At 38.5% G+C, this 1,153,433-nt stretch overlaps 1 protein-coding gene and 1 non-coding gene across 2 annotated transcripts; one reads left to right on the top strand and one right to left on the bottom strand.

Annotated features, from left to right (window-relative positions):
* The first annotated feature begins 275,800 nt into the window (after nt 1-275,800).
* THSD7B (thrombospondin type 1 domain containing 7B) lies at nt 275,801-1,062,043 on the top strand. The gene is made up of 27 exons (XM_068543998.1): nt 275,801-275,939; nt 445,919-446,729; nt 490,747-490,995; nt 503,693-503,862; nt 553,281-553,436; nt 567,930-568,127; nt 642,994-643,185; nt 644,804-645,038; nt 655,113-655,228; nt 683,169-683,298; nt 687,951-688,054; nt 795,444-795,638; nt 808,587-808,850; nt 849,224-849,399; nt 961,645-961,778; nt 968,734-968,884; nt 1,017,848-1,017,989; nt 1,019,396-1,019,511; nt 1,021,625-1,021,742; nt 1,036,901-1,037,046; nt 1,042,242-1,042,401; nt 1,043,515-1,043,688; nt 1,043,789-1,043,884; nt 1,046,202-1,046,284; nt 1,048,896-1,049,088; nt 1,052,395-1,052,482; nt 1,061,102-1,062,043. Exons 1-27 carry the CDS (start codon nt 275,801-275,803, stop codon nt 1,061,181-1,061,183), a joined length of 4,818 nt encoding a protein of 1,605 aa, XP_068400099.1. The 3' UTR covers nt 1,061,184-1,062,043.
* Nucleotides 737,710-737,782, bottom strand: TRNAG-CCC (transfer RNA glycine (anticodon CCC)). Its single transcript has one exon. It is a non-coding gene; the product is annotated as a tRNA-Gly (tRNA).
* Nucleotides 1,062,044-1,153,433: the final 91,390 nt, after the last annotated feature.

The raw sequence follows: 1,153,433 nt of genomic DNA, 5'->3' as shown, positions 1-1,153,433 counted from the left end.
ATTTTAAGTAGTCAGAGCTTTGTGAAAGGGGGAGGCAGTATTCAGCATGTTTGTTTGGGGTGGGGTTTCTGATTCACTCTCTTTTTTTTTTCTTGAAGTATAGTTGATTTACAATGTTGTGTTAATTTCTGCGGTACAGGAAGTGCCTCAGTTATACATATATATACATTCTTTTTCATATTCTTTTCTATTATGGTTTATCCCAGGATATTGAATATAGTTCCTGTGCTATATAGTAGGACCTTGTGGTCCATCCATTCGATACGTAATAGTTTGCATCTATTAACCCCAAACTCCCAGTCCATCCCTCCCCCATGATTTGCTCTCCTATTGCCCCACTGTCCTCAGGCCCCAGGTCTGCATCACATCCTTGGCCTCTGCTCCAGGGTTGGCAGAGCTAGTCTGATGGTGGAGGACAGAGCAGGGTAACACTTAGGTTTGAGTCAGCCAGACCACAGTTCAGGCCTCAGCTCTAATGTCACTGGGAACTTACCCTCTTAACAGTACTTATTATTAATAATATCTTAATAACAATAACATTTTCTGACACGTTTGTGGAGTGCCTAATATGTACTTAGCACTAGGCCAAGCTTTTTATATCTTATGTTTTTCCAAACAACCCTGTAAAATCAATTCTGTTATAAGGAAAGTGAGATTTAAATCCCATGCTCAGGGTCCCATAGATGGTATATCAGTTTCCAAAGCCACACTTTTTTTTACCACTGGGCTAGGTTGCCTTGGTTTACTTCACTGTACAGTGGGAACATGAGTATCTCTGTAGTAGAGTTGTGTGGATTCAAGGAGCCATGTGTGTATAGTAGATGGCATAGTGACCATTTTAGTGGGTTAACAATAAATGCTGATGCCTGGAAGAGCTAATCATTAATGTTTATTGCATACTTAGTATGTCCCAAACATTGTTCTATGCTCTTTTTGTGTGTTCGCATATTTAATCTTATCCTTAAAACCCCATGAAGTAGGCACCACTATTATCCCCACTTTACAAATGAGGAGCTCAGGGCTTAGAATGGTTAAGTAGCTTGTCCAAGGTCACAAAGCTAATCAGTGGTAGGGCTGGGATTTGCATCCATGCCATCTGGCTAAAGAGCCCAAGCTCTGATTAAGCAACACTATCTTTATTATTATCACTGTAAGAGGATGTATTTGTCACATTTCTCCAGAGAAACAACCAACTAACACACACACACACACACACACACACACACATATACATGCATAAATCCCTTAATAAAAAGATTTATTATAAGAAACTTGCTCATGCAATTATGCAAGAGGGCAAATTCCAAGATCTTCAGGGTGAGTTGGCAAGCTTGGAGACCCAGGAGAGCTGCTGATTAGTTCCAGTCTGAATCCAAAGACCTGAGAACCAGGAAAACTGATGATGTAGTTCGGATCTGAAGGCTGGCACACTTGAGATTCAGGAAGAGCCAGTGTCTCCATTTGAGTCCAAAGCCAGGAAAAAAGCCAGTGTCCCAGTTCAGAGACAAGCAGGAAAGAATTCTCTCTTCCTTGAGGGAGAGTCAATCTTTTTGTTCTATTCAGGCCTTCAACTGATTAGATGAGGCCCACCCACATTAGGGAGGGTAATCTTCTTTACTCAGTCTACCAATTTAAATGTTAGGGACTTCCCTGGTGGCCCAGTGGTTAAGACTGTGCTTCTGAGAACTTCCCTGGTGGTGCAGTGGTTAAGAATCCACCTGCCAATGCAGGGGACATGGGTTTGATCCCTGTTCCGGAAGGATCCTACATGCTGTGGCACAGCTAAGCCCGTGTGCCACAACTACTGAAGCCCGCATGCCTAGAGCCCGTGCTCTACAACAAGAGAAGCCACCACAATGAGAAGCCCATGCACCTCAACGAAGAGTAGCCCCCTCTTGCTGCAACTACAGAAAGCCCATGCACAGCAACAAAGACCCAATGCAGCCAAAAAAAAATAAAAGACTCTGCTCTTCCAATGCAGGGGGTGCAGGTTTGATCCCTCATCAGGGAACTAAGATTCCACATGCCGTGTGGTGTGGCCAAAAAATAAAATTAAAAAAAAAAAATAAGGGGGGGGTGGAATTTTTTTTCTTTTTTCCTCTTTTAGATTGGGGTTCTGTTTTACCTTGTTGATTCATTGTTGTTGATTCTTTTATATTTTTATTTTTCCTAATCTTTTATTTTTCTAATTTTGTTTTATTCTTTATACTTTGTTAGTGATCTCTCTGTTTGGCTTGTTCCCCCCCCCCCTTTTTTTTCTTTTTACTTTTGTGGTTTTATTTTACCTTGCTGCAGTTGTTTCAATTATAGTTTTATTTTTCTTAGTATATTTTTTATCTTTCTAATTTTATTTTGCTTTTTATTTGATATTGTACTGCTTGTTTTTTCTTTCTTACTTCCTTTTTTTTTTTCCCCACCATTCCACAAAGCTTGCGGGATCTTGGTTCCCAGGCCGGAGGTTGGGCCCAGGCTCCTGTGGTGGAAGCTCCAAGTCCAAACTTCTGGACTAACAGAGAACCTCAGACCCCAGGGAATATCAGTTGGAGTGAGGCCTCCCAGAGGTCCTCAGCTCAGCACCAAGACCCAGCTCTCTCCAACTGCCTGCAAACTCCAGTACTGGATGTGTTAGGCCAAACAACCAGTAAGACAGGAATACAGCACCACCCATCAAAAAAAAAAAATGAAATGACAAAAAAATTTGTTATAGAAAAAGGAGCAAGGTGAAAACCTACAAGACCAAATAAATGAAGACAAAATAGGCAACCTACCTGCAAAAGAATTCAGAGTAATCATAGTAAAGATGATCCAAAATCTTGGAAACAGAATGGAGAAAATGTAAGAAACATTTAACAAGACTCTAGAAGAACTAAAGAGCAAACAAACAGTGATGAGCAACATAATTACTGAAATTAAAAATACTCTAGAAGGGATCAATAGCAGAATAACTGAGGCAGAAGAATGGATAAGTGAGCTGGAAGATAAAATGGTGGAAATAACTGCCAGGGAGCAGAATAAAGAAAAAAGAATGAAAAGAATTGAGGACAGTCTCAGAGACGTCTGGGACAACATTAAATGCACCAACATTTGAACTATAGGGGTCCCAGAAGAAGAAGAGAAAAAGAAAGGGTCTGAGAAAATATTTGAAGAGATTATAGTTGAAAACTTCCCTAACATGGGAAAGGAAATAGCCACCCAAGTCCAGGAAGCGCACAGAGTCCCATACAGGATAAATCCAAAGAGAAACAAGCTGAGACACATACTAATCAAACTATCAAAAATTAAATAGAAAAAATATTGAAAGCAGCAACGGAAAAGCAACAAATAACATAAAAGGGAATCTCCATAAGGTTAACAGCTGATCGTTCAGCAGAAACTCTGCAAACCAGAAGGGAGTGGCAGGACATTTTTAAAATGCTGAAAGGGAAAAACCTACAACCAAGATTACTCTACCCAGCAAGGATCTCATTCAGATTTGATGGAGAAATCAAAAGCTTTACAGACAAGCAAAAGATAAGAGAACTCAGCACCACCAAACCTGCTTTACAACAAATGCTAAAGGAACTTCTCTAAGCAGGAAACACAAGAGAAGAAAAGACCTACAAAAACAAACACAAAACAATTTAGAAAATGGTAATAGGAACATACACATCGATAATTACCTTAAATGTAAATGGTTTAAATGCTCCAACCGGAAGACATAGACTGGCTAAATGGATATAAAAACAAGACCCATACATATGCTGTCTCCAAGAGACCCACTTCAGACCTAGGGACACATACAGACTGAAAGTGAGGGGATGGAGAAAGATATTCCCTGCAAATGGAAATCACAAGAAAGCTGGAGTAGCAATACTCATATCAGATAAAATAGACTTTAAAATGAAGACTATTACAAGAGACAAAGAAGGGCACTGCATATTGATCAAGGGATCAATCCAAGAAGAAGATGTAACAATTTTATAAATATATATCCATGCAATGTAGGAGCACCTCAATACATAAGGCAGATGCTAACAGCCATAAAAGGGGAAATTGACAGTAACACCATCATAGTAGGGAACTTTAACACCCCAGTTTCACCAATGGACAGATCATCCAGACAGAAAATTAATAAGGAAACACAAGCTTTAAATGACACATTAAAGAATATGGACTTAATTGATATTTATAGGACATTCCATCCAAATACAACAGAATACACTTTCTTCTCAAGTGCTCATGGAATATTCTCCAGGATAGACCATATCTTGGGTCACAAATCAAACCTTGGTAAATTTAAGAAAATTGAAATCGTATCAGGTATCTTTTCTGACCACAACACTATGAGACTAGATATCAATTACAGAAAAAAACTGTAAAAAATACAAACACGTGGAGGCTAAACAATATGCTACTGAATAACCAAGAGATCGCTGAAGAAATCAAAGAGGAAATCAAAAAATACCTAGAAACAAATGACAATGAAAACACAACGACCCCAAACCTATGGGATGCAGCAAAAGTAGTTCTCAGAGGGAAGTTTAAAGCAATACAACCCTACCTTAAGAAACAAGAAAAATCTCAAACAACCTAAATTTACACCTAAAGCAATTAGAGAAAGAAGAGCAAAAAACCCCCAAATTTAGCAGAAGGAAAGAAATCATAAAGATCAGATCGGAAATAAATGAAGAAGAAATGAAAGAAACAAAAGCAAAGATCAATAAAACTAAAAGCTGGTTCTTTGACAAGATAAACAAAATTGATAAACCATTAGCCAGACTCATCAGGACAAAAAAAGGGAGAAGACTCAAATCAACAGAATTAGAAATGAAAAAGGAGAAGTAACAACTGACACTGCAGAAATACAAAGGATCATGAGAGACTACTACAAGCCACTATATGCCAAGAAAATGGACAATCTGGAAGAAATGGACACATTCTTAGAAAAGCACAACCTTCCAAGACTGAACCATGAAGAAATAGAAAATATAAACAGACCAATCACAAGCACTGAAATTGTAACTGTGATTAAAAATCTTCCAAGAGGGCTTCCCTGGTGGCGCAGTGGTTGAGAATCTGCCTGCCAATGCAGGGGACATGGGTTCGAGCCCTGGTCTGGGAAGATCCCACATGCCGTGGAACAACTGGGCCCGTGAGCCACAACTACTGAGCCTGTGCGTCTGGAGCCCATGCTCCGCAACAAGAGAGGCCGCTATAGTGAGAGGCCCGTGCACCGCGATGAAGAGTGGCCCCCGCTCGCTGCCACTAGAGAAAGCCCTGGCACAGAAACGAAGACCCAACACAGCCAAAAATAAATAAATAAATAAATAAAAGCATTAATTAAAAAAAAAAATCTTCCAAGAAACAAACGCCCAGGACCACATGGCTTCAAAGGCGAATTCTACCAAACATTTAGAGAAGAGCTAACACCTATCCTTCTCAAACTCTTCCAAAATATAGCAGAGGGAGGAACACTCCCAAACTCATTCTACGAGGCCACCTTCACCCTGATACCAAGACCAGACAAAGATGTCACAAAAAAAAAATTACAGGCCAATGTCTCTGATGAACATAGATGCAAAAATCCTCAACAAAATACTAGCAAACAGAATCCCACAGCACATTAAAAGGATCATACACCATGATCAAGTGGGATTTATCCCAGGAATGCAAGGATTTTTCACTATATGCAAATCAATCAGTGTGATACACCATATTAACAAACTGAAGGATAAAAACCATATGATCATCTCAATAGATGCAGAAAAAGCTTTTGACAAAATTCAACACCCATTTATGATAAAAAACCCTCCAGAAAGTAGGCATAGAGGGAACCTACCTCAACATAAAGGCCATATATGACAAACCCACAGCCAACATCGTTCTCGGTGGTGAAGAACTGAAACCATTTCCTCTAAGATCAGGAATAAGACAAGGTTGCCCACTCTCACAACTGTTATTCAACATAGTTTTGGAAGTTTTAGCCACAGCAATCAGAGAAGAAAAAGAAATAAAAGGAATCCAAATTGGAAAAGAAGAAGTAAAACTGTCACTGTTTGCATGACATGATACTGTACATAGAGAATCCTAAAGATGCTACCAGAAAACTACTAGAGCTCATCAATGAATCTGGTAGAGTAGCAGGATACAAAATTAATGCCCAGAAATCTCTTGCATTCCTATACACTAATGATGAAAAATCTGAAAGAGAAATTAAGGAAACAATCTCATTTACCATTGCAACAAAAAGAATAAAATACCTAGGAATAAACCTACCTAAGGAGACAAAAGACCTGTATGCAGAAAACTTTAAGACACTGATGAAAGAAATTAAAGATGATACACACAGATGGAGAGATACACTATGTTCTTGGATTGGAAGAATCAACATTGTGAAAATGACTACACTACCCATAGCAATCTACAGATTCAATGCAATCCCTATCAAACTACCAGTGGCATTTTTCACAGAAGTAGAACAAAAAATTTTACAATTTGTATGCAAACACAAAAGACCCTGAACAGTGAAAAAAATCTTGAGAAAGAAAACTGGAGCTAGAGGAATCAGGCTCCTGGACATCACACTATACTACAAAGCTACAGTAAACAAGACAGTATGGTAGTGGCACAAAAACAGAAATATAGACCAGTGGAGCAGGCTAAAAAGTTGAGAGATAAACCCACGCACGTATAGTCACCTTATCTTTGATAAAGGAGGCAAGAGTATACAATGGAGAAAAGAGAGCCTCTTCAGTAAGTGGTGCTGGGAAAACTGGACAGCTGCATGTAAAAGAATGAAATTAGAACACTCCCTAACACCATACACAAAAATAAACTCAAAATGTGTTAAAGACCTAAATGTAAGAGCAGACACTATAAAACTCTTAGAGGAAAACTTAGGCAGAACACTCTATGACGTAAATCACAGCAAGATTGTTTTGGACCCACCTCCTAGTGAAATGGAAATAAAAACAAAAATAAACAAATGGAACCTAATGAAACTTAAAAGCTTTTGTATAGCAAAGGAAACCATAAACAAGATGAAAAGACAACCCACAGAATAGGAGAAAATATTTGCAAATGAAACAACTGACAAAGGATTAATCTCCAAAATATACAAGCAGCTCATGCAGCTCAATATCAAAAGAAAACCCAATCCAAAAAATGGGCAGAAGACCTAAATAGACATTTCTCCAAAGAAGATATACAGATTGCCAACAACCACATGAAAAGGTGCTTAACATCACTAATCATTAGAGAAATGCAAATCAAAACTACAATGAGGTATCACCTCACACTGGTCAGAATGGCCATCATTAAAAAATCTACAAACAGTAAATGCTGGAGAGGGTGTGGAGAGAAAGGGAACCCTCTTGCACTGTTGGTAGGAATGTAAATTGATACAGCCACTGTGGAGAACAGTATGGAGGTTCCTTAAAAAACTGAAAATAGAACTACCATACGACCCAGCAATCCCACTACTGGGCATATACCCTGAGAAAACCATAATTCAAAGAGAGTCATGTAACGCAATGTTCATTGCAGCACTATTTACAATAGGCAGCTCATGGAAGCAACCTAAATGCCCATCAACAGATGAATGGATAAAGAAGATGTGGCACATATATACAATGGAATATTACTCAGCCATAAAAAGAAATGAAATTGAGTTATTTATAGTGAGGTGACTGGAACTAGAGTCTGTCATACAGAGTGAAGTAAGTCAGAAAGAGAAAAACAAATACCATATGCTAACACATATATATGGAATCTAAAAAAAAAAAAAAAAAAGGTTCTGATGAACCCAGGGGCAGGACAGGAATAAAGATGCAGATGTAGAGAATGGACTTGAGGACATGGGGAGCGAGAATGTTAAGCTGGGACAAAGAGATTAGAATTGACATATATACACTACCAAATGTAAAATAGATAGCTAGTGGGAAGCAGCTGCATGGCACAGGGAGATCAGCTCGGTGGTTTGCGAACATCTGGAGGGGTGGGATAAGGAGGTGGGGAGGGAGACCCAAGAGGGAGGGGATATGGGGATATAAGTATACATATAGGTGATTCACTTTGTTATACAGCAGAAACTAACACAACACTGTAAGGCTATTATACTCCAGTAAAGATGTTAAAAAAAATTAAATGTTAATCTCATCCAAAAACACTGCAAAGGAAACACCCAAATTAATGCTTGATCAAATATTTTGACACTCTGGCACAGTCAAATTGCCACATGAAATTAACCATCACAAGTCCACACTTTGTCCACTTGGCACCCATAGGCATCTCCTTAAACCATTTTTAATCTCCAAACAAAGCCAGCGATAAGGTCACAATTCCTCCTAACTGTTCTTTGGTTCATTCACCTTTTTCCTTTAAGAAAGATATATGGACCTCTTGTGATGTAGTTTTATTTATTACGTAATACAATTATTTGTGAATGTGCTTGTTTGCCCTACAGTTCTGCCTCTTCCTCTGCAGCAAAGACTGAGACTTTCTTACCTTTGATTCCTACCACTTCACACTATAAATGCTTGTAAACAGAAGTGAAGCCTGTTTATATGTTGGACACTACACTCATGCTAGAATAAGATGGTTCTTTTTTCTTGTGAATACAAAAAGTGGTTGGAAATGACACCATATAAGAAGTAGTGAGACTGTAACTGGGTGCAGTAATAGAACCATGGTGAGGCAGCCCTTTACCCCACTGAGGTTGGGATGGAATATGGGATGGGGTGGGGTGTCGCGTGCCTGGAGTAGCTTCTGGAGAACGGTTTGGATTTGAAAGATACAGAAAGAGTTTTCCAGGTAGGAAAGACTTAAAGTCTGTGCAAAGAGAGCAGCACGCAGAAGGAAAAATCTAGAAAATTAGCCTGAGGAGAGACAGTGAGGGGCTTTGTATAAGTGCTAAAGAATGAGTACGTAACTTTCTCCCTCATGGGGATCTGCAGAAGGATTCCAAGCAGGACAGAGGTGTGATCTGATTTGTATTTTAGAAAGCTCTCTCTTGCTGCATGGTGGATGATGGATCAATTGGATGGGGTGCGACAGGAGACTGGGAGCACTTAAGGGACCATTACTGTCAAACAGGGCAGTGACGGTAAAAGTCTGAACAGAGCTCATCTTGGGGTTTACTCCTGAGGAGGCTCTGAACTCTGAGAGCGGGTCCTTCCCCTCAGCCTCCTGCCGCAGCCTGGCAGCTCCATCTGAAAGAGGGAAGGATAACTTAGCGTTCTCAGCTGCACATTGGGCTTGGATGTTCAACTCCTCCAACAGGCCTTTGATAAAGAAACAAAATAAAGGAAGGCTGATAGGAGCAAGAACTGAACAAATAGGCTAGTGACTAACAGGTGCATCCTCCCTGTGTTCTGGAGATAAGTTTAATGAAGGAGCCACTATCAGTCACACTCAGGAAAGGATGTGGGGTGATGTTACAAATGCACGCGTGAGGGTTCTACCTTCTGGACTGTTATCTCAGTAAACTCTTGCCATAGGATACAAGAAAATGGTTGCTGGGAAAAACTGAAGGAGGATATAACTCTAGGTGAAATGAGGCTTTGTTCTGTTCCCATTATTTTTCTGCCTGTTTGAGCAGGAATAACCTAGTAAAGTGTAATAGAAACAAGCAAAGTTGTCAGGAGCTTGTAGTCTAAACAATGTGTGTCTTAAAATGACTTGTTCCAGACCATGGGAATATACTTATTGTGTTGTCTAGCTGCTAGAAAGTCCCTTTTTGTTGTGTCAACATTGTGAAAATCTTTCTGGAGAGCGGTAAGACATTTTCCTGTGACCTCTGGGCATGTACAGATGCCCCTACCATCCCCTCCCCCACCCCAGCATCCCCAGTAAAGCTGGAGGGAGATTGCTACTGGGGTAGAATGTCAGGGGTACCATTTGAGGGCTACTTCCAATGTGGAGAGTTACTACTGCAAAGTTCATTCACAGAATGACTAAGCTGTGGGGAAAAGTTGCAAATAGTTATCAGGAAGCCCAGGATGGTGGAGAAACAGCATTTTCGGGAAAATTGCTTTCTCCTCCTGTATTTGCAGGCTTAGTGAGTGGGATTTCCACCTAACTAGGTACCCAAACTTGGAACCTCAGGTAATCCTGGACTCCTGCCTGTATCAGTTAGGATAGGATAGGATAGGCTATGCAGCCATAACAAGCGACTCCAAGGTCTCTGTGGTTTTCAACAACCAACATTTATTGTACTTTTGCATTCATGCTAGATGTCATTTGCAATTATCTGAGCCTCTGCTCCCGATGGTCCTCCTCTGGGACCTAGACTGATGGAGCTGCCTTCCTCTAGAACATTGCTGGTCTTACGGCAGAGGGAAAAGAGAACACCATGATGGCACACTGGACCTAAAACTTCTGCAGGGAAGTGATGCACATTAATTCTGCTCACATCTTTTTGACCAAAGCCTGATGTCAGTGAGATGGGGAAGTATAATTCTTCCAAGGAAGGGCAGCAGTTGTTTCTGTTTGTAAAGGTGTTATATCTGGAGCCACAGAGAACAGAGTTCAAATCCAAGCTCTTCAACTTTCTAGCTATGTAAGGTGTGCTGTTTTTTCTCTATTTCATGTCTTGGATGTCTGGAGTCCCCACATAACTTTTATGCTTAGGACAGACAGGGACTTTTTGAAAATACCACTTTGGTTATCTCTAATCTACAGGGTTAGAGGGTATATGCTCAGGGTATATGCTCAGTATATACTCTGAGTATCAGATCCCTAATCTACAGGTATATGAATTATGAATAAATTCATAATGCAGTACAAGGCAGGACCTCCCTTGTACTAAGACTTGGAGGTGGGTGGGTATCATTCTTGATCCCTTTTCATTGACATTTTCAAGCCATTTTTAGTCCTCCTTCAGTCATTGCTCAGGTTCCACGAAAGCCTGTCATCAGACCCAATAGCCTTTCTTTTAGATTTCACCTATGGACACCTGAGTTGTTGCCTCTTATTCACTGAGGGATATGATGCCAAGCGTCTCCCTTCTTCCCTACTATTCCTGTCATCATTATTGGGAACTTCAGCATCTATGTAGATGATCAGTCCACACTGGTTCTCTTGGTTCCTTTTCTCTGATGGTGACTTCTCCACTTCAGCCTCACTTTCCCCTGGTCTCGTGCTACACTTTGTAATTACCAATAACTGCACCACCTCCCAAATCTCTATTGTAAGATTGGGATTGTGAGCTTACCCTCTGATCACCAACCCTACGTTTCCATCTCACTCTTTGAATATCCCAAATACAGTAATTCTTTAACCACACTGAGACCTTCAATCTGTTGTCCTTACTATTTTCTCACCATCCATGTTTCCACATGTCATCACATCTTTCTGTATCTAGCCTAGCTAGACACCTCCCTGGAGTCAGCCAAATTGTGACATTAAGAGCCTCATGCTCTGGACTGCCAAGTCTGCCCAAAACTTCTGTCACCAACTTGGGGATGTTTCTTAGAGCTGCTGTCACAAAATACCACAGACTGGGTCGCTTAAACAGCATATATTTATTGTCTCACAGTCCTGGAGGCTAGAAGTCCAAGATCAAGGTGTTGGGAGGATTGAATCTTTGTAAGCGCTGTGAGGGAGAATCTGTTCCATGCCTCTATCCTGGAGGCTAGAAGTCCAAGATCAAGGTGTTGGGAGGATTGAATCTTTGTAAGCGCTGTGAGGGAGAATCTGTTCCATGCCTCTATCCTGGGTTCTAGTGTTTTGCTGGCCATCTTTGACATTCCTTGGCTTGCAGAAGCATCACTCCAATCTCTGCCTTTATCTTCATATGACATTCTGCCTGTGTGTGTGTCTGTGTCCAAATTTCTCCTCATTATAAGGACACCAGTCATATTGGATTAGAGGCCTACCCTATTCCAGTATGGTTTTACCTTAAATTCACTAATTACATCTTCAATGACCCAATTTCTAAATAAGGTCACGTTCTGAGGTCCTGAGAGTTAGGATTTCAACATATGAATTTGGGGGGACACAATTCAACCTGTAACAGAGGGGTCTCCAATGCCCCTCAGGTTTGAAAATTTGCTGGACAGACTCACAGAACTCACTGAAAGCTGTTATGCTCATAGTTATGTTTATTACAAGGAAAGGATCATAAAATCAGCTGGAGGAAGAAACTCATTGGGCAGAGTCTGGTAAGGTTCCAAACACAGAGCTCTGGCATTGATATGTGATAATACCCATGGAGTATTGCCAACTCAGTAAGCTCATCAAAGCTTTGGAGTTTAGAGTTTTTGTTGGACCTTTATTATGTAGAAATGATTGACTGATTGACTGCCCAGGTGGTTAAAGTCTGCCTCAAGGTCATCTGATAGCATATGACACAAAGCCCCTGCTTTGTAAACACACAGTTGGTTTTTCTGCAATGGCCAGTCCCCTGTCCAATCTTATCAGGTGTGACCAGTCCCACCCTAAGCTATCTTCTTTCCATAAACTCTTAGGTGTGGTCTGAGGGGCCCACCATGAATAACAAAAGACATTCCTATCATTGAGGAAATTCCGAGGGTTTGGAGTTTAGCTCTCAGAGGTCAGAACAAAGGCTGACCTCTCTTTTGATGGGCCAAATTCCTAATTACACAGCACCCATCCTTCTTTGCCTGCTGCCCCCTTTAAACTAATCTGATTAAACCCTGGCCTAGTGAAATCCATACCCTCCTACTCTGTGCCTGCACCCAAGTGGCTGAGCAGTGCTGGAGAACATCTCCAAACAGGGTAGACTGGTCTCACTTCATAGGCACAAATTTCACATGGGCACCAGGCTCTGCCAGACAGTCTGCCACACTTCCCTGGTGCAGCCCCTTTTCTTAGTGTATGATTTTTACACTCTTCTCTACATACACTTCCTGCCGCATTTCTACAAGCCTCTCTCTCAGATGATAAATATCTTATTCTTCATTGAAAATAATGGTTGCCGTCCTCATATTTCCTTCCCCAAATCCATCAGCCTTTGACCTTTTTTACCCCACATACTCTGTCTACCCTCCTGACACAATACACCCATCCAGTTCCATGGCTTTAAATAATGATTGTATCTCAGTGACTCCCAAACGCATTGACTTCTCTCCTAAGCGCCCAATTCCCATATTCAACTCTCTCCTGGGACAGTAGCTCTTGGATGTCCCTACCCTCTTCACATCTGCCCTGGCCAACATGGACTCTTGACTTTCCTACTCCACTGAAACTGCTTCTCTCCTAGACTTTCCCATCAGAGGAAATTTCACATCTTCTTCTGGGCTCAGACTCAAAAGAGCTGTCCTCGATTTCTTCAAACCCCACATTCAATCTATAAGTAATTTTGTCAGCGGTGCCTTCAAAACATCCTGAGTCTGACCACTTCTCACCATCTCTGAGCTAAAGCCTTCGTGCAGTGCTTTCCCTGGAACCAGTGCAAACACTTAAAGCAAGTATCTTGCTTCCATTATGTACCCCTTTCCGATCTATTCTTTACGCAGCAGCCAGAGTGATTTTTTTCCAAATGGAAATCATATATAGTCAGCACCCTATTGACAATTAGAATAAAATCCCTCCTCTTTTCATGACCTGTGCAAACACCAAGATTACTTCCATCTCAGGGCCTGTGGCAAACACTGGCTAGTTGTTGACTAAATCATTTCCCTCTTATTCCTGGACACACGCATTCCCTTACCTCCTGACAGGTGGGTGTCTTGAGTTGTAGACAGTAGCCCACAGTAGAATGTGGGCTGAACCTTTCTGGTTCTGGGTCATAAAACCATTCACATGCAACTTTGTGTTGTCTTTCTCCATCTACTACTTGAATGCAGAGGAGGATGAGGCCTTAACAGATGGTGAATCCGCACTTGGGAAGGAGTCTGCGCTTCAGTGATTTTGTGGGGCAGTGCACGTCCTCCGTCTCCCTTGAGGCCTGTATTGGACTGTGCTGTAGTCTCAGTGAGAAATACACTTTTATAGTGTTATGTCATTGAGATTTGGGGGCCGTTTGCTATAGCTATAACCACAACCTGACAAATACAAATCTCTTGCACTTTCTCTTCCTCTTTTTTAAAACTCTCTTTCCCAAAGTCTTTGTGTGGCTTCCTCCCTCTCAAGGTTTAAGGTTCAGCCAGAAGTCTCCTCCTCCTCAGAAAGACTTCCTCTGACCCCTGCTCTATCTAAAATAGTTCCCCACTGTCCTCTTATATCCAGTTGTCCTACCTATGTTCTTCACAGCACTAACCACTACCTGAGATTATAAATATGAATAGAAATGTATTTGTTCATTGTACATATGTTCATATGTCCATCTTCCCAGTAGAGTATAAATTCTCTTGGGGTGTAAATCTTGTCCATCTTTGCCATTGCTATATTCTCGGCTCCTGGAACAGTATCTGTCACACAGTAGGTACTTAACAATTACCTTTTTTAAAATTAATTCATTTTAAAAGACCCCAAATAGATGTTAGAATGATTGTATGAATTCCCAATATGATGTTACTTTTCTGTCTGGAAGAAAGACTTGCTTTTAATGTTTTGCCTTACAAATAAGAAGGGATTAAAATGTACTGGGAAAATAAGTGTGTGGTATAATAAAAAAATAAATACTTGGTCTTTGTCACTGGTTCCTGGCACAGAGCTCCTTAAAACCCTTGGAATTTCCTGGATAAGAATGTCTATCATAGGCCAACAAGATAACTCAAGTGAAAGGTGAGCTAAAATAGTTCCAGGATGGGGGCTGGTCACCAGAAAAACCAACCATGTGATTAGAGGGTCAGAATCTTCAGCTCCTACTTTATTCCAAGTCCAGAGATGGGGAGGGGCCTGAGATTGAGTTCCATCACCATTAACCAATATTTTAATAAACTGTACCTACAAAATGAAAGCTCCTAAACAGTGGAGTTTGGGGATCCTCCAAGTTGGTGAACATACTCACTGACCAGGAGGATGGTGCGCCGCAACTCCATGTGGACGGAAGCTCCTGTGTTCAGGACCCTTTTGGACCTCAAACCATGTACGTCTTCATCTAGCTTTCATTTGTAGCCTTTATAATAAACTGTAGTAATAAGGATAGCACCTTATACTATGTGACTTGTGGCTTGTTCTAGCAAATTATGAAGTCTGAGGGAGGAGTGGTGAAAAGCCCTGAATTTGTAGCCAAGTTGGACAGAAGTGCAAGTAGCCTGGAAACCTGAGGCTTGCAAATGGTATCTGGAGAGAGGCAAGTCCTGTGGGACTGAACCCTCAACTTGAGGGGTCTGCACCAACTCTGGGTAGTTACTGTCAGAAATGAACTGTAGGACAACCAGTTGGAGTCAGAGAATTGGAGGACTGTTTGGTGTTGGGATGGTGTATTTGGTGTCAGAAAACTATTACCACATGGAGTGGGAGTTCATTGGCTTAATATATTGACTAGCTGGCTTCTTAACACCAGGTTCACTCTGGAAAAAGGGCACTTGAGATTCAGTTTTGTCCTTCAGGTGATAGCTAAAATAGTATTTGTAGGAGGTCCCTATCCTCCCCTTAGCGCATTTTCCCTACTCAGTGGTACTATTATGGTGTTTGGGACCTGGTCCAACAAAACAGATGAATAGAAGGAAGCAAAGAGCAAATGAAGAAACTCCATCTTTATGTCTACTGTAGTACAAGCTACTCTCATCGCTTCTCTGAGACCATGATTTAGGCTCCAAATGTTCTCCTGTGCCTCTCTGAAATGTTAATTTCACCCAACCCCACATTTTACCCCATCCAACAAGCAGAGTGACCTTTCCAAAGCCCAACTGTGGTTACCACAGTCAGTGGCTTCTTTTTGTTCAAGGCTGTGTTTGGTCCACTCAGGTTTACCTCCTCAACCATGTCTTCTACGCTTCCCCAGGACACTGCTCCAGCCACCCTTATTTGCTTAATTATGCGGTTAATGTCATTTCTTCTCACTAGAATCCACAAGGTCAGGGATTGTGTTTGTTTTTGCTTACTATTTTATCTTCATTGTCAATCACAGTTCCTGGCAAATAACAGATGTTCAATGAATGTCTGTTTGAATGAATGGATGAAAGAACGAATGGCCTTCTGGTCATATCTCACTGATATTAAGAAAAATGTTAAGGTTCACAGAAACGGGAGAGCAAGTCAATGAACTTTATTGCATAAATGGAATGGAGAGAAATACCTGTCATCACATCAGCTGTGGCCAGTCTGTAGCGGCAGAAAGCAGTGACCTAGATAGTCAGGGCTCTGCTGTGAAGGTGGTCAACCTCTTGCTGGCAAACTGCTTGGAATCATCAGCTCCCACAGGCAGTGTGATCGTCTCAGGGCCAAGGAGATGCCTGGAATCCTTAACCTTCAAACTTAATCACCTGCATCACAGCCTCTGGTCAACGTAGTGCAGGCCAATGGAGTGACCTCGACAGATTAACTAAATTCTAAAAAAATCTTTTGTGTCGATTTTTCAGGCCACAGCCTCCTGCTTGTCTGGTTCACACCATTACATTTATGATCTATAGAACCAGTGGGAAAAGCAGAACAAGAAATTCTTACGTTGGGTGTACAGGTGACGTACACGACAGACAATAGGTTGAAGATGCTGATGTATAAGGAGCCCACTGATGAGTAAAACACTGAGATCTTAATAAAAATGTGGACAGCCCATTCATCAGAGAGGAAATCAAAATAATAAGCGCAGAAAACATGGTCAACCTCTTTAAGAATCAAAGATAATAGAAGATACTTTTGACTATAATGGTTAAAGATTTAAAAAATGTCAGGAGGACTGCATGCAGTAGACACTTTGATAGAGTGCTTGTGAGGGTGAATTGCTTAAACTCTTTAAAATGGCAAAGCATATCGACAATATATAACAGGACCGTGGAAAGTATAAATTTTGCAAATCATTTTCTCAAAATCAATCCAAAAGATGTTTGACAAAGTGTTATTTATATTAAAAAAGAAACCCCATGAAAGTCTATCCTAAATATCTAGTAATAGGGAAGTAGTTTAAAACATGTGGTACAGCCACAAACTATTTATGAAGAATTTTAATAACAGAGAAAATGCTCAGAAGGATATTTAGTAAACAAAACATGGTTCAAAGCTGTATGAAGTGTTAGATGTCAACTATGAAAGAATATTTGCATACAGTAAAAAAGAAGAAAATATGAAATGTTTTTATGTGTAGACATAAAGAGGAAAATAAAAACCAGCATAATCTCACAATTCTCATTACAGATTTAAGACAACACAGTATGATTCTTTACATTGATTGTGTATTTCCAAAATTTCTACACTAATCATGTACATTTAGAATATCATGGAAGAAAAGTTACTAAAAACACAGACATTGGTTTTGAGGTCAGTTGGGCCTGGGTTCTGATCTTGGTTCTGCTACTGCTTGTTGTGATAAATCATCAGTATCAGTGGGTTTCAGTTTGCTCATCTGAACAATGGGTATAATAGCACACATAGGGTTGGTAGTAGGATCAAATGAAATAAAATGTGTAAACGACTTAGTAGAGTACATGACCTAGAGTAGGCTTTCATGAGTATTCCCATCTTAGAATCATAGAATCTGAAATTTTCAAATGCTGGAGGATTATCTTATCTAACCTTTAAGTTACACAGGCAGGGCAGCTAATGATGATGAGAGACATCAATGGCTTATCTAAGTTGCAAAGCTCATAAGCAGCAGAGCTTCTGGATTTTGTGTCCGTGTTCTGTGTTCTTTTTGCTAAGCTTCCTTGCTTCCCTGGAGAAACAGAGTTCAGCCTTGAATTGCTCCTATTTTTTGTTTTGTGGTTGGTTTTGATTTTTTTTGTTTGTTTGTTTATGTCATTCATCCAAGCAGGGCAAATTTCTTAGAGTTCTGATCTTGATGCTAAAGCCAAGTAAATTATTTTCTGAGAGAAGAATTTAAATGACAAATACTGCTTAATATCAGTGGAGGATCACTGAGTGCAGGAAAAGTGACAGGCCAAGTCAGAGGAAGTTGGGTTAACCTGTGTGGAAAGTTAAGCTTTACCTCACCGCAAAGCAAAAAGGCCTGGGCAAGGGAGGTGTTAAATTCACCCCCACTAGGCAGCCTACTAACTGGTGTCTTTTCTCTGGCCTTCCTTCTTTCCCATCCAGCTTTTACACTACAGGCAGAGTGAGTTCTATTAAATTAACCTCTGCTTAAATCCTGGCCTTTTATTGCCTGGAAGATAAAGCCTGAACACCTAGTGTGGCCTGAGCCCTTCATGATCTGCCATCTATTTATCTTTTCTGCTCTGTGCATTTCCCTGGATTACCATGCCTCATCCCCTATTAGTCTGTCTGATAAGTTCCTACTCATACCTCAAGACCCAGACCAAATGTCCCTAGACTGTAAGCTCCTTGACTAGACAGTGAGTCTATGATGTCAGGGACAGGGTCTCATTCATCTCTGCACTCTGAGTTTGAATTTTTCAACTACAAGCAACAGGATACTGATAGAGGGAACTTTTCATCTCACTTAACAGGAAGTTTAGAGATGGTGGTTCCAAGATTGGCTCTGCGGTTTGACGATCTTTTGTCCTCATCTTTTCCCTCTGCCAACCTCGGAGGGCTAGTGATGTCTCCTTTTTATGGTTATGTGAGTTGCAGCAGCTATAACCACCAGGTTAGGTTCTGTTAGGAAAGAAAAGATGTATGATGTTTTGTAGACAGGACAACATGCCGATGCAGAAAGACAGAAGTGGTGGATCAAGGGCTTTTTTTTCTTGAGCCCTCTTCTATTTTATGAATCAGGTAGGAATTTTCCCAGAAGCTGCCCAGTAAGTTTCGTCTTATGGCTGATTGTCTAGAAACGGGTCACATGGTTACTCCTAAACAGTCACAGGCAAAGGGAAATGGGATGGCCGTGACTGGTCAGAACAAACTTGACTCGTTCTCTTGGTCTAGAGCTGTCTTCTCAGAAATCTGCTTGATACCTAAACAGAGGAGGGTTCTGTTAGGAAGGGAAGGGCATAATGTTATTAGCTGAATCACTAAAAGCTTTCTCCATAAGATCCTAGTATTGTACCTGATTGAATGTTCTCCGTAAAATCCTTCTGTAAAGTTCTATACTACTCTGTCCTCTGTGCCTCCATAGCCTATTATTCTTACTGTATCATAATTTCTCTGTTTCTATCAAGTTTCTGTTACTGTATCTTAATTGTCCATCTGCCTGTCTGTTTCCTGCATGGGACTGTGAACTCCTTAAGGAGGAAACATTTAATTAACATATTTTATTACTTAAGTGAGAAACATAATTTATTTAGATTTAAGTGTCCAGCATTAAATGTGTATAGGTTCTCAATAAATGCTTATTGATTTTTCTGTACAACTATTATCAAATAATAGGCAAGATTAATGATGAGGACACACAGAAGATTCTTGATAAGTGTAATGAAATAATCAACTGGCTTGATAAGAACCAGACTGCAGAGAAGGAAGAATTTGAACATCAGCAGAAGGAGCTGGAAAAAGTCTGCAACCCCATCATTCCCAAGCTGTACCAGAGCGCAGGAGGCATGCCAGGAGGAGTGACCGGGGGCTTGCCTCGTGGTGGAGCTCCTCCATCTGGTGGTGCCTCCTCTGAGCCCGCCGCTGAAGAGGTTGATTAAGCCATCCTAGCATAGATATAGCATTGTTCCACAAAACATTGAAGGACCCAAATTTGTAGCAAATTCCATGACAGTTTTAAAGTTGAGCTGCTGTAGTAAACTGGGCATTCTTGATACTTGAACATGGAATGTGTGCACAGGGAAAGGAAATAACATTGCACTTTATAAGCACTGTATAGTAAGTGGAAAATGCAATGTCTTAAATAAAACTGTATTTAAAATTGGCAAAAAAAAAAAAAAAAAATCCCTCCCTTCCTTCCTTCCCTTTTTTTTTGATATTCTGTCTTCATTAAGGCCATTAGTGATGTTAGTTGTTCTTGAATTTCCACGTGTTTGAATTTCACATATCTTGGGTCACACCTTGAAATGCAGTTCTGGTATCTGTAATGAAGCCTGGAGCCCTGCTTAAAATGACAATAGCTGTATAAATAGATTTTGACTGAAAAATTTATTAATGATTCTTTTCCTTGGTAGATAAAAGCCTGCATTTAACTTTATCAAAGACAATATAAATTGAAAATTGAAAAGTTCACACCCTTTGCATGAAAAATGGGTTTCATGCCACCAAAAACGAAGCCAAACAAAACAAGTTAATCCAGCTTTCTTGAAAATGACAGCTTCAGTCAGGCTGATTTATAGAGTTTCCGACGGGCTTCTGTGGCTTTTTCTCTCTCTTTCCTCTTCTCCATACCACCCATTTATATTTACGCTGGGAAAATATAACTGTCTACGGTGGGACGAGGAAGGGGCTGTTGCTGTCACTGTCTAAATGACCACGTCTCAGAACCTATGAAGGAAATTCCCTGACATCGTTTGTGCAGCCGGCATCTGTGCATGTGAGTGAGAAAGATCACTGTAACTTAATGTGGCATGTAATAATAATATCCCACATCTTTTTCTTCTTCTGTGAAGCTTTTCCTGACCTTCCCGTCTGGGTTAGGAAACCTTCCTCTCAGTTCCCTTAACACCCTCCTTACTCTATAATCATCTACCATGCTTAGCACAGTGCACGTGCTTAAAAATGTTGAGTAGATAAGATTGTTCTGGTGGAGATAGCTATGCAGTTCTGTATGTACAGACTTGTTTATTTAGCAAAGGCACACATACAGCACTTACTCTATGCAAGACATGTTTCTAAATGCTTCATACATACTCATTCAGAATTTTACAGTTTACCAAAGCACTTTTGGCACGTTGGCTCATTGGTTACTCACTTTAACTTTAGTGAGCAGGTGGATAGAAATTATCCCCATATCACAGATAGGCTAACATACTCAGAGATTCATCTCTTTACCCACAGTTAGACAGTTTGCAAATAACAGAGGTGGGATTTTAACCTACTTGTTCTGACCCTTGGCACAGTGTTTTGCCAGAGGGGCCCTGGCAGAGATCCTTTAACGTTTTGTGATTACCGCACCTAGAGCAATTGAAGACCGAAGGGGAGCTTTGGCTATTTTAAGAAGTTGTTTAAAGAAACAAAGACTTTTTTCCTATGTTTAAAACCAATTTTAGTAGTGTCATAGTTAGCAAATGCTACATTACTGCTGCATAACAAACAACCCCCAAATTCAGTGTCTGAAACAACACTGCAGGTTGGCTAGGAGTTGCCTGATCTAGGCTGGGCTTGGCTGAGTAGCTCTGCATCAAGCACTGAATTTGATGGTGCTTCACTCCTCAAAGATGCCTGGGCCCAGGGCTGTTCCACATGTGTTCATTTTGGGGCCTGAACTGCTCCCTGGCACATGGTAATGGGCGAAGTACAAGAAATCAAGCCCAACTACACAAACCCAGTTCAAGCCTGTGCTTGTGTCACATCTGCTAACATCTCATTCGTCAGGGTAGTTTACATAGCCAAACCCAATTCAAGGTAAGAAGCACACTCTACCCACCATGAAGCCGAAGCAAGTTACATGGTTAAGATAGATAAATTTTGATGGAGTGAGAATTTCAACTCCCACATTGAAGATGAGGCATGAATATCTTTGAACAATAATGTAGTCTGCTACAAGAGGATTCCAAGTAGGATTGCCAAATTTAGCAAGTAAAAATACAGGGTACCCAGTTAAGTTTGAGTTTCAGATAATCAAATATTTTTAAGTATAAATGTACCCCAAATGGGTCTTCTTGTACTAAATATTTGTTTTATCTGAGATTCAAATTTAACTGGGTGTGTGCTGTCTTTTATCTGACAGTCCTAGTTTTAGATGAATCAGTTGCTTGACACAAGGTGAGATTAACAGTAAGAATATGTAATTGACCAGCTTATGAAAAAATATGCTCATGTTGATCTCTCCAGTAACCATCCTTCTGCCAGGATTGGCCTGGCTCCCAGAGGAAAGGCACAGGCTTCCCTGAAAATATCACTAAGTACTTTAAGGGGCAAGACAAGGGGAGTCCTCGAGGCCAGTTAGCCACTGGCCTTCTTGGTAAGCTGTCCATGAAGAAGGCAGTGAAAGGTGCTAGCCATTTTGTAGTTTTAAATGCTATTGGGGAGCAAACCTGGGCAGCTTATCCCTGTAATCAATCCCTGCAGTAGGAGTCCAGGCTTGGTAAGTATATATTTTGAGAGTGTTTGTCTTCATCGTGGTTTGTGCCTCATTCACACTCACTAAGTTGGAAAAATATGGGTGTCCTCCACACCACACGAAGAATGGGAGGCCCACTAACTGGCCATAAAGGCCAAAGAAGATTCATTTTCATTTGGAGGCTACGGATGTCATTGAAGTGGTGTGAAATCTGTATTTGGAATGACCCTTGCTTTATCTCTCCAGTGGCGCTCATCCCTCAAGTAATTACTTATGGCCCCTACACACCTCTGCCGTGGCTATTAAAACGGAGGGACAAAAGGTACGGTTGTGAATTGCTCTAGCTAGTCATTTGAAGGGCTTTGTTGGAGCAAATTACTTTGTTTGGTGTTTTCTATGATGCCAGTAGCTTTCTGAACCAGTACAGAAGGTCTTAAATTGTGTGTGCGCATGTTTTTAAAGGTTGAGGAAGAGGCGTGGAGAGGAATAGCACGTGAGAAGTTTGGGATTCTTCTTTCTAAGCCTTGTTTTTTGTCCAGAAATATTTATATTTGAACGTGAGGCCTGGTTTTTGTAGATGAATGCCAAGCTCATCAACTCAGGATGTTAATTCTCATTTCTGCGGGGATTGGAAATGATTCATGGTTTGCAGGAGGTAGAGACACCAAAGCATTTTCTATTGACACCTGGAGCTGACTGCAGAGGTGAAAGGCAGGTCTCAAAAAAACAAAGACATTTTCTAGGGAAGAAAAATGTCACTTTTGTGGAGGTTTTCTTTCTTTTGTTTGTGTGTGAAGATGAGAATTTTTTTTCCTTGAGAAATAATTTCTATCTTGTTGCAAAATGTCAGTGCAAAAACCTGTTTGAGAAAATAGCGAATCGTCCTTCTGTTTATCCTTTTTGCTGTGTTCATGAAACTATCGCCTTAAGCATGTGGTGAAAATTACAGGAAAATGAGCCATTTCTCCTGGTTTTGTAGATGATCACATTCTTTATATTCCTCAGTTCCATGAGAGTTATAAAGGGAAATTTCCCTTGGCTGGCTGATTAAATAAACATCTATTTCCAGAAGCATTTAAGAGGAGAACAGGAAAAAAGTGGCGAAATAAATAGTCACTTAAGTCTAATCATTTCTCTGGGTAGCAACTGTGGCCTGGCAGCTGGGGGGCTCCTGAGTCAAGAGGGCAGATTTCATTCTTACAGGGACACAGATCTTGGCTTTCTTCCATCTCTTTAGATTGCTAACTCTAATCAGTTTTCAAGAAGTCCTGATAATTCAGTGGGTAATAATGATAATGATAAATGTATTGATAAGGTAATAATACTGGTAATTATTGCTGTCATTAACTAGTCACTAACTATGGGCAAGACACTATACTAAATGCCTTTTATGTTTTATCCCACTTTTAATCCTAGCATGAAGGGGGTATTGTCACGTGTCACGGTTGAGGAAGTAAGGGGTAAGGAGGTTAGTAACTTGCCTATCATACTTTTGCACCTGTTACGTAGTAAGTCATCATTTGAACTCAGACCTTCTGACTCCAAAGCCAAAATTTTTAAACTCAAAATTCTACCATGGCTTTTGGTGTTGGTGTCATGTGAAAGACTCTCAGATCTAACCATGTCTCCCCTATTGGATTATGTGTCTGCTTGATATACTCCTTTTTCTCGGTTATACTGTGAGCCTTACTTTCCAGGCCTTGGCCAATCACATGGGATGTCAGGTGGGGAGTTCATGCTGGGAAAGTTCCTCAGAGCCAGGGATTGAGAAGTAAGGTGGTCACAAAGAGCTAAGAAAATTGGAGGGAGGAAGAACCTATTACATCCAAGAGGGTGTCAAATGTCACAAGTGTGACAGATGTGAGAGATGAGGAGAAAAGGTAGCAGGAAGATCCAGAGTGTTTGCCAAGAAGAGCTGAAATCTCCCTTTTCCTGTGTGTGTGAGGTGTGGTGGGCACTTGGGTCCCCTGTTAGAGGTCAGGTTAAGGCCAAGGTCAACATACTTGACCCTCAGAGAGGGATATTTTAAAATATTTATTTATTTATTTATGTGGCAGTCAATATTTTTATTATGCTACATATTTCATTTTTTTCTTTTTCAGTTTCCATTGAGTTCAAAATTAAAAAATGTTTTTATTGAAGTATAGTTGATTTACAATGCTGTGTTCATTACTGCTATACAGCAGAGTGATTCAGTCATACCTACATATACGTTGTTTTTTTAATATTCTTTTCCATTACAGTTTATCACAGGATATTGAATCTAGTTCTCTGTGCTTGTTGTTTATCCATACAGAGGGCTGTTTTTGACTTCTCTAGTCTCCATGATCATTCTTCGTGCCTGTGTGTATGGTGGGAGGTGGAGGTGGATATAAAATGAGAGGCATTTCTCACGGGGATTGGTTATTTTCAGATCAACAAATAGACTTCCTCTTGGGGAAGTTTGGGGTTAAGGTTTTGCACCTCAAGAATATTTTTGTTAACTTTAGACGTGATGCGGGTGACATTTTTACTCGTATTTCTGTTACCATGGATTACTCAGACACATAGATAAATTCTGATGGTGGGGAAGTCAGGACAGAAAATCAGCAAGTCTGCTAACGTTCTGAGTGAGCACAGAGGTGGGATCCAGGCCCGCATGAGAGCAGTGGGCACCTAGTGGGCTGGCAGTGAAGGGAGGCTCAGAAGGTCAGCTTTCCACTTTAGTTTCCCATGACCCATCTCTACCAGGAACAAAGCTGCCTTCACCTGTCAAGTTTATGGGTGGGTCAGGAGAAGTGTGTGGGCCCCTCAGCACCCCCACTGGAAAATCATTCCAGCCTCCAAGAGTCCAGGAGGGAATAACATCAGGACCTAGTGGACTTTCCACTGTTAAATCCCTTAGGCTGCCAGTAGCTTGCCTGCCATGCTGTGTCTCTCAGGCAGGCTGCAGGTACCTGTGGGCAAGTTGGGAGTTCTATAAGGAGGGTGTGTGGCTCTGTAGTGTGGCTGGACTTGCTTCCTTTTTTCCTAGTGCCCAGTTTCCACTGCTCTCACCAGTGGGAGAGAAGGCATCATTCTATTGCTCAGAGATGTGGTGGCTCCTCTACCAAGGGGGCACATGCTTTGAACTGGCTCCAGGCACTGTGCACCATCAAGATGCACCTGGATGCCCAGTTGGGTGGAAAGCTTCCAGGAGAAAAATTCCTGGATAGCTGACTAATGGTCACAGCTTTAGAGAGTTTGAGACATGACATCCTCCCCACCCTGCCTCATCTTTTGTGGCGATAGGGATGCTGAACAGTGCTGTTCAGTAGACTTATCTGTGATGATGGAAATGTTCTATATCTTGCTATCAAATGCTACAGTAGCCACTGGCCCTATGTGGCTATTGGGCACTTGAGATGTGGCTAGTGTGACTGAGGAATTGAATTTTAAATTCCATTTAATTTTATTTCATGTAAATTTAAATAGCCACATGTGGCTAGTGGCTATGGTATTGTATAAATGTACTTTGGAATAATTATGGTTTGGAGATGGCTTGGTAAAATAAACAACACTCACACTTATATTTACACACACACTTAACATTCTAGCTACCAAGTCTATGCATATCAATCACCTCATTATCACATCCATTGTTTCACAACACTGTAGGAGGGTGATGTTCTTATTTTTCACATTTTATAGATGAGAGAACTGAGACTCTCTTCTCTGAGAGTCACAGAGAAGTTATGTGTTTTATCTAAGATTACTTAGTAAGCCAGCAGTGCACCCAGGGCTCAAGCCCAGGCCTGTTTCTAAATCCTGAGGCTGAAGGTGGTGATCGTGAACCTCAAGAAAGACCCCGCCTCACATCTCTCGGCAGGCTACTGACCACGTGACTGGGACAGCCTTAAGGTGTTTCACCTGCAGAGCAGAGTCTGTGACAATGGCTTGGCTCATGTAATTTACTTTGGGACTTGATCCAGAAGGAACAGAATTGAGAGTCTGGGAAATGAAATAGGCAAGGAGAGAAAACCAGTGCAAAAAGTATATTGCTGAAAGTAGGCAACTGGGGCTCAATCCTGCAGGAACTGACTGACTAGGAACTGTGTAGAATGCTCCTTAAAGTTGCCCAGCAGACACAATTACACACTGCAGAGCCACACACCCTCCTTATTGTTGTATAACAAATTATCCACAGAATTAGCTGAAAACAACAGAAATTTGTTATCTCACAGTGATATGGCTCAGGAGTTGAGGAGATGCTTAGCTGAGAGGTTCTGGATCAGTGTCTCTCAAGGGGACTACTCTCAGGGCACTGTCAAGATACTGCAATCATCGGAACGATTGATTGGGGCTGGAGGATCCTTCCAAGATGGCTCACTCACACAGCTATGACAGGAGGCCTCAGTTCTTTGCCATATGGGCCTCTCTATAGGGCTCTTCAGTGTGGTCACAACATGACAGCTGACTTCCTTGATCTGAGAGAACAAGGCAGAAGGTACATTGTCTTTCGAGGTCTTCCTCAGTGGCTCTCAACCAGGGGTGACTTTTATCTCCCTGTCCTCCCCTGGGACATTTGGCAATGTTTGGAGATATTTTTGGTTGTGACAATTGGTTAGGGGGTGCTATTAGCATTTAATAGGTAGAGGCGAGGGATGCTGCCAAACATCCTGCCATATAAAGGACAGTTCCCCTACTACACACACACACACACACACACACACACACACACACACACACACACACACACACACACACACACACACACACATCTGGCCTACAGTGTCAACAGTGCTGTGGTTGAAAAACCCTGATCTAACCTCAAAAGTCACATATTACTTCTGCCATATGCTACTGTACACAGACAAATGCTGATACAGTATGGAAAGGAATAATCCAAGTGTGTGAATACCAGGAGGCGGGAATCATTGACAGGCATCCCTGGCTACCACCACTCTCCAGGGACTTTGATTTACAATTAGTAATAGAAGCCAAACTCCTTACCACGGTCTTCCAGTTCTGTGTGATTTGGCTTCGGCCTTCCTCTCCCACCTCATCTACCATGCTCTTCCTCTTTCACTATGATCCTGCCACCGTAGCTTTATATCTCTGGAACATGCCAAACTTGATCCTGTTTCAGGCCTTTGTCTCTACCTTGAATTATCTCCCCCTGATCTTTGGATGGCTACTTCCTTCTTTTCAGGTCTAGCTTCTCAGGGAGCCCTACCCTCACCTCCTAAACTAATGTTGAGACCCCTCCCTTAACTGACACCAGTTACTCTCTATCCCATAGTCTTATTGTGCTCATAGCATTTATCACCATTTGAAGTTATTTATATATGTGTTTATATGTTTATTTCTGTCTCCTCCCAGTAGAATGAAAGGTCCATGAGGCAAGGGCCTTGTTCTGTATTCCCAAAGCCTAGGACAGTGCTTGGAACATAGTAGATGATCAGTAAATGTTTGTTGAATGAATGAATGAACGTGCTCTCATTTTTTAATGTGTTACGTACAAGGTTCTGGCAGGTTGTATAGATGAATTTCTTAAACATATGGGGAAGGAGTAAGACAGAAGCAGGGAAGTGACATCCTTTTGAAGTAATGTCAGAGGAGACCTCTGCATATGTTTTGAGTTGTATATGCTGTTATCTCCGATAAATTTACTACTCCAGATTTCCTTCTTTCCCCTTCATGTATCCATCTCCCTTGTGGCCCTGGCATGCATGTGTAGGAAAGTTAAAAGGGACCATCTTTGGATGTGGAATAGGAGAAGAAAATTGATCGCCTGACCTTGGCCTCATTAATCTAGTACTACAGCCATTGTCACTAACTAGCCAAGGCCTCACTGAAATCAAGTCCAGCTACACTAACTGCTTTGCGATTCTTTGACTAAAGAGCTATTTTTACACAGTGGGAGAATGTACTGCAAACAGAGAATCAATCTTTTATGGGAATAATTAAAATCCAAACTCATTGCACCACACTGCAATATTAGAAGAGTCATTCTGCACAGTACTGCCAGTCCCTTGGGTATTTTGAATTTTTAGGTACTCTTTATCCTGAGTTTACTTCTGGACTCATCTGTGTCTGGAGCAGTGATTCATGCAACTCTAGTCCAAGAATCACCTTCAGACAGATCACAGCTGAATCCCTCAGCCCTCAAATCTTCGCTCAACCTGACAGTCCCAGACAGCTCTAAGAAGAGGAAGAAGTCTGCATAGAATAAGTTGTCTCTCACGACAGGAGCTGCTAACTGTGATGATGAAAGAATGCCCTCAGTGTAAAGGGGATTCCTGGGCAGAGGTTACTGGTCAACCTTGTCTAAAAACTATCCCATGTAGACCCAAATCATTCCCCTGGTGGCTTCAAACTTCAAATTTTCAGTTAGGAGCCAGAGAAAATTCCTGTGGAATTCCCATTTATTGGATAAGAACTCCTAGAACTAAACTATTCCATGGGAGGACTTGAGAGAGAAATCAGTGCTGGCATTTGAAACCAGAGTCTGAAAATTCTTAGTTGCTGGGCATCAGTGTGTCACTGAGATGACCCCCATGCCGTGCTGTGGAACAGACAAGCTCTGCTTGAAATAACATAATTACAGCACTTGGCAAAAAGTGGAGGACAACAGAAATGAAGTTCAAGAATTCAAGCACATCAGCCAGACAGAAAGGCAGAAAATCTCAGTCTAGACGTCCTGGGGGAAAATGAGGTGGTGGGGTCTGAAGTGCACACAAGCAGTTGTGCTAAAAATGGCAGCTGCCTCAAGCAGAAATTTTTATTACAGGACTAAAAGAGGGATTCAGTGGTGCATTCATGTAGGTGAATGAGTCAATACAAGTTTTCTTCCAGATTCCTGGGTCACAGGCTCCAGAGAGGCTTTGAATATGGGAAGGCACAAAATTGGAATATCAATTCCTGAGGTTTGGGAGGAAGGTGATTTGAAAGATTTGAAAGTAGAAGTCTGACTTGGGTTTTTTTTTTTTTTTTTTTTTTTAATTAATTAATTTTTGGCTGCCTTGGGTCTTGGTTGCTGCACGCGGGCTTTCTCTGGTTGCGGTGAGCAGGGACTACACTTCGTTGCCCTGCGCAGGTTTCTCGTTGCTGTGGCTTCTCTTGTTGCGGAGCACGGGTTCTAGGCACGTGGGCTTCAGTAGTTGTGGCATGCAGGCTCAGTAGTTGTGACTCACGGGCCCTAGAGAGCAGGCTCAGTAGTTGTGGCGCACGGGCTTCGTTGCTCCGTGGCACATGGGATCTTCCCGGACCAGGGCTTGAGCCCATGTCCCCTGCATTGGCAGGCGGGTTCTTAACCACTGTGCCACCAGGGAAGCCCTGGGTTTGGTTTTGTCTCTGCCACTAACTAGTAGCTGTCTCTACTACTAACTAGTAGTGTTGATGAACCCTTCATGATCCATGGAGAACTTCAAGTCTCTCCAATAGAAAAGCCTCCTGGCCTGGAATTCCTCAGGTCTTTCCCAGCAGAACTGCAGATATCCTCCTTGTTTTGTTGTCTTCTGGGACATTGCCTGAGAGCAATGAGGAGAAACAACACAAATAAGTTGGTGTGATACACCAGTAAAGCTGCAGCTGTCAAGACAGAATGAAGCCACCAAATTCAGGTCACACAGAGTTCACCTCTGTAAGCTTCAGTTTTCTTCTCAACAAATCAAGAGGATGGAACTAGATTACTTTTGTGGTCCCTTATAGTTCTAATTTATGAGAATATCCCAAAGTAAGTGAAAGGTGAAATCATTGAATTGAGGATTTTCATCTACCTCATTTATTCAAAGATGTTTATCAAGCTCCAACTATGAACAAAGGGCAGTATCAAGATATAGGAATTTAGAGATAAACATATGAGGTCTCCCTCAGGAGCTTACCTTCACTTAGAAATAGTCAAGCAAACACACCATCATGTACAATACAGTGATGGCTGTAACGGAGAAAGCACGGTGGAACGCACTTCATTTGAAAACACAGGTTTGAATGAGGGGCCTTGTGTTTACGTAGTTGCCGAAAGAGTTTATTTAGCTGCTACCAGACTCTACTTCTGATATTAAAATCAAAACTTTAAAATGTTAACATTTAAGTGCACTGATCCTGTTGCAGGATAAGTAGAAGATCCATAGATTATGTTCCAGTGAGTAGATGGCCACGTGGCCAGAAGGGTCGCTGAGCAAAGGCAGGCACTTTGCATCAGCCTGAGAAAGGAAGCCATGCCTTCAGCATGCTGTGTGGAGAAACTGAGCAGGCGGGCAGGGCTCGGAGCTGCCAGCGTACTGGCTTATTAATAAGGCTCCCTAATTATTTGTGAACTCATAGAGCCCTGGATGCCTTGCAAGTTCATGGGTCCGAATACTTTCCAAAGCCTCATAGAAACGATCCTTAACTTACCATCACTTTGGAGTCTGCATACTCAGCCCTGCCCTTTATCTGAGCATACAGACAGGAACTGAGCATCCTGAAATCTCTGGCCACGTGACACCAGAAAACCAAAAGGGCACTTTGGTAGGAGGTCAGCTTCCTTCAGGAATCCAAGATTTCTCTATTTCCCATTTATTTTGTCTGTATTCTATCCATCAAGGTATCCATGATTACTGCTTCTCAGCAGTGCCCTTCTGGTATTTTTCCTCCCTCATCTGGAGCTCAGTGAGCCCGACTTGACTTGATCTGTTGCTGGTGTTGGCACAGTGAATTATGGCATCTCTGTGAATTCTTTGCTGAGGAGTAACTCTCATCCTTCAAGATTCATCTGTGTATTTCTGCCCATCTCTGACTAAAATGACAGGAATCAGTCACATGGGCCCGAGCCCAGAGGAAGAAGCTGATAAACACCGCTGATGCAACCTTCGGGCTAATACTGATGAAAAATATCATTAAAAATATTTCTGGCAAAGAGAATTTGTAAAAAAAAAAAAAAAAAAAATCAGTTAACTTTCTACCCATGTGAGTGAAGGGGGCGGGCAGTGGGGTGGATAATCCAAATGTCAGTTGTATTTAATTTTGCTCAGCCTGCCATATGCTCTGGCTGATTGAGGAGGCATAGAGGGTAGTAGGTACAGACTCTGCAGGGGGCTCAGAGGACTGAAGGTCTTACCTATCAGGGACCATTTGTGATGTCTGAGTCCTCTTCCTTAGAAGGTGGAACCGTGTCTCAGTGTTCTGTGTATTTAGTTTAGTTCACACATTTATTAAGAAGCTACCATATGCCAGGCACTGTATTAGGTACTGAGGATTCAGGGTTGTTAAGGTACCATGAGGGTGATGGGATGGGAGTGATGGGATGGGGGCGGGGACACACACACCATCAGTGTGTACCTGTAGTTAGTTCACTCCTGCAGGTGAGCAATAGGGTTGATTGCTGTCAGTGCCCTCTGTGCCCTGATGGACATTCCCTGAGGATGTGGAAAGTCATCTTGGACTTGTTTTTCCCTGAGTTTTTGGGGTTTCTGAATTTTTCTCCTACCTCTATGGCTATTCCTTTTTTTTAAAATATAAATTTATTTATTTATTTATTTATTTTTGGCTGCATTGGGTCTTCGCTGTGCACAGGCTTCCTCTGGTTGCGGCGAGCGGGGGCTACTCTTTGTTGCGGTGCGCGGGCTTCTCATTGCGGTGGCTTCTTGTTGCGGAGCACGGGCTCTAGGCACGCCAACTTCAGTAGTTGAGGTACACAGGCTCAGTAGTTGTGGCTCGCGGACTCTAGAGCACAGGCTCAGTAGTTGTGGCGTACGGGCTTAGTTGCTCCGCGACATGTGAGATCTTCCTGGACCAGGGCTCGAATCCATGTCGCCTGCACTGGCAGGCGGATTCTTAACCACTGCGCCACCAGGGAAGCCCCTATGGCTATTCCTTTTGATCTTCTTGGCAGGAATATTTTCCTCCACCCAGCCATTAAAGATAGAGTTCCTTAGTCCTAGGTTCTCTCCTTATTTTTACTCTGGGTATTAATCTCAGCTTAATCTTAGCTATGCTCATGGCCTCAATATTTTTTTTTGTACCCAACTCATATCTTTAGCCAAGAGTTATCCTCTAGCTTTAGGCCTCTATATTCAACTGCTTACTGGACCTTACGTCTTGGAGGTCCTGAGGTACCCCGTACTCAGCATGTCCAAAATCCAACTCTTCTTCCCCAGGTTTGGTCCTCTGTCAAGACTCCTTCTCTTGGTGAATGGCACCGTCATTCATCCCTCTAGAAACATTGTGTCAGCCTAGATCCCTCCTACTCCCGCAACTCCCCATATCTCATCCATCCCCAGGTCCTATAGGTTTTACCCCATAAATGTTTCTGCAGTGCACTGAGTCATCTCCATTTCCACCACCACTACTGTGTCCAAGTTAGCCTCCCGTCTTGCCTAGACCAGCAAGTTTACCCACATCTACTTTGGATCCTGTCCAGTTCTTTCTTTATAATGCAGCCAGAGTGATTATTTCACCCTAACGTCTGAAAAAAAAAAAGTCCTTATCATTTGGAGATGCATACGGAAGCATTTCTAAGTGAAGTGGTATGATGTTTGAGATTTACTTTAAAATATTCCAGAAAAAATAATGGGCAGGAGAAAGATCAAACAAGACAGGCAACATGTTGATTACCATTGAAGCTGGGTTATGGGCACAAAGGGGATTCATTTTACTATTCCTTCTAATCCTGCTTATGTCTGGAATTTTCCAAACGTCAACACATGCGCGCACGCACACACACACACACACACACACACACAAAATGTAGTAATGCTACCTCCTGGCTTAAAACACTTACTGCTTCCAATGCTGACAGTACTGTATATAGATAAAATTCCTTTATGAGAACTCACATTCCTGTGTAGTGTGGTCTCTACTGATCTTTCCAGACCCCTCTTGCACCATGCACTCTTGCTCTCAGCATTCCGCCTCTACCTCTCATGTGTTCTTCCCTTGTACATACTCCGTCCCCTCCCAGCTGCAACCCAAGCACCCTCTCTCTCTCGCTTTCCCTGACTAGGTCAAATCACTCTAATATAGACTTTCAAAACCCTGGGTACATCCCTTTCGTAACCCATGTCACCACTGTATGATTGTGAGACCCATTCAATTAATGTCTACTTACTCTGCTAGATTCTAAAACCTGGGAGTCACCATTTACTCCCAAGCATGGTGTCTAGCATGTTATCATGATCAATAATTAATGTGTTGGCTGAATGAATGAATGAAAGAATGAGAAGGGGTGAAGAGTATTTGGAAGTGGCATGCAGTTTGCAACTTGACCATAGAAGCTCCAGGATCTAGTGGAGAAGAGATACACTGAGCCTCCTGGGGGCACTGGTTTGTCCACCCACAGTGCCTGTGGGGCAGCGAGGTGCTAGCTCTTGGCCCTGACTTGTCCTTGAGACAGTCAATAGCAGAGCCCACTCAGGCCCATGATCGGAAGAGACATCCAAACCCAGGATCCAGCAGCTGTTTGACTGTTTTTCCTAAGTCTCCTTTCTGCCAACTGGCCCTGGGACTCGGTGCTCCCAGGAATGAGCCTCTGCCCATCATCGGATGGCCCAGGTCTGGGATTTATCCTTGGTCTTTGTCATGGTTCATTTCTAAGAGTTCTGACCCATTACTTGGTCTAATGCTCTAGGGTTCTCTTAGGCAGGCCTGACCTAAACTCCCTCCCAGGGGAGCCTGGTTTGTACGTTCTAGACTGGCTGGCTAGGCACCTCACCTGGCACTCCAGCCTAGTGGCAGATACTGTCCTGGGTGGACAGGTCATGTAGCTAATGGCTGGCTGCCAGCCAGTCTGCCGAACTTTGCCTGTCACCTGAATTCTTCACCACCATCCCCTGCCACTGTCACCTTTTCTCCGTCGTGCAGGTCACAAGTTAAGACACCATTAGGAGGAAATTGAAAGAACCCAGGGTCAGTAGTGAGGACATAGCTCCATTTCTCAGATTTGTCATTATTGAGCTGCATGATTTTAGACAGATCACTCCACCTGTTGGTCTCAGCTCTCTCATTAGGAGAGGGAGAAGGGGGGGGGAAGGAAGGAATTGGAGAGAAGGAAAGAAAAGACTTTTTGCTAGATCCATGTTTCCCAAACAGTTACACCAATAAACATGTTTGGTGGCTAAATAAGTTTGGAGAACATTTAGGTGAAGTAAACTTTAACAGCTTTCTTTACAGCACGACTTCTCAGAGCCTGTAATGTGCTAATATGCATTGTGTCTCTCCATGAGACTTGCGTAGAGTAAAGGGTTTGCCATACTTACTTCAGTACTTTTGGAAATCAGTTTGGGAAATAACAGATCAGATGATTTCTGTCTCTAAAAGTCTTAAAAGTTTGGCCTTCCTATCCATATTTGAAGTGTGATGTCTAAGCGTGATATGGTCTGAGTCTTTGAAGAGAGATGATGATATGCCAATGAAAGGATGTGCCATTGAAAGGAGGCACTAAACTAGTTCTGGGGAGGACTTCTGGGTAGACCAAATGGCTCTTAGAAAGAGAACATCCACTTTCCATTCAGTACCTTCTCATTCAGTACCTTTCCATTCAGTACCTTCTCAATTCCCTCATCACCGGGAAGCACCATGGAAAGTGATTAACCTGAGAAGTCCAAATACTCATTTCAGAAGGCGGGAGGCATGAAATCTTTAGTGGCCCGGATCTGGATCTATTTTGGAGCATGGCAACTACTGAAGTCTCCTGACCTGATGCCAGCCTGTTAGCAGGTTTTCTCCAAGCCCATGAGCGTTGGGCTCATGTGTCCAAACAACACAGATGCTGAGATTCAACAGCAGAGCAATAAATCCTCCTTCAATCTTGTATTACCCTCCTCTGTCAGATCATGAGCTTGATCTTTTGAGCCAAACTTAAGACAGGTCAATAGAAAAATCCATTATTTCAGTAAAACTGAGGGTCTCTCCCAGCTAATTTGGTCTCAAAAGCTCGGTTTTATAGACGTGCGCTGTTTCACCTGCCAGAACATTTCAAGATCTGTCTCTCGGCCAAGACAAGAACACATCACCTGCCACCCAGAGCTCATCACCTCAGGCCTGAACCTTTCAGCTTCACTGAAGCCCTGCTAACTGCTGGGCTTCTCCAGCCTTTTTGTCTGTTTTCCCATCGACTCACATTTTCTGTTGTCCAGTTTAGCAACTCATAGCTCCCAACCCTTCATCTCATCCTCTGACTGAGTTTTCTGATCTGTTTTCCCCTTATTAAAAACTTCCTCACCGGGCTTCCCTGGTGGCACAGTGGTTGAGAACCCACCTGCCAGTACAGGGAACACGGGTTCGAGCCCTGGTCCGGGAAGATCCCACATGCCGCAGAGCAGCTAAGCCCGTGCGCCACAACTACTGAAGTCCACGTGCCTAGAGCCAGTGCTCTGCAACAAGAGAAGCCGCCGCAGTGAGAAGCCTGCATACCGCAACGAAGACACAACACAGCCAAAAATAAATAAATGAATTTATTAAAAAAAACAAAAACAAAAACAAAACTTCCTCACCTGGCAGCCCTGGAACTCTCCATCCCATTCTCTACTGCTGAAGGTACGCCCCTACCTACCCCCAATAGGTTTTTCCCTATATTTTCCTACAGTCTCCAATTCCCCAAATTGGACCCAGACTCCACGGGGTAGAACTCCAGAAAGTCATATCTGACAACATTTTCTTTCTAAATAAAATAAAAAGAGGAGGATAGAAAAGCAGCCCTTATTAATGGACCGTGACAAACACAGGCTACTTCCTAACAATGCTTGGTATTTGTCTTTATTTTTAGAATGGCCTCCCGCTGCTTTCACTATCACTCTCTATTTATTTTTGACAAGGTTCATAGAACAGGGGAGAAGGGAAAGAGGCAGGAGGGAGTGTAAAGAAACAGCTCATTAAAAAAAAAAAGAAGAAAAAAAAAGACAAGCTTCTACCAGGATCACAGCCCCAGTTGATAGGAGCCTGGTGATGCTCGGGTTTCTCCCGTTAGCATCATGAATCACCCATTATGACTTTGGTTCTTCACTCCTCTGTGCTGGTCTGCTGAGTCCTAAGTAGGATGCACCATTGTCCTCTGATAACCAGTGGCTTCTTGAACTGACAGGTGACACAGAAATCCTGGGGTGGTTAAAACAATAGGAAAAGGGGGTAGTGTTGCTCAGTGTTGAGCTTTTATGAAGAAGGTTTTTGTTTTCCTCTCCTCTCGATAATAAAAGCGATTGAGGCTCATTGGACAATTGGGAAAACCAAAGGAAGGTCATAAATGGACCTTGTTGCTTCTCAGAAAGACTTTTCCTAAGTAATGATTACAGGTGCCCCTGGCTCCTGGCACTTCAACAAGAAACCAGCAACTATTTTGGAGTGTGTCTTCTATAAACCATGCTAAGAACTGTTTTGTATCAAATGTCCTGGTAGAGTTTATTATCTATTGTGGATATAAAGTTTATACAAAGGAAAATATTAGAAAATGATGCTAGATGGTGTAAATTGCAAATCTTTGTCCTCCCGTGTAGAGTCATGTTATAATACAAGGTTGAAGGACTCAATATATTTTCCCTCCATTACCTCTCCCCACATGAATCTCAAACCACTTCCCACCCTCTATGGGCAACCACCAACAACACACACACATTAGTCGCCCAGTGATGTGAATATCACTGAGCTCCAGCCAGCTTCTCTGTTATGCCTTTGGATTTTGGCCCCTTAGAAATGCCCACTCAGACCTCTGTGCCCTGCTCTACCCAGTATAGCTGTTTTATTCATAACACCCATGACCCTTTATAGTACCTATTTATCTGTGGGTCTCTTTTCCTCTAGTGGGTTGCCAGGTTCTTGAGGGTGGAGATCTTTCTTATCCACCGTGAGTCCTGGAACTGCTCTAACTTCATGGTGATCTCAAGCAAATAACTTACCCTCTCTGATCCTAGATTCCACATACATATCAATTGGGAGTTAATATTATCCTTAGTGTATTAGGGGGTTGTTGAGGCTTAAATGAGACTATGCAGCTAAGGCATGTGGCCTAGTGCCTGGCAAGAAGCGATAGGTGAAACACAGAAGAGAACATCTGCATTCTCATAGCCAGTGTAGCCTGGGCTCATACATAAAAGGTTCTTAGTAATGTCCAGTGAATGAAGCAAGAATGACTGAAGCAAGTACTTTTTTCAAGGGAGATTTCCTGCAGATGAACCATTTTTAAAGAAATTTTTCTCAAGCTAGAGATAAATAGTGATATCTGAATGTTTATTTCAATTAAGCATGAATCTTCATATCTTTTTCTTATTCCTTATAAGAAAGAAATACAAACTTTGTTAAAAAGTGAACATCGACTCACTGAACCGTTCAGAGGAAAGTGTTGAACAGGCAAAGAAAAGCATCAATGCTGGCTGATCTGAAACGTAGGGCAGTGCACCACTGGGCAAGGTTCAAAGGTGGTCTGACCTTGCTCTGAGCCAGTCCCAGTCTGAATGGGGCCCTGTTCCAGCCCCCTGGGCTGCACTTGGCAGTCATGGAAGACCACTGGCTCTTATTACTTTCTAGTTTTCTGACAGCACGTCTGCCCCACATGAGAGGAGGTGAATTGGGGTCAGGGTCTCCACAGTATACCAATAAGAAATGGGCAGTAAACTGCCTTTCAGGCCCATACCAATCAATTCTGAATGAATAAGAAATTAGAGAGCAAGTAAAGTACAGATGTTAGATCAGCCAGAGGGAAAATGGAAAGGTAGGTGGAATGTGTTGGTTACTACTTTCCAGTGCCACCCTCTTCCCTCTTGGCACCCTCTCCTTCCTGCTAGAGCCCAGTATCTCTCAGTCTTATATGCCCTTGGTCTGGCTCTGCCATCGCTGGATTTCTTGGTGGGGCCAGGAGGTTGTGGTACCCAGAGGAGCAGCCCCAAGAATCCATGACTCCATGTCAACCAAGACAGGCAGGAGAGCTGTATTGGTCTGGACCCCAGGCCGACGAGGATGTGGGCATTCTGCTTGGTCCTTGTCCTCTGGTGCATGCTCTGCGTGCACTGGCCTGGCCTTCTTTTACAAGCTGTGAGGAAACCATGTGATTCCTGACTCCACATGATCAACCATGAGGAGACACCTAATGCTGTGTCTCACGCCATAGGTCATACCCCCATTGATGGGGACACACCTGTAGTTCAAGTCCAAGTTAATCATTCCTTTTAGACAGTGCAATATGAACTGCTAAATCCTCTCTATCTCTCAGGGTAGAGACCCACAGTTGTACTCTTCCCTATTCCATATTCTGCAGATTGTAGAACTCCTTACTTTCCCCATTGCTTACCACTAAAGTTCTAATATGCCTTTAGTGAACAACTGTTATAGACTGAATGTTTGTGTCCTCCCAAAATTCATGTGTTGAAGTCCTAAACCTTAAGGTGGTGGGGGTTTGGGGAGGTAATTAGGGTTAGATGAGGTCATAAGGATTGGACCCTCAAGATAGGATTAGTGCCCTTATAAGGAGAGACATCATGGACTTCCCTGGTGGTCCAGTGGTTAAGACTTTGCCTTCCAGTGCAGGGGGTGGGGGTTCGATCCCTGGTTGGAGAGCCAAGACCCCACATGCCTTGGGGCCAAAAAACCAAAACATAAAACAGAAACAGTATTGTAACAAATTCAATAAAGATTTTAAAAATGGTCCACATCAAAAAAAGAGAAAAAAAAAAAGAGATAGCAGAGAGTGCTCTCTCTCTCTCCATGTGTGGATACAGTGAGAAGGCAGTCATCTGCAAGGCAGGAAGAGAGCTCTCACCAGGAACCAAATTTGAAGGCACCTTGATCTTGGACTTTCCAGCCTCCAAAATTGTGAAAAAGAAATGTCTGCTGTCTAAGTCACCCAATCTATGGTGGTTTGTTATGGCAGCCTGAGCTGACTAATACAGCAACTCATTTCTTCTGGACTTTGCCTAATCTGCTTTCCAATAGAAGGTGAATTAGAAAGGGATAGGTAAATTACATTTCACAAGAGAGACAGAGAGAGGCCTAATCTAAAGTGTTAATGGAATTTTTATGCTCTAATGACTGGTTACTAGGGGGAAGTGGCAGGAGGTAATACAGACCCTCCTGAACACATAAGTGGTTGGCTACTCTGCCAACCAAAACTGACCTGGTAAAAATCTATTTAGTAGATTAACATTTATAAATGCTTTGCTCTGATTTTCCTCCCACATCACAGTGTTTTTGCTAATTTTAAATGACACTGCCTCTTCACTGGAGATTAACAAGATATGAAGCAATCCCAGTATTTTAATCAGTGTTTGGGGATGATTCCTGCTGAATAGCAGGAAATATGGTTCTTCTGGAAATACATTTTTCATTTGTTTTCTCATTTGCATCCTTAGTTTAAAGAAAATTGACTTTTTAAAAGTCAGTGATAATTAATCTTTGAAGATACTGCAGTTGGCTGGCTTTATTGCTATTTAAAAATACTAGTGTATACCCAAGCCAAGCGGAGGTCTGCTGTGGGGAGGGGCTGGAATGACAGGGTGAGGAGCACTGGCAGCGTGCAGATGCATTGGCGTTAGGCAGAGTGCCCGTCCAGCTGGCGGGAGGGGCTGACAGGCGTGAGACCAGCTTTCTGTGGCCCCCTTAAGTGGTCTGGGAAACGCCTCTGCTCCTCAGAGGCACTTCACAGTTTTCTTTTTTGCAAGTGCAGAAACAGTCTGCTCAATTCAGATTAACTGCAAGGCCAGACTGATGGATGGTTCAGAAATGTGTTGTAAAAATTAGATTCTAAAGGAATAGATTTCATCTCTAGCAGTATGATAGTAGGTGAGCGGATAAACCGCTCCAAGTATAGAACAGATAAAAATGCTGGATAATTTCAACATGTATTTATAAAGCAAGGTTGAACGGGAGCAAAGACTGTAAATGATAAGAACAAACTGTCTACAAGGTAAGTAAGCATTAGAGCTGGTGACTGTCCTGAGGGCATGTGATTCTAGAGGGACTTGGTCAAAGGCATCTTCATGTAAACCACACCTGGCCATGCATATTAAATGAGAGCTCAGAGCTCTGGTGTCCTAGAGCCTGGGTTTTCAGACACTGCGAGGGTACATGCTGTATAGTTGCATAGCTTGAGGCCTGAGCAGGATGGGAGATTGAACTAGAAATTCCTGCTCAAAGTTTCAATCCGCAAAGGTCATTTGGTAGGTGAACTAGAACTGCCTACAGAATAATTGTCCGTCTCTGCCTTGTTTCTGTGTAGAGTGAAAAGAGAAAGAAGGCAAGTTCCTCTAAGAAATCCTGCCTCATGTGCCCACTTAACAAGTCTGAGAATAGAATTCATGCCACCTGTGTAATTAAAATGAAAAACAAAACATAACAAACACATCAGATATAATGTGCCCCCAAGTTGACAGTGCCCAGAAGAGCTTGGCAAATGCAAATCCTCTATGGAATTACATTTAAAGCTCAGGTTCCGGATATTTCTGTAGATAAAGTTTCAAGGAACTGAAGATCATAATCAATAATCACCAGATACACAAAGAAAAAAGCCACCCTGTGTGAGAATCAATAGAAACAACAATCTATAGAGTCAGAGCCATGAAGAATGCAACTATTGCAATAACCCGATAAGGAATATAATATATATGCATGTTTCATATGTTTAAAGAAAGACTTAAGAGAAAGGAAAAAAAATGACAAAACAGTACCAGGAAGATTTGGGGAAAACTAAACAAACAGAATACCTAGAAACAAAGAGTAATTTAAATTAAAAAACATAATGTACAGCCTAACTAGCAGATTGAACATAAATGAATAGAAAAATTAATGTTCTAGAAAATAAATCAGAAGAAGTTACCCCAAATGTAGTATAGACACAAAGGATGGAAAGTATGAAAGAAGTTAATAGACACAGAGGACAGTATGAAAAAAGCCCTGCGTCTACCTAATTGAAACTCCAGAAAGAGAGAATTAGAGAATGGTGGAGAGGCAATATTCAAAGTAATAATAGATGAGAATTTTCCAAAATTGGTGGGCAAACTGGACACCTTGACCTAACACCAAACTAAGGAAGTACAAATAGGGAAAATCGTAGGCTAATCTTACTTATGGATGTAAACATAAAAGTCCTCAACAGAGAGCTCCAAAATCAATCCAGCAATGTATAAAGAAGGTAATAGTACATAATGACTGGTCCTAGGCCATCTTTTCTTTCTCTCCTAGGTCACTTTATCACAGCCTGTGAGATTTAAACATCATATTTATGCTGATGCCTTCCAAATTTGTATCTCTAGCCCAGAACCCTTCTTTCAGTTTAGCCTCAAACATGCAACTGTCTAAGTAGTATCACAGACATCCCAGCCACAGTAAATCCAAAGTAGAGCCCTTCATTTTTCCTCCCAAGTCTGTTTCCCTGGCCCTGATTTTCTTCCCCTCTCACATTCAGGTCTTTTCCTTGGCTGTTCCCACTTCCCTTCTATTCTCTTCATCTCTTCTATTCCTACTTGTCCTTCACACCTCAGGTTCCTTCACTAGGAGCTTTTTCTTCATCTACCTCCTCCCTACCCCCCAAATTAGGGTTAGTTATCCATCCTCTGCCATCCCGCAGCTTCCTGCAATTTTTAGAGTAACACTTACCATGTGGTATCACAATGGCTGTGTACTTGCCTGTCTCTCTCACTAGAAGCTTCTTGAGAGAGAGGCTCATTTATTGAGAGAACATGAGCTGTGAGCACAGTTCTGGCCCTTAGTTGTCATTTGCTCATTAAATATCAGTCAACTAACAGAGTGAATAGAGCATGATAAATGCTTTAATAGAGTTATGTACTGGGAAGTAAGTGAGTTCAGGAAAGGGACACAGAGGAATGGCCCTCACCCCAACCTGAGAGATGCAGCCCCGGAAATGACTCTGCTAAGGTAAGTTTGTCTATCTTGAGAGGAAGGATTAGGATGTAGAGAAGAACATTTGAGATGAAGAGAATGCCATGAGCAACAGTTCACAGGGGGAAATGGGAGCAAGATACCTGGAGCACAAAACTGTCTCTGGAGAGGTCAGCTTCTCCACATCTTTGGAGGTTGCGTCTCAAATTTGACCATTCTCCTTGGGGTGGGGATTTAAAAATCTGAAGGATTTTAAAGGGAGATTCGAGTGGCCAGATTTATACCTCTGTAAGATCACTCAGGAAGCAGTGAGGAGAGTGACCCAGGGTGGTGTGGAACTGGACACAGTAAGACAAGTCCTAGGGCCTGCAGCCACCCAGTTGATAAATGACAAGGGCCAGACAAGGACAAGGATGCTTTGTTAGCATGGAGGGGAGCTGATTGTTCTGAGCAGAGTGCTGCGGGAAGGGGCTCGTGGTGAACCTGAGTATTCTGTTAGGACTGTCATTTGGAAGATTATCCAGCTGTCAGCACATTTGCTGGCCAGGCCGGGGCTAAGCTGATCATGTTTGTGTCTCACTGGAACCACTGCTGGAGGTGGGGGGACACCTTCCCCCCCTCCAGGAACCATCTGGAGAAGGTCAGTCTGACCTGAGGGATTTGTTCTCATTAAAAAGTTCACAAAAGCACAAGACATTGCCCAGAAAGGGAGAGAGTCCATCAACTTCGATCCTTTCTGTTGTTCACTGTCTTCTGCTGCTTTTATTATTATTTTGGCATCATTCTTGATTTTGAAGCTGGAAACCAATAGTGGGTACATGTCCAATATTCGTTAAATATGGGAAGATATGTTAATCCTCAGGAATCTTTTCTGATGTTAAAATTAAAACCCATGCAGACTTTTCTTAGCACTTTGAATACCTTTTGTGGAAGCTGGAAACTAATTGTTAAAGAGAGGTTATGCCTTACAGGTTGATGACACTGCATGCCTTTTTATAATCTTCCTTTTTAAAAAAAAAAAATAATGTTTTAGAAAATACAATTTATTAAGCAAACAGTAATCTCCACAGACTGTTATCGAAATATTTCATTTGCATACTGAATCAGACATCTGATAGGGTGGACTAAATGTGATTCAATTCATTAATATAGATGTTCCAAGATGAATGGTTTCCTGGCTACACTATGATGTTTTTCAACTCAGATTTCTATTACAGCCCACTGGCTTTTAATGGCACACATTACTATCTCCGTTGTCTCTAATGGATAATGTTGTTAATGCCGCTAAGCAAACAAGCCCTGGCCAAGGAGCTGTGTGTACCTGCTGGCTCCCAGGAGGAGGCCAAGTGAGTGGCGGGGATTGCTCTAAGAGCATCCAGCAGCCTTACCATAGGCTTCGACACAGCTCCTGTGCTTATCTGCACCCAGCCTTCCTGGCAGGGTTACAGCCCCAACGCATGTTGAGGGACTGGTCGAAAGATAGACTTCAAAGGGAAATAATTCCGTATCTAAGTGAGTGTTAGGGAATCCAGAAGAAAGCTGAGACTAAAGCACCATGTGCTATACAAATACATGGTACTAGATTTTACAGAGAAGCAGCAGTATTCCATAGAGATTAAGGGGTAGACTTTGGACTCAAACTTCCTAGTTTCCAATCTATGCCTCAGTTTCCTCATTGGTAAATGGGGATCTTACTGTTCCCTCTCTCTCCGGGTTGTTGTGAAGGTTAAATGAGTGAATGCATGTTGAGAGCTTAGCAGTTGCTTGTCACAACATAACCAGTCTCTTTCCTTTTCCCATTGGTGTCTGGACAAAATTCAACACACTGACATTCAGTACACACTCACTGAACACCTACTAGGTGCCAGACCCTGGGCCAGGTACTAGGAACGCAGTGGTAAATAAGACACACTCTCTGCCTTAAAGAAACCAAAGTCAGGTAGAGGAGATAGATGTGCAAATGGTAGATTCAATTCTGTGTGATGAAAGGAATAACAGAGGTGGATATAAAGCTCCAGAGGTAGTAGACTGGAGGGAGTCTCTCCTCTGATTTAGGAAGTTTACAAAGAAATGGTTTACATAGGTTCTAACTACTCTGCTGGGTTTTGAGATGTGACTAGGAGTTGGATTGTCAGGAGTGTGAGTGACAAGGGAGCGTGAAAGTGTTAAAGCAGGCATAGAACAAAAAACGTGGGAGGAAAATATGCTATATCTTTCATCCATTTTTTGTTTCTCTAGTTTAGCCATGAGATTCATAGTTTTGGAGTATTACCAGTTCTTAATCTAAATTTGGAAACAGTTCCATGCCTAATGGAAGCATCAAATTGGGAGAATTCCCTCCTATTCTGGGAACTGGCGTGCTGTTGTCCAGCTGCATATAAACTGCCATTTATAGACCACTGGCTTCTCTCCAAAGATGGAGTCTAGACTTGGTCCATTACTGTGCTTCTGAGATGACCTGGCCAAACCAAATCAAGAAACTGTTGGCCTATCAAGTCCAAATTCTTAGCTATTCAGAGTTTCATTCTGCTGGAGAAATGGGATGGCAAAACTTTGAGACAACTTATGGATTTCAAAATATAACCATCTTTTTTGTGGGAGGGAGGCTGAAGGATGGGAGTACTGATTCTCACAATCACCTTCTCTGTTTCTTCTGCCCTTTGTCACTTGCCTGATTTCCAACAAACTATCATAGTGAGAAAGGGATCAGTTTCTTGGAAACCTCAGTTTCCAATTCATTAAAATTAAATGTGCCACATCTTACAAGTGAAAATACAATTTTCAGATGGAAAAATGAAAACAGTTTTTCCCCTCCTATTTTGCTGTTACTGTCCCTGCAGTCTCACAGTTGACAGTCTTAACTGTAAAAGGCTGTTTCACGCAGATATGATGCACAGAATTTATTTTGGGAGCCTTAAGAATTGGGGTGGAGGGAAGTTCACATGGCATTCTTAGGGGAGCCAGGCTATGAAGGGCCTCTGAGCTGACCATGAGAACCACGCTCCCTTTCTTTTTTTAAAATTTACTGTATTGAAGTATAGTTGATTTACAACGTTGTGTGAATTTCTGCTGTACAGCAGAGTGACTGAGTTATGCACATATAAACATTCTTTTTTATATTCTTTTCCATTATGGTTTATTACAGGGTATTGAATATAGTTCCCTGTGCTACACAGTAGGACCTTGTTGTGTATTCGTTCTATATATAATAGTTTGCATCTGCTAACCCCAAACTCCCACTCCATCCCTCCCCCACCCCCCTCCCCCTTGGCAACCACAAGTTTGTTCTCTATGTCTGTGAGTCTGTTTCTGTTTTGTAGATAAGTTCATTTGTGTCATATTTTAGATTCCACATTTAAGTGATATCTTATGATCTTTGTCTTTCTCACTTCACTTAGTATGATAATCTCTGGGTTCCGTTGCTGCAAATGGCATTATTTCCTCCTTTTTTATGGCTGAGTAGTATTCCATTGTATATATAATATGTACCACATCTTCTTTATCCACTTATCTGTCGATGAACATTTAGGTTGTTTCCATGTCTTGGCTATTGTGAATAGTGCTGCTCTGAATATTGGGCACACCCCCTTTCTGATGGTCCTGCCTGGCTGAACTTAACTGGTAATCAAAACGTTCATAAGTCATTTTCCCAGTGCTGTTAAATAGAAAACAACATGTATTGTTTCTAGGTTAGTCGTCTTCTTGTCCCTGCTTCTACCTCCTGGCAGAAGGAGAAACACAGAACTATCCATTTTCTTTCCTACATCTCTTCCTCCTCCTGGATTCCCAGTCTCAGTGATGCTACCATCTTCTCTTGTGAGAAATCTGGGAGTCAGCCCACACTTCTCATTATCTTTAATTTCTTGTCCTAATTGGTGAGTGTTATTTCTATTTCTTTAAATTTTTTTTACATCTCTTCCTTTCTTATTCTCTTTAGTGGTTGTGTGGCTAGATGGAGGCTCTTAATTGAGGAAAAAACCATTTTTACATCATATTTCAAAACATCACTCTTCTGGACTTCTGTAGTAGCCTGTCAATGGATCTTGCTGCCTTTGGTCTCATACTTCCATTATACAGTTATAAAACTGACCCTATTTTATATTTTAGTGGTTCTAAGACCAAGTCTAAACTTCTTAGCATGGCACAGAAGGCCTTCTGTCATTTGGCTCACCCTCCTCACCAACTGTCTTTTTTTCTATTCCCTCACATGTAGCCTATGCATCAGGCATACTTAATAATGAGCAACTTATTAAATATGCCTTGCAGTCTCTCTTCCTGCTTTTGCCTGTGTTCTTCCTGATACTTGATTTCCCTTTCTCCTCTAATCTCCCTGTCAAACCCCTTCAACTCAGCTCTCTATGAATTCTTTCTTGAATCACCTGTCAGTCTACTTTCTGGCAGGAAATGGCTAACTTGAGGAGAGCTTAATAAAGAGAATATTTACAAAGATGTGAGCTGGATGTGGGGAAATCACAAAGGATAGAGTAGTAAGGACCCTGAGGCTAAAACAGGGGGCTACCGTCTGTCCGCTCCCTGCGCAGGGGAGCTGTTACCTGAACCCAGAGACAAAGAGGGCTGTTTGAGGGATGCGGCCAGCCCACAGCCACCTACCTGCCCTCACTGCAGGAAGGGAGTTAAGGGAGCAAATACCCTAACTGTGCTCTTTTCCCTCCCTTCAGTCTCCTGCCAGCACTCAGCACTGGCTGAAATCAGTAGGAGTAGGACAGGAGAGGGCAGGGAGTCTTTGACCTAGATCGTATTGGTCAGCCTTCTGGGACACAGAGCAGGATGAAGAAGATTGAGGCGTGGATCTGAAAGGGCAAACAGAAGATACCTGGCACCTCACCCAAGCTGAAGTGATCACTCTGTAACCCAAAGGGCCTGGTTCACACTTCTCTTATTGCCATTATAATGACACTTTGCAATTACTTGTTGGTGCATTTCTCTCCTCTATCATGTTATAACCTTTTGGATAGCAAGAGACTTGTGATTTGGGGCTTTTTGTGGTTTTAATCTTTGTACTCCTGTTGCTTATCACAGGGCCTGCCATGAAGCAGACACTCAGTAAACTTTTACCTAAATGGAATTGGTTTATTCAGAGAGCCGTGAAGAAAGTGATAACCCTGGCGGGTGAGAGAACTGACTCTTCTCTCCTTCCCTCTCCTTGGAGGGGAAGGAACATGTCACAGGACACCAGCAACCCCTCTTCATGCTCACTGCCTTCTTGTCTGACATTTTCCACTTTTGTCCTCACTTCCGCCCTCCAGTCCCTTGGTCCCCATTCTCAAAGGATACCAGTGTCTGGAATCTCTAAATCTCAAATCATTATCCCGCCACCTTGAAGTACTAAAAAAGACACAAGACAAACCACTTCAGAAAAATAAGAACTCATTTCTTTCCAGTTTCTACACAAAGTCCTAGCTGCACTGTTGCTCTGGTTAGGTGAGCTGAACCACTTAAAAACTTTGAATTTCTTCCTGTTTGATCCTTCTCACCTAAAACCTAGAGCAGAGCCATCCCCTAAGTAACCTCTTAGCTGTTTCCTCTTCTGGATCCTACCCTAGTCTCTACTTGGCCCTTTTAGGCTACGGGTGTCCTGGAAAAGATATCCCCAGCCTAAAATGTATCATCTGAGAACAAATGAAGAGGACCTCCCCCACCCCTGCCCCACATTTCAACCCTCCAACTGGAAGGCCCATGAACTGTATAACCAATATGGTGGCTCTAGTTGGTTTCCTTTGTGCCCCCAGATGCATATCTGAACTCTATCTGGGTTTAGATTGCAGAGGGAGAGGCTGAGGGCTTGGAACCAAGCTTTGATAAATGGAGAAAAGACGATCCTGATGGGAAAGAGCAAAACATTTCCTTGGATAATTTATTTCCAGGTGGAGTTCCTTACTGTTGACTCTAGGGGTGAGTTTGCTTTTTTTGGTGGAGACTACAGCTCACTGAGGATATCATTGGAATTTTGTATGCTTTAGACTCCTCTTTTGTACTACCACCATCTTTAAAGTCAATATACATTAATTGGGCACTAAATATTCAAGAATCTTTTTGCTAGGTACTGTCTTCAGAACACAGAAGGCATATGTTAACAGTGTCATTGGCATGAACCTTAGTCTTTTCCCATGAAACAGAAGATGGGTATAGAGTGGAAAGTTGTGATGTAGTTGAGGATAGAGAGAGGAAGTTTACAGTAAATGTTTGGTGTGGGTATTCTAGCCTGAGATGGGTGTTCTTGCTATGGACTTCCTGTACTTTCCCTGTAAGATTCCTTTATATGCTTTAGTATAATTTCCTTTTAAATGTCTGTGTATTCCATTGGACTATATGCCTACGAGGGCAGGAATTTTGTCTTACTCATAACCCCAGTATTTAGCACAGGGACCCATAGCAGATGCTCAGCAATTACCTGTGTGAAAGAATGGATTCATACTGTTTGAAGAACATCATTGTGCCAGTGGGAGGCCTTCACATTGTTCAATAGGTAGGGCCAGTCTATAGTGTAGTAGTTGTGTGATGTGGGCATGAGAAGAAATATGCTTTTATTTCTTCTGACTTTCCTGGAGGGATAAGTATGCAAGTTATTTTCCTGTAGCTATAAGACCCAGATAGAAGAGATGATTATGATGTCATCTACTTATTCTGACTTGAAGACTCTTGAGGTCTCAAAATATCACCCTTTACCACTTGGGTGACTCACTATCAGCCTGTCAAAATGGAAAGGTGTATCATGCAATAGAAATGTGATGATTCACAATAAGCCATGGACTTGTTGATTCTAATATCAGATCATCTGGAATGAAATGTGGACCTGGGACACAGGATGGCTATGTTTTGATAAAGATGAGGAAGAAAGGACTTTTATATATTGGTCCTTAGTGTAGGGTGAGCATAAAGGAAGGAACCAGATTAGCTGGTCATCTGACCAAGGTGGAGTGGGCTATCATGGAAGAGCAGGTCTGGATAGAAGACCTTCAGGCTGGGTGCCTGGAGACACAGGAGAAAGTAGGATGAGCGGAGGAGGGGTCTGCAAATATTTCAGATCTTACCTGGGATTCTGCTGGGAAATTTATAAGATGGGCTAGGACACCTGGGTCTACTTTTGACATCAGTGGCCCTAAAAACACACATGCAGACCCTGCAAACACCCAGATGGAAAACTGAAGCTAAAGCAAGGCTGTTGGCCAAAACAGATTCAGTACAGTTCAAAGTGATCAGGTGCACCTATTAAATGTCAATGTCTTGTGAGCACTGCAAGACACTGTCTTGGGGCCTACATGTGGCGTGTTAAGACACCATCCTTTCCCCCAGGAATCTCACGCTATAGCTGAAGACTTCATAACAGAATATCAAACCAACCACTTCTTTGCCTTGTATTTAAAATGTATCAATCTTTGCTCAGTCAGTAACATAGGCCATCTGCCTTCCAGACTCTTGTCAGAGAAAATAACCTCAAATTGTCAGCTCTCTAGCCCTTATCAGAATCCAATCTGAGAGAAGAGGCATTTAAGGAAGATAGTCTCAAAGGAATGGTTTTCAAACTTTTTTTTTTTTTGTATCAGGTCTCTTTCTTCCAGTGATATCATACCTGGAAACTCAGTGGGAAATAGAGAAAAATGGGGGTGCTCTGATTGACAAGGACGAGAAGCCCCTGAAAACCCTTGGCCTCCCTGTGGTTCCTGATGTACCTGCATGTGGCCTCCTTGTTCCTAAGGAGTGCAGTTTGGAAGCCACAGGTATAAGGGAAGTGCAAGACCTTCACTCCTCCCTGAGTTCTGCCCTTGTAAACGTGCTGTGGAGAGCTACAACCAGGACTCGTTTAGCTTAGTATTGAGTAAAATTGCCGCCTCGGAGTTATGCCCTTAGCTTACCCTGAGAGCAAAAGCAAGAATGATCGCATGTTTTTTTTTTTTTCTCTTCATACATTCTTGAATTGATAGAAAAAATTATAAAGAGAGGGTATTACTTTTGTAGTTAAAAAAAAAAAAAGGATGGTGTATAAAAAGCAGTACCTTTGGAAGATGGATCTGATAGTGGAGTTAGAGTAAGTTGAAAATATTAGAGACTCCAGGCAGAGAAGAGGTTGGAAGCTGGTGTCATTAGCCAAGAGTGATGCTATAGACACCTGGACCAAGGTGGCAGCAGGTACAAGATGGAAGTCATCATTCGTGAGACCTATTCAGTGTGAGAGTAGATGGGCAGGGGAATATCAGAGATATTAGGAGAACAGAAGGATGGAAGGGTTATGGTAAAAATGGCAGAGGGCATTTTTGGGGGAAATCCTGAGGGATTTGATCTGTAGAGTTTGTGTAAGGAGGGGTGCCCACTGACCTTTAGAAATCAGAATCAGAGAGTTGTTGAGAAGAACATGCTCTGTTGTGTCATGAGGGCCATAGAAGGTGAAGGGAATGAGAATAGATTGTACACTTGAAGTGATAATATCAAACACTCATTGGGGATTCTGTTAACTGATAAACGATGCTTCCTGCCAAAAACTCCTTCCGGAGTTTTGGGTAGTTGCCTACATCCTGAGATCCTTTTCTGAATAATGCAGTTTAACCAGATCCTAGTGATTCACTACAAATAATTATTTACATTTCTATACATTATTTCGTGAAAAGAGATAAGAGGTAGAAAGTTAAGCAATACACTTGTAGGTGATGGTAGAGCCAAGTCCGGGACCCAGGATTTGGCCTGCAGCCCCCCTCAGTCTGCCCCATCATGCGGGCTCACCCATGAGGGCTCTGCAACCCTGTTTGTGAGTACACACCAAGTAGCTGACTCTTAAAATCGTTCTAAGTTTCTGCTCTGTTTGATAGTCTACACATCACCTTTCCACACTTTTCTGAATTGGATATTGAATGTTGGCTACTTGGCTTGAAGGGCTGTGTTTCATTTTTCCAATGTCTCAGTTTTACTCATTTAGCTGATATCTGGTCTCTCCTTATCCATATTTTATCCACATTAGCACCAGCTCGTGTGTCTGAGCTCTCATTTAATATGCATGGCCAGGTGTGGTCTGCATGTTGATGACTTCGAGGATGTCTTCCTGGAAGCTTCCTGTCTTTCCATTCTGGATATTCTTGCTGGTCCTGTGACCTGTCTCTGGTTCTTGTCAGTGCACTTACAGAGATGTCCTATACCTTTTGTGTAAATGTGACCTTTGCAATGTTTTTAAATTAGCCTCTTTTAATAATGAGGAGTGATTCCTCTTGCTTGTGAAATAGTGTGTGATTAGGCATTTAAAAATACACACACATATATATATGTATAGTAGTTAGTATGTAGTAAATAGTATGTGTGTGTGTGTGTGTGTATAGTATGTGTCTGTTTATCCACACATGCACGCACATGTACCTTACATCCAGGACTAGGTCTTGAAGTCTAGGTATGAGAACGTCCCTAAGAATGACCTTGAGTATGAATTGTCTGTGGGAGAAGGTGGTCAGTCTGGCTTGTTTTGCCCTTTGAAAAAGTTAGTTATACAAAGAGGAACATTTAATTAGAAGCACTGAAGCTTGGACATAGGAATCTTCTTAGAGGCTGTTAAGTCCAAACTCTCATTTTGTACTTATGAAGATTTTTTTTTAAATTATGGAATTAGCTTAACATAACCCAACATGCTACAACTCAACTGGGGTTGGAGCCTAGGGATTTCCTGTTTTAACTGCTACCGTATATCCCTTTCTCTCTTCTCTACATGTAAATTTGTTTTGGGGAAATATCATATTTTAGGAGAGAAGTTAAAAATTTGAGTTTAATCAGTATCTCTTAACATTTTATTGTGGGTATTGCTATGAATGATCATACTTGATCCTGAATTTGCCTGGGACTCCATTGTGTCCAGACAGCTAGAAGACATAGGCAGAGAACTGAGAGTCTCATAGGTGAAAAGGAAAGTTTTCAATGTGGTTAATGGAAAACAGGGCCTTGGGGCTTCGTCTCCTCAGAGGTGTCTCTTCCCCGTCCTTCACTGAGGGAAGCCATATGGTCGCCGTCTCCTCTTGCCTTTCTGTCTCCCCATCGCCCCCTGCATATCAGAGCCATGAAGACGCATTACCCTGCCTTGCAAAGAGGATATAATTGCGAAAGGGTCTTCTGTTGCCACTACCTAGAGGTTGTCTTTTTGTAGTCACCCCAGGCCAAGAGGAGATTTTGGCATAGGGTAGTTAATTAGGTCTGTCCGATCCTGAAACAACACAATTTATGCAGTGTGGTCAAACATCTGGTAAAGTCACTGAATAAAAACCAAATTGGCCGAACCTATTAGTGTTTGAGACAACTGGTCATTTGAATCAGAACCCTCAGTCTGGCAGTTTTGTGCTGATATAATGCATGCAGATCACCAAACCTGGCCTTGCTCTTGTCCAGCTTTGATGAAATAATAAAGAATATGTATGTAAACTGGCGTAGAAGTTTTGCAGGGGAATTCTTTCTAAATAATTCTTTCTTGAATTCCCTGGTTGTCCAGTGGTTAGGACTCTGTGCTCTAACCGTCAAGGGTCTGGGTTTAATCCCTGGTTGGGGAATTAAGATCCCACAGGGCGTGCAACCAAAAAAAGAAAGAAAAGAAAAAATAATTCTTTCTTGCTGGTGGGGATTTTCTGCTCTAAAGAGATAACGTTAAGAGGGGAAACCTGTAATGGGGTTGGACCAGCATGAGGCTATGTATGTACCTGGCCAGGGGTGAGGCAGGTAAAGGTCAGACAGCTGATGCTTTCATATGGCCAGTGGTGATTCAGACCATTTAAGCCATTTAGAAATTTTGACTCTATGGCCTGGTTACCAGCTTGTAACTACTTAGTAACTCATCAGTTCAGCTAAATGAGATGGACTAGTGATGAAAATAGGCATAGCCAAGGCCCCCTATTTATGATGTTTTATGGACAAAGGAGGTCTGGGCTTTGTTCCTGCCTTGTGATCTTGGAACCTAAGACACCTAATTATGAGTGGAATTATGTAAATTCAGTCTAGTTGTCTGTATAATCAAGTAGCCGTAAAACCATTACTTTCTCTACTTGTTAATAATATTATCATTAATTCATTTATCTATTCATTTTTATCTTTGATTTTGAAAATTATAAATTTACAGAAGTGTTACATTTTCTCTCTTTCTCCTCCCTTCAAATATTTCAGTGTATATTTCTTAAAAATAAGAACATTCTCTAACATAATCATAGTATATCATATAAATATCCTGTCTCTCATCAAACTTCCATTCATTATTTTTAGCATCCATTCACGATTCTTGCCTTATTCATTTTGAACGACCAATCTAGTGAATATCTACTATGTTTCAGCTATTGGACATACACATAGATCAATATAACTGTCTCTAACCTCAGTCTGTTAGGGGAAAAAAAAACAGGCATGTAAACAAATACATTATAGTCAGAGTGGCAAGTGTAAGGACAGAAAAAGGGTAGTTCAGAAGAGGTCATGACAGACTCTGCCTGGAGAAGCAGGTCAGGGAGGACCTCACAGAAGAGGTAATTCCTGGGGGGAATGTCTCCAGTTAGAGTTTAGGACATATTCTGAGCCCTATACATTATTATAGGGATATGAAGTCCTAGCTGCTCTAAATGTGAGACATCCCTACCACCTGCATTTTTAAAATCCCAATATTTCTCAGTGTTTTCAAACCTTTTGACCTCTATCCACAGTAAGAAATACACATTATGGCATGGACACACACACACACTCTCACTCACTTACAGAAATACAAACTCTTAACTTTACTACTGCATGTGATGCATTCTTATATTTTCTATTCTATTCTGTTCTACTCTTTTAACAAATCCAGAACTAATACATCCAACATGTGAGAATGAGGATGTGGAACCTACATTTCTGACAAGGTCTCTGTATCATTCTGATGCTGACTTAGGTTACTGGCTTAGGGAAGGGTGGAAAGTATTCTAAGATAAAAGGAGTGGCCCCAGGTGGCTTTGTTCAATAGACAAATCAGTGGATCTCAACGTTTACCCATGGAGAAACCCTGCTTTAGTTGATATGTTAGATCTGTGTCATCAGAGGGTTCATTTACTGACTTACAGCTGCTAGCACAGAGAAGGGAATCAATGCCAAGATTTCTTGAAAGCTGAGGTCCATATGTATTTGTGAGTTGATGGCGCAAATTGATGAGAACTCTTCTGAAATGATGGGAGAATTCTCCCATGAGAGAGAGCGAAGGTTGCAGTGGTGAAGTGATTCATTCCATTCTGGTAATGTTTCATCCATGCCCATTACATAATTGTAGATGCTGAAGCTGCTGTGTGGAAAGGCATTTGGAACTTGGAAAAAAAGACTGTGCGATCCTTGGGCTCTGAAAAGGGATTTCTTGTGCCTATGTAAAATGCTTAAAAATGTGAACTTTTGATCAAGTGTTGGCTTACCTCCAATAGGCAGATACTTTCTCTCTCTGTAACACATTTGACTTAGAATAAGGTCTTCCAAGTTCCTGTAAACTAAATTTTTTTTTTTAAATTTTAATGGCACAAGACCCCAAAGGGCCAGGACTACAGAAAAAAGGTTACTGGAAAGTTAATTAACCCAGCAATCAAGGAGGAGGATGAGATATTCCAGAGAGAGAGAGAGCAGCATGTAAAGAAGGCAAGAAGTGGGACACCACATTGTGCTGCCGTTGCAGATTTTGGAAATTGTGGCAGGAAATGTTTCTGGAGATCATGGAGGTGCTTTAAAGACTTGCTAAGAGTACTTTAGACTTTATCTTGTAGTGACAGACAGTCAATTGAGGGTGTTAGATAGGAGACAGATGCAGTCACTCATTGACTCTAAAATGGAAGAGAAGCTTCCACATCTCCTTCAGGGAGGGAGGTACAAAGAAGGAAAGATCAGTTAGGTGGTTATTCCAATGGCCTCAATAGGAGATGCCAAAGAGCTGAAAACCAGGAGTGGCAGTGGGGATAATGGTTCTATCTTCCAAGCATCCTTCTCCCACTCTAGTGACTATCATGTATGCTCTGTGTAAGAAGGGACTTGATTCTTCTCTATTCTCAATTTTCAGTACATAGACAATTGCCTGGTATGTAGCAAGCCAACCATGAAAACGTATTTAATCAATATCTGTGGAATTTTTATCATATCATTCAAACAACCAGTTAATTATATGGGGAAACATACCATCCAGAATAATCATTTGACCTAAATCAGAGGTTCTTAATCCTGGCTGCTTATTAAAAACACTCAAGGGGTTCTCTCAAGATGGAATAGCCCATTCCTTCCAGGTCCTCCGTGTTACAACTAACAAGCACGATAAGTCTCTGAAAGATGGAGGAGCAACAAAGCAGTGAATTCTCTGGGTTTTTTAATTGCCTCCCATATATTCTGAACTGCCAGCAGGCGTGGGTGAAAAAACTCCAAGAAAAGCCAGTTCCCCGGGCCAAAGAACTGATAAAAAGATGGCTTAGCAACAGGAAACCTTGTTTGCAATATCGCCTACTACAACCAAATACCAGTGTTAAAACTATACTTCCTCATCCCCTCTCCATGACGTCACGTGATCCAGCAAGAAGTTGATCTTCCACCCCTCTGAGTAAAAGCATAGATGTACTGGAAACCCTCACTGAGTGGTATCTCCAGGGAACAGAGAACTAATTTCCTTCTCCATCTGGCAGAAATAGTCAGTGCTCTGATGCCCCTGCCAGGATAGTGTTGGCAAGGTAGAGCAGCACCTCCTCCTCCATCCAGCACTAAGGAGGCAGAAGGAGGTGGTGAGAAGTAGGGTAGTTGACCATTTGCTTCACCCCCTCTCTTTGTGTCAAAGAAAACTACTGAGTCTCTACCTCCACCCTGCAGCAACAGTGGTGTGAGTCAGCCCTCTGTTTCCTTCCTCTGCGGTGTCAGCAGGACCAATTGAGGAGATAAGGTGGTTTAAGTCAATGCCCCACTTTTGCTGGGATGGCATCATAGGGGCCCTGTCAGAAGCTGAACAGACACACCCAGCTAGCCCTCAAGCTATGCCTCAACAAGGAACTATCTGCTGAAAAAGAAGATTAAATAGGATCCATAATAACTAAAATTTCCAGAATACAACTGAAAAATCACATGTCATGGGATGAACCAGGAAAATCACAGCAGGAATGGGAAAAGACAAACAACAGGTGCCAACACAGAGATGAATCAGATGTGGGAATTATCTGACAAGGATTCTAAACAACTGTCATAATAATATATCAATAAGCAATTATGAATTCTCTTGAAACAAAATGAAAAATAGAAATCTCAGCAAAGAAATATAAATTATAAAAAAGAATTAAATGGAAATTATAGAATTAAAATACAATAACTGAAATAAAAACATTGCTTAATGGGCTTAATAATAGAGTGGAGATGACAGAGGACAGAATTCATGAACTTGAGGAAACATGGATAGAATTTACCAAATATGAACAATAGAGAGAAAATAGCCTGGAAAAAGACAAAAACCAAAATAGTGTCTTAGGGACCTGTTGGACAATAACAAAAGAGCTAATATTTGTATTTTCAAGGTCACAGAAAGAGAGGGGAAAGAAGATTGAAAAAGTATTTTAAAAAATAATGGTGAAAAACTTCAAATTTGGCAAAATATATAAATCTACAGATTCAAGAAGTCAAGCAAATCCCAAGTAGGATAAACCTAAAGAAATCCCCACTGAGATACATCATGATTAAACTTCTGAAAATTAAAAACAAAAAAGTTTGAAGCAAGTAATACACTATTTATGCTACCAATTTGAATGACTGTGTATTTCTAATATGAAAACCTGGAGGCCAAAAGGAAGTGGCACAACAGTTTTCAGGTATTGAAAGAAAAGAACTGTTGGCCGTGAATTCGATATTCAACAAAAATATCTGTATGGAATGAAAGGGATAAAGACACATTTATAGGAGAAGGAAAACTATGAGAATCTCTTGCTAGCACACCTACCTTTAAAAAATGGCTAAAGGAAGTTCTCTAAACACAAAAGTAATTGTAACAGAAGAAGACTCGAGAACATGAGAGTAGGTAAAAGAAGACTATAAGAGTAGGTTTTGAAAACTATAGATGTAATACTCTATTTCTCATGAGTTCTTTAAATTATATTTGATTGTTGAAGTAAAATTTGTAACACCATCAGATGTGGTGCTCAATATATGTAAAGGAAATATTTTTGATAATTACATATAAAAAGTGGGAAGAAAATAAGCTTTCTATACTTAAAATGATAAAATAGACACAGTAGACTGTGACAAGTTACATATGCATATTTCAATACCTATAGCAGTCATTAAGAACTCTATAAAGCTAAATACTAAAAAATACTATAAATAAATCAAGGTTAAAGTTTTTAAATGTTTAAAAAAATTATAGGAAGATATAGAAAGAGAAAGAGAGGAACTAAACCAGAGGAAACAAATAGAAAACAATTAAATTTAAGACTTGGCCCTAACATATCAATAATTAATTTAAATGTAAATGGTCTAAATATAACAATTAAAAGGCAGAGATTGATAGAATGGATTAAAAATATAGTCCAACAATATGCTGTCTGTAAGAAATTTGCTTCGAATACAGCAACATATTAGGTTGAAAATAGAAGAATGGAAAAAGACATACCATGAAATACTAATAAAAAGAAGGAGTGGCTATGTTAATATCAAATAAGTAGACTTCATGGCAAGGGAAATTGCTGGAGACAAAGAGGGACATTACATAATGATGAAACAACATACCACCAGGAAGACGTAACATTCCTAAATGTCTGTGCCCCAAACAACAGATCCTCAGAAGCTTGAAAAAAAAAAAAAAAAAAAAAAGCTGATGGGGCTCAAAATAGAAATAGTTGGGAGCATAAACACCCAACTCTCAACAATTAATAGAACTACTAGATAGAAGCTCAGTGAAGATGTAGAAGAACTGTAGAACACAATCGAGCTACAGGATCTAAGTGACTTATATAGAACACTCTAAAATATAACAGAACACATATTTTTTCCAAGTGTCCATGTAACATTCACCAAAATAGCCCACATCCTGGGTCATTAAAAAAAAACAGCATAAAAATTGAAATCATACTGAATATATTCTCTGACTATAATGGAATCAACCTAGAAATCAACAACAGAAAGGCAACAGGAATATCTCCATATACTTCGAAATTAAACAGTATTTTAAATAATCCATGGGTCAAAGAGGAAGTTGCAAAAAATAAAAATAAATAACACATAGAACTGAATGAAAATGAAAATACAACATACCAAAATATGTGGGACACAGCTGTAACAGTGCAAAGAAGGAAATTTATTGCACTAAATGCTTATATTTGAAAGAAGAAAGGGTCTCAAATCAATAAGTTAAGTTTTTATCCTAAAAAACTAGAAAAAGAACTGAAAGTAAAAGAAAGGAAATACTAAAGAGCAAAATTAATGAAATCAAAAGAAGAAAACAGGAGAAAAAATCAATAAAACAATTTTTTTGTTAAAAAAATCAACAAAATTGATAAACCTCTAACAAGAATGACAAAGATAAAAATAGGGAAGACACAAATCAACAATATCATGAATAAAAAAAAAAAGAGGATATCACTACAGAACCTATAGCCATCAAAAGGATAATAAAGGAACACTATATAAACTACTTTGCACTCATAAATTTGATAATTTAGAAGAAATGAATCAATTCCTCAAAAATCATAAACTGTTAAAACTCAACCAAGTTAAAATAGACAATGTGAATAGTTCTGTAACGATTAAAAATTTAATTTTTAATATAAAGTCTCCTGAAAAAGAAACCTCTAGGCTCATATTATTTCACTGGTGAATACTACCAAACATTTAAAGAAGAATTAACATCAGTTTTATACAAACTCTTCCAGAAAATATACAAGAAAGGAACACTTCCCAATTCATTCTATGAGACCAGTATTATTCTGATACCAAAACCAATAAAAGACAAAAAAAAAAAAAAAAAAAAAAGAGAGCAGACTGATATTAATCATGAAATTAGGCACAAAAAAAATACTTAACGAAATATTAGCAAATTGAATTCAGTAATGTGTAAGAAGAATTTTACACCACGACTAAGTGGGATTTATTCCAGATACACAAGGCTGTTTCAACATTCAAAAATCAACCAGTAGAATCTACAATATTAACTGTCTAAACAAGAAAAAAATCAATTGATATAATCATTGATTTAACCAATGATTAAATCAATTGATATAATCATATCAATTAGCACAGAAAAAGCACCCCATAACATCCAACACCCATTCATGATAAAAGCTCTCAACAATTAGCAATAGAGGGAAACTTTCTCAACTAAGTAAAGAGCATCTACTAAAAGGTACTGCAAACATCATAGTTAATATTGAAAAACTGATGGATTTCTCTCTAAGGTTGGGAACAAGGAAAATAAATCCACTCTCAACACTCTGGAAGCATCACCACTGGAAGCATGATCCATACAAGGAAAAATCGATAAACTAGACTTCATCAAAATTTAAAACCTTTGCTCTATGAAAAACACAGTTCAGAAGATGAAAAGATAATCTACAACCTGGAAAAAAAATATTTGCAAACCACATGTCCAACAAAGGTCTAGTCACTAGAATATATAAAAACTCTCCACATTCAACATTTGAAAAATAAGCAATCCAAATAGACAATGGGCAGAGGACAGGAGAGTATATACAGATAGGGCATAAACACATGATAGGGCATTCCCACATCATTAGCTACCAGGTAAATCCAAATTTCCACCATAATAAGATATTAATGTACACAGAATAGTTAAAATAGAAAATAGTGACAGTAGCAAATGCTGGGAAGAATGAAGAGAAACTTACTCATACATTTCTGGTGGGATGTAAAATGATACAGCCACTCTGGGAAACAATTTGGCATTTTCTTATAAAATTGAGCATACAGCTACCATATGACCCAGCAAATACACTTTTGGCCATTTGCCCCCAAAACATGAAAATGTATTTTTCCACAAGAATCTATACAAAAATGTTCATAGGCACTTTATTCATGAGAGCCTCAAAATTGAAAAAACCGAGATGTCCTTCAATAGGTAAATAGTTTAAAAAACTGATAGATAGATCCTTACTGTGGAACACTGCTCTGCAATAAAAAGGGACAAAATATTGATAAACACAACAATTTGGATGAATTTCAAGGGAATTATGCTGAATGGAAAAAGCCAATCACAAATGGTCACATACTGTATGTTTTCATTTGTATCACATTCTTGAAAGGATATAAAAATGAAGAACAGATTAATGGTTACCTGGAGATGAGGATGGGGTGGAGGTGGGAGAGAAGTGGGTGTGGCTATAAAAGAGCAACAGGAGAGATCCTTGTGGTGACGAAACTGTTCAGTATCTTGGCTGTATCAAGGTCAGTATCCTGTTGTGATACTGGACTATAGGTTTGCAAGATATTATCAGGGGGAGCTGGGTAAAGGCTACACGAGCACTCTCTGTATTATTTCTTACAACTGCATGTGAATCTATAGTTACCTCAAAATAAAAATTTAACAAGAGAGGACAGACAGCAGAAGCAAGAAGAGCTACAATCCTGCAGCCTGTGGAACGAAAATCACATTCACAGAAAGATAGACAAAATGAAAAGGCAGAGGACTATGTACCAGATAAAACCCCAGAAAAACAATTAAATGAAGTGGAGATAGGCAACCTTCCAGAAAAAGAATTCAGGACAGTGATAGGGAAGAGGATCCAGGACCTTGCAAAAAGAATGGAGACAAAGTTTGAGAAGATGCAAAAAGACCTAGAAGAATAAAAGAACAAAACCTAGAAGAATTAGAAACAGACAAACAGAGATGAGCAATAAAATAACTGAAATGAAAAATACACTACAAGGAATCAATAGCAGAATAACTGAGGCAGAAGAACAGATAAGTGATCTGGAAGACAGAATGGTGGAATTCACTGCCATGGAACAGAATAAAGAAAAAAGAATGAAAAGAAATGAAGACAGCCTAAGAGACCTCTGGGACAACATTAAATGCGCCAACGTTCACATTATAGGGGTCGCAGAAAGAGAAAAGAGAGAGAAAGGACCTGAGAAAATATTTGAAGAGATTTTAGTCGAAAACTTCCCTAACATGGGAAAGGAAATAGCTACCCAAGTCCAGGAAGCACAGAGAGTCCCAGGCAGGATAAACCCAAGGAGAAGCATGCTGAGACACATAGTAAGCAAATTGACAAAAAATTAAAGACAAAGAAAAATTATTAAAAACAACAAGGGAAAAACGACAAGTAAACTTATGGGAGTTCCCTTGTATGTTAACAACTGATTTCTCAACAGAAACTCTACAAGCCAGAAGGGAGTGGCATGATATATTTAAAGTGATGAAAGGGAAGAACGTACAACCAAGATTACTCTACCCAGCAAGGATCTCATTCAGATTTGATGGAGAAATCAAAAGCTTTACAGACAAGCAAAAGCTAAGAGAATTCAGCACCACCAAACCAGTTCTACAACAAATGCTAAAGGAACTTTTCTAAGTGGGAAACACAAGAGAAGAAAAGGACCTACAAGAACAAACCCAAAACAATTAAGAAAAGGGTAATAGGAACATACATATCAATAATTATCTTAAATATAAATGGATTAAATGCTCCAACCAAAAGATACAGGCTTGCTGAATGGATACAAAAACAAGACCCATATATATGCTGTCTACAAGAGACCCACTTCAGACCTAGGGACACATACAGACTGAAAGGGAGGAGATGGAAAAAGATATTCCATGCAAATGGAAATCCAAAGAAAGCTGGAGTAGCAATTCTCATATCAGATAAAATAGACTTTAAAATAAAGAATGTTACAAGAGACAAGGAAGGTCACCACATGATGATCAAGGGATCAATCCAAGAAGAAGATATAACAATTATATATATATATATATATATGCACCCAAGATAGGAGCACCTCAATACATAAGGCAAATGCTAACAGCTATAAAAGAGGAAATCGACAGTAACACAATAATAGTGGGGACTTTAACACCTCACTTACACCAATAGACAGAATCATCCAAACAGAAAATTAATAGGGAAACACAAGCGTTAAATGACACAATAGACCAGATAGATTTAGTTGATATTTATAGGACATTCCATCCAAAAACAGCAGATTACATTTTCTTCTCAAGTGCACACACAACGTTCTCCAGGATAGATTGCCTCTTGGATCACAAATCAAGCTGTGGTAAATTTAAGAAAATTGAAATCATATCAAACATCTTTTCTGACCACAACACTATGAGATTAGAAATAAATTACAGGGAAAAAAACGTAAAAGAACACAAACACATGGAGACTAAACAATACATTACTAAATAACCAAGAGGTCACTGAAGAAATCAAAGAGGAAATCAAAAAAAACCTAGAAAGAAATGACAACAAAAACATGATGATCCAAAACCTATGGGATGCAGCAAAAGCAGTTCTAAGAGGGAAGTTTACAGCAATATAATCCTACCTCAAGAAACAAGAAAAATCTCAAATAAACAATCTAACCTTACACCTAAAGCAACTAGAGAAAGAACAAACAAAACCCAAAGTTAGTAGAAGGAAAGAAATCATAAAAATCAGAGCAGAAATAAATGAAATAGAAACAAAGAAAACAATAGCAAAAATCAGTAAAACTAAAAGCTGGTTCTTTGAGAAGATAAACAAAATTGATAAACCTTTGGCCAGACTCATCAAGAAAAAGAGGGAGAGGACTCAAATCAATAAAATTAGAAATGTAAAAAGGAGAAGTTACAACGGACACTGCAGAAATACAAAGCATCCTAAGAGACTACTAAAGCAACTCTATGCCGATAAAATGGACAACCTGGAAGAAATGGACAAATTCTTAGAAAGGTATAACCTTCCAAGACTGAACCAGGAAGAAATAGAAAATATGAACACACCAATCGCAAGTAATGAAATTGAAACTGTGATTAAAAATCTTCCCAACAAACAAAAGTCCAGGACCAGATGGCTTCACAGGTGAATTCTGTCAAATATTAGAGAAGAGCTAACACCCATCCTTCTCAAACTCTTCCAAAAAATTGCAGAGGAAGGAACACTCCCAAACTCATTCTATGAGGCCGCCATCACCCTGATAACAAGACCAGACAAAGATACTACAAAAAAAGAAAATCACAGACGAATGTCACTGATGAATATAGATGCAAAAATGGTCAACAAAATACTAGCAAACGGAATCCAACAACACATTAAAAGGATCATACACCTTGATCAGGTGACATTTATCCCAGGGATGCAAGGATGCTTCAATATACACAAATCAATCAATGTGATACACCATATTAACAAATTGAAGAATAAAAACCATATGATCATCTCAATAGATGCAGAAAAAGCTTTCGACAACATTCAACACCCATTTATGCTAAAAACTCTCCAGAAAGTAGGCACAGAGGGAACCTACCTCAACATAATAAAGGCTATATACGACAAACTCACAGCAGACATCATTCTCAATGGTGAAAAATTGAAAACATTTTCTCTAAGATCAGGAACAAGACAAGGATTTTCACTCTTGCCACTATTATTCAACATAGTTTTGGAATTCCTAGCCACAGCAATCAGGGAAGAAAAAGAAATAAAAGGAATCCAAATTGGAAAAGAGGAAGTAAAACAGTCACTGTTTGTGGATTACATGATACTATACATAGATAACCCTAAAGATACCACCCAAAAACTACTAGAGCTAATCAATGAATTTGGTAAAGTTGCAGGATATAAAATTAATGCGCAGAAGTCTCTTGCATTCCTATACACTAACAACGAAATATCAGAAAGAGAAATTAAGGAAACAATCCCATTCACCATTGCAACAAAAATTAAAATACCTAGGAATAAACCTACTTAAAGAGGTAAAAGACCTGTACTCAGAAAAGTATAAGACACTGATGAAAGAAATCAAAGATGACACAAATGGATGGAGAGATATACCATGTTTTGGACTGGAAGAATCAATATTGTGAAAATGACTATACTACCCAAAGCAATCTACAGATTCAATGCAATCCTTATCAAATTACCAATGGCATTTTTTTACAGAACTAGAACAAAAAATCTTAAAATTTGTATGGAGACACAAAAGATCCTGAATAGCCAAAGCAGTCTTGAGGGAAAAAAACGGAGCTGGAGGAATGACTCCCTGACTTCAGACTATACTACAAAGCTACAGTAATCAAGACAATATGGTACTGGCACAAAAACAGACACATAGATCAATGGAACAAGATAGAAAGCCCAGAGATCAACCCACGCACCTATGGTCAACTAATCTATGACAGAGGAGGCAAGGATATGCAGTAGAGAAAAGACAGTCTGTTCAATAAGTGGTGCTGGGAAAACTGGACAGCTACATGTAAAAGAATGAAATTAGAATACTCCCTAACACCATACACAAAAATAAACTCAAAATGGATTTGAGACCTAAATGTAAGACTGGACATTATAAAACTCTTAGATGAAAACATAGGAAGAACACTCTTTGACATAATGACAGCAAGATCTTTTTTGACCCACCTCCTAGAGTAATGGAAATAAAACTAAAAATAAACAAATGGGACCTAATGAAACTTAAAAGCTTTTGCACAGCAAAGGAAATCATAAACAGGACGAAAAGACAACCTCAGAATGGGAGAAAATATTTGCTAACGAAGCAACGGACAAAGGATTAATCTCCAAAATATATAAAGAGCTCATGCAGCTCAATATGAAGAAAACAAACAACCCAATCCAAAAATGGGCAGAAGACCTAAATAGACATTTCTCCAAAGAAGAAATACAGATGACCAAGAGGCACATGAAAAGTTGCTTAATATCACTAATTATTAGAGAAATGCAAATCAAAACCACAATGAGGTATTACCTCACACCGGTTAGAATGGGCATCATCAGAAAATGTACAAACAACAAATGCTGGAGAGGGTGTGGAGAAAAGGGAATCCTCTTGCACTGTTGGTGGGAATGTAAATTGATACAGCCACTATGGAGAACAGTATGGAGGTTCCTTAAAAAACTAAAAATAAAACTACCATATGACCCAGCAATCCTACTACTGGACAGATACCCAGAGAGAACCATAATTCTAAAAGACACATGCACCCCAATGTTCATTGCAGCACTATTTACAATAGCCAGGTCATGGAAGCAACCTAAACGCCCATCGACAGATGAATGGATAAAGAAGATGTGGTGTATATATGCAATGGAATATTACTCAGCCATAAAAAGGAATGAAATTGGGTCATTTGCAGAGATGTGAATGGACCTAGGGACTGTCATACAGAGTGAAGTAAGTCAGAAAGAGAAAAACAAATATTGTATATTAACGCATATATGTAGAATCTAGAAAAATGGTCCCGATGAACTGGCTTGCAAGGCAGAAATAGAGACACAGATGTAGAGAACAAACGTATGGACACCAAGGGGGGAAAGTGGGGGTCGGGTGTGGGAATAACTGGGAGATTGGGATTGACATGTATGCACTAATATGTATAAAATAGATAACTAATAAGAACCTGCTGTATAAAAAAAAAAACCAAAATTCAAAAAAAATTAACTATAAAAAAAGTAAAACAAAATTCAAAAAAATTTAACAATAAAAAAATCTAAGAAGCTTTAAAAAAAAAAATACTGATGCTTAGATTCCCCAACACATGCCCCCTTCCAGATTCTGATATAGTTGATTTGGGCTAGGGCCTATCCAACTGTATTTTTTTAAAGTTTCTTACAAGATTTTAATGTGTAGTGAGGGTTGAGGACCTCTGGCCTGAATATGAATTGGTTCAGACAGCACAGTTGGGGAAGCAGCCTCACCTAGCCACAAGTGGATGTCCTTTCTTCCTCCAGTTGTGTCACTTGACCTTGATAAGCTTTCCAAGGGCAAGGATTGTGTGAATCACTGATACAGCATCTTGGTGTTTCAGAGAGGCACTTGTTCTGCTGCTGCTGAGGGTGATGGTGATGCTGGTGGTGGTGAGTAGGGTGATAACAATGAAATCATTGATCTAATCGTACTTCTATTACCTATTCGGGTAAACCTGAAGAAAGGAAATGATACAGTTTCCATGACTATTTTCATATTGGATCTGCAGGGAACCTGAGCATGGGAAAAAGATAAATAGGCTCGCTGCCTTCTGCTCTTGCATAAATCAGAGCTTCTGGCTTATGCATTCTGAACATATGTTTGGTAACAATTATGAGTTGAGCATATGTTGTTTTAGGAGATTAAATCTTACTCTAAATCCAAAGGAATCTTGTCTGAATATAAAGAGGCCGACCAAGCACTGTGAGCAACTAGAGGTAGTGTCATGAATTCTAGCCTATTTTTTCCCCAGTTGCATTGAACCATGTGCAGGTTTTCTGAATGTAATCTTGGCGATCTTTGTCCAGGGCTCTTATGAGATGCTATTTTACTGAAATGGATGGCTATTACTTTTAATTCTTAGTAATTTATTTTTAATTAAGATATTAGTTTCATTATAAATCAAAATTGGTAGCTGTTAGAAATAGATAAATGTTGTCGTAGCGGTATGGGTGGGCCCAGGACTCACACAGCAAACATTTATCATGGGCCAGGGCCCTCTGCTAGGTATAGGGCCCGGGATGCTATGAAGTTCTAATAATTTGGGAAGAAGTATATGTTATAAAAACTAATATCATCCTGGTCGTACTGCATATTTTCTACATGTTGGATTGATTGGTTTTAGCTTCTCTTTAAAAGTTATAACTCTATCATTTTTCTTTTTCTCTTTGAACCCCTCCCCCCTGCCAGAAGTACGCCATGCTGGCTCCGTCTTCAAAACCTCTACCAGTGCTTCCTATACATGCATCAGACCCCTTCCCCTTCCCACCCACTCTCTCCCACCTCCAGACATCATCTCCATCTGTGCACTTCCTTCCCACTATGAGCAGTGGAAGAAGTGGTCTCTTACGTCCTGTCTGTCGGTCATTCTGTCAAGTAAACTTACTCCATCCTGTTCTGTCTTCTCTGATTTTGCTTCATCAGTTTTTGCCTCTCTCTCTTCTATAACTTTACCTTTCTGGACCTTCTGCAAGAAAACATGCTCAGTGCTCTCCTTTTCTAAATGGAATGTTTGGCTCTCTTTAAAGCTTCCTTTAGCTGTTGACCCATTTCTCCTCTTCTTTCCTTTGCATCAAAATTTCTTGAAAGTCTTGTGTTAAATTCACTGTCCTTATTTCCTAATCTCCCCTTCACTTTTCAACCCATTGCAATCTGGCTTCTCTCTGAATCTGCTGCAGCTGACTTCTGTCCATGCTGATGTTTCTGTCCATTGTGTGATTTCCTTGAAGGCCTCCACTGTGAAGCTTTCTCTCAATCTTCCCGCTGGATTTGGTACCCTTCGTCTGACCTCCCTGGGCATACCTCTCTCAGGGAGCTTACTACTCTTTTGTCCTTTCATGAAACTCTAAGGTTCTTGAAAGGCATATTTGTATGTCTAACCCCTAGTCTACTGTCTAATAAGATAGACACTCAGTAAATGTTTGTTTAATGAGTGAATGAGTAAATGAATGAATGCAAACTCCCAAGTCTATATTATTTTCAGTGTGTTCCTGAAACATGCAGCCAACCCTGTACTGAACGTCTAGGTGTATTATCAGAATTTCAAACTGAGTTTATCCAATACTATACTTATGTCCTCCTGAAAACTGACTTAAGTTCTGGATCTTGGTGAATAACACGATCATCAGTTTCATTAGACGAGAAAAAAGAAATCAGTCTTTCTAGACTCTCCCTTTTATCCTAGCTACTTAACTTGAATCAGTCACTAAGACACACAAGTTTGGGAATTCCCTGGTGGTCCAGTGGTTAGGACTTGGCGCTTTCACTGCCAGGGCCCGGGTTTGATCCCTGGTTGGGGAACTAAGATCCCGAAAACCGTGCAGCGCAGCCAAAAATAAAAGACACACCAATTTATCCTTGTAAATATATTTCAAAATCATACTCTCTCCCCTGTTCTCACCGCTATTGCCTTAGCTTAGAAATACATCATCTCACACCTCAACAGTTTTAATAGCATCCTAACAGCAGCCATTATCTTCCCTTCCAATTAATTATCAGAACTCAGATCTGTTTCATTTATTCAATAAATATTTATCGAGTACCTACTAAATACCAGATGCTATTTAAGGCCCTAAGGATATAGTAGTGAACAAAAGAGACAAACTTTTTGCCCTCATGGAGTTAACACCCTACTGAGAATAACCATATTGCTTCCCTTTCACCAGTTATGACCTTTTACCAGTTGCCATTTGTCTGTGTGGTAAAATAAGATAAAGGAATCTTAAAACGATACACAAGGTCTCTTTACCGTCCAACCGAGTATCTCTCAACCTGTTGTGTGTGTTCAAATCACCTGAGTTCTCATTAAAAATGTGTGTTTTGTGGGCCTCTTATTAAGATATTCTGTAGGTCTGGGATGGAAACCCCAAAATGCATTTTTAATTAGACTCCCAGGAGATTTGAATATAGGTAGTTCTTGGGCCACACTTTGAGAAACACTTATTTGTTCTTTGCCTACCTCTCCAGCTTCAACGCCTGCCACTCCTCCCTGTTCATTTTATATTTTAACAGTATAAACTGTTTTAGTTCCTTAACCACATGTGATATTTCTTACCTCTGTGCATTAGGCTGTGCTGGTCGTATTAGTCAGGCCAGTTAACACCAGCAACAACAAAATCACAGTGACTTAATACAGTGGAACTTATTTCTCTTGTTCTCAAAGTCCAATGTAGCTGTTCCTGAATAGATACCTCTTCTAGGTGGCCCTCTTTTAAGTGGTTACTCAGACTCCTTCTAGTAGATCTAGGCTCCTTACATCCTGAGATGCTGCCTCAGGTACCCATATAAAGGGAAAAGAATAAGGGGAAGGAAGACATACTGAATACTTAATGGCCACATACTGGAAGGGACACACATCATTTCTGCTCACATCTCATTGACCAGAAATAGTCATGTGGTCCCACTTAGATGCAGGGGGGGGCTGGGAAATGTAGTCCTGACGGGGAAACTGCTTTCTAGTCAGAGCACCCACAAACTTTTGGTTATCAGAAAGATGCCTCTGCTACCCTCTGGTCACTAAATATCCATGTGCCCCTCATTCCCATACATAGCACATATTCACCACCCTCTCCATAAGGGCTGACCCAAAGTCCCTTATGGTCATTGTATCCTGCTCACAGCCTGTGATTTCTGAGTGATGTGCATTCTTCCCCATCAGGTTTGGATATAGCCTCTCTTGACTCAGCAACCTGTGAACTAAAAGGGCAAGTTATCCTTTCTGACCCCACCGCACGCATCCAATATGCAGTGGGTGAGCAGAGACAGGGTAACCTCAGGACAAACTCTCATTTGGAAAAAGGAAGCATGCAAGACACAGCACAGCCACTGGTCCTTAGCAGCTATGGAACTGCAAGCGTTTGAAGGCCTCCTACCTTGATGGTGGGGAATTGTCTTTTGTAGGCCCCGATACCGCTCTCTGGGGACAGCTGTCTTGTTCATTGTTCTCCTTTGCCTCTGCGTCTGTCTTATGGACCATGTTCTTCTTTCTTTTGCATGTCTTCCTTGCCACATCTGAAGGAGGTGTTGGGGGACTTGCCCTCCTTGGGGGCTGCATAGCTTTTACAGCCTTCTTCCTACTCATGCAAACTAGAGGACATGAAGGTTACTGGACCACTGGAATAGTCAAACACTTTTCTTTGGCAGTAACATTTCTTCAAAACTTTGTCATCTTCTGATCTATTTGCTTCTAGTCAATTCCAGATGCCTGTAAGCATGCTCAAGAATTACTAGATATAATACTTGATACTGATTTATTTCATTGCTTCCTCTCTTCCATGCCCCTTTCTGTTTCAACCTTACGATGGTCACCTGAAGGATATCTAAAACTACGTGTGGGATAGATATTATATAACCTTAATATGATCTTTACATTGGGGCACTTTAATCAATCAAAAGAGGTTTTAAATGTTTGTGATTCAGGACTATTTATATTTTTTTAATTCTCATTTCTTAGTGTTTGGAGTCTTGAAGCAGTAAACTTTTCAGTCATGCAAAGCCTTGCATATTTGCTCTTTGTCCTTTCTCATTTCTGCTTGCAAATCAGCCAGTTCTTTCCAAAGTAACATTTATTACTGACACTCCATTTTTCAGCCTCTTTTCTTCAAGCTATAGACTGAGTAGGCATGTCTGCCTCCTTACTCACCATATAAAAAAAAGTTTGACAAGCGTTTTGCCTTTATATAACATGACTGCCATCCTTCTAGCTTCTGATATCCATTTTCTTGCCACCTGAGAGGCAAGCCAATGTCACATTGCTCTATTTCACTCTTCAATAAATACAGAACTCCAAAAATTGCTCCAGATCTCTCCAGCCTGAAGGTACCAATGGCATCCCATTAATAATATTAATTCTAATGCCATTGGATTGTGTTCACAGTCTCGCATAAAGAATCTGCAGAGCCCTGGAAGCCCTGGATGTGAAGCCCCATCACAGTGGGTTTTCAAACAGGTTGACTTGCATTAGATTGCTTCTGTTCTTCTGCCAGTATCCTCTGGGCACTGCATGTTGGTCCAGCTTCCGTTATTTCCTGCTAGGCACCTGCTGGGCATTTCCATGTCCACTGGGCATCTGCCATCTCCTGCTAAGCATATCAGTTTCTGCTAACTTGCCCTTTCATAATGAACTAAATTTCTCAATGCCAAGGGAGTGCTGTATTTTTCACTGACGTGTCGCCTGTACTTAGTGTCACTCTTTGATGTCATTTATAGTGGCCATGCACCATGTTTCAAAATTCCCTCGTGTACATTTGCTCCTCCAGCCTATTTCTGCAGCACTCTCTATTCATAGAGCTCAGACTACGCCATCAGGACTGCCCTGGGTCCAGAAGGTGCCTCTTAACGCTTACTGACTTTCTCATCTCTGTCCCCAGCCACAGTCATAAAATTTTCTCCTTGTTGGTCTTCTTTTCCTGGATAAATCAACTTATTCAAGGGTTCCCTGAGGATCCCTGGGCTCACACCCTTAGGCATTTAGAAATCTAAAACGAGACTCTCCTATGCTCCCTCCCACAAATACGTTGTGTCATGTGAATGGATAAATAGTCTCTCTTCCTAGGTTATCCCTCTTACTTTGTTTAGCCAGAGAACTCCTGTTCGGGCTTCAAAACCCTAGTTCAAGGATGGCCTTCTTGGTGAACCATCCCAACCATCTCCACCCCTCACCAGAGAATCTCACATCCTGCTCTGTGCTCAGTTTGTGGCTTATTAGACTGATCAGTGAATACTAGCTTGCTTATCTGTCTCCCCTCTGTTCTAGTAAGATCCTTAAATATATTCTGCGTCTGCCATGTAGAGGGTATTTGGTCAACTTTAATTGAGTTTAATTTCACTAAATTCCCTTTCCTAAAGCACATCTCATCCTCACAGGTGGTGAAGGCTTTTCCAAGCTAGTCTCCCTCTATCATACACATGTAGATTAATTGGCTGCCTCCAGCCAGCTTCGAGAGCGTTGGGAAGTGAATGAGGCACCGGGTGAATCTGAGATTCAGGCAGCAGGTTAAGATGTGGCACCCTGCCCCCACCCCCATCCCTGTTATCTGAGTAGTTGGCTACCGTTGATGTGTCAAGGTTTCATCTGCTCCTGGTATTTCAAAAGTTCTGAGCTGATCAGCTCACCGAACTGCATGTGGCCAGAAACAGCATTTTGTCTTACAGCACTCTTCGAGTCGTGACACAAAGCTCCTTGACGGAATTCATGAAAACATGCCATGATTCTGATCTGAAACCTGCTATAGAAAGTAATCGTCCTCTGCAACGCATCTCAGACAATGCGGATACCCACTTAATTTTTCTCCTTCACTACTGTTATTTATGAGGCAGGGGCGAGGAGAAGAGAAATGTTTTTAGATGAAAGGTGAAATATTCTGTTGTGGAATATGTTTTATGAGGAAGAGAAGGAAATACATAATTTCTGACTCTGAGTTTGCATAGGCTCCAGATATCTTTTAAGTTACCATCTCAACACATTATTTAAGGCTCTGTTCTCTGGGCTCTTGAAGTCCTAGTTTATTTTTTGATATAAAGTCATATCATTCATGGGGTAAACTCTCCCCTAACAATCACCAAGCCAAGGATAATTTTTTTTTCCTGTGCCTCCTCAAGGTTAAAGTGTTCTCTTTACTCAGAATTTATTTAATGAATATATCTTATAAAATATGATTTTAATGATTTTTGGCTTATAATACATTATTTTCCACTAGTTTCTTTAGTGGTGGTGCCCTTCTCTGCTGTGGTTTGGACTCTGGAGTAAAGACCATGAGTAGAAGGGGGGATTTAAGAACAAACTTGAGGACTTATATGGGGGAAGCATTTTTGGGAAATTCTTCCAATAAACCTGGTCCCAGAACTGAAGGGTTATGAACACGGGCCCCAGATTCTGCCCCAAGCTCTGACATTGCACAGGTGAAGTGATTGTTATAGGTACGGTCATATAAGCAGGGTTGTTCAAGAACTTGAGAAGTTCTGTGGCTGAGGAAGTTCCCTTTCTTGCTCTCTCTTCCTAAATGAGGCAAGTAATGAACTGAATTTGGGCTGGCACATGCTGAGATGAATGCATTTCAGAAGACAGAGGCAGAGGATGGGCCAGAGAGAGTTTGAAACAGGCTGGTGAGCACAGAATGTAAAAAGGTGGGGTATGGAGGAAGGGAAAGGGGGGGAACTTGGAGTGGCAGAAATGACAGGAGAGGGCTTTAAATGACAAGGCCACATGTTCTTACAGAAACCCTCTGGGAGGTATCAGATGTGAGACATGATCTCAAGATCCCAAGAGTGGTCCTTTAAGAGGCGCTGCCAGACCCCATTCTCAAGGCTGTACCTTAAAGGTACAGGCATGGACTTAAAGCCTCCTCTTACCTCTAACACTCAGACCCCAAACTAAAAGTTGACATCACCTGAAGCATCTAAGAAGCCAGTGACCCTTTTGACATCCAGAGAGCCAACCTGAGGGGCATCTGGGACTGCCTGAGAGCAGGACTGTAAAAGCTTTCTTCCTTCTCAGCCAGGGTTCCTCAACTCAGCGCCATTGACATTTGGGGCTGGATACTTCTTTGATGGGGAGAGGTTTGTTCTTTGCATTGTTGGATGTTTAGCAGCATTCCCGTCCTCTGCCTGCCAGATGACACTAAGCAGCACCCACCTCCTCAACTGTGACAACCAAAAATGTCTCCAGATATTTCCAAATATTCCCTGAGAGGCAGAGTGCCCCTCTGGTGGAGGCCAACGTGCAGGCAAAAATCACACAGCCCCAAGCTCTTGTTTCACTCAGAATATTCTAGACTGTGGTCCTAGATCTCGCTCTCTTGGTCTCTCTGAACAACATACCTTAAGCCTGAATAATGAGTCTCATACAACATGAAGTTGTTATTGCTTGCTGAGCCCGCTGCCTGGACTCCCATTCATAGAATTAAATTTTTCTGTAAATGGAAAACTCTTTTGAGAATTATTCATAGAGCAGGAAGGTGTCAGACATTTGAGAAGAGGTGATATAAGGATTTCCAACAGACCTGATTTTGAATTCTCTTTCTGTCATTTAATAGCTGTGTGAACTTGAACAACTTACTTTGTCTCTTTGGGCCTCTTTTCTTATTGATGAGTCATGGTTTAAAAAATAACTCTCACCCCATCTCAATGAGGCATTTGAGGAGAGTTAATGTATGATCAGTGATTTCCACATAGCAGGTTCTCAAAGAACAAACAACAACAATGACTGTCACATTGCTGAGTAAGAAGATGTATTTAGGACAGTACGTAAGATTGATATGAACATGGCAAGACTTCATAACTGAGGCAGAGAAGAGGGGGCTGTAGCTGTATCACTGGTCCAATTTAGTATTAAAAATATTATCACAGACCCAACATCTTATCAGCAACAGGTACAAGGGCAGTACACAAAGAAACACAAGCCCAGACTGTGCTCTCTAGGAGCATCAGAAAACCAAGTGTCTCTGCCAAGGGAACAGGGTGGATATTATGTATCTTAGGTCTCAGGGAGGTGGAAATGAGTTACACCTTTGAGTCCTTTGGTTAAGCAAGGAAGAGTAGAGAACAGCATTTCAGCTGTCGAGAAGGAAAGTGGCAGGTGTCTCTGGGGAAGGAAGGAGAGGTGAGCAGCTTTGTTGGCTGGGCCAGAGGAAAAGCAGCAGAGGATGTCTGGGTTCTGCCTGCGGTCGGGTGGACTTGTGATGGACAGTAGTTCATGGCCCTCAGTGAGCGAGTCTTCCTGGGAAAGTGAGACACAGTGAGGGTTGTAAGCTCAAGCCCAGGGAAAACCCAGAAACTGACGAGCCAGTTAGAGGCATGACGTCGGTGTGATGCTTATGCGTATTTAATCACTGTTCAAGTTACAAAGGTTTAAAACTCAGTTTTGTCTTGTGACTGAATATTAAGGTACTGGAAGTTTGAATTGCTAAAACATTACTGGATTTCAGCTTGCCCTTTTCTCATTTCATCTTAGCTGATATTTTCTTCTGTGATATTCATTTTCTTCTTAATCGCAGTGTAGGCTTATTGAGAAAATACCATCTTTAGCTCTTTTCATTTTATAGCATAGAAAATGCAACCCCATTTCTTTCATAATATGTTTTTAAATAGAAATAATGAATCTTTTGGAGTTTTTAACTGGCTATCTAATGGTAGAGTTACCTTGAGCTCTAAACTCTTCTAGACAATCAATAATTGTTCTATAAAAATGCAGGACTATTCATTATTGCTGATACTAACTCTCTCATCCTCCCAGCTGCATGATCCTGTTTGTTTAAAACATTACTCATCTTACACATGAGGCTGAGAATGAAGAGGACAAGGAAGTGCTAAATTAATGATCACCTCATTTCAGGACCGTCAGACTCTTCTATTTTCCTGAGTGTATTTTTAAGACTGGATAAGAGCACTGAATGCTGTGTGACTGGAGGGAGGTGAGAGACAAGAAGACAGGCTTTGGGAGCTCAAAGGAAAGCTTGCCCTGCAGGGTCAAGAGAGACTGCATAGTGATGCCTTTATAAAAATCCCAAACACCAGGGTTCAGAGAACTTCTGGTTGGTGAACACATTGAGGTGTTGCCAGGATGGTATGTCTGGAGAGAGCATGGACGCCCCCCCCCCGCCACACACACACACGCGCGCACACACACATACCTTGCCATATGCATCTTCTCCATTTGGCTGTTCCTTTATAATAAACCACTAAATGTAAGTAACATGCTTTGCTGAATTTTGTGAGCCATTCTGGCAAATTATGGAACCTGAGGAGGGGGTTGTGGGAACCCCTGATTTATAGCCAGTCGGTCAGAAGCATGGGAGCCTCAGGACTTGCAATTGGCATCTAGAGTTGGGGAGCAGTCTTGTGGGACTGAGCCCTTAACCTGTGGTGTCTGTGATAGCTCTGGGTAGTTAGTGTCAGAATTGAATTGAAATGCAGGACACGCAGTTGGTGTCTGGAGAGTTGGAAAATTGGTTGATGTAGGGGAAAAAAAACCCCCACACATTTGGTGTCAGAAGTGTCATGAGAGATAAAAGGCAATGGGGCTCCAGTAGATGCGGTGGCCCTGGAGGGTTTCTCAAAGAAGGTGGCCTTGAGCGAAGGCCTGTATGAAAGAGCCACTCACAGTCAGAGAAGAGTGAGCAAGACACCAGCAAGCAAAGGCAAGCTGTTGAGGTAGGATTGAGCTTTGCACAAATAGGAAACAGGGCGACTGGTGGGGAGTGTGAAAAGTGGGAATTGGCATGAGATGAGGTCAGAGAGGTGGGCAGGGGCCATGTCATGTAGGATCTGGTAGACTGTGGCTAGAAATTTGTATTTTATTTGACTTTAATCCAGGAGTTACCAAATCTTCCTTTTCCATGAATGAATTGACATGACTGCTCAGGAGAGACAGGGTAGGCCCCTAGGTGTGGTGGTCACTGCCCCAGCAGGACCAGACTCCTTCCTCTTTCCCTCTCCTATTTCACAACAGGACAGTCTCCTTGAGGGCAAATACATTCTCCCTGTGGGAAGGGCTGCCAAGTAAAACCCTGATCAGCCCCGTTACAGGCAGCCATTGGCAGGAATCCTCCACTGGCCTAACTTCCCTGGCAGCCTGCTTTACCTTTAGCCTCCCACATCCCTGCCTGTGGCCTGATGACCAAGCACTAGCCTGTTCTGCCCTGAGCACAAGCTTGGCTCCCCATGTAAGGGTCTCTGGCCATGGTCCTGCTGCCACCTAAGAGAGCTCCAGCCTGATCCCTTAGCCCCTAGTATTTTGTTTTGGCCCATTTCCTAATAAGGAAGATGCAGATCTACAGTAGAGGGTCTGGTCCTGTTCTGGGCTTTGTCCTTTGGCCCGAGCTGGCTTCTGTGGGCCCCTGGGACAGGGAGGAAAAAGCACGTCTCCAGTCCTGCACCATTCAGGCTGACCTTCAAGCAGCCGCATGTGCTGCCCCATCAGTGCCAAGGCCCCATCAGTGCCTGACTCTTCCTTCCACCCTAAACCTTGCCTCCCCTGCAGTCAGGTAAAACCCCTGGAGACTCCCCTCAGGTATGGCTGTGACAGATGGCAGAGAGACAAATAGATAAACAGATCGAATAAAATAATCATCAGGCTGCTGTCATTTCCGGACTCTATTTTATTGATTGATTTCCATAGAATAGGCCTGCTCTTTAATATAGTGCATTTATCTGAATATCCCAGCTGACAGAGATAATCATGGGCCCCATAAACCAAGAGGAGGAAAATTTATGCTCATAAGAATAGCAGATATTTAGCTATTTGCTCTGGTTTACATTTATTCTTTATGAGCTATGTTTTCCTTTTGTGGTAAGTTAAAGATCACTCTTAAGTATTTATCAGGGTCTCCTCCATCCTCCATAGCTATTATTATTAATAATAACCAGGATCTTAACAATCACCATTCATTGAGCTTCTTCTACATGCCAGCATAATAACATGACACCCCTCACACTCACGCCACCCTGACTCACACAGACACACACACATATACACGCACACATATACACACAGTCCTTACAGCAAGGCTGCAATGCAGAGATTTTCATTCCCATTTTTTAGATTAGGAGAATGATGCTCCTAGATGTTAGGCAATTTGCTCAGAGTTACCCATCAAGAAAGTAGCAGAATTCAAATTTTTGACCTCTCAGAGTGAAGTACCCATGCTGTCTCTGGTGTTCTCAGGCTACAGCTCCTGAGACACTCCACAGGGGTTCATGCAGCTGCGGGAGTTGTCAGTGCTTCATCACGCCAGTGACTGCAACCTTTAAGTCATAAACACCTTTGTTCAGTGTCTACAGTGTAGAAAAATGAATTTATTTTGCAGCAAAGAAACCTATTGGTGGGTTTAACTAGTTATATGAGAACATATCACATCCCACTCCTGCCCCTTTTACCAATAAAATTATTTTGTGTTTTATTTTCTGTATTGGAGTCTCTGAATATTCTGCTGGTCTGAGGACTTTGCTGTGACATTCAGCATCCCTCACCCGTCCCTGGCGAGTGTGGTGCTTGGTGCCGAGGTAGCGATCTGTCAAATGAATGCCTCATCTGCCCTCTTGATCAGGAGCATTCCCTCCATGAGATGTCAACCCTGGATCCACCCCCTGCCCAGTCTCCACCCACGCCGGGACCGGCTGCCTCCTCATCTTCATAGTTAGAGACTTTTAGAAGATCACTTTAAGTCAGCTGGCATCATTTGATTTTTTTATGTTAAATAATACTGATTTGTTTTTAATGGGTCATCACATGCACATAGTGTAAGATTCAAAAGTTTCCAAAGGGTATATGGTTACAAGTAAGTCTACTGCTGTTTCTCATGTATCCTTGTGTTTCTCATGTGTTCTTGCAGAAACAGTCCATGTATATACCAGCAGATATGTGTGTATGTATAATTTAGACCTGTGGTTTAAATTACCCATTCTGAGAATTGCATGTGCAGTATGCTATCATATGTTAAAAATGATTCATTTAGACTGTTTCTAATTCCAAAACATCTGATACCTTTATTAAAAATTACACTGTATTATTTGATACAGTGCCATAAAACTACCATATAATCTCTACTTTGGTTGGACTGGATACAAAATCTTATGCAATAGAATTGCTGAATGGCTTCCTGGTGATCCCAATGGACTGGAGTAGCTTCCAGATCTGCCTTCACAGGCCGAGTCCAAACAGGACTCTTCTGTGATGCTATTCGTACACAGAAATTCAAGTGGCCTCAGGCAGCCCCTGATCCCTGGTTACTAATTCCAGCTTTCCTAATGCCCTTGCTATCCAAAGAGCTACCAAACTCATCTGCAAGACACAAAAAAGCAACAGCAGAATGGTCAACTCCTTTAGCAAGTATCAGGCTTGCTGAAGGCTTTAACTTTCATGAATGGAAAAAAAAAATTATACATATATATATATATAGAGAGAGAGAGAGAGAGAGAGAGAGAGAGCGAGAGAGAGAGAGAGAGAGAAAGTTTTATTTAAGAAGTACACCTGGAAGGTTTAAAAATTTTTTAAACTCATGTTTCTCATGTCCTGGCCTAAAGTGATGCTTGAAAGTGTGAAAATGTTTCTAAAGTAGTTTGTTCTTATATGATGATGGGTCTAAGACGTTTTGTTATTGCAATCCTGGGACCACGTTCACTAATAGAGTCAAATAAAAGGAAACTTGGCCTAGAGAAAGAGGAAACAAAAGTTCAATTTTATTTTCCTCTTGTGGGGCTCTGACTTCGTAAGGGATCTCTCCAAACACTCTCCTCTAACTGTTTGCTTTGGGTTAAAGGGCTGTAACAAGTGCAACTTCTGATCCGGGTGGGTTCTGGCAGGCCCTGCCTTCCAAAGCCCTTTGAAAAGCCCATCGGTCCATCTCCATGGAGTGGTGAAAGGCTGCATCTTGTGTATATTGTAGCTGAATTACCCATATGGTCTGATTTTCTTTTTCCCTTTATGCATAAAAGTTGAACCATTTTTATTTGTAGTTTTCCATTCTACTATAGGAGAACTAACCTTTCAGTGTTAGACAAGAAAACACTCTAGTTCATCAGCCTTTGAGCTGCTTTGTCGCCTGAGACAGTTGCCAAGTACTGCCCTGTCTGCGGGGCTATTTCCATTCTGTGGTTCCTCCCTCAGAGGCAGGTGGAGATTTCCACAGAAAACATCTTGCTGAACCCAAGAGCCTTTGCTTTTCCCTTTTTCCACATAAGCAAAGGGAATTTGATACTTGATGCTAGTGAGACCTGGAGAAGGCAGTTGAACTTTGGTCTGGGAAAAAGGAAGGCAGTAATCTACGGGAGCCAGATTAAGCTTAAACCAGACTGGACTAGGGTGTAGAACTCTTGTCTGAGGACCTCCGGGGTTGTTTATAGCAAGTTTGTGCGTTTGTTTAGACTAAAACTTTCTTTCCGGATTTTCTCTGGGAGGAAGGACTAGAGATACAAGAGGTGCTCAGTACATACTAGTTTTCTTCCTTGCCTTTTCCCTATGTGTCAACTTTCTTCTTGCTACTTCCCTTTCTTTTAGCAATAGCTGCAAATAAATTCAGATGTGTAGATAATTCCCCTAAACAAGATACAGTTTACTTCTGGGGAGAAGCTTAGCATGTGGAGCTCTGTCTGAAGAAGGACTTCCTGGAGGAGATTGGTTGCCCTCTGAGAAAGAGGACCCAGAAGGAAACTGAAGAAGCTGCTTCCACCTAACAAGTGACCTAACCTTGGCGTCCAGGAGACAGAGTGACATGGAGACAGAGAGGGGGCATCCTCCTCATTTCTGCACAGAATGTAGACTGGCCCTGGCCCAGGGATGCCTGCAAGGATTCTGATTCCTTTGGCACCTTGCCACTCACACCTTCCAGAACATGGAAAAGAAGCCCTCTTGGCACAAATGTCACTGTCCTTTGGTGGACACCAACAGTTGTAAAGCTCTGAGCTTTGTACACTGGCAGGAGGTCCGGGGGTGAGGGCCAGAGTACTTTTCAAGAACCTGTGTGAGACTCTCCTGGGGATGCTGGAGGTATTGGAGAATGAGTATTTTGCAACTGGCTATGTTGAGCAGTTGGGAGAAAGAACCAGAGAAAGCAGGGATTTTGCCTTCAGTGTGACCCTATGTACATGTCATGCTGTGTGAGTTGAGGTGAAATCAGTACAGGCTCTCCCAAGCAAATCCTTCAGCTTATTGTTCCATATCTGGCCCCTGTTGCCTAAAGACATAAAATTAAACATCAGTGGGATATTATGTTATACAGAGAGCATGACCATTGGAAGGAAACAGGAAATAAACATGAAACCTCTATTCTTACTCTGATATCTGACATTAACGGAATGAGCATAATGTAATGCCCTGTTCTAAGCATTTCACATAAATTATCTCATTAAATCCTCCCACCAACCCAATGAGGTAGTATCACTATCCTTAGTTTACAGATGAGGAAATTGAGGTTTAGAGATGTTAAATAACTTACCCAAAGCAATATTAATCAAATTAATTCTGTCTTTCTGGTGAATAGGGATAATAGGAGGGTCCACTTCTACAATTTTTTGGATTTCCAGGTTTTCCTCCAGTGAACATAAAGCAACATAAGTGCTAGACCCTGGGCTCTCAGGGAATTTAGAAGTGTTTGAGATACCAATTTCTAACTATTTAATCCTGTAGATTATGTAATTGTAATAATCATAATGCATATGGTGTTTGAATATACATGAATACATATATATTATATGTTGTATATTATGATAGTAATTTAATTCTATAACTCTGTAAACTAGTGGAGGAAAATAAAAGAGAATGGGCTCAGGTACTAAAATGCATGAAGCAGACTAAAAATGCCATTAAAGTTCACAGATGCAAGAGAACCGTAGGGTCCAGAGTAAACAGAGAAGACTCTTAGAGGAGGAAGGACTTGAGCTTGACTTTGGCTGGGTAGAAACTAACTGGTTGGGCTCTGGCAGACTAGCTTGCATCAGATCCACCCTCCCACCAACACCACTGGAAAAGTTGGCTTTAAAAACTGTTGTTTAAAGCCACTGAAAAGCTTCGAAGGCAGCAAAGACTTTTGAAGGTCTTGGAGAAAAGGAAAGTTCAGAGATGCAGGTATAACATTTGGCACTGCCTTATCTCCCAAGATATTTGCAAATTTTAAAGTAGTGGCTGAGGCGTTTTGACGGTCTCATGGGGCTGAAGGAACTATGAAATTAAGCATCTGCCAAGGGAGAAAAGCCCTCATAAACACTTGAGGCATTTAGAGGGAACCCTTCAAGGGCTACATTCTAGGAGTAGGGACCAACTGGAAATAGACCAACCCTCACAAAGACTGAAACTCACCAATCCTCATAGAGACTGAAACTCCATCCAAATTACCTCAATCCCAGGTTAGATGAAGATCCACTTCTACCCTAATTGCCTGCTACAAGCAAAAGTAAGACCTTTCTTGGAGGAAATGTAACATTGGTCAGAGCCTTAAAGTGATCATTGTTATTAAAAACAAAACCCCAAAGCAAAATAAAAAAACCCCAAATTAGGCATGCAGAAATTAAAAAAAAATTAGCCAAAAAATCAAGAGGACTAAAGTCTGTAGAAATTCAGACATAGGAAACCCACATATTCCAGTTAGGAAGTTCACATAACTGTTATCACTGTTTTCAAGAAATTAACAAAATGAAAAATTTCAGCAGAGAATTGAAAATTATAAGATACTATCAAGTGGAAATTCTGAAACTGAAAAATATTATAACTGAATTTAAGAACTTAATATATGGGTTTAATAGCAGATTGGACACCAAAGTAAAAAAAAATCAGAATAAAACATAGGAAGAAAAAATTATACATAAAAGAGCATAAAAGATATGTGGAATGTGGTAAAAAGGCCTAATATTATGTCACTGGAGTCCAAAAAGTTAGGAGAGAGAGAATGGGTGAGAAGCAATATTTGGAGAGCCATTGCTAAGATTTTCCCAAAATTTACAAGACCTCAAGTCAGAAGATCTAAGAATTGCTTCAAATCCCAAGTGGGGTAAATACAAGACACCCATGCCTAAGCACATCATAGTAAAACTGTTAAACACAAAAAGAAGACCTTAAAAGCAGTCAATAGGAAAAATATATATATATTACCTTCAAAGAAATACGTATATTATTCAGAAACAATGGAAGCCAGAAGACTATGATTGACAGCTTCAACATGCTGGGGGGGAAAATCCTGCTAATTCAGAATCCGATACCCAGTAAAAAATATTCTCAAAAAGAAAGCAAGGTAAAGATAACTTCAGACTAATAAAAATGGAGAAATTATTACCAGTAGACCCACAAGAAAAGAAATAATAAAGTCTCTATTTCAAGAACAAGGAAAAGGATCCCAGACAGAAGCATGTAAATATAGGAAGAAATAAAGGATGGAAAGAGTATGCAGGTAAATCTAAATATCCCCTGCATGAAACAAATATAATCATATGTCATTGGGTTTAAAGCCTACTTAAATCATGACAATAAAAGCTCAAAAGGAAGAAGGGGTAGATGGAGTTAAAATGTCTTAAAGCTTCTGAGTTGTCTGAGATGTATATGTCTTAATTTATGTTAGACTTGAATAAGTTAAAGATTAATTTTGTAATCTCTAGGCTAGCCACTTACTCTTGTAAAGAGTAGTGAATAGAGGAGAAAATTGATGTTATACTTTGGGTTCATCCAGAATTAGTTCCTGTGACAAGGGTTTAAATGCAAGTAGTTTATTTGGGAGGTGACCCCAGTAAAAGTTGGGGAGTGAGTGAGCGAGACAGGCATGGAAAGGAAGCCAATAAAGCATGCATTATCAAGAAACTTACCTGTGGGAGCGTCTGGAGCTTTATACTGGGAAATATCGGGAGCCAGGATGAAACTCTAGTTAATCTCGTCCAAGGGGTGATCCCATTATTATTTATCCCAGGGTTAATAATTCTCTAGTACTTCTGGCTTGCTTAGTGTGTAGGCAGAGAGGACTCTGGTGGCCAGAGAGACCCTTCAAGTGTATAGTCACGGTGTGGACAGCTGAAGGTTGGGCCAGAGTACCAGGAAATGATAAACTTCAGAGGATGGGGATGAATTAACAGTAGATGCTGCGATACCCAGAAAAGTGCGTATAGACGTCTATGTACTAAAGACACGTGGAAGAATATATATAGTAGCATTATTGTAATGGCCCCAAACTAGAAACAACCCATATTTCCCAGGAGCATAATGAATAAATGTTAATATATTCATACAATGGCGTATTATACAGCAATGAAAGCAAACTACAGCTATAGACAAGAACATGGCTGTGTCTCACAAACATAATAGTGAGTGAGAGAAGCCAGATGCTACAGAATGCATACTGAAGATTCCATTTATATAAAATTCAAAAATCTGCAAAACTAATCTGTGGTATTGGAGTAACGGATGACTTGGGGGAGGAGGGGCTTTTTAACTGGATGGGGATAAGAGAGGGGCTCCCTTGGGGGTGCTAATGATTTTCTATTTCTTGATCTCAGAGGGGAGAAGCTTGCTCTCTTCATGATAATTCACAGGCCTGTACATGTATGATATGTGTACTTTTCTATATGTATGTTAAACTTCAACTTAAAAAGTTCATTAACACGAGGAACAAATTAGCTATGTGAATGGGCAAAATAAAGTGTGACTGACCCCACCAGTGACTCTGTACTCAAAGCGTCTCTCTGGCCACGAAAGGAGTAGGAACAAAAGGTCAATGGCAGGAAGGTGAGAATGAATAAGATGTGTGGGGAATTGGGAAGAGGTTGGTCTATGGGAACTGGAAAACCCCATGTTAGATATTATCGGGAATATCAGGTTCAGTTAATTAAGACCAGCTGTGGGAAACTGAGAAATTCATCCTTAATAGCACAGGGAATTTAAGTTCAGTGTTGCGTGTGAAACTCCAGGCTCTGTTCCAATAGACATCTCTCACTGTTCACACATAACCCCATACTTGAGGTGGTAGAAATCACTTCTGCTTTACTAACTTGGTAAAACTCACAACACAGGTAGGGGCCTAATGGACAGTGATGAAATTAAAACTAGCAATGATGGGCAACTTTAGTTTACTTAAGCAAAATGTGGACCATATTGCATACCTCATCTGGTAGTTGTGAAAAGTATTCATATGGAAATTTCAGCCTTCCATCTTGAGGGTACTGAAAGAGGTACCAGGAGCACAATGATGGGTTCAGCTATGTGAACCTGTCTGAACCATATCATGTGTGGGATGGAATCCACCATGTGTGATTGAGTATAAGAGAGGGAGTAGAGAGGCAAGTCCAAGGTAACTTAGCCTAATTTTTGGAGAGAAGTGTTTCAAATACAAATATGAACAGATTTAATGATAGATGTTTGGGGGCCATGACAACATATATTTAAGGAGGTGCCATTATTGTGACAGAGCTTTCCTACGAAGAAAGTGTATTCTGATCTATCTGCCACTTTGTCTTTTTTTTTTTTTTTCTTCCAACACAAAAGGCAAGTGAAAATTAAAATGGAAACGTCTGGAGGGGGCAAGTAATGAGTATTCTAATTATTAAATATGTCTTTTAAGCTTTCAAATAGCACATGGAGTTGAAACTGTTTCTCTTCAAATTCCAGTAAGAGTTAGAACAGCAATGACTGAGAATGTTAGGATGGTATTTTCCTACCCAAACCTTCCCTGCTGGCAGCCCAGCCCAAGGAAAGGAGAAAGTGAAGTTCCTCTCTGGTTATATTGTGACGCATCTTTGGAAATTAACTTTCTTACTCTTTAGGTGACGTAGTAGATACCCCCATAGCAATGAACATTTGCCCGTGAGGTTTTGTCTACCAGCTGAAGATCTGAAGGCAGTTGTCTTTCTTTAAATGGAGGGCAGGGCAGATGATGAAATTCATGCCCGCGTTCTGGAGTTGGGACAATGAGAGCTTTCTCCAGTTTCCAAAGGGCATGGAGAGAGTAGGACAGTGGAGGAATTACTATTATTTTCATAATAGAAATCCATATGAATTTAATGGTGATTACTTGTTTACTGACTGTTCTTGTTGCCAGAACACTTCACCTTCTTATGAACAAAATACTGCTTTCAAATTCCAATCACTTCAGCTAACACTGTCAGCAGACAGGACTAGACTTCAATTGACCATCACAACTAGCTCCCTGTTTTAGAAAATTGCTTCAAAAACCAAGGTCAGGTCTGCACGGCGTTTGTTTTTGTAAAAGTCTGTGCACACAGGTGGTCACAGTCAGCAGCTGGAGGGGAGAGGGCAGTGGCCTCCCACTGCCTGGCTTACTGGGCTCACCTGCCCTCCTGGATGGATTCCACATTCAGCCCTCAGGGCTTCTGACAATGTCTGTGCTGACACAGACAAGCTCAGTCAGGGAGCACAACACAAACACATGGGCAGCATGGGGAGGCTGTCTGCTAAATGTGATAAAGGAGCCCTCAACACAGCACTGGCATATGGGAAGCAGGCATGAAATTATCCTGTGCTCAGGCTTCAGAAATTTGCAGGCATTTTCTATTGAGCTCAAAGTGCTGGATGGTTACAAGTACCTCTCTGCTGTGGCTGTGAAAAGGCTGGCTAGGTTGTCTTTGACAAAACATTACTAATGGTGAAAAAAAATTTCCACCTTGCTTCTCACTCTTCTCTTTTGCTTTGACCCTTAAGTTGCAGCTTCCTTTTTGGGTTTCTAGGCAAAATGTTTATGGAAAATAAATGAATATATTAAAAAATTTCTTCATGAACTTCTCTGCATTGGTGAATTGCTTAGCTTTCCTTGAGAGAGCTGCTCTTATATGATCCTGCCATGCAATGCTATTTTTCCAGGAAGAAATCCTAATCCAAGGAAATGTACTTTTAACTTCAGATAATCTTGAGGATCTTCTGTGCTTTAAGGAGATTCAGCAGAGGACCCTCTGCCCAGATACCAATTCCCATAGGATGTGGGAATCAACAGCCGTGTTTCACTCTCAGGGACCCTGGAGATCATAGACGTTGAGTAACTGCACAAGGAGGTCGAAAGAAGCAAGGGTTGAGGGGGGAGGGTAAGTGGAGGTGTCTGTTTGTGTGTGTGTAGAGGGTGGTAGTTGACATGAGCAATAATCTAGTGTTCTTTAATCCTAATTTGTAAGTCACCAGTAGGATCAAATTGAAACCTTCCTGCTATATGTTTAATGTCATAATCAAGAGTTCTGCCCCCAGCAGGCAGAAATGGTAGTTGATAGTCCCACTTAAATAGATAACGGGTGGAACAGTTTTTGGCTGGATCACTTTCACATCAACCACTAACCACCTATCTATACAGAAGTCAAGAAGGCAAGTTAACTCGTGCTTCCTCCTTTTGCAGTGTCTCCCCCAAGTGTTTAAGCCGAAGGCCAAATAAGTACTTGGTGAAGAAAAGTAGCTTGTCCTCTGAAAGCTTTTTCACTTGAATCATCTCGTCAGTTCTGGAGGGTGAGAAGCATAATGTCATGGAAAACTTTGTGCTGATTTTCCAGGAGCAGGACTTGGGGGCAGGTTAAATACAGCATTTGGGTGCTGGTACATTGAGTGGTGCTCAGAGCAACTGACAGCTGCTGGAGGGTCCTCCCTCATGGCTATGCTTTCTCTTTCGAAGCAGACAAGACATGATAGAGGGAAATGAACTCCTCTTTCTCAGCCTCATTTGAGCGTTCATTCTATGGTAGTTATAGAGCTCAGAGGCTGCCAGTAAAAGCTGGGTCGGCACTTCCAGATTTTCACAACTCAATTACAAATACTCACTTACAGGAAGAAATAAAACACAGGATATCTAGCAGGAGGAGGTGTTTTTCCTTTTGAGCTGTCTTTCTGAAGCAAAAGCAGCTGTGTTAGTCCCTGGTATCCTATGAGCTATTCTGATAACAATGACAATGACAGTGATGAATGTGATGAACACTTCTCGACTTAAAACTTTTTGGTAGAACATTCTTGCTTTCTTGAATTTACAATGTTAATATAAATAACTTATAATTTAAATATCTGGGTATTCCTTTCTCTTCCAATTTGTGGCCCAGATGAGATGAAAACCCAACAAACATTCAACAGATTGAAATTGTAAAATTCTTTTATTTCTCTTACCCAGTCATTAATCTATCCACCTAGCAAACATTTATTCAGGTAATACAACCTGAAACATGTCCAGTGGGTCCAATGGATTTAACCCATCTTAGTATTCTAATCCCATCGTCCCCTTCTCCTGGATCCAGTTTACCTTTGCCAAAAATACTAATAAGAGAAACAGGAAACCAGATGCACACAGATGTGTTAGCTATCGTGTTGTCTGCTTCACGCTCGGTGGCTTGCCTGGAGGATCAATTTCCCCCCAAGGGGGCAGTTACTGCTAGTGTGTGCCCTGTGTCTCTGCGTAGTTCTCCACCACATCAGGGTTTGCTGTGTTCTAAGAAGGTGGTGTAGCAATTCTAGTTATTTGGGTGAAAAACATGCCCTAATTAGAAGCTCCACGTAAGTTCATTTTATGGATACTTAAAGATTATTCACATCAAGTTTCCGTAATTCAGGATCATCACTATCACACACACAGAGTTGCTGTGATATGTGGGAATATCTAACCCTACCCCAGAGTACTCCAGGCTACTGCCATTTAAAAATAACCAAGCTTGCTTTCTTGTTTTTTTTTTCTTTTTTTTAACATCTTTATTGGAGTATAATTGCTTTACAATGGTGTGTTAGTTTCTGCTTTATAACAAAGTGAATCAGTTATACATATACATATGTTCCCATATCTCTTCCCTCTTGCATCTCCCTCCCTCCCACCCTCCCTATCCCACCCCTCTAGGTGGTCCCAAAGCACCGAGCTGATCTCCCTGTGCTATGCGGCTGATTCCCACTAGCTACCTATTTTACGTTTGCTAGTGTATATATGTCCATGCCACTCTCTCACTTTGTCACAATTTACCCTTCCCCCTCCCCATATCCTCAAGTCCATTCTCTGGTAGGTCTGTGTCTTTATTCCCGTCTTGCCACTAGGTTCTAAATGACCTTTTTTTTTTTCTTTTTTCCTTAGATTCCATATATATGTGTTAGCATACTGTATCTGTTTTTCTCTTTCTGACTTACTTCACTCTGTATGACAGACTCTAGGTCCATCCACCTCACTACAAATAACTCAATTTCCTTTCTTTTTATGGCTGAGTAATATGCCATTGTATATATGTGCCACATCTTCTTTATCCATTCATCTGTTGATGGACACTTAGGTTGCTTCCATGTCCTGGCTATTGTAAATAGAGCTGCAGTGAACATTTTGGTACATGACTCTTTTTGAATTATGGTTTTCTCAGGGTACATGCCCAGTAGTGGGATTGCTGGGTCGTATGGTAGTTCTATTTTTAGTTTTTTAAGGACCCTCCATACTGTTCTCCATAGTGGCCGTATCAATTTACATTCCCACTAACAGTGCAAGAGGGTTCCCTTTTCTCCACACCTTCTCCAGCATTTATTGTTTCTAGATTTTTTTTGATGATGGCCATTCTGACCGGTGTGAGATGATATCTCATTGTAGTTTTGATTTGCATTTCTCTAATGATTAATGATGTTGAGCATTCTTTCATGTGTTTGTTGGCAATCTGTATATCTTCTTTGGAGAAATGTCTATTTAGGTCTTCTACCCATTTTTGGATTGGGTTGTTTGTTTTTTTGTTATTGAGCTGCATGAGCTGCTTGTAAATTTTGGAGATTAATCCTTTGTCTGTTGCTTCATTTGCAAATATTTTCTCCCATTCTGAGGGTTGCCTTTTGGTCTTGTTTATGGTTTCCTTTGCTGTGCAAAAGCTTTTACATTTCATTAGGTCCCATTTGTTTATTTTTGTTTTTATTTCCATTTCTCTAGGAGCTGGGTCAAAAAGAATCTTGCTGTGGTTTATGTCATAGAGTGTTCTGCCTATGTTTTCCTCTAAGAGTTTGATAGTGTCTGGCCTTACGTTTAAGTCTTTAATCCATTTTGAGTTTATTTTTGTGTATGGTGTTAGGGAGTGTTCTAATTTCATACTTTTACAAGTAGCTGTCCAGTTTTCCCAGCACCACTTATTGAAGAGGCTGTCTTTTCTCCACTGTATATGCTTGCCTCCTTTATCAAAGATAGGGTGACCATATGTGCGTGGGTTTATCTCTGGGCTTTCTATCCTGTTCCATTGATCTATATTTCTGTTTTTGTGCCAGTACCATACTGTCTTGATTACTGTAGCTTTGTAGTATAGTCTGAAGTCAGGCAGCCTGATTCCTCCAGCTCCTTTTTTCGTTCTCAAGATTGCTTTGGCTATTCGGGGTCTTTTGTGTTTCCATACAAATTGTGAAATTTTTTGTTCTAGTTCTGTGAAAAATGCCAGTGGTAGTTTGATAGGGATTGCATTGAATCTGTAGATTGCCTTGGGTAGTAGAGTCATTTTCACAATGTTGATTCTTCCAATCCAAGAACATGGTATGTCTCTCCATCTATTTGTATCATCTTTAATTTCTTTCATCAGTGTCTTATAATTTTCTGCATACAGGTCTTTTGTCTCCTTAGGTAGAAAATTCAACACCCATTTATGATAAAAGCCCTGCAGAAAGTAGGCATAGAGGGAACTTTCCTCAACATAATAAAGGCCATATATGACGAACCCACAGCCAACATTGTCCTCAGTGGTGAAAAACTGAAACCATTTCCATTAAGATCAGGAACAAGACAAGGTTGCCCACTCTCACCACTATTATTCAACATAGTTTTGGAAGTTTTAGCCACAGCAATCAGAGAAGAAAAAGAAATAAAAGGAATCCAAATCGGAAAAGAAGTAGTAAAGCTGTCAGTGTTTGCAGATGACATGATACTATACATAGAGAATCCTAAAGATGCTACCAGAAAGCTACTAGAGCTAATCAATGAATTTGGTATAAAGTAGCAGGACACAAAATTAATGCACAGAAATCTCTTGCATTCCTATACACTAATGATGAAAAATCTGAAAGTGAAATTAAGAAAACACTCCCATTTACCATTGCTTTCTTGTTTTAAATTGTAGTTTTATGATTCCCCTTCACTAATATGGTGGGAGCTGTCCAAGGTCTGTGGCTAACTCCAGTGTTCTCCGGACTTGAGGCTCCACATATGTGGTGGGCGTGAAAGAGACACGGCAGAAGTATTCTTTTTTTCTTTTAATTTATTTATAATTTTTGGCTGTGTTGGGTCTTCGTTGCTGCACGCGGGCTTTTCTCTAGTTGTGGCGAGTGGGGGCTATTCTTCATTGTGGTGCACGGGCTTCTCATTGCAGTGGCTTCTCTTGTTGTGGAGCACGGGCTCTACGCGTGCGGGCTTCAGTAGTTGTGGCTCGTGGGCTCTAGAGCGCAGGCTGAGTAGTTGTGGCGCACAGGCTTAGTTGCTCTGTGACATGTGGGATCTTCCCGGACCAGGGCTCAAACCCATGTGCCCTGCATTGGCAGGTGGATTCTTAACCACTGTGCCACCAGAGAAGTCCCAGAAGTATTCTTTTTAAGTGGCTATTGCTTCAGTTCTGGAAGGCTCTGGCTACCTTTTTGTGGTTTTGTTTGTTATTTGTGGGTGTTTTCCTGGTTTTATTGAGGTATAATTGACATATAATATTGTATAAATATGTGTACAATATGATTTTATATATATAATGATTAGTATATGATTATTACATGATTATTATAATGATTATTTTATACATATAAAACCAAATGATTACCACAGTACGTTTAGTTAACGTCCATCACCTTACATAGTTACAATTTTTTTCTTGTGATCAGAACTTTTAAGATTTACTCTTAGCAACTTTCAAATATGCTATACCATATTGTTAACTATAGTCAACATTGCTGTACATTACATCTGCAGAACTTATCCTATAACTGGAAATTTGTATCTTTTGACCACCTTCACCCAATTACCACCCCACCCTCCAACCACCCCTGGCAACCACCGATCTTTTCTCTTTTTCTATGAATTTGGATTTTTTTTAGATTCTACATATGAGATACAGTATTTGTCTTTCTCTGTCTTTCTTATTTTATTTAGCGTAATGTCCTCAAGGTCCATTCATGTCATCATAGATGGCAGAATTTCTTCCTATTTTATGGCTAATATTTCACTGTGTATATATACCACATTTTCTTTATCCATTCATCTTTTGACAGACACTTCTGTCATTTTCATGTTTTGGATATTGTAAATAATGCTGCAATGAACATGGTGCAGATACCTCTTCAGGATAGTGATTTCATTTCCTTCAGGTATTACCCAGAAATGAAATTTCTGGATGATATGATAGTTCTATTTTTAATTATTTGAGGAAGCTCCATACTGTTTTGCATAGTGGCTGCACCAATTTACATTCCTACCAACAGTGTATGAGAGTTCCCTTTTCTCCACATCCTCACCAACCCTTGTTGTTTCTTGTCTTTTGGTAATACCCATTCTAACAGGTGTGAGGTGATATCTCATTGTAGTTTTGATTTGCATTTCCCTGATGATTAGTGACGTTGAGCAGTGTTTCACGTACCTGTTGGCCAATTTATGTCTTCTTTGGAAAACTGTCTATTCAGGTCCTTTGCCCACTTTTTGATTGAATTGTTTTGTGTTTTTACTGTCGAGTTGTATGAGTTCCTTATATATTGGCCACCTTATTTTGGGAATGACCTTCCAAGACAGAGGTGACCTGAAAAAAACATGCAGTTGCCTAAGTGAGAGACGATTTGCTCATGTATGCAATATTTGGGATCTCTTCCTGTATTCATACATTTTGAGAATGTACGGTTGAGATGGCTCATTTGTGTCACCATATGCCCATCCCTAGTTGCCACTTCTCCACATGGTTTCCACGGCAGACATTGATAATGCATCAGAGATTGATTACTATGCCCCAATTCAGTCTCAGAATCCTTGTCCACAGAGTACTCGTGGTAGCAACTAGCAATTAATCAGGCATCACATGAGATAAAAGCTATTTGCTGGCTGTGGCCTATATATACTACTATATTCTAGTGCTGAATCAGAACTACAGATATTATGAAAAAGTAAGCACATTTATTTCCCAGGTTGTTATAATTAAACTGAAGAAACAAAATATATCTGAGTAATTGAAAGGCAGTAATCAAATGTATCCTCTCTTCAGGGGAAGGAGAATCAGCATCACTGTATTTGGTTCTTTACTCTGATATGCAAGTATTGGCTGGAGAGTTGAGGTAGATGCCACTGAAGGGCTCTTGTAACCTTGGGAGTTATTGTTGTGTTAGGAACTGAGCAGCTCCTAAAGCAGCAGCTATCAACATTGATATGTATATGGATAATACGAAGAACTCATGTAAAATGCAGATTTCCTGAGTCCTACCCCAAGATTCCCATTCAGTAAACATGGACTTAAGTCCAAGAATCCAGATTTTTATAAGAACCCTGTTGATTCTGATATAAATGGTTTGAGGACTCCACTTTGAGAAATACTCTGCTAGAGAAGGGGCCTCCAGAGTAGGGTATGTACATCCCTATTACAGGGGATGTTATGGTGATGGGATAACATTTTAGAACTTTTTCTGAAGTTTATCTTAACGAAGGATAGTTCTTAAGCTTTGCTGCTGATAGGTACTAGTGTCCTCATTGAACCTATATGACAGTCAGCTGGTCATGTCCTGGACAAAGTGTTTAGAATCCTGACGAACTGAGTGGGGGTGGAAATTGACTTGAGTTTTGCTTACTCTGATATAAGGAGATTTATGTTGCCTGGGTAAATGGATTTAAGGGTCAATGATCTTGTTTAATTAAACTACCCCTCACAACATGGTCAACTGGCTTAAACAGATATTCTACAAAGAATCTGTGAATTGATGATAATGCCAAAGGAATATCCACAAGGGAGCAAAAGATAATGGCCATGCTGGCAATTGCCCTGTTCATTCAGAGCTCCTGGTCAGCTCCATCAAGGTGGTAAAAAATAATGAAAATCTAATCAGATATGATTACCAAGAAGACTATTTCAAATACAGATTTATAGCCATGTCATTAATGATGAACTTCTCCCAAAGTGCACATCATGTCTTGAGAGAGTAACTAATGCCATTCTGATCAATGGGGCAGAGTAACAAATAGAGAAGCATTAGAAGAATTAGGAGAGTATAGTGCAGAGGTTAGGATTCAGATGCTAGAGTCAGACTACTGGGTTTGAATTCAGGTTCTGATTCTTACAAGCTGTGTGGCCTTGGATGAATTACTTACATGCCTCATGACTCAGTTTCCACATCTGTAAAATGGGGATTAATTATAGTACCTACGTTGGAGGGCTATTATAAGGATTAAATGAGTTAATATGTGTAACATGCTTAAACAAGTGCCCAACATGTGGTGTATGTGATACAAATGTTAGTTTTAAAATATAGTTAATCCCATTTTATGTCATCTTTCATAGATTTCTATTTCTTACATTTTATATGGGTATGTTTTATAACAATTTGTAAATAAATATGCTGACATTGGGGGTCCATGCTCAAACATTGTGGCTGTAGGAGTGAGCAAGTTAAATACCTACAGTCGACTTTCCAGCAGATACTGGAGCTCCTGAAAGTTTGCCAGGTCTCAGGAGTAGAAATAGTTACTGATATCACCCTTTGCTGGGTCTGGGGGCAGGGCCTCTGCTGTTGAATGAGCAGTAGGTATAAAAGCAAAAACATATCACCTTTTGACAGTTTTCTCTATACATCTCTTCTAGGCATTAAACATTCTGACCTAATTATCGATTTAATCCATTTCCTTTCATACCTTTTCATTCTGGTCCTCACGTCTGTCACGGCAAGATATTACTTGAAAAAGTGTTTGGGAATGTGCTAGTTAGGAAGAATGAACTTCTGAGGACTCACTTGCTCCCTAATCCTTTTTACCCCTGCAGCTGGCACCCAGCCCTCTGTCCCAGGGCTTCTGTTTGTGGGCATAAATGCTCCGCTGAACAGGGTATGCCCAGGCCATGTGGACAAGCAGGTGTATATATACACAGTTCTTCCCTTTCCACTCAATGCAGCTAGGTGACAATGAATTTTTTTCAAAAACAACATTACGGAGAAGGATAAACAGTAATGGGAGAAGCACAAGTAAACAAAAACGTATATGTGTGTATGCATATATGTATACACATATGCTTATATACCAATATATTTATATAGTTGTGTGTATATATGCACATGCATACATATATACATGTCCATATACGTATATCAAATCTCAATATAGCAATATGTATTAAAAAATTCTGGGAAAATAAATTACTGAGAAATAGGTAAGTTTGAAGATGTTTTATATGAAACAAATTGATTTTTTAAAATTGTATGTATGTCTCTAAATGGAGACATTCTGAAACATTATGAATTCAATAATTTGAAAAATAAAAAGGAGTAAACAAAGGTAACACCGAACCATTGAAGTAGGGGGGAATGCCCAGTCTTTCTTTCCAGTAGCCATTTACACGGCCCTCCGTCTTTTTCCTCAGTCTGCTCAAGCAAACTCCTGCCCAAGGTGGCTTCAGGTGGGATCCCCTGCCTCCCCAGTGCCTACTTTCCAGTTGTCATTGCCTAGAGGTCAGAGTCCAGACTCCGTAAACTGTCAGTTTCCTCCATGCTCTGATTCTACGTTATGGGCTCATGTACAGGATTGCACTAGAAGACCCTAAATGGCCCCTCCAACTGTCTCTTCCTACCTCTCCCAGTAGACACTTCTCCAAGATTGTTTTTACCAGTTTCCAAACACACCAAGCTTGTTTGCTCATGGCCTTTCCCTTGAATCGTCCCCCAATACTCTCAGCTGATACAAATTCTATCTGGCTTCCTAAGATCCCTCGTATCCCTCCTTTTCTGAGGGACTCTCATAGAACAGGGAGAGAGGCAGACTTTGCTGCATCTCAAATCACACCCCAGAGCTGGCTGTCTACTTTGTCTGTAGGACTGCATCGTATTTCTCTAAGCAGGATGACTTGATCTGGAGCAGAGCCTTCGGGGGACATTTCTCAGAGGTCTTTCTTTCTAGTACAGCTCAGCAATATCCATAACCATCCTTAAGATGAACATATCTTACACACCACTGAACCGTAGCCCTCAGATTTGGAAAAGAATCTGTTTCCTACCTCCGCCCAATGTGTGAGTCCCCTCTGAGCATCCCAGGGCACCATGTGGTGGTGACCTCATTTCCTCTCTAGTCATCTCATTCCCCAAAGCAGAATATCTTCCATTTATTTTAGAATTGATATTATAGAACACAGTCTGAATTTCAAGACAGCACAGCAAAGAGTCAAAAAAGAAACTGAGGTTGAACTTGTGGTTATTTGGAATAGAATCAGAGTGTTTGGGTGTTCTAGAAACATGTATTGAATATAGCCAGATGACTGAGATTTAACATTTGTTTAATATGCCTGCTTGGCTACTTTCTCCTCAAAGTGAATGTTGAAAAGGTAATGTCCTTTGAAACAGTTGGACTTTTCTTGGGAAAGTTGGAGTGTTCTAAAATGGTAAATGGCCAGAGAGGGCTGAGAACTCTGATTCTTGTCTGAAATCTAAACTACTTTTCTAGGCACTGGCTGACTTAGTAAGCTTAAGCTGTTACAATTTATTGGTGCAGTATTGACAATAGGCTTGTTGCTGTGGAAAATACAACATACATTAGCTTTGCCGTTGGGATGTACATGGTGGATGGGGAATGCTTGTTGACAATGTTGATTAGCTCATTTTATTTTTTTAATTTTTAAAAAATTAATTAGACTGCGTTTGGTCTTTGTTGCTGCACGTGGGCTTTCTCTAGTTGTGACGAGCGGGGGCTACTCTTCGTTGCTCATTGTGGTGGCTTCTCTTGGGCTCTAGGCTTGCAGGCTTCAGTAGTTGTGGTGCGCGGGCTTAGTTGTTCTGCGGCATGTGGGATCTTCCCGGACCAGGGCTTGAATCCACGTCCCCTGCATTGGCAGACGGATTCTTAACCACTGTGCCACCAGGAAAGCCCCAATTAGCTCATTTTAAACACATGGATATTTGTGATTTCTTGACTGGTTTTCAATGCTTTGATAATATTTTCAAGTTTATAGCTTGTCTTAGTCTCAGGGGAATCATATTACTCAGATGATTCTTCAAAGGCCTGTATTCACCATGTTCCTCAGCTTTCACTTGTCTCAGATTCTCATGTTGAGTTTCCACGGTTGGCCTCATCTGCCAGCACTGATTCCTTCACTGATTTATTTTTCTCTGCAGTGGTTGATGATATTGAGAGCACGTTCAAGGCCTTAACCCACTCCTTGGATATAAATAAGCATTTTATTAAATGCTTTCAATGAGCTAAAAATAAAAGACAAAACTAGATAAAGCTGTCTTATATTTTGTTGTCAAATTGCCTTTCATTGGTCAAGCAGTAACAGTGGCAGGAAGGAGAAATTGCCGAATCTCTCTGGGTAGGTAGAATAAAGCTCCCTGCCCCCTCCTCAAAATGCCCATGTCCTAACCCCCTAAAGCTTTTTTTTTTTTTTAATAAATTTATTTATTTTATTTATTTATTTTTGGCTGCGTTGGGTCTTCGTTGCTGCGTGCAGGCTTTTCTCTAGTTGCGTTGAGCGGGGGCTACTCTTCGTTGCGGTGCACGGGCTTCTCATGGCAGTGGCTGCTCTTGTTGCAGAGCACGGGCTCTAGGTGCGCAGGCTTCAGTAGTTGTGGCTCACGGGCTTAGTTGCTCCGCGGCATGTGGGATCTTCCCGGCCCAGGGCTCAAACCCGTGTCCCCTGCATCGGCAGGCGGATTCTTAACCACTGCGCCAGCAGGGAAGCCCGCCCCCAAAGCTTTGAATATATTGATTTACATTGCAGATCTAATTAAAGGTACAGACCTTGAGTTAGAAAGATTAGCTCAGGTTTTCCAGATGGCACAATCTAATCACATGAGCGTCTAAAATGGAGAGCCTTTCCCAGCTGCGGTCAGAGGGCAATGTTACTATGAAACAAAAGTCAGAGAGAGATTCAACTTGCTGGCTTGGAAGACAGAGGAAGGACACCACAAGTCAAGAAATTTGAATGGCCTCTAGAAAAGACGAGGAAACGTATCCTCCTCTACAATTTCCAGAAAGGAATGCAGCCTTGCTGACACCTTGGTTATAGCCTAGGGAGACCCATACTGGACTTCTAACCTACTGTAAAATAATGGGTATGTGTTGTTTAAGCCACTAACATTGTGGTAATTTGTTATAGCAACAATAGAAAGCTGACACACTGTATTTCAAAAAATACAATGAAAGTAAATATATTTATGACAATAAAGATATTTATGACAATAAAGATATTTCATTTTTATTGGGAATGTGGTCATTATGTTCTATACCCAGAAGGACTTGCAGCGAAGTGAATTACCGCCTATCCATATAAAGCTAATGGTCTTTGGAAGGTATGAATGTATAAGTGCTCTGATTGCTGTTTGCTTTGGAATCATCTAGAATTGGAGTGACTGACGTCTCTTCTATGAAGTCTTAGAACCCTTTGGCAATCCAGCAATTAAATATTTGGGGGCATCTACAAATAACCTTTCGAAAATGCTAACTGGATGACACTCCTCAGCTTAAGTTCTTTGGTTGCTCTTTTCCTTCAATAAAATCCAGGCTTCTTAGCATGTTCTATGAGGCTCTTCAGGATAGCTTCTGCCTACTCCTCCAGCCTTCCCTTTCACCACTTCCTCTGTTCCAGCCATACCTTTGCTTGCCCTTCTGAAAGCATCCTGTTCTTTCTCACCTCCAAGCTGCCATTGCCTCCTTCTCCCCACAGTTCGCTCCTGTTCACTGATGGCTCAGCCCAGGCATTAGCTTCCTACAGAGACCTCCTTGCTGCTCTCCAGCCATTCCCACCACTCCCCAATCCTCCTCGCTCCCACGAAACACTCATCTTGACATCCATATTAGCACCATACTGTTTTATGATGCAGTACTTGTCTATATTTTTTACGAGTTCTTTATAGACCAACCGAGCACCTTTCATCTCTAACCTTAGTGATTTCTCCGGCACCTGGCTGACACAGGAGATGTTCAAGAAGTACTTGCTAGATGAACGAATGCATCCTATTCTCATTGTTCGTGCAAGCTATGAAGCCTAGAGTGGGAGTCAAGAATCTGGCTGGGGTAATTGGAAGGTTCATTGCTTTCTTTTTTTTTTATTTTTATAGCTACTTTATTTATTTATTATTTTTTTTTTATTTTTGGCTGTGTTGGGTCTTCGGTTCGTGCGAGGGCTTTCTCTGGTTGCGGCAAGCGGGGGCCGCTCTTCATAGCGGTGCGGGGACCGCTCTTCATCGCGGTGCGCGGGCCTTTCACTATCGCGGCCCCTCCCGTGGCGGGGCACAGGCTCCAGACGCGCAGGCTCAGTAGTTGTGGCTCACGGGCCCAGCTGCTCCGTGGCATGTGGGATCTTCCCAGACCAGGGCTCGAACCCGTGTCCCCTGCATTAACAGGCAGATTCTCAACCACTGCGCCACCAGGGAAGCCCCATTGCTTTCTTTTAATACCTTAGTGCTGGCCCAGAGGTTCCAGATTCTTGTTCTTTCCTTTTTTTTTTTTTTTTTTTTCACAGTATGAGATATTTCCCCTAGTCTGATCAAGGCAAGAAGATACAGAAAAAAAAGCAAAGTTTGGTGTAAGAACATTTAACCTGGAGCACAAGGATCCCCTAGAAATTTCATGAATGGGCTTTAAGGGGCCTTGCAGACCACCTGACAATAGGTACATGACTTGTTTCTATGTATGTTTCTGGGAGAAAGAGCTTTTCTTATATTCTCAAACAAAAGTGGTCCAGGGATTCTGTTAGAAGGGATGATGCAGCTGTGGAGAAATAGACTCCAATAAGCCTTCCTCTGACTTCAGGCTGCTCCTGTTCAATTTTAGCCTTCTCCCTTTTGGATGTTTTTGTCACCACATTTGTACCCAAAGGAAGAGATTATTTCTGTGCTTGCTTAATAGGTAGTTTGAGGAAGAAGCCTCCCTGGAAGGAGGGGTCAGGCTGATATTTCTTCCCTATCGGAAGTGAAGGCTATGATTCTGGCACTCTTCTAGGTAACAAGTGGGGGATCAGGATCAGAGTAGCTTAAACACAACCATTTACGTGGGATTTCACATTCTCTTAGGACTGACAGGAGACTTTGAAGTGTCACTTAGTGTCACCACCTGCTTTGAAGAAACATTTCAGATAAACAGTATGAGTTGGATTAAATTTCATCCCATTCATGAGTACACTTCCCCCACCCTTGAGAAGGTGCTTGCCTAATCCTACCTGGGGCGCTCTGAACTTACAGTGAAAATCATAGATCCGTTGCTTGGAAAATATTCTGCATCTTGCCTTTCCCATCAAGCATAAAGCAGTGGAGAGAGACAAAATGTATCCAAGGATTCAGATCCTTTGGTTAAATAGTGTGCGGTCTTCCAGAGCGGGGGCGCACAATGTGTTCTCTAAACGGGCAGCACGCCTGTGTACAGAAGCTCTTCTGCAAATAAGCCACAAAGTCACTGACTTGGGCACAGCATTTGAATAAGAGCAAGTAGAGAAAGAAAAAAATCCCTCCCTCAAGGTCAACATCTACATCTCTTGTGAATTCATCTGGGGGGCCTGCAGAAACTATCTCAGTAATTAGGGAGTTTTTCCTTGGAGAAGGACAGTTTTCTAACTGCTGTATCCAAAGCTCATCTAACATTGTCAAAACTGTGAGACCAGGGCAGGGAGAAATTGGCCATTCTGCCTTGTTAATGATCTGTCTGTATTGAATGCTGTGTTAGTGATTTGGGGGTGTTCGTAAACCAGGATGAAAGGTTCAATACAGAAATTTGAATCCACGGCGTTCATTCATTCATTAAAAGACCATTTATTTAGAGCATCTACCGTGAGGCAAGCATTATGCTAGGCTCTGAGATTCTTCTAGAGAGATTTGGCTACAAGGGGCCCAGTTATTTTAGCAGGACAAGCGAATGATGGCCTCTTAGCTTTGTTTATTCTGCTGAATATTGATTAATCCACCTGCATTCATTAGACTCATATTAATCCTCTTCTACCATGTGCAGAGTTATGAGGGCAGTGTTGGCAGAGAGATGGAGATGGAGATGGAGATGACAGAGCACCCATCCTTAAGGAGTTTACTGTCTACTGTTGAGTTTTCTTTAAGCCCTCTTTTAGAAACAGCAAGTTATACACTACAGATAAAAGTGCTTCCTCTCCCCTGCTTCTGCTATCCTTCTGGAGGCAGAGCTGTAGTATAAGAGTTGCTTCTTGAGTTTGCTGAAGTGGCAAGGCAAACCCAATTTGGTAGTAAGGGGGAACACCAACTAGGGCTAATTTTGCTTAAACTCAGTCTCACTAAAAGTCTTCAGGCCTCAAAAAAATCATGGAATTAGCAAACAAAATAATCTTAGGGGTTTATTTTTCCTCTTCTCTGCTCTACGTAGAAGACTATCTCAGCTAGCCCCTGCAACAGAATTTAGTTTAGTCCATTATTTTTGCTTAAATTCTCCATACTTTGAATTAGTCATGTATTTCCCAAACCCACCTTCCTTCTACTTCCCAGCATCTTTTACCCTTTGATCTAGGGATTCACACTGACTTTTTTATGTTTTCTTGAGCTGGAAATTTTCTCTTCCCCTGAATTACAACGAAGCCTGCCAAATCTTGGTGCTCCTTCCTTTTGACAATCCTATACAACATTTGCTTTTTTTTTTCCCCTGCCATTGACTAATACTGACTGTAACTTGAAGTCATCCTAACTTTAACATCTATCCATTACTGAAGATAACATAACATACACATGACAGACTGTAAATGTAGAGTCTATCTGTCTGTCTGTCTGTCTGTCTGTCTGTCTGTCTCTCTGTCTGTCTATCTATGTATCTATCTATCTATCTATCTATCTATCTATCTATCTATCTATCTATCTATCTATCATCTATCATCTCTCTATCTATCAGGTTCTTCCCCTTTCCTCATTTTGTGCTACCTCTGTCCTCAACTCCTTTGAGGCTAAAAACAAATTAGGACAGTTTTCAGAGAATATTTATCTAACTCCAGAGGATCTGCGGACCTGAAGATCATTGTTGAACGGGGCATTTTCTACTTAACTAGAAAGTAAAGGATTTTAAGAGACTGTAAATAGTGCTTTTGATGTTGAGTTTCAGGGAGTTTCTCTAGTAAAGAAAGGTCTTATTTAAAATTGCTTATAAATTATAACTTCCTTAATAAGTCAAGAAGATAAAGGAAGAATCTTCTCCGTGGTTTCTGTGCCGTTTTTTAATGCTTATATGCTATGCATTTAGAAGACAATTACATTGGTTTGTTTACTGATTGGTTTGCATGATCATTTCCATTTATAGTAGAGAACAAAGATTAGTTAGAGGGATTAAGGCTAATAAATCCCTACTGATAACCGTTCAGTAGCAGAAGTGTGATAGTTCTAACTCCAGATAAGGAATAAGGTGGCCCTTTTCTGTGCTAGCGTATCATCTTGTGCTTAAGATTTATTATAACATGTATCACACTGCATTATAATTACTAGTATTCTTGTTTGCTTAACTATATATAAGCTTGTTGATTTTTTTCTTTTTTTTTTTTACTTTCTGTCATTGCTTTACTGGTTGGAATATCTTTTGGCTGCAAAAGAAAGGAACCCAACTCAAACCAGCTTAAGCATAAAAGGAAGTTTATTGGCTCAAATATTGAAAAGGTCCAGGCTCCAGTCAGACCTGGGTTCAGGGAGTCAAATGATTATCAGTACTCACTCTTTTGCTCACTGCCTGCCTTTTCTCTCATAGAAGAAGCCTCCCTCCATGTAGCCAGAGAAGATTATATGCAGCCACTGCATACTTGGAATATATAGCTTGTGATGGGAAAGTTAGTATTTTTTAATTTCTCTGAAAGAATACCTCCTGAGAGGACTCCGATCAGTTCACCTTGGGCCCCATGCTTATCCCTTTGTGGCCAAGAGAAGTGAGGACTTAACTGCCCATGTTTGAGTCATGTGTCTACTCCTGAGGCAGGTGGGTACAGTCAGTCCCACTCTATCCACGGGAAATGGGATACAGATGATTCCCAAAAGGATGAAATATTGGGGAAACTACCTCCTTGTTAATTAATATAGTTTTTAGTATCTAAAAGATAATCCATACATGTTGAAGAAAGAGATAAAAAGAACACCTGTTCACTCCATTTGGCTATTAAAACTTGTCTCCCTGCAAAGTCCAGCTTGAATCCCTTTTCCCAGATACCCTCTCAGTTTATTGCAAGCATGACCTGCTTTTACACCATTGGATTTATAGTTGATTGTTTGGTTGTTAATTTGAGGATGGAGCATTGTCCTGAAGCTTTTTCCTATACTGCCTTGCCTCGATATCTGGCTCCAGTATTACTGTGTGACTTTCGGTGTACCTGTTAGACAATCACTAAATACTTACTGATTTGACTTGCTAGAAAAGACTCTATGACGTGGTAACTTTGCCTGTTGTCCTCCTTTAATCTCAACATTTAAGATTTGAGGATGAATGTACTCTATATGTGTAGGCTGTCTTTTCCATGACGTTAGAAGCACTGTGGACTGGTGGCGTGAATTAAGCTTGTGGGTCTCCTTCTTACTGGGTAATAAGGCAAGGACTGATCTTCTTCACCTTATATTTCTCCATGTATAAAATATGGGTAACAGAACCTTCTATTCCAGGCTTTGGTGATAATAAATTAAATCTCATTTAATTACCATCATTATTTTCACTGTGTTTTGTTAATCATGAAAGGTGGCTGATATTCAGAGTACTGAGCAAAGCTCCATTGTTGTAGGCATGGGGAGTGTAGGTCTGGAAAGGGGCTAGGGAATCCTAATTCCTAACAGGCACCCTAGACATTCTGATTCAAAGCTAAATGGAATATAAGAATAAATATAAATATATGCATATATATATAAAATAAGAAAAGTGATCTTTGACTCTTATTTGCCTCATACTTTAAATAATTTCTATCATTTAATAATCCACTCATTTATTCAACAAATGTTTATTTGTTGCTGAGAACAAGTAAGGCAAGGTCCCTGGTTTACCACTTTCCAAGAATGGCTTGAGGATCACAGGCAATGGTTCTGAAACAGCTGTATGTGTAAGATTCACGTGGAGAGCTTGTTAAAATACAAATTTTAGGATCCCATTCCTGGAGAGTCTAATTCGGTAGGGCTGGTGTGAGATCCCTAAACCTCCATTTGCTCATATCCCAGGTGGTTTTTGGAACATACTTTCAAAACCAAAGACCTAATATGTGTGAAAAGTCTCTGAAGTGTAATTATTATTCTGAGGAGGTAATGAGGATATTCTGTTTGAGTTCACTACAGGCATTGATTAGCAGACTTGGGGAAGAAACTTGCCACACAACAATACTTAAGCCACTCCTTGATGGGTTAGAAAATACCCACACATGCCATAGAGGAACTTCATGCCATTGAGAAAAGCTTCCAGACCAAAGCTATGAGACTGGGCTGATATCTGCAGTTACTGCCAAGTGAAGTAGTCAAGAATCCCTGAGTCATTTCTACTGAGTATCCTAACATAGAGTTCAGCCTTATGAAACTTGCAGATGAGTTGAACCTTTATCCCTCCGGTCACTGGGAGATCGAAGGTCTAATGCGAGATTTTTTTGACTCTCGATATCAATTCTGCCAATACTCTTCTTGATTATCAGCTGAAGTTTGAGGGGCCTTTAATTAATGTGTTGCTCTCCAGGGTTCCTACAGGTTATCCCCAAGATCCAACAGTCTTACAAACTATCAGTATGTTTTTGAAAAGAGTGGCTCTTAAATTTAGCCTAAATTTTAAATAGTAAATGACATTACCTACATGTAGATCATACCAACCATTTTCCCAGCTCAGCAGGCCTCTCTCTGCAGGCTCCGCATTGAGAATGTTCCTCTTGAAGTCTGCTTGACTTTTGAGCCCTGAAATGATTGCACAGTATTCTTCCTTCTGTCCATCAGGAGATAGAACAAGCCTTTATCATTGTTCCAGGGTTTCCTCCATTCTAGACATACTTGCCTAAGACAAATCAAAACAAAAAATTAGGACAGCATTTTTCTTTTTGTAAGGCAAAGAACATCAAGTTGCATTTCAGTTGTGGAGATAATTGAATAATGGATATTTGGGGAAGAAAAATCCAAAACACCCTAGAAGCTCATTTCCCCTAAACAGCATTTTCTCTTAAAGAATCTGCATATTTGATTGCTTAAATCCTCCAAACTCAGTAGTTTAGTGGATTCTGCTAAGTGAATGTTTAAATTTTTAGCAATTTGTATGTTTTATTTATCTGTCTACATCAACCTCTTTTAGCATGCCAGCAGGTAATATAAAAGCACATTAGCTGTAAATTAGACTCCAGTCCCAAATATGATTTATCACCTTTATGGACAGTAAAAACACCATTTTCATGTATCCAGGCTCCAATACCATAATAGCCATCAGTTAAACAAACCAACATTTTCATTGGGATGTTGCCTATTGAAATCCCATTTAATGACTTGTCTGTTGCTGAAGACAGCTGAATAATGGACATTTTTTTTATTACTATTAAAAGATATAATATCATGGAATAGATTTTTTCTACTTAAAGAACCTGAGCACAGACACTTTGGAATGCATGAATTTGTTTTGAGGGATCCGAGATCCAGGGAAAACCTTGATTTCTAATAACTCTCTAAATCAGATCATGGCTTCTTCTCTCAAGGGTGCAGCCAGGGTCTGTCTCCCACCTCTCTTTCCTGTGTGTAAATAAACAACGATAACCCCAATAAGGACAGAGGTTACTTATTCAGAGCTTGCTGTAGTAAGGCAGTCAGCCACCATCACTTTGTGTTTGGCATGAAACTCAAAGGCAAGCAGAATGGTAGGAAACCTTTATGGTGCAAAAAGAAGATGGCTTCAGTTATGCTGATTGGAAGTTGTTCAGGAAGCCAGGGGCAGGCTGACTAGAAGTGGAGCATCTTATGTGGTTGGTTTTGAGGAGCGTATTTGGTTTTCTGTGGTTGGTCTTGTGTTGGAAGAGGGGGCAAAAAATATGGAAGCTGGCAGTCAATGACCAAGTCCTGACCATTCTGAGCCAATTGCTGCAGAGGTTGTTTGACTTCCTGGACTGGTTGCTGTAGAGGTTGTGGTTTGGATTCCTAAGCTAGCTGTTACAGAAGTTGTGGGTCAGAGTTCTGTTGTCATATATGGTCTGGCCATTATCTGTTTATATGTTCAGTCTCTTCATTCCTCCTTTTGGTCATTCTCTGGATTGTGAAAGGTTGAATAATTCATGGAAATCTAGAGATTCAGCTCTTCCCCTTTTGAAGGCTTCTAGTTGTCTCCACAGTCACTAGTATCACGAGATTTTTCTTGACCTTTTTGTTATGTCATCATGGCAATCATCTCATGAGCGATCAGCTGTGCAGAGGCATTTAAGGCTGTGGATAGCATGCAGTGGTCCAGCATCATGATCACTCTTACAAAAACAAGAACGGTTAATAATCCCTGTAAGATTCTTTAAAATTTGGAACCCTGTCAACCCTAGAGCAAAAGAACGAATCCCATAGGCCATAAGATATATGGCGTAGAATATGGAACAAGATAGGTTGTTCCATCTGGTCTATTTCCTTGACCCAAATAGAGCTAGCAGTATTAGCAATGGCACAGACACCACCATAGTTAGCCAACAAGAAATCTAGAGCAGTGTAATTGCCCATTAATACTCATGACAATGAATTTACATTGCTCTCTATTCCATCTAGGGCAGAGATGGCACTGTTAACAGCTGCTGCCAGAGTTACTAAGTTCATTACAGTCCTTTCTATTTGTATAATTCCTACCAATGGGACCACTGCTCTGATTTTGCACATAAAGAATGACTTATGTGAACACCTAGGTAAAATGCCTGAATAATGAAGGATGAGCCTCATTTTGAAGCTCTTGTCTGAGTTGGAGTAGCCTTTCAATTGGGTCAGACTTGGAATTGCTTCTTTAGTTGTGAAATATGAACCCAACGATAGACTACCTGGAATCTCATTGCTGCATTTGTTATTAACAATACTTCATAAGGTCCTTTCCAGTGAGCTTAAAAAGCAGTTTTTCTCTGATGTCTCTTTCAATAGACAAAATCTCTTCTGGTCCAAGATCATGACGAATCTGTTTAAGAAGATGTTGTAGGGGAATAAAAAAAAAGATGTTGTAGGAAGGCAGCCTTAAACTGTCAGTGATAGGACTGGCTAAACCATAGGAGTCCTTTGCAGTATTTTGCCATAACTGCATGCATCAGGGCAAGTCTAGTATCACAGGTGAAATCCTAAAATGCATGGACCTTCCAGTTTCCAATTCATAAGGTAACAAGTGATGTGTTCTCAGGGGAGAGGGCCCCATGACTATAACGGCTAGTATCCTTGGCCAAAGGAGTCCAAGGGTTTCTGAACATTTTTATCATTTTTATTTACAGATTATATCGATTCTTTCAACTTTTCCAGAAGATTGTGGTGGTAAGGACAGTATTGTTTTTGAGTGAGGGGTAATACCTTACAGAGTTCTTTTATAGTAGTTCTCATAAAATGTGATCCTCAGTCATTTGGTATAAAAGTTGGTCTGCTCCAGGTTGGAAACATAAAATCAGACAGCATTTTAGCAACTATTAGGCTGGTAGGTTTTTGGCAAGGAAGTGTGTCTCAACCCATCCTAAATATAGACATACAATAACTAAATATATTCAAAGCTCACGGAGAGTAGAAGCTGAGTACCGTCCATCTGAAGGTGTTCCAAAGCCCCCTGAGGTTTTGGTTCCTGGTTGTGTCCCAACTTTATAGTTTTTCCAGGATTACGTTGTTGATAGGTAACATATGACCTGCAGATAACTTCAACTGTCTTTCCAAAGTTTTTCCACCAATGCCAATTTAAGACAGTAACCAATTTGTCTGCACCAGTGTGAGTAGTTACGTAGAGAAGTTTAGCTAATATCCGTTTGAAACCATCTGATGCCATCAAGTGCTTTTCTTGGGAGAACCAGAGATTATCTGAGTGAAAGGTAAAACCAGATTTTCCCCCATTCTTTCTTTTTGAAATTGGAGCCTAACCATTAATATTTTATAACGATTCTCTGAATCATTTCAGAGATTTATTCTTTGAGGATTTGCATAGACTCATAATCTTGGTTAAGGCTACTTGTTTGGCGGAATGATCTGCGAGAGCATTTTCTTTAGCTTCCATATCGTCTCTTTTTGCATGGGCCACAACCATTATGATAGCCACCTCTATAGGAAGTATACGGCATTTAATTTTTTTCTTTTCCATTGTGGTTTATTATAGGATATTGAATATAGTTCCCTGTGCTATACAGTAGGACCTTGTTGTTTATCCATTCTATAGATAACAGTTTGCATCTCCTAGTATCAAACTCCCAGTCCTTCCCCCTTGGCAACCACAAGTCTGTGTCCATGATTCTGTTTCTGTTTCATAGATAGGTTCATTTGTGTCATATTTTAGATTCCACATGTAAGTGATATCATATGACACTTGTCTTTCTTTTTCTGACTGACTTCGCTTAGTATGATCATCTCTAGTTGCATCCATGTTGCTGCAAATGGCATTATTTCGTTCTTTTTTTATGGCTGAGTAGTATTCCATGGTATATATGTACCACATCTTCTTTATCCATTCATCTGTTGATGGACATTTAGGTTGTTTCCATGTCTTGGCTGCTGTAAGTAGTGCTACTGTGAACATAGCTGTGCATGTATCTTTTTGAATTATAGTTTTGTCCAAATATATGCCCAGGAGTGGGATTGCAGGATCATATGGTAGCTCTATTCTTAGTTTTTTGAGGAACCTCCATACTGTTTTGCATAGTGGCTGCACCAATTTACATTCCCACCAACAGTGTAGGAGGGTTCCCTTTTCTCCATACCCTCTCCAGCATTTGTTATTTATAGACTTTTTTAAAAAAATTTCATTTATTTTTGGCTGTGTTGGGTCTTTGTTGCTGCATGCGGGCACTTCTAGTTGTGGCGAGCAGGGGCTACTCTTTGTTGCGGTGCACGGGCTTCTCCTTGCAGTGGCTTCTCTTGTTGCGGAGCATGGGCTCTAGGTGCTCAGGCTTCAGTAGTTGTGGCACATGGGCTCAGTAGTTGTGGCACGTGGGCTCTAGAGCGCAAGTTCAGTAGTTGAGGCACTCGGGCTTAGTTGCTCCGCGGCTTGTGGGACCTTCCTGGACCAGGGCTCAAACTCGTGTCCTCTGCATTGGCAGGCGGATTCTTAACCACTGCACCACCAGGGACGTCCCTAGACTTTTCAATGATGACCATTCTGACCGGTGTGAGGTAGTACCTCATTGTAGTTTGGATTTACATTTCTCTAATAATTAGCGATGTTGAGCGTCTTCTCATGTGCCTGTTGGCCATCTGTATGTGCAAGTACAGTGCATTCAAACGTTCCTTTATGGTGGTTCCAGGAGAAGTAAGAAATACTCTTTGTTTCCAAAGCATCTAAAAGTCATGTATTACTCCAGGAACATACCTGCTATCTGCATCTTTGTTTACTCTCTGGTCTTTGGCAAGTTAATAAGCTCTAGTAAGTGCAATTACTTCTGCCATCCAGGCTGATGTTATCTCAGGTAGGGAATGATATTCTAAAGTAGAGCTTAAATCAATGACATCATATCCTGCTTGATAACCTCTGGTTTCAGTTTTCCATCAGCAAATAATGTTAGGTCAGGATTCTCAATGGGAGTCAACAGATCTGCATGAGGTATAGGAAAGTTCTCTGAGTCAAGGCAGTCAGGAGGTTCCCTTCTTCTGGTGGGGTCAGGTGAGTGGCAGAATTCAGGCTGTGACTGTGGTGAATAGTAATGTGAGGAAAGAATTAGAGTCTCATAAGAGATTAATTGTCTGGGTGTTGTGTGTTCTCAGTCAATAGTAAGATCTGTCCTTCATGAGGAATCATGAGGTTCCATTGCCTTAAGACAAAGGTAGTAAGCCTTTTCAACAGCGTCAAGGATGAGGTTATGGTAAGTGATGGGTTTTTGATGGTTCCCAAGAAGTTGAATTAAAATCCCAAGGGCTTGTCGAGATCTCATGTAAAACCAGACAAAAGGGCTTTTTGTTGTCAGGGATGTCTAGGGAAGGAGGCTGTGGCAAAGCCTTATCCAAGTTACCGGGACCTGTTCATGTTTGGGTTTCCAGAGGAGAGGGTCTCTTACTGAGGACTTAGTCACTTCACACAGAGGTGTCACAATCTCAGAAAAATGCAGCACTCATTATCTGAAGTATCCATTTAAACCTAGAAATCTTCTTAGTTGTTATTTTGTAAGGGATCTAGGATATGTTAGAATACTTTATAATATATCAGGGGGCAGTGATTTTCCCTACTTAGATAGGTCATGCCCTAAATAATGGACTGTGTTTTGGCAAGCAATTCATGTCCCGTTTTTGCTAAGGCTGTGAGTAAGAAAATGGAATCCTCTTGACAGGCTTTCTTGTTTTCTGAACAAAGGTTAACAGAGGTCATCTACATATAGTATTAGAACAGAATCATGAGGGAAATTGAGATCATTTAAGTCTGATTGAAAAACATGGAAAAGTAAAAGGGGGCTTCATGAACCACTGGGCATGCCTGTCAGGTATATTGTTGTCCTTCCCAGGTGAAGGCAGAAAGATAGGAATTGGCCTGGTCTGGAAGCACAATGAAGAAGGCAGAGATCCTCTACAGTAAAGCCAGTGGCCCTTTCTATTAAAAAGCAGGAGTGGTGTCATAGAGTAGGAAGGGGTTTTTCGGCAAAGGCCCCAAGGGTTTCAGTTAAGGACTGGGACATGGAGAAATCTGTGGGTTATTTGAAATACCTACCAGCTGTGTGATATGTCTACTCCACGGAAGAAGCTGAAAAAAAGTGGCAGAGCTTAATGTGGAAAGAGTCACCCTCACATCTACCAGGAATTGATAAGGTTAACCGTCTATACTGATGGTTGATTAACCTTCAGTGTTTAAGGATAAGGTGCAATATTGGGCACTTTTTCCTTCTTTGGAGCACACACATTGGCATGAATTTTCTGATAGTTCATCATCTTGGTTTCCATTTTGCAAGCTAGGACAATCTTTTATGCAGTGTCCTTTCTGTTTACAACATGTACAGGTGTCCTTGTTACCAGGTGATCAGTTGGGAGGTGGGCCCACAGCTGTTCAGTCTGTAGGGCCATATATTTATTTTCGGTCCTGTATGGTTTTTGTTCTTAAGCCCTTTCAAAATGTTATGCCAGGAGCTATAATTCAAGTAAAGGAGCTATTTCTCATTCTAATTTCTGTTCTTTAATTAGGTATCTAATATCAGGTTTAGTTCTAATGAAAAATGAGATAAAAGAGCTGCTGTTACCTCAGCACCTTCTTTATCTCCTGAGTGTCATTTGAAGGTATTTTCTAGTGTATCTTGAAATTATCTTATAGTTTTCTATTTTGTTTATATGATTGAATTATGGTCTGACCAAATTTTATTAGAATGTTCAAATGTAGTTTTTAGGGAACTTTGACTTATGTTTTGGCCTTAAAAAAATTTTTTTTTTTAAATTATGGATCCTTAGGTTTATTGTGGAAAGAAAGATCCTGTAGGTCAGTTTCTGGGTCAGTCCAATCAGGTTTTGCCATTTAAGATTTAACCTCTGAGGTTCTGTCCAAAATGTGTACATTTTAATATGGATCAGGTAACCCTGGGCCCTGTGCACCCAAAAGAATTCTAAGTTTTTCTATGGATAGTTGCTGGTCCTTTCTGAGTATAAGGAAATCCTTAATTATAGCTCTTAATTAAGCTTTGGTCTAAGGGTTAAGTTCTACAGTTGCCTGCATACCTGGCTCATAGGAAGATGGATCTTTTGAAGCAACAAGTATTTTGGAGTCTTAGAACCACTGGGAAAAAGCAGGGAGTCTGGACAAGGGGAAGGAGGAGTGAGGAGATGACAGAAGAGAGAACAGGACAAAGGGGAAGAGGGGACTGGATGTAGGGAGGCAACTGGAGGACAGGAGAGGGAGGATTTACTAGGGAAATGAGTCTAGTTTATTGTTGCTTAAGTTTGTCAAATTTTGCTCATTAGCCTTGGACAAAGAATCTTTTAGTGAAGCAATTTTTGATTCAGAATTCACTTGATAACCTCTGCATACTAATACAAAAATGCTACCAATTGGAACTAAGTAATCTTATGCTCTCTTTTCTATCATGCCTCTCAAATGAACAATTTTGTCCATCTCAAATGTTCCCCAGAGGAGCCACTGAAAGCACAAATCATTCTTGGCAAAATGATGCCATTTAGAAAGATAGATATAAGAATAAGGATGATAACGAGAGTATATTGGAGAAGCAGGAGTTTCTCCTGGAAGCGGAGAAGATTTAGACTTCGAGGACCTCATGAGAGGTGGTAAGAGTTGTGCACTTCATGTCCTGGGTACCCATCCCTGATGTTTGTCCTCTTAATGCAGAGCCAACAACCCACACCCCCACCCCCAGCAAGCAGAAAACCAGAAAGAACACAGTCTCTCTATCAAAGCCAAGCTCTCAGGACCAAAAAAAAAAAAAAAAAAAAAAAAAAGAAGGAGAACCTCATCCAGTTTTATTGGTGACCCAAAGCCAAGTTTGTCCAAACTGACACCAATCTGGTGAGAATCCCACCAGTCTGTGAGGCCAGCTCAAACAACAGCCTAATATAACCTATGCCTGTGTTTTACCCTATGATTCTCTTTCTTATGAAAAACACCGTTTTTAGACATCACAACAGAAAATGGAAGCACAAAAGGGAGCAAAAGGGATGAAAAGGAATACCTTGATTCCATCAAAGATACCAAACAAATAGAAACCAGTAACAAAACCCAGGTACAAAAATGAGAATAAATAGCCAACACTTGAGAGGCAAGTGTTGGTAGAAAGGAAAGTTTGCTTTAATCAGAAGGCTGGTAGTTCTGGGAGAAGGCGGACTTGTGTCCTCTAAACCAACTCCCAAGATTCTGCTCTGCCATAACATTTTTTAAAGGGGAAAGAATGTCAGTGAATCATCAAGGCAGGACGTCAAGCTCTGCATCATTCTCCATTGCATGAAGAATGGTTGGCTCCTTGTTATCTGTCTTCAGATGTTATCTTGCCCGCCCGGTCTGCCTTCAGGATTGCTAAGGGGACTGCTGGGGGTAGAGAGCTAGTCATTCTTTACCTACTTCATTCTTCATTCTTACTTCTTTTAATCTAGGGAAAGAGTCAACAGGTTAGGCAAGGTGTGGTGTGCACTGAGGAGAGTGTAAGTCAGGAATTAAGTTAGATTGCCAGGGATCTCATTTCTATAATTAAGGTTTAAGGGAAACAGAAATAGGCAAGCAGAAAAGGGGCAAAAGAGCTGCTCAAATCCGCATTTGTCAGACATCATTCCATTTCTATGGGATTAGGGGTAAAGGTCCAGCTTCTATAACTTCTTTGTGCTGACACAGGGTGCCATATTCTCAGAGTGGAAGACGTCAGCTTATTTATTTGTCTGTCTCCCACAGCTAGAACGTAAGCTCCATGAAGGCAATGGCTTTGTTTTGTTTCGTGCTTTCTCTCTATGCTCAGGACAGTCCCTGGTACAGACTAGGTATTTGACAGTATTTGTTGAATGCATGAATGAATAAAACCATTAGCTGAATAAAAATACGTAATACATGCCCATGATGTGAGTCTGCTACTATGCTAAGTACTCTGGCAGATCCAAAAGTTGTAGAAGACAGTCAAAAATAGAGACAAGTTTGTCAAAAACAAAAACAAAAACAAGAAAAGCTAGGGAATGACTGAGTGCTAATTTGGCTATAAATGTTATAGAAATTCAGAGGAGGGGCAGATCTTAGGGCTCAGGCAAGGACGACTTTATGGAGGGTGGGGAAAATGGCCTAATGTATCTTGACATTGAGGCAGAGTTTGCCCAGCAGAGAAAAAAGATATCAGTTATGCTCCATCCCTACTTCATATTGTGAAAGTGATTAAGGCCTGAAATTGAATAGGCCGGGATTCAGCCTAGACATGAAGCCACATTTCTTAGCACTCAAAAGCTCTGGCTTTAGAGTTCTCAGGCTAAATTTTAATGGCTTCTTCCCTAATGAGTCATTCTTTGTTCCTGCATTCATTCACTTTTTTTTTTCATTCCTTCAATTATTTATTGAACATTTACTTTTTATTCGATATTGTGCTAGAGGTGAGGGTGATAAAAAAAAAATCTATGACATGATCTCTGAAGGGTTTTAAAAGCCAGTTGAAAAGAAAAAACATCAGACACACACAAAGCAGCCAAGTAGAAGCAGAAGGTAGTATATAATTGCATGCCTAATGACTGGCAGAGTCAATGTGTATCTGTTTTTGGTGTAAGTGTCTTATAGTTCACTGTTCCACAAAGATAACATTGTTTACATCACCGTACTTCTCTGCCTTACCCTAGCTATCGTACAAGTACTTTGTATACTGTAAAGTGCTACTCAAACATTTATTATAGCTCTCTGGCAGCAGGGCGAGGGTAGGTGACTGCAAAACTGATTGCTCCTTACAGTGAGAAATTATAAGACTTGAGAATCATGAATATGAAGATCTTTAGAGCTGACCAACTTAAAACTGTGGAAGGCAAATACAGAATTTGTAAATCTCAGGGCAATGAACTGAACTTTTCCAAACTTCCAACACAAATAAGAACATTTCCAACTCAGGAGCCAGCGAGAGTCCACCCTTGTCTTGAATTATTTTGGGGAAAATGCATTATTTAAAGACCTTTCATGAAATCAGAATGAATAGGTTCCATCATTTGAAAAAGCCTGTTAAGCAAAAATGCTATTGGTGCAGCACTTCTAAGTTATTGTCTCCCTTCTAGGATAGAAGGGAGTTTAGTTGCTGAGGTGCTCTCCTGGCCAAACTTGGACTTCCCCTATGCTGCTACCTCTCAGATGGCACCTTCTGCCAAGATGCATATATTTGCAAGAATTATGCCTCAGGAAATTGTCATTACCAGAGAGAATAAGCCATGGAAACCCATTTTTTCTCCTTTATCAACAAAGTTAGATTGAATAGTTCAGTTTTTTTTTTTCCATTTTCAAGAATTGATGAAATAGGAAGGAAAAAGCACTTAGATTTTAGAAAAAAGAAATCGAAGAAAACTTTTAAAATCTTGAAAAAGTTCAAAGTGCTAAAGGGGTAGGGGCATTTTGACACAGACTCTTAAAATATTAATTTTTTTTTTCTAAATTGATCTGAAGGCATGACAGATGTTTACTCTGACACCCAATACAGTATTAAAAAACCCAAATGTCAGGGTGAAAATCTGATGGGCTGCAACCTTAGTGGAAGGAAGGATAAAATGTCTTCTGTGACCCAGGGTTCCTGAAAATGTCTTATTTTTCTCTTTGTGCCATTTTAGTTTTTCTAATTTTTATTTACTCACTTCAATTGCACTTATCTAGGAAAGAGGAAGGAGAAGCTAATTCTACTACTGATGTTGCCAAAGAAACTTTGTTACTCTCAGATGAAAGGGATTTTTTTCTCATGGGTTTAGTAGGAATGAGTTAACTTGTTAAAACTGTACCTTACTCTTTCAGTAACTGACTCTTTCAGTTTAATCATCAGTAGTCTGCTTAGAAGTAATGAATCAGCACTCTATGGAAACAAAAGGCCCTCATGCCTTGCCTAAATAGTTTTCCTTGCAGACCTCACAAAGGTTCTTGGTGCCCCAGCATGTATTGATTTCATTAGATGTGCTAATTTAGCAATTCTCTGGTTTGAAGACCATAATTACAACGCAATACACAAACCTATGTACATAGGCTTATTGCAAGGAGAAAAAACTTTAGCTCTCAGTTTATTAACAGCAAATGTATACATTTTTTTTTTTCCCTGCAAATGCTAGTTATACAGTAAATCTCCCTTTTGGACCCACAAAGCTTTGTTATTAGAGAATCTTTTATTAGTAAACGGAACCATTTCATACAGTGTTAATGAGTTGGTGCTTATCTCTTACTCTCTTGCATGGTTAAAATGTGCTGAAGAACTGGACAATTTATCTAAGCATGTGGGTGACTAAGGTACATGGCAGTTTTAATAATTAGGTTCCATCTGTCTCTATTTTCACTGATGAAAAAATGTTACACTTGATTTTCTCATTTTCATAGCTGTATCAGAGTTCAGAGAAAACGAATCAGACACAGTAATATTATAATAGAGCTGAATTATAGAGCATTTTCACTATAAGTGGATTTTTACCGCATTCTATGTACACTGTGTTTTTGAAACAATTACTAAGACGTGAGGAATAAATTAGATAGTTCTTTGTTATCTTTTAGAATACTAATTTTATTTAAGGCACGTTTGCCTCTTTTTAAGTGCTTTCTCCCTTGCTACTCTATGTCTTTCCCCCCCCCCCCCCCAAGGATCAGTTGCATACCTACGGTGTGCTGGGTCCTGCGCAAAGAACTTTCACTACTTAGCTAGGTTTATTGGGGGTGTAGGGGTGCCAGTGGAGGTGAGTGTACGTGTGTGTGCTGCCCTCTACTGGACTAACTTCTGAATATGTATTTGGGAGTTTTTTGGTGTGGTTTATTTATTTATTTTTTTCTTTAAGGGAAAAGAGAAAGGAGAAAGAAAATTTAGGGAGGACTGCATTTCTTCTTTACGTTACCTAGACATTCTTTGGGAGTAGGAACTGCATTTTGTATAACTCAGGACTCCCACAGTCTAGTCTTGTACACAGCAGATGCTCAGTAAATGTTTGTTGAGTAAATAAAGAGCTTACCAGAATTTCTTTTTTTCCCTGCTAGATGAAGTCTGTAAGTATTTCACCAAAGAACATTGCCTCAGCTTTGGAATCTATAGATTCAAGGGAAAAAAAAGTCATGAAGCTTGCTAGAGACAGGATAATTTGATATCATATAATTAGGGATCTAGAAGCAGGAAGGAGAATAGACACTTAGATATCTACTAAATATTTTACCCAAGTGGACAAGAACTTCAGACAATGAATTTGGCTGTGAGTAAAGCAAGTATATCAAAGAGAGAGATGACCCTTTCATTAAATATCTTGTACTTCAGCCACAGAAGTACAGTCAAATGGCACCTCTCTGAAACCCTCACCTCTCAACAAACAACAAGAGGAAAAGCCTTTTAAGGGTGTGCTCTAGGACAGTATGAGGGAAAGAAGAAAGAACAGTGTGGGAGAGATGGCTGAATGCCTAGTGGAATTCGTTGGCATTATCCACATGATGGAATTTTAGCTGGAGAATGTTTGCCCAGCCAGGGATTGAATTGCCCAACCCTCCTTGCATCTAGATATGGCCCTCTGGCTATCCCAGGCACACACTGGTTCTCACGAGTGGAATGAGAATGAAAATGATGAGTGGTACTTCCACTCAAGACTTTTATGAAGTTGGTGCCCCCTTCTACCTTCTCTTTACCTTTCCACTGCCTGGAGGTGACAACAGCATGGCACACAATGGAAAGAGCCTGGGAACCTACCTGCTGTATTTATGGATTAGATGGGATACTAGTGAAAAAGGAAAAGTTTTTGTATTAAGCCTCCAGGATTTATTTGTTATGGCAGCTAACATTATTTACCTCATTATTATAGAAATATATATTGGGTTTATGCTTCCAGACTGTACTAACATACTATACTAATACTATGCTATAACATATTTTACTATAATACTGATACGAATGCTAATAATATACTATAATTCTAACATTTTTCTGTATGGCACTTACTATAGTACTAATGCTATACTATAATACTAGTACTAATACTATCCTATATTACAGTATTATACTAAACTATACTATACCAATACAGTTGACTCTTGAACAACACGGGTTTGGACTGGGCAGGTCCACTTATATGCAGATTTTTTTCATCAGTAAATACTGCGGTACTACACGATCCATGATTTGTTGAATCTGTGGATGTAGAACCGTGGATACAGAGGGCCAACTGTAAAGTTACACTCAGATTTTTGACTACACAGGTGGTGGGTGCCCCAAACCCCATGTTGTCCAGGGGACAATTGTATATTATATTAAGGCAGAAACATATCTGTTAGGAAGACATTCAAATAAAATTCTTAAAATTAAAACAACAAGAACAACAGCAACAACTTTGGTTAGTTTTCCAGAGGACACATGTCCCAGGGATTTCCAATAGCCAGTATAGCCTGCAGCCTGTACTGATGGTTAATTTGGTCTGTGTCTCAAGCACGGATGGCTGCAAATAGAAAAGGCAGAGTCTGAAGACACATGACATGTGTCTCCATTATACTCAATATTTTGTAATAACCTATATAGGAAAGGAATCTGAAGAAGAATATATATATGTGTGTGTGTGTGTGTGTGTGTGTGTGTGTGTGTGTATTCAGATATATATATATATATATATCTGAATCACTTTGCTATACCTTGTACACCTGAAACCAACACAACATTGTAAATCAACTGTATACTTCAATTAAAAAATTAAAAATATAATAGACACATGACATATATGGTATTGGATACAGCAGAACCTTTGTCTGAGTAACAGTGAGGCAGCATGGAAAATGCTCATGAGGCCCAGGCATGAAAGGAAATAGGGAAACCAATGCTCTATTCTTACGTTATTTCATCATGGAAAAGCCACTTTCTACTCCCATTAGATAGCTGACTCTGCAGAATGTCAGCATCTTTATCCTTAATGGACAACATAGCAGTCGTTTTAAGACATCTTTCCTTAATTAATAAATTAGCTGATTAATTAAGTTCATTCATTATCTTCATTCATTTGTAGTGAATGAAGATAATTCGACTCTTTTAATAAACCTGATACCGTGAGAAAACCTGATACTGTGCTTTGCTAAGTATAGTTGAGATGTCTCCGAGGGAATGTCTTGACCAAGCTGAATGCAGAAAGCATCTAAAAACAAGTGAGATTATAATGGACTTCCGATGCATGCACTTTAAGCCCCGTTGTTATCATCCTATTTTCATAAATGATCTTTGCATTTTTATAATGGACAAACGTGTACATAAAAATTCACTTGTTGGGTTAGAAGGTGCTCAAAGATATTATCCTTTTCATCTTCTTCTTGTTCACATTTTATTGTACATTTGCCTTAGGGGTCTTGAACAAAACCATGTTTATTAATCCAATAAAGAGGTACATGTAATGATCATTTACTCCTGACCTATAAGAAATAGGTATTTATTTTATTGGTGTAATGAAATTTTTTTAGTTTCAGAATTTCTTTGCTCTTTAATTTCTCCCAGAGTTCAGGATTTGCAGTTTCAAAAATAAAAACACGCTGATGCAAATCCACGCTCGCGGAGTCTTTGGCCTTTATGGAGCTTTTTGAAATTCTCCTCCTGTTTGAGTTTTCATTCTCTGGCCCACTAAAACGTTTCTTGTTGAAATTTGGCCTTATTAAACACTGCTTGAAATAAACTGGCCAGTTGTTGGATCAGAGGGATCTTTGTATCATTTGGAGATCAGAATTATCATGGGTTATAATAAGATTTGAACTGGAGACACAGGCAGAGTTCATGATAGCTTTGTTGTAGTTTTGCCTAGAGACAAGGTTATAAACTAGATAACCTCCTGAGGTTTCCTTATAAATCCATATTCCATGATACTAATCTCCTTGAGTGAATCTACATTTTTATTCCTCCTTTGAAGAGACCACTAACCCGTGCTTTGAAAATATGTTTCTCTTTGTTCTTGAGGCATCAGAATATGTTATCAAAGAACAAAGTGGAGATTTTCAGGAAACTTGTGAGCATGAGGTCCACTTCATTTTTCTGAAAGGAAGCAGGAAGATAGAAAAGATCTCTGGTTTCTAAATTTTATTTCAATTCAGTTTAATCCAATAAGCAAGTACCAAGTGTCTATTTATTTAGCAGGTATTGTGGTACACACATGAGGAAATAGCCTCTGGCTTATTTCACAGGCTTGTCGTAAAGATGAAACGAGATCACAAAGACACACAGAACCTGGCACATAGGAAGCCCTCAATAAATAGTAGTTATTATTGTTAATATCAGGAAGCACCTGGACAGCTTAAAACACTTTGAAATGTTATGTTTGGTTGATGCCTCAATGTCTACAGAGTGTTGTTTTGAGCAGGACCACACGGAAGGCAATGTTGAGAGTCTCCAGCACACCTGGGTTTGAATCCTACTCACCACCCTTACTACATCACTCAGTGCCAATGACCTTAAGACTGTCAGCTTTCTAAGAAAGTTGCTTATGGCAGGCTCGCCTTCAAAGGTAACCACAGTTATGATTACGATGTTCTAGGTCTCTTGGGCTAAGTCTTTTTCAAAGTGGAGCCTGAGTCAGAGTCTTGGATGTAGGTAGATGATTTGGGAAGTTAAGTCCAGGTAGTAGGAGAGAGTGGCTGGGAAATGGAATAGGGAAGGAGGGAAACTCGTATTAAGTGTTTGCGTTGGCTGCCGCTAGAGGTGACGTATTCACTCTAGTTAGGACTTTCCGGAGAGCCTTATGAAAGGTGTCTCAAAATTGTCTGAAAAGGGAAATGTATTAGGGTTCTCTAGAGAAGTAGAACCAATAGGATATAAAAGGAGATTTAATATGAGTGATCGGCTCATGTGATGCCGAGAGGCTGAGAAATCCTATGATCTGCCATCTGCAAGCTGGAGACCCAGGAAAGTCAGCGATGTCATTCCAGTCTAAGTTCCAACACCTGACATCCAGGGGAACTTACGACTGCAAGCCCTAGTCCGAGGGTGGAGAATATGAGATAAGCTGTCCCAGCTCAACAGTGAGGCAGGAAAAAAAGGCGAATCCCTCCTTCCTCCACATTTTCTTGTATTTAGGATAACAATGGATTGGATTATGCCCACCCACACTGGGTAGGGCAGTCTCCATTGAATCCACTGATTCAAATGCTAATCTCATCCGGAGACACCCTCACGGACACACCCAGAAATAATGTTTCCCTGGGCACCCTTTGGCCAGTTGAGTTGACACATGAAATTAACCACCACAAGAAGTATTTATTCCATGGCTCTCTGGCAGTGGTGGGCAGGAGGGGAGGGGTGTGGGGCTCAGGCTTAGGTTTGGGGTGTGCTTCACTGTCAGGTTACTCCCAAGTGAAGCTGATTGCTCAGAAAACAAGTTGTCACAGTGTCTCAGCAAGGGATGGGGTCGAGAGAATATGCAATGGTGCACAGAGACGTCTGATAGGCTGCAGGCTGTCCAAGAGAAACAAGCGAGGAAGTCACACCGCTTGCTGAGTTGGGAAGAGACACACCTGTAAAGTATTAGATGCATTTGAAGGAATTCATAAATTTCAAGTGAGGGTTCAAGGATCTGTCGGTCATACTCAGCCTGTTTCATTTGGTCCTACTGCACATCCTTTGAACTCTGTTCTCAGATCGCATCAGCTGTTGTGGTTTGGGGAAATAAAAACGACACAGAAGGTTCCCCACCTTGGAATGTAATAAAAACTGCTGGATAGATCAGTTTGCTGTCTCTTCCCACTTTCTAATGTTGTGTAAACTGTTCTCTGAAAGCAGGACTCCAAGAACAGAACTTCTTGGATTTAGGTGGGTCAGCAAATCTTGAACTAGAGGGGGAAAATGAAATATAGATATACTGAATTGTAGCCCTATTTAGAAAAGAGCACTCTTTACAAATTTTTTGAACCAAAAGATTGTTTAATCTTTACCGACTAGTGGAAAATGATTTTCAAGAGAGAGAGATCCATACCTCCATGCCTCGCCTACCTCCATAGCTATTAGAGTTCACATTTATAGCAACTTTTTTGTCCTCCGCAGAAGAAAACCTTTATTCACCTGTAAGAATAGTCAGTGTAATACTACCTTCGCAGGTTTCCCGGTAGGTGGCTATAAAGAGCTTCTCTATTTCTATAAAGTCTGCTGGCAGCTTTGGGAATCTGAAGCAGCAGCAGCGTGCGTAGTGAGGGAAAATTTGAGATTGTCATCCAGCTGCCATTAGGCTTTGCTTTGAACACTATATAAAAGGAATAAAGATTCGCTCTAATAAAATAGCTCATCATTTAGAAAACAATTGATTCAAACACGTAATTATAAGGCTCTGAGTAGGTAGCGTATGCAACCTAAACAGTGTCATGGTTTTATATTACTTAGTAAAAAATTTAAAAGTCATAGGCCTTTATTATTGAGTGAGAATTTAAGGGCTAAGGATTGGCTGACAATAGTGAAAACTTTCATCTCTTTTTTTAATGCTGTGTCACAATTTAAAGTTTTTTGTTGTTATGATATAAACAAAAGGAACAGAAATTGCGATTTCAGGATTTCTAATTCTTGGGTTATTTTGTGTCTATCATTGATTTAGAATTACGTTTTTTAATCAAAATATCATATGTATGTGTGTATCAAAGATAACATGCCGTACTTTCTTTCTAAAAAAAGGTTGTGTTCTTTATTTACAACATGCCTTACTTTTAACAGCATTTATTTATGCTCAACTTAAAATTAAGATTTTTACATACTGAATTTTAATCAAAATGTCTATCAGTACTATATCACTATATTAATTATTAAGTTGATTTTCTTTTTAAAAACTGATTATATTTCAAGATTCCAACTTCCCCTAAATGTCTGTAGTTTAAAAAGAAATCTACCATGATGAGCCTGTTTAATATTTTGGAGATTCTCTTCCAAAATATATATAAAAGTTATCAATCATATCACAGGTCTTCTTTGATTTATTGGGGGGATTGATCTACCCAAAAAGATAGTTTTAAATTAACTCTTAATTAGGAAGAAAAATTAAAATTCCATGGTTGTACGAAGGGCAAGCTGGTAGAACATGTTCGACTTTAGCAATTGGGATGGTTCATTTTCCTCTATTCCCATACCTCTTTTGTCTTCCTCCTAATTACTAGGATACCTGTGCAGAACTCAAAAATTCAATTGGAAGATAAAATACTGAAATAAGTGTTTTTTCATTGTTCTGTTGACTTGAGAATGAGAAACAGTTTTCTGATGCTCACAATAATGAGTCAGAGTCCTTACTTTAAGAAGCTAAAGTGAAATATTTGAGAGACTACTGAGTGAATCATGCCATTTCTAGAGTTAATCAGCAGTGCCCATGTCTGCACAGAATTATTAGTTCATCTCTCTTAACTGAAATAATTGGTCACTTCCAACAACAGATTTAAGAGATCTTTAAGGCTGAACGGAAAAAAAGACAGACATTGTTTACATGCATTACATGACCATTGGGACTGAATTTTCTACCGTATTGACTAAGTGACCTAATTAAGAGCTAGGTTTAGCATTCTGTCTACATAGGGTGACCTTCCAAGCGTAGCCTGCACATGGAGAGTGGAAGGCCAGTGCTCCAAGACATTTATTTTTGTGTGAGGACAGGGCTTTATTTTCCTGGAAAGCCAGCTTCTTTCCTTTAATGTTGCTCATTGTGTCTAAGCTGTGTTCTCCTTTTATTACAGAAACATTTCTGCTTGTTATGTATCTCTAGACACCTGGGAAATGACATTTCTAAGAATAAGAATGATACTCTCTTGGGAGCTGTAGGTTGATCCAAAAGCCTTTCATCTCTTATAATTTTGGAGTCCACCCTGAGTAAACTGTCGGCCTCATTTCAAGGGTAGCATCTCTACCAGTCCATCATGTGGGAATGGGAATGACAAGTGAAATATTTAGGTGGTGTTTTTGGAGACTTCCACATATTTGAATATTTCTTTTTTAATCTCCTCTTTCAGACAAAACACCTGAACAAATGAATGCAGATGCTTGCTTAAATTGGGCAAATTTGAACTGGTAGATTAGAAGAAGTACAGTGTTGTGTTTTCCTCTGGCACTACTTGTAGGGGTTTCATCTTCCTTCAGACCCATGTGTACATGTCAGGAATTGGGTATCGGTTCATTGCCATCAACTCTCTTGGAAGGATTCATTAATTTTATAACACAGCATCTCTTTACAATGAATAGTTTCACAAACTGGGAGCTTCATTATTTTATTCATCTTGAACCTGCTCGGCATGCTGCAGGATTCTTTGGGAATAGAGTTTTGTAGGCTGAGACTACTCCCATTTTAAATAACCCACACATCTGTTCATGCAGTGTCATCAGCAAAGCAAATAATAAATCACTCCCAAGAAAACCTATAAAAGATTTTCCTCCCCATCCAAGCTGGAATGTAAATCCTCCCAAAGATCAACTCTTATACAGGCCCAAGAAAATAGTGTGAGTAAATTATCTTGGCTATTAACAGTCAAACCGTGGCAGGAGGATGGAAGAAGATGCCTGAGGGATGGGTTCTGGCAGATCTGAGTTCAAATCCTGGATCTTGGAAATGTTAATCTTTCTGAACTTTAGTTTTCATATCAATATAATAGGGACAACGGTGCCTTCCTCAGAGAACTGACATGATTGCATGAGATAATACGTGTAAAGGGTGAATATACACCCTCAAGTACTGGTTGACCCTTTAGTCAACAGTTCTATCAGTTAGAATACTTTGTGTTTCAGGTAATGAAAATCCAACATTAATAGCTTAATAAGATGATTGATATGTCACATAATAAGAAGTCTGGAAGTAAAGCAGGTCCAAGGTTGGTGAATTCAATGCCTGCAGAGATCCAGATCCTTCCAACTCTCTGCTCAACCATTCTGAATATTCTCCTTGGGCTAGCTGTCTTTGCAAGATGGTTTCTTTAGTTTTAGGGATCATATCTTCATCAGGAAATGTCCAGAGTCATAACGTGGGGTTTTTAAGTCTTCATATCCCTTTGGAATTGTTCAGAAACTTTTCCAGGGAACCATGCCTCCCTCATCGGTAACGTGGCTAGAATTGTGTCCCGTACCCATACTCCCTGCTCCCCAGTCACTGGGAAGAGAAGTAGGACCATAAGATCACCATGATCAGCACAAACCGCAGTTGGGCTTGAGGCTGGAAATGGAGCTGGATCCCACACCCCTAGGACACCCGGACGTGCCTCCCTGATAGAAGCCTAGGTACTGTCAGCAAGACTGAAGATGAGGAATAGCTGTTGCACAGGCAACCAACCGTGTCTGCTACATCAGTATTGCCTTCAGTTCCACCGCAGATTTCTCATGGTACCAAATGCTGAGACAACACAGAAGTTGTTCCCTGGAAGACATAAACATTGAGTTGGAGGAGACAAGAGACTCAAAGCAAACTGTAATGAAGTCTTACATTACACAGAGCAGTGCTTCTCAAACTTGAACGTACATATGAATCCCTTGGGGATCTTACTAAAATGTAGATTCTGATACAGTAGGTCCAGAGCATGGCCAGGATTTGGCGTTTTTAACAAGCTTTCCAGGTGGTGCTGATGTGCTGGTGTGTCGGTCACTCTTTGAGTGGCAGGGTCTTCTACCATATGTGATGCTAGATGGGTATAAAGAATGGAAGCCAGAGTGCTTCCCAGAGGTGGCAGGGAACTGTGTGGGCTCTAAAGCTTGTAGGATTTTGATAGATGGAGGAGACAACATATAATATGCTTTGGGATCTTTTATAAAAACATATTTGTTAACTTGACAATACCAAAGAAGATAACGTGGCTGTTAAGATACCAAAAATGAGCATACGTTTTCTGGACTAAACAGGTACACTGTACAGGAAGGCCATGGCTCTTAGGACTACCTGCTCTTCTTTTCTTTAAATCTTAATGCCTGAAAAAGGAATAGACATAGTGAGTACACTCGTATCCCAGGGCAGAATTGCAAGCTGAGTGAACTCAGCCAGAATTTGGATATGTCAAATGAAGGAAAACACACAACCTGAAAGTTGCGAGTTACGTTTTATTAGGGACCTTACTGAGGACTAGAGCTTGGGAGACAACTCGCAGATGCTCTGAGGAACTGCGCCAGAGAGGAAAGGGAGGAGCCAGGATGTGTAGGAGTTTTTGCTGCAAAGAAAAAACATAGTCGGACATCAAAAGGTTACTGCTAATCCCAAAAAACCAGACATCTCAAGTCAATGATTTCAGTGCTTTTCTATATATGGGAAGATGGAGAAGTCTGGGCTCACTGAAATTATTCCTTAGAAATGCATCTTAATTATCTAGGGCCAGTATCCTGTTTTTCTTCATTCTGAATTCCCCTCAGGGAACACTGTCTGTGGCTACAGTGGCAGATGGCTTGATGGCAGGTAACATTCACCGTTTACTGAAATGGCAGGCAACATTTTTTGTCTGCAGATATATTTTCACAAATAGGAGTGGGCCTTTGCCTAAAAATAAATAATTAATCTTTGTGGTTTTTTTTGGTATTTCTTACCCCTCAAAAAACTCAAACCAAAACAATACCATTATCTTTGTCATTGCACTTTTTCTTTCTTAATGCTATTTGTTTTGTAGCTAAGTTAGACAAGTCACTTCTTAGAAAATCAAGAATGCAGTGAGGGAAATTAAAGAAAACAGTGGATGTGTTCCTTAAGTTAACTTTCTTTTATGTATGTATATATGTAGATAAAAGACAATTACAGTAGTTGAATTTGACCAGTCAATAAGACCACGGAGGCAACATATCCTGAGTTACAGTAATACAATTCTTCTTTTGGGGGTGTAACCAGAAATTCCCTGCAAGCTCAAGAACAATAAAGCTGTAAGAAATTAAAAGGGAGAAAATGTAAGTATGGAATGTCATTGATTACATAGCTAGTTTGCAGACTGTTCATTGAAAAACTTCCGTATCCTCCCCTGTGAAGGCCAGGAAGCTGGCGTTTAGGCATATCTGGGAGGCTGTTTCACTTTTACATGGATTAACATGAGCAGGAATGGGAAGTGGAAGAAAACAGAAGAGAGCCTAGCTCCAAATTCTGGACTCTTCTGCATCTGATGGTTCACATTCTGGAATGCTGTCTTTTCCTTTATGCAGTGTTGTTGATCAAATGAAAAAAGTAATAGGATTAGGTCATCAGAATAAATTAAGCTTGGAGATTAGGATGGTAACAATAAATGAACTGTTCGGTTCTCAGTTTCCTGACTTGTAAAATGGGAGAATTGAACTTGATAGTGTTCCCAGAACCTGCTGAGCATCAGAAGAGTCTCGGGAGATTGTTAAAAGCACAACTTCCTTGGGCCCACTTGGCACCTGTTGGATTAGAATTCCTGAGCATAGGACCCAGGGAATATACATTTTTAGAAGGCTCTGGGCTTTTTCCTCAGTATCCCTCTCTCCCCAGATCAGAGGACCCCACATTTGGAAACTACTGTACTAGAAAATCTTTTAAGATCCAGTTCATCCCCAAATGCTATGATTTTCATGCAGTAGTTAGAGTGGCGATTTAGGAATTGAGAATGATGGAAAGGGAAATTATTTGGATAACCACAACAAAAGTATTCTTAAAGTATTAGTTTATCGTGAAATGGTTTTCACAGTGGTTGGACTCTGAGGATTTTCCCTCAATCTTGCCTTTGCCTTTGGAATGCCCACCCATCACTGCAAAGCTGATTTGGAGGCAGAGAGCAGGAGAGAAACCACTTTATTTGCACTCAACGGATCCTGGTCTGCATTTATTCAAGCACAATTAAAAACAGTAGGGTTTCTCAGGTAACATTTGGTAAAGCTCACAAAAGATTGTTATTTTGCTCATTGCTTTGAGAAACCTGTGGGGGAGGAAACAGGTTTTTTTTTTTTTTTTAACATCTTTATTGGAGTATAATTGCTTTACAATGGTGTGTTAGTTTCTGCTTTATAACAAAGTGAATCAGTTATACATATACATATGTTCCCATATCTCTTCCCTCTTGTATCTCCCTCCCTCCCACCCTCCCTATCCCACCTCTCTAGGTGGTCACAAAATACAGAGCTGATCTCCCTGGGCTATGCGGTTGCTTCCCACTAGCTATCTATTTTACATTTGGTAGTGTATATATGTCCATGCCACTCTCTCGCTTTGTCACATCTTACCCTTCCCCCTCCCCATATCCTCAAGTCCATTCTCTAGTAGGTCTGTGTCTTTTTTTTTTTTTTTTTTTTAATTAATTATTTATTTATTTATTTATTCATTCATTCATTCATTCATTTATGGCTGTGTTGGGTCTTCATTTCTGTGCGAGGGCTTTGTCTAGTTGCGGCAAGTGGGGGCCACTCTTCATCGCGGTGCACGGGCCTCTCACTGTAGCGGCCTCTGTTGTTGCGGAGCACAGGCTTCAGACGCGCAGGCTCAGCAATTGTGGCTCACGGGCCCAGTTGCTCCGCGGCATGTGGGATCCTCCCAGACCAGGGCTCGAACCCGTGTCCCCTGCATTGGCAGGCAGATTCTCAACCACTGCGCCACCAGGGAAGCCCAGGTCTGTGTCTTTATTCCCGTCTTGCCACTAGGTTCTTCATGACCTTTTTAATTTTTTTTTCCTTAGATTCCATATATATTTGTTAGCATACTGTATTTGTTTTTCTCTTTCTGACTTACTTCACTCTGTATGACAGACTCTAACTCCATCCACCTCACTACAAATAACTCCATTTCATTTCTTTTTATGGCTGAGTAATATTCCATTGTATATATGTGCCACATCTTCTTTATCCATTCATCCGATGGTGGACACTTAGGTTGCTTCCATCTTCTTTGGAGAAATGTCTATTTAAGTCTTCTGCCCATTTTTGGATTGGGTTGTTTGTTTTTTGACAAAAGTATTGTCTTAAATCTCCAAATGCAAAATTGTGTAACGGTTTATGCATCAGGGTCGGTTGGTTCTACAGCACTTTGTGGCCAACTCTGAGGGCCACTTAGGAGGAGGAACTCTTTCTGTGTCTCATTAGCCACTGTGCATGTATATCTTAGAAGGAGGGGAGTCTTGTCTTAAAAGAATGACCAGTGATTGTTGGAGTTTTGTATTTTGCTAGTGCTTTTGCCTTATTGACTGTTAAAGAGGTGTTCTAGGAAAGTTGCATTTTGTGGAAATACATATAAATCTCATCAGGTGGGTGGGCCTTCTCTGCACTTGAGCCCTTAAGCCAGGCTGATCCCAGGTCCGCACAGCTGCTACCCAGACGCAAGGAGCTTTGCTGTCCTGGCTGGTCTGTATGTTTGTGACAATTATCCTGCCCTGCCACCCCTCCAGTTGTGTTAGCTCTTTTCACCTCTACTCCATACCTGTATTTACCTGGCTCCTGGCCATCTGCATAGTCCTTAGTCCTGAGGTCAGAGTTGGATTTTGAGGGTCGTTTTAGTCCCTCTTTGGTAGCCCCAGACTGTGTATGCCTCCTGATTGCATCCACTGCTTCAGGTAACCATCTAACTGAAGAAAATTTCAGCCCCCTGATATTCCATCCCTGATGGGTCTGTCCATCCTCCTCCCCTCCTCCCCACCACCTTCCTAACATTGTCTCTCTGCACCTATGCATGGAGACTCAACTGTTGTGAGGGACAAATGGTGTGTTTTTCTTATTCGAGGCCTATCACAGCATGATGTAGCTAATTGTATAACTCACTGCCTCTCAAACTTCAAGGTGCCGATGAATCACCTGGGGAATCTTATTAAAATGCAGATTCTAATTCAATAGATCTGGGGTGGGCTATTCTCACAAGCTCCTAGGTGATGCAGTGCTGCTGACCGGCAGACCACATTTTTCGTAGCAAGGGTATAACTGATCCCAGAGGCAGTATAATACAGAGCAGCGTTCTTCAGCGTCTACCCTAGTGATAGTTTGTGCTGGCTCCTTCTTTGTTTGGTAAGGGGGTGGGGGAGAGGCTGGGGGTGGCTGTCCTGTGCATTATAGGATGTTAAGCAACATCCCTGGCTTCTGCCCACTAGATGCCAGTAGAGTTCTCCCGTTCCAATCATGACAGTCAAAACTATCCTCAGACATTGTCAAATACCCCCAAGGGTAAAATCACCCCCAACTGAGGATATAGAGGGTGATATATAATAACCTCTATACTGGTATAGAGGTTATTATTAAGGGCTCTGGATTAGAAGGCTTGCACTGAAATTCTGGCTCACCAACCTCCTGGGTAAGTGACCACGGGTACTTTACTTAACTTTTCTGTGTCTCAGATTTTTCCTCTATAAAATGGAGATGATAATAGTATCTATGTTAGGTAGTCATAGATTTGCTGGAAGGTTTGAATGATTAAATATCCCTGAAGTGCTTAGAACTATATGATGTGTAGAATGGAAGAATTAATACTATAAAATGCCTATACTATCCAAAGAAATTTACAGATTCATCAAGTCCCTATCCAAATACCAATGGCATTTTCCACAGAACTAGAACAAATATCCTAAAATTGGCATGGAACTGCAAAAGACCCTGAATAGGCAAAGCAATCTTGGGAAAGAACAAAGCTAGAGGTATCATGCTTCCTGATTCCAGAGTATCCTACAAAGTTACAGTAATCAAAACAGTATGGTACTGCCACAAAAACAGACACATAGATCAATAGAACAGCATAGAGAGCCCAGAAATTAACCAACACTTATATGGTCAATTAATCTATTACAAAAGAGGCAAGAATATAGAGTGGAGAAGAGACAGTTTCTTCAATAAATGGTGTTGGGAAAACTGGACAGCTATGTGCAAAAGAATGAAACTAGACCACTTTCTTACACCATATACAAAAATAAACTCAAAATGAATTAAAGACTTAAATGTAAGACTTGAAGCCATAAAACTCCCAGAAGAAAACATAGGCAGTACACTCTTTGACATCAGTCTTAGCAATGTTTTTTTGGTTGTGTCTTCTCAGACAAGGAAAACAAAAGCAAAAATAAACAAACGGGGTCACATCAGACTAAAAAACTTTTGCATAACAAAGGAAACTAACAACAAAATGAAAAGGCAGCCTACTGAATGGGAGAAGATATTTGCAAATGATATCTCCGTTAAGGGGTTAATATCCAAAATATATAAAGAACTCACACAACTCAATATTTTTAAAAAACAAAAAATCCAGTTAAAAAATGGGCAGAAGCACTGAATAGACATTTTTCCAAGGAAGACATGCAGATGGCCAGTAGACACATGAAAAGATGGTCAACATCACTAATCATCAGGTAAATGTAAATTCAAACCACAATGAGATATCACCTCACACCTGTCAGAACGGCTGTCATCAAAAAAACAACAAATAACAAATGTTGGTGAGGATGTGGAGAAAAGGGAATCCTCCTACACCGTTGGTGCGAATGTAAATTTGTGCATACACGGGAAAACAGTATGGAGGTTTCTCAAAAAAGTAAAAATAGGGCTTCCCTGGTGGCGCAGTGGTTGAGAATCTGCCTGCTAATGCAGGGGACACGGGTTCGAGCCCTGGTCTGGGAAGATCCCACATGCCGCGGAGCAACTGGGCCCATGAGCCACAGTTACTGAGCCTGCGCGTCTGGAGCCTGTGCTCCGCAACAAGAGAGGCCATGATAGTGAGAGGCCCGCGCACCACGATGAAGAGTGGCCCCCGCTTTGCCACAACTAGAGAAAGCCCTTGCACAGAAACGAAGACCCAACGCATCCAAAAATAAATAAATAAATAAAATTAAAAAAAAAAAAAAAAGTAAAAAAATAGAGCTACCGTATGATATGGCAACTCCACTTTTGGGTGTTTATCTAAAGGAAACAAAAACACTAATTCAGAAAGATAAATGCACCCCTATGTTCATAGCAGCAGTATTTACAATTGACAAGATATGGAAGAAACCTAAGTTTCTATTAATAGCCAAATGGAGAAAGAAGATGTGGGATATATATGCAATGGAACATTAGCCATAAAAAAGAATGAAATTTCGCCATTTTTACAACACAGATGAACCCAGAGAGTATTGTGCTTAGTGAAATAAGTCAGACAGAGAAAGACAAATACCACGTGATTTTACTTATATGGGGTATCTAAAAAACAAAAACAGAACAGAAACAGACTCATAGATACAGAGAACTGGTGATGCCAGAGGAGAGAGGGGGTGGGGAGGTTGGGAAAAATAGCCGAAGGGGATTGAGGTGGTACAAACTTCCAGTTATAAATTAAATAAGTCACAGGGATCTAATGTATAGCATAGCAAATACAGTCAATAATAGTGCAATAAATTTGTATGGTGATAGATGGTTACTATACTTATCCTGGTGATGAATTTGTAATGTATATAAATGTCAAATCACTATGTTGTACATCTGAAACTAAGATAATATTGTATGCCAATTATATTTCAATAAACAATTTAAAAGAACTATATGCATGTGCACATCTAGAAATTAGTAAATGTTAGCAGATATTATTATCAGCATTTTCTCTGCACTAGCCTTTTCATTAGAGGATGCTAATTTACTGTGAACCACCTTGATCAATCAAAAGAAAATAAATTTGACATATTCTTGTGTTAAGACAGTGTAGTTTATTTACTTATCTAGATTAATACTGGAAAAAAACCAGCTCATTAAACATATATCTTGGCATTTTGTATTGACGTGATTTAGTTAATCATGATGCTGTATTAACCAACTAATGAATGCCCCTTGAACACCGTGTAGCAATGGGGGTGGGGTATAGCATGCCTCTGTATCTGACATCCAGCAGAACGATATCTAATCTAATTACCACTGAATCCACAGAATTCTGAGACTTGGATAGTTGTCCTGAAGTCCCCAACCTTCTCTCAAAACTTGCTGCCTACATGTCTTCTGCTTGTAATAAATATAATAATATTTTCCAGATTGACAGGGATATGACTGGATTCAGGTATCCATGTTCCTGTATGTAGCACCTAATTTAAACCACCTGTCTGCTTGGTGGGGTTTTAGGAAGTCTTTCCTTTCATTATCAACACTTTACTTTGAAGAATATTCTCAGTCACGATACTTGGATTATTTTTTCTTAATCTTTTGCTACTACCTAACCTTGCAGAGGACTTTAGAGAGTAAGATTTCTTTAGTGTTTACAGGTCTCTATGAAGCAGCTAAGTTTATGGAACTAGAAATACAGTGTATCAAAGGAAATATTCACTTAGGGCATTTCTTCATGATGATAGAATGGGTGGTCATTTCGGTAGGAAAAAGCCTACTGGTATTTGATTTTCTATTGATCGAAAACAAATGGATGAATAGATAAAATTTAAAACTGTTGACTGAATTTTTCACTTGGTGTCACTGCATTAGATCTCTAAACAAAAATGAAATGAGATTCACAGCAGTTTTGTTATCCAGCCCTAGTCATGTATGGCCAACAGTTGTTGAGTACTTACTGTGTGCTAGGCTCTGTGTTTGGCACATGATGTGAATTATCTTGACTTGGTCCTCATTCCAAACCGGTTTATGTTCTTATTTCCCCTTCTTCATTTTAGAGTTGAATAAATGAAGGTCTAGGGAGATTAAATATCTTGTTCAAGGTCACAGGGCTAGTTAAGTGATGGGCCAGCATTGGGACTGAGGTATTTTGGACTTCAGGGCTTTTTCTCGTGATGCTACTTAAAAAAAAAACTTCCACAATATTCACACTCTAGATGACAGTAACAACACTCTGAATGTGTTAAATGGAAATTCCCTGATACTTTTGGTTGAAGAATCACTTAATTCACATAAGAAACAAATAAATATATTCTTCTTGGGTATCATTGGCTCACTGCCCAATCTTATTATCTGTTGACATCTTGAAAACATCTCTTAACAAAATCTTGACTTCTTGGGAGTACTTATCTTACTTTAATAGACTACTGTGTTTGCTATCTGTTTTCATTTTCATAGCAAGAGAAGACCAATTTGCTGCTCTATCAACTACCTTCTTTTACTTATTAAAACAACTATAAATTCAGTGCTGGTGAAAAGTGTTAGATTGATAGTGCTGCTCTAGGAAGCCACAGAAAGGCTTTCCCTAACGTCCTGCCAATAATCTCTGACCAAAACCAGGAAGGTGCATTTTTAGAAAGGAGAGACTAATTTGTGGTCTGAAATAGACACTCTAAAATTTCCTTGAAAGCCCCAATTAGGAAGCGAAAGTGTACAGTAACATAAAAGGTGTTTAATCCTTTAGAATTGTAATGATTAAAAGAGAAAACACCTTTGGAAAAAGAGACTTTGTATTTATTAATTACCTTTAAACTGTTAGGAAGGATGAGTTCCTGTTTATCTTGAAGTCTTATGATAAAGTCATGGTTAGTTTCTTAATGGTCCACAGGAGTTAACCATCCTCAAAAAGATATGATTTTGAAATTGACAGTGAGAAGTGGGAATGTTTAGGTTAAAGAAGAGAATAATGAGGGGCCTATCATAATTATCCTAAAACATTTAAGGAGTTGTTATGTTAATAATAATGATATTAATAATAATATATGCACTTTATTGATAGTTTTGTTGTTAGGCACATTGCACACATTTCATGTAATTCCCATGATGATGTACTATTATCATCCCCATTTAACAGATAAAGACATAGGTCGCAATGATGATTCATGGTGGACTCAGGACTTCATCCAGTTCCATCTGCTTTTTGTGCCCATTCTGTCAACCACAATATGTAGTCTCCTCTGTGAATGAGGGCTTAGGCTGATTCTTCTGCCACATTCAGCTCTTGAGAACAGATCCATTACTAATGGGTAAAATTTCCGGATGGAATATTAAGGCTCAGTATATCCAAGTTTAACGTAAGTAAATTTAAAGTCACCTTTTTTTTCATGTTAAAGAATTTGGAATTTATTCTTTAAGTAATAGGGAGCCACAGAAGGGTTTTTAGCAAGAGTGTATTGGATTTGTGCAAGGTGGGGAAAATAAGATTATTATCTTACTAGAAGTTCCCTGTAACAGTCTAGGCAAAAGATGATGGAGTCTGGACTTTGGGCAGATGATGAGAGCATAGAGTATAGGAGATAGAGTCTAGGGATGCCTAAGAGGTAGGCAGGAGAGACTAGTGATGAGCTGGATGTGGTGGGTGAGGTAGAAGATAGAGTCAGGATTGCTTCTGAGGGTTCAGTTTAGGCAACTGAGTGCCTGGTGACACCATTAACCTAGGCAGGTTAGATAGGTTATGAAAGAGATGGATTTGGGGTCATGGGGAAGAAAGTCATGGATTTTGTTTTAGACTTGCTGAGTTTAAGGTGCCCGGTCACATCAAGGTAGAGATACACCTTGGGGCATTAGAAATGGATCTAAAGTTCAAGGGAAAGACCTGGAGATTGAATTGGGGCCTCTCCAGATGGAGACACGGGAGTGAATGGAAGGTCCCGGGGAGAGCGTGGCGACTGAGAAGACCAGAGCGCCAAGGACCGTTAACAGAGTCGTCATGTCTGTTCCGGCCGTTTAGCAGGTGGTTGCTGGTGGAGGAGCACCACAAAGAGAAAATTAGATAATCAAGCCTCAAATCACAAGAGAACATGTTGTTTTTCTGAGATTGTCTGCTAAATAAAGCAATCTGTGTGCAGCTGAACATTTCCAGTTTTCTCTTACAAAAGACTCCCAATAGGAGAGCATCAGGAGCAGTTGGTTCCAAGGACCATGATTTAGGTTGGTTTTCTTAAGACCTCTCCTCCCACTCCTTCCCATGCCCCTTCACCCCAGTGATCTGGGAATTAACCCCTGTTTTCAAAATTATGATTCGCCAACATTCTTATATTCTGAAGGGTTTCTCGATGTTAAGGACATACCATCCTTGAAGCGTGATAAAATACATTGGGATGGCATCAGCCTTTTTTTTAAGACCCTAAAGCCATTTCTCTCCCTTTTTATCTTTCTAAAAACTTTTCTTCAACTACAGGTAGAATGGTAAGAAGGCCATCTCACATGTTTTCTTCCCTTCTATTTCTCGACAAGCTGTGTGACCTCATACAGGACACCTCAGCTATCTGGGTCTCAACTTTCCTTATCTTTTAAATACAGGGATCGGACTATATTTTCTCTGAGGCATCCTTCAGCTCAAAAGGTTTGTGATTTCATAATTCAAACCCTGCACATAAATGCCTTTTAAATGTCATTGGTTAGATCACCAAAAGGCTAATAATTTGTATAATCAGGGATAGATCAAATACCATTGAAATAAGGCTCTGTAAAGACTGAGAAAGTTCTCTTATAGGAATGAAATAAGAAGCATTTTTTTTTCAATGAGGTCAAAATCTCCATTTTGGTATGAGGTCTAATTAAGTCCTGAGAAATTTAGACTAGAAATGGAGAAGAACCCTCCCTCCCCGACTGACTCTAAAGGTTACGAGTTAATAGAACATGTTTCGGGGGAAATGCACAGTCTTTTAAGAGAGGTGGATAACTATTGTCTTAGCTCAAGCTGCTATAACAAAATACAATAGTCTGGGTGGCTTAAAGAACACACATTTATTTCTCAAAGTTCTGGAGGCTAGAAGTCAGAGATCAGGGTGTCAGCATAATCAGGTTCTGGTGGAGCTCTCTTCCTGGCTTGCAGATGGCCACCTTCTTGCTGTGTTCTCACATGGCAGAGAAAGAGAGGGAGAGAGAGAGATACAGAGGGGGAGAAGGAGAGACAGAGAGTGAGACAAAGAGGGGGAGAGGGAGAGAGAGAGAGTGCAAGGAGAGTGAGAGCAAGTGAGCTCTTTTGTTTCTTCTTGTAAGGGCACTAATCCCATCGTGGGAACCCCACTCTTATGACGTCATCTAAACCTAATTACCTCCCAAAGGCTGCACCTCCAAATATCATCACATTGGCATTTAGGGCTTCAACCTATAAATTTTAGGGGGACACAAACATTCCATCCATAACAGCTATCTTGCTGAGAAAGTTGTAGCTCTAATCGATGACCTAAAGTGGGAGTCTTCTTTGACAAATAAGGACACTGAGGTCAGACCAGACTGGGTAGGATGTTGTCCTCAAACAACTGAAGCCATTTACCACTTGAGAGATGGACCAGGTACAGGAAGCCAAATCAAGGAGTTAGTGATGGGGAGGATTGGGAGCAAACTCAGAACCAAGATGTGAGACTATATGCAGGGACAGCAGTGCTGGATGAAGGTTGATAGACTGTGAAGGGCTTCCTTTATATGACCCCCAGCTACCTGTCCTGACCTTTTTGTGAAGCTGGATAGAACCAAACATTGGAAGATAAACTGCCTTTGGTCTCTGGGCACCCTCAGTATAGGGAGAGGAAATTGCTAAGGAACACAGAGGGCTTTCCTTCCTTGAAGGCTTTAGAAATTGGACCAAAGTTATATACTGTCTGGTATCAACATTTGCCTGTGTATTATGGCACCTTCACTTTCTATTTATTCCAGTGGACTTGGAAACAGACCCTCAGATTAGTCCTGTCTCCTGTCCCGTCACTGCCCCAACTCCCCCTCTGCCCATCTTGGGTGAGTCATTTCCTTCCAGAACAGTGACAGCCATCATCAAAACCGAGAACTCAGTGTGACAAAGGGCTATTTTCCCAGTTCTCTGGCAACATAATATAAAAGTTCACCACATCAGGCACATCATCTTAATCACTGGGGTCAAAAGAACCTCTAGATGTGACAAATAGCTGCCTCTTTAGTTAACTTCTTCCTTCTGATTGGCAAGGAGAAGACTGCAAATCACTAACACGTGGATGATCACTTCACTGTTTCATTTCTTTAGATTTGTCTTCATCAGTTGAAAATAAGGATTTCAGTCTGAGTCTTTTGCATTACAAGGATATATGGAAAAGAAACCAAGATGAGATAAAGATGAGAATGAGCAGTGGCACCAAAGTTTTTCTAAGTGAGCGACAAATGCATTTCTTTAGTTCATGTCTATTGAGCATTTACTCTGTGTGCCTGGCACTGTTCCTCTAGGCACTGAGAGGTACAAGAGTGAACAGGCAGACAAAGTGTGGCTATAAGAGAGCTTACATTCCATGGGCAAACAAATACAGAAATGGCAAAATACCAAATAGTGCCAAGTACTATGCAAAGAACCAAGTAGGGGGGATGTGACAGAGAGTAACTGGCAGCTACTTTATGTGGGTGTCCAGAAAGCCCTCTCTGAGGAAATGATATTGACTTTGAGATCTGAATGATGTCAGGGAGGCAGCCACATGCAAATCTGGTGGGGGTGGGGGTTCAGCATTCCAGGCACAGTTGGCCCAAAGGCCCTAAGGCAGCACTGACTGGGCATGCCCAGTAGTTTAGTGGGCATGACACTGTAGTTTAGTGTCGACAGAGGAGAGAAGTAGGAGATGACTTCTCAGAGAAACATAGTGAAGCCAAATCTGGCCTCTGTACCCTGACACCGTATTAATTCTCAGAGACAGAGTTTTGGGTGAAGTAGAAAAGAATAGCTTTACTGCTTTGCCAGGCAATGGGGGACACAGTGGGCTAATGCCCTCAAAACCGTGTGTCCCAACCTGTAGGGAGTAGCAAGAAGTTTTATAGCAATGGTTCAAAGAGGACGTGATCAGTTCATGAACATTCTTCTGATTGGTCAGTGGTGAGTTAATTGGGAGTCAGCATCATCAACCTTTTGGGTCCAGCAGGTCTGGGGTCTAAGTGCTTGTGGGCAGCATACCATTAACTTCTCCCACCTGGTGGGGGTTTCAGTATCTGCAAAACAGCTCAAAGATATTGTTCTGTATATCTCTTGAGGGGCAACCAGGACCCTGCCCCAAGGCTGCACTATTGTTTCTTTTGACTGTTCCTCCCTTTTCTGTTTCCCCTCCCTTCCGTGATTAGCAACTGTTTGAACCTGTTTGTTGGAACTCAGGGAAGGTCATGGAGGCTGAATGAAGCCTATTCCTGTAATCAAGAAACGGGACACACAGAAAGACTTTTGTGCCCAGGAGCCCTACAGGGTCCTGCTCAGTATCAATAGGAGTCAGACACAAGGAATTTGGAATTTATCCTAGGTGTATTGGTAAATCATTGGAAGGTTTTAAGCAGGGAAAAGATTTTATCAATGTACCACTGAACAAGATCACTCTGCTCTGCAGATGATGGATTGTATAAGGATAAAGTGTAAGAAAAGAGGTCAGTTAGGAAGCTGCTACTATCACCAACATGAAAGACTGTAGTGGCTTAGATCAGCATGGGGGCAGTGGAGGTGGAAAGAAGCAGATGCACGTAGAATTTATTTTGGGGATAGAAATAACAGAACTAGTTATTTCCGTGTGAGTAAAGTGAGAGAAAGAAGGAATGAGAGGTGATTCTTAGAGCTTGGGGTTGAACGACGTAATGGTGCTATATACTAAGACAAGGAAGACTGGAAGGCAGGCAGTTTTGGGGAGGAAAATAAATGTTCAATGTGAAGTACCAGGTTTGGAAGGAAAAAGAATCAATGTTCAGTTCAAAGTACACGGGTGATGCCAATAAAGATGGCAAATAAGCATTTGTTTATGGAGTTGGAGGACCAAGGACGCCCACTGTATGTGTGGCAGAGAGGCTTATTGCTCACTGTATATCTGTGTGCTTTTCTATATTTTCAACCACTTTGTATTTTGGTGAGGGTCATGTGATTAGTCTAACCAATGGGCTATGCCACTTTGGACTGAAGCACGGAAGAGGGAATTTGAAGTTCTCTCTGACCACTCCTTCTGCTACTGTACCAACCAGCAATGTTGCAGATGGAGAGCCCTTTTCAGCCTGGGTCCCTGAGTGGGTTATGTGAAGCAGAGTCACTGTTTCCTCTGCTAACCCATGTTGGTCGTACAGGCTGAGAGATAAACCTTTTTGTGTTAAGCTACTGAGGTTTGGGGGTTCATATGTTACTGTAGCACAACTTAGCATATACTGACTACTATAGCCAGAGAAATAGATTTAGGCACTTACAGTAAAAAGATAATTTCCTGAGGGACTTCCCTGGTGGTGCAGTGGTTGAGAATCTGCCTGCCAATGCAGGGGACACGGGTTTGATCCCTGGTCCGGGAAGATCCCACATGCCACATAGCAGCTAAGCCTGTGTGCCACAACTACTGAGCCTGCACTCTAGAGCTGTGTGCTACAACTACTGAAGCTTGCACACCTAGAGCCCATGCTGTGCGACAGGAGAAGCCACCGCAATGAGAAGCCCATGCACCGCAACAAAGAGTAGCCCCCTGCTCGCTGCAACTAGAGAAAAGCCCGCGCGCAGCAACGGAGACCCAAAGCAGCCACAAAAAAAAAAAAAAAAGGGTGGAAAGATAACTACCTGAAATCATGGGAGTGGACATATTCATTTAAGGAGAAAGTGTAGATGGAGAGGAAAAGGGAGCCCAGTCTGGAACTTTAATATGCTCTAACACACAGGAGTTAGGTGAAAGAGGAAAGCCAGGATTTTGTGGTACCTAGGAAGCTAAGAGAAGAAATGAGCTGTAAAAATGGCATCTTTAGAGTTCAAATCCTGAGTATTTGTGCAGAAGGAGGAGTGATTTTGCAGCATGCATGGACATTGCAATGGCAGTTATGTTTTCCCTAGATTGTTGGTTGTGAGAGAGAGCCTGTGCTGTGATTTTAGAATGAAGTCATGAATAGAGCATAGCACACTATAAAAATGCTACAGTCGTAAATTATTTCAAGCCAGCAGGTCACAAAATACGAGGAATTTTTCTTTTCTTTCTCCTGTGGCTCTGATTTTGGGCCAGATAGATCCAACCTGGGAAGCTATTCCTGACTCACCCAACCCTAGGTTACATGCTACCCCTGGAGGTTTCCGCCATATCCATGTGTTGCCTCTAAAGCTTGTTCTATTGCAATTTAGGGGTCTGTTTCCTCAGATAATCATCTCCTCCAAGACTCTTCCCGGCACTTAAAATGGTATCTACCACAAAGCAGATTCTCAGTCACTGTTTGTTCCATGAATGAACAGTCTTGCCTGGCACCTGGCAAGATCAACTCCCACAAACGTAAGGTGATAAGGGTCCTGGTTGTCACAAACATGAGGTGATAAGTATTTCTCTTAACATCACATGACCAAAGGAAGCCTAAGTACTTACTGAGTGCCTGCAGTATACCAGAAGTTCTACATCGAAGAGAAGAAAGGAAGTATCTGTCTGAGCCTCTAGGCTAATGGCTTATGAAAGCATTGGAGAACAGTATGAGATGGTGTACAGTTAATTGAAAAACTGAATGGCACAGACAGTGAGCATTATAAGAGTTTGGTAAAGGGAAGAAATAGATAAATGTGAAATGAAATTAGATCTAGGAACATTTCTTAGGGGAGGTCAGACCTGCAAGGCTGGGGAGGGAGACATGGAGAGGTCTTGAATCAGAGCTTCATAGAGTGTGAAGGGGCAAGTGAGGAGACCCCTGAAACCAGAGGGAAGGGTGTTATTGGACAGTGGCAAGAAATATGGTTGGAAAGGTAGGGTAGAGCCAGAGTGGAAAGGATTTCAGAAGTCAGCAAACGTAGTTTATGGCATTCATTTATTCTTTCATTCATGAAATATTTATTGAGTACCCACCATGTGCCAGGCACTATTGTTAAGTAGGGGGTGTGTGCTTAGTCCCTGACCTTATGGGGCTTACAATCTTGATGAGAGGATAGATAATAAATATTGAAACAACTATGTAGCAAAATTTCAGATTGTGATAAATGCTATGAAGCAAAGTAAGGCAGGATAAGGAGTTACAGAGAAATGGAACGTGCCATTTTCTTTCTATGGTGGAGGGTCAGGGAAGGCTTTTCTGAGGAGCTGACGCTTATTTATTTATTTTTATTTTTATTTACATCTTTATTGGAGTATAATTGCCTTACACTGTTGTGTTCGTTTCTGCTGTACAACAAAGTGAATCAGCTATACATATACGTATATCCCCATATCTCCTCCCTCTTGAGCCTCCCTCCCACCTTCCCTATCCCACCCCTCTAGGTGGTCACAGAGCACTGAGCTGATCTCCCTGTGCTATGCAGCTGCTTCCCACTAGCTAACTATTTGACATCTGCTGGTGTATATGTGTCCATGCCACTCTCTCACTTCATCCCTCGCTGACCCTTGTCAAGTCCATTCTCTACATCTGCGTCTTTATTCCTGCCCTGCCACTAGGTTCATCAGAAGCATTCTTTTACATTCCATATATATGCGTTAGCACATGGTATTTGTTTTTCTCTTTCTGACTTACTTCACTCTGTATTACAGACTCTAGGTCCATCCACCTCATTACAAATAACTCAGTTTCGTTTCTTTTTATGGCTGAGTAATATTCCATTGTCTATATGTGCCACATCTTCTTTATCCATTCCTCTGTCAATGGATATCCAGTTTGGAGCTGATATTTATGAAGGGACTAAGTGACAAGATGAAGAGAATAGTAGGTTCCTGGGGATCAAAGTGATATGACAAAGAGTATTTCAGGAAGATAACACATAATATGGAGAAAGTGGAGAATGAATGAGGTAGCACCAAGGAAAATAGCGTAATTAGAATCTAAGACGAATATGCTAGAAAGTTTTGGTTATGAAGTTTCTGTTGTATACATTTTTTCAACATCATATGTATTGGGGATTTTTTGTTTCCTAGATAATTGGGTATTATAGGTTAAATGAGTAAGAAATGAGAAAAACCTCTTCTCTTTGTTCCACCCCTTATACCACACTTATGAACACGAGCTTGCAATCTGTTGGCTATATTATCATTTTCCAGTGTTTCCTATCCTTTCTACCTGTAAAGGGACCTGCTGCCCATCAGATAGGCTGGCGTCCTTGGAAAACAGCAAAATAGAAGATAGAGGCTCTCTTGCCCATCTCATCAAAGTTAGGCCTGTGAGTATTGTGTGGCTTTGTGCCCAGTAGAAGAGATTAGGGTTGCCAAATCTTTGGATAATAACAAGCTTTAGTCTACATAACACCTGGTCTTTACAAACCAAGTCATTTTGAATGTGATCCAAGTTGTCACTCCAGGAGTTTTATTATTTCCAAATTAATGAGAGTCATTTCTTATATATGTGGAGGTTGCTGCCCATGTTCTCTTGTTTAGTGTGGATTGAGTGACTGCCTCTCTGATATGGCTTTGGCTTGGTGATGTTAGAGAGCTGTGGGGAAGAGGGGATCATCCATCACACCCTAGATCTCTTGGTCAATAAATATTATTGGAGGCTGAGCAGCAAAATAGAGAATTCAGGTGACACTGAGCACAGAGGGAGGCTTCTAGGACAGGGCTCAGAAGCGAAGGCCCCAGAGCTGGCCAAATGTGTGTGTGGGGGGGTCATCGCTATTCATCCCATCCACACTACAAACATGTGACAAGAAAACAGACCCAGGGTCCAATGACTGAGGTAAAGAATTTAGGATTTTGGATCCTGAGGTAAACGATTGGATGCCAGCCTTGGGGAGAGGTGGGAAGGCAGAGCAGAAGTGAAGAGATGGACAGGCCTTTCAAATACCCCTCTGCCTGTGCTGTTCTCTCCATTTCCATTAAACCACCCTCATCTTTTGCCTGGATGACTGTTCCACTCTTGCTGCTTTGTCTCTGCAAAGAATGCATGTGATATTTTAAAGGTCTAAATCAGATCGTATCACTCACAGAGTTAAAACTGTCCACTGGCTTACAGGACCAGCAAGCTTTGTTCTCAGGCTGCCCCTCTGCCCCGTGTCATGAGATTTTCCCCCAAGCTCACTAGTCTGCAGCTCTTTTAGGTCCTAATGAGTTCTTTGTGTGCCAAGCTCTTCAAGCCATAGGATCTTTGGTCATGGTATCTCCCTTTTCTCCCCTCTTGGCTGATATCTACTTACATGAGATGCAGTGTATCTTAGGGGTTCAAAGTGTACACAGTACAGCCTGCCTGGCTGAATCCTAGCTTTTCTACTCATCAGCCACGTGCCTTTGAATATAAATTGCTTAAACTCTCTGTCTCTACTGTAAAACGAACATGATCACAGGGCCTACCTTATGGGCTAGTTATGAGGATTAAATAGTACATGTAAAGGACTTAGCTCATGTCTCACATCTAGAAAAATTTCAATAAATGTTACTTACCTCTTATTATCCCTTGGGTGTCAGACTAAACATCATTTCCTCTGAGAGATCCCACCTGAGCCTCATCCTTCCTTTCTATTCCCCTCTACTGCATCCTTTTTCACAAAACTTGTTTCTTTCATTTCATTTTATTTTATTTTTTGGCCACTCTGTGTGGCATTCGGGATCTTAGTTCACCGACCAGGGGACCAGGGATTGAACCTGTGCCCCCTGCAGTGGAAGCATGGAGACTTATCCACTGGACCAGCAGGGAAGTCCCATTTTATATGTTTATAACCATTTGTATGCCTGTTTGTTTATTGTCTGATGTCCCCATTAGATTGTAAGCTCTATGAGGGGAAGGACTCAGCCCACTGTATCACCAAACAACCAACATGTACAGTGCCAGAGACATAGTAGACACTCAACAAATATCTTGCTGAATGAATGACTGAAGCTCATGTCTCAGGGCTAACTAGGTTTGTGAATGCTCAGTGTCTACTGGGAAGGTGGTGCCTCTGAGGGACCGAGCCGGGCCAGAAGCCAGTGGAGTTCCACTCCATTGCTTTTCAGTGCATTGTCTTTACATTGTATTTTAAGATATTGACACATCAAAATCAAATTACTGGACCCAGCTCAAAACTTACATTTGTATGCCAAGATTAAATGCTTTTTTTTTTGGCAGAAAAAAATGTCCAGATTTGCCATAGAACATCTAACCTGGAATTGGCCTGGATGAATTGTGTAAAGGAGACAATCATGGTTCCTCCCCTTTCCCCTTCTGGTTTTGCCTCCCAAGGTGACTGAACATTTGACACAATTCATTGCTTCCATAGATGGGCTAATGTAGACCTGGGCAGCGACTTCCTGGGCAGTGAGCCCAAGATACTGGCTCAGGCTTGCATTTCTTTCTCCGATTTAAAATTGGGCTGCTTTATCTACGTGTCTTCTTTATCCCTTATTTGTTTAACGCCAATGCTTGTCTATTCTATTTACACAGCACTTTCCCATCCAAGCTTATTAGACTGTACGGAGAAGATAGTGTTCAGAAAAAAGCAATGAGAAATACACACAAACCTGAAAATGAACTCCAGCGATATTTGGATAGGATAGGGTTGCTTTCCTCTGTGGCTCCCCCTTGGTTCTCACCAGGGACTTGGTCCCAAGAGACCTTCTCCTCCTACCTCCTCTCCTCTTCTACTGTTCTCTTGTTTCATTTCATCCTCACTGGAAGCCTGGAGGGCATTGGAGCCTTTGGCATCTGTGTTTGTGGAGCTCTGGGAATGTATAATCTCCAGTTTATTTTCCTTGTTGGAATATTCATCTATTCCTTACACATAATAATGGCGCCTATTTTTCAAGGCTACTTTTTCCAAATCCTTTCTTTGGTCATTCCCTCCAAACCCCACCCCCAATCTTCACTGAAAACATCTTTCCCTCCCTAGATTAACCTTCTAATGTTTCTAACCTAATCTAGATTTTGAGGGATGTGCTTTTGTTAAGGACCAAAAGCTGATTATCTTGGCAAGAAACTCATATTAGTAAAATGTGTATTTAAAATATAAATTGAGAATATGAGCCAGAAATGGTTGCTTTTTCCTTCTACCAGGTTTGTATGCAATTGAATAATGTTAGAGAAAGTTTAGGCACCTTATAGTATTTAACTATACTGAGATACCTGCTGTTGGCATAGTGCCTTAATAAAAAGTGACTATTTTGTAGTCTAAAGGAGTCAGTAAGCTAACAAAAGGTAGCAGTGCTTGAAATTCATCGTTCTTTGTATTTTAGAAATAATTTAGATTTTATTCTTATGAATTGCTTATTTTTGATTAAGAAGCCCAGTGGATAGGACATGATTGCCATACAGGTATTATCTCTTATATTGTGGATTCAAAAACCAGGAGACCAAATGCATATAGTGCAACAGAGGGTGAACATTATGCCTTAAGAATCAAAATATTCTTAGGATTACCATAGTGATCACTGACATAGAGCAAGGGGTTAATGAGAATGGGCTAGCATATTAAATTAAAATGCACATTGAAATCAAATTGCTAGCCTAAAAGAAAAACATACATATCGCTGCCTCTGAAGAGGGAGGAGAATACGTAACTATAAAAACATGCATAAATGACATACTCAGAAGTAGATCCTTGATGGCCTCTTTCCACAAGGATTGCAAACACAGATCTTTCTACCATGTGGATGCGTGCATGGGATGTGGTCTGAAAATGCTGCGTTGACTCTGGAAAGACTGAAATCTGGGAAGCCAGGATGTTACAGTTCAGGAAAATAGAAATGTTTTTCCTTGAGTGTTGTTCCTGAAGTTACTTAAATGAGACTCATTGGCTATTGATTTGTATATATTGAGATTACGATAAAACATAATAGACCTCTTTCCCCAGGCTCACAGGATTGGCATTTTATTTCTGGGGAGTAATAAATCATGGTCTTGGATTTGGGGAAGTATTCTAGGATCTGGATGGCTGCTGATTTAAGACAGTGATGTCAGAAAGAAAGGCACAACTCAGAGTGTGATGCCAGTGTTCACCGGGAGAATAGCAGTTGCTGTTTAAAATATTAAATAAGGCATGTTCCCTTTCCCACTTACAGAGTCCAGTCCCACAGGAAGATGGATCAGAACGTTCATCATCATATTCACGTTTCCCTTTCCAATGGCACTTACATTCTTTTAATTTTATTCCCTTTGACAACCCTAGGTGCTCTGTTTATCTCTTAAATCTAATTTGTGCTATGAGATCAAGCTTTAATTTTCTCAGGATTGTTTTGCTTCTTTTTAAGCACCCATGGTGTGCCAAGCATTGGATAAAATGGAAAAGATACAATCCCTGCTGTTGCTGGGTTCACACATTTAAAGAGATATGACAGGCAAAATATCCTGTAATTGGCAATAAGTAGTCCTCATGTTTTTTCCCTGTTGAAGAAACTTCATCTCTCTACACGAGCCTAAGAAGTTCCCTAGATCAAAGGTGTCAAAAACTAGGAGGGTTTGGAACAGTGTCAGGGAGTAAGCCAAGGACTCTCAGAGCTGTGCCTGCTCCAGCCTGCCCACGTGTTCTCTGCACTCCTGCCTCACCTGGGCGGACTCTCACCTTCTCCCCGGCCACCATAACCCACCTCCCAGTTGCCATAGATGCTCCACCCCATAGGACAGCACACCCCTCTCCCTGCCTCCCGAGCCCCAGGACACAAACCCTTCAAAAAAGAGGCCGGAGCTAGGGGTTTTCCCAGGCTCTGGTCTGGGTGGGCTGAGAGCCTCTGGGAGCCCCTCCTGGGAGGGATGTCCGGGTAGGTAAGGACCCAGCTCGGGGCGCTCCCCCGGAGTCACCCCCAATTTTCCCTTTTTCTCTTCTCCACATGTCCCGCTAGGATCTTCTTTGTCTTTTCCCCTGTAACACTGAAGCCCTCTCGTGCCCGGAACGCCAGGCTATCGGGCCGGGCGGGCGGGATGGCTCTGCCTGTGAGTGTGTGTGTGGGTGTTTGCGCGCGCACCTGTGTGCGCGCGCGTGTGTGAGTGTGTGTGTGTTGGGGAGGTGTTTGGGGTTATAAACGGGGAGTAAATCACCCCCACTTTCTCTGCCTCCTTCTTCCCTATCACTTCTTAGATCCCCGAGGTGCAGAGCGCTCGCCCCTGTCCGCGGCGAGCCGAGGCTTGGGTACCCTGGGCTCAGGCCGGCAGGGGAGCCCCTTCGCCCGGCCCGTACCTGCACCCCGAAGATTCAAAGTTGCGGAAAACACTCTCGGGGAGCGGAGGAGCCGAGCTTGAGGCCAGCGCGCCCGTGACTCTCGTCTGGGGGTGCGGGCTGAGCGGAGGGTCGGGTGGGTGCACCCGCCGGGCGAAAGGGAGGAGGAAGAAGGAAAGGGAGGTGGGGAGCAGCTGCCGCGGGTGGCGAGGCGCAAGGTGGCTCCCGGCGGCCCGCGCCCCGCGGCTCCCGGGGACGCACCAGGCGGCCAATGGCAGCGCTGAGGTGTACAGCAGATGGCGTTCGACTGCGCCGTGCCTTCCTCCTCCTCTTCCTTCTGTGCTGAGGAGCCAGAGTCGCCGCCGGGTTGCCAGACGCTGGAATGGGTGGTCTCCCGACACACACCACCATCTTTCTTGCGCTTGGGAAGCTCGGGGCTCGGCGGCTCCCAGAGGCTGTGCCGGCGAAGGCGGCGGCGGCTTGGGCAAGGCGGGTGAGTGTGGCCGCACTGCGCCCCGAGCTGGGGATGCCAGGCACCCGGTTCGCGAGGTAGCAGCGGCCCGGGCCGGGGAGCGCGCCACGGGCACGGACTTTGCTTTTTCCTCCCCAGGCAGCCTCCTTCTCCCCTTCTCCCGGCCAGACACTGGAACTTGCAATCGGAGCTTCCCGGACGCCTCTGCCTTGCGGCTGCGGGAAGGGCGAGCTGCCAGGGGCGCAGCGTGTGGAGACCCCAGGGTTGGGAAGGCGGAGGTACCCCATGCAGAGACTTGGGCGCAGACCGCAGGCAACAGGACCGAGGCGTGGGACTGGGGCGGCAGGATCTCTGTTCCCTCCACTTCCAGCTTGCTTTGGGGGGGTACTGATGAAGGGAGCCAAGGGCCCCCAGTCCTGCACTGGGAGCCTCGGAGCCCAGGATCGGAGGGCGGGGAGTTCTGCGGGCTTTGCAAACAGGTTGACTGAGGGTTCCCTTTCGCAAGGCTGACTGCGAAATCTGCGCGTGGGCGTTCAGCGCCCCGGGAGGATAGCCGAGCAAGCCAAGAAGTTTTGCAGCTTCCTCTGATTTATCAGCGGAGTGTCAGGAGGCTGCAGCAACAGTTTATACTTCCACTGTCCCTGCAGGGGGCGAGGGGCCAGCTGGGGAGAATGGGTCTTGTGGGTCTGGCGTGACATCACACGGTTTGTCAAGAGAAAACTGGGAACTGGGCTTGAGAGTGAGGGGCAAGGGAGACGACACGCGTAAATTTCTAAAACATCACCCGTATACTCCTGTCACCTTTCCCTTCTAACACCTCCTGTAGTATGAAAGTTATTTGAATATGCAAATGAACCCTCCGCTTTTTGCAGTCCACGTAGTTTGAGTCTTGAAGTTGGAAAGCTTGGGGGGGGGGCGGTGTTTGGGGAGGGGGCGTTAAGCTCTCTCAATCTCTTAAATACAAAGGAGAAAAACTTTATTTCTGGGAAGGGTGGGTGATCTAATGGTACTTTTTCTTGGAATTATTCTGAGCATCCCTTAAGAGCTATTGCAATTCAGTTCCTTTTGGTCGGGGTGGAATTGACTAAGATCATGGTACTTTGGCATGTTCTATGGGAGACGCCAGGGTTATTTGGTGCTCTGTTCCTTGCCAGGGTGGTCTGCTGGTAGTCTGCCGTTTCCCACCTATTACAGTGCATTTGTGCCCTTGTAAATGACAACCTGGCTGGAGGAGCCTTCTTGGTGTTTTTCAGGAGTGCACCTGTGGGTGCTGTGTTATCATGGAAATGGTAAGCCATGCAGGCAGGGTGCATGCCAGCCAGGTTGTGGGGTGTGTGTGTGTGTGTGTGTGTGTGTGTGTGTGTGTGTACACGTGCACTTGTGCATCTGGAGTTTCCTTTTGCCAGGCAATCTTTGGATGTCTCTGAGGACAGTAATGGTTTCTTGGGTAACTGGGAGGTAGTGCTCTCCAGGGAAGGCTTTTTGCATTCTGGACTGTATTACAGCTATTGGTTAAGGCTTCATGAAAGCCACTTAGGATGTTCTTAACCAAATCAAGAAGTCCTATCCAGTGGTAAGGGAAAAGCTCATATATTTGTGGGTTGAAAGCTATATAAAGTACCTGTCGTGAGGCTTCACTTTGATGCACTGCTGTTTTTAACCTTGATGCCATTAATACCAGCAGCCTTCTTTTTAAACTTAATATAGCCAGTTCTCTACTTTCTGTGGGTAGATGAGCCAACTGGGTAGATTGCAAGACTCCTGCCGGGAGTTGGGGACTGGGAACTCTTCTGCATGCAAATTTAAGTGACAAAGAATTATGAAGATAATTCTCTTGACCCTGTAACAACATATGCAGATACAATTGTTGGCTTAAAAAATGTGGGATAGTCTTGTTCATTAGCACAAACAGTTCCAGTGGCTCTGAACACCTAGAAACCATTTAGGGTCCTGAAGGCTTGAGAGTAACCCATGGTGAGGTCTTGGAGATATGTAGTCCACAGAAGGACTGCCTACTGCTGATAGACTTTGATAGTCCATTTTGAGGGTCTATAACAAGTGGGCTTACTTTGTAACTACCTTAATATTTAAATCAATACTTGAAAAATTATCTTTACAGTGTTTCTTAGTCCTCAGCACCCACCCCCTATTATTTTTAATAAAAGTTGTTGCTTGTTAAATAGTTGAAGGGCTAAGAAATAGAAAGACTGTTAGATGGGCAGACAATAATTACTGATGATAAAAGCAGTATAAACACAGCCTCCACTTTTGAGGATTGACATTAATAAATTGGCAGCCAAAGGTACCTTTCTGTTCTGTGCTGAGTGTGCCTTTTGAGAAAAACAAGGTAAAAAATTAGAGAAAAATGGTACTGCTAAAATGTACTCAATGCTTCATCAGAAAGGCTATTAAGGACCTGGTCTACTTGCTGCAGATCCTGTTTCTAAAGGAATAATTCTTTCATTAATATTTGTTTTAAAAGAGTTTGTCCTTAAATAACAGACTGAATAAGCAGAATAAAAAGATAGGAACTAAGTGGGTGGAAGACGAGTGTCCAAACAACAACAGCAAAATTCCAAGGCATGTAACTCATTTTAATTATACTTCACAAACTGAAGCTGCAGCCATTTGATTCCTTCAAAGAAAAAAATCTTGCTCAAACTGCAGTTTTGCTGTTCTGCACACCTTTATAAAGATTAGGCAGGAAAGTAATAACATCGTTTCAAAACTCTGAATAGAATGATGAAGAGGAGTTGACTGGTCCTATTAAGAGCCAAAATGACAAATGATACAATATGTTAAGCACATGATCAAGACAAACAGATTAAAAGATTCTAAGTAGTGACAACTATTCTACTTGGCGGAGAAAAACACAGCACCATTAACAGCACAGCTCCAGAGACACTCTCCAGGTGAAGTATAAAGGCTGGGTTTTTGACTAACTAAAGGGTATTACAGTATCAGAAACTATTGACATGAGCTACTTTGATATCCTTTTGGGTTTTTTGAATATGAATTGCACATAAGTGCTTTATGTTTTTAAAAGAAGATATTTTCCCCCAGGATATGACTATGAAAGAAGCAGCTGCATTCCCTTTAACACCCGGTAGCTTCCCAAATATAACACAGGTCCTTAATTTAGCGCTGTTAACAGGATTAATATCGAAGTGATAATTAACACGTTTAAACTGTGAAAGTAGAGGATTTTTAAACTCCACTTTTAATTCTAGAAATTTTAGAAATTGTGAGTTCGAGGGGGATCAGTGTTCTGCAGATGTGAAGTCTGCGGCAGCCTTGTTCCAAGATGATAAACATTGTATTCACCCTTTAAAGTTTTTCATTAGTTGGGATTATTTTGTTGATGTTTTGACTAGCATTTTCATGGATGGTTATTCATAAGAGCTAACAGTAGCTATTGATGAAAGCAAGCCAGAGGGGATTAGGTGCAGTTCCCTTCAGCTTGTAAGTAGCTTCTGACTGAGGAGGAAATAGGGATCACAGTCCTTGAATCCTAGGATTACACTTTCATCCAGAGCCATGTTGTCTGGAGTGGGCCAGGTAAACAAAATATAGATACTTAGTTATTTCCATCCCTTGTAATCCACCCACGGTTGATTATGAGCATTCTCTAGCTACTAGATCAAGCAATTCATTTGAAGGGGAAAATAGAATATTAGTGAAATCCACTTATTCCATGTCTTTTGGCTGACTTTTGAAACCGATATTGGAGATGCTGTAGAATAGCGTTCCACTGCTGGTCAGGGCTCAGGCTTATTGCAGGGAAGGAGGGTTCAACCCAAGCTCTGTTTATAAGCTGAACAATTAAGTCATCCAGCACATATAAGAACTACTGTATTTCAAGAGTATGTATATGCTCTTGTTATGAAAAAAACACAGTGCATTTGAAAGCTATTCATCCTCACTTTTGGCCATTAGGTAATTTTGCAATTTTCTTTTCCTGTGGTGTAGGAGTCTGTAGACTTCTTGAAATTAAAAAAAAAAAAAAGAAGAGGCCTTTCTATCAGAAAAGGTTGGACATTGACCTAGATGTGAGGATCAGTGAGAATGTGGAAATATGCCCTACGTGGAATAAAGGCTATCACTGTTGAACTTGGGTATTTTGCAGCAAGGGACATGATGCTTGCTTTTGATTTTGCCTTTCTAGGCATATTTTAATTATGAACCTCTTGTAATTAAATATGCTGCAGCTAAAAACAGAATCCTAAGTAACTAATGCACAAATGGTCCTTCCCTGCCTTGACTGGAGAGCAGCTCTTTGCTGCCTTCCACTTGTCTGCATGAGGGTTCACTGCAGATTTGTGCCCTAGTGTTACATTAGTGGAAGAATCACAATGTTGGAAAAAGCTCTCAGCTTCATGACAGTCAGGCACCATTGCCTTGGTCTTAGACTGTAGTTTTGGAGTAATGCAGATTTGAATTTATCTTTTTTCAGGTGGTTATTTTTAAAACCATAGCATGTACTACACATAAATGAAAGATTTTAATTATAGTAAGAGTAAGGCTTGCAGTAATCTCTCCTTGTAGAGTTGGCTCCTGGGCACTCCTCTATTGATTTCTGCCTTTTGTGCTTACTTTAGACATATTCTGGGTGATTTGGCTACTGATACAGCCAAATATTTTACTGGTTGTAAAATATTTAAATACTTCTGTACCAGTAGGTAAACAGGTGCTGGTCTAAGCCCCCTGAAGGCCCTACTACCACCTTGGTCCTATGGCCACTCCCCTGACACCTCTTAGATCATCTATTGTTATAGCCACTAAGACAGTCCCGACTTGTTTTGGCAAGAGGGCCTGGGGACCCGCCCCAGGGGTGTTGCTAGAGCCTGTTCTGATTGGTTGGTGCTTGAGCGCTACCACTTGGTAAATATTTCTGGTATCATCCCTTGATATGTTTACTCATAACATGAACAAATGCAACCATTGGCATTATCAAGTAGTTGAATGTGAAATCTGTTTAAGTGTATATTTTCATTTTTATATGTCTAACATATATATCTGTTAAAAACACTTAACTATTATTATTTGCATATACTTCCATGACCAAAGATCCCAAAGTACCCAGACCCCTTTTAGTTATCAATTCCTATGAAGCCACTCTACCTTCCATTTAATGTGTCCCCCGGGCCTCCACCAAACATAACTAGGCATACTAACTCAGACTCTTGATAAGGGGCAGAGCCAGATTTCTAACCCAGGTCATCTGCTACAGCTGTACGTCCTTCTACCCCACAGCTGTCTCACACCACTTAACTAAAATATATGTATGTGGGAGTAGTTCAACAAGGCTTTTTTCTTTTGGGGGAAAAAGTAATTATTTTTTCCATCTCCATTTCTGGTCTTCAGATTTAATTTATTTTGTATCGACTTCCATTCATTTTTGTGACTGTCTTGTTAATGGGCCTTCATTTCACCAGAATTAACCCATTCCGTGAGCTGGAATATCTTCTGGCCAATCGGGGAGAGGAAAGGGATGGTGACGACCTTGCAGACTCTATAAGGAGAATTCTTTGGTGCTTTCTTCTGGATCTCTTCTAGCTAAAATGAAACAGCGCTAAATGGGCCCTGAAAAACACAACTTAAGTTATGCTTCTTTTGTGAACAGAAAAAATAGTGATCCGGGTCCTACCTCACATAGACTCTTGACAGCCATTAATTTTCTATTACCCACCTTCTGCTCTCAGGCTTGTCTCCCTTAAGTCACCATAAGACCCACCGTGATTTCCAAAGGCCCCAGATGTTGCTTTTTCCACCACCAGCTCCCAGTTATCCAGATTTTACCTATTAGTCAAGACCCAGTTTTAATCATACTTCCACCGAGCTTTCTCTGATTATGCCAATTCACAAAGCCCTCTTTCTGTCCAAACAACTCAGGTGGTAAATTCTAATTTTAATGTTTGATTGAATCTATTTTCTTATTAACATCTACTTGTGCAGTTCTTATAATAAAGGACTTGAAAAAGAAAAGGCACCACTCTCTACTGAGGGTTCTGGAACATGTTGGAGAGGAGAGAGTGATGGAGAGCAGGGTGACAATAGCCCTCTGAGGATCTCTGGGGCAAGGCTTAACAGTATCTGAGAGGGCAACAAGAGTGACTGCTAATTATTGCTTATCTATGACACGCTGCATACCAGGCTAGGTGCATTAGAATCAGCATGCTTAAACTTCATAATAATGTTGCAAAGTGGTGTCTGTTATTTAGCCTCATTTTGCATACTAGGAAAGGGAGGCTGAGGGACCTTTGGCACATGGTGTAAGGCCAGGGCAGCTGGTAAACCACAGGGCCAAGATTCGCATCCCAGTCTTTTGGTCTGCAAGACCCATTTTGCTTCTGATACACTAGACTGCCCTAGAGCCTGAAGTTTGGGTCAGCACGTTTAATCTTAACCTCTACAGGAATGCGAAAGTGCATACACACACACTCACACGCAACCACTCACACTCACCTACTGCCAGAGCCTACACATATGATGGATGGAGATGACTGCCAGGAAGAGTACTGCTGAGTCACCTCTATGTGAAGGTAGACATGTCCTTAGGAAATAGGAAAAGGCTGCAGTTTCATTTGGTGCAGATTCTATGCGTGAAGATTATAGTATCTTAGAATTGTAAAGAGCTTGAAACATTCGTATATAAAAGTGTGGGCTTCCTGAGGAAACATTGGAAGATTCTGAAAATCCAGGCATGCTTAGGAAAGCCACATCATATTCCTTTTCATTAATGGTTTATCATTAAGACGGAATGGTTGTGCCGAATATGCAAATATGCAAAGCATTAACTTTTGAAATTAGCACAAAGAGCAGGAAAAAGGGGAAAACAAGTCTTCAGATGTGAGTGTAGGTAGATTGGCAGTGGCCTTGGTCACTCGTGATTGGGCTGAGCCATCTGGTCAGGTGCGTGTCCTTGTCTGTCCTCTTTTCTCCACTTTCCAACAGCAAAGTGTAATTGGTCAAAAGGGACAACTTTGCTAAGAAGAGAAGGGTGGTTCTTTGGTGAAGCGTGTATGATGAATCACATTTTTGAAGATCTGTTTCTTAAAAGGGTTTTGCTGGGTCAGCATGAGGTCTCTTGACATGAACTTCCATGGGAAGGTACAATATCCCCATTTCCAATACCAAAGTCTTTCAACAATTTCTGTAGAAATATACTGTTGAAATATGACCAGTTTCTCTCTGCCTCTGGCAAAATCTTATATAAAGAAGCTCAGAAGATTCGAAGTTGCAAAGAGAGATTTTTACTCACTCCAGGAATAAACTTTTTCACATTCAGAGAAGTCCAGGAATGCCATAGTCTCAAGAAAATGTGGGTTCCCTATCTTTGGGGGTTTTCAAACAGAGGACTAGCACCTACATGTCACCGTATTCTGCAGAGAGGACGTGTGCATGGGATATTAATAACAATTTATTGAGTATATACTGTCGACTGAAAAAAAAAAACACAACGTGAGAGTTGTGAGTTAAGTTTTATTTGGGGCAAAATGAGGACTATAGCCCAGGAGACAGTGTCTCAGATAGCTCTGAGATAGCAGCTCCGAAGAGGTAGTGGGGGAAGGTCAGTGTTATATATGATTTTACTGAAAGGGGGTACCTGCAGTCAAGCACACGTTTTTTGTTTTTTTTGTTGTTTTTTGTTTTTTTTTTTAATTATTATTTATTTATTTATTATTTATGGCTGTGTTGGGTCTTCGTTTCTGTGCGAGGGCTTTCTCCAGTTGCGGCAAGCGGGGGCCACTCTTCATCGCGGTGCGCGGGCCTCTCACTAGTGGCCCCTCTTGTTGCGGAGCACAGGCTCCAGACGCGCAGGCTCAGTAGCTGTGGCTCACGGGCCTAGTTGCTCCGCGGCATGTGGGATCTCCCCAGACCAGGGCTCGAACCCGTGTCCCCTGCATTGGCAGGCAGATTCTCAACCACTGCGCCACCAGGGAAGCCCCAAGCACACGTTTTGACAGAGGCTTGCTGCTGGTCACGAGAAGCAGATGTCACGGTTAATGATTTTAGTGCTTTTCTAGATATGAGGAGATGCAAGAATTTGGGCTCATAAAATCTTTTTCTGAAAATGTCTAACTATCTGAAGGCCTGTTCTGCCAGTTTTTCCCAGAGCACAGAGTACCTCATTCCTGATCTCTACCCTGAACTCCTTTCAGGGTGTGTTGAAGGTCCATGGCTAGAGTGGCTAGTGACCTAATCCTTGTAGAGGCAGATGGCAAGCGACAGTTTCTGGTTGACGATAGATACTATGTGCCAGATACCGTTCTACATATATTAATTTATGAAATCCTCTCAAAAATCTTGGAGTTGATTGTTTTATCATTGCTCACATCTTATAGATGCAGAAACAGTAAGTGACTTGCTCCAGGTCAGAATCTGCACTCGGGCAGTCTGATTCTAGAGCAGCACTTTTCGATAGAAATGGAACGCAAACCACAAAAACAGTTCCCACATGCAATCATACGTTTTCTAGTAGCCACGTTAAAAAGGAAAAAAAGGATCGAAGTTTAAAAATGTATTTTATTAACTTAATATATTTAGAATATTATTTCAAAATATATCAATTACAAGAAAATTATTAATGAGATGTTTTAGATCTTGGTTGTACCAAGCTTTTGAAATCCAGTCTGTAATTTGCACTTATAAGCACGTCTCAACTAGCCACGTTTCCAGTGCTCAGTAGCCACACTTGGCTGGGGCTGCCATATGAGACATGACTAGAGCTCGTGCTATGAACAGTCCCACTCTACCGCTGTCTGTTGGCTGCCAACTTTCCTTCCAAGGCACACACCACCGGTCTGCATATGTGAGGCCATTCAGCTCGTTATTGATTTTGCCGTTAAATGCCAGCATGAATCATCTCTTCAAAAAAACCAACTTAAAACACTTCCGTGACTTCTCTCAGGAACCTGTTTACTTTTAAAACCTGTAAGGCAGGAAGATTTCTCTGTATTTCATCTGTCAAGAAATAAATCCCACATGCCTTTCGCTCATGACAATGGAGCATAGCCGGGTTGCTTCAACTTTACAACTATTCATATGCATGATTAAGGCACCTCCCCCTTCTTGTGTCCAGGCTAAACAATCCCAGTTTCTTTTGCTGTGTGTTATTAATTTTTTTTTGCTTTCATTGGTTTGCTAGTGTATCTGTGTAGCCTGATGCGTATGAAATGGGCATAGTCAAGGATCTCCTTATCTCTAGTAAGAATGAGAAGGGAGAAAATCACCTTTAACGAAGAAGAGTGAACTTAACCAATTTTTCTCATTTACACTTGATATGTGTTTTTCAGTCCTCTTTTACTACATTCTTATGATTCCTGAAGTCAGAAATGACATGCGGCCCACCAAAGTGATATTTCTGATCAAATCATAGCGATTTCGGGTAGGTTTGATTCATGGCTTGGCAGGTAGCATTCTTCTCAGTGATCTGAAGGGCTTTTCTCAAGTTGAATTTCTGACAGTAACCGACCCTCTGGGCTGTGGCATGCTTCAATTGAAAAATCAGAATGTGACATGCCTTTCATTGCGTGGCACATATAGAAACAAGTCTTATGTTTCCTCTGTTACTGCAACTTCTATTCGGCTGCATGTGAGAGTGTGAAACGTTTTAATAATTCCAAGTCTCTTTTGTGGGGGGAGCATATTTTATGGGTAGCTTAGATCTGACTCAAGTTGCTTATTAAAAGAAAAATATTAAGAACAAGGCTGCAATTGGAAAGAAAGAAAAATTCTAAACTTCATAGGGAGGAATTCCCTTGTGGAAACAGAGTCTAAGGATATGTCATCTAATATTATGTGCATGAATATTAGATATTCCATTTGGATTATAGAGCTGGTGGAATTAAAACATAATGCTTGTGGGCATAATGTATCCCCCGTGCAGCACACCTTTTTTTTTTTAAACTAAGCAGTCTTTACACAGCAAGACAAACCAGTGGAAAATGTAACATGCATTTGTTTGTGAGCTATATGAATAAAGTCAGAGTATTTATTGAGCACCTGCTGTGTCCATGGCACAGAGTGAATAAAAGCAAATAGAGGAGAACAGCCTCGATTTCCAGGAATTTGAAGTCTAACTGGTGAGATGTGACACACACGTCCTTTGCCCTTGGCAAAGCCAAATTACCTTATTTATATACGTCTAGCTCTCTCACTAAGTATGAGCTATATAAATGCGGAGAATGCATCTTACTCATATTTGTATTTTCAGCACCTTGCCGAGAATAACTGCAACAGGTGTATGCTGGATTAAATGAAAGTGGCACGTTAATTTTCTTTATATTGTGAATTAAAGTATAGCTATAATGCCATATTTATATTGGGACCATTTCTATAAAAGTCTCGTTTTAAATAATGAAGACAAATCAAGTCTAATCCCAATTCCTTTGCTAGTCCTCTAGCTGGATCTGCTCTGCTGAATCCAGTTGGTGACTTCTGACAGCTCTGCTGCACTTGAAAAAGATGGTCTTAACCTGATGGAAGTGTGAGGCCTCTTGTCTCAGCATGCCAGGGTCGTATCGTGATTTAACCTCAGTCACAGACTCTTTCAGTATACCAAAAAAGATGCTATTGTGTTCTGAGGGTGAAGAACCTTGACATTCAATCATGTTATGTAATTCTTGGAAGTATGCACACAAGAGGTTGGGTAAAAATGTGTTTACATGTGCCTGCATAGGGTTTTCAATGACTGGTGAAGAATAAAGGGCTAAGCAATACCAGGAGACCTCTTAGTATTTGTGAACAAAAGGAATCAGCTAGAAGTTAGCAAGTCTGTGTAACCTACAGAGGTAGAGCCCCATTTGACTATCCCATCAAGTGCACAGAATATGCTGCTTTGCTAGTGTGGCTATTTAGCCAGTTACAGAAAAGTTGATGTAAACATGAAGACATCAGATCATCAGAAAGACATTTCTTTATCATTTTGCCTGCAAGGGCTTCAGTACACGTTGATAGATTTAAATAATTCTTCTCAACCTACCTGGTTCCTCAAGGAAAATATTAACCCGAAATAGACTCACAGTCATAGAAAACAAACTTATGGTTACCAAAAGGGAAAGGTCGGAGGGGGAGGGATAAATTAGTAGTTTGGGATTAATATATATACACTACTATATATAAAATAGATAATCAAAAAGGATCTAGTCTATAGCACAGGGAACTCTACTCAATATTCTGTAATAACCTATATGGGAAAAGAATCTGAAAAAGAACGGATATATGTATATGCGTAACTGAATCACTTTGCTGTACACCTGAAACTAACACAACATTGTAAATCAACTAAACCCCAATATAAAATAGAAATTAAAAAAAAATAAATTCAATACTTATTTTTAAAAAAAAAGAAAAAAGAAAAGAAAATATTCACCGGTAAGGAACATTGTGTTTCTATGGTATGCAGTGCACTTCCTTGGCCCAGTGGAATGTACAGCCATACCCAAGAATTGGCCATCTGCTTAAGGAATTTTCAAGGAATTCATGTGGAGGTAGGAGAAAAAAAAAGGAAAGTACCTCAAAGATAAAAATTGCATCTGTGGGGTGTTATAGATGAGTAGATTCAGCATGAGAAGGAATAAATTGGGCTCCCTGTCACCCTATTTGTTTTTCTTAGTTTTTCCAACATTGTTTCTGATTCTGGATCATAAATGCTAGTCTTTAAGACTGGATATATATATTCTCTTTAATATGAAGTCTTATTTCACGTAGTATTTTGAAGTCTGTGGCTTAAGAAACCTCTTCAAGATTCATTAAAAACAACAAAAGTAACCATTAGACTCCCCTGCAGCCTGGGAATGGGGGGCAGAATGGCTTATCCCTGGTTTACTGGTCTGCATAGAACTTGATCTCATTCTCAAACTCTGTGTTTTGAAAACTTGTGATGCTCACAGTCTAAATAAAGTGAGACCCAAATCCTTATAATCTAAGGTAAACAGTTTTGTCCTGGCATGTGTTGGGCATGACGGGGAAACGTACACAGGGACAGAATTATCCATTGATTTGGCAACAAGGTTGGCAAGCATAGATGTTTGGTAAATGGCTACAAGATAAAAGGCATTCGAAATAGCAAAGTAGTCAGTCAGTCCCAAGAACTGAAAGCTAAGAGATGCTGAAAATAGTATGAAATCATTTACGCTGTGAAGGTTTAGGAAGTGAACATAGGATGATGGAAATTTGGTAGGGTGCACATGTGACCATGCACACACACACCCTCCCCCCCAAAGAAAACACACACATTTTTAAATGATAGGAAAGTGATAGCAAATCCAAGACGAGAAATGACAGGAAAAGAGGGAAGAGGAGGAAAACAATTGACCTGAAAGGGAATTAACGCTCTTAGCTGTTGGGACTAGACATGTGTTTAGAAATACCATTCCATTGAAACCAACAAAGGAGACTGTTAGAGGGGGTAGAGGAAAAGCCTTGGGAAGGAAAGCATACTGCTGGTTCTAAAGGTTAAGCCAGTTGCAAAGGAGGGAGAAGTCTGTGTAACCCAAACAGATTACGCATTCTCTCAGATTTAGAAAAACAATGAACAAGGAGAAAAACAAATGGGAGCGCTATGAAGCAGTGGTTGACATAGTGAAATTTAATGCTCTGTGTCATATAATACTATGAGACGTTCATATGCCCAAGTCTTTCCCATGTAAAGCAAAATCTACTGTTGACTCCCTTTCCAGTTATCTCCTTATATCTTGCCTTTCCTGCCAGTTCTGTCTTCTGAAGCTAGTAGAATTTGCTTGCTGTCTTCACCATGCATTTACTCCTCAAATCACCCAGCCTGGATTCTGTCCCCACTGTTCCAACTGAAGTAGTTCTTGTCAAAGTTACGAATGGCTTCCTAGCTGTCAAATCCAATGGAGTTTTTCCAGACTCATTTTATTGTGATGATTAAAAGAAGACTCTTAGTGTATTAGAGAAGCCAAGAATGGGCTAGTAACATTCCCATGATCCTACCATTTTGATTCTCTGTTTTAAAGCTGCCAAAATAACTACTGGAGATTTAGAGAAGCAAAATGGATAATTTTGGACTGAATGTAAACTGGAAAAGATTGAAATGTATGACACTTTTCCCAAAAGAATAGCTTCAAAATAAAATTGAGATTGGAATATTAGCCTTTGGAAATTGAGGAAGACATGGGTAAGTAGCAGGAAATTTAAATAGGATTTATTAGTAGAAAATATAACAATCCTTTATGGAAGACACCATATTAACTCTACAGGGGTTGAGGGGAAATATTGCTTAGTACACAGACATGTTTCTCTTGCTGGGTAATTTTAAAGAAGAAATTAAAAGGGTCAAAGTTTTAAGGAATGCATAAAGATGAACATGTACTCAGTCACAGATGCCCTTATGAGCACCAAACTTACTGATCCAGAGTGTAGAGAGAATGCAAGGTCTACTTGTAAAGTACTCTGGTTGACAGCATTACCATTGAAATCATCTTTGAAAGAAAACCTCGGTCCCCTATCTAACAATTGCTGGTGGGTAGGGTTTCCCCACGAAATTCTTAGATACCTGTTTGCAGATGCTAGGTTTATTCCACATTTACCTTTTCCTCATTTTTTTTTTTTTTTTTTTTTTGTTCAGAAACTGTCCCTTTAAGACAATTCAAGAGAGAGAAGAGACTGAAGGGGATAAATGTTAGGTCAGTCCTTTTAAAAGAGAAAAGGATGCACTAATGCCACTATAACCATCAGGGGCAGACATTTATTAAACACCTGCCCTGGTCCTTTAAGTCAGCTCTTAGATCAGTGAGGAAATCTGAGAGCTCAGGTGTATTGCAGGGAAATTTATCTAGAGAAAAAGAAGGCATCAGCTTATTTTTAAAAAAGACTCAGGCCATCAAGCCATCCCCGAAGTAGTCTTTCAAATCCAACAAGTCAAGGAAAACTATAGTTAATGATATGCTTGTGTTTATCAGAGCTGGCATTATGGCATTAAGTAAAATTTATGATACATTAGAGTTTGCATTAGAGGTTTATTTTTGTGCTTTGTGTACACTTGAGTACATTGGATCTCACTGTATAATTTCTACATAATTATTATCCCATTTTGGGGACACATTATGTTAAATGGCTGCCAGTATTTCTTGCCATTTTTGTTTGTTTTGTGACGTGATATTGGGGGGGTGTGTGTGTGTGTGTATACGTACATACATATGTACATTCTTTTAAATGCCACGCCTTTGATCAAACAACTTCTATTATAATTTATACGTTATAATTTATAACGTTTTTACTTTGGGAAATATAATCTGATTTATGACCCAGTTTCTCAGGAACACATTAGAGCAGAAAGAAAAGTGTCTTTGTTAGTGAGTGGCATTAATATAAATACTGTTATATTTGTAGCTTAATTTATGTTCTGACTTTTCATGTGAGTATTATAACTGCTTTAAGGTCCCAAACCTTGTATTACATTTGGATTCCCTCCATTATGCTGAGCCCATTACTATGTGTAGAGTAGGAGCTAATTTAAGCGTTTCTTAAATGAATCATATTAGAATAAGGGGGAAAAAAACCACTTGGAAACTTCATTGAATGTAGGTTAATCTCGCTTTGATGATTTAGAGTTCCTTTAGGAACTTAGAGTACTCCCAGAAAACACTAAGAAAATCAATTACCATTGAATGGCACTATAAATTCTGTTTTTTTACATTTTCTGGGGTTTTAGACATATAGTAGGATTCTGCTATAAACAGGAATAGATATGCGTGCATGAAGATCGATTCAGTCTACAACAATCCAATGGGAGAAAGTAGACAGACTGGTTATGGAGGCAGATAACCAGTCCTCCTCTGGTTATTTGGGGGCCAGAGGGTTAGTTTTGTGGAGGGATTGATGTCAGAGGTGCTGAAGAAGGTTGTGTACTGAGTACAATGGACAGAAATGGTGGGAGAGCCAAGGCGTCTGGTCTGAATCTGGGTGAGATTTAAAGGCCCGAGTTGAAAGAGGTGTAGACTGGAGAAGGCTGCAGACGGACTGTCCGACACAGATATGTTTCTTTGCGGTGTGTGAATGTCTGGCCTTCTCTTATCTCTGCGTGCCCCTCCATCCCACCCCTGCTGAATTTATTTCCTCTCTGCAGGGTGAGCAGATTCCGCTTTGCCCCAAGGCTGACCATTCTCTAGTGTCTACCTTTGACTCGCCTTTCATTTTCATTGTGTGTAAGGGACTCTCCCCTCTCCAAATTATTCCTTTGGAGTAGTGAGAATCACCTATGAAGTCCTTCAGGTAAGGTTCTCTTTCAAACCGTGCATTTTCAAATAAGTATTTAAGCACAGCTTTTAGATTCTTTATCCAAAATCTGATCTCTTTGGACCAGTGTTTAAATCTGCCAGGCATTTAGTACTTTTCAAACTCTTCACTGAACAAACCAGGTGGCAGTTTGTTAGGGCTCCACAAAGTTCCTGAGCCCCGAGAAATGTCAAACAGGTCCGTATTTCCACCTATAATTAAAGACCTAACTAGTTAGAAGGGGGGGAGCCATCGTGAAGGTAAACATTGATGTCACTAGTGCATAAAAAGGATGTGAAGGCGCATACAGTGTATGAGTAAAATGCTTCATGAAATGTGTAAGTGTAAAAAGCTGTCTTTTAAAATCACTGTGTGATTTCATGTCACCTGATTTTTAAATGTGCTTGTGTGATAGTTAATGAGTTAAATTTTTACAAGTAGATGTTTTCAATGTAATATATATATATATATATATATATATATAAATACCAAAAAGTGTGTGGGTGTGTGTGTATGTGTATTTCAAGTTGGCCCCAAACCAGTTTGCATTTTATCATTGAGAAAACGGGGCCTTGCATTATATTTGGTCTACTTACCACTTCCTCTGGAGACTTGTCTGGGTGCCCAGCTCCCTCCTGCTGGTCCATTTTGGCTTCTTGTTGCTGAAATTCAGCCTCTGCACACCGGTGCCAGATTAAATCTCAGAGACAGAGTTTTGGGTGAACTAGAAAGAAGTAGCTTTATTGCTTTGCCAGGCAAAGGGGGCCACAGCGGGCTAATGCCCTCAGAACTGTGTGTCCCACCCTGAAGGGGGTAGTGAGGAGACTTAGAGTGTTCAAGGAGCAGGGCCTGATCAGCTCGTGGACATTCTTCTGATTGGTCGGTGGTGAGGTAATTGGGAGCCAGCATCATCAACCTTCTGCTTCCAGCCGGTCTGGGGTCTGGGTGCTTGTGGGCCGCATACAGTTAACTTCTCCCACCTGCTGGGGGTTTCGGTATCTGCAAAACAGCTCAAAGGTCGTGGCTCAGAACATTATCTATAGCCCTTGAGGAGGAACTAAAGGTCCTTGGCTTTGTTTAATGGCTAAAGTATTATTATTTTGTCTTGCTTGACTGTTTTCCTTTCTTTCTTCATTTTCTCACTTCTCTGATTAAATTTATTCTTTGACTAAAGTTTTTCTACAGACAGAAGGCAGGTGGAGGACACTACGGGTAGGGGTCTATTCTGGGAAGGCCTCCTAGGGTCCTGCTCGGTTACACCCTCACCGCTTCCTACCCTGGCAGGCTCCACGTACCGCCCCTGCTTCCCACTTTAGCTCTCTGGCCTCCTCCCAGTCCACACTGCTCTCTGTTTTCCACTGCTATCTGCCCCAGCCTTTCTCAGTTCCCCGTACTACGCCTTGTTCCCTCTTGCCCATAGGGATAGTAGCCCTGCCCCTGGCCCCCCTTTTTCTTTCTGGTTTATGCTTTCAGAGCACCATCGCCCTTACTTTGAAATATAGTCAGTTCTATTACCATGCAACATATACATTAAAACAAAAAATCACCATGCTGTGCAAAATGGCGCAATAAAAACCACAGGGTTTATGGGAAAATGAAGTAGGGTCACAACAATCAAAAACCTCCCCAGTGGGCTTCCCTCGTGGCGCAGTGGTTAAGAATCCTCCTGCCAATGCAGGGGACACGGGTTTGATCCCTGGTCCAGGAAGATCCCACATGCTGCGGAGCAACTAAGCCCGTGCGCCACAACTACTGAGCCTGCACTCTAGAGCCCACGAGCCACAACTACTGAGCCCGCGTGCCACAACTACTGAAGCCGGCCCGCCTAGAGCCCGTGCTCTGCAACAAGAGAAGCCACCGCAATGAGAAGCCCGCGCATCGCAACAAAGAGTAGACACTGCTCGCCGCAACTAGAGAAAGCCCGTGTGCAGCAACGAAGACCCAACGCAGCCAGAAATAAATAAATAAATAAATAAAAACCCAAAACAAAACACAAACCTCCCCAGTGGCACCTAAGAAAAGACCGGAAACTAATCCAAAATGGTAGTAAGCTTTTGCACATGTAAAATCATTAAGAAATGCACAATGACTTCCATAAATATGGTAACGTACCTTGAAAAAGACCTGGAGTTTACTCGTGGAAGTGGGCTTCAGAAGGCTGCTGCTTGTGAGTTGTGAAGTGGTGGGCGGCGGGTTGTCTGAAATCCTTGGGAAAGTGTGGCTCCTGGTGAACTCAGGTCCCAGGAAGAGGTCTGCTCTTGTGTTCTGTTTGTGTACTCCTGCCTGGTTCTCTTCAGCTGGGTGCAGATTTTTGCATGTTCATCCAGTGTGTCTCACAGATGAAAACCCCTGCATAAGCAAACACAAAAGCCCGTTCTGCTCAAATTGTTCCCTCAGATGTCAATTTCACCTTTTCAAAACAAGTGTCATAGCAGAACTGAGCGTACACTGTTGTCAGTTTACATTTGTTTGTGTGATCTTTCACAAATGCCCATGTTCCGCATTAGACTAGAGACTAGGACGCGGAGCTTTGTTTGCTTTCCCTCATCTTTGTAGCCCCATCATCCAGCACGTTGCCTGGTTAGCGGTAGGCACTTGGCAAAGGGAAGAATCTTTTTGTCTCCTTTTGTTACCGAATGAAAGTGCATGTGCCTGATGCCCAGTGAGGCCAAACAGACCAAAATGGTCGGTGGCTCGTGCTCAAAAAGACCTGAGCTCCCTGAAGGGTTTCAGCAAGGCATTTTTAAAGGCCAGGTGAGGGACGGGTGTCCCAGGGTCTGTGATCAGCTCCTGCACAATTTTCTGATTGGTTGATGGTGAGGTAACAGGGCGGTGTCACAGGGGTTAACATTAGCAATCCTTAAGTGCCAGTAGGTTTGGGGGCTAGGTGCTCATCAAGTAGTTAATTTCTTCCATTTAGTGGTGGCTTTTAGCATCTGAAAATTTTAAGAACTATGCATGAGATATTATTATCTGGGTACTTCCAAGAGGAGCTACAGCAGAGGATATGGGGAACGGGCCTGTCCCAGGAAGGTCCCATAGGGTCCTGCTCAGTTATATTTTCCTCTCATCTTCCTTTTTCAGGACTCTTAATGCCTGCTGTATACCCTCTGAGTGAAGGGTTTATGGCTGACTATGGCTTAGTGTGTTTTTCTTCCTAGAGAGCAAAATCTTGGGATGGTTTCTTTATTAATGTTCCACATGGTTGTTGTATCAGGCAGAATTGAGCTGGCAAAACAGCTCAAGCCAAGTTATTCACTGGAGGGACCTTAAGATGGGTACTTGTTCAAAAGCTGTTTTAGAGGGCTAAAAAATAACATGCCTGTCAATGGATGAATGGGTAAAGAAATTGTGACATACACACACATACAATGGAATATTATTCAGCCTTAAAAGAGGATTCTGCCAACATGGATGAACCTGGAAGATATTATGCTAAGTGAGATAAACCAGACATAGGTAGAAAAAAACCCTGCGTGATCTCACTTATACATGGAATCTAAAAAAGTTAAATACATAGAAGCTGAGAGTAGAATGGTGGTTACAAAGGGCAGGGAGGCGGGGGAAGTGGGGAGATGTTGTTCACAGGGTATAAAGCTACAGTTTTGTTGGATAAATAAGTCTAGAGGTCTAATGTACAGCATGATGACTATAGTTAATAACACTGTACTGAACACTGGAAATTTGCTAGGAGAGTAGATTCCAGGTGTTCTCCTCCCACGTGTATACACACACATCGGTAACTCTGAGGAGGATATGTTAATTAGCCTGACTGTAGTAATCATTTTACTCTGTGTATGTATAACAAATCATTATGCTGTACACCTTAAATACTCACAATTTTTGTTAAAAAAATAAGTAAATGGGGGACTTCCCTGGCAGTCCAGTGGTTAAGACTCTGTACTTCCACTGCAGGGGGCACAGGTTTGATCCCTGGTCAGGGAACTAAGATCCTGCATGCCACGCAGCACGGCCAAAAATAAAAATTAAAAAAAAAGATAAGTAAACAGGATGGTGAGGCAACTCAGAGCTTAGCTATAGCAGGAAACTGCTGCTCAGTGGAGAGACCAGCAGAGGAGGTGGTCTTACCAGAGCCCAGGGGCAGAGCTAACCAGAGGGATATGGCACCACAAAGGAGTCACGGCCATGATGAAAATGCTGCCCTGAGTAGAGAGAGTGAGCGGCTAAAAAACACCCAGTTTCTCCTGTCCTCCCACCCCCAGTCTCCTGCCAGATCCTCCCACTGGAAGAACTTGACCAGAAGCCTGTTGGCAAAGGAGGGTGGGAATGCGGTTTGCAGGAATCAGGTCCCTGCCCCACAGAGCAGAGCAGGGCTAAGGCAAAGAACAACGGGGCAAATGATGAACGTGGCCCACTGTTCATTGCCTCCTTTTCAACAAACAGATTGCTCGGTGGCACCAGTGCTGCCTTATGGATCCCTCCGAGAAAGCCTTCTTCGTTAATTTGGTAAGAGAAATTCATGAGTTAGGACCTCTGTTAGAGTTTTCTTGAGAAAACTTAACTGGTTAATGGATTATTGATATCAAAAGTGTGAGGTGTGGGTCACATAGATCCAGCAAGCCAGAGGGGAACAATGTGTGTCATGAAACTTCTTCCCTAATGAGTCATAATGCAAAATATTTTTTAATAATTGAAATCTCTCTCTGACTTCAAGTCATGGTAGCCAGGCAGCGCTTCTCACCTTTACCCTGTCTTTCTTATTTTCCTTGCAGTTTACAGGCAATATCATCCTCCAGAAATTATATTTCCAGCTGAATATTATTCTCCAGGGCAAAGCAAAAGTAATCAAAATGGAGCTTTTACAAATAATGATTTTGAGCACAGATTCTCCCTTAGACTGAGATCATTCTTTTTGTTTGGGCTGCCTTTTTATTTGGTTCATTCCTTGTATCATTTAGAACAACAATGCTATATATACTGCAGAAATGGCTAGGCGCAGATTTTTTCTTCTTTGGTAAGATATTAAAGGGCTCAGGCCAGTGAAAAGACTATACTATACTTACTCTGTAGGCTCCATTCTTTGTTTTTGTAAAGTATATGAAAGAAATAAAAAATGTGCAAATAAGAGACTTTTAAAGTCATTGACTAACACCTCCTTATGAGGAGGAAGTATTATTGAAATAAAAAATGCAATTTAATTTTAATAAATGTATCTTAAATTTCAAAAAATTATTGAATTTCTATATGTTCTATAGTTCCAGTTCAGAACTAACATTTTGTTCTGCATTTCAAAGGCATTATATGCAGGATTATTTTTATTCTTAGTCTACAAAATTGTCCTAGTGATGAAATATTTGTTAGCCTTTGTTGGTAGCACTGTGGAGTGCAATTTACAAGGCAAGTTATACTGATATCCACTGGCTCTGTAATCGGACATAAATTATTATACTAGTTATAATATTTTAAAGCCACATACTTGAGTGCTTATTTTTCTCTTGCGTGACAATCTCTATTTTCAGAATGCTTTTCAGTCTAGTGGCAGGATTGTGGGTTAACTTCATGACATCTGTTTTTGTGGTTTTTTTTTTTTTTTTTCTTCATTCAATTTCAGGTATTCCCTCGCCTTTCTCCCCTGTATGGCACTTGTTATGGGAGAGGTATCTGGCCCTCGGGGGTCTGGCATGGTCCAAGCTGGCCTCCTCTGAGATGTGAAGCCTTTGCTGGTATTGGGCATTGTCAGGCCTTCCTCATGCTGGCCTCTGCAGAATATCCCAGCTCCCACCTCCTCTCCCTTCGTTAGGTCCATCCTGCCCTCTGCACAGCATCCTCTCTCACTGGGGGAGGCCCTTCAGGCCTGCCGCCTTGCCCTGCCTGTCCCACTCTTGCCCTCTTGCTGGTGAGGGTAATGTTTGCCTGCTGCCCCTGCTCCATCAGGTCACACAGAGGGCTTGCTGAGGCAGTCTCTCTCCTCTGCTTCGCCCCTTTCTCATCACTGCCTGGTCTTCTGGGCCGTGGCAGCACGGGAGCAGTAAGATGTCTGGCTAGGGGGTCACTTCCCATTTCCCAATGTCTCAGAGAAAAGCAGGACCAGACTCTGAGGGGGTCTGATTGTTCCCCTCCACCCCCTTTCTTAGAAACCCGAACTGTATCTAACTCGTTTGTTTCTCTTTAAGGGTTTCTGCTCTTTTTCAAACACATATATAAGGCCAACTTTGAGCCTAAACATCCCAGAGCTTGAGATTTCTGTGTCCTGATTCTCTTTTGACTTCCCCTTTAGGCAGTGAGCCATTCAGTAGAAGTCCTTGGGATTGGAGGAAAGGCCTTAAGGTCCCAGCCAAGAAATGCAATAAAGCTGGGGTGAGGGTGCTTTAGATAATACCCATTATACTTTCTTAAAGTAGGTTGTGTAACTCTTGGGAGCCTGTTTTCTCACTTGTAAAAGAAGAGTTATAATACTCAGCTTGATGGTTATTATGAAGATTAAATGTGATAGCTTAGGTCAAGTGCAAGGCCCAGTGACCAGTCAAAAACTGTTAGTCCTTTCCCCTCCTCTTCCCCCTTCCTCCATAGTTTAGAGACAGAGAAAGGTTTAAGTGAAGTAGATACACAAGGATCAAATAAAATCAGAAAGCCATCTCAAGGCTATAACTCAAAGTGTTAACTCATTTAACTACGGTGAGGCAAAGCCTTAAAAAAGTCTTGTATTATTACAGAAGCAGTACACGTGTGTTGTAGAAAATTAAGCAATGCTTACAAGCAAAAATAAGAAAAAAGTCACTGTATTCCAACACCCAGAAATGACTAGTTTGAACACTTGCGTGTATTTTTACTTTGACTTCTTTCTTTCTCTCTGTATATATACATATTTGCATATGTTAAGTTATGAATTTTCATCTCATCTAGAACCAAAGAGTGTTCCAGTTTACCTTGTTGTTCCCCAGATGTCTTTCACTGCTGATTATCTCAGTCAGCATCCAAAAGGGAACGACATATTACTTCTGTTTGTTATGTCTCTTATGTTTCTTTTAACTAAGAACAGTCCATTTTAAAATGTCACTGGCTTTTGAAGAGCCTGTCCAGTTCCAGTTGTCCTGTGAAATGTCTTACCTTATGGGTTTGCCTGATTGCTTCTTAAGGTGTTGTTTAGCTTGTTCTTCTGTTTTTGTGAACTGGACATTTTGTCTAAAGTGTTTATTTGTTTAACTTTGCTTCATTGGTGATGCTTCAGATTGCATTATATCAGAAGAAATAATCTTAGTGATACTACAGTTAATGGCAAGATTAGGGTGATGACTCTCGGATCCTTCCATTTTGCAGTAATATGTTTCCCCCTCTGTCTAGCAAGTAATGTGTATTTGGTTATTTTGGCATTATTTAAGTGTCTAATTCCTCATCAACCATTCAGCTAATAGTTTCAGCACCAGTTATAATGAACGAAGATATTGTAAATCAAAAGAAATGGCTAGGTATGCTATAGGGATGGAGATTGGTATGGCAGACCTTAAAAACGTGTAGCTACATCAGCTTTTCCCTGTTCAGGTTAGGAAGGAGGCCAGATCTTAGTAGTCTTTGGGTGAGACCTATCTTGGTGGCCAAGACACACAGGATTGCTAGAAATATCAAGAATTACGCCTAAAATTTGGAAGAAAGCATAGGGTGACTTTAACAACGGTTGATTTTGAGTTTATGCCTGGGATCAATGTAAGAAGAGGGTGACAGTTTAGAAAGTGATGAAATCCATAATCTAATGTTATTTAACAAATTTAAGGCACCTAAAAAATGAAATCTAAGATGCTTCTAAAATTGAAGTTGGATGCGTTTTCTTTCAAGAAAGTCTTAAGTTGGAATACTTTTCCCTTTATATCTGTAGAGCATCCTTTTGATTAAGTATGATAATTCTATGAACTCTGACAATTTCTTCATAAGCCCTCTCTTTTCAGCTCTCCAAATGTAAATTATTCTTTTCTGTTTGCCAGGAGTAGGTTACCCTGTGCTCTGGCATACTGACTACTTCTAAGGCAGCTGGGAGGATTAGATAATTGGATTCTTAAAGAGTTTCAAGAGTTAGTTTTTAGGAACAGGCTGCTTTGTAAAAGGTGCCTAGAGTGTAAGTTTAGAAAAGGCACCAACTTGGCTGGTCTGTTTGTCCCCTTGTATGATAAGATCAAAGTGCCTCGGAGAGTTAGAGTAGTATCTGAAGTTTTCCTTGGGAAATATAAAGATTGGTGGTTTTAAGAGATATGGTACATTATATGATTGGATTATTAACTTACTATTGATTGTATTATTAGAAGCATATGGCTGTCCCCTGTTTAGTTGCCTCCTGTCCATAGCTTGGCCAGGTGGTATGCTTTGACCAATGAAATGTGACAATAAGTTATGAGTGCTGTTTCCAAGCAGACGTTGTAGAAACCACTGTGCACTCTCTCCAACGCCCTTTTCTCCCTCTGCCCTGGGACTGGCATGTCCCAGATAGCAGCTGCTCTTCCAAGCTGGCTTTTAGATCTGTGATGAATATGTAGTGTATCCGAGAAATGAACCATGTTTGCAGTTGGAAGCCACTAAAATTTTGGTTTGTTTGTTACTGCAGCATAACTTAGCCTCAACTGACTGCCACAAAGAATGAGATGCATGAATATAATACAGGATTGTGCTGATACCGTCTGGAGGGTATGGATGAGAATTTTAAAGATGGTGAACTGCTTTGCATAGTTGACTTGAAGGTATCTGGATTTTCTTTTCAGCTCTGTGATTCAATGAAGTGAGTTGCCAAGCCAGAATGGGGTTAAGGTGCCCATTGGGAGACACCTTGAGATATTAGAGTCACGCCTAACACCACAAACCTCAATTGATTGCAAGAATGAGAAAGAATCTTTGATTGGAACATTGTTCTATTCTGTGGTTAGCTCTAGTGATCTGTTGGAACAATTCACTGAAAGTGAGCTGGGACTTTTTAATTATTTTTCTTTCAGATACGCTATTTGAGATAGTTATTTGAATTACATTGTCACATTGTGAAATAACACAATCTGTTGCTTTTAGAGTCACACAAATTAATTTTCAACTGAAGTATAAATGTCAGCTGATGTATGTCATACTCAGCTTAGGAAAAAAAATTCCTTTATACTTGACTTTTTTTTTTTCCTTTGGAGAAAACATGCTCAGAAGAAACTGTGAGAGCTATGAATTGAGAGGGAAAACCATTCTCTTTTCAATTCAAATTGATTTCTCCGAACAGGATAAATACTCCTGCTGAAGTGTTGGCCTATATTACAAACCTCAGGGATCTTAAGTTTTATGGCTCCGTTTCAGCATCCAGACTTGTGCAGTGTGCCTTAAGTTAGCTCAGTTGCCTACTAGGTGGTTATAAATGGTTGTGTTGTATAAGGAGAGTTACATAAAAATTAAGAATTAGAGGCACATCACTTTTCACCTCACCTGGCTGAATGAAGTTGATCTTCAAAATGATGTACTTTTCAGCAGATCATTTTGCTACATATTGGAAGTTTCTGGATATAGATAATTTAGGCAATCAAGAAACAGAGATGAGGGTCTCTAATTCATAATTGAAATTTAGCCTTCAGATTAACTCATTAGTATGCAGCTGATTAGGAGGTATGTATTTATTAAATGAAATGACCTCTAGATTTGCATATTCAGTGCAAAATTAGGTTCTTAGAGGTGTAAGGATGTTTAAAATCACTATTTAATGGGATATTATTGCCAAGATTTAATAATTAAAAAGATAACAATTTGGTTTTTAAAGTTTTTAGAGTTTTTGAAATTGCTTGCAGGCCATTTCCTCCTACACTTCAATCCTCAGCAAAAAGTAATCTTTTTAACATAAAAAAGAAGGTGAATACAGATTTCCCATTCCTAAAGAATTGATACTCACTACTTAGTTTTAATTTGAATAAATAATTTCTGTTCAATTCACTGAGTACCTTCTGTGTGCTATGCTAAGTTGCTGATGCAAAGCTTAAGAGATCCCTGCCCTCAAGAGGTTTACAACCTAATAAAGGAGATAGAAACCTTAAAAAATAAGCAAGGAATAGGTTGATAAATGACATAATGGGAATGTTATAGAGGAGAGAGTAGTTCATTCAATTATGGGGAAATAGGGAAAGATGAGTAAAACATTACAAAAACATATTACTTTCAAAATTAGCTTCTGAATCTGAACAGAAACGAAGTTAAGATGGACATTATAAAAGCTTTGTCTAGGGGATAGTTTAGAGAATGAAGAATATATAGCTTTTTTATTCCTAGTTCTTATAGCATGTGACATTATGTAAACACGGGGACCTGCAGTTTCAGTGACAAAAGGAGTGGAGCCTTCTGGAGAGGTATCCTAGGCCGTTTTATTTCCCAAACCTATCTAGAGATTTACCTGGGCCTGGGGAAGGGAAGGGGCTTTGTTCCCCAAGCCTTACCAAATTGTAAGCTCACTGTTGCTTCCTGTCTAACTCTCTGTAGCCTCCCAGTGCCTGGGAACCTTTCCTAGTTTGGTGTGTGTGTGTGTGTGTGTGTGTGTGTGTGTGTGTGTGTGTGTGTGTGTGTGTGTGTGTGTGTGTGTGTGTGTGTGTGTGTGTGTGTGTGTGTGTGTGTGTGTGTGTGTGTGTGTGTGTGTGTGTGCCTGTGTATTGAAATTCAACTCCCTCCACCCCATTTTTTATGAATTATGTTTCCCCATAGGTAATAAACCTCATGGACTGAATGGGGGAAAGAATAGATAATAAAGAAAATGTGGAGGAAAATAAAACCTATTTAATATCTCAAAATACTAAAATAATATCTGGCTACTTGTATTGAAACTAGATATTGTTATCATATCCAGACTTCAATTCTATAACAAATCTTATTTGTTCATTAACGTTAAAATAAAATCCTGCCTTCTTTATGAAGCTTTTATCAATAATTTGTCACAGTTATCTCCACTTTTATTTCAAATTTCTATAACGTGTACAATTTCTGTAGCTAATAGAGCTTTCAATTACATATTGCCTTGTATCTTGTTTCCTGTTGTCTGGGTTAAAACATTTTCTCTCTAAAAAGATGAAAGTCCTTGGAGATTTCCAGGACTGTAATTTACACTATCGACACTATGGTAGCATATCGGTAGTAGTAAAAGTGCTACGTAGGGCTTCTAAGTTCCCATTGGATAATGGGGTCTCTCTAAATCCAGATCTATCCACACATCTTCCCAAGAAAGAATACAGATCAAGAAAGAGAGCAAATAAAACCACAGCATAACTGAGAGACCCAGGACACTACAAACTTCAGTTGACCTCAAATTAGAGAAACGCCCAAGTCCAGTAGAGGAAACTGAGAAAAAAGGAGAAGGGAAACAGGAAGATTGATAATCACATAGAGAATATTCACTTGCAAAAAGGAAAGTACCACCTGGATTGGAGATTTTAAGAGGAGGTCTAAGACTTGGTAGATCAGTGTTGGCCCCTGGGGTATTAAAAGGAAATAACTTAAATGTCTATGGGAATAAACATGACAGTCTCAGTGAGGCATTGCATCTAGTGGAGAAGGGGGTGACTTGGCATGAGGGGGTGTCCATTGGACACTTTGTAGTAATGGGAAAGAAAGAAGTAAGAGAGAAAAACTAAGGGTCTTAGAGAAACAAAATTAGTGAATCAAGATATAGCACTCCTAGGCACCCATCTCCCCCCAAAAAACCTGCATCTCTTTGTGCCAATAGACATTGCTTTTGGACAAAGAAAGCTGTTAAGGTATAGTTATGTAACCATCTCCATAAGCCATTTGTTTTCATAACTGCATCAAAACAGCAGGCTTAGTTTTTTTTTAAAAAATAACAATTTTATTGAAGTGCAATTAACATACCATACAATTCACCCATTTAAAGAGTACAATTCAGTGGTTTTTAGAACATTAACAGAACTGTGTAATCATCACCACCATAAATGTTAGAACATTTTCATCACCCCCAAAGAAACCCCATTTCCATTAACAGTCACTCCTCGGTTTCTTTAACTCCTCCCCTCCCTCCCCCTGCCTGCCCGTTCCAGCCCCTGGCTGTTCTAATCTATGTTCTTTTCGCTATAAATTTTTCTATTCTGGAAATTTCATACAAATAGAATCATACAGTATGTGATCTTTTGTGATGGATTTCTGTCACTTAGCATAATGTTTTCAAGGTTCACCCATGTTCATCAGTATTTATCAGTATTCATTTCTTTCTGTTGTCCCATAATATTCCATTGCATGGATATACCACATTTTATTCATCAGCTAATAGCCCTTTAAGTGTTTCTGCTTTTTAGCTGTTATGAGTAGTGCTATGAACATGCATGTACAAGTCTTTGTGTGAGTCTGTTTTAGTTTCTCTTGGGTATTCCTAGGCGTGGAATTGCTGGATCATAGGATAACTGTATTGTACAACCTTTTGAATGACCAGACTGTTTTTCAGAGCACCATTTTGCATTCCCACCAGAGTATACAAGGTTTTAATTTTTCCGCCTCCTCACCATCCTTTGTTATTGTCTGTCTTTTTGATCCTAGTGGGTGTGAAGTAGTATCTCATATTTTGGGTTTGTATTTTCTTGATGGCTGGTGGTGCTGAGCATCCTTCTGTGTCAACAGTCTAGGGTTAGAACACTTCCATCGTCCCTCAAAAATTCTTCTGTGAGGAACTTTAAATGCCTATTATTGAGTGAGAGAAGCCAAGCTATGAAGGCTGTATGATTCCAACTCTGTGACATTCTGGAAAAGGCAAAACTGTGGAGATGATGAAAAGATAAGTGGTTGCCAGGAGTTAGGGGGGGCAGAGGGATGAATAGATGGAGCACAGAGGATTTTTAAGGCAGTGAAACTATTGTGTATGGTACTATCACGGTGGATCATGTCATCATACATTTGTCAAAAGCCCATAGACTATACAACACCAAGAGCGAACGCTAGTGCAAACTATGGACTTGGGGTGATCATGACTTGTCAACGCAGGCTCACCCATTGGAACAAACGTATCTTTGTGGGGTGGGGTTGCTGCTAGCGGGGGAGGCTGTGCGTGGGGGGGAGGATGGGGGGGCTATATGGGAAATCTCTGTATTTCCTTTAAGATTTGCTTTGAACCCAAAATTTCCTAAAAATAATGTCCTTTTTAAGAATTTCCTCTGTGTTTATTTTCAATAAATCCCCATTCCACACCCAAGCAACCACTGATCTTTCTTCTGTCTCTATAGTTACACTGCCTATCCTTGAAATTTTATATAAGTGGAATCACACAAACATATCTTTTGTGTTAAGCTTCTTTCTCTCACCAGAATGTTTTTGAAATTCTTTCATGTTGTTGCATGTCTCAGTATTTAATGACTTTTTATTGCTGAGTGGTATTCCATTATATTGACATATCACATTGTGATTATTCTTTCATCATGTGAAAGCTGTTGGGTTCTTTTCAGTTTTTGGCTATTATGAATTCTGCTCTTACGAACACTTGGGTACAAGTGTTTTTGTATGAGCATATGTGTTCATTTATTTTAGTTAATAATGTATGAGTGGAATTCTTGTGCTGTTTGGTAGCCTGTGTTTAACTTTTAAGAAACTGCTAAATACTTTACCAAAGCAGCAGTGCCATCTTACATTCTTATCAGTAATGTATGGGATTTCCATTTTCTCTACATCCTTGCCAACACTTGGTAATGTTCCTCATTTTGACTCTAGCCATTCTTGTGGGTTTGTGATGGTATCTCATTTGGCTTTTCTTTACATTTCCTTGATGACTAATGATGTTGAGCATCATTTTATCTGCTTATTTTCCATTTGTATATCATCTCTGTGAAGTATTTGTTCAAATCTTTGGCCCATCAACAAGTAGAGTTGTTTGTATCTTTGTTATTGACTTATAAGGGCTCTTTGTATATCCTGGATAGGAGCCCTTTCATTCATATATGTGTGTGTGTGTGTGTGTGTGTGTGTGTGTATATATATATATATATATATATATATATATATATATATATCACAAAATTTTTCCCAGCCTGTAGTTTATCTTTTCCTTTCCTTAACCATGTCTTTTGAAGAGGAAATTATTTATTTTTGATATAGTACTGTTCAGGAATTTTGTCTTTTATTATTCATGTTCCATTGATTGACTTTTAAATATTAAACCAATCTTGCACTTGTGGAATAAACCTGCTTGATTATGTTGTATCTTCATTTTATATATTGCCGCATTTAATTTGCTAAAATTTTGTTCAGAATATTTGTATCCATGTTCATGAGGGATGACAGTCTCTAATTTCTTTTCTTGTAATATTCTTCTTGAGTTTCAATATCAGGATTATCCTAGTCACATAAAGTAGATTGGAAAGTATTTCCACTTTATTTTTTCCATAAAGGAGTATGTTTAAATTTGGTATTGTTTCTTTCTTAGATGTTTGAAGGCATTCCTCAGTAAAGCCGTCCGAGCTTTTGTGGAAAGGTTTTTAATTATGAATTCAGATATTCATTTATGTTTCCATACATTTTAGTAATTTGTATTTCCCAGTGAATTTGTCCCTTTCTTCTAGGTTGACAGATTTATTGCCATAAATTTGTTCATAATATTCTCTCATTATCTTTTTGTCTGTAGTGATGCCCCTCATTAATTCCTGATAAGTGAACTTTGTATTTTTTCTTTTTTCCTTGTTCTGTCTTGCTAAGTGTATATCAATTTTCAAATCTTTTATGGGAAGCAACTTTTGGACTATATTGAATTCTATATATCTGCTTTCTGTCTCATTAGTTTATGTCTTATCTTTATATTTCCTTGTACTTTGTTCAATTTTAATTTTTTGTTCTTTTTCTTGAGACAGAAGCTTAGATAATTGATTTTCTACCTTTATACTTTTCTAATGTATGCATGTAGCTAAAATTTCCTTACAAGCACTGCTTTAGCTGCATTGCGTACGTTTTTATAAATTACATTTTCATTTTCATTCACTTAAAATATTTTATAATTTCTATTTTTTCCTATTTAGAAGTGTTTTACTCAGTTTTCAAGGTGGATTGTTCTAGTTATCTTCTTTTTATTTCTAAATTAATTCTCTTGGGAATCAGAGCACATTGTCTATATGATTCAGTCCCTTGGGATTTGTCAAGTTTTGCTTTATGACCCAGTGTATGATCTACTTTGGAAGTGTTCTCTGTGCATTTGAAAAGAATGTGTATTCTGCAGCTGATGGGCATTTCTCTGTATACCTTTCATTAGATCAGTTTAGTTAATTGTATTGTTCATATCTTTTACACCCTTACCAATTTTTTGTCTGCTGTTCTTTCAGTTCTTGAGGGAAGGCTGTTAAAATCTCCAATGATGATAGCGGATTTGTCTAGTTCCATTTTTTTCCCCTCGAGTTTAAAAATTTAGGATTGCCATGTCTTCCAGTTTTACTGACAATTTGATATTTATGAAATATCCCCATTTATGTGTAGTAAATCTTATTGTAAAGAGTCTGCTTTGTCTGGTATTCATAGAGGCACACCTGACTTCTTTGGTTAGTATTTGCTTGATGTATCTTTTTCCATTCTTTACTTTTGACTTATCTATATCCTTATATTTGAGATGTTTCTCTTATAACCAATTATATTAGTTTCCTATTGCTGCTGTAACAAGTTACCATATACGTGTTGACCTAACTAGCACAAATTAACTTTTTTACAGTTTTGGTAGTTGCAAATCCAAAATGGGTCTCACTGGGCTAAAATCAAGGTGTCAGTAGGCCTGCGTTCCTGCTGGAATCTCTAGGGGAAAATCCATTTCCCTGCCTTTTCCAGCTTCTAGAGGCTGCCCACATTCCTTGGCTCGTGGCCCCTTTCCATATTTAAGGCCAGCAATTGCATTTCTTACATTGCATCACTCTGATGCTGACTCTCCTGAATCCCCTTTTCACTTATAAAGACAGTTGTGATTACACTGGGCCACCTGGACAATCCAGGATAATCTTCCTATTTTAAGATCCTTAACTTAATCATATTTGCCAAGTCCCTTTTGCCATGTAAGGTAACAGAGAACATGGACATCTTTGCAGGAGCTGTTATCTGCCTAACACACCAGCATATAGTTAGCTATTGCTATTTTTTATATATTCTCACAATTTGTCTTTTGATTATTCGTCTGTTTATGTAATAAATATGTAATATGTAATACAGTTAATGACATAAATGAGTTCACATCTACCATCTTGCTTTTTACTTTCTATTTGTTGCTCTGTTTTTCCTGCCTTCTTGTGGATTAAACAAGAATTTTATTATTCTATTTTTTCTCATCCAATCTTTCTATGCATAGTTGTGTTTTTTTGTGGTTACCTTAGAGATTTCAGTAAGCATCCATGGCATTGTATAGTTCATCTTGAATGATTATTTTTATCACGTACATTTTTTAAAGTTCTTATATGCTAACTCTAATACCTGGATCATTTGTGAATCTGCTTCTGTCGTTTTTTTCCTCTTGATTATCTGTCTCATTTGCTTACTGAATACATACACACAAAATATCTTACCCTCATTTACCGTCTTCTTACCTAGAAAGTGTTCTTCTGGCTCTGTAATTTTAGTTCATCTAGACTTCATTGCTGCCACAGCTTTTTGATGTCTTTGAAAATATGATTTTTGAAATTTATACTTTTTTTTTAGTAGTTTCAGCAGGACCTCAACAGGTAGCCATGACCTTTACAACCATTCTAACAGCACGAGTCAGGAAATATCATTTGTGAGGGAATAAAGTTAAAGGGACTGCAGAGAGCATGGCAGGCAGATGTTAGGGAACCTGATGTAGACCCTGGCTCAGCCTGAGAAGGGGCATGAACTGGTGTTTAAGGACACTTTCACTTTTATTTTCCTGTGATTCTAGTCGGTTCTTCCTGGAAAGGTCTGGAAATTTGGACATAGCATGGATCCCTGCTGGGAACTGTGGAACTTCAACAGTAGACTGGATGGCTGTCTAATTCACACAACTATGAGAGGTTCTCTTTGGAAGCTAGTCTAGGTGTGCAAAAGTCTCATTGCAGTCCTTTAAGAGTGGATTATAAGAGTTGGGTACTACCTGTAGGTGGCAGTAGAGAGTCATTTAGTTATAAAATCTAACTCAAGATCTTCACTGATTAATTACTAAATTATAAAGCTGAAATAGTCCCCAGTATTTTTATATTTGTGCTTCTAATCAATTCTTGGATTTTTGAGTTCCTTTAAAGTTAGTATTTGTTGAGATTTGGAAAGAGACTGTTTATGAAGTTACAGGCATGTCACAATATAAATTCTCCCAAGACTGAAGTCATGTTGTCTTTTTCCTTAAAGGGCTTCCATTTTTAAGATTGGGGTTTTATTTAACAGTAATTGAAAATTGTAAACAGAATTTTCTGTGCTTCTCTCTCTGGGACATTTATGAAGATACCCTACTTAAATTTTGAAAGTGTTTGACAGAATACACCATTGTCAGTTTTACTGGCCAAGATATTAAGATACTGTATTTGATGACCTGCAAAAAAGAGAAGTGAAGATTCATTTGTTTTTGTCAAAAAGAAGAGCAAGAATAATTATTAATAAGTGAAGTGTCTGGGACGTTTTTGGTAGAAATCCAATTTTTGTTCACTTAGGAGCCTTTGAAGAAAAACAGAGTAGTACGCATGTGAATCACTAAGTTCAGATCCTGGAGCAGGGTATTGAGAGAGGGTGAGAAATTTTCTTTCTGGGAAATTATTCCGGTCTCCACGGGTTGGTTTAGACCAACTACTTTCCAACCCCAAGTCAGGGGAAAGACTTAAATGACCACATTTTTCTAGCTCTCTCAAGACCATGAGTCACCAAAACACACACATTAATTATATAACCTCTCTGCATTTTGAATTAATGGACTTAAAAACAATTGGAGAGGACATGAGTCTTTCCATAGGTCACCTCATCAGAATGAACAAACTCAGAGCAGACGTCTGCTCAGAGGAGTCTCACTAGTGCAGATGAAACGTCAGAGTCAAGACCATGGAGCAAGGCTTATTTGAAATGGGCTTGTTCATGTGTTGCAGATAAATAGGCCGTTGATTACACATAATGATTGTTCATGATCTTTTTGAGACTGGTCAGATGGAAAGCAATGCAATTCTGCACACATTATAATCATTTTTATTGAGTGTAGGCACTTCCGTTTTCTGAACGTTTAGGGGGGACATTTTATGGTTTGCATTTTATTCATCCTTCCCTTTCAGTCTTAGCCTTCATATAAGGTGTGTAGCCTGATGGTATCAACTGATGCTGGTTTCAAAGCATGAGCACCTTTTCACAAAATGTTGTCTCCAAGTACTCTCTACAGTATGCGAACACTTACAGTTATTTAAAACTAGAACTTTCACATGGGGTATTTTGTATACCTGGACCAAACAACCTGGCAAGTTTCGTCTTCCTTGGAGGTGATTATACACGAGGCAAGCCACATCCTTGCAAACACTGACAAGTAAGATGATTCTCAGAGAACTTAAAGGGCTATCATTACTACAGTGAGAAGAACCTAGAAAAATTATGCATTCCATTAAGTTTATTTTTTCTCTCTCCTATGCTCTTTTCTCTATTTCCTACTTGGAATATCATTTCTTGAGCCCTTACCTGAGGCTCAAGGATAGCTATTGGTTGATATAGTACATTAAGCTCTAAAATTATACTTTTCAAATCAGTTGCTTCGGTTTGACTGTCTTCCCTCCTTCATTAGAAAAACAAGATTCAGGGGCTGAATTGCTTAAATCTTGCATGTTCACAACCCTTATTTTACACATCAAAGTATGCCTGACCTTCTCTTGATTGTCACCTAGTTTGATTGGCTGCTAACCACTTGGGAACAGCTCCTTGAAAACTGTGCATCCAGTTCTGGGGTCTCTTTGCAAGGTTGCCAGTCTAGGGATTGCTTTAGACACCCCAGAATGCATTTTGAAGGGAGGGGATTTGGTGGGTAGGGAAATATCCCAGTATATTTTCATGGGGTCACTTAACAGCATTTTGGGTGGCATAGTCCTTCCTTATGTAAGACCATTCTGCATATAGAATATATAGCATCCTTGTCCCCTTCCCTATCTTACAAATGCTAGTTTCTACCTTCAGCTAGCCAAAAATGTCTATACACATTTCCAAAAGATCCCATGGAGAGGTGGTACTGTTCCAGGCTGGGAACCACTGACGTGCTATCAACACTGTACCAAAACCAAATCAGTAACAACCAAACTGGCCAGTAAACATTCTTACTCTCTTGCAAAATCAGTACTGACCAAGGCCACACTGTCTATACCACTCTCTGTTGAACTTATGTAAAAAAGTAACTATTTGTTTGCAGTTTACCTAGCCAATTTCCTCTTAAAACTCAAACACCTGTAAACATTGATCAACTAGACAGTAGAAGTAGTTGGTAATGTTTTCCTCTTGGTTTTGTAGTCTTCACTCATTTCCTGACTTCCTTTAGGCCTTACCCAGAAATTCACTTGCAAGTTTTGGACATCTTGCCCTAGTAGACTCTCATATTGCTACTTTCAGTGTGAATCTGTACATTTTGGGGGTTCATCTAAAATTCCCTTTTGCAAACTTAATGCTGTCTTACTTGATGAAGGAATTCCTTTTCCTCCTCTTCTTTACTAAACAAAAGCAATATTTTCCATCTAAACTTGCCATGTAGGATAGTTGTTAACACTTATCTGTTAGCTCAGGAAGAAAAATGATTTATTTTCATATAGCAAGAAAGACATTGGCTGGCCCTGGGATTTTTCTGTAATGTCATTACTAACCTACACTGTAATCATCCAATTTCATAGTGCAAAATACATTTTGGAGGTGTTTTAGGAGATTGAGCAGATAATTTTAACACTTAAGTTCTACAAACGTTAGAAGTGTTTCTTTTTTAAACAGTTGGAACCATTAACTGGAGCCTATTTATTTCATTTCAGTGACAAAAAAAGAATCCCTTACTCGTTTATCAATAGTTCCCATAGATTGCTTTTTTTGCAACCCAATTTCACCTTCAAATTCACTGACCTGTGTTTCAAGCATGTCTATAATTTAATTCAGGTCATTTCTGATATATTGTTAAGTCATTACCTCCTTTTCAGCCAATCAGCATTTGAGTTTTCAGAGTTCAGAGTCACATTTTTGAAGGTCATTTTTTTATTTACAGTGTTGTGTTAATTATTGCTGTACAGCAAAGTGATTCAGTTATACATAATATACATTCTTGTTTTTTAGTATTCTTTTTCCATTATGGTTTATCATAGGGTATTGAATATAGTCCCCTGTGCTATACAGTAGGACCGTGTTGTTTATCCATTCTATGATAAATATAAAAGCTCACATCTGCTAACTCCAACCTCCCGCTCCCTCCCTCCCCCCAACCCCCTCCCCCTTGGCAACCACCAGTCTGTTCTCTGTGTCCATGATTTTGTTTGTTTCATAGATAGGTTCATTTGTGTCATATTTTAGGTTCCACATATAAGTGATATCATATAGTAGTTGTCTTTCTTTTTTTGACTTTACTTCACTTGTTATGATAATCTCTAGGCCCATCCATGCTGCTGCAAATGGCATTATTTCTTTCTTTTTTATGGCTGAGTAGTTTTCCATGGCATACATGTACCGCATCTTCTTTATCCATTCCTCTGTCAGTGGACATTTAGGTTTTTTCCATGTCTTGGCTATTGTGAATAGTGCTGCTATGAACATAGGGGTGCATGTATCTTTTTGAATTATGGTTTGTCCAGATATATGCCCAAGAGTGGGATTGCTGGATCGTATGGTAATTCTATTTTTAGTTTTCTGAGGAGCCTCCATACTGTTTCCCACAGTGGCTGCACCAACTAAGTCACTTGTTAATTGCTAAGAGTGTTTGACTCTACATGCGTGTGCATGCGTGTGCACACACACACGCCCCCCCACAAACACATAGATGCCCAAGCATATCTTTATTTGTATATTATACATAGTCTTTTTGTCACTTTGGAGTACTTCTTTTGGATTAGTGTTACTTTGGCAGAAATACAGAACTTTCAGAGATTAGAATATTGCCTTTTCAATGGGATCAACATAAATTTCTACATCCCCAAGTAAGTTATTCTTAGGAGGCTCATTCTTAATTAATACATGTCTATACGTACAACGGTGGTTCCACTGTTCTGGATCTCAAGATGGGCCACTTTGATTTTACTTCTGCTCTCAATAACATGGACATGATTGAATCATTATGTAAATACAATAACCATGTAACTAATACTTGAAAATGGTAATTTGAAAGGAGGAAGCTTTTTAAAATGTGTAGAGTTTTCTTTGAGGTATGCGTCCACTCTAAAAGATATTCTGATGAGAGTGGTCTATAGAAATTTGGATTCTTTTGTAAAACAGGTTTATATTCTATACTTTAAGGAAATCCTGACCTGTTTGTATCTGAACTCCCACATTATTTCTCAGATTAAGTTAGGTTCTATAATCTTTTATGTAGTATATCCTTAAAAATATTCGTCAACTCACAGACCACCACAATTTTGTCCATCATTATATTTGCATCCGTTTCAACTATTTTTACAATAGATTTTTTTTTGTGACCACCTCCTCCTTTGGGAGGTAGTTAAACATCCTATTAAGGAAGATAAGCTCTTGGGTTAGACTGCCTGAGTTTGAAACCCATGTCCACCATCTCCTGGCTTATTTCACTTCTCTGTGGCATATATTCAGTATCTATCAGTAGGTGATAATTTTGTGATATCTTCCCCGCAAAGTGGATTGTAATATTGTGTGACTCATTGCTTTCAGATTAGAATAGAAAACTTCAAATCTGTAATCAAGGGGAATATGGGTGTGTTCATCTGTTAATCACACAGCTAAGTGAATCTGTTGAGAGTAGTATATTGTTTAACTTGTATCAAACCTGCCAAAGTTGTATGTGGGAAATGTTTACAAGATGAGCTATTTTTCAAGTAGATGCAGATTTGTGAAGGCTTTTGCAATTTTCTCATGTTTTCCGTCTTAACATTTGGGATGATGGGCTAAGACTCTATAGGAGCTGAATGAGAGAACAAGAGAAGAGAGAGGAGGAGGGAGGGAAGGAGGGAAGGACAGACTGAGAGAGAGAAAAAGAGAGAGAGAGATATTGAGAGAGGGATTCTCAGAGAGAGGGAGCAAGAGAGATCAACTCTCCGGATTTTCTTCTCCTGAACTTTCTTGCTTCTAGAGAGCACAGAACTTCTGTAGTGTCCAGAATAACCTAGGATCTTGCAGACTTTAATTTTATGGCCTGTGTGGTTCCCTGGGCTTATCATGTGCTCATCCTGTTTGTCTGCCGTGTAAACTCCTACTCATCCTTTAAAACACATCTAGAGCCACCTCATCCATGAAGCCTTTCCTGACTTTCCCAGGTAGACCTGGAGTGTCTTCTCCTAGTTCTCCCTCATCCTTTGTACATATGTCATCCATTCTAGGAATGGTCCTAAATCCTTATGGTTTACATGTCTCTGCTCCCCAATATAATTTATCCCTTGGAAGGGAGAGACGTTTATTCTGGCAAATGATGCAACTTGCAGTGCAATCTGCCATGACCACTGGAGATACAGGGACACAAATAACTGTATTTTTTTGGGTATTTTTAAAATTAATTTTTATTTGGAGTATAGTTGATTTACAATGTTGTGTTAGTTTTTGTTGTACAGCAAAGTGAATCAGTTATACATATACATATATCCACTCTTTTTTAGACTCTTTTCCCATATAGGTCATTACAGAGTATTGAGTACAGTTCCCTGTGCTATACAGTAGGTTCTTATTAGTTATCTATTTTATATATGGTAGTGTGCATATGTCAATCCCAATTTATCCCTCCCCCACCGCCTTACCTCCTTGGTAACCATAAGTTTGTTTTCTACATTTGTGACTCTATTTCGGTTTTGTAAATAAGTTCATTTGTACCATTTTTTTAGATTCCACATCTAAGTGATATCATATGATACTTGCCTTTCTCTGTCTGACTTACTTCACTCAGTATGACAGTCTCTAGGTCCCCGTCCATGTTGTTGCAAATGGCATTATTTCATTCTTTTTTATGGCTGAGTTATATTCCATTGTATATATGTACTGCATCTTCTTTATCCATTCATCCATTGATGGACACTTAGGTTGCTTCCATGTCCTGGCTATTGTATTTAGTGCTCTAATGAACATTAGGGTGCATGTGTCTTTTCGAATTATGGTTTCTCCAGATATATGCCCAGGAGTGGGATTGCTGGATCATAAGGTAGCTCTATTTTTAGTTTTTCAAGCAACCTCCATACCGTTCTCCATAGTGGCTGTACCAATTTACATTCCCACCAGCAGTGTAGGGGGGTTCCCTTTTCTCCACACCCTCTCCAGCATTTATTGTTTGTAGATTTTTTGATGATGGACATTCTGACAGGTGTGAGGTGATATCTCATTGTAGTTTTGATTTGCATTTCTCTAGTAATTAGTGCTGTTTAGCATCTTCTCTTGTGCTTTTTGCCTATCTGTATGTCTTCTTTGGAGAGGTGTCTATATAGATCTTCCACCCATTTTTTGATTGGGTTGTTTGTTTTTTTGATATTGAGCTGTATGGGCTGATCGTACGTTTTGGAGATTAATCCCTTGTCGGTTGCTAAATTTGCAAATATTTTCTCCCATTCTGTGGGTTGTCTTTTCATTTGTTCATGGTTTCCTTTGCTGTGCAGAAGCTTTTAAGTTTAATTAGGTCCCATTTGTTTATTTTTGTTTTTATTTTCATTATTCTAGGAGGTGGATCAAAAAAGATCTTGCTGTGATTTATGTCAAAGAGTGTTCTGCCTGTGTTTTCCTCTAAGAGTTTTACAGTATCCGGTCTTACATATAGGTCTTTAATCCATTTTGAGTTTATTTTTGTGTATGGTGTTAGAGAATGTTCTAATTTCATTCTTTTACATGTAGCTGTCCAGTTTTCCCAGCGCCACTTATTGAAGAGACTGTCTTTTCTCCATTGTATATTCTTGCCTCCTTTGTCATAGATTTGGTGACCATAGGTGCGTGCGTTTATCTCTGGACTCAACTGAAGGAAATCTTGAAATTTTTTCAGTTCAGATTTCTCATTTTACAGATGAGAAAACCTGAGTTCCCTCAGAGGTCAGTTTCCATTCTGCAGAGTTGGTTGTGTCTGGAATCATTTGAGATAGCATTGGATGAACCCGTTTTAAGAAATAGAGATGGTGGGCCTAGTCTGGTTCATCATCAAGCCTCTTAGAAGGGCTTGTTTTGATCTCAGCCCGAGGTAGTTAAGACTACCTCTTCAAATATACGTCTTCACACAGTTTATTTTTCCCCCTTTCTGTCTCTGTTTCAGTGTTCTCTGGTTAGTCTCTACATTAGGAGAAGTAAAATGGCAGGGAAGCAAAAGAAGGGCCCATTAAAGAGGCTCTAACAAGTATAAGAGAGCATTTGAAACCAAGGAGGATGGTTTGAATGGTATTGTAATGCACTTGGCAAGGCAGTGAGTGGGGTTGTGTCTGAGGGCTGGGGTGTGATTGTGCAGCTTTGAATGGATAAACGAAGGCAGTAATTTTCAGCACATGCTGTGATATGGAGGGCAGGAACTAGGAGGGGACTTCAGAGAAGGAAATGAGAGTATCTTAAACCGGAGCATTATTTCATTCTGCTTGCATAATGTCGACATGTGGTTAAACTGTTATTGTAGAGAAATGGCTTCTGCATATTTAGGGAGCTGCTTGTATGGAAATGAGTGGCTGTTACAATAACACAAATCCATGTGTGGTTTCCGAACAGTTAATAACTGTTTAATAAGCAATTCCGTGTAAACCTCCCCGAGTCCTACTAACTTGGGTAGAGATGGATTTTTCTTCCCCATTATAAGGGACAGAATAAGAGGCAGCTGGTAATGAGGAAAACACTTTAAATACAAGGGGAACATTAATAAGGGTAAATTGCCAGTTACCATCACGAGAGATTTTCAAAGCTGACAGATACGTACAGGGTGGGAAAGGAAGTGAGAACAGCCAGAGGCAACACAATCCCATGGATCCTTGGAGAATTAACTTCCTTTCATTTCCAAGTAGATTTTAGCAATATATGTTCAGTGAAGGCAAAGGGGAAAGCTATGTAGTAGCAAGGGAGCCAGAATATTTTGGCTGAAGTACCGACTTCCTTTGTAACAGGAGCAGGGAACATAGTTTCTCTTGATTTCAGAAATGTACAGAGCAGGAGTGAAATCTACCTGTCCTCAGATTGTTTCTCCTGAGAGGATAACAAAATCTTCCATCAGCAAACTGCTATAATTGCTTTATGATAACCCAGTGTTGTGGTCCTTCAAGCATCCTTTCTTGTGTACTGACTGTAATGCCTTTTAAAACAATTTATCAATTAAATTTAGATATACATGGGGCATTTGATCACTGTTTTTGTACCCAAGGGTGGTTAAAACCCACTATGATTTGTGTACAATGAAATATTAAGCAGCCTGCTAAATATTTAATTCACCTGCTGAACTGCCACAGAGTGGTTTAGAAATGTGAGACCTTCCTCTTCACTTAGAGGGACACTTGCTGTTTAGAGGGACACTTGCTGTATAACCAAATAAATTATTAACACCATTATTATTATTTAGGTCTTTATTATCACCTAATGATGGGCATGCTAGGAAATATTTCTCCTGCAACAAACAGAGCTAATAGCTAACAACAGATTCAATACTATTATTTTTCAGAGAGTAAATCTAAGCTCATAAAAAATTATGAGTCATAGTTCAGATTAAGGAAAAGATGCTCATTTAAAAAAACATTTGATATACTGTATAGGAACATCCTTGATATTAATGGATTCCTACTTCATGAACTTAGATATATCTTGGATCAAATCATATTTCCTGGAACATGCATACATATATATAAAAGACTCGTTGATTTGTGCTGCCTGAATTTTCGTTAAGCATACAGTAAATTAATATCATGAACACTCAAATCCATAAAAAGAAGGAAAAAGCAAATTCTCTACCAAAAACCTAATCAAGCTATTGTGATTGAGTCTTAATTTTGGTGCTTGTTTTCCTGGCAGTCAAGGCTGGGAGGCATATTATGATGGTTGAAAAATTCTTGTTATCAGGAAGGCGGGAACACGTCAATTTTAAAAATCAACACAATATTCTAAAAGAAATATTTTACATCGGACCACATGTAGAAGACTTCTGGTATTATGGAAATTAAAGGTCAGCAGTGGCTTTTTGATAGAAAATACAGATATAATTTTTTACCTGGCTGTTTAATATAGAATAAAAAATGAGATTATATGCTCTCTATAAAGCTTAGAACAGTATGATCTCTGAAGAATGTGGTGCATTGGAAAGAGCTTGCTCTGTGAATACTAGTTTGGCCACTTGTATCTGTGTGGTCTTCAGGAATTTACCTTCTCATGCTCAGTTTCCTCAGCTGCAAAGATTTTCCTTATAGAGTTATAGAAAGGATATAATGAATTAATGTGTATGTAAAGGTTGACGCTCAATGTTAGTTCACCCCTTTGTCCATTAGCACCACCAGTGTTATAAATGGTGTGCCAACGTACACACACACACACACACACACACACACACACATCTTTTTCATTTGAGATTTATCCTTAAATATATCAATGCTGGGGAAAACAGAGCCGATTCTTTATTGAATTTAAGGCCATGAAGATCAGTATGATTATCAAAGTTTAGCTTGGGGTGTTTCAGTAATGTTATGGTGCTTGGTAAGTTAGTCAACCAGGGTGTTAAGATCTTGGGCATTATTCTATGAAAGCTTCAGATTGTATTGAAGAAGAGGCTATGGATCATCCTTTCTGCAGACAACCTGGAGCTAATTAGTTATTTGCATCCCTTTTTCTTGAAGTCGCTTTTTCTGTTTGGGTATTTTAAAAGAATTACCTATAAAGTAGTTTCTGTTTGGGTACTTTCTTTTAAAGAAAACTTGCTTAGGGGCTTCACTGGTGGCGCAGTGGTTGAGAATCTGCCTGCCAATGCAGGGGACACGGGTTCGAGCCCTGGTCTGGGAAGATCCCACATGCCGCGGAGCGGCTGAGCCCGTGAGCCACAATTACTGAGCCTGCGCGTCTGGAGCCTGTGCTCCGCAACAGGAGAGGCCGCGACAGTGAGAGGCCCGCGCACCGTGATGAGGAGTGGCCCCCACTTGCCGCAACTGGAGGAAGCCCAGGCACAGAAACGAAGACCCAACACAGCCAAAAATAAATAAATAAATTAAAAAAAAAAAAAAAAAAAAAAAAAGTTCAAACCTTTAAAAAAAAAAAAAAAAAAAAAAAGAAAACTTGCTTAATTATTAAGACTGAGGGGTCATGCTGCTTCCGGATAGTGATAAGCATGACTTCCTTGGGGTCAGGGCCAGCATTTTTGGACCACTCCAGGTTCACTTTTTGTTCTAGGAAGATGGTGCCCCCTACAGCCATTTGATGGTCCAGGAGTTGGGCCTTTTTGGGCTGGTGGCTAAACAAACTTCAGTTAGAAATGTGTGATGTCCACGTAGCAGACTGGTAAACTGACCTAAAGCTTCAAGAACTCAGGGCATGGCTGTTCTTTCTTTCTTTTCCCTAGAAAAATACTGCAAGTACAAGTGATTCAGTACAGTCCTTATCTTTATTGTTCTTGGGAGAATCGATCAATTAATAATCACTGTTTCTTATCAGTTCCTTTCAACTGCTAGACCTTCTGTTGGAATAGACTCCTATAGAGTGGCAGTTAAACAGTGATCAAACTTCAATCTTTTTACGTTCTCTTGAATTAGAATCAGAGGGGAAAATATAGTACATTAAAACAGCATTTTTGTGTCCTGACCAGGGAGATGGGAAAGGTGATCTGCTTTGGGAGTCTGAATGGATACAGCCTCTAACTAACTCTAAAATGGTGACAGTGAGAACAGACCTCCCTGAGTCAAACACAGTCAGAGTCAGTTGTAGTTGTGTGTAGTTAGAACAGCTAACCAGTTCCCCTTGTGTGTTGAAGAGCTGCTATTTGTCCCTTCAGATCCATTTTCCCCTTCAGTTTATCCTGCTGAGAGCTCCAAGTGGCATGTCTCTTCAAGCTCCATTGACCATTGGCTTTTGATTGCGGTTGGCCAATAGGGGGCACCTAGGGTGGGAGAAAGGTAAGAGTGGAGCTTTTTTATTTATTTTATTGAAGTATAGTTGATATACAACATTGTGTTATTTTCTGCTGTACAGCAAAGTGATTCACATATATATATATATGTATAAATAAACATACACACACATACATTTCTTTTCCATTATGGTTTATCACAGGATATTGAATATATTTCCCTGTGCTATACAGTAGAACCTTGTTGTTTATCTATTCTATGTATAATAGTTTGCATCTGCTAACCCCAGACTCCCAATCCATCCCTCCTCCACCCACCCTCCCCCTTGGCAACCACAATTCTGTTCTCTATGTCTGTGTGTCTGTTTCTGTTTCATAGATAAGTTGATTTGTGTCATATTTTAGATTCCACATATAAGTGGTATCATATGGTATTTGTCTTTCTCTTTCTGACTTAACTTCACTTAGTATGATAATCTCTAGGCCCATCCATGCTGCTGCAAATGGAAGAACTCCATTTTTTAAAAAAATTTTTTTATGGTGGACTAGTAGTCCACTGTATATATGTGCCACATCTTCTTTATCCATTCGTCTGCTGACGGACATTTAGGTTTTTTCCATGTCTTGGCTACTGTGAATAGTGCTGCTATGAACATAGGGGTGCATGTATCTTTTTGAATTATAGTTTTATCAAGATATATGCCCAGGAGTGGGATTGCTGGATCATATGGTAGTTCTACTTTTAGTTTTTTGAGGAACCTCCATACCGTTCTCCATAGTGGCTGCACCAGTTTACATTCCCACCAACGGTGTAGGAGAGTTCCCTTGTCTCCACATCAAGAGTGGAGCCTTTATTCCCCTGACTCCCTCCCTGCAGGGTCTGTAGCTTCTGTCCGGTGGCCTTCCTCACCTGGCTCTTTCTCTCAGGCTGTTAACTGCTCTGTCCTCTGGTCCTCCCAGGTAGGGGGCTGGTAACAGCTTTGCTGTTGCTCGCTCTGGGGCACTGCACTATTCCTTGTGGCTTCTCCACACCCAGCCAAATAATACCTTACTGAACTCTCCTCGTATTACCCAGTTTGGGTGTACCATCTATGTCTTCCAGGGACTGCTGCTGTCATTTAATGCTGATGCCCACTTAGCAGGTGGGAACCCCAGGGAGATTCAGGCAAGGGGTGATGCTGGCTTCTGGTAAATATGACCAAATTTGGCCAGGCCATTGCCAAAGTTGACTCTTTCCCTCTTGGAGGTCATAATGTTGGAGCTACTTCTTCAGGATTGTGGAATTAAACCTCCTTTTTTTTTTTTTTTTTTTTTTTTTTTGCCTTTTCCAGTCCATGGTATTTTAGAAATTTTAGGAATTGTATTATGGGGTCAGAATGGTGTAGTGGACAGAGTGTGGACTCTGGAGTCAGGAAAACATAGGTTTGAATGCCATGTGCCCCACTTCCTAGTTGCATGGCCTAGTTGCACTTTATATCATCTTTATTTTTCCATCTGTAAAATGCTAGAATAATACTTGGCTCCAAGGGCTGTTATGAGACTTTGTAGGATGACGTATGCAAACTACCAAGTACAGTATGGTGTGCGTATCTATAGGAGACTTAATAAATGATAATGAGAGATGGCAGCTTGGCAAGGGGACACATAAATATGTTATATTCAGTCTTGTCTTCATTTTTTTTTTTTGGAATAAATTTAACTTTTAGATTTACAGAAAATATGTAACTATAGTAAGAGAGTCCCTATATCCCCAGCGTCCAATTTCCCCCCTTTGTAACATCTTATATCACTTTGGGACATTTATCACAACTGATGAACAAATACGGATCTATTATTAATGAAATTCTATACCTTATTCTGATTTCATTAGTTGTTCCCTAATTTTCTTTTAGGTTCCAGGATCCCACCCAAGATGTAGTTGTCATGTCCAAGATGTAGTTGTCATCACATGGAGTTGTCATGTCTCCTTAGATTCCTCTGGACTATTACAGTTTCTCAGATTTTCCATGGATTTAATGACCTTGACAGTTTTGAGGAGTTAATGGTCAGGAATTTTGTGGAATGTCCTTTTATTTGGGGTTGCCTGATATTTTTCTCATGATTAAATTGGGGTTATGGATTTGGGAGAGGAAGACCACATAGATGAAGTATTCTTAACATATCAAGGGTATGCACTATCAACATGACTCATCATTGTTGATGTTAACCTTTTAACCTTGATCAGCTGGCTGAGGTCATGTTTGTCGGGTTACTTTTTATTTCCTCCTTTTCTATCCTTTGCTCTTTGGAAGCAGGTCACTTAGTATAACCCAAACTTAAAGCATGCGAAGCTGTGCTCCACCTCCTTGAGGGGAAATATATTTACATAAGTTATTTGGAATTTTTCTGTACAGGAGATTTGTTTCCTACTTCCCTATTTATTTATTTATCCAACAGTTCCTGTCAGCATGGACTCGTGACTGTTTATCATACTTTGGGTTATAATGCACTCCTACCCTATTTATTTTGTTGCTCACATTATTCTAGTTTTGGCTATTGAGTGTTCTTTCAGTTGGTTCCTATATCCCTTTGACATACCCCCAGCATTTTGGGGGTTGTTTTGAGCACATCTTTACTTTCTGGCACTATGATGTTTCCAGCTCATCTTGTATTATTTCCCGTTCCAGTCCTAGAATCAGCCATTTCTCCGAGAAACCTTTGTTTCTTTTATTGGAGAATAGTATTAGAAACTAATACCTGGGGATTTGCCTGTCAGTCCAGTGGTTAAGACTTCGCTTTCTAATGCGAGGAGTGTGGGTTTGATCCCTGGTCAGGGAACTAAGACTCCACCTGCCTCTCGGCCAAAAAACCAAAATATAAAACAGAAGCAATACTGTAACGAATTCAGTAAACTTTAAAAAATGGTCTGCAACAAAAAAATCTTAAAAAAAAAACAACAACAAAACTAAGATCAGGGCACTAGATGTGTTCTTTGCTTCTAGACCCTCTCAGTGGATCGAGCTAGGAAATACATGGATGTATAAAGTGTCTGTATTAAGTTTAACATGACTTCCTACTGATATCACCAATTCTAATTGCCACGTATTTTATTCTAGCCTTCTCCCCTGGGTTGGCCATAATCTCCCACTGCAATAGTGAGAAACTCGGCTTCCACCATCAGTCATTCATTTACTTACTTGTCCAGTTCAGGTACACATGTACAGTGCTTTCCGAATTGTTACCTTGTATCCTCTTGAGAAACAACTTTCTCAACTAAAGTACACAATTTTGGGCAGTTCCTTTTGTCTGTGGTCTTACAGTTTCCAGTCATTTCCAAAGTTACGTAAGTCAGCACCTCTTTTCCCTACTCCTTTCAGTGAGGTTATGTCATACATTTGGAATAGAGTTAGATCCTTTCGTCACAATTTGCATTCCATCTTGGGCTATCTTGCCCTCCTGATTGATATTTTTTCTTATTTTACATGCATTGCGATTCATTCTTTGTATCGTAAAATTATATGAGTTTCGGAAAATGTGTCGTGTCGTGTATTCACTATTACAGTATCATACAGAATAGTTTCACTGCCACCCCAGATCCCCTGACCTGCACTTGTTCAAGTCTCCTGCCTCAGCCCCACAAGACCCCTGGCAATCACCAATCTGTTTTCTGTCTATACTTTTGCCTTCTCCAGAATGTCGTATATATGAAATCATACAATATGTAGCCTTCCCAGACTGGCTTCTTTCATTGAGCAGTGCACATTTAGGGTTTATCCGTGTTGTTGTGTGGATTAATCACTTGTTCCTTTCATCAGGCCATAGTATCATCTATAGTATGGATGTACCACTCTTTGTACATCCCTTCACCTGTTGAAAGACATGTTTGCTTCTAGTTTTGATTATTAAGGCAACCACTATAAACTTTTGTGTGCAGGTTTTTGTATGGACATACGCTTTTAAATCAGGTGGGTAAATACCTAGGTGTGTGACTTCCAGTGACTGTACAATTTTACATTCCCACCAGCAGTAAAGGAGTGTTCCTCTTGCTTCATACCCTCAGTAGTGCTTGGTATTACCAATTCTTTTCATCCCCGGAAATACCTACATTTAAACACATGTATGTTCTATTTTGAATTATTCTGTAGCTTCTGGCCACAGTTAACGCTACCTAGGGCCATCTGGTCTTTTAAAAATCTGTGTCCTTGTGCTGGAGGTTTGACTGTGTTACTTGCCAACTGTAGCTCGTTTTCTCTTAGAAGTCAGAAGTGCCTAAGTTACCTTTTTTAATGTCTATAAAAACAGGTTTGGATACTTGCCTAATCCACTGTTCATTAGCAGCACTAGTTTCATATATTCACTTGTTCATCAAATATTTATTGATTACCTACTGTATGTTGGCCCTTGGGGATAAAGCAGTGAACAGAAACTGACAAGGCCCTTGTAGTTACGGAGCTTACATTTATGGGGGAGAAGAACTTTTCATGTGTAATATAATATAATGCAGTATAAGGTAGTGATAAATGCTACGATCAAAGTAAAGCAGGGTCTAGGGCTTTAGAGAACACTGGAGTGTTCAGGAGAAGGGGAGTGATCAGGGAAAGGCTCACTGAGAAGATGACGGTGAGCAGGGATCTGGAAGTGGTGAGGGAGTGAGCTCGGTGGATGTCCAGATGGATAAGCATTTCAGACAAAGAGAAGAATGGGAGCAGATGCCCGGAAGTGACGGGGCTCTTGCCATTTCTGAGGAGCAGTGATTTTTGTGGCCGGAGTTGAGTGAGCAAGAGTGGGGGGACATAAAGTTGGAGAGAGGGTGGGACTGGGTCGTGTTGGATTTGGTAGACCAGTACTTCATACATTTTAATGGGCCTGGGCATCACCTGGGAATCTCTTGAAATGCAGACTCTGATTCAGTAGTTCTGGAGGAGGACCTGAGATCTTTCATTTCTAATGGGCTTCTGGGTGCTGGTCCATGGATCCTACTATGAAAAGCAAAGTTGCAGAAGCAAAGTTGCAGACTCTGGTCATGGTTTCATTCTGAATGAGAATAGACTTCTGAAGAGGATTCTGAGCATGGGAATGATGTGATGTGATTTAAAAGTTTAAAGTCTCCCTGGCCTGTTGTGTGGAGAATCCTCTGAGGAAGCAAGGGAGACCAGCTTTGAGGCTGCTGCCGGAGTCTGAGTACAGTATTCTGGTGCTTGGTCTTGGGTGGCAGTGATGGCAGTAAGGAGAAAAATGCCAGCCGGCACAGTTGTGTAGTTGGTGCACTGCCCAAGGTACCAGCAGAGTTGGTGGGTTGAGCTGGCAATCCAGCTGCATTCCACTTGTTAAGCCTTTCACTTCATAATTCATCAGCCAAGAGGGGGAGAAGAATACTCTTTCTATAATTCTTCCTCCCCAGAGGGGAAGAGGTGCCTTTTTATAATTCATGCAAAGGCAGGATGTTTGTCACCTATGGTTAGGGCAAGAAGTGGTTGGATTTAGTGTAGGAGATTCTGGGTAGTTAACGTGTAGAGGAGAGGGGTGTGACAAGAGCCTTTCTCTTTTCGTTTTCACTTGTGCTGTCATGTGCTGCTGCCTGAGCTCATGGCCCCTGAAAGCTCTTCCTGGAAAGCAGAGCAGCTACAGAAGAGCTCAGCTGAACTTTGAATTTTCCAGAGAGTAGTCTTTCAAAGCAATTGCTCCTGCCACAGAAGAGGGAAAACAGACCCCAGTCATTTTTTTTTTTTTTTTAAATTTTTTTTTTTTTAAATTTTATTTATTTATTTTTGGCTGTGCTGTATCTTCGTTTCTGTGCAAGGGCTTTCTCTAGTTACGGCAAGCGGGGGCCACTCTTCATCGCGGTGCGCGGGCCTCTCACTATCGCGGCCTCTCTTGTTGCGGAGCACAGGCTCCAGACGCGCAGGCTCAGTAATTGTGGCTCACGGGCCTAGTCGCTCCGCGGCATGTGGGATCTTCCCAGACCAGGGCTCGAACCCGTGTCCCCTGCATTGGCAGGCAGACTCTCAACCACTGCGCCACCAGGGAAGCCCCAGACCCCAGTCATTTATTTCAGGCTTCTCTCTGTGAGCAGACAGAAGTGATATCTTTTTAAAAATGTCTCTGCACTACTATAAAAGTGGTCACCAAGTATAGAAGGAGAGAGCCTTAGATACCTCTGCCGGGTTCCAAGCTGCGTCTGGTAGTTAATCTCACGCTCCCCACTGCGGAAGTGGTCTGAAGATATGTCCTGTCCAAAAATGCAACCAAAGAAGGTACATCATGTGTTCTGTAGCTGCTGAAGTGGTGGGGTTTCCCTGGGAATGTCTTACTCAAGCTGGTTGTTGGGCGGTGCTTACGTTGGGTTTCCTTATGAAAGGGAGCTTCACTCTACGGCTTTTCTGGCAGTGCAGTGGGCACGGCAAGTGGATGTTTAGCTGCGTCCTTCGGCTCTAAATCCTTTAGCTGGTTTGTATGCCATTTTCACTTAGGTCAACATGGTCTGATCCTTGAGCCATGTGCCTTGTGGACCATGCATTGGCACCAAACCTATTTGAAGGATAAAGAAATAAAATGTAAGGACTTCCCTGGTGGCGCAGTGGTTAAGAATTTGCCTGCCAGTGCAGGGGACATGGGTTCGAGCCCTGGTCCGGGAAGATCCCACATGCCGCGGAGCAACTAAGCCCGTGCGCCACAACTACTGAGCCCGCATGCTGCAACTACTGAAGCCTACACACCTAGAGCCCGTGCTCTGCAACAAGATAAGCCACCGCAATGAGAAACCCGCGCACACAACGAAGAGTAGCCCCCGCTCGCTGCAACTAGAGAAAGCCTGCACACAGCAACGAAGACCCAATGCAGACAAAAATAAATAATTAAAATAAATAAATTTTTTTAAAAAATGCAATGATGATGATGTTGTAACCTTTGAGTCGGCAGTGCTCCTGGCATGGAGGGTTTGAGTTTCTTTATGGGGGTATCATGCTTGACTTGTGCCCCTGCACTGAACATGGGGTGATGGGAATCACCTCAATAGACATTGGAGATGCAGGTCCCCCCCCTGTCCCCCACCCCCATGGTAGAGACTTCTGGTGAGTCTCATTTCCTCCTCAGGTTCCCTCTGTCGAGGTGGTTTCTATCCATCAACTTCTTTCTAAAACAACATGCTGAATGCTGGTGAATGTGGCATGCTAGCCTGTCAGCACGATCTATCCATAACTCATTTTATGTTAGGTTAGATAGGAGTTGGGACTAAGCTCTCAGCTGCAAAGCACAGTTTTGGAAGAGTTTATTCTGTAGAGCAGAGGACCCCAAACCCAATACCCACTGAAATTAGGGATGGGCCATCAGTGAACACAGAGGACTGTGGGAACTTGGAGAACACACAGCCTTCAGAAGAGGACAGCCACTACTGAGCTTGTGCCGATGGTCACCACGTGTAAGTGCGGTTGCCATTTGGAGACATTTCAACAGAAGTCAGAAATCAGCAGGTCTTATGTAAAATCTCCTAATTTTTAAATGATGGAAACTAATTCCAAAAGATGCTAAACATTGTTCAGACAAAGTAAACCATGTCTAAAGGCTGGATTCAAAACAACAAGGGCTTACTGTATAGCACAGGGAACTAAATTCAGTATCTTGTAATAACCTATCATGGAAAAGAATCTGAAAAAGAGCATGTATGTACATATATATGAATTTATATATAAAACCGAATCACTTTGCTGTACACCTGAAACTAACACAATGTTGTAAATCAGCTATACTTCAATTAACAAAAAAACCCCAGAATTTCAATGAACAAAACCAAAAAAAAAGTTATTTTTTAAAAGACTGTCTAGAAAACTTGATCTACAAAAGATAGCCAGGCTTTTCTAAATAAATGGCAATATATTTCTCATGTTTTCCTTGGCATATATATACCAGTGCCCAACCTTTTGAGAATATAAACCCCTCAGTAGCAGAGACTGGTTTTGCTCTGCTTGCTTTGGATATAGAATGGCTATCTGAACACACAACAGGAATTTAGAATCCTAGACTTTAAGAATGAAAGGAATCTTGGAGAGCATTGTATTCCAATCCATGCATTAACTCCATGTACTAATATTTTCTTAAAGTTAATATGCCATTTTCTTCCAAAACAGTACCAAAATGTATGCAGCAAAAAGTAAGTCCTTCCCAAATAGAATCTCCAGTGCCTCAGCTTTCCTCTCCTCAAACAGCTACTGATACCAGTTTCTTTTGTAAAAAACACTCTATGTAAATTAAAGTACTTCCTTAAAGTTTTATAAAATACAGACAGTAGCATAAGATAAAAAAATAAATAAAGGCTGGTTTCAGCCACTGAAATGCTCATTCTTAATTAAGCTCCACCCCAGTATATGAATATCCCACCTTTTTCAAATAAAATGCTTTAACAATAACGATAAGCTAATGAGCTAAAAAAGAGCTGAGGAAAAGAAATTTTCATAAAAAATAAATAATTCTTGTGAACTATGGAATTACTACATATATAATCTAAAGAAGTGACCCAATGGTAATTGCTGAGTGTTCTGTAATCTAGATCATGAGCCATCCCAAGAAGGCAGAAGGCAAAGCTCCAGAGTAGGAAAGGTGTGAGTCCTCACCTTCATTTCTCTCCTATTTCACTCGGCAATTTACCTGCTATCTACTGTGCATTTATCCTAAGGCCTGAGGTGTCCCTCCCTGTGCAGAGCTGAGACTGTGCTTTGCAGTTGAGAGTTTAGTTTCAACTCTTATCTAAACGAACATAAAAAGAATTATTAAGTGCAATATAAAGCAAAATACTCGGTTAGAGCAATCTTTTCCAAACCTTTGAGGATCTTGTGAATAATGAGTAAGTGATGAATTCATTCTAAATAACGTATAGCTTGAATTTTTAAATGTCAGTAATTTGAAAGCTCATTCTGGAGCCCTTCAGAATTCGCCGGAGCACACTTTGAGCACATTCAGTTATTTCAGCGTAAAAATGGCGATTTTTTTTCTTGTTTAACTGGCCAACACCTTCCCATGTTATTTGTATATTGATTGTCATGAAAACGTTTGATTGCTTTTTGAAAGCACATCTTGGCATGTGCAGTGAATTATCTGAAAAGAATCTAAAAAAATTACAGCACTAAATTGACCTAAAGCTTGATAGTTTACAATAGTATATTATGTGTGTTTGGCTCTTTGTAAAATAAAAAGTATGTTTCCATGCTGTAGTTCATATGATTCTGATAAAATGTTGAAGTAGCTGTAAGCTGAAACTTAGACGCTGAGCAAAATGATAATGCATTAATAATAAAAATAATAATAATTACTATTTGTGGAGAAGTTTCTATGTGCCAGGCACAGTGCTGAATACTTTACATACATTATCCTATTTACTCATCAGAGCAACTCAAAGAAGTAGGCATCAGTATCTTCCTTTCTTAGATGAAGAGACAAGTTTGGAAACTAAGCAATTTGTCGTCCGTCACACACAAAGAGGCAGGAGAGTGGAATTCAGCGTCGGACCCCTTTCACCTTGATGTCACCATCATGAGCTTTCTAAGTAATCCTGCTAATAAGTGACAGTCCTCAAATCTTCTAATTGAGGATACCAAAGTGTTTTGGACTATAGTAAACTTTGCTTTAAAAGTACATTATTTTTGAAAGTTCATACAAGCAGTCTTTATTGGGTGAATATGAATCTGTTCACACATATCTGATGATGCAAATGAGCTACACCAGTTGGCATTCAGCCAGCAGTAAGTGAAATTCCCCAGCTATTATTAAATCAGTTGATTTACAAGATAAAAAAATAATATGGGTTGGGTAAAAGTATGTCTTATCTACCACCTTTTTCTAATGTTTAATTACTTTTCCTCTCTTTCATTAATATCCTTTCTGAGGTCTCATACTGGCTTCATTTTGATGAATATGCAATGATTTTGTCCCAGTATGCCTACCTCAGTTTTGAAGGAAAAATATTGACCTATGTGTCAAATGATCTTTCTTTTTTATTCTTATCCTTAATTAAAGCCATTTAACCTGCCCTCAGACCTGCTGTGACTTACTGGAGACCGCTGAGCATTAAACCCCTTGGATTAGCCCCACAGTGTGACTACAAAGCTCATGTCGGTTGGCAGGTTAATGATGGATGCTTCTCATTCCCGAAGAGGAGGAAAAATGGAGCCACTGCTCTTTGAAATGACTTAAACACACATGCGGAATTGACAAACGGCTTGACCGTATTTACATTGATATTAGTTTGGAGACAGCTGCAAGTCTTTAACTCCTGATTTCAAGTTTGAACTCACACAACTTTGAACGTCAACTGCAAAATTAAGAATAATATTGATGAAAATGCCGTGATTGAATTCAAGTGATATTCTGTCATGTTTTTTAAGGGAGCTCCACAGAGTGATCTTTTGGTTGTGGGGTGAAATGATGGACATATTCTTCGAAGTGAGATTGCTTGTTACATTTACTTAATGAATCTGAGCAGCTCATTTCTATGCTTCTGACTCTACCAAATTTCTCTTTGAGATTTCATTATTTTAGTATTATCCTCCTCAGTTGACAGAGGGCTTTTCTCCTTTGATTCTCAGAAAAATTTTGTGAGGGAAGTGATCCCCACTTGACAGGTGGAGATCTGTGGCTCAGCGCAGTGACACGGTGACTTGTCCCTTAGCTGGTGTGTGACAGCACAGGGCCTGGTGGCCTCCGGTTTGCTGACTTGGGCTGCTGCAGACTCTCATCATTCTGTGTGTCTCTCAGCGTTCTGTTGCACACACTCTCCAGAACCACAAGTCAGGAGCTTTGACTTCTATTTTTCTTTGATATTTGAACTGGGTCAGAATTTCCTTGGAGTAATTATTGAAGAACAATTACATAAACTGCATACATTGCTCTGTTCCTGGATGAAGATGCCTAAATTCCCAAATAAAATGAAAGCAGGCCTTTAATGGGAAGAAGTAGAAAAGTTAAAGGTCTCTTACTCATTACGTATATAGTAATTATGTACTATATACGTAATGAAATGACACCAGTTGAAGTTTTTCTTAGAAGTGTTTTTTAAAAATATGTTTTTTTGGATAAAATACATGTTGATAAGTAATTTTCTGACTATGCAAAAAGAAATCTTCAGGAAAAATTGTGACAAACACTGGACTTTTGCTTCCATCAGTTTGTATAAGCAGTAAGATTGCCAACCCTGATGGTCTAAAGCAGGGGTTGGCAAGCTCTGACCTGTTGACCAGATCTAGCCTGCTGCCTGCTTTTGTATGGCTCCTGAGCTTAGGAAGTTTTTATACTTCTCGAGGGTTGGGAAGAAATTTAAAAAAAGAATAATACTTCATGACTTGAAATTATATCATATTCAAATTTTAGTGTCTATGAATAAAGTTTTATGGTTACACAACCACACTGAGCTCACTCGTTTACATACCTGTGGCTATTTTGCATGATAATGACAGAGTTGAGTAGTTGTGCTAGACTGTATGGTCTACAAACTCAAAAATATTTACTATATGGCTCTTTATAGAAAACGTTTGCCAACTGTTGATTTCAGGCAAGTTATAGGAAAGTATATCTGTATTGCTTTAAACAGATCTTTTATTTCCTAAATAAATGGTATTGCTTCTTGGATTTTGGAGGGAAGAAGCATAGGATTCATTGATCGAGAGGGAGAATTGATTTGAGTAAGTCAGGCAGAAGGATGTTAAATTTGTGGCCTGTCCTAAAAGATGCTCCCTGGCTAACTTTCCATGATTCTTGACTTGGTGCCCTAAGAGACACTAATTTGGATTAAGACATTGCTTGAACTTGGTTAAACTATACCCAGGTCACCTCTCAGCATCCATGGAGTTGGTGTTTCTCTTATGTTTCCTATTGGAATAGACAGCAGTGATGTAAGTGTATGAGAGAGTTTGTTAGATGTTTTTTTTCCTCTGATCAAGGTATTTATTTTAAGATATATTAGAAAAAATAATTACAATATCAAATCCTTAATTTCATGGCTGATGTGTGACCAAAATATTTACATAAAACACAAGCCAATATAAAGAAGAAATAGAGAGTAACAGGTAATTTGTAAGTTTGATAAATATTGTGAACTTAGGAAGCAAATGACCCAAATTTGGAAAACACTATTTAATAAAAGATGGAAACAAATTAGGTTATGAATTTAGTTGGAAAATCCAGGGCATTTGAACGTGACTTTGTTCTTCTAGTAGGGAGAGAGGATCAGGGAAGGGATGTCAGAATTTGGCCTGGGATTATTTGGAACATGAAGAAAGCATTTCTCTGTACTGGAATCTTTAGAGTTTATTCACATATTGAGTGAAGAGGTCCTTAACATTATTTCATTACAACTGATTGCCTTTTATGGGAAAGATTATCATACTGATGCTTGCAGATATGGGAATTTGAGAAGCTTGGAAGGTATTTTTATAATCTTAAGTGTCTATTACATACAGACATCTTATGAAATGGAGAATATTCTGCCTCTTCATTTTGGCATCCTGCTTTAATAGTATATTATTTAAGTCTAGTTCATATTCTTGAAATAAGATAAAACTATGATTTTAGTAGCTGCCTAGGGTTCCATTGCATGAATGAGACATAGTTTAATCAATTCTCTATTCTTGAAATTTTGGATTTTGTTTTGTTTTGCTATTATAAATAACACCAAGATAAACAACCTTCATCTTTGGTTACATTTCTGATAATTTCCTTAGGATAGATTTTTGCACAGGGTTCCTTGGGTTAAAAGGTATACATATTTGTAAGACTTAATATGTAATGCAAGTTGCCCTCCGGAAAGGCTATACAAATTTACATATTTTACTGAGAATGTAGGTGAATGCCATGTTTGTTTGTTCATTTATTTATTTATTTTTATATCTATAGCCATATGTCTGAGAAAAGTTTTACAATGTTTTAATATAGGACTGGCATATTTCTCATAAATATTATACCCAAAGATCCACTTATCTGTTGGTATGATGAATGAGAATCTTTATTCCATTATTTTCCATAGACTTAACTGTTGGTATTTTAAGAAAACAATGATTTGGGGTATAATTTGTATTTGGTCATATTGCTGAACTGGCCTATTCATTCTAAAAGTGTGTAAGATGAATCTCTCAGTTTGCATTTAGACAACAGAGAGGTTAGAGTAAATCCTAGGAGTGAACATCTTCAACTTTCCGCGCTGTGTGTGAGGCTGCACATAAAAGTCTCTTTTGTTGGTTTGTTCTTATCTGAGCCAAAAAACAGCGCTAGTAAGAAAAATGATAGAACAGTGATCCTATCAGGACCTACTTTGGGTGAATACTCCTGGATTAATCTGCAGTTTTGAATGCTTCCCTTTATAAGTAGAACTTTTCGAAATATTAAGGTCTCGTTTGGTGTTACTTCTCAAATTCATTTTAAAACAAGGCTTTGTTTTTTTTAGAAAAGAATTGAATTGTGTTCAGCCTTATGGAGAACCCAGAATGAGTTAGGAAATGACTACAGTCCCTTGCTTCTTTTAGCTTAAAACAGAATTTATGTTTTAATTTAGTTTTTCAGCCTCTATGTGAAATTGTTTCACATGTGGGTTAAGGCCAATGGTATCAAAAAAAGTCACTGGTTCCTCATTTCTAATTCTTTTTTCATTTAGCAATGTCCACTGGCTTTCGAATAAGTTGATTTTTAGGGGACTGGATTTGGCTGCTTATAGCTCTAATAAAATGATGCTGTTATAAAGGAGAATTGTCATTTTAGGTGCTGTCAGACTTTTATGCTCCTGATATCTTGGCATCTCAGTAGAAAATTAGGTGTTTATGCACGGGTGAAAGCAGATTTAATGAACACGAAAACCACTGAGAAGCTATGTGTTGAATACTGTGTTTTGCTTATTTCTTCTCAATCCTCCAATGTCAACACTGGGAACAGAAGGATCTAAGCTAGTGTCCTTGAAAAAAACATAATGGGCAAAAAGTCTCTGTCAAATTGTCATTTATCAGAGGCTTTGAAAGTCAAGATTATTATTATTTTTTTAAGGAGACAAAGTATAATTATGTAAATGCACTAGTAGTGCACATCTGTTGTTTATCCTGCTCAGTACACCTTCTTCATTTCTTGAGAATTAGGACCTTAATCTTGCTTTGGAGAGAATTGCTACTCTCTCATTCTCTCACTGTGTTCTAGGGTGGGATTGACCTCTTTCTCCGGCTCTGGGGGTGGATCTGGGATGCAGACCTTGTCAATCCTAACACCCTCCCCCTCCTCCTTTCCCTCCGCCCCCATCCCTTAGGGGTTTACTCTGGAATGGAACATGAGGCAAGCAAGGTCAATGGACATTGCTCTCAGGACTTGTCTTCAGTCTGCTGGGGAGGAGGCACTCCCTTCCCCCTGGGATAACTAAATGAGTATGATGAAAGGCTGGATGTGGAATGGCCGTCTGAGCCGCCACCTGGGGAGAAGAAATCAGAGGCAAGACCTGGAGAGAGAGAGCCTCCTGAGGTCCTCACTTAAGCCCCCAGTCCAGCTGTGGCTGAAATGAGCTCTACCATGAATGTCAAAATTATATTGGCTAATACAGTCCCTTTGTTCCCCCTCCTCTTACTTCCATGTGTTTAGGGAGTGTTTTGGTCAGCTGTAATGGAAAGAATCCTGAGAAAACTCTGTTATTGTCCTTATTCAGCTCTTTCTATTCCAGCCTGATTGGCTCTTTGATGTCTTTGAAACATACCAGGTACCTCAGGGCATTTGCATTTTCTGGTCCTTCTGTCTGGAAAGCTCTTATCTTCCCCATGGCTCTGGTCCTTACCCCTTCAGTCCTGTACTTAATTGTCACCTCCCCAAAGAGGCCATCCCTGACTCTATTTAAAATGGAAGCACACACGTCCCTCCATAACCCCCCCCTTCAAATGCCTTCTAGAATATTAAATCCTTAATTATTTGTATATCATCACATTCCCCCACCTCCACTGAAATGGGAGATCCTTGAAGGAAGAGATTTGTGTCTGGATAGGGTGGGTGCTCAATAAATATTTGTGAACTGGTTGTAAAATAGTAGCTAATTTCTTCAGATTTGACTTGTTACTTATAAAGGGAAAATGGTAACTTGTATGGTGGAATCACTATGTTAACCAAGTGATCAAAGTCAGTATCACACACAATCGGATGAATTGACATCATGGGCCTCCTAACGTAATGCACTGAGAAGGACACAGCATCACTTCTGTCATCTTGCCACAGCTGCAAGGAAGCATAGGAAAACATCAGACAAATACAACAGGAGGAACGTTCTGTAAAACACCTGGCTTGTGTTCTCAAAAAAGTGCCATTATTAAAATGATCAAAGAAAGGCTGAGAAACTTTCTGGATTAAAGGAAACTCGAGACATGGCAATCAAATGCAGTGTGTGATTCTGGATTAGAAAACAATGCTATAAAGGTTATTATTGGGACAGTTGGAAGAATTTGAGTATGAACTGTATATTAGGTACCAATAGCATACATATCAACGTCTCATTCTGAATTTGATAATTATACTGTGATTATGTAAGATACAGTTCTTGTTCTTGTGAAACACACTGAAGTACTTAGGGGTAAATCATCATGGAGTCTGCAACTTTCAAAAATTTTAGCACTATCTATCTGTATATATATCTAAATATCTATATAGCTATACACATAGCTATCCATCTAGCAAAAAAACAAATGGAACAAAACGTTAGCAATTTAGAGAATTTAAGTGAAGGGTAAATGAAAATTCACTGTATTAAAAAAACTTACAGAAAAATTACAAGAATACTATTAGGTAAACCTGTATGATATAACCAATATTTGGCCATATTTGATTTATAAAAGTGCCGATTTCATGTGGTTCATCTAATACTCTTGCAACTTTTCTGTAAGTTTGATTTTTTTAAATTAAAAATTTTAAAAAAAGAAAGCAAATGTGGCAGGTATGACTGGACAGTCTTTACTAAGTGATGTATTTACATGGAACATTTTTTCCCAGTAATTTATATCAGCTTGATTTTTTAATCACCCATATTCTGTGTATTTGCTGAGAGAAAGAAAGAAAATGTAGAGTTGCCAATTAGTGGCTTCTCAGTCCCTGTTGATAATTTTGTCGTACTTGATGTTCATTTATAATTAGTTTGAAACTCTAAACTCCATTCCGTGTAATAGTTCACAGCTTCCTGGTTCTGGCTTCCCTAGAATGTGTCTGCTGGGACTGGCTCCCATGGACTGAATTCTCTCCCCTTCCTCCCTCTCTCCTCCAACCCAGACTCCTCAGCAGCTGCTGGCTGGGTGGGTGTAGGAGTGGGAGTGTCCTGTGGGGTCAGGGTTGGGGGTCCTCTTCTGTGACTGACAAGCAGAGCACCTGGACCAGGTGGAGGAGGTCTCTTTTGTTATCACTTGCCTCTGGCTGCTTCTGGAGGTACATGGCCATGACTTCTTTCATGCCTCCTTGCTCTCTTTGACTGTGGTCCCCTATGAGTTTCTCCTGCACTGGTTTTCTCAGCACAGGCAATTGTGTGCTCTGTCCTGGCTCCAAACTCAGTGACCTGTAGGGGAGTCTTCACATCTTTTCTAACGTCTACAGTGATACCTGCTACCGCCCACCTGTGACTATGAATCTGCCTGGTTTCTTGCAGATTTTAGCAGGGCACAGCCTAGCAGTGTGCATGGGCCCTGGTAGGAGATCAATAAACATGTGCTGTCTACAGAGAACACAACACATTATATCAGGACACGAATGACCAGCCGTATCATGTGATGGCTTGGCTCTGGATCACGGACCAAGGCACATCACTTAATTTCAAGACCCTCTGAAGAGGGAGAATGAACCATATTCATGCTAGACAGGACAAAGCAACAAGGGCATCACTGGAAGAAGAGTTGGGAGTTATAAAGAAGAAGTTCAACCCTCTTTCCTCTTGTATTTCTCCAAATGATATAGAGACCAGTGCGTTGCCATCCTTGATGAGGGGATTGGTCAGGGTTCTGAGGACTGTGGCTCTGAGAACCCATCCAGACATGCCTCCACCAAACCCACTTGAGGATGATTTAGTTTCAGCAAAGGATGCCTTAGGCTTTTTGCATAGATATGTGTACTGAAACACAAAAGGGCATCCTGGCCTTCTAGAAGCTGTCATAAGCCTTCCTGGAGACTGACCAGTTGCTGCTACCACCCCGGGGATTACGAATGGTCCTTCACTGCAGGATGGAGGAGCTCCAAACACTCTTTCAAGCATGTTAACATTTGCAGCCATTGGGTCCTCAGACCAACAGGGCAAATTTGAGAAATAGGCTTTATTGCTCCCATTTTACAGATAAAGAAAAAAATGATACAAATGAACTTATTTACAGAACAGAAACAGACTCACAGATTTAGAGGATGAACTTACGGTTACTAGAGGGGAAGGGTGGGAGGGAGGGATAGACTGGGAGTTTGGGATTGACACGTACACACTGCTATATTTAAAATAGAGAACCAACAAGGACCTACTGTATAGCACAGGGAACACTGCTCAGTATTCTGTAATAACCTAAATGGGAGAAGAATATGAAGAAGAATAGATATATGTATAACTGAATCACTTTGCTGAACACCTGAAACTAACACAACATTGTTAATCAACTATGCTCCAATATAAAATAAAAATTAAAAAAAAACAAACCTGAGACTTCAAGAGGTCACTTGGCTATTACTTTCTATAGTGAGGTTTTGACTCTAGCTCTGATTGATTCACAGTGTGTTGCTTCTAGGCCCTGTCTTAAAATATGCATAACTATGCCTAATAAAAGAAGGGAGGAAGTACCCCTTGGAAGGAGCTAGGGGAAGAAGGCCCAGGACACATGCTTTAGTGTGTGCAAACATCACCATGGAGAGGTTTTAAACGGGAGACACCACCTATCTCCAGGCATCATGACTCAGTGGGTGGAGTGGGGACCGTAATATTTTTAAAAGCACCCCGACCTACTAGAGAATGGACTTGAGGATATGGGGAGGAGGAGGGGTGAGATGTGACAGGGTGAGAGAGTGTCATGGACACATGTACACTACCAAATGTAAAATAGATAGCTAGTGGGAAGCAGCCGCATAGCACAGGGAGATCAGCTCGGTGCTTTGTGACCACCTAGAGGGGTGGGATGGGGAGGGTGGGAGGGAGGGAGATGCAAGAGGGAAGAGATCTGGGAACATATGTATATGTATAACTGATTCACTTTGTTATAAAGCAGAAACTAACACACCATTGTAAAGCAATTATACTTCAATAAAGATGTTTAAAAAAAAAAAAAAGCACCCCAGGTGATTCTGATGTCCTAATGGCCCTAGAGAGTTAACTGGATTTAGCCATACATATTAATTAAATTGTTCTAAGTAAACGTGTGAATTCTAATTTATTTTATGGAGTATTGTTAGGGGCCTTTCCTTGAAGAAGTTTGGGCTGTAATTACAAGGCCGAATTATCAATAAGCATCTCCTTTTATGACTTGGGTAGTATTCAGAATGATAGGTACACTGCATGCTTTCCGTTGGTTGCTTATTTAATGTATATCATCTGGAAGAGGTGCATTGCTGTGTAGGATATTTCAGTATGAGAAGGCAGAGATAATGGATAACCAAGGAGAATGGGGCTCTTTGTAATAACATTTGGAAATTCCTCAACTATCCTCCAATGTGGGCCATTAAGGCTCTGCTGATTTGAAGGGAGCCAGCTGCTAAAGTACATTTTAGTACTTTCTTTCTCAAATTTGGTTTCATTTTCTTTTTTCTTGTGTCAGACGGTACTTGCTTTACTTAGCAGAAAGCAGATGATACATCTTTTAGGAAGTTTAGTTGAAAACACCAGACGGTCTACTTAAAATTATCAGTTAACCTTTCCTCCCATGTCTCTGTTTTGCTTTGTAAGGTCTTCTATGTCTTTTGCCAGTAACGTCTTTTTTTTTTTTTTTTTTTTCATTTTCTAAACCTGTGTCTTCACACATTTACGTCTTTCTACGTAAAACCTGGCCTAACTTTTACTTTTTCATGACATTCCCATTTGCCCTTTATTCTCCACAAAGATCTCATCTGAGCCAATTTATTACTTGGGCAAAATTTTCTTTTCTAAAGTTCATTTTTCTTGTCTTCCTGATTTTTCTCCTGCTCTCCTTAAAGTTTAGAATCTACTATTGTGTAGTTGCTTCTAACATTTTATTTCCCAAGGAAATTTCTCTGTGGTTCTTTACCAAATTAACAAAGGGCATCTGGGTAAGTCTCTTCTTTTGAATTATTCCTATTAGCATTAGAAAATTGACCAAGATATAGAAAACATGGATCTGATGACCTGTGGTCTGTTGACTGGATTCTCTAGCAGATTTTGTGGCAAGATGTTCCTACCATGATGATGATGGTCATAATTGGTGAAAATAATTGTTAATATGTGCTGAGTGGGTACTAAGGCTCAGACATTATACTGAACATTTTGTGTCTATTATCTCCTTTAATTTTCACATCAATGTGCGGAGCTCAGTCCTCTTTTTTTCTATTGAGTGAAGGAAAATATGCTCTTTTATTGGGAGCGAGGTGGTAGTGAGGTATGGTTTGAAGACAGAAGCTCCTCAGAGGGAATAGCCAAGTAAAGGTGGTCCCTTGGGGCCCTGTTTAGGCTGAGGATGCCAGAGGGACTGTTTCATGAGGTGCCCTCTACTCATCACCTGTCCACCCCACCCCTGCACCAGGGTACCAGGGAAGATAGGACTATAGGCTTTAATCATTGTGCTGGTGCTGCTATTTACCAGAGTGCAGCTAATCCGGGCTTTGTGGATTTTGATGCCACGATGTAAATGAGAAGGTTTCACGCAGAAATACTCCAGGGTTGTCGAAAGAGCCAGGTCTCTGGTGCAGTGGTGTGACAGGAGAAATGGAGTGAGGAGAGGAGTGGGGAGCAGATCCCCAAATTCAGAGACTATTTTAAATGCTTTTTAAAGAGCTATTAAATGCTATTTAATGCTTTAAAAATACTATTACACATGAGGAAACCAAGGTGAAAAGAGATTAAGAAACTTTCCCAAAGATACAAAGTAGTAGCCAAGACTTGAATAGAGAGGGTTGCTTTTGACATGCTTTGTCCCTTCTTGGCTTTTCTTTTTTAAAAATTATATAAATATTAATTGTGGAATTTGTACTCTTTTGTTATTTATAAGCACCTTCTGATTATTTATTATTATATGAAGCTAAGATCCTTTTTTGGTTCATATCTGCAAAATGATTTTCTGTTAACTTGGAAGCTCATTTTTTGGGACCCATCTAATGTATAAACCCCAAAGTTACTTCTTTCAATCGGCTGTTCCTGGCATGTTGACAAACCATTTTGTGTGGCCTGGCTTTGGTATTTTGAATGTGCCAAATATAATCAATGTTTGACTGACTAAATATGTTACTTGCAAAATATTTTATTAGGTTTGCAAACTCTAATACATGGCCTGCTGTCCTGTTTCTGATAGCTCAGGGTGGAGCTCAGGGTGGATGTAGAAACCTTTAATACATGAAGTGTCTTCTCTTTGCTGATAGATGTTTCTGTAAAAAATGGATAAGCTGATGAGATCAGAATCAACTGTGTTTCTTATGCAGCACCAGTGCTCCAGATGCATGCTAAGTCCCTAGCTATGCATCTCATTAACTTGCCTAGCAGTTGGAGATCTGCATACTGACTTTGAGAATATTTCATTACTGTATTTTTCCAAGGGAGGCTTTATATTTGCCAAAGAACTGATAAGATATGTGTCTCTGTAACTCAACTAGTTTTATACTGTGATCAATATGAAAGATTGCCTCTGATTACCTGGGGATGCCGTGAAACTGTTAAGGTATATTAGGTTTCTGGTTTATTTTCTGATTGACTGGGTCTTGTAAAATTTAGGAAAAGGAGGTGCAGTGAAGAAAATTTTCAATGCTATTTCTTCCTACTCAGGCTCTTTTCTTCAACAATCTTTAATATTTGCTTCTTAACTTTATAACAGTTTAAAAGAAAAGGTAATTGTCCCCATTTTGCATATTTCAAAATATAGAGGAAAACAAGTTAGTTTTCTATTGCTGCTATAACAAATTATCACAAACCTAATGGCTTAAGTTTATTGAACAAATTTATTATCTTACTGATCTTTAGGTCAAAAGTCTGACACGGGTCTCACTGGGCTAAACTCACGGTGTAGGCAGGCCTATGTTCCTTCCTGGAGGCTCCAGGGGAGAATCTTTTTCCTTGCGCCTTCCAGCTTCCAGAGGCTGCCTGCATTCCTTGGCTCATGCCCCTTCCTCTAGCTTCAAATCCAGCAACAACAGTCCAGTCTCTGATGTTTCCAATCTCCCTCCCTCTTCCCTCTCATCTCTTTAACCCATCGGGCGAAGGTTCTTTGCTTTTAAAGACTCCAATGATTAGATTGAGTCCACCTTGATAACCCGGTACTGTCTCCCCATCTCAAAATCCTGACATCTACGGTGTCTTTGCAATGTAAGCTACCATATTGACAGATGCTGGGGATTAAGACGTGGACACGTTGGCAGTGGGGCAGGGGGCATTATTCTGCCTACCATGGGTTCTCCAATGTCGTGCACAGATTGAAGAAGGAGCGTTAGTCTCATCCTTTCACTTATGAAATTATATACTCTGAAGCAGACTTTCTGAAATATAAAGTCATTCATAATTATTTAAATGTACTGCAGTGGAACAGGTTTAAGGAAATGAAATAAGACGTTTTAGACATGAAATAAAGGGGCTCTATTTACTAAATTTCCTCAGGTTAAGAAGCCAAAGCCCCAGCATTAGAATTGAGAGAATATATTGTCTTCTGTCGTTTAAAATTGCTTTGTACATTTCTTGTAGTTCCCAAATAAACTGGAACTCCCAAACGTTCTGAAGGAGGTAAATCTGACGTGTCCTCTCTTTCCCAAAGCATCATGCTCAGTGCCAAGCCCATGGTCTCTTTCACTGTCGATTGCTGTTCAAGAGCTGTTTGATTACTACGTAACTCCTGTAGGTCTGTTCCAACAAACACTGGGCAAGGGTCCGATGGTGCCTTCTGATTTCAGCCTCTTTCTTCCTCTTCCTTTCCAAGTCACACTGTCCCTTCTTACCTCCTGTGGAAGGTAAGAGGAGCCTTTTGTCCTAGCGAAATTGGCTGTTAAATTCTTCACTCATGATGCCTGGATAAATGTGTTTGTTTGCATTATAGTAGTCATGAAAACTACCAGAAAGAGAGGTGATGGAGCTTCAGACGCAACGAGGAAGTGGAAGAGGAATTTCTTGGCAGTGATGCTTTCCTGGTGGTTCCCAAGGCACACTATCCTCCTCCTTATTTTCTCTGCATTGGATGATGTCTCCATCTCTACACGTCCAGTGATAGAACAGGAGTGATCTGATGTATTTTAGCAATAACTTTGAGCACAGTGTCTAACTCTGGGTAGACTTATTGATTACTTGGCTAATTTATGTACTTATATCTGTCTCTTTGACAATAGAGTTTCTGACTTTTCCTATCAAAGGGCATGTGCTGATAAGTAGAATTCTAGTGTTAGAAAACCAGAACAAGTGCAGGAAAAGAAAACATGCTAAGTAGTGATGTAATTAACATAGTTTCTGTGATTAACAAGCAGATTTGACCTTATAGTCAAACCACAGCAAAGAGAATCATAAGTCACCAATCCCTCTGGCAATGTTAGATCAGCTCCAGACCTTTCCAGGATTTCTGACCCAATTTTTCTAGGGGTCTCTCACTGACTTGGACTGCTCAGCATAATAAAGAGTGTTATAATATCCAAGATATTTAGAAAACTCATATGTATGGTATCCTATTGTCCCGACCTATGTGGGTCAACATTCTGGAAAAAAAGATGAATAGGTATTTTTAAAACATGTAGAACAAAGAAAACAAGAAGCACGTATGGCCTTAAGCAACAACGAGAGAGAAACTTTAGTTCCCTAGACCAGGTTAATGATGACAGTTCATCTGTATACCAGAGGATAAAAGCAAAGTCTTATTTGAGGAAAGAATGTCCCTCAGATGGTTAGCCTCTGTTGTTAGCATGTTGCTGCAGTTTCGTGCAGATTGACAGTAGGGGGGTGAGTGCCAGAAAAGGACCTCACAGCCTCAGATGCTGGATGAAAAACCAAGCAGAAGCTCTCCCAGTGCTGAATGTGTCATTGGCCACTTTCTTTAGCAGAAGACACAGGCAACTTTCTTGAGTTGATACTTTGATACTTACAAAGATGTAGCCCACAGTTGTCAGTAGAAAGATATGAGATATTTAGAGACAGTTACACTGAAATGTGTGTGTGTGTGTGTGTGTGTGTGTGTGTGTGTGAGAGAGAGAGAGAGAGAGAGAAGACAAGAGAGAAAGAAAGAGAAAGAGAGGAGGGTAGCTAGGGGATAAAAGAATAAGATCATTTCATGCCTTGTTTTATTTCAGATTACAAGAATTGAACTTAGCCCATTTCTTACCTTTCTAATTATTCAGGGGAGAGAGTACCAATTTCTAAAAAGTATCTGAGATGTGGGTGTACTTTGTTCTTGTGTGTTGTATGAGTGGACATAGGAGCCATGAAGATGCTAACAGATGAGGGAAGACCGGCAGATACTTATGCTCTATTCCCTGTACTTCCTGATCTCCCGCTCCTCAATCCACCTGTCACCTGACCTCTCACTCCACTGAAAATGGCTAAGGTCTTGAATATAGAATATAGTATATGTATATATTCAATATCTTGTAATAACCGATCATGGAAAAGAATATGAAAAACAATGTGTATATAAGAATATATATGGAAAAGAATATCTATCTATAACTGAAATAACCAAATCACTTTTCTGTATACCTGAAATTAACACAGCATTGTAAATTAACTGTACTTCAATAAAAAGCAAAAAAAATAAAAAAAAACATGTTATCTGCAAACAACAAAAAAAACATGGCTAAGTTCTCCAGGACCCCTCAGTTCTCTAAATTCAGAGTCCTCATCTTGTAATAGTTAACCTGTCAATAGCATTTGCCACTTACCATCTTCTCCTCAAAATGGCCTTTTCTGTGTTCCCTTCTCAGTTAATGACACTATCATTTGTTCTGTTAGGCACATCAGAAACCCAGGAGCTGCCCCTGACCACTTCTATTTTTCAAACCCCCATATCCACTTCATCAGCAAATTTGGTTGTCTTTATCTCTTCCATCCCCACGGCCACCAAGCTGGTCCAAAGTGTTATTATCATTTCTCATCTGTTCTGTTGAAGTTGTCTCTTAAACACCTCCCCATATCTACTCTTGTCTTGTTCCATTCCTTTCCCCACACAGCAGCAGCCAGACATGTCCATCTGAAGACGTTCTCATCTCAAAGTGAAACTGCTAACCTGGCCTACGGGACCCAGCATGCCTGGTCTTGACTTCCTCTCGAACATCATTTGTGTTCCATGCTCTCTGTACGCTAGCTCCATGGCCTTTCAGGTCCTCAGACGTGTCAAGCACCTACTTACCACAGGGCCTTTGCCCATGCTGTATCCTCAGTCTGAAATATCCTTGCCTCTCTGCTTCACCTGGTTAATGCCATTTTGTCCTTAGATTTTAACATTAGTGTCACTTCTGGGAAGTGACCTCTGAGTTTCCGTACTAGATTCCTTCCCTCTTTTATCTCACGTTGCAACATGGGCCTTTCTATTGATGACTGTTTCCTACTAGATTATAAGCTCCATGAGAGTAGAAACTATGCCTGTTTTTGCACCTGACACAGAGTGTGCGCTCAGTAAATATTTGTTAAATGAGCAAAATCTTATTTCACATAGACCTCTAGGAAGTCTTTGTTAGCTATTCATACCGTGAATTTCTCCCTTAAGTATTCATCACGTAAGTGTGAGTCTTCCATTGTTCTCTTTTTAAAATGTATGTTACAGTTTTCTTCTAACTAGATAGCAATTTCTAAAGGACAAATTGTCTCTGAGGACAAGGAACATATCTTATGCTTTAAAAAAGGTCCTCCAGAGTGCCCCCAATGATTCTGAGCACAAAGCAGGCTTTGAGCCAAGACTTGGGGATTGGTTTAGCTTTGTTTGATGTATGTGGAAGTTCAACCATAATCTTTTGCACATGGAACCTCTTTTCTTGGCTTTCTCCTCCAGCCACCCTCAGACATGCAGCTTGTGGGGACAGATAAGGGGTGGAAGTAGGGTAACTGATTTGCACCCCCTATCTGTGGGAGCTTTGTGGAACCTGAGAGAGGGCAGGCTTCCACTCTTCACCTTTCAGATCAGGAGACTGAGACTGGAGAGGAGCCACTCTCGCTTTACCGGAGGCAGGTGTGCAGTAAATTGGACCAGCTTGCATAACTAATTAGAGGAAAAGCTGTGGCCATAACTTGGGTCCTGTGACTCCAGGCCAATTGTTCTTTGCTGGGTTGCATCATTTAAATTTCGAGAAGAAAGATTATGCCCTTATTAATAGGATGAGGCACACATGCTGGGAATCTAAATTAATCAGGACCGGGAAAGCCAGGAAGATCCTGGGGGAAAATATTGGTGTGTTGGTGAAGCCAGGTGAAAGAGGGATGGATTACATATTAGGTGAAAACTTTGTCTAGAATTTATTTTTGTTGGAAGCATATACGCTATATCTATTTTCCTTATGCTTTGCCACTTTTTATTTATAGAATAATTATACATTAAAACATTCCTTTAAAAAGTCCTCTTCTCTCTTGCCTCCTTTTATCTTTTTAAAATATATTTATCATACAAGCTTTAAGTTGTGACCCCTCAGGGTGTCATTGTCGGTGACTGTGAGCGTTTGTGTGTGTGGCTTAGTTTATGTTTATGTTCACACACAAATCTCGTTGCTTTTCCTACCAGGCCTTCTGCTTCTTTTCTTTTTCTAGGTACCAGATGCCTTTTTCTTTCTTGTGCACTCATGTGTGAGCGCACACAAACACACACACACCCCCCCCCCCTCCCTTTCCATGTGCGTAAACAAAGATTGAGCTGAAGTGAAATACTGTGACATATGGTACCTGAAAAACCAGAGTCTCAATAGCAGGGCTGTAATCAAGGGTGCAGATGTTTGGCGTTTGACAAATGAAATGTTTTATGTAAAACTGTTTTAGTATATTAAGTTAAAAGATGGAAAATTAGCTGCATACTGTAATGAACTTTTTTTTTTTTTCCATTGTAAATGAATAAAATGGAGAACTTAACCAAACAAATAAGTTCGGCCCTCAGTTATCTTCTGAATATGTTTTTTCAAGTATTCAGATTTCATTTTTACTTCCTCTTGAGGGTACTTTGTGTCTGCCTTTATTATTCAGTTTACATAGACAGTGCATTAAGGTGTTTTGAGTTTCGCTAACCTTCAAGTATTTGGAAATAGAATTCCAGTAAGATACTGCAATGTTTTCTTTCTCCACTGTCAAACTTCACTGTGAGTGCAAATGTTTTTCTTCTCTTTACCCTTTCAGACTTTTCAGTTACTCATTTTCTTCCAGGTTCTAAAACCTCTTTCCCTTCTACATATTTTACTTAGATTACTCAAATGGACAGTGGCTTATTTTTTCCAAATGTATTTCATTGGTTGTATTATTGTTATTGCATTTAGTGCGATATGTGATTTCTTCCTTACTTATACCCTGTCCAGAATTGCTCTGAGTTTAATGCTTGATAATTTTTTACTCTATCTTGATTGTACATCTCTTGAAATTAGCAGTTAGATCTTGTGGCATATGATACATAAATACCCATTGATTCACTTTTAGATTGTTTTTAGAAAAGGAAGGAGTTGCATTACTTAACAGAAGATATGACATATGTGGATCAATTATAAATACACGAAACAATCATCAGCTGGTAATTGCCATCAATAAAACTGTTTGGCTTTTCTTCTCACAATCTTTTGGAACTGTGCCCCCTATTTCCTAGTTTGCCATATTTGGATGGTGCTCTAGGACTGCAGAATAATCCTTTTCAGCTGTGTTCACTTTGCCAATGGATTTTTTTTCTGATCCTCCTTTCATCAGAGGCAACTCAAAATGATATTTCCTAATAGTATCTTTACATTAAGAAGAAATAAGGATCTTAACTAAAGATTAAAAATAATATATGTACATATTTAGTAACTAATATTTTTATAATATTTTTGATGTACAATATTATGTAAGTTTCAGGTGTACAACATAGTGATTTATAATTTTTAAAGGTTATACTCCATTTATGGTTATAAAATATTTGCTATATTCCCTGTGCTGTACAATATATCCTTGTAGCTTATTTATTTTATTACATAGTAGCTTATGTCTCTTAATCGCCTACCCCTACCTTGCCCTTCCCCCCTTAACTTTCCCAACTGGTAACCAATAGTTTGTTCTCTGTATCTGTGAGTCTGTTTCTTTTTTGTTATATTCACTAGTTTATTTTATTTTTTATATTCAACATATAAGTGATATCATGTAGTATTTGTCTATGATATAAGTGATATCATATAGTATTTGTAGTATGTATATTTGTAGTATTTGTCTGTCTGACTTATTTCACTAAGCATAATACCCTACAAGTCCATCCATGTTGTTTCAAGTAGGAAATTCCATTCTTTTTTATGGCTGAGTAGTATTCCATTGTGTATATATACTGCATCTTCTTTATCCATTCATCTGTTGATGGATACTTAGGTTGCTTACGTATCGTGGCAATTTTAAATAATGCTGCTGTGAACATTGGGGGGTGTGTATCTTTTTGAATTAGTGGGGCTTTTTGGATATATACCCAGGAGTGGAATTACTGGGTCATACGGTAGCTCTATTTTTTGCTTTTTGAGAAACCTCCATACTGTTTTCCACAGTGGTTGTCCCAGTTTATATTCCTATGAACAGTGTACAAGGGTTCCCTTTTCTCCACATCCTTGCCAACGTTTGTTATTTGTGTTCTTTTTGCTGATAGCCATTCTGACAGGTGTGAAGTGATAGCTCTTGTGGTTTTAATTTGCATTTCTCTGATGATTAACGATGTTGAGCATTTTTTCATGTACCTCTTGGCCATCTTCTTGGAAAAGTGTATATTCAGGTTTTCTCTCCATTTTTTGATTGATTTTTTTTGATGTTGAATTGTGTGAGCTGTTTGTATATTTTGGATATTAATCCCTTGTCAGTTGCATCCTTAGCAAATATTTTCTCCCATTTGGTATGTTGTCTTTTTGCTTTGTTGGTGGTTTCCTTTGCTGTGCAAAAGCTTTTAAATTTAATTAGATCCCATTTGTTTATTTTTGCTTTTATTTTTATTTTTTGCCTTAGAAGACAGATCCAAAAAAAAATACTGCTATGAGTTATGTCAGAGAGTGTTCTGCCTATATTTTCTTCTAAGAGTTTTATTGTTTGCTGTCTTACATTTAGGTCATTAATCCATTTTGAGTTTATTTTTGTATACGACGTTAGAGAATATTCTAATTTCATTCTTTTACATGTAGCTGTCCAGTTTTCCCAGCACCACTTATTGAAGATACTGTCCTTTCTCCAGTGTATATTCTTGCCTTCTTTGTCATAGATTAATTTACCATAAGTGTGTGGGTTGACTTCAGGGCTCTCAATTCTGTTCCATTGATCTATGTGTCTGTTTCTGTGCCAGTACCATACTGTTTTGATGACTGTGTCTTTGTAGTATAGTCTGAAGTCAGGGAGTGTGATGCCTCCAGCTCTGTTCTGTTTATCAAGATTGTTTTGGCTATTCAGGGTCTTTTGTATTTCCTTACAAATTTTAAAATTATTTCTTCTAGTTCTGTGAAAAATGCCCTTGGTAATTTGAAAGGGATTGCATTGAATCTGTAGATTGCCTTGGGTAGTATGGTCGTTTTAGCATTATTAATCCTTCTACTCTGTGAACAAGGTATATCTTTTCATCTGTGTGTGTCATCTTCAATTTCTTTCATCAGTATCTTATAGTTTTCCTAGTACAGGTCTTTTTACCTCCTTAGGTAGGTTTATTCCTAGATATTTTATTCTTTTTGATGTGATTGTAAATGGGACTGTTTTATTAATTTCTCTTTCTGATAGTTTGTTGTTAGTGTATAGAAATGCAACAGATTTCTGTATATTACTTTTGTATCCTGCAACTTTTCTGAATTCATTGATGAGCACTAGCAGTTTTTTGATGGTGGCTTTAGGATTTTCTATGTATAGTATCATGTCATCTGCAAACAGTGACAGTTTTACTTCTTCCTTCCCAAGTTTTCCTTTTATTTCTTTTTCTTGTGTAATTGCTATATCTAGGACTTCTGATACTATGTTGAACAAAAGTGCAAGAGTAAACATCCTTGTCTTGTTCCTGATCTTAGAGGAAATACTTTCAGCTTTTCACCATTGAGTGTGATGCAGGCTTGTCATAAATGGCCTTTATTGCGTTGAGGTATGTTCCCTCTATACCCACTTTCTGGAGTTTATTTTTTTTTTAATCATAAACGGATGTTGAATTTTGTCAAGAGCTTTTTCTGCATCTATTAAGACAATCATATGATTTTTATTCTTCAATTTGGTAATGTGATATATCACATTGATTGATTTGTGGATATTGAAAAAATCCATACATCCCTGGGATAAATCCCAATTCATCGCAGAGTATGATCTTTTTAATGTCTTGTTGAATTTGGTTTGGTAATATTTTGTTGAGGATCTATGTTCATCATTGATATTGGCCCATAATTTTCATTTTTTACTTATATCTTTGTCTGATTTTGGTATCATGGTGATGCTGGCCTCATAGAATGAGTTAGGAAACATTCCTTCCTCTGCAAATTTTGGAATAGTTTGAGAAGGATAAGTGTTAACGCTTCTCTAAATGTTTGGTAGAATTCACCTGAGATGTTAACTGTTTCTGGACTTCGGTTTTTTGGGAGTTTATTTTATTACTGATTCAGTTTCAGTACTGGTAGTTTATCTGTTCATATTTTCTATTTCTTCCTGGTTCAGTCTTGGAAGATTGTACATTTCTAGGAATTTGTCCATTTCTTCTAGGTTTTCATTCATCTTTTTATTTCACCCTTACAGCAAACTAACCTTATAGATAGGCAGATATTTATACTCTGTTTATTAATGAGGAAACCGAAGTATTCAATCAACAAGCAAAGGCCTTATAGCTCTTAGATAGCCAAGTTTGAGCTCCAACCCAAAGGCTTCAGAGCCTTTGGGCTTTTCCCTACACATTTCCACCATGCCTTTAGTATAACAGTTAGCCCATAAGTGGATACTGATGTGCTTTGAAGTTCCTTATGAAGAGGTGTCCCCCAAAGTAGATGATAAAGGTATTTCTCTGTGGTAAAGATATAATCTATTACAATATTTTGCCTAGTAGTAAAGACTTGATCAGTAATCCATGGACATCAGTTCTTGGTGGACTTGCCAAAAGTCAGTGTACCTAGGAGAAAGGTTCAGTAGTTAGAGGCAAATGGTTTTGGAGGCTTTAGGAGAATTTGAGGCTTTATCAGATATCACCACTTGGGAGTATGCTTCTTTGTCTTGGCAGATGACCGGTATACCATCTCCCTCTTCTGCCCTAATCCACTTAAGGAAAGGCTTATTCTTCTTCAAAGTCCAACACAGCCCTTCTTTGTGGGCCTTCTCCCATGTTGCCCAGAACACTGAGTTCTCGTCTTTTTGGGAGACTCCTACAATAACTGTCTGCTCTGCTCATTTACCACTTAACAAATATTTTGTCTTAGTTTTCTTGTAAATGCTCTGCTTTCTCAAAGGGATCTGAGGTGTTTCGAGGATGGAACCATGCTTAAACTTCTTTGTATTACCAGTTTGACCAAAGTGGATGGATATTGTCCCCGATGGCCCAACCAGTGTGTCACTGGTCATCACAGTCTCCAACCATTCATATAATCTTTTGCAAAGACAGCTATCATTTGTCTTGCACCTAGCCTGTAGCAGGCAGTATGCTAGATCCTTATAGTATTGGTCTCTTCAATTTATAGTTGAGATACTGCAACTCAGGAATTTAAATAACTTGCCCATTAAGTAGAAGACTTGGGATGTACTCTTTCTTCCACCACTGTCTTTTGGGGCCCGCCCAGTGTCCTCTAAATATAACTTGAATCTTGCTTTCGTCTTTGCCATCTGTTGAGAATATTGGTAGCTAGGTAAGAATTTGTGGATTTTCCAGATAAAATCATCACTCTTTGAATAATCTGTTAATGGACTCTGTGATGGATGATTATCATACAGGTAGAAATTAAGCCTCCCAGTTTAAAAGTAAAGGGCACTTAGGTGCATAGATCTTGATTATTTTCTATAGACTTCTCTCTCTCTCTCTCTTTTTTTTTTTAAAGCAGTTAGCTGTTTGGTACTTTAATGACCCATCTTTTTCCTTTTTAGATTTAAGACAATAATTAGAGCTAATCTTGGCTGGATAACTATGAAGGGTCAAGTGTGGGTCTCATAATTTAAAGGACTCTGTAAACAATATTGTTAGAAATATCCTACTTTACGATTTTACGTTTACGTATTCAAAGCCACGTTTCTAAAAAGTGCTGATTAGAACCTGGTTCATAGAAGGGAGTGTTTTTCACTCAGGCAAAGTGCAAAAGGCCAGTGGAATAATTTAGACTATCATTAAACATCCTTTTTTTTTTCCCTCATGTGTCCACTCACTCAGCCAGCCTTTGATAAAGACAAGGGAATGAAAGGGGCTTGGGCTCAGGTGGAAGAAAAGTTTGTTGAGACACGGATAATCACTTGAATTCATAAAAATGATCAAATTCACTAGAATTAATACTAAAAATATTCATTGTAATTGTCAGTGCTTGTCCAAAATGTATGGCATAGCCTCCAAATTCTCCCAAAATATTTTTGAGATTTATTACTGGAATTTCAGAGTTCAATAATGTAACCAGAACTGATATCAGAACTTTTTCCTGCTGAGCAGTTGTTCTCATGACTAACATGTAGCTAGTGCACAGCCCTATGACCACGCTGGTTATCAAAATATTGAAATATTTCCCTAGTGGTTGGTAAAAGTCACTGCCCCTGCCTGCTGAAGTTTCTCATAATCCAAGAGCTAAAGGATTACTATCTAGTACCATAGAGGCCACCAAGGACCCTGCTCCTTGCCAGCTCCTCTTGGTGGCTGTTTTGACTGTCACCCTGGGTTGTTCTTGCTCAGTCTCTCTGCCATGGAACAGGCACAGATGTGTAGCTCAGTGGTTATAGCTTTTTCCTCTTCCTTGCCAAGCTGAGAGCTGGCTTTTGAATGTCGTTTCACAGACATTGTTCCAGTTTAAAATTAGTAGTAGAGTCTTCCAAGTGGTAGTAGACATCATGCCTTTAAAAAGCCCCATATATCTAGGCAAGAGTGAGTGCAGTTATGCTTGTTTTTGCTTTCTTGTTTTGTCATTAGCATTATTTCCCAAAGGAATGCATGTAGATTGACACTGTGAAATATTAGTGGAATTCTCAGAATTTTGTGCTGGAGGTGTTTAGGATTGGGGATTGTAGGTTTGATATCTGTGAGTGTAGATGCAAATGCATTCTATTTGAATTGCTTTGACTCCAAGATTTGCTTTGATTCCAAGATTGATTAAGAGAAGAGGACCTTTGTGGCTTCTGACAAATGTGTTACCTTCTGTATTTTGTGCTGCAATAAAATGTTTTAAATCATTAATGCAACAAGGTTGGATATAAATAGGGAAGAAATTAAACTAATCTCATCAAAGTCATTTAGGAAGTTTCTGACTATACTCTTTAATCTTTGTTTCAGAAAACAGCAGACTGTATTATTAAAAAGGAGCTCATTGCATGTGGGAAGAGCATTCAGCGGGTGTCTGTTTTCAAGTATGAAAATAAAGAATTTGAAGTTAATTTCAGAGCTGAAGAAATTGCTAGTCAAAACAGTGTAGGCCATTGTGGAAATGTTATTACCTTATTTAAAACATATTTATTCAAAAAATGTGTATGTGTGCTGCTATACAAACATCCCATGGGTGTAATCACAAATGAGAATTTCACTGATGCTGAGCTACAGCTACAAATTGGACAAAGATACTAACTTGGTCTCCTTTTTTGAGTTGGTACATACTCAACTTTTGCCAGAGTTGAGAAGAGAGAATTGAGAAACCCTTTTCCATCTTCACTGTCAGGAGGTGTGTGTGTGTGTGTGTGTGTGTGTATATGGTTAGCAGGGTTGAGATTCATTAGTTTATGTACATTAAAATTTTATTTGCATTATGACAATCAGTAAAACCACCTCACAGCCTAATATCCTCCAAAGGAGTTCAGCACTTTGCTGGCTGTTCTTTCCCCATCACTTTTCCTTGATCCCCCTCTGCAACTTCATCCTTTGTTGGCCTCAGAGTGTTGAAGTGCTCCAAGATTCAGCTCTTGGACCACTCCTTTTATGTAACTACTCCTATTCCTTAGGTGGTTTCATCCAATCCTATAGCTTTAAATGCCATCTATATACTAAAGATGTCCATATTTTTATTTCTAGCCCCAGTAGCTTGTGAGTTTCAGACTTTTGTGTCAATTGTCTGCTGTACATCTCCCCTTGGATGTCTAAAATCATCTCAAGTCTAGTGTGTCTGAAATAATAACTATTGATTCCTGCCCATCTTGCTTCTCTTCTGTCTTCCCCATCTCAGTGAATGGCATTACCATTTACCCAGTTCCTCAGGCCACAAAACATAGGGATTAGTCTTGAACTTTCTCTTTCTCATTGTTCATTTCACGTTCAATCTGTTAGCAAGTCCTGTCACTATACTTTCAAGGTATATCCCACATGTATCGCATAATAAATCATAGCATTTCAACTGATATTTTCCTAGATTGGATTGACTTCATCTTCTCAAAAGATTTGTGTCCACTCTTATAGAGGGTGGTGGCCACCCTCTATATTCACAGGGAACCACTGAAAATATAAAATGAATCTGCCACCCTCTGTCTTCCAAAGGCTTCCTGTCCTACTGAGAATGAAATCTTAAGTCCTTATCCTGGCCTGCAAGGTCGGCCATGGTCTGGCCATTGCCTCTGGCTCTTTACTCATTTTCTCCCGCTTCTCTTCTGCCCCACCTCATTCACTCTTCTTTAGCTTTACTGGTCTCCCTTCTGGCCACCAGCTTTCTATCTCAGGGCCTCATTTCTGTCTGCCTGCAACCTGCTTCTCCCAGTTATAGGCATGGCTTACTCCCTGCCCTCATTCAGCCCTCCTTTCTCTTCCCCCAGATGCCTGCAGGGCTTCCTTCCTCATCTCATTCAGAACTCCGTTCTCGACTACTTTAGTTAAAATAGTGATCCTGTTACTCTTTATCATTGCTAAATATTTTATAGCACTTCTCATTGAAGTCACGTTGCCTGTTTCACTTGTTTGCTCATTGTCTGTCTCCTCGGAAAGTATGGATACTCCCTTTGGACATGGCACAGTGTGTCTCTGTCACTGTGTCTCCAGCATGTGATGAATGAATGAATAAATGATATAATTATGTTAATCTTTCTTCCTTGATATCCTTACCCATTCTCTGATTTTCATCTTGTGATGATTTAAACTGTCTCTTTATATCCCAGCCTGTGTTGCTATGAATACTCAACAATGTTCTGGTCCCTTTAGAACAGAGGAGCATCTGATTTAAGAGGCAGTAAAAAAAAAAAAAAAAGCATAATGGGTCCAGGCACAGGACTTGGAAAGAAACAGACCTGAGTTTAGTGCTGGCTGTCTAATTACTGACTTTGCGGGTTTTAGACAATTTAATTCACTTCCCCTGATCTCATTCCTTATTTTAAACTGGGGGTAATGACACCACACTCATTTGTTTGTGGTAAAGAATAAATAAAATCATGTATGTAGAGCTCCTAGTTTATAGTTAATGCTCAGATAGGGTACTTGCTGTTACTGTTAGTTTTGGTATGAAAGTATTGTGTAAACAAGTTTTTTGGTGATCAAATCATTGCTCATCAAGTAATCACATTTGTCAGTCTTTTTTTGTTTGGTGATCTGGTTGTGATTCTGGGTTTTTTTTTTTTTTTTTAAAAAAAGATCCGCTTTCTTGAGTTGTGATTTGGATGTAGAGGGAAGGAGGGGGGCCAGTTTGCTTGATCATTCCTAATTAAGAAGGGTGGTATTTGGGGCTCAGATAGAGGCACAGTGGCCTTTTATCATTTACATATATAGTAGAGTCAGTATTTAAACTAATACAAGTGAAGCTGTGTAATAAATGTAGTTTTTGTATTTTCTATCATTGATCTCATCTTGCTTGTCAGCTTCCCTCCACCAGGTACCAGAATTTGGGGAAACAGAAACTTGTTAATTAAGGGCATACCAGTCTCTTTTCATTAAAAAAAGGTGGAGGGGGTACCCTATTTTGGTCATTTAATTTTTTGCAGGTAAAACTTTTTTTCCTGAGTTTCTCTGCTCTCCTCGTCCTCCTTCCCAGGATCGGGTCCACGTGGCAAGAGAGGCTTGTGAGACTGGCACACTGGTTTCTGGGCCTTTGTTGGAGTCTGATGGGCTGTGGCTATTTGGCCCTGGCCCTGGCCATCTGGCATTGTGCCTTCAGGGGTGTGACAGGCCTGCCCTACATTTGGGGGGTGGGGCACTGCTGCTGAAGTCTGTTGTTTCTTTTTTTGGTTAAAAAAATCTCCATTTCCTGCCTGAGGTCTCCACCAGCCTTGTCTATACATAAGGGTCTCTTCAGGTTCCTTTATTGTCTCAGCTCCTGGGGAGCCCTGAGCTGCAGGGAGGAGGCCAGGACCTCTCCGCTGCTTAGCCTCACCAGGCTGAACGTCCAGAGTCAGCGAGAGAACGCGCTGACCCACTTCCAAGCCTTTGTCATCCATTTCTAAATCACCTTTGAGACACTACTGTGTTTCCCCCATGCCATATTGGACAAAGGAGCTGGCAGATTTTCCTAGACTCTGCTCTGAGGAGCAAAGATCAGGCGGCCCTTACAGTGGAGTTTCCTTCTCAACTTGAGGATTTCTACCCCCTCCCCACTGCCTGAGGGTCACTCCTGGCTGGGAGGATGCTCCTGTCATCTGTTGCTTCTCCCTCTCTTTCCATAGTTGCTCCTAAGGAGAACCAGGGGAAGAATTATTCCTTCTGCTTTTGATCAGGTGCAAGCTTCCCTGGGATCTCATCCTCCATCCCCAGAACTCTATGGCTTATTGTAAAACTCTGTGATCTGAATTCAACAGGTTTACTTTTCTTATATAAATGGGGAGTTACTAATTGTAATAGAGAAAACCTAGGATTTTTAGTTTTGTAGAAAACCTTGACCTTGTAATTATTGTCTCATTATGGACTCATTAACTTAAGCAGGAGACTCGCATCCAGCATTGACCTTCTTCCTCCAGGCAGAACCCTCCCTCCTCTTCTCAGGAGACACTTGACCTTAAAAGTGAGAGGTGCAAAGGGAAAAGATTTTCAAAGAAATGCTCAAAGCCTCTCTTTAATGTATTGATGATATCACTGCATTAAAATGTTTTGTAATCCCTTTTTCCTCCAGGTTCTGTGGCACCTGATGAGCATGTAGATCTCACCTATTTATGTTGTTTTTTGCTAATTTCATGGTAAGCAGTAAAGAAATCAAACGGATCTGGAAAGATGCATATACCTCAGTGGAGTCAGTGGGCTTTAAAATGACATCTTTTACATATATGTCTTATGTACATGTCTTATTTCAAGGACGTGTGTTCAATAACCGTTTTTTAAAAATCACAGTAACATCTTTTAATCTAGAATTTTGAACATTTTTCATTTATCAAGGATTAGTTACAAAGTATTTAAAAGGTATTCAATATTCTGCTTAAATTGAAGCAGCTAAATCTTCAGTAGCTAGTATAGGTTAAACCTTTATTCAGTAAGCATTTATTGAGTGCTGTATGTGTGATATTGTATTATGATTCTTGGGATATTAAATTGAAATGACATGGATTTTAGCTTTAAGGAGAATGCAGTTTAGTAAAGAAAACAGGCAGATAAAAGAATAAGTACAAGCCAGATTGATAGCACAGCTATAAGAAGACATACAGAGTACAGAAAGGGGAAAGGCCACTTCTGTTGGGTAGTTGCAGGGCAGGTCAGGGTAGGCTCTCTGGGGAGTTTACCACTGAGTTGGAGATTGAAGAGAATCTTGGCAGACAGGCAGAAGGGGAACTGTGTAAGCAGAGGCAATGAGGCAAACATGGTCAGTTTCAGGGACTCTAAATAGATTTATATGTTTGGGGCATAGGAATTTTGAGAAACTGGCAAGAAATGAGGTTGTCAAAGTCAGTAGGGTCAGATCACCAATGGCCTCGGATGTCTTGCAAAGGAGTTTGAACTTTATCCTAAAAATGGGGGCCACTGGAGAATTTTAAACATAGGAAGGGTATGGTCTGACTGAGTTCCAGAGAATTTGGGTGTTGCCTGGAGAATTTCCTCTTGGGGAGTGAGTCTGCTGGGAATCCAGGTAGCAAGTGGCAAAAGACTACAGGGGAAAAGGGAAAAAGATAGAGACAAGAGGCATGCAGTATGTAAAGTGACAGGACAGGAGGTTAGGACAGGCTGTGGAAAATGAGAGGGAAAATATGGAATGACTCCAGAGTTTTTGGTGTGTGTGATTAGACAGTTGGTGGTGTTACCGAAGAACAGGGAAAACAGCAAGAAGAGCTTTCTAAACTATCATCCATGCAGCTGGCATTTATTAAGCACATGCTGTGTGCCATGCCCTTGGTGTTCCTTACTCTTAGTTAAGTCTTCTAATAGCCCTATGAGATAAGAACCATCACCATCCCCCATTTTACATACCAGGAACCAGAGCTCCAAAGTGTTCGATGCCTTGGCCAAAGTCACAAACTACAGGTGTCAGAGCCAAGATTTGAACCCAGTCTTACTGACTTCATAATCTGCTTAAAAATATTATGAATTTGTATATTAATAAATATTATAAATTTGTATATTTATTATCTATTTTAAAGGAAATGAGCATTCATTATATAAATGAGAAAATATCTAAAAACAGGAACAGGAAAAATGGTCATTCAGGGTCTTGCTACACAAAAAGCCAAGTCTTGGCTTTATTGTTCTTGGTGAACTTTCAATTGGGGTGAGGGGGAATTTGAGCTGGGGATATCTTCTAGGTGCTTGAATACATGAGTCTAGGTCCCAGACTAGTAATCAGAGCCAGAGAAACATATTTGAAAGTCATCAGTAGATATTGATAGGTTTGGAAACCTGTCAATAAAATAAAAAATGGAGAAAATAAATTTTAAAAAAGCACAATGAAATCTTTCTTAACTCTTGCAACTGTATGGACCCTAACCCTCTACGAAGAAAATGAAGATTTTTAGATTTTGCCTGAAGAAATGACAGGATCAGTTTGTATAAGCACATTTATCTGGAATCTCATGAGACAGTTTTTCTCAACGGTTCTGGGGATTTCTAGTGTTTTCCCATGTTAGTCTATTGCTAATTTGTCAGTGTCTCCTGCTTCACCAATAATGGAACCTAAGTCCTCCTAGCAGGCTAATTGAATTATAAAAATGACACTCTGAGGCAGGGTAGTCTGTGGAAACATGAATTTGTCAAATAAAAGGATTTAAAGACAATTGCTTTTAAAGAATAGCTTGCACTCTTGTGCCTTTTTCATCCAGATGATTTCTGTGTTTTTGGGAAAATATCAGTGTCCATCATTGTTAAGTTGGGGGGAAGAAAAGCTGCACAGGGTTATTTTATGGGTGTCAAAATCTACACAGGAAGTAAAGAATACCATGAGGTACTGTCAGTGTGAAACAGTTTGTATTCCTTGTACCTTGTCCAAAAATAATTGACTCATTAATCTCAACTATATTAATCTGGCCCCATTATGAGGGTCAAAGATAGGTTAATTCTAATAAGTGGATGAATACCAGTTCATAAATAGGCATGCATTTAACAGATATTATCTTAGCAAGAAAGCAATAGTTAGAACAATTATTTAGTGAGGTGATTTCAGGGGAAAAAATGCCATAAATGCAACCCCCAGTTTCTGCCTCTGGATTATCAGGAGAATAAAAGATGAGCTATGTTCCTAAAATTGACATTTGAAAGTGAAGTGCAGAGTAAATTTCTCTTCTCTTTGGGAAAACATTTCTGAGAATAATAAACAAAATGTTTTCACTAAGGGAGCAATAATTTCACCCAAATCCCAGTACAGTGGGGATGGAGAAATATGGGGATTTGACATCAGATTGCTTTGGCTTTGATCCCATCACTTCGCTACTTGACTTTGGCCAAGTAATTTAATCTTTACAGGTCTCTTTCTTTCTCCATGAAGTGGGGTGATATTTCACAGGCTTATTTTAGGGATTGTACAAGAAAATATATGTGAGAGCATCAAACACAATCCTTCATGTACTATAATTGTTCAGTAAGTGTTCTTTTTTCCCCCTGAATAATGAACTCTAATCAGGTACTTGTTGACATGGTCTCCCTTTCCAAAAAAATATTATTGTAATTTTGAATTTGAGCAAAGTAACTGTTCATTCATACCAGTGGTTTCTTTCTTTTTGCTTTTTCCTTTGGTTCCTACTAAGACATTGCTTTCTTTTCTTTCATATATCTGAACAGAGTTAAAGCACTGTTTATACCTCTATTGTCAAGGGTAGTCATTCATCTGAAGTCAGACAATGTCCCATTGTTATAGTTACTGTTGCCTGTTGGGGGAAAGTTAGAATTTTATCAAGTCTGCTTAAATATTATGTTTCTTACATACATTTCCCAAGAGGAATCCTAGATTCATCTAAAGTTATCTCTGATGATACTTATGCTAATATGCTTATTCCTCACAATGGCATCATATTCATGAATGTCCCATTGTCCTTTTCTCTTGCATCGTAACCATCCCACTGCATAGGTAAACCATAAAAATGGAAAAATAAATAAATAAAAAATTTTAACACTCAAGGGAAAATTAAGGAGAATTGACAATATGCCATGTGCTTCCTTATGGGTGACTTTTGATAGATAAGACAGAATTATTGCCGTACTCCAGTAGAAGAGACAGATCTATGAAGAACCAATGGCAAACACAGTGCTATAATGGAGTCATGTATCTGTTATTTTGGACATCTAAAGATGATCCATGTGCAGTAACTTATCCCCTGGTTTGCAGATAAAAGACACATGTGTTAGTAAGCCTGTTTTTCTGTACTGGGCAGGTGAGGAGGTATCCAAAATAGGGCACCCTGACAGTTTTGAGGTGGCTGCTTGTCTGCTGTATTGTCATGTAGTTGGGTGGCTCTGGGACACTCCTTGTTCTCCGAGGAGCACAGGGGTCCCTTTTGAGCTCTAGTTTACTCCACTTGCATGATGGCAATGTGTGAAGTAGTAATTGAGGATCATCCATCGTGGATTGCAGACTGTACTCTGAGAGGCCCAAGGGCTCTCTGGGACAGAGAGCACAGTGCACCCAACACTCTTTGGCCAGAGGTCCATGACTTTTATCTTTTTTTTAGATGTAGGGCTTCTGTATATGGTTTTGTTTCTGAGAAAGTTGTATTAGGGTCCAGTCAGGCAGACAAAAACCATTCTTGATATTTCCAACAGAGAGAATTTAACATAGGGGTTTGGTAACATAGGTGATGGAAGAGCCAAAGAAGCCAAACAGTGGACAATGTGGCAACTAGGAAGTGACTGCCATTCCTGAGTCTGGAGAAACAAGGGGAGGGAGAGGTGTTGCTGAAGCCCAGGAGCTGGGGCCACTTGGTAGAGGCTGGGATTGTGGTTGGCCCGCCTATTGGATGCTGGATCTCCAGAGGGTGGGATTTTTCAGCAGGAGCTGGAACCAGGGAGGAGAGGCCAAACAGAGAGACAGGGCAAGAAGTACCCTGGCTTCTCCTTTCCTCCTGCTCTCTAATCGCCTCCTGTTGGAACCTAGTAAGGGGGTTGGAAACTTGTGAAAGGTAGTTTGTCAGAGAAGGGTCAAGATTGAATCTGAGTGCAAACAGGTGATGAGCGCTGAGACCAGCGTGAAGGTGGGCCCTTCTTTAGGCAACAACTAGCTGCAGGAAGGGTGGTCAGTAGACAGCTTTAAACTGTCAGCTCTTTCAGTTTGTCTCAGCTACAGAGAGCCAGCTGGCCTGCGGTTACAACCAACTTGGGCAGCCCACATCTGCTGCCTGAGTTAGAAAACGTGTAAGGGCACAGTAATCTGAGTTGGAGGTGGCACAACCCTAAGAGCGATATTCTCTCCACAACTCCAACATGGGTTGGAGACTTTGTCAAGTCTGAAGTGCAATTTGACTTCTCCCTGGTCCCAATTCTGCTTCCTCCTTCTTCCTTTCACAGATGTTGATACCTCATAATTGTCTTGTACCCCAAACTCCATTTCAGCATCTGCTTCTAGATAACTTGAACTTGGACACAGACATAGTTAGCAATTCAAACCTCAGACAAGATCCAGGACAGAGGGAGAAAAGAACAGGTTTTAGATCTGGGAGGGGAAACCAGATCGTAGTTCTCTTTACAAATTAGAGAAGTACCAGAAAAGGGCAAGTCCTCTGAGCTTTGCGACCTTGGGCCCATCATCATGGAAGAGGAGAAAGGAGTGTGTGGTTGGATAGGTGGGTGGCTGTGAGGGGGGGATTCTGGAAGACATGAAGAGCTCAGTCAAAGGTGTAATAGTGGGAGTTCTCATGCTTAGTGCAAGAGGTAGTGCAAGAATTTAGGACCTGTCCTGGGTCCTAAATTCTGCTCCAGGGGAGGACTTGGAGCCACGATAAGAGAAAGAGTTTTTTCTTTTACACTTTGCAGCATCTGGGGAAACATATTTCACAGTATGGCAGAAAGAGGCATGCAGATTTTAAATAAGCTTTCTTACAAGATTTTGTATACTGACTCATTTTTTTTCTTGCCCCATAAAAACCTTTAATCACAAAAGCATAATTGAGCCAGGTAGAACGAGTCATTGTTTAAATACAAATTCTTTTTATTTTCTGAGATTTCATATTAGAAAGAAAGAAAATCAGAAAGGCACGATGGTAAGACATTACATAATGGAATTATTATGAACTTTAGTATAGGAAAGGAATTGTGTGGTAGTACACAGAGGCAAGGTGTGCTTTTTCTGTTTCTTCCAGAGTAGATTTAGGTGGTCTGTGAGCATGAATTTATCATGCTAAAGAAGATAACTATGCTAAAAATGCAAGTAATATTTTATAGCTATGTTGAGGAAGAGAGGTATCATCAAAAGTTATTCCTCAACATTTGGGAGCTTAAATGGAAAGTTCCTACTGATTTCTTGGGATATTATAAAACTCTAGGATATGTTGTATACACAGAAGGCATGTTTGGACCATTGCCATTACTGGTCACTGTGGGTGGCCTGAGGAGGGCACTCTGGTGATCGCAGGAGGTGGTCAGATGTCTTCCTGTCACTGACCCTCATCTTGGCCCTGAGAACACTTGTTAGATTCCTGAGATCAACTAGAGATTTTCTGTTTTTATTCACGATGGATGCTTACCACCAGGGGTCGAATCGAGAGTGGAAAGCCTTCCTGATAAAATGAGACCCGTGTTGCCATGGCTAGCCACATCCATAGCAGTCTGGGCTTGGAGAAGTGGCCTTACCAAGGCATTGCCTCTTCTGATAGGCATCTAAATATGGTGACCAAGGAGACACCAGGTACTGAGACAAATGTCTGAAAGCCACTCTTAGGATTCTCTTTTATGCTTAGTGTCGTGTGGGAAAGGAACCATAACTAGGGAAGGCAATCATTTTGTTCGTTACAGAAATGAAAACACTTTCTGCTACGGTGATTTGATAATAAAATTTATGTAATGCAAGAAGCAGGAGCAACACCCCAGTACCTGCCTGATTTTCTTTAGTTATGAAGCTGAGGCTAAATAATCAACATGAGAATTGTTTATAGATGCCCTTGTTTTATTAAAAAGCACTTGGTGATTCCACTTTAACCTTACGTGGTAATTCATCCAGAGTGCAAGCAACAAAGACATCATTATAATTATACATTAAAAATTGCCCTACTAGGATATAACGTTTTTACTGCTATGATGTAGAACTCAGGGAGAATATGACCCGAGCTTGGTATTCGGAAAAGAAAATCACGCGTTGAAGCACTGTATGGGTTTTATATACACAAATTTCCACATTAACTTTAGCACAGCATTAGAATTTACTAGCAACTCTCTTTCCTAGGACTCTATTGATGTGCAGTAAATATCAGTAATAAAAATAATGGCGAAAAGTTGAGATTTCAATTCTGATAGATCCTATTGGATCCGTATGTAAGCACATGGGTTATTTAGAGTTTATGTGAAGCTTAGTTCTGCCCCCAGGAGACACATTGGAAAAGTTTTCATCTGACACAGTTTCCCTCTGTGCTCCACACTCCCCACCCTCCCAGCCACGGAAGACTTTTATTGCTGAATTTAAGGTGGGAATGAAGATGTATCGTGAACATGTTAGTGTGGATAAATGAAATCATTTTGATTTGGAATAAACCTTCTGGCAAGGAAGCCTGCTACCCTATTTAAAAGATACTCTGGGGCTAGCTAAGGTGCCAGTTTGCTAATAAACTCATGGAGAACCAAGAATAAGCCCAGAATAAGAAAGTCAAATTTGGCCAGTAGAATCTGAGTGGATCTTCCATGATGGAAATGAATATATATTGAGGATTGTTTGAGTTTAGTTCCATTTAGAACTCTCTGCAAGGCAGTCTTAGAGTCAAGAAACCTCTTTATGTTGAGTGAGACTATAGGCTGAGAGGGGAAAGAATATTTTGGGCCATCTGGGGTGTTTGTTTCCTAGGCAAAGGGGATGGGTATTCCTGGGAGGGGCACCATGCCTTTCAGAGAAAGTCTTTAGTGGCCGGTTTGGAAAAAGGTAAATTTATATCTGGATTTATTGTTAACTTTGAAATGGTAAACTGTGCGTTATTCATATACAGTGTATTAATGTTCCTTTAAGAGATTTCTCCGTAGTAAGCCTGAGTAAGAGATGTATGTATGTGATTGTCTGCTGATTCTCAAGAGGGGCTCAGAATCCTTGAACTTGATAGTGTCTCTGTCAGTGCCCACATACGGCTCTACCTAAGTTCCACCCTTCAAAACCATGTCCAAGGGCATGCCAGCAGATCTTTGGCTTTTGAGATTCTTGTCTATGGCTTTGATTTTTACTTAAGATACTGGCAGGTTCTTTCTCCACTTCAGGCTTTTATTCAGTTTGAGTGAATACATTAGAAGCAAAACGTGTGGAATCCTAAAACCACAGAGCCCATTTCCACCTGATTCATCTCTTCTTACAGTAAGACATTTGCTAAGATTGCAGTGTGCGTTCGAAAGTTCTTCCCATGCCATCCTGGGTTGTCTATCATGGAATTTTGGGGTGGAAGGGACCTAAAAGTTCATCATGTGGCCTGTCCTCCTCTATGCTTTGAAGAACTTTCTGCAAGCCCAGAGACCATTATTTAAAGCATCAAGGATGTAAGGGATCTCAGAGGTCTTCTAATTCAGGCTGCAGGCCAATGTATGAATTCCTTGCATAGTGTGCCTCTGGCAGGCGTGGTCAGGGCACTGCAACTAACACTGGGCTCTTCTCTAGATCTGGAAACTGGGATCCCCTGTGATGTAACCCAGGGCTTCTCAGCTGGAGCCTGTATCCCCATCACCTGCAGGGCTTGTGAAACACAGATTGCTGGACCCACCTCTGTGGTTTTTGATTCAGCAGGCCTGGGATGAGGCCCTAGAATTAGCATTTCTATCAAGTTTCCTGGTACTCCTAGTGCAGAGACCATACTTTGAGAACCAAGATATATAACCTACAGTTTTGGATGGTTCCTGAGACTTGAAAATGAACAAAAGAACATGTAATAAGAAGACAGATGCTAAATTAGGTGTACAATATAAATTCTAATAACTTTTTCAAGTATGCTTCTCATTTGAAAAATCTTAATTTTAGATTTTATTATGCTCCTCTGAATGTATTTGTTGAGAGCAATGAAGACTTAAGACCTAAGCATTTATTAGATCTTTTTTATTCATTTTTGCCAAGGAGTAAGTCTGCCAATCATTTGGAGAAAGCTGTAGGGGTTTTCGTTATGCAAAGTTTTGTTGAGGATGAAATGTCCTTATTCTCTTGAAAGTTTGTTCAGAGGTACATTAGATTGAACAGGATTTTTAGTGGTTTCAAAATTCATAATTAAATTCTTACTCTGTGATCACAAATTCCCAATTTCTTCTCCTCTTCTCTTTTCCTCTCTCCTCTGGTTTTAGAGAATGATAACATTGACAACAACAGCAAAATTTTTCATGTTTGCTTCAGAAAATTTTCTAATAAACAGTAACTACTGTTTATTGTGTGACTGAGTGCCTTTTTATGCCTAGCACTTTAATGTATGGGGTCTCTGAGTCTCCCAGTACTTTTGTAAGTTAAATTTTTTTTATTTCTATTTCCCAGGTGAGGAGATTGATACTAAGAAATGTCACGTGACTTTATTCAAAGACATATGTAGTTTGATATCTTAGGTTGTAAAGACTTGCATGTTCTTCATTACAGAACACATGTTTTCCACAAATGATACCTCTGGTTTCTGAAGCATTTTGTCTTTGTTAAAATCAGAATTGCTTGAATGAAGCTTAAGATTCTCACATGTTGAGTACCTACTGGATGCTGTATATTGTATATATGTGAGTTCGTTTATTTCTCACTATACCCTGTAGATGAAGTAATGTTAACCTCATTTTGAGAATGAGAATTCTGAAGCCTCAAGAAAGAGTAAGGGACCTACCTAAATAATTTGGGGAACAGTATTTGAACCCAAGTCTTTCTGATCCTAAATCCACAGTGTCTCCCCGAGCCTTGAAATGGTCTTCCCTTAAATGTTTATTCAAGTTGATGACTGTTGTGCTTAGTTCACCTAACTATGGTCAGACCTACCCCTGGGCAGAACAGGGAATCTTCTTGCTGGAGAGATTTGTGGAGGGTAGGGAAGCCCGGTCCCCACCCTGCCTCCCTAGTAAACCATGCTGGGGCTGGAGAGCCTGCTATTTTTCCATTAGTGTTTCATAAGTATAAATGCAGCCTTGTTCTCCAGTCGTATTTTGCAGATGCGTCCTCCCTTGGGAGGGCTAATACACTAAAACACCCTCCCAGATTGCATTTCATTCTCTACTGAAATAAGCTGAATGGTCTTTAGAAAAAAAAAAGTTCAGATATTTTTTGTTACAGAATATTAGAGAAATACAGAAAGGTAAAGCAAATAATATAACATTTGTGTATATACCACCCAGCTTTATCAAATCTTAGTAATTTTCTGTATTTGCGTCAGAAGTTTTTCTAATACTCTTTTTTTTTTTAAATTTTCTTTTATACACTGGAAGCCTCTTATGTTGCTTCAAACCCATTCTTCTTCATGCCTCTGCTGAGTTAAGCACTAACCTTTATTTGGTATTTATAATTCCAATAGGTATTTTGGTACTATTGCTGCGTATATATGCATTTATAGAAATATATTGTACTGTTTGACGTTTTTAAACTTTACATGAATGGTTTCATGCTTTATATATCATTCAGCAACTTGCTTTTTCACTCAACCTTACATATTTGGAGATTTATCTATGTTGATAAATGTAATTTTCGTTCATCAATTTTCACAACTGTTTAATGCTGTATTGTATGAGTACACTAAAGATCATTTATCCATTCTCCTCTGACTGGCCATTTAGGTTGTTTCCATATTTTGCTATGAAAAACAATGATACAGTGAGGATTGTTGTATATTTTTCTCCTTGAGTACCTTTGAAAGGTTTCTCTGATATGCTAAAGAAAGGTAAGGCAAATAATATGCGATAACTAGAGGTGGAATTGCAGGGATAAAGGGATGATGCATCTTTGGATTTCCTGGATAATGCTAGTTTTCCAAAAACATTGTACCAGTGGACACTATCACTAGCAGTATGTGAGTTCTTTATTATAAGACTATAATATCAGATACAATTTCTTCTCAGTCTGGGAAATATAAAATGGTATATTAATATGGTTTTAATTTTCATTTTCCTAATTAGTGATGTTGAACATTTCTTTCATATGTTTGGCAGTGGGTAAAGGATGGTTTTAATGATTTTGAAGCATAAAAAAGAATTATGTTATAGCTAATGTTTAATTATATTTTAAATTTACTAATGCACTCTCATCAATATTTTGTGCTCATTATTGTTTATATCCTACATATCCTCTTTATTTTCACTTTTTTTCTTTCTGAAGTGTATTCTGTAATAGTTTAAAATTTTTTTCTAGTATTTGTATGTCTAAAACTATATTGACTCAGGAGTGATTGTTTGTCTGGTTATAAAGTTAGAGATTTAAATTGATTTTGCCTCAACCATTTAAAGATATTGCTCCTTTTTTAAAAATTGCTGATGAGAAATCTGCTGTTCAGAGTAATTGTTCCGCTATAGATGATCTTTCTTTTCATTCTGAAAAGTTATAGTCTTTTAAAATTTGTTACGTTCTGTTGTTTTTCTATGATATATCCAGATATAAATTTATCTTTAATTTTCTTGCTTGGACGAAGCATATTCTTTTGATCTGAAGATTCATGTCTTTCCTAAGTTATGTAAAATTCTCATTTGTTATCCCTGTAAGTATTCTTGTCCATCATGCCTTTTATTCTTTTTTCTGCAGATATCAGTTGCATGTTAGGTAGGCCTTCATTTTACCCTCCATGTCTCCTAGCTGCCTTGTTGTTGCTATTTTCTTCTTTGTCTTTGTATGGATTCTGGGTGAATTCTTATAATACTTTCAGATTATCATTTTTCTTTGACTCTGTGTAGGCTAGCATTTATCTCATCATATTGTTAGCTATTGTTCCTTCAAATCATCTTCCAATTCAGTGGCTTGAAACAAGGATCTCGTATACTGCTTACACATCTGTGGATCAGTTGGAAATCAGCTCATCTTGGCTGGGTTCAGCTGGGTTGGCTGTTTTGCATGTGCCTGTCATATTCCTTGAACCAGGGGTCCCGAGAGGGATGCTCTTTTCATGATGATTGTAGAGGTACAAGAGGGCAAATGAAAACACTCAAAATTTCTTAAGACTCAGTCTTGCATCATTTCTGCCTCTTTGTAATGGACAAAGTAATCTTTGTTGCCTGGGCCAAAGTCAAAGGAGGTGGAGGTGTATTCTGCTTTTATGGGAGGAATTCCAAAGTCAATGACAGAAGGTATAACCACACGGAAAGATGAAGAATTGAGGCCAAAAATGCAGACTGCAATCACTATATTTTAAAATTTCCGTCGTAGTAGAATAATAGCTTCCAAAAGTTGCTCACACCGTAATCCCTGTGGATACGTTATATGGAACTTTGTAGACTTAATTAATATTACGATCCTTAAAATAGGAAGATGATCCTGAATTATCCAAGAGGTTCAATCTAATCTCATGAACCCTTAAAAGCAGAGAACTTTCTGTGGCTTAAAACAGAGTGCTGTGACAGAAGAGGAAGGCTGAAGAGATGTAACGGAAGGGGTCAGAGAGAGTCCAGGACTGAGAATGGCTCTGCAGTGTAGGGGGACATAGACACAGAAGAGAGAGAAGCCTATAGGAGCTAAGGGAGGACCTGAGGTACCAGATGACAAGGAAACAGGGACCTACAGTCTTACTGCAAAGAACTAACTTCTGTCAACAACCTGAATGAGTTTAAGGTGGATCCTTCCCTGGAGCCTCCAGAAAGGAACTCAGCCGCTGACACCTTGCTTTTGGTCCTGTGAGACCTGGAACCAAGGAACCAGTTGAGCCACACTGTGCCCAGATTTCTGACCCAAAGAAACTGTGAGATGATAACAGTTGTTGTTTTTAAGCTGCTAAAGGTGTGGTCATTTATTATATCAGCCATATAAAATGAATCCAATCTCCATGGTTTCGATTGTATTCTTTCTTATTTGGTATCTTTTAATATAATTTATGCTTGTCTTTGATGATTTATTTCCTCTTTTTTACTAAAAGTTGTTTTTTATTTTATAAATAAAAGAGCATCCAGGATAACTTTATTTTTATAGTTCTACACAAAATTAATTTTATCTAGAGTTAATTCATGTTCTATTTGTTGAGATACTGGCTTGTCTTCTTACCATTAAATTTCTTCATGTTTTTTGGCATTTTGGTTAGAAAATTTTATAGATAATTAAAAATTTTTGGAAATTGTTTCAAATCAACAGAACAGTTAAAAGAACAGTAGAGGAACCCTTGTATCCCCTTAACTCAGTTTCCCTAATTGTTAACATTTTGCTGTATTTCTCCCATCCCCCCACCATCTGTGTGTGTGTGTGTGTGTGTGTGTGTGTGTGTGTGTGTGTGTGTATGGTCTTTTTTCTGACATAATGCCCATCATCCCTAAATACCCTGTGTATGCCTCCCAGAAATGAAGTCATAATCTTATGTGACCACTGTATACCCCTCCTAATCAGGAAATGCACACTGATGTAAATAACACTATTATCCAGCCTCCTGACCTTGCTCAAATTTCACCATCTGTTCCATGAATGTCTCTCTTTTCTATGTGGTCCAGATGCAATCCAGGATCGTGTATTGCATTTGGTTGTCAGATCTCAATAGGCTCCTTCCGTCTAGCACACTTCCTCCATCTTTTCCCATCTTGTATGTCCTCGAGAGTCTTAAAAAGTACATGCCTCAGTTCTGGAGGATGATCCTTAACAGTGTTTTCCCATGATGACACTGAGGCTATGCATTCTTGGCAGGGTACTGTAGAAATGATTCTATGTTCTTCTCAGTGCATAAGATCAGGAGACACACAATGTAAACCCACCAAATCACTGTTTTTTGTTTTTTTTGTTTTTTGTTTTTTTGTTTTTTTGTTTTTTTCACACACACACACACTGTATTTTATTTTTACAAGAGATAAATAGACTGACACCAAGCATTGTACATGGATGACCACAACAAAAGCAACAATGATTGCAATTACCAAACACGGAACACACTCATACTATGTCATAATATTGACATTCAGTCCAGTAATCCTCCACTGTAACAGCTCCTTTACTTTGCAGTGAAAATTGATTTGTATATTCTTTGCCTCTGAGTCCTTGTGGGATTTTTTTTTTTTTAAATTCAGACAGAAAGTCACAAAAATTATACTCATCCTCATCAGTTCACTCAGTCCCATGTAATTAATTTTTTTTTTTTCATCTTGATCTTTTGTTAGCACTTTTATGAGTTCATTAGTTTTTCATTAGAGTTCTGAAAATGCTTATTCATTCAGTTCAGCAGTACAGTCAGTTACCAGAAACCTGTACTTGTCAGAGTCTTTTCCATGAATTTCTTGAAGATGAAACCCTTTTATAGGAACATATTTGCAAAATCATCAGAGTACACCCAGAACTGTCTGTAAATGACAAAAGACTTAAAAATGACCACGGTTAAAGATTTGATGAAAGTTCATAATAATGCAGTTGACAAGAAAATTAGTTATTTCTGAGATATACATTTTAAAGTAATAACTAGGATTATTACTTATAACATTATACCAGAACATATAAGATTTTTAGAAATTTCATGTAATGTCTGAAACATTTATATTAACATATTTCCATACAAATACAAATATAAGATTTTTAGAAATTTCATGTAATGTCTGAAACATTTATATTAACATATTTCCATACAAATAACCCAATAAAAGTTTAGTATTAGTTGTTTTGTTTGTTTTTTTATACTGCAGGTTCTTATTAGGCATCAATTTTATACACATCAGTGTATACATGTCAATCGCAATCGCCCAATTCAGCACACCACCATCCCCACCTCACCGCAGTTTTCCCCCCTTGGTGTCCATATGTCCATTCTCTACATCTGTGTCTCAACTTCTGCCCTGCAAACTGGCTCATCTGTACCATTTTTCTAGGTTCCACATACATGCATTAATATACGATATTTGTTTTTCTCTTTCTGACTTACTTCACTCTGTATGACAGTCTCTAGATCCATCCACGTCTCAACAAATGACTCAATTTTGTTCCTTTTTATGGCTGAGTAATATTCCATTGTGTATATGTACCACATCTTCTTTATCCATTCGTCTGCTGATGGGCATTTAGGTTGCTTCCATGACCTGGCTATTGTAAATAGTGCTGCAGTGAACATTCGGGTGCGTGTGTCTTTTTGAATTACGGTTTTCTCTGGGTATATGCCCACTGGTGGGATTGCTGGGTCATATGGTAATTCTATTTTTAGTTTTTTAAGGAACCTCCATATTGTTCTCCATAGTGGCTGTATCAATTTACATTCCCACCAACAGTGCAAGAGGGTTCCCTTTTCTCCGCACCCTCTCCAGCATTTGTTGTTTGTACATTTTCTGATGATGCCCATTCTAACAGGAGTGAGGTGATACCTCATTGTAGTTTTGATTTGCATTTCTCTAATAATTAGTGATGTTGAGCATCTTTTCATGTGCTTCGTGGCCGTCTGTATGTCTTCTTTGGAGAAATGTCTATTTAGGTCTTCTGCCCATTTTTGGATTGGGGTGTTTGTTTCTTTGATATTGAGCTGAATGAGCTGTTTATATATTTTGGAGATTAATCCTTTGTCCGTTGATTCATTTGCAAATATTTTCTCCCATTCTGAGGGTTGTCTTTTCGTCTTGTTGATGGTTTCCTTTGCTGTGCAAAAGCTTTGAAGTTTCATTAGGTCCCACTTGTTTATTTTTGTTTTTATTTCCATTACTCTAGGAGGTGGATCAAAAAAGATCTTGCTGTGATTTATGTCAAAGAGTGTTCTTCCTATGTTTTCCTCTAAGAGTTTTATAGTGTCCAGTCTTAGATTTAGGTCTCTAATCCATTTTGAGTTTATTTTTGTGTATGGTGTTAGGGAGTATTCTAATTTCATTCTTTTACATGTAGCTGTCCAGTTTTCCCAGCACCACTTATTGAAGAGACTGTCTTTTCTCCATTGTATATCTTTGCCTCCTTTGTCATAGATTAGTTGACCATAGGTGCGTGGGTTAATCTCTGGGCTTTCTATCTTGTTCCATTGATCTATGTTTCTGTTTTTGTGCCAGTACCATATTGTCTTGATTACTGTAGCTTTGTAGTAGAGTCTGAAGTCAGGGAGTCTGATTCCTCCAGCTCCATTTTTTTCCCTCAAGACTGCTTAGGCTATTCGGGGTCTTTTGTGTCTCCATACAAATTTTAAGATGATTTGTTCTAGCTCCGTAAAAAATGCCATTGGTAATTTGATAGGGATTGCATTGAATCTGTAGATTGCTTTGGGTAGTATACTCATTTTCACAATGTTGATTCTTCCAATCCAAGAACATGGTATATCTCTCCATCTGTTGGTATCATCTTTAATTTCTTTCATCAGTGTCTTATAGTTTTCTGCATACAGGTCTTTTGTCTCCCTAGGTAGGTTTATTCCTAAGTATTTTATTCTTTTTGTTGCAATGGTAAATGGGAGTGTTTCCATAATTTCTCTTTCAGATTTTTCATCATTAGTGTATAGGAATGCAAGAGATTTCTGTGCATTAATTTTGTATCCTGCAACTTTACCATATTCATTAATTAGCTCTAGCAGTTTTCTGGTGGCAGTTTTAGGATTCTCTATGTATAGTATCATGTCATCTGCAAACAGTGACAGTTTTACTTCTTCTTTTCCAATTTGTATTCCTTTTATTTCTTTTTCTTCTCTGATTGCCGTGGCTAGGACTTCCAGAACTATGTTGAATAATAGTGGTGAGAGTGGACATCCTTGTCTCGTTCCTGATCTTAGAGGAAATGCTTTCAGTTTTTCACCATTGAGAATGATGTTTGCTGTGGGTTTGTCATATATGGCCTGTATTATGTTGAGGTAGGTTCCCTCTATGCCCACTTTCTGGAGAGTTTTTATCAGAAATGGGTGTTGAATTTTGTCAAAAGCTTTTTCTGCATCTATTGAGATGATCATATGGTTTTTATTCTTCAATTTGTTAATATGGTGTATCACATTGATTGATTTGCGTATATTGAAGAATCCTTGCATCCCTGGGATAAATCCCACTTGATCGTGGTGTATGATCCTTTTAATGTGTTGTTGGATTCTGTTTGCTAGTATTTTGTTGAGGATTTTTGCATCTATATTCATCAGTGACATTGGTCTGTAATTTTCTTTTTTTGTAGTGTCTTTGTCTGGTTTTGGTATCAGGGTGATGGTGGCCTCATAGAATGAGTTTGGGAGTGTTCCTTCCTCTGCAATTTTTTGGAAGAGTTTGAGAAGGATGGGTGTTAGCTCTTCTCTAAATGTTTGATAGAATTCACCTGTGAAGCCATCTGGTCCTGGACTTTTGTTTGTTGGAAGATTTTTAATCACAGTTTCAATTTCATTACTTGTGATTGGCCTGTTCATATGTTCTGTTTCTTCCTGGTTCAGTCTTGGAAGGTTATACCTTTCTAAGAATTTGTCCATTTCTTCCAGGTTGTCCATTTTATTGGCATAAAGTTGCTTGTAGTAGTCTCTTAGGATGCTTTGTATTTCTGCGGTGTCTGTTGTAACTTCTCCTTTTTCATTTCTGATTTTATTGATTTGAGTCCTCTCCCTCTTTTTCTTGATGAGTCTGGCTAATGGCTTATCAATTCTGTTTATCTTCTCAAAGAACCAACTTTTAGTTTTATTGATCTTTGCTATTGTTTTCTTTGTTTCTATTTCATTTATTTCTGCTCTGATCTTTATGATTTCTTTCCTTCTGCTAACTTTGGGTTTTGTTTGTTCTTCTTTCTCTAGTTTCTTTAGGTGTAAGGTTAGATTGTTTACTTGAGATTTTTCTTGTTTCTTTAGGTAGGCTTGTATAGCTATAAACTTCCCTCTTAGAACCGCTTTTGCTGCATCCCATAGGTTTTGGGTCGTCGTGTTTTCCTTGTCATTTGTCTCTAGGTATTTTTTTATTTCCTCTTTGATTTCTTCAGTGATCTCTTGGTTATTTAGTAACGTGTTGTTTAGCCTCCATGTGTTTGTCTTTTTTACGTTTTTTTCCCTGTAATTCATTTCTAATCTCATCGCGTTGTGGTCAGAAAAGATGCTTGATATGATTTCAATTTTCTTAAATTTACTGAGGCTTGATTTGTGACCCAAGATGTGATCTATCCTGGAGAATGTTCCGTGCGCACTTGAGAAGAACGTGTAATCTGCTGTTTTTGGATGGAATGTCCTATATATATCAATTAAATCTATCTGGTCTATTGTGTCATTTAAAGCTTCTGTTTCCTTATTTATTTTCATTTTGGATGATCTGTCCATTGGTGTAAGTGAAGTGTTAAAGTCCCCCACTATTATTGTGTTACTGTCGATTTCCTCTTTTATAGCTGTTAGCAGTTGCCTTGTGTATTGAGGTGCTCCTATGTTGGGTGCATATATATTTATAATTGTTATATCTTCTTCTTGGATTGATCCGTGGATCATTATGTAGTGTCCTTCCTTGTCTCTTGTAACATTCTTTATTTTAAAGTCTATTTTATCTGATATGAGTATAGCTACTCCAGCTTTCTTTTGATTTCCATTTGCATGGAATATCTTTTTCCATCCCCTCACTTTCAGTCTGTATGTGTCCCTAGGTCTAAAGTGGGTCTCTTGTAGACAGCATATATATGGGTCTTGTTTTTGTATCCATTCAGCCAGTCTATGTCTTTTGGTTGGGGCATTTAATCCATTCACGTTTAAGGTAATTATCGATATGTATGTTCCTATGACCATTTTCTTAATTGTTTTGGGTTTGTTTTTGTAGGTCCTTTTCTCCTCTTGTGTTTCCCACTTAGAGAAGTTCCTTTAGCATTTGTTGTAGAGCTGGTTTGGTGGTGCTGAATTCTCTTAGCTTTTGCTTGTCTGTAAAGCTTTTGATTTCTCCATCAAATCTAAATGAGATCCTTGCTGGGTAGAGTAATCTCGGTTGTAGGTTCTTCCCTTTCATCACTTTAAGTATATCATGCCACTCCCTTCTGGCTTGCAGAGTTTCTGCTGAGAAATCAGCCGTTAACCTTATGGGAGTTCCCTTGTATGTTATTTGTCGTTTTTCCCTTGCTGCTTTCAATAATTTTTCTTTGTCTTTAATTTTTGCCACTTTGATTACTATGTGTCTCGGCGTGTTTCTCCTTGGGTTTATTCTGTATGGGACTCTCTGCGCTTCCTGGACTTGGGTGGCTATTTCCTTTCCCATGTTAGGGAAGTTTTCGACTATAATCTCTTCAAATATTTTCTCTGTTCCTTTCTCTCTCTCTTCTCCTTCTGGGACCCCTATAATGCGAATGTTGTTGCGTTTAATGTTGTCCCAGAGGTCTCTTAGGCTGTCTTCATTTCTTTTCATTCTTTTTTCTTTAGTCTGTTCCGCAGCAGTGAATTCCACCATTCTGTCTTCCAGGTCACTTATCCGTTCTTCTGCCTCAGTTATTCTGCTATTGATTCCTTCTAGTGTAGTTTTCATTTCAGTTATTGTATTGGTCATCTCTGTTTGTTTGTTCTTTAATTCTTCTAGGTCTTTGTTAAGTATTTCTTGCATCTTCTCAATCTTTGCCTCCATTCTTATTCCGAGGTCCTGGATCATCTTCACTATCATTATTCTGAATTCTTTTTCTGGAAGGTTGCCTATCTCCACTTCATTTAGTTGTTTTTCTGGGGTTTTTTCTTGTTCCTTCATCTGGTACATAGCCCTCTGCCTTTTCATCTTGTCTATCTTTCTGTAACTGTCCCACCAAATCACTGTTGATGCTAACTTGATTGCAGGGTCAAGATGGTGACTGTCATGTTTATTACTTCTGTAACCACCATTTCCCCTTTTTGTCTGATTAGGGGAGATACTGCTATATTATGCCAGACCTCCACTGATCAGGCTTGACATTCACTGATACTCCTGCTTGAGCTACTACTGTCAGGATTGCCAAATGCTGATTATCGAGTTCTCTCATTCTTTTTACATTTGCAGATTAGCATTTCTGCTGTGAGAAAAGAATTGTCCCTTTTCTGCCATTTATATATTTATTCATTTATTTTAATTATATGAGCAAGGATGGGTTCTTATTTTATTCAACAGGGTATAATCCTGTTCTCTCATTAACTTTTTTTCTTTTTCTTTTTTGCTCAAATTGTCCCAGATTGTCCTATGATAGCTCTTCAAGCTGGTTTATGTCCTTTGGACATATCCCCCTCATTCTTTCAGTACTTCCTTACTTTCTGGCATAACAGGATGTTCTAGGCTCATCTTGTTATTTTGTACTTTTCCTGACCCAGCCTGGAATCAACTCTTCTTTCTGGAGGGTGGTATTTCAAGACAAGATTGGGAAGCTCTCTATACTCACTGTTACTGGAATGTCATTGCTCTTAGGATGAATGGGTGTCATTTGCTCTTAAGAAGTGTGTCATTTCCTCTTAGGAAACAGAGCTAGGGAAAATGGACATAATAAATATATATGTATGTAGACATACAATCAAACATATACCTATGTCTATAATTATATATGTAGTACATACACACACTTTATTTATTTATTTATTATGAATTCTATGAGTTCATACTAATTTCCCAATTCTTTTTCTTCTCACTTTTTTTTTTTTTATTAATTTTTTTGGCTGTGTTGGGTCTTCGTTTCTGTGCGAGGGCTTTCTCCAGTTGCGGCAAGCGGGGGCCACTCTTCATCGCGGTGCGCTGGCCTCTCACTATCGCGGCCTCTCCTGTTGCAGAGCACAGGCTCCAGACACGCAGGCTCGGTAATTGTGGCTCACGGGCCTAGTTGCTCCGCGGCATGTGGGATCTTCCCAGACCAGGGCTCGAACCCATGTCCCCTGCATTGGCAGGCAGACTCTCAACCACTACGCCACCAGGGAAGCCCTTCTCACTTTTTTAAATTGAAGTATAATTGATTTGCAATGTTGTACCAATCTCTGCTGTACAGCAAAGTGACTCAGTTACACACATATATACATTCTTTTTTTATATTCTTTTCCATTATGGTTTATCCCAGGAGATTGGATATAGTTCCCTGTGCTATACAGTAAGACCTTGTTGTTTATCCATTCTAAATGTAACAGTTTGTATCCACCAACCACACATCTTCAGTCCATCCCTCTCCCTCCCACCCTCCCTCCCTCCCTCCCTCTTGCCAACCACAAGTCTGTTCTCTATGTCTGTGAGTCTGTTTCTGTTTCGTAGATAGGTTCATTTGTGTCATATTTTAGGTTCCACATATAAGTGATATCATATGGTATTTGTCTTTCTCTTTCTGACTTACTTCACTTAGTATGATAATCTCTAGTTGTATCCATGTTGCTGTAAATGGCATTATTTCGTTCTTTTTTATGGCTGAGTAGTATTCCGTTGTATATATATATATATATATATATATATATATATATATATATATATATATACCACATCTTTTAATACTCCCAATTCTAATCGAAGACCTCAGGGTTGTTTTTAGTCTTCCCTCTTTCTGTATTTGTAAGTCCTCAGACAGTGAGAAATGGCTCCCATTATCTTTGATATATTTCCTTCTTTGCTCAGTGAACATATTTGCTCAGTTAACCCACTTCCCAACCACCCGACCTGGCTCTGTTGATGCACCTTCTCTGCTTTATCCTGCTTTCTCCATGCACCTCACTATGGGCTCAGCACAGCACTCACCTTCCCTCATTGCCCTGCTTCTACCAAAGCTCTGTTCCCCAAGACTGGAAGGGAAAAAGGAAGGAAAGATGAGAGGGGAACCTGGGAAGTGAGGAAGTGAAAGGAGAGTCAGCTAGAGAGAAGTAGTTCCATAGTTTTTCCTTTCTTTCTTTACTTACCCCTCTCTGCCCAGGGTTTTAAGGTGGCATTTTGTGCTCGTGACTCCTGGTGACATTGGGGATGTGGGAGATCCAACCATGGTGGGTGTGTTGGTTCAGTTCCTGGTTGCTAGAATCTCTAATGATGGTCAGCAAAGATATTTATTCTTTTAGTGAAAGGATTTTTATTCTTTCAATCTCTTTTCCAAATATGAGAACCCCCTTCCAAGGCACTGGCTTCAAGTAATTAGCTTCACCTCTGTCTCCTTTATTATATAAAGCATTTTTAGTTTCCTTTCTGTATCAGAAGATGAGTTTTTGTCTATTTCTGTGACTGACTACCAAACATGGAACGCAGTACACTTATGGTTTTAGTTTACTCACTGCTTGTCTATAGAGATATATCTCTTTGACTTTCTGTATGTTTATGTATGTATTTTTTTCTTATTTGGATGTTATTTCTATGTATAGAGTGAAGAGTGAGTACATCTTGACTAAAATTTGAGCATCTTATTTTCCAATATATTTTTCCATCAGATCATATCACCCCACATCCCCACTGCTTAAAATCTTAAAAGGCCCCCTATTATCTTAGAAAAAAATCCAAACTGTTTACTAGGACTTAAAAAGCCCTAGGTGACCTGGCATCTGCCTATTTCCCCTACTTCCTTTCTTATCACTCTTTCCCTCCTTCATTATAATCCAGCCTCTTTCCCCTCAAATACTCCAGGCTCACTCCCTTTGTGTGGCCTTGCAATAACTCTTCCCTTTGCCTGCATTAACTCCCGCCCCTTCCCAAGATCTTCACATGGCTGATTCCTTCTTACCGTTCAAGTCTCAGCTCAAACAGCACCTTCTCAAGGAAGCTTTTCCTGTATACCACCCAGGTCCATACTCCCGCTTTTTTTTTTTTTTTTTATTAAGATGGTAAATTTATGTTATGTGTATTTTAGCACAATTAAAATAAAAAAGAAACAGAGAAACTAATAAAAGAGATTATTATGTTCCCACCACTGAATATGAACAGATACATATGTTTTGTCATATATCTTTCAGATTTCTCTCTTTTAAAACTGATAAAACATTGAAATACACTTAAAGTGTCCCTTCTCTTTGCCTCAGACCTTCCTCATTTTCTCCCTCTTTATTTTTTTTCTTTAAAAAATTTTTTATTTTATACTGGAGTGTAGTTGATTAACAATGTTGTGTTAGTTTCAGGTGTATAGCAAAGGGAGTCAGTTATACATATACATGTATCTATTCTTTTTCAAATTCTTTTCCCATTTAGGTTATTGCAAAATGCTGAGCAGAGTTCCCTGTGCTATACAGTAGGTCCTTGTTGGTTATCTATTTTTAATATAGTAGTGTGTATATGTCAATCCCAAACTCCCAATTTATCTCTCCCCCCAACCTTTCTCCTTTGGTCACCGTAAGTTTGTTTTCTAAGTCTGTGAGTCTGTTTCTGTTTTGTAAATAAGTTCATATGTATCAATTTTTTTTTAGATTCTGCATATAAGCGATATCATATGATATTTGTTTTTCTCTGTCTGACTTCACTTAGTTTGATAATCTCCAGTTTCATCCACATTGCTGCAAATGGCGTTATTTCATTCTTTTTAATGGCTGAGTAATATTACATTGTATATATGTACCACATCTTCTTTATCCATTTATCTGTCAATGGACATTTAGGTTGCTTCCATATCTTGGCTATTGTAAACAGCGCTGCAATGAACATTGGGGTGCATGTATCTTTTCGAACCATGGTTTACTCCAGATATCTGCCCCGGAGTGGGATTGCTGGATCATATAGTAGCTCTATTTTTAGTTTTTCAAGGAACCTCCATACTGTTCTCCATAGTGGCTGTACCAGTTTACATTCCCACTAACAGTGTAGGAGGGTTCCCTTTTCTCCACACCCTCTCCAGCATGTATTGTTTGTAGAATTTTTGACGATGGCCATTCTGAGTGGCGTGAGGTGATATCTTTTTGTAGTTTTGATTTGCATTTCTCTAATAATTAGTGATGTTGAGCATCTTTTCATGTGCCTCTTGGCCATCTGCATGTTTTCTTTGGAGAAATGTCTATTTAGGTCTTCTGCCCGTTTTTTGATTGGGTTGCATACTCCTGCTTTGTATTATACCGCCCTGTTTTATTTCCTTCATAGCACGCATCACTCTCAGAAAGACGTTTGTATAAGTATTGATTTACTTCTTAATTTCCTCCATGTCACTGGAGGGCAGGCACTCGTGGTCTTAGGACAGTCACTGGCATGTTGTAGACTTTTAATAAATACCTGTTGAATGAAAGAATGAATTGTTCCCACATTACTAAGATGGAATGAGACACATCTGGACATTTAGGGAGTTGGGAAGGTTTAAATATAAGGGGAGGTTAAGGGATCTTTCAAAGCCCACCCCAGTTACCTTTTTTATAGGCTGAGGCCAGCTCTTGCTTGTTACATTTCACCTAAAGGCTCTTATTATTGCATGCTGTGTCATGGTTCTTTTTCAAATTTTCTGTAAAATGACTTTTAATGTCAGTGCTAAGTCCTCCCTTGAACTTAGGTCAATTTACTTATCTCTTGAAGAGATAGATCACTCAATTATTATGAGCTTCAGATTTGAGTAGTGTTCAGAATTCCTGTGAATTGTTTTCCTTAAATCTTCATTTTAATACTTCCTTTCAACAAGAGAGAGAGAGAGAGTGCCCAAGATTTCAGAAACTACATTTTTCACATGCTTAATTTTCATTTTTTTAGAGTAGAGACCAAGATTGGTTTCTTGATGTGATATTACTCTATTTTGAGTGGATTCATTTCATCCATCACCAGAAATGTGGCTCATCCTCTATGAAAAATCATTTGATGTATAAGCATTAAATTAAAATTTAAACTGGCTATATTGATTTTAAATTGCCACCACTTTGGAGATATGAGTTCACACAATTATGTGACCAAGTTTAAATGTTTAACAACAAACAAAACGACAAGTTCTTGAATTGTCAGAGTCGGGCTCTCCCTGAGACCTTTGGCATGTCCTCCCCGGGCTCAGGCTGCAGGGTGGAAGTGCTCTGATCCCACGGGGTTCACGTGCCCACGGCGAGTCCGTGCTTTCATTTCCACTGGATGCAGCAGTGCGTGCCTGAAAGTGGCAGCCACTTGTGCTTCTCTTTCCCTAACCCTGAAAGTGTTAAAGCAGATGTCCCTTTTTCAAGTTCTTCTAGGCATCCTGTGTGTGTTTCTTCCCTGGGGTTAATTTTGCACTTGGATCTCTCCTAGTCAATGTCTGTGAAATGTTCCTACAGCTATGTGAAATTTGTTAGCATAATTATCAGGTGGAGGCAGAATCATATATCTGGAGGAGTGATTTGCAGTCCACCAGATATGGTTGCTAAATTCATATGACTCTGACAAAACCTCACACAATAATCAAACAGTTTTACAATCATTTGAAGGAAAAAAAAATGGAGTTTTATCTTTCATAATAATCGTTCTCCATTGTTGAACATAATGTATCATCTTTCCTCCGTCTAAGCTAAATCCTGTCTCCTGCACCTGCAGTTTAAGCCCATTTCTTGCTGTTCTAGCATCTGTAGAGAATACTGGTTTGCCTCCCTTGTCTATTACCCATTGTATTGCTTGAAGGCAATTATATTTATTCACTGGCTGTCTTCTTTTTTTATTCAGAAATACATGTAGTTTCTGTAACCTTTTTCCCTAAGCCTGGTATCACAGCTTTTTATTCTGGATGGGAGTAGCATTACAAACAGATGTCTTAAAAACATAACTGAGCACAGCATTTGAGGAAAATAATTAACAATTTAAGTGAAAAGAGATTTGTTATTTAGATATGCTAATTAAAAACAATTTAAAAGTGATGATTATTAAATAAATAGCTCTTTAGGCTTGGGCAGCACATTTTTACTATGTTTTTGGAATACTTTCTTTGGGGCATTGAAAATATCTAGTTTGAAGAAATTAACAAATAACGAACATTAAAAAAAGAATCTGTAGGTCTGTCCAATGATAACTAGGTTTAATTTGGGAATTTCAGACGCGCAGACGTGTGTTGCATTCCAGGCTTATCTTAAATTGCTATTGTCATTGTCTATTTATTCCACACAATATAAGGCTAATGGTGCTTCGGTGTTTTGTCCATTTCCAGATCATCCTTGGGCATCCCATGAAATGCTTAGGTAATATGTCAAAAATATGTTCTTTTATACAGTACACACTATTTAGATAGTGATACTTTGTTTGACAGCAGCTTCTGCTAACACTATATTTTATTTATATGACCTAAAACAGTGATGCCATTGTGATCATGTAGCTTTATGAGTCTAATCCATTTGTGTTATTATTTTTATATTCCTTTTCAATATGTGTTGGAATGCTACACTGGGAAATTAACCTAATATTTCCAGGTGACGGAATATCCTTTCCCCTTCCATTATCTGAATTACTCTTGCCACCCAGTGTGAAAATGGAAAAAAAAAAAACTTAGGGTGTCCCATAGTGAGCTCTTATTGAATTATTTCCAGGTGGATGTGACAGATGTTCATCAAGTCGCTCCCGACTTCCGCTGTTAATTGAACCATAATGGGAGTGACAGCAGGGAAGGACAAATTATGGGAGCAGAGATACAATTTGAAGTCTGCATTCTTATGACCTCCCTGGAAACTTGGGTTGGGCTGACAATTCCAGTTTTCTTTCGCATGCATGGGAAGAAATGTGAGATAGTTTCAGCTACATATATCAACAAACTAATGTCCTCTGAAATTAGTAGTGTCTTACTGTTGACACCTGTTATTAATCAACTTGTTATTTCTTTAACCATGATGTGTTAACAGGTTACTAAACTAGGAGCCATCAGTCCTAACTATGAAACACAGCTTTAGACAAGTCACTTCATCTTGATGAACTATGATTTCATCATTTTCAAAAGGAGAAAACATGACCTATTTTAAAGTGTCTGAAAGGAGGCTGTCACATGCTTGTGAATAATTTTTGTCAGGAGATAAGGATTATGCGTGGGCCTATTTTAAAAGCCATTTTAACTAAAATTAAAAATTCTCCATTCACATAATTGGATTTGGTGCAGAAGATGGACTAAAGTCAGCGAAGTTTAACAAACACTGTATAGATATGCTAATAGATGGCCACTACAGCAACCAACAGAGGAGGGTGCGACCACATCCATGGAGAAAAGAATTTGCAAAGTTCCTAGAGGTGAGCTTGAAGGAAGGGTGAGTGGCAGTCACCAAGTAAAATGAGAAAGAAAGGGACTGATTGGAAGGTTGGTATGGTTGTGAATGCAAACCTGCCTATGGGTGGCATCCGAGAGAGAAGACTGAGTGATCAAGTAAGTATATGCAACCACAGGAGGTTTTTAATGTTCCTTGGAAACAGGTTTCTTACAGACTGTTTGGTATTTTTCTTAAGAGGAGTGGTATGACCCCAAAAGAGAAGCCCAGAACTAAAAGTGTCAGGAAAGAAGGGAAGGGAGAATTCCAGCACATTAGTTGAACCGTGGTGGGAATGACGGCAGGGATTGACCATCAGTTCTCCCATTGTTGATCAGTGTATGAAGAGATAAGCGAGAGAAACCAAATCATGCTGGAAACTGGAACTGGAAGAGTTCAGTGTGGAGCCCAGTTTAATATTGGAGTGGATTGGAGAAGATGCATCATGCTTTATTTGAGGAGTGGAGGGCAGGACCTTGGGAGGCCAGGGAAGTAGGATGAGAGAGAACACAGAAGAGTCGGAGATGTGAGTGGAGGGAGTACATTATTGTTGATGGTGGACCTGGTGCCATCCCTGTTCTCCTCTCCGCACCCCTGTTACCTTGGTGACGTCATCCAACCTCACAATTTTTGTAATGCCTTCCAAATATGACTAGCTCAGGGCTCTCCCCTGAACCATAGATTCATGGATATGATTTCCTAATTGTCATTTCTATAATAAGCATTTCAATCTTAACATCTGAAGCTGAACTCCGACATCACTCCTACCTCACATCTGCTCCTCTCCCCTCCCAGCCTCCCATCTCTGTTAGTCACAAGTCATTCTTTCAGTTGCTCATGTCCAAAATCTTGGAGTCATCCTTGATTCTTCTCCACTACTCACATCTAATCCACCAGCAAATCTCGTTGGTACTGCCTTCAGAATATTTCTAGAACTTGGCTAATTCTTACCACCTTTGCTCATAACTGCCTCATATCCAGTTCCCCTGTTTCTCTATTTTTCCCTCCTGCACTCTATTCCCAGCACAACCACTAGAGAGATCCTGCTAAAATGTAAGTCACATTGTGACATTCTTCTGTTCAAAACACTCCAGTGGCTTCCCACTCCACTCATAGTAAAAGCCACATTGATTATAGTATTCTGTTGAGGTCCTGTACTCACTCTGTTGTTTTTCTAGCATCATTTCCTCTATTTCTTCTCTTTCTTACTTCATTCCAACTTCACTGGCTTCCATGCCTCAGGAGTTTGGCACTTACTGTTCCTTTTGCCTAGAACACTGTTTTCCAGATATCCCCATAACTCACCTTATCTGCTTTAAGTTTATTTTGTTTACTGCTGTATCCCTAGCACCAAGAACAATACTTGTATACAGTGGACACTCACTAAATATGTTTTGAGAGAATGAAATTATTTTGAATTAGGAGATGTGCCCAAAGGTTAGTGATTTGGGTAGCATGGGAGGGATTTATTAGAGAAGTGAGATGGACCTGTTCTGACACATGTAGGAGGCAAGACTTGGCATAGAAATGTTTTGTGGGAGACAGAAGTCTAATTTTAGAACCTCATTATTTTGTGGTTCATCTCCTATAATGGTTTTTTCCACTTTTCTCTCAGCCTATTAATCTGGTTTCTCTTTGAATTGTCTTTAGACTTTTATTCAGCTCATTTATTGAGCATCTGTTTTGTGTTAGATCTTATGATGACAGGTGCTCAAGGAATTTTATCTCATTGAAGATAACCCCACAATAAACCTGTTCATTAGGTTTTATTATTCTCATTTTGCAGGACAGGTGGAAAGAGAGGTTCAGAAAGATGAAGGGACTTGACCAGAGTCACAGAGTAAGCCAGTGACAGAATGAGGACTTCTAGTTTTGAGTCAGGTTCACTCTACTTTGCAGTCTTTGGTCCATCAGCAGAATAATAAAGTGTCTCTTCTATAAAAGTCATTGCCGTTGACTTTCCCTTTTCTTCTTTCTTTTGGGGAAGAGATCTAGAAAAATAGAACCTAAATGTATTAATCATTTATTGCTGTGTAACAAATTTCTCCAAAATTTAATAAGTTTAAAACAACTATTAATATTTGTCATCTCACACAGTCTCTGTAAGTCAGGAATCTGGCCCAGGGTCTTTCATGAGGTTGCAGTCAGGACATCAGCTGGGGCTTTAGTCATCTGAAGGCTTGAGGGGGCTGGATGATCTGCTTCCAAGAGGACTTACACACACGCCTGGTACAGTAAGTTCCCTACATATGAACCTTCAAGTTGCGAACTATCAATGATGCGAACGTGCCCTTGTATGCCAGCTGCTGTACTGTACTATTGTACTGTAAGATTAAAAATGTTTTCTTTATTTTTTGTGCTTTTTTATGTATTATTTGTGTGAAAAGTGTTATAAACCTATCACAGTACAGTACTATATAACTGATTGTGTTAGTTGGGTACCTAGGCTAACTCTGTTGGACTTACAACCAAATTGGACTTATGTATGTGCTCTCAGAATGGAACTCATTTGTATGTAGGGGAATTACTGTACATTGGTGCTGATTGTTGGCAGGAGGACTCAGTTCCTTGCCACCTGGACTCTCAGTAGGGTTTCTGGAATGTCCTCATGACATGGCACTTGGTGTTCCCCAGATGAATGATCAAGAAAGCGTAAGGCAAAAGCTGCAATCTCTTTTATGACCTAGCCTAGGAGGTTGCCCTCCTTCACGTTCACAATTTCCTACTTAGTGTGGGAGGGGGACTATTCAAAGTGTGAATACCAGGAGGTGAGAATTGTAGGAGACCATTTTGGAGGCTGGCTTCCATAGTCTTCCCTGTGTCCCCACATGCAGAATGCATTCCCCCTATCTTTGTCCCCCAAAGTCTCATCTTGCAGAATCAGCTCAATGTCCAAAATCCCATCATCTAAATTAGGTCCAGGTATTATTACTATTATTCCACAAAATTTTGCTGCTTCAGGTCTCCTCCTACCTGTCAGGTCATTTTTTCTCAACTTTGCTAGACAGTGAACATTTACTAAGCATTGATTAATTGTCTCTCTTGCTAGGCACTGTGCTAGGAATATAAAACATGATAAGGCAGAATATCATGGTGGAGTTCACAGTCTAATGGATGAAAGAGATGTATAAAGGATTATTGTACAACGTATTTTGGGATCATAAATTAGGGAGCGAGTGATTCTGCCCAGATATGCTGGAGAAGATCCCAGAGATGAGGTGCCATTTGTTCTAGCCCTTTGTGCTGCAGAAAAGTTCATAAAGCTGTCAAGTAGAAAAGAGAATTTAACCCAGAAGAGACAACATGAGTAAAAACTGCTTCTTCTTCCTCCCGAGTATGAGCAGACTACTAGGCTTAGCCCTTAGCTTCCTGCTTTTTCTGTACTGCATTCTCTCACTTAGAGAGCTGGCCTGATTTTCTATTTTCATGGACTTAACTATCAACTTTAATGGGCCTGATTTTCTAAATCATCTGTCTAACTTTGACCCCTCTCAATTCCATTTCTCCAGCTCTCCAATAGATACTGTTACTTGAATGTTACTTCATTATGTTAAACGTGTGACAAAGCAAAGCTTGTCATCACTTTCCTTAACCAACTTCTCCTTCCAACTGTGTTTCTCATCTTGAGACGTCATTGTTGTCTTTGACTATTTCTTTTTCTCTTCTAGTTTGCCCTTTCTTTGTCTCATCTCTTGCTGCCTTTCCATTTTTCTATTTCCACAGTGGTCACTCTATATCTCCAGCAGGTCTTCACGTGTAAGTTACGGCCCTAGTCTTCTACTTGAGTCTGTCTTCTTTAATCTGCCCTATATGTTGCTGTCAGTTATATCCTAAAGTACAGTTTTAAATTGTCTTCTGTTGGAGAAACACTTGATCGCTTCACCATTTCCTATTGAGTAAAATCGGAAGCTTTCACATTTCAGACCATTTACCTTGTGGTCAGTCTTCTAAAACTTTATCCCCAGTACCAGTACTTGACTTCATGCCATTCCCTTGCTTGAAATTCCATGTATTGCCACATGTTTCAACCTTGTTTAATATCTACCTATCTGTCAAATTCTCCTCCTTGAAGTCATTCTAGGAACACTTAGAATGCTCAGGGTCTGTAATGGGAAATTGCTACTTCCGTAAGCTACTTTGTTTAGTTAATTAAATTTTTAGTTATTATATGTCCAGTAATTTCAATTCCTTGGTGAACATCCTAGAAGGAGGGGCCATATACACCCCTTCTTGGTTTCACCTGAGCCCAGCACTCTCCTTTATTTCTGCATTCTGGTATTTATTAAATATTTTATGATGGCAATATTTGCTATGAAATATCATGTTAAAGTAGGAGCAGAATCATGGGATTCTGTTCACTGTGTTGCTGAGACATAACATCACAGAGTTATGTGCGTGTCAGACTTTAACAGTGTTCAAGGGACCCAGATGCTTTTGTGCTAGAATTCATATAATATTAAATGAAATCAGCTGGTAGCTGGCTGGGGGTAGTGACTAACACTGGTAGAATTTGGCCTCAGTTCTCTGAATGGCCAGCCAACTGGAGCAGAGAATGTTGGGAGAAGAGGATATTACAATGGATTTGGGTTGGCTTAGGGGACTAGGAAGGGGGTCCCATGGCCGGCTGCAACTCTGAAGAATGGGAAAGGAAAGCAGAAGAGGTAGACATTTTGATCTCTGTTTGATTTTAAGCTTTCATTATCGAGCCCGGGATCAGCTTCGACACAAATAAATCAAACTGAGATTACCTTCATGAAAGAGGCAAATTGTTTACATTTATTTTAATTTTCATGATAAAGGGTATAAAAGTTATCCTGCAACAAGCCTTGATTATTTTCGTGGGACCATAAAACCCAAGGGTCTGCTTCCTGTCTTGCTCCGGGCATTTCCATTAAAAAGTTGATGGTAACTCCGTGTTTAGATGTTCTTTGTGGAGCACAGAGGAGGGGAGAAGCTAACCCACTCTTTGCTACTTGGAGAAGAATGGCTACGCCGGGAGACAACACTGTTTTAAAAATAGTCATTAACGTTTCTTTTGCAGCAGATTATTTTTCTTCCTGGGAAAACATAGTTTCGCTGACAAATTGCCAAAATCCACACAGTGCAGTAAAATGGCCTGACTGACTTGGCTTCTTCCAACAGGCACCAGATGCTTATTAAGCACTCAATATACGCTCCAAGTTGTGCCGCATTTGGTGCTGGGTACGCACAGAGTATTCTCCAGGTTTTCTTTCAAAAACCTGTAAAATGAAGGTAGTCTGAATTGCATATCCTAATTAAAATTTTTTTTAAGCTTGAGTAAGGAGACAAAGAAGAATAAAATCTTTCCTATTTCTGCCACTTAAATACAACTAACATTCTTCGTATACTTTCTTTTCCAGAAAAAGATGTCATGCATAAATTTTTCCCTCATCATTTTAGTCAAATATAATAAATATTGAAGTTTAAAAAAACTTAACAATGCACATTTTCCATATTTTTGTTCTCTTCGTAACGGTGTGATATGGCTACACAGTACTCCTTTGAATAGATATAGCAAAGTTAATCATTTCTTTAGAGTAGACATTTAGGTTACTGTCTTTCTAATTAACATTAACCATGTTTCTAATTAATGTTAATAATAATCCCTGATATGCATACTTCTGTGCACAAGTTTGTTTTTTTTTTTTTCCTCCCTGTACTCAGGATTGTTTCCGGGCCAGTTGTTGCCCCATCCAAATCCCCTTTACCTGGCCAGCTACTGTGATTCTGAGCACTGATGGCTCACAGCCCTGTCCTTCTCCAGAGAACTGACCTTCACCTTTTGGAGGAATGTCTGGAGAGAGGGGTCATATAGGTGAAGGATGTGGAAACCAAGAATAATGGGGAATAGTTGAAAGAGCTGGACATATTTAGCCTAGAAAAGAGGAAAACTGAAGTTTTGTCTTGTGGAAGACAGAGGAGATATCCTTTAGCTATAACTGCAAAGGGAAGAGTTAAGATCAAAAGCTTTAGATAAAGAAAGGAGAACAACTGTTCTGGGTTGAGACACATGTCCTAGTAATTGGCGCTATCCCAAAATGGAATGGGTTGCTTTGTAGAGCATTGAATTAATTCCCTGTCACCGAAAATATCGAATTACTGCTAAGAATATTTGAGAAACTTTGAGTTATAGAAATCTCTTCTAGCATCCTTTTAATTCGCTGACCCTTTAATTGTTTGTGTCAGTGCTATCAATATTCTTTTACATGTTTCAGCATTGACTTCAACATCCATTTCCGCTTGTGTTTGTGAGCTAGAATATGCAAGAAAAGTTTCTCTAGAGGAAGAGGAGGAGCAGGTGTATAGAAAACCAATGGCATGTATTGGAAATTGTCCAGGGACTACGACATCATCAGTTAAGAATTGATATCATCACTGGAAGATGACATCAACAGTTTGAAGCAGTGTTCTTCTTGTAAGACTATCGATCCTATGTAAATATCAGTCTACTTTTTTAAAACAATGGCAAAGATTTGTTGGAGTGAATCATCTCCCATTGTCTAGGCTTAGTCAGCACCCACACCCTGTGACAGTGGGAAGTTCTAAAGCAGGTGGTGGATTAAAGTACACCTGTGGCCACAGAACAAAGTGATACAAATGACCCACAGGTGACATGTTACTTCTTGTCTCATTAATATACAATTCTACCTGAGTATGATTTGATCAGCTTGGATGATGAACTTTACCTCTGCTTCCCCCAAAATATTATAAATACCTGTGGAGTGTGTGTGATTGTCACGTTTCCAGTGATGGAGCCAACAGGGCAGAATGAGATTTCTTTTTTAGACATTTGTGAGAATGCCTGTTTTAGTTTCATTCTTGTCATTTACCTAGTTTTTCATAAGCTCACCTTGTGTTTGAATTAATGCATTTAGATTGTATCGTTTTCGTTTGAATGATTTTAAGAGGTTTCTCTCTCTCAGACTGTAGCTTTTGTTCCCACAGACATCTCTTCCTGACCTTCAGATTTCTAAGCAGTATTCCTCCTCCCCTAACTGACAAGAGGTCATGTCTGTGTTGCTGTTAATATCTGATGCTCTGATATAGAAAATATAGCAGAAGTGTCGGAAGTTATGTTTTGAATTTTAATAAAAAATACTGTGCTAAAACATATTATATTAAAGATCCAGGTCCTTTGAAGGCTTCCTGAAATTCACTCTTAACTCTGGAAAAGTGAGTCATTATTTCTAGAAATTATAAGGCATCTGACAGTTGAACAAGACTGCTAGTCCGAGAGATATGAATCATTTTAAGAACTTTACCTATTCTTCAATTAATGTTTACTTGTTTTATTAAAATATGTACTTGGCATTTCATTTTCCATGTACTATTACACTCAGAAAAGTTTCCCTCCTTGGGACCATAGAGATCCTCCACCATTGTACCTCATTCCAACTGTGGAATTGGCAGCAGTCTGGAAAGTGTGTGTTAGAAAAGGTGTAATGTTGATAGGGTGAAGAGTAAACATTAGTTATCTAAGAAAGTCTGGAAGAATAGAATTTTGCAATGGTTGGGGGGAAGCATAATTAGAATAATTTTTTTGTCTGTGTTTGAGGTTACTGGCTTTCTGAGCCCAATTTTTTTTGTTCATTATAATTTTATTAGAGTAGAATGCATCCTGTTGTACTTATTCACTTCATTCATCCCTTCATTTATTCAACATTTGCTATATACCTACTGGGTCTAGGTATTGGGCTGCAAGGTAGGAATACAAAATGAAGAAAATATGACCCCTGACCTCGAGGAAAAAACTTTTGGTTGGACACTGCAGAAGCCACAGGAATATTGTTGAGGCTTTCGAAAATGCAGTCTTTAACAACCTAGTACCCCAAGTAAATACTTGAATTCATGCTAAAAATAAAAGTGTGGACAAGTGATGTTATTAACACTGATCTCAGCCATCCTCTTGGTTGTCCCTATTGAACCACTGCTAACATTCATTGGATGCTTTGGTGGTCACTGCTGGCTCATTTGCCTTCTCTTGAAGCCCATGGGTCCCCAAGCAGTGTGGAACCACTTCAGGCTCAATTGACCAAGGACAACATGCAAAGAGACGGTTTTTCATTCTGACATTTTACCAATGGATCTTTTTGCTTCTCCATACCCACAGTTTTCTGCCCTCATAACTGAGAGTGAATGGTTTAAACATACCTTCTAGAGTTGGTTTCAAAAAATATATAGTAAATAGTTTTAATGAACTGCGGGTAACAGAAATATCATTTCACAGAAGAGATCCATCCTATTGCTGTTTAATTAAAGTCTTTCTGCTGATGGAAAGTTCTCTCTCTGGTGTTTTCTTTAATGCATTCATGATGCTTCTGTCTGGGCTCCCTTACTAGAGATATCTTTCATTATAATCCACTTATCTAAGTTTGTAATTAAATTTCTAAATGTAAAATTTCCAGTGGCAAATTGCCAGGTTATCCAGTGAACTTTTCTTTTTTCTCTGAGAGAAATCACTCTTTGAAAAATTTGGTTTTGCGTTTTGATCATTTTACTATTTTAAAATTGTGTGTGTGCGTGTGTGTGTGTGTGTGTACGTACACACACATTAATAGTGTAATATAGTTCGTGGAGTACTTTTTACTTAGTATCATCAATTTCTGCCTGTTTCTGTGAAATTGGGGTAGATAATACTGATTAAATGTATGTACTGCATTTTTTTAATGTATGATAGTGGTAAATGAAATATATTTCAAAACAAGTGCCTTCAGGCTTTGTTGATCTGTTTGAAATGTCTAGAAACAATAGAAAACCTTTGGAGATGCTGGTAGAAAGAATATAGTCTGTTTTCCATTGGTCAAGCATGTTCTTGCAACTTTCCTTTTAGTTTATGCAGTAAACGAAGAATCTAAAAACACCATTTACTTTTCAACTTCGTTTGGAATTTTCTCTTTCAGATATCACTCCATTCTTTTGAGAAGAATGAGATGAGACAGGATGAAAAATAAATTCTGTCAAATCTCCTGAATGTGATGAGCAACTTGTTAATGGTCAGTGCCCAACCATAATAAATGAACGCTTATAAAAGATAATAGAAGAAACTGCTGGAAAATTTTATAGGCGTATAAACATGTTATTATTTTTATGTCAACTGTGGATACATATTTCAGAAAGTTCCTTTGCAACAGTAGATGCATAATTAATCAAGAGAACACAAAGCTATATTTATAGTTTAACTGGAAACTCTCCTGACATTAAATATTTAGGATCTTATACTGCAGAAAATATTAATGAGTAATTAAGTATTTTTTTAATTTCAAAGGTCAATAGCATTTGAAAAGAGAATTTTATCTTGTTCACACATTCAAATTCTCCTGAATTCTTATAAAACTCTTTAGAGTAACTGTTAAATATAAGCCCACATAAAATTACTCTCTGTCTGCACTCCTACATATAAAATATATATACACACACACACACACACACACTTGTTTATCTGTTTGTAAAATGTGGTAAAAAGAGGCTATCAAATTCTTCCCTGCATCTTCAAGAAGGCCGGACTGCTATAGGCTAATACCGTTAGATGCCTGTTTTATTTCCTAAACTATCTACAGAAATGATTCTACTAATTTTATTACTCTTCTAGAATGTAATGCTTTCAAGTTGAATGCATCTTCTTTTTGTTAACCTAAGCTTCTCCAAACAGGAGATGTCATAGATTTTATTTTTTCTTTAGTGACTCCCTTATGATTTTTTTTCATATTATTTCTATCAATCTATTTAACTTTTATTTTTTCCTACTCTGTAAAAAAAAAAAAAAAAGCCCTTCACGAGAATTTTAAAAGTTTAGACAGTATAGAACTTTTTCTATTCTTGATAACTTTTGGGGGTGGTACAGTGGGATGTCTGTAATTTATTTGTGAAGTGGAAAGAATTTTTCAGCTATTTACCATTGCCCACATGATTTTTAGGGTTTCACAAGTTACCTAAATTAACTTTACTGAGCACAGAGAAGATAATTCAGAAATTCAAACCAATGTGGAAATATGGGCTTTTCTCTCCATCTGTCTCTCATTGCATGGAAGAGCCTCTTCATCAGGATTGTGGTCCGAGATCAAGAAAATTTAACTAGGAAAAAATTTACACATGTAGACTCCATAATCCATTCACTTGTTTAGCAAATATTTATTGAACATTTACTGTTTTCCAGGCAGTATACTAGGTGCTGGGTGTATAACAGTGAACAAGATAGACTATTTAGATGATACTAGAGGAGAGGAAAGTAAACAAATAAACTGACATACACTAGATTGTCAAGTTTTGATCTTTTCTAAGTGTTAACAAAGAAACAAACAACAAACAAACCTCAAGGGGATAGAGTGATTGCAACTGTGCTGAACAGATTGGTTTGGGAAGGCCTTTGAGTTTAATGAACTGAGAAAGCAAGTTGTATGGTGGTTACCCGATGAAAAATAGCACAAGGGCCTTGAGAAGGTATATCCTTGAGGAACAAGAAAGGGGCCAGTGTGTCTGGGTTATGGGCTACAGGAATGAATGGAGAATGGTCAGAAGGAGAGGAAGCAAAAGTCCAACCAGCAGAATCTTTAAATTTTATGCTATGATGGAAACCATGAGAGCATTTTAAGGAGGGAAGTATATTTTTCTTTCCTAAAGATTATCCTGGATTTTCTTTGGAGCATGCATAGAAGCAACCAAGAGTGAAGACAGGAAAACCAGGTAGGAGACAGGTACAGTAGCTCAGGTGAAAAATGATGGCAGCTTGGCACTAAGGAAGAGGATGGGAAGTGGCTTGATGCTGGATAGATTAGGAAGGTGTTGCCACCTAGTTTGGCTGATGGATTGGTTTTCAGATGTGAGAAAAAGAAAGGATTTTAGGAGGACTCCTGGGCTTCTTGTCTAGGGCAGTGTGATGCCTTAATGGAGATGGGGACACTGAGGGGAGAATGGGCTGTGGACGACATAGGAGAATCATGAGCTCCGTTATGTGTGTTCTGTGTGAGTTGCTCTCAGGCATCCAAGTGGGGATATTCAGTGGTAAGTTGAGTGTGTAAGTTCAGGAAAGAAGTCAGGACTGGAGGTATGGGAGTAGATATGGAGAAACAAGAATCATTAAGCACAGTATTTAAAGCTGGGGGGAATAAATAAGATCCCTTGAGGAATGATCAAAGTTAGAGAAGAAAAGGAGTTTGAGGACAAAGTTAGAGGTATATCAATTTAGAGGTCAAAATGAGAGGAAATACTAGAAAAGGAGGCCGAGAAGAAGGGGCCAGTGGGAAGTAAAAAAATGAGATTTGGTTTGCTCTGTCCCAAGTGAAAAAAGTCATTAAGGAGGGAGTCGTGGAAGATTTGAGCAACAACCAGGGATTCAATCATGAGGACATGATTCCATGAGCTATCTAGATGCTCTTCCGTCAGATGATGATGAGTTGGTTCTAAAATTACAAGAACATGTCCTAATACCCTCTGAACCAGGGAGGGCTTGGCAACTGCATAGAAGGTAGCGCCAGAAATATGTTCTTATTTTAGACTATGTCTCTATGGGTGGATTTGTTCTTATTGGAGATTCTGAGGCAGCTTGCCACAGTAATTATTATCTTTCTCTCTTACATGTAGTTCATCATAGATGAAGTGCCCCTTTCTTCACTGTGATGACACTTATGAAACATGACAATAGATGTGGCTGCTTTTCTTTGAATAATGCACGTATTACCTAAAGAAGCCAACTTGGGGAATAAACCAACCTCACATGCTTAGAAACAGGGCCATCTTCGTTCAGGTTTCCAGAGAGGTTCATTGTGTTGCTTGAACCATGTGAGAAGTTGTGTTTCAGTCTGTAGAAGTCATAGAGACAGGCACACTCACACAAATAGGTATGTCTGTAAATAGACATTCTGCATCCAGGGACGTGGATACCATAGGCGTTGGAGTTGCTTTCAGCTCGTGTAACAGAAAACACACAAAAAAGTGCCTTAAAACAAAAGAGTTTATTTTTCTCACACGTCAGAAAGTCCAGAAGTTGACAATCTAGGACAGTTGCTGTAGCTCCATGATGACGTCTGAGTCTCAGACTTCATCTGCCTCCCGCTCCATCATTCTTAGTGGGTGGCATTCATCCCGTGGCCTTCAGATGGCTCTGACACCTCCAGGCATTAATATCTGTGTTCCAGGCAGGGATCACGGGAAAAGGGGCCAATGGCAAAGAACCATACTGTCATACTTTTGGGGGGTTTTATATTTTTATTGGAGAAAAATCCCATCCTCTTCTTGACACTTGTATCTGCAAATCATTGGCCAGAACTGTGTCATGTGGCCACTGTGCTACAAGGAAATTTGCAAATATGATTTTTTTTTCTTAAAATAGCCAGTGGACATTCTTTAAAAACTGTAGTTCTAGGTCCACATGCAAACACTGCAGCAAAAGATCCCAGGTCCCAGCCTGTCTGACCAAGACTGAGTATCTTGAAGGAATCTTCACACGGTGGTGCCATTACCGAGATGAACCTTTGCAGGAAACATGAATGCTGACAGTGTGATGCACCACAAGTTACTGCACTCTGTGAGAGCCCAGTTTGTTTGCTTTGTGCCCCTGGAGTGGAATCCAAGTGGAAAGATCAGCATGAGGGTTGAGGTCTATGGATGCTCCTATACTGTGTGGCTGACAGGGTCTGGGTGCTCCAGCTGGGTGTCAGGCCTGAGCCTCTGAGGTGGGAGAGCCAAGTTCAGGACACTGGACCACCAGAGACCTCACAGCCCCAGGAAATATCAATCGGCAAGAGCTCTCCCAGAGATCTCCGTCTCAACGCTAAGACCCAGCTCCACTCAATGACCAGCAAGCTACAGTGCTGGACACCCCATGCCAAACAACTAGCAAGACAGGAATACAACCCCACCCGTTCGCAGAGAGGCTGCCTAAAATCATAATAAGTTCACAGACACCCCAGAACACAACTGGACATGGTCCTGCCCACCAGAAAGACAAGATCCAGCCTCATCCACCAGAACACAGGCACCAGTCCCCTCCACCAGGAAGCCTACACAAGCCACTGAACCAACCTTACTCACTGGGGGCAGACACCAAAAACAATGGGAACTATGAACCTGCAGGCTGTGAAAAGGAGACCCCCAAACACAATAAGTGAAGCAAAATGAGAGGCAGAGAAATATGCAGCAGACGAAGGAGCAAGGTAAAAACCCACAGACCAAACAAATGAGGAGGAAATAGGCAATCTACCAGAAAAAGAATTCAGAGTAATGATAGTAAAGGTGATCCAAAATCTTGGAAATAGAATGGAGAAAATACAAGAAACATTTAACAAGGACCTAGAAGAACTAAAGAGCAAACAGACAATGATGAACAACACAAAAAATGAAATTAAAAATTCTCTAGAAGGAATCAATAGCAGAATAACTGAGGCAGAAGAACAGATAAGTGACCTGGAAGATAAAAGAGTGGAAATAACTACCACAGAGCAGAATAAAGAAAAAAGAATGAAAAGAATTGAGGATAGTCTCAGAGACCTCTGGGATAATATTAAACGCACCAACATTTGAATTATAGGAGTCCCGAAGAAGAAGAGAAAAAGAAAGGGTCTGAGAAAATATTTGAAGACATTATAGTTTAAAACTTCCCTAACATGGGAAAGGAAATAGTCAATCAAGTCCAGGAAGCACAGAGAGTCCCATACATGATAAATCCAAGGAGAAACGCCAAAACACATATTAATCAAACTATCAAAAATTAAATACAAAGAAAAAATATTAAAAGCAGCAAGGGAAAAACAACAAATAACATACAAGGGAATCCCCATAAGGTTAACAGCTGATCTTTCAGCAGAAACTCTGCAAGCCAGAAGGGAGTGGCAGGACATATTTAAAGTGATGAAAGGGAAAAACCTACAACCAAGATTACTCTACCCAGCAAGGATCTGATTCAGATTCAATGGAGAAATTAAAACCTTTACAGACAAGCAAAAGTTAAGAGAATTCAGCACCACCAAACCAGCTTTACAACAAATGCTAAAGGAACTTCTCTAGGCAGGAAACACAAGAGAAGGAAAAGACCTACAAAAACAAACCCAAAACAATTAAGAAAATGGTAATAGGAACATACATATCGATAATTACCTTAAATGTAAATGGATTAAATGCTCCAACCAAAAGACACAGACTGGCTGAATGGATACATAAACAAGACCTGTAGATATGCTGTCTACAAGAGATCCACTTCAGACCTAGGGACACATACAGACTGAAAGTGAGAGGATGGAAAAAGATATTCCATGCAAATGGAAATCAAAAGAAAGCTGGAGGGGCTTCCCTGGTGGCACAGTGTTTGGGAATCTGCCTGCCAATGCAGGGGACATGGGTTCGAGCCCTGGTCTGGGACGATCCCACATGCCACGTAGCAACTAAGCCTGTGCACCACAACTACTGAGCTTGCGCTCTAGAGCCCACGAGCCACAACTGCTGAGCCCTCGTGCCACAACTGCTGAAGCCGGCGCGCCTAGAGCCTGTGCTCCGCAACAAGAGAAGCCACCGCAATGAGAAGCTCATGCACTGCAATGAAGAGTAGCCCCCGCTTGCTGCAACTAGAGAAAGCCTGCGCACAGCAAGAAAGACTCAACGCAGCCAAAAATAAATGAAAATTTAAAAAAATGAATCTATTAAAAAAAAAGCTGGAGCAGCAATTCTCATATCAGACAAAATAGACTTTAAAATAAAGACTTTTACAAGAGACAAAGACGGATACCACATAATGATCAAGGGAAGTTTTAGCCACAGCAATCAGAGAAGAAAAGAAATAAAAGGAATCCAAATTGGGAAAGAAGAAGTAAAACTGTCACTGTTTGCAGATGACATGATACTATACATAGAGAATCCTAAAGACACTACCAGGAAGAGCTAAGAACTCTACTCTACTAGAACTAATCAATGAATTTGGTAAAGTAGCAGGATACAAAATTAATGCACAGAAATCTCTTGCATTCCTATGCATTAATGATGAAAAATTTGAAAGAGAAATTAAGGAACCAGTCCCATTTACCACTGCAACAAAAAGAATAAAATACCCAGGAATAAACCTACCTAAGGAGACAAAAGACCTGTATGCAGAAAACTATAAGACACTGATGAAAGCAATTAAAGATGATACAAACCATGTTCTTGGATTGGAAGAATCAACATTGTGAAAATGACTACACTACCCAAAGCAATATACACATTCAATGCAATCCCTATCAAACTACCAATGGCATTTTTCACAGAACTAGAACAAAAAATTTCACAATTTGTATGGAAACACAAAAGACTCTGAGTAGCCAAAGCAATCTTAAGAAAGAGAAACGGAGCTGGAGGAATCAGGCTCCCTGACCTCAGACTATACTACCAAACTAGAGTAATCCAGACAGTATAGTACTGGTACAAAAACAGAAATATAGATCAATGGAACAGCATAGAAAGCCCAGAGATAAACCCACACACATATGGTCACCTTATCTTTAATAAAGGAGGCAAGAATATATAATGGAAAAAAGACAGCCTCTTCAATAAGTGGTGCTGGGAAAAATGGACAGCTGCATGTAAAACAATGAAATTAGAACACTCCCTAACACCATACACAGAAATAAACTCAAAATGGATTAAAGAGCTAAATGTAAGGCCAGACACTATAAAAGTCTTAGAGGAAAACATAGGCAGAACACTCTATGACATAAATCACAGCAAGATCCTTTTAGACCCACCTCCTAGACAAATGGAAATAAAAACAAAAGTAAACAAATGGGACCTAATGAAACTTAAAAGCTTTTGCACAGCAAAGGAAACCACGAACAAGATGAAAAGACAACCCTCAGAATGGGAGAAAATATTTACAGATGAAGCAACTGACAAAGGATTAATCTCCAAAATATACAAGCAGCCCATGCAGCTCAATATCAAAAAAACAACCCAATGGAAAAATGGGCAGAAGACCTAAATAGACATTTCTCCAAAGAAGATATACAGATTGCCAACAAGCACATGAAAGGATGCTCAACATCACTAACCATTAGAGAAATGCAAATCAAAACTACAATGAGGTGTCACCTCACACTGGTCAGAATGACCATCATCAAAAAATCTACAAACAGTAAATGCTGGAGAGGGTGTGGAGAAAAGGAAACCCTCTTGCGCTGTTGGTGGGAATGTAAATTGATACAGCCACTATGGACAACATAGTATGGAGGTTCCTTAGAAAACTGAAAATAGAACTACCATACGACCCAGCAATCCCACTACTGGGCATATACCCTGAGAAAACCATAATTCAAAAAGAGTCAGGTACCACAATGTTCATTGCAGCTCTATATACAATAGCCAGGACATGGAAGCAACCTAAGTGCCCATCGACAGATGAGTGGATAAAGAAGATGTGGCACATATATACAATGGAATATTACTCAGCCATAAAAAGAAATGAAATTGAGTTATTTGTAGTGAGGTGGATGGACCTAGAGTCTGTCATACAGAGTGAAGTAAGTCAGAAAGAGGAAAACAAATACCGTATGCTAACACATATATATGGAATCTAAAAAAAAAAAAAAAAAAAAAAAGATGAACCTAGGGGCAGGACAGGAATAAAGACACAGACCTAGAGAATGGACTTGAGGACATGGGAGGGGGAAGGGTAAGCTGGGATGAAGTGAGAGAGTGGCATGGACATATATACACTACCAAATGTAAAATAGGTAGCTAGTGGGAAGCAGCTGCATAGCACAGGGAGATCAGCTCGGTGCTTTGTGACCACCTAGAGGGGTGGGATAGGGAGGGTGGGAGGGAGACGCAAGAGGGAGGGGATATGGGGATATATGTATGCATATAGCTGATTCACTTTTTTATACAGCAGAAACTAACACAGCATTGTAAAGCAATTATACTCCAGTGAAGATGTTTAAAAAAAAAAATTGTAGTTCTAGAAGACAGAATATAGTGATGCCCGCCACAGCTACCAAGTTGGTTTAGAAGGTTTGGCAGACTGGTTTCAGGCCCTCTTTCTATCAGTATGTCCTGTGGCAAAAGTTTGTTCAGAGATAGGTAAAATATTTGTGTGGACTTCTTGCACAATTTTCTGTGGCTTTGTTATGTGATACAAATCTATGGCAATTATTAATACCTTAAACCCAAACTCATTGTATATTTTATGGTATGCTTGCAGGCCTCCCATGCTTGTATTTGATGTAGTTTAGGATTCCGCAGTGAGGTACATGGAAGAAGAGGCTGGCAGTTAAAAGGTTTGAGGAAGTTACTAAACGTCTTGTCATTGCAAGGCCAGAGGGTACCCTCTCATAACATAGAGATGATAATACCTGCTTTCTCCTTCACAGGGTCATTGTGAATCCTTAATGGGGTTCTTGCTACAGAGTGCTTTTAGCTCTTCAAAAATATGGCACGAAGTCACAAGATTGGGAGGTTGAAAAAAAATCATCCCTCAGTCCTTTGGCGCAGGGCAGGGTAACATTCAAACCTTCCCTGAAATATTGCTAGAGTCAGGGTTTTTCTGAATTTTGAGAGAATCCTGACAATAGGAACAGTAAAACTTCAGTGAGTGCTCTCTCTCTCTGGCAGGCACTCACCTCAGAACTTTCCCTCCATTATTTGATTGCATCCATACCCCCTAAGGGCTATGGGATGATGGCCCTCCTCGTTTTGTAGGTGGGACCCTGAGGGTCCCAGGCTGGGGGACCAGCCAGGGTCACCACGTGTGATGCTCTAAGCAGATCAGGGCTGTGGGCTCAGGCCATTTTTAATCCAGCTTTGATGTTTTCTAGCTGAGGTGACCTTGGGATAATTATTTAACATCCTCAATGACCAGTTTCTTCTACATCTGAAAAATAAGAATAATTGCTCATAGTATTATGTGAGGATTAAGTGAAATGAGATGTAAATTGCCTTGCACAAGCTGCTGAGAGACCCTACACAGGGTTAGAAGGGATCTACCTTTTCAGGGCTATGCAAAATTACTTGCGTTGGTATTGGGTCACATTATAAGTCTCTCTCCTTTCAGAGGAGGGTCACTGAGATCGATTGCGAACAACTTACTACCTCTGTGACCTTGGGCTTGTCACTTACCTCTCCATGCCTCAGTTTCCTCATCTCTAAAGTAGGGGATAATGTGAATAACTAATTCATAAGGCTGTGGTGAGAGTTCAGTGAAGTGCTCAGGTCAGTATTTTGTATATTGACAGATTATGAGGGATGGAATGCAGTGCACCATATTGCCATCGGAAATTAGGCAAATGGCTGAGAAAAAGCAAATGCTTCTGTGATTTCTCCAGCAGTGTTAGTTAACTTGCATTAGGCAACTGGTTGGAGTCTCCGTCCTGGTCAGTTGAGTCGGTCCTGACAGTGGGCGTCCTCCCCTCCAGCCCCTGTTACTCGGCCATCTTTATTGAACCATTGTCTCTGCACAGTTGCCATGAGATGGCGCTATCGGGATATGCACGTTCAAGTTTGCTTTTCTCCTCCTCACTGCTGTTCCTTCAGGCTGCAAGCAAATTGGAACAGTTTTTATTTTATTTTTAAGTTTTGTACCTTTTTAGATATTCAAGGACTTCAGCAATAAGATTACATTTAAGGGAAAATGAAATGCATATGAAGTGTAAGGCACATTTTTCATAGTTTGAATGGCCTTTAAATGATTAGAAAACTGAGGCTAAAAGGAGAAACTATGTTTTTTTTATTTCTCTTAGTATTCATCAGTTTAGAGCTAACCTTGCAAATACATTTTGGATGCTAAGATATAGAGTAAATAAGTTGATTTGGACACTCAAAGATCTTCCTGAGATAAATTATTCATGCCATCGTGGGTAGCACATGCTTCCTGCATAATATATTTTTTCATCATAGTCACAGCATTTTTCCATTTGTGTTTTACTAACAGAGGAGTGGCAGCTCTAACTGTTTCTTGTTTCCTCTTATTTTGTTTATCGTGAACTCTTGTGTGGCTTATTCAAGTAATAGATACAAGAATGACGCCCGGTGTCTTCCGAGGAATAATTTAGTGAGTTTCAGGTCTTTAGAGGGAAGCGAGGCAGCATAGTTTAGTGCAGTAAGACATACCTCTGTTCAAATTCCATCCTGCACGTTCCATCAACTCAACAGAGATTCTCCATTTACTAGTGGATGTAAAGCTTGCAGCATGGCGAATGGTGGAAGCTTCATCAAATCTGGTTTCCCATCTTCTGTCCTCACGCTTCTTGGGAAAAGAGAGGTAACGAGGTATAGGATTATAGGTAATACAGATACTAAAAACGTGTGGGTGTTTTTAGGAATAAGATTGCTGTGGCATCTTGAACTGAGATGTTTTGGTACATTCTCTAAGAGCTCTATTTCAGATTTTTTTTTTTTTTTTTTTTTTTTTTGGTAAAGATTAGTCTTAGGTTTCTACTGTAACTATCCTTGTTTTTTTAAAAAATCTTATTGCCATATAGTTGATTTATAATGTTGTGTTAATTTCCGCTGTACAGCAAAGTGAGTCAGTTATACATATATATATATATTATTTTTCATATTCTTTTCCATTATGGTTTATCACAGGATATTCAGTAGAGTTCCCTGTGCTATACAGTAGGACCTTGTTGTTTATCCATTCTATATATAATAGTTTGCATCTGCTAATCCCAAACTCCCAATCCTTCCCTCCCCAACCCTCCTCCCCCTTGGCAACCAGAAGTCTGTTCTCTATGTCTGTACTGTCCCTATCCTTGTTAATTGGTGATAGCCAGGAGATAATGGTGACCACAGGTGTCCAGTAGGCACCCCAAGCCACTCTGCTCAGGGATCTTCCACTGGCTTTGGTGAACACAAAAGGACCCTTAAAGCCAGTGGGTCCCTTTGCAGAGTCAGTACAGGGCTCTGTACCAGGCAGGGAGCCTAAAAGAAGACCAGGGCTCACAGCAACCTGTGTTCAGGTCTTGCAATTAAAACCCAAAATTGATGCAAAATTCAAAATATTTATATACAAATTATTGGCTAATCAATCCAGCTCACATACAGTCTCACTGGAACTCCTTTTAAATCTCTTTTTGGGTTCCCACCTGTGGCCATTTAGAGTCTAACAAACATGCTCTGGTCCTCTGTATCTTTGGCTTACATTGTATTGACACGGATATGCTTTGAGATATGCTGAAACCATGTCTCTCACTCATGAGAATGAACAGAGCCATCTTCCATACCCTGGTCATTTCCCATCACAGAAGAAGTGGCCTCAGTAGACAGCTGGTCCTGCTGGTTACCGAATTTATTAATAGTAATAATAATAATAGCTTAAGGTAAACTACCCTATAACGCAAATCATCGTTTTTATCGAACGTTCTCTAACATTACAATGACTTAATCCATCATTATACAGAAGGCCAGTTCACTTGCTTTCCCAGGGGTGTATTTTTCAACTAACTTGATTTGTAGGATTCACTAGGAAGTTATCTTGTTTTATGGGGGCAGTATTTTGATGTTTTTCAGGTGCCTTAATGGAATTCATGGCAATGGTGCCTTCTAAAAAATGTCCATACTAAAGTTTTGTAGCAAATCTATACTATGAAGAATTAATCACCTATTCACGTGTGTGTGTGTGTAGACTTTAAAATATCATGATACAGTTCCCAAACCATTCATTGTTGTGTTGCTTGTTAAGCATGTGGATTTGTCATTAGCAAAGTGAAATACCCATCGTCTAGGGTGTGTGTTTGTGTGTGTGTGTGTGTGTGTGTGTGTATACATAAAGATGTCTCATGTAGGGGGGTACAGTTTGCATCTAGTCCAGAGGTTTATGAATCGGGTCCAGTAGTGCCCCAAAGGTTCCATGGAATAGTCTTAACAGGCCACTCATAGGGACAGTCAAACAGGGGAGCTCTGTTTGATTTCAGCTGGAGCATTCCACTCTTTTCGATATTGGCATGCAATGTAGAAATTTGAAGAAAAGCATTTGGTTGCTTATCCAAATATTATCTTCATCCCTGGACCAAGGCAGGACATCAGAGAGCTGTGTACTTGAACTCTATTGGTTGATTCCTCGTAGAATCATTTTCACTGATTTGTACTTTATCACTGTACCCTTGGAGTGTTCTGGAAGAGCCCAAGACCCCACTGACCACACATTGCTGTTGTCTGTGTTATAGATGAAGAGATGTGTTGAGTGCATTGCTCAGCACAGCATCTGTGTTGATGAGAACTCTTGGGGTAAAATTCCACCAGTGCTTGGAAGCAGGGGAATGGCTTCTCCTAAAACAATAAAAAAAGAATATATACTTTACTCCTACGTATATGAGGGCTATAGTAGCCACTTTTTTTTTTTTTTTTTTTTGGTCACTAGGAAGTTCACAGTCAGGCTTGCTACCCACTTTTAGCAATTCTTTGGTAAATGTTTAGGGGGAAAAGCTTCTACCCTTGACATCCTTTCTTACTGTTCCATCCTTTTATTGCCCTACACTTATCTGTCTTAATGTGTTTTTCTAATACATGTATTGTGGCAGGTTACCCCAGATCTCTTTAATTCCACGTAGAATTTTCTTATTATCTTTTGGGCAACTACCTGGATGTCCTGTAGGCACATCAAACTTAATATTCTATAAAGAAAATTCTCTTTATCTTCCTTTTTAAACCTTCCCCTCTTCCCATTTCTCATTTTTGGTAGAGGGGTCCCATTGGTCTGGAATCTGTCTTTTCTATTCTCTCTCTCTCATACATCTCACCCAGTTGTTAACCAAATCCTTTAAACCCAGCCTCTGCACTACCTTTCAAACTTCTCCTGATTCTCTCATTCATCAGTACTTGCGTGGACTATTTCTCTAGTTTCATAACTGGCCTCAATTTCTCTGTAATCATGTTATGAATATTATGTTCACTGATGTCAGTTATTTAAAAGTCATTTGCTCTCCTGTGATTCTTATTGTTATTATTTACAGAATGAAGCCCAAATCTCTCACATGACACTCAAGGCTTTTTATAATTTGTTTCCCAACCTACATTCTAAATCTCATATCTGTCCATTTCTCCCTCCTGCATGTGTCCTTCACTGTAGCCACTTGCCCGCTCCCCGGTCCCCAAACACAAAATGCATTTCAGCACCTAGTTCTCTTGGCCAGAAATGCCCTTCCTGGCACCTTCAAGCCCTTTTCCCCGGCTCCTCTCAAATATTACCTTGTGGAGATTTCCCTCTGTTTTTTTTTCTCACCACAGAAGAACTGATTGCCTTTTCCTCATTCTTTCTCTGTCACTTTCTTAATACCATTGTTAGAATGTTCATTGCCCTATTTGGACTTTGCTGTATGTACAGATCTTTCTCCAAAAATCGTGGGCTCCTCAAGGAGTTTGGCAGAGTAGAAGGAGGGAATGTACCAGGTATCTGCCAACCCTGCTCTTAAAAGCAAAAGTAAACTGATTGGGGGACTGTAGAATCCCTAGAATTGATAACACCTTTCATGGGTAAGGATTGAAAGCATGGGCTAATTCACATCTGACCTTAAAATGTTAATATTTTGTAAACTTTCTTTATGGTCATGGTACATTTGTAATGTCATTATGCTAAAGGTTCTAGCAGTCCAAGTGAGTTTTTGTAATTTCTTTACAGAAGAAACTTATGCGATGTTCTTTTTTCTTTTAGGAATAGGCAAGTCAAGAGGCTGAAAATCTGAAGAATGTTTCCAAAGGGTAATCTGGCTGTCACTCGCTGGGTATGGAGGAGAATGAGGAAGCTATTTCTATTACTTTCTTTCTTGCTGTCCCATGCAGCTCATTTGGAAGGCAAAAAGGATAATCAGTTCATCTGGAAACCAGGTAGGGATGTCCTGGCTCTTCCTTTGTCCCATTTTCATTAATGAGAAGACTCTTCTTTCCATCCTTGTACTTCTTATGTGTGGAGTAGTGGGAAATCTCCAGAGAGGGAAAAAATAGATTCTTCTTCTTTATAATACATTTGATTCTTATTCCTGCATAATTGTCACCTCCATCCATGATGCTTGTTATCCTTCTGAATTTTCATGTTGTTGTCAATTAAAGTTATGATTTCCATAGTTACATCTGCTTCTCCTTTGTCAAATATATCACCGCTGTGCAGCACATTTGTAGCGAAAATGGCTTCTGAATTTAGCTGATATCCTCAGCTAAAAATGCTTTGGACCAGTAATACATGTCTCTTTCTTTTAGGGTACAAACTAGTTAGCTATTTATTATTGAATGTTTTCTAGCATAGATTCTGTATATCTAAGTTTTGGAGCATGAAATATTATCCTAACAACTTTGCCCATTAGTTATAATTTTACAGTTGCCTTAATGTGTTCTGAGATCCTAAGCTACCTCGTACATAAGTATATGAATAAGTTGAGTTGAGGTTTGGAGACTTGTGTATAACTTATGTTCTTTTCTAGATATTTCCTTAATGTGGCTTTGGAAAAGATCTGTTTAATTTTAAAGGCTAATACTTTATCAGCTTAAATTATGAACCTCAAATATCTTGGCTGTTTGTATCACTGATGTTTTTCTTTGCCCTAGACTTTAATTTTCTTAAAGTTTCACAATCAGATCATTTAAAATACGTTATTACTGTTTCAAGAGTCCATTCTTGCAAATAGAGATAACTTATACACCTGATATCTTAGAACTGGAAAATGTGATGTTTTAGAAGATCTATGGTCCTCAGAGAGTTTTCACTTTAGTCTCATCATCCGTAAATTAAATAGACTGCAAACATATTATGTCACCATGGAAATATGTATAATAGTGATATTTGCAATATTTAAAAGGTTTTGCAAAAACGAAAGTGAATTATGCTGTAAAGTGTATTAAGTAAAACCCCAGCACCATTAGAGATACAGTCTGGAGGAAATTTAATTGCATTAAAGCCCCTATAAATTAATTTAATTGTGGGCTCTAATACTACATTAGTGATTTTCATTTTTTACCTCACTGTAGTTTTAGGAAGTTTGGAAATAGTTCTAAAAGTCAAGATTGCATTTATGTGAATGGGGCTATTTTGTTTCAATCAGAAAAGAGTAAACATTTTATCAGATCTAATTAAGCACATTTATGTGACTGTACTCCTGTCTAAAGTTCTCAAAAAAGTGCAATTAAGATGGAAAGTAGCAAATCTGAAACATGAATGGGATGCATTAAGAAAACGGGCTTCCGCAATGAAGAGTAGCCCCCGCTTGCTGCAACTAGAGAAAGCCCACGTGCAGCAACAAAGACCCAACGCGGCCAAAAGTAAATACATTTTAAAAGTAAATAAATTTAAAAGAAAATGGGCTTATTTTGAAGGAAATTTTAGAAATAGGCCTGCTTTTCTAAAAGTAGGTCAATGGAACAAGCTGGTACAGACCCACTCTACAGTGGATGGACACTTTGGTAGCTGTCACACTTAAGTTTCAGAAGTCAGGATGCTTCCCATCAGATATTTTGCACTGTTCAAAATGAATATCCATGTCATCACTCTCATTTTCTCTGGTATTTATTCTTTCCCTCATTAGTGTGCCATCAAAAAGGTAATAACATATATTTTTTCCCATATGGTTTCATTTCTCAATTATAAATTTATTACTTGTATGTGATCAGACATTTTAAAAGTTGAAAAAATTTCAGAGATATAAAATTAAAAGCCAAAGTCTAGGCCATGTGTTCCACTCTCCCTTTTCTTATATATCCTTCAGAAACATTCCTTGCACATGTAAGTACATCTCTATGCATAGTTGTGTATATAAATCACACAAAATGCACACACGTAAGTTTTACTAAAATTATTAGTTAGGGTTCTGCCAAAAAAAGAAATGGTGCATGCAAAGTAGTTCATTGAGAAGAGTTTAATAAAAGAACTATTTACAGAAGTAGGAAAGTATGAGCAAGGTTTAAGATCAGCTACAAGGAATTGTGGAGTGCCCCTGAGCAGGTATCAGTCTTCATAACACTGGGTCTGCAGGGGCAAAGGAAGGAAGTAGTTTCTGGAATCTGGAGAGAAAACTTTTTTATGGAGAGGGTGCTTGAGAGATGCTGTGGCCTTTAGAGGGATATAAACAAAGTGCAGAGAAAAGTTGGGAAGAGGCTCAAGGTGATGAATGGTCTTTGTCCTCACATCTCCTGCCAGGGATCTCATTGGCTGAATCCAACCAGAAGCCACAAGGCAAGGGAAGGGAACCCATCGATGCCTCCATACAGACCTGCCTCCTGGGCAGGAAGCCAAGTGTGGAATGGTGGAGAATGTGGATCTGAAAATATCTAATTTTTACATACCTGTTTGTACATTCACACAAACACTCTTTCAAACAATCAGAATCATACTTGGCAGAATCATATTCCCCAGGTTGCTTTTATCATATAATGATATCTTGATGAATATTACACTTTAGTGCACATGGGTCAGTTTCATCTTTTAATGGTTGCATAGTTTTCTTTTGTAATTTTGTTTAATAATTTATTTAAACAGTGCCCTATTGGTTTATCTTTTCTTTCCCTATTGCCTGGCATTTCAGTGGCTTTTAGTTTTTTGCTATTATAAATAGTACTGACATGAATGCAACATTATTTTAAAGGCAGTAAATCAATTTGAGGAGTCATATGCCCTAGAGCATTCTGGGTCATCACCTTCAAAGACAACCTCAACATCTTAGAATCTGTACCTACTTATGCATGTTTTATTATTTCTCATTTGGATTTAAAAAAAAAGCTCGATTGCAGTTGAAATTAACTGCATTTTTTTGTAGTATATTATCAAATCCAACAACTCGGGTCCAGTGTAATCTGGAATTTGAACAGATTTCCCTGGAGACCCAGATAAATATACCTTATTTTAGAAACCTGGAAACCATTCTCTGGATTTAGATTGTGGCGCCAATCACTTAAGCTCTTTGCTGGTATCTATTGTTTTTCCCCTGAGCCCATAGGTTAGATGTTACTCAACCTCATCCAAATTAGAAGCATTTCTAAGTGAGTCCTGGCTTTGGAAAAACAATGGATTGATGAATAATAAGTGAGTGATATGTTATGTTGCTAAAGATTTCTCTACTGCGTGAGAGTCTGATGAGATGTAGGCTGTGGGGTCATTGATCTGGCAAGGCTGTTGAATGCCTGTCATCATTGTGATGAGATCTGTTGATCTATATTTAGTGTTGGGCAATTTGACATCCACGCCAAGAAAGAAGGATCATGTCAACAAGAGTATCAGATAAGGAGTGATGCTGCTTGTTGTTTTAAGTAAACACATAGCTATTCATGTCTGCATGCTTTGTAGAGGTGAACAGATCATGGCCTCTGAAGCCACAAGAGACTAGTGGTCTCTTAAAAAATTTCTCAGTATTGGTCCTAAGAGGTTCATTCATTCCTCTGATCCTTGTTGAGACCTTATTGTGTGCGAGGCACTATTACAAATACATGAGATAAGTTGAGAATAAAACTGACAAATCCTTGATCCTCATGAACAGGCTAATAAACACGATCAAGAAGTTAAATAGAGAGTGTGTTGGATGGTGATGAGTGCTTAGGAGGAAAGATAAGGCAAGGAGGAAGGATATGCAGTGATAGGTGAGAGACTAAGAGTTTTTTTCTCATTGTAGTTTTTTAATTTATTTTTTTATTGAAGTATAGTTGATTTATAATGTATTAGTTTCACTGTACAGCAGACTGATTCAGTTATATATATATTCTTTTTCAGATTCTTTTCCCATATAGGTTATTACAAAATATTGAGTATAGTTCCCTGTGCTATACAGTAGGGCCTTGTTTGTCTATTTTATATATAGTAGTGTGTGTATATTACTCCCAAATTCTTAATTTATCCCCCCGCCCACCTTTCCCCTTTGGTAACCATAAGTTTGTTTTCTATCTCGGGAAGTCTGTTTCTGTTTCGTAAATAAGTTCATTTGTATCATTTTTTAAGATTCCATACATAAGTGATATCTGAGAGACTGACATTTGCAGTGGGTGGGCTATGGGCTGCCTCACTGAGGAAGGGGATTTGAGTAAAGACCTGAAGGAAGTGAGGGAGCCAGCCATGGGGATATCAGGGAATATCCCAGATGGGGGGAACCACAAGAGCAAAAGGCCCTGAAGCAGGCGTGGCGGTGGCATGTTTGAGGACCAGAGAAGAGACCACCGTGCTGGAGCAGAGTGAACATGGGGGGCAGTGATAAGAGGTCAGGTCAGAAGGGTAATCAGGCCCAAATCAGGTATGTCTTCATAGGTTGGAATACAAGTTTGGCTTTTACTCTTGGGCGAGATAGAAAGACATGGGGGAGTTTTGAGAGAGTGGTGACATGATTTTTTTTTAAAAATAATATTTTAATAGGATTATCTTGGGTGGTCAGTTGAGCAAGTGGTCACAAGGAAACCAGCTGGGAGGCTACTATAGAAATAAGGACGAGTGATGATAATAGCTTGAACGAAGGTCATGGCAGAGAAGGTGGTGAGAAGGGGTTGGAGGTCGGATATATTTAAGGCCATGGTTTTCTACCAGGGGAGATTGTGCCCAGCAGGGGACATTTGGGAATGTCACAGCTGGTTGTCACAACTGGGTTGTGCTAGCTACATCTGTGAGTAGAAGCCAGGGATGCTGCTAAACACTCTAAAATGTAGAGGACAGCCCGCACAATAAAGAATTATCCTGCCCAAGTGTCAGTACTGCCCAGATTGAGAGACATTGTTGTAAGGTAAAACCATTATGGTGTACTGGTGTGGGGAGAGGGAGGGAGAGAGATACAAGGGTGATACTGAGGATTTGCCCTGAGCAACCAGGAGAGTGGAGTTGCCATCATTTAACCTGGGCTACTGGGAAGGAGCTGGCGTGGAGGGAATATGAGTAACTTGGTATTGGACATGTTCAATTTTTAAGTCTTTTAGAAATTCACATGGAGATGTTGACCAGGAAGTTGGGTCTGAATTCAGGAGTCAGGTCTCTGCTACAGATATAAAAGTTTGGAAGTCCCTAGCAGTGAGGTAGAATTTAAATATATAGCCTTAGAAATGAAGAGGCGACCTTGAAATGTGTGATCCTGTGTATATAAAGGATAAGTTTCTAATTTACTTCCTTTGGGCCAAATGACATTAAAAAAAATTATGATGGTAAAATACACATAACATAAACTTTACCACTTTAACCATTTTAAAGTATACAATTCGGTGACATTTAGTATATGCACAGTGTGTTGGAAACATTACCACTGTCTAGTTCCATAACATTTTCACCGTTCCAAATTACATTTTACAAGTATTTATAAAAAGACTGGAAAACAATTTGCTATGAATAATGAGGTCTGAAAGAAAAAAAATCCATATTTGTCTTTTCGTGAGAGGTTCTTTTAATAGCCTTAAGTCATCCTCAGAGGTCACTCCGTATACTAGAAAAAGTATACTTTGTATACTTTGTACGGAGGCCAACTCACATTCAAGTCCTAAGCATCTAGAAAGGAGAAAGTTATTTAACCTCTCTGAGCCCTGTTTATCTATTGGAAATGAGGGCAGTAAATAACTTAAGAGGACTGTTTTGAAAATCAAAGTAAAACAAATATAGTGAAACACTTAGTGTATTGTAGCTACTCATAAATGTTAGCTATTATTTTTATCATTATTATATAATTATTTGATGTTTGAAATATTCTTGCTTTTATGTTATGCAGTTTTTGCATACTTCTTTCCTTTATACTCACAAAAGAGGTGAGACCAATTTGACAGCTATATATACTTTATTAGTGAATGGTCATAGGTAATTTCGCTGACTTTTTAGCTCTAAAACTTTCTATATGACAGACTCTTGGAAAGTTTTAATTTCAGTAGATCCTTCCCAGTGAATAAAAAGGATGAGAATAATGACCTATGTTCTAAGAACTAAGTAGATAAGTTAAAATTAATCTTTTTGGAAGAAAAAAACGAGACTATGAAAATGATGTTGGGTAAGAAAAAAGGATCTTACTTAGGTTAATATTTAATTATAGCTTAAATAATAACGTTTTCAGAGTTGAAAGAACTTTAAGGAAAAATGATATTTTATATATATATATTTATATGTATATTTAAGTTTAGGAATCTTAGAGACAATACAGTGTTCTTAGGATAAAGCTAATTTTTTGAATATGTGCTAGAAGTTAGTGAAATATTTCTTCTGAGAATGTTATTAAATTGGAATCATTTAAATTACATCTATGGCTATTAATTTATCTTAGAGCTATGTGTATAATAAATTCTCAATGGTGTTATTTCTGTGATATCAAAAAGCATAGAAATATATGGCATGGGATTCACTGCTAAAACTTCTAATCATTTTTCCTTGGAGGCCACAAGTACTAATTTGGTAATGTTCCCAATAAGCCAGAAAAAGTCTATATTACCTAAATAATTTGAAATAAATTACTCTGATTTTTTTCTAAATATTACTATAATGGAGGCTGCCTGAGGAGAGAGAGATGTTGTTGATTTTATTCACTGATATATTCCCAGTACCCAGAACATAAATAAATGTTGCATAAAATATCCCCAGCACATTAAGTACTTGTAGAATGAGGGGCACTGTCTTGTGTGTGTGTGTGTGTGTATTTAGGGGAGTTGAGAAGTGAAGAGTTGAAGAAATAGAGCATATGATACATGTTATTCTAGAACTTGAAATATTGGTTTGGCCAAAAAGTTCGTTCGGATTTCCCCATAAGATGGTATGGAAAAATCCGAATGAACTTTTTGGCAAACCCAATATAAATTGAAGAGAGGATATGAAATGATGAAAACCAAAGTCAGCCTTATAAATCAGTAAATATGAAAATTAATGATCTGTATTTTCTTGTTCCTTGGTTCCAGTACCATTTCTGATCATCTCTGGAAAAGATGTTGAACACAGTTTGTATGAAAAGAAATAGGTACACAGAGTAAGAAATTTAACTATTACTGCAATTCTCATGACGAGATATTACAGTTGCATGTTGTCTTCCATTTAATTTCCTCAGAGGCAGCCAGTTTCAACTCTTTTTACTGTTTATCCTGATGTTTACCTCCATATTTCTAAGTAATATACTCATTATTGATGTTTCTTGATTTGTGTTGAATATTTCTTATTGATTTTCTCCTATGTCAGCTGAAGATTTATCTCTCACCTACCTACCCCTTTCCCTCCTTATTACCTCCCTTGAAAGTAGTTATATCAAAATACTTAGATCAATGAACAGTGATTGTATTATTATTTCTACATAGATTCTGTTCTCTGCTGAGTCAAGCAGTGTACCATACTTCTGCCTCCTTTTTTTTCAGCTTTTTGTTTTATACAGAAATTAAAAATTGCCTCATCTTTTCTTTTGCCTTCTTTGAGTCTACTACTACTTTCCCCCTGATGCTCCAGCTGACATACCCCTATTAATTTTTTTTTTTTTTTTTTTTTAGCGATGTGGAGCATCTTTTTTTTTTTTTTAATATTCATTTATTTAATTTTATTTTTGGCTGCATTGGGTCTTAGTTGCGGCACATGGGACCTTGGCTGTGGCATGCGGGATATTTCGATGCAGGGTGCCGGCTGTTTGTTGTGGTGCATGGGCTTCTCTCTAGTTGTGGCGGCATGGGCTCCAGAGCACGTGGGCTCTGTAGTTGCAGCTCACATGCTTAGTTGCCCTGTGGCATGTGGGATCTTTGTTCCCCGACCAGGGATTGAACTCGTGTCCCCTGCATTGGAAGGCAGATTCTAAACCAATGGACCACCAGGGAAGTCCCCCATATTAATTTTTTGAAACATTTAAGCACTGTTCAAAACACTCTATTATGTTTTTGTGGGGGAGATCTTTCCACAGCCCTCTGCCCTCCTGATTCAGTGTGGACTGCTGCACAGTTTCTCATCTTGAACCCCTTGTTCCCAGTTTTGTGTTTCTCTTCCTTGCCTTTGTTGCTCTGTTTTCTAGAATTGCTAAAATAGGACACATTGGAAGTCATTTTTCATGTCTGAAAGGGTCTCTGCTTGTCATGTACTTGACTGATAGCTTGGGTGTGGAGTTCAAGGTTAAAAAGCACTTTTCCCCTCAGAATTTTGAAGGCTCTGCTCTACGTATTCCAGCCTCCAGTATTGTTGCTAAGAAGTTTTTGTCATTCTGACCTCATCTCTGTATGTTACCTGTTTGTTTCTTTTCCTCTTTCTGAATCTTCTTTTTATCCATGAAGTTCTGAAATTTCATAATTATGTACTTTGGGGTGAGTCCTTTCTCCTTTATTTTACTGGCCATTAGGAGAATATTTTACCAATATGCTCATGCTCTGCAGTTCTGAGATTTATTTTTTATATGATTTTCTACCTCTGTTGTCTCTCTTCCTTCTGAAACTCCTTGGACAGATGTTTTACCTCTCTAATCGATCTTCAAATTTTAGATATTTCCACTGTTTTTTCTTCTGTTTGCATTTTTATTCTAATTTCTAAAATATTTATTATATTTCATCTTTCAACCCTTCCATTGAATATTTTTTATTTCAGCCAGCACATTTTAAATTTCTAAGATATCTTATTCTATAATTTTTAATTTTTTTAATTTTTAATTTTTTTTCACATCTTTATTGGAGTATAAATGCTTTACAATGTTGTGTTAGTTTCTGCTGTACAACAAAGTGAATCAGCTACATGTATACATATATCCCCGTATCCCCTCCCTCTTGGGCTTCCCTCCCACCCTCCCTATCCCATTCCTCTAGGATGTCACAAAGCATAGAGTTGATCTCCTTGTGCTATGCAGCAGTTTCCCACTAGCCATCCATTTTACATTTGGTGGTGTATATATGTCAATGCTACTCTCTCACTTCATCCCAGCTTTCCCTTTCCCCCATGCCCTCAAGTCCGTTCTCTACGTCTGCATCTTTATTCCTGCCCTGCCACTAGGTTCATCAGTACCTCTTTTTTACATTCCATATATGTGCATTAGAAATGGTATTTGTTTTTCTCTTTCTAACTTACTTCACTCTGTATGGCACATTCTCGGTCCATCCACCTCACTACAAATAACTCAGTTTCATCCCTTTTTATGGCTGAGTAATATTCCATTGTATATATGTGCCACATCTTCTTTATTCATTCATCTGTTGCTGGACATTTAGGCTGCTTCCAGGTCCTGGCTTTTGTAAACAGTGCTGCAGTGAACATTGGGGTACATGTATTTTTGAATTATGGTTTTCTCAGGGTATATGCCCAGTAGTGGGATTGCTGGGTCATATGGTAGTTTTTTAAGGAAGCTCCATACTGTTCTCCATAGTAGCTGTGTCAATTTACATTCCCACCAACAATGCAGACGGGTTCCCTTTTCTCCACACCCTCTCCAGCGTTTATTGTTTGTAGATTTTTTTGATGGTGGCCATTCTGACTGGTGTGAGGTGATACCTCATTGTGGTTTTGATTTGTATTTCTCTAATGTTTAGTGATGTTGAGCATCTTTTCATGTATTTGTTGGCCATCTGTATGCCTGCTTTGGAGAAATGTCTATTTAGGTCTTCTGCCCATTTTTGCTTGTTTTTGTGATATTGAGCTGCATGATCTGCTTGTATATTTTGGAGATTAATCATTTTGTCCATTGATTCATTTGCAAATATTTTCTCCCATTCTGAGGATTGTCTTTTCGTCTTGTTTATGGTTTCCTTTGCTGTGCAAAAGCTTTTAAGTTTCATTAGGTCCCATTTGTTTACTTTTGTTTTTATTTCCCTTACTCTAGGAGGTGGGTCAAAAAGGATCTTGCTGTGATTTATGTCATAGAGTGGTCTGCCTATGTTTTCCTCTAAGAGTTTTATAGTGTGGGTCTTACATTTAGGTCTCTAATCTATTTTGAGTTTATTTTTGTGTATGGTGTTAGGGAGTGTTCTAATTTCATTCTTTTACGTGTATCTATCCATTTTTCCAGCATCGCTTACTGAAGAGGCTGTCTTTTCTCTGTTGTATATTCTTGCCTCCTTTGTCAAAGATAAGATGACCATATGTGTGTGGGTTTATCTCTGGGCTTTCTATTCTGTTCCATTGATCTATATTTCTGTTTTTCTGCCAGTACCATATTGTTTTGATTACTGTAGCTTTGTAGTATAGTCTGAAGTCAGGGAGCCTGATTCCTCCAGCTCCGTTTTTCTATCTTAAGATTGCTTTGGCTATTCGGGGTCTTTTGTGTTTCCATACAAACTGTAAAATTTCTTGTTCTAGTTCTGTGAAAAATGCCATTGGTAATTTGATAGGGATTGCACTGAACCTGTAGACTGCTTTGGGTAGTATAGTCATTTTCACAATATTGATTCTTCCAATCCAGGAGCATGGTATATCTCTCTGTTTATATTATTTTTGATTTCTTTCATCAGTGTTTTATAGTTTTCCGAGTACAGATATTTTGCTTCCTTAGGTAGGTTTATTCCTAGGTATTTATTCTTTTTGTTGCTATGGTAAATGGGATTGTTTCCTTGATTTCTCTTTTTGATCTTTCGTTGTTAGTGTATTGGAATGTAAGAGATTTCTGTGCATTAATTTTGTATCCTGCAACCTTACCAAATTCATTGATTAGTTCTGGTAGTTTTCTGGTGGCATCTTTAGGATTCTCTATGTATAGTATCATGTCATCAGCAAACAGTGACAGTTTTACTTCTTTTCCAGTTTGGATTCCGTTCATTTCTTTTTCTTCTCTGATTGCTGTGGCTAGGACTTCCAATACTATGCTGAATAATAGTGGCAAGAGCGAACATCCTTGTCTTATTCCTGATATTAGAGGAAATGCTTTCAGTTTTTCACCATTGAGAATGAGGTTTGCCTTGGGTTTGTTGTATATGGCTTTTATTATGTTGAGGTAGATTTCCTCTGTGCCCACTTTCTGGAGAGTTTTTGTCATAAACTGATGTTGAATTTTGTCAAAAGCTTTTTCTGCATCTATTGAGATGATCATATGGTTTTTATTCTTCAATTTGTTAATATGGTGTATCACATTGATTGATTTGTGTATATTGAAGAATCCTTGCATCCCTGGGATAAATCCCACTTGATCATGCTGTATGATCCTTTTAATGTGTTGTTGGATTCTCTTTGCTAGTAGTTTGTTAAGTATTTTTCTGTCTATGTTCATCAGTGATATTGGTCTATAATTTTCTTTTTTTGTGATATCTTTGTCTGGTTTTGGTATCAGGGTGGCAGTGGCCTCGTAGAATGAGTTTGGGAGTGTTCCTCCCTCTGCAGTTTTTTGGAAGAGTTTGAGATGGATAGGTGTTAACTCTTCTCTAAATGTTTGATAGAATTTGCCTGTGAAGCCATCTGGTCCTGGACTTTTGTTTGTTGGAAGACTTTTAATTACAGTTTCAATTTTATTCCTGTGATTGTTCTGTTTATATTTTCTAAATCTTCCTGGTTCGATCTTGGAAGGTTGTACTTTTCGAAGAATTTGTCCATTTCTTCTAGATTGTCCATGTTATTGGTATAGAGTTGCTTGTAGTAGTCTCTTATGATCTTTTGTATTTCTGCAGTGTCAGTTGTAATCTCTCCTTTTTCACTTCTAATTTTATTGATTTGAGTCCTCTCCCTTTTTTCTTGATGAATCCTGCTAAAGGTTTATCAATTTTGTTTATCTTTTCAAAGAACCAACTTTCACTTTTATTGATCTTTGCTCTTGTTTTCTTCATTTCTATTTCATTTATCTCTGCTCTGATCTTTATGATTTCTTTCCTTCTACTAACTTTGGGTTTTCTTTGTTCTTCTTTTTCTAGTTGCTTTAGGTGTAAGGTTAGATTGTTTATTTGAAATTTTTCTTGTTTCTTGAGGTGAGCTTGAATTGCTATGAACTTCCCTCTTAGAAGTGCTTTTGCTGTGTCCCATAGGTTTTGGATCGTCATGTTTTCATTGTCATTTGTTTCTAGGTATTTTTTAAGTTTTTTGATTTCTTCAGTGATCTCTTGGTTGTTTAGCAGCACACTGTTTAGCCTCCATCTATTTGTGTTGTTTACTGTTTTTTTTTTCCCTGTAATTGTTATTTAATCTCATAGCGTTGTGGTCGGAAAAGATACTTGATAAGAATTCAGTTTTCTTAAACTTTCCAAGGCTTGATTTGTGACCCAAGATGTGATCTATTCTGGAGAACGTTCCGTGTGCACTTGAGGAGAAGGTGTATTCTTCTGCTTTCAGGTGGAATGTCCTAAAAATATCAATTAAGTCTATCTGGTCTATTGTGTCATTTAAAGCTTGTGTTTCCTTATTTATTTTCTGTCTGCATGATCTGTCTATTGGTGTAAGTGGGGTGTTAAAGTCCCCTAGTATTATTGTGTTACTGTCAGTTTCCCCTTTTATGGCTGTTAGCATTTGCCTTATGTATTGAGGTGCTCCTATGTTGGGTGCATAAATGTTTATAATTGTTATGTTTTCTTCTTGGATTGATCCCTTGATCATTATGTAATGTCCTTCTTTATCTCTTGTAACATTCTTTACTTTAAAGTCTATTTTAAATGATATGAGTATTGCTACTCCAGCTTTCTTGTGATTTCTATTTGCATGGAGTATCTTTTTCCATCCCCCTCACTTTCAGTCTGTATGTGTCCCTATGTCTGAAGTAGGTTTCTTGTAGACAGCATATATAAGCGTCTTGTGTTTGTATCCATTCAGCCAGTCTGTGTCTTTTGGTTGGAGCATTTAATCCATTTACATTCAAGGTGATTATCGATATGTATGTTCCTATTACCATTTTCTTAATTGATTTGGGTTTGTTTTTGTGGGTCTTTTTCATCTCTTGTGTTTCCCGCTTAGAGAAGTTCCTTTACCATATGTTGTAAAGCTGGTTGTGTGCTGCTGAATTCTCATAGCTTTTGCTTGTCTGTAAAGCTTTTGATTTCTCCTCGAATCTGAATGAAATCCTTGCTGGGTAGAATAATCTTGCTTGTAGGTTTTCCCTTTCAGCACTTTAAATATGTCCTGCCACTTCCTTCTGGCTTGCGGAGTTTCTGCTGAAAGATCAGCTGTTAAACTTATGGGGATTCCCTTGTATGTTATTTGTTGCTTTCCCCTTGCTGCTTTTAATATTTTTTCTTTGTATTTAATTTTTGATAGTTTGATTAATATGTGTCTCAGCGTGTTTCTCTTTGGGTTTGTCCTTTATGGGACTCTCTGCGCTTCCTGGACTTGATTGACTATTTCCGTTCCCATGTTAGGGAAGTTTTAAGCTATAAGGTCTTCAAATATTTTCTCAGACCCTTTCTTTTTCTCTTCTTCTTCTGGGACCCCTGTAATTCTAATGTTGGTGCATTTAATGTTGTTCCAGAGGTCTCCAACTCTGTCCTCAATTCTTTTCATTCTTTTTTCTTGATTCTGCTCCCTGGCAGTTATTTCCACTATTTTTTCTTCCAGCTCACTTATCCATGTTTCTGCCTCAGTTATTCTGCTATTGATTCCTTCTAGAGTGTTTTTAGTTTCAGTTCTTGTGTTGTTCATCACTGTGTGTTTGCTCTTTGGTTCTTCACGATCATTGTTAAATTTTTCTTGTATTTTCTCCATTCTGTTTCTGAGATTTTGGATTATCTTTACTATCATTACTCTGAATCTTTTTCAGGTAGGTTGCCTATTTCATCTTCATTTATTTGGTCTTGTAGGTTTTTACCTTGCTCCTTTTTCTGTAACATATTTTTTTGTCATTTCATTTTTTTTTTTTTTTCTTGAAGTGGGGGGCTATATTCCTGTCTTACTGGTTGTTTGGCCTGAGGCGTCCAGCTCTGGAGTTTGGAGGCAGTTGGGTATAGCTGGGTCTTGGCGCCGAGATGAGCACCTCTGGAATGCCTCACTCGGATTAATATTCCCTGGGGTCTGACGTTCTCTCTTAGTCCAGCAGTTTTTTCTCAGTGCTCCCACCACTGGAGCTTGGGCTCAACCTCCAGCTGGGAACTGAGATCCTGCAAGCTGTGTGGCATGGCAGAAAAAAAAAAAAGAAAACAAAGGAGCAGTACAATTACAAAGAATAAAAAATAAAATAAAATTAGAAAGATAAAAAATACATTAGGAAAAATAAAAATGTAATTGAAAAAAACTGCAACAATGTAAAACAAAACCACAAGTGAAAAAAGAAAATAAAAGGGAGGGGGGAACAAGCCAAAAGGAGCAGAACAATAACAAAGTAGAAAGAAGAAAATAAAATCAGAAAAAGAAAAGATTTATTAGAAAAAATAAAAATATAAATGAATCAACAACAACAAGGTAAGACAGAACCCCATCCTAAAAGGAGAATAAAGAAAAAAAAAAGAAAGCCTTGGCTATGGGGTGTGGAGTTTCGTTGGGGGTGGAACTTAGGCAGGGGTGAGCTTTAGGGTGGGATGGTGCCTAGGCCTGGGGGGTTGACATTTGAGCATGGGGTGGGGCCTAAGCGCAACCAGAAAAGACCTTGAGGGTGGGGCCTAGGCGGGGCGACGTTTAAGCTGGGGCAGGGCCTCTGCTTAGGACCTGTGCAGAAGGGGAAAAGCATCATGTCCAAAGAGGAGCCTCTGGAGTGTGGAGTTCGGGAGTTTGGTGGTAGGGCCCTGGATGAGGGTGTGTGGGTGGGGTTTAGGCCCAGCGCAGTTGGAGGGGGTCTCAGAGGGGGTCTCCGAGTGTAGAGGTGGGGCCCTGGGTAGGGTTGTAGGGGTGGGGCTTGGGCTCTGCATGGCAGGAAGGAGGCTCTGAGGGCAGAGGATTAGGCCCAGGAGCCCAACAGCCTCCCCAGTGCCTAAGTGGACAGGGAAAGCACTGGCTGCGTTCCCTTCTGTTCCTCCACTCCCACCCAACCCCTGTCTCCCCCAGGGTCTCCCCCGTTGCTGCTGGACCCCTAACAGTGGGTGGGTCCCACTGGATGTAGGAACTGCTCCCCTCCCCCAGCTGCCCCTCAGGCTTGACAGTTCTGTAGGTCTGGCCTTTACTTTGGCTCCCCTTTCCCCCCGCTTCTATTCCCTCAGGAGCCAAATAGCTGGAGTGGGCCTCAGTGGGCAGAGGATCAGGCCTGGGATCTCAGCAGGCTCCCAGGAGCCCAAGTGGGCAGGGGAAACCTGGCCACACTCACTTTTGATCTTCTGCCCTCCCAATGGCCCCCCAATTTCCCCCTTTGGGAGTGGGATCCCTTCCCCTCCCCCAGCCACCCCTCAGGGTCTGGTCCCATCCTGCCTCCACTTCTCCTCCCCCCTCACTCCCCCCCAACACCCCATGTCCTACCTGGTCACTGGGGGTTCCTTCCATCCCCTTAGGTGGACATGGTCCCCCACCGGTGCCTGGTAGGTGCCCTAGTTGTGCAGAGATGCGAATTTCATGTCCTCCTAGTCTGCCATCTTAACTCCACCCTATAATTTTTAAAATTGCATCTTGTTTTACAGATGCAGTGTGTTTTCACTGAGAGGATGTTAACAATAATTTAACCTTTTCCTTTTCATTCTCTGTACCATTTATGTTTCCTCTAAATCTGTTACTCTTTTATTCATTTATTTGTTTGATCATGGCCTGTGATATGGGGAGTTTTCTTCTAATGTCTGTTGATCGTTGACTATTTCTTTAGTGTTTCCGATTATTGAGGGTGAGATCTTAAAAGCTGATTGACATTCTATGTATGTGACTCAGCTGTTTGGGCTTCTCTTTCAGGCTCTACTGAGTGGTGAACTGGCTTTTTTTATTGGAGTATGGGTTTCTCAAAAAAATCTATATCCATCAGTACCTGAAGGTCTTTTATCCAGGGCTTATTATGGATATTATTTAAGGTGAAGGCTAAGCTGCTATAAAAAAGATGTACCCAAGTACATGGTTTAAAAATAATAGTAGCTCCTATCTCACTCATGAGAAGGTCTCATGGTGGTCCAGATTGTCCAGTGGTTCTGCTCCATGTGGTCATTCAGCCACAAAGTTTTCTTCCTTCTTATGGAAGGACATTATCCTTCTTTGCCCACCCAAGCTGGATCACGGGCATTTCCGTATTGTAGTGATGAAAAGAGCACAGAGCTAAAATCTAAAAAAAGATATTTCAACAAGTGACATAGAAGTTCCATATATGTTCCAGTTCTCTGCAGCTGTGTAACAGCCCACTCCAAAAGTGGCTTCAAGCAGTAACAGTCTTCATTTTGGCTCTCACATCTGGGAGTGGGTGGGCCCAGCTGGGTGTTCTTCCTTGGGGTCTCTTATACCATGGTGTTCAGATGGGGGCAGAGGCTGGCTCATCTGGAAGGCTTCTTCATCCACATATCTGGTACCTGGACTGGGAAGAGTCAAACAGCCGAGGTTGGAATGACTGGGACTCTTGAGGTATCTCTTTCTCTCTTTGTATGTGGTTGTGTCCACATGCTCTCTCTATATGGAGACCTCAGCGTGGTGGGAATTCTTACGTGATATCTGAAGACTCTCAGAACAAGCTTCCAAAGAGAAACAGGAAGGAGTTGCATGGCTTTTTCTAACGTAGCCTAGGAGCCATGCGTGGTCACTTCTGCTGCATTCTATTGGTTGCAAGAGTGCCTCTAAGGAGGGGGCCTAGATTTCATCTTTTGATTGGAGGAGTGTTAAAGAATTTGCAGATATATGCTTTAAATTTGCCATGACACATCATTTCTGGTCACATTCCATTGGTGAGAATGTAGTCACATGGTCACTGCTAGCCACAAGGGATGATGGGAAATGTAGTTTGTAGTTGGACAGCCATGTAAGAAGGGAAAATAGGTTCAGTCATGATTAGCAGTCTTCATAACAGGGACTATTCAGTGTTTAGATTAGTCAGGAATTGAGAGAGAGAGAGAGAGAGAGAGAGAGGGAGAGAGAGAGAGAGATTTATTATAAGGAATTGGCTCATGCAATTATGGAGGCTGAGAAGTCTAGAGTCCCAGGAAAGCCATTGGTGTAGTTCCAGTCTAAGCCCAAAGGCCTGAGAACCAGGGAAACTGATAAGGTAAGTCCTAGTCCAAGTACAGGAGAGGAGCAATGTTTCAGTTCAAACAGTCAGGCAGAGAGTGAGTTCTTTCTTCCTCTGTCTTTTTATCCTATTGAGACCCCAAACAGATTGGATGATCCCCATCCACACTGGGGAGGGCCATCTGCTTTACTCGGTCTACTGATTGAAATGCTAATCTCATCTGGAAGGACCCTCACAGATACACCCATAATAATGTTTAGCCAAACGTACAGGCACTCTGCAGTCCAGTCAAATTGACACATGAAATTTACTATCATAGTGTGTCCTGAAATGAACCCTGCCTACACTGGGTTACTGATAAAAGAATAAAGGCAGAATCTTAGCAGAAGTGGCTTAACATTTCGTCCTCAGCATTTCACTTAATTCCTCTCTTTTGAATATGATACCTCATCACTGTCTTTCACTTTGGGTGCTCTCCTCAAAAATATCTTCCTGAGGAGTTGAATTTTGTTGCCTGTTTTCCTGCAAATGTTGAAGAAGGGACAGAGGAAGGGATCTGAGGGGCTAATTAATTCCATTTATAGGCTTTTAATTATCCCCCATTTCAAGCCATAAGCCTTATTACTTTTATCTAGGGCCTTTAGGACACAAACTTTCTCAGAGTTCTGCAAGTATAAATTAGTTTTTTCTGTTGTTGTCACCATATTCTTCTGTACGCAGAATCTTCAGCTTCCTTTACACTTTCAAGTTCCTTACTGCTCCTCTACCTGTTCCCCATGTTCCAAAATTCATTGCTGTCTATTCTCCACCTCTAGTTCTATATTTTTGGCCCTTATTGACTTCTATCTTTTAATACCTTTACTGTCATTTCAAGGAAGTATTAGGAAGGAGTGAAAATACATACAAGTGTCATGTCCCCCAAGTTAATGGGAAGTCTTCTAACCTTTCTGTCACTTCTGTTTTAGGCTATTTATTCTGGAATAGAAAGGATGTTGAATGTTAATTTTTGTGGTGATTGACTCAGTTATTCTCTTTGAGCATGTACTACAAAATCTGTTTTATAGTAAAATTCACTGGCCAACCAAACTTTTCCCAGGTTAAAAATTTGTTTTAATATAATCTAAATGTTCATTGGCTCTGTATGATTGGTGTCAGACTGAGCTGTTGGATTGGTGATTTATAGGGAGATTTCTCCTTGGAGGTCAGATTATCAATGGAACAATTCCTTTATGGCCACCTGGAAATTATCTTCCTTCAACTTTTTCTTTCATGGTGAAATTTTGATGTTTAAGATAAGTTTCATTTTTTCTTAACTAAGAAAACAGAGGATTCTATGCAGAGAAGTATGAAAGTCAAATATGAAAACAAGTCAGACCTATCAAAGTGGGATTGAAATATGAATTAAAGACCAAAAGACAGTATTACAAATTCATAAAGCAACCTTAAAAACTTATTTTATGAACATCTTCATGGCCATCATCTTATTACCATGAATCACAGGCAGTGTTGATTGGAACTAAAAAAGGAGAAGAAGCCTACCTTCTTGTGGGTTGGTTATGGATCTACTCAATTCATGCAGTTATTTTGATATATCAACAAAGTTCCCCCAACTTTACAGCCACAGGTGACATCTGTGCTACAGATATTAGTGCCACAGGTAATATCTGAGACTTACTCAGAGAAATAATTTCAAAAGTGTATGTTTAACACCATTCATATTTACTACTCTCTTTAATACTATGTACTGTTAAAGCTTATTTTCATAGCAAATGTATGAATATGAACTAACCATCTCATCCTTTTGTTTCTTTTATTCTTTGGAATTACTATGGTGGCCAAACTGTGGTTCCTGTAGGCAATCTGTGATATTACTACCCTCTTACCGTGATCATTTTTCCCCCAAACGAGGAAAATAATAAGCTACTGTGGAAAGAAGTAGTTTTATCACCCAACGGTGAATTTCATTCATGTATGCACTTCATGAATGAACCTGGTAAGAATAACATGGATATTTTTTTGTGTGTGGATTTTTCCTCAGGGTTAATAATTTTTTTTAATTGAATGCAGCTGCTCAAAGATTTTTGTTGCTAAGTATACTCACTATGTTGAAAAGGAATGGCTTCCTTTTAAATCTTTTTAGACTACCGTTTTGAGGCTTAATTACTTAGCTGTATTTGTAGAGAACCTGTAAACAATAGAGATGCTGACAGCACACATTAGGTAGGGTGCTGGGGTGGTTCAGATCACAGATACCAAAGTCAGACTGTCTGGGTGCTAAGCCAAAGTGTGTGACCTCAACATTATGCCTTTGCTTTCTCATCACTAAAATGGGAATAAATGAGGAAGTCCATGTAAAGCATAGTTCATATTCTGTATTACATACTCAAAGTACATTTTCTATACTCAAAGTATTACATGATCAAAGTCATATTAAGTACCCAATTAATGCTACCTTTTTATTGCTATTTAATGGATGCTACTGTAAGAGATTATTTCCTGTCCCTCCCACCGCCTGACATGTAGAACACAATTTAGTTTAGATATATAGACATGCAAGTGTAAGGAATATTATTTCTCTCAAGAGGTCATTTGATATTCTTTTACTTCACTTTAAAGTTTATCTTCTAAAATAAGTGTTTTTAAAATTTCCATTTTATTGCTTATTTCTATTGGCCTTCCTCATGCACCGTAGCTGGTTCAAATATTGGATCTCCAATAATATTGTCCCCTGACATTTCCGTTTATAGAATGCTTTTATTGTTTTCAAAGCAAGAGCTGGGGATTCTATCCAATACAATTACCAGGCAGAATGCAGTCTCAAAGCTTACTTAAGAGCCAAGAATGTGTAGCTCGTTTGACCAAACCTGCGATTGAACTTAGATGGGTCCATATGATTGACTTCCTCCATCTTCAGATTTGGAATGAGAAAAATCAAGGATGTGAGCAACACCTTTATATTTGATGATAAGGTCAAAAATTATTATAATACCTTCTCTTTTATTTATCTTACCTGGTCCTGACAATAGCCTGAGATGTTGTGGGAAGGTTAGGGAAGAAACCAGGTTTGAATAGCATAGATATTAAGTGGTGGAACCAACACTAGCCCAGTGCCCTTTCAAATTTTAGTGAAATTTTCATTATGCAAAGGTCTTTGGTTTTCCTTGTTTGAAACTTTGAACTTAGAACTGCTAATGGTGTTGCCATTCTCAACAGAGGGGCTTGTGAGCCAAAAGCAATACCACTTTTTATGTTTCCTTAGATTTCATGTTAATTGGTTATCATTTTGGTGGTTGATGATACAGATAACAAGTGTTTTATGCCAAGTGGAGGCTTCTCTCTACAGCATTCTATGCTGTTATAATACAGTAATTATTACCATGAAAGAATGATTCTTTTTAACAACTTTATTGAAGTATAATTTATATACCCAAATTTACCCATTTAAAGTGTATATTTTAATTATTTTTACTACATTTACCAAGTTATACAACCATCACGACCACCTATTTACAGTTAATCCCCATTCCCACCCCCAGCCCTAGGCAACCACTGATCTAATTTCTGTCTCTATGAATTTGCCTTTTCTGGATATTGCATATAAATGGAATCATATAGGAAGTTGTCTTTTGTGACTGGCTTCTTTCACTTAGGATGATGTTTTTGAACTTCATTGATATATGCTGTATTATAGCATATATCGATATTTCATTCCTTTATATTGCTGAATAGTATCATATTCTATCGTATTGATATAGCATTTTTTTAATCCATTCACAAGTCGATGGACATTTGGCTTGTTTCCATTTTTTTGGCTACGATGGATAATGCTGCTGTGAATATATGTGTGCAAGTCTTGGTGTGGACATTTTCATTTTTCTTGGGAGTGGAATTGCTGGGTTATATAGCAAATAGATGCTTAATTTTTAAAGAAATTGCAAACTGCTTTCCAAAGTGGCCATAGCTTTTATATTCCCACCAGCAATATAAGAGGGTTCCTGTTTTGCCATATTTCTTGCTAACATGTGTTTTGTCTGTGTTTTCGGTTAAATTTGTTTTAGTGAGTATGAAATAGTATCTCATTGTAGTTTTGATTGGCATTTCATTAATGACTAATTATGGTGTCTTTTCATGTATTTATTAGCTATTTGTATATTTTCTTTGGTGAAATGTCTACTCCAATCCTTCTTGCATTTTTAAATTGCATTGGTTATCTTCCTGTTATTGAGTTTCAAGAGTTCTTTTTATGTTCTAGATACAAGCCCTTTATTGGATATGGGGTTTGCAAATATTTTCTTCCAGTCTGTGGCTTGCCTTTTCAGTTTTTAGTGGTGTCTTTGAAGTGCAAACGTTTTGAATTTAAAGTCCAATTTAGCAATATTTTTTTCATTTATGGATTGTACTTTTGGTCTCATAGCTAAGAAATCTTTGCCTTATTCAGGTTGTCAAAGAATTTTCTCCTCTGTCTTCTAAAATTTTTATAGTTTTAACTGTTACATTTAGGTCTGTGATACGTTTTGAAATTCTTTTTTGTATGGTGTGGGTAAGGGTTTAAGTTCATTTTTTTGTTTTGGATATGGATATCCAATTGTATCAGCATTGTTTATTGAGAAGACTATACTTTCCTCATTGAATTGCCTTGGCATCTTTGTGAAAATCAATTGACCATAAATATAAGGGTTTATTTCTGGACTTTGAGCTCTGTTACATTGATCTAAATATCTATCTTCATGCCATTACTACACTGTCTTGCTAACTGTAGCTTATCTTGATAACTTTATAATACATTTTATAACTGGGAAGTTCTCCAACTTTGTTTCATTTAAAAATTCCTTTTGCTATTCTGAGTCTTTTGCATTTCCGTTTCCATTTTAGGATCAGTTTGCCAACTTCTGCATGGAAGCCTGATGGACTTTTGATAGGGATTATGCCAAATCTATAGTTCAGTTTAGAAAGAATTGCTATCTTAGCAATATTGTGTCTTCGGTTTATGAACATGGAATGTCTCTCCATTTCTTTTATTTCCCCTAGTAATATTTTGTAATTTTTAGTGGATAAACCTTATACTTCTATTGTTAAATTTATTCTTAAGCATTTTATTCATCTTGAATGAAGTTCTTTTAATTTCATTTTAAGATTATTCACTGGTAGTACAAAGAAATACAATTTATTTATTTATTTAAAATTTATTTATTTATTTATTTATTTATTTATTTTTGGCTGTGTTGGGTCTTCGTTTCTGTGCGAGGGCTTTCTCTAGTTGCGGCAAGCAGGGGCCACTCTTCATCGGGGTGCGCGGGCCTCTCACTATCGCGGCCTCTCTTGTTGCGGAGCCTAGGCTCCAGACGCGCAGGCTCAGTAGTTGTGGCTCACGGGCCCAGTTGCTCCGCGGCATGTGGGATCTTCCCAGACCAGGGCTCGAACCCGTGTCCCCTGCATTGGCAGGCAGATTCTCAACCACTGCACCACCAGGGAAGCCCTATTTATTTTTTTAAAGAATTTTATTTTATATTGGAGCATAGTTGATTAACAATGTTGTGTTAGTTTCAGGTGTATAGCTAAGTGATTCAGTTGTGCATATACATGTATCTATTCTTTCTCAAATTCTTTTCCCATTTAGGTTATTACAGTATATTGAGCAGAGTTCCCTGTGCTATACAGTATTTTTAATACAGATCTTGTATGTGCCATGATTGGTTGTTAAGCTTATTATTTGATGATTAAGCTACTCCCTGATTTAAAGTTGGTGATACTAGAGAGCTATGTAGAATTTTCTTGACTTTCTGGATGTTAAATGTAGGAGTAAAATTTATTTGCAGTACTTCCTGCCTAACAGAAGCTTGTAGTGTTAGGGTATAATAGGGGGAGCTGAGCCTTTTAATGTTCTCTGCTACCTCTCTTGTCCAGAAGGCCTCTCCTAGCACCTTATCATGGCAAGAGTCTTTTTTCCTGCAAACAAATGAATAGAGAAAACATCCTTTAAAGTACCAATGGACCATATCACAAAAAATACCCTTAGTTAAATGAAGAGACTATTAAGACATAGGAGAACTTGGCCAGTATCTTTTAGCTTATATTTTTGAGAGCACTTGGTTTGAATGGAAAAGATGTATTGTTTTTCTGTTTCCTAAAACTGTTTAAAGATCAGTCCTGCAGTCTATGCGTGGTACTCTATAATTCTAGCCTCTTGAGAGTTAAGTGTCTTGTTTTTGTTTTAATATTTATCTCCATTGTGTATTATTATATGCTTCAAGTAACTACTATTTATCATTTCAACTGTATGGTGCAAAGATGTTTATTGCCTTCTTAAGTGTGATTTTAAAACTGTACTCTGACACTGTAACTTTTCTTCTGGGAACACATGTCCAGTTTTATAAGGTAAATCAGTTGGACAGTGTATTTCAGTTAACATAAGCTGGTTTTGTTCAGAACACACCTATAGTTTCCAGTGAATCACAGCTATATTTAGTATCCTGAAATAGTGGGAGGTTTTAAAAAGTTCAAAAAGTAGCAAGTAGGTGAGAATCTTGTTTGTTGCATTTCATTGGGTTTATGTTAAAGTTGTAGGTGGGGTTCCTAAAATTGCTGGTGGGGAAATTTGAGGATTACAAATAACTAGATATTCATGTGTTTGATGCTTACCAGCATTTATGTTAAGTTCAGAGAATCAGAAGGTTTCTCATATTCCTACTCAGAATAGTACACGTAAAGTGTTGTAAGATATTTAAGATTCAGTTGTGGAATACTTTCAACAAAGTATAAGTTCTGTAATTGTTAACATGTCGATAACATGCTTGTGGATACTTAGCTGGCTGCTCTGGTGGTGCAGTCTCCTGCACATAGCATGTCTGCTATGGCTGGTCATGAAAAATTACTTTTCGAATTAGAACTTAATAAAAACTTTCCCGGTCTGAACACTAAGCTCTACTCCCTGTGCAATTAGTTGTTTCATTTCTTTCTCAGCAGTTGGGTAATGATTATGGCTCCAGATGCAGTGAGAGTGATAAAGAGATTGATTAATTTCACTTGAAAGGGCATATGTTCAAAGAGAATCCAATCGGAAGGCCATGAATGAAGATCTGACTTCTCTGCAGTGGAGAGTTGAACCCTTACATGGTGTCCCACCAGTGCTGAGAATAGGATCTCTAAACCAATGATACTTATCCACTTGGTCTATAAAATATTGAGTCTTGCTCATAACCTAGTGCACACCTATGTGAGTGTATCTGTTCTCGCTACCATTCTCTGTCTTTGTAACAAGCTATTTGTGACAGTTGGAAAGGTTCCTTTGGCTCCTTTACCCTGGGGATGCCTTTGAGTTGCATGTTGTTATCGATCAGTAGCATCAAGGTTGCTTCAGAACCATGGCTTAATTTAGAACACACACAGGCACACACACACCACTGCACAGCAGAACCTTTCTATATTTTAGTGTGGAAAACATCTTCAGTGTGACCACCGAGAAAAACCTTTTATCACATTTTATAAAAAGCAAACAAAAAAAGGGTCTATTTATCTAATACTTTATCAGTTTACATCTATTTGATACTTCATATTTTCAAGGAACACTTTTCATCTTAAATATATCTTTTGCATACCACTCCCTTTCATTTTCATGCATTCTGTAATTTTTAAAATAAATATTTTATGACAATTTAGCAGTGACTGAAAACTTAGTTTTTAAGAGAAATATAAAACATCCATCAAAACTGGTGGGTTCAAATCTTGATGAAATAAAGATAAGGACTGACAGCTGTGATTTTAGCATGGAGCTTAAACTTAATGAGTTTTGTTTCTGAGTCTGTAAATGAGTGGGTGTGCATCCCTGAATAAATAAAATACATGCATACTTCTTTTGGAAAGCGTATCTTATATATAAGTTTCTCTCATAAGGCATGAAGTTGAGAGGACTGTATAAATTCGTGACACTTTGAAGACCATCATAAGAACTTTTACTCAGTGCTTCTGTAAATCAGCAAAGTGTTCTCATTCCTTGGGATTTGCTGATTGTTTTAATAAAGAAGTTTTTATCTGAAATGTCTTAGGTTCTTTTTCCTGCCTTTATGCTTGAATGCTAAGGTTTTATTCATGCAGCAGATAGTTCTTGGGCGTTACTCTATGCCAGGTGCTAGGCTATGAAAGTTAAAGAGTGGAGCAGGACAAGCTCCTGTTTTAAGTAGGAGGGCTGCCATTGACTGATTGCAACATGGAGCGAATAGATAGACCATGGCCCTCGAAGACCCATCCTGAAAGAACACCAAGAATTTCCTTCTAAGTTATATTGATGCAAAACTTTGGATGTTTTAAGAATATATCCCTTACTCGGTGCTTCTCACTTTTTTTTTTTTTTAAGCTCTAGGATGTTTTTTCTGAGAATACACAAGTGCTTCCTCATGACTGCATTCTAAAACAGACAATGAGGTCAGTAAAGGATGGTAACAAGATGACTGGAAAGGGGATGTTTGAGAAGAATTTCACAGGTATTTAAACACTCCTCAGCACTTAGGTTAAATTTTTAAAATTTGTTGAGGAAGTCGCTTTAGCTCTTTAAGTCCTTTTGATATTTTGAAGACATTTCCATTAGGGTGAACTTTGACAAGGAGAGATTCTCCCCAGGGAGTTTCATTTGTAATACTCAAGAAAAATGTACATCCTTAACAGGAGTTTCACAAATCAAGGATACTTTTTAAAAAGTTTTTTTTGAAAATCATTTTGTATTCAATATTAAAACCACGGATGCATTCAAAGGTAGGCTTTGCCATCTCTTATTCATCTTTGTTGGACTCTCTGATTTGTCCTTGATTGATTTTGAAATAAATGAGCCAGCTTTTAGAGCAGGAGAATCGTTTAATTATTACAGAGCCCAAGAACCAAAATCAGATTTGACGGTATGTTGAAACAGTGTTCAGGATGAACTAGTGAACAGATGTGGAGTATATGTCATTGATATCTGATACCCCCATGCTGACCTAAAAGTGGTGCCTTTTCCTTTAGGTCTTCAACTCTAAATATCAAAGAGTTGAATTTATTGGTGCCTCTTAACCTGGGATGAGTTCACTTGTCTCATAATGGAAATTGCGGCACCGATAAAGAATCTAGAGCTTAAAAAATGGAGGAAAGGACAAATGCAGGATATACTTAATTTATTCGATGGTTAGGGACCACATTGTAGGATGATTAAATTAGCAGCCTGCACACCGATGTCAGTACTGACACCAGAGGTCAGCTGATGTACAATTTATTTTTTAGTAGTTTCAAAGGCTACTGTGATTATTTGGATCATTATGAAACATATATTTAAGCAAATACTTTCATAAAATTTTAGAGCTGGAAGGGACCTTGAGATCATCAGACCTGGCCTTCTCAGTAACAGGTGAGCAAGCTGAGGGCCAGGAAGACAGCTTGGAGCAACAGGGACAGAATGGGACATGGGACCTCTCAGTCCATCCTCCGCACCCCATTTCAGGTACAGTTCACTTCCCTCTTCCACATGAGCCAATGATGGAAGGACCAGAGCCTGCCTATAAGGGGGCAGATGGTGGACTTTAGTGGTACCCATGCCACATTCTATAGTCTAAATAATAGGAGGTCATTAAAAGTGGAAGCTAAAAATCAATGAATTCAGCTGGGAGTTCTCAGGAGAAAAGACAGATGAAAAAATATAGCAGAGATGTTCAGAATGGCTTGTCACAAGGTCAGGATTCCTCTCCCATCAATAGACAGAGGAGCAGCACCTGAGAATCTGTACCAGAGTTGGCAGCTCTGGAACTGGGTGAAGAGAGCAGCTACTTTACAATATTTATGTGGGAGAAACTTCATTTTATATTTTTGGTTTCTTTTTTTAAAATTGAAGCATAGTTAATTTATAGTGGCTTTGCTGTACACCTGAAACTAACACAACATTGTAAATCAACTATATTCCAATAAAAATTAAAAAAAAGAAAAAGGAGAAAAAGTTTACAATGTTGTGTTAGTTTCAAGTATACAGCAAAGTGATTCAGTTATATCTATATCTATCTATCTATCTATCTATATGTTCTTTTTCAGATTCTTTTCCATTATAGGTTATTACAAGATATTGAGTATAGCTCCCTGTGCTATACATTAGGTCCTTGTTGTTTATCTATTTTATTTATAGTAGTGTGTTTCTGTTAATCCCAGACTCTAATTTATCTCCCCACCTCTACGCCCCACCCCCTGCACCGCTGTCCCCTTTGGTAACCATAAGTTTATTTTCTGCCTGTGAGTCTATTTCTGTTTTATAAATAAATGGGAACTTCATCTTAAAATCAATGCCAAGAATGGCCGACATTACGGTTTAGGCCAGCACAAAGGCATTTGGAGGTTGGATGAACCTGGTTTGTGTCAGAGCTTTGTTCTTACTAGTGTGTGAGCTTAGCCTACTTGAGCATCCTCCCCCCCCCGGCCTCAGTCTTCTACTTAGCACTGTATTCCTTCCCTCGTTCACTTGATAAACACTTACGTAGCATTTATTATGGCCTCTACTGTATTCTGTCAAATTGGGTTATTCATATGTACCCCAGAAAGCTGTTTTAAAATATGAAATTGGATAATGTACTAAAACATTTAGCACAAATTCGGAGGTAAAACTGAGCTAGAGTTGAACTGTTGGCATGGGAAGACCATGGCGGCACCTGGCTGAGGCTTCCTGCTCTGTGGCCGGGGCCATCTCTGGCCTCCCAGGGGTGGGACAGCTGGTGCTGAGGCAATGATGGTGCATCCCAGTTGGGAAGAAGCAATGAGGGGTCTGGAGACCTCCAGGAACCTTCAATGATTGGCTCTTGGATCTCACTGGGATGTAATTTTGGAACAAATGAAATAATTTGGACAAAGGAATTAGCTCAAGCTGAGAGGAAAGAAAAAAAAATTCTTGCTTCCAGCAAACGTGTGTTTCATTTGGTTTAATTTTTTTGTTTTCATTCATCTGAGAACTTCTTTAGTGTAGTTGGTCTAGGGATTCCTGAGACTCATACAATGCTGGAGCTGGTACCGCCTTCTGTTTTTTTCAACTAAGAAAACTGAATTTGTGGAAGGGGAGGTGACTCTGTGATGGACTCCTTGGCCTTCCTCTTCATATTTATCTAATGTGATCCTCATAGCAACCCTATGGAATGTGTAGGTAAGTCTTTGTCTCCAATTCCATGTGGATTGCTTAGGACATTGCAGGAAGTCATTGGTAGAGATGGAATCAAAATCCAGCTTTTCAGATAAGTGGTTGGGTGCTCTTATTATCATCCTACGTAATTGGTAGTGAACTTTGCAGAACTCTACCTTCATTCCTTCAGTTGGCTGTCAGATATTTATGAGGCAGTTGCCATGGTACTTACCATATTCTAGGCCCTGAGGATACAATGATGATTTCCTTTTCTTCACTCTCAGGGAGTTTACCATCTAGTTGGTGACGTAGCACATAAGCAGACAATTGCAGAAAGAAAAGCCAACAGAGATACGTCAAAAGCATTATGAGAATACAAAGATTGTATGAAAAATATTTCTTTGAACAGTACAAAAGAGCTGTCATTATCTGTATACTAGGCAGTATGCTAAGTGCTTTGCACAAATTATTTTATGTATTAGAAAGACCATTTCATTGACCCTAAATTAATATCTAGGTTTATAGTCATCCTTCCTAATCCTGATAGTACCTATTCTCTTCCCCAAGCTTCCATAGAATGTTCTGGTATGTAATGAAAAAGCGTATATCAGGAATAACGTATCACTTTTTGTTGTAGGTAGATATACCAATGATAACCAATTTGAGACAAATTCCTCATTATACATTGAGACAGATTATTATTATGGATTATCTAAAATTGGGGGAGCATGTAGTCTCTTGCAAAGACAGAAAAACAGTGAGAGTCTGATAGAAGAGGACATTTGGGGCTAGCGTGAAAAACCTCTTTACATCAGGGAGGGTAGGGAGGCATGCAGGCGGCTCTGAATGTTGCATACCAGTGGGAGACACTCCCAGCCACCAGCAGAGTCAAGCTGTGGCGTTTTCCTGTGAGTGTAAACTGAGGTTCTCAGTTGCTGGTGGGAGAACCCGGTCTCAGCATTCTAGCCCATTTAACCTGGTCTCCCCCACTTCCTCTGCTCTGCTTTTTGTGATCCCTTTTCTCATTTCCTCTCCATTTCTTAATGGAGGTCTTTAAAATACTCTTTATTCCCTTGCTTATCCTATTTCCCTTGTTTGGGATGAAGTTTCAGGGGAATCTGAGGTTAGGGATGAACTCTTTGTGTTCAGCTGCAGGCAGATACCCTATGAAAGTCTCCTAACTTAAAAATTTCTACCCTATGAGAGCCTCCTAACTTGAAAATTTCTAGTCTTCCAAAGTGTGTTCTGAATATTGGGTAGAAAGAAAAAGAATGTGTATGTGTATTTATATATATTGTATATATATACTTATACATGTATATATGTGTGTGTATATAGAGAGAGAGAAAGAGAGAGGGGGAGAGGGAAGGGGAGGGAGGGAAAGGGTTGAGGAAGGTGTGTGGGTGGGGAAAGTGCACAACTTGAGTTTCTTGTACTTGCAGGGTGTTTCCTACTAGAAAAGGAGGATTTATTGGAGGCGGGGGTGAAGTCACATAAAAGAAACCTGAAATTTTGGGAGTCATCATACAGCCATTATGGAAAACAGCATGGAGGTTTCACAAAAAATTAAAAATAGAACTACCATATGATCCAGCTATCCTACTTCTGGGTATATATCCAAAGGAAATGAAATCACTGTCCTGAGAGATATCTGAGCACCCATGTTCACTGCAGTATTATACAGTATTATTTACAATAGCCAAGACATAGAAACAACCTAAGTTTCTATTGACAGCTGAATGAATAAGGAAAATGTGTTTTACACACACACGTGTACACACACACACACACACACACACACACACACACAGGAATACTACTCAGCCATAAAAAAGGAAATCCTGCCATTTGAGACAACATGGATGGACGTTGAATTATGCCAAGTGAAATAAGTCAGACAAAGACAAATACTGTGATGATTTCACTTATATGCAGAATTAAACACATGAGGAAATTTTCTAGATAAGAAATGTGAAAAAGATTTCATTATATCTTTGATTAAAAATGGGCGAAAATGGAAGCATTGATGAAGAATTAAGTAGTCTTCAGATTTTATTCCCTGAATCAGTTACAAAGATAGGAAATATTGTTATTAAAATTTTAAATAAAAATTTAAATTTTTTATTTTCAAATCTGTACAAGTTGGTACATTTCAATCCACTTGTTCACCTACATTGTATCAAAGAAAAACATTTTTTTTTTTTTTTTTTGCTGCAAAAAGCTTTATTGTTTCCATTTGGTCCAAGGCTTGGGAGAGGGCTCCGGGGTGGTTAAAAAGCTGCCTAGTGGCTGCATAGCAGGCAGGGCTTCAGGCAGAAGCCCTGACACCAGAGGGGCTCCTCAAAGGCCACTGGGCTCCGAAAGTTCCTAGTGATACTTGAGGGTGAGCCTTTCAAAGAGACACTCGCCCAGGCCAGCCTGGGGACCAACCGGCCTGCGGAGGTTGGTCAGGTGGTCACCCATCTTCTTGACGAGTTTCCCCTGCTCGTCCAGGAAATGGCTCTCCAGGAAGTCGCAGAGGCGGGGGTCTGCGCGGGCAGAACCCAGGGCATGCAGATCCAAAAGGGCCTGGTTCAGGTTCTTCTCCGTGTTAATGGTGGCTTCCACAGTGTCCTGGGTTTTACCCCACTCATCTTGAGATGGCTTCTGCACGTCCTGGAAGAGGGCGCGGCCGCTGCCCTGGTTTTGCATTTTCAAGAGACGCTCGGCGCTCTCGTGCTTCTCTTTGGTCCATTCGCAGAAAAAGTGGCCCACGCCCTCCAGAGCCACATCGTCACGGTCTAAATAGAAGCCCAGAGAGAGGGAGGTGTAGGAGGCCCACAGATGTATGTTGACCAGACGGTTGACAGCAGCCTCCACCTCGGTGGAATAATTCTGACGAATCTGGGAGCTCATGGTTGATAAGGAGTTAAGCTCAAAAAATGGTGTTGGCTGGCCCTGGTGAGCGAGGACAGCTGAGGGTCTGACTCCGAAGGTTGCGACTGGAAGAAAGGTTGGAGGGTGGTCGGAGGCTGGAGCAAAGGGCGTCCCTGGGTCCGTTCCGTCCAAACACTGTTGAAGCGAGAGACAGATCCAGGGGACCGCCGTGCGCACTGCCTGAAAGAAATATCTGCTAACCAAGAGAGAAAATACAAAACAAAACAAGAAAGTGTTAAAATGAAAATATGATAAACAAGGGCCATGGGATAATTTTAATTTTTAATGTTTAAGTAATAAAAGCTGTTATTATCTTAATAATTTGTACATCTAGAAGTAATTGACAATTTACTTTCATGGACTGTTTTGTCAATTTGCTATAGTTGTGAAAATCAGCTCCTTAAAACCTGAGAACTTTTGTTTAGAGAAGCTGAAGTAATAATTATGGTCTCACATAATGAAACATTGTCTTTTTTCGCCTTTTGAAAAGACAACTGCTGTATTTCACTGGCCTACAGATATTTCAGTTTGGAGGTTTTTGTTTTGCCTTCTCAAGCTGAAGAATAAATGTCACCAACATTAAGCAGTGGGACTTCTCCTTTGGTGCAGTATTTTAGGTGATAGGTGTGACACTAATAGTAGAGGAAATTCGACATAGGCAGCTATATCTGATGAAAAAACATTTTTCTGAAGTTTTTATATTTGCCTGAAAATTTTATATCTTAAAGTTCTCAAAAATTGAGTGATTCAGTTTTCATTTAATCTTTTCAGAGAATTTATAAGACAGCTTTGATTTAAAACACTTCATGTTTTTTAATAGTTTTAATTTTTTTTTTGCAGAGAAATGTTGAGTAGAGCTGCCAAAATTTGCTTCCTAGGCTCGTTTAAAAATCTCTAGAGCTACATAAGATACTGTGTCATGCGCAAAATTAATCACATACAAGAAAAATCTTATAAAAATTCCCACAAAATGTGCTAGGAGTAATAGCAGTGATACTATTTATATTGATTGACCAGTTATTACATCCCTGGTTGCTTTTACATGCTTTATCTCATTGAATCCTCACAAATATCCTATGAGATTATTATCTCCGTATGACATCTGAGGAAACAGACGAGTAGCAGAGTTGGAATTTGAACTAGAGTATTCTTTTTTTTTTTTTTTTTAATTTGTATTGGAGTATAGTTGATTTACAATGTGTTAGTTTCAGGTGTACAGGAAAGTGAATCAGTTATACATGTACATATATCCACTCTTCTTTAGATTCTTTTCCCATATAGGCCATTACAGAGTATTGGGTAGAGTTCCCTGTGCTATACAGTAGGTCCTTACTAGTTATCTATTTTAGATATAGTAGTGTGAATATGTCAATCCCAATCTCCCAATTTATCCCTCCCCCCGTCCTTTCCCACTTGGTAACCATAATGGTTTTTTTTCTACTTCTGTGACCCTATTTCTGTTTTGTAAATAAGTTCATTTGCACCAAAAATCTACAACCAGTGACCGATTGTTTTGCTTTGTTTTGGTCTTGGCTATTGCCACTGTTCATCTTCCTGCATGATTTCCTTGTGGGGGGGGGGGGGCGGGGAACACAAATCGCTGGCATACTGGAATGACTTGCTGTGAACCTTGAGAGTAGAATGGCATAGGAAGGAGTTGCTGGCAGGCAGAGAAGACAGTCATGTTCTCAGATTTGTATTGACTGCTAGGGCCCCTCTGGGGTCTGTGGGGAGGTATCTTCCTTGGTTTGAGCTCCTTTCAAGATCAGGGCTGGTTTGGGGACTCCTGGAACAGCCTCCCAGGGAAAGAGAACTCAAACAGTATGTCCTCTGTCTCTGGAGAAATTATGCCAGGAGGGAGAAAACAACTTGACCTATAAACATTTAGAGCTGAGTATAGTTTAGCAGGAGGTGCGGGGCAGGAGAGGAAGCAGGAGAGAATGAGGAGAGAGTTCAGAGAGGAGGGGTGGAGAAAAGTCACCATGCACGTGGTCCTGCAACTAGTCCTTTCTGTGGTGGGGTCATTCTAGAAGGTGGCACACTTTTAGGGATAAGGGGCAGTGTGCTGAGAGGGACTTAGTCATCTCCGTGTGGGATTTGATGGTCCCAGCATATGTTTGAGAATCTAAAGTAGGTGGAACCCCAAGAGCATTTTCTAACATTGCACATGGGTTTTGTGGTTGGTCACAGTGTGCAAATATAGCCTCATTAAGTCTAAAAAAAATTCGTGGTCCTGAAGCATTGATGAATGTTATGAAAAATATTTATTTATTCAGAGGCTTTTTGGTACATGGTAGAGAATCAAAGTACTTTGTGTATACGAACTGTTCCTGGAGTTATGAATGTGGGGTCGGGAAACACACAAACATGAGGTTGAATGCTGGCTCTGCCATTTGGTAATTATAAAATTTGGGGCAAATTTCTTAAATTCTCTGTGCCTTACTTTCTTTGTGTATAATATTGTAGTTTATGGTACCTGAATTATAAGATCAAAGGAGATAATACATAGATCATGCTTTGTTCAGTAACAGGTACATAATAAGGGATGATGCTAAAAGAACGTGGGGAGATATTAATTTTGGTCAGCAAAGTCAACTTGAAGCCCAGCTGTTGGTGAACGAATATATTTGCCCTTTCCTCTAACAGTATCAAATTTATGTTTTGTGCATGGAAATTTTTAATGTTTATACCCACTGAGAACATTCAGAATGATGACTATGTTGATATGACCCAGATTCACATTGAAATTGCTCTTTAAATGCCATTCGTTAGTAATTCTTTGATCATCTTTGTGTTTAACAAAATTGATAGAATTGCTTTCACTGTTTCTTCCTAATACAAACCTTTTGGCATTCCTCTGGAGCTTTTAGTGATCAACTCTCCCTTAAGCGTACATCCAAATTAAATGTGAGAACCTGCAGGTAAAAGAAATTGCTTCAAGGCAGTGATTCAGCAGGATGAAAAATCAATAACAGTTTCATTAAGGAAGGAAAGATAGTTTAGACATACTCCTGACCTAGCTTTTTTCTTACTGAAAGAAAATAATAATTGTTGATTATGTCTTTCCTTTCAGATATGATGTCCATAGCTTAGTAACGTGGCCGCTGTATAGTTATATTGTATGCATCCCTTCAAGTCTTCTGGGTCTCTTGAATAGAGCCAGTCTTTACGTTTTGAAAAATTGACACTCATTTAAAACAGTTTCTTTAATAATGCATGCCATGCTGAGCCTACTGCAAGTGAGCGCTTTACAACCACCAAATCCTACTGATATATTTGAATTAGTTAAATTCCAAATTCCTTTCTAAGCAAATGCTTTAATTCCTTCTTTCCCCTCTACTGATTGGTGGATAGCTGGATGAGGAGATGGGCAGGTAGATAAAAGGGCGGATGGATGGTGCAAGGTAGAAAGGAAGGGAGGAATTCAAGTTTAGTATAGTGGTATGTGTGCTTCTGGCTCTCTGCTTTCTGGCTCTATGATCCTGAGCCACTTACATTCTCTCTGTCTTGAGTTTTATCACCTTTGAAAAGGTCATAATAATAGTTATATGATATTATACAATATATAATACCATACAACTATAATACAATATATTATAGTTAACATTATATAACTATTATTATGACCTTATGACATTATTATTATGCAGATGAAAATGAGTTGTGTGAATTGTTGTGATCAGTGTCTATCCGATGACAGGTACCTTATAGTTATATAATTTGAGCTATATTATTAGTAACATTATTGAAAAAAAAGATAAAGATGTAGATAAGGTAAATACAATGAAATTTTTAAGATGCCATTTTGTGCTAGAACAATTCAAGATAAAAATAATTTCATTTTAGCTAGAAGGAACACAAATATGGCTTCCGGGTTATCTTAGATGGGAGTTGGACTGCTTGTACAATAAAATGCCCCCAACAGAAGAGGGTTTTATCTGTAGGGTGGGATCTCAGAGAGGTGTAGGGAAACCACATCCATGCAATAGGGTGAGGTACCAGTCTTTTTCCAAGACATTTCAGTATTGAGGAAACATTCACATGGGGGTCAAACTGTGCTCCGAACTGAGTTACAAGACTTAAAGAAATCTTTAGTTTTGCACAGTGTAGAAAAAATAATCAGGGCACTCAGTCCTGAGCCAGAGAGACGGCTTTCTCATAAATTGCTGCGTGTCCTGTATCAGGTGTAAACGTGGTGATAGGATGTTGTCTCTCCTGTGGTAGCAGCAGGCAACATGAGTATGGGCGGGTTTTTCATTGACTTTATTATAAAATGCTATTTCAGACTCTCAAGAGTTTAACCAGCCCAACCAGTCTTTATTTGTCACATTTCTCTCAAGGCCTATGAGGTTCACTCAGTAATAACGAAGCATAGTTGCTCACATTTACTACTTTTTCTTAACAGTCAGGCACTCTTCCAATTGCTTTGCATGGATTTTTATATTCTTTTGCCTCACACAGGTTGTGGTTGGTGTAGTAGTATTTTGATTTTGTTGAGCTGGAGACCAAAGTACAGAGAGGTTAACTACTCAGCCCAAGGTCACACAGCAAGTCAGGGGTGGAGCCGGGTTTCAAACCCACTTCGATTCCGGAGCCTGAGTCCTAAACTAATGCCTTATATAATAAGTGCTTAATATTTGTGAATGGTTATAATAATAGCTACAGTTAAATATAGCAAAAAAAAAAAAAAGAAAAGAAATCTCTGCTCAACATGACCCTTCATTTCCAGGTTTGTGTCAAGTGTGTGTACTTGAAGCACATTTTATAATGATTGCAGAAATAACCAACCATCTCTTTCCCTTCTGGTATAAAAAGAGATAAAGAGCCACTCCTACTTTGCCTAATAATTGTTAAATTGCTTTCTTTTTGGTCTAATCTTTGCTAAAGGGAAGAAGGAGACCAGACACGGCAGGCTTTTTATTTTATTTTTTTAAAAATCTGCTAGCTGCCAAAAGAAAAGTGCTGGAGAGCAGATTTCAGTGTGCTTGTTAGATGTAGGGTTGTTTTGATTGTCTGTGGCCTGTAGGGAATTGGATGGGAAGAGCATGTACTAGCCTCTACTCATGATGGGCAAGGAGAATATCAGGTCTGTTGCTTCAAACTGAACTTCTTGGCCTTGAAAGGACTTAGTGGCTGCAAGCGGCAGGCGTGGTAAGAAAGGTGCTATTTATGGAAGACCTACCATGCCAGGTAGACTAGTTAACATGCATTTCCTCTTTTCCTTACAACAATGCCAAGAAGACATGGTTATCCTGTATTACAGGTGAGAAGAGCCAGGCATCAAGGAGTTCAGAAATTTGCTCCAAGTCACACAGCTCGTGAGCAACAGAACTCAGCTTTGAACTTGGATCTCTGCAACTCCTGCCTACTTCCCACCATCCCATAGTGCCTCTTATAGTAGTCCAAGCGTGTGATCTAGAAAATGCTTGGTCCCCATTGCTTCTCACTGGGCCTGAAGTGCAGCTTCCAGCAGATGTGGTTTTTCTGGAGTCTCTCACCTCCCCTTGCCTCCTTTTTGATCCAGAAGAGTTCATCTGTGTGGAGGCTACATCTGGCCATGGCATCTGGCCATGCTGCACACTCATTGGTAGGGATGCAGAAGGCAGATAGCACTTACACTTTGCAGTGGAAAAGGACCTGAATCCTGATGCTGCTGGTCATGAATCAATGGTTTCATTCTCCAGTCACGGCATGGCACTTCTTGGAATTAAACCTCAGGGCTCCTAATGATCAGATGGATAATTAGAGTTATCCAGCCTATGTTAACAGTCAGCATTATTATGAGGGTCTAAAAAGAAAATTTGCAGAAATACCTAGAAAAATAGCACTCAAATTAACACTGGGAGCGGTCTCATACAGGAGGCAATTTGGATAAACCATCAAATTACTTTCATGAGGAACATTTTCAACCGTGCTTTGGTTTTTTCCAAATGATGAAAGTACCCATTCTCAAACTTTGGAGCACAACTTTTGAGTTTATATGAACTCTTCAGTTTGGAATGGCAGTATTACCATTCCCCACTTTATTCCTATTCTCCTAGTTCCCCGTGGTAAATGGAAGTAGATTCACGTTGCCACGGTGTCTGCAGATATTACTTAGCTTATTGAAGTAGCATACCTTATTGGGTTCTTTCATGGGGGAGTGTCCGCGGCTGACGTCTGCCGGGTTTTATCTATGGCCTCCCAAAGCCAGCTCTTGTTTAATTGAGTCAGCCAGTCAGCTTTACTGAGCTCTCAGCTGGGAGTGGGGTGGAACTAGGCATTTTAACCAGAATTGATCATCTGCTCAGTACTTAAGTAGCATGAGCCTCCAGACTCTGGCTAGCCTAATGGACTTTCCACTGTGTCTCTGCTATTGAGCAGCGATTACTATACAGATTGAGGCATATTTGGTTTCAGTTCAGTCTGTGCCCACAGATGAGGCCCAAGTATGATCACATCGTATAAATTATTTAAGGTGCAGCGTCTGTGTAACCTGAGCCATAAGTAAAAGTTGGCCCTCCATCTGTTCTGTCACCTGAGGGCTCTCTATTTTCCGAGGGAAATAGTCCATCTTGTGAACTGACATCATTAGAGTCATAAAAATTCAAATGTGCCTTGAGCGATTACTTTGGCATAAAGACTCAAGCACAATATCCAAAAGCTTAGCATCCTTTCACTGAAATACAATGGTTTAGGCTTGGATGGAAGAAATTTCTGGAACACTAATTGCAGTTCCAAAACGGTATTACTAGTTGTAGTCTGAAGAAACTTGAATCTGTAAACTCCATTCATTTTCATAGACTCTGAAAAGTTCTTTTTTTTTTTTTTTTCCACTTGTAAACTTAGTTTGATTATAAATGTATTTAATCACAGATTGTTTGGAAAATGAAGCAGAGCACAGAGGTTATTCTTCTGTAATTTCTTTAATTTGTAGGTGAAGAACTCTGGGTCTCGGAACAAAATCCACTTGTTGAAGGTCACACCACAACCAAAGTCATCTGATTTCTGGAGTAACCTTTCTGGGACATCATCTTTGTTGCACACATAATCCTACTTCAGCAAAGAATCAAAGCCCAGGTCTCTCTCGTGTTCATTTCCCCACTCTGGTTTCAGCAAGTTGGAAATAGAAAAGTGAAAGGGAACTAAATCCATCTCCCCTTTCCTCTTGTTGAATTACTTGCCAAATATAGTTGCTACCTTCTAGCTATTCTTATCCTTGTCTGCATAAGACCTGTTCCTTGAGCCTGTCCTTATTTTTTCCTGACCGCGTGTAATGAAGACATTGGGGTAGACTGTGGCATGTGACAGCATCCCTGAAGTTACACGTCTCATAGTTGTAGACCCGCCGCTAAAGGGTTTATGACTCACACTCCTTGCAGTGAAGGATAACAGCAGAGCTTTGTTGCTCTCCTCTGTGATGGATTCTGAATTCCAGCGGCTGGGACCAGATGGGGAACCTGGCTTCTGTAGTGAACTTCCAGAAGCGCGGTGTTCACTTGGCTGCCCCATTTAAGAAATTTATCTAGACTCAGCCAATGGAGTTTAAAGGGACGTTAGTTTCTTCAAATTGATCTCTTCCCTTTCTTCGTACATGTACTGTACTGGCCTTCTGGTCTGGGCGAATAAAGTACACAGCTCCTTTTAACACCTGGAGGCCTGGGGAATGAGCACCGTGAGTGTAGTGCTGGCAGGACTTCACTTTCTCCTCACTGAGGCTTTTCTACCTTGGGTCTTCCTCGTTAAGCACTCAATTTAGAACTCCTTTAAAAAGCAGCTTTAGTTCTAGTCCTTCAAAGTAGTGCTTCCTAAGACCCAAAACAAAACAATTTCCCAAATGATGAATTCCTTAAAAATGCATGCGGTTTAGGAAAGCAGTAGTAAATAATTGGCAATTCGATAGCTTTAGTCCTTTTTACTCTCTTGAAACCCTTGACTAAAGATGGCAGTCGCATAAAACCACCACAAAAGGAATAGTTGCTTAAAATAGTAATACCATGGTGTATCTTGTTCCTTCTGCCAAAATGGATTCTTGGTTATTCCCAGATAATTAGGACTAGCCTCCTGAGGACCAAAGGAGGCAATTTCCCTTGCGTGGTTCCCCCTCCCTTTCTTGTCTACACTTCTTTTAACCTTCAGCAGTGTGCTTTTTTTAGGAGCCTGGCTTGCTTCATTCCGATGACCCAGATCAAATTATGTTAATGATTGTTTATCATATCATTTCTTTCTCATAAGAATGCTTCCCTCCCAAGAGGTTTATTCTAAATGTGCATCTTAACTCAGAGGACTCCATCTACACCTGTGGCCGGCAGGCTTGTCCACATTGAAGTTCAGGGAACATTTCATTCTGGAGACCCACAAAGAACACCATATCAGCTGGCATCTTACTCTACTTACGTGCAAGGCTACTTTTGTATATAGCATAAACTGGATTTTATTTCTCTTGTAAGGTCAGACAGTAGGCCAGGTAAGAGTACTAAGCTAAGGAAGGTGGAAAGCACAGTGTGATAACGCAGGTAAAATGCTTGGAATTTGTTCCAGATGTTACTAACTATTGGCAGTACTGTCTTAAGGACTGGATGGCAGTTTCAGTTCAGCATTTCCTTGATTTTCTAGGCTTTTAAGGTTCTTCATGTTTTCTTAATTATAGAATTAATTAGCATGTTAATGGAAAATCATTAGATAATGGAGTTCATAAAGCCTCTGTTTTTGCAAACCATTATTTACAAAACAGAGCACTGTGGTTTTAGTCAATAGAGCCTTTGGGCCAATTTGCACCCTGTCCCTACACTGGGAGAACTCAGATGTCCCTTATCTTTCTGATTGGCTATCACTTTGCAGGGAAATGGCTACTATACTTAGAAGCTTCTCAAGCTGTAAACATAGGTTGCAGAACTTGGAGCCTGTGTTTGCTTTTGTGCTTTTTAGAATTCGTTTCTTTTTAGTTTTTATTACCTAATCTCAGGTATGCTTTCAGACACCTTAGCAAAAGAATAAAAGGCCCCAGTGTGCTCTGCAATATTCTTTTTTTTTTTTTTGATTGAAGTATAGTTGATTTACAATGTTGTGTTAATTTCTGCTGTACAGCAAAGTGATTCAGTTATACATATATACACATTCTTTTTTTTTATATTCTTTTCCATTTTGGTTTATCATAGGATTCTTTTGAAATAAATTTATTTATTTTATTTTATTTTTGGCTGCGTTGGGTCTTCGTTGCTGCGTGTGGGCTTTCTTTACTTGCAGCGAGCAGGGGCTACTCTCCGTTGCGGTGCGCGGGCTTCTCATTGCAGTGGCTTCTCTTGTTGTGGAGCACGGGCTCTAGGCACACGGGCTCAGTAGTTGTGGCTCGAAGCCTCAGTAGTCGTGGCTCGCGGACTCTAGAGAGCAGGCTCAGCACACGGGCTTAATTGCTCTGCAGCGTGTGGGATCTTCCCAGACCACGGCTCGAACCCACGTCCTCTGCACTGGCAGGCGGATTCTCAACCACTGCGCCACCAGGGAATCCCATCATAGGATACTGAATGTAGTTCTCTGTGCTATACAGTAGGACCTGGTTGTTTTCTGCAGTATTCTTTAATTTCTCCTTCACTGCCTGTCCTCTTGGTTCTCAGGTACCTGCCCCCCCCGCCTCTGATGGACCTGAGCAGACAAGTCCAAGGTGACTGTGTCCTGGCATCAACTTTTCCTTAATTCCCACTTGGCTGCCTGGTCGACCCACTGCGTGAACTCAGAGTGGATGGCTACTGCAGCAATTCGCAGACCAGACGGGATAGATGGCATACAGTATTATAATATGTTATATAATTATCTATTGTTAAGTTCCGCCCTTCTTTCCCCACCAGATTCTATGGGGACCATGCCCTTCCTACTCTCTCCTCCCCTTAATCAATTTCTCTAGGCTAAGAATCTTGCCAATTCCAGCTCTCTGAAGGTAGTAGAAAGGAGAAGGGAGGTGTATCTAACAAGCTACATTATCTTGGAGGCGAATATCCACTTTTTTGGCCATGATGTAATTTCCAGTTGATAATCTTTTCAGCCTATCAACCAGAAATTATACCTAAAAAATCTAATAAGCTTCCTTATCTCTATGGTTCCATTTTCAATTTCTCCAGTGAGCTGGAAATATAGAGATGAGATATACATTCTGTTTGCTGTACTTGATTGATGAACTGTTGTTTGCTATATTTAACTTTTAAAGTAGATAACCTTGACAGAATTAGGTATTTTTCTAAAATAAAACCCTGTACTACCCTATTTTCCATGACTAGTTTCTATTTTTATCAAGCTAGCCATGGCCCGCCCACCTTTCCAGTAGAACACCAAAGCCAAACTTTTAACCCCCTTATTTGCACATCAGAGAACGTTGCTGCCCTGTAACCCTTCTTTCACCCTAATTGCCATTCCTCTATACGTTCACATGGACCCATGGTTGTTTTGTTTTCTAATTTTTTTTATTGGGGTAAAAAAACACGTACTATAATATTTACCATCTTAACCAGTTTTAAGTGTACAGTTGAGTGGAGTTGAGTATATTCACGTTGTTGTACAACAGATCTCCAGAGCTTTTTCATTTGCAACACTGAAACTCTATACCCAATAAACAGTAATTCCCCAATCTCTTCCCTTCAGCCCCTGGCAACCTGCCACCTTTCTGTTGTCTGTTTCTATGGTTTTCGCTACTTTAGTTATTTTGTATGAGTGGAATCATACAGTATTTATCTTTTGTGACTGGTTTATTTTGCTTAGTAAAATGTCTGTGAAGTTTATCCATGTTGTAGCATATGACAAGATTTCCTTCTTATATAAGGCTGCATACTATTCCATTGTGTGTATATAGCACATGTTCTTTATCTGTTCATCTGATGATGGACATTTGGGTTGCTTCCAACTCTTAGCTATTGTGAATAATTCTGTGATAAACACAAATATGCAGATATCTCTTCAAGTTCCTGCTTTGAATTCCTTTGGATATATATCAAGGAGTGGGATTGCTGGATCATATGGTAATTCTATTTTTAATTTTTTGAGGAACCCCCATACTCTTTTCCATGATGGCTGCTCCATTTTACATTCACACCAACAGTGCACAAGCGTTCCAATTTCTCCACATCCTAGCCAGCACTTGCTATTTTTTGTTCTTCCAATAGTAGCCATACTGATGGATGTGAGCTGATATCTCATTGTAATTTTGATTTGCATTTCTCTTATGAATAGTGATGTTGAGCATCTTTTCATATGTCTGTTGACCATTCATACATAATTTTTTTTAGAATTATCTATTCAAGTCCTTTGCCCATTTTTAAATCAAATCAAATCAGTTTTTTTTGTTGTTGTTGTTGAGTTGTAGAAGTTCCTTATATATTCTGGATATTAACCTTTTATCATATATATAATTTGTAAATAGTTTCGCTATTCTATAGGTTGGTTGCCGTTTCACTCTATTGTTTCCTTTGATGCACAGAAGCGTTTCAGTTTGACATAGTCCCATTTGTCTACTTTTGCTTTTGTTGCCTGTGCTTTTGATGTCATATCCAAGAAATCATTGTCAAATCTAATGTCCTGAGGCTTTGCTCCTATGTTTTCTTCTAGGAGTTTTACAGTTTTAGTGCTTGCGTTTAGGTCTTCGATCCACTTTGAGTTAAGTTTTGTATATGGTTATAAGGTAAGGGTCCAATTTCAGTTTTTGCATGTGGATATCCAGTTTTCCCAGCACCATTTTTTGAACAGACTGTCCTTTACCCATTGTGTAGTCTTGGCTTGTGGACAGTCATCTGTACATATATGCAGGAGTTTATTTCTAGGCTCTCTATTCTGTTCCATTTGTCCACTTATCTGTCTTTATGGCAGTCTCATACTGTCTTAATTACTTGCTGCTTTGTGTGCTATGTTTTGAAATCAGGAAGTATGGGGCCTCCAACTTTGTTGTTTTTTTAATACTGTTTTGTCTAGTTTGGGTCCCTTGAGATTCCATATGGATTTTAGGTTGTTTTTTATATTTCTATAAAAGAAGTCATTAGGATTTTCATAGGGATTGCATTGAATCTGTAGATTGCTTTGGGTAGTATGGACATTTTAACAATATTAAGTGTTCCAATCCATGGGCATGGGATATCTTTCCATTAATTTGTACCATCCTTGAGTTCTTTGAACAGTGTTTTGTAGTTTTCAGTGTACACATCTTTCACCTCCTTGTTTAGGGGTATTCCTAAGTATTTTATCCTTTATGATGTCCTATAGCAAATAGGATTGTTTTCTTAATTTCCTTTTTCAGATTGGTCATTGTTAGCATATAGAAACACAACTGAATTTTGTGTGTTGATTTGTATCCTATAACTTTGCTGAAATTGTTTATTAGTTGTAACAGCTTAATTTTTCTGGTGGAATCTTTTGAGTTTTCTACATATGGATCATATTGTCTGTCAACAGAGATACTCTCACTGCTTTCTCACTTTGGATGCCTTTTATTTACTTTTTCTTATCTAATTGCTCTGGCTAGAACTGCTAGTATTATGTTGAATAATAGTGGTGACAGTGAGCATCCTTGCCTTGTTCCTGATTTAAGAAGAAAAGTTTTCAGTCTTTCACCATCAAGTATGATGTTAGTTGTGGGCTTTTTATATATGGATTTATTATGTTGAAATAGTTTCCTTCTATTCCTAGTTTGTTGAGTGTTTTTTATAATAAGTGGATGTTGAATTTTATCAAATGCTTTTTCCACATCATTGGAGATAATCATGTGGTTTTTGTGCCTCATTTTGCCAAATGGTGTATTTTACTGATTGATTTTTGTATGTTGAACTCTCCTTGTGTTCCATGTGTAAATCCCACTTGATCATGGTGTGTAGTCCTTTAATTGCTGTTGAGTTAGGTTTGCTAGTATTTTATTGAGGACTTTTGCATTAATATTCATCAAGGATATTGATCTGTTGTTTTCTTTTCCTATTGTGTCTTTGGCTAGTGTTGATATCAGAGTAACTGGCCTCAAAGAATGAGTTTGGAAATGTTCTCTCTTCTTCAATTATTTGGAAGAATTTGAGGAGGATTGGTGTTAATTCTTCTTTAAGTGTTTAGTTCAATTTTCTAGGGAAGCCATCTTATCCTGGGATTTTCCTTTATTGGGAGTTTTTGATTACTATTTCGATCTCTTTACTATTTACACATTTTTAAAAAAATTTGATGACACAATTTTCCTGATTTCTCCTCCCTCCAAAACACACAACACATGTATTTGTTGCCATTCTTAGAGAAGGAAAGGAATATGACATTACTCCTTTAAAAGTATAAAATAGTTTAGGAATGGTAGACAAAATGGTAAGTTTCTTTTAATAGTCTCAGTCACCTTCCCCTCTGCAAATAGCTTCTTCATCTACTTCACTAAGAAAACAAACAAACAAGAGGGAAAAAGTTTAGGCCAAGTATCTGTCCACTTTTACAGTCTTCTTGCCACTGCATTAGCTTATGTGTATGTTGTTCCCTCCTTTCTCCCACATCTGAGTCAGGTAGATCCCTCTACTACTTTGGTTTCATCCCTTCACCTGGATTCTTTATCCTGATGATCTCTTTCCATTAACTTGCACCAATAAGTAGTCCTACTCTATATCAGCTCTGTCTCTCTGTCTGGCTTTCTCTTCATCTCTTAAAAATTGCTCCTCTTAGTTTACCTTAATTTATCTCTATTTACTCCTGGAATTTCTACAGTCAAATTGTGAAAGGCTGTGAAAGGTTGTGAGCTTGGATACAACAAGAACAGTGTGGATTCAAAATTCTCTAACAGTCACTTGTTTTGTGATATTTGACAAGTTACGTAAACCTTTAGGGCCTTTATTTTCTTCATTTAAAGCAAGGATGCCAACAATAATGATAATACCTCCCTTATAAAGTTGGGATTGTAAAGATCATCAAACAGACATGTTGGTCAACCTTCCTTGACATCTCTTAATGCATTTGACACTGTTGGAGTATCTTCTTCCTGGAAATTGTTTCCTCTCTTGAAAACATTTTACTTGTTTTCTTCCTACATCCCTAACCCTTCTTTTTTTCTTCTTGATAGGCTCATTTCCTTTACTTGCCCTTTAGTGTCTTTGTTCCTCAGGGATTTGCCTTCACCTCTCTTCTATCTGTGCTCACTCTACTTGAGCTCTTGCACTCAAAAGCACATCTACATTTTTAATACTCATTTGGGATACAGAGTATATACGTGGGAGATACATACACACACTTCCAAATTTCTTCTGAAATCCAGACATGTTTGTGGCCTGCAGATCTCCCTGGATGCTGCAGTCATCTCATACTCAGCTGGTCCAAACTGTTGTTCATCAGCACCTGTTCTCAGCAGCTCTGAGGACCTCTTCTGTCCATTCCACTTGCCATTTCTGTGAATTTCTGTGAGATCTTCTCAGTCATGATGGCTGTATTAATAGACAATTAGTCATCTCAGCCCACCACTCACTAAGTCCCTTCCCCTTGTCTGTGCCTTAAATATTCCCATTATTTCTCCTTGTTTCTCAAATGCATTGCTATCCTATTGTTCTTAAATGGCCTCCTTGTCTCTAACTTTTGAACTGGTTCAAGGTTATCTTCATAAAATGCAAACCTGTTTCTAACACTTCCCTGTTTAAAATCCTTTAGTAATTCTCTACCAGTTTTAGGATAAAACCTGAATTCTTTTGTACAACAATATGTACAATATTATACTCCTTATAACATGTCTTCTGCCTCAGTTTTATATTCTGTCTTTCATCACATACGATTTTGAGCAGTATGGAACTTCTTGTCCTTCCAGGAAAATACAGTTCTCTTCTTTGTTGTTGTTGTTTTTTTTTTTTTTTTTTTTTGACCCTCCCTCTCGCCCTCTCTTTTCTCTTCCACCTCCTATTCCCTCCCACCCTTCTCCTTCATTCCAATTTCTGACTTCTGTTTTGACTTCATTTTCTGATTGTCTTATCACTACATAATTAACTTGTTTTAATCTTTAAGACCAGCCAAAACATTACCTGCTGTGTGAGCTCCATCCTGACCACCCACCTCACAGGCATTCACACTTGGTGAGAATAGGCCTACCATAGTTGGGCACCCAGGTATGCTGACTTCCAGGGGAGTTGTCTTTTCATTGTTATGTTGCCTAAGATGGTTTGAGTTTCAAGCAAATTGACTTCTGGAATACTAACAAGCAGATTTTCTTCTACTGTCACTGTACTAGAACATACATATTTTGACATTTAGATAATGTTATGGGATCCCTATTAAATAACTGGCTTCAGGGATGGAGCCCTTGTTCAAACTGCAGAACAGATAAAGCCACCTTTATCTGTGTAAGTCTCAAAGGGCTTAAGTTTGTCAAACTGCAGGGCATTTCATTAGCATTTCTGAGGAGTGGGTGTTTCCTGCTGAGAAAGGTTGACTGAATCAAGTAAATTTTGCCTCCAGGGAATGAAATCCACCTTGGTCCAAACAAAGAGACTGTAGGTATTCAAGACTGACTGATGGCAGACATTGATAGGGAACAACCAATGCCTAGGAATGCAAGAATGTTGACAGGAGTGGAGATTTTCCAGATCAGTTTTTGACACCAGTTATTTCAAAACAATTGTTTCTTAATGGGTGGTCACCAAGTTAAAGCCCTTTTGATTGTCTGTCAAGACACACTGGATTATATCCATTCTTATCATGTGCATCCTCTCCAGGTCTGGAGATCAGGCGGGAGGGAGGTGGGAGAGGCATTTTGTATATATGCTTTTTCTTCCGAAAGTCAGCCTCAATCTGATTTTTTATAACTTTGCATATAGTTGTATAGTTTTTAATATTTTGAAAGCATTTGTATAGCACTTTTTTTTTTTTTCCAGTATAACCCACTGCATCCTATGTTTGGCATTATCTTAAACCAATTTCCAATCATCTATAAAAAAGAGTATATGATTATATCTCTGGTATGACTCAAAGAATATATATTTAATGGTTTAGGTTTGAAGAGGCATTCTTGATATGAAAAGGTAATCATTTGTTTATATTAATGATTTAAACAGAAAATAACCATATTTTACATATGAATTTACATCCCCAGAATTCATAATTGAATGGTATGCTTCTTATTTCAATTTGAGTAAGTCTAATATTAAAAGATTCATTCATGAAAAACCCCAAATGTTTTTAAAAAGAAAGTCTTTAATAAAACAAGTTTATTACAGATTTCGAGGCACCCAACTCAAATAAATCTACAGAGTGGGTTGATAGAAGAGTGAGAAAATATAATGCATACCAAAAGAAAAAAGCTGTGGAAAAAATCATGCATCTCTTTTTTTCCTTTTATTTTAATCATAAAAAATAATGGAAATTGTTCTATAAACATGAGTGAGCTAAAAAATATTACCAGAGTATTAGTTACTAGAAAAACAGAAATGAAATTTGGAGATGAGATTTATCATCTTCTCACTTTAATTTGTACTCCTGCTGCACTGTGAATGTAATAACCATCAACATGAAAAATGTAACAGATTGGTAATACCATTGAGTTTTAATTAAACTGCTGAAATGAAGAAGACCCAGATGGATAACTGGGAAATGTAGTTATCCTTTATGAAATGTGCTGGATTGCCTGTTGTTCTGTTTCTTGTAAATGAATGCTCTGCCAAAAATAGTGCCCCATCAGAAGATTTACTAAAAATTAATAATTTCAGTTTTTAAAACAGATGGTTGCTTTAGTTTATTCAATTTAGGTTTGAAATACTTATCACTGTAAATCTGCAGTTGCCCACTTTCCTGATCCCTTCCCGATTTGACTCCCCATTAATGTGGCTTTCTACTTAAATAAATCAGTACATACATCTTGTTTTTCTACAAGGTCGTTGGTCTGATCTCTTTGCTTCAGAATGTCAGGTGTTTGCATCTAATTTCTAGTAAATTTTATGTTCTGTGAATTCATAAGTTTAAAAAAGACAGAAATGGCAGCATAAGAAGCAACTCGGAAAGTTTTCATCACTCCTTCAGAAAATAGCAACCACTGACATCCGTTCAGTTAAGACATGAAGAACTGGTGTTTTTCTTATCAGCTTGATGCAAGGATGAATTGGCTACTTAAGATTCAGGAGATAAACTCTTCAGGTGTATTTATGAGATGGTTGCTGATATCCACGTGGCAGACTGCTGACCTATTTGTGTACCAGAGTACTGGGTCTCCCCTGTGGGAGAGTTGCATGCGACGAAACAGTTGTAAACATGTGCAAATTTCCAGTTTCTCACTTCCCCCGATATCATATGACCTATCTGAAGATGACCTTTATCTAGCAGCAGAATTGGACTTAAATGTTGAATTAGAAACATAGCATTTTCATGACAGCTACAGAGAAATGAGACAGATGAGTTTAATCACAGGGCGATTCTGTTTGTTTTTAATCCTAGGGTTAACTATTTAGGGTATTGAAGTTCTCTTGTTTGCAAAGGGCATGAAAATCAAGTATTTGTTGGTGGTGCCCATTATGCCTGGCACTGTGAGGACAGCGTCTCTAAGGAAGATATCTTAGAGGAAGGTAACTCTGAGATACGTCTGTCCTCTCTCAGCACCTATAACCTAAACGGAGAGATGGCAAAACAAATAGGAAGTAATAAATTGTTATATAATTGAATCCATTTGGATGCTGTAAGAATTCAGGGGCAGGCAGGATCAGTATGAGTTGCATATAAAAACAGGACAAAATTGGAACATTTGTTTGTAATGGATGAGTGGGATTGGGAAATGCAAGAGTAGACGAGTTTAGCTAATGAGATTAGCATAATCACAGGCCTGGGGGAGAATGATTGTGACATGACAGGGAATATAAAGTATTTGAGAAGAACAGTTCCTCTTAATGGAATAAGGATGGCAGATAAGGATGGCTGGATAAGGGACAGCCAGACATTGAAGGGGCTTTAAGGCTATATGGCAGAGGTTTGATCTTTTATGACAGGCCACACAAAACCATTGTTGGTTCTTGAACTTGAAAGTTATCCGAAAAGACAGTGGTGGGAAGATGAATCTAGAAGTGGTACCCAGCTAGAAAGCCACTGCAGTCATTCAGGCGGATAGAATTATTTAAGGAGTGAATAGTGAGTAATTAGTTTAAAAACGAAAGAGTATATTAATACCAGAAAATGAGGAATCCAAGATGCCAACATGGTCTCCGTATAGACCAGCATCTATGTCTGCTCAGGAGGCCCACCCAGCCTCTGTCGGCTGAGACCTCCTGCCCCTTAAGTCCTGCTCAAGCTGGTTCAATATATTAGTGCATTCCCTGGGGTAGGGTAATTTGTCTAGCCATGAATATTTAACCCATTGTGGGCCAATAAGAGTGCTTTCCCAGATTTTTTTTCAGGTTATTCTAGTTAGGAAAAGCCCTATTTCTCTCCGGCCATGAAACCATAAAGATATAAGACCAGATCTGTCTGCCAGTATTGTTACAGCTTCATGGGAGAGCAACTCTGAGAAAGTGAAGCCAATGCAGAAAGATGTAGTGAGAAGATCAATAATTAAGGGGTTGGAGGGAAATACGTGTGTGTGTGTGTTTGCGTGTATGCATGTGTATAAGTATGTGTGCACATGTACATGCAAACATTAGTACAGCCCTAGGAATATAAGCCTTACAAGCCACATTTTAAAAAAAGTTGAAGTATAGTTGATTTACAATGTTGTATTAGTTTCAGGTGCTTACAGCCACATTTTGCAGTTGAGGAAATCATTGTTCAGAAAACCTAGCCGTTTGGTCAAGGTTAAATAGCTACTTACATGATAGATTGAGAATTGAAGCCTAAGTTTAGTTCCAAACCATCGCACCTTTTTCTTTATGAGACTGCCTATCGTCATGGTGGCGGAGAGTCTGTTCGAACTAAATACTAATTAATTGCACTTTCCTGGTCTTTCTTTTATGCTTCTAGGGTGTATTCACAGCAAACACAGTCAGTGTAGTTCTGCTCTGTGCTGTAGGAAGGTGATATTTTCTTCTCCACATCCACGTGACTCTCGGTGGTCTGAAACATGGAAAGCTTTTCTGTCTAGAAAAAGTGTCACAAAGAGTGTTGAGTCAAACACTAGCCAATAAAAATCTATCTTATTCATATCATAGTCTATAAAATATTCCATGTTAATAATAAAAAAAGCAGAGTGTGTTGTTGCCCAAAACAAAAAGCAGAAAAATTAAACTAAGGCTAGCTTTTAATGTGTAACACTTATAGTATATAGGTATTTTTAGTTAAAAGGTTTTATTTACTAGGTGCGGGAAACAGTAGTGGAGTTTTCAAATGACATTTTAGACACTTTTCAAATTATTTAATGACAGTAATAATTCTGATTTTTTTTCAGTTACACTTAATGTAGATTTACTGGTTCTAAGATGTTTAAACATTACATTTGATGTAGAGAGTACTAATTCTGATGTTTATTTCAATTACATTTGTAACTTTTTTCTTGATATAGTTATATCCCATTTATGTCTCTTTGGTATAATTTTCTAAAGTCCTACCACCAGAAGTAATACACTTATTAGTGATGATTTACCTGAACCCTAAACTCATTAATCCATTTTTAGCTCATTATGGAGATCAAAGAGTGAGAGAGAAAGAAGGGTAAGGAGAAAGGTAGAAAGTTATTTTCCTAAAGAATTTACTAAAAGTTGGAAGAGATATAGAAGTTGAAGAAATGGATACTTGGATATGTGAATGAATCTGAACATTGATTCCTTGAGGTGGAATTTCTTGGAAGATATAGAAACAGTGAAGGTACAATGTGAATACTTAGAGTTGGGGGAGAAACAAGGTGGTTAAGTGAGCAGGAGGGGTCAGTAGTTCCCCTTTCTGGCCACCAGGGCGTGGTAATGTCCCAGAGAAGCTTGGAGGACACCACAGGCAGTAGGGCTGACTGGGGTGTAGATAAAGCGTTGGTGGCACTGCGAATGATTAAAAGGGAAAAGTAATATTTGTGAATCTGGTTTCTGTCACTCAGGGAGTATCTTAATAGCAGATTTTATTCAGGGGGTAATTACTTCATTTATAGCTAGCCTATTTTCTTTATTTCTGTTTAGCACTCAACTACTTCATTGTTTCTTTAATACATTTTTTTTTGACCAAGATAGACTTTATTTTTTTTCCCATGCCTTGTTTTTTTTTTAATTGAAGTATAGTTGACATACAACGTTATGTTAGCGCAGTGATTCATATATATATATACATATATATATACACATATATACATATATATATACATATATATATATATATATATATATATATATATATATATATATATATGTATATATATTCTTTTTCAGATTTTTTTCCATTATAGATTACTACAAAATATTGAGTATAGTTCCCTGTGCTCTATGGTAGGTCCTTGTTGGTTATCTATTTTATGTATAGTAGTGTGTATATGTTAATCCCAAACTCCTAATTTATCCCTCCCCCTGTTTTATGCATTCTTAAATAGGTTAGACTCAGAAAACAAAAAAGCTAAATTCAGATCTATTGTGACTGCTACCTAGCAGTTGTCGTAAAAAAAATTCTTAATTTGTGAAGAGACTCCTGGATTTTTTATTATTGATAGGTGTTAATTACATGAGTCTCATTTCTATAATCAATATCTTTCTCTCTGTCTCTCCCCTTTTTTCTCTGCTTCCCGTACCCATCCCCACCCCCAGTCATTTAGCATTATTAGAGAAATGGAGTGTCTACTCTTCTTTCATATTCTAATGCTGAATTGTATTAACCCAATTAGTAGTGGACCTAATTGATCAAATTTTAAACCAATTCCTAATCTTTTCTACTGACCTCAAGTGGCAAGTAAATAAGAAACAGGTATAAAACTACATGGATCTTCCAAATCCATAGCTATTTAGGTTATGCTGTTAACTGAGGTTCCCAAACTAGAGGTGTATTAATTTTCCCCTCTTTGGAGATACATCAGTTCACAAATTCAGACAGTTTGTCAGGTAGCCTTTCTCTACAAGCCAGTCCATGCAAAAGGCATTAGTCTAATTAATTAGGGGCTATTAAATCCACAAATCTGCATACAAAGTTAGAAAAATCAGTATCTTATTAGTTTCAAAACCTTTTATCTAGCTCCTTTGAATTTTTTTTTTTAGTAACTTTTTGTAGTAAAAATTTCAATTTAAAGCTTTCCAAAAATTGGTGATCAATAATTGTTTTCTAGTCACTGAGAAATTCATTAACCTCTATACTTACTGCATTGCCACATATCTGTATTGAACTCTCTTCTGACCACCACATTATTCTTGGCTGAAAACACATTAGCTATAAAATCATAAAATGAGAAACATAACATTTATAAAGACTTTGTTTAGGTATAGTAGTTAATGGATTGTGCAGAACTCTGGAACACTCATTTCCAGTAAAAATAAATTTATATCTTTCATTGTTTTACACTTAAGCATGGATAACTTCACTGCTTTATCTTCGCATAAACAAATTATTGCCAAATGAACTTGTACACCCACAGAATTTTTATTTGTCTGGCAAGATGCAGGAATCTTAGCATCTTCTGTAGATGAAGATAGGCAACAGTTGTATATGTACTGGGGAAAATTCATTTTTAATAAAAAGCGATTATTGGTCAGCATTAACTTTAGAAAATAAATATAGTGTAGCAAAAAGAAGTTAGGCGTACCTGAGCCATTTTAGTATTTTAACATGTAATTTCCCTTTTTCTTTTTCTGGGTGCATGTTAAATTATAATCATTTTAGCCTAGCTCAAAATTTCTACCAGTCCATTCTATAAAAACGCTAAATCATATGTATTTTGACTTTTATTCTTAAAGCACATGATAATTTTAGCTAGTGAATAGACAGGCTAATACTTACAATTCATTATTTCTAGAACTTTCAAGAAACTTAAAATTAAGATGAATGTAAAAGATGTTTATATTCTTTCAAGATAAAATTGCAGTATTTATGCAGACTATGAGAATAGGCTCATATGTCAAGACAATTAGGGGTTCATTTTCAGACTTATATCATCCAAAGATTTTTGAGAAGTGATTCAGATGTAAAACTACCTTCTTGTCTATGTTCTAACTTCAGCTAATGTTTGTACTTATGCACAATTTTACTCTTTCTCCCTTTGGAACTTTTCTTCATAGGCTTTGTGTCAGATGGGCCTTCTTGAACTGCCTCCTAGTGGCTGGGAAAGCTATCATACTTTTCCGAGCCTCAACTTTTTCGTCTACATGATGGGGGTCCTTAAACCTGTATCATGGCATCGTGGTGAGGATCTGATGAGGAGAATCTATAGAAAGTGTTTAGCACATACTAATAACGATGTAGTTAAGGTATTTTTATTGTGTCACTTTTGTTCTTTTTAATGTAGGGGATAGAGCTAGATGGAATATATTGAATATATCCTAGGATCCACCGATCACGAGCCACTTTAAGCTATTTGTATAGCAAAAGAATGAATAAATTTAGGGACACATGTTTGTAACTTGATGGAAACATCCCATGGGCTAAAAGCAAACTATTGAGATACACTGTGAACTCAGTGTCATTTCTCCAATATGAGAAAATCAGATGTAACTAATATAATTTGCTCTTCCCAAAGCTGTGATGAATGCTAGCCAAGTCCATACTTTGGAATAAATAAGACCATGGGGAAGAGAAGGAAGGTTATACTCTGTGAAGATTGCCAGGGCGTAGAGTTAAGGAACACTGATGGTCACACATTTTTTGGTATATGCAGATATATTTGTTAGATTTTGGAATAATTATATAAGAGATAACTTTGAAGATGCTTTAATGACAGTGATTGTCAAGACCATCCTCCCTCCCCTTTTTTAAAACAGCTTTATTGAGATAGCATTCTTGTACCATAATACTTGACCATTTATAATATTTGTTATACAATTGTATTCTAGTTTTAAAGTTTTTGTCACTCCCCAAAAGAAGCTCCATATCTATTAGCAGCCATTCCCTATACTACCCAGCCTGTTATAGGCAACCACTAATCTATTTCCTTTCTTTCCTCAGTTTTGAGCCTTTCCCTTGGCATTTCCTCTGATTAGAATTTCTACTCCAGCCCCTCTGGTTTGTTTACTCCCGTTCGCCAGTAAATGGTTTTTGCTTTGCCGTTTCTGTCTTTTTGTCCCATCATCTTGTTCCCCCACCTTGCTAAACCCTGTCCCTCTCTTTTCTACCTGTGGAGACCCAATTAATCCTAGTTCACATCTCATCTCCTTTGTAAAACCTTTGCTGACATCTCAGGGTGAATTGAATGATGTCCTCTCTGAGCTTGGATTGCTCCAGTTGGCAGGCATATTTTGTACAGTTTTGTGCCAAACCTTCTGCAGTCTTAAACTGAAATCTTATTTAATCGTTTGTATATTGGCATTATTTTCCCAAATTAATTACTGGATGCTTGATCTGTAAGTATCCTACAGAGTATTTAATGGTTCCTTGTATGGAGTTGATATTCAATAAATGTTTGTTGATTTTTATCTCAAAGCACAAATTAATGTTAACTGTCATCTCTATTCACTCATCTGCTTGGCACAGTTGCCCAAATTAGTCTTTGAGTCATCTACATTTTGTTAGGACGAAAGAGATCTGCTTCTTGGACCCATGGTGGATACTTCTTGTCTAGAAAAAGCTATGACCTCACTAGCAATTGAAGAGATCTTGAGTTTAGCTATTAAAGAAATAGTTGAGTCGGGTACTCGCTTGACTTTGTGATTGAGTAAATAAAATACTTGCCATAGTTAAGAGGTGGCCTTAGGTAGGTGCATCCCATATGGGTAGGGTTTGTATCAAGACATTCTCCACTCCTGTCCAACTTGATGCAGTTTGAGTTGGGGTAAAGGAAAAATACAAGGGTATTTCTAGAAGTGAAAGAAGTTCACCCAAAAGTATGAGGTACAGGAAGGGGTGAGAAGTCCAACTCCATTAGACTTGAGCTGTGCTTTGGAATCTGCATTTTGCCTCCACTGAAGGGATGCTGATGAGGATGGATGGTCTGGGGATAACCGGAGAGACAGTGCTAGGAGAGAATGAAGCACCCATCGTTTCTAAACAGCTGCATGTGGGATTTTAAGAGGAGCCGGTCTTGAAAAGAACGAAAATAAGCCTGAGTCACTGAATATCCAAGAATGCTAAGGCAGGATTGGAGAAGGAAGGGAAATATGCTGAACCCAGAACTGAGGAGCTGAAGGAAGATGGAGGCATAGTTCAGTTCAAGTTTATGCTTCAGTGGCGAAAGGCAGTCAGAAATGTCTTCTTTTCGTCCATTTAAAACACTTACCTAAATGAGAAGGAAATCCAAAAAAGAGGGGACATGTGCATACATTCACTTACCTTTGCTGTACAGTAGAAACTAACACAACATTGTAAAGCAACTATACTCCAATAAAAATTAATTAAAAAGAAAACAGTACCTTTTCTTTCTGTTCAACTTGAAACAAACCAAAGAAAAACCCCACTTAAAACCTTAACATTTGTACTGGCTTTACCCCATTTCCCCTCACATACAATATTTTAATTTATTCCATATGTATATTACACCCACACACATACATATTTTTCATGTGTTTGGCTTTTATTCAAGCACTTGTAGTGTGTAGGATCTGAAATAGATGTTCTTTTCCTTTGGTTTGGAGTCACAGATAATGTTCTCTGCTCTTGTTACAGCAGGGATTAGACTGTATTGAAACACATTTTCCCTTTCTGTTCCACGGCGCATCACTGGGAGGGTTGTTATTTGATGCTGCAATGAGTGGACAGAGCTTTTGAAAAGAAAAAATGAAAGGAAGACCCAAACTGATGAAGCCCTCATTGTGTCCGTGTCTGTAATAGAGTAATTTGATGAATAAACCAATCTGACTTTGTGTGGCATAACAGAGGTGGTTGCCAAAATAGAATTTTTGTTCTCACGCAGACTCTAATTACTAGAGAATTAATGGGAGGAGAAGGAAACTAATACAACCCACAGTGCTATAGAAATCAAGATACATCTATGTGCCTTGACCATAACAATGAAAAGGATCTTACATAACTTCTTAGCTATTCCTTGATTCACTACCGGCCACTCGTCCACCTGGCCATGCAAAACTAGATTCCCTGGCATCTTTCCTGAGTTGCTTCCTTTCAGCAGGTTTCAATAAAAATGAATTTCTTATCCCTTTCATTGGCTTCATAATTTGTCTGGTTATCTGAGCTTGCATTCCTGTAGCTGCAAGTTGCCTTGACTCAGTTCCCTCGTTTGTCTCCCGAGTCCAATTCATTTCCATGTTAGTTTAAAAATTTCTTCAGATTACCTTTGCATTCCTATTGCTGCCACCCTAGCAGCAGCCAGCAGATTTTTCTCCATTGTGTGTATATGTTCTTTATCAATCAGTTCTAGCATGGAAAATATTCGATTCATCTTCCCCAGACAGTTACTCATTTGTTATCATGCTACTGGGATTTTTAACTATTCCCCCCCACCCCCATTACCTGTAGTTAAGCATCCCCTTCACTTTCACCTGGCATGCTGGCCTTTACGACTTTATTACCTTTTGCCCTGTGATTTTCTAATACCATTCTTGCCAAGTTGGATCTTTCCTATTACCATGAATGTGGTGTACACTTTCCTTATCACCAGCTATTTCTTGAGCCTTAGCTCATCTCTGTCTCTTCCATGAAGCCTTCCTTTCTCTCTGACCAACAGCAATGATCTTTTTTTCTTTACGGAACCATCATAGCATATTATCTCTCTATTATAACATTAACGTAATGTAGATGCCTCTCACCATCTCACATCTGGACCGTTTGTTCCCCTTCGTTTTGTTTCACAGACACAAATTATACCCCTAACTCTGTTCAGCCCTCTTGTGAAGGGGCAGCATTTATTAAAGGGATCTCCAGACAAGAGAATTTAAATTATATAGTACTACCTCCCCACTACCCCCACTGACTGCCACTGCCATCTCATCCCAGAGTACTCAGTGGTGACCCAGAGCTTTTGTTTTTGTGCAAAAAGGGATTGCATATAGTAATGTGTATAGCTACTATCCTAGCCAGGAAATCCTTCCTTGTGTATAATAAATGGGGTCTGAAAAACTAACCCTCAAATAGGTCTTTTTTATATAATCTTAATATCTGTGATCGTATACAGCTGAGAGAAGGTCTTTCTTCAACCAGGGAAAATATTGGAAGCTTTTTTGTTTTCTGTTTATTGTTGTGTTTTCAGCTATTACCACATTGAAAGGCAAAATTGGAGAGGTGAGAAATGGCACAGATGTGATGGGTAGTTAGAAATATTTGGTTAATTGAGACTGTTGAAGAATTATTGAGATTATTTTTCTTCTCATGATATGTAGTCTCTGATATATCAAATAATTCTTTCACCTTTAAAAAAAATCCCTTAAGCACACGGGTAAGGGAATCATATTTCAGATGACTTTTCAAATTTGTTGGAATGCCTTCATAAACAATGCTACCTTTTATAACAAAGAAAAATACATCAAATGCCCGTCAGGGGTTGTTTCCATTTAAGTGACTCTGTTATAGGTGTGACTTCCTGGAGGAGAGACAGGTTAAATCTAAGGATTTGTGATAACAGCCCACCCTGATCAGACATTATCCAATTTGCAGATTATTTTGGTTTTTCTCTTTCTCTTCTGTTTGTCTTGTCCCTGGTCCATCTCCCATTAGATGAAGGAACAAAAGAAGGGAAATCCTACTTTCATCATTGATTCTGAGATGCATATACATATGTATCAGACTGAACTATCAAACTGAACTTCTGTAATCTGTTAATTTGCATAAATCATGAAGGATTTCTATAGATCACTTTTTATATGATTGTGGCTTTGCATGTAATAATTGATTCATTTTTCTCTGTCATTTTTTCTGTCTTGGAAACTTGGCACCCCAATTTAGACCATTCACAAATGTGTCTCTCCCTGCCATGTTCCAGCTTGCATGGGGATGTCCTGCAGGCACGTCACACTGATGTATCCCAAATGGGCCCTTGTCACCTCTGCCCCACACCTGAGAGTCCTGCCTTTGTGAATGATGACACCATCAGCTCTCTGTTGATATGAACATCTTCCTCTTCCTTGTAAACTAAGTCTTATCAGTATTGTAGTAAAATCTAAGAAAGCACAGGTAGTAACTTCCAGAGCTACATGATAGTGTTTTACTAGAGAGGATGGTTTGATAGTGTTGGTGGGTTTTTGAATTCAAATATTTTAGATAGGGTAGTTGCCAGTATCATCATTGTTCCTTGATGGTCAGAAAAAAGAACTATCACAATTTCAACCTAAATCGTAAATCAGCTTCTCTCTGCCATTGCAATGCGGGTAACTTATCATCAAGATTTAAAAAAAAAAAAAAAAAATCTAATACGTTTTAAATAAAGAGGGGCCAGGAAAAAAATAGCACTTATAATGAACTCATTTAAATCCCATTAACTAAATATATTTCAGTGGATCATGATATGGAAATAATTTTGGGATTTAAATTGTTCTTCTTCAGATTAATTGTTTTAATGAGGTTTTCCTGCACTTGAATATGAGTAATGTACTGTAGCTTCCATTTCTCAGTTTCCATAAAGAAACGTAAATGCACTGAGAGACATAGTCCGGGCAGAAGATTTTCTTATTTGAGAGTATTGTTTCCTTGTTAGTTATTGACTCTCCTTTCCTAGAAATCTCTGAGATGATTTAAATGCAGGCTTGTTCAGTGGCAAAGGATTAATCTTTGGAGGGCTTTGCATCTGAGTAAGACAGTAAATCATCTAAGAGACCCAAATCCGTTTTAATATTTTTCCTCTTTGTGAATTACCGTGTCAAATGCATGATTTACTGGCACCTCTAAAGAGGTTCTCAAAGAATCTAAAATTCTGCATGAATTTTATGTTGAATATAAATAACAAAAAGAGGCTATTCTTTTGTTGTCTTGATCATGTTCTCTCGAATCAAATGCTATGAAGACTTTGAGCCCATTTCACCTTCGACCTTGTACATCCTATGAAGTTTGACTCTCTAGAGATACCCGTGTAGAACATTAAGATAGTGGGTTACCTTCTCCCTTGTGTGTATCTGATATTTGCTATTAGTGGGAATAAAAAATTCATACACCACTTAGAATTACAGTTTCATATGGATTCTTCCAAAGCAAATGTTTATGGTAATTTATAACTTTAACCAAACCACTTTAGACAAATCATGCCATTTGGCTAAAGGTATACATTCCTTAGGAAAAAAAGACCAAGGTAAATAAATTAATATGTGATATTGTGTTGGTAACATGGCAAGAGACTTTATTAATTACTGATCCAATAAGAAGTGGCAGAACATTGCAAAAATAAAGGAGAAGTATATAGAGAAAAAGCAGTAATATAAACATGGTTAAAATCTTTCACTTACAGTTTCTAACTTGTACTTTGAGAAAAAAGGAACGGATAGTCTAAGGCCATTTGTAAGGATGAAAATTTGCTCTTAGATTAATTTTGTAGGAAAGACAAACTTCTTTATTAGACTTAAAGGCTAAATAACTCTTTTAAAACCCTGCTGCTTAATCCGATTACTGGTTTCAAAGAACACATTAAGCTATTTTAAAGAACAACTATTTTCAGTTTTGGCAAATTCTCTCCATATTAGGTTACGGTATTTACTACCCAGGTAATAAGGGACTCAAGCAGAGAAGCAGTAAGAAAGAATTGTATATCCTTATACTTAAGCTTTTCTGGTACATGTAGAGATTATTTCTAGAGTTATTTTGTTATTATGCCACTTACGCACAAATGTACGCAATTCGTTAGTGAGGGATCACATGGGTCAGGTTTAAATGGAGCATCATGGCGGAAGCGAAATGACCCCCGGAGCCACTCCACCATTTTCGTGCATCAGCCAAACATCACTTTCCTCATAAATTAATCTCCTCAATCCTAAAACACAAATAAGCGTCTATTCTGAAAGCACCAATAATTCCTACTCCTTAAATAGCTTTTTTATTCTCCTCTGAGAATTTCATGGACACTACCTTGTTTACTATGCTCACTCTTTACTAAGGGACTGAGAGTTGTCAAAATTGTCCACGTTGCCAGAGCTGGAATGGAAGAGATGTAAGATATTTGCTTAGCGACAAATGTGTCAGAAATACAGCCTCACCCAGTCGTCTAAACAGTGATACATTTCAGGATTTTATTCCAGAATCGTATTGTTGGGAAGGAGAGAGTTAGATGGTTCATTCAGTTATTCACTCAAAAATTGCTTAGTGGATTATTTATTGACACAGCCAAGTAAGTGCTGGGAAAATAAGCATGATCCCCTGCAGTCACTGAGTTTGCAATAGAGTAATCACATATTTTTAAGAAATCGTTACGCCATTCATTATGAAGTCTTGATTGTGAAATGTGCTCCAAAAGAGAAAAATGGGCTACTGAAGGAGTTTAATGGGTGTGGGAGACGAATCTGCGCTGGGAGTCAGGAAAGTTCCCTGAAGAGGTCATATTTCAACTGAGATTTAAAGAAATCCATCAAAATGTAGCCAGGTGAAAAAAGGTAAAGTGTTTTGCAAATCTTCCTTGGTCTTCTCATCTCGTAGTGATTTTCCTCTTCAGTTGAACTATTGACCAGTTAGTGTCTCTGCCTTGTTTTTAAGACATCACGTAAAAGCTTTCCTATTCTTTGTCTTATGTTTCTTTCTCTTGCCTCTTCTACTAGACTGTAAAGGAATGCATTTCTGGGTTCTCAGCCTTTAGCCACAGTATCCAGATTTTTTTGTTTTTCATTGAGCATTTGCATATGGTTGTCTGTAGTAATTTCTTTTTGTGTTTGAACAGGCTCTAGAGTTAAACCATTTTGTTTTTTTATCAATAGATTGTAATCTTGCTTTCTTAGTTGTTATTATCCTTCAAGTCCACATATTCGTATTGATTTTTATCAGAGGGACCCTGGAAGACTATTTTGGAGAGTGAAGGGAGGACCAGTCACCCTAATGGTATGGAAATGAGGATGGCCCACTGGTGAACCTGAGTCCCAAATTGGGTAACTCTGACCTTTGTTGTAACCAAAGACTTAGTGATAGAATTGTGTGCAATTTAAGGTGAATTTCAAATAGCTAGAATAAATTGGGTCACCTTGATAGAGCTGATGTATAAAAGGAAATTTCGAGAACTATTGTTTGCTCTGATCTTTAACTGAGTTAAGTCTTAGCCTATAACAGCCAGCTGTAACTTAATTTAGAAAATCACCTAGCTAAATTAGCCTCACTCCAGAAAGGAATTGGATTTGATATGACTAACATAATCTACTCTGTATAGATTCTTCCTATGTGTTAATAATAGCTTCCCATGCTCCTTAAAAACGAAGCTCTCAGAGAAACAGATATGCCACCTCCGGAAATCCACTCACAGAATCAGTCTCCAGAGTTCCTCTAAAGCTGTAGTTGCCTGACATTTTTTTTTTTTTTTTTTTTTTTTTTTTGGTATCAATTAGTTTTAGGATGTGAGTTTTTTTTTTTTAATCAAATTTTTTTAGATTTTAAATTCTACAGAAATTTCTTAGAGTGTTGTATATGAAGGATGTGAATATAAAAGAAGGACAAAAGTGAGGGCATTTCATCTGTAGAAAAGAAGAATATAAAAACTACATGTTTTCTTGCACATAAAAAAGTTAAGGTTCTTACTCTCAGGCAGTAGAAATTTAATAAAAAAAAAAAAAATCAGGCATGGAGTAAGATTAAATTCACCTACATTTTTTAAATACATAAGGGGGCCAGCTGCGTGAATTCTGAGCTAAACCTTTGATCTCAAAGGTACTTTGCAAAGCAGATATGACTGGTTTTTAACTGCATGTCAGCAAAATCAATCCTTTGGCATCATACACTGCCAGTTTGGCCCTGAGTGAGAATGGAACTTATGCTGGCTAAAATGGAAAATGTGGTTATATGGTTTGCAAATCTGAAAGAGATCTCTCGGCTCTTTGCGCCTGGAAACATTGCAAGTTTGCCTATTGGTCTCACTGATGGCAGTCTGTCTCTGTGTTTTATCTGGCAAAGTGTTCTCCTGTGGTGAGTGTACTGTAAGATTTTAATTAGACTTAACATAGTAGCCATTTGAGGTTTAGGCCCATCCAACATCCATTGCCCCTTCCTCTGGTTACAGTAGCTCAAGTTCCCACTGCCTCCCTCAGGTTGTATTCAGGAAGGGCTTCCCTCCTGAATCCAGAGGGGAGCACGTGAGTTGGTCTGGCCAATCAGTGTCATTTAGTTCCTATGTTGGTTCATTTAGTTATTCCCAGACCTTGGGCTGGTGTTGCCACAAAGAGACATGCTTTTTCAACCAGGAATTGATTCCGAGAGGTCTTGTGAAGCCAGCATGGAGGAGAGCAGAGCTGAGAGACGGAGGGGAACTAGGTTCTTATGGTACCCTATGAACCCAGAATCCTGCTGTGGCTATTATAGACTTTTCAGTTACTTGAGCCAATACAATCTATTTTACCTTGACTGGTTCAGTTATCATTATTATTAATATTTTCTTCCAGAAGCTTTAGCAGAGTCCTGATAAATAGTTTCGTGGGTCTGACTAAAGCATTTCATTTTCTTTATTGTTATATTGCAAAGAGCCTCCTGAGTTTTGTGTTTTGTATTTGGATTAAAACACTCTACATCTGAGTTAATGTGGTCATGTACATTTCAGTATTTCACATGATGCCATAGCTCATCACCTGTGGGTAAAGTGTGAAAAACTTAAGCTGAATGATAGTTCAAAGCTAGAGGGACTCTTGACAAATTGAAAGGCTGTACTCAAATTGTGAGAATTAAAGCTGCCATATTAACCAATACTAGTTGCTAACAGTGTGCCTTAGGGCTGTTAATGGTTTAAATCTGGTCAGTATTTTTCTCAGCATCTTGAAATTAGCCATTAATAGAGATATAATTATGAGTTGGACACAGAGCTGAAAGTGGTGATTAATATTTTGCATACCTAAATCAGGATATGCAAAGGTCTCCAAATAAGTAGAATAATTATTGTATGTAACAAGGTGAAATTTAACAGAGTTCTAATTTTTTACAATGGTACACAGTGGTAAGATTTGTCACGCTTGTTTTTCTTATTAACTACAGCATTTTTAATGCATTTACCAAAACAAATTAATATTTCTTTCCATCTGAATTAATTTACTTTGTGGAAACAAGTTCAAATGCAGAAGTAATGAACGAGGAGATGGAAGAAAGATATTTCCGAGTTTATCAAAATGCAAATAATGGAAGCTCCATTTTTAAAAACTGAAAACAAAAGTAGCTCTAAGAATTTCTTTAGGTAAAGACCTAGAGTTGTGTCCTTCAAATAAGCTGCAGACTGCATGAGCACAGGATTAAAGATGTTTGGTTTATCAGCAGCACTATGAAAATAATTCAGTGGTTTTAGTTGATTGCAAGAACCATATGATTTAACAGTTTGGTGTACTGGCCAAAATAGTTAATTTGGACACCTTGATTCAGATATATATATTGGTTTCACTCAGTAGGGAGGTAATGGTCACCTTTCATTCTGGGATTGTTATCCCACATCTGAGGAATCAGGTGGCTGTTTTTGGCTTTGTGCTTGACAGAGTTTGACGAAAGTGTAGGGCTCAGAGGAAACGGAGAACAAAGGAGAGAGGATCTGTCAGTATTCTGAGGAAATTGGAGATGTTTGCCTTAGAGGAATGAAGACTGAGGTGACGTAATTGTCATTAAATATTCTAATGGCATTTATGTGGGAGAGTGAGTCAGTATATTCTGGGCAAGCATTGGAGAGCAAAGCTGGGCCTAATATCTTAGAGGTAGGTTTCTTAGCAGTCTCCTAGTCAGAACTGCCCCAAAGTGGGCTGAATTTCCTCCAGAGTGGTTTTCAGACAGACAAGCCTCAAGGTGGCGAGGAGGTGGTGGGGAGGGACAGTGCAGCTGACTTTTAGGATTCCCTCCATCCTGGGATTCTGGTACATTCTGTCAGAAGTGGAATTGGTTTCAAGTGGTATCAGGGGCAGAGGTGCAAGGAAACCTAAGAGATTAGACACTATCTCGGCATCCTTAGCACATCTGAGAGTCAGGAGCTACTTTGATAACAAAAGACAGTTTCAACTCATTTGCTTCAGTCATGATGACATCATCATTTCCCGCTGCTTTGTCTGATGGTCCAGCTTTCTTCCCAGACTAATAGTTGAGGTTGCTCAGGAAAGCAGAAACTGAGACAGGTAAGCTCCTACTCTCTCCTTGGAACAGCAGCTCAGCACTTTTCAGTCCAATCCACAGCATTTGTCGAAGTGAATTATTGAACTGCATTGTCGTGTCCTGTCTCTTCTTGTCATGGAACTTCTCATTCTCTGGACTTACTGCATCACTTTGCTCCTAAGCCCAGGTTTTGGAGAAACCCACTACTTCCCGCATCCTCTTGAAATTCCCTGGTTGTCAGAACACTCATTTCATGCACTTTTTCGAATAACACCTTTTATCTGATCAGAGGAATCATCTTGAGTTTCCTTGTTGGTGTTTCAGCAGGGTGGGCTGAACTTCAAGTCACTTAAAGCCATTACTGCTCCTCGGCCAAAGGTTTTTCGACCTGAAATCTGGGTGACCAGAAATAGAACACACATATAAAAAGAGGGAGGTGCTCCTGCTTCTATCAATCCTCCCATATATATATATAGTGCAGAGATCGTCAGGGATGCTTCTGTGCTTGAAATAATTCTGACATTTGTCTCCAACTGGAGTTGAGGACTGACAAGAAAAAGAAACTCTGGAGGGAGACTTCAGAGACAGGAATCAGATATTAAGTTTCTGGAAAGGACTAGGACACTGGACTGGAGTAAACATTACCTGATTCAGAATTTAAATCGCCCAGATTTAGAACTCAGAGCTGAAATGCTCGCCCTTCCGAGCTAGTGAGTTCTAGGTGGTGTTTGCGGTGATACTGCAGCAGATGGATGACCCATGTCTCAGAGGCTCAGAGGAGGGAGTTCAGGGGATTGGGAGCCAGACTGGAATGGCCTCCAAGGTCTCTTTCAAATGTAAGTTTCCATGGATTGTCCATCCTTGCTGGTAACAAAAGGAAGGCTTTGGGATGGGAATGCCTTTAGTCTTTCCATGCGCTTCTTCAGCTTCTCTCCGTTCTTAGAAATGGATATTTCACTGTCCTTTCTGATAAGCGCCTTCAAAGAGCAGCTTTAGTGCACAGCCCCTAACGCCAGGGCTTCCCTAGCCAATACATCGCCGCCTATCTTGTTTGTATGGAGAAATTTTGGAGCTGCCACTGTTACTTACAGCCCAACAAACAGAAGAATGGAGGGTGAAACGTGGGCTTCCTGGGCAGTGGGGGGCAATGACTTGCTTGAAAATATGAGCCCAATAGTTCTGGAAAGTTCCCAGGTACAAATTAAGATTTCTGCTTCTGACGGAAAGCTGTCATATTGACTTATAGGTGTTATTGGTATTTAGGCATATCTTTTTCAATGTTAATAGTTAAACTAAGAGGGAACGCCCAGAATGGATCATTCCTGGCAGGACTTGTACCGTTTACTATGGAGGCCTTCCAGCATATGTATGTCCAACTGAAACCAGGAGGCATTTATTACTGTGGATTTATTGATTCTTTAGCTTTATATTTAAGGAAGACAAATGATCACAGAGGAGGGAAGTCCACGTGGGCTATTCATGGACAGGGCATTGTGGTAAGCTCCATTTTCTATAATAATGGAAGAGCATAGGAGCCTTAGATGACTTCCAGTTACTTACTGTGTCAGCAAGGGAATTGAGAACTAAAGGAAATGAATTTGAGAACTTAAAAAGATTTCTTAGATTTGGTAATCTTTGTATCTGTGGTAGGCAGAATAATGGCCTCTTGGCCCACCTAGAACCTGGCACATGTTATGTTACGTAGCAAATGGACTTAAAGTTGTAGATGGTACTAAGGTTCCTAATCAGTTGAACTTGAGATGGAGAGATTATCCTGGATTTTCTGGATGGGCCTGATGTAATCACCAGGGTCTTTATGTGTGAAAGAGAAGCAGAAGAGTGAGTATCAGAGTGATGCCCCATGAGAAGGGCTGGACTGGCCATTGCTGGCTTTGAAGATGGAAGGAGGCTGCGACCAAAGAACACAGGCAGCCTCTAGAAGTTGCAAAAGGCAAGGACATGGATTCTTCTCTAGAGCCTCCAGAAGGGGCATCGCCCCGAGGACACCTTGATTGTTAGCCCAGTGAGACCCATTTTAGACTTCTGGCCTCCAGAATTGTAAGATAATCAATTTGCGTTATCTTAAGCCACCAAGTTGTGAGAATTTGTTACAGCAGCAATAGGGAACAAATACACCATCTATATTGTTAAAACCTATTGTGTGTTTCTTCACAGCAGATGGCAATCAAAATCCTAAAAGTTGAATAAGCCCTTGCCTTTAGAAGCAGCAGATTTGTGGAGAGTTGGGATGGCTCTACCCTACTCCACAGTGAGTCTTGAATGAAAAGGACAAGGGCAGCACCTCTAAAGTAGTGCCCGTCATGTCAGCCACTGAAGACACAGCAAAGAGGGTCTCTGGGGATGGTTGAATAGAAGAAAGGGAGGAGATAGGGGTTGCTCTGGGCTAGAGAAACTTCCCTAAGACTTCACTATAGAAATACTCACAAGACATTTGAGGAAAAATTCTCAGTAAAATGATGTTACAGGACTGTATATTTTTGCTGAGAAATTTAATAAAGATAAGTGGTCTATTACTTTTCTTATGGAAATAAGTTTGTGGGGGTATTTTTTGCCATTTGTGAAACCTACATACATGAGAAAGAATATAGAGAGAGAACTGAATCACTTTACTGTACAGCAGAAATTAACAAAACATTGTAAATCACCTATACTTCAATCAAACTAAAAAACATACATATAGTTTGAACAAAGGAACTTAAAAACTAATACTTCAATTTTGACCATAAAATGTTTATTTTGAAGCCCAGTTTTTTGTTGTTGTTGTGTTTATTTGTTGTTTGTTTCAACAACGGATCAAAGTAGAAGTTCTGATGGAATGGCAAACAGAGATGATGTTACTGCTTTTGAATATTATATTCCAGAAATGGAGACAAGAGTTCAAAACAATGCTCTTTGGCACAAGAATTACATAATTAAAGCTATGTAGCAGGGATGAATGTATGAATTTTTACCATTGCTTTCCTGTCCCTACGCTTCATAGCAAAGTTTGGATTGGCCTATATGGCCTGCATGCTCTCTTACATCTTTCCCACCCCACCCCTCCATTGATTTTGTCTATCACAATAATTAGTAGGGAAGAATAAGAGAAGGAAAGGTAGACAATTTGTTGGAAAGGCTCAGGATTTGCTCAAGAGAAGTAGAAAGGAACGAAGACAACAGGAAAGGGAAATTAAGATGAAAGAGCAGAGCTGGTGCCAACCGAGTGTCACAGAAGTTTTGGTTGGGAGAGTTGTGAATAAATTGTGGTGGAAAGTTTCAAAGGTATCCCTGGGTGAGACAGTTAGTGAACAGAATTAGGACATGGTGTTTGTATGTTATGAATTGGATCTTCTCAAGTGTTCTTTGAGAGGTCTGAATAAATCATTCCTTTTGATTACTAGACTTTATGTATGTGTGGGTTAATGTACTAAAATGGTGAGACTAGGCCACAGGGAGCTCTGCTCTTTATTTAGGTTACAACTGTATGCATCACTATGTTATCATTTGGTAGAAAACATTGCTAGTCATGGTGGTTAAACCCAACCCTTCATCCACTCTACAGTTATACCTGTGCAACTGAACATAGCTGGGAAAGAATCCACAGTTTTGTTGCTCAGTGTTCTCACTTAAAATTCCATACCCCGAAATTCCCGTTGGCATTCAATAATGCCGAAGAATTCTATACATCTCCTTAGTAGATTCACTTTCTCACGCTCAAGACAGCTGTTTCATATCTTCTTCTTTTTTTTTTTTCATATCTTCTTAAATCTTCAGCAGACTCAATTCTCCTTTTACTAAGAAAGGAATCAGAAGAGAATTGCCTCAGCTTTGGTCAACTTGCATCCAGGCTAGACCTCGCTGCCTTTCCCAGTGGGGTAATTGTTTCTCCTTCTGGCTAGGGTGCCGTTCCCAACTGTGTGCACCAGAATCTGCCCTCTCTTGACTTTGCAAGGGTATCACTTTATTAACTATGTCTCTTCTTTTCCATTATTAAACTTTTTCTTCTTTACTTGAACATTCTCATCCTTATACAAATATTCTATAACATCTCCCGTCTCCAAACAAAACGAAAACAAAGACATCTCTCTAGCCACCATCTCCTTTCTCTTCTCTATATAGCAAACCTCCTTAGGAGGGTTGTTTATACTTCCTGTGTTTACCTCCTCCCTATCCATTAATACTTTTACCCATTCCAGCCTGGTATTTTTTTACACTGCTCATTTGAAATTGCCCTTGTTTAGGTCATCTTCCAAAATCCTAGTGTCCATTCTCTGTCCTTGTGTTACCTGGCCTTTCCTGTAACACAGTTACTACATCTTCGTCTTGATACACTTTCTCAAATTAGTTTTCAGGACATCCTCTGTACAGGCACTGTTCTAGGCCCGGGAGTGATAAACACTGGACATGAATCCCTGCTCTCATGGAGTTGATATCAGATGAGATGGAAATAAACAAATATAAGTAAGTAACATGCATGGTGATAAGTGCTGTGATGAAAACAGAGCATGGGGATGGAAAAGGAGTGCTGAAGGGATACAGTTTCAAATAGGAGGATTAGGGAAGGTCTCACTCAGAAGATGGCATTTGGGCAAAGATCTGAGGGAGATGAAGAAGCGGCCATGAGGGAAGTGCTCTGGGTAGCGGGGACCAGTGCAGAACCCTCCCCTCTCAGTATGGCTTCTATCCACTTCACGTCAATGAAACTGCTTTCCTGAAGTTCACCAATGACTTTCTGATTGTCAGTGGCATTTTAAAGGTCCCTTCTCTGTCCATTTCTCCTTGACATCTCTGTTGTATTTGTCTGTATTAGTCTCCCTCCAATCACTTATTTTCCTGTCCAGTTGAGATAAGCTGTTTTTGGTTTTTTGTTTTTTTGCTTTTGACTTTTGTCTTTTATTTTCTTGGAACATATCTTAAAAAATTTTTTATTGTGATAAGAACACTTAACATGAAATCTGCTCCCTTAATGGGTTTTTTTTTTTTAAGATTTACTTATTATTTATTTTATTTATTTTTGGCTGTGTCAGGTCTTAGTTGTGGCACATGGGATCTTCACTGAGGCATGTGGGATCATTCATTTTGGTGCGCGGGCTTCTCTCTAGTTGTGGCGTGCGGGCTTTCTCTTCTCTAGCTGTGGCGCGCAGGCTCCAGGGCACGTAGGCTCTGTGGTTTGCAGCACGTGGGCTCTACTTGAGACGCATGAGGTCAGTAGTTGTGGAGCGCGGGCTTAGCTGCCCCGTGACATGTGAGATCTTAATTCCCCGACCAGGGATTGATCCCACATCCCCTGCATTGTAAGGTGGTTTCTTTACCACTGGACCACCAGGGAAGTCCCCCTTAATGGGTTTTTAAGTGTAAATATAGTACTGTTAACTATAGGCACAGTGTTGTACAGCAGATTTCTAGAAACTGTTTAGCTTGCATAATTAAAACTTTATACCTGTGGTTGCTGGGGAGTAGGACTGGGGGGGAGTGAGGAGTTGCTAATCATGGTAATTTTTAAATGTTTTTTTCTTCTCACTTATTAAATTTGTGAATTTCTTTTACTTTCTTCTTATAATGCTTTTTCTGCCTTCTTAACTCAAAGTTCCTTTTATGATATACCACATGTGGTTGGTACTCAATACATGATTTTTCAATAAGTTCATTAGAGATCTTTTTACTTCTCTAGATTCAGCTTTCACTTTTCTGTGCATACATCTTGATTCTTCTGCTGAACTAGCTTTTTTTCCTGAGTAGATGCTTTAATTTTCCAAGACCATATTGAGCTCTTTTTGCTTGATTAATCAGCTTCTGTCTCATTATCTTTCCAGTGCTTAAAATTGAGCTCTTGTCCCTCTCCAGAATCTCCGCATCCTGCCTACCTTCTTTTTCACAGTGGTCTCAAGGATCTTGCTGTCTAGACTTCAAACCTCAGAGGTGGCTTTAGCTTTTGTCTCCCCCCACCCCCCCCCCCCCATCAATTGTATATTAATTCTTCCTAAACAACATTTCTTGAGACAGTTCCTTCACTTTCATTTTTAGCTCAGGTCTTTATATCTTTTTGTCTTGACTACTGCAGTACCATGATCTCTGACCTGTGTCCTTTATCTTCTGTTTGTTTTCGTATCTCCTCTTCAGCTAATGAAAAAAATCTGGCTCCATTCTACCATTCTCATGTTGTCTTTGCCGTTCCTCTAACTCTTCCCAGACTGGTCTGTTTAGCATCCTCTGAATATATTACTTAGTGCCATCTCTGTCTAGAAAGACTTTTTTCTTCTTTCTAAGCTCTATTCATCTTCCAAGACACAGATCAAAAAAAGACTAGTTGTAAACGATTTCCTTTCTCTCTCCTATGTATGTATGTATGTATCTATCTATCTGTCTATCTATCTATCTATCCAAACATTCATACTTCCTCCTCCACTACTAAAGTCTCTATCACTCATCATCTCTGTAACTCATTTATCCTTGCCTTTTATTTAGGTGCCATTCCCATTATACATGTCCCATGTCCTTGGCTAATGTATAAGCTTCCTGGGGAAGAAAATGATGCTTATGTTTTATTTGTCCTTTACAGTTCTCAGCATGGTACCTTGTAAGTGGGAGTTACTCAAAAAAACATTTCTTGACTGGCTTGAAAGAAATGATTGCAATATAATTATATTCTAAACGAGTATTTCAAGCGTATTGGGTATCTCTACAGTGTCACAGAGAGGGGGCTAAACTCAAAATGTCTAAGCAGGGACTTCCCTGGTGACACAGTGGTTAAGAATCCGCCTGCCAGTGCAGGGGACACGGGTTCAAGCCCCGGTCTGGGAGGATCCCACATGCCGCGGAGCAGCTAAGCCTGTGTGCCGCAACTGCTGAGCCTGCACTCCAGAGCCCGTGAGCCACAACTATTGAGCCCACGTGCCACAACTACTGAAGCCCACGTGCCTAGAGCCCATGCTCCCCCAACAAGAGAAACCACCACAATGAGAAACCCACGTACCACGAATAAGAGTAGCCCCTGCTTACCACAACTAGAGAAAGCCCGCGCACAGGAACGAAGACCCAATGCAGCCAGAAATAAATGAATGAATGAATGAATGAATGAATGAATTTATTTAAAAAACAAAACTGCCCAAGCAGTTCCTGTCATCTTCACCACCTTTCTCCTGTTGAATGTACTTTCTCACCTTACTTTATTGCCTTTCTGTACTAAATGGTGTATTTATCCTACTAGTCACCTGAATAACATCTTGAAGATCTCTTCATTTCTTCTGTTTCTCCTTGTTATTGTACCTAATCATTCACCAAATCCTATTACTTCTACCTCTATTGTGATAACTCTCAGACCCATTCCTTCCCCCTCTTCTGTCATTGTTCAAGACCTCAGGTCTTCTCCTGAGTTGTTACAATAACCCATCTCTCTACTTTTGATTTTTTCTTTCTCCCAGTCTTTTGCCTTATTCATGTATTCAGAATCTGTATGTATTTATTTTATTTTTTGTTGGTTGATATTCTTAGAGAAAATACATGTAAATGTAAGTTCATAGAATAATTGTGAAATGAGCCATGATACAGCAACCCAGGCCAAGAAGTAGTGTATTTCCTGTACCCCCATGTGCTCATCCTCATCTGCCAGAGGGAAGCATTTTCCCTGATGTTTGTAATAATATGTCCATTTCTTTTCTCTAGAGTTACCACTGATGGATGGATGCTTCCCTAAAGAAAATAACTCAGTATTAAACTTTATGTAAATTAGATTACATTGTATGTGGATCTTCTGTGATTTGCTTCTTTCATTCCTCTCTGAGATTCATCCACATAGTGCCATATCGCTGCATGTTTTTATTGCTATATCATTCTACTGAATGAATATTCTACAATTTGTTTTTTCATTCTATTATTAATGAGCATTTGGGTTGTTTCCATTTTTTGCCATTGCAAATAGTGCTGCTCGGAACATTTCATAAACATATCATAATACGGATGTGCATGAGTTTCTGTGGAGTTTGCATTTGGGGTGGATTTGCTGGGCATGTATATCTTTTTTTGTTTTTCTTTTCCATTATGGCTTATTACAAGATATTGAATATAGTTCCCAGTGTTATATAGTAGGATCTTGTTGTTTATCGATTTTATACATAGTAGTTTACATCTGGTAATCCCAAACTCCTAATACATCCCCCACCCCCTTTCCCCTCTGGTCACCATAAGTTTGTTTTTCATATCTGTGAGTCTGTTTCTGTTTTTTAAATAAGTTCATTTGTATCCTCTTTTAGATTCCACATATAAGTGATATCATATGATATTTGTCTTTCTCTGACTTACTTTACTTAGTATGGTAATCTCTGTGTCCATCCATGTTGCTGCAAATGGCATTATTTCATTCTTTTTTATAGCGGAGGAATATTCCATTGTGTGTGTGTGTGTGTGTGTGTGTGTGTGTGTGTGTGTGTATACTTCTTCTTTTTCCATTCATCTGAGAATGAACATTTAGGTTGCTTCCATGTGTCGGCTATTGTAAATAATGCTGCTCTGAACATTGGGCTGTATGTATCTTTTTGAATTAGAGTTCTCTTTGGATATATAGGCAAGTATATCTTTAATCTACTATTAATGACAAGCTTTTTTACAAAGTAAGGAAACCAGTTCAGTTCACATTTGCTTTAGCATCACGTAGGTATGTGTATTATTCCATACCCTAATGATATGTGGTATAATCAGGCTTTAAAAATTTTTTTATTTTTATTTGTGTGTATGTATGTGTGTGAATGTATATGTGTTTAAAGTCTTCTCTTTGTAGTTTTAATTTACATTTTTGTGATTACTGGTAAAGTTAAGGATCTTTTCATGTTTATTGTCCATTTGGATTTTATTTTTGTTAAATACCTATTCAAGTCTTTTTGCCCACTTATCTATTTTGTTTTCTGTTGATTTCTTACTGATTTGTAAGGGACTCCTTATATGTCCCCGGGTTAAGCCCTCTGTTGGCTATAGATAATGCAAATGTATCTTCCTGCTATACATTTTAATTTCTCTGTGTTGTCTTTTACAAACAGAAGTTCTTAAATTTAATGTAGACAAAGTTATCAGTCATTTATAGTTAACACATTTAGAATCTTGTTTAAGAAATCCTTTCCTATGTTGAGCTTATGCAGATATTTCCCATATTATTTTCTGGAAACTTTTAATATTCAGTTCTTTATTCCATCTTTGGTTCGTGTTTAAGCTGTTAAGTTGAAGGAAATAACCTTTTAACTCTTTTTGGTTTGCCCTCTAGTTTCTTTCTCCTGTCATCTATCTCACATTTTGTAACCAGACTTATGGTTTCTAAAACAATAGCTTGTGTGGTTTAAATATGAAAAGTACATGACATGTTACTCTACACACATGAGAATTACCTTCAAAAGTCTAGCTCATTCTCAAAACCTTTCCAGGTCCTTTGAGTGAGGTATGTCTGCTCTACTCTTCCACTGCTTCATTTTGTCTCTCAGCACTGGTTAGGGAACACCTCTATTGCCGGAATTACCTCTCTGGAATACCACAAAACAGATCTTGTTTTAAAGTTAGTTATACTTCTCAAAGTCTTCCAAAATATAACAGAGGGAGGAACACTCTCAAACTCTTTCTATGAGGCCACCATCACCCTAATACCAAAACCAGACAAAGATGTCACAAAGAAAGAAGACTACAGGCCAGTATCACCGATGAACATAGATGCAAAAATCCTCAACAAAATACTAGCAAACAAAATACAACAGCACATTAAAAGGATCATACACCATCATCAAGTGGAGTTTATCCCAGGAATGCAAGGATTCTTCAATATATGCAAATCAATCAATGTGATTCACCATATTAACAAGTTGAAGGAGAAAAACTGTATGATCATCTCAATAGATGCAGAAAAAGCTTTCAGAAAAATTCAACACCCATTTATGATAAAAACCCTCCAGAAAGTAGGCATAGAGGGAAGTTATCTCAACATAATAAAGTCCATATATGACAAACCCACAGCCAACATCATTCTCAATGGTGAAAAACTGAAACCATTTCCTCTAAGATCAGGAACAAGACAAGGTTGTCCACTATCACCACTATTATTCAACATAGTTCTGGAAGTGTTAGCCACAGCAATCAGAGAAGAAACAGAAATAAAAGGAATCCAAATCGGAAAAGAAGAAGTAAAGCTGTCACTGTTTGCAGATGACATGATACTATACATAGAGAATCCTAAAGACTATACCAGAAAACTCCTAGAGCTAATCAATGAATTTGGTTAAGTAGCAGGATACAAAATTAATGCACAGAAATCTCTGGCATTCCTATACACTAATGATGAAAAATCTGAAAGAGAAATTAAGGAAACACTCCCAATTACCATTGCAACAAAAAGAATAAAATACCTAGGAACAAACCTGCCTAAGGAGACAAAAGACCTGTATGCAGAAAACTATAAGACACTGATGAAAGAAATTAAAGGTGATACAAACAGATGGAGAGATATACCATGTTCTTGGACTGGAAAAATCATCATTGTGAAAATGACTACACTACCCAAAGCAATCTACAGATTCAGGGCAATCCCTATCAAACTACCAATGGCATTTTTCACTGAACTAGAACAAAAAATTTCACAATTTGTATGGAAACACAAAAGACCGCGAATAGCCAAAGCAATCTTGAGAAAGAAAAATGGAGCTGGAGGAATCAGGCTCCCGGACTTCAGACTATACTGCCAAGCTACAGTAATCAAGATAGTATAGTACTGGCACAAAAACAGACATATAGATCAATGGAACAGGATAGAAAGCCCAGAGATAAACCCATGCACATATGGTCACCTTGTCTTTGATAAAGGAGGCAAGAATATACCATGGAGAAAAGACAACCTCTTCAATAAGTGGTGTTGGGAAAACTGGACAGCTACATGTAAAAGAATGAAAGTAGAACTCCCTAACACCATACACAAAAATAAACTCAAAATGGATTAAAGACCTACATGTAAGGCCAGACACTTTAGTTTCCTCTAAAACTCTTAGAGGAAAACATAGGCAGAGCACTCTATGACATAAATCACAGCAAGATCCTTTTTGACTCACCTCCTAGAGAAACGGAAATAAAAACAACACTAAACAAATGGGGCCTAATGAAACTTAAAAGCTTTTGCACAGCAAAGGAAACCATAAACAAGATGAAAAGACAATCCTCAGAATGGGAGAAAATATTTGCAAATGAAGCAGCTGACCAAGGTTTAATCTCCAAAATTTACAAGCAGCTCATGCAGCTCAATATCAATAAAACAAACAACCCAATCCAAAAATGGGCAGAAGACCTAAATAGACGTTTCTCCAAAGAAGACATACAGATTGCCACCAAACACATGAAAGGCTGCTCAACATCACTAATCATTAGAGAAGTGCAAATCAAAAATACAATGAGGTATCACCTCACACCAGTCAGAATGGCCATCATCAAAAAATCTACAAACAATAAATGCTGAAGAGGGTGTGGAGAAAAGGGAACCCTCTCGCACTGTTGGTGGGAATGTAAATTGATACAGCCACTATGGAGGACAGTATGGAGGTTCCTGAAAAAACTAAAAATAGAGCTACCATACGACCCAGCAATCCCACTACTGGGCATATACCCTAAGAAAACCATAATTCAGAAAGAGTCATGTACCACAATGTTCATTGTAGCTCTATTTACAATAGCCAGGACATGGAAGCAACCTAAGTGTCCATCGATAGATGAATGGATAAAGATGATGTGGCACATATATACAATGGACTATTACTCAGCCATAAAAAGAAATGAAATTGAGATATTTATAGTGAGGTGGATAGACCTAGAGTCTGTCATACAGAGTGATGTAAGTCAGAAAGAGAAAAACAAATACCATATGCTAACACATATGTATGGAATCTAAAAAAATAAAATATTGGTCATGAAGAAACTAGGGGAAGGACTGGAATAAAGGTGCAAACCTACTAGAGAATGGATTTGAGGACATGGGGAGGGGGAAGGGTAAGCTGGGACAAATTGAGAGAGTGGCATGGACATATATACACTACCAAATGTAAAATAGATAGCTAGTGGGACGCAGCTGTATAGCCCAGGAAGATCAGCTCGGTGCTTTGTGACCACCTAGAGGGGTGGGATGGGGAGGGTGGGAGGGAGGGAGACGCAAGAGGGAAGAGATATGGGGATATATGTATATGTATAGCTGATGCAGTTATACTCCAATAAAGATGTTAAAATAAATAAATAAATAAATTAATTAATTAGTTAAGTTAGTTAGTTAGTTATGCTAGTGTCTCCCTCCAGTAGATTGCGAACTGTTTTGGAGCAAATGTTTAAATCTTAATAATTTTTTTAATTTTAGAGCACATCAAACATTATGCTTTACATATTGTAGAATCTCAAAAATATTTTTTTGAATTTCTTTCATCAATTCATCCTGTTTCTTTTTCTTTCTTAACATGAGTTTATAAAAATTATGTAGTCATAAGAGTAATTTTTTGCAAAAATATTTTGTGAAAATAGTGAAAGTATAAAGGAAGGAATAAACGGAGACTTCCAAATGACTTCCTCATTTGCTGTGCTGTTGTTCCCAGAACACATCAGGCAGGACATAAAGGATTTTTCTTTATAAAAATCTGGATAAACTTATGGGAAAGTCCTAGAAATACCAACATTTGGGGAACCAAGTCCCCCCTAAGAAAAAGCTACCACCTAATCTCCTTAAGTGAAGCCCACTGGTTGACAAGCTTCCAATCAGCTTTTCAGTATTTCGTGTGCAATATTATTGGATATCCAGGGATCACCATACATGTGAGGGAAACCTGCAATGTGAAAGTCATAAACTAGAACAGGAAGACAATCACACATCCACAGTAGGAACTGGAAGGAAGTAGAGGCAATGCAGGACACAAAATATTTTTTAAAATTAATTACTTGAGAGAAATAGGAGAACATATTGAATCCATGACACAAGATCAGGACACTTTAAAAAAAAAACTCAGAATATCAGTTTGCTTTAGGAAATTAAAAAAGAAAATACAGTAAAGAAAAAAAAAATCAGATAGTGATATCACCAACATGGCGTTCCTGACTTTGTGCCCCTCGTAAGTACAACTAACAGCTATTTAAGAAGAAGATCCCACTGGGAGAATCCTAGTATACGGAGGTAGCATATTCTAGGTGCAACTGTACCACAGGGACCAAGAGAGGCTGCATTAGAAGAGTAAGGGAAGCAGCTACACGTTGACCCATTGCCCCTCCCCCAGGCCAGCACAGCGCCACCTGGAGAGGTCTCCCCTGAGCTTCTGGTTCCTCCAGTGGGAAAGGAGAACCCAAAAAGGACAACCAGAGACTCCCAGCATTGTAGGTTGCTTTGTGGGAGCCCCTACTCTGATCTCGCCCCTCAGGGAAATCTGAGGAAGTCAACTACTGAGAATCTGATGATGATGGAGAAGGAAGGAAGGGCTTGCAACAGTCAGCACATGGATCCTGGCAAATGAGTTTATCCCTGCAGTACCCAAGTAGTCATCCCAACCAGTGGTTTGCTCATCTGCAGAACCAAGTGGGTGGTGCACTCTGACCAGGGATCTTGATGGGGTGTAGATTTGCCTTATTTGGATCCTCAAATGAGTTATTTTGGTGGCCCTAGGCCTGGTTTGTCCATGCCCAGGCAAGGAACAAGGAGCTGAGTCACAGCCCCATCTGCTGTGGGGAATGTCTCCTGACCACATCTAACCAGAGGGCCTGGTGGAAACACCTGAAAGCTGTGTAGCCCACTAATCCTTGAGCCGAGAAGTGAGCAGGTGGAGCTGATTGCCCCCAGAGCAAAGGCAGTACTGGGCAGAGAGTTCCCCTGCTATGCATAAGCAGGGATTGATTCATAGCCACGGCTGAGGGTAGCTCCTGGCCCCTTCCAACAGCAGAACCTGTTGGGAAATTGAGAGTTACCTGGAGTGGCTCATCCCCTTCCCACCCAGGCAGGGGAGCTGAGATATAGCCCCACTCAGTGTGGCTCCTGCCCCCCCTGCCATGTGACCATAAGGGCTGGCAAGAATATCTGGAATCTCTGTGGTCAGTGCTGCTTGAGCTGAGAGAAGGGCAGGCAGGACTGATAGTTTGCAGAGCAAAGCCAATGGTCCTGTTCAGCTAGGGAACTTGGGGTGCAGGTTGGCTTGATTTAAGGCACAAACAAAGGGCTTTACCAGCTTTGGTGCTGCTTCGCTCCCTGTGCCCAGACAAGAAAACTAATCCATAGCCCTGCTCGTTGCTGAATACAGTCTCCAGTCTTCCCGACCAGGGGACCTAATCAGAGCACATGCGAAGCTATGTAGCCCATCTAACAGCCCTGCTTACAGTGACACTTGAACAGAAAGCACAGCTTGTGGCTTTGTGTGTCTGGAGAGGAAAACTGATGGCCTCACCTGACCAGGGAATTCAGTGCACATTTTTGCCTGAATAAGGTCCCCAAACAATGAACCATGTAGGACCTAGGTCCTATCCTGTTGCCCTGACAGGGAGGGAAGCTAATTCATAGCCCCATCTACTGCTGAATATAGTACCCAGTCCTGACCATCTAGTAAGTTTGACCAGAGAATTCTGGCAACTGTGGAGCCCATCCTCACTTTGGTAGGGAACCAGGCCAGCAGTCCTATCCAACTGTTCTTAACCAGTGGCACACCCCCCATCCCTGACCACAGAGCTTGAACAGTTGCCTCACCCCAAAATAGATCACAGTAGTAGGCCCCATCTGCCCATGGACGTTACCAGTAGACACACCCAGAAACCCAACTGAGCTAACTGGTGAAGATCTGTCTTTGCCAAAACAAACCTGCAAAGTTTGGAAGAGGAACCTAATTATACAAATGCACAGATACAAGTGTAAGGAATAAAGGAACACAAAACAAGCAGGTTAATATGATACCACCAAAGGAAACTAATAAAGCCCTAATAACTGTTCTTAAAGAAAAAGCAATCTACCAACATTCATACAAGGGATGCAGAATAATTCTCTTGAAGTGTAGTGAACTACAAGAACACTCAGACAGACAACTAAACAAAATTAGGAAAGTAATGCATGAACAAACAAGTTCAGCAAAGCAATAGAAACCATAAAAAAAGAATGCAGAAGTCCTAGAGTTGAAAATAATGGAACTGAATAATGCAATAAGAGTTTCAAAAGAAGACTTCACCATGCAGTAGAGAGAATCAGTGACCCAGAGGATAGGATATGAGAAATTTTCCAATAAAAGAGCAAAAAGAAAAAAAAGAATGAGAAAGTGAAGAAATCTTATGACACCTATGGGACGCAATGAAAAGAAATAATATTCACATTTTTGGAATTCCAGAAAGAGAAGAGGAAGTGATAGATAGTATATTTAAAGCAATAATGGCTGAGAACTTCCTGAACCTGGGTAGAGAAGTGAACATACAGATCCGTGAGGCCTCAAAGACCTCAAACAGATTGAACTTGAATAGAGCTCCACTGAGAAATATAAAATTAAATTGTCAAAAGTCAAGGACAAAGAAAAAATTTTAAAAGCAGAAAGAGAAAAGAGAGAAGTTACATACAAAGGAACCCCCATGAGACTGTCAGTGAATTTCTCAACAGAAACATTTCAATCTCGGAGAGAAGGGGACGACATACTCAAGATATTGAAAGACAACTACTGTCAACCAAAAGTACTATACCTGACAAAGCTGTCCTTCAGAAATAGGAGGAATAAAGACTCCCAAACAAATAAAAGCTGATGGAGCTCATTACCACTAGCTTTACGAGAAATGCTAAAGGGAGTTATTTGAATGGAAGTAAATGGATACTAATTAACATCATAAAAACATAAAAAGATAGCCTAAAACTCACTGCTAATGGTAAATACATAGTCAAAATTAGATTCTGTAATTTGATAATTGTGGTGCATAATTCACTTACAACTCTAGTTTAAAAGGTAAAAATATATTTACAAATAATATGACCAATAAGGGATTAATATCCAACATATATAAATATCTCATATGACTCAACATCAAAAAAACAAACAACCTGATTAAAAAATGGGTAGGAGAACTGAAGAGACATTTTTCCAAAGAGGAAATGTAGATGGCCAACAGGCAGGTGAAATAACATTCAACATCACTGATCATCAGGGAAATGCAACTCAAAACCACAATGAGATATCACCTCATGACTGTCAGAATGACTATTATGAAAAAGTCTACCATGTAACAAATGTCGGCAGGATGTGAAGAAAAGGGAATCCTCCTACCCTATTCGTGGGAACGTAAATTGGTACAGCCACTGTGAAAAACAGAATAGATGTTTCTCAAAAAACTAAAAATAGAACTACCATGTGACCAAGCAATTCTATTCCTGGGTATATATTAAAAAAAAAAAAAGAAAACCAAAAACACTAATTTGAAAAGATACACATACTTCAGTGTTTATAACAGCATTATTTACAATTGCCAAGATATGGAAGCAACCAATTTACAATTGCCAAGATATGTTCATCAACAGTTGAATGGATAAAGAAGATGTGGTGTGTGTGTGTGTGTGTGTGTGTATATATATATATATATATATACACACACACACACACACACACACACACACACACAATGGAATACTACTCAGCCATAAAAAAGAATAAAATTTTGCCATTTGCAGCAACATGAATGGACTTGGAGGGCATTATGCTAAGTGAAATAAGTCAGAGAAAGAAAAATGCTGTATGATACCGCTTATAGGTGGAATCTAAAAAAAAAATACAACAAACTAGTGAATATAACAAAAAAGCAGATTCAGAGATATAGAGAATGAACTAGTGGTTACCAGTTGGGGGGGAAGGGCAATATAGGGGTTGGAGAGTGGGAGGCACAAACCATTGGGTATAAGATAGGCTATAAGTATGTATTGTAAAACAAGAAGAATGTAGCAAATATTTTGTAATAACTCTAAATGGAGTGTAACCTTTAAAAGTTGTATTTAAAAAGTTAAAGAAAAGAACCGTAGCCACAATAATCTGTTATTAGTTACGCAATATCAAAATATGTAAATTATAATGGCAGTAACCTAAATTGTGACGGGGTGGAGAAGTAAAAGTGTGAAGTTTAGGAATTATGTTGAAATTAAGCTGTTACCAGCTTAAAATAGGGTGTTATAATTTTAACATATTTTATCTAAGCTTGATGGTAACCACAAGGGAAAAACCTGTAGCAATTACACAAAAGAAAATTATAAAGAAGTTAAAGCATGCTGATCCCAAAGCATACAAAAAAGAGAGCAGGATAAGAAACAGGGAACAATAGATCTACCAAACAACCAGAAAACAATTAACAAAAGGGCAAGATTAAGTCTTTACCTATCGATAATTATCAATAGTTTAATTGTAAATGGATTAAATTATCTAATCAGAAGACATAGAATGGCTGACTGGATTATAAAAACTAATATCAAATGATATGCTGCCTACAAGAGACTCACTTCAGCCTTAAAGGCACACATAGACTTAGATTGAAGGGATGGAGAAAGTTATTTCAAGTAAATGGTAACCGCAAATAAGCAGGGGTAGCTATATTTAAATCAGAGAAAATAGATTTTAAACTAAAAATGGTATAAAAGAGAGAATGAAGGTCATTACATAATGACAGATCTATCAAGGAGATAGAACAGTTTTACATATTTATATGCCCAGCATTGGAGTACCTAAATATATAAAGCAAATACCAAGAGATAAAAAGAGAAATAAACAGTAGCACAATGACAGTTGAGGACTTTGATACCCCACTCTCAACAATGGATAGATTATCCAGACTGAGAATTAATAAGGAAACAGCATATTTGAACAATAATATAAACAGGGTGGACCTAACTGACATGTGCAGAACATTCTATTTAATAATAGGGGCATACACACTCTTCTCTAAGTGATCTATCTTAGAAGTGATCTTCTAAGATAGATCGTATGTTAGGCCACAAAACAAGTCTTAGCAAATTCAAGAAGACTGAAATAATTCCAAGTATCTTCTCTGACCACAGTGATTTAAAACTAGAGATTAATAACAGGAGGAAAACTGGAAAACTTCACAAATACATGGAAATTAAACAGCACTCTCCTCAACAATGAATGGATCAAAGAAGAAATTAAATGGAAAATTAAAACGTTTCTTGAGACAAATGAAAATGGAAGCACAAAGAGAACAGAAAAACAAAAGATTAGTCAAACTAAGAGTTGGTTCTTTGATAAGATAAACAAAATTGGAAACACCCTAGCTAGACTAACCAAGACAAAAAGGAGAGTAACCCAATCAACAAAATTATAAACAAAAAAGGAGACGTTATAACTGATACCATAGAAATAACAAAGGATCCCAAGAGGCTACTATGAACAGCTATATGCCAAAAAACTGGACAACCTAGTAGAAATGGAAAAATTCTTAGAAACGTACAACTTAACAACAATGAATCAGGAAGGAAGAAATAGAAAATCTGAATAGACCGATTACTAGTAAGGAGAGTGAATCCGTAATCAAAAATCTCCCAACAAAGAAAAGCCCAGGACTAGATGGCTTAACTAGTGAATTTTACCAAATATTTGAAGAAGAATTAACACTAATCCTTCTCAAACTCTTTCAAAAAATCAAGAGGAGGGAACAATCCCAAACTCATTTTACAAGGTTGACATTATCCTGATACCAAAACCAGAAAATGATACTACTAGAAAAGGAAACTACAAGCCACCTTCCCTGATGAATGTAGAAGCAAAAGTTCTCAGTAAAATACTAGCAAACCAAATTCAGCAGCACATTGAAAGGATTGTTCACCATGATAAAGTGGGATGCAAACAATCGTTCAAACATACCCAAATTAATCAGTGTGATACATCACGCTAATAGAATGAAAGAAAAGAATCATGTTATCTCAACAGACACAGAAAAAGCACTTGACAAAATGTAACATCCATTCATGATAAAAAAAACTCTTAACAAATTAGGCATAGAAGGAACATATCTCAACATAAGAAAGCCCTTATATGACAAGCTGTTAGCTAATGTCATACTCAATGGTGAAAGGTTGAAAGCTTTTCTTCTAAGATCAGGAACAAGACAAAGGTGCCCACTCTGACCACTCCTATTCAACATTGTAGTGGAAGTCCTAGTTAGAGCCATCAGGGATGAAAAAGAAATAAAAGTATCAGAATTTGAAAGGAACAAGTAAGATTGTCTCTATTTGCAGATTACCTGATTTTATATATAGAAAATTCTAAAGACTCAACAAAAAAACTTTTTAAAAAAAATAAATCCCTTGGCTTCAATGTTACATTGTTTTTTTAAAATTTATTTATTTTATTATTTTTGGCTGCGTTGGGTCTTTGCTGCTGTGCATGAGCTTTCTCTAGTTGTGGTGAGTGGGGGCTACTCTTTGTTGTGGCACACGGGCTTCTCATTGCGGTGGCTTCTCTTGTTTTGGAGCATGGGTTCTAGGCACGCAGCCTTCAGTAGTTGTGGCTTGCGGGCTCGGTGGTTGTGGCTCACAGGCTCTAGAACGCAGGCTCTGTAGTTGTGGCACATGGGCTTAGTTGCTCCATGGTACGTGGGATCTTCCTAGACCAGGGCTCGAACCCATGCCCCCTGCATTGGCAGGCAGATTCTTAACCACTGTGCCACTAGGGAAGCCCAACAAAAAAACTTTTAAAATCTATCACCGAATTCAATAAAGTTGAAGGATACAAAATTAACATATAAAATCAGTAGCATTTCTATTTACTCACAACAAATTTTCTGTAAAAGAAATAAAGGAATTAATCCCATTTATAATAGCATCAAGAACAATAAAATACTTAGAGATAAATTGAACCAAGGAGGTGAAAGTTGTCTATTTTAAAAACAATAACACTCTGACGAAAAAAATTGAAGAAGATGCAAATAAATGGAAATGTGTCCCATGTTCATGGATTAAAAGAATTGATATTGTTAAAATGTCAATACTTCCAAAAGCTGTCTGTGGACTTAATGCAATCCTTATCAAGATTCCAATGGCACTTTTTTACAGAAGTAAAAAAAAAAAAAAAAAAGCAGTACTAAAATTTATATGGAACCACAAAAGACCTTGAGTAGCCAAAGAAGTCCTGAGGAAGAACAAAGCAGAAGGCATCACACTTGCTGATTTCAAGCTATACTATAAAGCTATAGTCATTAAAACAGTATGGTTCTACTTAAAAACTGACAGGAAGACCAATGGAACAGAAGCAAGAGCCCAGAAATAAACCTACGTATGTACAGTTAATGAATATTTGACAAGGGAGCCAAGAATACTCAATGGAGAAAAGACAGTCTCTTCAATAAATGGTGCTGGAATAATTGGATATTCACATGTAAAAGAATGAAATTAGACCCATATCTTATTACCACTCACAAAAATTAACTCAAAATGGATTAAAGACTTAATGTAAAACGTGAAAACATAAAACTCCTAGAAGAAAGCATAGGGAAAAACTCCTTGTTGAGTCTTGGTAATGATTTTTTAGATATGATACAAGCAATAAAATAAAAAATAAACAAGTGGGACTACATCAAACTAAAAAGCTTCTGTACGGCAAAAGAAACCATCAACAAAGTGAAAAGACTACCTATGGAATGGGAAAAATATTTGCAAACCTTATACCTGATAAGGGGTTAATATTCAAAAAATAATAAGAACTTATATAACTCAATAGCAATAACAACAGCAAATAACCTGATTTTAAAAATGGGCAAGGACCTGAATAGACATTTTCCCAAAGAAGATATACGAAAGGCCAACAGGTAGATGAAAAGATGCTCAGCATCACTGCTCATTAGGGAAATGCAAATTAAAACCGCAATGAGCTGTCGCCTCACTCTTGTTAGAATGAGCATCGTGAAAAAGACAGGGGATAACGAATGCTGGCATGGTTGTGAGAAGATGGAACCCCTGTACACTCTTGGTGGGATTTCCATAGTGGTACAACCACTATAGAAAAGCAGTATAGAGGATCCTCAATAAATTAAAAATAGAACTATCATATGATCCAGCAATTCTAATTCTGGATATATATCCAAAGGAAATGGAAATGCTACCTCAGATTTATCTGCACCCCCATGTACATAGCAGCATTACTTTAAATAGCCAAGACATGAAAACAGCCAAAGTATCTTTCCATGGATAAATGAATAAAGAAGTCGTGGTGTATGTATATGTACATATATATATGAATATTATTCAGCTATATAAAATGAGGAAATCCTACCATTTGCAACAACATGGAAGGACCTTAAAGGCATTATGCTAACTGAAATTAGACAGAGAAATACAAATACCCTATGATCTCTCTTATATGTGAAATCCAAAAAAAAATACCAAGAACCAAAACACAGAAAAAGAGATCAGACTTGTTGTTACCAGAGGTGGAGGGGAGGGAGGGGAAATTAGAGGAAGGCAGTCAAAAGGCACAAATGTCCAGTTATAAGATAAATAAGTACTAGGGATGTAATGTACAACATGATGATTATAGTTAACACGGCTGAATGATATATTGGAAAATTGTTAAGAGAGTAAATTCCGAGAGTCCTAATCACAAGGAGAAAATTTTTTTCTTTCTTCTTTCTTTTCTTTTTTTTTTTTTTTTTTTTAAATTTATTTATTTATTTATTTATGGCTGTGTTGAGTCTTCGTTTCTGTGCGAGGGCTTTCTCTAGTTGTGGCAAGCTGGGGCCACTCTTCATCGCGGTGCGCGGGCCTCTCACTATCGCGGCCTCTCTTGTTGCGGAGCACAGGCTCCAGACGCGCAGGCTCAGTAATTGTGGCTCACGGGCCCACTTGCTCCGCGGCATGTGGGATCTTCCCAGACCAGGGCTCGAACCCGTGTCCCCTGCATTGGCAGGCAGATTCTCAACCACTGCGCCACCAGGGAAGCCCTTTCTTTTCTTTTTATTGTATACGAGATGATAGATGTTAGCTGAACCTATCGTGGTAATCATTTCACAATATATGTAAAGCAACTCATCATTCTGTATGCCTAACTTATACAGTGATGTATGTCAGTTATTTCTCACTAAAACTGGAAAAAACAAAAACAAACAAAAAAATCAAATAAAATCTTAGAAGATAAAGTTGAAGCATGTTCGGAACCAAATAAAACAACACAAAAAGAAAGAAAAGGAAAAGTGTAAGAAAGAGTTAAAACAAAAGGAAAATATAAAACCATTAGAAATTCAACTTTAGAGGTCTAACACTTGACACATAATACTTTCAGAAATACAGAACTTAAAAAAGAAGTGATAAAATAATGATGTAACACAAGAAATTTCCCAGAATCGAATTATATCAGTAACTAGATCGAAAGGTCCTATCAAGGTCCAGCTCAGTAAGTTAAATGAAGCAAACCTACTCCAAAGTACAAATAATGAAATACCGAATATCAGAAATAAAACATCCTAAAATTTTTTGGAGAAAAAGAATGAAAAAAAGCTTATATACTGAGAACTGAGAATAAAATTACTTTGGGTTTCAGGCTAGTAAGATTGGAAGCTATAATGTAATATATTAAAGCTTTTAAAATTCTAGCCAGATAATTATACTTAAATGTAGAATAAAGAGACTTTCATACTTCCATATTTCAAAAATTAACTTTTTTCAAGAAGCTACTTAATGATGCATTCCAGCAAAACACTGGAGTAATCCACGAAAGCAGAAACTACTGGAATATTCTCTACCTAAATGAAGAGAAAAACACAAGAACCATGTACAGAATATCTAAAACAAGAAGGAGTAAGACAGAGGGAATTTCCAGTAAGTCTGTGATGGGAAGTTACAGAACTATGGCTCGCAGGCCTAAAAAGTAGCTGGTTTAGTTTGTAGCTGGAGAAAGGAGAACACAAGGAGGGAGCTCCTTAATTAAAAATGCATTGATAGATTATTAGGTATATTTATGGAGACTGTCTTGCTTTTCTCAGTGCAATCCTGATTTATACCTATTGCTCTGGCATCATTGTTGATAATTCATACTTTCACCCTCAGAAGTGTCCCAGGGAGGATATTAAAACACATGGTCACACCAGACATGTTCTTTCATGGGAGAAATTATCTTGAATGACTTATGTATGGTGTAACAAGAAAAAGCTATAGGCACAAAACTAAGCAAATGAAAAATGTGGCACATTTTAAATTCCAAGAAAACTATTGCATAGAAAAGCAAATGTAATCATTATTTATCACTGTACACGACAGTCCAGAAACAGAAAGAGGATCATCCCTGCTGAAATCTCTTTCTTAGGATCTAGGAAACCCTTCCCAGTAACTCCCCAGAACCTTCCCATCAAGTCACTATGACAGGATTAGTTATATGTCTGCACCTAAAACCCTATCACTGTCAAGGAGAATGGACCACCATGATGGGCTTAGAGTCTTAGACCAAGGGGAAATGTTGGATAGGTAACCAGCATAATGCTGAACTTGGCTGGGATGGGAAGTGTTCAGAAGTAGTGACAGCTATGTTCTTATCTACTGTGGATGTTAGTACATGATGTCCAATTTGATGAATTAAGATATAGAAGTATAAGTATATTATTTAGAAATCTGGTGATCAGTATCAGCAGTAAAAATAATTTCAAAGCAGTTACTCTGGGAAACAGGCAGAGAGAGTAGCAACAGGGTTTTTTGGGTACTTTTTTAATACTTCATTATGTCTTTCAGTGTTATTTGGTGTTTTAAACAATGCACATGCATTTGATAAAATGCTATTTTAAAAAGTAAAGTAATAAAAGATCTAATACCATAATTTTAAGTAACAGCGTAACCTTCCATTACATAGTTTCCCATAACATTTAATCAATTAGCCCCCTATTGAAAAGTATTTAGGTTGTTGAAAACTTTTGCTATTGCAAATCATGAAGGGATCATGAAGCATGAGACTTAGTTCATTTAAAATACTTTAGACACACTTATAGACATTAAATAAACCTGGGTTTGAGGCAAGTTACTACTAGGGAGGAAGTCCTAAAGGGTTAAAATTGTGGGTCTCAAGTGCCGCAGCACTTTTGAATCACCTGCAGAGATTTTATAATATCTCACTACTTGGGCTGCACCCCAGAACAACTGCATCAGAACTTCTTTTGGGAGTGAGGCAGCTTCATAGACATGGGTTTATTCTGAAAATACTTCCAGTGATATAGTTAATATGCAAGTGTGAAAATCACTGAATTCAGGGAGATCAGTACCCTCCACCTCCAAAAAAATCATGATTTAAAAACATTTAATATGTCATTGGTGTAAATTTAATCAAGATTATAAATTATGTAATTTCTTACACCCATTACTTTCCTCTTCATATCTTCTCTCATCTCCAGTCTTGCCTTCCCTGTCACTCACAGTCTGAACCCCATGCCTCAAGGCAAGGAATCTTAGGAAGTTCAAAAGTTATAACAGGGCGATATGGCTTCTTTCTTCTTTCCTTACTTTGTATTGTAACCAGTCTTCTCATTTTTCTAGAGGAGCAGACCGTGTTCTGTCTGTACTGGCCATTGAGAATTCTGTGTGCTTCCTTAAGCGACCTAACTCTCCTTTCAAATGTGGCATTAATGTCTTGTCCATTTTTATACCCCTCACATTTGGTTTCTTTCAATATGAATGGGCCTTGCATTTCCATGTGGAATACTTAGTTTCTACTTTTACATCCTATTTTGGCAAATAGATTGAATTTAAAGATTAAATAGCTTTGTTTTTATTTTTTCTTCTTCATAAACGCTTCTTTATAATGGCGTTTTTAAAAATCGGTATTTGTCATTGCAGAACAAACACAATTCATCACTTTTAAAAATTATTTGTGAAAACGGATTTCCAAGTCTTCAACATATTCATTCTATTATTGTACCAGTAGAAAAGTGTTTTCAGTTTACTTTTCTGTTCAAAACCAAACTTGACGAATACAGTGTGCACTGCTATACCATCTGTAGCAAGCTGTTGTTAATTGCCCATCTGTTTCAAATTGCTGGTTTTTTTAGCACATTATTGCATCTGGTGTTTTCCGTAATTAGGTTCATTAGAGTAACACCCTTGAGTTTTAATATTTAGGGTAATATTTTTGAACTCTGGCATTCTGGGGGTAAAAGTTAGTATGTGGGGTTTTGATGAAAGCAGATGTTTTATTCCTTAGTGACTTGTACTGGTTAGGGAAACAATATTTTAAAATTAAGGCATTGTGAGATAATGCTCTGTATAGAGACAAATTTCAAAAGGATTTTATCTTTAATGAAAGTGAGACGAAATGGAAGTGCTTAAGTAATGATTCAGATTATGCTCTTTTTCTCATTATGGTTTATGTAAGAGTTTAATGAATGTTCATCTGAACTTATGACATTTATTTTTATCCTGCTATTGAAAATTATTTGCTCCTTGCATTGTGTATTGTAATTTCTGTAATATTTTGGTATTCTTAGGATTCAAAAATACTTTTATATGGTTTGTGTCAAAACATGCCATTTTACTTTTATAAAAAGTTTTATACTTTACATTTTATATCGAAATATATATAAAAGGGTGAATTTAACTTTCTTAGGTAAAATTTAGTGATTAAGGAACTAGAGATACTGAAGTTTATTTCAAATAAAGATTTCATTGTTGATCTTAAAATAAAAGAATTAAGGGAGACCATTCTCCTGTGATGCTTTGTATAAGGGGTGATACAGGATATCTTAGTTTTAGAATTATGATTTTTTAGAAATCAACTTCATGGGTTTTTTTTCTAGGTATGTTTTGAAAATATGCACAATCACCTGGCAACACTGGGTAGAATGTTTCATTTGGTGAATAGTAATAATGATAATAATAATATAAACATCTGTTGGATGTTTTTCACATTGCCAGAAACTGTGAAGGATGAACCTGCCTCATTTCTTTTAACCTCACCAAAACAAATAATAATAATAACCTCTTAAATAGGTATTGCTGTTATATTTCATTTACATGAGTGAACAGAGGCTTAGAGGTTATGGAATTTTTCCAAATCCACACAGGTCTTGTGGCAGACATAAGTTTGAAACAAATTGTGTGCCTCATTTGGTCTTATACATTAAACAGTTGTTCTTTCAAAATACATTATATATAGTATGTCAATCAGGTTCCATTCAAGAAATAGAAAATACTGTAGGCATTTAAAACAGAATGACTTTAGTATAGGTGTTGGGAAACTGAGAGAGTATCAAGCAGACAAAGCTATAACCCAGAAACTGGTAACTGTAACTGTAGAACGTAGCTATCACTCCTTTGTCTGGGATAACAAAGGGACGAGGCAATGCTATGAGAACCTACATAGCTTAAGGAGTGGCCACCATGGAGCCAGGACTGGTAACTCTGAGAAGCACCATCCAGCAGGCTAAGACCTTTGGGAGAGTTCTGCAAGGCTGGTCTTTGTCCTTCAGGTGTGCCGTGGGGCTGCTGCTTAGATGCCAAAGGGAGGGAAAGTTAGAGCTATCCACTGCTGCTGGAAGAGTACTGACAGGAGTTGGAAACAAAACCTTAGCTCTCCTTTTCTCCTTCCCATCTTTCTCATCTTCCATCAGAGTCTCCTAGTGACAGAAGCTAAACAGAAGGCAGCTGTCAAGGGAATCTGAGAAATGTATGTAGTTCTGAGGCTCCCAGCCCCAGGATCACAAAGCAGAGCACAGAAGATGTGGGCTTGGGTAGAGATAATTGGTAAATAAATGGAACTTATATTCTGAGGTTTAAAAGACCATATTTCCAGGTTATCCCTGAGCAGACAGCTTATCACTTTATTTAGTCTTGAGATTAAAAATGTTAACTACTGAGCAGTTGATCAGATTGTGGCACGATGTGTGTGACTTGTCAGGATGGTCAAAATAACGGTATTTATACAGCTTGCTAATCAAGCAAAATGGCACAGACAGTGATCGAATTGCTTAAGAGTTGGCTACTATTGCCAAATGCCTGAATTGTTTGGGAAGTGATCGATTTGTCTGTCATAATTCAATTTTTTAAAAGACTGTTTTGTTTCATATAATTTATCTATATCATTCAGATGAATTTGTTTGCATTGCCCAATATCACTATTTGTTGTATTTATGAATGTGTGTGGGTAGGTGTGCCAAAATAAAAAAATAATGTTACATAGGAATATGAGTGCATAATCTAAAAAGGTCTAATTAGTGTTAACCTACCTTTAAAAAAATACGTTGAAAGAAACAAAAGAATTTTAAATAATTGTGTATGTTTTTAAAATGCTTCCCAAACTTGTCTAAGATGGGTAATTACCTCAGCTAGTATATATGCTCCGTTGTCTTCATAGTTAGTTCCGTGAAAGATAGCTGTGTACTTTTAAACTTGGTATACTCAAAACAAGGAGAGAATGAATAAATGAATTCTAGTCCTATTAGACCTGAAGTGGATGTGATTAAGTATATTTTTCTTTAAATATTATCTTCCTACTGGGAATACATACATACTTAGAATGTTAAAGTATCTATTTAGAGAAAAATCATGGTATATTAGACCTCTTTTTGGATGAAATCATAGAATGAGCTTCCAAAATAATTTTTATATTAAAACTTAAAGTATCAATTTTCTTCTTATAACCCCCAAAGGAGATTTTGTATATGGAAAAAATTAATACTAAACTGAAAAATAAACTTAGCAGATTTTATTTGCCATATCTATTACAACAAAGAAGTCTCTTTAACATAAATCCAAATTGTTGATTTTTAAATGACCTTCTCTGTAGTGCCTCTTATGAAATGACTTCTAGAGACTTGATCAAGGGTCTGGGCAAAATTTCTTCCTGTGGGAGGACTGCCAGGTGTTTTTTAGTGTTGTTCAAAGACACCAGTGCACGCCAGCTCTAAACAGAAATGAGAGCAAGGTGTTTGTCTGCAAACAAGTGCTAAAACCACAGAGGACAGGAAGATGCTCGACTGGTGAACTTAATCTTAAACATGGTGACAGGTGCAGGAGCTGAGGGTTCTAGTTTTACCCACCCAGCACAGGATGCTGAGAAGAAGAGAAAGAGCTGAGTATCGGGCAAGAAGAAGGCAGTGCTTTCTGTCGATATGGGTCCCGCCGTTGTGTACTTACTTAGCGGTGAGGATCCACCTTACACCTTAGATATGGCATTTATAATTTAAATCATCTACATGAGTTTTTTCTTTTTGTGCAATACATTTCCTCTTCTTTGTCAACTTACCTGAAAAATCTTACCTGACTTAATCTTCCTCTGATCTTTGCCCACTCAAGTTTGCAGGCCACCTGAGCCTCACATGGCGTCTTGTGATGATGATTTGTTTACTAACTCTCTTTCTTATTGGCCAGTGAGCTCCATGACATTGAAGACTTTGTCTTACTCATTTGTTGTTGGCGCCTATCACAATGCCTGGCTCTGACGGAGCTCTCAAGAGCTGTTATGCTGGGCGCACTGGGTGAGGTTTTGGGATACCAAGATGAATGTGACTCCATTGTGTTCTCAAGGAGATCACGACCTAGTTAGGGGATAGACACACCAACCACTGAGTGTCACATAGTGTGAACTGTTTGTCTAAAAGATTTCACTTATATGTGGAATCTAAAAAAAAAGATACAAAACTACAATGAGGTATCACCTCACACTGGTCAGAATGGCCATCATCAAAAAATCTACAAACAACAAATGCTGGAGAGCGTTTGGAGAAAAGGGAACCCTCTTGCACTGTCGGTGGGAATGTAAATTGATACAGCCACTATGGAGAACAGTATGGAGGTTCCTTAAAAAACTAAAAATAGAACTACCATATGATCCAGCAATCCCACTGCTGGGCATATACCCTGAGAAAACCATAATTCAAAAAGAGTCATGTACCACAATGTTCATTGCAGCTCTATTTACAATAGCCAGGACATGGAAGCAACCTAAGTGTCCATCGAGAGATGAATGGATAAAGAAGATGTGGCACATATATACAATGGAATATTACTCCGCCATAAAAAGAAACAAAATTGAGTTATTTGTAGTGAGGTGGATGGACCTAGAGTGTGTCATACAGAGCGAAGTAAGTCAGAAAGAGAAAGACAAATACCGTATGCTAACACATATATATGGAATCTAAAAAAGAAAAAAAAAAAATGATCATGGAGAACCTAGGGGCAGGACAGGAATAAAGATGCAGAGGCAGAGAATGGACTTGAGGACACAGGGAGGGGGAAGGGTAAGCTGGGACAAAGTGAGGGAGTGGCATGGACATATATACACTACCAAATGTAAAATAGATAGCTAGTGGGAAGCAGCTGCATAGCACAGGGAGATCAGCTCAGTGCTTTGTGACCACCTAGAGGGGTGGGATAGGGAGGGTGGGAGGGAGACGCAAGAGGGAGAGGGTATGGAGATATATGTATACATACAGCTGATTCACTTTGTTATACAGCTGATTCACTTTGTTATACTGCAGAAACTAACACACCATTGTAAAGCAATTATACTCCAATAAAGATGTTTAAAAAAATGATACAAAGGAACTTATTTACAAAACAGAAATAGACTCACAGACATAGAAAACAAATTTATGGTTACCAAAGGGGGAAGGGGGGAGGGATTAACAGATACACACTACTGTATATAAAATAGATAACCAACAAGGACCTACTGTATAGCACAGGGAGCTGTATTCAGTATCATGTAATAACCTATAATGGAAAAGGATCTGAAAAAAAATATGTATATATATAAATCACTTTGCTGTACACCTGAAACACTGTAAATCAACTATACTTCGATTTTAAAAAACGAAAGCTATGGCAAATATATGTCCTGTGTTAGATGGAAGAAATAGCATGATACACGTGATGTGGTAAATATAACGTGATAAGTCCCTCCTTTCAGGAACCTGCTGTTTGCTAACCTGGACTTCATGAGTGTGCTTAGTACATAGTGCAGCCAAGTCGAATGGAAAGTCTCTGGACAATCCAAACACTTCACATCAATGAAGATTCATTGGGCACTGAGTGTGCAAGCTGATGTATTTTGCAAGATGCAGGGTGTAAGCATAGCTTCTGCCCTTAAGGTAGTTATCCTCAGACAGGAAAATAGGATATGAAAGCCTTGAAAGTAAGCTTTTTTTTTTTTTTAAAGAAAAGACTCCATAAACACTAACAAGAAGGTCTGTGACAAATTATCAGCTGGACAATAAGTATGATGTATGAAGTCCATATTCTTCCACTTCAATAGGTATTATCTGCCCATCGCATCCTACAGAATGATCTAGCTGAAAAAGATGTGGAATGAGCAGGTATGTAGACACAAATAACACAGGCTTCTAAATGTAGAGGTAGTTGGAATGCTTCTCCTGGGTTTCCTAAGGAAATGTCAGCAGCACTGGTGTTGTTCAGAGTCAGTTCAGTGTATGTTATCTGAGAACATGAATCACGGGGTAGGTAACCATTCCTGCCAACGCAACAAGAGTACCTTTGTAAACCGTCATCCCAGAAAGTTTATTTCTGTCACTTTGTCAGCTTTCACTGGTAAGAAAGTATTATTCTAAAGACTGCTTATAATTTTGGAAATAGGTCTAATGCTGTTTTGACAAACTAAAGATTCGTCTAGTGGGTTTGGGGAGTAACTTGGTGCCATCCCAGAGTCCAGAGGTATTGGTGACGGCAAAAGTGTTGACTGTGTTATTTAGCACCCCGCCCCTCACCGAATTCACCGCCTACTTGTGACAGCATCATGGTGTTGTCTTACTACCTGTCATCAATACAGAAAGGTAGTTATCAATACCTCCATTCCTCCAATGAGAACATTTAGATTCACAGTGGTTCAAGTCACATTTCAGTATGAACCGTATCTATAGATCTGTCCCATCTGGCATTCAGAATATATGCTAGAGAGCAATTAAAAGAGAGCCCTTCTTTTGATTTTGCAAAGTCATTTAGCCAGAGCAGGTGGTTATGATTGCTACAGAATCAAAGATTGGTGTGTCCTTTTTGGGACAGTAAGCTGGTGGGAACTACCAGAGCTATTCATTCATTTATTACCCGATGAAAGGGCTACTTTTAAAAATGTAAAAAATATAGAGTGAAAACTGAATCAAAGGGTAGCTGTAAATGGATTGGGAAACAAGAAATGAGCATGTGCGGATGGCTTTAAATGAGAAATGATGACCTCATCTTCACTACATGGAGAGAGGGATGAGGCAGCCGTGGAGATTGGAAACATCAGGTTGGGAAGGGGATACCAAGAAAGGTGTGGAAGCTCATTACTTCCACCAGCCTTTCATCACGCAACGCAGGCTTCTGACTTTAACTCCAGACTGGTGTCATTTTAACTCGGTTTGGATTGTTCCCTGAACATTTCACATAATCTAGTAATTGTGTCCCTTTGGATTGGATCATGAATGTGTGCAAGATTTTACTTTCTGTTTGCCAAAAAGTGTTAAAGTAGAAATAACACATTATTTTTGGAGTGGAAACTACCTCTTCTGGCAATCTGATCAAGTGACTAATCTAAGTGGTCCTTAGATTCAGATGAGAGAAGAAACGAGAAGAAAAATCATTTTTACATGGAGTAGAAATATTGTCCCCCTTGAAACTGAAAGCCAGGGGAACTCAGCTGATTAAGACCAAAGATTTAATTTAAAAACAACAGCAACAAAACTTTATTGAGATCTAATTTACATCCCATAAAATTCACCCATTTTTAAGCATTCAATTTAATAATTCTTGGCAAATGTACTGCATTGCCCAGCTGTCATGAAAATCCAGTTTTAGAACACATCCACCACCCCAATAAGATCCCTGGTGCCCTTTTTTAGTTAATCCCCTTTTCCATTCAGCTATAGGCAACCACTAATGTACTTTAGATTTCTATAGATTTGACACAGGCTTTACTTTAAGGAGAACAAGATAGACCAGGAAGACTTTAGGTTGGATTTTGTTGTCTCTGGCCTCAGAGGTGAGGTAGGGATGCTAGCTATGAGCTCAGGTATTGCAGTCTGAATTTTGTAAGTCTTTTGATTTTTACCTGTTGTACAAGAAATGGCCTTGGGCAGTGGAAGAAACAATACTTAATCTGAATTTGTGAGGAAAAATTCACAAGCCCAAATGTGGAAATCCATGAGAGGTTTCTCAAGGTTATAGACAAGTTTCCCTGGAAAATGGAAATATTTTCAGAGTTCTCTCACCTGTAGCCACACCAAGGACATACTTTGCTGGAAGCTTCCCACACATGGAGCCAGGTTACTCCATGTCAGTGGAGGCAAATCTTCCCCAAAATCACCTGAGGTCACACTCTGGCCAGAGAAAGGACTAAACCGTCTCAAACTACTTTTTAAAGAAGCTTCTCAACTCTCTCTGGCAGATTTGGAAGCAAGGATGCCCTATGCTTTATTTTCCATTCAAAGTCTGTTCCACTCCTGCTATATTCAAAATCAAGCCTGCCAAATCTCCAAGAAGGCTTTAGTACCCCAGTAACTCTCCCTTCTCTTATTCACCCATTGGACAAGAATTTGTCATTGTGAGCATTGTTCTGTTCTGGATGATAGACAGAATAAGAATAAGAAAAAAACTTTTCCCAGAAGTTTCCCAAAAGTTTATGTTTTAGTAAGGGGAGAGAAATAATAAACAAATAAATAAGGTAAATTCAGACAGAGGTCGATGATAGAAAGTAATCAAAGCAGGGTGTTAGAGGAGGTATGATTGGTGATGCAAGATGGCAGGGCTAATATAAATAGGGGATCAGGAGAAAGCTTCTACGAGGAAATGGACATTTTAGGTTAGACTGGAGTCACACAGGGAGCCAGCCAAGAGAAGCTTTGCCAGATGGGCATTCCAAGCAGAGAGCATAGTGATTGCCAGAAGTAGAAGGGCATGAGCGTGGTGTGTTTGAAAGACCAAAGCAAGATTGGTGTGGCTGCAACTTGAGAAGGGAGAGAGTGATCCAAAATGAGATCCAAGAGGCTGGGACCCATGGCATTTGGAATTTATTCTAAGTTAAATAGGAAGCCATGGGGCAGAGGGAAGAGGGGTAGTGATGTGATCTGATTAATAACACTTAATCCAGATTACACTAAGGGCTGGGTGTAAAATGGAATCTATGTCTCATGTGAGGAAGCTGGGAGATCCATTTGGAGGTGTTAATGGCAGTGACTTTTATTAGGATCATAATGCCTTCTGGTAGTTTCACATGTTGATTCTTTACATGATGCTTTCTCTCTTCATTCTTTGTGCATCCGTTAGTGACATATCTTCTGCTTTATTTCCTTTTTTTTTTTTTTTTTAAATAGTCTTCATGGAATTGGCTAACTTACAGTGAGGACGACTTTGAATCATTGAGTCAGAAACGTTCTTAGAGATAATATAGTGCAAGCTCCTTTTTCTGAAATTGAGGCAGCTGAGGTCAAGAGGAAAATCAGTGACTTGTCTGAGTTTATACATCTAAATAATGATGGAGCCAAGAGTAGAACTCAGGACTCCAGGTATGTCATTGATTGCTCCTTCCCCTAAGGTCTAGCCTGGTTTCTATGCTCAAAAAATATACTCATTTTAGTATTCTGTGATGTGAGGGTCAGATGGATGGGTCAGTGGAAAAAAGAGGCCTGAGCTAATAGGACAAGCTGGCAGAGTTGATCATTGTGCCAACCCAAGGTGATCAAAATGCCTGAGCAAGGTTGGCGGAGAGTCAGCAAATCGACAGGACTTTAAAAGGTCAGAGTGATGATGAAGACAGCAGATGGACAGAACGGTCGGGGGCAAACGCCAGGCAGGGAGCAGATAAACCTGAGCCTGTCTGAGGGCATTACAGGACAGTCAGCAGATGGGCTGCATCGGAGCGTGGGGTGCGAGGCACTGTCATTGACACTAATTACTCGTGATGGAGGTGCTTTGCAAAACATGGGGGGAATGGTCTTATTTCATAGGACATTCCCTGTGACCGTGGACCAGTTCGCAACAGCTTTTTACGGTAAATGCACTCGACTGAGGAATCAGGGAGGTATTTGCAGTTTGCCCTTCCCCTTCTCCTTCCCTGTTTGAGATGGAGAGATACCGTTTAAGGCCTGCCACAGTGCCCAGCTGATGGCATTTCTTTTGAGGATTGCGCATTTTCACAAATTAAAATTCCGTTAAAGGTAAAATACTCAGAAGTGAAACAATGCATAACCCGACAGATGAGATGATTTTTGTAACACGAATTGGCAGGTAAAAGAGGAGATTCAGACGTGGAAAAGGCACCAAAACTGTCACAGCGTCTCTGTTGGCACAGTTGGATACCAAAAAAAAATAAAAAAGAAAGATGGTTATCTGTTAAATATAATGAGTCTGAACAATTATGAGATTCAATAGAAAGGCTATACTTTTTACCTCATCAGAAAGTACTAGATATATAATTTAGCATTTTAACTCAAGAGATTTTTTTTTTTTTTTTTTTTTGAGCAGTTCTAATGGGCCAAGTGTGGTGTTGGGTTCTGGTGAGGCAAACAAATTAAAATTTTATCCTCATTGTCTCTCTTGCCCAACACACCAATATATAATTTTATTTCAGACTTAGAAAAAATCATTTAGTTGATTGATACAGCAATAAAAATTCATTTTAGATCAACCGAGATAAAAAGCTTGACTCAAGTGTCTGTTTCACAATAATCTTCCTTCTCAAGTTACCAAGACCTTACTTAAATGACTGAAGTATGGCACATAAAATTTGTTCCCTAGCAAAACTTTCACTGACGGAAGGCTGTAACGGATCTGAAGGCATTTCCATCTTAAAGTGTCATTTTGATTCTGTGGAAGTCATGGGAACCGATTTACTTGTTTCTTGGTGGTCTAGTTATTTCTGATGTACATGTTTTATTATGGGTTCTTCCAGCAGCAGATCCAGAGATCAGGATTGAGGAAATGTAATTTACTTTTGGGAAGTGCAGGAAAAGCCTATGGGGAGTGAGGAAGTGATGCAGGAAAAGGAAGGCAGCCAATAAAGGTGAGCTATTAAACCAACGTTGCAATGGATGTCCGGAAAACGATGCAAAACGTACAATACATCGAGTCTCAAGACATTGATTGAAGACTGCCCTGCCCCGGGGGTATTAACTCCTTGGCACTTCTGGCCTGCCATGCAGTAGCACATCTGGGCAACCCACCTTTCCATCATTCCAGAAACAGAGGTCAGCCACTGGCAATTGGCAGTCAGCCTACTCCCAGCACACAGAATGGTCCCAGGAAAACGCAGGGGCCATTGACAGCCCCTACTACAACTGGTTGGTCCAATTTTAGTTTATCTGAAAAACTGAGGAGTAGAACAAAGTTAAATCCTAAAATATTGGCTCTCTTTTTAAGCCATTACTTCTGTCTTTTCCCCTTATCTATAGTCTAATCAAGAGATTTGAATTCCTTCATCTTTCTATTTATGCTCTCTCCCTGGAAGAAATACTCCGAGACAATCAGGCAGTGGGCAAAATGAGAAGAAACAAAGCTACTTGAATGATTCATAAACTGGAGAAGCAGACCATGCATAATCAAGGGTTGTCAGAATAGGCCTTTGCAACTAAGAGGATGCTTTAGATATTTCAGCTGAATATAAGAACAAATCAACTAGTGCTTGTGTCACTGTCATAATGTCACACATGTAGTAGGTATCTCCATTTGAATATGACACTTTTAGGCAATATAAAAAGCAAGTCAAACCAATGTGCTCCTTTCCCCCTGGAGTCTAAAATCTGAATAAGACACTTATACCCTGAAATGGATATAAAAGCATAGTCCAGGGTGCACAAAAGCAAGCGCCCATAATGGCCGTGAAGGTAAAGTGAGTGAGAAAGCGAGCCAGGCATAATATGACAGATAGTAGGTAACACTTATCCTCATGGTCAAGAATATAATGTGAGTGGTGGCATCTTTTGTAAAATGAAGAACTTGAGCTCTGTCTAAAGCGGACAGGTTGCCATGTGGAGATGTGGTCCCAGTGGTTACGGATCAACTGAACTTTCCATAGTAGGTGTATGGATGCTCATGTGACATTGTTGAAAGTTTTAAATGAGTAGGTAATTCATAAACATTTAAAACACTGTGTAGCTCAAATAAAACACATTTTCTGACCAAATTCAGCATGCAGGCCAAATTTAGCTGGAGGCCTCTGATGCAGAGAGAAGTATGAATACCAGATGACTTCCACTGCTGAATGTGGAAGAGGTGTGTGTGTGTGTGTGTGTGTGTGTGTGTGTGTGTGTGTGTGTGTGTGTGTGTGTTTGTATAAGACAGACAGAGAGAGGGAGGGAGGGCGGGAGGGAAGGGAGAGAGAATCATCTTTGTGCTCGTGATGAATATATATATATATATTTTTTTTTTTCTATATGTGTATAAATATATGCATACATATTATTGAAAACAATGAACTAAGTATATTTTCTGAGAGGATGAGTAGGGAGGATATAAAGATAACTATTTTCCATATACTCCTGCCATTTCAATCATGTTTCCACTTCAAGGCCAACTCTGCCATTGCCACATCACTGACTCCTTGCCTTTATCAGAAAAGATTTTTGCAAGAGTGGTTTCTTGGTGTGCAGGCAGATTTGGAGGGAAATCCATAACTTGATAGGTCTGGCATAAGGTAAGAGGTTTATACTGCTTATCTTGTGAGAGAGAGGAAGGCATGGAGAGGTTTGTAAGGACTTTGGATTGTAGCTTGAGAATAGAAACAGCATATATTGAGAGTTCCTGGGTGCTGAGTCCTGAGATAGATATTTTCCTTTTGTTATCTCATTTGGTTCCAACAGCTATCTCGTATGGTGTTAAGGAACCATTTTGGAAAAGGGAAAATACACCCCTCTGTTTATAGCTGTACACAAAGACCTAGAATTTAAACAACTTGCTCCAGATTATAGAAATAATACACACTAAGCACCAAGGCTCATATACAGATCATACTCCTTAAAGTATGCATGCAGCCCTATACATATGATTTTCTAAGCAGCCAAAATTGTTTACATTTTCCAGAAAGTAGGGAACTAGGCATGAATTTGTATTTATGTGTGATATTCCTGTTTGCAATATAGGTTGATAAACGTTGCTCGATTTGGGGACTTTCGGTAGAGCTTGTACTTTTCATGGTGCCTGACCTAACCTGACTGCATTACTCCCATGACCCATTTGCCTCTTGGAGTCTTTCCAACGGGTTAGGTAGATTTTTCAGAGCAATGTGTTAAGCTGTCAAAAGACATCTCGAGCATTTCAAAACTTGCCCCTGCAGTAGAGGGGGAGGGTCGGTTCTCCCTAACCCGGAACTTCATGGCTGAGGATGGCTGTCTCAGAGCAAACTGTGACCAGAGGTGGGAAATGGATGTTTGCCAGTGGCTGTTGAATGTGACGTGTCACCAAAGCAGCAAAAGCTGGGAGGGAGTTGGAGGTGGAGAAGGGGAGATGGATAGATTGTAAGTAGTAAAGCCAAAATCACAGAGAGAAGCAGGAACCAGCATCCCTGAGAAATGGAGAGAGTAACAATGCTTCCTCATCTCTTGCTCCTCTGAGATCAAGCTCTTCGTCTTGCGTATATTTCTGTTCTGTTTTCCTAATTCTTCCAATAAATACCTGTTTTTTTAAAAGATTGATTGATTGATTGCTATGTTGGGTCTTCGTTTCTGTGCGAGGGCTTTCTCCAGTTGCGGCAAGCGGGGGCCACTCTTCATCGCGGTGCGCGGGCCTCTCACCGTCGCGGCCTCTCTTGTTGCGGAGCACAGGCTCCAGACGCGCAGGCTCAGTAGCTGTGGCTCACGGGCCCAGTTGCTCCGCGGCACGTGGGATCTTCCCAGACCAGGGCTCGAACCCGTGTCCCCCGCATTGGCAGGCAGATTCTCAACCACTGCGCCACCAGGGTAGCCCCAGTAAATACCTATTTTTAATTCATACTAGTCTTGAGTATTTTTCTGTTTCTTGAAATGGAATGACCCCATTTAAGGGGGCATTTTTTGGGGAAGTGTGGTGTGAATCAATATGGAAGCCATCGTTTTCCCCTTACTTGGGAAAAGAAGATGATTGGCAAATAATGACTTGTCCTGACTTCATCATCTTAAGGACCCCAAATTCTCAAGCATCTCACTAAGAAAGGAAGGTGGTTGTTACCTGCTTTTGTATTTCTCATTTTAGTGAGGAAATTGAAGGAAGAAAAAAACTGGTTGAAGGTAAAATTCTACGTGCCATATTGAGTCAATTTTTTTTTTTCAGCCCTCATCTTAGATCTACCAACTGATTTTTCTCCTAAAGGTTTTAAGGAGTCAGCTTTGTTTGTTTTCTCCATTTCTTGTAACATTTTGTATCTTTGAACAGCAACATATAATTTTAAAATGTGATAGTGTTATTTTAAGTTACACTAATTTTTAATGTATTAAAATTTTTAATGTATGAAACACCTCTGCAGGGATGCTGCAGGAGCATCTGTTTTCCCTGATCTGTCTGTGCACAAGGTTAGCAGACAGGAAACAGTTACTTCACAATTCAATAGGTAATTGGAAATGACATTGAGACTATTTTAATTACTAACAAATGAATCAGGCTGTGTTTTTAACATGTGATTTAGAAACACACTAAGACCACAGATTGGTTCTTTTAGTAACGTAATTTCATCATTAATCAGTCAGTATTCTTGGGCCACCTTTGGAAAGAGTGTGTTAGATGCCAAAACAAATACATCTAACAAATGTATAGAAGTGTAAATAAATGATTGAGAGAGCTGTCTTTTAACTTTACTAATGATATACTGTACTCTCTCTGATGTTGGACTGAATTGGAAACGTTTATGATTAAACTTTCACAGACTAGAGTGATAGGGGAGTGGGTTATCTTTGTTGAATGCATTTTCTAAGTAGTAATGGAAATTATTTTTTCTTAAATACTTATTGTTGAAAATCTATAATAGTATTCTATTCTTCATCCTGAGAAAAATAGTCTAGTAATGTGATCGGTAACTCTGGATTCAAAATCTTCTTCCAGTACCACCAATGAGTCATAATAAGCATCAGGGATTATTATAAAGTTGAGGAGTAAAATGGATTGTGCTGAATCTGTAATAAGCTGAGAATATTCCTGGTGTGGGAGTCTGCTTCTCTTTTCTTCCTCCCCATCTCTTCTCTCTTATCTCCTCCTTATCCCACTTTTTCTCCTCTTCTTTAGTAAAAATCCTACTTACAAAATTGTTTTATTGACATTTCCTTTATTCTTGTAAAGCTAGAGTACAAATATAAGACAAAATCCCCATGCTTGAACAATTTGTTTAATTGGGGCTTAAAGGATAAAATATACAAGTTATGGGCTTGATTTTGAGTGCGTGTTGTCATATCCTAGACTCAATGGGGATAATAGTTTGAAAATATAAAACCAATGTAGTTTTTTTATTGCCTCCATCCATTGGTTTTCTGCTCCAGCCACTTTAGAAAATAGGAAGCAGGTGGCAGAGGATGTGATGAAGCCCTTGAATCTATGAGAGTAGAATACCAGAGGAGAAGTAGTAGTAGAAACAAGTGATCTGATACTATGTCCTTGTTTCCCCCCTCCAGTCACAGCAAAATAAAAATGCTTAGTCACAGAGAGGGTCTGAGTTAGTGACTCCTTGCCTAACCTGGTTGCTTTATTTCCCAGAAGTAATTCGGATGTTCCCTGGTGACCTTTTGGGGATGGGGAAGGAGGCTGAGCTCAAAGCCTGGTACGTACCCTCCAGGCTGCAGGATACATAGCTTAAGCCAACAGTTGAGCTGCAGGACATGCTTAGACATAAAGGGTTCCCTTGCAAGAGCAAGGGGTGAAGTGGGTGGAGAAGTGTCCTGGACTGAACTAAGAAAAAAAGCCAGGAATTCAGCAGTCACATCTTAGCAGACAACTTTGCAAGTACTCAGGGTGGAGTAGCCTAGGCGAAGACACTGACCAAAGACCCACGCAAAAATCAAGTACCTCATTTAATCACCATGGCATCACCTAAGCTTCCTGCTTCCCTTAAGATGCCATTTTGGGAAGAGGATGCATTAGAAACCCTAAAGCCCTGTAATTTATCCATAAAAGACAGAGTTCACCACCTAAAATAATCTTATAAACAGAAAGTGACTAAAAGACCTACATGGTCGCCTTTAAAACGTCATATTGGGACTTCCCTGGTGGTCCAGTGGTTAAGACTCCGCTCTTCCACTGCAGGGGGCTGGGGTTCGATCCCTGGTCAGGGAACTAAGATCCCGCATGCCTCGTGGCGCGGCCAAAAACAAAAAAAAAAAAAGTCGTATTTTCCTGCTGCCTTAACATCCCTGCAAACAGACTGGGAGCACCCCAGCCAGGTGATCAGGTGCCCCAGTGTGATAAGGTGGCCCCTTGCCACAAGTTCTTCTTCTTACCCTCCTCTGACTTTGATGTAGTGACATTCAAACACGCCAGCGTGGACCCGCCTGACTCCTGATCAAGCCACTTGCTCACAGGTCCTCACACTCTCTGCTGCCCACCACCTTGGTGCTCCCCCCGGGTGGTCCCCTCATGGCCTGATATGACTGTCTCTGTGGGACCTGTGAATATAGTAGGCTTTGTTTTTCCCTGAGCCTCTTCTCTATCTCCTCTTATGGCCGCACCTGACTGATCATCTCATAAAAAAATATAAAACAAGGCAGAAAAAGGAAAGAAAAGATGAAGACACCTTTATTAGAAAATTTAAGTTGTTTTTTTTTTTCTCCTTGCTTTTTATGGAGTAGGAATATGTTTTCCTGTAACATCTGAGTGTGACATGTATAAATTTCAACCCATAACTCCCAGTGAAATATCTAAGATTCTTTTCTCTGCATCCCATCTGTAGGAGGAAAGGGAGAAGCACTCCTAATGGCAGAGGCTGGAAGATCTTTGGAAAGCTGTGTTGAGGAATTTGACTTTAAACATAAAGCTTTTTTATGTAGCAAGTTATGTGGAGTGTTGGATTACATGAACACCCTTTTGAGAGTGAGACAGTCTTTGCTGGCTAGAGTAGAGAATGGGCTCCTGGCATCCATGTACAAACCTGCTTTCATTTACTACCTAGGAGACTTTGTGGTTCCTTTCAGGAGGATGGGACGTTTGGGTTTCAAGTTCTCAAGTTCTGAGTCTAAAGTTGTTGCGAGAAGCAAAAACACACGTCGTGACAACTTTGAGAAGCTTAAAAGCACACTTGTTGGTGGGTAGAAAAGGAATTAGTGGCATTCCTTCTCATCATCATCTATTTTATGTTCCTTGAAATAATTCCCATTACACAAGCATATGCATGCCTGCTTTCCTTTCGTCCAGAGCTTAAGCGTGGGGGAAGATTTGGTTCAAGACTCTCCTTCCTGTTGAAGTCTTAGCCACACATCCCATCCCTTCCTTCTTTTCAGTATCTGTTTTCTGCATTTTTTTATTTAGGGACTCGTTATATTTTGCCTCAAGAATTGTCAGTAGTATTATGAGAGTTTACTGTTTCCTCAGGAAAGATTATAAGCCCCATAAAGAGAGCACCCATGTCTTACGATGTCAGCCTACCCTTCTGGGCACAAAGGAGATTGACTAGATCTTGGTAACTAAAGCTAAAGCCACACGACTATCCCAAATAAACAGCACAATCTTTTAGAAATTCCTGGTGAACCCTTTTAATCAGCTCTACTAAGTCGTGTTTAATAAAAGGCTGAGCGTGATGAACTTGTGTGTTGAGTAAAAAAAGGAGAACTAGGAAGGTTCTGGCTGAAAGTGTGGAGGATGATAGATGAAGTCAGAGATTTTGTTACCTGTTGAATCGTGGTGGTTTTGATTTATCCTTTGGGCACATCATTATGAACTTGGCTGAACATACCCTAGAAATGCTAACAAATTATGACAGCAGGTAAGGGATCAGTTAATTCTCCAAGTCTAAAATCTGTTCCCCTCTCCTCCTAGCATATGATTTTGGCATCTGCCTCAGCAGCAAGCTGCTATGAATCTGCAGTGTTGTGAGGGGAAACTCACAATATTTAAGAAATATGAGCATACTGTTTAGATTACATATTTCGAATATTGCACATCCCCCTTAATGTCTGACTAAAGCCCAGCTGGGAAGTAATTTTGGTTCAGTGGAAGTTGTATGCCAATTTGTATTTTTCAAGTTTTGCTTCAAGGCTCAGTCAAGAGAATCCATCGTGAGCTAACGTGCTCACTCTGGCACTTTTGGGGAATGGTCGGAGAACAGTTGGAGTTCCAAATCTAATTGTGTGAAATATTCCAGACTTTTTAGGGTGGATTCCAATTCCATTGGAGAAATTTCATTAGAGAGTTCTATGTTAAGACAGATTCTATTGACTGTCTTTTCAGAAATTGCAACAGGAATGTCTCATTGCAGATATTTCTTTCTCTCTGGAGGGCTTTGCAACCATTTCATGAGGCAGAAAAAGGAATCTTACAGAGTTAGGATGTAATGGACAAGAGGAATACAGTTGCCCCTCTTGCTCCCGAAGCTTGCAAAGCAGAAATGTTTACTAAGGTTCCATCTCCTTTACTTTTTCCCCTAAGCTTAACTTTTCAAAACTTATGGAGACTGTAACTGAATTTTGTTACGTGATCTAGAAATTGTGGGACTCCTGTCTCTCAGAATTTAGCTTGGGAGCTGTGTTGACATCATAGAACCTGCAGTGTCTCAGGAAGTCTTTTAATGCTTAATCTCATTGAGAGGTAGCATATTTTAACTTGCTTCACAATTGTAGCTGCTGTCTTTAGTACTTAAGAAGGAGGCTGGATCCTGTGAGGTTTGATTATTAACTCTGTTACTATGTTCCTAGTGTACTCATTAAACTGTTTGGTAATGCACCATAATTTATTTTTATTTTTTATTTTGGAAGCATTGTTATAGGTTAATTGGCTCTATATTTTACAAGTTTGCATCACTAATACCAATAAAAAATCTGTTGATATTGTTCTTCTGGGATTCTGATTGCATTGAGGAATGACTGGTCCTAATTAAGTTTTCTAGTCTGTGCTAATTACAAGACTTTACATAAAAATGTGAAATTGTGTAAAGTAAATGCACTTTTGATCGTTAATTAGAGATCTACCAGGCGTACCTTTGCCGATGTTTTTATTTTATTTTTTAATTTTTAGTTACGAGAAGGAAACCTCAAGCCATTGCATTTTGAGTGGTTCCCGTAGTAGTTACAGAAACGATGTGGTTAATTATAAATGTGAGTGATGTTCCCTTATTTTACTCCTCATGAGAACTAAACTGTCCTCAGCTGTTTCTCATCCACCCTGCTGGTAGTAATATTATGTTTACATTACAGAATAAAAACGGGAGGCTGGAGGGTTTTTTAAAATTTATTTATTTATTTATTTATGGTTGTGTTGGGTCTTCGTTTCTGTGCGAGGGCTTTCTCTAGTTGAGGCAAGTGGGGGCCACTCTTCATCGCGGTGCGCGGGCCTTTCACTGTGGGGGCCTCTCTTGTTGCGGGGCACAGGCTCCAGATGCGCAGGCTCAGTAGTTGTGGCACACGGGCTTAGTTGCTCCGCGGCATGTGGGATCTTCCCAGACCAGGGCTCGAACCCGTGTCCCCTGCATTGGCAGGCAGATTCTCAACCACTGCGCCACCTGGGAAGCCCGAGGTTGGAGGTTTTAAGAGCATGTGTTCTATTAGATTGCCTCATTTAACTTCCATGCACTGCAGTCCTTTTCACGTTTGACATTTCCCTGATTTCTTTTTAATGCCGTGGTTTCATTTGGACTCTCCTGTGTGAGGTGGTAATGATACTGCTACCTGTTCTTCCCTGGTGTGGTGACAACTGATGAAGAGTACAGTTTTGCCCTCAGCACCTGACTTTTTAATAGTCTTGCTTACTAGGAGTGTTGAATTTCATATGTAAATGAGAATAGGGTAAGCAGACTAGAATCACAATTTCTGGCCACGTACATCTTTTTCTCTCCTTCCACAGGAAGCACTGAATGAGATGGTGCCTTTAAAACACAGCATGGTTCCTGGTTCATGGAAGGGTTCAGTAAGTGTTAGCTAAGATAATAATTATTGTTTGGATTGCATTGCAGTTGCTATTTCTGGAAGTCCAATTTTAGACCAATGAATTGCTTTTGAGCTCAGGAGGAAGAAAGTATTTCATCCGAATTCTCCAACAATTTCACTCCCTCTTCCACACTTGTGCTGCCTGGAGATGCTTCGAGTTTGGCAGTTAAAATGTTTGCGGAAGCCAAACTCTCTTGGCTGCTTCAACGACCCTGAAATGCCCATTTTGATGCAGCACTAAAGGCTGCAATTCAGAAATAATGCTCAAATCTTTGACCATTTATCTACCTTCTAACTTGAATCCACTTTTGCTAAACTACCTGCTCATTCATTTTCTCACACCTACTTACTTTTCTCTCCTATTTATCAACCCAACAGCTATTTTTCTACTTTGCTGACTTTTAATTGCACCTCAATTTCTTTCCTCCCTTTGTTCAAACATTTTTTTTTGCCTTTAAAAATATTTTTCTTATTCGTCAGATACTCTCTTCATTATTTTATACCTATGTATTTTCTGAGGTTGCCCTGTCTTCACTCAAGCTTCTGGTCTCTAAGACCCTCCCTTTTTTACCCCATCTCATTACTGTTATTTCTGAGTCCACATGGCAGCCAACCAGGTATGAGTTTTGCCTTTCACGTATGATTCTCATTTCTAGCTTTGGGATTTTGTACATAACTTTTCCTTTGCCTGCAATTTCCTCTTTGGCGCTTTATCAATAATCCAATCCCCACCCCCCCCACAACTGCCTTCTTTAAGTTTCTCCTCAGAATTGCTTTTTTTCAAGAATTTTTTACATCTCGATTATGGGGTATGCCTCCTCAGTGAACTGGAATCATAGACTATTCTAAGTATCTTTGAGATCATGCAGTCAAATCTTCTCATTTTATAGGTGAGAGAACTGTGGTCTAGAGTGGCTTACTTGGGCTGTCCCAGATCATGAGAACCATCCGTGTCAGAACAGGACCTGGGTACCTCTAAATTCCATGCCCTTTCCTTGCACCTGCTCTATCTCAGCACACACAGACCCATCATGCATGTGCCTTTTCCCCCTCTCAGTTATTCTGTAAATTCTTGGAAATCAGGAACTATACCTCTTTGCTTTTTGTCTTCCATCATCCTCCATAATATCTAACCCAAATTGAATTCTCTAGAAGGGTTCACTAAATGTTGGTAAATATTCCTAAATGTTGTCTGGATCACTCTACCAGTTTTATCCTCTGTTTTCTGCCTTAATTTCCATATATTTGATTCCATATCCTTGTTCCCATTTCTTTTCATTTTTTTCCCCTCTTTTTTTTGGCCTTAGTTCCTTCCCCCCTCCCACATTCTCATTACTTTTAAAATTATAGTTATCTGATTCATACTAACTTTCTATTTTGTGCGCAGATATTTTTTTCTTATATTTCTTATATCATAACTAGATTTCAGTTAGAAGATAAAAGGTAGGTAGTTAATGGCTCTTTTTTTAGCAGGTGGGCAGCAAAAACCAATAGCAGAGTGTCGAGTATTGTTGACATCAGTAAGCTTTATTTATTTATATGGAGTATGAATAAATTAACCCTCCGTGTCTAACTCAAGTCTTTTATCTAGCTGACTGCAGTTCCTTCATGAACTTTTGAAGTGTTTGACATTTTTCACTGGGAAGTCTGTTTATTGGTTTGTAAATCAGTTAACAACTATATGGTATTGTGCCTAATGGAAGGAGTTGAACTAGAGGCTGTTTTTCTGTGTTGATGAGCTGGAAGCATCCAGACATTACTTTTTATAAATGCATAACATACAAAACTCAAAGATGTAATTTGATTGTCTTGGAGTCCTGCTCTTTTAAAACAATATTGAAAAAGGAAGGTTGAAAGTTTTGCTAAGGACAGTGGGAAGACCATTCCAGGAATGAGAAAAGGCGTGATTTACTGCTTTGGAGGGGAGAGAGGGAGCAGGTTACTGTGTTTTCCTGCCTTTAACAGAAATCAACGAGTGGATTAAAGAGAAAATAGGGTCTAAGAATAGAAGAGTTGCTCAAATTCTTGAAGCCAGTGACCCAAGATCTCCTATTTGGTATCAAAAGGAAATATAAGGCAAGACATGGCAACTGTTGGGATGCAAACTCATTAAACGAAAGTGTCTTTTCCTTTGAAGGCCTGGAAAGGCTCTGACTTTCACATGAATTTCTTTGAAGTATTGGGTTAGTCAAAAAGTTCGTTCGGGTTTTTCTGTAAGATCTTATGGAAAAACCCAAAAGAACTTTCTGGCCAACCCAGTACCTCCTCTGGACGACCTTCTTCACATAGAAAGACTCCTTATAAGCCCCTGTTTAATCTGTACCTACTCTGTGTTAGGCCTTCCTTTGCGTTTATCAGCTCATCAGTCATCACGGCTAATTCAGGGTGGAGTGTTATCAGTTCCATCTTAACAGACAAGGGAAAAGAGTCACAAAGAGTCAAGCAGTATGTCCATAGTTGACCAATGCATGTGGTAAAACTAAGATTCATCTCTGACATTTCTCTGACTTTACAGCATTAAATTTTTTTTCTAGGCTACATTACTTCTTGATGTTAAACATATCGTATAGATTGTGTGAACTCTAGTCACAAAACCCTACCTGATCTGTTCTTTTCCACTGATGCCTAAAAAAACGCCCTTCCCCTCCCCACCCTCACCAGTGCCTCCTTAATGTAATGGTACATTTGGTGCAGTTACAACTCTGCCTTCATGTTTTGGTTGTGCAAATATGGGAAGTCTCTGAAAAATCAACATTAATTGATAATTATGGAGGGAATTATTTTTCCATCAGTCAAAAGAAAACATGTCATCATGTTGAGGGTTCAAAGATGGCTTTGTGTAAAATTAGAAGTGTGCACGTTTACACGTTCATAGATTGGGCTGCTGACCTTCATCCACCTTTATCCTCCTTCCCCTGATCCGATACACACACACACACACACACACACACACACACCACACATATACTCATCATTGTAGAAGAATCGCTGTAAGGTCATGTGACTATAGCTCTTTATTCTGTAAATCACATTATTCTTAAGGGAACGATTGTTTACTGATGGGTTCGTGGAGGTTACTGAAGTCTTTCAAAGTACCACCTATGATAGATTTAAAAAAAAAAAGACAGTGAAATACAAAGGAACAGGCTTTCCCCATGAAGGGGAAAAATTGCATGTCTGACTCAGATAATTTGTCTTTCTGGAAAATTATGGCTCTGTACCAAACTATAAAGAAATCTGCTTTTAAAATCCCAACAGCCTTCTTTTGGAGAAGTATTGTGATGATGTTGATACAATTTCAAATTCTGTTTAAAATAATCAGCCAACTACATGGCCATTTTATTGAACCCAGCTATTAGAGTAGAATTTCCTATTTCCTTGTGAATACTTACTCTCAAGAGTATACAGTCTTCATTTTGTTAGGTTTTTATAGTGATTTGAAATATATTCATGAATTCACTGAATTTTTTTGTAAAATGTATTCCAACTTTCTTAGATCACTTCTAAATATCTGTAAATAATTAAATCATCATATTCTTTTTTTGAGGTTGGATATAATATAAAAGTACCATTTCCTCATGCATGAGTGCATTTTATAACTCTTCTTAACTTTTATAAAATACTTTTACAAAACAAACAGTCTTATTAAACAAATACATGTTACTGCTCAGAAAATCCTCTGAAATATGTGTATTATATATCAGAAGAAACTCTTGCCAATACCTTAGAGCACTATTTGATACAGACCAGGAGAGCTGGAATGTTTTCAGGCTTTTTAAATGAAAACATGGTTTTAGTACTTGGCCAACTTATTTTACCAGTCATTTTCCTCTTGAGCCAGCAAATGTTTATGAACAAGTCAGCTGGTGGAGTTGAAAGGTTCTGAAGCCTGCCAAAGCATGTTGGTTGTTTTATGTTTGAATTCCCCAAGGGAAAGAAAAGTAGGGTATGAGCCAGAAAATATCATCTGCTCTCTTCTCTCCCCAGGGCAGTAGCTCTGCTTGGCCATCAGTGAAGCTGCCCATCCTTTACTTTGTAGTCACCTTGTGACTTTTCACATCAGTTGAGCTGTGAGACGTTAGAATGCTTGGAGACCAGGCTGCGTGTGCTGGCATGATTGTAGGAAGAAATTGAGATATCTGAGCCGAAGTAATTGTACACCTGTACTGTTGGCAACTCTGTGTCTTAATGACTTCTGCAGTTGCCAAGTTTCATGAATTTCAAGTTAGCCAATTAATTTGGCTTCTAGTGTAGAGAAAAATGAACCCGTAATCTAAGCTTTTCGTTGTACAAAGAGGAAGAAATAGCTTATTTTTCTAGATTCTTTTGTATATGTTTCAAATAGCACCGTTGTATTCTATTGTTAACTGAAGTTTGTTTCACCTTCAAAAGATTTTTTTGGTCTCTGCCTTAGAATTACACTAAATCGAATAAAGTATTGATTACATAATTTTGGGTGTTACCAGAGTGGGGAGAGAACTCATTTGAGATTTTATGTGTGTGTGTGTGTGTGTGTGTGTGTACACATTTACAATAAATCATAGAATTTACATCTTTTTCAAATTGTTAAGAAGAAAGACCTGAGCTAATAACAACATTGAATAGAGAACCATTTTCACACCTTTAAATACAAAAGCAATGAGAACTGTCTCAAAAAATGTGCCATGTGAGTTGTTCTAAGGAATGAATATGGGCTGTTTGTGTGAAGCATATGCATTTGACTGTGACATGGCCTGGAATTTGTGTAATGAAAGTTAAAGAACGCTTCTCGTCGTCTTCATCCTACTGGTTTGTTTGACATGTCCCTGCTATACATCCTGTCTGCCCTCTGCCGCTAATGCTGAAAGAGAAAATGTAATCAACTCTCTCAAGTCCTTTTAGACATCAGCAGGACGTAACTAAATAATTAAATTTTTATCTCAGCCCAGGTTCACCCTGTAGCAAATATGAATTAATTAAATATCATGTGTCTCATTTCATATTTATTGACCATTTTACATTTTTCAAATTCCAAGTCATCTAGTCTTCAGTGTTCTCTATAGTTCTATAGTTATCAGATATTTCTCATCATAGATTTGAATATTTTTGAACCTGCACTCACAGCCGCTATGAAACTGTGATGTCAAAGACTATAATGTAAATAATTTAAAGAGAATTTTCCATGATAAAAATGTAAATTTTACTCAAATCCATATTGTACAAAACATTTTCTTCCTAGCTGTGTAGATGAGAAGCAATTTAATCTTAGTGTCCTCTTAGTTTTGAAGGTATTACATTTAAATCTATTAGGGTAACTTAAAAAATTTTTCTATGTCACATCATTGCATACGACTGATAGTGAAAATTTGCACGCAGACAGACATTCCTGAGTGTGAATGTGTAGGCTGTCTCAGTTCTAAGATGGTAAACATTCCTGTTATAAAAAGGGGCAGTAGTGAAAGAAGCTGTAGTTGTCAGACATATGTCACTTAGAGGGAAAGTCACTTTGTGGGCAGCGTAAATGAGGTTTGAGAAAATTTAGACGACTAAAAGGTATGCTGATTATCACAGGAATGTTTAAATTACACTATGAAGCATTTTAGCAATTAAGTTTCCTGTGGATTTGAATCACAGTAACATCCAAAAAAGACAGATGCCCGCCTAATGGAGAAATGGAAGCAGTGGCTCTCTAGCAAAGATTAGAGGTGCCTCATTTAATATGTTTCTATATCAGAGAATAAACAACTCATGAAAAAAATACAAGCTGATGGAAGATGGCTCGTAAAATTTGCATCAGTGAGAGAGAAAGGAAGTCTGTAACCTGGTCAGACCTTGAATTCTACACTCAGACCATTAATTGCTGCAGAGGTACAACCTAGTTAGATAAGAATTACAAAGACATTCTTGTGCCATTTTGGTGGTAACATAAAAAAGCAGAAATTAAGGCAAACACTGCAGTAATGTTTCTATAGGGATCATATTGCCAATGAAAAAGTTAGACAAAGAACTCTATATGATGAATTCATTAGGCCAGAAGTCTTTTTATTTAACTATGAATCACCTAAATACCACTTTAAATCCAGGTCAATTGATGTTATCACTAGTTCTTTAAATGTCTGTGAATCAGATATCCATTGTAAAATATGGAGTGATATGTGGACTACTTTTCTGAGCATAACTGATGTTAGTTGGCTTGGTTTCAGCAGTAATTACTTAGAGGATTCAGCTATCCAGGTAAGTTGTATATGATGTCAAGTCTATGAGGCTTAATGGTTTCCTCTTTAATCCATTCTATTAGCAAAGGCAGGCATGAATAAGTATTGTATTATCAGAAAAAGACTGTATCCTAGATTGGACTGGATCAGGAAAATACCCTTTGGCCAAAATTTCTATTTGCAACCCAGAGTGGAAAGCCCTTTCTAAATTCTCTACCTTTTGCAGGGCACTGTTAGATGATGTCATGATAGAGGAGTGGGTGGAAACGCGTCTTAATGAGAATGTCCTTTTGACAGTGAGTTGAACGTGTAGAAACACATTATTTTAAGAAGCCCATTTTGGAAAAAAAAAATATTTAAATAAAAAGTAAGATGGAAATGAACTTTAAGGGAAAACTATGGAGCAAATTACTCAGCCCTTAGGGCACATTGCGTCTTTAGATGTCAATTTGTAAAATGTCTCTGTTAGCTGTTAATAAAACTGAATTTATGACCCACTGGAGAATCAAAAGTGCTTGGTGTATTTCTTTAGTTCATCAGATGAAGTATGGTCTCTTGGCATAAGATTAAATTTGAGTGTACTCTTTTGTTTGCTGTGGTTGCTTTCTGTGTGTGTGTGTGTGTGTGTGTGTGTGTGTGTGTGTCTGTCTGTTCAAAGTAAAAAGATAGAACTCAAATGTTCTACAAAAGCTTATCTTATACAATTTGTAGAACATTTTGTTTCACTTAAATGAGGAGCGCCATAGTAAAGATATTGTTGTTTGTGAAGGTAATAGTGATAGTTCATACCTTATACCTGTTTTTAACCACTGGAGCTATAAGTGACCTTAAAGTGGTCTCCTTTCACTCATTCATTTTTGAACTAAGTCCTTTGTTCCATATCATGTGAAAACTACAGTGTAATTTCTGTTATTTGAAACATCAGTGTGGTCTGTTCTTAAAGGTTGACATTAAAATGCTTCTGACAGTCTCTAAACCTGAAATGCCACATGGGGCTTTTTCGTTCTGCAGACAGTGAAGGATCAGAATAAGTTAAAAATCATTGGGAGTAACTTCCTTAAGATTTGATGTGATATCTGGCACCAGAATTTAAGACCCAGATTAATTATGACATAGGAACAATGTTGAGTATCTGAGAGCAAGGGTAGAGAACCATGATTTCCTCTTGTGACTGTCAGGAGTGTGGATATAGGTACTGCTTCTCTAGTGCTTCTAAGGCATCTTAGGTATTGTCTGTTATGGGGCTTAGTGTGTTGGGTTAGCATTATTTGCATGCCTTGAGTCCTTGAGTGTGGGGATTCTTTCTTTTGCTCTTTAAGGTCTACATCAGGGTTTCTCAAGCTTGGTACTGTTGGCACGTTGATCCAGATCATTCTTTGATGCAGGGCTGTTTCATGCATTGTAGATTGTTTAGCACCATATCTGGCCTCTATTGACTAGGTGCCAGCATGCCCCGCCTACCAGTCACGACAATCAAAAATGTCTCCAGATGAGGACCAGCTCATGTGCCATGAGCTGGCACATGGTTGACGTTTAGTAAGTATTTTCTGAAGCAATAAGTGCAATTATTGACACATCATAAAACGATAACATCTCTACCGGTGAATGCAGAAGTGTGTCCTGGGTTTGAATGGCTCTGAAAATATTATTTAGTCATGTCAAGAGTGGAAAGGCAGCTCCAATTTTCCAACCCCAATTCTGTTATCGAACTCTCAGTAAATTTGGGTGACTTTCCCTATTGCTCCCCACTGCCCTCCCATTCCCTCAGGTCTCTGCTTGAGGACTTGTAGCTGTGCAACGCCGGCAGACTGCTGACAGCGGGTCATGTCACTGTGTAGACATCTCCAGCTCATTTTGACTTGAGAAGTAGTGGAATACATTACAGTCAGATACAGAGCCATGCATACACATCCTCACAGCCAGCAGAGGTGGAAGAAACTAGATATTGGCAGAGCAAAGATAGTGCTCCTACTTCAGTTATAGTAACACTGTATGAATCTTCATATCTAAGGGGTCAGTATATAGTTATAAGAATCTCATCTTCACCTTTCAGCCACATGACTTGGGATAATTCTGCTAAGTTCTCTGACCTGCTGTTTTCTCACTGATAAAATTAAAAGCATAGTAGGATCTACCTCCTCTGACCCTGTTTTGGGTCTCTGCTATGCGATTCCCTCTGACTCTCAACATTCCGTATTGGAATACTCATCACTTGGTTATAATTATTTTTTCTTTTGCTTGCACTCTTGCTGGCCTGTAAGGTATGTAAGGGGCGGGCTCAGATCTCTCTCATTCACCAGAGTTTGGGTCACAGTGCCAGTGCGTGTTTTTCCTGAAATAAAGGCATGAAAGTGCTTTGTAATAGCATATGCTGTAAAAATGTTAGTAATTGTCATTTATTCATTCAGTAGATGTTTAATGAGCACCTGCTTTTCAAAGCCAAGTTGGGGCACTCTCTAGATCCGGAAATACATATAGCAGGGCATAGATGAAAGTGCCTGCCTTCGTGGAGCTTGCATTCTAGTGGGTCATGCAGTCAACAAGAACTGAAACCTCTGTTAATCATCTCTCTATTTACCTACCTAACTGCTTACCTATCTCCCTAACTTCTGATAGTTGTAAATGGGTAAGTGCTATGAAAAAAATATAGCAAGATGAGATGAGAGCGATGGAGGGACCTGTTTTACAGAGAATGGCAAGGGAAGGCTTCTCAGGAAGTAATTAACATTGTAATTTTTACCATTATCATAATTAATATTATCATCAAGGTGATGTTATTGGTCTTTCATTAGGAGAACTTGTACTTTGATTCATCTTCCTAATAGTGATGCTGAAATATTCATGTTCTCTGACCTGGTTCCCCTTGAGACCAGCAGTAGGAAATGGGGTTGGGGGTAGATCTTACCACTTTGAAATGGAGATTTTGAGCACAGAGTGAATCCAACTTGTGGCCTTAATCAGCCAGTCTGCCTAGGATGCCCTCTATACAAAGCTTTACCTCTAAATTTAGAAGTAAATTTATATACTATTTCTTTCCTAACCACCGCCCCCCCCCCCATTATTTTTCCCTCTGTTGGTATAAAGAAGGCAACTTCAGTGAGCCACTTCAAATCCTTTTTAATCTCTTCCTCTAGCAAGGTTTCTCAACCTTGGCACTCTTGACGTTTGGAGCCAGATAATTCTTTGCTGTGGGTGGCTGTTGGGTATATTCTAGGATGTTCAGCAGTATCACTTACCTGTACCCACTAGAGCCCTCTCTCTAGTTGTAACAGTCAAAAATGTCTGCGGACATTGCCAAATGTCCCCTGAGGACCAGAGTCAGCCTCAGCTGAAAACTGCTCCCTTTTAGGAACCTTCTCAGTCTTTCCAACTGTTGTATATAGTGCCTCCTATATACAACAGTTGGAGGCACTATATACAAGGGCTTTTGCTGCCCCACTCGTGTTTGCTTGTGCAGCACCACAGGCTCCTTTCTCTTCTCCCATCATCTGAATCCTGCCCATCCTTGTAAGACTCAGCTAGAACTTGACCTCCTGCGTAAAGCCTCCTCTATGCACTGTAGCCTGTTCCCCCTCTTCAACTTCCGAATTCCTATTCTGAAGCTTGTTTATTTGATCATTCCCATCTTCATCCATTAGCTGAGCCCACTGTTGTTTATTGAAAGGTTTACATCTTTTAATCTCAACTAGATTATGAGTTCTTTGGAAGGACCATGGCTTAGTCACCTGTGCATCTTCATGAGCATCTGGAAAAAACCCCCACCAACAACCCCATCTTTAACCTGGAGAAGTGATAGATAACATCACTGGTATTGTCTTTATAACAATCAAGCATTTTGGAAAATTATTTTTTGTAAAACTAACACCTAATGCCAGTGGAGGTTCAGTAACTGATATTGGAGGGACTGAGCTTATAGAACTACTTGTTCTGAGGGAAGATGTTAACCCAGGGTGATCTAGAGTTTGGAGAGTCAGACATTGTAAGTAATGGTCTTCCACCTCAGCGGCAAGGCTCCACCTAATTTAGCTCTCTATGCAAAAGATGGTTACATAACCATTTAGGACCCTGCAGTAGATCGTTATTGGTAACAAGGTAATAAGGTCCTTTGAGGGGAATATATGGAAAGGGTCATCCATTCAGGTAAATCGCACATGTGTCTTTCCAGAAGTTGGTGGTTTGGATTAACTTTTCAAGGGAAGGTGCATAGGTGTCACTGGAAGAAAAGCCTGCACATTCAATTCTTTCTCTGTCTGAACACAGCTTGTTATTCAGAGTGTATCACTTTGTTCAGTAAATTCAGTACTCATGTGGCATTCAGGTAATTATTGAACATTGGCAAACCAAATTCAAGGTCTTTGTAATGACATTTGAGAGGTGTAGGACAACCACGGCTTTCTAACATCACCTGCTAGCACTTCATGTCTCCTGATGTGTTTCTTCCACTTATGTGGTGATTGATAGCCATCCCTCTGCTTTCAGGTGCACATTTCACAGACTGTGTAGGGATTTCTGAAACACAGCCCTATCTCAGACTTCTCATAAATAAATTCTTTTAAATTGTCAAGTGAATCGTATTATTTCCAAATATAACAACTGGATATAAACTGTCTGTGGTCTAGACTTACCTGTGAAATGCCCACATGGTGAAGAAGGCCATACCCACTCAGATTCATTTCAGCCATTCAGGATCCTTCTGTACAAAACAAATATTTACTAAATTCATTATGAGGGTACAGTAAGGGGCTAGGTTATAACATATGGATTATTTTATGTGCTCGCTGATCCACATGGAACAATTAAATAAATCCTAACCACAGCCTTTTGTGAGGTTTCCCTTTAGAGGATCCCCCTTTGGGGTACTTGTCATTTCACAGAACCTTCTTTAAGATCTGTCCCCAGCCCAACTCTCCACCTCCCTCTGAGAGGGCTCTGGGGGCCAGGCTGGTGTGTGTGTGACTTGCTGCCCCTAGCACAGAGCTGGGCACTCAGGTGCTCTCCTGGGAATTAGAAATTACGATTCACAGAAACTAGTCAACCTCTTCTAGTAACTATAAATGTTAACCCGGGGGTCATGGAGAGCCACAGTTCATCAGGTTCCTGTTGGGGAAAGCAGAGGATGTAGAGGAGAAAGTAAAACAGTGGTCAGGAATCAGAGCCTTTGAAAGCATAATTGCTTTCCACCAGCTTTCTGGTTTCTGCTTCCCGTCCCTGGGGAGACCTGACTGCATGTCCTGCCAGCAGGCTCCGTGTCATCATCCTCATTCTGAAAACAGTCATCTTCTTTTGCTTGGGCTGGTTGACTGGGTTTCTGCCAGCCGCAGAGCCTTGAAAGAAATTATTTCCTCTGTTTTCCTAATGAGAAAAGTGAAGCTCAAAGAACCTAGTAACTCGCCCAGAGCCGTGCAGCTCGGATGTGGCTGAGGCAGGATTCAAGCCCTGTGCTCAGTATTCACGTGTCACTGCAACTACTTTCGTGGTCCTGGTTTCCATCAGCACAGGTTAGTGTGGCTGCAAATAATTTTGCAGGATAGATGTGCTGTGAGTGGTCTTGGGATCGGACAGTTGAATGATGGTGGTCCTTACTGTGGTGCTGCTGTGCCTGCGTCCAGCTGGACCCTTTGCTTAGGATATGTCTCCACTCCTGCAGGCCAGGATTGACAGCTCTCTTTGCTGTTTTTCCACAACATTTTAGAGCCATGCCTGCTTACTTAAAGCCATTCATTCCCTCAGCTTGGGGTTTTCAAGGATTTTCAGCCCTGGAGTACTTTTATTTGGTCCATAAAAATGTAAATGCCTGTCTTAGTCTACTCAGGCTGCTATAACAAAATACCCATAGACTGGGTGGCTTAAACAACAGGCGTTTATTCCTTACAGCTCTGGAGGCTGGGAAGTCTGAGATCAAGGAGCCAGTGTGTTTGAGTTCTGGTGAGGGCCGGCTTCCTGGCTGGTGAATGGCTGCCTTCTGGCTATATCCTCACATGGCAGGGGGGATGGGAGGTGTGGGGAAAGGGTGAGAGAGACAGAGCCAGAGAGAGGGAGAGGGAGAGAGAGAATGCTCACGGGTCTCTTCCTTTAAGGGCACTAATCCCATCATGAAGTCCCCATCCTTATGACCTCATCTAACCCTAATTCCCTCCCCAAATCCCTCTTCCTAATATTATCACATTGAGGATTAGGGTTTCAACATAGGAATTTTAGGGAGGTCGCAAACATTCAGTTCATATCAGTACCCTGGACTGGAAATGTTCTCTATCCAGTAAGGGAGAGTATATTCCCTGATTAATTTCCATTTAACGCCCTCATTAATTTACAGGAAAACATACCACACGAATACTTATACACTGCCACCACATCCAGCTCTTTGATGCTTTGCCCAGGCTTCTCTGGTCCGCCTTTACAGCTCTCCATCCAGGCTGCTTAGCATCTGCCTCTCCCTCATCTGCTCCCTCAGGGCTTTACCTGATTTTCATGGTCATGACAACAAGGGCTGCCCTGACCCAACCGGGAACTGCCCTGGTCAGTTCATCACAGTCATTCAGAGACGTTGGCCCCCCATGATCAGACCTCTGCCTCCCTCAGACCTCATCTCAAGCCATTTTCTCCTTGCTTTCTGTGCTGTAGTCTAACTAGATATCTTCTGTTTCCTTACCTACATCATGCTCTTACTTCTTGTCTCTGCAGCTTTGACCACGCCGTTCTCTCAGCCTGGAGCGCTTCACCTGCCTAACTCCTCACATTTCCAGGCTCAGTTTTATCTGCACTCCCTCAGAGAGGCCTTTTCTGACTCCTGGGCTTGATTCTGTTCCCTTGAATCCACTTTTATCTCCTACTTCATCTATCATATCACCACTGCTTATTAAAATTACTTTTAAAGTATCTGTGTCCCTTATTAAACTATGAACTCCCACGGGCAGTGACCATATCTCTTGCTCACTCTTGTATACCCAGCATCTATCACAGATAGGAGTACAGCGTCATAATGATGATAACTGAAGTAGAGGATGTCAGTCTCCTTCGAAGAACCAGGTATCCAAGAAATGTGGCCTTTATTTATTGCTACGAGTCAACATTTTTTTTTTTTTTTAAGTATTTGTTTATTTATTTATTTATGGCTGTGTTGGGTCTTCGTTTCTGTGCGAGGGCTTTCTCTAGTTGTGGCAAACGGGGGCCACTCTTCATCGCAGTGCGCGGGCCTCTCACTATCGCGGCCTTTCTTGTTGCGGAGCACAGGCTCCAGATGCGCAGGCTCAGTAATTGTGGCTCACGGGTCCAGCTGCTCCACGGCACGTGGGATCTTCCCAGACCAGGGCTCGAACCCGTGTTCCCTGCATTGGCAGGCACATTCTCAACCACTGCACCACCAGGGAAGCCCCAAGTCAACATATTTTTTTAACTCTGATTTACTCTGGTGGACTATTAGGAAATTCAACTTGGTTAGACTTGGTTGTGCCATAACACTGGAAATTTTCTAGTTATCCCTTATCTCTAATGTGTCCACAGAGGTTACTGCTGAGACATCCATTGTTTCTGCAGCTTTCTGGTGCTTTAGTGTCATGAATGGCACTGGAAATCATTGGTGAGGTTGGATACCTCAAGGCTTTCCAAGCCCACCTCCCTTGACATACCACATTTCATATGAAATTCCATATGAACTTCGTTCTTCCTTTGTCATGCCATATTTCATTCCTTGAAGGTAATTTTTGCCTCCCTGAGTACAGTCAGTGTCATAATAGCTGAGCCCTTATTATTCTAGAATCCAAGACCTTTCTTGTACCATTACTCGTACTTTAAAGTTTCTTTTTAATTTCAGGAAACCTCTCTTTGCCTCCTGCTTCTCTGACTCTTTATCTCTTCCCTAACACCAGCCACTCTCTTTTTCTTTCCAAAGTAGATTTCGGTGTCCTATAAAGTTCAGAATCTAAACTAGTAGCCCAACAATCAGTTCCCCTTCCCTTGAGATCAGGGAGGGCTTAATCATCAAAACCTCCTGGCAAATGAAGAGAAGTGGAAATATTTGTGTTCCTTTCTTCCAGCACAGCAGTGAATGGTAAAACAAAGGAATTAAATCTGCATAATAAAGGAGCCCAAGTGTTCATATTCTGCTACTGTAGCGTTTGCTGAATGCTTACTATGTGTCAGACACTCTGCTAAATGCTTTACGTAGAAAATCACATGTCATCCTCACAAGAACGCTTTGAGGTAGGTAATAATCTCATATGTGAGGATACAGGCTCAGAAAGGTTAAGTCATGTCCTAAAGTCACTGAAGAGGATTCCTGCTCAGCCAGACATACCTCAGAGACATACCTGCAATATTACCTCTGCTGCTCTTTCCCTTCCAAAGACTGATAAGGATTTGTTGAATGAAGAATTAGATAAAAGAGACCCTTGAGAGCTTTCCTAACCAACTAATAATAAAAATGAATTTTTACCAGCAGCTTTTTGCAAGCAGGTAGCCCTATTTTTATTTTCTAAAGTAAAAGAATAACAACAAATATGAGAGTTTCAGGGTATAGGAGAATATAGTATCCAGTAGACTTTGGGAGACATTTTTGACAAATATCACCTGTCACCATCTCTCTCAAACTACATCTTTTAGAGAGCTTCAATTTTGACCTCTGTTTGGAATGATGGTGCATATACTCTTACTCACCTCCATGCTAAGTTGGACAAACATTGACATCTGAGTGTGAAACGCTGTCACTACTCCACCCACCTTTCTGGGAAAACTGATCTGCAAGGCTCCTGGCAGGGAGAATGGCCATAGCTATTTCTCTCTTTGTATCTGTTGATTCTCATGGGAATCACCAATGTTTATTTCACTAAGACAACTCTCTGTACTTACACAAGGAGACATCCTCTGAGAATATTAAGTGGTATATGAAGAGTGTCTGGACATGTTAACGTACCTTAATGTTGTCCTGCCATGTGAATTAGACCACAGTTCTATAGACAGGCTTCTTAAATTGGAAACCACTGGTGTTTCGTATCAGCCTCTGTATTAATCAAGGACAGAGTGTAAATACTTCTGCAGTTGCTCCTAAATCTTGAGATTGATATGAAAGATAGTGCATGTTTACAACCCTTTCCCCAAGATGCTTGGGGCCAGATGTTTTTCAAAATACAGATGTTTTGAAAATGTAGTAGAGTGCATGTACACTTTATGTTACAACCCCCTCACCCAGTGCACTGTATCAACCAACCAGCATGATGTTTCCACAGCAGAATATGACTATTCACTTCAGGTGGCACTTTCCATCAGATTTTACCGCCAAATTCGAAGATCAGGTGTGGCCCTCAAATGAGTTGCAAAATCATTTATTTTCACAGCTTTCTGTACTGTTAGCATTTGGATGAGAGATTGTGGACTTGTAGTATGTATCCACTGTTATTAACCAGAGAGAAAACCAAAAAAATGTAATAGTAACTTGAGGCAAAACTGGAGTTGAAAGAGAAGGCTCTGTGTGTTTTCTGTCTGTCTGTCTCTTTTTGTAAGAAAAAATTAATTATTAGCGGCGATGGAACCAATTTGGGGAAGAGCTTAGAAGGGAGACACATACCTTTGAGAGAACAGGAGGGCCAGGACGGCCAACTGTTATGCAGAAGGAGGAGAGTGTGGGCAAACGGCTGGCTTGTATGATGTGAACCGAGGCAGGACATGGAGGTCAGCTCTGGTACCCTCGTCCTCCGTTATCACAGGGGCCTGGTGTTACCTCAGTGTTAGAGGGGCAACCTTGGGGCTGGAAGGGGCAGATGCTGATGTGCGAAACAGACTGTCAAGTGGAAGAGCAGAGCAGAGGAGGCAGCTGAAGTGTAGATTCCTGGTTCTTAAACTTTTGACTTCAGGGCATCCCTTATGTTCTGTCAATCGTACAGGCCTTATTAGTCCTTCGGGTGTTGTGGGCCCTTCTCCACTCGATGCGATACGACGTCTTACCCCGTAAGATGCTTATGTGGCTTTTTCACTTCTAGTTTGAAAAGCTGCAGAAAACCATTTTTAACTTCTAAATATCTCATCAGAAAGGTATATCCAATTCCTTTTTCTTTAAATCCTGAGAAGTGGATTAAAAATTAATGCTGCATTTTAGCTTGCACCATTGTAAATATATTTCCAAAGTCTCTGGTGTATGAGACTCAACGAGAGAAATTATTGACATCTATGAGGCCAAAGAGATTCTCTGTCTTATTTTCATCTTAACTTTCTTTGGAGTAGATTCACCCCTTTCTTCAGTCAAGAACTCTGATCTTTTTCAACATCTTTAGACGTAGACCTCTGTTGCTGTGCATTGAGAAAGCGAGTCCTCAGAGTTCTCTCTTTTTTGTAAAAACAGAAATCTGTTCTTAAACTGTAAGGAAAATGCATCATAAATGCATTTTATTTCACTTTAGAATAAACTATTATTAAAATCAAATTATAGGGGGCTTCCCTGGTGGCGCAGCGGTTGAGAATCTGCCTGCCAGTGCAGGGGACGCGGGCTCGGGCCCTGGTCTGGGAGGATCCCACGTGCCGCGGAGCGGCTGGGCCCGTGAGCCACAGCTACTGAGCCTGCGCGTCTGGAGCCTGTGCTCCGCAACAAGGGAGGCCGCGACGGCGAGAGGGCCGCGCAGCGCGATGAAGACTGGCCCCCGCTTGCCGCGACTGGAGAGGGCCCTCGCACAGAAACGAAGACCCAACACAGCCATAAATAAATAAATAAATAAATAAATAAATAAATAAATAAATAAATAAATAAATAAATAAATAAATAAATAAATAAATAAATAAATAAATAAATAAATAAATAAATAAATAAATAAATAAATAAATAAATAAATAAATAAATAAATAAGTAAGTAAGTAAGTAAGTAAGTAAGTAAGTAAGTAAGTAAGTAAGTAAGTAAGTAAGTAAGTAAGTAAGTAAGTAAATAAGTATTAAAAAAAATCAAATTATAGCACACAGATAAAATTTTAAGCTTTGGAAAAATTTCAAAAAATATTTTAAAATACTGTAAAATAAGGCAACACAGTATACTTACCTCTTATTGTGTTTCCATGTAGGCAGAAGAACATTTTTAAGATTTGAAAACAATGATTTATTGGTAGGTAATGAGGTTACAAAGATGATAGCAGGTAGAACCAAAGAAACGTTATAAGAGCACAGTAGTAGTACTGAAAACAAGCTGAGTTCATCTCTGGAAATGCATATAGCTATACTCTAAACACTGAAAAATTTTGGAAACACACAAGGGTGCATAAGCACTCATTTATGCTCTTAGGGTGATGCTGTCATCAAAGAAAATATAGCTTCTAGAAGACTCCATCGTATACTTAAAAGTGCAGGTTACAAAGTTGCAGGGAATTCATGTTGCACTGTGCAAGAGACTTAGCCTATAGAGCAAGAAAGCAAATAAAATAGTATTTATTATTTTAGTAAGCTCAAACATGTACTATTTGGATAAGTGAGATGGCTCAGTATTTACCATTATTGCTAAATAATGCAATAATTAGTATTAAAAATTACCGTAACATAAATTAACATAAGTATGACGTTATTGTTATCTGACTTTCCATTTTTTCTTTCCAATATTTTTTTCTATGCGATTCTCTTTTTGTTTGTCCTGTTTGTGAATGATTGACAGTTTTCTCTTATTGTGTACAATACTGAATGCAGACTCTTTCCTCTGCAAACTTACTGCTTTTTCTGTTCCCAATACTTTGCCTTCCCATAAGCTCAGTGGACTAAAGATTTTAGTCACAAGCTCTATCCTTCTCTCTACTTCTGCCCTGTCCCTGCCCCCCTCCAGCAAGCCGCTAAATATTTTAATAATTTTTATGAAATAACTCTCAAATATATTCTCATTACAGTTTCAATTCCCTCATTGTATCCCCCATCGAACACCTTCCAGTCCATCCTCCAGCCACCCCCAGTGTGACATCTCCTCCGGGGAGCCATTCCCGACACTTGTCACCTCCTGCCATTCTAACCAGTGCCCAATCGTCTGTGCTGCGTGTCATCCTGCCCACACCTCTGTCCAGGAGTTACCCTGTTTTTCTCTAATTGTTGATTTATTTGATTCTTTCCACCACTGAACTGAAAACTCATCTTTATATCTCCAATTTCAGCACAATACTTGGTACTCGATATATACTTGATGAATAAATGAAAGGGATGCCTATGTGTTCTGATCACCTTCTGCTGAAAAATCCTTTTTTGTGGCTCTGTTACCCACAGAATACCTTCCAGCTCCCGTGCGTGACAAAGCAAGCCCTTATAACCTGTCCTTGACAGTGTTTTTCTAGCATGCTGCTGAATTATTTTGTAACCCTCTGTGGACCTTTCTAATTCTTTGCCTTTGCACATGCATTTTCTCGGTGTAGACTATACCGCCCTGCACCTGCCCACCCCCATGCCATGCGTTTGGCCAGGTCCTTTCCACCTGGTTAACTTTCATATATCTTGCAAACCCGCCGTAAATGACATATTTCTGTGAAGCCTTATAATTCTTTGTAGGTTTCTTCACCGAATGCACTTATATGATTGTATTGTGAACATCATTAATTTGTTATTTGCTGTGTCCTTAGAGCCTAGCTCAGGGCCTGGTGTCTATCAGATGCTCTGTAAATATGGTTTGATTAAATGACTGTGTCCTGAGTTAATGGAATAGTACAGGGATAAAAGTATAGGTATTTGGAGACAGAAAAACAGATTTAGTCTGAATACCGGTTCTGATTGTCACCTGCTGTGTGACCTTAGGCTAGCTACTTAATAGCTCACATCCTCAGTTTACCTGTCTGGAAAATGGTAGTAATTCACACCCAGTAAGTGTATGAGGATCAAGTTGGGCAGTATGAAAATGCCAGCCACAGAACTGGGAACAGATAGTTGCCCAATGAAATGCTGCTGTTATTATTAGCAATGGAAATCTTGCAGAAGGCAAGATCATTTACAGTGAGGTTGTAGTTCTAGGAGGTGTGGTTTTACCTGGACTTTAAGGGAGGAATGAGACCCTAATAAAAGTAAATGGGTTAAAAAAAAGTAAATGGGATTTATGTCAAGTCTTACTTGAAAAGATACATGCACTTCAACGTTCATAGCAACACTCTTCACAATGACCAAGACATGGAAGCAACCTAAGTGTCCATCGACGGATGAATGAATAACAATGTGGTATATTTATACAATGGAATATTACTCAGCCATAGAAAAGAATGAAATAATGCCATTTGCAGCAACATGGATGGAACTAGAGATTATGATACTAAGTAAGTCAGACAGAGAAAGGCAAATATCATGTATCACTTACATGTGGAATCTAAAAAAAGATGCAACTGAACTCATTTACAAAATAGCAGTAGACTCACAGACACAAAAAACAAACTTATGGTTACCAAAGGGGAAAGGGCGGGGAGGGATAAAATAGGAGTTTGGGGTTAACATATACACACTACTGTATATAAAATAGATAACCAACAAGGACCTACTGTGTAGCACAGGGAACTCCACTCAATATTTTGTAATAACCTATAAGGGAAAAGCATCTGAAAAAGAATAGATTTATACATATGTGTGTGTATATATATGTGTGTATATATATATATATATATATATATAGGAATTACTTTGCTGTATATCTGAAACTAACACAACATTGTAAATCGGAAATCAACTATACTTCAATTTAAAAAAAATAAAGACAAAAAAAAATTTTTTTTTAAAGTAAAGGGAACTGGTGTAGGCAGAGGGACAGCCTGAGCAAAGTTACAGGGGTCAACCAGGCAGGATTCTGAAGGAAGGAAGCAAGTAAACCAATATGAGTGGAGGGTAGAGGCACATAAAGCCAGCAGGCAGAAAGGTCCACATGGTGGGGGATCTTGCTCAATAGAATGAGGGTCTGTTGACTTCTTTCCGGAACTGATCAGCTGCTGCAATCCCTTTAGACCATCGTTCCTGGTGATTTTCTCGCAGTGTGATCTGTTACTATCCATTTAAAAGGCACGTGCGTCACCCAAGGCCCCACCATTGGGAACACACATAAGCAGAACAGCACATGAAGCTGTGCCAGGCTCCCCATTATTTCCTGGAGAATCTAACCACAGTGGTCGCCAAGGAGAGCAGAGCCCCTGAACCCTGCACATCCCTCTTTAGTGGTCCATTAACAGAGACCATTCCCCCTGTTTCCCATGGCCCTTCTGCGTGGTGGGCAGCCAGTGCTTGGAGGAGTCACAATTTCACTTCATCTTCCAATGTCATCTGTCAGCTTGTCAAAGACAGGGACCTTCTGAGCTGAGTGTCAGCTTCTTGTAAACGTGTGTCATTAGCGCTTATCACGCTAAACTCCATTGTTGATGCAGAAATAGGGGTTGGTGGGGAAAGCTGTAATCTAAAATAATTCACTTTTATTTATCTTATTCATTTTTTTCAAACATGTTGAGTTTAAGGAGGAAAGGCACATCTTGTCTAGGAGACAACATCCTGTTAGCTGGCTGAGGAACTGTCTAGAGAACAATGCCTCTCTATAAGCAGTTTGTCACAACTGGTTAGTTTTTTAATACCATGGAGGTTTCATTACCTCTTTTGGAACTGCAGAGTATTTAGAGCAGAAATGTGTGTTTCTTTGTAGGCAGCGTGCTTTCTGGGAGTAGTATTGTGTGGCCCTTTTCCTCTCTAATGCCTAAAGTTTGGCTCTGTTTTTAGCCATTCTAGCCCAAAAAGAGGATCTAGAGTCACCCTGTGTAATACTTCGGCCACTAGCTACATGTGTGGCTATTGCGTACTTGAAATGTGGCAAGAGTGACTAAAGATTGAATTTTTTTAAGTTTAATTAATTTTTTAAATTTAAAAAATGGTATTTGAGTTATTGAAAGATTTTCAGTTATTGCAGAGCCTCGGTTATGTGAATCTACTTTTATTAAATTTAAACTTTTTATTTTGTAGATTTACATGCAAGTGTAAGAAATAGGACAGAGAAATCCCGTCTCCTTTACCCAGTTCCTCCAATGATAACATCTTGCAAAATTGTAGCTCCAGATCCATAAGCAGGATATTGACAGTGATGTAGATTCAGAGCACTTCCGTCACCACAGGGGGTCCCTCATGTGTCCCTTTATACTTTTCTAGTCACACCCACATCTCTCCACACCTCCTCCAGCCCTGACCCTGGCAACCACTAATCTGGTCTTCATTTCTATAATTTTGTCATTCCAAGGATACTGTAGAAATGGAATCATATACTAAGCATCTTTTCGAGCCTGGGTTCTTTCACTTAATTCCTTTGAGAGTTACCCATATTGTTCCATGTTTCAATAGTTAGCTCCTTTTTATTGATAAGTTCATGGTTTGGTTGCGTCACTGTTTGCGTAACCATTGACCTGCTGAAACACATCTGCAGTTTTTCCAGTTTCAGGCTATTATGACTAAAGCCATCACAAACATTTGCATACTGGTTTTTTGGTGAATATGTTTTTATTTAACTGGGATAAATACCCAGGAGTGCAAGGCCATATCGTGGTGTAGGTGCATGTTAGTTTTATAAGAAATTGCCAAATTGTTTTCAGGGTCACCGTACCATTTTGCATTTCTACCAGCATTGTATGAGTGAGCCAGTTTCTCTGCATCTTGGCCAGCATTTAGTGTGGTCACTATTTTTTGTTTTATCCATTCTGCTAGGGGTGTAGTGTGAATCTACTTTTTCAACTGTAAATTTTATGAAATCTCCATAGAGATCAAGTATTTGTAAGGAAAATTGAGCATCCAAGATGAAATGTGCTTAAGTATACAATCCACCCTGGATTTTGTAGACTCACTACTAAAAATAATGTAAAATATCTCAACAGTTTTTTATATTAATAACATGTTGAAACGATTATAGGATACATTGGCTTAGATAAGGTATATTTTTTTGTAATTGATTTAACCTGTTTCTTTTTTGGAATGTGGCTACTAGAAAATGTAAAATTACGAGGTAGCTTACACCATGTTTTTACTGGACAATGCTGGTCTAGACTAATTGGATCACAGAGCCCACCCGGGCCTCTCGATAGAGGGCCTTGTTTCATTTATTGCAGGAGTCAGCAGACATGTTCTGCAAAAGGCCAGCAGGTAAATATTTTAGACACTGTGTGTCATGAAGTTACATAAGCTTTATGTTCTCAGAGACCACCTGGTGGGAACCAGTGCCGTATTGGGAGCTGCTGTTCAGGGTTGGGACTACAGAGAGAACGGCTGTCCTGTGGGACCAGACTCTGGAAGAAGTCCAGTAGCTGCCAGAGTTTCCCCCTGCCTTCTGCATCTCTAGTCTTCTACAGATGCCTTACAGTGGGTGGTCCTACATCGGGAAGGGACTCTGTGAAATGTGGTACCCCACAATGCACAGCAGAGCCTGGGAAGTGTGGGGAAGGCACCTCAGAGCAATGCCTTTTCAGTCCGCAGATTAAACCTAAATTTAAAGGGAAGTAAGGAGCTTTGAGCTAGCCTGGTGGCCAAGAAGAGCATTTTGTGCAGCATATTTCCTTCCTCTGCGTGCACTGTTTTTTAGTAGTTTTACTCTTTAATCCCTCAGGGAAGATGGTTAGTCAAGAAAGAATAAGATAAAAGGCCCAGGGACAAAGTCTTCAGATGGAATTATCGGTTCTGTCAGTAAATCATCAGGAGCATGGGAGATGTGATGGCAGTGATGGAATGTGAGCTGGCATTTTTTAAGCTGGAGGCAGTTTTTCCCTCTGGGTAGGAGCCACCCATGTAATATGAGATTGGAAAATAGGAAAACAGAATTTCACTCCAAATCCAACTAATGGACAAGACACTTTCTTTTTTTCTCTCTTCCAGTTTTTTTTTTTTTTTTTTCCTTCTTCTTTTACTACCTGAAATAAGGTAAAATCTCAATTTTGCTTCAATCTGTTCCTGAGTTCCAAGAACTGGGTTTGAAAGTGCAAAGGCAAAGGCCATTGAGGACATGTTCATTCATCTTTGAAATGACATCCATCCATTGAAAATTCCCTTCTTTTGTCCCCATTGTATCCTGTATGGATGTTTTCCAGACATCAGTAACATTCACTTATTTGTCTTTGTTTTAAGAGAGAAACTCCTTTCCCTTCTCTCTGTATTTCTGTGTAGGTAGCATTCCTGAACTCCTGATCTATTGCCTCACTCTCTTCTCAGGACAGACTTTACTGACTGGAGGTGGATTTGGGGGGATAATCTAAGTACGTGTGGCTCAGGCCCTTCTGGGCTTGTTTCTCAGAGCGCATGCATTGATGGTGTGTTCCAGGTTCTGAGTTTATGGACTTCCCTCCAGTGTCGGCATGCTTTTGTTCAGAGCTGCCTGTGACAGGGAAGGAAGTGGGGCTTAGAATTAGTAAGGGTACTTAGTTGAGGGTCTAAATTTGTATTCTCTAATCAGCATCATCCTTTATACGAGTGATATTTAGATCTCCATACAGTTGCTCCCTGGATTTTTTTCTCAGTCGATTTCAAATTTAGGAGGAGAAGGGAGATGTGATATATTTATTTAAAACCTCCAAAAGTAAGCAGCCCTCTCTTATTATAATAAGGGTGACCTGAAAGCAAAAAAAAGCATGTATTAGAATACTTGTATTCAAAGTTGATATTTAATACATAACCTGTGTCAGGCACTCTGATAAAAATACACACACAATTTCTAGTTTTCTCATACCTAATCAACTGAATATTCCCTCAGTTTTTCACATCTCAGTAAAGAACACCACCATCCACTCAGCTTTTCAGGTCAAAAATATAAGTATCATTGGCTTTTCATTTTTTCTTCATCCATAATATCCAATCTATAGATATTTTCTTCACCCACAATATCCATAGTCAAGCTATTTTAGCTCTAGCTTCAAGATATAGCCCAACCTGCTACGTCGCACCATCAACACCACCACCCTTTCAGAAGCCACCATCCCCCCAGGCCTAGTCCTGCAGTAGCCTCCTGTCTGATCTCATCCTTCAATCTTGCCTCCCTAAAGCCATTCTCCATGCAGCCAGAAGGGTGAACTACATCATTTATGTCATCCTTTAGCTTAAAACCTTCCAAAAGTTTCCTGTTAGACTTAAAATCTATCTTATCTTCTCACCAAGCCAGTAAGACCCAAATACCAGCTAGCCCTGTCTCACTCCCTTTTCTCTCTATGTGTCTTCCACACTGGCCATTTTGTTCCTCCTTAAAAACCATAAAATTGGTTTTAACCTTAAAAGTTTTATGTGGTATAATTTTTGCCCCAAATGCTTGTCCCGTAGATATTGCCAGACTATTCCTTTTTCAACTAAAAGGTAAATTCTTCAGAGAGACCTTCTCTAATCTTTGTGTTTCAGTAAGTCACCCCAACTAATTGGGATATAGTTCTATCCATCACCCTGTTTTGTTTTGTTTTGTTTTGTTTTGTTTTGTTTTGTTTTTTCCTAGAACATCACTCTTTGGAATCTTATGTGTGGATGGTGAATTATTTAGGGTAGGCTAAGTGGTAGTAACAAAGAGATCCCCCAATAATATCCTAGTTCTAACACTACAGAAGTTAGTTTATTGCTCGTGTAATAGTTGAAGGTAAGTATTCCTGTTTGGCTGACCATTCTCCTTCCTGTGAGGCTTCAGGGACCCAGATGCCTCTCATCTTGTAGCTCTGCTAATTCTCCCGAGCCTGAAGTCAGCAGAAGGAGAAAATGAGTGTGTGGGAAGCATGCTCACTTCCTAAAATGGTTGGCCCAGAACTGGCCCATATCACTTGTGTTCAGATTATTTTGGTGATAACTAGTCCCATGGCCTTACTTGCAAGGCTGTGGAGGTGATAACTAGTCACATGGCCTTACCTACTTGCAAGGCGGTGGAGGTGATGGCATTGAGTTCCTAACTGGCAAGCTGCTCACCACCAAAAAATATACTACAGAAGGAGAGAAGCAGATTTTGTTGGCAGTTTGACATGTCTGCCACATCTGCTCCTCTGAACATAAATTTCTTTGCATGGACTTTTTTTGTTTCCTTCTTTCCACCTAGAGCATAACTCATGTCCTCTCCAAGCCAGACAGCCCAAAGCCCCCTTTCAGATACTATATCCATCTCAACATCCAGAATCTCCGAGTCATGCTCAGTTCTTTCCATCAGGTCCTGATATGGTTCCTCATGTTCTGATGACTTAATTGAAAGATGAGCTATTATTCTCCCACCCCTAAATAAATGGTAGAACAAGGACAATATATGTACACCACAAGTCCCATTCAGTAAAGGGAAGATTGAGAAGCGCACAGAGTCAATAGTCCAGAACAATGACAGAATCTTTGGGACAGGGATTTTGAAGACTCTGCTTTTCCAGTGAAGGAAGTTACCTGGTTAGAACCTAGATTGCATTTAGGAGGAACTCCCTTCTCCATTGTTCTCTGTGGTTCTTTGCTTTGCCTTCTCAGAAGCTCTTCCTTGCTCAGTTTCTTCCCTGGTCACATCTGCAGTGAGCTTTGGGAGTTGGTCTTCCTTAGAGTCGGTGCAATTTTTGCAACTTGCTTCTTGCTCATGGGAGACCTTTGGGAGACCGAGGATTGCTTTAAGGATTTGAGAGTCCAAGGCTTTTTAAAGGCCAGACTCATGGTTTCTTTGGCAATAAAGTTCCCTCAAAACTTATTAGCCTTTAAATCTGTTTGCTTTTGATCAGCGTTGTGTGTCTGTTTCCCTATCCATGGTTTTTTCCTATATATGTTTTTTGAAACTGCTTTGGTTCTTTGCTTCCTCAAACCCATGCCTCTCACCCTTGGCCTTATGGCAGCCTCCTGAAACAATATGTATACGTTGGAAAGCAATACTCATAATCATATTTTTGTTTCTAGTGGAGTCTATTTGTTTAAATTAGAATTTTTAATAAGCATTTGTCCTTGTTTTTTATTTTCATCTCCTCATATTTATGGTCATTGATCATTTGTCTCTCCACCCCAGCAAGTCCCTTAGTTTCGGTTTACTAAGCAGTCACCTTTCCCCTGAGCTTATTAGTTTTTTATAGTACATTGGAAAAAGCAGTAACTATAACCCAATACAAACTAATACTCAGAAGTAGTGCTCCTAGGAGCTGTAGGCCAAGTAGATGCTTGGTCAGCCTTCCCAGCTGTCGTAGGCAACAGTGTTCTCAAGTATTTTGTAACTGTGTATTGTGGATCTTCATATTTCTAGCCTCTGATATCTGTTCCATGCCACTCAGTGCTTGACCGTTATTAAATCAATGCCACACATTTAGGTTATTTTCATGGCAGCACCCAAATCAAAGCACCACGTTCTATATTGTTTAGGATGGTGCTAGCTGCTTTAACAAACAGACCTCGCATTGTAATGCATTAGCCCATAGATGGCTATTATCACTCACAGAGCAGTCCAGGATATGTCTTCCTGGTTGGCAAGCATCTTTCCTCCAAGTAGGGACTTAGAAACTCAGGCAGATTCCCTGTGAAAGCTCCTTTATTTCTCAGGACTTCATTATCATTACTGTCTTCATTCAGATCACAGAACAAAAAAGCGAAGTGGGGATTGCACCCCATACCTGATTCCTTGAAGCCTTTGTTGAAAAGGAACACAAGTCTCTTTAGCTCACATTCAATTGGCAAGAAATAGTCACATGGCCGTATCTATATGCAAGAGGAGCTGAGATTTTAATCCTGGCTGAACAACTGCTTCCCAGTGACAAACCCGTTCTATGAAAGAGGAAATAAATGTTTTGGTGGACTTTCAGCCATCTTTGCCACATACATGCCTATGCTTAAGTTTCTGTCTATCTTGATTAAAGTGTAAGCTCTAGAAGCCCAGGGACTTTCTGTTTGTTTATTGGTATATTCCCAGGATACAGAGCAATGTCTTGATTAGAGTAGGTACTCAATAAATATTTGTAGAAGGAATGACTGTGATTTACAAATTGGGCTCTGGGGTTCATAATCCTGACTCTGGCATTTATTGTAAACTCAAGATAGTTGCTTCAGTTTTCCCATCATCAAAGAGTAAAATCATACTGGCTACCTCATAAAGTGAGGGTCAGACTAGATAAGGTATATATATCACTCAGCATCATTCCCAGCACACAGTAAGCATTTAGTAAGTATTAGGTAATATTATTATTATTCCTGTTATTATGTATACATCTATCCCAAGTACCATATCTTGAAAATTTGAGGATAACTGGACAGCATTTCACTAGAATTAAATAGAATTAAGTATTAAGTAGAATTAAAACAGAGTCCATTATTAAAATGATTGTTTTTGGACCTCAGCAGGAGTTTGATGTTAAAACAGTTCATTGTTTTGGGTTCAAAAATTTCTAGTATTGTATTCTAATCTGAAGCAAATTGAGAGCCTTCAACAGGAGCATATATTAACCGTACGGTACTTAAATTGTCACGCTGATAAAATTATATAACCAGTGGCACCCATGCATGTGTCACTTTATAGTATTTAGGTAGTCATGCTGACAGAATTATAAAACAAATGGCAGGGATCCCCGTTATCCTTTAACAGGGTGTGGAGGAAATGGCTTGTAGATAAAATTTCATGGGAAATTTAAATTATTAAGTTACCCCACAAATCAGCTGCCTTAAGAAAAGATACCGTGTAAAGGGGGAAGTGATCATTTTGGTTCCAGAATACTGATATTATATTATCTTTGCCACCCTTTATGCAACATATTCAGGAAATGAGAAAACATCCAAACTTTCAATTATTCAGTAAGTGTTTAGCACTTAACATCTACATCCAATCACTGTGCTTGACATTGGGCTTACAGTGATGAGCTAAAGTGGTCTATAAACCTAGTCTAGAAGGTCTGTAAAACTTGTCATAATTTGGCAAAATCTACATCTCCTGAGGATAGCTCAAAAAGTAAAATTGAGGAAGAATGAATTTTCCCTAGTTACACGATGGCAAAACAGAATCTTCTGATATTTTTGATCTCTCCATCATCCTTCTAGAGTCATTATCACGTTCTGTTCCTCTGTGTTATGTGAACCAAGAGGTCCATCAAAATGTTACTTAGTATAAAACAGTTTATTGTGGGATTTCTTGGTGCCCTTAATATGCTAACCTGCATTGCTAATCTCCAAGAGAGGCGGTCTGTCACTATGTTGAGATTCCCAAAGATATTTGATCATGGTATCCTGTTTATTTAGAACTCCTCATAGGACTAGTGTGCCATGGAGCACAGACTTGTAGAGACTGATTTATTATAACTTTTAGGCAGCCTGTTGCTGGCTGAAAGATGATATTAGCTAAGGTGGGAAGGGTTGTGCCTTAATTCAACTCATATTGGTCAAATATTTGTGCTCTGTATAAGACTGTGCTACACCCCCGTGGGGCATATGTTAGCATATGAGAAGCAGATCCTGCCCTTAAGGGTTTAGTGTATCAAGATAACTGTGTATGTGTGCATGTACGTGTGTGTGTGTGTGCAGGGTGGCATGAGTGTATGCATGTAGAGAAGGGTTGGTGGTATAAACACAAATACACACATATCTGTATTTCACCTTTTGCAATGGGACATGCAGGATACTTAGAGAAAGGAGATCTCACAGCTTGCTGAAGAGCTTAGGAAAACATATTTTAATGTGCACGTGGGTGTTGGGGTCATTCCTTTGGAACTCTTCATCATTAGTATTAGATTAGATATGAAATATTATATTAGGTTTAACCAGAATATGTCAAGAATATGTCATTCAAGATAGCATGGCCTACTGATTAAGAGTCTGGGCTGTGAATCAGAAAGTTGTGCGTGTAAATCTGATCTCTGCAATTCAGGAGCTGGGTGACCTTGAAGAGATACTTTAACCTTGCTAGGTCCCAGCTTCCCACATGGAGATGATTGGTGTGTTGTGAACATTTAGTGATAACATATTTTAAGCACTTGACACAAAGTAAGTTTTCCATAAACACTAGGTTGTAGTTCTTGTCATTACTATTATTATATTAATTTTAAATATGCATGCCCCTACTACGGGCATACCGTAAAAAACTAGCATGAAATTTTAAAGCAGCAAAAAATATTTACATACCATTACCAATTCTCTATGGACAGTGGTCTCAGAGTAGTCTCTTATTTTTACTGAAACCCTTGCATTTTGTCACACCTTGCCCTAGAGGCAGTATGACAGGGATGACGCTAGACTGTAATCTCCGTGAGGGCAGGGACACGTAAGTTTTGTTCAGCAGCATATTCCCAGTGACTAGCACAACACCTAGCTTGTAGTAGTACCTCATTTAATGTATTCACAAAGGAGAATAATACAATATATTTGTTAAATATATTTGCTTTAAAAGTACCTGTCATCACATCACATTCTCTTACCCGTATATTACATTATTGACCAACCGTTGCATGTTTTTTAATGAGCTGGGATAGGGTCTCAGAAACCTTCTTAACACAGCATTCCAAGAGCACCCTGATGAGTTGAGACATGAGGTTAAAAAAGTATCTTTTGTTGTGTGTTGGTATTTGACTGCAGGTCTTTTGTTTGACACTTAGATCCCTGACTCAGACTTGTTGGTCTCTTTAAAGACATCACATTTCCTCAAGGACAGGAGCTGTCTTAGTCATCCCTGTATAGATGAGTGTCTAACAGTGTACCAGACACGTAAGAGGTGCTCAGGAAGTATTTCTTGAGTCTATAAGTGTTGCCGAGTCCAAACTCATTCTGCTTGCTACATGACAGGCTAATAAATTGGGAGATGAGTTGTTGGGACAAGGAATAATGACTTCGTTCGGAAAGCCAGCAGACCGAGAAGATGGCAGACTAGTGTCCCCCAAAACTGTCTTAACCCAGTCAGAATTCAGGCTTCTTTTGTACTAAAAAAGGGGAGGAGGGTGGTTGGTTCTTGCAAACTTCTTGGTGCAGAAATCCTTTGTTCTTGCAGCTGCCCGTGTAGGTCAGGTCACCATGTTGCTCTAAACCTCCAACAAGACAAATGTTATTCTCTGTTCTGCCATTTTTTTATCTCTGTATGAGTGGACTCTCAAAGGTCAGAGCCCTGAGAAAAGGTTATCTTGTATATTTCAGGCTACAGGCAACATTCTTTTACAAAAGGTGCAGAGCCAGCATGACTAAGCACGGGCCACAGAGCAGAAAGGTTAAAGAAAAAGAAACAGATCCAACATGGAGTCAGATTTGCTCTTCCCTATTACATAAGGGATTGAGTAGTTCCCAGCTGGTGACTTAGCTCATAATATTTTCTGTCTATCCCAGGTCTTCCCCCAAAGGAAAAAGGCATCTCCAGCAGATGCTCACCAATGCCCCACTTCTCTTAGAGTAGCCTCATGACTCCCCTAGAATGTATTAGGATACTTAGTCAAATTAGCTTTTCACAAATTTGGCACAAAAGTTCCTCCAGGCAGGCCCTGGTTGGCATGGAGTCCAGATAATAAAGTGTTCTTTGTATCATATGATGTGTTTCTGAAAATTTGCTTGAAAGGTAGATTTTTCAAAAAGTTAGATTAGAGTTTAAATGCATATTGGAGCCGTATAACAGATCATTTACAAAGCATGAAAATATCATATAATATGTCTAGTACCCTCTAATTTGTCATTTTTATAATTCTGATTTTCATGTCTAGCAAAATTGAGATTATATGGCACCTCATGAATAAACCACACTGGATAATTGGAGTTATTAAGAGGTTTTGGATTTTTTCCCTTTATGTATTTTTCATGGCCATTTCAGATGGAAATATCTCTAAAATGTGTTCATGTGTCTTTGCCTTATTCAACAGAGGATCAGGGTAGAATTTAATATTTTTTCTAGAGGTTCAAGTTCATCATTGTGGAACAGATAATGTTTGCTGAAATTCAGTTAACATTAGTTAGTTATTACTTGGTAACAAACACCCCCAAATCCAGTGGCCTAAACCAATAATTTTATTATTTGTCTCCGCAGCTCAGCTAGGTGGTTCTTCTTATCTGAGTTGGACCTAGCTGATCTGGACTGGGCTTGCTCTTGCCTCTCTAGTCAGTGGGAGGGTCTGCTAGAAGCTGGCTGACCTAAGATAGTCATAACTGGTACAATTCATTTCTGCTCCATGTGGTGTCTCATCCACCAGCAGGCCAGTCCAGGCTTGTTTACGTGGCAGTGGCAGGAGTGCTCAGGAAGCAGGGGTCCACAAGGCCTCTTGAGACCTCTGTCAGAACTGACATAATCACTGCCATTACATTCTTTTGACCAAAGTAAGTCACGAGGTTAGCTCAGTTCCAGGGGGTGAAGAGGTAAATGCCACATCTTGATGGAATTGCTGCAGAGTCATATTGAATAAGGTATAGATATAGGGAGGGTTGAAAATGTGGGGGGCTTTCTTGCAAACAACCTACTATAGCATCATCAAGAAAGCGTGAACTCAGAGACTTCAGCTCCTGATGCTAATTGGCCTCAGAACAGTGTGAACTTTGAGCTCTATTATTGGCTTTTTTTGGGGAGTAGTGGGTCTCTTTTCTTATCATTAGGATATCTGTGTTATCTTTGCTGTTGATGTGCCTGCTTCTCAAAGCCATTTAACTATATTCCTCTCTTTTCTAATTTTACTTTTTTTAAAAATCAAAGCTAGATTTATTTATTTTAAAAAATTTTTATTGCAGTGTAGTTGCTTTACAATCTTGTGTTAGTTTCTACTGTACAGCAAGGTGAATCAGCTGTAAATATTCATATATCCCCTCTTTTTTGGATTTCCTTCCCAATTAGGTCACCAGAGAGCACTGAGTAGAGTTCCCTGTGCTATACAGTAGGTTCTGCTTAGTTATCTATTTTATACATAGTATCAATAGTGTATATATGTCAATCCCAATCTCCCAATTCATCCCCCCCGCCTTGATATCCATACGTTTGTTCTCTACATCTGTTACTCTATTTCTGCTTTGTAAATAAGATCGTCTATACTATTTTTTCAGATTCCACATATGTGTTAATATATGATATTTGCCTGTTTTTACCTAAGAGCTCTTATCTCGTTTTTTTTTTTTAAACATCTTTATTGGAGTATAATTGCGTCACACTGTTGTGTTAGTTTCTGCTGTATAACAAAGTGAATCAGCTATATGCATACATATATCCCCATATCCCCCGCCCTTGCGTCTCCCTACCCCCCTCCATATCCCACCCCTCTAGGTGGTCACAGAGCACCGAGCTGATCTCCCTGTGCTATGCAGCTGCTTCCCACTAGCCATCTATTTTACATTTGGTAGTGTATATATGTCCATGCTACTCTCTCACTTCATCCAAGCTTACACTTCCCCCTCCCTGTGTCCTCAAGTCCATTCTCTAGATCTGTATCTTTATTCCTGTCCTACCACTAGGTTCATCAGAACCATTTTTTTTTTAGGTTCCATATATATGTGTTAGCATACAGTGTTTGTTTTTCTCTTTCTGACTTACAACGCTGTATGACAGACTCTAGGTCCATCCACCTCACTACAAATATCTCAATTTCATTTCTTTTTATGGCTGAGTAATATTCCATTGTATATATGTGCCACATCATCTTTATCCATTCATCTGTCAGTGGACACTTAGGTTGCTTCCAAGTCCTGGCTATTGTAAATAGTGCTGCAATGAACATTGTGGTACATGACTCTTCTTGAATTATGGTTTCCTCAGGGTTTATGCCCAGTAGTGGGATTGCTGGGTCGTATAGTAGTTCTATTTTTAGTTTTTTAAGGAACCTCCATACTGTTCTCCATAGTGGCTGTATCAATTTACATTCCCACCAACAGTGCAGGAGGGTGCCCTTTTCTTCACACCCTTGCCAGCATGCATCGTTTGTAGATTTTTGGATGATGGCCAATCTGACCAGTGTGAGGTGATATCTCATTGTGGTTTTGATTTGCATTTCTCTACTGATTAGTGATGTTGAGCATCCTTTCATGTGTTTGTTGGCAATCTGCATATCTTCTTGGGAGAAATGTCTATTTATGTCTTCTGCGCAACTTGGATTGGGTTGTTTGTTTTTTTGATATTGAGCTGCGTGAGCTACTTGTATATTTTGGAGATTAATTCTTTGTCAGTTGCTTCATTTACAAATATTTTCTCCCATTCTGAGGGTTGTCTTTTCGTCTTGTTTATGGTTTCCTTTGCTGTGCAAAAGCTTTTAAGTTTCATTAGGTCCCAATTGTTTTTTGTTTTTTTTTTTTTTTATTTCCATTTCTCTAGGAGGTGGGTCAAAAAGTATCTTGCTGTGATTTATGTCATAGAGTGGTCTGCCTTGTTTACCTCTAAGAGTTTTATAGTGTCCCGTCTTACATTTAGGTCTCTAATCCACTTTGAGTTTATTTTTCTGTATGGTGTTAGGGAGTGTTCTAATTTCATTCTTTTACATGTAGCTGTACGGTTTTCCCAGCACCACTTATTGAAGAGGCTGTCTTTTCCCCATTGAATATTCTTGCCTCCTTTATCAAAGATAAGGTGACCATATGTGTGTAGGTTTATTTCTGGGCTTTCTATCCTGTTCCATTGATCTATATTTCTGTTTTTGTGCCAGTACCATACTGTCTTGATTACTGTAGCTTTGTAATATAGTCTGAGGTCAGGGAGCCTGATTCCTCCAGCTCCGTTTCTCTTTCTCAAGATTGCTTTGGCTATTCGGGGTCTTTTATGTTTCCATACAAATTGTAAAATTTTTTGTCCTAGTTCTGTGAAAAATGCCATTGGTAGTTTGATAGGGATTGCACTGAATCTGTAGATTGCTTTGCATAGTATAGTCATCTTTATAATGATGATTTTTCCAGTCCAAGAACATGGTATATCTCTGCATCTGTTGGTATCATCTCTAATTTCTTTCATCGGTGTCTTATCGTTTTCTGCATACAGGTCTTTTATCTCCTTAGGTATGTTTGTTCCTAGGTATTTTATTCTTTTTGTTGCAATTGGGAGTGTTGTAAATGGGAGTGTTCCCTTAATTTCTGTTTCAGAATTTTCATCATTACTGTATAGGAATGCAAGAGATTTCTGGGCATTAATTTTGTATCCTGCTACTTTCCCAAATTCATTGATTAGCTCTAGTAGTTTTCTGGGAGCATCTTTAGGATTCTCTATGTATAGTATCATGTCATCTGCAAACAGTGACAGTTTTACTTCTTCTTTTCCAATTTGGATTCCTTTTGTTTCCTTTTCTTCTCTGATTGTTGTGGCTAAAACTTCCAAAACTATGTTGAATAATAGTGGTGAGAGTGAGCAACCTTGTCATGTTCCTGATCTTAGAGGAAATGGTTTCAGTTTTTCACCATTGAGGATGATGTTGGCTGTGGGTTTGTCATATGTGGCCTTTATTATGTTGAGGTAGGCTCCCTCAATTCTTACTTTCTGGAGGGTTTTTATCATAAATGGTTGTTGAATTTTGTTGAAAGCTTTTTCTGCATCTTCTGAGATTATCATATGGTCTTTATCCTTCAGTTTGTTAATATGGTGTATCACATGGATTGATTTGCGTATATTGAAGAATCCTTGCATTCCTGGGATAAACCCCACCTGATCATGGTGTATGATCCTTTTAATGTGCTGTTGGATTCTGTTTGCTAGTATTTTGTTGAGGATTTTTGCATCTATGTTCATCAGAGGTTTTGGGCTATAGTTTTCTTTTTTTGTGAGTTCTTTGTCTGGTTTTAGTATCAGGATGATGGCGGCCTTGTAGAATGAGTTTGGGAGTGTTCCTCCCTCTGCTATATTTTGGAAGAGTTTGAGAAGGATAGGTGTTAGCTCTTCTGTAATTGTTTTATAGAATTCGCCTGTGAAGCCATCTGGTCCTGGGCTCTTGTTTGTTGAAAGATTTTTAATCACAGTTTCAATTTCAGTGCTTGTGATTGGTCTGTTTATATTTTCTATTTCTTCCTTGTTCAGTCTTGGAAGGTTGTACTTTTCTAAGAGTTTGTCCATTTTTCCAGGTGGTCCATTTTCTTGGCATAGAGTTGCTTGTAGTAGTCTCTCATGATCTTTTGTATTTCTGCAGTGTCGGTTGTTACTTCTCCTTTTGCATTTCTAATTCTGTTGATTTGAGTCTTCTCTCCCTTTTTCTTGATGAGTCTGTCTAATGGTTTATCAATTTTGTCTGTCTCCTCAAAGAACCAGCTTTTAGTTTTATTGATCTTTGTTATTGTTTCCTTCATTTCTTTTTCATTTATTTCTGACCTGATCTTTATGATTTCTTTCCTTCTGCTAACTTCGGGGGTTTTTTTGTTCTTCTTTCTCTAATTGCTTTAACTGTAAGGTTAGGTTGTTTATTTGAGTTTTCTTGTTTCTTGAGGTAGGATTGTATTGGTATAAACTTCCCTCTTAGACCTGCTTTTGCTGCATCCCATAGATTTTGGGTCATCATGTTCTCATTGTCATTTGTTTCTAGGTATTTTCTGATTTCCTCTTTGATTTCTTCAGTGATCTCTTGGTTATTTAGTGGCATATTGTTTAGACTCCATGTGTTTGTATTTTTTTACAGTTTTTTTTCCTGTAATCACTATCTAGTCTCATAGCGTTGTGGTCAGAAAAGATACTTGGTATGATTTCAGTTTTCTTAAATTTACTGAGGCTTGATTTGTGACCCAAGATATGATCTATCCTGGAGAATGTTCCATGAGCACTTGAGAAGAAAGTGTATTCTGTTGTTTTTGGATGGAATGTCCTATAAATATCAATTAAGTCCATCTGGTCTAACGTGTCATTTAAAGCTTGTGTTTCCTTATTTATTTTCATTTTGGATGATCTGTCCATTGGTGAAAGTGGGGTGTTAAAGTCCCCTACTATGATTGTGTTACTGTTGATTTACCCTTTTATGGCTGTTAGCATTTGCCTTATGTATTGAGGTGCTCCTATGTTGGGCGCATAAATATTTACAATTGTTATATCTTCTTCTTGGATTGAGCCCTTGATCATCATGTAGTGTCCTCCTTCGTCTGTTGTAATAGTCTTTATTTTAAAGTCTATTTTGTCTGATATGAAAATTGCTACTCCAGCTTTCTTTTGATTTCCATTTGCATGGAATGTCTTTTTCCATCCCCTCACTTTCAGTCTGTATGTGTCCCTAGGTCTGAAGTGGATCTCTTGTAGACAGCATATATACGGGTCTTGTTTTTGTATCCATTCAGCCAGTCTGTGTCTTTTGTTTGGAGCATTTAATTCATTTACATTTAAGGTAATTATTGATATGTATGTTCCTATTACCATTTTCTTAATTGTTTTGGGTTTATTTTTGTAGGTCTTTTCCTTCTCTTCTGTTTCCTGCCTAGAGAAGTTCCTTTAGCATTTGTTGTGAAGCTGGTTTGGTGGTGCTCAATTCTCTTAGCTTTTGCTTGTCTGTAAAGATTTTAATTTCTCCGTCAAATCTGAATGAGCTCCTTGCTGGGTTAGAGTAATCTTGGTTGTAGGTTTTTCCCTTTCATCACTTTAAATATGTCCTGCCACTCCATTCTGGCTTGCAGAGCTTCTGCTGAAAGATCAGCCATTAACCTTATGGGGATTCCCTTGTATGTTATTTGTTGCTTTTCTCTTGCTGCTTTTAATATTTTTTCTTTGTATTTAATTTTTGAAAATTTGATTAATATGTGTCTTAGCATGTTTCTTCTGGGATTTATCCTGTATTGTACTTTCTGTGCTTCCTGGACCTGATTGACTTATTTCCTTTCCCATATTAGGGGAGTTTTCAACTATAATCTCTTCAAATATTTTCTCAGTCACTTTTTTTTTTCTCTTCTTGTTCTGGGACACCTATAATTCGAATGTTGGTGCATTTAATGTTGTCCCAGAGGACTCTGAGACTTTCCTCAGTTGTTTTCATTCTTTTTTCTTTATTCTGCTCTGCAGCAGTTATTTCCATTATTTTATCTTCCATGTCACTTATGCATTCTTTTGCCTCAGTTATTCTGCTATTGATTCCTTCTAGATTATTTTTAATTTATTTTATTGTGTTTTTCATCATTTGTTTGCTCTTTAGTTCTTCTATGTCCTTGTTAAACGTTTCTTGCATATTCTCCATTCTGTTTCCAAGATTTTGGATCATCTTTACTATCATTACGCTGAATTCTTTTTCAGGCAGACTGCATATTTCCTCTTCATTTGTTTGGTCTGGTGGGTTTTTACCTTGCTTCGTCTTCTGTTGCATATTTCTCTGTCTTCTCACTTTGTTTTACTTACTGTGTTTGGGGTCTGCTTTTCTCAGGCTGCAGGTTCATAGTTCCCTTTATTTTTGGTGTCTCACCCGAGTGGGTGAGGTTGGTTCAGTGGCTTGTGTAGGCTTCCTGGTGGAGGGGACTGGTGCCTGTGTTCTGGTTGATGGGGTGGATCTTGTCCTTCTCTTGGGCAGGGCCGCTTCCGGTGGTGTGTTTTGGGGTGTCTGTGAACTTAGTATGACTTTAGACAGCCTCTCTGCATATGGGTGGGGTAGTGTTCCTGTCTTGCTCGTTGTTTGGCATAGGGTTTCCTTCTCTGGGGCTTGCTGGCCGTTGGGTGGTGCTGGGGGTTAGTGTTGAGACAGAGATCTCTCTGATAGCTCTCACTGATTGACATTATGTGGGGCCCAGAGGTTTCTGGATGTCCAATTCCTGGACTCGGCTCTCCCACCTCAGAGGCCCAGGCCCAATACCCAGCCGGAGCACCAAGAGCCTGCCAGCCACACAGCTCTGAAGAAATGGAAGAAAAAAAAAAGAATGAACAGTTAGAACCCCAAACCCAATGGTGAAAGCAAAACTAAACAGACAAAATCACAGAATGAAACATACACATAGAGACTAATAAAAAGGGAAAAAAGAAAACAACAAAAAAAACCGAACAGACTGAACCCTAGGAGAAATGATAAAAGCCAAACTAAACAGACAATATCACATAATGAAACATACACATACAAACACACAAAAAGAGAAAAAAGGAAAAAAATAATAGAATAAAATAAAGGATAACCAAACCAATAAACAAATCCACCAGTGATAACAAGCACTAAAAACTAAACTAACATAAACATAAAACCAAAAACAAATCAGACGCAGAAAGCAAACCCCAAGTTTACAGTTGCTCCCAAAGTCATCTGCCTCAAGTTTGGGAACATTTGTTGTCTATTCAGGTATTCCCAAGATGCAGGGTTTATCAAGTTGATTGTGGGGTTTTAATCTATTGCTCCTGAGGCTGCACGGAGAAATTTCCCTTTCTCTTCTTGGTTTGCACAACTCCTGGTGTTCAGCTTTGGATTTGGCCCTGCCTCTGCATGTAGGCTGCCCTCAGGCATCTGTTCCCCGCCAAGATAGGAGGGGGTTAAAGCAGCAGCTGATTAACGCTCTCTTGCTCACTCGGACCGGGGAGAGGGAGGGGTACGGTCGTCATAATTGGAATGCAGGGCGAGCCTCTGGCAGCAGAGGCTGGCCTGACGTTGCAACATCCTGAGGCATGCCATGTGTTCTCCCAGGGAATTTGTCCTTGGAACACGGGACCCTGGCAGTGGTGTGCTCCACAGGCTCCTGGGGGGGGGTATGGGTAGTGACCTGCACTTGCACACAGGATTCTTGGTGGCAACAATTGCAGCATTAGTGGTTCATGCCTGTTCCTGGGGTCCGACCTGATGGCTGCACCTTGCGCCCATCTCTGGAGCTCTCTTAGGCAGTGCTCTGCCTTCTGTGGGCACATGGAGCAGGAATCCCCTCTCCTCGTGCACCTCAAAGCAACGGTCTCTTGCCTCTCTGTCAAGTCCAGACTTTTTCCTGGGCTCCCTCCTGGCTAGCTGTGGTGCACTAGCCCCCTTCAGACTGTCTTCACTCAGCCAATTCCAGTCCTCTCCCTGGGGTCTGACTTCTGAAGCCCTAGCCTCAGCTCCCAGCCCACACCCGCCCTGGCAGGTGAGCAGACAAGCATCTCAGGTTGGTGGGTGCTGGTCAGCACTGATCCTCTCTGTGGGAATCTCACTGCTTTGCCCTCTGCACGCCTGTTGCTGCACTGTCCTCCATGGTTCTGAAGCTTCCCCCCTACCTACCTCCCATCCCCTCCAGTAAGGGGCTCCCCCCCCCACCTACCTCCTGTCCCCGCCAGTGAAGGGGCTCCCTAGTATATGGAAACTTTTCCTCCTTCACAGCTCCCTTTCAGAGGTTCAGGTCCCATCCCTATTCTTTTGTCTTTGTTTTTTCTTTTGCCCTTCCCAGGTACATTGGGATTTTCTTGCCTTCTGGGAAGTCTGAGGTCTTCTGCCAGCGTTCAGGAGTTGTTCCACATGTAGATGTATTTTTGATGTATTTGTGGGGAGCAAGGTGATCCCCACGTCTTACTCCTCCGCCATCTTGAAGGTCTCTCTTGCTTTTATCTCGTTTACATATACTTTAAAATTTCATCATATTAAGTTATTTTTCATGCTGACAAATTTGCCACAGATATAACAAGATTTCATTTAACTTCTATCAAACTTAGGTACAGTGAAAGTGTTATACTTAATGTTGATGACTCTAAAGACATGTCTATGTTAATTAGATCAACAAACAAATATTAATACCAGATGTTAATTTAATACTGAATATTTCCCAGTTCACGTGAATCTGAAACTCATTTAGCTTAATTTAGCTTTGATTCACTTGCTTATAATCCCATTGACCAATGTGGGTTAGGGATACGTGTAAAGTGAATTCTCAGAAAGATTTGTGGTAGGAGGAGTACTCCTGTTTGTAATACATTTTCACTACTTGGAAGCTCAGTTCTTTGCTGCTAGAAGATATTGCTGAGAGGTGTGTTTTCAGATTGTAAGGGTGAAATCCTAGATAAGAGAAAAGGTACTATGTTGTTTTGTTTCCCATAAATGAAAACACTTCACATATTTCACAGTAAGTTCCAAGAGGGAGCTCAGGGATGGTGTTCCTAGTTTTTCCACACCATTCTATCCACAGGTCCTAGCACATTGTCTAAAGCTCATTGTATTAGAATGAATGAATAAAGGCATGAATGATTAAGAGTATTTCTAAACCTAGGTAGATTTGTGAAAATCCCCAGTGCTCTTTATGTTCTAAAAAAAGGTGGTGCAGGTGTGTACTTCCTTGCCTCTGAGGGTACTGCGAGGATTAACTAATGTCAGGAGAGGCCTTTGATATGCCTAGATGAAGGGTGTCCCATAACTATAATGTTTTATTGTTATAATACCATCAAATGCTTTTTGGGACATATAGCCTACATATTTTCCATAAAATTAGTCCATAAATCACCAACAAAATGTATCAAATCCAAAAGCAATAGCTTTGACCTTAGAATTGCTGCAGCAGTGGTTTGATGATATACTACTTACTACATCAGCAGTACTCTGAAGTACATAAAATGTGCTTCCATATACTCAAAATGTACAAACACTTAAAACAAATGACTAGCTGCCTTCAGAAAAAAAAGTTAAATGATTCAGAGGTTTTTTTCATGTGGAATTTAAGTATTTTTAAGTCTATCCAGAATGCTGCAATTTTTAGTTATTTTCACCAATTCACATGAAATACTCACTATTCACTTAAAAATGTTTGATAGAACTACCTTGTGATTTCTTTTTTTAAAAAGGTGATCTTTATTTCCTGATGTTCCTGCTTAATAGCTGTATACAAATGTCCACAGAGTTTTTAAAGAAGTGTCAGCACACATTATCTTTTGGTTACACCTTTGTTTTATGTCACCAACATGGTAAATACTATATTTGCAATTTTTTTTCAGAGAAATACTCATTTATCCTTCTCAGTTATACTATCCAACTTATGAGGGACTGTGAGTGATGGAAATGTATTATCATTACCAATGTTGCCAAAGAGTGCTTATTCACTTCATTGTACTTGAAGGAACCATTACAACTCTCTGACTATGGTTTTCACAAACATAAGAAGACATACCTGTCATGGTAGACTTTTGCTTAAGTAAGGTTATTTTGAAATACCTCCAACTGCTGAATAGTGTCTGTAGAAGAACATCATTCTGTAAGTATTAAATCAGAATGGTGTGTCCATTCCACTCCCAGAGGGACTTAGCAAAGGACTGGAATATCATTGAAAGGGTATCTCTATCACGGATGCAATACCTTTAACTATTTGTGTAGTGTAATACCAACCAGCAGGTTTAGAGGGACAATTACTCATCCCTGCTGGATTCCTCATCTGTCTCACAGTGGCTGGACGGAACTTTTCTCTCTGCTCCTATCCGTTTGATTGAAAAGATCAAGACCCTTTAGAATGAAGTGCCCACATCATTCCCATTTTCCACATCCATCTTTGAGAAGAAAGTGTAGTTATCACACTCAGCTGTCCACAAGACATCCCGTTTTCTGAGTAAAATAATTTTCTGATTCAAGGTTTCTAAAGTCTTTTGGTACATTGGTTGGAGCTAAGTTTTCTTTCCCTGTGGAATTCTAAGCAATCTTAGGGCAGAAATGACCTCTTACGTACCAATTTTTGATATTTCTGGTATAATTTTGTTACCTATGTTTTCTGCAGAGCATTTTCTTAATACTGAATTGAATTAAGTTTGTGTATGTGAGTACTATGAATAGTACTGTAATACTACAGTAGTGACTAGTATTACAGTGCTATTTATACTACTTAAATACTACCATAATACTATTTATAGCACATAATACTGAATTGAATATTTTATATAGGTGGGTACTGTTTCAACTCTTAAAATATTTTATGCTTATATATTATAATAATCTAAATATAAATGGACACTAGATTCTTTTACTTGGACTATGAAGGGCCATATAAAAATGGAGCTCATGTATTTTGAACTGAATACACACACACACACATATACATACAGTTGGCCCTCTTTATCTGAGGTTCTACATCTGTAGATTCAACCAACCTTGGACTGAAAATATTTGAAAAAAATTCCAGAAAGTTCCAAAAAGCAAAACTTGATTTTGCCACATGCTGGCAACCATTTACATAGCATTTACGTTGTATTAGGTATTATAAATAATCTAGAGGTGATTTAAAGTGTACAGGAGGATGTGCATAGGTTATATGCAAATATTACACCATTTTATATAAGGGACTTGAGCATCCATAGATTCTGGTATCCATAGGGAATCTGGAACCCATCCCCTGTGGATAGCGAGGGACAATTGTATAGATATATTATATATATATGCTATGAACATTGTACTTTTGTGCTAAAGGAATGGACCTTTATGAATCTAGTTTGTTTTTCCATGTAACTATAGTGTGCTGTTTTCATTTTTCACATTCTGTGTCTGAGAGAAAGTCTTGTTTTTACTTCCCAACAAGTCTTGACCTGGGGGGCCTGAAATCACAATTTTGCTTTTTTCCCTCCTCTCTTCATCTCTTAAGAAGATAAATATGGGTTTATCTGGCTGAAGTACTTTCTGCACTAACAAGTTGTATCTAAGGATTGCTTTTTCCTTCATGCTCACATGTTTCCAATTGTGTGACAAGGTAGTATAAGCAGTGCAATTTGTATTAGCTGCATTCTTAAAGTATGGAAAAGGGTATTCAGAGCACATTAAAAATAACTTTAGGGATGTTAAAGAGGACGTTTTAAATCAGGAATAATGTATAAAGCAGAATCCGCATTGGTCATATCACCTATGAGAAGGATAATCGCAAATGTTCTTATTTATGTGTTAAGATTTTCATCTTATTTAATGCTTAAGAAAAATAAAAATGTTTTGTTGGTCTCTTCCTTTGGAGAATCACTCAGGATTTTTTTTTTTAACCTTGTAAAATTTTAACACAAGATGGAACTCTGACCCATAGTTTAGTTTTTCATTTCACTCTACATTTGGGGCTCAAAATGTTTATATAGTTATCACCCAGTTTGGAATTTAAGGGGCTGTGTGTCTTTAAAAATGTCCTTTCTTAAGAATGTTTCATGAGTTTTGAAGTTCTAGGAGTGGAAGATGATTGAAATATTTGACATTTTCTCTATGAGATTTTTAAGCATCATGTTAAAACCTCCTCATTCAAAATCACTACAGGGACGGGGTTGAAAGCTAAAGGGTCAAGTTCAGGCGCACCTGATGAAAAGGAATCATTCCTCTGTGCTGGGCAGCAGGTCTTGACTCGCCGCTCATGGACAGTTCCCACTGCTGATGACCCTGGCCCCTTTCCTTGGAAAAGAGCCACCGCTGCCTTTGGCCTCTAACAGGCACTATTGCCAGGTCCATTTCCACAGTCTCTTTGTCATAGAGTAAATGGGGCAGTTGGGTTACGTTTGACTAGCATTCAATTTGTTGAGGAAGTTGGATTATTTTTAATTTGTGTGTCTCTGGGGAAGATACAATTAATCTTTTAGAGCTTGTGGATAGGCAGGGTACATTTAATGAAGGGGAAAGAATCACACCACCTGTGGCAAGGGCCCTGCAGAAGAGGGTTGAGGGCAGGGTTTCACTCCCCAACTGCAATTTTGTACCTTTTACCTATGCTCTGCATAGCAGGCCGCCCTGGAGAGCTGGCTGTCCACTCAGCTGGGAAGTCTGCAAAAATCTGGTGTGCTTTTTATGTAGGATACAAAGGTGAGATTAAGTTACCTGCCCTCAGTCACATAGCTAGAAAGTGGAGGAGCTGTAGTTCAGATCCAGTCTGTTTGATTCCCAGGTCCGGGTTGTTTTCTAGAGCAGAGAAGGACGAGGGTAAAGTGGACCTTAATAAAGTAGCACTGAAGTATATGGGGAGGGTGGCTCTGAAAATTTGTTTATTGAAAGTTAATAAAAATGGAGGAGAGGTGAAACATGCGATCATATAAACATTCTGGCTTTGGGCAGCCAGAAGTTGAACTTACAGTGCTGAATACAGATCAGTGGCACTTCTATTCTTCGTCTTTAAAAATACCCATTTTATAGATGTGGAACACAGGGGTGGAGTTCAGGCTCTTGGCTCAATCTCCCGGATTGCCCCCTTAGTACTGCCCGGGTCCCGCACAGGTAATGTAGCTTCTTTGTAGAATAGACGAGTCACCCACTTCCCAGGATTTTTATTAGGAATGAATGATATAGTGTAGATCAGCAATTTTCAATCGGGGCAGTTTTGCTCCCAAGGGTACATTTGGCAATGTTTGGGGACATTTGTGACTGTCACAACTGGGGGTGGAGGGGTGCTAGTGCCATTTAATGCGTGGAGGCCAAGGATGCTTCTAACCATCTTACAACGCACAGGACAACCCTCCGCAACAAAGAATTATCTGACCCCAAGTGTCAAATGGCAAACTTGGGATCAACACTTGTGTAGGACAAGCGCCTGGTAACAGACAGCACCTCCCGCAGGGACCTGTTGTTCATTCAGGGCTCACTTTGTGCCAGGCACTGCATTAGTAGCTTTACGTACTTTGTCTCTGTTCTCACGCGCCTACAGGTTGCAATGATTGAAGGTTGAGGCCAAAAGCACTGCTCAAGGTCACAGAGTGCTGAACAGCAAAATCAAGATTTGGACTAAAGTCTGTATAGCTATGAAGCACTTCCCACAAACCTGTTTCTTCCTAGTTTAAAGTAGTTGAGGTCCTTGACTCTTCACTTTAGATTTTTAGAAGAATAAATTAATGTAAGCATTTAAGGCTAGCTTGTTGGGGTGCTGTGAACAGAGCCCCGCCTACTCTACTGTGTTTCTGTCCTTTTAGCAGGTCCAGGTGGTCAGGGAAGGTGCTGATTTCCTGGCCAGGCTTCCAGACCACAGACAAAATGTTCACATCTGCAGTCACCCCGGTAGTAGAGCAAAAGATTTGGCCACATTGTGAGTGATGCTCTACCTTCATTGTTTTTTGTGATTGTCACAAGAAAGAAGCATGTCAAAGAGGAGTCGGGGTGTTTCACTCCCAAAGGGACTGTTCTATGAGAATTCCAAAGGCTGGACAGTGCTGAAAATGTGTTCCAGTAGAAAGGCATACAGGAGCTATGGGGTCACCAGTTTCCCCCCACCCTAGACTATGTATGAAAGCTTATTTTGATTCTTCCCTTCCCCTAAGTGAACAAAGAGGTCGCGTGATCTCTTTTTGGGACCTAGTAGATCCCTTGCCCAACATATCCCATGGTTTATGTTGTCCAGCTGGAAAAAGGTAGAGGACAGGGATTCATGCTGAGACTACATCTGTCTTGAACAGAGTAAGAAGAAAAAAAAGCCGCAGGTAAATCTTAATGTGGATTAGGAAGTGTGGACTTCAATTACTTCCAAGTGGTATAGGCTTTTGATAATGTGTTTCATCAGGACAGGAATTACGAGGTGCTCAGACTAATTCTCTGAAATCACGAGGGGGATAAAGAGTTCTAATAGCATGTTACAGTAAGCCAGTGCCCAGGGAGTAGAATTGAATGGTCCACATTAAATTGCCCCATCTAGACCATGAATTAAGTATTGATTTTTGGAAAACAAGGATATAACAGAGTATAGTTCACTCTAAAATGACAACGAATGTAAATTAATCATTTTGGGCATGATTCAGAAATACCTATGTTTCGTCAGTTTCTGTGTGGTCTCTGTATGGAGAGAGAACTAAAGTTTCTCACATGTTGAATATCAGTACTCTGATGTTTGTATTCATAAGCACAGAATTTTAACTCAGGGGGATAGTTACCCATTTGTTTGTGTAGAGGGAAGAGAAGCAGAAAAAGACTTCTTGAGGTTATTGGTGGTGGGATGGGCTTGGGAGTTATAGATAAGCAGGACTGTCTCTAATTGAGGTGATACATATTAGGGGTGGGTATTGAGATGTACTAATGAAGTATACTAAGAGCTTAACAGATTAAGCGGGCAATATACATGTGTGCATGTGTGTGTATGTATATATATATTTACACATACACACAAACTCATACATACTATATCTATGGTTATGCAACATGTTGTATTTATATATTTTGTATAGTACATAATATATGTAATGAAATATATAAAATATAGCATGCATAAGAAATTGAATTGGCTAAAATGTATATAATGTATTAATATATTAATATCATATGTACTATATAGTTAATATAATAAAATGCTAATATAATTCTATAAAATATGTATAAACCAATCCTGCTTATTGTGTATTATTGCAGAATATTGGATTCACGTAATACTCCTAGCATGGCATACAGAGTCAGTAAGTTGTGTTCTAAACTTGGAATCGATGATTACATTGCTATAATTCACTAATGCATGACCTGTAAAGTACACCTTGTCATATCCTGAAGTAAAACCCAGCATAGCACAAGCTATGTTTGAAATGATATAGAAAATCTAAACCTAGATGATGGATACTGTATGCTAGATCCTTTTATTGGGCTGTAAATTAGTGACATGTTCAATGATTGCTCTGAATTGGTTTGTGCCTTTCCAGCATTAAGCCTTGTCACTATTCCATGTGCTTTGGTCCTGTGTCTTAGACTTTTTAAATCACTCAACTAATGCCTAACAAATCTGCAATCTCTGCTGTGTGATTTACATCTGTCTCCTTCTTTGTAGACAGGTGGCAGATCTTAGACTTCTGATGTGTTCTTTGCTATGTGGTTTTGTGTGTTCATATCCTGGGAGGGATGTAAGTGCTAGTCTTTGAATAGGAAGTTGCATTTCAACCTTTATGTAGGATATGGACCCTGAAATTAAAATTATCAAAGTGTTTTTATTTCATGTTATCTCAACTTGTTAAGGTTATAAAATATGATCAACTACCTCATCTAACAAGAGCAAAACATCACACATACAAAATATTTTCTTTTTGTTTGTCTCGGAAAAGAGTGAGGAAGGCAAAGAAATTTGTGAACATTACACACTAGGGATAAATTCTTGGGGATCCGCCATGTATATTAAAAGCTCTTACATACACTGGAGGAGTCCTACAAAAAAGAAGACCTTAAGTTTGGTTTAACTCTACATTGTTCCCAAATTTATTTAATAACAGAGCCTGTCCCTGCCTACTGATCTCAGAGGATGCCGTCGTTCCACTGAAAACATTTTAGGAATCCCTGAATGAGGGTGTGTGATCTTCGGTGGGAACCTGATGATACAGGAAAGGCAGGGAGGCAGCACAGTACTTACTTGTCCCCAGGAACGGTTAAAATCCAGTGTTTTTTTTTTTTCTTTTTCCTCAATCATCTGTGTAAATACTAATATTAAGTCTATCAAGTGATTATTACCTTATAATAATTATTATTTTCATTATGTGAATGTAAACTACCCCTATATCTCAAATGACATTTCTTCAATTCACTTTTAGAGGAAGTTGAATTCCCACAAAGCACTCTGGGAAATTCCAATCACGCGTGAGTGGAGAGGTGGAGGGGCTAAAAGGCGTTGACACAGGCTGCAGGCCACGGCCCTGTGCTCACCCAGTCAGAAAAGGGTCATGAGGATGGATTTTCTCAGTGCGCTATTGAGCGAAGGGCTTGAATGTCCTGTGGGGCTGTCAGCCCTTGTGCTGGTGGGGGATGTATTTATTATTACTTCTCTGATTCCCTTTAATTATTATATGTGGTGCTGATTATTATACTGGGTACCCATCTCAGCTAAAAACTTTGGGTGCACCACTATGTGGACCGAGTAGATCATGAACCCAGGTAGGCCTTCTTCAGTTCATGCCGATCCATGGCCACTTATAGGAATGTCTGATGCGCCCTAGCTCTTGAAAACTCAGGCTGCCAGTTTCGCCAGCAGCAACCTTCACCTCAAAGGGATGTTTTCTTGAGGTCCCACCTTCTTCCAAGGAGGACAATGTCTGTTCCAGAATTTCTTGTTTAATATTTACGCAGCCAAGTCTTCAAGTTCTTTGTACTGATTTTATACCAGCTCAGAAATGAATCAGCTTTATCTGCTCTTTGGTGATTGATTCTCATTTTGTTCCTCAATCTCATTTTGCCTAGAATTAAGCATTGGCCTCAGAAGGGGTAATGGCGGGGGGTGGGGGGGTCTCCAGTTGGGCACCACCAGTGACCAGTCCTGGTGGGCATTATGCTTTACCTCTCTACCCTCCTGCTTCTGCCTTACTGACTATATGCATTTTTATGACATTATATTTCTACTTTCTTTCAAGATTTCTCTAGAATAAATTAGTGAAACACTCCCCCAAAATTTAGGCGTGCAAGAAATATACTATTTTTCGTTCATCTTTAGCTTAGTTTGATTGTTTTGAACCCTTCTACCAACAGGGTCCTTTCTCTTTTGTCTGGGAGATCAACCTATTCCTCAGCCATCACTGCATACTGGTCACCACTTGGAAGGCCCTTATTCCTGATAGGTGGGCTGGGAAATCTCTCTAGAACTTCTGTGCTGCACCTGGTCCTTTGTGCTGCTTCCCCACTGTGCTGAGCCCTGGATCTCTAGGAGGTGCCCAGTGGCCTTGGCCTGCTCTGCCTGGACACCCACGGGTGCCATTTCCTTTCTGGGGAAGCAAAATACAGGCTCTCTCTATCTCTCTCTCACTAACATCAGTATCTCCATTCTTATCAGTTTTGTTCCAGGCAGGAGACGGGTCAGGGGAAGCTTTTATTTTTGAGCCAGGAGGCACGTGCCAGGGGAAGGGAAACCTTTCTTCAGGAACATCCAAGAGAACCTTAATGGACTGGACTTCTGGCAACACAAAAGCCAGAGGCTAGTTGGGCTACGTTCATTTTCAAAAATATTTTCCTTCTAATAAATCTCTGTGTTTCTGTCAACGAAACACACCCTTTAAACATGGTTCTCCCATCCCTCAACCCCATATGAATGTGGGTACTGGGTCTCTGACCTAAACTTTACCCTTCAGAATAATGGTACCACTCAAAGCCCCACTAGGATGTGAACATGAAGATATTCCCACAGAATCTTCAAGGTTCCAGCTGGGAACCTAATCCTGGCCGGATTCTCAGGTTTCTCTCTGCTTCTGAGGCTTCCTCTTCAGGCTGAGGAGTGGTCCAAGTTAACAGTCTTAACGCGGGCCTTCCAGACCCTTCCCCTCTTAGGTGTTTTCCTGGGCGCATGAGAATGTTATCACGTCAACAAACTCTGAAAAGATCATATTCGCTCTCTTTTTATTCCTTCTGCCGATTTTCCTGAAAATATCCAGGGAACTTAGGGCATCCAGAAGTTCTTCTTAAATTAGCCTATTTTGCAAGGCTGCTTTGACGACTGTGTGACATGATTGTTATAAAGTGTTGGGCATAGCGTCTGCCACACTGCTATTGCTGTTATTTTAACAAGCCTGTGACCACCGTGATAATTCTGCCTCCTGCCGCTTTTTAGGATGTGAGTCGTAGGCTGGGATGACAAGATCTGATATGTAGTTCTTGTTTATTTGAATCCTCTAAGAAAAAAAAGACAGTAGCATCTTGTTCAGTGATGTTCCTGAAGCAATTAGTGTATTCTGATTAGAGCTATGACTAAGATCAAAGGTATTTCTGTAGACATGTGTATTTCAGTACATTTAACATGCTAACCGCCATATGAAGATTGGACACTCCATCCCTGAGTGCATGGCCTTTATGGAGCCTGACAATAAGGAGTCCAGGGAGTTGCAACAAAGAGTAATGGGTATCACAAGTGGAGTTTTGTAAAAACCAGTATTTAAGAATTCCGTTGGGCATTATGTTGGAAGTTTCTTCTTTTAAGCATAAGCTAAGGAAACACAGAGGTGACTGGTTAACTTTTCCCTCATTTGGGTAAAACCATCAACCCATTGGTGTGATGAGTTTTCAGTGGTGACATTACTGCTAATTATATGAAGACATGATTCTGCTTCCTACTCTGCTGTTTGTTCTAGCTTCAATAATGTGTGGTATTGATGGGATGCTTACCATGTGCCAAGCTCTGGGTTAGTGCTGGGAATAGAGTGATGAACAGGTCTGGCACATTTCTGTCATCATGGAGTTTAGAATCAAGTGAGAGAGACAAGTATTAAACAATGAACCATACCGGTGGATTTGCAATTGCAAGAGTGATGAATGCTATGTATAAGAGTAAGGTACAGTCAGAGAATAGGAAAGAGTTCCCTAAGAAAGTGAAGAGTGAGTAGAAATTGAGTTGGGCTGTAGGGAGTGGAGCATGGGATTAGGCTTAAAAGACAGTACATGTGGTTGCCCAGGTTTGGGAGGGAGCTTGGAGCATCGGAGGAATTGGAAGAGGGCCAACATCACGGGAGAGCAGTGAGTGAACGTGGGTGACTCAGGCGATCGGGATACTAAGGGGAAAGGATGGGGCCAGATCAGGCAGGCACTTGTATGCCATATTAAGAATTTGGCTTTATTTATTCCGAGAGGAATAGGGAGCTACCGATGGGCTTTGAGCATGGAAATGATATACAGACAACACACTGCACCAAAAGTGGTACAGATTTGAATTATTAAAAGATATATATCTGTAATAAGGAGAAAGTAATGGCGGCAGGGAGTGGGGTGAGGCAGTGGATTCTGAAGGCCAGACAGGAGGCTACTCCTCTTATTCGTGTAAGAAAAGATGATAACTTTGCCGAGAGTGGTAACAGTAAGGATGAAGAAACATGGACAGATTGGATTGATGTTGAGGAGATAAAGCTGATGAGTAATTGATTGGGTTTGATCTTTGTAAAGCCTTTGTAGAATCTTCAGTATAATTATTAGACTATACAGCATAAAGAGACGTTTCCAGTTGTTTCTAGATAGAAAAAAATACTGTGATTATGCCATGGTGCTGCAGTTTCTGAAATATTTTTTCAAATGCAGTTACTTGGAAATTATTTTCCAGATGACAAGAGTAGAGCTCGAATAGTCTTAAAATTACTGGTTCAAAACAGAAATAGTTATTCCTTTGAAAAAAATTAGATGCACTAGATGTTCTGTCCACCCAAATGCAGCTTACGTTTTGTTCTCTCTCACTCATCAGCCAGATGAAGATCTGCTTCTAGAAAGAGAGATTATGTGTTAAGAAGCAGATAGACTCCATGGAACCATTAGAACATTGAAGTTACTGAGTAAGAATATTATCTCAAGTGTGCTCTGGCGTAATTTTCATCCTAGGCAAAATTAACTCTTGAGTTGCTTAATGGTAAATAAAATGTTTGGATGCCATCCAGCCCTTTTGCTTTATGTATTTTTAAAGCCTGTGTGTATAGTGCCAACATTGCTGCCTTTCCTGTGAACCTCTAATAGACAACAGTAAGCAAGGCCTCCTTTGTCAAGCCCAACACATATTGATTATTCACTGTGAAAATAATGATTCTTGTCTTTTGGGCAGAGACACAGCCTAAAAATTTCAGCATCCCAAGCACCTGCTCCACTTTGCTGTCTTTGTGGTATAAAGCAAACAGATTTCTGGTCCCCCCTGAAGGGTCATCACTGCCTAGTGGTTAACAAGGAAAGGGAGAAAGTCCTTCAGACAAACACTGGGTGGGATTCACTCCGTGTCTGGCTTACTCTTCCCTGCCTTTCCTGCTGAACCAATAAAAAGCAGCTGAATAAATGATTTCCTTCTGCTTCTCCAGGGAATCGAGAGGGCTTAGCTGGAGCGTTTGTTGTAAGTAAAGTCAAAGTTGAGTGGAGCCATATTTATAGGATGAGAACACCCCATCAATATCCCTTGACAGGTATCAGAGCCCCAGGAGTTCTGGGGCCATCAGGGAGCCAGGCCATTGAGCTGGGACTGAGGCAGGGCTGAGGGGCTTTAGGCAGGAGAGGAAGGGCAGGACCCCGAGCTCCTCACACCAGCTGCACTCAGGACAGATCCCCTCCTAAATATATTTTACCCAATGGGCATTGCAAGGCTTCATTTGCTCAAGAGATATGACTTCTAAATTGCAATTATTGTGGGAAAGATTTGGAGTCGATAGAAGTGGAGAGTTCAGTGTCAGGGCACCCGAGCAGTTTACCTTGAGGAAGATATTGACGCCAGGCTTTCATGATTTCATCTAGCAAAGCACAATATCAATAATATGCATATGGTTTTGGGAAGATAGTAGGTATTTCAAAAATGACAGCTGTTACTATTATTGCTATATTTATTCTAGGGACACACCATTCTTATTGGCGCCTGAAGCTTTCTTTGTGCGCTGAACCCCTGAGCCTTGCTGGATGTACTTGAACAGTAGCTTTGTCCATGTTCTCAAGCATGCAGAGGCAGGAAGGATCCCATTTCACATAATCAATTGTGAAGGGCTCCTGGGAACAGCTGTCTGCTCCTAGGTGCTAATCTAGGAGACTAAATTCCCTCAGCATTCACGGGCAGTTCGTTGCTTGTACGATGTGTGTTTTTATGTAATATCCATTTGTTTGTTCTCTTTTTCCTCCCTCCCCTCCCCTCCCCTCCGCCTTGGATTACAACCATTGACGGAGCCCTTTTTCTTCCCTTACATTTGTAGAGTGTTATAATGGAAGCCAGTGTGATATACTGGAAAGATCACTGGATTGGGCCTCTGGAAGGCAATTGTCAGTTCCATTTCTGCTCCAAATGACTGTGTGACCTTGAGCAAGTCCTTGAATTTGTCAGGACTTCATTTTCCTCCTCCAAAAACTGTGGGCTATAATATTTCCTTCCCATTCCCACAATCTAGCTGGTTAGCAGGCTGTAGATTTGAGTAATCTGAAAAGACCCACTTTGTGTCCAGATGCAATGAAGTATATGAGGTTTGAGATGCCCTTTTAGGATTCAGAAGTTTTAGAAACCAGAAATATTGATAATAAATAGTTTTTAAAAGGTGGTTTTCTGTCTCTGTGGTGTTTGCATTAGCTGATTAGCCATTCAGATATATTTCTAATCTGCTCTGCTGTCAGGCTTCTTTTAATGGATGTTCTAGCCACTGGCAACTAATAATTTATAATCATAAATGATAGGTGACAGAGGCATCTGTCCACAATGATGAAATAGACTTAGAACGTGCCGTTAGGTGTCAAACAAAACACAATCATGCAAAAAGAGCTTGGGATGTTAGCAGCAGTATGTATGCTTACTGGAAGTATAAATATTCAGTCCAGATACTCTGTGGTGGTCTTGAACTTGGAATCATGAACTGTCTTCAAAAGTGTATCTTTATAGTTATGAAAATATTGTTTGGTGTCTCTTAACTGTTGCTGTTAAATTTTTCTGAAGATAATTGTTAGAACTCTTCAGCACACTTATTTTTCAGGCCATAAATATGTATCTTGAAAATAGTTTTAGTATTAATAAGGGATTTTTTTTGATTACTGTACAAAGTGCAATGGAATTTTTTAAATGATATTCTTTTTGATGCGATAGTAAATGGGACAGTTTCCTTGATTTCTCTTTCTGATCTTTCACTGTTAGTGTATAGGAATGCAAGAGATTCCTGTTTATTAATTTTGTATTCTGCAACTTTACCGAATTCATTGATGAGCTCTAGTAGTTTTCTGGTAGCGTCTTTAGGGTTTTCTATGTACAGTATTATGTCATCTGCAAACAGTGGCAGTTTTACTTCTTCTTTTCCAATTTTTATTCCTTTTATTTCTTTTCCTTCTCTGATTGCCATGGCTAGGACTTTCACAATTATGTTGAATAATAGTGGCGAGAGCAGACATGCTTGTCTTGTTCCTCATCTTAGAGGAAATGGTTTCAGTTTTTCACCATTGAGAATGATGTTTGCTGTGGGTTTGTCATATATGGCCTTTATTATGTTGAGGTAGGTTCCCTCTATGCCCACTTTCTGGAGAGTTTTCATCATAAATGGGTGTTGAATTTTGTTGAAAGCTTTTTCTGCATCTACTGAGATGATCATATGGTTTTTATTCTTCAATTTGTTAATATGGTGTATCACATTGGTTGATTTGTGGATGTTGAAAAATCCTTGCATCCCTGGGATAAATCACACTTGATCATGGTGTCTGATCCTTTTAATGTGTTGTTGGATTCGGTTTGCTAGCTTTTTGTTGGGGATTTTTGCGTCTATGTTCATCAGTGACTTTGGCCTGTAATTTTCTTTTTTTGTGATATCTTTGTCTGGTTTTGGTATCAGGGTGATGGTGGCCTCATAGAATGAGCTTGGGAGTGTTCCTTCCTCTGCAATTTTTTGGAAGAGTTTCAGAAGGGTAGGTGTTAACTCTTCTCTAAATATTTGATAGAATTCGCCTGTGAAGCCATCTGGTCCTGGACTTTGGTTTGTTGGAAGATTTTTAATCACAGTTTCAATTTCAGTGCTTGTGATTGGTCTGTTCATATTTTCCATTTCTTCCTGGTTCAGTCTTGGAAGGTTGTACCTTTCTAAGAATTTGTCCATTTCTTCTAGGTTGTCCATTTTTTTGGCATATAGTTGCCTGTAGTAGTCTCTTGTGATCCTTTGTATTTCTGTGGTGTACATTGTAACTTCTTTTTCAATTCTAATTTTATTGATTTGAGTCCTCTGCCTTTTTTTCTTGATGAGTCTGGGTACAGGATTATCAATTTTATCTTCTGTAAGAGAACCAGCTTTTAGTTTCATTGATCTTTGCTATTGTTTTCTTTGTCTCCATTTCATTTATTTCTGCTCTTATCTTTATGATTTTCCTTTTACTAACTTTGGGTTTTGTTTGTTCTTAGTTGTCTAGTTGCTTTAGGTATAAGGTTAGGTTGTTTGAGATTTTTTCTTGTTTCTTGAGGTAAGATTGTATTGCTTAAACTTCCCTCTTAGAACTGCTTTTACTGCATCCCACAGGTTTCGGATCGTCGTGTTTTTGTTGTCATTTGTCTCCAGGTATTTTTTGATTTCCTCTTTGATTTCTTCAGTGATCCGTTGGTTATTTAGTAACATATTGTTAAGCCTCCATGTGTTTGTTGTTTTTACAACAGAGGAATTAAAGAAGAGTGGTACATACATACAATGGAATATTACTCAGCCATAAAAAAGAATGAAATAATGCCATTTGCAGCAACATGGATGGACCTAGAGATTGTTATACTGAGTGAAGTATCTCCGACAGATAAAGACAAATATCATATGATATTGCTTATATGTGGAATCTAGAAAAATGGTACAAATGAATTTATCTGCAAAACAGAGATAGACTTACAGATGTAGAAAACAAACTTACCAGGGGGTAAGGGGGGAAGAGGGATAAATTGGAAGATTAGGATTGACATATACACACTGTTACATATAAAATAGATAACTAATAAGGACCTACCATATAGCACAGGGAACTCTGCTCAATACTCTGTAATAGCCTATATGGGAAAAGAATCTAAAAAAGAGTGGATATATGTATTTGTATAACTGATTCACTTTGCTGTACACCTGAAACTAACACAACTTTATAAATCAACCATACTCCAATAAAATATTTTAAAAAATAAAATAAAAAAGAAATAAATGAAATGCATTAGGGTTTAAATTCCTTCCCATTAAATTTTTTTTTCTGGTTCTCCATTTTTTATGTTGTGTGTCTGTTTCTATCAGAGTCATAACTCACAGATGGATATATCTAATAAGCAGGTTTGCTCTGAGAGGTTAGAAAGTGTTGGGTGGTTTTATACATCCCCTGCTAGTGGACGTTATTAATTATCATGATAGATTTTGAAATGTAGACTCAGGAACTATCATCTCTTCTGACTTTCATCAGTGTACCTGCCTCCAGTGGTCCCTCTCAACTTCTGGTTTGCTGCTTTCTATCTAATGAGCTCTGGGAAACCAAATTAAGATTGTTAATAGTGTGAACAAACTAAGTGTAGCTAGGCCTGAGGGAGCGGCCAGATGTCCTCTTCATGAACATGTTGGCATTGTATTTAGTGCACAGTTCTCGTGACACGTGTTTAATGTCTCATTCATTTTTATATTCCCAGAGTCTAACACACTACTTATCAAGTAGCAGGTAAAGAATAATGGTTGTTTCACTGAATGAATGCTCGCTGGCCGCTTTTGTTTTCATCCCTTGGGTTCTTTGATGTATTTTCGAAAGTGTGATTTCCTAGATAATTGTCCACTGTGTAATGGAGATATTACTTTAATTCCTCCATGATCAGTGTGAAAGCTTTTTGAGATGTGAAAATTATGACAGAAATTTCAAGCCATTTCTTGGAGGTGAGTCATCTTACAAGTAGATCAGCGCTGTTTTATGTCACATTTTATAATGCTGAGGCTTCTGAGTGCTTTGGCGTAGTAATTATCCACCAGTAATTTGTTTAGGGCTCTAACGCTCGGGTTTGTCATTCATGTCATTCCTCAGTACTCTCGCCCAAGTTAAATATAAAGCAATGTCAGGGTAATAAAAGCTGTGGTTGAAAAAAAAATGAACAATGAAACAAACATCTCTTCCTATTGCATGAATGGTATTAAATCAGGGTTGCTGCCTCAAACAGTGGCAAGTACTGTGTGAAAGCTCCTGGGAATATGTTTATTCCCCGTTCTCTGGAATACTCTTTTTTCTTTGTGGCAGGCTTCTCACTGATTACTACACCTAAAATTCAGGCATCCAGCGAGCTGCCTTACCTGTGATGATTTAGTTCGGGTGATACATTCATCTAAACTACTCCACTTAAGGATAACTTAATTAAGAGAATACAATTTGCCAGCACTTTTCTGCTTCTAGAGGAATAGTACATTAGCGCATTCACAGATTTGCACTTTCGGCAAAAACACAGGCAAAAAAAAGAGGAATCACACAGTTTTAAAGGTGAATATAACCTGAGAATTCACCGATGCTACCCTTCCGTGTCCAAAATATTTACTAAACCAAAATGTTAACGTGTTAATTAAAACTGATGTGACTTTAAATACTTCACAGTTTATTCCAGAGTAGCTGTGCTTATCTCATAGAAAGGATAGTGAGTTGCAGGTGGATGGTGTTTTTACATAATCTTTGTGCACATAAACAAGTATAAAATTACTATTCCTATTACACCATTGAAATGTTTTCAAGTGTTAATTTAAAGCCCCATTACGTATATAATTAAACTTTTAATCCTTTAATTGTTCTAAATTTTGTTTTTCCTTTTTTTTGTTTTAAATTGTTATTTTATATTGGAGTATAGTTGATTTACAATGTTGTGTTAGTTTCACGTGTACAGCAAAGGGATTCAGTTATACATATACATATATCTATTCTTTTTCAGATTCTTTTCCCATATAGGTTATTACAGAGTATTGAGTAGAGTTCCCTGTGCTATACAGTAGTCCTTGTTGTTTATGTATTTTACATATAGTTGTATATGTTAATCCCAACCTCCTAATTTATTCCTCCCCCTACCCCCCTTACCCCTTTGGTAACCATAAGTTTGCTTTCTAAGTCTGTGAGTCTGTTTCTGTTTTGTAAATAAGTTCATTTGTATCATCTTTTAGATTCCACATATAATTGATATCATATGATATTCCTTTCTCTGTCTGACTTACTTCACTTAGTATGATAATCTCTAGGTCCATCGGTGTTGCTGCAAATGGCATTATTTCATTCTTTCTTATGGCTGAGTAGTATTCCATTGCATATATGTACCACATCTTCTTTATCCATTCATCTGTTGATGGACATTTAGGCTGTTTCCATGTCTTGGCTATTGTAAACAGTGCTGCAATGAACATTGGGGTGCATGTATCTTTTCGAAGTATGGATTTCTCCGTATATATGCCCAGCAATGGGATTGCTGGATCATATATGGTAGCTCTGTTTTTAGTTTTTTAAGGAACCTTCAAACTCAAGATTGATTAAACACCTAAATGTAAGAGTGGATACTATAAAACTCTTAGAGGAAAACATAAGCTGAACACTTTTTAACATAAATCACAGCAATATCTTTTAGGGTCCATCTCCTAGAGTAATGAAAATTTTGTTTTATTGGTATTACTTGAGGCTTATTTCCAATTAAGTATAAAATGATTGCTGTTTACACATAGGTTTCTTATTTGTTTCTTTAGGTTATTTATCTCAGATATATATTCTGAATATAACCATATGTTTTATATATATGTCAAACTTAAAAGTGATATTCTTTTTCTCCATGCAACTGCTCAAAATTTTAATTGGCTCTTCTATTTCTGAACTTGGACAAGGGATTTAAGATTTTTCAAACTGCAGGTCACATTTTATTACTTCAATATGCATGTTTTTTGAAATGGCAAAATCCCTCAGGGCTATGTGATTTTCACTAGTGAGTGTGTGCGTGTGTGTGTGTGTGTGTGTGTGTGTGTGTTTAAAGTTCATATCCAAGCACAACTGAATAAATCCTGGAACACATTTTCTCTCCATGCCTGAGAAATGCAAATTGTTATAGATCAATTGCTGAGAGGTCTTGTCTGTATCTTGGACGTCTTGTTTGCAATTTGTTTTTCATTCATTCCAAGCATACCCAATTCACTTTACGGTTGCCTGTTATTCACATGTTTTTCAGTTGTCTGCAGAGTTCGCTTTAACATGTGGAAAAACTATTCTCCCTTGACTGTGCCTTCCTAAATGCACTGACTAATATTTATAAACACACATGTGTCTTACTATGCAAGAGCAGCTGCCCTAAATTTCTAGGGTCAAGAAGGGGAAATCATGGTGCACACACCACCTTGATGACTTGTTCTACTCATAGCCAAAGGAATATTAACAAACAAAGAGGAGAGATCATAGCTAAGCGAACAAACGGATCTGCCTTGTGATCATAGGATCACACATACCAATGCGCACCCTAGAAAAGACGCTTTTCAAATGCAGGTCAAGAGCCCATGCTTGGGGTCCCCCAGATCTGGAGTCCCATTCTAGCCTAGCATGCACTAGCTGTGTAACCTTGGGTGTGCATTGTAACTTCTGAGTTTCATTTTCCACAGCTGATAAAATGAGCAAACTAGCCCCCACCTCATGGGATTGTTATAAGGAAGGAAGGAAGGAAGGAAGGAAGGGAGGCACCTGTGAAATCACCATTGGTGTACTATAAACCAGCTGGCTCTCTGTTTTAAAAAAAAAAAAAAAGCCTTGATGTGACTTGATTTGTAATGTGGTGTAAATACTCCCACCATGGCTGATTTTAAATCATGAATGATTTAACAACCACCTGGTAAAGTTCCTGAATATTTAACAGTCCCCTGGTAGCAGCCAAGCCCAGCACACCACTGCTAGCCTTTAACAAATGGTAGTAATTATTTCTTAATAGTTATATTTTGTCTTCCATTGATCTAGAAAAAAATTAGGCTGTTTGGTGAAATTCTGTATAGATGGAGATATGAAAGCTGAGGGAAGAATAGTAATTTATACAGTTTAAAATATTAATGATTTCAAATAAAAAAGAGCTACCTTAACAATTTTGAAAGTAGGCGAAAACTTAGAAGAAGAATATTAATAATAAGAAAACGTGCTAATCAGATGTTTTAAAAGTAAGAGTAAGGATCACTTTGTAAGATGTTCTAGATTGATTAAATTTAATGTTAGCTTTTCAAGATTGGTTAGAAGGGGCTCCACGTTCTTGATCTTATATTCTTTAATTTATGTGAACAAATCCTAAGTAGAGAGTTGCGTGTATTTGATACCTAAACAGAGAGAAACTGACAGCCTATATTTTAAAATGCAGTGCTTTACAAAAAAGCTTTGTTTTCATTTTAACCAATAACTGTTTTGTATCATTCAAGACTGATTTTATTTTATTTTTTTTAATTGAAGTATAGTTGATTTACAGTGTGTTAGTTTCAGGTGTACAGCAAAGTGGTTCAGTCATATATATATATATATATATATATATATATATATATATATATATATATATATATATATATATACACATATATATAAACTGAATATATATTCTTTATATACATATTCTTTTTCAGATTCTTTTCCCTTATAGATTATTATAAAATATTGAGCCCAGTGCCCCGTGCTGTACAGTCGGTCCTTATTGGTTATCTATTTTATATATAGTAGTGTGTATATGTTAATCCCAAACTCCTAGATAAGTCAAGACTGATTTTAGATTTTTAAAGTTTGCTGCAGCCATGTATTTTTTGAAATAGTCCTTTACTGAGTAACCTGGTTTTGTTTTTGGTGATAATAAACATTTGCATGCGTGGTCTGAGATTCCGGACAAGGAATGGCATACTGGACCTGAAACCTGCTCCAGAACATCTAGACATGTGGAGCCTGCAAATAGCTGTCATGTAACAATGAACATCTCATTTTGCAGAGTACTAAACTGTGGGTGATTGAAGAGGAAATCATCAGAATTAAGGATGGTTGATTGAATCATCCCGTGCTGAAAGCTGCACTTTCCATGCGCACTTACTGTACCCTGAGCAGGCAGTGCTGGGATAACTCACCTAGGGAAGAGTGTGGGCAAACCCAAGGGCATTTTGGTGACTATAGGCTGACTTAATCCAGTAAAACTCCTCTGTCCATTTCATCAAGAGGAGACTCTAGCGCGTGGGCACTGAAGGGAGACAGAAATCATCGGCACTGTACCTGACATGGTATTGCCTAGAACAGCAGGTTTGCACATCCAGAACAGGGCTGGGAGGAAGAACCAGGAGGACTGTGTGCATTAGAACCCCAAAACTGTTGTCCTGCTGAAGTGAGAGATCCTCATTGCAGCATGTGGCCGCAAGTGCAAATACCTGTTTCTCTGGGGAGGCACGTCTCTTCCTAAATGCACGTGCCTGTGTGCACACTTATTGCTCCTAGAAATGTACTGGATGTCCATGAAAATACATTCCAGGAAGTAATTAAGTGGCATTTGGGGTTTGATCAGATTTGGGGAAGGAAAGAAAGACTGCACCTTCTTTCTCTCGCCTGTGTAAATTAAAATGTTTCTCGGGGTGTGAAATGCCTTTATGATGATCACGAACCTAGTAAAGGGGTAAACGTAACATGGTTAAGCTGGTACACTTTTTTCAGGCTCATATTACATTTTTAAGTAAAGCAAAAGAGAGGAAACTTTTTTTTTTTTTTCCATTGACACAAAATGTGATTACTTGCTCTCCTCGTGGAAAGAGATGATCAGCCTTCTGGATGAGGCCAGCTGGTATGTCTATAGATTAGATGCAAAAAAAAAAAAAAAAAAAAAAAAAATCAGTGGGTAGCTCTTTCATCTGTCCATTTTTTGAACTCTCTCTCACAAAACTAATTCATTAATGAAAAGATTTGGCATATTACAAGCTAACATTGGAAGCTTTACCCAACAGGTATATTTCAAGGATTGTCGGGGCAGAATTTCCAGAGACAATTCAGTACTGCTGCTTCTTTTATTAACTTACCTTCCCCCCACACCCCACCCCTCCCCGTATCAGATTTTTCGTTTTCACGCAATTCACTCTGCAAGCAAAAACCAGAACTGAGGAGAGCTATTTAGAAAATGAAAATATATTTAGGATGCCTAGCAAGCTATTTTTAAAAATGTATTTCTCTTCTGAGCTACTTAAGGTGTGAGCTGAAGGATTGGAAACGTGAAAAATCCTAGTTTATTAAAATCCTGGATTTAGGGCTTTTCTTTTAGATGAAACTCTGCCTAACGAGAAAGTCTTAATATTGAGTTAGGTATATAGGCTTTGGAACATAATAATTATAACGAGACCAATCATTTATTAAATGTGTATTGTCTACTTCCCATCACATTATGTCACTGATCCTCAGAACATCTTTACAAGTCAGTGCTTTTATTATCTTCTCCCTTATGTAGGAAACTAAGGCTTAGAAAGTTGAAGTAATTCATCCAAGTTGATACTGCTGTAAGAGACGGATTGGGATTTCAAGAAGGGCCAACTGATGTAGAATCCACATTTTTAGCCACTCAATTACATTTTCCATCATAATAATTTCACACTGGTTGTGTCAGGAGGTGTGCAGATTGACCTGTTTTTGTGTGGATGGTGGTGTGGAATCTTGGAGTAACTGACACCCTTGTCTTTCTGCCTGCAGGCCCCTGGGGTAGGTGTACAGGAGACTGTGGGCCAGGAGGAATCCAGAGTCGTGCCCTTTGGTGTTTCCATTTTGAAGGGTGGACGAGTCACCTGTCTAACTGTGATGAGAACAATAGGCCTCCGAAGGAAAGAAGCTGCTTCCGAGTCTGTGACTGGCACAGAGACCTCTTCCAGTGGGAGGTTTCTGACTGGCACCACTGTGTGCTTGTTCCTCCCGCCCTGGGGCAAGCCAGACCTCGGGCTACAGAGTGCGTGACAGCCCAGCATGGGCTGCAGCGCCGGACGGTGCGTTGTGTTCAGAAGCTGAACAGAACCGTGGCTGTGAATGAGATATGTGAACACTTTGCCCCTCAGCCCCCCACGGAACAAGCTTGTCTCATCCCTTGCCCGCGGGATTGTGTGGTCTCTGAGTTCTCACAGTGGTCCAGGTGTAGCAAGGGATGTGGGAAGCAGTTACAGCATAGAACTCGCTCAGCCATTGCCCCCCCTCTCTATGGAGGCTTGCAGTGTCCCAACCTGACTGAGTCAAGAGCCTGTGATGCTCCCATTTCCTGTCCTCTTGGGGCAGAGGAATATATGTTTAGCCTTAAAGTTGGACCGTGGAGTAAATGTCGACTGCCTCTTCTCAAAGAACTTAACCTAAGTGGAAGAACCGTTCTGGATTTTAACTCTGATTCGAAGGAGCTGGTCACCTTTAGACATCAAAGTTACAAGACACATCACCATTCCAAGTCCTGCGACATAGAGATAGGTTATCAAACCCGCCAGGTTTGGTGTACAAGAAGTGACGGAAAAAATGCTATGTTAAGGTAGGAGGCCTTCAGTGTTTATATCTTTGATTCACTTAAATATTTTACAGTGTAATTTTATAAGATTCCTTTATGATTTTCTACAACAGGAAAATTGTAATCAGGTTTGCGATCTGAGTTTTTACAAGTTTCATTTGAGAAGTTTTCAGTTTCAAGTGTATTTTAGAGTCTAGGCCAGCAATGCTCTGAACTCTGGTGTAATTAGTGTAGTAGTGCAACCATATAGGATAAGTCATCTATTTTCACATATCTATTTTATCAATATGTCAGTTAAAAAAATAGGTCTTGTGCCCTAACTATCCATCAACAAATGAATTGATAAAGAAGGTGTGGTATGTATATATATAATGGAATATAGCTCAGCCATAAAAAAGAATGAAATTCTGCCATTTGTAGCAACGTGGATGGATTCAGAGGGCATCATGCTAAATGAGATAAGTCAGACAAAAACAAATACCATATGATATCACTTATATGTGGAATCTAAAAAATACAACAAACTAGTGAATAAAGCAAAAAAGAAGCAGACACATACATATGGAAGGTAAACTAGTGGTTACCAGTGGGGGAGAAGGAAGGGGTAGGGGCAATATAGGAGTAGGGGAAAAACAGGGTTATTATGGGATTATATGAAACCACATGTGTAAAATTTTTGAAAATTGTAAAGCACTGTAGAATTTAAAGAATCGTTCATTCCATAAAAAATTGATCTTTTGTTACTACAGTAATAAAAGACTAAACCATTTATTATAATGATAAAAATTCAAGTTCACTCTCAAATTTGGGATATAAATTATGTAAATATTTATTGTTCTTCATGTTTATGTTTTCTAAAATTGTTTTTGGTTTATTTACTTTGTTTCAATGATTAAGCAGGTTCTGTTACATCTGAATTATAGATATTTTATAGTAGTGATAATACCAATAAGTTAATCCAAGAATGTTTTCTTTGGCATTGATTTGATAAAAATATTAACTTGCGCAGCAATGATTAGAATTATAAACCTATAGAGGGAATGGACTAACACTTTTAAAAACAATAGTTTAGGCTTCAAAATTATTTGTAATTGTTTTACTTTACATGGTCGTATCTTGATGTAAATCATAGAAATATGTTAAAAGTAGTATCTGTTTACTTTTCTCCTGGAAGGTCTTAAATGAAATCACTGATATATTACCAGATTTCTTCCAAATTAAGATGCCTTTCAGTAGTACTGGAATTACCAAACAATGAAATACTCATTGCTAGAATTAATCATTAGCATCAGTTACTGTTTTCTTAGGATCCACAGCTGGCTCAAAGGACTACCTCTGCTATTTCAGAACAAAGCAATGTGATGATTGTTTTGTTTTTTTTTTTTTCCCATTCGACTTCACAAATGAGCATATTTTATCTTTGATGCTTCTTTCTGATTTATGCGATGTAACTTGGCAAGTGCATTGAAGAGTGATTTTCTGCCTTTCATTGACTGCCTCTGTGAAGCCCCAAAGATTAGGCAGATGATTTGGGTGATTATTGTTTGACTACGTATGTGTGATTCTGTACAAACATTGTTTCTTAATATCCTATATTGGATATCACACAGAATGTTTTCAGTCTATAGTTTACTTGTTTTTTTTTTTTACCATGTTCTATTTTTTATCAATAAATTAATAGACTTTATTTTTTAGAGTGATTTTAGATTTACAGAAAAATTGAACAGCAGATCTAGAGCGCCCATGTATCTCCTCATCACTCCCTCTCCACACATACACAATTTCATACACACATCTTGCATTAGTACAAGTTGTGTAATACATTTGATACAATGGATGAGCCGATACTGATACATTACTGTAGCCCATAGTTTACATTAGAGTTCATGTTTTGTGTTGTACATTCAGTGGGTTTGGACAAATGTATGATGGCATGTATCCACCTGTACTATATCATACACAATAGTTTCACTGCCCTAAGAATCTCCTGTGCTGCCTCTACTGATCCCACCTTTCCTCTCCCCAAACCCCTGGAAACCAATGATCATTTTACTGTCACTTCCAAGTTTCGGCAATTATAAATAAAGCTGCTGTAAACATTCAGGTGCACATTTTTATGTGAATGTAATTTTCAACTGATTTGCCTAAATACCAGTGGGCACTATTCCTGGATATTATGATAAATTTATGTTCAGTTTTGTAAGAAATTCCAAAGTCTCTTCAAAAGTGGCTTTATCATGAGAATTCCTTCTGCTTCACCCCCTGGCCAACATTTGGTGTTATCAGTGTTTTGCATTTTAGCTATTTTAATAGGTGTGCAGTAGTACCTTGTTCTAGTTTGCAGTTCCTTAATAACATATGATGTTTAGCATCTTTTCATAGGCTTATTTTCCATCTTTCTGTCTTCCTTGGTGAGGTGTCTATTCAGGTCTTTCGTCTATTTTTTTTTTTTTGATTTTTTTTTTTTTATTATTGAATTTAGAGTTCTTTATATATTTTGGATACCAGTCCTTAATCAGATATGTATTTCAAAAATATTTTCTTCTAGTCCTTGACCTGTCTTTTCATTCTCTTAACAGTGTCTTTCACAGAGAAGTAGTTTTTTAACTACTGGAGCTAATCAATGAATTTGGTAAGGTAGCAGGATACAAAATTAATGCACAGAAATCTCTTGCATTCCTATACACTAATGATGAAAAATCTGAAAGTGAAATTAAGAAAACACTCCCATTTACCATTGCAACAAAAAGAATAATATATCTAAGAATATACCTACCTAAGGAGACAAAAGACCTGTATGCAGAAAATTATAAGACACTGATGAAAGAAATTAAAGATGATACAAATAGATGGAGAGATATACCATGTTCTTGGATTGGAAAAATCAACATTGTGAAAATGACTCTACTACCCAAAGCAATCTACAGATTCAATGCAATCCCTATCAAACTACCACTGGCATTTTTCACAGAACTAGAACAAAAAATTTCGCAATTTGTATGGAAACACAAAAGACCCCGAATAGCCAAAACAATCTTGAGAACGAAAAAAGGAGCTGGGGGAATCAGGCTCCCTGACTTCAGACTATACTACAAAGCTACAGTAATCAAGACAGTATGGTACTGGCACAAAAACAGAAATATAGATCAATGGAACAGGATAGAAAGCCCAGAGATAAACCCACGCATGTTCCAGCACCATTTGTTAAAAAGACTGTCTTTTCTTCATCGAATCGCCTTTGCTTCTTTGTTGAAGATCAGTTGACTTTATTTGTGTGGATCTACTTCTGGGCCCTGTATCTTTATTCCATTCTTCTATTTATCTATTCTTTGCCAATAACACACTGTCTTAAATACTGAAGCTTTATAGTCTTGAAGTTGAATAGTGTCAGTCCTCTGAATTTCTTTGTATTTAATATTGTCTTGAGTGGTCTGGAACTTTTGTCTTTCTATATAAACTTTAGAATCAGTTTGTGGATATTCACAGAATAATTTGCCAGGATTTTGACTGGAAATGCTTATAATGTATAAACAATTTGGGAAGAACTAACATCTTGATTATATTGAGTCTTTCTATTCAGGTACATGGAATATTTCTCCATATATTTAAAACTTCTTTGATTTCTTTCATCAGAGTTTTGTACTTTTTCTCGTATAGGTCTTGTATATATTTTGTTAGACTGACACTTAAGGATTTTACATATTATTGGTGCTAATATAAATGTATTGTGTTTTTATTTTCAAATTCTAATTATTCATTGTTGTTATACAAGAAGGCAGTTGAGTTTTGTATATTAACCTTGTATCCTACAACCTTGTTATAATTTCTTATTTGTTCCAGGAGGGTTTTTTTTTTTTTTTTTCTTTTTGGTTATTATTGCTCTTGTTGATTCTTTGGAATTATCTATGTAGACAAGCATATAATTTGCAGAAAAGACAGTTTTATATCTTTCCAGTAAGTACACCTTTTATTTCCTTTTCTTGCCTTATTGCATTATCTAGGACTTCCAGTATGCTGTCCAGTAGGAGTAGTGAGAAGGAACATTCTTGCCTTACTCCTGATCTTAGCAGGACAGCATCTGGTTTCTCACCATTAAGTATGATGCTAACTGTAGGTTTCTGTAGATATTCTTTATCAAGTTGAAGAAGTCCTCCTCTATTCCCAGTTTGCTGAGAATTTTTATCAACATAGGTGTTGGTTTTTGTCAAGTGCTTTTTCTGCATATATAGGTATGATTATATTATTTTTTTTACATAGTCTAATAGGATAGATTACATTAATTGATTGTCAAATATTGAACCCTCTTTGCATACCTGGAATAAATTATACTTGGCTATATGATATGTATAGCCAAGTATACTGTTGGGTATTATTTGCTAATATTTTTTTATACATTGTTGGATATTATTTGCTAATAGTTTCTTGAGAATTTTTGCATACATGTTCCTGAGAGATATTGGACTTAGTCTTCTTTTTTCATAAGGTCTTTGTCTAGGTTTAGTGTTAGGATAATGCTGGCCTCATATACTGAGTTGGGAAATATGTCCTCTGCTTTGATTTTTAGAAATAGACAGTCAAGAATTGATATTATTTTTTCCTTGAATTTTTGGTAGAATTCAACCCATCTGGGCCTGATGTTTTCTGCTTTGGTAGGTTATTAATTATTTTATTATTTTTTTTAAACATCTTTATTGAAGTATAATTGCCTTACAATAGTGTGTTAGCTTCTGCTTTATAACAAAGTGAATCAGTTATACATATACAATATGTTCCCATTTCTCTTCCCTCTTGCATCTCCCTCCCTCCGACCCTCCCCATCCTACCCCTCTAGGTGGTCACAAAGCACCGAGCTGATCTCCCTGTGCTATGCGGCTGCTTCCCACTAGTTATCTATTTTACATTTGGTAGTGTATATATGTCCATGACACTCTCTTACCCTGTCACATCTCACCCCACCCCCTCCCCATATCCTCAAGTCCATTCTCTAGTAGGTCTGTGTCTTTATTCCCGTCTTGCCACTAGGTTCTTCATGGCCTTTTTTTTTTTTTTTTTTTTTCCTTAGATTCCGTATATATGTGTTAGCATACTGTATTTGTTTTTCTCTTTCTGACTTACTTCACTCTGTATGACAGACTCTAACTCCATCCACCTCATTACAAATACCTCCATTTCATTTCTTTTTACGGCTGAGTAATATTCCATTGTATATATGTGCCACATTTTCTTTATCCATTCATCTGTCGATGGACATTTAGGTTGCTTCCATGTCCTGGCTATTGTAAATAGAGCTGCTATGAACATTTTGGTACATGACTCTTTTTGAACTATGGTTTTCTCAGGGTATATGCCCAGTAGCGGGATTGCTGGGTCGTATGGTAGTTCTATTTGTAGTTTTTTCAGGAACCTCCATACTGTTCTCCATAGTGGCTGTATCAATTTACATTCCCACCAACAGTGCAAGAGTGTTCCCTTTCCTCCACACCCTCTCCAGCATTTATTGTTTCTAGATTTTTTGATGATGGCCATTCTGACCGGTGTGAGATGATATCTCCTTGTAGTTTTGATTTGCATTTCTCTAATGATTAATGATGTTGAGCATTCTTTCATGTGTCTGTAGGCCATCTGTATATCTTCTTTGGAGAAATGTCTATTTAGGTCTTCTGCCCATTTTTGGATTGGGTTGTTGGTTTTTTTGTTATTGAGCTGCATGAGCTGCTTGTAAATCTTGGAGATTAATCCTTTGTCAGTTGCTTCATTTGCAAATATTTTCTCCCATTCTGATGGTTGTCTTTTGGTCTTGTTTATGGTTTCCTTTGCTGTGCAAAAGCTTTTAAGTTTCATTAGGTCCCATTTGTTTATTTGTGTTCTTATTTCCATTTCTCTGGGAGCTGGGTCAAAAAGAATCTTGCTGTGATGTATGTCATAGAGTGTTCTGCCTATGTTTTCCTCTAAGAGTTTGATAGTGTCTGCCCTTACACTTAGGTCTTTAATCCATTTTGAGTTTATTTTTGTGCATGGTGTCAGGGAGTGTTCTAATTTCATACTTTTACATGTACCTGTCCAATTTTCCCAGCACCACTTATTGAAGAGGCTGTCTTTTCTCCACTGTATATTCTTGCCTCCTTTATCAAAGATAAGGTGACCATATGTGTGTGGGTTTATCTCTGGGCTTTCTATCCTGTTCCATTGATCTATATTTCTGTTTTTGTGCCAGTACCAAACTGTCTTGATTACTGAAGCTTTGTAATATAGTCTGAAGTCAGGAAGCCTGATTCCCCCAGCTCCATTTTTCGTTCTCAAGATTGCTTTGGCTATTCGGGGTCTTTTGTGTTTCCATACAAATTGTGAAATTTTTTGTTCTAGTTCTGTGAAAAATGCCAGTGGTAGTTTGATAGGGATTGCATTGAATCTGTAGATTGCTTTGGGTAGTAGAGTCATTTTCACAATGTTGATTCTTCCAATCCAGGAACATGGTATATCTCTCCATCTATTTGTATCATCTTTAATTTCTTTCATCAGTGTCTTATAATTTTCTGCATACAGGTCTTTTGTCTCCTTAGGTAGGTTTATTCCTAGATATTTTATTCTTTTTGTTGCAATGGTAAATGGGAGTGTTTTCTTAATTTCACTTTCAGATTTTTCGTCATTAGTGTATAGAAATGCAAGAGATTTCTGTGCATTAATTTTGTATCCTGCTACTTTACCAAATTCATTGATTAGCTCTAGGAGATTTCTGGTAGCATCTTTAGGATTCTCTATGTATAGTATCATGTCATCTGCAAATAGTGACAGCTTTACTTCTTCTTTTCCGATTTGGATTCCTCTTATTTCTCTGTCTTCTCTGATTGCTGTGGCTAACACTTCCAAAACTATGTTGAATAATAGTGGTGAGAGTGGGCAACCTTGTCTTGTTCCTGATCTTAGTGGAAATGGTTTCAGTTTTTCACCATTGAGGACAATGTTGGCTGTGGGTTTGTCATATATGGCCTTTATTATGTTGAGGAAAGTTCCCTCTATGCCTACTTTCTGCAGGGCTTTTATCATAAATGGGTGTTGAATTTTGTCGAAAGCTTTCTCTGCATCTATTGAGATGATCATATGGTTTTTCTCCTTCAATTTGTTAATATGGTGTATCACATTGATTGATTTGCGTATATTGAAGAATCCTTGCATTCCTGGGATAAACCCCACTTGATCATGGTGTATGATCCTTTTAATGTGCTGTTGGATTCTGTTTGCTAGTATTTTCTTGAGGATTTTTGCATCTATGTTCATCAGTGATATTGGCCTGTAGTTTTCTTTCTTTGTGACATCTTTGTCTGCTTTTGGTATCAGGGTGATGGTGGCCTCGTAGAATGAGTTGGGGAGTGTTCCTCCCTCTGCAATATTTTGGAAGAGTTTGAGAAGGATAGGTGTTAGCTCTTCTCTAAATGTTTGATAGAATTCACCTGTGAAGCCATCTGGTCCTGGGCTTTTGTTTGTTGGAAGGTTTTTAATCACAGTTTCAATTTCAGTGCTTGTGATTGGTCTGTTCATATTTTCTATTTCTTCCTGGTTCAGTCTCGGCAGTTTGTGCATTTCTAAGAATCTGTCCATTTCTTCCAGGTTGTCCATTTTCTTGGCATAGAGTTGCTTGTAGTAATCTCTCATGATCTTTTGTATTTCTGCAGTGTCAGTGGTTACTTCTCCTTTTTCATTTCTAATTCTATTGATCTGAGTCTTCTCCCTTTTTCTCTTGATGAGTCTGGCTAATGGTTTATCAATTTTGTTTATCTTCTCAAAGAACCAGCTTTTAGTTTCATTGATTTTTGCTATTGTTTCCTTCATTTCTTTTTCATTTATTTCTGACCTGATCTTTATAATTTCTTTCCTTCTGCTGGCTTTGGGGTTTTTTTGTTCTTCCTTCTCTAATTGCTTCAGGTGCAAGGTTAGGTTGTTTATTCGAGATGTTTCCTGTTTCTTGAGGTAGGCTTGTATTGCTATAAACTTCCCTCTTAGCACTGCTTTTGCTGCGTCCCATAGGTTTTGGGTCGTCGTATCTCCATTGTCATTTGTTTCTAGGTATTTTTTGATTTCCCCTTTGATTTCTTCAGTAATCACTTCGTTATTAAGTAGTGTATTGTGTAGCCTCCATGTGTTTGTATTTTTTACAGATCTTTTCCTGTAATTGATATCTAGTCTCATAGCGTTGTGGTCGGAAAAGATCTTTGATACGATTTCAATTTTCTTAAATTTACCAAGGCTTGATTTATGACCCAAGATATGATCTATCCTGGAGAATGTTCCATGAGCACTTGAGAAAAATGTGTATTCTGTTTTTTTGGGGTAGAATGTCCTATAAATATCAATTAAGTCCATCTTGTTTAATGTATCATTTAAAGCTTGTGTTTCCTTATTTATTTTCATTTTGGATGATCTGTCCATTGGTGACAGTGGGGTGTTAAAGTCCCCTACTATGATTGTGTTGCTGTCGATTTCCCCTTTTATGGCTGTTAGTATTTGCCTTATGTATTGAGGTGCTCCTATGTTGGGTGCATAAATATTTACAATTGTTATAGCTTCCTCTTGGATCGATCCCTTGATCATTATATAGTGTCCTTCTTTGTCTCTTGTAATAGTCTTTATTTTAAAGTCTATTTTGTCTGATATGAGAATTGCTACTCCAGCTTTCTTTTGATTTCCATTTGCATGGAATATCTTTTTCCATCCCCTCACTTTCAGTCTGTATGTGTCTCTAGGTCTGAAGTGGGTCTCTTGTAGACAGCATATATATGGGTCTTGTTTTTGTATCCATTCAGCCAGCCTGTGTCTTTTGGTGGGAGCATTTAATCCATTTACATTCAAGGTAATTATCGATATGTATGTTCCTATTCCCATTTTCTTAAATGTTTTGGGTTTGTTATTGTAGGTGTTTTCCTTCTCTTGTGTTTCTTGCCTAGAGAAGTTCCTTTAGCATTTGTTGTAAAGCTGGTTTGGTGGTGCTGAACTCTCTCAGCTTTTGCTTGTCTGTAAAGGTTTTAATTTCTCCATCGAATCTGAATGAGATCCTTGCTGGGTAGAGTAATCTTGGTTGTAGGTTTTTCTCCTTCATCACTTTAAGTATATCCTGCCACTCCCTTCTGGCTTGCAGAGTTTCTGCGGAAAGATCAGCTGTTAACCTTATGGGGATTCCCTTGTGTGTTATTTGTTTTTTTTCCCTTGCTGCCTTTAATATGTTTTCCTTATATTTAATTTTTGACAGTTTGATTAATATGTGTCTTGGCGTGTTTCTCCTTGGGTTTATCCTGTATGGGACTCTCTGTGCTTCCAGGACTTGATTAACTATTTCCTTTCCCATATTAGGGAAGTTTTCAACTATAATCTCTTCAAATATTTTCTCAGTCCCTTTCTTTTTCTCTTCTTCTTCTGGGACCCCTATAATTCGAATGTTGGTGCGTTTAATGTTGTCCCAGAGGTCTCTGAGACTGTCCTCAGTTCTTTTCATTCTTTTTTCTTTATCCTGCTCTGCAGTAGTTATTTCCACCATTTTATCTTCCAGGTCACTTATCCTTTCTTCTGCCTCAGTTATTCTGCTATTGATCCCATCTAGAGTATTTTTTATTTCATTTATTGTGTTTTTCATCATTGCTTGGTTCCTCTTTAGTTCTTCTACATCCTTGTTAAATGTTTCTTGCATTTTGTCTATTCTATTTCCAAGATTTTGGATCATCCTTACTATCATTATTCTGAATTCTTTTTCAGGTAGACTACCTATTTCCTCTTCATTTGTTAAATCTGGAGTGTTTTGACCCTGCTCCTTCATCTGCTGTGTGTTTTTCTGTCGTCTCATTTTGCTTATCTTACTGTGTTTGGGGTCTCCTTTTCACAGGCTGCAGGTTTGTAGTTCCCGTTGTTTTTGGTATCTGTCCCCAGTGGCTAAGGTTGGTTCAGTGGGTTGTGTAGGCTTCCTGGTGTAGGGAACTAGTGCCTGAGCTCTGGTGGATGAGGCTGGATCTTGTCTTTCTGGTGGGCACATCCACGTCTGGTGGTGTATTTTGGGGTGTCTGTGGCCTTATTATGATTTTAGGCAGCCTCTCTGCTAATGGATGGGGCTGTGTTCCTGTCTTGCTAGTTGTTTGGCATAGGGTGTTCAGCACTGTAGCTTGCTGGTCATTGAGTGATGCTGGGTCTTGATGTTGAGATGGAGATCTCTGAGAGATTTTTACCGTTTGGTATTACGTGGAGCTGGGAGGTCTCTTGTGGACCAGTGTCCTGAAGTTGGCTCTCCCACCTCAGAGGCACGGCCCTGATGCCTGGCTGGAGCACCAAGAGCCTTGCGTCCACACGGCTCAGAGTAAAAGGGAGAAAAAATAGAAAGAAAGAAAGAAAGAAAGAAAGAGGCTATAATATAGTGAAGTAAAATAAAGCTATTGTAAAGCAAAGCTATACAGACAAAGTCTCACCCAGAGGCATATACATATACACTCACAAAAAAAAAGGAACAGGGGAAAAATTAATATATCCTGCTCCCAAAGTCCACCTCCTGAATTTGGGATGATTCGTTGTCTATTCAGGTATTCAACAGATGCAGGCACATCAAGTTGTTTGTGGAGTTTTAATCCGCTGCTTCTGAGGCTGCTGGGAGAGATTTCCCCTTCTCTTCCCTGTTCACACAGCTCCTGGGGTTCAGCTTTGGATTTGGACCCGCCTCTGCGTGTAGGTCGCCTGAGGGCGTCTATTCCCCGCCCAGACAGAACGGGGTTAAAGGAGCAGCTGCTTCGGGGGCGCTGGCTCACTCAGGCCGCGGGGAGGGAGGGGTACGGAGGAGGCGGGGCGAGCCTGCGGCAGCAGAGGCCGGCGTGACGTTCGTTGCACCAGCCTGAGGCACGCAGTGCGTTCTCCCGGGGAATTTGTCCGGGGATCACGGGACCCTGGCAGTGGCGGGCTGCACCGGCTCCCGGGAGGGGCGGTGTGGAGAGTGACCTGTGCTCACACACAGGCTTTTTGGAGGCGGCAGCAGCAGCCCCAGCGTCTCACGCCCGTCTCTGGGGTCCGCGCTGATCGCCGCGGCTCGCGCCCTTCTCTGGAGTTCGTTTAGGCGGCGCTCTGAATCCCCTCTCCTTGCGCGCAGCGAAACAAAGAGGCAAGAAAAAGTCTCTTGCCTCTTCGGCAGCTGCAGACCTTTTCCCGGTCTCCCTCCCAGCCAGCTGTGGTGCGCCAACCCCTTCAGGCTGTGTTCACGCCGCCAGCCCCAGTCCTCTCCCTGCGATCCAACCGAAGCCGAGCCTCAGCTCCCAGCCCCGCCTGCCCCGGCGGGGGAGCAGACAAGCCTCTCGGGCTGGTGAGCGCTGCTCGGCGCCGAGCCTCTGTGCGGGAGTCTCTCCGCTTTTTCCTCTGCGCCCCTGTTGCTGTGGGATCTGCGCTGTTAGCTGCGGCTTGCGCCCGTCTCTGAAGTTCGTTTAGGCGGCGCTCTGAATCCCCTCTCCTCGCGCACCAGGAAACAAAGAGGCAAGAAAAAGTCTCTTGCCTCTTCGGCAGCTGCAGACTTTTTCTCGGACTCCCTCCCGACTAGCCGTGGTGCGCTAACCCCTTCAGGCTGTGTTCACGCCGCCAATCCCTGTCCTCTCCCTGCGATCCGACCGAAGCCCGAGCCTCAGCTCCCAGCCCCGCGCGCCCCGGCGGGGGAGCAGACAAGCCTCTCGGGCTGGTGAGTGCTGGTCGGCACCGCTCCTCCGTGCGGGAGCCTCTCCGCTTTGCCCTCCGCACCCCTGTGGCTGCGCTCTCCTCCGTGGCTCCGAAGCTTCCCCCCTCTGCCACCCACAGTTTCTGCCCGCAAAGGGGCTTCCTAGTGCGTGGAAATCTTTCCTCCTTCACAGCTCCCTCCCACTGGTGCAGGTGCCGTCCCTATTCTTTTGTCTCTGTTATTTCTTTTTTCTTTTGCCCTACCCAAGTACGGGGGGAGTTTCTTGCCTTTTTGGAGGTCGGACGTTTTCTGCCAGCGTTCAGTGGGTGTTCTGTAGGAGCAGTTCCACGTGTAGATGTATTTCTACTGTATCTGTGGGAAGGAAGGTGTTCTCCGCGTCTTACTCTTCCGCCATCTTCTCTCCTCCTATGGTTATTAATTATTGATTAAATTTCTTTAATAGATAATAGATCTATTCAGATTATAGATTTCTTCTTGGGTGAGTTTTAGGAGATTGTGTCTTTTAAGGACTTGGTCCATTCATCTAAGTTAACAAATTTGTGGGTATAGGCTTGTTCATAATACTATTTTATTATCCTTGGGGTCCATGGGGATCATTAGTGGTAGTGATGACCTCTCTTTCATTACTGATATTAGTGCTTTGTGTGTTCTCCCTCTCTCCCTGTCCCTCTCCCTCTCTCTCTCTCTCTCTCTCCCTCCCTCCCTCTCTCTCTATATATCTATATCTATACCTATATCTATATCTATATATATCTTTTTCTCTCTCCCACTCTCTCTCTCTCTCCTCCCTCTCCCACCTCCCTCCTTTTCCTTAGTTAACCTGTCTAGAGGCCTATCGACTTTACTGAACTTTTCAAAGAACCAGCTTTTGGTTTCAGTTATTTTCTCTATTGATTTTCTGTTTCTAATTTTATTGCTTTCAAGTCTAATTTTCATTGGGCTTACTTTGGATTTAATTCGATCTTCTTCTAGTATTCTATGGTGGAAGTTTAGGTTACTGATTTTAGATAATTCTTCTTTTCGAATATGTGAATTCAGTGCTGTATATTTCCCTCTAAGCACTGCTTTTACTGCATCCCACAAATTTTAATAAGTTCCATTTTCATTCTGATTTAATTCAAAGTGTTTAATTTCTTTTGAGTTTTCTTCTTTGCCTATGTATTGTTTAGAAATGTTCTATTTAATCCTCTAGTATTTGGGGGTTCCCCAGCCATCTTTCTGTTTTTGATTTGTAGTTTAATTCCATTGTGTCTTGAGAGCATATTTTGTATAATTTCTATTCTTTTAGGTTTGTTAAGGTGTGTTTTACAGCCCAGAAATGTGGTCTGTCTTGGTGAATGTTCTGTATAATCTTGAGAAGAATGTGTATTCTGCTATTGTTGGATGAAGTATTCTATAAATGTCAATGATATTCAGTTGATTGGTGCTGCTGTTCAGTTCAACTATGTTCTTACTGACTTTCTGCCTACTGTATCTGTCCATTACTGATAGAGGGGTGTTGAAGTCTCCAACTCTAATAGCAGATTCATCTATTCTTTTTTTGCAGTTCTATCAGTTTTTGCCTCACATATTTTGATGCTGTATTGATAGGTGCTTGCATATCAAGGATTGCTATGTCTTCCTGGAAAATTAACCCCTTTATGGTTATGTAATGCCTCTCTTTATTCCTGATAATTTTCCTTGCTCTTACATCTGCTTTGTCTGGAATTAATATAACTATTCCAGGGTACTTTGATTACTGATAATATGATATATTTTTCTCTATGCCTTTACATTTAATCTGTCTGCATCTTTATACTTAAAGTAAGTTTCTTATACATAGCAGTTGGATTGTGTTTATTTATCCACCCTGACAGTCTGACAGTCTCAGTCCTTTAATTGCTATATTTATATCATTGACATTTAAAATGATTATTGCTATACTTGGATTAATATCTACCATATTTATTATTTTTTTGTTCACTGCCCTTGTTCTTTGTTCCACTTTTTTATTTCCTCTGTTTTTCCGTTTCTCTAATTTTAATTGACCATTTCATATTATGCCATTTGTCTCCTCTTTTAGCATATCAGTTATTTTTTTTTTTACCTTTCTCAGTAGTTGCCCTAGAGTCTGCAATGTAAATTTACAACTAATCCAAGTGACTTTCAGATAACACTATACCACGTCACACATAGTGCAAGTACCTTATAAATAGAGTATTCCCCATCCCTTTTTCCCATCCCTTAAGACACTGTTGTCATTAATTTCACTTACCCATAACCTATAACCACCAAATACATTGTTATTATAATTTTGAACAAATTATCTATTAATTATGAATAAGAAAAATAAAATATTTTATTTTACCTTCATGTATTCCTTTTCAAACAGTCCTTCTTTATGTAGATCCAAGTTTCTGAGTGTCAACACAAATAATCAGTAAACAATCTATAATAAGAAACAGAAGAGAGTTTTTTATTCAAGCCAAGCTGAGGACTATAGCCCGGGAGACACATATTCAAGAAGTACTTGAAATGTGCTCCACCAGACTACAAAATGGAGGTAAAACCACAAAGTTACATAGTTGTTTGTCAAGAATTAGGATTGGAGCTGTCAAGAACTAAGGGTGCTTGATAAGCAAGGGTTATTTGGGGTCCAAAAATGGTTGCATATTTTACAAGGGGAGACCTTGAGACCATAAGGTTGCAACTGGCAGCTGCTAGCAGACGTTGTTTTGAAAATGGTTGGTGGTGTCCTTGAGTTTGATACACTTCAGAAAATTCAAGTTCTCAGTGATGCAGGAACATGTCTGAAACCATATCCGTAGTAGCCACCTGGTTCCATTTTGGATGCCTGAACCATAGTTACTCCATTTTTCTTTTTAAATGATCTTAAATATGCCATCATGAGCTATATTATTTTCTTTTCTCTGAAGAACTTCTTTTAACATTTCTTGCAAGGCAGGTCTCTTGGTGACAAATTCCCTCAGTTTTTGTTTCAGAAAGTCTTTGTTTCTCAACTTTTGAAAGATAATTCCACTAGATAGCAAATTTAGGTAGGTGGTATTTTTTTCTTTCAACACTCCACTCATTTTGCTGGAATGGTTTCTGAAAAAAAAAATCTGATGATAGCACAACATTGCAAAGCAATTATACTCCAATAAAGATGTTAAAAAAAAATCTGATGTAATTTTATCCTTGTTTCTCTCTAGGTAAGATGTTTCTCCACCTTCCATCCTCACCTCCAGCTTCTTTCAAGATTTTTCTTTGTGTTTAATTTCCTGCAGTTTGAATATAGTATACCCAGTGTTGATTTTTTTTTTTTTTTTAATGTCTTTATCCTATGCCTGGTGTTCCCTGAGTATCCTGGATGTGTGATTTGGTTGTTTGTCATTCATTTTGGAAAAGTTTCACTCATGATTACTGCAAGCAGTTCTTCTGTTCCTTTCTCTCTCTTTTTTTTTTTTTCCGTCTGGTATTCCCATTACATGCCTGTGAAACCATTTGTAATTGTCCTTTAGTTCTTGGATATTCTGCTATATCTTTTTCATTCTTCTTTTTTCCTTATATTTTAGTTTTAGAGGTTTCTTTTGATGTTTTTTCAAGCTCAGTGATTCTTTCTTTGGCTCTGTCCAGTCTATTGAGGGACATTCTTCATTTTTGTTTCAGTGTTTTTGATTTCTATCATTTCCTTTTGATTCTCTCATAGAATTTCACTCTCTACGCTCGTAATATCCATCTTTGGTTGCATATTGTCTATTTTTTACATTAGAGAGCCTTCAGCATATTAATCATAGTTGTCTTAAATTCCCAGCGTGATAACGCCAAAATTTGTGCTATATCTGAGTCTGAATTGGATGCTTCCCACGTCTTCTCAAACTCCGTATTTTGTCTTTTAGCATGCCTTGTAATCTTTTGTTGAAAGCTGGATATGATGTATTGGGTATAAGGAATGGAGATAAATAGGCTTTTAGTGTGAGGTTTTGGTATCTAGCTAGGAGTTAGGCTATGTTTGCTACTGCTATAGGTGTTAAAGGCTAAAATTTTCCTCTGATGTCCTTGTTTTTATTTTCCTTTTCCTTCCTTTTTTGGGGGGGATTACTTAGAGAATTCTTCCTAAATAAAGTCTGGGACATACAGTTATTTCTGTTTTAATCTCCTTTTATTGTGCAAGAGACTTACTGATGATATGTCAAATTTTGAGGAGAGGGGAAGTGTTTTGTAGTCCTGTGACTAGGTCTCAATTTTTTATTGAAACTGTGCCCCTGCGATAAGGTCTCCACAAATACTTCTCAGTTCGTCCTCCCCACTTAGGTAAAACAGGAAGGCTAGAGGGGGCTGGAGTTGAGTATTTTCCTCCCCCCGAGGTCCATTGGGCTCTGGTAAAATCCCAGTTGATTAGGCTTTGTTAAAATAGTTTCCTTTGAGGGCAGACCTTTTTAAGAATTCTCTGGGTGTATTTCAAAATGGCTAGGTTTTCCTTCCCCTGCTGGAAGCATGAAGAGATGTTTGTCTTCACTGTGATAACCTGGTAGGACTTCTGGAGGTGAAACTCGTGAAAATGTGGAATCTTTAACAGGACTGCCCCCCGTCCCCCAGAGTTTTTAACTAAAAAGCTTGTCCATACTGAACCACCAGTAATTTGTCAATTTCAGTTCAAGTTTTCCTACCCTGCCACTGGCTCCAGGGGCAGTTTCTGCTCCTGGGCTGCTCCTCCGATAGTAATTTGTGATACTCTTTATCTACCTTTGTCTCTCCAATTTCTGGAGCAGTTATCTGCCCTATGACTGCAATTCTCTGATGGATCTAAGAAACGTTGTTGATTTTCAGTTTGTCCAGTCTTGTTGTGAGGACTGAAGTGATACCTTCCAAGCTGCTTACATGCTGAAATGGGAGCCAGAAGTCACCCTGTTCTCTTTTGAGTACTAGGCAGCATGTCGAGCTAAAGCAACTTTTTAAAACCATTATCCCATGAAATCGATACTACTCATTCCATTCAGCCATGAAAGAATTATAAAATGACTCACCAACTAGGGAAATACGGTGTTACTAGAGTTACTAGGAAAATGTGGTGTTCAGTGGGGACATTTCTGTCCCTCTACCTTCCACTGCAATAAACAGAAACATTATCCTTGACAACTGTGTGGTTGAGTTGTTGACAATATTGTCTTATTTCTATCAAACCTGATGAACTATGTGAACATAGTCCACAGGATTTTTCTAAAAAGGCTCAAATCCAACTCTAAAAAGTATACATTTTTCTTTCTGTGGGTCTTATTCATTCAAGAAAACATTGTCATTTTTGTGTAACTGTTGACTTCTAGGATGAACTTTGTTTCCCTTAATAGGTAAAAATTATCCTCAAGTACAGATTCCTTTTACTCTGTACTTGTATGCACCTTTAGATTGCTTTCCTTTTGGTGGACTCTGTGATACTGTAGGGACAAATGTCATTTTGCTTCCTCTGTTTTGATTATGGCAATGGCTGGTTGTCCTAGCATTTAGAATAGGAGGACCTCGTCTTTACTTCCATAATGCAAGCTCCTGCTTGTGCCTTGCTGGAAAGTCACTTTCTTCATCTAGGACACCACAGAGCTTTAATTGATGCCCTGTAGTAGCTCTCTCATTGATTACTGTAACTTTTGATAATCACCTCAAGCAATTTTCCCTTCACAGTTCTATTTGCAGTGTGGCAGGCAGTTTGTATTACTCTTGGTGCCACTCTGCTCCCTCATCATTGATTTGCCTCTTGGGTTTAAAGATCTATTAATTGTCTCATTGCATATCCTATTTTTTCTTTTATTTTGACAGGACTTTCTCTGAGGTTCCATTATTACATTTTAAAATAGCTATCCTACAGCCATTCTTTTTCTCAGATAATGAGTGATGCTGTTATTGAACTTTTACCGTGCCTTAACTTAATGAAATGAAGTAGTCTTCTCTATTCAGTTTTTTGTTTTGTTTCACTGTTTCTTTTTTTTTTTTTTTTAAAGTAGGAGGACATCTGAGTTAGGAATTCTGAGCTGTAGACTAGGCAATCTGTTTATATGAGTAGGAAAATGATTCCTATTTATTGTTTGGATGAATAAAATTCAGACAAATGGATTTTACTTTTAATATAGGGGAACATGGACAATCTTTTAAGCACTGTGATCATTTGGTACATGTTAAACATACCTTAAATTCTCAGACCACTCTAGTTGAATACTCTGTGATTTCCCCTGAAAGGAAATCCTGAAAGATAGTAAATTTTAAGTCCATAAAAGAAGCATCATTCCTAAAGCTCAAATATCATTACTACTTTGTTTGCTTTTTATCTCTACCGCCGCAGTAGATTTGGAAAGAAATTTTCTATTCTTATAACTCCCCAGACATAAACACATGCAGACCCCAAACAAAAACGTTATTTTCGTACGTTGTTCTTTGAAAACAGTAGAGAATATTTTGTTGCTTTTGTTGTGTTGGTGGGAATGGGAATAGAGGACTTTTTGTTCTTTTTTCCAGTTGTCCTTAAGTTTTAGATTTTTTTTCCCTCCTCATCTTTATTGATTTAATTTAGAAATATATTTTAATTAAAAAATATATTTAATTTTAGCATGTTTCTAAAGCCAAATGTATACATAAAGTTAAATTCAGAGAAGTGTTACTCCGTCCTCAACACTTTCATCCTATGTCTTCTACCTCTTGTAGATAATGCACTTTCTTGTTTTCTAGTTTATCCTCCTTGTGTTTCTTTATACTTTCTCTTCTTTCTTACACAAAGGAGAGCATACTATCTAATCTCTTTGGCATTTTTTTAAACTTAGTATTATTTCCTGGAAATTGCTCCACATAAGCTATTAAAGGTCGTCTTCATTTTTTTTTTTTTACATTTGCATAGTACTTTGCTGACTCTACACCATAGCTTATTTGAACAAACTCCTATGCTTGGCCATCTTGGTAGTTTCCAGTATTTTTCAATTACAAATGATTCTTCAGTAAATAAACCCTGGATCATATATTTTGATATCGTTGCAGGTATATCTTCAGGATAAATGCCTAGAAGTGTGATTGCTGGGTAAAAAGATAAATACATACAAGTTTTGTTAGATATTGCCAAATTCTCCTTCGTGGGAGTGATGCCATCTTACATTTCCATCAACAAATTTATAAAAGGAGTGTATTGTCAAGCTTTTGAAATTTTTTACCATCTGAAATATGAGAAATGGTATCATAATTGCATTTCTCTTAATATGTGTGAATTTGAACCTTTGCCCATGTATTCAGGGGCCATATTTCTAGATCATTTTGCTAATTGCCTGTTTGTGTTGTTTGCCTATATTTCTATAGGAAGTTTTGTCTCGGCTCTCATTTCCCAGTCTTTGTAGCTAGGGATATAACCTTGTATCTGGGATATGTGTTCTTACTTTGTCTCTTAGTTGGCAATTTGGGTTTTGACTTTGCTTATGGTGATATTTATTATGCAAAAGTTAAAAAATTTTTTCTTAATAGTCATATTGGTCTCTCTATTTAATTTATTGCATTTGGAAATTTAGTCATGTTCTTTTGCACATCCAGTTTAAATATAACATGGTTTCTCCTAGTGTGTGCCTAATTTTGTTTTTATATTTGAATCTTTGATCAGTTTACACTGTGTTCTTATATATGGTGTGGGGAATGGATCTAATTTTATCTTTTCCCAAAAGTCTTTCCAGTGTTCCAGTGCCATTTACAAAAAAAGCTCTCTCTTTGACCCTGTAATTGAGGTACCATCTTTATCGTGTATTAGATATCTATATATAGTTGGGTCTCTTACTGGACTTCTATTCTGTTTGTCTATTTATGAGCCAGTCCCTCACTATCGTAATTAGAGGGGCTTTGCTAACATAATTTAATACCTGATTGGGTAGTCCTTTCTTATAACTATTCTTTTTCTGTATTTCCTAGCTTACTTGAAAGATAATCATTCCTTATAAAATGTATGATCAATTTGTCTAGCTCAATAAAACTAGCTCATTGGAATTTTTCTTCTGATTATATTACATTTATAAATTAACATAGGAAGAACTAACATTTTTTAATAATATATGTCCCTTTATTTTTTAATACTGAAATATATTTGATATATAACATTATATTAGTTTCAGGTATACAATATAATGATTCAATATCTGTGTATATTGCAAAATAATCACAATAAGTTTAGTTAGCATCCATCACTGTACATTGTTACAGAAATATTTTTTCTTGTGATGGGAAGTTTTAAGATCTACTCTCTTAGCAACTTTCAAATAGTACAGTATTATTATTAACTGTAGTCACCATGCTGTACATTATATCCCCATTCTTATTTATTTTAAAAGTGGATGTTTATACCTTCCTTCACCCATTTCTCCCCTCACTTTCCACCTCTGGTAACCACCAATCTGTTCTCTGTATCTATGAGTTTGGTTTTTTGTTTTGTTTTGTTTTAGAGTCCACATATACGTGAGATCATATGGTATTTGTCTTTCTCTGACTTATTTTACTTAGCATATTGCCTTCCAGGACCACCCATATTGTTGCAAATGGCAAGATTTCATTCTTTTTACGACTGAATAATATTCCATTATATATGTGTAACATATTATATTCTACATAAAATATAAAATATAAATAGATCGATACACAGAAGTAGAATTGCTGGATTATATGATAGTCCTACTTTTAGTTTTTTGAGAAACCTCCCTACTGCTTTCCATAGTGACTGCACCAAATTTACATTCCCACCAACAGTGCGCAAAAGTTCACTTTTCTCCACATCCTTGACAACATTTGTTATTCTCTGTCTTTTTGATGACAGCCATTCTGACAGGTGTGAGGTGATATCTTATTGTGGTTTTGATTTGCATTTCTCTAATGATTACTGATGTTGAGTGGCTTTTCATGTACATGTTGGCATGTACCTGTTGGCCATCTATATGCCTTCTTTGGAAAGATACCTATTGAGATTTTCTGCCTATTTTTTATTTGGATTGCTTGTTTTTTTGCTATTGAGTTGCATGTGTTCTTTATATATTTTGGCTATTAACCCCTTATTAGATACATGGTTTGTAAATATTGTTTCCCATTCAGTAGGTTGCCTTTTCATTTTGTTGATGGTTTACTTTTCTGTGCAGAAGCTTTTTAGTTTGATGTAGTCCAACTTGTTTATTTTTGTTTTTGGTGTCAAATCCAAAAGTCATGGTCAAGACTTATGTCAACTCCTGTGTTTTTTTTTTTTTCCCTAGGAGTTTTATGGTTTCAAGTTTTACATTCAAATCTTCAATTCATTTTGAGTTAATTTTTGTATATGGTGTAAGAAAATGGTCCATTTTCACTCTTTTGCAAGCTGCTGTCCAGTTTTCCCACCACCATTTATTGAAGAGACTGTCCTTTCCCCACTGTCTATTCTTGGCTCCTTCATTGTAAATTAATTGACCATATAGATGTAATTTTATTTCTGAGCTCTCTCTTTTTATAATATAGGTGGAGGTTTATGTCTGTGCTCTCCATTCTGTTCCATTGATCCGTGCATCAGTTTTTCTGCAAGTACCATACTGTTTTGCTTACAATATTTGGGTAATATAGTTAGAAATCAGGAAACATGATACCTCCAACTTTGTTCTTCTTTCTCAGGATTGCTTTGGCTATTTGGAGTCCTTTGTGGTTTCATATAAATTTTAGGATAGTTTGTTCTATTTCTGTGAAAAATACCGTTGGAATTTTGATAGAGATTGAATTGAATCTATAGACTGTTTTGGGTAGTATGGACTTTTTAATAATATTAATTCTTCCAGTCCATGAGCATGGAATATTTTTCCATTTATTTATGTCTTCTTCAATTTCTTTTATTAATGTCTAATAGTACATTATACAGGTCTTTCACCTCCTTGGTTAAAATTTTTCCTAGGTATTTTATTCTTGTTTATGCAATTGTAAATGGGATTTGCTTTCTTAATTTAATTTCTGATATTACAAAGAACTAACATTTGATGTTGAAAGATCATAATTAAAAGCAAGGGATATCTTTTCATTTGTATCAAATCGATTTTTTTAAAGATTTTTTTTTTTTTTAAATTTTATTTTTTGGCTGCATCGGGTCTTAGTTGCGGCATGAGGGATCTTCATTGAGGCATGCGGGATCTTTCGTTGTGGCACACGGGCTTCTCTCTAGTTGTGGCGTGCGGGTTTTGTCTTCTCTAGTTGTGGTGTGAGTTCCAGAGCGTGTGGACTCTGTAGTTTGCAGCATGCAGGCTCTCTAGTTGAGGCGTGTGAGCTCAATAGCTGTGGCACAGGGGCTTAGTTGCCCTGTGGCATGTGGGATCTTAGTTCCCTGACCAGGGATCAAACCCGCATCCCCTCTATTGGAAGGCAGATTCTTTACCACTGGGCCACCAGGGAAGTCCTTCAAATCTATTTTTGTGTCTATTAGTGTTTTATAGTTTTGTTTATAGGGATTTTGAACAACTCTTAAGTTTTTTTTTAAGTATTTTATATTTTTGTTGCTACTGTAGATGTTTTGTCATCTGTTGAATTCACTAAGTAGTTAACAGAAAATGCTATTGATTTATATATACTAATTTTATAGTTTGTAACTTGCTGAATTCTTTTATTATTTGAGTCTTTTTTATCATTTATTTTCTAGTCAGTTTCAAATATAATATCATATTATAAGTAAACACAGAGAGTTTTAGATCTTCTGTTCTAATATCATGACTCTCATTGTTTTCTCTAGTCTAGTGTATTGAATTCAGACAAATATTAAATAGTAGTGAAGACAGTGAGCATTCTTCCCTTTTTCAAATCTCATTGAGAATGCCTCCAGAATTTCCCCATTAAGTAAGATTCTGGTTTTAAGATTGAGATATCTGTTAGTTTTTATTACTGCTATAACAAATTATCACAAACTTAGTGGCTTAAAACAACACCTTTATTATTTCACAGTTCTGGAGGTCAGAAGTCTGGAATGGATCTCACTGGAATAAAATTAAGTTCTCAGCAGGCTGCTTTATTCTGGAGGCTCTAGTGGAGAATCTGGTTGCTTGCCTTTTCCAGCTTCTAAAGACTGCTTGTGTTCTCTGGCTGGCAGTGTAGTTTCTTCAGATCTTGTCTGAAAGATTTCCCTGACCCACACTCTCTTGTACAGCTTTTTCACTTATAAGGAACCTAGAGATTACACTGGGGGCACCAAGATAATCCAGGGTCATTTTCCCTTTTGAAGAATCTTAATTTAATCACATATGCAAAATACCTTTAGGTTCTGAGAATTAAAGTATGGACCTTTTGGGGGAGTGGTATTCTCCCTGTCAAAAGTGTGTGTGTGTGTGTGTGTGTGTGTGTGTGTGTGCGCGCGCGTGTGTGTGTGTGTGTGTCTGTGTGTGTCTGTGTGTGTGTAATTAATCATATTCAGGCTGTATCCATCCATTCCTGTTTTTGTCAAGAGTTTGTGTTAGGAATTAATATTGAATTCTGTCAAAGGCTTTTTGAGTGTCATTGCAGATGCTCATATTTTTCTTTGAACCTATTGATATGGTGAATTATATCAATATATTTTTGAATACTGAACCATTTTTTCATTTGTAATATATACTCCAGTTTGTCATTTTCTTTCTTTCTTTCTCTTTTTGCTCTTTTTAATCTCATTGAGATATTATTATACTTGCTTTATAAAAATGATGTGGAAGTTTTCCTTGATTTTCTATGTTCTAAACAATTAATATAGCTTTGGGACCATCTGGTCACTAAAAGTTTGGTAGAATTTCTTTGTGAATCCAGCTGGACCTGATGCTTTGTTGTGAGGTATTTCTTTGAAAACTTTCTCTATTTTTTTCTATGGCGACTAATCTGTTCACACTAGGAATAATTTTGATAGACTATATTCTTAAGAGAAATGACTCATTCCTCCAGATGTTCAAATTTATTTATATTGGTTGGTGTATATCCTGTACAAAGAGTTATTTATCCTGTGTCATTTTTTATTTTTATGTATGTGTGCTTTCTCTCTTCAGTTTTTTTTTTTATAAATTTATTTATTTATTTATATTTTTATTTTCGGCTGTGTTGGGTCTTCGTTTCTGTGCGAGGGCTTTCTCCAGTTGCGGCGAGTGGGGGCAACTCTTCATCGTGGTGCGTGGGCCTCTCACTGTCGCGGCCTCTCCCGTTGTGGAGCACAGGCTCCAGATGCGCAGGCTCAGTAGTTGTGGCTCACGGGCCTCGTTGCTCCACGGCATGTGGGATTTTCCCAGACCAGGGCTCGAACCCGTGTCCCCTGCATTGGCAGGCAGATTCCCAACCACTGCACCACCAGGGAAGCCCCTCTCTTCAGTTTTGTTTAAAATAATGGTTTGTTTATTTGGTTGACCAAAAAAACCCCACAAAAAACAGGATTTTACTTTATTGTTTTTATGTTATCTACATTATTTACTTCTTTATGTTTACTTTGTGTTTATTTTAGTTCTTTTTCTAGGTTTTTAGATAAGGTGTTTAATTAATTTATCTTTATTCATATTGACATGCATGTTTAGGGTTATCAATTTTCCTCTGATATCTGCTTTAAATGGATCCCATAGATTCTGAACATGTAGTGTTTTTATTTATCATCATTTTATTTTAAAATTTTTATAGATACTCTTTGTTTTTCCTCTTTCACCCAAGATGTGTTTGATGCAAGATATTTTAATTTCCAGATAGGAAAGGCTTTTTGTTTTGTTTTTGTTTATTTTTAATTTCTAGTTATTTGCATTGTAAGCAGATTGCTGTTTATAATACTTCTACATTATAGAACCTACTGATGTTTTCTTTGTGTTATAATCTGTTATCAGTCTTTATGAATGCTCTATGTTCAATTAAGAAGAAGGTATATTCTCTGTTACCGGTGTGAATTGTTTGATGTATTTGTACTTATTGATTATACCTTGTAGGTTTTTTATATCTTTCCTTATATTTTGTCTGCCAAGCCTGACTTATATTGAAAATGGTTGTTAAATTCTCCTATTATTAGTGTGTTTCTTTTTCTCCTGTATCTTCTATATTTTTTCTATACATGGCCGTTGGTATAATTTGGTGCTATATCTTCATTGTAGAATGTAGCTTTTTAGCATTATAAAGTATCCTTATTTGTTTCTTCTAATCTTTTTGACTAATTTTACTTTGCCTGATATTAGGATTACAACATGTGCATTATTACTGTTTTCAATTTCCTGAAAAATATTTTTCTATCCCTTTATATTTAGCCTTTTTAATCATCACACTTTAGGTATGTCTCATATTCAGCATCAGTGTGGAGTTGGGTTTTGCTTCCTGAGTCAACGTAAACATTAAATTTCTTATAATAAATGAATTAAGTTTATTCACATTTGTGGACTTGACTTATGTTTCATCTCATTTTGTCATATTATCTCAGGTTGAGTTGTGGTATATATAATATCATATTTGCTGTGTTTTTGGTGTATAGCTTTTACTTTTAAATATTTTTTGGTGCATTCTAATTTTAGGGTTTATCTTTGTATTAAAACTTTTTATAGTGCTCTTCACTCCCATTTTTCTAATCTAATTTATTATAATGTGTTATATCAGTTTTAAATGACTCCCAACTAAGGCCGTTAATTTTATTTTACCTTCCCATTTTTTTCTCTCTCTTATCCTTTCATCTTTTAGGTGAATTCTTTCTACTTGTCAGAACATGTAGTGTTTATATATTATTCTACCCATGATCCCACTCTCATTGTAGTCTTAGCTTTACAGTTATATATATGAAATGTTTAAGGTCAGTTCTTTTGCCACAGTTTTACAAGTTGTCTTTGGTTGGATGAAGCTCAACATCCAGTAGATTCCTATGTAAAGTCACAGTGTACAGTATTTCCTGAATTTGGTAGACTAAAAACTATCTGAAGAACTGCTTAGCAGGATATAATATTCTTAGTTCACATTTTCTCTTTACTTTTCTTGAAAATTGCTACTCCAGTGTAGCCTTGATTTACATGTTGTTTTTGAGAAGTCTGTTGCCAGTTAACTTTTTGGTAGTTGTAAATTATTTCATCTTTTTGCCTGAACACCTAATTGTTTATCTTTAAAGTTTAATGGTTTTACTAGTATGTGTCTTGGAGTTGATTGTTCTGGGTCAGATTTCCAGGGTACCTGATGGGTCCTTTAAATGTATTGATTCCAATCTTCTTTTATTTTTGGAAAGGTTTTTTGGGGGGTTATATTTGTAAACATTAGCTTTTTCCAGTGTATTGACTTCTTTTTTCCCAAGTATATCTAATATGTGTGTTGGACATCTCTGCCTATGTTCCTACTTTCTCTGACCCATTTTACTTCCTTGTTTCATCTTATTTCTCTTTGTTTTTTCCCCCCTACTTTCCTTCAGTACCCTATATTATGTTTTCATTTGAATTTGTTCTTTCTTGGGCATCTTGTAATTCGGTATTCATTTTTAAATGATTTTTTTTCCTTCTGTGTTCTTCCTGAGTTCAGTGAATTCTCATTTTATGTCTTCTTGTTTTAAATCCATTGTGATCTTAGTTTTTGTATTTCTGATTCAAGTTAGGTTGTTTTTTTTTAATATCTTTCAATGTTTATTTGAGGATATTTACTGCAGTTTCGCGTGTTGAATGACAGTATTTTTCTATCAGTACTTTGTTTCTGGTTGTTTAGAAGAAATTTCTTACCAGCAGAAAATCTTTCACACTTTCTGATTTTTTGTTGTAGTTTTGAACGGATGTAGTCTGCTTTATTTCTGTTTTCATTCATTTCGTGAACACAGTTCCTATTTCAAAAACGTCCTCTTCTGTGAGTACTGCCATCTTTTGTGACGTGTCATTTATGGACCTTACTGCTTGTAGTGGTGGTGGGGAAAGATTGGTGTGCCTTTTTTTTTTTTTTTTTTTTTAATGTGGACCATTTTTTTAAACTCTTTATTGAATTTGTTACAATATTGCTTGTTTTATGTATTGGTTTTTTGGCCGCAAGGCATGTGGGATCTTAGCTCCCTGACCAGGGATCGAACGCGCACCCCCTGCATTGGAAGGAGAAGTCTTAACCACTGGACCGCCAGGGAAGCCCCAGGTGTGTCTTATTTCACCTTTGTTTGTATAGGATTCTTAATTTCCTCCACTATTTCCTTCCTTTCCTTCACTGTGTCATCTCTATAGACTACCAGCCTTCCCCTCTATATATGATTATCCTCCAAAGGTATGCTTCTCCAAGACTGCCACTTCCAGTCCTGCACACTTTCAAGGCCCTCCTCTGTATGTGTGCTAGCACTACCAATTTCTGACCTGTATTGTGTGTTTTGAAGTTTGGTGAACTTACTTTTTCTGGAAAAGATTTGTCTGTGATTCATCTAAGTGTTTAACTCCTCTGTAGTCTTTTTTTTTTTTTTTTTTTAATTGAAGTATAGTTGATTTACAATGTTGTGTTAGTTTTAGGTGTATGGAAAAGTGATTCAGTTATACATATGTATATATATATATATTTTTTTCAGATTCTTTTCCTTTATAGGTTATTACAAAATATTGAGTATAGTTCCCTGTGCTATATCCTTGTTGTTTCTCTATTTTATGTATAGTAGTGTGTACCTTTTAATCCAAAACTCCTAATTTATCCCTCCCCGCCCCTTACCCCTTCGGTAACTATAAGTTGTTTTCTGTGTCTGTGGGTGTATTTCTGTATTGTATATAAGCTCATTTGTATCCTTTTTATTTAGATTCCACATATAAGTAATATCATATGATATTTGTCTTTCTCTGTCTGGCTTACTTCACTTAGTATGATAATTTCTGTAGTAATTTTTATCAGACTCTTTTAGGATGCCTCTCCTCTACTTTCCACACCCAGTAAATTGCATCTGAAGGAGGTCAGTGGGTAGTCTGTTAGAATGTTTTTCTACTTACTTGTGATCTGAAGGGGTGTGTGTGTGTGTGTGTGTGTGTTCTCTTTATCCAGTAATGGTGAACACAAGGGTAATGTGTGGTTTGTTTTACTCTTATTATTTTTAGGGAGGTAATGGTGGTAGGAGAAATTCAGAGTCAGGCAACTGCCAATGGTCTCCAAACCTGAAAGTCAAGATAGGCTTTTTTTTTTTAATGCAACTTTCAGGTCTTATAAATTTGGGTCTCTAACAAGAAGAGCTCTCACATGGATTAACTGTAAACATAATTTTGGCCTAAAAGACAGAGAAATTTAATTTTAGTCTTGGCCATTCTGTATTTTTTTTGCTGTGTGCCCATTAGAAAGTCACATAACATTTTTGAGCATCAGTGTACTTCTCTATAAATTGAAGGTAGCAGATAAGACCTTCATATGTTTGCTGATATTGCTTTCATCTCTAGGCATTCACAAATATGTATCAACATATCATTCTTAGTACTCTAAGAAATTTGGAGAAGCTAGAATCCCTTTTATTCTGAGACTTATACTGCATTTTAAATCTCTATTGAATAATGTTTTCTGGTAACAGGAAATGAGCACAATACTAAAAGCATTCCATTTTGATATAATATCACTCTCAAGGATATTTCTTCTCAAGAATGTAATATGTCAGTATATCTGTGCTCTTATCTCTTTATCCATAGAAAAATCTCTCTATCCTACAGAAGCAACTGAACAGCATATTTAAAGTATAATTTCATATTGCTATTTTAGCTTTAGTGCATGATTTTAGTTTTATTATCTGTTGAACAATTTAAAATGGTATAAATCAAAATAAGACATTAAGGGCTTCCCTGGTGGCACAGTGGTTGAGAATCTGCCTGCCCATGCAAGGGACACGGGTTCGAGCCCTGGTCTGGGAAGATCCCACATGCCGAGGAGCAACTAAGGCCGTGAGCCACAACTACTGAGCCTGCGCATCTGGAGCCTGTGCTCCACAACGGGAGAGGCCGCGACAGTGAGAGGCCCGCGCACCGCGATGAAGAGTGGCCCCCACTCGCCGCAGCTGGAGAAAGCCCTCGCACAGAAACGAAGACCCAACACAGCCAAAAATAAATAAATTAATTAATTTAAAAAAAAAAAGACATTAAGAGGCATTTTATTTTATTTTTTAAATATTTAGTTATGTTCTTTATTTTTTTGGCTGTGTCGGGTCTTAGTTGCGGCATGTGGGATCTTTCATTGTGGTGCACGGTCTCTTTGTTGCAGCACTCAGACTTCTCTCTAGTTATGGCGTGCAGGCCCCAGAACACGTGGGCTCTATAGTTTGTGGCACGCGGGCTCTCTAGATGAGGTGCATGGGCTCAGTAGTTGTGGCATGCGGGCTTAGTTGCCCCGCGGCATGTGGGATCCTCATTCCATGACCAGGGATTGAACCTGCATCTGCTGCATTGGAAGGCGGATATACTATTGGACCACCAGGGAAGTCCCAAGGGGCATTTTAATAGCTCAGTTTTATTTTATTGAGAATTAGAAGGAAAAAGTTTGTATATCTCAATCAGAGGCCCCCATTAGTTATAAATTCTAAACTAATATAAATATTTTTTGTCAAATAAGACATAAATTACCTCAGGCTACTTTGTCCACGAAGGGAGTTTAGAAAAGGAAACTCATAATCCTCCAGCTAAAATTTCTCAGTAATCCTTAATATTTTTCTTGGTAATTTTAAATTATTTATTAAATTTTCAAAATTGTCTTCCAGAAAAAAATTTTAAAACTCACCTTTTTTTCAAATGTCTTCACTTGCTGAATCATATATATAGTAGGCAGCTTACTTTTAGTCTTGTTTCTAAAGCGGCCAGGGATTTCACATAAACCTTGGTATGTGCATGTTTTCCTTTTTCAAGTTATTATTCTTTTTTTTTCTCAGATATTCCTATTATGTTGACTTATGGCAGAAAAATGCTACCACTTTGCAATCAAAATCATTTAAATAAATAGCATATATTATATCTGATTTCCCAAATCTATTCTCTTTTAAGCCTATCTAGGTTCTGGTTCTTTTCTCTTCATTTCACCATTCACATTTTATTCCCTGGTGTTATTTTCATGGTGTGAGCTTGCAGTCATTCTCTAAGTTAGAATATGTAAGCTCTAGAAGCAACTGTTCCCTTGTTATTATGCTATAATTTGGGTAAGCTACTTCCATATGGATAGCAGTATTTTTGCTAAATAGTTGGAATAACTGTACTTTTGAATGACCCACAGTTTTATAAAGGTTGCTAAAGTCCTTTCTTAGTTAGTTGCAATTTTACTTCTATAAAAATAACTTTTTAACTGTAAAGCACATTTTGCAAGTACTAAATTCTATAAACAAATATTACATAATTTAGAACAAGTATAATGGAAATGAAAATTCTTGCACTATTCAAAACTTTACTCATCCATTTTTAATCACTTCTAACCAGTATTTTTTTCCATGTGTAGGGCAGATTTAGCTCTGTAGGAATTTGTTTATTTATAGATTAGATCATTATGTGCTTTCACAAAGCTTTTTGTCAAAGAACTTTTTAAGTTTCTGGTTAAAGATGGCAACTGAACATAATCATTTATTACTGCTGTATTCTGGAACCCCACTTAAATAACAGTAAAGGAATAAAAAAGACAAACTCTCAAGGACAAATATAATAGAAAGGATATAATAGCTAAAAAGAAATGTCAACGAATTTTGGGAGCTGGAAAGTAGATGAATGAGTGGTAGTTTACCTAGCAGAGTAGAAAAAGCTGAATGCTCCCCTTCAGTTGGAAGATCTGCAAGAAGCAAATCAGTTTACATGACACAGCTGTACCAGACACAAACCCATTTGCCTATCACATTTCTGCCTCTTTCACAGCACATAGAAAGATACTTCACTGTCCTCTTTGCACGTATATTGGAGCCATTTGACTGAGATCTGACCGATGCAATGTGGACAGAAGTAACATAAGCCATATCTAGGGTAAAATCATAAATCACTTTGGGCCATCCTCCTGCTCTCTCTACCTTTCTACCTAATGGTGAACTTGGAAGCCATGTATTCTAGATGGTGAATTTTTAAGATGGATACAAACTGGGTCCTTAAGTCTTCAGGTAGAAAAGAGCCTTCTAAGAGGGCTGAATAACCTGCATCAAAGTCTTTGTGAAGGGAAAATGAACACTTATTTTGTTAAACCATTGAGATTTCAGGGTTTATTTGTTACCATAGTATAGCCTATTCTGTTCTAGTACAAGGTTCTTGGAAGGTTTAAGAATTATAGATAGTAGTAAGCAACTCTGATGAAAAATGTGTTCAGTGTGCCTAAAAATTACTCCCTTACCTGCAGAACATAGTGTGTGAAACATCATCCTGTGAACGTGCAGGTTAAGTGAAAATCCGTCCATAGTTTGTGAAAGTGTCCTGACAGCTCTTTCTCCAATCAGTTTTCATAAAGCTGACAGCCAGCTCTATACACATAGTGCAAGAGATGGGAGAATTCTTATCTTAGGAAAAAGGTGAAATAAAGAATAAAGATTGATGGAGACCAACATTTGAGGGTCTCCAATAAAATGATCTGAGTTCCGCATAATCAGCCAACAGAAATGTTTACCATTTGATGAGACCCACCTGTGATCAAAGAGCTTCCAATCTGTGCTTGTGGTACTTCATTCATTCTAATCCATAAGAGCAAAGGATCATGAAAGTAAAAAAAAGGTTACATTTAATATTGTCAAAGATATTAAATATTCATTCGTGAAGTAAAAGCAGGGTAATATTAAAAATAAATAAGTAGGAAATAAGAAAGAAATATTGGACATTAAAAATTTGCAAAATATGTTTGCAAAATAATAAGTTTGAAGATAATCTTGAGGAAATCTCTTTGAATACTGAATACTGAAAATAGGGGGGAAAATCAGAATTATATAGGTTAAACAAGAAGGACAAATGTGTTTAATGTTGATGTTTCCAAAATAGGAGGTCCTTCCTATAAAATGCAGTACATGAAAATATATATCAAATTGACCGATGAGCTAAATATCAAATTGGAAATATAAAACTTTTCTCGAAGAAAAAATATGAGAGCACAACTTATGGCATTGGGATAGGGGAAAAAATCTTGTTTGTGGTACAAAAAGCACAAACTATAAAGGGAAAGACTGAAAAACAAACTAAAATGTTATGTACCACAAAAAGACACTATAAACAAAATTAAAAGTAAAATTACGGGAAAAGTTATTTGTAGCATGTAGAGAAAACAACAGGTTACTATAAAGAATCTGTATTTTTCTCTATGTATCTACTTACTGTCATCATCATCTGTTTGTGTGTACTTATGAAATTCAATAGGAAAAAGGCAGCCAAATGGAAAGAGAGATGTATTAGTTTCCTACAGGTTCTGTAACAAATTACAGCAAACTAAGAGGCTTAAAATAATGCAAATGTAGTATCTTATAGTATTGGAGGTCAGAAGCCTAAAAGTTAAGAAATCTTGAAAAGAAAACATTATTCTGTGTGTGTGTGTGTGTGTGTGTGTGTGTGTGTGTGTGTGTGTGTGTTTTTCTTTTCCTGAAGGTTCTAGGGGGGAATCCGTTTTCTTGCATTTTTCAGTTTCTAGAGGCTGCCCACATTCCTTGGGTCATGTATTATCCCAGCCTCTGATTCTGTTATCATATCTACTTCTCTGTCTGTGGCCCCTTTGCCTCCCTCTTAGACAGACCCTTATAATTACACTGGGCCCACATGAATAATCCAGGATCATCTCTTCCTCTCAAAATCCTTAACAGTCACATCTGCAAAGTTTATGTTGGCACGTAAGGTAACATATTCACAGCTTTCAGGGATTAGGATGTGGACATTTTTGGGGCACCATTAGTCCACCTACCATAATGGACAAACAATATGAATGATTAATTCATAGGATAGGAAATGTGAGTAATCACTAATGATTTGAGAAAAATATGAATAAAGCTCAGTGGCTACCTGAAAAACCAAGTGCACTTTCTCAATATTTTGGAAAAAATAAGTCTGATAAAACCAAGAATTTTGAGCATGTAGGAAAGGGAAAATACCACAATACCTATTATATTTGTTTACATGACCATTTATGGTCTAATTCCAGGCAAAAATACTCAGGAAATCTCTCACACATGTGTAACAACATAGAGACATGTAAAAGAAGGTTTAATACATAATCCTGTGGAATCATAAGAAATTAAGCACAACCAAAAGGTATACTAATGGGAAAATGAATACATAAATTGCTCTGTATTCACATGGGGATATTACTCACTAATAAAAATGAATATACATTATCTACATTTATCAACGTGGATAGATCTAGAAGTCATAATATTAAGTGAGGAAAATAATTTCTACAGTAATACGTATAACAAAATAATATTTAAGTAAAACTTGTAAAAACATGCAAGACAATGAATGCTATTTATGAAGATGTACATATTTAGTTAAAGTATAAAAATGTGGTGGAGCATAATAAAAATCAATTCCAGGATAGTGGCTGTGTCTGGGGAAGAGAGATGGAACTGGGATTGCAAAAGACATAGGGAATTCACCTGAATTTATAATTTTTTATTTATTTAATGAGATCTGAAGTAAATGTTAGCCTTTGCTAGTAAAGTATGGGAGTGTTTATTGCATTCCTCTACTTTTCTGAATGTTTGAGATATTTAAAACTATTTTAAAGTGGTAATTGAAGTGTTAATGAAATGAGGGTATTTTTCTGTTGATTTTTATCCTTTAAGAGCTCTGTCCTTATTTTGTATGTAAAGAGATTCCCTTACATTTCCAGAGGAAGTAACGATAACTAGAGTTATTTTTTTTTGCCCTCTTTTTTTAACATCTTTATTGGAGTATAATTGCTTTACAATGGTGTGTTAGTTTCTGCTTTATAACAAAGTGAATCAGTTATACACAGAGTTATTTTTGGTTTCAAAGATTTCCTTTACAGTTGAATACTTGTGAAGTAATTTACAAATGACAACGTACTCTATAAATCTCAAGGAGATTTAATTACCGTAGCTTCTCTTTTTTGTAAAGATAGATCAACACTATATGTCTGTTTTATTAAAAAGGCATACCACCTTCTGTGGAAAGATTGAGTCCCAATTCTGTGTATAGGCAGGAATGTTTGTTTTGGACTTTAGTTTATAAGGTGATTCTACTTGAACTGAAGGGTACCGTAACTCTGGGGAACTAAGTAGATCACATTTTATTATTCTTTTTTTTTCTGCAAATAATGAAACTAAGTAGCCATGAGACTAAGGTCATGCTAATGTATTGTGATGCAAATTTCAGGACACATATTTCTGATTCACCATTTAGTGCTTATTCCACTATTTCGGTAAAAAGAAATCTCAGTGATCACATTAGACCAGGGCCCTATGTCATACCTTTTATTATTATTATTTTTTTAACCAAGGAGGCAAGTTAATAAAAGTAACTTTAAAAATAAGTAAATATGTAGTCAGTGGAACATACGCCCTTCCTAATTCCAAGAATTAGGAGCCCTTTTCAAAATTACAAAAGCCTTGATTAATCCCTGCAACTCCATGCAAGTACTTGTACTGTTGGAGTCTTACCCCTTCTTCTGGTCCAATAGGAAAAGTCAGTTTGGGAAAGATGAGAGTGACAGCTAGGAAATGGTAAGAACCAAACCACTACTTCTGTAGACAGAGAACTGTATAGTATGGGATCTTCTTTAGGAAAGGAAGAAGAAAATCCTTCTGAGAAATTAAAACTCCTTATCTAAAAACATACACAAATTAAAAACTTTATTAAAGTTCTGTTTTCGTTTGCCAGGGCTACCTTAACAAAGTACCACAGACTGTAACTTAAACAACAGAAATTAACTTTGTCATAGTTCTGGAGGCTGGATCAAGTGTCAGCAGGGTTGGGTTCTTCTAAGTCCTCTCTTTGGCTTGTGGATCATTGTCTTCTCTCCAAGCCTTCTCATACTCTTCCTCTGTGTGTGTCTGTGTCCTAATCTCTTCTTATAAGGACACCAGTCATACTGGATTAGGTGCCACCCTAGTGACCACATTTAAAAGACTATCTTCACTTACAGATACATTCTGAAGTACTGGACGTTAGGACTTTGACATATGAATTTGAGAGGGGCATAACTCAGCCAATAATAATTTCTGAAATGTCAAAACTGAGAAACTTGTTGATTAACAGCTTTCTGTTATATCATAAACCAAAAATAGGTGGGCCTTCCCTCTTTCCTCCACATCGTACAGTGATGATACATTATGATTTATGTGGGGCATTTTCAAGAGAGGTTCTTCCTATTTTGTCTTGATCCCAGGCCCCCCAAATATCTAATTGGAGTGAGTGATGGTAATGAGGTATTCATTGCTTTTTTCATTTTGAAGAGGATAATATGATCTGAATAGACTTTTAAAAAATATTGGACCAAAGGTTTATCTTATATCGTTGTGAAATTTGAAAGCCATACTAATCCTCTATGGCTTCATGATGAATATCAGTATGGAAATCTCACTATATTTTACTCATCACTGTGGCCAAATATGAACATATTTCATTCTCCCCTGCACACTGTCTACTATAATCCATTTCTGTTGGTGGCTCCCTTAATCTACATACTTTCCCAAGTCAGAAATTTGGAAACATTTTAATACTTCTCTCTTTTTAAACACATACAAAGGAACTATTGCCAAACCCTGTGTATTATTCCACCAAGTTTCATAGGTTCAATTTTGGAAGTCAGTGTTTGAACACTGACCCTTTCTTTGATTTACATTCCTGTCAAAATTATCCTTTTCTTCCCCAAAGTAATGGATGCCTTTGACTGAATAAGGGAAATACTAACAACGACAAAGTGAAAAAAAGAAAAAAATGCCAATAATACTTAAAATATTGTCTCCCTACATGAGTCTGATTTTCTCCCTTTAAAATTATTTAATGCTCAATTAAATCCAAATTCCTTAGCCTTTCCAGAAATCCCTTTTGAAGAACTACATACCTAATATTTATCCACATTCCTCTTTGAACTTTGTGTGCCATAAATGGACACATTTATGACAACTGACAAGTTGGCTTTTACTTTCCCCCATTGGTGTGCTTGTGAATATTTGACTACCAGTTTTGGGGGTTGAAGGGGTCAGGGTAGGGGTAATGGGACTTGATTTATGGCATTTGCTAGTTTCTACAGTGTAAATACTTCCACCATGGCTAATTTTAAGCTACTTACATGAAATCAACAGGCTTGCAAAATTCCTGAAAATTTTACAGTTGGTCCTTGTTAAACAGTAAATCCTTGTGTGTCCTTGGACAAATTTTATCTCAGGGCTTCAAATAATGCTACTTCCTTGAGTTAAAATAGTCTTCTTTCCGTGCCTGAGAAGTTCCCATTAATCTTTTAAAATGCAGCTCAGATGTCCTTCTGTCTTAGAACCCGCCTCACCCCTACCCCCACCTTTCCCAGGTGGTCTATCACTGCCTCATCAGTTTTTCTCCTCATCATTGTAAGTGCTTTTATGTTGAATTCATCACATTATCATGTTATCTTATCTTTTTTTTTTTTTTTCTTTTTAGGGACTGACAATATACAAAATTATAAGTACAACGCCAGCAAAAAACATGGACTAAAATCAGAGAATACATGATACCTTATGGAAGTATAGAGAAAGGAGCAATAAAGAATATGAAATGCTTTATGAATTTATGTGCCTCAGTGGGAATTTTGGTCCTGATACAGCAATTACACTGTCTAAATTTCAAAGTCTAGATGGTTTCATATACATAGGATTTACTTTGGTTCTCTGCCGTCAGCATGGATAACTGACACACATGCAATATATAATAGTATTTAAATGCTATTGCCATTGAGCGGTTCAAAATAAATTAATGTTATGATCCATTGAGGCTTACCAGTAAGCCCTGAAGATGATTAAAGGGACCGTTGGTGACCCAGAAATATCTAAGTTGTTTTTGCATGTGTATACATGATCTTTTGAATTGTGGCTAATCATTCTTGTGCTCATAGAACAGAGATATTTACTCTTGGAGAAAAGTTTTCAAGTATATATCACATTTTTACAGAGAGGATGCTGCATCCATCTTCATCTATCTCAAGATGGAACTAATAATTAATTGTGTCTATACAACGATAATCATTCCAATAAAAAGTGAAAATCATTCATTCATTCACTCGTCAAATGTTCATTGAGTGTCTTCCATGTGCTAGAAATCACACTAAGTTTTGTGGAAAATGATAGTGAGCAAAACCAGATAGGATTTGTCCCCTCGTGAGGCTTGAGGAAGATGGGATGTAGTCAGATATTTGCAGAGATGAAAATAAAATTGCACCTGTGAAACATTTAGCACAAGGGAGAAGTCTAGAGTGTTAGGAGAACTTGCAGTTGTTTTGCTCTAGTCAGGGAGGTCGGACATGTGTTCACCAAGGTAGCAACATGGAATGGAGATCTAAATAATGATTAGATACTAAATAGGAAAAGGTGCGGAGGAGTGAGAAACTGACAATCTTTTTATGGCTGAGAGAGTATTGGTGATTATGCTACGTAGTGGCTGGAGCAGAGAGTGCAAAGAGGGCCATGCTGTGTGTATGTCGGTGAGGGTGGGGGCCTGGGGGTGGGAGTTGGGAGGGAAGGAGCAGCCAGACTGCTCAGGGCCTTGTAGTTCTTCTTTGCCGTGAAGGCAAAAGGCACAGCAAGTAAATTTAATTTTATTCACACCATTTACCTTAAGGTAGATATATCTCAAGGCAAATGTCTTTTCTTTTTTTTTTTTATTTTTTTATTTTTTTATTTATTTTTATTTTTTTTATTTATTTTATTTTTCACACACACACACTGTATTTTATTTTTACAAGAGATAAATAGACTGACACCAAGCATTGTACATGGATGACCACAACAAAAGCAACAATGATTGCAATTACCAAACATGAAACACACTCATACTATGTCATAATATTGACATTCAGTCCAGTAATCCTCCACTGTAACAGCTCCTTTACTTTGCAGTGAAAATTGATTTGTATATTCTTTGCCTCTGAGTCCTTGTGGGATTTTTTTTTTTTTTTAATTCAGACAGAAAGTCACAAAAATTATACTCATCCTCCTCAGTTCACTCAGTCCCATGTAATTAATTTTTTTTTTCATCTTGATCTTTTGTTAGCACTTTTATGAGTTCATCAGTTTTTCATTAGAGTTCTGAAAATGGTTATTCATTCAGTTCAGCAGTACAGTCAGTTACCAGAAACCTGTACTTGTCAGAGTCTTTTCCATGAATTTCTTGAAGATGAAACCCTTTTATAGGAACATATTTGCAAAATCATCAGAGTACACCCAGAACTGTCTGTAAATGACAAAAGACTTAAAAATGACCACGGTTAAAGATTTGATGAAAGTTCATAATAATGCAGTTGACAAGAAAATTAGTTATTTCTGAGATATACATTTTAAAGTAATAACTAGGATTATTACTTATAACATTATACCAGAACATATAAGATTTTTAGAAATTTCATGTAATGTCTGAAACATTTATATTAACATATTTCCATACATATTTCCATACAAATACAAATATAAGATTTTTAGAAATTTCATGTAATGTCTGAAACATTTATATTAACATATTTCCATACAAATAACCCAATGAAAGTTTAGTATTAGTTGTTTTGTTTGTTTTTTTTTTTATACTGCAGGTTCTTATTAGGCATCAATTTTATACACATCAGTGTATACATGTCAATCCCAATCGCCCAATTCAGCACACCACCATCCCCACCTCACCGCAGTTTTCCCCCTTGGTGTCCATATGTCCATTCTCTACATCTGTGTCTCAACTTCTGCCCTGCAAACTGGCTCATCTGTACCATTTTTCTAGGTTCCACATACATGCATTAATATACGATATTTGTTTTTCTCTTTCTGACTTACTTCACTCTGTATGACAGTCTCTAAATCCATCCACGTCTCAACAAATGACTCAATTTCGTTCCTTTTTATGGCTGAGTAATATTCCATTGTATATATGTACCACATCTTCTTTATCCATTCGTCTGCTGATGGGCATTTAGGTTGCTTCCATGACCTGGCTGTTGTAAATAGTGCTGCAATGAACATTCGGGTGCATGTGTCTTTTTGAATTACGGTTTTCTCTGGGTATATGCCCAGTAGTGGGATTGCTGGGTCATATGGTAATTCTATTTTTAGTTTTTTAAGGAACCTCCATATTGTTCTCCATAGTGGCTGTATCAATTTACATTCCCACCAACAGTGCAGGAGGGTTCCCTTTTCTCCACACCCTCTCCAGCATTTGTTGTTTGTAGATTTTCTGAAGATGCCCATTCTAACAGGAGTGAGGTGATACCTCATTGTAGTTTTGATTTGCATTTCTCTAATAATTAGTGATGTTGAGCATCTTTTCATGTGCTTCGTGGCCGTCTGTATGTCTTCTTTGGAGAAATGTCTATTTAGGTCTTCTGCCCATTTTTGGATTGGGGTGTTTGTTTCTTTGATATTGAGCTGAATGAGCTGTTTATATATTTTGGAGATTAATCCTTTGTCCGTTGATTCATTTGCAAATATTTTCTCCCATTCTGAGGGTTGTCTTTTCGTCTTGTTGATGGTTTCCTTTGCTGTGCAAAAGCTTTGAAGTTTCATTAGGTCCCACTTGTTTATTTTTGTTTTTATTTCCATTACTCTAGGAGGTGGATCAAAAAAGATCTTGCTGTGATTTATGTCAAAGAGTGTTCTTCCTATGCTTTCCTCTAAGAGTTTTATAGTGTCCAGTCTTATATTTAGGTCTCTAATCCATTTTGAGTTTATTTTTGTGTATGGTGTTAGGGAGTATTCTAATTTCATTCTTTTACATGTAGCTGTCCAGTTTTCCCAGCACCACTTATTGAAGAGACTGTCTTTTCTCCATTGTATATCTTTGCCTCCTTTGTCATAGATTAGTTGACCATAGGTGCGTGGGTTAATCTCTGGGCTTTCTATCTTGTTCCATTGATCTATGTTTCTGTTTTTGTGCCAGTACCATATTGTCTTGATTACTGTAGCTTTGTAGTAGAGTCTGAAGTCAGGGAGTCTGATTCCTCCAGCTCCATTTTTTTGCCTCAAGACTGCTTTGGCTATTCGGGGTCTTTTGTGTCTCCATACAAATTTTAAGATGATTTGTTCTAGCTCTGTAAAAAATGCCATTGGTAATTTGATAGGGATTGCATTGAATCTGTAGATTGCTTTGGGTAGTATACTCATTTTCACAATGTTGATTCTTCCAATCCAAGAACATGGTATATCTCTCCATCTGTTGGTATCATCTTTAATTTCTTTCATCAGTGTCTTATAGTTTTCTGCATACAGGTCTTTTGTCTCCCTAGGTAGGTTTATTCCTAAGTATTTTATTCTTTTTGTTGCAATGGTAAATGGGAGTGTTTCCATAATTTCTCTTTCAGATTTTTCATCATTAGTGTATAGGAATGCAAGAGATTTCTGTGCATTAATTTTGTATCCTGCAACTTTACCATATTCATTAATTAGCTCTAGCAGTTTTCTGGTGGCAGTTTTAGGATTCTCTATGTATAGTATCATGTCATCCGCAAACAGTGACAGTTTTACTTCTTCTTTTCCAATTTGTATTCCTTTTATTTCTTTTTCTTCTCTGATTGCCGTGGCTAGGACTTCCAGAACTATGTTGAATAATAGTGGTGAGAGTGGACATCCTTGTCTCGTTCCTGATCTTAGAGGAAATGCTTTCAGTTTTTCACCATTGAGAATGATGTTTGCTGTGGGTTTGTCATATATGGCCTTTATTATGTTGAGGTAGGTTCCCTCTATGCCCACTTTCTGGAGAGTTTTTATCAGAAATGGGTGTTGAATTTTGTCAAAAGCTTTTTCTGCATCTATTGAGATGATCATATGGTTTTTATTCTTCAGTTTGTTAATATGGTGTATCACATTGATTGATTTGCGTATATTGAAGAATCCTTGCATCCCTGGGATAAATCCCACTTGATCGTGGTGTATGATCCTTTTAATGTGTTGTTGGATTCTGTTTGCTAGTATTTTGATGAGGATTTTTGCATCTATATTCATCAGTGATATTGGTCTGTAATTTTCTTTTTTTGTAGTGTCTTTGTCTGGTTTTGGTATCAGGGTGATGGTGGCCTCATAGAATGAGTTTGGGAGTGTTCCTTCCTCTGCAATTTTTTGGAAGAGTTTGAGAAGGATGGGTGTTAGCTCTTCTCTAAATGTTTGATAGAATTCACCTGTGAAGCCATCTGGTCCTGGACTTTTGTTTGTTGGAAGATTTTTAATCACAGTTTCAATTTCATTACTTGTGATTGGTCTGTTCATATTTTCTATTTCTTCCTGATTCAGTCTTGGAAGGTTATACCTTTCTAAGAATTTGTCCATTTCTTCCAGGTTGTCCATTTTATTGGCATAAAGTTGCTTGTAGTAGTCTCTTAGGATCCTTTGTATTTCTGCGGTGTCTGTTGTAATTTCTCCTTTTTCATTTCTGATTTTATTGATTTGAGTCCTCTCTCTCTTTTTCTTGATGAGTCTGGCTAATGGCTTATCAATTTTGTTTATCTTCTCAAAGAACCAACTTTTAGTTTTATTGATCTTTGCTATTGTTTTCTTTGTTTCTATTTCATTTATTTCTGCTCTGATCTTTATGATTTCTTTCCTTCTGCTAACTTTGGGTTTTGTTTGTTCTTCTTTCTCTAGTTTCTTTAGGTGTAAGGTTAGATTGTTTACTTGAGATTTTTCTTGTTTCTTTAGGTAGGCTTGTATAGCTATAAACTTCCCTCTTAGAACCGCTTTTGCTGCATCCCATAGGTTTTGGGTCGTCGTGTTTTCATTGTCATTTGTCTCTAGGTATTTTTTTATTTCCTCTTTGATTTCTTCAGTGATCTCTTGGTTATTTAGTAACGTATTGTTTAGCCTCCATGTGTTTGTCTTTTTTACGTTTTTTTCCCTGTAATTCATTTCTAATCTCATCGCGTTGTGGTCAGAAAAGATGCTTGATATGATTTCAATTTTCTTAAATTTACTGAGGCTTGATTTGTGACCCAAGATGTGATCTATCCTGGAGAATGTTCCGTGCGCACTTGAGAAGAACGTGTAATCTGCTGTTTTTGGGTGGAATGTCCTATATATATCGATTAAATCTATCTGGTCTATTGTGTCATTTAAAGCTTCTGTTTCCTTATTTATTTTCATTTTGGATGATCTGTCCATTGGTGTAAGTGAAGTGTTAAAGTCCCCCACTATTATTGTGTTACTGTCGATTTCCTCTTTTATAGCTGTTAGCAGTTGCCTTATGTATTGAGGTGCTCCTATGTTGGGTGCATATATATTTATAATTGTTATATCTTCTTCTTGGATTGATCCCTGGATCATTATGTAGTGTCCTTCCTTGTCTCTTGTAACATTCTTTATTTTAAAGTCTATTTTATCGGATATGAGTATAGCTACTCCAGCTTTCTTTTGATTTCCATTTGCATGGAATATCTTTTTCCATCCCCTCACTTTCAGTCTGTATGTGTCCCTAGGTCTAAAGTGGGTCTCTTGTAGACAGCATATATATGGGTCTTGTTTTTGTATCCATTCAGCCAGTCTATGTCTTTTGGTTGGGGCATTTAATCCATTCACGTTTAAGGTAATTATCGATATGTATGTTCCTATGACCATTTTCTTAGTTGTTTTGGGTTTGTTTTTGTAGGTCCTTTTCTTCTCTTGTGTTTCCCACTTAGAGAAGTTCCTTTAGCATTTGTTGTAGAGCTGGTTTGGTGGTGCTGAATTCTCTTAGCTTTTGCTTGTCTGTAAAGCTTTTGATTTCTCCATCAAATCTAAATGAGATCCTTGCTGGGTAGAGTAATCTCGGTTGTAGGTTCTTCCCTTTCATCACTTTAAGTATATCATGCCACTCCCTTCTGGCTTGCAGAGTTTCTGCTGAGAAATCAGCTGTTAACCTTATGGGAGTTCCCTTGTATGTTATTTGTCGTTTTTCCCTTGCTGCTTTCAATAATTTTTCTTTGTCTTTAATTTTTGCCACTTTGATTACTATGTGTCTCGGCGTGTTTCTCCTTGGGTTTATTCTGTATGGGACTCTCTGCGCTTCCTGGACTTGGGTGGCTATTTCCTTTCCCATGTTAGGGAAGTTTTCGACTATAATCTCTTCAAATATTTTCTCTGGTCCTTTCTCTCTCTCTTCTCCTTCTGGGACCCCTATAATGCGAATGTTGTTGTGTTTAATGTTGTCCCAGAGGTCTCTTAGGCTGTCTTCATTTCTTTTCATTCTTTTTTCTTTAGTCTGTTCCGCAGCAGTGAATTCCACCATTCTGTCTTCCAGGTCACTTATCCGTTCTTCTGCCTCAGTTATTCTGCTATTGATTCCTTCTAGTGTTGTTTTCATTTCAGTTATTGTATTGGCCATCTCTGTTTGTTTGTTCTTTAATTCTTCTAGGTCTTTGTTAATCATTTCTTGCATCTTCTCAATCTTTGCCTCCATTCTTATTCCGAGGTCCTGGATCATCTTCACTATCATTATTCTGAACTCTTTTTCTGGAAGGTTGCCTATCTCCACTTCATTTAGTTGTTTTTCTGGGGTTTTTTCTTGTTCCTTCATCTGGTACATAGCCCTCTGCCTTTTCATCTTCTCTATCTTTCTGTAACTGTGGTTTTTGGTCCACAGGCTGCAGGATTGTAGTTTTTCTTGCTTCTGTTGTCTGCCCTCTGGTGGTTGAGGCTATCTAAGAGGCTTGATGGGAGGCTCTGGTGGTGGGTAGAGCTCTATCTTATCTTTTTATTTATCTGTTTTCCAATTACATGGTTAGTATTTGAAAGCACTTCAGTTTTGCAGATGAGGAAATTGATGCACAGAGCCTAACAGTATGGAGAAACATAATATCACATTTATTTATTTTTTAATTGCTCAGTATTTAGAAGAATGGACAGAATAATACCCAAAGCTTACATTTACCTTTCTTCGACCTTAGACAAATGATTTAGCCTTCCTGACCTTAAGTATTGTCATCTACAAATGGACATAATAATATGTATACTCACGAGACTGTTGTAAGAAAGTGCCTGTGAAGTACAGGACCGTGTGTGACATCTAGGAACCACTGAACGAAAGGTAACTATAGGCTGTATCAGAGGTGAAAGCACATGAGAAGAACCTCCACTATTTCTGATGATGCTTTGGACAAGGTACAATGTGGACTCACCTTACACATGTGTCTTGCGAGAGTGAAATAACTTCACAGTTTCAGATGAAATAGAGCGTTCATTCTTAGAATGTATGTCCTTCAATATTTTATCATGATTCCTCTAACATTTAAAAAAAATTCTCCTACTTGAACGCTATCCCAGATTTCAGGTTTTTTCTTTTCATCCAGAATAGGCACTTCATAATGTTGGTTGTACCCATTTAGTCTACGGCCTACTGTTTTCTGTTTCTATTCCTTCAGCCTTTGCACGCAAGATTCCTTGCCTGTGACCATCCAGTCCTGCATCATGCCGAAAGACTGCGAAACCACCGAGTGGTCCTCCTGGAGCCCCTGCTCCAAGACGTGCCGTTCAGGGAGCCTCTCGCCAGGATTTAGGAGCAGGAGCCGGAACGTGAAGCACGTTGCTGTTGGAGGTGGAGAGGATTGCCCTGAACTTCTCGAGAAAGAAGCCTGCATCGTTGAAGGAGAACTTTTGCACTCATGTCCCAGGTATTGTGTATTCTTTGGCATGAGTGTTCAGTTGTTTATATAATCTCATTTTATGTGGTATAGAGATGTTAACAATAACTGTAGCTGTGACTTATTACTCAGTGCAGAGTTTCATATTAGGCAGTAAAGCCTAGGGAGGTAAGAGCATGGGCTGTGTTGATTGCCTGGGCTCCAGTCCTATTTCTAATTATGTGATTGTTATGACTTTCTAATTTATGTGAATTTTGGAAGTGACTTAAATCTAGTGCCTCAGTTTACTTTTCTACTAGCAGTACTTACTTCATCCAGCACCTGGCACATCATAAATGCTTAATAACCATTAGTTATCATTACCTGACATGTCACACCTAATTTTTATGACAACCTAAGAAGCCATTCATGAGCATCTTCATTTTGCAAGTAAGGCCATTGATGCTCAGAGAGATTAAATAACTTCAGAGGTTACATAGTTAATGAGTTGACAGCAGCCTGATTCTAAGGGTGCTATTTCTCTGAAAGTCACTGCTGCTCTGGGCATTGTTTCTATTTCAGAGTTCCTAGGGAACCAGAGAAGGTTGAGAAAAGGGTTGACATAAATTAGTAGCTAAATTTAATATCTTGATATTGGTTATATTTTGCCTGATTGTGTAGCCCTTGGTGAAGACCTCCAGTGCATTTTCCTCTGGTTGTTGGCTTACAGTGGGCTCAGTCTGATAATGACAGAAATCACTGGGGCTGGCTGTTTAGAAGTCTGTTGGGGATGAATTTGTAATAATTCCTGCTGGACAGCTGCCCTGAACTATATCTTAAATCTGTAGCTATTTTAGATAGAACTTTTCTATAGTTTCTTCTAGTCTCTGAGATTTGAGATCACTCCCTCGGTGAAAAATAAAATAAGGCAAAAAATAACTTCTTGTAGAAATTAATCATCTGGGGATATGTGAAGGGTAAGTGGCTTACAAACTCAGCTGGTGTTGTTGATGGGCCTGGTTATTCCTTAAACCTGAAATAAAGCATGTATGGGCGGGGCAGAGGTTGAGGTTGGGGGTGGATATAGAGGAGCAAATTCCTGTTTACACATTCATAGTCAGTCACTTCCTCCACCTCACCATTGAAATCAGGGTCGATTCAACATACTCCTTACATATTGATTGTTCATTTTTTACGAAAATGACTCCTTAGATTTACATCATTTCTTGCCTTAAACGCGGAGAAAGCAGATGTAGTTCATGATCCTTGACAGATTAAACTGTTGTCACAGAATCCTCCCTAATTGTATTGAGTTTGTGTCCAATCTTTCAAGACACTAATTTGGGGCAAAACATGGGATTGGAAAGAAAACCTGAGGTCTCTGTCCCTTTTGAACTTGGATAGGCTTTGGGTTAGAATTGCATCGCCATCACACTTAAAGTGTGTGTCCTTGGACAAGCTATACAACTTCTCTAAGACATTTCCCTCTTCAATAAAAGTGCCTAATTATACTGCCTGTGTTGAAGGTTGAACAGCTACAGACTAGCACTGTCCGTCCCAGTGCTCAGCACATGAGACACTACACGAATACTGACTCTTATTGTTGCTCTTTGCAGGTGGGTTTTGGTTTCATTTCTTCCAGCGAGAGAATCTCTCCCTTCCTTGGAAGGCATACTGTAGTAATTTAATGGAGTAGAAAGTTATTTCTTCTGGGTGATTTGGAGACTTTGTTTTCCCTGTGGAGGCCTTATTTAGGAGGGTTCTCAATGTTAGGCTGCTAGGAATAGAATCTGGGTTTAATGATGACCTTGACCTTGGCACCTTTTTTTACTTCATTCCTTTCACAGAATGGCGTGACCTCTTCCTGATATTTTTAACAGTTTTTTGATTTATAGACATCCCCCTATTTTTTTTTCTTCTCTTTTCTTTGTTAATAACTATTATGATTCTCTTGGAATCATCAGTGGTGCCTCCTTGATGATGTTGAGAAAGTTGAGTTGGATAACCTTTTGTTAAAGAATGACTACCTTTTATTGAGCGTCTACTGTTGGCCAATTACTATATCAGAGATTTTATAAAGATTATTTAGAATAACATAGAATGTATTATCCAAATAGAACATTTTTGAGAGTAAAAGGGTTGTAAATCGGTACTGTTCAGATTGAAATTGAAGTCCATTTGACTTCAAGGTCAGTGCTCTTTCCAATACATCACACTGACCCTAATGATAATCATAGTGAAGACACACACCCAGATAAGGGTATAGACACACATATACATGTATTCATATGTATCATTTTTTTCCAACAAAATACCATGGAATGGTAATACTTCAAGATGTACCCAAGATTAATTTCTGTATTGAGTTTCATTTGATTGAACCTTAACATCTGAAAACAGGGCCTGACAAAGTTCATTGGAGATGAACCTGGGCCTCTAGTTCTGCTGTTTGGAAATGTTACTGAGTATGACATTTTCTAAAAACCTTCTCAAATAGTGAATTTGTAGGAAATAGGAGTCTTCGAAAATTCACTGAATACCAACCAGTGTTTCCTAGGGAGAATGATGTGTTAACTAATGATTCCACTTTGTGGTGGAAAAGAGCCTGTATAAATAATAGCAACAAAATTAACATTGGCTGACATTCTTATTTGTGTGAAATCCAAGCTGTGGCTTCTACCACAGGAAAGCATAAAGGCCGTGTGCTAACTTTTGTTTCTACTTGGACACCAGTGATTAAAATTCATTGTGAACAAGGGAAATGGAAACAAAAATCTCTTAGGGAACAAAAATGTCCATTTTTCCTTTCCCAGAATTCATGAGCACTTCATATGCATCAAGCAATTTAATTCACCATCCTTCTCCCCAGCAGGGAAATGTCCTCTCTTAGAATGCGGTTTGGCTTTTACCCTTCCACCATATTTGCTATAGGAGATGTGTTCCTTTTCTCAATAAATATACTCTGGGGCCTTCCCTGGTGGCGCAGTGGTTGAGAGTCTGCCTGCCAATGCAGGGGACACGGGTTCGAGCCCTGGTCTGGGAAGATCCCACATGCCACGGAGCAACTAGGCCCGTGAGCCACAATTACTGAGCCTGCACGTCTGGAGCCTGTGCTTCTCAACAAGAGAGGCCGCGATAGTGAGAGGCCCACGCACCGCGATGAAGAATGGCCCCCACTTGCCGCAACTGGAGAAAGCCCTCGCACAGAAACGAAGACCCAACAGGGCCATAAGTAAATAAGTAAATAAATTTTTAAACAAACAAACAAACAAACAAACATACTCTGAGCTCTTCCTATGTGCCAAGCAGTACGTTAAGTGTTTCCGATACCTCAGAGAACACATTAGACAAAGTTCCCTCCCCCTTGTGGGACCTAAATTTTAGTGAAGATATACCAAATAAATAAAGTAAATAAAATAAACTCTACACTTTGTGTACAAGATATGGAAAAAATGAAGCATTGAAGCAGGGTAAAGACAGAGGCTTCTGGGGTGCTGTGATGGGGGGTCAGCTCAGGTTACAGAATTAAAGAGAGCGTCCTTAGAGAAGCCTCATTTGAACTAGCAGGATCTGGGGGGAGGACTTGAAGGAAGTGAGGAAATCAGCCTTTCAGGTAATTAGAGGAAGAATATTCCGAGAAGAGATAAGCTAGAGATGTGCTCTGGTTCCTGCATGTTCATAATGCTCACAGCGGTTTTTAGTTGCATAGCTTGGGGGCTACTCATCTCACCAGCTGGACTCCACTGCTCAGCATTTTCACTATGAACACTATGTGTGCCAATCCCTAAGGCATGATTCTGTGAAAGGAATTGTGACCATGAGGAGCCCCTTCTCGAAGAGCTCCCTGAGACTGAACACTTCAGAAGCTCCTCAGGGCAGCTAGCATAAGTTAACCTAAAGGGAGCCAGAGGCCAGGCTATGTTAAGCTAACTTGGGAAATTTTAGAACTACAGTTGATCCTTGAACAGCAGGGGTTTGAACTGCACAGGTACTCTTAGAGGCGGATAGTTTTGAATAGTAAATGCTACAGCACCACATGATCTGAGGTTGGTTGAATCCATAGATGCAGAACCATGGATGCAAAGGGTGACTATCAGTTATAGCAGATTTTCTGAATGCATGGAAGATTATCACCCCTAACCCCACATTGTTCAAGGGTCAACTGTATAAGGGAGTTAGCATTGTGTAGCCATAAGTTCGTCTCAAAAGTATGCTATTTTTGACCAAGATATACATAGACTCCATGAAACCCCTTTCTTCAGTGTTATACAGTCTACTTGAAATTTTGTGCTCCCCCCCTCTAACAAAACACTAAGAACTCACGCTGTACATTGTGGGGTTGGGATAGAAATGAGAGAGATGGGACAAATCTGCTTGTCACTGGCTACCTTTTCTCTTGGTGTGTTTATCTCTTATCATTGTCATCATGGCTTTGGGCATTATGTTACTCTCTGCCTCAAAACACTGAAAGGTATGTGTTTTATAAGATGCCTTGGCACTTGGGTTCTTTCTTTTGTCCTAATTAACATCTAAAGTATTAGATCCTACATCTCAACTAAGAGGGAGGTGAAAAGCATTCTAAGACCATAAATGATAAGGTGGCCCTGTTCACTGGATAGCATAAGGAAAGGCAGAGGACACAGATAGCTGAGACATAACCTGATGCTGGAACAGCTACGACTCCAGATCCTTCGTGCTTAAGCAGAGAGCCTGTTTTGGCTGAAGACACTGTAACACACAAGAATACTGAAAAATGTCAACATCTTTCTTGGAAGCGACACCTCAGATGACCTACCTGCAACTTCCACCACCTCACCAGGAGGCTTTCACACCAAAATGGCTGTTCTACTTCTTAAATGATCATTTAGAGTTTAAAATTGAATATAAGACAGTGCTGTTATAAAGGCCAACATAGAGTAAAACTTTAAAGACGATCTCAAGGCAGAAGCTGCGCGGCTGATAGTATTACATAGACTGTGTGATATTACTGTACAGAAAAGCCAATTTCCTAAACATTGCTTCAGCACTCCAGTCTGACACTGAATAGATGGGGTCTCATAATTTGTCCCTCCTTACCTCTGGTATGTATGAGTTTATTATGGGTGAACTAGAGATTCTCCGCAAAAAGTCTGTCTGTGCAGACTCATACCGAGAGATCTATCTGGGTCTCCTGCATCCCACTTCGATGTGCTTCTAAAACAGCCCCCTGTGACCAGCCTGTTTTTTCCTACCGTCTCTTTAAGGCACTGAACCCGATTTTAGATTTTCTAAAATCTAAAATTTTCTCAAGTTTTCCTTGAGAAAACTCTGGGGATTAGTTGATGGATTTTTTAGATGAGTGTTGAAGCCAGGAATGGTGCCAGCAGAAGGGATGGTGAGTAAAACTTGGCTTGGTAGTTGGCTTCCTCTGCCCACTGGAACGAAGTGAGTGCTGGAACAGGGTTGACATGTCTTGAAGAGATGTTTGTTCAACACCTGCTTCAGACTGTCACTGTGCTAACTGCTGGAGAATTCAGGAAATTTTAGTCTGTGTTCACTTAGTTTATTCATCTTCAGAATCCTGTGTAATATACTCATTAAAAACTAGAGCATCTTGAACCTGATAACCATGTTCTTTAAGAGTATTTCATAGTTAGTAATGTTCCCGCACATCATTCCAAACATATGTATCTGGATTTTTTGTTAATGCATTTTTCTCCTCTACTTTAGAGCGAGTAGCACCTATAGAAGTGCCTGGCTCAGAGTAAATGCTCCGCAGACAATGGATGAATCATTAACTGTGGGGCAGATCCAGAGCAATATTGTGCACAGGGTACTTTATTCCAGGCTGATACTTATTATATGATGTGTGTGAAGGATTCAAAGTCATTTCTTACAAAGAGCATCTAAAATTGGCATCATCAAGGAGATTACATAAGGATGCCTACCCAGGGAAGAAATAAACACACAGAGCTTGATGTGACTTGGTCCCCAATGGCTGCCTTGCTTTTGCTAAGTGTGTCTGGTTTTCCAGATAAGAAGTTTCTGTCTTCATTGGTTATAAGAGTAGCTTCGAGAAGGGTTAGTAATGAGATCAATCTGAATATGTAAGTTTGCCTTCTGGAAAAGAATGGCACACACGTCACCTACCATCTCTAATGTATCTTTTCAGTTGATTGTCTACCACAGCACCTAACACCCTGCGCATAATAGAAGCTCAATAAATGGTTGTTAAATGAATTAATGGGTTCTTTAAGGAAGTTTTTTTTTAAATTGTTTTAATTAAGCAGCTCTTTGCAGGACTTGAGGAGTAAAGGAGTCATGACCTGGAGCCCTCAGGAGAATCTGTTTCAGGAAAGTAATGACAGTTTCAAAGAATCTGTAAATTGTTTCAGCAGAAGGAGACTGATGCCTTTTTACTGAGTCCAGCTTTTACTGGTGCATATTGTTTCATGAGTTCCCGTTGTGCCACTTTCAGCTCTCCTGGATGGAAGATTTGTTCCCCTGTTAGTGTAAGAAAGTTAACGTACTACTAAGTGCTGTGCGTAGTGATAGAAATCTATTAATAATACATATGTGGAGTTTGGCTAGCAAAGCCATCTGCCAAAGAGCAAAGAGCTTTGCACTTCAGAGTAGCTTTCCATAATCAATAGTCCCACTCTATTCAATAAAAGATTACTAGAGCGTAAGATGTATAAAGCTTGATTGTCTCCCTTTATTTTGGTCATCTGTTCAGCAAAAAATGACAAGTTCATTCTTTTCTAAATGAATTTACAACTTTAAAAGGACAACAGATATTATCATAAATTAGTCTTGCTGCAGTACACTGATTTTTAACATACGTGCATTTAATTTGAATACCTTGCACTAGGGTTTCAATTCCAAGAGTGTTTGCAAATCTATATGTGCTTAGTCAAAACAGGACCATTCACTAATGCAATTATTCTTTCAGTCTGTCATCATTAAATCACTTAAGATTCTATTCCATGTTGTTTTGCTTTAAATCTAAGCCCTTAGAAGAAGGAGAAAAGAAATGCACATTTTGTAAGCAATTCTAAGTGTCCTGAAAGTGACAAAGCATGCATTCTAAAGGGCAGGGGTTGCTATAAAACTCTGATGGTCCTGCCATCCTACTGCTATTAGCATCACTTTATGTCACCTTAGTAGGATGGAAGTCTTTTAAAAATAGTCACTAAAAGTGCCTACTTTTCTAATTTTGGCTTTGCTAATTTAGGATATCTCTATTCCTTGCTTCAGAACAATGCATTCATCCCTTATTCCTTCGCCCTCCCCCCGTCAATTTGGAGAATGGTTTGAGTACAGGATTCCTTGGGTTAGACAACATCACTCTCAGGAAGACAAGCTGGCTACCTGGGCGATTGAATTTCTGGCCCTCGAGTAGCTTTTCCTAATCCAGAATTTGTCTCCTCTATCTCTTCATGAGAATATGTATTCCCACCATTAGAAATTTCTTTCTTTGGCTTAATCTTGGTTTCTTCTTTTAAACTGAGTATACCTTTTTAGCATGATAAAATATTTAATATTAACTTTTAATATGTATCTTGTGAATACATTTATTGATCATTTCCTAAGAATAGACTTAAATTATGGGGTACATATGAAGAAATCGGGAAATGAGTTCCAGGTGTGGGAGAAAGCTTCAGAAAGCAGATTCTAGAAGGTAAATGAAGAAAAACTGAATTTCACAGTTATAATACATGGTTGCCCTGATGTCTGAGTTCTTGTCCCCTTTCCTGGGCTGTCTCAGGTAAGAATTCAGTGCCAAGCAATTGTGCTGCTAGTACTTGGGACAAAAGCAATTTGGAATCATTCTTCACTTCTCTCTTTATCTCCCATCCACATCTAATCCATTAGAAGGCTGTCTCCACCTTCACAGTGTATCCAGAATCTGACCACTTCTCATCACATTCACTGTGACTGCCCCAGTTAAAGCCCTACCATCATGTCTCCTGGACTGGCAAAGGCCTCCAAATTTGTCTCCCTTCTTCCACTTCCTTATAGTCTATTCTTTAATCAGTGGCCAGGATGATCCTTAAAAATTTAAATCTCATCATGATACGATTGCCTTCTTCAAAACTTGGCAGTGATTTCCTAGCACATTTGGAGTTACACTCACAGCCCTTGCTCAGCCCACCAGGCTCTCTGTAGCCTGGACCCTGACTGTCTCTCACTCCCTCTCCCTCCTGCCTTGAGCTGCCTATCCCAACCACACTGGCCCCTGTGCTTTCCTAGAAAGTGCCAAGCACTGTCCTTCCCTGGGACCTTTGAACATGCTCTTCTTTCTGCCTAGAATTCTCCTTGTCCACCTTTTCTTATGCCCACCGTTTCATTTTATTCCGGATTCTGAAGACTTTCCTGGTCATGGCACTGAACTAGCTCTCCTCCTCCATCTCTCTCTGATGGACATGTTACTGATGCCGTGTTATGTATTGGTTCATTTCTGTCTGTCTGCCCCACTAGAAGGTCATCTTCCCAAGGTCAGGGGCTTTGTCCTGCTCACTGCTATGCATTTCTATTGTCAGAAATCATACCTGGCACACAGTTGGAGCTCAAGAACTAGTTCTTGAAAGAAAGGAGGAATGAACACATGGTTGAGTAAATGATTTGCTTACTCTTGGGCAGGCTTATTTTTGTTCCTAGGGAACTAGGGAGTCCTGCTTTTTAGTTCCTTCTGCCATCCATCTCTCATACATACCTTTACTTTAACTGAGATATTCTTTCACAAGTTGTTTCCCCTGTGTATTCAGTATATGAGTGGCTGACAGTATTCTCTCTCAATAATGGTGGGGACATTGGAGTCATTTTTACATGAACAGATGATGGCAGGTTTACCTAACATTCACAGTGACCAGGGAGCAAAATGGAGAATTTGACTTCAAGGCTTTGAAAAAGCATTACTCTTCAAAAAAAAGTGTCATTGCACCATTTGGTGGAAATTTGAATTTTTACAATTAGAGATTCCTTTATTTGGCTTATATTTTGTTTCTCTTTTTAACTTGTACTTATCTCCTGAAAGTGCTAAAATCTGACCCTATGTGACCACAGCATTCGAATTATAAAGTGATTGGCTGTATGATATTCTCAAACTGTCTTTGTGTTTGAGACTGGAAGGAATATTATACTGGCAGTGTAAAATATTACTGGTCAGTTGTCAGTGACAGTATCATTGTCATCAACTGATGATATTTTTTTACTTCAGCCCAGAAAGCAATTCCTCAGACCAAGACCAACATTTATTTGTCCTCATCATGGCTGGGCAGCCATGCTCTACGGACTTGCTTTTTATATCCGCAGACCAAGTTTCATGAGTTTACCATTCACCGTTTTAATCTACCAGAGAATCATTTCATTAAGAAGATGTGCTTTAGAATCAGATATACTTGTCTTTGCATCCTGCTCTTTCACTTACTTAATCATGTGACCTTGGAAAATGTCTTATTCTTTATGCCAGTTCTCCCATCTGTAAAAGAGGAAATGATACTTTTTTCATAGGCTTGTTGGGAGGATTACATGAAGTCATGCACCTAGATTTGTTAGTGCGGTGCCTGGTACTGAGTAAGCATGCAGAACATTTTGGATGTTATTATTACTTGGGGGATTTGTCATGATACCCTAGAAGCCTGAATAAATGAGTGCTTTGTCTATCCTGTTCAGCTGGGGTGTGTGACAAGACAAAGGGATCCTAGGTCACGTTCATAAGGGGCTATGAGAATCAACTAATTGTTTTCATGTCATGGCTGTTTACTTGAGGCATTTCTACAATTGGTTTCAAAATGCTGCTCACCCACAAAAGGCAGGACGCTGGCCTTTGAAATGCCCACTGTTTCTCTCCTAAGTAGAAGGACAAAGTGAGGCTGGGTTGAAAGGCATCAGAGTTGGGAGAGCGAGGGTGGAAAGGCCTGATCTTTGACGTGGACTTAGCCATTAAAGAGAATGGCCCCGCCAGTCAGGAAGCCAAGTTGTCCGGAGGCTGGGGGACTATCCCTGTAACAACTACTAAAGGAGATAGCAAGCAACGTTTAGCTGAGCGGTCTCCTTTGATTTCTTATTCTGTCAGATACTAGAGACACTTTCCCAGGTTGGTGGAATTCAGACTGTTCAGTTTTCTTGGCTTCTGGGTGATTTGTGATTAAACATAGACAGTGCATTTGAAAAAAATAAAGAAAAAAAAGGCAGACTATGAAAGGACCTGCATTTTAAAAAGGAATTTAGAAGCCATCCACGGGTGTGTTTTTTCCTTTGCCTCTTTCTGGGTTGGTATTTTCTCTGAGGTAGTAAACAATAGCAGTAGTGAAAAATGTCTTCTGTATCTTTAGAGAATTCGTTGTTTGCCAATGAATAGAATTTGGGTGTTTTTGGTTAGTAAGCTACCAACAGGGTTTTTGTTCTATATAAGACTATCTATCTATCTACCTATCTATCTATCTATCTATCTATCTCTCTCTCTCTCTCTCTCTCTATATATATATATATATAGTCATTAAATTTTCCTTTTCATTTTTCTCCATAATGACTTCCAAAATTCCTCCATTGCTAATTCTTATAGGGTCATGATAAATTAATTGAAAAAGCAATTTATACAGCATGGCCCATTCCTTTCAAACAAGTGAACAAATTACTGTGTCTTGCTACAATTCTAAACTCTGTAAATTTCTTTAATGCTCTTTGCTGAACTTTGGTTCTTGGAAGTTAGATCATGGCATTCCTGGATCCTCAATATTAGGACTTTGGATGAAATCAATTAAGTTCTTATAAGTACAGTGTTAGGGGTGTGTGTGTGTGTGTGTGTTTTCTGTGTCAGCAGGGGACAAAAGGCAGGTGTAGCAGGACACAAGAAAAAAGGGAATTAACATTTATTGAACATTTATTATACTCCTTGATTCACATTTGGTATTATTATCCCTATTTTACAAAATAGAACTCAGTGAAAGTCACATGACTAGTAAGTGGCAAGGCTCAGATTCAAACCAGGTCGGTTTGACTCGAAAGCATGCTTGCTGTCTATACCGCACTGCCCCTTTTTGCCTACCTTATGTGCTCACTGTATCACAGGAGCCTTGGAGTCAGGGCTATATCTGACCTCCTTAATAGACAGAGAGCTCTTCTTTTACGGAATCATTGGAGGAAGAGGGTTTGAAATGAGAATGTGATAACCATCCAATAACCCACCCCTACCTCACTGTGCCTTGCCCTGGAGTCCAGAGACAAGAGAGCTACCTGTACCCTGAGACTCAGAGATACAAGAGACAAGCCTTCTGCCTGGGTCACCATGAAGCCAAGGGTGACAACTCTGTCAGTGAGGAGAAGGGGCTTTGGAGCATCACCTCTGGAGAAGGACCATCTCTGGGAAGACCTGGACTTTTCTCGATCTCATGCCCAGGAATTAGAAACATATTATTGTCTATATTCCCCTAGTAATAAACGGGACCTGAACTCTACATTTCAGACTCTTGCCCAGCCCGGTGACTGATTTTTCACTTGGAAAACGCTGTGAAGATCAAGTAGTGAGGCAGAGGGAGAAGAATTGTTACAACAAACCCCACAGGATTGTCCAAATTCTTTTTCTACAGTGGGCTTTTCACAAGACTGATGATCCTCAGCTTTCAAGCTTTTTAGAATTATGACACTCATCGTGAGAGGCTTTGCTCACTCTTAGGTTTCTTAGAGATTTGCTTCCTGATTTTGATGTCTGTTACTTGATTTCATTTTTACTCTGGTTTCTGTAAGGCCAGGGCCTTGGTGACACATGTTTACTTTTATTGCTACTTTTTCTTTTAAACAATCACATAACTGAGAAAACTTTCCTTAAATCTGAAATGGGACAGCGGATATGAGAATGTTCTTAGGTTTGGTTTACTGTTCAGAAGCTAATGAGTCTTCTGGTATTTATGGGAATGCTGTAGGGTTATGTTAATGCTGTGGGCTTGAAGAATGCTGTAATAAGCCACAAAAGGAAATTCTGTCTGAAATCATTCTCCAGGTATGAGTGTAGGTTGTTATGGTTGTTGTGTTTTCTGTAAGTTATGTACAAACTTCGCTGTGTTTTTTCCTTCTATTTGTGTGTGTGCATGTGTGTGTCTATCAGTGTGTATCTCAACCAGTTGTAAACCAGGGAGACATATTCTAAGTCAGTATAACCATGGCATGTCTGTATATGTAAAAAAAAAAGTACTTGTCAATTAAATATAGTGGCACATTGTGAACTCATTTTTAATATGTATACCTTTATCTTAGTGGAGTCAAACTGATAGAAATACCTATATCAAGAAAGTTGAAATATTGGAGGTAATCTCTGTCCGTTTAAACTAATATGTTCAGACATTCATACACCGGCCTACTAATTAAAAAAAAGGCCAACTTTCACACAAAGTCATCTAGAGGTTTGTAGAATGAAACCCCGTGACAAGTTTACCTGCTATGAATTAGGCTCATTTGGTTTCCAGCTCCTTCCCTTGATTCTGTACTCTCTTAGAGCTTTAAGGCTGAGATATATCTACTGTTTATCCATATTTCCTTCCTTCACTCCTCTGGGCCTGTGCTATAAGCAAGATAGGCTGCTGTGATTTTTCTGTAGGAAATAAAAGGGATTTAGTATTCAAAGCTGGTAAACGTCTTTATCCATAGACAGAGATTTGGTACTAGAAAGAGAGATGATTACGTACATTTGATGTCAATGACTTAAGTTTCCTGTAGAATTTTGTATTTTCCTTACTTCTTCTTCTTCTTTTAAACAAATCAAACCAAACAGGTATTCCTGGAGGACCTCTGAATGGAAAGAATGCCAAGTCTCTCTCCTCCTCGAGCAGCAGGACCCCCACTGGCATGTGACAGGACCCGTTTGTGGAGGTGGGATCCAGACCCGGGAGGTGTACTGTGCCCAGAGCACACCAGCATCCACGGCACAGAGGGCCAAGGAAGGTAGGCAGCCAGTTCTGGGGACAGATTCTGCTGCTGATTGGAAGGGAAATCAACACCAACACCATCTTCTCATATTCTCCTTGATATAATGGACCATCAGCATTCACAAATTTAATGTTTTGTTGACTCTTTACAAGCCATCCTTAAGTTCTGTTACTTGAAGTAGTTTGGAATAGTCAAAATAGTACTGCTAATAATATCAGTCTCAAAAGATCGTTGTGAAAATTAAATGAGAAAATATACCTAAGATCTGTAGTAGAAATGACTGCTACAGGCTAAGGGGCTGGTACGCTGGAGTGAGTCAGGTGGCGAAGAGTTAGTAGCATTCTTTTTTTTCTATAAGAGAAGTTTTTTGTGAATTTGTGAGTGTGGAAAATTCTACAGACATATCACTTTCAGATATCAAGGATGCATTCATTTATGGCCAGGTTTTAAATAATATGAGACTAAGAAGGAGGAAAAGGAGGAGGAAAAACAACTTTCTCCATGGTATGCACTCTATTAGGCTTGTATAATACAATCCATTTGTTTCAGAGTTTAGGATAGTGATAACATATAAGGACTGAAAAACTGGCCCAGATTTATTTAAGTCAATGGATTGAAAAGCTAAGAGTGTGCAGTAATGCTTCCACTCTAGAAAAATATATGGCCTGTTCCAGGCACATTGGGGAACCCAACAGTGCCCTCTGTAGAAGTGGTCAAGGTGAGAGTGTTTCCTTGAGTGTGCATGTACATTCTCTGCTGTAGGACTTGGTTAGAGAGAGAAGATGTGAGATTTCTTATTGTGGAAATAAATCCATTTCATCCTGTAAAGCTTTTCATACCAGGTGCCTTTTTTGTGTGTGTGACATGGCCTCTCATCATTTCAGAGGCCATGACCATAGCCTTGGATGATTCAGCTCATGACTCATAGAAGGATCATCTTTACAGACACCTTAGCATTTGCTTCAACAATTGAAGTTACAGTGTCAAATTTATAGGGCTAGAGTTATTTAAAAATTAGTAGTTAAATTTTCTTCCTTCTCTAATGTCACCTTTGGAAAGTGACAATTTACACACTTTCTCTTCCAGCATACAACATGCCTGTGCTTACTCCTCTGAATTTGGAACAACGAATTTAGATAAAAAGCTTCAGATTATTCTTTCAGACCTTGGTGATCTTTCTATTCTACTTTCTCCTTCTTCCCTTTTACTGTTGTCTACAGTACTAGGATCTTCAAGGGTCAACACATATATAAGAATTTTGTAGAATTGATATATTATGATCTATTTTCAGCTTCAACATTTAATCTTCTATCGACATCTTCATCTTCCTAAAGTTTCTTTAGTAAAAATAGCTTTCTTATCGATCACCTATTTCTTAAGTTTCTTCAACCTTAATCTTTCCAGCTTTCTTAATGGAAACATGCTGGGCAGGAAGTTTGTAATTAGGAGGAAAGTGGAAGGATGGTGTTCTAACATTGGAAGTCGTATGCTACATGTTGGGGGATGTTAAATAGAGGAGGGGTGTTAAGTGCAGATTTAGCAGCCTATTAAGCCCTGGTATAGTGTGCTTCAAGCATCTAAAAAAGAGGAAAAAAATCTTAGGCCAAGGCATACTTCCAAATTAATACTTTGGTTCACATGGAAACAGAAAGCCCTTAGAAAGCCTAAGCCTGGTAACCCAGTTCTCGGGGGGGGGGGCACTTAGATGTGGGGACAAGATACATACACATGGATGTATATAATGAAACAATGTACTCTTGTAGAAATTTGAATACAGTAGTCAAACTATTGCTGCATTGGAAAATACAGAACAGCCACATTGCGTTAAAGGCATGGTAAAGATTACTACTTATCTTTGTAATCATTACAAAGGTTTGATTTTGCTCTTGTTTGGAAGTGAACCAGAAAAGTTATTTAGCCATTACTTTACTTTCTTATAAATGCTTTAATTTCCTGCTGTTATTATTTATGGATATACCTTGACAAATCTGGCAACATGAAAATTTCTTCTTGGCTCAAGTCAAATTGTTCAAGAGAACAATTGAATTGCAATTATAAGGGGCCAAAGAGTGTTTACCCAATTAAAGAGGCAGAGTTTAAATATTTCTAACCTTTCTGCTAATGCAGTAACAAAGGCCAAAATTGATGACATCTTTTGCATTTCAGTTTTTATAAAGATCTGCTTTTTTGTTTTGGGTTTTTTAAATTATTATGTTAGATTTGGAAGGGAGAGGGGATTTTAATAGCATTGATTTTGGAAACTCTTTTCTCAGTCATAATTGACTTTTCTACAAGATTAAGTGTTCCTTTGGCTCCAGGATACTCTGTTCACTCTCTGAAGTGGAATTGCTTGACTTTTCTTCCTTGAAACTCCCACCATCCACTGTGAATTAATTATTCTGCATTCCAAGAACCTCATCTTAGAGGAACCCACAACCTTAGGGAAAAAATAAGGTTCATTTCCATGGATCTCTCATGAAATAAAATGTAATAGAATATCTAGATACCAGAATAAAAACAACAACAACAACAAAACAGAAAAGAGTGCTAGTTCTCTCCCAAGGGCCTCAGAGTCTCCTGCTGGATGCTGAGGCTGAATTGGGACTTCCGTGCAGTTCTGTTGCCAACTTATTCTTGTTGATAGCCAGTTCTCCATTTGACCTCAATTCAGGGTGTTTGTCGGAATAGTATAATTACACCTATGGCATATTTACCTGGTTCTGCTGTTCATTGTCCATGTGGTGTTTTAACTGCAGCCAAAATAATGCTATAATCATCAATGTGAGAAGTGTTACTAGTAATAGTAGACAGGCCAATAGATTGTGAATGAAAATGTAGCAGAGTATTTATGATTTTGTTTACCGGTTATTGTTGTAGAGAGAATTGTATTTCTCTTTTATAGTTCAGAAGCACCAGCAGGAATGATGCTCACCTATAAATCTAAAAGCTTGGATTTGGTGAGACCATTTTCTTCTTGCCCTTTTGTCAGGTGAAATTAAAACCACTCAGCCTGCATTCAAGGGATATTTCTCAGATGGTAAAACATTGAAAGAAGGGATGCACTTTCAAAAATCTAATAAAGACAGGGAAAAATTTATTCCATTCATGACAGTGTGGCCTAGAGATTGGCATATCAACAAATGTGGAATGAAATGGCTTAGAGATGCAGTGTATTTATAAGGTGAAGAAAACAAAACAAAACAAAAACCTAAAAACTAAATAAAAAATTGAGAAAAGATATTGGTGTGGTGGCAGTTAAACACCATGTTTTAAATTCAGTATTTGGCATTGAATGGACACAGCTACTTTAGAATGCACACAATTTAGCTTTGAATTGTTAATTGTGTTAGTTAACCACTCCATACCAGTAAGATAGTTCTTGAAAGTCCTATGTCTCTATAATGCTGGGCCCAGAGTTGGCATTAAGACAGTACATGATAAGATAAGGGAACATGTCCTAGTTTTAAATATGTTGGTTTGGTGAGTAAAAAGTGGGTGACCATCACACATGCCTTTTTTTTTTTCAAAAATAATTTGTTATGTGCTAGCTATACTTTAGGGTCTGTCCTAGACACTGGAATTGTAAAGATGCCTCACAGTTGTACTAACAATTATGCTATAATGTCTTAGGTAATGTATCTTCAGTAGTGTCTTACATTTTATATATATGCATGTATATATATGTATGTTTGTAATATATAGGCCATATATATATGTATAACATAGTTAAAACCATTTAATGATGCCTGAGAGTAATCTTCATAATGGAGATAATGCTTCAAGAGAGTTTGGAGGATCAACATGAAAGCATGTTCTAAGTGGAGACAGGGAGAACATATGGAAATAAACGGAGATGTTTATATTCAGTGGTGGCATGTGAAGTGGTAAGAGAGGAGCACAGGAAATAAGGAAGTTAAATAACATTTAAAAACTAGTCTCTAAGAAGGAAATAAGGAAGTTAAATAACATTTAAAAACTAGTCTCTAAGAAGGAAATAAGGAAGTTAAATAACATTTAAAAGCTAATCTCTAAGAAGGATGTTACATAATGATTAAAGGATCAATCCAAGAAGAATATGTAACAATTATAAATGTATATGCAGGCAACATAGGACCACCTGAATACATAAAGCAAACATTAACAGACATAAAGGGAGAAATTGACAGTAACACAATAACAGTAAGGGACTTAAACATCCCAATTAGATCAATGGACAGATCATCCAGACAGAAAATCAGTAAGGAAACACAGGCCTTAAATAACACATTAGACCAATGGACTTACTAGTTATTAATAGATATACACAGCATTCAATCCAAAAGCAGCAGAATAAACATTCTTTTCAAGTGCACATGGAGCACTTGCCAGGATAGATCACATGCTAGGCCATAAAACAAGTCTCATTAAATTAAAGAACATTGAAAGCACATCAAGCATCTTTTCTGACTGCAAAGCTATGACTCTATAAATCACCAACAAGAAAAAAAATTCAAAAAACATAAACACATGGAAGCTAAACAATATGCTACTAAACAGCCACTGAAGTAATCAAAGAAGAAATTAAAAGTACCTGGAAACAAATGAAAACAAACAAACAAACAAACAAAAAATCCAATGACCCAAAATCTGTGGGACACAGCAAAAGCAGTTCTTAGAGGGAAGTTTGTGACAATACAAGCCTACCTCAGGAAATAAAAATCTCAAATGAACAACCTAACCTTATACCTAAAAGAACTAGAAAAAGAAGGAAAAACAAAACCCAAAGTTAGTAGCAGGAGAGAAATTATAAATATCAGAACAGAAATAAATGAAATAGAGACTAAAAAAAGAACAATATAAAGATAAATGAAACTAAGAGCTGGTTCTTTGAAAAGATAAACAAAATTGATAAACCCTTATCCAGCTTTATCAAGACAAAAAAGGAGATGACCCAAATCAATAAATCAAAAAGGAAAAAGGAAAAAATGAAACTGACACCACAGGAATACAAAAGATCATAAGTGATTACTCTGAACAACTATGTCAATAAAATAGACAACCTAGAAGAAGTGGACAAATCCCTAGAAATGTACAATCCCCCAAGACTGAACCAGGAAGAAATAGAAAATATGAACAGATCAATTACCAGTAATGAAATTGAATCAGTAATTTAAAAAAATCCCTACAAACAAAAGTCCAGGACCAGATGGCTTCACAGGTATATTCTGCCAAACACTTAGAGAAGAGTTAACACTCATCCTTCTCAAAATACTCTAAAAAATTCAGAAGGAAGTAATGCTTCTGAACTCATTCTGTGAGACCAACATCACCCTGATACCAAAACCAAAGACACTACAAAGAAAAAAAAAAAATTATGGGCCAGTATACTGATGAACATAGATGCACATATCCTCAACAAAATTTTAGCAGTTCAAATTCAACAATACATTAACCACATTTGTGTTTCAATATCCACAAATCAATTAATGTGATAAACTACATTAATAGCTCAAAGAATAAAAATCAAGATTATCTCAATAGATGCAGAAAAAGCTTTTGAAAAAATTCAGCATCCATTTATGATAAAAATTCTCCACAAAGTAGATACAGAAGGAGCATAATAAAGGCCATATATGATAAGCCCACAGCTAACATCATGCTCAGTGGTATGAAAGCATTTCATCTAAGATCAGGAACAAGACAAAGATGCCCACTCTCAACAGTTTTGTTCAACATAATATTTGAAGTCCTAGCCACAGCAATCAGACAAGCAAAAGGAATAAAAGGAATCCAAATTGGAAAGGAAGAAGTAAACCTATAACTGTTTGCAGTTGATGTGATATTATACATAGAAAATCCTAAGGATAACTTTAAAAAAATCTCTGGAGTTCATCAATGAGTTCAGTAAATTTGTAGTATTCAAAATTAATATACAGAAATCTGTTGCATTTCTATAACCTAACAACAAACTATTGGAAAGAGAAATTAACCAAATAACCCCATTTACGATCACATCAAAAATAATAAAATACCTAGGAATAAACCTAACTAAGGAGGTAAAAGAACTGTACTCGCAAAATTATAAGACACTAATGAAAGAAACTGAAGACCACACAAACAGATGGAAAGATGCTTTGTGCTCATGGATTGGAAGAATTAATATTGTTAAAATGACCATACTACTCAAGGCAATCTACACATTCAGTGCAATCCCTATTAAAATACTAGTGACATTTTTCACAGAGGTAGAACAAATAATTTAAAAATTTACATGGAAACACAAAAGAATAGCCAAATAATCTTAAGAACGAAGAACAGAACTGGAGATATCACACTCCCTGAATTCAGACTACAAAGATACAGTCATCAAAACATAGTATTGGCACAGAAACAGACACATAGATCAATGGAACAGAATTGAGAGCCCAGAAGTAAACCCACACACTTATGGTAAATTAATCTACGACAAAGGAGGCAAGAATATACATTGGAGAAATGTCAATATCTTCAACAAGTGGTGCTGGGAAAACTGGACAGCTACATATAAAAGAATGAAATTAGAACATTCTCTAACACCATATTTAAAAATAAACCCAAAAGGGATTAAAGACCTAAATGTAAGACTGGAAACCATAAAACTCTTAGAAGAAAATATAGGCAGAACACTCTTTGACATAAATCATAGCAATATTTTTTTGGGGTCTGTCTTCTAAGGCAAAAAATTAAAAAAAGCAAAAATAAACAAATGGGATCTAATTAAAAGCTTTTGCACAGCAAAGGAAACCATCAATGAAACAAAAAGACAGTGTACTGAATGGGAGAAAATATCTGCAAATGATGTGACCAGTAAGGGGTTAATACCCAAAATATACAAACAACTCATACAACACAGTATCAAAAAAACAAACAACCCAGCTGAAAAGTCAGAAGATCTGAATAGACGTTTCTCAAAGAAGACATACAGATGGCCAACAGGCACATGGAAAGATGCTCAACATCATTAATCATCAGAGAAATGCAAATCAAAGCCACAATGAGATATCACCTCATACCTGTCAGAATGAACATAGTCAAAAAGACCACAAATAACAAATATTGACTAGGATGTAGAGAAAAGGGGACCCTCGTACACTCTTGGTGGGAATGTAAATTGGTGCAGCCTCCGTGGAAAACAGTATTGAGGTTTCTCAAAAAAATAAAAATAGAACTACCATATGATCCAGCAATTTCACTCCTGGGTATATATCTGAAGAAAACAAAAACACTAATTCGAAAACATACATGCATTCCAATGTTCATAGTGCAGTATTTATAATAGTCAATGTATGGAAGCAACCAAAACATCCATCAATTAAATGAGTGGATAAAGAATATGTGATATGTACATATATACAATGGAATACTACTCAGCCTTAAAAAAGAACGAAATTTTTCCATTTGCAACAACACAGATGGATTTGGAGGGTATTATGCTTAGTGAAATAAGTCAGACAGAGAAAGACAAATACTGCATGATGTTATATGTGGAATCTAAACTATAAAACAAATGGATGAATATAACAAAACATAAACAGACTCACAGATACAGAGAACAAACTAGTGTTTAACAGTGGGGAGAGAGTAAGGGGGAGGGGCAGTATAGGGGTAAAAGATTAAAAAGTACAAATGTCAGTGTGCTAAGAGAATTCTCGTGAATGGTCATGTCCTATTTGCAAACTTATTTTGCAAAATCTTATACAAGAACTTTTTGAGATGTGAAGTAAACTAATTTACCTTATGAACAGATGAACAGATTTCTTAAAGGGCGATTGAAGGAGGTATTCCACCATCATGTGAGGGTCTAGAAATGTCCTTTACCTGTCTTTAGAAATTGGTTTAAAAGTCAATAAGCTCATTTGGGTGTGAGAATAAAGTGTCAGGAAACAACATGCTTAGAAATTCCCTTAGCATCAACACTTAGAGGAGAAATGAGACTGCTTCATTGGGGTTACAGCATTTTCTCTTGTTTTATAGTAACAGAGAATCACAGCTAACTGGATGAAGTAATCTTTGCTAATTAATAGCAGGATATTGGATGGCAGTTCACATGAGACCAAGAGATAGAAGACTATTGGCCTGTAATATTTCTACCTTGGAAACATACTCAATTATTAGGAATATATAGAGTATATACGAATATAGTTCAAACATTCTCTCCAAAAGTGTGAAAGCTGATAAAAGTTTAAAAGGAAAGGAACATTAAATACTTAGAGGGAATTAGGTCACCTGGTGTCTAAACTGAGATTAGTTTCTAGTGGTTCTGTTTTATTGCATTTGTGTCTCAGTTTAGTGATTTTTTAAATCAAGTGTAACAGACTTATCTTAGTATGATATAGCAAATGTTTACTGAATTACTGTACTTAGTGAAAATATTGAGGAGTGCCTACTTTAAGCATTCATTAGATTATCAGCCTGTTCTTGACATAAAGTTTTTTTTTTTTAGTTTATTTATCTCAGGGTTTAATTCACATGATTGAAATAAGAGCGGGAGAGAGCTTCCCTTGACAAATGATAGAGGCAGGATATTTGAGGAGAAAGTCTACCATTGGTAGAAGTTACTCCTTGGGGGGAAGAATAAGCTTGTGGAAAAATGGGCCTTTTTTACAACATGTGAGCCCTGCTTAATTTGACCTCCTAAAAAGGAAGAACACATGTTCTTTTTTGTTTAATATGTTATATATTTATTCAGAATTAGCACAACTGAATTGATAATTCAGTACAGTGAACTACTGAAACCAGAGTATGTGGCATCACAGAGGAGGGGGATCGTCAAGGACATAGAACTAGATGTGAGTTTGGATTTTTCCAGTGGTTTTACCAGTAATAGTTTAGCTTTTCTAATCCTAAAATTGTGCTAAGACCATACTCCTGTAACAGCACATCACTTTTTGCCTGATATCTGGCCATTCTTATTGTCTTTGTTACTCATTAAGCTGTAAAGCCCTTGAAAGGCATGCTGGGGTCCTTCTTTATATTTCCAAGTGCCAGCATCTATCATGTAAAGGGCAAATTTTTAATGCTATGGAATTCAAAATGGAAAGCTCTTCAAGTGAGAGTGAAATACTGAGTTTTGTTAATTTTTCTTTTTGCTTTTTGGGTAACACAGAGGAAGAAATTGTTTTACTGTTGACAAAACCAAAATGATCTCCTATGTGGAGATCAGCATTCCATGCCAAGGCCAGGTGGTCCAGAGGCCCTGGAATGAAATCATATTAAATAGAAGATATGAAGATCATGAAGTGATGGAAATGGTCCATCACTTGCAGAAAGATTGAGGAGGAAGGTAAAGGAGAGAAAACAAAGACAGTCGCTGGGCCAGCTTGGACTGAAACTGTGGCTTTACCAAGTGGTCTTGGCTCAATACACTAGGTAGTTGATTTTTGAATAATTTTTAGAGTTAAATATTGCCCCCTTTGTTGTTCACCAGAGAAAAGAGATCATGGAAACCATGAATGATTTCAAATTATTTATGTCTATCAGTTTTTGATCTTTAACAGTCTAGGAGGGGAGATGAGACAAACAAATAACTACAGAAATAAGTGCCTTAAGAGAAAATAGGAATTTTAGGGAAGGGGAGGCTAAACCAGTGAGATGTGAGGGCGATAGGGTATGTTTGTTAAGAAGAAAGCTTTTACATGGGCCTTAGCAGAAGGGCATGCTTTAGACAGGGGTTCATATGAAGGGGACAGAATCCCAGGTGAAGCAAACCATGTGAGTAAAGACACAGAAGTGGAAAGTCATAGAACATATTTAGAGTAAAACCAGTAATCAAGTTGGAGATGGATATGGAATGGATGAAGGTAAGGGCCATGGATTTAGGGTAGAGACAGAATTCTAGGCTATGGTCCTTGGCCTTATAATGGTCATGAGATGCTAGAACTTGAAGTATTACCCTCTCTATCCCTGTGCAACACTCTGAGCTCCAACAATACTAAACATTTTTTTTATTTTAACATTCTAGACCTTTGGAGCTAGTCTCTGTCTGATCACTGACCATGATCCTAAGGTTTCCCTCATTCCCCTTCACCCTCATGAACTTCTCCCTAGCTCTGACCTATCACCTGGATAACCTCTACTTCTTAGAAATTGTTTCCTCTGGGAATCCTTTGAGATGACATAGGCTTTCTGCTCCCCAGTCACGTTATTTCACTGCATTATGATTGTACTGCTTGTGTGTGCTGTTAACCAGGCTACCGTGCAAGGTCTGTGATGTTGGGGACCTCATCTGTGTTGTTCACTGTTATTTTCCCAGCACTTAGCACAGTATCTGGCAAATAAAAGATGCTTGAACTGAATTCAAGCTTTGCCCCTTCTCATGTTTCTTTTACCACCTTTGTCTTTCTTTCTCTTGGCCAATGCTCTACAAGGACGTGGTTCTCAGTACATTTTTAGACGTGGATAAAACAGCATATTGTAGTGCCTGGGATCTGGCTTCTTGAGTAGCAGTTGACGGGCCGGTAGTTCAACCTGGGAGATACAACCTGAAAGGGTAAGAGACTTAGCTCCTTGAGGAGTGAAACGTCACCCAAGGGAAACGTGATTTAGGAGGGAGCCAGGCTATTCCCAGTGCACCTGTGTATTATTCCAATATCTTCTTTTTAATCCTTCCAGAGAAATCCGGTTTTCCAAATACACAAATCTGGCCTATATACCTTTGTGTTTTATTGTATTGGGCTGGCCAAAAAGTTCATTCGGGTATTTCCGCAAGATGGTACCAAAAACCCGAACGAACTTTTTGGCCAACCCAATAAAATGGTAGCCAGCAAAACACATTGCATAGCATTGCCTCATATTTTCCTTGCTTTACTCCTGGTGTTTTTTCCCCTGTCACTGCCTCCTTGCCTTGCAACTTGCAAAGAAAGTTTTTTTTTTTTTGGCTGTGCCCTGTGGCGTGTGGGATCTTAGTTCCCCAACCAGGGATTGAACCCATGCACCCTGCAGTGGAAGCACCTAGTCCTATCCACTGGACTGCCAGGGAATTCCCAGATAAAATATTAACACCTTAATTCACATCATAAGCTCTACTTTCTAGAGGGCTCAGCGACAACAAAACTCAATGAGTATGGGCTTCCCTGGTGGCACAGTGGTTGAGAGTCTGCCTGCTAAGGCAGGGGACACGGGTTCGGGCCCTGGTCTGGGAAGATCCCACATGCCGCGGAGCAGCTGGGCCCGTGAGCCACAATTGCTGAGCCTGCGCGTCTGGAGCCTGTGCTCCGCAACAAGAGAGGCCGCGATAGTGGGAGGCCCGCGCACCGCGATGAGGAGTGGCCCCCGCTTGCCACGGCTGGAGGAAGCCCTTGCACAGAGGCGAAGACCCAACACAGCCATAAATAAATAATAATTAAATAAATAGATACTCCAGCATCTACCTTAAAAAAAAAAACAAAAAACAACTCAATGAGTATGTATTGAAAGAAAGAATGAGAGATGCTATTTTTAAGGATTTATTATAATAATCTAGATGAGACATAGTATGAGCCTGAAGGATGGTGGCAGCTGTAAAAGCTCTTCTTTTTCTCTTTCATTTTCCTTCTCTTTTTTTCCTCCCTCAACCTCATTTTCCGTCCTCTTCTTTTATGTATCATCCAATTTTTTTTTTCATTTCTTCCTGTTCCTCATCCTTTCCCTCTTCTTTTCATCTGGCATAAATCTTGAGAACAACAACATTTTCAGTACCTGTGGTCGACTGCACAGCAGTCAGTACATCATGCAGCAAAAGGAGGAAGAGTTCAGTAGGTATTTCTTGAACAAATGAATACAAACCCCTGCATCTAGTCTTACCATTCAGTTTCAGGCGTTTCTTTTCACATTGGATCAGCTCTTCTCTTTGCGATCGTTCACATACACCTGCACTTCATTAATGAACAGTTAAGTTCTTTTCAGAGTCGAAGATTGCATTTGGAAAAAAACTGCTGAGACTAGTGCATTTACAATCTTTAGTTGGGTGTCTCACTAAACTTCATTTTGTCAGCTGGATTAGATTTTTCTCGAACACTGGGCCAAGAAGTAATGAGGTTCCTCTTGGCAGTGCAATTTCTGAAACAAAGTTATCCCTTCCAAATCTATTTCTCCAGCCTTGCTGAATATGTGAATGCAAGTAGGACCTAGAAGAAATACCCACTTATTGTCCAGCTCTTCCTGCAGGAAAGTTTCACAACTTTCTCACCAATTTATTTTAGTCATTAGCATTTTTCCATGCTCTAATTTGAACTTCACACCAGGTTCTGTCCTCAGGAGGGAAGAGTCACTTAGTAAGATCTCTGTGTGTTTAAGAATGGTTAAATTACTCTTTGTGTCTTCTGGCCATTTTCTCAGTAATGGAGAGAAGAATCAATTTCCATGTCAAGGGACTACCCTGGTGGAGCAGTAGTTAAGAATTTGCTTGCCAAGGCAGGGGACACGGATTCAATCCCTGGTCTGGGAAGATCCTACATGCCGCGGAGCAACTAAGCCTAGGCACCACAACTACTGAGCCCTCAAGCCACAACTACTGAAGCCCACACGCCTGGAGTCCGTGCTCCGCAACAAGAGAAGCCAGTGCAATGAGAAGTCTGTGCACCGCAACGAAGAGTAGCCCCCGCTCGCCGCGACTAGAGAGAGCCTGTGCACAGCAAGGAAGACCCAATGCAGCCATAAATAAATAAATAAATAAATAAATAAATAAATAAATAAAAGACCCTTTGCTTTAAAAAAAAAAAATTTCCATGTCAAGAGAAAAGCTGAAAAAGCAGCTGAATTGTGATACCCCTTCTAATTTTAAGATTCTCTGTGTCTCCATGTGGAATATAATTGTAGTTCATTTTATTCTTTCAAGGCCTGCTTTTCTAAGACTTTGATTTTATTTCAAACTGTTGATGAAATGTACCTGAGTTGTCCCAATTCTTTTAGGCTTGAAGCTCAGTACTGAACCCAGATATTTCTTTTTGAATAAGCTATAGCATTTTAAATGCAGTGTTCCCACATTGTACTTTTCATTGTCCTGCTCAACCCCATATCAGATTCTTTCCCAGGGTTCCAAACTTCAGGATATTGTCTCTCCTGCTGCCAAATGTTCATGCTAAAAACCTGGGCAATATCCTTGGCATTTCACTGTCATTCACCTCTTTGCCCACACTCAGTCTGTCACCAAATTTTGTTAGTTCTGTTATTGAACCAAAACTTGGATCCGCTTGCCCACATGTGGTAAAGCCAATCTACTGATGCTGGGTTGTGGTGAAGGAAAGTGCAGCGTCTATTGTAAGGCGCTGTACAGGGTATCTGGGACAGCTAGCGCTCAAAAAGTCTGAACTCCTCTATGGCTTTCGGCAAAGCATTTTTAAAGACAAGGTGAGCGAGGGGAGTCCCAGGGCATGTGATCAGCTTGTGCATAATTCTCTGATTGGTTGATGGTGAGGTAACAGGGCAGTGACACAGGGGTTAACGGTATCAATCCTCAGGTGCCAGTAGGTCTGGGGACTATGTGCTCATGGTCATCAAGTAGTTAATTTCTTCCATTCGGTGGGGTTTTAGCATCTGTAAAGCAACTCAGGAAACATGCATCAGATACTGTTATCTAGATACTGCATAGAGGAACCAAAGCAGAGGATAAGGGGGACGGGACTGTTCTGGGAAGGCCCACAGGGTCCTGCTTGGTTACAACTCTACTATTTTTTTGTTTGTTTGTTTATTCTATTTATTTCTATCTCCCTTCTAGCATTATTTCTCATTTGAACTACTGTAATAGTTTCCTGACTTATTTCCCTCCTTCTACTCTTACCCCCATATAAATAGAGTGGGGCATATTTAATGTGGTTTAGCATGTGGTCTCTGCAGACACGCTACCTCTGTCCACATTCTCACTGTGTCACTTACAAGCTGTGTGGGGATGATGATCATTCCTAGCTCATAGAGTGCCTCGAGGACTAAATGAACACACGCCCTTACACATCACTTAGAACAGAGCCTTATACAATAAGCACTGAATAACTACGAGCTATTATTATTTTTCTTTTCCACACTCCAGCTGAAGCAACTTTACAAGAAAGCTTATCTGAGTCTATTGCTCCCATGCAAAATGACTTCAGTGACTCCCTCTGAATTAAAACTTCATAACATCTCTCACATAGCCATGTACGATCTGGCCCTGGCATACCTCTCCAGCCTCAACTGGCTGCACCCTCCCTTCCACTCATTCTTTTCCAGCCACATGGTGTGGCATTGAGCAAGTTAGTTGACCTTTCTGTGCTTGAGTTTCCATCTTGCGGCTAGAGGCTAGCATCGCGTAGTCACCTAGGCAGCAAAGAGCAGGAGAATCATGGACCCAGATCTTAAACATCTTGATTCAGAGCTGATACTCTTGCACAGTACACTTAAGAGACTAGTCATTGTGTCCCTGTTTCAATGAAGAAGAGTGAGGGAAGGGGGAATCCCCTGGCTAAGCAGCCATTTTCTAGCAATGGCTGTACACTTTGGAAGAGAAACACAGATCTCTGAGGGGCAGCTCGCTGTCTCTGCCACAGGTATTCTTTTCTATTAATTAATTACCCCTGTATTAATTTCCTATTGATGCTGTAATAAACGTAATGACTTAAGACTACACAAATTGATTATCTAACAGTTCTGGAGGCCGGAAGTGTGAAATGGGTCTCACTGGGCTAAAATCAAGATGTGAACAGAGCTGTGTTCCTTCTGGAGACTCTAAGGGACAATCCATCCCTCACTTTTCCCAGCTTCGGGAGGACCCCTTATTTCTTGGCTCATGACTCCTTCCTCTGTCTTCAGAGCTACCTGGCAACATCTTCAGATGTCTTTCTATGACCCTTATTCCTCCCTCATCCACTTACAAGGATCCTTGTGATCACATTGATCCCACCTGGATAATCTAGAATAATCTCTCCATCTCAAAGTCAGTTGATGAGGAATCTCAATTCTACACCAACTTAATTCCCCTTTGCCATGTAACATAATGTATCACAGGTAGTAGGGAGTAAGATTTAGACATTATTCTGCCTACTCAAACCCTTTCTCTACCGAGAAATAAACCAATACTTGGGGTTTACTAAAATTAAACAAGAGGATGGGTGGTCCTTGTGAATATATGGGTATATAGTATGATGTTACGGGGTACAGAGGTCCAATTAGCTTCTAATTAAGAATTTAGGCACTGAAGTTGGGATTGCCATGTTTGAGCACCAGCTCCCCTGTTTCCTACCTGTATAATGTTGGACAGGTCACATAGCCTCTCTAAGCCTTCAGTCTTCTCCTCTGTAAGATGGAGATAATACAGGACTTCCCTGGTGGTCCGGTGGTTAAGACTTTGTGCTTCCAATGCAGGGGGTGAGGGTTCGATCCCTGGTCAGGAAACTAAGGCCCCATGTGCCATGCGGTATAGCTAAAAATAAATACATGAATAAAAATAAAATAAAATGGAGATGACAGTGGAGCTGTCAGGAGAAAATGAGATGATCCATACTTAAAGGAGAAAAAAATCATAGCCCAGGACCTGATATATACTGAGCGCTCAATAAGTACAAAGTGTTATTATTACTGTCTTTTCAGACAGTAAAAGCTTTGCTTTCTTGTGTATTCACACATTTATCGGGGCCCTGCCGTTGGTGACACAGTGTATCAAATATTAGAGATGGAGGGATGCACAAATCAACCTTGACTATCAGGAGGTCAAAGCCAATTTGGAGAAACATAAAAATGAATTATGTAGGTATAATATAAAGAATATTATATTCCAGGTATGTAAAAAGTATTTTTCAAATGCAAGATTAAAAAGCAAGCAACCCAGAAGAGGAAAGGAGTACGTCTTTTAAAGTTTCTATTAAAATGCAAATAGTTCAGCTTCTTCATCTGTAGAATGAGGAAATTAGAATACAATCCAACAGCAAAGTTTCTTTCACTAATAAGATTATGTGATCAGTTCTCTCTGGGAAGGGCGTGGCTCAGGCACTGGCCAGATACTTCACTGCCCTGCATCTGGTATGATGTGTATAGGAAAGGTCACTCCTTAAGCTCCGTGTCAGTTAATATCTTCTTGAGATTAGTCGGTCACCAAGAACATGGCACTAATCTGTGAGTTCTCTACGAGTGCCTTCAGAATCGACTGCTAACAGATTTGGTACTTCCCTAGAAATTGGGAGTTGGGTATGTAAACATCCCATTCAAAACATCCCAGTTGACTTTAATGGATGAAGTCCACAGACCATGACTTAAGCATTCTGCTGCAACAGTTTGACACAGAAAAAGCAGTAGATGTGCGCATTTTGGAATGGTATAATAAATAGAACATATAACAAAAGTTTTGACATTTTCAAAGTGTTCCCCAGGGCTGTTCAGTTACTTAATTGAAATGACCAGTCGTAAAATGACTCTCCAGGATTTCTTAGTATGTAAACAGAGAATTGAAAGACAAACAGTTCTAAAGAAATTGTGCAAAGTCATTGTAGCAAGAGCTATTAGTAAGCTCAAATGTGAATAGCTGACACACACATCTCAAGAGGAGTAAAGGGTCTCAGATATTATTCTACTTGCCAGAAAGCATGTTTGCCTGCAACCTTTTCATAGATACTGGCAGAAGACATCAGACCCCTTGGTCAGAGACAAAGGGCATTTGTTACAGCCATGTCAGTTGCCAGAATGTCATCATTGGTACTGGTTTCTGGAGCCCCGGTTCCCATAGTGCAACACACAGGGGCCTGTGATGCCTGCATGCATAGTGAGTTGTGTAAGGGGAGAGAGACACTGAGCCTTAGAGACCCCAGTCCTTCATAATGGGCTGGAAGCAAACCTGTACAACCTTTGCCCTAGAGGGTGACTTTATCCTTCTCTTCCAAGGCTATTCGCTCTATAAACATACTTTAAAAAATAGTCTGGAACAAAATCTGTCATTATCTCTGATCACAAGATATGCAGAAATATGACAGATCCATGGAGAAACTCTCCCTACAAAACAACAACACACATGCATACACATTGGTTAATATATCCCTTACAACGAAAAATGTGACAAATTGTATATAGTGAGTGATCTGCTGGTTTTCCGATTATAATCAAGACCTAGTATCTCCACTATATGAAACCATAGAATGCCCCATGCTCTCCAAAATCTTTGATTAGCTAAAAGCAACCTCATTTTACAGTATCCTATCTTGCGGTGTTAGTTCATAAAAGGCAATTATTACAGTAAAAGAACACACACAATCAACAGATACTTCTATTTAGAAAATGTCCTCTCTATTTTGAAAATTACAGCATCCAGACTTCTGGGAAATGTGTTCTATTTCCCTGAATCGAACAGAAACTGTAAAAGTATTGGGCTATTGATGTGCACCTTTATCCAGCAAGCTCTAAGAAGAATTTATTAAGGGTAGAGAAACAAATATGTAACAGATAGATTGGCTTCTCCTGCAGAAGTTTTTGAGATGTGAAATTTTAAATGATTCTGCCAAATTGTTGGTTGGTAGAGCTAATATTTTGGAAATTCTACTCCAGACAATGAAAGGTTTGTACATATAACTTGCCACCTATTAATCTCAAGGTAACAAACTTTAAAAAAAATAAAACATTTTATTGTGGGCATTTTCAGATGTACACAAAATTGAGATAATAGTTATTACACTTCGATAAAATGTAATTATGTGGAAAGAAGTACTGAACTGAGAATGAAGTAAATAGAATTCTAATTCTGTCTGCACCACTGATGATGATACTTGGCCTTAGGCAGATGGGTTACTCAATTCTGGCTTCAATTTATCCTTTTATAAATTAAAGATGATAGAATGTATTCATTCTCACCTCATAGGTATATTAAATACTAGTGGGAAATACAAATGAAAAAAATTAGTTACATTCTGAAGAAAATTTGTTTATATGTAATTATCTTTTTCTAGTTACCTGTATAGTCTCCTTTCCCTGAAATAGAATTGATTGGAGACACTACAGGTACATCATTTCCCCAAAATTCTACACCTGCAATTTCCTTTTTTCTAGTTAGGATGTACTGTGAAATTGGTCAGACTCATTTCGTATTCTTTAGACCGGATAAAGCTTGAAACCACATTTATCATTTTTAAGACTGATAACGTCATTTAAATAAACTATGTAGTTATTTGTTGATTTAAGAGTACTTTTCCACATTTATGTGTTTAGGCTATGAGAAGCTATTATTTGAAGCAAGAGTTAAAGAAATGGAATCTTGGAACTAATTGAGAGGAAAATTAGGTAACATTTAAGAGTAATTATCAACAGACCTGCTGATATGAATTGTCTATGGTACTTGTCAAATGTATATGTTTCTCGGCTCCTCCCCTGACATTCTGCTTCAGTGGGTCTAGTGTGGGTCTAGAAATTTGTAAATTTTTAAAGTGATAAAACAGGTGATTCTTTTTTTTTTTTTTTTTTAAATGATCAGGGGGTTATTTTTTTTTTTTATTATTAATTTATTTATTTATTTTTGGCTGTGTTGGGTCTTTGTCTCTGTGCGAGGGCCTTCCCCAGCTGCGGCGAGCGGGGGCCACTCTTCATCGCGGTGCACGGGCCTCTCACTATCGCGGCCTCTCCTGTTGTGGAGCACAGGCTCCAGACGCGCAGGCTCAGTAGTTGTGGCTCACGGGCCCAGTTGCTCCGCAGCATGTGGGATCTTCCCAGACCAGGGCTCGAACCCGTGTCCCCTGCATTGGCAGGCCGATTCTCAACCACTGGGCCACCAGGGAAGCCCAAACAGGTGATTCTTATACAAGAGGAAGGTTAGGGAACGTTAACACAATTTAATATTTTTATCCTAAATATGCAAATTGAGACCTGCAGTAGTTGAACTTGCCTGATCCTCAGCGTTGGTTCGTTGCAGACCTAAGGGTAAGCCCAGTGCCTTAGACTTCTATTCATTGCCCACTTTCTTCACCTATTACCCTGGCCTAAAAGTTAATGTGCTTACAAAATATGCACCATCTATACTAACTTACATTGATTTTTTTCTTCATACGCACTAGTCTAATACTTTCTTTCCAGCTAAATTTGGCAACTATTCAAGTTCTAGGGGCTGGAAAGCAGCCCCAGGAATTACAGAGCTCCTATAAAAACTTGTTCCAATGATAACTTTAGATGTCGAGGCTCAGTGTGGAGTTTGCAGCTTTAGCATCAAAGCTTTTAAAGACTTGCTAACTCTAACTGTTTTTTAGCTAGGATTTTATGGGTTTCTGTTTCCTGGTTATTCTTACATCTTATAGAAGCTACATGGCTTTTCTTTATGACCCTGCAGAAAACTTCTATTATGATAATACTGTGTCAAAGATCCTTGAAAATCTGTAACCTGTTATAAAGACGAAGATGATTATTTTTGTACTCAGTTTCCAAATGGCTCGAGGTAGGCTTAAAGCTTAAAAGACATGCTGGCTATATACCAGGCATCAGTCTATGAATCTTAATTTAGTCAGACTTTCTCTGGCTTTCTCTTTTATCCTTAGTAGGGGGGGGGGGAACCTTATACAGTATAATTTAGACCCTGTTGTCACAAGTAAATGTGTTTTTTTCTTCTTTTTATGTCAGAAAGAAGGCTTCTTTATTTTTTTTTATAGGCAGGTATTCATTTTTAATTATTTATTTATTTATTTATTTATTTTTGGCTGTGTTGGGTCTTCGTTTCTGAGAAAGAAGGCTTCTTAAAGGAGCTTTATTTTCTTTTTCTTCCCGTCCTATTTTGAACATTATATAATACTTTAAAACTCAGCTTTCCACAGCAGTTTCCTCATTCCATTTATAATTACAAACATTTTTTACCTATCTGTTGACCATTTTTATCATGGGATGGGGAACTTATGAAATAGATCTGTTTCTGAGTGCCTCATGATCATTTCCAAATGAGAATATGGATGAGCATTTTGGGGAAAATGTAGGACGTGAAAGAACTTTTTATTCAAGTGTACTTGATATTTGGTGTTAGAGGACATACCGGAATATGTTTTGATGTTTATCCAGAGGATTGTTGAGGCCGGGCGGGGGAGAAAAGGAGGTCCTTCATAATTCAAGTAAGAGCCACCTTGGGAGGGGGTAGCATTGGAGAGATAGAGGAGAGAGCAAGGGGCTGGGGGATGGAACTGACAGGTGGGTGAGGCCCATAACTAATTGTGACTGTGGGCAGGTGAGGTTGATTTCAAGGGCCTGGATGAGACAGTCACTGAAAAGACACATGTTGCACGGCTAATTCCTTCACGTATTTTAACAGTGTATGTAGCCTTACCCTACTTGCTCAAAGGGTCGCCCTGTATCATCATTTATAATCTCCATAATTGCTAGACTCCCCACTCCCTCAAACCCACCTCCGTTTTCAGAGAAGCCAGGTACACATCTGTCCTTGGAAATGTTTCCTTTTAATTGGAGAGTATTGGAATAGACCAGGAAACTTTATTACTTGTGTTCATGTAACATAGTAGCAATACATTTATTAACTGCCTAATATTAAGAGACTGTCTCTCAGCTCTAGACTAACCCTTCTCTCTTTATGTAGGTGAAGGCTAGAAGTCGAAGTATAACCTTAGCAGTGTGGTCGTGACCATTCCTGTTATCTTTACTAACTGAGATAGTGGAATCATAGTGTTTGCAGTTTGCAAGGGCCTGGACTGATTGTCTGGTGCAGACCTTTCTCTGACACGGTGATTTCCTTTTGAAGCGTCCCTCAGTGTGGTTTGAGATTGCATGCTAGTGATAACTAATTTATTACCATATAAAGTTCCGATTATTGCATAGACTTCTCTTATGTTGAATTGCTTCTTGTTAATTTCCATCTATTTCTCCCAGCTCTGCGCTTAGGAGCTACCTAAAATTGATCTATTTTACGTATGAAAACCCTTCAAAATTTAAAGCTAGCCACACTACACTCCCTACATTTTTTCTATCTATACCAAACATCCCCGTCTTCAACTTTATCTTCAAGGGTCATATTTTCATATTCTTTCATCATAAAGGATGCTTAATGAACTCTAATCATTTCGTAATGAAGTATGATTTCCTTTCTGTGTGGTTACTTGTCTCTTTAAAAATAAGCCTTTGAATTTGGCCTGGGATTATTATCCCACTGAATACCCTGTGAAATCCACCCTCTTTCCCTGTTCAGAATTGGTTTGTTTTCTCCCTCCACTTCCATGTCTAAAATTTCTTATGTAGTAAGGCCCTAAATAATTTATCTTAAAGCAGCCTAAAGGGACAGAGTTCCCTGGGTGAAGGTGGGGAGTATAAGAATTTTAAAGGGTCGTCTAGTTATGTGGCGTCTGAAAAAAGAAGTTGGGCAGATGGGGCCCCAGTTTCTTTCTCTAACAGAGTAAAAAGGGATTCCCCTCCCTGCCATGCAGACAATATAGAAGGCTAACTGGTTTTCCCTCTGGAATAGTGCTTTTCAGATGTTAATGAACATGCAAATTACCTGGCGATCTTTTAAAATGCAGATCGTGAGTCAGTAGGTCTGGGCTGGGATTGGGATCCTGCGTTTCTAAGCTCCCAGGAGATGCCTATGCTTTTGCTCCATGGACCACACTTAGAACAGCACTATCCAGTAGAAATCTAATGTGAGTCACAAATATGAGTCACACAGTAATTTTTCTAGGAGTCACATTAAAAAATTCAAAAAGAAAAAAAGTCCAAAGAAATAGGTGAAATTAATTTTAGTAATATACTTTATCTAGCTTAACATATCTAAAACATTATTATTTCAACATGCAATCAGTATAACAATAACTGAGATATTTTAAAATTATTATTAAATTATTTTTTGTATTAAATGCTGTATATATTTTGTACTTATAGCACATCTCTTGGATTAGCCACATTTCAAGTGCTCATTAACTACACGTGGCTATGTGGCTTCTGGGTACCATATTGGATCGTACCGCTCAAGGTATAGAGAGTTGGATATCTCAGAACCTGGGAATAATACAAATAACTAGTATTTGTTGATGCTTGCTTTGTACATGACACTGCTATGAGACGGAAGTGCTATATAAATGCTTTAGATGAGTCATTATTATTCCCCATTATACCCAGAAGAAAGAAGGCTCTACGCTGGCAGTAACTAGCCTAAAGTCACAATGGCAGGGCCAGGATTTGATCTGGAGTCTGACTCTGGAGCTTGTGTTCTTAACCACTGCTCCAGGGCAGGGGGCCCTCTGAGGGAAGCAAGTCCTCAAGGAATGGGCACAGTGGACCTGGCATTTGGGAAGGAAAGGCCAGGCAAGATGGTTCCCTGTGATGGGGTGTGGCCACTAAACTCTGACACTGAGGTGCAAATTGCTTTTTATGGATGGATGTAGTTTCCCTATGGTATCCTTAAGCCTTTGGTGGTGTTGCTTAACTTACAGGTTAGTAACAGAGGCCGCCTGTTGAGTGTGCCTGTGGGGATTAAGGTTGCTGGGGAAGTAGTGGGGAGTTTGGACCTACACCTGCAGTGGTGGAACCAAGGCCACAGAGGCACCTGGGTCAACTGGCCCAGCGGTCCAGAGGGGAAATGGGATCTGCCCCAGGAAGTGATCTTGCACTCTGGGGGAATCCTCAGACCCATTCCCAGGGCCAGGCCTTCCACAGCTGTGTGGGGTGAGGACTTGGATGATTTGGTTTGCATACCAAAGGGAAACAGCAAACCTGCAGGCCCTTCTCTCCCATCTCAGCAGTGGTTGAGGCATCGGTTATATAAGTTCCATCTATACCGGGCTGTAATTTACCTGGAGCAGGAGGTTAATTTTATTTTGAGAAGCTACAGGATCTCTTTGTCTACTTTAGATTTTTGATACCTTCTTAACCAAGATGTTTCTACCTTTTACACCTGGAGACAAAGATTTCAGTAATAACAGCAACAGTGCTAATTTGAAAGGTGCACTACTGCATGGTGCCTAGAAGGGCAGGCTCTGGACTCAGAATGTTGTGTTCAGACTCAGTCCGTGTCCCCTGCAAGCTGTGTGACCTAGACAAAGTCACTTATTACCCTCTAGGAACCTGTTTTCTCCAAGCCTAAAATAAGACCAATTAATAATAGCTCTGGTTACACAGGGCTGTTATAAGCATCATATAAAACAGTAAACATAAAATGCTTATTAGCTCAGTACCTGGCACTGAGAAAAGTAAATGTTAACTCTTACACTATCTTTGCTATTCTTCCCCTTATGTCTCATTATTCTATTTGCCAAGCTGAAAAGTCATCCAGTCTTTTTTTTTCTTTTTACCGTAAAACTTTTAAAGTGCCCCTTGCCCTCTTTTGCATTCTTTAGCATTTTTACAGGCCCAATTTATTCCAAGCTTTAGCCCTTATAACATTATTGTAATGCCATGCTAAAGTCACTAACATATGGTCTTGGCTGTGTTTCCTTCTTTTTAAATTTGTGCAAGCCTTTACAATGTGTGCTCATCGGAGAGTTCCCATGCAGCCCCACAAGCCCCCTTGGAGCTTTATTCTGTCAAATCCTCTATGGTGTTCTTGTAATTTGGGGGGTCAGAATTCCTTTCAGGATGAGTCTACACCTTAAAATGTATTCCATCTTATGAGATTTAGCCCACGGCTCTTGGAACTTGCATTTCTGAATTCTGGGTGCAAGTCTAGCTCAGCTCCTGCATCTGTCACAAACTCTTAAGGAACTTGAAGGGAAACCAGGGTGCAGCAGGACCATCCATGGCTGGTTCCCAATTGACCCATCTCCGTCTTGGAACAAGGCTCAAGTCTCTGAACGCAGTCTCCAAATAGAGCTCCAATGAAACAATGATTTAATGAGAAATAGATGTTTTCCTGAAGATCTGAAGAAAGAAAAAAATGAAGAGACATATCCTACATCATACTCTTCAACTCAGTAGCATTTCTCATTGGGCCATTAGGCACAGTGTTCTGCCTCAATTTTATCCTTCAAATTCTTATTCTCTGGTGGCTTCTTTATCTTTTTTCTTCTTTAAACTCATACCCTCCTTCTCCTCCTCTTTCTCCTTCTCCTTCTTCTCCTTTAGGACAACTCACTTCTTTTTATGTTAACCATACTACATTTAGCCAATCAAAAGTTTGAGGGTTAGAAAAATAGTGTCTATAGACTGCCACTAAATAGGACTGTAGGGGACAGAATCTCAGTTAATCCCATTCAGATTGCTTTCTGCCAGTGCTCTTGTCATGTCTACACTGCCAAAGATAGCCTCTCACTTGTCAGACTTTGTTCTGGGATAGCAGCTCCTTTCCCTACTTTCTTTACAACTTCCACTATGAATGTACTGTCAATAGATTTTTCTAGAAGTTCTGCTTTTGGTTGAGTGAGATTTTCATAAAATATTTGCACAGTTAAAATTCTCATTTTACCTTAATATACCTCTGTGATTTTTAATTGTTTTATTTTCCATGCATACATTTTACATACAGTAAAGTGTTCAGATCATAAGTGTATGTTTTAATGAATGCATCTCTAGGTACCAGCATTTCCATTACCCCAGAAAGTTCCCTTTTGCCCCTTCCCAGTGTCAACTGAAAAAAACAAATGCACAACCTAAAAGTTGAGAGTTATGTTTTATTCCACAGACATTCTGAGGACTTCAAGCCCGGGCCGGGTCACAGCATCTCAGATAACACTGAGAAACTGTTCCGAAGAGGCAAGCCAGGATATGTAGGAATTTTTGCAACAAAAGAGTAGGTAGTCAGAACATCAAAAGATTACTGTTAATAAAAGAAAGCCAGATACCTCAAGTTAAGGAATTTATCGCTTTTCCATGTATGAGAAGATACAAGAGTCCGGGCTCACTGAACTCATTCCTTTGGTATGCACCTTAGCTGTATGGGGTCAGTATCCTGTGCCTTCTCAGCCTGAGTCTCCTCAGGGTGCACCATAGGGGTGGCTGCAGCAGTTGACTGCTAGATTGGGGGGCCTCCTGTTTCTATCCTGAGTTCCCTCAGGGCTCACCGTTGGGCCGGCTGTAATGTGGTGGCTTGATGGCTGCAGCATCCTTTGTTTACTGATACGGCAGGTGGCATTTTAGTTCATACCAGTCAGTCCCGTTTCACTTCCAAGCCCAACCACCTCCAGAAGCAACCATTCATCTGTCTATAACTTGCATTTAGTTTTGTTTATACAGTGCTAGGCTTTTATATAAATGGAATCATATATCATGTACCTTTCTGTGTTGCTGTTCACTCCTCATGATATTTCTGAACTTCATCCATGTTATCCTCATACTGTAGAGTAATATTCCATTGAATGAATATAGCACAGTTTATCCGTTCTCCTGTTGATTGACATCAGGATTGTTTTTCACCATTGTTTATAAAGCCACCATAAAGATTCTTGTACAAGGCTTTTTTGTGAACAAATTCTTTCATTTCTCTTGGGTAAATACCCAGGGATGGACTTGCTGGGCAATAGGGTAGGTATAATTTTATTTAAAAAAAAACCTCTCCAAATCGTTTTGTTTTGTTTTTTCCAAATAGATTATACTATTTTACACCCCTGTCAGCTGTGCGTAAATACGAGGTTCTGATTGCTTTATATCTTTACCAACATTTGATGTTTTCAGTCTTTTTACTTTTGACTATTTTGGTGGCTGGATATCTCCTTCTGGTTTTAATTTGCATTTCCTGGTGACTAATGATGTTGACTGATTTTTCATGTTCTCATTGTATATCTTCTTTTGTAAGTTGGAATCTTTTACTGGTTGGAGAAGGGTTGTGATGGATTTTCTGTCTAGAATAACAATGTCCATGTCCTTTAGCAGACGGGCTAGGTTCCCCATCCTCTCCAAAGGTTACTTTTCTTCCGTCATCTCTTTTTTGTGCCTCCCCTGAGCTACATGCCATATGTTTAGATTCATTGATTTCCACCAGGCGAGCATAGCTGTGACATTTAGTGAGAAAATGCATGTGAAACCACTATATTCTGTCAGTTTTACAAATATGAATTATTTTCCTACCTCCTTTTTAATATAAAATTGGGGTTTTTTAGGAGATAATTGTGTGTGATTCTCTAGTTGAATGCTCTAACCTAGCAAGTCATGGTGTTACTTACCGTACCCTATTTACCTCATCTTGTTATAATTCTAGTTCATTCTGTATGGTGGTATTACTGTATTATTTTAAACTCTTCTGAGGTATTTACTCCTGTGTATTACTGAGCATATCTTCCACTGCTGTTTTTTTCTATCCTAGTCAACCTTCTGTCCTCCATCTATTCCACTTTACAGCTTTACATTGTTCTTTTTCTTTCTTTCCTTTCATTTTCAGCTTGAAGCATACCCTATAATTATTCATGGAGAGTCAACCACTGTGTTAATATTCAGCGCCCACCGTATGGACATGTTGTTGTTTGAGGGTAGGGTATGTGTGTAGAATTATTTTCAAGCAATGTTAACTAGACTGCAGTTAGTCTCCTAACAGATCATCTGAGAAATTCTGCTAATTTTTATGTTGGAAAAGCTAATAATGAGAGGATCTGCTATTCTAGCTCTAAGGGAACACATTTTTGAGGCAATTTGGATATAGTATTGAACCAGTGTGATACAGAGATGAATCCACCCACAGAACAGTGCTGCAGTGGGACCCCCAGCAGAGCCAGGAGATGGCCCAATCACAGTAGGCACCTAGTATTAAGAAGGTTAAGGAACTATCTATTTGCAGGCATTTAAATTCCAGTTATGGAATCCTGAATGCTCCATGCCAAGCCCTGGAGTAGTTTGCCAGCCAATAAGCCATGATTTGGGGTGGTGAATAAAAGGAGAGTTAGACATTCCTTCCTACTATCCTTTGATTGATGTAGATATTGCATTTGCCTTCATGATCCCTTGCGGGATGCTCTTGGAAGCCCTCCATAGTAGAAATATTCTTGCTGAAATTCTGCCATTAGCAATTTATTCCTTTGGCTTATGAACTGTGTTTAAACAAGTCTCTTCATTGAAAGGCTAACACATTGTGCCAAATACCGTATGACATTATCTGTCAAGCGTACTTTAATCTGAAGTAGCTTAATGAGATGACATTCCATTTAATTTTTACTTGTTCTCATCAGATTTTATTTATAAAATAAATGCATTAATACAAAAATGTATACAGGAAGTATATAGCACAAAAAGTTAAAACATTTCCCTCAAGCCTGCTCCAGTAATCTCAGTGATGGTTATTGTAAATGAATTGGCACAAATACTTCCTGGTCTAATTTTGTATGTATAGAACACACCCACACAAACACACACAAACACAGGTATATCTAAATGTGCATTCAGATCTATTTTTTTCCTTATCACATAAAAGAATTATACCTGGCATAATTCTCTACAACTTGCCTTTTGTCACTTGATTTTACCATGATAGTAAATATATAGAGATCCCTCATAGTAACAATTGCATAATATTCATGGTGCAATCTTAGTTAATTTAACCATTTTCCATTAGAAGGGCATTTAAGCCTTTTCTTGTGATAACAAATAGTGTTTAGAAAAACATCTAGCCATACATCTAGCTTTCTTGAAATGTGAAATGTCAATATTTTAATAAGATTCCTAGAAGAGGAGTTGTTGGATTTCAAATTTTATAAATCCTGCCAAAATTCCTTCTAAAACTGCTGTGCCATTTTAAATTCATTAACAATGTCCAAGCATGCCAGTTTCTTCAAATTCTTGCCAGTACTAAATGTTTTCATTTGTTTTTAATTTTTGCCAACTGGATAAGAGAGAATTGCGGTCTTGCCATTTAAAGTTCATCTCCGTGATCATTAGAGAGAATTTATTTATTCAACAAATATTTATTAATTATCCACTATATGTAGGAACTGTTTTAGACACTTGGAATATAGCTGTAAACAAAGTAGTCAAAGTCCTTTTTGTGATATTTATATTCTGATGGGAAGAGAGAGATAATGGATAATTTGGCAAAAAAATACATATCAGAGGGTGATAGATGCTATGAAGAAAAATAAAGCAGACTAAGAAAAAAGAAAATTATGAATACACGGGTAAGACTATGTATTTCTTTAAATAGGGATGTCAGAAAAATTCTTTCTCAAGAGGTGATATTTGAGCAGAGACTGAAGTAAAAGAAGGGGTGAGACTAGCTCTCACGAAAAAGTGTTCCAGGCAGAAGAAAAAAGTGCGAAGCTCTATGGTAGCCATGTACTTGGAATGTTCCCTGATGTAGCAAAGAGCCTCTCACACAGAGGAGTGTGAATCAGGGGAGACAGGCAGGAGGTGAGTCTGGGCCCAGGGCCAGATGATGCAGAGACAAGCCGGCCAAGACAAGTGTCTGGGATTTAGTCACTTGAGATGAGATGCCAGGTTTCTCTGAGTGGTATTGCAGCCCAGTGGTGCGTGGTAAGCCTGCAGCAGGCAATAAATAAAGCATGCATCTTCTGTAGAGAACTTATAAGCAATGATAAACCCAATCAGAAAACACAGAGAACAGATTAATAGATGCCAGGTGAGTTAGTGATAGGAGGGGGTGGGTGTGGCTATAAAGGGATCACACAGAGATCCTTGTGGTGATGGAGCCGTTCTGTATCTTGATTGTGGTGCAGGTTATGTGAATCTACACAGGTGATAAAATTACAAAGAACTACACACATACACACACCCACACACAAACTGAGTGTACATAAAACTGTAGATTGTACCAATGTCCATTTCCTGGTTTTGATATTTTAGTCCAATTATGCAAGAAGTTACCATGTAGGAAACTCGGTGAAAGGTATACAGGACGTCCATGCACATTTGATTTATTATTATTTTCTGTTAACTTCCTGTGAATTTATAATTACTTCAAAATTAAAAGTAAAAAAAAATGTATAACCATGAACATATGATTCTTAACCATATGATTGATAAAATACTCTTCCCATGGGGCAGGCTACTCCCCCCCACCAACTCTTGGTGCTCACTGTTTACAGCCTACAACTTACGTTTAATGTTCTTTGTTTAAACCTTTGTCTGCTAAGAGCTTGGGTAGTGGATACAGTGAACTTAGGTTTTAATATAGTTCAAGATATAGATATAACTAGAGGTTTATTTAAACTACTATAAACTTTCTATCATATAGTTGATTTACATATGAGGTTCCATACTTTGATAAACAATATGCTAACAATATTTTTTATTAGCAGGGAGAGAATTGTTATAAAATGTAGTAAGTAGCTTTAAAAAATAAACATAATGGAAGACTAAGAAATTAAAGGCAGTATGTGAAACTTTGTTATGCAGTCTTATAAATTCTTAGAGTTTTTTATTTGATGTTCTTAAATTATCTAGGCAATAATCATATATAAATGATAATGTTTATCTCTTTTCATTTAATATTTATAACACTTGTGTCTTTTAAAATTTTATTGCATTGGTTAGGAAATCTCGTACAGTGGTATGTCATTGCATGTTAGCTGGTATCCCTGCCTTGTTTCTGACTTAAATATCTAGAGTTTTTCACTTCTAAATATGATTTGGTTGTGATTTATGTTAGATGGCATTTATTAAGTAAGGGAGTTTGTTTATTTTGGGGGGGATTTGTATATTTGATTATTCATGGGTATGGAATTTATATGTAAATAAATTTATACATACATAAATAAATTTATATATAAATAATATAAATAATTTATATATTATACCATATTATACCATGTATTATATCATTATACATACATATATGTATATACATATATATTTACTGAAATGAGTTTTTTTTTTTTTTAACATCTTTATTGGAGTATAATTGCTTTACAACGGTGTGTTAGTTTCTGTTTTATAACAAAGTGAATCAGTTATACATATACATATGTTCCCATATCTCTTCCCTCTTGCATCGCCCTGCCTCCCGCCCTCCCTATCCGACACCTCTAGGTGGTCACAAAGCACAGAGCTGATCTCCCTGTGCTATGCGGTTGCTTCCCACTAGCTAACTATTTTACTTTGGTAGTGTATATATGTCCATGCCACTCTCTCTCTTTGTCACAGCTTACCCTTCCCCCTCCCCATATCCTCAAGTCCATTCTCTAGTAGGTCTGTGTCTTTATTCCTGTCTTGCCACTAGGTTCTTCATGACCTTTTTTTTTTTTTTCCCTTAGATTCCATATATATGTGTTAGCATACTGTGTTTGTTTTTCTCTTTCTTACTTACTTCACTCTGTATGACAGACTCTAACTCCATCCACCTCATTACAAATAACTCCATTTCGTTTCTTTTTATGGCTGAGTAATATGCCATTGTATATATGTGCCACATCTTCTTTATCCATTCATCTGTTGATGCACACTTAGGTTGCTTCCATGTCCTGGCTATTGTAAATAGAGCTGCAATGAACATTGTGGTACATGACTCTTTTTGAATTATGGTTTTCTCAGGGTATATGCCCAGTAGTGGGATTGCTGGGTCGTATGGTAGTTCTATTTTTAGTTTTTTAAGGAACCTCCATACTATGTTCTCCATAGTGGCTGTATCAATTTACATTCCCACCAACAGTGCAAGAGTGTTCCCTCTTCTCCACACCCTCTCCAGCATTTATTGTTTGTAGATTTTTTGATGATGGCCATTCTGACCGGTGTGAGGGGAGACCTCATTGTAGTTTTGATTTGCATTTCTCTAATGATTAATGATGTTGAGCATTCTTTCATGTGTTTGTTGGCAATCTGTATATCTTCTTTGGAGAAATGTCTATTTAGGTCTTCTGCCCATTTTTGGATTGGGTTGTTTGTTTTTTGTTATTGAGCTGCATGAGCTGCTTGTAAACCTTGGAGATTAATGCTTTGTCAGTTGCTTCATCTGCAAATATTTTCTCCCATTCTGAGGTTTGTCTTTTGGTCTTGTTTATGGTTTCCTTTGCTGTGCAAAAACTTTGAAGTTTCATTAGGTCCCATTTGTTTATTTTTGTTTTTATTTCCATTTCTCTAGGAGGTGGGTCAAAAAGGATCTTGCTGTGATTGATGCCATAGAGTGTTCTGCCTATGTTTTCCTCTAAGAGTTTGATGGTGTCTGGCCTTACATTTAGGTTTTTAATCCATTTTGAGTTTATTTTTGTGTATGGTGTTAGGGAGTGTTCTAATTTCATACTTTTACATGCAGCTGTCCATTTTTCCCAGCACCACTTATTGAAGAGGCTGTCTTTTCTCCACTGTATATTCTTGCCTCCTTTATCAAAGATAAGGTGATCTTATGTGCATGGGTTTATCTCTGGGCTTTCTATCCTGTTCCATTGATCTATATTTCTGTTTTTGTGCCAGTACCAAACTGTCTTGATTACTGTAGCTTTGTAGTATAGTCTGAAGTCAGGGAGCCTGATTCCTCCAGCTCCATTTTTCATTCTCAAGATTGCTTTGGCTATTCGGGGTCTTTTGTGTTTCCATACAGATTGTGAAATTTTTTGTTCTAGTTCTGTGAAAAATGCCAGTGGTAGTTTGATAGGGATTGCATTGAATCTGTAGATTGCTTTGGGTAGTAGAGTCATTTTCAAAATGTTGATTCTTCCAATCCAAGAACATGGTATATCTTCCATCTATTTGTATCATCTTTAATTTCTTTCATCAGTGTCTCATAATTTTCTGCATACAGGTCTTTTGTCTCCTTAGGTAGGTTTATTCCTAGGTATTTTATTCTTTTTGTTGCAGTGGTAAATGGGAGTGTTTTCTTAATTTGACTTTCAGATTTTTCATCATTAGTGTATAGGAATGCAAAAGACTTCTGTGCATTAATTTTGTATCCTGCTACTTTCCCAAATTCATTGATTAGCTCTAGTAGATTTCCGGGAGCATCTTTAGGATTCTCTATGTATAGTATCATGTCATCTGCAAACAGTGACAGCTTTACTTCTTCTTTTCAGATTTGAATTGCTTTTATTTCTTTTTCTTCTCTGATTGCTGTGGCTAACACTTCCAAAACTATGTTGAATAATAGTGGTGAGAGTGGGCAACCTTTTCTTTTTCCTCATCTTAGTGGAAATGGTTTCAGTTTTTCACCATTGAGGACAATGTTGGCTGTGGGTTTGTCATATATGGCCTTTATTATGTTGGAGAAAGTTCCCCCTATGCCTACTTTCTGCAGGGCTTTTATCATAAATGGGTGTTGAATTTTGTCAAAAGCTTTCTCTGCATCTATTGAGATGATCATATGGTTTTTCTCCTTCAATTTGTTAATATGGTGTATCACGTTGATTGATTTGCATATATTGAAGAATCCTTGCATTCCTGGAATAAACTCCACTTGATCATGGTGTATGATCCTTTTAATGTGCTGTTGGATTCTGTTTGCTAGTATTTTGTTGAGGATTTTTGCATCTATGTTCGTCAGTGATATTGGCCTGTAGTTTTCTTTCTTCCTGACACCTTTGTCTGGTTTTGGTATCAAGGTGATGGTGGCCTCGTAGAATGAGTTGGGGAGTGTTCCTCCCTCTGCAATATTTTGGAAGAGTTTGAGAAGGATAGGTGTTAACTCTTCTCTAAATGTTTGATAGAATTTGCCTGTGAAGCCATCTGGTCCTGGGCTTTTGTTTGTTGGAAGATATTTAATCACACTTTCGATTTCAGTGCTTGTGATTGGTCTGTTCATATTTTCTATTTCTTCCTGGTTCAGTCTCGGCAGGTTGTGCATTTCAAAGAATTTGTCCATTTCTTCCAGGTTGTCCATTTTATTGGCGTAGACTTGCTTGTAATAATCTCTCATGATCTTTTGTATTTCTGCAGTGTCAGTTGTTACTTCTCCTTTTTCATTTCTAATTCTATTGATTTGAGTCTTCTCCCTTTTTTTCTTGATGAGTCTGGCTAATGGTTTATCAATTTTGTTTATCTTCTCAAAGAACCAGCTTTTAGTTTTATTGATCCTTGCTATTTTTTCCTTCATCTCTTTTTCATTTATTTCAGATCTGATCTTTGTGATTTCTTTCCTTCTGCTAACTTTGGGTTTTTTTGCTCTTCTTTCTCTAATTGCTTTAGGTACAAGGTTAGGTTGTTTATTCGAGATGCTTCCTGTTTCTTGAGGTAGGCTTGTATTGCTATAAACTTCCCTCTTAGAACTGCTTTTGCTGCATCCCATAGGTTTTGGGTCGTCGTGTCTCCATTGTCATTTGTTTCTAGGTATTTTTTGATTTCCCCTTTGATTTCTTCAGTGATCACTTTGTTATTAAGTAGTGTATTGTGTAGCCTCCATGTATTTGTATTTTTTACAGATCTTTTCCTGTAATTGATATCTAGTCTCATGGCATTGTGGTCGGAAAAGCTACTTGATACGATTTCAATTTTCTTAAATTTACCGAGGCTTGATTTGTGACCCAAGATATGATCTATCCTGGAGAATGTTCCATGAGCACTTGAGAAAAATGTGTATTCTGTTGTTTTTGGGGGGAATGTCCTATAAATATCAATTAAGTCCATCTTGTTTAATGTATCATTTAAAGCTTGTGTTTCCTTATTTATTTTCATTTTGGATGATCTGTCCATTGGTGAAAGTGGGGTGTTAAAGTCCCCTACTAAGATTGTGTTACTGTCGATTTCCCCTTTAATGGCTGTTAGTATTTGCCTTATGTACTGAGGTGCTCCTATGTTGGGTGCATAAATATTTACAATTGTTATATCTTCTTCTTGGATCGATCCCTTGATCATTATATAGTGTCCTTCTTTGTCTCTTGTGATAGTCTTTATTTTAAAGTCTATTTTGTCTGATATGAGAATTGCTACTCCAGCTTTCTTTTGATTTCCATTTGCATGGAGTATCTTTTTCCATCCCCTCACTTTCAGTCTGTATGTGTCTCTAGGTCTGAAGTGGGTCTCTTGTAGACAGCATATATATGGGTCTTGTTTTTGTATCCATTCAGCCAGTCTATGTCTTTTGGTTGGAGCATTTAATCCATTTATATTTAAGGTAATTATCGATATGTATGTTCCTATTCCCATTTTCTTAAATGTTTTGGGTTTGTTATTGTAGGTGTTTTCCTTCTCCTGTGTTTCTTGCCTAGAGAAGTTCCTTTAGCATTTGTTGTAAAGCTGGTTTGGTGGTGCTGAACTCTCTCAGCTTTTGCTTGTCTGTAAAGGTTTTAATTTCTCCATCACATCTGAATGAGATCCTTGCTGGGTAGAGTAATCTTGGTTGTAGGTTTTTCTCCTTCATCACTTTAAGTATATCCTGCCACTCCCTTCTGGCTTGCAGAGTTTCTGCTGAAAGATCAACTGTTAACCTTATGGGGATTCCCTTGTGTGTTATTTGTTGTTTTTCCCTTGCTGCTTTTAATATGTTTTCTTTATATTTAATTTTTGACAGTTTGATTAATACGTGTCTTGGCGTGTTTCTCCTTGGATTTATCCTGTATGGGACTCTCTGTGCTTCCAGGACTTGATTAACTATTTCCTTTCACATATTAGGGGAGTTTTCAGCTATAATCTCTTCAAATATTTTCTCAGTCCCTTTCTTTTTCTCTTCTTCTTCTGGGACCCCTATAATTCGAATGTTGGTGCGTTTAATGTTGTCCCAGAGGTCTCTGAGACTGTCCTCATTTCTTTTCATTCTTTTTTCTTTATTCTGCTCTGCAGTAGTTATTTCCACTATTTTATCTTCCAGGTCACTTACCCATTCTTCTGCCTCAGTTATTCTGTTATTGATCCCTTCTAGAGTATTTATAATTTCATTTATTGTGTTTTCATCGTTGCTGTGTTCCTCTTTAGTTCTTCTAGGTCCTTGTTAAATGTTTCTTGCATTTTGTCTATTCTATTTCCAAGATTTTGGATCATCTTTACTATCATTATTCTGATTTCTTTTTCAGGTAGATTGCCTATTTCCTCTTCATTTGTTAGGTCTGGTGTGTTTTTATCTTGCTCCTTCATCTGCTGTGTGTTTTTCTGTCTTCTCATTTTGCTTATCTTACTGTGTTTGGGGTCTCCTTTTCACAGGCTGCAGGTTCGTAGTTCCTGTTGTTTTTGGTATCTGTCCCCAGTGGGTAAGGTTGGTTCAGTGGGTTGTGTAGGTTTCCTGGTGGAGGGAACTAGTGCCTGTGTTCTGGTGGATGAGGCTGGATCTTGTCTTTCTGGTGGGCACGTCCACATCTGGTGGTGTGTTTTGGGGTGTCTGTGGCCTTATTATGATTTTAGGCAGCCTCTCTGCTAATGGATGGGGCTGTGTTCCTGTCTTGCTAGTTGTTTGGCATAGGGTGTCCAGCACTGTAGCTTGCTGGTCGTTGAGTGAAGCTGGGTCTTGGTGTTGAGATGGAGATCTCTGAGAGGTTTTTGCCATTTAGTATTACGTGGAGCTGGGAAGTCTCTTGTGGACCAGTGTCCTGAAGTTGGCTCTCCCACCTCAGAGGCACAGCCCTGATGCCTGGCTGGAGCACCAAGAGCCTTTCATTCACACGGCTCAGAATAAAGGGGAGAAAAAATAGAAAGAACGAAAGAAAGGAGAAAATAAAATAAAATAAAGTAAGATAAAATAAAATAAAGCTATTAAAATAAAAAATAAGAAAAAAATTAAGAAAAAAATTTTTTTAATTTTTTAAAATAATTTTTTTAATTTTTTAAAATAAAAAATAAGAAAAAATTTATTAAGAAAAATTTTTTTAAATTTTTTAAAATAAAAAATAAGAAAAAAATTATTAAGGAAAAATTTTTTTTTAATTTTTTAATATAAAAAATAAGATAAAAATTATTTTTAAAAAATGTATTAAGAAAAAAATTTTTTAAGTAAAAAAAAAAAAAAAAAACAAAAAAAAAACGGACGGACCGAACCCTAGGACAAATGGTGAAAGCAAAGCTATACGGACAAAATCTTACCCAGAAGCATACACATACACACTCACAAAAAGAGGAAAAGGGGAAAAAATAATACATCCTGCTCCCAAAGTCCACTTCCTCCATTTGGGATGATTCGTTGTCTATTCAGGTATTCAACAGATGCAGGCACATCAAGTTGTTTGTGGAGCTTTAATCCGCTGCTTCTGAGGCTGCTGGGAGAAATTTCCCTTTCTCTTCTTTGTTCGCACAGCTCCCGGGGTTCATCTTTGGATTTGGACCCGCCTCTGCGTGTAGGTTGCCTGAAGGCGTCTGTTCTTCGCTCACACAGGACAGGGTTAAAGGAGCAGCTGCTTCGGGGGCTCTGGCTCACTCAGGCCGGGGGGAGGGAGGGGTACTCATGCAGAGCGAGCCTGTGGCGGCAGAGGCCGGCGTGTCGCAGCTTGCGGCGCGCCGTGCGTTCTCCCGGGGAAGTTGTCCCTGGATCACGGGACGCTGGCAGTGGCGGGCTGCACAGGCTCCCAGGAGGGGCGGTGTGGAGAGCGAGCTGTGCTTTCACACAGGCTTCTTGGTGGCGGCAGCAGCAGCCTTAGCGTCTCATGCCCGTCTCTGGGGTCCGCGCTGATAGCCGCGGCTCGCGCCCGTCTCTGGAGTTCGTTTAGGCGGCGCTCTGAATCCCCTCTCCTTGCGCCCCAGGAAACAAAGAGGCAAGAAAAAGTCTCTTGCCTCTTCGGCAGCTCCAGACCTTTTCCCAGACTCCCTCCCGGCTAGCTGTGGTGCGCTAACCCCTTCAGGCTGTGTTCACGCTGCCAACCCCAGTCCTCTCCCTGGAATCCGACCTCCGAAGCCCGAGCCTCAGCTCCCAGCCCCCGCCCGCCCCGGCGGGGGAGCAGACAAGCCTCTCGGGCTGGTGAGTGCTGCTCGGCGCCGAGCCTCTGTGCAGGAGTCTCTCCGCTTTGCCCTCCGCACCCCTGTGGCTGCGCTCTCCTCCGCAGCTCCGAAGCTTTCCCCCTCCGCCACCCGCAGTCTCCGCCCGTGAAGGGGCTTCCTAGTGTGTGGAAACCTTTCCTCCTTCACAGCTCCTTCCCACTGGTGCAGGTCCCGTCCCTATTCTTTTGTCTCTGTTATTTCTTTTTTCTTTTGCCCTACCCAGGTACATGGGGAGTTTCTTGCCTTTTGGGAGGTCAGACATCTTCTGCCAGCGTTTAGTGGGTGTTCTATAGGAGCAGTTCCACGTGTAGGTGTATTTCTGATGTATCTGTGGGGAGGAAGGTGATCTCCGCGTCTTACTCTTCTGCCATCTTCTCCTCCTCCCCCTGAAATGAGTTTTTGAGTCTCCTCCCTGAAGTGTTCATGTAGTAAGTTAAATTAACAGATATACCAATGTTGAACCATCTTTGCATTTTTAGGGAAAAACATTCACTCTTTTAATTTTCAAATTCTTTTAATATTTTAATGTGCTGCTGAATTAAATTTGCAGCTTCTTTTAATATTTTAATGCATTGCTGGGTAAAATTCACAGTACCATGGACATAGTAGAAAAAAGAATATTTGGGGATAATTATCATTTGGATTTTTGCATATTCATTTGTAAGTACAATTTCATTTTATAAGACTTTTTTTTTTCCCTCTGATGTCCTCTAGCATCAGGTTATAACATGCAAAATGGGACCAGTTATATGGTGAGAGTGGAAATTTAATATGGAGTGTAGAGAGTAACTTCAGAGTGTTGAGAAGCCCAGGCTTGCATTCCACCAAGATGTGTATAATTGGCCAAAAGGCAGCAAGAGGTTCCTACATACCTGGAACCTTAAAAAATGAGACACCAGGAAAAAAAAAAAAGGAGAGGGCCTGGCAGACCAACTTGACAATTGTGCTCAGGTTATTGCACCTTTTTCAGAATTTCTCATTCTGTCCCTGATCTTTTTTCTTCTGGGAATACCTACCTTATGTACAACGGGTACTAGGCACATGGATGCCTAATTACATACCTGTTTTGTAATAGTCCCTAGTTTTTATGTGTAAATCTAGTTCATCTGCTCAAATTATAAGGCCAACAAGATACGGGATTATGCGGTCTCTTCTCTGGCACTTTGTAGCAATGCCTAGAAAAAGGAGTGGGTGTTCATAACTGTTTTGCCTTGAAGAATCAGGCTGGGAGATGGGAAGGGGGATTTAGTGGTTCTCCATTTTATTGCAGTTTCAGCTCAGTTGGCATGGCTTATTTGACAGTGATTTGTGTTAAGTAGGTACTTTCTGCTTCCAGAATATTTCCTTTTGTGATGAATATAGTCTCCTTTTAACATGACACTGCTTATTGCTAAGAGGTTACAAAAGGTGAGTGGCCTAATGTGGACACTTGCACACTGCTTCTATTTAAATTTTTGGACTTTGGAGTCATTAACAAATAAATGTAACATTCTGACTTTTGATGCTGTCTCTATTAACCTCATTCTTTGTTCCACTAGCCATGTTTCACTCCATGTCTTAGTATCTTTTTTCTAAAATCTACACTGGCTAATCTCAGACCCTAAGAATCTGTTACTGATTAGTTCTTCCATCTACTGTGTTTTTACTGGTGTGGACTCATATTTCTTTTCTTGATCAGTCACCTGAATTTACTTTTTTAAGCTATGTGTGTTTTAGGTTTTTTTTTTTTTTAATATCTCTGATGATTTTCTATTTTTTTCAAAGTTTTCGATTACAAAACAACTCATTGTAGTTTATGAACATAAGGCTTCCTTCTAATTTGCAGGGGGAACTTTTAAACCAACCTGATTCTACAGATAACTTCTTATTCTTTAAGTTGGTAATAAGCAGGGTCATAGGCAGCATAAACTGCATTATTGTGTGAATTAGAAAAAGTCTCCCCCTCTGGGTAGAAGTATTAGAAAGAGATACCGTCTGGGCATAAACCACAGAGTGTAGTTTGGCAGGAGGAACACAGGCTGGATTTCAGCTCCTACTTGACCCCTTGGTTGACTCAACCTGTATAACCCTATATAGAACCCTGTAAATCAGGATTCTTTGGGTACCTTCATACTCTTTCAGATGTTCATCAAATATTTGTTACTAATTCCTTTTTATTTAATATCTGGGTTAGAATTGAAATTCATATAACCACATTCATTCATTGGTATATTTATTCAAAATTTGTTGCACGCCAACTATCTGCTTGTCAGTGTTGGAGGGGCTAGAGTTACAGTGGTGAGCAGGTCAGATAGAATGGCTGTTCTTGTGGAATCTGTTGCTGCACTTGACAGTCAGTGTTAAGTAGAGAGGACAAAGTTGGTTATTGTCTGGTGGCCTGGAAGATGTGGTCCTGTCTTTGTTCTCACGATAAGAAATATGTCGGAGAGCAGGAATGGTAGTGTTAGGAGTCTGTGTCCTGTTTGGATTCTGTTTGTCCAGAATGGATGCAAGATGATTCTGGATGGGTAACACTTTTGTCCTCAGTTGAGGTGACTCATTATTCTCTGTAATGCTGCATAGGAAGCTCCTGAGGCTGACTTTCGTGTCAAGTTGCGTATTCTACTTTAAAGATCTCTAGCTGCCAAAGGTCTGAAACTTTTCTGAGCAACCATGCTTACTGTTCTTTCAGGGTCCCCTCCACCTAAAAAATAGTCATGATAAACATGTCTTACCTTTGAACTTCACCAGATTGAACAAAACAGTGTTTGTTAGAGAGCCTCAATTAAGATATACAAACATTAAAAAAAAAAAAAAATTGTTGCGTGCAGCTGTATCTCATTTTATGATATAAAAAAAATCTATATTACTTTGGAAAATTCAGTTCACCCTCCCTTTTAAAAATACGTAGGAACACTTTCAGAATTAATGTTTATTTGTATTTAAATAACCTATGAGTACATCCATACTGCTTTTAATATAAAATCATCTAACTGTGTTTTTAAATTAAATAATTGTTATCTCATTATTTTTGTTGCTTTTTCTCTCAAATTAAGACTTCATAGAAAGCAACTGTAATATTTTAAAACATAAATCACTGTCTTTTTGATATTATAACCTGTTTTGCTCTGATGATGTATTTAAATGTGCAAAAAATTGGAGTATGCAACTTCTCAAGACAGCTTTTTAATAACTTGACTACTGTCTAAACAAAAAAAAAATTTGTAAAATTCTATGGCATTTCAACTGTTTTAAATGTCTGTATTCTCTGTATGCATCAGAATTCTACCAGAGAATAGCATATTGTATTGGTTAATGTATTATCCCCTGATTATTGCAAAAAAAAAAAAAAAATCAGCATGTAGATTCCAACTTCAAGCAAAACACAGGTATTGAGAAGCACTGTAGTCAAATTAAAAAGATAGATTCCAACCTACAGCCATGAAAATGTGCACTGAATTCAAGAATTTCAGAGCCTTGAGCTGGAAGAGTCTAACATGGTCAAGAAAAGGGAAAACCAGAATCACACTGGCTGGGTTCAGGTCCTGCCTCTGCTTTTGCTAATTATAGAAGCTGGGGCAGAAGTTTAAAATTTCACTTGTCTCACTGGAAACTGGAGATACTAGTAGTACTTGTCTCATAGAACATTTTGCTAATTGAACCAGAATATACTTGTAGACTGCTTAGTCTACAAACTTAAGGTCAATATGTGCTCTAGTCCATGCCTTCCCAAAGGGGATGATATTGCCCCCAAGGGGACAAAAAAAGGTTCTTGGGGTGAAAAAAATCTTACACTTTTTACATATAAAGTATATGTATATAAAACTTACTTACACACAGTATATTTGTGGTGTGAAAATGTTATAGGGTAAAAAGGGAAAAAATGTTTTCAAATGCTCCTTCAGGAGGAGATAACATAACAAAGGTGAGAAGCATTGGATAGTCTATTTATTTTACAGAAGATCAAATGCTAAACAATTTGCCCAATTTACACAGGTAGTGGTAGACTTTCAGTTTAATGGATTTTAATGATAGTATTGATATTTGGCCAATTGGCTTTTCAAAATCATACTCCATAAATTATTCAGAACATTGACTCCCTGACCTGCTAATCATAAAGATTTTCGAAGATATAAGTCCTTACTCTACTCTCTGCTACCCCCTTCCCAATCCTGACCCAGTTCTTCTGAGTTGGGTCTACCTTAGACCCCACTGGTTTATCCAAGTGGGAAGCTAGCTACTACTTTATAATATTGGCCTTGACATAGTGAAGAGCTATAGAAAGTAGGACTTGTAATGTATGAATAGGCCTGGGAGGAAAAGAACTTTCATCCAGTTTTGCAATGCAGGGGTTTTGGTTTGTAATTTTTGTGTTACTTCTAAAAATGTATAATACAATTTCTCATACAAAAGAATGAACTATTCTGCATTTAAAAATGTTTTAGGCGGTGTCTCATTCCTTTCACTACTTAAGAACCTGGTGAATCCCATGAGCCTTCCTTTGAAGTCAGATTAACTTGTTCAGTGTAAAACAATTTGCAAATTTAAAGCAGTGTATGCTAACAAGGCTATCAGGTTCAGTGAGCCCTTTTCTTTCCCTTCCTTTAAAAACAAGATGGTGCACATATTTGTTTTAGAGAGCAATGGTTCTTTCTTGGCTCTCTAAAATAATCACATATTTCCCCTTTTGTTTTATGGCCCCTTAGGAATGGCTTTAAGCTTTGGAGTTTGTGATGTTCTTGGAGGACTGTGTCACCTCAGAGAACATGGATTTCCCCTTCTTGTTACCATTATTTAAAATGTCCATTGAGTTATTCCCGGGTTGAAACATCCACCTTCTATATCCACCTAAATCAGACCTTCTAAATCAGGTGAAGGCCTTTTTTGCTGATGGAGTAACAGGGCATCCTGTGACCAGTACTGAAGTCTGGGAGACCTAGGTCTGCTTTCTTTTGCCACCTTCTGACCTTTCTTACCAGATCTTCCTGTTCCCTGTTCCTGCTCTCTGACACATTCCTATCTCAACCACGTTGTGTTTTTTTTTTTTTTTTTTGTATTTTTAATATATCCTTTTTCTTTCCAATTCTTGCCCAATGGACTTAGGGATGTTTTACGGTCACCTCTGTTTTTCCTCAGTTGATGGGTTGGATATGGTTGATAAGGAAAAAGAACTGGGCTAGTGACGCTATGTGTACCCAGTGGAGGGTGAGCTTTACAGCCCTCCTTCTCCAAGTTCCAAGCTGCCTTAATGGCTTCTTTGGTCATCCTTTGCTCTTTAAGAAAATCTAGGGGTGGGCTGTTTATTGTGAACTCATTGTAATAACTTAAGAATGACTTTAATCTTAAATTTTATTTTTTATAAATGTATTTATTTATTTTTATTTTATTTTTGGCTGCATTGGGTCTTCGTTGCTGCGCGCAGGCTTTCTCTAGTTGCAGTGAGTGGGGGCTGCTCTTTGTTGTGGTGCACAGGCTTCTCTTTGCTGTGGCTTCTCTTGTTTTGGAGCATGGGCTCTAGGTGCGCAGGCTTCAGTAGTTGTGGCACGTGGGCTCAACAGTTGTGGCTCACGGGCTCTAGAGGACAGGCTCCGTAGTTGTGGCGCATGGGCTTAGTTGCTCCCTGGCATATGGGACCTTCCCGGACCAGGGCTCGAACCCGTGTCCCCTGCATCGGCAGGCAGATTCTTAACCACTGCGCCACCAGGGAAGTCCCTCTAATCTTAAATTTTAAGATGAAAATAGTCATTATAATTTAGTTTCATTCTCTCCATCAAACCTTTAGTAATCATTTTAAGTATCTTTCAGAATCACATCAAAAACACCCACCTTGCTCCTTATTTTCCTCTAAAACACCTACCTTTCCTGAGGTTTGGCCTTTAATACTGATATTTTTAAACCTATTTTTTTCCATTTTATTTCTCTTTAAGAATTTTTCAGAAGAGACATAGTGTTCACTTATTCATTTTCCTAATTAAATAGTCTGAGAAACGATCAGAAAGAAATTCTCAAAAGAAGATGTGGTACGTATATACAATGGAATATTAGCCATAAAAAAAGAATAAAATAATGCCATTTGGAGCGACATGGATGGATCTAGTGATTGTCATACTGAGTGAAGTAAGTCAGAGAAAGACAAATATCATATGATATCACTTATATGTGGAATCTAAAAAAATGGTACAAATGAACTTATTTACAAAACAGAAACAGAATCACAGATGTAGAAAGCAAACTTACGGTTACCAAGGGGGAAAGGGTGGGGGGAGGGATAAACTGGGAGATTGGGATTGACATGTACGCAGTACTATATATAAAATAGATAACTAATAAGAACCTACTGTATAGCACAGGGAACTCTACTCAGTACTCTGTAATGACTATATGGGAAAAGAATCTATAAAAGAGTGAAGATATATATGTGTGTGTGTTTAACTGATTCACTTTGCTGTACAGCAGAAACTAACATGACATTCTAAATCAAATATACTCCAATAAAATTAATTAAAAAAAGAGGAACAGAGGAGAGAATATATCATAAAGAAATATATGAATATAGGGCTGAAGGCTACTGTGTTTCTCCCCTAATTTTGTAATTGTTGGATATTGATCTAATTACTTTCTAAAACTGAACACATACTTCATTTATTTTGTCCATTTTTATTCTGAATATTGTTTTCCATCTTTACTTATCACGTTGTTACTCTGTAGCATTAGGAAAATCACTAGTTGGTAGGTATTTTCTAATTCACTATGTGAAATGGATGAAATTTGGAAAATTTTTTGACATGTGGCCAAATTTCACATAATTCCTGCAATTAGAAATAATTATTTTTAGATATTATATTTATGGTACATACATACACATCCTCCTGCCAAACTGTATTGCACAGTACTTTGCCAAGAGAGTCACAATATGGCTAAAATTAAGCTTTATTAGATATAATAGGATGAGATGTGATTTAATTCTTTAAGCTGCCTGTAAGTGCTAGAAGACATATTTGCTTTTATTCTAACCACTAAGTTAAAAGAATGATGCATTATTTTGCAAATCCCAGTGGCAAAAGGCATTTGAAATAATACATGAAGCTTCTTGAAGGAAAATAGCTTTCTGGTTGAAACTGTAATATTATTTATCTTTCCCCTTCAACTGTTTGACTCCTTCAGTTTGTAGAAGCCTATTTATTTTAGCAGTTAGGTGGATTGAATTTCTGCCAAGTCAGTATGCTCCCTAAATGAACATGTCAGAGGCAATACTGTTTCTCAAAAACCATTTAGAAAGCAGCATTTTTACGTAAGTAGGCTCTTTCATTATTTTTGAATTAACTCTGAGCAAATGCTGTTTATATTATGATTTCCTGGACACCCTGTGGAACGAGGGGGTTCTGAGTTTTGAGTGAGAATTCCCTTTGGGTTTGACAGGGCCTGCGTTTGATTTGGAAAATTGAAGTGAATATAACTTTTTGGTCTAAGTTCTTTGTGAAGGCTGATGTCTTTCTGCAAATCAAATATCTTACGTAAAATCAACTGAAGATAGAATGCAGGGGTACTCAGGTACCCCTAAGATAGAAAGCAGACAAAAATCATCCGGGTTTTAAGAGTTCCCAGGAAGTAGCATCACCTTTACTTTCTTTTCATCTCTACCTCCCTGAAAGTACAGGAAAAAAATCAATATGTTTGACTAATTTCTTGCCCATGATCAAGATCTTTCTTTCTGTTCTGAGGGAAAGCTGAGTTCCATTATGCCATGGCAGAATTACCTGATACACTTGCTAAATTTTTAAAGACTCATTTGATGTTTCATCTGATAATAGACATATTAAAAAATAAGAAAATGCCATTGGCTCCTGTGATAACATTTTTTACTCTAAGCAAACATAACTCATTTTTTAAATAAAATACAGAGGGTACCTAGTTATTAATTATAATTAACTAATGATGATGATGATGCAATTTCCATTTAATTTCTTTTTGAGGCATTAAATGGCATTGAAATTTAGATCTTACAAAATGGCCAGCAGTAGGAGTGGGGGGGTAATATACTCTTATTGAATCTTTGTCAACTTATTTCTGTGTTGATTCAAATTAGTTTGGATCAGAGCTTAATTTAGTTTCAAAGAAGGAAATGTGAAGGCGCTCATTTTTCTTTACAGTGGTGGTCACATGCTAATGATCACAACAGGCATTTTTCTTCTTAATTACAAATCATTTCGATTGAATTTGTATGTTCATCTAAAATCACTTTGTCCTTAAGGAAAATCATGAACTATGCACATTTCTAGAATTAAGAACAGTTTTTTTCTTTAACATTAAATATATCAACTCCAGCATATTCCCACCCCCTTTGTTAATTAGCATTCTGTTCATGGAGTAATTCATTATTTAAGGTGATTTTGCAATCATTAGTAGCAGACTTGCACATTTCTTGTAAGGCAGGTCAATTTAATAATTTCTTATTGCAAATGAAAAATTCCAGGTTAGGCACTGAAATATTCAAAGCATTAATGACTACTGCATATGTACAATCACTTATCAGACTGTAATATATTCCCTAGCTTTAGAAAGCTACTGCTATGTAGTGATCTCAGTTGATCTGAGTTAAAAGTTACTTTGTCTCTTTAACACTTTGTGGCCATGAGAGGTCTTTATAGGGACTAACACTGCAGCCTACAAAACCTAAATAGCCTAGAAAACCTTGGGTAATTGCTTACCTAGTCAGGCAATTGGTCAACACAGGAATGGCAGAAGGTGTCAAGGTGACATGGTCTAAGTCAGCTGGAGAAAGTTGGACCAGCATAGACCTTCACTGAATAGGTACACTGATTGCAGCAGGGATCCATTGCATTAGAGCAGACAGTTATTAGCAAATAGAAATAAAGTTGTTTCAGTCAGTATATCTAGAGAAAGGATTTCAGGTGACTAGAAAAGCAGCTCCTCTTCCCGCAAACATCATGGCTGGAGTTTGGTCAAGAAGAATTGAGGGCTCAGTAGAGAGTAAACTACCCAGAACATCCAATTTGAGGTGGTTCAGGTATGCTCCCCTACCCCGCCCACCTCCCAGGATAATTTTATTACATCATGAACAGCTCCAAATAAAAGAACAGTTGTTTAATAAAGTGGAGCACATTTTGGTCTCACTACCTCCTGCTTCGTCAGGGAGGTGTGGGATGGAGCTTGAAGGAGTATTGAAGTGACAATAAAGTAGGAGAGGAATTTGGATTTTGTTTAAAGGGTTAAACAGCCTGCAACCTTCATGAATGTCTTGGATCTGTCATGTCACTAGTTGCCTCCATTGTGGTCACCGTGATTCATAAACAAAATATGTTTGGTACGAATGACCTCATCTGTTCTGTCTGATGCCTTCATTCCATGGAAGGAAAACCAAGAGGAACAGGTGGAGGTAAGTCAGCCACCAGGGACAAGGCTCAGGTCTTGCTCTGCCTTGGACTGGCTGAGTGAACTTGGAGAAACCACCTAAGGTCTTTGGAGTTCAGTTTTTCAGTAAACTTGGTGAATTAAACTAAATTAGCTCTAAAGCTCCCCTTCTAGCTCTAAGAGTCAATAGGCGTAGCGATATCCTGTGTTCACTTTTCTTGGGGAGTTGACTACCTAAGTGGTCTGAAGCTGGTAAGTGCTTCATGACTTACTCATGATTTATTTCTAGAACAAATGTATCCCAGGGGGCTGAAATAGAGAAAAGTTGACCCAAGCCCATTGATTCAATGCCTAAATGAAGCATCTTAGACATGTCCCTGAGACTGGAAGAACTTATTGACATGGATTAAGATCTACTGTCTTTCAAAGCAGCAGGTGCTGAAGAGGCATGAGTGCTCTGACAAATGGCCTCACTCCCACCCCTGGGCCTCCAATTATGTCGCTTAGTAGCCTCCAGGGAAATCCCCCCATTCCTCACCAGCACACCATGTCTCTCCCTAATTTCATATCTTAGTACCATTAGCCCTAATGTCCAACAGTCAATTGATTGACAGTTAAGTATTTATCAAAGGGGACCTTAGGGGACTTAACCCCTCACCTCCCAATAATCATCAACAGCTCTCCAAAAATAAACCAAATAAACATAATATCTGTAAAAACATTGTCCTTGACAAATGCAGCTTCAGGACAAGTTTCCCAGTCTCTTTCCAACTGCACTACCAACCCTAAGGCTTAACTGCCTTCTGGACAGCTAAGCCATTCTGGCGCTTCTAACGAGATTTAGTTCAGACCTGCTGTAAGCCTAGGTATTGCGCTGGTGGACTGACCAGTTTCAACTGCAGGGTCCAACCTCAAGTTCAGAGATTGTGGCAGCAAGTGTCTGCTGGGTCTTGGAGCTGAGACATTTGGGGTACCTTCTCCGCATTGATCATCAGACACTTAAGTTCTGTCTGGTGTTACAGGGAGACAGCCATGGCAAAGGAAAGAGAAGCAGCAATAATGGCTTTCTAGTCTTATTGTTGAGGCTCATGGACTCATGAATGCTTAGTACCAACTCACATTGAAAAAGAGGCTCCATGAGGACAAGTGACCTTGTCTGTTTCACTACTAATCTAGCTTCAGCACCTAACACAGTGTCAACTCATGGTAAGTACTTAGCAATGTAGGTTGAATGACTGATGATGAGGCCACATAGAGCAGTGGTTCACAGCACAGATTCTGGAACCAGACCACCATGTTCCAAATCCTGGCTCCACTGCTTGCTAATTGGGAATGTGAGCAAGTGAGTAAACTGTGTCTCAGTTTCCCCATTTTGAAGTAGGAATAATAATAGTATATATCTCAAAGTTATGCAGGATAGATGAATTGATGTTTATAGACAGTGCCTGGCATGCACTATAAATGTTTATTAAACAGCTGGAGTAATCAGTTTACATGCCCCCACTTCCTTTTCCATCATTACTTAGGTTTTGTTTTTGGAACTAAAGTTTGAGTTTGTGAGAACACATGCTAACCAAGCATGGGCCTGGACCGAAACACACTTCTGCCTTAAGACCTCTGGCTGTGCAGCTTTCTATTTACACAATGCTCTAAAGCATCTCTTTCTATCAATCTTGTTAAAATGCTACTTGACTTACCCTTCTCGACTGAGAGTTCCTTGAAAGCAGACACCATCCAATAGGGCCTGATTTAAATGGGTACTCGGTGGTTTTGAAATGAATGCATGATGTACTCAGTGAATGGCTGCTTGTGGGTCTTTTACTCACTCCTGGGGAAGGAATTGCAAACCCCCCCCCCCCCATCTCACAGTTTCTTCTTTACCCGTGGTCCATCAGTGTCACATGTACATCCACAGTCCTGGTCACTCCAACCTCCCCACCCAGCTGTTGTTATCTTCAGCACAATCTCTGATCATCACCTCTCCTCAGCCTTTCCAGGAAACCCCTTTACTGTCTCCCAATATCTGCTCTCTCTTCCCTTGCCTGTCTCTTCCACATGGCTTGCAAGCTTTGACGTTTACGTTAGCAATCTTGCTTTGTTCCTGTCTTTTATTTTAAGTCAGGTCAAATCCTTTTGGTAAACTGTAAAAGAATTATTTGCAAACAAACCATTATTATCATTTTCCTTTGCAACCTTTTGTTTTTCCCATTCACCCTCATAAACACCTCAAGCCGCTCCACTTCTTTCCCCGATGGTTAAAACATCTTCATGACAGTATTTTTTTCATTTTGCTCTTGCTTTGGTTTACATTCAGAGTTCTGCTGGTCACAGCCATGATTTATTTCGATCTGTATCTGATTTAATTCACATCTTATGTAAAGAGGAAGCAAAGTAGATGGGGTGATTTACCGCCCTATTGTCTCATACCAGTCTCCATCTTTGAAGCACTTCTGATCTGCTTAACGGATGGAAGTGACATATAGGAAATATTTCGACCATAGGACAAGACAACCCATAAGATAAAACCGTCTGATCTTAAACCATTGGCTCACAAACTCTGAATTGCTCCAAAACCCGCTTAGTGTGGGATCACTCTGTGCAAGTGTAGTCAGGCACTTGGCTGTTCTTTTATTGGGTCATTTTGGGGTATTGCTATCCTAGCTCCTATTATGTTATAATCTCCATGAGAATCAGGAGCCCATCTTCTTCTTCATCTGTGTATTTTCATGATTCTCAGCATGGGTCTGCATAGAGAGGACACTTGATGAGCACCACTGATGGACAGATGATTACTGCCTCCTGCCTTGACCCAGTTCTGGGCATTCTCCAGGCGCAGGTGCATACCAGGAAGAGCTGGAAGGTTCCTAGTTGGCATTTCCTGTGGTTCCGCAGACACTCCTTTTGCCTCTGGGTAGGCTTTCTAATGAAACTGACTTCCAGGGGCCAATTCTGCCACCGCAGATCCTGATTTTTCTTCTTCTTCTAAAAACCATTTTTCCTCCGTGTCTTCGAGAGGTCCACCCCTCAGGAGAGTAATAGCAGTAGATTGGTTATGCTAAACACCCCACCTCAGGGTTCAATTTTGAATTTTCCACAACAAGCCAGTCATTTGTATAGTCGAGATAGACTCATCTTGGAACTTCACAAAGCCACTTAATTTTTTTAAACTTCATAACTCTAGATAATTTGTATCTAGGTTTCCAGTCCTCTCTTGGATTCCCAGGGAATACTCTGTCAAACAGGAAACTCAAATGCATGCCCTTTGTCACTGTCTTTTCTTGCCTTTCCTCACCCCAAATGCTAATAATGTGGAGCTAAGTAGTACATATTGGAAGAGTGTTGATATTTTGTTTGCCTATAATCTGTTTAACCATAAAGCTGATGTGAGCAAGGCAGGCACACAAATAAAGATGGGAAAAATTCTAGGGATGTTCAGAGAATGTGACTCGGGCCATTTTTTTTTTCCATCCATGCAGTGTCTAGACCCGTGGAAAAGACATTATGTTTGGGACCTGCCCCTTCAGCTTCTCAGCTCTGCAATATCCCTTGCTCTACAGACTGTATAGTATCTTCCTGGTCAGCCTGGGGCTTGTGCATCCATGAAAACTGCCACGATCCTCAGGGAAGAAAAGGTGAGTGCCTTGTTTGTGTGTGCTTCATTTCCTTCCAGTGCACACTATTTATTCTGGTCGCTAAATAGCCCCTTAAGTCTGCTTAGGACAATATTTGTTTGTAAAATGTAGATAACCAGCTCAAGTCTGCCAGCATTCAGTTATTAAGGAAGCATTGGAGACATTTCTATGGACACAGAATCCTACCTTGGTTGACCTTCCAATTAGGCTCGTAGCTGGTGAAGTGACTATTACTGAAAAATGGTATAATTTAACCCCGCAAGATACTTGGTCCTGACCAAAATGTCCATAAGACATTTGTTCCACACCAAAACATCCTTCATATTTGGACCTGTCCAAAACATCCATGAGCATATTTGTCCCATGCCACATGATTTGATTAGGACCAAATTTCAAGAATCTTTTGCCATGCACCAAATGTCTTTTGGACATTTTGGACTGGATCAAATATCTGCTAACCATAAATTAATGATTTTTTAATATGTAATGGTTATACTGTAGAAATTAGATATGATTTCTGTAATCATATCAAGAAACAACAGTCTTGCATATCTATTTATTATTTTCAGATTCCCAAAGGCTGAATCACATGCTGAATTTGATGTTATAGTTCAAATTTTCATGAGGGGCATTTATGTGTGTTGTTTTCTTTTCATGTTGTCCTCAGGCTTAAAGCAAAATCTTCAACCTTTGTGTGCTTGTTTAAATTTGTAACACTATGACACTAGATATCAATTACAGGAAAAAAACTGTAAAAAATACAAATACATGGAGGCTAAATAATACACTACTAAATAACCAAGAGATCACTGAAGAAATCAAAGAGGAAATCAAAAAATACCTAGAAACAAATGACAATGAAAACACGATGGCCCCAAACCTATGGGATGCAGCAAAAGCTGTTCTAAGAGGGAAGTTTATAGCAATACAATCCTACCTTAAGAAACAAGAAAAATCTCAGATAAACAACCTAACCTTACACCTAAAGCAATTAGAGAAGGAAAAACCAAAAAAAACCCCAAAGTTAGGAGAAGGAAAGAAATCATAAAAATCAGATCAGAAATAAATGAAAAAGAAATGAAGGAAACCATAGCTAAGATCAATAAAACTAAAAGCTGGTTCTTAGAGAAAATAAACAAAATTGATAAACCATTAGCCAGACTCATCAAGAAGAAAAGAGAGAAGACTCATATCAATAGAATTTGAAATGAAAAAGGAGAAGTAACAACTGACACTGCAGAAATACAAAGGATCATTAGAGTTTACTATAAGCAACTATATGCCAATAAAATGGACAACCTGGAAGAAATGGACAAATTCTTAGAAAAGCACAACCTTCTGAGACAGAACCAGGAAGAAATAGAAAATATAAACAGACCAATCACAAGCACTGAAATTGAAACTATGATTAAAAACCTTCCAACAAACAAGAGCCCAGGACCAGATGGCTTCACAGGTGAATTCTATCAAACATTTAGAGAAGAGCTAACACCTATCCTTCTCAAACTCTTCCAAAATATAGCAGAGGGAGGAACACTCCCAAACTCATTCTACAAGGCCGCCATCACCCTGATACCAAAACCAGACAAAGATGTCACAAAGAAAGAAAACTACAGGCCAATATCACTGATGAACATAGATGCAAAAATCCTCAACAAAATACTAGCAAACAGAATCCAACAGCACATTAAAAGGATCATACACCATGATCAAGTGGGGTTTATCCCAGGAATGCAAGGATTCTTCAATATACGCAAATCAATCAACGTGATACACCATATTAACAAACTGAAGGATAAAAACCTTATGATAATCTCAAAAGATGCAGAAAAAGCTTTCAACAAAATTCAACACCCATTTATGATAAAAACCCTCCAGAAAGTAGGCATTGAGGGAGCCTACCTCAACATAATAAAGGCCATATATGACAAACACACATCCAACATCTTTCTCAATGGTGAAAAACTGAAACCATTTCCTCTAAGATCAGGAACAAGACAAGGTTGCCCAGTCTTACCACTATTATTCAACATAGTTTTGGAAGTTTTAGCCACAGCAATGAGAGAAGAAAAAGAAACAAAAGGAATCCAAATCGGAAAAGAAGAAGTAAAGCTGTCACTGTTTGCAGATGACATGATACTATACATAGAGAATCCTAAAGATGCTCCCAGAAAACTACTAGAGCTAATGAATGAATTTGGGAAAGTAGCAGGATACAAAATTAATGCACAGAAATCTCTTGCATTCCTATATACTAATGATGAAAGTTCTGAAACAGAAATTAAGGAAACACTTCCATTTACCATTGCAACAAAAAGAATAAAATACCTAGGAATAAACCTTCCTAGGGAGACAAAAGACCTGTATGCAGAAAACTATAAGACACTGATGAAAGAAATTAAAGATGATACCAACAGATGGAGAGATATACCTTGTTCTTGGATTAGAAGAATCAACATTGTGAAACTGACTATACTACCCAAAGCAATCTACAGATTCAGTGCAATCCCTATCAAACTAGCAATGGCATTTTCCCCAGAACTAGAACAAAACATTTCACAATTTGTATGGAAACACAAAAGACAAATAGCCCGAATAGCCAAAGCAATCTTGAGAAAGAAAAACGGAGCTGGAGGAATCAGACTCCCTGACTTCAGACTATACTACCAAGCTACAGTAATCAAGACAGTATGGTAGTGGCACAAAAACAGAAATATAGATCAATGGAACAGGATAGAAAGCCCAGAGATAAACCCACACACATAAGGTCACCTTATCTTTGATAAAGGAGGGAAGAATATACAAGGGGGAAAAGACAGCCTCTTCACAAAATGGTGCTGGGAAAACTGGACAGCTACATGTAAAGATGTATCCCTAACACCATTCACAAAAATAAACTCAAAATGCATTAAAGACCTAAATGTAAGGCCAGACATTATAAAACTCTTAGAGGAAAACATAGGCAGAACACTCTATGACATAAATTACAGCAGGATCCTCTTTGACCCACCTCCTAGAGAAATGGAAATAAAAACAAAAATAAACAAATGGGACCTAATGAAACTTAATAGCTTTTGCACAGCAAGGGAAACCATAAACAAGACAAAAAGACAACCCTCAGAATGGGAGAAAATATTTGCAAATGAATATTTGCAACTAACAAAGGATTAATCTCCAAAATATACAAGCAGCTCGTGGAGCTCAATATCAAAACAACACACAACCCAATCCAAAAATGGGCAGAAGACCTAAATAGACATTTCTTCAAAGAAGATATGCAGATTGCCAACAAACACATGAAAGGATGCTCAACATCACTAATCATTAGAGAAATGCAAATCAAATCTACAGTGAGGTATCACCTCACACCAGTCAGAATGGCCATGATCAAAAAATCTACCAACAATAAATGCTGGAGAGGGTGTGGAGAAAAGGGAACCCTCTTGCACTCTTGGTGGGAATGTAAATTGATACAGCCACTATGGAGAACAGTATGGACGTTCCTTAAAAAACTAAAAATACAACTACCATACTACCCAACAATCCCACTACTGGGCATATACCCTGAGGAAACCATAACTCAAAAAGAGTCATGTACCACAATGTTCATTGCAGCACTACTTACAATAACCAAGACATGGAAACCACCTAAGTGTCCATCAACAGATGAATGGATAAAGAAGATGTGGCACATATATACAATGGAATATTACTCAGCCATAAAAAGAAACAAAATGAGTTATTTGTAGTGAGGTGGATGGACCTAGAGTCTGTCATACAGAGTGAAGTAAGTCAGAAGGAGAAAAACGAATACCATATGCTAACACATATATATGGAATCGAAAAAAAAAAAGGTTCTGAAGAACCTAGGGGGTAGGACAGGAATAAAGATGCAGACGTAGAGAATGGACTTGAGGACATAGGGAAGGGGAAGGGTAAGCTCGGACGAAGTGAGAGAGTGGCATTGACATGTATACACTACCAAATGTAAAATAAATAGCTAGTGGGAAGCAGCCGCATAGCACAGGGAGATCATCTTGGTGCTTTGTGTACACCTAGAGGGGTGGGATAGGGAGGGTGGGAGAGAGATGTAAGAGGGAGGAGATGTGGGGATATAGGTATATGTATAGCTGATTCACTTTGTTATACCACAGAAACTAACACAACATTGTAAAGCAATTATATTCCAATAAAGATATTAATAAAAACCCCACAAAACTCTTCAGTGGCCAAGAGACAGATACAATGGATAAAATAAAGAAATTTAAATAATCCAAAAAATATATATTTAAAAAAAAGAGAAGAAAAGAAGCCCTTGATGGGAGCTGTAGTGAAAAAGAAAAAAAAAAAAATATATATATATATATATGTGTATATATACACACTCCAGAAAAGATGTTAAAAAAAAAATCTGTAGGTCTGAGCAGTCCTGTTTTCTTTGGTTTGCTGTTATATACACATCTGCATCTTCAAATGTACATTTTTAGTGGCATCTTGACTTCTCTTTTATTGATCCTTCAGTTTTTATTGATACTGTGTTCCTTAATGGCAGTGCTAAAAGGAAATATTCATTTTACTAAGAGAAATGAGATCCAAGGATGTTCCACAAGTTAGGTTGTGTTTGCTAAGCACTAATCCCTCCAGTTATCCCACGCAAAAGAAGACCACATGGCCAAGTGCTTGATGCTACAATACTGATGCTCTCAGCTTAATTCTACCTCCATTTGAAAACTCATATTTCAGAACTCCCCAGAGAGCTCACAGGCACACATGGGCACACCCAGGTTCACACACCCATGTCCCTTGGCTTTTCTCTTTATTCTGTCTCTTTTGTTCTAAGGTAGAAGAGGAGTATGTGTATTGCGTCTAGGACAGAAAGGCTAAATTTAAGTCTTTTGTCAAACAATAGAAATCTGAATCTCAGTAGAATATGGGGGTCTATTGGAAAGCTCATGCTACTCCTGTATTAGACATGTAACCAGAATGCCCCCCAAGCCTCTTTAGCTTATAGGTACAAATAATTTCCCATTAATTCTAACACTCACGATTTGTTGTCTTGTGGTCCACACGTGTATAACTGGACTATGCAAGTCTCTTGTAGTTGTATATGAGGCTCCCCAGGGTGACTTACCTGTTATTAGAACCAGTCCTCTTATGTTTGATGTGTGTGTCTCTGTTTTAAGGTCTCTGTCTAGAAGATCATTTGAGGCTGGACTTAGGCTCCTGCAGCCACTGTGGCCATGGCTGTCCCTGCTGGCACAATGTTACTGCATTGAGTGTTGCCTTCCTTTGCTTTCAAAGCTGGAGAACCCACACCAGGCCAAGTGGGCCCTATATTCATTGGGACACTTTTGGTTATAAGTGACAGAAGCCCAATTCCAACTAGTATAAGCCAAAATAAGGGAACTTATTAGCTCATCTAGCTAAAAATAGAAGGGAAGGTAGGGTGGCATCCCAAAGTATCAAGAGGTCAACAGAGCACAGTTTCATTCTTTATCTTCCTCTTTATAGTCTTCTGTTTCTACAGTCTTCTATTCTTTTCTCTTTCTATTTATAATCTATTTCTCCATCTCTTGCTTCTACTTTTCCCTTTATTAGGTTCAGTTTAAGGCAGGTCCTCTCCATGGAGCAAAGACCACCATTAATTTTCTTTCTTTTCTTTTTTTTAACCACTAAACATTTATTGTAGATTTAGTTTTGGTTAACATATGCCTTTTAGTGTTTATTCGTGTCCTTGACAGATGGATAACAAGGCAACAACAAAATTCTGTAACTATTTGAGACACTCTGATTTGAAACATCTATTTCTTAGAATTTGTTAACAAAAATTCAAGTATTAGATGTTGTTCTAAATCCCTTCAGTGATATAAATAATTGTCTTCTATTGCTTAAGAGGCAGTATTACATTCGAACCTTATTTTGTGCAGTTGATGTTTGATTTAAAACAAAACAAAAAATTAGACAGCCCTATATCATCCTAATTATCTAAGCTCAATTTGTAAAATCTATTTATGATTTTACTGGGGCAGATTGTAAAAGTCTCTCAATTTCATAAAATCTTTCAGAGGTCAGTTAACATCAACATGGTCTGCAGATCACAAATTAGAGAATAAAGATAAAAATTTTGTTTCCTTGATTCTTAGATCCATTCTTGTCACACATTTTGGTTTCTAGATCTAATTGTGTCACAAAATCAATAAGCACATTTTATGTGGAGGGTTTTTTTCTCTAGAACATTGTAATAAAATCAACATAACATCTTATAAAGGGTAATATCTTATTTTTATGGTTAATTAATTTTTATCATCTATATTGAGATATAACTGACATATAACATTGTGTAATTTTAAGGTACACAACATGATGATTTGATATATAATCATATATATATATATATATATATATATATATATATATATATATATATATATATATGACTATTGCAGTGAGGTTAGTTAACATATCCATCACCTCACAGAGTTACTTTTTTTTGTGGTAAGGACTTTTAATATTTTTCTCTCTCTGTACCCTTGTGTTCATTGCCACATTATTCACAATAGTCAACATATGGAACCAGACAAAATGCCCAAAGACGGATTAATGGATAAAGAAAATGTTATATATATATATATATGTATGTATATATCTCACATATATATCATATTTATATCACATATATAGAAAGTATATATATGAATATTTTTTGGCCATAAGAAAAGAAGGAAATCCTGCCATTTGTGACAATATTGAGGAAGCTTGAGGGCATTATACAAAGTGGAATAACTCAGAGAGAGACAAATACTGTATAATCTCAATACTGTATAATCTCAAATACTGTAAATCTCAATTTATGTAGATTCTAAAAAACCCAAGCTCATAGTAATAGAGAGTAGAATGGTGGTTGCCAGGGGCTAGGTGGTAGGAAAAATGGGGAGATGTTGATCAAAGTGTACAAACTTCCAGTTGCAAGGTGAATAAGTTCTTAGGATCTAACGTACAGCATCTAATGTATAGCATGGTTAACAATACTGTGTTTATACTTAAAAGTTGCTAAGAGATTAAATTTTCAAAGTTCTCACCACACATACACACATAAGGTAATTTTTATTGTCGATGGTAAATAAAGTAGCAAGAAGTGTCTTCCTTAATAATTTCAGGAAGAGTCCTGGAATTGAGTCTTACTGGCTGCTTTGTGTCATGTGTTCCTCTCTGACCCAGACGCTCTGATTGCGGGATGTGGGGCTGAACCAGCCAGGTCCTAGGCATGCGGCCACCACTGGAGGGACAACTCCATCCAAGCCTCACAAGCTGAGAGTGGGGCAGGAGCAACTCCTTTAAGGAAATATGAGGTCCTGATCCTGCAAGAAGATAGAAGCAATGCAGGGGTCAAATGTAATAGATGTTTATTAAATGCTTTGTCCCCTTTGTTCTGGCCCATAGAGTCTCTGTAACAATTCAGAAAATGAAAATGCTCCTTTTTCCCAATTCTGTGTTGCAGTTTTGGCCACTTGAGCCAAATTTTCACAAAACCCTTTGTGAAAAACTGCACTTTCAACTTTTATTTCTGTCTTCCTCTTCCATGTAACTCAGAACAGGTCCATGGAACTCATCTGGGAAACTCACAACATTCTGACCCTTTCATTCACCCCATTTTCCCAAGATGCTTTTATGCCAAACTACTTCATCATTGGCTTCTCTCCCCCTCTTGCATAAGTCAACTCTGACAAAGGCACCCTGGTGCATCGTTCATTAGACTTCACCTGTTGTGGGTTAAATTGTGTCCTCCAAAAAGATATGTTCAATACTAACCCCTTGGACACGTGAATATGCCCTTATTTGGAAATAGGGTTATTGTGAATGTCATCAGCTTGAGATGAGGTCATATTGGATTGGGCTAGGCCCTATTCTAATGACTGATATCCTTATCCAAAGAGGAAAATCTGCACACAGAGCTACACACAGAGGAGAGTGCCTTATGAAGATACAAAGACACAGAAGACAAGGAGTAGGCCATGTGAAGACAGAGGCAGACATTAGAGTGAGGCTTCTATAGGCCAATAACTACTAGAAGCTAGGAGAGAGGCATGAAAACAGTCCTTCCCTAGAGCATTCAGAGGGAGCATGGCTCTACTGACACCTTGATTTGGGGCTTCTAGCCTCCAGAATTATGAGGCAGATTTCTGTAGTTTTTACGTTACTCAGTTTGTGGTACTTTGTTTTGGTCACCCAAGGAAACTAATATACTGCCCAACTTTGTATCAGCATTTAGTTTCAGCAAGGATCCAACACTTCCTAAAATGTCAAAACTAAAGTGTGGAGAAGTAAAGAAATTATCCTAAATCCCATAGTGATTTAATAATGGCCAGGCCAGCACTAAGAACTTGCATTCCTGTCTTCTCAGTCCACTGTTCCTTCTAACACTGGCTTCCTTAATGATTTCCTCCATAAGTCTAAAGAAGTTTGGATCAAGGCACAAGTCCAACACTGAGGTTAGCAGAGAAGCCCTCTGCCCATTGGCCAGTGGGAACCATTATCCATGAGAGCGAATCACTGAGCTGATGTAGGGGATATGGCGTGAGGTGTGGGATTCACCTTAGCTCCAGTGCATCATCTTTGGAGAGAGAGCAAAAGTGGATTGCAGTTGTATGAGAAGGGGAGGGTATTCCAAGAACAGCTTGAGAGCACCAGGTATCTGGGATGTGTGTTTTTTGCCTTCAACAATAAATTTTTCAAAGAAAGGCTTAGCCTTTGGGGCTTGAAGGAAAGGGTAGAGACAGTAGAACTTCTTTATCTGAAGGTGGTAGTTTTACCAGCCACCTGCTGAGTTTAGGGGCATGTTGGGATTGATGAGAATTACTGAGGCTAAGTGACCTGCCCTAGGAACTAAGTAATCACAGACGGGACAGAGTATAAGCTGCAGTGATTGTTATTCAGGTCTGGGAGTTTGCAGTTTTATAAATGTCTCCCTAGAGTAGAGAGAATTTTTATTTGTAAGGTCTTACTAAAACCTGCCAGGACCACCTGCCTATCATCCCTCTTGGGAAGAATAAAAAATAGAGTTCTCCCTCCAGGGAAATGATTCTGTGCCTACAAGGAGTCCAAGCGTGTTATGATGAGGCTAAGTCATCTTGTTATTTCCATTGACTCGTGAGCATGAGTTCCAGGATCGTCTCAATCTAGGTCTGTCCCATGGTCCTACCGCGGGTTCTGCCAGAGTCTCTGACTGGCACAAACTAAATGTAGTTGAGAATTCCACGGAGGCTGGAGTACACTGGTTAATGCATTAAACATCACACAACTCTGGGATATGACTGAACTGTTTAGTTTCATATTTGAATTGCCTACCCTAAAGAAATGCAGTGAACCTCCTAGCAGAAATCTAGGATAGTCATATTTTCCTAGATACTTTATACTCCTCTTTATGTATGGATGGTGGAGGATTTGAGGAGGAAAAACAGCAAACCACCACGGCAAGGAATAAATGTGTAAAGTTGGAGGTAATTACTTTTTCGCCTCACTCGTCTTTTTCCCAGTCACGTGTTATTGCTTTGGTATGGTCCCTTTTGTTCACATTTTTAAAAATATAGTAGAAGAGGACGGGAAAGCATGAAATGTTTTATTATCTAATAGAAGAAATTAGTTACTGTAGAAATTATCTTCATGTGGCTGTTATTTTTAGGCAGACACCAGGAATCATCTGAGGTTTGTGGCCATCAGCCATTCAAAGTACATTAGAAAAATCCACCGTTGTACACAGCCTTTGCTCCTTCCATCAGGTCTGTGACAGGCAGACAAGGGGATGGGTGTTCGGCAGGTCGGTACTTGTCAAGTGAAGCTAGGACACCTTTCAGAGGAATTTAAATTGGATCAGGTTTTATCATTCATTGCTTTATATTTGATACTCTCCCAGAGAGTTATAATTAGAGATACATGAAAGAGAAATAACCTGAAAAACTTGCTGATGGATGAACTCTACCCATAGGTATAGTGCATTTTAAAAAATTCTTTTTGATACATAGATTTATATGACATCCTTGTCCCTTTTCAGATATATTCTAGAAAGGCAACCTTGCCTACAGAAGTTGTTCTTAAGAGAAATTTGATGGAGGCTTCCTGATATGGCATTACAATAGGTAACTGCTTGTGTGTTAGGACTTCAGGGAATCCTACCCTCCCTCAGTATAGTATCCCTTACCCCTACCCCCATTATAGCACCTAAAGGTCTAAAAATCCCCATAGGAAAAGACATTGTGAAACTGAGAAGCCATGACCATCTATGAACATAGTCTTTTATGCTCCGAAACAAATCAATTTAGATGACACACTAAAGTAGGAAGATACTGCCATGTTTTAGATCTTATATAACAAGGATGGGGAAAATTTCCATTTTCATCCATGCCTGCTAGAAAGATCCACCATGAATGAGAAGTCTATGAAATAATTTTGCTTTGTCACAGATCATATGTAAGGCAGGTTTTTTTCTTTTTCCTTTTTTCCATGCCTGTGTGTGCTGGGGCTGGTGGTGGGCTATGCCTCCTCCTCATCCTGAGCATTGAGGGTTCTCATGTTCATGATCTTCTGCTTCTTTTTTCTGTATTCATAAGAAGGTGTCAACTTAGAACAATACTATAAGATGCTACCTTTGCAGGAATGGTTGTTGATTTCTAAAGAGCTAGAATCAAAGATTCAGTCTGCTCAGGTTCTTTGACTCAGAGTTGTTAACCAGCGTCCAAGGCTGCAGAGGTGAGGAGCAAATGGAATGCTTCAAGAGAGAATAAGCTTCTGTTATCCTTGATCAACCTGCTGGATGTTTCTTCAAGCCTGTCCCAACAGAGTCAGTGTAGAGACAAGTGTTGGCATTGGTGGCTTTGTAGAAGCTCACGTGGACACTTTTGGGCCACTAGCATGTGAAGATATAGGTCCTTAGACCTGGATTGACCCTCCTGAGCCTCCTTTAATTTTTCTATGGCCTCAGTTAAAAAACATTGACCTCTCTTCTGCCACTGGCACTTCTTTCCTTTGCTTTCCCCAACCCACGAATCATTCTTTTTTAATTATCCTCAGTAGAATATGCACTAAAATAGTAGAATATATACTAAATCCTTGGGTTCATAGAGAAAAACCGTGCAAATATAGTTTCACTGAAGGTGAACTGAATCTGTGGTCAGGAAGTGATTATTAGAACTCCTTCTTGCTACTCGGTACCTAAAGTCCTGATATGTAATCTGCACAGCTTTATTTTAAGGAAATGATCCACTGTACCTGTCAGATTCACTGTTCTAAGTGGGGCTAGAACACGTCATACACAAGAGCTGAATTGAATTCTTTCTTGTGAAGAGGTAACAACTCAGGAAGACCTCAGCTGAATTTCATACATATCCATTTTTGTAATTGAAGTATAGTTGATTTACGATACTTTGTTTCAGGTGTACAGCACAGTTATATGTATATATGTATATATGCAGTTATATATATGTATGTATATGTATGCATATATGTATACATATGTACATATATGCATGTATATGCGTATATGTGTGTGTGTGTATATTCTTCAGATTCTGTTCCCTTATAGGTATTACAAAATATTGAGTATAGTTCCCTGTGCTATACAGTAGTTCCTTGTTGGTTATCTATTTTATATATAGTAGTGTGTATATGTTAATACCAACCTCCTAATTTATCCCTCATACATATCCATTTAATCAGTTATGTGCCTTAGGAGAAGTAATAAGTTATCATCTAGTCTTAGTTTTCACGTATGTAAAATGAGAATAGTAACTTATGAAATTGTTTAGGGGATTTATTAATTTGGGGTAATAGAAGTAAAGTGGCTATCACAGTCGTGGTATAGGGTAGATGCTTAGTTAATATATGTGCTTTTTGACTTGTTGGACTGTATGCTCTGGGAAGAATAGATTTATGTTTTCTGTTCCTCCTGTGGCTTCCCACAGTATATTATAGTGATCTACATATGGCAGTTAATGTTTACTGAATGGTACTGTCTGATTAGTATGGAATTCAGTGAATGAAGGTAAATGGTTGGCTGGGCCCAGCCACTGTGGACTTGGCAGTTGCGTACCTCTCAGAACAGAAGTACCCAGAGGAAGCCTGATGTCTATTGCAGCCATGAACACCAATGTGTGATTAAAGTTAAGCGCTAACAAGAGAATCCAAGGTTTTTGTTTATGCTGAGCTTGTGCTTTGATGTGATCCTAGCTAGAGTCAGGACAAGGGCAGCACAAATGAGTGGCTGAAAGAATTTACTGACTGAGGAGACGTAATCTACAGATTTATGGCGAGATGGATGCAACTTGATTTATAGAGGAAAACTGCACCTGCCCCTCACTGGTGTTAAGCTCTAGGTAATAGAACACCCAGCATCCCTCCGTAAAGGCTGCTAAGTTTCTGAGCCGGTTGTCAAACATTGTAAATCATGGAGACCCATGCCGTGTCTTGCTCAAAGATATAAACTAAACAAGCACAAGCATAAGACAATAAATAAGCAGTATATGGACATTACATGTAAGCATAGAGGTCATCCAAGTTGTGTGGCAATGAGGGCTCAGAGGTCATTGTAGTTTGATGGCCATCAAGTGTAGTTTAGAGCTCTGTATGTTTCCTGCCGCTCTTCTCAAGGTGGCGGGGGAAGGGAGCTGAACTTTCCTGCAGGTTTTATTTTGACTAATTAATGACATGGACTTGGAGGTATGAAGCGCAGCAGAAGCCATCTATTGTTTTAATTGCCTCTGACCTTAATATTTTCAATGCCATGAGGATATGTTCTCTGACTGGCCAAATGATGCCTTCCCACAGGTGGTCAATCCATAAAGTAAGAATCTGTCTTTTAAAAGGAGCTCATGGGTTAACCCTGAACCAAAAAAAAAAAAAAAAAAAAAAAACCCGATAAAGCCCTTACAACTTTGTATCTAAAATACTTGCCCAGCCCTGCAACATTCTAAGGGAGCTCGGCTCCATCTTGTGGCCTAAAACCACGTGTCCATTTGTTGCATCCTTCTTGGCTACTTAAGAGGAGCCAGTCTTTTGCCAACTACACCTTGAGCCTTGTATTCTTTTTGTCTCACTACTATTTGTGGGGAAATAGGCATGGCCCTGGCAAACTGAGAGGGGTACACCTGGCTTTGTTACCTCTCATGCTCCCAAACTTATCTCTCTCCCCTCCTCTTGTGGGAAGAGTGGTGGGTTACCACAGTCTTCTGCTGTGAATTCAGTGTTCTCATGCTATCTTCCTAAAAGTCTCTTATTTATTTATTTATTTTTACCTGTCCCAAGGAATAAATGGTCATTTCTTAAGATGCTATTATGTAATAAGATTGGTTTCGTTAAAAAAAAAAAAAAAAAAAAAGAATTAAAGGAATTAAATCCGTTGACTGAATTTGGAGAATTAAAGGATGGACGGTAAAATATGAGACCCATGGAAGGTAGGCCTAGTTTTTAGAAGTGATATGTCCTGAGGGCCAGAGATGGAAAACTCACAAACAAAAGGGTTGCATCTCGTTCTCAGTCACTTTTTAAAGCTTACGTGGCTTTTTAAAATGTAAATTAATTCCCATCATTTAAAAATAGAGAGATGTCATATAAAAAACAAACATAACTTGGATTTCTGGCTTCTTAGTCAAAATTGGAAGATTTGACAACATAGGGTCCACATTTCCTTGTGGTAACAGTTAATGGAAACTCAAGAATAGTCAAACACTTTAAAGCAAGCACACATCTTCTGTTTTACCACAGACTGCACCACTCCCTACAGTCTTGTGGTCGACCCATATCCCTCAGTTTGTACCTGCTTGACTCCTGTGACATTGAGTTTGTGACTCTGTAGGCTTGTAGCATGTAAGACCCATTCACGTCCTTATTATGGTATAATGTTGGGCCTAGTCCCACGGTACATTTTTAAAAACTGAGTAATTGTCCAGGGACCCATGTCTAGCCAGGGTGGGGAGTGCAGCCCAAAGATGTCCTGTCTTCACAGAGCAGGCTGACCTGGAAATCTCAGGAGATTGATACAGGGAGATCTCAGGACCTGAAACAATGACCTGGGATATGTCAAAGCATAGATGTAGTTCAGCTTAATACAGAGTATCAAGAATGTCAAAAACAGCAACAAAAAGAAAATGGGGATTTATCTATGTTTAGGCTAGTTCTGTGAGTCTTCATTTATTTGTTCTGGTTTACTGATACCATTGGGCATATGCTATTTATTACTCCATTTGATTATGCCTGGCCACTCTAACTCCTAAGTTGTAAACTCTTAGAAGACAGATTTTCTGTTCCAGTTCTTTTCCCTTTTGTCTTTCCTTTCCTCTTCTCATCTCCCCATTTCCCATAAAATAAAACACATAAAAATAATACATGCTTTAGAGTTAGCTGTAGGTACACAAATAAAAGTTTCATCAGTTTCCTAGCTGCTGCTTCTTTTCCTTTGCTGGATCAGGATGGAATCCCATGAACCTTTTATTCTTTCTCATTTAGGATTTAGAATGAGACAGCGCCACGTGCTCATGGAGTCCACAGGGCCTGCAGGGCACTGCCCTCACTTGGTTGAATCTGTTCCTTGTGAAGATCCAGTGTGTTATCAGTGGCTGACATCTGAAGGGATCTGTATCCCTGATCATGGCAAGTGTGGCCCCGGACATCGCATCCTGAAGGCTGTCTGCCAGAATGAGCAAGGTATGACTCAAAGAAACACGAGGATTGTTAAGTAATATCTGCCAGATAACACGTCACCACTCTCGGGCCATCTTCCCCAGGGAGAGAAACACAGTCTTTCCTGTTCTGGAATATTCATGTTTAAGTCAAGTGACCTACTGCTGCAAAGTAAGCTGCTTTGACTTAATACAGGGCCAAGTACTCCATGACAAAAGAACACTGTCTGATTATACCTAAATGTAATACAGTGAACCCAGAGCATTCTCTGGAGTTTTTAATTCATTAAGACAAACAGAATACAGAAATTGGCCGGAGAGTCTTCAGCTTATCAGTACAAAACAAATTTGATTTGCCTTTATTGATGTTGATATGTAACATGCTTTTATATATTATTAACAAATACTGCCTTGTAAAGATTCCAAGGCTGCAGCTCCCTCCAAGTTAAAAAGAAAACAAAAAGTACTAAGCTGTATCTTTTCAATTATATAACATTAGATTAGAATCAGTTCTAGACATAATGCTTACACTTCTAAAGAACCATTTTAAAATATAAGTTGTCAAGATTTACAAAACTATTAAGAGTGGTGTCTTTCCTTCATCACCAAGCTTCTGGTGTGATGGTTGTGTGAAATGAAGGGTGATTTAGAAAATATGTAAGTCACATGGAGATGAGAAAAGTGACATTTAAATAGAGTTAAAAAAAATTCGGTCTTTTGGAAGAGTATCGAGTATGTCTATTAATCAGTTCTGCCATGAGAAGTCATGATTTATAATGTTCTTGGTGTGTGGAGTGAAATGTTTTGACTTATGGAGTAAAGAAATCTATAGAACAGAAGGAAATTTCAAAGTGGATTCAGAATGGATATTAGCATCCACACAGGGTTGACATTCAGCAATGCATTTCCTGTTCCCTTCCTTCCTCTCTCCCCTTCTCTCTCCCCTTCTCTCTCCCCTTCTCTCTCTCTCTCCCCACCCCATCTCTCATTCCCCACCCCCCCATCACTTCCTTCTTTCTTTCCTTCTTCCTTTCCTTCTTCCCTCTTCTTTTTATCCCTCCCTCTCTCCCTCCATCCATTGTTCCTTCATTTATTTCAATCACTACCTTACTTAGACAAATATACATTTTATCAGGTGATGTAATTGATTACCTCATGAAGCCAGGTAGTTGTTTAATTAAGTAGGGCCACACCAGATTGTATTAGCTACAGTCCTTTTTGACTAAAATAGTTAACACAGTGGCTTCTAATATTACTGAATAATTTTTGAATTGTGGTGACATGTGTGAAATTTATTACCAGCAGCCCATAAGATCACTTTTTGAATTCAAGAAAAGTATGGATGTTTAAAACCTGGGCTCTAGTGTCAGACAGGTTGGAATTTCCAGTCTGCTACTCTTCTGCTAGATAATCTCAGGAAAATTATTTAACTGTGGAGGCATCCTTTCCTTCAGCTGTAAAGTGGGGATAATAAAACCTACCTCTCACTCTCAACTTGTGAGAATTAAATTACTTACATAAAAGTGATTAGTGAAGTGTTTAGCACATAACCATTCAAAATAAGCTATGAGCTTATTTAGTTGTAATGCACATTTATTACTGTTCTGTGTCCTGGGGGATTTGTGCAAAGAGCATTCTTTAAAAAAATGAAATAAATGAAATGAAAATAATAATGAAGATTGGAATAACCATATTAGTTCGTCTTCCCAACCTCCAGCTGTGGAAACAAAATCATTTGTTTGGTTGAGACCCAATGACAAATGACTGTAAGGCTTTGTCATCTCATAGCAGGAACTGGAGACTTTACAAGGCTGTCATACTATGGCCACAGGGCCAGGAACTTCTTTCACAATGTGTACCGTCCCTTCTACAGTCTTGCAGAGTGTGAGATTCTGATTTATAGTTAGAAATATAGATTTGGTCCATGTTCTGGCACACAGCTTCTAAAACCACTGGAATTTCCTGAGGAGTAAGAACAGTGGGAGCAGGTTTTGTTATAATGTTTGGTCTCTGGGCCTCTGTTCCTGAAATCACTTCCATAAAGGTGAAATTGGTGTCTTGTTATTCACATCAAGCCCCTTTCTACCACAACGGGGTTTATATGATTGAGATGACTTTTGGAAAGTACCTAAAGGTGGGGCTGGTTGCACAGGAACCAACTGTGAATAGAGGGCTGGAACTTTCAATCCTACCCCCTGATATCGGGGGAGGGGGAGGGACGGGAGGCCGAATCAACCATTAATGGCTAGTGAGTTAATCAATCATGCCTACGTAATGAAGCCTCCATAAAAACCCAAAGAACATTGCTCAGAGAGCGTCCAGGTTGGTGAATGCATGGAGATTTGGGAAGAGCAGCACAGGAGGCTCCTTGCCCTTTCCCATACCTTGCCCTGTGCATGTCTTCCATCGGATTGTTCCCGAGTTTTATCCTATTATAATAAACTGGTTATCTAGTAAGCAAAGTGGATTTCCTGAGTTCTGTGAGCCTCTCTAGCAAATTAATGAAACTCAAGAAGGGGGTCATGGGAACTTCTGATTTATAGCCAGTTGGTCAGAACTACAGGTGACAACTTGGACTTGTGACTGGCATCCTGAGTTGGAGGAGGTCATTGGAACCCCCAATTTGTAGCCAGTTGGTCAGAAGCACGGGTAACCGGGGCTGGAGATCGGTGTCTTAAGCGGAGGGCGGCCTTATGGGACTGAGCCCTTTACCTGTGGAATAGGATGCTATCTCCAGATAGATAGTGTCAGAATTGAGTTGAATAGTAGGATAACCAGCTGGTATTGGAGAATTCACTTAGTGTAGGGTGGGGAAATAACACCCCCACACACATACGCACACATTGTGATTGAACGTAGAACACTTTTTTACAGAGCTGTCAACTCTACCATTTTATAGAAATTCTATAGTTTTATTGCTATTCATGTGAAATAACTAATTTTCAGCATTGACCTACCCTCTCAATTTTTATGGCATAAGTAGGAATTACTACTGGTTCAGATCAGTTTCATGAAGTCTTTGTGGGTTTGTGGGATAACAGCCACAGCTGTGGTTACAAGAACATACTGGCCTCCTGATGCCTGAAGCAGTCTTTTGTCCAGTGAAAAATTGAAAATGTGATCTGGTTGCACTTTTTGAAGTTCAGCTTCTATGAGGTTGTGGATGATTGACGATCAAAGTTTGCCAGAAAATGCTCCCGTTTGACCCTCTACATATCATCATAGCATTTCCTTAGTTATAGGAATTGACAGAACTGTTGACACATTTAAATGCTTGGTGAGAAAAAAAGGACTGAGATCTATTTAATGAATCTCCTGTGATTTTTCCTTGTAACTTTTGATACTTTCCTTTTCATCACTCTGAGTTTATTAATTGTTTCATAGGCCTTTTATTTCAGAGTTTATTCATCCGTAAATGGATGAGACCAAAAGAAATAAATGTTTTTTGATTAAAAAATCAAACAAACTCATATTAGATCTAATTGGACTTGAGGCTTGCTATAATTTCCAAGGTTACTTGCTATGTCCTTTATTTAAAGGCTTGTCCATATTGACTCACTCCAGGTATCCCTTATGCCAAAAGGAACATTCAGTATCCTTGCAAAATGTCTACAACCCATTCAGATAGCGGAGCCAAGAGATTCTCGCATAGCTGTGATCAAGATTCTGTATGACTCTTTTTTTTTTTTTTTTCCACACACACACACTGTATTTTATTTTTACAAGAGATAAATAGACTGACACCAAGCATTGTAAATGGATGACCACAACAAAAGCAACAATGATTGCAATTACCAAACACGAAACACACTCATACTATGGAGATTCTGTATGACTCTTTTTAAAAAAAAAAAATTATTTATTTTCTTTATTTTTTTGGCTGCGTCAGGTCTTAGTTGCAGCATGCGGGATCTTTCGTTGTGGCTCATAGGCTTCTCTCTAGTTGTGGCATGCAGGTTTTCTCTCTCTAGTTGTAACATGTGGGCTCCAAGGCACATGGGCTCTGTAGTTGTGGCACGTGGGCTCCAGAGCATGTGGGCTCTGTAGTTTGCAGCATGTGGGCTCTCTAGTTGAGGTGCGCGAGCTCAGTAGTTGTGGCATGAGGGCTTAGTTGCCCCACGGCATGTGAGATCTTGGTTCCTTGACCGGGGATCAAGCCTGCATCCCCTGAATTGCAAGGTGGATTCTTTTACCACTGGACCACCGGGGAAGTCCGAAGATTCTGTAGGACTCTTGACAGTGTCTTGTTGAGCATAACTCCTGCCACTGGAAAGATATGTTTCTCTTCCTCAGAAGCTCCTTTATACCACTAGCTTGGGAACTTAAAAATTACACAATCTATGCCACATTGAAGCTAGGAAGTAACTGGAAATAGCAGTTTTGATATACATAAATCTTGTGGGTTAGTTTAAGAATGTGATCTACTTCGGACTACTTAAAATTCAAGTAGTCATCTATGAATTTCTACAGCTATCTCTGTAGATATATAGTACTTTGACCCATTCTCTATTTGATTTATTAGTGATACTCTTCAATCAGTCTCACTAAAGTTGCTATTTCTCACCCAGCCTGTGATTGTAGCAAATAATCTGTTAGTAATGTTTATTTTCATTAAGAAAACTGTATTATAGATTACATGAATGAGTATTCTGATTTGGAATCTGATTTCCAGTACTTTGATTGGTGAATTAGCTTTGATTCCTCTCTTCTGCACATCTAATCATTAGTATGGGTCAAAAGAAGTCTACTAAGCATAGAGTACATATAGGTTTTTCTTGCCTCATTGACAAGTAGGTTTCCTACATTTCAAAGGGAGCATATGAGTTTCTATAGAATTTATTTTTTTTGAGGAAAAAAACTTTATTTTTTAATTTTTTAAAAACATCTTTATTAGAGTATAATTGCTTTACAATGCTATGTTAGTTTCTGCTTTATAACAAAGTCAATCAGCTATACATATACATATATCACCATATCTCCTCCCTCTAGCCTCTGCCTCCCACCCTCCCTATCCCACCCCTCTAGGTGGTCACAAATCACCGAGCTGATCTCCCTGTGCTATGCGACTGCTTCCCACTAGCCATCTATTTTACATTTGGTAGTGTATGTTAGTCCATGCCACTCTCTCACTTTGTCTCAGCTTACCCTTCCCCCTCCCCGTGTCCTCAAGTCCATTCTGTACATCTGCGTCTTTATTCCTGTCCTGCCCCTAGGTTCTTCATAACCATTTTTTTTTTTTTGATTCCATACATATGTGTTAGCATACGGTATTTGTTTTCCTCTTTCTGATTTACTTCACTTTGTATGACAGACTCTAGGTCCATCCACCTCACTACAAATAACTCAATTTCGTTTCTTTTTATGGCTGAGTAATATTCCATTGTATATATGTGCTACATCTTCTTTATCCATTCATCTGTTGATGGACACTTAGGTTGCTTCCATGTCCTGGCTATTGTAAATAGAGCTGCAATGAACATTGTGGTACATGACTCTTTTTGAATTATGGTTTTCTCAGGGTATATGCCCAGTAGTGGGATTGCTGGGTCATATGGTAGTTCTATTTTTAATTTTTTAAGGAACCTCCCTACTGTTCTCCATAGTGACTGTATCAATTTACATTCCCACCAACAGTGCAAGAGTGTTCCCTTTTCTCCACACCCTCTCCAACTCTACAGAAGTTTAAAAATTTTTTGTTCTAGTTCTGCAAAAACTGCCATTGGTAATTTGATAGAGATTGCATTGAATCTTTAGATTGCCTTGGGTGGTATGGTAATTTTAACAATATTGATTCTTCTAATCCTAGAGATTATTATACTAAGTGAAGTAAGTCAAACAGAGAAAGACAAATATCATATGATATCACTTATATGTGAAATTAAAAAAAAAAATGATACAGAAGGACTTACTAATGAAACAGAAATAGACTCACAGACAGAGAAAACAAATTTATGGTTACTAAAGGGGAAAGGGGAGGGAGGGAGGGAGGGAGAGAGGGAGGGATAAAGGGAGGGATAAATTAGGAGTTTAGGATTAACAGATAACACTACTATATATAAAATAGATAAACAACAAGGTCCTACTGTATAGCACATTCAGTTACATACATACATATATGTGTAACTGAATCACTTTGCTGTACACTGGAAACTAACACAACATATTAAATCAATTATACTTCAGTAAAAAGGGGGGCATTTGAAAGTAAATGGAGTGTGACCCAAACTGCATGCTGACATATTTTTCCCTTAGATTTTCAAGTTAATTCACTGTTTTCAACTTTGTTTCTCTGACATGTAAATGGTTCATTGTTGCTAGGTTTCACTGGCAATTGATGAAGTTTTAGCATCAGGTGACATCTTCCCAGAAAAGGTTGGGAAAATCCCCATAATGCCAGGGCAGTGGACAGCATTCCCAGTGGCTGGCAGGTGACCACTGTTTATCATTGTTCATGTCTCCAGGATGCAAAGTGGGTAGACACTGCAGAGTCATTGGATAAACACCAGACTGCCCACTGGTGTGGTCGGACCCTGAGTACGTGCCACACATTTTGCTCCATAAGTTACCAAATAACTTGTCTTTAAATAGTGTCTGTATATTTCATCAAGCATCTTTATTCAGAGATGATGCAGTGTACATTCTGCACTTGTAGAAAGCTAATACCCGTGCTGGAGAAGAGTGTAATACATCAGGAAGAACAAGGTTCACATGCTGACAGGTACAAGGAGTTAAGAGTTCTCTGGTACCTCTTCACCACTCCCTTGCATGCAACGTTTATTATTTTCACAGTTCCACTGTGAAAATATTTCACAGTGCATTTAATATTAATATTAAAAAACTAAATATTAAGGAAATATTTTCCTTAAGTGGTATATATATTTGCACCAAAAGCATGAGGAATGATTTTCCATCATTAAGGGGGACTTGGCTTTTCCTTTTAGAGGCATTTTTTTTTTTTTTGAGTTCTTGCTTTGTATCATTAACCTTGAACAATCCAAAAATGTGATCTTTAACTTTAGCTAAAATGGCATTTGTTTGCAATCCTTAACACCATGAGTGCCTTTTCTGGGATGAATTTAATTGGTGGAAAGCATGCTAGAATAATCATTTAGCTGAGTTGGATTAAAATGTTTAAACATGTTTTTAAGTCTGTGATTGGAGTTGGAAGTTTTGTTTTGTTTATTTTTATCTTTAAATCTCAAGAAATGTTCTTGGGCTGACCTGTGAGAATAAGGTCAGACTCCATTCATATGGGAAATTGTCGATTGGAATATTTTGTGATTCACCAGAACAATAAATAGAACCCCTGTTGTGTTTTCAACTCATTATTTTTTAAACCTTTTGATCATGTTGTATCTCATGTTGGTCAATGAGTACTGCTTTACTTCTCTGTATATATTTTTCTTTTTTTAACAAGACTTTCTAACTACTGTTTCAGCACAGTATTTATTTTCTTGTATTTTAGGAAGAACAAGGGATAGGTTATTCATCAGGTATTTGATGTATTAGCCATTCAAGTATATTCCTGCAATAAATCAACCTATTTAAGAGATGCCATACAATGAGAGCCATGATAGAGAATACAGTGCCTCTAAATTAAATTTCAAATATGGGTCTTCTAAAAGTTTTGAACAATGGCAGCTTCGTTCAAATAAGTATACAGTTTATTAAGATGTGCATTTTGGAAGCAATAATAGTAACTGGGATTTTATTTTTAAAAAAGTAACTGTCATTTTCTTCTTAATCTCTTAATTTTTTGTTTCTATTTTTAGTTAAAAAAACACAACAAAACACTTAACCTTTGCGTAAGGTTTGGGAATCTTTGCCCTATGCTGCCAGGTGTTCAGAGGAATTCAAAAGAGAGGAGAATGAACATGGACGTGCATTTTATATTAGCAATGTAAATTCAGAGAAATGGCTTTTTAGAGTACTCAGACTTAGCAAGTACTACTGTGTCCTGCCCAGATCCTATTGGCAATTTACCATTTCTGTGCATGCCAGCCAGAAATTCAGCTGACACCACCTGCATCTCTTTGCCTAAGGAATTCCTCCAGTCACTGGAGCCTTCTTTGCCCATATATGCAGTCAGAAGTGCCAGGGAGTTGACAATGCCAGGGAGCAACCTTCATGCAATGATTGAGAGTTGATGTATAAATACGAATTCCCTTGCCCCTCAGATGGAATAACCTTGAGGTATATATTCTATGCTGTGTCATAGAGTTCCCAGTGAGATGAAACAGCACTTACTGATGGTCTGATTTTTTAAATTATACACACTTTATCAGCCTCCTTCCCTTTCCTGTCTCATTCCCCTACTCTTGCACTGGTTCCCTGGCATTATTCCCCAATAAATACAATAAATACGTGCCCATAAATCTTTATCACAGAGTTTGGTTATGGTACATCTCAAACTAAGACAAGGATGCTTGGAAAGATACTTAGTGGATCCACTATTGTAGGAGATACAGGATTCAATTCAAATCATACCATAGTGATGATGACATTTAAAAATCACCTTACAAGGAAGAAATGATACAGTCTCTCATGAGATTTCATTCAATATTTTGAGCAACTCTATTTATCAATTGTTGGGTAATATCTGAAGGGCTTCAATATACTGCTTCTTTCCTCCCTTTGAAAACATAAAAAAGCAAAAAACAAAACAAAACAAAAAAACACTGTTGAATCCTATTTCTTTCCCAGTTAGGCAATGCTAGTAACCTATAGCATCCCCCTGAGTCTTGTTTTCCAACAGTCGAGTCATTTTATGACTCTCAGGGGAGGACTAGGTTATTCATATTTTCATTTTGTAGTGATTCCAGAGGGTATTGGAACGTTTCTGAATAACAACGAGACAATCAGACTTTTTCGGATGTTGACAGACTTATTTGTGTTGAGGGGACATGTGGCTTTATCTCCTCTTTCCTAGATCAGTGGTTCTAAAATGATGGTGTGTATCAGAATCACTCAGAGAGGTTATAAAAGCACAAAAGTCTGCCACTCACCCCGCACTCCAGAGTTTCTGACTCAGTACGTCTGAGATGGGGCTCAAGAACTGATGTTTCTAACTAGTTCCCAAGGGATGCTGACGATGCTGGTCCAGGGACCATAGTTTGCGAAACACTGTTCCAGGCAGAAGGGGGCCTATGGGCAGCCTCATCACGTTAGTACATAACGGAGGTAGGCTAGAACAGTGAAAGGCATATCTTACACTTCATCATAATCAGCAGTGGTATTGATTCTCATCTGTCGTTTCTTCTTTCCTGCTGGGGAAATTATTCTTGAAATCCATGAGATAGATTACTGTCTTTCCAGAAGGAAGCAGTGAGTAAATATTCTTTTATTTCTTTATTGTTACCTAGATGGATTACTAGAAGATCAAATAGTGGAAAGCAATAGTGTACTCTTGCAGAAACAGAAGACAAATAATATGTGAGATGAGTTATTTAGGCTTAGAGGAGAGAATTTTCATTTTCAGCAAGCTATCTTTCTCCGACCACCAACTGATAGCAGTTTGGTGTCAGTGTCCTTACCGAAGGAAGTGTGGTGATGACAAATACGTTGTATTAAATTTTGAAATGAACCTGACATTGCTGTTGAAAGTGCCAGTAAGATCAGGCTGCTATTCACACTACAGGAATCAGACTGTAAAGGAGAGTAAATTTGAGAGTTCCTGTAGCCAAGTTCGTCATTCCCTTTCATTTAGATGTCTTGCAGTGAAATTAAAGGTGAAACTTTAATAATGGTTGGCAATGAGGGGATCCAAAAGAGAAAAATAGACTCATTCTAATCAGACTTTTCCCTTCCATGTTTGACGGGAAGGTGGGGAGTAGATGTAAGCTGGTGAATCAATTTAAATGCTAACGAGAGAGGAACTGCAATGTAGTTTTAAATATGTTTACTGTATGTTGTATGTCGATAAACAGGTATTGTATTTTAAATTATATCCTCTTTCCACTCTGTTACCTACCTAGACATGGCAAGATAGCTTTTGTCTCTTTTCTCTTTTGCTGAGATGCCTAAAGAAATGACTGTATTCACATCACTACCCAGCAGTATTCCACAATCAGACTAAATATAGTCTGATTTCTCCAGATTTATAATACTTAGAAATAGCTTAGAGTAAATTGCTTCCTGAGTGTGCCTAAGTCTCTCATAGAAAGACTGTCTCCTTTTTCTGTCTCTTCTGAAATTCTCACTAGGCAGTCTACTTTCTGTTCCCATTCCTTATGATTCAAACAGCAAAATAAATCTTAAATTGTACTGATACTTCAAAATGTAGTTCACATGATTAAATGGTCATCCCGACCTTTCAGTGGGAATTAGTGTGAGATTGTCACCCTTCCCATTACTTTCAACTTTCTGGACATGCTCTGAGCTTCCCTATTCCATTGTGTATTCCACTAGTATTACTAACAGGGATTAGTTATAACATTAGTCACAGGGATATAATTTTGCTTTCTCATTCTGAAATGCATTTTAAAGTGGTGTATGGCTGTTTCAGATGGCCTTTGACTGGTTACTCCTGACATACCATCTCTCTACTTTCTCCTCTATGTAGACATAGGAAAAGTAAAGAACATGGATTAAAACACACTTCTAGTATGATGGAGTAATTTCCACTGATAAGATAGCCAATATGACTCAATTAGTAAATGCAATCAGAGGATAACCTGTGCTGTACCCATTTGAGTGTTTTCAGGAAAATACAATGAAGCAAAAGTCTCCTGGATAGGCTAATCCACCCCACACAAAACCAATTAGAAGAACATTTTACTTAAGAACGCTTTGTATTTCTAAATTAAAATAATTTATACATATACTTTAACTGATTGATGATTCAAAATTAAGAATTCATAGTGTATAACCCTTTGTGCTGTGTTGTTCATTCCATACTTAGTGAGTTGTATGCACTTAGTGAGTTGTATGCTATGCCCAAAGAATTACATAGTTTTCCATGGAGAGATATCTAAGAAGTAGAAATAAAAAAATGTTTAGAGAAATCATACATTTTGTATCAAAGAAACATAAACTAAAGAAAAAAATAGTTTGAAAGTAATTTAGGAATATCTTAAGACCATGATACTTCTCTTACTCCATTGGTAGATTTCAGTCAACAAGAAGCATCTAGGAAATCCATAGCTCACCGTAAGTGCTGCCTCTGTCTGTAACCTCCATGGTAATTTGCCTCCATAGTCATGATCATGTTATTCCCCTGTCTGAGATGCTCATCCACTTCTTCTTCCTTTGGCTAATTCTTACTCATCCTTTAACAACTTCAGTTGATGTCTTACAGGAAACCATCTCTCCACCCCCACTCCACCTCTTTAAGCTGGTCTAGAACCTCAAGTGAATATTATAGTTACCATCTACCTCAGATTCTTGTCACAGTCAATTATGATAATTCCATTTCCTTTATAGATGATTGGTTCAGAAATGTGTCAATTTAAATCTGTTTGGACCAATGAGATGTGAGAAGAGGGACATGACTAAGGCAAGGTATTTCACTTGCTGCCACGATCCATTGTGTGGTCTGGCTTCAGGATGAAGGCACTGCTGCGTACAGTAGGGTAGAGATGTAAAGACACTGAGTCCTGGAAGACATTGTTGAGCTGCTGAATCAACAGTCTTGAGCCCTGGCTGTAATGTTAGTCAATAGATTTCCTTATTATAAAGCCAGTTTCTATCAGAGTTTGTATCAGCTGTTGCAGAAATCATCCTACTTGATGGGGTGACTGTCTTCTGTGTTCTCGTTAACACTTTGTGATTCAGTTATCAATGTCTTTACTACATTATATTGAAATTATCTGCTCACTGATCTGTTTTGCCCATTTGATTCTTAACTTCTCAAGGGCAGAGACCTTGACTCGTTCCTTGTGTTATTCTTGGCATGATGCCAGAGTGTCTGGCATATTAGAATGTACTCAATAAATATTCATAGAACTTAGTTACTTCAGTTGATTTGCACAGCAGCCCAATTGGGAATTGTAATTATTATTTCAGTTTTATTGATAAGGATGTTTTAGCCCAGAGATGTTGATAGCCCAGTGTCACTCAGCCAGTCAGTTCTAACACCAGAATTTCGAATTCCAGACCTAGGACTCCTAACCAGTAGTTGTTCTACCGTATCAGTGTCAGCAAATACATATCACATGTACCAACAACACTGATGTTGCCATGTCTCAGACCCACCCAATAATTTTCATTGGTTAAGATGTTATTTTTTGTTAAGTGAGGCTTGGGCTGAAATTCATTCTCAAGGCAGCAGTAGAGGCAACCACTGCCCGCTGACTGGTGTAGGTCCACAACATGAAACCCATTTCTATATGCACACTAAGCATATTGGCTCTCTCCCCTGGTGTGAGCTAACAGCAAGAGAGAGATCACTGGATGCAATGAAAACATAAAGCCGACACACATTTCCTGTTTTCATCTGGCACAAATTGTCTTGGAATTCGATATATAGGACTTAGTTATCTGGTTTTCCCTGGTAACTTTAGTTCTAATCCTGATTGTATTCAGACAGCTAAGCAGCGTAGAATTTATTCATCAGACTAGACTGAGAGTACAGAGAGAAACAGATTCTCTGAAAAAGGAGATATGCGAAACCATAAAGGAGAAAGTAGAAGACAGCTCTCTTCGGGGACAGCCAGCTTTTCACTGCTTCCTAGTAGAGGAATTACACAGAGAGGCAGTAACAGAACCACTAATAACATGGTGTCATGAAGTTTTAAGGACTTTGGTAAAAAGTAAACAATTTCTACACACAAAAGTGGTTTTTCAGGTTACGTCAACATTTATTAAATTATACTTTAATCATGATTCATTGAGAAGAGGATATAATTTCTCTATGACATATTGTTCCAAAAAGAAATAGGTAGAAATGAAAAGATGACAAATTTTGGCTAAACAGCTGAATACGTGTCCCACAGGTATCTAGCAATGGTGATTAGAATAACAAGTTCACTGTCACTGAAGACATTTACACAGAGGCTGGAGACCTCCTCTCAGGGTTACTGTGGTGGGAATCTCCACACTATTCTGCAAGAGAGGGTTGCTCTGTGGATCTTTCATTACTATCTTGGACAGGAGAGTTCTGCATTATTCTTAATTTTCCTGTACTTGAGGATAATTAGCATCTCTATTTCTCCCCATAAAATGCCAGTTGTGTTCTCTAACCATTGTGTCAGCCCATATCAGGACTCACATATTTCCAGTCACCCCCAGGAGAATTTCTCCTGATGGAAGACTACGGACAAGGAGATGCCCAGAGGCCTTCCAAAGTCACCAAGAAAAGGTTATGCTTGATTAAATAATGAATTTTAATTAATTCATCGATTATAAATACTTAACAAAAATTAAGACAAGGAATGTTGCAGTATGTTTTGAATGAATTGCAATTCAAAGCACCTGCTAAAATAAGATCATACTGCAAGTTAAAATTTTAGATTTCAGGTAAATAGGAATTTCACTTATCTAGAAGGGCCAGTTTCCTGATATGCAAATAAGGTTCCTCATGTTATAGGATGTTCCAGGAGGGTGAGAGAATGATGTGAGGGGAAGTGTTCTTCCTGTTTAGAAGAATAGTAAGGCAAGTGGGAGTGTGTTTATTGAGAGAGGTAAAACCCTGAACTTCAGGAGCACAATCTCAGAATCATTTCCATCCAATACTTCTCACAAATGCAGCCGAGAGAAACAATATTAGTCCAGATATTCTGAAATCTTTCCCTGAATTAAGTCAGGGAAGAGGAGAGCTATGTGCCTGGAGCATATAATATTGATAACCTGCAAACTGTTTTTACAGAATCGCTGACATCAGTTGCCCATAGTGTGTCAGGTTATAAGACTCTTTCCCACAAAACTCATTGTCATTTCCTCAAAAGCTATGAGAGTTAGGTCATTTAAATTATAGTATCAGCATCCTGTATGAGGATCCCTAGAAGAAGTGCTGGCTGGTCCTAGATGCAGCATGCTTGCCAACTCCTGATCATACGGTCGGCTTTAGTTGAATGTACTCAGAAAACTGTACTGTTGACCCAACACCCATATTGCCTCCCTCCTGATTCACTTCATGTTTGCTCTCTTATTTTCTGCCTGTCTTCCCTGCCATTTGAATGTCGTCCTGTATCCTGGGTATCATCCTCATTTCCCCACTGGCTAGATATGTGACCTTGAGCAAGTTACCAATCTCCTTGGCATCTCCATTTTCTCATGTGCAGTAGAAATTAGAATGGGACGTACATCATAGGGTTGATGTAGTTATTGATTTGATCTATGTCAAGCTCCAAGACAGTTTCTGGCATGTGGTTACTGCTACAAAAATGTTAGCTATCTTTTTTATTACAATTATTATCTTGTATTTTGTGTAAGCAAACGGCCTTAAATACTTTATAGAATGAATTGGTAGCGTAAGGTAATGGAAATGATAATTGACTTGAGGCAAATGATTGCTCTCTGAGGCCTAGTATCCAGACTCATGGGAATAGGATGCTATTTTGTGAGATTTTTTTATTTTATTTTTTGCTTGTTATTTTGAACAAATTTTAGACTTATGGAAAAATTGAGGCGTTGCAAAAACAGTACAAAGAGTTCCCTTATATCTGTCACCCACTTCCCCCATTGTTAACATCTCACATGACCATAGTTCTATTATTAAAAACCAATGATTAACTGGTACAATATAGCTGGTTTTGGGGACTAAATAAAATAATAAAAAGACTTAATGGAGGATCTGGCAGCTATTTTGAGTTTTCTAGAAGTGGATCTTGTCTGCAAAAGTAGGGTGTCTGGTAATCTTCAATTTAGATGTTTGAAATTAAAAATGACGATCGTAAAAGATATAGAACTTTTAAACTGGAAGGTATATGCTTAGCTGAAGCTTCAGGCTTAGATCGTATTCTTAAAAAGAATTATTTTTGTTTTTTAAATTAATTAAAGAAAATGCCTTGGTAACAGCACAATTTACTATAAATCCTGTCATATTCCTGTGGTAATAGGGAGGAAACTTAGTGGCCTCAAGCTCTGATAGTAAACTGAGCCAAGTGACATGTGATCAGCCATAATTATACCCAGGTCAAAACAGGGGACCTAGGCATTGATGGATCTGGATCTTTACATGCAACAGGAAAGAGCATCTGTGGAAAATCAATATCTTTGTTGTTGAAAAATGACTCATTGTCATTTCTAACAGTTTACTTTGGGCTGATTTCATTTTTAGAGTTCAAATTTGTTTATGGTATTCAATAAGGATGAAAAATGCATATGTTTTCCCGCAGTTTTGATTAAAGATAACGGCACCTTCCATTTATAGAGTACTTTGCACTTTACAAAACCCTTTCTTTCACTTACAGTATTTCATTTCACCCTTCAGGACAGCCCTGTGTGGTAGTCAGGAATTAGTGGCTTACCCTCATTTTACAACAGAGGAGATTGAAGACAAGAGAGGTTAAGTAACTTGTCTGAGGTCACTAAGCATAACGCTTGTGCTGCCTTCTTACTCCTGAACTGGTATGTTTCCAAGGTCTGGCTACTGAATCCTGGGATTCTATACAGGAAAACAGAGTTGAGACAGCTATTACTAAATAATGAAATATACATGAGACATTGACTAATATTTATATCCCTTATGTAATCTAGGGGAAATGTTTACAAATCCACATCTCTATATCCATCTATGTCTATATCACCTATATCTGTATCTATATCTATACCTAGCTACATCTAAAATCCTGATTCCCTAGACCATATTTTTGGGAAGAGGAGGAAAAAGAATTAGGGAACCAGAGGTAAGGAAAAATAATAGTGTCCACTGTTCTAGAAATCTATTCATAAGGCATAGATGGGCCAAAACTAATTTGAAATATGGTTGGAGGTGATGATAGGTTTTTGGGGATATGAGGCTTCATTTCACTCACCCCAAGTGAAATTATTGGGAAGAGTTCTGTACTCTCTTTAATTATATATACTTATTTATAGTCACAGATGACCACCTTTTAGCTTTCTGTTTTATTTCATCATTTCCCCAATGACTAACGTACTACAACAAATAGTGTAGAATTACATTCTGGAGAACAAAAAGGACCTGCTTGATCAAATGTTAGAATATCCCCCCAAAGGAACCCCAGGAATGGCAAATGCCAACTCGGAAAAGAATAAACTCCCCATAATACAATCAACATATTAAAAATGAAACGAAACCAATGCTTGTTAAGGAAGAAAATCTGTGGGGACTTTCTAGCCACAGGGTTAGCCGTGAAGTTTTATCCCTGGTGCTTTATAAAAACTCTGCTCAGAAAAACCCAGTGGCTTAAGAGATAGGGAAGCCCAGCCGACACTCTCTTTATCCTATGCCGTAATCTGATTCTTTCACTAACGGATGACATTTGAAGGCATTTTTGTGTCTGTGAAAACGTAGTCCATTGCCTAATCTTTCATACTGAGTAGCTACTGCTCTTCCAAACTGCTTTGTGAAGAGAGAGGCAGGCATCGGGGAATGGCGGGTTGTCTTCTCAAGGGTTAGGATGGACGATGGGTGTGTGAACCAACCAGAGTGTGGATGCATGTCAGGAAGGGATGAAGTGTCTGTTGCTCAGGAGATTTGTGCACTGTACACAGTGACCCACCAAACAGACCATGTGTGCCAGTTTTACACAAAGCTCAAGGAGAGCAGCACTACCTTTTTATGGTTTAGAGGGCAGGGAGTGTTTTGGAATCTAAATTGCTTGATTTTGTCTGAAGTTCTGCTCTGAAAGGGTATCATGCAAACCATTATATATAGGACGGATAAACAACAAGGTCCTACTGTATAGCACAGGGAACTAGATTCATTATCCTGTAATAAACCATCATGGAAAATAATATGAAAAGGAGTATATATATATATGAATCACTTTCCTGTACAGTAAAATCAACTATACATCAATAAAATAAATTTTTAAAAAATGAAAGGGTGTTAATAATCTTGAATAAATGTGACAGGCCAGTGCACAGCTTAGCAGGCATATTCCTCATCCCTCAGTTTTTGAGAGGCTAGAAGTCCAAGATTTGGAGATGTGTTTTGGGAGGCCTGAAATAAATGCCAGAGTAACAACCTGCACTGCTACCACCCCAGACCAAGCATGAGAATCCTGAGAGAGGGGTCTGAGCTGAGAAGTATATTATTATTTATTTTGCATGAAATAATATCTTGTGCTGATTAGAGTAGAATGTTCAACCGGCATTTCCTTTGATGTATGTTTCTCTATATGGTTCAATGTTTTTCAATTTAGGTAATTGATTTTAACTATATTTAATTTTCTTTCAATGGTACCCTCCATCCACACCCTTTCCTAACAGTGTATTTATTTAAGATCTAAGGGTTTTATGCCCAATTTAAAAAAACAATTTGTTTGCTTTCTGTGGGAATCACCACGGGATAAAGATACCAGCTCCAGACACTGCAAAGTAGGTCTCATTGCTCATCCTGTAGCTTTAAAACTTAGTACAGTACCTGACACATGTTAGGCACTCAGGATTTGTTTGACGAGTTAAAGGAATGCTAGATTGGCACATAGACATCATAAGATTTATGAACTGAAAGACTCTAAGACATTGAACTCAATCCTGCCATTATATTGAGATCCAAAAAAGCTTGATTTTTCAAAGAGGTGGTAGAGTTGATATTGGAATCCAGTCACCTAGCAGCCTGCCAAGTCCTCTTTCTCCCACTCCATTTATCAACAAATGGATATTCCATTTCTCAAAGCAGAGCTACTTTGATGTTCCTGATTTTATGAGTTGGGGCATCGTGGGTAGATATTATATCTGGAAATCTAACTTATCCCTTTCACAGAGTATTTTCCAAATTATGTACCATGGGACATTAGTTTCAGGGTTTTCCAATGAGCGAGCTGGAAAAATAAATTTTCTGATTAAATAAAAGTGGAATATGCTGCACAGGTTATCCCTCTTATGGAAACTCATAAGGCACGTTGCCATAGAAAGGGTTCCAAGAAGAACACCTTTGAAGAAACCTACTTAATTGTGTTTCCTTGGCAGTTTCCTAAAATTGTTGGAGCATTGAACACTTTATTTGTTATGTGCATACTGACACTTTTGTAGAACAGTGTTCCCAGGGATGGCATATTGGGGACTGCTGGCATCTAACTTCCAGGGCTGACCAAGTTACCCAGTGCTCTGCAGTCCTTTGGAGCAGCCTGTTTTCTGTTCTGCTGTTTTTTTGCAGTGTGATAATCTGAAGGCAGAACTGAACTGTTTTCCCTGAAAGATACTAGTCACGCCCAAGCATTTGGGAGTAGGAAGGACAGAAGAAGGGTTTTGCATAGAGTGACCGTCCACCCTGATTTGCTCAGTAAACCCAGTTTATTCCATTGTCCTTCCATAATCACATATCTCACCCCTTTTCACTCTCCTAAGTGTCCTGGTTTGGACACATAGTAATAGTCCCAAGCTCAGCCCCACCACATTAGTCACTGTTTCTCTTCAACTCATTCTCTCCTTTGGCAGCCTGTTCCCATCTCATCTTCCTCTTTGACCTTCCTCCACAACATGTTCAGTTCTTGCTGCTTCCCCTATTGCTACTGTATTATGCAGAGTCACCTGCTAGCTTTGTGAAATCTGGGGGCCAGCTCTCTTCACCAGAAGGGAGATTCTCAAAATTCTTGACATGGAATCTGGTTTCTCCCCACCTAAGAATTTTCATGTTTGTTGCTAAGAACCTTTAAGGGAAATAATCAGAAAATTAAAACCAACAAGATGACTGTACATAAATGGGCCATGTAACATAGTCTCCAGCTGAGGTCCGGTGCTGTCCATACCCATCATGGTGTCCACTATAGGCCCTGCCCTTTCTCATGGCGCCTGCAGGTTCAAGTCTGCTCCATCCACAGGAGCCTCCTGATTCTTCACTTAGGTCTTCTGGTCAATCGACTCCCTTTTTCTACTGGTCATGGTACCTTTCTCTGCATTGCAGGTAGAGCCTGCTCTGACTATGTTACCTTAATTGACTATTTCCTTATTTCCTCCCCTACTTCTCCTATTTCTGTGTAGTTATTACTACACAGCTTTACACTTAATTGCTCAACTGTACATTTTAATTTGAGCTTTTCCTATAATACATACTCCTCGAAAATAGAGACTGTCTTAATGATTCTAAATTGCCTGCCTTGCCTCGCATATGGTAAGGCTCAAATGAATCAGGGAGTTTCAACTATAGAAGGTGTTTTAGACATCATCTCATTCAGCTCTTAAACATTTCCAGCAACTTGCATGAGGTCACCTATGTGTGGAAGGTCAATCCAGGTTGCCAGGAAAATTTGTTGATTCATAAGAGGGGAGTAGCCCACAATTAAGACTGTGAAGGTCTGGATGGTTGAAGCCTTGTTCTGGCTTTGACCGACTAGGGAATTTGCCCTTTTTTGTGTCTTCAGTATTTCCCGTCATCAATAGAATGGAGTGGTTTCATGAAATCTGCAGGCTTGAGGTGAGGGTTACGTGAGACAGTGTCCATGTCATATGTTATTCAGAATCTGGGACATATCAGGCATTTAATATATTACAGTTCATATCAATTGTTGTATTACCAGTTTCCAATTCTTCTGTGTTTAAATCGCTTAAAGAACTGGAGCAAGTTGCCTGAGTTGGGGCAGCATATGATGAGGCATCAACATCAGAACATCTGCTCCCAGCTGTCTCCAAGGAGGGTGAGGAGTGTGGGGTTGCCATGGTGACAAAGATTCTGCCAGACCCTCCTGCAGCAAGGGAGCTTGCTCTTTTTCTGAACCCACTGACTTTGATGACACTTGGCAAAAGTCTCCTTGGGTGTTTGTGGCCCCGATTTGATTTTTGTACTGCATGGCTTTTCTGGTTATCCTTTCCTGGGCTTTCATGAGTCAGAGTGACAACTTCAGCACTAAATACTGGACAAGGCTCTCCAGGGCTGGTTAAAGCACGTGTGCATATCTACCAGTTGAATTCATAGAGGAAAAGAGTTGCCGTTCGCAGTGTCAGGAAATCACATTTCTGAAAATGGTCGGCTTTTTTTCAGGGCTTTTAGGGGATTGCACCTTTTCCCTCCCATGGAGAGTCAATGGGCACATGCCCCATCTGCTGTCACTGGTCCTCTGGGAGACGGCTGCCCGCTGTTAGCTGGCAGCGAATTGCTATATGTCTCCTCGGGGCGGACCGCTTATCGAGGGGCTAAGCCAGGGTTGAGAGCTGCTACATTTCACAGCCGCTCCGCTCCTGAGAGGGGATCATGCAAGCCAAGCTGCCCACTGCAGTGCGCTACTGACCTTACAAAAGGTCTTGGGGACCAGGAGGGGCTACTCTCTTAATGAGGGTTTGCTCAGCCTGCAGAGATGCTGGTGATAACCTTGACAGATGAAATCAGTCTTCTCGAGAATGGGAAGCAGGTTTAAAAGCACGTATTTTGCCACCCTAGTGCCCTTCACTACTGGCTTGGCAAGTACTTATTCAATAAAAGCCATTGTCCATTAGCAGCAGGATTTATGATTTCCTCCTCAACTTCATCCTCTCCACATTAGTTTGTTATTACAAAATATCATTGTGGTTTTTTAGAGTCCAGATATGATTAATTTTCAAATATTTACATGAGTTCTCTCATTATCGCTTGTTTTTTCATTGTTCCTTTGTTGCAGCCTCAAGGCTCAGCTGGGAACTAAGTCTGCGGCTTAGGTTGGGATGAGGACTTGCCTCTGCTTTCATCCAGCCTAGCACAGAAGTAGGGAACCTTGTGCTTGTCCTACTTCTGCTGTTTTTTTACTAGGTGTCTGTGCATGTTTAGTAAACTACGTGGGGTTCCCCAAACTTAGGCTTCTTCTTGCCTTTGGGATTTTATTCACACCACTGCATCTTCCTGGAGTGTGTTCTCTGCCACACCCCTGTCACTGCCCTCCCACCATCACTCAATCCCTCATCTCAGCTTAGGTGTTGTCTCCTGTGAGATGCTGTCTCTGGTGCCCCATTTGGTTGGGGACCCCCATTTATTCCTCCCATTGCAGCGTGGGTACAGTCTTACAGCCCTAGTTCTGCAGATATGGATTATAGTATATATACTGAATAAACGTCCTGCCACTGTGTTATGAGCACTTTATGTATCATTTATATGGTTTTCTACATCATTTTTTGATAGCTTCATTGTATATCATAGGAGAAATGTACCATGATTTATTTAAGACTCACCTATTGTTGGATGTTTGGGATGTTTCCATTTTGGGCTTATTATAAACAATGCTGAGATGAATATGTGTATAACTGAATGTTTGTGCTTTCCTTAGGATGAGTTGTTAGAGGAAGAATTACTGCTGTTACCACTTGTGTTTTGTGAGTTTTTATCTCCTGTGTTGTTATTGGGATTGGAGAGTTGACCTCAGAGTGGGAGAAAATAAGGAGGTGGGGAGAGACCTGTGACTGTGTAAGTTTATTCCAGTTTGATCACAGGCACATCACAAAGAATATGCTATTATACAGCATGTGTTTATTCAACAGAACATGGTGAGGGCATGTATATGAGTTCTAGGATTTGGGAAGATGTGTAAAATAGTCACTAAGCATTTTATAGTGAAGGAGGTGAACAAGATGCATTCAGAAATGGTATAAGCAGGGAAAAACTCATAAGGGAAGAGTAGTTAAAAGTGCTGTTGGTATCAATCACAAATATCTTTTCTGACCACAGTGATTGGGGTTAGAGGAGCTTTCTGGATAAGGTGGCATTTGAAATCAGACTCAAAGCATTGGTGTGATATACTGGAAGAGAGAACTGGGAGATGGACAGAAAATTCTAAGTAGAAAGAATCGTGAAAGCAAAGCTTGGAAGCAGAAAATCAATTGGCATTTTTCCAGAATAGTGAGAGTTTCCAATTGCCATATGAATAAGAAAAATCCGTGCTTATTTTCTAAACTCCTGTCAGTTGCACACCACCTTTATGCTTCTTGCTGTAACTGCATGCTTTATTCATGTCATATATATTTTGAATCTAAAAAGTCTTGTTAATTAAATAACTGTATAAAAAAGAAAACTATTTCTCCTTAAAAGGAAACCTTAACCTTGTTCACCTTAACCTTTGGAAAACCTGGGACAAGGGAAGGGGAGCCATAGGAAATGCTTAATGAGGTTTTTATATTAAGCTAAGTTATTGGACATGTTATTTTGAAGTCTGATCTTGATGTGTTTTTCCATAACCTACAAAGGAAAACGTGTCAGTGTGTGTGTATGTATGTGATTGTACGTGTGCCTATATGCGTTTGCTTGGCTGATATTCAGAGGGTATGTACTCGTTGTGGAAACATTAAAGTAGTTTAGCACCCTTGGTAAATGGTTGCTCATCCACCTACTCCTAGATGGATGGGGTACTAAACCCCTCCACAGCCCAGCCCTTCTGCAAAGACTTACCAGACTTCTCCACAGTCCAGCAACCTGGGGAGTACCATGCCACACCAGTGGTTGTGTGTGTATGTGTGTGTGTGTGTGTGTGTGTGTGCCTGCGTACGTGCACACCCCTGAGAGTTAATGTATGTGTATAAGCTGGGTTGTATGTGACTGTATGTTAGCTTATTTTGGAGAGGACTGTGAAGATGGAAACAAGAAGTGACAGGACAAATCTGATTGATAAGAAAGCCTCTCGAGGCAGTAGACCCAGATTTTGAAGGGAAAGAATGCTGCAGTTGCTTTTGGCAGTAATGGGTCCTACCTTGTTGATACCCCCAATAATAAGCGTGCCATTGGACTTTCTGTAAACAGAAAGAGCAGAATCTTATAAAATTAAGGATTTGTTTTTTAAGGGATGCTAGTTATATAAACCGGGTTATGAAAGCCAGAAGCCCTAGGATAGGGGATGCACACAAAACTTCTGACCTGCGTGTCTTGAAGCATCAGTCTTCTCTTAGACCTAGATGACAAATCATAGAAATAAACTTGTGCATCCTAGATAATACTCTAGACTCTGTACTTTTTAGCTCCTTATCTCTTTAGCTCTTTGACACTGGATGAGAGTGTGAATTTTCAGTTTCAGCTTTCTTATCTGGAAATTGAGTTGACAGTCTAATCTCACAGTATTCCTGTAAATTAAATGAGGTACTAGCCAAGTCAATGCAGGCCACGTAAAATCGATATTCCCAACCTCTCCTCCGAAAATAGTAGGGAATAGTGAGAGTAACAAATAAAACTACACACAATTCACTACGTAAGTATAACTAGAAGACAGAGAAGAACCAAACTTACAATTACATCAAGTAGGCAAATTACCACCAAATCCAGTGGGCTGTCTCCAGCACCCCTGCCTTCAGGGAGTACAAGAGTATCTGAGGTTGGGGAGAGAGGGGTGCACTGTAGGAAAGGGAGAACAGTCGAGCCAACAGCAGACCTAAAATTGACCTAAAGTCACCACAAGAAAGAAAAAAATCACCCTACATATGAAAATATTTTAAAAATGCACTCCAGTTCAGAGCTCTCACTTTTGGGAAGAGACTTAAAAGTGCGTGCCTGATCTGAGCAGGCGGTCCTGGAAATATAATACTCCTCAGGGAGAAAGAAGTATGTTCGTATTTTTATTTGGATTGCATTAACTTTATAAATTAACCTAGGGAGAAGTTCCATCTTTAATGTTGAGTCTCCCTATCAGAGAGCGAGGGTGTCTTTACCTATGCTCAAGTCAACCTTTGTGTTTTTCAGGACTGTTTTAATATTTTCCTTACATAGGTTTTGTAAATTTCATATTAAAGTGATTCCTAAATATTTCATCCTTTTGTTGCTATTGTAAATGGTGTATTTTCCTCTCTTTGTGTCTTCTAATTAAGTATTATTTATGTAACTGAAGACTATTGATTTATGTTAATTTTATAGCTTGCTGTTTATTAACTTCTTTTGCTATTTGGGTTAATTTTACCGTTGATTCTCCAGGGTTTTCCAAATACATAACTATATCTGTACAAAAATATTGTTTTACTTTATTTTAGTTCAGGTTTTATCCAAGTGATTAATTTCTGTTGTCTAAATTCATTGATTAATACATGATGAATAGTGATAGAGACAGTGAGAAATTTTGCTTTTACCTGATCTTAGTAGAGATATATTTAGTGTCTCCCAATTAAGAAAGATGCTGGCTTTAGGACTACAGTAAATATATTTTAAGAATGTACCCATCAGTTTCTATTTTCTTATATATTTTTAAATTGGGAATGCATGTGGAATTTTGTCAAATGGTGTGTTATATAAATTAGGAAAAATGTTGAACCAACCTTGCTTTCCTTGGATAAATCCCGCTTGGCCATGGTATATTATTTTCTTGGTATGATATTATTAATAATAATCATATCATTATAATTGTGTTCACTAATATTTTATTTAGAATATTTACATTAACCTTTAGGCATATTTAGGCATATTTTATATTCTGTATCATTTTAAGTAGTCTTTATTAGGTTAAGTTATCAATGCTCTTTTCTTTAACAGTGTACAGTATAGAGCATGAGGGCTGTCTGGTTTTTGAAGGTTGAAAGAATTCCTTTGTGAAACTATGTGGGCCTGGTGTGGTGTGGTTCTATGATCATGTTCTCTATTTATTCTAGGAAAATTCATCTGTTTCAGCTTTCTATATTTAATGAAGTGAATATTGGTAAATGGTGTTTCTCTAGGAAATTATCCATTTCATTTGATTTTCAAATTTATTTGCATGAAAGTTAAAGTAGAAGTAGTTTCTTGTGGTATTTTAAAAATCTCTTCTGATTGAAGTTATTTTTTCCTTGTCATTGCTTATTTTGTACATCATAGCTAAAAGGTCAACACTCCTTCTATATAATGAATTCTTCTAAAAATGAGGGGAAAAGGTAAGAACATCAATATAAAATTTTGAAAAAGCATGATAGACAATTCACAAAAAACACATATATTAATGACCTTTATACCTATAAGAATACACCTTCACTCATGAAGGTGCAACTGAAAACTACACTGAGATGTGATATCTCATTTATCAGATTGTCATGTGTTAAAAAAATTATAACACAATCTGTTGGTGAAACTGTGGGGAAACAGGCATTTCTACATATTGCTGGTTGGAATAAAAATTAGTATTGACCCTTATGAAGTGAAATTTGGAAATACCTATTGAAATTATATATGCTTTTATATTTTGGTTTGGCATTCCCACTTACAGATATTTACCCAGAAAATGCACCTCCCACAGTACAAAAAAAAAAAAAAAAAATCACAAGGTTATTCATTGTGGCATTGTTTGTGATTGAAAAATTCTGGTAAAGATCAAAATGCCCATACATAGGAGAGGTGTTGAATGGACAATGGTGAATAAACTAAGATATATCCACATACTGAAGTCATATGCAGCTGTAAACAAGGAATGAGAAAGATTTCATGAACTGATATAGACTAATTTCTAGGACATATTGTTAAATTAAAGATACAGAGTACAAAAAAATTACTGTACTATGCTACCTTTTGTGTAAGAAACATAGAAAAGAAACCCAGAGATTAAGATTGTTTACCTACAGTGTGTGAGTAGGAATTGAGTGGAAAGGATAGAAGGAATTGGGGATGGTGGTGGTAGATACAGAATGACACTTTTGTGAATACATCTTTTTTACAGACCTGATTTTTAGAACCATGTCAATGTTTCACATATTAAAAATAGAAAAATAATAAAAAAGAAATAAAGTTCATAAGACTAAGGGGGAGGTGGCGTTAAAGCAAAAACAAATTGAAATAAATGAACTGAACTCTGTTTAAAATGAATAAACATAGTCACAATGAAGTGGAGTGGGGGGAGGGGGGAGAAGAACTAACTCAAGTAACTTTCAAACAGAGTATTTGGATCATATGCTTTTGATCAAAAGACAAAAAAAACACACACACACACACACACACACACAAAGAAAACTAAATAACTCTAAAGACATATTGAACTCTAATTGTCTAATAAAAAGTTTTCTTTGCAGAGGTATGGTTTAGCAATTCCAAAACTACTTTTTATTCATTCTGTGAACCAGGTTTTGCACTGTTGGAGAAATGAGTTTCAAACCTGGCAAGGGGAAATCATGGAATGAACCCTGGTTTTGGTTTAGAATTGACAATATCACTATGAAATTATGGCCTTCACTATGTGATAAATGATAGATAGATAGATAAGTAGATACATAGATAGGTATAGATACATAAAAATGTGATAGAGACTTGCGGCTTCAATTCTAACATGTAAAGATCTTGAAAGTCTTTGCTTCCATATTTAAAACAAGGACAAGCTGGAAAAACTGAAAATTAACTAGTTTTTTGGACCCGTTAGAGAACTAAGGTTTCAGCAAAATGTCATTCTAACATCTGGAGAGACAGGTGCATCCACAGAAATACAGCACCTGAGATCTGTGTATATTGAGCAGAAACAGCTGGAACTGTAAACAAATAGGAACACATAAATAGTAATTTTGACTAATTATTAGAGGTGGAATGTGGGCGAATGAGCAACTCCTAGGAGCTTCAGTCTTGAGGGCTGGGCCCACACTTTTATGGTCTCTCCCTTCAGGAATCCCATCAGGTTCTTATGTTGAAGATATCAGAGGATCCCCTTCTGGCACTGGCAGGGGGAGAGGAAGAGTAACAATTGTGAAATATGCCAAGTTTCCTCCATCACAAACGCCTACTCTTCCTGAGAAAGAACTTTACCAGAGCTCAAGCCTAAAGCTTTATCCTAGCCAGGAGAAGGGAATTCTTCCCTCCTCCAGCCCTCCTCTCATTTAAGTGGGGGTGGGATTAAGTCAACAGAGAGAACTCATTAAGAATGCGGCAGCCAGAGAACAGAATAGGGGCAGAAAAAGGTATAGTATCATAGAAACACTGTTAAAGTCACAGTCCCAAGACACAGCACCACTAAAAGACTGAGGTTTAATCATGAGATTGTAGAATGCTCCTCCTTTCTTGGACCTTAGCACCCACCACCAGGGCTCCATTATAATGACAGTAGATTACAGCTGAAAATGCTGCAAAGCACAGACCCCCTCCAAGCAGGAATATATAAGCAAGCCAAAGTCAAGAGGGAAGACAAAAACAAGGTCACTAAAGAATTTGGAAGCCTTTGATGTTTATACTTAGAAGCAAAATTAAACACAGCTCACCTTTTATTCAGATTAACATAAATCCGCACAATAAAGTTCTGTTTACCTCAGCTCTTACCACCTGGTACAGCATGTCAACTTTCAACAAAAAATCACAAGACATGCCAAACGCAAGAAAAAAAACACACTCTGAAAAGAAAATGCAATCATTAGAACCAGACTCACATGGGGCACAGATGTTGGAATTATTGAGAGGGAATTTAAAATAATAATTAAAATGTTAAGGGCTCTAGTGGAAAAAGTAGCAACATGCAAAAATAGATGGGTAATATAAGAAACAATCAAAGGATGTGCTAGAAATAAAAATTACTGTAACAGAAAGAATGAGTCCTTTGATGGTTCCATCCATAGACTGGACACAGTGGGGAAAGAATCAGTTAGCTGGAATACAGATCAATAGAAAGGTCCCAAAATGAAATGAAAAGAGAATGAAAAAGATAGAATAGAACATGCAAGATCCATGGTACAATTTCAAAAGGTATAACATGATGTAATTGACAGATAGAGAAGAAGGGGAAAATGGAGCAGTTTAGGAAGCTCAAGAATAGGATAAATACCAAAAACAGCATCAAAAACACCTAGGTATATCTTACTGAAACTGCAGAAAACCAAAGATAAAGATAAAATCTTCAGGAAAGCCATAAAGAAAATTATTTTTTTAAAAAGAATTTAGGATCCTAGGATGGAATTCATACTGTGACAAAATAATCCATCTGTGTTAAACTGTATGAAATTACTTCACTGAAGAGTGTGTGCAGTTACCTAAGTAACTTTGGAAATGACTGGAAAGTATAAGAGTAAGGGCAAAAAGAACTATACATAAGCGACTCCAGGTGATTAGATTGTTTCCCACATGGAGGGGTGTACGTTAACAACTCTGAAACCATTATAGGTGTATACTGGAATTGAAGAATTAAATAAGTAGATGGTGGATGATGGGAGCCAGGTTTTCTCACTGTTGGAATGGAAGGTTGCAGATAAAGAAGAGAAAAAGGCTAGAATGATCCACGTGGTAATAGGTTTGAGACATCAGGATGAATTCAGTTTTGCTTAATGTAGCTACAGATGGATATGTACAGAAATATATATAGATATGTCTGTCTACATGGGTTGCTCTATATAAACATACATTTCCTTACTCTGTCAGCTGAAAGGGCTTAGAAGCAATGACATCACAGTAGCAATAAGCACACCTAGAACCCAGACACTGGTTTCTAATACCATTCTCCAGTAAAGGGAACCAGCGATTCTTGGAGAAAAGAAGAATAATAAGACCTAAGACTGAGGTGTAATGAGCCTGGAGTATCTTGTAATGCAAAAAAAAAAACAAAAAAAAAATGAGGAAGTGCTAAACATTTGTTACACACACGCATGCGTGCACGTATACACACACAATGATGTGGGTATGTCAAAGGGACACAGACGTACCTGAAATGGCTCCCAGTGGCCAAAGCTGCAACAATTTGAGCAAGAAAATAAAGTAGCGTGCATTATAACCCAAAATAGAAAATAAATATCCGTTAGTCTATACTGATATAAATAAAGAATTGAATAGATCGATCAATAGACAGGGAAGAAGAAACAAATTTCACATGTAGAAGAATTCCAAATAATTTATCTAGATACTCCACCCTCAAGTGGGTATAGTATAACTTCCCAACCTTTACGTGTGGCTGCACATGTGGATTTTCTTCCAGATTGTAGTATGGGGGGAGAATAATAACTTTTCAGTGGAGAAGCCGGACAAATGTTACTTTCAGTTCTTCCACCAAGAGGCCATGGTTAACAACAGTGTTAAATCATCTTGACGGTATATGCCCTTGGTATGAGGTAATCAGAGTGAACTCTTATCTCTGTCTTCTCTGCCAAGATCCATAACCTCTGTCCAACCATGAAAAAAAAAATCAGAAAATCCCCAACTGAAAAATATTCTATAACATACCGGACTGATACTCATCAAAACTGTCAAGGTCATCAAAAAGACAGAAAAGGTGAAAAACTGTCATAGCCAACAGGCACTAAAGGAGACATAATGACTAAATGTAATATGGTACCTTGGATGGGATTCTGGATCACAAAAAGTCATTAGATAAAAAATAAGGAAATCTGGAAAAGTATGGAATTTACTAAATAGTAAGGTATCAATATTTGTTCATTAAGTTGTGATAAATATATCATACCAATGTAAGATGTAAATAATATGGGAAGTGGGATGTGGAATATATGGGAACTCTTTGTACTAAATATATTCACAACTTTTCTATAAATATAAAATGTTTATTTAAAAGCTGGAAAAAGCACTGTATATAAAGGAATGCATGCATGTATATATATGTGTGCATGTGTATATGTATGTGTCTCTATGTAAACATACATTGATTTTTCAACTTTTCCTGAAGAGGGTCTAGAAGCAGTGATACCTCAGTAGCAATGAATACTCCTAGATCCCAGATTTTGGTTTCTAAATGTCATTCTCCACTAAAATGACCCTGGGCTCCTTGGAAAAACAGCTGATTCTGGGATTGGGTTAGGAAAAGGATAAGATGAGACTGGAACATCTTCTTGTGCAAAAGTAAGAAAATACTCAAAGAATGGTAAGGTTACTGCAAAAGAATGCAGGGGCCATTTTGAAGTGGTTCCTACTAGACAAGTCTTGGATGATTGGAACTTCAAATAAATTATAGTTAAGTATTAGAATCTATTGGATAAAGTATAAATCTGCTTTGATTGATTGAATGAATGAATGAATGAGAAAGGAAAGCTCTTCCTTGCAGAAAAGAGCTAACTAATAAATACACGATGAATGATGGAATTCGAAAATCACATTTGAAACCATCATAGTAATAATTTAGTCAGGAAAGAATATCGATGGATGTTGAGACTAGTGGATGAATATTTGAGAAGGCACAGGATATTTACATAATCTGAAGGTCTATGCCCACAAAATACATTTTAATTACAAAGGGTAAAATGGTAACTTTACACATGAAAAGAACTGGCAGATATCACTTTAAACAGTCAAATATCAGCAGTAATGAGGCTAATGGGCAGCGTGCCCCTCCTGTTATGATACCCTAGGAAGAACTCAGCGTCACTTCTGTGGTATCCCTGCCTGCCAAAGCTGTGTACCCTGAATCTAATCCTGAGGAATTATCTAATGGAATCAAGAAGAAACTTGGGACAAACACAAATTTAAAGCATTCTGCAAAATAACCTCAGAAAGGTTAGTAATGAAATACGGAAAAAGACTGAGGAATTCTTTCAGATTAAAGGAGAAAAAGAGTCATAATAACTGAATGCAAAATATGGTATGAATTTGGATTTGCATTATTGGTATAGGTAGCAAAATCTCAAAAAGGCCTGGAAATTAGATGGGGATATTATTTTCTGTGTTAAGTTACATTGTTTATGAAATGCAGAAGAGAGAGAGGGAGGAAGGAAGAGGTTGGAAATGCAGAGAGAGAGAGAAGAATAATCCAGTTTAGTGTATAGTAAAATATAACTTTCAGGCAGCCTTGTTGAATGGTTTGCAGCAATACTTTGGTTTATTTTTGTAACTTTTATGTAAGTCTGTGTCTTAGTCCATTCAGGCTGCTATAACAGAATACTACAGACAGACTGGGAAGTCCAAGATCAAGGCACCAGCAGATTGGGGGTCTGCTGAGGGCTGGCTTCCTAGTTCATAAACAGCCATTTTCTCGCTGTCTATGACATGCAAGAAGGGGCCAGGGAGCTCTTTCATAAGAGTGCTAATCCCATTCATAAGGGTTCCACCCTCATGACCTAGTCACCTCCCCAAAGCCCCACCTTCAGCTACCATCACACTGGGGATTGGGCTTTAACACATGAGTTTGGGGGCACGGTCTGTAGTAGTATAAAATCATGTAAAAATTTAAAAATAAATTAAAATAAAGATTAAATGAACTCAAAAAGACACATGCACCCCAATGTTAATTGCAGTACTATTTACAGTAGCCAGGTCTTGGAAGCAACCTAAATGCCCATTGACAGACAAATGGATAAAGATGTGGTACATACATATAATGAAATATTACTTACCCATAAAACGGAATGAAATTGGGTCATTTGTAGAGACGTGGATGCATCTAGAGACTGTCATACAGAGTGAAGTAAGTCAGAAAGAGAGAAATATCGTGTACTAACACATATATATGGAATCTAGAAAAATGGTACAGATGAACCTGTTTGCAAGGCAGAAATAGAGACACAGATGTAGAGAACAAACATATGGACACCAGCGGGGGAAAGAGGGGGTGGGATGAACTGGGAGATTGGGATTGACATATATACACTAACTAATGAGAATCTGCTGCATAGCACAGGGAACTCCACTTCGCTGTACATTGGAAACTAACACAACATTGTAAAACAACTATACCCCAATTAAAAAATAAAAAAGATTAACTGACCAAAATATGTGTCAGTTAAAAAGCATTTGGCAGGGTAAACAGAGATACCAGACTATATACAGAGAGAAATTTGGACATTATGAAAAGGGGAGCTATTGAAGGTTTGAGTAGGCGATGTCCGAGTAAGTCGTTTTATGAAGATGAATTGGGGATGCATAGAGCACAGTTGGCAGCTCAGAAATGCTCTAGTCAGGAGGGGCAGGAGGAATCCTTGTTCTCAGCTACAGGGTGCATAGGAACATCCCTGAAACAGCCTCAGCATTACCTTGCCATAATCTTAGGGCATTGACATTTTTTCAGAGAGTTTAGTACACACTGTTTGTAAAAGCTGAGAATGCATGATTCCCTTCAGTGTAGGAGGTTCCCATTATATTAATGAGAGTAAGATCATATCTACAGGGTCATTGATAGTCCACTGAGTCCTGTATCAAATCAAATGACCTGGGCCATTTCCTTTGCAACACACACTCAGGCAAGCGTGTAGGCACATGCATGGGGTGGGTGTGAGGGAGGAGGGGTCGGGCAGTGGGTAAGTTCAGTTTTTATGTCCAAGGACTACCACGTACATCCTTCGTGCCTCTGTTTATACTCCATCTTTCTGCTTGCCTGCTCTTCAATTATTTAGTTCCTACTTTTCCGTACTTCTTTACCAAAGGGGAAAAAGCAAAGCAGAAATACTAATGAGTCTATATGGTCATTTATCAGAAATTCTTCAGAGGCGTTATGGGTACAGAAATCAACGGGATGAGTGGATTTCTCTCATCCTCATTTGTTTTCCTCCTTCTGGGATTCCTCTCCGCTGCCTGTCGCTCTCCCCTGATTCTGAAAGGAGGATATGAGAAGTGATATTTTCTCCTTGTAATCTTTCAGTGGTGTAACCTGTATCAACATCCCTAAACCTCTGAAGGGAGGCTTGGACACTTGGAGAGGGATGACTTCTATTTAACTAAAATCTGCTCACTGAGAGTAAAGGGAAAAATTTACATTTCCTCTGCAGTTCCTCCCAAGCTTTTAGAAGCTACACTTACAAGACCGTTCTGCTGCCGTTGCTACTACTGCTACCACTTAACCTTCTGAGGAAAAGAGACTCAGGGTCTCCTCCGCTGGCCTGCAACATTTGAGGGACGGTGCGCCCCCTTTCCCTCCACTGTGTATGTGCTCTTTGAGTGGTAAAAATGTATTTAGACAAAGGCTGAAGGGAGGGGCTTTTGCATATAATGGGAACACATATCTTGATTAACTCCTGATTTCCGTGGACTCTCATTAAATGGTTATATCTCTCAAAACAAACTTTTACTCTGAGATAGATTGGTAACTGAGCAGTTAGACATGAAAAATCTTTTGGAAGGCATTTTTGTTTTCTAGATGAAGAATTTAAATTACTTTACTGTTTTGTTTTACCCTTATTATTTGAATATTAGGATACCTCTGGAGGGGATATCTATGGTTTCACTTAAGAATTTTGAGTAGGGGAATTTGAATGTCCTAGGTTTGCATTATTTATTTGAAATGAACAATGGGAAGAATGAATGATTCTAAGGCCCTTCACCATTCCAGTAGGGGGCAGAGGTGAGTTATGCCGCATCCCCAGCACAGTCTTGTGTGACCTGCAGTGTGATTGGCTGAATAACGTCTGTACCCTGCCATTCTGCAAGTGAGCTATATTCCAGAACCTTCTATGTCTAGCTCTTCACTGGCAATGGTGAACATGCTTTAAGAACAATGCTTTTCTCAGGCTTTCATTTTCATTTCTCTTTCTGCCCTAGAAAATATATAGAAAGAGAATATGATGTGCCTAATCTTTTAGAACTTTAAGAATATGCAATATACAGATTTATGCACATTATAAATACTTTAAAAATAAGACTGTATATAACATTGAAAATGCATGTTGCCCTTATCAAAGCCCCTTCCCCAATCACCCCCTCCCTCTAGTCCCAATGATTGATAAGACTTGGCATATTAACTTAATGTTTTAAAAAAATATTTCCATATACACACCTATAAACATGTTTATATTTGTCATGGATTAAAATGCAGACTTATTGGCTAATTCCTTTTAGGTGATCTCTAAGGATCCTAAATATTTGGCTTCAGTGGTGAGCATTCCAAAAGGATTGTGAAATCTAATTCCAGTCCTCATTTCATGCAGTGAAGGGAAAAAAATCATTCTGTGATGAATATCCCTAAAAGAATTTTGAGAATAAACATACCACATTGCATCTTTGCTTTTGATAAGTGAGGGTAATTTGTTTCCCTATCTCAGATTTTTGAAAATTCCTCTTGATGTTCTGCTTAACTAAGGGAAATATGCAAATATGAGAATCTTGCATTACACTTTTGAACTTTACTTGGAAATAGGTTTTATACAGAAAATGAGAAATATGAACCTAGTGTAAAATATTTTCCAATGGCCAGGTGTCTAGAGTGCTTAATGAGAAAACAATGCTGGTGGCCAAATATTTCTAGAGACATAACCGATATTTGGGAAGAAATAGCCTCAGAATCTGACCTGATTGGTGCAGAATCTTCACATAATTACCCTCTTTTACTTCTACAAGGAACATTGGAAACTTGAATATTTTTTAATCTTTAATGATTTTCCCTTTACTCAAATCGTTACATCTGTACCATTGCATTCTCCCTTAGATATTTCAGACATTTATATCTTTTCTCTGTAATGGCTATAAAATATTCAAGATCATGGAAGTGCCTTTTTCATCTTGTATATTCCTGTATATATATTTTACTCAGTCCCACCCTGATTTGGGTATGACATGTATATGTGCTTGAAGAATTAGTGAGGGAACTAAATCATCAGTTTTAATTTATATTTCCATTTGAACCTATGCTATTGTGGCATAATACACATAAAATTTTTGTAGAAACTTTAAATTGAGTGTTCAAGTTGGTTTAGACTACTCTTCACAGTTTTATTCTTTCTTGGTTTTTTAGGAACTGATTTTTTTAAATGAGTTTATCCTATTTATTTTTAAAGTAAATTTTTATAAACTATAATATATATATGGAAATCAGTATAAATTGCTCTTCCCTGTATGAAGTCTTAAAATATAATCCCATATCTACACAGTACTCATATTAAGAAACAGAACATTCCTAAGGCCCCAGAATACCTCTTTATGCCCCATCTCAGTTATATACACTCTCCAAGGTAACTAATATTTTGACTTTAACATCATACTCTAGTTTTGCCTGTTTTTGAACTTTATGCAGAAATAACATATTTTCAGTCCACATTGTGTTTGTAAGATTCATCCATGTTGAATATTACTGACAAATATACACATAGTTTATTGTCTTTCATTACTAAAAAGCATTCTATCCTTTGGCTGTGATAGATTTATTTATCCATTCTGTGTCGACAGTCATTTCTATGAGTGACTTTGTTGCATTAAAAGATCAGTGCAGAATTGTTATGTCATATGGTGTTCATATATATTCACTTTTAGTCAAAGCTGCCTGACAGTTTTCCAATGTGGCTGTACCACTTGGGACCCCAGCGTCAGTGGAGAATGCTAGGTTCTACACACCTGTGTCACTTTTGGTGCCATTGGTTTTTTCCTTTTAGCCACTTAGGTGGGAGAGTAGCTGTGTCTCATGTGTGGTTTAATTTGTATTAAATGCAAAAGATGACTTTTCATATCTTTGTCAGCCACTTGTATACCTATTCTGTGAAATTCCTTTTCAGGTCTTTGTCTGTTTTCCCAGTGGTCACTCTACCTTTTCATGTTGATCTCTAAGAGTACTTGGTTATCAACATATTCTGAATATGGGTTCTTTGTTTCACACAATCATTCCTCCATTGTGTACTGTGCAATTTCACATTCATCACAGTGTCTTCTGAAGAGAACTTTTTCATTTCCATGTAACAAATTTATTACAGTTTTCTTTTAATGATTCTGCTTTTCCGAACGAGCTCATGTATGATTTTCTTTTTATTATCTTCCTTGGGTTTATGGTAGGCCAAACAGTGCTTCCCAGAAGGATACCTGCATCAAATCCCTGGAACCTGTGAATGTTACTTTATTTGGAAAAAAAGATGTTTTCAGATATGATTAAGTTTAAGGATCTTTAGATGAAGAGATAATCCTGGATTATCTCAGGTGAGCCCTAAATGTCATTCCAAGTATCCTTATAAGACAGAAGAGAAGACACTGGAGAAAACATAGAGAAAAGGCGAAGTAAAAAGACAGAAGCAGGTTCTTTTGTGACTGTAAGCCAGGGACTGGCAAAAGCTGCCTACCGGTCGCTAGAAAAATAAAGGAACAAATTCTCCCCTACAGCTTCTGTAGAGAGATCAGCACCACTGATACCTTGATTTTGGACTTCCAGTCTTCAGAACCACGAGAGACTAGATCTCTGTTGTCTTAAGCACCAAGTTTATAGTCACTTGTTACAGCAGCCCTAGGAAACTAATACAGGCTTCATAGGGCTTCTTATGTTTATGACTGCATGAATTTAGCCCAGGTTCACTCCAAGAATTGTCAAATGCGCTAAAGGCAGAGATTGCAGATTCTAGTCTAGTCCTTGTGCTTCCATCTTTTTGGAATCCTGACCTGCAGATTTCTCTATGACTCAGCAGTTCTATGGCAATCACTCAATGGATTGATAGACAGATAGACAAACAGTATTTTATTTGACTTTTCTAGTTTGTTCTCTGTGTGATTGTTGGTGTGTATTGAGCTATTCCATCATAGCCCAAAACAGAAATCTTATGTAAACTTTTTTAAAAATTGGAACTCTTCCCACTTTTTTCCTGAATTTACTTTGTTCTCTAGAAAGAAAAATAGCTGTTCCTAATTCTTGAATAAGGTATTCCCTGATCTAAGGTAACAAGCAGTGAATAGAACAAGAACTCCTGTCTTCCTTATTGGTATTAGTATTTTAAATGCCTGAAATAAAGCTGTTTCTTGATTTCTGCTTGCCTGGATAGGAAAATAATAATTACATTCAATTTTCTGACATTGGTTTGAGTGTAAGGGAGTAAAGACAGATCATTCAAATTTTAATAAGGTAGATTTCTCTGGTTCTCAGTAGTGGAATGGAAAATAAATAGTATCTAATTTTATTTGTTAATAATTTAATTACTTTACAAGTGTACTGGACCTTGATCATGCTTCCCATTATAGCCCAATACTCCATCTTTCTTTTGTATTGAGAGATGAGATGAGGGAAGAACTAAAAGATTTTTAATTAATTTGTTAGTAATTAAAACTGTAATTTATTAGTAGGTATACATATTGCTTAAGACATTTAAGAACTGATATGGCTGATAATAACACTGAGAACTTTATTTTTTTTTTTTTAAACTGGAGTATATTTGATTTACAATGTTAGTTTCTGCTCTACAGCAAAGTGAGTCAGTTATACATAGATATATATCCACTCTTTTTTAGGTTCTATTCCCATATAGGTCATTATAGAGAGTTGAATAGAGTTCCCTGTGCTATTCAGTAGGTCTTATTAGTTATCTATTCTATATATAGTAGTGTGTATATGTCAATCCCAATCTCCCAATTCATCCCTCCCCTCACCTTTCCCCCTTGGTAACCACAAGTTTGTTTTCTACATCTGTGACTCAACTTCTGTTTTATAAATAGGTTCATTTGTACCATTTTTTAGATTCCACATATAAGTGATATCATATGATATTTGTCTTTCTCTGTCTGACTTACTTCAGTCAGTATGACAATCTCTAGGTCCATCCATGTCACTGAAAATGGCATTATTTCGTTCTTTTTTGTGGCTGTGTAATATTCCGTTGTATATATGTCCCACATCTTCTTTATCCATTCCTCTGTTGATGGGCATTTAGGTTGCTTCCTCACCCTGGCTATTGTAAATAGTGCTTCAGTGAATACTGGGGTGCATGTATTCTTTCGAATTTGTAAATAGTGCTTCAGTGAATATTGGGGTGCATGTATCCTTTCGAATTATGGTTTTCTCAGGGTATATGCCCAGTAGTGGGATTGCTGGGTCATATGGTAGTTCTATTTTTAGTTTTTTAAGGAATCTCCATTCTGTTCTCCATAATGGCTGTACTAATTTACATTCCCACCAACAGTGTAGGAGGGTTCCCTTTTCTCCACACCCTCTCCAGCATTTATTGTTTGTAGATTTTTTTTTTGATGATAGCCATTCTAACTGGTATCAAAACTACAATCAAAACTGTAATCAAAACTACAATGAGGTATCATCTAACTGGTATGAGATGATACCTCATTGTAGTTTTGATTTGCATTTCTCTAATAATTAGTGATGTTGAGCATCTTTTCATGTGCTTCTTGGTCATCTGTATGCCTTCTTGACACTGGGAACTTTAAATCATATCAACAAGGAGTAAGGTGTGTGTGTGTGTGTGTGTGTGTGTGCGTGTGTTAAAAAGTAGGGTCTTTGAACTTCAGACAGTAGAGTCCAGTGGGAGCATGGAGGCCGTTAAATGAGAAATAGAAGTGTGTAAAAGAAAGATTACCATAGACAATGGTAGACAAGGGAAAAGGAACAATTTAGAGCAAGGGAATTAACATCAAATGTTTTTTCTGAGTATTGATGTGATGATAATTGGAACAGAATGACAGATAAGAGGTGTGCTGTTGAGTCCTCTGAGGTTTCTAAGTAAAAGACAGTCTGTTACATGGCACCTGGGATGGGCACCATGAAAGTAACATTCCAATCTGTTAAAGTTGCAACTTTTTTTCCAAAGAAAAGTCCATTTTTAAAAAGTTGCTTTACTGTTTCCCTAAATAAACTTGATATGAATACACCCAAATTCTAATGAAGAGACAAAGAGAGACATTGGCTCTCCCGCTTATTTACTTGACTTCCAGTAGAAAATGCCTGATAATGGTCAGGAGGCCCGTGGTGCATCTTATTTTCCCTTGGTGCTGTGTTCTTCAGATTTCCATATTTTTTTGTGCTACAATATCAGCTGTGAATTTTTATTAGCAACCTTTTGCATGTCCGCTGCTCTAGTGTTCAGTTGTCTATGTGTGATTGAGATCTGAGGTAAAAGAGAAATTATAATTGACATTCTACAGTTGATTTTTTTTCAAAGGAAACCATTTCAAAAATGAGACTTTCTTTTAGAAATACATATACAATTTTTATTTGTATACACATACATTTATTTAGTATAAATGTGGCTTTGTTCAGGCGTATCACCTACATGAAGTATATCAGGAAATCAAGAATCAACTGAAAATCTTAAGAAATTATACTTGAAAAGTGTGTTATGATATGTAGCAGTTTTCATAGTTCATGATGTAGTGATTTTATAGAGAATTGTAGCAGATTTACTAAAAAGAAAAAAATCACTAAAACATTGGTATTTGTAAGACTGTGAAATGATTAACAAAAACTGGAGTCAAGGGGCATCGCTAATGCATGACAAAAATCATCATCATCACGGAATACTGGATCTGAATATAATGCCCAATTACTCTATAAGAAGCGAGAAGGTCAGGGTACACCACAAGTGGGTGATCTAAAATAGGGTCTTTGATCTGCTACTGTCATCAGTTTCTTTGTTGTCTCTGCGTAAACCAGGTTCAGATCCCCCTATGGTCCAAATCCCAATGGAAGGAAGATGGCAGGATGCCACAGGGTACCATTTTTCTAATGCCAGTTTTATTGCTGAATAGAGTGTTGACAGTGGAAAAACCATAAGTTTTTGAGAGGAGATTCCTGGGATTTGTAAAAGTTGTCATCAGGCATTTAAAAGTCTGCCATGTAGAACATGTGTTAAACTTGTTCTATTTGGTCTCGATGGGACTCCAGAGAATCACAAAGATTCTTCTACCACAAATGAATGGAATTTGTAAGAAATCTTTTCAGTCAATATCAGGAAGATTTTAAGTTTATTGCCACTGGAAAAATTCAAGTAATAATGGACAACTTACTGAAAATTTTCTCAGGAAATTCAAGAAATTGGATAGTTAAACCCAGTCCTCTGATGCTTATTCTGTTTTTTAATTATGTAGTTTTTAGTTCTTGTTTGGTTATAGTACAATAGAGGCAAATGCTGTTTCTCACTGTTACCTCTGAGTTCAGTAGATATGAGACCTCTACAGCATTATGGTTTTGGGTGACTTTGACCATCACTCTCAACTCTGGAAGTTCTTTATATCCAACTTTGTTCCTTTTTGCAAAAATGCAGACGGATAGAAATGGTTCCATATTTTCAGGTTCTAGGGTCCTGGAGAGCTCTACTTTTGAATTTAAATATTTTTACTTTTAACATTATGTGCATCTTAAATCCCAGGGAAGTGATTCTGCAACAGCTCTACATTTATTTTATAGTAGTTTGCATTAGTTCAGACCCTATTTGCTCTTCTACTACATTATTTATCCTTGCATTAAGAATAATGTCAGCAGCAGATTGTTGTCAGCACATTTGTCCACATTAATAGCATCTACTAACTTATTTCCTTATATTACTGAAGTTCATTTACAGTACAAATCTGTGCCTCTTCCTTTTTTTTTTTTAAGATGTTTTTGATGTGGACCATTTTAAAAGTCTTTATTGAATTTGTTACAATATTGCTTCTGTTTTATGTTTTGGTTTTTTGGCTGCGAGCCATCTGGGATCTTAGCTCCCCGACCAGGGATCGAACTCTCACCCTCTGCATTGGAAGGCGAAGTCTTAACCACTGGACCACCAGGGAGGTCCCAAATCTGTGCCTCTTCTGACAAAGAAAGTAGTTTATATTTTCAGCAAAGAGTCTCCTTTTGCTTTTTTTCCATCTGCATGTGTTTCATATTTCCTTTTTTTAAAAAGGGGGCGGATTGAGGAGGGTGATTTTGGAGGCAGGGTATTTTATTTTTAGTGGGTGATTCTTAAGGAGGTGTTGAATACTCCATATTTACCTTACAACTGCCCTCTCATTTAATTCTTGACACTCCATGGGAGTAGGAGGCCTCATTAAGTTCTGAGAATCAGGACACTGTGGTTATGGGAGGTTAGATGACTTGCCTAAGGACATGCATCTAAAACCTGGGCAAACAGGGAAATGGTCTTTGCATTCAACAATAAAATTAATGAAGGAGATAGGATAAGCATAAATGAAAGTATTTAAAGCCCCAAAGACACAGTCCTATGTAGCCAGTTGCCACTCACAGGTTCTCATCCCTGATTGCACATTTGAATTACCTGCTGAGCTTTTTAAAAAATATCAGTGCACTGCATCTTCGAACACACTGATTTAATTGAATTTGGTTTGAACCCTAACATCAATATATATTTTAAAAATTCCCAGGTGATTCTAATATGCAAACAGGGCTGAGAATCACTGTTCGCTATTGAAGATTTGAACAGGGCTCATGTTTGGAACAAAATAAACTCTTGGAGAGTTCTGTGCAGGAGGCATTCTCGGTAGGGGGAAGAGGTATGTTTTGTGGTAATGTAGCAGAGTAAGGGCAGGGATACATTTTGTTTAACTTTATAAGGCAGTCACTATTCACGGGCACATTGTTTGCAGAGACCCAGTACTTGAAGTTGAATGGGAGAAGAGTAATAGATGCAATTTCATGGTTGGAGCTGTGAATACAAATTAATATATTGAGAGAAATAAAAGCAATTAGATAAACAAGGATTTGATCTAATTAGAGCAGAAGTGTCTACTGTTCACGGAAGGGGTGGGAGTGGATCAGGTGATGCTTGAGGAAAGTTATCACTGTTTTTCTAGAAAGGAAAGTTTAGAGGGAAAGAGGATGCTGATGTTAGAAAGAAAGAGATATTTAAATAGATAATTTAGGACAGTGTCAGAAGGAATGAAGAGAGAAAGCAAGGTGTAAAAGAGGAGGAAGATGATGGTAATGCATCTACTAGTGGGGTACCTACTGTGTTTTGGTGCTTTCCTATGTTAACAGCTAAACCAAGTAGAGTTTTTTTTTTGTTGTTTTTTTTTTTAAAGATTTATTGATTGATTGTTTGCTATGTTGGGTCTTCGTTTCTGTGCTAGGGCTTTCTCTAGGTGCGGCAAGCGGGGGCCACTTTTCATCGCGGTGCGCGGGCCTCTCACTATCGCGGCCTCTCTTGTTGTGGAGCACAGGCTCCAGACGCGCAGGCTCAGTACTTGTGGCTCACGGGCCTAGTTGCTCCGCGGCATGTGGGATCTTCCCAGACCAGGGCTCGAACCCGTATCCCCTGCATTAGCAGGCAGATTCTCAACCACTGCGCCACCAGGGAAGCCCCCAAGTAGAGTTTATAATCAACATTTTTTTGTTTTTTTTTACTACAAATGAGGAAGTTGAACTCAGCAAATTGAAATTATTTGCTCAAGCCCAGAAGATTAGAAATGGATCATGTTAGTGCTCAAATCTAGGTCTTTCTGGTCCAAAGCTTGGCTCATTTTACTCCGTCACTTTTCTACCAAACCCCACTGCCCTAGAATGGATACATATTATAAAGAACCCTCAGTTAATCAAGGTCTATTGAATGAATGCATATGAGGCAGCAGGTGGTGACAAATTTCTACACAGTGTTTGGCTCTTCATCTTTCGGCCACCAGAGCAGGAGGCAAATCATTTACAAGAAGAAAAACATCAACAAATCATGCAACATGAAAACAGGTGGAAAGAGAAAAAAAAGACAAATGAAGTGAGCAGCAGGATGGGCAGCCATTGTGGCTTTAGACGTTATGAGATGGCATTGAATTGAATATTTTATAGACAATGGTGGGTGGGGACTCAGGAAGTCAGGGATGGGACAAGCACACAAGGACAGAAAGCTGGGCTACGTGCCTTCCTCCTGGAGTTCAGTGAGCTCCTGTTCATTCAAGCCTCAGTCCCTTTGCCACCACTTCGGTGAAGCCTTCTCTGACCTCGGCACGTGTGATCGCTCATGACCTCCTATGTGCCATCCTTGCTGTTCTCAAATACCTATAACACTGATCAAATAGGTCTTTACCTACATGGCTGACTCCACTGGAGTCAGATCCTCTTGAAGGCGGGAATTAGGCTTTAATTCTTCTTGAATCTGTAACTCTGGCACAGGAAGTTTTCCCTCATAAAAAATAAATGGATAAGAAAAAATACATGTGTGAGTGAATGGACTGAGTTTAATCTCTTCACTAGTGACTATTACTAGTTCCCACATTGTGCCTGATTTGTGGTCAGACACAGTTAAGAGGTACAGCGGTAATTAAATTATTTCTAATGCAATTGTGACTACATTGCTTACCTGGAAGTAATATAGTTACTGCTATACCTTTTACCTGTTTTAGAAATCTGGTCATATCTGGAAACTTACTTGTTTAACATTTAAAGGTAAGAACAGGAACTAGGTACTGCTGGATTCTGCAAATGATTAAATCCCTACAATAATGCCCAAATAATTATTTAATGTACCGGCAATTCTAACTACATGGAGGTAGAGAGCAAGTTACCAAATATTATCTGAATTTAAGAAACCTGAGAGTTACAGTTACTTGGTGTGTGTTATGGTCTGAATTGTGTCCCCTCAAAACTCATATGTTGAAGTCCGAACCCTCAGGACCTCAGAATGTGACTCTATTTGGAGCCAGGACCTTCAAAGAAGTGATTAAGTTAAAATGAGGCAGTTAGAGTTAGGGCCCTAATCTAACGTGACCAGAATCCATATACGAAGAGGAAATTCAGGTGCACAGAGTGGCACCAGAGAAGTGCATACACAGAGGAAAGACCATGGGAGGACACAGCAAGGAGGCCACCATTCTCCAGCCGAGGAGAGAGGCCTCGGAAGAAACTCAAACTGCTGACACCTTGACTTGGACTTCCAGCCTCCAGAACTGTGAGAAAATGCATTTCTGTTGTTTAAAGCCACCCAGGCTGTGCTATTTTGTTATGGCAGCCCGAGCCAACTAAGACAGCATGCTGTTTATTTTTCCTCAGTGATACTGCGTCATCTAAGTTCCTCACAGTCGATCAAGCTTCCACTTTTTGACATTTAAGCTGTTACCACTAAGTAATCAATAAGCATAAGTAGCTCATGCCTAAGCATGTAGGCATACAATATTAACAAGTTCTGCCACATGTAGTTGGAAGGCATTTGCATAATTGGTACAGAGATATACGAGGAAATGAAGCACTCTATAAAGTGATGTTAAAATATATGCATTTATTTTAAATTACCTACTGAAGCGGATTCAAGTATTTGCTGTTATAGTCAGGTAGGAACCTCTATTTTTTTCTTTTCAAGTTTAAACATTGAAAACATTCAAAGAGAAATCTCTTTCTAAAATACCTATAAGTCATTGCCAAACTTTATAAACTATGAGTGGGGGAATTTTATAAGAAATTACTAGGCTGACTTAGTTTGATGCACAGCACTACATTTACACAGCATTTAACCTAGAGATCAGAGGTATATCTAAGACTATGGTAATAAACATTAACTTCTCCTGGAAGTGTTTAATGTTTCTCTTGTACAGTTTTTATGTTCACTTTTGCATTACATCATTTAATGAGATTATGTTCTAGTTAGAGATTTAAAATAGTTATTTCAGAAGATAGAACTTAGCCTTTTAGGTACATCAGGCTTTGGGATGTCATACAGCTTTTGAACTCTTTAGCTGTCTTTCATTTATTTTGAAGTGTTTTTAGAATAATTCATTTGGGAGAAAAAAGAGAATTTATTCATATTATAGTTGTTTCTTTCAAACTTTGATCCTGTTGATTGCAGGAATATTAGCTATTCTTTCTTAGCTGTATTTTTTGGCTTTTTTTTTTTTTTTCTTTTTCTGTCTGGAGTTCAGCCGCTTGTGAAGGTGAACATTCATTGAGAACCTATTATATGGCAAGGGACTTCCCAGGCATTTAATGTTTCAAAGGTAGCAAGTGATCTCAAATATCCTTCACATCCACTCAGGAGGTGAGATTTACATAAACAGAAATAGATACTGGCCATGAGAAAGTGTATTTTATGGTCCAACTGTTTGATATTTTTGTTCATAAAATTTGACAGTGAACAATGGGACATAGCCCATATAAAACTATTAACCCATCTTGCCTGTCTGTGACTTCACCCAGACTCTACCCATCCTACGTTCACAACGACACATACACGCATACAAGGTTATGCCATAATTGTGGTCTTAATGTCTCCAACTCAAGATTTTCTCAATAAAGCCAGCATTTTATATAAAAAATAATGCAAAACACTAAATTACTTGGGAAGCATATGTACATTATGTAATTTTTATTTCAAACTGTGTATTTTAATATTATAATTACTTATCTTAATTATTTAGATGAACTTCTAGCATAGAATTTATAAACGATATTAGTAGAAAGACGTTTGAGATATGGCTCTACCATGCATTAGCTGACTTGGTGCAACCCAGTTAATCCTCTTTTACCTCAGACTCCTTATGAAAATAAGACTAGTGCTAAGATCTCTACTAATACCTATGGTGATGATTATATAACTCACAATGTGGGAAATTAACTAATAGATAGTTAAGTGCTCCATGAATTTATTTTTTGTTGTTGCTGTTATTTTTGTCATTGAAATAATGGTTATTATTTCAAAGAGTTTTTCATGGAATTTACATGAGTACCTGCCTATTATCAGGTAACAAAAAGAAAATCGAGGATTGAAAAGCAGCCTTAAGGCATCCAAATTGGAAAAGAAAAAGTAAAACTGTCTCTTTTTGCAGATGACATGCTCTTATAGGTAGAAAATCCTAAAGACTCCACCAAAAACAAAAATTCTTAGGAATAACATACAGAATCAGTTAAGTTTCAGGATACAAAATCAACATACAAAAGTCAGTTCTACTCGCGGGTGGCCCTGCGGAGAAACGTGGGAAAAGTCTCTTTTCCTCATAAGCCTCACATTTTATGTCTCCTACCCCGCTGAATGTACTGGCTTATGCAACTGATGTTCCTGCCACTTCTGCTGGATGATGGCAGCTGCAGCCCATTGCTCTTTTTAAGCAAGCATGCCAGAAAGCTGGGAGAACCACAACTGCCCTTTTCAGAGCAACAGAATCTTCTGGGTAGCTAACGCTCGGACTTCTTTCTAAGTACTAACGAGGAGAGCATCCTGACTCCGTTAACATCCTGAAGTAATTCTTCATGCCAGGAAATTACTGCAGCTTTTAAAACTCTGTTTGGCAGGATAAGACCACACTTCATCCCAGGGTAGAATGATAACCTCTGCTCTTTAAAACACACGATTAAGAAAATGAAAAGAGGGAGGATTAACCAAGATGGCGGAGTAGAAGGATGTGCTCTCACTCCCTCTTGCGAGAGCACCAGAATCACAACTGGCTGCTGGGGAATCATCGACAGGAAGACACTGGACTTCACCAAGGAGGATACCCCACATCCAAGGACAGAGGAGAAGCCACAGTGAGACGGTAGGAGGGGCGCAATCAGAGTAAAATCAAATCCCATAACTGCTGGGTGGGTGACTCACAGACTGGCAAACACTTATACCACAGAAGTCCACCCACTGGAGTGAAGGTTCTGAGCCCCACGTCAGGCTTCCCAACCTGGGGGTCCGGCAATGGGAGGAGGAATTCCTAGAGAATCAGACTTTGAAGCCTAATGGGAATTGATTGCAGGACTTCGACAGGACTGGGGGAAACAGAGACCCCACTCTTGGAGGGCACACACAAAGTAGTGTGTGCATTGGGACCCAGGAGAAGGAGCAGTGACCCTGGGGGAGACTGAACCAGACCTACCTGCTGGTGTTGGGGGGGTCTCCTGCAGAGGCAGGGGGTGGCTCTGTTTCACCGTGGGGACAAGGACACTGGCAGCAGAGGTTCTGGGAAGTTCTCCTTGGCGTGAGCCCTCCCAGAGGCTGCCGTTAACCCCACCAAAGAGCCCAGGTAGGCTCCAGTGTTGGGTTGCCTCAGGCAAAACAATCAACAGGGAGGGAACCCAACCCCACCCATCAACAGTCAAGTGGATTAAAGTTTTACGGAGCTCTGACCGCCACCAGAGCCTCCCATCAAGCCTCTTAGATAGCCTCAACCACCAGAGGGCAGACAGCAGAAGCAAGAAAAACTACAATCCTGCAGCCTGTGGACCAAAAACCACAGTTACAGAAAGATAGAGAAGATGAAAAGGCAGAGGGCTATGTACCAGATGAAGGAACAAGAAAAAACCCCAGAAAAACAACTGAATGAAGTGGAGATAGGCAACCTTCCCGAAAAAGAATTCAGAATAATGATAGTGAAGATGATCCAGGACCTCGGAATAAGAATGGAGGCAAAGATTGAGAAGATGCAAGAAATACTTAACAAAGACCTAGAAGAATTAAAGAACAAAGAAACAGAGATGACCAATACAATAACTGAAATGAAAACTACACTAGAAGGAATCAATAGCAGAATAACTGAGGCAGAAGAACGGATAAGTGACCTGGAAGACAGAATGGTGGAATTCACTGCCGTGGAACAGACTAAAGAAAAAAGAATGAAAAGAAATGAAGACAGCCTAAGAGACCTCTGGGACAACATTAAACGCAACAACATTCGCATTATACGGGTCCCAGAAGGAGAAGAGAGAGAGAAAGGACCAGAGAAAATATTTGAAGAGATTATAGTCGAAAACTTCCCTGACATGGGAAAGGAAATAGCCACCCAAGTCCAGGAAGCGCAGAGAGTCCCATACAGGATAAACCCAAGGAGAAACACGCCAAGACACATAGTAATCAAAGTGGCAAAAATTAAAGACAAAGAAAAATTATTGAAAGCAGCAAGGGAAAAACGACAAATAACATACAAGGGAACTCCCATAAGGTTAACAGCAGATTTCTCAGCAGAAACTCTACAAGCCAGAAGTGAGTGGCATGATATACTTAAAGTGATGAAAGGGAAGAACCTACAACCAAGATTACTGTACCCGGCAAGGATCTCATTTAGATTTGATGGAGAAATCAAAAGCTTTACAGACAAGCAAAAGCTAAGAGAATTCAGCACCACCAAACCAGCTCTACAACAAATGCTAAAGGAACTTCTCTAAGTGGGAAACACAAGAGAAAAAAAGGACCTACAAAAACAAACCCAAAACAATTGAGAAAATGGTCATAGGAACATACATATCGATAATTACCTTAAACGTGAATGGATTAAATGCTCCATCCAAAAGACACAGGCTTGCTGAATGGATACAAAAACAAGACCCATATATATGCTACAAGAGACCCACTTTAGACCTAGGGACACATACAGAGTGAAAGTGAGGGGATGGAAAAAGATATTCCATGCAAATGGGAATCACAAGAAAGCTGGAGTAGCAATACTCATATCAGATAAAATAGACTTTAAAATAAAGAATGTTACAAGACACAAGGAAGGACACTACATAATGATCAAGGGATCAATCCAAGAAGAAGATATAACAATTATAAATATATATGCACCCAACATAGGAGCACCTCAATACATAAGGCAACTGCTAACAGCTATAAAAGAGGAAATTGACAGTAACACAATAATAGTGGGGGACTTTAACACCTCACTTACACCAATGGACAGATCATCCAAAATGAAAATAAATAAGGAAACAGAAGCTTTAAATGACACAATAGACCAGATAGATTTAATTGATATATATAGGACATTCCATCCAAAAACAGCAGATTACACGTTCTTCTCAAGTGCGCATGGAACATTCTCCAGGATAGATCACATCTTGGGTCACAAATCAAGCCTCAGTAAATTTAAGAAAATTGAAATCATATCAAGCATCTTTTCTGACCACAACGCTATGAGATTAGAAATGAATTACAGGGAAAAAAACGTAAAACAGACAAACACATGGAGGCTGAACAATACGTTACTAAATAACCAAGAGATCACTGAAGAAATCAAAGAGGAAGTCAAAAAATACCTAGAGACAAATGACAATGAAAACACGACGACCCAAAACCTATGGGATGCAGCAAAAGCAGTTCTAAGAGGGAAGTTTATAGCTATACAAGCCTACCTAAAGAAACAAGAAAAATCTCAAGTAAACAATCTAACCTTACACCTAAAGAAACTAGAGAAAGAAGAACAAACAAAACCCAAACTTAGCAGAAGGAAAGAAATCGTAAAGATCAGAGTGGAAATAAATGGAATAGAAACAAAGAAAACAATAGCAAAGATCAACAAAACTAAAAGCTGGTTCTTTGAGAAGATAAACAAAATTGATAAGCCATTAGCCAGACTCATCAAGAAAAAGAGGGAGAGGACTCAAATCAATAAAATCAGAAATGAAAAAGGAGATGTTACAACAGACACCGCAGAAATACAAAGCATCCTAAGAGACTACTACAAGCAACTTTATGCCAATAAAATGGACAACCTGGAAGAAATGGACAAATTCTTAGCAAGGTATAACCTTCCAAGACTGAACCAGGAAGAAACAGAAAATATGAAAAGACCAATCACAAGTAATGAAATTGAAACTGTGATTAAAAATCTTCCGACAAACAAAAGTCCAGGACCAGATGGCTTCACAGGTGAATTCTATCAAACATTTAGAAAAGAGCTAACACCCATCCTTCTCAAACTCTTCCAAAAAATTGCAGAGGAAGGAACACTCCCACACTCATTCTATGAGACCACCATCACCCTGATATCAAAACCAGACAAAGACACTACAAAAAAAGAAAATTACAGACCAATATCACTGATGAATATAGATGCAAAAATCCTCAACAAAATACTAGCAAACAGAATCCAACAACACATTAAAAGGATCATACACCACGATCAAGTGGGATTTATCCCAGGGATGCAAGGATTCTTCAATATACGCAAATCAATCAATGTGATACACCATATTAACAAATTGAAGAATAAAAACCATATGATCATCTCAACAGATGCAGAAAAAGCTTTCGACAAAATTCAACACCCATTTCTGATAAAAACTCTCCAGAAAGTGGGCATAGAGGGAACCTACCTCAACATAATAAAGGCCATATATGACAAACCCACAGCAAACATCATTCTCAATGGTGAAAAACTGAAAGCATTTCCTCTAAGATCAGGAACGAGACAAGGATGTCCACTCTCACCACTATTATTCAACATAGTTCTGGAAGTCCTAGCCACGGCAATCAGAGAAGAAAAAGAAATAAAAGGAATACAAATTGGAAAAGAAGAAGTAAAACTGTCACTGTTTGCGGATGACATGATACTATACGTAGAGAATCCTAAAACTGCCACCAGAAAACTGCTAGAGCTAATTAATGAATATGGTAAAGTTGCAGGATACAAAATTAATGCACAGAAATCTCTTGCATTCCTATACACTAATGATGAAAAATCTGAAAGAGAAATTATGGAAACACTCCCATTTACCATTGCAACAAAAAGAATAAAATACCTAGGAATAAACCTACCTAGGGAGACAAACGACCTGTATGCAGAAAACTATAAGACACTGATGAAAGAAATTAAAGATGATACCAACAGATGGAGAGATATACCATGTTCTTGGATTGGAAGAATCAACATTGTGAAAATGAGTATACTACCCAAAGCAATCTACAGATTCAATGCAATCCCTATCAAATTACCAATGGCATTTTTTACGGAGCTAGAACAAATCATCTTAAAATTTGTATGGAGACACAAAAGACCCCGAATAGCCAAAGCAGTCTTGAGGCAAAAAAACGGAGCTGGAGGAATCAGACTCCCTGACTTCAGACTATACTACAAAGCTACAGTAATCAAGACAATATGGTACTGTCACAAAAACAGAAACATAGATCAATGGAACAAGATAGAAAGCCCAGAGATTAACCCACGCACCTATGGTCAACTAATCTATGACAAAGGAGGCAAAGATATACAATGGAGAAAAGACAGTCTCTTCAATAAGTGGTGCTGGGAAAACTGGACAGCTACATGTAAAAGAATGAAATTAGAATACTCCCTAACACCATACACAAAAATAAACTCAAAATGGATTAGAGACCTAAATGTAAGACTGGACACTATAAAACTCTTCGAGGAAAACATAGGCAGAACACTCTTTGACATAAATCACAGCAAGATCTTTTTTGATCCACCTCCTGGAGTAATGGAAATTAAAACAAAAATAAACAAATGGGACCTAATGAAACTTCAAAGCTTTTGCACAGCAAAGGAAACCATAAACAAGACGAAAAGACAACCCTCAGAATGGGAGAAAATATTTGCAAACGAATCAACGGGCAAAGGATTAATCTCCAAAATATATAAACAGCTCATTCAGCTCAATATTAAAGAAACAAACACCCCAATCCAAAAATGGGCAGAAGACCTAAATAGACATTTCTCCAAAGAAGACATACAGACGGCCACGAAGCACATGAAAAGATGCTCAACATCACTAATTATTAGAGAAATGCAAATCAAAACTACAATGAGGTATCACCTCACACCACTCAGAACGGGCATCATCAGAAAATCTACAAACAACAAATGCTGGAGAGGGTGCGGAGAAAAGGGAACCCTCTTGCACTGTTGGTGGGAATGTAAATTGATACAGCCACTATGGAGAACAGTATGGAGGTTCCTTAAAAAACTAAAAATAGAATTACCATATGACCCAGCAATCCCACTATTGGGCATATACCCAGAGAAAACCGTAATTCAAAAAGACACATGCACCCCAATGTTCATTGCAGCACTATTTACAATAGCCAGGTCATGGAAGCAACCTAAATGCCCATCAACAGACGAATGGATAAAGAAGAAGTGGTACATATATACAATGGAATATTACTCAGCCATAAAAAGGAACGAAATTGAGTTATTTGTAGTGAGGTGGATGGATCTAGAGACTGTCATACAGACTGAAGTAAGTCAGAAAGAGAAAAACAAATATCGTATATTAACGCATGTGTGTGGAACCTAGAAAAATGGTACAGATGAGCCGGTTTGCAGGGCAGAAGTTGAGACACAGATGTAGAGAATGGACATATGGACACCAAGGGGGGAAAACTGCGGTGAGGTGGGGATGGTGGTGTGCTGAATTGGGCGATTGGGATTGACATGTATACACTGATGTGTATAAAATTGATGCCTAATAAGAACATGCAGTATAAAAAAAACAAACAAACAAAACAACTAATACTAAACTTTCATTGGGTTATTTGTATGGAAATATGTTAATATAAATGTTTCAGACATTACATGAAATTTCTAAAAATCTTATATGTTCTGGTATAATGTTATAAGTCATAATCCTAGTTATTACTTTAAAATGTATATCTCAGAAATAAAAAAAAAAGTCAGTTCTATTCCTATACACTAACAATGAACTATCTGAAAAAGAAATAAAGAAAACAATTTTGTTTAAACAACATCAAAAACAATAAAATACTTAGGAATAAATTTAACCAAGGAGGAGAAAGATCTATACGCTGAAACTATAAGACATTGATGGGGACTTCCCTGGTGGCGCGGTAGTTAAGAATCCGCCTGCCAATACAGGGGGCACGGGTTTGATCTCTGGTCTGGGAAGATCCCACATGCCTCAGAGCAAGTAAGCCCATGTGTCACAACTACTGAGCCCGCATGCCACAACTACTGAAGCCCACAAGCTCTAGGGCCCGTGCTCCACAACAAGAGAAGCCACCACAATGAGAAGCCCCTGCACCGCAACGAAGAGTAGCCCCCACTTGCTGCAACTAGAGAAAGCCCGTGCACAGCCAACGGAGATCCAATGCAGCCAAAAAAAAAATGAAAATTAAAAAAACAAACAAACAATCAAAAATGAAATATTTATTAAGACATTGATGAAAGAAAAGAAAAGATATCCTGTGTTTGTGGACCAGAAGAGTTAATATTATTAAAATGTCCATAGTACCCAAAGCCACCTATAGATTTAATGTAATCCCTAGCAAAATTTCATTGGAAAAACGATCCTAAAATTTGTATGGAACCAAACAAGACCTCAAGTAGCCAAAGCAATCTTGAGAAACAACAATGATGAAGGCATCACACTTCCTGATTTCAAACTATATTACAAAGCTCTAATAATCAAAACAGTACGATACTAGCATGAAAACAGACACATAGAACAAGGGAACAGAATTGAGAGCCAAGAAATAAGCCCATATATAGTCCATATATATTTGACAAGAAACCCAAGAAAACTCAGTGAGGAAAAGAGTCTTTTCAATAAATGGTGTTGGGAAAACTGGATATTCACACATGACAGAAGGAAACTGGATCCTTATCTTATACCACTCACAAAAAGTTACTCAACGTGGATTAAGGACTTACAAGTAAGACCTGAAACTATAAAACCAGAAGAAAACATAGGGAAGAAGCTCTTTGACATGGGTCTTAGCAGTGATTTTTTGAATATCACACAAAAAGCACAAGCAACAAAAGCAAAAATCAACAAGTGAGAGACTACATGAAACTAAAAAGTTTCTGCCCAGCAAAAGAAACAATCAACAAAATGAAAAGGCAACATATGGAATGGGATAAAATATTTGCAAACCTTATATCTGCCAAGAGGTTAATATCCAAGATATATTAGAAATTCACACAACTCAGTAGCAAAAACAAACAAACAAAATCAAATAGCCCAACTGAAAAATGGGTAAAGAACTTAAATAGACATTTTGCCAAAGAAGGCATACAAATGGCCAACAGATACATGAAAAGATGCTCAACTTCACTAATTATCAGAGAAATGTAAATTAAAACCACAAGGACATATCACCCCACACCTGATAAAATGGCTAACATCTAAAAGACAAGAGATAACAAGTATCAGTGAGGATGTGGAGAAATGAGAACCCTGTCCACTGTTGGTGGGAATGTAAATTGGTACAGCCAATATTGAAAAGCAGTATGAAGACTTCTTAAAAAATTAGAAGTAGAACTACCATAAGATCCCTCTTCTGGGTATATATCCAAAAGAAATGAAGCTACTATCTCAAAGAGATATCTGCACTCCCATGTTCATTGCAACATTACTCACAATAGTCGAGACATGGAAATAACCTGTCTATTGACAGAGAAAGAAAATGTGGTATATTCATACAATGGAATATTATTTTAACCACAAAAGGAAGGAAATCCTGCCATCTGTGACAACACTGATGGATTTTGAGGTTATTATGCTAAGTGAAATAAGAGAAAGACAAATACAGTATGATTTCACTTATATGTGGATTCTAGAAAAACCAAACGCGTAGTAACATAGAGTAGAATGGTGGTTGACAGGGGCTGGAGGGTGGGAGAAGTGAGGAGATGTTGGTCAAAGGGTACAAACTTTCAGTTATAACATGAATAAGTTCTGGTGACTTAATGTGCAGCATGGTGACTACAGTTAACAACACTCTATGTATATTTGCAAGTTGCTAAGAGAGTCTTTATTTTGTTAATTATTTTTATTGGAGTAGAGTTGATTGACAATGCTGTGTCCGTTTCTGCTGTGCAGCACAGTGACTCAGCCGTAGATTCGCATATATCCCCTCTCTTCTAGACTCCATTCCCATAGAGGTCATTACGGAGCACCGAATAGGCCTTCCTGTGCTATACAGCAAGCTGTTGTCAGTTATCTTCTGTGTATCGTAGTGTGTATGATAGTAAGTCTTACATGTTCTTACCACCACCAAACAGAAAAAAATGGTGATTATATAAGCTGAAGGATGTGTTAACTAACCATAATGTGGTGATCGCTTTGTAGTATACATGTGTATCAAATCATCCCATTGTACACCTTAAACTAACACAATGTTTATCTCGATTATACCTCAATAAAGGTGGGGGGAAAAATAAATCAGTCTTTCCTGTTAGGCCTACATTCATTTGTTGAAGACATATTTATTAAGTTCATATTCTGTTCTAGGTTCAATGGTGGGAGTGAAGATACCATGCTGAGAAAAATAGGAGTAGACTCATCTTGGAGCTTAATAAAGGAAAGGGGCATTCTAACATTAATCCAAGCATTTAAAAAACATCACACAAATGTAAAACCACAATAGTATTTGCAATGATGCTTTCTGATATGTGCTTGAAAGTCAACAGTTTTGTTAAATATTTCTTTTATTACATATCTTTAAAAGCTATATTTTGTATAAAACTACGTCACTTTTGGATTCTGGATTTACTACCCTTTGATTCTGGTCAGTTTTTACCTTTTGTTTGTTTTTGGCAGATACCATAGTTTTGTAGATGTCTTTTCCTGGATTCATTTGTCATGAATGAACTTTTGGTTTTATTTTCAAAGGCTGTGTCTCCACTAGCATTTCAGAGCCATTGAAATGGTACTGAATCAGCTATTCAAGTGAGAAGTATAAAAAGCCTTCACAAGGAAACTCTTTACCCATATTTGGAAAGATTTGAGAATGCTTGAAAATTATTCAGAGCTTATTTGATTTGTCAAGAAATTTTGTCAAACTGGGTAATTGAAAATGTGCCCAAGAGAAATAGTATGTAGTATAATTTTAAGGCAAATTAAAACATGGTCTGAATTGAGGCCAGTGGCTTTGAAAGTGGACGGTATTGAGAGCTGATACGGTAATACCAGGTGCTTTAAGGCAGACCCCATCGTTAAGTTGGCATTTTCTTTACTACACAAAGAGTGTTATTTTTGTCCTGTGACTTTTAGTTCAGAAGCTATGTAGCTGAAGGCAATCTCTAGTCAGTCATGAAAGTAAAGCATTTTTACGATGAGTTTTGAGTATGTTTAATATGTAAAATGATGCACTAAGTCTTGAGGACAGCTCCAGGGACAAAACTAAAATGCTAGGAAGAGAAGGCCTGGGAAAGAAGAGCAAATTATATAAAATTATGGCTTAGGAATCAAAATAAGAACTAGAATACTTTTCTTGATAGTTGGTACCTGAATAAAGTTTCAAGGACAGGAATGTAGTTCAACTCAGGCCCAGATTTATGGACTCTGCCTAAACAGAAATTGTCCTAAATTCTATAAGCTAATATCTGTATGCTAAAAAGGAGTTACAGAGAAACCTTATCAGATATGTAGTGTCTTTGAAAACTTGCATTTGAAGAAGGCTGTGAGTTATTTCAAAATACACTGAGAAATATTAGCATACGTGGGGCTGACAAAGATTCTCTCCTGGACCAAACTTTAGTCAAACTCTGCTCAACTAGGCCACACCTTGGGCTTTCATCTCTGTCCTTGTAGTGTCCAGTTTTAGAAGAATCCTGCTAAGTCAGGTTAGAGAGAAGCCCCAACCTTGATATCTGATCACCCTCAATACCTGACCAAATTCCTCATCCTTTATCACCCACAGGTGATATCTGATCATCCTGGCCAGGCTTCAGCAAGAATCCTCTTAGGTCATTTTAGCAAGGATTACACCACCCTCTTAGTAATTTTCCATCCACCAATTCACTGCTCTGCTCATTGGCTATAAATCCCCACTTTTCCTTATTGTGTTCAGAATTGAACCCAGTTCTATAGTGAGCTCTCTTTTCCCCAGTTGCAAGATTCCTGAATAGAATCTGTTTTTATCGCTTTGACTATTGTCCATCTCTGGTTTTTCTTCGACAGAGCACATAATCTCTGTCAAAATTTTCTGTGACTACTTTTAAAATTTATACTCCAATGATATATATAGATGCAGATAGATAGACAGATATCAGTTATCAGATACTGTATATACCTGACACATCTTCAGTATATCTGGTATTACATAACACCAACTCTCTCCACTCAAATTTTTTTTACTAAATTAGCAGATAATTATATATATATAATTATAATATAACATAGGGTATAATATATGGTACATATAATATATAATACCTTTGATCTTCGTTGATACTATTTGTCTAACCTAGATAATATAAAGGTAATATATGATACAATATTTTTAGGTTATAACATTAAGTTAATATTAGCTTATATATAGTATATAATATACTTTATATTATACCATAATACAATTAATAGTATGATATGGCATATATAATAGCAGATGATCACATGTAATAGCATGGTATGGCATATATGGTAACAGATGATCTATTGATTATCTATGTGATTATCTGCCATTATATATGCCATATCATACTACTAATTATTATACATAACATATATCATTATCTACTAATGCTGAAACAAAATTCAAGCGGACAAGCAGAGAGTTGCCCCCTTCATCCCCAGTATTCTCCTTAGCCAAATTGAGCTGATAAAACCAATACCGACAAACTCATTTTGGAATCTTGATCTTGATCCTGGAAATCTCAGCCAGTCTTAGGACCTGGAGTTGTTCCCGTTCTCATTTAAACCACCAGCCACCAGGTGATGACAAGTGGCAGGCGGGACTGAATCACAGTCAGATCCAGGAACACCCAGCTGACTACTCAGGCTCATCCCAGGCATTCCTTTAACCTCACAAAAATGCAATTGTATATTTTATGCAATTAAAATTTTTATTGCATTAGGGTGGAGTTTTAATATACTGAAGTCATGAATTCAAGTTCTGTTTATGTTTTAATGTATATAAAATTAAATTCTGCGCTGTTTAAAATTAAATAAGATTGCCTTTTTAACCTCTAAAAGTATGCACAAAAGTCTCCTCTTCTTTTCAAATAAAGAAGGAAGAGTTAAAGACCAAAGTTAAACCAAAGACCTCAGCCGGTTTTATTTGCTCACACTTGCCATCAAAGTATAGTGTCTCAATTAAACAAATGTTATACAAACATAGCTTTAAAAAACAGTCATTCTCGTTGTGTGTAGTTATTATGATTGACGTAAATGTGGATGTGTCAGATATACATGTAAGGAAACACCTGTATATTATATATTATAATACATATGCCCTTTAGATTATGACATAAACCTTTGTTTTTAATAGGATGACTATATTTTACTTCCTAGAATATATGGAGAATCAAGTTAACATAATAGAGAAAGAGGAAAGAATACTGACAATAATCTAACAATGAAAACTAGAAGACTTTTAAAAATGTTTCCTTTGTAGTAAAATTCAGAGTCTCATGTAAAAATAAGAATAAGAATAATGGTAATAATGTTGAACTTTATTACGAGAATTTGCATGCCAGTATGTTTCAAGTGGGAGAAAAAGAAATAAACTAGTAAGTTGAAAGCTCTGATTCTAGATGATAACCTATCCCATAGACTTTATGTATTAATGGTAGTATATGTGCTTTTCCCATATAAGCCATTTTTCTTTTTGGGAAATAAGAAACACTTAACATTGTTACTATGTCTATTTATATACTTTTTATCTGGATTTTCCTTCTGTTTACCATCTTTCCTGTGTTTAGCATATAAGGTTGCTGACATTAAGGACTAGGGAACAAATGGAAATGGACCTATTAAAATAAGAATATGAACTCTAATAAGAATCTCTAGCATGGTTTGTAATGAATATTCAAGTTTTAAAAGTCATGCCTTTGGTAGAAGGTAAAGAGAGATGTAAACATTTTAACAGAGACTGTTCTCCACTTCTTCTACAGGCACCACAGATTCTGAGGCAGGTTATACAAATTCTTAAAACCAGTAGTCAAAGTCCTTATAGAGAGAGGAGTTGTTTGGAATAAGGCGTTTGTTTTCTGTAATGTACGGAGGAGAATGGTGGCCTGGAGAGCGCCATATGCCTTCAGCAGAAGGAGATATATAGATTAGGAAATTAGGACAGTACAGTAAGTTTTAAAATGTTGACCTAATAAAGATGACCACCTAGAAGTAGTTTTAACTTTCTTGCAAGATTTTGTTTCAGTTCTAGACCTTGCAAGAGGGTAGGAGACATACTTGCTTTGGAAGGATTGTGTCAGGACATTGGCCACATTTGTTGTCTTCTTTAATCTCTTGATCTTTGTGAATTAGCTCTTCTTTTGAACAAGTGGAAATGTCATTTCTGAGTTTTGTTTGAAAAGTTCTTCTCTAAGGTGCTGAAAGTAATTTATCAGGATAAGGGTCTACGAAATCATGGCTTCCTTAACTAGGTTTTTAGATTAAGCTGTGAGATAGGCCCAGGAGTACATAAAGATAGTGAAATTCTATTTGCAGTTTCAGTATTTTTATGAAATTAGCAAAGCTTTATTGTATTTTCTGCCTGGGCACTCAGTTGAATAAAAGGCATAATAAATAAGAATTCAAAGGCAGAACTTTGTTGAGGGGGAAAATAAGTTAGAAACAGTAATGCAATCATGCTCTTATATATTTTATGGATTTCATGCATTCTGTGTTTGAAAGTTTGTCAAGATATGCTTGGGTATTAAAATATAGATTAACATTGAAAGTTTTATATTTTTCTCCATTTACATACTTATTCCTTTGCACACATAAGTATAACAACTTCTGCCAAAATCAGTTGTCAGGATATCCTCTTCCGTTATAATAACTGAATAATGAAGAGAATTGAAGAGCATTTTCTAAGTTAGAGAAACGATATTTCTTTCTCTAATTTGGGGGTTTTGTATTTTGAGGCAAATTATCACACATATTCCTCTTCCATTTACACATCTCAGTTTGGAAGAGTGGGTCAAAATTATTTCCTACAGGCTTGAGATTTCAGGTAAAGCAATTAATGAGGGAAACAGAATAGATTTCCCTTTCTATGTTGCTGAAATTTCATATGTATGACATTACTGGAACCTCTGTCAAGCCTGATGGTAAACAGTGTACAATTACTTCTGAGTTGAACACAAGCGCCCCGTGGTACCCAGATGTCCAAGGATGGGTTTGATATGCCTAGCGAAGATCTCGTAAGTCAGCCAGGCTTATGCTTGCTGTATAAAACAGACTGGTGATTAAGCTTTCACAGTTTGTGAAATTTCACCGGGAAAGAAAATGTGGTTTCCTGAACTTTGGCTGATGTGCGCAAACTAGATTGGAAAATCACAGGACGCCAGGTCTGTAAGCAGAGTAACGCATCAGGTGCTCAGGCGGCCAGTGCCAGTGTTCCTATTTTAAGGATGCTCAGTAGCACTGAGGTACCTCCCCTGATTGCCTCGGAGCAAGTTTGCTCCTATATCTTCTGAGAGGTATATATAATGGGAATTTGACTCTTTTTTGAATATTCTGCTATCTTCCCCCTTGGCACTTTCAGTTATTTTTGATTACCTAAATGCAACCCCTGTTGCAAACTTTTCCTTTTGACACGTTCCTCTTGCCAGTCAGCATTGCTTCTCAGCATCTCCCCCTGAGGAAATGTATGCTAATGGAGTATTACCCCAAACAAAATAAAAACCATGGATAGGTAAACCCACTGCCTAAGCAAGCAAACTGACAGATCAAGTGGTGCCTTGCATATCTTTGCATAAATGCCTTTTGGTGTATTCATTATTTTCTACATCCTTCCTAACTCCTCTCCTGTGCTAGAATAGTCTTTCACACATTCGCTTATATCTACAATGAATTTACGCAAAATCTAAAGGCATTAATAAAGGTTTGTAGACATATGTCATCATCATTGTCATTGTCATGATCATCACCGTCACCACCAAGACACACTGAACACTTACTGTGCACCTGTTACTTTAATCGTAACTCATTTAATTATCACATAACTCTGTGATATATTGGTAGGAATCATTATTCGTGTATTTAGATAAGGAAGCCAATATAGAGAATTGAAATAACTTACCCAGTGACGCCCCACTATTAAGGACAGGCTAGAATTCAAACCCAGGCCTTTCTGCTTCTAAATCAATGTTTTTACTCATAGCAGTAGGACCTTGATCAGGTATATTTGTGTTGGTACATTCCTACGCATTTAAAAATTTCCTCAATTTGTGCTACCCCTATGGGTGCCAGAAATGTCTCAGACTCTAAAACATCTGTTCAGCTCAATTACACTTTAGTTCAATTGGCATTTATTGAATATTTATTATGAACGAGGTACTGTTCTAGGCACTGGGCATTCAGAAGTACATAAGACACATCGTTTTCTCTGGCCAAGCAATCAGTGTAATGGGCTAAAGACTTACGACATTATGCAACCTTAAATTTATTAAGCAGACGTTTCTTTCCATTTATTACATCTCAGGAAAAAGTGCCTATTTACAAATAACCTAGTAAGTGCTATGTTAACTGCCTGGAAGGATTAGAAAATTATTCTTCTAACCAGTGTCCAGTTAGAATAAGATAAATGATCTGAAATATCTAGTGTTCTTAAATTGCTTCCAAAGAAACCATGCCTTGCAGGCAGTAAATGTCAACATAATTATTAATGATGTAATTAAGGATTTGACCTCTTAAGTAAAGCAGACATCCAATAAAATCATATTTATTTCATGAAATAAGGACATATTTCTTCTTGGGCTCAGTGCAGAAGAAAAAGGAGTACACAGATTTCAAATGTCTGTATTTATCTTTTATTACTCTGAGCGTACAGCTTGAATCAAATGTTACAATTACTCTGATGAAGTATCGAGGCAAATTTGGCAATGGTATAAAAGTGAGGTTTGAAATATTTGCTTGACTTTGCACCTTGTATTTTGAAGTCTCTCAGCATACATTTTATTTTAATATTTTAAACTTTACTTAAGTTTATTTATTGATTTTTTGGGGGCTACTTGAGATTGGCTGGAAAAACGGCAGTGCCAATTGAATTATCATTATAATTGTAGATCAGTTTGGGGCAGATAGACAAATAGAGATAAGGTTTATTCTACTTTAGAATTCATTCAATTGCTGGAAGACATCAATATCAGTCTTAAGACAATACTAGTGAGGTATAGTAGGTAAAAATTATTATAGTGGAAATCGATATATTCTTGGACCTCATACCAACCATATAATTAATCTAGGTGAAAACATTTTTCTTTATTATACATACAGATTTCCACCTGACATCAGCTTGACTTGAATAAGAACTTTAATAAACCTTCAGTGTTCATTCTTTCACCATCCTGTTTTTCTAATTATTACCTACCTAATTTTCATTTGGAGATTTAATTTTTTTCATCTGTCTGGTTTATAAAAGACCAAACTAAGTTTTTAAAAGCTATTTGTTTTCTGTTTTGATCTCAGATTCTGCTGGATGCTGAAACATATTCTGAGAATCAGTTCATGTGTTCTCTGGTCTGTGGTACTGTAATCCTGTATCTGAAATAAGTTTGTGAAACAAATTGTAAAAGTAGTATCCAATCATGATTTTAGAGTCTTAATTAGTTTGTAACATTTCAATAAGAAAATGATATTCGAGCATGATTCTCCACTAGTTCAACACTGCAAACCTTCAATGTAGATTTGTGGTTTGGTGTTTTTATTATACTTCTTTAATGTGGTACAAAAAGTAATCATTAGACCCCTGCCATGTTCTGCAAAATTGCATAGGAACAGTTTAATAGCCAGGGGATCAGGCATAGAAACAAGGTATCAACAACACTTTTAAAAGGAAATAGTATGGTTGTCCCCTGAGAATTACACAATCAGGGTTATCTGACTGCTTTAAAAAGTTCTGCTTTTGTAGAATTCTTCCCCAGTACAAAAATCCTTAGAAGATGCTGGTGAGCTCTACATATTCTTCTTGGATCTCAAATGGTGCCGAGTCTGAAGGGAAGAACTGGCAATATTATAGTTCCCACAGTTGCAGGCATGTGATTTAGACAGAAACGAAGAGGATGTACCAACTCAAGAAAAAAGCAAGCGTATTTTCTTGTGCTTTGTTCAAAGACAAGCTTCCCAGAGGCTTGAGCTTAAAAAATTGTTGGGATGAAAATAGTTTGCCATGGTCTGTAACTTTCAGTACCTTACTACCACCATTATATAACTGTAATATTAACTACTGTGTTGCAGACTCCCATCTTAGGACTTCACATATATCAACTGATTGTATCTTTACAATAACCCAGGAGAATAGGATTGCTAGGAAAAAGGTACTCTTTTCAGCACAGTCCCCTATGAAATAGGACTCCTCATTGTACAGATGACGACACTGAGGCACAGAGCAGTTAAGTATTAGGAAATAAGTGTCAGAGGTAGGATTGGAACCCAGGCAGTCTGACTCCAGAATCCGTTATGCTGTACTATCTCTCAGTTAATGTTGGGGTTAGAAATCTGACCTATTTCCCAGTTAGTGCCTGACATCCCCATATGGATTCATCACAGGTATCTCAGTGCATACTCCACTGGAGTTGGGATGCATACTACAAAAGCATAAGCTACAGCTCATACCTTAAATAGACTAAATATCTTTCCCTTCTCATTCATTCCTTCAGCCAAAATTTGTTGAGATCTACTACGTACCAGACATTGTGCCAGATGTTTGATGCAGTTTTATAAAAGACAAAGTCCCATCTTCATAGATTGTGCGTTATACTGCTTGGATACTACATAAGGGTTTTACCCAGAAGCTAATTATCATTGCATCACACATATTGTCAGTACGTTATAATTCTGGACTCTCAGCTGTTACATCAGTAAATAATTTCCATGGAAAAACTAGGCTTTCGCACCATATTTGAAAAACTTGCGTTAGCATTAGATACTAGGATACACTAGTTAGAGAGGTCACTATATCCAAAATTACGAAATTTTAGGTCCTAATATGTAAGTTTCAACTCATTGTTTGCAGCAGACAATCCACTTTCTGTTCCTTCCTGAAAATTTGTCTTTTAAAAAGCAAACTGGATATGGCATCAAAGCACAGCCCATAAAGAAAAAGTTGACAAATGGGACTTAAGTTAAAAGTTTAGTTAAAAATGAAAAACTTTGCTTTGCAAGAGATACTCTTACGAAAATGAAAAGAAGAACCACAGACTGTAAGCATATATTTGCATATCACAAGTCTGATGAAGAACTTGTATCCAGAATATATACAGAACTCTCAAAACAATAATATGAGAACCAACAACCTGTCTTAGCTCTGGCTTCTGTAACAAAATACCATAGACTGGGTGACTTAAAAACTGACATTTATTTCGAACGGTCCTTGAAGTCCAAAATCAAGGTTGATGTCAGACAGATTGATGTCTGGTGAGGGCCTGCTTCTTGGCTTGTAGACAGCCGCTTTCTCGCTGTGTGCCCTTTCTTCATTTTCTCATAAGGACACTAATCTCCTAATGAGAGTCCCACTCTCATGACCTCATTGAAAACTAATCACCTCCCAAAGTCCCCACCTCCAAATACCATCACATCGGGGGTTGGAGCTTCAATATATGAATTTTGGAGTGATACAAATATTCAATCCGTAACCCAATCCAATTTAAAAAATGAGTCAAAGATTTGAATAGACACCTCACCAATGAAGATGTAGAAATGGCATATAAGGACATAAAAGGATGTTCAACATCATTAGTGATAAGGAAAATGCAAACCAAATTTACAGTGCATTACCACTATACTGCTATAAGAATGATGAAAATTAAAAGCAATGAAGAAGTTGTCATGTCAAGTGCTGGTAAGGAGGCAGAGCAACCAGAAAGTCCATACATTGTTGATCAAATGAAAAACGGTGTGGCCACTTTGGAAGACAGTTTGACAGTGTCTTATAAAATCTACACTTACATATGACCCCACAATTATCCTCCTAACCATTTACCCAAAAGAAATGGAAATTTGTATTTACACAAGACTCTGTATATCAGCTTTATTCATAATCACCAAACTGTGGAAACAACCCAAATGTCCTTCAGCAGAATAGATAAACAAAACATGCTATATCCATGCAATGGAATACTACTTAGCAACAAAAAAGAGTAAATTATTCTTCACACATGCAGCAACGTGGATGCATCCATCTCAAATGTACTTTGCTACAAAAGCTACATGCTGTGTAATTCCATTTTTATGACATTCTGGGGGACAAAAGCAAAACTATAGGGACAGAGAACAGATCAGCGTTTCCTGGGCATTAAGATCGGGGACAGGGGTTGACACCAAAGGGGCATCACAAGGAAATTTTTGTGGTGATAGAATTGTTTTGTCTCTTGGTTTTGGTAGTGGATGAAAGGTTCTATGCATTTTGTCAAAACCCATAGCACTGTATAGCACAAAGAGTGAATTTTGTTGTATATAAATTTTAAAATGAAGGGGGATGATAAATAATGGAAAAAAAGCAAACTGGCAGTATTTTTCATGCGTGGACATTAATGACGTTCGCATTCCTGGACTTTGTTTTTCCATTTCTAGAAATTTATTCTTAGGAAAGCAGTCAATGATACAGTGAAGAATGTTCTTTGCAGTATTACTTATCACAGAGAAATTGAAAACATCTTAATTGTGCAATTAAAGTGAGGTAGTTAAATAAATCATAATATATTTCCCACACATAGGCATTAAACTTATGTTCCTGCAGGTTAATTACAGAGAGAAATGATCATGCTTTACTGATATGTCAGTTTACTCTGTTGACTTCCCCAGTTTAACTTAAAAATATTGATTTTCAAACATTTGAAAACTTTTAGACAACTTGAAGTGCTTTCTAAAAGTATACCACATATTCAAGCTGGTCCACATCCTTTTTCTTAATAGCTAGATATATAACTAGACAAGTAGATAGATGAAATGAGTAATATTATTTCTGCCTGTATAATAATTTCAGTTCCTCTTATTTCTCTAGCTAAGACAAAATTGAGATGGAGAAGAAAGATAGTATCTTTGACTCAAATCATTTTCCTACTTGGAATGTCCTTTAGCCCCATTTTCACCAGTAATTAAAAACTACATTATATATAAATGGTGCTTTGCAATTTCCAAAGTATTATTTTACATTAGCCTCTTTGATCTATCATCAGACCTGATAATATAATCAAGGATGATAGCAGTGCCCCACCTCCTACTTACACAAGGCATCTGAAGCCTAAAAATACGTAACCATTTTCTAGGGTCACATTTTGGTAAGTATTCAAGGCAGAACTGAATTCCAGATGTCACAGCTCCTCATCAAATATTCTGCCCTTTATAATGCGCTGTTTATTTACTCCAAGATTTTCCCTTTTGAAGAAGCATGTCTTGCATTACTAAGGGCACTTATTCCATTACTGTCATTCTGCATTCATCTTTTAAAAAATTATACAGAGTCTCTCTATAAAATTCTCATGAGAAGCAGGGGTTCCACACTAAGCAGATGTCTTCAAATTTTGTTTTGAGGTATATCAGTGTGCTTTTCTTTTGGTGTCTGCTTCTGTGCCTTCTCGGACAGGACCTCCCCACCCTATCACCACCCCACCCTGGTGCAACCTCACCAAATTTCTGAGCTACCTACTGTGTCCAAAAAAGTTAAGATTATTATATCTCAAATGCAAACAGACAGAACAAATCTGTGCCCAAAAATGAAATCTTGAAGGTCTTTTCGGGGACAATAATCCTGAAAAACAGGCTTTTGTATGCAAGAGCCAGGCATATGAAAGAAAAGTGTTTTGTAAATTCCAAAGAGCTCCCTCCAGATATCAAGATGAGAGGCCAGAAGACTCAGAATACAGATTTAGCATAAGCCAGAATCCTGCATTGGCCAGTTTTCTGGATCAGAAAGGAGGAATCCAGGGAGGATGTTGAGAAGAGGTACATGGACATGAGGGTCCTTGACTCCATCTCATTCTGCACATGAAATGTTGGGCTGAGGAAATGAAAACTATGGACATTTCAGATAGGTTAAAGGCAAAGCAAAAGCAGAGGGGCCGGTGCCTCATTCCCAGGCTTGAGACTGTAGGAAGCGCCTCTGCACACAGGGTTCCTTGCATCCCAACATAAAGTGATGTGTTGCTGTAGTGAAGCAGTGATGTGGTGTGTTGAGGCACAGAGTGGGTGTAAGCCAGCTGCTCATCACCCTCCCAACCTGGTCTCCCCAGTTTATTTATAACCTGGGGGCAATCCTGAAATCATGCCCCACTGTGGGAAGTGGAGGTGTTGACTGCCCCAGGAAACTGGGACTAGCTTGGAGTCAGGTCTAGGTGAGTATAAAGTGTGTGGATTAGAAAATCAGAAGCTGTGACAGGGACCCTAGAAATTAGCAGAGGATGAGATGCACCTTCAAAGACTAGGTAATGATACACAAAGACCAAGCTGATGGAAATAGCTCAGTAGGGAACCAGCTGAATTCAAGGGAGAATGTGCAACTTTGAAACAGACGTTCCTCTTACACTCAGCTGCCACCCAAAGAGAAGGGACGAAAGGAGAGGGAGAAACATTGAGAAACTGAGACTGAGTTAACTTTGAAAAGATTTAGTTTGATCATGAGGTACTGAGTTACTTTAAATGGGTATATTTCTGTTCCCCACCTCCTTCCCCAACTCCCATCTGGCCCTGGCTACCAACCAGAAATTAGGGCTTGTGAGCAAATTGATGTCATTGTTAGAAAAAAAAAGAAATTTTTTTTTTTCAAGGTCCCATTTTGGTAGGTGTCAAAAACAGAACTACATAGTTATTTTTTTGTAAACCTAAGTGTGTAATTTTCAGACCTTTCCCACACACATAAAATAGTGGTTACTTCCCCCTGGAATGTGTGACTGAGACCAGGAAAATGTGACATTTCCCCACTGAGACATTTTATTAGATTTTACCTGGATTTTTTTTTTTTTTTTGAGCAGTTGTAGTTTGCTCCTAAATCATATACTGTTTCTGCTGTTTTGCATCTTCTCTCACCCTGAGTAACACACAGGATTCATGAGCTAAAGATGTTGGGATGCTTTACACTTGACTGATTCTCTGCTAGATCGGGTTTTGTGTAGCTGGGTGTATATATTGTCCTGGCAGTGAGTAGAAGCAATGCATGTCAATAAAGCATTGTATTTAAGAAATGGACTCTAGAGCCACGTTGCCCAGGTCCAAATTCAAGCTCCAGCATTTCACTTGCGTTTGGCTTTGGGCAGGTAATTTTAATTTACCTAAGACTTAATATTCTCATATGTATAATGAACATAATGGTAATTCTTACCTCATAGTTTTGTTGTGACGTCTAAATGAGTTGATATATGTAATTCACTTAGAGTAATCACTATTCACTTAGAGTAACATCTATTATGTACAATATACATGTTTACTATTATTGATGCTTTTTTGTTTACTATTGTTGATGTTTAAATGAGTTAATAAATAGGTGTAAAATGTAACATTATGCTGGGTACATTCTAAGTGATCAAGGTGTGAGCTGCTATTATATTCTTGTATGCTGAGGAACTTCATATAGCTGGTCAGTTAGGCTTCTGAACAAACAACTCACCTGCCATTAGGTGCAATTTCAGCTAACTTCTGGCTTTTGTAAACATCTTTACCTTGGAAATACTGTTTTCTTATTTTTAGCTGTTATTATTGCTTTCCTAAAGTCTTTTCCTTTTAACGTTTGTTTGAATTTTCCACTATGTTTATTTTAGCCTTTGCACTTATGTTCTCTCTTGTTTTTCCTTTTATCAACTATTAGAGTTTTGTTGTTTTTCACTTTGTGAGCATCTTTACATCATTATATTTTTTGCTTGTGTTTGTGTCATTTATCTACTCATACATTGTACTGTTTTTGCTGAATGTCCATACCTGTTCCTATCTGGTCTTGCGTTCTATCTTAATCTTCCATCTCTCCATTCTGAACTCTTCTTCATCTGCTTATCTTTTCTATTTTTGAAAAGTATTGCCCTATTCTGCCTCATCTTATGATGCAGTTCCTAGATAATCAAGGAACTGCTCACTCCTTTCGGCTTATTTTTTCCAATACTAAATTTACTGGCTAGCTGCCAATGAATTGTATAGAATCCCTTCTTTGTGGTTTGGCATCAGCTAAAAGTAATGTAATGAGAAAGACATATGTGAGATATGAACCAGGATGCAATACAGCAAAAGAGTTAAGAATATAGCTTGTAATGTCTAACAGGTATGTTTTCTAGTTCCAGCTCAGACATGTACAAGCCATGTGACTCTTGAGCAAGTATTTTTAACCTCTCTGTACCTTAGGTGTGACCATAGTACCTAACTAATGATGTCAATATGGATATTCAGTAGACAATATGGTTTGCTCAGGATATAGCCCACTCTGTGCTTTCCCAAACATCACATGTTGATGCCATTTTGTTATTGCAGTTGTTGTTTCTGTTATTATAAATATGATAATACTTAACATCAGATTTTTAAAATTTGCCTTCCTATATGTGCAAACTAGATAGACAAATACACTTCAAATGGTAAAATCAGCAAGCAGAAACATTAATTGAATTGTTGACATTGCATAGTTGCACATGACTTCTGTTTAGCCCTTAGCTTTCTTTCATATTTTATTGGTTTGAAATATAAACATTTCCTTAGCTGATTAGGGCCCCTAGTCCAGAAGTGGCCAGAAACTGCTTGCATTTAGGGAGATATTTAAATTTAAAAAATGGAATTAAGTGCATATGAATTCCAGTAAATTTGCTATGTACCATCCGTTGACATCTTACTCAGCTGTCGGCAGGTGTTGAATCAACGTTTATTGACATTCTTTTCTGAGATTTAAATAGGACATAAAATTTTATGACATGTGTTTCTGATAACTGCTTCATTATTTTCCATAGAGAGTGTAATAACACACAAGAGAAATATCGACAAAGTACCCATATTGCATTATTTTTGGAAGATAAGGTAGTTTGAAGTGTGTATAATGATAAAATGCTGGTCTACTTTAAAAATATGACTGTAGATTTGTGGGTATCTGGGTTTCTCTTTCTATTTTGTCTATAACTTTTCTAATTTTGGACACTTACAGTATAGGTTAGAAAACTAAGAATTATAGCTGTTTCTTCTATCATTACAAAAGAGAGATGGTAGCTCATAATACTAAATTCTAGTTCCTTAGGATTATAAAACAAAGAAAGCCACAGGATAAAGTATATAGCATAGGTATGGTTTAAACATTAGGTTGATGTGGAAAGCCCAAAATCTGAAAGCTACATTGGTGTTAAATTTACATGGTTGCTTGACCAGTAGCCAAAGAGAGTCTGTCATGAGCTATTTATACTTTAAGTACCGTATACATTTGAACCAGAAAAAGAAGCATTTTTTAGGGAATCCTGAGTTTATTCATATGTTCAAGAAGGTTTCTCTCAGGTGGACCTAGAGGTTATCATACTAAGTGAAGTAAGTCAGACAGAGAAAGAGAGATGTCATATGATATCAGTTATATTTGGAATCTAAAAAAAAATGATACAAATGAACTTATTTACAAAACAGAAATAGACTCACAGACATAGAAAACACACTTATGGTTACCAAAAGGGAAAAGGCAGGGGGAGGGATAAATTAGGAGTTTGGTATTAACAGATACACACTACTATATATAAAATAGATAACAAGGACCTACTGTTTAGTACAGGGAGCTATATTCAGTATCTTGTAATAACCTATAATGGAAAAGAATCTGGAAAAGAATATATATATATATAATTGAATCACTTTGCTGTACCTGAAACTTCCACAACATTGTAAATAAACTATACTTAAAAAAAAAAGAAAAGAATCTTTCTTTCTCTCATCTAAGAACTGTTGTTTTTAGCCAGGAATTGGCAAGCATAAGAACAGTAGTATGAACTAGGGCCAGGGCCTAGTCTGGTCATCTATGCCAAGGTCTCCAGAATCACAGACAAACAAAACTGAGTGATGAATATGACCCTGGAATTCCATCCCTAGGTATATATATAAATAATTGAACTCAGGGACTCAAACCAGTATGAGTTTGGATGAATGGATAAACAAATCTTGGTATATATATACAGTGGAACATTATTCCATCATAAAATGGAATGAAGTAGTGATATATACTACAACATTCATGAGCCTCCAGAATATTATGCTAAGTGAAAGAACCCAGATGCAAAAAATCACAACTTACATGATTCCACTGACATAAACTATTCAGAATAGATAAATCTGTAGCGATAGAACAGTAATTGTTGGCTGTCAGGGTCTGAGGGAGGAAGTAATGGGGAGAAACTGCTTAATGGGTGAAGGGTTTTACTTTGGAGTAATGAAACGTTTTGAAACTAGGTAGAGGTGGTAGTTGCCAAAACATCGTGATTTACTATATGCCGCTGAAGTGTTTACTCTAAAATGGTTAACTTTGGACTTCCCTGACGGTCCAGTGGTTAGGACTCCGCACTTCCACTGCGGGGGGCACGGGTTCGATCTCTGGTCGGGGAACTAAGATCCCGCATGCCTCGCGGCCAAAAAATAACAATAATAAAAATAAAAAATAAAATGTTTAATTTTTTGTAATGTGGATTTCACCATATTAAATTATTTAAAAATCGTGAGTGACAAGGTTGGAGCAGCGCCATATCCCATATTTTCAGAATCACAATTGGTTTAAGTAAGTCTGCTCTGTGAGGAGAGAATGTGGAGTTTGTCATTATTGATCCCAGGGAGTGTGGTAAGAACTGGGAGTAATCTTAGAGTCTTCTTGAAAGATGAATTCAATTTCCCTCTTAAATATACTCAATTTTTTGTAAGATTATAAGAGCTTGTGAAAATCACTTTTAATGACTAAGTTTCTGTCCCACGTGCTGCTTTATTTTCCACACTTGCCTGAGATTTCAGTTGGTCTCGTTGATCCATCCATGAAAATGAAAACAAGAAAGTATAAATGCTCTTCTTTTGAAATGAGTTCTCTCTGTGCAATAGGAAGATCATTATTACCAATGTAGATGGGCAGATGAGGTTATGCAGGCTCAAGGGCTTTATTTTTGGCTCTTAAATGGTTTAGATGAGCCACATATAAATAAAATGATCTGGATAATTATAAGCAGTCTTTATATATTATGTGAACTCGTCTGTGAAGTTGTTGGTGGTTATTTGTACCCATATATGCACAGTAAAGCAAGTGCTTTCCATGGTTATGGCATAAGTATCTAGAGTTTTTAGATCAAGAATGCCGTTGGGTTTTGGCGGTGTACATCTTTGCAAACAACATTTTTTTTTCTTTCTTTCCTTCCTTCCTTCCTTCCTTCCTTCCTTCCTTCCTTCCTTCCTTCCTTTCTTTCTTTCTCTGTGTTGGGTCTTCGTTGCTGCACGCGGGCTTTCTCTAGTTGCGGCAAGCGGGGCTGCTCTTCGTTGCGGTGCGTGGGCTTCTCATTGCAGTGGCTTCTCTTGTTGTGGAACACGGGCTCTAGGTGCGCCGGCTTCAGTAGTTGCAGCACGCAGGCTCAGTAGTTGTGGCTTGCAGGCTCTAGAGCGCAGGCTCAGTAGTTGTGGCGCACGGGCTTAGTTGCTCCGCGGCATGTGGGATCTTCCCGGACCAGGGCCCGAACCCGTGTCCCCTGCATTGGCAGGTGGATTCTTAACCGCTGCGCCACCAGGGAAGCCCCAAACAACATTTTCTAAAAGGTTTTAAAGGTTCCTCTATATTGAGTCCTCCCTCTGTTGTTGGACACCCTGCTGTGTTTGTTGTATAAGTGATTTATAATCCCTAGACTATCTCTGAAAAGTAAGTGTTATTATTTCATTATTGCAGATGAGATAACTGAGATTCAAAGAAGTTAAGTGATATGCTCAAGAGGATAAGTGGTGCTGGGCTTCACCTTCAGATACTTAACTGTGTCTGGCTAGGCCACCTGTGACTAGGATCCCATCGTGCAGCTTTTCTTTGGCAAGATTTCTTATAAAATAGCTCACACAAGAATTGAAGAGCCTGCCCATGACTATTAGCTTGGCTTCGCTAAAGAATAACTTATCTGATTGCTCACATTTCCAAATTAGTCCATATCGACAAGCTATCAAAGTGTTGGTGGGAGTATTGACATTTCACTGCACTGTGGAAATGGATATATCAGTTTATGGGAAAGCTTAGGTTTTAAAAAGCATCCCAGCACCAGAAGTGGATACTAAGGGTGCTGAATGATGGATGACTGGGGAGGAAGTTAAATTTAGGTAACGGGAAACCTGAGCGTTTGGGAATTGAAGGAAGGCGGAAATAGAACAAAACTGGTGTGTCCGTCTAAGTTATTCAGAATTTGATGTCAAACAACTCTTCCAACATGGGCTTTCTCTTCTCCTCAGGCAGCTTCAGGATTAACAGTCTTCCACATACCTTGTATTCTCCCATCATTATACCTTTGTTGACAGTTGCATTGACTGGCATGCCCTCCCTGATTGCCACCAATTCTCACCCTGTCTCTTTCTCCTTGTTGTAAGCCTTCTGTTCTCAGACTAGTTCCCCAGAGGTCCTTCTCTTCCCTAAATCACTACAGCATTCTTTATTTAAAACACACATTTGCAACTTGACATTTACTTTTGGACTAGGTTTTATCTATATCTGTATTTATAGCTCATCTCTGTTACTAATCATGAGTTCTAGGGGGATAAATCGTAGTATCTTCACTTATATTTATGCCATTATATGCCTTGGACATGGTATATGCTCATCAAATAGTAGTTGATAATTTTGTAACTCTTGAAGGCAGGGTTTTCTCAAAATATGTTAATAAAAATACCATTTCTGGGAGAAGTGCTCCCTAAAAAAGGATGGCCGTTGGTCAAATAAGACTGAAAAATACTACATACATACCATTTCCATTGAAGGAAGTTTACATGGCAATTGGCATTTTCAACACACACTACTCTCCAGTGGTGAGACCGATTTTACTCTTTTAATCTAGGACGTCTCAGCTTTCCCCCCACTGTTTAAAGGAAGAGCTCTTCAAATATCTCTTATTCATCAAAATGTTCTTTGCAAGACACTGCTTTAAAGTGTTTTTCTGTAAAAAATTATCCTCATAATATTCACAGATGTGGAAATTGAATTTTGATTAGATATAGTTTGTATGTTTAGTTTGACCTGCCTACTTCTGTACTTGGGAAAGCACTCCCCCTAGGCTGTATTGAGGGTGTGTGTGTGTGTGTGTGTGTGTGTGTGTGCGCGCGCGCATGTGCGTCCTTGCACATCCGTGTGCATGTTTGCATGTACTATACAGTGCGGACTCAACCTGAAAATAGATTGAGACTGAAAAGAGTGATTGGAACTGGTCTTTCAGCTCGATTATCTGCTAGAATCTCCATTACTTCTCATAATATGCTTGAAAAGTTTTATTTGTACCTCAAGGGCAATGAGCCTGGCCTCATTTACAAATATGAATGCAGATCTTAGGAGGGCACTAGCTTCTCCTCCAGGCAGTCTTGCTCACTGTCAGCTTGTTTTATTTACTTCCTCTGAAAAGGAATATCCATCTCTTGGAATTAGACACAATATGTCTAATGGGGAAACCAGAATTTCTGGAGTCAGAAAGTTTTCATTTGCTTCCCAACTCAGGCCTGTGTGACCCTGAGCAAGTTTTCCTTCCAGAGCCACTGACTCCTCATCTATAAAAGAAGATGGGTCAACCCTGTCTATAAGAGCATCTTATAAGGACAGTGCCTGGCACAAGGGAGATACTGCATAAATATTAGTTATTTTTTGTGTCAGACAAAATTATGACAGGAGAATTCCATGGGTATAAAGTCACAAAGACAAAACTACCTGTCTCCTAGAGTTGCCATTCCGCATTTCATGTTGTTGCTTCAAACCATAAATGGTTTTACTATTCTTCATGTCTTCTGTATTTATGAGGTGACTGTGAATGGGGGGGGGCATAGTAAGAGTTGAATTGTTAGCTATAAAGAAAAACATTTGAATTCTAAAAATGGTGAATAAGTAACCTAAAAGAGAGCTTAGAAAAAATTCATTGTAATCATTTGAGATATGGAAAAGCAACTTAGAAATGAGCCCCTTAGTCTTGTCTGTTATTGATAATTGTAAAACTCCATCCCCCATTATCATATATACATATGTGTGTGTGTGTGTGTGTGTGTGTGTGTATGTATTTTGGTTGCACTAATTCATCGCATCATTCAAAGAGGGAATAGATTAGGGAAAATTTTGGACTTGCTTTCAACTTTTATCTCAACACATTATATAATTTTAGCCACAGATTCATTTCCATTGTGCACATTTACCACTGTGCACAAACAGAATAAAAGTATCACTGTGTGGTAATCTCGCTTAAGGTAACATATTTGGAGGTGAAAGCACCCAACAAAAAATTAGACTGATAATTTGCGGGGGGCTGCTGAATAGATTGCTCGACATAAATTGTGTTTTTCAGGCCAAAAGACTCCTCTGACTCCCATTTTGCAGAAATACATGTACCTGTTACACATGGTTGTCCATAGCATGTCAATCCTGTCTGTCTCCAGCCATCCATGGCTAAATTGTTCCTGAAGGAAGCCCACTTGTACCTGGGAAGGATGACAAATGGCAGTTTTGATGCTGTGTCTACCTTTCCAAATGCCAAATTATCTCTTGACAGTTTTTCTTGAAATAAATATTATGAATGGCTGAAAAAAAATCAGGTTTTTGCATGTTATTGGTTTAGAGACACCAGTGAAGTGAAGTCTTCTAAGCTAAACTGAAGTAATAGAGGAAGCAATGAACCTAAATGTTCCTGGGACTGGCCTCGATTTTACATTAATCGACATCTGTCTTGCTCTGGTTGACCACAGGAGAAGATGTGTCGGGGACTCTCTGCCCAGCATCTCCTCCTCCTGAGCAGATGGTGTGTGAAATTCCCTGCCGGATGGATTGTGTGCTGAGCGAGTGGACAGAGTGGTCGTCCTGCTCCCAGTCTTGTTCAAATAAAAACTCCGATGGGAAACAGACCAGGTCAAGGACTATCCTGGCGTTGGCTGGAGAAGGTGAGTAATAGGAAAGGTTTCTGTTCCCTAAATCCAAATGAACAGTTTGCTTTCCATGCACGCCTTTTCTCTCTAATCCTCTAGTTTATCTATGCTGGGTTCCCATATGTGTATGACTTGTTTTAGCCCATACTATGTACAGGCCATGGCAATCAGGTGGACGTCAGTTTTCATTATACTTTTTTAGGGAAGGAAACAAGGCTTGGTTGATACACATCCAGCTTCAGATTGCTCATGCAGTTGGGAACATAATTGGAATATGTCTGGTAAAACGAGTTCTAAATTAGGAATCAAGAGACATGGCTTCTCGACTGGGAGCTGCCACTAACATTGGCAGACTACCTGATCTGTATGTCCTCATTTCCTGCTCTGTCAGGCTGGCATGTGGTGAGAGGGGAAAAGATGAAGGCTGTGAAAACGGCTTTCAAGAAGCTAAAAGGTGCTATGGGGATATAAACGGGTGACTTCAGAACAAATTAGAGAAGCAGCTGTTCCTGTCATTTAAAGCAATGGTCTCTGTCCCCAGACACATACGTCATTTCATTTCTTTCAGGCCCTCCCTTGGCTTCGTCTGCCGACAGCTCAGCTGGGGCAGCAGAGCAATATGGCCACTGGCTTTGAGGGACTCCTTTTTAGACAAGATTCTGTCTGTGGTCCTAAGAAATGGGGCCAGGGTCAAGAGGAATGAAAATTTTCATATTCTTAAAGTGCAGTGGCCTCCCCCTCTTGTCTGTTATATTTCTGGAAGGAGAAAAAAGTCAATATAATGGGGAAAAAAATAACAAGAGTAACAAAACTAAGGTCACAAGTCTTCCCGAGCATTTGGCCCACTGAATAAAACATTGTAGTGTGGGAGAGTAGGAATAAAATCAATACTTTAGATAAATACCAGTTTTGACATGGATATAAAATTGTGAAAGAAAAGATAGTAATGAAATCTGATTGTCTGACTCACCCAAGAGTGTAAGGCTGCACATCTGTCTGGTCTCCCTGCCAGTGTATAACACATTGTCAGATATTATTTCAGAGTTTAAGGATGGGCTGTCTCCTGCCAAAATTTAAGAGAGATTTCTGGATTTCTCAAACTGCAGTAAAATGCACTGCTTGAGGGAGGATGGATGTCTTAAAGTGGTTCTCTGAGAAAAATAATACTGTCTTAGGAAAGAGAGACCATATGTAGGTAATGTGTGTGTCTGAGTATTTGTGTTTGATCTTGTATCACTTCAAGGTCATGGGCTATTATATCTAACTGACTAATTTATGTAGGCATAATCATACTAAAATAAAAGCAGATTTCTTTGGAGTTTATCTCAGAGATACATGATGCAGAGGTGAGCGGTAGAATCAACTGATTTTTAAAATCTAATTGGCATACCGTTGCCTGTTATTGAGGAGAGAAGGGTGCAATGTCTTGTCCTCAGGATAAAAGAACCTTGACCATAGCATCAGAAGCGGGGTGCGGTGGCCCAGGCCTTTGGAAGATTGTATCAAAATGCTGTCTTTCTAGACCATTAAAGCAGTAAAAACAACAAAAAATAAGAATGACAGTAACAACAGCAGCAGCAACATGGTAATAACAGCAACAACTCTGTATTCTTTTTTATTTTGATTTTTGCAGGTGGAAAACCATGCCCCCCTAGTCAGGCCCTCCAAGAATATCGTTCGTGCAATGACCATTCCTGTATGCAACTCTACTGGGAGACATCAGCTTGGGGCCCCTGTTCCGAAGACACATTGGTAACTGCCCTTAATGCAACCATTGGCTGGAATGGAGAAGCTACGTGTGGTGTGGGCATTCAGATGCGGAGGGTCTTCTGTGTCAAGAGTCACGTGGGACAAGTGATGACAAAAAGGTATTATCAATAACTAATTGTAAGTGCATAGGACTATTGCATAGTTGAGTATTTTTAGTCAGAAACATTTTTCATGCACTGAATATGTCTCAGTCTGTGCTAGAGTAAGAGATTTTTGTTTTGTTTTGTTTTATTTGACTCTTAAAGACTAAAAAAAGTGCCTCAACCAAAGGTAGACACTTTTTTGTTATGTATGCATTAATTAATGGAGAACAGTAAATATAATGCCCACAAATATTGAATCTGCTTGAGTAATCAAACTTTCTAGAGCTGATATCAATATTTTGGGCTCTTTTTCAATCACATAAAGACTAGGTCCACAACAAGGTAGGTCATGCACTTTGAAAATATGGGGCCGTGTTATACTGTTCTTTAGATCTCATTGACCTTGTCTGCAGTGAGCAATAAATCCATATAGACATTTTGAATAGACTAATCCATGCCCTCAAGTAGGTTTACAATCTCATACCTGCTATACTCTGCACATGGAGATGTAAATTTTTAAAAAACTGTAGGAGAATTTGGACATGAGGACTAGTATATAGATATCAAAAAGGGTCAGGAACAATTGCAAGTGATGGAGGAAAAAGAGTAATTGACTGGTGAACTCAGCTGTGGGAGTTTCTTCTCTAGAACAAATGAGAAGACATAACTCTTCCTCGAGTCCATGCAGGAAGGCTCATGGAAAAGAAAATGTAAGGCACCTAAGTTATATACAGAGACTGGGTAACTGGCCTGTGCATAGAGATTTCCAAGTGGCCATGTTTGAACTAGTTCCCTTCGAGTGATGAAAGACCCCTACTCCAGCCACAGTAGTAGTGGGTCACCAGGATGGGCTGGTGCAAGCTTTGGTCTAGTGTCACAAACTAGGCAACTTAGAGCTGTTTCCCAGGAATCTTTAAGTTGGGAAAATGAAACCCTCTCTTCTTTCTCTCCATGATGTTCTAAGTATATGGGTGGAGAGTTGCCATAGCCACGGTCATGCCTGGTGGAAAAAGCAGGAGGAGAGAGTAAAGCCCATGCTCAGAAAGAGGCAGAAACTGAAGCAGAACAAATCCTGGCAGCATCAAGCCCTGGTCCCAGCCCCCCTAAGTGCACTCCTGCCTTTCCTGGCAACATAGGCAACTACATTTGCTCTTCTGCCTAATTCAGTCCAATTTGTGTTGCTGTCGTGGGCAACTCAAACACCTGATTAATTTCATCTTGGGGGCCCCATGATGACGGGCTCTGGGCCTTATCCACACTGCCATGGAAGCCACTTCAGCTGTGTGTAAGGAAAGTCATAGAAGCTCAGTTAAGGAAACGAACTGCTAACGGCAGATAGAGGGGAGACTGGCCAGATACTGCTGGTTTTGGAGCATGTGATGAGCAGGTGGCTATGAAAATGCAAGGGAAGATGCCTGTGACTTGAAGTGAAGCACAGTCAGTAAGACTTCCTCTTTTTCTCCTCCTAAATGTGGCTTCCAGAGGGCTGGGGCTGGATGGCCTTCATTATTGCCACTGCAGATTTTAGAACAGTATCTGGCATGTAGCTCTTGTCCATAAACATTTTTAGAAGTCATGAATTAATTAGACCTGCGTGTAGGAAAGTAAAAGGGTTTGACAGGGAATGGATATGAATTGCAGGAGTTTGAGAAGCTGACGTTTATCCTTTGCTTTAAGAAAAAATATTTTATCTACCGTGATAAAGTTTGGCAAAGGGGACTGCCTTGAAGAGTAATGAACAGATCATACGTATGACCTTCTGCTCTTATTAACTCATAAATGTTATTTCTGCTTTAGCATCCAACTCTAAATTGCTTGTGATCTTTCTGGAGCATCAATTTATATCACTTGTGTGTTTCAGCTTACCTGGTATCCATAATACCATGTGGACCGATTGGGTCAATGGGCGATATAGCCAAACATGGACCATAATGTTTGCATATCACTTGGATCAGGTGATAGTCTAATTCATGGGGTTATGGTACAATCCTAAAAGGCTTATAAAGATATTATGCAGACAAGAGAACTCCTTTTATCTTGAGAAGGACTGCAGCCCTGATAATGCTCATTTTTATGACGTAAATTTTCAACTGCTTAAAGAGAGATGCATGAAATATTAGCTTGAATATACAAATAGAAATAAATATAGCTTAGGTATAGGAATAAATGCTATGTGAAACGCAGCAAATTATTATTCTTTAGAGTGATGAGAAAATTTAGTATTCCTGAAGTCTGATCTTCTCCCTTCCACAAAACTTTCACCTCTGAACCACAACAGGAAAAATCCACTTGATATGAATGTAATTTGTTTTTTTTCTTAGTAAAGAAGCATTAGAATTGAGGCTGACAGCTACCAAATACAGTATCATCACACTTTAAAGGCTATTTGGACATGAGGGGATGGGTTATGTGTTCAAATAGCCCTCTACTTCCTCGTTTAGCCTCATGATTATATTGAATGACAATTTTTTATTAAAGTCTCTGAGCCCATCAGCTTATACTAATGTTAACTTAATGATATTTTGTGACCAGAAAAACCACAGGTCCAAAAGTTTATAGTTTAAAGCATAATTCACAAATGCATATGCTTTTATTTGATAATCTACATAAGTAAGACTAAAATATTATTACAGTGAATAACCTCCAGTTTTACTCGGTTTTCCAACATAGAAAAATGAATTGCACAGATGTTTTCCCTAACACACACACACACACACACACACACACACACACACACAGAAAGACATTACTGATTACTTTTTGCACTTTTAATGAGGCTGCAGACTTAACAACCTAGTTTGAATTCTTACTGTATGTCTCCAAACGATCCTGCTAAACAAGAGGAGCCTGCATTGACTTAAGTAAAGTTAATTAAAATTCTTGAGGTTAATGAGATTAATTGAGCTAAGAAAATAATACCTAGGGTCCAGTGAAGCACATAGTGAAATAGTGAGATTATCAGCAAGAGAAAGTATCCTTTGCCTTGCCCTTTCAGAAAAATATGCTTTTGCTCTTTTTTATGTGAAAGCTCTTGCAGTGGAAAAAATTTCCCTGCCATTTGTGAAATCCTTGGGGTGAGGGTAATGGCAATAGAAAGAGGAAAGAAAAAGAAAATATCCTAAAGAAAGAGTGGCCTTCAGAGTAGAAGAAACAAGCATGTCTCCATGGATTGGATGGGCTATTGTAATATGTTTTATCTCTAAATCCACTGCACTGGGATGCACAGAATTCCTTGCAAGTTCTGGCTTCCCAGGGTTGGTGTTCTGGTTTCCATGTAATTGTATAGGTTAGAATGTTACCACAGCATGAGTAATAGAACTGATCATATCAGAAAATAAGGACTAGCTAGGGCACAACTCAGACAGAAGTGAGAGCTTGTTGGGATATTTGGGGGATTTTGTTTGGTTTTGTTTCACTACCCGATGTTTATTTTTTCAGTTGCAATGTGCAAAAAATAATAATAAAGATTTAAATCACACAACTCAAAGCCATCCAAAGGTCCTGTAAAACACTTTCTGCCTTTCATGGGAGGACGCTGGGCATTTGGTGAGATATAGTAATGGCGAGCTCCGTTTACACATTTAATGTTTAAAAAGTTGGCAGGTTGAGATAGTCCCTCAGTCCCTGGGTTGGAGGACTGCTCCCGGAGATGGAGCATAGTGTCTGCCTCATGATTATGGACACATAACTGAGAAATGGCAGATCTTTGTAGCTCAGTTTGATACATTTCAGCACAGGAACTAAAACCGACAGGGTGACCAAGAGGCAGTCGTTATGAAATACTCCAGTGAAAGTCCAGGAAAATATATATATTGAGATGAAGTGTATTCACCCTTTTACCAAGAGTGTTGCCAATCTAGAATCAGAGTGTTGCATGAGAGCAAGAAGTATAAATTATGACAAAAGGCAAGAAGCCATACTGTGTTTACTCACTAAAACATGAATCCATATGTTACCCTGGTTTTTAAGGCTTCAATTTTGTTTTGAAAATGGCTGGATACATTTGCCTAATATTCCCAGAGGTTTGTCTTCAGGCTCCACCAGCATAGAATACTTGTCAATCATTCACTTACCATTACTAAATACTTGCACAGCATTAAGATCTGGTATTTTTAAGATATGATATGAGATGGAATTCTACCATCAAGGCATTCAAAATTAGTGTATGTATAACGCATGCCCATGTGCATGCACACACGCACAAACACACACACACACACAGAAAACCAGCAACGCAGAGGATATCAAAAGCTTTTTTTTTTTTTTAAGTCAGTGACGATAAACAATACAGAAAATAAACATTATAGTGTTTAGAATTGGAGGACACATAAGTTGCTAATGGTCAAGGAGAGTATTTTTGGAGATTAAATTTATGAAAATTAGAAATGTGATGATCCGAACCAAGATGGCGGAGTAGAAGGACGTGTTCTCACTTCCTCTTCTGAGAACACCAGAATCACAACTAGCTGCTGGCCAATCATCAACAGGAAGACAGTGGAACTCACCAAAGAAGATACCCCACATCCAAAGACAAAGGAGAAGCCACAATGAGACGGTAGGAGGGGTGCAATCACAGTAAAATCAAATCCCATAACTGCTGGGTGGGTGACTCACAGACTGGAGAACACTTATACCACAGAAGTCCACCCACTGGAGTGAAGGTTCTGAGCCCCACGTCAGGCTTCCCAACCTGGGGTCCGGCAATGGGAGGAGGAATTCCCAGAGAATCAGCCTTTAAAGGCTGGTGGGATTTGACTGCAGGACTTCGACAGGACTGGGGGAAACAGAGACTCCACTCTTGGAGGGCACACACAAAGTCGTGTGCACATCGGGACCCAGGGGAAGGAGCAGTGAACCGAGAGAAGACTGAACCAGACCTACTTGCTAGTGTTGGAGGGTCTCCTGCAGAGGTGGGGGTGGCTGTGGTTCACCGTAGGGACAAGGACACTGGCAGCAGAAGTTCTGGGAAGTACTCCTTGACATGAGCCCTCCCAGAGTCTGCCATTAGCCCCACCAAAGAGCCCAGGTAGGCTCCAGTGTTGGGTTGCCTCAGGCCAAACAACCAACAGGGAGGGAACCCAGCCCCACCCATCAGCAGTCAAGGGGATTAAAGTTTTACTGAGCTCTGCCCACCAGAGCAACACCCAGCTCTACCCACCACCAGTCCCTCCCATCAGGAAGCTTGCACAAGCCTCTTAGATAGCCTCATCCACCAGAAGGCAGACAGCAGAAGCAAGAAGAACTACAATCCTGCAGCCTGTGGGACAAAAACCACATTCACAGAAAGATAGACAAGATGAAAAGGCAGAGGGCTATGTACCAGATGAAGGAACAAGATAAAACCCCAGAAAAACAACTAAATGAAGTGGAGGTAGGCAACCTTCCAGAAAAAGAATTCAGAATAATGATAGTGAAGATGATCCAGGACCTCGGATGAACAATGGAGGCAAAGATCGAGAAGATGCAAGAAATACTTAACAAAGACCTAGAAGAATTAAAGAACAAACAAACAGAGATGAACAATACAGTAACTGAAATGAAAACTACACTAGAAGGAATCAATGGCAGAATAGCTGAGGCAGAAGAACGGATAAGTGACCTGGAAGACAGAATGGTGGAACTCACTGCTGTGGAACAGAATAAAGAAAAAAGAATGAAAAGAAATGAAGACAGCCTAAGAGACCTCTGGGACAGCAATGAGGTATCACCTCACACCAGTTAGAATGGGCATCATGAGAAAATCTACAAACAGCAAATGCTGGAGAGGGTGTGGAGAAAAGGGAACCCTCTTGCAGTGTTGGTGGGAATGTAAATTGATACAGCCACTATGGAGAACAGTATGGAGTTTCCTTAAAAAACTAAAAATAGAATTACCATATGATTCAGCAATGCCACTACTGGGCATATACCCAAAGAAAACCACAATTCTAAAAGACACGTGCACCCAAATGTTCATTGCAGCACTATTTACAATAGCCAGGTCATGGAAGCAACCTAAATGCCCATCGACAGACGAATGGATAAAGAAGAGGTGGTACATATATACAATGGAATATTACTCAGCCATAAAAAGGAACAAAATTGGGTCATTTGTTGAGACGTGGATGGATCTAGAGACTATCATACAGAGTGAAGTATGTCAGAAAGAGAAAAACAAATATCGTATATTAACTCATGTACGTGGAACCTAGAAAAATGGTACAGATGAACCAGTTTGCAGGGCAGAAGTTGAGACACAGATGTAGAGAACAAACGTATGGACACCAAGGGGGGACAGCCGCAGGGGTGTGAGGATGGTGGTAGGATGAATTGGGCGATTGGGATTGACGTGTATACACTGATGTGTATACAATTGATGACTAATAAGAACCTGCTGTATAAAAAAATAAATAAAATTCAAAAATTAAAAAAAAAACCCAAAAAATCTCAGATGAGAGGTTGGGATAAATGACTTTTCAAACCAGTTTTAACCCTACAGTTCTGATTCTCATTTTTTAATTTATCTTTTATTGGTATCTACATTATCTCAAGAGTATAGATAGGACTATATACAAAAAATAAATGTAATTTTGAAAGGTTGCATGCACGTATGTTTTAATTGAATCATAAAAAAAAAAAAAGAAAGAAAAAAGAAAAGAAATGTGATGATCCTGGGAGGGGTAGACAGCAAGTAAATAGAAGGGAGGAGGAAGTTGAACCTCTAAGGGAAAGGTCAACATTATTGGGAAAAGAAATGAACAAAAAGACAGTTTCACTCCTAAGAGAATATTTGACACCTATCAGACCAGGAATCACATTTCAGGAAAGCCCTCAGTTCATGGCCTCTATAAAAGCAGTGTAACCTGAGCTTGACCTTTGCCATTGAGGGTATGACACCGTTTCTCACTTGTGGACCTAGAAGAAGAACATGGATAGAGAAAGGGCACCATGTCACAAGGAGTTGACATTATGCCCAGTGAATATTTATTGTGAGTGCTGTTAATAAAGTATAAATTGAAAAGTAGGCAATATCAGTTCCCCAAAAGAGATTAACACCACACACACACAAAAATAAAAACAAAACCAGGAGACACAAGAACACTTTGGGAGGTGTTGGATATGTCTGTTACCTTGATTGTGGAGATGGTATCGCAGGTGTTTGCACATGTCCAAACTCATCAAATTATGCACATTAAATAAGTGCAGTTCTTTCTGTATCAATTATACCTCAATAAAGGTATATCTAAAACATTTTTAAAAAAGAGATGAACACCTACTGCTAATTGAAGTGAACAAAGTCCCTGCAGAATAAGCCACCCTCCCAGAAAGCCTGAAGCCAAACCAGCACCACAAGAATTTCTGAGCTATCTGTGGATGTCTGAGTGAGTGTGTCCTGGCTGGGTCCCTGCACCCCCAAGCCCTGCTGCCCCGCTGAGCACACAGGAAAATGACATTCCTCATGTTGTACTTTCATTTCCAGCTAGATACCAGGAGAGAGTGGAGAGGAGATAGAATAAATAGCAGTTCAATTTAATTTTAGGAGCTTTCCGGATACGAATAAAGGACTTGGGAATGAGTTTAGTGTTTTTTGCTAGTTCTACTAAAGTATGACATAAATTTTCCTTACCAGAATATCTTGTTTAAATAATGCTATATCCTCTAAAGAAAGACACTCTTTTTTCTTTCTATTTTTAGGTTCATTGAATTGATCTATTTGATAGACAGTTTTTTGTGTGTATTAAGGATGATTAATAATAATGCCACTAATAATTAATTTATTGATAATCAATAACTTATTTATTAAATTACTAATAATTTAATTTATTTAATTAATTATAATGAATTCTTTTTCTGTGAGTATATACATTTCTGTTTTAATTTATCGTAATTAAAGTATTAATGTGCTCCATAGCAGAAGTAAAGTAACACAGAGGGACTGATGGTGGAAAGCAACGAATCCCCCACCTCCTGTTCCACTTAGCGTCCCATGTCCCAAACACAACCCCTTTTTAATGGTTTCTATGTTTCTTTTCTTCCTCTCTCTCTCTTTATTTTGACTGGGTAAGCCTTCACGTCATTCATAAGTTATAACAAAATACAAGGAGACATATAATGTATAACAACGAATAGCCTTGCATCCACCCCTGCTCCCATCCATCCCTTCCCTACCTCCCGTCCTGCCACTGGCAACCACTTTATTACTTTCTTATCTACCTCCATTGTGTCTTTATGTCAAGGCAGTCAAGCACCAGTCTATATCCTTGTCCTCCCTCCCTTTCTGATGTTTACCTCCTAACTCTGAACATCATTCATATATCTCTTCATTTATCAATGTCAAATGTCCATTTACACTAGCTCCTCTACTGACTTGACTCCCCTCACATTGTTGGGGTTCCGTTGGTTGGCTGCATTAACATTTTTGGTTAATATACTGAGAACTGTATTTCTTATTTCATGTCTATTTATTGGCTCTCTGACCACCTGCTCTGTTGGATGAGGACGTCCAAGCCGCCACTCTCTCTCCCTCCCCTTCCAACTCCCATCCTTTGCCCACTGTGCCTTCACCTTACAGTGGCAAGAATAAGATTGTGTACTTTCTGTTCACAGTCAAATTCCATGTTTTGCTTATGTATTCCTTCTAAAGTTTTAAAACTAAGAATGGGTTTTCATTTTTGTAATTATGTAAATTGACAAGATCTGAGCTCAGTCAGATTCTCCTTTTTTATTACGTGCCCTCCTTTTCTTCCTCTCCTCCCCCAGCCATTATTAGTCTCCTCTCTTACTGTTTTTTTGGTGTTTAACAATTGGACAGTCTTTGTGTTTGCATGTTGGTCATTTTGTATACAGCTGGTAGACTTTTCACTTTGAATTGTCAGCCTTTCATCAGCTCTGCAGTATTTTAATCCATGATTTCCGTATTTATTTTATCTCCTCCATTTTCTATTCTCTTCTACCGGAAAGTCTCAATTGTGTGAACTTGCTAGGCCGGGGTTTTTTCTATCATTATTTTTCTCAAGTGTTCTGACTCCATGTGACTTTGGATCCATTACTTATTCTTTCAGCACCTCAGTTTATTGTCTGAAAATGAAGATTATAATGCCTTTCACTGCGGTCCTTAGGAATAAATGAAAGAATGTGGGAAAAGCACTTCACTCACCACTGACTATCCAATACCAAAGTTCATGCTATCAGGCTTTATACACACTGCATCTCTGTGCTTTATAAGAAATTTATAGGAAACAGAATTTTAAAATGCACATATAAGTTGCAGAGTGCTTTCCTATTTTTCCTCTTAGCATATCACTGTTTTATAAGATAATAAATGTGGATTTTAGCCCCCTGTACTCATAAAAATAAGCAGACAAGCATGCAAATAAAAACAAAAACTTGTTTGCCATTTCCTGAGACTTCAGTTCTTCCAAGTGATTATGAATCCACTGACTAAGTTCCTCCCAAGTCTGAACATTACATTATCAGCAAAATAGCAGAATTGAAATGTTTCTCTTGTTAATGCTTGTTAGTGTGTTTGTTATTTGCAAACAAACATACTATTCTCATGTCTTGCTTATTCTAACTCATCAATTTACATGTTCTAAAAAGACACCTGCCAATTACTTCAATATTCTAAAATCATGTTAATTATCAAATATGTATAGTATTTTCAGTGGTCTTCACTGTTTTTCGTTTCCCAGTATATCCATATGTTGCCTTGTACAATATCACTGAATTGATGTATTACCCTGGATAAAACACTTTTCAAAAAATATATCAGATTTGTCCACCCTGAAAAATATCAAATGTTACTTGAATTCATGCAGTGGGGAGAAACTCACTTAGCATTTGTCTTTCGTTGGTTTCAGCGATTGTTATTCCTTTCCTGGTCTAGTGAAAAGTATTTTGGTCTCTGGATCAAGAGAGACAAAGTCTGTTTCGTGCTCTGCCTCTGGCTCTGAGCCCTTGGGCAAGTAGCTTCTCCTCCTGGGTCTTTCTTCCCACGTCTGTAAAAGGAACAACAGGGTCTCAGTGTTTTCAGTTCTGAAATCCTATGGTTCTAGGCTAAACCACTTACTTTCTCCAGGAAATATTGACCTGGTCTCTTCACGTTGGCAGATGTCCGGAATCTACTCGGCCGGAAACAGTACGCCCTTGCCTGCTCCCGTGCAAAAAAGACTGTCTTGTGACCGCCTTCAGTGAGTGGACGCCCTGCCCAAGGCTGTGCCAACCAGGTAGGTGGATGCTATTTTCTTAGTGTTTTCTTTCCTTCCTGATCTCCTGAATGCCTCTCCCACTGCTAAATAAGCGAGAGATGGTGGTACGGGGGCTCCCTTCTTTTCCATTTGCATGTCACCCCGGGAGCAAAGTTTGTAACATTTGTAAATGAAGTCTTGGATTTCCAGATCCATTAAGAGTTGGCAGGGAAAACATATTCAGCTATTACATGCCATTATTTTACAGGTGTGCGTTGTAGGGGTCCTCATCTTCTATTAACCCTGTTGTGGCATTTTGAACAGCCATTCAAACGTGGTTCCTTATAAAGCATGAATACCATCACAGTTCCTTTGTGGCTCCTGTGTGCTTAAGCCTGACTCCAGGCATCTTCATTAGAATGTAGGGCCTTAAGCACTCTACGTACGTCACTGATAAATATAAGCCTATGGAAGAAGAGGGGCCAGTACATTAAAAAGCGTTGAACAGGTACAGACATTGGCAATATATGATTTCTATTTCTTTACTCTTAACGGTGACGCTTTATACATCTGGCTGTATTTGGAGTGCTGTGATCCAGGATACTTAATAGCTGAGTCCTAATAAACACACAGGAGAACCTTTGTAAAATTACTGCCTTTCTTAGAACAGGTCTTTTCCCCTACACTTATTTCAGTCCCCTGACGGAGCTAGTCCATGTGGAGATCCAAAAACTCCTAGTCCCAAAGCTCCGTTCTGGCCTAAGACCTAAACTTAATAACTTGGTCCATTTCCCCTAGTCTGACACCCTAGCCTTGGTCCTATGGATCATACCACTGCCATAGCAAGAAAAGGCACATGCAGGAAAAGGAAAGATGGAAGAATATTGACCCTAGTGCTCAAAGTAAAATGGGTCTCATCCACACCTCCCTGGCCTTGTCTTGGCTGTCACATCCTCTCAAGCAGGGCCTGGCTCTCACTGTATCTCTGCACTAGCCTCCTGCAAGAAGGGAGAGGGAAGCATGCAGTTCTGCGAAGAGACAACCTGCCACAAAGATTGAGATTATTAACACTTTTCCTTGGAAAATTCCAGCCCTGTGCCTCTAGGATCCCCCAGTTGCTCTTTGACTCACACATCTTCGTGGCGGTGACATGACAATATAGCCAATATTGACACAGATCTGCCTGCCACTTCAAACCACCTCTCAGTGATTGGCAAGGGGGTTGTGACAGCTCTTGGAGATTATCATCATCGGTATCTTATATTTCAGTGATGGGGCACCTGCATAAGGTTTTCTAACTGTGCCATTTCAACTGTCCTTTGTCAGTGTTAACCGAGTAGCATCCAATAAACTTTGCTTATGGATAGAATCAGAACTAAATGTGTTGAATACAAAAGAGCATTGAAAATACAGTGGAATATTTATCTGATCTTTTGAGGGGTGGAGATAGCAATCTCTTCCAGAGACGCTCCAAAACTTATTTTCTTAAACGAAAATTCAAAGTAATTGATCTGGATAAACAGGGTTTGTAGAGTAGCCAGGGGAATGTCATTTCCAGGTAGAGTAGGACAGAAAAACTATGATCTCTATTCTGAACCATTTGAAAGGTAGCATCTAGGAGGTTGGCTTTTGAAATTTTAATAGTAATGTACCTGCAAAACATTCAAGCTCTTAAAGATAAACATTGGGAAAATCCAAGAAGATAAAATAATCTATGATGATGGAGGTTTATTGAAGTTCAGCTATTTCTTTTAGTTTTGTCCTCATAAGAGATTAGTATAATTCTTCTGTTAAATGGTTTTAAGAAAGGAAAAGGCTGAATTAAAAAGAATACCCTACTGGCAGCCAGATATTGGTGTTAGAGCTGTCAAGGTCCCCTGACACTTAAGGAGGCATATTAGTTCTGTTGAGCCCATATGCCCCAGTGGACAGAGATTACTTCAGCTACTGCTATTGCATGCATTCTGTATTCGAGAAAATTCTCTCTGCTGCATGAGCATCTTCTCCTAGTGCTGCCTAAGGATGGAGGAATCATAGGGCATGTGAAATAATTGCTCTTCCAGCAATTTTGGATTTTACTCCAACTTCCAGGGATTCAGCTAGTTATTTAAATGGTTGGCATTGTAATGAAAATAGTTTTAAGCCTCTGTGGTCTCTTTTTACCTCCAATTTTTTAAGCCTAGATAATTCTTTTCACAGCCTGGCAGCCAGCAGACCTGGAGGACCATTGATTCAGTTTTCAGATTTCTTCCAGCTTTCCGCTTCAATACTGTTTACCCTCGTGTTTAGTTTATACTTTGGGACCAATATTTTTTTAAATAACTATGGGTTAATTAGGGGAGGCGATGATAGGGAAGAGATTATAGGAGGAAATGGTACCGCTAAATCTATGGTTCTCAAACTTTATTGATTCTGAATCACCTGGAAGCATTATTAAAATGCAGATTTTCAGCTCCATGACTAGATATTCTGACTCAATAACTATGGGATGTTTCCAAAAATTTGTGTTGTAAAAAGCTGCCACTGAATGGTAATGTATTTCCTCCCTTAAGATAAAAAAGGAACATAGATCCATAAACAAGTGCTACTTGAACTCTGGGCATACAGCCTGTTTTTCAGCTTCTTGAATGCATCATATTTTTCCCGGCTCAAGCATGGTAGAGTATGATGGCTAAGAACAGAGGTGCTGGAGCCAGATGGCCAGGATTTTGAGTCCCAGGGTTTGCTCTGTGACAGTGGCTGCATTACTTAATCTCTCTGTGCCTCAGTTTCCTCATCTGTGAAACAGGGTTAATAACCACACCTACATATAAGGAAAGTACTTAGAGCCCTCAGTGCCTTGTGTGGGGTAGGCATGGGGCAGGCAATTCTATCATCGTTCCAAGCCTTTGCAGCTGCCCTGTGTGGTGCTGGAGCTGTGTTCAGCTGCGCTTCCTTCTTGGTCCTCCGACCTCTAGATCAGCAGGGGCCTGCTACAGCAGCCTTTCCCCAGGAACGTTGTGTTCGTCTCCTACACCACAGTGGACCCTCCCCATGCACCTCACTAACTAGGTCATCCCACAGCATCCTCCACGTCCCCTTCATGGCACTTGCATACTTAGCCTTCCTTGTTAACGTCACCTTTGCTAGAGAGTATGTCCACAAGTGCAGGGACCACTTCTGTCATCTTCACCACTAGATCCTATAAACCCAGCATAGTAAAGGGTATAGTTGTCACTCAATTAATATTTTTTGAATGGACAGATGTCCTGTGAAGAGAGAGAAGAGTGTGGTTTTGAATCCAGGCAGTAGATTCTCTGTCCTCAAGAACGTCCTTCAAAAGATACTCTGGGAAATAGTGTTTTAAAGCAGTACTTGTCAAACTTAAATGCTTATACAAGTCCCTGGGAGATCTAATTAAAATGTTAAGTTCTAATTCAGTAGACCTGGACAGGACCTGGAATTAGACCTTTCTACAAGCTCCAAGGTGATAACCTGTATGTTGATTACAAAGCTCCAGGTAGAGGTGGGGTTAGACATTTTTGAGCAAGGCAATGACATGGTCAAAGTTATAAAGTGAAAAGAGTGGACTAGGGACAGAACAACAGGTGGGGACACAGGTAGATTGGGGTGTGGGGTGGAGTGAAGTGGCTTAACCTAAACTGAGAGGTCAAGAGAAGGATGGGCCTGAGTAGGTGGCAACCTCCACTAATGAGGATGGGGGACCTCTTTTGCACCTGTGGTTTCAGGTTGAGTCATCAAAGTTGAGAAGAGCTTATACTCCTAGTCCCTAAATTTGGCTGCACAATGGAATCACCTAGAGATTTCTTAAATATCCCAATGCATGGGTCCTACTCCAAGATATTACGATTTAATAGGTTTTTGGTATGACCAGGGAATCACTTGATTATGTGAATCCAAAACCAAATCCATTCTAAACCTCTCAGAAAGCCAAGGTGGTTTCCCAGGGGCAGAGTGTACCAGGAGTGATTTGTGTGTTAGTAATGGGTGAGTTGTATTAGGTTTTATTTGGTTCTGGCTGTGTTCATGATCTAAAAATCCTTACAACTTAAAAGTATTCTCAAGCCATGAACAATCTCTAGCTAGTAGCTAGCCTTGCTTCCTGTCTTCTTATTCCTGTTCATCTGAGTCTGTCCTTAAAGGATTAATGGTGGTCCCACATTCTTCGAAGCAAATCAAATAACTATCAAGCTGTGGCGCTCTTGTGGACTCTCCAAATTTTAAGTCCCAGTAAAAAAATTAGCCAAATGATCAAGAACCATTCTTTGGTGATGTTCTTACTAATTTCTCTATTCTTCCTTCAGCCTATAAAGCAAATACCTGCATAAATACTCAATACCGTTTGCCTAATAATAGCTACAGTTTGTTCATTGTAGAGGTAGCCCCATAGACTTTTTTTCAATACACAGATGTCTCACCTCATCCATTAGAATCTCTTCACATTGAAGGGACCTTTGCAGTATTAAAACTCACCATAAGTGACTCTTATATGTGGACAAGGATGAGACACACTCATTTAGTGCTTTATCCTTTCAGGGTATCTTCAAATACATTTATCAATTATCATTGATAATAGTTTGCCTGGGTAGTATTGGAAATTAATTATCTTGGCCACTGATCTCATAACTATCACATTTAATGTTTTTACTTTAAAGTCACAAATCAGTACTGATTTTCTAAGATTTCTCTCAAGCTACCTTTAAAGGAGCTCACTTTATAATTTCAACGTTTAATAATACAAATTTCAGACATCTACATAAATTAATATAATGCTAATATAAAATATTACTGATTAATAGAATGCACTCTTATGCAGCCATCACCAAGTAAAAATTACCATCAGCTCATGGCCACCCTTGTTTTGCTTGTTTTACTTGTTTTACTGTTATCCCCCTTCTTACTGCCAGTGGCTAATTTTGTAATGATTCCCAGATGTGTATATCACTTCCATGGAAGGGAAAAATATGTAAGAGGTAAAGTTATTAGACACTTCAGTAGATAAAATGTGGCATATTCAAAATAGGTCTTTCTGTAAATTCCTAGAAACCATGGAGCTAATGATTAATTATTTGTCAGTCTTAATAATTTAAGGCTGAGGGAGCTCCTTTAACTTTGATCTCTAAGGGGCATGCTGGCGAGCAGTGTCATGGTAATAGGAAGGCGGAAGGCAAACTACTGCTGGGAATTGTTAGGCAACTTTATTTGGTGGGATCCTTTGCTCCTGCATCAAACCTCCTGGAGTTACGTCTTGAGTTTCCAGTGTCAAAGACAGTAATGATTTTTTAATGTCCAGGTGGTGTACTATATAGTTGTTAAGAATATGGCACCTCAAGTTAGACTTCCTTAGTTCAAGTCTGATCTTTGCTGTACAAGTCACATTAGACTCACTTTAAACTTTGTTGTGTTTCAGTTTTCTCCTTTCTAAAATGAGATAATATTGGCACCCAATTCATAGGATTAAATGAGACTAGGACACACGGCAGAAATTTTGATGATGATGATGATGATGATGTGAGTTCCTTAAGATTGGGGAACTTGTCTTTTATTTTGTTGCTGTCCTGCATTATCTAGTCGTCCATGTGCTGGTATAATGCACTTGTTTCCATGTCTGTATTTTTCTTAGATTATAAAACCTAGAAGGCACATGATGGGTGTTTAGTAACTGTTGTTGAATGAATGATTAAATGAACTCCATATCTTTCCTACTACCAGTTCTAATTCCTAAAGATTTTGCTTCCATTTAGATGAAATCAAAGCATTAACAGATTGTTCAGTGCATCCAGGCCAATTAAGGGAAAAGGTATTGGTCATTCAGAATGTCAGATAGGTCAAAAATCACCTTTCTCCCACTCAAAGGCATACTAGCATCAGCCTCTCTCTTTACTTACTCCTTTCAAGTGCGTATGGTCCCCTCCTTCCCCCCTAAGACCCATCATCTATACTTTTCTCCACCCGGGAAACAGAGGATAGAGTACTAATTTATACCCAAAGAATGAAGAGTCGGGACTTCCCTGGTGGCGTAGTGGTTAAGAATCTGCCTGCCAGTGCAGGGGACACGGATTCGAGCCCTGGTCCAGGAAGATCCCACATGCCGTGGAGCAACTAAGCCCCTGCGCCACAACTATTGAGCCTGCACTCTAGAGCCCGCGAGCCACAACTACTGAGCCCGCATACCACAGCTACTGAAGCCTGCATGCCTAGAGCCTGTGCTCCACAACAAGAGAAGCCACCGTAATGAGAAGCCCGCGCACCGCGACTAAGAGTAGCCCCTGCTCGCCACAACTAGAGAAGGCCCGCGTGCAGCAATGAAGACCCAATGCAGCCAAAAATAAATTAATTAATTTATTTTTAAAAAATCCTAGGAATTGTTTAAAAAAAAAAAATGAATGAAGAGTCTATTGTGTTTGAGTAATGAAGATTTGGGGCCTGGAACACCAGCCCCCAAAGTAGTGTTGAAGGCAATATAATCATCTAATGACTTTCCTTGAGAAAGTGACTTAATCTAAATCTAAGTTACAACCTCTATAAATTTTGGATGTTTTCTATTCCCAAGTGTTTCTGAAAAACTAAATAAAATAAGATGTGTATCTTACATATACATCCCAAGCCACAACCCAATACACAGAGTATAGGTGCCTTTGTTTTTACAGGCTCCATTGGGGAGGATGTGCCCCCCTTTAGTCTGTAATTTAAAGCCTAGAGATCACTACACAGCCCCAGTAGTCAATAAATATTCCTGAAAATTTAGTAAGAGAAATGACAAACACTTGGGCTTGTAGAAATTACAGTTCTCAACCAAGGAGTTCTGCTGAATAAAATTTATAAAGGCACTTTCCCTCCATTCACACATAGGAAAAAGAGAGATAGATTAAATTCTCTTAATTTCTTTTAATTTTTTTCCTCCCATGTTTTTTTGTTTGTTTGTTTTTGTTTTATTTCCCCTTAAAATGTGACACCTTCCGCCTATCTCTTTTAAAACCCAGGGACTTCCCTGGCGGTCCAGTGGTTAGGACTCCGCGCTTGCACTGCAGGGGGCCTCGGGTTTGATCCCTGGTTGGGGAGCTAAGACCCGCATGCCACGCCGCATTGCAAGGCCAAAAAATAAAATAAAAGGAAACTGGCGCGTTACCTACACCCCTTAACTGGCGCGTTACCTACACCCCTCACTCAGAGCGAACGTTAGTCCGCTTAATAGCTGACCGGGTCGCCTTCTCAGTCCACACTCTTCCTCCTACCCCCTAGTCCCCCTTCTTTCTGGACCAGAGATTGATGTATATTTGCAGGGACCTGGAGTTCACAGTATCGCCAGCTGGGATTTTTCTTTGCTTCCTCCAATGGCCCCAGGCGGTAGATCTAGAGCCAGGATTGGAATCCAGGTTTCTCTGACCTGAGAGACTGCCTGTTGTCATCCCACAACAAGCCCTGTTTTCACAGAGGCACAGCTCACCTTGCTTGTTTACTAGCAATTCAAGGATTCAGAGCCAGGTACCCTCACACCTGAGGCACAGGCTCTGTACAGCACAGATCTGTCACACAGAGCTTTCACATGTGCTCTCTCATTGACCATCAGGGCAGCTTCGTGATAAAGGAACAGCTGCTCTGTTAGTCCTATTCCACAAAAGAAGCAACGCGATCTTCAAGAGAAGCCCTCCTGGCCACCTCGTCCAACAGGAGCAAAGACCAGGTCCAAATACCCAGTTTAAATTAAACTTGCTACACTGCTTTGCCTGGTGAGCCTGTAAAGTTACAGGGGAAAAAAAGCCAGGCAAGTTCAAACTCTTATTGCTAAAAGCCTGTAACTTCTACTTTGCTTCATATCACTGCCTCTTCCTATCAAAGTGATAATAGCTATAATTTATTGACATACATTGTCCTATTTGTTACCTCATCTCTATATGGAAAGGACTATTACGACCCCATCTTACATAGGAGGACATAGAGGCTTAGCTATGGGTCCCAAGATTGCAAAATGAATAAATGGCAAAAGCACGAGGAATCCTAGGCTCTTAACCACTCATTCGGTAGCAGATATTTGCTGAACAATCACTGTGTTCTAGGCGCTGTGCTAAGTACTGTAAGTATAGGTATAAAGTGGTGAGGAAAACACACACAGCCCTCAGCTGTGGTGAGTGCTGTCTAGTGACGGAAGATGGAGGCATTGAATATATAATTGCCTAAATGAATATGCAGTTAGAAAATATAGTATGTGCTCTGCAGAAATTCAAGGAGCTATGAGAAAAGGTAGTAAGGAAAATCAGAATTCCACTCTGCCTAGAGTATCTTTCTCCTCATCTCTACTCATTGCCCGTCTTACTAGATGTAAAGCCCTACCTTCTCCAGAGAACTTGTCCCGATCCTCCTGCTGGAAATAACCACTTCTCACTCCTGAGTCTCATAACGCTGTCTGAATGGCTTGCATTCTCACTCTTGGTAAACGTGTTTTGGGTCCCACTGAAAAAACATGAAGTCCTTGAGAGCTAAACCCTTTTCGGTTTTCATTCCCAAAATGCCTCATAATAAACTTAAAACAGAATAGAATTCAGTATCTCTGTGACAAATAAATGGATGCTAGTTAGAACTTACTTGCTTAAGCAAACTTAACAGATTGCTAAAAGGAAAGGTGATCTGCCTTTACAACTGAATATCTTTTGTAACACGTGATGATGGTGGCAATAGAAGATGTGAGATTTCGGGAATCAAATCTGCCTCTGGTTTCCTGGCAAATGTAGTTAAAGTGGAAACACATTCCATCCCTTGTATTCATTCATTCATTCACTCACTCATTCATTCAGTCATTCTTTTGTGCAGTCAGTCTGTTCTTTTGGTTATTAATATTTCAGTGAAGTTGTATGAGTATCTTAAGGGAAGCAAGGGCTATTTGATTGCTAATTCCTACAAGTAATTTCCTACTGGAACTCCACATTTTAACTGAGGTCATCAACTGAGGCAGTGTGTCTATAGGAAGTGCATTAAAGTCATAGAGTCTTTTTAATATATGACTGAAGGGTATAACGTTGAAATGCAGAATTATGGTCTTGTGCAGTCTTTCAGTGGCCTAGATTGATTCAGGGGTAAAACTTAGAATAGTTTGAACAGGTTTCTAAAAGTGTGGCCCATGGAATTCTAGCTCAGAATTACCTGGGATGCTTGTTAAAACCCTAAGAGATTCTGATTTTGAAGTCAGGATTGGGGCCTCCAAATCTGCATTTTTAAACAAACTGCCTTAGTCATTCTAAGAAACATTAACCTTTGAGGACCACTGACCTATAGAAACATTTAATTTGACTATGAGCCAATGGATTCTTTAAAAAAGGTGTAACTTCCCTCTACAATATTGTTGTAATCAAGTCTATTTTGGTTTTCAAGAATCAAAGGTTTTTCTATGAAGCTTTCAAATCTACAGTAAGTGAAAAGAGGCTTATTGGGAAGTTAGAACAGGAAATCTCACAGATGTCCAAAAATAAGAAAAAGAAAATTTATGGACATATAAGAACTAGAAATGCAAACAGGAGCTGAGGGTTCTCTCTTCAGCTGTCAGAATCAGTGTGATTCTTCCATCTCTGCTTCTCTGTGTACACCTGCTGTCCTGCCCCTTCTAACAGGCTTCCTTTGAATCTCTACTCTCATAAGTAGCAGTTATAGAGCCCAAGAATGGCTCTGTAGTCCTTACTCTACAAAACACCAGGGAAGTCAAGAACCCAGCACCGTAGAAACTTCCTTCCCTTCAGGGTCTTTATTCAGCTTACCAAGTAAGAGAGTCTGATGGCCCAGTTTGTATCAGATTGGTCCTTCAATCACGCAGCAGCCCGTGGATTCATCAGCCCCCTCAGGTCAGGAGACATCTGGAAGGGGAAGGGGGCAGTGGTGCTGGAAGGCAGCAGGAACTGATAGGGACACTGATTGTTCACCGCTGAGACCAGCCTCTCCAGGACACCCATGCTCAGCCCTTTGGGAGAGAACTCAGAACCTGACTCCCTTCACTTCCTTAGGTTTCTGTCCCTCCCTCTCAGTGCTGAACTATAGACAGAGGAGTGGCAGAACCTGGCAGCCTGCTTCCACCACAAACATCATCCTCTTTTCACTTCAGAGCTTCAGCTCAGGAACAGAGCTGTCGTAAATTAAGTAGAAATCCAGAAAAGGAAAATGAAGCTCCAGGGGATATAAATGCAGTCGAATGACAGCTTCATGTAGAACAGAAACTGGGAGGAGCGAGAAGGCACTCACCCTGGGCGTGATCTGAGCCATAAATTTTACTTCAAACAAACAAAATATGGAGTCTCCGTGGACTTGAATTCATATCAAAATACGTATGCTACTGTTCCTATCCATAGTCTATCGTAAACAGTATTGTCTTGGCTGTCTTAAAAAAAAAAAGCTAACATACCAAACAAAATCAAATCAATAAAAAAGCAAACAAAAGAATCGAATGTAGATTTGATGCATGAGGTTCTGTCTTTTACACCTGGAATCCACTGTTATGCCTTCTAGTTTGCATCTAAAAGTTGCTTTCAAACACTATTTCTCTTCATTCAACAGTCAAGCTACATTACCATAAATAAATCCTGTGGCTCACATGGATGTTCATAATGATTTATTGTCAGCAAAAGTCTGTTTCCTTGAATGTGAATGCTCTTTGTTGTCAAAATGTTTTTACTTCTGGCTGGTTTCTTTCTCATATCTCTAGAATTCTCTTCAGACAGTACAATGCAACACAATGTAATCCTTATTTCCCTATAGAGGTGAATGAGTTGCCTTTCAGAAATCAAGGTACCCATTCTAATTAGAAGTTTATTTTTAGACTTTCAGTGTACATTCTACAAAGAAATAGAATAAATTAGTTTTGCTTTAGCTGGAGTGTTACTTTCAGTTTATTAAATAGTTTTCTACAATTAAAAAGAATGAATTAATTATTTTTCACTTCCTTGGCTTTGGTCCAATTTTAATATGACTTTCAATGAAAGTGTGGTTTCAGTAGGTTTTGACTCATTGGTTTTTGACTCATGGTGGTAGATTTATGAATGATTTAATTTGTATTACTAAAACAAAGCCTAGAGTTAGAGGTAGAGTTAAATGTTGTGATCTTAATATGTCAACTTGGAACAACAGATTTTTTTTTTTTTTAACTTTCCCCTCATTTCTGTCACCTCTAACGGGATCAGCTGTTGTTGGTGGTGGTTTTTTTAAATATTTATTTATTTATTTATTTATTTATGGCTGTGTTGGGTCTTCGTTTCTGTGCGAGGGCTTTCTCTAGTTGCGGCGAGCGGGGGCCACTCTTCATCGCGGTGCGCGGGCCTCTCACTATCGCGGCCTCTCTTGTTGCGGACCACAGGCTCCAGACGCACAGGCTCAGTAGTTGTGGCTCATGGGCCTAGTCGCTCCACGGCATGTGGGATCTTCCCAGACCAGGGCTCGAACCCGTGTCCCCTGCATTAGCAGGCAGATTCTCAACCACTGCGCCACCAGGGAAGCCCGGAACTACAGATTTTATAAGTCAGCTCGCTTCCTAGGGTTGTCTTATCCTATGTGAAGAGGCTACCTCAGCAATAGTTGCTCAGTTGAGAATACCCACGTTGTCCTCTGATTCATACTTTGCCTTCCTTGGGTAAGTTGTAGGATTTGTGAGTACTCAAGCTCAAGCCATAAAAATTGTTAATTTTATAAACAGAAGATACTTAGTGGCGTGTATGTGTGTGTGTGCACGTATGTGTGAGGAGAAGAGAGGGAGAAAGAGAGAGAGACACGCTTTCTTCTAGCAGGACAATAATAGGAGTTTAGTAAATATATATTGTATTACATTGCATGGAACATGAAATAACATTTTACGTGACCAGCAAGCTCACATGGGGTGTTAGACTTTGAGGGGGGTCTATCTTTTCTCACCTATTTTCCCCCTCCCAAATTCAGTAACAATTGAGTTCGTCAAAGCAGAGGGAGATCAAAATATTAGCTCATTCTCAACCCTAGAATTAGACAGACTTAACTACCAGATCACAGCCCCTGTTGGACACCTAAAAACTTGAATGAGCCTGACTAAAAACAGATCAGAATATGTGCATCCTCTGAGCAGATGTATCCCGAAGAAAGAGAAGGTGAGAGAAAGAAGAGCCATGTCTGTACACTTCTTTCTCCCAAAGTCATGATTTAGGGGCCACTTGTTCTTCCCAAAGGAGACATAAGTACGGGAGGTGGAGAGAGTCCAGGGACAATGAGGGCTGTAGAAGTGGATCTCCCCTCACATGGTCGAAATCATCAGGAGGCTCCACCCTCACCGTCTCTTGCTAATAAAAGACTTTGTGAACTCAGGCCCTACCTTCCACTGTTTAAATTCCTTTGGTTATACTCGCCTCCTTTCTTTTTTAAAAAAAAATTTTTTTTGGCCATGCCGTACAGCTTGTTGGAGCTTAGTTCCTCAACTAGGGATTGAACCCGGACCCTCATCAGTGAAAGCGTGGAGTCCTAACCACTGGACCACCAGGGAATTCCCTGGCTGCCTTTCTGACCAAGCTTGTTCTATCTTGTTCAGACTTTCATTTGCTATTCCTTCTTCCTAAAGTGTTCTTCTCCCAGCCTTTAGCATGGGTGCCTTTTGATCAACGCTTTGTTTTCAGTTCAAATGCCATATCTCAGAGGGTCTTTGTCTGACTACCTTAGAAATCACCTTCTTCCCCTTCTCTTACTTGTTCATCACCCCATGTTAGTTTCCTCACTGCACTGCCCAGTCTCCCAGCTAGAACATAAGCTCTATGTCTTGTTCACTGTTTAGAAGCACATAAGCTCTTTGTCTTGTTCACTGTTTAGAAACACTGAAATGCTGCCACAAAGTAAGTGCCTAAATTTAGGGTTATTGAATGAATGATAATGGATGAAGGTATCATTCCTTCAGGGAGGCTTTGCATAGGGCTGACTATACCAAGTTTTGTGCCAACTGCTAGTAGCATTAAGATGAATAAGATGAGGTTACTTTAATCGGGGGGCTTTTTATTAGGGGATTCAAGTATGTAAACATATTCTTTTATAACAACAATGAGCACAGGGTATTAAGTAGCCAGGAGGGGGGTGTCTTGCTTTAGCTAAGTGGTTAGAGGAGACAAGATTTGGTAGATCAGGAGTTTCCAGGTAAACATGGACTGCAAGTATCTTAAAGATAGAAGAGGGGATGTGTGTGAAGAGGCTTGGCAGCACGAAAATCCATTTTAATTAAATGAGTTACAGGTAGCTTGTGATGCTTGAGTTGCATAGTTCATATGGAAGAATGATAAGAAATAGGGCTAGAGAGACATGCAAGAGCCAGCTCATGAAGAGATTTGTGCCTTTCTAAGAAGTATGGACATTACCTGGAATTCTGATAGACAAGTTAAATTTTAAGCATGGGTGTGATAAAATCAGACTTGTGCTTTAGGGAAAAAAAAATAGTACAGAAAATAATGAAGTTAAACAGCATTGGAAACCATTGGGAAAAGTATGAGGCTATTCAATTATCTGGCCAAGAAATGAGGAGAATCTGTTTTCTTGAATAAAAATAAAATGTTTAAGTAAGCGTATAAATTTCCATAACTCAACATTGTTTAATAGCATGTCTTCATGACCGGGTGTGTACTGAGTTCTTCGCCCATCCTGTGGAGTTCACGTAACTGGATTATTATGTAAATCCTTTCTGGCTCAAGATATTTCAGTGCTAAGAGAGAAACACACAGTAAGCAACTGTCAACTCCAGGATGGAACCAAACCCTTCCTAGTCACCTCTCGGAGTATATACTTCCAAGGAGTAAAATGAGCCCAAAGACAAAGAGGTTCTCACTAATTCACCACATTACCATCATCTGTTCTTATCAGGGACCAGCAATATAATTTGCAGGGCCCAATGCAAAATGAAAATGTGGGTGCCTTGCTCAAAAATTACTAACGCTTTTTAGCTGCAGGAGAGCATTAAACCAAGAGCCCCACTGAGCCTGTGTGAACCCGCACGGATCATTTGCCCATGATGCTGGTCCTGGTCCTCATCGGCTTCCTCTAGGGGCCAAGGATCCTAACTGACTTGGAGTTTTGATTCCTGGGAACAGTTGTCGTATCCCTAGGCTATGACATTAACCCAGATTACTGGATTACCGTTGTATTGGATTGCAATTCTTGCAGGCGGCTGAGAATGTTTAAGGAGCAGAGGGATTTGGAACAAAGTGGGGGAGGGTGACAGCAAAGCAAAGCAGGTAAGAGCACAGGCTCTGGACCCAGACTGCTTGGGTTTCACGTCTTCTCTATCACTTTACTGGCACCTTGGACAAGGTACCAAACCTCTCGGTGCCTCCATTCTCTGACCTGAAAAATGGGAATGATGAGAGTAACTGTGGTTTAGGATTGTTATGAGGATTGAGTTGATTCATGTAAAACACTTGGCAAGTGAATGAAACATGCTAAGTGCTTGGGTCTTTTTTCTTATTATTTTGGAGATTGTATTCTGGAGAGTGACACTTACTTGGTTCCGTGTAATGCAAATATTACCATTCAGGGTATGGTTTGTCATTCAGTGAGCAGAAATACTCAATTTCAACGTAGTTAAATTTACCAATCATTTACTTTATGATCTTCATTTTTGTGTTTTAAGATATTTTTTCCTATCCCAAAGACATAAAGTTTTTCCCTATCTTTACCTTTGGAAAATTTTACCTATGTCTGTAATAATTCATTTTATGTGTGATATTAGATAAGAATCCAATTTCTTTCTCCATGTGGAGGCACTGACCTTTTCTATCTTCCCTTTACACCCCAGTATACCCAATGATCTAGCCACTCTTGTCTCCCTTGCTCTTTCTGGAATTTGACTCTGGGCCTTTGCAAATATTATTGACTCCGCCTAGACTTCTCTTTCCTTACAAATTATACAGATGACTCCCCCAACCTCCTTCATGTTCCAGCTCAAATATTCCCTTTTCTTTGAGGCTTGTAAGTTTAAAATTACCCACAACACACACACACATTCCCTAGCACTCCCTTCTACGTTTTGCTTTGTTCTGTTTTGTTTTTGGTTTTTTGCACATCATTTAATTGCCATATGAAACACTAAATATTTGACACTTATTTTTTATTTGTCTCCCTCCACTAGAATGTAAAGTCTATGAGTACAGGAATAATGTTTTTCTTTTGCTGTATTCTCAATTTCTAGAACAGTATCTCCTCCCTAGAGGATTTCAGTATTCCTCTTCCAGAATAATCCAGAACACCTTATGAGCAGTTATGTCTTATGTATTCTTCTTCTAGATAGAATAGTGAAAATTCCAGCTCCACACGTATATTAATTGTAGGCATCTGATTAGCAAATCTCTGGGTAGCTTCTTGTTTTTCTATTCCTTCTAGAATCAAGGCCAAGACAGACAAGCACCCCACTTTTTCTCTCTGTCAAAACAGGTGATTTCCTAGTCCACACACTAAGGGATTCAGGCTTTGTGTGTGTGTGTGTGTGTGTGTGTGTGTGTGTGTGTGTGTGTGTGTGTGTGTGTGTATGTAGGGGAGAATACTCTGGCCACAGGCTTTGTCTCTTGTTCCCTGATTTATGACATCCATTAAAAGCCAGGCTCTTATCATCAGCAATGGAGAAATTTTCCCAAAAGCCAGTACTCCAAAATTTTTCCTTAATGTCCAATTTTTAAGCAATGCATTTATAAATTATTTTTAAATCATTTCAAAGAGAATTGCAAAGGAAACAAAAAGAAAAGGAGGAGGCTCCGATAGGACATATCAGCCAATTGTAACCCAGTTAACAACTGGACCCAAATTGCAGCTCAGTGACGTTTGGGTGTTTATAAGTATTTTAGGGTAATTGGTATTAATATTTCTATGTATGATAGTGTTCCTATGGTTTTGTTTAAAAAAAGAGCCCTTATCTTTTATAAATCTATCCTGAAATATTTACAGATGAAATTATATGATGTCAGAATGTTCTTTGAAATAATTTGGGTGTGAATGAGTGGGTAAGGGTATAGATGAAACAAGCTTGGCATGTAATTATTGCAGCTGATGGATGGGTACATTGGGTGTATTTAATATGTTTGAAAATTTCCAAAATTTAAAAAGGTAAACATTTTCAAATGAATTAAAAAACAAACTTCTCCAGCAATCTATTTTTTTCTATGCCAGCAGAGTTTCTCCAGACATGTTCTCTGCCTCATGGGTAGAAACTGATATCTCCAACTTCCCTTTTAAGAAAATAAATATTTGGTCGATGTTTATATGTTCATGCAGACATGACCGTCACTCATTCATCCTTTTATTTATTCAGCAATCATCCATTAGTTGTCTACCACATTTTACATGCTACAACAAGACCTGGGGAGGCTTACTGTTTGGAGGCAGAAAGAGACAAGAAGACAATAGGATGCAACGTGGATTTTGTAGAAGCAGGGAAGGAAGCATGGCGGGAGGGCCCCTTGGCTGAGGGTTGGGTGGGAAAGACTTGAAAGAGATGATCCTCTGTTGGGTCTCAAAGGAAGCTGAGGGGTTATTTAGATGAAGAGGGAGAGGAGATGCACTTACCCTGTCCTCCACACTAACCTGTCTACCAATTAACAATTTTATGTACTTACCGGATGCCAAACGCTGAACTAATGACCTTACATCCATCCCTTTATCTAATTCTTCTTCAAAGTCCCAAATAAGGTATTCTAATTATTTCCCTTTGAGACACCAGGAGATAAGTAATTTTCCCAAGTTCACAAACCTGGGATTCTAGATTCCCTGATTCTAAAGTTAGTGTTGTTATTCCATCAACACTAAGCCAAAAAAGGAATTTCGAAACCTAGTGACTTTAGGTTGACACTGCAAAACAAAACAGCAAGATGGGTGATAGCATGTACCTCATGCGTAAAAGGGATAATTAGTGCTAATATTTATAGTTGAATGAAAAACTTTATTTCAGTCGGTTTGCCTTCACACTTATTTTTCTTTAACTTGTCCTACCACGATTCCCAAACCAAAAAGTTTAATATCATAACTGATATTAATGTGTGATTGACTCCCCACAGGTTACATTCAGGTAAATTAGTTTTTACATGTAGACACATCCTGGAAAGGGTGTTGCAAAAAGTTGCAGAAACCAGGATTTATGTGGTTGAGCCATCATGAGCGATGGTGCATTTACAACATAGCAGACTCTATCCATACAGCAAATGGCCAAGTGATACATTTCACTCTTGTAAAAAGTTTGGAAGATCTGAGGTTCTGAAATTTCTATCTCAGAAGCCTCTGAAGTTTGTGCCCCTGAGTTGTGTCCTTACTGTGCTATGAAACATGAGCTTGACCTGGAAACCCTTCTGCCCTTTAGCTGTCAGCACAATACTGGGCATGAATATCATCCTTTCATGCCCATGAAAGCGTAAAGCATTAACGGGATAGGGCAGCATGTATTTATCTAAAAGGATTTTTCTAATATATAATTCTGGATCCATGCCTAATAATGATGGCAACATCTTGAGCTTGTATCTTAGATGACATTTGTGCCCCCCAAAAGCCTGCCTGTATGCAGTGCAATATGGCGTTGCAGTGTAGTTTAGTCTTAATGCTGACGGAGTGGAACACATTTGGGAGCCCTGTGGCAGGCAGCCTCTAGACATTTCATCTGCTAAAATGAAAAGGGGTCAGGTTGCGGGGAAATAAATCCCTGTCATTCCCTCACACACTGGCAAGAAGAAAAGACAAGTGCCACCGTCATTATAGTGTTGTTAACCCTCCTCCTTTACAGCACACATTTCCAATTATACCCATTATGACATACTTAGCTAGAGGGCAGATTGCATTTTTTAAATGTGCTGAGAGCAGTAATGATTTAGCTGGTGCTCATTTGTTTTCTATTGCTTGGTTAAGCATGCTGCATTATCTTTCCTATTTTACATATTGGACGAATATGAGATGCTAGCTCTCAATGAGCTAAATCAATGGTTCTCTGCCCTGGAGATTTTTTAAATAGATGGTTGCTTGGGCTCCACCCATGAGATATTCTGATTTAAATGGTTGGATTGAGGGGCATTAGGAGTCTATAAAAGCACCCTTTCAGATTCTAATATGCAGCCAGGGTTAAGGACCACATGGACTAAGCTGACAGCTAGATTAACTGTGTAAGAGTTAGTTTCGATATTTAGAGAGAGGAAGGGCCAGTCACTATTTGTAAGGTTAGCTCTCCAAATTGGAGATGTTTTAAGTGCATTGGTGGTTGAGGATAGGAAGTAGAGGACACTGGAGATAGTCCCTAGAAATTAGAACAGTTGTCTAGGCTTCCATGAGTGCCTGCCATAGAAGGAAAATGTTTACTTGCCTTGACTGTCATACTGATGGTTTATGCAGATATAAACATGAGCTGCTCCTTTTGAAATCTGTGTTAAAGGCTTGCATTAAGCTTAGTGGCTATATATATATATATACATATATATATATATATATATATATGTATATATATATATATATACACACACACACACATACATACACACACATATATATGGCCACTAAGCTTAATGCAAGCCTTTTATATATATATATATAATTTACAAAATGCTCTAAATCTCATTCAATTAGGCATTCCTAACAACTATCCTGTGAGTTGGCTCAACAGTATTACCCACACAGGACAAGCAAGAAAATTGAAGCTCTAAAAGGTTAAGTGCAATGCCCAAGGTCATACAGCAATTTGGTAATGAGCTGGGCTTAGAAATCAGAGCCTTGGAGGACTTGTCTATTTCCAGAGCCATTGAATTTGGCTTCTGTTGCACAGTGAATGATGATTATGAAAATTTAAGAATATAGAATACATTTTTTCAGGCAACATTTCAAAATGAAAGATGTATAAGAGTATCCTGGAGCCTGTTTTTTTTTAACATTCCTGGGAAGTTTAGCAGAAAAGCTTTGCAATTTTGTTTAATTTCATCCATATATGGACAGGCTCAGTGTTCATTTTGAAGTACTTGGAGGTCTCAGCTGGGAGGGAATTCTGGGGAAGGAGGCTGCTCTTGGTGTATTTGCTGTATATATAGAAGACCAAGATGGATAGAAAGGACGTAGATGAAGACTTCCTATTCATAGTTCTTCTAGGGCATTGCATTTTCACCACTTCAGCCCTCCATTCCTCCTTGAGCAAAGAGAGAACATACCAGATTGATGGCCTTTGGATAGTAAATACAAAGTTTATACTATCATTTCTGAATGTTTATAAAACTATAGGGAACTTCTACATTATTATGCATCCATCATGTTTCACTTCTGCTTCACTGGGGAGATTTTTTTTTTCCACATCTTTATTGGAGTATAATTGCTTTATAGTGTTGTGTTGGTTTCTGCCGTACAATAAAGTGAATCAGCTATATGTATACATATATCCCCATATCCCCTCCCTCTTGCATCTCCCTCCCACCCTCCCTATCCCATCCCTCTAGGTTGTCACAAAGCATCGAGTTGCTCTCCCTGTGCTATGCGGCTGCTTCCCACTAGCCATCCAGTTTACATTTGGTAGTGCATATATGTCCATGCCACTCTCTCACTTCATCCCAGCTTCCACTTACCCGCTGTGTCCTCAAGTTGGTTCTCTACGTCTGCGACTTTATTCCTGCCCTGCCACTAGGTTCATCAGTACCTCTTTTTTAGTTTCCATATATGTGCGTTAGCATACGGTATTTGTTTTTCTCTTTCTGACTTACTTCACTCTGTATGACAGACTCTAGGTAGATCCACCTCACTACAAATAACTCAATTTCATTCCTTTTTATGGCTGAGTAATATTCTATTGTATATATGTGCCACATCTTCTTTATCCATTCATCTGTAGATGGACACTTAGGTTGCTTCCATTTCCTGGCTATCATAGATAATGCTGCAGTAATCATTGTGGTACATGACTTTTTGAATTATGGTTTTCTCTGGGTATATGCCCAGTAGTGGTATTGCTGGGTCGTATGGTAGTTCTATTTTTAGTTTTTAAAGGAACCTCCATACTGTTCTCCATAGTGGCTGTATTAGTTTACATTCCCACCAACACTGCAGGAGGCTTCCCCTGGGGAGATTTAATAATGCATGTGTGTATACTTCAGTATAACACACAGCACCGACGTGTGTCTCCTCCATATATAGCAGATACCTGATAACTACTTATCAGTGATGACAACACTGTATGTGGTAAGTGTTCCCTTCTGAGAACTCAGAAGTCACAGTATTTCTCCAAATTTAAGTGGGAGATAGTTGGGTTGCTGAATCCTGGTTTGGTACTTTTTCTAAGAAGGAAATCAGCTCTGAATCTCAAAAATGGTTGTGAATAAGCTAGAAAGGGGTATTCTCTTGTGTATAATGAATCAGTAGACAGAATCTACTTTTTAGGGGATTTGACGTTCAAGAAATTTGGGCTGCCTAACATCCTACTTTAATCTCTGTTTGTCTGTAGAATCGACTTCTTAATGACCATTTGGAATTTTTGCCAAGTGAAACTTGTTTTCCCCTCATATTCTTGCACAGTTTGATTCAATGCCAGTTCTCTTTAGTTACATAGCATCTATGTGTGATGTTTCTATCATAACAACACATATCGTAGCTCTAGTCGATGATTTTGAGGTAAGCCTTATACTCTACTTTCCCTTTAGTTTTTTTTTTTTTTTTTTTTTAAAGAGCCATCTGCTTTTTTTTTTTTTTTTTTTTTTTTATTTATTTTTGGCTGTGTTGGGTCTTTGTTTCTGTGCAAGGGCTTTCTCTAGTTGCGGCAAGTGGGGGCCACTCTTCATCGTGGTGCGCGGGCCTCTCATTATCGCGGCCTCTCTTCTTGCGGAGCACAGGCTCCAGATGCGCAGGCTCAGTAGTTGTGGCTCACGGGCCCAGTTGCTCCGTGGCATGTGGGATCTTTCCCGGACCAGGGCTCGAACCCGTGTCCCCTGCATCGGCAGGCAGATTCTCAACCACTGCGCCACCAGGGAAGCCCTCCCTTTAGTTTTTAATTTAATGATTCATAAGCAAGTGTGTTTGGGGCACAAAACAGTTTTCTTGGGCTGCATGAACTGCTATCTCAAGCAGAATTCTGTGGCAAGAAGCAATAAGGTCCAGTGATCAGATTGAATTGATAATTTTAAGAACAGCAGTGCAGTCTGCTTTTTCCACACATTTGAAATGCAACCCTTTGGTGCAGTGAGAAGCAAAATGTGCTTGTTCCTCGCACTGATATGGGAGTGATGGTCTTTTTCTGAGTGATCATGTAATTTTTTATACAAAACGAGGCCTTTCTGAAAGTGAGTAGATGAGCTATTAATATTTAAGTCAGGATAACAGGCATTCACTAGGACTACCCTGAGCAGCCAGGATGTTTGATCACCCTACCCATCCCTCTCCAGTGTTATCAGAAGGTGGCTGGTGCTAACTGCCTTGCAGCTGGAGCTTAATTTACCAGAAACACGGAAGGATTTCCAGCCACTCATGGTCTACCTTTAGATGCTCAGGACATGAATGCGACCCAGAACTGAACAGAAGACCATTTTTTCACATCTTTCTTTTAATTAGAAAGAGCCTCAACTATTGAAGCTTTTCTCCTACTATTTTTCCAAACCTTTCTTCTCACCTTCTCTCATGAACTTTTACTATGCTGGAAAAGACTCCCTGTACCACACAGCGTGGACATGCTTTACATGCAGTATCTCATTTAATCCTCAAAGAAATCATATGAAATAAAAACTTATATTTGGCCTGATTTATAGCCAAGGAAGCTGAGGCTTAGCGTGTTTAAAGGAATTGTCTGCAATCTAATAGGCACTAGAGTTGTAACTCCACCCCAGGAAGTATTTAACGTGTGGTTGTTTACATGATATGGATCTTAAAATATCACTGGTGCCATCCTTTTGCTTCAAGATCGATTGATTAGAGAAGAATGATCAACAGAATTTTGGTTTTGTTTGTTTAATGGTGAACAGGATGTGTAAGTGGGGAGGAGAAAAGAGGGTCAGGTGGGAATCAAGAGTTACAAGGTGATAAGCCTGGAAGGATATTGGTGCCTAGAAGCAGAATGGGTTACTGAAATCCTATTAGTAATTAGAGACAATTGTAATTAGACCTATTAGTAATTGAGACAATTGAGAAACAAGGGAAAGCCAGAGAGGTCATTTTTTATAAACGTACCATCAGAATTGTGCAGATTGGTGTTGGAATAACTTCTGTGCATTGCTGTTACCTATCCGTCCTGTATCTACTTTGCACATCCTCTTGCCTTTAGGAGAATCTCCAGCCCTGCCTTCCTGTCAGCCGGTGCCTATGCTCACTGTGCTCTGCCATGCTCTACATGCTCCCTACTCGCACGTTTCAAATCAGTTGGAAATTTAGGGGTTCAGTTCTTTACTTCAAATCATTGACTGAATAACCCTGGTATCAGGGCTCAACACCCATGACTTTTCAATTCAGTGTAATGTGTTCCAGCTTACCTGGCTGCGAATACCCAGAGGTACGCTTTATGCACCGTTTCCTCCACCTTGGCTACCATCTTTCTGGGAAAGACTTCACAGAGAATCTATAAATATCCCTCGGTGTTTGTAGCCCACTTATATATTTCCTTTATGAAATATGGCTCTTGATCTTTAAGTTGCCATCTTTTCTAAATGTTACTTCGTTTGATTGTAATTAATAACTTAAGTTTAATTATGCCTGATGACTTATTAATGATAAAATATGCATAAATTAAAATTGAATGTAGACTAGTTGTTTATTAGCCGTAATCATGCTTGAGCGGCTGTGTATGTTTGCGAACAGGCACTTCAATTTATTGTTATTTTTCATAATGAGGTTGAAAGCATCACTCACAAAGCCCTACAAACATTGCTTTTATTGATACTTGAAGCCTTCTGCCAACAGGGTACTGTTGAAGAATCGATTAGAAAATAAAAGGTATCCCTTGGGAATAACAAAGAACCTGCGATGTGAACTTCTACATGGAATGCCCCTTTCTTTCTCTTCATCTTACTATAAAGTCTCTTTTATAGAAAAATCATGGGTTTTGATGTCTATTTAGCTGAGGTTTTAATCCTAGGCAGGTGATTTTGTGGAAATTATTTACCTCTTCTACCCTCCATTTTCATACCTGCAAAATGGGTATCATGACAATAATAATGATAATAATAAAAACAACAATAGTAATAATACCAACCTCATGAAGTGTTGTAATAATAAAATGAGAGGGTATATGCAAAATGCCTAGAAGTGGATCTGATATAGATTAAGGTGATAATTCCAGGAAATTTCTAATACTTTTTAGATACACATGTAACACAAATGTTTTCCACCTGCAAAGCCACGGTCTTTGCCTCTCTGTATTACTTCCCAGAAACCATTTTCTTCTTGTGTATTCAAAGGAAAGGGAGACATTGACATCGCTTCCTGAGAGCTTTTACTTGGCCTTTTGCTCATCCTCTCTTGTCTGCTTCAAACCATGATGTTGGGTGCTATCAGGGGCATCCACTTCCTTTCTTGCTAATTAACTCTCAGATTTCTGGAATGATTGTCCTACTTTGATACAAAACTGCTGCCCTCATGCTGGCTTCAAAATACAAGTGTGAGAAGGGACTTCCCTGGCGGTCCTAGTGGACCTCCCTAGTGGTTAAGAATCCACACTTCCAATTCGGGGGGCATGGATTCGATCCCTGGTCGGGGAACTGTGATGCCACGTGCCATGCAGTGCAGCCAAAAAATTAAAACAACAATACAGATGTGAGAAGACTATATTGGCTGCTTCATCCCAAGTGTAGATGCTGTGTGCCCTTGAGTTTCCTATGACACCTGCTAAACCATGTCTGTTCTGTGTAACCAACTCTGCTATAGGTTTGGTCATAATTTGAGGCACTTTACATCATAGGGAGGGGAAAAATCCCTTTAAAACTGAATACTGAATATGACCATTCCAATGTTCAAGGCAAAAGAAACACACACACGTCCACTTAAAAGGAGAAACTCTTAACAGGTGTCTCCCAGATCCTGGTGGCGTTTCCCTTCATCAGGATCCCCCCTTGTTTCTCTCTCTCTCTTCAAAGACATATAAATATTTCTCAATTTCTGTACAGTGCCAATCAGTTTTCTCTTTAAAAATCCTGAGCTCAATTCTAAAAGTTTGTTTTGCCCATAGACTCCACCCTTCTCAGCCTTCACCTGAACATCTATAGGGCATGATAATCAATGCAGCTATTTCTCCCAAACTGTGAATTATTTGATCTGGAATTACACCATAAAGTAGAATACCTCTATGTGTGAGTGTTCACTGTGTGGTGTGTGTGTGTGTGTGTGTGTGCGTGTGTGTGTGTGTGTGCATGCCCTGTGAAGGGAGAGGCATTGATCCATGCTCTCTCTCAATGTGGCATAAAGTCAACCCTTTAATTTTTCCTATTGTCTTCAATCTTTATTTCCGGTCTCCTAAGATAACACTTGGACAAAACACACACACACACACACACACACACACACATTCATGTACAGATCCTAGGGTAAACAATAATTATCAGAGTAAGTACAGTGTAATTGGAATTAATTGACAGTGGCGGAAGAGACTTTTTCTTTTTCCTAAAGGCACAGTTATTTATCTGGATTGTCCCCACCCAAATGAAGATAGCTTGTATTAATGTATTATTATACAGAACTGTTTTAATTACACTTTTTTTTTCTTCTTAAGCTTCTTTTTCCATACTCCTCACTGGGCCTTAACTACATTAAAAAGGGGCCGATTATACCATTTCTCTCTGTCAAATAGTAGCAACTCTCCTTTGACTTCATAAGCATGTCCTGGCAGGAAACAGGTGGCCCACTCATATGGGGTAACTGGGGAAAATTCAATGAAGGAACTGTTTACAAAAGAGTGGACAGGGTTAATGTAAACTGACAGTACCTGGCTAGGGAAAGGTGGGAGCCTGAAAGTTGATACAGGTAGGAGCAGTTAGAAGAACTCAGAGAAAGTAGCTGCAGGAGAGCACCACTCCATAGGAACTGTGGCTTTGTGAGTTGATTCAGAGGATGAAATCTGGAGGAATACATACCCTGATCTTTCTCTCTCTCTCTCTCTTTCTCTTTCTCCTTCTCCCTCCTTTTATCAACTTTTTTTCCTTCCATAGTGTGCCCCAAATCACTTAGGGCCAAAGCCAACCAGAAGCCAATGCACAAGGTGGCCACTAATACATACCTTCTATAGTCAGATCTCTCAGTACAAAGCAGGTTAAAGAAGAGCCAAAAAAATGGAGTAGATGGAAAAGACCCTATGCATCTCCTTAACTCAGTTCAGGATCATGAAATGTACAAGTGTGTTGGTCTCCCCTTCTCATAATCTCTTAAAGTGGTAGAAATGAATTTAAAAAGCCCCAGTTCCTTGTCAAAAACAAAAGGAGAGGACCACCAGTGGGTGAGAGATCTAAACTCATTTATGAAAGATTCAGTGGACAGAGACTGAAGAGCAGAGAAACTGGCGATGCAGCACAGGAAGCCAGGACCTCACTTAGCAGGAAGTGGGTGGCAATAGACGAGGAAGCTCGTCTACCCAGGAAGACTCTTTAGAACCCTGGTGGCTGATCTGATGGAGGGTGGGAATGAGGAGTGGGATGGAAAAAATTACAGGTTACTTAAAGCCTTTAAATAACTGGGAGAGGCATAAAAATAGCGATACAATTATAAAAAATTGAAAGATGGTGCAGAGTAAATACTCATCAGTTATAGCAGAAGATCAAGAGATGATGTCTAAAGTTAATAAAATGAGAAGCGATGGCATGAACATATTATTTATAGATTTGGAGGTAACCACAGAAGAACTAAATACAGAAAGAGTTCAGAGTGTTCTGGGAGCAGGAAGACAGGGAATGGGTTATAGGTCAGTTGCTTCTCACTATAGTAAGTCTTTTTGTGCTACAATTTTTTAGAAACCATGTGAATATATAATATTAATAAAAGCTCCTTTTTTGTCCTTTTGTTTTGCTCCGCTTAGTATACTGGCTTTCTAGAAATTTTCTTCTTTATATGGTTATGTCCATTATCTGTCTTTTTTTTTTTTTGGTATAAGTCTCCTAGGTTCTTTTTTTTTTTTTAATTTATTTTTGGCTGCGTTGGGTCTTTGTTGCTGCACGCGGGCTTTCTCTAGTTGCGGCGAGCAGGGGCTACTCTTCGTTGCGGTGCGCAGGCTTCTCATTGCGGTGGCTTCTCTTGTGGAGCACAGGCTCTAGGCACGCGGGCTTCAGTAGTTGTGGCTCGCGGGCTTAGTTGCTGCTTGGTATGTGGGATCTTCCCAGACCAGGGATCGAACCTGTGTCCCCTAGGCAGATTCTTAACCACTGTGCCACCAGGGAAGTCCCCATTATCTGTCTTAAACCTAAAAATTTATTCAGTTTTCTCCTATGATTCCCCTTCTCTCCATTCTTTATAACCCTCTCTGTGCTTCTCCCTCAGCCCCTAGAAGCACTGGCCCACAAGCCCTACACACACACACACACATACACACACACACACCCATCTTCCTCCTGAATGCAATTATGTGTCTTTCTCTGTAAAGTCCATGCACCCTTATAGCTTAGTGCCTTTTCTCAAACTGTTCCCTTGACCTGAAATGGCTTCAGGCTTTAAATTTTTTTTTTCTTTTTTTAATTGAAATATGGTTGTGTTAATTTCTGCTGTACAGCAAAGTGATTCGGTTGTACGTATATATACATTCTTTTTTTTTAATATATTCTTTTCCATTATGGTTTATCACAGAATATTGAATATAGTTCCCTATGCTATACAGTAGGGCCTTGTTTATCCATTCTATATATAAGAGCTTACATCTGTCAATCCCAAACTCCCAATCCTTCCCTCTCCCCAGTCCCCCCTTAGTAACCACAAATCTGTTCTCTATGTCTGTGAGTTTGTTTCTGTTTCATAGATAGGTTCATTTGTGTCATATTTTATATTCCACATAAAGTGATATCATATGGTATTTGTCTTTCTCTTCCTGAAAAATAAATTTTTTTCTACTTAGCCCTCAAGTGCCAGAATAAAATCTGCCTTCTCCAAGGAGCTGCCTTAGATTTCCAGAGTTAAAAATGAGTACATTTTCTTCTATACTCTCCTGACACTGTACCACTGGGTGAAGCTTTTTACTCTACAACGTCTCACAACTAGTTGCGTATCTATCTGCCCCCCTCTTCTTTCTGTTTAATTGTAAGTTCAAGAATTTGTATCTGCGTATCAAGTGCAATATCTTACACATGGTAATTGAAATAGCTGCTAAACAGCATCATTGATTTTGGTAGTTGCTGTTGACCAGAAGGCATCTAAAGATTATGAAATGAATGCCCTCACATGTTAAAGTGAACGTCAGCTGTCTTTTTATCAAGGTGCCTCTTACCACTTCTGCAGCTCAGCAGAATCAGCAGCAAGGCATATGTCTATGTTTCGTTCTGTCACAATTTTAGTGCCTCTTCTCTAAATTCCAGTTATACACATATTATCTCAGGTTATGAGGAATAAGAAATCAAATAAACTAATACCTATAAATAAATATGCTACTAATGTATTAATTTTAATAAGAGTATTTGCAGAGTAAAAAGTAGCCTAAAGAAGGAAGTGCCCCCCCCCCGAGGGAGTGAATCACTAATAGTAAAATATTAGCCCCCTGAACTGTTGTTCTGTGGTTAAAGAGCATTTCTGGAGTTTCTCAGATTATGCCATAGAACTGTTATGCCAAGCGTAATATAGATTCTGATTAATTTAAAATATATTAAGACAGCGGGAAACAGTCTTCGCATATTAGAACATATAGATTTGAAATTACAGTTATTAAGTGTGATGTGTCTTCCTCATAGAAGTAAGATTGTGTATTAATCCCTGGTCTTTGCTTGTTATTCTCATTTCCTAAGTAGTCTTTCCACAGGTTCTTATTTCTTCTCTTTTTTTTCTTTTTTCAGTTGCTCCCTAACCCTGGACTTTTTTCTGCATCCACATTAAAGGGCACTATAATTTCATTTTTCCTTTACTTCAGGAAATGCCACAATAAAACAGTCTCGATACAGGATTATCATCCGAGAAGCAGCCAACGGAGGCCAAGAATGTCCAGATACCTTATTTGAAGAGCGAGAGTGTGAAGCTGTGTCATTGTGCCCCACATATCGGTAATTAATTACCTTTTAAAATAATCATTAGACCTTAGAATAAGTCATGACCTATTTCCTTTCATATAATATATGATTATTATATGAAATACTTGTAGTGAGAAATACAAAGAGGTAGTAGCATTGTTTATCTTCAAATATCTCACTGTTTTCCCTTCTTATCTGGAATATATTTTGAAAGAGTAAAGAATATGAAAGTCTAATTAACAGGGAAGAAAAGAAACAACGCTGTTTTGACATGTTTTGATTGTAACTGAGCTGCTGGAGCTCCGCCACCCAGGCAATCAGTTTTCAGGATCAGGATCCAGAGAGATTCAGGAGGAGGTCCTTACTTGGAAAGACACACACACACTAAAAGCTTACCTCCATCTATTGTTCTCATCCTAAAGCCTTTAATCAAGAACTAAGAACAAATGTGTACTTTTATAATAATTGTGTATTTTAGTTCAAAAATGGTTCTGGTTTGCAATTTTTGTCATATACACATATTAAGAAATCTTAGAAAGTAGTTTAACCTCTGGAGAAATTTTTGTTTTTAGAAAAAGAAAATGAGTACCTTTTAAACTCTGTATGTTACCTATATGTGCCCCTTTGGCAAGTTGGTGATTATTATTTATAAAAACAATACCTGAGGTTTGTGTGTTTAGTCATAGACTTCCATTCTTTTAACATTGGATTGAAACACTGCTTTAAAGTACTTCTGGATTAAATTCAATCACTGTTGAGTTTTACTTATTTGTGAAAACAAGACCATGGTCTTAAAAATTGTGCTGTTATCAGCACACTTAAAAATGCCTTTAGGACTTCCCTGGTGGCGCAGTGGTTGAGAATCTGCCTGCTAATGCAGGGGACACGGGTTCGAGCCCTGGTCTGGGAAGATCCCACATGCCGCGGAGCAACTAGGCCCGTGAGCCACAACTACTGAGCCTGCGCGTCTGGAGCCTGTGCTCCACAACGGGAGAGGCCGCGACAGTGAGAGGCCCGCGCACTGCGATGAAGAGTGGCCCCCGCTCGCCACAACTAGAGAAAGCCCTCTCACAGAAACGAAGACCCAACACAGCCATAAATAAATAAATAAATTAGAAAATATTTAAAAAAAAAAATGCCTTTAGCAAAAACGTCTAGTGTTTCTCCTGATTATTTGAGAAACTGTATCTTAAAGCTATGGGATTCAAAGGCTAATTTACTCAGAAAAATAGGTTTTGTTTTTGTTTTGGCCATGCGGCCTGCGGGATCCCAGTTCCCGGACCAGGGATTGAACCCGGGCCCTCGGCAGTGAGACCGCAGAGTCCTAACCACTGGACCACCAGGGAATTCCCCTTGTTTTGTTTTTTAAGAAGACCTCCCGCTTGTTAAAGTTTAGGATGTCATTGAAGAAGTCCAAATTATGATCAACTGCATCATCCTTTCCTCCCATTGTTTCTATCCGATGACCAGTTTGGGGAGGATGTGAATAAACACTGGAACAAGCCCCGACTACCAGTTTTTGCTCATCATCCACAGGGCCATTGTGGGAACACTGTCAATATCCCTCCTTTTGTGCCACGTATAAATATGGAGGCTTCTGAGCTCAGCAAGAAGAGCTCTCAGGTAGCCAATTGAAAAAATTAGTCAAATCAAATATTTTTAGACATTTTGTAAACCCATCGCTATTATAATCAGAGAATATCCTGGAAACTGTTAGTGGGCTCTCCTTCCTATTGTCCACTCTCTTTACTCTCGTGTTGCACTTCAATTTAGACACTCATGTTTGAACTAGTTTCCATCAGTGACCTCCTGCCATTTTCCCCAGAAATCAGTTCCACTGTACATGGATGGGATGATTGTATCATGTCTCCTGATGCGTCGTTTAACGTGTGTCCAAGTTACCAGCATGAGTCTATGCCCTTTAGTCAAACATCCTTGAGTTTTGAGCAATATGTTTCCAATTTAGATTTTGCTTTCCCCTTATTGGTTTGTTAGGGAGGCAAGTTAATGTAGACCTTTATCATTTTCTTCTGATTCTTCTTTTTTTAATTCCATTAAGGTGAGGCATTCTCACGTTTACCAAATTAAAACAGAATCAAAATGCCTATAGAAATTTTTCTGTAAGTTTAAGCATTTCCCACCATGTTAAGTTAGTAAGTGTTGGAGAGGGGAAATTTCCCCCTCTACGCTTCTTGAGTTCTTGTGGCTGGCCTAATAATACAATTGACATGAGACAGATTAGCAGGAGAAAATGAAACAAATTTTAATTCATATGCATGGAGGTCCCATAGAAATTGTACCTTAGAAGTGGCCAAAGCAGGCAGCTTTTATACTTTTTAGACAGAGCAACAATAAATCTGTGAAGAGTTGACAGGACGAAGAAATGTAGGTTTTGGGTGCTCAATCCGTGAAAGAGTTTGGGCTTGGGGTAGTAGTAAGTTTAAATAGTAACAAGGTTTGTTTATATAGCCCCGAATTCCCTGTCTCTGGTGATAAGGGTGTCCTTCCACCTCCAGATGTGGGGAGGGCACCTTTCACAGGAGAGATTTATTTCCTGCTTTCAGGGAGACAGAAGGGAGGGTCAGAGTGTCCTTCTTACATTAACCATTTTTAAGGTAACTTTAATTCAAAATAATCAATATGCAATTGAGGCACATTTTGGAGTGGCCAACAGTATAAGCAAAAGGGAAGACAGCACGGGCGATGTGCCCCTGTATAGCATTGGCAGTGGGGTGTCCCCAGGAGTCTGTGGCTGAGCATGGAGGGCTGTAGGACTGACAGCTGGCCTGCCCTGACGAGTGCGATCGCAGACATGTCACTTAACATCTCTGAGCCCAGGCTTATCCTTCTGAAACTAAGAGTCTAGCAAGAGAGTCCTGGACATGTCTTCCTTTTATTTAGCATGCTAAGCTAGATTGAATTCCTTGGTCTCACTTTAGAAAGTCTTTTGTGAACTTGAGGGATCTGAGTGAATGACATGTCCTAGTTGAAAAGCTAAATTAAACCCCCTGCCATTTCAGTTTCGGTGTTTTGGAACTATGCTTAATGTGTCTATGCATCTACCAAGTAAATTTCTACTACTTAAAAGTAATAGGTGATTTCTTTAAATGTGACAGGTTTTTCTATTTACCTGTTTCCTGATTTCTCCCTAGCTCTTTAGTTATTCTCATTATGGAGGCCACTTGAATGAGTTCAATGATATGTATTTTTTACTTTTACATTTTAATGTACTTTGTTTGATTCTGAAAGATGGTCTGTTATCTATCCCTTAACACCACCACTGCCTCACTTACCTCCAGTTGTTCAAGACACCTGAGACTCACCTAGTCTAGATGGGGGAGAGGTGGTGGTGAGTACAGAGATTAAAGCCAGGCTATGTTAAGTGATCTCCGCACGCTATATGAATCTATGTTAACGTGACTAAGAGAATCCTTTGAAGTGACTTTTCCTGAGCAAAGAAAGTCTGCTCCATGTTCTGATATACATTATTTTTTTCTTTTGCTGAGACTTCTTTTTTATTGTGGTAAAATCACATAACATAAAACTTACCATCTTAAACTTTTTTTTTTTTTTGCTAAATTCACTTTTTTTTAATTGAAGTATAGTTGATTTACAATGTTTTGCCAATCCATAATGGAAAAGAATATTTTAAAAAAAGAATGTGTATATGTGTAAAACTGAGTAACTTTGCTGTACAGCAGAGATTGCCATCTTAAACATTTTTAACTATACAGTGCAGTAGCGTTAATTGCATGCACATTGATGTGCAACAGATCTCTGAATTGTTTCATCTTGCAAAACTGGTAATAGTTTTACTTCATGTTTCTGTTTCATTTTTTGACGTAGCATCTCTTATCAGAGGTATTGGCCCATGTGAAAAAGGGTAAAAAATATACCCAGTGAAAGAGGAGAATCTGTGGTTACATTGAGAGTTTGGGTTTTCTGGAATATTCTGAAGACACAGGTTTAAGGGCTTAAATCATAGTCTGTCCTGTGGGTCATAAAAGTAGAGTTTTGTTCACCTTAAAAGAAACACACACTGGAAAGCCAGAAGGATTCCTTAGATACTGTTTCCTCTGTGGAGAAGAAATATTGGTAATTCCTCAGAGACAGATCCATTCCTCTTCCCTGAGAGGAACTATCACATAAGATAAGTCCCCATGGCCCCCCACCTCCCTTTTACTCTATAACCTATGGAGACATTTGAGCTACTCCAAAGTCCTAGGAAACACCTTGTGAAAAATTTGAAGCAGAAGATCAAGTGTGAAAGCTTGCACCCAAAATTTTCAGGTGTTCAAACCTTGATTGTCTAATGCTCCAATGGGACATAGGGATTTTCTCCCTTTTATTTTCTTTTACTGTTTTTCTTTAAACAATTTTTAGTTCATAAAGAGCTAAGCTGTCTAGATTTGTTCTATGCTTCTAATGCTTTTTATGGCCACTTTGTGTGCAAAATGTCCACATTTTAAAAAGTGGAATTATTGCATTAACCATGGATCTGGGGCAGAGGGACTGTTGCCATCCCTAGTGTGTGCCAGAGCTCCCTTTTATGACATTGGTTTCAAATCCATTTTTATTGCATTACTACCTTTATGTTTTTGGATTTCAAATTCACCTATTTCAAATATTTCTTTTGTATGTTTGTCATGGTGAAATTTCTAGTCTGCTATTCTTTGTCATCACAGGTGGAGGCCACAGAAATGGAGCCCCTGTATCTTAGTGCCAGAGTCTGTCAGGCAGGGAATAATGGGCACCAGTGAAACCTGCGGAAAGGGGGTGCAAACAAGAGGTAAGGGAATTTTAAAACAGTTTTTCTATTCAAATGTAATTCAAAATTATGTTGCTCTTATAAACTCTTGCCTATTTTTATATTTGAATAAGTTGTGATCTTATTGGATTGGATTATTTATATTTATTACTGTTTGAGTTTAAGTTTGGCATTAGTTAATGCTGATATTTTAACCATAACTAGCTAGTGCACCTAAGGACTAATGCAATGTAAACAAATACCTGTTCTCAGCCATTAGCATACGCCAGTGCTGATGTCCAAATGCATGTTGGATATTAGTCAAGGAGTGAAGGATGTGTCAAGATTGGACCCAGTAGTACATATTGTACTTTTTAGGTGCTCATTAAATATTTGCTGAATGAATTAACTAATCATAATAATCATGACTTAAACCTGGTTGTTATATACATACTTAGAGTATGTTTTATATGTAATATACATAGAAAGGAACCATTAAAATTTCTGGAAGATGCTGTGAATAGGCTTCTGGATCTGAGTAAAAGTGCCTTTTATCATCAATGTCTAGAAGGTGTGGCATTTTGAAATCTCTGAAAACCACTCAGAAACTCGTCAGATTGCTCACTGTTTTGTTTCATTCATGAGCTAGATGCCAATGATATGAGGTTTGATAAAAAGTGCTTTATTCTTTTTTTTTTTAATTCTTTTTTTTAATTAGTAAAAGTTTATTGTGCACACACCAAAAAGACAGTTTGCAACCAGGGAGCACTTAGACCAAAGTGCGGAATGAGAAGAAGTGCTTTATTCTTAAAAATCTGACCACTCTGTTACTAAAGGGATGTATGTAGCAAAATCAGACCTTGTAGGACCAACTGCATATCGCTGGTCTCATAATTCAACTAAAAGGCATATTGAGAATTGTTTTTCTTCCTGTTGGATAGGTTATTGTATTAATCAGGATCAGTCATCCGAGGCAGCACAGTAACTCCCTTCTTTGTTGATTCACAGGCATAAGAAGCCCAATGTGGGTGGGTGGCAGTTTTAACTTCTATTTCAATGGAATCATTGCTGTGTTTTTAGTGGAAACATTCCTCCCTTTGGAAGTAAGGGCTTATAGGGTAGCACAGCATAAGATTGCAGAGGAAAAGAAAGCACAAATTTTACTAGTGGATCACTATGGGTAATAATAGGTTGTGCCATTCTCATTCCCACCCTTGACTCCTGGGCCTGTGAATCCTGGCTATGGGAGGGAAAACACCATATATTGGATGCTTCTGGAAAACTTTTTCCCAACCCTGCTAGGTATTGCCACCTAATTGGTACTATAAATGAGTCTTCAAAAGACCTTTTCACCATTTTATCAAGCCAGCTGCTTCAGGATGGCAGGGAACATGGTAAGACCATGAATTCAACGAGCATGGGCCCATTGCCACACGTCACTTGCTGTGAAGTGAGTTCCTTTATCAGAAGCAGTGTTGTGTGGAATACCATGACTATGGACAAGGCATTATGTAAGTCCATGGATGGTAGGTAATTTTGCTAGAAGCATCGTGTGCAGGAAAGGCAAATCCTTATCCTATTTGAGTAAGTACCTATTCTGGTAAGAACAGAACACTACACCTTCATGATGGAAGTAGTCCAATGTAATCAACCTGCCACCGTGTAGCTGGCTGCTCACCACAAGGAATGGCGCCATACTGGGGACTCAGCATTGGCCCCTGCTGCTGGCAGATTGGGCACCCAGATGTGGTTGTAGCCAGGTCTCCCTTGGTAAATGGAAGTCCACGATGCTGAGCCCATGCATAACCTTCCTTCCTACCACCATGGCCACTTTGTGCATGAGCTTATTGGACAATGGCAGGGGTAGCTGAGGACAGAGACTGACTGGTATCCACAGAATGGGTCATCCTATCCACTTGATTATTAAAATCCTCCTCAATTCAGGTCACATTTTAAGGAGCATTCACATGGGACCCAAATATGTTTACATTTTTGGCCATTCAGAAAAGTCTTTCCACGTACCACTTCCCTAAATTTCCTTGTCACCAGTTTTCCAATCATGTTCCTTCTAAGTCCCTGACCATCCAGCAAAATCATTGGCCGCAGCCTGTGGATCTGTACATAATCCCACATCTGGCCATTTCTCCTTCTAAGCAAAGTGAACAACCAGGTTTACTGCTTGAAGTTCTATTCACTGGGAAGGCTTCCCTTCCCCTCTGTGTTTCAGGGATATCTCAGAAAAGGGCTCTAGTGTTGCAGCTGTCCATTTAGGGATTGTGCCCACATATCATGCAGAACCATCCGTACACCAGGCCCAAGTCTTCTTTTCCTCTGTCAACTGATTGTGGGAAACTCCTTAAGGGGACATATGTGCAGGCTGGGAGAGAGAAGGTAATTTAGCAGGAGTGGGGACCATGGGCAGTTGGGCTACTTCTTCATGTAACTTATAGTGCCTTCAGGGCCTACTTGGGTTCAGTCACACATATACCACATCCATTTGATGATGGAGTGCTGCCGTGTATGCCCTACCTTGTGGCTTGGTGGGTCAGATAATATCCAGTGTGCATGGTAACTCTGGTGGCCCGTGGTTAAGCATTCAGCCTCTACTAAGGCTGTAGCTGTTCCTCAAATGGAGTAAAGCTACCCGCAGAGGATGGCAGGGCCTTGCTCCACAATCCTAAGGACCTAAACTACGATTCACCTATAGGAACCTGGAAGGGCTCCAGGCAGCATCCCTGTCTGCCACTGACGCTTCAAGCACCATTGAATCTGCTGGATTCAGTGGCCCAAGTGGCAGAGCAGTCTGGAGCTGTTACAGAGCCTTTTCTTTTCTGGATCCCACTCAAAACTAGCAGCTTTTCAGATCCGCTGGCAAATGGGCTACAGTAAATACACACCCAAATGAGGACATTGCCTGGAATCCGAAGAGGCACGATAGATGTTGTGTCTTTATTTTGGTTGTAGGAGGGGCCAGACGTAACAACCTATCTTTTCCTTAGAAGGGATATCTCAACATGCCTCACACCACTGGACCTTTAGACTTTTCACTGGGGTCGAAGGCTACTGAATTTTCTCAATTTTTTTATTTCCCACTCTCTGACATGAAGATGTCTTACCAATGAGTCCAGAGTAGTTGTTTCTTCTTGCTCACTAGGTCCCATCAAGATAGTCACCAATGTAAAGGCCAGTGTGATATGTTATTGAAGGAAAAGTGATCATATCCCTTCAAACTAATATATGAAATAGGGCTAGAAGTTGATAGGCCCCCAAGGAAGGACAGTGAGAGTATATTGCTGGCCTTGCCAGATTAGAGCAGACTGCTTCTGGCCATCTTTATTTTCTCCAAGTACATTAATATTTGGAGTCAGGGCTCCAGCATATGAATTTTAGGGGTTAGAATTCAGTCCATAATAGTTACACCTTGGAAATGATGTCCCTGTGGGAACATTTGCAGATGTAAATTTGATTTGCAAGGTAGTTTGATTCAGGGCTGCTAGGAGGCTATACAGTGATTCTGTAATTTACAAGAAGGGGCCACTTCCTGAAAACATTTTACTTCCATATGTCAGAAAATTATAATAATATAATCTTGTTATTACAAGACTTGTGCTTGCTTTCTTCTGCAAAGTTGCTATAAAATATCTAGATCAGCAAAATCTACATAAATAGTCTTTTAAAAATGGTACCTTTGTGCAGGGCACAACTTAACTCTATATGTTGACCTGGACTTTGATGCTCTGTGATACTAGAGTATCATTATGGTTTGTTTTCACTGCAAAGCCATTTAGTACATTCTGCAGAGACATTGCTCCTAAACTATGTGGAATCTTATCCTATAACGGTAAATTATTCTATCTGTCTTAGAAGTATTTTAAATGGATTCTAGCTGGAGGCCAGATAGTCCTTTAAAGTAGGCAAGGTAGATACCTGAGTTTTCCCCAAGTTAGACTCCACCATTAGAGAATTCCTTGTGTTTACTTGTTGGGAAATTTACACTTTTAAAGCAGTAGGATGGGTCTCCAATTTTAAGACAGTGGAGCCAAGATATTTCTACTCCCATCTTTTCTCTAAAATTACTTCAAAACCAGCAAGGGAAACATGAAAGAGTAACAAAAAAGTAACCTTCAGTGAGATCCCCTTTATAAAATTGTTCCTAAAAACAAGAAGCGCAATAAGCTCACCTTCAAGTAAATTAGGGCCGTCTGTAACCTCAGTCATATTGTATGATGTAGAAAGTGGATGGAGATATAGGGAAAGTACTTTGCAGAGCAGGATTATACCTAAGTGTTGGCGCAGTTGAAGGTGTGGAGGCTGAAGAGAAACAAGATGATTTGGCCTGGACAACTCTGGAAAGGCACCACCTCTGCAAAAGGAAGTGGGCAAGGCTGTGTGTGTGTGCGTGTGAGCGCACGCGTGTGTAGGGGATGGGAGAAGAATCAGGAGCTTTTGAGAGTCTGACTAAAGAGCAGTGAACACTCTCCACACCCAGCCCTTCACCTTGCAGAGTCAGGAAACGCCCACAGTTCATAGCTATGTAGCTCATTTTTGTTCAAATAGTCAGCTCCGACCTATTGCTATTTTTGTGGGAGCCTGGAGGTTTATTCCCTGTGGATGTTAGAACTAGAGAGGTCGTGGACTTCGGACAACAGGCAGGGGAGGGTGGAGGCAGGGGGCTATACTGAAGTCAGGAGGATCAAAGGAAAGTCTGAAGAAGGAATTAGGAGACCCTCAGTCCCTTCCTCCCCTGCTTTGGCATTCTGGTCAGGCAGCTTTTACACCCTTCAGTCCCATGGAAGCCCGATCAAGCTGGAAACACTTTCCATTTAAATTTCTATTTCAGGATTTTTTAAATCACAGAAGGAGGCATGAATTCAGGCCAGTTTGAGATTTTAAATTCTCACAAGAGATTTTGGTCCTCTCACTACCCAGTGTTAAATTGTAGACATGTAAGTGGTCTTGCCAAGACATGTTACTTGGCATGTCTATTTCCAGTCTACCCTTATACTGAAGGCCAGCCTTTGTGGTCATCACTTCTAGTATGGGGTATTTTATGAGGTTCTCCATAACAGTTCTTGAAGTCATAAAGTGGAAACTTTCTCCAAAAGTCATGAAAGTGGAAACTTTCTCCAAAAGGTTCTCCAAAATTTAATAGAACCCCTGAGGATAAAGGTTGTCCCTCTTGCTTACCTTGCATCCCAAGCTTTTACTTTGTTTTGTGCTTTATGGGTTCCTTTCCTGTGGGCCAGCCCAGCAATCCATTTAGAAGATATATATTTTATCCAGTGTTTTTTTTTTTTCTTTTTCATTAGAAAGGCCTTTTATGATTTCTAAGCCATTAAACTGCCCCAAACAGAAGTGCTCCTTGTTTTATCTCATTGTGTTTATATTGCTGACCTGGTTAATTGACTTGTAGTAAGAATACATTTATATAATACTTTAATACTTTTCTAATCAAAAAAGAAGAAAAAGAAAAGAACACAGAAGGGCAGATAGAATTACAGCTGTCACTAAGCATTTATACCATCTTCAAGGAAATGGGAATTTGGGTTCCATTGTCCTAGCTGTCCAATCCTTCAGGGAGAGCTGGGTATTCTCTCTGCACAGCTTCTTGTGCTTTATCTGAATTAAGAAGGGATGATAGCTCAGCTTCTATGGCAAATGAAAATATAAGAGGAGGAAACTTAAATATTGCAACATACTTTGATGTATCTGCCCTTCGTAGGGTAGAATATCAGTACTAAAACAAGAAAAAGTGAGGATGCTGGGGGAGTGAATTTGTCTACGGATACGATCTGATTCTTGTTTTGCTACTCACAGTGACTACTTTAAAACTGGCTTAATGGACTTGCCAGCATTTTTCTTTAGGATAGTGCTTTCCTCTCATTCAAAAGTTTATGCGTATACCCTATCATAGCAGAGAGACTTGACATCTATGACACTAAAATGGATACAGAGTAGGTGCCGGAGATCAAAATTGTGTTGCCTTAGGTATCCTTGACTTCCATGAAGTACCTGCATTCTTTTCTTGGTTTGTTCTCACTAAACAATGTTTATGTGGACCAAAGGAGGAAGATCTCAAATCTTCTGTCAAATCTTTTTGTTCTTCCTCAGATTGGTTTTTGTTACTGTGAGAGGCATAGGCTTCTTCCACAATAGTTTTGATGGAATCTGTGTGTTTCTTTTCATTCAAAGGATCTCTTTATTTTTTAAATTGAGTTATAATTAACATACAATATTGTATGTCTCAGGTGTACAACATAGTGATTTGATATTTTTATTCACTATGAAGTGATCACAACAATAAGACCAGTTACCATCCATCACCATACAAAGTTGTTACAATATTATTGACTATATTCCCTATGTGTACATTACATCCCCATGACTTATTTATTTTATAGCTGGTAGTCTGTACCTCTTAATCAAGGGATCTCTTTAAAAGGTGCTCTTCCAGAAAAAAAAAAATTGGGCAAAGTCATCCACTTTCAGAATAAGTTCTGGATTACTTTTATTTTTAAAAGGCAGGGAGTTAGAAATAGGAAGAAGTTAACTTTACAGGTATCCTTGCATTTTAAGAGTCTGGATGATTGGAATTTTTATTCTCCACTTGGAGGCAGTCATAGTCATTTAACCTTATAAGTTGCACAAGTTTATTTTCTATCATATTCATCTACATAGATCACAGCAAGAAGTCATTTCAGTGGATTCAGAGAGGAAAACAAACATACAGGATTCAACTATGACTGAACAATAGTCTAAGACAAAGACAGTCACTGTCATCTCCATATCTGGTGAGGGAGGGAGAGGGGAAAGGTAACTTCTTCCATTTGCTTCAAGATTTGAACAAAAATGAGCTACATAGCTATGAACTGTGGGCATTTCCAGGAGAATAAGAAGTAACTCTAGCTACCTCCAGAACTCCGTCCATAGATGTAACTGTTTCTTTCTTTTTTTAAATAATTTTTAATTAATTTATTTATTTACTTTTGGCTGCGTTGGGTGTTCATTGCAGGCCGCGGGCTTTCTCTAGTTGCAGCGAGCAGGGGCTACTCTTCATTGCGGTGCATGGGCTTCTCACTGTGGTGGCTTCTCTTGTTGCAGAGCATGGGTTCTAGGCATGCAGGCTTCAGTAGTTGTGGCTCGCAGGCTCTAGAGCACAGGCCCAGTAGTTGTGGCACACGGGCTTAGTTGCTCTGCGCATGTGGGATCTTCCCGGACCAGGGCTCGAACCCGTGTATGACGCCTTGGCAGGCGGATTCTTACCCACTCTGCCACCAGGGAAGCCCTGTAACTATTTCTTAAATGGGCAAATATATTTGGTGATATCTTTCCAGTCTATTTCAGGAAGGGAGTGCATGACACCACTTGTGACCCCAAATCAGTGTACTAGGGTTTACAATCTAGGCAATGAGAAATGCTATTTTCAGTAACTTTCATGTTTTCATTTTTGATAACTGAGTGCTCATCTTATAGGAAAAATGATCAGACCCCACTGTTCTTTGTATCAAATATCATTCTTGGAGGGATTTCTAACCAGTTCTGACTTCAACACTAGAAAAACCAATTGGAGGACATAATGTTCTTTGCTAATTTATCTTGTTAATCAGTCCCTGATACCAAAATGATTCATTATAAATATTTTAAGGAACTTTAAAAAATCTCTTCTAAATATAATTTTTTAAAGTGTGAAAATAAAAGAAAGATCAGGTTAGAGTGTAGAAATTAAAGTAACAATGTAGGGCAACTCTCTAAGTGAAAATATCCTTGGATTTTAACAAAAGAATAGGTTTTATAATACCATAGGCATTGGTTTAGAGAGTAAAGTGTGGGACTTATAGCACAGATTGCCTTTTAATAAGTGAATAATGATTCTGAGAGTTATTTTTCATCTCCTTTGCATGTTTTAGGGTAGGATTAGCTTCGTGGCTTTCATGGTTGCTGCAGGTAAAACATGTACATTTTTCAAAAATTGGCAATAAATTAGAAATAAATATTAAAGGAAGTGAGTGACCTAAGGCATGATGCTTTAGTAACATAATGTGAACTAAGATTCAGAGATGTTGTCTCATGCCAGCCTCTCTGTTTTTAACATAGTAAGTTATAATGCAAAGCACAGAGTAACTCTTCTGTCCGCCTCCCCTCTACCCACATCGCCAGCAGGTATTTCCCTGATGAAATGAGGAGTGGGGATGGGAAGGGGGTATTTTTGTTGTTGTTGTTGTTTGAGGAATGCAGTTATTTGCTAAACTAGGAGCAATAATTTTCTCTTCTGACTGCATGGCTCTTAGTTACAGAACTATCTTCCCCTTCAGGAATGTTAATATGAATTTCAAAGTCTACTGCAAACTGTGTAAATGTAGTAGGATTATCCTTCTCTTGTTCAGAACCAGAGTTCAGTATCTTCAGATAGATGTGAATCTCCGGGCTTCCCTTAGCGCTCAGATTACTAAGGTCAAGGTATTCATTTCTGTTTGGCCCAGGGGCAATCTTAGGATTGTATCAAAAGGAGGTTATGTTTTTACATCTTAATTTGCATTTCTAAAGAAAACAGAAACTTCAACATTCCTCTAGTAGCAGCAAGAGGTGAAGGAGCCCCCCACTTTAGAGAGGCCCTAAAAATTAACAGAGGAGCATCAAAATTCAGACAAACCTTTGCTCTGGATTTAAGTATAGTTGACCCTTGAACAACATGGGTTTGAACTGCATGGGGCCACTTATATGCAGATATTTTTCAGTAAGTATGCAGGTGGCCCTCCATTTCTATGAGTTTTATATCCAAGGATTCAACCAACTGCGAATCAAATTTCAATCCATGGTTGGTTGAATCCACAGATTAAGCATTGGTTTAACCAGTGGATATAGAGGGCCGATTGTACTATGCCATTTTATATAAGGGACTTGAGCATCCATGGACTTTGGTATCCGAATGGGGGTCCTGTAACCAAAGCCTTTCATACACCAAGGGCTGACTGTAGATTCAGAAGTTGCAAAACAGGTGATTTTTTAGGCCAACCATGTTTTGAAGGATTCACATAGTGGGACACAAAGCAATATTTTAACCCAGACACATGAAGAATGAGAATTAAAGATCTATTATAGTCAACTAAACTCAGTACGTTTATAAGATGATTAACCTCTTAATAAGATATTGAAAGTAGGAAGACTGGGTTGGGAGTCACCAAGGCTTTGTAATTACACTGCAAAGGGTTTTGAAAGCCTGTACCACAGTAGTGACTTTGGGAATGGATTAGAAGGAATATGCATTTTATGGAAAAATCAATGTTTAGCTACATTTATATACAGAGTAAAAGATAGTGAAGAATTTGAAAGATTCAGTGGTTTTAGGTCAATGAAAATGGACAATATTCTCACAAAAAATTGATATAATTGACATAAATAACCAACATAAAAATGGGAAGAGAGAGAGAGAGATACAATATTTGAGTATTGTTAAAAAATTCAACCTAGTAAATTTGAGAATCTAATTGGCTTTGTTAGGTGATTCATGAATCGGGCAGCATCCCGTCTAGCAATTAGAAGCATGCTCCAAGGGGTTGTACAAAATGGAAGGTTTATATAGGAAGAAGGATGGGGCAAGGGAGCTATTAACAAAAGAAAAGAAAGGATTTTGAAGCCAGGACTTCCTTTTTTGTGGGGAGGGTGGTGATGTTAGGGTTGATCATGCATGTTTCCCCTTCTTCCTCAGGGGTTGCACAGGGCCTATATGGCAAAGTACCTCACTGGTGCAGACCAGCAAATTCTAGACTGGTACATTTCTGGAGAAGGTTGAACTGCAATTAGGTTAGGTGTTAAATCTAGGTTTGCTATCAAGTTTGCACATGTAACACCATTTTGGGCCTGTGTTTTTTCTCTTTAACAATTACCCCCTTTTGATCGGACCATCAGCCTAACTGAGAAATATGGTCAAAATTTAAGGTGTTAGCATTACTCTCAGCTATTGCTTTGCAGCTTTGCCAGTCTTTGGTGGGATAATCATAGGTCATGATGTTTTTGCTAAACCCTGGTGATATTCACAGGCCACAACTTCAGATCCACAATTTTCTTTTTCTTTTTTTAAAAATTTTATTGGAGTATAGTTGATTTACAATGTTGTGTTAGTTTCAGGTGTACAGCATAGTGATTCAGTTATACATATATATATATTCATTCTTTTTCAGATTCATTTTCCATATAGGTTATTGGAAAATATTGAGTATAGTTCCCTGTGCTATATAGTAGATCCTTGTTGGTTATCTCTTTTATATGTGGTAGTGGGTGTATGTTAATCCCGAGCTCCTAATTTATCCCTCCCTGCCATGTTTCCCCTTTTATACCACATCTTCTTTAGCCATTCATCTGTTGATGGACACTTAGATTGTTTCCATATCTGGGCTATTGTAAATAATGCTGCTATGAACATTGGGGTGCGTATATCTTTTCTTTCTTTTTTTTTTGCATTCAATCTTTTTTTAAATCGAAGTATAGTTGATTTACAATGTTGTGTTAATTTCTGTTGTACAGCACAGTGATTCAGTTATACATATATATACATTCCTTTTCATATTCTTTTCCATTATGGTTTATCACAGAGTATTGAATATAGTTCCCTGTGCTATAAGTAGGACCTTTTTTTTTTTATTTGTTATCTATTTTATACATATTAGTGTATATATGTCAATCCAAATCTCCCAATTCACACCACTACAGCTCCCTCCCGCTTTCCCCCCTTGGCGTCCATATATTTGTTCTCTACATCTGTGACTCTATTTCTGCCTTGCAAACTGGTTCATCTGTACCATTTTTCTAGATTCCACATATATGCATTAATATACGATGTTTATTTTTCTCTTTCTGACTAACTTCACTCTGTATGACAGACTCTAGGTCCATCCACCTCACTACAAATAACTCAATTTCATTCCTTTTTATGGCTGTGTAATATTCCATTGTATATATGTGCCACATCTTCTTTATCCATTCATCTATCGATGGACACTTAGGTTGCTTCCATTCCCTGGCTATTGTAAATAGTACCGCAATGATCATTGTGGTACATGACTCTTTTTGAATTATAGTTTTCTCTGGGCATATGCCCAGTAGTGGGATTGCTGGGTCATGTGGTAATTCTATTTTTAGTTTTTTAGGGAACCTCCATACTGTTCTCCATAGTGGCTGTTTCAATTTACATTCCCACCAACAGTGCAAGAGGGTTCCCTTTTCTCCACACCCTCTCCAGCATTTGTTGTTTGTAGATTTTCTGATGATGCCCATTCTAACCAGTGTGAAGTGATACTTCATCGTAGTTTTGGTTTGCATTTCTCTAATAATTAGTGATGTTGAGCAGCTTTTCATGTGCCTCTTGCCCATCTGTATGTCTTCTTTGGAGAAATGTCTATTTAGGTCTTCTGCCCATTTTGTGATTGGGTTGTTTGTTTTTTTAATATTGAGCTGCATGAGCTGTTTATATATTTTGGAGATTAATCCTTTGTCCATTGATTCATTTGCAAATATTTTCTCCCATTCTGAGGGTTGTCTTTTCATCTTGTTTGTAGTTTCCTTTGCTGTGCAAAAGCTTTGAAGTTTCATTAGGTCCCATTTGTTTATTTTTGGTTTTATTTCCATTACTCTAGGAGGTGGGTCAAAAAAGATCTTGCTGTGATTTATGTTAAAGAGTGTTCCTCCTATGTTTTCCTCTAAGAGTTTTATAGTGGCCAGTCTTACTTTTGGGTCTTTAATCCATTTTGAGTTTATTTTTGTGTATGGTGTTAGGGAGTGTTCTAATTTCATTATTTTACATGTAACTGTCCAGTTCTCCCAGCACCACTCATTGAAGAGACTGTCTTTTCTCTGTTGTATATCCTTGCCTCCTTTATTAGTTGACCATAGGTGCGTGGGTTAATCTCTGGGCTTTCTATCCTGTTCCATTGATCTATATTTCTGTTTTTGTGCCAGTACCATATAGTCTTGATGACTGTAGCCTTGTAGTATAGTCTGAAGTCAGGGAGTCTGATTCCTCCAGCTCCATTTTTCTTTCTCAAGATTGCTTTGCTATTCAGGGTCTTTTGTGTCTCCATACAAATTTTTAGATTTTTTGTTCTAATTCTATAAAAAATTCCATTGGTAATTTGATAGGGATTGCATTGAATTTGTAGATTGCTTTGGGTAGTAAAGTCATTTTCACAATATTGATTCTTCCAATCCAAGAATATGGTATTTCTCTCCATCTGTTTGTGTCATCTTTGATTTCTTTCATCAGTGTCTTATAGTTTTCTGAGTACAGGTCTTTTACCTCCTTAGGTAGGTTCATTCCTAGGTATTTTATTCTTTTTGTTGCAGTGGTGAATGGGATTGTTTCCTTAATTTCTCTTTCTGATCTTTCATTGTTAGTGTATAGGAATGCAAGAGATTTCTGTTCATTAATTTTGTATCCTGCAACTTTACCAGATTCAATGATTATCCCTAGTAGTTTTCTGATGGCACCTTTAGGATTCTCTATGTATAGTATCATGTCATCTGCAAACAGTAACAGTTTTGCTTCTTCTTTTCCAATTTGTATTGCTTTTATTTCTTTTTTTTTTTCTGATTGCCATGGCTAGGACTTCCAAAACTATGTTGAATAATAGTGGCAAAAGTGAACATCCTTGTCTTGTTCCTAATCTCAGAGGAAATGCTTTCAGTTTTTCACTATTGAGAATGATGTTTGCTGTGGGTTTTTTGTATATGGCCTTCATTATGTTGAGGTAGGTTCTCTGTATGCCCACTTTCTGGAGAGTTTTTATCATAAATGGGTGTTGAATTTTGTCCAAAGTTTTTTCTGCATCTATTGAGATGATCATATGGTTTTTATTCAGATCCACAATTTTTAAGTTAGTCATTGTCATTGCTTCTTTTCTGATGTTCTCGTCTTAGGGCGATCATTTTCCTACTCGTCAGTGGCTGCAAACCAGCATCTGAAACTTTTGAGAGGATACAATGCACCAGGGAGACTACTATGATAATTATAAGCAGGGTAATTCCCAGTGTTTGGAGTGCACTTCAGAGCCATGGTCCCTAAGATCTAAATCAATCAAAGAAAGACCCTGTTGAAGGAGTCACCCTTTTAAGCCAAGTGGCTTACTCATTGATTTTACATAACTGAGTTTCAACTTCCCCAGAAGTGTCAGTCCAGGTACAGCAAGTACAGTGCAGCACAGACACCTCCCTGCTCAGCCAGAAGATAATCAAGAGCTATCCTATTATCATAAACGAGCTTGGTGTGAGAGTCCAAGGGTTTTTGTTGAACAGCTAGTATCTTTGTAAAGGAATCTGCAGTGTCTCCAAGAGTTACGGAAATGTTCCTGATCATATTCTCATTTGTATTAACTCCTAACCAGGGAAGTGGGGCCCTGCCAAAGGAAGCAGTTCTTGAAGCATGAATGCCTCCTGGTAGGCCCTTTCTGGAACCATTAGGGACACAGTTAGATAGCCTAAGAGGCATAGCCCAGCTTGGAGCCAGCCATCTAGGCATTCATAGGCCCAAGGAGAATGATAACCACCATAGACAAACACAAGACCTGTCAGGGCACAACCCATTCCTGTTAGGAGGCACGATGAATGGATTCATTCACAGGGACTGCTTTGTTTACCCATTCAAGCCAGGGGCCAGTCAGGTTTTTAGCACATATGAAAAGACAGTATCCTAGCCTGCAATAAAGAGGCATCCTAAATTCTAGAGGTTACCCCCCCCACCCCCTTAGCAATGCCTGGAAGATAGAAATGACAGCATTATCTTCCCAGGCCAAAGACAGAATGAAGGAAAGAAAGAAAAGAAGAAAGGGTTTCATGTTTAGCTAAAGGAGGAAGTCTTGATCTAGCATCTTGAGCGGAAGCAATCTACCTACATTCATGTCAGCTGCTTCTCTACTCCTCAGTTTGATTCAGTGGTCTCCACCATTTGTATAGGACCAGGTGTCAGGTGGAGTCTTCCTGAACTGTGAGATGTGTATCAATACTTTCTAGTTTTGCAGCAATGTCAGTGGTCAGGAGTACTTGGTGAGGTCTCTTCCTTCAGGGTACTTGGTGGGGCTCTAGGTCTGCCTTTATTCTTAGTGTTTAGAGATCAGAAGTGTAGGAGAAAATTGGAAACATTAGTTTGGTGAGTCATAGCCAGATATTTGAGGCAACTAAAAGAATTCAAGATCCAAGTTTGCAGGTATCTAACAAAACCTCACAGATAGTTAACAGGACTAGAACCTAATATCTACAAAGCTGCAAACATAATTTTTCTCTCTACAGTTACCCCCAGTTTTCACCAAACGTAATCACAGTACAATTAATTTGTTTATATATGACTTGGCCTAGTTATTTATGTAAGTGAAGCAAGAATAATGATTGACCATATAAATTATTTTTTAAGACAACTTTGCTGAAACCTTGTAAGCAAGGTACCATGTTCATTTTTTTCCAAGCAGTTGCTTGAAGCTGTCTGGTCATATCTGAGTCTATGATCATCTCTCTCAAATATGACATTGCAGTCAAAGCCATGGTGATAGAGCCACTGTTTCCAATTGCATCCTGTTACTAGGAGAACAGATTCTTACTGAACTTATGCAGACAAATATATTGTCATGAAAAGAAGAATATTCACTGAGCGTTTCTGAATTCTGGAGGGATCAGGTAAGGAGAAAAAGAAAATGTTTCATCTTTGTTCACAAAGGTATACTTTACCAAGTTGCTGTAAGTCATAGATAGCTTAAGAGAAAAGGTCTCCTTAAATCTGGAGAAACAGAACATTAGCGCATCCTCCTTAGTTTATATAGTTCCATGTAAATAATACTTGTTCTGCTTGAATCCAGTTTTTCCATTTGTTCTCTCAATCTTGCCTGGTGATTGAGGGTGATAGGGACAGTGATAATTCCAAGAAGTTTGCAAGGTTTTCATTAAGAGTGGTATGATTTGCCCAGTGAAGGGGTATCTCGATCACTGAAGATTATGGAAGGCGTACCTCAAGTGGGAAGCATTTTCTAACAGTTTCTTTGCCACTGTGAGGGCTCCAGCCTTGTGAGAGGGGATGGCTTCAACCCTTCTGGAAAACATGCATACAATAAGAACACACTGACAACCCATACTAAGTGGCAGTTGAAAACAGTCCCACTGTAGGTGTTCCAAGGGTCCAGAGGAAGGAGGGCTAAGGCCTCTAAGGATGAAAATAGTTTTGCGTAAATGCACTATGATGGGTGAAGAAATGCAAAGCCCTAAATTGGGGTTTGCCAGAGAGCCAGGAATAACCAAGCAGCTGTCTTGGGTTTTCTTCCCGTGGCCCCAGCTGTCTGTCTCATTTACAGCCGTTGTTTACCCATCTTAATTTCTCTGCTTCAGGAGCAGGCTGTTGCCATGTCACAAGGACATCAGGACGGCAGAAGTCTGGCAATGAGAGGTTATTTTTTGCAGAAGTCGAATGGACTTTACCCACATGTGCCACAATCTTTATAGATTCTGTTGTTGCTGCCTTTATTTGAAAGTTAGCTAGGGTACTTCCCTGATTCTCAGGTTCAGTCCTCTTAGTGTGAGCACCAGTTTTGATGACTGGCAACAGTTTATGCCAGGACATATCAGATTTCCAGGAATTTCACATTTTCCTAAACAGACACAACATCACAACTTCTCAGTTGACAATGTTTCCCATGTACTTTAACATATCAAGTAGCCTAATTAGCTTAACAGATCTTTTGGAATGTTCCAGGGGTTCTCTGGAAAAATCCCAAAGTTTCTTCCAGGTCATAAAGACTTTATTTTTAGAATTTGCTTTGGGGAAGTTTGTCAAAGATATCAAAAGGTTTGGACATTTGACTAAATAGGATCACAGATAGATATGAAACAGTAGTTACCTATTTAGCAGTTGAAAGAAAATTAAGTTCTAGTTTTGCATAAATACACTGTTGATATTAAAGCTTTTTGCATAAGTACACTGTTGTTTTGCATAAGTACACTGTTGCTATTAAAGCTTAATTAAAAGCCCCTTATAATAACAGTTTAATTTTTGCCTGATTACACAAGGAAAAATTCTCGTTCTCTCTTCAGCCTTTTATATACTTTTAGTTTGTCCTTTATGTGCAGAAGTTCTAGTTTAAACAAAATTGCTCTCATTTCCCAAAACACAAATGCATCTTCATTTCTCATCCTTTTCCTTAGTTAAAAACACATCCTACTTTTCTTGCATAAGGAGATGTTTCCTTCTTTTGTTTTTAGTAGCTTTAATTACATTAGAATTCTTAACCCTTCGAAACTTTAATTTCTAGTGAGAATTTAGGAAGTAAAGAATCATGGACTTTCTCTTAAAGTACCACTTTTTATATTGACAAAATAATAAATGCTTTTTTTAATCTCTAGAGACATCTGAATTTCTTAGCATGGCACTAAACGTATTTACTAATAGAACCAAATTTATCTTTAGTATTTCTGTATAAGAAGCCCAAAGTAGATAAACCTGTGTTCATTAATGTTTCAGTATTTTTTTTCTTATTTGGAAATTCCCTAGGTACTCAATGAATTCTCATCATTTAACTTAGCAAAACTCTAAGTTAACAAAAAGCATTTTGGGAACTATTTCTTAAGTACATATACTGTAAAATATAATTGTTGCTAAAAAGTTTTCCAATATCTCTTATCCCAATTACATCTATCTGAGTCATTTGATCCCCCAAATTAAGTTTAGATTACCTACGAAAACTTCATCATACTGAGTTATTTTTCTTGCTGACAAATTTGTAAGCCTAGGTAGAATAAAAGTATTATATTTAATGCTGATAACTCTAAAGACATGTCTGTTTTAGTAAACCAACAAAGGTAAACTGGCTTTTATTTACTGAGGATGATCTTAGATCGCATGAAGTTGAAATAATCATTTGGGTTAGTTTCTATATTTCTGATGAGAGTTTTAAAATAGTCCTTACAAATGCTTGACTTTCAACCTGGTTAAATAGAACTTCATTACAAATTAAATCTGGTAATACCATCTAGAGGTAGAAAAATACCACCTATCTGCAACATACATATATATGGACATACAGACAGACACATAGACCCAGAGACCTTATAGTTTCTAATATCTGTTGAGAAGATTTGTGAGACTTCTCTTTGGCCCAATTTCCAAATGCTTCCTTTTTTCCCTTCTGGTGAGAAACATTTGCATTTCAAAGAATGGTTCTTAAATCCTAGAGAAGATGGAGGTAGAAAATCTATATCACAAAGGCACAGAGAAGGTATTCAAGATTCCTCCAACATGGAGTTTTTGAGGCCATATTTTAGGACATTTCTGTTTCTAAGGTCCCAATATCTATAAGTATCTGGAGATAAATAGGGGAGGTTTTGGAATTGGCAAAAAGACTCACACACTCAATTCATGTATTACTGGAATATTTCTTTCCATCTGGGTACATTTACCTTAGAAGAAGGCCAAAAAAAAAAAAAAAAATTCTTGGCAGGTACTGTTAATCAGCCATGATCAAAGTTCAGTCAGACTGGTGGCCTCCCACTTTATTTTTCATCTTTTTATTTATTCATGAATTTTAGGAAGTAATCCATTTACAAAAACTTTTGAGGATCCTCACTAGGTTTAAGAAATTAACTATGACCCTTAGATTGGCCTTTGATCTAAGAGTAAAAGATATCGAAATAGGATCTCCTGTAGTCTCAGGTGGTCTTATTTTAAAATGTATAGTACCCAAATAAAGGAGGATAGAGGGGAGCCATTGAAATGATGTCAGTCTTATATGTCAGTCTTACCATCTTTTGTTTTAGGCACCTTTTATTTCTTATTTTTCATTAGCCTTTTGCAGTTAATCTTTCAGTGAAGCTATTATGGAATTTTGAAAACTTTTGGAGGCTTCTGCATAATCCTTGTTTTTTTTCTTTCCCCATAATCCTTGCTTTTAAGTGCACTTTTTAAATGATTTTATCTATTTGGAATGTTCCCCCATAATGGCCATTTTAATTCTAGGTGTTTTTTTTTGTTTGTTTGTTTGTTTTAGCTGTGTATTCTTTTCTTTATTTATTTTTTAAAATTAATTTTTATTGGAGTATAGTTGCTTTACGATGTTCTAGGTGGTTTTTAGTAAAACTGTGCCGTTTTTTAAAATATATTCAGCTCCTGGGATTGTAGGGGTTTTTTGTTGTTTTTGTTTTGTTTTGTTTTGTTTTGCTTTTTGCCACACCACACAGCATGTGTGATCTTAGTTCCCCAGTTCCCAGACCAGGCATTGATCAAACCCATGCCCCCTGCAGCGGAAGTATAGAGTCTTAACAACTGGACCGCCAGGGAAATCCCAGGACTGTAGTTCTTAAACATAAAATAAGCAGGTGTGTTGGAAAATGACATGCTCCACCCTTTGGGTAAAAAAGATCCTATTTCTTTTAGGTTTCTCAGAGCCTTTGGGTTTCTCAGAGCCACACTAATCAGCTTCCAGTAACTTCCAATATTCCCATTAGTAATTATCCTTTATTTAATATCTACCTGAGGACTTCCCTGGTGGCGCGGTGGTTCAAAATCCACCTGCCAATGCAGAGGACATGGGTTCGAGCCCTGGTCTGGGAAGATCCCACATGCTGTGGAGCATCTAAGCCCGAGCACCACAACTACTGAGCCTGCGCTCCAGAGCCCACGGGCCACAACTACTGAGCCCACGTGCCACAACTACCGAGCCCACGTGCCACAACTACTGAAGCCTGCACCTAGAGCCTATGCTCCGCAGTGAGAGAAGCCAACGCAATGAGAAGCCCGTGCACCGCAATGAAGAGTAGCCCCTGCTCGCCGCAACTAGAGAAAGCCTGTGCACAGCAATGAAGACCCAACACAGCCAAAACTAAATTAAATAAATAAATAAATTTATTTAAAAAAACCCAAATCTACCTAGGCTTCCCACTGGACTTAGTCCAGCTAATGTCGGACCCAGTCTGGTTCTTAAGTCAGGCCTAGTCTGATCGCAGACACAGTCCTCTTCTTAAATTAGACTCAGTCTAACTCCAAAGTAACCATCACCAGTTCCTGTGGAACTTTGGACTGAGGAAAACCCTGCAGATCTCAAAGAATGGGGACCATGGACTGATTCCACCCAAATGGAGAACTGCAGCTGCCACCAACAGTTCCCAGCACAGAATCTGGGGAAGGATTTCAAGCAGAGAACTGCTGACTAAGCTATCAGCCATCCCCAGTGAGGCATCCAGAGGCAGAGCTAAGGCCTAGGGTTTTCCACCCAGGGAATTATATTCTGAAAAGCCAATTAAATCAGGAACTTGAAAGCAAAAATGTGGAGTTCAACCAAGAGGAACTCACCAACAGCCCCGAGAAAGACAGTGAACTCAAAAGGATCACAGGGCACCACGCCTATGTTTCTCCTTGTCCCCAAATGCCATCAAAAGTTCACTTCGGATCCCTTTGCTGCCACCAATCTGTTAAAAAACAAAACTCAACTGAGTAAATTTGAATATTTAATTAGCTTTCTTAGATGATTCTTGAATCGGGTGGCATCCCATCTAGCAATTAGGAGGACACTCTGAAGGGTTGTACAAAATGGAAGGTTTATGTGGGAAGAAAGGTGGGGCAAGGGAGCTATACACAAAAGAAAAGAAAGAATGATTTTTAGGCCAGGCCATCTTCTTTTGTGGGGGAAGGGAATGGCAAAGGCTTCATCTTGTGGATTGCCTCTTCTTCCACAAAGCAGTGGAGAGGGCCCACAGGACAGATTACCTCATGGGTGCTGACTAGAAGATTCCAGACTAGTTGACTAAGATTACATTTCTGGGGAAGGTTGAAACTGCATCTAAGTTAGCTATTAAATCTAGGTTTGGTATCATGGGCTTTAGCATAAGTGATGCCATTTTGGGCCTGTGGTTCTTCTTCAATATACAAGAATAATCATTTCTAGAAAAGTAACATATATTTTGAAATCATCTGCTTAAAAGTTGTAGTTGATGCCAGCTTTTCCTGGGAGAAAGCACAGAGAAAGAGTAGAGACCTAAGACCTAGAGGCAATCTGGTGTCATGAAAACAATGTTCCTTCACTTTGGAATGTGAAGGACCCTGACTCAAATCATGGTTATGCCACTCACTATTTGTATGGGTTTGGTCAAACTACTTAACCCATCTGAGCCTCAATTTTCCCATCTACAATGGGAATAACGATTTAAGTGTCTTGCGGTTTTTACCAATGTTTATAGTTGCTGAGGATGTGTTTATCTCCTTTCCTTTTGCAAAGCTTGGAATATAGGAATATTTAGAAACCAGGTAGAATGTAAATATTGCAAAATAGGGTTCATTAAAGTAAATAGGTGGAAATGAGTATAGAGAGCCATTGATTACATTAAAAAAGAGTTCTGTGACTGATCAAATGATCTTCCTCTTGGCAATTCTCAGTATAGAATTAACATACTGAAGGCTCTTCAAAGGACTGCAGTGAAGAGATCTATTACTTTTTTCTTTAAGCAGATAGTTTTCCCAAACCCATTTGTCCGCAGAGTCTATTTTTCACAAAGTACCAACTAACACCTTAATGTTATTGAGAAACGTGGGTATATTATCATAAAAGTCACAGAATGGAAATTTTCAAAAAATATGTATGTGGTGTTGCCAGATGTTTTAGAAATAGTTGTGTAAATAAAGATGGAAGAAATGATTCACCAATTAAGGGGTTATAGCTGAATATTCAGAGTCTAGTCTTAGCCAAGTAATTGTAGATTAAAAAAATCAGTGTTGAGACCAAGGACTGAAAGAAAACAGATACTGAGTAGGTGACTTTACAGAATATTTGCCAAGGAAAGGAAGGAAAGAAGTAACATTGTAGCTCAGGGTTCAAAGAATGAAGATAAGACCACCTTGTAAAAATATGAAGAACAGATAGAAGTAGGTAGTGGGGGAAATATATTGAAGCTGTTAAGAGAAGGAGAAAACACTAGAGTGAGCAAGATTCTAGAGACAGCGGGGGATGTACCTGAATGCAGAGGTAAATTTAGGAGTGGAAAGAACAAAGTCCTTTCTCCTTTCTTCTAAACTCTAAAGGAAAATATCAGAACACAGATGCAGGGGCAGTGAAGAGGAAAGAGGAGAGATGAAAGAGCTTTTATAAACAGCTCAATGTCCACAGAAACCCCTTTCCCAGTAGTCACGGATAATCTTTTAATTTTAAATCCAGTAATCTTTTCTTAAAGCACAAAGGCTCTACCTTTCTTCATGAGACTCCTCACCTCTACTCTCGTGTCCCATTTTCTCCTGGAGCATCTCCACCTCTCTTGAGTACTTATATCCCAGTCTTTGAGCTTGGCTTCTCTTCCTTCACCCAAACTTTACATGGCACATTCTTCATGGTTCTCCTCTTGCTTTTATCGTCTCCGTCCATAATGTCTCCCCAGATAACCCAAATTCTTCCCAGGATTTAAGCTCTTGAGATGATCACTACATGTTTATTTCAAGGAAAATATCTCGCTTAACGAGATGAGAATTTTCACCTCCTCAGCATTCATCACCATATAGACTGTCTACTGCTATAGAAATATTTTGGAAACATTGTTTCCAAAAATGAATCTACTTTCTACCTACAGAAACTGGATTTTTCTTCCTGGTTTTCCAGTCTCAAGTAGTTGCATCTTCCACCATTCAGTAATAGAGTGTCAGCCATCAAATCCCATCAGTTCCATCTTCATAAGGCCTGCATAGTCTTTTCTCTCTTTTCTAGACCACTGTTAATGTCTTCTTGGGTATCATAGTAACCTCCCATGTGTTCTCTTTGTTTCCAGGCACATTTCTTACAAATGCATTCTCAAGTTCCAAAGCCAAGGCCATCTGTGTACAGTAACTCATCTGATCTTAACACTCACCCAAACATCCTCCTAACCTCATGTTCTGTTTCACTTCTCGCACTGTTGTCTCTCAGAGTCCCCACCACATAGCCATTGCCTAGGTACCACCATGATCCACAAGGCACTCATCAATTTCAAATTTCCCTTCCTCCACTTGTTGAGATCCTGTACTTCCTCCTGGTCCCATCTCAGATATTAGCTCCTTCTCCAAATAATTCCGTTCTTCCAGTTACAAGTAAGCACTTGTCAGTGTACACTCCCTACTTATCCATACGTTATGTTTTGTAATTATATCATACCCTGAATGTCCCCCTTATTATATCTTTTAGCTTCCAAAATGCAGAGAATGTACCATATTCACCTTCATATCACCAATGCTCCCAAATATCCCCATACTATATACATAGTAGTTGCTCAATATATGTTTGCTCAATAATTATTACTCTGTGTACTAGAATAGGAAGTTCAGAACTTTGGCCAAATATGATGAATAAAGGTATCTGTAATGCATGTATAGTTTTATTCTATAAAGGGAGAAACAGAAATTATGACATTAAAATTACTATTATAAAATACTTTATCTATGCTAGATCAAGTAATGGAAAAAGGAACTTATGAGAGTTTAGCCTCCTAGAGAGTAGAGGCTGTATCAGCTTTACTCTATAGTGTGTATATTTTGCAAATTGCTTCAAAAGTGTATTTCTAGTGAAGGATTCCAAGGTGATGATAAAATACCATACAAGCTAATTCTCTGATGTCAGCTTCATGAACTGAACTTGTATAGTTATCAGGTAGGTGTCTTTCCATGAATGCATGTGAAAGTGGGAGGGTTTTGTCCCTTACCTATAGCAGAGTGGACAAAAGATGTTGCTTCAATTTCTACAAAATAGTGGTTTTCCACCATCGGTGAATCTTCTCCCCGTGGGACATTTGCCAACATCTGGAGACATTTTTCATGGTCATGACTGGGGAGCATGAGGTACAACTGATGTATGTAGCTCTGGCATACCAGTAGTGCTGAGGTCAAGAAATCCTGCTTCTAGCACCAGAAGTGTAGTGTTACCTTCATTTCCTCATGATTAAACACATCTAATTTAAAAATACCTTTCATTTAAAGGACCAATCAGAATGCTTCACATATAAATAATATTTCTTACAACTTGAGCTCATTGTTAATAATTGGTTAATTGCATGCATATCTGTAAATTCATTACAAATGCATTTTAAGCTGGAGTCGTGCAAAATTCTTTTTTTTTTATTTTTAATTTAAATTATTTTTTTATACAGCAGGTTCTTATTAGTCATCAATTTTATACACATCAGTGTATACATGTCAACCCCAATCGCCCAATTCGTCCCACCACCACCCCCCCTGCCACTTTCCCCCCTTGGTGTCCGTATGTTTGTTCTCTACAACTGTGTCTCTATTTCTGCCTTGCAAACTGGTTCATCTGTACCATTTTGCTAGGTTCCACATATATGCGTTAATATACGATATTTGTTGTTCTCTTTCTGACATACTTCACTCTGTACGACAGTCTCTAGATCCATCTACGTCTCTACAAATGACCCAGTTTCGTTCCTTTTTATGGCTGAGTAATATTCCATTGTATATATGTACCACATCTTCTTTATCCATTCATCTGTTGATGGGCATTTAGGTTGCTTCCATGTCTAGGCTATTGTAAATGGTGCTGCAATGAACATTGGGGTGCATGTGTCTTTTGGAATTACGGTTTTCTCTGGGTATATGCCCAGTAGTGGGATTGCTGGGTCATATGGTAATTCTATTTTTAGTTTTTTAAGGAACCTCCATACTGTTCTCCATAGTGGCTGTATCAATTTACATTCCCACCAACAGTGCAAGAGGGTTCCCTTTTCTCCACACCCTCTCCAGCATTTGCTGTTTGTAGATTTTCTGATGATGCCCATTCTAACGGGTGTGAGGTGATACCTCATTTCAGTTTTGATTTGCATTTCTCTAATAATTAGTGATGTTGAGCAGCTTTCCATGTGCTTCTTGGCCATCTGTATGTCTTCTTTGGAGAAATGTCTGTTTAGGTCTTCCACCCATTTTTTTGATCGGGTTGTTTGTTATTTTAACACAGAATTTTCCCTGGATTGTTTGTCTACTCTCTTTTGTTTGCTCAAGCTCTTTACCTTGCTCTTCAGGATGGGAGATTCTCTTCTTCCATAGCAGCCTTCTTTTAGGTTCATTTAGTGCTAGTTGTAATTGTTGGTTTATTTATCTGTCTCCTAGCAGTGGGCCAAATTGTGCTTTATTCATCTCTGTATCCCCTGTACATCGTGTCTGGAACATTCTAGGTATCCAATACATATCTAGAAAATTGATAATTTGTTGCTTATCTTTTCTTACTGTCATGGAATTCTAACTAATACTGACATTTTACTTTCTGTTATAGAAAGAGTTTCAAAACTACAACTCATACCCATATTAACTAATTATTAATATACTACTTTCATGTTTCCTTTCCCCCCACCCCTTCTTCTTCTCCTAGCATCACTGCTGATATTTGCTCACTCCTCTCAGTTGTAATTTCTTAAGTGACCTTCTAATTGTCTCCATTTTCTGCACATTTTCTCATCGGAGTCACTAAAGAAAAACAACAAAGTCTGTACCAATTAAAACACTAGCACAGCCAGCAATATCATAACAACAAATGCTAAAGAAATAATGTAAATAAATGGCACAAACTGTCAATTGAATAAATACTTATGTTTCTGTTTTATTTAGTTTATAATACTGTATTAGAATGACAGATTCTTTGCCATTTTCTCTAAAATATATTTAATATACACATACAGTACACCTGTCTTCTTTTTCCCTCTGTATCTATTCCCTTTATATGATTCCCTTGGGGATTTTGAACTTTGCTATGTATCATGTTCCCACCCCTCAAACAGAGCACAAATGCCAAACAGACAATGAAAAACATTATCAGTATTAAATAGAACATCTTACCGTAGTGAAATGAAAAAGTCCTTTTAGTTTGTAGAATTTCCAGGCTTCTGCATCTTTAAATGGTCAGGTTCTTGGTGACTGATTTGTTTCTATTAATATCTGGAGTCCCAAAATATGTTAGCTTCTGTTGGCCAAACCAGATTAAGCTATGTAAATCCATGTCCTTTGTGACCTGACCTCTTTCACTCACTGAGGATTGAGTTCTTCCTTTGATTTTTTTTTTTTTTTGGTGATACATGTTTTATGGCTACCAGTAAGTCATGGTATAGCATGTTAACCCAGAACATCAAAAATCAAATACCATTATTCTCCTGTTGTAAGTGGATCAGGATTCTTTGGAGGAAAAATCCATTTGGGTTGAAAATGGCTTGTTTCTTCATATACTCCATATAACAAATTTCTTCCAAACATTCTCTATTGACCCATGAGCTCCTAGACTTATGAAGGGAATTCATGCCATATTATTTGCAAATTTATTGTCATTTATGTTTAACTAGAATTTTTTACTGATTTTCTTCAGTTTTACCCTTATTACACTTAAAGATTATCTTTCTTTCTTTCACTTATTTCTTAAAAATTATCTGGTGTTACTTTCTTGGTTGCAGGACTCAGTCTGCTACCCAGCTAACACAGAACTTTCTATGAAATAGAGATATTCCACAATATGAGGCTCTAACATGTGAGTTAATAAGGCAGCATTCATGGAGCTGTTGGTGCTAGGTAATTATCTCTTAGAAATGCTGTAGAAGGGATTCCTTGTCCCTTTCAGATTTTGCAATTGGGAGCAATGTAGCTGCCATAGACTCTAAACCTATGATGCCAGAGAGGATTTAAAATCATTTTATGTAGCTCATACTTAGCAATGATTAACACCAATACTGCAATTGAATGCTAAATGACAGTTTTGACAAGCAAATACTCTGCACATACACGGACAGATAAATTGAAGATATTTTGAAGAACCTCCCTAATTCCCTAACCATCATGATCGTTGGCAATAAATGCATAGAAGCAGGACCTGTCAGGTGCAGAATAAAGCTCCTATCCCCTGGGCCTCCTTTTGGTTTGGTTACCAAACCAAAAACTTCGCTGGGGAAACAAAACCATATAGATAGACGGAAACAGAGACAGAGAGAAAAATAGAGAGAATGAGAAAGAGAAAGAGAGAGAGAGAGAGAAAGATTGATTGGTTATAAGGAATTAACTCTCATAATTATGGAGGCTGAAAAGCCATGATCTGCAGTGGGCAACCTGGAGACCCAGAAGAAACCATGGTGTAAATTTCCATGTGAATGTCAGCAGCTTGAGACCCAGGAAGAACCAGAAAGAAACAGTGTTCTAGCTCAAACAATCAGGTAGGAGAAATTCCCACTTAGTCTTTTTGTTTTATTCAGGCTTTCAACTGATTGGGTGAAGTGTATTCACACCAGGGGGGCAATCTGCTTTACTCAGTCTACCAGTACAAATGTCAGTCTCATCCAGAAACACCTTCACATACACACCCAGAGTAATGTTTGACCAAATATCAGGGCACCTGAGGCCCAGTCAAGTTGACACACAGAATTAACCTTCACCAGTAGCTGGTCCTTAGGGGCAAGCTCCTGTTATTGCCAAAATCAAGTTCGGCTGCTCACAGCTCAAAAGCCAATAATTCGAGAGGCAAGTGTCAATAGAAAGGAAATGTGCTTTAATCAGAAAAGCTGGCAATCTGGGGAGAAGGTGGACTTATGTCCTGAGACCAACTCCGAAAAGTCTTCTCAGCCATGACGGTTTTTAAAGGGGAAAAAGGGGGAAGAATCTCAGTGAATCACTGAGGCATGAGGTTGGGTTCTGCATCAGTCTCCATTGCATGCAGGCTGGCTGACTCTCTCTTCAGATGTTATCTTGCCGCGTGATCTGCCTGCAGGATTACTAAGGGGGCTGTTGGGAGTAGAGAGCTAGTCATTCTTCAGCTACTTAATTCTTCATTCTTCTTTTTATCTAGGGAATCAACAGGTTAATTAGGTTCTTTCAAGGTTAGAGGGGAACAGAAATAGGCAAAGGGGCAAGGGGCAAAAGAGCTGCTTTCACAGTGACTAGAAATTCGTGGATGTTGTGACTTCCTTGCTCGTTTCCTGGGCTATTCTAATGCACTCAGCTGTTCCTGCCCCTCCCCCCCCAAACACACACACACACACACACACACACACACACACACACAAATCAAAAAAACAACCTATCTTCTTCAAATCTACTTCCCTATAATTGACATAGCACATTACTTGGCTCATGTTTACTGCTTTGCCTTTTCTGTTTTTGTCTCCAGTGAATGATTTTATTATTATTATTTTAATGCTGAGATTTGTGCACTTTTGTTTAGATTTGTTGTCTTTTCCAAAGAATTATAGATGTGAGCATTGGAGGGGATCTCAGAAAATACCTGGTAGGGTGACCCCACTGTTGTACCATCCTTTCCCAAGCCTTTCCACATATTTTATAGCTAAACATACTGAGTTCAACTTGGTCATATTTGAAATTCTTTGAAAGCGACAAATTCCAGAAATACTCAGATATTTAAAAGGGAATAAATTTATCACCAAAAGGCGTTTCCATAAATATGGCAATTTAAATATTTAAAGCCAAGTTCCATCATGACTCATTACATGACCTTGAAGTTGGTATTGTACATCATTTTCTCCTCTCCTACTCTTGGACTGAATCCAAAGTGCCTAACTTCTATAGCGCAGACAATATTCTAGTGCAATTTTACTAAACTAATTTGTTGTAGTCTTTATTTAAACATGTATAAATATATGATGAGCTACAAGAGCTATTGATTTTATTTTGTGCTATTGAAAGGTTGCATTTAGATTTTCCGGATCAAGAAATGTCAGAAGGCAAGGTTACAAAACAGCAAAATTTTAGTGCAACTGTCAGCCACTTTATTAAGATATAGAAAGATTTTGGGAAACATCTTTGATTGAAAAACAGCATTACACTCTCAATACACTTTTAAAGATATCTAAACTTCTATGCTTAACTGGCTATTAAACATAAACATTTTAGATATTTTTAACTTTGAATTGTTGCTATTATATCATGGGTTTTTCTCTATTCAGTATAGGAAATTGATTTGGCCCCAGTGAATGATAGATATGATCTTTAAACTTTCTCTATAGATTTGTTATATTGTTGAGAAATTGTCTTTACCATAAAACATGATATTATATGCGATCTTTTATATCTGTTCTCTCAATTGGGCAATAAAGTATTAAACAATGTTCCTTACAGGAGCATTGCTATGTCTCTCTGTTATGTGCCTGATGAAAGATATTTTATCTACTTTATGGAATGAATAGGAGTAGTTAAAGGTTGATTATGATTTCTCAGAAGTCTGTTTCATGGATGAAATTGTTCCTCTACATTTTATGTGCTAAGGGAAATCACATATGAATCTCATACTTAGTATTTATAAATTTAATTATATTTTTATTGCTTCTTTTTCCTACCCGCCCCTGCCTTCTTCATGTTTCCAAACCAAAAGAAAAAAAAAACAAACAAACTATTCCAGCCAAAATACCCATAATGATTATTGCAATATCATTTAAAGGATATAATGACCAACTTAACCTGGGCAAGTTATTGTGTAATTATACAAGGTTATGAATATTTAGAAGCTTGCCTTCCCTCCCTCCTTTCTTTGAATAATAATGGTATTTTATGCCATCTGCATTTCATCTATCTTTTAAGTGACACAACTTGGTCTAGAATTATAGGATAAGTAAGTTTGTGTGTGTATGTGTATGTGTGCATCCGCATGTGTACGTGCGCGTGCCTATCCAACTGCTGTTCATTAGGACGTTTCCATGTGGAAAATGAAATTTCAAAATTTATTAACAATTCTATGTGGAACAGAAGGAATAAGTTGTCCTCAACATGTAATATATACTGCCTGAAAATCTAGAGATGGGAAATTTATAAGAATTCATGAGAGGATAGCAGTAATTGAAGGCACAATCTGGAAAAAGGAAAAGTGAAATCAGTCAAGAAAAAACATTCATACTTATGATGATGGTTGATTTGATACTGGAATATGGCAAAAGTAAGAGATGATGGAACAAATGTGTATGGGAAGAAAAATTGAAAAGGTTTTTGCAGTGACTAAGGAGAGTAGAAGACAAGCAGGCCAGTGAGGACAGAGACAGCAGAGAATATCTGGGAAAAAAGCATCGAAGCTCTACAAACCACACTGGAGGGAGTGTGGAGAATAGAGTATAGGTAGCGGTGCTAGATATGAAGTGCTTTATTGCAATTCTCATCACTGACAAAAGAATTAAAGTCTTTTTATAATTGTAATTTATAACCTTTCTTATAATTCATAAAACAATATAAAAACCTCCCTCCCACTGGCTCTTTACAGAAATTACTACACCCGGCATTGCATCACAGCTGGCCCATTAATGTTTATTATGGGCATTAACCCAAATGCCCTCAGCTTCCTTTGGAACTGCTGCTCTTGCTTTTCCCTTCCTGACTCTCAAGTAACTGGCTCTGGACCCCAGTTGTCAATACTTAACTTGTGATTCTTTCAGACATTATTGTTTATTAATTCATTCACTTATTTATTATTTTATTTATTAATATATATTTACACCTACTGTATCATGAGCACCAGTTCTAGATGCTGGAATATAATAATAAGCAAAATAAAAATCTCTTACCTCCTGGAACTTATTTATCATGAAGAGAAATCGATTGTCAGCAAAATAAAGGAATGGTATGTGTGTTGCATGGTGATAAGTGCTGGAGAAATATGAATCAGGAAAGAGGGATAATGAACGCAGAAGAAAAATGATGTAATTTTAAATATGTTGATCAGCGAAGCTTTTGCTAAGGAAGTGGCATTTGAGCAAAGATTTGGAGGGGACGGAGTGAATGATGCTTATATCAGGGAAATACAAAAGTCCAGAGATAGTAAAGAACCTGTTGCATTCAAGGAACAGCTAAAGACAGTGAAGGTTGAGCAGAAAAGCTAGGAGGAGAAAAGGGAGTGAGGAGGCCAGAAAGTTGAAGGAGAGGGAACAAATTGTGAACAGCTTTATAAGGACTTTTGATTTTTATTCTGAGTGAAATGGGCAGCCATTGAAGGCATCATGCAGAAGACTGATATGATCTGAGTTACATGTCTGTTGAGTGGATAATAAACTACAAGTGGAAGGATCCAAGCAAGAATCCAATTAGGAGGCTACTAGAATGATATGAGGAATGGGGGTGATGATTTTGACCGAGACACAATGGTTAGAGGTATGAAATGGTCAAATGGTCAGATTTTGAATATGTTTTGAAAGCAGGGTTGTTGGGGGTTTGTAAAAAGGATTGGATAAATGTTACGAGAGAAAGGTTATCCAAGGATGACTAGAGATACAGTTTTGAGAGTCATGAGCACATAGTTGATATTTAAACCATGGGACTAGATGAGATCACCTGGGGATTCCATGTAGCTGGGGAAGAGTCCAAGGACTGAGCCAAGGCTAAGAGATTAGGGAAATGAGGAGTAACCAGTAAAGGAGACAGGAAACGAGACCAGGGGTATAGGAGAAAACCAGGAGAGTGTAGAGTCTTGAGCACGAAGAGAAGGAATATTTTAGGAGGAGGAAGGATTGACTGGTTAAATGTTGCTGAAAGAAAAAGTAAGGTGGGTTGGAGAATTGTCCATAAAATGTAGCATTGTGGAGGTCCTTGTTGATCTTGACAGGAAAAGTTACACAGAGGTGTGGAGAGGACTGCAAGAGCATGATTACAGGGGGTCAAGAGATAGCTAGAGACAGTGACTGGGAAAATAAAGTAAAATGAAAACCTTGTACCAACTTTTGATGTGCTGGAAATAAAGATGGGGCTTTGTTCATTGATTTTGTTTCTAATATTGGAAACATAATAGATGAAGGGAATGATTCAGTGGAGAGAGAAACTCAGGAGGGGCAAAGAGAAGAGAATTGCTGGAAGGATGTCCTTAAATAAAGCCAAGAAGGGATGAGTTTTACTTTTGTATTCTTTTATGTATTAAAAAATGAAGTTATGGCCATTAAAAAAGAAAAGAAAAACAATACATTATAAATGCAATCCTTACCCTTCATTCCTCCAACCACAATTTTACCTCTCAAATAAACTCAAAAGTAATTATTGGTGTGTATCTCTCCAGAAATGTATGTGCAAATAGCCACACACACAGCGAGGCACTTTAAAAATACAAGTTCATACTGTATAACAACCTTTGCAATTTTATTTAATTGAGAAACATTAATAAGTTGGAGTTATTGTAATCTTACTTGTGTGTTTCTTAGTGGTCATATGTTTATTTTCAGTAATAATACTTAGTCAATTGTATCCTAAAAATTAGAATGTGCCACTGATGTCTAAACAGCAAACTATATCTTCCTAAATTTTAAAAATTAATTAACTAATTCAAGAAATATCTATCAAGAACTCTGTGCTAGCATTATTTTAGAAAATGCAAATGCAATAATTTCAATGCAGGTAGAAGGCTTGCCTCTGAAACTTACATTTATTTTAAAAACAAGAATACATTTTCAGATATAAATCTATTTTTAGAAATAGTAATAAGGAAAGGTTAACTTAAAGGCAAAATTCTTAAAAGTGATACAAGATTTTTAAAGAAAAAGAAGTAGTACATCGTTAGAAATTATTATAATAATACTTATGAATTATATAAAATGATAAATCACATAACTTCATATTCTCAGTAGGCCCACAAATCTCTGCAGTTTCTTCACTGGTATGTGTATGATGTTGTTTTTTCTAGAAAATTCTGGTATGTGCTGTTAATTGCTTCAAGTCACACCACATTTAGCTTATTTCATCTCTGAACCATGGCTCTCCTCAGGACTTTTTTCCCCTAAAATTTCCTTTTCTGTTTGTTTACGTGTTTAAAAAGAGATGTTATGAATTTTTCTTAGCAACTGTGTATCATAACTGTGCTTTCCAGATTTTGATTATACAGTCTACTTAATGGTGAATACCGTCTTCTTGAGCACATATCTGTGGAACTTTCTGGACCTATTACATGATTATAAAACTAAAGCTTGAACTTAGATTTAGTTCTACTTCTTTTTTCTTGGATTTTTAAAAAATGTATTTATTTTATTTATTTTTGTCTGCTTTGGGTCTTCATTGCTGTGCGTGGGCTTTCTCTAGTTGCAGCGAGCAGGGGCTACTCTTCGTTGAGGTGTGCAGGCTTCTCATTGTGGTGGCTTCTCTTGTTGCGGAGCACGGGCTCTAGGCACGTGGGCTTCAGTAGTTGTGGTGTGTGGGCTCAGGAGTTGTGGCTCACAGGCTCTAGAGTGCAGGCTCAGTAGTTGCAGCGCACGGGCTTAGTTGCTCTGCAGCATGTGGGATCTTCCCGGACCAGGGATCGAACCCGTGTCCCCTGCATTGGCAGGCGGATTCTTAACCACTGTGCCACCAGGGAAGTCGCTTTTCTCTTGGATTTATATTTAATTTTGCTTGGCTTACTTTTTGGGAGTCCTGAGGTGGTAAATTTTCTGAGATCTTATGTGTTCAAAAATGATTTTATTTTCCCCTCAAACTGAAGTGACAGTTTTGACTGAGTACAAGATTTCTGGCTTTGAAATAGTTTTTCCCATGTTGCAGGTCAGAAATCTTATGCCAATCAGACATTCACTGTATCAGTCTGGGATCAACCAGAAAAGCAGAACCAGTAGGGGATGTGGATTTATTAAGGGACTTGGTTTACAGAACTGTGGAAGCTAGTTAAGCAGGTCTCTGTAGAATCTGATACTGAAGCTTGAAGTCTACAGGCTATGCACTCAGGAAGAGGAAATCACGAGTAGCCTAAACTCATCAGCACTGTTTGGAGGATGAACTGAAACTCTGGTCTGTCTCTGACCTTAGTCATGAGGGTATCCCGCAGAAGCTAGGTTTTTTTGTTTTTGTTTGTTTGTTTGTTGTCAGAGTTAAACACACAACCTAGCCCAGGAGTGGGAGAAGCTAAAAGAGGACCCAGAAAGTAGAACAGTTGTAGGATTAGCTGCTGCTTCATGCCAAGAAAGCAAGTCAGCAGATTAGCAACAGTACATAAGAGGTACGAAATGGCTACAGCTTCTTTTCCTCCTTCCAAATCCCTAAAAATCTCCCTTATGGGTCAGTGTAACCTGAAATATACCAGTAAGGGTTTTCTGTGAAAAGGAGCCAAGTTTCTGGGAAACTAGCCAAGTTGACATGATTCAAAACTATCACAGGCCTTTTTAGGTAGCCTGTTTTTGTGTCCTTTTATTCTTTTTTTTTTTCCAAACTTTTTTTTTTTTTTTTTTTACCCTGGACTTCTAAAATTTTACCAGAACTTGCCAATGTGTTTGTCATCACCATTATCTTTATTCTCATCCTCATCTATATTACTTATTGTTATAATAAGATATTGTTATTGTAGTCTTTCTCTATAGTTAGTAGACAAAATTTGAAGATTTACATGTCTTTGTAGTAAAGAATTCTATTTTATGGTGTCAATAATTTCTATTCTTTTTTCTATGATATCTTTAGACTGATGAATAACTTCTATCTCTACCTTCTATAGCTTAATTTTTCTCTTATTATCTATCTCTTTCTTTTTCCCCTTGAATTAAAAACAAAAATTATCGTCCAGATTTCTGGTATGGTTTTCAGCCATGTCTATTCTATTTTTAACATTGTTAACATTATTGTTTGTAAATATCAATCATGTTATTTTTTTAATTCATTTTTTTCTTATTTTCTGATTGCTTCTTTTTTCAAAAAGTATAAGAAAGACGTAGCTAGATAGATTAGATAGATAGATAGATAGATACATAGATACATAGATACATAGATACATAGATACATAGATGATACATAGAACATAACAATATTTTCAAGTACCAGCCTTTTAAAATAAATGATGCAAGGTCCTTTTAAATCTTTGAGAAGAGGATTGTTTTAAATTCTCTTCTGTAATGTGCATTGTCTCTGTTCATCTTGGCCTTTAAGCCTTGGTTTTCCTCATATGTCTTGGGATTCTTCGTTGTTCATTTATATTTGCTTTGAAAGACTAGTTTGAAGCATGGGCTTCTGCAGCAGCTTTACAAATTGGCATATTCCCTTGGAAGAGAAGGATTATTTGGGGATTAGCCCTTCTTTCATGTTTAACAACACATACAGTTTTTTAATGGAAGAAGAGGTCAAGTTGACTTTTTGCTACTAATAACCTTTGTTGCTGGTGCTCCCAGCAGACCTGGAAAAGGCTGCTTTTTTAGCCCTCCTAGCAGAGACCACCTTCAGTCAAGGTAACTTCCAGAACCCCACTACGACAGGGAGCATGAGGTGACCATAAGCATGTAAAGAACAAAAGAGACACTAAACTTTCCAGGAATGTGTGATGACAAGTCAGGAATAAGAGGAAGCTCTGAGTCAGTAGCAATTTCTACTTCATCCTGAATTCAAAGGTGGTGTTCACTTACCTCCTGATGACGTAATGTTAGAAAAATCATGAGAATGCTCTGGATAAACTGCAGTGTTATTTATCAAAGTGTGGACATGGGAAGCTCAAATGCCAAATGTGAAACGTGTCCCTAAAATTCCTATCAGTCTTCCATTCCTAGGAGACCATCCAGATATCTTCATGAAAGGTAAAAAAACAATGGTCATACACTACTGAAAATTACTATTCTGTGTGCAGTTTGGACACTGTTAGACATCAATTGGATTTATGTTGCACAAACATCCTTTAAATTCTTCTCAGAATGAATTGTAGGATTAGCATGTATTGTAGGATTTCTCATTCTTGGCTTTGGTGCCTTTGTCAGTCAGAGGACTCCAAAATCTGACCAGCAGGGATATCCCTCTCTGGGGACTTTTTCTGTTGACAGAGGAAGTCTTAGAGCTCATGCACAGAAGCAGCTATCACCTGCCAGCAGGAGGTAAGAATTCTTCTGGGAGGTAGGGATGCAAGTAGGGCAATATTTCCTGTCATACAAGCTCTTTATCATTCTGTCCCGGCTGTCTCATCTGATAAGCATTTGTGATGCACCAAAGGGGAAAATATGGAGGCTCCCCATTATCCTTTCCTCCAGGTGTTCAATTAACACCTTCTTGTTTCTTCCACTTACCCCTACAACGTTGCACACATCACACTCACACAAACTCAAGCCACAACTCCAGCTGTGATGGAGATGGCCCTGCTCTATTTGAGCTTCAAGCAGAAAAGATCACCGGGAGGAAAAGACCAAGCCTTTTCAAACAGTGTGTGATGATTCATTTTAATGGCTCTGAGTTTCCTGACCAGGTTCCAGAGCAGGTTATTTTCTCTTTAAGCTTCTTTCATCTGTGAATAGAGATGCAGCAAAACCAATTTTCTACTTTGAAGTTATGTACGGGCTTTCTAAGTGATGGAGTACCATTAGATATCACATGCCACATTTCAGAAGACCTATTTTAGATTTCATTCAGAATCATTACGTGTATTTGATGTATCCTAGCCCTAAATTGTCCATTAGCACACATTAACACATAGTTGTCAAGTTACAGGTTTCAGACAAACCACTTTTTTTTTTTTTTTGGTTGTTTTATGTAGTTATATAATTTTCTTAGTTTCCAAAATAAAATTTACTTTATCATGATAAAAATGTTATATATATTTGAAAAAAACTCCCCTTGTTTCACAGAATTCTGTAGGAAAATAATATCATAAAAATCACCAGAAATCTCACCAGCCTAAGGAAACCACTATTTACATTTTAGTTAGCAACATTCCAAACAACTTTTTATACATATATATGTGGAAACATACCTGCTTTTTTCCTTCTTAATACTTCCTAATACAAATAGACCTTTCTAAGAGTCCCTTTATTATTGATACAAAGCTACTGATTACATGAATGTTCCATTTTGTGGTAACCAACCTATGACTGACAGATGTGAAGGTGTTTATTAGAAACAGAACTCACGACAACTTTGTCCACTTTTAACTTTAGAATTTACCTCTAGAAGTGCTGAGTGAGAGAACATGTATCTTTAAAATTTCACTAAATATTTCCAAATTGGCTTCTAGAAATGTTGTATCATTTTATTCTCTTCACATAGAAACATAGGACTGTGCCTGTTCTTCATTCCTTTAGCTAATGCTAGATCTAGTCAAGATTTTTAGTATTTGTCAATCAAAATGGATAAGTGATAACTTGTTTTTCTACTTTATTTCTTTGATTGCTAGTATTTCTTAGTCAATTATATTCCTTTGTAAACACTGCCTCTCAAATGTTTTCATCTATTTTTATACTAGCTTTTTCTCTTTCCCTATGTCAACTGAAAAAATGCAAAACCCAAAGGTTGAGAATTATGTTTTATTTGGCAGATTTTCTGACGACTCAAGCCCAGGAGGCAGCCTCTCAGATAGCTATGAAAGATTATAGTTGAAAACTTCCCTAACGTGGGAAAGGAAATAGCCACCCAAATCCAGGAAGTGAAGAGACTCCCAGGCAGGATAAACCCAAGGAGAAACACGCCGAGACACATAGTAATCAAATTGACAAAAATTAAAGACAAAGAAAAATTATTGAAAGCAACAAGGGAAAAATGACAAATAACATACAAGGGAACTCCCATAAGGTTAACAGCTGATTTCTCAGCAGAAACTCTACAAACCAGAAGGGGGTGAAATGATATATTTAAAGTGATGAAAGGGAAGAACCTACAACCAAGATTACTCTACCCAGCAAGGATCTCATTCAGATTCAACAGAGAAATCAAAAGCTTTACAGACGAACGAAAGCTAAGAGAATTCAGCACCACCAAACCAGCTCTACAACAAATGCTAAAGGAACTTCTCTAAGTGGGAAACACAAGAGAAGAAAAGGACTTACAAAAGCAACCCAAAACAATGAAGAAAATGGTAATAGGAACATACATATCGATAATTACCTTAAACGTGAATGGATTAAATGCTCCAACCGAAAGACACAGGCTTGCTGAATGGATACAAATACAAGACCCATATATATGCTGTCTACAAGAGACCCACTTCAGACCTAGGGACACATACAGACTGAAAGTGAGGGGATGGAAAAGATATTCCATGCAAATGGAAATCAAAAGAAAGCTGGAGTAGCAATACTCATATCAGATAAAATAGACTTTAAAATAAAGAATGTTACAAGAGACAAGGAAGGATACTACATAATGATCAAGGGATCAATCCAAGAAGAAGATATAACGATTATAAATATATATGCACCCAACATAGGAGCACCTCAATACATAAGGCAAATGCTAACAGCTCTAAAAGAGGAAATCGACAGTAACACAATAATAGTGGGGGACTTTAACACCTCACTTACACCAATGGACAGATCATCCAAACAGAAAATTAATAAGGAAACAGAAGCTTTAAATGACACAATAGACCAGATAGATTTAATTGATATTTATAGGACATTCCATCCAAAAACAGCAGATTACACTTTCTTCTCAAGTGCACACAGAACATTCTCTAGGATAGATCACATCTTGGGTCACAAATCAAGGCTCAGTAAATTTAAGAAAATTGAAATCATATCAAGCATCTTTTCTGACCACAATGCTATGAGACTAGAAATCAATTACAGGAGAAAAAACATAAAAACCACAAACACATGGAGGCTAAACAATACGTTACTAAATAACCAAGAGATCACTGAAGAAATAAAAGAGGAAATCAAAAAATACCTAGAGACAAATGACAATGAAAACATGATGGCCCAAAACCTATGGGATGCAGCAAAAGCAGTTCTAAGAGGGAAGTTTATAGCAATACAATCCTACCTCAAGAAACAAGGAAAATTCTCAAATAAACAATCTAACCTTACACATAAAGGAACTAGAGAAAGAATAACAAACAAAACCCAAAGTTAGTAGAAGGAAAGAAATCATAAAGATCAGAGCAGAAATGAATGAAATAGAAACAAAGGAAACAATAGCAAACATCAGTAAAACTAAAAGCTGGTTCTTTGAGAAGATAAACAAAATTGATAACCCATTAGCCAGACTCATCAAGAAAAAGAGGGAGAGGACTCAACTCAGTAAAATTAGAAATGAAAAAGGAGAAGTTACAACAGACACCGCAGAAATACAGAGCATCCTAAGAGACTATGACAAGTAACTCTATGCCAAAAAAATGGACAACCTGGAAGAAATGGACAAATTCTTAGAAAGGTATAACCTTCCAAGACTGAACCAGGAAGCAATAGAAAATATGAACAGACCAATCACAAGCACTGAAATTGAAACTGTGATTAAAAATCTTCCAACAAACAAAAGTCCAAGACCAGATGGCTTCACAGGTGAATTCTATCAACCATTCAGAGAAGAGCTAACTCCCATCCTTTTCAAATTCTTGCAAGAAATTGCAGAGGAAGGAACACTCCCAAACTCATTCTAGGAGGCCACCATCACCTTGTTACCAAAACCAGACAAAAATACTACCAAAAAAGAAAATTACAGACCAATATCACTGATGAATATAGACGCAAAAATCCTCAACAAAATACTAGCCAACAGAATCCAACAACACATTAAAAGGATCATACACCACGATCAAGTGGGATTTATCCCAGGGATGAAAGGATTCTTCAATATAGGCAAATCAATCAATGTGTTATACCATATTAACAAATTGAAGAATAAAACCCATATGACCATATCAGTAGATGCAGAAAAAGCTTTTGACAAAATTCAACACCATTTATGATAAAAACTCTCCAGAAAGTGGGCATAGAGGGAACCTACCTCAACATAATAAAGGCCATATACGACAAACCCTCAGCAAACATCATTCTCAATGGTGAGAAACTGAAAGCATTTCCTCTAAGATCAGACACAAGACAAGGTTATCCACTCTCGCCACTATTATTCAACATAGTTCTGGAAGTCCTAGCCACGGCAATCAGAGAAGAAAAAGAAATAAAAGGAATCCAAATTGGAAAAGAAGAAGTAAAACTGTCACTGTTTGCAGATGACATGATACTATACATAGAGAATCCTAAGGATGCCACCAGAAAACTACTAGAGATAATCAATGAATTTGGTAAAGTTGCAGGATACAAAATTAATGCACAGAAATCTCTTGCATTCCTATACACTAATGATGAAAAATCTGAAAGAGAAATTAAGGAAACACTCCCACTTACCACTGCAACAAAAACAGTAAAATACCTAGGAATAAACCTACCTAGGGAGAGAAAAGACCTGTTTGCAGAAAACTATAAGACACTGATGAAAGAAATTAAAGATGATACCAAGAGATGGCGAGATACACCATGTTCTTCTACTGGAAGACTCAGCATTATGAAAATGACTATACTACCCAAAGCATTCCACAGATTCAAGGCAATCCCTATAAAATTTCCAATGGCATTTTTTACAGAACTAGAACAACAAATCTTAAAACTTGTATGGAGACACAAAAGACCCCGAATAGCCAAAGCAGTCTAGAGGGATAAAAACGGAGCTGGAGGAATCAGACTTCCTGACTTCAGACTATACTACAAAGCTACAGTAATCAAGACAATATGGTACTGGCACAAAAACAGAAACATAGATCAATGAAACAGGATAGAAAGCCCAGAGATAAACCCACGCACCTATGCTCAACTAATCTATGACAAAGGAGGCAAGGATATACAATGGAGAAAAGACAGTCTCTTCAAGTGGTGCTGGGAAAACTGGACAGCTACATGTAAAAGAAATTAGAACACTCCCTAACACCATACACAAAAATGAACTCAAAATGGATTAAAGACCTAAATGTAAGACCGGACACTATAAAAGTCTTAGAGGAAAACTTAGGAAGAACACTCTTTGACATAAATAACAGCAAGATCTTTTTTGATCCACCTCCTAGAGAAATGGAAATAAAAATGAAAATAAACAAATGGGACCTAATGAAGCTTAAATGCTTTTGCAAAACAAAGGAAACTACAAACAAGACGAAAGGACAGCCCTCAGAATGGGAGAAAATATTTGCAAACGAATCAACGGACAAAGGATTAATCTCCAAAGTATATAAACAGCTCACTCAGCTCAATATTAAAGAAACAAACAACCCAATCCAAAAATGGGCAGAAGACCTAAATAGACATTTCTGCAAAGAAGACATACAGATGGCCAAGAAGCATATGAAAGCTGCTCAACATCACTAATTATTAGAGAAATGCAAATCAAAACTACAATGAGGTATGACCTCACACCCGTTAGAATGGGCATCATCAGAAAATCTACAAACAATAAATGCTGGAGAGGTTGTGGAGAAAAGAGAACCCTCTTGCACTGCTGGTGGGAATGTAAATTGATACTGCCACTATGGAGAATAGTATGGAGGTTCCTTTAAAAACTAAAAATAGAATTACCATATGACCCAGCAATCCCTCTTCTGGGCATATACCCACAGAAAACCATAATTCAAAAAGAGTCATGTACCAAAATGTTCATTGCAGCTCTATTTACAATAGCCAGGTCATGGAAGCAACCTAAATGCCCATCGACAGATGAATGAATAAAGAAGAAGTGGTACATATATACAATGGAATATTACTCAGCCTTAAAAAGGAACGAAATTGGGTCATTTGTAGAGATGTGGATGGATCTAGAGACTGTTATACAGAGTGAAGTAAGTCAGAAAGAGAAAAAAAATATCGTATATCAACGCGTATATGTGGAACCTAGAAAAATGGTACAGATGAACCGGTTTGCAGGGCAGAAATAGAGACACAGATGTAAAGAACAAACGTATAGACACCAAGGGGGGAAAGCGGCAGGGGGGTGGGGGGGTGGTGGGATGAACTGGTAGATTGGGAGTGACATGTATACACTGATGTGTATAAAATGGATGACTAATAAAAACCTGCTGTATAAGAACATAAAAGTAAATTTAGAAAAACATAGTATCTGTGGAGCACAATAAAGTGAAATGCAATATAATGAGGTATGCCTGCCTGTAATTAAATTTCATAAATATATATGTAATAAGTTTACATATAAAATAAATTATGTGTGTATAATAGGCATGTGTGTATGTATATATAAATATATATGTGTATATGTCTATCTATCTATCTGTCTATGTCAGGATGGGCCAGAAATGCTTAAAAAATTTTTTTTAAAAATTAAAAGTATTGATCCTAGGTTACATGTAGTATTTCCTGATTAAGTTCTAAATAATCAATATTAATTACATCCTCTAGTTACATCATATTTTTTATCTTTTATAAACTTCATTAGTTGAGATTGTTTTACTTATTATAACAGAAAATATAGCAAACTATGCTAATTATAAAAAAGGAACTTATTGTCTCACGTAGTTGAAAACTAGAATCTAGATCTTGTGTCAAGCATGAGTGAATTTGAGGAATCAAATGATGTCATCAGGACTTGAGTTTTCTCCTACGTTCTCTGGCTGCCCCAAGCCATGAGGAGGTACCTCTCTGGTTCAGACTTAATAAACATAGGACAGTGAGAACTTTGCCTTTCCAAAGAATGCAGCAAATTGAGGCTTAATGCCCTGATTTGGGGTCATGTCTTCAAACCAATCACCATTACTTTCCTATGCCAGCCCTAAGACTGGTACCCACCCCAGGAGGTGTGAGATGGGGTTGAGTATCACAAACACATTTACTAAAAGCTAGTCCCCTTCCAAGGAAAAAGCAGGCTGCTGACAGAATAGGATGGAGGGGAGTGTACACTGGGTGACAGTAACTTTGGAAAGCCATGATCCTACATCATTTCTCTATCCCTTTCTGATGGAAGCAGGATAGAATTTGGAATCTAATTATGTGAATTTGAATTTTGTCTCTACAGTTAGTAGCTGTGTAACCTTGATTTTAACCTTCTAACCCCCCTGTCCCTCAGTTTGCCCATCTCTAAAATGGGAAGAGTTTCTCTCAAAGGGTGTTATGAATATTGAATTGCATCAAATTTGGAAAGGTGTCATGTGCAGCAAACCTAGGAATAAGACTCATTAAGCAGGATTTTGGAATGGAGGTTGCCTATCTGTCTTACTCTTTCTGACCCTAAAACCTTTACTCTGTTAGAGTGTAATACCTCCTACAAGGTATCTCTCTCTACTCTATAATCAAATGAAGAGCAGAGTGTTCTTAAACTTCGGGCTTTTTGAAGCAAAAAAAACAAAAACAAACAAAAAAACGCTCTGTTAAAGTGACTATTCTGTATGTGTATATTTCTTTTTTTTTTTGAATTTTTGAATTTGATTTTATTTTTTTATAAAGCTGGTTCTTATTAGTTGTGTATGTGTATATTTCTGTGAAGCACCTGTAGTGTTTCCTGAGAGCCAGCTCATTCTCACTAAGGTACTGAGCGTAATGTGTCTCACATTGGGTTTTGGAAACGTTCCTTTCTGTACTCTTCTTCCATGTCTTTGGGAGTGCTGTTAGGTCTCCTTCATTTTATTGCAAATGACCTGTTTCGTGATGTCCGCCTCCAGCTTCAAGGTTCTTACTACTCTCTTCAGAGGGGTGCTAGTCTTGTTTTTCTCATATACAGAGTACCTATTCACTGTGCACTCATTCAAAGCTTAGGGAATGAGTGCTCATCTGTTCATTTCCCTGGAAGGTTTTTCTTGCCTCCAGTGTTCTCTGCCGGCTGCTGACTTCCTTTTCCATATGATAATGAACACGGCTGCATGTTGCTACCTACAGCTATAACTCTCACCTGAGGACGATGTATCTATGTTCACCTGCCACTTTGTCTGTGATGGCCACAGAGGAACGCTTTAGAATGCTCTTGACTGAAAGAATTACTTCTCATTAGGAATCCCTCAGTGACACTTTCTGTATCTTAGTATCTGCATGCCCAAGTCTCTTTAATCTGGGTCATTTCTGTTTAGTCGCTTCATGTTCAATATTGTGTGGACTGCAAAAGCACTTTATAAAGTATAAAGCACTACAAAGATGTCATCATTACTCTTACTGCCATTTTTTCAACTTATTTAATGGTTTGGATTTTTCATCAGACTCTATGGTGGAGACTTCTAGTTGTCTACACAGTTTTAATTCTCTCCTTTCCCCCTAATAACAGATTTTGACGTTTTTAGTGGTTCCCAGCTTTAAAAAAAAATCATCGCTTCCCAGGCTTCCTCAAGGAAGCTTCAAAGCTAGAGTTAGCAAGTAAATGATAAGCAGAAATTACCGGGTAAGGCTTCTGGGAAATACTCTTAAATGGGGCTGACTCAGCTTGCCACTCAGCTTGTTCTGGCCTGGCTCGTGGATGAGACTGTTGGAGCTCCAGCTGCCATATTGTGCCCTTGAGGATGGTAGGCATGTACCAAGGATTATAGAGCACAAAGACAGAAAGAGCCTAGGGGAGCTGCTCTAGCAATCTTGGACCACTTATCACTGGATTCGTTTTATACGAGAGAATAAAATTGGAAGAGAATTTAATGTGTTCAAATCATGATAGCTGGATTTCTGTTATTTGCAGCTGAATATAATTCCTAACTGATAGACTCCCATATAGACTTTCCCTTTTTGTTTGTTCTTGTCATATGCATATGATCTCATACAAGTCTAAAGATATCATAATTATGTTACATTGTAGCCCATCATATATTCTGATATCATATATTTTTCTATATGTATCGGTGTATTTTGTTGCATAGTACAGTGCTGTTAAATATTTTTAGCTTACTGTACAATACTTACAGTAGGAAAAAATGTGCCCTTTTTCTCCAAAAAGAATCATCCAAGTTTATTGGAAAGTATAACTATTTTGAAATCACGTAACTTTGGTAGTGTTTATCAGTCTTTGATTAAGGAAAAAACATTAGATGAAGAATTTGTCCTTCATTTTGAGTTCATCTCTATATATTTAGGCCATTGGTTTAGAGCACTGTGTCTCTTAGAGGCTAAATTCTATACAGTGTAGAAAAGGAAAAGTTTCTTATTCGTCCTTGAGTAGCCTCGACCTAAATGGTAAGTAACACATTTATTGAAGAGGATAAATCTAGAACAAGTATCTTTTGAATGAATGGATTAATTAATAATTGAGTTTGTGTGCTTTGTACTTTGTATATAAAGATACGCATACACATTCTGAGCTATTATAGGAGAAGTATTTTGTTTGTGCTACTGAATCCATGTATTCTTATCTGATCATAAGGTGTGAGAAAGGGGTGAGATACTGAATAAAATTGACACCCCAGATGGGAAAGATACCCATATTCCTAGCTCCTTCAGTCTGGCACGTCAACAACTGAGCCAACCAATTACAGACACCTTAAGAGTGAAGCAGTATGGCAATGCATAAAGTGGATTCTTCTGGAGTGGAGTGTATGTGAAGTGGTTGGCAATAGGAAAATCCAGCCCACAAGGGCATTCAAATCTTCACTCTGGGATGGTGGGCCTCACTTTCAGCAACCACCAAGAAATACAAATATACCGACCACATAGTCCAGGCTGAATTTCATGGAGTATAAATTCTTGTCCAATCTAAGCACATCTGTTCATAATAATTAACTCCTGTGCCTTTTGAGCAGAAAAGCAGGATCAGCTGTACAGTCAGATGCATTGGCTTTATTTCTGTTTGTCATAATGATTCACTGAGACATTATGGAGAAGCAGATGCTTTTTCTGCCCTCCAAGCTTCTGCATTGTGCCTGCCTATGAGTTGCCATTATGCCTCATATGTTGAATTAAGCAGGGTTTTGAGGTTGTAGAGCATTAAGGTTGTCAAGTGTTAATACCACAGTGGAAATATAATTTTGAAACTTTAAAAAGTCATTTGCTCATTCCAAAACTCAGTACCCTTTTCCTCCCTGGTGTGGCATCATAATTTCAACCCTAATCTTGATTTTGAGTAGATGCTTTTATGAAGTTGCAAATCACTGGACTGGGAGTTCCTGTGAGAACGTTAATTCCAGTCCCAGATCAGCCAACTTCTCTTGTCAAAGGCAGGTGATAACACTTTCCCAGTAGAGATGTTACGATGATTAATATGCAGTTATAGGAGGAGAGCATGTAGCAGGGAGCCTGGCATGTAGTAATAATAATAACTAATTAAAGTGACTCTTCAGCTCTAACTATATGGATTGTTGTATTTAGTACTCAGGAAATCCTATTAGGTGGGTACTATTTTTGTACCCACTCTATGTTTGGGGAAACTAAACCTCAGAGAAGTTAACTTTGCCAGGCTCATTCCTTAAGAAAGTGTGGAAGCGGGATTCAATCTCGTGCAGTTTTACTCCAGAGCTGGCATCCTGAACTGTGCTCTTTTTCACTTCATGAGTGTTAGCTGATAAATCTTTGACTGAAGCTGATAAAAAAATCACTTAGACCTTGAGTTGAGATGTCATCAGACATTACCCATAGTCTTAGGAATGGTTGTGATAAATTTAGATGGATATAAGAAATTTCCAAGAATAGCCTCTGATCCATTCTGATTTCCAGACTTGGAACATCTCTGTATGTCACAGCGCTTCACCTTGTTGTCTTGAAGGTACAGAAACCTAGTCTTAGCTGGTGTGGGAGTTGGACACAGAGAAGAGGATGTTTCGTTACCTCTATCACAAACACATCAATAATATTGGCTGACACTCAACTTCTGTAGAGGAGAGTCATTCCAAAGCTCCTGCTGAAAGGGTAACCCTTACCCAACCACTGTTACAATTTGGCTCCACGTTCCCAGCTCCTGGATAAAGCTCATTGACCTAAGCCAGTTAACGCATAATTATACACATAGTTTAGTGGAATCTCAAGGAATGTGATGATAAAGAAGCTGAAAAGGCCATGATGGCTCATGTTCAATATGAAATTTTGAATGGGAAAAACTGTGTGTGAGCAGAAACCATGGGATTAAAAATAATCTACAAAATAGAAGAGCAAATCAATCAATCAATCAATCAATAAAACAGAGCAGAGCTGACAGAGAGAGTAGACTGGAACAAATATTAAGGTAGAGGTAGAGATGGCATAATAGAAACACCGTCCAGACCATGAGCAAGGGAACAAGTAGCTTAACCTTCTAGATGCTGTGGACCCTAGTGTCTTTCTCACACTGGGAGCTTGGTGTTCAAAGTGTCCGCTTGTATTCCCATGAACTCTTCCTCTTTTATTGCCTGACAGAATAACCTGCCAGCACTCTCCCACTCTCCATTGAAATACTGTAAGTACCTCTCATTTTCAATCAAAACAATGAAAGCGTCTTTTCTTTACTGACTATGCTGGAAGGTAGTGTGTGGCATTAAGGAAAGAATTTTGGCTGCACAGAGCTCTGGGCTGGAATCTCTTCTCTGACACTTATTAGCTATTGAGGGAGTGAAGGAAGCTGTTTTGATGAAGTAGTAGTGACTAAGTGAGTGTTTCATCTCTTGCTTATATGAATGAATTTGACTGGAAACTTGATGACAAATTGGTCTCCAAGCCACATTGGAAACAAACTGCAGTGAATTCGTAATTTTTAAAGATATTAATTCCATAAATTTCACAGATGAATATTCATCATTTGACATAAGAAAATTTAGGAAGATGAATGAGATTCTTTTTGACAAGAATAAAGGGTCCGGTCCTGGCAAAGCAAAACTCTGCAGTATTGTCAGCAGTAATGCCTTTCATTTATTTCCATGTTTTCCCTAGGTCATAATCATTTTGCAAGTGAATTTTAAATAGGAAAATGCATCACTCTCTGAGACTCACAGCAGTGAGTGACCCAAAGAGATATCATCATTTTAGACTTAGGTTATCTTTTCCCCTGTTGTCAAAACTCTTAGGGATATAATGTGTTTCAGAAGTAACAGTGAGAGGTTACACTGGGAAGTTGACACATAGCGCTATTTTTCTTTTACTTGTCACACTGTTTTGCAATTTGTAATTACTTCTTTGTGTCCTAAACACCTTAAGGCAGAGATCAAACCCTTTAACATCTATAGTCCTGAAGCCTTCAGTAGCTGGACACACAATTGGTGCTCAATAAATATTTGTACATTTAATGGACAAAAATATAAACTAATGATGTTATATCTCATCCTTAATGCGTTATGTGTGCATGGTTGTATTTACAATGCTAGAATTAATATTCCTGTGGAGAAAAATGTGGTCAGCCAATAATTAATGAAATCTATCATGTTTATTCCATTCAATGAGAAATTACTAAATATTTTAGAACCCACTCATTCATTGCTTTGAATTTTATTAGACACCTTTTGAAATGACAAAAAAAGAAAATCACCTCTATGGTTCCTACCCTCAAAATGGTTATAGTTAATAAGGAACTAAATGACATGATTTCTAACAGACATACTTTTTGGAGGGATTGCTACTTACTCATTGATTCTTAAAGCAAAGTTTTTCTCCCTTTGTTAAGAGTGGACAATTTAAGAAAACAAATGTGTGTTCCTGTAGAAAAATAAAAATTCAAAAATTATTGTTTTGTATAAACCAAGGGAAATACTAATAAAATCAACAGTATGAAAACAGAAGGGGATTAGTTCAAAGAAAGAACCAAGAAGACAAATTAAAATGGAGTCAGAGCAATATCAAAACTCCATATGACTGACCCTTTTCTGAGGAGCTTTCTTCCAGGAGGAAGAAAGCCTCAGACCTGAGTCAACTTGATCAATACAGGCCTCTTCCCTATGAAGAGAGGTCAACCAACTCCATTTCATAGTTAACTGCATCAACTGGTTGTTTGGTTTTTATTATATGATATGACAGATTTACTCAAGTTCAGTGGTTTTTATTTCTAATCCAGTCTGCAATTTTGCCATAGGTTTTGGCATTAAGTGGGGAGGTCTGTTAGGGATTTTGTTGCTGTAGAAAGAAGTAGTCACTAGACAAGCAGTTGCAGGTTAATGAGAAATCATCTCTGATTTCTAGCTGTCTTCCCTACCTCCTCTTTTTTAAAAAAATGCTGGTCTTAGACAGGAAGTCCACATCTGGAGCAGGGAGAAGGAAATCTCTAAACTGAAGAGAAAGCAAGCAGTTAACCTGTACTTTGGCTTGCTTTTCATTCGTGGCTTTTTTTTTTTTTTAATTTCTCTCTTTTTTTTTTTTTGGAAAAAAAGCAAGGACAGGAGCAAAATCAGGTTGAAAATCCCTGTGCCCAACAAAATGATTTTTCAGAAGGAAACCTGGTGATGGGGTTTACCGGACCTGCACTAGTTTTTTTCATGCATTAGTTGCCTGATGATGGTGGAATTACATATCCTTCATCAGTTTCATGATTTTTAAAATGAGGAGACACAATTTCAGATGATTGCCTCAGAGCTTAGTGAGATTATCTGCAAAAAAAATTTAGTGCAGTGTCTGACACTGAACACATGTTAGCTAAGCTTAATATCTGTAGAATGGGAATAATACCTATTTCTTAGGTTTGATAAAATGCGATGCAGTAACTGTATTTGGAAGGGTGTTTTTGGCTGCCAACTCTCTTCAAATTCTCCTACTACCCAGTTGTCAAGATTTGTGTCTGCTTCATTTTTTTTCTGATTGTCTTGACTCTGTTCATTTCAGCCTTCATTTACTGGCTTCTACGTGCTATACAATTCTAGACTTAACATCTGCATGTTGCCACGACATCCAAAGGAGAGGAAACGTAGCTCTCCAGTGTCCTCTCTTAAGTGAGAGGGAACATTTTCCCTAGAAGCCCTTGGAAATTTCCTCATGTATCACTGACTTGGTTTGGGTTGCAAGCCCATTCCAGAACCAATCTTATTAATAAGGGAATATCAAGAACGGATTTGCCTGAGTTCTTGATCCAATCAATAGTTCCAGAAGTATTACCTTTAGAGTCTTCAAGCCTAGCTTTGGCACTGGTGAGGGCCTTAACTTCTATTGAGGCATATGATCATAGTGGTGGGGAGTAGATACTCAAGGGAAAATTAGGGTTCCATCAGGAAGGGAAGGGGAAGAGTGAATATGTAATGCATAAACATCAAACAGCATTTCAACAATATGTGAACATGCTTCATCTTTGCCAGGCATGTAGTTGCTCAGTGTACACTTAACCAGTGAAGCTTCATAGCAGATTATACAAGGCCACTTAGATTCCTAAAAGTGGTAGGCAAATGATTGACAGGGAACAGTACTCTATTATTTTTTTTTTTAAATCACGATATCCACCCAAAATCATGCCTGCAGGTTCTCCCGTACTGCCCTTCTTAGTAAGAAAAATTGTCAGTCCAAGGCATTGATTTCAGGCCTATCAAATGCAGAGCTGTTTGGAAATATCAAAATAAATAGAAGACACTGGAATGAACTTTCTTTGGAAACAAAATACTTGATGAAACTAGACGTACACAGGTGAAAATGACTTGAGTCTTCACAAAATAGCAAGTAAACCAGCACAAATCAATATAAGGATGTCACAATAATGCACCCCCCGCCCTTGATATATGCAGTTGAAAAATAGTAGTTTCACAGGCTGTTTGTCAACCTGTTAACTTGTATGTCTATATGTGTCCTTTTTCTTTGTAAACACTAGACTTTCTGAGAGTGTAAGCTGGAGAACAGATTCCTACACACAGCAGGTATGCTGAAGTGTGTTTTGTGATAAATGTTCATGTATGAATATAACAAGTGCATAAAATCTCTCTGTGGGTCAATGCTAGAACACTTAAGTTGTTGATTCTTTCCTGGAAAACACATTTATCCACACACTTAGTGGTTTTATTTCTACTTGACTAAGTCATCCTTCCTTCCTGTAGTGGCTAGTAAGTTATTTGTCATTTCCAAATGAAAGTTGAGTGTACTTTTTGCAGGATTTGCCTGTCTCCTACTGAGGTTCCTGTTTTATTTTATGTATGTATGTATGTATTTTAATGTTTGCTCTTACTTTACCTTTCTTTCTTTGTATTTTTGGCTGCACCAGGCGGCATGTGGGACCTTAGTTCCCTGACCAGGGATCGAACCTGTGCCCCCTGCATTGGGAGTGCAGAGTCTTAACCACTGGACCACCAGGGAAGTCTGAGGTCCCTGTTTTAAAGAGCGGGCAAGCATTAGAGAGAGCTGGGCAATCTGGCCAGGCAAGGGTCTGGCCAGGCCAGGCCACTGCCAAGCCTGAGACATTCAGTGACACATGCTGAATATTGCGGACCTCATTTTTTTTAAAATTAATTTTATAGAAGTATAGTCGCTTTACAGTGTTGTGTTAACTTCTGCTGTACAGCAAAGTGATTCAGTTATAAATACTTTTTCATACTCTTTTCCAGTATGGTTTATCACAGGATATTGAATATAGTTCCCTGTGCTACACAGCAGGACCTTGTTGTGTATCCAAGTGGACCTCCTTATTGATCTTGCCCAAGAGTGTTGGTCCCTACCAACTAGCCAGTGGATTCAGGATTTAACTGGTTAGTCTTGATTTGTTAATATTAGAAGTACTTCATTACAGTGTTTTGTTTTTTTTTTTCTTTTTAACTTATCATATGATACCAAGGAGTGGAAACTCACATTGTCTTACTATGATTAGTTAATCTGACCTCTGGCTGATGCTTTTCCAATAATGCCTTTCTCCTCTTCCTTCTATTGACTCTCTCTCCTCCTTCTTCATTTTCTCTTCTTCTTCACAACCTCTAGTCTCCTCCACTTCTCCTTCCCTTCTACCTACCCTCTTCTCTTCTTATGTTTCTTTACTCCCTTTGTGCTTCCTCCCTCCATCCCCTTCCTTTCTCCTCTACCTTTCTCCCTCATTAAATATTTATGCAAGCTTATTGTAGATAGATCAATAAACATGAGTGAGACCATGATTTATAGTGTGTAATTTTAAGTGAGCTCTGACTTTGAAATACGTAGAACTCAATATAGTAAAAAGATGTTTTCCAGCAACAGTTTCAGAATTGTTAGATTGAAAATAATTCGAATTTCTAGTCCTAAACATGTATTTCTTTATAGCACAATAGCTAAACGGCATTATTTATTTTAAATAAAAGCTGTCAAATTTTACAGATGTGGCCTTCGGAGTTTCCCCGATTATTCTTCAGGGACCTTTTTGTGAAAGGTAGGCTGACATTTTGAAAAGCACATAGTCCAAGTTGACATTTTTCCTCAGCTGGATGAATTTTCAAGACAACACTAAGGCAAAAAATTACAAAGTTCTTGCAATGTCTTTCCTGTATTCATACGGGGATTCTTGCTTTCTAATTAGCTATTTAGAAATAATTGGCATTTTTCACTTCTTCCTCTTTATAAGTGGGACATGCTTCTATAAGATTTGACATCTTATTCTTAGAAAAACATGTATGGATCTAATCAATTAGATAAAGAAAACACATAATTTTAGAAAGTACATTTGAAAAAATATCTAATTTTTTTCACTGAATTTATTTTACCCCATAAGAGTTTCTCTACTAAAAATTAGAAAGAAAAATGTTCATGAACAAATACAGTAGGCAGTTTCCAGTAGCAACAGGTTGTCCTCTTACTCTAAGGCTTGATTGTATTGAATTTCATGGAGGACACTTCTGAAATTTCATAAAAAACAAATGTTAAACAGGACACTGTTAATTATTCCATTTAAAAAAAATTATCCCATTATTTTTATTTTACTATGACAAACAAAACCAAAAACTTTTTTATTATCAATCTAAAATGTGAATCAAGAAAACAGAAAAGATACCAATGAACTTATTTACAAAACAGAAATAGACCCACAGACATAGAAAACAAACTTTTGCTTACCAAAGGGGAATGGGGGGAGGGATAAATTAGGAGTTTGGGATTAACATACACACACTACTATATATAAAATAAATAACAATAAGGACCTACTGTATATAGCACAGGGAACTATACTCAATATTTTATAATAACCTATAAGGGAAAGGAATGTGAAAAAGAACATATATATATAACTGAATCACTGTGCTGTACACCTGAAACAAACACAACATTGTAAATCAAGTATACTTCAATAAGAAAAAAGAAAGAAAACGTAGTAGCAGAATATATACTAGTAGTGATTATATTTCTTCCTTTGAAAGGAGGCATTAGAAAGTTACTGCCCAGGGATGCCTGAGTAGTTTTCCTGTTCTCCAACATACCTTCCCAAATCCTCTTCACACAGAAAGGTTTAGTGAGCCATAGAATGAGTTAGGTGTTCACATAATCATATGTATCCAAGAACTAAAGAAACCAAGGACATCAATTCACCATAAGTTGCCCAGAGAAATATTGGGAGGGTCTGTGTGGTTGAGGAAACAGTTACACAAGTGGAGAAGAAGGTAGAAGGAAGAAGCCCATGCTGGCAGTTTAGGGGTCATCCTGGACATCTCTCCCCCTTCACCTCCAGCCCAGCACCAAGTTCTCACACATCTACCGTCTAAGAGCTCCCTGTCTCCACCACCACTACCCTAGTTCAGAGTAGCATTTCAATCCATGCTCTCCTCTGCTGCCCAGGTGGTGTCTTAAATGATACCATTTGCTTGCCTAAAACCTTTCAGTGATTTTTCCTTTACTCTTAGGACAAAGGCACAATCCTTACCCTGGTTGACAAAGGCCTGAATGTCATTGCTCTTTTCCAGGCCTGAAAATGCTTTCCTCCCTCAGACTCCGTGCCCTAGCCACACCAGTCCCCTCTCAGATCCTAGAACAGATACTGCTCTCTTCCACCTCCAGTCCTTTGCAGACCTCTCCCTTCTTCCTGAGATCCTCTCCTCAGCTGGTGAGAACTTCTCTGTCCCCTAGACTGCTAACATCTTTCTGTGATGCCTCATGTCTTCTAGCACTTACTACAAAGCACTTACTTTGGTCAACTTAACATAATCATTCATAGACTCAGTTTCCAGCAGGGCTAATAATGTGACACATGGTGATTGTAAAGATTAAATTAGATAATGTCTCAATAAAATTATTGCCAGGAATGTTATGCCATTACTATTATGCATTGCTATTATATTTAGCTCTATGTTAATATTGCATTAATCAACATTCTAATTTCCCTTAAGGGCAATTTATAACAAGCTAGCCAAATTGCACGGTTAGTATGATGCTAAAAGTGCAGTCTTTTATTGGTATTGCTTTGAAGTTCTTTTGAGCCATCAGACATTAGGAATTGAACATTATTTCTGGATCTCTTTTCTTTAGTTGTCTATGCTATAAAAATTCTAGGTTATGGATTTTGTCTACTTTTTTCTAGTTGTCTGTGCTATAAAATTTTGGATTTTGTTTACATCTGGATCTCTTTTAACTGGCTTTCTTTCATCATTGGAATGTCTCTGTAGTGTCTTTCTTCAGCATGTAACCACTCAGAGTATCATGAATGTTAGCATAACAAGCATGCAATGGAGAGCCAATATTGAAAGAAAAAAATAATGATGATAAAATGACAACCTTTTCAGAGTGCCATTTCCTAAAATGGATAAGAAACAAAAATCTTTAATACAAATACATTTATTTTCCAGTTGCAACTTCTTGAAATTCAGGAAAATTTAGGGAAGATATGTAAAAATAGTAGTACTTTAATCAGTACATTCTGAGAATATTCAGGGATGCTCACCTGACTAAAGTAAATCTTGTATTTTCTTGTTTCTGAGCATTTCTACATGACTAAATAGCTTCTGTACCTAATCCATCAATCAGTCACTCTGGATTATGTTACTCAGCCTGTACCTGGACTGTGCCAGACACCATGGAAGACATAAAAGACATATAGCTCTTGCACATAAAGAAGATATTGCCTAGTTGGGAAAATAAGATCTGCATGTGAATTAAAAAGAGAGCCAGAAAGAAGATGAAATCCAAAATTTTATAGCATAGACAACTAGATAACAGAGAATCCCAAGGAATCTCCTTTTAACCTTTGGTAAGAAAGGTGGCTTTCCTTGGATAGCTAAAGGTACTTCATTTCCTTCTGATTTCCCAGGTACTTTCTCTATACTTCCTCTCCTTAATTCTGCACTTTGGACCACTTATCATCCTTTATTATCCCGGGTCCCCTAGTCTCCCTGGTATCCTTCCGTATCATCCCTGGTTTCCTTCTTTTGCACGATTCCAGTGTCACAGTAGCCTATATCAGGACATGCCTAGTGATGATGGTGTGAGGCAGCGAAGAGAGGGTAGGATGGAAAAGCTCTCTCTCAATATGATTTTTCTTAATCCATACCTCAACCCATTCTTCAGTATGGATCTGAACTAGGAGTCAGCAAACTTTTTCTGTGAAGCTCCAGAGGGTAGATATTTTTGGTTTTGTGGACCATATGATGTCTCTCATAACTACTCAACTTTGCTATTAAACAAAGAAACAACCGTAGGTGATACGTGGACATATGGGTGTGGCTGCAATCCAGTCAAACTTTATTTCTTCTTTTTTTAAAAATTTTATTGAAGGGTAGTTGATTTACAGTGTTTTGCTAATTTCTGCTTTCCAGCAAAGTGATTCAGTTATATGTATATATATATATACTTTTTCATATTTTTTCCAGTATAGTTTATTACAAGATATTGAATATAGTTCCCTGTGCTATATAGTAGGACCTTGTTGTTTATTTACAAACAGGCAGCAGTCCAAATCTGACTCATAGTTCATTCTACACCATCCCTTTTCTACCTCAATGCTAGTGGCCAAAGAAGGAGGAGAGAAAGCCAGAAGAACATTTGATACATTTTATTCCACCATCTTTCCTTCCCTGCTCAGCTTATCCAGCCTGGCATCAGCTCCACTAGAGCTAGGATGTGGATGGGGAGAGAGAAGGGAAGTGATGGGAGGGGGAGGATAAACCCTGCCTGTCTTTTTCTCCACACTCTGATTCCACATCCAAGCCCTTCTGTCATACCCCACGTCTTGTGCCAAATTCTTCCTGACTCTTCAGCCCAGTATTAACACCTCAGCATGCCTCCGACAAATGCTTCCATACCCCATCCCACCGGGCCCTCTCTCCTGTGACCTCTGCCCCAGCAGGACATCTGCCAAGGACTGACCCAGCAGGACATCTGCCAAGGACATGTACCCCTGGCCTCCCAAAGACATGTACTTCTGAGTGTGTTTTTCCCATATAGATTATGTTATAGAAGACAGTTGAATATGCTTAGAATTGGGTTAACTAGATTTATATAATGTATCCCAGGAAAATTTTCTTTATATAGGCAAATACAGTAGTTATTTGGAGATTCAAATTGAGTTAATCATAACATTTGAACTTTTAGAATACAACCATTCATAAATTAGAAACTACCTCTTCGTCCTATTTAAGCCAAGAATTGCTTAGTGTTGGGATTTTTTGAGTGCTCACAGATAAGGTAACCAGAGCACTGGCTGTGAGCCATAGATGGCCAAGGGCGGAGTGCTCTCCACAGGTTCTGGAAACTGTCTCTGATCTTCATCCTTCTGCTGTTTCCGTAAAGTGTTCATAGAACAACACAGAACAGATTAGCAGCTGATACGTCAATTCTTGCTTATTTTCTTTCTCTCCTCTTGGAAGGAGTTTTATTTTAGCCTTTCTTTTATCCTCCCCTCTTGGAAAGAGTTTTCTCTCATCCACATTGAATTTTCCTGCCAAAGGGGGTAACCCGTCCTCACAGCCTCTAAATAAATCGGCAACAGTTGGTGATAATATTAGTTTTGGAAGAGAAATAATGCTTGACATGCATGACATTGGTTGGACAGATTAGAACCAGATTAAGGACAGAGCGGGTGGTAAGGTGATTTTGAGTAGGTATTGCCCTTCAGTGCACTTTGTGTAAATAGGCCAAATGCTGGTCTTGAAGATAACAAAAGCCTAAGAAAGGCCAGCATATTGATTTTAGGTGATTTTACCTGCACAGAGAATGGTGATTAGGATTCAGCTGTAACACCTTCAGAGGAAACTTTCTTGGGTTTTAAGTGAAGAATATTGCCCTGTCAAGCTTGAAATGAAGTGTTTGTTTTTCTTTTCTTTTTAACTTTTTAGTAGTTTGTTTCTTTCTGCTGCTTTATTTTTATTTATATATTTTCTTGATCTACTTGGGACTTCATTCTGGCGGTAAGATATTCCACTAGTGAACCGTTAATGAATATTATTTAATAGCCTTAATTTTCAAAGAACACAGATGCTTACTAATTAGAGGAGTATAAAAAAAGTATAAAGTATTAAGGTTTGTTGGTCATTAAAAGTTAAGTGTTGCTTTCTTGAGACAGTAGAAGAAAGTTCTCAATTATCAATACTAATGTGTCGGGAGCAGTTAATCATGAGGATTAGATCATCCAAAATATTCAAGGTGACTTTCAATATTTGGGGACTACTAATAATTTAATATTTATGTCTGATGTTAAGAAAACTGTCTGCCAAGTCTGAAGTATAAAGAGCTGAAGCAGGAAAAGCTAGTAAGTGATCTGCCTCCTTCCCACCCTCTACTTTTATAATCTGTGGAAGCTCTTATGGAACTGGATGATGGCCTCTGTCTGACTCCACTTCAACCCACGAAAGTTTTGTTTTCATCTTTCAACTCTTGGTTCAACCTGCTATGGCCAGTGGGGCAGGGTTTTGCAGTATTCAATTGCCAGCCAAGGATCTACCCTGTGCATCAGAAAATTATTCACAAAGATGGTGTTAGAGAGCCCACACCTCCTTCCCTTCCATGTCCACCTCCAGAATGGGTTGCATATCAAACCAAAATCAAGACGTGTAAAACTATCAGCAGATCAATTACAGTTGCGAGATGGCAGCTCTTATCATGGTCTTGTTCTCTGTGCTGGGAACCTGAAATGCAGCAATGAGACCACAGGACAGGCAGTTAAGTTATGAAACTGTGTTTTTGGACAGAAGTCCACACAATTGTGTTTGTCAACCTTGAGTAACAGACCAACTATTTTTTGAACTGTTTATTAAAACATTACATACACTAAAGTTCTCCATTATTTTTTTAAATGTCTTTTAAAATAACCATTTAAATGTCTCTTCTTCAAGGATAAAATGAAGCAACTTTGAGATCACACCCAATCTTCCTCCACTGTAATCCTGTGATGTATTGATATTTACTTTCCATTTAAGATAATTTTGACTTACAAAAAAGTTGCAAAGTAACACATGGATTTTTTGTATGCCAACTTTCCCTGCTGTTAACATCTTACATGATAACAGTAGTAATATAGTTATCTAAACCAGGAAAGTAGTCTAGATGTAATACTATTAGGAATCTTCAGACCTTACTCAAATTTCAACACTTATCCCATGACTTTCTTTTTTTTGTTTTGTTTTTGTTTTTCTGGTTTAAGAGTCAATCCCGGATTCCACATTGCATTTCGTTTTCATGAATCTTTCATTTCCCACCATCTGAGATAGCTCGCCAGTCTTTCTGGTGACACTGACAATTGTGAAGATCATCATTTATTCTTACAGTGTGTTTCCCAGATTGGGTTTGTCTGATTTTTTTCTCGTGCCTAGATTGAGGTTATACGTTTTTGGCAGGAATAGCATGAAAGTTACATGATATCAGCATGTCTTGTTATAGATCCATTTTGAGCACTTTGCTAATGTGGTATCTGGCAAGTTTCTCCACTGTAACGTAACTATTTTTTCTCTGTGATAGTGTTTTTGTGGAAAGTTACTTTGAGGCTATACAAATATCCTGTTTCTCATCATTCTTTTGCCTGTGGATTTTAGCAGCCATCAATGATTCTTATCAGCAAAAATTATAAATGTAATATTTGTCAAGTGGTGATTTTCCATCATTCTAACTATATTTATTCATTTGAATAACACTGGCAGGAAAATTGTCTCTTCTTCCCCATCAATTTAATTATTCAATTATTTATAACAGTATGGACTCAGGGATAGTTATTTTAGTCAGTGAGTTATAATCCATTACTATCATTATTTTGTTGTTCAAATTGTTCCAAATTTGGCCATTGGGAGTTCATTCAAGTTGGCTCCGCATATTAACATTTTTCTAAAGAGGCAAAAAAAAAAAACATGGACACCATTCTGCTTATTTAATGCTGTGTAACAAACCCAAAACTCAGTGGCTCAAAACGACATTATATTATTGTTTTTTGTGCTTCTGGGAATAGACTGAGTTAGGTGTTTTTCACTTGGGACCCCTCAAATAGTTGCAGTCAAACAACTGCTAAGACTGCTGAGGGCCTCTGTCCTTACGTGTTTGAAGCCTGGCCAAGAATTTGGAAAACATGGGGGCTCATCAGGTACTTCTTTCTCCATGTCGTTCCTTCACATGGCTAGTTAGGCTTCCTCATATTATGGCAGTCTCAAAATAGTTGGACATCTTACATGGTAGATAGTTTCTGCCAGAGCAAATGTCCCAAGGGATTCAAGTGGAAGCTACAAGACTCTGGAAAACCTAGCTTCAGAAGTCATACATCATTTACTTCTGCTGTATTCTATTGATGAGAGCAGTTATAGGCCAGTGGATTCCAGTTTGGGAAGTTGGGGGCCTGGCCTCCTCCTCTCAGTGGGGGAATGGCCTGCACAAAACGGAGAGAAGAAATTGATGATGACGTCTTAGAGACTAACCGCTCTACATACCTAGTTTTGATTTAAATTAGCTTAATTTTAACGTCATTTTTATGTTTAAATACATAAAACTAAGAAATATTCTTTATGCTTACAGGGCTCATGAATCGTAAAGTGATACAAGTTAAATGCAAGGAAAAATTCCCATGTATTTTTGATTAACAATATTAATTTAACATGATAGTTGATGTAATGTAACATGACAGTTGATGTTGCCTCACTGAAACCAAACTTCTGCTTAGGATGTGGTCCTGAGTGCTGCAGAGACGGAGGTTTTGAATCTGACACACCAAAACCTCATCGTTTAATTAATTACAAAGCCTCTAGGTATACTGCGCATCGTGAGATCATTTACTGAGGGAGGGAGATGGATGGGGTCGAGGACAGAAAAAATAGTAAAGCTCATGTCTGTGGATGTGAATTATTCTTTAGAGATTTTATTAAGGTCCCTTAGCATCAGGAATTTATTCTTTTTGTGATTCTGTAACTGACGAGTTGTATGTAGTCACAGGTAACATATATAATAAATACAGGTCTCCACTGTCAAGGAACTTACAACCTATTTCTCTGTAAGGTAAGGAAGTACCAGCCTGAACTTTCTCTTAAGATCTGACAAAGGACAGACTTTTTTTTTTTTTTCTGAATAAAAATTTTTTTAAGACTAATTAAGGACTGACCTCTGGTCCTTGTCTTCCAAGAACGGTGTCATCAGTCAGAGCCCTGTGCCATTAACAATGCAGTCCTGCTGCTCAAGCAGATAAGCACAACTGTTCCTGTCACATGGCGGGCGTCCAGTGCATCCGGAAATCACTGGAGCAGGTGTGATTGTGGTAGATGCAAAAACAACTAGAGAAGAGCAAATGAGCACGAGTTCCTTAATGCTCTACTGAGTGCTGGGAAAGAAGGAAAAATAAAAATAGCCAGAGAAAGTCTTTCTTGCCGTACTTGTGAACATGGGAAGGGATAAAGCAGAGGGAAAGCACAGGGCTGTGAAGGGAGGGATTGGGAACTGGGGTTATTAAAGTGGATGCCCTCATTTCTAAACTGAATTATAAAAAGAAAGAAAGACTCTCCACTTGTGGTTTGAGGTTTGGAGGAAATTTATTAGGCAGTTATTGTTAATAAATTGGTCTCTCAGTGAGAGGAATAAAGGCAAGTGCTTTGAGCCAAGTGATTATTGTGATGTGACTCTAGGAGAAGGGGCCAACGTGTGGAGGAAGCAGCATGTAATGTTTTCTAGGCACAAGCCACTCTGAAAATATGGAAAGATGTGCCTCAGAAAGAAGAGAAATAGTTTAGGAAAATAATGGGGCTTTTTTCTATATCAGATAGACCTGAGACTATCCCAGTTTCTCTACTTACCAACCAGGTGATATTTGGCAGGTCGCTGAATCTTCTGATACCCTAGTTTTCTTTTCTCTAGGGTGATGATTTAGTGATTACGTCATAGGATTCTTTTGACATGGAAAATGCAAAATGTTTATCCTCTCTGTCCCTAGATACCAAATGCCACCTCGTCATTGTGACAGCCACAATGCTCCTCAGTTTTAAATTCTACCTAGAGGAGCACTGTTAACCCCCAGTTGAAAACCTCTGGACTAGACTAGATATTTATTTCTTTCATAAGAAGGGATATATTTCCAGATGTTAGGCTGAGCACATACTATAGTGCACAACCCCCACACTTAATCCTTAGAAATGATAGAAAAAGTAATTTAACTAAAGCATAACTTCTTTCTTTTGCAATACATTGACTCCTTGGTGGACCAGAAATTGCTAAAATGGAAGATTAGATAGATGATGAAAGCAATGGTCTCAGATACACATGTTCAGCTTTGAGGTGCCTAATAAATAGTGGTCCTCTTTGCTCCTTGAGTTCTGAATCAGTTGAGAAAAAAGTCAATGGGCTAAGACTCGAAATTAAATATTTCGCTTGTTAAGCTGATATTGGAGAATGTGTCTTAGGGACAAATGAGTTTCTGTATATGAGAATGAAACAGATGTACCAGCCAGTTGTGGCAACACCGGACTGAGGCAGACATTCCTACACTGAGAATGTGGTTGATGCCCTCGTAGCATCCATAGTATGGCTGAGCGGAGAGGACCCCATGATTTCCACAGGCAGAGCCATTTTGGGGTGAGAAGAAAAAGGAAGGCACTGGGTTTGGTTTGCCCAAATTATTCCGAATACCTCAGTCAATTTCCTCCCCTCTAGGAGAGGGATATTGAAAAGGAAGGGACAGACCAGGAGTGTTAGAGCTAGCGAAGCTTCCTTCATGTGGAGGAAAGATCACAAGTTGGGAAGAATCATTTTTCTCTAATGATTACATAAGAATTAACTGTCGCAAAGGCAAGAGGGCACCATGCCTGGAATGAGTGTATATAAAGAGCATGAGGGTGGTCCAAGGGCAAATGAAAGAATGGGTAGTTATCATTAACAGAAGAGAAATGGGTGGACCCTTGCATATCTCCCTACTCCAGCCTGGGTCGAACAGCAGTGGTGGGGAGACTTGTTATAAGGTGGAGCCTGATACGTGGTAGCTTATATGGGAAAGACAAGTTGGTGATATCCAAGTGGAATAGGGAGTATCCCATGCAGAGACTGACCCCAGGGTCTTTTTTGACTACATATTCAGCCCCCCACTCCCTCCTTCTGAAAACAAACGTGAATACAAACCAAAGAAGTCATTTCTTGCCTTTCCTAACCTCCACCCTCAGATAGGCAGTATGTACTGATACATCCAGTTGTCTTATAGAAAACTATAAACTAATCCAAATAGCTATTAGTCTTCAAACATTTAAGGAGAGACACCATCACCAAAGCAAGGAAGAAAACTGAATGAATGGAAGAATCTCCTACAAAAAAAGAGTTGATTGAGGAAGCACATGTAGAATAAAGCAGATTGTGATTATTGGTTTTTTTGGTTCAGCATTCTGGCTACACAAAGATAATGGAACAACATCTTAGAGAACTAAGGGAAAACAACTTGCCACCTAGAATGTCATGCCAAGCCCCACTATTCTATTCATGTGAGAAGAGAAAATAAAACTTTTAAAAACCTCTCTGAGGAAAAGTAAAGATGGGTCTCAGAAATAAGAAAAATAATTTAGGAAAATAATGAAATATAAGAATCAATGCTACCTAAGTACTTAAGGATATGTGCAATCAAGATGAGAGATAAAAATTTAAAGGGGGGGAGAGTGAGAGAGAGAGAGAGAGAGAATATGAATGAATGAAGGAAGGAATGAATGAATGAATAGGGGGTCCAAGAAGTAGTGACTGTGACCAAGAAGATCAATTAAACAAAGACAAGGGAACGCAGCAGTGCATCAGGCCTAGAGAGCAGTTAACCTAGATTAGAGCAGGAGGAAGACGGGGACATGCAGATATCATGGACTTGACAGCCTGTGAGATTAGGAACTAAAACTGGGATGTAAGCAATTCAGCTGATGCAAAATAAATAAATAAATGATAAAAGGAAAAAGTAAGAAACAGTATAAGAAATCTAAACAAGATATATTCCTTTTTTTTTTTTAACTTAGTGAACACCTGTGCCCCATCCCCCTTTGATGAAGTGTCTGGGATGCTTAGCGTGGTGGGGAGAATGGGGCAGAGAACTTGCCCCTTTGTTTCTGTGTAAGGCTGAGGTCCAGTCAGCTGCTTCTCGGCCTCGTGTACCTTCCGTTACCCTTTACCTTTGTTTTGACGGCCTCTTTTTTTACTGTGGTAAAAAACACATAACATAAAATTTGCACCTTAACCATTTTTAAGTGCACAGTATAGAAGCGTTAACTATATGTATATTGTCGTACGGCTGATCTCTAGAACTTTTTCTTCCTGCCAATCTGAAACGCTATACCCATTCAAAATTCAAAAAGAACTCCTCCCATCCGCTCCCCTCAGCCCCTGGCAACCACCATTCTACTTTCTGTTCCCATATTTGACTACTTTAGAAATCTCACTGAAGTGGAATCATGTAATGTTTGTCTTTTTGTGACTGACTTATTTCGCTTAGCATAATGTCCTCAAAGTTCATTCATCTTACAGCATGTGACAGGATTTCCTTCTTTTTTTAAGGCTGAATAATATTGTGTGTATATACCACATTTTCTTTATTCATCTGCCGATGAACATTTAGGTTGTTTCTACAGCGTGGCTATTGTGAATAATTCTACAGTGAAAGTAGGTATGAAAAAATTTCTTCAAGATCCTATTTTCAATTCTTTTGGATATATATTTTCAATTCTTTGGGATTGCTGGATCATATGGTAATTCTATTTTTAACTTTCTGAGGAATCATCATACTGTTTTCCACAGTGGCTGTACCATTTTACATCCCTACCAAGAGTACACAAGGGTTCTGGTTTCTCTACAACCTCACCAACCTTGTTTTCACTTTATGTTTTTTGGCTTTTTTTTTTTGTTTTTCTGATAGTGGCCATCCTAATGGGTGTGAGGCAAATCTCTTTGTAGTTTTTTGTGTGAATTTCCCTGATCACTAGTGATGTTGAACATCTTTTGATATTCTTGTTGGCCATTTATACATCTTCTTTAGAGAAATGGCTCTTCAAGTCCTTCGCCCATTTTTAATCAAGTGATTTGTTGTTGAGTTGTAGGAGATCCATTTTCAAAAAAAAAAAAAAGGTGGCATTACTTGGAGAATCTAGACCACAGTTTCACAGTAGCTGCACTTAAACTGGACCATTAATCATTTTGTTTGTGCTAATTCAGCATTGTGGAAAAGTCTAGATGGAGGCATTTGATCCATCTTAAAGGCTCTCATGTGAAGAAAGATACTGTGAAAGAACCAAGTGCAACATTTCATGGATATCCAATTGCTGTAGACACTCAACAAAAGATATGATTAAAATGTCACCAATAGGCGATCTGGATTCAGGTTATACAAAGTGGTGTCAAAAGCCAAGCATGATTTAGTAGCTAAAAAGCAGTTGTTTGCCACTGAATGCCTAGTGACAATATCCATAACTGCAAGGCCAGATGTTCAGACTCATGCTTTTTCTTGACATTTTCTCTAGTTTTTGATTTCCTGAGTGCTGTTAATCATATGCCCTCGATACGCCATGTTCAATCCGTTTTGTTAGCCTTTTATCATTTTAAACAGTTACAGATTATGTATCCATGGAGTATGCTAGAAATGCCCTTATGTTGCACCAGCCTATGCTTTATGAGGTAAACAAATGAGTAATTCAAGCTTTGTAGCGAGTATGTTTGTTACATAAGAACCCAGTCATAATTTTTGAGTTGTCTGCCAATGCACATTAAATCAAAGTGTCTATCTGAAACAGTGGTCGTATTTCACAAGCTGGGTAGAATAGTTCGTTATCCTATCTCTACGAATGCCTTTTTTTTTCTTTTTTTTTCCTTTTTACCTTTCCAGTTTTACTTAGGGAGTGGTGGAGCACAAAAGTTTAACTTAAGGTCAAAGTCAAGGCACTGGAATCTAAATGCTGTGTTTTTCATTCCTATTGTCTTGAAAGTTTAGAAATTTGTGCATGTAAATAGAATATCCCTGGCTACAAAATATTGTTCTTTACTTTTCTTGAGGTTTTAAAAAGTGATAATAAATCTGAAAGTTTTGAAAAATCAATAACAGTATAAAATAATTATGAAATAATAGTTTTCTGGCCATCTAAAACGGTGATTTCCTGAATGTGAATATGTTTGCCTGTGTGTGTGTGTGTGTAACTATATTGCGTGTGTGTAACTATTTCCACAGTCTATTATACATTTAGATAAGGCTGGTGATACATTTTGTCCTGTGGCAAAGCCCTCTATGATCAAAATGGAAAATGGCTTCAGAAGCAGCCATTCAAATCTATTGCTTTGGGAAATCATGTATGAGCAATCACGGGAATCTTCAAATCAAACTAACTTATGTTTCCTATGGAGACATTATTTTGTGATTTTTCTCTAACAGCGTTTTTACCCATTTGTCATTTCTTTATGGAACAAAATGACCATGAAAAGGAATATTATTAATTTGTGATGCTGATTGCATTCCATTTCAGCTGATTAAACCCAGCTGGGACACTACCCCAATGCTGTTTGTAAGAATCATGCCTGGCGTGTGCAGAGTTCATGAAAATCCTTAGCAATTTGTTAAATAATGTGCCAGGTGATAGCAATAGATTTGTAATATTTTAGAGAGGTCTATCTTTAATTCATGAATCTTTCAATTGCCTTAAAAACTTATGCCATGGAGGCAACATTGTCTGACCCACTTATAGTTATTGCATACTCTGCTTCCAGATACAGTTTCAAAGTAGGCTATTGCCATTGCCTGCTGTGTTCAACATTTTATTGAGACCATTTTTCTTTGACTCTTGAATACCCAGGTAGTTACTTGTGATAGTTATTTCAAATCTCTATTCTCTCATTTTAAAAATGAGCCCATGCTTTTTCAAAATCTTGCTCACTGATCAGCCAACAAGAATTAAAATATGCTAAAGGTATAACATCAAAAAAAACACCAGAGATTAGGAGAGAGAAATGTCTTTTTAAAAGTATCTATCTTCTCTGCTAACTCTGAGATAAATCATAAGGTGTGGCAATTGTTAATTAATTTTTACTAGACTAAGTTTCTCATGCTTCTACTATGGCACACACAGTTAGGGGCTGGAAAGAGTGATATTGCTATCAAAGGTCACTAAAAAGGTCTCTTAAATATTAGATGTTTCTTATTCATTATTTACAAAAAGAAGTACTATTTGATAGCCTGCTATGTACCAAGGTACCAGGGATAGAATGGAGAACAGGACACATGCAGTGTTACCCTTGTGGGTCTTTTACTGATGCGATTATGTATTAAACAAATATATATATATTTTTTTCCTTTTTTTAACATATTTATTTTTTAACATCTTTATTGGAGTATAATTGCTTTACAATGGTGTTAGTTTCTGCTTTATAACAAAGTGAATCAGCTATACATATACATATATCCCCATATCCCCTCCCTCTTGCGTCTCCCTCCCATCCTCCCTACCCACCCCTCTAGGTGGTCACAAAGCACTGAGCTGATCTCCCTCTAACAAATATATTTTTAGCAATTATTATTCTGTGTTATAAATGAAACGTTCAGAGTAAAATGAGTGAGTTTAATAATGTTGAGACTGGATAAAGGGAACTTGATTGGTCGAGGAGACAGGATATTTCCAACAAAGGGAATGTTATGTATTAATTTGTATGTAAAGACGTTGCTCAGTTCATTTGGAATAATTGAAATAGAACTATGGTGACTATAGCTGGAAATAGAGTTAGAGTGTTTGAAGTAAAGCTACATCAGTGGGAAGGGAAGGGGGATCATACAGAAGCACGTCAGCCACAGTAATGTACTTAGGCTTTGTGATGAAAGCAATGAAACCAATGTAGAGTGTTGGGCTCAAGAGTGGCATGATTAGATTTCTGTTTTAAAAAGACTACTCTGGCAGCAATGTGGAGAATGAGTTGGGAGGAAGGAAGACTAGAGGGAGAGAGGCCAGGTAAGAAGCTATTTTCATAATCCAGTAAAGACAGGAGAGTGGCTTTGATTATCAAGATGCCAGGGAGATGGAGAGAAAAGGATGTGCTGAAGAGATATTTAAAAAGTAGAATACCCAAGATTAATTGAATAGGGGAGTAAAAAGGAGAGAAGTATTCAGGACAACGCTCAGGTTTCCAGCTTGAGCAAGAACAGCATTGATGGTGATGGCCACTAGTGAATTAACCTTTAGAGTGGAGCAAGATGCAGAGAAGATCATTAATAGAACTTTGAACATGTCGTGTTTGCATAGCCTGAAAAAATACCCCAGAGGAGATGCCTGGTAGATAGCTAGGGCTAAATGGAAAGGTCTGAGCTGCAGATTCAAACCTGGTAGTCAGTGGTGTCACTACTGGTAATTGAATCCTTGGGATTGGATGTGATCTGCTAGTCTAAAAGAGAGAGAGAGAGAGAGAGTATATTAAGTGAGAAGAGATGAAAGCTCAAGACCAAACCCTGAGGAACTCCAGCATTTAAAGGGCAAGTGGCAGACATCGTATGAGTTTAGGTGCCACTTAATAACTTAAGTAACTAGCAAGGTATGCTTAACATTGAACATCAAAGTCATATATTTGATATTTTTTTGTTTTTTTTTCTTTTCTGTATTGAAGTATAGTTGATTTACAATATTGTGTTAGTTTCAGGTGTACAGCACAGTGATTCAATTATATATATATTTTCAGATTATTTTCCCTTATAGGTTATTACAAAATATTGAGTAGAGTTCCTTGTGCTATACAGTAGGTCCTTGTTGCTTATCTACTTTATATATAGTCGTGTATATATGTTAATACCAAACTCGTAATTTATCCCTCCCCCCTTTCCCCTTTGGTAACCATAAGTTTGTTTTTGTGATATATATATTTTAACTGCCATCCAGTGAAGTACTGTCTTTTCAGCAGGACACATACAATATTTCTGAGACTTCAGGCAAGTCATGGCCTCTAAAGCTTCAGTTTATTTGTTGGTAAAATTAAAGGCTACCCAACTGTGCATAAGCAGAGTAGATTATCACTTTAGCAGACATTTTTACTAGGGATGATTTCCAGCTAAATAGAAAACAGTTCTGATAGAATGAGGCATCGAATGAGTGAGTCTTGATTGAGGTTAGGAAATAGACAAAATGTAGAAGATTAACAGCATGGGATTCTAGGTGACATGCAGCATAAGGTCACTGAACACAAGGGAGGTAGAGGGAAGACCCAGATGTAGCTAAGACAACCAGGAGATGGGAAAGCGTGGAGATAAATGTTGCCAACTGCAAGTTTATTTTAAGGATGGCCCTTTAATAATACTGATAGCTTTCTTTTAATCCTCCCTAAAAACCGCAAAGCACCAAAGAGTTGCATTATTTATTCTATCTTCAAAGCAGCACTTTACCTAAAAAGAGAAAGGAAAAGAGAGGGGAAAAAAGCATTTTATATAATTATAAGGGAAAGATGGATTCTGAATGTTAGTCAGGACAAAACAGAGCCTCTGCTCTCTTTTCTCATCTGCCTGCCTGATCCAAATGAAGTTAATGGACAGATGAATCGTATGAGATGAACCATAGTTGCTTCTGAAAGTCTACGTGTTTGAATGTGTCTCTTTTTAAGGAGGGACGAAAACTTTTTTCCCTTCCCACTCAAAGACAGTTTGGTTTTGTTGGGACTTCAGGAACCTGAGCTGGTTCGTGCGTTGAATAACTTAATCCTCTCAGCCTTAGAGACTCTTTTAACCAGTCTTGTTTTTAAAGTCATTGTCTCATGGTTTATGGGGTTTACCTAGAGTGGGATTGACAGGATTCAAAATTCCTGCCATGACTGCAGACCTCGTTTGAGGCAAATGTCCACCAGTGGGTCCTGACATGTAAATTGCTGAGTATGTGTCATGTGTCTCTGACCCTCTGCCCACAACTCATGGAAGCAGATCTCGGCATCCTAGTTGAAGCCAACTAAAGCAGTGCTTCTCAAACTAGCCTAAAGGTTAAGCTCTTTGTGGCAGTGGTTTAAAATGTTCAGAGCAATAAAAAGTGTTCAAGACAAAAATAAGGTCTTGTCTTTAAAAGAGATTCCTTAAACAATTCAATAGAGTTAAACAGGTTTTTTTTTACTGTAACATTTTAGAGCCTTCAATATATAAGTCCGTATTGTGAGTTTCCAACAGGTAGACTTGGTATGAATTTTCTCTAGCTCTTTTGAAGGCAGGATAAACTCTGATTAACATCTCCTAGAATCATTGTCCCCTGGAATATAATAGAAATGTTGAGTTATCCATAAAAAGGACTAGGTACCTATTAATTGGCCTAGGTCTGGAATTCTGTTCAATTTAGATGTTCTGTGTTAGTGACTAATGTCAGACTCTCATTTTTGGAAAGACAGAGATGCAGAGTTGGAAGGAAGTCAAGAGTATGTGGAGATGTGGATAGTTAGAAGAATGGTCAGAAAAAACTGAGTTATAACAGTGGAATGCTAACTTAGGGAGACACAGACAACCTCATCTGAGAGTTTAGCAGCTCGTGTCAGTTACCAGAGTTACTGTTAGATGGTTCCTGTTGCTGTCGGCATCTGGTTGGTGGTGAAGCTTTGTCCTAATTCTCCGCAAGGCCAAGTGTTTGGCTATGAACAGTGAGTGGTCTATGCATCCCAGCCTCCCTGTGTATCCTTCACTGCCCTAACCAACCAGGCTCCTTTTCCTAGAAAGCTGGAGTGTGTCCAGAGCAGGAGGTGACTCTGTATTGTATCCCGGGCAAGGGCCTGGATTTCCCCCAAAGAATCACAGGAGTGACGAGTCTGTTCTTCCAGACTTCCTAGAGCCCATTGTAGATGAGGTAGTATGTCTTCAGGCCTGGCACTCTTTACCAGCGAGAATCCATCTGGATTCATCCTCTTCATTTTTCTAGATAAAGGCTTGTAAGTAAATACATATGAATACATATACATATATCCATTCACAGATATAATATAAAATAAAATTTTTAAAAAACAATCATGTGAGACTAAAAATATGAAAAAACTACATATGAATAGAAGGGATCTTATATACTTACTTCTGCCAAATAAAATAGAGGCTTCAACCACATAGAAGCCTTCCTTCAGACTTTTCAGAATCCTTATCTTACATACTGCAGGAGATTCCACATATGGTTGCAAAAGAGGTAGAGTATATTTTGGAAGAATTAGTAGGCTGTAGCTACAAGAAAAAAAATACAACATATTTAAATCAATTTCTGCGTCACTTTTTGTTAGAGAAGGGCAATCTTCCAGCCATATGGTCTCGTTTTCCAGCCCCCAACTGGGTCTGATGTCTGACCTTTCTTCTCTGTCTCAGACTAATTGTGTTTGTAACTACATGGCTGGTCCTAAAGGCAAAGCTAGTATTTCTTTCCCTTCTGCTTCCAGACAACTATGTGCATCTCTCCACTGAAATATTTCGTTACATTGTTATTATAGTTATTTGTTTATATATTTATCTTTCCCACGAGATGATGAGCTTCTCTTAAGGGCTGGTGTAGTGTCTTACTTGCCTTTGCCATTCCCACGGCTTCATAGATCTTGGATGTTGAATGCATGAATATAATTAATGCAGTCAGAAAAGAACTCCTTACTCTGGATATCTTAATTCTGATAAATGTGTAATGCATGGCACGTTACCTTTGAAAAATCTCTCTTTTAAGAGGAAAAGGAAATTGATTAAATACCCTATAGGTAGACTGTTGGGAAGAACCAATAACTTATAATCATATTCATAGTTTGACCAAATGGATGGATTTTTCTTTAATACTCATATATTCAAATCCTTTGCTCAGCAATATAAAAATCACATATTGTTACATTTAGATTCTTTCTGTTATAGATTTTACTATAATTAATTAGTTTTATACTTTTCTCCTTTTAAATAACATAGGGTACATCTGGCAGATAGGAAATAGCCTCAAGTTAAGAGTTTTGCATCATGTTTTATCATCGCTTGGAACTGAGTTGTTTGGCAGTTGCCTTTATGGTTATATATTCTATTATGAAATCTATGGTAATCTTGCATATTTTTTGGTAGCTGTGAAATTTAGAATCAAGGTGGGACTATTTTTGTTCAAAAAACAGCTCATAAACTCAGTCCTATTTTGACTGATGTTTGAATTTCAAGTCCCTCTGGGTATCTGAGCAGTCATTTTTTCTGTGTCTTGCTCATCTAATCAAAAGGGAATATTCTAAATGCATTTTCATTTTGCCTGAAATTAACAGTGAGGCTTCAAGCAGATGTTATGAGAGACTGGAGATAACTGTTAAATAAAAAGAATAGCAAGGGACTACTGCAGTCTAGCAAGGAAATGGCAAAGTAAACAACCAAATAAAAAAAAATTTAGTAAGCACTCACTGTAAGTATCTTTAATAGATTTATTTGGAATGATTCGAGTTTTTGATGGTTTGTGAAAGGAGTAATCATGAATGAATTTCAGACCTCAAATATTTATGTTTTTTTAAGAAGAGCCACAAACTTTAAAGCTTTTTAAGTGTCTCATGTTCTTAGGGTAGGTTTTATTTTTGCTGGAGCCAAAGCAATAAAAATAAACCAGTTGCCATCAGCTCTAACATTGAAACGTGGATGGTCATTTAAATACCGCAAGGCCCAAAGATCAGAATGGTCTATGAAAGTTGTGTTACAAAAAAAGTAATATTGTATGATTGATATTTATTTTACATGAACTGAATGACACACTCATAAGCAGGAAGATTTACATAAGAATAAAGGATTTCATTTGTAAGGATATATTTTAACACCAATATATTCTTCTAAAAGTAAAATCATCTCAAGACGGGCTTCCCTGGTGGCGCAGTGGTTGAGAATCTGCCTGCTAATGCAGGGGACACAGGTTCAAGCCCTGGTTTGGGAAGATCCCACATGCCGCGGAGCAACTAGGCCCGTGAGCCACAACTACTGAGCCTGCGCGTCTGGAGGCTGTGCTCTGCAACAAGAGAGGCCGCGATAGTGAGAGGCCCGCGCACCGCGATGAAGAGGGGCCCCCACTTGCCGCAACTAGAGAGAAAAGCCCTCGCACAGAAACGAAGACCCAACACAGCCATAAATAAATAAATAAATAAATAAATAAATAAATAAATAAATAAATAAATAAAACATATACGTCACATTAAAAAAAAAATCATCTCAAGACAAGATGAAAAGTGTAAGAAATATCAGTTCACTATCAAGAAAAATAAATATATGTTTGCTCAGACACAGGTATCTGGGAAGGGAGTAGAAGTATGGTTAAGGTTAAAACATACTAATAGACAATTCCCAATTCATGAATGCTTTTTAAAATCAGCATGGACTTTCCAAAGAGTTGCAAGTATAGTCACATGATTAATTTTTTAATTAATTGGTCACCTACAAAGACAGAATGACCAGTGGTTCAGAGCCCAGGCTCTGGAGTCAGACTTCCAGGCTTTGAGTCCTAGCTCTGCCCCGTAACAGTGCCTTGGAAAGTTAAATAACTTTTTTGTTGCCTCTATTTTCTTCTCTATAAAATGGAAATGATAACAGAATCCAACTGTAGTGTTTAGAATAGTACCTGGCACATGGTAAACACTCTGTAAAGTTAACACTATCCTCTTTGCCCATCTGTTTTATCTTATTGTTTCCTGAAAATTATAGGGGTGGTAGTCTGTCATGCACATCCAACCAGGGAAAGAATGGGCATCCGTGAAGTCCACTGCAGGCATGGCTTCTCAGTGATGCAGGGACTTGCTGTTGAAGACTAGTCTACTGTGGTGATCCTGTCATGTTAATCCTCACTGAGTATCACTGGGCCACCGGGGTTCTTAGTGTGAAGAGAGTTCTGCAGTCCCTAGGCTGAATTCTGACACAAGGGAGCACTGTAGTGGGTTACCAGTTTTGCATATCTTTATGCTCAATACTTTTATTTCTCACACATATCCGCATCTGAGGGCTATACCTGGCCTACGGTGTCCATTCAGGACTGAGTACATGATCCAGCAATTCATGATTTAAAACTTCCCCTCTTATCTCTATAGGAATCAACGTTAGAGGTTAGACACCTTACCTCCTAAATCCTCAAACAGCAATCATCTGATGACATTTCTTTATGATCCTGAACAACAAGGCTTCCCTTCCAAAGGAAAGCTATTTTCAAGTTCAAAAAGGTATCAGTAGTAGAGTATTACATTAATAGCTCCTAGTGAGTCTTATAGCCTAATAATCTATGTCCTTGGTATAGTCCCCTCCAACATTGATTCTGTGCTTATGCATGTGACTTGTTGTGGCTAATAGGATATATGTAAAGATGACAGAAGCATAGATTTTGTAAGAGCTTGCCCATTGGGACTTGCCCTCTTAGATAGCTACCATCATCACTTGAGGAAGTCTTGTATTCCTTCAGGGTGCAAAATCACATGGAAAAGAAGCCCAGCTCTCCCATTTGTGACAGCTCAGCTCACCCTCTAGCTGACCCTCCAGCTGAAAGCAGTCCCATGAGTGAGCCCAGGCAAAACCAGGAGAATTCCCATGCAACCCACAGTTGTGAGCCATTGTTTTGGGGTAGTTTGTATGCAGAAATAGGTAATGGATACAGTGTCAATGCCTACTATTCAAGCTACAGTACTTTCAAATACTTCTCTCCCTAGTGAAGACACACACACATACACACTTTTATTCTGGGGTAGCAGACATTGTTAAAATTGTCTTGCAAATACATTATGTGTTTTTAAGAAATGTGTTTTTTAATTATACTGGTCAAAACATATTATTGACATTATATGTACATGATTCACTAAACGTAAGATTTAGTAAATGCCCAGGAAAAGATTTTACTGGATATTAAGAAAAGTAACCCTTAAAAAAAATGTGAAGAGAAAAAAAAAATGATATTTAAAAAATTGACAATTAAACATTGTTTAATGTGCTTATACTTCAAAAATATCTATTTCCCCATTTAGAAGCAAATGACCACATGCTGTGAAGCTTGGTGGCCATAGGTATAAATCTTGGAAGTTCCATTTACTAGGTTTTGATTTGGGGGAAAATAATAGACTTTTCTGAGCTTTAGTTTGTTTGCCTACAAGCCAAACACTGTATTATCTAAAGGATTGTTGCAAGTAATAGACAGCGATTTCCTAAGGCATGTAGCAAAATGTTGAGCCCTTGTCTGCTACAAACAATTATATGCCAAAATAAATGGACAACCTAGAAAAAATATGAAGTTCTTAGAAATGTACAATCTCCCAAAACTGAGCCAGGAAGAAATCGAAAATATGAACAGACAAATTACCAGTAATGACATTGAATCAGTAATTAAAAAAAAAAAAACTCCCAACAAACAAAAGTCCAAGACCAGAAGACTTCACAGGTGAATCCTTCCAAACATACAGAGATGAGTTAACACCTATCCTCAAACTATTCCAAAAAAAATTGCAAAGCAAAGAATGGTTCCAAACTCATTTTACAAGGTCAGTGTCACCCTGATACCAAAACCAGAATAAGATATCACACACACAGAAAAAATTAGAGGCCAATATCATTGATTAGCATAGATGCAAAAATCCTCAACAGAATATTAGCAAGCCGAATTAAACAATACATCAAAAGACTCATACACTATGATCAAGTGGGATTTATCTCAGGAATACAAGAATTTTTCAGTAGCTGCAAATCAATCAATGTGATACACCACATTAACAAATTGAAGGATTAAAAACCATATGATCATCTCAGTAGATGAAGAAAAAGCTTTTGACACAGTTCAATATCCATCTGTGATAAAAATTCTCCAGAAATTGGGCATAGAGGGAACATATTTCAACGTAAGAAAGGCCATATATGACAACCCACAGTTAACATCATACTCAACAGTGAAAAGCTGAAAGTGTTTCCTCTAAGCTCAGGAACAAGACAAGAATGCCCACTCTTGCTACTTTTATTTAAAGTAGTGTTGGAAATCCTAGCCACAGCAATCAGAGAAGAAAAAGAAATAAAAACAATCCAAATTGGAAAAGAAGAAGTAAAACTGTCACTGTTTGCAAATGACATGATATTATACATAGAAAATCCTGAAGACACCACCAGAAAACTACTGCAGCCCATCAATTAATTTGGTAAACTTGCAGGATACAAAATTAATATACAGAAATCTGATGCATTTCTATACGCTAACAACAAATTATCAGAAAGAGAAATTAAGGAAATATTCCCATTTACAATCAAAATAAAAGACCTAGGAATAAACCCACCAAAGGAAGTAAAAGACCTATAAATCCAAAAACTATAAGACATTGATGAAAGGAATTGAAGACAACACAAATGGAAAGATATAGCGTGTTCATGGATTGGAAGAATTAATATTGTTAAAATGATCATACTACCCAAGCAATCCCCAGATTCAGTGCAATCCCTATCAAAATACCCAGGGCATTTTTCACAGAACTAGAACAGATAATTTTAAAATTTGTATGGATACACAAAAGACCCCAAATAGCCAACAGAATCTTCAGAATGAAGAACAGAGCTGGGGGAATCATGCTCCCTGACTTCAGACTATACTACAAAGTTACAGTAATCAAAACAGTATGGTACTGGCACAAAAACAGGCACATCTATCAATGGAACAGAATAGAGAGACCAGAAATAAACCCACACACATAGTCAATTAATCCAAACAAAGGAGATGAGAATATACAATGGAAACAAGACAGCCTCTTCCATAAGTGGTACTGGGAAAACTGGACAGCTACATGTAAAATAGTGAAATTAGAACATTCTCTAACACCATATACAAAAGTAAACTCAAAGTGGATTAAAGATCTAAAGGTGAAACCAGAAACCATAAAACTCCTAGAAGAAAACATAGGCAGAACACTCTTTGACATAAATTGTAGCAATATTTTTTTTTGGATATATGCCTCCTAAAGAAAAGGAAATAGAAGCAAAAATAAATAAATGGGACCTAATTAAACTTAAAAGCTTTTACACAGCAAAGGAAGCCATTGACAAAACAAAAAGACAATGTACTGAATGGTAGAAAATATCTGCAAATGATATGATCAATAGGGTTAATATCCAAAATATACAAACAGCTTATACAACTCGACATCAAAAAAGCAAACAACATGATTGAAAAATGGGCAGAAGACTGTAATAGACATTTTTCCAAAGAAGATATACAGAAGGCCAACAGGCACATGACAAGATGCTCAACCTCATTAATCATCAAAGAAATGCAAATCATAACCACAGTGAGCTATCACCTCACACCTGTCAGAATGGCTATCATTAAAAGGACCACAAATAACAAATGTTGGCGAGGATGTAGAGAAAAAGGAACCCTTGACACTGTTGGTGGGAATGTAAATTGGTGCAGCCACTATTGAAAACAGTATGAAAGTTTCTCAAAAAACTGAAAATATAACTACCATATGACTCAGCAATTCCACTACTGGGTGTTTATCAAAAAAAAAAAAAAAAAAAAAAAACCCAAAAAACAAAATACCTCAAAAACATTAATTCAAAAAGATACTTGCACCCCAATATTCATAGCAGCATTATTTACAATTTCCAAGATATGGAAGCAACCGAAGTGTTCATCAATAGATGAATGGATAAAGAAGAAGTGGTGTATATATATGGTATGTATATATATATATTACCTCTTCCACTTGTATACACACACACACACAATGGAATACTACTCAGTCATTACAAAGAATGAAATTTTGCATTTTCAGCAACTTTGATGGACTTGGACGTATTATGCTAAGTGAAATAGGTTAGAAAAAAAAACAAATACTGTATAACATCACTTATATGTGGAATCTAAAAAAAATGAAACACACTAGTGAATATAAGAAAAAAGAAACAGAGAGTAACGCTGACATATACACACTACCAATGTAAAATAGATAGCTAGTGGGAAGCAGCTGCATAGCACAGGGAGATCAGCTCGGTGCTTTGTGACCACCTTGAGGGGTGGGATAGGGAGAGGGGGAGGGAGACGCAAGAGGGAGGAGATATGGGGATATATGTATGCATATAGCTGATTCACTTTGTTATACAGCAGAAACTAACACAACATTGTAAAGCAATTATACTCCAGTAAAGATGTTAAAAAGAAAAAGAAACAGACTCACAGATATAGAGAACAAACTAGTGGTTTCCAGTCAGGAGAGGGAATGAGGGAAGGACAAACTACTATGTAAAAAAATAATAAGCTACAAGGACATATAGTACAACACAGGGAATATAGCCAATATTTGATAACCATGAATACAGTATAAACTTTAAAAATTATGAATCACTATGTTGTACACCTGAAACTTATTTAATATTGTATATCAATTATTCCTCAAAAAAAAAAAATACTGGGCCTTCAATGTCTTAGTAGTTGTTTAGTAAGTTCTCTCTTCTTCCTATTTCCATTTGCTAGTGTTGAGGACATCTGGACATACTTTAAATGAAACCACTGGAAATAATTCCTGTTTGAAAACTATATTTGGAGAAAATGGATATTCTAATTTTTCTCTCTTTTGAGCACTAGTGCAGCTCCAATGCTGCTACCCCACTCTCTAATCTTTCATCTCCATATGTCAAGACATTGATCAACAGTGCTATAGGATGAGACAGATAATAGTGATGAAAGTGCAGTAGCCCCTGTAGTAACTGTTGGAAGAGCTATAATGATAATTCACTCTGCAGCTCACTCTATTCACACCTGTTAGAATATTTCAGATGGTGAGGTTTTAGCCTGTGCTTCAAATACTTCCCTTAGAAGTGTGCATTTTAATCTTACCACTTTTTCACATTTCAGAGCAGAGTATTTCTCCATTTATTCTCTTGTGCCTTTGCCCTGATACTTTCTTTTTCTTAATGTTTTTTTGTTTGTTTGTTTGTTTTCCTGGCGTAAGTGAACGTTTGTGCCCTCGGGCACCAATCCTGAGATGCCGCCTATTTCAAATATCAGAGAACAAGTAAAGCAAGCTTCTTGTGCAGGGTAGAAGTCTCTTTAGTCAGTTTTTTTTAACCTAAAAGGAATTCTGAGATTCCTTCTAAAATTTCCTCAAGGACATGTTCCCTGAAAAGACACATCTTTTAAATTGCTAGCCAAGATTCTAATGAGAACCTTATTTCTCTTTCTCTTATATTATGAAATGGTTCAAATAGACCTAACCTTTCAATCACATGTAATAGCATCTGCGATAGTATTTTTGGTGACAACTACGCTAAATTAATTTGAAAAATATCTTAAACAGTGCCAAACATGTTATTGGTTTATGAAAGATAACATCCCAGGAAACAAAGGGAATATGTTCTGGAGAGCAGCTCTCGGATGAGCAGCCCTGCTGGCAGCTTTAGTGACTTTCAGCATTCTGCTTGTGGTGTCACTTGTCACCACATAGAGGTTTGAGGGAAGCGAGAGCTATCGGGAGTTGCTTGTAGACCCACTGAGAGCAGAAGCCATATGTTATACTTTGGATACCTTCGGTGCCAAATGCAGTATCTCGAATTTAGAAGGTGCTTAGTACATATTTATTCAGAGGGTGACTATTTCAACGAGGTTTTGGTAACTTTTTTCAGACATCTTAACATGATCAGCTTTCATAAACCATTTATATCAATGTCTTTGGGTTGTAAGTTCACGGATTTGTGGGTTCTCTGGGTGCCTGCAGCTATTTTCAAAGAAGGTTTTTACTTACGGACATTTATCACATATCCTAAAACACATATTCCTTTGCTGAAAGTAGACAAAACAAATTCCACAGATTCCCATTACCTGTAGAGACCAAAGCCCTTAATAGGGCATCCAGGGCCTTCCACAGTTTTGCGTGTACTTACTTTTATAGTCTTATTTCCTACACAAACTTAAGGTTTTAGTCAGAGGAGGGCTAATTAGCCACACCATTCCTTCTCTGTAGGATCTCCTTCTTCCCCATGTTATCAGGCAAAATTGTACGCATCCTTCCTGGTCCTCGGAAGGGGATTCCTCCAGGCATTTCAGCCACAACTCTGTCCAAAGGTAGGGGGACCTGCAGAGGGGGATGGGCTGGGACTTTGAGAGGTTGTATTTAAAAGAGAGACCTGATGGGGCTTAGCACCAGGATAGAGAAAAAAGCTGCTTTATGTAAAAATGGCATGCGAGTTAAATGAAAGCAAAGGGGAGTCAGTGTCAAGGCATCAGAGCAGAGGAAAAAGAGGGGAAATCTAGAGGGATTACGTGGAAGTTTAAACTCTGTCACAACCAAGGAAGGCCACCCAGAGGCGGGTGGGTGCTTTCAAGATAGGTTCTCATTGAAGGTGGGCAGTAGGACAGAGGTGCAGCATGCTACAACAGGCCTCCGGCCTTTATCCGGTCTGGATTTACTCCAGACCTACCATTTAAAGAGGAATGATAACCTATGGGCTATTGTAACCTTGGACACTTGGAAGAATATTCAGTCCCCTCTGGGGATCCATGAACTCCTGGGAAAACAAGCCATATGCCAGGTACTCTTTTGAGTTGTATGTGTGATATGTCTCTCCTGCTCTACTGTAAGGTCCTGTGTAGACTGTGTTTGCTCTATATTTATCTTTCTATCCTCCCCACAACCCTCAGACTCCACAATCACAAACACATACAAGCCCCCAAGACAGTTGGCATTCAAACTATTTTTATTGAAATAATGAATAAATTAATGAATAGGTGATTCACTTGTAATATAGGACTTTTAACATGAAGTCGAGTAGGAAGTACAAAAGCAGGCTTAAAATATGTCTAGCAGGGCTACGTGAAGCGAGTAACTGCAAATTTTTTAGGCTTAGATATTGCTAAAATTACCCTGCCCAACAAGGACATGTTGAATTCTGTGAACTTGTTTGAAGTTCACATGAATATAGCAATGTCCTCAGAAACATTACCTCCTAACATGTGAAACGTGGAATTGTAAGGCTGCAGAAAATGTGGATCTGTGGCTGACTCTGTTGGACATGAGGTCTAGCATTTCTGAGCCTCAGTTTCGTCTTCTCTGAATGGAGATAATTCCCTGCCTTATCTATTTCCCAGAATTTGGGGAGGGATCGAATAAAATAATACCTGTGGACATTTCTTGGTAAACTATCACATCATACAAATGTTACATTTCACTTTTACTGATATACACATTTACAGTGAGAGGATTTCAAGGGCCTTTTACCTAGGGAATGAGTCTTTGATTTTTTGCCTTTTTCAGGTCTTTGCAAGATTTGAAAGAAAGTCCTATCAATGCCTAGTTTTATCTTGCTGATTGTATATCAGTAGGACATTTTGAAGGGAAGAAATATCACAAGGGGATGTAGCACACAGGTTGTGTTGGAAAGGGAAACTTTTTTCACTACTAATTATAATAATTCTTTAATATTTCATGGGGAATTACATAATGTAATTAGACTAAAAAGCAGACATTTTAATAGATTTACTTACTCTATTACAATAATAGAATATAGAATTTCCATAATTATTTTTACTTTTTATGTTATTTCCTTTGATATAATCTCTATTATATTTTCCTACCAAAAGAACTTTAAATTCTTTCTGAAGTCAATAGTAACAGAACTCAAAGTAGGAATAGAGTATGAGAATTTTTGTTTTGCCTCTTTGCTACCAAAGTGATGATATTTCATCTTCAAAGTTACTGTGTACTATTTCAGAATTAATCCATCTGGATGGATGAATAGATAAAATTTTGTAAAAATGACATTTTTTTTTCCTTTTTGCTTGATATTTTTCCCTCATATCCATGCTTCAGGTGATCAGATTATTTGCTAGCCTCATATCCTTGTGCTATGGTTAACTGATATATCCCTTAGGCAGGCTGTGTAGAAAAAAAACAGATAGATTATCAAGAGATCTAGATCCTAGACCCATTTTTCGTTTTAATTACTTGTCTCAGCTTGGGCAGTCACCTTACATATCTGAACTTTATATTCCCCATGTATAAAAGAAGAAGATCAGCAGTAACCAGAGTCACAAGCGTAAATCAAGTTAACACAAATGTGTTATTAGGGCGGGACAATGCAATTGACAATGACGGGGCTTGTGTAAAATTACAGAGTTATCACCCCTAAGGTATATTTTTAGGTATTTTTTAATTACCTAAAATTACCTTTAATTCAAAAGGCCACCAATTTTTAATCCTTGGTATGAGTCATCTCTGAATACCTTTCCAGCTTTAAAATTCTGTAATATTTATAACCTGTATTAGTCACCTCAGGCTGTCATAACAAAATGCCACAGACTGGGTGGCTTAAACAATAGAAATTTATCTTCTCACAGTTCTGGAGACTGGAAGTACAAGATCAGGATACCAGTAGGATCAGGGTCTGGTGAGAAGTCTCTTTCTGGCGTGCAGATGGCTGCCTTCTACCTGTGTCCTCACATGGTCTTTCCTGGTTGTGGACATGTAGAGAGATATCTCTCTCTTTCTTCCTTTTCTTTTAAAGCCGTTAATTCTATCATGAGGATGCATCCTTATGACCTAATCTAAACCCAGTTATCCCCCAAAGACCTCATCACCAAATACCATCATATTGGGGGTTAGGTCTTCATGCTGAATTTTAGGGAACACAAATATTCAGTCCATAACATAACCCTTTTAGTGTGTCTGCCTGAAAATACTGGAAAGGGTTGGTTATGTAGTTAAAGGTTCTAAAGGACTCAAGGCCGTTTTCCTTTGATGGTGGATGACTGAGAAGGAAGAAAAGCTTTCCTATATCTGAAGATTATGCAGAGAATGTGAGCTCATTGTTTTCTTTCTCTGTTAATGAAAGAAAAAGGAAACTTCTCCCAAAATTAAAGAGGGATGAATTTAGGATATATAAAATAAAAATTATCTGAAAGTTAACCAAATCTCCAGATTACAAAAAAGTTAGAAAACTTTATGCTAGGATTCCTTACCAAAAGACTAAGCTATTTTTTCTCCTCTTTTCTCCCTCATTTTTTTCTCTTAAAATAAAAAAAAAAAGTGTGGATCAGTATATTTAGGCATTTATTTAATCCTTTGGGTTTCTCCTAGCCATATGAAAATTAAGTTATCAGTAAAGAGAGGGTATTAGGTAAATTAATACTGGATTCTTCTGCTAGCTTCCATTCAATTGTTTGTAAAAGGGTAACATACAAATTCAGTTGATTTTAGCGCAAACTCATTTTGTCAATGATGTCCTATTCAAATGTCTGGGTTTCATTCCAGACATATTTTTACTGTGCTAATTTAGACAATCAGAACTGAACATTATAGAGCCAAGAGCATTTCACAGTTAAAAAACAGATGTAATAAAAGTTTCCACCATTCGGAAAGTAACTTAAAAGGAAACTAAATTTTCATATCAACCCATTAGGTTGAAGACTGTGTGTTTTAGCTCTATCCTGGTTCATTAATTCCTAATTCTTACTTACCCAGAAAATGGGTTCATTATGTTGTTTGCATTTGAAATCCTGACCACAAAAAGACTCCCATCATGTAATTTTCAGAATCTTCCATTGTATTTATTTTTTTAACTTATTTGTTTATTATTGAAGTATAGTTGATTTACAATGTTGTGTTAGTTTCAGGTGTACAGCACAATGATTCAGTTATACATACATATATATCTATTTTTCAGATTATTTTCCCTTATAGGTTATTACAAAATGTTCAGTATAGTTCCCTGTGCTATACAGTAGGTCCTTGTTGGTTATCCATTTTATATATAGTATTGTGTATATGTCATTCCCAAATGAATGAAATAATGCCATTTGCAGCAACATGGATGGACTAGAGATTATTGTATTAAACGAAGTAAGTCAGAGAGAGAAAGACAAATATGACATTTGGAATCTTCAATCATATTTAAATAGCAGTCTTTTAACTCTGCTTAGAATTTTTCACACTCACTCTCACTTTGATATAGATTACTGAGTCTTCTTGGTTTCTTTTACGTTGGTTCAACTTTTCCGAGAAAACAGGCTACTGGGAAACTTGAATGTTAGCAGTACCTAAACGTGTTAAAGCCAAGTACTTCAAGAATATTTTTATCATTTTTGCACCCAGACTACCAACCATTTTCTTGGATGTTTTGGGTTGCACTTGCCCACTATCCTTCCTGGTTTTTGTTTTGTTTTATTTTGAAACAACTTCAGATAATGTACATTTGCATCCCTTTTCCCCAAAAGGTTGCACAGTTTGGACAGAAGCAGATCCCTCACAGTCACTAATGAGTTTGTCTTGGCTGAGAATAAAATGAGATTATTTCGGCCTGGCTTTGTTAACTGTGGTCAGCAGTCTCTCAAATTGATTTCTGGCATTATTTGCTTTAGCAAGCAGCAGGTTGGAGGAGTAGACATGCCCTCAATAATAGAATTCATGTCCAGTGTCTTGGATTTGCACTGGACTATTCCTTTGTGACTTGTGAAATCAAAGAGATACAGAAATTAAAGCTACTTTCTTAGAAATGGAGAAATAGAAACATGGAAAAAAAAACTGAGATTATATGATTTTTAAGCCAGTAACCACTGGGGGTTGAATGTCCTGAAAAAGGCAGAATAGTTCTAAATAAGGACGTGAACCAAGAACTTGTAAGTAAACAGCTACCTTTACCTTTCCTCACAGATCAGTAATAATTATTCTCTCTTGGAAGCCCTGGTGTTCCTGATAGTTCCTGTCTCATTATGAGCTGATAACCATTGCATTTCATCTTCATCAGTTTGACTTCTGTTATCAGCAGTTTCCTCTGCATCCTGTTCTAGTTTCTCCTTTGGAGGTTGAAAGTCAATTACATCACCCATCTAACCAACCTCATTTTCAGCCAACCACGTAAGCTGTCAAAAGCCAAGGACTGGATTTCTTTTTTTGTATTTTTACTTCATAATGCTAAATAGAATAACTGGCACATAGTAAGCCATTAATAAATGAAATGCAGGACTAGCTGTTTCTGCTCTTTTCACAAAGTCAGAAGAAAAAAGAAACCTGCCACTTTTTGTTCTGTTGGTTTTGTTGAGAAAGATAAGAAATAAATAGCTGGAATACTAGAGTACCAAAATATAGAATTATGCTCCCTTGTATTATATTGGCCAAAGGAGGAAAATTCAAAGGCTTTGTATGTATTTATGATACATATTCCAGTATATTATACATTTGATTCAATATACTATTATAAATACTTGTGAGAGTATTTTTAAATGTTAGATTTAATCTGTTTTAATCACTCCCTCATTCATTTTAACTTTTATTTTTATCAGATGTATACCTGTCCATAATTTGAAGGGTCAAATAGTTCTACAACAAAACTAAACAATTTTAAAAATCTATGATGTTTGCCTCCATTTGCCTTTCCCCAGTGTCAACTACTTTCATTTATTCTAGCTAATTAAGTTGTTTTTTGAACCATGTCTCCAAAAACTGTGTTTGGTTTGTGGCTTCTATTTTCAAATTTAAGCATTAACTATTGCCTTCCCACTATGAATTATAAGGATGTAGCTCTCTTGTCTCACCCTGCCCTAACTAGGCAGGCACAATTCCCATTACCCCATACAGTAATTATGTAATTTTATTAGATCAATATATTCAATGTTTATATTAGCATGACTGTATCAGTGTTTTTGAAAGCCTTAACATGTGTAAGTAAACTATGATAATCATTCTTTTCATGTAACATTTTATTATGCCTGGAGTTAATCATTTTCTAGATTTTTTTCTTTACTTTGTTTTTCGTCTTCTCAGCACTGAAAAAAAACCCAAACTCTGCTGATTGAGTAAATGTCTCCTCAAAATGATCAGATCCATCAGTTTCATATTTCAGAAAAACTCTCATGGATCTTTCTGACCTATTCAGTCTCAGCTCAATTGCTATATTCATATCTGTCATTCTGGGACCTCTCTCCAACGTCATCCTCACTTCTCATTCTGTCTTCTGCTCTTTGTTGATTTACTCTCTTCTTTTAGTGAAATTCATCCTTCTGTAGTTTCCTGAGAAAGGATTTGGAGGTAAAGTTTTCATAACCATGAATGTCTGAAAATACCTTCATTCTGTTCTCACACTTGAATGATAATTAGATGAGGTATAAAATTTTAAGCTGGAAACACAGAATTTTGTAGATATTTTCCTTCTGGATTTTAGTAGGGGTGAGACATTAGAAGCATTTGAGATCTTTGTCTACATTGTTCAAAAATTTCACTAAGATGTACCCTCAATAGATCTATATTGTGTTTATTAAGCATTCAGAGCTACCTTTTAATTTGGAAATATATACCCTTTACATTCTCATGAACTATTTTTTAATGATTTCTCCCCATAAACTTTTTTGTTCTCTAGCTCTGGAACTCCTAAAATCCAGATGTTAGACCTCCTGGATAGATTTTCTAAATCTTTTTCTCTCCTAGTTTCCATCTGTTTGTCTTTTCACTCTGCTTTTGAAAAAGATTTTCTCAACTTAATCCTACACTCTGTTGAGTTTCTTTTTTAGTTTCTGCTACTTTGTTTTAATTTCTTAAAGGATCTTTATTTGCTCAACATTCCTCTTCCAGATTATTCAGTTCCAGTGTGATGGTTGAAATATTATATATATATATATATATATATATATATACACACACACATATATATATTGTTTTAGTGTTAGTCCTTTTGTTCTCAGTTTTCTTCCCCTTACAAGATTTCAGTGTGTTTCAACTTTTTATCTCATGGTTTGTATTGGTTACTCTGTCTTTTATGTTGACATTTTCCTCAGATACCTGATAATCCTTGTTTTTCTGCTTCTCTTTACAATTCGCAAAGTCTAGTTACATGAACTTGGCTGCCCCTGCTAGCTTAAGAATAGCATGATCCAGCTGGGCTGTTCAGCTGGGAAACTTTTCATGTCAACAGAGTTAGGTCTTTCCTCTTGTACTTTGTATTTCCTAAAGAAGACTTCCACATTGGGTGCCTTGAGGAGGAAGACTTAGTTGTCAGTTTCTGGGAGCTGAGTTAGGGAAGAAGGTGAGAGGTTTCAGTGTTCAGTATGACCATGATCAAGTAATCTTAAATCTTCTCAACTAGGTCTTTGGCTGCTTCCAGTTCAGTGAGCCTATGATATGGTCATTTTAACCTCCACTCTTTTGCAAAGGGGCTGGATGGAGGGGAGTCAACATTCTTGCAGTGTGTCATGAGGAGTGAGCTGGGCATCTGATTGCTTTATAAACACTCTGGGCAATTTCTGCTCTTTTAAAAACCCCTGTTTCCCCCCATTCAACCCCACTTCTAGAGATTCTGTGATGTAAGACAGCTTAATCTTTGGCTTTTGCCGTTTACATTTTAGAATTTAATATTTTCTTCAGTCTGTTTAGTCCTTTACCTCTTGTCCCCTGATTTACAGCTTCCAGAACCATGACACCATTCTGTTCTGTCCCATTCTTTTAGCGTGTTTAGGACTCACAAAATTTTAATGACTTTTAAGCAGGAATCAGAAGTGTATGCAAGTTCCCACTCTGCCATCTTTACCTGGAAGTCTAATTAATTTATATTTGTTATCTAAAATGCCTTCTTAAAAGAAGTATGGAATTTGTTTTTACCAAAATTGTAGAATGTTTTCTATCGTATGTTAGCATGCTGTGTGTACTTAACAATATGTCACTAAGTGAAATAAAAACAGTTAGGCATAAATGCTTTAGTACCAGCTGGCTGTGCTAATCTTGCACGTTCTCAGTAGAACCATGGACTGGAACAATACACAACAAAATGCTTTGTACGTGCGTGTACTCACAATATCATCAAGCAGTATTAGAGCTGGAAGAGACCCAGCTCATCCTGGTCCATCTCCTTCATTTTGCATATAAATACACTTAAGTCTCAATGAGCCTAGCCCAGTGCGTCATGCAGCTATTATAGGAAAAGCCAGAGCCAGAGTCATTCTCCTGACTGGTCATGTTGCCTCTTCAGATTGTTCTTGGGTCTGGGTTGTTGGCATGAACTCTGGCTGTAAAGCAAGTTTCACTTGGGCGCTGTGAAGATTTGAAACAAATGTGTAAAACGTGTTATTAGGAGAAGATCTGGTTACAATCATGCAGGTGGCCAGTACTTCCTCAAAGTAGTTAAATGTATGAATTGAATATTGTTAGTCACCTTAAGATTCATTATTTCTCAGTGCTTAAAAGTAAAATTAGATCAAGTTCCCATCTTCACTCATAACTGGTAAGACATTGGAAGACAGTTTTAACCTTAATTCAGCTAATTTTAGCTGGTAAAAAATTACACATAAGAAAGTGGAGGGACTTCCCTGGCAGTCCAGTGGTTGGGACTAAGCCTTCGGATATGGGGAGGGTGCGGGTTCGATCCCTGGTCGGGGAGCTGGGATCCCACCTGCCTCACAGCCAAAGGACCAAGACATAGAACAGAAGCAATGTTGTAACAAATTCAATGAAGACTTTGAAAAGGGTCCACATCAAAAAAAAAAAAAATCTAGAAAAAAAGAAAAAGAAATTGGAGGCATTTGATTTTGAGATATATATCACTTTAAACAAATTCAGTTTCACACAATAAGCACAATATTGGCTGTTTACATTGAAAAATGCACCTTTGAGGTTAAATACCATTATTCTGGATAGAAAGCCTTTCCATAGCAGGCTTCCCTGTTGCACTAAAATAGATTCATTTCCTTCATATTTCTTGCATACAACTTTTCAGGAATCCATCTACATATTATGGGAAGTGATTTGTTCTTCATTAAAAAGTCTTGAGAGAGAAACGAAATTGTATGACCAGTGAATATATATAGTGCATATGATCCTCTGAATGCACCATTATTCAGACTTTTATTATGGGGTTTTATTAAGTTTGAGATTCTAGAACAGAATTAAAAAGTGTAACAAATTCACTTATCATAAAGGATGTAGCAAATGCATGGTCTCCAGAGGACCAAAGAGGAAATGGGAATGGATAAACATAATGTCAGCAGCATCTTGCCAGAGTCTATGGAGGAGACAAGAAAATGAAAACAAATGTCTTCTTGACATGACATCAGCTTTGTACATGACAGACAATTTATTATAATGGCAGTGATTATGGTTCCATGTAAAGCGTGAGTACCCATAGTGATCTACAAAGAGGAAATCATTTGTAGAAAAAGGAGAGTTCCTTAGATGTTTTAAGTAAACAGATCACAAGAAAATGTAGTATGCTTTAGTAAGGCGGGGGGGCGGGGAAGATAAATGTGGATATGGGGCTGATTTATTGTTTCTCTGTAGCAGTGCAACAATTGATATCCTGGGTGTTTGAAGTTGCTTTTCAATAGAGAACACCAAATTATTTCTAAATTCGAGTTTCACACCTCATTGGTTACTTAGTTACTGGTACTGGAATGATTATATGAAGTGAAGTTTAGCTTTCTGAGTAATCATACAGCACTCATTATCAAGATAGCTTATTTTGTGGCAGATATAGTTAAAATTTCTGTTTTACAGAGGCTTTGAAGAACCTTATCTCTTATGCTCCAAGAGGAAGTACGTTTTTTTTTAAATCTATAATTATTTGCTGCAGTGATTTGGCCCAACTCTTCCCTGTGCCTTTCTGTGAAGTGCAGCAGGTAACTAAAGCACCATCCATCTGTCAAACCCAGAGCAACTGTTAAAAAATACCCAGCCCATTTTTCCTCCTGATTTAGACATTGGTTGCACAACAGCTGTTTGCAGAGATACAGGTGAATCTTATGTAAATACTGCCATATTCCTTTAAAAATGGAATAAACCACTTTCCACATGCAGTGTGTGAATTAGCATATTCATTCTTTCACACCTGCCAAATATACGTTTCCCTTATACGTGTACATAAAATAGGGACCGGAGAAGCATAAAGCTTCTAGCATATTGCATACTTACAGAAAATATTCTGTAGAACAAAGTGTGTATAAATTTTTTCCAGACATATGAAAGAAATTTCAAAAAACTTTCATACAGTTTGACTTGAGGGCTTCATTCGACAGAAGAACACAGAATTTAGACGTGGAAGATATTTCTGAAGGAATATCATCTGATGTGTTTTTAGTGGCTGTGAGAAAAATGACTTGGAAACACTAGAAAGCATCTCATCATTAGTTTACACCTCTAATGAGCCCATGATATAGAAGGAAGGAAAGAAAAACAACACACGTTTATAAGGGGAGTTAGGTGATTTCTTACCAGACAGATTTTTATAACATGGTGAGAAATTAACCACCATGCAATGCTCGTGTATTCTGAACACATTTAAATGCAGGTGATTCATAGATATTGATATATTTAGTGAGCCTTTTCTCCTCACCTGCTGGAAGTTGAGTATTCTGTTGCGTATTATGAGCCCTCATAGGGCAGAAATTCTGTCTTCTATTAAACTGTTACATTATATCCTCCAAATAGAGTTCTGCAGGATTCTAACTTGGTAAATATGGCACCACAGAAAGTTTAGGCAAGTGTCTTTTTTTCTAAATGAAGGAAAAAAATTAAAAATAAAACCTTGCAGGTTAGAAACATGAGAAAAGAACTGCATTAATAATAAAATCTTAATTTTATTACTAATTGTTTATGAAAGTTAATATAAATGGTGTTGAGTATAAGTTTTGCGAGAATAATTTCTTGGCTGGCTGGTAAAGAGTTCTAATTCCCAGGATTTCTGGAAATGCAGCATCTAATTGACAATTTTGTGACATGATTTCTGAGCTTTTTTTCTAAAATTATATTGATTTATTTGAGATTCAGAATATTTAAATGATGAAGTTTTTCTAGTAGCTTCATTGAGAGAAAATTCACTCTTTAAAGTGTACAATTTGGTAGTTTTTAGTGTATTTACAGAGTTGTGCAACCATCACCACAATCTAATTCCAGGACATTTTCATCACCCCCCAAAAGAAGCACTCTACCATGAGCAGTCATTCCCCATTGAATTATTTTTAATGAAAGAAAGTCAACTGAGATAAATGGAGCTACTCTAAGGTGTTGTAAAATCAGGGGGAGAGTCACTGATGTATAAAAAGCTTGGTTGTGATGATAGCTCCTTCCTATTCACTGTCATGATTTAATTTAGAGTGATGGCTGCCAAATGTCTTACTGAATGTGATGATTGATATGCATTTATAAATGGTTTTCTTCCAGACAGGTTTTAATATTTCTCCATAGGAGGAAGGACTCAGAGAGGCAGTCTAAATGGAAGGAGAGGCTGAGAACTTTTAAAGCTGAGTTTGCATAGCCTGTCCTGTCTATTCTGAGTATATATATTTTTTTGGTCTGGCTTAGGGGAGGGAGTGGTTGGAGATTAATTAAGAGCCTTGTCTTGCAGCTTCATCAACAAGCAAGCTACTCTCTGTACTTAAATATTTATTTTGGATGGTTTCATTGTGGCTAATGGAGATCGCTGGGGGTCTAAAGCTACTCCAGGACCACTTGTGCGCATGCAGACATAGTTGGCAGGCTACACTGTGTCCTAGAGAAGGACAATTTAATGCTTTTTTCCCTTGGATTTAGGATTCTTAATGACTACTCTTTCTCAACTCGAGTGTTTGAAGGTGCTCTCCCTGCTTGTCTGGAAACTCTGATTTCCTGATTTTACTTGGTAGTCAGCTTGGACTTGTGTTTCCCACTCCCCAAGGCCCACAGCTGACCCTGATCACTTTGCTTCCAACCATGGCTGGGTAACTTGACCACAAGTCCTAACCTTCCTTTCTGGAATCTGCCACACCAGATTAGCTGTCAGAGTTTAAGGTCTCCCTTCCTCCTTTGTTACTCTCACCTGTATTAGCTATGCTTTTTGTTTGTTTTTTTGTTTGTTTGTTTTTGATATAATTTATGAATCATTTGTAATTTTATTTTGTTCACTTTTTTCCTGAAGTGTTTCATTCTTGCCGGTGTTTTTCAATTAGGGGACAAATCCCTTGAAGCCAAGAGCCCTACCTGTGTATATTTCCTTGGTTAGCTGTGAACACAGAGAGATTCAGGACTTAAAAATCCCTTAGAATAAAATGAATGGGCATTTTTAACTGTTCATTTCCTGATCTTGTATTAGAACCTAAATACAATGCTTCAAGGTTATCAAGGGACTATGTTTACATTATTAACTTATTAAGCATTTCTTATTTATTTGAAAATTCTTTTTTTTTTCCCTGAGAGGGCAGCGATAACTGGGGAGTATGTTTCCAACATGCAAAGTGAGTTGTATCTTTCCATAAGCAAGCTTATAATTGGGCTCCTGCAGGCACACAGCTTCCCATATGGTACTTATGAGTCAATTAAAGCACCCTAACAAGCAATTACGGGTTTACTGTTTAATTCAATTTCCACAGCTCACACTGTTCCACTCAAAAGTTGCATGTATGTTATTTAGCATGTAATAATAAGCACACATTTTATTCAAATGTAGTTTTTGAAGAATGGGATCTCCAAATACTGTGGTTTTACCCACTGTGCTCTGCACAGAGAAAAAAATACAAGGGGAAAATGAAAACCCTTGGAATATGGCAAGAACTGGCTTTTAATTCCAAATTGCCTCATTTGGATAACAGCGAGTGAAAATGTCTTCTCTACTACATACAATTGGCACAGAAATGGAATTGCTAGGACATCCACTGGGAGAATTACAATACGTGGAATGGCTGATACGTGGAATGGCTGGTAGATTGAGCTCAGGTGATTGACGTCTGAGGGGGAAGGGCCTGCCTGGGGTTGGTCCTTGAGTGAAGTTGGCTTGGTCAGGCCAGGGTAACCCCCGTCTCTGTCCTGGGAGATGCAATGCTAGGGGGCCTCCTTCTCAGTTCCCACTTATGCTACCAGGGCTCCTGGCCGTGCCCCACACCAGCACTGGCCACCTAGGGGAAGGATTAGAGCAGCCCTTCCCTCTCCCTGAGGCCAGAGAAACTAGGCACAGGCAAGCTGGGAAGACGATTCCACACAGCATCTGAAAGCCCGTATTGATGTCCATCCCAACCCTGGCCAGCTCTTGGCTCTCAAGCATGGGGTGGACTGGATCATTCACAGTGGACAGTTCAGAGCAGGGTCAACAAGACACGCTTGCTGTGAATGAGAGCTTAGACGGACGTAGCCTTCTTTTCCAGGACCTAGAACTTCCTATTCTTTCTAGCTGTTCTCACACCCTTCTCAATTTCAGTACTTCTCTGCAGAGATGATTGTCCCTTCATTCACTCATGAAGCCAACAATAGAAGCGTTATAGTTGGATGGGACAAAGTGGCTTTGCATTTCACGTGGCTCAGACTCACCCACATCCTGGTATTTGACATTGGAATGCACTTTTGTTTGATATACAGGTGCATTCTTACTTATGCTTCATCTTGAATAAGAAATAAGTCTGCCTGTTTCTTTTCCCTGAGGATACCCAACAGAGGGTGGGGAGAGTAATTCTAAAGGTAGCCTGAGTGGCTGAGGGAAGCCGGGCAGGGTGATTGAAAAACCAGAGAATTAAAACAAAACAAAACCAACCTGTTGTGAAAACAATGACTGGGGAAGGCATGGTAAACCTGATTGTGTCAACTCTGTTTTTCTTCTTATTTTTGGAAGTCGGTGAGGTAGGCTTGGTTCTTAATCTAGTGGATGATGCAGTGCTAGGAGGAAATACCCTTGCCCTATGTTGTAGGCTGGCTAACAGCCCCCCAAATGACCAGGCCCTAATCCCCAGAACCTGTGAATATCTTACCTTACATGGCAAAGGGGACCTTGCAGATGTGACTGATTAAGTTAAGGATCTTGTGGGGAGAACAGGCTGGATTACTCAGGTGGGTCCAATGCAATCACAAAAGACCCTATAAGAGGGAGGCAGGAAGCGATGTGATGACGGAAGCAAAGAGACAGAAAAAGCGGCCGTGCTCGTGCCATAGTCTTGGCTTTGAAGTTTGAGGAAGGGGCTAGTAGTGAAGGGTGTAGGCAGCCACTGCAGCTGGGAAGGGCAAGGTACCTGTTTCTCCGCAGAGCCTCGAGGAGGAACCCATCCTGCTGACATCTTGACTTTAGCCTGAGGAAACCGATTTTGGGCTTCTGACTCCTAGAATTGTAAGAAAAAAAAATTTCTGTTCTTTTAAGCGGCTAAATTTTTGGTAATTTCTTACTGTGGCAACAGAAAACAGTAATACTCTGGAAACAAATTAACATTAAAAAACATCTTTCCTGAAACTAAAGGACCAATGACGTTGAGCTGTCCAGGAGAGCATCTAAGTCCTGAGCACTGACACCTAGGTCTCCAGAGGCGGGTCGCCCAATGACCCCTGCCTCCTACCTCATGGTGGGGCTTCAGAGAATCTGTCTGCTGTATTTAGGGGCGCCTTAATGTGTGTGCTCCCTTTTCAGGAGACACGTCAGTTCAGGCTCAGCTCTCCAGGGCCTCGGCAGCTGGTGGTGAAGCATGTGTATAGCAGGCTTCACATCAATATTTTTTAAATGCTTTTAAATGTGTGTCCTTAATCCAATCAGATTTCTGTCTCTGCATCCTGTCTGCCATTACGGCTTCAGGGAAAGGGACAGGATAAATGCCACCTCAGATGGGAGGCGGATGTGTCTCTCAAACAGGGAGAAGGAAAAGCCCTCCTCTTCTTGCCAGGGTGGGTGATTGGTAGTAAAAGAGAAGGGGGGGTTGCAGGGCGGGGAAGCAGAGCAGAAGAAACGTGTGTTGTGGTTTTCCCTGACTCAGGGCTGATGTTTTAGAGGTGAGAGTTCGGCTAAGGAAACAGAAGAAAGCTGAAGGTTTTCTGCAACGTGTCTTGTTTAGAACTCTGGGAAGAACTCTGGGATGGATTGGGAGGCTGGGATTGATGTATGTACACTACTATGTATGAAGGAGGTGGCTGGTGAATGCCTACCATATAGCACAGGGAAAAAAGCTACAATCTGTTTGCAGGACATATATTGAGTTAACCTTAAAAAAGCATTCCAGTACGCATTAGGTGCAGACAAATACTGTTGGATTCCATTTATACAAGGTACCTAGAATAGTCAAATTCATAGAGTCAGAAAGTACACCCGTAGATGCCAGGGGCCAAGGGGTGGGGAAAGGGAATGGGGAGTTAGTGTTTAATGGAGACAGAGTTTCAGTTTAGGAAGGTGAAAAATTCAGGAGATGGCTTATGGTGAGAGTTGCGCAACAATGTGAATGTACTTCGTTCCACTGAACTGTCAGTTAAATATGGTTAAAATAGTATATTCATATTATGTGACTTTTACCACCATAAAAAAACAGTAACAATAAAAGAACTCTGGAAAGAGATGCCCTACGGGGCACCACTCCAGAAGTAGGGCCTTATTGCCGTCCCAGAAGCTCCCTGGGTTTCCCATGCTACAGGGAGTCTGCAGAAGTGCCTTCATGCCCGGGGAAGGGTGGGGTCTGCAGAAATGTCTTCATGCCCTGGGAAGGATGGGGTCTGCAGAAATGCCTTCATGCCCGGGGAAGGGTGGGATAGGTGCTGGTGCCGGCGGGCTTCACAGGAGAACCCGCTCTGACTCTCGCAGAGCACTGATCACGGGGCCCCAGCCGGATACGCCACACCAGGAGGGAGCCAGGTGGGCTGAGCCCTCATCAGCTTAGATGACAACAGCCCCTCATCGGGCCGAGAGGGAATGGTTTGTGAGATTTTCACCCTGAAATGAGACTTTCCTGGTGGATGTCACCAGGGTGAGCAGCCAGCTGGTGGACGAGGGCCACTCTTATTGCAGATGCTGGCAGGGCCCTTCTTCACGCAGATCTGAGACCCTTGCTGGCTGCCAGGCACCCAGATACCATCCTGGAGGGGGGAAAGGGAAATGGCTGGAAGAAAAACTGCACATTCACCTGAAAATAATTATTTCAAATAGGAAGGAGGCTAATTAAAATGGCCCAAACTGAGAGAGCTTTAATTGGCATTTGTACCTTTCCTGATTACCTGCTAGGAAGGGAGTTCTTAAAGATTGCATCAGTCTATAATGAAGTCATTGGAGTGGAGTGCATTTCTGTCCCTAGACTCGGCAAGAGCTGGCCTGCCCTGGCCTCCGTGCCTTAGAGGGCCCTTCTCTGACCTTCTTCTAGCCTGTTCCTTCCCACAGGCAAGAAGCCTCACTGGAGCCCATGCTTCCCCATCCATCCCCTTATCTAAACCCTGCTCAGCTGTCAGGACCTTGGAATTCCCTGCCCTAATGGCCCTGAACCAGCTTCAAGAACTTACGGGGCCTCTTCTCTGAGTCTGACTCTACAGCCTAGATCTGATGGGTGGACGGGGTGGCTGATTTGTGAATTGAGCTTTGGGGGATTGACTGTAGTGCCCACTCATAAATGTAAGACGGTCCCTCCGGGGGTAGAATCCAGCTGGGAGTGAAAGGAGAAGAGGGCTGGCCAGACACCCAGGGCTGGGCCCACAGTCCCTGTGCTGCCACATTCCAGCCTGAAACTCCAAGTCCTTCCAGAATTTTTATTGAACCCTCATGTTCCAAGTCATGAAGACATACATGTTAAGTAGGAGAATAGAACTGATCTATTACAGGTTGGTAAATTTCAAAGATAACTTCTAACTCTTTAGTCTTGTGGTTTGTGACCTCCTCTTGTATTCCAACGCTGGTCCCCACGTGTGTTAGGGGCAACCTGGCATTGCATCATTAAATTAGGGACCTTGCTACACAGACATGGAACGTGTCATTACAAATGTTACAAGCCTTATCAAAGGAGAGGTCAAGGGTCTTAGAACGTGCATAGCAAGGGCAGGAAGCTGGCCTGTTACATTGCTTGTTCCTCTGCACAGGCATAAGGTGTGCCAGGCTCCTGTCTTCACTAGGTGCATCCAGTCATCCTTCATGCGTCCCCTCCATCCAGGAAGGCTCCTGACTGCGTAGTGCCTGAGGACCCTGAGCATAGTGAACTTTCATTTCCATGTTTCTTTCATCTGTGTATCCCAGGCCACCAGTGCAGGGTCTGCCCTATAGAACACGTTGTTTGAATGTCGTGTTAGCTGAGCAGTGGCTGCCTGCCCCCTCCCCTCCTCTCCTTGATGTGCATGTAAACTGGGTTCTGTACCTGATTGAAGCAGTTCATGATTGCAGGACAGCAAGCTAACAGCTCTTCTGTTTTTCTAGCATGTCACCCTCATTTCCTGGAAATCATGACCTCTTGAAACAAATTCTTCCTACCCTTTCTTGAACTCCTGTCAGGAGCAGCTTTGGGGAAGTAATGTGGGTGTCCTTGGTGAAGATGATGAATGTGAATAGATCTGGAGTAGCAGATTCCATTGCTTACTTAGTCTTTCCAGGTAGAACATTATCATTTCCTATTATAAGGCCAGCAACCCCTGCCCTCTTCATACCATAACTGAAAAGAAAACAAACTTATCCATGTCTGACTATCAGAGTTTAGAGGTGATAGGGGGCAGAAAGACTAGCCATTTAGTAGTAGTTAATAATCTGCTGATTTCAGTCACCATTAAAGCCTAAGAAGGCTGCCTAAGTGTCCCACATTGACAGCCAGCGTCTTCAAAAAATTAATTACGAGACACACTGAGAATTCATACAGGTCCTTGCTTTATTTCTTTAGCTAAATTCTCTGATAATTTTACATTTCCTGCTAAGCCATTCCTTTTCATGTTGCTAGAATTGAAAATAATCAGATAACAGCGGAAAGCAATTAGTAACTTTTTTCCCCTTTTTGGTGATTTTTTTTTCTCCCAAGGCTCAGGCTGTGTGGTGATTAAGAGAAAGATCAAGCTGAACTCAATTCTATGTGTTATGTACATTGCTAGACGCTATGAATAGGAAAATGTGACCTCAGGCATCACAGAGATGTTTGGAGGGTTCCCGGTCACCCGACCATATCCACTTACCAGGTGACTGTTCTTATCTGAGAGCTCTTGTCTCAACAGCTTAGCTCAACCACCTGCTTCTCCATCATTCCTTAATGAGAATACCCATCTGTTCCAGGCAGCTACTCTGAGAGCTTTCTGCCCAAAGCTTAAGATAGCTAAATTTCAAACAATGCACAGTGAGATTGTTCTGCAGCTATTTGAGCTAATTTTACCTGGGAGTACAATTTTCCTCCAGTAAAGACAGCAGTATTTCAAGTTTAATAAATAAAATATAATTAAGCATCAAATTGCCACTCTGCTTAAATGATTCATTCCAGGTAGAAATATATGACAGGAACGGTCAGTAGTGAATACCTCTTCCTTGCCTGATGGAAAGACCTTTCCCACTAGTATAGTACAGTATTTTAAATACTTAAAAACATCAAAAGAGACATCTTTTCTCTAGATTGTGACCTGCAAGTGATGTGCTGTGATCCAAAAGTCCCAGAACTCAGAGTTCAACTAAATAGCAGGTGTCTGACAGGTCCGTTCTCTGTAATGGCCTATTTTTTTCATGCCTGCCCTGAACACATCCTTTCCATTCAAGACTGAAGTACCTACTTTTCTCTTGTTTACCAGGATTTCTCCATTGGTTATTGCCATTAGGGAAACTACATTACTGTGCTACTATTATCTGTCTACCTGCCTGTCACTGCCACTACTATAGCCTCCCAAAAGCTAGATTATTTATATGTACATGTATATCTGCATACACACACAGAAAATACTTTTATAAATTATTCATAGTTCCTTATATTTTGTGACCAAGTGATTGGATGGATGGATGAATAAATGGGTCAATTTCAGTAAGGTCTATTAGGGAAGAAGGTATAGGTAATAAAGATCCAGGTGTATAAGCAGCCTAGTGTCTAGTCTGCCATGGAGGTAGAGAAAGTGACCTTAAGAAGGTTTATTCCTGATCCCAGGGCATAAGCTATTTTTTCTGCCTTATGTTTATTCTTCTTGTGATCAGTAATGAAGCTCAAATGCTCCTAATGGTCTGAAAAGCGTTGCTACAATATATGCCCCTAAGTATTACTTAGATGTTAAAATTCTCATGAATTCAGCATTAGCACAGAGGGGCATGGCACCTGTTTTTGTTGGATATGAGCACCTCAGTAAGTGAGGTGAAAATATGGCCAGCACTCTTGTGCAAATACTCATGCTTTTCTCATTAGACTCTTTAAGTACTAGGGATTTTGATCTTGGTGCTTCTGGAAGGAATTCCCAGCAGACCTTAGATTCCAGTTTCTGACTTCCTGGAGTTGTGGTCTTATATGGTAGCTTGTACTGTAGCCCCATTTTTATAGACACTAAGCATATTGCAAGAGCATCACTTGGAAATATAACACAATATCCTTGGGAGGGCCATGCAGTCCTTGGAAGAGCCTACTGACTTCAACATTATAATTTAAGGGAGGCTCCAGTCACATTTCTTAGGGGTCAAGAGGGTTTGGTAGGGTTTGGAAAATTCTTCCTGAGCCAAGGCAAGAGATGGTGGAATCTTCTTTGCAGCCACGTCTTACATTTCATTTCCAATAGCCTTCCTCATAATAATAGAAACTCTCCAGGCAGATGTACCAAGTGCTTAGTTCTGTGCTAAACACTTCATCTGCATCAATTTATCTTAAGATGTAGGTATTATCATTCCCGTTGTATGGATGAGTTAATTGTTTTAGCAGAATTTACATAAGTTGCCCAAGGTAACAGTAAAAAAAAAAAAAAAATGAAAGTCTCTTTAGTTCTGTTAAACACCAAGGCCCACAATTTGATAAGTACACTCTACTTACCACCTCTGATTTAGTCCTCAAAGAAATTATTTGACTTAAGGAGTCTATACACACTTAATATTGCCCACAGAACTATATTGTAGGTTAAAAATAATATAGTTTAAAAATATCCTTTGAATAGATACACATGTATGTATAACTGAATCACTTTGCTGTACACTTGAAACTAACACAACATTGTTAATCAACTATGCTCCAATATAAGATAAAAATTTTAAAAAATATCCTTTGCCCATGAGTTGCCCGGTGGAAGGGGCCTCTGAATTGGGTTGTACCTCTAGCTACTAGTTATCCCCACTTACTCTAAATGTCTTCCCTTTTCATTTCCTTTTTATGTGTCTGTCATCTTTCCTTTGCTGGGTTTCCAGTCCTGCATACTTCTCGCCTGCTATTTCTTCATGTTTTGCCTACCCTCTAGTATCATTCAATACCCAGTCATTTGATAAATGTTTACTAAATGATTCCTTTTATACTAGAACATTCCCGAGAAGTAAATTGTTTTATTCAACTTGTTCATGTTTTTATTTCTAGTGGTTCTTTTCACACTTGAAAGTAAATTAGGATCTTGAACTTGAAGAAATCTGAGAACCATAATGCCTGGCCTAAACTGATGATTGCATGCTATGTAGCATATCGATTGCCACTCACCCCTGAGTTGATCATCAGTGATAACCTAGAGCAATGGTCTTCAGTCTAATGTGGGTCAAGTTCTTACTACAACTCTGAATGCATTCTGTGGCCCTTAGAATCCTCCAAAGCCTCCATTAGACTACTGGGTCACTTTGTGCAGGAGTGATGGATCTGATTTATCCTACGTAGTCCTGTTAATGCATTGAATGTGTTAAGGGCATATCTAGTATATCGGTTGACTAATGGTGATTGTAAGTGTAGTGCAGAATCAGGTGAAGATTCACCCAGTTTTCTCTTCACCTTAATCTGAGGATGGCCAAGGAAGAAATGAGGTGTGGTGAGCGAGAGTGTGTACATGTATACCTGCTAGAACTATCAGCCTGCTTGATTTAAAACAAATATAAAAGATACTAATAATAGCCTTTATTTGGCTCTTGGTGGGTGGAGACACTGCTTTGAGAATTCGCACAGCCCTTTGTTTATGTGCTCTTATAATACTCATTGTAACGATGAGACCAAAGCATAAACAATTTAAATAACTCATCTCAGTTCACATAACACCCAGGTGTTTGGAGATGGAATTTGCATTCATGGCACTTAGTAACAGTGTCTGTGAATTCTGTCATATGCTAAAGCTATTCTTTCTTAGTTTCTTGTGCAAAGAGTTCAATATAGACATTCATAAATCCAGTGTATTCTAATTTAGACAGTTTGTAGAACTTAAAAATATCATTGAATGTTTATCACAGCTTTCAAATTTTAAACTTATTGAAATGAAATATAGAAAGTGAATATTTTATAAATTTATTTATTTTAGGCTGTGTTGGGTCTTTGTTGCTGTGCAGGGGCTTTCTCTAGTTGCGGCAAGCAGGGGCTACTCTTCATTGTGGGGCGCGGGCTTCTCATTGCGGTGGCTTCTCTTGCTGCGGAGCACGGGCTCTAGATGTGCGGGCTTCAGTAGTTGCAATGCGTGGGCTCAGTAGTTGTGGCTCGCGGGCTCTAGAGCGCAGGCTCAGTAGCTGTGGCACATGGGCTTAGTTGCTCCTTAGCATGTGGGATCTTCCCGGACCAGGGCTTGAACCCGTGTCCCCTGCATTGGCAGGCAGATTCTTAACCACTGTGCCATGAGGGAAGTCCTAGAAAATGAATATTTTAAAATAATGTATTATCATTGGAAAAACTCTTCATTTGTATATTCATAGAGGTTTAATTTTCAAACAGCAATACTTTTTGAAAGTATTTAAAATTCCTCCTCATATTATTCAGTGCATTGTCATCTTGGAAAAAAAAAATTAACTTGGCATGATAAAAATCCCCTAAATTAACTCCAAATTAGTTATCTAAACATGAAATTCAAGTAACATTTGCTTGTACACTACTTAAGAAAGTATCTTATTTTATTCATCATTAATGGCTATAATAGTCCCAACAAAGAAAATGCAGGTGATGTTGGTTTGATGTGCAATGGATTTTGTTCCTAGGATGTGGATAAAAACAAGAACAAAAACTATTCAAAATTAATGAATAGCCCCACCTGCTATGGAGCAGATGTACAAACTGGGAAGTATTGTGTGTGTATCCATTGTCATCTTAGCTGATTCCTTTGTCCTAAAGCATTAGCTAGGTTTGGCTTTCACCAGTAAATAGATAGATAGATGGATAGACAGATAGATAGTTCGATAAATGGTGTTCAGATTGACTTATTCTCTGCTGTGCTCAGAATAAAGAAAGGAATTCAGAATATAAGAGAAATGGGCAACTGAAAGCCCCTGTGTATACTTACCCTGTGTTAAAGAAGTGTATATAAAGAGTTCTTAACAACATTGTTCCTAGGCTGTGGTCTCTTTATTCCTTGTGACTTGGTAGATTTTCAAGAGCTGTAATAAAAACGATCCTAAACCATAGTTTCTTTAGGATGATGAACGCAGAAAATAGCCATTAACAAATACCATGTCCAAAGGCATCATGCCAAGAGTGGGTGGTCAGTGGGCAGGCTGGATCAGAACCACTTGGGACACTTAAAGACAAAAATATTCCTGGACTTCTCCCCCGGAGATGCTGATTTAGTAGGTCTGAAGTTATGCCATCAGAACTCTATGTTCTCAGAGACGTCCGTGATTAGGAGTCGGTTGAGAAGTGTAGTTTTCAACTGGGGGTGACATTTGGCAATGTGTGAAGTCATTTTTGGTTTTCAAAACTGGGAGGGTGTGTGTGCTATTGGCATCTAATGGGTTGAGGCCAGGAATGCTGCTAAGTATCTTACAATGCACAGGACACACTTGTGTACCCACAAAATGAAATTATCCAATCTAAATCGTCAGTGGTGCCAAGGTTGAGACATGCTGGTCTAGAAAATAAAGGTAAATCCTTAGATTCCATAATTAGGGTGAATAAAAGATGCACAAAAATATCACTCATTCTTAATAAAATAAATGGCATTAGTCCAAAGACTCAAAAAATTAAGCAAAATCTCAAAAATGTTTTACCTTGAGATTATCTGTTCATGGTATGACTGGAGACATTCCAGCTGAAAAAGTATGTGAGAAATATTTGCGACTGGTAGGATATTTGTGTTGGGGATTATCTGGATAGATTATGCCCGTATTTAAAATAAATAAATAAAAATTTTAACTGATCCTGAAAGTTAGCAAGGGAAAAATTGTTTACTTGTAGAAAGCAGAAATTCCTTTTAGAATACTGACTGAAGTGAAAAGTAGGGCCATTTACAAAAGTGCCATTTAAACAAGTAAACAAAAATCAAATCTAGGAAAAGTTCAGATGATATTTTGGTGGTTTTGTCCTTTTTTGTCCTCCTATTACTCTTTTTTTTTTTTTTCCAGTTGTTGATTTTTTTTTTTTTGGAGTATAATTGCTTTACAACGTTGTGTTAGTTTCTGCTATATAGTGAAGTGAATCAGGTATATGTATACCTATATCCCCTCCCTCTAGGACTTCCCTCCCACCACCCCTCCCCACCATCCCGCCCATCTAGGTCAGTCGTCACAGAGCACCAAGCTGAGCTTCCTGTGCTTTATAGGATGTTCCCGCTAGCCATTTATTTTATGCACGATAGTGTATATATGTCAATCCTAATCTCCCAATTCGTTCCACCCTCTCCTTCCCCTCCTGTGTCCACATGTCTGTTCTCTATGTCTACGTCTCTATTCCTGCCCTGCAAATCGGTTCATCTGTACCATTTTTCTAGATTCCACATATATGCATTAATATACGATATTTGTTTTTCTCTTTCTGGCTTACTTCACTCTGTATGACAGACTCTAGGTCCATCCAGGAATGAAATTGGGTCATTTGTAGAGATGTGGGTGGACCTCCTATTCTTCTTCTTTTTTTTTTTTTTAAACATCTTTATTGAAGTATAATTGCCTTACAATGGTGTGTTAGCTTCTGCTTTATAACAAAGTGAATCAGTTATACATATACAATATGTTCCCATTTCTCTTCCCTCTTGCATCTCCCTCCCTCCCACCCTCCCTATCCCACCCCTCTAGGTGGTCACAAAGCACCGAGCTGATCTCCCTGTGCTATGCGGCTGCTTCCCACTAGTTATCTATTTTACATTTGGTAGTGTATATATGTCCATGACACTCTCTTACCCTGTCACATCTCACCCCACCCCCTCCTCAAGTCCATTCTCTAGTAGGTCTGTGTCTTTATTCCCGTCTTGCCAGTAGGTTCTTCATGGCCTTTTTTTTTTTTTTCCTTAGATTCCGTATATATGTGTTAGCATACTGTATTTGTTTTTCTCTTTCTGACTTACTTCACTCTGTATGACAGACTCTAACTCCATCCACCTCATTACAAATACCTCCATTTCATTTCTTTTTATGGCTGAGTAATATTCCATTGTATATATGTGCCACATCTTCTTTATCCATTCATCTGTCGATGGACATTTAGGCTGCTTCCATGCCCTGGCTATTGTAAATAGAGCTGCAATGAACATTTTGGTACATGATTCTTTTTGACCTATGGTTTTCTCAGGGTATATGCCCAGTAGTGGGATTGCTGGGTCGTATGGTAGTTCTATTTGTAGTTTTTTCAGGAACCTCCATACTGTTTTCCATAGTGGCTGTATCAATTTACATTCCCACCAACAGTGCAAGAGGGTTCCCTTTCCTCCACACCCTCTCCAGCATTTATTGTTTCTAGATTTTTTGATGATGGCCATTCTGACCGGTGTGAGATGATATCTCATTGTAGTTTTGATTTGCATTTCTCTAATGATTAATGATGTTGAGCATTCTTTCATGTGTCTGTAGGCCATCTGTATATCTTCTTTGGAGAAATGTCTATTTAGGTCTTCTGCCCATTTTTGGATTGGGTTGTTGGTTTTTTTGTTATTGAGCTGCATGAGCTGCTTGTAAATCTTGGAGATTAATCCTTTGTCAGTTGCTTCATTTGCAAATATTTTCTCCCATTCTGATGGTTGTCTTTTGGTCTTGTTTATGGTTTCCTTTGCTGTGCAAAAGCTTTTAAGTTTCATTAGGTCCCATTTGTTTATTTGTGTTCTTATTTCCATTTCTCTGGGAGCTGGGTCAAAAAGAATCTTGCTGTGATGTATGTCATAGAGTGTTCTGCCTATGTTTTCCTCTAAGAGTTTGATAGTGTCTGCCCTTACACTTAGGTCTTTAATCCATTTTGAGTTTATTTTTGTGCATGGTGTCAGGGAGTGTTCTAATTTCATACTTTTACATGTACCTGTCCAATTTTCCCAGCACCACTTATCGAAGAGGCTGTCTCTTCTCCACTGTATATGCTTGCCTCCTTTATCAAAGATAGGGTGACCATATGTGTGTGGGTTTATCTCTGGGCTTTCTATCCTGTTCCATTGATCTATATTTCTGTTTTTGTGCCAGTACCAAACTGTCTTGATTACTGAAGCTTTGTAATATAGTCTGAAGTCAGGGAGCCTGATTCCCCCAGCTCCATTTTTCGTTCTCAAGATTGCTTTGGCTATTCGGGGTCTTTTGTGTTTCCATACAAATTGTGAAATTTTTTGTTCTAGTTCTGTGAAAAATGCCAGTGGTAGTTTGATAGGGATTGCATTGAATCTGTAGATTGCTTTGGGTAGTAGAGTCATTTTCACAATGTTGATTCTTCCAATCCAGGAACATGGTATATCTCTCCATCTATTTGTATCATCTTTAATTTCTTTCATCAGTGTCTTATAATTTTCTGCATACAGGTCTTTTGTCTCCTTAGGTAGGTTTATTCCTAGATATTTTATTCTTTTTGTTGCAATGGTAAACGGGAGTGTTTTCTTAATTTCACTTTCAGATTTTTCATCATTAGTGTATAGAAATGCAAGAGATTTCTTTGCATTAATTTTGTATCTTGCTACTTTACCAAATTCATTGATTAGCTCTAGGAGTTTTCTGGTAGCATCTTTAGGATTCTCTATGTATAGTATCATGTCATCTGCAAATAGTGACAGCTTTACTTCTTCTTTTCTGATTTGGATTCCTTTTATTTCTTTGTCTTCTCTGATTGCTGTGGCTAACACTTCCAAAACTATGTTGAATAATAGTGGTGAGAGTGGGCAACCTTGTCTTGTTCCTGATCTTAGTGGAAATGGTTTCAGTTTTTCACCATTGAGGACAATGTTGGCTGTGGGTTTGTCATATATGGCCTTTATTATGTTGAGGAAAGTTCCCTCTATGCCTACTTTCTGCAGGGCTTTTATCATAAATGGGTGTTGAATTTTGTCGAAAGCTTTCTCTGCATCTATTGAGATGATCATATGGTTTTTCTCCTTCAATTTGTTAATATGGTGTATCACATTGATTGATTTGCGTATGTTGAAGAATCCTTGCATTCCTGGGATAAACCCCACTTGATCATGGTGTATGATCCTTTTAATGTGCTGTTGGATTCTGTTTGCTAGTATTTTGTTGAGGATTTTTGCATCTATGTTCATCAGTTTTATTGGCCTGTAGTTTTCTTTCTTTGTGACATCTTTGTCTGCTTTTGGTATCAGGGTGATGGTGGCCTCGTAGAATGAGTTTGGGAGTGTTCCTCCCTCTGCAATATTTTGGAAGAGTTTGAGAAGGATAGGTGTTAGCTCTTCTCTAAATGTTTGATAGAATTCGCCAGTGAAGCCATCTGGTCCTGGGCTTTTGTTTGTTGGAAGATTTTTAATCACAGTTTCAATTTCAGTGCTTGTGATTGGTCTGTTCATATTTTCTATTTCTTCCTGGTTCAGTCTCGGCAGTTTGTGCATTTCTAAGAATCTGTCCATTTCTTCCAGGTTGTCCATTTTATTGGCATAGAGTTGCTTGTAGTAATCTCTCACGATCGTTTGTATTTCTGCAGTGTCAGTGGTTACTTCTCCTTTTTCATTTCTAATTCTATTGATCTGAGTCTTCTCCCTTTTTCTCTTGATGAGTCTGGCTAATGGTTTATCAATTTTGTTTATCTTCTCAAAGAACCAGCTTTTAGTTTCATTGATTTTTGCTATTGTTTCCTTCATTTCTTTTTCATTTATTTCTGACCTAATCTTTATGATTTCCTTCCTTCTGCTGGCTTTGGGGTTTTTTTGTTCTTCTATCTCTAATTGCTTTAGGTGCAAGGTTAGGTTGTTTATTCGAGATGTTTCCTGTTTCTTGAGATAGGCTTGTATTGCTATAAACTTCCCTCTTAGCACTGCTTTTGCTGCGTCCCATAGGTTTTGGGTCGTCGTATCTCCATTGTCATTTGTTTCTAGGTATTTTTTGATTTCCCCTTTGATTTCTTCAGTGATCACTTTGTTATTAAGTAGTGTATTGTGTAGCCTCCATGTGTTTGTATTTTCTACAGATCTTTTCCTGTAATTGATATCTAGTCTCATAGCGTTGTGGTCGGAAAAGATACTTGATACGATTTCAATTTTCTTAAATTTACCAAGGCTTGATTTGTGACCCAAGATATGATCTATCCTGGAGAATGTTCCATGAGCACTTGAGAAAAATGTGTATTCTGTTGTTTTTGGGTGGAATGTCCTATAAATATCAATTAAGTCCATCTTGTTTAATGTATCATTTAAAGCTTGTGTTTCCTTATTTATTTTCATTTTGGATGATCTGTCCATTGGTGAAAGTGGGGTGTTAAAGTCCCCTACTATGATTGTGTTGCTGTCGATTTCCCCTTTTATGGCTGTTAGTATTTGCCTTATGTATTGAGGTGCTCCTATGTTGGGTGCATAAATATTTACAATTGTTATAGCTTCCTCTTGGATCGATCCCTTGATCATTATATAGTGTCCTTCTTTGTCTCTTGTAATAGTCTTTATTTTAAAGTCTATTTTGTCTGATATGAGAATTGCTACTCCAGCTTTCTTTTGATTTCCATTTGCATGGAGTATCTTTTTCCATCCCCTCACTTTCAGTCTGTATGTGTCTCTAGGTCTGAAGTGGGTCTCTTGTAGACAGCATATATATGGGTCTTGTTTTTGTATCCATTCAGCCAGCCTGTGTCTTTTGGTGGGAGCATTTAATCCATTTACATTCAAGGTAATTATCGATATGTATGTTCCTATTCCCATTTTCTTAAATGTTTTGGGTTTGTTATTGTAGGTGTTTTCCTTCTCTTGTGTTTCTTGCCTAGAGAAGTTCCTTTAGCATTTGTTGTAAAGCTGGTTTTGTGGTGCTGAACTCTCTCAGCTTTTGCTTGTCTGTAAAGGTTTTAATTTCTCCATCACATCTGAATGAGATCCTTGCTGGGTAGAGTAATCTTGGTTGTAGGTTTTTCTCCTTCATCACTTTAAGTATATCCTGCCACTCCCTTCTGGCTTGCAGAGTTTCTGCTGAAAGATCAGCTGTTAACCTTATGGGGATTCCCTTGTGTGTTATTTGTTGTTTTTCCCTTGCTGCCTTTAATATGTTTTCCTTATATTAAATTTTTGACAGTTTGATTAATACGTGTCTTGGCGTGTTTCTCCTTGGATTTATCCTGTATGGGACTCTCTGTGCTTCCAGGACTTGATTAACTATTTCCTTTCCCATATTAGGGAAGTTTTCAACTATAATCTCTTCAAATATTTTCTCAGTCCCTTTCTTTTTCTCTTCTTCTTCTGGGACCCCTATAATTCGAACGTTGGTGCGTTTAATGTTGTCCCAGAGGTCTCTGAGACTGTCCTCAGTTCTTTTCATTCTTTTTTCTTTATCCTGCTCTGCGGTAGTTATTTCCACCATTTTATCTTCCAGGTCACTTATCCTTTCTTCTGCCTCAGTTATTCTGCTACTGATCCCATCTAGAGTATTTTTAATTTCATTTATTGTGTTTTTCATCATTGCTTGGTTCCTCTTTAGTTCTTCTACGTCCTTGTTAAATGTTTCTTGCATTTTGTCTATTCTATTTGCAAAATTTTGGATCATCCTTACTATCATTATTCTGAATTCTTTTTCAGGTAGACTACCTATTTCCTCTTCATTTGTTAAGTCTGGTGTGCTTTGACCCTGCTCCTTCATCTGCTGTGTGTTTTTCTGTCGTCTCATTTTGCTTATCTTACTGTGTTTGGGGTCTCCTTTTCACAGGCTGCAGGTTTGTAGTTCCCGTTGTTTTTGGTATCTGTCCCCAGTGGCTAAGGTTGGTTCAGTGTGTTGTGTAGGCTTCCTGGTGTAGGGAACTAGTGCCTGAGCTCTGGTGGATGAGGCTGGATCTTGTCTTTCTGGTGGGCACATCCACGTCTGGTGGTGTATTTTGGGGTGTCTGTGGCCTTATTATGATTTTAGGCAGCCTCTCTGCTAATGGATGGGGCTGTGTTCCTGTCTTGCTAGTTGTTTGGCATAGGGTGTTCAGCACTGTAGCTTGCTGGTCATTGAGTGATGCTGGGTCTTGATGTTGAGATGGAGATCTCTGAGAGATTTTCGCCGTTTGGTATTACGTGGAGCTGGGAGGTCTCTTGTGGACCAGTGTCCTGAAGTTGGCTCTCCCACCTCAGAGGTACGGCCCTGATGCCTGGCTGGAGCACCAAGAGCCTTTCGTCCACACGGCTTGGAATGACTCTTCACACCAGCCAGTAAGAATCTGTTTATGTGAAGATCTCTTTCCTTTTTTTTTCCCTTTGCGCTTCATCTGCTTTTACCGGCTCACAGCGTGCTCGCCCCGGGCCCTTCCTATTATTCTTTTACAGATTCTCTTTTCTAGTTTTGTATCATCTCTAGAGATCAAATGCTCACAGGCAGGACATACAGAAAATTACTGAATGTTATTTTGGTTGCTGTCAATGCTGGGTTTGGATTAATAACGAAACCAATTAAATTCTCAAATACCTCCACTGACAACAATAAATGTTTAATTTCCAGAGAGAAATAAGGTTAGCTATGTTGAACACCTTTTGCAATCACAGTGATAACCAGACTTTTCAAACATTGGGGAATTCTGCTATTTCGTCCAAGAACCAGCAGCAGCTTGATTTAATTAAAATAATAACAAAAGAATCCATGTTTTTTTAGCTGTCTCATGCATCTCTGGTAATAACCAGTCGGCAGAAATGACGGAATGCCTCAAGCAGACAAATGGCATGCCTCCCCTTGTGCAAGAGTGTACAGTACCCTGTCCTGATGACTGCACCTTCACTGCTTGGTCCAAGTTTGCACCCTGCTCCACGAATTGTGAAACAACTCGAAGTAGACGGCGACAGCTCACAGGTAGGGTGTGCTTTTCATTCTTTAGCTTCAGGCAAGTGATGCTCTCCTGAACCGATCAAGGAGAATATAAGTTCCAGAAGGATGGGAAATTGTATCAGGTCTCTCCCCTCCCCTCCCTGCCATTATGCATCCTCAGTGCCAATGCTTGGCACATAATAGGTACTCAATTAATACTTGTGAAACAAATGAAAGTTGTGAACCATTCCAAAGCTATGAAGTTCTCCTCTATACAACTTTATAATCTTTGTAGTCATAAATGGCAATATATCCACCAACTTCCTGGAGTAGTTAATGGCAGAGTTTCTGGTGTTTTTCATGCCAGGATCTCAGCAAGCTTGAAAGCAGTCTCTAATTTGTAAAGAACATCAAAGGCAGATCTCACCTATGTCATTATCTTTTGCCATTAACTTTTAAGTAACTTGATATTTTAAAATTTTAGTGGTGGAAGGCAAAAATTGAATTACAGGGACTTCCCCTGGTGGTGCAGTGGTTAAGAATCCGCCTGCCAATGCAGGGGACACAGGTTCAATCCCTGGTCTGGGAAGATCCCATGTGCCATGGAACAGCTAAGCCTGCGTGCCGCAACTACTGAGCCTGCACTCTAGAGCCCACAAGCCACAACTATAGAGCCACATGCCACAACTACTGAAGCCCACATGCCCTAGAGCCCACGTGCTGCAACTACTGAAGCCCGTGCACCTAGAGCCCATGCTCTGCAAGAAGAGAAGCCACCAGAATGAGAAACCGCACTGCAATGAAGAGTAGCCCCTGCTCACAACTAGAGAAAGCCCGTGTGCAGCAGGGAAGACCCAGCACAGCCCCAAAAAGAACAAACAGATCGAATTACATACATAGATTCTGCTTTTGTGGTATATGCTAATTATTGGTTCTATTTACATCCTTGAAATTTAGTGGAAATTAAAGCAATGAGTAATTTAATCAAGGTCTTAGAGCAATTTTTGCCTATAGTATACAAATAATTGATGTAGTAATATATCCTACTTCTTATCTAGATAAATATGGCAGAACTTCTCTTCGTTGAATGTTTTTTCATATTTGCAGAAAACTTAATTCAGGGAATGAAGAATCAAAGGAAAATGCCAAAATAATAATTGGGTTAATAAAATTGGTGTTGACATTGAAGAATTAAGCACAGATGACCATTTTTTCTCATGAGCAATTCAAGTGCTAATTCTCTCAGTTTCAAGACCTTTGTTTGAAAGCATTGCATACAAGATTGTTTTACATTTAACTCACTCTAATGGATTGACAAAATCCATGAGAGCCCTTAACAGGATTTCTGCGCACAAATCAGGAGCCCATTGGTAAGTACAGGTGAAATGTATACTCACAAATAGAAACATCAAATTAAATGTTATACTTTGATATTTCTTCTATAAAATTTTGTTCATATAATTTTATGCAACATTGCTTATGTTTCTAAGATAAAACAAATTTCTTATTCTCTAACAATATAATGGGATAGAATGTATATGACAGGAATAATTCCAAGTTCAGGGGCAATTTAATGGAACTTGGTTTTCATGTTCCTACATAATCCTTCAGAAGCCATTATCCTAGCAACTCTGTCTATATCTTTGAGATGAGAGAGAATTTCCTTGAGAGGGAAAGAAAGTTTTTAATTAATGGCCAATTTTTTTTCTTTGTCTTGAAGGTTTGCTAATGATGTTTTGTACCTGTAAACTGAGAATGAAATAATTGAAAATCCTAGGATACATATTCATTTTGCAACCAGTACAGTTTGTGTTATCAATTGTCAAAATTTTGATGAATTTGACTTTTATTTAACATATACTTTTAAGGTAAATACTGAAGAACTGTTATATTTTTCCTTGCAAACTCTATCCTAAGAATTACATTAATATTTAGAATTTCTTTTCTAAATTATTAACTGCTATGCTTTTGCCTAGCTGATTGATCTTTGTATGTCTCAGTATCTAGATGACACCTAAACAACTGGCTAATTTCATGAAATACATGAGTTGTTAAAATCAATCAAATGAATTATATAGTAGTGTCAACTGAAAGAAAAATGCACAGTGTGAGAGTTGTGAGTTAAGGTTTATCCAGGGGCTTACTGAGGACTGTTGCCCCAGAGACAGCCTCTTAGATAGCTCTGAGGGACTGCTCCCAAGAGGTAGGGGAGAAGGCTAGTTTATATGTGATTTTGTTGTTGTTAAGAAATATATGCAGTCACCATACATCTTGGTAGAAACTTACTGCTAGTCACAAAGAACAGCAATCTCAAGGTAATGATCATAGTGCTTTCTATGTATGGGAAGATACAAGAAGTGGGGTTTATTTAAATTCTTCCTGAAATGCATCTAACTATCTAAGGGTCTGTTTGTTCAAAGCAGAGTATCCTTTTATTGTCTTTAATTTCCTCTGTTAGAAGCACTGAGTGTATGGTCAGTCAGTGACTGCAATGGGTTAATCTTTGTGGACTTGGATGGAGAATGAAATACTCTTTGCTCTTCTTTTGTTGGAAGTTCCCCCATTTTGGTCATAAATTCAACCAAAGTTTGAGAGCCATTTCATTACCAATTTGTCCTAGGGCCCTACGTCAAGGATTTCATAGGATTTTGTTGATAGACCACTCAATGTGCTATGACTGAATTGGGCCCTTCTAATGGTAACCATAAAGGTCTCTGGACCACCTGTCTTACTAGTCTGTTATGGTCCAGGAAATGATTCTCCCTGATGGTTTCTTCCCATATCTAGAGTTACACTATTGTGATCATTTTAATTCTATATAGAACTATATATTCGATCAATCATTTCAAATCTCTTAGTCATTACTACTTTTGTTGGAGACTCAGTTGTAGATTTGGTAATGCAAGAATAAACAATCTTATAAGCAGAATACAAGTTCTATAGCTAGAAGTATTAATAAGGTCATAGTGAGGATTTATGCCATGAACTTCCAGCATCAAACCAGTTCTTGAGATCACCAAAAGTAGGGAGCAGATTGTTTAAGGCAGAAATCTGATTTTTTTTTATGTGGGTCATTAAATGTGTTCTATTACAAGCCCAACAGAGTCATTAAACTTAAATGACTGTTGCCTGGTGTTACCCATATAAATCCATTCCATAACTGAGGAAGAGTCCCTCCTGATAAGTGGGAGGTTATGTTTTTTGAATTAAATTTAGCTCATTGTTCTGATTGAGCTTCAGTAACTTTGATAGAAAATTCATATTTATGTTAAAATAAATTTTCTAAGGGACCATCCAATCAGATCCTTGGAGAGGAGAAATCCACCAAGGTGAACCAGAAGTACTGGACGTAGGTAATTGACCATAAAGCAAAAAATGAGATAGATTTTTAAAAATTTGCATAGGATTGTGCCCATGATAGAAAAACATTTGGTTCACATGTAAAAATCCAAGAAATCAAGATCCGGCCTGGCATCTTGGAATAACTATCTGCTTTTGATGCCCTCATCTCTTCCTGCTATGGGTATGGTTTTTTTTCTGTTTGAGTATTGTGTCAAGGAGAGTTTGAGGTTAGCAATCCTCTCTATAGACTAGTCCAGTGCCAGGGCCCTTTTTAAATGGGAAATATGAATCTAAGAGTCAATTCCCTTTAGTCTTGTTGTGCATGAGCTACTTAAGAGTACCTGATAAGGGTCTTTCCATCTAAGCTGAAGAGAGTCCTTTAAATGATGTCTTTTCCAGTATATATTCTTCTGGTTGTAGTCATAGGGTATCCGATCTTTATCCAAACATAGATTACTGTGATAAACTTCAGAAACAAGATAAAAATGTTCTTTAAACAAGTGACTTAAACTTTTGTGATAATGTAACATAACAACAGGAGCCATCTAGGAAGTGAGTTTCAGGCAGTAAATACCAAAACCTTATAGATAATTAATAGCACTAGAACTTGATATCTATAAACATATTTTACTGAAACATTTTTTCTCTAAAGTCATCCTCATTTCCACCAAATATAGTCAAACTAAGACTAACTTGTTTGCAAAATAAGTCTGGTTTCAATAAACTTGGCCTAATTATTTACATAAGTGTACCAAGAATAGCAGTCGATTATATAGGCTCTTTTAAATTTGTTTTTTTGAAGCTTGTCATAAACAGTCCCTGACTGAACTTTATTAAGGCTTCTCAAGGCCACGATAATTATGCCTAGGACTTGCCATCAGATTTACATGTATAGGTTTGGGTGAATTCCTCCTTTCTCAAGGTCCCCAAAATATCTTGAGGGTCCTTTCTTATTCCCCTGATAAGGATGCTGGGAACCCTGCAAATAAGGTACTAGGCTGTTTCTCTAAGGGGCTTTATGGCTCCATAAAGTCCATCTTAGTTCTTTAAAGCTGACTTCTTATATCCGATTCTATGTATATTCTCAAATAAGGCATTCCAGTCAAAGCTATGTTAATATAACCAGTGTTGCCATTATACCCTGTCAAATGGAGAAGAGATTTTTATTGAACTTATGCAAATAACTATATTTCCATGAAAATAAGAATAAGGAGTTTCCACTTCCAGAGAGATCAGGAAGAGAGAAAAAGATAAATGTTTCAATTCTGCTTACAAAGGTATAATTTATCAAATTGTTGTTAGTCATAGTATAAGAGGAAAGATTTCCTTATATCAAGAAAACAAAGATAAACAGTAATATTTTAGACAAAAAGTCATAAAAATTATAACCATATTCATCAGTTCATTCAGTCATATGCAATTAAGTTGATCTTGATCTCCTGTTAACAATTTTATGAAGTCTTCAGATTTTTCATTAGAATTCTTTAATTTCATACCCAGTTCAGCAGTATAATCTGAAAGCTATCAGAAACCTGTAATTGTCAAAAAAAAAAGTCCTTCTGTGACTCTTCTTGAGGATGAAAAATTTTAATTAAAGCAACAGAGTGAAATAATAACTATCTGTACGTGACAAAAGACTTAAAATGGCATGGTTAAAGATATGATTACAATTGACAAAGAAATTTGGTTATTTCTGTTACACACAACATTTTAAGATAATTCGACTATGATAACATTATAGTAGGACATCTGAATTTTAGGAATTTCCTAGAACTTGTAGAATATTTATATTGATAACATTTACTCATACAATATTACCTAAGGTTTATCATCATTTATTTAACAATGTTAATCATGTAATTTAATATACCAAATAAACCTAATTAGTTTAATATCTTTCTTTGAGATGTTTCAGGGTCCCTCGGAGACATGCCAACATTAGCTAGAGGTCATAATAGAGAGAAATTCAAATTCTAGTTTTGCACCAGCTTATTTTTAACATTAGAATTCTTTCAGCCAATTAAGTTCATTTTAATCTTTGCCAGCCCTGGTCATACATCAAATTCTTTCTCCAGGGTTTCTTTTCATAAGCCTGTAATTTGCCTTTTTTCTTCCAGATTGTGTCCTATGCTTTCCCTTGCTCTTTTTTTCTTTTTCTCTTAACCTCTCTTTAGGACAAAATTACTTTGTTTTCCCTTAACAGAATGCATTTCCTTTTCATTTACCCTTTTAAAAAGTTTTCTTGCATACAAAGATGTTTTATTTATTTTAGTGGTTCTAATTACACATATTAATCAGAATTCTCTACACTTAAAAACCCCAATCTCTAGCAAAAACCCCAATCTCTAGCGAAAACCAGGAAGTCAGCAGTTATGAACTGTTTGTCACATGAGCATGCCTGATTGGCAAACTTATGAACATATTCCATTACCTCTAGAAACACATTTTTTCAGTGTAATTTTTCCTTAGTGTGGTATAAGACATGTGACCAATAAACCAAACATCTTTAGGTTTTTTTTTTTTAATAGGAAGACAATAGTAGATAAATTTAGACTTGCTTAGCAATTAATTTCCCAGTATTTTCTATTATTTGGAAATGATCTAGGCATTCAATGAATTCCCATCATTTAACTTAGTAAAACTCTAAAATTTCAAGTTACTGAAAGATCTGGAGAAACTATTTTTAAGTAGACATGCAATGAGACATAATTGTTCTTAAAGCATTCACCTAAAAAAGTCTTAGCCCATTTGGATCTATATTTCTTTACGAAAATATCATTAGTTTTCTTACTGACAAATTTTGTTAGCGATAACGTGATCTTATTTGACATTTAGTAAACAGATACAGTAAAAGTTTTACATATAATATTCTTAACTCTAAAGATAGGACTCTTTTAGTTAAACCAACAAACTTGTTTTTATTGGGTAGAGATTAATCGTAGATCATGTCAACTACAAACTGGCACTTGCCATTGGCACTTGCCATCTACCTCTACAACGATTAAATCAGGAGCTGCTGTAGCTGCTGACTTTCAACACCCCCTGAAAGGTGTTCAGGGTGGAGATCAGGAATGAGGCATTGTGTGCTCTGGGAAAAACAGGTCTTCAGATAGTTAGATATTTTCAGGAGATGATTTTATGAACCAAATTCTTGTATCTCCTCATATCTAGAAAAGCCCTAAAATCCTTCATGGTGACATCTGCTCCTTGTGACTAGCAGTAACCTTCATGAGACTAGCAGAAACCTTCTGCAAAAAAAATGCACTTGATTGCATGTAGCCCCCTTCACCAAAATCATATATATACTGACCTTCCCCATTACCTCTTTGGAGCAGTTTCTCAGAGCTCTCTGAAATGCTGTCTCCCGAGCTTTAGTCCTCATTTTGCCCCAAATAGAACTTCACTCACAGCTCTCACGTTATGCATTTTTTTTTCAGTCAGCAATCGTGATCTTAAAAAAAAACATTCGGGTTAATTTGTATTTCTGAGAATGTATATAAGCATTTAATTTTCTTTAAGCCAATTAAATAGTTCTTTATTACAGTTTAATTTTGATAATACCATCACCAAAGGTAGAAACATATATCTATAATGTACACACAGACATATAAATAGGCACAACCAGAGATCGCATAGCCTCATTTTAAAACTTAAGTCATGAATCGGGTATTACGATATAAAACTTGCTAGTTTATAATAACAGTTGGAATAAGTTAACTCACTTGGGTTTTAAAAGGCTTCTTCCCCCCCACACACACACACCCCTTTTTTTTTTTTTCAATCTCAGAAATTGGAGATAGTCTAGATAAGTGTTTCCTGAGAGGACCTGGTAAAACATTTACATCTCAAAGGCTCAGGGAGATAATTGTAAGCTCCTCCTAGAAGGACTTCTGTTCCCTTTGGGTCAGAATTTTGAAGAGATGTTTTATAAAGCCAGCTTCCTCTAACTGCATATGTAAAAGCCAGTTTTGGAATGTCAAGAGAGTCCCATCTTGACCTTTTTCAGGATGACATTTCCTTCATTTCCCAATTAACTACTTGCATGTATAAGCTCCTTATAAACGTAAACCTGTCAGGGTATGAGTCAGAGGTTTATCTGGCACCACTTTCTTCTGATCTGAAGGCTTTGTTTCCCGTTTTAGTGTTGGTTTGTCAGGATAAAATTACTCTTGAAGACTGGTGGGCTGGTGTGCTGTTTGTGAGCTTCGCTCCTCTAGGTGGCACCCTAGAGTCATCTCAGCGCCTTCACAGGTCTCAGTTTCTCCCCCTGGCTGTATAAAATCTCCATGGAGGCTGGAGCACTGGTTGGCCAATGTTATGTGTGTGTCCCAAGAGCAAATTTCTTTAAATTAATGAGTGGGTTACTCACACTGAATGGTGTGAGGGCTGGCCTCTGCCACTCCCATAAATTTCCCAGTTGACTGAGAAAACTGCAACTGGTTGGAAGGAGCTGTGTCCCTAATCTTCGGAGCTGAAAGCTCTCACATGGTATCTGCACTTTTATTCAGACCAACTCTGTTAAGGTATTCAAGAAAGACACCAGGCTAGCCCCCTCCCTAATCACCTAGTCCAGACCACTTGGTGTCTTTCAACTGAGCAACCTCCTGCTGTCTCTCAACGGGGGTAACCCACTCAGTGTCTTTCAAGTGAGCAAACTTTTCCCAGTGTCTTTCGACTTGGTAACCCAGCTACCTCTTCTTGAACCTAAGTTCAAGGAAAACCTACTACTCATGGCAAGGAGTTTAACAACCACCAAATAAAACTCAGAATCAGCAATCAAGATGTGAGATCCAAGACCCAGGAGAGACATACCCAGTTGTCTGGACTCCCTGAGGAAATGGACAAGCACAAGGGGCCCATGTTGGGACCAAGGCTCCGGATACTTGTAGAGTTCAGGCAAAGGAGAGAAGTCAGCTCTTGGTCCCTTTGTGGTCACCAAAACATTCAACTGAAAGAAAAATGCACAACATGAGAGTTGTGAGTTAAGCTTTATCCAGGGTCTTACTGAGGACTCTAGCACAGGAGACGGCCTCTCAGATTGCTCTGAGGAAGTGCTCCAGAGAGGTAGGGAGGGAAGGCTAGTTTATATGTGATTTTGTTGCTGTTAGGGAATACATGCAGTCAGCATACATCTCAGTAGAAACTTACAGCTAGTCACAAAGAACAGCAATCTCAAGGTAATGATCATAATGCTTTTCTGTGTATGGGAAGATACAAGAAGTGGGGTTTATTTAAATTCTTCCTGAAATGCATCTAACTATCTAAGGGTCTGTTTGTCCAAGCACAGAACATCCTGTTATTGTCTTTAATTTCCTCTGTGTAACACTGAGGTCACTGTCAGTCAGCAACTTCAATAGGTTCATCTTTGTAGACTCAGATGGAGAGCAAAATACTCTTCACTCTTCTTTTGTTTGCAGTATCATTGGTAGAAAAAAAAGTAGTGAAAAATCTGCACTTCTCAAGCTTTGTTTTTATTGTGATACTAATGCTTGTGTTTTGGTTTTTCCCCTGTAATTTGCTACTAAACTTAATAAGCAATTTCTAACATGAATGATAGTAAAAAGGGATGGGCTTAGACTGTAAAGCAATATGATTCTCTAACACAGACACACACAGAAGAGCGTACAGACACAAGTACAAGCATCTTCATTGTATAGGGGACCATCTACGGTGTTTATTTTTCTTTTTCCTTTTTTTTTAACAAGAAACCTTAATTTAATATCTGGTGTTTTGTGTGTTGTATGCAAACTAGATAATCACAGGTTTCAGATTTAGTGATAGTTAAAGCAGTTGTTTATACAATGCTGTAAATAATCTTTCAAATAGTATAATCTATCTAGGTTATTCATATATATCTATATATTCAAAATAACTGGGTAACTAATACCTATTAAATATTGTAGTTTTGTGTTTCTTTGGAATCAGGTACAAATTTCCCTCTGACTTAAGAGGAAAAAAATGTCTTTAGAGTTGTAGTAGAGATTGATTTTTAAAATATTTTTTAAAGTACTGGCTGGTTCTGAATCCAAGGTTTAATACTGATTATGACTAGAATGTAATCAAAGTTAAGGACCGCTGGTAATTTGTTTCTTATTGTGAAAACCATCTCTACATTAACTAACTTGCTCAAAGCCTTCTTCAAACAGGGATGCCATGTAATTAAGAAGGATATCACAAATATAGAGACAGCATATATTTGTACAAAATATTTGTTCTGCCAGTAACTTTTGGTTACTTTGTACAGGAACATTTTATTATTTATTCCTAATCTCTCTCTCTCTCTCATTTCTTCCTTCCTTTTTTTTTTTTTTTCCTTTTTTTTTTTAAAACTTTGCTCAATTATTCAAGGAACAATTCTTGTTTACCATTTATGTGTGCTAGGCCTTGAGGACACTGTAAGGGGATAGACATGACCCTAATTTAAGAGCTTCCAGTCTAATGAGAGATAGAGTTTTGCTACAGACAGTTACAACACAGTATAGTACCTGCTACAATAGCTGTTATATAGGGTGCTGTATTAGTTTTTTATTATTGCTTCTTTAACAAATTGCCACAAATTTGATAGCTTAAAACAACAAATTTATTCTCTTACAGTTCTATAGGTCTGAAGTCAGACATAGATTTTACGGTGCTATAAGCAAGATGTTGGCAGGGTAGCATTTTTTTCTGGACGGTTTAGAGGAAAATGTTTTCTTTTCCAGCTCCTAGGCGCTGCTTATATTCCTTGGCTCATGTCTCCCTTCCTCCAAAGTCTTGAAATTCAGAAACATTACATCTGTTTGATCATTCTTTCATAGTTATTTTGCCTCTGATTCTTTACTCAGCCAGGAAACGTTCTCTGAATTTAAGATCATGTGATTATGTTGAACCCAGTAAGATAATCTCATTATCCCAAGATCCACAAGCTTAGTCACATCTACAAAGTTCATTTTGCCATCTAAAGTAGCATGTTCACATGTTCCAGGGATTAGGATGTAAAAAATTCTTGCAGAGCCATCGTTCTGCCTACCACGTGCTACCCAAGTACATGAGAACACCTCTTCTAGAACTGAGATGAAGAGTGTATTCAAGGATGACTTTCTGGAGGGAGTGATCTATCAGTGTGGACCTAAAGGACAAATAGTCATTAGCTAGGAAATGGCAGGAAGGTAGAACTGGTGACAGTTTCTGGAGTAGAACATGCAAAGGCCAGCAGTTAAATGAGTAGCTTCTAGGAACTAAAAAACGCTCAGTATTGCTTATAACATGCCAGAGGCAGAGTGGTGCAACACAGTCGGAGGCAAACACTAATAGACCCAGATCCTATGGAACCTTGATGACGAAGGTGAGGAGTCTAGACTTCATTCCATGAGCTGTGGTAAGTCACTGGAGAGTGTTAAATAGACGAGTAATGTGATCAGATTTCCAGGTTTGTAAGTTGGTCCTGGCTGCAGTGCAGGGAATAGATTGAAGGAAGTGAGTTATGGTGGCAATAAGATCTTGGAAGGTGCCATTATAGTGATTTAAGCTGGGGATTTGGAGGAGGGCTAAATATGGGTGGTATCAGTCAGAATGGATACAGCAGACTGATTCAGAGATATTTAGGTATTTGAAATGATAGACCTTTGTCGTTAAACAGATACAGGTAGCACAACAGAATGATTCAAATGTGACACTCCAGGTTTTGACTCGGTCATATTGGTAGAACTGGGAAATGCGGGAGAAAGAACGGTTGTGATGGTCAGAAGGTGAATGTAGGTTTTGCCAGGTTGAGTTTGACTGGTTCTTTAGGTGTAGATTTCCAGTCTGTGGCTCAGAAGCTTGAATAAGAAATCTGGGCTGAAGATAATAATTAGGGATTTAAAGGTTATAGATGATTATTTAAACTCTGGGTGGTGAAGGCGTAGGATCAGAAAAGAGAATCTAGGGCAGTGCCCTGAGGAAACCTATCAGTTAAGAGAGGTACAGAGGGAGAAGAATTCAACAAACAAACAAAAAGGTGTACCCAGAGAGATGGTGAGGGTGTGGAGTAGGGGTGAGGGACATAAAGGTAAGGTGTGATGAAACTTGGAAAAGATATTTCAAGAATGATGGCATAGTCAACACTCAGAACTGTTGTTGAATGATCGGGTCTGAAAGATAAGACGTAAAAGATAGTTCATGACTTTATTACTTTGGCAAGAGTAAGTACTTTTAAGGAATAGGTAGACTCAAAATCTAGGGTTAAGTGTGTTGAGAATAGAATGGAAATATACGAGATGGAGACAACGGTACTTTGTGGACATTTGAAAAGCACCAGAGACTTGGGTTACATGTTAAATGCTGATAAGAAGGCGCCAATCCTCCTCACCCATTGATGTATCTCTCATGCAGTAAATTCTCACAGTGGTGATAGATGCTCTGCTCCTCAAATTTATTATCAGGAAGTGCCCCTAATGGTAGAGGCAAGTGAATACTTCCTCCCAGAGGGACAGTGGTGTGGCCGAAGCTTCTACAAGATCATTTCAGGTCCGACAGGAATCCTTATTTATTGTGGCCATAAGCATCACAGAAGGCATAAAGCCAATCGTCCAGGTGACAACTGTAGAATTGCTGTGTGTAAAGTAAACTAACTGACAATAAGAAAGTAGTCTGTGCATCAGCTTATTGCAAGCATTTCCAAAACAGCCATAAAGACTGGAGATAAACTAATAAAGCTGCCTATTTTTTTCTTTTTTTTATATAACCAGCCAAGACTCTCACTAATGACCCATTAATAAGGAAACAAAGTGGAATTATTAGATCTAGGAAAACTTTTAAAAATCTAGAGGAAGTGTGTTGGTAGCAAAGCTGAGTCAAGTTATAGGCCATATTGGAATCCATTAAACATGATGATCAAGTACTCATAGCTTTGAAAAATGACTCTGCCTTGTCATTACTCAAAGTTGGGATTACACCTAAAAGGTCCATCAAAGTCAACTGGTAAGGTAAGGTCATATTCTAAAATACATAACCTAAAAAGGTCTCTCAAAGTGCAAGTCATACCTTTTTCTCAGATTAAATTTTCCGAAATGAATTGAGCATTTATTTCAATCTATTATTTCTGTCGGCATTTGTGAGCTGCCTGATAAGAGGAACCAAAATAAGTTCCAGTTTGTCCACCATACACCAAGTGACACCCAGGCTCACTCCAGGGCCATTGTCTGGGAGGATATCATTTTGTTCCTTGAATAAATAAACTGCTTTTAAACAGTTACTTGAAAAAAAGGGAAGGACTTAATACTTACACCATTTTGTTCATTTCCCTGGTAACCATTAGTTTCATGGAAAATGGAGACAAGGTAATCTCTCTGTTTTTTATCAACAAATTATAGGGAAACCAATATTGAATACGTCAAGGACTTTTCTATCTGTTGAGCCACTGTAGCAAACATCTTCTAAGTATTTTTTGCCTCTCTCCAACATGAGACCTCTTTTTTTCAAATTAACTTAAATTTCACAGTTGCTGTGGGAATTGCTTTCATTGTCCTAGGATTTCCTTCTGTGTTTAAAAAAAAAAAAAAAGAGTGTAAAAAAGAAAGGCTTTATTTTATTTAAGACTTAATAGTCTAAGAGCTTTTAAATAAAATGTGAGCAACTTATAACAAAACAGCAGATGTGAAATTAATACATCAATGTCTCTCATTGGAACAGGGAAAAGCAGGAAGAAGGAGAAATGCCAGGATGCTGACCTGTACCCTCTAGTGGAAACAGAACCATGTCCTTGTGATGTGTTTACATCTCATCCTTACGGAAATTGGTCAGATTGCATTCTTCCTGAAGGCAGAAGGGAGCCTCAGAGAGGATTGCGGGTACAAGGAGACAGCAAAGAATGTGGAGAAGGCATGCGTTTTCGAGCAATAGCCTGCTCTGATAAAAATGGAAGACCTGTTGACCCCACCCACTGCAACAGCTCTGGTAAGGAGATGGGCGAGGAGTAACAGATGAGAACATTGACATACAGCCTAGGAGGGGCATCCCAGGTCTAGAATTGGTAGCCTAGTTCCTTAGTAATTACTTCAGTTCTTCTTTGTCAAAAACACACCACCTCTCATAAAATATGGACATATGAAATACACATATCCATATCACACTGATTATCTGGAATGTGATCGTTTGGGATCTTTGACTCACCTCACTCTATACTTCACCTCTGGCCACTTGTTTCCTGATGGTGAGCTCAGTTGCTCTTCCTCTAAGAAAGCCAAAGCCCAATGCAAATGAATATATTTTACAGTGTTTATTGGTACTCTGATCATATATATAGAAGGCATCAGTCCTTGAATTTCTTATAAGGACGTTGACAAAATACCAATGAAAACGTTAATTGGAAGTCAATGAAAAAGTTGATAAACATAAATGTTTTATGGTACAATGTGTAAGTATACCCAAATTTATAGACTAAAACTGTAGAAAAGGAATTAGGCAATCTGGCAGAATTTTTGAGTTGTTAATCAAGGAGAAGACTGTCTTTTTTATTTATTTATTTTTGAACGTTGGGATAATTTAAAAGATATGGGGAACAGAGAAAGGAATGATGATCAAATACAGCTGGGGTAAACATTGATGGAAGAGGCTGAGACTAATGATTACAATGGAGCTTATGAATTTCCTGCTCTATTTTTTGGTTTTTAATTACCTTAAGAAACTGAAGTTAGGGATTTTACAGAAGGTATGGATAGAGAGAATTTATGTTGGAATGGCAAACTCTAAAAAAAAAATGATAGATTTTTGTCTCTGTCATCAAGGTCTTATATTCTAATAAGCTTCCTAATAATACCAGACATAGCAAATTGAATTCACTTTTAACACACAAGTAAATCATAGTTCATCCTTATTCTTTATTTCCAATGTATCAGCTCGTTTTAGTTAGGATATACCTGGATCATTATAGGAATGCAATTTAAGGTTTAACGATTTCTAATTTGTGTCATCATTGCTCTGCTTCCTAGGTTAGTCTACAGAATTGCATTCAGTGATTTTACTTTCAGAAACATTAAACACATCACAAGCAAGTAATGGACCCATTTTACAGAGGCCAAAGTTGGTTTGCTCTGGTCTTTGTTTTTCATCTTTAATATACATAATGGTTTATTTTTAAATTTTTTTCTTGAAATATATTTGACATATACACCTTGAATTTATGCAATGCTATAACATATTAGTTCAAGACAGTTATAGGTTGTAATATGATTGTAATTGTAGTGATAATTAATACCTATAACTTTATATAGTTATCATTTCTTTTTAGTGATTGGAATAATCTAGTTTCAGCAGGTTTGATTATAATACAGTATTGTTGTCTGTATTCACTGCATTGTGCATTAGATCTCTAGGACTTATCTACTACTCATTCCAAGTTTGTACCATTAAACAAACTATTCTATCTCTGTCTATCCCTCTGTTCCCATCCCCTGGAAACCACCATTTTACTCTGCTTTTATGAGTTTGGCTTTTTTAGATTCCATGTATAAGGGATATAACACGGTATTTTTCTTTCTCTGTCTGACTCATCTCACTTAGTATAATATCCTCAAGGTCCATTCAGATTGTCACAAATGGAGGATGTTTTTCTCATGGCTGAATAATAGTCTATTATGTATATACACTACAAATTCTTAATCCATTCATCTGTTTATGGGTGCATAGATTGTTTCTAAATCTCGGCTGTTGTGGATAGTGCTGTAATATACGTGGGAGTGCATACATCTCTTTGATATCCTGTTTTTATTTCCTGTGGGTATATACCCAGAAGTGAAATTGTTGGATCGTATGGTAGTTCTATTAATTTTTTAAGGAACCTCTATATTGTTTTACATAGTAGCTGCACCTATTTACATTTTCACCAACAGTGTGCAAGTATTCCCTTTCTCTACATCCTCATTAACACTTATTATCTCTTGTCTTCTTGTTGCTATTCTAAAAGGCGTCAAGAGATAGCACATAGGGTTTTGATTTGCATTTCCCTGATGATTAGTGATGTTGAGCATCTTTTCATGTACCTCTTGGCCATTTGGTTGTTTTCTTTGGAAACGGTCTATTTAGGTTCTCTGCCTAGTGTTTAACTGGGTTGTTTGTTTTTTGTTATTAAGTTGTGTAAGAGTCTTTATATATTTTTGGATATTAACCCCTTATCCAATATATGGTTTGCAAATTTCCTCCCATTCCGTAGGTTGCCTTTTCATTATGTTAGTTGTTTCTGTTTCTGTGCAAAATCTTCTAAGTTTGTTGTGATTCTATTTGTTGACTTTTACTTTTATTGTTTATGCTTTTGGTGTCATATCCAGAAAATCATTGTCAAGACCACTATTGAGGAGCTTCTTTTCTACATTTTCTTCTAGGAGTTTTATGGTATCAGGTCTTATGTTTAAGTGTTTTATCCATTTCAAGTTAATATTTGTGAGTTGTGTAAGATAAGGGTCCAATTTCATTGTTCTACATGTGTTTATCCAGATTTCCCAGCACCATTTTTTTTAACATCTTTATTAGATTATAATTGCTTTACAATGGTGTGTCAGTTTCTGCTTTATAACAAAGTGAATCAGTTATACATATACATATGTCCCCATATCTCTTCCCTCTTGCATCTCCCTCCCTCCCACCCTCCCTATCCCACACCTCTAGGTGGTCACAAAGCACCGAGCTGATCTCCCTGTGCTATGTGCCCAGCACCATTTTTTGAAGAGACGATCACTTCTCCATCAGGTGGTCCTGGCTCCCTTACCAAATATTAGTTAACTGAATATGTGGGGGTTTACTTCTGGGCTCTCTAATCTATTCCATTTGTCTGTGTCTATTTTTATGCTTGTATCATATTGTTTTAATTACTGTAGCTTTGTAGTATAGTTTAAAATCAGGAAGTGTGATACCTCCAGTTTTGTTCTTTCTCAGGATTTATTTGGCTATTTTGGGTTCTTTGTGGTTCCTTAAAAATTTTAGGATTTTTTTTTTTTTCTATTTCTGTGAAGAATGCCACTGGAATTTTGATAGAGATTGTGTTGAATCTATATATGGTTTTGGGTAGTATGGACATTTTAACAATATTCTTATCCATGAGTAAAGGATGTCTTTCCATTTCTTATGCCTTCTTCAATTTCTTTCAGTGAAGTCATAATTTTCATTGTACAGATCTTTCACTTCCTCAGTTACATTTATTCCTAGGTATTTTATTGTTTTTGATGCTATTGTGAATGGGATAATTTTCTTTATTTTTCAGATGTTTCATTATTAGCGAATAGAAACAACACTGATTTCTTTATTTTGATTTTTATATTCTCCAACTTTACTGAAATCGTTGATTAGTTCCAACAGTTTTTAGTTGAATCTTTGCAGTTATCTATATACAAAATAATATCATCTTCACATAGCGACAGCTGTACTTCTTCCATTCTGATTTGGGTATCTTTTATTTCTTTGTCTTGCCTAATTGCTCTAGCTAGACTTCTGATACTATATTGAATAAGAATGGTAAGAGTAGGCAACCATGTCTTGTTCCTAATCTTAGAGGAAAAGCTTTCAATTTTTTTTACTGAGTATAACGTTAGCTCTGGGTTTGTCATAGATGGCTTTTGTTATGTTGAGGTATGTTCCTTCTATACACAGTCTTTTGAGTTTCTTTTTAAAATAAATTTATTTATTTATTTGTTTATTTTTGGTTGTGTTGGGTCTTCGCTGCTGCACGCGGGCTTTCTCTGGTTGTGGCAAGCGGGGGCTACTTTTCGTTGCGGTGCGCGGGCTTCTCATTGCAGTGGCTTCTCGTTGCGGAGCACGAGCTCTTGGCACACGGGCTCAGTAGTTGTGGCTCGTGGGCTCTAGAGTGCAGACTCAGTAGTTGTGGCGCACGGGCTTAGCTGCTCTGCGGCATGTGGGAGGGATCTTCCCGGACCAGGGCTTGAACCTGTGTCCCCTGCACTGGCAGGCGGATTTTTAACCACTGCATCACCAGGGAAGTACCTCTTTTGAGGTTTTTATCATGGAAGGATGTCGTATTTTGTCAAATCCTTTTCTGTATCTATTGTGATGATCATGTGATTATTTTCTTTCATTCTATTAATGTGATGTAATACGTTTATCAGTTTGAACCATCTTTGCATCCCAGGCTTATGGTGTATAATCCTTTTAGTGTGCTTAATTCAGTTTGCTAATATTTTGTTGAAAAATTTTGCATCTATATTCATTAGTAATATTGGTCTGTAGTTTTCTTATAGTGGCTATATCTGGCTTTGGTATTAGGGTAATACTGGCCTTGTAGAATGAGTTAGGAAGTGTTCCCTCCTCTTCAATTTTTTAGAAGAGTTTGGGAAGGATTGGCATTAATTATTCTTTAAATGTTTGGTAGAATTCACATGTGAAACCGTCTAGTCCTGTGGTTTTCTGTATTGGGAGATTTTTGGTTACTGTTTCAGTCTCCTTCCTCATTATCGGTCTGTTCAGATTTTCTATTCTTCCAGATTCAGTCTTGGTTGGTTATATGTTTCTAGAAATTTATCTATTTCTTCTAGGTTATCTAATTTGTTGGCATGTAGCTGGTCATAGTACTCTCTTATTTCTGTAGTATCAGTTGTAGTGTCTTCTCTTTTATTTCTAATTTTGAGTCTTCTGTTGTTTTCTTAGTCTAGCTAAAGGTTTGTCAACTTTATCTTTTTGAAAATCCAGCTCTTAATTTCATTGATTCTTTCTATTGTTTTTCTGGTCTCTATTTCATTTGTTTTCTCTCCAATCTGTATTTCCTTTCTTCTGCTAACTTTGGGCTTAATTTGTCCTTCTGGGTACTGGAGGTGTAAAGTTATTTACTTGAGATCTTTCTAATTTCTTAATACATCCATTTATCACTATAAACTTTCCTCTCAGAACTGCTTTTTTTGCAGCATCCCCTAGGATTTGATATGTTTTCTCTCCATTTTCATTTGCTTCGAGATATTTTTTTTTCCTTTTTGATTCTTTGATCCATTGGTTTTCAGAAGTGTATTGTTTAGTTTCCACATATTTGTAGATTTTCCAGCTTTCTTCTTGTTGATTTCTAGTTTTATTACCACTGTGGTCAGAAAAGATAGTATTTCAGTCTCCTCAAATTAGCTAAGATTTATCTTGGTCCTATCATGATCTAATATCCTGTATGCACGTGAGAAGAATGTACATTCTGCTGCTGTTGGTTGGAATGTTCTATATATGTCTGTTAAGTCCATTTGGTCTAAAGTATGGTTCAATTCCCACATTTCCGTGTTGATATTCTGTCTGGATGATCTATCCACTGCTGACACTGAGGTATTGAAGTCTCCTACTATTACTGTATTGTTGTATATTTCTCCCTTCATATCTGTTAGTATTTGCTTAATATATTTAGGTGCTCCAATGTTGGGTGTGTATATATTCATGATTGTTATATCTTCTATGTATATTGATCCCTTTATCATTATAAAATGACCTTCTTTGTGTCTTGTTACAGTTTTTGGCTTGAAGTCTATTTTGTTTGATAAGTATGGCTATGCCCACTTTCTTCTGGTTTCCACTTGCATGGAATATCTGCTGTCTCTTCACTTTGAGCCTCTGTGTGTTTTTAGAACTGAAAGAAGTTTCTTGTAGGCAGCATATACTTGGATCTTGTTTTTCTGTTTTGGTTTTTTTGTGTTTTGTGTGTTTGTTTTCTGTATGTTTGTTTTCATTGCTGTTGTTTTTTATCTGCCCAGCCACCCTTTGCCTTTTGATTGGTGACTTCAGTCCATTTACGTTTTGAGTGATTATTGATATGTAAGGGCTTACTACTGCCATCTTATTGTCTGCATTCTGGTAGTTTTGTATGTTCATTATTTCTTCCCCCTGTTTCTCCCTATCTTTGTAAAGCAGTGGTTTTCCATAGTGGTATGCTCTGTCTCCCCCTTTTTATGTTTTGTGAGTCTACTCTAGATTTTTGCTTTGTGGTTATCACCTCCTCTATGAAAGAGGTCACCACTGTCTACCTCTTCTGCCAGAGAGGTAGCCAATGCTGCTTCCAAAAGCCCAGCCCTTTGTTGTTCATCCGTGGGGAGGGGAGGCCACCTTGGAAATTTTCTACCTCTCCTCTGCTTCCAAACTCTTCTCTTTCTCACTCCAGTGGCATTCTGGAATCTCCCTTTAGGCAGGCTGGACTTCCAATCATTCTCTTCTCCATGGTTATCTGCCCAGTTTTGCACTCTCCAGGTTCGTTCTTTTCTAATCTCAGTGAGTGGGACTGGGGCCAGTTTGCCAACTCCCTTGTATCAGCAACCCTCACTGAGATCCCCCTTGTTTATTTTTGGATGCACAAGTGGACTAGAAACCTCCACATCCCTTTGTGAAATACGCAGAAGCACTTTTGTTTGGTAATAGATGTCTAATTAGTTGTTACAAAGAGGAAAGAGAAGAGAAGAGAGAAGAGAGACACCACCATGATGCTGATGTCACCTACATATTGGTTTATTAGTCATTTGATCAAAACCTGTATACTGATCACCTGCTGTGTACCGACTCTTCTTCTATGATTTGGGTATACAACTGTGGGGAAATCAGGGACTTGTGCAGCTTATTGTCTAGTGGAAGATAGGGAAAAAAAACAAATTAATAAAAGGAATTTCAAGTCTTGATTAGCCCTTATGATACTGAACAGCAAATCTTGAGACTTTAGGGAAGTCCTCACTAAAGTGACATACATTTGAGATGTGAAGAGTGAGATGACAACCATGTGAAAAGTACATACAAGTTAATTTCAGTTAGTGGGATAAGCATGTCCAGAGGATATAAGGCAGAAAAGAAGTACCGGCAGAAAAACACAAAGGAAGCCCTCAGGAATGAGGAGAGTTGTTTTGAAATGCTGTGGAAGAAGTAGGCAGAATCTTGTGGGATAAAGCAAGGAGTCTGGATATAATTCAAGTGAAGTCATCAGGTGGGAAGAGTGGTAGATGATGTGATCCAAGTTAGATGTTTAAAAAAATTACTTTTGACTAGTGTGTATAGATTGGCTTCAATGAAGCAAGGATGCCATTGGGAGACTATTGCAATAGTCAATGTAAGACATGATTTTAGGTAAGACTTAGGATGGCAGTAATAGAGCAAATATAGTGTTAAGATAAAATTCAAAGATAGAATTAAGATTATTCCAAATGCCAGTCATCTTTTAAAAAATATATTATCTATCATTCATCTCTAATTTTTCAAGGGTTTATATGTGTGTATGTGGTGTTTAATTTAGAAATAATCATTTCAGGTTAGAAAAGAACATATCCTCAAGGAAGAGGAGGCATTGAAAATGGAACCAATTTACAGAGCAATAGCAAAAGCTGTTAGAGAATCTAAAAGATTTTCACTGAATGAAAACAGTGCATTGATCAAGATTTACCAGAGACTTGCAACTTTTATGATATTTGTGTTAAGATATTTTTACATTACATTTTTCAAAAGATTTTTAAAAACAGTAAATGAAAATACTCCCAATGGGTCACTTCTAAGGATAAGAGACATATCCATCTATCAAGGGAAAAGAAAATGTTTAATGGTCACTAATAGACATTTTTTTTAATATCCATGAGTATTAACTCACTATTAAGAATTCTGTTTTCATCCCAGACAAACTGAAGCAGAGAGCAGTGACCTCAATCTGGCTTTCCTAATAAGAACAGTAAATGCTTTGCCCTTTTAAGCTCCAACATAGGTTTGTCTTCCATCTGCATTTGGAAGACACACATGGGATTCCCCAACATAATATCAGAGAAATTTCCTCATAAGGATAATTATTCCTCATGCTGAGGTGTCCTAGGTGGCCCCTGCTGGTACATATAGCTGTGGGCAACACAGTTCACTAAATTCTGAATTATCTATGCTGATGGATTTCATGGAAGATTCAAACCACAGATAGTACTAGCCAGATCTCTTTGTCTTTAGGAATATCACTGAGGAGACCAGTAGTAAAATTATGCTTCATTAAAAAAACAAACAAACAAACAAAAAAACTTCAGAGTGGAATTTGTATCTATATCATCTCAGCAATTGTTTGCTCCTACTGCGTTCCATCACTGCCTAATGTTAAAGTGTTGCATGTAGTTCCCAACTGTGTGTGACAACAGGGCAGATGTTGACTCTGATTACCTAATTCAGTCAACAGAATAGCATGTGCCAAAATAAAGATACTTGAGGTGAATTATTTCCAACTATGTCTCTTATCCCAGTGATTTTTTTGGGCAAAGAATAGGACATAAAAGCACCCCACACCTCAGCACACTTCATTCTTCTCGCTCCCTTTCCCTGCCTTCTTCCCTCCCTTCACTGCAGTCTCTGCTCATAACAAGTCTTTGCCTAACTCCTCTAATAAAGCAATCTACCTTATCACCTCCTACTCCCCTTACCAGTTTTCATCTTTCTTCATAGTACTTAATCACCAACTAAAATATTATGCATTTACATTTTAAAAATACTTAACTGTCTCTCTGCTATGATTGGATAGTAAAATTCCAAGAAAGAAAGAACTGCTTTTTAGGGGTTTTTTTTCCAACTGTATCCATGGCACCTAGAATGGTACCTGAAAGTTAGTAGCTATTTAAAATGTATTTTTGAATACATGACTGTACCATCAGGTCTTAATAATTGTGCCTCCTAAGCATTTCTCAAACTTTTCCTTTTCTCTTGCAATCTACTACACCCAGTGGTAGCCCCTGATATTTATTATGCCAAGAGCCATCAGCCATCACACGAAAAGGCAAATGTGGCCATGCCAGTGCTCTGCTGGCAGTTTCTCCCGGTCTCTTCTTCACATACCAGCTCCTTGACAGGACATCAAAAGAATTCCATGACTATGTAGTCTGGCTGGCATGCTCTTTATCCTCCTTTCGTGAGATTCCTCCTCCTTTGGGATGAGACCAAGTGATGCCTAGTCCAGGAAGCATTTTTCCTACTTCCTATCCCAGGGTGCGTGAGGGGATCATCCTTGAGGATTCCCATGAGTCCTATTCTTTTCTTTATCAATCTATTTAGTTTTATTTTTTTAAATCCCCATGTATATTTCTATTTCTCTTACTAACCTGATTGTTTATTGAATCAGGCTCATTTCAGTTCAGGTGTACTGAATCGGGTTCATTTCTCCATCCCCAGTGCCTAACACAGGGTATGGCCCATCACAGGCTCTGAGTATATGTTGGCTGAATGAATGAAAAGATGAGTTTAGATATGACAAGAGTCAACATGATCTCAGATTCAAGTGATGGCTTGAATCAAGATCTTAGTTCTCTGCCCAGGATTGGACCTGGGTAGTCTGGATGAAAACCAGGAATCCTAGTCACTAGACCACCAGAGGCTAGAGGCTAGAAGCAAAGTTCCCCTGGCTTTTGCCCCCACTGAAAAATGTATTTCTCAAGGAGGCAAAAACTGTAAAAACAGGAACAAAGTTTATTATTAGAAACACAGAACAAGAAGTGGGAGAGCACGCAGAGAAACAGTTTATTTAAGATAAAAGCAAGGCAGAGATACACACCCGGAGAGAAAAGGGTGTGGGCATCCCCCCTAATGAGGAGGAGCGCAGTAAAGAGGCAGTTAAGTCATTTATATAGGGCGCCTCTTACAGGTCTTTGTTTACCTTTGGCCAATTATCTTGTTTCTTTTTCCACACCTGACCTGCCCTAGGATCCTCCCCAACATGTGTGCACAGCTTTTTTCCAAGATAGAGTCTAGCCCACAGGCCTATGGGAGGGTTGGCATTACCTATTATGGGGTGGTGCCCTCCCCTTTTGGACCCCCAAGAGCCTTTCTGCACATGTGTAGTTGGGGAGGTCTCCTTGACCTTAAGAATGAGAAATATGTGGTCTCTTTATCTTTTATCTGGGCAGGACTCAGCTCCTCTCCGCCCCTGCCATTACTGTTACCTTGAAGTGTTCACCAGAGGCAAAATCCAGCTATTTACAGTGTTCCTGTTGTTTTTTTTTTTTTTAATTTTTTTTCTTATTAGTCATCCATTTTTATACACATCAGTGTATATATGTCAATCCCAATCTCGCAATTCATCACACCACAACCCCCACCCCCCACGGCTTTCACCCCTTAGTGTCCATACGTTTGTTCTCTACATCTGTATCTCAGTTTCTACCCTGCAAACTGCTTCATCTGTACCATTTTCCAGGTTCCACGTATATGCGTTAATATACGATACTTGTTTTTTCTCTTTCTGACTTACTTCACTCTGTATGACAGTCTCTAGATGCATCCACGTCTCTACAAATGACCCAATTTCATTCCTTTTTATGGCTGAGTAATATTCCATTGTATATATGTACCACTTCTTCTTTATCCATTCATCTGTCAATGGGCATTTAGGTTGTTTCCATGACCTGGCTATTGTAAATAGTGTTGCAGTGAACATTGGGGTGCATGTGTCTTTTTGAATTATGGTTTTCTCTGGGTATATGCCCAGTAGTGGGATTGCTCAGTCATATGGTAATTCTATTTTTAGTTCTTTAAGGAACCTCCATACTGTTCTCCATAGTGGCTGTATCAATTTACATTCCCACCAACAGTGCAAGAGGGTTCCCTTTTCTCCACACCCTCTCCAGCATTTGTTGGTGGTAGATTTTCTGATGATGCCCATTCTAACTGGTGTGAGGTGATACCTCATTGTAGTTTTGATTTGCATTTTTCTAATACTTAGTGATGTTGAGCAGCTTTTCATGTGCTTCTTGGCCATGTGTATGTCCTCTTTGGAGAAATGTCTATTTAGGTCTTCTGCCCATTTTTGGATTGGGTTGTTTGTTTTTTTAATATTGAGCTGAATGAGCTGTTTATATATTTTGGAGATTAATCCTTTGTCCGATGATTCATTTGCAAATATTTTCTCCCATTCTGAGGGTTGTCTTTTTGTCTTGTTTATGGTTTCCTTTGCTGAGCAAAAGCTTTTAAGTTTCATTAGGTCCCACTTGTTTATTTTTGTTTTTATTTCCATTACTCTAGGAGGTGGATCAAAAAAGATCTTGCTGTGATTTATGTCAAAAAGTGTTCTTCCTATGTTTTCCTCTAAGAGTTTTATAGTGTCCAGTCTTATATTTAGGTCTCTAATCCATTTTCAGTTTATTTTTGTGTATGGTGTTAGGGAGTGTTCTAATTTCATTCTTTTACATGTAGCTGTCCAGTTTTCCCAGCACCACTTATTGAAGAGACTGTCTTTTCTCCATTGTGTATCCTTGCCTCCTTTGTCATAGATTAGTTGACCATAGGTGCGTGGGTTTATCTTTCTACCCTGTTCCATTGATCTATATTTCTGTTTTTGTGCCAGTACCATATTGTCTTGATTACTGTAGCTTTGTAGTATAGTCTGAAGTCAGGGAGTCTGATTCCTCCAGCTCCGTTTTCTTCCCTCCAGACTGCTTTGGCTATTCGGGGTCTTTTGTGTCTCCATACAAATTTTAAGGTTTTTTGTTCTAGTTCTGTAAAAAATGCCATTGGTAATTTGATAGGGATTGCATTCAGTCTGTAGATTGCTTTGGGTAATGTAGTCATTTTCACAATATTGATTCTTCCAATCCAAGAACATGGCATATCTCTCCATCTGTTGGTATCATCTTTAATTTCTTTCATCAGTGTCTTACAGTTTTCTGCATATGGGTCTTTTGTCTCCCTAGGTAGGTTTATTCCTAGGTATTTTATTCTTTTTGTTGCAGTGGTAAATGGGAGTGTTTCCTTAATTTCTCTTTCAGATTTTTCATCATTAGTGTATAGGAATGCAAGACATTTCTGTACATTAATTTTGTATCCTGCTACATTACCAAATTCATTGATTAGCTCTAGTACTTTTCTGGTAGCATCTTTAGGATTCTCTATGTATAGTATCATGTCATCTGCAAACAGTGACAATTTTACTTCTCCTTTTCCAATTGGTATTCCTTTTATTTCTTTTTCTTCTGATTGCTGTGGCTAGGACTCCCAAAACTATGTTGAATAATAGTGGTGAGAGTGGACATCCTTGTCTTGTTCCTGATCTTAGAGGAAATGCTTTCAGTTTTCACCATTGAGAATGATGTTTGCTGTGGGTTTGTCATATATGGTCTTTATTATGTTGAGGTAGGTTCCCTCTATGCCCACTTTCTGGAGAGTTTTTATCATAAAAATGTGTTGAATTTTGTCAAAAGCTTTTTCTGCATTTATTGAGATGATCATATGGTTTTTATTCTTCAATTTGTTAATATGGTGTATCACATTGATTGATTTGCATATATTGAAGAATCCTTGCATCTGTGGGATATATCCCAGTTGATCATGGTGTCTGATGCTTTTAATGTGTTATTGGATTCTGTTTGCTAGTATTTTGTTGAGGATTTTTGCATCTATATTCATCAGTGATATTGGTCTTTAATTTTCTTTTTTTCTAGTATCTTTGTCTGGTTTTGGTATCAGGGTGATGGTGGCCTCATAGAATGAGTTTGGGAGTGTTCCTTCCTCTGCAATTTTTGGAAGAGTTTGAGAAGGATGGGTGTTAGCTCTTCTCTAAATGTTGGATAGAATTCACCTGTGAAGCCTCTGGTCCTGGACTTTTGTTTGTTGGAAGATTTTTAATCACAGTTTCAATTTCATTACTTATGATTGGTCTGTTCATATTTTCTATTTCTTCCTGGTTCAGTCTTGGAAAGTTATCCCTTTCTAAGAATTTGTCCATTTCTTCCAGATTGTCCATTTTATTGGCTTAGAGTTGCTTGTAGTAGTCTCTTAGGATGCTTTGTATTTCTGTGGTGTCTGCTGTAACTTCTCCTTTTTCATTTCTAATTTTACTGATTTGAGTCCTGTCCCTGTTTTTCTTGATGAGTCTGGCTAATGGTTTATCAATTTTGTTTATCTTCTCAAAGAACCAGCTTTTAGTTTTATTGATCTTTACTATTGTTTTCTGTGTTTCTATTTCATTTATTTCTGCTCTGATCTTTATGATTTCTTTCCTTCTGCTAACATTGGGTTTTGTTTGGTCTTCTTTCTCTAGTTTCTTTAGGTGTAAGGTTAGATTGTTTATTTTAGATATTTCTTGTTTCTTTAGGTAGGCTTGTATAGCTATAAACTTCCCTCTTAGAACTGCTTTTGCTGCATCCCTTAGGTTTCAGATCATCGTGTTTTCATTGTCGTTTTTCTCTAGGTATTTTTTGACTTCCTTTTTGATTTCTTCAGTGATCTCTTGGTTATTTAGTAACGTATCGTTTAGCCTCCATGTGTTTGTGGTTTTTACATTTTTCTCCCTGTAATTCATTTCTAATCTCATAGCGTTGTGGTCAGAAAAGATGCTTGATATGATTTCAATTTTCTTAAATTTACTGAGGCTTGATTTGTGACCCAAGATGTGATCTATCCTGGAGAATGTTCCCTGCACACTTGAGAAGAAAGTGTAATCTGCTGTTTTTGGATGGAATGTCCTATAAATATCAATTAAATCTATCTGGTCTATTGTGTCATTTAAATCTTGTGTTTCCTTATTAATTTTCTGTTTCGATGATCTGTCCATTGGAGTAAGTGAGGTGTTAAAGTCCCCCACTATTATTGTGTTACTGGCGATTTCCTCTTTTAGAGCTGTTAACAGTTGCCTTATGTATTGAGGTGCTCCTATGTTGAGTGCATATATATTTATATTTCTTATATCTTCTTCTTGGATTGATCCCTTGATCATTATGTAGTGTCCTTCCTTGTCTCTTGTAACATTCTTTATTTTAAAGTCTATTTTATCTGATATGAGTATTGCTACTCCAACTTTCTTTTGATTTCCGTTTGCATGGAATATCTTTTTCCATCCCCTCATTTTCAGTCTGTATGTGTCCCTAGGTCTGAAGTGGGTCTCTTGTAGACAGCATATATATGGGTCTTGTTTTTGTATCCATTCAGTGAGCCTGTGTCTTTTGGTTGGAGCATTTAATCCATTCATGTTTAAGGTAATTATCGATATGTATGTTCCTATTACCATTTTCTTAACTGTTTTGGGTTGTTTTTGTAGGTCCTCTTAGCTTTTGCTTGTCTGTAAAGCTTTTGATTTCTCCATCAAATCTGAATGAGATCCTTGCTGGGCAGAGTAATCTTGGTTGTAGGTTCTTCCCTTTAATCACTTTAAGTATATCATGCCACTCCCTTCTGGCCTGTAGAGTTTCTGCTGAGAAATCAGCTGTTAACCTTATGGGAGTTCTCTTGTATGTTATTTGTCATTTTTCCCTTGTTGCTTTCAATAATTTTTCTTTGTCTTTAATTTTTGCCAATTTGATTACACTGTGCCTTGGCATGTTTCTCCTTGCATTTATCCTGTATGGGACTCACTGCGCTTCCTGGACTTGGGTGGCTGTTTCCTTTCCCATGTTAGGGAAGTTTTTGACTATAATGTCTTCAAATATTTTCTTGTGTCCTTTCTCTCTCTCTCCTCTTTCTGGGACCCCTATAATGTGAATGTTTTTGTGTTTAATATTGTCCCAGAGGTCTCTTTGGCTGTCTTCATTTTTTTTCATTCTTTTTTCTTTATTCTGTTCCACGGCAGTGAATTCCACCATTCTGTCTTCCAGGTCACTTATCCGTTCTTCTGCCTCAGTTATTCTGCTATTGATTCCTTCTAGTGTATTTTTTATTTCAGTTTTTTTATTGTTCATCTCTGTTTGTTTGTTCTTTAATTCTTCTAGGTGTTTGTTAAACATTTCTTGCATCTTCTCGATCTTTGCCTCCATTCTTTTTCCGAGGTCCTGGATCATCTTCACTATCATTATTCTGAATTCTTTTTCTGGAAGGTTACCTATCTCCTCCTCATTTAGTTGTTTTTCTGGGGTTTTATCCTGTTCCTTCATCTGGTACATAGCCCTCTGCCTTTTCATCTTGTCTATCTTTCTGTGAATGTAATTTTTGTTCCACAGGCTGCAGGATTGTATTTCTTCTTGCTTCTGCTGTCTGCCCTCTGGTGGATGAGGCTCTCTAAGAGGCTTGTGGAAGTTTCCTGATGGGAGGGACTGCTGGTGGGTAGAACTGACTGTTGCTCTGGTGGGCAGAGCTAAGTAAAACTTAAATCCACTTGTCTGCTGATGGGTGGGGCTGGGTTCCCTCCCTGTTGGTTGTTTGGCCTGAGCTCCAACACTGGAGCCTACCGGGGCTCTTTCATGGGGTAATGGCGGACTCTGGGAAGGCTCACGCCAAGGAGTACTTCCCAGAACTTCTGCTGCCAGTGTCCTTGTCCCTTGGTGAGCCATAGCTGCCCCCACCTCTACAGGAGACCCTCCAACACTAGCAGGTAGGTCTGGTTCAGTCTCCTATGGGGTCACTGCTCCTTCCCCTGGGTCCTGATGCACACACTACTTTGTGTGTGCCCTCCAAGAGTGGAGTCTCTGTTTCCCCCAGTCGTGCCAAAGTCTTGCAGTCATATCGCATTAGTCTTCAAAGTCTCATTCTCTAGGAATTCCTCCTCCTGTTGCCCGGCCCCCAGGTTGGGAACCCTAACATGTGGCTCCGAATGTTCACTCCAGTGGGTGGACTTCTGTGGTATAAGTGTTCTCCACTTTGTGAGTCACCCACCCAGCAGTTACGGGATTTGATTTTATTGTGATAGCGCCCCTCCTACCATCTCATTGTGGCTTCTCCTTTGTCTTTGCATGTGGGGTATCTTTTTTGGTGAGTTCCAGTGTCTTCCTGTCGATGACTGTTCAGCAGTTAGTTGTGATTCTGGTGTTCTTGAAAGAGGGAGTGAGAGCATGTCCTTCTACTCTGCCATCTTGAACCAATCTTCTCCTGTTGTTATTTCTGTCTGGAAGTGTAAACAAGATGCTGGCTGTAAATGTCTAACCTGCAGCCCATCTGCCTCCTGCCTCAAACACGCATGCCCAGATAAAAGTTCTGCATTTTGTGTGTGTGTGTGTGTGTGTGTGTGTGTGTGTGTGTTAAGAGATGTTTGGGTAGAATAACTATGTATAATAAACACAGAACCATAGAGAAGTGGTCAAACACTAGACTATTTGGTTCTATTTTGCCCTTTATATACAGTTTGGGATTAGAAGAAATGAAATTGCTCTGCAACCAGTGGACAAGGAATGTTTTTGAAAGAATGAAAAAATGCAGAAAAACAATTTTCCTAGGGATCCAGTGATAACTGTGTGAATAAAACTTTAGCTCATCAGATTATAAAGTGAAAATATAATCTATTTCATATCTGATTCTAGGTAAATTATGATTGATTTTGATAGGCAATTAATTATCATTAATATTTCATCCAGAAATAACTTGGCATTTGCAGGTTAACTCTAGTACAGCAATTTCAATAATTTGCTGTCATGTATAAGGAGGTATGGATAGCAGACAAAGCAAAATAATCTAAAATATCTTTGTGATTTAAAGAATAATATTTCATGTATTTGCAGTTACTAGCAAAAATGTGAATGTAATCTTAATATCTTTAGAAAGTTTAGTTTCTGTGTATGTATTGAATTTGTATTATTGAAAGATTTATCACAACTACATATGGACAAGTTTATTCCGGCCAAGATAGGAGACTGAAATTTACATCTTTATTAACTGAGTTGACTAAGAGAGCATTTTATAAAGTGTCCTGGCAAAGACTTGTTTGTATCAAAGATGGGACAAACTTTTAAAACTATTGTGAGCTCTCCTTTATGAATCTACCAGGCAGAGGGACTGAATAATTATGTCTCTTGCAGCAAGAAATAGAAACTCTTTAGTCATCTGCAATTTTTGCCAAGTGACCTGTTTCCTAAATCTTCTACACCTGTATGTTTTTTGAGATGTTGAAAAGCTCTTCAAATCACCACTTGAGGAGGAATAATAGTGCCTACTCTGGGGCAAAGAAATTTAAGTTTGAGAAGATGAATATGTTTCTGTGTTTTTCATGTTGAGATTTTTGCTTCCTTTGCTTTTTCGTTTTTCATGTGAATGTTGCTATAAAAATTCATATGAAATCACTACTTTAGAGATGCTTTTCTCCTCTATCCATGTTTCTCCATCTCAGTGACTCTCCCTTAGTTGCTTAGACCTCTCTCACCTTTCCGTTAGATCCACTGCAGTGGGGACTCAGTCCTTCCTTCCACCACCCTTTTGTCCCATTTCAATGAGAAGAATCTTTCCCACAGGCCAATATGATGATCACTCTCACTGTCAACCAACAGCCCAGGCCCCTTAGTATGGCGTACAAGTCTCTTCATGATTTTACCCTTTGTTAACCCCTGAAACCTCATCCTTCTTCTTTCCCATGCTGAGCCTCAGCCATCTTGGAATTTTGCATATCTCAATCCATACCATTCTCTCTCATGGGACTTTTGCCTTCTCTACTTACACACATTAATTCTTCTATGACTTTAATTTTTCCTCCTTACAGCCTAATTCTCTAGTAGACTCCTAATAACCTTTCAGGACTTAGGTTAGAAACTTAGGTTTCACCTTTTCTGGGAAACACCGGGCAATCTTGCCAGTCAGCTCTTCCCCAACCCCTAGATGCAGGTCCCCCATCCTAGTGCTTCTCGTATTTTACCTACTATATAGCTAGTCTGTCCTGCCATAGATGAGTGTGGGGTTCTTGAGGGAAGGACTGTGTCTACTTCATCACTGTGTCATCACAAACATCTGGCAAAGTGTCAGCACATCATACATATTCAATAATTGTTAACAAAACAATATAAATCTATGCTCTGTGTAAAGATTTTCATGTACATATATATATGTATTAGTTTTTTTTTTTTTTTAATGACTCCTATAACAGAACCACAAACTTGGTGGCTTAAAATAACATGTTTACTCTTTCACACTTCTAAAGGTCAGAAGTCCAAAATCAGTTTCATTGGGTCAAAATCAAGGTGTAGTCAGAGTCTCACTCCCTTCAAAAGCTCTAGAGGGTAATCTGTTTCCTGGCCTTTGTCCAGATTCTAGAGCTGCTTTCCTTGGCTCATGGCCTCTCCCATGAGCCAGTGGCATAACATCTTGCTTCAGTGTCTAATTACCTTCTTCGGTGTCAATTCTGTGCCAAATCTCCCCCCCTCTTATAAGGACACTTAGGATTGCCTGTCCTGCACTGATATTCCAGGATAATCTTCCTATCTCAATATCCTTAACTTAATCACAATTGCAGAGTCTCTTTTTACATATAAGGTAACATTCAGAGGTTCCAGAGATTAGAACCCGGATATTTTGGGGAGCCATTATTTAGCATACCACAATATGTTAAGGCTATTGTATTTTTGAAGCTAAACCTTTTAAAGATGTGCAAATGAAAAAGAATTGGAAACTTCTCTCAAGTGTTAGAAACACTCACGTAGTGTTATCTTCTTTATTTCTTCATGTGTGTAGTGTCTACACAAGGGGATTTATGTGAACAGTTGATACCATCATCTGGAAAATTATTAGGCAAAATATCATAATGGCTAAAATGTAATGAAGAAAGCAAATGCGGCTTTTGGTTATTTCCTTGAACAATATATGGAATCAGTATTTCTTTTCACCTTTTTTTTTTTTTTTTTTTTAATAGGGTATGGGCTACACCCTTGTCTCCAGGTCATATATTAGCTTTACCTTATTTGTTTCTTATATTTTGTGTTCTAATTTTGACCTATTTAATAATTACTAGAGATAAAGATTTACTGATAAGATCTCATTTGAAGAGAGGGTCGGTTCTGTTACTGAAAATGTTTCAAGAACTCACCTACTGAAAGGATACATTGGAAACAGTGGTTCATTTGTTTATATATTCATTTATTCTTTTTAACATCAAAGGAACATCTGGTTTTCATCATGTTCTTTTCTACATAACAGTGTATAAAGATAAGTAAGTAATACTCATTGGAGATATCTATAGTCTAATGCAGGACTGTTTTAGGGATTTCCAAATTTGAGATTGTCTTCCGTCTCTGAGTCAGAGCATACTTTAGTTTTTGGAATTAAAATGAAACAAAAATTTCAGTACATCAACCAGTCAAACAGTTTCATGTACCTTATATTTCTTATCGAGAATTATGTCCAGATACGGAATAAAAGTTTCTCTCTGGGTGACTAGAGGTAGACAGTGAGAGAAGATTTGACTAGGGCCTCATAGCCTAGTATCTGTGGATTTGATTGGAATACCTTTCTAGAAAATGCAGTGTGTGTTGTAATCTTCCTCTGGAGAAACTGTGGGCCCATGATGAAATCCTTGTACAACGTTCTTTTAACTTAATTGAGATAAAAAACAGCATAGCTTATTCTAAATCAGAAATAACCAGGACGTCTAAACTGTTTTTCTCCAAGAAATCAATATCTATTACTCTTTTTTCCTTTGAGGCAAACAACTAGATATCTTATGAAGTGCAAAGTAATTCTTGGCCTACATTGCCTTAAAAAAGAAAAGAAAAGAAAGAAAAAAACCTCCCAAAGATCAGGAATAAAACAAGGATGTCAACTTTTAACTTCTAATCAGCACTCTAATGGAGGTTCTAGTGAGGGCAGTTAAGCAAGAAAAACAAATTAAAAAGCATCGAGATTAAAAAGAGAGAAGTAAAACTGTATCTATTGACAGATAACATGACCTTGTAAATAGAAAATCCTGAAGAATTTTCCTATAAAGCTATTAGAGCTTATAAAGATATTCATCAGATCTTCAGGGTACAAAATCAATACACCATCACTTATATCTCAAAGCTGGAAAAAGTAAAAGATCAATATATCAAACCAATTGTAGTTCTATACACTAGCAATAAATAATAAGAAAATGAAATTAAAACAATTTCATTTATAATAGCACAAAAGGAGAAAAATAATTAAGAATAACTTCAACAAAATAAGTAAAAAGTATGTACTCCAAAAAACTATAAAACATTGTTAAAAGAAATTGAAGAAATAAATAGAAAGATATACCATGTTCATGGGCCAGAAGACTTAATAGTGTTAAAATTCCACTACTTCTCAAATTCAACTACAGATTCAACATAATCCCTATCAAAATCCCAGCTGGCTTTTTTTATAGAAATTGGCAAACTGATATTAAAATTCATATGAAAATGAAAGAGACCAAGAATAATTAAACATCTTGAAAGAAAAAAACAAAGTTGGAGGACTCACTTTCCAAAAGCTGTGGATATCAAGACAGTGACATAAGGATAGACATATAGATCACTGGAACAGATTTGAAAGTCCATGAATAAACCCCTTACATTTATGCTCAACTGATTTTTAAGAAGTCTGCCAAGACTATTCAATGGGGAAAGAATATTCTCTTCGACAAATGATATTTGAACAACTAAATATCCACATGTAAATGAACAAAGTTTGGCCACTCCCTTATACCATGCACAAAAAATTGACACAAAGTGGTTGATAGACTTAAATGTGGTAACTAAAAGTATAAAACTCTTAGAAGAAAAACAGCAGTAAATCTTTGTGATTTGGGCTAGGCAAAGTTGTCTTAGGTACAACACTAAAAGCACTAGTGACAAAAGAAAATATAGATAAGTTGGACTTCATCAAAATTAAAAATTTATGTACTGCAAAAGACACCATCAAGAATGTATAAAGACTCACAGAATGGAAGAAAATATTTGCAAATGATATATCTGATAAGAAGAGACTTGTATCCAGAATAAAGTCTTATAAGTCAACAAAAAGAAAGACAACCTAGTTGAAAAATGATCAAAGGATTTAAATAGACATTTCTCCAGAGAAGAGATACAAATGACTTATAAGCACCTGAAAAGATGCTCAATATCATTAGTCATTAGGGAAATGGAAATCAAAACTATAATGATATATCACTTCATATCCACTAGGATGGCTACAGTCAAAAAGACAATGTGTTGGTGAAGATGTGAAAAAATTGGAATCCTCATACATGCTGGTTGGAATGTAAAATGATGGAACTGCTTTGAAAAAGTTTGGCAGTTCCTTAAAAAGATAAACATAGAGTTGCCATATGACCCAACAGAAATGAAATATACACCCAAGAGAAGTGAAAGCATGTATTCATATAAAACACACAAATATTTCACAGCATTACTCATGAAAGCCGAAATGCGGAAACATCCCATATTTTCATCTACTGATAAGTGTATAAATAAAATGTAGCATATATAATGCAAATTATCTTGACAATTAGAAGAATGAAGTATCGATACCTAGGACACTCATTGGAAGTGGATAGTCCCTACAGGCTGCCTTATAGATAAGACTGCCTGAGGGTATGAGAAACCCAGAAGTCCTTGTCCTAACTACCTTTCTCTCTCCCACTGTGATTCTTCAAATCCCAAACTGTCAAGACATTGCTGCTTTAGAAAGTAAGGCTGTTAAACAGGGCTGTGATAGGATTCTGTGTTTATTTTAGCAAGGTATTTCTGGCTTCAGGGTTGAAGTTGGGTTAGATAAAAGAGAAAGGTAGAGAAATCATCAGAAGAGGGTTGCAGTGACCCCTGTGAGAATGAAACAAGGCAGAGTCCATGGGGATAGGGAGAGAAGAAAGTATTTGAAAGTCAGGAGGGGTAACACTTATCAAAGGTAGAGAAACAGGGCAGAATTGGGAAAACTTTTGAAAACTGGGTCAGTGATGGATGGTGACATTAACAAGGGTAAGGTACACACTCAAGAGTAGAAAATAGAAAACTCAGTTTTGGACATTTTGAGGACTGAGCAGAACAATTATTAGACATGTAAAAAAAAAAAACCCACACAATTGAGAATATTTGAAGTCAAGAGAGAAACTTCTGTAATTACAGATTTGGAGTAGAGATTTTAGAATAGCTTATAGGTGGCAAGGTAGATGATACAAATGATGTTGACAGTTGGAAGAGATGACCCCAGACAGAACTCTTAAGAAATATTTTTCTTTGAGATGGTAATAGAAGAGTCATCTTCCTTCAACTTAAACCTTCTCACCGACTAGAAGTTTATTACTATAACAGTCAACTGAACAGCTCTAAAATATGAAAGATCTTTATTTTTTAAATCGAAATGCAACTTCCTTCACTCATTGGTTCCAAATTAACTTTATTCAATTAAAAATAGAGCTAAAATATTATCCACCTAAGAACATTCCCAAAATCTGAAAATATATGTAATGACTTATACTAATAAATATATAAATGTTTTATTTTCCAGATTAAATATCCAGAGTGCTTTGTACTCTGACTCGTGTACAATTTCCAGTTCCTTCATTATTGTGCTTATTTTTCTCCAGTATGTTTCCATTTGGCAATAAAACCTTAAAGGATAGTTAAGGGAACAAGATGTCCCAGTGTCACTTCCAACCCCATGTTTCATGTACCATATGCTGCATCCATACAGGCTTCCTCCCATTGTTCCCCACACGCCTTCTGTCCTTGTGTGACTTCATTCCTTTGCCCATGTTCTTTCCTTTGTCAGGTGTCTTTTTCTTTTCAAAGTGAACTCCTGCTCGTCTTTTGAGCCGGAAATCAAGTTGATTTCTTCACAGAGCCTCTTCCTTAACTTTACTAGACCAATTCTATATTTTCACAGAAATATAGTCACCTTTCATGTAGAACATGACTTATATTAGACTTTACCTCTTTACATGTCTTTACACGTTTTACCTTCCAAACAAGTACTGTGCTGCACCTTGGTTACATAGTGTTAGACAAAATACGTGGTCATTGCCTTCAATGAGCTTGCAGTCTAGTGTTTGAGAGAGAGAGACTAAGAAAATATAGACACAGAATATGTAAGTTCAGTTTGTCCTAAGTGCTATGACAAACTTGATTGGGGTACTGTGATAGAATAGTAAAAGGGAGCACCGTCTAAATTGGGGAATCAGAGAAGGCCACTCTAGGGAAGAAAATAGGATCTAAAATGTGAGGAATGAGTGTATAATAGGCAAAGAACACTCTTTCAGCCAGAGTACCTGCTCAAATAACGTCTTTTGAATAAATAGAAGTGCAATTTTCCCAATATTGTATTGTATTTTTTCCACATTTTTTGGACCATTTTCATAGTACTTTTGTCAGCTTTTGTTTTGTAAACCATCTCAAATACTTCTTGGTAGATGAATTTTACATTAAAATTTAATTAAAATTTTAATTTATTGACTATTGATGTATTTTCAGTTTGCATTTTTAAAAAAATCCTGAAGTCTGTTTTTCAGGCACAACTATAAAGTTTTGAACCCCCATTCTGAGTATATGTGTTCAGTTGCCTGTTGGGTACCATAATGCAAAACCGTGCTTTTCCCCATGTTGCCATTCATAGTCGTAGTTGTGGCTCATTATTCCCACTTGTTAAGCTCTATAAATCTTGATTCTGACATCCAACGTATTAGCTATAACTCTCAGCTTTATATCACCCCCAAATTTGATAAGCATGCCATCTGTGTCTTTATCTAAGTTGTTAATCAAAATATTAACCAAAAAAGAACCAAGCATTTCCCTCTCAGCATCCAGCTACAGGGAGCCATCCCTTCTGATGGCCCTGGTTCATTAATCAGCATTGGGTAACTATAGAAATTCATCCCGCTCCTTAAAATTGTTTATGAGGGTGTCAGGAGAGATTTTTTTTTTTTTTTTTGGTTACTTTCTACCTATAGCGTCTTCTTCTTTCTTCTTTACTAGTCTAGAGAAGTCTAAATCCATCCAAAATAAATTAGATCAAAAAATAATAATAAAAAATTAGATCACTTTCTCTGAATTGACCTCAGTGAGCTCATTTTGATGTCCAGTGCCCACTACTTCTATATTGAAGTATTGACAAGCTCCTTAATAGTAGGTTTATGGACTTTTGTCAGATGTGGGCACTGCCATAGCTTTATGTTAACCACCTATAGTTCTATCCCCTCGGGCTAGGCCTAGCCCCTCTGGGCCAAGGTAATGTCTTAGTGGCTTGAAGCCCAGGCCAAGTTGCTGCATCCACTGAGTATGGGTCTCTTAACAGTTCATAGTTTCTTTCAGGTAGTGATGCTATTCAGTAGGCAGGCAAGAAATGTGGGGATGTAACTGCAGAATATATTTCTTACCTTGATTTAACCCCAGTCTTGGTTTTCCTGTATTTATTTTCCATATTCTGTGTGTTGGTCTAAAGATAACAGTGGCTACAATTATTATTCTTCAGTTCCTACTCTGTTATTTTCTTTACAAGAACTTGGGCCTCCCCTACTCTTGACTGTAGTCTTGTTCTCAGTTTTATAATTTTTCCTGTCCATTTGTTTTTCCTCTCCTTCAAATTTGGCTTAAATCCCTATGGTTCATGTCAGTTGCAAAACATTTTTTGATTCCCCTCTTGGTACTTGTTTGCCAAGAGGTCCATTTTATTTCTTAGCCTAAAATACTTAATGATGATCTTCAGTATTATCTATACTACAAGCACTTTACTTTCTATGTCTTTCTTCCTCTTCTTTCTCAAAGGCTTCTTCTAGGAAAAAAAACTATCAGTATCAGCTGTATCTACCCCTCCCCACAAAGTTCCTTATCCTCATATCTAAGACTATTAAGTCCCAGGAACTTCATTCCAGATTTCTCATCAGTAGTCATATTCCTTTCCACTCATATCATCTATGTAAGTAGCAATCAATTAATTTTACAAGCTTGACAGGTTTTTCTTGGATATTGGAGCCATACTTGGGGAAAGTTAGGGTTAAAATCTTAGCTTTTTGAATGTATGCTGTGTGTCAGGCACTCTGCCAGGGGCTTTTCTTTTATTTTTTATAACATCTGTTTAACAGCAATAAAATCTCAAGGCCCACACAGCTCACTCTCGATATGGTATCTCATTGGAAGAAACTAAAATATTTAAAATCTTTTCAGACTCTTGACATGATACAAAGGAGTGGGACAATGGGTCACCATGCACAGGGATCTTAAGTACACTGTTTTTTCCCATTGCTGTCCCACAAAATGTCCCCTGCTGGGCTTTGAGCAGGACAAAAATAACAACAGTTATCTTGAAGGTCATTGTAATAGTTTTCTATGTCCTTGTATTTTATGTCTCAAGTTGAACTAAAGCACTTTATCATGTATGTCCTAGGGAAATTTTCTCTGTGGAGTGCCCCATCAAACAGATGTAGTATTAGGCTATTTTTAATGTCAAAGAATGAGGACAGACTGAAGTAACCTCAGGTATTAGGGCCCGTTGCTGGCTACATGGGGAGCTAAGGGAGCAAAAAGAACCTTCTCCATCTTGGGAGGGAACACGGTGGTTCCTGGCTCTGCTCCCCACGGTATGACTCTCTCATTCTTGTGACTGTGCCTTGGGTCTCCTGAGTCTTTCTTGACAGCCTAGACTGAGCTGCTACGTGCTCTCGTCTTCAGTCCGTGCACATCCCTCTTTTATTTTTAATTTGGTTTCATAATTTCCCCTATTACTCTATATCTCCAATCCTATTAGCTTCCCTCATATTTTATTTATAACCTTCCAATCCTCTCTGCATCTGCTTGTATTAAAGCCTTTGTATTCCTGAAGTATAAACATAATTATTTAGCTTGTGTTTTAATGTATATTCAGAGTATATATCCATCTTCTTTTTTCACCTTTATTGGAATATAATCGACAAAAGTCGTATATAGTTAAGGTATACAACTTGATGTTTTGATCTACATTGTGAAATAATCCCCATAATCGAGAGAGCTAACATGTACTTCACCTCACATAGTTACCATTTCTTGTGTGTATGGTAAGAGCAATTGAGGTCTACCCGCTTAGCAAATTTCAAGTATATAATGCAGTATTGTTAACTACCATGCTGTACGTTAGATCTCCAGAACTTATTCATCTTGTACAAATGAAACTTTGTACCTTTTGGCCAGCATCTCCCTATTGCTCCCACACCCCCCAACCTCTGACAACGACCGTTCTACTCTGTGGTTTTATGAGTTCAACTATTGTAGATTCCCCATATAAGTGAAATCATGCAGTATTTTTCTTTCTGTGTCTGGCTTATTTCACTTAGCATAATGTCTTCCAAGTTCATCCATGTTATCACAAATGGCAGGATTTCCTTCATAAGGCTGAGTGATGTTTCATTGTATGTATATACCACATTTTCTTTATCTATTCATCCATGGACAGACAGATTGTTTCCATATCTCAGCTACTGTGAATAATGCTGCAGTGAACATGGGAGTATAGATAGCTCTTTGAGACATTGATTTAATTTCCTTTGAATATATACCTGGTAGTGGGATTGCTGAATCACAGGGTAGTGCTATTTTATTTCTTTGGTTTTTCCCTGATAAATAATTATAGCTAACATTTATTGAACATTTACAGCAGGCTGTACCTGTCTCTAAATGTTCTCTATTAACTCCTTTTATTCTTATATCAACAGTCTAAATTAGATATTAGTTTTATTACTATGTTAAGGAAATCAAGGAGTAGAGAGGTAAAGGAGCTTCTATAAGCTTGCTCAACTAGGAATGTCAGAGCTTGTTTTCTCATCCAGGCAATATGGTTCCAGAGTGTGTCTCTCAATTAATATATTCACTACCTCTGTTCATTCCGCTGTATGTAGATTTATTGATTCTTTTGCAGGCACTGCATAGTATTCTATCTTTTACACATATTTATCATTTTATATTTCTTTTCCAATAGTGATAAATTATCCATGCTTCATTCCAGTCTTAGCCAATCAACTAATGATGTGAACAGCCCTATTATGGCACCTGCACTACAGTATGATCATTAGGTAGCTAGTAAGATAGTATAATTTACCAGAAAAACAAAACAAGAACATTAACAAAATAAGGAGGATAGTATAAGTATAATTTACCAGAAAAACAAAACAAGAACATTAACAAAATAAGGAGGAATATGTCAAAATGATAATAGTTGAGAGCGTTTGAAATCTAAGAATGTTTTCTTCCTCCAACTCTTTCTTCTCTTTGCTTTCCAGTTCTGTACCTCTACATTTAGAATTGTACTGTTGACAACCCTCAGATTTTGAGTCTCATATATGAAATCAGAGCTAGAGCCAAATTTTTAGGTGTGTGGTCTTTACATTGTGTCCCTGAAGTTTTGCTTAATCTAGGTATGGGTTGGTTTCACCTGATTATTTCCAACAGCTCCAAAACAAAACTTCACACCTTAAAATACCTTAGCTGGTACTATCTCAATTCTCTTAAATGATAAGACTTGAGGATTTTATCTCACCTCTTTTTCTGAATCATCTTTTGGGGCATTAGAAGGATGAGTGCAGTGCATTTTAACTCCAGATGGAATAATTCAGCACTTTCCTGGACCAGAGTTATATTCTAAAGATACACAGCCATAGTCTCTGTTTATATGATGATGATTGTAAAGACATCCATATAAAGCTAAGATGGTTGTGTACAGCATGAAATAAAACAGAAGAAGCTGTTTTCCGTGTTTCCTGAATTATATCTCTACTTTTTGAAATTATTACCACATGTTGAACATTGTAAATGTACAGAGTTTCATAATGGAGAGACATGGAAGCAACAGTTTATGGAAGTCCCTCTAAGTCATTTCAAGAGGTAGGACTTTAATATAGGAGTAGGATGGGGAACTCAGAAGGAGGAACATGATTGGTTAGGACTGGAGATGGTAATGAGTTCAATGTGTTTTTCTTTAAAGTCTTGTTAACGTTGCCTCAATCTCTAGTGGCCTTCAAGCTCTGTTTGTTCAATATTTTACATATGCCTGTTACAATTAGCATGGGACTATTGACATGTACCAAAAGATAATCATTACCTATTCTATTTATTTGATCAGCAAATAGACAAAAATTCACATGCGCACTCTCCCCATCCCTCTATGCAATAGAGGTCTGGGTCTTGATGTGAAAGCAGCATTCTTGCAAAGACTCAAGATGTTGGATCTTCTCCTATAGGGGATTTCTCAAGCTGGGACTGTCTTCCTACCGCCCATCCCCATTTGATGCACTGAAGATGATGTTATACCTTTTTTTTTTTTGCAAATAAGAATAGCAGCAGCAATGGTTAACCCCTTGTTCCAGACCCTCTAATGCACAAAGCAATTCTTTGAAGTAGGTGTAATAATTACCACCATTTTGCAGATTGAAAAGTTGAGGCTTGAAGGGGTTCAGTGGCAGCTGCAAATTAAAACCACTAATAGTAAGTGTCCTGGTTGATTTTGAAATTAATTCTTTCTCATTTTTTAAGCCCATGCCATTATCCACCATGGCACTGTTCCTATCTTATAGAAACTGAGTGCTCACTGTGTGGTCGGCACTGTTTGGTGCTCTCATTTGATCCTCATAATAATCTTATGCAGCGGGTACTATTACTATTACCGTTTTATAAATCAGAGGTTGCAAACATTTTTATGAAGGTCCAGATGATAAATGTTTTCAACTTTGTGGGTCATACTATCTCTGTCACAGCTAGTCACCTCTGCTGTTTCAGTGGAAAAGTCGCCGTAGACAACGCTTAAACAAATGACTGCGACTTTATTCCAACAAAACTGTATTTACAAAAAGAGGCAATTTGGATTTGACCTGCAAGCCACAGGTGGCCAATGTTTGTTATAGATGATGAAAGTGAAGCTTAGAGGATTTAGGTAGCTCTTGTTAAAATGGGGTATGAGCCTAGGAAGGCATGATATCCCATCCATATCTCCTCCAAATTCTCAACCATATGCTACATCATCTTCCTTATCATAGTCTTCATTCCTCTCTCTAGTAGGTTGAATTTTGTCCCCAAAAGATGCGTTAAAGTCCTCCAGTACCTGTGAATGTGACCTTATTTTCAAATAAGGTGTTTGCAGATATAATTAAGTTAGGGAACTTAGCATGAGATCGTCCTGGATTTAGGGTGGGCTCTAAATCCAATGACTGGTGTCCTTTTAAGAGAAAGGAGAGGGAGATTTGAGACACAGAGGGACACAGAGAAGACAACCTTGTGAAGAGAAGACAGCAGTTGGAGGTGCACTCCCACAAGCCAAGGAAGGTCAGGAGCCACCAGAAACTGGAAGGACAAAGAAGGATTTTCTCCCATAGACTTCCAAGGGAACACAGACCTACCAATAGCTTAATTTCATACTTCCAACCTCCAGAACTATGAGAGAATACTTTTCGCCGTTTTAAGCCACCACGTTTGTGACAATTTGTTATGACAGCCCCAGGAAATGAATAAACTCTCTTCTTCTGTCGCTTTTTGTTCTCTCGTCCGAGAGATACTTCTGGTTGCTCTTGAGACTTTTTCCAGGTTTAAAAGGCCCTCTCTCTTTGTGAATTGGAATTATCCACAGTTCCTTGACATGATTACTTTAGCTAGAAGATTGTTGCCTATTTCAATTTCAGAAAATTAATTAAAATTAAACATCTCCCCCTCCCCTGCCTCTTCTTTTGTTCATTTAGCAGTTATATCATTAAATATAATTAAATAAAATCATAAGTTATCCGTTTGTCTTCAGAAGACAAGAGAAGCCTAAATGTAAATCTCTGGATTGGCTGATGCACAATCCATTAGGAAACAAATTTATTGGTAAGTGAAACAAATTCACCATTATCAGCAGCATGCGGTATAAATCAAGGCTGAGAGTCCTATTTAATTTTACACCTTGGTGATATTTCAGAGGGTTTTTTTTTTTTTTTTACAGTAACTTGCAAGGAGTTAATGTGCTGTGAATTCATTCCAGTACATTGATTTCTGCATTAGCTCAGTGAAAGATGCAGTTCTTTGGTGAAAGCAAACTTTTGGAGGTAAATTTGCTTGGTCATGTAATCCATAATTCAGAATTTATAATAACTTATTTCGTTGTTCATGAATACAAATTATTGTCTGGATAACCCAACATTCCAACAGATAAAAAATAATTGGAGTTTCGGGACTTCCCTGGTGGTTCAGTGGTTAAGACTCTGTGCTCCCAATGCAGGGGGCATGGGTTCAATCCCTGGTGGGGGAACTAAGATCCCGCATGCTGCATGGTGTGGCCAAAAAAATAAAATATAAATAAATAAATAAAACTGAATCACTTTGCTGTACACCTGAAGCTAACACAACATTGGTAATCAACTATACTCCAATATAAAATAAAAAGTTTTAAAAAAAGAATATGGCTTCTACATAAAAATGTAAGGTATAAGGACTAATGTACTGACCAAGAAGACTAGATTTAATATTTAAAAAAAAAAAAAAATTGGAGTTTCATCGTGCAGTTTGTTCCATGCACACCTTATCACTTGATGAGCTTTGTTCTGTGCTCCAGGGCTTGGGGGAGGTTGTCTCTGAATGGAGGATGCCTTCATCTACCTCTTTCTAGGTATTCTTGCCGTTGTAGGTATTTTTGATGTCTTTTGTTGCCACCTTTAGGAATTATGTTTAAATGCTGGTGTTGTAATATTCAGGGTACTGATGGCAATAGAACTCCATCCACACAATGAGGCTTAAACTTCAGGACCTGTCTCTTGCATGGGTGTCTTCTAAGGTGGAGCTTTCTAGATAGATTCCTCCTGGCTCCCTTCATGTGATGAGTAGGGGGAGCCCTGACTGGCAGGTCTCTGTATCTTCCACCTTTTCCTACAATACAAGAGGCCTCGCTTTATATTGGAATTATGAATTGGGTTTTTGCTTTGCTTTAATTGGGGGAGAAATACTTAGTTTAGAAATTTAAATGATCATCTAAGAGACTGCAGCGGACGGCAAAGGCATATTTTATCTGAAGAGGCCTGACTACTTGGTTCTAGCCAATGGTTGACAGGCTAGAATGAGGACCCAGTGTTCCCAGATCCTCCACTTTTTCAAGAGAAGCCAGAAATCTTTATTTTCATACAAAATCTCCCAATATTGAACTTTTGGTCTCAAAATAAATATATAAACAAGAAAGTAAATAAGCAGGTAGATAATAAATCCATTTTATTCCAATATAATGTCTGGATTCAGGTCAGAGCTTCCTCTAGGGACCTTTGAGATGGAGCAAAAGGACAAACACTTTTCTTCTAAGTGCATATATTTCTGAATCCCATGGGATACTTAGAAGTATCTATCTACTCATAAACTGGCCATTGCTGGTTGTTAGAATTAGTTATATTTAACCTGTCTTAACAGGAAATGAAGCTGCTATTTAAAGAGCTGGTTCATTGGTCATTTTGAATAGTCCGTTTTATTTAGACAGTATATTAGCCATGCGTACATCAGAGCTAGTTAATTATAAGTAATATTCTATCATGTTTCATTATGTTGTTCTTTAACAATATATAATAATACATATTACATTTAATATATATTTATATATAATATTTTTATATTTTATATTTATATATATTTATAAATTATATATATATGTATATAATTACACTTAGTGGTCTTTTAGCCTAAGGTTTAGCCATTTGTTACTTCACATGTGAATTTTCCAGTCATCTCTTGAGAAGGTGCCCTGTTCTCATGCTGTCTTTTCTTCAATCCAATAGCACACCTGAATTAATGATCAGAATTCTTAACTTTCTAAGCCCTGCAGCATGACTTCCCAATGTGGCTCCACCCGACAGCCAATTTTTTACTTCTCCCCAACCTCAATTCCTGTACAGAAGATTCCTCTGTTGACTTGTGAACATTTGGGGTTCATGCTCATCTTCTTAATTTAATTTGTAGGGTCTCTCCTGCCTAGATTGCCTTCTGCATGTCTATCGTTTTATCATAATTCTGCCATGCTTTAGAGATTATTTATTTTAAGTTAGGCCATGATCTATTTAGAGTTGTACTTTTGAACCGTTAATATGGCAGCTGATCAGACATGGAATGGATTTGAAGAGACTGGAGACCTGGAGTCCAGTTAAGGGGCCATTATAATAGTCCAGGTGAGAGATAATGAGCATCTGGCCTTGGCTGGTGGCAGCAGACTTGGAAAGACAGAGATGGACTCAAAACACAACTGATTTACTGATCCAATACAGAATCACTCATTTTGTCATTGTTATCCTAGCCTTTAATTTACGTGGAAATAATCTGGCATGAGAAATGGTACCCAAATTTGAAAATTATTACCCTATAATTTTTCTGCTTAAGCATCTTTACAGAATTATATTTTCTATCAATCACTAGCATGAAAAACAGACTAAGAAGAAACATTTTTACCTTGCTATATAGCTTTTAGTAGTGGTAAAATATTAGTATGCCACTTATATTGTATGTTAATTTTTCCACAAACTCCTACTTATTATAACTTTTGACCTTACAGTATTAAAGGGGGTTAAAAAGGACACGTATTATACATTTTTATTTTCACATGAGTAAACTGAACAATGGAGGTTTAATATTTTATTTCAGATCACATAAGGTCAGACCTTGATTTATAATCCATATCACTAGTTTTTTTTTTTAAATAATAAAGTATACATTTTCCTGAAATATATATCTATAGGTTCACCTTTTACAAAGTCACATTCTCATTGGATAGTGCTGCCATTCAGACTGTGCTAACTGCTTGTATAGCTTAATCTTGTTTTCTCAGGACATTATATATAGATTCTCAAAGTACTCTAAATATTTGTTCCACGCGGCTTTTTACTTTGTCTTCTGAAGATACACTTTCCTACTCCAAGGTTGATGCATTAGCGTAAGATAGGTTGTAGTATGGGAACAAATGAAACAAACGACTTCAAAATCTCAGCGGTTGAAAGCCACCAAGATCATTCAGTATCCATGTCCATCCTGCATTGGCTGGGTTTCTTCTTCACTCCAGGATGGGGCAGCCACTATCTGCAACATTTTTGGACCCTGTGGTACAGAGAAAGAAAGAGGGGAGCAAATTACACTCGGGCTCTTAAAGCTGCCACCTAGAAGTGACACACTTCACTTGTGCTCACATTTCATTGGCTAAAGCAAGTAAGAAGATCACACCTAATTTCCAGGGGCAGGGAAGTGTAGTCATACCACGTGTTCAGAAGCAAAACCTAAAATATTTGGAGAACAGCACTGACAACGTGAGGAGAATAGCACTGACTCAGACATGCTCTGAGATCAGCTTTCAGAACTTTGGAAGGAAATATAAAGTATAGAATGTCTGGTGTAATTTAAGTCAAGATTTTCTCAGGGCAAGAAGATATCATGAGAGAACTTAATACAGGCTCTTGCAGCCACAGTTCTACAAATTACCCAGTAATATTGTGTTGTCAGCAATCTGTATCTTTGTAGTGTTTCAAATGCCAAGTTTATTATGTGGTTAAAGCGTTCAGTCACTTTAATTTTAACAGCATTTATTTGCAGTAATGCTAAAAACTGATACATACAGTCCTAATTGAATGGTTCAAATGATTCTGTGTCTAGCATCCCATTTGACCCTAACATCCTTAATATCTTCTAAGAGCAAAATATCTCTTTTGTCTGCCTGGAGGAACCAGACATGAGGCTGTAAATGCTGAAACTCTGTCTATATGAACAGCTGCAGATACCATCTTGATTAAATTGCCTGGACAATTCAATTTAAAAGATCAGTTCTTTATATGATTTGGTTGATTGATTAAATTGACACTGATACATTTAGTTAGAGCAAGTGAACCAGGTTGAGCAATTAGTCAAAAGCCTGTGCAAAATTTGCCAATAAATATTTTCACATGAAATACTTAGAAAATTGAAGCCAGAATCCATTTGTTACCTCAGATTGTTGTATAATTTGTGTATATTATTTGTATCATTTAATTTAAGTCATTTATTATATACCATTTTATTTTTCTTATTTATAAGACTGCTCTCTAGCAAAATATGAATTTCTTTAAGGCCAGGGTTGATTATCTACTTTGTCACTCCAGCACTAAAGAGAACATTCTGAGGTCGTAATAATGATTTTTTTCTACTTGATAGTGAGCTGTGTATCTCCAAGTCTGGATTCAAGTTCCCTTTCTAATTCTGACCGGTCTATAAAATGAAGCTTTTGGCCTTGATGACTTTGAATAGCTCATCATCTAAAAGTTCACCAATAAATTATATTTGTTAATTAAGAAAACTGGTTGACACTTAGATGATTTTTTCTGGTAGATGTAATAAAATTTAATACATAATTATGCTGTGAAATATTTGAGTCTTAAGGAATCCAGGAAACTTTCTCCTTAATGTGACTATTTGAACTTTGTGTAACTTCTCATTCAGCTGTATTCAGGTATCTGATTAGGTTGTGGGTCCCAAATAAGGTATTTTGTTATCTGCAATACCATAACCATCATTTTATAATGGTTAATATTAGAGAGTCTTTGCTGATGCGTTCTTATATATGTAGTAAAGGTATTTTTCTACGAGTAGGGAGTATTTTCAAAAATATTCTTTTTTTAAAAAATTTTATTTATTATTTATTTTTGGCTGTGTTGGGTCTTCGCTTCTGTGCGAGGGCTTTCTCTAGTTGCGGCAAGCGGGGGCCACTCTTCATCGCGGTGCACAGGCCTCTCACTATCGCGGCCTCTCTTGTTGCAGAGCACAGGCTCCAGACACGCAGGCTCAGTAGTTGTGGCTCATGGGCCCAGTTGCTCCGCGGCATGTGGGATCTTCCAAGACCAGGGCTCGAACCCGTGTCCCCTGCATTGGCAGGCGGATTCTCAACCACTGCGCCACCAGGGAAGCCCCTCAAAAATATTCTTTTAATAACTCAAAATTTTAAAGGAAGAGATAATGATAACTAAGGTGCTTTCTAGCTCTCCCCTCTCAGGCCCCACAGAAGCCTAAACAAGGTTGGACCCATCTTTGAAAGACTGTATCTTTGAAAGAATGTAACTGCTGTTCATAAGCGGTATTCCCAGGCCAAAATATAAATTCACCAAAGCAAGCTGGCAACCTTATTGAGTTTGCACTACATAGCCGCACACTAATGGATTGAGATTTTAAATAAATGTTTAACAGTTAGTGTTTCCCTTGAGAACAATGGCAAAGTATTGGTCTAATTTCTCAAATTCTTTCTTGTGACAGTATCAGAACATCTGCCCCCATACTTTCCCCACCTCTCCTAAAGGATATCTACTTTAAACCACTCTGACTTAAGTCATCGGATACTTTTAAGTATAGTACATGTTACTAGATAAATAGTAGAACTAAAATGTATAAATTCAAATAATAAATCTTTAAATATTGACAAATGAAGACATGATATCATTTTGACTCACAAAGTTCTCCCAGATCTTCACTTTGAACTAGGGAAGAGGTGATCAGCTTTTTCTTTATCTTTTCCTGATTTTATTTTTGGTGGTATGTTTTCATTATTTCAGCAAAGTGTCAGTAAATAGAACATTCACTATCTAGGAGGATGTTTGCCATTACTTTACACAGTAGGAAAATATAAGTAAATTAACCTAGGTTATTTCCTCTTAATGTCATCAATATTTCCTTTCACGTCTTCCAAAACAAGATCTTACGGGGGCAGGGGGAGGAGCAGGGGAGCAGGGGCGATGTTAGTACTTGAATGCCAGAGAAAAAAAAATGCACAGCAGGTAATATCCTGGGAAGTGGTTTTATCAATGAGACCACTGTGTTAAGAGAGCAGTGTTTTCACCTACATCTATTGGACCAACCTAGAGAGCAATATTTGAGGGTTATTTATATAGACTGAAGCCAGGTTCCTGGGCTTCAGCCCTATTGGGTGTAAGTCATTCAATAAATTCCTCCAGTTATAACATAGAGACTCTGTTAATGGATTCTATTCAGTTCATCTTCATCTATAATATCAACAGATCCTTTTTGAACACCTATGTACAATGTATATGGCTTACAAAATCACTATGTTGGATGCATTCTTTATTGATAATTCTGTAATGACTACTTCCTACTGAATTTCATATGCATACAGATAACTAAAATAGAACATGAAAGCATCCCCAGGCTAAGTAATATGATGGTCCAAGCAGTGTATTCTGCATATAAATTATAGCGTCAAGTGTTTTCAGTAGGAAAACTGCTTCTTTCATTGCAACTAGGTTTAGATTTCTGAATGTTGCCAGTTCAGCTAGTCTGTGGTATATTGTTTGTAAATGAGCTTTTAAAACATTAGTGAAGTTTCCATAGTCAGGAATTGGAATTCTCTTATGGGAGGTTAACCTTGTAGGTAGTCACATTTGGTCATAGTCTGCTTCCAACAGTTGTAAGTATTAAGTATGTGGGTAGAACTGATCCTTTCCATTATGAGATAGGTATAAGAATATGCAGTTATTAATGGTTCTCACTATGAGCTTTCCTTTGGGGTATACTCTAGCGTGAAAATAACTTTTCTGAAAAATAATTGTCACTGTTGCTTAGACCTGTTGAATTTCAGAATTATTTTATACTCACTGAATTTATGACCTTGACTTTCATAGAGATCCTCTGGGTTTATGTCTTATCATAGGGAATAAAAAGAAAACCAGTATTGCTAAGAGGCTCTCTAATTAAAATCCATCAGTATGCAAGTATATATGAAAATGATTTAAAATCTTATTGAATTAAAAGGCCATCTGATTCAAAATCTGCTTTAAAATAGGATCTAAATAGGCACTCAGTTATTTACAAGTTATTTATATGAAGTCTCCTGAAATTTCATATTTGAAGCATTTACACCATGAGAGTTAATTCTGCTTAATTACTAGTCCTGCTATTTTCATTCAGTAGCAAATGGAATCATTTTCTGACTCAGTTTCTCTGTAAAACTAAGTAATGCCTGTGGCCTATATTTAATCCTATAGTTAGCATTTATTATATACCTAATACTGAATTAACCATCAAAGCTCCTTAGAAAGGACTGTAGAATTGTAACTATGGTAAGCAATAGAGAATTTTAACAATCTCAAATAGACCTTTTTCTTTTTCAACCTTAGAAAGATCCTTCCTGATGACTTAGGTGTTTGATGTACTCTCTCTTGTCAATGAGTATTATTTAGATACTGTAAAGTCATTCTACTATTAATGTAAGAAAAATATACCTATAATATGAGAGAGAGTGAGAGAGCTTGGAAAGATAGCAAGTGGTGAAAATGGGCCTTATATAAGAAAATGAGTGCCTTTTCCATCGTGATATGAAGATAGAAGAAGAATATGGAAATTCATACAGATATATTCATAGGAAATGGAAGGAGTTCTTCTTATTCATTTCTTTCTATTTTTTTCTGGGAAAGAAGAGTTGAGATCTCAAAAGTGTGAAGATAGGTAGAGAAGGTTTGAAAAAGCTGTGATGTGGAATGGGAGTGAGAAGAAAGCTCAGAAGAATCACCAGGCAGTGTGTGGCATTAGCAGTGCCTTAGTCTCCACTTGATGTCCAGCATTCAGAACAGAGCAGGAAAACAGCTGGACCAGTCTAGATCTGAAGTTTTGCCAGACCGGCATGGCAGAAGGAGGAACGGGGCCAGATGGTCTACTTTACCGGCAAGAGAGTAATTGTAGTAACGAAGGCTAAACTGGATAGAGAAAGGGCAGAGTTTTTCCTGAGGAAAGACATAAATATTATTGCAGAAGATGAAGTAGTCTATGTGGAAAGATTTCAAGATATAGGAGGGGGAAGGGCAGGAGGAAAACAAGTTAGGGAGGTGGTTCTTGGACTTGATTACACATTAGAATTCTCTGGGGAATCTTTGAAAACTACCATTGCCTAGGTCCCATCCTCTGAGATTTGGTTAAATTAGTCCATAGTATATCCTGGGCAATGGGAACATATTTTACAGCCAAAGTTGAAAACCCTTGTTTAGAGCCTCTTATAAAGAATCTTACAGTTTTTGCAAAGTGGTTGTCGCTTTATTTTCAAGGCAATGGAGAATCAGCAAAGGGTTTAAAAGGGATAGTGTAAATTATTATGTATTTTAGAAAAGTAACATTTTCCTCAGAGTGACTAACCAATACCAAAAGAGAATGATTAGGAGAAAGGGAGACTAGTGGTGAGAATATTTCAGTGTTCTGGGCCAGAAAGAGTATGATCTTGAACCAAGGATGAACAAAAAGGATTATAGAGTAGGGGACATAGTTGTGATGCTTCAGCATAAGAGCTTATTACACCTATTAATATATGTGTAAAATGATGAAGGCTGGTCTAAGATAACTGTGAGATTTTTTATTTTGGATAATTTGCTAGTTTTCAATTGCTGCATAACAAATTACTGTCGACGTAGCCATTCAAAACATTTATTATCTCACTCTTTCCATGAGTCAAGAGTACAGCCATGGCCTCTCTAAATTCTCTGCTTAAGAGTCTCACCAGGCTATAACCAAGTGAACCAAGAGTCAAGTCTCAGCAGAGGTGTGACTGGGGAAAGCTCCTCTTCCAGTCTCCCTTGGAATTGTTGGCAGAATTCCTCTTCATGCACCTGTAAGGCTGAGACCCCTGTTTTCTTGCTAGCTAACAGCCAAGGGCTGCCCTCAGGCCCTAGAGGCTGCTTGCAGCCCCCTACCCTGTGGCCACACCATAGGCATTTTATAGCATGGCTGTTTGCTTCTTCAAGGCCAGCAGGAGAATTTCTTTCCCCACAAAACAGGCCCAGTCACTCTCTTAAGGGTTTTTACCTGATTCATTCAGGCCCAGCCAGGGTCATCTCCCTTTTGATTAACTCACAGTCAATGATTTGGCATGTTAATAGTATCTGTGCATTCCCTTCCCCTTTGCCACATACCATAACCTAATCATGGGGCTGACTTCCTATCATATTCACAGGTCTTGTCCAAACTCAAAGGGAAGAGATTATGCAGGCATATACAGCAGCGTACAGGAGTCAGATATGTTGCAGTTAATTAAGGTGAGGAATATAAGAGAATTAGAATGTTTCAGGAGGAAACTGGTGGCCTCAGTTTTAGACATGTTGAATTTGGGGGTATTTGGGCACCCAATTAGAGTGGATCAGTAGGTGGCATAGAAATTAGTAAAGAGATGGGAATTGGAAATACATGTTTGGTAGTGATCGGTGGAGGTGACAGTTAATCATCCAGAGAAAGACTGTAGCAAGAAGTGGGCTGAGGACAGGAGCAAGAGCTAGTAAAGCCAGAACATCTGCATCTGTATTTCAACCCACACCTCTTGATTCCAGTCCAATATCTCATATACAACCTTTCACTATTCCTCTTTTTTCTTTTGATAATATCCTGCTCTTCCTAGTCTGTGGTCCACTCTTTGTCCTCCTCCCACCTCTAAGTCACACTACACAGAAGTGAGAATCAAGATCTTTCTTTGTGATATCCAAAGAAGCCATACATATGGCCAGTAGGCACATAAAAATATGCTCAACATCACTAATGATTAGAGAAATGCAAATCAAAACTATAATGAGGTACCACTTCACACTGGTTGGAATGACCATCATTAAAAAGTCTACAAGTAACAAATGCTAGAGAGGGTGTAGAGAAAAGGGAAACCTCCTACACTGTTGGTGGGAACGTAAGTTGGTGCAGTCACTATGGAAAACAGTATGGAGGTTCCTCAAAAAACTAAATGTAAAACTACCATATGATCCAGCAGTCCTACTCCTGGGCATATATATGGAGAAATCCATACTTCGAAAAGATACGTGCACCCCAGTGTTCACTGCAGCACTATTTACAATAGCCAAGACATGGAAACAACCTAAATGTCCATCAACAGATAAATGGATAAAGAAGATGTGGTACATATATACAATAGAATACTACTCAGCCATAAAAAAGAATGAAATAATGCCATTTGCAGCAACATGTATGCAACTAGAGATTTTCATACTAAGTGGAGTACGTCAGAGAAAGACAAATACCATATGGTATCACTTATATGTGGAATCTAAAATATGGCACAAATTAACCTATCTACAATAAAGAAACAGACTCACAGACATAGAGATCAGACTTGTGGTTGCCAAGGGGTGGGGGGAGAGGGATGGACAGGGAGTTTACGGTTGGTAGATGCAAACTATTACATTCAGAATGGATAAACAACAAGGTCCTACTGTATAGCACAGGAAATTGTATCCAATCTCCTGAGATAAACCATAATGGAAAAGAATATTAAAAAAAGAATGTGTATATATATATATATATGTATAACTTAGTCACTTTGCTGTACAACATTGTAAATCAACTATACTTCAATTAAAAAAATAATAAGCTTGCTTTATTTAAAAAAAAGAATCTTTGTGAAAGCCTTGCAGATCACAGGCACTAAGATTGACTCTTTTATGCTCTCTATTCCCAGACAGGGAATTGTAGGTCCAGTGGAGGGAGATGGTGTCACTATTAGCCCTGAGCTGCTTCATTTCTTCTCTTTTCATTTCTTTTTATCAGAAAGCAGGACTTACTGTGCACTTTTCCCTGCTTCCTCAATCCCAGAATTGTCGATGAAGGAAACAGATGGCACAAATTTGGAATGCAGAAATAATCCTATGTATCTGTCTCTGAAATCTTTTGTCTGTTTATTGAAACCTCTGCAGCAGTATTGTTAGGCAGTCTGATCTGTGATAATAGAAACAGAAAGTAAGCTTGATTAGTATATTTTGATCAGACTTTCCTCCATTCTTTTAAATCTTTCTCTTTCAGGTTATATTCAAGAAGAATGTGTCATCCCCTGTCCATTTGATTGCAAGTTAAGTGATTGGTCTAGTTGGGGGTCTTGCAGTTCATCTTGTGTTGGAGTGAGAATTCGATCCAAATGGCTGAAAGAAAAACCGTACAATGGAGGTCGCCCATGTCCCAAATTGGATCTCAAGAATCAGGTAAAGTGCATGAAGCAACAAATACAAAGCTGAAAAAGTATCTCCTTTATTACTTCCTGTTGAAATTGAAGTCATCCTCTTGTTATAAGTAGCACACAGAAAGTTATTGCAAGTTCAGAAGAGTGGATAAGAGGGTAGAAATTAATATAATAGAATTAGGAAGAGAAGCCTTGCCCACTTCTAGGCAATGCCGAGAACGACTTGGTAATATTAGAAATAATAATGTTTACAAAAATTAAATCCAATTGGTTTTTAAATTATCTTGAAATGTCATTTGTTTAATCATGATATTATGAAAGGGGTGTGTGTGTGTGTGTGTGTGTGTGTGTGTGTGTGTGTGTGTCATAATGTTGGGAGAATGTCAGTTACTTTATGGCTATAGATACAATTAGTGGTCTCATCCACATACTCCAAAAATGGTGTTCTAATTTTCCCGCACCTAACTCTTCATACTAATTTTCTTTGTTCCTAATCTTGTCAATGTTTCCACAGCTCTTCATGTCTCTTCTGAGCTATTTCTCTCCCTTTTCCCCCAAGATCAAAGCTGTTTTCATAAATGGAACCCTAAAGGATACTCTTCCATGTAGATATCTAATAAAATTGCCATCCTAAGCAGTCAAAGTTGATTAGAGTATTTCAGTTGGCCTTACCTACATAATGGAGTCTAAGATTTAATTAAGAATTATAATAAAGAACTAAAACTTCTCCCATGATTGCATACTGTTATTATATTAGGACTGATATATACATTTTAATCAATTGAATAGGTGGAGTACAAGATGATGATTGCTAAAAGTTCTTTATTCTTAGAGAGGTGAATTGTGTCTTATATGGGTCTGTAGATTCTTTGTGACTCTGAAACTTTTAAGAAAATAGCTACACAGGCTTCTATTCCTAATTCTATTGTATTCATTTCTGCCCTCTTAACTCCATTTTGATTAGACTTTCTATACAGGTTGTTTAATGGAAGGGAAATCCACACGTCTGTTGTTAATTTGAGTAGCGTATCTAGTACTGCTTGTATGTAGATACCATTTGTCATTTCAAGACTGACAACTCTAGCTGTTTTTTTCCTAAATTTTGATAAAAGACACATAACTCACTGAAAATGAAAAATTATCATACTGGCAAAAAATATTTATCTTCCAAGACAGGGCATAGTATTAGGCGAGTCTTGTTTTTTAAGGTTACGTGGGATAAAAGGATGACCCTGGTTTCTTCCTTCAAAGCAGATATAAAGCATATTGGGAAAAAAATGATGCAGAGGATTGTAAAATCAACATACAGGTTGCCAAAAAAAACTTCACAAGTACAGTAGTTTGGGGAAGGGAAAAGTGGGATATGATTAATGAAAACAGGAGGGAAATAATCAGAGAAGAGAGAGTCTGAGGAGAGAAGCCTCTTCAGTATGAAGAAAGGAATAATACAGGTTGATGGTCAGGAGAAGAACTTTCAAATGAATACTCATATGAAGGTATGAAGGCTATTTGACCTTTCCTAGGGGATTTTCCAGGCATTTAAAAAAGGGAAATGACTACTAAGCATTTATAGTTATAAATAATGTATGAAAATTCTTCTCTCTCCTCAACACCAATGAAACCTAAGCCTTTATAGCACCAGCGTTAAACACTAATTCTAATATGCTAATTTTATGAACTAGGAAATTATCAAGTGAGTAAAAGGACTTCATTGGAGCACAGACGCTAAAACTGTATTCTCAGTGTGTATAGGCAAATGTATGGAAATGTGTCTATCAAATTTGAGAGTATGCGTAAGATAAGGGTACTTGTAAGCCTGTTATGACTTAAAGGAAACTTGTTCTAAACACTTAATTGACATATAAAACTTGTAACCTTAAGAAGTAGTACATGCTGAAAATTAAGCCCAAGTTCAAGACTAATTTAGATAAATCCCATATGTGAAAACTAAGCGAGGGTGGGTTTGTCCGCAGGAGCTGTTTCTAGCTTTTGAGCTCGGGAAGGAAATTGTAGCGTTCCAAAGACATTTGTTGTGATGCTCGGAAGTGAATCCTGGGATTTAATTATCAGAAATCAAATTTAGTGCAGCATATATTCTGATGTAAAGAGGTTTCAGGTATCTAGAATGTATGTGGCTTAAACTTGAATTGGAAAACTTCACCCCAATCCATACTTTATATTTTAACATAAGTTAATTGATCAAGACAGTAAATCATAAGCCCTCCGTCTCACTTGTAAGTCTGTGAATGTCAAGGAAAAATGCTATTGTAAAAAATCCTAAATTTAAAGGAAATTGTCCCCAGAGCCCTTCCTTTTCTAAAGAAAGCACAGTTTTACCTGTAAGTATATTTGTGGAAAGCTATCTGTGGACTTCATTATGTATTTGCTCTTATACATGGTAGAATCCCCTTTGTGTGTGTATGTGTGTTATATATTGAAATTTGTTGAAGTTATCCATATTTTCTTAATTCATCTGAATATAAATTGGGTTGTCAGGAATCTTCACGATTTAGGAAATATTCCTCAGCTTCTATTATTTATGGCAATTCTTCTTTAGAAGAGCTCGCTATTTGTTTCCCTGAGCTGGAAATATGATCTAGTGAGAGGTACACCCACTGAGGCTGTTTTTTAAAGTTCAATTTTACTACTGGCCTTAGGTTATTGGTCTCCTTTCCAACTGGTTTTTAGGTCTAGATTTACTTTTCTATTTTTGGAACCAGATTAATCCTCTCTCATCCATTTACCCATAAGTAAGAGCTTACAAAAAATGTAACCAAATTATAGCAGTAAGAGAGGTACATATCTTTAATACCTGTGCATGAGGAAAATTCAGTATATGGCATATTGAGTCTAACATACTGTTTGTAAAAAAAAAAAAAAAAAAAAAAAAAAACTTTCTTATGTGTATATATATAGATATATATATTATGCATATGCTATGTAAATGTTAGTATACCTGCATGTACTTAATCATTCTCCTCCTTTGCTTCTCTTTAGAACATGAGGTCTTTCTGAGGGCAAGGGCTGTCTTTCTACCTTTGTAACTCATTCTAGCCCCTTGTACACCATCCTGTGGATTGTCAAATTATATTCATTGGATGCTTTAGCTGAAAAGAAACCTTCTCTCTGGATGAGTGTGTGGCTAGCTCCATAGAAAGAAAAAATATTTTAGAACTCTGATCTCTTAAGCTGCGATTTGTCATTCGAATTGTCAAAAAACATGAGCTCTTTTAGAAGAAAGAAAAAAGAACCTCCACATTATTACTGCCCAAAGAATCTTTCACGATTTGCCTGAAAAATCCTGGGTGTTTGCATCCCCACTGAAATCTAACTCGGTGATATAAATGAAAAGGTTGGTATTATCTACACAAGCTCGTAAACTGCTCTGAATCTGTTTGTGAAATCAATATTTATAATCTCTCATAAAAAAACCTCCCTTTTAGACTAAAACCTATCAACATGACAGCTCTTTCTCCAGAAGTGCCAAAGTGACAGCAGGACTTTGGTGGCTTTCTGCTAAGTAGATTTGTGATGATAAATAGCTCGAGCATGCAGCCGACCCAAAGCTTTTATTTAGTTGGAAAACTGCTAAATAGTTTATTGAATTATCAGGTCAGTTGACTGATGCCCTTGACTATGCTGTGCATAATCAAATACATAATATATTTTAATTTTTTATAGTCTATAATGTGGTGAGTGGATTTAAGTGCACTTGTACTGTATCTTTTTGCTGTCTTTTTTCTTGTGGAGTTCTGCGTAATAGGAGATTAAATATGGGGACATTAAAGTTCCATTGGACTTACATTTCCCTTTATGAGTTCTTTACACAATTGAAGGCAAGGGAGTGCCAGGAAATTCTGTGTTGTTTATATGTTGCACATTTGTGTGTCCCATGTGCTGGAATAAAAATCTGACAGCGAGATTCATTCTCTGTACTTTTTAAAATGCATCCATTTAAACACAGTTTTGAAAGAGTTTTGATTATGCTTGCAACTGAACGAGTGGATATAAATTAAATATATGGGTTTTCTAGAAACACCTGCTATTTTAAAGGTGTGTCTTCTCTCCAAAGAGAAGTGGCCTGAATTTGGAAATAATGAGTATAATGCGTTTTCTTTTCCATAGCAGGGTAATACTATTTTAAAGAATACTTTCTTTCCAAAGATAAACAGGTATATTTTCGCAAGATCATTTCTCCCTTATAAGGTGGCTTTGGACGAGAAAATTTTCTATAGAGAAGTATCTTATGCTCATTTTGATACTGCTTCATTAATTATTAATAGCATTTTAGGATGTGGAAAGAGGATAACTGTCATTCAAACTGAGTGTTTGTTTACCCGGAACAATATGGCTCACTTAAAGTTTAATTTGATTTAACCAGTTTTGGCCTCTTGCTTCTTTTGGACCTGCCCGACTTCCACTCATCCTAACCTAGCCCAAATCATTCCTGGCAGAGTCCTGCTCACTTTGGACTTAGCACTTTGGCAGGAGCTCCAGACTGTAATGGAGCAAGAAGTCATTGTCTTGAGCGTTAATACGGAAGGCCCACAGTTATCCATGATGAAGTACATTCAGGTGTACCATTCTTGTGTCGGGAAGTAGGGGTTGGTGACTGCACCTTTGAGAAGAACTTGTTTTAATTATGAAATATCATATGTCATAAAATTAAGAGATGCAGAGTGATTTATTCTTCAGGGTTACTTGGGAGGATTATGTAATAAAGGCAGATACTCCTAAAACATTTTACTTCTCGCCAACATACTAATTATGATAGCAGATTATTATACTAATTATTATACACCACACCCCATCTCAGAGGCAGAGTGAAATGACTTCTAAAGGCTGGTGTTCAGCCATTCCATACCCTTTATGCCTGTCTGCCAACCCAAACGCTGTGCTCTCAAGTTGTGACGTTGCACTAACTGAGCTGCGTAGAGCCTGCAGGAGAGGCAGTTTTTCTTTTTTGTTCCTGCCCTGTCACCATTTCCAAGCAAAAAAATTATGTTTTCTTCTGAAGAGATTCCTCTCCGCCACACTTGTGTCTACACATATCCTATTCTTGATCATAGGACTACCCCTCATGCTTGTTGAAATCTTTTGCAACTTTGATCATTTTTCTTGAGAACTGCCAGAATCACTCATGAGAAGCAATTTTCCTCTACCTGTTGTTCACTCTTTCTTGTCTTTTACTGTGTTTTTTTTATACTGGGTATTGCTACTCTGCACATATTCAAACTCATTTTTAGTTGTTATGCAAGAGGTTCCTATGTACCTCTAGAATGTTCTCTACTAAGCTGGCTTGGCAAATTTCCCTAATGCTGTCCCTAGGCAGGGTTTCCAGGATTGGCAGGAGACAGCTATAAAATTGTGAAACAGGCAAATTTTGTCAAATTTTATCTTTGGAACCCTTTCAGTGTGCTGTCATACCTCATGTTATCCCTAGCCTCTGAACTCCTGAAGTTCTGAAATATTATATTAGATAACATCAGCCTCAGCAGGAAATCACATCATCCGTATTGGAAATTTTGCAAAACTATCTTCTTAACCAGGGACTTCAAGTAGAAGTGCTTACGTACTTTTCTAGAAAAAAATATTGACAGAACCTACTTTTCAGATCTTTCCTGAATAATCCTGTCTTTTAACCTTTAAATGCAAAATGGAAACTTCCTTCCTCCTCTCATGCATTAAAAAAATATGGCTCTGACTTTAACCACAAGCATTTAGAAAGTTAAACCATGTATTGGTGGGAGTGTAGCACCTTCTAAAAATAGCTTGCTTAAGACTCCTTTAAAAGAAAGATTCTAAATGGCATGTTCATTCTCTAGATCTTTTTTTATTGAGATATAATTGACATATAACACTGTGTAAGTTTAAGATGTACAATGTATGGATTTTTATAGATTTATATATTGTAATATGACTACCACCATAGCATTAGTTAAAACACCTCTCACATCACATAATCATCATTTCGTTTTTGTGGTGAGAATAATTAAGACCTAGTCTCTTAGCCGCTTGGAAATTTGTAATACAGTATTGTTGACTATAATCACTATGCTGTGCGTTAGATCTCCAGGACTTATTTATCTACTAATTGCAAGTTTATACCCTTTAGATTTTTCAAGCTTTATCCCACTATTAAATTACCAGAAAGCAAGTTACCTAGGTCCTGACTAGGTCCTGTGATAGATCCCTGCAGAAAAGCACTTGTTGAATCATGATTTAATTTTTCTGTATGACTTAAGAGTCCATATAAAAATAGTCTCCCTGAGAAGCTTATCTAAATCTTTTGGAATATAGAGTATTGCTTCATAACCTTTACTGATCGTTAGAGTAGAAAAATCACCATATGGGTGGGGGAAAAATTGGTATAAAAACAGTTTCCCGGGCCCCTGCTCTGGAAACTGTGGTCAGCACAGAGTAAGTTCAGGAAAGTGTATTTGTTAACAAAGCTTTGTCTTTGCTCCTTTTTCTGGTCAGGCAAATTGAGGAACACTGCTGATTTGAGAGTCTTGTCACTGAGGCTACCATTTTTGCTGACGTCAGCTCTGGAAAACAATTTCTCTGCAGTTGACTTAGCCTGCCCTTTCTAATATCAACAATGAATACAACCACTAGTTCTTTGCTACTCAAAGTAAATCTGGGAGGAACCTCCCATTTTATAGAGGAGGAGACTAAGGCTTAGAGGGGTGTAATTACTTGACCAGCTTTGCCCACTGATGTGTATAACGGGCTAAGAGTCATTCAGGTCTGAGGTCAAATGCTACCCTGCCATCTTCTAGCTGTGAGAACATGAGAAAATTATTTAACCTTATTGAGTCTCAGTTTCATGTTCTGTCAAAGGGGTATAACGATAACAACTACCTTATAAGATTATTGTATTAATTAATATAAAATGAAAATAATGTTGTTTGGCAAATAGTTAAGTACTTGATAAATGTTAGGATTATGTTTCCTTGGTCTCTAACACATAATTTCTGTTTCAGTTCAGTTTGTTTTCATCTATATTACCTTTTAGACCTAAGTTATACAGATTGCTTTTCTTTTCATATTTAGCTACTGGAATATTTGAAGTCAAATATTTTAGCTGTAATCACTCAGCTTATATACATAGGAAAATCTACTGTCACTGCTTCCTGTATGGGAAGTCTGCTTTATTTTATTTCTAAATATCTTATTTGGCATTGCATTTTTTTTCCTGGTGGCAAAAAGGGATGTAACTTTTTACATGTTTATAGCTAATTTTCTATCAACTTGTGATTCTTTGGATATAAATGTTTTTATTAAGGTGTGTAACAGAAAGATACACAAATCATTATGGGTAGAACTCTATGACTTTTCACAAATCGAATCTTCCCATTCGATTACTACCCACATCAAGAGATAATACTTTATCAGTATCTCACGTGCCTCCTTTTGAGCTCCAGCTCCTTCTCTACCACCTTCCTCTCACCAAATAGAACTACTCTTCAGACTTCTAACAGGATAAATTCGTTTTATCATTTAAAAAAAACTTTACATAAATGGATTCTGCACTATACTCTTTTGTGTCTGCCTTTTTCTCCTCTGCATGATGTTTGTGAGATTTATCCATGTTGCGATGTATAGCAATATTTTGTTCATTTCCATTGCTTTATGTTGTGTCCTTGTATATATCCCATTATTAGATTATATATACCACATTTTATCTGTTCTCATTAATGGATGGACATTTGGGTTGTTTCCAATTTGGGGTTATTACAAATAACCCTGCTGCAACCATTCTTGTACGTGTCTTTGGTGCTCACGTGTGTGCATTTCTGTTGCATACAGACCTAAGAGTTGAATTCCTAGGTCATAGGCTATGCATATATTCAACTTCAGTAGATAATTGGCATTTCATTTTAACTTGTAAACTATCACAGATCTTTCTAAACATAGCTAGTACATAATTCTAGATAATGACTTGAAATGTGACCTGTCTGACACCATGAAAAGAGGTATGAAAGCCATACGGATGCATTAAATGTTTATCTCAGCACATCCCATATCACCGCACATCAGTGACTGCTGTCTCCTCCCACGTATATCTCTGTTCCCAAAGAGAACAAATGTATGAGCATCGCCTTCTTGCTGGACTCTTCTCATGTCTCTCCTAAACAACCCTCATACCCATCATACTTCCTCTGCCTCTTGTTACCTTCAGCATAAAGCACAAGCTACATGATATAGTTTATAAGACATTTCATGATCTGGTCCCAATCACATTCTGTGAGCTCAGAGTCATGGTCAAATCAGCAAGGCCCTCAGGCCAGGGAAGCTGCTGATGAGTCAAGAGGAAAGGGTCACTTCTGTCTTTCTATTCCCTCATCAGCCCTCATACAGCCTTTCTCGTAAAGAGTGAGAATTTCACATTCTCATGATGATCCTATAAATCAACTGATTGTTATCTAATATGATATCTTTTAACAAAAAATGCCTTTCAATTACAAATCACCATTCTTTAATGAAATTAGATACTTGGAATGACTTTATCACCCTTTCTCTAGAAGCTACTCATCAAATTCCCTCTACACTGGATTAAAATCAGGCCCATTTACCATTTAAATATAGACTGCCCAAGGCAGATTGGAGTTGTTGCTTTCTTCCCTGAAGAAAAGTCTTTCTCTTAGAGGACCAGGGAAGGGACATCTGTGCTGAAAGCAAGTATGGAACCAATTGCAGTGTCTGCCTCCACAGGGTGTCCCTAGACAGCAGAAGTATTGTCCACAGCCAGCTTCCACGCTAATAGGCACCGATCTTGTCACCCTTAGAAATGAAGGCAAATTAGTTTGAATAGCAATCTTAGGAAAGAAGTGTCAAGCTGACTCAGTCAGTTGAGCTGACTCTCCAGTGCACTGGTCAGAAGGGAGCCAGCAGGGACCGCATGTCATAAACTAGAATGGCAACAACACAGTGAAAATTGCTTTTTTCTTTGCTCTGTTTGTGGAGCAAGGGAACACAATTATATGGAAGTCATTGTTGGTCCAAAATTTGATAGTTTGCTTATTTGAAAGGACACTTGATACTAGCATAAGTGTATTTTTGAACTTTTAAATCTTTGCTCAAATTTAGCTTCCAAATATGACCTACCCGAGCACCTGTTTCGACTTAGGATGGGGTTATGTCCAACTAAACCCATCATAAGTTGAAAGTATCTTAAGTTGAAAATACATTCAACACATTTACCCTAGCAAACATCATAGCTTAGCCTCGACTGCCTTAAAAGTGCTCGGAACACTTACATTAGCCTACAGTTGGGCAAAATCATCATCTAACACAAAGCTTATTTTATAATGAAGTGTTGAATATCTTATGTAATTTACTGAATTCTGTAGCAAAAGGGAGAAAACAGAATGGTTGTGAGTGTATTGGTTGTTTACCCTCGTGATCGCTTGGCTGACTGGGGGCTGCTGCCCTCTGCCGCTGTCCAGCACCACGAGAGAGTATGAACCATATATCGCTAGCCCGGGAAAAGGTCAAAATTCCAAATTCGATGTATGGTTTCTACTGAATGCATATTGCTTTTGCACCATTGTAAAGTCAAAATAACCGTTAAGTCAGGGACCATCTGTACTGTATTCTGTCTCCCTCACCACCCTCACTCCTTCCATTCACCCTTACTTAGCTCTCCTTTTCCTACTATATGATTTCCTCATTTATTCTTGGTTTTATTTTTTGGCTGTCTCTCCACACCACCCCCCAAAACAGATATACTGCCCAGTTCTCATTGAGCACCTTGAAAGCTGACAATAGTGTTGTCTTAGGTTGGATTCTGCCAGAAGCAGAGCCTGAAATAGGATTCAAGAACAAGAATTGTGTCTGTCAAGTGCAGGGCACACCATTAGGGTAGAATAAGAAGTGTCACAGGGAAGGGAAGAAACAATATGGTACCTGTGTTACGAAGCCAGGTACCATAGTGGCCACCGAAGCCTAAGCTTGTGGAAGCCTAAACTCTGGGAGACTGTGCAAAACACATGGTTTGATCAGACCCAAAGAGCCAGGAAACTGGGATATTTGTATGGAAATTTCTGAGAGTCCCTCGTTGAAGAGAATGTTCAGTCTATGCACTTTGGGCTAAGCATAGGCAGTCTTCTATTTTGGAAAAAGCTCATAGGCACAGAGATCCAGATACTGGCAGCTGGAATTTAGCCAGGGCACAGTGAAAGGTTGCTACTGGTGTCATCCCTCTGTGATTTACAGTACCAAGATGCATTGAAGTTGCTTGGTTAGTATTTTTTTTTTTTTTAAACTGGGGTTATATATAGTCTGTATAATCCATGTCATAACCAGAAGTCCACATTTTTCCAATAAAAGTATACTTTACCACAGCCCAGTGGCCGGTTGAATGTGTATTTTGAGTAGTTTGCATTTGGGGTAAAAATAGATTTATCATTATCTGGCTGTGGAGTCTCATCTGTTCTCCCTTGAAACTGGTCCCATGCCCTTTGTGGATGCTGGACCAAGGCGATGGGAAAGAGGAAATCTGGGTACGGAGACCAAACCATGTCCCGATTCATGAGCTGGAAATAAGATAATTCAACGGGCTTCAGAACCACCCTACATATATCCTCCTTTTTTCCTTTAGGTGCTGTACAGCATATTATATCCCTTTCTCTATGGCTACTACAAAATACTGTTTTGTTGGCCTGCAAATAGATATAAGAGGAGGCAGAGCAGGCTGGGACTGGCATGTGAGACTCTTAGGCAGCATTCTCCATGCATGAGAAAAGAGTATCTGACTGAACACAGCTAAGGAGTTCCAGGACAATCATAGTTCAGGTTAGGAACAAACCTAAAAGAATCTAGTCTCCCAGTTCTCAGTCATGGCTGCCCATTTGATTTACTAGAGAAGTGTTGCATTCCCTACCTCCCCACCCAGACCAACTAAATCAGAATTTTTGCTGGTGGTATCCAACAATCTTTTTTAAAATCCTCAGGTGATTCTGATGTGCAGCTAGGGCTGAGAACTGTTGAATGCAGCATCTTGTAAATGAGGTAACTGGAGCTCAGGGAGGTGACTTGACACCTAATTACCGCCTAGAACAGGGACCCTGCCTGTCTGTCATTCCTTTCCTATTTGAACACCTCTTCCGTCTGAATGAACACAAGTGCAATAAGAAATGTCAGTGATGTGAATGTGCTCTATCCCTGTGTTATTCACTTAGGAAAACAAGTAGGGGGCCCTCTGACCTCATCCTGCAACATCCTCCCCCCTCACCTCTCTGCCCACTAAAGGCAAATGGCCTTTACCATGAGCAAGTGACCTCTTTTGGGAGATGATTTAACTGATCATAAGGCCTCCAACAACTTCCTTTTCCTGTATGAGGGAACTCACCTGGTGGCTGTGCAAATACCCCTGAAAAGGTGGAAAAATATACTGCATGGATCCATGGTTTGGAGTGGTATGATATGGTAGTGGATGTATTTTTCTGTGTGTTATTCAACAAATCTCACATGTATGTCCTCATGCTGTATAATTAGGGACACTGGGGGGAGACATATAAAAATTTAATGTGGCAGGTACAATTGTGTAAGTGTATGATGTGGACAGGGACTTCTAAGCAACAGTAATTTATTAATGAGCTTTGGTAGCTTTCAAAAAGAGAAGAGGTAAAAATAAAATTGAATTTAGGGTAATTGTAAATGTTTTGGAAGACAACTTTAAGTCTCTGCATCTGTGCCATTATTCATTCATGCAGCAAACACTTCTAAGAATGAATGATGTGCCAGGAGGAGTTACTGAAGCTCATTTCAACGCCACTCCTCCGAGAGTTTCCACTGGGAACTTGCATTCCCGGAAACTTGAGTGAGGGATTGGGTAGGTTGAAAGTATAAATGGTCAGACCCTAGATGCTCATAGTATCAGAAATGCTTTGCCTTTTTTAAAAATACATGAAATCAGTTTGGATTCAATCAGCAAAATTACCTGCTTCTCCTCTATATCAAGATGATTTGCAGCTAACCAAAACCTCAACCCAGACTGGCTGAAACAATTAGGAAATACGTTACCTCATATAACAAGAAACACAGTGATCATGTGGGCTCCAGGGTTGGTTGGTGCTGTGGCTCAGCAATGTCATCAAGGACATAGTTTTTTTCAGTCTCTGCTTTGCCATCATCGGTGCCAGCATGAAGCCAACTGAAGAATGAAGGCTGAACCTCAGGATGTTAACACAATCAGCAGTGTCAGGCAGAGCCTCCTGGTGCAGCAATGACCAAAAGAATAAGAGAGTGTCTCTCTTTGGGGAATCTTAGGAACAGTAAGTTTTTCCCAGAACTTCCCCCACTCCCGGGAAGGACTTCACCTCACACCTCAATGACCGAAGTTGGATTTTGTGTCCATTCCTAAACTGATCTCTGGAAGGAGTCATGGGATAAACTTGATTAGCTCAAACAAGTATTTTCCAACCAAAACTTTTCTAAACTTCATGACACATATAAAACTATAATATTCATCTGGCAAAGTGGAAAATGTATTCAAAGCTACTTATGTCAGGAGTGAATGGTCTGTGACCCTAGTCTCCATGGGATGGTGCTAGCAATGTCTCAGGCTCCCCTGAAATCCACATACAAGACCCTGGTATGTTAGGACCCTGCTTCTCGAACTTTCATGTGCATATGAATGACATAACAGAGCTTGCTAAAATGCAGACTCTGATTCAGTAGGTCTGCGGGGACAGACAAAGAGACTGTAATTTTAACAAGCTTCCAGGTGGTGGCAAAGTTGCTGGTATGCAGATTATACCTTGCGATGCTAGCGTGTACCAGCTGGGAGCTCTCTCCTAGACATCACCTGGGGTGGAATGCATGTTGAAGAGTGAACGAAAATATCCACTATATACTCTTTTTTTTTTTAATTTTGGAAAATTTATTAATTTTATGTATGTGAAAAAAATGCATCGATAACCTCATGCTCTTCAAATAATTACAGTAAATATATGGAAATGAGTATCAAGAGTCTCAATTCTTATTTCTTTCTAATTATTTCTTTATAAGCTATGCACATACATACCTATTTTCCTAATGGAAGCAGCCTAAATGCCCACTATATACTATTAATTTTAACTCTTTCTGGCACCCAATTTGATGAGTGTAATTAGTTTTAAGTAACATTTTCAGCCTTACATCAAGATGGAAAAATTAAGCAGTGTTTTTAATTGACTATCTGAAAGTCTATTGTGTTAAGAAATATGACCTAATACTTTCCCTACGAGGATATGAATTGCCTCGACTAGGGCTCTTCCATGACACTTTTTTTTTTTTTGATAAGGACATCGCTCCATTCTGCAAGTTATTTGGCATAACCAACCTACCAGTGCCTCACTCTAAATGATAAACAAGCAGACTTAAATATCAGATAAGTAATACATTCATACACCATGTGTCTCTCCTGTTTTCCCTACTCTATGTAGCTCATGCAACCTTTTCTTGGGTTATTTATCAGTAATTTAAGTCATATTGGAATTATGCATGTACTGGGGAGGGCTCAACAACACTAATGAAGGAAGCCAAGTCTACTATCTCCTTTGGATTTCTCCAGAGTGTTTCGATCCAAGTAAACTTTCTATAGACTATTCAGTGTTGCAATGCCATTTGGTGATGCGAGTAACAATAGCAGATGGCAGGAATAAGTAGAGCTGAATATCATTTTGTGTGAAGGTGAAATAAGAGCTCATATTTATGGAAAAGAAATCTCAGTGAAATTGTTCATTTAAAGAGATTTATATACTTAGATTTAGATATATAGCTGCTTGAAAACATTTTAACAGACCCTGAGGGATGATTCGTTCAGAGTAGGTACAGGTGGAATCTTAGAAAATACAACACAATGAAACATCAGACACTTAAAGCGTGGTTTCATATGTACATACCCATGTAGTTATTTGTAATGTTCTTCTTATTTGTGTGTCTGTCCTGGTTCATCCTGAGACGTTTAGGCTGCTAGAAGGTAAACATCTTGTTTTCTATTGCCATCATAATTCTTCCAAGGACTGAGCACTCACAACCATGTCAGTAAATTCCATGTGCTCCCCTAACAATTAAAAAAAGAAGGAAAGAAAAATATTTTAGAGGCAAATGGATTTTTTATATGTGTGTAGAATTTCTGACATGGTGAAAGTGTAATATTCTTTGCTCTGAGTAAATTATGAGTCATTGGAGAATAGGCCGAGTGCTGTAGGCTTAATGTTTGTTTCTACACAGCATACATATTTTGAAATCTAATTCCCAATGTGATAGCATTTGGAGATGGGGCCTTTGGAAGGTGATTAGATCATGAGGGTGGAACTCTCATGAATGGAATTAGTGCCCTTATAAAAGACACCCCAGAGAGCTCCCTAAACCCTTTCTCCAAGTGAGGAAACAGAAAAGATGGCTGTCTGTGGACCAGGAAGTAGTCTTTCACCAGACACTGAACTTGCCACCACCTTGATCTTGGACTTCCCAGCCCCCAAAACTGTGAGACATAAGTCTCTGTTGTTTATAAGCCACCCAGTCTATGGTATTTCTGTTATAGCAGCCCTAACTAAACTATTTAGATACTTTATGTTCAGATTCCATTTTTAGCCTTATTATTTACTGCCCTTATGGATTCATTACGGTGTTTGAATTTATCACTCAGAACTAGCAATTAGACAAGCAGAATCAAGCCCTGGGATCTAGAGTAAGAAGCAAAGTTTAATTTAGTCATTTTGCTATATCAGAATGGTTCAGTCTCTCTTTGGTTAAAAGAGATTGCAGCTTTTTGTTAAAACCTGAATTGCTAACTGTGTCCACTTTTTAAAAATGGTGATTTTTCTACGTGTAATCACTGAAGCCATGTCTATATGAAGCTGAAATAAATGACAAATTCAGTAAAGTCAAGGGAAAAGAATCCATGAAAATGGAGCATTTGGTGACCTGAATATAGACCTAGCTGCATTCTGGTTTTTTTTCTCCTTGGAATTATAAGCATTGGAATTAAAGCCCTCTATGTCTAGGAAATCAAACCAGAAGGATAATTGAGTTAAAATGCTGAATAATTCTGGGGAAACAATTGGTCAAGTTAGCTATTTAATGCTAAATAGGAATAGCAAAGAACTAAGAGAGAGGAACTGAAACAGCTTTGGAATGTAAAAGTGAAATATGGACATCTTGAACTCAATATATGATAGTCTTTGCATGAATTATTGCCTGTCATTTGAAATGCACATTAATCAAAACTATAGAAAAATCTGTTCTGGCTTATTACTTAATTAAAAGTAAGTTATGAGCATTTTCAATCTTTATATAATTTGTATCTTTTGCAAGTCATGAATTTCCCATAATTCTGTTGGCCTTAATCATCAAAAATCTATTGCTGTGCTTAACTGCAATCGCTGTACATTTTTTTCTACTTTCTAGCAGATGCTACAAAAGAGGCTATCACAGCTGGTGAAAATTGATATTCAAAAGTATAAAACATGACAGTGGAAAGATTAATTTTCTGTACTCAATGCCCTTGATTCGTGAAAACTTTAAACTTTCTTCACAGTAAGGCCAGTGGTTTCATTGTGTGGTTGGCAGTGGGCAGATGATAACGTTCTGCTCTATTTTACTGTATGATGAACCAAAGAGGACCAGTTGTTTTTCTAATGAGTTTGTAAGAGATGCTTCAATGCTGACCCATTAGCTGCATCCCTTGGACTGCTATGATGGGGAAGTGAAAAGCAGTTTTAACAACTTGCTACAATTATCACCATTAGAGTGAATGAATCACTAAAATATATATACCAGATGTTTAAAATGGTTAGATTTGGGAGAAAACATACAATTAATTTACATTTTAGTGCTAAGTACAAATTTTAATTTATTCTGACTAACTACTTTATAGCCCATCCAGAATACCATTTGAAGGAGTTATGGAAAGGCTGTAAACAAAGTCATAATCAAGAGATGACACTTTATTGGCATAGAAGCAGAAGAGTTTTGGCTCAGAAGGGTTCAGGTTTCACTTGCCCAGAATCTGTTATTGAATAACAGGCTTGGAATCGATATGGGAAGCAGGTTAATCCACTTAATTACAATTTGTGCCAAAGTTTAATCCCTCCACAGACCAAGTAAATTGTTCTAACCTATATGCACATACTTTATCCTTGCTACAGTCAAGTCACCATGCAAAAGCATAAACAGATTTCTTTTTTTTTTTTTTTTTTTAATTTTTATTTATTTATTTATTGATTTATTTATGGCTGTGTTGGGTCTTCGTTTCTGTGCGAGGGCTTTCTCCAGTTGCGGCAAGCGGGGGCCACTCTTCATCGCGGTGCGCGGGCCTCTCACTATCGCGGCCTCTCTTGTTGGGGAGCACAGGCTCCAGACGCGCAGGCTCAGCAACTGTGGCTCACGGGCCTAGTTGCTACGGGGCATGTGGGATCTTCCCAGACCAGGGCTTGAACCCGTGTCCCCTGCATTGGCAGGCAGATTCTCAACCACTGCGCCACCAGGGAAGCCCCCAGATTTCTTGATAAGACTTATTATAAAGGAGACTGGCTAGGTGAAAATTGATGGCTGAACTCCAAAACATTTTTTCATAGATGAAAAAACATTCGAAAGTATGAATGCTGTTGAGATAATGTGTTCAGTGGTCCTAAAATAATGCCTGGCTTTGTACTGGGCGTCCTCTAAGTAGTAGCTATTATTAGTCACATCATTATTAATCACGAGTCTGGTGAGGATTCTGGGAGAAAGTCTTTGGAAACCCCACCATATTACAAACTTTCTTCAAGCCCAGACTTTATAATCTGGTGGTCTGTTGGCAAGCTCTAGATGCCAGAGTGTTATTTGGACTGTTCAGTGTTTGCTACCAGGTGTTAATATTTTTGATTAGTTGTCAAGACTTTTAAAATAGAAAAATTTGCATTAAAATTTGGATTTCTAAAATCTTTTTTAAAATCAGAATATCTAACCACTTTCAGGTGAATCTGTGAGCTGGGGAGAGAACACAAAAAGATACCCACATTTCCTCTGTTTCCATAATTAAGTTACAAACCAAGGCAGAAAACTGTTCTATAAAATACGTTTTATCGTCCTACCTTACCAAATATACCTTCATCACAGCCCAGAAGGCTAAGTTCAAATTTGAGATTCTCAAAATTCTGGGGTGGAATGTGATACCATTGGGAGATCCAATTTTCAGCCTGTGGTTTGTGCTTCTGGTCTGGCAACCTCGACTCTGTCCAGACACCCCAGTTCCTCGGACAAGCTGCAGATAGACACCCCATGCCCAGGCCTAGGGATACTCACGTGGGGATGCAGCCCCACTCCCCAGGAGGACAGATCTGGGGCATGAAGGCAGTTCAGACTCATTTGGCCGAGAGTTCTGAGGTCCAGGGTTTGTGGAATGTGATCTAACAGACTCTAGAAGGAGGCAGAGAGCAGGCTGCCAGGGGCCTGTCTCTGCAGGTTCTTCACCCATCCGGAAGGGGTACAGCTGGAGGAGGGCAGAGAAGCTTTCTCTGTGCTGAGGGGAAAGCCAGAAGGCAGTACTGTCAGTGACCATTTATCATGAGACTTGCACTACTGCTTTCTTAGGGTACCTTTAAGGTGACAACGTGAATTTTGGAATTCAAGTCTCTATCGAAAACAGCATAAATGATAGAAAAATAACTTAGAGAGTTTCAAGAAAATGGAAGGGGCTTAGTTTTCAGCTGGAGATTACTTTACTCATATCATATGCCTTGTATTTGCCTGCAGGCGTTTGAGTTTGAGGCCCTTGGTTTAGACATCTTCTTCCTACCTAGATTGTAGTGTCTTGCTTATGATACACAGTGGCTGCTAACGATTATTAATTGCTTGTCACGATGCCAGAGTGTGAGATTTGTGGAACACTTATTAAATTATTTCAGTTGAAATAAGAAAGAAATTAGGAGAGGTTCATCTAAAATGCCTTTTAGGAAAGTGCCCTTAAACCAGTGATTCTCAACTTTTCTGGTTTTAGTAACCTTTAGACTCTCAAAAAGGAATGAGGATCTCAGAGCTTTTGTTTGTATGGGTTGTGTCTTCTTATGTTTACTGTTCTCTAAATTTAAAGTAAGATACTGAAAAAGTATTACTTTATTTAGAAGTAATTAAAATGAAATCCCTTACATGCTAACATTAATAATACATTTATTAAAAATAACTATATATTTCAAAGCAAAGAGTTGTAAAAAGAGGCACTGTTTTAGATTTTTGCAAATTTCTTTGATATCTGGCATCACCGAAGTTAGCTGAATTCTCACTCTGCTTCTGCATTCAGCCTTTTGTAATAGGTTGCTTTACTGAAGTATATGAAGAAATTCCAGACTTACGCAGATATGCAGATAGAGAAAGGAAAAGTATTTTAGTAGACCTTTTTTAGGTAACTTTGTGTAGCGTTTGATAATATACGCAAACTTGACAGGTGGTAGTTTTTTTCGAAGTTTAGTTGCAGTGTGAAATCTGAAATCATAGCAATCCACTTTTTCTACTCTGTTACATTAAAATCCATTGGGCTACCTGGCACTTTGAATAAATCTTTAATCCATGCATGATTTTGTAACATCATGCATGGGTCATTTGGAATTTATTTGTCTATTGAGTTATTCTGAAATGTTGACCTATTTCACTACATAGTATCAAAACTTCATATTTATTAATATCGCCACATCAGAAAAGTCTTTAAGTATTGGGAAGCTCCCAAGCTTATGGTGACAGAATCAAGTTTTCCAAAATTTTAATTTTCACTTAACAGCTTGAATTTAATCATTGCAAACAAATACGCTTAGCTGTTTTACTTAAAATGACAGACTCACTCCATTTTTTGAGAAATTGTCTGCTAAATATTTAAGTCTCTCTATATAACCAGAGTTTGTCTGCAAAACATTCTTTTAAGTAAAAGTGTTATTCTGTGGTCAAAGGAACTAGTTCAGCCGGTGCCTCAGTCTCACAAGTGTGTTTTCTCGACAGAACCAGCAGACTTCAGTATGCAGTAGAAGTGTTTCATGCATTTAAAATTAGGCAGAATATTATAAAGATGTGTAATCAGTGTGTAGTGGTGAGGAATACAATGACACCTAGTACAGTTTTGTGCCACTCCTTGGTTCATTTTAGGGACCAGCATTATTTACCCACCATTGCTTTTGAATTGTTACAAATGTCTTAAGAGTTTTAAAACATGACATCTGTATTATTATGAAAATAATTTTGACCTATAGACTCTCTGGAAGTGTCTCAAGCACTCCCTAGGTGTCCACAAACCACACTTTGAAAACTACTACCTTAAAAGTAGAAGGATGAGTGTAGAACCTTCTGAAAGGAAAGGGAGGAGAAAACTGCATTTTCCTCTTAGATTTCCCACTTAGTCATATTAAATCCATTATAAAACAACTTGAGGTTTTTTTTTTTTTTTTTTTTAAGAATGCTGCCTAACCTCTTCTTCCAAGACATTGCAATTCTTATGCTCCTCGCTTTCAGAAAGCTATTTTCACTCATGACCAAAATCCTTCCTACTGAAGTTTTCATTGTGTTAGTACAAAGTCTTCCCACGTCATTTAGGATTCCTCTCTGTAAATACTTCTCTTAAGTTGCTCCTCGATCTTCTGTTTTTTTGTTTTTGGTAACTTTCAGCTTTTTAAAAACTTTTGGAAGTCATCGATCAGTCTTTCCCCTTGGATTCTTTTCTTCTTATTCCAGGTCTCATTTAAGTCATCAGACCTGGAAGGAAATGGAATGGTTTCAGGTTTACTTGTCAAAGTCTGAGGCTTTTCTCTCTCTTTTTTTTTTTTTCCTGGCTTTACTGGTGGCACTTTCTTTCTCCAGCCTCCCAAGATAGAGACTACAAAGTCAACTGAACTTGACCAAGATGTATGGGACTGCCAGATATTTCTCAAGAAGTACACTTTTTTTTTTTTTTTGGCTACGTTGGGTCTTCATTGCTGCACATGGGCTTTCTCTAGTTGTGGCGAGCAGGGGCTACTCTTAGTTGCGGTGCGTAGGCTTCTCATTGCGGTGGCTTCTCTTGTTGTGGAGCATGGGCTCTAGGCACATGGGTTTCAGTAGTTGCAGCACACGGGCCCTAGAGCACACAAGCTTCAGTAGTTGCGGCGTGTGGGCCCAGTAGGTGTAGCTCACAGGCCCTAGAGTGCAGGCTCAGTAGTTGTGGTGCACGGGCTTAGTTGCTCCGCAGCATGTGGGATCTTCCCGGACTAAGGATCAAACCTCTGTCCCCTGCACTGGCAGGCTGATTCTTAACCACGGCGCCACCAGGGAAGTCTTGAAGTATTCCTTTATATACCCCTGTAAGCTTGGCGTTAGTTCAAAACTCTGATCAAAAGACAGACATCTTAGACAATTAAGATTTTTTTTAAATGTTAACTGTACTTTCTTGGCCCATCTTTTGATCTGCTCTAATTAGAGAACCTCTCTTTGTGTCTTAGGACACAGTTAGAAGGGCCTGGGCATTGGAGTCTGGTAAACATGTCTTAAAATTTGTAGTCATTTATTTATTGTTTGCTCTCCAGCAAGATTAAATTCTCAGAATCTCAGTGTCCTGATTACAAATGCTGATAATAGTATTTACATTATTAGCACATAAAAATAATATAAAGATGCCACAGTCTGTGGCTATATTAATCCTCAATAAATGATAGCTGTCATTGCTAATGTTAATAAGTCATTCTAAAAGCTTATCTCCCATTTCTACTCACTTTTTCTCTTAGCTCTATGTAATTCTGTCCAAGTGTAAGGCTCACCAGGACTGGGTATTCTTTTTTCAGGGACTCTAAGAAAGAAAGAAACTCTTTCCAGAAAGGCCAGTGTCCTCAATGTGCTTGAGTGATGTCATCTATTTTTATATATGTATTTCTATCCATCATGTTGGAGTCTTTGTTCATATGTTTTTGTTTTTTTTTTTTAACCTTAACGAATGTTAAGGTTGTTGGACCTACCACTTTTGAAGTACTTCTGGAATGTTCTTTAACATTTGGGATAAGAATATAGGATTAGACTACCATTCGCAATTCTAAAAAGAATATGCTCAGGATATTCTTTCATCTACAGTTTAAAATCATAACTATCATCTCCATGTTTACAAAAAGTCTGTGCCCATGCTATCTTACAGAGTTTTCAGAAACTCATTTTGATTTATAGTATATTACACTAATTTAAAATACCAATACAAGATATTTATCATAGTACTCACATAGTTCTCATCAAATTCTGCAATTCAACAAAAAACTAGCTCTAAGTATTGGATTCTTTTATTAACTTCACATGTAGAGTGTTCTACATACTGAGCAATTACTCTGGAGTTCTCTCTTTATTGAGAAAAGATGAGAATTTTCACTTTTGATTAACCTAAATTGCATGTTTCAAGAACTTTCTAATTAATTATAATTCAAATAAAGATGTTCATTAGTGTTCAGAAGAGGCTACATTTAAGTGCATGCATTAATGAATTAACAATATTAAAATTTTAACCATGTGAAGGACTGTGGGAAACATCTAGATTTTTAAAAAGACAACTTTATAAAGTTTTAAAAGTGAAGTCAGGACTTCCCTTGTGGCTCAGTGGTTAAGAATCTGCCTGCCAGTTCAGGGGACACGGGTTTGAGCCCTGGTCCGGGAAGATCCCACATGCCGCGGAGCAACTAAGCCTGTGTGCCACAACTACTGAGCCTGTGCTCTAGAGCCCACGAGCCACAGCTACTGAGCCCACATGCCACAACTACTGAAGCCCGCACACCTACAGCCCATGCTCCGCAACAAGAGAAGCCACTGCAATGAGAACCCCGCGCACTGCAACGAAAAGTAGCCCCCACTCGCCGCAACTAGAGAAAGCCTGTGTGCAGCAATGAAGACCCAATGCAGCCAAAAATAAATAAATAAATAAATTTATTTATTTAAAAAAAAAAATGAAGTCAGAATTTTGGGGAAAAAATTTCTCCCAGAAGTACTCTATGTCTAACTGTTAGTTACCTCTCAAAACTCTGAGACTTTCTTCATGCCATGACTTTTGCAGCTCATACAGAAATACCAGTTTTTGATGTTTTAGTTTTACCTCTATGACACTTTTAAGGTTTTGTCCTGGCACTAGAGGAGATTATTAACTAGACCTTTTCCAGATTGAAATAATGTGGACAGCAAATTCTGTAAGATTATTTTTAGAAAGATGTCTAATTCTAAATCAAAAATAATCTGAGAAATCAGTGTCAGCAACCTTCTTCTATAACGGATCAGTTAGTAAATATTTTAGGCTTTGCAGGCCATGTTATCTCTGCCAGGACCACTCAGCTCTGCTGATGTATGGCAAAGGCAGCCATAAACAATACGTAGACGAGTGAACATGTCTGGATTCCACAAAAAATTTTACACAAACAGGCAGTGGACTGGATTGGGCCTGTGGACTGTAGTTTACCAACCCTCAACCCTATAAATGAAGAGTTTTTCAGAATATCTGGAATTAGCAACGATATTAAAAATCAGAGATCACATAAATAGCAGATCCCCTTCACACATCCAAGGACTCTCAGGCACAGTGCCTGTAGAATTAGATGCTGTGGTTCCTTTGGGCTAGTGGAAACTGCATTCTATAAATGCTTAGCCAAAGGTTCATTTTTGCATGCAGAATTGTTGGCTACTTTAGTTATTAGTATAGGGCAGCTTTTCATCTATGATCTGCATGTTCACTAAGAAACTAATAATAAGGGTAGAGATGATTATGTAAATTCTCATGTCCAAATAATTTTCAGAAACACGGACTTGAACAAAATCAAATGTGTTTATTTACAATTTTTATTTATAAAACTTTTAATATACTGTGATACACTGTAAATCTCCAGGTGACAGTGTGGAAATGATATGTTTCCCAATCTTATTTAATCATAGAACCCCCATGGAGTAATCATGGGAGATTCATGGAACATAGTTTGAGAAATGCTAGTCTAGGTAGTCCTGACTTGGGTATCTCGTCAGCCTCCATTTAGGGCTGTCTCTCCTCAGCTTGTACTCTCAGACCACCTTTTCCACTTTGTGTTCCAAACTCTCCCCTTGCTCCAGAACAGGAAGAACTGACAAGGGTGAGGAGAAAAAAAATAAGGCTGGGGTATATCCTTATGCCTGAAACAGCCTAGGTTCTCTGAAATAGAGATAAAATATACTTCAGACCTCTGGATATATAAACATGCAAAGTGCTCTGGTTCTAACAAACAGTTTAATGAGGGGGAAAGAATAGGGAGTTATCAAGTGACAGAAGCCATGGGTAAAAGCTATGAGAGTATGTTTTGTCCTACGTGGAACTGAGAAGTGTCCCCGACAAGATGCCTTGGAAGCTACCACTCCTCATCCCTTTACCCTCTTCTGCACCAGCTGTCATTTTTTTCTGGTGTTTTTAGTGGCTCTCCTGCTCCATGGAATTATAAAAGTAAGAGTTCCAACTAATAAGCAGAATGTTTTACCTCTATCATCTGTTTTAGTTGTTGGATTAATCCCCTGAGGAAGGTACTACTATCATGCTGTTTTTATAGATGAGGAAAAAGCTTTAAGTTACTGCCCGAAGTTGCATAGCTAGTAAGTCGTAGATCTAGGACTGAAACCCCGGGGAACTTGTCTCCAGAGTCCTAGCTAATGCCTGTCTCTAATGACCCAGTGCATAAGGGAGCAGAAGCCCCTAATCGCAGCTGAAGCCTTTAATGATCACTGAATGTCCTGGGCACTGCGTCAGAAGCAGGACACTCAGAAGTGAATATGATCCACCATTTGCCCTGAAGGTGCTTACCCACGGCATTGCGTCACTAGCTACTGTGTATTTGCTTTTATTTTTTTATAGATGGATTTTCAGAAGCACTGAGGGAGGAACAATTAATTCTAGTTAATGAAGTTAGGGAAGGTTCCATAGAAGTGACATGGAGCTGAGTCTGTAGGAGGATTTTAGCAAACAGAAAGCAGAAGGAAGTCCTTCTGAGCAGGAGAAAACACAAATGCACACAGCCCCTGGTGTAGGCGGGGAACAGTGAGATGTCACGTACAACTGTTTATAGCTCATGGCATCATTTCAGAGACAGAATTTATAAGACATGTTGATGGATTGGAAATTGAGGCAGAGAGGGCTAAGGAAGAATCATCTTTCAAGCCTGGATGGATGGTGAGATGCTAACAATATTAATAGGCAGAGAACACCTTGAGGGCTGGATGTGATGTGATTACTTCCAGACATGCTTAGCTTGAGGTTCCTTAAGGTAGTTAGGTGCGGATTTCCAATCAATAGATGGATATTTAGACCTGAAGTGTAGGAAAATGCTCAATACGGGACACACTGAGGTGCAACTAAAAGGGTGAAATATTTCAGCTGAGAGTAACTTTTGCAATAAAATCAGAAGTAACTTCTTATACTTAAAGAATGTTATGAAATAAATAATACTTAATAACTAGGCAAGGTATTCTCACCTATGTATGTATACACATACATATTATAATGCATTTGTACCTATATATATTATATACTATATATATAAAATTCTATGAGAAAAAGCACTTTGAGTTTCAAAACATTTATCAAGAAGTAGATTTGGGGGTGTGACTGTTTTGGACTGGACCTACTCGTAATTTACAATGGGTATAATTATAATGCTAACAAAGAGAAAAGACATAGCAACTGATGATTTGGTCTTAAATATCGCCTCTTCTCAAGAAAATATTAACCCATTCAATCCCATAACAGCTAGAATAGATGTAATTAGGTTTTTTTCTTAATAGTGTTTACCAATTTAGTCTTAGTGACCATAAGTTGCTTTGTTTTTGTTTTAAGAAGTGCATTCATTGATTTAAAATCAAATGTATATTTGAAAAATTTTACCATAGCTTTAAAAATCATGGTTGAGTCACTCTGTAGATGATATGATCCAGATTAATCATGATTTGAATGGTTAAAAATAGGAAATCCTGACATAGGGCCTATAGTTAACAATACAGTGTTGTGCGTTTAAGAATTTAAGAGAGTAGATCTCATCTTAAGGGTTCTTCTTACAAAGAAAGGGGCACAAGGAAGCTTTTGGAGATGATATATGTGTTTATTCCCTTGATTGTGCTTATGATATCATGGGTTGATAATGCACATGTCAAGCTCATAACATGCACATGCCAAACTTACCAAATTGTGTATATCAAACATGTACAACTTTTACTCTGTATCAGTTATACCTCAATGAAGTTGTTAAAAAAAAAAAAGGAAATCCTGTAAAGAAGATGTGGTGCGTGTATACACACACACACGCAATAGAATATTACTCAGCTGTAAAAAAGAATGAAGTAATGCCATTTGCAGTAATATGGATGGACCTAGAGATTTTCATACAAGTGAAATAAGTGAGACAGAGAAAGACAAATATCATATGGTATCACTTATATGTGGAATCTAAAAAAAAATGGTATAAAAGAACTTATTTACAAAACAGAAATAGACTCACAGACATAGAAAACAAACTTATGTTTACCAAAGGGGAAAGGGGAGAGGAGGGATAAATTAGGAATATGGGATTAACAGATACACACTACTATATATAAAATAGATAAACAATAAGAACCTACTGTATAGTACAGGGAACTATTATATTCAATATCTTGTAATAACCTATAATGGAAAAGAATCTGAAAAGGAATATATATATAACTGAATCACTTTGCTGTACATCTGAAATATTGTAAATCAACTATACTTCAATCAATAAATAATTTAAAAAAATAAAAATAAAAAGGAAATCCTGCATTGGAACCCAGTATTATTCCTGATGTATACACATGTACGTGCACACACACACACACACACACATTTCCTAAATACATCCTCAATATAGAATGTTTTTGTTTGTTGCCATCCTAAAATCACTGATCATATCTCAAACCAGTCAGTTTGAAGAGAAAACCTCTCCTTCATTGTCTCCTTCCCCAGTTGCTACACAAACACCACTGATTGTGAAGTCCATGGAAGGGCATATTTTTTTTTTCTGTGTGGTTATCATGTAGAAAAAACAGTTGAGCAACTCAAGAACAATAGATATTCATTAGAAAAACCCATCAAAGAAACCATGGTAATTTGAGTTTCACCAAGGAACAGAACATAAAATCCGAGTAATCACCAAGCTAGCATGGATGATGACGTTATCAAGCGTGGTAAAGTGAGTACAGCTAAAATGTGTATATTTCCTCACCATTAATTAGCATTTGTTTATGAACATTCAAAAGATACTCATTAAGTACCAACTAAGTGCAGTTGGTAACTGATAGGACGGTGACTTTTCAGAAATTTATTTTTGCTAGATGTTACAGAATTCAAAGTGTAAATTTTGATTGTTTCATGCTGATAATTCACAGTTTAAATATACACAAGACCATACTTTAAAAAATTCATTCCTAATGATGTTAGAAATTAAAGTAAGCTAAAGATTTTAATAGGGTGCTAGAGCTTTTAAAATTAAAAAAAAATTTTGTGGTCCCTCACAAGATTCTGACAGAAGCACTGTTGTTGAGAAAGTGATGAATATGCTAACCTTCTATATGAAAGTCTATCCCTTTGGGGTCCGAGTATCCCCAGAGGATAATGGACATAGTCTAGACAGCCCATAAATTGTTGGCGAGAACTGTGCATGCATGTATTTATGATTGTTTTAATTACAAAGATAATTCTTGTGAAAAGAATAAATTTATGTATTACTTATTCTGGATTATCCAAATAAATTCTTTATATGCAAACAAGTGATATGATTAGTTGAACCTTTTTCACATTTCTGTTTCTAGTCACATTAATAACAAGTAATTAATTAAATGGTTTACCTTAAATCTTAATTTGAGATCCATAGACTAGTGACAGTGACAGCTGACTCTCTTTTTTTTGTTTGTTTTATTGTGGTAATAACACTTAACATGAGATCTATCCCCTTAGCAAATTTTTCAGTTTACAAGACAGTATTGTTAACTAAAGGCACAATGTAAAATGTAATAGAGCAGATCTGTAGAACTTATTCATCTTGTGTAACTGAAACTTCATGCTTGTTGAATAGCAACTCTCCATTTCCCCCTCCCTCCAGTTGCTGGCAATGACCATTCTACTCTCTGCTTCTATGAGTTTTACTATTTTAAGGACCTCATACAAGTGGAATCATACCATATTTGTCTTTCTGTGACTGGATTATTTCACTTAGCACAATGTCCTTACGGTTCATCCATGTTGTCACGTATGGCAGGATTTCTTTCTTTTTTAAAGCTGAATAATACTCCATTGTATGTATATGCTGCATTTTCTTTATCCATTCATCTGTCAACGGGCATTTAGCTTATTTCTACATCTTGTCTATTGTAAATAATGCTGCAGTCAACATAGGATTAAAGTTTTTCTGTGTGTCCCTGTATTTTTAATTTAGAGACACATTGTTCCAGATTATTACAAGGATGTATTCTCCAGCAGATAGGCTGTTTTCAATTTGCGTACTTACTATGTGCAAAAAACCCCACTGTGTAATAAAGCTAGGAACTCTCAAAACAAAGATGAACTTTTCAGTTGATCATTGAAGGAAACACACATGCAGCCCATACACACACACGAGAAATAGTGATTTTTTTTTTCACCCTTAACCAGATTTAAAGTGAAAAGAGAAGAGGGAAGGGTGAAGAGAGAGAGAAAACACATTCATCTTGTTTTTTTCTGAATTAACTACTGAGAAAGACTGTCAGGAATTATAGGTGTGACCAACTTTTTTCATTGCACTATCAATATTTCTGACTTTGTCCATTAATCTGGGCTTATGTAACAGCTGGGAACCAAAGGAAATGTATAAAGTCAAGTCAACTGCTCAGTTCTATTTACATAATACCAAGCAATCTATTGATTGCTGACTTTTACTCCCCTATCCTCAATATTTTTATCTAGATGGACTATTTTTTTTTACTGTCAGATGAGTACAAGTTTGGATGCAGGGCTGCCAATAGGTTTAGCTGTTGACAAGCTTCATTCACCCCAGCCTGCTGGAAGCCAGCACAACTTTGAGCTGAAACCTGTTTCATGCTACACTGGTTGAAATTATATTCCAGTTCCTTTTTGAAAGATTTTGCCTTTCCTAATCTCAGTGTCAACTGAGAGCGAGCTCAACTATTTGAAAGTTACAAGTTGGGGGAAAATTCTTTGAAGGAAATGAATTACGTTGTTCCTAGAAGATTAGTGTACAGCTCTATTAATTTCCAGATAGTTTCCGGTATTCTATGTGCTGTGATTATTACCTGATTTTATTAAGCAAGCAGTGCTGTTTGATCTTTGCAAAATCTAAAGCTGTTCTTTTTCTTTTTTTTTAAGAGTACTACTTCTAATCTGGTCTTGGTCTGAGCTAATCTTTGCATTTCAATAAGGAAGACAAGAGCAATTCTTGATTAGCTCTATTTTCAAATGTATCCATCCTTTATAGTTTTACATTTAACCCTGAATTCCTTTTTGCTACTTCGGGATACAAGTACATACCCAGTATTGCAATGGAAGGGAAATGAGACTATCAACTGAAAAAAAAATGCACAATATAAAAGTTGTGAGTTGTGTTATTGAGGACTTTCTGAGGACTATAGCCCAGGAAACAGCCTCTCAGTAGCTCTAAGGAGACTGCCCAAAGAGGCAGGGGAGGAGCCATACACACACACACACACACACACATACACATATTTTTTTAAATATATTTTTATATATTCATATATATATATATTGGCTGGGAAATACATGTTGTCAAGCATACATCATGGGAAAAGTTTACTGGTAATCACAAAGAACAGATATCTCAAGTTAATGATTTTAGTGCTTTTCTATTTATGGGAAGCTGCAAGAATTAGGGTCATTGAAATTTGTCCTTAGATATGCATCTTAACTCTAGGGGCCCATATATCCAAAGCACAGAATGCTTCATCCTGTTTTGCTCCTCCTGAATTCCCCTCAGGGTGCACTTTTTGTGGGCCACTGCAGTGGATTGTGACTTAACCCTTTGTATAACGGGATAATGAGTGGCATTCTTTGTTTTGTTTGTTTTGTTTGTTTAGAGCTTCTCCCTTTTAGACATAAATTTGACGGAGGTTTGGGAGGCATTTCATGACCAATTTTCCCACGGTGCTAGGAAGGCTCATGCCTAGGTCAAGTCAGGATTTCAATGATAGGCCGTTCATGTGGTATATCTGGATTAGGCCCTGTTAATAACCTCAAAATTCTCTGGATTATCTGTTTTACTAGTCTATTATGATCCGGGAAATGTATTCCCTTGTTGCTTCTTCCCATATCTAGAGTTGCACTATTCCATTTAACTTTATATAGAGCTATATATGTGATAAATTGCTTCAGGATGTTTAACAATCATTTATTTTGCTGGAGACCTGGTTACACATTGGGTAATGCAAGAAACAATCTTATAAAATAGGATATAGGTAATATAGCTAGTAACAGTAATAAGATCATAAATATGGATTTAAACCATGAGTTTCCAGAATCAAACTGGCTTTTTAAAAGGTAACCAAGACTAGAAAGTGGATCACTTAAGGCAGAAATCTGATTTTTCATTTTAAAATGTGTTATATTAGAGGATTCATCTGGTATAAAAAGACAGCATTCATTCTGAACTATGTTGCAGGCACTTCCTTGAGATGCTGTAAGGATATGGAGGGTCATGTGATTTTTTAATACCTCTTTTATCATCATAGAAGCCTCAGAATTCAGTAAGCTAAAAGCCTGATTCTATCTTTTAAGGCCCATTAGGTGAATTGTGTTAAGGCCTCCATGTGGGCGATTACATCTTCCAGTCCTACCAAGGGCACAAAAATGGCTGCTAAATGATTATACCAGTGAAATACAGATCTCTTGATCCATTGGGCTTGTACTGATGATAAATTTGCTGGAGTCATATCCAAAGTGGTATACATGTGACCTTGACTCAAGATAATCCTAGGGACCATCTTCTTATCCATCCTGATAGAAGCCAGGGCCACAGATTGGTGCTGCAAACCTACTGAGTTCCATTAGGACCCAGTAAATTCCTGATTGCCTAATCCTGTCTGTTTCATACCAATTGCTCTCCTTAAGGGAAATGAGACGTTGACATTTTTCATAAGGCACCCAGCCTAATTTCCAAGTGCTATTAGGCTGATTATCTTTAGTATAATTTAATTGTTCCCAACATAGAGGGGGACTTTAAACTTACATGACAATAGCCTGGTGTTAGTCATAAAAATCTACCCTATAACTGAGGAAAGGTTCCTCTTAATAATCAAGAATTTATATTCTTTGACTGAAGTTCAGCTCACTCAGCTCACTGATCTCATTGAGCTTGAGTAACTTTGAAAGAAAATTCATATTTAGGGCCAGGGTGAGAGCAAATATGATCGATTGGCAAAGTGAGGGGATCCCATCGAGTTATATCAGTAGTGGCCTGAAAAGAACTACCACCTTTTTCTTCTAAAATAAATTTTCTAAGGGCCATCCCATCAGAGCCTTGGAGAAGAGAAATCCACCAGGGTAAACCAGAAGTACTAGATGTAGGTAATTGACCATAAACCCAACAATTGGACTGATTTATAAAATTTGCATTAAGAATGTGCTTATGACAGTAAAACATTTGATTCCTGTGCAAAAGTCGAAGAATTCACGAAAACACTATGAATAATCATATGGGTAAGGTCTAGCCTTTTAAGATAGTTGTCTACTTGTGATGCTGTCTTCTTGTCTTGGCATAGGTGTCATTTCTTCTCTGTTAGAGCATTGTTTTAAGGTGAGTTTGTGGTCAGCAGTCCTCTCTGTAAGTGACTCTGGTATTTTTAAGTGTGAAATATGAGTCCAAGAGTCAATTCTTTCAGTTTTGCTGCACTTGAGCTGGTTGAGTACCTGATAAGCATCCTTCCATTTAGGTGGGAGAGAGTCCTTTAAATTATATCTTTTCCAGTATGCATAATCTCCTGGTTGTAGGACATCTGATCTTCATCCAAAGATAGTACAGTGATAAGCTCCAGAAACAAGCTTAGGATGTCCTTTTAATAATTCAATTAAACCTTACAATAATGCAAAATGGTAACAAGGAACCATCTAGGAAGTGAGTCTTAGGTAGTAAACACCGAACCTCAAATACAGTTAACAATACTAGAACTTAATATCCACTGAAACATAATTTTTCTCTCTAAAATTACCCTCATTTTTACCAAATATAGGCAAATTAAGACTAATGTGTTTGCAAAATAAATCTGGCTTCAATAAACTTGGCCAGATTATTTACATAATTATAATTGATCAGATAAGCTCTTTTAAATTAACTTTAGTGGATCTTTTCATAAGGTATATCAGATTGAACTATAGAAGGCCTCTCAAGACCAGGAAAGCCATGCCAAGGACTTGTCATCACATTCTGCCTGTAATACCTACAGATTTGGGTGGATTCCTCTCTTCTTGAGGTCCCCAATATATCTTGACATTTCTGCACCTGCCAGGAAGTAGCCTTCCTTATTCACTTGATAAGGCTGTTTGGGAGACCTTTAAGCAAAGTACTAGGTTGTTTTTCCAAGGGACTTTACTGCTTCATAAAGTCTATCTTAGTTCTTTGAAGCTGTCTGGTCATATCTGATTCTATGCATAGTCTCAAATATGACATTCTAGTCAAAGCCCTGGTAATATAACAACTGTGTCCTGTTATAAGGAGAACAGATTCTTGTTGAACTTAGGCAAATAACTGTATTGCCATGAAAATAAGAATATTCACTAAAAGTCTCCAAATTCTGGAGGGATCAGGTAGCGAGCAAAGGTAAATGTTTCAATATGTTTACAAAGGTATAATCTACCTAATTGCTGTAAGTTATACTTAGCCCAAGGGGGAAAGGTTTTTCTCATATCTTGAAGACAAAGATCTAAAGCCAGGAATATTTCAGACAGAAAGCCATAAAAATTATCATTCAGCCCTATGTAACTAATTTTTGTGAATCTTGATCTTCTGTTAACAGTTTTATGAAGCCATCAGGTTTTCCATTAGAATTCTCTAATTTCTTACCCAGTTCAGTGGTGTGATCTGAATGTTTCTGGAAATCTATACATGTCAAAAAGTCCTTTCTATGAAACTTCTTGAAGATGAACCATTTTTATAAAAGTATTAGAGTAAAATAATACCTGTCTAGAAATGACAAAAGACTTTAAATGGCATGGTTAAAGGTCTGATTACAATATAATTGACAAGGAATTTTGGTTATTTCTGTGACATACAACATTTTAAGATAATAACTAGAAATATGGCTGATAACATACCAGGACATATGTTAGTAATATCCAAATTTTAATAATTTTTATAATAACGTTTAGCTGTACAGTATAACCTGAGAAGGTTTATCATCACTTATTTGACAATGTTTACCATGTAATTTAACATACCAAATAAGCCTAATTAGTTTAACACCTCTCTTTGAGATGTTTCATGGGCCCTCTGAAGCAGCCCAAAGTTAGCTAGAGATCAAAAGAACTTCATTTAGAATTTGATTTGTGGAAGTTTTTCAAAGCTGTCAAAAGGTTTTAAAACACTTTGTCAAATAGGATCATAGGTCACTGTGAAACAATACTTATTCACTTAACCAAAGTGACAGTAAAAGATTTTAAAAGCAAATATTTATAGTTATAACAGATTGCTTAAAAGGTAAAGAAACTTTACAATCTGTTATCAGAAGCAGATCAATATTTCAAGAAAAGTTTGTCCTCTTAACAGAGAAAGAAAACCTAATTCTATTTTGTATTACCTTACCTTTAATATTAAAAATTTATCTACTCAATTAAATTTATTCTACTTTTAGCCAGTCCTGACCACCAGTTAAACTCTTTCCGCAGGATTTCTTTTCCATAACCTTCTATAAATTCCTTAACTTCCGATTTTGTCCTATGACTTTCTTTTCTCTCTCTCCCTCTCCCTCTCCCTCTCCCTCTCCCTCTCCCTCTCCCTCTCCCTCCTCCTTCCTTCCCTCCCTCCCTCCCTCTCTCTTAACCTCTCTCTCTTGGACAAAAGTACTTTCTTTTCCCTAAACAAAATGCATTTCAATTCCTTATACCTTCTTTTCCCGTGCATACAAAGATGTTTTCCTTATTAATTTTAGTGGTTTTAATTATATATTTTAATGAGACGCCTTAACCTTTAAAAACCTTATTTTCTAGTGAAAACTATGAAGTAAGCAATTATGAACTCTCTTTTACATTAACATTTGTATTGGGTTTGGGTTGGCCAAAAGTTCGTTCAGGAGATGTTACGGAAAAACCTGAACAAACTTTTTGGCCAGCCCAATATATTGGCAAACTTATAAATACTGTTTATAGTTTCTAAAAACATGTGTTTTCTTATAGAAAATCTCTTAGTGTGGCACCAAACATATTTACTAATATCTTTAGTTTCTCTGTAAAAGGAAGCCTGTTTCATAATTAGTGGTTCAGTATTTTATCTTATTTGGAAATGACATAGACAGTCAATAATTTTTTATCATTTAACTTAATTTAGCAAAACTCTAAAGTTTCAAGTTACCAAAAATCTGAAGAAACTATGTTGAAGTAGAATATCATAAAGCATGATTATTCTTAAAAAATTCGCTTCAAAGCTCTTACCCCATTTGTGTTTATTTACTTCACTTGTTCCCAACAATTATGTTTAGATTACCCACGAAAACTTCATGAGACATTAGACCAAGTCAGCCATCACCCCAAGCTATTTTTCTTGCTGATATATTTTGTAACAGAGATAATATGATCTTATTTGACTTTTAGTAAACCTAGGTGCAATAGAAGTAAAACATGTCTATACTAATTAAACCAACAAACTTTAATATCACATGTTAATTTAATACTGAACATTTCCCAGATCATGTGAACCTGAAGTTCATTTGGGCTAGTTTCTACTATATTTAGAAATAATTAATTTATAAGAACTTTTAAGTTAATTAAATAGAGCTCTTTTACAAATTAGTGTAGATAATACCATCTGAAGGTAGAGCTATAACATATCTATAATGTACACACAGACATAAAAGCAGAGCAGTCATAACCACAGACCTCATAGCTTTATGTTAAAACTTATTAGGAATCACGTATTACAATATAAAACTCACTAGTTTATAAGTAACAGTTGGAATAAGTTAAGTTTCCTTGCTTGAGTTTAAAAAGGCCTCTTTTCCCTTTTTTCCCTTAATCTCTGGAATTGGAGATGATCTAGATAAGTGTTCCCTGACCTGGTAGAATATTTACATCTCAAAGGCACAGGAGAGAAATGCAAGATCCTCCTAGAAAGACTTTTGTTCTCTCCAGTTTGGGAATGTCAAAAGCGCCCCATTTGGCCATTTCAGGGCAAGATTTTCTTAGTCCCCAATTAAATAAGTACTTGCAAGTATAAGTTCTATATGTACCTAAACCAGGCCAGGGTGTTAGTTGGAGGTTAGTTTTCTAGCATCCCTCTTTCTTCTGTTTTGAAAGCTTTGTTTTCCATTTCAGGGTCAGTTTGTCAGGATAAAATTACTGTTGAAGACTGTGTGGTGGGCTGGTGTGGTGTTTTGTGAGCTTCACTCCTCTAGATGGCACCCTAGAGTCATTTCAGCTCTTTGACATGTCTTGGTTTCTCCCTCTAGCAGTCTAAAACCACCACAGGCACTTGGAACACTGGATGGCCAATCCTTATGTATGTGTTTCTGGATGAGCAAGTTTCTTTAAATTAATGAGTGGATTTTTCTATGGGACTGTTGCACAGTGTGAGGGCTTGCCTCTACCACTCCCGTAAGTTTCACAGTTGCCTGAGAAAGCCATAACCAGCCAGGAGGAGCTGTATCCCTTACCTTCGGAGCTGAGAGCTTTCATATGGTATTTTCACTTTTATCCCAACAAACTCTGTTAGAGTAGTCAATTCAAGGAAAAATGTCAGGCCAGCCTACGACATATTCACCAAGATGGTGAATGGGCTCAAGGGGCCCTTGCTGGTAACAAAGCTCCAGATCCTTGTGGAGTTCAAGTGAGGGAGAAAAGTCTGCTTTGGGTCCCTTCATGGTTGCCAAAACTGTTGAATGAAAGCAAAATGCACCATGTAAAAGTTATGAGTTAAGTTTTATTCAGGGACCTTACTAAGGACTGTAGCACTGGAAACAGCCTCTCAGTAGCTCCAAAGAGGTAGGGGAGAAGCCAGTACATATATATATGAATTTTTTCACTGGGAAATACATGTTGTCAAGGATACACCTTGGTGAAAGATTACTGCTAAAGGAAAAAATAACTCAAGGTAATGATTTTACTGCTTTTCTGTGTGTGGGAAGATGTGAGAATCTGGGATCATTAAAATTCTTCCTTAGATATGTATGTTCATTATGTAGGGGCCCATATAGCCATCATCCTGTTTTTCCCCTCCCAAATTCCCCTCAGGGTGCACTGTCATTGGACAACTTCAGTGGGTTGTAACAACCCTTTATATAACAGGATGATGAGTGACACTTTTTTTTTTCTTTTAATTTTTTTATTTATTTATGGCTGTGTTGGGTCTTCGTTTCTTTGCGAGGACTTTCTCCAGTTGTGGCAAGCGGCGGCCACTCTTCATCGCCGTGCGCGGGCCTCTCACTATCGCGGCCTCTCTTCTTGCGGAGCACAGGCTCCAGACGCGCAGGCTCAGTAATTGTGGCTCACGGGCCCAGTTGCTCCGTGGCATGTGGGATCTTCCCAGACCAGGGCTCGAACCTGTGTCCCCTGCATTGGCAGGCAGATTCTCAACCACTGCGCCACCAGGGAAGCCCCAAGTGACACTCTTTGTTCTTCTTATCTACAAGACTTTATCTTCCAACTTTCAGAACAGATTTCAACCCTAGTTAAGTAGGGCTGGCTAACACCAAAATGATTAATTTTTAAAACTTCCTTTTCATTCCATCTTACACCTATTTTCCAGGATTCAGTGTTCCTATCTACCAAATATCCGTTGTGTCCCTGTGCCTGCTAAGAGCCTCTTATCACCTCTCTCTATTTAGGTACCTTCCTGCTCCCACTCTTACATCAACTAAACCAACTCTAGGGGGGAAATCATCTAAAATGAAACAAGTCACACTATAGTATAAGTGAGTAAGTGGCTGATAGGGATAGTATTGTCATGTGCCCAATATAATTTGCCTTGCAAAAGAAAAATTCCCCATTCAAGCTAAGTAAAGACGTGGTAGAAGGGCTTAATGGAAAGAGTTTGAGATTTTGAGTCCAGAACACTTGAGTAGTCATTCCAGCCACATTTATTCCTCAGTTTCCTTTGTAAAAAGGTTTAACGATGGCTACTTTTCAGGAATCTTGCTATGATTAAATTAGATGATGTATCTGAAGTACCAAGCACAGTGTCGGATATAAATTTGCAGTTAATAAATAATACAAAAAATTAGCACTTAGAAATGGTGCAATTTTAAGTACTGTGGCAATAAACTAAGGAAGATATTTTTGGACAGCAGCTCTTTTTCTTGTTTTCTTAATGTTATATCCATAGTATTCTTTGAATCTTTCTTGTTTTTCTGGGTAGAGATTTATAGGAAGCTAGGAGCCAAATTCACAGAGGCCTTTCCTTTATAGTTTTAACAATTGCTTGCTCTAACAGCTTGTAGAATGGGTCTTATTATTTTGGCCACAAAGATGCAGGTTAAATGTCAGCAAGAGATTAACTTTATTATATGTAATCAGAGAACATTCTGAGGCTAATAAACCATGATGCAGCTATGCCTGGCTTCTGTTGTCCTACGAGCTGCTTCCTCTTGCTCCCCACTGCTATCACCACTTCACACGCCTGAACAGTAAGATAAGTGAGGGCACTCTTGGCTCACAACTTCCACCATAAGGAAAATCCATTATCATCTTCAAATAATAGAATGGCTGGTGGTAAAGGTCAGCTCATGAGTCCAATTTTACCTTTGGTTTCCGGATCATAGAGAAACAAAGCCACACAAATGTAAGGCAAGATGCTGACAACGTTTAAAATCTGTAATTTTCTAAAAGGCAAAGAATAGTAACATAACGGAAGTGTTATCCCCTGCTCCTACTTTATTTTTTTAATTTTCATTTTGATCGGATGTATTTTAAGAAGAGTGATACGAATACTCAGGAAAATCTATCTACCTGCCATTGGATGTTATACTCTGCATCATTTTGGAAAATGATAGTGTTAAAAGTTCAACTTAAATCTTCACACTTCCTATTACTTTACGCTTTTTTATATGGAATGATCTGCTTAGTAATTAAATTTGATGCATGATGTTTTTGACTATACATTTTTACTAGTAAGTAAATTGAGGAATAGCATATCATTTTCCCAAGAGAAATCAATCTTCCTGCCTCTTGATTAACCAAGATGCATGAAGAGAGGACATTTATTATTATACTTTAAAGCTGTGGTTAACAGAAAGGTACTAATGTTATCTTTACTGTTGAATAGCTTAAAAATTATTATTCTACTTCATAGCCTTATTAAATAGTATTCTGGATGTAATGAATAGAATATTCTCTGATGATTGTATCCCTATATTTCCTTAATATCATCATTTTGTACCTAAGAGTACAGTAGATGATAATTCATAAGATATAGGCAAGTAAGTTGTATCAACTATAATATATTCCTTGGAATTTACTCTTTTAAAAAAAATCAACTGGTACTTATTGCTAGTTTTTCTTCGTATGTCTTTATTTCTGGAAGTTAAGTACAGAAAAAAAAAAAAAAATGAGGATAGTATTTAGTTGAGATCCTATACATTCTGGTTTCATTCTGTACCCTAACCAGAAATGATCATGTGATATATGGGCAGAGAATACAATCTGTCTACTTAATTTCCTGCCCTTTTTAAGGATCTAGTTTAGCAGATAAAAGCAAAATAGAAATCTCATCTTCCTTAGGAAGCATATGCATTTATTAAACAGCACTTGACCATCCCTCTTCACTACCCTTTTTACTCTTCCTGCACAGTTTTCCTACCTTGTATCTACTTTTTGCTTAAGATATATTTTGCTTCCTAAATAATTTTTGTACAAAAGAAATTGGTGAGTTGTAGTTTAAGCCATCCTTTGAAATTCTGTAAGTAGAGAGGTGTCAAAGAAAGTTAACCACTGGCAGTCCAGTGGTTAGGATTCTGATCTCCCACTGCAGGGGACCCAGGTTCCATCCCTGGTTGGGGAACTAAGATCCCGCAAGCTGCACGGCATGGCCAAAAAAGAAAAAACAAAACAAGGAAAGTTAATTTTTAAAGCTACCAAAGACTTTCAAGCTCGGGTAATGAACCCCCTCATTTTACAAGTAATGGATGGATTCCAGACCCAACGCTCTTAGGTGACTTTCTTGAGGTCTCCTTCTGTAGCCAAAGAGTGACTGATTTGTTGGTCTCCTGACAACCAAATCAGTACACTTTCCACCCTAGCTAATCTAGGTCTGTCTCCTCTTACATTTTAAAGATAAACTTAAGTCTAGGTGTATTAATCAGGCTCCCTGTCAAAATTTTGTCCCCTCCCACCTATAGGCCCATTTCTTACCTCTTTGAGTCCTCTTTGTTTTACAATTTTTTTTCACTCCCAAAAATATGGCCAGCTTTTATTATATACAGATTTCATTCATGTAGCCAGCTCTTTTAAGTTATTACTAGTTATAATTACCGTTACATCAATAACTTCTCTCTTTCAACTGTACTTTTGAACAACCATGGGCAGTATTTGATCTTTCTGGCAGCATAAATCTCTGATCCACTTATTTATAACATAAACTCTTATAATTGGAAGAATTCTAAAGTGATTAGAATTGCTTATTATTATGTTGTAAATACTCTGAGTAGGGACAGTTTTAAAAATTGGATATAATTTATAGATGTAGAGTTGTGACTTCTCATTAATTTTTTTTCATAAAGATAATTTTTTAATCTAGTCACAATTTTTGAGTGTCTACAGTGTACCTGACCTTAAGGATTTAAAAATTAATACACTCAGTGGTTGCCCTTGAGAGGTTCCAATTATCTGTTCTTCTGGGATCAGTGAACCACCTGAAATTGTAGGAAAAATTCTATGTGATTGTTTATTCTTTTTTGTTTGTTTGTTTTCCTGCAGAAAATAGCCATAATTTTCATTTGGTTCTTCAAAGGTTCATTTAAAAAAAAAAAAAAAAAGGTTAAGAAATACTAATTCAAGCCAACCCTTGCCTAAAGATCTGTTTATTAACATTGATGATACGATTACTTTTATATAATTAGTTTTTCTTTCAACTTCCTGGCAAAAGAATCTGAGATCCTAAACGTTTTTTCAACTTTTTGGTAAACTGTATCGATACCCATGATCAACATATTATTAACCATGGTTATTTTAGCCTTGTTTTGAGACTAGATTCATTTCCAAATGTGCCAATTGCATATAATCGTTCTGTGATAGAATATAGCAAAAAAAAAAAAAAAAAAAAAAAAAAAAGTTACCTGAATGAAGAATTTCCCCTGGAAATATGAGGAAAACTTGTTGACTCCTTTAAAAAATCTCTAGCAGCAGTATAACTTAATTCCAACCACCAGAGGCTGCTGACTAAAATTACCCTTATGAAATAAAGGCATTATTAAATAGCAGGAAGGTTTCATGACTCCTTCAATGGCTCCCATTTTTAAAGTCACACATGTTCAGCTTTAAGAGAGTAAACTAATATTAGTTTTCATGGAAAGCTGGTTTCATTTTAAGGATCAAAAATCTCAAGGGAATAGTTTCTACCAAGATGAGGCAAAATGTAACCTTCTTGTTGAGAGTATAGATTCGATGGTCATTTATTTTTCTTGTAATCCTGGATGCTAAGCACCATAGGAGAACTCACTGTACCATAGAATACTGGCTTCACTACCACTGCAATTTGAATATCTAAGGCATAAAGAACTTAGCCAGATATAAAATGGTAGTATGATAACTAATGTTTCTTGTGATTTGTTAAATATTTTCAGGTAAATATGAAATGAAATTAATTTAGAGATTATACTACCTTCTCTGACTTCATTGAGAATGTAGTTTTTATTGTGATTTCATTCTTTTTTTAATGTATTTTAATACAATTTTTAAAGGTTACACTCCATTTACAGTTATTACAAAATATTGGCTGTATTCCCCGTGTTGTACAATACGTCCTTTTATCCTATCTTACACCCAATAGTTTGAACCTCCCACTCCCCCACCCCTATATTGCCCCCCCCCCCACTGGCATTTTTTGAGCCACTCCACTCCGTGTGCCAAGGTATTATGTTAGGCACAGGGAATAAAAAGATAATTTAAGGGACTTCCCTGGTGGTCCAATGGTTAAGACTTCGCCTTCCAATGCAGGGCATGCAAGTTTGATCCCTGGTCAGGGAGCTAAGATCCCACATGCCTTGTGACCAAAAAACCAAAACATAAAACAGAAGCAATATTGTAAGAAATTCAATAAAGACTTTAAAAGTGGTCCACATCAAAAAAAAAAAAAAAAAAATGTAAGACTGTTGAGTTTAGTATATCACATCTCTGTAAAGGGAGAGTGAAATCTTGGTTTACATGCAGAGTTTATTATCATGATTTGGATTATTTTAATTGAGTTCATCACCAAGTAGCTCTAAGACATTGGGTATGCCTCTGAGGTCTCAGTCTCTTATCCTTAAATGAAAGCATCAGACCAGGTGATCGTATGTATCTTCTCAAGTTGAATAATCTAGAACAGATGTCCTACCAATCTCAAACTAAGCTCAGAGTTTATAAAGTTTACTGGCCAGTGACCTTCATTGGATGTATTCTATGGGGGTATTTTATTTTTGAGGAGAGAAGTCAAAGGTGGAAGAAGGAGGCTTTTAATGCTTTGTTGGATATTTTGTAGTCACCTATAGAAATCATTCAGAGACAAAGGGAGACACAAAGGGAAAGAGTAGGAATTGGCCACCTGGATTAGATGTGAGTAAGAAGGTAGAGAGGTGAGTATTGTAACCTGAAGAAAATGATCTTCATGGTAGCCTTTGTGAAACTCTAGGAGAGAGCAAAACTATCCCAGGGCCCAGAGTGAGCTGTGCTATGTTGGAGAAAGGGATATACTCCCCACTTCTGCCAAGAATACAGTGGTGTTCTACCTCTGAGGGATCAAGACAGAGTGAACATTTGACATGGATGTGAGCATGACCATGACCACCAGTAGGGGCAGTACTGAGCCTCCCTCTGGTGGCTTCCTGGGCACAGAATATGGGCAAGGAGGTTCTGGAGCTCTTGCATATGATTGTGATTGAGAGTCTGACTCACAAGCATCTGTAGACTCCCGTTCAGAACTATAGGAAACTTGGGGTAGTTGGGGAACCTCTTCTAGGAGAGGGGTAAATGTGGAGGTATGTTGGGAGCAAATGAGGCAAGATCAGGAAATCTCAATAATTAGTGTAATGGGACCAATTATATGTATGTAATAGTAGGATCCAGAGAATATTTACTGCTTCAAACTATTCTATTCCAGGATCCAATTTCTCTTTTAGACTCAATTGTTTATTGTAAACATAAGGTAAAATAAAGATTGCAGGGACCTGTCCAACCTGCAAAATTTTGAGAAATTTTGAATATATCTTGGGGAAAAAAGCATATGGATATTTTCAGCCTGGCAAAGGCACAAGTATATTCTAATGAATGCTTGCATAAGCAACAACAAAATTTCCACATTGCAACATTCATCATCTTCTCACAAATTCTCTAATTTTACACTCATTCCCAATTTTGCATTGGAGGATCCATCTCATCATCTTCTTATGTTCTTTAAACATTTTGTAGCAACGGTTACCAGCCAACAGCACCGAAGGGTTTTTATATGATCCAAATGTTATTTACATATGACAAGTATTAAATTGTTTAAGTTCTTACCAGTGTCCATCAATGGATAATAGTGTTCTCTCCAGCTGCACCATGAGCCATAACAATTGAAGCTCCTTCAAGTGGCCTCATGAACAGAGCACAGCGGCAGTGGGGAACATGAGCTGGGCCAGGAGAGGACTGACTGACTGAGAAATACCATGCGGTGATTGTAGCTGAATGACAAGAAAGTGGCTAGATGTAGCTCCACACCTTGAAGACTGTCAGATATTCTCGGAGAAGGAATACATTGCAAGAGATCAGGCAATACAGTATGATCTAGAATCAATGAGGAGGATACTGAAACTATACAAATCCTAGGGGAAAAGATGAGGGTAAAATCTTCTAACAAAAAAAAAAAGGCAGCTTATGAAGAAAATTAGGATAATAAAAAATTGTAGTGGTGTCTAATCCCTGATAATATAGAGAAAAATTAACAAAAGCATGTAGATTTCAAAACACCCACTGTTTTAGCATAGAGTTGAGACAAAAACTCTCAATTCCAATTAAAGTCTCCCTCTTCTTTGAAAAACCCATTCTTTCATCACTCACTAGCAAAATCCTGACCTAATTAAGATTCATTTTGAAATCTCAGAATAAAGAATTGAATGTTGAATAACAAAACTTAGGTGAGTGCGTAAAATAATATCATAACAACCTAACAAAAGTATAAACTTTAACTCTATGCTTAGATCTCCCGTAGGAATTATAGATTAAAGCAATTATGTGGATAATAGAGAGACACATCTTTTTGACTCAATAGCAAAGATCTAGATGTTGTAGATGTGCACATTTAGGCTGATGGCTCAGTTCTCATTTCAGCCCAATATGTGCCACAGTTCTGTCAAGTTTCCAGGGCCAACAAAGCAAAGGAAGCAAATGAGAAAGATCTAAGTTTTAAGTCAGACTCACTTCTGTTTGCTTTACAGCTCAATCACTTACTAACAGTGCAACCCTGAGAGTCACTTACACTCTCTGAAGCTATTCTTTAAATCTGTAAAATAAGCATACATGTCATGTATTTCCGAGGTTTTCCTTGAGGATTAAACAAAATGATGTTTGTACATTTTCTAACATGGAATCTGCCGTTCAGCAAGCATTCAGTAATGTGTATCATTTTGTTTATACACACATTCATAAAACATATTTGGGGCATTTCTAAGTACTATAGCACACGTGAGAAGTGGATGCTGTATATCCACTAAGTCTATCACTTGGTGCCTTGTTGCAGCCTCACCTACAGCCTAGAACATGGCAGTTACACAGGAAAGAGTTACTGAAAATGAGCATTGTGACTTTAACCTTCAGACCTTATAGATTTTATAGCTTCTCATATTATGAAGGAAAAAAAAAGTAAAGAAAAACAGGAACATCTTCCAATTTTGTTAGATTTGTAAGATTAAACATTCTAGTGCCTCACACAAGAGTAAAATCAACTGCTTGGCAGGGAGAGCTAACATTTAGAATCACCCTGAATTGTGACATTTACTTTAAAAGGGCAGTTCTTGTAGGGCTTTACCTAGCACCCTTTTCTAAAGTCACAGAACTAAGACCTCCTTCCTTTTGGAATTAGATACCATTGATATAGGGAAACAGTGTCAACTGAAAAAAAATGCACATCGTGAGAGTTGTGAGTTAAGTTTTATTTGGGGCAAAATTAGGACTCTAGCCCAGGTAATGGCATCTCAGAGAGCTCTGAGGAACTGATCCAAAGAAGCAAGGGAGGAGGTCAGTATATACGTGATTTGGGTGAAGGGGGTACGTGCAGCCAAGTACACATTTTGGCAGAGGCTGACTGCTAGTCTCAAGAAGGTTGCTGCCAGTCACGAGGAGCAGATGTCTCCATTAATGATTTTAGTGCCTTTCTAGATACGAGAAGATGCAAAAAACTGGGCTCATAAAATCTTCTTCTGAAAATATCTAACTATCTGAAGGCCTGTTCTGCCAGTTTTTCCCAGAGCACAGAGTGCCTCATTCCTGATCTCTGCCCTGAACTCCTTTCAGGGTGTGTTGAAGGTCAGCAAGCGCAGTGGCTAGTGACTTCATTCTTGTAGAACCAGATGGCAAGTGACAATTTTTAGTCGGCAACAGGAATCAACATTGAAGGGTATTCATATACTGAAAAGAAGAGATTCCACAATCTAGCAAACGGGTGGGGGATGGATTACCTCTCCTAATAGAAATACCTCTCTTAATAGAATAGTGTCAGGGAAAGGAAGAAATTTCCTCTACCCTTCTAGGTTCTTCTGGTTGGTCTAAGAATTAAGTTGACATGAGACAGATTAACAGGAGAAAATCAAGCAAAAGTTTAATAACATATATACATGGGAGAGACCCAGGAAAACTGAGTAACTTGCCAAAATGGCTTAAACCTTCACCTTAAATACCATCTTCAGCTAAAGACAGAAGAAGATGTTGGGGGTAGTGATTTGGGACTTCAAAGGGGAAGAAGGCAATTCACATGGAGACGGAAAAGCAAATGTTTCATAAACAAATGTTTGCTGGGGCATGAAGAGATAATGGGACACAGAGAGGAATTTTGACAGACAGACTTTCCTAGGTTCCTCCCTGTCTATACACCTAGTTCATACTATCTTATCTATGGTGATAGCTCCCTTCCTGGAACAGGTCCTCTATCTACATTCTTTAGGCAGTTAGACAGAAGGTCAAAGTTTCTTCCTGAGTCTTTTTGTCCTTGATTGTTTTCAGCTCAAAATAATCAGCATGCCAAAGAGACACTTTGAGGTGGCAGAGTTTTTGTTCACCTACAATAGAATATGTGGGTATATCTCTCCCCGCAAAGTATCTAATAAACTGCTAGCCCAGTATGTGTGGAATGCTGAATGAATTTATTCCTAACATTAGGATCACGTCAGTATTACATGGAGGTGTTCTGTATCTATCTTTTAAAAGAAAATAATACATTTGATAAAGGTATTTTATCAGAGGTCAAAATAAGTAATCTCAAAAAAAAGTTTTTGGTTGGGTTTTACTCTATGACATTGTGAAAATTAATCCATGCCTCCGTTTATTTTGCTTTACTCATATTGGTTGATGCCTCTTTATATTGCTTCAGAGATGGGAAACTTTCCTTAAAGTAGAATGAAAGAGACATACCATCCCTATCCTCCCCACCCTAACCGCCCCCTCCAAACACACACGAAGGGTCATCAGTGCATTAGCAATTTGATTGAATTTATAGGAATCACTCAAGTAATTTGCATTTCACTCAAGATTTCTTCTTACTCCTCTAATTGTGAGTTAGTAAGGAAATTAACATGTCTGAAACCACAGAAGAGCAGAGGTAAGTTAAAATCAGCAGCTAATTGTAAGGGAAATAGTTATAGAAATCTAAACTGGGCTCTCCCTCAATGAAGAACATTGAGTTTCCCCTGAATGCAAGTGGAAGTGTCTTGGTGACCGTGGTCTGGCTAATGAATCGAGTAATTTAAACAGGAAAGGATTAAATGGGCACTGATGATCAATGCATAAGCTAAAAGTGTTGATTTGTCAGCTCTCAGTGCTTATCCTAATCCTAAATACAAGAAACTCATAAACCAATGAATGATGCATAGTGAAACTTTTAGCGTAATCTGAAAATATGTTAGCTAATAAAACCAATAATGATGAAGTCAGGTTCTGTGCATTAAGGATAGGATCCTTGTATTTATTATTCTTCCAATACTAATGTTCTTTCGTCATAACGATTTTGCACTTTAGCAGTTCTTTTACTAAGTCAGAGAATAAATCAGATTAGCAGTTCACTATGCAACATAAATCCTAATGACAGAGAACTAGATACATACATACATACATACAAACATGTATTTGTGTATATGTATTTGTGTACATACGTACATACATCTAAAGAAAGAGAGACAGAGACCCAGAGAAAGAGAGGAAACAACTCTGACATTTGAAAGGGAGTGCATTGATTCTGTTAATAAACCTTCAAGGGCAAAATAATACAATCTAGCTTCTTGCTAAACTTGACCCTTGGCACTAAGTAAACACTTCCAAAGCACTACCTTTCTTGTGGATTAAGACTAAAATGTGGTGAAACCAGCTGACTGCCAAGCTAAAATTTTCATCATGGCTGCAATAAATGTTAGCTGGATAAATGTAAATGAATTGGGATTTTTACACCTTGGGACAACCCCACTGTATTTAATCCAGAGCTGATGCTGCCAAATGAAATTGGTGTACCCTGTGCACCGTGAGGCCGAACAAACTGAAACGTCGGCGTCTGGAGCAGAGAAAGGGTTATTCCAAGGGCCAAGCAAGGAGAACGGGTGGCTTATGCTCAAAAACCCTGAACCTCCCCAGTGGTTTATGGGGAAAAGTTTTCATAGGCGGTATCTGGGGTGAGGGCTGCAGGGTGTGTGACCTTCTTCTCATTGGTTGGTGGTGAGGTAGCAAGGCGGTGCTCCAGGAGTCTTGTGCTCAGCCTGAAGTTGCCATCCTCCACCTGGGTGGGGGCCTGAGTTCTGCAGAAGAGCTCAAGGATACTGTTCTATATGTCCCTTGAGGAGGAACCAGGACGCTGCCCCAAGGCCACACTATTGTTTCTTGACTGCTCCTCCCTTGTTTCTGCATTCCCTCCCTTCCCTGATTAGCAGCTGTTTGAACCTGCCCTTTGGAACTCAGGGAAGGTCACAGAGGCTGACGGAAGCCTATTTCCTACAAACAGGAAATGGGGGACACTGGAAAGGCTTTGTACCAGGAGCCCCACAGGGTCCTGCTCGGTTTCACTGACACACCTTGTCCTCAAATTACCCTTACTTTGAAGACTACTTCTAGTGAATCTCAGCCCTGTATGATGTCTCTGACTACATTGGTCACGGTTTGGAATGTTTATTTTCAGGCTGAAGAATTTATGTTCTTAGAGTACTGAAGAAAATCATGCAAAGTGTATATGTTCATAGAATACAAGGCAATTGGAAAAAATTTTTTCCCTGTGTCATTTTTAGAAGACGATAGTCATTATTATATATTATATATTTTCCATAATAGCAGGCTGTAAACAGTAAGAAATCTTTTCAAAGTCGTAGCAGGGGAAAATGCATATTTTTAAGTAAAACTTTCATTCTATCATTGCTATTTGCAGAGAATCATGCATCCAAAAAGAACATATAATCTGTAAGCATACCATTATTGTAACCCTGGGACTTTTTTTTTTTTTTTTAATTCATATTATCAACTTTAGAGATTTAATTTATATACAATGAAATTCATTCCTAAGTGTACAGTACAGCTCAATGAGTTGTGACAAATGTATACACTTGTGTAACTGCCACCCCAGTCGAAATGCAAAATATTTCTACCACCCCAATCAATATATAGAACATTCCTCCCCAAAAAGGTTTTCTCATGCCCTTTTTTCAGTCACCATCACTCTTGCTTCAGTTTCTATGGTATGGTTGAAAATCAGAGATATTCCCCATTTAAAGCTTGTCTTCATATTCAGTACTAATAAACATGCTATGTGTTAGGGGACAGAGACATATGAAAGTATTTTCAAAATTGTACATGTAGACATTACAATTTTTTAATTTTATATTTATACCTTTCTCATGGGAAGAATATTAAGCAATGCAGATGGAGAGTAATAAAAACAGTACTGGGCTTCAGTGCTTTCAAATTCCAGATTACTTACTTGCTGGATGCATCATTCTTATTCAAGTTACATAACCTCTGTGAAGCCTGGTTTCCTCTCCTGTTAAATGGAGATGAAATCTACTTATAGAGAATACAAAAGAGTAAATGAGATCCCATGGATGATTCACTCAGTGCAGTGATTGTCACCTTTAAGGTGCTAAGCCATACCTTATCCTCAAATTACTTTTACTCTGAAGACCACTTCTGGTCTGTCTTAACCCTGGACAATATCTCTAATTCCATGGGTTATGGTTTGTAATGTTTATGTTCAGGATGATGAATTGAATTTATAGCATTCTTTGAATACTGCAGAAATTCATCGGAAGTATATATGTTCATACATGGAATACAGTGTAATAGGAAAAAGCCTTTCCCTGTGTGTTTTTAAGAAGATGATAGTCTTTCTTACATCTGTCTAATCTAAGTATGTCCTAGCCATTCTCCCTTAACTCCTATTGTGCTGCTGAGAGATCAGGGTCTAAGGTTGGTGTTAGATTATTTCTCTCTCATCTAATCCACATAGACTGACTATTTTTTTTCTTTATGAGCTAGCCCAAAATAACAGCAGCAACTCCAACACCTGTCCTTTAATTATTTATGTATTTATTTTATTGAAGTATAGTTGATTTACAATGTTGTGTTAGTTTCAGGTGTATAGCAAAGTAATTCAGTTATGCATATACATATATCTATTTTTTTTCAGATCCTTTTCCATTATAGGTTATTACAAACTATTGAGTATAGTTCCCTGTGCTATACAGTAGGTCCTTGTTGGTTATCTATTTTATATATAGTAGTGTGCATATGTTAATCCCAAACTCCTAATTTAACACCCCCTTCCCCTTTGGTAGCCATAAGTTTGTTTTCTATGTCTGTGAGTCTATTTATGTTTTGTGTATAAGTTCATTTGTATCATTTTTTTAGATTCCACATATAAGTGATATCATATGATATTTGTCTTCCTCTGTCTGACTTACATCACTTAGTATGATAATCTCTAGGTCCATCCATATTACTGCAAATGGCATTATTTCATTCTTTTTTATGGCTGAATAATATTTCATTGTATAAATATTCCACATCTTCTTTATCTATTCATCTGTTGATGGACACTTAGGTAGCCTCTATGTCTTGGCTATTGTAAATAGTGCTGCAGTGAATATTGAAGTGCACGTATCTTTTTGAATTATGGTTTTCTCCAGGTATATGTCTAGGCCTGGGATTGCCAGATCATATAGTAGCTCTATTTTTACTTTTTAAAGAACCTCTATACTGTTCTCCATGGTACACCTATTCTTTTTTTTTTTTTTTTTTTTGGGGGGGTTTTGATCAATTTTTATTGATTAAGGAGGCCAAGAACCCTGGTCGGTAACAGTACAGTAAGTGAGGTGGACAGTGGGAGGGACACAGGCTCAGAAGTCAGGCAGATCAGGGTTTGTATTCGAGCTCTGTACCTTTCTCACTACGTGACCTTGGGCAAGTCTCTCTTTAACCTTGGCTTCCTTGGCTATAAAATGGGCATAATAATTGCAATCCCCTGGGAGCTGCTGTGATAATTCTATGGAATACTCATGTAAATCATTTGCCCCTTTGTATGACAGCAGCGAGAGCTCAGGAGTCAATTCCCTTTCTCTATCTATGGATGCATGTGTGTATGTGTGTAGCATGCATGTATATATGTTTGTATGTATGTTGCCCTGATGCTGCTCTTGTGTTCTTTTCTATTTCTCTTGCTTTAGCAAAACAACCCATTTCTCTTGCTTTAGCAAGAAGGAATAGGTTGATTCATATTGGTATGTTTGTCCTACTAATTATTCCAGAATGGGAATGTGTCCCTTTTTTCTACTTTGCAACTCTGGAGAGAAAGAAACACATGAAAAATAACCCCAGTTTTCTTCCCCAGAGGCAACCAGTTTCAACTCTTTTTGTTATTTCTTCTGATACTCCCTCCATATTTTGCAATGGTGATAATTTATGATTTCTTGACATATATGCTTAGACATCACTTACACAACTTATAGTAGTTGAGGACTTAACTTTTCCCAACTACCCCACACTCCCCTTCCCAATATTCATCACAGTTTTGGTTAAATCACTATTCAGTGTTGTCATTATTATGACTCTGTAGATATTGTTCACCTAAGTCAACTAGTCATGTACTGTGATTAGGTATCCTGTCATGAACAGTATTCTCCTCTGGAATTATTATTTCCTTAAAATAAAAAAATGTTTTTTTTTTGTTTTTTTTTTTTTCACACACACACACACACACACACACACTGTATTTTATTTTTACAAGAGATAAATAGACTGACACCAAGCATTGTACATGGATGACCACAACAAAAGCAACAATGATTGCAATTACCAAACATGAAACACACTCATACTATGTCATAATATTGACATTCAGTCCAGTAATCCTCCACTGCAACAGCTCCTTTACTTTGCAGTGAAAATTGATTTGTATATTCTTTGCCTCTGAGTCCTTGTGGGATTTTTTTTTTTTAATTCAGACAGAAAGTCACAAAAATTATACTCATCCTCATCAGTTCACTCAGTCCCATGTACTTAATTTTTTTTTTTTCATCTTGATCTTTTGTTAGCACTTTTATGAGTTCATCAGTTTTTCATTAGAGTTCTGAAAATGCTTATTCATTCAGTTCAGCAGTACAGTCAGTTACCAGAAACCTGTACTTGTCAGAGTCTTTTCCATGAATTTCTTGAAGATGAAACCCTTGTATAGGAACATATTTGCAAAATCATCAGAGTACACCCAGAACTGTCTGTAAATGACAAAAGACTTAAAAATGACCATGGTTAAAGATTTGATGAAAGTTCATAATAATGCAGTTGACAAGAAAATTAGTTATTTCTGAGATATACATTTTAAAGTAATAACTAGGATTATTACTTACAACATTATACCAGAACATATAAGATTTTTAGAAATTTCATGTAATGTCTGAAACATTTATATTAACATATTTCCATACATATTTCCATACAAATACAAATATAAGATTTTTAGAAATTTCATGTAATGTCTGAAACATTTATATTAACATATTTGCATACAAATAACCCAATGAAAGTTTAGTATTAGTTGTTTTGTTTGTTTTTTTATACTGCAGGTTCTTATTAGGCATCAATTTTATACACATCAGTGTATACATGTCAATCCCAATCGCCCAATTCAGCACACCACCATCCCCACCCCACCGCAGTTTTCCCCCCTTGGTGTCCATATGTCCATTCTCTACATCTGTGTCTCAACTTCTGCCCTGCAAACTGGCTCATCTGTACCATTTTTCTAGGTTCCACATACATGCATTAATATACGATATTTGTTTTTCTCTTTCTGACTTACTTCACTCTGTATGACACTCTCTAGATCCATCCACGTCTCAACAAATGACTCAATTTCGTTCCTTTTTATGGCTGAGTAATATTCCATTGTATATATGTACCATTCTTCTTTATCCATTCGTCTGTTGATGGGCATTTAGGTTGCTTCCATGACCTGGCTATTGTAAATAGTGCTGCAATGAACATTCGGGTGCATGTGTCTTTTTGAATTACAGTTTTCTCTGGGTATATGCCCAGTAGTGGGATTGCTGGGTCATATGGTAATTCTATTTTTAGTTTTTTAAAGAACCTCCATATTGTTCTCCATAGTGGCTGTATCAATTTACATTCCCACCAACAGTGCAAGAGGTTTCCCTTTTCTCCACACCCTCTCCAGCATTTGTTGTTTGTAGATTTTCTGATGATGCCCATTCTAACAGGAGTGAGGTGATACCTCATTGTAGTTTTGATTTGCATTTCTCTGATAATTAGTGATGTTGAGCATCTTTTCATGTGCTTCGTGGCCGTCTGTATGTCTTCTTTGGAGAAATGTCTATTTAGGTCTTCTGCCCATTTTTGGATTGGGGTGTTTGTTTCTTTAATATTGAGCTGAATGAGCTGTTTATATATATTGGAGATTAATCCTTTGTCCGTTGATTCGTTTGCAAATATTTTCTCCCATTCTGAGGGTTGTCTTTTCGTCTTGTTGATGGTTTCCTTTGCTGTGCAAAAGCTTTGAAGTTTCATTAGGTCCCACTTGTTTATTTTTGTTTTTATTTCCATTACTCTAGGAGGTGGATCAAAAAAGATCTTGCTGTGATTTATGTCAAAGAGTGTTCTTCCTATGTTTTCCTCTAAGAGTTTTATAGTGTCCAGTCTTATATTTACGTCTCTAATCCATTTTGAGTTTATTTTTGTGTATGGTGTTAGGGAGTATTCTAATTTCATTCTTTTACATGTAGCTGTCCAGTTTTCCCAGCACCACTTATTGAAGAGACTGTCTTTTCTCCATTGTATATCTTTGCCTCCTTTGTCATAGATTAGTTGACCATAGGTGCGTGGGTTAATCTCTGGGCTTTCTATCTTGTTCCATTGATCTATGTTTCTGTTTTTGTGCCAGTACCATATTGTCTTGATTACTGTAGCTTTGTAGTATAGTCTGAAGTCAGGGAGTCTGATTCCTCCAGCTCCATTTTTTTGCCTCAAGACTGCTTTGGCTATTCGGGGTCTTTTGTGTCTCCATACAAATTTTAAGATGATTTGTTCTAGCTCCGTAAAAAATGCCATTGGTAATTTGATAGGGATTGCATTGAATCTGTAGATTGCTTTGGGTAGTATACTCATTTTCACAATGTTGATTCTTCCAATCCAAGAACATGGTATATCTCTCCATCTGTTGGTATCATCTTTAATTTCTTTCATCAGTGTCTTATAGTTTTCTGCATACAGGTCTTTTGTCTCCCTAGGTAGGTTTATTCCTAGGTATTTTATTCTTTTTGTTGCAGTGGTAAATGGGAGTGTTTCCTTCATTTCTCTTTCAGATTTTTCATGATTAGTGTATAGGAATGCAAGAGATTTCTGTGCATTCATTTTGTATCCTGCAACTTTACCATATTCATTAATTAGCTCTAGCAGTTTTCTGGTGGCAGTTTTAGGATTCTCTATGTATAGTATCATGTCATCCGCAAACAGTGACAGTTTTACTTCTTCTTTTCCAATTTGTATTCCTTTTATTTCTTTTTCTTCTCTGATTGCCGTGGCTAGGACTTCCAGAACTATGTTGAATAATAGTGGTGAGAGTGGACATCCTTGTCTCGTTCCTGATCTTAGAGGAAATGCTTTCAGTTTTTCACCATTGAGAATGATGTTTGCTGTGGGTTTGTCATATATGGCCTTTATTATGTTGAGGTAGGTTCCCTCTATGCCCACTTTCTGGAGAGTTTTTATCAGAAATGGGTGTTGAATTTTGTCGAAAGCTTTTTCTGCATCTGTTGAGATGATCATATGGTTTTTATTCTTCAATTTGTTAATATGGTGTATCACATTGATTGATTTGCGTATATTGAAGAATCCTTGCATCCCTGGGATAAATCCCACTTGATCGTGGTGTATGATCCTTTTAATGTGTTGTTGGATTCTGTTTGCTAGTATTTTGTTGAGGATTTTTGCATCTATATTCATCAGTGATATTGGTCTGTAATTTTCTTTTTTTGTAGTGTCTTTGTCTGGTTTTGGTATCAGGGTGATGGTGGCCTCATAGAATGAGTTTGGGAGTGTTCCTTCCTCTGCAATTTTTTGGAAGAGTTTGAGAAGGATGGGTGTTAGCTCTTCTCTAAATGTTTGATAGAATTCACCTGTGAAGCCATCTGGTCCTGGACTTTTGTTTGTTGGAAGATTTTTAATCACAGTTTCAATTTCATTACTTGTGATTGGTCTGTTCATATGTTCTGTTTCTTCCTGGTTCAGTCTTGGAAGGTTATACCTTTCTAAGAATTTGTCCATTTCTTCCAGGTTGTCCATTTTATTGGCATAAAGTTGCTTGTAGTAGTCTCTTAGGATGCTTTGTATTTCTGCGGTGTCTGTTGTAACTTCTCCTTTTTCGTTTCTGATTTTATTGATTTGAGTCCTCTCCCTCTTTTTCTTGATGAGTCTGGCTAATGGCTTATCAATTTTGTTTATCTTCTCAAAGAACCAACTTTTAGTTTTATTGATCTTTGCTATTGTTTTCTTTGTTTCTATTTCATTTATTTCTGCTCTGATCTTTATGATTTCTTTCCTTCTGCTAACTTTGGGTTTTGTCTGTTCTTCTTTCTCTAGTTTCTTTAGGTGTAAGGTTAGATTGCTTACTTGAGATTTTTCTTGTTTCTTTAGGTAGGCTTGTATAGCTATAAACTTCCCTCTTAGAACTGCTTTTGCTGCATCCCATAGGTTTTGGGTTGTCGTGTTTTCATTGTCATTTGTCTCTAGGTATTTTTTTATTTCCTCTTTGATTTCTTCAGTGATCTCTTGGTTATTTAGTAACGTATTGTTTAGCCTCCATGTGTTTGTCTTTTTTACGTTTTTTTCCCTGTAATTCATTTCTAATCTCATAGCGTTGTGGTCAGAAAAGATGCTTGATATGATTTCAATTTTCTTAAATTTACTGAGGCTTGATTTGTGACCCAAGATGTGATCTATCCTGGAGAATGTTCCGTGCACACTTGAGAAGAACGTGTAATCTGCTGTTTTTGGATGGAATGTCCTATATATATCAATTAAATCTATCTGGTCTATTGTGTCATTTAAAGCTTCTGTTTCCTTATTTATTTTCATTTTGGATGATCTGTCCATTGGTGTAAGTGAGGTGTTAAAGTCCCCCACTATTATTGTGTTACTGTCGATTTCCTCTTTTATAGCTGTTAGCATTTGCCTTATGTATTGAGGTGCTCCTATGTTGGGTGCATATATATTTATAATTTTTATATCTTCTTCTTGGATTGATCCCTGGATCATTATGTAGTGTCCTTCCTTGTCTCTTGTAACATTCTTTAGTTTAAAGTCTATTTTATCTGATACGAGTATAGCTACTCCAGCTTTCTTTTGATTTCCATTTGCATGGAATATCTTTTCCATCCCCTCACTTTCAGTCTGTATGTGTCCCTAGGTCTAAAGTGGGTCTCTTGTAGACAGCATATATATGGGTCTTGTTTTTGTATCCATTCAGCCAGTCTATGTCTTTTGGTTGGGGCATTTAATCCATTCACGTTTAAGGTAATTATCGATATGTATGTTCCTATGACCATTTTCTTAATTGTTTTGGGTTTGTTTTTGTAGGTCCTTTTCTTCTCTTGTGTTTCCCATTTAGAGAAGTTTCTTTAGCATTTGTTGTAGAGCTGGTTTGGTGGTGCTGAATTCTCTTAGCTTTTGCTTGTCTCTAAAGCTTTTGATTTCTCCATCAAATCTAAATGAGATCCTTGCCAGGTAGAGTAATCTTGGTTGTAGGTTCTTCCCTTTCATCACTTTAAGTATATCATGCCACTCCCTTCTGGCTTGCAGCGTTTCTGCTGAGAAATCAGCTGTTAACCTTATGGGAGTTCCCTTGTATGTTATTTGTCGTTTTTCCCATGCTGCTTTCAATAATTTTTCTTTGTCTTTAATTTTTGCCACTTTGATTACTATGTGTCTCGGCGTGTTTCTCCTTGGGTTTATCCTGTATGGGACTCTCTGCGCTTCTTGGACTTGGGTGGCCATTTCCTTTCCCATGTTAGGGAAGTTTTCGACTATAATCTCTTCAAATATTTTCTCTGGTCCTTTCTCTCTCTCTTCTCCTTCTGGGACCCCTATAATGCGAATGTTGTTGCGTTTAATGTTGTCCCAGAGGTCTCTTAGGCTGTCTTCATTTCTTTTCTTTCTTTTTTCTTTAGTCTGTTCTGCAGCAGTGAATTCCACCATTCTGTCTTCCAGGTCACTTATCCGTTCTTCTGCCTCAGTTATTCTGCTATTGATTCCTTCTAGTGTAGTTTTCATTTCATTTATTGTATTGGTCATCTCTGTTTGTTTGTTCTTTAATTCTTCTAGGTCTTTGTTAATCATTTCTTGCATCGTCTCAATCTTTGCCTCCATTCTTATTCCGAGGTCCTGGATCATCTTCACTATCATTATTCTGAATTCTTTTTCTGGAAGGTTGCCTATCTCCACTTCATTTAGTTGTTTTTCTGGGGTTTTTTCTTGTTCCTTCATCTGGTACATAGCCCTCTGCCTTTTCATCTTCTCTATCTTTCTGTAACTGTGGTTTTTGTTCCACAGGCTGCAGGATTGTAGTTTTTCTTGCTTCTGCTGTCTGCCCTCTGGTGGTTGAGGCTATCTGAGAGGCTCGATGGGAGGCTCTGGTGGTGGGTAGAGCTGACTGTTGCTGTGGCGGTCAGAGCTCAGTAAAACCTTAATCCACTTGACTGTTGATGGGTGGGGCTGGGTTCCCTCCCTGTTGGTTGTTTTGCCTGAGGCAACCCAACACTGGAGCCTACCTGTGCTCTTTGGTGGGGTTAATGGCAGACTCTGGGAGGGCTCACGCCAAGGAGAACTTCCCAGAACCTCTGCTGCCAGTGTCCTTATCCCCACAGTGAAACAGAGCCACCCCCCGCCTCTGCAGGAGACCCCCCAACACCAGCAGGTAGGTCTGGTTCAGTCTCCCCCAGGGTCACTGCTCCTTCCCCTGGGTCCCGATGCACACATTACTTTGTGTGTGTCCTCCAAGAGTGGGGTCTCTGTTTCCCCCAGTCCTGTCAAAGTCCTGCAATCAATTCCCACTAGGCTTCAAAGTCTGATTCTTTAGGAATTCCTCCTCCCGTTGCCGGACCCCCAGGTTGGGAAGCCTGACGTGGGGCTCAGAACCTTCACTCCAGTGGGTGGACTTCTGTGGTATAAGTGTTCGCCAGTCTGTGAGTCACCCACCCAGCAGTTATGGGATTTGATTTTACTCTGATTGCGCCCCTCCTACCGTCTCACTGTGGCTTCTCCTCTGTCCTTGGACGTGGGGTATCCTCCTTGGTGAAGTCCAGGGTCATCCTGTCAATGATTGTCCAGCAGCCAGTTGTGATTCTGGTGCTCTCGCAAGAGGGAGTGAGAGCACGTCCTTCTACTCCGCCATCTTGGTTAATCCTCTCGGTACACCTATTCTTTAAACAAAGATACTTATTACTCTCTTTACTTAAAATGGCTATTGATGTAATACAAATACAATTGAGTCAAACAAAAATTAAATCCTCATTGCAGATTTGGTACAGTAAGTCCCCTACATACGAACCTTCAAGTTGCAGATTTTCAAAGATGTGAACGTGTGTTCCATCAGCATCAGGCTTGAGTGAAATTGCAGCTTGCCCTCTGTCTCTTATTACTAACGATCCTTCAGCTCTACCATCTCCCACCTCCTCTCCTTCCTCCAGTCAGTAACTTCTTACCTGTTCACTTGATGCCAGCCCCTATGTGCCGGCTGTTATACTGTACTACTGTACTTTTCAAGGTACAGTACTGTAAAATTAAAAATGTTTTCTTTATTTTTTGTGTTTGTTTTTTATTTTGTATTTTATTTTGTTTTGTATTATTTGTCTGAAAAGTATTATAAACCTATTACAGTACAGTACTGTATAGCCGATTGTGTTAGTTGGGTACCTAGGCTAACTTTGTTGGACTTACAAACAAATTGGACTTATGAACACGCTTTTGGAATGGAACTCGTTCATATGTAGGAGTCTTACTGTAGACAGTAGATGTTTTGCTCATTTCTGCATTGTCATCTTGGGTCCAACATCTATCCAATATTCAATCTTGGATCATAAACTCAGGAAGGGATATATAAGACGGTTGCATAGTTAGTGATGCATCATTAGGGATATACATATATATCACCTTAATCATGTAACTGCCAGTTTCTTTATGTCAGTTTTGTAACCTCTGAAGATCTGGAAAGCTGCCACTTGAAATGGTATAGACCTGTGTGTTAATCCTAAAGGCAGACTCCAAGACAGAATTAAAGTCTTAAGCAATTTATTGGGGGCAATGGCAGTGAGAAGAAATAGCAGTGTGTTGAGAGAGCCATTGGACCACCATGCAGGTCTGACCCTGGGTGAAGGATAGAGGGAAGGAAGGAAGGAAGGATGGGGCAAACATCTTAGAATGCCGTTCTAAGGAAAATTTACCAAGGCCATCAGAGTCCTTGAGCCAAATTTACCTGTCAGGGGAGGCCCACATTTCCCAAGAACGGGCCTGCATAGTATTCCTGTTGCAATCAGTCATAGATTGGGAGCAGCCCATGGGAAGCTTGGCCTCCGTGCAAACACAGTGAAGGACTTCAGAGTTCAGCAGCTTGGGGTACTGAGCGACTCATTCTCATGACTACCACACGTGGTCCTTTTCAAACTTTAATGAGCATACAAACCACTTAGGGATTTCCATTACAGTGCAGGTTCTGTTTCAGAAGGTCTTTGGAGGGAACTGAGATTCTGCAGCTCTTACTAGCCCCCAGGAACTGCTTAACCCACTGGCTCAAGGACCGCCATTGGGCTGCAGTGGTAGAGACCACTCAGTTATTGATCAGCCCGCATTTGTGGATCCATTACTCCTCTGTGGACTTGCAATCAAGGAAGCCCAGTTACGTAGAGCTTTTTTACCGGACCAGTTCCTAGGCCAGTGTCCAGTCTGTAGATGGCTTCTCTGTGTCACATGATCATCCCTGGAACAATAATCTGTGACCAGCCTTCTGGGATAATGTTGTACAAAATGTGGTAACCATGCATGATAAAAAGCCTGTGTTTTAAAATGCGGTGAATGAATAGAAAATTGGATGTCTAGAAGGCCTATAGATCAGGAAAATGACTGCTGTGGAAAAGATGGTTTCACTGATCCCAAAAGGAGGGGGCACATCACGCCATGGGGAACCACACTGGATAGCACGAGGGTTGGCAGGAGGTAGAGGGAAGGGGTGGGGGGATGGTGGGCAAGAGTCTTTATTGTGGTTTCCACAGGGAGCAACAGGCAAGGCAGGGTAAGCATGCTTAGGATGGACTGGCTTGAATGATTTCAGCAGGCTCTTGGACATAGGCACTGTCTCTAGCTGTCTGATATCTGGCCCTAGGGTGATGAGGGCAGGTGTATAGTAGCCCAGAGTGTGAGAGCCCAGTAACAGAGATGGTTGAATGTGGGCTCTGGATTGATGGGTTTGTGTTTGAAAAGGGCATCCCCAGGAAAAAGGATTCCTCCTGAGGAGTGGTTGGGCTGGATGAGGGAGTCAAGAGGCCATGGCAAGGTGGCTCTGGCGTATTGTCAGATTGTCCAGAACTAGGGATGTCCAGCATATGCATGTAGGTTAGATGTTGAAGTATCAAATTTACAGAAGCTAGAACTGTGGCTAATACAGCCAGGGGCTTTGTTTCAGAAGTGACTTGTAGGCAGAAAAAGCCCTTAGATGCCTCTTCATCCTAAGCATTTTCACTTATACCCAAGGGGGGATTTGCTCTAGAGGTTTGTTATGCCCTTGGGAGAACTACCTTCTAGTCAGAATAAGCATTTTCTACCCCTCCTCTTGATTTCTTTAATACTCCTGGATGAAAACTTAAGCAAATCCTTCCTTCTATACAAATATCAGTTAATGTCAATTAAAAGAACCCTCTTATTTCTCTAAGAAGGCTGAATCTACCTTCCTTTGACTTCCGGTAGTTCTGACTTTCAAACATTGCTTTGGGGCTTCCCTGGTGGCGCAGTGGTTGAGAATCTGCCTGCCAATGCAGGGGACACGGGTTCGAGCCCTGGTCTGGGAGGGTCCCACATGCCGCGGAGCAACTGGGCCCGTGAGCCACAACTACTGAGCCTGCGCGTCTGGAGCCTGTGCTCCCCAACAAGAGAGGCTGCGACAGTGAAAGGCCCGCGCACCGCGATGAAGAGTGGCCCCCGCTTGCCACAACTGGAGAAAGTCCTCGCACAGAAACGAAGACCCAACACAGCCATAAATAAATAAATTAATTAATTAATTAAAAAAAAACAAACAAAACATTGCTTTGTGGAGAACAAAGGGGAAGTGAAAAGTAAACACTCAGGAGGGAGGGTCAGGAAGGCCCACAAGGAGACTCATACATTAGCATTTACCACAAAATAAAGCTTCAGAGTGGCATCTTTCTCTCCAGAACTATCTCTTTTACAATGTCCTTTCAAGTTTTGTGATGACCTCATGAGGAAAACCCAATTCAGCGGTAATGCACTTGAAGCCTTTGTTGTCTGGGAATGTCCTGGAAGTTATGGGGAGTTTCCTGGACTCTTGGGCTCAGGAGGCAGCAAATAGTAAAAACCTCTGCATCAGAAAGGAGTCCTGCACAGCACATTTAAAGAAAGGTGAGTTGGCAACCTTAAACTAAGCAAACACATTCATTCCCAGAGGCTTGCAAAACATAACAATCTCGTAATTGGTGTTCTCTGAAGAAAGTAGCGTTTACTTTAGAATAACAATAGAAGCTCAGCTGGCAGACTTGAGGTGCTTGAAGATATTTGGGAGTGCAGCACAGTGCATAATTATATCCTTGTAAAGAAAATAGATAATCCCTCCAGGAATGGAGTATTCTCATTCATCCAAAATCTGGCCTGTCTCTCAACCATCATCTTACAGTGACAGCAGTAGGAGGGAAGTTGCAAATGGGTCTCACTCCAGTGCCAGCAGGTAACGTTCCTACCTTCAGGCTTCTCTTCAAACCGCTGAAATAGATCCACCTCAACACGAAGTCCAAGAATTGCCAGCCCCAGGGGAGGTCAAACAACAATCACACATTGTGGATTTGGGATTTTCAGAATATAAATCATACCAGAAAGTCCTCAGCAACAAATTCCCCTGACTTTGGAGTTTTGTGATTTAAAAATTCTGGAGTGCCGTTTGATGGAATAAACTTGGTAGGGTCAGAATCAGATCTGCTCTGTTACTAGCTATTTTGCCACTTTGGGCAGGTGGCTTAACCTCCATGAAGTCATAAATCCCCACTTCCTCCCTCTTGACTTTAATAAAGCCCTGAAATAGGTAATAAATGGAAACCAAGCTCCTTGAAAAGTTATAATTTCTCTTCAAATAGTAGATTAATTTCAAACCTGAATCCTTCTTGCTCCGTTCAGATCCATTTTCTTTTCTTTTCTCCTCCCTTCCTTCTTTCCCTTCTTTAAAAAAATGTTAAGCCAGACACTATCAAACTCTTAGAGGAAAACATAGGCAGAACACTCTATGACATAAATCGCAGCAAGATCCTTTTTGACCCAGCTCCTAGAGAAATGGAAATAAAAACACAAATAAACAAATGGGACCTAATGAAACTTAAAAGCTTTTGCACGGCAAAGGAAACCATAAACAAGACCAAAAGACAACCCTCAGAATGGGAGAAAATATTTGCAAATGAAGCAACTGACAAAGGATTAATCTCCAAGATTTACAAGCAGCTCATGCAGCTCAATAACAAAAAAACCAACAACCCAATCCAAAAATGGGCAGAAGACCTAAACAGACATTTCTCCAAAGAAGATATACAGATGGCCAACAGACACATGAAAGAATGCTCCACATCCTTAATCATTAGAGAAATGCAAATCAAAACTACAATGAGGTATCATCTCAAACCGGTCAGAATGGCCATCATCAAAAAATCTAGAAACAATAAATGCTGGAGAGGGTGTGGAGGAAAGGGAACCCTCTTGCACTGTTGGTGGGAATGTAAATTGATACAGCCACTATGGAGAACAGTATGGAGGTTCCTTAAAAAACGAAAAATAGAACTACCATACGACCCAGCAATCCCACTACTGGGCATATACCCTGAGAAAACCATAATTCAAAAAGAGTCATGTACCAAAATGTTCATTGCAGCTCTATTTACAATAGCCAGGACATGGAAGCAACCAAAGTGTCCATTATCGGATGAATGGATAAAGAAGATGTGGCACATATATACAATGGAATATTACTCAGCCATAAAAAGAAATGAAATGGAGGTATTTGTAATGAGGTGGATGGAGTTAGAGTCTGTCATACAGAGTGAAGTAAGTCAGAAAGAGAAAAACAAATACAGTATGCTAACACATATATATGGAATCTAAGGGAAAAAAAAAAAAATAAGGGACATGAAGAACCTAGTGGCAAGATGGGAATAAAGACACAGACCTATACTAAAGAATGGACTTGAGGATATGGGGAGGGGGAGGGGTGAGATGTGACAGAGTGAGAGAGTGGCATGGACATATATACACTACCAAATGTAAAATAGATAGCTAGTGGGAAGCAGCCGCATAGCACAGGGAGATCAGCTCGGTGCTTTGTGACCACCTAGAGGGGTGGGATAGGGAGGGTGGGAGGGAGGGAGATGCAAGAGGGAAGAGATATGGGAACATATGTATATGTATAACTGATTCGCTTTGTTTTAAAGCAGAAACTAACACACCATTGTAAAGCAATTATACTTCAATAAAGATGTTAAAAAAAAAATGTTGCATGGAATAGACTTTTTTAGAAAGATGGTTTGGGCTGAAAGCATTACCCCAAACAATAGGTTTTCTGCATATATAGGCTTTAATTAACATACCATAGTAATTAAGAGCAGGTATTATGGAACCAGGCTCCTTGGGATTAAATCCTGTTCCCACTAACTGGTTGTGTAAATATGGACAGGTTACTCAACTTCTCTGTGCATCAGTTTTGTCATCTTTAAAGTGGGAAAAAAAATAGTATCTACTTCATGAGATTGTTATAATAATACCATAAGTTAATATTTGCAAAACAGTTAAAATATTGACTGGCATATGATAATCACTGTATTTGTTAAGTAAAAAGACGCCTAAAGTATTATTTGAAAAGTGACAAGCTGAGTTGACCTGAGTTTAGATTTCAGTGGTTTGAAAGAAATAATTTTGAAAGTGAATTAGTTTCAGTGAATTTATGTGCATAAGTGTAGTCTCGGTACTGCCCTTAGACCTGGGAAAGCAGGGCCTCTGTACCTTCTCAAGGACTTTGAGTTTTTGGAATGCCCTCCTTGATAGAAAATTTCCTGAGCCTAGAATCATCCAGGATCAGCAGTGCTGGCTGGGTGGGGTCCTGAGCCAGAACTAGACCTGACCTACTTGGGGTTTTGTTTTGTTTTCTGCCTCAGAGAAATCTTTGACTCTCTGTTCCGTGCAGGGTTAACCAAGAATTCCCAAGACTCACCACTATCTTAGTGTATGATGGCCAAGTTCTGGTTCTTAAAGGAAAACCTGGCAAGGGAATTATTCTTGCCAACCAGAGCAATATTTCTTTTTCAGCATCATTTGAGATCAGGCTTCCAGAAGAGTGCTGGCATTGATTTTGGAGGACTCATTTACGGAGACAGGAGTGCCATCTAAAATAATTGCCCAGAGACTTGCAACCCCTATGACAGCCCTATGTAGTCTAAGGTCACCTTCCTGTGTGTGTGTGTGTGTGTGTGTGTGTGTGTGTGTGTGTGTGTGCGTGTTCCATTTTTTCTTTATTTTCTTTAGCTTTCTTTATGTACAATAAAATCCAGCCATTCTAACTATACTGTGAGAAGAGTTTTGGCCACTACCAGAATCAAGTTTTAGAACATTTCCATTATCCCTTAAATTTCCCTCTTGCCCTTTTGCAATTACTCCTCTGGTTAGATACTTCTACTTTTGTAACTGTTATAGGCTTATGATTTATTATTCCTTTTATCATTAAATATGAAATTCCTTTCTCTAATACTTTCTCTAATATTTCTTCTCTTGAAGTCTGTTTTGTCTGGTATTAGTATAGCAATCCCATCTCTTTCCTATTTATTATTTATTTAGTTTAACTTTTTCTAACCCTTTATCCTATTTATGTCTTAGAATTTATAACATGTTTCCTAGAGACATTATATAGTTAGAGTTTGGTTTTTATCCAGTCTGAAAATCTCTACCATTTGATATGTTTAGTAAATTCACATTTAATATAATAATTGATATGGTTGGATTTACATATGGTATTTGGCTACTTGTTTCGTATTTCTTTCATTTATTTTTCATTCCTCTATTTTTTTCTTTCTATCCTCATTTATATACGTTAATAATTTCACCCTCTATTGACTTTTTAGCTATATTCCTTTACTTTTTAAAGTGATTGCTCTAGGGATTATAATACCATCTTTAGCTTATTATAATCTAACATAAAATAACACTGACTTCTGATAAAATATAGGAACTTTGCACAAGTGTAGCTCCATTTCCCCCATCCTTGCATTGTTAAGTATGCTACATCTGTATTATTATAAGCCCCCAAATATAATATAAATTCTGCTTTATACAATTCTAAGTCTTAAAGAAGTTAAGAATGATTTTGCTGCATATAGAATTCTTCATTGATTTTTTTTTCTGTTAGCTCTTTGAATGGCATTCCAACGTCTCTAGCTTCCACTGTTTCTGAAGAAAATTCTGCCATCAATCATATAGTTTTTCCTTTGTATGTGATTTGTCATTTTTCTCTTGCTTCTTTTAAGATAGTCTCTTTATTTTATGGTAGTCTATATCAGCAGTAGACTATCATGTATGTCGGTGCAATCTCTTGGAGTTTTGTTGAGTTTCCTGGGTGCATAAGTTAATATCTTTTACCAATTTGGGAATTTTTTGGCCATCAGTGTTAAAATATTTTTCTTCCCCTTTCCTGCTTTCACCGGCTTCTGTGGCTCCAATTATATGAGTGTTGGAATGCTTGATACTGTATTACAGATTTCTGAGACTCTAGTTCATTTCTCTTAAGCATTTTTTCTCTCTGTTCTTTTAATGAGATATTGATCTGTCCTCAGATTTATTTGTTTGATTATTATTTCCATATTTTCAAATGCTTTGAATGTATTTTCCTCTAGTTCTTTGTATATATTTTCCTTAAGTTTGAGCAGATTTAGAATACCTACTTTGAAGTCTTTGTCTGCTAAATTCACTTCAAGTCAATTTCTATTGACTGTCTTTTTTCCCTGGGCATTGGTAACTTTCTTGTTTCTTTACATGTCTAGTAATTTACTTTGTGAGAAACTGAACCATGTAGATGATATGTTTTCATTTCTTTTATGTCAGTGTCCTTTTATTCTGAGGGTTGTTGTGCTGTTTTAACAGGCAGTTACATTTCCTGGATTTAAGATGAAATATCTGTATACCCTGCAGTGTATAGTTCTAATGTGTCTGCTCAGTGTTTGATAGCTTGGATACCTTGTAGAGTTCATGGTCAACCAGTGATATATGCAGACGTTATGCTCCAGTAAGATTTCCATCCTCTGTCACCTGAACTATGTGTTGCTTGACAAATGGTCTCAAATGCTCAATTCTCCCCAGATGTTCAGTTTGTACCTGGATCCCTGGTGTGTTCTACTTGCATATATAGTTTAAGAATAAGCCAGGGGTGTGTGGAGAGTTTATTTTTCCAGGCTTTCTATATCTTCCTCACTTCCAAAGTTCCTCACTGAAATTTCTAGTTGCTTTGCCACCTGCCCTGAACTGAGTCTGCAAACACCAATTGGTAAAGCTACAGGATTGTGCCACCTGAGGTGAGGGAAAGGAAATGTGTCCAGCACTATGGCCACAAAATCACTAGTCTTACGAATGAGTTAGCAGTGTTTCACAAATAAACAATTCTCAAGTTGCTTACCTTTGGTCATATTTCAATGTCCTGAAATGATTATTTTTAATAATTTTGACCAATTTTTTTTTTACTTTATTTTAAATGTTTCCATAGATTATTTAAATCATTCATAGAATCTGTATGTATATAAGTTTTATTTTCTTTTCAAAGATCATTAGAGACTTTTAAAGGTCCTTGAAAAGCCTATGATAAAAGATGTCATGTATTTAAAGATTAACTTTTATTATTTTTTTTATTTTTTATTTATTTTTTTATTGGAGTATAGTTGTTTTACAATGTCGTATTAGTTTCTACTGTATAGCGAAGTGGATTTCCCTGTGCTATACAGCAGGTTCTTATTAGTTATCTATTTTATACATATTAGTATATATATGTCAATCCCAATCTTCCTAAAGATTAACTTAATTCAGGCACAATTCTAAATTCATTACCTATAATAATTCATTTTATCTTCACAGCACTCCTATGAGGGAGTATTATTATTATCCTTATTTTCAATGAGTAAACTAAGCACAAACAGGATAAATGACTTGCCTAAGACCACCCAGCTACTAAATGACAGAGACAGAGTTCAAATTCAGGCATTCTGGGACAATCACCATTATACGCAATCTCTTCTTTCATAATATTAGAGAAACAAACCTGACATAATATCAGAAGTTCTCAAAGACTGTTATTCACCTTCTGACATTGGCTGAATTAACCAAAAAAAAAAAAAAAAAAAAAAAGCTGAAAATGTCCAAGCAACACCACTGAAAACCTCAGAAGCGTAAAAGTATAGATTTCTGATATTTCCCAGTGTTTTCCTAAAGCTTTCCCACATAGAAAAATTCAAGGTTCTTTAAGCCATTGGGACATATTCATCATATTTTTAACAATGGTGTTTATTTCTCTAATACCCCATACTTAGTACTTAGTACTTAGTCAACCAGTGAAATAATAATATGCACTAGGTTGCATTGCCATTCTGCATGAATTTTTTGAGGTCAAGGATTTGGGGAAGATAGGAGGTTTTGCTGCAACATGTATCTGAAAGGGCATAATAAAGTGAATTGTTGAAAAATTCATGACATCCCTATAGCATTGATGTTTTAATTGGAGATGGAGGAAATGGAGAGTATAGGATTCAGCTTCACATAAAAATCTAGACTTTATCAATAGAGCAGAAAAGCTAAAATAAAATCATTTAATTTATAGTCAGAAAACTATGATCCAAATATTGTAGGTAGGCATAAATACATTGTGTGCATTGATAACTTCTAACTTTTAATAACTTATAATGTATATAGTCACATACTAAACCCAGTAAGAATCTTGTAGTATGAATTTGACCAAAAATATTGTAAGTTAACTCAAATAGGTAAATTTTTCATTAAGAATGATTTTCTTTGCCTTCTGTCTTATTCAAGGTACCCTAGGAAACAGGGACTGACACAAATCTATAGGAAGCATGGTGAGGGGTGTTCTGGAACCAAATGCTTAATCAGGGGTTGTCCAGGCAACAAGCAGAGTTTGCAGATGGGGCAGTGGTGGAAGGTGGGAGTCTTTATGGGCAAAGACCGAGTACTAGGAGACACGTCATATCCAGAGGCTCTGAGAGGGCACATGAATTGTGTCAGACACAGAGCTTGACTATACCATTCCATTTACCTTTGTTAAATATAATTTTTATGTGTCTCAAAGTACTAATTCAGTTGTTTTCAACCTCTATACCTCACTGTATTTCTCTTTTTTCTCCCCCTTTCTCTGATGATGGTCTCTTTTCATTACTGACAGTGTTTTCTCACTGGACAGCAACTGAAAATTGATGAATGCCTTAAAATTGACCTTGTACCCTCCCTTACTGCTGATACATATGACAGGATATGTGAAATATACTATACTGTATATCACATCAATTAAAGGCCCGTGGGAAATGATCAGAGAGCTGCTCAGTTCATTTGGAGACTTAAAAGGCAATGTTTATTTCTTCCTTACTCCAAGTTTTTAAAATTTACCATGGACTGTTTGAAAATTAGAATAAAATACACTTAAAGTGTTCATAACCTGCTTAAATAGGTAGTACTTAACATTGAATAATGAGGGTATCTGAGCCAAGTAAAACAATAGTTCCAATTCTAATATTTTTACTTGTTAGCAAGATCACCCTGGGCACATCACTTAAATTTTCTAAGAGTTATTTTTTTCATCTGTAAAGTGGAGATAAAAATACGGGCTTGAAGAGTCATTATAAATTTGTAAAAGTCATTGTAAAAATTAAGTGTATCTTAATCCAGTATCATTGTCCAGTCAGGAAATCAACACCAATCTGATATTTAAGTCAGAGAAGGATTTTTTTAATAGAAGAGCTTATGAAAGAGTCAGAAGAGCTGGAGAAGTAAAAGGAGAAGACCTTACCCAGATGTCAGGTAGACACTACCATCTGCAGGCCCATACCCATAAGAGCATTCTTGCCCCCAGAATTGTTAGAACTGTCATGTTCAGTGCTACTGAAACCACAGTAGGAAGCTGTGGGCAGGAGCTGTTGTCTCTTCATTTGATGGAGCTCCTGCTTCTAAAATGCTTCATTAGTGGAACTTGGGCTGCAGATCCTGCTGCTGTTGCTACCACTTCTGAGATTGTCCGCCAGAAACAGAATATCTGACTTCTTACTGATTTCCATTTCGGCATGAGTAATTCTAAGTGACAGAATATAACCAGAAACTTGCTAGCAAGGAAGCCTGCAAATCGCAGTTTGCAGGCTTCTAGCCCTAGCAGGTTTAAGGTCAACCTAGAAGGACAAGTTTGGGGCTGAAAAGTAATAGGTAAATGTCTCACAGATTAAAAGGAAACAAAAAATAAAGCATCTGTCATAAGCATGTGCTGTTCTTTGGTATAAGATACTTTATCTTCAGCATCTTTGTGTCTTTGTACTTCAGCACACTATATGTATTGATGTTAGGAAGCCAATGAATAGGGCAATGCTTCACATTAAATTGCAATTATATATTATTGCTTTCATAATGCTTGAGGATGATGTAATTTCTACAGAATTACATTTGATAATTTAATATGCTCGATGAGTCATGATTAGTGCTTAAAAATCATCAGCACTTGGACTTTGAACACATCTCCAAATTGTTTGAAAGTTATGTCTAGTGAACTGTTGTGGGTGAACTCTGTGGTCAGACAGAAGTAAAATATTAGCACCCCTGATTTCCAGTCATTTCTCTGACCTGGAGTGGGGTTGTGGTGGTGGTGGTTGTTTCTGCTGCCTGGCAGCATAGCTGGCACAGGGGTGAAATTGCTATAGAGGCAATTAGCCATTTGGGCATAGTATGTGGAACGACATGTAATTTGTATGGATTTCTGAGTGAGAAGGAGCTGTTCCTGGGATCTCAGGTTCCCACCTTATGGAAATGTCAGAGTCCTTGTTTAGTAGGAAATCTATCTCAATTCATCACCACAGCATTATTCTTGACCAAAAAAACCCAAAACATATTTATGTTTTGTCTACCGCCGTCGTGCGAGGTAGGAGCTGTGACCACTGAGGACCGTGAGACCATCCCTGTCACCAAGAAGCTGGGACTCTGATGGGTAGGGGGGACTACTCAAGAGATAAATTAGAATGGGTCATGCAAAGTGCAACGCAGGCTTGTCCAAGGAAAAGAAGCCCAGAGGAAGGCACAGTCAGACTCACCCCTTGCCTCTCTGCCCTCTCTTTGGACCCCTTCCCTGGCCCATGCATTCATCCCTCACCAGCAGGGCTGTCCTGATACAGGGGAGTAGAGCTGTCAGTGTCTCAGCCCTGTTTGTTGTCTGTGATCAGAGCATGGTTGGAGGCGGCGGAGAGGCCAGCTGGCAAGGCTGCTGTTGGAAGATCAGGGACAGTAGAGGGATGCTGGCATCGGCCTGGCTGTTGAGACTTCTCTGACAGTTTGGCTTCCCGTACAGCAGGAGTGCTCCTTAGCATGCGGTCACTGTGTCAGACGGCGGAGCATTGGAGGGCCTGTCAGTTATAGGACATCCACCCAGCCGAGTAGTCATGTATCCCTGGCGGGTCTCCCTGGTCTGTTAAGTAACTTCAGCCCATGTCCTGTGTTACTTTTGAGCATGAGATACCCAGTGCTTGAATCCCACCCCATGACCCCCACCCTGGGGAGGTTATAAAGCACAGTCCCAGGCCTGCTTGGCCGTGCCCTCCGTAAACCTGTACAGCCTCCTACGTGGAGATAAATGTCCCTTTCTCCTGAACTCAGCCTGAGGACTGTATAGGCTGGGCCATCTTTTTCTGAGGTTTGGACCAGCTCAGATAACCCTCTGTTGGTGCAATAACCACGGCATCCCCATGGATGCTCTGAATAAATAGCATCTAGGTGTAAAATACCTAAGCTTAATTCCTAAGTTTGTACGTGTTTCTTTTGTAACGTAGGTCAGTTTGTGTCTCAGTTTCTTCACCTCAAAAGCAGAATGATAACAACCCAGAAATTCCACAGTGTTGTGACTGCCTTGCACGCTTACTTTTCTTCTCTGTGGTTAGCATATTTCTCGCCACGTAGGAATGACTTGATGAATGTTTGTTGAATGAATTTCAGGAGAGGGAAAGGAAGCAATTCCAAGTGGCTTTTTTTTTTAATAAATGAGGAAAGAATAAGGATGGGGTAACAGTGAAATTCCTTAGCAGTTAGAAACCTTAGTTGCAACTCCTTTGGCTCTGCACTTTCTATTCCTTTGTGTTATTTCATTGGCGTTATAAACCCAGCTTCATGACGGCAAAGTTTTGTAGTAAACCCACCTGCTGCTTGAATGAGAACAAAGCAGATTTTGATTAGAAATCTCTCAGCAGAGCAGAATGGAGCACTTAGAATTATTCGTTGTGATACAATATATATTTACTCCAGATAGATCATTTCTGCATTTAAGACTCTGCCAGTTACTACCATTTGTGCTGGGTGATTGCATTCAAACTAGTTGTTGATCTGTCTGATGGCAAGGATCACATCTTATTCATCTTTAAATGTCCCTAACGCATGGTGGAGGACGTTCCACATAGCGGTTACTAAACAGACATGTGTTTTGAGTGAATATGCTGGAGGATTAGTGTTTGACATTGTAAATGCCACAATCTAAAAATCTGCAAGGAGTGATGTACTTTCTTTAGGCCAATGTAATGCTATAAATATCATTTCAGATTCACGGATAGAGAAATGAACTGTGAGGATAGTCAGTGCTCTGATTATAGGTTGTGTTTGTTATTTTAATCGCTTTTGCTTTCATTAATTCAAAGTTCAAGTTTTGCTACATTAATTTCATTTGTCAGTATAGTCTTCAAACGTTTTCCATGCGTCCATGTTACGTCTCCATAAGAGATCATCATATTTCAGTGCCAGAAAGCCCTGGTTCTTCTCACATTTGAAATTTCCCATAGTATCTTGAATCATGGGCTTTTAGAGGTAAGAAGAAGTTTAGAAATTATTGAATCCAACCCATAGTTTCCTGAGCCACTGTCAATTACTTTGTGCCCTCACACAGAACAGGAAGGGTACTAGAAGAATTGATATGATAACTACTTTATTTTCAAACTATGCTCTGGTAAGTTTCTCATCTCACTCTGAAAATTTCTAAGAACCATTTGAGATACTTAGATTATATGACAGACACAGTCGGTTGCCCACCCAACGATTAACTGCCAATAGCCGTTCTTCTTTCCATTCCTTTCTTCATGCTCATAGAACCCAAATGTGTTCAGTCAATTATACACTCAGCTCCAATGAGTTTCTCAAGATGGTCTAAGCGAGCCATGGTTATTCCATGATGCTGCTTTAGTCAGCCCATGACCCAGTTCTTACAGTCTCTACTTATAGATCTCTTTGTAAGCTCAAGGGTGGGACTCAGGCACCATCATTTTCTTTTTTTATTAACATCTTTATTAGAGTATAATTGCTTTACAAAGGTGTGTTAGTTTCTGTTGTATAACAAAGTGAATCAGCTATACATATACATATATCCCCATATCCCCTCCCTCTTGCGTCTCCCTCCCACCCTCCCTATCCCACCCCTCTAGGTGGTCACAAAGCACCGAGCGGATCTCCCTGTGCTATGCGGCTGCTTCCCGCTAGCTATCTGTTTTACATTTGGTAGTGTGTATATGTCCATGCCACTCTCTCACTTCGTCCCAGCTTACCCTTCCCCCTCCCCGTGTCCTCAAGTCCATTCTCTACATCTGCGTCTTTATTCCTGTCTTGCCCCTAGGTACTTCAGAAACATATTTTTTTTTTTTTAGATTCCATATATATATGTGTTAACATACAGTACTGTTTTTCTCTTTCTGACTAACTTCACTCTGTATGACAGTCTCTAGGTCCATCCACCTCACGACAAATAACTCAATTTCATTTCTTTTTATGGCTGAGTAATATTCCTTTTTATATATGTGCCACATCTTCTTTATCCATTCATCTGTCAGTGGACACTTAGGTTGCTTCCATGTCCTGGCTATTGTAAATAGAGCTGCAATGAACATTGTGGTACATGACTCTTTTTGACCTATGGTTTTCTCAGGGTATATGCCCAGTAGTGGGATCGCTGGGTCGTATGGTAGTTATATTTTTAGTTTTTTAAGGACCCTCCATACTGTTCTCCATAGTGGCTGCATCAATTTACATTCACCAACAGAGCAAGAGGGTTCCCTTTTCTCCATACCCTTTCCAGCATTTATTGTTCATAGATTTTTTGATGATGGCCATTCTGACCAGTGTGAGATGATACCTCATTGTAGTTTTGATTTGCATTTCTCTAATGATTAGTGATGTTGAGCATCCTTTCATGTCTTTGTTGGCAATCTGTATATCTTCTTTGGAGAAATGTCTATTTAGGTCTTCTGCCCATTTTTGGATTGGGTTGTTTGCTTTTTTGATATTGAGCTGCATGAGCTGCTTGTATATTTTGGAGATTAATCCTTTGTCAGTTGCTTCCTTTGCAAATATTTTCTCCCATTCTGAGGGTTGTCTTCTGGTCTTGTTTATAGCTTCCTTTGTTGTGCAAAAGCTTTTAAGTTTCACTAGGTCCCATTTGTTTAGTTTTGTTTTTATTTCCATTTCACTAAGGAGGTGGGTCAAAAAAGATCTTGCTGTGATTTATGTCATAGAGCGTTCTGCCTATGTTTTCCTCTAAGAGTTTTATAGTGTCTGGCCTTACATTTAGGTCTTTAATCCATTTTGAGTTTATTTTTGTGTATGGTGTTAGGGAGTGTTCTACTTTCATTCTTTTATATGTAGCTGTCCAGTTTTCCCAGCACCACTTATTGAAGAGGCTGTCTTTTCTCCACTGTATATTCTTGCCTCCTTTATCAAAGATAAGATGACCATATGTGCGTGGGTTTATCTCTGGGCTTTCTATCCTGTTCCATTGATCTATATTTCTGTTTTTGTGCCAGTGCTGTACTGTCTTGATTACTGTAACTTGGTAGTGTAGTCTGAGCTCAGGGAGCCTGATTCCTCCAGCTCTGTTTTTCTTTCTCAAGATTGCTTTGGCTATTCGGGGTCATTTGTGTTTCCATACAAATTGTAAAATCTTTTGTTCTAGTTCTGTGAAGAATGCCATTGGTAGTTTGATAGGGATTGCATTGAATCTGTAGATTGCTTTGGGTAGTATAGTCATTTTCACAGTATTGATTCTTCCAATCCAAGAACATGGCATATCTCTCCATCTGTTGGTATCATCTTTAATTTCTTTCATCAGTGTCTTATAGTTTTCTGCATACAGGTCTTTTGTCTCCCTAGGTAGGTTTATTCCTAGGTATTTTATTCTTTTTGTTGCAGTGGTAAATGGGAGTGTTTCCTTAATATCTCTTTCAGATTTTTCATCATTAGTGTATAGGAATGCAAAAGATTTCTGTGTATTAATATTGTATCCTGCTACTTTACCAAATTCATTGATTAGCTCTAGTAGTTCTCAGGTAGCATCTTTAGGATTCTCTATGTATAGTATCATGTCATCTGCAAACAGTGACAGTTTTACTTCTTCTTTTCCAATTTGTATTCCTTTTATTTCTTTTTCTTCTCGGATTGCTGTGTCTAAAACTTCCAAAACTATGTTGAATAATAGTGGTGAGAGAGGGCAACCCTGTCTTATCCCTGATCTTAGTGGAAATGGTTTCAGTTTTTCACCATTGAGAATGATGTTGGCTGTGGGTTTGTCATATGTGGCCTTTATTATGTTGAGGTAAGTTCCCTCAATGCCTACTTTCTGCAGGGCTTTTATCATAAATGGGTGTTGAATTTTGTCGAAAGCTTTCTCTGCATCTATTGAGATGATCATATGGTTTTTCTCCTTCGATTTGTTAATACGGTGTATCACATTGATTGATTTGCGTATATTGAAGAATCCTTGCATTCCTGGGATAAACCCCACTTGATCATGGTGTATGATCCTTTTAATGTGCTGTTGGATTCTGTTTGCTAGTATTTTGTTGAGGATTTTTGCATCTATGTTCATCAGCGATATTGACCTGTAGTTTTCTTTTTTTGTGACATCTTTGTCTGGTTTTGGTATCAGGGTGATGGTGGCCTCGTAGAATGAGTTTGGGAGTGTTCCTCCCTCTGCTATATTTTGGAAGAGTTTAAGAAGGATAGGTGTTAACTCTTCTCTAAATATTTGATAGAATTTGCCTGTGAAGCCATCTGGTCCTGGGCTTTTGTTTGTTGGAAGATTTTTAATCACAGTTTCAATTTCAGTGCTTGTGATTGGTCTGTTTATATTTTCGATTTCTTCCTGGTTCAGTCTCAGAATATTGTGCTTTTCTAAGAATTTGTCCATTTCTTCCAGGTTGTCCATTTTATTGACATATAGTTGCTTGTAGTAATCTCTCATGATCCTTTGTATTTCTGCAGTGTCAGTTGTTGCTTCTCCTTTTTCATTGCTGATTCTATTGATTTGAGTCTTCTCCCTTTTTTTCTTGATGAGACTGGCTAATGGTTTATCAATTTTGTTTATCTTCTCAAAGAACCAGCTTTTAGTTTTATTGATCTTTGCTGTCGTTTCTTTTATTTCTTTTTCATTTATTTCTGATCAGATCTTTATGATTTCTTTCCTTCTGCTAACTTTAGGGTTTTTTTGTTCTTCTTTCTCTAATTGCTTTAGGTGTAAGGTTAGGTTGTTTATTTGAGACTTTTCTTGTTTCTTGAGGTAGGCTTGTATAGCTATAAACTTCCCTCTTAGAACTGCTTTTGCTGCATCCCATAGGTTTTGGGTCATCGTGTTTTCATTGTCATTTGTTTCTAGGTATTTTTTTGATTTCCTCTTGGATTTCTCCTGTGATCTCTTGGTTATTTAGTAGTGTATTGTTTAGCCTCCATGTGTTTGTATTTTTTACAGATTTTTTCCTGTATTTGTTGTCTAGTCTCATAGTGCTGTGGTCGGAAAGGATACTTGATATGATTTCAATTTTCTTAAATTTACGAAGGCTTCATTTGTGACCCAAGGTATGATGTATCCTGGAGAATGTTCCATGAGCACTTGAGAAGAAAGTGTATTCTGTTGTTTTTGGATGGAATGTCCTATAAATATCAATTAAGTCCACTTTGTTCAATGTATCATTTAAAGGTTTTGTTTCCTTATTTATTTTTATTTTGGATCATCTGTCCATTGGTGAAAGTGGGGTGTTAATGTCCCCTGCTATGATTGTGTGACTGTCGATTTCCCCTTTTATGGCTGTTAGCATTTGCCTTATGTATTGAAGTGCTCCTCTTGGGTGCATAAATATTTACAATTGTTATATCTTAGTCTTGGATTGATCCCTTGATCATTATTTTAATGTCCTTCTTTGTCTCTTGTAATAGTCTTTATTTTAAAGTCTATTTTGTCTGATATGAGAATTGCTACTCCAGCTTTCTTTTGATTTCCATTTGCATGGAATATCTTTTTCCATCCCCTGACTTTCAGTCTGTGTGTGTCCCTAGGTCTGAAGTGGGTCTATTGTAGACAGCATATATATGGGTCTTGTTTTGGTATCCATTCAGCTAGTCTATGTCTTTTGGTTGGAGCAATTACTCCATTTACATTTAAGGTAATTATTGATATGTATGTTCCTATTATCATTTTCTTAATTGTTTGTGATTTGCTATTTTAGGTCTTATCCTTCTCTTTTGTTTCCTGCCTAGGGAAGTTCCTTTAGCCTTTGTTGTAAATCTGGTTTAGTGGTGCTGAATTCTCTTAGCTTTTGCTTGTCTGTAAAGGTTTTAACTTCTCCATTGAATCTGAATGAGATCCTTGCTGGGTAGAGTAATCTTGGTTGTAGGTTTTTCCCTTTCATCACTTTAAATATGCCCTGCCACTCCCTTCTGGCTTGCAGAGTCATCTGAAAGATCAGCTGTTAACCTTATGTGTATTCCCTTGTATGTTATTTGTTGCTTTTAATATTTTTTCTTTGTATTTAATTTTTGATAGTTTGCTTAATATGTGTGTTGGCATGTTTCTCCTTGGATTTATCCTGTATGGTACTCTCTGCTTCCTGGACTTGACTATTTCCTTTCCCATATTAGGGAAGTTTTCAACTATAATCTCTTCAAATATTTTCTCAGTCCCTTTCTTTTTCTCTTCTTCTTCTTCTTCTTCTTCTTCTTCTTCTTCTTCTATAATTCGAATGTTGGTGTGTTTAATGTTATCCCAGAGGTCTGACACTGTCCTCAATTCTTTTCATTCTTTTTTCTTTATTCTGCTCTGTGGTAGTTATTTCCACTATTTTATCTTCCACATCACTTATCCATTCTTCTGCCTCAGTTATTCTGCTATTGATTCCTTCTAGAGAATTTTTAATTTCATTTATTGTGTTGTTCATCATTGTTTGTTTGCTCTTTAGTTCTTCTAGGTCCTTGTTAAACGTTTCTTGTATTTTCTCCATTCTGTTTCCAGGATTTTGGATCATCTTTACTATCGTTACTCTGAATCCTTTTTCAGGTGGACTTCTTGTTTCCTCTTCATTTGTTTGTTCTGGTGGGTTTTTACTTTGCTCCTTCATCTGCTGTGTATTTCTGTCTTCTCATTTTGCCTAACTTACTGTGTTTGGGGTCTCCTTTTCACAGGCTGCAGGTTCATAGTTCCTGTTGTTTTTGGTGTCTACCCCAGTGGGTAATGTTGGTTCAGTGAGTTGTGTAGGCTTCCTGGTGGAGGGGACTGGTGCCTGTGTTCTGGTGGATGAGGCTGGATCTTGTCTTTCTGGTGGGCAGGACCATGTCCGGTGGTGTGTTTTGGGGTGTCTGTGAACTTATTATGATTTTAGGCAGTCTCTCTGCTAATGGGTAGGTTGTGTTCCTGTCTTGCTAGTTGTTTGGCATAGGGTACCATCATTTTTTAAAGATATTTTATATTCTAAATGTGAAGCCATGGAAAACCACTGCTGTAGCACATTTGAACAAATACATTCTCAACACATACCTCTTAGTTAAAAAATAAATTGAGGGGATTTAATTTTATATCAAGGTAGTTTCTTTATGGATTTCTTCCCCCATTAAAATAGTCTACTAATCAATGTCTGGATTTCATCCAGCTCTATTTACAGTCTACTGAGTGAAACTGCATGTGTCTTTACTGCCTTGAAACCCAAACAACAGCAACAAATGGAAATTCCTGTTGCTTTGAGTTTTGTAGCCTGTCAAAATATCAAAAGATTTGACATCAAAAGCACATTTTAAAAGAATGCCTTGAGGTTCGGTAAGCCACTGGAAAATCCCAGCCCAGCTTGGGGAGACTGTGCAGTTAGCCTAAGAGACATTTTCCAACTCATGAAGGAGTTTGTTGTGTGGAACCCCCTCCTCCCCATCCCTGCCATTGGCTACTGGAATTTGCTGCTTGGTGGGCAGCACGATGGCGCCCATGCTTGTTAGAGCTCACGGTAGAGTTTGCTTTCTTTCCTGCTCACTACCATTTTTGGGTCCAGGGTATTCTGGAGCACAAAGTGCCTCCTCCGCTTCCCACACAATCCAGAACAGAAGTATCTACAGTTTTAATAGGTGCCTCCAGTTTCCTTGTTTCTGTTTGCCAAACCAATGTTAGAGAGTCAACTGCCATGCATTAAATGTTGAATAAGAAACAGTGCCAATTCACAAAGAGCTTAGATTCTGCTTTTTAGGCATTGAGTGTGCAGAAAAAGAATATGCGTTCATAAGGTCATGAAATCCATGTGCAGTGGTCTGAGGTGAGTTTCCAATCTTAGGTCGTTCCTAAGTGGGGCAGCCCATCCTCTTAGGACAGACATGTTCTCTGGACACCAACTGGATATCCTATAACTAAATTCAGTTCTGATACTAACTACTCAGAGTTAGTTTCAGATCCCACAGGCTTAAGGGTTCACTATCCTCATTTCAGATGCCAGTCACAAGTATTGGGCCCCCAAGGTACCACACATCTCTGTCTGACTTGACTATAAAGTCAAGGCTTCCCACAATCCTCCCCCACTCAGGTTTGATAATTTGCTAGAACACCTCACAAAACTCAGGGAAACATTTATTTGTTTATTACATTCACTGATTTATTATGAAGGGTATTACTATAAAGGATACAGATGAACAGCCAGTTGAAGAGGTACTTAGCGTGTGGTCCTGAAGAGTCCCGTAAGAAGGAGCTTCTTCTTGGAGGTGGAATGTGTCATCCTCTGGCATATGGATGTGTTCCCCAACCCAGAAGCTCTCTGAATCCGCTTTGTTTAGAGTTTATGGACGTTCCATTACATAGGCATGGTTGATTGAATCATAAGTCATTGGTGATTAACTCAATCTCTAGCCCCTCTCTCCACCTTGAAAGTCAAAGGTTGGGGCTGAAAGATCCAGGCTCCTAATCATGGCTTGGTCTCCCTGGTGACCAGTCCACAACTTGAAGCTATCTGGGAGACCATCAAGAGTTGCCTCATTAGAACAAAGGATGCTCTTATCACCCAGGAAACTCCAAGGGATTTAGGATTTAGGAGCTCTGGGTCAGGGACAGGGGACAGACTAAATATATATTTCTTCTTATGTCACACAGCCAAACAGGTTGGAGTATTTTGAATATCATCACTGCTCTAGAACTTTTATTCACTTGAATTATTGATAGTATTTTTTGGTATTTTGCTGCTTCCTCTTTTTCATGAGTGACAACAACCGGGATTGAAGACAGAGAGGAGTTTGCACTGCATGTTTTGTGGGGTCGTTTTTGGTGTGACTTTTTGTTTGTTCCTTGGCTTGAGTTTGATTTATATTTCCCATATGCTTGGCACATCCTTGGTACTTAGTATGAAATAAATATTTATGTTTGGTTAGGAGGTTCAAAGTACCAAGAGCAATGGGATCAATCATGCCTGTTCTGTTCACTCAAGCAAAATACTGTTACAACGGATGGCTTTGTGGACAAGCAATGTTGCCTGCCATTCCAGTAAAGGATCGAGCCATCAGCTACCCCTCTTCACAGTGTGCCCTAGGGGAATTCAGGATAGAGGAAAACTGGACCTATTATGCGCTTTGGATACTGGCTCTAGAAAGTTAAGTTGCATATCTAAGGAATAATTTCATTGAGCTCAGATTCTTGCATTTTCCCATACATAGAAAAGTGCTAAAATCATTAACTTGAGATGTCTTTTTTCGTGATTGGCGGTAATCTTTTGATGTTCGACTACATGTTTTGTTTTGGTTTTTTCCAGCCAAAAACTCCTATGTATCCTGGCTCCTCCCTTACCTCTTTGGAGCAGTTCCTCACAGCATCTGAGAGGCTGTCTCCCAGGCTCTAGTCCTCTGTAAGGTCCCCTAATTAAACTTAACTGGCAGCTTTTAGGTTGTGCGTTTTTCTCCAGTTGATAGTTCCAGAACATGAAGTGCTAAAGAGACAATAAAATACACACCATGCACAATTTCTAGCACTCTCTCTGACTGACCCCAGACATCTCAGTTTGTTCTAATTCTTAACATAGCAAAAGAGAACCATTGCCCCAGATGATGGCTGGAGTGGGAACTTTCACTTCTTTGATAGCAGCAAATGTCTCCTCACTTTGCAGGCAGCTTACTGGCATGCCTTTGGAGCACACATTGCATGAGGCAAACCCTTTTGCAAGAACAGGTTACTTATTTATCCATTTCCCAGCCGTGTTACAATTCTTCTCTCTTCTCCTGAAACTCCTCTCTGCCACTCAGGGACAGATTTTAAAATATGCTGTCATTATGCAGCCTAAGTAGCGTTTCACATTTGTAATTTGTTGTGTTGATCGATGTGGGCCACACTTGGCAAAAATAATAGTGCAATTTAACTTGTTTAAATATCATTAATACCAATATTTCATGATGTGCCGTGCTTACAAATGGAAATCTTACAGTCGGAAAGGAGCAACTAATGGGAAGCAAAGCTGAAGAGTAAAGCGCTGCTGGTGAGTTCACACATTTATAAGTATCTAGTGAGTCACAGGGGGCTGGATAAGTGTCTGTAACCAAATGACTCCCTCTGTTTCTAGCTCATAATATAGTCATACATCCCGATTTAGGGATCACATAAGAGCCAGCTTCACCCAGCCTGTCACAGTTGGAGTGCCAGCCAGCCCCTTTCCTCCTTAGTCTGTAAGTATCTCCTCTCTTGCCCCTGGGTCTTTGTTTGCCAGCTCCGGCTGACATTTCAGCTCCAGATATTTGCACGGAGCCAACTCCTCCCCATCTGGCAGCTACTTGACCTGTTTTCTCTGACTCATTTCTCTCTCCTTTCCCCAGTGTCAGTACACTTACTGCCTAGAGAGAGGGAGGGATAGACCTATGTCCCCTACCAGCCTCTGCCTTGCAAGAACAGAATTCCTGGCTCCTGGGTATATTCCCTTTGTAACCTTTTTATCCTGGTGGAGGGAGCAAAATCAGCCTTTTGAAAATACAAAATACTCAGTTACCATATGACTGCATATAATATCTTCATTCATTCAACCAACCATTATTATTTACAAGACACCATGCTGGAGGCTGAAAAGTCAGAGCTGTGACCTCAATGAGCTTTCAGTTGATGCAGGAATAAACTGATTTCTTTTAGTTTAATTAAATTACTTTTATTTGTGTAATTAATTTTATTATGATGGTATGAATACTTAATCATTGTGATCCACTGTGCTAAATGTTTGAAATAAGGGGCTATCAGTATAGAGGAGTGGTGTCTTAGAGGCTTGAACTGTGGTTTGAAGAATTAGCAGGTTGAAAATTAACACATACACTCAAAGGTACATAAAATATCACCAAACAGGAAAATGGCCAGGAATTTTGTACTGCTTCTCCAATCTGAAACAAACCACCAAAGAGATGGATCAGTAAAAACCTTCCACTTTCTTTGGAGAAATGAATGATTTTGGAAAGGGAGTAAAGAAATATGAATTGCTGGAAGGAAGTATTGATTAAAGAATTAAAAGAACCAATGTATTTTGACTGAGGAGTGATGGTAGCTCTGTGTGCACACAAATTAAAGTGTTTTTTTTAAAGTGCTTGAATTCGATTGATCAGTGGGTTATTTTGAAAACGAAACGACAGAATTCAGTCAGTTGTTTACAGAGTAATCTTATTTGAATGGATTCAATTCATATCAACAGTGGAGTCTTGTAGAAATCTGTGTGTGTGTGTGTGTGTGTGTATAGAGACCATCTAAAACATATTCTTTGTTAAAATAAAGTTTTGTTTATTTTGGTGGTGTGTTATCCTAAGGAAATAGGGCAATCTAGGGAAGTATTATCTAATTCATCAGTGAGTTTAATTGATTCTGTCATAAAAGTATAAAACCGTGGTCAGTTATCTTGCTCTTCTCTTTAGCTGAATGCGGTGGATATTTGCTAGTGTTGCCGTCCCCAGGTTGAAACCCCAACTTTACTTTGAAGAACCATTTTCCCCCACATGTAGTCTGTGATGTTTGGGTGGTACTGACTCTATGCTGGATCCACAGGTAAATGGGAGACTCCCACATGGAGAATCAGAGCACTGAGTAGCCCTGGGTGTATGGGGTTGACTGAGTGGTGGACATGTGACCCAGTAAGAACTGCAATTGACCTTTGACAGAGATTGCTGGGGAAAAAATGCACTCTATTTCATTAGACTTGAACTTTGGAGGATCTGAGGCTGGAGCTCTGGAGGAAGCCATCTTGCCAGGATCAGTGGTACTGGACATGGAAATAACAGAAAAAGCAGTCAAGAGATGCGGAGGGAGAAACTGCTTTCTAGAGTCATTTTGTTGGTTTCCTGAATCGAGTAATACCTAGAGTCTACCATGGACTTTTCAGCCCTAAGGATCAATGCATTCCCATTTTGCTTAAACCCTTTGGGCTTAAGTTTTTGCCATTTGCAGTAAGGACAATCCTGATACAAGCTAATTGGATACCTATATTTTTTCTTTCTTTTTTCTTTTTTTTTTTTTCTTTCGGCCATGCTGCAGAGCTTGTGTGATCTTAGTTCCCTGGCCAGGGATCACACGCAGCCCCCGGCAGTGAAAGTGCTGAGTCCTAACCACTGGACCACCCGGGATACCTACATTTTTAACCTTTAGTAATATCAAATTCATGTGCAGTTTTGTCGTGCTCAAAACTGATGTCTGTTGTGTTTCATGGCATACTTTGGAAGTTACTTTGCAGTTATTTGGGAGGGCAACATGGCTAGGAAAAGGAGTCAGATAGACCTAGATTTTAATTCACTTTCCTATTATGTATGTATTGTGTAACACTGAGCGTGTCATTTCAACTCCCTGAGCCCTTGTTTTCTCATCTGTCAGACACAGTAATGACTACTTCATAGGGTTTTTATGAGGCTTCAGTGGGATAGCATATTGTATAACAAGAGAAGAGTGATAGATGCTGGCATGTTGTGAATCAAACAAAAGATATTTCAGTGCCTTTCCTTGTAGATCATTCAGGTACAATCTTGTTTTATGCAAGAATAGTAGCAAGGAGTTAACTAAATAAATCTGTTTATAATCAATATCATTAAAATTGACACCTCTTGCCTGATCTAATGCCAAAGCCTCAAAGTAATGGAGAATTCAACTCCCCAGTGTAATCTGGCCTCCACATGGCCTGTTTCATAACCCTCTTCGGTTTCCTATTGCACACACATGGCCTTTCTCAAGGTGTCATCTGTGGACAACTTGTATCAGGGTCACCAGAGATGTTACAAATACATATTCCTCGCCTCCACTGTAGACCTCCTGCACTAGAATCCTTAGGAGTTTCTGAAGTACACGCCGAAGTTCAAGACCTACTGGCCCACAGGGTAAAGGTCACATTGCTTGGGATGGCACACAGAGCTCTCAGCTGTCTGGCGCTTTGCAGACTCATCTTTCTACCACTTAGTTCTTCCTCCATCCTCTACATTCCAGCCACACCAAAAATTCTTGGCATTCCTTGAGCATACAATGATCTTTAGTCATTAAATTTTCATACTTGGATCATTTTCACCTGAAAAATCTTTCCCCTCACTCTTTAGCAAATTCCTACTCATCTCTAGTGAGAGAGGCTAAGTGAAATCTTTCAGGATTCCCCCACTTTGACAGAGATAGTCCTTTTTCTTTCTAAGACCCTTTTCACTTCTATGAATTATTTGTTTTTTACATGACTGTCACCTCCCCTCCCTTATTTTCTCCACTGGACTATTGAGATATGATCACTATTATATCAATTGAGATATGATCACTATTATATAATGAGGTCCTCTATAGATGTGTGTTGAATAAATGAATGAAAGGTAGAATGAATGATTCGTTGTAGCAGGCATTAGAAATACAATGACATACAGGCAGAGTGAGGATTTTCAGTGCAGTTGGGGAATTAGCTCTTTCACCTAAGGTTTATTTAACAAGATAAGGCCTGCATGTGCTAAGGGACTAACTATTGTTTGAAAGATAAAGGCTAAATAATTTCACTGTGCTTAGGGAGGCCTCATAAGGAAGGTGAAGTAAGAGTTGAGCCTTGAAGGAGAAGAATAAACAAGCAGTAAAAACAGGCAAGTGTAATGTAGAATGTCCAAGGAGTTTGGATATTTTAAGGAATATAGGGACTCCCCTGGTGGCGCAGTGGTTAAGAATGCGCCTGCCAATGCAGGGGACACCGGTTCGATCCCTGGTCTGGGAAGATCCCACATGCCGCAGAGCAACTAAGCCCGTGAGCCACAACTACTGAGCCTGCGCTCTAGAGCCCGTGAGCCACAACTACTGCAGCCCTCATGCCTAGAGCCCGTGCTCCACAACAAAGGAAGCCATCTCAATGAGAAGCCCACGCACCACAACGAACAGTAGCCCATGCTCGCCGCAACTAGAGAAAGCCTGCGCACAGCAATGAAGACCCGACGCAGACAAAAATAAAAAAAATTTTTTTTAAAAAAGGAATTTTGAATCCTCCCCACAATTTTCTTTTACTGAAGTATAGTTGATTTACAGTGATGTGCTAATTTCTGCTGTACAGCAAAGTGACTCAGTTATACACACATATACATTCACTTTTTATATTCTTTTCTGGTATGGTTTATCCCAGGAGACTGGATATAGTTCCCTGTGCTATATGGTAAGACCTTACTGTTTATCCATTCTAAATGTAATAATTTGCATCTACTAACCCCAAACTCCCTGTGCATCCCTCTCTCTCCCCCCTCCCTTGGCAACCACAAGTCTGTTCTCATCTTCAGTGCATCTGTGCTGAGAGAAACCATAGGAGACTTCAGAAATTCAAATTGAAAGTTGAAGCTTTTAGAGAGGGATGTTTTTAACCATCAGGAGAATGACACTGTCCTTTAGATATCACACTTTTCTTGCTGTGATTGAGACGAGAGGAGAGAATAGAGACGTGGGTTTAGAGTATGGCCGTATAACTACATGGCAGCCCTTAGAGAAGTGTCCTGCATGCAATTGAAATTTGAGTGACAAGTGGATGATCAGTCAATTAACATTAAAATGGAAGAAAGTGCCTTTTAAGTAGTGCATGGGAAAATTAAGCGGAAAGGAGCCTTTTAAAATTTTTTTACTGCTCCCTCTAAATATTGACTGTTAACCGAAAAAGTTACTGTTAGTAATGCAGTGTGTTCTGTAGTACACCTGGAAGGATTAGAACTTAAAAGTTGTGCAAATCTGTAGGAAAAAGTTAGCATCCTACCTTTGCTCTTGCAATTAGTATAGAGATGCATCTATCTCTTCTACCCTTTGCAGTAGTGAGCTGTTGACTTAATTATGAGTAAAGAAGTTCTAGGGATCCAAAATGAGTGAGCCATGTTTACAAAAGGAACTTTTGAACAGTGTTTTTCAGAGCATGTCCCAGGGATGTGATAAAGGCTATTATCAGATATTCTGCTCCCAAAAGGTTTCTGTATTAAAATAAATTTGAAAAACATGAATTTTAACGAATTTTAAACTGCTTCTCTCTGGTAGTCTCAGAACTTCTGATATATAAATATGCATTATGAAAGAAAGGTGACATACATATATAATGCAATGTCTCACAAATATTTTTGGCTGCATACCTTTTCGGAGATTGTGAATGTTTCACAGATGTACAGCTTTTTCTTTGACCACAAAGATGCTGCAATCCGATCTATTAAGCCATTTGTGAGATTTGCATGGGGCTGTTGCTGCACGTGGCTAAAAGACCTGCCAGGCCTCACCGTGTTTCTCAGTGACAAAGCGCACTGTTCATATTGTCGTCCCTGCAAATGGTGTTGTTGGAGCACAACTGAAATGGGACTGAACTGTAATAGAAGTGGTGTTTCTTGGACTTGTCAGATGATCCCTACAATGATGACAAGATAGAGCTTCAAGTCAGCTTGATCGTTGGCCTTGGTTGGTTAATGATGCTGTTTTAGCACTAGGCTCTTTCATTTACTCACACAGGAAGATGAGTTACACCACTGCGGGCAAAATTGGAAGGTCCAAAGAGGCAAGCATTAAGGAGAGTCCTGGTGATCGATATTATAGGTCTGATTTTGGGAGCCAGGGTGCAGAAGCAGGACTCCAGGAGGCCTGCAAAGAGCAAACAGGGTTCTGTAAAGCACAGAGTAGACTAAATCATATAGGAACAAGAATAGGACCTATGATTAGAATTGTGATAAGTGATAGGGTACAGTCCCACAAGAAATATGGCAAGAGCTTAGTAGCTGGAATTAGAATACACAGGAGGAGAGGCACCATTGGTCCTTGAATTTTGCTGTATAACCAGCTAGATTTATCCATTCTCAAACCGGGTTAGATTTGGGTTAGATTTTCTATCAGTACTGAGCTTTTTTTTTTTTTTTTTCATTTTAACTTTATTTATTTATTTTTGGCTGTGTTGTGTCTTCATTGCTGCGTACAGGCTTTCTGTAGTTGCGGTGAGCAGGGGCTACTCTTTGTTGCGGTGCGCGGGCTTCTCATTGCGGTGGCTTCTCTCGTTGTGGAGCACGGGCTCTAGGCGCCCCGGCTTCAGCAGTTGCAGCACGTGGGCTCAGTAGTTGTGGCTTGAGGGCTTAGTTGCTCTGCGGCATGTGGGATCTTCCCAGACCAGGGGTCGAACCTGTGTCCCCTGCATTGGTGGGCGGATTCTCAACCACTGCGCCACCAGGGGAGTCCCAGTACTGAGCATTATTGTAGCCTGGATCTTATTCTTAAAAGGTGGGTTTAAAGATTGCAACCTCATTGTTTCCACTGCCAGAAAATAAAATCACAATGAGCAAGCCCAGTCTACTAGGGGAGTATAGGCATTCTATCTCACAGCAGTAAGGCCTGACCTGGTGAGGTACATACCCTGCTTTCCTCTGACAACAGCACTGGACTGTACAGTATTTACATTGCTTGGGTTCCGAAGATCAGTAAAGCAGTCTTATCAGAGTATAATGTTTTCTACAATGAATGATGGCATTTAGGCAAGAGCCCGTTAGGCACTGAGCCCAAGAAAATCTCCTGTCATGGATGCCCTTGCCATATCACTCTGTTGGAAAACCTATGGGTATGATTCAAGTAAACAGTGATTGACTACACAGGCAGGCCCCCAGACTAAGAACTTTTAGTGTGATACACAGGCAGGCCCCCAGACTAAGAACTTTTAGTGTGAAATTCAGTTCTTAAGCACTTCTCACTTAATGAAAAATTTTGTGAAAGCTTATGTTCATATCTGAGTTTGTGCAGTAGAGTTTTTTAAGCAATAAAATTACATGGAAATTCATATAATTATACCTATAATTAGCTAATAATTGTCATAATTAACCAAAGACTCACTTGGGAGGGTACAACTGACCAGTTACACCTGCAGTCAGCTAATTTCAGGTGCAATTATATCTGCGTGCAATTTTGTACCCCTGCAGTTAAGTGTAAGGGCTAAAGGTGCATGTAAGAAAAAGAAGCCTATGTGACTATTTCCCCTCAGTGCTTGTGTGCTTTCTGCCACTACCTAGGATCTTATGCTTAATTTAGCATTATTTTAAATTCTCAGTAGGTAAAGTGTCTTCCTGGAGTGACATGGAGACTTTGGGTGAGTTGTGGTATTTTGCTCACAGAATATCAAGTAGTGCTTTCTTGAGCCCTAATCTAGGGCAAAGAAATGAGCCCTAATCTAGGGCTCAGAGCCAAACAGAGATGATTAAACTTCTATAAAGTAAACAGAGGGAGTGTATTTGACAGAGCAAGGTGTACGTGAAAGGAAGAACTCATTTTAATTGTATTTTTGGAGTTGAATCTTCAAGAAGTGAGTTTAGAAGCTCTGATTTACCAAGTTAATTGTTTAGCATAATATTGAGAACACAGTAGGTGTCAATAAATGTTTGGTGAATGCAATTACTTTAGGACCATTTTGAGTCTGCATCTTGGGGTATCATTAGAACCATCTTGATCAAATGTATTTTGCTAGTTTCTCTGCATATCAAATGCCAGTAAAGGATGTTTTTCTAAACAGATGAAGCTATTACTGACTTAGCGTCTAAAAGAGCAATTCTTAGATCTTTGCTATTACTAATCACTGAAGAAACTAGAGATAATCTAATTATAGAAAAGGCAAAACTTTTAGATTAAGGAAAAAATAGAATTATTCTAGATTATTCTGATTCTATTTGTTTTACAACTTAATGAATTCCTATAAAACACATTTAATTTAGATTTAATTTGATGAGATCACAGCCTTTGGGGAAAAATTAACATCTCAGAGGTAAGATTTTCTTATTAGAGAGTGTAAGAAATTAAATGCTTTGCTATAAACAATTGAACTGCTTGGTTATGGAATTTACACTAAATACATTTTTCATATCCTTCAGAGTTTGTCTCCAGATACAGAGTATGGCTGGCTTTTTCCTTGTATCCTCGTTTCTGTTTCTTATTCTGACTCTGCTCTTATCTGCAGGGTTTTATGATCTCACTTCTGGTTTCTCTTTTAATGATGAGTGATTTAGAAATTGTATAATAACTGATCATGATGAAAACAAGTCCATAAGCTTGTTAGTGACTGTAGGAATAAAATCACAGTCATTAGGACAAATAAGTTTTATGACAAATAATGAATCAAAATAGTGGATAAGCCATGATTTTGATATTAAAAATTTAATTCATACATCTTAAAATATTTGGGTTAGAAAAATGGGGCAGTAAGTATCTGACCCACACATTGTTTGCTCAGATAAGATAGATATAGGTATGTGGTATAGATATCTGGTGTATCTATGGCATATATCTATGTATATATACATATCTAGGTAATATTGAATATATCTTATGTAATAGACACAATACATAATATTTATATATAAATACATAGTGATACAGAAATGCATAGTGAAACACCATATTTTTAACAATGTAGCTTAGAAATATTAGATGAAGAAGACAAAATACATTTGTTTTATTTTAACTCAGGAAATTGCTCTGTATATAAATGACTCCCTATTGCTAATTTAGTTTCTTCAGAATTCATTATTCCTAACTCATTCCTTTAGTATTGGGAATGTTCCAATTCGCTATAACATGACTGTCCAAAATTTTGTCTCATAGAAAATAAGTAAAATACAGAGTAAAACCTGTTATTCCTACACTGGTTAAACCTACCTCTCCTCTCTATGTGCACATGAATAAAAACTCCTCTGTCATGTTACTTTATAGCTATCAGACTTAACTTAATCCACTAACTCTATTACCCATCCTTCATCTCAACTCCCTACTTTAAAAAAAAGATTCTTGCTATTCTGATAGATAGCAAGAAGTTAAGCAAAGCTGTGGGAGCATTAGTTGTTGTTGTTATTGTTTTGGATTTTGCCTTGTTTGTTTTGGATCTCCCATTCCAACAAAGGCTTTGTTTAGTGACTTAGTCCAGTGATATGCAAAGCAGCATATTTCAAATGTTATGTAAATAGCTCTCTGCAAAAGAAGAAAGTAATGATTCCCTAGATAGATTAATATATTTGTCTTAATGTAATCATAGCATGCATGCCCTTAGCCTTGGCTGCCACTGGGCTATCTAGGTTATTGAGATTTCAGCAAGTTGCATCTGATTAAAGGACTCTTAGACCCAGCAATTTGCCTCTGATAATGTTGTTTGTTTGACTGCCTGATTGGTTCTCTTATTAGATGGAATCACAGTGAAAACTTTGACTAAACACTTGATTTGTCAGCTCCAATCTTAGCTTTCTCTCTCCAATATCACTCTTGTTTATTCAAATATTTTAAAAGTGTATGTTAGGGCTTCCCTGATGGCACAGTGTTAAGAATCCGCCTGCCAATACAGGGGACGCGGGTTCAAGCCCTGGGCCGGGAAGATCCCACATGTGGCAGAGCAGGTAAGCCCGTGCACCACAACTACCGAGCCTGCGCTCTAGAGACCACGAGCCACAACTGCTGAAGCCCGAGTGCCTAGAGCCCGTGCTCCACAACAAGAGAAGCCACTGCAATGGGAAGCTACTCACCGCAACGAAGAGTAGCCCCCGCTCGCCACAACTAGAGAAAAGCCCGCGTGCAGCAATGAAGACCCCACGCAGCCATAAATAAATAATAAATAAGTAATTTTTTTTAAGTGTATGTTAAATAACTCTGCCATGCACACATGTTCGCACATATGCCCATGGGCATGCGTCTGCATGCATACACACACACACACACACACACACACACACACAGAGTTAACAGTGTTAGCAAAGGAGCTTGTTTTGTTCCAACTTTGATTTTCCACAGAGTTTGAAACACTGATTATTTTCCTAATCCTTCCATTTCCCCTTTTGCCTTTGATCCAGGTTTATTCCTCCATTTTTAGTTTCTGTACCATCAAATAGAAATAGTCATTTCTTTTTCTGCCTTCCTACCTATTTTTGGAGGATTTCAGAGGATTAATGAGAACCAGGGTTCTAACAGTACATCTATTTTTTAGAAGTCATTGTAGGCTATTAAATAGTGTGTAACAATCCCTTTTATGTGATTGTGGGTATAGAATGGCATATTACGACCAGCTAGCAGTTGTACTCTTTGAAAAATAACATTGATGAGATTCCGGGACAATGCATTTTTTTTTCTCATTTCGTCTTTGAGGAGACAGCAAAAAACAGGTGCTCTAAGGAAAGAGGAAGCATGTTTGAGTTGTGTCTGTTGTTCAAGTTTTCTATCGTTAACTGAAAAATGTATATAATACCTAATTCATTCTTACCACCATCCACTAAATACCAAATAAATGCATAACTTCTGGGGAAATTTTATGTGCATGAAGGGTGGTGTGGCTGGAGTAAAATGAGCTAGAGGGAAAAAGTCGGAGATACTTTTAGGCAAATGGCAGGGTGGGGTCACTTAAAGCTCAGTGAGCCATGAGGAAGAGAACCACAGGTATGTTTCTAAGTGTGATAGGAGCCCTGCAGTGTTTTGTTTTGTTTTGTTTTAAATTAATAGCTACTCTATCTATCTATCTATCTATTTATTTATTTATTTATTTTTAGCTGTGTTGGGTCTTCGTTTCGTGCGAGGGCTTTCTCTAGTTGCGGCAAGTGGGGGCCACTCTTCATCGTGGTGCGGGGGCCACTCTTCATCGCGGTGCGCGGGCCTCTCACTATCGCGGCCCCTCCCGTTGCGGAGCACAGACACCAGACGCGCAGGCTCAGTAATTGTGGCTCACGGGCCCAGTTGCTCCGCGGCATGTGGGATCTTCCCAGACCAGGGCTCGAACCCGTGTCCCCTGCATTGGCAGGCAGATTCTCAACCACTGCGCCACCAGGGAAGCCCCCCTGCAGTGTTTTGAGTAGTCAAGTGAATTGGTCTGAATTTGTCTAATGCATGTGCTATGGATCCCAGTCTCAAAACACACCTGGACTTCATCTAGGGAGATAGAACATATGTATAAAAAACCAAATCTGTGGAACTATCTGTTGAGCCTCAGGAAATTAGGGGAGTATGGAAGCCCAGGTTTGGGAAAATTTAAGGTAAGAGAAATTAAGACCTGAATTGATCTTAAAGAAAGAATAGTATTTAGACATGTGGAAATGGAGGCCCAGTAGGAAATGTTAAGCAGGGTCTATTTAAGCACCTATATTTATATGATAGTAGTATTTAAAGCAGAAATAGCAAAAAGCAGTTTGACTAAAGCCAAGGAGAAAAATGGAAGCTGCATATAGAAGTAAAGTGGTTGTTTTGAGCCAGGAGGATAGGGGATTAATCTTTATCCAAAATTTATATATTTTAACCAGAAATTAAATAATTATGGCACCCAGATTTTTTAAAAGGCAGAAAAAGGAAAAGTAATAAATGTAATTTCTGGAGAGCTTAGTTCTTCAAAGTACAGTCAGATTCCCATATCCAACATGTTTACTAGTGCTTTGGAAAGCTTCTTCAGTATGTATCCTGGGGAATAACAAAAGAGGTACTTCTGATTGCCTTTATTTATTGCCTTGTAGAAATTTAACCATCTATATCAAGGAAATTACCTACTATTATTCATGGAGAGAATTCTTGGCCTTTAATGTTAATAATATGTTTGGTTTTTTACACATATTTGTACATATTTGCTCTAGAAGTGCAGTGAGCTGAAATTAAATAGTTTTAGAAATCCCTGAACCATGGAGCTATATACCTAGAACCCTATACCTAGAACTCTAAGTTCTGGACAGTCCAAAATGTGTAGGAGGTCTACACAAAAATAGGAATGAAAGAGGCAATACACCCAAGTTTCCTGGTTCATTGATTTAAATCCATCTATGGGCAATAGTCATCAAGATTTGACAGTTATATTAAAAGAGCCCATAAATCATTTCCATAAGATGTGATACTAATGTGCAATAAAATAATGCTGTGAACATTGTTCATTGAGCACTTAACTCTGAGTTAATTATATCTAGCTATTATCGTGAAAACAGACATTTTCTCAGGTCAGAGATGTTCCTGAGCTTCTTATCTTTAAGGACTTTTAATCCTCCTAATATCTCTACCTAAAGCCAAAGATATTCTTCTTTTGATTAACCTATATAATTTATAGCTGGCAAATGTATCAATTTTAATAATATTTTTGAAGTAGTGATAGTTAAGTCTGGCCTCCTGCTAAGTTTGTGAAGCCCTTTGGGTTCAGTGACTTCTAGGTGTAAACAATCATTAGTTATACATTGTGATGATGGTGGGTTGCTTTAAATGTGGTTAGAATTCCCAAGATGCAGGTAAATGGATGTTTGATCAATTTACCCAACCTAGTTCCTGTGGAAATATTCTGTAAATTAAGATTTCCGATCTATTACATAAAAGAGTAAAACTTGAATTCAAATTGAACATGAATTTTTGATTTGGTTTATAATTTTTAGATATATCTAAATATTTATAATTTATATTTCCTTGGGACTACATTCATTCATTCACCTTTCCAAAATATTTTTGAAGTATCTACTCAATGCCAAGCACTGGATAAGTATTGAGAATACACTGATGAACAACAACAACAAAATGATACTAGCCCTGCCCTCAGGGAGCATAGAGTCTATTTGTAGAGATGATAGTAATTAGATAACCACTTAAGTAAGTTAAAAATTATAATTGAAGTAAGATTGAGGAGTACAAATACATGGTGGGAGTGAGTGGGCAGTAGAACCAAGTGTCATGGAATCCATATTCTAAGATTTAGTCTGGTCTGTGTGTGCTATAACCTTCAAAAATAATGTCATGTATTTTTCCTTTTCTTTTCTTTTCTTTTCTTTCTTTGCCATGATTAATAAGCTGTGACTGTGATACTTGTGCTACTTCGTAGAGAGTTTGGGATAAGCTTCAGAGCTTTATTGTATTTCCTTAAGCCTTGGTCTTAGGAATCAGCTGTCATAACCAGAGGACAGCTGGAGGAAATCTGCGCAACCTTCTCAGATCCACGTGTTCTTTATTTTTCCACACAATCAGACGTTTGACTTCCACTTAGAGGGGGTATTATGCTTGAAAAATGGGAGGGAAACATTCACATTCGAGCTAAAGTGTAAGCCGTTAATTTTGAATAACCAGGGGAAAGAATTTCTACTTTTTTTCTATTTTGCATTATAATAGCAGCTCAACTAATGCATATATAATTTTCTTTCCCTTTTGCTTGTCACGCACTGCCAACATGGATTTCTACAAAGGCTCAGGTTGGTGTTGCAATCTGTTTTGATCTTTACTGTTTTCATTTAGTGAAAAGAAGCTTTGATGTTTTCTTTCACAAATCAGCTTTTTTTCTCTTTGTAAATCCTGATCAAAACATTGTTCACACATGGAAGAAAAAAATCCTCCCACAGGAGAGTTAGTTACGTATATGTTGCTGTTGAATGAATTCCTTTACATCAGCAAAGTGACTATTTCAGAAATCCAGAAAATGGATTTATATCTTCTTAAATTGGCCATGCCTGGCTTATTTTATGATATAAAGAAAACAATGCTCTGAGATTTTAGAATCAGCAGAATATACCAGACTGAAGAGGTTTCTGATATTAACCTTCTACTTTCAGAGTAACATTAGATGGCATTGTGCATGATCTCTGTAGCTCCAGACTTAGTATTGAGAGTTCCATACGTAGACTCCTATCAAGATGCTGATTCTAGGATCACCAAATTCTTAACAAATAGTCTTCAGAATATCAATAGCTTTCTCTCTCTCAATCTCTGTCTCTTCTTGTTTTTTAAAGGCGTTAATCTTTTTTCAAGATTACATCAATATCTCATATAAATCTCAGGTTCTTTACTTTTATAGTTTTAATAAATCCACCTGCTATTTCTGTCCACCACAATTTTATTTGAATAATTGTAGGTCATATAATGAACAAAAACATCAGTAATAAAACAAAACAAACAAACAAAAAAAACAAAACATCAGTAATATTTTCAGAGGCTACCTGTGTAGTAGACTAAAGTGATGTTTATGATGCCTTAGGGACCAGGAGCTAAGTACAGCTAAAGTGAGTTTGTCAGTCACAGGAGAATCCAGATTTTTTTCATGTGCAAAGTTTTACAAGGACTAAGGAAAAATAAAATGGCTAAGTAGTTTGGATTCCATGTACTGGGGAGGGTATAAAATGTGCAACTCCAGACCTACCCAGTCTTTTGTTGATTGGGGGCTAGGTAGCAAATCCAAAGACTTTTATGATGTCATAACTCCTGTTGTGGCTAAGCTTCGTCTAAATGCTCAAATGTCATGGGGATATAATATAAACTATGGGGAATATAGTCAATAATATTGTATTAACTTTGTATGGTGACTGATGGTAACTAGACTTATTGCTGTGGTTATTTAGAAATATATACAGATGTTGAATCACTATGTTGTACACCTGAAACTAGTATAATACTATATGCTAGTTATATTTCAGTTTTTTAAAAATGCTCAAAAGGAAAGGCTAGGGGATGAGATGTCCATAGGGGTTTTGAAAAACTCTGATGTATTCCTGGAAAGTAAAAGGCCATGCACAAGCATGGGGCAGTGCACATATTTAGGAAAGCCCTGGCAAGACCCTCTCTCCTCAGGCTAACCTTGAGTCTCTGTGCAAGCAGAAAGTGAGGACAAAGGTGAAGCTGTAAATAGCCTAGCTGAGTGTTGAATGTGTGCCCCAACACATAGAGCCCCTCAGCAAAGACTAGAAGATTTATTGGTGCCAGCCATTAAAGGGAATTTCTGTCAGACAGAAACATCATTAGACATGACAAACAGCACAGACTTCTCATAATTACTTCAAAAAGTTACTAAACAAACAAACAGTAGCAGTAATAAATAGCAACGTCAACAAACACTAGAGAGAGGGGGAAATCTGGTCTCCAGAGTTGACATATTATGTTATTTTAAGTGTTCAGTTTTCAGCAAAAAATATGAGACATGAAAAGGAAAAAGTATGGTCCATACATAGCAAGCAGGCAATAGAAACTGTTTCTGAGGAAGCTGAGAAGTTGGTCTTATTAGACAAAGATTTTGAATTGGTTATTTTAATTAAATATATTTAAGGAACTAAAGGAAGGTACAAGCATGATGTCAAACTAAATAGAGAATATCAATAACAAAATAGAAATTATAAGGAAGAATCAAATAGATAATCTGAAGGTTAAAAGTACAAAAACTGAAATTAAAAAATTAACTAGAGGGACCGAACAGTATATCTGGGCAGCCAGAAAAAAAGAATCATTTAATTGGAAGATATGTCAATTGAGATTATCCAGTCTGAAGAAAAGAAAAATAAAATAATGAAGGGAAATGTATAGAGCCTCAGAAATCTGTGAGACATTAACAAGCATACAGACATATGCATGATGGGAGCCCCAGGGCCAGAGGAAAGATGAAACAGAAAGAATTTTTAAAGAAATAAGGGTCAAAACTTCCTAAAGTTGGTGAAAAAAGAACATTAATCTACACATTCAAAAACTCAGCAAACTCCAGGTAGGATAAAGTCAAAGAGATCTACACATAGATACATCATAATAAAAACTGTCAAACACAAAAAGAATCTTGAAACAACAAGAGAGAAGTGACTCATCATATTCACGTGATCATCAATATCAGGGTTAACAGCTAAGTTCTCATCAGATACCATTAAGGCCAGAAAGCAGTAGGAAGACATATTCAACATTTTGGAGGGGAAGAAAAGATTCAACCAGGAATTCTATATCCAGAAAAATCATTCGTCAAAAATGAAGGAAAACTTTAAAAACTCCCAAATAAACTAAAGCAGAAAGAATTCATTGCTAGCAGACTGGCCCTACACAAAATGCTAAAGGGAGTACTTCATGTCACAATGAAAGGACACTAGACAGTAATTCAAATCTACATGAAGAAATAAAGAGTACTGGTAAAGGTAAAGGAAAACTATGTAAGTACAAAACACTGTAGCCAATCGTATTGGAATATACATTTTTCTCAATTACACATGGAACATTCTTCAGGATAGGCTTATGTTAGGGCATATAACAGTCTCAGTAAATTTAAGTGGATTGAAATCATACAAAGTGTGCAAGGGGATCAGAATAGCCAAAACGATCTTTGAACAAATTTTGAGAACTCTTCACATTTTCAAAACTTACTACAAAGCTACAGTAATTAACAGTATATTGTATTATACATAAGGACAGGCCTATAGATCAATGGAATAGAACCAAGAATCTGGAAATAAACCATACATTTATGATAGTTGATTTTTTTTTTGGTGGGGGGGAAGTCCCTAAAGTTTTATAGCTATCACTTCAGAATGTTTTATCGCAGTTACTGATATTTACATTCAGGACATATTTAAGTGTGTATATATTTTTTATCATGGATGTTATATATTTTTCTGTGACTATTTTTTCATTCAACAGTACACCTTGGACATTTTTTATGCCAGAAAATACGTATCTGTCACATCTTTTAAAATAATCATATTGTATACTAAACATGTACCATGATACGATAGTTGATTTTTGATGAAGATGTTGCATTAGTGTCCTATTGCTGCTGTAAGAAATTACCACAAATTTAGTGATAAAATTTAAAACAACATAAATTATCTTACAGTGCAGGAGGTGGAAAGTCCAAAATAAGTCTCACAGGTGTCAGCAGGACTAGTTCCTTCTGGAAGCTCCAAGGGATATTCTGTTTCTTTCCTCTTCCAGTTTCTAGAGGCTGCTGGTGTTCATGGCTACGTCAGTCTAACCTCTGCTTCATTTTCATATCACCCTCTGTATCGGACCATTCTGTGATTCTCTTATAAGGACCCTTTTTTCTTTTTTTTTTTTAAGGACCCTTTTAATTACATCTTGACCACCTCATAATCCAGGATTATCTCTCTATCACAAGATACTTAACCACATCTGCAGAGTCCCTTTTGCTATATAAAGTAACTTTCACTAGCCTCAGGGACTAGGTCATGGTGAAACTATTGTTCAGCGTAACACAGATGTCAGTGCAATTTAATGAAGAGAAAATAGTCTTTTCAACAAATGGTGCTTCGACAACTGGATATCCACATGCAGAGAATGAATCTGTACTACTCTCACAGCATATACAAAAATTAACTCAAAATAGATCAAAGACCAAATGTAAGAGCTAAAACTATAAAACTCTTAAAACACCAGTATAAATCTTCGTAATCTTAGATCAGGCAGTGGATACCTGAAGTTCAAGCAACCTAAGGGAAAAAAAGGTAATTTGGATTTCAACAAAATTAAAAACTTGTGCAATTCAAAGGACGTAATCGAGAAAGTGCAAACACAACCCACAGAGCGGGAGAAAATATTTGGAAATCATATATTTTATAATGATATAGTATCCAGGATGTATAAAGAAATCTTATGACTCAAAAATAAGAAGACAAACAACCTAATTAATCGATGGGCACAGGACTTGAATAGACATTTCTCCAAAGAAGATATACAAATGACGAGTAAGCACATGAAAAGATGCTCAAATGCTGAACATCAGTATTCATTAGGGAAGTACAAAATGAAACCGCAATGAGATGGCACTTCACACCAACTAAGATGCCTATAATCAAAAAACTGATAATATTTTCTCCCATTCTGAGGGTTGTCTTTTCGTCTTGTTTATGGTTTCCTTTACTGTGCAAAAGCTTTTAAGTTTCATTAGGTCCCATTTGTTTATTTTTTATTTTACTTCCATTACTCTAGGAGGTGGGTCAAAAAAGATCTTGCTGTGATTTATGTCATAGAGTCTTCTGCCTATGTTTTCCCCTAAGAGTTTTATAGTGTCTGGCCTTACAAAACAAAACAAAACAAAAAACTGACAATAATAAGTGTTGACAAGAATGTAGAGAGAGTAATCGTAACCCTCATTCATTGTTGGTGGAAATGTAAAATGTTGTAGCTATTTTGGAAAACTCATGGCCAGTCCCTCAGAAAGGCAAACGTAGTTTCCACATGACACAGCAGTTCCACTCCTAGGTAAATAACCAAGAGAACTGAAAATATATATCCACACAGATACTTGTACACAAATGTCCATAGCAGCATTATTCATAAGAGCCAAAAGATGGAAACAACATAAATGTTAATCAACTTGAAGAATGGATAAACAAATCTGGTATATCCATAAAATTGAATGTTATTCATTCATAAACAATAATGAAATACTTATTCATGCTATGACATGGATGAACTTTGAAAAAATTATGCTAAGTCAAAGTAAAAAGACACAAAAGGCCATGTATTATGATTTCATTTATATGAAATGTCCAAATAGGCCAATCCATATAGAGGCAAAAAGCAGATGAGTGGTTGATGCCAGGGGGACGGGGAAGGAGAGAATGGGTAGTGACTGCTAACAGATAAAAGGTTTCTTTCTGAGGTGAATAAAATATTATAAAGTTAGAGGTAATGATGATGGTTGCACAACTTTGTAAATATATTAAAAACTGAACTGTATACTTTAAAAGAGTGAATTTTATGGGATATAAATTATATATCATTTTTTTAATAAAGAAGGAAAGTAGTAGGTGGCAAGCCAAATTTGACCCATGGACATAATTTTCCAACACCAACACAAGAGAAAATAATTTGTGTCCTCTTTGTCCAGTGTCTAAGGAGATTTTGGGTTTTACATAGTAGAAAATCAGTAAAGGTCTGGTGAATTAAAGCATTAGCAAAAAAGTAAGTACAGGAGGTCTGCTTGCAACTGTTAAAAGCTCCAACTGTTAAAGATCCTTAACTGTTGTTATCACATGATATTTATCTTTAATGAAGAATAATTTTCATGATATTCATACTCTTTTCTTTCTATTCCTAATCAATACCTTAATGTCTACATTGTATGTAGTAACTGATCCCTAAATTGTTAATAGTTTTAAATTAAAACTTTCAGCATAGGGCACTTTTTATGTCTCAGCTATAAAATTAAAGACTTTTCCTTTTTAGAAGGAATCATTTCATGCTCAAGAGAAATGTCAAAAATTGATGTGACTATGGAATTGTAAATAGTCTTTTGTATCTTTATCAGAAATAATGATATGTCTAGAATGATCCAGGTTGTTTTGCTGGCTTAGCTGTTACTGATTGGGCATCTCTTTTTCTCTTTAAGGTATTAGGTGATGTGGAGGATGAGGAAGGATAAAAATCCAAGACATTTGTCTCTTTCAATCTGTCACATCTCCCAAGTTTTGAGGGTGCAGTGTTAATAACTATTCAAAGTTAATTAGGTTAATGTAGATGAGAGTGCAGGTGTATTTTTGATGAAGAAAATAATGCAGTTGGAATAGATGATCATACAGTTTACTTCCAGCTCCAAAATTTCTTCAACTCCATGCCTCAGTGTTAATCTTACTCATAACAAACATTACTTCTTATAGTGAACTCTCTCAAACTTTCTAAAGCTCATATACCATTACTGTACTTCTCTTAAGAATAAGTATTAACGTCAGGTTATGAAGAGAAAAGCTAGACCCCAAGAGACCCTTAAGTGAGCTGCCAGGAATCAGTGGCGGAACCTGAATCATAACCCCTTTCTCATGGCTCTCTTCATACTCCTCTGCTCACTAGACCACAGATAATCTTTAACACAGTATAAAGGATCACGTCACCCATCACTGAAATGAAGCCACCCCCGCAGAAGAACTCATTATCAACTCAATAGGATCCAACCAAGGAATCCAATAATGGAGGACAGGAATCCAATCCAAGTAAAGTACTTGATGCCGCCCTTCTCCTAAATTACTCTACGGATGCCATGTCATCAATCCAAAGCAGTGTGGTTCCTGCTAAGGAAGACTATTTTAACAGACCTACACACACACACCAAGTGAGATGCCAGCTCAGATCTAGAACCATAAGCCCTATACTTCCTAGCATTCAGTTCAACATGCATTTATCGTGAGCCTGTTATGGGCCCTGCACATGTCAGATGCTAAGTGCAACATAAGAGATGTGCAAGAGATGGTCCCTGCCTTCAGAGAGATCCAGTGGTCACTGTGAGCCTGGCTCCCTCATACCAGCAGGGTCTGCTTTTAGTTAGCAGACATGGTGAGTCCTGGATGCCTCGAAAATTACCTGCCTTCAGGGAAAGAAAAAGTCAGTCCTTTTAGGAGCTTGTATTTTTCATAATTAATTCAAGGCATCCATGATTGGGATGGGGAAGTGGGGTTACACTGTCCAATTACTATCATCTATATTCAGAGAAATCAAAAATGAAATCAGAGATGAGAGAATTTTGAAATAATAAAATCTAAGAAATATAAATCTCTGAATTCATTTGGATATCTGCTTTGAAATGTTGGGACCAGAGTACAGTTACAAGCAATTAGATTTGAATAATTGATACATAATACTAATGTTCCTGTAAAGTTAATTACAAAGAGGGCACAACTTTTAACTCCAGGTCATACCAGCATCGTGGTTTGGTCTATGTACAGTTTTTAGGAACATGCTTAGGAGAATATTTCTGTAGTCATTTGTTCATATTTATACCAATATATATCTATTGAGCACAGAGTATAACCCAGTGACACAGTGTATAAGTTCTCTTATTTGGGGGGTGGAGGTGGAGGAAGGATTGTTTACAGAAAATATGGTATCTGGAAATCTTAGTTCTCAGTTAATATCTCAGAAAAGCTGTCACTGGTTGCACACATGCTATGTATTCATGTTTTAGTTTTTTATCGAGTCCAGGTTTGTAGAAAATTGCCCACTTTATGTAAATGGATTAATTGATCATCCTGTAACACATTTTAAGAACTTCTTTGTCAAATTTTTCAAATAACTTGTGTTTTGCAAGTACCCAGGAATAGGCTTACCATTTATGTTGTATATAGTGATATTTGCTTGTTAGACATGACTTCTACTTTACCATCAGCTGTCTTTCCTTTGGTCAAAACAAAATTTACTAAAATGGAGGTCAGGAACAGGTCTGCCTTAAACTAGCATTTTCCTTCAGCAATCATCTTCTGGTTTTATCTTGTGAAGGGCCTGAAAGGTCTGTATCAGTCTTTGTCTCTTCTTCACTTTCTGCCTCAGGGGAAGACTCTTTCCAACAAAATACTCTTTATTCTGTAAAGAAGCAGCTTTCAATTAGTCCCTAATAAGGGTCTCCAACTGATGAAATTAGGGTGGAAATCAGAGCCAAGATCGCAATTTATCACCATGTAAGTGAATGGCAGGGATTCCATTAGCCAATCAATCTTGCCTCTCATTTCTGCAAAGGTCAGGCTGTGCCATCCTTGGTTATAAAACATCACTTGTGGCTCTGTTTCACTTTAACTTTGTCTTAGACACCTCAGGTTTGTTATGGAAGGACTCACACTAAGAGTTCATATTTTAAAAAGCCATTTTTTGCTGTGCCTGGCCTTGTATTTGAAATGGGAGAACTGTTAGGGCACAATGCAGCCTTAGAACTGCTTCCTCATGCATTTATCTGCAGAAGAAAAAGACTACTTTGTGTGTGTGTGTGACACATAATATCTTTGTGCAAAAAGTCTCTTTATTTATAATATTTTTTATTTTCTGTCTTTTTTGCCCCAAACTATATGAAAATAATAATTATCTGGTTTTTTCTTTGGTGAAAAATACACTGTTCTCCTTTCCTGCCTTTTGTGATAGCGGGAGCATTTAGAAATTAGCCAAATTAGGAATGAAGTTTGCAGACTGCAATTCTTATCTCTTTCCTTCTACTAGGCAGAATAAAGGCCATTTTTGATGGCTTCTTCTTTTGTTCTGTTCTCTCTAACTCCCTGATAGACTTTGGAGTAAGTGATAGATGAGAACCAATGCATTTTAGAGTAGGAAAGATTTGTTTGTTGCAGTGATTAAGAGACGGTAGCACGGTGGGCCCAGAGTTCTCACTGCATGATAGGAAACATGTGAAAAGTCGTTTCTTGCCAATTTGGAGCTTTCCTTTTGGACTTGGTCCTAGAAGCCAGTTTTATGCTTGCCTACTGTGAATATTGGGAAGTTCTGAGCAAACCTCCCAAAGACTAGATTGCTTTTCAGGTCACACGTGGTCTCCGATTTAGCCTAACTAAGCCAAGATAAGATGAAATAAGATGGTAAAAGTATTATGAAGAAGTTTTCTTGGCAAACATCCAAGTTTCTGCTGCTCTGCTCATTAGCAATACCCACCTGGAATTCAGGGCACTGGGGAAGCTGATGCCTTGTCTTCTTTCTTCCAATTCTGTTGGTAAAAAAGAGGAAACTTTAATCCGTCACTAGGTTCTAGAATATACTAATCTTAAATGAGTTCAAAAAGTAGCATTAAGATTTTACTTGTCTCTTTCATTTTCACCACCAAATCTTGGTATCTCTTCTTCCCTGTTATGTTGGAAGCTTTGTGAAAATAGTAGATATAATGATTATTTTTTCATAACCGTAACCTCATATTGGGACCACTTCACCTTTCTCAGTTCTCTCACACATTCCCATCTCATCTTCCTCACATTTAAGATGACTTACGTGTCCCAAACTTCATTTGGAATATCTCTCCTGATATAAATCTCAGAAGTTTTAGTGGCGCGCGCCCATTATCTACCAATTAAATTCTACCTCATCAAATTTCCCATTTTCTTACCCCAGGTGGCTGCAGTCTTCAAGCTTCATCCTGTATGTATCAGGGCCTTGTGTATAGTTTATGAGAATTAGATGTAGATTTTGGTTTGTTTGTTTGCCTGATTGACAAATCTCTCATCTGAAGTAGGTCATAGTAGATTAATCCCAACTAGGACAACCCATCCTTGTCCATTTGTATCTGATAGTTCAGCCACACAAACATAGGATTTCTTTGCCTAAGGAATGTGCAACTTAGATCATACTGCTTCTTTACACAAATACATTTTTTATAACTCAAATTACATTGATTTTCTAGGCATGCTCCAATAGGTTTCTTACATTCGAGTGCAGAGACAGTTGCCTGTATCCTAGAGTAAGGATAGCATGATGCTCTCAACTACTGAGAATGAGTGAGAACTATACAAGACTCTTTCCCAGCAAAGGAAGGTAACGGTTTTCCCCAAAGCCTTCACGTGTGTTGGACACTTACATAGTGAGTTGCAAGCCTCAGGCTTAAATCCCTTCTCCTCCCTTTCTTGATAAACCTCAAACAATACCATATACCTTTCTGACTTATCCTTTGGGCATCTGTTTGTGAGAACTGAGATCTGCTAATCTCTGCTTTAGCACTGCCTTATACCTATAACTTGTAAAAACTTTTGTTACCTGCCAGAAGCCAAAGTAGTCTCTGTTTCAGACTCTCTTTTGTATTGCAACAGAGGAAGAAAGTTTTCCTTTCTCACCTGACTTCTGGTGGTCATATTCTGGACCCAGACTTACTTTGTCTGTATCTGTCTCTCTGTCTATCTAATCTGTGCACTAGACCCCTAGACAGCATCTTATAGACACTAAGAGCAGAAAGGTTCTTTCACTGGTCAGGTTTCCATGGTGCAGTCCAGCCCCCTCTGAGACATGTAACTCTTTTTAATTTTATGGTGGTAAGAACACTTAACATAAGATAACCCTACCCCTTAACAGATTTTAAGTGTATAATACAGTATTGTTATCCATAGGCAGTACTGTACAGCAGATCTCCAGAACTTTTCATGTGAAATTTTATGCCCATTGATTAGCAATTCCCTGTTTTTCCCTCCCTGCGGCCCCTGACAACCACCATCCTATTCTTTGCTTCAGTGAGTTTGACTATCTGATATACCTCATATATGTATATTCATACAGTATTTATTTATCCTTATGCGATTGGCTTATTTTGCATAATATCCTCAAGATTCATCCATAACCTCTTTTCTGAAGGGTTACGTGTTCAGCTCTTCCAAAGTTTTCTGGAAGTATCGATCATAGCTGGCATGGGATTGCTTTTGGGTTTTTTTTGGGTTTTTTTTTCCACTTCAGCTTGACTGATAACTGCAGTCTGTTCTATGAAAGTCCAAAGGGCCACCGTGACAGTAGTCCCTGATATACTGCGAGCAATCTACAAAATTCCGTCTGCTCTCATATCACAGCATGGCAGCGGGCAGCACCTCCCAGGGGACTGGAGAAGGCAATCCAGACTCTGGAGTGAGTTTCCCTCTCTCATTCTGTTGCTTATGATTGTTTACACTGCTGTGGTACAGAGAGTGGGCTTTATAGTTCAGCTTGCCCCAGGTTGCCTGTGTCAGTATGCTCCGCCAGTTCTGTACCACATACCAGGCACAGAGGGATTCTGCTTAGTGCTCACGTGTGTGCACGCACACACACTTTACTGTAGAATATCCTGTGCTTCATGGGATCTGCGCAACGACAACTTTTGTTGCTGATGTCCCTTACCACGTAGTCCACCTTAAGACCATGGTTTATTTTTATAGTTGCTTAAATGTCACAAATAAGAAATGTAAATCTGCCAAAGGGGAAATATAATGCTATGCATTAAAAAAAACTAAGGCATTTCTGCTTATTCACCATTATTAATAATCTACATTACATCAGCACAGATTACTGAGCTTAACCATGGGCTTTTGGATGAGGGCTTTGTGGTTCTCCTCTTTTAAATACCCTCTGTAATGGGTGGCCCGTGTGTGACATCCTTGAATGGGAATGAAACATGGGGAAGGGGAAGAAGTACATGCATGGCTTGAGGCCACGTTTACTCAATCTCAGTACCTAGCTCTCCCACCTCCCATCCCTCTGCCCCTTGCCATGGGGGGAGGAAAATAAGACTATGTGGATGGTAGAGACAGTCTAGCTGTGCATGGGTGTTGGTCTTGATAATGAGGACCCTGTGCTTAAAAGGCCAGCAGTGATATTCAGACCAGAGGGAAGGGGTTAAGTGTTACAGACCACTGGAAAATAAAAAGTAAAGAATCTGGAGGTTAGAACTTCTCAGGAAAATTTTATTTCAATATTCACTTTTAGAAAGAGGGCTGCTCTGTATAACATCTTTTATCAAAATATAAACAATGTAGGGCATAGCCTCCTTTTCAATTTATTCTCTTCTTTACATGTAAAGGCAGTGGTTCCCTGAGTGTTTGATACTAGGACCTTGTGCTCTCAGTCAGCCTGGGTTGAGAAAACTCCTAATGAGTGATTTCAAATTCAGCAGTTCCTTCAAATGCAATTAAAACTTTAAAATCACATTCCCTGCCTTCATTTGACAAGTGGTGGGACTAACATTTATGAGATTATATTATTCGTTGAGACTACAGACAAGGTTTGGAACGAGAATGCATTCACGGGCCCCTTGCAACAATGAGACAGTTCTCCAGGTCTGCAAGCTTGTAAACCACTATTCTTAGGAGATAGGGAATGAAACTAGCATGGTCATTATTTTAATAAACTTCCTATTGGCTTTAAAGTTCAACACTTTATTTGTCAATAAATCTTGCAAATAAAACTCATTCAGCATTATTAAGTTCATTTTTAGATTTTTTTAACATCAAAATTGAAAAGAAAATATATAATGCATGTTTAAAACCAATGGTGAGGGCTTCCCGGGTGGCGCAGTGGTTAAGAATCCGCCTGCCAATGCAGGGAACACGGGTTCGAGCCCTGGTCTGGGAAGATCCTGCATGCCGCGGAGCAACTAAGCCCGTGTGCCACAACTACTGAGCCTGCTCTCTAGAGCCCGCAAGCCACAACTACTGAGCCTGTGTGCCACAACTACTAAAGCCCACGTGCCTAGAGCCCATGCTCTGCAACAAGAGAAGCCACCACAATGAGAAGCCCCTGCTCACTGCAACGAAGGCCCAACGCAGCTAAAAAAAAAATAAAATAAATAAATCAAAAATAAATAAAACCAATGGTGAATCTTACATACCAGGGATGATGGTAAGCTCAGAGAATTCTCAGGAAGCTAAGGAGGTAGTGGGAAAACATCTGGGAAGAGGAGGTTAGCCAGGGCCTCAGACTTGAACGTCTGGGCTAAAACTGACAGTTACCCACACCCTATATCATGGATCACCAGACTCCAGATCTCCAGAAAATCCTGACTCCAAATGCTGTCCTTTTGAGCAACTCATAGCACAAAATGACAGGCATAATGATTTTCCCACAGATACCAATTTAAAACCATTCGTGGAATATTGTTTTAACCCATCATCTTCACACAAAGAGTTGCAACCATTCAAAAGACACAGGCCTAATCTTGCTTTAAATTTGCAAGTTTTCTGAGACATTTTTTGGATTTTTGCAATTGTGAAAAGAGATTCCATACCCAAAGACTAGGAGTGAATTGCCTAGGCAATATTATTTTCTACATAAAGTAATATGCATCATTTACTGTATAGACATCTTTGAATATTCAGCTCTTGGTTTTCCTTTTTCAGTAATTTATAAATGTTAGCATTATCTTCATCATTGAAAAGATATTGACCGGCTCTCGAAGCATGGTGATGTGCTTGTACAAGCTAAACAGACAGAGCCTGTGAACTCTTGGCATCACCAGGGTGGGATTCTCAAATAATCTCAGTTTGAGCACCAGCCTCGTCATTTATAAGCCATAAATGACTAACTTAAATTTCAGTTATTTTTACCCGTAAATAGGGATCACACCAACATTTTCTAACTCAAATGATTGTGCTGATCAAGACCTAAGACATGGAATGTCTTGTATAAGCCATAAAGATCCACAGAGTGTTATTGTGTTACCATTGATGACCAAGGACTAGTGATGGATGGGCTCATTGTAAAGCATGCGGCTGCAGTTGCATTAGGACTGAACTTTTTAGCATTGCATATACACACTACATTGTACACAAACAAATTATAAATGCATGATGAACAAAAATGGAACCAAAAGATTATTTGTGTAAATGTGATAATTTCCAGCCAGTCAGACAAGTCGTAATGGAGGAGAGCATAACTTCACGGCTAATTGAATAAGAAAAGGGACAGAATTTGGTAAGTTGAAGGAAGGTGTAGCCTAGAGGACCCTTCTGAAAGGAAAGTGTAAGCCCTGGAAGAAGAAGAAAGTATAGACCAGCAGAAAAGGACTAGCAGGGAAGTTCTTTGAATTAAGGGATGAGAATCGTAGACCTAATCAGAGGCAAATTTGTGCAGTTTTGGCTGAGAACTCACAACCTTTTGTGGGAGAAGGAAGCCTGTAGTGCTTTATGGATCTTACCACTCCTAGAGACCCTTTCCTCTCACATTCCAATGGGACAGACCCTGGCTCTGACTTGCAGGAATCTCTAGTCCCAATTGGACCTTTGAACTCATGTTCAAGTTCCAAGTAGCACAGTGCCCAGCATGGAGGTCTCAAGCCTGAAGTTTTCTATCTGGGTCTTGACTGGCAGCTTCACTGGAGCAAAAATTTATTCTATAGAAAATTGGAGGCCATGACTTCTCCTTTCTTTCTTTTTTTTTTTTTTTTTAATTGTGGTTGTTGTTGGATTATTTGCTTTATTTGAGCCCTTGAACCCTAAGACTCTGATGTACAATAATGATACCTGCTGAACCCCAATGAGACCCTGCTTCCAAGTTTATACCAGTCAGTCCATAGGTGGAGAGTAATTTCAGAAAACAGTCCTTAATTAAATTGATCACTTACAGTGAGCAAAGGCTTATTAAATAAATATTAAAAGACTGACTAAATGAATGAGTTTATGATATGACTCTGGAACTACAAAATTATAAAAACACAATTCCCTCCTTTATCAAAAATAAGGTGACCATATGTGCATGGGTTTATCTCTGGGCTTTCTATCCTGTTCCATCGATCTATATTTCTGTCTTTGTGCCAGTACCATACTGTCTTGATTACTGGAGCTTTGTAGTATAATCTGAAGTCAGGGAGCCTGATTCCTCCAGCTCTATTTTTCTTTCTCAAGATTGCTTTGGCTATTCGGGGTCTTTTGTGTTTCCATACAAATTGTAAAATTTTTTGTTCTATTTCTGTGAAGAATGCCATTGGTAGTTTGATAGGGATTGCATTGAATCTGTAGATTGCTTTGGGTAGTATAGTCATTTTCACAATGTTGTTTCTTCCAATCCAAGAACATGGTATATCTCTCCATCTGTTTGTATCATCTTTAATTTCTTTCATCAGTGTCTTATAGTTTTCTGCATACAGGTCTTTTGTCTCCTTAGGTAGATTTATTCCTAGGTATTTTATTGTTTTTGTTGCAATGGTAAATGGGAGTGTTTCCTTAATTTCTCTTGGAAGGTGTGGAAACCTAAGTTGATGTTATAAAATTTTATTTCCTTGGGTCTGTAGCAATATACCCCTTCCCCCATCTGGTGTCATAGGGATGTCTTGCTGGTCCAGCTGCCCACTCTCTCTAATATACATCGATCAGGATTGCACACACGTACTGCAATCCATTGGTAGTGGCTGCCTGGCCTTTAGTGTAGGAAAACATGCTGAAAAAGAACAGTATATGTGACTAGTAATGTCTGCCATGGGCACAGGCATGAAGAATGAAATTAGAACACTCCCTAACACCATACACAAAAATAAACTCAAAATGGATTAAAGAACTAAATGTAAAGCCAGACATTATGAAACTCTTAGAGGAAAACATAGGTAGAACACTCTATGACATAAATCACAGCAAGATCCTTTTTGACCCACCTCCTAGAGAAATGAAAATAAGAACAATAATAAACAAATGGGACCTAATGAAACTTAAAAGCTTTTGCAAATCAAAACTACGATGCGGTATCACCTCACACCAGTCAGAATGGCCATCATCAAAAAATCTATGAACAATAAATGCTGGAAAGGGTATGGAGAAAAGGGAACCCTCTTGCTCTGTTGGTGAATGTAAATTGATGCAGCCACTATGGAGAACAGTATGGAGGTTTCTTAAAAAACGAAAAATAGAACTACCATACGACCCAGCGATCCCACTACTGGGCATATACCCTAAGAAAACCATAATTCAGAAAGAGTCATGTACCACAATGTTCATTGCAGCTCTATTTACAATAGCCAGGACATGGAAGCAACCTAAGTGTCCATCGACAGATGAATGGATAAAGAAGATGTGGCACATATATACAATGGAATATTACTCAGCCATAAAAAGAAAGGAAATTGAGTTATTTGTAGTGAGGTGGATGGACCTAGAGTCTGTCATACAGAGTGAAGTAAGTCAGAAAGAGAAAAACAAATACCATATGCTAACACATATATATGGAATCTAAAAAAAAATAGTTCTGAAGAACCTAGGAGCAAGACAGGAATAAAGACGCAGATGTAGAGAATGGACTTGAGGACATTGAGGGGAGGGGGAAGGGTAAGATGGGACGAAGTGAGAGAGTGGCATGGACTTATATATACTACCAAGTGTAAAATAGATAAATAGATAGCTAGTGGGAAGCAGCCGCATAGCACAAGGAGATCAGCTCAGTGCTTTGTGACCACCTAGACAGGTGGGAGGGAGACGCAAGAGGGAGGAGATATGGGGATAGATATGTATATGTATAGCTGATTCACTTTGTTATAAAGCAGAAACTAACACACCATTGTAAAGCAATTATACTCCAATAAAGATGTTAAAAACATCTTTTAAAAAACACAATTCCCCAATAAAGAAGTAATAAATAGGACTCATTACCAGGAGAATGAAATGTTACTTCTCTCAGAGGATTTAGATTTTTCAGTGGCATTTCTTAGCATCGGTGGCCCTGTTAAACCCTGTTATTTTCTTCCTAGTTTGTGCCATTTAGAAATGATTTTCATTTAACTTTCCCATGGCTCATTTCTCTCCTTCAGAACATTTCCACATGATTCCCTGATAAAGTCCATGCTTTAGCACATTTCCATTATGAAACTGTAATAAGCACCAACCGAACAGCACTATGAAATAGCCAGAACATAAAGGACTGACATGAGAAGAAATTGGGCATCTGGGTAGTAAATTTTTGTTCTTGAAGGCCTGCTGCCTTTTTGCCTCTTGTGGGTGTTTTTGATCCTCTAGGTAAGATTCCTTGCCTAATGAACAAGGTCTCTAAACACACAACTCTCACAATTCTTTAGGGACAGCCTTTCTTTCCCATAAGAAAAATCATCAGGCAGCACCTTTTGCTAATGTAATGATGGCTATTCTTCAGCAAAGCCCCATAATGGAAAGAAAAGGATTTCATTTTTGTTCCCTCTTATTGTCCTTTGAGCTTTGTAAAACACCCCTTATACATTCCATTTATGAGCCTGTTCTCTCTAGAAAAGTAAGTGAGGGTCATTTAGCAATCTGTGCCCCTTCAAAAATTAGTTTCAATTCAACAAATACTGATGGTGCATTACCCCCTCCTCCGAATGTTTTACAAAGTGCAGACATCATAGAAGCATGGTCCCTGCCTTCCTAAGACTCACAAGTTTTGTTCAGGTAGTCATATAAACAGACACTGATAGTCCGGGTCTGACTTTGGTTAAAACCAGAAGCGTATTTATGAGTAGAGGGTTCAAATTGTGTTCCTCTTGGCATATTCTTTCAGTATGATTTACAGTACAAAGGAGACATTAGGACTAAAGTTAGAAAAAAAGCTCAAGTAGATGAGAGAATAGGAGACACATAGAGAGGAGTCAAGGTGATGACTTCATTGAATGTGTTTGCTCCCCAAGCTCCACACAGTGTGGCCCTAGTTGCCACCACTGGCCCAGACTTGCACATGGCACCTGACATTATAACCTGGCTACAGATCTGCTTAAAATTGAAACTCTCACTGAGTACCAAAGACATGCCAGCTGGAGTCATAGGAAAGGCCTTGTGGAAGTGGTGGGGCTCACTTGGACTTTGAATGAAGGTAGGGATTTGTCAGCCAGAAGTGACAGTATAAGCAATATTAAAATGGCAGACACATTGGGGAAAAAATCAGGTAAATCCATGTGATGGAGAATCTTCTTCAAGAGGTCCCGTTTTTACACCATTATTCAAGAAGGTGGGTCAACATCTCCCTACACAGACCTGCTCCCTGCCTTCCAATAGCTTGGCGATGAGGTTAGCGACTCTGCTACAGATGTAGATCACTGGAGCATAGAGAATAAAAACAGGAAACCAATACATGACCGGGTGTCCAAATGTGTATATCAAAGGTACATGCAACTAAACAGTTTTTCATTTTCCATCTGACCTTGGGGCTTGATACGGGAGGGAGGGTGAAAGTGTAAGCTCTGCTTAGTATTGAGAGCTTTAGGAAAATAGATACATCTCAGAGTCTATCCTATCCATTTGCTCCCAGATTCATGCATGAGCTGTGGGAAAAATTACTTTTCTAATTAATTTCTTCATCTCCCCCATTTGTGCAAAGTGCTTTAGCAGACTTTCTTATATCTCATAAGAAAGCCAAAAAGCTTTCTTTAAATTGTCTGATACATATTGAAGAGTTTATAGAACAAACCTGTAAATTCAGTGAAAGCTTAATTTCCACGGTGAAGCTGGGTCAGCTAAACCCTCAACTGTCATCAGCTTAGTTCCCTGGTGTCTCTTAGATTTGGGTCACATCTTTTCATTTTTATAGATTTTTTTCTCTTACCTCTGTGAGTTTTAGGGGGCAGACTTTTTTCCTTTCCAAGTTATTACTTCCTTATTCTAATGTAGGCACTGCTTCTGACCCTTTCATTCCATTCTTGTCAGCATTCACAGCATGAAATGTGATTCTTTTATTACTTAATTCCTTCCTTTCCTCACACCCATTTCCACTTCTATTTTCCTATCTCCTTTCATTTTGCCCTCACATATTTTGCACTTTGTGGTTTCGCTTGCTGTTGTATGCTCTACATGAGAGAGCCAAATCGAACCCCACAGTTAAAAATAATTTCTGACATTATTTGTGATTCCTAAGATGTAGTCTCGCCAATAACCTTTTCTCATCTGATTTCCATCTCACAAGCTGACAGTGCTGCAATCTTGTTTTCTGGTTATCCCATTACGTAGTGCTTTCCCTTGCATTTAGTGGAAACTTGCAAGTAATGGTTCTGTTTGGATAGCACAGCCTAGTCATCATTTACAACTTTATGGAACTGGAAAGGCAAGGGGAGGAAAAGCATGGAGCTTAAGTTCTTGCTTAAAAGGAAAAGCACTAATTAACTATTTTGGTAATAGGTTGAATCACTGCTCATCAGCATGCTACACTAGAGCCATCTTTGCGATCTAGAGTAACATATCATATGACACAACAATTTTTTTTCTTACCAAGGGAGAACGCTGTGTTCACTACTGAGGAGTAATGCCTTTTAAATTCAGTCTTGAAGAGGCAAACTCAATTGACCACCCAATGGTATAAACTTTCAGGAGAAAATCATCACAAATAAATGCATGGGAAGTAACCTAAGAATTCATGGACTGTATTTATTGTTTCTACTATAAATCTATATTTATTCACAGTCAGTAATCATGCACAGCCTCTAACATGTGTGTGTTTGTCTTGTGTATGTGTGTGTCTGTGTGTTTTAGCTGTGCTCTGAAAACATCCTACACATCGCTAAATTCATATAAAGCCACAATGCCCAGAAGGCTAAATGATTTGCCTATTAGCATTGATCATTTGGGGACATAAAAAGAAATTCCTGGTGCAAATAATACCACTTTCCTTTTGCATTCTAAGAACCTTATATTCAAGAGTAAATTTGCCTTACCTCTGTTTGTGTCAATTGACATTGTAAAGTACATCTGAGAATACAGTATACCATATAACTGAGAGCTGGACCATCTTAATAGATGCTGTGTGAGCTCTTTGAGGAAATGAAAAGGTAACGGAATTCCTGTTCTTGGTGGTAGGTAACGACTGTCCTTTGTTCTCTTCTGCAAAGGCATGCCATCATATTCTAGTTGATTTCTCCTGTATGTTTCTTTAGGTAAGTCAGTAATTTCAGAGAAGCCAAATATATCTTGCTTTTCGGGGACACAATTTGGCTATTGGGGCCAGAGTATAGTTCTTGGGTTCTGTTCAGCCGACTTTACTAAAAGATAGGCTATTTTTCCGTAACTTGGATATTGCCACATCATTTTCTTTTCCTTTCCTGTTCTTGACAGGTACACGAGGCAGTCCCGTGTTACAGTGAGTGCAATCAGTATTCCTGGGTTGTAGAACACTGGTCTCCATGCAAAATCCACAATGAGCTGAGGTCCCTGCGCTGTGGAGGAGGAATGCAATCTAGGAAAATCAGGTGTGTGGAAATGGAGACACTGGGGAAGTGTGGCAGTGGAGTTTACATATTTTTATAAACACAACAGTGTTGCTTATCCAAGTACGCTCTGATTTTCACACAATATCCTCTGGCTTTTGGTCATCTTTAAGTGTCCCTGGAAGTACATGTGCCTTGAGCTGCCGTGTGCATTGTGGGGTTCCGTCTGCACTGCAGCCACAATCCTTAACATTTCCTGCAAGTGATATCAGTGCAGTGGAAAAACCAACTGCCTGGAGCAGGCCCGCATCCCTGCAGGGATACGTGGCCATCACTGCTAACAAATTAGGTGATTCTGACTGTGATGCCATGTCTCTCTTTTGCTCTGTGTTAGTATAATTGATGGGCATTATCTTAATTTTGGATGTCAGTACCTTGAAAGGTCAATTTAAGGCCTTTAATAATTTCCACTATTAGCCTTGGAAACTAATGTGAGAATACCTATGAACAGTAGTGATATATTTTAACATAAAAAGAACACAGCTCTGAAAGAATGTAGTGAATGCTCAGTTATTTACTGAGGGAGTTTGTTTAACATTTTTGTTTGGTAAATATAGCAGTGGTGCAAAGGAAACAGCTGGCCTGAGTTCATCGAAAAAGTCTATTTTTAGAAACGATTGGGGAAGACAGAAGGATAATTTTATTACCAACTGAGGAGAAGAGCAATAAGTGTTAGAGAATGAATAAGCAAAAGCCAAAATATTAATCATAAACAATGACTTAGTATGTGAAATCAAGAAGAAAACCCAGTGTGGTCAACTATTCAGTTGCATGAGCATAGTGCATCGTTTTGCTAGATTTAGGAAGCCCCGTTTCAAGTGGACACGCGGTGCCCAAAGTAGGTAACTCCCTATCAAGTTATCTATGAAGTCAGTTGCCGAGGCAGAGCTTACTTCTATGTGTTTATTGTTATTCAACACCAGTGAACTTACTTGATTCAGTAATTCAATACCCACCAATTCTGAGACTTACCTAGTCCCAGTGTTGCAAAATCACTGGTAAGCGTGTTGGAAGAAATAGCTGCTAGCACAATTATAGAGGTGCTCCTGATCACCAAGCCAGGCAAAGGGCTAATAGACAAATTGTCTTTCCTTCCCTTTGTTCACTGCCTGTTCCCCTGGGGGCTACTTGCTCAGGCTGCCACAAACTTGGGCGTCTACCTCTTTTTCTTCGAAATCTGTCTCTTACGTCCTATTTTCTCATGGCTTTGAGAAATGATTGACCAGGCTAGCTTCTCAAGTAATATGTGTAAATGAGCTGTGGCACTTCTCACTCTCATCCCAGCCCGGCCTCTTAGCAGTATTAAAGCAAAGCCTCAGGAGAGAAGGAAAACTTTAAGAGAATAAATTGCTAGTGGCAGAATTGTGGCAGGTTGATTGAGGAAAAACACACTTGAACAAGAGGGCCTTTAAGCCATACCTCTCAGCTCAAATGGATGAAGCCTGACATAATAAAAATAACACAACTACTAGATATGTGTTATGGGCTGAATTGTGTGTCACCCACCACCCCAAATCTATGTATTGAAGTCCTAACCCGCAGAACCTCAAAATGTGGCTGTATTTGGAGACAGGGTCTTTAAAGAGGTAATTAATGTTAAATGAGATCATTGGGGCAGGCTCTAATCCAATCTGACTGATGTCCTTACAAGAAGAGGAGATTAGGACATAGACACACACAGAGGAAAAAACCGTGTGAAAATACAGGTAGAAGGTGGTTATCTACAAGTCCAAGGAGAGAGCCCTCAGAAGAAACCAACCCTGCCAACACCTTGATCTAAGACTTTCAGCCTCAAGCCTTACATGTATGTTACTTAAGCCACCCAGTCTGTGATATTTTGTTATGGCAGCCCTCGCTAACTAATGCAAACTCACTGTGTTACATACTTTATATATATGTGAAGCAGGTTTTCCAGACATCTTGCATTCCAAACCATTATTGGCCTTAATAAAGTGGTGTTATAATGAATGAAACAGTTTATCCGTTTATCTTTCGCGAAACCTCCAAACTAGAGGACATCTTCATGGTTCATACATGACAGCAATCATTTATGAATTCAAAAAATATTTATGAATATTTGCCTTCTATGTATCAGGCACTGTTCTAGGCACTGGGGATACAAAAGTGAACAAAACAAGTTACTGTCCTCAAAGAACTTAGAGCAGCAGAGAAAAAAAATAAATGCATAAAATACTATATAATGGCATGTCTTTGCTATGAAATGCCAAGAAGAAAAATAAAATTGGATTGGTGTGATGGAGGCTACTATTTTGGAGAGGCTGGTCAGCAAAATATTTAAGCAGAGACCTGAAAAATGTGAGAGACTTGAATGAATGTAAAGATCTCTATTAAGAGAATTCCAAGGGGAAGGAGTTCCAAAGTAGGAACCTCCTTGGCTTGTTATAACAAGATGGATTACACCACTCCCCATATGGCTGGTGCCAGTACTCAAATTGTATAGTCTTCTATAATAAGGTTAAAGTATATTTTTCTAACAGCATCATGAAGCTATGGGAGGTTTGAGACAGAGTGAATGACATGCTCTTATTTACGTTTGAAAAGGACCTTGCTAGATGGAGTATAGAGAAGGAATTTTGGGGTGTGTAAGCAGCAGCAGGGATGAAGGTTTGAATGACATCCCAGAATTCCAAGTGAGAGAGGCTGATGGTTAGACGGGCTTTGTAATAGTGAAGGTGGTGAGGTGGTCACATTTGGACTACACCTGGAAGGTACAGATGACAGGATTTGCTTATAAAGTGATTATAGAATGTGGAAGAAAGAGAAGTATCAAAGATGATTGCTAGGTTTTAGGGCCTGAGCAATCACGAGAATGGTGGCGCCATTTGCTGAGATGAGAAATATTAGAAGCAAATTTGAGAGAGAAAATCAAAAGCTAGCTTTTGAACACAATAAATTTGAGATATTAGCTTTCCAACTGAGAAGGCTTGGAGTGACAGATTGGAGTTCAGAGAGTAATGGGGGTATAAATTAGGCGTCAGCTATAAGTCTGATATATATTGATAAGAAAGAAAGAAATTGCACCCTGGGGAATGCAGATATTCGTAGATTAGAGCAAAGGGAAAGATCTTACAAATGAGACTGGGAAAGAGCCAGTCAACTAGAAGGAAAACCAAGAAAATGGGAAGACGAGAGTTTTTCAGAAAAGAAAGAGTAATCAATTGTTTCAAATGGTTCTGAGAAGGTTACTAAGATAAGAATTGGCTATTGAGTTCGGCAAAGGGGAGTCTGTTGATGATCTTGATATGAGTTTTCTCTGGAATGATAATAAAAGTGTGATTAAAGTAAGTCCAAGAGGTAATAATGGAGGAAGAGGAGAGAGGGCGTGGAGATAGCAAATATAGACATGTTTTAAAGCAGTTTTGTAACGAGCCTGAGTGGAAATGAAGGTGATGATCAAAGGGAGATATGGCAAGGAAATTGATGGTGCAGGGTATGTAACTACAGGGGCATTTTCATTTGGGAACACCTTCAATTTCAGTCTTTACTCTTGTGCTTGTCAGGACCCCTAGAAGACTCTCTTCTTAAATCACATGTGAAATAGATAATCCTAGCAACCAGTATTTGGGAAACCCAATGAAAACAGGCTGATGTGGTGGACAGAATGATGGCTCCCAAAGATATCCACATTCTAACCCCTGAAATCTGTAAATATGTTACCTGAAATAGCAAAAGCTTCTTCACAGATGTGATTAAGTTAAAGATCTTGAGATGGAAAGATTGTCCTGGATCCTCTGGATGGGAACATTTTATTCACCAGCGTCCTTAAAAGTGGATGAGGAGATGGGAAAGGAAAAACAGAAAATGTGACTAAAGAAGCAAGACACAGAGAGATACAAGGCTGCTGACTTTGAAAACAGAGAAAGGGGCCATGGCCCCAAGGCATGTGGGTGGCTTCTAGAACATGAAAGAGGTAGGGAGACGATTCTCCTCTAGAGCCTCCAGAAAGGAATGCAGCTCTGCCAGAGCACTGACGTTAGCCTAGTGAGTTTCATGTTGGATTTCTATACTACAAAACTGAAAAATAATAAATGTGCATTAAGTCACTAAGGTATTAGTCATTTTTTTCAAAATGTTAACTTCTCCTTAAACCCTGTTTTCAATATGATGTTCCCATCCTTAATGGGGCCGTGTGTTCTCTAATCCAAAGACCTGTTTTGTGACCCTCTCCAGATAATAAACCTTCAATTACCTGCAGGGGCAGGGCTGGGGCCATCCCCTAGCTCTGTGAATTGGGGAATTGGGATTTGAGAGCTTAGGTACTTCTTAAACACACTTTCAATAAATCCTCCCAGTTTTTCTACCTCACCTTCACTCACATTTCCAAAGGTACTTGATGCCACAAATTCCTGAATTTTCCATGTGTTCTGATGTGTAAATGGAGTTACTTTCTTTCTTTTCCCTTGAAGGCTTAGGAATCAGCTTTCTTGGTGTGCTAAGTCAGTTACCACTAGCCCATCTATTTTCCATTGTTGCCTTTCTCCTCTCCCATGTTCTTTGTCCTTGTAGGATACTGCCTTACCCTCCCTCCTTTGTTTTGTTTTGTTTTGTTTTGTTTTTTTAGTCTTTTTGTAACAAATTCCTTTACTATTGTCTTTGTGGCTTATTGGGAGTGAACAAAGACTAATGCATATGTTCAACTGGACACCATTGACCAGAAGTATTACCTCTTCTTTTTTAGTGAAATCATAAAAGAACATCAGCTGAGAGTGTGCAGGCAAGAAGGAAAGCAATTTTCAGCTTTTAAGTTTGCCCAGGGAAAGACATTAAAGCCATTTCGTGGTCCCTCCTTCCACTATTGACTGTTACCACAAGAGAAATTAAAGTCCGTAGGTGATTCTGTACCTTGCCTCCCTATATTAGAAGGCACGACTTAACATTTTCTCTCCTTTTACCATTCTCTGTTAACCTGCTTTATACAATATCTAAAGTTTTATTACTTAGCACCTCATAAAGTTTATTTTATTTTGCACCAGCTGATAGACTACTTTGCAGTTTTCCTGAATCAAAAAAAAAATATTGTTTGTATAAAAGAAACTCCAAATGTATAGGATAATTCATTCCAGCATAGCATGATTTGGGGAGCACCAAAAGTTCTCCAGCTCAGCCCTCTTAAAATGCTTATTCCTTGTCTGTGGCTTTGTGTCAGAAATTACCAGATCAGTAAATGGCACCATTTATCTCATCATCATTGTCATTTTCACCTTTACTTTGATCATTATCACTGGAAGAAGAAGGGATCTTGTCCCTTTTTTTTTTTTTTTTTTTTTCAGTTCTGTACCCCAGCACCCAAGTAAGGGCATGGTGCAGAGTAAGCCGCTCAAAATATTCATGAAATGAATCATTATTAATAAATATCTTTGTATCCCAACACCTAGCAAAAGAGGCTTATATATAGCAAGTCTTTATTAAACATTTTTGAGAAAGTTATTTAAGTACGAACTTCTAATTGGGATATAATATAAATGCAGAGAAGTGCCCACAGCATAGGGCGCAGCTCCATGAATTTTCACAACGTAAACTCACCTGTGTAACCAACCCAGAGGCCAAGACACAAAGTATTACCAGGACTACCTAAGCCCCTATGTATCAACCAGTTCACCAAGCGTAACTGCTATTCTGTCTTCTGACACCATAGATGAGTACTGCCTATTTCTTAACTTTCTATGAATGGAACCATGCAGACTATACTCTTTTGTGTCCAGCTTCTTTTGTTCAACATTATGGTTGTGAGCGCCATTCGTGCTCTTTCATGCAACAGTAGTTTATGAATTCTCATTACTTTATGGCATTTAATTCAGTGAGTTTATCACAGTATATTTCTCTATTTTACTGTGGCTGAATAAATATTGTAGATATTCTACTGTTGATTCTAGTTTGGTTGATTATAAATAGTGGTGCTATGAACATTTTCAGGCAGGTTGTTTTTTGGGGGGCGGTGGTCCACATTTGTACACATTTCTCTTGTGTATATAAATAGAAGTGAAATTGTTGGGTTACATAGTATATATGTGTTTAGTTTCAGTAGATACTGCCAACTAGTTTGCCAAAGCATTTATGCTCCAACCAGCAGAGTGAGAAGAGCTACAATTGCTCCACATTCTTGCCAGCCCTTGATATTTTCCATGTTTTTGATTTAAGCCATTCTGGCGGGTATATAGTAGTATAACACTTTGGTTTTAGTTTGATTGAATCAATAGCATGATCATTTATCTCATCTTCATCAGCACTTATCTCAGAGCAGTTATAATATGTGCATCTATAGCATGTGCTCAATTGCTGCCTGAAAATGCTTGCTAATTGCCCTTTGGTTTATGATACAAAAATTCCTTACTGAAATGCAGAAGATACCTGAAAGAAAAATATGTTCAATTATTTTTTGTATTACTTTGCCATGACCTTAATTGTACTAAGCAAAAACTAGGGAAGCTTAGATGCTCTGAGAGAGAAGTCTAGGAAAGGTCTAGGAGAGTCATGGGAACTGTGAAAGGTCTAGTTACTACAAAGTGATAGATTTATTCAGAGGAGAGTCTTCAAGATTTGTTACAAAAAAAAAAAAATTCTCTCTGTACTGGGACCTGGGACCTATTGTAGATAGTTCTCTGTACTGGGACCTGAGTTCTCTCTGTACTGGGACCTGGGACCTGGGACCTATTGTAGATAGTTCTGTTTAGATGGAGAGTTCTTCAAAGATGACAATTGTCCCTTGTCTTCTGCTTTGCCGAATAAAGGGCTCTGCCCTGAGTTATCACTCAATAAAGCTGGACTGGCTGAGAGAGGATTTTTTTTCCTGGTTTCTCGGCTGCTCTTATTTTATGTTTATCTCTGAGGGGTAAGTAATTATGATACATCATAGCTATTTTAAATTTACTCCCCACAGTTTTAAGCGATCAAGCTATCTTGTGATGTTGCTTTGCAGATGCGTGAATGCTGCCGATGGTGAAGGGGGAGCAGTGGATAACAGCCTTTGCAAGCAGGATGAAATTCCCTCAGAAACCCAGTCCTGCTCTCTTCTGTGTCCCAGTGAATGTGTCATGTCTGAGTGGGGACCTTGGAGCAAATGCCCACAGGTAATTTCTTTTCCCTTGTCAATGGCCTAATCCTCCAGGGCTGCCTGCCATCACTTTTGTTCTCTGCACTTTCACAGTGCTGCTCTCCAAAGCATTCTTCTCGTAACGTGGGAAAATAATTTTGCCTAAGAAAGAAAAAAAAAAAATTTCAGCAAGTGAAACTGAACAATTTAAAATGCCAGTGCTTCCTTTAAGGCCTTTATCCTGGGAACAGGAACAAGGAAAATGATCCTGTAATGATCACACTAGGATTCGAATGCATGCCCATTGTTAAAGGGGCTTCTTTGGTACCAAAATGATGCTCATTATAATCTGTTGGTTCTAATCCATTTTTACCCTTGCAGAATCAATATATCTTAGTAGCTTAACTCCACTGTGTGATTTAGCTTCCGTTAGTGATGATCTGTTTTTGCCTTGTGCTATTTTCCCCAAATGAGGTGTTCTTTTGCCATGTTCTTCTTCCAAAGCTGACCCAAAAAACAAAAAAAAAAAAAAACATTTTTTTTAAAGTCTAAAGCACTTGCCTTTTTCCTCTTTTTTTTTTTTTTTCCAAAAAAAAATGGAAACATAACAGGAGTACGGCAAAATATTCTTCAGGTAGCGTGGTTCAACTTAATAATCTCAGAAGATAACGTTGGATATTTTAGACTTACCTTTCTGCCTAAAAAGCTAAAAAAGAAAATGAGGATGAGGAACATATTATATGGCTCCAAATGTTGGGAAGGAAAGAATTAGGATACTTTGATCTCAGTGGTGATACTGACAATTTATGGAAAGATTGTGGAAAATCTTTGTATGAAAATGGAAAATTTTTTTTAAATTTTATTGAAGTGTAGTTGATTTACAATGTTGTGTTAATTTCTTCTGTACAGAAAAGTGACTCAGTTATACATATATATATTTTTTTCATATTCTTTTCCATTATGGTTTGTCACAGGATATTGAATATTGTTCCCTATGCTATATGGTAGAACCTTGTTGTTTATGCATCCTATATGTAACAGTTTGCCTCTTCTAATCCCATACTCCCAATCCATCCCTCCCCTGTCCCCCTCCCCCTTGGCAACCACAGGTCTGTTCTCTATATCTGTGAATCTGTTTTTGTTTCACAGATATGTTGATTCGTATCGTATTTTAGATTCCACATATAAGTGACCATATGGTATTTGTTTTTCTCTTTCTGACTTACTTCGCTTAGTATGATAATCTCTAGGTCCATCCATGTTGCTACAAATGGCATTATTTCATTCTTTTTGATGGCTGAGTAATATTCTATTGTATATATATACCATATCTTCTTTATCCATTCTTCTGTTGATGGACATGTAGGTCGTGTCCATGTCTTGGCTATTGTAAATAGTGCTGCTACGAACATAGGGGTGCATGTATCTTCTCAAATTATAGTTTTATCTGGGTATATGCCCAGGAGTGGGATTTTTGGATCATATGGCAACTCTATATTTTTAGGTTTTTGAGGAACCTCCATACTGTTTTCCATAGTAGCTGCACCAATTTACATTCCCACCAACAGTGTAGGTGGGTTCCCTTTTCTCCACACCCTCTCCAGTATTTGTTATTTGTAGACTTTTTAATGGTGGCCATTCTGACCGGTGTGAGGTGGTAACTCATTGTAGTTTTGATATTCATTTCTGTAATAATTAGTGGTGTTGAGCATATTTTCATGTGCCTATTTGCTGCCTGTATGTCTTCTTTGGAGAAATGTGTAGGCCTTCTGCCCATGTTTTTGATTGGGTTGTTTGCTTTTTTGTTGTTGAGTTGTATGAGCCATTAGTATATTTTGGAAATTAAGCCGTTGTCAGTTGCATTGTTTGCAAATATTGTCTCCCATTCCACATTCTGTAGGTTGTCTTTTCACTTTGTTTATGATTACCTTTGCTGTGCAAAAGCTTGTAAGTTTGATTGGGTCCCATTTGTTTATTTTTGTTTTTATTTCTATTGCCTTGGGAGAGTAACCTAATAAAACTTTGGCATGATTTACATCAAAGAATGTTTTGCCTGGAAAATATTTTTGAAATTAGTTAATACCCTATATTTGCAGTTTTTAGTTGTTGATTCCTTATTAATTATTGGAAATTTATCTTTGATGTTTCTATAATTCTATTCCTGAAAGAGATTTTCCTTGTTCTTTGGGGATAGGACAACACAGTATTAAGATAAAGAGGCACCAATAAAGGATAACTTGTAGGAGTGGAATGCTTGTCCTACTAAGTCATTTATTTTGTGTATAACTTGAATATAATGAAAGTTCACATTTCATGAGCACTTATTTTGTGCAAGGCATGTGTAAGAATGATTCCCTTTAGCTCTTGCAGTAATCCTACTAAGTACATACTGTTACCGGTCCCATTGGACAGCTGAAGAAACTGATTCTCAGAAAAGCTAAGTAGCTTTCGCAAAGTTTCACATTTACTAAGTTTCACATTTACTAAGTGATGGAGCTGGGGATGAGCTGTATTCTGTCTGATGGAGCCAGTGCCTTTGATCTCACATTCTTGGCTCACTTATCTTAGAAGAATTAAGGTAGATTTAGACTCATTACTTCTCTTTCTTTAAGTTGCAACATTTATTTTAAGAACAAAGCTAGTCGTTTGAGCTGTCTGTATGATTATTCCATGACTGAGGACATACATTCACACTTTAGAAAGTGTGGCAGCATATACTCTTTATTAATCAACTTGCAGAAGAATTAGCAACCTGAAGAAGTTTAATTAATTGCAGAGGTCATTATCTTCCTCACTTCTTGTTTTCTAATTTGCTCACAGAAGACTCCATCAAGCTGTAATCACTTTGCCATGAAAGCGTTGCCCCCTTAAGTCAAGGTATCTGGCCACTGAGCTAACATGTTTGTCTTGGGAGCATTTTATACAATGTTGTGATGGCCCTGGCATTCTGTGTTTGCTTCTTCAGGTTTCTTGGAGGCAATTTGCTTTAAGGTCTGCTTCTCTAAACATAATCGCTTTATTTTTGGAGTGTTCAGAAATTGGAGCTAGAGAAAATATTTTAACTTCCTTTCATGTGTCTGGAAGATGACACAGACAGTTACTTGCCTGTCAGCATGAAGTGAGAAGGTTGTTTTTTAAACTGCCTATATTCCTTCTTCGTTACATAGTAATAATAATAGCTCTGACAACAACAACGGTACTGTCATTGAGCACATCTTATGTAACTGACACCCTGCTGAAGTTTCATAACTACACTTTGCTATGATTTTAGGACACTTATCCACGGTCACTCAGGTCTATCCAACCACAATGGCCTCGTTCTTTCTCAGATGCACACTGCTCTCAAGTGTAAATAAAGACTTAAGAATGGGGAAAACAAAAAAAAGGTAATCGGGACTCATGCCTGATTGTTTTCTCTATCTCCAGATATGTTGCATCATTTTAATAAATTGCAGCATCTTGGCATAATGCCCCAACATCATGGGTACTTAAGTGGTGCTTGATGGTGATCATGGTCATGATTATAGCAAAGTTAGCAAGCAGAATCTGTGTGCTTGAAGTTTAAGTAGCACTTCAATGTGCATTTCCTGAGAAAAAAAGGAAACAATTACTGTATAATTGTGCGGATTCATGGATTCTAAATATTGGCCATGATTTTACCAAGTTCTCCTTGATAGTCTGCAGTGTGGCATATGTTAATGAAACCAATTCACTGTGTTATTTTTTCTTCTTCTTTTTCTTCCCAGGACAGTTCTTTAGAGCCAAACACATAAACAAACAAAAAAATAAGTTCCAAAAAAAACCCACCAATATTTCTGAGACAAAAATATGTTTCTGTTATATATTCACAAAACGCTCTGAAATTTACATTTTGATTTAGCTATAAAAACGTTATTTATTGTGAAATAAGCTTAATATTGTTTTTAAACATGGTTAAGTAAATAGAGTTGGCAGTTAATGAAAAGAAACTCAGCAAAACCAATTAACTAATTAAAACTATTTCTTGAATTCCTGTATGTGTCCTACCCTCTGAGGCCAAACATGTCTACCAGACTATCAGTGCATCGAGGAGTTTACAGCTCTCAGTATCTTTTATAAATACGTACTGTATAGGTGCAGCAAAGGATTCAGTAGTCACACAGTGTTCCCTAATAAGATGGTAGGCACTATATAAAATAATTAAAAATAGACTTTTCTAACCTCTGGGTCAATGATTTTCACACAGATCCTCTGCCCCAGCCCGGAAATTCCGAGTCAGTATGCCTGGGGTGGTTCCCATGAATTTCCATGTGTAACAACTTTCCAGGTGATGCTGATTCTGCTATTCTGGGGACACTTTCCACTCACAAGGCTCTTGGTCATTACCTCTAAGTCATGTTCTTCCTCAATCTCATTTGAATTACAATTTTTTGCATAATCCTACTTATTTGTTCATTTTGGGGGGAAATGGCATTTTAAAAATTTATTTTCTTCTACGTTTATTGAGGTATAATGGACATACAACACTGTATAAGTTTAGGGTATACAGCATAATGATTTGACTTGCGTATATCATGAAATGATCGCCGCAGTATGTTCAGTGAACATCCGTCATCTCATATACATAGAAAATTAAAGAAATGAAAAAAATTTCCTCTTGTGATGAGGACTCTTAGGATTACTCTCTTAACAACTTTCATATGTAACAGACAGCCATGTTAATTACATGCATCATGTTGTACATTACATCCCTAGTACATACTTACCTTATAACTGGAAGTTGGTACCTCTTGCCTGCCTTCCTCCAGTTCCCTCTCCCCCCACCCCCGCCTCTGCTAACCACAAAGCTGATCTCTTTCTCTATGAGTTTGTTTGTTTTTGAAGTATAATTGACCTACAACACTTTGTAAGTTCCTGTCACACAGCATGCTTTGTTGAATACTGAATAAGCACCTAGCATTATGTGGAAACTTAGCTTATATTTATAGATGCTTTCCACCCGCCAGACAATGTACTTAGCACTTTATTATTTCAGTTAATCTGCATAATGTGAGTATGAAATAGATACTATTATCCCCACAATGTATAGATGAGGAAACTGAGTCTCAGAGAAATTAGTAACCTCTTGCTTTTAAAGAGCAGGAAGAGGCACAGTGACTATATAAGCACAGGAGACCATATACCCTCCTACCCACTGCAAAAGAAATAGAAGCCACACTTCCTGTAAATTTGTTGTCTCCTTTTCTGGTTTACTTGGTTATTATATTTGTGAAGGAAGATAGTTCTAAATTGAACAGTCTACTTCATTTGAGTAGTTTGCCAAAGAAGGAAAGGAAAGGGAGTCATGACAGAGGGTGCGAGCTAATGCCCTGAAATACTTGCTGTGTGATTGTGGCCAAGTTACTTACACTTCTGAGTTGTAGGTTCCTTATCAGAAAAATAAGGATAATTACAGCTGTTTTTCCAGATTGCTTAAGGATTAGAGATAATATTTATAAAATGAATAGCACAGGGTATTACCTAATACAGGTTTGTTTAAAAAAAAAAAAAAAAAGATGAGGAGGGAGGAGAAGGAGGAAGAAGAAGAAGAAGCAAATCACAGTTCCCCCTTACATTGTTTATAATGTCAGGAAACAGAAGACAGCTGTACATTTTCTAAGACATACGGGAAATATCCATTCCCCCCCCCCCACAAAATGAGTTAACACTTGGTCTTACAGAAATAAAATGTCACCTTCTTTGCTGAAAAATGACTTATGCCTAATTTAATAGTGGTCCCCAAAAGCAAGGCATCCGAATGACAGCTTTGAATGGATGGGTTACTACACGTACAGTAACTGCCAATTGCCAACTATAACAAAGAGGAAACAAGACAGAGGCATTAAAAATTGTAATGGGACCATTTTAACTGTCCTGGGAAGAACTGGAGACTGTAAATGGATCAAGCAGAAACAAACACAATTCAAAGCAGAATTTGAAGAAAATGGAAAACTATGTGTTTCACTTATTTTCATGTTCTGGTTTTTTTCTTGTTCCCATAAGATACACACACACACACTCACGCACACACACACATCAATATATACGTATATTTTTTGACTCCAATATGCTCACTTCTGTAGAATGCTTTAATGTGAAAGGAAGCTTGTGGAATTATACATATAAAACCTTTTGAAATAGCGTTCACTCTCTAAAGGCATGTGTGTATAAATACACATATGTATGTATATACATATATGTATAAGTACATATATGTATATATTTAATAGTTCGTTGTTTATTACCCAATGTTCCTCTTTAATCTATCTAATGTTTTTCCAGTTTTTATTCCTTATCCTTCATACTTCAAAATTATACTGATGAGTATTCACAGAATCTTCAGGAGAGGTTTATAAATTTCTGAATTCACAAACTGCTCGGCCCCTGACACATCTGAAGGAATACATGGTTCTCTTTATTTATGATACCAACCCCTACAGAAAATCTCCATTGAGTAATAAAGAGTTCCTGTTTATGATTCTCCTTGGAGGCTTGACAAAGAAATTTCTTGAACAATTGTATTGATCAGAAGCAGCAAGGAGGGTCTTGGAGATGAATTTCCAAGCTGCTCTATACTTTACAGAAGGAAGCCTTCACAAACCCTCTCCAGAAAGATGACACAAGTTTAGCAAACGTATTTGAACTTCAGTTGATTCACTCCCAGCTGAATGCATCAAAGGCTGGCTAGGACTGCAGCTGGGCATCCTCTCACACTGTGGAAATTGGAGACTCATTAAACGGTGGTCCGAATGCAACCTCATGATCAAACGGTGATTCAGACCTTTGCATTATCACCAGAACAACCTCTGGAGAAAGATCACAAAGGGAAACTTTGCAAAGAAACTATATAGGGCTTAAGTGTCATCAAATCTAGAGTTCTATCATAGTCTTAGTGTACTTCCAAAATACATATTTTTTCTATACTTTACTCTTTTCTCTAATTCTTTATCTATGCAGCATACACTAATGAAAGCCAGTGCAGATATATACCGGCATGTACACACTGCCATTACTCCTGCAGGCAAAGACACAGACACTGCTTTAAAAGAGAAGGAGAAATGCATGCCAGTTTTCTGATAAGTGCTCCAGAATTAAGCATTTGAAGTTAAGAAAAATACCTTTTTTTTTTCCCATGGTGCTCCTGTGTTATTTTTGGTAAGGGCTATCAACAGTGACATTCTACTGCTGATGACTCAGCATTTTCAGCACCTTGGCATTACCTCTGAAAGTTATGTTTCCAGGAAAGCAGTTTACCCCAATGTTTACGACTAGTCCTCAGCTCCAAGTGCTTCATCAGCCTTTCCTCACAGTCTGTAACATGCACATGACAACCTCTATTTGTCTCTGGAGGGCATGTCTAATGATCACAACCCTCAAGCTGCCCAGTGCTTTCCTTTGACTCACAACTGAAAGCCAGAGGAGAAAGATGATAATTTTCTATATTCTGGACTGCAAATTCTGGTTGCTTCTGTTAAATTGATACTGGCTCTTGTCAGAAACCAGTAATTCATTGCTCAGGGACTTGTGGAGTATTTCACCTTCGTGTGCAGCGAGCTTGCATATCACTCAGAACCATTCTTATTTCCACAACCACATTAGGTCCTATAACAGAAGGTATCTCATTTCATGCAGGTTGGCAGCAAATGACAATCCTATAAAAGCAGTCTTTGAGCTGCTCCAGGTTTTAAAATTTAATATGTTTGTTATCGTTCTTTTTTATGCAGTACAATTTCTGACTCTCACTAACACCAATTTGAAATACAAAATACGGGTTCCATTGCTCTCAGTGTCTCTGTCTATGCTTGTCTTTCTCTCTCCCTCTCTCTCTGCCTGTCTTTATCTCTACTTTATAATATAAATTCTCAGAAAAAATTATGTAATAAGCCCCATAAATTAATCACCCAACTTCAATATTGATCTCCCAGCTTCAGTAGTTATCTACATATGACAATTTTACTCATTTCTTCTTCCTCAGTTCTTATCCCTTCTCCTATAAATGACTTTAAAGTATATCCCACACTTTGTATCATTTCATCCACAAATACTTTTATATATCTTCCTAAGAAATAAGACTAATTACAATGACAACAGAAAAAACACAGTATTTTTTACACCTTGTAGGAGGATGATTTTCAGAAAATTTAAAACATGACTCTCATACAAAGTGTCAAAAATTAATTAACTCATTTATGATTAAAGCAGCATGATTGTAAGGTTCAAGGAGAATTGGAGAGGACAGAGAACTTCTAGCAAGGATGGAATATCAATTGTTTTATTTGGATTAGATTGAATTTATGCTCCCATTGTAAACAACTAAAAGAAGAGCAAAATATATAAAACAACAGTTTTTAGACATTGGCCAATAGGTAGCATTGAACCATGATCCTAAGGGAAGAAAACCAAATGAGGTGAGCCTTACAATCACCATGGCTTTCTGGATAGAGAATTTTCTGGATTATGGTGCCAGGAACGATACCCCAACAAGAATATAGTGACGCGGCAGAAATCAGAGGTCTGAGAGGTAGAGGAGGCTGAAATTTGAAGGGCAAAATATTGAAGAGAGTAGAGCTAGGCAAAGAATGAAATCTAGATATCCATATAGGGGTCCCTTTAAGTCCTTGGTTAAAACTAATTTGCACATGCATGGAGTGAAGCTCCGTGAGTTCAGACAAAGAATGGCTCCTGGGAAGCTGCAAGGTGTACACATTCTGAAGGTCACGTAAGTCTGGGAGATACTTCAATTCTACTGAGCCAGTTCAGAGATACCTCTTCAAGCCCTCAGGCCATTTGACAATGACCTGACAAGGGTTATGCCCTAGAAGAAGGGCTAAATTAGCCCTAGTGTAAAGTCTACTTTACGATTACCCTAATGAAATTTAGACAAACCTTAGAAGGATCAAGGAGATCCACCGGTAACTTTACTGCCTGCCGGAACAAACTTCAACACACTTAAATGGAAGACAAATTTTTTTTTAATTAAAAAAAATAAAAATTGAACAGTGTAACATTCACAGTGTCTAAGAGTGATTTGTGACTAGAAGAAGGCATGATCTGGGCTTAGGCACTGCTGATAATATTTTGTTTCTTGAGCTCTGATCTGATGTCTAATTAAACTATTGGATGTTTTTTATATATATATATATATATATATATATATATATATATATATATATATATATATCATATTCAACATGTTTTCTAAATTTTCTTATTAATTCTGGTAGCTTGCTTTATCGGTTCATGTATTTAGGTTTTCCTCATCATATAATCATACAACCTATATATAATATAATCTGCAAATAACTATTTTTATCTGGCTTTTTGATATTTACATCATTTTTTTTCTGGACGTATTTTATTAGAAGGTACTTTCTAAATAATGCTAAAAATCAAATAAAAATTATTTCAGTTTTTTACTGGTTTCAATCATAATGTGATGCTTGAGCCATTCTTTTAAATAGAAGTTTAGTTGATTTACAGCATTATATTAGTTTCAGGTGTACAGCATAGTGATTCAGTATTTTTCTAGATTATACTCCATTGAAAGTTATTATAAGATAATGGCTGTAATTCCCTGTACTATACCATATATCCTCATTACTTATCTATTTTATACATAGTAGTTTGTATCTCTTAATCTCATACCCCTAACGTGACCCTCTCTACTTCCCTCTCTCCATTGGTAACCACTAGTTTGTCTTCTGTATTTGTGAGTCTTTTCTCTTTTGCTAAGTACATCCATTTGTATCATTTTTTAGATTCCATATGTAAGTGATATCTTACATTATTTGTCTTTCTCTGACTTATTTAACTAAGCATAATATTCTCTAGGTTCATCCACATTGCTACAAATGGCAGAATTTCATTCTTTTTTATGGCTGAGTAATATTTCATTGTATATATAAAACACATCTTCTTTATCCATTTGTCTGTTGATGGACACTTGGGTTGCTTCTTTATCTTGGGTATTGTAAATAGTGCTGATATGAACATTGGGGTGCATGCATCTTTTTGAATTACTGTTTTAGTTGTTTTTTTTTTTTTTTTCTGGATATATAGCCAGGAGTGGAATTGCTGGTTCATATGGTAGTTCTATTTTTAGTTTTTTGAGGAACCTGCATACTGTTTTTGATAGTGGCTGCACTAACTTACGTTCCCACCAACAGTGTACAAGGGTTTCCTTTTCTCCATATCCTTGCCAACATTTGTTATTTGTAGACATTTTGATGATAGCCATGCTGACAGGTGTGAAGTGATATCTCATTGTGGTTTTGATTCGCATTTCTCTAATAGTGACATTGAGACTCTTTTCATGCGCCTCTTGGCCATCTGTACGTCTTCTTTGGAAAAATGTCTATTCAGTTCTTTTGCCCATTTTTTTGATTGGGTTGTTTGTTTTGTTGATATTGTGTTCTATGAACTGTTTATATATTTTGGATATTAACCCCTTGTTGGTCGTATCATTTGCATGTATTTTCTCCCATTCTACAGGTTGTCTTTTTGTTTTGTCAGTGGTTTCCCCTGTTATGTAAAAACTTTTCAGTTTGTCCCATTTGTTTATTTTTGCTTTTGTTTCTTTTGCTTTAGGAGATACATCCAAAAAATATTGCTATGATTTATGTCACAGAGCGTTCTTGCCTATGTTCACTTCTATGAGTTTTATGGTTTCGGGTCTTACATTTAGATCTTTAATCCATTTTGAGTTTATTTTTGTATATGGTGTGAGGTAATGTTCCAATCTCATTGTTTTACATGTAGCTGTCCAGTTTTCCCAGCACCACTTATTGAAGAGATTGTCTTTTCTCTCTTGTATATTCTGACCTCCTTTGCTGTAGATTAATTGACTGTAGGTGCATGGGTTTATTTCTGGGCTCTCTGTTTTGTTCCATTGATCTGTGTTTTTGTGCCAGCACCATGATGTTTTGATTCCTGTAACTTTGCAGTACAATCTGAAGTCAGGGAGGGTGATACCTCCAGCCTTGTTCTTCTTTCTCAAGATTACTTTGGCAATGAGGGGTCTTTTGTGATTCCATATGAATTTTAGGATTATTTGTTCTAGTTCTGTGAAAAGTGTCATGGGTACTTTGATTGGTATTGCATTAAATCTGTAGATTGCTTTGGGCAGTATAGCCATTTTAATAATATTAATCCTTCCGATCCAAGAGCACGAGGATATCTTTCCATTTCTTTATTTCATCTTCAATTTCCTTTATCAGTGTTTTATAGTTTTCAGAGTACAGGCCTTTCATTTCTTGGTTAAGTTTATTCATAGGTATTTCATTCTTTTTGATGTGATTTCAAATGGGATTTTTTTTTACTTTCTCATTCTGATAGTTCATTATTAGCGTATAGAAAAGCAACAAATTTCTGTATATTAATATTGCAATAATAATATAATATAATATAATAATATTTTGCAACTTTGCTGAATTCATTTATTAATTTTAATAGTTTTGGGGTGGAGATTTTAGAGTTTTCTGTGTAAAGTATCATGTCATCTGCTAATAGTGACAGTTATACTTCTTCTTTTCCAATTTGAATGCCTTTTATTTTTTATTTTTTTCTTGTATGGTTGCTGTGTCTAGGATTTCCAATACTATGTTAAATGGTGGGGTGGGGAGAGGTGAGAGTGGGTATCTTTGTCTTATTCCTGAATTTAGAGGAAAGGCTTTCAGTTTTTCACTGCTGAGTATGATGTTAGCCGTGTGTTTGTCATAAATGGCTTTTATTATGTTGAGATAAATTCCCTCTATACCAACTTTGATGAGAGTTTTTATCATAAATAAATATTGAATTTTGTCACATGCTTTTCCTGCATCTATTGAGATGATCTTGTGATATTTATCCTTCCTTTTGTTAATGTAGTGTATCACATGAGTTGATTTGTGAATCTTGATCCATCATTATAACTCTGAAATAAATCCCACTTGATCATGTTGTATGATCCTTTTTACGTATTGTTAGATTTGGTTTGCTAATATTTTGCTGAGGATTTTTTGCATCTATATTCATCAGAATAATTGGCCTGTAATTTTATTTTTTTTGTAGTGTCTTTGTCTGGTTTCGGTATCGTGGCAAGGATGGCCTTGTAGAATGAATTTGGGAATGTTCCAGCCTCTTCAAATTTTTGAAATAGTTTGAGAAGGATAGATATTAGTTCTTCTTTGTATGTTTAGTACAATTCCCCTGTGGAGCCTCTGGTCAGTCCTGGACTTTTGTTTGCTAGGAATTTTTGTATTCACTTTCATTACTAGTGATCAGTCTCTTCAAATTATCTGTTTCTTCTTGATTCAGTCTTGTCAGGTTGTAGCTTTCTCGAAATTTGTCCATTTCTTCTAGGTTGTCCAATTTGTTGACATAATAACTGTAGTATTGTCTTATGATTTTTTGTATTTCTGTGGTATCACTTTTCATTCCTTCTCTTTCATTTCTTATTTTGTTTATTTGTCCCCCTCTCTTTTCTTCTTGGTGAGCCTGGCAAAAGGTTTATCAATACTGTTTATCTTTTTGTAAAAAAAAAAAAAACAGCTCTTGGTTTCACTGATCTTTTCTATTTTTTTAATCATTATTTTATTTCTTCTCTGATCTTTATTTTTTTCTTCCTTCTGCTGACCTTGGGATTTGTTTGTTCTTTTTCTAGTTCTTTTAGGTAGTAAGTTAGGTTGCTTATTTGGGATTTTTCTTGTTTCTTGAGGAAGGCCTGAATTGCTATAAACTTCCTTCTTAGAACTGCTTATGCTGCATCCCATAGATTTTGGAGTATTGTGTTTCCATTTTCATTTGTCTTGAGGTATTTTCTGATTTCTTCTTTGGTTTTTTTCATTAACCCATTGGTTCTTTAGTAGCATGTTGTTTGGGCACCATGTTTTTGTTATTTTCCCATTTTTCTTCCTCTAATTGATTTCTAGTTTAATAACTTTGTTGTCAGAAAAAGGCTTGATATAATTTCTATCCTCTTAAATTTGTTCAGATTTGTTTTGTGGTTTAGCATGTGTTCTATCCTGTAGAGTATCCCATGTGCACTTGAAAAGAATGTGTACGCTGTTGTTTTGGGGTGTAACGTCTTGTAGATGGCTATTAAGTCCTATGGTCTAACGTGTCATTTAAGACTGCTGTTGTCCTATTGCTGTTTTTTTTTGTTTTATTATTATTTTTTTTTTTGGTCTGGATGATCTCTCCATTGATGTAAGTGTGGTGTTAAAATTCCCGACTATTTTTCTATTTTTTGTATTATTGTCAATTTCTCCTTTTATGACTATTAGCATTTACTTTATATATTTAGGTACTCCCATACTTGGTGCATATATTTTAATGAGTGTAATACCCTCCTCTTGTATTTGTCCCTTTATCTCTATATAATGCCCTTCTTTGTCTTTTGTAATAGCCTTTGTTTTAAAGTCTGTTTTGTCGGATATGAGTATTGCTACCCCTGCTTTCTTTTCTTTTCATTTTTCATCCCCTCACTTTCAGTCTGTCTGTTTCTTTAGCTCTAAAGTGAGTCTCTTTTAGGCAGCATACTGAATGGTCTTTTTTATTTATCCAATCAGCCACCCTATGTCTTTTGATTGGAAGATATAGTCCATTGACATTTAAAGTAATTATTGATAGGTATGTACTTTTGCCATTTCATTACTTGTTTTCTGGTTGTTTTTGTAGCTCTTCCTGTTCATGTCTTCTTTTTGTTTCTTCCCTTGTGGATTGATAATTTTCTTTAGCGATATGTTTGTGTTCCTTTGTTTTTAGTTTTTGTTTAACTGTTGTAGGTTTTGAGTTGTGGTTACCATGGAGTTCATATGCATTGACCTCTAACTATATCTACTTGATTCAAATTGGTAATCATTTAAGTTCAAACAGATTCTAAAAGGTCTACATTTTTTACTCCTCTCCCCCACCTTTTGTGGTGTTGATGTCGTGTTTTACATCTTCATGCTTATCCCTTAACTGTCTATTGTAGTTATAGTTGCTTTTACAACTTTTTTTGTCTTTTAATCTTCGAAACGGCTTATTTAAGTGGTTGATCCTCACTCATTACTATAAATTTGCCTTTCCTAGTGGAATTTTCCCTTTCCTATAGATTCTTACTTTTTTCCTACTTAGGGAGGACCTTTTAACATTTCTTTTAGGCTAGGTTAGGATCGATGAACTCTTAGTTTTTACTTGTCTGAGACATTCTTTATCTCTCTTTCTATTCTAAATGATAATCTTGCTGAGTAGGGTACCCTAGGTGCAGGATTTTCCCTTTCAGCACTTTGAATATATCATGCCACTCCTTTCTGGCCTCCAAAGTTTCTGTAGAGAAATCAGCTGATAACTTTATGGGGATACCCTTGTGTATGACACTTTGTTTTTCTTCTTGCTACCTTTAGAATTCTCTCTTTATCTTTAACTTTTGCCATTTTAATTATGATATGTCTCTGTGTGGGTCTGTTTTGGTTGATCTTGTTGGGGACTGTCTGTGCTCCCTTACCCAGATATCTATTTTCTTCAGTTTGGGGAAGTTTTCAGCCATAATTTCCTCAAAAACATTTTTGATCCCCTTCTCTTTCTCTTCTCCTCCTGGACCCCTATAATGTGAATTTTGGTATGCTTAATGTTATCTCATAGATCTCTTAAATTGTTTTTTTTTAATTCATTTTCCTTTAATAAATTTATTTATTTATTTTTGGCTGCGTTTGGTCTTCACTGCTGCACATGGGCTTTCTCTAGTTGCGGTGAGTGGGGGCTACTCTTCACTGCGGTGTGCGGGCTTCTAATTGTGGTGGCTTCTCTTTGTTGCAGAGTACGGGCTCTAGGCGCACGGCTTCAGTAGTTGTGGCATGCGGGCTCAGTAGTTGTGGCTCGCGGGCTCTAGAGCGCAGCCTCAGTAGTTGTGGCACACGGGCTTAGTTGCTCTGCTGCATGTGGGATCTTCCCGGACCAGGGATCGAACCCACGTCCCCTGCATTGGCAGGCAGATTCTTAACCAGTGCACTACCAGGGAAGTCCTGTTTTTATTTTTTTAATTTGTTTTCTTTTTGCTGTTCTGATTGGATGATTTCCATTATTCTGTCTTCCAGATCACTTTATGCCTTCTTCTTTATTGCTTAGTCTGCTATTCATTCCTTCCTGTGTGTTTTTTATGTCAGCTATTGAATTCTTCATTTATGATTTTGTCTTTTCTATATTTTCTATTTCCTTCCTTGTTAACACATTCACTGTGTACATCAGTTCTTTTCCTTAATTCAGTTAACATTTTTATTACCAATGCCTTGAATTCTTTATCTGGTAAAATGTTTACTTCTGTATCGTTATGTATTTTTTCAGGGGTTTTCTCTTGCTCTTTCAATTGAGACTAGTTCCTCTGCCTTTTCATTTTGCTTAACTTTCTCTGCCTTTAACGAATATAGCAGTCTTGAAAGGTGTCCTTATGTGGGAGCACCCCTATACAGACTGCATGTGCCCAGTGTCATTGGTGGGAGAGCTGGATTTGATGTAGATGCGAGTCACATCTTTCCTCAGGGTTGCTGGCAGCTTTTGCCTGGTAGGGGGTAGGTGCTAGAGCTGGTGCCAGATGTTGGGCAGGACTTCCCCTCTGCTCAGTGGGCATCACTGCACTGTCAAGGGTGGGGTCTGATCCCAAGTTTCTAGAGCAGAAGCTCTGAGGGTCGGCCCCAAGCTGGTTCTGTTTCCTTTAAGTGTATGCTTTTCCCTCTCCCTGTACCAGGACCCTTACCTCAGAGGGGCAGAGTGCTGAAGCAAGAGGGGCCCATGCAGGCTCTTGGCTCATGTCAGCAGCAGACTGAGGTTAGATATACTGCCTGTACAGGTGCTCATGGCTCCATTCAGATGCAGCCTTAGGTGCAAGTCCCCTTTGTCCCTCAGAGCTAATCACTGCCCCCAGCCTCTGTTGCCCCTGGCCTTTTGTGGAACTGCTCCACAGGGTAGGCAGGGCCCCTGTAGACTCTTGGCTTATATCAGGGGGTGAGCTGTGATGGAGCAGCTGCCATCAGAGATCTGGGCTCCTGCTGAGGCACTGCTTGTGTAAACACCAACGATGGCCACCGCCTCCCCACCCAGGCTCCTCCCTGGGATCGGGTCACCTCTGCGTCCTATGGTCAAGTCCTTTCCCTGGTTGTGGCCACCCCAAATCCAGTGTCACAGCATGGAGTGAGTGGAGCTGGAGTGTTCATTTGGCTCAGGCTGGGGCATGTGTCAAGGCAGCCCAGGGAAACCAGCAGCTGCTAAAGCAGGCCCCTCTCCATCCTGCCTTGGGGGCTAGCCCGCCCCACACATTCCTCATGAGCAGAGTCCAGGCTTCTTACAGCCCTTCTGTTATTCCCAGTCGTCCTCCAACCAGCCAAGGGGGCTTGTCTCCACTCCATATTATCCCTTGAGTTAATTGTGAGAATATACATATACATATATTTCAATAAGTTTTAAGATTTCCCTTGGGGAGGAGACTTTCTGTATCTGTTACTGTATCTCCTTTCATTTTCATTTCATTTATTTTTTTTCTCTTCATTTATTTTGGTTAGATATGCCAGAAGTTTGTCTATTTTCGTTTTAATTTCTTTTTCTCAATTCTAGTCTTTTTATTTTCTAGTTTACTTTTGTTTGTTGAACTTAATCTATTTTGGGGGGGGTTTTAAGGTGCATATTTTTCCAACTAGAATTAAGCACTTGTTAATGTGTGTTAATACTGCATTTTGTAGTAACGAAAACATTCAAGGATGTTAATATCAAGGATATTATAGGATTTATTTATAATAGAATTGGGCAGGGTGAGACCAGCTGGAATATTAAGAGTTTGGCTCTGACCTTACGTTTGATATGAAGTATTCTCATTTTCAATGTCATCTAAAAAGCTCATCAAAATATAAATGTTCTTGTGTCTTACATATACTTTGTAAAACAACTGTTTACGTTTTTAAATTTCAAAGGCTTTCCTACTTATTTAATCTTGTTTTATTTATTTCTATTTCCATTAAAAAAAGTGGTTTGCAAATGTAAAATAGATAGCTAGTGGGAAGCAGCCGCATAGCACAGGGAGATCAGCTCGGTGCTTTGTGACCACCTAGAGGGGTGGAATAGGGAGGGTGGAAGGGAGGGAGACGCAAGAGGGAAGAGATATGGGGATATATGTATATGTATAACTGATTCACTTTGTTATAAAGCAGAAACTAACACACCATTGTAAAGCAATTATACTCCAATAAAGATGTTAAAAAAAATGTGGTTTGCTTAGGAGACTTGTGTGTGATCAATATTTGTTGATGTCAACAAATATTGACATATGCTTTTTTCAAGAATATGCTATGCTTGAAAAAAAATGAGTTATTGCCTTTCTTAGGATGCATGCACGTATATGGAAAAATTCAACTCTATTTATTGTAGCTTTCAATATTCTTGTGTCCATATTTGTCATTAGCCATTTGAAAAGTTATAGACTGACAGTGGTCTACTAGAGCATGCTATTATGATTGTATTTCTGTCAGATTCTCCTTGCTTTTATAATTGTGTTTCATTTCTATAGTTTGATACCATGGTATTTAGCACAATAAACTTCATAAATGTTTGCTTCAATGGATCTTTTTTCATCAAAACTTTGCCTTTTTATTCTATTTTGTCTTCCTTCTACTTTACTTTCTTTTTATTTGTGTTATCTTCATTCAATTTTTTCTATGCTATTTTCTTTTGAAAAAGACTTCTATTACAAGTATACATTCATTTCCTTTGGTTTTTCATAGGACCGTTTAAAACTTATTCTAATTTTTAAAACTGGAATCTGTTGTGCTTTATGTTTTAAAAGAAGGATCCTTGAAGTTTTGACTGTTTCCATTGGCTTTCATTTTTCTATGCACTTGCATAATTTAACATTACTACTTTCTTTCATTTTTATAAACAATATTGAATATATATCTGTTTTAAACTTATGAAAAATATTAAATTATGAACCCTATATATCAAAGATATTTAGCTTGTTTTATTTCTTCCCAAAACTTCCTCTCTTTGTCGATATAATCTGATATTATAGGTAGATGATTTTTTTGTCAGTTTCTGTATCTTACATAATCATATTATTTGTAGATTTCGACATAGGAAATGTTAATCTTTTTCTCTTTTCCTATTAGACCATTTTTGCTTTTAAGAGCACGTTACTCTTTAATTGTTGTGTTTTAATTATATCACCTCAAGTAAGTTGAAATGAAACCTCATGTTTCTCTTTACTTCATTTTAACAAAATTTCAAGTTCAAGTGTTTTAGTGTATTCTAAGCCCATAACCATTTTTCCTACACTACCTCTCATTTTCGCCTATTACTAGATGCTTCTTTATCTGTGTTGCATTTTTCTATTATCCACTGTTGTATGGCTTAGGTCTTTATATCTGCATTTTCCCTTTCCAATTCTAGGAAATTTTTAATAATCTTCTGATGAGGTATAAATGTAATACATTAAAATGCACAGATGTTAAGGTTACAACTTGATGCATTTTTACTTTTTATACATCTGATTAAGCACCAAACACATCAAAATATAGGCTAATTTCAGCACCCTTTAGGTGCCTTAATGCCACTTTTCAGTTTATATGCATAGTTCCCTGCCCCAAGTTAGTCACTCTCTGTACTTCTTTCACACCTATTCCTTTTGCCTGCCTTGAACTTCACATAGTTGGAATAATGCAATATGTACTCTTTTATGTCTGAAATCATTAGCTTAATATTTTGTCTTTTACATTATATAAATGGAACCACACAGTCTGTTTTTGTGTGTCTAGCTTATTTTGCTCAATATAATGTTTTTGAGATTTATGAGTGTTGTTGAGAAGGTCAGTAGTTTGTCCTTTTTTGTTGCTAAATCGTATTTCATTGTAGGCATCATTTATTTACGTATTCTCTTGTTAGGGGGCATTTGGGTCATTTTCAGTTTAGGGCTATTGTGAATATAGCTACTGTGAACATTCTATGAGTCATTTTGTGGATATATGCACTCATTTCTCTTCAGCACATATTTAAGAGTGAAAGAGCTAGGTCATAAAATAGGAGTATATTTATTATTAGAAACGTTCAGGCAATTTTCAAAGTTACAGAACTATTTTACACTACTTTCAGCAATATATGAAAGTTTCAGTTCTAATACAACCTCACCTATGTTTGGAGTTTTTGGTTTTTTCTTTTTTTTTTTCCTTCTTAACTTTAGACATTCCATTGGGTTTGTAGTAATATCTCATTGTGATTTTAATTTGCATTTCCCTGATGACTAATAATATTGAATAACTTTTCATAGGCTTATGGCCATTTAGGTATCTTATTTGTAAAATGCCTGTTCAAATCATTTCCCTGTTTGTTTTTTAAATGCATCGATTTATTTTGGGGGGAGGGGAGGTGGTTTTCTTCTCCCCCCCCATATTTATTGAGAAATAATTAACACATATCATTGTGTAAGTTTAAAGGTATATAATGTAATATTTTGATACGCATATGTATTGTGAAATGATTTCCACAATAAGGTCAGTTAACACATCCATCAACTCACATAAATGCCTCTCGTAAAAGTTTTGTGGTGAGAACATTTAACATCTATTCTCTTAGCAAATTTCAAGTATACAGTACAGTATTGTTAACTATAGTTATCATGCTGTATGTTTGATCCCCAGAACTTATTCATCTTGTAAGTGAAAGTTTGTATCTTTGACCAACATTTCACCATTTTCCATACTCCCTAGCCCACGGCAACCACTATTCAACTGTTTTTATGAATTTGACATTTTTGATTCCACATATAAGTGAGATCATACAGTATTTTTCTTTCTCTGTATGACTTATTTCACTTAGCATAATGCCCTCAAGGTTCATCCATGTTGTCACAAATATCAGGATTTTCTTTCTTTCTTTCTTTCTTTCTTTCTTTCTTTCTTTCTTTCTTTCTCTCTCTCTCTCTCTCTCTCTCTCTCTCTCTCTCTCTCTCTCTCTCTCTCTTTCTTTCTTTCTTTCTTTCTTTCTTTCTTTCTTTCTTTCTTTATGGCTGTGTTGGATCTTCGTTTCTGTGTGAAGACTTTCTCTAGTTGTGGCAAGCGGGGGCCACTCTTCATCGTGGTGCGTGGGCCTCTCACTATCGTGGCCTCTCTTGTTGCGGAGCACAGGCTCCAGACGCGCAGGCTCAGTAATTGTGGCTCACGGGCCCATTTGCTCCGCGGCATGTGGGATCTTCCCAGACCAGGGCTCGAACCCGTGTCCCCTGCATTGGCAGGCAGACTCTCAACCACTGTGCCATCAGGGAAGCCCGGCAGGATTTTCTTTTTAAAGGCTGAATAATATTACATTTATATATGTGTGTCTATATATGTACATATATATATATGCCACATTTTCTTTATCCATTCATCTGTTGACTGACACTTTGGCTGTTTCCATGTCTTGGCTATTATGAATAATGCTACAATGAAAATTGAGGTGCAGATACCTCTTCAAGATAGTGATTTCACTTCCTTTGGATATATACCTAGATATGGGATTGCTGAGTATTATGGTAGTACTATTTTTAATTGTTTGAGGTACCTCTATACTATTTTCCATAATAGCTGTACCAGTTTACATTCACAATGACAGTGCACAATGGTTTTCTCCAATGGTTTTCTCCACATCCTTGCCAACAGTTTTTATCTCCTGTATTTTTGATGATAACCTTTCTAGCAGTTAAGAAGTGATATTTCATTGTGATCTGTTTTTTTTTTTTTTTTTTTTTTTAAATTCTTTATTTATTTATTTATTTTTGGCTGTGTTGGGTCTTCGTTTCTGTGCGAGGGCTTTCTCTAGTTGCGGCGAGCGGGGGCCACTCTTCATCGCGGTGCGCGGGCCTCTCACTGTTGCGGCCTCTCCTGTTGCGGAGCACAAGCTCCAGACGCGCAGGCTCAGTAGTTGTGGCTCACGGGCTTAGTTGCGTGTGGGATCTTCCCAGGCCAGGGCTCGAACCCGTGTCCCCTGCATTGGCAGGCAGATTCTCAACCACTGCACCACCAGGGAAGCCCTTTCATTGTGATCTTGATTTGCACTTTCCTGATGCAACATCTCTACAGATGTTGAGCATCTTTTCCTGTACCTGTTGGCCATCTGTATGTCATCTTTGGAAAAAATGTCTAGTTGGGTCCTTTGCCCTTTTTAATTGGATTATTTGATTTTTGCTATTGAGTTGTATGAGTTTTTCTTCAAATAAACTTATCAGGTGTATGGTTTGCAAATATTTTATTCTATTCTATATGTTGCCTTTACGTTTTGTTAATTGTTTCTTTTGTTGTGCTCTGTTTGGGTATCAGGGTAATGCTGGCCTTGTAAAATGAGTTTGGAAGTATTCCCTCCTCTTTTATTTTCTGGAAGAGTTTGAGAAGGATTGGAATTAATTCTTCTTTAAATATTTGGTAGGATTTGCTGGTGATGCCATCTAGTCCTGGGGTTTTCTATATTGGGAGGTTTCTGATTATTGATTCCATCTCTTTACTGATTTTTGGTCTATTCAGAGTTTCTATTTCTTCATTATTCAGTCTCGGTAGGTTGTACGTTTCTAGGAATTTATCCATTTCTTCTAAGTTGTCTAATTTGTTGACATGTAATTGTTCATAGTAGGCCTTTATGATCCTTTGTATTTCTATGGTATCAGTTGTAATGTCTTCTTTTTCATTTTTAATTTTATTTGAGTTCTCTATCTTTTTTCCTTGGTGATTCTAGCTAAAGGTTTGTAATTTTTTAAATCTTTTAAAATTACCAAGTCTTGATTTTGTTGATATTTTCTATTGTTTTCATACCCTCTTTCATTTAGTTCTGCTCTCATCTTTATTATTTCCTTCCTTTTGCTAACTTTGAGCTTAGTCTATTCTTTTTGTAGTTCTTTGAGTGTAATGTTGGGTTATTTATTTGAGATTTTTCTTTTTTTCTCTTAATGTAGCCTTTTATAGTTATAAACTTCCCTCTTAGAACTGCTTTTGTTGAACCCCATAAATTTTGGTAGGTTGTGTTTCCATTTTTACTTGTCTCAAAATATTTTTGTATTTCCCTTTTGATTTCTTCTTTGACCGATTGGGTCATTCAGGAGTGTGTTGTTTCATTTCCACATATTTGTGAATTTTCCAGCTCTTCTACTGTTATTGATTTTTAGTTTCATACTATTGTGGTAGGAAAAGATACTTGATATAATTTGAATTTTCTTGAATTTGTTAAGACTCGTTTTATGGCCTAACATATGATCTCTCCTAAAGAATTTTCTGTGTACTCTTGAGAATAATGTGTATTCTACTGCTGCTAAATGAAATGTTCATAAATGTCTGTTAGGTCCATTTTGTGTATGGTATTGTTCAAATCCACTGTTTACATTTTGATTATCTGTCTGGATGGTCTATCCATTGTTGATAATAGGGTATTAAAGTCCCCTACTATTGTTATTTGCTATTTATTTTTCTTTTTAGTTCTGTAGGTTTTTGCTTTATATATTCAGGCACTCCATTGTTGGGTGCATACTTAACAACTGTTACATCTTCTTGTTGAATTGATCCATTTATCATTATATAATGACCTTTGTCTCTTGTGACTATTTTTAACTTAAAGTCTATTTTGCCTGCCGTAAGTATAGCCACTACTGCTCTCTTTTGGTTTCCATTTGCTTGGAATCTTTTTCCCTCCTTTCACTTTCAACTTCTGTGTGTCCTTAAAGCTAAAATGACTCTCTTGCAGGCAGCATGTTGTTGGATTTTTTTTTAATCCATTAAACGATTCTGTGTTTTTTGATTAGAGAATTTAATCCACTTATGTTTCAAGTAATTATCGATATGTTGTCTTATTGCCATTTTGTTCATTGTGTTCTGTTTTGTAGTTCCTTAGTTTCTTCCTCTCTTGCTTGTCCTCTTTTGTGGCTTGATAAGTTTTTGTGGTGATATGCTTTAATTCCTTTATCTTAATCTTTTGTGTATCTGCTACAGATTTTTCCTTTGTGGTTACTATGGGGCTTGCATAAAATACCTTATAGTGATAATATCTTATTTTAAGCTGGTAACTTAACTTTGATAGTATAGAGAAAGTCTATACTTTTGCTTCCCCCACCTCACATTTTAGGCTATTGCTGTCACAATTGGCATCTTTTTTAATATTGTATATACAATATAACAAATTATTGTTATTATAGTTACTTTTAATACCTTTTATTTTACCTTTTAAACTAGAGTTGAAAGTGATTTTGTTACTGAAAGTGGGGATCCGGCTTCTCACCGCTCTGAATCCAATAAAGAGGCAAGGTTGGTGGAAAGGAAAGTTTGCTTTATTTTGGATGCCGGCAACCTGGGTAGGGGGCGGGGAGGGCAGACTCCTGTCAAAAGGCCAACTCTCCCCCCACTGACAATCCGTGGGCAAGGGCTTTTATAGACGAGGGAGGGGGTACATACAGAAACGGCACAGTGAGCTCTGACAGTCATCTTGATATTGGTCATCTGGTGGTCTGATCAGTGTCATCTTGATTGTTTTAGGTACAGTTCATCTTCAGTTCCAGGGTCAGTTTGTTCCCATTTCTTTGAGGCCAGTTCTCGGAATGGTGGCAGTTTATGTTATGGCTACAGCCTGGTCATCCTGTAGTTAACTCCTGCCACCTGGTGGGCGTTTCAGTATCTATAACACAGCTCACAGGATATGGCTCAGAATACTATCTATAGCCCTTGAGGAGGAACTAAAGGTCCTTGACTTTGCTTAATGACTAAACTATTATTATTTTGTCTTGTTTGACTGCTTTCCTTTGCTTCAGCATCTTCTTACTTCTCTGATTAAACTTATTCTTTGGCTGAAGTGTTTCCACAGGCAAAAGGCAGGCAGAGGACGTGGTGGGGGAAGGACCATAGGGTCCTGCTCCATTTCAGTTTATGCACCATCAATACATACTAGAGAATCTGACCTTGACTGTGTATTTACTTGTGATTTTTATACATTCATATGTTTTTATGTACATTTTGTGTTGTGATTGCAGAATTCTCTTTTTGTATTTGACTTTTGACAACTTATTTATGTGTCTTGCTCTAACTCCTTTTAGTTTCAACCTGTTGGGGATTTGGGGCTTCATGAATCAGGATGTTCATTTTTCTCCCCACATTTGGAAAATTTTCTACCATTATTTTTCAAATAGACCTTCTATCCCTTTCTCTCCCTTTTCTTCTGGGATTCCCATAACATATATATTGTTTCTTTTGATGTTGTCTCATAAGCACCAAAGGCTTTTTTCACTCTTTCATTCTTTTTTTCTTTTTGCTCTAACTGGTTAATTTCAAATGACTTGTCTTTGAGTTCACTAATTTTTCCTTCTGCTTTGTCAAGTCTACTGTTTAAAACTCTGTTTAATTTTTTGGTATGTGTCAGCTCTTGGTTTGTTTGTCTGCTTGTTTTTTTGATGGTTTCTGTATCTTTGTTGAACTTCTCATTTTGTTCATGCAATGTGTGCCAAACTTGTTTAGTTGTCTGTATGTTCACTGAAATTTTTAAGAAGATCATTCTGAACTCTTCACAGACAGTACATAGATCTTCATTTATTTAGAATCAGTTATTGGATCTTTATTCTTTTTTTTTTTTTTTTTTTTTATTGTCATGTTTACCTTATTTTTTTTGTGATCTTCGTGTCCTTGCGTTGTTATCTGTGCGTCTGAGGAAGCAGCCTCTTCTTCCAGGCTTTATAGTTTCCCTTCAGCAAGGAAAGACCTCACCAGTCAGCTCAGTTTGGGGTTTTGGATGGGTTATCTGGTAACGTATGCAGGCAGATGAGACTTGCTGCTGTGATCTCTAGTTGGGTCAGGCCGTTGCCCAGGCTCTGAGGTCATGGGAGAGTGCTGGCTAGGCTCCACATTCAAGTGGGACCACTGGCTGGGCTCACTGGTGAAGCTGGGCTGCTGGTTGGGCTCTGGCATCAGATGGAGCCACTACCTAGGCTCAGCAACCTCCATTGGTTGGACAGGATCATAGGCTGTGTTCTATGATAGGGCAGTGCCACTTGGTAGACTCCATAATTGGGCAGTGTTGCTGGCAGTGTTCCCTGCCTGGGTGAGGCCACAAGCTGTGCTCAGCAATTGGAAAGGACCACAGGACAGGTTCTTTCGCTTGGTGGGGTGGTATGCTGAGCTCCAAAGTGGGATGGTACTGTAGGCTGGGCTGCAAGCCTGCCCATGACCACTGTCAGGCTCCCTGCTTAGGCAGGGCTGGAGGTTATGCTTTGCATTTGGGCCAAGCTGCTGGCTTGGCTCTCTGCCTAAGCAGGGCTGTAGGATGACCTCCATGGTTGCCCAGGGTCTTTGGCTGGACTCCCTGGTCAGGCACGACTGGAGGCTCTCCCTAACAGTTGTGGAGGGCTGCTGGCTTGGTCCTCTGCTAAGGCTGGCCATTGGATGAACTCCATGGCTGACAATGGTCTCTGGCAGAGCTTCCTGGTTAGGTGGGACTAGAGGCTATGCTCAGTAGTTGAGCAGGGCTGCTGATCTGCTTCATTGTCCAGGTTGGGCTATAAAATGGGGTCCATGGCCAGGATGGCCCATTTGCTGGGGACCCAAATCAGACAGATCTGCTGATCGAGATCTCTGGCCACAGAGAGCAAACAGCTCAGCTATGCACATGGGCAAAGTATATTGGGTGCCACCAGCAGCAGAAACATGGTCAGCCAAGATCTATGTGCTGGTTGCTGTGAGCCCCCTCCCACTTTTCTATCTCCAGCTTACCCACAGTGGTCTAGCTTGCCTATTCTCCTAGTGATCCCCATGAGGCAAGACCTAAGTGGGCCTTCTGGGAAGTGTCCTGCAACACTGGGGAAGCTAGATGCCCATCTTGAGCTCTCTTTTTCCCACTGGAGAAACTGTAGGCCCAGGGGGACCCTCTGGAGGCAGCAGTGTGCCAGCTTAGATGGGGCTGGGGCATTGCAGTCAAAGTGAAACCATTTGTCTTACCTTCTAATGTAGTTTGTTTTTCTCAGTTTTTGTAGTCCAAGGAGCTGCTTCAATATTAGTCCCAGGTGCTGGGATTTTTACAAAGGCATCTTGTCCATGGATAGTTGCTATTCAGCCCTTCTATGAGGGGGATTGAAGTTGGGAACCACCTGTTTCACCATCTTGCAGACATCACTCTCCTATTTTTATTATTGATTTAAAGAAGTTCTTTATATATTCTGGATATAAATCCTTTGTCAGATAGCTATGTTATAAATATTTTCTCCCAATCTCTAGTTTATCTTTTTTACCTTCATTACCATAGGTTTTTTGTTTTGTTTTAGCAGAGGATTTTAGTTTGATGTCATCCAGTTTATTGTTTTATTTTATGTTTCATATCTATTTTGTCCTAAGAAATCGTTGCCTAACCCAGGGCCATAAAAGCATTCTCCTATATTTTTTTCTAAAAAGTTTATAGGTTTCATTTTCACATTTAGATCTATGGCCCATCTCAAAATTTTTTGTATGTGTGTGGCATGGTTTAGGTGTGTATCAGGTTGGGTTCTTCCAAAGTTGGATCCTAAGCCAATAATTCAGTACAAATGATTTATTAAGGAAATATTCCAAGGAGAAACCAATAAGGTAGTGGGGAAGCAGAATTGAAAAGGTAAAGAAGCCAAGCAAGGGTGCCATTTCAAATGAAGTCCACGATTCAGCCTGATTTTGAAAGCAGATCTGGAGCATAATTACACTGCAGAGTTGTCCCTTCTTGAGGCAAAAGAACTAGGTTCATGTATCCTGCTACTAGTCATTCATCCACTATAAGATGCCTTTTTGGGTTGAGTATTAAATCTTATAGGCACTTTTGATTTTCCTTAAGGTTTCAGAAAGGTAGGATAAGTGTCCAAGTGCAGTCATCTGAGAGTCTCGGTTATAAGTCCTTAGCAGCAAAGCATGCAGACACAGAGACAAAGGGTACTCAGAACTATTAAAAATATGCAAAGTAATCTAAATCGTGCACCAAGAGTATATACTGTAGAATGAATGCTCCCCTCCTCCATACAGATAGCTCATTTCTCCAGCATCATTTGTTGAAGAGATCTTCTTTTCCTCTCTTTGTATACCATCAAGTGGACAGTTATGTATGTTTCTATTTCTAGACTGTCTATTCTATTTCATTGATCTGTGTATCCACACACCAATATCACAGTCTTAATTACTATAGATTTAAAGTAAGAATTAAAATCTGGTAATTAAAATCTTCCATTTTTAAAATTTTCAAGAGTGTCATACCTATTGTGTCTTTTGCATTTCCATATAAATTTTAAAATTGAATCAGCAATTTCTTCCAGCAACGCTGCTGTGTTTTTTATTGATATTGCATGGAATCTGTAGATCAATTTGGAGAGGATTAATATCTTAAAATAGTCTTCCAATCCATGAACCTGGTATATCTCTCCATTTTAAGGTCTTCTTTAGTTCCTTTCAGCAATGTTTTATAGTTTTCAATACAGACGTCTTGCATATGTTAACTTATTGCTTTTGTTTTTGTATTTTTGATGTTATTCAGTACTATAAATGAAATTGCTATTTTCACTTTCCCATTGTTGATTGCTGATTGATGTTCATTAATTTTCAAAAATTGACCTTATATGTCATTACTATGCTAGAATCACTAGTGCTAAAAGCACTGTTTTTTTTCTGTAGAAAACACAGTCTTTCCAGTCTTCATGAGATGGACTCCTTTCCTTATATTTCATCACCATATATATCATGGTCTCCAAAACCTAAATCCTCCTCTTTGATGCATTTCCTATGCTGCTTTATCTATTCCAAATGACAATATTTAATTAAAAGGAGATATGAAAATGTCACACCTGCTCCTTTTATTTGTTAGTCTGTTCATATCTTCTCATGGAAAGTAGTATGAGAAGATTGTTGTGCTGCATTTCATAAGTCTTGGCATGCTTTATAGCATATATATAGCATATGGTCAACTAAGCAGCCCTAAAGGAGACACATCCTAAAAACCAAGAGACACACACATTCTCAAAAGGCTGAGAGTGATGTAATACATAAAAATGCTTTCTGATTCCTAACACTTTTGTTGTCTTGTTTGTATATTTCTAAATCAGTTTAGCTTAAAACTTTTTCAAATATTGATCCAGAACAGTTTAAGTAAATATTTACTATATTGGCTTGGTTTGGGAGAACTCAACTTTCACTTTGATCAGAATGAACTATCTTTTATATATAAGCTAATATCCCTTTTTGCTGATTGTCCTTCATGAGGAATCTGATTTAAAAAATACACATACCACACACATTTACATGTACGGTAATGAAGATAGGTATAGATCCATAATGAATGATGTATTAGTCACACACAACTTCTTAAAATAATGTAATTTATTACAAACTCCTTTAGGGGAAGGTTATATTAGATGTCTAATATTTTAATTCAAATTATTAAGTATTGAATAATGGTACAAGTGGCAAAAACAGAGAACAATACAAAATAGTCAAATATATTTCAGCCTTTAAATCTTATTGTGGGGTCGGTCATGAGATCATTGTAAACCCAGAAGCTGAGAAAGATGATAAAGTCATCAAACACAGTCAAAAAGCAAGAATACATACTGTATGATATAGCATCCTCCATGGACAGGGCAGAATGTGTCTTACCTCAAGTATGGTGTAGCTATTAACAAACTGCAGGGATTCATCTAAATGGGAACAGAGAACAAAGGTCTTGCATGGCAAATTAAGGAATTATTTTTAAATTGCCAGCATATAGAATTAGTATGTGTTTTGAAAACTGCACACTTCTTAAAGACTTCCATTAAAAATATTCCTTTAACTGCACTTCATTTAGCTGTGTTCAGACATCATTTTCTGATTGCTCAGAAGAGCAGGTAACGCTCCTGAAACCAAAATCTTATCCTCATAGTTAAACAGACTCTGATCAGGTATCAAACAGTTCCTAGCTGTATCTCAACTTGTATTTATCTTACATTGAAATAAAATTAACTGACTTCAATCACATTAATCAAAGTGCACACAAATTGAGTTAATATTAGAGTTGTGCTATGAGTTTCTAACATGTATAGTTTCTTTTATTTTTCTTCTTTTCTTCCTTCTCTCTTTGTTCTCTCCCCTTCCCTCCCCATCCCCCTTTTCCTCTTGTTCCTCCTCTTCTGACTTCTCCCCTCCCCCCTTCTTCTTTCCCCTTCTCTTCCTTCCTTTCCTTTTCCTCTTCATATTATTCTTCTTCCTCTTTCTTCTCTTTTTTCTCTTTTTCTTTTTAAATGTTGTTGGAGTATAGTTGATTTCCAACGTTGTGTTAGTTTCAGGTGTACAGCAAAATGATTCAGTTATACATATACATACATTCATTCTTTTTCAGATTCTTTTCTCATATAGGTTATCACTGAATAATGAGTAGAGTTCCCTGTGTTATATAGTAGGTCCTTGTTGGTTATCTATCTTATATACAATGTTGTGTGTGTGTTAATCCCAAGCTCCTGATTTATCCCTCCCCACCCATGCTTCACCTTTGGTAGCAATAAGTTTGTTTTCAATATCTGTAAGTCTGTTTCTGTTTTGTAAATAAGTTTATTTGTATCTTTTTTAAAATTAGATTTCACATATGAGTGATATCCTATGATATGTCTTTCTCTGCCTGACTCACTTCTCTTAGTATGATAATCTCTAGGTCCATCCATGTTGCTGCAAATGGCATTATTTCATCCTTTTTCATGGCTGAGTAATATTCCATCGTATATATGTACCACATCTTCTTTATCCATTCATCTGTCAATGGAAAATTAGGGTGCTTCCATGTCTTGGCTATTGTGAATAGTGCTGCTGTGAACATAGGGGTGCATGTATCTTTTTGAACTATGGTTTTCTCTGGATATATGCCCAGGAGTGGGATTGCTGGATCATATGGTACTTCTATTTTTAGTTTTTTAAAGAACCTTCTTCTTTATTTCTCTTCACAGTTGGTAGCACTGTGTGGTATTTTCTATGGTCCAGTAACAGTGTTTTGATCAGTACATTTACTCCCCCATTACTATATATTTGACATTATTTATAAAGGTTTGAAATGAGGTAATATCATAAAAGCAAGATGAGCATGTATAAATTTCAGAGATGCTACAGAATGTGCATTGCCATAGAAACAACAGAATATAAGAATATAACGTTTGTTGCTTTCATAAATATTAAAGCCGTTATATGGTATTTCACACACAAAAAAAGTTCAAAAAAGTTTGAAACTAGTATTTCTGGTAGTCCAGTTTCCAAAATCATGAGTATGAGGTATAATGTGTTGTGTGGTTTTGAAATTTGGTAGAATGGAGATTAGTATATTGGAAGTCCCTAATGTTAGGGGTAGTTTAAGAGTAAATCTCAGCACAACTTTGAAAAAGTAAGATATGTGGGAGCTATAAAAACAGGATAAATTTTATGACACAATGATATGTATGTATTTTCCCTCTGATTATTCTACATGTGTACACACACACACAGTCACCAAAGAAAAATATCAAGACAATAAAACTAGTTCTTCCGAATGTGTTGATGAGTGCTGAGGAAACCACGGTGATATATTTATTATAATCTCATACCTTTACGTATATGATCTCACAATCATACTATGGGGAACTTAGGACAGATATGATCATGTCCATGGCGTATATGAGGACACAAGGCTAAGTAATTATACCAGAATACAACAGCTAATTATGGTCTAGTCAATTTTCAGAACTAACTTATTCTGATTCTTTCTTCCATTAGGAGGTTAGTGAAAGGCTTTGAGGCAGATTTTTAATAAAATACAATACAGTACTTTCATTTTCATTAATAAATAAAGAGCTGTTTGCCCTTTTCTCTGCTCTTCCCTAACTCACACTTTTACTTTTCCAGAGAGGTAGTAATGAGAATTACTTTGTTAATATATTTTCTTACACTTTATTCTCATTGTGAATGACCCCTGGTTTGAAAGAAATGGGCTGAAATTTTAGTTGGGCAACTTTTTGCAATAGAGCATCGTTGTAATTAACATAACAAATTACTGTTGCCATAGACAGTTGAATGGTACAGGGAAATAGATTGTTGGATACAATCTTTGTCATAATGACATTTAGAATACTGGAATTCTGCCTGTATTATCAAATACATGTAAAATTGAGTTATAATTCTCTGACCTTAAAACAATCTTAGACCATGGAACTCTCAGATGTCCATCAGGCCTCAGGGCATGATCTTTTAGGGCTTGAAAACAGGTGTCTTTGTATTTGAAATGTATTAGCTGTATGAGCTATCCAAGTCATTTACTAATCCAAGAAAGTCCAGTGTGCAAAAGAAGGGGAAAACAACTGTTGTTTTATAAAAGATGGTGCTTGTTTGTAGATATCTTATGGCTGCAATAAAATTTATCTGGGAATCTGGACTTCCCTGGTGGCACAGTGGTTAACAATCCTCCTGCCAGTGCAGGGGACACGGGTTCGATCCCTGGTCTGGGAAAATCCCACATGCCGCAGAGCAACTAAGCCCGTGCGCCACAGCTACTGAGCCTGCGCTCTACAGCCTGCGAGCCACAACTACTGAGGCCTCGTGTCACAACTACTGAAGCCCACGTGCCTAGAGCCTGTGCTCTGCAACAAGAGAAGCCACTGCAATGAGAAGCACGTACACCTCAACGAAGAGTAGCCCCCGCTCGCCGCAACTAGAGAAAGCTCGCATGCAGCAACAAAGATCCAATGCAGCCAAAAATAAATAAGTAAATTTTAAAATAGTAATAATAAAATAAAATTTATCCCGGACTCATAGGAGGAGTTGGCTTCTAGTTCACTTAATCGTTTGCATAGTTGACAAGGAATGACTTGACCAGTGGCCAAGAGACAGAAAATACATAGTTAAAGAAACTGCAAGCATCATCAAGACACAAAGACACAAAGTCAATGAAATGTATTATGTTCCAAACACACAATATAATTCCATTTTGTAAAACTTAGCTGTCTAAATTTATAAAAGAGCAATATTCTTTTCATTGAGTTTTCTCAGCTGAAACTTAAGAAGGGTACAGAGTTTTGGCAGTTACAGGTTAATTACTTTAAATCAGGGCTACACTGTTTATTGGTGAGACACTGACTATTCAAATTGTAATTAAATTCTCATAGCGATACAGTCCTCACTTTTTACATCTATAACATAGTTATTTAGGTAACTATACCTCAAGGGGTTCCTGAGAGAAAAAAATGATAGGACATATGAAAGTCCCTGGTGATGTAGCATGGGGCTTCCTTTTCCCAGGTCTCTCACTGCCTCACTCTGTGTCATCTCTGTCCCTGTCTCTTCCTCACCCACTCTTTCTTCTTTTCTCTCTTTCTTCTTCACCTAAGTCTCCAAGCTTTATACATGTGGATATTTTTTTATGAAGAACCCAGAAAAGCCTAAAGCTTTTTGGTCTTGGTGCAGTAGAATGCAAATTAGTCCAATGCCATAGTAGTCTGCCAGGTGGTACATTTTCAGACAGTTGCCAAATATGCTTAGAGATCTTCAGGATCTTGAAATATATCATTCTGCTACATCTGACAAATCTAGAATATAGGATCAGGAATAAAAGACGGTTTTCTTTTGCACACTTTGGCAAAATTTCAGCAAGGAAAGTAGGTTCTTTATCATTCAGTACTCAGAGAACTTCGTCAGATTACAGATGCTGCCATGCGACCCACAGCTGTTTGCTAATTCAGAGAATAAAGTGCTTACAGAATAGCTACTGAACATTTACATTGGCTGTACAGTAAGTTAGGTTACAAGCATTTATTAGACAGTTATAACTGTTCAAAACCCACTAGAGATGCATTCACTTTAGTTTAAGGGTTGCACATTTCCCTGTAAATGGCTTGTTGTGAATAATGTAAATGTGCCTCCCTGAGAATAAATTAAATATATTTCCTGCTATTGTTAATGTGTTAGAACAGTTGTGCCATAAGTCACTTGCACAGCATTTATAGATTGCTGTACTCTATCTAGGCCAAGCTTGTAAATATCTGTGTAACTCGTAATTCAATGATTTGCAACCCTCCAAAGAAAACCTTAGAGATTTTTCTCTTGTTTTTTAATTCTCCCTTCTCATATGATATCGACAAACATCTAGCTCAAAGAAATTCATTTTGAATGCTTTTATAAAGCTTTACTTTTTAATAGAAGCTAGAGGATTTAATATATAACAGGAAAGAATCCACCAGAAGCATATGGAGTGACTCACTGTTCACAACTGGGTCAATCACTCAGGTATCCTTTGCCCTTTCCCTACGAAGCCATCCTTCTTGGAATACTCGGGAATTCCCTGCAGGCTTGTAGTCACAGGGGGTAACCATTTTCCAATGCCTTTAAGCTTCCCTTGTGCTCTCTCTTCTCCCCTTTCTTCTTCTTCTCCTCCTCCCTCCTCCTCCTTTTTCCCCACTCCCTCCACCTCCTTCTTCCCCCTCCCTCCCCTCCACACACATTATCATATAAGAACCAACGCAGACACATTTTGTCTCCTCTGAACGCCATCAATTTTGTTAGAATTTAGGACACATCAGAAGTAAAATGGGCATTCAGCTTTGGAAATAATATAGACCACTGATTTCAGTTATATCCTTGGAACCACTCTTGTAAATAAGGGCAAATAAAAAAGTGTTTCTCTGTGCTAGGCATTTGGTATGCATTATATCATTTAATACTCATAATATAGCCTCCTTTTATTAGGGAGGAAAGTGAGAGATACAGAAGTAGAATAAATAATTATACTCATAATACCTGAGGTTGCAGAGTCCGAATTTGAAATGGAGCCTAATGCAAAAGCCAGCATCTGTGTTCTTTCAACTTGACCTATTTGTTCATAACTATGGCAAGCTCTTCTACTCTTATGAAAATTCATCATGTCTATTCAGTAGAATGCTCTGAAACTGTGCCTCCGTTAACGTTCTTGAGTTTCCAAACTTGCAGTGATCCGCTCCCTCCCATGTTTACCTCTGTTGCTTTCCTTTGCCTCTTTCTGGTTGCATTGGGCCTCCAGGCTAAGAGAACACACCAGGCTTCTTGACGGAATACACTGCAAATTATACTTTATAAGTATTGCTTATTTCTGAGTCTATGGCAACAGGGAATAGAGAGATTCCTTGCAATGGGGCTGTTAGTGCCACGCCACACGTGTGCGTCTCCCCTCCCCAAAGACTCTGCTTCAGTGGACATCAGCCCTTCTCATGCTCACTAACTCACATTCCAGGGTCTGTCTGACTGTCATCTGTTTTGTGCTCCACCAATTTTCAATTTGTTTCTCTTGGCACTTGATTGAGTGGCTCCAACCTTCAGGTAATTGGTGATGAGTTGGAACTTGCTAGCTCTTGGTTTTCATTTAGATGATGCTTTGCTGAACTGCTGTCTCTCGGCACAGCCCAGAATGAGCTCCCCCCTCACTTGAGTGTCCCCCAGTTGTAGTGCGGACAGCACTACTTTGTATTTGTAGAATGCTTTTTGTTCTTCAAAGTGCTCTCAATCTTATCTCATTTCACTGTCTTGACTTCATTGTGAATTACACAAAGGGTAAATCAATGAGTGAGGAAACAAAGACACAGGAAAATGACATTTATTTATTTATGGAAGCAATGACTTCAGGTTTTTAAGGAAATTGACTTCTGCCAGTGCCTACTTCATAATCACCATGTGCTAACATAGGTTCTCAAAAATCTCTTTCTTTATAGGATAGTTTTGACATAGGAGCATCCAGATCATTGAAGTATACTTGGAAGATTTTAGTCACCCATATAATTTAAAATGGGGAAATGAAGACTAATTAGCCACTGTTAGAATAATAAAATTAGTCTCCTTGGTATTGAATGAATATTGGTAAAACATTGTTCATAAAGCAGGCATATAAAGATAGTACTTGATGAAAATAATTTGTTTAATAAATGAATATGTTGGTGTTAGCAAATTAAAAAAAAAAGTACTTGATGCAGTTCTTGACATTCAGGAAGATAGCAAAGAGGGGATATTGAGATTCTGATTTCTGTTCTGCTTTTTATGTTGTGTCACTTTGACAGGCTGCTGACACTCTTTGAAGCTCTGTTTACTAGTCTGTAAAAGTGTGTATAATAACTGCTTTCTGGAGTATCAAATATGATTTTATTGGGATTACAAGTACATCAAAAATTAGTAATATTTAAAAACATTAGTAATGTTTAAAAACATCAGAGGCAGAGCCCAAATTCACTTATAATAAATATTTGTAATTGCTCATAGCTTTCTGAAAGTAGGTACAAAGTTTTCTTCAAAAAGTATGAAAAGAGCAACTATTTCAACTTTTTAAAATAGTGAAATATAAAATTTAATTTTCTGAAATGACTCAATTCCTCTTTGATCTATGTGAGATCTGCCTTCACTGTCAATGATATTTCATTATTATGATGGCTTTTATTAACTTTCCTATGACACTACTATGTATTAATGGTTTTGAACTCAGGTTTGTGATCTGTATTCCATTTTACTTGTGATTTCTGTTCCATCCCAAATGTGTGTTTCATGTCCAAGAAGAAAAGGCCAGGTTTTCACTTTGAATTTTAAACATGTGTTTATAGAACCAGAGGGTTATCCTACAAGTCCCCCTTTGCATCGTTTCAATCCCCCAGGTTGGTTACATGGGGAAAAAAAATGTGAAAAAATAATTTCCCCTATGGTGCACTACAGCATTGATTGCCAGGGAACCTCTCCGTAAAATGGTATGTCTGATGGGTCTTAATGGACAGAGAGCTCTCTTGCTGATTTTTGTACACACTTCGGCTTTTTAAAATTTATGTGTTCCTCTCCAAGTCTTAACTTCCTTTCCATTTTGGTTACAATATACATATCACCTTGAAAAATCCCTATGAATAATTTCAAGTGAACTATGGTTTCTTAAAGAAGGATGTAATGTGTTTGACTATATTAGATTCATCATATCCTATTAGTATTCCTTAGGTTTTCATATTTGTAGGGGTTTTCTTTTAAGTTTTAAAATACTACATTCGTTACATGGTAGTAATAGAGAAAAATAATTGTACTTGCAGGTAGAAATACTATGGGTGTTTTTAACCTTGAAATTAATTTATAATTACAAATTTTATGGAGACCATAGTCCCCTCCCCCAGATTTTTCCCCCATTCCAGGAGATGCCCAGATAAAATGCAATTTGGTTGCATGTTTTATTTTTGAGATCCTCATTTCCATGTTGAAAGGCAATCATTAGATACATAGCAATGCTGAATAACAATTGTGGGAAATAAGTCTGAGATTTAGAAACATCCCCAATGCACTGTATTTTCTTTCCTCCTTGTTTCCCTTCTTAGTACTGGCACTTCAGGCAAGTTATTTAACCTCAGGAAGTTAAATAGTTGGAATAGTAGTGCACATCTCAGAAGTTAGAGTGGGGACTGATATGTGTAAATCATTTAGCACAGTGTCTAGCATATAAGTACAAAAATAAATTGTAAATATTATGTGAATACCAATATTAAGTACCTCCTCTGTGATAAATGCTATGGTAAGCATTGGGGCTGTGGCAGTGAAGATTCCTTGTTCTTATGGAGCCTCCAGTCTAATGAGGAATGCAGAAAATTCCCAATCCATTTCAGCAGAGTAGAAGCTGTTAATAGGGAAAAAGCAAAGGGTGTAATGAGAGCATATGTTGGCACATTTTCTAACCTCTGGGAGGATCAGGGAAGTTTTCCAGGGAGAGAACATTCTTAGGAAACCTCAGAGATGGGTAAGGTTTAGTTAGGCAAAGGAGAGGAGACGAGTGATGGGGAAGGAGGGGAAAAAAGGAAGAAAAGATGCAGTGTGAGTGAGAGCCTAGAGCAATGGTAGGACTAGAAAGAATGACCCCAGATCAGAGTGCCGTGCGGGCGCCCTCTATGTTGTTAGCCCCATGTACAGAACTTAATAACACTTCTTCCTCTAGCAGATCAAATGACTTTGGCTACCAGAGGATAAGATTCTTCTGAGAGGAAAGGGGCCCAGTACTCTTCGGTGGGAGAGGAAAGGCAAAAGTGGAGAATGAGATCCCTGACACATTCTATTGATGCAGTGATGGACCCCTTTTCTTTGGTTTATGGTGGGGACTGTAAATGGAATGGGGCACAAAAATATCACAGAATTGACTCTCATTCAGTCTTTCTAGGGTCGAAAGAGGGGTCCGGCACTCCTACACTGCTGACAGAGACCAAAACTTTTATCCTGGGATTCTCATTCCAGATGGCATCCTGGGGCCTATTATAGGCCAGGAGCCCCAGTGCAGTTTATTGCTTAGTCTGGCTTGTCTTTTTATTTGGTCCTTGAATGGCTGGGGTTTAGAGTAAAGAAAGAGAGGTAAACATCACATGGAAAATTTTTTTAAAGGAAGTAGGAGAAGGAGAGAAGGAAAGCAAGCAGAGGGAGAGTAATTGAGATTGAGATTAGGAGTTTATCTGCCCTCAATTCAAATAGGAGTTGCCACCTAGGATCCTCTGGGTGTCATAGAGATGTCTATGAATTGAGCTTCATTTATGACATTCATTAGTGTCTCCTGAACATTGGTGTGCCAGTGCCATTTATAGTTCTCTCTTACTGAACAAAAATTATTTAGAAATATTTCAAATTTACAAAAAATTCACAACCTCAATCTTTAAGTTAGCCACCTATGCTTTATTAACTCTCTCTGCTCCCCTACACACACACACACACACACACACACGAAAACATAATGGTATATGTGTACATACATACACACCCTATTATTATTTCTGAACCATTTAAGCATATGAGGAAGGCATCATGCCCCTTTACCTCATAATATTGTTAATTCAGTATGCATTTCCTAAGTACAAGGATATTTTCTAACATAATCACAGAACGGTCAAGAAATTCAGGAAATAGAACATTGATGCAATACTTATAGCTAAATCTGTAGGCCATATTCCCATGTTCTCAGTGGTCAAAATAATGCCCTCTATAGCATTTACATTCCTTTCATTACAGGCTCCAAACCATACTGCATTCACTAAGCATATCTCTTTAAGTCTCTTCCATCTTTCTCTCTCTTTCATGACTTTGAAAGTATTTTGGCTTGTGTTTAGGCCATTCTCCTTTCTTCATTCCCAAGCCCCAACAATAATATAAATAGGTGACAGTAGGATTCTCTGATTGGATATGCTATACATCACTCATCTGTTCCAAGGCCTCTGATTGGATTATAAATATGTACCTTTGCAACTCCTTGGTGTCATAAAATACCAGCCAAAAGAACTATGTGGGGTTGTCCCTGACCATTATAAAATTTTTACCCAAACATCTTAGCTAAGCAAAAATCTCCTGATATTTATGTGTCATTCTAACTTCCTCTTTGCAATTGTCCAGCAAAGCCTTACCAGGAACATTATATCATCTTGATGATATCGTAGCTTCTGCCCCTGCTCTTGTCAGTCCCATCATACTAAGACACGTGTCTGGCACTCCTTCCAATTAACTCCCTAAATCTGACGAGCCAGCCTCTAGACTGGGAACATCTTTCATGAACCGCAGTCTCCTCAAAGGCAGGCAGGAAGCCGTATTTATTGTCCGAACCTTAGCTTGACTCTCCCATGCTTCAGTCCGTGATTTACCTGGCTTTTTGGTTGGTTTATAAGCCATAGTTCCTTGTGTCTGTTCTCGCTCTCCTTTCCATCTCTCATTACCATTGTCCATACTAAATGTTTTCCAGGTTAAAATAAATAGCAGTCACAACAACCGCATATCGTATAACCACAGCAATCACAGTGAAACTGTGATGCATTGTTTTACCCACTGTCCCCACCTCACAACATGGTCCACAAATACTGCTACTTTTCAAGCAGAACAGTTGAAGATACTGAGGGGCAAAGGGCCCTGCCAGATATAAAACCTGATTTGAGCACCTACTATAAAGTTGTTTTATTCTTTGACCTTCAGTGTCATCATCTGTAAAAACAAGGATATTCAAAATACACCTAGATCATTGGGAGGTTGAAGGGCTTTAAGGAGATAATCTCACGGAATGTTCACCACAATGCTAGGTATGTCTTCATACTATAAAATGTTGCCTTTTGCTATTATTTGGGGGATGGGGCCACAGCCAGACTATAGTCTCAGTCTCTATTGTTATTGTCCATTTAATCTCTCGAAAGAAAAGAAGAAGCTATAAGAGGCTATTCTGCTATACATAGGTTTGCATATCTTTTTGGACCCCTCAAATCTAGGGTAAAGTATCAGAAGAAACAGAGCCAATCATTGTAGGACCCAAGAATTCAACCTGTGGCCCTTCTGATTGACCAGTAATTTTAGTTTACAGTATTTTAATTTCTGATCATGTTTGCCATGATGTCATAGTAAATATTCTTTTGTTGTATGCTATCTTTTGACCTGTGCAAAATACAGTAATAATAAGAGTACACTGCACTTGCAAAATCCAAAATTTCCAGAACTCAGAATGCTTACATTCATTAATTTCATTTGACTCATTAAATATCCCAAAGTCCTGGAGAGACTAAGTGATAAATGTTTTTTTTTTCTGTTTGAGCCAATGAGAAGGCCAGAGTGCCCTTGCAAGGCGTGGGTTGTCACTCACTAATACACTGTTTGTGGAAATCTATTTATTGAGTATTTTTTATGGGCCTGGGCATATTCCAGGTACTGGAAATATCAGTAATCAATGAGAATATCTTGTGGTTGTTTTTTTTTTTTTTTTTTTTTTTTTTTTATTTATTTATTTATTTATTTATTTATTTATTTATTTATGGCTGTGTTGGGTCTTCGTTTCTGTGCGAGGGCTTCCTCTAGTTGCGGCAAGTGGGGGCCACTCTTCATCACGGTGCGCGGGCCTCTCACTGTCGCGGCCTTTCTTGTTGCGGAGCACAGGCTCCAGACGCGCAGGCTCAGCAATTGTGGCTCACGGGCCCAGTTGCTCCGCGGCATGTGGGATCCTCCCAGACCAGGGCTAGAACCCGTGTCCCCTGCATTGGCAGGCAGATTCTCAACCACTGTGCCACAAGATAGGAAGGCCCTATCTTGTGGTTTTGATTTGCATTTCCATGATGATTAGTGATGTTGAGCATCTTTTCATAGGCCTGTTGGCCATCTGCATTTCCTCTTTGGAAAAATGTCTATTCAGTTCTTCTGCCCATTTTTTAATTGGGTTTGTTTTTGTTTTTGTTTTTGATGTTAAATTGTATGAGCTGTTTACGTATGTTGGCTATTAATGCCTTATTGGTCATATCATTTGCAAATATTTTCTCCCATTCAGTAGGTTGTCTTTTCGGTTTGTCAATGGTTTCCTCTGCTGTGCAAAAGCTTTTAAGTTTAATCAGGTCCTATTTGTTTATTTTTGTTTTTATTTCCTTTATTTAAGGAGATGGATCCAAAAAATATTACTGCAATTTATGTCAAAATATTACTGCAAATATTACTGCAATTTATGTCAAAGAGTGTTCTGCCTATGTCTTCCTCTAGGAGCTCCAGGCCTCACAGAGCTTACGTTCTAATAGAGGGGAGAGAGATAATTAAAAACAAACAAAACACATCAAAAAACACCAACTTAGTATATAGCATATCAGGTAGTAGTAAGTGATATGGAGAAGAAAAAATATATAGGGAAACAGAGTGATGTGGAGGAGTTGCTGATATTTTTATATAGCCTGGTCAAAGACAGCCTCTCAAGTAGCAGAGCATTTGTGCAGGGGCCTGAGGAAGTAAGGGGGCAAATCATGCAGGTGTGGGAGGAAGAGCATTGCAGGCAGAGGGAACAGCAAGAACAAAAGCCCTGAGACAAAGAGCGCTTGGAGCTCTCCAGGAACACCTAGGAAGCCAGAGTGGTTTACGAAGCCATGTACGAGGAGCACAGAAGGCCATGCGCATTCACACGCAGTGCTGCACCAGACTGGGCAGGACTTTGTAGGCCCGAGAAAAGGACTTGGTTTTCAGGCTAAGTTGGGAAATCACTGAAGAGTGTGGCAGAGAGGAGTTAACGTGATCTAACTTGCATTATTTTAAAAGGATAATTCTGGTGCCATAGTTCAACATAATCATCCAATGGGAAGGGCAGAATCAGATAGGAGCTTATTGTTATAATCGAAGTGAAAGGTGATAGTGACTTTGACCAGGGTAGGATTGGTGCAGATGATGAGAAGCAGCCGGATCATGGATTTTACTTTGAAGTTAGAGCTGAAAGGATCTACTCAGGGTACAGGGTACAGTTATAAGGTGTAAGGTAAATAAGAATCAAAGCTGACTCCAGAGTTTTTGACCTGAGCCTCTGGATGGCTGGAGTTGCCATTGAAAGAGATAGGAAAGACTAGAGGAAGATGCTGGGGTATGGAAAATTAGGAGTTTGTTATCGTACATAGAAAGTTCAAACAGTGGTTCAAAGACAGTGGCTTTCAAACTACAGAGTATATCGGAATCACCTGGAGGGCTTCTTAAAACACAGGTTGCTGAACCCCACCCCTGGTGCTGCTGGGGGTTCCCCCCCACCCCAGAGTTTTTGATTCAGTGGGTCTGGGATGGGATTCATAATTTGCATTTATAACAAGTGCCCAGGTGATGTTAATGCAGCTGGTACTGGGACTACATTTGGAGAACCACTACTCTAGTACTGGGTGTATCTGCAGAAGAGGTTGGCTAAGGTTAAGAGAATGCCCAGATTGTTAGATGAGAGGAGTGAAATCACAGGTGCTGGAATGTTCTTTGTGCCTTACTGTGGGAGAACCCCCTTAGGGCTAAGATCACTGTGTATTAGCTCATGCCTAAATGGGGAACAGTGGTTTCTGAGTTTTGTTTGTTTGTTTTTTGTTTTGTTCTGAGTTTTGACTCCACTTTTTATTCCATCACAATCCTGTGAAAGGGAATAAATCTGAATGGAAGTGCTCTTCTAATACATGAAGAGTTGACTCAGGCATCCCCTTTGTTCTCCCTCTGGTTAGGTCCAATTTATCTAGATGGAGCACAGGCGTCAACCTACCCCCATACCCATTTTCTATGGGAAAGGATATGTTTAATAAATTCATTGTTCTTACAGGTTTACATTTAAGAATCACATCTGTGCTTTGATCCCATATAATTGAAAATAAATGTGGGTTTTATAGATACAAACTTAATAATTGTTCTATTCTGAAATTAATCCTGGTATTTAAAGAATAACAGAGTCTTTTTGATAGAAATACTGTAGAATGAAAAATAGGATGAACATCCACCTCTTAAAAAGAGTAATAGTTTATACTTGCAAAATAAAAACCACATACCTACATAATGGGAAAAGCAGTTTTGCAACAATGATCATGACAGTCTTTAATGGAAAAGTTCTTTTGATAAGCATTTTTTATTAGATTGGTGGCTTTTAAACATTTTCGACCATGACACACTGTAAGAAATACATTTTATATCACAAATGATCACATACGTCATCACTTACTTCTGGAGATATATATATTTTGTGTGTGTGTGTGTGTATATATATATTTATATATATATCTATATATATCTATATATATATCTATATATATCTATATATATATAGATATATATATATATATATCTCAGAAATAACAGTTTCATGAAATAATTCTCACCCTGAGTATATGACAGACATTTTCCATGCTATGCTCTGTCAGTTTTAAAAGTGCTGATTTTTACCCACTAAACTGAGAACACAGTCCAACATGGACTGTAGTATTGGACTGATGGGGTTGAAATCTTGGCTTTTCCCTTTTCTAGCTGTGTGATATTGATGAAATTACTTAACTATTCTGTGCTATCAGTAAAATGGGGAAAATAATATATCTACCTTACAAGGCTGTTATGAGGATGAAATGAGTTAGAGAACTTAGAACAGTGACTGGCACATAGTAAGCACTTTAAAATTATTAGTTATTAATAGTGTGTTCACAACCCACTAATATGTCATAACTTGAAGTTTGCAAAAACCACCTCTTCAGATGATCTAGATGGATCTCACCTGCTACCTTACCTTACAACAGACACAAATTAGTAAATTAAACTTAACTTCCTCAGAGGCAAATTGAGTAAACACCTTTGTTTTATAGGGAGGATGAAAAAACTGTATTTCCTTCTAAAACCTTAAAATGTTCTTTTAAAATGTAAATCTTTGGGGGAGACAAAGCATGATCTCTTGGAAATCCAAAGCATAAAAGGAAAATCTGCCCTGAGATGATGTTTTATTCATTGGTACAGTGCCTTGCATTTAATGTTTTCTCAAAAACTATTTGTTTAAAGTAAATGGAGGGAATTCCCTGGCGGTCCAGTGGTTAGGACTCTGCACTTTCACTGCCGAGGGCCCAGCTTCAATCCCTGGTCAGGGAACTAAGATCCCACAGCTGCATGGCATGGCCAAAAAAAAAAAAAAAAAAAAATAGTGAAAGGAAACCTTACTAGAAGAGTTTTTAAGGAGAGCAATTGATTCATATAGATAATAAATTAATAAATTTGTAATTTATGAAGAATTTCCTGTTCATTTATACCTTTAAATCTGCAAGTCCATGCTTCCCAAAATGTGTTATGTGGAATGCTAAATGGATATGTAAAAGTTTGAGACTCTGAGAGGATCACAATGTATAGTATAATAATAGATAATTTGCAAAAACAACCCCAAATTGTAACTGTTCAAATGGAGTAAAATTTTATTTATCTCCCAGCAAACAGTCCTAGGTGGGATTTCCTGGTAGGGATAGGACACTCTTCTCCACACAGTCATCCTGGGATCCAGGCTAATGGAGCGTCTGCCATCTTCAAGCTTGGCTTTCAAAGACATTCCAGTTATCACCGTTCCAGATCCCTGGAGAGGGTGAAGAGCATGGAGGAAAGCATGTGGGAGGTTTTAGGGTGAGAGGTGGAGTGTCACACATAGCCTCCCACTTACCTTTCATTTGTCAGAACTCAGTTACCTGGTCACACCCACCTGCAAGGAAGGCTGGGCTATATGGTCTACTCCCGTGCCCTGGAAGAAAGGAGAGGATAAATTTTGATGACTTAATAGCAGACTCTGTAAAGACATAGTAAAGAACTATTACAAAGATCCTTGTTTAGCACTATTTAGCTCAATATTTCCTAAATGCATTTGACTATGAACCTCTTCTCTCTCGGCGCCTATTAACACACTGTAGAAAACGACATGCTTCGGGAAAGACTGCTATCAGGAGACTATCAAATCCCATAATGAAAAGAAACCTAAATTTTCCAAGGATGATAGGAGAGATATCTTTTTAAAATGTTTTAAAATATTAATTTTAACACAAATACAGAAAACCATGTAAAACAAATTGTACAGTTTAATGATCAGGTAAACACTCTTGAAGTAGCCACCCAAGTTAGGAGATAGAAACTTGCCAGTGACGTACAAAAAGCTTCACAGGTTATAACCTCCTCACTTCCCTCAAAAGGCAACTCTGCACAGACTTCTATGATAATCTTTTTTCTTACTTTTTCTTTAGCTCTGTAATCTGTGTGGGCTAGCTATTAAGTTCAAGCCTGTTTTTATGTATGTCTGTAAATCTCTTTTAATCTAGCTTCTTCCATTTCTTTCTTTTTTTTCTTCCCAGCAATTTATTGGTAAGGAAACAGGTCACCTCTCCTATTGAATTTCCCAGTCTGTCTCTTAAATTGCATCCCCATGGTGAAGTTTAACATGTTCCTCTGTCCTGGAATTTCCCATAAATTGGACGTCGGATGCAGAGGGTTAATCAGATTCGGGTCTTTGGCAAGACTCCTTCATAGAAGATGTGCTCTTTTTCAGGAGGCACGCAAGGTGTGGTCATCCCTTTGTATGTGCTTGGCTGTCATTGATGGTCAAAGCCTAAACTCTCTATCATTTAGGAAACACGAAATGGCAACCTTCCAATTCTTTCATCCTTTCTCACTTACTTGTGGAAGTACTACTGTAAGGAGGAACTTTCCCCAAACTGATAATCACCTACTGATCTCTCCACGGATCCCTTATATTCACCTGCTTTTGGAGAATGTAAAAATCTCCTACTCCCAGCTTTAGTCTTCCTGTTTGGTATTCTTGGGTATGTCAGATGCCCCATTTTTACCTTCTTCTTTCTCCTGCTGGATGCTGATATCGCACAGGTTCTGTAACTTCAGTCATTGGTCCCCACCTGTTCATAGTTTGAGGTTTGTGGAGACAACTTGTCACTTAATTTTACTGAGCATATAGTCTGTATGGTTTTGACTTTGCTCTCTTTGCTGCATTATGATATACAAAGAACGTTTATTTTTCATGCCTGTAATGAGTTTCTCAGAATCTCTGAGAAATATTTTAAACATGAGAGGCATGAGTAACATTCTTCAGGCAATTCTTCTATCCTAGAGGTTTTCTCTTATCAACTTTTGAGAATCAGGGTTTAGTTTCATTCAAAAATTTCCTTACAAAGCATTGCAGTGGTTTTTTGTTTTTTTTTTTTTTTTTTTTGCCTCATGAAAGACAGAGAAAGCAGAACTACTGACTGACAATAGGGCTAATTGGTTAAATGAGGGAGAGACACTCTCAGAATTATCAGAGATACCCTGTAACAGAGTAAAGGCCTTGGGTTTCAGTATCTGATGGGTGCTGACAAGGCCAGGCCTTGGGGAGTCTTGCTTATCTCAAGACAAGAAATTTACAGAGTGACTTCAATTCACAGGTACCTGGATTTATGCCAGGTTTTATTAAACTGTCATTGTTAATAGTTCAGTGTTGTGAGAAAAATATCAAATTATACACTCTTAGTTGGATTTATTGAAGATAGATCATCTAAACTGTTATTTTATATGGGTAAATTAAAAACTCATTTACTGATATAATTTATTAATTTAATGATAGACTCTATTATTCTGGGAAATATCATTTGGATTTTATAGAAAAAGTATGGAAGGAGAGAAAATATTATATTCTCATTTTATCAGACATACAGACCTATGGGGAACCCTTACATTTAGACAGTGTGATCATAGTCGAGGGTTGACCTTTTGTCTGCTAATGGCAGCTTACAAAAATCTGGTCTTATTGCCCAGAAAGAACCAAATTATCCTACACCAACAAGTATTTATTATTTACATACTGTATGTCAGACACAGAACAAGGCTCTCCATGTCCAAGAAAATTAAGACACATGCTCTCCAAATAGCCCATGGGAAGGAATACACACATATCAATACTAGTGCAGTGGAAATGTTTACTACACGTGGTGATTCCATTTATAAGAGTACAAGGAAGTCAGTGGAGGCTCTCAGAGGGAATATCTGATTTAATTTTGAGAGATGAATACAAATATTTAGGTCAAGCCCAGGGGTAAAGGCCTTGTTGCTAGAGAGAACAAAAGGTGTGAAGGCACAATGTCATAATGAAGGATTGAACTTTAAGGTAAGTGCTGGTTTTCAAAGTTCAAAAATCTAGTCTCATAAAGGGGCTTATGTACCAGATTCTACTGGTTCTTATTGGTCATCTCCTTCCCTAGCAAATAAACTTTAGCTATATAACTTTGTCCTTTATAATGAGACTGGTCCAAAGTTGACTTTCGGTTAGTTATCAACACATCAGTTTCTCACTTCTCTATTCAGGAAGTTGTCAGTATGTCTTTGTATAAATACTCTAGGGGAGAAAAGATCCCGGTTTATATTTGAAGAGTCTTGATCCAATAAAGAAATCATCTGGGTGTAAGCCTCCTCTGTCATTCTTTTTTTCTTAGCCCACCCTCATCTCCCTAGTGACCTATTCATTATTTTATGAACTTCCAATAAATAGCTAATGAAGAGAAAGGAGTGAGGAGACACACTAAGTCAATCTATGACTTGTTAGCAGCGCTAGGGCAATTTTAAAAGGTGGAATGTACAAATATCACCTGAGATTAGGTTGGATTGTGTTTGTGGATTTCAGCCATCTGCGCCTCTTCTTTGCCTGTTTCTATGGATAGAGTTAGTAAGACAGTTAGCTGCAGTGTTGGTTTTCAATATATTAATTTCTAGAAAGTGATAATTAAAGTCTACATGGCTATGAATGACAGGCAGAGAGAGGGTATCATCTTAAAAGCATATCCAGCGGACTTAGAGACTGATAAGCGTATGAGGTCTGAGGGAAGGTATTCTTAAAGACTATCAAATTATGCCCCTGTCTTCTTCAAACCCCTTTCTCACCCAGGTCTAGATGAAGAACTAAGACACAGAATATATAAGTGAATTGTTCAAGGTTACATAGTAATTTCAATTGTGTGTTCATGTTTGTGTGTGTGTGTGTGTGTGTGTGTGTGTGTATTTTCTCTTTTGCTTTATTTGATGGTTTAGACTAAGCAGGTTCATAATCCTTACACATGCTCCTTTGGTTCAAACATTAATTGATTTTTATAAGGTAGAAAAGTAGTAGAGCACTAATCAGGAGTATCTTTTAAGATACTTTCATTTTCTTTCATTGGTAAATCATTTAAGTTATTATTCCTTCCCACGAGAACAAACAAACTAATTGGTGAACTAGTAAGAAATTATCTGTATGCATTTAGCATGGGATTCCTTTTCAGATAATTCAGAATAATTACCTGATTTCAATGGCTCTTCTTGATCATCTAGAGACAATTTGATACAATTAAAAAATAAAATGACTGTACAAGTATTGACGATTCAACTATAAAGCCACATGGATAGTAAATGTGTTTCAATGGCTCTAAATATTTAAAATTAGAAGAGACTTTTGTGGCATTTTTCTGTATATTTCAGTGCCATCCAACATTATCATTTTGATTAACAGCCAAGATTAAGTTTACAGGTTGTTCTTGCTACAATATCTGAAAAGGTAAAGGAATAAAAAAATAAACAAAACATCCCAAATATGGAAATGATGATTTGATGACATCACTTCAGAGACTTTTCCTTTTCCTGTGGCTTAAACATCTGTGTGCCTCGAGGTTTCTGGGTCTGGAATTACATTGTCGTGACCATATTTAATGGTGTTTATTGAACAACCACTGTGGGTAAAATGTATACCAAGATTTTCAGGGAGTGATATGGGAAGTAGAAATCATGATCTATCATGCCTTCAAAGAGTTTATAAAGAAAAGGAGACGGAGTAATAAAGAAACAAAGAATGATCATATAAGGGCAGGTGTAACATATATGTATATGTTTAGAATCAAAGCCTGTACTCTTCAGCATGGGTTGCTTAGGAAGGAAGAGAAGGATCTGTCATTCTTAAGAGAAAGACTGTCAACGATGAAGCCTTGGTTAGTGTTCTAAAGAAGAAGTATAGGATTTAGGACACGTGAAAGGAGACTATTCCAGTAGGGGGGAACTTCTGAAGGTCCTCTGTGAGTAGAGCAGATGGATGACAGGTAGCAGGTAGGTTTACCTGGCTGGAGAATGTCATATGAGTTGAGGCTATAAGAGGACATGTGAGACCCCTGGGTAGATTTTGATTTTGCAGGAGATCTTTGAAGTTCATATTTGTACATTTATTTTGCTGAAAGGGCAACAGCATGCAGTGGCTCATCTTCTGTGGATCAGAGGGCCTCCCAAATAAGAGGAAAGTTTTGGTATATCGGCAATATTGATTTCATAATTCCCTCTCTCTTTTTTTTTTTTTAATGATTTTCTCATTCAAATGTTCTGTGTGATTATTTCTATTGGGCTAGACTATCTGAGGGCACAAGCGACATTATCTTCCTTTTTTCATTCATTGAAACATCAGAATGCATTCATCTCTTGCTACATGGCAGACGAATTTTAGAATAGAGAGTGTTTAATGGATGAAAATAGTCTCATGTGCCTAACTATACATGGGAGATAGAAATGTAGGCTTTATCATAATGTAGAACAAGAAAGAGCTGTCAGGTGAAAACCCCAAAAACTATTTACACTGAATCCCATAATGGTTTTATTTTCTAAATATTCTGTTTCATACTCTCAACAGTCTCTGCCCTGTGGCTGCTGTACGCGTGTCTCCATGTATACAGATAAGCACATAGAATTTATCCACAAACACGGGGTCCTTTCTAACTCTGCCTGCTCTTTGATTTTCATAGTCGTGTGATCCACACACAACGCAGAGAAGAACCCGCCATCTGCTGAGGCCCTCGCTGAGCTCAAGGACGTGCGCTGAAGACTCACAGGTGCGGCCCTGCCTCCTCAATGAAAATTGCTTCCAGTTCCAGTACAATCTAACAGGTACGGTTGAAAACCACGAAGCAAGGAACCAAGCTGTCATAGAATGGAGCTGGTCCATGGCTTTTGTTATTTCAAGAAATTCAAGCTTGTGATGTACTTGCTCTATGGGGCTCACGAAGGATGAATGGGGGGGCCTGACTGGATAGGGATGTTTTAGAGGCACTGAAAATCACTACAGCCTCCTTATTCAGACATAGCTCAGGTTTCTCCTGGGTACCACCGGGCTCAGTGTCTGATACCAAAGGACTGTGTACTCACATTGATCTGCTCCCTGCCATTCCCTGCAGCGGCAGACACACAGAATGCCACGAAATGCGGAACCGGTTGTCTCAGCATCGAATTCAGTACTGACGACCAAATGGCCACATGCCTGCAGAGGCAAAACAATAGCCTCTTCCTGAAACTAATTCCCCACTGAGGACACAGCGGCACTACCGAGATTTCTCATGTAGAGAACCACCTAGTGAATTCTGTGGGGCTGTCTGATTGTCTTTATAGGTGAACATTGACCTGGTGTATATTCCCTTTTTCTTTAGTTAAAGGTCCTTCAGATCATTAGTTTTCATAATAATTTTTGAGAAATATAGTAAAATTTGCTTTACTGGAAGAGCATGTCTTTAAAATGCTGATTTTACTATACATGGCTTTGCTTTTCCTATTAAGCTCTTAGATCATCTACCAAATATGCAAAAATCTCCTTAGATAGGTTCTCACCGTATATGATCTAGGATCTTTTTTTTTTCTACCCACAACAACAAAATAAGATTTTTTAAAAAGAATTAGTTATGGGATGATTTATTCTAACTCCTGGTGTCCAGTTTGTAATACAATTAGCCAAATTTACAAAAGCTTCTCTCATGAGAGAATAATTTTCTTAAAATGAGAGTTCCTGAAATAGTCCATATATCTTGCCCTCTTTCCCTGCTGGGGTACCTCTCTTGGCTCCACTGTACCAAATATACCAAATGATTTAGAAAATTATATTTATTCCTTGAAAACATCTTCAAGTTTACATCAAAGACTAGCATCATTTCTGGTTGTTGTTGTTTTTTTTCCTCTCTCAATTATCCCCAGCAAATAGATGATTCCAAACTGGTTTTCCTTTACCCTTGTGCTTAGTGTTTCTCTTTTCCTACCTCAGCCAACTATGAGATGGTTTCTAAAAATGATTTGGTTCTTGACCTCAAGAAATCAAACTTAGGAAGGTAACTCACTATGTTACTTGGTGATCTGATTCGTTGTTTTTCAATAAAAGAATTGCAGGATGCTTTTAAAGCCACTTGAAAGTGGTTTTAGGATTCTGTGCACACTCTCCTTCTCCACCAATGCAGAGAATCAAAGGTGTGTTGTATTTTGCTCACATGGTCATAACTTTGAAACTCAGTGTGGTGACCCTATGCCTGTAGAGTGGAGCACGTGCCAGCTGAGTGAAAATGCAACCTGTGGGCAAGGCATCAGGACCCGCCTTCTGAGCTGTGTGCGCAGTGATGGCAAGCCTGTTAGTGTGGACCAATGTGAGCAGGTGAGTTGTGTATATTTGTATCCCACACCCATGGCTCTGTTTGTTTGTTTTTTTTGAATATTGGTCTGCAACCTCCAAAATGCTTGATATAAATGACAGTCTGATTTCTTCTCATCACAGCTTAGGTTCAGTTAGAGTAGAGGTACTAGTATCATACAGTTATATCTCACTAGTTTGAACTCAGTTAAAATGACCAGGAAAGGTCATTTTGCATTGGGGAAATGGATTCATTAAAAATCTAGTTTTTTCTGTTATTTTAAAGAACTTATTTGCCAACAAACTATTGACATCAGGTGACTCTAATATTTAAATATGACTCTTTGTATCGGGCAAGTGATTCATTTGCCTAAATAGGAAACACTGTTTCTTGCATATAAGATGAATACTGACACTTGCTATTAGAATACTTTGCTAATTTGCTTAGCAAATGATTGCTAGGTAATTAGCACAGTTGCATTTTTCTTCTCAAAGTAAGTCAAAATGCCTGCCTGCCAAGTTTCAAATTAGTGGCTTTTGAATTTTTGTAATTTTATTGTTCCCTTTTTTTCCCTATGACAAAACATGTGGAGTTTGGACAAAAACTGTAATCAAACCCTGTTCCAAAAAAGTTGGCGTTTCCTTCCCAACGTATAAGTGAGATGCACGATGGGGGCAGTTTAATAGAAATAAAGATGACCGTATGCTGTCACATTATAAGAATCACTAAAACAATCTTTGGAATAATTGGAAATCGGTGGGGCCAGTTAGCTCAGGTTTCCACGGAAACCGGCAAAATAAAAGTTGTCCCATTTCTCCTTAAGTAAGAAGAGTCCACAAGTGGACATTAAAATCAGAACAAAACCCTCCTCACCGATCCTGATTTAACCTTGTTAAGTATTGCCATAACATCTCTTTAAACCAACAGTATCACCATGGACCAACACCACCCCTGAGACTAGACCATCTGAAGTTGAACATCCCATTTAATGAAATGCTGAGACTGGCTAATACAGGGCAGAGTTCTGTCTACCAAGTGTCCGTGATTTATTTTAACATTTTGTTTAATTTCATCTCCCTCTCAAGATGTTGTCTGCTTCAAGAAAAATAAATCACCAATCTACAACTCCAAATAAGTGAAAATCTTACATTTAGTGTACATAATAAATCTTTCCTTTTGATACAAAGAGCGATATAAACTATTCATTAATAGAAAAATCAGTTTCTCTGCTTTCTAAATTCCCATATATCCAGCAAATATTTAAAGAATGTTAAAGTCCCAAATTAACCTAACGAGTATACCTGTATATCTCAAATGGATCATAGATCCCATGTGGTCATTTCTATTTTGCCCACTTAGCAAGTAATCATGCTATAATCATTAATTTTACCTCAGTGTGGACACTGCTAATATTTAACTTGTATCGAGTGTTAGCATTTTCCCCAATCACACAGTGCGTGATTCCTAAAACAGAATTTTTTATTATTCTTTCTGTTTCTTGGATGATTTATTCTTTCACTAAGACCTCTTCTACCTTGGCCATTAGAAAGTGTGTAATTTTGCCTAGATGTGGATTTCAGAGAGGATAAGAGGAAAAGAAACAGTATCATCAACTTTTCCCTTGATTAAGACCATGATTACGTTTTTAGCCTAATTGGTCTTTTTTTTACAAACTTTAGATGGTTTGTAGATTTGAGTTTTATTCTTTTTCTATTTATTTTTTTAGCCTAGGTAGCTATTAGTTTGAGCCCTCTGTGTACTGCTGACCCATCCAGAGGGCAAGGAGCCTAAATTTAACAGTGAGGCATCCTCCTGGTTCCTTGCTGGCTGAGTGACAGGACAGATCTCTGGGTCACATAACTGCCTCCTTTCCCGGTACCTTAACTGCCCATCTACTTCTAAAGTTGAGGATTTTATCCAAAAAAATTGGGGCTGACAAGTTTCTATTTCATGAAGTAAGGACCATCATTTTCTAGGCTTGCCATCAGTTTCTACAAGCCAGGATATTTTTCCCCACAAAAACATAGAAAAGATTATTCTCATAGAATAAAGATTATTATCCCATAAAAGGATAGTGATTTGCTTTGATGTTGCTGTGAATTCTCCAGTACAATCATATTCCCTTCCCATCTGCAGCGTAACTTGGAGAAGCCCCAGAGGATGAGCCTTCACTGCCTGGTGGAATGCGTGGTCAACTGTCGGCTCTCGGGGTGGACGGCTTGGACAGAGTGCTCACAGACTTGTGGCCATGGAGGTATGTGGCTCCCCTGTGTTGGTTCCCACAGGACAATTTAGTTTTTAAGTATCTCTCCGTATGCCATAGCTTGACACACGGGATAAGGCATGTTGGCCAGCTGGACATCACATGAGGCTGACGCAGGAGAGCAGAGGGAACGAGCCTGGCCTCCTGTCAATCCTTTTTTCTTCTTTAATGTTTCTTTTTTGGGTTGAAGTATAGTAGACTTACAATACTGTGCCAATCTCTGCTGTCAGCAAAGTGACTCAGTTATACACATATTAGACGTTCTTTTTTTTAAATATTCTTTTCCATTATGGTTTATCACAGGATATTGTCTATAGTTCCCCGTGCTACACAGTAGGACCTTGTTGTTTATCCATCCTATATATTAGATTACGTCTGCTAACCCCAAACTCCCAGTCCTTCCCTCCCTCACACCCTTCCCCCTTGGCAACCAACCACAAGTCTGTTCTCTATGTCTGTACGTCTGTTTCTGTTTCATAGATAGGTTCATTTGTGCCATATTTTAGATTCCAGATGGTATTTGTCTTTCTCTGTCTGACTTACTTCACTTAGCATGATAATCTCTAGTTGCATACACGTTGCTGCAAATGGCATTATTTCATTCTTTTTTTTATGGCTGAGTAGTATCAGTCCTTCATAATGAGGCAGAGGGTGAAGAACTGGCCTAGTAACAGTGGCAGACCCCAGAGGAGCCGCTGACCCCGTGGGACGGTGTTTAGTTTAAAGGCCCTAAGTTCAACCAATTCAAAAAATGTCGGCCTCTGTAGCTTTTAGAAGAAGATGTATCCTATAAGTAAAGTTAGTTCCTGTATCAGGTAAACACCCCCAGTCACAGTGGCTTCATATCATAGGTTAGAGACTAATTTTTCACTCACATAAAGGAAGGGGTAGTTTCTGCTTCACGAAGTCAACCAAGGACACAGCTTGATGGAGGCCCTACCGCTTAAACATAATCAAGTTTCTCTGGAGGGTGACATCCAGCTCATCCTGTGGAGGTTTTTATGGACCAGACTGGAAGCTGTGTATATCTCTACTATCTATATTCTATCGGATAAAATTTGGTTCCACTTCTCCAGCTCAGTGCAAGATAGCCCAGTAGGAAATGTAGTTTCTGGATGGCCGGTCGCCTCTTAGCAACAGTGTTATGGAGGAAACAGTTCCTGTGGAGGAACGGGAGCATAAATCTTTGCTGAACAGATAGCTATTAATACTATAAGTTCCTGGGTAAATAATGAACAATGGCAAGGAATTCAGGAGGCAGCTGATACTTGGGAGCTAGGCAAATGGCAACAACAGATGGCACTCCAGCCATCAGGCTAAAGTAGGGACCAGGACATGTGTCCACGTAAAGAGAACAAGGAGAGCATAACAGGAAGGCACAGAGCTGTCGTTTAGGATAGGGTTCTCGTCCTGAAAAAGAGTTACAGTTTATCACAAGGTAAATGTCAGAAATTTGGAATAGGGACCTAGGGAAAATCCTGCTATATGGTTAGTCACTAAGTAGGGGAGGAAAAGGGAAGAAGAATTGTATGTTGGAGGAATCATGGAATCTGATGGGGAAAGGGGTTAAAAGACCTGGATCTGATCACCAAACAAAGATATTTGGAAGGAGGTTTTTAGAAGCTCTGTGACTGGACCACTGGAACTAGGATATGGGCTCATTTCTAAGCTATTCACAAATGAGCAGGCTGGGGCTATTGATAATTCTCTGCCTTAGTTGGGACTGTCTGAGGAGCAGATGCAGGATGTAGCAGGAAAAGGGGCTCACCTGTGAACTCAGCTCTAAGATCCTGGAGAGGGCAGAGCTGACAGCAGTACTCAGGATATGCCTTAGAGAAACGTAGCTGAGGAAGTTGAAATTTTTTTTTTTTAAATGAAAGCTTATTTATTTATTTATTTATTTATTTATTTATTTATTTAATTTATTTACTTATGGCTGTGTGGGGTCTTCGTTTCTGTGCGAGGGCATTCTCCAGTTGCGGCGAGCGGGGGCCAGTTTTCATCGCGGTGCGCGGACATTTCACTGTCGCGGCCTCTCTTGTTGCAGAGCACAAGCTCTAGACGTGCAGGCTCAGTAGTTGTGGCTCCGCGGGCCTAGTTGCTCCGCGGCATTTGGGATCTTCCCAGACCAGGGCTCGAACCCGTGTCCTCTGCATTGGCAGGCAGATTCTCAACCACTGTGCCACCAGGGAAGCCCAGAAGTTGAAATTTATTTCCACAAAGAGCATCACTCAAAATGAAAATCTGGGAATCACAATGTCCAGAAATAACAGCATGCCATTTCCTGCACAATTGAGAGCCTGCAAAGCACCTCAGGAAACCAAATGGCAAATCTGAGGACCAAGATTTCAGTGATTGATTGACCTATATTAGTTTCTCAAATATTCTGATTGGCAGCATGTATAGTTTCCAGCTGGGCATCAACTTTAAAGTTGGGTAAATCGAGTTTCAAATTGCAGCTCTCTGGGCAAATGACTTACTCTATCTGAGTCTCAGCTTCTTCATCTGTAAAATGGAATTCATGCACATGTTAGAGGCTTTGTTTTGGGCTTGAGAATTAAATGCTGTGAAGTATATGTAGGCATCTAGCACAGTACCTGACACAGCATGGGTGTTTATTATGTGTTAATTTCCATCTCCACCTTCCTACACACCAGCAGTAAAGAGTGTTAGCAGAGACTCCCTAGGATCTTTTAAAGATTATCCCATGGACTCAGTTCCTCTCATTGTCCACTCTCACATCTCATCCTTTTACCCCACTCAAAGTCCATCCATTAAAATCACAGTCTAAGTAATATTTTGAAAATGCAAATCCGAACAGTTGTTTTCCTATTGACTTAAGAGTCATTTATCCATTAAACAAATACTAATGTGCCAGTCATAGTACAATGTGTTGGACATGAAGCAGTGAGGGGGGGAAAAAGACAATTTCCCTCTTCTCATGGCACTTACAATCTAGTTGAGGGACAATACACAGTAAACAGATAGGTAATATTACGTGTAGATGAGTTCATTAAGCTAGAGGTGTTATTTGCATTAGTGATGTGAATAACTGGTTGCTTCCCTGTCCAGCGTGAGCTACCCTGGTTATCCCACAGCCAGAAGCACTGCAGTCTTGTCCTCGTGGGCCTCTGCTGGGAGGTGTGACTCTCCTACGGCTATGAGAACAGCTGTAAAGGGTAGCATGGAAAAGCAGAGAAAGGATGAAGTCCTGTATTGTGAGCATGGTCCACGAGGACCTGCAGGATCTCCCCCATGCCTGCCTCTCTATCCCCATTACCCTCCACTATCATGTTGGATCTCTCTGCTGTGATATAGTATATTTCAGTCACGATCTTGAGTGTATGCTTCCTTCCACCTTGGTTCCTTGCTCCCATGGAATATCTCATCATCACCCCCACTATCACCTTCTAATACTTTAATTATGTATAAACTGAATCAATTTTTTTTACAATTTTTATTTTGTCATCATGTCAATATAGATATATTACAATGAACATTTACAATGTTTCAAATGGCATTTTTAAAAAATATTTATTTATTTATTTATTTATTTATTTATTTAGTCAGTCTGCACCGGGTCATAGTTGTGGCACACGGGATCTTTGTTGCGGCATGCATGCGGGATCTAGTTCCCCAACCAGGGATTGGGAGTGTGGAGTCTTACCCACTGGACCACCAGGGAAGTCCCTGAATCAATTTTAATATCTGTCTCTCTAAGGAATCAATGACCTTGTTTGGGTTCTTCATGGGTGAATCCCTCTAGTTCCCATGAAGCACAGTACCTGGCACATGGGGGGAATCTCAGCTAACGTTTGTCACTGCCCAGGTGGTTCTGGACTATAGGGGAAAGTTTGAAGGGGAAAAGCTTGCATACTGGATCGTAAGCCCAAAGGCAGCCAACCCCTGCCAGTGGCTATTTTCCTCTCCCTCTAATTAAACTCATAAGTCTTGAGCATCATTACTCAAGAATGTGTTCAATGCAAGGAGACAGAAGATCTGTTTATCATTATTTTTGCCCCAAATATCCTAATTCTGCCACTGTACAAAGTCAGTGAAATGTAACAGATCTCCATGTTATGCTAATACACTACCTTTGAAACTAGGACCCCCAACTGTAAGTTTAGTATTATAAAATATGACTTTAATTTTTCAAGCAGTTCTGTTAGTGCTGTGGACTCATCAGACCTTGTTAGTCTACTTGAAAAACAAAAACAAACAAGGAAAAATGCTTTCCAAATCTGAATCCCACTATTAGAGATTTCTAGGCAATTAGAGTTTGAACTTAAATTCACCTTTTCTAATCCTTAGAATAATAAACAAATACAAACGATCGAAAATTTCCTAAGGAAAGTCATTGTGTGACCTAAGGCACAGAAGGACTAAGGAAGGGGTGTTAACTACGAGGAGAAATCGAATTGTGTAAAGCACTTGGGAGTCATTTGATAGTTTCCATTGGCACATAAATATAGCACTAGATATAAATCACCTCTAGCTAGCTTCTAAGGGTCTGCTAGGATAAGTTCTTGAGAATCCTTTCTTGACCTTTAGATGCCTTAATATCCTGAATTAAGATGTAATAATGCCTTTTAAAAAATATTCCATAATCCTGATATTTGGCAAACCTTCCAGGAATCTAAATGTATATGTATTCCATTTTTCCTTTATTTATTCAAGCAGGATTTATAAAGTTTACATCTATTATCCTTATCCTGACACCTACTGGTGTACTCTTTCATTGTCAAAAGTGGCAGTGCAGAAAATAAATTATATGGTGATTCTGCTATTTTGACTTCTATTCTTTAAGTCAGGGCTGTAGAGAAGTTTACTCATATATTTCAAAAATACTCACTGGAAGTTTCCCCATAGCCAGGCATTCTCCCAGGAGCTGAGGATACACCATGTATAGAAAGGATAAGATCCCAGGGAAACAAAGTCCCCTGACTTCATAAAACTAATATTCTAGTGGAAAACTAGATGGTGATGACAAGACAGGGAGACGGCAAATAAACAAGTGAATATACACAAAAGTAACAGACACTGATGAGTGCTGTGTTGAAACAAAAAACAAGTTATGTGATGGAGAATAACAAGTGTCTTGCAGGGGAGTGAGGGATGCGGGAAGAGAGGCCACTGAGGAGGTGATGTTTATGTCAGAATTGAATGACAAGGTGCCGTAGTTCTTGTAACTGGTGTTTTCTTTACTAGGCTTCTCAGGGTTCAATCTCACAGGCATTTTATGACTACCTGTTGCATTCAAGGCTCTATATCAGGACCTACAAACAAAAATATAAAAAGGAATATTTTTAAATTATATTTGTGCCCAATCTTAATCTTTAAAAAAATAAATGAAATGAACAGTACAAAGAATAGGACACATAGCCCTTGAATTTGTAGGCAGCTACCGTCAGGACACTGCTGAGACAGCCTTTGTGGTTCTGTTCTATTCTATTCTATTCTATTCTATTCTATTCTATTCTATTCTATTCTATTCTATTTCTATTCTATTCTATTCTATTTCTATTCTATTCTATTCTATTTCTATTCTATTTCTATTCTATTTCTATTCTATTCTATTCTATTCTATTCTATTCTATTCGCCCTCAAACTATCAATACTTCCATATTCCAGCCTTCCAGCTCCAATCTTCCAGCACCGCTCTTTTCTGATCACCAGCCCCCTGGCAGATAGTACTGTTTCCAAAATGAGACAACTCTGCATTTAAATCATGCCTTAATCCTCATGCAGCACAAGCTAAAAGTAACAAACAAACAGCAAATAATCAAATGCAGCAATATATGGCACAGACGAACTTGTTTCTTAAAAGAGACCAAACTCTGGCGCTGAAAAGTTTGGAAACTACCACTGAAAAACATCTGCGCCTTGTCTCTTCTAAAACGGTGTGCCCGCAGCTGTCTTTTTTTTTTTTTTTTCAATAATCACTTTATTTTATTTTATTTTTTCCAATTCAAAATATATTTATTTAGGGCCTTTCCATAGTCAGTTTATTTTAATATAAGTTTGCCACCTTTTATTATTCTTTATTTTTTTAACATCTTTATTGGCGTATAATTGCTTTACAATGGTGTGTTAGCCTCTGCTTTACAACAAAGTGAATCAGCTATACACACACACATATCTCCATATCTCTTCCCTCTTGCGTCTCCCTCCCACCCTCCCTATCTCACCCCTCTAGGTGGTCACAGGCACCAAGTTGATCTCCTTGTGCTATGCGGCCCGCAGCTGTCTTTTGTACTAGCCGCTTTCTTTTTTCCAAGTGGTGACGGCAATGGGGCAGGGACCACAAGAGGAGACGGAGTTTATTTAGTCACATGAAAGTGCGCAAGCAAGTTGCACGGGAGTCTGACTTCAGCACCTGCGGCTCTCCGCTGACTTCTTTATCAAAAGCAAAATGCACACCGTTGTCTCCGTTTAGGAAGTCACTGGGCTGTCAGGCAAATCCTGGCGAGCTGGGTGTCTTGGATGCTTCCCCCATAGCCACACTTCCCCATCAAACCCACAGAACTACATTGATCTGAGGGGAAGCTTCGAAATGAGCTCTTCTTTATTACCAAGCGTCTGGATTGTCTCTTTAATGTACACCTGATGCTCGGCATATACTTTCTAATTGTATTAAAGATTTCAAGGTTAGAACAGCCTGAATCCAATTTATTTCACGTTAAAGAGAGACTGATTCTAGACTTCCACTAAGGGATCTTTTTAGATAGATTTCAAAGATCAAAGCATGTAATAGAAGAGCTTAATATTTGGATTAGTCATGATCTTCGTCTGTTGAATTTTCATCAGTTCAGTGGAATGTAGAACTCCCTAACTTTAGCATATCATGAATTATTCAAGTGATAACGTTCCAAGAAGGTTATTAATCCCAGATTATGATTTGTTCCTCTTTCATATTTTTTAATTCAGGGTGTGTGAGTTTATAATATTTTTCTATACTATGTAATCCAGCCTGCCTCTTGTGTTTCACAGATGGCATATGATTTTTCTGTCCACTCTAGTCCATAATGAAAAAAATAATTTTGTATTAACTCCAAAGCACCACAAGTTTGTGCTTTCCAGCTTTTTTTTCTTTCTTTCTTTTTTTTTTTTTTTTTTTTAATGAAACTCTCTAGGAGTTAAGCCAGCATTTTTATTTTTATTTATTTATTTTTGGCTGTGTTGGGTCTTCGTTTCTGTGCGAGGGCTTTCTCCAGTTGCGGCAAGCGGGGCCACTCTTCATCGCAGTGTGCGGGCCTTTCACCGTCGCAGCCTCTCTTGTTGCGGGGCACAGGCTCCAGTCGCGCAGGCTCAGTAGTTGTGGCTCACGGGCCTAGTTGCTCCGTGGCATGTGGGATCTTCCCAGACCAGGGCTCGAACCCGTGTCCCCTGCATTGGCAGGCAGATTCTCAACCACTGCGCCACCAGGGAAGCCCGTCTTTTTCTTTTTGTTTGAAGATTTTAAAAGGCAAGCCAGTAACCTTCAGTTTGTGTCTGAATAAAACATGATCAGTGTCATATCCTTGATCACACACAGTCCAATAGTTATAACAGTTCAAACTTATTGACTATATCAAGTAATTAGTTCCTATGACAAAGAACAAGCAGCTAAATCATAGAATGGGAAAAAAGAAAGACTAGAGAAGAATATCCAGTTTTAAAGCTGGCTTTTCCAATGGCCAGTTGTAAGACTGAGCCAGCCTTCGCAGAATTCACTTCCACTAATTTTTATCGGTAAAAAGACGAAATATTAGAATAATTACTTTTTAATACCTATTGGTCAAAGGCACAATTATTGGTACCAGAAGTATTTTAGCTCTTTACAAGAGTACTATGAAATTATAGGCATAACTTTACAGGTATGGTGACAGGCAATTAAGTAACCTCAAGGTCACGCAGCTTGTCTGTTGTAGAGGAAAGATTTGAACCCAAGTTCAGGTGTCTTCTAAGCCCCATTTTCTCCACTGTGCCCCTTTACATCTGACACTGTATATGTAAATGTTCATGTTATGTACTTGGTCCTGGGTTGGGTGCTATGTCACTTTATAAAAATTCTCATAATTTATAGGTGTATTTAAGAATAAGTAGAGGAAATGGATCTCAGATTGGAACACAAAGGGCAGTGAGGGCTTTAAGTCTCTCTGAATTTTAAGCCTCCTAAATGTATACTTGTCTCATAATTAGCAGTGTTGCATATTATTATCTTTTCCATCTAATTGGGGTATAGCTGCAGGGAGCCAGTCTTCCGGATAGGGAGACTGATAGAATAGCTCCAGGATTGCTAAAATCACTCTCTGTGACTTTGTCATCTTGCATCCCACGGAGAGAGCCTCATTGGGGGTATTTCTGCTGTATACTTACAGTGGTCTGTCAAGTTTTAATACCTCTTAATGGGTCTGAAATGTGATTGTTGGGAATAGAACTGAAAATAAGCAGCTAGAATGCATACGCACTATCACAGAGAAATCTGGAGCTCTATCTCCAAGCAAAGGCAACGGTGCCTAATCTTCTGCCTTTAAAAGACCTATCTCACTCCCGTGATAGCATGGTCTATCTTGACCTCTAAAACTGTGGTCTTGTTACTTCCTTACTTTGCTAACCCCACCCCCAAATAGATGGTCATGGCTGGGGCTCATCTATTTTACTCTGAAAAACTTACGGACTCTTTGCCTTGCCTAACCTGAGTGTTCTCTAGGATGAAAGGTGTCTGGATGCCTGAAGCCATTCTTAGACAAGCCAAGGAGTCCCTCTATAGGGGAAAGCCATGGACCGTAGCTCTGCGTGCAGAATCATTACTGCACCTTCCATCTTCAGCAATGCCAAACATATGCTGAAGATCCATCTTTAGGCTGCAGATCAAGATCGTAGTTTTTCTCCACTCTGTTATATCAGAAAATAACCTTGATCCCAAATCCATGTCAATCCAGGCTGTATATTTAAAACAGACTTGGCACTTAAAAAATAAACTTGGATAAAAATTCCAGATGATGTGTGTTTCAAAGAAGTAAAAAACAGATGTCCAGCGTAAAGAATTGCATGAAATTAACTGAGCATTTTATAGACAATCTAACTTCCTTCTGCTTTCAGAAATTTACTCTGACAAGTACCCAAAAGCAAATAAAGAGTTATCACAGAGTAAGGTGTTAATACCATAATTGTAAGTAGTTTCTTCTAAAGGAAAATATGAAATGTATGAATACAGGTAACCCATTTATTGCAGAGGGGAGACCTAAGTGTACTTCTCAAACTTGTTCAAGTCACTTAATGACCTCAGCATAGCATCTGATACCTGACTTGGACCAGGTGAGATCTGTTGGAAAGCAGATGCTTTTGGAGTAAGACCAATTTTTGTTCCCATCCTTCTAGCTGTGTGACTTTGCAAAAGTTATTTAATTTCTCTGGGCTTCAGTTTATCACATAGGAAATGAGACTGGGACTCTTGTTGAAGTGATAGATTTGAGGCGGGTGGGGAGAACAGGTGCTCTCAGGGGGAAAGAAAGCAAAGAAAGCAGGATAAGGAAGGGAACAGAACTAAGCGAGAATAGGCTATATCGTCTCTATATCCTAGAACATTGTATTCACTCAGTTAATTTAGACCCTCCCTCCATAATGAGGAATACTTTTATAATGACAAAAGGTATTATATAATAAATTGCCTTAACCACAGAGACATATGTGATTAAAATTGATTAACAGACTGACCTGACCAGCTATTAACGAGGTGGTTGTTAGTATCCCTTTGCTTCTTTCTTCATTTATTTTGTAATCCGCTCGTATTTTCAACTGACTAATACTAGGTAACAGCCACCAAAAGCTTAAGAATAAATTCAAAGTAGCAAATACTTAAAAGTGGAAACATTTTATTCAGTAACCTAATTTTTTGGCGCATATCAGGAAGGACCATCATCACCTTGAGGTTAGTGACACTGAACATCGTCCTTTGTGGTGTAGGTTGGCCCGCCCTTACAGATGTCAGCTCAGGAAGACCATTCCCTGCCAGCGGTTGTGCACATGCCTTGAGAATTTAACTCATGTTAAAAAAAATAGTTCCCAGGTGGAAAGCAAACCAGTAATAGTAATATTCAAATAACATTCTATAAGCTCAAAGTGACTTCATATACTACTGTCTTCGTATTTATGTGGCTACGGTACGTTGGAGTTTATAGGTATGTTCATATAAATTGCTCAGATATTTTATTTAATGAACTATTTAAGATTAAACAGGTATGTTCTTCATTGCTCTATTCTTCTATTTCCTTTTCCAATTTCCCATTCAAACGTACTTTGCATTGTGTGCCTGGGTCGTATTCAAATTGTCCAGAGCTATCAAAACCATGATTTTCAGTTAATTCAATGAGCATCTGTCAGGGCCACAGAAGAACCATTGTGTAGAGCCTATCACTGTAACAGTGTTGGTGGCTGGCTCCCTGGATCTGAAAGTATGGTCAGAACAGAGAAGCATCGTGTTTGACTCCATCTCTTTTTTATGAATGTACACATTGACAAATATGTAATGAGTTTTGAGGGGTTTTTTTACTGCTTAAAATTTCCCACATCCCCTTTGTCAGTGGAGCCTCAGATTGAAGCCTGACTGCTGCTGAGTTCAATGGGAGTGTGATCTGGTCCAATTTGCTTTAAACCTGTATGCAGATACCAGTATTGGCCTTTCTTTGGGGGGGGGGGGGTGTGTGTTACAACTAGTGTGCCCCGCTACCTGTTTTCTTCTGGAAGTCTTACCATGCAATCCTTTTTCCTTCATTGCCAGAAATTATTGCTAATTTAACAGTAGGCCTAGTATCACTGTTGCTTATAATGAGTTCCCAATATTCGTAAAGGGAGGGGCGGAAAAGTTTCAGAGAGAATTGCTAGCAAACTTAACCTACTGTAATCTGGGTCTTTATTCAAATGGAAACATTTTGGAGCTAGTGCTTTTCTCTCTTTTATAGCCTGAAGTGCAGATGGGTAAGAGAATCAGTTTCTTTAATCTCATTGGTATTACCCATTAAACATATTGTCTATATCAACTATTGAATTCAAGTTTCAAATAGATTCATAAACCCAAACAAGAGTTGTCTGGAGAGTGTCCAAGAAATTTCTCTTATTCTCAGATTGGAAGCATGAGGATGTGGATGGCAGCCGCCTTCACTCTTACTCTGAGGGCAGAAGGAGTGTAGGCTAGGGTGTAAGAGGTTGGGTGGGACCAGGCTAAATCATTATGGCCTTCGTAGCTGTGTGCATTTAATGTTAAAAAGCCCAATAGAATCCAAGTAGCATGCTTTATATACCCATTACAGGTTTGTTCCAGGGCCAGGTCTAGGAATTGATATGAAATAGTAGTTGTCAAAATAAATGATGATTAAAAATGTTAAGATTTAGCCAGCACCTACTCTGTTTTAGTTATGTTGTAAGGTAGTTCATATATGGTATTTTTAAATTCATATACACCATGAGATTAGTCAAGGAGTCCTCATCATCTCAGTATTCTTCGCCTGAATCAGCATAATTGTGAGATCTATAGGAAGCAGAACCCCTTATACTATCAAAATATTCGCTGTTGAACTGACCACTTATAAAGCCGTCCCCCAGTCAACGAGTCTCCTGGATTAACGCACATGCCCTGTCATTGCATCAAGGTATTTGTTGGTCCATCTCTAGCTGCAAATGGAGTGTGTACCCACAAAAAAGGGGCACAAAATGGAGCAATCTGTACACCAAAGACTAAGCGGAGCTCTTGAGAAAATTGATGAAAAGTGACTCAAATAGTAAAGATTCTGTGATCAAACTGCGAAAGCCAGTCACAATAGAATAAAACTTTCATAGGGTCATCATAAAATTATACAAAAAATATCAATGGTTGATTTATTCTTTGTCCTAATAATAACTGCATAGTTGCAATTACCTGCATGGTAGTTGATATTAGATAAAATAAACCCACTTCCCATTTCATTATTTATTAAAAATAATTTAATTCCTATTTGAAATACATTCATTTTTAATGAATTTTTCCCCATTTTTTCCCCAGCATGAATTATCCTCAGATAATAAGGACTCTCCGTATACTTAATTTTATTTTTACAGGAGAGGAAATTTATGCTCAGAGGAGTTAAAGTACTTTCATACAGTCACATCATTTACTAGCTGTTAATTTGAGAGAACTGTTTCCAACTAGAGAATTTTGATGCCAAGTCCAGGTTTCTTTGCACCATTCATCAGCTATTTTAAAATGTTCTTTTTCTCATATTCTGTATCAGATCATAATTTTAAATATCTTTCATTTGGCCACACCCTCCCCTGCTTTCTCTCTCTCATGAAAAATCACTATCACAAAACAATTCGTTAAGTCTCCTGCCGTTAGAGGTCCCTTTTATAATAGAATAATTACTGCCGAGAGATAGGTGCAAGGTTGAATATTACATCCAGTGTGATGTGTAGAATTCCAGGGACCACTGGAAATGGTGGGCCTCCTTGTCTATACCATCTGTATTCCATGTAGCTAGATTTTATATTTACAACTTCGGGAATTGTGGGGAAAGTGCCTAATTTAAGGGATACTTTCTCTGATTATTTAATTTATACAACCAAATACCCCTGACTTAGAAAAAGGAACTTATTAAAAGATATCAAGTACCCCAAAGAAACTTGAGGTGCAGTAGGTACCTTTTATACTCTCGTGCCTTCATTAGCAATATTTTTCTTATGAACTTTAATATTAGCCAATTAAACATGATAATATACTTCAAAATGTAGAATTATTATATGCTTCTTGGTAGAAGTTGGCATTGTTTGAAAATCGTATCTCGGTGTTTGGATAGCAAAAGGCAGAGAAATCATATGGATGTGCTTTCAATGAGCGGTTGTAAGACTTCATTATTTCAAAAAGTAACAGCATCATTTTTTTTTCCATTGACTTCATTAGGTTCCCCCCACCTTGATGTCCAGCAGAAAATATTTCTCACTTTAATGGAAACAAATAAAATAGTCCTAAAGTAATGGCCATGATGCATGCCATCAATTCAAGAACAAGCTTGAAGTTATTTGGTTTTAATGAAATAGAACCTCTTTAGCTGTGATAAAGGTGATACTACATTGTCATTATTCTTACAAAGATGGATAGAGAACAGAGTGCAATGATAATGACCTTAGGGTAATAGATACTTAGTTCAAGAGGATAAACATAAAGATTATCATAAAACTGAAGAGTACTTAAACAAGAATTAATGTGAAATCTTGAGCCAAATGTGTTCATCAAGCAAGGACAATGTTTCATATGAATAAGGTGATGTCCAACCTGTAAGATCTGATTTGAGTGATGCTGGGAAGGAACATCTGTCCAAAGCATTTGTCCTTCTCAGTGCCTAAGGAGGCGGAATGGGTAGATTCTGTTATTCGCAAAGCCTATGTTATCTATAATATGGAAAAATAATAGAATTTTCCTCCAGGGTTCTTATGATTATTCAGTGAGTCAGTATATTTAAAGTATTTAGAAAATTGCTTAGCACACGGTATCTGCCAAATAATTACAGTGATCTATCATCACACGTTTTCAGATACCAGATAATATCATATAGACAATTTATGAAAATATGAATTAAACAGATATTCAATTAGTGCTTAATATATATGGAGTACCATGTTAGGGACAGAATCCCAGGCCTCAAGGAATTTAGAATCCAATGATTAGAACTTCCTAGTTTTCCTCAAGGGTCTTCTCAGAGAGAATTAGTTTACCACCAAATCTATGATAATATTCTGGTGGCCACTAAGAGGTCTAGTGCACTGAAGGTGTGAGTTACCCTTACTTCTCCCTGAACTTGAGGGCATCTGGGAATTCTTAGCCAAGGTTTTCAAGTGAATCCTATGCAGAAGTGAAGTCATTACTCTCTTTCCATTTCTCTTAAGAGGTAAATGTAGAATCTTTGACATCGACTAAAAGACCCCACTTTTAATAGCTTTAACAGTATTCCCTCAACCTGTTCTCTTCGTAGCTCTTTCTGTCCAGCCACACTGGCCTGTCAGGTCCTCAAACCTGTTCTGCTCCTTCAGATTTCTGCTTAAAGCTCAACTGCTCAACTGCTTCCTTCCCAGACTGGGCGGCATCCCCATAACATGCTCTCATAGAACCTTCTGTTTTTCCTTGAACATTTATCACAAATACAATGACATAATTAACTTTATAACACCAGTGGAAGGGCATGGATTCACAGATAATTCACAGACAGCTAACAGTAATGAAACTGTATGCACATCAAACCTCATCAGTGAAAAAAGGAGTAAGGACAAGAGGGAGTAGGAGGGAGAGCAAGAGAGAGAAACAAAGACATTTAAATTCCATCCACTCTTCCACTTAATGAGCTTATGACCTGATGCCTAGGAGTGGGTATAAGATGACATGGGAGCCCTACTCTTTCTTGAGCTATTCTTATTAACCAATTTCCTTTCATTAGGAAATGGAGTACCAGCGTTTGAGCATATGCGTTTCAAACGACATGGCTTCTTCACACAAGTCAACAATTTTACCTTGTACTCAGTGAAAAAAGAAATTGGTCCTAAAATCTAGGAAAATCGGCCATGTTGAATTAATGGAGAGACACTATTGGACCCTCAGGGTGGCACCTTCTTAGGGGATTTTCTAGGGTAATTTGGATTATATGCAATTTTTACCTTACTTTCTGATTTAGAACCTAACAAAGAAGATACAACTCTATTTTTGTTTAATATCTGTAATCCTAGCATGGAATATAAGGTCTGTGAAGGTAGAAGGTACGTCTGGCGTTTTCAACACTATATCCCTAGCACAAGGCAGGATGCTTGGATTATTTTAAAGCTTAATAAATAAATATTTGTTAACTGAATTAACATTCAGTCAGTGTTTATGGGGATCAGTCTATTTGGCAACAATACAGAGTTTGGACTTAAGCCGGCTAAAGTAGAAGACAGACAGAATTTCAGATCCTTAAGCGTTATGCAGACCTTAGATAACCTGTGTCTCCATAGAAACCTAAATTAAAATGGCAGAAAAACTGAAACCTGGACATGACAAAGTTCAGTGTGTTTTAATGAAGACTTTTGTATGTAAGGCAACATTCTGTCCTTTAATTCCCTTTCCAAGCCAAACTCTAAGGGAAAAGCTGACATCTTCCTTATCATTTTAGGTCGAATGATCCGGACTCGATTTATCATTATGCCAACCCAAGGAGACGGACGGCCATGCCCCACAGAGCTTACCCAGCAGAAAACCTGCCCAGTGACCCCCTGCTACAGCTGGGTCCTCAGCAACTGGTCTGCATGTAAACTGGAGGTAGGTCATGGAATGACAGAGAAATGCTTCTCAGTATGTCCAAAGCACTTGTCTAGTCAAACCTATGTGCTGGTGGAACAAATTTCACAATACCAGGGGCCTGGCACGGTGTATTTTTATGTAATGAAGAACATGGAAAAAAGAACCAAATGACTTAACCTCATACAGAGTGATATTGCTAGGAAAATAAATAGCCGTTCATTAGGCACTATTTATAATAAGCTGGGTCAGGGGACTTCCAATCTCTTTGGCATCCTCAGAAATTCTCTATCTTCTTGGCTGGTTGGAAATATCAAAGCATTATGCAATTAGGCAAAACCCTGATGCTATGGAAATGCACAGCTTGCTGTAGACTGTATTTCTTAAAAAAGCACTTTTAGGCTTAGACAAAATCTTGCATGTGGGCAGAAAACCAAAAGCGTATGAAAGTTATATTTTAACATTATTACACGAACCAAGGTTACTACATTTTCCTCAATGATTGCTTTTTATTGACCTGAAATATAAATGCCTAGTAACATCATAATGTATCACATACCCAGAACTTTTGCTGGGTCAGCAAAGATCCTCTACAGCATTTTCTCTCTGGCTTCTTGTATAAGAAAAAGCACGTTAATTTTCTCTATTTTCTTATTTTACTAGCTTATCCTTCAGTTCATATTCCAAAGCAGATTTTAATTAGGTAACAATAATTTTGATTATGCATTAAGAAATCTGCAGAGTATTCTCATGGAGATGTTTAGTGTTCCTGTCAGGATGACATTGTCATGCAGCATTATTATCTTGCAGAAGTTAAATGCCCATGTATTTTAATAAGTCCCAGAGGAACAAAAATGCGTGGTACATTTGTTCAGTCTCCTTTTTACAGAAAATAAGGTAACCATGCTAATTAATTAAATAGTAACCTAATAGCTTTAAATATGAAGATTTTGTCTACTTAGCCTAAAACCCTCTTTCCTAAACCTTCAGCAATTTTTTAAGTGCTGCTTGGAATTACAATTAAGAAAATGGAAGGAAGATTTCTCCCGATAATTGTTGAGAAAGTAGAGAAAATAAATTCAGAGAATTCAGGAACCCATTGCAGGGGAAGGGAGAGAAAACACAGGAAGAAGAGGGGAAGGATGGGGGACAAACTCCACACTCCATGTCTTACCAGCCATACAACTGCTACTCTACCTCACATGTTCTTTTGTCCTTTCCTTTTTACCTTCTCAGGTATCAGGAGCCTTTTTTTTTAATAGACATGTCTGCCAGTTTGTCCCATAGGAACATTAAGAGGAAATGTCAAATGTAATGTTTCATTTTGCTGTCACGTATTGAGCTTTAGCCAGAACCACAGGGGCCAGAGTGGTGGGTTGTGAACATTCTCTGTAGCAGTGCTGGTGGGGATAGAGAGGGGGCATTGCGGTATCTATTGGAGATACCTGGGCATGGAGGCCCTGGAGACCACGAGAGCAGGTCTATCTAGAAACTTGAGAAATGTCTCAGATTTCTAGATGAGGTTATTCCCTCACTGACACTTCCAGTCGGGAGGCAACTGGCGTTGGACTCAATCCAGGCAAAGCTCTCAAAAAACAAGTCTGTAGTAATTACTCCTATGTGGGCACCTTAGCCAAAGGAGGCCAATCAGCATTCTTCCCCAAGAATTTGGAATGGAATTGAAGCTGTTCAAAGATACTATATTCAGGAACTCTTAGCTGCCACGTTTTCCCACCTTGTAGGTAAAGTTAGTCAGTCACTTAGAAGCAAGAAGAACAAAGAAGGTGACACAAAAAAGCAGAGGCAAAAGAGAAAGTGAATCTTGATGATATTTGAGTTGAGTTTTTCCTAAGTTTGAACTGTACTCCCGCTCTTCAAAGTCTACTTGTGGATGCTTTGTGAGACAAATAACACAATATCTTTTCAGTGAGTTTCCTTTTCTTAAACATTTATGTAAGCTGAGTTTTGGGAATTACTGATTAAAATACACGTGGGCCTCCACACACAAAGGAAGCGTACTTCTCTCGCAGCTGTCCTGCTTCTCCTTGTTCTGTAATATCCTGACCTGCCAAATGCAGGTTGAAAGCTCATGCATTGGAGGTGGTAGAGATGTTGAAGCGGCTGATTGCCGTCAAATGTACCAAACCCTAATAAGAGGAGCTCGTACAGGGCTCAGTGGATATGCCAATTCTGCCTCCATCTTATGTGGAAAGGGATTTGCAAATGGAAATGTTTATCCTCAGGCTTCGCTTTTTTTCAGGGTTTCCTAACTCTTTCCAGGTTCCCCAGCTGATAACACGCATCCACACGTATGCTGCAAAACCTGTGTAGGAGCTCAGACTCTGGAGTCCAGCAGGCCTCATTTTGGTCAAGATTTTTTCCAGTTCCTCGCTCTGCAGTTTTTGTCAAGTTTTCAAACTCTCCAAACCTCTGTTTTCTTATGTATATCATGGGGGGTAGCAAGAGTAGCTGTTTTGCTAGGGGGTTTTGGTAGGGATAGACAACTTCATCTGTGGTGCTTAGCACAGTACCTGACATAAATTCAGAGCTCAATAAATTGAGGTTGTTGTTACAGGTGTGATTACAGCTCCGATTATGATTATTAGCACCATCCGCTGATTCACATCTGCTGGTGCCGATTCAGAGTATACAGAAAGTCCCTTAAGGATCTGGACAGCAGAGAGTCAGTGACAGAATCCTTGCTGTTGACCATCTGGCTCTAAGAAACCTGGCTCTGTTTTCAAGCCCTAGTGTGTGAAGTCTCGTGAGTGAGACTGAATGAATGCTTGCTTTATGAATGAAGCTATCATGCTGATGCTGATTTCTCTTCATACAGTAGCTGTTGTTGTCAAGGTATGAGATTAAGGTTGATCATGGATACATACTAGGAGCATATTATTGTTTGTCTTGGTTTTTAAAGTGATCCCTGATGTAGACTTGTTTCCTGTCATTTCTGCACACTCCATCATCTCCTGGAATGTCAAACAAAGCTCTAATCAATTGCATCGCCTGTTACCTGAGGTTCCAGAGAGCAGTCACTTCAAATTTCAGGCATGCTGCAGTATCTTCAGACGCCAAGTTCACGAACTCTGACACTCTATAGCGAAACATACACCGTAGGCAATTCTGCCAGGGATCCATCATCTGGAATAATAAGTGATAGGGAGAATCCTCCCCCAAACAGAAATTTAACTTCCGCTAGGTATTTTCCACTCTAGGGAGTGAACATTTACCAGAACATTTGGTTTGAATGAATATACTGTGAATTGGTGTTGAACTTCTACTTCTCCAAAAAAAAGTACACTTAGGTTCAAAATTAGGGTGCGTTTTTTAAACAATTTCACAGTGACCGTAGAGGTGATTAGAGCCGTTATGAGGAATTGATATATCCAGTGTGGGGCCTGCCATTGTTAGATAAACAAATCATAATTCTTGTTAAGACGGCTCTAGAAAAGGAGGTGGTGGTTCCTATTTGTGTGTCTACTCAGTTTCATCAGGCCCTGCGTTGCTACAACTCAGGAGGAGGAGAGGAAAAGTCTCCTCCTAGTCTCCCCTTTTCCTTTCTGCCAGTGTGGCTTTGAATCCGAACTTGCTTCTGCAAAGAATTTTTCTCAGCAGCCACTCTGTACCATCCTGCACATCCGGCAGTCCATCCACAACCTGCCCCTGACGCTCAGCGGCCGCTGCCGCAGTGCCTTGACCTGGCTGGTGCTCAGCGGGCCCATCAACCCCTGGGTCACCTGCTGCATGCCCAGAAGCACTGTCGTGGCTGCTTTCGCTGCCCACCCTATCCCTCTTCACTCCTGCTGCTGCCACGGCCACAGAAGCTCCCAGGCCTAGCAATGCAGTTTCTGGGTTCTGTTGGGGTGGGAAATAAGAAGGAGCTGAAACTCAGTTTCCCAGTACAGAGCCCAGTTGTCTGACTGTCACCTAATAATGACTTGTAACTCGGAGCATCCTTATCTGCAGCAACAGAGCCCGTGCAGAGGGTCATCCTCTCTCTCCTTCTCTCGCTCTCTCCATCCATACCGGTAGTAGTCATGAAAGCTCTAGCTCTTCCACCAATTTCTGGACTTAGTGGGAGCTGAGTAACATACCTTGGAAGTTCAGAGGAGTTAATACTCCATGGGGTGAAGGTTGATCAATGAGGACTGAATCCAAGGAGGAGCTGGCATGCAATGCCTCTCTCTTTTTCCTCCCTCCCCGCCTCACGGATGGTCCTACAGCCTGTCTAGAAGATGTTGTGCTTGACCAAGAAACCAGCTGTGTTTGCTTGGAACTTTAGGCCGGTTGACAACACACTACCTTATATTTGCTTTTCCTCCGCACCTGCGATGGCTCTTTTACCCTCACTCTTGCTATCCCGGGATTTCACCTCCTTAGTATAGAAGCTTTGTCTTAGGCTCTGTTTTCTAAGGCATTTATGCAAAACAGAGCTACCCCTCTACAGTTATCTAAATAGCCAGCGGACTTTTTTTGAAGTATGAGCACCTGACTAAAACTGAGGAGATAATACTCATATCATGAGTATCTGCTAAAAATGTTACGGTAGGAAGTCTTTCATCAGGCAGATGGTTGTGCTAGATAACCACTAAGTGCCTTCCAATTCTAAGCTTCTGTTTCTGTGAGACACTGCACAATTTTTTTTCTAATCGCCGAGAATAATATAAGTGGGACTTGTATGAAATATCTTCAAAGAATAGTATTCAGCACAGAAGGCATTCTGGGAAAACAACTTCTCGTGGCAATAGAGAAAATCAGCGTTTTACTGGAAACCCAAACCTAATCCATGTGAGAAAGTACTGAATTCCCTACAAAAGAAAAACAAGCAAAGCAAAAGAGAAATGTACGCTCTGTGGCTGTACATGCTCTCTTGGGGGAGTGATTATGGATTAGGCCATTTTATCACATACGCCTAGACAAATTAGGTATTGTTTTTCTTTTTCAGTCAATCCTGGCTGAGTTCCAAAATGAATCGTCATATTCTGAGTGCATAAATTCCAAGGCATAGATTTGCATTTGTACTTTAGTTGCTCTATCAGCTCTAGGCGAATTGCTCAGGGATGCCTTATTGTCAACAATTGAAAGATAACTCTCAAGAGGAGGAAGCTGCTGAAATATGCAACTAGGGTTTTTTTGAGCAAGAGATGGCAGGAGCCAAAACTTTGCGATGATCATGGTTTGGGTAATGCTGACAGCATCCTTTCCTCTGACAGGGTGGAGACTGTGGGGAAGGAGTCCAGATCCGCAGCCTCTCCTGTGTGGTCCACAATGGTTCAATGTCTCACTGGACTGTACCTGTAGACAATGCACTGTGTGGAGAGATGCCCTTTCAAGACAGCATCCTGAAGCAGCCATGTTCTGTGCCTTGCCCAGGTAGGCAATTTTAAATGATCGGGAATGCCTTCCATGGTGACCTTTTTATTTATTTCTTTTCTATTAATTTCCTGAGTTCTCTCTCATCCAAGTTGAAGTTTTTAACTAACTTTAATTCATTTGTCATTGTGGTTATCACTTTGGAATATACCTAACAGCTTCAACAGAGGCAAAGTAGGCCAGAGGGGGAAAAAAAGCACTGGACTTGGAAATTTAAGAGCTAAGTTAGAATCTTGTCAGTATCACTTCACTGGTGTTTTACCTGGGACATACAGTCTGGTCCCTTTGAGCAATGGTTGCTCCATCTAGAAAATGTGTTAATAGTACCTGACCTGACAGCACCTAGCACATTGGCCAGCACTCAAAAAATACTGACGGAATCCATGAGTGGATGAACCCCTGGGTGATGACATGGTGGGGACAAGTAAGGCTATAAGTGCACAGAAACACTCTGTTAAACAGGCAAGTTCTATGTAATCGTGAAGGTCATTATTAGTTACAGAAGATTTACGAATTTATTTTAATCCTAATAACACAGCTTAGCTTATACGACATGAGTTTAAGGTGGCTTAATATATCCTTATAACATGGCATGTAACATAGATGTGTGTAAAAACACATACCTACATATGGACATATATGTATACACATAAATGTGTGTATGTTTAGATTAAATTAAACATTCTTTAAGTTCAAAGATATTCCACTTCAGTAACTGACTTATTCCCTTTACATGATTTCTGTGAACATCTATTTTATGATGTTATGCTGCTCTTTAAAAACTGAGTTGATGTAATCTTTACACTTCCTTTTAAAAACTTTATTATCACTAGTAGTCACAGTGTTCTCCAGATAAAACTGCCATGATTGGAAGCAAAACAATGGCAGTATAGTGTTTGGTGTTCTTTTGCTCAACTAGATTAAACCATAAATTACTTCCTCATTCTTAGTATTTTCTAATTAGAATATTTATCAGTGTAGAATGCATAGTTTCTGGAACCCACCCCATCACTGCACCACCACAGAAATCTCACTGTGAACCTGTGCATATACATGGTGTTAAGGGCCAGTTTTCACGTTCTTTCCTCTGCTCCGTGCTGCGCAATCCTCCAGGAGACTGCCATTTAACGGAATGGTCAGAGTGGAGCACGTGTGAACTGACCTGCATCGATGGAAGAAGCTTCGAGACTATGGGTCGCCAGTCTAGGTCAAGGACATTTATAATTCAGTCTTTTGAGAACCAAGACAGCTGCCCGCAGCAGGTTGTAGAAACACGCCCTTGTACAGGTACCAAGAGCACTTTTCAACTCTTAGCCTTGATTGATCAATGCTTATTCTGCTTTGATGTGAGGTATAATAGATCCGCTGTTATCGTATTTACTTGCAGGAGGTAAATGTTATCACTACACATGGAAAGCAAGTCTTTGGAACAATAATGAACGAACTGTATGGTGCCAACGTTCAGATGGCATTAACGTCACAGGTATTCCTGCCTAAGATTCATGTGGGCACTTCAAAAAGATCTCTGAGTGTTGCTGGTGGTGAGAAGAATTAGCGTACAAATTATAAGCAAGGGAAGACTGGGCAGTGGCCTTAGATGAGCTTCATGACAAGTTGCCATTAGACCTTTGCATCTTAGAAAGCAAACACTTCTATTTGAAGTCCCATATATCAGACAACTTAAAGAAATAAGCTGAAACACAGTAAAATTTCCTTAAATATCATGATCTGAGACAAAGACTGAAAGAGACAGATGTTAGTTTAAAACAATGGTCTCTAAAACTTTTAAAGATGTACCTTTTCAGTAAAAAGTATTTGAGAACAGATCTCAACATATTCTAAAATCCTTCACTACTGTGCTAATGTATCATGATATGAAACATGTACAGATAGTGAAATTAAAAGGGTTGATAAGGATATAATAAAAGTTAAAATATATTAATGATGTAAAAAAACATTTTGCTGTAAATTATAGATGCTTATGTTCATGTACTGAAAGCTTCATTTTTTAACAATGTGTTAGTCATGATTGTTATTTAATATCTGACTATAGATTGAGGGAAGGGGTCTTCATTTATGACGGTGAATGCAATTTGATTCTACAAATGGTCTTCTCAATCATTTTAAAGGGTTTTTTTTTTTTTTGATGCCTTCTTATCAAAGAAAATTAGATTGTCATTCTTTTTACTTAGTACTTTGGCCGACTAAGAGCTCATCAGAATAGGAGAATTTTGATTTTTTCTCTTGGAATAGAAAGATTGTTAGCTTCACCTTTTTCTAGTTTACCTGTTTTTGCATTAGTGGTTGTCCCTTTAATCCACAGTTTTTCCATACGATAATTTATTTTAAGCTGCTCATCCATTTTGTAAGTTACTGTTAAAACTTAATATACTGTAAATCTACCTAACCAGGAACACAGAAAGCATCACACGCTGCAAATATGCTGAGAGTTAACGGACTGGTAAGGGTTCCACTATCAAATTCTCTGTATGGAGGACCTTGTGCCCAGCGTACATCACGGGGCCATCTGATGAATGAGTTCAGGCTACCAGTGTCACCTGCTAAGTATTATTAGAGCTTAATTTCATTCTTAAAATTTTAAATGTTAGATAAACTGTACAAATTCTAACATGTTCTTCCCGACTCCCAGGAGATCCTCTCCCCATGGGGTTCACACACCGCATGGTGGAGATCCCTGGTTTGAGTGCAAAACACCCCCTCCAAACTCTGTTGGCAGCAATGGGGCTGTGTTGGCAGGACTAACACCCACATGATCAATTTCACACCTACCTGCTCATTCCGGATCCTGGTGGTGGTTTGTTTTGTTTTGGTTTGGTTTTCCTGTGAGGATTATATTTGTTTTATTTTTTCAAGTAACAGGGAGAGTTTAGCTGTTTCGTTCTTAGGGTAAATGTAGATCTATTCCCTACACAGATTTAAGCCCAGAGCTTTTCGCTAGTTACAGAATCATAAACTATAATTGTTTGACAATTATAGTAATGCAGAGGCTAGAATCTATGAATGCAACCAGTAGTGTGTAAATATAGTTTAAATATTGCCCTTGAGTAATATGCCAACTCCTTTGCTTAGTACCTTGAATCCAGGAAGGCATGACTAATATTAAGTGATTTTCAGATTATAGAGACATTATTCCATCCATTTACTCAAAAATATTTAATAAGGACCTGCAAGTACTATGTCAGATCTATGATTATCCCTCCTGGAGTGTATACATTTGCTGTTAAAAATAGGTGTGGGAGTATGTATGTGACTGTGTGTGTGTGTGTGTGTGTGTGTATTCTGGTTGAAATACATTTAAAATGTTACCAAAATGTTTGATATTGTGGTCCCATGAATTGATTAGTGGCATTCTTTTACCGTTTGGTTACTGGGAATTGGTCTAGTGCCTAGTTGGGGTACGCAGGAGATGGAAAAAAAATATGTAGAAAGATCTTCACGCATATATATTTTCTGCTCCTGAACTTCACTTGAGATTTCATCAATTATTTTACTGATCCTGACACTCACAGGCTTTGCCCTCAAGCATGGCCATATGATAGAATCACATTGCCAATGCGCAGGTATAAAATCTCTACTGTAAACAGCTTCTGTTAGCAGAGTTTCCCACCTCAAACAGCCCTTCCTGGAGTACTGTAATCAATCATATAAAACTGGGCCACACGGTCAGCAAACAGATTTTTAAAGATAATACCGTTACAAGGTAGCCAGTGCCAGAGAGGAAAAGAAATGAGTATTCATCATAGAAAAATCTGTAAATGATGGTGGGATTTCCTTTGTAGGAGGCTGTTCCCCTCAGGCACGCCCTGCTGCTATTCGGCAGTGTAACCCGGCCTGCAGAAAACCTTTCTCCTACTGTACACAGGTGAGTCATGTGCTGGAGGCTTGGACAAGTATTGTAATCGCTGTGTTATATGTATGCTGTCTGATGTTTTCCAGTCTCCTCCAGCCCAAGTAGCAATTCCATGGGCCCACGATACCACAGAGAGGCATTTGCAGGAGTAATCACAGCTATTAAGAATTTCTTTCCAGGGCATGTGTTCAAGAAAGCAGTCCTTTTTTCTCTAAATCCATCTATAGCCGACCCTGTCTTTCAGATATCTAATCTATGTTAGCTCTGTTTATCCTCTATTTATCAACGTGTTCTCAGTTGATTTATTTCCTCCATTCTTAGCCTTTCATATACCTATTTTGAAAGATATTAAAAAGGGCATGTTCATATTTGCTAAATATTATGTATTAAAATTGGTTACACTATGATTACTGTACTGTGTATAAATTTTAGTTGATTTTAAATAAGTTGAATATGTGGTTATGGGTAATAATTATATGTGTGTGTGTATACATTTTTTTAAAGCAGAAATTTTTCTTCCCCTTTTTCTCCCTTAATTCCCATCAACCACTGCTCAGGAATTAATGCAAAATGTGCCATGTATTCTCAACAGTGGCACTCATTGTGTGCAGTGCGCACAGAAGAAAGGTGTGCCCTGTCTTTCAAAGAAACAAGTTTCTTCTTATAGTGTGTTCTTTCCAAAAATGACTTGGTTAAAAATGATTCAAATGCTCCATCCTGTTAATATGGCTCTTCTACTTCAAGTTAGGTTAATTCTTTACCACAGAAAAGCGAGTGAGTGATTAAGCTTCCAGTTTGGAAAAAAAGAGATCAGCAGCAACTTCATGGGCTAAGGCTGTTGCTAAATAGAAGTTGTGGCTTTCCACCAACTCTCTGGATACCCTCTTTAATAAAACATAAATATCATTTCCCTTGAACCTTTGGCATATGTGACTGGTTACAACTTTTCACTCGGACTAAATAGAGATGCATCTTGAAAAGATGGCTTTCATAGCTGAGCATATACCAATTTTTCTTAATTAGTTCTCCCCATTGAACACTGAATAATGTCTTCAATTAAAACCACTGGAAATACTATAATAATTGGCATTATTATATGAGTGGTACCTAAACTGTTGGCATTTATTAATTATATGCTTTTCTTTTACTTTTTTAAAAATAAATTTATGTACGTATGTATGTATGCATGCATGGCTGTGTTGGGTCTTCGTTGCTGCACGCGGGCTTTCTCTAGTTGCGGTGAGCGGGGGCTACTCTTCATTGCAGTGCGTGGGCTTCTCATTACGGTGGCTTCTCTGGTTGCAGAGCACGGGCTCTAGGCGCGTGGGCTTCAGTAGTTGCAGTGCATGGGCTCAGTTCTTGTGGCACACCGGCTTAGTTGTTCTGCGGCATGTGGGATCTTCCCGGACCAGGGCTCGAGCCCATATCCCCTGCGTTGGCAGGCAGATTCTTAACCACTGCGCCACCAGGGAAGTCTCTGGCTTTTACTTTTTGTGGAAGATTGTGGTACCCTATTTTTAGTTTTAGTATCTGTTGCTCCTCAAAATCATGTGTTCAAGTCAACAGTTGATGACCTAAGTAAATCTGGCTGATGCATAAGGACTGATGTGAGTGGCTATGTAAGGCTGTTCAGAAAATTCCAGGTATAGTTTTATGTGAGGAGCCCTAATAACAGAGTTATAGAGATTCATAATCTTATGCTTATTTTCTATTCTCTTCTATTGCTTTTATGTTTGCTGAAGGAAGGAAGAGCAGTTATTTTCAGTTTCACTTCCAGAGACAGATAGAAATCCTTGTCTGTTATACTTTATCATAATCAGTTTCTTGGAGAGGTTTATCGTACATGAAAATTACCAGGAATCCACAGACAAATATGAAGGTCATATTGTCATGATGCCAACTAGGAATGTGATGATGTGATGTGACACTCGGATAATTACAAGATATCAATATCCCTATCTATCTATCTATCTATCTATCTATCTATCTATCTATCTATCTCTCTCTCTCTCTCTCCTCCCTCTCTTGGACATGTGCCTTTGGTGAAGTCTTTTTTTCTCCACAGTCTTGGGCTGTCGTCTCCTCTGAGTGAAGAACTAAGCCTTTGAGTGGAGAGGCAGTTCAGACTATTTAGTGATCAATGGTAGAAAGTGATAGAGGCAGAAATAGACCTCAAAGAGCACAAAACTCAAAGAAGATATGTACGTAATTCCTGTTGCTTTGCATCTCAGTGTCAAGGGCAGGTTGGAGTGAGTGGGCAGGAATCTGAAACAGCTGGGGGAAGAGTTGAGGCTAATTTTTAATTAGATGCTTTAAACATCTCTACAAGAGAGCAAAGGTTGTAGTTAATGCCCACTATTGACAAAGAATTGTGATTTCATATTTGGAAGGTATAAGAATTATAAACCACTAAAAAGAACTGATGATTTATTTAAGGGTTGACTTTGGAATTCAAAAAGATGAACGATTTATTGAATTTTCATCACTTTGTCAAGTCTGGTGCTGGAAAACCCTAAGCTGCCATGACATACCACGCGAATATTAAGTGCCTCCAGCAGTTAAAGCATTCTTTTTTCATCTACACAACTCACTGTGTAACCGTAAACATTTTTTTCTGCTATAGGGTGGAGTCTGCGGCTGTGAGAAGGGCTATACAGAGATCATGAGAGCCAATGGTTTCCTGGATTACTGCATGAAAGTACCTGGCTCAGAAGACAAAAAAGCTGATGTGAAAAATCTTGCTGGGAAAAACAGACCTGTGAATTCAAAAATACATGATATTTTTAAAGGATGGTCTCTTCAACCCCTTGATCCAGGTACATATCGGTTATGAGTCAGAAACGTAAATTCTCTCATGGGGGATTGGGGTTCACATTGTGACCACTGCTCATGATGGAAAGAATGGAGGGAAGAAGGAAAAGAGGAGAGAAGGGAAAAGCAACATGGTCTAGTTCAAGGTTTCTCAGATTTGAGTGTTGTGTGGTGTAAAATGTTCTCATGGGGTGGTTGAAGGTAAGTCTGTCAATCCCAGTTTAAGAGACACTGAGTTAAGGGACCAAAATATTAATCTATAAAAATATTTGAATTGTAAATCATCTCTGCCAAAGACTTTATTTTTATAACTGTGAATTTGTGTATGTAATTGAAATTAAAAGCAAAAATTGGAATAGATTCTCAGGAACATGCAGGTACCTAGGGAAATGTCCAGGGGACCCTATCTGGTTTGAGAAACACCAGTGAAATAGTAAAGAGCATCAAATTCAGAGGCCGACAGACCTTCCTGGCATCATAGCTCAGAAGGTACCGATTTTCTGACTGACTGTAATTTCTTCACCTCTCTGGAACTGTTTCCTCATCTACCAATCAATCTAGAGGCACCTGCCCTACACGATTGTCATGAGTATTAGCACATTGTCAGGCCTGCAGGACTCAAAAATTAGTGGGTATTAAGGACAAGAATGAACATTTTTTAGATGCTTTCTGTGTACCCTGTGGTTCCATGCTGGTTGTGGTGCATGACTCATTACGTTCTTGCACATAATGAGATGCCATTATTCCCATTTTAGTGATTAGGATGCTGAAATTGGCAAACTAATTTGACCAAGGACACACCACCAGTAAGTGACAGGAAGGTCTGAAAGGCAGGCCAATAAGGTCTTTACAAAGCACTGGTCTCTACTTCCCACTCTGTGAAGTGGGCAGAAAATGAAAGCAAAATTCTCTGTGCCTACTGTACGTACCTCTTCTAGAAAACAAAATGCTGTGAATGACTGAGGGAAGGGAGCATTGAGAGGGAAGAGACACACAAATCTCAGCCAAAATATACCTTGGGAACTTTCCTCCCAGACCCTAGGCGTTGGCCATACCAAAGTGCCTTGATGACATGCTTAAATGAAGCAAAACCAGAGCCCAGGCACAAAGGACCCTACATCTAGAGGAAGAAACAAGATGTACACTCCTTAACTAACTTTTAAGGATGACCACAATATCTTACTCAAGTTTTGATTCCCGTGTACGTCTGGGCATGCCATAGGTATTCAAAAATATCTTATTCATTTTGTGACGTTTAGTGACATTTAGCTAATTTATAGCAATAGACTTAAATTTGAGGGAAGAGTGATATGAAATGTAGCTAGGCTCGCCCACTGCTCGTAGACCCTATTTCAGGAAGAGAATTAGGGTGAAGTTCCAGGGAAATGAGTTTTCAAATCCACACTTGAAGTCCTTAACCTTTGGAGGTCTAACTAAAGCATCAATAGCACATATGTGAGTATACGTGTATGTGCATATGTGTGTGTGTATATATATATATACGGATACACACACAAAGACATATACACACATATATGTATATTCATATATACACTATTGCATACATAGGTATGTATATAAGTATATATGTAAAATATATATTTAGTCTGGGGAGAGTTAATAACTTTCATTAGGTTCTCATGATGAGATTGTAAACTTGAGCAGCCTCTCAGGAGGGCAATTGGGCAAAAATCTATCATACATTTTGGCCTAAAATTTTCCTCCTAGGAATTCATCATACAAATATACACACGTATACTAAGAGAAATATGTAAATGATATTCATTATATGACTGCTTATTACATAGCAAATGAGTGGAAATAACCTAAATGTCTATAAGGAGAATAACAGAAAAACAAAAATAGATACAGCTGTACAATATGTCTCATAGAGGTATTAAAAAGAATGAGATAGACCTGTCTGTATGAACTAGCATGGAAATATTTCCAATATATATTGTGACATAGAAAAGAAGTACCAAAGTGAGTGATACGCACCATTTGTGTCTTTTTTAAAAAGTGCAGGTATTTTGTGTTTGTACTCATTTGCTTGCATGTGCAGAGAAAACTATGAGATGGTTTGCAAGCAAATTGGTTACCGTGGTAGCGGCTGGGTAGGGAGCTCAGAGAGGGTGGCAGGAAGGCTGACTTTTCACTACATTATCTTTTTTTAATAGTTTGAACATTGATCCTATCCATTATGCTGTTATAAAAATCTATATTGATTGATTCTTCTTAAGTAACATGGCTTAAAGGTCATGGACCACATACCTCTGTACTAGGGATTGAAAAACACTGTACCTTCCAATACTTCAGCTCTATGAGGTTTAGGGGTAATAAGATGACAGATGCATTCTCACTCAGGAAAGATTTTTTTTCTTATTGCCAATGTAAAAAATTCCCAATAGGGGATTTCATCATTAGTGTTTCAAAGAGGTAAGAATCAAAGCTTTGTTAAAAGTTTTATAGAAATATATCATTACTAGATTGAAATCTCATTCTAAAACCTGATTGAGGCTTGAAAGTGTCTTGTAAGCAAAAATTGTAATAGGTAGTCATAATACAATTGAAAGTAATTGTGATTTTCTTCCAAACAAGTGTTGTTTACAATCGATTTTGATTGTTTTTCATCCCACGAAAGTCTTTAGCATAAGATGTTGATATGTTTTTTGGACCCCCAGTTAATTACATTCACATAGTATAATGAACCTTTTGTGTGTATATCTTTCAGAAAGGAACATATTTCCTTTGAGATGCTAAGGCATTGCTACTATCAATGCAATTCTAAGCTTAGTTAACTGTGTGCTCATGTATACACAGCAAAAACCATGAGATTTCCAGAGACAACTCAAATTTATACACACACACGCACACCATACATACAGTCAGGGTATACCTCACACAGTAAAAATCACAAAATAGATCAGACTGTTTGGTTCTATTTTTTTAACTCCAGCAGATAAGTCCAAAATAATATATACTTGTACACATATGTATATGTTTTGTAATACTTTTGTATTAGAAGTATAAACAAATGAAAAAAAGTTCAAAATATCCTGCCAGTTGTTAGGTTTTACAAAGTACTGGTTTCTGGTCTTTGTTTGGTATTGTGAAAAAATGATAGACTATCTTACATTTTATACTTTCACCTTTTTTTTTGACATTTGAAAGCTGTCATATGTGGGTATTTCCACCTATGCTTCTAACTTAACGCAAATCTCAGAATTCAACTGAGAAATAAATAATATACACTAATTTAGATAAGAAATAAAGCTTTTGTTGCTAAGCTTGTTATTTTCTATTTTAAACAGATGGCCGAGTGAAAATCTGGGTTTACGGCGTTTCAGGTGGTGGTTTTCTTATCATGATTTTCCTAGTATGTACTTCCTACCTTGTTTGGTAAGTACTAACTAGTAAAAAGTTAATATTCCATATTTTCATGGGTGGCATGTTATACTAAAAGAAAACTTATGATAAGATCATTGGCCATTACAACAGGACCCTTGAACTCACAAATAATCATCAACAGTAGAATTGGTGAATAGTTGAAATGGGAAATCATTATCTTTATTGCCCTTGTTTGAAATAACATTCTTTTATTTGGTTTTCAAATACTATCAGAAGGTATAAGAGGCAAGTCATTAGTCAGGGCTTTCCCATTTTAGAATATTGATTTAGATCAGTACTTTTTAGCTTTGATGGCACACTGGCATTTCCTGGCACCTCTTGGGGACTGATAGTTGAATCCTAGTCCCAGAGATTTTTTTTTTTTTTTTAATTTTGCTTATTGAAGTATAGTTGATTTACAGTGTTGTGTTAATTTTGCTTTACAGAAAAGTGATTCAGTTACACATACATATATTCTTTTTTATATTCTTTTCCATTATGGTTTATCACAGGATGTTGAATATAGTTCTCTGTGCTATACAGTAGGACCTTGTTTATCCATTCTGTATATAAAAAAAAGCCCACACCTGCTCACCCCAACCCCCTCCCCCTTGGCAACCACAAGGCTGTTCTATATGTCCATGAGTCTGTTTCTGTTTCATAGATAATTTGCATCATATTTTAGATTCCACATATAAGAGATAGCATATGGTATTTGTCTTTCTCTTTCTGACTTACTTCACTTAGTATGATAATCTCTAGGTCCATCTATGTTGCTGCAAATGGCATTATTTCATTCTCTTTTGTGACTGAGTAGTATTCCACTGTATATATGTACCACATCTTCTTTATCCATTCCCCTGTCGATGGACATTTAGGTTGTTTCCCTGTCTTGGCTACTATGAATAGTGCTGCTGTGAACATAGGGGTGCATGTATCTTTTTGAATTAGAATTTTCTCCGGATATATGCCCAGGCGTGGGATTGCTGTATCATATGGTAATTCTATTTTTAGTGTTCTGAGAAAGAGTTTTCCATACTGTTTTCCATAGTGGCTGCACCAACTTACATTCCCACCAACAGTGTAAGAGGGCTCCCTTTTCCCCACACTCTCTCCAACATTTGTTATTTATTTGTAGAGTTTTTAATGATGGCAATCCTGACTGGTGTGAGGTGGTACCTCACTGTGGTTTCAATTTGCATTTCTCCAATAATTAGCAATGTTGAGCATCTTTTCATGTGCCTATTGGCCATCTGTACATCTTCTTTAGAGAAATGTCTATTTAGGTCTTCTGCCCATTTTTTGATTGGGTTGTTTGTTTTTTTGTTGTTGAGCTGTATGAGCTGTTTGTATATTTTGGAAATTAAGCCCTTGTTGGTTGCATCATTTGCGAATATTTTCTCCCATTCCATAGGTTGTCTTTTCCTTTTGTTTATGGTTTCCTTTGCTGTGCAAAAGCTTGTAAGTTCGATTAGATCCCATTTGTTTATTTATTTCTATTGCATGGGGAGGCTGTCCTAAGAAAACATTGGTACGATTTATGTCAGAGAATGTTTTGCCTATGCTCTCTTCTAGTAGTTTTATGGTGTCATGTCTTATGTTTGAGTCTTAAGCCATTTTGAGTTTATTTTTGTGTATGGTGAGAGAGCATGTTCTAACTAACTTCATTGATTTATATGCGGCTGTCCAACTTTCCCAACACCATTTGCTGAAGAGACTGTCTTTTTCCTATTGTATATTCTTGCCTCCTTCGTTGAAGATTAATTGACCGTAGGTGTGTGGGTTTATTTCTGGGCTCTCTATTCTGTTCCATTGATCCATATGTCCGTTTTTGTGCCAATACCATGCTGTTTTGATTACTGTAGCTTTGTAGTATTGTGTGAAGTCTGGGAGGGTTAGGCCTCCTGCTTTGTTCCTTTTCTTCAGAATTGCTTTGGCAATTCTGGGTCTTCTATGGTTCCATATGAATTTTAGGATTACTCTAGTTCTGTGAAAAATGTCATGGGTAATTTGATAGGGATCACATTAAATCTGTATATTGTTTTAGGTAGTATGGCCATTTTAACAATATTAATTCTTCCCACCCAAGAGCATGGGATATCTTTCCATTTCTTTGAATCATCTTCAATTTCCTTTATTAATGTTTTATAGTTCTCAGCATATAAGTCTTTCACCTCCTTGATCAGGTTTATTCCTAAGTATTTTATTTTGGGGGTGCGATTTTAAAAGGTATTGTATTTTTACATTCCCTTTCTGATATTTCTAGCCCCAGGGAATCTGATTTAAGTATCCGAACAACTTGACCACATGCAGGAATAATTAAAAGTGCCCCAGGTAATTCTAATATCCAGGCAAGCCTGAGAGCCATCACTCTAGATAATTCTAGTTCTTAAATTTTCTTCTCAAACTGACCTATTTTGACCAGTTATGTTAGATTGACCAGTTGGTTCAAACAACCTATTAGTACATTTTGAATAGTAGAGCCAGCTGTTTATCTACATTGACCAGCCATGAGAGAAAATTTAACTGACTGTCCATTCCAGGAACCCCAGTTTGTAAGTAAGTGACTAGTTCCTAAAAATGTTATTCTCAGAAAATGATGATTAGCTTATTGTATAGAATATATTTTATTTGATGAGCTGGTCTTGAAACATACATTGAATGAATGTTTTCAAGTGTGTTGAGAATATTTTCTTAGCTTCCTAAGAAGAATTTTCAAAGGATTTTTTTTTAAATTTTCATGAGATCAAAGTGTTACTTTTTTTTCTCTAATTCAAGATATTTATATTCATCATCTGTCTCAAACTATTTCCTTGAGAATTTTCACCCAAGTTTTAATCTCACTTCAAATCCAGTCTTTGTATTTCTAGCTTGTACTTCCAAGGTTACACAGGTTTTTAAATCTTTGCTCTTGGTCAGTGAAAGTTAGTGAAGAAAATAAAGTGACTTTCATTTTTTCTGCCACCTATAGTGATTGAAATTGAATTTCTAGAAGTTGGATTTCTATCCAATTAATATTTCCACAGTGTTGTAGTAAAAAGGAACACCTTCAGTTAGTCATTTACCCTAAAATCAAATGATGTGACCAATTATGTTTGAATTGGTAAGTTTTGGGAGCATTGTCTAGGTCCTGTCTTAATGAACAAATGTGAAGTGGAAAGCCTTATATGCGGTTGAGAGTAATAGGAAGCATTCACCACTAAAAAAGATTAGAAGAAGGAAAAGGTCTTAAATTGCAACAAAGAACATAAAGGGTTGACAGATGAGACACTGCTCTCAAAGCAATGGCCCAATACAGTGTAAGATAATCAGCTAGTCTATTAGTCTGTGAAAGCTTGGATGTGTACTACTTCATAGCCACATCCCCAATTCCAGATTCTATGGTTCCTTCTTCCCTAGAATATCAAAAATTAAAATTTATTAACAGCCATAAATTTCACCCTTTTACATTTCTCCATTTCCTTCAACTTAAAATTGTGTTACCCTTAACCCATTCCTTCAACAATAAATATTTATTGTGGCCCTTTCTGTATAACTCTAGGTGCTGGGGGTTAATTAGGTATCTCACTGAATTCTGATGACAAACATAATTTTCTGGAAAATTTTTATTATAAATGATCAATGGAATTGCCCCTTACTTTTTAGTGACCAAATTATATTTATGTACAGTATTTCTCATACCTATTATTTTTTTCATCCTCAATGCCCAGCCTTAATAATCCCCTGTTGGAAGTAGCACAGTTACTTCCATATTTGGATTCTTTACAAATGCTCCCTTCAGCAGTCTGTAGCCAGATTAATCTTCCTAAAACTTAGCCAAGTGATCAGGCCCTTTCCTCCTCAGACAGACACCCACCCATTGACAGCAAAATGAAAGTCATGTTCTGCCTGCCTTACCAGTCAGTTAAAGTCTTCCACTATTTGAGCCCAAACAACTCTTTCAACTTCATTTTCTACTGTTTCCCTATACCCAGGTGTGTTGAAAGGCCTATTTATTTAGCTGTGCCGGGTCTTAGTTGTGGCATGCGGGATTTTTTAGTTGCAGCATGTAGGATCAAGCTCCCTGACCAGGGCTCACACCCAGGCCGCCAGGAAAATAATCTAATATTCATACATCAAACAAAGTGCTTTGCATAGATTGCCTTATTCAGTCTTCATAATAATCCAGTGAGGTGTTGCTAATATCACCTTCATTTTAAAGGCAGAGTAAGTAATCCTCGGAAAAGTTGAGTAACTTACATAAGGACATCAGCCTGGTGAAATCAACTCCAGGTTTGTCTTAACCCCCAAATGTATACTCTTTCCACTGGACTTTCCAATCTCTGTAATTTCTTTCCCTTGAGTGAGTAATCCTAAAAACTCTTTAGACTCGAGGTAGTGTCTACCTTTCACATTTTTTAGGGGCTCTTCATTTCCCAAGTAAAAGTAAGCTACAGACTGGGTACAGACCTATTGATATCAAAACATTTACTGTTATATAGGAGCTGCCTAAAGAATCCAAATAGGTATTTTCACACCATCTATTTCTATTAAATAGCTTGCAGAAGAGTTAGAGGATGACAGTTTTGGAGATTTTATATGTTCTCCCCCAAAATAAAAAGCTTAGGACAAGAGAGCCGCTCTAATAAATATGCCAGTTGTTAGGTGTACACTTTAGATGAAAGCAGTTTATGATAACACTTGGACATGTTTTTGAGAAAACAGAGAAAAATAAATAGTCTTCTCAAGGACTGCTATCGTTCAGATGTGACCGTTTGCACGTCTGCCATTAGCATTTGGAGTTTTTGAAATACTACTACTGATGCCCAGCTCCCCTGGCAATAAAGACTCATGAGGTAATTTAGTGGGGACGACCACTGGGTGAGCTTGTAGGTAATCTAGACCTAGTGCCTGGAAATTACTCGGAGAACTGCAGCTATTCTACCTTGCTCAGCACAACGCAGGAAAGGGGCTCTCAAGTTTGAAGGTGGTGTCGCCACTTCCGAGGCTCGGCCCTCCTGAGTAGCTGCCTCTTAATGTCTTCTGGTCTGGGGATGGGTCCCTGTGGCTTGACTTCAAGAGTGCCGAGAAGTGCCAGCACTTGCCTGCCCGTTTACAGTGAGCTCACTTTTCTGGGTTAATGGGTCTATCCTTTGCTAAAACGCAAATGGTCATGGAAGAGGTGACTTTAAAACGTGTCCATCAATGATCTCTTACAGCCTGGGTTGCATACTGGTTTTTCTCCCTTGGGCCAACTCTGAAAGTGATGGTGGCTCTCAAGAGTGCTCCGTTAGGAAGAGTTATGAGGCTATTCCTGGGCTCAGCAGTAAACAATAATGTGATGGATGGGAGACGTCCACCGTGGGTACAGGATGCCCTGGGGTGGCGGCGGCCCATGGGCCAGGCATTTGTGGCTCCTGATTTAGTGTGAGTGAGGTGGTCACACCTTCCCCGATACCAGAGTTGAGGAAAGAAAGTGACTTGAAAAATGATTCCTAAATGAGTTTCCTAATAAATAACAGGGAGGGGGAAAGGAAAGGGAGCAGGGACTTCTTCGAAGGACAAGTCTCCTATTTGCTGGCTTTGCAGAGGGCAGCCTCCCACTCACCTCCTCCTCTTAGGGCTCTTTCTAACCAGCCACAGCTCTTTGTAAAGCCACAGCTCCCCAGCAAAATCACCACCTTATTCAGTGGTTGCTAACTTTTAAACTCTCTAAAAGTTCTCAGATCTCACACATTCATAGATGTGACTTTAGTATCTGTCAATTGAGAGCTTACACAGTATGAAAAGATGCATATGAAATGAAGCCTTCGCCTTCATCACAGCCATCCCAACACACACACCACGAGCGAGCCACAAAAATCCAAGACCTATATACTGGGAGCCCCCTTTCTCTTTTTTTTTCTATTCCTAGAGGTGAACACAATGTTCATAATAATTCCATACCTAGAAGCTGGTATATAAATCTGTGTCATATTTGAGCAGAATTTTCCAGGCACAGTCCTAGAGGCTGGCCAAGTTTATTATTGTCTCTTTTTTTTGAATTTTATTTTTTTATTGAAGTGTACTTAGTTTACAATGTTGTATTAGTTTCAAGTGTACAACAAAGTGATTCAGTTATACACTCACACCAGTTCTTTTTCAGATTCTTTTCCATTATAGGTTATTACAAGATTCTGAAGAGAGTTACCTGTGCTATGCAGTAGGTCCTCGTTGTTTACCTATTTCATATAGAGTAGTGTGTATATATTAATCCCAAACTCCTAATTTATCTCTCATCCCCTCATTCCCTTTGGTAACCAAATATTATTGTCTCTATAAAGATCCAACCATCTCTATGCCTCCTCCCCACGCCCCAGGACTCAGCTTTCCCATTTCTCTGCCAAACAGCCCTTAGAAAATGCCAAATAGAACAAATAATGCCATTTGCAGCAAATGGTTGGACCTAGAGATTGTCTGATTTACTTTGCTCAGTATGACAGAGAAAGACAAATATCATATGACATCGCTCGTATGTAGAATCTAAAAAATGGTACAAATAAACTTATTTACAAAACAGAAATAGAGTCAGTCACAAATGTAGGGAACAAGCTTACAAATGAACTTATTTACAAAAAAACAGAAATGGAGTCACAAACATAGAAAACAAGCTTATGGTTACCAGGGGGGAAAGAGAGGGGGATAAATTGAGAGATTGGGATTGGCATATACACACTACTATATATAAAATAGATAACTGATAAGGAGCCTGGCAATATGACTAGAGACACTGGAATATGCATATATGTTAATATAGACAAAGTTGAATGTTATTCAGATAATTATGCAGTAACTGCTCTTGAGAAGCGGAACGGACCTGGGAAACGGGAAATCATAGGCCGAGGACGCCTCTGCAGAGAATTTAAAGCATATTTCTACCTACTGCCCCTCTGCTGAGAGGCAGGTGTTTGCCTGCAGCCAGTGCCCAGCACATCATACACCAAGCACCTGCTACACGCTGGGTGCTGGGTAGGGACACAGTAGGATCTCTGGTTTCTTGTAGTAGGTTTTTAAAAAATCATTTGTAATTTACCTCTTTAGCATCTATAAATTGCTTCAAACATCCAAAAAAAAATTTTCTCCTGAATTAGAACCTGAGTATTTTAAACTAGGAGATTCTCCCTACAACCATGTTATCAAACATCTTTTTCTTTTGTGGTAAAAGTCACATATCAAACAATTCTCTAATTTAACCATTAAGTGAAAGACGCCAGACACAAAGGGCCACACGTATAGTATGATTCCATATGAAATATCCAGAATAGGCAAATTTACAGAGGCAGAAAGTTGATATGTGGTTGCCAGGGACAGAGTAGAGAACGGAGAGAGACTGCTTAGTGGGGCCAGTTTCCCTTTAGGGTGATGGTTATGCAGCACTGTAACACAGTGTTCGAAATGCCAGTCAGTTGTACACATTGAAATGTTTGTTTTTAACTTACATTCACTCGAAGTATAAAAATTAATACATACAGACAAAAAAGTTGTTTCCACCACGTGCCTAATTAATGAATTGGATGGAGAGAGTCTGCACTGAAGGGTTAAAAGCATTTGTCCTGTGTCTTTTAGATGCACTTAGGTTCCAGGCTGTGCCACTCACTCAGTGACTTGAGGGAAGGTTAAATAACCTCTCTAGTCCTTCTCTGTCAAGTAGCAATAATCCTAATGCCTCCCTCTCAGTGCTGTCCTGGGATTTATTGAGATACCCTCTGTAAATCCTCAGCACAGGGCTTGGCACTTAGTACGCATCCAATTAATCACAGATGCTGCTGTAAAATAAATAGTACAGAAATTCGGAGACAGTGAGTGAGATGGCTCCCCTGCTGGTGAGGACAACCCGAAGAGAGCTGGGCTCTGAAGTCACAGCAAAGCCAAGGCACTGAGGAGGGAAGGGAGAGAGAACAGTGGGAGGTAGGGCACTGTGTGGTAGAATTCAAACTATAAATACTCATCAATTGGGAGTCACGCCTACTGAGAATCAAAGAGCGTAATGCAGCGTGTTTTGCCCGGATCTGGGGCATCACCGTGTGATTTGGGAATGTAACTCAAGTTCAGCTTCTCTCTCTCTGTGAGAACGAATGGCAGCCCTCCCTGATCTGGCCACATTGTTGACCACAAGGAGAACAGAGACCAGGGGAGAAGAGCTTTGCCTGGTGCAGAATCAGTGAAATTTTCCTGACAGGCTCTGGTGACTTGGCAGCTATTTGTCAGGATTCAGGCCAGAGCAGAAGCGTGTTTACTTGAAAACAAGAGCAGAGTAGGGCGTGGGAGTCTGGCTGTCCTCGCTACTTACGATGTTAACCATCTGTGCTGTGGAGGACGCAGTAGGTTAGGAATTAGTGAGCAACAGATGTTCGCATTACTGCATATAAACAAAGGAAAGTAGCCTTTACCAAATTCATTGCTTCCACTAAACTTGGTTTTTTTGAGGAAAAAAACCAAAGGCTTCTCCTGGTTTAAGGGTCAAAGTACACCACTATTCCAAAAAGGAACCCACCAGTCCAGAGAAATCAATCTTTTGTCTAACCACTTGAATTTCTGTACCTCACAATTTTGTTTGGCAGGTGAAACAGAGCTCTGTGAACTTTTATCTCAGGAATTCTTTTCCCTTTACAGCAAGAAGCCAAAACCACATCAGAGCACACCTCCCCAACAGAAGCCTCTGACCTTAGCCTACGATGGAGACTTAGACATGTAACCTGAAAAAGAAATCCAAATGTAGACATCAACTGCCTTAACTGCTTTCTCTTTTGTAGCTCTCAGAATTCTCAGTTTTTTGAGGAATCTCCTGATGCGTTATACGAGGCAGGATACAAATATTGTGAAAGCTATATTGCCTCAACTTCATTTGGACATGGAGTCAAGGATTAGTCTGTCTGCCATTTTGCTTTCAAGTTGTTTGTTTGTGGGTGTGTTTAATTCTTTGATTTTCCCAAGGGACCTGAAAACCCTTCTCTTCCTGCTTGGAAACGGGAAGAAGAAAATATGATGGAATTCCCACAGACTTGAGTATAAACTTTATCCTTAGCAGCATGATGACAATCCGGAGGAAAGCCCAATCAAGGCATTTAACTGTAAATGATGAGTCGCCTGACACTGCATTGTTACGCACTATGTTAGTGCAAATCCTTATTCTTCCCATACTTCAACACTGAGTTTTCTAGAGCTTATTACATCGGTTCAAAGACTTTCAAATTGGATTGCCTATTTTCATGAACATAGAGAGAATGGGTTACCATTTCAGAAATTCTCTGCGTTTCTACCTTTACAAATTGTATTTTGTTTTGTAGCCAGGGGGATGATGGTACTTCATGGGTTGCATCTATTGAAAACAAATGGAATGGGTGTAATTCCTGGACTAGATGAAAGCCAGGTGGTTTTGAATGAAATGTGTATTGAATGTTAGGGTGTACAAACGAAGTAATAGGTGGTTATATTGGAGAAAGAGGTAAATTAATTATTTCATTACTAAAACTGTGTATTTTAACAAAAACTTAGCCATGTAGATAGATATAGCATTAACCATACACAGTTGTAATTCAGTTTAATGATGAAAAATGCTGCTTTTGTAATTTCAATTTTCTTATTGAATATTTATAAATTCTTTTTTTGAATTTAATTATCTGACCTCACTTAATATATATCGAACGCCGATCCTGTTTGTAGCAAGTCTTGCTTTTATAAGGTTTCAATAATATCTAAAACAACACATGAAAAACCTGAAACCATTTTATGAAGATCAATGTTTGTAATTGTAGATGTTGAAAAGTAAGACGGTGCCATCTTGTGGTATTGACTTGTATTTATAACAAATAAAGTGCTCAAGAGACTGAAATGTTAACTGTTGTAGACTTCTTATTCCCTCCTGAAGAGCCCATGCTTTGACGAAAACAGCTTTAATAACAGATTCCCTGTGTCACTGTTTCAAAGGTTGACAGCTGAAATCACTGACAGAGAAAAGGACTCTTACCCCACACTCTCAGCACTAATGGTTATGCTATGAAATGGAGCCAAGCATGATTACACAGAGTAGCTTTGAAGGAATATTTAAAGCTTAGCTAACATTAGAACAAACCGCTGTATGCAAACACTGACTGATACGTAAATGAACTGAGAGGCCTGAGAAAATGGAACTGTTTGTTTGTTAGAAATCTGATACAATGAGCAAGACAGAGGATGTTTTCATTTATACTAGGACTTTTGTTAACCATTTTAACGCTAATTGATTTTCTTCAATGGCACCATGTTTTGTTTTGTTTTTTGGCACCATGGTTTTAAATGAAAAAACTACATGCAAAGAGAATAGCTTATGTCAATACTGTGGTTGAGGAAACAGCTCCTAGAATTGTCCTTTTATTAGTTCACTTTAGCTAAAGCTTCAGTAGTCTTCATGGTAGTTCAAGAGATCCTGCTTCAGAGATCGAATCCTAGCTGTGCCCTTTACTGCCTGTATGATCCTATGCAAGGATGATAAATTCTCTCTGCCTCAGTTGTTTGACCCACAAAATGAGATAATGAAATCATTTTCCTCCTAAGGTAGACCTTAACAATAAATGTAAAGGGGGGTTTCTGGTTCAAGATGGCGACATAGAAGAATTCTGAACTCACCTCCTCCCACAGACATGCCAAATCTACAGCTACCTATGGAACAGTCCTCCAAAAGAAATCCAGAAACTAGCCGAGTGACTCCTACACATCAGGCACACAAGAAAAAACCCACATCAAAATGGGTAGGAGAGGCTGAGACACATTGTCTCCGTAAGCCCCACCCCTGGTGCAGTGACCCTCATCAGGAGACACAATCCCCCGCTTCTCTCTGAGAAGTAAAAGGTTTGAAGCCCACATTTGGCACCCCAGTTTTTAAGACCTGCACCTGAGAGACAGGCGTTCAAAACATCTAGCTTTGAAAACCAACAGGGCTTGTGACCACAAGACCCACAAGGCCCTAGTGAACAAAGAGACAGTTCTTAGAAAGCTTGCATGGACTCATTGTGGGTACTTTCCAGGGCCCAACACAGAGGCACCCAAATGAAAAGTGTCCAGAATTTCTGTGAAAGAGGCCTCTTTGCATATCTTAAAGCTTTGGCCTGAAGGGCAGGCATCTAATTTAATCCACATCTAGGGGCTAACTGAAATACTCTCCAAAGGCCATGGAGGCTGGTGGGAACCATCTTTGAGCTCTCCTTCTGTCTTATCCCAGGTCCCCAGCATCTCCTGGAAAGGAGCTTGTTCACACATCTGGTGCCCTAGTTTTTACAGCTGCCACCCAGGCATCTGGGCATCTTGAACATCTAACTCTGGTAGCCAGTGGGGCTTACATTAGCCCACACATTATTAGTCCCACAGGGCTATAAAAGAAACATTTCTTAACCAGCTTTCCCCCCCCCCAACCAGGGCACCGCAAGGTGGCAGCAGACAGAAATGCCCAGTCATTCCATGAAAGGGGACTATTAGCTTTTCTTTATAGCTGTCGTCTGAGACACAGCCATACATTTAGGAGCCAACTGCAATCCTCTCTGGAAACCAGAAAGGCTGGTTGAGTGCTATCTTTGGGCTGTCTCTCTACCTCACCCCAGGTCACTGGTATCTCCAAAAAGGAGCTTGTGCACATGTCTGGCACCCCAGCTTTTGTGGCTGCTGCCTAGAGGACACATCCCTTGAGCCTGGCTCTGGCCAGCACAGCCTGTGTTCATGGGCTCAACATGATGATAGCAAACAAAAAGACAGTTCTTAACTGTCTGTTACCCCAGGGCTAGGTGCAGAAGGGACAGACAGAAATGTCCATCTCCCAGTCTTTTTCTGGAAAAAGTACACCTGCATAGTTTAAAAGCTGCTGCCTGAGGACCCAGCATCCATTCAGCCTGAATCTAGGTGTTGTTACCAGAAATCCTCTCATTTGGAACACTGACAAGTCTTGGCAAACCCTCAACTACTGGTAGCCACTAAGAACAAAGCAGGCTAATTGGACAATCAAAGAGGTTTGAGAGAGAACCAAGAAAGGTCAGGGTTGAATGCAAAGGTTCATCTCCTACAAAAAGCCACTTTTTCAAGACTGGGAGAGGTGGCTGTTTTATCTACTCCATAGAAACCAACACAGAGAGTCAAAGAAAATGAAAAAACAGAGCAATGTGTTCCAAATGAAAGAACAAGAAAACCCCTCAGAAAAGACCTTAATGAAATGGGAGATAAATTATTTACCTGATAAAGAGTTCAAAATAATCATCATAAAGATGCTTATCAAGGGCAAGAGAATGCATGAACAAACAGAGTTCCAACAAGAGACAGAAAATATAAGACCATATAAACAGAAGTCACAGAGCTGATGAATAAAATAACTGCACTAGAAAATAGACTAAAGGAGTTCAACAATGGATGAGATGAAGTGGAAGAATAGATCAGCAAACCTGAAGACAACACAGACAAATTTATTCAATCAGAGCAGCAAAAAGAAAAATAATGAAAAAGAGTGAAGACAGCTTAACGGACTTACGGGACAAAATTAAGTGGAGCAATATTTTCATTATAGGATTTCCAAAAGAAGAGATGGAGAAAAGGGCAGAAAACTTATTTAAATAAATAATGGCTGAAAACTTCCCTAACCTGAGGAAGGAAACAGATGTGTAGATTCAGGAAGTCCAGAGTGTTCCAAATAAGATGAACACAGAGAGACCCAAACCAGGACACGTTATACTTAAATTTTCAAAAGTTAAAGACAAGGAAGAATCTTAAAAGCAACACAAGAAAAACAATTTGTTACATACAGGAACCCCATAAGAATATTAGCAATTTTCAGCAGAAACTTTGCAGGCCAGAAGAGAATGGCATGATATATTCAAAGTACTGGAAGAAAAAAACTGCCAAGAAAGAGTATTCTACCCAGCAAAGTTGTTCTTCAGAATTAAAAGAAAGATAAAGGATTTCCAGACAAGCAAAAGCTGTCTGGAAGCAAAAAGCCACGAGACTGGCCTTACAAGAAATGTTAAGGAAATTTCTTAAGCTGAAACAAAAGGACACTAGTTAGTAACAGGAAAATGTATGCAAATGTAAATCTTAACTGGTAGAGGCAAATACATAGCAAAAGTGAGAATAATCTAATGTGGTTAAAGTTGGTGAGTTAATCACTTTAAAAGGTAGTATGAAGGTTAAAAGACGAGTAGTAAAAATAACAGTTTGTTAATGGATATGCAAGATAAAAAGGATGTAAATTGTGAATTCAAAAACATAAGATGTGGGAGGAGGAGTAAATATGTAGAGCTCTAGAATGTGTTCAAACTGATGATATTATGAACTAAAATAGACTGTTATAAATATAAGTTGTTATATGTAAGCCTCATGCTAACCACAGAGCAAAAACCAACAGCAGATATACTAAAGAGAAAGAAATTTAAGCATACCACTAGAGAAATCATCCAATCACAAGGAAACAGAGCAAGGGTAGAAGAAACAAATGAATTAGAAAACAGCCAGAAAACAATTCACAAAATGGCAATAAGTCTATATCTATCAATAATTACATTAATGTCTATGGACTAAATTCTCCAGTCAAAAGACAGAGTGGCTATATGGATTTTTTTTTTTTTTAAAAACCTGTCTATATGCTGCCTATGAGAGACTCACTTCAAATGTTAGGACACACAGACTAAAAGTGAAAAGATATTCCATGGAAACGAAAACCAAAGGAGATCTGGGGTAGCTTTAGTTGTATTAGGCAAAATAGACTTTAAGCAAAAAACTCTAATAAGAGACAGAGAAGGTCATTGTACAATAATAAAGATGTCAATTCAACAAGAGGATACATTTGTAAATATTTATGCACCCACCATAGGAGCACCTAAATATATAAAGCAAATATTAAAGACCCAAAGTAAGAAATCAAGAAGAATACAATAATAGTAGGGGGACTTTAATACCTCACTTACATCAATATAGAGGTCATCCAAATAGAAAATCAATACAGAAGCATTGGCCTTATATGACACGTTAGACCAGATGAACATCACAGGCATATAAAGAACGTTCCATCCAAAAGCAACAGAATATACATTCTTCTCAAGCGCACAAGGAACATTCTCCTGGATAAATCAGACATTAGGCCACAAAATAAATCTTAACAAATTTAAATAGATTGAAATCATATCAGGTGGCTTTGACAGAAACCAATTATAGAGAAAACTGGAAAAGTCACAAATATGTGGAAATTAAACAACATGATACTGAACAACCAAAGGGTCAAAGAAGAAATTGAAAGAGATCAAAAAGTATCTTGAGACAAATGAAAATGGAAATACAACGTATCAAACTTATGGGATTCAGCAAAAGCAGTTCTAAGAGGGAAGTTCATAGCAATAAACACCCACATTAGTAAACAAGAAAGAGCTCAAACAACCTAAACTTACACCTCAAGGAAACAGAAAAGAGGATCAAATAAAGCTCAAAGTTAGTAGAAGGAAGGAAATAACAAAGGTCAGAATGGAATTAAATGAAATGGAGTCTTAAAAGACAACAGTTAAGAGAAAATCTGAACAGACCAATTACTAGTAAGGAGATTGAATCAGTAATCAAAATCGTCCCAACACACTAAAGTCCAGGACCAAATGGCTTCATTTGGGGAATTCTATCAAAAATTTAAAGAACTGATGCCAATCATTCTCAAACTCTTCCAAAAAATAGAAAAGGAGAAGAAACTTCCAAACTCATTTGATGAGGCAGGATTACCCTGGTACTAAACCAAGAACACTACAAGAAAAGAAAATTACAGGTAAATATCCCTGATTAACAGCGATGCAAAAATCCTCAACAAAATATTAGCAAGCTGAATTTTCAAATACATTAAAATGGATCATACAACATGATCAAGTGGATTTATCCAAGGGATGCAAGGTTGGTTCAACATGCATAAATCAATCAATGTGATATACCACATTATTGAAACAAACAATAAAAATACATATGATCATCTCAATAGAAGCAGAAAAAGCATTTGGCAAAATTCAACCTCCATTTATGATAAAAACTATCAAAAAACTGGGTATAGAGGGATTGTACCTCAACATAATATGGACATATTTGAGAAGGCCACAGCTAACGTCTTACTTAATATTAAAAGCTGAAAGCTTTTCCTCTATGATCAGGAGCAGACAAGGATGTCTACTCTGGCCACTTCTATTCAACATAGTATTGGAAGTCCTAGCCAGAGAAATTAGGCAAAAAAAAAGGGAAAAAAAAGGCATCCAAATTGGAAAGGAAGAAATAAAAATTCTCTATTTACAGATGACATGATATTATATATAGAAAACCCTAAAGACTACACCAAAAAACTGTTAGAATTAATAAATTAAGTTAATTTAGAGAATGCAGTATGAATATATTTTAAAAATTGGTTGTTTCCATACCATAATAACAAACTATCAGAAAGAGACATTGAGAAAATAATCCAATTTGCAATTGCAAAAAAAAAAAACAACAAATAAAATACCTAGTAATAAATTTAAACAAGAAGTGAAAGATATTTACACTGAATAACGTAAGACGTTGACAAAAATTGAAGACAAGAAAAATAAATGCAAAAATATTCCATGCTCATGGATTGGAAGAATGAACATTGTTAGATTGTGCATACTACCTAAAGAAATATACAGACTCAGTGTCATTCCCATCAAAATTCCAATGGCATTTTTCACAGAAATAGAACAACAATCCTAAAATCTTTATGTAATGACAAAAGACCTCAAAAAGCCAAAGGAATCTTGAGAAAGGACAACAAAGCTGGTGACATCATATTTTCTGATTTCAAACTATATTACAAAGCTTTAGTAATCAAAAAAGTATGGTATTGGTATGGAATAGAAATATACATCAATGGAAACAAATAGAGAACACAGAAAAAACCCACACATATATGGCCAATTAACTGATGATGAAGGATCCAAAAATATACAATGGGGAAAAGGATAGCTGTTCAATAAATGGTGCTGGGAAAACTGGACAACCACATACAAAAGACTTAAATTGAACCCCTATTTTATATCATACACATAAATTAACTCAAATTGGATTAAAGACTTGGACACAGACCTGAAACTATAAGACTCCTAGCAGAAAACAAAGGTGATAAGCTTCTTGACATTGCTCTTGGTGATATTTTTGGATCTCACATCAAAAGCAAAGGCAACAAAAGCAAAAAATAAACAAGTGGGACGGTATCAAATTACAAAGCTTCTGCACAGCAAAGGAAGCCATCAACAAAATGAAAAAGCAATCTCCCAAATAGGAGAAAATATTTGCAAATCATATAACTGATAAGGAATTAATTTCTAACACATTTTAGGAATTCATACAACCCAATGGCAAAAAACCAAACAATTCTATTAAAAAATGTGGAGAGGATCTGAAAATTTTTTTTCCAAAGAAGACATACAGGTACATGAAAAGTGCTCAATATCACTAATCAACAGGGAAATGAAAATCAAAACCACAATGACATATCATCTCACACCTATTAGAATCGCTTTTATTAAAAGGACAAGAAATAACAAATGTTAGTGAGGATGTGGGGAAAAAGGGAACCCTTGTGCACTGTTGGTGGGAATGTAAACTGGTGCAGGCACTATGAAAAAGAGTATGAGTTTCTTTAAAAAATTAAAAATAGAACTACCATATGATCCAGAAATTCAATTGCTGGGTATTTATCTGAAGGAAATGAGACACTAACTCAAAAAGCTATCTGCACACCATTTTTAGTGCAGTACTATTTATAATAGCCAAGACATGGAAACAACCTAAGTTGTTCCCTCCATCAACAGATAAATGGATCAAGAAAATGTGACATCTATACAATGGAATATTATTCTGCCATAAAATAGAAGGAAATTCTGCCATTTATGAGAGCATGGATGGACCTTGAGGACATTTTGCTAACTGAAATAAATCAGAGAAGGAAAAATGCCATATGATATCACTTATATGTGTAATCTTAAAAAAAATCATAGAACAGCTTGGTGGTTGCCAGAGTTGGGAGGTAGGGATTGTAGGGGTGAGTAAAATGGGTAAAGACATCAAAAGTTACAAACTTCCATTTAGAAAATAAATGAGTCCTAGAGATGTAATCCAGAGCATGGTACCCATAGTTAATAACATAGTATTATATACTTAAAATTTGTTACGAGAGTAAATTATTAAAAGTTCTCATCACGAGAGGGCAGACAGCAGAAGCAAGAAGAACTACAATCCTGCAGCCTGTGGAACAAAACCCACATTCACAGAAAGATAGACACGATGAAAAGCAGAGGGCTAGGTACCAGGTGAAGGAACAAGATAAAACCCCAGAAAAACAACTAAATGAAGCAGAGGTAGGCAACCTTCCAGAAAAAGAATTCAGAATAATGATAGTGAAGGTGATCCAGGACCTTGGAAAAAGAATGGAGGCAAAGATAGAGAAGATGCAAGAAATGTTTAACAGAGACCTAGAAGAATTAAAGAACAAACAAACAAAGATGAACAATACAATAACTGAAATGAAAACTACACTAGAAGGAATCAATAGCAGAATAACTGAGGCAGAAGAACGGATAAGTGACCTGGAAGACAGAATGGTGGAATCCACTGCTGCAGAACAGAATAAACAAAAAAGAATGAAAAGAAATGAAGACAGCCTAAGAGACCTCTGGGACAACATTGAACGCAACAACATTCGCATTATAGGGTCCCAGAAGGAGAAGAGAGAGAGAAAGGACCAGAGAAAATATTTGAAGAGATTATAGTCACAAACTTCGCTAACATGGGAAAGGAAATAGCCACCCAGGTCCAGGAAGCACAGCAAGTCCCTTACAGGATAAACCCAAGGAGAAACACACCAAGACACATAGTAATCAAATTGGCAAAAATTAAGACAAAGAAGAATTATTGAAACCAGCAAGGGAAAAATGACAAATAATATACAAGGGAACTCCCATAAGGTTAACAGCTGATTTCTCAGCAGAAACTCTACAAGCCAGAAAGGAGTGGCATGATATACTTAAAGTGATGAAAGGGAAGAACCTACAACCAAGATTACTCTACCCAGCAAGGATCTCATTCAGATTCGATGGAGAAATCAAAAGCTTTACAGACAAGCAAAAGCTAAAAGAATTCAGCACCAACAAACCAGCTCTACAACAAACGCTAAAGGAACTTCTCTAAGAGGGAAACACAAGAGAAGAAAGGGACCTACAAAAACAAACCCAAAACAATTAAGAAAATGGTCACAGGAACATACATATCGATAATTACCTTAAATGTGAATGGATTAAATGCTCCAACCAAAAGACACAGGCTTGCGGAATGGATACAAAAACAAGACCCATACATATGCTGTCTACAAGAGACCCACTTCAGACCTAGGGACACATACAGACTGAAAGTGAGGGGATGGAAAAAGATATTCCATGCAAATGGAAATCAAAAGAAAGCTGGAGTAGCAATACCCATATCAGATAAAATAGACTTTAAAATAAAGAATGTTGCAAGAGACAAGGAAGGACACTACATAATGATCAAGGGATCAATCCAGAAGAAGAAGAAGAAGATATAACAATTATAAATATATATGTACCCAACATAGGAGCACTTCAATACATAAGGCAACTGCTAACAGCTGTAAAAGAGGAAATCGACATTAACACAATAATAGTGGGGGACTTTAACACCTCACTTACACCGATGGACAGATCATCCAAAATGAAAATAAATAAGGAAACACAAGCTTTAAATGACACAATAGACCAGATAGATTTAATTGATATTTATAGGACATTCCATCCAAAAACAGCAGATTATACTCTCTTCTCCAGTGCGCACAGAACATTCTCCAGGATAGATCACATCTTGAGTCACAAATCAAGCCTCAGTAAATTTAAGAAAACTGAAATCATATCAAGCATCTTTTCTGACCACAATGCTATGAGATTAGAAATGAATTACGGGGGAAAACACGTAAAAAAACACAAACACATGGAGGCTAAAAAATATGTTACTAAATAACCAAGAGATCACTGAAGAAATCAAAGAGGAAATCAAAAAATACCTAGAGACAAATGACAATGAAAACACGATGATCCAAAACCTATTGGATGCAGCAAAAGCAGTTCCAAGAGGGAAGTTTATACCTATACACTAGCCTACCTCAAGAAACAAGAAAAATCTCAAATAAATAATCTAACCTTACACCTAAAGGAACTAGAGAAAGAAGACAAACAAAACCCAAAGTTAGCAGAAGGAAAGAAATCATAAAGATCAGAGCAGAAAAAAATGAAATAGAAACAAAGAACACAAAAGCAAAGATCAATAAAACTAAAAGCTGGTTCTTTGACAAGATTAACAAAATTGATAAAACATTAGCCAGACTCAACAGGAAAAAGAGGGAGAGAACTCAAATCAATAAAATTAGAAATGAAAAAGGAGAAGTTACAACAGACACCGCCAAAATACAAAGCATCGTAAGAGACTACTATAAGCAACTCTATGCCAATAAAATGGACAACCTGGAAGAAATGGACAAATTCTTAGCAAGGTATAACCTTCTAAGACTGAGCCAGGAAGAAACAGAAAATATGAACACACCAATCACAAGTAATGAAATTGAAACTGTGATTAAAAATCTTCCAACAAACAAAAGTCCAGGATCAGATGGCTTCACAGGTGAATTCTATCTAACATTCAGAGAAGAGCTAACACCCATCCTTCTCAAACTCTTCCAAAAAATTACAGAGGAAGGAACACTCCCAAGCTCATTCTATGAGGCCACCATCACCCTGATACCAAAACCAGACAAAGATACTACAAAAAAAGAGAATGACAGACCAATATCCCTGATGAATATAGATGCAAAGATCCTCAACAAAATACTAGCAAAGAGAATCCAACAACACATTAAAAGGATCATACAGCATGATCAAGTGGGATTTATCCCAGGGATGCAAGGATTCTTCAATATACGCAAATCAATCAATGTGATACACCATATTAACAAATTGAAGGAGAAAAACCATATGATCATCTCAATAGATGCAGAAAAGGCATTTGACAAAATTCAGCACCATTTATGATAAAACTCTCCAGAAAGTGGGCATAGAGGGAACCTACCTCAACATAATAAAGGCCATATACGACAAACCTGCAGCAAACAACATTCTCAATGGTGAAAAACTGGAAGCATTTCATCTAAGGTCAGGAATGAGACAAGCATGTCCACTCTCACCACTATTATTCAACACAGTTTTGGAAGTCCTAGCCTCGGCAATTAGAGAAGAAAAAGAAATAAAAGGAATACAAATTGGAAAAGAAGAAGTAAAACTGTCACTGTTGGCAGATGACATGATACTATACATAGAGAATCCTAAAGATGCCACCAGAAAACTACTACAGCTAATCAATGAATTTGGTAAAGTTGCAGGATACAAAATGAATGCACAGAAATCTCTTGCATTCCTATACACTAATCATGAAAAATCTGAAAGAGAAATGAAGGAAACACTCCCATTTACCACTGCAACAAAAAGAATAAAATACCTAGGAATAAACCTACCTAGGGAGACAAAAGACCTGTATACAGAAAACTATAAGACACTGATGAAAGAAGTTAAAGATGATACCAACAGATGGAGAGATATACCATGTTCTTGGATTGGAAGAATCAACATTGTGAAAATGACTCTACTACCCAAAGCAATCTACAGATTCAATGCAATCCCTATCAAATTACTAATGGCATTTTTTATGGAACTAGAAAAAAAAATCTTAAAATTTGTATGGAGACACAAAAGACCCCGAATAGCCAAAGCAGTCTTGAGGGAAAAAAAACAGAGCTGGAGGAATCAGACTTCCTGACTTCAGACTATACTATAAAGCTACAGTAATGAAGACAATATGGTACTGGTACAAAAACAGAAACATAGATCAATGGAACAAGATAGAAAGCCCAGGGGTAAATCCACACACCTATGGTCAACTAATCTATGACAAAGGAGACAAGGATATACAATGGAGAAAAGACAGTGTCTTCAATAAGTGGTACTGGGAAAACTGGACAGCTACATGTAAAAGAATGAAATTAGAACACTCCCTAACACAATACACAAAAATAAACTCAAAATGGATTCGAGACCTAAATGTAAGACTGGACACTATAAAACTCTTAGAGGAAAACATAGGAAGAACACTCTTTGACATAAATCACAGCAAGATCTTTTTTGATCCACCTCCTAGAGTAATGGAAATAAAAACAAAAATAAACAAATGGGACCTAATGAAACTTCAAAGCTTTTGCACAGCAAAGGAAACCATCAACAAGACGAAAAGTCAACCCTCAGAATGGGAGAAAATATTTGCAGATGTATCAAAGGACAAAGGATTAATCTCCAAAATATATAAATAGCTCAGGCAGCTCAATATCAAAAAAACAAACAACCCAATCCAAAAATCGGCAGAAGACCTAAATAGACATTTCTCCAAAGAAGACATACAGATGCCAAGAAGCACATGAAAAGCTGCTCAACATCACTAATCATTAGAGAAATGCAAATCTAAATTACAATGAGGTATCACCTCACACCAGTTAGAATGGGCATCATCAGAAACTCTACAAACACAAATGCTGGAGAGGGTGTGGAGAAAAGGGAACTCTCTTGCACTGTTGGTGGGAATTTAAATTGATACAACCACTATACAGAACAGTATGGAGGTTCCTTAAAAAACTAAAAGTAGAATTACCATATGATCCAGCAATCCCACTCCTGGGCATATACCCAGAGAAAACTACAATTCAAAAAGACACATGTACCCCAATGTTCATTGCAGCACTATTTACAATAGCCAGGTCATGGAAGCAACCTAAATGCCCATCGACAGATGAATGGATAAAGAAGGTGTGGTACATATATACAATGGAATATTACTCAGCCATAAAAAGGAACGAAATTGGGTCATTTGTTGAGACGTGGATGGATCTAGAGACTGTCATACAGAGTGAAGTAAGTCAGAAAGAGGAAAACAAATATCATATATTAACGCATATATGTGGAACCTAGAAAAATGGTACAGATGAACCAGTTTGCAGGGCAGAAATTGAGACAGATGTAGAGAACAAACGTATGGACACCAAGGGGGGAAAGCCGCGGGGGGGTGGGGGGGGGGGTCGTGTGATGAATTGGTCGATTGGGATTGACATGTATACACTGATGTGTATAAAATTGATGACTAATAAGAACCTGCTGTATAAAAAAAAGTTCTCATCACAAGAAAATAACTTGTAAGTATATATGGTAGTGGATAATAACTAAACTTATTGCAGTGATCACTTCACAACATATACATATATTGAATCATTATGTTGTATACCTGAAGTTAAGTAATGTTATCTGTGAATTTTATCTCAATTAAGAACAAAAAGAAAAATGTAGGAAAAACTAAAATTACCAGTATGTACTAATAGTTCTGTTACCATTTACTAAGTATAAGGTTAATAATGTGATTTTAGGGGGCAGAGTCAAGATGGTGGAATAGGAGGACATGGAGTTTGCCTCTTCCCACAGTTACATCAAGAATACATCTACAAATTGAACAATTCTCACAGAGCACCTGCTGAACACTAGCAGAGGACCTTGGACACCTAAAAGGACATGAAAAATCCCCACACAACCTGCTAGGATGAAAGGAAGAAAAGAAGAATAAAGGAAATGGGACAGGACCTGCACCCCTGGTGTGGGGAGCTGAAGGAGAGGAGAGGTTCCCCCTCTCAGGGAAGCCCCCTCAGTGGCAGGGAGATCAACTGGGACAGAAGAAGCTTTGGGGGCTCAAAGAAGAGAGCAGCATCTGGTCTGTGGCAGGCAGGACAGAGTAAGACCTACACAGATGGTACATGCTGCAACCCTGCATGCCCCAGCCTGAGTCATGTGTCTCCTGGTGCAGAGGGGGGCTGGGTGCTGGAACATGGGGTTTGGAGAGCAGACCCAGGACGGGGACAGCTGTTGGCTGTTTAGAGACATAGTGAAGGGATGGGAGTAAGGAGCTCCACAACTGGGAATGCTAGTGGAAGAAGCCCAGGCCACCATAGAAGCAGGGTGTCATTGTTGAGTGGTGCATAAGAGGCGGCGCTGCCATTGCAGCCCCCTTCCCCACGCACCAGCTCCTGCCCCCTTGGGCACTAGGAGGGACATATGCCTGAGCAGGTTCACCTGCCCTGCCCACCAGTGCCTCCTCTGGACCCACCAGGCCCAGTGGGCTCATGCACCTCGCCCATCATCACCTCCACCCCCACCTGTCACCGCCACCGCCCCCGCCTGCCTGGGCAGGTGTGTGTGCTCTAGGGCAGCCTAGAGAAGCAGATGCTCTAGGGAAGCAGCTACTCTAGAGAAGCAGATGCTCATGGGAGGAACACAGGCAGAGGTGGGGCTGAAACCACAGCTGAAACCCAGGGGCCATATAATGAAGGAAGAAGAGCTGAAATCTCTCCTCGTGGCTGCAGAAACCACGAATATACACCCCTGTTGCTGCTCTGTAAACTCAGTGCTTGTGGAGTATCTGAATGGACGAGTGCTCCCGCAGATGAGATGGGTCTAGCTTTAGCAGCTGTGGGCTTTGTGGGCACGTACATGCAGGGATTGGACCAGGCCAGAATCTGAGTTGCCTCCATAGCTCCCACAGCAGGTCCACGTACACAATTCCTGCAGTTCTGGGACCTGACTTTGGTGGATCTCTGCTGGTGGCCTGGTGAAAACAATGCCTGAGAGACACCAGGGCCAATTCATCAATTCATACCCATGATTAAGGTGGGGCTGAGAGCAGTTCCAACAACAGTGTAATTTGTGAGCCAGCACAATGAGTGAAAAGTGACACAACAGAGTACACTCACAGGTGAACACCTCCAGAGGAGGAAAACTCAGTGGCTTCTCTCCCAGTGGGAGTGCTCCAATCTCACTAGCTCACACCACAGATCAGAAACACAGCTCAGGAACAGATCTGGGGGCTTCTACTCCACCAACTAGGGAGTAGACCCCGCCCCTGACAGAGCAGTAACAGCCACCGAGCAAAGGAGGGGCCCCGCTTAATATCCACTGCAGGCTTAGGTCACCACAACAACTGTCACACCTCCTATCAAGGGGATAATGGCCAGCATACACTGAGGAAAGAGGTAGCAGACATCCATTCTAAAAACAGCCCTTGCATCAAAAAAATATTAAACACACAGAGACTATACAGGGATGTTTCCGCATTAAAATAGCCCTCCAAGACAGTCTGAGGGTCAGGCATCAGGAGGAAGAACCCCCAGAGCATTTGGCTTTGAAGGCCAGTGGGGCCTGAGTGCAGGAGCTCCACACTCAGGGAGAAACAGAGACTCCACCCTTAGAGTGTGCACACAAGACCTCACGTGCACTGGGACCCAGCACAAAGCAAGACGTCCATATGAACCGGGGCTAGACCTGACTAGGAGTCTGGGAGGGTCTGCTGGGGAGGCAGGAGTTGGCCATAACTCACTGTGGGGGCAAGGACACTGGTGGCAGAGGCCCCAGAGAATATTGATCAGCGTGAACTCTTCTGGAGGTCCCCATTTTGGACCAAGACCAGGCCACACCCAACAGCCTACAGGTTCCAGAACTGGAACACCCAGGCCAGCAAGACAGGAACACAGCCCCACCTATCAGCAGACAGATTGCCTAAAGTCATACTGAGCTCACAGCTACCTCAAAAAACACCCCTTGACACAGCCCCACCCATCAGAGGGGCAAGACACAGCTCCACCCACGAGAGGGCAGGGGCCAGTCCCTCCCACTAGGAAGCCTGCACAAGCCCCTGGACCAACCTCACCCACCAGGGGGCAGACACCAGAAGCAAGAAGAACTACGATCCTGCAGCCTGTGGAAAGGAGAACACAAACACAGAAAGTTAGACAAAATGAGATGACAGACAAATATGCTGCAAATGAAGGAACAAGATAAAAACCCACAAGAACAACTAAATGAAGAGGAGATAGGCAATCTACCTGAAAAAGAATTCACAGTAATGATAGTAAAGACAATCCAAAATCTCAGAAAAAGAATGGAGGCGCAGATCGAAAAGATACAAGAAATGTTTAACAAGGAGCTAGAAGATTTAAAGAACAAACAGAGATGAACAATACAATAACTGAAATGAAAAATACACTAGAAGGAATCAATAGCAGAATAACTGAGGCAGAAGAATGAATAAGTGAGCTGGAAGATGGAGTGGTGCAAATCACTGCCACAGAACAGAATAAAGGAAAAAGAATGAAAGGGAAATGAGGACAATCTCAGAGACCTCTGAGACAATATTAAGTGCACCAACATCCATATTATAGGGGTCCCAGAAGGAGAAGAGAAAGAGAAAGGGCCTGAGAAAATATTTGAAGATATTACAGCCGAAAACTTCCCTAACATGGGAAAGGAAACACTCGCTCAAATCCAGGAAGCGCACAGTCCCATACAGGATGAACCCAAGGAGGAACATGCCAAGATACATATTAATCTAACTGACAAAAATTAAAGACAAAGAAAAAATATTAAAAGCAACAAATAATGTACAAGGGAATCACCATAAGGTTGTCAGTTGAGTTTTCAGCAGAAACTCTGCAGGTCAGAAGGGAGTGTCATGATATATTTAAAATGATGAAAGGGAAAAACCTACAAACAAGAATACTCTACCCAGCAAGGCTCTCATTCAGATTCAACCAAGAAATTAAAAGCTTTACAGACAAGCAAAAGCTAAGAGAATTCAGCACCACTAAGCCAGCTTTGCAACAAATGCTAAAGGAACTTCTCTAGGTGGGAAAGTGACTAGCAGCTTAAAACAACCTTGTACATATATAGACTGCTATATTAAAATCTCAAGGGAATAGCAAACCAAAAAACTACAAGAGATACACACACAAAAAAGAAAAAGCAACCCAAACACAGCACCAAAGATAGTCAGCAAATCACAGGAGAAGATAACGAAAGAGGAAGGGAAGATAAAAGACCTACAGAAACGAACCCAAAACTGTTAAGAAAATGTCAGTAGGAACATACATATCAATAATTACCTTAAATGTAAATGGATTAAAATGCTCCAACCAAAAGACATAGACTGGCTGAATGGACACAAAAACAAGACCCGTATATACGCTGCCTACAAAAGACCCACTTCAGACCTAGGGACACATACAGACTGAAAGTGAGGGGATGGAAAAAGATATTCCATGCAAATGGAAATCAAAAGAAAGCTGGAGTAGCAATACTCATATCAGAAAAAAAAGACTTTAAAATAGAGACTGTTACAAGAGACAAGGAAGGACACTTCATAATGATCTAGGGATCAATCCAAGAAGATATAACAATTGTAAATATATATGCACCCCACACAGGAGCACCTCAACCTATAAGCCAAATACTAACAGCTACAAAAGGGGAAAATGACAGTAACACAATTCCGGGGGTGGGGGTTTAACACCCCACTTACAAATGGACAGATCATCCAGACAGAAAATCAATAAGGAAACACAGGCCTTAAATGACACATTAGACCAGATGGACTTAACTGATATTTACAGGGAATTCCATCTGAAAGCAGCAGCATACACTTTCTTCTCAAGTGCACATGCAATATTCTCCAGGATAGATCATATATTGGGCCACAAATCAAGCCTCAGTAAATTTAAGAAAATTGAAATTATATCAAGCATCTTTTCCGACCGCAATGCTGTGAGATGAGAAATAAATTACAGGAAAAAATAAAACTGTAAAAACACAAATGTGGAGATTAAACAATATGTTACTAAACAACCAATGGATCACTGAAGAAATCAAAGAGGAAATTAAAAAATACCTAGAGACAAATGACAAGGAATACACAACAACCCAAAATCTATGGGATTTTAACATGTGCAGTTCTTACCGGCAGAGAATAGATTTGGTAGGAAGTCGTAAGAAGTGAGTGCAATTTATACTGCTACTAACTACCCATTGACCTAAACAAGTCACTTAAATCACCTTTCATACCACACAGTGTAGAAAAGATACTCAAGTAAAAACACCAACTGATTCACCCCATAAATGAATATAGAAGAAATCCTGGATAACTGGCTTGCATAAATATTTAGTTTGACATGCAAATGTTATTATATTTTCTATTAGTTGCAGTCATTTGAAATTGAGAGATTTTACATATAAATGTGGATCTCTAGCATCTCTTGCAAACTCAGAAGATCTAGTAACAAACACCTCAATCTATCATGATTATGATTTGCTGGAACTAAATATAGGCTGCTCTCTTTAGAATGACATTCACTCTGCACTCATTCACTTAACAAATATTTGTTGACTATCTACTATGTGCCATCACTCTTCTAGGTGCTGAGCAAAAAGGAAATCAGCTCACTGCTCTCATGGCACTTACATACTCATTAGGAGAGACAGAAACAAAGCTTGCCAACAAACATCCTAGTAAAACATGTTAACGTGATGATAAATGCTGTGATTAAAATTATATAGGACAATGGGACAGAGAGTAACTTTGCCCAAATCCTACCTTCTCAATGATGCATTCCTGAGTGATGATTTAATACTGTAATCTAGGAGTCTTCAAATTACAGCCCATCAGTTTAATCAGGCCAACTGCTTGTTTTTGTAAAGCTTTATTGGAGCACAGCCATGCCCGTTCATTGACATATTATCTGTAGCCGTCTTTGTGTTATAAGCAGAGACCCTACAGTCTGCAAAGTCTAAAATATTATCTGGCCCTTTACACACACAAAAAATTGCTGACCCCATTCCTGTTGGTACTCTCAATCCCCTATAACTTCCCCAGCTATTTTTCCCATAGCCGTATCACCTCTAAAATTCTATTCACATGTTTATTTTATGGCTTATTGTCTATTTTTTCTTTACATTCCGATGTTAATACCATGAGAGCAAAGATCTTAATTTTGTTTACACACATATCCCACATGATTGGAATATGGTAGGTACTCATACCTACTGTAGAATGTATTGACTATTTGTAGAATGATTGAAAGGCTAGAGAAATAAGCAGTGTACAGCATACAACCATGGAAATCATAGTGAAGAATTTGGATTATATTCTAAATTTTGGGATAGTCACTGTAAGGTTTTAAACAGTGGAGTTACATGATGGATCCAGACTACTATGGTCTTATGGCTTTTTACATTCCTTACCTTGCACTGACTCAGGTCTATTCATCTGTGTTACTTCCCTGACCTATACTCCAGATCTTAGTCCAGCAAATACTCCATGAATGAGAAATGATTACAGTAATGGAATCTCAAAAGACTAGCGTTCAGTGACTCTACCCCAGAACAACCCTCTGTGGGCAGAAGCCCCCAGGAGAGATGGGTTTACTGGCAAGCTCTGCACAGTTCTTCAATAACAACGTTAAATAGCAAAATCAATGATTTTGGAACAGAGAGATTTTATGGGAGTTTTGTAAGTTTTACGCATTACATTTGTTATAATGTTTATAAGTTGTCTTCTGAGAATACACAAAGATGTTATTGTAACCAAAGTACAATAAAACCCAGCTTACCGATCAATATATCAGAGTGCACTGGTGTGCCACCCATGGGTTACAGGTGCACTGAGATATCAATGCCTCACAACAGTGGGGGTGACCAGAGCCTTCCCCCTCAGTCGGCCATGCCCTTATCCATTTATCCTGATATGTTACAGAATTATTATCATTTTATATGAGTGTCAGAAGGTTAAGAAGTCTTGCAATGGGACAACAATAATAATTTGTTAATGATACTTGTTTTCCAAAAGACAAAAAAAGTCACTGAGTCTGTGGCTACTGCTGAGATTATGAGGCTCATTATGACAACTGGACAAAGATTTCCTAAGTATATTTCTATTTTTCATGAATTTACAAACTAGGGGAAGTACATATAAACAATAGGGAACACTGATATAAATGAGTACCCAAGGAAGCCTTGGACTAACTTCATTTAGGGGATTAAGGCAAGGCTCAGGAAGAAAACGGAATTTGAGCTAAACACTGAAGAGTGAAGACTTTTTGATGAGGTAGAGGAAAGGTGACTGCTAATTGGCTCCCTATTGCTGCCCTGGAGATTTAAGATAATTTTCACATCCTTTGGAATGAGGACCAAGGTGAGAATAATTTTCACTTTCTCAGGTTGGTTCCAAGAGTGACTCCCAAACCTGGATGTAACAATTCCTTCATCAAGCAGTGTGAAATGGTTTTCCATTTACACCTCCTTATGGCTGGGCTTCTCAGAACCACATCACTAGGAGTCCCCCTAGTAAAGAACTTCTATGTCTACCGTGGAGCAGCCTTACCGGTCTCACACCAGAAGTGAGAGCTGTGGAAAGTAGAACAGGCTACTAAACTACCTAAATAAGAAAACGCCACTTCAATTCGTTGGAAGTTAGAGACTGGTGATCTGGGGAATATTTAGCCATAGTCTAGAAATCATACGCACACCCCCCCCAAAAAAAACTTCCTAGAGTATCACTTGGCATTTGTTGATTACTTTCAAAGAAAAAGAACAGATCCAAAGTTTTCAAGTGTCAAACAACAAAATTGTGTAACTCAGAGGTTCCCAGATTCCCTTGGTTTACAGGACACTTAGGGTCTCAGTAATATTTCCATGACGTTTGATAGGCCAAAAGCAACACCTAATCATTCTGTTTATGAAGTAGTTAGGTTCAGACAACTTAATAATTTATGTCTTAACAACTTAGTAACTTTTGAATAAACAATACATATAAATTAAAAGAAAAAAATAATATGTTTCATTTTTAAATAGCCACAATTACACACTAAATGGATTTGTGCTCCTGGAACTTTTTTTTTTTTTTAATAAATGTATTCATTTATTTTTGGCTGCACTGGGTCTTCACTGCTGCACGTGGGCTCTTCTCCAGTTGTGGTGAGCGGGGGCTACTCTTCATTGCGGTGCGCGGACTTCTCATTGCAGTGGCTTCTCTTTGTTGTGGAGTACGGGCTCTAGGCACGCGGTCTTCAGTTGTGGCATGTGGACTCAGTAGTTGTGGCTCGCAGGCTCTAAAGCACAGGCTCAGTAGTTGTGGTGCACAAGCTTAGTTGCTCCGTGGCATGTGGGATCTTCCCAGACCAGGGATCAAACCCATGTCCCTTGCACTGGCAGGCAGATTCTTAACCACTGCACCACCAGGGAAGTCCCCAACTCTTGGAACTTCTTATCAGATCAAGGCATCAGATCGGATGCTGCCACCCTCCTTTCCCATTCCAGGTTGATTTTTGTTCAGTTGATTTTTGTTCAGTATTTATTTTTTGCCAGAACAATCAATGAAAACCCAGCTTCTTAAAGATATGACATCATCGAAAGAAATGGAGTGCAAACTAATGAAGAAATATTGACTGCCTTAAGCTAGTAGTTCACATCATATCTGACAGATGCTGTGTTTTGCAGTGTTTTCCTTATAAATTTAAAATCTGGAGAATGTAATCCAAAGAGATTTTGATACACAGCCAATCAGAATTGTGTTTCTGAAGGGCCATGAATACATTAGGGTTTTAGATATCCATGTTTATTTTCCATGGGCTTGTTTTTCATTTCAGGGATAAATAACCACTTGACCTCATTTTTTTGTTGTTGTTTTGGATACTAAAAATACAGCTTCAATTTATTTCTCAAATCTCCCAAGTATCTTTCTATCAAACACTATTGATGTGCTGCATATTTAAAAGCACAATGGGAACAGTCAAAGGACTTTTTGTGTGTGATCACTCACCTCTAGTAAATATGTTCAGTACAGACATTATTTTTATAGAGGGTGTCCTTAAAATGGAGTAATATGCACTTTCCCCCAAGTTTTCAATTATCAGACCCTTTACCCAAACATCTCTGATTAATACCTAGCTAACATCATCATACTTATATATAACAAAAAAAGTTACCACGAAACATGCAATTGGAACACAGGCAGGAGATAGCAAAAAGTGGCAGAGAGGGCTTCCCTGGTGGCGCAGTGGTTGAGAATCTGCCTGCCAATGCAGGGGACAGGGCTTCGCGCCCTGGTCTGGGAAGATCCCACATGCCACGGAGCAACTGGGCCCGTGAGCCACAACTACTGAGCCTGCGCGTCTGGAGCCTGTGCTCCGCAACAAGAGAGGCCGCGATAGTGAGAGGCCCGCGCACCGTGATGAAGAGTGGCCCCCGCTTGCCGCAACTAGAGAAAGCGCTCGCACAGAAACGAAGACCCAACACAGTCATAAATAAATAAATAAATAATTAAAAACTTTAAAAAAAATAAAGCATCAAAAAAAAAGTGGCAGAGATATTGAAAAAAAAGAGGTAAAAATGTACAGAAATCTTCAATCACTAATTATTACATCATAAATGGAAAGGATCCAAAGCCATTGCCACAAAAAACAACTTATGAAAGTTTGTTCATAACTAAAATTGTCTGAGAATACATATAGAGATGTGTATACGTAGATACACATGTATGTATATACATATATGTACACACATATACATAGGTGTGTACGCATTTCCTCGGGGGACCCAAATTTAAGACCAACAAGAGGAGATCTGAGACCATTCAAGAGTTAATATATTAATACACTGTAGAGTCACTACATTAGGCAAGAAAGAATTATCCTCATTATACAGATAAGGTAAGTACTTTGAAACATGATTCCATCAATAAGTTGTAACGAATCCACTAGAATAGGCCTGCAAGTACTGAGGGTATTGATCTTTTAACCAAGACAGGCTATGATCTGCAATCTCCTAGCCTAACCAACGTTAAGAATGGCTGCGAATCACGTTGCAAACTAAGATCTTCATACAGATTTGTCTGTGATGTCAAGCAAGAACGTGTGGCTGTGCTCTACACAGGGTCACTGAAGAATCCTGGTTTACTGTTCCCATTCTTTTATCTTTAACAGAAAAAGAAGCTAGTACTCTCTTAAGGGCTCTGTATTGCATCTCCCTTGGACACAATAACAGGACAAGCCAATGAGGCTAATCATCTCCAGGGGAATGGAGAAGATACTCAGGTAATTTGAAGAGCTGTCAATAGTGGGGGAGAGACAGAGAGTGGAAAACTAGTGAAGAGTTTCAAGTCCTCCTCTTTATGTACTTGATACAAAAGATGAGAAACATTCACAGCCCTCATGGAGGCTGCAGGGCATTGCTCAGTACCGGCGAGCTCCATTCACAAGTAGTTGCACAGTGGGGCTGCCATTTTCTATATGAACAATTCCAACTGCAGCTGTGCAATGCTGCAGCTCTGGTGGTCTTCATAATGTGGAATAATTGCCTCTAATTTTAGTATTTCTAAGAGAAATTTATCATATTTTATATTTTAACTGAAGAATAAGATACAATGTTTCACACAAACTAGAGCGCCAAATAAACAGAGACTTGAAGTAAAAGGAAAAAAGAAATCCTATCAATTTATTTTTAACCTGAAAAACTGTGTTTTGTTGATTTTATTCTTTAAACAGATCTTAAATTTGTCATCTTTTCATCTGCATTGTATCTTTGAAATATTATAACACTACACCAGCATCTTGCCTCATCCTAAGATTCAGAATAGATGAAAAATAATTTTTAAGTACTAAATAGTAATCCCAATTCCTTAGCTTCCTAGATTTCCTTTAAAAGACCAATTTCCTATCAATTTTCAGAAACATAAATGTACACATGACTTAATATTTGGTATGCTTTCTTCACTACCATTGATTAATCTGACTCTAGGCATTATATACCATCTATTCACTTAGTCCATCTCCCAAACAAAATGAATACATTTATAATTAAAGTTTAAAATTTTAATAATTATACCAAGGTAGAAATTGAAAAATAGCATGTCAACATTAACCACTCTTAAGGACACAAAATATTTCCACAACTCTGTAAGGACAAACCTTTCAGTTTTGTCTCTTTTCAAACAAGTTTAAGATTTTGATTGCAAATAATTTGTAGAAACCCTAGTAGGGATATGCTGGGTGCAGATACATGGTGCTGGATTTACTTGAATTCAATTCAAATACAGAATTGATTTTCCTTCCTGGCAGTTTTCTGAAATGTACATTATGGCTTTGTTTAGTTAAACCAGTTATGACACTTGAGCCTCTGAAATGCTAATATACCTGTACCTAGCCTTTGAGTGTGTTGATTTTGCTTCTTTGGTGGAATAAATTTCAATCCCTTTCATGCAGAAAACGAAGATGAGCAGATATTTGTATAATGTATATGTTAATTAAAACATATTGTTCCCTGGGGGCTGGGGAGCAAAGAACGTGTTTCTGTGAGAATTTTAAGGCAGACATTCACTCATATCAAATTCAAGAGCAATAGGGCAGGATGGTATATTGCTAGATGCTCAAAAGTGACGTGTTATAATAATACAGTTTAAAAAATAACAGAAAGTCATGCTTTTTAAAAGATCAACTTGGATGCCTTAATGTAACAGAAATGTGGTTTCTGTCAAATATTGTGTCACCAAGATGCTATAATCGCTTAACCTGACAAATTTTCTTCACAGCTATGCTCAGCTCATGGTTAATGGATTTATATTACCATAAAGAATCAGCTTTTTCATATGAGCTGAAAATCATCATCACACTGTCACCATTCTGCACACTAGAAAACCATGGGCTTACAGATTAAGAGACAAAAGCCAGTGTGTCCCAGTTGCTGCTATACTTTCACGCCAGCTCAATACACATAGCAAGCAATGCCTGTCCATAAAGACAATGCATCAGAAATCCTCTGGGCTTCAGGCAGCCATCCCAGAACATGTGCACGTCCAGCTTGCTTTTCATCTGGTCATTGGTCCAGTTCCCAAATTTTGAGGAATCTTTGTTTGTTTTTGTTCTAGTGTTGGTACCTGTCCCCCAGATAGCCATCAAGAATTCTGGGTTGGAATTGCCAACAAATTCACTCTTCTTTAGGCTAGCATGACCTTGCTGGTACCTCCACAATCTGCACCCAGTAAGTCCATTCCTTGCTTTGAAGAGTGAGATGTCCAATAAGCGTGTGTGTCTTAGAAAGAAAACACAAGGGATGCCACAAAGTATCAAAGTGACCTACAGTTTTATTTACGAGGTAGTGAGTATTTAGCCCATGATTATGGCCAGGGTGCTTTTGGAAATACGTATTGTGGGCTGCATGTTGGCATCAACCAAAAACACTGGCACAGCTGGCACCCACAGAATGAACACAACACAGAAGTGATGTGCCATTTGCTGTGCCCTGTCTCAGCCTTGCCAGTGCTGGTCCTGTCTAAAGGTCATCATATTGAGGAAGTTTCTGAACTTCCTTTGGTGGTTGAAGATAAAGCTGAAGGCTACCAGAAGACCAAGGAGGTTATCTTGCTTCTTAAGAAGCTTAGGGCCTGGAATGATATCAGAAAGGTCTATGCCTCTCAGCAAATGAGAGCTGGCAAAGCAAAATGAGAAGCTATAATTGTATCCAGCACAGGGGGCCCTGCATTATCAAGGACATCAGAAACATTCCTACAATCACTCTGCTTAAAATCGGCAAAGTGAACATGTTGAAACTTGCTCCTGGTGGGCATGCGGGACGTTTCTGCATTTGGACTGAAAGTGCTTTCCACAAAAGGATGTGGTGTGCATGACACTGGGTGCGAAGCTGCCTCCCTCAAGAATGACTGCAACCTTCCCATGCATAAAATGCTCAATACAGACCTTAGCAGAATCTTGAAAAGCCCAGAGATGCAAAGATCCTTCCAAGAACCACGCAAGAAGATTCATCACAGACTCCTACAGAAGAATCCACTTAAAAACCTGAGAATCATGTTGAAGCTAAACCCATATTCAAAAACCATGCACTGGAACATCATTCCTCACCAGGCCAAGAATCACAAAGTCCAGGTAGATAAGGCAGCACTAGAAGCCAAATCAGATGAGAAGGGGGTTCCAGGCAAGAAGCCAGTGGTAGCGTAGAAAGAAAAGAAGACTGTTGGTGTTTAAAAGCTTTGGAGGGAGAGAAAAAAAGGCTGTTGCTACCAAGAAACCACCAGCTGAAAAGCCAGCAGAAAAGAAATCCACAGAAGAAGGCTGCTGTATAAACTTAAATTTATTTATTCCATAAAGGTCAAATCATTTTGGACAGCTCATTTTGATAAAGATCTGATCAAAGAGGCAGTGAGAAACAGACCAAAAAAGATGGGAGGAAAAGTTACAAAGACGGTGAAATCAGAAAAAAAAAAATTATTTACAGATAAAAAGCCGTCTCAGTAGATGATGCAAAGGAATGTACAGACACACTTAAAATTGTAAGTAAGAGAATTTAGTAAGTTAGACAGATAGGAAATCAAAATAGTGATGTCATTGGTTCAAGATGGCAACAGAGAAAGATCCTGAACTCACCTCCTCTCACAGACACACTGGATCTACAGCTATATATGGAACAATTTCCTCTGAGAAAAACATAAAAACTAGCTAAACAATGACTACACATCAAGTGAACTACAAAAAAACCCACATCAAAGTGGGTAGGAGAAGCTGAGACACAATCTTGCCGTAAAGCCCACCCCTGGAGTAATGACCCCCATCAGGAGCTTCTCCCTGTGGAGTGAAGGGTTTGAGCCCCGCATTGGGCACTCCAACTTTTAAGACCTGCACCTGAGATATGAGCCTCCAAACATCTAGCTTTGAAAACCACTGGGGGTCATGACCACGAGACCCACAAGGCAATAGCAATCTGAGAAATGGCTTTTAAAGGGCTCACACACTCGGAATCACTTGCCCCAGGGAAACACCTGATCTTGCCCAGACTTTATATGAAAGAAGCTCATTTGCTACTTTTAAAGCATCAGCCTGAGGGGCAGGCATCTAAATTACCACATACCTAGAAGTCTGCTGGGATCATCTCTGGGGTCAGGGGCTGGTGGGCACCATCTTCACTTACCATCTTTTTTTCTTTTCTAAAACCCTACCTAGGCTTTTCCCCTCACTCCCTGGAGGGTGCCATCTTTTTGCTCCCCTCTCCCTCTTCCTCTCTCCAGCCCTAAAACACCACTCTTTTTTTTCTTTCCAGCGGCACTATCCTTATGCGCCCCCTCTGCCTCACTCCAGCCAGCAGTTACCATCTGCACACTCTCCCTCTGCCACACTCCAGTGTGCCAGTATCTCTCAGAGGGGAAGTTTTACAGGTGTCTGGGGCTCTGGGTTTCTTCTCTGGTTCTCTGGGTTTAGTGGGTGCCACCCTGGGCATGCGCCTTGATCACCTGGCTCTGGAGGTCAGGGGGACAGTCCTGTGGGACTTTAACAACCGGAGGGACGGCTCTTGGCAGCTTACCACCCCCAGGGCACTGCACAGACAACAGAATGAAACACACGCCCAATCTTTCTGAGAAAGAGGCCTATTTGCTTATCCTGGAGCTTTGGTCTGAGGGTCAGGCTTTTGGTTTGGCACACATCTAGGGGCATGCATAGGGGCTATCAGAAAACAGAGGCCAGTAGACACAATCTTTGCACTCTCCCTCTGCCTTACTCCAGCTTGCCAGTATTCCCTAGAAAGGAACTTATACCCTTGTCTGGTGCCCCAATTTTAGTGGCTGCTACCAGGGGACAGCTCTACATCACCTGGCCCTGGCGGCCAGCGGGGTTGATGCTCACAGGTCCCATAGGACTATAAGCAAGTGACAAATAATTCTTAAAGAGCGACCACTCCTAGGGCTCAGCAAAAGGCAATAGACCCAGGAGCTCAATCTTTCTGTGAAAGAGGCCTATTAGTTTCTCATCATAGCTTCAGCCTGAGGAGCAGAATTCTAATCAAACACACATCTAAGGGCTGACTATAACGCTTTCCAGAGACCTTGGAGGGTCAGCATTATATTTGTGCTCTCCCTCTGCAGTGCTCTTGAGTGCCAGTGTCTCTCAGAGGGGAGCTCTGACACACATCTGGCACCCTAGTTTCTATGACTGCCACCCAGGGGACACCCCTTGAGCCCCTGGCTCTGGTGGTCAAGTGGCTTGCATTACTGGGTCCCAGGGACTGCAACAACCCCTGCAGGTCTCGGCAGGCTACACCCCCAGGGCACTGCACAGATAGCAGACTGAAACACACCCCAAGCCTTTCTATGAAAGAGGCCTATTTGCTTGTTCTGGAGTTTCAGCCCGAGGGCCAGGCTTCAGGTTTGGGCATACATTGAGAGGCCTATGGAGGTGCTCTCAGGGAATGTAGGCCAATGGATGCTATGTCTGCACTCTCCCTCTGCCTTGCTACAGGTTCCCCAGTATCACCCAGAAAGGAGTTTATACACCTGCTTGGAGCATGGATTTTTGCAACTGACACCCAGGTGATGACTCCAGATGGCCTGGCTCTGGTGACCAGTAGGTCATACCCTTGTGGTCCCACAGGACTATATATATTTGATCATTTTAAAAGCTGCTGCCTTAGGATCTGGCTTGCATCAGCCTGAATCTAGGTGCTGACTGAGATCCTCCCCTGTGGGATACTGACAGGTCCTGGCAAATACTCAACTACTGGAAGCTATTAGAAATAAAATAGGCTGCTGGGACAATCATAAAGGTTTGAAAGATAACCAAGAGCTAGGGAAGGGTTGAACAATAAGGTTAATCTCCTACACAAGCCCACTTCTTCAAGGCTGGGAGAGTTGACTGTTTCATCTAATACATAGAAACTAACACAAAGAGTCAAGTAAAATGAAGAAACAAAGGAAATGTTCCAAGGAAAATAACAAGATAAAACTCAGAAAGAAACAAAACAAAAGAAAAAAATGTAATGAGACACAGATAAGTAATTTACCTGATAAAGAGTTAAAAGTAATGGTCATAAGGATGCTCACTGAACTCAGGAGAAGAATAGATAAATATGGTGAGAACTTCAACAAAGAGACAGAAAATATAAGAAAGTCAAATAGAAGTCACAGAGCTGACAAATATAATTACCGAACTAAAGTTACACCAAAGGGGTTCAACAACGGACTAGATGAAGCAGAAGAATCAGTGAACTTGAAGACGTGTCGTTTGAACTCATCGAATCAGAGCAGAAAAAATAAAAAAGATTAAAAATAAAAGTAAAGATAGCTTAAGAGACAAATGAGAAAATATCAAGCAGGCTAACATTCACATTATAGGGATCCCAAAAGGAGAGAGGGAGGGAGTGAGGGAGGGAGGGAGAGAGAAAGGGGGAGAGAGAGAGAAGGAGAGAGAGAGAGAGAACTGCAAAGGTCCATTTTTATGTTGAATTTTTCAAAAAATACTATAGTACTCCACAATCCATGGTTGAATTCACAGATGTGGAACCATCTATATAAGGGGCTGACTATAAAGTTATATGCAAGTTTCTGATTTCATGGGATGTCAACACCACTAACCCCTGCATTGTTCAAGGATCAACTGTATAACATTTGTCAATATTTATTCACCCAGCACAGGAGCACCTAAATATATAAAGCAAAATTTACCAAACCTAAAGAGAGAAACAGACAGCAATACAATAATAGTAAAGAACTTTAATGTGCCACTTACATCAATGGCTAGGTCATCCAAACAGAAAATCAATAAGGAAACATTGGCCTTAAATCACAGGTTAGACAGATGGACTTGACGTATACAGAACATTCCATCAAAAGCACATTCTTTTCAAGTGCACATGGAACATTCTCCAGGATAGATCATATATTAGGCCACAAGAGAAGTCTTAATGAATTTAAGAAGACTGAAATCATATAAAACATCTGTTCCAACCACAATGGCATGAAACTAGAGATCAATTACAAGAAGCAAACTGAAAAAATTCAAATTGTGAAGATTAAACAACATACTACTAAACAACCAATGGGTCAAAGTAGAAATCAAAAGAGAAATTAAAAAAATACCTTGAGAGAAGTGATAATGGAAATACAACATATCAAAACAGGGAATGCAGCAAAAGCACTTCTAAGAGGGAAGTTTATAGGAAAACATGCTTACAACAGTAAACATGAAAAACCTCAAATAATCAACCTAACATAACACCTCAGGGAAACAGAAGAACAAAGACCAAAGTTTGTAGAAGAAAGAAAATAATAAAGATCAGAGCAGAAATAAATAACATTGAGATTTAAAAAAATAGAAAAGATCAATGAAACTAAGAGCTGGTTCTTTGAAAAGATAAGCAAAATCAACAAACCTTTGTCCAGACTCATGAAGAAAAAAAGAGGGCCCAAATAAATAAAATGAGAAATGAAACAGATGTTATCACCGATGCCACAGAAATATAAAGGATAAGAGACTACGATGAACAATTATACCTCAATAAATTCAACCATCTAGAAGAAATGGATCAGTTTCTAGAAACGTATACAACCCACCAAGACTGATTCATGAAGAAATAGAAATTTTGAACAAACTGATTACTAGTAAGGAGATTAAATCAGTAAACAAATACCTCCCAACAAAGAAAAGTCCAGGACAAGATGGCTTCACTGGTGAATTTTACCAAGCATTCAAAGAATTAATACCACCCCTTCTCAAAGTCTCCAAAAAATTAGGAGAGAAGGGAACACTTCCTAACTCATTTTACAAGGCCAGCATTACCCTCATATCAAATCAGACAAGGAATTCAAAAGAAAAAAAATTACCATCCAATATCCCTGATTAACATAGATACAAAAATCCTCAACAAAATATTAGCAACCCAAATTCACAGTACGATCAAGTGGGATTTATTCCAGAGATGCAAGGATGATTCAACATCTACAAAATCAATAAATGTGATGCACCACATTAGCGAAATGAAGGATAAAAAAATTATATCATCATCTCAATAGAGGGAGGAAAAGCATTTGTCAAAATTCAATATCCATTTATGACAAAAACTCTCAACAAACTGGGTATTGAGGGAACATAACTAACATAATAAAGGCCATATATAACAAAAGCTACAGCTAGCATCATTTCATTATCAGCAGTGAAAAGCTGAAAGCTTTTCCTTTAAGATCAGGAACAAGACAAGGATGCCCACTCTCATCAGTTTTATTCAACATAATATTGGAAGTTCTATCCAAAATAATTAGACAAGAAAAAGAAATAAAAGTCATCCAAATTGGAAAGAGAAGTAAAACTTCCATTATTTGCGGACGACATAGTATATATAAAAAAACCCTAAAGTCTCCACCAAAATAACTGTTAGAACTAACAAAATAATTCAGTAAAGTTACAGGACACAAAATCAATATACAAAAATTAGCTGCATTTCAATACACTAACAAGGAATAATCAGAAAGACAAATTAAGAAAACAATCCCATTTACAACTGCATCAAAAAGAATAAAATACCTAGGAATAGCTAGTGGGAAGCAGCCACGTAGCACAGGGAGATCAGCTCAGTGCTTTGTGACCACCTAGAGGGGTGGAATAGGGAGGGTGGGAGGGAGAGGCAAGAGGGAGGGGATATGGGGATATATGTATATGTATAGCTGATTCACTTTGTTATACAGCAGAAACTAACACAACATTGTAAAGCAATCATACTCCAATAAAGATGTTAAAAAAAAAAAAGTATGGCCAAACATGTCCCACAAATCAATCGAAAAAAAAAAAAACCAACCTAGGAATAAATTAAATTAAGGAGGTAAAAGACCTGTACACTGAAATCTATAAAACATTAATGAAAAAAACTGAAGAAGACACAAGCAAGTGGAAAGATATTCTGTGCTCACAGATGGGAAAAATTAGTATTGCTAAATTGCCCATACTACTCAAAGCAATCTACAGATTCAATGCAATTCCTATCAAAATTCCAATGGCATTTCTCACAGAAACAGAACAAACCATCTCAAAATTTGTATGGAACCAAAAAAGACCCTAAAAACCAAAGCAATCTTGATAAAGAAGAACAAAGCTGGAGGCATCATGCTCCCTGATTTCAAACTACATTACAAAGTTATAGTAATCACAACAGTATGATATTGGCATAAAAACATACACATAGATCAATGGGACCAGAAGTAAACCCATGCATATATGGCAAATCAATTTATGACAAAGGAGCCAAGAATATACAATGGGGAAAGTCTCTTCAATAAGTGGGTTGGGAAAACCAGATAGCTACATGAAAAATGATGAAACTGGATCCCTATCTTACACCTTACACAAAAATCAACTCAAAATGGATAAAAGACTTGAATGTAGCCATGGAACTCTAAAACCATGAAACTCCTAGAAGAAAATATAGGTGGTAAGCTCCTTGACATTGGTCTTGCTGATGATTTTTTTGGGTCTCTCATCAAAGCAAAAGAAATAGAAGCAAAAATAAACAAGTGGGACCACATCAAACTAAAAAGCTTCTGAACAACAAAGGAAGCCATCAACGAAGTGTAAAGACAACCTACCAAATGGGACAAAATATTTGCAAATCATATAACTGATAATGAGCTAACATCCAAATACATAAAGAATAGATATAACTGAATAACAAACAAAAAACAAAATCCAATTAAAAATTAGACAGGCAGGAGCTTCAAGATGGCAGAAGAGTAAGACGTGGAGATCACCTTCCTCCCCACAGATACATCAGAAATACATCTACATGTGGAACAACTCCTACAGAACACCTACTGAACGCTGGCGGAAGACCTCAAACCTCCCAAAAGGCAAGAAACTCCCCACGTACCTGGGTAGGGCAAGAGAAAAAACAGAGACAAAGAATAGGGATGGGACCTGCACCAGTGGGAGGGAGCTGTGAAGGAGGAACGGTTTCCACACACTAGAAGCCCCTTTGCGGGAGGAGACCGCAGGTGGCGGAGGGGGGAAGCTTTGGAGCCACGGAGGAGAGCACAGCCACAGGGGTGCAGAGGGCAAAGCGGAGAGATTCCCGCACAGAAGATCAGTGCCGACCAGCACTCACCAGCCCGAGAGGCTTGTCTGCTCACCCGACGGGACGGGCGGGGGCTGGGAGCTGTGGCTCGGGCTTCGGAGGTCGGATCCCAGGGAGAGGACTGGGATTGGCGACGTGAACACAGCCTGAAGGGGTAGTGCACCACAGCAAGCCGGGAGGGAGTCTGGGAAAAACTCTGGAGCTGCCGAAGAGGCAAGAGACTTTTTCTTCCCTCTCTGTTTCCTGGTGCGCGAGGAGAGGGGATTCAGAGCGCCGCTTAAAGGAGCTCCAGAGAGGCGCGTGAGTCGCAGCTATCAGCACAGACCAAAGAGACAGGCATGAGACGCTAAGGCTGCTGCTGCCTCCACCACGAAGCCTGTGTGCAAGCACAGGTCACTCTCCACACCTCCCCTCCCGGGAGCCTGTGCAGCCCACCACCGCCAGGGTCCCGTGATCCAGGGACAACTTCCCCGGGAGAACGCACGGTGAGCCTCAGGCTGGTGCAATGTCACACTGGCCTCTGCCGCCGCAGGCTCGCCCCGCATCCATACCCCTCCCTCCCCACGGCCTGAGTGAGCCAGAGCCCCCAAACCAGCTGCTCCTTTAACCCCGTCCTGTCTGAGTGAAGAACAAATGCCCTCAGGCAACCTACACGCAGAGGCGGGTCCAAATCCAAAGCTGAACCCCGGGAGCTGTACGAACAAAGAAGAGAAAGGGAAATCTCTCCCAGCAGCCTCAGGAGCAGCTGATGAAATCTCCACAGTCAACTTGATGTACCTGGATCTGTAGAATACCTGAATAGGCAACGAATCATCCCAAATTGAGGAAGTGGACTTTGGGAGCAAGATATATTATTTTTCCCCCTTGTTCTCTTTTTGTGAGTGTGTATGTGTATGCTTCTGTGTGTGATTTTGTCTGTAGAGCTTTGCTTTCACCATTTGTCCTAGGGGTCTGTCCGTCCGTTTTTTTGTTGTTGTTTTCTTCTTTTACTTAAAAAATTTTTTTTCTTAATAATTATTTTTTATTTTTTATTTTAATAACTTTATTTTACTCTACTTTATTTTATTTTATTTTATCCTCTTTCTTTCTTTCTTTCTTTCTTTCTATTTTTTCTCCCTTTTATCCTGAGCCGTGTGGATGAAAGGCTCTTGGGGCTCCAGCCAGGAGTCAGTGCTGTGCCTCTGAGGTGGGAGAGCCAACTTCAGGACACTGGCTCACAAGAGACCTCCCAGCTACACATAATATCAAATGGCAAAAATCTCCCAGAGATCTCCATCTCAACGCCTAGACCCAGCTTCACTCAATGACCAGCAAGCTACAGTGCTGGACACCCTATGCCAAACAACTAGCAAGACAGGAACACAGCCCCATCCATTAGCAGAGAGGCTGCCTAAAATCATAATAAGGCCACAGACACCCCAAAACACACCACCAGACGTGGACCTGCCCACCAGAAAGACAAGATCCAGCCTCATCCATCAAAACACAGGCACTAGTCCCCTCCACCAGGAAGCCTACACAACCCACTGAACCAACCTTAGCCACTGGGGACAGACACCAAAACAACGGGAACTACAAACCTGCAGCCTGCAAAAAGGAGACCCCAAACACAGTAAGTTAAGCAAAATGAGAAGACAGAAAAACACACACCAGATGAAGGAGCAAGGTAAAAACCCACCAGACCTAATAAATGAAGAGGAAATAGGCAGTCTACCTGAAAAAGAATTCAGAATAATGATAGTAAAGATGATCCAAACTCTTGGAAATAGAATAGACCAAATACAAGAAATGTTTAACAAGGACCTAGAAGAACTAAAGAGCAAACAAACAATGATGAACAGCACAATAAATGAAATTAAAAATTCTCTAGAAAGGATGAATAGCAGAATAACTGAGGCAGAAGAACAGATAAGTGACGTGGAAGATAAAATAGTGGAAATAACTACTGCAGAGCAGAATAAAGAAAAAAGAATGAAAAGAACTGAGGACAGTCTCAGAGACCTCTGGGACAACATTAAATGCACCAACATTTGAATTATAGGGGTCCCAGAAGAAGAAGAGAAAAAGAAAGGGACTGAGAAAATATTTGAAGAGATAATAGTTGAAAACTTCCCTAATATGGGAAAGGAAATAGTTAATCAAGTCCAGGAAGCACAGAGAGTCCCATACAGGATAAATCCAAGGAGAAACACGCCAAGACACATATTAATCAAGCTATCAAAAATTAAATACAAAGAAAACGTATTAAAAGCAGCAAGGGAAAAACAACAAATAACACACAAGGGAATCCCCATGAGGTTAACAGCTGATCTTTCAGCAGAAACTCTGCAAGCCAGAATGGAGTGGCAGGACATATTTAAAGTGATGAAGGGGAAAAACCAACAACCAAGATTACTCTACCCAGCAAGGATCTCATTCAGATTAGAGATGGAGAAATTAAAACCTTTACAGACAAGCAAAAGCTGAGAGAGTTCAGCACCACCAAGCCAGATTTACAACAAATGCTAAAGGAACTTCTCTAGGCAGGAAACACAAGAGAAAGCAAAGACCTACAATAACAAACCCAAAACAATTAAGAAAATGGGAATAGGAACATACATATCAATAATTACCTTAAATGATAATGGATTAAATGCTCCCACCAAAAGACACAGACTGGCTGAATGGATACAAAAGCAAGATCCATATATATGCTGTCTACAAGAGACCCACTTCAGACCTAGGGACACATACAGACTGAAAGTGAGGGGATGGAAAAAGATATTCCATGCAAATGGAAATCAAAAGAAAGCTGGAGTAGCAATTCTCAAATCAGACAAAATAGACTTTAAAATAAAGACTATTACAAGAGACAAAGAAGGACACTATATAATGATCAAGGGATCGATCCAAGAGGAAGGTATAACAATTGTAAATATTTATGCACCCAACATAGGAGCACCTCAATACATAAGGCAAATACTAACAGCCATAAAAGGGGAAATCGACAGCAACACAATCATAGTAGGGGACTTTAACACCCCACTGTCACCAATGGACAGATTATCCAAAATGAAAATAAATAAGGAAACACAAGCTTTAAATGATACATTAAACAAGATGGACTTAATTGATATTTATAGGACATTCCATTTAAAAACAACAGAATACACATTCTTCTCAAGTGCTCATGGAACATTCTCCAGGATAGAGCATATCTTGGGTCACAAATCAAGCCTTGGTAAATTTAAGAAAATTGAAATCGTATCAAGTATCTTTTCCAACCACAACGCTATGAGACTACATATCAATTACGGGAAAAGATCTGTAAAAAATACAAACACATGGAGGCTAAACAATACACTACTTAATAACCAAGTGATCACTGAAGAAATCAAAGGGGAAATCAAAAAATACCTAGAAACAAATGACAATGGAGACACAACGACCCAAAACCTATGGGATGCAGCAAAAGCAGTTCTAAGAGGGAAGTTTATAGCAATACAATCCTACCTTAAGAAAGAGGAAACATCTCAAATAAACAACCTAACCTTGCACCTAAAGCAATTAGAGAAAGAAGAACAAAAAAACCCCAAAGTTAGCAGAAGGAAAGAAATCATAAAGATCAGATCAGAAATAAATGAAAAAGAAATGAAGGAAACAATAGCAAAGATCAATAAAACTAAAGGCTGGTTCTTTAAGAAGATAAACAAAATTGATAAACCATTAGCAAGACTCATCAAGAAAAAAAGGGAGAAGACTCAAATCAATAGAATTAGAAATGAAAAAGGAGAAGTAACCACTGACACTGCAGAAATACAAACGATCATGAGAGATTGCTACGAGCAACTCTATGCCAATAAAATGGACAACCTGGAAGAAATGGACAAATTCTTAGAAATGCACAACCTGCCAGGACTGAAGCAGGAAGAAATAGAAAATATGAACAGACCAATCACAAGCACTGAAATTGAAACTGTGATTTAAAATCTTCCAACAAACAAAAGCCCAGGACCAGATGGCTTCACAGGCGAATTCTATCAAACATTTAGAGAAGAGCTAACACCTATCCTTCTCAAACTCTTCCAAAATATAGCAGAGGGAGGAACACTCCCAAACTCATTCTACGAGACCTCCATCACCCTGATACCAAAACCAGACAAAGATGTCACAAAAAAAGAAAATTACAGGCCAATATCACGATGAATACAGATGAAAAAATCCTCAACAAAATACTAGCAAACAGAATCCAACAACACATTAAAAGGATCATACACCATGAACAAGTGGGGTTTATTCCAGGAATGCAAGGATTCTTCAATATACGCAAATCAATCAATGTGATACACCATATTAACAAATTGAAGGAGAAAAACCATATGATCATCTCAAAAGATGCAGAGAAAGCTTTCGACAAAATTCAACACCCATTTATGATAAGAACCCTGCAGAAAGTAGGCATAGAGGGAACTTTCCTCAACATAATAAAGGCCATATATGACAAACCCACAGCCAACATCGTCCTCAATGGTGAAAAACTGAAACCATTTCCACTAAGATCAGGAACAAGACAAGGTTGCCCACTCTCACCACTATTATTCAACATAGTTTTGGAAGTTTTAGTCACAGCAATCAGAGAAGAAAAAGAAATAAAAGGAATCCAAATTGGAAAAGAAGAAGTAAAGCTGTCACTGTTTGCAGATGACATGATACTATACATAGAGAATCCTAAAGATACTACCGGAAAACTACTAGAGCTAATCAATGAATTTGGTAAAGTAGCAGGATACAAAATTAATGCACAGAAATCTCTGGCATTCCTATAAACTAATGATGAAATATCTGAAAGTGAAATTAAGAAAACACTCCCGTTTACCATTGCAACAAAAAGAATGAAATATCTAGGAATAAACCTACTTAAGGAGACAAAAGACCTGTATGCAGAAAATTATAAGACATTGATGAAAGCAATTAAAGATGATACAAATAGAACTCAGGTCATGAAGAACCTAGAGGCAAGACGGGAATAAAGACGCAGACCTACTAGAGAATGGACTTGAGGATATGGGGAGGGGGAAGGGTAAGCTGTGACAAAGTGAGAGAGTGGCATGGACATATATACACTACCAAACATAAAATAGATAGCTAGTGGGAAGCAGCCACATAGCACAGGGAGATCATCTCAGTGCTTTGTGACCACCTAGAGGCATGGGATAGGGAGGGTGGTAGGGAAGGAGACACAAGAGGGAAGAGATATGGGAACATATGTATATGTATAACTGATTCACTTTGTTATAAAGCAGAAACTAACACACCATTGTAAAGCAATTATACTCCAATAAAGATGTTAAAAAAAAAATTAGGCAGAACATTTGAGTAGATCTTTTTTCCCAAAGATCACCTGCAGATGGCCAACAGGTATGTGAAAAGATGCTCAACCTCACTAATCATCTGGGAAATGCAAATCAAAACCACAATGAGATATCACCTCATATCCACTAGAAAAACCATTTTCAATAAAACAATAATAACAAGTGTTTTCAAGGACATGGATTAAAGGGAACACTTGTGCACTGTTGGTGGGAATGTAAATTGATGCAGCCACTATGGAGAAAAGTATGGAGGTTCCTCAAAAAATTTAAAATAAAACTACCATATTCCAGCAATTCACTACTGGGCATTTATTCAAAGAAAAGGAAACCACTAACTTGAAAACATATCTGCACCCCCATGTTCATTGTAGCATTATTTATAATAGCCAAGAAATGGAAACAACCTAGATGTCCATCCATGAATGAATGGGTAAAGAAATTATGGTATATCTATGTAATGGAATATTATTTGGCCATAAAAAAGAATAAAATCTTGCCATTTGCGATAACATGGGTGGACCTTGAGGGCATTAGGCTAAGTGAAATAAGTCAGACAGAGGACAAATACCAATGATCTCTCTTATATGTGGAATCTTAAAAACAAAATAAAATATAAACAAGCTCATAGATTCTGAGAATAGTTTGGTGGTTGTCAGAGGTAGGGTTTTGGGGGTGTGTAAAATGCGTGAAGGAGGTCAAAAGGTAAAAACTTACAGTTATAAAATAAATAAGACCTGGGGATGTAATGTACAGCAAGGTGACTATAGTTAATAATACATTATTGTATATTTAAAAGTTACTAATAGAGTAAATCTTAAATTCCCATCATAAGAAAAAAATTTGTAACTATGTATGGTGGCAGATGTCAAGTAGACTTATTGTGGTGATTATCTTGTAATATGTACAAATATCGAATCATTATGTTGTATACCTTAAACCAAAAATATACTGACGTCCACTGCAGTTCCTTATACCAACAAAAATATAGTTAGAAATGCAATTTTAAAAACGCCATTTTCAATAGTAACCCCCTCCAAAATCACTAGGAATAAATTCAACAAAGGATATGTAAGACCTTTCTGTAGGATAATAGTTTATTTAGAGGCAATAAAGAAAACTCAAATAAATGGGAGTCTGTCTTAGATGTTTTCCATGATTTCTCCAGACCTACTCTCAATTCTTCTCCAATTCTGAAAGACTGAATTTATGGACTACATAATGGGCTCCCTTGAACTCTGGATTCTGTTAGACATCAGCCAATAAGAGGTAATTGCAGGAGATCAGAGAGCAAATAGAGAGTATTTATTCATCCAACCACCTCCCTGCTGTATTGCAATGGATTGATTACATCCCTCTAGTGAAGGTCACAGCTTCTGTCAAGTGACTCTCTCATAGGACTAGAGATTCTCCCTCCTGGTTCTGGTTCCCACTCACTCTGTCTCCTGTCCTTTGCCCCTTCAGACGTAAGAGAGATACTTGCCCACGACTGTTGGTTTCCCTTAATCCTGCTCACTTACTTTAAAATATTTTTATTAAACTCAAATTAATCAACTAAGCTACTTCTTTTCTGCTTAAATTCTGAGGGATCAAGTAATTTGTACAAGTGACCCTAGGAAATGGGACTTCAGTATTGCATTGCTCATATGTTTAAGAAGAACACAAATTACCTTCTTGCTCTAGTAATTGATGACAATGTAATGGATTCACAAATACCCAGATTAACACTTGTGGTAAAGTGTCATGGAATGAAAATAAAATGTAAGACATTGAGAGATCATGTATGACTCTTCATTGTTATGATGACAAAAGTGATTAAAAAGATGCAGGAGAGCGCAAACAAGGAAAAGAAAGAAATCAAAGGCCCTGAATGCCAATTTAGAACTTAGGTGAAAAATTAGAACACCTATATGCCAGCTGGTGAATCCAGACAATTATGGCTGAGACTTAAGCCCAAGTCTTGACTATATGCATGGGACTCTGAGATATGGGGACAGGGCATTTAAGCAGACACAAATAATCTTGCGAACTTTAAACCAGGGGTCCCCAACCCCCGCCACACAGCAGGAGGTGAGTAGCTGAGGAGCGAGCGAAGCTTCCTCTGCCACTCCCCATTGCTCACATTACCACCTGAACCATCCCCCCAATCCATGGAAAAACTGTCTTCCATGAAACTGGTCCCTGGTGCCAAAAAGGTCGGGGACCGCTGCTTTAAACCGTCAAATACCCCTAGGACTCCTTTACCAAACGGACGCCTCCTCTCCCCATTTTTTTTTTGTTTGTTCGTTTAATGGAACTAGCTTTCTCCCTGCATAGAAACATTTGAAAGTTGTTATCACAGAAGATGCCAACTCTTCTCAGGACCAATTACCATCACTACTTATTTCCTAGAGGCTCATAGGAGAATTAGATCACAATATCAAGTATAGACCTGGTGAGAAAAATGAAAATATTCACCAAATTTGTTTAGGCAGGAATCTGAGGAGCATTCATGTGAGTAGATTCTAGGGATGTTAGACCAAAAATGCAAAACAGTCTAAGACTTTATTAACCTGAGTTTATATTGTCACCTAGAATTCATGATTTAATGTGTTACCTTGAGCATCTAGGAGTCATATTAATAGACATCTAGGTTGGCTAATTTAAGCTTGGATTCAATGGTGGATTAACCCTGCTCTAGAAGAAGAGGACAAAAGCTCAAGGAGATGGAGATGTCTGAATGGAACTACTTTGAAGCCGCTCAGCCACCCACTAAGTTTATCTTCATGGAAGACTCAGAAATGCATTAAGAAATACATTGGCAAATTGGGAGAGTGATGTCACCAACATGGTGTCAGAGGTTGTTCCTGACCTCACTTCCCCTTCCAAGAACAACTAAGAACTATTTATGGACACACTGAAAATCCTAGCACATGAGGGTGTGGCTGAAGCACACCCTGCACCTCAGAGACAGAGATGGACGGCATTAGAAGGGTAACAGTAATGGCTACACACTGACCACCTCGCCCTTCCCCCAGGCTGGCACAGCACCAAACCTAGAGGACTCCCCTGAGCCTACAGGTAGTTCCTCTGGTGGGATAAAGAGAACCCGGGGTGGACATCTGGCTCCCGCAGCTGGCTGTTAACTAAACTTATTGTGGTAATCGTTTCACAATATATGTAAGTCAAGTCATTATACTGTACACCTTAACCTTGTACAGTGTTCTATGTCAATTATATCTCAATAAAACTGAAAGAAAAATTAAAAAAGAAATACACTGACAAAAGAGCACCAGCTTCCAAAACAAGTTCTGTGGTAGCTACCTTCTGCAGGTCAGAGATAATGCTGGAGGATGCTGCAATGGAATTGAGATCCCTGTTTTTAAAGAGAATAAGACTCTACATGGGAAGGGTCAGGTTGTTATACTGAAAAGTCAGTAACAAAAACTTGGCACAATTTTCACCAAAATTCACAGGAACAGTGTGGTAATCAGAATATTCTGACCCATAGGGGTCTGTGGTGATTGTTAATTGATCACAAGTTCCCTAGAAATAAAATAGATTGAGAAGTGGGACCAAGACGGTGGAGTGGGAGGACATGGAGCACACCTTTCCCCACAAACTCATCAAAAATACATCTACATGTAAAACAATTCTTACAGAAAACTAACTGGAAACCAGCAGAACTCCTATATAATCAAGAGATTTCCACATAACCAGGTAGATGGAAAAGGGGTATCAGGTTGGGACCAGTGACCCTGGGAGGGATATGAAAGGAAAAGAAGGGCAGCAAGGTCAGATCCTCACCCTGGGGAGTCATCAGGTTGAGCCTCAAACTGGGAGTCCCAGTCCTGGGGTCCCTTGGAGAGAAGACAAGCCCCCTTGGTTGCTGGGAAAACCACTAGGATAGATTAAAGGGGTGGAGAAGCCTAGACTCCACTTGCAAGGAGTGTGTGGGTGCCATCTAGCAAATAGACAGGGCAGAAAGAGTTCTGCACTGGCAGCTGCCACCTTGCTGCACTCCCCAGTCCAAGCTGGGTGAACAGCCCTGCTCTACTCACTCCACACCACTGCTTGGTGCGGGATCTGGGGCAGACAGATCCTGGGAGAATACTTGATCCAGGGATGCAGAGGAGGCTCAGGGGCCTGGGGTGTGGTCCAGGAGGGCCAGCAGCAGCCAGTGTTGATGCTCAATCAGCACCACAGAAGCAACACAAACTTCTGACAGCAGTGCCACCCCTTCAATTCCTGCAGCCACGATGGCCCGAACCCCAGCCCCAGCCTAGCGAATATGTCAGCCCCACCTAACCCATGCCACAGTCTGGTACTAGATCTGGGACAACCACAACAGGGGAAGGGACACAACCTTGGGCTTCATCAAAGCAGAGCAGTGAACACCTGCACAGGCAGCATGTTGAACCTTAGTGAGTGCACAACCCTCACTTATTTCAGCACCCCCCTCCTTTGGGGCAAAACATGCACTCTAAGGGAACAGAGCCTGCTCAAACTTGACCCTCAGGGCTTCTGCTCCAGCACCTGGGGAACAGACCCTGCCCCTGACAGCCCTGGTGCAGAGAGGAAGTCCTGCCTTAAGCCCTGCACAGGCTTTAGCACTCCAAACCAGGAGCAAGGATACCCATTCCTGCCGCTTCTATTTAGCATATTTTTGGAAGTCCTAGCCACAGCAATCAGGCAAGAAAAAGAAATAGACTGTATCCAAATTGAAAAGGAAGAGGTAGAACAGTCACTCTTTGTAGATGACATGATACTGTGTATAGAGAACCCTAAAATCTCCACCTAAAAACTATTAGAATTAATAAATGAATTCAGCAAAGTTACAGCATATAAGATTAACATACAAAAATCTGTTGCATTTCTATACACTAATAATGAACTATAGGAAAGAGAAAGTTTTTTAAAATCCTGTTTAAAATCACATCACAAAGAATAAAAAAGCCTATGAATAAACTTAACTAGGGTGGTGAAAGACCTATACTCTGAAAACTATAAAACACTGATGAAGGAAAATGAAGATGACTCAAAGAAATGGAAAGATACCCCATGCTCTTGGATTGGAAGAATCATTATTATCAATAAAATGGTCAACCTACCCACAACAATCTACAGATTTAGTATAATCCCTATCAAAATACCCAGGACATTTTTCACAGAATTAGAACAAATAATCCTAAAATGTATATGGATCCATGAAAGATCCTGGATTGCCAAACTAATCTGAGAAAAGAGAAAAAAGAAAAAAGCGGGAGGTTTAACCCTCCCAGACTTCAGACTATATTACAAAGCTACAGTAATCAAAACAGCATGATATTGGCTAAAAGCAGACACACAGATCAATGGAACAGAATAGAGCCCAGAAATATACCTGTGCACCTAAGGTCAATTAATTTATGACAAAGGAAGCAAGATAATACAATGGAGAAAAGACAGTCCCTTCAACAAGTGGTTCTGGTAAAGCTAGACAGCCAATTGTAAACCAATGAGATTAGAACATTCCCTCACACCATATACAAAAATAAACTCAAAATGGATTAAAGACCTAAATGTTAAGACCTGAAACCATAAAACTCCTAGAAGAGAACACAGAAGGAACACTCTTTGACATAAATCATAGTAATATTTTCTTGGATCAGTCTCCTAAGACAAAAGAAATAAAAGCAAAAATAAACTAATGAGAACTAATTAAACTTAAAACCTTTTGCACAGCAAAGGAAACCATCAACAAAATAAAAAGACAACCTATGGAATGAGAGAAAATACTTGCAAACAATGCAATCAACATATACATACAACACAGTATCAAAAAAATAACCCAATCAGAAAATGGGCAGAAGACCTGAATAGACATCTCTCCAGAGAAGACATACAGACGACTAACAGGCACACACAAAAAAATGCTCAACATTGCTATTTATTAGAGAAATGCAAGTCAAAACCACAATGAGATATCACCTTACACCTGTCAGAATCAAAGTCTACAAATAACAAATGTTGGAGAGGATGTGGAGAAAAGTGAACCTCATACACTGTTGGTGGGAATGTAAATTGGTGCAGCCACTGCGGAAAAGAGTATGGAGGTTCTTCAAAAAAACTAAAAACAGAACTACCATATGATCCAGCAATTCCACTCCTGGGTGTATATCCTGGAAAAATGAAAACACTAATTCAAAAAGATACATGCACCTCAATGTTCATAGCAGCACTATTTACAATAGCCAAGACATGGAAGCAACAAGTTATTGGCTTAAGAAGATGTGGAGATTTTATATATATATATAAAATCAACAAGTTATTGGCTTAAGAAGATGTGGAGATTTTATATATATATATAAAATCTCCATAAATTATTAGTCATAAAAAAGAATGAAATATTGCCAATTTCAGCAATGTATATGAATCTAGAGAATATTATGCTTCGTGAAATAAGTCAGATAAAGACAAATACTATATGATATAATTTATGTGTGGAAACTAAAAAACAATACAAATGAATGCATATACAAATCAAACAGACTCACATAGAAAACAAACTTGTGGCTACCAAAGGGCGGGGTGGACAAAGTATGGCTATGGGAGCAACAGATACAAACTACCATACATAAAATAGATTAGCAACAAGGATTTACTGTATAGCACAGAGAATTATACCCAATATCTTGTAATAACCTATAATGGAATATAATCTGTAAAAATACTGAATCACTCTGCTGTATACCTGCAACTAACACATATTGTAAATCAACTATACTTCAATTAAAAAATAGATTAAAGTTTATTAAGGCAGTGCTTTACATATACAGGGAGAAAGAGTCTATGTCTGGTGGCACAGATCTGACTAACTACAGTAGAGAATTGTGGCCTCTTATAAAATACCCAGACTTAAACTAATTTAAGGGACCTAGAATCCCTTGATAGAAAAGCAGACCTTACAATGTAACCAGAGCAGTATACTAAAAATCATAGATCGAGCCTTACCCAGAGATGCCGGTGGCCATTTCCCAGCATTTCTGTTCATTACACAAGTGGAAATGCACAGACCTTCTGTATATAATTAGGTACTGGCTAGTCACTAATGCTAATCCCTAGGTACTGAAAATATTAATATGTTTCACAAATCACAGAGGGGACTTACAGAGGTCAGGCGATAGGTAGACTGATGACTCCAATCCATCTCAAAAGCTCAAAGACATCCTGTGATGATTTACGCTGTCCAAGAATTAAGACTTGGTATAGATTTAAGAAGTAGAGAACAGCAGTTTTCCAATCTTATCATACACCAGAGTCACCTGGAGGATTTGTTAAAACAGATTGCTGGGTACCACCTCCAAAGTCTCTGCCTCAGTAGGGCTTTGATGGAGCCCATCAATCTGCATGTCTAAGTTTCTAAGTGATAGCAATGCTTCTAGTCTGGGCATCATATTTTGAGAACCCTACCTATCACAATAGCCCTTGTTCTTTGGTTCAGGTAACCAACTGGTGTTCTAAGTCAGCAGTCCTCAAAAAATGATCTTCTGACCCTCATAATGAGAGCCATTCATTCCCTTTTATCTTGTCTGAACAGTGCAAAAGCCATCATGTTTTCTAGTATATATCAGCACAAACTTAATGAGGCAATGATGTCATAACAGTGGTCTTCGTGAATGTGATAGTTTTCAGGAACAAAACAACACATTCCTTGGCACCTAGTATACAGATATTAACCTGACGATTTCTTCCCTTATTACTATGTGCAAAGTTAGTTAGAAGCTGTTTGTCCTCACATCTTTGGGACAACAGTATGCTATTATTATCTTGTCATTGAACTATACTAACCCTCCTATTCTCTGTCCATAATATATTCCAAAGGGAGCTTGATTTTCCTGATAGCCAAAAAAATATTATTCTGGCTCCTTATATTGATAACATTTTCCTTTGAACCTAATGAGTAAGAACTAACATATGTGTGCCAGAGGTGGGCACCAAATACCCATGAACATTTAGAGGCCTGCCACATTGAGGCTTCTGGGCCCACTGATCTGTAACATGCTGGGGTATCTTCTATAAAGTAAACAAACAAAAAACAACACCACAAAACAATAACAACAAAAACCCAACCACCACCACCACCAAAAAAACCCTGCTACACAGTCATCCATCGGTATGGGTGGGGGATTGGTTCCAGGATCCCCACAGATACCGAGATCTGTGGATGCTCAAGTCCCTTATATAAAATGGTGTAGTGCAGTCAGCCCTCCGTATCCATGGGTTCTGCATGGGTTCTCACAGAGGATTCTGTGAGAGCAGAGCCCGTGGATAGGGATGGCTGACTGTACTTTGCTGGCTCACCAATGAAGAAAGAGACCCAATGGTAGTGGTACTCTAAATTTGGGGGTACCTATCATTTATTCCAGCACACTGTTTCAAGGTGTTTACTGTGTTAACTGAAAGCCTCCTGATTTTGAGTGGGGCCTTGAAGCAAAAGGGCTCTGCGGCAACTATAGAGCGCAGTGCATGCTGCCCTGTCATTTGGGACTTGGGACTTGTAGAAATACTGTTTTGGAAATATCTGTGCTAGAGAGATGCTGAATAAAACATCTAGCAAGCTCCCATAGAAGAACCACAGTGCAGACCCTGAGCACTCTGGAGCTGGGTTATGTCCTGCTGGCCTTCTTTATCTGACAACTATACTCCAGTTGGAAAGCAGCCTCTGCTTTGCTGACTGGGCACTAGGAGAAACTGAATACATGACTACAGGGTACCAAGTATCTATGCAATCTAAATCACTTATTATGTACTTGGTGTTGTACATTTACCAATCATAAAATTGGGACATTTTCAGCAGTCATTGCATTGTAAAGTGGAAATTGCACACAATCCAACACTAGCAATCCAGAGTGTGTGGGTAAAATGCAGAAAGTGGTTCAGATTTCAGTGCCTACTCCTTCTGCTTCACTGTCTCTTCCTCATCCGACTTACAGCCTCACGGAAAATACCGTAAGACCCGTTAATGGAAAAGGAAAAAAGGAAAGTTCTGCGTTATTAAGTGTATCTACACAGTGTTCTGTCCTAGGTGGAAATGGAGAAAAGAGAAAGAGAGTGGTGATGGGGTATCTTCCCAGTGGGTTGGTTTTCCACTTTACATAAGATGGAGATGGCTCATGGTAAAGACTGACACCAATTCCTAGGTGACACCATATGTTGGCTGATAAATTACAGACTTGAAAAAAGCTGACAATGAGGTCTGAGACTGAAGTAAGTTGATGTATATCTTGGCACAGAGTATAAAGATGTTCTACATAAATACCCACCAGAGGTTATGCACAACATCAGACACTCTCAATAATTAGATGCACAACATTCATTCTCTGAAGTCAGCCTCTCTCTCCAGGCACTCTGATGTTTGCTCAATGAGCTCATGTGCAATGAGCCCCTGATAGAGGGGTAGAGGCGATACAGAGCTCAGTAGCCTGAAATTTCTCTCACCAAAGCTCAAAATTATTGTGTGCAAAACCTGTTAATAACAGAGACCAACACTGAGATCCAAATGACACCATTTCCAAGGAAAGCAGCTAGGCACTAGATGGCTGACTGCTTCTAACAGACCTCTCATCAGAAGGGGAACAAAGAACTAACTGCTGAACAGGCATCAACTGGAAGACACTGGAACTCACCAGAAAAGATACCCCACATCCAAAGACAAAGGAGAAGCCACAATGAGATGGTAGGAGGGGCACAATCACAATAAAATCAAATCGCATAACTACTGGGTGGGTGACTCACAAACTGGAGAACACTTATACCACAGAAGTCCACACACTGGAGTGAAGGTTCTGAGCCCCACGTCAGGCTTCCCAACCTGGGGGTCTGGCAATGGGAGGAGGAACACCCAGAGAATCAGACTTTGAAGCCTAGTGGGATTTGATTACAGGACTTCGACAGGACTGGAGGAAACACAGACTCCACTCTTGGAGGGCACACACAAAGTAGTGTGTGCATCAGGACCCAGGGCAAAGAGCAGTCACCCCATAGGAGACTGAACCAGACCTACCTGCTAGTGTTGGAGGGTCTCCTGCAGAGGCTGCGGTGGTGGCTGTGGCTCACCCTGAGGACAAAGACACTGGAAGCAGAAGTTCTGGGAAGTACTCCTTGGCATGAGCCCTCCCAGAGTCCGCCATTAGCCCCACCAAAGAGAACAGGTACTCTCCAGTCTTGGATCGCCTCAGGCCAAACAACCAACAGGGAGGGAACCCAGCCCCACCCATCAGCAGACAAGTGGATTAAAGTTTTACTGAGCTCTGCCCAACAGAGCAAAAGCCAGCTCTACCCACCACGAGTCCCTCCCATCAGGAAGTTTGCACAAGCCTCTTAGATAGCCTCATCCACCAGAAGGCAGACAGCAGAAGCAAGAAGAATTACAATCCTGCAGCCTGTGGAACAAAAACCACATTCAAGAAAGATAGACAAGATGAAAAGGCAGAGGGCTATGTACCAGATGAAGGAACAAGATAAAACCCCAGAAAGACAACTAAATGAAGTGGAGATAGGCAACCTTCCAGAAAAAGAATTCAGAATAATGATAGGGAAGATGATCCAGGACCTCGGAAAGAGAATGGAGGCAAAGATCGAGAAGATGCAAGAAATGTTTAACAAAGACCTAGAACAATTAAAGAACAAACAGTTAGAAAAATTAAAGAACAAACAAACAGAGATGAACAATACAATAACTGAAATGAAAAATACACTAGAAGGAATCAGTAGCAGAATAACTGAGGCAGAAGAACGGATAAGTGACCTGGAAGACAGAATGGTGGAATTCACTGTCATGGAACAGAATAAAGAAAAAAGAATGAAGAGAAATGAAGACAGCCTAAGAGACCTCTAGGACAACATTAAGTGCAACAACATTCGCAATATAGGGGTCTCAGAAGGAGAAGAGAGAGAGAAAGGACCCGAGAAAATATTTGAAGAGATTATAGTCGAAAACTTTCTTAACATGGGAAAGGAAATAGCCGCCCAGTCGTCCAGGAAGCACAGAGACTCCTAGGTAGGATAAATCCAAGGAGAAACATGCTGAGACACATAGTAATCAAATTGACAAAACTTAAAGACAAAGAAAATTTATTGAAAGAAACAATGGACAAACGACAAATAACATACAAGGGAACTCCCATAAGGTTAACAGCTGATTTCTCAGAAGAAACTCTACAAGCCAGAAGGGAGTGGCATGACATATTTAAAGTGATGAAGGGGAAGAACCTACAATCAAGATTACTCTACCCGGCAAGGATCGCATTCAGATTTGACGGAGAAATCAAAAGCTTTACAGTCAAGCAAAAAGTAAGAGAATTCAGCACCAGCAAACCAGCACTACAGCAAATGCTAAAGGAACTTCTCTAAGTGGGAAACACAAGAGAAGAAAAGGACCTACAAACACAAACCCAAAACAATTAAGAAAATGGTCACAGGAACATACATATCGATAATTACCTTAAATGTGAATGGATTAAATGCTCCAACCAAAAGACACAGGCTTGCGGAATGGATACAAAAACAAGACCCATATATATGCTGTCTACAAGAGACCCACTTCAGACCTAGGCACACACACAGACTGTAAGTGAGGGGATGGCAAAAGATATTCCATGCAAATGGAAATCAAAAGAAAGCTGGAGTAGCAATACTCATATCAGATAAAATAGACTTTAAAATAAAGAATGTTACAAGAGACAAGGAAGGACACTATGTAATGATCAAGGGTTCAATCCAAGAAGAAGATATAACAATTATAAATATATAGGCACCCAACATAGGAGCACCTCAATACATAAGGCAACTGCGAAGAGCTCTAAAAGAGGAAATCGACAGTAACACAAGAATAGTGGGGGACTTTAACACCTCACTTACACCAATGGACAGATCATCCAAACAGAAAATTAATAAGGAAACACAAGATTTAAATGACACAATAGACCAGATAGATTTAATTGATATTTATTGGACATTCCATCCAAATCAACAGATTACACTTTCTTCTCAAGTATGCACGGAAGATTCTCCAGGATAGATCACATCTTGGGTCACAAATCAAGCCTCAGTAAATATAAGAAAACTGAAATCATATCAAGTATCTTTTCTGACCACAATGCTATGATATTAGAGATCAATTACATGGGAAAAAACGTAAAAAACACAAACACATGGAGGCTAAACAATACATTATTAAATAACGAAGAGATCACCGAAGAAATCAAAGAGGAAATCAAAAAAATACCTAGAGATAAATGACAATGAAAACACGACAATCCAAAACCTATGGGATGCAGCAAAAGCAGTTCTAAGAGGGAAGTTTATAGCAATACAATCCTACCTCAAGAAACAAGAAAAATCTCAAATAAACAATCTAACCTTACACCTAAAGGAACTAGAGAAAGAAGAACAAACAAAACCCAAAGTTAGTGGAAGGAAAGAATTCATAAAGATCAGAGCAGAAATAAATGAACCTGGGGCTTCCCTGGTGGTGCAGTGGATGAGAGTCCGCCTGCCAATGCAGGGGGCACGGGTTCGAGCCCTAGTCTGGGAAGATCCCACATGCCACGGAGCAACTGGGCCCATGAGCCACAACTACTGAGCCTGCGCATCTGGAGCCTGTGCTCCGCAACAAGAGAGGCCGCGATAGTGAGAGGCCCGCACGCCGCGATGAAGTGTGGCCCCCGCTCCCTGCAACTAGAGGAAGCCCACACACAGAAACAAAGACCCAACACAGCCATATATAAATGAATAAATAAATAAATTTATAAAGAAATAAATGAAACAGAAACAAAGAAAACAATAGCAAAGATCAGTAAAACTAACAGCTGGTTCTTTGAGAAGATAAAATTGATAAACATTTAGCCCAACTCAACAAGAAAAAGAGGGAGAGGATTCAAATCAATAAAATTAGAAATGGAAAAGGAGAACTTATAACAGACACTGCAGAAATACAAAGCACCGTAAAAGACTACTACAAGCAACTCTATGCCAATAAAATGGACAACCTGGAAGAAACTGACAAATACTTAGAAGGGTATAACCTTCCAAGACTGAACCAGAAAGAAACAGAAAATACGAACAGACGAATCATAAGTAATGAAATTGAAACTGTGATTAAAAATCTTCCAACAAACAAAAGACCAGGACAAGATGGCTTCACAGGTGAATTCCATCAAACATTTAGAGAAGAGCAAACACTCATCCTTCTCAAACTCTTCCAAAAAATTGCAGAGGAAGAAACACTCCCAAACTCATTCTATGAGGCCACCATCACCCTGATACCAAAACCAGACAAAGATACTACAAAAAAAGAAAATTACAGAACAATATCACTGATGAATATAGATGCAAAAATCCTCAACAAAATACTAGCAAACAGAATCCAACAACACATTAAAAGGATCATACACCACGATCAAGTGGGATTTATCCCAGGGATGCAAGGATTCTTCAATATATGCAAATCAATCAATGTGATACACCATATTAACAAATAGAAGAATAAAAACCATATATCATCTCAATAGATGCAGAAAAAGCATTTGACAAAATTCAACACCCATTTTTGATAAAAACTCTCCAGAAAGTGGGCATAGAGGGAACCTACCTCAACATAATAAAGACCATATATGACAAATCACAGCAAACATCATTCTCAATGGTGAAAAACTGAGAGCATTTCCTCTAAGATCAGGAAGAAGACAAGGATGGCCACTCTCACCACTATTATTCAACACAGTTTTGGAAGTCCTAGCCAAGGCAATCAGAGAAGAAAAAAAAAAACTAAAAGGAACACAAATTGGAAAAGAAGAAGTAAAACTGTCACTGTTTGCAGATGACGTGATACTATACATAGAGAATCCTAAAGATGCCACCAGAAAACTACTATAGCTAATGAATGAATTTATTAAGTTGCAGGATACAAAGTTATTGCACAGAAATCTCTTGCATTTCTAAACACTAATGATGAAAAATCTGAAAGAGAAATTAAGGAAACACTCCCATTCACCACTGCAACAAAAAGAATAAAATACCTAGTAATAAACCTATCTAGCGAGACAAAATACCTGTATGCAGAAAACTATAAGACACTGATGAAAGAAATTAAAGATGACACAAACAGATGGAGCGATATATGATGTTCCTGGATTGGAAGAATCAATATTGTGAAAATGACTATACTACCTAAAGAAATCTACAGATTCAGTGCAATCCCTATCAAACTACCAATGGCATTTTTCACAGAACTAGAAAAAAAAATCTTAAAATTTGTATGGAGACACAAAAGACCCTGAATAGCAAAGCAGTCTTGAGGGAAAAAAACGGAGCTGGAGGAATCAGACTCCTTGACTTCAGACTATACTACAAAGCTACAGTAATCAAGACAATATGGTAGTGGCACAAATACAGAAATATAGATCAATGGAACAGGATAGAAACCCCAGAGATAAACCCACACACATATGGTCAACTAATCTATGACAAAGGAGGCAAGGATATACAATGGAGAAAAGACAGTCTCTTCAATAAGTGGTGCTGGCAAAACTGGACAGCTACATGTAAAAGAATGAAATTAGAACACTCCCTAACACCACACACAAAAATAAACTCAAAATGGATTAGAGATCTAAATGTAAGACTGGACACTATAAAACTCTTAGAGGAAAACATAGGAAGAACACTCTTTGACATAAATCACAGCAAGATCTTTTTTAATCCACCTCCTAGAGTAATGGAAATAAAAACAAAAATAAACAAATGGGACCTAATGAAACTTATAAGCTTTTGCATAGCAAAGAAAACCATAAACAAGACGAAAAGAGAACCCTCAGAATGGGAGGAGATATTTGCAAACGAAGCAACGGACAAAGGATTAATCTCCAAAATATACATGCAGCTCAATATCAAAAAAACAAACAACCCAATCCAAAAATGGGCAGAAGACCTAAATAGACATTTCTCCAAAGAAGATATACAGATTGCCAACAAACACATGAAAGGATGCTCAACATCACTAATCATTAGAGAATTGCAAATCAGAACTACAATGAGGTATCACCTCACACCAGTCAGAATGGCCATCATCAAAAAATCTACAAACAATAAATGCTGGAGAGGGTGTGGAGAAAGGGCACCCTCTTGCACTGTTGGTGGGAATGTAAATTGATACAGCCACTATGGAGAACAGTATGGAGGTTCCTTTTAAAACTAAAAATAGAACTACCATACGACCCAGCAATCCCACTACTGGGCATATAACCTGAGAAAACCATAATTCAAAAAGACACATGCACCTCAATGTTCATTGCAGCACTATTTACAATAGCCAGGTCATGCAAGCAACCTAAATGCCCATCAACAGATGAATGGATAAAGAAGAAGTGGTACATATATACAATGGAATATTACTCAGCCATAAAAAGGAATGAAATTGGGTCATTTGTAGGGACATGGATGTATCTAGAGACTGTCTTACAGAGTGAAGTAAGTCAGAAAGAGAAAAAGAAACATCGTATATTAACACATATATGTGGAACCTAGAAAAATGGTACAGATGAACCAGTTTTCAGGGCAGAAATAGAGACACAAATGTAGAGAACAAACATATGGACACCAAGAGGGGAAAGTGGCATTGGCAGGTGGTGGTGTGATGAATTGGGAGATTGGGATTGACATATATAGACTTATATATATTAAATGGATAACTAATAAGAACCTGCTGTATAAAAAAATAAAAAAATAAAATTCAAAAAAAAAAAAAAGAAGGGGAACAAAAAGTTGATCTTACAGAGACTAACATACATTCTGGGGTCAGATTTAGTACCCCTTTCCTCTTTCAGCACCTCCATTAAAGGACTTACAGAATGTATTCTTATTTGCCAATGTTCCAAAAAATATCACCTTGAACTATGGAACTCATTTTATGACACATGAGATGTGACAATAGGCTCACTAAATTCAGTAGTCTTACCACATGCTTCCATAAAGCATAAGAAGCTGGCTCAAATGGTGGAATTGCTTATGGATGGTAACAATTAGGAGACTGTGGATACAGCAAGTCCCTTTAAGTTGTCTTACACCAGCAATGGTCTCCCCCATGAACAGGTTGTAAAATCAAAATGGAGGATGTGTGTTAGTTCGTTTGGGCTTCTATAACATAATATCATAGACTGCATGGCTCATAAACGACAGAAATTTATTTCTTACAGTTCGGAAGTATAAGAACTTATAGTTCTAGGAATTCCAAAATAAAGGCACTAGCAGAGTCAATGTATGGTGAGAGCCCACCTCCTAGACATCAGTCTTTTTATTTTAACCTCAACATGATGGGAATAGGGAGCTCTCTGGGGTGTTTCTTATAAGGGCACTAATCCCATTTCTGAGGGCTCCACTCTCATGACCTAATCACCTCCCAGAGACCATCACACTGGGGATTAGGCTTCAATATATGAATGTGGGATTCGGGCACATATTCAGTCCATTGCAGGATAGGAGCGATTCCTCTTAGGATTCCACCAAGTCATCCAACAAAGAAATTTTGCCTCCTTATTCATAGCAGCTGGGGATTTAATGTGTTTGGAGGTCCTGGAGCCCTCAATTTATTTAGCCAACCTATTATTGCTTAAAATTTGGGTTGTTTCTAGTTATGAGCTTTCGTAAGTTGAATTTTAATGAACATCCTTGTGCAAGTCAGTCTTAGAGCGGAAATGCTTGTTATATGATCAAAGTTTGGTAATCTTTCTGAAAGACTAGCAGATAGTTTTCCAAAGTGGTTGTACAATGTTAGACTCTCAACACAAGAGTTTAAGTTGCTCTACATTCTCACAAATCCTTGGAGTTTTCACTCTTTCTAAGGTTAGCTGATCTGCTAGGTGTAGTTTTTGTTTTTGCTTGTTTTTAATTCTAAAATCTCACTGTGAGTGTGATTTGCATTAGCCATGGCATTGAGAAACTTTTCATATGCTTCGTGGTCATACAGTATCTCATTTTCTTAAGTGTTCATGCAAATCTTTTGCTAATTTGAAGAAATAGAGTTGCTTGTCGTTTTATTATTGATTTGTAGGATTTATCTGTTCTGGATATGAATCCTTTGCCAGATATATGTTTTATGAATATACTTTCCGAGTCTGTGGTTTGTCTCTTTACTTCCTTTTCTTTATCTTTGGTGTTTAGAAGATTTCAATTTTAAGCCCGATTTTTAAAAAATCTTATGGGTAGTGCCTTTTTTCATTCTAATTAAGAAATACTGATATTTGCCTAGACCAGGAAATTTGTCTCTGTTTCCTTCAAGAAGCTTTCAAATATTAGCTTTGACATTTAGGTTTATGATCCATTTTTGAATTAATTTTGGTGTAAGGAGTAAGAATGGGGGGGCCAATAGTAACTGATTTTGTAAACGCTCTTCCATTTGGATATCCAGCAATATTTGTGGTGATGATTAACCTAATGTATCAATTTGACTGGGTTTAGAGAGACCCAGATAGCTGATAAAACACTATTTCTGGGTGTATCTATGAGCATGTTTCTGGAAGAGATTAGCATTTGTTTCAGTAGATTGAGTAAAAACATCAACCCTCCCCAAAGAGGGCGGGCATCATCCAATCCACTGAGGGCCAGAATAGAACAAAAGAGGGAAGGAAGAGTGGATTCCCCCCCCCCCCGCCCCTCCTCTCTCTCTCTCCTAGAGCTCGGACATCCATCTTTTCCTGTCCTCTGACCTTGGAGCTCCTGGTTCTGGGGCTTTGGGACCTAGGGACATACACAAGTCCTGCCCAGCCCCAGGCCCCAGACTCAGACTGAATTATATCGCTGGCTTTCCTGGTCCTCCAGCTTGCAGATGGAGCAGATTATGGGACACAGCCTCCATAACTGTGTGAAAGTTCCTATTATAATTCTTTCTTCCTATCTTCCTATCTATCTATCTAGCTAGCTAGCTATCATCTCTCCTATTGGTTCTACTCTGAAGAACCCTAATAATTTTTTTAATTCAATAACCCTTCCTTAAGCTATTGAATCACACTGATACCTTTGTCAAAATCAAGTAATTGTATATAGAGGTTTATTTATAGACTCTCTTTTTGGTTTCATTGATCTATTTGTCTGTCTCTACTACTATCTCATTGGCTCAATTAATGTAGTTTTATTCTAAGTCTTGAAACATGGTCAGTCAGTCCTCCATCTTTATTTTTCTTTTTCAAGATTGCCTTGGCTCTTCTTTCTTTGCATTTATGTATACATTATATACTCACATATGTATGTTTTATAATTATATAATGTATAACATATTATACATTACAATTATTACATTAATTATATATTAATGTATAATTATATATTATAATTTTACAATTCTTTTATTAAAAATAAACTTTCCAGTTCTAAAATAGAATTTGAATAGGAATGGGATGGGATAAATATGAATCTATAGATCAACTTCAGGAGAAATGGCATCTTAATACTCAGACTTGTAATCTATGACCACAGTATATCTATTTATTTAGATCTTTAATTTCTTTTAACAATTTTCAATGTATAGGTGTTACACATAGGTCTTTAAAATTATTAAGTATTTCATGTTTTGGAGGGTTACAATTGTATCATTTTACAATTGTACTTTTTAATTATTTGTTAATAAACTATGTAAGAACATTTTACAGTCACTTAATGAGCTCCTATCCCGTTTATAAATTATTATTTCTTTTTCTGTGGTTCACTTTAGACAATTCCAAATGACCTTCTTTGAAGTTAATAATCCTTTTTTCTTGTGTCCAGCCTACTTTTAAGCCAATGAAATGAATTAATCATTTCAAATATAACATTTTTCAGTTCTAGAATTTACAATTTTTTAGTTTTCTTTTTTTCTGCTGAAATTCTTCGTCTTTACACCATTTCATCCACCTTTTTCTTATTTTTTAGCCTACTACTTCCTGCATTTGTGTCATCTATGGTCTGCTTCTTTTAACTTTTTGACTTTTTATTTTGAGTCACACTGTTCTGCTACTTTTCATGTCTTCTAGATTTTTGTGTATGCACTGTACTTTGGGTATAAAATAGCAGTAGAGACTCACGTGGATAATAAATTCTTCCAGAAAGGACTTGCTCTGTTCCTTTGTTATGCAGCTAGGTGCTTATAACTTCAATTTAATTAGTAGTTTATGTGATTTGTGTTCTGGTTCTCCACAGTGAGATCAAGCCCTGGCTTCCAGCAGGGCTTTGAAATTTAATCAAAGAGAAATTAGGCAACTTCTCTTTATTTTCCAACCAGCCTGCAATTTTCTAGGACCACTAGAAATTCTTTAAGTGGAGAATTGGTAAGCAGCCAGGTAAGCCATTTTCTAGTGGTAAAATCTCAGCGAATCTCTTCTACTTAACGTAAGACCATTATAGAACAGTCTATTTTCCCATCCAGTTGTTTATATACACTCGGCAACAGCATTGGGAAATAAAGAATGCTGCTGGACTTTGCTAATTTCTGAAGGGCTACCATCATTATAAATTATTTTATTTAGACTTCTTTGTGCCCATGGCTCTCTGATGACTTTAAACAGTGTATGTATGTATGTATATATATATATATATATATTTATATTTAACATCTTTATTGGAGTATAATTGCTTTACAGTGGTGTGTTACTTTCTACTTTATAACAAAGTGAATCAGCTATACATATACATATATCCCCATATCTCCTCCCTCTTGCATCTCCCTCCCACCCTATCCCACCCCTCTAGATGGTCACAAAGCACCGAGCTGATCTCCCTGTGCAATGTGGCTGCTTCCCACTAGCTATCTATTTTACATTTGGTAGTGTATATATGTCCATGCCACTCTCTCACTTCATCCCAGCTTACCCTTCCCCCTCCCTGTGTCCTCAAGTCCATTCTCTACATCTGCATCTTGTCCTGCCCCTAGGTTTTTCAGAACCTTTTTTTTTTTTAGACTGCATATATATGTGTTAGCATATGGTATTTATTTTTCTCTTTCTGACTTCACTCTGTATGACTCTAGGTCTATCCACCTCACTACACTACAAATAACTCAATTTCCTTTCTTTTTATGGCTGAGTAATATTCCAATGTATATATGTGCCACATCTTCTTTATCCATTCATCTGTCGATGGACGCTTAGGTTGCTTCCATGTCCTGGCCATTATACATAGAGCTGCAATGAACATTGTGGTACATAACTCTTTTTGAATTATGGTTTTTGCAGGGTATATGCCCAGTAGTGGGATTGCTGGGTCATATGGTAGTTCTATTTTTAGTTTTTTAAGGAACCTCCATACTGTTCTCCATAGTGGCTGTATCAATTTACATTCCCACCAACAGTGCAAGAGGGTGCCCTTTCTCCACACCCTCTCCAGCATTTATTGTTTGCAGATTTTTTGATGATGGCCATTCTGACTGGTGTGAGGTGATGCCTCATTGTAGTTCTGATTTGCATTTCTCTAATGATTAGTGATGCTGAGCATCCTTTCATGTGTCTGTTGGCAATCTGTATATCTTCTTTGCAGAAACGTCTATTTAGGTCTTCTGCCCATTTTTGGATTGGGTTGTTTTTTTGATATTGAGCTGCATGTATATTTCGGAGATTAATCCTTTGTCAGTTGCTTCATTTGCAAATATTTTCTCCCATTCTGAGGGTTGTCTTTTCGTCTTGTTTATGGTTTCCTTTGCTGTGCAAAAGCTTTTAAGTTTCATTAGGTCCCATTTGTTTATTTTTGTTTTTATTTCCATTTCTCTAGGGGGTCAACAAGGCTCTTGCTGTGATTTATGTCAAAGAGTGTTCTTCCTATGTTTTCCTCTAAGAGTTTTATAGTGTCTGGCCTTACATTTAGGTCTTTAATCCATTTTGAGTTTATTTTTGTGTATGGTGTTAGGGAGTGTTCTAATTTCATTCTTTTACATGTAGCTGTCCAGTTTTCCCAGCACCACTTATTGAAGAGGCTGTCTTTTCTCCACTGTATATTCTTGCCTCCTTTATCAAAAATAAGGTGACCATATGTGCGTGGGTTTATCTCTGGGGTTTCTATCCTGTTCCATTGATCTATATTTCTGTTTTTGTGCCAGTACCATACTGTCTTGATTACTGTAGCATAAAAAGTATATATTTTTAAAGTCCATCTGTTTTTTCTTAATGTTACAGAGTGATCAATTGATTTTGTGACTATCTATGACTTAACTGATATCAAAACTGCAATGTCCATTTTTTCTTGCTATCTCAGTTAAGTCATAGATAGTCACATAAAAAAGAGCAAAGAGCAGTGTTTTAGATTTCAGAAAGAAGTATGACTGAATTGCTATCTGTTGGGACTTTGAACGGGGACAAAAGAGGAAAGTTAATTCCGATGAAGAAAAAGGATGCATGTTTACCTTATGTCCCTGAAGATTTAACCTTCACCTTTCTCCACTATGCTCTGTGCTCAAAAAAATGATTTATAAATTTCTTCAATGAGCCTCCTTATACACTTAACACCAGTTGGGTTCAGTCACTAGGCAGGAGGCACTGGTAGGAATAGGAGGGGGGGGCACACCTGACCTTTCTGAGATACCTCAGTGTTCAGTGATGGTTTATCCAGTAGTGGTTCGAAAAGTATATACATATGTAAACCGTAATTAGGCTGAATACTTAATATTTGTACACTTCACTGTATATAAGCTCTATCTCAATTAAAAAGATATAAAAATGTATCTATAACATTCTACCTAATAGTTAACTACTGAGCTTTCCTCATGAGATCGAAAACAAAACGAAGATGTCCACTTTCTCTGCCTCTACCCAACATTTTACAACACTGCAGAAAGTCCTCTGTTCTACAATATGGCAAGGGAAAAAAAAGAAAATGCATAAGGTTTAGGAAAAAAAAATAACAAAATGGTCATAATTCATGTATGACATTATGTATATAGAAATCCAAAATTTTATTTAAAAAGAAATAAAAAATGAATTTAACAAGGTCTCTAGATACAAGGTCAATATATAAATAAATATATATTACTATGTAGTGACAGATAAAATTATAAACCCATGTTTTCTTAAAAATGACACCATTTGCATTAGCATCAAGAACCATCATATATCAAAGAGTAAAACTGAAAGTTGTCTGAGACATACAAAGAAAAATTACAAAACATTTTTGAGATAAATTAAAGGTGGCCTGCCTAAGTAAATGGAGCTTTATTAAATGCAATCTTGAGATGTAAAGATACCAATTCTCTCCAAACTGATCCATAAATTAAGTGAAATCTCAGAATGCGCGTGTGTGTGTGTGTGTGTGTGTGTGTGTGTATGTGTGGAGAATCATGAGCTGGTTCTTAAACATATGTGAGAATGCAATGGGCCAAGAATAAATAAGACAAATCTGTAGGAGAAAAACAAAGTTGGAGGAATTTTATTACCAGATATCAAAATATATTGTAAAGCTACCCCAATTAAGGCTATGTGGTGTTGGTGTAAGACAGACTAATAAATCAAAGGAATAAAATAAAATATTAAAAACTACATCTATATATAATATATTATATATATATATATAGTCACTTGATTTATATCAAAGTTGACTCTGTAATACAGTGTGGAAAGAACTGTCTTCTCAATAATTGATGCTCAGTCAATTGGATATACATATAGAAAAATATTTAATCTTGACACGTACCTCACATCATATGCAAAAATCAATTCCAGAAGGTCTATAAAATGTGATAGATAAAGCAATAAAACTTCTGGAAGAAGATATGTTAGAATATCTTAATAAGCTTGGGATTAGGAAAGATTTCTTAAACTGGACATAAAAACATAAACCATGAAATGAAAGATTGGTAGATGAACTACATAAAAATCTAAAATATCTATTCATCAAAAGACACCATTACAGAGAGTGAAAATGTAAAACAAGAAGTAGAAGATATATATGTAGCCAGAATATATGAAAAACTATTATGAGTCCATAAAAGGAAGACAACACAACAGGAAAATAAACAAAAGACCTGAAAAACCAATTTATAGAAGAGAATATCTAAATGGCCAATTAATGAAAAAGTGCTAAATTTCATTAGTCCTCAACACATTGAAATTAAAACCACAAATAGATATCACTACACATTTGCCAAATGGCTAAAATAAAAATAAAAATTAAAAAAAAATAAGATAGTACCAGATGTTGGTTAAAATGTAGTGCAATAAAAACCCTCATATACTATTAATACAATTGGGAGTGTACATTGGTACAGCAAGTTGAGATACACTTCTACGAAGTGGAATAAAGGCACATCCTGTGATGTGTTGATTCCATTTGTATGTATGTGTGGAACTATGTGCACCAAAAGATATGTAGAGGAATATATAACCTCACTGTTATTAATAACCCTAAACTAGAAACAACTCAAATGTTAAACTGTAAATTGGATAAAATGTGGTAATACAATCAATACCATACAATGAGAAGGATGCAAACATTTTTACTTGCAACAAGGATTAATTTCACACACAGATGAAGCAAAAGCAGTTATACACAAGAGAGTGTAGAGATTGGTTCAAGATGGCAGAGTAGAAGGACATGCGCTCACTCCCTCTTGCGAGAGCACTGGAATCACAACTAACTGCTGAACAGTCACTGACAGGAAGACACTGGACCTCACCAAAAAATATACCCCACGTCCAAAGACAAAGGAGAAGCCACAATGAGACAGTAGGAGGGGCACGATCACAATAAAATCAAATCCCATAACCCCTGGGTGGGTAACACACAAACTGTAGAAAAGTTATACCACAGAAGTCCACCAACTAGAGTGAAGGTTCTGAGCCCCATTGTCAGGCTTCCCAACCTAGGGGTCTGGCAATGGTAGGAGGAATTCCCAGAAAATTAGACTCCGAAGGTTAGTGGGATTTGATTGCAGGACTTCGACAGGACTGGAGGAAACAGAGACTCCACTCTTGGAGACCACACACAAAGCAATGTGTGCATCAGGACCCAGGGGGGAAGGAACAGTGACCCCACAGGAGACTGAACCAGACCTGCCTGCTAGTGTTGGAGGGTCTCCTGCAGAGGCGGAGGCCAGCTGTGGCTCACTGCAGGGACAAGGACACTAGCAGCAGAAGTCCTGGGAAGTACTCCTTGGCATGAGCCCTCCTGGAGTCCGCCATTAGCCCCACCAAAGAGCCTATGGGCTCCAGTACTGGGTTGCCTCAGGCCCGACAACCAACAGGGAGGGAACTCAGCCCCATCTATCAGCAGACAAGCAGATTAAAATTTACTGAGCTCTGCCCAACAGAGCAAGATGCAGCTCTACCCACCACCAGTCTCTCCCATCAGAAAGCTTGCACAAGCCAATTAGATAGCTTCATCCACCAGAGGGCACATAGCAGAAGCAAGAAGAGCTACAATCCTGCAGCCTGTGGAACAAAAACCACATTCACAGAAAGATAGACAAGATGAAAATGCAGAGGACTATGTACCAGATGAAGGAACAAGATAAAACCCCAGAAAAACAATTAAATGAAGTGGAGATAGGCAACCTTCCAGAAAAAGAATTCAGAATAATGACAGTGAAGATGATCCAGGACATCAGAAAAAGAATGGAGGCAAGGATCGAGAAGATGCAAGAAATGATTAACAAAGACCTAGAACAATAAAAGAACAAACACCTTGAAGAATTAAAGAACAAACAGAGATGAACAATACAATAACTGAAATGAAAAATACATTAGAATGAATCAGTAGCAGAATAACTGAGGCAGAAGAACAGATAAGTGACCTGGACCACAGAATGGTGGACTTCGCTGCCGTGGAACAGAATAAAGAAAAAAGAATGAAATGAAATGAAGACAGTTTAAGAGACCTCTGGGACAAAATTAAATGCAACAACATTCGCATTATAGGGGTCACAGAAGGAGAAGAGAGAGAGAAAAAGGACCTCAGAAAATATTTCAAGAATTATAGTTGAAAACTTCCCTAACATGGGGAAGGAATTAGACACCCAAGTCCAGGAAGTGAAGAGAGTCCCAGGCAGGATAAACCCAAGGAGAAACATGCCAAGACACACATGGTAATCAAACTGACAAAAATTAAAGACAAAGAAAAATTATTAAAAGCAACAAGGGAAAAACGACAAATAACATACAAGGGAACTCCCATAAGGTTAACAGCTGATTTCTCAGCAGAAACTCTACAAGCCAGACAAGAGTGGCACGATATATTTAAAGTGATGAAAGGGAAGAACCTACAACCAAGATTATTCGACCCGGCAAGGATCTCATTCAGATTCGACGGTGAAATCAAAAGCTTTACAGTCAAGCAAAAGCTAAGAGAATTCAGCACCACCAAACGAGCTCTACAGCAAATGCTAAAGGAACTTCTCTAAGTGGGAAACACAAGAGAAGAAAAGGACCTACAAACACAAACCCAAAACAATTAAGAAAATGGTAATAGGAACATACATATCGATAATTACCTTAAATGTGAATGGATTAAATGCTCCAAGCAAAGACACAGGCTCGCTGAATGGATACAAAACCAAGACCAATATATATATACTGTCTACAAGAGACCCACTTCAGATCTAGGCACAAATACAGATTGAAAGTGAGGGAATGGAAAAAGATATTCCGTGCAAATGGAAATCAAAAGAAAGCTGGAGTAGCAACACTCATATCAGATAAAATAGACTTTAAAATGAAGAATGTTATAAGAGACAAGGAAGGACACTACATAATGATCAAGGGATCAATCCAAGAAAAAGATATAACAATTTTATAAATATATATCAACCCAACATAGGAGCACCTCAATACATAAGGCAACTGCTAACAGCTATAAAAGAGAAAATTGACAGTAACACAATAATAGTGGGGGACTTTAACACCTCACTTACACCAATGGACAAATCAACCAGGCAGAAAATTAATATGGAAACAAGGCTTTAAATGACACAATAGACCAGATAGATTTGATATTTATGGGACATTCCATCCGAAAACAGCAGATTACACGTTCTTCTCAAGTGCACATAGAACAGTCTCCAGGATAGATCCCATCTTGTGTCACAAATCAAGCCTCAGTAAATTTAAGAAAATTAAACTCATACCAACCACAATGCTATGAGATTAGAAATAAGTTATATGGAAAAAATGTAAAAAACAGAGACACATAGAGGCTAGACAATATGTTACTACATAAGCAAGACATCACTGAAGAAATCAAAGAGGAAATGAAAAAATACCTAGAGACAAATGACAACAAAAACACGACAATCCAAAAGCTATGGTATGCAGTAAAAGCAATTCTAAGAGGGAAGTTTACAGGAATACAATCCTACCTCAAGACAACAAGAAAAATCTCAAACAAACAATCTAACCTTACACCTAAAGGAACCAGAGAAAAAGGAACAAATAAAACCCAAAGTTAGTAAAAGGAAAGAAATCATAAAGATCAGAGCAGAAATAAATGAAATAGAAACAAAGAAAACAATAGCAAAGATCAGTAAAATTAACAGTTGGTTCTTTGAGAAGATAAAATTGATAAACATTTAGCCCGACTCAACAAGAAAAAAGGGAGAGGACGCAAATCAATAAAATTAGAAAAGAAAAAGGAGAACTTACAACAGACACTGCAGAAATACAAAGCATCCTAAGAGACTACCACAAGCAACTCTATGCCAATAAAATGGACAACCTGGAAGAAACTGACAAATACTTAGAAGGGTATAACCTTCCAAGACTGAACCAGGAAGAAACAGAAAATATGAACAGACCAATCACAAGTAATGAAATTGAAACTCTGATTTAAAATCTTCCGACAAACAGAAGTCCAGGACCAGATGGCTTCACAGGTGAATTCCATCAAACATTTAGAGAAGAGCTAACACCAGTCCTTCTCAGACTTTTCCAGAGAATTGCAGAGGGAGGAACACTCCCAAACTCATTCTATGAGGCCACTACCACCCTGATACCAAAACCAGACAAAGATACTACAAAAAAAGAAAATTACAGAACAATATCACTGATTAATATAGGTACAAAAATCCTCAACAAAATACTAGCAAACAGAATCCAACAAAACATTAAAAGGATCATACACCACGATCAAGTGGGATGTATCCCAAGGATGCAAGGATTCTTCAAAATATGCAAATCAATCAGTGTGATACAGCATATTAACAAACTGAAGAATAAAAACCATATGATCATCTCAATAGATGCAGAAAAAGCGTTTGACAAAATTCAAAACGCATTTATGATTAAAACTCTCCAGAAAGTGGGCACAGGGGGAACCTACCTCAACATAATAAAGGCCATATATGACAAACCCACAGCAAACATCATTCTCAAGGGTGAAAAACTGAAAGCATTTCCTCTAAGATCAGGAACAAGACAAGGATGTCCACTCTCACCATAATTATTCAACATAGTTTTGGAAATGTTAGCGATGGCAATCAGACATGAAAAAGAAATAAAAGGAATACAAATTGGAAAGAAAAAGTAAAACTGTAACTGTTTGCAGATGACATGATACTACATACAGAGAATCCTAAAGATGCCAGCAGGAAATTACTAGAGCTAATCAATGAATTTGGTAAAGTTGCAGGATACAAAATTAATGCTCAGAAATCTCTTGAATTCCTATACACTAACAATGAAAGATCAGAAAGAGAAATTATGGAAACACTCCCATTCACCACTGCCACAAAAGAATAAAATACCTAGGAATAAACCTACCTAAGGAGGCAAAAGACCTGTACCCAGAAAACTATAAGACACTGATGAAAGAAGTCAAAGATGACACAAACAGATGGAAAGTTATAAGATGTTCTTGGATTGGAAGAATCAATATTGTCAAAATGACTATACTACCCAAAGAAATCTACAGATTCGATGCAATCCCTATCAAATTACCAATGGCATTTTTTACAGAACCAGAAAAAAAAAATCTTAAAATTTGTATGGAGACACAAAAGACCCCCAATAGCCAAAGCAATCTTGAGCAAGAAAAACGGAGCTGGAGGAATCAGACTCCTTGACTTCAGACTATACTAAAAAGTTACAGTCATCAAAACAACATAGTACTGGCATAAAAACAGAAATATAGATCATGGAATACGATAGAAAGCTCAGAAGTATACCCATGCACCTGTGGTCAACTAATCTATGACAAAGGAAGCAAGACTATACAATGGAGAAAAGACAGTCTCTTCAATAAGTAGTGCTGGGAAAACTGGACAGCTACATGTAAAAGAATGAAATTAGAACATTTTTAAACACCATACACAAAAATAAACTCAAACTGGGTTCAAGACCTAAATGTAAAATGGGATATTATAAAACTCTTAGAGGAAAACATAGGCAGAACACTCTTTGACATAAATTGCAACAATATCTTTTTGGATCCACTTCCTGGAGTAATGAATATAAAAACAAAAATAAACAAATGGGACCTAATTAAACTCAAAAGCTTTTGCACACCAAAGGAAACCATAAACAAAGTGAAAAGACAACCCACAGAATGGGAGGAAATATTTGCAAACGGTGCGACCGACAAAAGATTAATCTCCAAAATCTACAAACAGTTCTTGCAGCTCAATATCAAAAAACAACCCCCCCCAAAAAAAACAAAAAAACAACCCAATCAAAAAATGTGCAGAAGACCTAAAAAGACATTTCTTCAAAGAAGACATACAGATGGCCAAGAGCACATGGAAAGATGCTTAACATCACTAATTATTAGAGAAATGCAAATCAAAAGTACAATGAGATATCACTTCACACCAGTCAGAATGGCCATCATAAAAGTCTACAAACAAGGGCTTCCCTGGTGGCGCAGCGGTTGAGAGTCTGCCTGCCAATGCAGGGCACACGGGTTCGAGCCCTGGTCTGGGAAGATCCCACATGCCACGGAGCGGCTGGGCCCGTGAGCCACAATTACTGAGCCTGCGCGTCTGGAGCCTGTGCTCTGCAACAAGAAAGGCCGCGATAGTGAGAGGCCTGCATACCGTGATGAAGAGTGGCCCCCGCTTGCCACAACTAGAGAAAGCCCTCGCACAGAAACGAAGACCCAACACAGCCATAAATAAATAAAAAAATAATAATAATAATAATTCCTCAGCCTTGGGGAGTGTGGGGCGAGGCTGGTGGCTTCCACTTCAGGAATGCTACCCCTTGACGCCAGTAGGCTATGTAGGTAATATTCTTTAAAAAAAAAAAAAAAAAAAAAAGTCTACAAACAATAAATGCTGACAAGAGTGTGGAGAAAAGGGAACCCTCCTACACTGTTGGTGGGAATGTACATTGGTACAGCTACTATGGAGAACAGTATGGAGGTTCCTTAAGAAACTAAAAGTAGAACTACCATATGACCCTGCAATCCAACTCTTGGGCATATATCTGGAGAAAACCATGGTTCAAAAGGTACATGCACCCAATGTTCATTGCAGCACTGTTTACAACAGCCAAGACAGAGAAGCAACCTAAATGTCCATCAACAGATGAATGAATAAAGAAGATATGATACATACATATGATGGACTATTACTCAGCCATTAAAAAGAATGAAATAATGCCATTTGTAGCAACATGGATGGACCTGGAGAATATCATACTAAGTGAAGTAAGTCAGAAAGAGAAAGACAAATATCATACGATACTGCTTATATGCAGTATCTGAAAAAAATGATACAAATGAACTTATTTACAAAACAGAAACAGACTCACAGACTTTGAAAACAAACTTATAGTTACCAAAGGGGAAAGGTGGGGGGGGGGATGGATAAATTGGGAGTTTGGGATTGACATATACACACTACTATATTTTAAAAATTAACCATCAAGGACCTACTGTATAGGACAGGGAACTCCGCTCAATATTCTGTAATAACCTAAATGGAAAAGAATTTGGAAAAGAATAGATACATGTATATGTATAACTGAATCACTTGGCTGTACACCTGAAACTAACACAACATTGTTCATCAACTATACTCCAATACAAAATAAAATTTTTTTTAAATGTCATGACTCTATCAGTTTTTCCCAAGAACACAATGATGGTGAACATTTAAAAATGAATTTATAGGTGTAACTTTCTACATTTAGAAATTAAAGAGAAATAATCTATTATCTCAAAATTATGAAAAGCATTTGATTAAATTCAATACTCATTAATGATAACAACTTCTAGCAAACTAACAATAAATGGGAACTCCCGTAGCCTAATGTGAGTCATCTACATGACGTATCATTGCTAATGGAGATGTCAGGGGTATTCTTCTGAAAATTAGGAGTAACTCAAGGTGCACAGTATGACTGCTACTATTCAATATTATTTTAAATGTCCTATCGCGTGTGGTAAGATAAGACAAATAATGGAAAGGCACTGTCATTATTCAAAATGATGCGATTGTTAACATATAAAGGCCAAAATACATAAGCAAATTATAACTAAAAAGAGAGAAGAAATATTTTTTCTGATATAAATTTACGTCAAAATATATACCTTTGAGAGAGCCATGGGAGTTCTGTTTGCTACCTGCTTTGACAGTCCTGACTTCAGAAAGATAATAAAATCTCACAAGTCATTACAATCCAGAATGTCTTCGTCTTTCTAGTTTATCTAGGACATTGTGTAGCCACAACTGCTAGGATACTAGTATGTAACCACACCTACTCAACATTAGGGGTTGGGGGACAAAAGGATGAAATAGATACGCATGTTATGCTCAAGAAACTTATGGTTTATTATGGGGAAGAAAAACTCATGAATGGTATGGTACAATAAAACATTTAGCAATAAAATATTTAGCATTATAAAAAGCATGTTCAGAATACATTAGAGGCGCAAAGATGCTAAATTTGCCTGGAATGATCAGGAGATGTCTTCTCAAAGGATTTAGAACTAAGTTTTGAGATAGATTGGGGAATGGCATTCCAGGCAAATGAAACAGAGGCAGGATATCATGGAGGTATAGGATACCTGAAATATTTAGAAACTATAATTAGACCAGAATTACAGGAGCATAGATATAAGTGGGAATATGGAATGAATTTCTTGAGAAGTAGAGAAGAGTTGAATTCTAGAGAGTTATCCATAGCCTAATAAGCAGCATGCAAATTATCCAAAGGCCTGGAGATCCATTCAATATACTTAAGCAGAACACAACTCTGATCTGTATTTTAGTAACATGGAATAGGGGCAGGGTAATAGAGGCAAGGAGGAAGTTGCTATGGAAATGAAAAGGAAATGAACTGAAAAGTTATGTGGGTCTTGTTTGAGGAAAAACATGATGAGATGATTTGGGGACACATCTAACCTGAGGTACCTGTAGGATCAGCTGGCCTAGATTTTAGACCTGCAATACGGGAAAAGGGGGAATCCACCTCCTTTTTAGGCTGAAAAAATAGGGCTGTTTTTTTCCTATTTCCAGCTTCCTAAGGGTTAAAAACCTCTTTATGTTCACTTTAATTGATTAAAAATAAATGTACTTTTCATACTACTTGTTTACCCAAGACTTTTAATACATTTATAAAAATAACATTTTCATGATAGAATTTTTATAATCAAAACATTTACCTACTAATTTAATGAAACTGTATTTTCTTTTTTTTTCCCCCAAAGTTTAGTTTTTATTTATTTATTTATTTATATTTGGCTGTGTTGAGTCTTCGTTTCTGTGCGAGGGCTTTCTCCAGTTGCGGCGAGTGGGGGCCACTCTTCATCGCGGTGCGCGGGCCTCTCACTATCGCGGCCTCTCTTGTTGCGGAACACAGGCTCCAGAGGCGCAGGCTCAGTAGTTGTGGCTCACGGGCCCAGCTGCTCCGCGGCATGTGGGATCTTCCCAGACCAGGGCTCGAACCCGTGTCCCCCTGCGTTGGCAGGCAGACTCTCAACCACTGTGCCACCAGGGAAGCCCCAAAATTGTATTTTCTATTCAGCTACTTTGCATCTGAAATACTCAATATATGTTTATTTGAATACTTAATACTTACATAGAGGATTCCACTCTTCGCTTTTCTAACCCTGATTTTTTCTTCCTTATGAATATACTTTTATTCTTCTTCCTCTTTTTATGGCAAATATTTTACAACAAGAAATGCTGTTTTATAGGATTTAAGTATATTTAATCTACTTTTCAACCTATTTTTATGTTTATATAAAAGAATAATTGGCCTCTTCCACCCTTCAGTTTATTTATTACATTTTCTTGGATATTCATTTAAAACATTGAGATACATCACAGTTTTTCCATAGCAAATTCTAGTTTATCATATTATTTTCCTGGATCAAGATAATTTAACATACACACACACATACACAAACACACACAAACACACATACAAATTTATCTTTTTTTATTATCTTTTTAAAATGTTTTTGGATTTTTGAAATTTATTTATTTTTTTATACAGCAGGTACTTATTACTTACCCATTTTATACGTATTAGTGTATATATGTAAATCCCAATCTCCCAATTCATTCCACCACCATGCCCTGCCCGCCACTTCCCCCCTTGGTGTGCATATGTTTGTTCCCTACATCTGTGTCTCTATTTCCGCCCTGCAAACCTGTTCATCTATACCATTTTTCTAGGTTCCTCATATATACATTAATATATGATATTTGTTTTTCTCTTTCTGACTTACTTCACTCTGTATGACAGTCTCTAGATCCACCCACATCTCTGCAAATGACCCAATTTTGTTCCTTTTTATGGCTGAGTAATATTCCATTGTATATATGTACCACATCTTCTTCATCCATTCGTCTGTCGATGGGCATTTAGGTTGCTTCCATGACCTGGCTATTGTAAATAGTGCTTCAGTGAACAATGGGGTGCATGTGTCTCTCTGAATTATGGTTTTCTCTGGATATATGCCCAGTAGTGGGATTGCTGAGTCATATGGTAATTCTATTTTTAGTTTCTTAAGGAAACTCCATACTGTTCTCCATAGTGGCTGTATCAATTTACATTCCCACCAACAGTACAAGAGGGTTCCCTTTTCTCCACACCCTCTCCAGCATTTGTTGTTTGCACATTTTCTGATGATGCCCATTCTAACTGGTGTGAGGTGATACCTCATTGTAGTTTTGATTTGCATTTCTCTAATAATTAGTGGTGTTGAGCAGCTTTTCCTGTGCCTCTTGGCCATCTGTATGTCTTCTTTGGGGATGTCTATTTAGGTCTTCTGCCCATTTTTGGATTGGGTTGTTTGTTTTCTTAATATTGAGCTGCATGAGCTGTTTATATATTTTGGAGATTAATCGTTTGTCCAGATTCATTTGCAAATATTTTCTCCCATTCTGAGGGTTGTCTTTTTGTCTTGTTTATGGTTTCCTTTGTTGTGCAAAAGCTTATAAGTTTCATTAGGTCCCATTTGTTTATTTTTGTTTTAATTTCCATTTCTCTAGGAGGTGGATCAAAAAAGATCTTGCTGTGATTTATGTCAAAGAGTGTTCTTCCTATGTTTTCCTCTAAGAGTTTTATAGTGTCCGGTCTTACATTTAGGTCTCTAATCCATTTTGAGTTTATTTTTGTGTATGGCAACACAGAGTGTTCTACTTTCATTCTTTTACATGTAGCTGTCCAGTTTTCCCAGCACCACTTATTGAAGAGACTGTCTTATCTCCATTATATATCCTTGCCTCCTCTGTCATAGATTAGTTGACCATAGGTGCTTGGGTTTATCTCTGGGCTCTCTATCCTGTTCCATTGATCTGTATTTCTGTTTTTGTGCCAGTACCATACTGGCTTGATTATTGTAGCTTTGTAGTATAGTCTGAAGTGAGGGAGTCTGATTCCTCCAGCTCCGTTTTTTTCTCTCAAGACTGCTTTGGCTATTGGAGGTCTTTTGTGTCTCTATACAAATTTTAAGATTTTTTTTTTCTGGTTCTGTAAAAAATGCCATTGCTAATTTGATAGGGATTGCATTGAACCTCTAGATTTCTTTGGATAGTACAGTCATTTTCACAATGTTGATTCTTCCAATCCAAGAACATTGTATATCTCTCCAACTGTTTGTATCATCTTTAATTTCTTTCATCAATGTCTTACAGTTTTCTACATACAGGTATTTTGTCTCCCTAGGTAGGTTTGTTCCTAGGTATTTTATTCTTTTTATTGTAATGGTAAATGGGAGTGTTTCCTAAACTTCTCTTTCAGATTTTTCATCATTAGTGTATAGAAATGCAAGAGATTTCTGTGCATTAACTTTGTATCCTGCAACTTTACTGAATTCATTGATTAGCTCTAATACTTTTCTGGTGGCATCTTTAGGATTCTCTATGTATAGTATCATGTCACCTGCAAACAGTGACAATTGTAATCTTCTTTTCCAATTTGTATTCCTTTTATTTTTTCTTCTCTTATTGCTGTGGCTAGGACTTCCGAAACTATGTTGGATAACAGTGGCAAGAGTGGATATCCTTGTCTTGTTTCTGATCTTAGAGGAAATACTTTCAGTTTTTCACCATTGAGAATGATGTTTGCTGTGGGTTTGTCGTATATGGTCTTTATTATGTTGAGGTAGGTTCCCTCTATGCCCACTTTCTGGAGAGTTTTTATCATAAATGGGTGCTGAATATTGTCAAAAGATTTTTCTGCATCTATTGAGATGATCATATCGTTTTTATTCTTCAATTTGTTAATATGGTGTATCACATTGATTGATTTGCGTATATCGAAGAATCCTTGCATCCCTGGGATAAATCCCACTTGATCATGGTGTATGAACCTTTTAATGTGTTGTTGGATTCTGTTTGCTAGTATTTTGTTGAGGATATTTGCATCTATATTCATCAGTGATATAGGTCTGTAATTTTCTTTTTTTGTAGTATCTTTGTCTGGTTTTGGTATCAGAGTGATGGTGGCCTCATAGAATGAGTTTGGGTGTGTTCCATCCTCTGCAATTTTTTGGAAGAGTTTGAGAAGGATGGGTGTTAGCTCTTCTCTAAATGTTTGATAGAATTCACCTGTGAAGCCATGTGATCTTGGACTTTTGTTTGTTGGAAGATTTTTAATCACAGTTTCATTACTTGTGATTGGTCTGTTCATATTTTCTATTTCTTCCTGGCTCAATCTCGGAAGGCTATACCTTTCTAAGAATTTGTCCATTTCTTCCAGGTTGTGCATCTTATTGGCATAGAGTTGCTTGTAGTAGTCTCTTAGGATGCTTTGTATTTCTGCGGTGTCTGTTGTAACTTCTCCTTTTTCATTTCTAATTTTATTGATTTGAGTCCTCTCCCTCTTTTTCCTGATGAGTCTGGCTAAGGGTTATCAATTTTGTTTATCTTCTCAAAGAACCAGCTTTTAGTTTTATTGATCTTTGCTATTGTTTTCTTTGTTTCTATTTCATTTATTTCTGCTCTGATCTTTATGAATTCTTTCCTTCTACTAACTTTGGGTTTTGTTTGTTATTCTTTCTCTAGTTCCTTTAGGTGTAAGGTCAGATTGTTTATTTGAGATTTTTCTTGTTTCTTGAGGCAGGATTGTATTGCTATAAACTTCCCTCTTAGAACTGCTTTTGCTGCATCCAATAGGTTTTGGATAGTCGTGTTTTCACTGTCATTTGTCTCTAGGTATTTTTTAATTTCCTCTTTGATTTCTTCAGTGATCTCTTGGTTATTTAGTAACGTATTGTTTAGCCTCCATGTTTTGGTCTTTTTTACGGTTTTTTCCTTCTAATTGATTTCTAATCTCATAGCACTGTGGTCAGAAAACATGCTTGATATGATTTCAATTTTCTTAAATTTACTGAGGCTTGATTTATGACCCAAGATGTGATCTATCCTGGAGAATGTTCCATGTGCACTTGAGAAGAAACTGTAATTAGCTGTTTTTGGATGGAATGTCCTATAAATATCAATTAAATCTTTCTGGTCTATTGTGTCATTTAAAGCTTGTGTTTCTTTTTTTTTTTAATTTTTATTTATTTATGGTTGTGTTGGGTCTTCATTTCTGTGCGAGGGCTCTAATTGTGGCAAGCGGGGGCCACTCTTCATCGCGGTGCGCGGGCCTCTCACTATCGTGGCCTCTCTTGTTGCGGAGCACAGGCTCCAGACGCGCAGGCTCAGTAATTGTGGCTCACGGGCCCAGCCGCTCCTTGGCATGTGGGATCCTCCCAGACAAGGGCCCGTGTGCCCTGCATTGGCAGCCAGATTCTCAACCACTGCGCCACCAGGAAGGCCCCTAAAGCTTGTGTTTCTTTATTAATTTTCTGTTTGGATGATCTGTCCATTGGTGTAGGTGAGGTGTTAAAGTCCCCCACCATTTCTGTGTTACTGTCGATTTCCTCTTTTATAGCTGTTAGCAGTTTCCTTATGTATTGAGGCGTTCCTATGTTGGGTGCATATATATTTATAATCATTATATCTTCTCCTTGGATTGATCCCTTGATTATTATGTAGTGTCCTTCCTTATCTCTTGTAACATCTTTAAAGTCTATTTTATCTGATATGAGTATTGCTGCTCCAGCTTTCTTCTGATGTCCATTTGCATGGAATATCTTTTTCCATCCCCTCACTTTCAGTCTGTATGTGTCCCTAGGTCTGAAGTGGGTCTCTTTTGATAGCACATATATAGGTCTTGTTTTTGTATCCATTCAGCGAGCCTGTGTCTTTTGGTTGGAGCATTTAATCCATTCACGTTTAAGGTAATTATCGATATGTATGTTCCTAGTACCATTTTCTTTATTGTTTTGGGTTTGTGTTTGTAGGTCCTTTTCTTCTCGTGTGTTTCCCACTTAGAGAAGTTTGTTTAGCATTTGTTGTAGAGCTGGTTTGGTGGTGCTGAATCCTCTTACCTTTTGCTTGTTTGTAAATCTTTTGATTTCTCCGTCGAATCTGAATGAGATCCTTGCCCGGTAGAGTAATCTTGGTTTTAGCTTCTTCCCTTTCATCACTTTAAATATATCATGCCACTCCCTTCAGGGTTTTACAGTTTCTGCTGAGAAATCAGCTGTTAATCTTATGGGAGTTCCCTTTTAGATTATTCACCATTTTTCCCTTGTTTCTTTCAATAATTTTTCATTGTCTTTAATTTTTGCCAATTTGATTACTATGTGTCTCGGCACATTTCTTCTCGGGTTTATCCTGCCTGGGACTCTCTGCACTTCCTGGACTTGGGTGGCTATTTCCTTCCTCATGTTAGGGAAGTTTTTGACTATAATCTCTTCAAGTATTTTCTCGGGTCCTTTCTCTCTCTCTTCTTCTTGGACCCCTATAATGCGAATGTTGTTGCGTTTAATGTGTCCCAGAGGTCTCTTAGTCTGTCTTCATTTCTCTTCTTTTTTGTTTATTCTGTTCCGTGGCAGTGAATTCCACCATTCTGTCTTCCAGTTCACTTATCCGTTCTTCTGCCTCACTTATTCTGCTATCGATTCCTTCTTGTGTATATTTCGTTTCAGTTATTGTATTGTTCACCTCTGTTTGTTTGTTCTTTAATTCTTCTAGGTTATTGTTCTTTAATTCTTCTAGGTCTTTGTTAAACATTTCTTGCATCTTCTCGATCTTTGCCTCCATTCTTTTTCCAAGGTCCTGGATCATCTTCCGTATTATTCTGAATTCTTTTTCTGGAACGTTGCCTATCTCCACTTCATTTCGTTGTTTTTCTGGGGTTTTATCTTGTTCCTTCATCTGGTACCTAGCCTGCCTTTGCATTTTGTCTATCTTTCTTGAATGTGGTTTTTGTTCCACAGGCTGCAGGACTGTAGTTCTTCTTGCTTCTGCTATCTGCCCTCTGGTGGATGAAGCTATCTAAGAGGCTTGTGCAAGTTTCCTGATGGGAGGGACTGCACAAATTTATCTTTTTAAATAACATTTTATTTCCCCATCTCATCTTGGATGTTGTGTTTTATCACAATGATAACCCTGCATTGTCTTATGGTACTTAAAATGACTTGATATTTATAACTGTTATGGTCAAGATATATTCTAATGTCCAAAGCAGCAGTATTCATTAATGTGTGGATACTAAAATATCCATAAGTTGTTCTTCTCTCTCTTAATTTTAAAATTATAAAATATTGTAATTTCAGTAAGAAAGAATTCAGCATGACAATTATTCTACCCCTATTTTAATACAGAGTAATTGATTTTTCTCTGTCAGGTAGAACATATTTACATAACTGGATCAAAATGAGAACAAGATTAATAATATGCTATATCTGTGGTCATATCCTAACTGCACATTCTAAAAATTAATTTTCCATTTGTAGTTGTCTTAAAAAAAATAAAGCTCTTCCTGCCATTTGGATGATTAAATCCTTCAGTGATTGCAGTTAGAATAGCTCTCATATATTTACTCTCCAGCTCACAATGATCCCCCTTTTTGAGGGAATTGGTCTCTCATCCACAGGCATGAGAGCCTAGGAGTTATGTCACATAATCTCTGGCTCCACAGCCAAGTTACATAAGTTTTCATACCAGCTCTTCTACTTAAGTGTTATATAATCTTGAACAAAGATCTTAACCTTACTGGTCTTAGTTCCCTTTCTCCAAATTGAGGATGATAATTATAATACTTCCTCACTGAATTGCTGGGTGGACTAAATAATAAATACAATACTGATTCTCTAATGTAACTAAATAATACTGATACAAGTACTGCTTTTAAGAGAGTATCTGACATATGATTATTACTTTACAGAAATCCATGGGTCCACTTCCCCATCTTCATCCCAGGATGGAATTAATTTGACTGTTTCATGCTGAGTTAAGCAGATGATCTCCTGGGAATATGGAATTTATACTGAGAGAACAGGTTAGTGTCTGTTCATAACTTGAATTGGAACACGTGAACTTGGGAGTTGTAGTTGTGGCTATGCTTAATTTTGCTGCTGTTGTTGAGGCCCAGCTGTAGTTATTTCTTGACTTTGAGTTTTAGGGAATACTTATGGGTTTTTATATTTAGTGTTTACATTTTTCCTTGACCTGATTTCTTTTTCTTTCAGTGAAAGAGACTTTACTAATACAATATGTATGAGTTACATCTCTTGATTGTAAAGAACATTTTCACTATTTTCAGAATGCTAAGGTGACTAGATTGATCTGTTCAACATTAATCTTCTAACAACAACATTTTAGTTTTGAATTGTGGGCAGCAGAGAACAAAATCAGATAGAATGCTGAGTAGTTCACTCAAGGCAGACCCACCTCAAAGCTACCTCCTTCCTGAAGACATCCTTAAATACAGGCACAGAATGGTTCCTCTTCAGCTCTCGAAACAGTGGATCTCAGATATTTAGCTGTTCTATCCATTAAAGGAAAGAGATTGAGTCCATCACAGAATTTCCCATGTTACCATCTATATCACCATCTTTTTTCTTTCATAATAAAGAATTATGTCCACCTCAAAAAAATCAGGAAGGAAATTTACCTTAGAATTAAGTCCTTTCAATTAAATATTTAACTTTATGAAAAATTTCTATATATTTTCCTTATTTCATGATCAACTGGCACCAAAGCCCTGGTCTGATGGCATGTTTCATTCTTCACTTTTAGTACCTGTCATTTCACAGTATTATATTTATTAATGTATCTTTCTCTGTCTTCCATTAAGTGTTATTCTCCTGAGGAAAAAAACTGTTGCTCTTATTTATCTTTATCTTCCCCATTATACCCAGGCAGCCCCTAGTACATGTCTGATATACAGTCAGTGCTCAGTAATAAGTTGCTAGGTTGTGCCATGCATGTGACCCAGGAGCAATTGATTAAAAAAAAAAAAAAATTCAGTGCATGGTTGAGTGAGAAATAGGTGAAAATAAAGTTTGGGCAAACCAAGATTTCTTTTACCTATAATGTCCCAATCTTTACTGTAGAGACTACCAACTAGTTCCACAATGATACACACTTAAAACAAAGTCTTATTTCACCAATTATCTTTGCTTTATGGCTCCAGTGATTACCCAGGGGATATTTTGAGGGCCATCCCTAATTACCTAGTTTTCATTTTTAAAGGCATCCCTATTTTTCTAGCTTAAACAATTTCAACAGCTCTGGGGTAGACAATAATAAGTGTCTTAGAAATAAATTATAAGCTAAAGGCATTGTTGAGCCATTTGCATTTAAGACTCATTTGCTGAAATTATCAGGCTGTGTTATAACAGATTGTGGCTGAGGCACCTGCTGCTTAAGACTTTCAAAATCTACTTTGACTTAGAAATGATTTCTAAAGTAAGCAGGAGTATTTCTCTACTAACAATGTGAACTGAGTATAAACTTACTAGCTCTGTTGACCTGTCATAAAAGATAATGTTCTTGTATCTAAGACTAAGTGAGGCATTTAATGCAGCAGAAGGAACCACACACTTCTGCCTTCCTGCTGGAGACACAGCGTATGGCAGAAAGGTGGAGTTCTGGTCCTAGCAGTATCAATTCTCAGAGTCTGGGCAACTCTCTGGTTTGGCAAAGAATTAGCCTCAGAGGTCTTCAGGCAGCTGACTTCTGGGGCTGCCACAAACTAAGAGACAACCCCATTCTTTTCTGGGCAAGCAGAGACTCTTATCAAGAGTCAGAGTTTTTACATACTGTGAACAGTCTCTAGCTCTGTCTCCAACACCTTAAATGCTTCCCACAGGCATATATTTCAAGCAACAGATCCAACACAGGTAGTCTCTGCACCAGCTCCAAAGAAATACTCTCACATAACGAAATCAATTGAATTAATCTCACTTGACCACTCAGTTACTGCCAATACACATGTTAAATCATCACTTCAAGGTAATTTGTTTTATGATTACTTGGCATAGTAAAATTAATCACCTGGAAGCATTACAAAGTAGATTTCACTTTTTGCCAGACACAAAAAGTGGTTTCCAAGATATCATGTCACATGGGCTCTCCCCATCCTCCTCTAGTGTGTATTCTTACCAGTCTTTTCTCCCACTGCCAACCCAGCCCCGTTGAGTATGCTCACTATGGTCTAGCATATGGGTATTCGGTTGCCTGGGTTCCCCCAGCTCTGTGCTTCCTCAGGTCTTCATTAATTCTCTTCATTGGTTAACTCTTCAAGTAGCTGACCCCTATTCATCATTCTGGACTCAGCCTTAAAGGTGCTTCTTCAGAGAAAACTTCCCCAACTTCCAAGATTAGGTACTTCAGTTACATGAAAATGCTCTCATTTTAATTACAAGATAACTTACTTAATTGCTGCTTCTCTCACAATATTACAAGCTTCATGTGACTAGGGGCTTTGCCCCTGCTGCTCTTAAATCTGTGCCCTAAAAATACCACAGAGGTGGTAGCAGCAGCCCCATTCACTTCTGTAGAAATGACATCTAGAATATCATGGCAGCAATGAAATTTCCAGGATAATCCTTCAGGAACAGTAGCATTTATGTCAGATTTTATATGATTATCTTTGTGGAGCAATGGACAAGATGGTAGTAGTCCAAATTTTCCTGGGTAACATCATTAAATCAAAGGTTTGTAGAATCCTCTCTTGACAGGCACACATGCATTGCTATTCTACTGGGAAAGAATAGCAAGTCTCACTAAAATCTCAGTTGTGGATAAAAACATATGCATTCCTAGGGAATTTTGGAGATGTTTGAAGAGGCAGAATCTTTCAAAGTCCGTATGTTCCTGTAAGTCTAAGAGATGGTAGCAGTGAGCATAGGACTTTTGGGAAATTCAGGCAAAGGTGACCTTCTTTGGTGTATTTGTCTGCTACGACTGCCAAAACAAAATATCACAATCACAAACTGAGTGTCTTAAACAACACAATTTACTTTTCTCACATTTCTGGAGGCTGGAAGTCCAAGATCAAGATGTCAAAAGATTAAGTTTCTCCTGAGGCCTCTCTTCCCATCTTCCAGATGGCAACTTCTTACTGTGTGCTCACATGGCCATTTCTCTGAGCGTGTGCACCCCTGATGTCTCTTCCTCTTATAAGGACACTAATTATATTGAATTAGGGCATCACCCTTAGGACATCATTTAACCTTAATTAATACCTTATAGGCCCTATATCCAAATGCAGTCACAGTGGGGGGTTAGGGCTTCTTCTATACATGAATTTGGAAGGGACACAATCCAGCCCATAAGATCTAATAAAACTCAGGATTCTTGGATATCATGGGTATCTGCCCTGTCAAAGGAATAATCTTTAATGTTGCTGCATTTTGACATAAAATAAATCATCATATAAAGATTATTATAAAATACATATTTATGCATATAATGAGTATTACACTTACAATTCTGAAAAGAATCTCAAAATAAAGTCTGCATTTTGCTGTTAAGATTACATGGTCAGGGCTTCCCTGGTGGCGCAGTGGTTGAGAGTCTGCCTGGCAATGCAGGGGACACGGGTTCGAGCCCTGGTCTGGGAAGATCCCACATGCTGCGGAGCAACTAGGCCCGTGAGCCACAATTACTGAGCCTGCGCGTCTGGAGCCTGTGCTCTGCAACAAGAGAGGCCGCGATAGTGAGAGGCCCGCGCACCGCGATGAAGAATGGCCCCCGCTTGCCACAACTGGAGAAAGCCCTTGCACAGAAACGAAGACCCAACACAGCCATAAGTAAATAAATAAATAAATAAATAAAAATTTTAAAAAAAATTACATGGTCAAGAGATGGGATCAAGACAGTGAGATAGCATGAAAAGATCTCGAACATCGCTAATTATTAGAAAAAGACAAATCAAAACTACAATGAGGTATCACCTCACACTAGTCAGAATGGCCATCATCAAAAAGTCTATAAACAATAAATGCTGGAGAGGGTGTGGAGAAAAGGGAACCCTCCTACAATGTTGGTTGGAATGTAAACTGGTACCACCACTATGGAGAAAAGTATGGAGGTTTCTTAAAAAACTAAAAATAGAACTATCAATGCGACCCAGCAATCCTACTCCTGGGCATATATCCAGAGAAAACTATAATCAGAAAAGATACATGCACCTCTATGCTCATCCCAGCACTATTCCCAAGAGCCAAGACATAGAAGCAACCTAAATGTCCATCAACAGAGGAATGGATAAAGATGTGGTACATATATACAATGTCTTCAGTCGGCCAAAAAGTTTGTTCGGTTAGTGAATACACTGTTCAATAAAGTTCTTTGTGAAAATGAAAAATGTGTCTTTTATTGTTACTTAAAACCAAAAGAATTTTTTTGTCAATCCAATAATATTACTCAGCCATAAAGAAAGTGAAATAATGCCATTTGCAGCCACATGAATGGATCTAGAGATTATCATACTAAGTGAAGTGAGTTACACAGAGAAAGACAGATATCATATGATATCACCTATATGTGGAATCTAAAAAAATGATACAAATGAACTTATTTACAAAACAGAAACAGACTCACAGACTTTAAAAACAAACTTATGGTTACCAAAGGGGAAATGTTGAGGCAGGGGATAAAATAGGAGTTTGGAATTAACATATACACACTACTACATATAAAATAAATATTCAACAAGGACTTACTGTATAGCACAGGGAACTCTACTCAGTATTCTATATATGGGAAAAGAATCTAAAAAAGAATTGATATATGTGTATGTATAACTGAATCACTGCTGTACACTTGAAACTAATACAATATTGTAAATCAACTATACTCCAATAAAAAATAAAAATTAAATTTAAAAAAAAAGATGGTGAAGTAGGAAGATCCTAAGCTCACCTCCTGCCACGAACACACAAAAGCCACAACAATATATAGAGCAACTCACTCTGAGAAGAACCTAAAGAGTAGCCAAACGTCTCCTCTACAATTAAGGATATAAAGGAAAACAACACATTGAGATGGATAAAGGGAGCAGAGACACCATCTAGTCAGGACCCAAACCCCAGTGTGGTGACCTACAAACAGGAGGGGACATCACAACCATCGAGGTCCTCCCCAAGGACCAAGGGGTTTGAACCCCCACATCAAACACCCCAGGTCTGAGGATAGGCACATGGAAGATAAGTTCCCATAACTGGCTTTGAAATCCAATGGGGCTTCAGTCTGGGAGAGCCAGAGGGCTGTACTAAATTGAGACTCTGCTCTTAAAGGGCTCATGCACAAACCCACTCCAAGTCCAAGTGTAGAGGCAGCAATTAGAACGCTGGAAACAAAAAAAACCCGATTCAAAAATGAACAGAAGACCTATATAGACACTTCTCCAAAGAAGAAATACAGATGGCCAATAGGCACATGAAAAGATGCTCAACATCACTAATTATTAGAGAAATGCAAATCAAAAGTACCCATGAGGTACCACCTCAAACCAGTCAGAATGACCACTATTAAAAAGCCTACAAATCACAAATGCTGGAGAGGGTGTGGAGAAATGGGAACCCTCCTATACCTACAAATAACAAATACTGGAGAGGGTGTGAAGAAATGGGAACCCTCCTATACTGTTGGTGGGAATGTAAGTTGGTACAGCCACTGTGGAAAACAGTATGGTGGTTCCTCAGAAAACTAAAAATAGAATTACCATATGATCCAGCAATCCCACTCCTGGACAAAACTAAAATTCAAAAAGATACATGCACCCATATGTTCACAGCGGCACTATTCACAATAGCCAAGACATGGTAACAACCTAAATGTCCATCAACAGATGAATGGATAAAGAAGACGTGGTACATATACACAATGGAATACTACTCAGCCATAAAAAAGAACGAAATAATGCCATATGCAGCAACATGGATGCAACTAGAGATTATCATACTAATTGAAGTCAGTCAGAAAGAGAAAGACAAATATGATATCACTTATATGTGAAACCTAAAATATGACAAAAATGAACCTATCTACAAAACAGAAACAGAGTTCCAGACATAGAGAAAGGACTTGTGGTTGCCAAGTGGGGGGTGGCGGTGGGATGGACTGGGAGTTTGGGGTTAGTAGATGCAAACTATTACATATAGAACAAATAAATAACAAGGTCCTACTGTGTAGAACAGGGAACTATATTCAATATCCTGAGATACACCACAATGGAAAAGAATATAAAAGAGAATGTATCTATATGTATAACTGAATCACTTTGCTGTACAGCAGAAGTTAACACAACATTGTAAATCAACTGTACTTCAATTAAAATATATATACACACACACACTCATATATACATACACGTATGGTAGCTGAATGGATTTTAAAAATGAGACCCTTGTATAGGCCTCCTACAAGAGACTCACTTCTGATCTAAAAACACACCAAGACTAAAAGTGAAAGGATGGGAAAAGATATTTCATGCAAATGGAAACAAACAAACGAAAAAACTGGGGTAGCAATATAAATATCAGACAAAATAGACTTTAAAACAAAGACTATAAAAAAGAAGAGCATTACATAATGATAAAAGAGCCAATCGAAGACGATGACATAATATTTGTAAGTATATATACACTCAACATAGAAGCACCTAAATATATAAAGCAAATATTAACAGACTTCAAGAGAGAAACAGACACCAATACAATGATCGTAGGGGGTTTTAATACTCCATTTACATGAATAGATAGATCATCCAGACAGAAAATCAATAAGGAAACACTGGCCTTAAATAACACCATTAAACTAGATGACCTAATAGACATCTACAAAACATTCTACCCCAAAACTGTGAATACACATTTTTATCAAGTGCACATAGAACATTCTGCAGGGTAGATCACGTGCTAGGCCACAAAACAAGTCTTAGTAAATTTAAGAAGATTGAAGTCATATTAATCATCTTTTCTGGCTACAAAAGTATGCTAGAAATGAATTATAGGAAGAAACTGGAAAAAATATAAGCATGTGGAGACTAAACAACATGTGACTGAAAACCAATGTGTCAACAAATAAATCAAAGAGAAAATCCAAAAATACATGGAAACATAATGTTCCAAAATCAGTGGGATGCAGGAACAGCAGTTCTAAGAGGGAAGTTTACAGAAATACAGGCCTACCTCAAGAAACAAGAAAAATCTCAATAAACAACCTAACTTTATATCTAAAGGTATTAAAAAAAGAAGACAACAAAGCTTAAAATTAGTAAAAGAAAGAAAAAAAATTAGAGCAGAAAAAATGAAACAAAGTCTAAAAAAAAACAGAAAAGATCAATGAAACTAAGGGCTGATTCTCTGTAAAGACAAAATTGACAAACTTTTAGTCAGACTCATCAAGAAAAACATAGAGAGGGCTCAAATAAATAAAATCAGAAATGAAAGAATTTACAATCAATACCACAAAAATAAAAATACAAATTATACATCAAACAACTGGATAGCTCTTGTAGAAGAAATGAATAAATTCCTAGAAACATACAATCTTCCAAGACTGAATCGGGAAGAAATAAAAAAATCTGAACAGACCAATTTTCAGTAAAATTGATTCAGGAATCAAAAAACTCCCCCCAAAATAAAAGCCCATGACCAGAAAGTTTCACTGGTGAATTCTACCAAACATTTAAAGAAAAGTTAATATCTGTTTCTCTCAAATTATTCCAAAAAATTGAAGAGGAAGGAAAGCTTCTGAACTTATTCTACAAGACCTGCCTTAACCTAATACCAAAACCAGACAAAGACACTACAAAAGAAGAAAATTACAGTCCAATATCTTTAATGAACATGGATGCAAAAATTCTCAACAAAATATTAGCAAACTGAATGCAACAATACATTAAAAGGAACATATACCATGATCGTGTGGGATTTATTCCAGGGATACATGGATGGTTCAATATCCACAAATCAATCAATATGATATACCACATTAACAAAATGAAGGATAAAAATCACATGATCAGTCATCTCAATAGATGCAAAATAAGCATTTGACAAAATTCAACATCCATTTATGGTTTAAAAAAAAAGAACTCTCAACAAAGTGGGTATAGAGGGAACATACCTCAATATAATAAAGGCCATATATGACAAGCCAACAGTTAACATCATACTCAGCAGTAAAAAACTGAACGTTTTACCTCTAAGATCAGGAACAAGACAAGAATGCCTACTCTTATCACTTTTATTCAATGTACAATAGTATTAGAAGTCCAGTCACAGCAATCAGACAAGAAAAAGAAATAAAAGGCATTTAAATTGGAGGGGAAGAAGTAAAACTGTCAACCATTTTCAGATGACATGATACTATATCTAGAAAACCCTAAAGACTCCCCCCCAAAACTATTAGAAAAAATGAGTTCAGTGAAGTTGCAGGATACAAAATAAATGTGAAGAAATCTTTTTCATTTCTATAGACTAATAATGAACTATCAGAATAAGAAATTAAGAAAACAATCCCATTTACAATTGCATCAAAAAGAATAAAATACATAAGAATAAATTTAACCAGGTAGGGGAAAGACATGTACTCTGAAAACTACAAGATGCTAAATAAACTAAAGATGACACAAATAAATGGAAAGATGTAACGTGTTCATGGATTAGAAGAATTAATATTGTTAAAATGTCCATACTATCCAAAGCAAAATACAGTTTCAGTGCAACTCCTATCAAAATACCCATGGGATTTTTCACAGAATGAAAACAGGTAGTCTTAAAATTTGTACTGAACTATGAAAGACCCTGAAAAGTTAACACAATCTTGAGAAAGAAGAACACAACTGGAGGTATCATGCTTCCTGATTTCAAACTATGCTACCAAGATATAGTAATCAAAGCAGTATGGTACTGGCAGAAAAATAGGCACATAGATCAATGAAACAGAATAGAGAGCCCAGAAAGAAACCCATGCTTATATGGTCAATTAATCTGTGGCAAAGGTGGCAGGAATATACCATGGGGAAAAGACAGTCTTTTATAAATGTTTTTGGGAAAACTGGACATGTAAAAAAATGGCCACTAGACCACTTTCTTACACTGTATGCAAAAACAAACTCAAAATGGATTAAAGACTCAAATGTAAGATCTGAAACCATTAACTCCTAGAAGAAAACATAAGCAGTATGCTCTTTGACATCAGTCTTAGCAGTAGTTCTTGGATCTGTTTCCTCAGACAAGGGCAACTAAAGCAAAAATAAACAAATGGAACCACATCCAACTAAAAACTTTTACACAGCAAAGGAAACCATCAACAAAATGAAAAGGCCACCTACTGAATGGGAGAAGATATTTGAAAATATGTCCAATAAGGGATGGATGGACTTATAGGGCATTATGCTAATGAAATAAGTCAGACAGAGAAAGACAAATACTGTATGATATCACTTATATGTGGAATCCACAAAACAATTGAACAAACATAATAAAACATAAACAGACTCATAAATAGAGGGAACAAACTAGGGGGTGCTAAAGGGGAGAGGGGCAGAGGGATAAGTGAAATAGGTTAAGGAGATTAAGAGAAACAAACCTCCAGTTACAAAATAAATAAGTCACTGTGATGTAATGTACAGCATAGGCAATGTAGTCAATAATAATGTAATAACTTTGCTGCTAGGTGGCGACTAGACTCAGAGTAACTAAATCACTAGTGATTATTTTGTAATGTATAAAAATATCAAATCACTATGTTGTACACCTGAAACTAATATAATATTGTAAGTCAACTACAGTTAATTTTAAAAAAGAATAGTAAATCATGCTGTCACATATTTTAAATTGTATTAACCTAAAATAAACTCCTTAAACTTTCCCCACAAAAAAAAAAAAAAAAAAAAAAAAAAAAGAATATACAGTCCTCCCTCTGTATCCACAGAGGATTGGTTCCAGGAGTCCCTCTGGATACCAAAATCTCCTGATGCTCAAGTTCCTTACATAAAATGGTATAGTGCAAGGAATACCCTTGATCCTCAGCCCTCTGTATCCGCTGGTTTTGCATCCACAAGTTCAATTAACCACGTTTGGATCTGCCGTTGGTTGAATCAGCAGATGAGAAACCCACAAATATGGAAGATGGACTCTCTAGCCAGTAGATAGCCATATATTGCTGTTTTAGGAAAGCTCTTCAGGGGAAATAATATTTCTCATGAAATAGCCTTACAAACCTACATTTATAGACACATAAATTCTGCTCTGCATCATCCACTGCATTTGAGGGAGTAAAAAGAAATTGCCAACTTCTGCACAAGACAGTTTTATGTTCTCTGCATATGAGAATTGAGACCCCTGTGAACTATTGATATGGCCCTGTATCGTGCATTTTAATATTTTTTGATATGAAAAATATAAAACCCACTATTGTTCTACATAGACATCAAAAATTGTTTACATACTGACTAGAATTATTTTCTTTCTTGTTCTGTCTTAATCTGTTATTTCAGATGGATCAGGAATAGGCTGAGAATCTAAGATACTTGCTTTGAAGACCATATAATGGAGCCCATTTTATCCACAAAAAGGTAAAAACGCTCAACCTGAACAAAGTTGCTATGTGACAAGCCTACTGTCTTTTTTGACAGTAGAAGCTCCAATCCCCTATTTAATACCATCAGAAGTCTATGAACTGTTTGAATTGAAATGAAAAACCATGATGATGACTTTTATAACATCTGTCACATTATATTTGCTTGGTCTATATATCTCTCTCTGGAAAAATCGTGATTTATACAAATTGCTTCTCACTGTAATTTATATCAGTATAAAGATGCCACCAGATATGTGGAGGATTTTATTTGCTTCAAACTGAATGTCTGTTTAATTGTATTTGCCACTAAATGAAAATACTACCCTCTGGCATATCTGTTTAGATATAATAATTTATTTTGTGGTTTTATAACTTCAACCTCTTCCTCTCCACGGTCGAAAGTGTAACTTTCTCTTTGCAAATATATGAATATGTATATGTATACGTATATGTCTATGTCTATGTCATATACATAAAGATCTTGATGTCACAAATATGGTAACTATAATTTTATTACTCCAAGAACTTCATTGCCTAGGTATGTTTTCTCTCCGCTTGCAGAAGGAAAGAAAGAAAAAAAAAAACTTTCCTTGGCTACTGCTACACCATAGCAGTGCTTCCCAATGCAGGGGAAAGAGGGCAATCTTGCCCTCCAAAGGATATTTGGCTACTGAAGAAATTTTGGGTTGTCACAACTGTTAAGAGGTGCTTCTAGCATCTAGTGGGCAGAGGCTAGGGATACTGCTAAACATCCTACAAGTCCCAGGACAGTCCTACACCACAAAATATCCAGTCCAAAATGTCACTAGTGCCAAGTTTGATAAATCTTGAACTATAGAATTATTACCTTAGTGCTATGGAGTTTCGTTATCAAGATATGTCTACATAGAACCAGACATTTCCATTAAAAGTAAGCAACTTTATAAAATCTAAATAAGTTTAATTTATATAGGCATATATCACATAGATGAATTTCCAATAAATCCAATTGCAATTTTAGTTATAATTTGGAATACTATGGACTTCTGCAGAGTTGGCTGAGCTCAGGGGTCCCTTATCCTTTTTCCACAGGTCCTCTTTTCTTTGAGGGAAAAGAGTGGAGGTGCCCCAGGAACTCACCTCCAAGCATGATTTTGGCTCTCTGCTGCCCAGCACTCTGGCATCTTTGTTTTCCATAACAGGGCCCTGTCTCAGCTTTTCCTCCACCTCAATGACCCTTCTTCTCTGTCCTTTTTACTAAGTTTTCTTCTTCTTCCCATTCCTTCCATGTGGGTATCACCCAAGGCTCTTAACACAGAATCTCTTTTTTTCTGAATATGCTCCTTTGAAAATCTCATTTACTTTCTGCTTTCAACAATGCTTTCTAGGTGATTATTAAATTTGCAATTTAAATCCCATTCTCTTTCCTGAATTACAGATGTTCTTCTGGGCACCAGCTGCTTTGCAGAATTTTGCTGCTTTTCTTAAAGGCATATCTAACCTCCTCCTCCAAGTACCCTCATATAGTACAAAATCATGCAGATTGTACCTCATGTACTTGCCTCATCTGTCTACTCAGTCCCATAGACAAATGGCCATGTTTCAAAAGCAGAGATTCCTTGTATTATTTATTGCATTGCCAAAATGCACAGTGCAAACTCCTCACCTTATACAGGGGAAGTCCTCATCCTGACAGTAGAACCCTCTTTAATATGCCCCTAACCAATCTTTCCTGCTTCAACAATGTGTACACACACCCAAAAGATTCCACATTCCAGCCAAACTAACTTGATTCTTGATCCCCAACCAACGTACCTATATATTCCCCCGTGTGTCTTTTCTCAAGCTTACTTTCTTCCCTCCAGATTCTGCACCGCATTGTCACACATCCCATAGGAAGACTTAGTCCCCCACGCTCCTCCATCTCCAACTTACTTTATCCTTCTCTCCTGTGAACACTCAGAGCACTTGTGGCCGCCATTTGTTCAGCGTTTACTGGTGGAATGGCCATGTGTGTCCTTGTCTAATTTGCCATGTTAAATAAAATGCATATCGTTTGATGAAGGGCTTAGATTGCATTTCACATATCTGGTTTTCTTCTAAAGCACTGAACACAAGGTGCTGCACATCATTCCCTTTTCAGTAAATGTGTCGTATCTAAAGTGCAATCTATCTTGCTCTACACAACTGCTGACAGCACATTATATATATTTTATCTTGAATTCTACTCACATCTCAAGTTGAACTCATCTTCCCATGATCGTAAGATTCCTCCTTTACAAGTCCTTATATTTGTCAAGGTAGGACATTTTTCTTATTAGCCATGTTTTTTAAAATGTAAAAACACTGTCTTTACTTTTACACTTTCATTTCTTTCTCTATCTATGGCCATAAATGACTTTCTTTCATCGAACCATTTACACCTGCAATTTATAGCAACCTCTTAACTAATGTTCCCACTGCTCACTTCCTTTATTTGAACACTGACAATAACAGCTAAGTTTGTTTTGAATGCTTCCTATGTGTTAGGCACTGCCTCAACACTTCAGAATCAGTAATTCATTTAATCTTCACAACAGTCTTATTACTGTGAGACCCAGAGGGATAAAATATCTTCCCCACTTGTAGCAGAACTATAAAGTGCTAAGCCAGATATAAACTTGGCACCAAGTTTGGCACCAAGGATGAGGCTCTGAAAACACATGTTCTGCTTCCCATTCTTGAATTCATCTCCAACGACTATCAGATTAATTATATCACTTTCCACGACAAAAAATATTCTCCATTTTTTAATGGAAGAAAAACCCTATTTCTTGGACTACTAGATAGACGAGGCTCAATTTCTCCCAAACGTACTGGTCTAAGCTTGTCTACGCAAGAGCGCTTCCCTCCAGCATGGCAGGCTCCCTACTCTGTCTGGAGTAGGCCCCTCCCTTCGTCATTCCTGCCTCTCTGCCTGGTTCAGGCTTCTCTCTCCACTTTTTCTACTACCCAAGTCCTCCTTATCCATTAATTCACAAGCTGCAAACTGGTAGCTGATCTGTCAGATCTGGCTTACAGAGTACTGGTTTTATAGTGTCTTAAAAGAAGATGTTTAAAAATTAGGAGGTTTCACCAAAAGATTGATTCCTGGTTCTTCAGCGAAATGGAAAGATTGAGCCCGCATGTTGTCTCATAGTAGTTTTTTTTTAAATTAATTTATTTTATTTTTGGCTGTGTTGGGTCTTCATTGCTGCGCGTGGGCTTCCTCTAGCTGCGGTGAGCGGGGGGCTACTCTTCATTGTGGTGCACGGGCTTCTCATTGCAGTGGCTTCTCTTGCTGTGGAGCGCGGGCTCTAGGTGCGTGGGCTTCAGCAGCTGCGGCATGAGGGCTCAGTAGTTGTGGCTCGCAGGCTCTAGAGCGCAGGCTCAGTAGTTGTGGTACACAGGCTTAGTTGCTCCGCGGCATGTGGGATCTTCCTGGACCAGGGCTTGAACCCGTGTCCCCTGCACTGGCAGGCGGATTCTTAACCACTGCGCCACTAGGGAAGCCCCTGTCTCATAGTATTGAATGACTGGCAGGATCTGAGTATTTGCTGCTTTATTTAGATGGAGCAAACCCCACTACTCCCTACTGAGACCAAGGTAATAGTCACTATTTAACCTGTGCTAGCTTTGTGTGTTGTTTGCTTAATAGTAGCATTAGAGGAAAGTAAAATATTTCTTACATTAGCATCTCTTCGAAAAGTTGGAAAATAAAAGGTAAAATAAGATTTCATATGATTAAGAAAACAAAAATATTTCATAAAGCCAGTAAATATTATTCTTTTATTTTTAGTAATCAATTAGTGCTTGTCAATGAAATGAGTGAAGAGAAATAAGTGTTAGTATATAGGCAACTAAATATACTTGACACTCACCCTGTATCAGGCAATTTCCATATGTTATTACATTAAAAACTCACCAAATCTCCTGAGGTAGGCGGTGTTACCTCCATGTAAGAGATAAAGCAATTGAAGCTCCGAGAGGGTGAGTGAATTGCCCACAATCACAAGGGCACGTAGCTATTTGGTAGTGTGGCCAGGATTCAATTCTGACTGACTTGGCTAAACCGTCTAAGCCTTTGCCACACAACATACTGCCTTTGTTAGTTCACAGATTGGTTAATTATCTAACTAATTGTTAATGCAGAACACAGATATTGTTACTAATGATCATAGATCAGTGACATGTGGGCTCACACTGGCTAACAAGAGCCTCTTGTGTACATCTTTTCCCAGCCCCTCTTTGGATGTTGTCACCTTGGTTGCTTGAAATCAGCCAGGAGAGGGGTATTTATGGCACAGAAATTGGTAAATGCTAAAAATTGGGGCTGGTTTTCTTTCTTTGACAGCCAGTCATTAAACATTTACCAGAATATTCTTTTTAATGAGTAATCTGGTCATTCAAGGTTTGACCCCCAAAAGTTTAATTCTTTCTTTGTGGAAAAGCCTCCCCCTAAT

The sequence above is a fragment of the Eschrichtius robustus genome, chromosome 5, assembly GCF_028021215.1.
Source record: "Eschrichtius robustus isolate mEscRob2 chromosome 5, mEscRob2.pri, whole genome shotgun sequence".
NCBI lineage: Eukaryota > Metazoa > Chordata > Mammalia > Artiodactyla > Eschrichtiidae > Eschrichtius > Eschrichtius robustus.
This window is presented reverse-complemented; position numbering and strand designations above follow the sequence as displayed.

Bases quoted from the DNA above. Each gene is read 5' to 3' on its own strand.
- THSD7B (XM_068543998.1), top strand. From the start codon at position 275,801: ATGTTTCCAAAGGGTAATCTGGCTGTCACTCGCTGGGTATGGAGGAGA. The intron at 643,186-644,803 runs GTGAGTAATAGG...TGATTTTTGCAG, and splicing joins CCTGGCGTTGGCTGGAGAAG to GTGGAAAACCATGCCCCCCT. The intron at 1,019,512-1,021,624 runs GTGAGTTGTGTA...TCCCATCTGCAG, and splicing joins GTGTGGACCAATGTGAGCAG to CGTAACTTGGAGAAGCCCCA.